General features: G+C 44.2%; 4 protein-coding genes, 2 long non-coding RNA genes and 3 pseudogenes across 23 annotated transcripts; 5 read left to right on the plus strand and 4 right to left on the minus strand.

Annotated features, from left to right (window-relative positions):
• Positions 1 to 263: 263 nt before the first annotated feature.
• On the plus strand, positions 264 to 16805 carry LOC115836380. Its single transcript, XR_004031421.1, has 2 exons — positions 264 to 2533; positions 13938 to 16805. It is a non-coding gene; the product is annotated as an uncharacterized LOC115836380 (long non-coding RNA).
• LOC115836379 lies at positions 3835 to 5312 on the minus strand (annotated as a pseudogene). The gene has a single exon (XR_004031420.1). The product of XR_004031420.1 is annotated as an uncharacterized LOC115836379 (transcript).
• On the minus strand, positions 3839 to 163981 carry STRBP (spermatid perinuclear RNA binding protein). Of its 7 annotated transcripts, none has more exons than XR_004031419.1 (19): positions 163829 to 163981; positions 78450 to 78617; positions 73508 to 73728; positions 68177 to 68342; positions 64385 to 64529; positions 55241 to 55332; positions 54628 to 54723; positions 53370 to 53481; positions 52609 to 52706; positions 52289 to 52400; positions 42062 to 42154; positions 41149 to 41348; positions 33820 to 33978; positions 30700 to 30834; positions 30360 to 30500; positions 27200 to 27323; positions 22568 to 22612; positions 16539 to 16672; positions 3839 to 15906 (listed from the first exon to the last, which is right to left on the minus strand). XR_004031419.1 is itself a non-coding variant. In XM_030817787.1 (18 exons), exons 2-18 carry the CDS (start codon positions 78450 to 78452, stop codon positions 16668 to 16670), a joined length of 1947 nt encoding a protein of 648 aa, XP_030673647.1. In that variant the 5' UTR covers positions 78453 to 78617; positions 163829 to 163981; the 3' UTR covers positions 3839 to 16667. The 7 variants fall into 7 exon arrangements, 5 of the variants coding, with proteins under 5 accessions (XP_030673647.1, XP_030673643.1, XP_030673645.1 ...); XR_004031418.1 differs by having other exon boundaries at positions 16539 to 17560; XM_030817787.1 differs by having other exon boundaries at positions 3839 to 16672.
• Positions 163982 to 253132: 89151 nt separating this feature from the next.
• On the plus strand, positions 253133 to 277458 carry CRB2 (crumbs cell polarity complex component 2). Of its 4 annotated transcripts, XM_030817791.1 has the most exons (14): positions 253133 to 253195; positions 253895 to 254012; positions 261605 to 261928; positions 264663 to 264858; positions 264973 to 265112; positions 265880 to 266065; positions 266262 to 266375; positions 268800 to 269672; positions 269762 to 270270; positions 270860 to 271025; positions 271819 to 272605; positions 273264 to 273380; positions 273905 to 274031; positions 275553 to 277458. In XM_030817791.1, the coding sequence occupies exons 3-14, from the start codon at positions 261706 to 261708 to the stop codon at positions 275775 to 275777; spliced, it is 3663 nt and encodes a 1220-aa protein (XP_030673651.1). In that variant the 5' UTR covers positions 253133 to 253195; positions 253895 to 254012; positions 261605 to 261705; the 3' UTR covers positions 275778 to 277458. The 4 variants fall into 4 exon arrangements, with proteins under 4 accessions (XP_030673651.1, XP_030673649.1, XP_030673650.1 ...); XM_030817789.1 differs by lacking the exons at positions 253133 to 253195; positions 253895 to 254012 and adding an exon at positions 254876 to 255053; XM_030817790.1 differs by lacking the exons at positions 253133 to 253195; positions 253895 to 254012; positions 275553 to 277458 and adding exons at positions 254876 to 255053; positions 274383 to 275175.
• Positions 277459 to 278337: 879 nt separating this feature from the next.
• DENND1A (DENN domain containing 1A) lies at positions 278338 to 823075 on the minus strand. 6 transcript variants are annotated; one of them, XM_030817797.1, is made up of 24 exons: positions 822826 to 823075; positions 779143 to 779213; positions 690606 to 690649; positions 667465 to 667514; positions 656298 to 656417; positions 574739 to 574808; positions 569010 to 569090; positions 564749 to 564802; positions 550106 to 550216; positions 528474 to 528574; positions 507540 to 507585; positions 481304 to 481405; positions 455406 to 455531; positions 354846 to 354950; positions 354406 to 354493; positions 351849 to 351889; positions 349372 to 349443; positions 347777 to 347833; positions 337460 to 337591; positions 308903 to 308956; positions 302019 to 302107; positions 286358 to 286486; positions 282291 to 282549; positions 278338 to 281262 (listed from the first exon to the last, which is right to left on the minus strand). In XM_030817797.1, exons 1-24 carry the CDS (start codon positions 822840 to 822842, stop codon positions 280075 to 280077), a joined length of 3207 nt encoding a protein of 1068 aa, XP_030673657.1. In that variant the 5' UTR covers positions 822843 to 823075; the 3' UTR covers positions 278338 to 280074. The 6 variants fall into 6 exon arrangements, with proteins under 6 accessions (XP_030673657.1, XP_012364635.1, XP_030673654.1 ...); XM_012509181.2 differs by lacking the exon at positions 308903 to 308956 and having other exon boundaries at positions 822826 to 822917; XM_030817794.1 differs by lacking the exons at positions 308903 to 308956; positions 779143 to 779213; positions 822826 to 823075 and adding an exon at positions 696253 to 696294.
• LOC115836488 lies at positions 741506 to 741562 on the plus strand (annotated as a pseudogene).
• On the plus strand, positions 742121 to 742915 carry LOC100593090 (annotated as a pseudogene).
• A 66587-nt stretch (positions 823076 to 889662) lies between the features above and the next one.
• LHX2 (LIM homeobox 2) lies at positions 889663 to 923672 on the plus strand. Of its 3 annotated transcripts, XM_030817799.1 has the most exons (6): positions 902288 to 902485; positions 903980 to 904182; positions 905142 to 905545; positions 911112 to 911317; positions 911829 to 911877; positions 922794 to 922907. In XM_030817799.1, exons 1-5 carry the CDS (start codon positions 902366 to 902368, stop codon positions 911838 to 911840), a joined length of 945 nt encoding a protein of 314 aa, XP_030673659.1. In that variant the 5' UTR covers positions 902288 to 902365; the 3' UTR covers positions 911841 to 911877; positions 922794 to 922907. The 3 variants fall into 3 exon arrangements, with proteins under 3 accessions (XP_030673658.1, XP_003264161.2, XP_030673659.1); XM_030817798.1 differs by lacking the exons at positions 902288 to 902485; positions 911829 to 911877 and adding an exon at positions 889663 to 890218 and having other exon boundaries at positions 922794 to 923672; XM_003264113.4 differs by lacking the exon at positions 911829 to 911877 and having other exon boundaries at positions 901613 to 902485; positions 922794 to 923672.
• Positions 897698 to 899418, minus strand: LOC115836381. Its single transcript, XR_004031422.1, has 2 exons — positions 899089 to 899418; positions 897698 to 898114 (listed from the first exon to the last, which is right to left on the minus strand). It is a non-coding gene; the product is annotated as an uncharacterized LOC115836381 (long non-coding RNA).
• Positions 923673 to 1136867: the final 213195 nt, after the last annotated feature.

The raw sequence follows: 1136867 nt of genomic DNA on the forward strand, positions 1-1136867 counted from the left end.
ATAGCAGGAAGAAGAACGATGCTTCCCTTATCTTATGGTTCCCCCTTCCTGCTTGACCTGCCCTCTAGGACCCCACCTATGCCTAGCCTTTAAACGGATGCAGGCTGAACTGACCATAGCTTCATGCCTGCAAGGATGGCTGGCTGGATGGCTGGATAGACAGACAGACAGATAAATGTAGATTAGATAGATTAGATAGATAAGATGGATAGATGATAGATAGATATAGATAGATAGGGATAGAGATACAGATTAGACAGAGAGCAGGTGGGCCCCTGCCCTGTCTTTCTCCACTGCAAGGAAACTAGGAAAGTTCCTAGCATAGGGCTCAGCCCCTGGCAGGTACTCTTGCAGAAGCCAGGACTGTGGCTCCAGAGCACAGCTAGGTCCCTTTGATGCTCGTAGGCTGCAGGCAGGAGGACATGTTTCTGGGATCCACATTGTGGATCAGCCTGCTCCATGCTTTTCCTGTCCCATGGCTTCCCTGTTCAGTAGTGCAGGGACTCAGCAGAATCCTCATCCCTGCAGCTGCGTACTGGCCCAAGAAAAGGAGTCCATATACTATTCAGTCTTGGCACACAGGCCTCAAACGACTCAGATGAGGGTCCTGCTTTTGGGGAGGTCCCCTGGTTATGTTGAGGCTGAGATTTAGAATAATAATAGTGACACCATATGGTAAGTCATGTACAGGTGCATGGGATCCTGTGGGAAGGTTATGTATAAATGCAGGAGGGACAAAGTGGTAGTGACAGTTGTGACTGACGACTAAGGGACTTGCTAGCTAGGCAGAGGAGCAGCAAGAGGACAGCAGCATTTAGGTGGGAAGAATAGTAGTAAAGTCGACTTGAGGTGGGGTGCTGAGAGATGAAACTGGGTAATTAGGTTGCGGCCATGCCAGGGAGTTTGGAGCTGATGAGGAGTCACTGGAGAGTTTTAACCCATTCATGCCAGAGGTTACAAAGTTTTTTGTGTGAAAAATCAGACCTTGGCAATGACCTTGAGCAGTAGGCTATAAGTAACTCCCAAAAGCTTAGCGTTCCAATAATGGAATACTAGGCATAAATGGGTTAAGCTAACTTGCACTTTGAGCAGTTCCCTGCTGATCCTTTAGGAAGAAAAATCGGGAGGAGAAGAAATTAAGGGCGTGAGCAGAGGTGACAGATGACAGAATAAGGAATGGAGAACGGAGTCAGTGAAATTTAGTGGGAGTGACGACACACCAGGAAGATAAATTTAGCTGTCAGGGTATAGATTTGAAGTAGTCTGGGACTTGCAGGTTGGAGATCCTGGCAATCTTCAGCTGCTCAGTTGTTGGTTTGGCATCTCTAGTGCAGCGTTTCTGGGCCTCGTTGTTGATGATTTGGCTGATTGGTACTTTTGTGCTGTAGGGGGTCTGTCCTGTGTAATCCCAGCAGCATCCCTGGCCTCTATCCACTGGATGCTAGTGCATTACCCCACGCCAACTGGCACAACCGAAAATATCTTCGAGTATTGCCGAATATTCAGGCCAAATCACCCTTGATTGAGAACCACTGCTCGAGCAAGCTGAAGGTAGGAGCCGCCATTCAAGAAGCAGGAGAGAAGACATGGAGAATGCAGCATGGATGGCCAGAGAAGAGCAAGAGCTACCTTGGGGTGGGGATGAGGGCAGGACTGGAAAAGCTTCATTGGATTTGGGAGCTGGAAGGTTGTTAGGGCAGTGGCCACTACAGTTGAGGTGGGAGGGCAGGAGGCAGAGACAAGCAAGTATAGATTTTAAGAAGCCTGGCTGTGAGGGAAGTGGGAAAACAAGGCCAGTGGTCAGAGGGGACTGTGGCAGGAAGAGCAGTTGTGCTGGGCCACTCAGATTGTGGTTCCAACCTTGGGCACCTGTTGTCTCCTGCTCACGAGGTCAGCGAGCAGGCAGTCCAGGCTGAGTGGACCTTCTTTGGCAGGTCCTACCGCAAACCAAGCTGATTTCCAGGGCCTTGATAATTCTCAGTGGGGAGGCAGCGGCTCAGACCAAATGGCAGGAGCTATCAGCCCCAAAGTGTCTGCACCTCTTCTGAATTCCAAGTCCCAGGGGCAGGGGCTGAGTAGTGAGGTGGGTGAAGAAAAGAGCCACCGGCTACCCGAATAAGCCCAGAATATAACTCCCATGTCTGAGCTGACCCATCAGTTGTGAAAACCAGAGCCTGTGCAGAGGGGAGAGCAACGGGTGACATGGGCCCCTTGTGGCCTTGGAGAGTCACTTCACTGCTCAGAGACGTGCCTGATTCTGACATTGGGATTTAAATCCTCTTCTAAGATTCATTTGGGGGGTGATGAAAGAACAGGAGCACTGGAGCAGGCAGATATGAGGACTGTAGCCGCCCAGAATGGGCACTGAGGCACTCCCAGAACAACAACGGACATGAGTGCTGAGTTCTCTGCCCTCCCCATTTGATTGATTGATAGGTGAAGAGAGATGGGCTCAGAGACGGCTGGGATGTTGACTCGTACTTCTGTCAGTAACCAGCAGGGTGGCTGCTTAAAGATGACCATGTGGAAGCAGGTAGGTATAAACTGTCACAGCACTGTACTGCAAGCAACACACACACAAACTCAGGGTTCAAGACCAGGCCATACCCTTGGATGCACATCTCACTTAACCTTCCTGAGTGAGTTCTGATCTGTGCAGTGGGTCCAGTGCCTGGCTCGTCAGGGCTGCTGGGTTCTCCTGTGACGCCCTTGGCTCTTTTCCTGTATTCTTCTCCCTCCAGTCGTCAGAACACCCCTGAGTTCAGTGATGTTATTCCCAAATTTGAAAGTGAAGGTGAATAGTCTGCCTGTGACCACACCATTGGGGAGTTGAGTCTTTCCTACCACATACCACCACCTTCACCTTCTTTTCCGGGGCCCAAGAGCAAGAAAGACAATGTTCCCTCCCTTCCTCTCTCCCAGTGCCACCTCAACCTGTCTCCTGTGCAGCTGAGGCCTGTGGCAATTGTGAACAAGAAAGCCTAGCTGTCTCTTAATCTCAGAAAGGCCAACCTGGGAATGAGGATGGGAACAGCAGAGAGCTGGCCCAGCCGGCAATTCTTTCAGTCAATTCTTGCGTCGTCGTAGATCCAGCCTGATGACGTATAGGGAGAAGGCGGGGCCCTGAGTTATAAAGTGAGGCAAAAACAGCCTGCACCGTTGCCCACACAACTTTCCACTTACTTACCTGGAGGCAGCAGCAGCAGCCCCTGGCCCGATTCCCCACCAGGACACTTCCCTGGGCTGCTGGACCTTCTTCATCCTCGTCCCTCCAAGTGGGCTGGGACTACATCGTGGTCTTGAGCTCTCAGTTACTAGGGCAGCTCAACTGCAGAAGCCTTGCAGAGGACCAGGCAGCAGGAAGAAGGGCCTGAGCGAAGCTCGACACCATTGGGCAGGGTCCTTTAACCCTGAGCCTCGGTTTCCGATCTGTATTGTCTGTCCGGGTATTACTGACCCCGGGAACAGGTGTGACGATTAAGAGGTCAGCACTCACTCACTCAACATGACATCACTTACCACTCACTCTGCCAGGCTGCCAGGTTCATGTTTCATGTTGAGGAAACTTCACACCACACAGAGGCAGGGTTTTAAGGACCATACAGGATCATGAATTAGGCCCTGGCCTCACCCAAATCACTGTCCATTATCAGGAGCCATCTACCCCCCTTCAAATGTCCTCGGCCCCTCCATCCCTTTGCATGAAGGGAAGAACCTGTAACATGTACTGAACTAGAGCCTTAAGGGCCAGGAAAAGGGAGCCTGCACTTGAACCTTTCACCAAAGCTGTATCCTTCATTTTATCAGTGGGTCCTAAACAGAACAGTCCATTACTGTGTGTGACAGAAGCATTTGTTTTTATTTATCCAAATGGGGAAAATGCAACATGTCAGGGCATTACAGACAAACTGCAGCAGCCAGACAAGAGGGTCAGTCTACGGCAGAGTCCAACATACTGAGCGCGAAGGAGCCACAGTGTGGGTGCTGCCTGGAGGACTTGTGGCAGCAGGGTCCCTTTGGATGAAGGCCAGGCATCTCTGGGCGAGGCACTGATGACCGTCCACATGTGCAGGCTGCTGCTTCAGTCACGCTGAAGGTTTAAAGTTCAGAGTCCTACATGTAATAATTGCCTCAGAGGGGAAGGGCAGTCCATGGTGGTCGCGGTTTCCAGTGTTTTTAAACATAATACACAAAGTTATTGCCAAGGACTTTGCACTGCAAATTATACTATTTACACTTGCGTATTCAGAAAAACACAGTAAATAGATACATGATAGATACTTTAAATAGATTTCTAAAAACTAACTTGGTCTTCAGCAGACCCAAGTGAGCTATAGCCAGGAGTCCAATGCCATGTGTGTAACCGTGCGGTAGGGAAAGGTTTCTATCCACGACTACGCTCAGCCTCCTCCTGCCTCCCCCACCCTTGGGGCTGACGAAGGGCTAAGGCTGAGCAGGCCTACCTTAGTCCTTAGTGTGAGGGCTTCAGGTCTAGACTGGCTGCACCTCCCACCTTCCCAGACAGAGTTCTGCTTGGAGCTGGTGAGAAGCAAGTCCTACAGGCTCCACTCTTGCAGGACCACTACACGGCAGGTAAACCAGGACACAAAGGCATGGGGCTGTAGGGCTAATGGTATGATGAACCTGGCCCTAGGCCAGCCCCTTCCCCAGCACCCCCTGCCAAAGCACCCTTGGGAACAGGCCCATCAGCCTCACTGTTCCTGGAAGTACGACTGCCCTAATTTATGGTTACCTCAGGAAACCTTTTGAAGAAGTGGCTGGGACCAACCAACCACTTAGACCAAAGGCTCAGCACAACAGGCCAGACAGCTGGGTCCAGGATGAAAGGCCTGAGTCCAAGGATGCCTTGGGGAAAACAGGATAAACACTGCTAGGGGCTAAAAAGTATATGGTTTCTGCCCAAGGAAGGACAACAGCAGGGAGTTCCCACGTGGACCAGCTTTCATTTTGCCTCCATAAGCCCTGGTATGCTGGAAAGGACATCCACCTGGAGGCTGGAGACAGCTCCTCAGAGAGCCAGAGCTGCCCTTGATTCCTGGGAGAGGAAGAGAGCGAGGCCCTCTGGTCGGATGCCTACAATTTGGCTCCCCGGTAACGTTTCTAAAAATGAGCCCTCCTCCCTCGGAAAGGTAGTAAGTAGTAGCGAAGCGTCTCCCACAGCCATGGTAGGTCCCATCCCTGAGAAGCTGCCACATGAAGTGAGCTAAGGGAAAAGCAGTGCTCAGTACACCCATCTAAGAAAGGGGGTGCGGAGTGAACGGAACCTGATTGTGCAAGGCCGGCCTGACCATGGACAGTGATCGGGGGTAGGTAGAGGGATGCGTCTAATGGCAGCGCCTCTGGCCTGCTGTCAGGATAGAAGAGGTATTTTTTTTGCAACCAGGGCTTGCCTGGCTACTTCTAAATCATACCTCATGCACCAGCTGCCATCACTACCTTGGGGGTCAGGGCTGCAGCCTGAGGGAGCCAGTGAAGTGATACTTGCACACAAGGAGGCTTGGTAAGTGACATGAAAGTGCCTCGGAAATGCGTGTGTCTGAATCGAGTGTCTTGCCACTGACCCACCACACCAAAATCCCTAAAGGTGGAGAGCACAAGATACCCAGAACAGAGGAAAGAGGCTGGAAACCTGAAACACGACTTGTAAATTACAGGTGGCGAAGGAACTTCTCACCACCTCCCTAGCTATCTAAAACTCCTACTCCCATTCTTGATCCATTTCCACAAACCATGAAAAGAAACAGAGTCTGACTCGCAAAAGCGGCAGAAATATTTAGGTTAGAGTCAAGAAACTTTCTGACCATCTTGGTTCCCTAAGCAGGAAAACGGGACAGATGGCAAAGCACCTGTGCCTGTAGGCAGGGGCAGAGTTGGCCTGAGCAAGGCTCTTGTCTGTAAGGAACTCCACTGCTTGACAGACAAGAGCCTTCCTAAGAAGCTGGAGCCACAGCACGTGACTTGCTGCCACATGAAAGGCCACACCTGGCACTGCAGCCAGGGACAGGCTGCATTCTCTTTACCCAATGTCCATCTGTGCCGGCTCCAGTTTGTCAGTTTCCCTTCCATAAACCCAGAAACTTCTCTAGAAAATGCAACAAGTGTCCCTTCTTAGAGCTGAGAAGTTCCACACCTACCGAGAAGTTCCACACTTATGGTAAGAGCCTGAGAGCCACTCCATGTCCATAAGAGAGAAGACCAGGCAGCAAAATCCGAGAGGCACTTCTCTACCAGAGGGAGCCTGACAAGTCTAAAGACAGCAGCCACCCAGGGGCAACTCTTCCTTCTGTATCCCTCACCGGTTATCAGAGATTAGCAAAACACAACTTCACTGAGAGGAAGCAGCACCCAGTTCCTGAAGTTTGCAGTGGCTTCCTGCCTCTCCAGGGCCTGCCAGGCTGCTCAGAGCACAGCACACCTCCCTCCTGCCTTTCCCCACACCTGGCCCGACTGCGCTGGGGCAGCAACATAGCCCTCACCTCCTGACTCAGTCCAGGAAGGCCAGAAACAAGGCTGGGCCCTGTGAAAGGGGGTCACAGTGCAGCGCTGCCAGCCTGTGGCTGGTCCCGCCTCATCAGCATCCTGGGACAGCCCTGTGTGGAGCTGGCCACCACCTTCCAGCTCAGGCAGAGGGGCAAGTGCCTTCTCTTCTCCGAGCTGCATGTGATCCTCACCTACCCCACGGGGCTGTGGGGGCTTCCATGCATCAGCACCTGTGGAGGCGCTTGTATTAGGCCATCTTTCTCCAGCCCTACCCGCCCCTTCACAGCGGACACTGTGATCCTATCAACGCACAGCAACCATAGCTACTCCCAGCTTCTGTTCATGTCAAACGCAGCAGCTCACGTCCCTGGCACCTCTCCGATGCTCTGAATGGCAGCTCCCTTCAACGTGCCTAGAAACCCCTCTGAGAGGAAAGACCGTGCTCAGCAGAAAGCACTACCAACAGCCGTGGGTTTTTCATCACCCCAGCTACATTGAGCATTCCTCAATGCAGCCACCATGTCTGATTCACCTCAGTCCCCTACGCCTGACGTCAGGCCTGGCCCAGAGCAGTCTACCCCCAGGGGTAGTCGCTTCCACCTCCCTTAGTAGCTGGCAGCCTCTGGGGACGAGAGGCCAGCATCTTTGCTTCTCTGAGGCCTGCTGAACACGGGCCTAGGGCACGTACAAAGGAAGCAATCTGCTCCATAGAGCGGTCCCGCCGTGTGACTTGATTCTGAAGCAAGGGGCAGTCCGTCCCCGCCGCTTTACCTTCATATTCTGAGGCCCCAAGCCGAACTTAGATTGGAGACAGAACGTTTCATTTATCCTGCCCTTGTACGTGAATCTTTAGGATAGCAGGAAAGAAAAAGCCTGAAGAAGGAAGATTCTGTCGAGCTCTGTCGTGTCAAAATAAAGGTGGGGCGCTCACTGACTATAAGCCAGCGGTCAGAAAACCTGTCCAACTCTCTGGGCCTCTCTTCCCCACTCTAATACCAAAAGTACCTGGACCAAAAAGTCCAGACTAAACTGAAAGGCGTAACTTATAACCACATACATAGCCAGTGACATTTCTAATAAGCATTTGTGATCACATTACCCTCCTGAGCACAACTGTCCAATGGCTCCCTACTGCCCACAGAATCCAGTCCACACTCCTGAGCCTGGCCCTCCTGGTCCTTTACGAGCAGACCCCATGCGCCTGTGTGACTATGCAGGCCTCCTCATTGTTCCACACAATCTCATCCGTCATCTGGTCCTGTTTCCCTTCCTGGAGAACTGCAGCCTCCTCCTCGTCTAAACCCGACTCCAGAGCTGCCTGCCTTCAGGGCTTTCCTGATTCACCCTCAGCCCTTCTCTCTGAGACTCTGCCACCTGGGACTTCCCTGAGGCCTGTTCTGTATGATGCTCTTTAGCCACCTGCTCTCCTCTTTCACTGTCCCACGTGTCACTGAAAACCTACATTCCATATGGGCAGAAACTACATCGTCCTGTGCATTGAGCCAGCGCTCACACGGAGGAGATGCTCAGGAAGCCTTTGTGGGGAGGTGGATGGTCCAGGCAGCAGATGGGAAGGAAGTTTCCAGTCACGATTAAGCCAAAGGGTAAGTCATCTCTATAGTCTAAGGGGTTGGTGAAATACAGCCAACTTTGGCAGAATACTCCCTACTTTGCAGGGGTTGGCAAACTACAGCCCTGTGTATTTGTAAGTGAAGCTTTATTGGAACACAGCCATGCTGTCTATTTACGCACTGTCTCTGGCGGCTTTTGTGCTACAGTGGAAGAGCTGAGCAGTTGTGGCAAAGACCACATGGTCCATAAAGCCTGAAATGCTCACTATCTGGCCCTTTACAGAAAGGATTTGTGGACACAGGGCTAAGGCGGTGCTTCCCATTTATTTTCACATTTCACCTCTTTAGAGGTGAGATTTGCGTAGCCTGTTGATTAACAGTGAAGGCTGCTTGCAGCTAAGAGACACCTGGCCCTGGAGCTCTGGCCACCCAAAGGCTGACTGGATCCGTGTCCACAGCTGCCACCTGAGCCCCAGTCCCCAGCAGAGCTGTAGGAAACAGGTGCAGAAACCCATGCTGGCCTTCAGCTCTCCCTGTCCATTTCGAAGCAAAAGTGGCAGCACTGGGACAGACACAAAACTGACACCCAAAACTAACCCTCCGGTCACCTCACAAGTTCACGGTCCTTTCCGTCCTTCAAGAACTTGGGAAAGAATGTCCACACCTTCCCACGGGCTACAGACTGTGTTCCACAGATGCTGAATCCAACAAGCTCCAACCCTTGCTTAGGTTAAAAATGAACAAAAATGGATTAACTTTTTGCCAAGCTAAAGGCCTCAGCATGAACAACCACCCGGTACCTGTGACTCCTGGCTGGAGAGCCCAGCCCGGCGGAAACTCGGAAAGGGTGAAGACGCTGATAGGTCACAAGCCCCTCCCCACCCACTGCCAATGGAGATGCCGGAGTGCTCCAGCACAATGGAGTGTGGCCACCAAGGCCCCATTTCCTAGCCCAGTGGAGATGGCCCTCGCTCCATTCTACCTCCTCCGTACCCTGTCAGTATCTTCCTCCATTCCTCGGCCTTCCCCCATCCTGGTCAGAGACGCCATTTTTCCCTCTATTTCCCACTGAGCAGTGGTCCAGGAGAAGTATTCCAGCAGGTCCCCCGCCCCCGGGGGGGGTGCTGTTGTTCCTTGGCCCAAGGTTGGGGGCCATCATCTTCCCATCCCTACCCAGTCCAGCAGAGGAGCCTGGCCTGTGAGGAGATGCCATTCCTGCCTCTCCATCCCTCTGCTGCTGCGCTCCATCAGCCTCCCTCACGCCTCACCCGGCCGACGGCAAGAGCCTCTTGCTCATCAGCCCTCCCTCCTGACTCTGGTCCTTGGCTATCCAACTGTCCCAATAGACCCTCTGGAACTCACTATCGTGGACAATGGTCATCACTGAAGGACACGCCACCCAGGGCCTTTCAAGAAGTGATTGCAGCCTGTGTGTCCCACCTGCCACTTCACTCTGCTAATCATCTCAGGTCCCACGGGAAGGCCCTTCACGATCCCCAAGTAGGCACACACACTCTGTGCATGCCAGGCCGGCCTCTGACTCCCCTCCTGGGGATCCCGTCTGGCTCAGTGGGAAGCCTATAGCTCTTGGTAAATTACTCAGTAAGCACTTCTCTCCTGAGGCCTGGCTCCTCTCCTGCCCTCGGCGGGAGACCTGGGAATGGGCCTGCCAGCCCCCAGCCCAGGGCTGGCAAGGAGAATCCCTAGCAGGGAGGGAGAGACCCACTGAAGCCTTTCTCCCTGCACAGAGGAGGACTCTCATTCTGTTCAAATCCTCTGTGCCTCTTTCATCCCCTCCCTGTACTCTCCATCTGGGTCCATGGTTTCACTTTCTACTCAGTTGTCTAAGCTGCAAATTCTGACATTTTCTCCAACTGCTCCTTCTCCCCCAACACAGAGCCTGGTAAGAAGCAGTAGGTGACACTGAATGTTTTTTCTCAATAAATCTACGTGCCCAAGAAGGGAGACATGGTCTTGGCAGCATCACCAGTCACATCAGAGTTCGTCCAAACTGACATTCCACAGCATTTCCTCTTTGCCATCCACACAACCGGCTTCTTGCTCGAACATGCCGGTTACAGGGAGCTCATGTCGCACCTCAGCTGCTCTCTCAAGGCTGAGTCTGTCGTCGCGGGAGGTGTATTTTAGCTCAAATTGCCCCACTGGCTTCCCATAATTGTCTTTTACCCTTTGGAACCACATACAACAAATAAATATAATCCCTTAAAAATACCTGGCAGGAGTGCCCACGTTCTCTCCAGGTCTCCTCTTCACCAGCCTTAAACTTCTGGTCCTTCCATCTCATTTCAAGGTGCTTTCAGCTTTCCTGAGTTCCCCCAGGTGCCAATTTCCACAGGGTTTTTACCTCCCAGATGATGGCTACCATATTCCTTTAACGTAGCCGCTGCAGGAGTGAGGGATTTTTAGAAAGCTGAGACTTCCGAGAAGTCTCATGACGGAAGAAGCCAAGGGGATCCCAACACCAGCCTGGCTCTGGAAAGTGTGTCACTGTGACGGTGATCCCACGGCTACAGCGCATGTTTGAAGGCCGAGCCAGGAACGGAGGATGTGGCCAAAAACCACAGTGTGGATGAGGCTGAACATAAAACACTTACTTCCAACAGCACATCCCCTGTCCTCCTTCCCACCCCTGAGGAGCTCTCCAAGTAGCAATTACTGAATTTGCACTTTATTATAGGGTTCAGTTACAGTATAAAATGATGATCTGCAGAAATTAACCCCAACTGTGTAGCTGGCAAAAAAAAAAAAAAAAAAAAAACACAACAGGATGCCTGGCCCAGGGCTGACCAGTTGGTCACCTTGCCCAGTGGCACACTAACAAAGGAACCAGAAAAAGAATGAGCCCAGAAAGTCTGGATTTTAGGAGGCTGAGGAAGGATCAGGGAGATGTGGGCTGGTTTTTGCTTGGTTTCAAGGTGCATAGGGGATAGCCCAGAAGCCTACAGGAAAGGTGAGCAGAACACATCACAGAGAGAGAAGCCACTGCTGCCAAGTGGGCTTGGAAGACAGAACAGACATTGGTCCACACTAGCGACGCAAACCACCTGCACACAGCATAGCCTCAGACTGGGTGAGCACCGCCACTCACCGCACTATAATTTGGGGCAAGTCACCTTATCTAAGCATCTATTTCCTCATCTGTAAAAGGAGAAAATTTCTAATTCCAGTTGTGGTGAAATTCAAAACTAATTCCTCAGAAAGGGCTGCTGTTACCTCTAAAAACAGTCTTAAGAAATGTTATTTCTTCTGGTGGTTAAAAACTCATTAGGGGCCACAGTGCTTTGCCACAAATAAGCAGCGTGGTTTGGAGAAATCTCTGGGCTCTGCTCTCCCTGTCTGCAGGGTGGGAACAACGATCTATGCACTGCTGCTTCTCCAAGGGCCACCAGTACAGCAAGCCATGAAATGACAAACAGGAAAGGGCTTCAGAGAAGACTGTGTTCTACGAATGCCAGGCGCTCATTCTCCCTGACACCGTCATGCTCTAGAACACGACAGCCTGGGATTCAAAGGTTCCTTTTTCCTGCCCTCCTCCAGGATTACAGCAGGGTGCACTGAAACACTGCCAAGTGCCAAGAAAGAGGATGACTTGGGGTGGATGAGGAATACCTTGCCCTGAAAAGGATCCCGCAGCCATCCCCGCACCCACCCATGCCTGAGCAGAGACCCAGCTGTCATTCATTAGCCCAGGAGCTGGTAAAGTGGTTACAGCAGCAGAAGAATCCGACACGCTCAGCAGGGTGGTTCATAGGCAGCAATTTAGAGACCACAAAGCCATCCAAGCAGGGCTTACCATACACGGGTCCACTTGGAGGGAAGACAGCAAACTCCAGGCTGGCAGTCTGCCCTGAGGCCTACTCTGAGGGAAACTCCTGGCAATGACCACTGACCTCTGCAGTCTGCCACCACCCATCTCTACTGAGTACTTGTCCAGGGACACCCCCTTGCACTTATACCTCAGACATGGGCTGCTGCCCCTCTGTGCTCCTCTTCCTTATACCCAATGAGCCAAAGCCTCACCAGCCTGCCTTCAGAGTCTGGCTTAAATTGTTGAAGACATCCTCATGACCTATCTCAGGCCAGGCAGAGCACATGCACTCGGAAGATATAAGCTAAGTGAAAACACATACCTCAGATTTCACTGAAATTCAGAGAAAAACAAGCTTTAGATAAAAATGCTTCCTCTGTTGATACAGTTGCAATGCAGCCGTTCAGCCTGTCCTTCCAGCATGTTAAATCGTTCTTCACAACCAATTTAAATGAAAAGAGCCCTATTTTAGGCCAGGTTATCTGATCTGGAGTCACCTCAAGTCAGAGGGCCTAGCTACCAGCAGAGCCCATCCTGTCAGCCCCAGCCTTTTAATCCATAGCAGGATGGAATAGAAAAAGGCTTTAGAACAGAGCTCGGTTCCATTAATGGTTCTAGCACTTAACTTGGAGCATCAGTTTCTTTTGTAAACTAAGGATACTACTACTTCCAGGAAGGTAGCTGGAGAATTCAGAAGAATGTCCAAGTGCCTGGCACACAAGATACAAATGGTGGCATCTCTCCTTCCCCTTCCCTTCCTACTCCTTCAATCTACTGCTGCCCCAAATGACCTGAACTGAGGACTACTGTTCACCTCATTACTTGGGGCATTTAGCAGACACCTGAATGCAGAGACCTTCTGTCCAGTGCTGAAACTGCCTGGGCAAACGGTGGCTATCTTCACCCTGCCCACCAGCAGGATGGCACCGTTCATTTGCAGAAATGGCACAGTTCTACCAAGAGAGACCAAGACCCTCCTCAGAAGGAGTAAGTAATTAGAATGTTAGCAACTGATCGGTCAAGGCGAAAAAAGAAGTCCTCCCTCAATGCTGGCTGAACGAGGCAAAGACTCCACCAAACAGCCTCCCCTGGGGGGAATGTACTAACTTTTGCCAGGACATTAGCTAAACACGTATTTCTTAGATTTAAGAAAAACCTCCTGACTACAAGGCAAATCTTATTTGCCTCCTTAAAGGTAACACTCAGTCCTTGTCTACACACAGTTTTTATAAACTTGGAGCATCTGAGGGCTCCAATCTATGTTCCCCGCTTAGCTCACCTCTTACCAACAGCCAAGGATGCATGTGACCACCTTTCTGCAGAGGCTCCTGAAGTCTTTGTAGACACACAGAGGAATGGAAGATAAGACGTGCACCCTCCATTTAATCCAAAAGCATCAATTTCATCATGTACCCATTTTCCTCTTATTAAAAAGCAACTTCCCAACTGTGTCCAGACAGTAAATGGATAGACAAAAAGAAAGATGAATAGATGGGCAGATATGCTTTCTCTAAGACTAATAGGCAGAAGGGAGGCCTCATATGGTGACGAGTGCAGATTTTTCCCCCCGAAAGTATCAAAGCAAACTAGAAGAGACAAGCTATAGGAGTGCTTTTCAGAGAAGCATCCTTGTGGACAGCCTTTTAAGCACACCAATCAGTTTCCTCCTTTCCTTTCTGTGATTTAAAGGAACTTGCTTTCTACCTACTAAACACTAGTAAACCCTGAAGGTTAGATTCCAGAGGCAGTTGTAACCAAACACCTTTTTAAAAAATTATTAATTCACTGGTTGGACACTTGGACTCAGCAGGTAGATATTCTAAGATCAGCCCTTATGAAGTTCTAAGCACCCTTAAATCCCCCCCGCCACCAAAAAAAAAAAAACAAGTATTTACAAACCCTTGGCAGCAGACTGGCTGGTAATTTAACTACTGTTAACAGACACACGAGCAACTTCCTTAAGCTTGGATCTGCAGCAACGCCACCACTCTAGCTCTCACCAGGTCTTTGGGGTGTGTTTCTTGTCTAACCCCTAGATACCAGGAGTCCTCTCCCAAAGCCTGGCAGCAGCCAAAGCCTATCAGCACCAAGGAACCGACACAGCTCCACCCTGAGCAGGCCATGCACCTGCCTCTCCAACACCTGTTGGCAGAGCCTTGCCCTCCTCACGTTCATCCTCACCTCGGCCAACCTTGGTAAGAACACTCAACATTCACTGAGTACGTACTCTGCACCAGGTACTGTTCAAAACATATTATGTGTATTAACTCATCTAATTCCTGAGCCCCATGGGAATGTGCTGGAAGGAGAGAAATTCTTTGGCCCAGATTCCCGCATGGTTTCTAGTCTCTATTTCTAGCTGTGCTGTAAAGCTTACATAACCTAATTTGCATTATGGTACTATTTTTAAAAACCTCCAAAGATCGCTGCTTCAAAGCATCAATGGAATCTGTTAGTTCCTACCTAAAATGATAATGTGGGAAAGGATATCTATTCTTACAACCAACTCAACTGGAATTCTTGACTTAAAACAGTCTTTTGGGAAGAGGCTATTAAGAAAGGAAGGGACTGATTCTTATATAAGTACTAGCTCTGTGCTCTGTAAATAAGGGCTAGAGAGAAACACATCAATATTGAAACCCACCTCAGCAGTAGTTTCTTGGCTCTGCTGTTGTTATCCATTTACCACCTGTCTCCTTTCCAAGACTCCTAATAACACTGAGGAACCTGTGGTCACTGCACAGCATGGCGTCAGACTGTATAGGGTATGAGTTTGAATACACAGAACCTTTCTCATTCTGGATGATTCAGAGATAGCCCCACCCTCTCTCAGGAGGCACTGGCATAAGATGAATGGGAATTAGGGGAAGACCATTCACAGAGCAGGTTGTTTTCAGCTTTAACTGCTCTTAATGACCCTGGTGTATAGGGCTCTGGATTGCTTGAAATCTAATTGCTGGGGTGGGGCAGGGAAGGCGGGGGGATCTCCTTAGTTCTTTCCTCTAACTCACTACTGAAGATTTCCCTCCAGTTATTAATGAAATCTAGGAAACAGGGAAATTATGGTGAATGACTGATTATAAGGGTGAAACTTTCTCATTTGTCATTAAAAAAAATGTGCTCAGTGTTTAAATTAACCACTTTGTCCTTTGTTCTACTATAAAAACTACTTGGAAAGGACTGTAGTATTTGTTATGAATTCATTTCATTACATTCACTTATTGGACAGAGGTCCATGAACATAAACCAGAGTAGGTTTCAGGCTCTCAAAACTGCCAGGGAAATATTTTAAATGAGTGAATTTCCAAGTGACGCCTATTTTGGTGATGTCAGAGGGCCTACATTATTAAACAGTTTATAATTAAACTAATAACTGAGCTGATATTCTTTTTGCCACAGTTAACAAAGTATCTGGTTCCCAAAGTAGGATATTTGTAATAGGCCCAATTCCAACAACAAGGAGACTGTCAGAATTAAAATGCTTCCACTGGGCACAGCCTCTGTTCACTTGTACCCAGAAGAGGACCTGGCACCTAATAGGCACTAGGCTGTTTCAGCAGGACTGGATCGCACTCAGTACTAGTCAGCTATACCTCGTACAACCTTTTATAGAGGCCAAAGCCACATTAAATGTACATACAGATTCTGCATGGAAAAAAACAAGAGTTGTTCCAGCAACTTTAAAGTGAGTAATCAAAAGAAACTGCTACTTAGAAACAAATATGAAACATGAAATTCATTTTAATCTACATATATCAAATACAGCCTTAGCACAGAACATCTTACACAATTAAATGCATTTATGGGACACACCTAAATGAAGCAAATCTTTATTAAAATATCTGCCTAACCCTCACATCTTTACATGAACTCCATGATGGTTGAATAAGGTGGGAAATCAATAATCTAGCTACCTAACCTGGAAAAGACAGATGGATTGCTTTAAGTCTATTTGGTCTCTGCAGACTCTGATATTCACCACCCCGAGTCTTGCTAAAGTTGGTTCTGCAAATAATTAACTTAGCTCAGTCAATTATATATTTTTCCATAGTTACCATAATATTTTGTTTTGTTTTTTTTTTTTCATTTTCTATTGCTTTTTTTTTTTATGGCTTCTTGCTGTTGTTGTATTATGGCATACAACACAGATCAGAGACTTTCATTTCTCGGAGAAGTTTCTCTCCTTGAGAAATTGGCACTTTGATCCCCAGCTTGTGTAACAGCTTACACATACGGATCCTACCAGCACTGTTCCCAACCTTGCTGCCTAGGAAATTCCACTGCTTTGGCCAAAAGAGTGCCCTGTCATTAAAATCTTCTTAGATGAACTGTTCCTATCACTGAATTCTTACATTTAAACAGGTATGTGTGTGTAATTTACATACATGTTATATCCTAAGTTTCTACACACACACACACTTAGTGTAAGTGAAATGTCTGTCTTGAATAAAAAGCAGTTACAAGGGTATTAAAACAAATGTTGAAAAATAACTATTTTACATTTAGACCATACAATTTTTAAAGGTAATGCGATGACATATGACCTAAGAGATCAAATACATCATATATGATTGTCATATATGCATGTTGTCTTAATTGACTATTTTTCTCTTTAATCAGAAAATAAAAGAGCTTACCTTTGTATACTGAGATCACAGCTTACAGTCACTATATCTCAGCCTATTTTATACAAGTGATATGGCTACGAAGGTCCGAGGAGAACGAGAATAAAGTGAGATAAACGTGCTGAAAACTGCTTAAAAGTATTAACCTGAAATACACAGAGGGTCCAACACCAGTTTTAAAAATACATTAACGAGGTATTCTCAGCTCTTCAATTAATAATGGTGGCTGATTCATGATTTTCAAACATTCACCCAAAATTTAAAAAAAAAAAAAAAAAAGCAAAGGCCAATACCAGCAAAATCTCTCAGTGGTTGGTTCCCCAGGCTAACAATTTGAGAGAGACTACAAACCACTTCAGAACTATGTAAACTCAACTCCTTACTTCACCACCCATGCACTTCATCTAGTCGGCATGAGGTATGTTGGAAATCTACTGGACCAATTACCTTGCACAAGAGATGGGGTACTCCTGCAGCCTGAAGAAACACGAGCTGCAAGCCACATCCCTGGCTAGGGGCCAGTCCCCATGCAGAGGATATGGCTTCAAGGAGGACCCCTATCTCTGAGAAATTATAGTAACGCTAACTGACGCAGTCAGGAATGTAACTATTTATGTGCTAAAAAGTGTAAAAACTGTCAGAACATAGCACAGCTCACACGCTAATGGTAAGCTCTACACTGATCTGTAAACTCCCTGACGAGAAACTATGCTAAAAAGGGGTTAAGTACAGATATTGCTAGGTTTCCAAAGGAAAAGTTTTAAAACAGACACCGTGGCTTTGAACAAAGTATTGCTCTTCTTTAAAATGATCAGTCATTGCTTTCAAAAAGAGGGTGTCAGAGTGGTGTGTCTGAAAGCTGGATAGCCTCAGGGTGTCACATTGCTCTTAAGACCAAGACATAGAAATTGCCATTTCAAGCCAGACAACCTGATGGTTCTAGAAGTCAGAGAAGAAATCTTGAGGGCCCAAGTGAATAATAAATGGTGCGACGCTCAGAGGCTGGCAATAGGGGCTGTCAATGAAAAAACCACCTACAGTGGAGAAAAGAGCAGAGAAGCAAAACTTTATGTTAATTTCAGGCAATTTGGTGAAGCCAAGAGCTTCATTTATATTTCTCTGCTCTTTCGGCTGTAAGTGGAATTTTCATTACAAAATGGAAGGGTGGGAAGGGCAACAGGTGGGGGGACACTTAATTCATTACAGAATTTAAACAGTTGAACTTGCATGGTTACCACTTCTAACAAAGGACTGACAGCTCGATTATTTTAAGTAAAGCAGAGAAATGTAAAAGTTTGCAGCAACTGGGCAGGTTTACAACATGGTTAGTAACTTCCAACAAACAACAAAATTAAAAAAAAAAAAAAAAGACTTGGTAGAAACCATTTGAAATGACTGCCATCATGTTGGAAAACAGCACAGCTCCCTTTTCACCATTACAGAGGGCGTGAGTTATGAAGCAGAGCAGCTACTTCAAAAGAATTTTCTAATGAGAAATCTCTAGAGAGATTCCAACGTGGAATCCAAATTTGATGACCAATTTCAAATAACAATACAGCCGCAGCTGCCAATTAATAGTATTCCAAAGACAATGAGGACTACTGTAAAGATTTAATTAATAAAAACTGGACACTATCAGCCATGCTTTTTCTTCTCAGTGATGGCTCTGTTTCATCCATAGGTCAGCAAAACGCATCAATGAAACATGAAAACTCCCAGCTGAAATGGGCCCTCTTGTTTATGTCTAGCCACTAATGCACAGGATGAGAATGATAAGTTACAGCTATTTCCAGCAAGTGACGAGGTTTTATTAAAGTATCACCCACCACTAATAAAGACAAAAGACCGAGGAGAAGAAACAAACTAATTATTGTGTAATACATATCTGAGAAGTGACACTAACATTTGTTGTACATTGCCCATTTCACCTTTATTTAGTGGTCCCAAAGAAATTTGGTACAGAAATTTGCCATATTTTGTGAAGCCCATTCTCATGGATGGGCCTTGTCAAGTTCCCAAAAGCAGAATTGACTAGGGAAAATGAAAGCTAATTCATACTAAAAACAGACATTTTTAAGACATGGTGCCTTTTATTGACAGGGGACCACACTGCTGCTCCTTCATGGGGGTGAGTACCTTAATGAAACCATTGACCTTCTAGTAACATCATTGGCTTTCCAAACAAGGTGAGAATGCAAGTGGAGGACTTAGGTCTGCACCCTTTACAGAACAGCACAATGTTACCCACTGATCCATTTCCACCAGCATCATCAGGTGTCTTAAAAAGAAATGCTGACCCATGGCTGAAACCTGTCACTTTTCACAGCAGCACTCAACAAGAACTGGGACAATCGAAGAGCAAGTTTTTATGGGGACCCTGTTGCTGCTTTAGATTCTGATGTAATTGAAGAGGAAAGGAGACCCTTCAATGAATCCCAGCAAAATCGCTAATCTTCTATCTGCACGAAAAAAGCCAGGGAGTGAACACAATATCTTACAGAGTGAAGAAGGCCACAAGAACAAGAGAGGGTGATTGATTGATTAATTTATTATTTTTAAAAACTTGGAAATTCATAAACTAGGATAATCACATTCTCCTTCCCCATCTCTGGGTAGTGCCATCATTTTAATAAGCAATGCTCGAATAACAGAATGGAACCTTTATCATGGGGATGCCCTTGTACAGCAGGAGTACAAAGGGCTTACAAAGTGACTAGACTGGCTCAAACTAACAATCACCTTTGCTTTGTTTTAGCAGTTTGCTTACAAGTGAATGGGCTTCTAGGGCTAAGTTATTAGTTTTCGATTCCTTGTAATTTGATACCAAAACATATCAAAAATAATAAGCTAAAACAATATTCAAACCCATATTTTATTGGTTTTATTACACACTTCAATATGTACAAAGTTAAAGTTAAATGAAAAGTCTCTATTGTATTAAAAAAAATAACTACAGCCCAAATTAAAGTGCCCTGGGGCGAATACATATCAATCAATTAAGAATCAGTGACTGCATCAGGAACCAGGCAGTACTCTGTGTTACAACAAAGCAGTTTATTTGTGATCAGTGTTTGAGACTCTATACATCCTTCACAAATTTAATTTTACATAATCTGATACGTCTCTTAAAACTTAAACTTTGAACTGCTAGACTTTCATTTCCCTAGAACAGAAGGGCTGGTATAAGTTATTTTCCAGAAATGAGGTACCGTTTTCACAGAACTGGTTTCTTTTTTTTTTTTTTTTTTTTTCAAGTTTTAGAGAACTAAATTTGCATTTGTTAAAATCAAAAAGTAGGAAAGATGTTCTTTACAAATAATTTTGATCAAGTATGTGTTCAAAGAAAGCAGGATAAAAAGGCTTTTTCTCTAACATTCTGTATTGTACTGTATTGTTGTTCAATAGGAATTAGCTTCTGTCATTTGCTAAAAGAATGAGTAGTGGGGAACAGGATATGTTGGAAATTTCATAACGGGTAACAGAACCATTCTCTTGGGTAAACCTACAGAGAAAAGAAACGGAGAGGACTCCAAATAAGTTTTAATATTCCAATAAAAATTTCAGGTAAAAAAATATCTGACAGTAATTATCATTAACCTTTTCCAGATCAGTCAGTCAACATGTATACCATTTCGCAAGAGGCCCATAAATCGCTCACAGATCTATTTTGAAATTGCTCTTAATATTTTGATAAATAATATTTTCCACTCTCAAAATCAGGATGGCTACATCTAGGAAGCAATTTCATTGAGTGGGCTACCATGAATTCTGAAAATCAAAAGCAATGCTATTGAATCATGTTCTAAATTGACTGTAGAAATCCATATGGGTTCTCAATGTGGCATATCACATATTCCAGGAGAAACGGCTTGTCAAGGTTCAAAGCATAGCTTTCCATGCAGACCTCAGCTCCAGCTGGAGCCATGGCCAGGCGTTTACTTAACTTCTTAATGGCTATGGCCAATATTGGCATGGCAAATCTGGAAAGATTAATTACTTTCTGAATTTGTAATTAATACGTTCTTGTGGCCTCACAAACTTCTGCATACTCAAGCATGATTTGAAATCTGCTCCTATTCCTATTCTAATATTTAACCTATGGAGAAATCACAAAGCAGCAACAGCAGGTATTCAAGAGCACCAGATGATCAGAGGGAAATTACCCCACATGCAACAGCTTTACAAAGGCCAAAAGACATATTTACCTTACAGCCAAAATAAAGCATTGTTTTAGTAGGTTTGCATCACAGTAACATTTAAAAACCAAATCTTTTATGTGAAAAATGGGGGCATCAAATTTCACCAGCTTTGGAAGTCAGTTATATGGCACATGGAAGAGAGGAGCTTTCTGATGTAGGGGCTCAGAGGGCACAAGGTGAAAGTATAATGTTAAAGGAGGAAAGGGAGGAACAAGAGAGAAAAAAAGACCGAGGAAAAACATGAATGTAACTTAGAATCTAGATATAAAAGTATTTTCAAAGGAAAAATCAAGCTCTAGCAAACCTTTACTGAAGAATCTGAAACTTACTGTATGTCTAAAAGAAAGACACAGATTTAAATATCTGCCCCAAGCGGCAGATGCTTTGGCACTTATACAAGACATAGTACAGTGAGTCTAGTGAGCCAAAATGTATTTGGATAAACGGACCAGACCTAAGTCACAGAGAGGATGAGGTGGTCAGGAGACCCAGAAGCCAGCTGAATAGTTAAAAGCAAATGGCCAAACCCAAACCCAAAGGAACTAGAGAGTTTGAATTTAGAAGGAAATCTGGGTAAGCTTATTATTGCATTAGTTTCCAATTCCTAGTTACCCATATGGCTCAGTTCAAAATATGGGGAAGCCTTAACCACACCTGAGTGTGCCAGAGGATATAAAGGATATAGCTCCAGGCTCTGCACTTTGCCTAAAAGAAAATTTGCTCCGAAAGTTTGACCCTTGTAGCTTCACATCTTTCTAGGATATAAACTATTTTAATGGGCAAAGTGGTCAAATTATTTTCTACTTATGTCCACAGTTACGAAATCAGATGAAGGTTCAGTTTAGCAGTGTTTCAGGAACACAATTTTCATCCAGACAAAAATGGCAAAGCAGATGCGTGAAGAGAAAAAGCACAATGCGAAGGTCTGAGGCTCATGTAGAGGACTAATGCCAAAACTGGCAATACAGGAAGGGCCTTTCCCTGCTGTGTGGATGCACAGCCAGCCTGGGGCATGCTGACACACACACTCTTGCACACACACTCTCTCATGCTCTCGTCTCTCAATGACAACACCCTGCAGATGGCTGATTCTGTAACATGTAGCTCCTGAGTAGAAAAAAATGTCTAAGAGCATATCACTGACTCCAAACCTATTGCCTCCATTGCCACATAAACCTCATTCAAAAGTTATCCAAAGGGCCACTGGGGTTCATTTATGCATTTGCTTTTATTTTTTATTTTAGAGGGGAGAAGAGAAACACCTATGATATTCTAGCATGTACTACAGACTTCCTGCAGTGAGCACTTAAGTAAGACTGCTGGTGAAACCGACTATCACTTCCTCTCTAGGGCCAATGATACCCATTTACTTCAACCCCAAAGCAAAGTTATGGAAAAGAATGAAGACTACAAATTTGAAGTGAGCAGTTCCTATTCTTGACAAGTTACCCACAACTCACACGGTTCCAAACCAGAAACTTAAGTGTGGCTTTATAACTGGTAGGCAGCCAAGCTAGCAACTGGGTATGGCCCTTCAGTAGCCTTTGAATGGAGTATCAGTTGGCTGTAAGAAGAACTACTTAAAATATTTAATTTCAATATGGTCAGAAACAGGCAATTAGAACAAGCAGTCCTTCAATCAGGCAAAGCGGAGAGAAGAGCAACTCCAACCAAACCAAGAACCACAAGGTTGTGGCATTTTCAAAGGGAATTTAAGTTGGGTCACTAGAATGAATAAATCTGAGATCCTCCAATTAATTTACAAAAACCCTAGATAGAAACTGTGCTTTGGATTGCTGTGACAGTCGCTAAGAGGAGATATCAGTAAGATGGTGTACATACCATAGGCAGGGGCAGCTGTGCTGTAACCATATGGTGTTCCATAGCCTAGTGCAAAGAAGAAGAAGGCAGATCAGTCCAAGACCCAGGGCAATCATCACTGGCCCAATTCACAAGCACCACCTGCTCAGCACCCTGGGCCCCGGAGGACTTCTTCCAGGTGTTGGATGAATGAGAACCACTGCCAGAATGGTCCCAGTCTAGCCACTCTCTGTGTGCCTGCTTAAGATGTGGGAGCTCCTCACCATGGCCTACAAGGCTCTCCAAGATGTGCCAGCCTATCCTACATCTCTTTCTCACTGCACTCACTGACCCCACACTCTATTTTAACTATCAGTTCCTTGTCTGGGTTCCCCACTAGAGTAGCAGAGACCTGGTCAAACTTATCCGTCATTGCATCATCTGAACCTAGCAGAATGTATGATATAGATAGTAGCCACTCACTAATTTGTTGAACAAAAGAATACTTAAAACCACTCAAACTACCAATTTCTCAAAGTTGGCAAAGAGAACTTTCCAAGTATCTTCAGAAAGTAGTGAGAGAGCAGGCAGAGGTCTCAATGGCCATTAAAATGGGCATATGAGTCAGGTCGTGAGCCCAAGGGCAAGGTCTATGACTTGCTGATATTTCAATTTCTGGCCCAATACAGGGTCTCTCTGTAAATGCTGGTGAATTTGACATCAGCCTCTGGTACCTATGAAAAAGGCTCACATTATTAAGTAAAAGCAAGTAAAAAGAAGTTTTTATACCATATTAGTAGGGATTACAAATATTATCTATATTAACAGAAGCTGCAATCTTTACTCTTTTAGTAAAACAGCTTAGATATAGGTAATATGTAAATAAAAATTACTTGGGGCCGGGTGTGGTGGCTCATGCCTGTAATCCCAGCAATTCTGGAGGCTATGGCAGGAGGACTGCTTGAGCCCAGGAGTTAGAGACCAGCCTGGGCAATACAGTGAGACTCCATCTCTACAGAAAAACAAAAAATTAGCTGGGCATGGTGGTGCATGCCTGTAGTACCAGCTCCTCAGGAGGCTGAGGTGGGAGGATCACTTGAGCCCAGGAGATCGAGGCTGCAGTGAGCCATGACCACACCACTGCACTCCAGGCTGGGTAACAGAGAGAGATCATGTCTCAATAATAATAATAACAACAACAACTTATTATTCATTTATAAATGAAAAAAATTTCTAAAGTAGAACAAGGGCACAAAATCACCATGGCACTTTTACACAGTACCCAAAACAAATGGAGCTTTTTCACATTACCACTCCTTTTTTTGTAACCATTTCTGCTATTCAGAATGATTTCATTCCCTCCTTCTCTGGATGACCAAGTGCAACTCACCCTTGAGACCAGGATCAATTATCACCTCCCCTGCAAAGTCTCCCAGGCTTGCTGTTCTCTCTTTTGCCCAACCCATGTTACACTTGCATCATATTGCATTGTGTTTACTCAATTATCTGGTCCTACCCCAGGCAGTCACTGGGGCAGAGGCTAGGTCTTCTTTGAATGCCCAGTTCTAAATCTCCTGTTTGAGACAACGCATTCAAATGTATGCTGAAGAAGTAAACTGCTTTTAGGGACCAACTGAAACAGTTCTGAGGGATGAAAAATTTTTACTTTTTAGTCTATAGTTAAGTCATATAACTCAGTCTGAGTGCTCACTAAATCATATTCAAGAGGACACATGTAGCTGAAATAAGCAGTAGGAAGAGGAGACAGATCAGAGGCCAAAAAGAAATTAATGTTTAAAAAAGGTTGGCTATCAAATTTATTCCAGAAAACAGAAGCTGTTTGGCTAAGGCTGCAGTTCTAAGGATTATACCAAAACCTCCTTAAGAAGAAATGAGACCATAAGTACTAACTAGGTCATTAATCAGGCCACTGGAGTCCTGATTCTAACTTCACCTTTTACTAGCAAGGTATCTGTGAATGGCACCTGTTATTTAACCTCTCTGAGCTTCAGTGTTCTATGTACAGTAACTGAGTTGCCAGGGGAATTTAATTAAATAATACATGTAAATATACTGACAACAGTCCCTGCTGCACAGAATATACTCTGCAAATGGTATATAACCTATTCAATATCTAAAGGGACCTAATCTGAATCTTCTCTCAGCCATAAAATAACTTCATTTTTAAAAGCTTCGGGAGACAGGCCTTTCAGGGAGGTCAATGCAATGACACGACAGGAGTCACCATAGAGTAAAGCCTGGCAACGAGCGGCCATAAACGGTTCCTTTCATGATTACTGCCACTGGACCATAGCCATTTACCACTCCAGCAGGTGGTAAAGGGTCCGCGGCAACAAGAGACGTGACCAGATTAAGCCCCAATAGAACACATCATCAAAGACAAGAAAGATGGTTCATCTCTATAACCCACCTATTATTATGAATGAAAGCTTCGCCCTTTCAATAATACACTGAATAAGGCTAAAATTATTAAATATCAGTAGAAATAGTGAGACACACAGAAGACTGTCTTAATTTTATACACATAAACTATATCACACCATAAGAAATTCATAACTTTTTCCTTTTCCCTCAATGCTCCAGCTAAAAACCTTAGGAGCTGAGATATCCCTGAAACATCACTCTTCTTTCTATATATTCAATACATCAATTTTGCTTCCTTTATATTCCTCCCATCTGTTCTCTTCTTGTCTCTCCCTATCTTCTTCCCTGCCTCCAGTAGCAATACTATCAATGTCTCTTGCCTGGGTTAGTAGTCTTCAGTAGCCTTTTTTTAACTGAGGCATAATAGATGTACATAGTTCCGGGGTTCATGTGATAATTTAATATATCCATGTAATTTATAAAGATCAAATCAGTGAACTTAGGAAACCCATCATCTTAAATATTTGTCTTTATGCTAGAACCATTTGAATTCTTCTCTTCTAGCCAGTTTGAAATGTACATTACTGTAAACTATATGCCTTCTAACTGATCTTGTCACTGCTCACACCTATCCCTACATCCAGTTCTTCACACTATAGAAAGACTAACCTTCACAAATAAAGTCTGATCTTGTCACTGTTCTCCTTAGAACCCATCAAGACTTAACACTGCACTTAGGGTTCTAAGACCAAAATCCAAACAACGGCCTCCAGGCCTGGAACTGAGTCGTCCAGCTTTAATTCACATCATTCCCCAGTCTCTCCACTTCTGCCACTCAGTGCTCACCACATTCCACACATTCTGGACTTCTGCTTCTTCAATTGAGCCAAATTCCCCAACAACAGCAACACAGGGTCTCTACACATGCTGTTCCTTCTGTGTGCGACACTCTCCCATCCCAGTCTTCTTTGAGTTAACTCCTATTCATTCTTCAAAGCTCAATTCAAATGTCCCTTCTTCTGGGAAGCCTCCAGGGACCCACCAAACTAGACCAGGTTCCTCTGTTACATGCTCTCACAGCAGCATGTCCTTCTTTTTCATCGTACTCATCTCAGTTTCTCGTTGTTATTACTTAATTAATCTACGTCTCACCCTTCAGACTATAAGCTGCATGAGAACAAAATCCATGTCTGCTGTGTGCCAAAGCAGGCACATTCCTTGAGCAATTTACCTACTAGGATTAGCTTCTAGAAGAATCATTCCAAAGCCACATCATAAAATTTCCCAAATGGCCTGGTCTTATTCTTTGAGGAAGGCACAAAGTGAACCCTTAGGGATGTTACCTAAAAAACAATGACTGGATAAGACCCAATCTTCATCACAATTTCATCTTGATCAATATCTACAAGTGGTTTACTTGTCCAGTTAAAAGTACTATACTTTCAATATTGTGAAGAACTTGATTTTTAACAAGACAGCTGGATAATCTACTGTTAAAATGACATAAGAATTAGAAGGGAAGGCAGAGAGAGGGCATTCTCCCAAATCTTCTTTAAGCTGTGTGGTGGAATGGAAAGAGTATGAACTTTGGAAATGCAAACACCTACATTCAAATCCTCACTCTGTGGTTTAGTGGTTGCTTCACCCTGAGCTAGTTGCCTTATCTCCCTAAATCCCAGTTTCCTTCCTTGGAAAATAATTTCTACCTGATGAAACACTGTGAAGATTAAAAACAATTAAATTTAATTAATTAAATTAAAAACAATTTAATAAGTAAAATTATTTACATGAAACGATCTAGTACATATAGTAAGCTCTAGATAAATTTTTTTTTCCTTTGTGTATTTCTTTAGCCTTTGATGGTTCCCAAACGTTAAGTTTAACAAACACTAATAATGCCAGGCTTCACCCTAATTAAGTAACCTCTTAGCAGTTTTTCTCTCCTGTTATACCCAACCTGTCATCTATGTCCTCAATGAAAACACCCTGCTCAGGCATCAAAATTCTCAATCTATGGAACATCCTTTAATTCCTTGTCAAAATACAGTCCCACAACCAAATGCAATATTGCTCATCTGTCATCTCCCTCCAGGTAGCCATTCCTCACTCAGCAGATTCCAGGAGAACATCTATGACATTCTGCCAATTCTCTACTTTTAAATTTCTGTGTACATTTATGCCTGTGTTATATTTCCACAAACCCTGTACAACCTTAGAAAATGAAGGAGATACTATTCTTTGAATTTTGGCCCAGTAAAGGGGGCCAATCTCTTGCAGTTTGTACTATACCTGGAGCTATGTAGCCAGGAGCAGCTGTCGCCCCAACAAAAGCTCCCCTTGTTAGAGTTCCTCTTCCTCTGCCCCGAACAGCTTGGACTGCTGCAGACACAGCTGTATTCACAACACCCTTTGCCTGTTAAAATAACACATTTTCATTACTGAAAGAAGAAACATCTTATTTCTTCTATGGTCTCTTCAATGCACAACCACTATGAGAAACTGCGAGCACGTGGGTGAGACCGTGAGCTGTCTGTGATCTTGAACCTTCAATTTATCATCTGAAAAAGAAAAATGATACCTACCTTACAGAGATGTTAAGAGAATAAGCAAATAACTTCTTTTCGCTTGAGTGTTATCCAGAAAGAGTTCATTTTCTACACCAAATTTCAGTAATCAATTTATATCCAAAGTCATTTTAGGCCTTACTAAAGTAATCATACACACTTAGTACCTAGGTTCTAAATCCACTAAATTATCTGCCGACAGGCAGAAAATATCTCAGCAACTAACTACATAGAATTAACTATGAATCTGAGGGGGCTAGTGGGGGAAAAATATAAAGGGCTAAGACAGGAGGACCAAAGATGAGGATGCCAGTTGCTGCTCTAAGTAACTGTGACCTCAGGAAGGTAATATGATTTCTTTGAGCCCGATTCCTCTGCTGTTTGTGTATGTATGTATCCACTACTAATTATCTTTTTTTTTTTTTTTTTTTTTTTTTTGAGATGGCGTCTTGCTCTGTCACCCAGGCTGGAGTGCAATGGTGCGATCTCAACTCACTGCAACCTCCACCTTCCCAGGTTCAAGTGATTCTCCTGCCTCAGCTCCCAAGCAGCTGGAATTACACGCACCCGCCACCATGCCTGGCTAATTTTTGTATTTTTAGTAGAGACAGGGTTTCACCGTGTTGAACTCCTGGTCTTGAACTCCTGACCTCAAGTGATCTGCCCACCTCAGCTTCCTTTCAAAGTGCTGGGATTACAGGTGTGAGCCACCATGCCTGGCTCCATTATTAAATAAATAAATACCGCTTTGAAAGCCCCTTCTTGCTCTAAAATGCCATAATCTATGGAAATCTCCCCACTAATTAAAAATGTGGATAATGATACCCACTTTGTTTTCCTTAGAGTAGAAACAGTAACCGAGAATTATAAAACGAGAATAACAATACTTTGTTTTCCTTACTTTAGAGTAGAAAGAACAACGAGAGAACAGATATAAAAACATTCTAAAAGTACAACAGATAATACCGGGAGTAACAGTAAACAGGACTGTTGAAAAATCTCTTTTCCAAACTAAATTTTAAGAAAATCAAAAGGCATGTAGTTTCAAATTGAATATTATAGAAATGCAACAAAAACTCAAGCTAGAAACAATTAAGATTCCCCACTATAACCAAGGTGCAAGAAAGTGGTGCAAAGCCTCAAAGCGTACTCTATGATAAAGTCAACAGCGTCTAAGAAGCTGAAAGAGTCAGAATACACATTGGTTTATCTCACTTTGAAAATGCTCCATCCTTTATTCTTTCCAGGATAACCTCTACCTCTAGTATGAATGGGCAGGAGACAGTTTCAAGGTTAACTGTGTCATGCACAGGGACTGCCGTTTTTGTTTTTCTCTGAAATAAACCAACCCACATATCCAAAATAGACTGTTTCTTGGCCGTCAAGCACATTGAGCACATGAGTTTTATAGCTTCTAGTATGGAAAATTTCTAAAAATGAGTGAACTTCACGTAGACATCTTTCTTTTTTTAACATGACTTAGTCAAAAGTAGTTAGGAAGCAACAATCTGGCAGTAGCAGAATGATTCCACACAAATCTAGCTCATGTCTAGTAGAAACAAACTTAACTACCTAATAAATATTTGCACATGGGCTTTTTAAACTAAAATTAGCTGACCAAATATAAGATGTAATATGGGAAAAAACACCACAAAACAAGGTCATAAAACAAGAACCATCTTTCAACTAATTTAGAACATACTTTGTTCCATGTTTACCAGAAGATTTTAGAAAATATAATCTACTTGTTTTTGACATGTATAATCTAAAGGCTTTAAAAATTTTTTCATCTCAGTAAAAGTAAGTTTTCTCTACCTTTTAGATCCTAGAATTTAAGCAGTGTTTATTATAGCAAATACACGAAATTTAAACGAATACAAAACAAATTTTGAGACGGATACAATATGCAATAGTAAAATGTCCATGGCCATTGGAAGAACTACCTGGTTCTAGAAGGAACCCCTACCATCAATTAGCTGTGTTACCACAGGCAAGTATTTCCATTTCTTTGGGCCTTGTTTCCTTACCAGTAAAATAAGATCAATTCTACCCTCCTACAATGGACATAGCATATATAACGGAATCTAAATATAATGTTTAACATAGAATTAAACAATCTAAGCTTCCTTTTATTACTTTAAGCATTTTTAATTTCTATCATATAATATATTCAGATGTTATGTTACTATACCAGTACTCTCCATGAGGCACAATGTGTCTTATATTTACTTACTCTTTCCCTCACTATCAGGCATATGGTGTATGACTAGAAAATGTTTTCTGAATGCATAAATGAATGGATGGAAGAATCTCATATCCACAAGCATGTAATTAGAGGGCCATCTTTTCTAAATACCTTGCTAAGATCCTGGACATTCAGTAGCACTGACATTCCCAGTGTCAGTAAGGAACAGACGGAATACAGTGCCAAATTTTATGCGGTCTGCAAAGGAAACCCAAAATAAACAATGCAAAAGGACGAAACTGCAAAGGAATTGGAAAAGCACCTGCAGGCTGATGAAAGCAGAGCCCCAGGTGCTCCTGGCAGCTTCCCCAAACTAAACTGCTTAGACCTCACCAAGGTCCAAATTACCTCAAAACTTGACTTCATCAAGAATGACCTCAACCCTCCAAATAATGCTAATAGCCTCATATACACATATAAATATATACACGTACATATATATTTTGTTTAGAAAGTCCATAGAACATGAAACCACTAATCAGATTTGTATTATTCATGATCTAACCCAACGCAAAGGTTGCCAAGTCCAAGAAAAAGAAACAAGTTCAGAAAAAGCTCAAGTGGCACATGGACAGGAAAGAAAATTTAATTCCTGTAACATTTTTCACAGGTTCTGCAAAGGTTTCATGTTTACTCATACCTGAGGGATAATCTTCTTTTTCTTATTATTTGCCGCATTGGGTCCAGAAAACAGTTTCTCCAAGGCAGCTAAAGCTGCACTCGCCTTTGCCACTTTCTTATTTGGACCTGCGCCTCTGAATTTCTGTCCATCTACTTCTACCTACAATCAAGAATAACACCTTGCAATTATCCCATGCAATTCCTCTATGTCCTTTTAATTTAAATAGATTATGACACAGAAAACACCAAAAATCAAATAGTGCCACAAGAACTGACTCAGTCTAAAACTTTACATTAAGTTTAGGATATCCTATGTCTTTGAGAAGAAAGATAAGGCTGGCTTGCGTCTGGGTACACACCTCCATTACGAAGCGCTTGTCATGGCTTCCACCAGTCTCTGAGATGAGTTCATACTTGAGACCTCTTCTTTTTTCATTGAGCTCCATTACAGGGTTTTTGCCACTTGCTGTGAGGATAGGGCCCTGAGTTCTTACCTGTAAGAAAAGGGAATCTGAAGTTTCAATCAAGTAAGATTTTAGAATATTACATTTCTTATTAATACAATTATGCTAGAAGGAGGCTCAAAAATTCTACTTCAAAGCACTCAGGGGCTAGAATGAGTCACCTCTGTACACAAATGGCAAAATATCATTAAAGCTGTAAAAGCTCTACAAGCAGTAAACATTGCAGTCATCTGGCCAGCCTTCCTTCGAAGCAGCATTCAAGACCAATGCAGCCTCACCACTATGGGCCACTCCAGGCTCTGCTCTGTAGTGTTCGTGATCTAAGAACAATACTCTAAATTACTAACAACGAGAATAGAACAGTTTGGATTCACATGATGCCTGAGGGTTCATCATTTTTCTTCTTTAGGGTTAGGAAGAAATAACTCTCAATTTGGGATGTGAGAGGGTAAATGTTCCTATACACCTCTCAGTCACTCTAAACAGATTTAAGGGACCTAAGGTAAAAACAGTTGGCTATAGACTATGGATTCTGAAATTTTAAAATAACAATAAAGGCAGTCACTCTCTGCCCTCAAGGAGCTAGAGTGTAGTGGGAGGGACAGATATCATCACTGCAAAATAACATATGTTAGAGCGCAGATATATGCTATGGAAATAACTGATTTGAGGGATAAGAATAGAAGTAGTGAAATAATTCATGTAAGAGCATGAAGGTGCAAATGAAAACAGAGGCTAGCATCAAAAGCAAACTAACAAATAAATCCACAAAATACAACTATAATTTTGAGAAAGAAGAAACCAAAAGATAGGGCACTTTTTGAGGTCAGAGATCATGTCTGTAATTCCACCACAGAAGAAATGCTGAACACACAAAATAAATGCCCAAAAGTGCTAATTTCTTTTTTTTTGTTTTTTGTTTTTTTGTTTTGAGACAGAATCTCGCTCTGTGGCCCAGGCTGGAGTGCAGTGGTGCAATCTCGGCTCACTGCAACCTCCACCTCCTGGGTTCAGGTAATTCTCCTGCCTCAGCCTCCTAAGTAGCTGGAATTACAGGCACCTGCCACCATACCTGGCTAATTTTTGTATTTTTAGTAGAGACAGGGTTTTGCCATGTTGGCCAGGGTGCACTCAAACTCCTGACCTCAGGTGATCCGCCTGCCTCAGCCTCCCAAAGTGCTGGGATTACAGGTGTGCGCCACCACGCCCGGCCCAAAGTATTAAGTATTACGTATATAAACCTAATGAAAATCAAGATTCTCTTAGTATTCTGTGCAGGTTGGATAAGTGGTTGATGCTTCAGATGTGAAACATCAAAGGACAAGTTTAAAAACATCAGTAACATCAATAAACATCTCTTCCTGATGAGTTCTTATAATCTGCATTTTTTGAATTTCAAGGCAAAGTTCTAGTCACTGTCTTTAAAAGATAATGAGTGATTTTTGAAACTAGGTCTATAGTAATCACTCTATGCTTTCCAAACCTGAAATCATGTCTACAAAAATGAGTCGAGACATAAAAGTATCTGAATTTTAATAAATTACTATTATTTTAAACGAAGAAATAAATAAGGGCTTTTTTTTCTCCTTGCTTCCCACCATTACTACAATATACAGAAACAAACTATAAATGTAGTCACTACCAAAACTTATGTCAGTGTAGCTGCTACTAGTGCAGCCCACACTGCTCTTTCCCTTTCTAATTACCTTTGTACTTAATGGTCTGGACCTCATAATTAATGAGCCCTTTTTTCTTTATTATATGTAACATTGTCAGCAAAACAATATCTTGACCTGTGACTGCCACCTGTGAATGACCGGTCCCTCTGAGCAGCCGGCCATGACATCATCTGTCCTCCACAGCATCACAAGAAGTGCCAAGTGTGGCTTTCTCAGGCTTCAGCCCCATCAATCCTGTCCACACTGGCCCACTTGGCACTTCTTAAACATTTACTTTCACAACTCAAAAGTCATAACACCTCCTCATCCTTCAGTCCAGAATGCCTTCTCTTCCCCACACGGCAAAGCTCATCATCTGAAGCCTTGCTCACAGTGGACTCCCTTTGATTTTACATGATTGTGTAAGTGTATGTCTAAGAGTCTCACAACCCCTTCCTCCTTCAAGATTTGACATTATTATGTTCATTTTGCCATCACAGTGCTTATCGCATTATATTACCATTTGTTATAAACATGTCTTTTTGCCCTTTTAGCCTGGGAGCAGCTCCAGGCTCTGCACACAATTTCTGCAACACCTGGCACTAAGCAGGTATTAAAAGGGATTTATGGACTGAAAAAATTAGTTTATTAATTAAGTCCTTAATAAATACTTATTCATACAAATGACAAAGTAAGCCTTTTTTTTTTAATGTAAGCTTTTGCTGTTACTTTAAAGCTAATGTTCTTTACATAGAATGCAGTAAACATGGGTTCCATGAACTCCCCAATGTACTGTGTATACTCAGTACTTGGATTTCATCCCATTCTATTATCTGCGACAGTAAGTTCCCAGTCAGGACTTAATTAGGGTCTGAGATACATACTGTGTCAGGCTATGCCTTCCTTCAGGGCTGGACCAACTAAACGATGACCCAATGCACCCCATAGCTTAGCACAAACTTCAAATAATCCCAATTTCCTCCACTACATCTTGTAGTTTTCTGCCCATCAGTTATTGCTGATACTCTTGGTATATTCTGAAATATTGGAAGCAGCTTCCATGGCCAGCAATCAGGAAATACTAGTTAAATTAGGGTATATTCAAGTGTTGTGCAGTTTACAGATATTTTTAAAGTGAAAAAAATCAAGATGTAAAACTGCATGAAAAGATGACTGCCTTCATAGAGATTCATGAAAAAAACTGGATGGAAATAAACCAAAATAATAATTATGTCTGTCTCTGTAATTTATGTACAGGTTTGTATATGCTTTTGATTTTATTTATACTTTTCCACATCTCTCAAATTCCCTACAATGCACATCTATGTACTTTTTTTCTGAGAAAAAATAAGTATACCTCTAAGGTACTGGAGGTTTCAGTTGTAGAATTTCCAGTATTATTGCTTGAGTTTGAAGACACTGTTTCATTTTTACTTTCATTATCTGATTTTTCATCGGAACTCATACACTCAATATCTGCATCAAAGCCTGTTGGATATCCCATTGCCTGCAATACCTGTACAAATTACATTAAAATGCAGTTTTATTCATACACGAGAAACCAGAGAATAGACAAAATACTGAGAACAAAAGTTTTAAATTCATAGCGTTTGAACCATAAAACACCTTGCAGGAAGAGCAAGATGGTACTAAATCTGTAAGTCCTTGGTTAAATAGGGTATACCTACCAGGGTAGCACCACGGAAAAATGGGGAAAACCTCCTCAGGGTAATTGAGTTTAAATACAGGATGACAAATATAAACCTGATGCTACTCCTAGTTCATTTAATTTGGAGGTGAGAGGTAGAGAAAATAAATAGATAGCTAGGTTCAAACCAATAGGATAAGGACAGAAGTAGCATACTATAAAAAGTACCCTGGTCTAGAAAGGAAAAAATCTGAGAGTCGAATCCTGTATTTCTCCTCTGGCCCTCAATTTTCCAATCTACAAAACAGGAAGACTGTATTGGTTGACCTCTAAGTTATATGACTCAATCCATTAGGAGAAATTGGCCCAGAAAGGCAATCAAGAAATTTTTTATCTTTGAACCAACTTGCCTGTCAATTACAAAATAACATCTAAAACTTTCTACACGTTGCTTCCAACATAAACCACAATCAAAACTTAAAAGATTCAGTCTCGGCCAGAGGCGGTGGCTCACGCCTGTAATCCCAGCACTTTGGGAAGCCAAGGCGGGTGGATCATTTGAGGTCAGGAGTTCGAGACCAGCCTGGCCAACGTAGTAAAACCCAGTCTCTACTAAAGATACAAAAATTAGCTGGGTGTGGCGGTGCATGCCTGTAATTCCAGCTACTCCGGATGCTAAGGCAGGAGAATTGCTTGAACCTGGGAGGAGGAGGTTGCAGTGAGCCGAGATTGTGCCACTGCACTCCAGCCTGGGCAACAGAGCAAGACTCCGTCTCAGGGAAAAACAAAAAACAAAAAAAAAAAAACAAAAAACCAAGATTCAGTCTCTAGGTTTATTCTCTATACTAAGTAAGTCAGGAATAATTTTAGTCTTGTATTTCCATCCCCCTCTCTCAAGGGCTGATTATGGCTACCTCCAGTGTTCAAACTTTTTATACTTTCATTCGATCCCTAGGATTTTTCTTACTTTTTTGAAATAAAGCTTTCACAACAATGTGTACATGTGTGTGCATGATTGTGCACAGGCATGCTCACACACCTCCACACACATGAGTGCCTTTTAATACCTTCCTGATTATACTGCTTTTTAGATGTTTACAAGAGAATATGTTCACTTTTTGTAAGCCTCTTTCAAAGGAGGTTGATACAGCTTTGTCACTAATTAGAGGTTTACATCAGAGGATATAGGGACAGATTCCTAAAGACCCTTGCATTCGTTTCCATTTTTAACTGTTTTAAGTTGCTGAGATTTAAAAGCAACATCATATTTCTTTATAATAACAACTGTACATAATAGGTGTTCCAAAAAATGGTTATGGTGGCCACACAAATGAGAAGCCAGCCTTTATAAACAACTGCATCTTGTATAAAGGATTTTGCCAATATAAACAGGGTTACCCTAAACCAAAACATGGACCTACATAGAAGTCTGTACCAAGAGAACTTGAAATTAATTCACACAATTCATATGGAGAACTTGGCATTCTTATCATAAATAAATGTCTTGTATTTGCTCGGGAGTACAGCCAAGAACGCTTTTTTAACATCTTAAGTTCTAAAAGTGCTCAGGTAATACTTTACACTAAGTACATTAACATCATTTGTTTATATCCTTATTAATATTTTATTTTAAAAACACCTTCTCCACTGTCTGAGTCCTGTAAATATGCTCTCCCTGAGAAATCTCATCTCCGAGAATAGCTATCATTCCAAATTAACACTAGCCAACACAGGCTGCAAGTCAAAAGCCAAACATCACAAATAAGTCTGATTTGTTTATTCCAATAAAAACTAAGGACATTCATCTTTTCTCGATTCAACATAGACAATAAAAATAGGCTAATATAAATTATTTAATACTTCTCCCCACCCTTTTCTCGCATATCAGATTTGCTTATTATTATTACAGCAACATATTTCAATACATTTACAAATATTTTATATAACTGGTGGATTATATCTCAGGAAAGTGTCCAACACAGTGTAACCAAAAAATTCAAATCAAATCATTTTTTATGAAGTTATTCTAACAGTATTTACTAGCATATGCTAAGAAATCAAAAAAGCAGGGAGTTCTCAGACCTCTGCAACTGATAAAGATTCTCTTCTTAACCGAACTCTAGACAGGATCCTCTGAGCCATGTTTTCATCAAGGCCCCATCCTTGGGCCTTGTCCTTAAGAACCATGTTGTAGCAAGAATCCTGCTAAATTGGTTTAGCCAGAATCCCTCACCCTCAATATTTAATCACCCTCAATCTGATCAAATTTGGTATCTGATCAAATTTCCTCATCCCCCATTGATATGGTTGGTGTCCCCACCCAAATCTCATGTCAAATTGAAATCCCCAGTGTTGGAGGTGGGGCCTGGTGGGAGGTGATTGGATCATAGGGGCAGTTTCTAATGGTTTAGCACCATCCCCTTAATGCTGTCTCATGACAGAGTTCTCAAGAGATCTGGCTGTTTAAAAGCATGTGGCACTTCCTCGTCCTTCTCTCTTCCTCCTGCTCGGACCACATAAGATGTGCCTGCTTCCCCTTCCACCATGATTACAAATTTGAGGCCTCCCTAGAAGTCACTATGGCCTCCCTAGAAGTCACTATGCTTTCTGTACAGCCTGCAGAATCGTGAGCCAATTAAACCTATTTCCTTTATAAACTACCCAGTCTCAGGTACTTCTTTATAGCAGTGCAAGAATGGACTAATACGTCCATCACTGCCCAGGTGGTATCTGATCACCCTGGCCTGCTCTGAGCAAGAATCCTAATAGGTCCCATTTAGCCAGAAATCCCCCTTCATCCTGATGTTTCCTCATAGTAATTTTCCATCCACTGATCCATCCCTGTTCCTTGGCTACAAATCCTCACTTGTCCATGTTGAACTCAGAATTGAGCCCAGTTCTACACTGAGGTCTCTTTTCCCTATTGCAATAACAGTTCCTGATAACACACTTTTTTTTTTTTTTACTGTTTTAACAACTGTCCAGCTCTGGTTTTCTTCGGCAGAACCAAGTTTGTTTGGAGTCCATGTTAATGCTAAAAAACCAGTATACCAAAGAAAAGTGAATTTCAAGTATCTGGCAAACAAATTCAAACCTAATACATCAATTGAGCTTAAAAATGACAAGATCACTCATGGAAACAAGGTGACTGGGAAATCATCTGTGTGTACCCAAATCCCTTTCTTCCTGGAAGAGGGTTGAGGTTAGCAAAGGCTGAGACTGAGAAAGATGTTATTCTCAGTACTAGGGGCCAGGAATGAAAAGAAAACATGGCTCTCTACATCATGGCTCTCTACTCAAAAGAAAGTAACATCCATGGCTTCTATATAATAGAGATCTGATTTCATCAGACTCTCAGGAAATCTGATGTCTCTAAGAACCTCTCCAAAGAACCTTCCCTTCACCTTCATCCCCTTCTAGCGGATCTTTTCCTCACAATGACTAAGATTCTTTTCATGTAATATGGATGATTATGACCCTAAAGGTATCCTTTGTGGGGGGCTGCCAGGATAGAGAAGTGGAATAGTGAAGGGAAGCCTGGCCACTAATTCTCCATCACATTAGGGTGCTTGCTGCTCTGCAGCCAGGCCAGACTCATGTGAAACTACTGATTTCTTCTTTTCTTTTGATTTGATTCTCTGATGTGATTTGTCTTAATAGGTACAAAACCCTCACCAAGCGATTAAGAACTAAAAGGATTTTTATTCAGTTGGACCTACTTTCATAAACACGTTAGATGCAAAATTCTTTCTCGCTCATTTATAAACAACACATAACATGTGATATAACTTTTATGGATGACAATTTGGCAATATATGCCTGGCACAGAATAAGAATTCCAATGCATTTTTTTTAACAAATTAATGAATCACTAAAATGTATTGACCTTTTGACCCAATAATTCTCTCTAGAATATATCTTAAGGGATCATCAGACAAGTTCGGAAAGACATAAAGCAATAAAATGGAAGTATCTAAATCTAAAATGATTAGTTACATTATGATAATGTAACAGACAATCTGCTAATAATGAAATGTTAGACCATCACTAACAATAAGAAGCAATCTTTGAGTTAGCTATTTAAACATTCATAACATATTTTTAGATGAAGAGAGTATTGGCTGGGCACAGTGGCTCACACCTGTAATCCCAGCACTTTGAGGGGCCAAGGCAGCAGGATCACCTGAGGTCAGGAGTTCAAGACCAGCCTGGCCAACATGGTGAAACCCCGTCTCTACTAAAAATATAAAAATTAGCTGGGCGTGGTGACAGGCGCCTGTAATCCCAGCTACCCAGGAGGCTGAGGCAGGAGAATCACTGGAACCCAGGAGGCAGAGGCTGCAGTGAGCTGAGATTGTGCCACTGCCCTCCAGCCTGGGCAACAGATCAAGACTCCGTCTCAAAAAAAAAAAAGAAAAAGAAAGAAAGATCCTATTTTAAAAAAATATATTTTTACAGACATTATATAGGTTCATCATTCCTTATCTGAAACGCTTGGTGCCAGGTTGTTTTGAGAATTCATAATTTTTCAATTCTGACATCTAATACAATACATATACCACATATTTTCCAAATCCCCAGTGGATTCTCAGGTGCTGCCCCATGTTTATGCAAAGGAACATATAAAATAATCACACTAAATAGAATACTAAAGACTAAAAATAGCCCCGTATCAATTCAGGTCATGTTTTGCCACCCAGTGAATCTGCATCAAACTTAGGGAAATTTTTTTCATTTTAATGCTTTCTGAAGTTAGAATTGCAAGTTAAAATAAGAAGGCTTGGAAGAAAAAATACCAAAATGTTAATGGTTATTATTTCTACGTATTAGAACTATGAATTTTTTCCCCTCATTTTCTAAACCATTTATAACAAACACACATTATACATTTATAATAAGCTTTAAAAAGTCAAAAGTAACTTTTAGAAAATAAGACATAACATAAAAAATCTATGAAGACCTTAGGGAGAACAATCTACCTCAAGATAGCAAATTATGGAATAAAGCTATCGAGTCATAAACCTGAGATGTTAGAGGCCTAGAAAAGACTGCAGGCCACTTGAGACTGACAGCTAGTAATAAATTTTCATATCATATAGCTGATAAACCAAATAAAGTAAGCAGAGTTTTTCAAACCTTCAAAGCCAGTTTACTCTGATTCTTAATTCATTCTACCTGGATGGATCAAAGTTTAGTTTATCCCATTTTCAAAAAGGGCAAATCTTAACTCTTCATAAATTTCAGATTTACTAGTTACTGCACATTCTACCCAAAATGCTACTCAAGGTAAATAAAAGTATGAAGGCCATCTACCTGCCACACAAGTCACAAGAAACCATTAACAATTTCCTCAGATCTGGTGTCATTCAGATCGTAACTGATATCTACATTTCCGAAATTTGTCAGGGAGCTTAACTTAATCCCAAGCTTACAGCCCCTCCCTGTTTACCAAAAGCTCAGGTGAATAAAACATAATATTGGGAACTAAAGACAAAAGCAAACCCAGGCCAACCAAATTCCATTATATCATAAAAATATATCACTGCATCAAATGAAAACAGCATCCAAATCTTGTCACATTGCAAAATGTGCCACTCTACTAGCTCTCCCAAATTTTACTGAATTGGAATTTGCTATGAGGCCACTAGCTTATGTTAAAGGTTACTGTACGAAACAACCCACAAAATTTATCACTGCATCACAGATTGAAAAGAGATCACTGATATCCTTGGTTTGTGAAGATCTACCCAAGGAGAAATGCCCACCCGATCAAATGCCACAACTGTGACCCGCATAACCAAACTCTCTGTTCTTAAAGAGAGTGAACTGTATATTTCACAAGCTTTTTGTGTCAGCTGCTACAGAACTTAGTTCTAAACTTCTGACACATTCTCAGTGTATGTTGTTATTAAACTATATGTTTAGTCTTATTCCCAGATTTACTTTTCCCCTCGTTGGTTTTCTTTTTCTGCCTCATTTTAAATTCATACTCTTTCATCATATTTTAGACATCCCTTTTCCAATGAAGACAGAGCATAAGTAATATATAGTGTTTGACACTTTTACAGCTTAGTTATTGTTTTTCTGCATGCTTTGTTCTGATCACCATCTGATGTTTACACGCTTTGTTGTCTATCTTCCCATCCTATACACACTAGAATGTAAGCTCCATGACAGCAGGACCTTTGTTTCATTAACTGCTATATCCCCAGTATCTAGGATGGTGTTCGCATCTACATTAATAATACATACAAAATGAAATGACCATGAAAATAGACCAATTATATGGTATGCCATACTGTTATATGAAAGAACTTTTAAGTGAATCTGATCTTCAGTCTACTGATCTTTAACATTTTTGCACTAGTCTGCAAGAGGTCAAATATACTTATAGAGAGATCCCATTACTTGGAAATTTTCTACAAACCTACATGCATAATTGGTCCAATCCTGGACATTATTCCTGATGGAAATATTCTAAAGATACAGACAAAGCACCATATACAAAGATACTGATCAAATTTATAATAGAAACAATCTGGAATAAGCAAAATATCTAATGATAGGAGAATGTTTAAACAAATAGTTTACCCATAGCATGTTAATCGTACAGCCATTAAAATTTATGAAGATTTTCATAATGAGGAAAAACACTAATGAAACATTACATGAAAAAAAATCAGAAGCTAAAATTACATATATACTGTGAGGTCACTTAAAAAATAAACAGCAAAATAGAAAATGATGGGAAATAACCCAACATACTAGATACAAATACTAATGGTCTTTGCTTCAAAAATGTTCAATTGACATATTTTAATTTCTTTACTTCTTTCTGTATTTTCCAAATTTTGTATGACTACCACATATTATTTTACAACAACAAAAAAAACTTTGTTATCCAGAAGTAACAAAAGTCTATATATAATATTATTGCTATTAAAATGTTTAAAAAAATGATAATTTATTATAGGAAAATAAGCATATTATTTGGAACATAAAATAAGAAAGCATTGCAAAGTAAAACAAATACTGTACCTTCACCGCTACATGAAGTTTTGCTGTTTTCTTAGATGGTCCTGAGGCTTCATATGTTGTGCCATCCACATCTACAGACATTGTGAAGACTGGGGCATGAACGGGGCCAGACTGAGATAAGAGCTTATACTGAAGCCCAGGCCTGATCTGATTTAGCCTCATTAGTGCATTCATAAGGTCTATTGCTTTACTATCCAGAACTGTTAAAGAAAGAGGAATGAGGTCAGAAATTAACTAGAAAGTAATTTTGCTTTATGCATTTTTGGGGTTCCTAGTAACTACTGTAAATTCACCAGATTTTTTTTAAATGAGGCTTTCAAAACACACAGATTAACCTCATAAGTAATTCTAAAATTATTATGCTAACATCACTATAAAAATAGTATGCATTATTTAACTACACATTAATTTTCGCTTGTCAATATTAATGTATCCTAAGCAAAAAAGCTTGGAAACAAAAAAGTTATTCAATTATCAATTCCTCAGTTAAGATCTAGTCTCAAAACTCTAATCCAAATCAATCAAATTCTTCACTTTTTGGCCAGGCACAGTGGCTCATATCTGTAATCCCAGCACTTGGAGAGGCCAAGGTGGGTGAATTGCTTGAACTCAGGAGTTCAAGACTAGCCTGGGCAACTTGGCGAAATCCTGTCTCTACCAAAAGTACAAAAACTTAGCAGGGCATGGTGGCGCGCACCTGTGATCCCTGCTATTTGAGAAGGCTAAGGTTGAAGGATCACTTGAGCCCAGGAGGTGGAGATTGCAGTGAGCCGAGATCGCGCCACTGCACTCCAGTTTCGGTGACAGAGTGAGAACCGATCTCAAAAAAAAAAAAAACCTTCACTTTTAATTTTTCTATCTGAGGCTACAAGTCCTCTCTAGTTTGCATCTATAAGAATAAAGGTTTACACACTTTTCCTTAAGTTTCGTTTCATCTTCTTGTTGGGGTCTTTATCATCCCCTAATCCATCTTCAAATGGCCTCTTTAGAGCTGAAGACCCAGCACCTAAAAAAAATTATGAGGGATTCATTATGTTGTCAAAACAACAATCCCCTTACCGTACTGCATGTATCTAACATGTTCAGGTAGGAAAATCTTAGGAATCACACCAAGGACCATACAACTTTTTCACTGATCAGTTAAATTACCATTATTTATAATCTAGAAAAGCAAAATTTTTTTAAAGCAAATCTTGAAACAATATTAGCACTTTTTATATTTTTTCCCATTTATTCATATATACACACCAATATCTACGCCTATGATATGGTCTGAATGTGTTCCCCCAAAATTCATATGTTGAAACTTAATCCCCAGTGCAGTGGGATTAGGAGGTGGGGAACCTGGAAGGTGATTAGGTTATGAGGGTAGAGCCCTTATAGATTATAAAAGATGCCTGAGAGAGATTGTTTGTCCCTTCTGCCATGTGGGGATACATAGCAGGCACCATCTATGAGGAATGAGCCCTCACAAGACAGCAAATCTGCTGAAGCCTTGATTTTGGACTTTCAAGCCCCTGAGGGCAATAAATTTCTGTTGCTTATAAGTTACCCAGTCTAAGGTATTTTGTTCTAGCAGCGCAGCCACACAGACAGCATATATTCATGTTATATGCATGAACAAAAAAAGTCTAGAAGGCTACATATCAAAACGTTAAAAAGTAGTTACCTCTGGTAGGATTTATTTTTATTTAATATCATTTCAAACATCTCTATAATTTAACATTTATGACTTGTATAAACTTTAGAAGTCCACATGTTCAATCTTATACTTTTGGAAATCTGATTATCAAACTATAAAATATTCTTCTGCCTCTTCAAATCCTATTCAAAATTTTATTTACAGTTCACCTCCTCTATAAAAATGTTCTCTCATATCAGAGTTTTTATATCAGAAATGTAAAGTCTTGTATCATTGCCTATTTCATATATTCTTGTGTGTCTTCAGTGCTCTTTGAAGGTCAAAGATATTTTTTCCTTGTCTTGTATCTTACAAACTACCTTAACACAAGACTTAGAAGCAACATAATGGGCACTGAGCAAAAACTAACCGAACTGATTAATAATCAGTTTCTTGGATAAAGAAGCCACCAATTTATAATGTTGTCAAGCAAAAGGCAGGAGCTTTGCTGTCCAAGTTAAAAATTATTAGAGAAAAGTTCATCAACCTATTCAAATACTTTAAAGATCTCTTTATGTCTTCACTTTAAAAGTTAGTTGTTTTTCCTAAGGAAAATTATGCTCAAGATACTCATGCCACAAGATTTCCAGATTCTTCTAGTGAAAGCCTATAATAATAATGAGATTAACTATGTATTTTCTGATCAAGATTTATTGTCCCTTGAGGTAAACACTGACTTCAGCATTTGCTTGGGTCAATATTTACCTCTCAGGTCAATCAATCTTGATGTTCTCAACAGAAGGCAACGTTGGCTGAGTATTATATTTCATTTGCATTACATACAACTATGAGTATGCCAGTCTCCCAGAATGCAGTCTTTAAGAGATAAAAGTTAAAAAGGAACTATGTCTATTCAATCACTCTTCTGCTCATTAAGTTACATTAAAAGCAGCTCCTTGATTGCCTGGAAATCACAAGCTAGCTTAAATGCACAGATCTCTTCTCTAAATCCTCCAGCTACATAGAGTTCTATGGATTAAGCTTTATTCTATCATTCCAGCCACTGGAAAGGGGCTGTAAAATGTGGGGCTAACCATAACAGCAACCTAAGGAGAAAAATGGTCTTGCTTTACAAAAAGCAGGTAGTTTTCAACCTTCACAGTATTTAGTAATGAGAAGTGATCATTTCTGAGGCAACAATTTTTAAAAATAATATTTTCATATTTACCATATGCCTGACACTGTTAACGTCTTACAGGTATTAACTTATTTAATCCTCATGAGCACCCTCATGAAGCCATCACCTTTATTGTCCCCATTATAAATTCATTCATATATTCATTCAACAATAAACAATAAATATTAATTGACATTTACTATGTGCAAGACAATTTTAGGCGCTAGACACATAGCAAGTAACAAAATAATCTCCCTTTTCTCAAAGAGCTTACATATACTGGCCAAAACTAATTACAACATATACTATGGTAATGAGTATAATGAAGAACAATTTATATGTTGTGCTCATCAGAAAGGTATCACTAATGAGGAGACCTTCTGATGAAGACCTGAGAAAGTAAAAGAGTGAACTATTCAGCCATTTGGAGAAAGAGTCGCAGGCAGAGAAAAATCAACAGCAATTACAAAAGTCTTAAGGCAGAAACATGCTAAGAAATGATGCAAAGGCCTGAGTGGTTGGAGTGAAACAAACAAGGAGAGGGTGCTAGCAGTAGGTGAGAAGAGCCAGGCAGTAGCTCTCAAACCCCAGTGCCATTAATTGACAAAATATCAAGGGCCCACTTCGAGTATGAGAGAGTAAATAAGTCAAAAAAGGCTTCCCGACTACAGCAATTAGAAAAATTGGACAAAACAAACAATATCTGTTCCTGGACAATGAAGAATTTTAAAATCAAGATCTGGGAGGTGAGCCTGGCACGGTGCCACATGCCTGTAGTCCCAGCTACTCAGGAGGCTGAGGCAGGAGGATTCATTGAGTCCAGGAGTTTGAGGTTAAAGTGGGCTATGACTGCACCTGCAAATAGCCACTGGACTCCAGACTGGGCAACGTAGCCAAGCCGTTTTTAAAAATAAATAAATAAATAAATAAATAAAAATAAACCAAAAAAAGATATGGGAGGTGAAAGAAATTCTCCGCATTGGGGGTTACGTTAACCCTACGGACATCTTCCGAATCCAGAAGAGGTCACTAACAACTGAAGAGAGTAATGTCAACAGGCTCCCAGGTCTCAAGGAGTCCAAAACTAAGTTCAAGGTCCAAGCAGAGAAGGGCTGGCGAACCCCCCACACTCTGGGTTGGGCCTCTGAAATGTTATACACTAGAAGTAAGATGAACTGGAAATAGTGTGGTTCTCACAAGGACGAAAGCCCAGCTTCAAATTATCTTAATCTCTGACTACACTGAAATGATCTAAGACTGCCAATTCCATTAGCCACCTCCCAGAAACAAATATAAATCCTCCCTGGAGGAAGATGTCATTACCCTACACTTTAAATTATCTATAATTTCTTATTTTAAAAATCCAGCACTCATAATAACCAGGCACATGAGAAGATAAGATATCATGATCAAAAATCAAGAGAAATCACACACAATAGAAACAGACCCAAAAGGGACCCAGATGATGGCCTTTCAAAAACAAACTTTCTTAAAAATAATTTCAGGCAGAAAATCTGAAACTATGAAAGAGCCAAAAATCGATAAATGAAAAATATAAACTAAAACCTGGCAGGCCTGCAAGGGGAAATGACAAATCCACAGTAAATGGGAGCTGTCAGAGCTCTCTCAGCAATTAATAACAACATCTGAAAAGCACAATGACCAAGTGACCTGACATGACCTAACATGAAAAAAATATTATGACCCTCAACTGCAGAATATACTCTTTCAGAGCAAAAAAGGACCATGTGCTGAGACATAAAATAGGTCTCAAGAAGTATCAAAGGACAGAAATCATACAACACATGTTCTTCGATGACAGCAGAATAAGTAAAAACTCAAAAACAAAAGAGTTAACTACAAAATCTTCATTTGTCTGCAAATTAAGCAATGACATCTAAATACCCCATGGGTCAAAAAATTAGGAATGAAAGAAAGTAAAAAATAGCTTTAACTAAATGATTATAAACATACAAATGTCCAAAGACTGTGATGTACATAAATCTGTGCTTAAAGGGAAATTTACCATCTTAATAGTATATACAATAAGAGGCTGAAAAATCAATGATATATTCATCCACCTCATAAAGTTTAAAAAGAAGAGCAGGAAATTGAACCCAAAGAAAGTCATAAGGAAGGAAAACTACAGATAAGAGCAGAAATCAATAAAACAGAATACAAACATACAATAGAAGACAATGAATAAAGCCAAAAGTTAATTTTCCTATAAAGATTAATAAAAATAATAATCCCCTAGGTGAGAGTTATTAGCATAAAAGCAGGTACAAAATGTATAAAAGAAGACATTACTACAAATACTACAGACAATAAAATGAGGATCTTATAAATTACTTTATTCCAAAATATTTTTAAATTTAGGTGAAATGGATAAATTCTTAGAAAAACACAGCTTACCAAAACTGTCATAAGAAGATGGAAGTCCTATGCTTATTAAGGGAATCAGATCCGTAATTTAAAATATTTCCACAAAGAAAACAAACGCCAATGGCTTCACTGATTAATTCTTCCAACAGTTAAAGAAAAACTAACATCAAATTTATGCAAACTTTTCCAAACAATAGAAAAAGAAGGAATAGGTCCTAACTTACTTTATGAAGCCAGCATAACGTTGAAGCCGAAACACAGGAGAATTAGTGACAAATCTAACACACAAATACCTACGTTTTTGTGACTTGCCCACAAAAACCTAAATTTTATATATAAATATACACATGTGTGTATATATATATATATATATATATATGATTGTTCATAGAAGCTTCAACTGTAAAAAGCCCAGACTGGAAACTAACTAAATGTCCTACAATAGGTAAATAGTTAAATAAACTCTAGCTCATTCATACTATGGAATACTACTGAACAAGAAGGTACAAACTATTGACACATACAACTTGGATGGACCCTAAGGGCATTATGCTGAGTGTAAAAAAAAAAAAAAAAAATCGCAAAAGGTCACTTATTGTAGAATTTCATTTATATAAAATCATTGAAATGATAAAATTATGGAGATAGAGAAATATTAGTGGTTTCCAGGGATTAGGGATGGCTGAGCAGAGAGAGGCAGATATGACTATAAAGGGGGCAGCATGAAGGAGATCTTAATGGTGTTGGAACAGTTCTGTATATTGATTGTGGTGGTAGCTACAGAAATCTACACACGCAATAAAATGGCATAAAACTGATACACACGCATTGTATCACTGTCAATTTCCTGGTTTTGATATTGTACTATAAATTTACATAGATGTAGCCATCAAGAGAAACTGGGTGAAGGGTAAATGGGACCTCTCCTTATCATCTTTGCAACTACGAATCTGCAAGTATTTTAAGATAAAAAGTTGAAAGGGGGTGGTGTTCTCCACAAAGAGAATTGCTTCTTTGTGGAGAACAGATAGAGGGGCAAGAACAGAAGCAAAAAGACCAGACCAGGAGGTGACTGCAATAATCCAGATGAGAGATGGTGGCAGCTTAGATAATAAGGATGTTAGCAGTGAAGAAGCTAAATTCTAGACTCATTTTTTTTTTTTCTGAGACAAGAGTCTCACTCTGTCACAAAGGCTGGAGTACAGTGGCGTGATCTGGGCTCACTGCAACCTCTGCCTCCCGGATTCAAGTGATTCTCTTGCCTCAGCCTCCCGAGTAGCTGGGATTACAGGAGCATGCCACCACGCCCAGCTAATTTTTGTTTTCAGTAGAGACGGGGTTTCGCCATGTTGGCCAGGCTGGTCTTGAACTCCTGATCTCAAGTGATCTGCCCACCTCAGCCTCCCAAAGTGCTGGGATTACAGGTGTGAGCTACCACCCGGCCTGGACACACTTTAAAAGCAAAAAGGATTTGCTGACGTTTGGGATATGGGTGAATGAAAGAGGGGATTCAAGGGCAACTCGAAGAATCCTGGCCTGAGCAAACGGAGAGTTTCCAATGACTGGGACAGGGATAACTATATAGAAAGAGAAGAGCAAAGGGACAGCGAGGGCAGGAACTTAGATCTTAGACATCTTAAGTTTGAGATGTCTGCTGGACATCCATGTAGCGATATTGAGGAGGCATTTTGATATTTTGGTCTGAGTTCAAGAGCTGGTAGTCTGGGATGGAAGTATTAATTTGGGACAATCTTCAGTATAAAAAGGTATTTGAAGACAAGAGACTAAATGAAGTCCCCTAAAGCATCAGTGTAAAGAGAAATGGTCTGAGGACTGAACTCTAGGATACTTTAACATTCAGAAGTCAGGAAGACGAGAAAGAACAAAGACAGCTGAGGAGATGGCAACAGAGCTAGAAGAACCAAGGAAGCTGATGACCTGGAAGTCAAATGAAAAGTGGTATTTCATTTCAGAAAACATGGCAATACCAAATGTTTTTGAGGATACACGGCAACAGGAATTTTCATATACTGCTGGTGGGAGTGTAAATTGCTATGTGCAACCATTTACTAGGTTGTTTATGTGTATACCTCAGGAGGTATACAGAAGAATGCTCATGGCAACGCGGTAGGTGGTTGTCAAAACAAAAGAACTTAAATGTCCTTCAAAAGTAGAATGAGTAAACTGTAGTATATTCATAGTGGATACTATATACCTATTAAAATGAACTATATCTACGTGCAGCGACAAAAATTAATCCCAAAGAATGCTGAACAGAAAGAAGCCAATCACAAAAGATTAAACTTAGGACCCATTTCTGGAAAGCTCTAGGCAAACTCAAATTATTTAGGAAAGCATACACAAGTGGGAAAGTGGGAAAGAAAATCTAGGAAATGATTTTCAGAAAGTCAGAAACGGTATTTCTTGGTACAGGAAGGTAATGAGAAGGATAAAACATATGGCTTCTGGGGCACTGATAGAATTCTGTTTCTTACCCATGGCACTGGTTTTACGGGTTTGAAAGAAATAATTATTTTTTAAACTGTATTTTTTGTACTTTTCTATATATGTGCTATATCTCATTATAAAATAAATATGGGAGAGAAAAGTGTTCCACTGCGGCAAATGTTGCTGAAAATGGCTAAGATGAGGACTGAAAACTAACCAGTGAATGTAGTAATGTGAAGGTCGCAAAGGATACTTCAGGCAAGTGGTGAGGAAGATAACCTGATTAGAACAGGTTCAACGAGAATTCAAAGTGAGGAAATGGAGAAAAGAGAAAAGGGCTGCTCTTTCCCAAAGTGCTGCTTATAAAGAGGAGAGAAATGCAACTCTGTTGCGGGACCTATGGAATCAAGGGAGAGTTTGTTTTGGCTTTGTCTTTCAGATGGGAGATACTGCAGCAGGTTTTTACGCTGATGAGAAGCATTCAGTAGACAGGGAGGAACCGATGCTGGTGAGAGAACAGATAATTGCTGGAATAATGTCCATTGGTAGGCAAGAGGGGATGTGATATAGTGGGTAAGTAGAAAGGTCAGTCTTAAGAGGCAAGGCATTTTCTGCAGAGGCAAGGGAGGGAAAAGCAAAGATATGAGTTGATGCAGTGGGGCTTGGAGACAGTGATGAGAACATATACAAGTTATCTCTTAATATTTATCTGAGAAAATGGAAGCAAATAAGCTCATCAGATGAATAAGAAGGTAGAGAAGGAGGTGTGAAATGTGAGAAAATGTGAAACAGTTATCTAGGAAAATGGAGAAGTCTCAAACTTACAGGATTACCCGGCAACACAAATAGCCCTATTAGATTAGTGTCACCGACTTAAAGGGAAAACAGTCAAGACGGCTGTTCTCCAACCATGTTGAGCAACCCAGTACAGACACAGAGAAGGCAGAGAGATGGATTTCAACCAGTTAGAATTTTGCCAGAAACAGAGAATCAAGGAAGTAAAGGTACGTGCTAGAGAGTGATAATCAAGGATCACGTAGTACAAGCACGGTAAGGACAGAAGGGAGAACACGAGGAGGATGAAGGACTATGCAAAGGTATTGGAATCAATGACAAGATTCAAGAACTGAAATAAGGGTAGGAGACACAGTAATGACATGAGATTGGAAAGTGGGATTCTTGAAAACATGATTATGGAAATAATACCGGTACAGTTATTGATGAAGGCAAGAACTAGGCTATGTCCACAGAATAGGTAACCAAGGAAAGGCAGAGGATAAAATATTTGTGAGAGAAGTCACAGAACTGAGCGTTAGAGTGTTGAAAAAAATCACCTGAGATGCATACGGAAATCACCAAGAATAACAGGAATAAAGTTTAAACATGAATGTCAGGAAGCCAGGTGCTAAAAGCATGAAAGTATTGGAGAGATCATTGTATAGCCAAAGCACAAAATGGTAAAGTGACTTGCCCAGGCCATGTAACTCTGACAGAACTAGAACAGGAGCACTGGCAGCCTGGTTCTATTTTATGCTATCAACTGACAAACCAGCAGTTCCCAAACTTTTGAGAAAGATCTTTAAAGTTAAAAAAAAAACTAAGTCACATAATAGTAAACATACTTTTACTATCTAGTGAAGGGGAAAATATAAAACCGAAAGAGTGGTTGTGAATTTGGTGATTGAAATAAAATTTTCTGATACTAATCATAAGAATCTAGATATATATATATAACATTTTTATTCAATCGTTCAATTCACAGACAATGCTTGACGTAATATGAGTATGTAAATCCCTTTCAATGATTTCTTCACCACTAAACAAGCACCTGCAGGAAGAAAATGGCCTTCATTCCTCAAGTTATTTTGAGCATTGGTTTATAATAATCATAGGGTAGAATCTGGAGGATTCTTTCTCCTGAGGAGTTTACAGTGTGGGGCACTGATTCTCAAACTTTTTAGCTCAGGAGTACTTTACACTCTTAAAAAATTATTGAGCACCCAAAGTGCTATGCTTTGTGGGTAATATCTGTCAATATTGAGCATATTAAAAATAAAACAAAACAATTTTAAACACAAGAATATAGAAAAGAAAACATTCCATTGGCCATCAAAGCAATGATCTCATCACATGTCACATGTAGCCTCTGAAAAACTATACACTTAGGAAAGAAAGAGAGAAAAAGGCCAAAAAAAAAAAACTCTTAATATTATTATTACTATTAAACAGCTTTATCTTGTAGACTCTCTGAAAGTCTTCAGACCCACTGGAATTCTGTCATCTAAATAAACAGACTGGGCAACTGCACTATTTTTGTGATATCTAGAAGTAGAATAATTTCCATTGTTAGAGGTAGGCTGCATTCCAGGTGAAGAATATCCAGTATTAAATATGCCACTTTCTAGTTTAAAAGGAGAGAAAGGGAGGGAAAAAAAAATATTTTTGAGGCCTAAGGAAGGCAGTAAGTGGATTCACATTTGAGTATCCACTGTATTCTAGGCAACAAGTCAGGCATTTTAACCGGACAAGAGTCAAAAAAATAAGAAAGAGGGTAATATCCCTAGTGAGAGTGATGAGCTAACTGCTCAAGGCCTAAAACTAGGAAGTGGTGGAGCTATGATTGGAATCCAGGTCATACTGACCCCAAAACCTACATTTTTTCTGCTGAAATTCTGAATTCAACAGTCTAATACAAACGGAAGATGGTCCTGAATTTTCCAATATGCTTTTCTTCTCCTCTGCATTTTTGTTCTTTCTTTTTCAGTTAGATAACATTTCCAAGCATGAGAAAGACAATCAAACTGATTGGTGATAGTGATAATGTCTCCTCCTAGCTTATCGTTGATTTCTCCTCCTTAGACCAGGGGTTCTGAAAGTATAGTCTATGCAGTAATGGCACCTGGCCAACATAGCCAAATGAGTTAGTCACTAATAAGAAAACATGATTATGTTACATCAGCTGATGGGAACAGAAGAGAAGAAAGTCAGTGTATTGGTCCATTCTATTTATTGTATTAGTTCATTCTCATGCTACTAATAAAGACATACCAGTGACTGGGTAATTTATAAAGGAAAGAGGTTTAATGGACTCACAGTTCCATATAACTGGAGGGGCCTCAGGAAACTTACAATCATGGCAGAAGGGGAAGCAAACACATCCTTCTTCACATGGTTGCAGAGGTGCAGAGTGAAGTTGGGGAAAAGCCTCTTATAAAACCATCAGATCCTGTAAGAACTCACTATCACAAGAGCAGCATGGAGGTAACTGCCTCCATGATTCAATTACCTTCCACCGGTCCGTCCCACAACACCCAGGGATTACGGGAACTACAATCCAACATGAGATTTGGATGGGGACACAGCCAACCCATATCAGTCAGGAAGAAAGCTTCTTATACATGATTTGGATGCACAATTATTAAGTTCCCTAAGTTGTAACAAGAGATGAATCCCATGATCATCTCTACCAGTGCCAACCCCCAACCCTAATAAAAAACTTCCACGCTCACCTTCTTTATCAGTAACTGACCAGGAATACTTCTGAAAAGGCTTACTAGATGGAAGGGGGTCCATCTCCAGCACTTTGTAAATCTGGCCAAAGGCTGATAGTCTGAGTGCATGCTAAAGAACAAAGCATTATATTTAATCACATTTCAGTAGCCATTCATAAAGCCCTTAGAACATCTAGCTAAAAAGACCCTCATAAATTCTGACATGATAACAGCAGAAGTCCCTAACAACACACAAGAAAAAAGTGTTCAAATACAATTGAGAAAATCAAGTTATGTTATCTCGCTAATAAGTCAGAGTGGCATGCTCAATCTTCTACCTGTGCACTGTGGGTAATATCTTCTTTTTGCTGGATGGTCATATAGCTCAGAGCATCTGTTGGGTCTCGCTCACAAGGATCATGAAGACCAGGACCCCCTTTGGTAAAGGAAAAACACAAGTATCATTTAGAACTGAGTTTAGAATTTGGTAAACTAAAACAAAAGAGAGACGGTTGGGGAGAATGAAGAGAAAATGAAAAATAAATTGAGGAACTAAGTTAAAAGTCTGCTCAGTTAAGTGGAGTAAAAAGGACACACCCTCATTTTCAACATGTTAGCACTTGTATGTCCTTATTTTATACTGGAAGTCACTTGTATATCTAAGGCCCAAACTGAGTCTTACTCTGAGAATTTAGAAACAGCACAATGAATCAGCCCAAATCTTAAAAGGGATTACATATGGAAAATAAGACCAAATTTAATTTTTCCAAATTTAAAACCAGACTACAAACAGAATGAATTTCATACATTTTAACTAAACATCTGCAATTTCAAATTCAGAGTTCGACGTAAAGCAAATTCAAAGCAGACACAATATATTATTAGTACCCTTTATGTTAGTACATATAAAACACAAATTATAATTATTGAAAGAGTTTTATAGCACTTTTCCAACAGGCATTCTAGTTGTCAAAATTCCAAGCAAAAGAACTCTTATGCATCATTTTCCTGTGTAGAGAACAAACTTAGCATATATTTAGAAAAATAAACTAAACTGAGATTTGCTGATTTTTCTGCTTCCAGAGTTTGAAACCCTTACCAGGAAGTAGTATTCCAGATGCCAAACACTCCATTACTCGTCTCAAGGCCTCCCCAGCGCCCAAAGGTCTATTACAAGTACCTATAGACTTTTCACATATAAGTTCTAGTGGCTAGAAGATATTAAATTACACATTAGTACATGCACCAAGTGTTAAAAGGATTCCAGTTAAATGTGAGCTAACATTTCTATCTAAGAGGGAGGCCAAAGAGTGAAATTCAATTTAACATCTAGGGCCCACTTAACATTTTCCCCATGATTATCAACCTTTACCCTGGGAAGAGTTTTTAAATCAAGCAATTTTAAGATTGTATCTTCAGAAGACATTTTTGTAACAAAAACTTTATATTTATTTACCTAGAAAGAATCACTAAAGAAACTATGGTCTCTAATTCATTTAACAAAGACTTGACAAGCCCTCATATAAGTTAGTAATAGCTAATAACTAGCCAGTGTTCAAAACCCAGCCCACTTATCTCCCACTTAGGAAGCACACAAACCACAAATATTTCAATATAAGACTTCATTTCAGACAGCCTGTCTCAAGTATTACAATTAGAATAAACAAACAACCAAATGTCCATGTTCAATAAACTAAGAACTCATGATATTTTGTCAATCATTGCTACATTCATTTATAAAATGATCTTTCACGGATTTAAATTGTATTATAATGTTCTTAAGTTGTCTTGATTGGAGCAGGCATAATTTCCAAGTTAAGTCAATTTTACAATATATATAAATGATATCCATATGGGGTTAAGTGTACTGTTTGCCTGACTTTAATTACTAACATGAACGTATTTGTAAATGTCTCCACTCAAAGAGAAAGCTACAGAGGTATAGGATCCTTATACCGGCCTATTGGGTAATTTTCATGGTAATGCAAGGGGGCACCAAAAGAGAAGTGGGTCGGCCAAGGAGACTTTTGTGGGCAGCAGGTGGACACTAAGTGATTAACCACCAGTGCAAAGTCAAGTGTAAGAAAACATTCACTTCTAAAAGGTATAAAACCTTTTTGTCAGAAAAAAATATTTCAAGCTCTGTAACATGGATACAATGAGGTAGAAGAGGCAAGTTATATGCACAAAAGAAGGATTCATTTAAAAAGATGCTTTATTTTTTTTTCATGGCAAACATACACAATGCATGCCTTAGCTAACTTAGGAGATAGCCATTTTAAAGTAACATCTCATTTCTATAGGATTTTCTCTGCTGCAGCTTCCAAATTTGCTTTTAGCCATATTTAAGTACTTACCCATCCTTTCAATGGTGCCCATGTGGGGACTCTGTTGCACAAATCACGCAGAATGCGGAGGACAATTACACATGATTTTAATCCATTTGCCCTTGCCTAAAACAAACAAAATGATTCCAGATATCCCTATTGAGATCTATTCTTCATTTTGGGCAGGTTCTTTCAAGTGAATACTAAGTAGCAAATTATTCATCAGTTATCAGGCAAACCAAAAAAATCAATCAATCAAAAGTAGTAAAATTAAGGTTTAAAAAGGTACATTTTTAAAATAAAACGACCATAATATTAAAATTAATTTTGTAGTCTCATGGCAACCCCACTCCAGGCAACTACCTAATTTAACCTTTAGCTTTTCTCACTCATGTTTGATTTTATAAGCAACCATCTGAAATTCAGAATACTAAGCCAAAAAGAATTATATAATAAAACATCATAAACTATAGAAGCTATACTAGGCACATATCTAAATTAACTCAATTACTCCAACAACCACACTATGAGCTAGAAAGGACCCCTCATTTTACGTAGTACACAGAAACCAATTAAGTGGCAGGTGTTCCAAATGAAACTTGGACAAAGTTTAATAACAATAAGATAGTAACAAAAAGCCAACCTGAAACCATTTGGCATGTCGAAGAGACGCCAAGGCGTTCAGGCATTTCTGCCTGTCCAATAAGTCCGGAGGATCTTTCATCGAAACATTTTCTAACGGTAAAATGGGATAAAGAGAGACAGATACAATTTGACCAAGGGATTCCTATCAAATTATCAAACAATAAAAAATAAAAAGAATAACAGCATTTGAGTGAACTAATAAGACTCCCAGAAAATTTCCTGATTTGGCTGTGTTGCTTTTTAAAAAAATTATGTGCACTATGATTATTATTTAAGTAAACAGTCATCAGAGTAGTTCTGTGCACAAATACAATGAAGCATGAAAAATTCATTCAGTAAACAAATCAATGACAGCTGCTACTTACAATCTGGGATCTTATTAAGTATGTACAACATCACAGGGCACAAAATAAGTACATAGCACTTTTTCCTTTGGCAGGGTACAAAGAAGGGAAATTTGGGGCCAATAGCATTAACAACTTTTTTAACAGAAGAAATTTTGATCTCTAACCATTTTTAAGGAAAACTGGAAATCAATTATGTCTCATATCAATGAGATATACTGAGAATATACTGAGGATGACAATTTTTTTACACTAGATAAACTCATTCAACAAGATAACCATTAACAGAAACTTCACCCCATAATTGAGAACTCAAGTAACAGTTTGGAATTCCCTATTCTAAACCAAAATTATTAAAATTACAAATATAAAATACAGTGAACTATATTTCAAGTTTTATATGCCTTTTAAAAATAAAAAGCAACAAGTAACACTATTTAATGATGCCTATTCAGCTTGCCTTAATAATTTAAAGTTGGATTAAATGGCCCACAGCAGCAAATACCCATATTTGAGAAGATGTCACATGATACTAAAGTCAAGTTTAGACAGCCAAATTTATCTCCTCTAAGCTACTGAAAAGTGGGCTTTTAAACTTTTGGGATTGGTACATTACATAAATGCACACAATATGCAAATGCTTCTTGAGTAATAATTCTTTGTTTAATACAATTAAGTCAGATTTACCATTCTCTTTAAGAATTCTCTTAAATATAAGACAGCCCACTAACACTTCTTCCCAGCATTTATCATGATAGTAACAGATCGGATCGAGGTAGTGCATTTGTGTGGGCCAACTAATACAATGTATATATTTCTAAATGGGAGACAAGAACAATGATACTTTTTGATTTCTTCAGTTATCAGAGGATCCTATTACAACAATGTTTAGTCTGTGGTTTCTTTCTTTTTTTTTTTTGAGACAGTTTCTTCCTCTGTCACCAAGGGTGGAGTGTACTGGCACGATCTCAGCTCACTGCAACCTCCTCCTCCCAGGCTCAAGCGATCCTCCCACCTCACCCTCCTGAGTAGCTGGGACTAGAGGCATGTGCCACCATGCCCAGCTAATTTTTTTGTAGATATGGGATCTCACTATGTTACCCAGACTGGTCTTGAACTCCTGGACTCAAGCAATGTGCCTGCCTTGGCCTCCCAAAATGCTGCAACTACAGATGTGAGCCACCACACCCAGCCAATGTTTATTCTAACTGATGAAATGTCATTAAAAAAGGCATAATGCCAATAAAAGACAAATTTATTAAAGGAAGAACTGTGGTTCTCTTTACTGGCCATGACACTGTAAAGGCTGAAGTGCTACACACTTATTTTCTGACCAGGTGAGCTCTACACCAGTTATTTGCATTGTTTCCCGTTAACCACTGCTAACAGAATCAGAATACAGTGTTTCATTACTCCCTTTTACTCATAAAATGGGAAGCCTCAAAAAGGATTATTACTCTGATTTATAAATATAAACAAATGTACCACGGGTATTCATTTCATAGGTGATATAGCTCAATTTTGTCTTTATAGTGATGCAAAATATACAAGTAGCTCATTTTAATATTTCTATGTCAAAATGCTTAACTGTGGTCAATACAAGCATCTGTGTAAAGCTCACATATCAGATAAAACAAACTACTGTAAATGAATGTTTAGAATCTCTTAAAAGTTAGACATAACAAAGGTTGACTGACTGCTAAGTAATGTAATCCCAATAAATAGTATGGACCTTATTTTTTAAGACATCAGTTTTTAAATGAATACTATGACAAGCTAAATTTTATTCCATCATCTTACCAAGTGGGAATGTCAGGAAGAGGGAGACAATGGAAGAGGGAAGTAAGGCAGAGGATAGGAAAAGGCAAGGCAAGCCAAAATTCTCCCTGTACTTTCTAATACTTTCATCCAGGGATCAGAGCTTGTAATTAGCATCTTACTCTGATTGTAACACAGATATTTTTAATGGGAGACAATGGCAAAAATATTTTGATAAATTATTTCATCCCAAAGTCAGATTGTAATCACAAACTCTTATTTTAGAAAACTGAGACATTGGCTTGCTACAGACAGTCAACATTTGAAGACAACAGATTCTACGAAAAAGAGATGAAAGGGACAGGCACTGAACAGAAGACTTGCACCAGGTTCCCTTTTCCATCACCATCAGAATGACCATGTTTCTTCATGCTCTGATAGTCAGAAAATCAAAAGATCCAAAATGGCTTCAATATTCAGGAGGTAGAAAACAGTAGAGGAGATATAATAATTCATCTCATTTTATCTTTTTCAAAGTTCTTAATATTAAAACAATATAAATTCATATGGTAGTACAGTGCTATTTATAAGCATAGATTGCCTGTTTCCTTTATATAATTAATAATACACAGTTTTATGTATGTTTTCATTCCTTTGAAAAAACTTCATTTAATGTGGCAATCGCAAAGCTGCTGCTGGGAAAACACTGCTACCCCTGGTAGCAGAACCTCAAGTTTAATATTTCTGAACTTTAATGTAGGCGTTTAAATTTTGAGGAGGGTCAAAACTTTCCTGATAACACATCTTGGAGTTCTTAATTAGAAACAATAGAACTGTGAGCCATTTCATTATCTCCTAGAATGACCAGTGAAACAGATGAGAAACAGCATGGGAGGCAGGAGTTGGAAGGTGACAAAAATGCCAAAAGCAAAGAAATATAGCGTTTTTTTGTTTTTTGTTTTGTTTTGTTTTGTTTTTTGAGACCGAATCTCACTCTGTCGCCCAGGCTGGAGTGCAGTGGCATGATCTCGGCTCACTGCAACCTCCGCCTCCCAGGCTCAAGCAATTCCCATGCCTTGGCCTCCCGAATAGCTGGGACTACAGGTGCATGCCACCATGCCCTGCTAATTTTTGTTATTTTTAGTAGAGATGGGGTTTCACCATGTTGGCCAGACTGGTCTCGAACTCCTGACCTCAGGTGATCTGCTCGCCTCAGCCTCCCAGAAGTGCTGCAATTACAGGTGTGAGCCACCGCACCCGGCCAGAAATACAGCTTTTAAGAAAATCTATTACTCAGTAACATAGCATCAGGGCATGAAGGTACATACAACATTCTGGCAATGGAAGCACTAGAAAGTCTATTATGCCTAACCACGTTCATTTGGTTAGAGGTTAAATCAGTGACCAGAATCACACCATACTACAGGAAATGTTGGTCAGTTTCTCTCAATGCCTTACATGCAAGCTAGCTATCTGTCCCTGTTAACAAAACACTAGCCTGGAGATGGGGCCGCCAAAAAAAACAAAACATGATTGCATTAAACAGGAGTTATATGTCTGGAACCTAGGCTCTTCAAAGTTAAAATAATTGAGCTCAGTATCATGACGGGCTCCTTGACAATCAGGATGAAACTGAGCTACTAAGTCTATGCTGACAGAACTTTCTAATTAGCCTAAGAATATCCTGGCAGCCCCTTCTCTCTCAATTCCTTGAAGCTTTCTGGGGAGAAGACATGCCCCAAACCACTGTCCATGCAAAACACAGGCACATAATAATATAAACAGGTAAATGTAGCAATAAGGTAGAACAGAGAGAGCACTGTTCTCCTAATTTATGTGACTAATGTCAGTCGGTATGACTTTTCTTCAGTGGCAGTCTGCCACGGGAAAGACAGTGCCTAAAAGTTTGCCCTGGATTGATCGGGCGTGGCGGCTCACACCTGTAATCCTAGCACTTTGGGAGGCCGAGGCAGGCAGATCATAAGGTCAAAAGATCGAGATCATCCTGGCCAACATGGTGAAACCCCCGTCTCTACTGAAAACATAAAAATTAGCTGGGTGTGGTGGCCGGTGCCTGTAGTCCCAGCTATTCAGGAGGCTGAGGCAGAAGAATCGCTTGAACCCGGGAGGCGGACATTGCAGTGAGCTGAGATCACACCACTGCACTCCAGCCTGGAGACAAAGCGAGACTCCACCTCAAAAAAAAAAAAAAAAAAAAGTTTGCCCTGGATAACGTAGATCCAGAAACTAGGGAAGACAGGAAAATAAAGCCTGTTGCATCATTATCATCACAGCTGTGATGGCTGTACTGTAAAACCTACTGCCTTGACCCTGGCAAGACACATGCTAGTGAATTTCTGCCAAGACGGGCGAGTTCACACTGGCACCAATATGAAGGGACTCTGAGGCAACTTCTCTGACAGTCCCTGAAAATCCACCCCAGTACTGAGGAGAGAGGTGTGTCTTAGTCTAAGCCACAAGTGTCTCTGTAGTTTCCTTATTCACCTGGTTTCAAATTGCATTATAAATAAGCAGATAATTTATCACCCCCTTCAATAGCAAATATATTTCTAATTTAAAATCACAAGCACCAAAAGAAATTGAGACTGTGTGTGAAGCTCAGAATCACCAGATCAGCCTAACCACTCATGCAGTAATCCTAGACAATAATGGGAAGTGGCCTGCATACTAGACGTAGAGCCAGGAGAGCTGGGTAAAATGTAAGATTTTCCTCATTTATAAAATGGCAATCAGCTACCCCATAGGGCCATGTGAGGGCTTTTAAAATAAATCGCATATGAGGAAGTGCTTATCACATGGTAGGTTATAAAAATATCTTAACAGAGATTAATCTCCAATATGTATTACTTGAGCTATGAGATGCCCATTAATACTTCTTACACACTGGAGAGTCCTATTTAATCAGACAATATGCTATGTTAATTCACTTAACAGATTAATAGGGCTTTTTAAAAAATCATCTACTATGTATTAGGTACCCTTAGAGGTGCTAAGGATAAAGGACAGGCAAAAAGACACCTGAATTATAAGCTATACAATATACTAGGTTTTTATTATTAGCACTGCATAAATCAATATACTGATTCTAATACTACACATCACTGGGTGTTTAAGAGTTTAACTGTGCTTGGGTTGACTTCTTTTGACCTACCATGTGCACATTATTTTCACTGTTAAGGCAGTTTGAGTAGGTGCATTCAATAAGTTGACTACTACTATTTACTGAGCAACTACTTTGTGCCAGTTATTGTACAAGTCACATTACATAAATTCTCTCACTTTAAACAACTTTCTAAGGTATTTATAATCCATAATTTAAAATGAGGAAACCTACCCAAGGTCACACAGCAATAGCAACTAATGGAGTTAAGAGTCAAATAAGACCAGGGGCACTGGCTCACACCTAGCAGTTTGGGAGGCTGAGGCGCGCAAATTGCCTGAGCTCAGGAGTTCGAGGCCAGCCTGGGCAACATGGCAAAACCTCGTCTCTACTAAAATACAAAAAATTTGCCGGGCATGGTGGCATGCACCTATAGTCTCAGCTACTCAGGGGGCTGAGGCACAGGAGGCAGAGGTTGCAATGAGCTGAGATCATGCCACTGCACTCCAGCCTGGGCAACAAAGCAAGACTGTCTCCAACAACAACAACAACAACAACAAACAACAAACAAGCCAAACGAAAGACTGCACACCAAGATCTGTGCTTCTATGCCTTCATTAGCAGGAAACGTAGTAATGGGGATATGGTTATTCTACAGGGCCTTCAAGTAAAGGGTTAGAATCCAGAAAGAAGACGGAAAACATAGGAGGAAACTTACCTATGAAACAGTAAACAATACCAAAGAGATTCACTCTGTATTATTATAGCAATTTAAAATGTAAATCGTGATTTGAAAGGAGTAGGTAGTTAGATCCACTGCACAATCCTGAGGAAATAAGTTTCACGCCCCAGTCCTCTGGTTCTGTCTGCTCTCAACCATTCTTTTTTTTTCTTTTTTAGATTTTACCCAAATATGTGGCAAGTTAAGAGAGAGAAAAGAAAGATGTGAGGTGTGTATGTATTGTGAACAGTTTGTTTGGGTGGGGGTAGGTGAAGGGAAGTTGAGATACTACAGGAAAATGTCTCCAAGAAAAAAGTTACAATGGATGTTTTTTTAACGCTGAGAAAAAAAAAAACGTATAAATTAGGAGAAAAAAGGATAACTTTCAGCCCCACAAATTCCTGGGACCTGAATGAATCTTGTGCTTTTATCCCATGCAGATGAAAAGAATTGCATCAAGGGGATGAGGAGCTGTCTAGTGTGAGAAAACAGAATGGTACAGCCCAGGTCTGAAGTGCGTAATTATAGATCAGATCCTCCAAGTTGCCCAGGAATATGCAAACCAGTAGCAAAGATAAAAAATTGTCTTTGACAAAGCCCAGGTTAGAAAAACCGGGCAACTTATAAAAGATATCAAGTGAGTCAACAGGGCTGGGATGTTAAGGACGACAGCAAAGCAAATGTTTCTGCCATTCAAAAAAAAAAGGAAGTAAGATGTGCAAAACATTAGATCAAAGCTGATTCCTTGATCCCGTATAAGCTGATGAGATTCAGCTCATAGAGGTCTTTGGATCCTTCAGTAACTCAAACACCTTGAACAGAGACTATGACTCTCTTACTTTATTACAAAATCTATTCTATAATAGTTTCTAGCAAGAATACAATATACTAAGAATGTTTTCAGCTTCTCTAAACAGAAGTTAAAGTTATAAAGGCAACAGACTAAGTTTAAAGGTATCACTGAAAGCTATGACAAAATCTCATATAAGTACACAAAACCAAGGAATAAAGATGACTGATGTTCCCTTAATACTTTCAAAAAAGAAATGAAAGGGATGCTGACAGATACAAGCAAACATGTAATTAACCTAGCCTTTGGCAACTTCAGTCTTTTTCTCATCTCCCTATACTCAAATAATTTTAAATAATACCTACAATTACAACACTACTTAGAAATGGTTGGTTTTATACTAGAGGGTCAAGTAGAACACATCTTACCAGAATTAACATTTATCTTGACACTTCAGAAATCATTTTATAGTTCTACAGTTAATGGTGAACTGTAAAGCTGTTAAAAAAATTAAGCCATTTAAGATTGGTTCTTCAGAGGTGCTATAGATACTACACACAGCAAAAAAATTTTAATGCATAGGCATAAGCTCAATTATAGATTGGATGCCCTTTGATTTTAAAATATGACTCATAAATGTGTCTGGTTTATATTTGTTGAGTTATGATATAGAGGATTTTAGTTATCCTAAAAAGCATTTCTTTAAAAAGAGTCTATCACTTTTACTTTAAGTGATTCTGAGTCATGTCTCTCAAAAATTAAAACTCCAACTTACTGGTATCTTTTTCTCTACCCTTATCACCAAGTTGAAATAAACTAAGAAACTGACCAATATTTACTGCAGCACTGGTATCTCAGGTAAAGGAGTTAAGCAATGGGACTTGGTTGAAAGTCTGGTGATGAAAAATAGCAACAGGGAGTCCCCACTGGCCCAGATAGGCTGCAATGCCTCTAAATTGTCATGACAGAGTGGCCAGTTGGTCAAAAGTTTGACACAGGAGAAATACCACCAGGCAAGTTTCTAGGGAATGAGAGGCAGAAACAAGCTAACTTGACAGGATAAAAACATCAGAAAAAGAAGCCCACCACAATTCCATCATGAACTTCTCAAAACTACCAATAACTGAATAGATTTCTCTACTTTTATGAGGATGACACTGCCAGACAGCAATTCTTCTTCACTTCAGAAGAAAGTTAGTTTAAAGCATGATTCTTACATAAATCATATTCAAAGTGTTAACAGGGTCACAAACCTCCTAAAAAAAAACTTACGCCGGGCGCGGTGGCTCACGCTTGTAATCCCAGCACTTTGGGAGGCCGAGGCGGGCGGATCACGAGGTCAGGAGATCGAGACCACAGTGAAACCCCGTCTCTATTAAAAATACAAAAAATTAGCCAGGCGTGGTGGCGGGCGCCTGTAGTCCCAGCTACTCGGAGAGGCTGAGGCAGGAGAATGGCGTGAACCTGGGAGGCGGAGCTTGCAGTGAGCCAAGACTGCGCCACTGCACTCCAGCCTGGGCAATAGAGCGAGACTCCGTCTCAAAAAAAAAAAAAAAAAAAAATTTACTAAACATTATCCATTAAAAAAATTCAATCCCCCAATTTCCATCCCTTATACTATAAAACAAATTTAGACACAGACAAGCACAAATCTTATGAGATTATATAGCTATTAGAAGTCAAGAGCAATATGATGCAAGTTTTTTTTTTTTTTTTTGGCAGAGTCTTGCTCTGTCACCCAGGCTGGAGTGCAGTGTCGTGATCTCAGCTCACTGTAACCTCCACCTCCTGCGTTCAAGCAATTCTCATGTCTCAGCCTCCCGAGTAGCTGGGATTACAGGCACCCACCACCACGCCTGGCTAATTTTTTTGTATTTTCATTAGAGACAGTGTTTCACCAAGTTGCCCAGGTTGGTCTCGAACTCCTGGCCTCAAGCAATCCACCCACCTTGGCCTCCCAAAGTGCTGGGATTACAGGCATGAGCCACCATGCCCAACCAGGATGCACGTAATTGTGGAACAATGAGTAAATTTGAAAACAATTCTGTTCTGGGCCACATTTAATCCTGAAATCTGACCATTAAGCCAAAATACATAGAATAAGTTGGCTGATACCAATAACTTAACGCAATACTAGACAAAGTAAAACAGAACAGCAAATGGTATAAAAATTAAAGCAGAGTTAAAACCAATAAGACAAGCACAGGTTTTTGAAATAACATTTTATATTTTGAATTCATACATTTTTGCAAAATATACTGATTATGTAGAAACAAAGCCATTTAAAATACTATTAAATAGAGTGGCATAAAACAAATGAAGGCTGTTATTTCCTAAATCCATAAAACATTGTTAACATAGCTTTTATATGAAGAAAACAAACAACAACAACAAATATACATGTGTACCTCCATCCTTCTTCTCCAATTCGTCCCTAATTAGAGGTGAGGTAAGTATCACCTTCAAAGTTAGCGTGGGCTCTTTTGTATTCCGAATTATAATAGATGCCTCATTTATACATTGTTCCACTTGATATTTCTCTTCTGTGAGTTTCTGAAAGTCACCAAGATTTCAAAATCACCCAGTTAATTAGACTGAAATCTCAAAAGAAAAAAAAGAATGCTTGTACCAAGTTCTCAAATGTTATTGACTATTAATATTACTGTGCTCAAAGGGCAAAGAAAGCCTGTAACTAATTCTTTACTGGGGATAACACTTTTCTCTCCTCCCAACTTACAAGAAAACCCTCTTTCTCCATTCTTTAAAAGGCAACCACAATGTCAACCATCCATACAATTATGAAATAATATTTAAAACCATTCTAATATTTGAAAGTAAAATGCCAATAGCATCAGTATGTGATAAATGGTAAATTATTGTTCTTAAAATTATTACAGAGAACTATTATAAAATAAGAAATAGCTGGGACTGCTCTCCAAAACAATAGCTCTTTTTGTAGAACAGCCTAAACAGGAACTCCTACTTGGCAAAAACTTATGAATATAAGATTATGGAGCTTTTTAAAGAGCACCAAATAAGCATGAATGAAAAAGTATCTCTGCACAGTCACTGACCAGGAGGAAACAATGAGTATAAACAAGTAACTTCTTCCCTTCTTTGACAACAGGTCTCAGAGATCTTCCAATGGGACCTACCACTATGGGACAAGTCATCTGACATCTACAGAAAACCTACATTGCTTCTTTTAACATACAAATATAAACAAACATACAATTTAGGTAGGGGCCTCCCACAAAATAATCACCTGATCAGAATTATATATTAAGTTATGCTTAATATATTATTATACATTAAATATATGATTTAATAAGTTACACAGGGCTTTTTTTTCTTAATGGTGAAATTTAGTGTCTATTATCTGACATACAGTAGCCAGGCTGAATGGGGACACTATCAAGTTCCTGCTCATCAGTGTGTATTAAAAGAATTCAAAGTCACTTACGTAAAAATAGCATTTTACCATTAAACGATCCCAAAAAAGTAGGAAAGGGAAAACTCATTATCCTGCTTTTGAATAGAGGAAGCCAAGGAAGGGAAAGGCCATACAGTAAATAAAAGAACCAGAATATAAAGAAACTGCAAAAAAACAGCTCACATTCATTTTGTCACTAAAAGAGCATTAAAGATGTCTATCAAAGAATAAATTGAACTTCATTTTTCAATTATGCATGTCGATCACCATAAGACACACCCAAAATAATAAACATAATATGCATTTTGTGCTAGACTAATTTTAAGTGATTTCTGGTTTTGGTCATCCTCTTCCTCCTTTGCTCAAAGAAGTTCTAAAAGCATCCTAGGAAAGAATATGAAGAGAAAAGGTAAGGTATAACCTCAGCTAACTAAGGTACTTAGATAACTTAAAGTTTAGCTATGTTAAGTGCTTGGGAAAAAGATTTTTGGTCCATAAGAAAATAATATCATATCAGAGACTGGTTTTCCACACAAACACCATGAAAACTGGGAAGGGCAGGAGGGGCGGAGGGTGCTCAGGGAGAAAGGTTTAATTGTAAAAGTCACACTTAAAATAATTTCATGAATATTATTAGTAACAATACACGTGCACATATGTGTATATATGTGGGCATGTGTGTACATGTATATATTTTAATCTGAGATTAGTGTACAATCATCATCCCCATTTTACAAGAAAATGTATCTTTACCCAAACATAGATTTATTGTTGGAGAAATCTATTGGCTATGTTAAATTGAAAGATACTTCTCCTAATTTCCACCAGTAGTCTTAAGAATTCACACCTCTTTTACCTTCTGCCAGATAGCATTTCGAAGACCTAAAGATATTTATATCTTTTTTAGTCTTCTTTAGCCTAAAAAGCTTCAGTCTCCTAAAATTTGAGATGGTTTGTATACCCTGTATACCCTCCAGGGTAACCCCTTTGAATACTTGCTAACTAGACAAGAACATTTTTAAACTGCAATGCTCATAAATAAAGACCCTCACTCAAGACAGAAACAATGTGGAGTTCACAAAGCTGTGATCTGCACAGAGAAAGCTCTAACAATGCCAACTAAAGCTTGGACCAATCTTCTGTATCTTCAAAACAGGAGAGATGTGATGGATTTTCTGAATAAAAACTCCGATTTACTATTGCACTGGTTCTCAACCCGTTTTCAATGCTGCAACATCTGAGGATGAGGAATATGATCATTCTCATAAGAAACAAGATTCATGAAAGGAACAGAAAGGGGGTGAGGTGGGTGAAAAAGCCACTAGTATGTCTGATTCTGATAATTCTAGATGTAAGAGTAACGATGTTTACTATACTAACAGCAGAAATACAGATTAAATTCTAAAACAACATAAAAAATTGAAATGGGAACTTTATTAATATTCTAATAAACTACAAGTATAGTTAGCCAGAAAGCCCATTAATGAGCTTTCCACTTCGTAAAGCTTTATTCCATGCTTAATACATAAAGCTATATTCCACTGTCCTTCCTCCAAATGATCACAAAAGGATTTTTTTAAAAGGGAGGGAAAGGTAAATAGATTCAACCCTATGAAAGACCAGAAAATGTTTCTCCATCAGAATTGAAAGTGGAAAAGCCAAGTACATTCTGTCACTTTAAAAACCATATATTAAGACAAAATGATAAAATAGTGTCCCCAAAATTAATACAGGAGAATGTGCCAATCAGTAAAATAAATTTGAGTGTCAAGAATAGTACTAAAAAATCAGAGATGGTTTTGAGGGTCAGTTGGTGAATATGAAAGAAAATGATCTAGTAACAAAGCTAATAAAAACAAACTTAGAATTCATACATCTTGAAAAAAAGACCCCTTTTAAAAGATATACAAATAAAAGAAACTAAATTTTAAAAAGTGAGTGGTGGAGGGGACCATTCAACAATTACCAAGTTTGGACTTATGGGCCAACATCTATTTCTGTGACATTGATATGAAGACAAACTAATATAAAATTATCAAAAGCTGTAATTTAATTGGACCACAGACAATATGCATCTGAAACTGAAGATGATCACAGACTCCCAATCAGTGATGCAATGAGTCCTTGGGGTAGGCTGGCAGGGCAGGTCCTAGAATGACCAGAACCCCAGAATGGTTACCTTCATCCCTGAGGAGCCTTCAGCCTTCAGCAGCATCCTCCAGGGAACATGCCAACATCATATTTTTCTAAATGCATCCCAGTATAAAGAAGGTTTGGAGACAAGAAATGAACAGTGATTTCCCATTAACAGAACAAAGAGTTGGCAAATTAACTGAGTCTTCAGTTTTAAAAATTAGTATCTATGAAAGTCTCTCGTTGATAAGAAAGTCTCTTAGTCTCTAGAAAGTATCTAGTCTAAGCTGTTTTCAACCTTCCAATTATTTTCTGCATTATACCAACCCTTCAAAGAACTTTATAATGGTGAGACATAGTCTGGAAAAAATGAAGATTCTCAGCAAGATACAATGGAAAAGTTTAAGATGGTACCTTAATGGCCATCTTAATTTGATAAATATATCCTGAGTACAAATCACCAGAAGTTTGCTTTAACTGTGATGAATTAGTCTTTGACCCAGAGTAGCAGTACTCATTTTGTCTGTGTCTATCCTATTAGCTATTAGCAATTCTGGTTAATAACTTTTTCAGAGTCACTACCTATTTCACCTTTTCACAAATTCACCTAGAGGTGCAGTTAAACTGTACTCACCTGAATCTGAATAGGAAGATTATCTTTGACTGTATTTAACAGGGTCTCTGTGGGTTTGTCTTTGCACATTAAAACCAGCTCCAAGTCCATATCATCTTTAATCAGCAAGCCTTTTGCAACCAGGCCAATCCTCATTACACCACACAATGTCCGACCACCTTGATCCCTAAAAATAAAAGTCTGCATGATTACTTTCACAACCTATTTCCCAAATTATAACTTAATCATCACTTGGCTTCCTGAATACCCTTATGAACTGATAAGGGAGTATGTAAATCCAGACATCCAAGTATCTACAAAATTAAGTCTCAGATTTGAGGCTTATAAAGTATCTATCTTCCCTCAAGGAGTCAATGGGGAATGTATTTTATACTATAGATCTTGTAATTCTTTACTACATTTATATTGCTTAAGAAAACTCAAAAATACTGTATTCTCTTAAGTATTTTTTCAAATTGTTCTTTTTAAATTTCCTTCTGGCCAGGTGCAGTGGCTCATGCCTGTAATCCCAACACTTTGGGAGGTAAAGGCAGGAGGATCATTTGAGCCCAGTAGTTCAAGACCAATCTGGGCAACACAGTAACACCCTGTCACCACAAAAAATGTAAAACAATTAGCCAGGTGCAGTGGCATGCACCTGTAGTGCCAGCTATTCAGGAAGCAATGGAGAGAGGACTGTTTGAGCCCAGGAGGTTGAGGCTGCACTGAACCATGTTTGCACCACTGCACTCCAGCCTGGGCGACAGAATGAGACCCTGTCTCAAAAAATAAAAATAAACTTCCTCCCGTTTTAGTAGTAATTAGGCAATTTGGGAGGAACATGAATACCACTGTATATTGAGAAAGAACATCAGCACAGAAATCTAAAAGACATGGATTCTACTCGTAGTGCCTGCTGACTCAGTATCCACAACAGTAAAATGACTATTGGCTAGATGAGCTAAAGTTCCTCCCAATTATATCATTCTAAAGTGCCGCCCTTTGTATATCAGCTTATGGGGAAAGCAGAAAAATGTGATAAAAGTATAGAGCTAAGGAAGGAAAGATAAACTGCCAGCATATGCATTCCAAATCCAGGAGTAGCTAAAAGAGCAAACACTCAAAGAACATCAAGTCATGAATGGTGCATAAGAAAAGTGCTCATCTATCCTTGATTTTAATTCTAAAAGTTTCTTATTGGTTCATTTCCCTTAATCACAAATGAAAATATTAACTAAGCTTAACCATCTTTCAACAAATAAGCAAGTGTTTGAGTATGGCAAACATATTGCAGGAGTTACAGTCTCTCCTGCTCCTGAGGCTTACTCTGTAGTTAAGCAACAAAAGCAGTAAGTTTAAGTGCCCTATTTAAAAGGGGAAGAGAAAGTAACAGCTGAGCACGAACAGGTGTCACATATTCTCATTTAAATCTCACCACAAGCCTCCACTTGGAAGACAAGAAATGTGAGCCTCAGAAAAGTTAATTGTTCAAATTCACCAAGAAAGTAAAATGGCAAAGCCTAAATTCAAACATAAGTTGTTTTGCCCACAACATTCAGGTCCCTTACATTATATGATTGCTTCCCAAGTTCAGAAAAGGGAGAGGTCAAAATTAGAGATGTCAAGCAAGGCAAACTGAAAGTCTGACTTCAGCAGAATCTTGATCTACCTAGATGGGAAACAGTCATTCTAGCTATAAGCAAAGAATCAGCAGAGTTGGGCAAGAATCAGCAGAGTTGAGAATAAAATGGAAAGGGAGACGGGAGAGAAACAAACTGTGGCAGTGGAAACTAGAAAGGAAGTTATAAATAATCCAGCCATGGGTTCAGTGCCTGGCACACTTATAGAGATTTAATAAACATTAAGTCAATGAAAAATGATAAAGGTGGTATAAATATAGAAATAAAAAGCATTTTAAAGCAGGTGACCAAGTGTAGGCAATTGTCTGATATTAACAATAGACAATCAGTCATCTTTGATTTCTTATTCCTCTGTATCCTTGTCCTGTCATTCTTCCAAATCTAATATTGTAATGGTTTATAAATTATCCCTCTATAATCACCATCAAACTTGCAAACCAGTTTCTTCAGGCTTTTATTACCTCTCACGTAGACCATCTCAATAACCTCCTCCTTACTGGCCTTTCTGACCTCTGTCATCTCCAAAGCACTGTATACAGCAACCAGAATAATCTTCCAAAGGCGCTGATTGGATAACCCTCTACCTACTATTTCATTGGTGTCCCACTGAACACTTGAACACTTACCATATTGGAAAGCAATTTAGAAAATGACATCGCTTCCTGGTTCAAATACTGGCTCTGCTACTTACTGTGTGACATTGGACAAATTTCATTGGACTTCTTTTGAGCCTGCTTCCTCATTTGTAAAACAGGAATAATACCTTTCTCACAGAGTGGTAGTGAGAATATATGTAACAAACTTTGGCCAGAGCCCAGCAGATATTAACAGCTCAATAAACAACAGTTATTATTCCTTTAACAGTTCTATACTTTCTCATACCTAGATCGGTGCTGAGATTTATTTTTTTCTTTCACTTTCACCACCTGCCAAAACCCTACCCCCATCCATCCTCTGAGCCTATTCCAAGTGCTACCTCCTTCATGGAGCTTTTGCAGATTTCCAGAACCAGCACATCATCGTCTCTCCCTGCTCTGTACTTTCACATGTTATTCACAGGAAAATGAAGCATAGATGCTAAGAAAACTGGATCTGGAGTCAGAGAAACTTGAACATGAATCCTGGCTCAAGCACACATATTTACTAAGTAGACTTAAACAAGTTAAAGTTTGTTAATGATTCTGAGTCACTCTTTTTTTTTTTATAAGCGAGTTTAGAGCACAGGAAATTTCACAAGTAAAACAGGAGTGGAGAAAGGAAGATAATAATATTAGAGACTGGTAGATTTGTTGCAAGATAGGAAAAGTACTGTGGTACAATAGTTGGCACTCAATAAATAGTAGCTATTATTAGCTCAGTTATTAAATTCTAAACCATAATTATGATATACTTGGTCTTATCAGCCCACAGGTAGAAGACAGCATGATTGAGCGGAAAATCAATTCCTAATTCAAACAGTTCTGAATTTGAATTTAAAAATTGGAACATAGCAGTTATTGTAAAGCAAGCAACCCAATGTATCTGAATTTACTATATGTGAATTTCTTAAAATTAAAAACAGAATTCTAATATTCCTAATAATACATATTGTAGGACCTTGTATAAGTTATTTGACTTTTGAATCCGTTTTTAAAAAGGTAAAGCATTAAGTTAAATTAAGACAGCATAGGCAAAAGCTGCCTAACAGTGCCTGGCAATGGAAAATGCTTAATTGCTTAATAAATACAAGCTACCCCCCACCCATCTCTGTGTCCTTCAGAGTGGTTAACACTCACCAGGTGCACAATATATGTTTATTACCAGAACACAACTCTGTTCTTGGAAGACATGCTAGCCTCTGATATAAGAATAGAATCATTCTGCACTCCTTGAGTTCCACCACATGGGAAGGATCATAGGCAAGGGCTCACCCAGGGACTGTTCCACAAAACGGAGACTATATATAGACAACCAAGAGCATTCACACACAGAAGTATAAAATCCAGGGGGACATGGTGGCTCGTGTCTGTAATCCCAGCACTTTGGGAGGCCAAGGCAGGAGGATAGCTTGAGGTCAGGAATTCGAGACCAGATTGGGCAATGTAGCAACTCTGTCTCTCCAAACAAAATTTTTTTTTTTTTAATTAGCCAGGCACGATGGCACACACTCATAGTCCTACCTATTCAAGAGGCTGATGTAGGAGGATCACTTGAGCCCAGGAGTTCAAGGCTACAATAAGCTATGATCACACCACTATGCTCCAACCTGGGCAACAGAGCACCCTATCTCTAAAAAAATAAAAATAAAAATAAAACTTCAAATAAAAGTGTGCAGCATATTATCCTGTACAAGTCTTTAAATCACAGACCTCATCCAGTTAAGCAAGTCTATAGGAGTGCTTTCCAAAATAATGCCAGGCTTGAGAAGAAACAAAATTAGAAAATGTATTAAAAAGACATAAACTTCACTGCAATGTATACTTAAAATTAGTAAAAATAGCAAATCTTATGTTATATATTTTACCACAATAAAAAAAGTTTTTAACACGACATAAACATGTAGCAAAGTGCAATTTAAATCTGGAATACATGACTATTTAACTTGCACAAGAGCTGAGATACATATAGAACTAAATAATTAGATAACATTACTAATGAATGTGAACTCCAAATCTAACAGTAACATTTGTACAGACATCATATATGAGAAAAATTACACTACATTTCCAAGAGCCTTCAAACTGACAAGGCTATGACCAGACACAATGTATAAACTGCCTGTAAATCGTTTAAAAAATTATGCTCTTCAGCAATAAAACTGACATACTGATTATCTTTCATCTGAAGATAAAAAAGGTTATACTATCTTTCAGTGAAGAAAATCCATTTATCAATACTTTCCTACTATTATTTATTTATCACATTGATTTAAAGTTAAAAGCTGCAAAAATTCTGTAACCTCTTTCACTTACAAATTACAGCCAAAGCAATGTTTCTATTCATACAGTATAGTCAAATGAGCTCCATCTTTCAAAGTTAGACACTTATTCCAACCATAGTGACAACTGCTCAAAACAGTAACTTTAAGCTTAGCCTGGCATAAAAAGATTAATGATCTAACTCCAGGTACCATTTCAGTTTCACTAATCTATTATTGTCACACTTAGAATATGCTACTATAATTGTTGAAGGGTGTGGGTCCCATTAGATCTTTATCCAATCCACAAATATATAAAGAGCAGTTATGATATGCAAGACACTGCTAAATTCCTGGGAATCAGTGAGGTAGATACAGTCAAAAATACCTTTAAAATATATTTTCCTACACTCTTTCTTCTACACAAGGATTTTTAAATGCCTTACAAAAATGAGATTTTATGATCTCCCCAGAGATCAAAAACACTACTATTTATTTCAAAGTTTAGGAGGCTGAATCAACACAGGAAAAAGATCATAACTTTCAAACATAATGATTTTAAAGGACTTGGTGTTCTCTCAAAAGGGATCCTAAACAGGTCCATTTTCCTTCTCTGGCTCTAATCTTTATTCTTTTCTTGCTTTCCTTTCAAATTTAACTCAGAAAATCTCTATGTAACATTTACTTCCTTGGTTATAGTCTCATATATGCTTAAGACAAAATCCAAAAAACAGCATAACACACACTCAATCCAGCAGACCTTAGAGCTTTGCTGTGCACTCTAGCACAGCGTCCCAGAGGTCAGTCCACACTCACTTGGAATAGTTTTCTCCGGCCTCATCTTTCTTCACTTCTGTCTCACCCTCTGTTTTTGTGCCTTTATTTGTTTCATCCAACCAATCTGAGACATGTTTAAGAGCACATTCAACAGTAGATACCATATTCTGAACAGCTTCAAGTTCCTCCGGAGATGGATAGATTGTTGAATGTTTCACCATAACATGGCGATCATCATTAGCAAAAGATCGAATAGATCTCTGTTAGAAGGAGAATGAAAACAATTACTTCAACAAAAGAAACATCACCTGAAAAAGATGATATACAACTATATCTTTAGCCAACCCATAGCACTGATTGTCTACTGTGAAACAGTTAATACTGAAACAAGAAAAAACTGCTCAAGAGTGGGAAGTAAAATCCCATTCTATTGAACTCCTCACCAGAAAACAAGAGATCTTCGTTTATGTTTTGGTAAGGTTCACCTCAGTCACTCTTGGCATTATTTATAAATAATGTTATCTTGGCCAGGCACGGGGGCACATGCCTGTAATCCCAGCACTTTGGGAGACCAAGGTGGGCAGATCACTTGAGGTCAGGAGTTTGAGGCCAGCCTGGCTGACATAGTAAAACCCCGTCTCTACTAAAAATAAAAAAATTAGCCGGGTGTCGTGGCATGCACCTATAGTCCCAGCTACTGAGGAGTCAGAGGTTGCAGTGAGCCGAGATCACACCACTGCATTCCGGCCTGGGTGACAGTGAACTCTGTCTCTAAATAAATAAATAAATGAATAAAGTCATTTTTAGCTGAACCTACACATTCTGAATACTACTTCAACAAATGTCATCCACATCACACATCATCTGCAAGAATTAGATACTTCTTAGCTTCAAGAGAGTCCCAGAAATGCAGGATGGCGAGTGACTCATAAACTGCCAAAGACTTCTAACCTTTCCAAACTGCCAAAGACTTCTAACCTTAGAAAATTGAGATTTCAGGGCTGGGCATGGTGGCTTATGCCTATAATCCCAGCACTTTGGGAGGCTAAGGTGGGAGGATCGCTTGAAGGCCAGAAACTGGAGACCAGCCTGGGTAATGTAGCAAGATCCAATCTCCCCAAAACATAAAAAAAATTAGCTGGACATGGTAGCGGGCACCTATAGTCCTAGCCACTCAGGAGGCTGAGGCAGGAGGATCCTTAGACCCCAGGAGTTCGAGGTTAAGTGAGCTACCACTGTGTCACTGCACTCCAACCTGGGCAACAGAGTAAGACCCAGGTCTCTATTTAAATTTTAGAATTTAGGATTTCATAATATAGAATAATACAAAATAAAAAGTTATCTGTGAACACTATAAGAAAACTATAAAAAACATTAAAATAGTGTTCACTATTTGACATTCAAACCTTTGGTGCAAGGCCTTTAATTTTTTAAATAGACTAGTGGGAGACATTCCAAATGCAGAGTGGGAAAAATACATACTGCAAAATGACAAGCTAATTTACAAATGTATTATATTCTCAATCAAAATCTCCTCAGGATTGATTTACTTAAATCTCAACAAAAATCATTTTAAAGCTCATTTGGGGACAAACATAAGTAAGAGTATCAAGAAATACTCTACAAAGATCGATGGGTAGTACCATTAACTAAAATGAAATATCAAATCAGTGGAACAGACCAGCACCCAGAAAATGAACGAGTTTCATGAAAATCTAACAGAGTAGATTCTATACACTCATGAGTCACACATCCAAAAACCTTTAAATTTTTCCAAATTTACAAATATCACGAAGACACTTATACCGATACACAGCAAAATGAACAAGGATAACTTAGTGAGTTTTCCATAAAGCCTAAAATATTCCATTTAAAAGCTGGTTATACTGTCTTTACTTACATGAAATTATGTGTTAGTATATGGTAAATATTTTGTTTTGAAGTCCATCGTAAACTAAAACATTCTCAATTTTTTATGAACAGTCTTGCCTCTTTTGTTCTTGTTTGAATATCTATGTTTAAAAATCACATTATTTTTGGATAATAGTAAGTTAACACTATAGTGTCACTGTCCTCTATAAAGCAAAGAAAACTTTGGTTGAAAAGGTAATCATTTGAAAACCTCTATCATTATATAAAAACAGAGCTAAAATAGATTATAAAGGTTTTCTTTTTCTCAATAAAAATCACCTGTCTAGATGTCGTTCTTGCTCAACATCCACAACCAGTTTTCCAACTGGTGCAGTTTGCCACAAAGAAACAATTTTTTTAAACACTTAGTGAGACATATTCATCTATCCCGAAGTAAGTACTACAGAACAAAAGAGCCATAGAGTTGGAAACGCTAAAAAAAAAAAAAAAAAAAAAAAAAAAATAACAAAAAAAAGACCAATAAAAAAGTATTAAAACGATATAGACAAACAACAGTGACAGGCCGGGCACGGTGGCTCACGCCTGTAATCCCAGCACTGTGGGAGGCCAAGGCAGGCGGATCACCTGAGGTCGGGAGTTCGAGACCAGTCTGACCAACATGAAGAAACCTCATCTCTACTAAAAATATAAATTTAGCCAGGCATGGTGGTACATGCCTGTAATCCCAGCTACTTGGGAGGCTGAGGCAGGAGAATTGCTTGAACCCAGGAGGCGGAGGTTGCAGTGAGCTGAGATCACGCCATTGCACTCTAGCCTGGGCAACAAGAGCAAAACTTCGTCTCAAAAAAAACAGTAACAGGAAAAATTGAAGAAATGCAGAGAAATCTTATTTACTCAAATAAGCTCTAAACAGATTTTAAGTATTAAAAAAAAATCAGACTGGGCACAGTGGCTCACGTCTGTAATCCCAACACTTTGGGAGGCCGAGGAAGGTGGATCATCAGAGGTCAAGGAGTTCAAGACCAGCCTGGCCAACATGGTGAAACCCTATCTCTACTAAAAATACAAAAACTAGCCAGGTACGGTGGTACACCCCTGCAGTCCCAGCTACTCAGGAGGCTGAGGCAGGAGAATCACTTGAACCCGGGAGGCAGAGGTTGCAGTGAGCTGAGATCATGCCATTGCACTCCAGCCTGGGCAACAGAGTGAGACTCTGTTTAAAAAAAAAAAAAAAAAAGACAAAAAACTGAATCAGAAGAACCATGCAGAAAGAGAAAATTCTCATTGCAATCTGAGATCTAAAAAGCAAGTAATAACAGAAACCAGAAAATACTCATTAATTAAATTATATAAAAACACAAAATTTATACACCAGAAAATCTAAGCTGAATTTAAAAAGAATAAACTAAGGAAGACATCACCCACTCTGACAAATAATAAAGCATTTCTTTTAGTTGTAAGAATATCAAGACTATAAGAAATGAGCGGAATGAGAGGTAAATAATTCACATGGTAAGATATAAAAGAATCAGTGTGGTTTTTTCACATTTCACCACATAACTAAAATGACAGGGAAAATCCCAAGTTAACATTTGTTCCCACAATCTAGATCTAAAATATCAGAATTTCTTCTCTAAGGAGTCAGCTGATTAAGTTATAAGCCTTGGCGCAAATATTTTTAAAAGCAAGTAACATTTAAAGAAACACCACCAGGCTGGGCACGGTGCCTCATGCCTATAATCCCAGCACTTTGGAAGGCTAAGGAAGCAGCAGGATTCCTTGAGCTAAGGCGTTCCAGACCAGCCTGGGCAACAAAGCAAAACCCTTCTCTACAAAAAAATTTTAAAATTTGCCAGATGTGGTGGCATGCGCCTATAAGGCCAAGCTACTTGGGAGGCTTGAGGCAGGAAGATCCTTTGAGCCCAAGGAGTTGGAGTTTGCAGTGAGCTATGATCATGTCACTGCACTCCAGCCTGCACGACAGAGCAAGATCCTGTCTCAAAAAAAAAAAAAAAAAAAAAATCAAAAAAATCACCACCAACAGACCAGCTAAACAACATATTCCAAATAATCATACTGGTGATTAATATTTTCTGCTTTTTCTCTCATTGGTAATGTGTTTTTAAAATCTTGGCCAGGCACGGTGGCTGATGCTTGTAATCCCAGCACTTTGGGAGGCTGAGGTGGATGGATCACCTGAGGTCAGTTCGAGACCAACCTGACCAATATGGCGAAACCCCGTCTCTACCAAAAATACAAAAAATTAGCTGGGCATGGTGGCGGGCACCTATAATCCTAGCTACTCAGGAGGCTAAGGCAGGGAGAATTGCTTGAACCTGGGAGACGGAGGTTGCAGTGAGCCGAGATTGCGCCATTGCATTCCAGCTCGGATGACAGGGTGAGACTCCGTCTTTAAAAAAAAAAGAAAGAAACCTTTTCTCGCTTATACTTAGGAGAAAAAAATTCACATAATACCTTCCAGAACTCATAATACTAAGGGAAAAAAAAATCAGCACATTTTACCAATTAAAAGCCTAGGCACCAGAGACTATGAGCTCGTCTAACATCACAAATTCAATTTAAGTCTGAACTCTTCCCAAAAAGCAAGGTTTCTTTGATTCTCAATTCAGTGTCCCTACTATACTCAGCACTTGACCCTATTATTTTAAAAGTATGTAAAAGAGGTGGCTTTTTCAGTTAAACATTCACACATATAATAAACTTCTACATCATTCATATCACTAATTAAAGGACTGGTTCAGAATTTTTAATTTCCACAAGAAAAAAACTGAACTTAAAGTTAAAAACCTAGCTATTTGTATCAGTTTGCTAACGACGGTTTTATTAGAAAATATTATTTATGAGCATTTCCTCCTTTGTTTTAATAATTCATGGCCTACAGGCTCATGGGGCCCTACCTTGTGGTTTACAGGGCTTGTAATAAATCTGAATTCATTCGCTTTGAATAGTAGAGTGCCATCTTTATATGATACACTAAAGCCAGAAATTAACACCATTGTTTTTCATTTGCCCTCACTGTTAACATTTCCAATTTTAAATTACTAGAGTCTTTTGTAACTAAATTATGAAAATATCCACAATAACCTACCATGGTTTTCTACAGTATTTTAGCTTCTTTTTCCGATCCTTTCCCCTCTTTCTTGTCGTCTTCACTAGACACTGTTTTGTGTAACAATACCTCCTCATAAGCCTGAGTCCCCTGACAGCTCAGTGTCAATATAGCAAATATTTCTGAAGGCTTTTCTCTGGAACACACCTGCAAGAGAAGAGGAAAACAACTTCAAAAATGCTTATTTACTATTGGCTTCCAATCTGAGTGTGCAGCCCATAAACATGTTCCTGATTAAAAAGAAATAAACTCAATAGAGGAAAATTCCCTCAGTTCAAACAAAAAGCTAACAAATCGTTTGAAGGCCTGGGTCCAGAAGCCTAGGTGATACGGCCAGAAAAGTAAGCCTCCTGTAGCTACAATGTGGCAGCTGGCTGACTAGCACTCAATGAGATAAATACATTTGCAAAGAGATTCAGTCAAGAAGCATCACCTGAAAGAGTAATACCACCACTGATGGCAACAAGTTGTAGTTAACCATCAGATTTTCAATTAGAAATTGGCATTACTCAGACCCATCTGAAAATTCAGTAAAGACACCTGAAAATACAACAATACCAATGATTATTCCATGATGCTTTTACATTGGATACTGCCATTAAAGAGTACATGTTGGCACAATGTTTGTTCTTTAATTTTTTTCAGCCTAAAATTCAGAATGCTTTTTTGGCTCTACTTCCTAACTCCCAAAAGACCCTATTTATCCCTGGGCCTGTATGCACTGCTATGCCAGACTCCTGAATATTCACTAGATCCTGACTTCATTACCCCTGGATGTCCCTCACCAGATTTCCACAGTATTATTTCTATCCAGAGGCCTAATCATTGTTACCTATTTTGTTCCACCTTTATGAGATTTTATTCCAGACAGAGTAAAAGTAAACTTTTCTGAGCACTGATGAAATACTTATAAACCCAGCTACAAGAAAAGGAGAAAAAAATTAAAAAAAAAAAAAAAAAACAGAACATCAAAATACAGCACATGCTTTAACTATGTGGCTATAAGAGGACATAATTTACATACCATATATCATATAAACTCACAAAGAAAATAACTTTCTCTTCATTTAAATATCTTTCCTTTAAATTAAATTTCCTTTTAATAAGGAAACACCCTATTGTCAGTAACAGTTTCTTAATATTACCAGTTAGGCCAAGTGAGGTGACTCATGCCTGTAATCCCAGTGCTTTGAGAGGCCAAGACAGGAGGATTGCTTGAAGCCAGAAGTTCGAGACCAGACTGGGCAACAGAGCGATACCGTATCTCTTTAAAAAAATGATACTATTTAACAGAAGAGATTCTAATAAATGGGACTTACTTTATTATTACTCATATCGCATTAAGGAAGAAATGCACAAGTGCTGCAATTCATGGGATCCTTTTGGACAACCAAAAAACAGGGATAAAATATGATCCCACAGTAAGAGATATCTCAAAAATGCTCCATCTAAGTAACATAATACTAAATATAATACTAAAATTATACCTTTCATATAAAGACCTTACTATGTAACTAAAGTCTTCAGCATCTCCCATTCCCAACACTACTCCATTCTAAGGGATTCGGCTAGTCACTATTTAGCTGTGAATCCAGCAGCCAAAAAGGATTGCTATGTGTTCCGTCAACAACTGAAACAAAGTACACAAGCTTTCTTTATATTAGTGAAGCCAGTTCTAGACCATCCTGGCTAACATGGTGAAAATAACAATACAAATTAACAATACAAAAACTAAAAATGCAAAAAAATTAGCCGGGCATGGTGGCAGGCGCCTGTAGTCCCAGCTACTCGGGAGGCTGAGGCAGGAGAATGGTGTGAACCCAGGAGGCGGAGCTTGCGGTCAGCCAAGATCACGCCACTACACTCCAGCCTGGGCGAAAAAGCAAGACACCATCTCAAAAAAAAAAAAAAAAAAAAAAAAAAAAAAAACTGTGGAGCCAGCCAGGCGTGGTGGCTCACACCTGTAATCCCAGCACTTTGGGAGGCTGAGGCCAGGAGGATCACTTGAGCCTAGGAGTTCAAGACCAGCCTGGGCAACATGGTGAGACCCCATCTCTACCAAAAAAAATAACAACAAATTAGGTGGGCATAGTGGCACATGCCTGTAGTCCCAGCTGCTCAGGAGGCTGAGGTGGAAGGATCACTTGAGCCCAGCAGGGTGAGGCTGCAGTGAGCCATGAACACGCCACTGCCCTCCAGCCTGAGCAACACAGCAAGACCCTGGTCTCAAAATAATTGAATAGATTGAAGGCAGAAAAGGAAGAACAATGCTACGAAACAGGCTTCAGATGTAGTGGAAAAATCATGGATCACCAATTCCACAGTCATTTAGCATGGAGGGTAACTACCCTACCATCAAGAACCTCTGGGAACTTCAGAGTATGATAGCATAGTGCATTAACTCATGAAAAAAAAAAAACTCTATCTCTATTCACTGTATGTTCTATTGGTGCTATAAAACAAACTTAAAAATCATCTGACCAACTCTACCCTCATTTTAAAAATGAAACAGAATCAGTGAACAAGGGACAAGACATGATCTGAAACCTAAATTACAGACCAATGCTTTTTCCCCACTATTTATCAATCTGATTGAGAAAAAAGCCAAATTTATAACATATCTGGTTTACTCTAAACTGAAATGGAGAAACTACAGTCGCTTTTAAGAGTTTTTCTTTTTTTTAAAAAAAAAAGAAAGGTCAACTTAGTGGATAAAATTCTGGTCTTAAAATTTTTTTAAAAACTAACTTTGCTAGTTAATAGCTATATGACCTTAGAAGTTATGTGACTCAAAGAGTCACTTAATTTCCTTGGGTCTCTGTTTCCTTTCTTAATAAAATGAGAAATAATTCCACGACTAATTAGTAGATAACATGTATGTAGCTCACACTTTGTACTTACTGTTCTAACACTTTGTACTCACTGTTCTAAGACTTTTCATATATTAACTCAAGCCTCCCAACAATCTCAATTACTGTCTCCAATTAACACATAAGGAAACTAAAGCATAAACAGATAACATAACCTAAATAAGACCATAAAGTAAACAGTAGAGCCAAGATTCATATCTAGACAATCTTCTTTAATACTGTTTTGGCTCTAAAGGACTTACATTTCCTATAGAGGACAAACTTCAGCTATTTCAAAAAAAAAAAAAAAAAAAGTCTATGTGACCACAGAGCACACAGGCTTTGGAGTCAAGTACCAGCTTTGTCACTTCCCTTATCTGAGCCAGAGTTTTCTCCCCCGTGAAATGGGCTGACTAGCATCTACTCCAAACTAAATGGACAGGTTATATAAAAATACCTAATAATATCTTACAAATAGTATACACTCAATAAATGGTTTCAGGGAAAAAAATACACCTCAAATTTCCTAATGTCAAACAGAAACATTTTGTTTCTACATCAGATATATGTAAATTTCTCTCAAAAACTGAGCCTAGAAAAATATTAACTAGGCACTCCTTAGAACGGCTTACACAGAAGGTGGCATTATATATAAAGGAATGTGTATCACTTTTTAATTGAGCACTTTTTTCAATTACCGGACATTATTTTCTAGAGCAGCTTTAGGTTTATAGAAAAGTTGAGTGGAAAGTGGAAAGAACTTCCATATACGTCTTCTCCCCACCAACCACCACCCACCACCACCCACCACACATAGTTTCTCCTATTCTTGACATATTACCTTAGTGTGGTACATTTGTTACCACTGATAAACCAATGTTGATACATTATTATTAACTAAAGTTCACAGTTTACATTAGGGTTCACTCTTTGCATTGTACATTCTATGGATTTTTACAAATGACATGCATTCACCATTACAGTATCATACAAAATAGTTTTAGTTTAACACCCCTGAAAATCCCCTATGCTCCACCTATTTGACCTTCCCACCTTCCCCACCCCCAAGCCCTTGGTAACCACTAATTTTTTTCACAGTCTATAATTTTGCCTTTTCAAGAATGTCATATAGTTGGAATAATATATCATATGTAGCCTTTTGAGACTAGCTTCTTTCACTTAGCAATATGCATTTAAGGTTTCTCCATCTTTTCATGGACTGATAGCTCATTTCTTTTTATTGCTGAATAATATTCTGTTGTATGGATATACCAAAATTTATCCATTCAACTACTGAAGGACATCTTGACTGATTCCAAATTTTGGCAATTATGAATAAATTCCCAAAAACTTATTTTCAAAGTTTTTGGGTAAATCTCAAAACTAGGCCAGGTGCGGTGGCTCACGTCTGTTAATCCCAGCAGTCTGGGAGGCCGAGGCGGGCGGATCACAAGGTCAGAAGATCAAGACCATCCTGGCTAACATGGTGAAACCTCATCTCCACTAAAAAATACAAAAAATTAGCCAGGCATGGTGGTGGGCACCTGTAGTCCCAGCTACTCAGGAGGCTGAGGCAGGAGAATGGCCTGAACCCAGGAGGCGAAGCTTGCAGTGAGCTGAGATCGCCCAACTGCACTCCAGCCTGGGCGACAGAGTGAGACTCCATCTCGAAAATAAAAATAAAAATCTCCAAACTAACAAACAACTATGCTATCTATATTCAAACTATGAAACTTAAATATTTAGGGATTTTTTTTCCTGAAATACAATGAATATAGAAATACTTTCTTTAAAAATCCCAAGTAATGTTTTGCAAACAGTTTGTTATGGAATCCAGTAAATTTACTCTCAAAACAGTAACTGACTAGGAAACCTTCAATTTTGTTAATACTAATATAAGCCACCTCTCTAAAACAAGCTATGTAAAAATAAACAGGCTTTATTTCATTATGAAAGAACCACCACACATCTACAATATTAAATATGGGCAAGAAAAAATTAGAAAAAGACACCTCACTGGCTCTCCAAGAAGATCATTTTAAGATAAACTATGTGAGATTCAATAGCAAAGACTTGGAACCAACCCAAAGGTCCAACAATGATAGACTGGATTAAGAAAATGTGGCACATATACACCATGGAATACTATGCAGCCATAAAAAATGATGAGTTCATGTCCTTTGTAGGGACATGGATGAAGCTGGAAACCATCATTCTCAGCAAACTATTGCAAGGACAAAAAAACCAAACACCGCATGTTCTCACTCATAGGTGAGAATTGAACAATGAGAACACATGGACACAGGAAGGGGAACATCACACACCAGGGCCTGTTATGGGGTCGGGGGACAGGGGAGGGATAGCATTAGGAGATATACCTAATGTTAAATGACGAGTTAATGGGTGCAGCACACCAACATGGCACATATATACATATGTAACTAACCTGCACATTGTGCACATGTACCCTAAAACTTAAAGTATAATAATAATAATAATAAAAAGAAAATGTGGTACATATACACCATGGAATACTATGCAGCCATAAAAAAGGATGAGTTCATGTCCTTTGTAGGAACATGGATGAAGCCGGAAACCATCATTCTCAGCAAACTATCACAAGGACAGAAAACCAAACACCACATGTTCTCACTCATAGGTGGGAATTGAACAATGAGAACTCTTGGACACAGGGCGGGGAACATCACACACCCAAGGCCTGTCGTGGGGTGGGGGGCTGGGGGAGGGATAGCATTAGGAGAAATACCTAATGTAAATGATGAGTTGATGGGTGCAGCAAACCAACATGACACATGTATACCTATGTATCAAACCTGCATGTTGTGCACATGTACCCTAGAACTTAAAGTATAATAAAAATAAATAAAAATTTAAAAAAGAAAAAAGATAAATTATGTGAGATTTACAAGTATATATTTATTAATTGCCTATTAATTTGTATGTATATGCTTGGTAGTATGGAGAATACAAAGATGAATCAACTCAGAACACACTAAGGGGCCAGGTGTGGTGGCTCACACCTGTAATTCCAGCACTTTGGGAGGCAGAGGTGGGTGGATCACTTGAGGTCAGGAGTTCAAGGCCAGCCTGGCCAACATGGTGAAATCTTGTCTCTACTAAAAATACAAACATCAACCAAACGTGGTGGTACATGCCTGTAATCTCAGCCGCTCGGGAGACTGAGGCAGGAGAATCACTTGAACCCAGGAGGCAGAAGTTGCAGTGAGCCAAGATCGTGCCACTGCACTCCACCCTGGGCAACAGAGTGAGACTCCATCTCAAAAAGAAAAAAAAAAAAAGAACACACTAAGGAAAGTAGGAGCAAATACATATAAATCCAATACTCTCCCCAAATCCCTTCAAATAAATTCAACTTTCTCTACATGGTGGCATTATTTCTATGCAATAGTAATGTGAAAAGAACACTGAATTTCAATATTTTCTTCTGGAAGCTTCCTTTTTATGTAATAAAAAAAAAAGGCACATGCAAGAAGGTTAAACCTATCAATTACTTATCAATAGCTAATATAAAATCCTCACCTAGTTCCAAATTCCGGCTATTCCTCCTTACCCAAAAACACCTATAATGATGGAAAAGCTCTATTCTACCATATCACTTGAAGGCTTGCAATAATGGGCAGAGGCCAAAAGGTCTTTTCTCAACTAACGGTATGTACAAAGAAGATGCAATGGCTATAATCCGAACCTAAAATATACTGAATGAGCCAGCTAAGTCGAACCAGAATGAGATTCCTGAATATTTACTGTCAGTGAGCAAAATGGAAAAGCTCTTATTGAATAACCAATCAAAAGAGTGGATAACAGAAAAACACATCCCTTCACTAAAATAAACAGTTATTAGCCCTTCCCAATCACTGGCACCTTATGTGACAAAACAACATTCAGCCAGACAGATGACTCACTTGGTGAAAGAACCAAAAATTCAATGCATTTCAACAAGTATTTACTGAACACCTGTAATAACCCAGGCACTGTCCTAGGCACTTTGGCCACCAACAGTGAACAAAACAGACAAAAATCCTTGCCTTTGTGATTTAAGTTCAGAAGAGGCAAATAATCAAAAGACAGTAAATATAAAAATAAGAAAATTAAGCAGTACGTTAGAAGGTGTGAAATGCTTGGAAAAGAGAGGAAGCAAGTTGAGGAGGCAACAGAGTAAGCACACACAGATAATACATGGAGAGGGAGTGCCATTTTAACAGAGAGTCAAGGGTTCACTGCAAAGGTGGCACCTAAGCAAAGCCTCGATGGGGTGAACAGCCATGCAGATGTCTATGAATTGAGCACTTCTGGCAGGGGAGTTAAAGCAGCGGTCCTAAGGAAGGGTGTGCCTGCGTTAAGTGGAATAATAATAATGAGTCCAAAGTGGCCGCAGTGGGGTGGGGGAGAGAGGAGGGCAGAGAGGACAGAAAGGTGGGGGTGAGGGGACCAGACCATATATGGCAGAAGCTGGCAAACTTTTTCTTTAAAGTGCCAGATAGTAAATACATCAGGCTTTTCATGCCATAAGGTCTCTACTACTCAACTCTGCTTTTGTGGTGCAAATGTAGCCATACATAATAGGCGAACAAATGGGTGTGGCTCTGTTCCAATAAAACTTAATTACGGACACTGAAATTTGAGTTACATGTAATTTTCACATCAAACAATATCAACTTTTGATATTTTTTAACCACTTAAAAGTATAAAAACCATTCTTAGCTCACTGGTCATACAAAAACAGGCAATGGGCCAAATTTGGTCATGGGTCAGTTTGTCAAGTCCTAATTTAGGGCCCTTCTGGTCACTCTGAAGACTGTAATTTTTACTCTGAGATGGGGAGCCCTTAGAGGATTTTCAGTACAGAATGACAACATTTAAGTCATATCTTTAAAAGATCACTATGGTTACTATGTTGAAAACACTGTATAAGAGTGGAAGGAAGGAAGCCACTAAAGGAAGTTTAGTGATCATATTCTGGATATATTTTGAAGGTAAAAGCCACAGAATTTCGAATAGATTGGATGTGGGGTGTGAAGGAACTGGAGGCATCAGGATTGACTTCAAGGTTATTGGCCTGAGCAACTGAGTTAAGGAAGGTGCCAGGGAGAGGAGGTTTTGGGAATAAGATCAGAAATTCAGCTTTGGACATGCTGACATTGAATTTGAGGTATTTATTAGACATGTAAGAAGGCAGCTGGATATGGACCTAGTGTTCAGCAGAGAGGTCTGGATTAGGATATAAATTTGGGAGTTTTCAGTAGTTTAGTATGTGAAGCCACAAAATGGCCAAGGGAGTGGGTGTACCAAAGAATACAAAAAAAGCAAAAGGAGAAGCACAACTATACTCAGAGAAGGAGTAACCTAAGAGATGGCAGGAAAATGAGACTGTGCTGTTTGGAAAGTCAACAAAGGAAAAATTACAAAGGAGGCAAGATGTCTAAATTAAACACAAAGGGCTGGGTGCAGTGACACAGGCCTATAGTCCCAGCTACGCGGGAGGCTGAGGTGGGAGGATCATTTGAGCTCAGGGGAGGGTCATTTGAGCTCAGAAGTTCACGCCCAGCCTAGCCAACATACAGAGACCCCCGTCTCAATTTTTAAAAAGGGAAAGGGGGTAATGCATAGGAACAGTAATCTTGTTTTAATCCTTGTTTTACTACTACAGATATCTAATAATTCAAGGATACTTACATATTTGGAAGTATTGTATACTACTGTGTAAAGTTGTTTTACTATGTTTTACCATTTACGGGGAATTATCCTCTCCTACACTATACTATTCTCACTTCAGCCCATCATTGAGGAAAATTTTACCTTGAGAACATCAGACTCCTCTTCAAAACCTTCGATAACCACTAATTACCTAAGCAACTGGCACTAAACTCAAATATTCAGTGGCATCCAAGGTCCTATCGTAATTCTGGTCATTTCTCTCACCACCATAGCTCCAGTCAACACGGGAATAATGACTCTATGCCAGAACACCTTGCAATGTGCTACCGCTAAGCTTGAAGTTAAACGATTCCCTTACCTGGACTGCAGCCACTATGCCATCATGATTTGTCATTGTTCTATTCATCAAATGCCCATCTCAAATCTACCCCTCCATGAAGCCTTACCTAATACCTCAGTTTATATAATTTCTTCCTCCTTTGAGCCATCCAGCACTGTTTCAGCTTCCTTTATATTTCTATTACTCAGTTTTAATGATATGATTTACTATTATCTCCACAGCACCTAGTACATCACCCTGTACTCAGCAGAGGCTCAATAGAATTTGAATTCAACTCTAAATTTATCCTTCCTTGGAGTGCCATAACCACAGAATCTAAGGAGGTTCCATCCAAAAGGTCACCATCTCTTCCCCATTATGTCCATGGCAGTCATCACCACAGTGACTAACAGGGAATTTCTGACTCGTCCTCCATAAGCACAAATTCCATTACTTATTTGACTTATCCATCTTGGATTAATCCCCCAAACCCTATCCCATTCCTTCAGGACTTTAGTATTGTACTTAGCTCAGTGACACACTCAACTTTACTTCTGGCATAAATATTAGAATTTTAATAATCGCAGAGATGACCCTTCTAAAATTCAGGCTTCTCCAGTCCTTGTATTCCTTTCCTCCAATGTTCTCATCTTCTTTCCTATTTTAGACAAACATGCCCCACTGGGACCTATAATCGCTAATGCTACCGCCTTTCACAGTCCCTCATCCTTTTCATGCCCTCATTTCTGTCCTTATCCAACCGAAATTATGTGATCCATCATTTATCATTCACACCAGCAATTGCTTCTCTTTTCTTCTCCCAGCAAAACTCTAACCCTGTTAAATCCAACCCTCTTGGCCACACCACATCATTAACCATGTACCATTAAATATAACTAAGAAAAAAAAAGTATCACATAATCATGCTAATTAGTCTTTTTCATGACCATTAGCCTCAAAAGGCCCAATAATCAATAGTTCTAAAGGGATTTGAAAATGTGAAGTCAAGTTTTTTTAGTTGTAAGAATGACTAGATAGGTAATCCTGGCATTTGGGACCCTGGAATGTGAAATATCCTGCAATGTCCAAGATCTATCCCACCTAAAAATGCAAGTAGGAGCCTCAGTGAAAAAGTTAAATGTTCATTCACTTCCTCACTCTCCTAATGATTTTCTCACACTTCTCTTGTCTCTTCAAACATCTATACTCTTACCTCCTCACATTCAACAGGTCACCCTGCTTCCTACTTCATGCAAATTGCCAACCTTGCTGCATCATTAACCATATATTCTTCCTTCCTGTTATTATAAATGAACTGTCCCCATTCCTATCTAATGCAAATTCCTGAACTCAAACTCTACTGGATCCCACCTCCTTTTGCCAACTTGGGATGTTACTCAGTAATCATCCCCTCCTGTATCATCAGTTTTACCTATTCTACTGGATCATTTCTATCAGCATTCCCACACGTTGTAATAGCACCCATCAATAAAAATAAAAAGGGAAAAAAACATTAAAAACCATCCCTGACCTCTCGCTTTGCTACAGCTACTAGCCCAATTCTCTGCTCTCATTTTACAGCATAACTGAGTTTACACTTTGGGTTTTTATTTCCTCTCCTTCCATTCTCTCTTAAATCCACCCCAATCAGCCTCTCATCCCAATGCTCCATCAAAACAGCTCTTGTCAAGGTCCCCTATTAAGGATTTTCATGGTATTCAATGCTGTGAACAATTCTCAGTCCTCCTCTTAGTTGACTTCTCAGCAACAGGTGACACAGCTGACTGTTCCTTACACTTTACTTCCCTTGGCTTCCATCCAAGACACCACTCTCTTAGTTCTCCTCCTACTTTATAAATTACTCCCTTGTATCCTTTTCTTCTTTATCTCCACAACCTCTAAATGCTGAAATGCCTCAAGACTCAGCCCTCAGACTTCATCTCTTCTCTATCTTACCTTCAACATTCCCTTGGCAATGTCACCTAGGTTTGAGACTTTAAATACCATCTGTATACTGAGGACCTCCCAAATTCATATGAACCTGAGTTCCAAATTCACATTCAAATAAATAATCAACACATCCACTTGGATGTTTAATAAGCATCTTAAACCTAATGTGTCAAAAACAAAACAAAACAAAAAAAACCATACAACTTTGCTCCTCCTGGTCTTCCCTCCCTCAAGAGAAGGCAACTACTTCATCCCTTCAATTGTTCATGCCAAAAACTTGAAAGTCATCCCTGACTCCTTTCTTCCTCCCACATCTCACATCAGATCCATCATTAAATCCTGTTACCTATACCTTATAACACTATCTAAAATCTGACTACTGGGAAGTCCTAGCTAGAATAATCAGACAAGAGAAAGAAATAAGGAGCATTCAAATTGGAAAGGAAGAAGCCAAATTATCCTTATTTGCAGATAATATGATCTCATATTTGCAAAAACATGAAAACTGCACCAAAAAACTATTAGAACTGATAAACAAAATCAGTAAAGTTGCAGGATACAAAATCAACATAAAAAATCAGTAGCATTTCTATATGCCAACAGCAAACACTCTGAAAGAAATCAAGAAAATAATCCCATTTATAATGGCTTTGAATAAAAACTAAATACCTAGGACTAAACTTAACCAAAGAAGTGAAAGATCTCTACAATGAAAACTATAAAGTGCTGATGGAAGAAATTGAAGACAACACAAAAAAATTGAAAAGATATTCTATATTCATGGATTGAAAGCATCAATATTGTTAAAATGTCCATACCACCCAAAGCAATCTACAGGTTCAGTGCAATCTCTATTAAAATACTAATGACAGTCTTCACAGAAATAGAAAAAAATAAAATCCTAAAATTTACACAGTACCACAAAAGACCCAGACTAGCCAAAGCTATCGTGAGTAAAAAGAACAAAACTGGAAGAATCACATTATCTGACTTCAAATTATATGACATAGCTGTTGTAACAAAAACAGCATGGTGCTGGCATAAAAACAGACACAAAGACCAATGGAACATAATAGAGAACCCAGAAGTAAATCCATACATCTACAGTGGATTCATTTGTGACAAAGGTCCAAAGAACATACACTATGCAAAGGACAGGGTCTTCAATGAATGGTACTGGGAAAACTGGATATCCATATGCAAAAGAATGAAATTAGATCCCTATCTTTCATCATATACAAAAATCAAATCAAAGTGGATTAAAGAATTAATGTAAGGCCTGAAACTACTAAAAGAAAACATTGAGAAACTATCCAGGACATTGGACTGGGCAATGCTGTATTGAGTAACGCCCCACAGCGAAGGCAACCAAGGCAAAAATGGACAAATGGGATCACATCAAGTTGAAAAGCTTCTGCAAAGCAAAGGAAACAATCAACAAAGTAAAGAGACAACCCAAAGAATGGAAGAAAATAGTTCCATTAGATGCAAACTATCCATCTGACAACAGATTAATAACCAAAATATATAGGGAGCTCAAACAACTCAATAGGAAAAAAAGATCTAATAACCCAATTAAAAAATGGACAAAAAATTTGAATAGGTACTTCTCAAAAGAAGGCATACTAATGGCAAACAGGTGTATGAAATGGTACTCAACATCACTGATCATCAGAGAAGTGCAAATCAAAACTATAATGAGATATAATATTATCCCAGTTAAAATGGCTTTTATCCAAAAAGCAGGCAATAACAAATGCTGGCAAGGATATATAGAAAAGGAAACCCTTGTATACTGTTGGTAGGAATGTAAATTAGTTCAACCAGTTTGGAGAACAGTTTGAAGGTTCCTCAAAAAACTAAACATGGAACTACTATATGATTCAGCAATCTCACGGCTAGGTATATACCCAAAAGAAAAGAAATCAGTACATTGAAAAGGTAACTGCACTCCCATGCTTATTGCCGCACTATTAACAATAGCCAAGATTTGGAAGCAACCTGAATGTCCAAGAAGAGACGAATGAATAAAGTAAATGTGGTACATATACATAATGGAGTACTATTCTGCCATAAAAAAAGAATGAGATCTTGTTACTTGCAACAACATGGATGGAACTGGAAGTCATTAGGTTAAAATGAAGTAAGTCAGACACAGAAAAACAAACTTCGAATGTTCTTACTCATTTGTGGAAGCTAAAAATTAAACAATTAAACTCAAAGAAATAGAGCAGAATGATGGTTATCAGAGGCCGAGAGGGTGGGGAAGAAGTGGAGATGGTTAATGGGTACAAAAAACATAGTTAAATAGAATGAAAACAATCTAGTATTTGGTAACACAACAGGGTGATTACAGTCAGTAATTTTTTTATTTCAATTCCTTTTGGGGTACAAGTGGGTTTTGTTACATGGCTGAAATATAAAATGGCAAATTCTGAAATTTTAGTGCACTCATCACCCAAGCAGTGTACACTGTACCTAATGTGTAGTTTTTTTTAAATCCCAGCCTCCCCTCCCACCGTCCCTCTTCTGAGTCTCTAAAATTCATTATATCATTCCGTATGCCTTTGGGTACTCATAACTTAGCTTTCACTTATTCATAGCTTGGCTTACCATTCCTGTGATACTTCACTCAGAATAATGGCCTCTAGCTCCATACAAGTTGCTGTGAAACATATTTTTTTTTTTTTTTTCTGACACGGAGTCTCACTCTGTCACCTAGGCTGCAATGCAGTGACACGATCTCAGCTCACTGCAACCTCCACCTCCCGGCTTCAAGCGATTCTCCTGCCTCAGCTTCCCGAGTAGCTGGGATTACAGGTACCCGCCACCATGTCCCGCTAATGTTTGTATTTTTAGTAGAGACAGGGTTTCACCCTGTTGGCCAGGGTTGTCTCAAACTCCTGACCTCAAGTTATCTGTTTGCCTAGACCTCTCAAAGTGCTGGGATTACAGGCGTGAGCCACTGAGACTGGCTCTTTGTCTTTTTAATAATGACCATTCTTTCAGGAGTAGGGTGGTATCTCACTGTGGTTTTAATCTGCATTTCCCTGAAGATTAGTGATGTTGAGCATTTTTTTCATATGTATCCTGGCCATTTATATATTTTCTTTTCATAAATGTCTACTCATGTCTTTTGCCTACTTTTTATTTTTTATTTTTTTAAGACAGAGTCTCACTCCATCACCCAGGCTGAAGTGCAATGGCACGATCTCAGCTCACTGCAATCTCCACCTCCTGGGTTCAAGCAAATCTCCCACCTCAGCCACCCAAGTAGCTAACGGGCACCCGCCATCATGCCAGGCTAATTTTTTTGTATTTTTGTAGAGACATATTTTCACTATATTGGCCAGGCTGGTCTTGAACTCCTGACATCAGGTGATACACCCGCCTCAGCCTTCCAAAGTTCTGGGATTACAGGTGTGAGCCACGGCGCCCAGTCTTTTGCCTGCTTTTTGATGGGATTTTTTTTTTTCTTGATTTGAGTTCCCTATAGATTCTGGATACTAGTCCTTGGTTGGATGCACAGTTTGAAAATATTTTCTCCTATTGTGTGGGTTGTCTGTTTACTCTGTTATTTCTTTTGCAGAAGCTTTTTAGTTTAATTAGGTCCCATTTATTTATTTTCGTCTTTGTTGCATGTGCTTTCGGGGTCTTAGCCATAAATGCTTTGCCTAGGCCAATGTCTAGAAGAATTTTTCCAACATTATCTTCCAGAATTTTTATGGTCTCAGGTCTCACATTTAAGTCCTTGTTCCATCTTGATTTTTGTATATAGTGAGAGATGGACAGTTTCACTCATCTACTACATGTAGTTTGCCAATTTTCCCCGGACCATTTATTAAATAGTGTCCATTCCCCAATTTATGTTTATGTATGCTTCATCAAAGATCAGTTGGCTGTACATATTTGGCTTATTTCTGGGCTCTCTATTCTGTTTCATTTGTCTACGTCCCTACTTTTATTTTTGAGATGGAGTCTTGCTCTGTCGCCAGGCTGGAGTGCAGTGGCATGATCTGGGCTCACTGCAACCTCTGCCTCCTGGGTTCAAGTGATTCTCTTGCCTCAGCCTCCCGAGTAGCTGAGACTACAGGCACGTGCCACCACATCCAGCTCTAATTTTTAGTAGAGATAGGGTATCATCATGCTGGCCAGGATGGTCTCAATCTTTTGACCTGTGATCTGCCCACCTCGGCCTCCCAAAGTGCTGGGATTACAGGCGTGAGCCACCGCGCCCAGCCTATGTGCCTACTTTTATACCAGCACCATATACTGTTTGGTAACTGTATCCTTGTAGTACAGTTTGAAGTCCAGTAATGTGATGCCTCCAGATTTGTTATTTTTGCTTAGAATGGCTTTGACTATGCAGGCTCTTTTTTGGTTCCATACAAATTTTAGGATTGTTTTTTCTAATTCTGTGAAAAATGATGTTGGTATTTTGATGGGAAGTGCATTGAATCTGTAGATTGCTTTGGGCAGTATAGTCATTTTCACAATATTGATTCTTCCAATCCATGGGCATGGGATGTGTTTCCATTTGTTTGTATCATCTACAGTTTCTTTCAGTAGTGCTTTGTAGTTCTCCTTGTAGAGATCTTTCACCTCCTTGGTTAGGTATATTCCTAGGTATTTTATTTTATTTGCAGATGTTATAAAAGGGACTGAGTTCTTGATTTGATTGTAAGCTTGATTATTGTTGGTGTATAGCAGTGCTATCGATTTGTGTACACTGATTTTGCAACCTGAGACTTTACTGAATTTGTTTATCAAATCTAAGAGTCTTTAAGACTTTCTAGCCATACAATCATATCATCTGCAAACAGCAATAATTTGACTCTCTCCTTTCCAATTTGGATACCCTTTATTTCTTTCTGTTGCCTAATTTATCTGGCTAGTACTTCCAGAACTATGTTTAATAGGAGTGGTGAAAGTGGGCATCCTTGTCTTGTTCCTGCTCTCGGGGGAATGCTTTCAACTTTTCCCCATTCCGTATGATGTTGGCTGTGCGTCTGTCATAGACGGCTTTTATTATTTTAAGGTAGGTCCCTTCTATGCCTACTCTCAACAGTTTGTTGACAGTTTTTATCATAAAGTGTGCTGGATTTTGTCAAATGCTTTTTCTACATCTATTGAGATGATCATATGGCTTTTTTTTTAATTCTGTTTATGTGCTGTATCACATTTACTGACTTGCATATTTTAAACTACTCCTACTAGACAAGTTTCTTGAAGACAGCAGATATTTCGATTCTGTACCCATTCTGCCATGAAACCCACTTGATCATGATGAATTATCTTTTTGATGTATTGTTGAATTCAGTTAGCTAATATTTTGTTGAGGATTTTTGCATCTATGTTCACCACAAAAATTGCTCTGCAGTTTTCTTCTTTTGTTGTGTCCTTTCCTAGTTTTCTAATTAGGGTGATACTGGTTTCATAGAATGATCTAGGGAGGATTCCTTCTCTCAATCTTTTGGAATAGTTTCAGTAGGATTGGTACCAAGTCTCTGAATGTCTGGTAGAATTCAGCTGTGAATTCATCTGATCCTGGGCTTTTTCTGTTGACAATTTTTTTTCTTTTTTTTTGAGACGGAGTCTCACTCTGTCACCCAGGCTAGAGTGCAGTGGCGTGAACTTGGCTCACTGCAAGCTCTGCCTCCTGGGTTCACGCTATTCTCCTGTCTCGGCTTCCCAAGTAGCTGGGACTACAGGCGCCAGCCACACATCCCGCTAATTTTTTTTTTTTTTTTTTAGTAGAGACCGGGTTTCACCGTGTTAGCCAGGATGGTCTCGATCTCCTGACCTCATAAGCCGCCCGCCTCAGCCTCCCAAAGTGCTGGGATTACAGGCATGAGCCACCACGCCCGGCCGGCAATTTTTTAATTACTGATTTAATCTCACTGCTTGTTACTGGTCTGTTCAAGGTTTTATTTCTTCCTGATTTAATCTAGGAAGGTTGTATGTTTCCAAGAATTTGTTCATTTCCTTTGGCTTTTCTAGTTTGTGCACATAAAGGTGTTAATAGTAGTCTGGAATGATCTTTTGTGTTTCTGTGGTGTCAAGTGCAATGTCACCAGTTTCATTTCTAATTGAGCTTATTTGGGCCTTCTCTCTTCTTGATTAATCTAGCTCATGGTCTACCAATTTTGTTTATTTTTTCAAAGCGACAGCACATTTCACTGATCTTTTGTATTTGTGTGTGTGTTTGAATTTCATTTAGTTCTGCTCTGATCTTTACTTCTTCTTCTAGCTTTTAGTTTGTTCTTGTTTCTCCAGTTCCTTGAGGTGTGACATTAGGTTGTCAATTTGTGCTCTGAAATTTTGATGTAGGCATTTAGTGCTATAAGCTTTCCCTCAGCACTCCTTTTGCTGTATCCCAAAGGTTTTGATAACGTGTCTCATTATTATCATCCAATTCAAAGAATTTTAAAATTTCCATCTTGGTTTCATTGTTAACCCAGATATCATTCAGGAGCAGAATATTTAATTTCCATGTATTTGTATAGTTTTGAGAGTTCCTTTTTGACTAGTACTTCCAGAACAGTACTTCTTTGACTAGTACAAACTAGAGTTGATTTCTAGTTTTATGCCGCTGTGGTCTGCAGGGATACTGGATATAATTTCGATTTTTTTTTTTTTTTTTTTTTTGAGACAGAGTCTCGCTCTGTCACCCAGGCTGGAGTGCAGTGGCGCAATCTCGGCTCACTGCAAGCTCCGCCTCCCAGGTTCACGCCATTCTCCTGCCTCAGCCTCTCCGAGTAGCTGGGACTACAGGCGCCCACCACCACGCCCACCTTTTTTTTTTTTTTTTTTTTAGTAGAGACGGGGTTTCACCATGGTCTCGATCTCCTGACCTCATGATCCGCCCGCCTCGGCCTCCCAAAGTGCTGGGATGACAAGCGTGAGCCACCGCGCCCAGCCATAATTTCGATTTTTTTAAATTTATTGAGACTTGCTTTGTGGCCTATCATATGATCTATCTTGGACAATGTTCCATGTGCTGATAAAAATGTATACTCTGCAGATCTTAGGTAGAATGTTCTCTAAATATCAGTCCATTTGTTCTAGCATGTTATTTAAGTCCATTGTTTCTCAGTTGACTTTTAGTCTCAAAGATCTGTCTAGTGTTGTCAGTGGTGTACTGAAATCTACCACTACTACTGTTTTGCTGTCTATCTCATTTCTTAGGTCTAGTAGTAATTGTTTTACAAATCTGGGAGCTCCAGTGTTACATGCGTATAACTTTAGAATTGTAATATCTTGTTGAATTGATTGTTTTATCATTATATAGTGACTATATTTGCCTTTACTGTTGTTGCTTTGAAGTTTGTTTTGTCTAAGAACAGCTACTCCTGTTTGCTTTTGGTTTCCATTTCTGTGGAATACCTTTTTCCACTTTTCTGAGTTTACAACACTCCTTCTCTGTTAGGTGAGTTTCTTGAAGACAGCAGATATTTGGATTCTGTATCCATTCTGCCATTTTGTATCCGTTAGGTGGAGCTAGTTTAGGCCACTGACATTCAATGCTAATATTGAGATGTGAAGTATCATTCTCTTTATCATGTTGATACCTAGTTTGTTTGTTTCACTGTATAATTGTTTTACAGATCCTGTGGGTTTTAAGCTTTCTACTTTGGTGCATATCAGGCTTTTGTTTCAAGGTTTAGAACTCCTTTTAGCATTTCTTGTAGTGCTGGTTTGGTAGGGACAAATTCCTCTGGCATTTGTTTAAAATGACTTTATTTCTCCTTCATTTACAAAACTTAGTTTTGTGGGATAAAAAATTCTTGGCTGACAGTTGTTCTGTTTAAGGAGGTTGAAGACAGGACCCTAATCTCTTTTGGCTTGTAAGGTTTCTGCTGAGAAGTCTGCTGTTACTTTGATAGGTTTTCCTTTGTAGGTTATCTGATGCTTTTGTCTTACTGGCTTTAGAATTCTTTCCTTCATCAGTTAACAAAAATTTACTGTACATTTAAAAATAGATAAAAGAGTACAATTGGAATGTCTGTTACACAAAGAAATGAAAAATGCTTAAAGTGATAGATGCCTTATTTACCCTAATGTGATTATTATCCATTGTATGCCTATCAGAACATCACATCTACTCCATAAATATATACACCTACTATCTACCCTTAAAAAACTGAAAATTAAAATTTAAAAATCTAAAAAATAAAAATAAAAATAAAATTGACTACTTTTAACCATGTCCACCATAACCAACCTGGTCAGAGCAACCACCATCTCTTGCTAGGATTATACATTGCCTTTCAACTAGTCATCTTACTTCCCCACCTGAAAATAAACCCTTCCCCAGAGTTTATTCTCAGCAACAGCATCCAGAGTATTCCTGCTAATCTATATTAGCATCCAGGCACGGTGACTCACACCTGTAATCCTAATACTTTGGGAGGCTAAGATGGGAGGACTGCTTGAGGCCAGGAGTTCAAGACAGCCTGAGCAATATAACAAGACCCTCTCTCTACAAAAAATTTAGGCAGGCATGGTGGCATGTGCCTTTAGTCCTAACTACTTGGGAGGCTGAGGCAGGAGGATCACCTGAGCCCGGGAGTTTGAGGCTGCCGTGAGCTATGATCACTCCATTGCATGCCAGCCTGGGCAACACAGCAAGATCCCATCCCTAAAAAAGAAAAAAAAAAAGAATCTAAATTAGGTAACGACATTCCTCTGCTCAAAACCGTCTAATAGTTTCCGGTCTCTGAGTAAATGCTTCATAATAATTAAGGCTATAAGGCCCTAATAATCTGATTCCCATTAACTTCTTGGCCTCAACCTCTATCACTATTCCTCACTCACTGTGCTCTATTCATACTAGTATCCTTGCTGAGGCTCCCACCTCAGAGCCTTTCCACTTGCTAGTTTGCCCCCAATATCCACATCACCCCTTTTCTCACTTCTTGGGTGTCTGCTCAAATGTCATCTTATAAGCCTATCTCTGACCATCCTATGTAAAATAGCAACCTCAGCCAGGCGTGGTGGCTCACATCTGTAATCCCAGCACTTTGGGAGGCTGAGGCAGGTGCATCACCTGATGTCAGGAGTTCATGACCAGCCTGACCAATGGTGAAACCCCGTCTCTACTAAAATTACAAAAATTAGCTGGGCATGGTGGTAGGCGCTTGTAGTCCCACCTACTCGGGAGTCTGAAGCAGGAGAACTGCTTGAACCTGGGAGGCAGAGGTTGCAGTGAACCAAGATCGTGCCACTGCACTCTAGCCTGGGCAACAGAGCAAGACTCTATCTCAAAAAAAAAAAAAAAAAAAAAAAAGGCAACCTCTCTCACAGCAGTCCCTCCGAAAGCACATCTCTTTTATTTTTCTGCATAGGATTTACCACTGGCAGATGGTGTCTTTGTTTACTCTGCATTGCACACCTAAAACAGTATCTGGCACAAAAGAGAAACACAAACGAATTTCTCAAAATATTTTCTCATACAGGAACACATTCAATGCTCACATGATCCTGAAAAGTAGTAAAGAACAGATAAATTTTTTTATAATCTTTTAAAATGTGAAAGCACAAATACACAAAGATGTTAAATGATTTGTCTATGATCACACAGTGAAGTACTTGCAGAACTAACCCTAGAATTGGGGTCCCCAACATCTTTTCCAATTCACATCACTGTCTCCACAAACAAATCAAAGAGCAGGTAGATATTTGATTTTACACAGTGATCTTTAAAAAGCTCAAGTTGGCATCTATTCCTTTAAACCACGATCAAACATGAAATAGCACCAGAATAGTACATGACTCCGTAGCTATTTATTTTCTTCTAACTAAAAGGGAGTAATAGAGGTCATCAGACTATTTTTAGAATTTACAGATTTTGTGACAATTCTGACCAAAACGAAAAAGGGGTAATGTGCCAAGAAACAGTTAAGAATTCAAATATGCCAGGCGCGGTGGCTCACACCTGTAATTCCAGCACTTTGGGAGGCCGAAGCGGGTGGATCACAAGGTCAGGAGATCGAGACCATCCTGGCTAACACAGTAAAACCCCGTCTGTACTAAAAATACAAAAAAAAAAATTAGCCAGGCATGGTGACGGGTATCTGTAGTCCCAGCTACTCGGGAGGCTGAGGCAGGAAAATGGCCTGAACCCAGGAGGCAGAGGTTGCAGTGAGCCAAGATTGCACCACTGCACTCTAGCCTGGGCAACAGAATGAGACTCCGTCTCAAAAAAAAAAAAAAAAAAAAAAGAGTTCAAATATTCGGCCAGGCATGGTAGCTCACACGCCTGTAATCCCAGCACTTTGGGAGGCCGAGGTGGGCGGATCACCTGAGGTTAGGAGTTCAAGACCAGCCTGGCCAACATGGCGAAACCCCGTCTCTACTAAACATACAAAAATTAGCCGGATGTGGTGGCAGGCACCTGTAATCCCAGCTACTTGAGAAGCTACAGGAGAATTGTTTGAACCTGGGAGGCAGAGGTTGCAGTGAGCCGAGTTTGCGCCACTGCACTCCAGCTGGGTGACAAGAGCAAAACTCTCTCAAAAACAAAAAGAATTCAAATATTATCTGTGCTTCTCTGTCCGCTGAAGCACACTTAACACTGAAGAGTAAACCAATACCTTGGTAAACAAGCTTAAAACAGTGACTTTGATTCTCAAAAGACCTTCTGTTGCCATTCTGTACCACAGAGCATGGCAAAACAAAACGAAACAAAACAAAACTCATATCTGGAGACAGAATGGACACGATTATTTCTCTTAATGAGGCAAGTTTGCAAAACGAACTTAGAACTTGCAATCCAGTCATAAGCAAGCAGTAATGTTAACAAATTACCAATTTTGAAACAAGCAAAAATAATAATATTCAGCTTGGCAAAATAAATAGGTTTTAACCTACAAAAAAGAAAAAAAAAAACATAGATTCACCAATATTGTGTCCATACAGGAAAATTCTCTTATACTACTTAAAAGTGCTAAAAATTAATAAGTACATTAGATCCTTCAGTAATATAGTAATTTAATTTCCAGGCTCTTGCTACTATTCATTCTTCTCTTTCTGGCATCCTCTGCCACAGTTGGAAACTGTGTATCTAGGTCAGAAAAGACAAGTAGCTTTTCAGAACAATTCAATATCTTTGGCTCAAGTGTTGATATTATAATTCAACCCTTTCACAAACTCCTTTTAAAACCTGACGTAAATCACAAGATTAGTACTACTGATATTTATGAAAAGCCACTGGAAAAAATAATGTGGAGGTAACGGACAAAAGAAGAATCTAAGATAGGCCATCCAATGTAATTGGTGTAAAAGCAATAGACTGGGGTCAAAAGATCTGTATTACAGTTCCGGCTCAACTCCTAACGTGTTCGCCAACTGTGAACAAACCTCAATTCTGAGCCTCAATTCCATCATTTATAAAAGAAAAGGGGTGAACTATACCTAGATTACTTTTTACTTTTCTAAGTCTACTTAAATATGATTCTATGATACATGAGAAATCTGCAAGTACCTTCCTATGAGATCAGTTAAGACTATTCCTTAAAAGTATATGTTTTTGCAATGTAATCATATTTTAAATACCGTAGATAAAGCTAAAAAACAGACAACTGGGGAAATTTGGAAACTGAATATTTGACATTTGGGGGTTACTACTGGAGTGTGATAATGGCATTACGTGAGTTTCATTTTGGAATGGGGGAGTCATACCTTTTAGAGATATATACCAAACTACTTACAGATGAACGTATGAATGTGGAAATCTGGGATTTTAAAACAATAATCCAGTTGCAGGGGCAAGGAAGTAAAATACAATTGGCCATATGTTGATAGGTATTGAAAATGAATGACAGGGGGTTCTTTATGGTTCACTGGGGTTCCTGCCACTTGTGTATGTCTGAACGTTTCCATAATAAGATTTTTTTTCTTTTTTTCTTTTTTTTTTTTCTTTTTGACATGGGTTTCACTCTGTTTGCCCAAGCTGGAGTGCAATAGCACAATCTCGGCTCACCACAACCTCCACCTCCCGAGTCCAAGCAATTCTCCTGCCTCAGCCTCCTGAGTAGCTGGAATTACAGGTGCCCGCCACCACGCTCAGCTAATTTTGTATTTTTAGTAGAGACGGGGTTTTGCCATGTTGGTCAGGCTCGTCTTGAACTCCTGACCTCAGGTGATCCGCCTCGGCCTCCCAAAGTGCTGGAATTACAGGCGTGAGCCACCGCACCCGGCCAAGAAGATTTTTAAAATATGAACAAATTTATCAAGAATCTAATCAACCTTCCATTTTTCTGTGGTAAAATGAGGTTTCCATGTCATATTTTCTGCTTTGGAAAGTCCATTATGTCTAATTGCATAAAACCAAAGCAGGTGAAACTGTAAAAGAAAAAAAAAAACAGCTTGAGGAGCAATTTAATAATAACTGATAACGTCAAGGATGCGGATACCCTATAAGCAATGATACTGCTTCTATTTACAGCACCTAGAGTAACTTCAACACAGAAACCCAATAAGACAGACAACACCAACATTTACTGTAGCACTGATTTTGTGCATAATCACAAAATACTGGCAATCTAAATGTCCATCAACAAGAGAATAAAGATATACACTGCACAGTTTATGAATGACAGTGATCCATTTCATCATGTCTAAAGTCAAAAACAATGTTGGAGGAAAAAGCTAGTTGCAGAATAGCATGAACAAAGTGATGCCCTGAATATAAGCTTGGAAAAACATAAGATAATGTTACATATCATTTATGGAGAGAGATACAGACATACTTTTTTAGTATAAAAAACATTCAAAGTAATGACAAAAAATTCAGGAGAGTGGTTACCTTTGGGAAAAGAAGGATTAGAACACATCAGGAAAGGGGGGTGGGGGGCTAGGGGAGGGATAGCATTAGGAGAAATACCTAATGTACATGATGGGTTGATGGGTGCAGCAAACTACCATGGCATGTGTATACCTATTAACAAATCTGCAGGTTCTGCACATGTATCCCAGAACTTAAAGTATAATAAAAAGTTCAAAAAAAGAACACATCAGGGAGGGATATACACATAATACATATCTGAGCTACTATTTCTTAGGGGAAAAAATCTGAAACAAGTTTGGTAAAACATTAGAATATAAGAGAGATATTTGTGGTGAACACACAGTTGTTTATCATATTCTATTTTTATCTATAAGCTTTAAACAATTTCTAATTTCAAAATATTTTTAAAATTATGTGAACAGGTAAGATACATAGAAACAAAAGGAACTTTGCTCCTCTTTAGCAAGAAGTTACTTTAGCTTTGGTTTTAGCCTTCCAGTACTAGCAAAATAAGTATTCAATGCAAACTAAATATTGATATTGAGTAGAAGATATAAGAAAGTTCTCCATCAAAGAAGACTGTAAGTTTTTTTTTTTTTTTAAGTGGAATGAGACATATTCCAACACATAATTATCTAGGGGAGTAAAACAAGACATTCAAAGTATTAGAGGGTGCTGGCTAAAGTCACTGTCACTATTATGAAGGTTGCAAAAAGCACCGAAGAAGGTAATACTGCCCCAAAACATTCTAATTTTAACTCCAGTAATACTTTTCTTAGGACAGATCTATGGAAAGCCCAGGATGTTTCCTAAGTCCTGTAACCTGGCAGAACTCAGCTTCTAAGTTCTGCCTTCCCCGCAGATTTCATCAGGATTTGCTTACAGACCTTAGCTACCACACAGTTTGTTGTTAGGACGGTCCTAGAGTAGGACTTACTCTAGTGCAGGAGTCAGCAAACTTTTTCTTAAGGGGCAAAATAGTAAATATTGCAGACTGGTGGGCCACACAGTCTCTGTGGCAACTACTGACCTTTGCCATTGTAGTATAAAAGCATCCATAAACAATATATACATGAATAAGTATGGCTATGATTTAACAGTATTGCTTATCCCAGCTTTACCACATGGTCTTTCTAGCATTTCATCCAGATGCCTGGGAGGTCTCTCAATTGTGGCTGGGACAAAGTTCTAACATCCCCTAGCCACATACTTCTAGTATTTGTTCCACTGCCAACCCTGTGGCAGCCACCTGATAAACCCTCCAGTCTTTCCCCATCATGGACACAGCCCAACACTCTGCCAAGAATTCACAAGAGACACACACAAACATTTGGGAACCTCTCTTGTACAGCTTCTTCTTGTCTGGTTCCCTTCCCCGAACACTTTAGCTGTCTCAAGTGTACCAAACTCCAACCTCTGCCTCCTCGACATGGTTAGGTGACATGCTCTGCTTGCACTCCAGCTCAGCAAATTGTCCTCAGGCAGAGAACAGGAGTAATCACTGAGCTCTCATCATAAATGTCAAGATTACAATCCTGTGCAGCCTGTTGCCCAAAGCCTGAAAATGTTCCCACATATATTCTGTTAAGTTTCGTAATTGTTTATGGCAAGAAGGCTAGTCTAGAACTACTTACCCATAATACTTAGAAGTCTTAGTCAATAAACATTCTAGTTTCTACTATATATCAAGACCTCAGCTGGGGCACAGTTAAATATTATGCTATGGTATAATCAAAAGAACATCAGGGTGAGCATAACTAGCCATTTATTCATCCATCTAACCAACAAATACTTACTAAGCATCTACAAATACCAGGAAAGCACTTGACTTTATGTCTTCAAGTTTCAGTATTAACAACACACCCTAAAGTGGGATGATAACCTGCCCAGCTAATCACATAGATTTGTGGCAAGAATTAAATGAAAAAATGTAAAAGCATTTGATAAAGTACTACACAATATGTTATTTTTGTGATGCCTACAATCATACTCTTATTAGTAAACCACAAGAAGTTCACCATGTACACTTTCCCAACAGCAGAAACAACATGTAAAGAGGATGGCTCTAAAAGAATGTGGGGTGTATGTGTGCATGTATGTGTGCACATGTGTGCTGGTGAGGGAGGTTTCCAGATTTCAAATCTGCTACAGAACAGAGTGCATACATGGAAGTGACAGGAGATATAGGTATTTACCACACAATGTTGATAAGCAGAATGAAATATTTTCAAGCTCAGCAATAAAAATAATTTTCAAAATAAATAGTAAGTTTGTCTAGATAAATTACACTGGTCATACTCATTTTCTCATCAACGGTCGCCATACACACACACAAATTTATATATATATATATATATATCCCATTATATATATATATACACACATATATATACACATATATATATACACACATATACACACACACACATATATATACACACACACACACACATATATATATATATATATAAACAAGGTTCAGAGAAAGAGTAAATCATTCAAGAAACATATAGGCTGCTGAGAGTTTAGGGAAAAGTCATGGTAGCAGACCAGTGAACCTTATTCAGATACTTGTATTCAAAACACAAATGTGAATCTAGCTTTTAACAGAGGCTTATTTTCTACTCAGGGGTTTGGAATGAGCAATTTGTAGTTATACATATTGGTATATTGGTATATTTGAAAATGCTTCCTGTTCTTTCATTTTCTTAAACTATCTTTTTCATCTATTCTACCACTGCAATCTCAAGCCTTTAAATAAGTGTCAACTATAGAGTTAACAGGTATGGGCATAGAAAATGAGAAAAACAAAAGTCAATTATTTCTTAAAGACACAAAAGTATAACTATACAATAAATCTGAGTATTAAAATCAAGAACTTTTGGTCATCAAAAAACACCCTAAAGATGGTGAAAAGACAAGTTGCAAACAAGATTTTTGGAATAGATACATCCAACAAAAGATAAACATCAATAATATAAAAAGAAGTCTTAAAATCCAAAAGCAAAGCAAAAAAAAAAAAAAATACAGGAGTAGGGTAAGAAAAAAGGCAAGAACAAGCATTTCACAGAAGGTAAAACACAAAACCAATAAAAATAGAAGAAACATTATTATAAAAAATGATCAAGCAGGCCGGGCGCGGTGGCTCACGCCTGTAATCCCAGCACTTTGGGAGGGTGAGGTGGGTGGATCACAAGGTCAGGAGATCGAGACAAGCCTGGCCAAGATGGTGAAACCCCGTCTCTACTAAAAATACACAAAAATTAGCTGGGTGCGGTGGCAGACGCCTGTAATCCCAGCTACTCAGGAGGCTGAGGTATGAGAATCGCTTGAACCTGGGAGGCGGAGGCTGCAGTGAGCCGAGATCGTGCCACTGCACTCTAGCCTGGGCGACAGAGCAAGAATCCATTTCAAAAAAAAAAAAAAAAGATCAACCAAATGCAATAAAAATGAAATACCATTTTAGGTCTATTCAAGCTCCAAAAACATTAGAAGTCTAAAAATACGAAGAACTGGAAAAAATGTGGAGCCACAGCAGCTTTTTATGTATTGATGGTAGGAAAAAATGTTCAGTCTTACTTCCACAAATTGAACAGTCCCATAACCTATTAGGCAGGGATTTTACTCCTAGGTATACGCCAAGAGAAACTCACACATGTACAAACAAGAGACACATACTAGAATGTTCATAGCAAAACTGTTCACAATAGCAAAAACCTGGAAAACATGCGAAACGTCCATTCACAGGTAAATGAATTAAACTATGTACATTAAGATAATAGATTATTCAACAAAGTGAATGAACTACAATGACATGCAACATTATGAATAAATTTTAGCATTACATTAAGTAAAAACTGTAAGTCCCAAGCGATTACATCATAGAATAAACTTTTTATAAAAAATAAACCAAAATTAAAAAGTATTCCTTCTAAGAATCCATAAAGATGTAATAAAGACAAATAAAAACAGAAAAAGGATGAATACAAAATTCACGTTTGAATTCTGTTGAGGAAGGCATGGGGATAGGATGGTTGAGGAAACCTGGAAGTCACATATAGGTTATTATAATAAGTACCTACCATTTTTTCCCCAATGGTGGATACACAAGTGCTTATTGCAGGCCAATGAAACTATGTCATAAATAAGGATTATGACTAATTCATTATCTAATTCTGTGCACATTATATCCAATTCTTTAAAAAGCTTCTCGGCCTATATTAAATTTTTACTAAATTAAGTTTTGATCTTCCTGACTGAAGTATAATTTTTTAAATTTAGGCCAAATCGGTTCAACTATAAAGAGTTGTTATACTATTTTCCTAATATGGATAACTTTAAAATATTGAATTGCTAATATAGTGTCCTCCTAACTTATCACATCTGAGTATAATTCACAGACTATAATTTGATTCATGGTATATCCAATATAACAGTATTAATAAAACTGCAACTGAGTAAGTACTCAGTTTGCTACGTACTAGAAAAAGAACAAAAACTTCCATAATCTATAGAAAATAATCTTGCTTTTTACAAGATGACTTCTCAACTAACCCCTAAAATATAGACACTAACTCAAAAAGAACCTTCTTACTCCTGAATGACACTTTCAAGTCAACCTTAGTATCTTTCCCAATCTTTTGCTCTGAATAAGAAAATGCAAAACTTCTTCCTTAATACAGATTTTTCTCAGTTATTAGAAAACTCAACATTAGGATTTTCCTAACAACTCAGCCACTTAATAAATAAATGCATCTGTATACATTTAACACTTCAGAGGAAGGTAAGACTATAAAAAGAATTTGTTCTAGTGAGTTTCAATTACCGTATTTTGTCATTTCCAATATGGTACTTATAGAACTTTATATTCACCTACCTCTGACAGGGGTTCATGAGGAAAACAGTACATATTAATAATTGATAAGCATTTGTCGAATGATTTTCATATGTAAAATGGATATCTTGCCTGAATTTCCAGTGGAAAACAAACTTCAAACTACTAAAATGTGTGTTATTTATTAGCTGCAAGGTTTTAAACTATCCAACTATTTGGATAATAATGACACCCCCAACCCCCCTCCCTAGCCAAAAAAGAGAGAGAAAAGGGGGAAAGAACAAGCAACGCCAGCAATGATGTGAGAAGTGGATTCAGTTATTTAGTGGTTATTCACCTGTCAAACATTCCCAGATGTCCTTGGCTTTCCCAAGACAGTTCCTTCACATCACTATCAAGAATATTATCCACAGATAAGCAGGATAAGAACATTGAAGACAATCTAGAAATAGAGACATTTCCTACCAGGCAAGACACCAATAAGTGAATAAATTTGAGTCTTAAATACACAAATACACATTCCCATACAGCGTTACACAAAGCAATTCTTATTAAAAATTAAGCAAAGTAAATTCTGCATCACAGACATTCCTGTGTGGTTCAAAATCTCAATATTTCACAGATAAAAGGGCCAGACTCATAAATTTTAAAACTCTCACAAGATCATGCAACTAGCAAATGGCAGAGATTAAGTGCAAATTCAGGTCTGACGACTAGACTTCACAGAAAATTAAAGAAAAAAATAGAACTATGTCAGGAGACCAGGGCTATAGTGTTGAAATGGCCATTCGGCCATAAAGGCTTTTCCCCGGCTCTGTAAATTCTGTTTCCTGAAAAATAATCATTGCCCACCTATGTGCTCCCAAGGCCGCAATGAAGGTTCATTTACTAACAGTTATGGAAGTAGTTTGAAAAGTACAGTCTTACATAAGCAGGGAAGATTACCCTTCCAACCTAATCAGTGTACTGAAATTCAAGGGACAGCAATACAATGCCATGAACTTGTGACTGGTGTTTTCTCAGTATGCAACAAATTCTCTAATTCAAGAAGAATCCTGACAAAATCTCAGTTATTCAGAATGTGTAACTGATAAATGGAAAAGTACAGCCACCAGGTTCGTTTTTCGAACTTGATAACTTTATTAAGGCAGAACAGAATCGACTAAATTCAGCTTCGAAAGGCCTACCCACAAAACCCTAACAGTAATAATGACCAGATACTACTCAGCTACATCTTTTACACGAATTACTTCAATTAATCCTCAAAAACCATCTGTGGAGAATATGATTATACCAATTGGACAGAGGAAATAATAGTTTAGAGGAATGAAGTGACTTACCTGAGATCAAGCAGCTAGTCTGCGACAGAGCCAGGACTAGAATCAGACCACCTGCTGCCAGTCACAGTGGCTCATACCTGTAATACCAGCACTTTAGGAGCCAAGGCGGGTGGATCACCTGAGGTCGGGAGTTCGAGACCAGCCTAGCCAACATGGTGAAACCCCGACTCTACTAAAAATACAAAAATTAGCCAGGCGTGGTGGTGCACACCTGCAGTCCCAGCTACTCAGGAGGCCGAAGCAGGAGAATTGCTTGAACCTGGGAGGCGGAGATTGCAGTGAGCCGAGATTGCGCCACTGCACTCCAGCCTGGGTGACAAAGCGAGACTCCATCTCAAAAAAAAAAAAAAGAATCACTAAAAGTAGAACTACCATTTGATCCAACAATCGCACTACTGGGTATCAACCCAGAGGAAAAGAAGTCATTATATGAAAAGGTACTTGCACGTGCATGTTTACAGCAGCACAATTCACAAAATTGCAAAAATGTGGACCAGCCCAAATGCCCATCAATGAGTGCATAAAGTGTGGTATATATATATATATACGTATACACACACACACACACACACACACACACACACACACAAAATGGAACACTACTCAGCCCCAAAAAGGAACGAATGACATTCTCAACAACCTGGATGGTACTGGAGGCCATTATTCTAAGTGAAGTAACGCAGGAATGGAAAACCAAACATCGTCTGTTCTCACTAATAAGTGGGAGCTAAGCTATGAGGATGCAAAGGCTTAAGAACGATGGGTGGTGAGGGATAAAAGACTATAAATCAGATTCAGTGTACACTGCTTGGGTGATGGGTGCACCAAAATCTCACAAATCACAGCTAAAGAATTTACTCATATATCCAAATACCACCTGTTCCCCAAAAACCTACAGAAATAAAAAATTTTTTATTAAAAATTAAGAAAATAAAAGAAAGAATCAGGCCACCTGTCTACAGAGCTGGGACTCTTCATGACTCATTATGCTAATAAAGGTTCTGCAAAACAGACCATCCCTCTCTTGAAAGAGTCAGGTCAAATGCTACCTCTCCAGAAAGGCTTCCCTCATCCCATCCCAAGTATAACGTTAATTCTCCCTCCTCTTTGTTCTCAAAAAATGTTTTACTTCCTCTCAGACAACTGTACCTACCTATACTATACTCACACAGATATGAATGAACAAATATGAAAATCTTATTAGTATTATGAATCTTGACATTTATGCACATGTGTTTATATGTGTGTGGGTGTATATATATGTACAAAATCCTGGCTCATTTTTTAAAACAAAATTTTACTTTAGTCTCTGGGCATATAGAGTGCTTCGCATTATAGTTTCTGGTGTCCACATTTTTGCTCCTCTTGTTAATAATCACTTGGTATGGACAGTGATTCCACTGTTCCTGGGTTAGTGGTCTTAGGCAAGCATGTAACTAAGTCAGTGGAGTTGCCTGATGCCAAAGCCCAATTTCTTTCTTTCTTTTTTTGTCTTAAAGAGATGGGCTCTCACTCTGTCACCCAGGTTGGAGTGCAGTGGCACAATTACAGCTCACTGCAACCTTGAACTCCTGGGCTCAAGCGATCCTCCCACCTCAGCCTCCCAAGTAGCTAAGACTACAGGCATGCACCACCATGACTGGCTAATTGTTTTATTGTAGAGACAGGTTCTTGCTATGTTGCCCAGGCTGGTTTCCAACTCCTGGGCTCAAGCGATTCTCCAGCCTCAGCCTCCCAAAGCTCTGGGATTACAGGCATCAGCCACTGTGCCCAGCCTGAAGCCTATTACTTACATAACTCACCCAATCATTACATCATTACAGCCACTCTGATTAATTCTTAAAGCTAGGGTTAGGGTAAGAACCAGAACCATGCCAATCTCATTTACTATTCAGTTAACAAATATTTATTGTATACAAATTATAAAAATTCAATAAGGCCAGGCGTGGTGGCTCATGCCTGTAATCCCAACAATTTGGGAGGCCAAATTACCTGAGGTCAGGAGTTTGAGACCAGCCTGGCCAACATGGTGAAACCCCGTCTCTACTAAAAATATAAAAATTAGCCGGGTGTGGTGATGCGTGCCTATAATCCTAGATACCGGGGAGGCGCAGGCAGGAGAATCATTTGAACCCAGGAGGCGGAGTTGCAGTGAGCCGAGATCGTGCCATTGCACTCCAGCCTGGGAGACAAGAACGAAACTCCACCTCAAAAAAATAAAATAAATAAATTCAATAAATACAGTGTTGGTAACATTCTAAAATTCTATGAACAAGAAGGCCCTCAGCTTCTAAGTTCGATTCTGGATTCTTATATTTCCAAAGCACAAAGTTAGGTCTACTCCTAATGTCTGATAACAGTGAAAGAAAGATTTCGGACATCTCATTCCCCACTCCTCTGCTGAAAATTAGACTCAGCCATGCTTACTCCATAACCTACTCACAGAAATAAGATGTTTAACCCTTGGAATGAAATTTTTCAAAATACCATCCTTAACATCTTAAACCCTCCACCCTTATCCTGCATTCAACTTAAGACAGTGCCTTCTCCCGTAGGAAGCGTCTTCTCATCTTGACCTGTACCGCTACCCCCTTCCCAATCCTTTGCCTGGCATGGATTGAATTAAGAAGACCTCCCATATCTGCCACTGCACTAGTTTTGCCTTATGTTTTACCACTTACCAGCTCTGTAACTACATGTTCCTAGAAGGCAGATACTGTGTTTTGCTCTTGGCTGTATACTCCTAGTATATATCACAATGCCTAGATAGTAAGCTTTCAAATAGTTGTCAAGCGAATAATCAAATGAATAAATGATTGATGACTCAATTATAATTCCTGGTACTTCAGGGTGGGAATACGTGCAACTCCTCATCATTCTTTATAGTTGGAGCACAGCTAGGCTCATAATTTACAACAGACAGTCTTGCCATAGAGATGTCTATCATGCTCCACGCAAATATATGTCGTGACCACAGCTGCTGTGCTTACTACCCTTTAGTCACTGAGAAGCAAATCCAAGCTTATCAGAGTGTACTTGAACTGAGGTCCTGACCACGATTCATTCTAAAGATGGTTTATTCTCACAAAAAGGGAACTACCCATATAAATAGCAAACACTGCTACGATATCATGTACAATTACATGTCCCATCTTGTAAAACTGATTACCTTGGCAAGTGAGCCTTCATTTTTTTATCTCCCATGTTCCATAGAGTGTACAGGACACTTCACATTAATTACCTCAGTTAATATTTACATCAACTCTACAAGGTAAATGTGATACGACCAGTCTCCATTTTAAGGTTTACAAACTGAAACTCAGTTAAGTCACTTGTCCAAAGGTACACAAGGGAAAATCTACAATTTAAATCCAAGTCTGTTAGGCGCCAAAACCTATGGTTCTCTACAATTTTAAGTGCCCTCAAGTAAAAGATACCTGCCTTATCTACTTCTCAGGATGCTATGAATCAACTAAAAATTGAGCTCCGGTGTCAGGAAGAAATAATCACCCAATAACTTAAAGTCAGGCTTCCCATTTAGTATTACATATAAATACAAACTCAACCCAAAAGATAAAAGGAACCTCAAGAATCAAAGCTGCCATAATGAATGAGTTACTGATACTATCTTGTAAAAATTTAAGTCACTGTTAGAAGTTGGGCTTTTTCAAAACAGTTACTCAAAATGATAGCGTAGAAGGATAATTTGACCATCTGTTAACAGGGTGGTTAAAGGTTAGGAAAACAAGACCAGAAAGAAAAAGAAAGCATCTTATTCCAAGAATAACAAGCCATATGCAAAGATACTCCCTTGCCAATTTATAAGAAACACAAAGAATGTGAAAAAGAAATGGGAAAAATAATGAGACAGTATTTAAAGAATGTCTTTCCTAAGTTGTCAATTAAAACAAGGCACAAATCATTGGCAATTAGACCACAGACGATCTGAAATACAACCTAAGAACAGCACCATGTGTTTACTTCCTCCGAAATTAAAAGCATGCCCACTTAAAGGCATATTCTCTCATGAAATCATTCTAATCAATGCAAACAGTCACCAGATAAAGTTAAACCTCCCTTAAAACTATAATTAGCTACTAGTTAGGTTATTTTCAATAAAGGCATTTGATATAAAGCTGAACTATTTTAAACTTAAACATATAAGTGGTGTCCATTCTTATTTCTCACTGTCCTTTTCTGACAATATTTGAAGATGCTGGCATTCAGTATTGCAAATCCACACTGGCTTCTCTGCCACATACGTTCGCTTTTCAACTTCTTAAAGATTAATGAGCCTTCACTTAAATGCATTTCTAGCTTGTCAGTCCAGATGCTTCAGTGTCTTTATACAATTTCTCTTCAAATAAAATTTTAACAGACAAGGCAGTTTTTTATTCTTTATATTTGCGGTGGAAGCTTAGTTAGCATCCTCACACTACAAACAATTCCTAAAGAAATCAAATTAAACAATGCCCATAGATGTTTCTAAATTCAGCACCCAGCACAATTCCTACATCTTTCCTATGGCATCTTCACAGCTTCTGTCTATGATATACTGTCTTATCACAGATTTAACTAATATTACCTCCTTCTCTCTCTTCTTACTACACATTATTAGCATAGAATGTTTCCTTCACTGTTCTTCACCATTATTTTTATAACTATAATGAGTTAGCTGAGGAGTGGACTGGGAATGATATGTAACATATAATCAAAAACAATGCAATGAGGAAATAACCTAAATGAATTATATAGCTTATTTACATATTAAATATGACTTTTAAAGGACATAAATTTCCCACATAAGGTGCAGGGGTGGGAAAATATAATTTGGTTAATTATCCTATATATATTCCATTAGTGACTGGAATTACGATTAACCATGTGCCAGGCATCAGAGTGAATACTAACATACATAATCTAATTTAATAACACTAACAATAATAATAAAATGACACCTCACATTTACATAGTGCTTACTGTTCTAAGTGCATTGCATATATCATTTCATTTATCCTTGCAACAACCCTATAAAATAAGTACTATTATTTCCAATTCACAGATGAGGAAATAGAGGCCTGAAAAATTTAACTAACCCACAATATAAATGAGGAAGTGACAAAGTCATAATTGAGATTTAGGTTGGAAGATAAAATCAAGCCAAGCTCTTGCACTGTAAATAATCACTGTATCACCCCTGCCCCTAAACCATTCTACAAGGGCTCCCTATGCCCTAAAAGACAGAGAACAGGAGTTTACAATCTCCATAATGATACACCACCCCACATACAACCTTATCTTCAACAATATTTATAAACTTCAGCTAGAGCCAAATCAACCTTGCTGCCATTCCCCAAATCCATCATTCAGTCCCCATGCCTTTATTCACGTAACCTCCCCCGACCCAAAGAGTCTCTACGATTTCAACCCCCCCACAAACTCTGCCTGGGGTTCAGACCAAGTACCACCTCCTTCACAGGATATTCTCTGACATATCCAGCCAATTGTAAAATTCTCTTTGCATTAAACTCTTTTAGTAATTACCACATGCTATCACCATTTTAGCTATTAATCACATACTGCCTCATATTACAAATTAAATGTTTTCAACATGCTTTTCTCCAAACTATAAATTGAAGGCCAGAATTATGTCCCAAAATCCAGTATCCACCTCAGTTCATAGCAAAGTTATACATATAAGAGAAGCTCAATAAATACTGTTAAATTGATGAACGTATACTTTTATTTAGTGAGACACAGTAAGGCAAAGTGGGAAAAGTATAGGCTTTGATGTCTCACAGACTTGGATTTAAATCCACCATTTTCTAGCTGTGTGAAATGGACAAGTTATCCAGAGTTTTTATTCTCATCTGTACTAACAAAAATAAAACCTGTATTTCACAGAGTTGCCACAAAATTTAAATGAGAGAAAAAAGACAATTACCTTCAAAGGAAGGACACACTGCCAGCTCTCAATATTAACAATGGACCCAGAAAACAGAGGAATGGGAGCTTCCCTGTGCTTAAAGAAAATAACTGCCAATACGCAATTCTGTATCTAGTAAATAGATGGCCTTCAGGAATGAATGCAAACAAATGAACTTTCTGATAAACAAAAAGAGTACGCCACAGGTAAACCTGTATTAAAAGAAATTCTAAAGGGTACTCTTCAGGCAGAAAGAAAATTATCACAGATAAAAAATTAGAGATTCAGATGGAAAAAGAGCAAATAAAGTGGTAAGCATATGGGTAAATCTAAGTGAATATGAACAGTTATAACATTATTTTTAAAATGACAAATATTATTTAATACAGTGATGCATCTCTTAACAAAAGTGATACAACCTGAGAAATGTGTCACTAGGCAATTTCATTGTGTGACATCATAAAGTGTACTTACACAAACCTAGATGTTATAGTCTTCTATACACCTAAGTTATTACAGCCTATTGCTTCTAGGCTACAAACCTGTAGCAAGTTATTCTATCGAACACTGTTGTAGGCAACTAACACAATCTAAGTGTATCCACACACAGAAAAAGTACAGTAAAAATATGATATTATAATCTCATGGGACCACTGTACATTGTACAAGCAGTCTGTCATTGAAACTTCATTGTGCAGTGAATGACTAAACTTGCGGGCTTAAATGTATACAATCATGTACACAACTAAAATGGCATGTAAGTTGAGAAAAGGGTAAAGGAAGTTAAAGTATTCTAAGATGCAGACATTGTCAGTACTACCAGTTACCAATTAACAATAGACTCCAACAAGTCAACAATGTATCATTGTATTTTCTAAGAAAACCACTAACAGGACTGTATAACTAACTTCCAAATAACTGAGGAGAAAACATGATTTATTTTTTAAAATACCCCAGCACAATGCCACTTCCTTTCAAAGTAGGAAGAAGTAACTTTTCAAAAATGAAGAAAAGACTTAGCAGGGTTAAGTGACTTCCAAGTTGTAGAGCTAGTACGCAGGATTGGAATTTGAAATCAGGTCTGTCTAGCTCCAAAATTTATATTATTTCCATGACATCATGTTAATTCTTGGTGGAAAAAGCAAAATGAGCAACTGACAATAAAATAGAGATGTTTGTTTTTTGTTTATAGAGTTTTTTTTTAAGGTAGTGGAAAGAATAATTAGAGAAAGAAAACAACAAAGAATTTTTAAAAAGAGAAAAAGAGGAGCTAAGCTGGGTGACGCGTTGGGTCTCTCGGGCCTGCCTGTGTTTCAGGTCATAATCTCCTTCATCTTGGCTGTGGCTGTGACCCACAACATGCTCCTACTAAGGGGTGCCCCTTTCCTACCATGACTCCGGAGAGCCCTTCCTCCCGAAGACCCTCTCTGTCCTTTTGCCATCCCTCCCACATCCTGCCACTCACATCCTCCACGGGTGGTGGCAAAAGACAGAATAGGCATGCTCTTCACGCTGTCTCAGTAACCAGCTGATGTGTCCTCAGACAAGTCTTCCCGGGTCGCACTTTCCCCATTTGTAAAAACGAGGGGTTGGATTAGAAGATCTCTTAAGACCCTTCAGAGTCATATTTTATTATCAATTAACTTTTAAAAATCCACATTTTGAAAACAGGAAAATTAAAAGACTATTACAATTAACACTTGTGTACTCTTCATTTAGGTTCATCAATAGTTAATGTTTTGCTACATTTGCTGTATCTCTGTGTTTTGTGAAACCATTTGAAAGTAAGTTGCAGACATCTTGACTTCACCCCTAAACTTCAGTGTCTTTTTTAAGAATCCGGGCCAAATGTTTTATACAATGCTCCACATTCTGATTTCTCTGATTGTTTCTTCATTTCTGGCAATGATTTAAACAAAGGTGATGTTGCATAGTCCTTACTGCATCAAGTCAGGGGGTACTTGATGCCAGCTCCTTGAACTTAAGTTTTAGTCACTTCATTAAGGTGGTGAATGACAGATCTCTATATTGTAAAATTATTTTCCCTTTATTAAGTAGAAAGTAATCTGTACAGTGATACTTTGAGACTGTGTAAATATTTTCTTCTCCCAACAGTCTTTCACCTAATAGTTATGGCATCCAGTGATCGTCCTTACCTGAACCAGATTATTATGTGGGGTATACAAAAAGGTGATTTGCTAATTATAAAATTCCTTTTACATTTATCACCTGGCAATCTTCTGCAAAGAGGATTTTGCCTTTCTCTCTTTCTCTTCACCTCCTTTTCTACCCCTCTCCTCCCTTTCCTTCTCTTTCTCACTATGAAATCATGGCAGTGTTTTTTTTTTTTTTTTCTCCACTCAATGTCTATTACCATTTTGTAATGTTCAAGTTGTCTCAAATTTGGCCTGTGGTAGCCTTTACAAGTGAGCTCCTGTGTTCTTCAGACATGTGCCCCGAGTCTTTCACAGCTCCCTTGCTTTTTGACACAAGATATTCCAGACTTAGATAGCACTCTTCTGGTCCCACACGTGGAATTGGCCACTTCTCCAAGGTTCCTCTTAGTGGCAAATGGCATTAAAAAAACAATATATGGGCACTAGATAGGCTCATCTCTGCTGGCTGTCATTGCTTCTAGGCCCTTTCAGTCAATACAGCAAATAAATATTTTTAAAACCATGAGTTCAACAAATTACTAAAATCAGAAATAAAAGAGGAGCCATCTATACTAAATTGTTGGGAATTAAAAAGATAATCAAGGAGTACTATGAACAATTCTATGGCCACTGTTTGATAACCTCAGTAAAATGTATCAATTCCTTGGAAAGGCATAATCTTCTGAAGGTCACACTAGAAACATAGATCGTCGGAATAAGCCTATGCCTGTTAAAGAAGTTGAATTAACATTAAGAATATTCCAAAAGGAGAAGGCACCAAACCCAGATGGTCTCTCTTATGAAATCTACCAAATTTTAGGAATCACAACCTACTTTTACAATATGATCCAAAAATTGTGCTTAAGTATTTACCCAATTGAGATAAAAAGTTATGTCCACACAAAACCTGCACAGGAACGTTTATGGCAGCTTTATTTATAATCACCAGAACTGGGAGCAAAAAAGATGTCTTTCGAGGTGAATACCAAAAAAAAAAAAAAAAATGCAAATGATAGCAATATTATTCAGTGATTTCATGGAGTTCACCATCAAAGCATAAAAAAGACATGAAGGAAGCTTAGATAGATAGATAGATAGATAGAGATAGATGAAATAAGCTCACCTAAAAAAAGCTATGTAATATATTATTCCAACTATATGACATTCCGGAAACGGCAAAACTAAAGACAATAAATATATCAATAGTTGCCAAGATTTCTGAAGAAAGAAGACAGAGGTTAATAAGTGGAAATAGGGGATTTTTAGAGCATGAAAGTATTCTTTATGAGACCATAATGGTAACCATAACCCTATAAATATTTCAAAATTCACAGAACTGTATAGCAGAATGAACATTATGCAAATTATACTTTAATAACGTATCAATATTTGCTCATTAATTTTAGCAAATGTGCCAACAGTAATGTAAGATGTTAATAATAGGTGGAATTATGAGGTGGGAGTGAGGGGATAGAATGATATGAAAACTTTTTGTATTACATGCTCAATTTTTATGTCAATCTAAAACTCTCTAGTTAAAGAAATACATTAGTTTTTAAAATAATAATATAGTACCACTGTTTCAGGGAGATCTCTTTATGCTAATGTTCAACAATCAGGTAATATCTAGACATTAGCTCAAAACATTATTATTAAATGTGAAGCAAAATTGGAAAAAAGAAACACAAAAGCATGAGTTCATATGGATAATTCCAATTCAATATTACAATTTTTTTTAATTTACCTCTTGGATTTTCTTCCTCTTCCACTAAAAATCTTGATTCTTAGTATTTATTTATATTCATATATGTGCTTTATAATTAACAGAAATTACAGGGAACAGTTCAACATTTCTTTGTGGGATAAGCTCTCAGAGGCAAGAAGCCACTTTATTAATGGTTTATTTTTTACTTCTGACACAGGCAGAACCAAAGGTGCTAGAGCAGAGCAGAACCAAAGGTGCTAGAGTAGAACAACAACAAAGTAGAAGCAAAGAAGAGTACGCAAGGTGCTCCAGAGATGCTATAGTTAGAAAAATTCCACACGGATTTACACTGGCAGAATTACACTTCACAACATGTTTCAAAATTCTGAGTTCCACAAAATTCAAATGCCACAAAACAAAATACACAGTGAATAAAAAAATCTACTCATATTTATATATTAGTTCTAATCTTTACAAGGTGGAGCCCCATTTTATGAAGAAACTAAAAACTAAGAGATTAAGCTAACCAAATGCACACCCACTCATGCCTTGTCTAATCTGGTCTCCAATCATGGGCCCAAATCTTTTTTGTAACTATTTCCTAACAGCTGGACACACCTGTAACAAAAACACAATTCTTCACTCACAAAACAAAACAGCTTTCATTAACCGTCTCGCAGTTCAGGAACTAAACAGGGCTACCTATTACCTACTGAATCAGATTCCACCTGACTTAATTCAACCCTATCACCCATTGTTCCCATCACTTCTAATTCCAGTCAGACCAGTGAGTTCTCTGTTCTAAAAAATGCCAAGATAATTCCCATCCACAGACATACTCTTGATTCATCTTTTCACACAACTTTCACTAAGCATTTACTATGTGTTCTAGGCCTGTACTCGGTACTAAGAGGAAAAAGATAAAACAAGAAATCCCACCTCAAAGAGTTAATAACATTATAGGAAAGAGATACTTGTAACTGATTAGGTAGACTCAAACAAGTACTATACTGGGGTACAAAGTACTATTGAAAACAGAGTAAGATGTCAAAAAGAAGTGACCAACTGGAACTTACATGTACTCCTGGTAGTAGTGGAAAGTGAAAAAAGATACTTAAGAAAACTTTTCAGCAGTCTCTCCTAAAGCTGAACATACACAGAACCCATGACCCATTAGTTTCACTCCATGTTACATACTTACAGAAACATATATATTTAAACCAGAGGACGTGCAAATATGTTCACAGCAGTACTTACTTGTATTAGTCAAAAACTGGAAATAGCCTATGTGTCCATCGATAGTACAATGGACAGTGTTATACTCACATAATGAAACAATATGAAATCAACAAAAAATGAAATCCACAAATATTGAAAGAAATGCTGAAAGAAACAAACCATACACACACAATTTTGATTACATAAAGTTTGAAAACAGGCAAAACTAGTCAAAACCAGTGATTCAGTGGTGGAGTGAGGAGTGCGCAGTGATGAAGATGAGGACACGGGAGAAGTTTCTGGGTGCTAGCAATGTTCTATTTCTTCTGGGTACTGGTTATAAGGATGAATTCACTTCATGAAAATTCATCAAGCTATACACACTTATGATTTATGTAGTTTGTTTTACACTTTAACGAAAATTTTACTTACAAAAGACAGATGGGAAAAAGGAAAACAGAAAAGTAAACTAGCATTTATATTCTAGTAAGTTCCTAGACACCATGGAAATTACTCTATCTAATCACAGCCACCTCTGGAGGTTGTGGTATACACATGTTATTTCCTTTTTCAGCCCCACATCTGAATCCTCTTTCCTATGTTTGGGGAATCCCCCACCTTATGAGGCAGAGCCTACCTCCAGATGGTGATTCAAAAGCAAATGACTCAAAGAAGCTCGGTCCTCAGAAAATCTATTCTGGCAAGTGAAAGCAGCAAGCACAGGAGCTTCATCCAGTTTCCAGAGACAGTAATTCTACCTACAGTGTCTAGCACCACCTGATGGTACTGGCGATTCAACCTCGTCTGTGACTAGAATCTTGTTCCTGGATGCTAACTTCTCAGCCTATTTCTCCAGCCCTCCAAGAGATTCTGTGAGCCACCTAACACCCTATTCATAAGTTCCTTTCCCAGACTCAATTTCTGTTGCTCGCCACTAAAAGTCTTGACTATTACCCCATTTGATGAATGTGAAAAAAAAACTAACTTTGAAAAACAGTTTGGTGGTTTTTTATAAAGTTAAATTCACTTATACAATTCAGCATTCCCACACCCAAGGCATTTGCCCAGGAGAAATGAAAATGTTTATAGCAAATTTGCTCATAATGGCCAAAAACTAGAAATAACCCCAAAATCCATCAACTGGTAAATGAATAAACTGTGGTAAATCCATACACTGGAATACTTCTGGGCAATAAAAAGAAATGAACTCCTGATACATGCAATTACACAGATGCATCTCAAAAGCACAGAGGCTAAATGAAAGAGGTTTGACTAAAAATGAGTCACACTTAAGAAATCAGATCAATGGTTTCCAGGAGCAGGAGGTGAAGGGAGGGAACTGATTACATGGCACTGAAAGGAACGTTTTGTAGTGATGGAAATATATCTTGATGGTGGTTACATGACTAAGTCTGTCAAAATTCATAGAACTGTATACTCAAAAAGAATGTATTTTACTATATTCAAAGTATACGTCAATAAAAATGACTTTTTTATTATTAAAAGGGACTCAAGAATGGCCAGAAACCTTCCTCAAGGTCACATATGTACTAAGCAGATTCAAACTCAGGTTCTAATTCAGATGCCATGTTTTGAAGGTTAAAGAGATCTTGCTAAAGGCACAGAAAAGAGAAGACTGGGAAAGATAAGGGAAACTAAGTTGTCCTTTTCTCGCCAAAACCTAAGCAAAATTTTTCAAGGCCTGCCTCAGACCCCCACCTCTGCCATACAGCCATCCATTTACTTATTCCACAAATATATCTTGAAAGGTTACTATGTGCCATGCACTGTGACACTTTAGGTTACATCTGTAAACAAAACAGAAATCCCTACCCTCATGGAGCTTCAGCTTAGTGGGGTTGGGGGGTGAGAGGGTGGCAGGGTGTGGAGGAAGAGCAATGTATCACTGTCTTAGTCCGTTTTATGCTATTATAACAGAATATCACAGATTGGGTAATTTATAATGAATAAAAATATATTTGGCTCATGGTTCTAGAGTCTTGGAAATCCAAGACTAAGGGGCCACATTTGGTGAGAGCTTTCTTGCTGTGTCATAACATGGCAGAAGGCATCGCATGGGCGAGAGAGAGTAAGAGATCTAATTCACAGCCTCAAGTTCTTTTATAATCAGCATTAATCCATTCGTGAGAGTAAATTCCTCACAATCTAAACACCTCCTACTAGTTCTCACCTTCCCAAGTTGCTGCGGGGATTAAGTTTCCAACACATGCTTTTTGGGAGACGCATTCAAACCATGGCAATCATAAACATAAGTCAATAATGTACTCAATCAATGTTAAGTGTTATGCAACAATTTAAAAGAGCAGAATAAGAGGAATCCAGAATGTGGGAGGAGCAAGTTACATAATGAAAGGTAACTAGGGTAAGCTTACTGAATATGGTAAACTTTGAGGAGATCTGAAAACGGTAAAGAACATTTCCAACAGAAAGAACATCAAGTGCAAAGGCCCTGAGTCTAACACACACCTGTTTGAAGAACAGCAAGGAGGTGAATGCAGTAAGCCAAAGGATAACAACAGCAGATGTGGTCAGAGAGGTCAGATGAAGCAGGGCCTAGTTTGGCTGTTACTGAGTGAAACAGGGAGGCAATGCAGGGTTTTGAGCAGAAAATGCATATGATCTGACATATTTATTTTTTTCCCTTTTTTTTTTTTTTTTTTGAGACAGTCTCACTCTGTCACTCAGGCTGGAGTGCAGTGGCGCAATCTTGGCTCACTGCAACCTCTGCCTCCCAGGTTCAAGCTGTTCTTGAGCCTCACCCTCCCAGGTAGCTGGGATTACAGGTATGCACCCCACATCTGGCTAATTTTTGTATTTTTAGTAGAGACAGCGTTTCACCATGTTGGCCAGGCTGGTCTCAAACTCCCAACCTCAGGTCATTCACCCACCTCAGCCTCCCAAAGTGCTGGGATTACAGGCCACTGCACCCGGCCTGATCTGATGTATTTCTAAAGGATTATTCTGGCTACTGTGTTGAGCTAGACTGTTGGAAATACAGATACAGCAGAGGACCTAATTAGGAATCCATCACAACGATCCAGGTGAGACATGATAATCAGATGAGGATAATGGCAACAGCAGAGGTGGTAAGAAGTGTTATGACACTGCAGATATTTTAAGGTGAGGTCAACGAGACTTCCTAGCAGATTAGATGTGGGATGTGAGAAAATGAGTGCAGGTTAACTCCATCGATTTTGGCCTAAACAACTGGAGGATGGCATTGCCTTGATCAGAGATGGGGAGACCTATGGGTGGCACATATTTTTAAAAAAAGAAAAGGAGTTCGGTTTTAGACATGTTCCATTTAAAATGTCAAACATCCTGGTGGGCAGGCAGCTGGACACATGGCTCGGAAGCGCAAAAAGAAGAGATCTAGGTTAGAGATATCAACTTGGGAGCCAGTTCAAGAACAGTACTTAAAGATGTGTAAGTCTAGATAAAGATCCCCAATGGACACTCCAATTTTTAAAGGTAGGAGAGAAAGGAGTAAATAACAAAGGAAACTGACAAGGATTGCCCAATAAAATGTGTGTGTGGGGCAGGGGGACAGGGGGAGCTGCACACAACATGCAGTATCCTGGAAGCCAAAAGTGAAAAAAGTGTATTACGGAGGAATGAATAATTAATTGTGTCAAATGCTGGGCATAGGTCAAACGAAATGAGGACTGTGAACTGACTGTTGAATTTAGGCATTTTGATGTTACTAATGACCTTGTCAAGGGCACGTTCAGCTAAGAAGTTTGAGAAATAGAGGAAAAACCTGATTAAAGTTGGCTTAAGAGAGAACAAGATGAAGAAACTCGAACTCTGGTGAAAATGTAAAATGGTACAGTCATTTTTGAAAAACAATTTGGCAGTTCCTCAAAATGTTAAACACAGGGTTATAATATGACCCAGAAAGTCTACCCTACTAAGTCCGTACCCAAGATAATTGAAAAGATACATCCACACAAAAATCTGAACACAAATGTTCACGGTGGCATTTTTGTAACAGCCAAAAATGTAGAACCACCTAAATGTCCATCGGCTGATGAATGCACAAACAAAATGTGGCATATTCATAAATGGAATATTAGCCATAAAAAGGAATGAAACACTCATACATATTATAATATGCATGAACCTTGAAAACATTATGCTAAGGAAAAGAAGCTAGTCACAAAAGACCACATACTGTATGATTCCATTTACGTGAAACATCCAGAATAGGCAAATCCATATAGACAGAAAGTAGATTGGTAGCTGCCAGGAACTGGAGGAAGGGTGAAACAGGGAGTGGCCACTAAGGGGTACAGAGTTTCTTTTTCAATGATGAAAATGTTCTGGAATTAGACAGTGGTGATGGATGCACGACTCTGTAAATATACTAAAAACCACTGAATTGTACATTTAAAATAGCGAATTTTAGGGCATGTGAATTATATCTCAATAAAGAAATAGAAGAGGGATCATGTGAGGAAAGAAATTAAAAACAGTTGAATAGAGACTACTTCTAGATGTTTCACTACAAAGAAGGGCAAAGAAATGAGACAGTAGCTGGCAATCAAAGTGGGATCAAGTATTTTTAACACTGGAAAAATAACATGTTTAAATGCTGATGAAATGATCCAACAGAAAACAAAATATTGACGATGCAGGAAAATCTGGAGGGGGATTCTCAGGGCAATAACCTTGAGTAGTTGATAGAGGATAATATCTGGTACACAAGGAAGAGCTTGTCTTTCATAGAAGCACATGTAGTTTATCTATGGTGAGAGGAATGACAGCAGAAGGCACAAGTACATGCTTCAATTTCCTTAGTGAAGTAAGAAGCAAGGTCATCAGTTGAATGGGAGAGAGGGTATTATGGATTTTAAAAGGAAGAAGTTGGAGTAATCAAACAACTGTCTAACAGAGTGACAGAGTGAATGGGCTAGGTACATATGATTGCCTAGGAGCATTAAGGACCCATTTGAGGCTCAAGGTTATGAATTTTAAAAAATAAATAAGATCATTCAGCATAGGGTGTATGAAGGCATGTGTTTTCCAGCTATGTTCAGATGCACAGGTACAGGTGCAGGTTAGGAGGAGAGTCAGATTTAACCAGGGTTGTAAGTTTTGCCAAGTACGTATGATTAAAGTGTGGGACTATACAGACTATACAGAGGAGTTAGCATAATGACTATGGAATTTAAGCTGAGTGAGGAAGGGAATGTGAACATCAAGGATATAAAGGACGATGAAAAAGCAGTAGGATCAACGGATCTGAGGTCCACGGTCTGACAGATGTTCACAGAAAACAAGACCACTAGATGAATGGAGCTCAAGAAAACAGGAGGCCAATGTGTTGCAAGAATCACTCTCTACGCTCAAGCACAAGAAATAATTCCAGTCTCCGAACAGCAACTGTATTCTTATAATTATCACATAACTTAACACTGAATTGTCATTTACACAGCCTTCCCCAACCCAAACACTGGCAAACCTAGTGCAAGTCCCATGCATTTTTGTCTATTTTATCTAGTTACTTATTCAGTAACTTACATACATTTCCTAATACATTTCTGGGAAGACAGTAAGTGCTAATAAATACTTATTGATGGATACAGATACAGGACCCTGAGGACAGACAAGTAAGCAACTGTCCTTTCCCTATCAGATACATCACAGACAGCTGCTCACCATTTACAGCTACCTGCCTTCCAGACTACATCACCCAATTCATTTACCAATCACTGTCTTTCATATTTATTTTTCAAAGACACTGTAGGTGATGAGGTAATCTATGTTTGGCTGCAAAAGCTATACACTATTAATAATTAAAACTAGGTTAAGACATGGCCATTTCAGTTAATCACAGGAAAGTTTCTGTTTTAAAACTGCTTTAACTAAACAGCTTGTGTCTTCCACATACTTTTTTTAAGAACACATGTGCATCATTATTTTAATGAAAAGCGTACATACTTTTTAAAATTTCTGGTATTAGTAGGGGGAAAGCACAGGGTACAATAATTGTACCCAAAACAAAAAGGTTAAACCTATATTGAGTTCTAAAGCAATTACAAAATCCTCTTTGCAGAACTCTGTCAGTAACAGAACGTAGGGACTAAGTGATCTTTCTGTAACCCAGTGGTTCTTCAACTCTGTGTATTAGAAGAAAATGCACAGGGAGGTTTTTAAGCTAGATATGGTACCCTCACACCCCTAGAGGTCAATTTAATTAATCTGGGGTGGGATCCAGGTTATCAGTATTTTTTTTTTTTAACTCTACAGAGATTTTAATGTACAATGAGGCTTGAGAACTACAGACCTAACCCAATCCTTTCACCTGTATCAGCAGCCTATACTCCTCTATTGCACTTCCAATTTTACTGCACTTCCAACTGCCTTCCACACATCTCCATCTGGAGGGGTGCATGGATACTCCAAATGTAAAAGTCCAATCCTAAAGTCAGCATCTTCTTTCCCAAACTTATTTTCTCTTGCTCCTTTCTGGTATTTTAGATTGTGAAATATAACCTACAGATGAAAAAATGCATAAAACATATAAGCACAATTTAATAATCCTTAAACAGTACCCTTGTAGTCATCAGCCAAATCAAGAAATATAACACTGCCAGCACCACAGTCTCCCATATTTCTTATCTTGGCTAGTATACCAATTAATCCAGTTACTCAGGTCAGGAGACCAGAGACATCATCTTAAGATTCCTCCCCTTCTCCTGACATCAAATAAATCACAAGTACTAAAGATTTTACTACCTAATTATCTCCCCTCTTCTTTTTTACTGCCATTTTCTTAGTCTAAGCCTCAAAAGATTTTCTGTCTCTGCCCCACTTGCCTCCAGTTCATTCCATGAAATGATCTCTTAAGGAAATAAATCTGTCACCCACCTTCCCTGACTCCCCATATCTTAACAAGATAGGGTTCTTCAAAAACTGGCCTGGATCTCCCTCTCTCTGGTCTCTAATGAACCTACCCCACTTCAAAACTTATACTGCGAATGTACCAATCTCCTTACAGTTACCCTTAACACACTATGCCATTTCCTATCCTTCTCCTACTGTTATTCTGTAAGGAATATCCTTCCTTCCCACTGTTGTACTTGAATTCATCTTTCAAACCCCAACTTAGCCAGCTGGATGCAGTGGCTCACACCTGTAACCACAGCACTTTGGGAGGCTGAGGCAGGTGGATTACTTGAGGTAGGGAATTCGAGACCAGCCTGGCCAACATGGTGAAACCTCGTCTCTACTAAAAATGCAAAAATCAGCCAGGCTTGGTGGTACACGCTTGAAATTCCAGCTACTTGGGAGGCTGAGGCAGGAGAATCGCTTGAACCAGGAGGCGGAGGTTGCAGGGAGCCGAAATCACACCACTGCACTCCAGCCTGAGTGACAGAGTAAGACTCCATCTCAAAAAAAAAAGAAACAAAAAAACCTTAGCCGACAATTTCTCCAGGAAGCTGACCCTGCCCCTATTCCATCTATTTCTATAGCCTGTTCTTGTCTGTACCAGTATTTATCACATTGTAGTTATAAACCATTTTCAGTGTCAGCCCAGGCTACAACAGCCCCATACTTGTTCTGGGAATTGTCTCTTCTATCCCTCCTACTTCATTCCATCCACAAAAGTGGGCTTCCAACAGCTCAGCCCTCAAGCAAGCTGAACCAGGGTGGGGCCAGATTCTACCTCCCAGGAATTTGGAAATGAAATTAACAGAGAAAACTGGTATGTCTGTGTGGCTGAGAATTGTTAGATGTAAAATGAAAGCTCTAGGGACAGCCATGTTCTACCATTTGTACTAAAAAAGAGAAAAAAGTAGATCTTCGAAGAAAAAGAATGAAATGGGCAGAGTTAGGAAAAAATAGTCCTGTGAGCCTTCTGGTTCTTGGTTCCAGCCCTTCCCAAAGCCCCACTGAATTCCTGCCCTCAGGTTCTGTAAGGAAGTCCTATTATCTGTAGAAGACAGCTGATTCTTATTTGCAACTAAACGCTCCAAATAAAACACTACTTTTTTTTTTTTTTTTTTTTTTTTTTGAGACGGAGTCTCGCTCTGTCGCCCAGGCTGGAGTGCAGTGGCGCGATTTCGGCTCACTAAAAGCTCCGCCTCCCGGGTTCACGCCATTCTCCTGCCTCAGCCTCCCGAGGAGCTGGGACTACAGGCTCCCGCCACCACGCCCGGCTAATTTTTTTTTTTGTATTTTTAGTAGAGACGGGGTTTCACTGTACCGGCCAGGATGGTCTCCATCTCCTGACCTCGTGATCCGCCCGCCTCGGCCTCTCAAAGTGCTGGGATTACAGGAGTGAGCCACCGCGCCCGGCCTAAAACACTACTTTTTTAGACATCTCTTCTATTTATCCCACTAGCACCATGAAAGCAGAAACTGTGTCTTATTCATCTCTCTATCTGCAAGACTAGCAAAGACCCTGAAAAATGCCAGGTGCTCAATTAATGACTGTTATCCATAGCACACTAACAGTTATGCATTTTTATGTATGTAAATTTTTTCCTCCTTTTTAAAGACGGGGTCTTGCTTTGTCATCCATGCTGGGACTGCAGAGGCGTGAACATAGCTTGCAGCAGCCTAGTACTCCTGGGCTCAAGTGATCCTCTCACATCAGCTTCCCAAGTAGCTGGACTACAGGTGCCTACCACCACATCTGGCTAATTTCTTTATTTTTTTAGAGATGGGGGGGTCTCACTATGTTGCCCAGGCTAGTCTCAAAACCCTGGCTTCAAGCAATCCTCCCGCATCAGCTTCCCAAGAGTCATTAGGGTTACAGGCCTGAGCCCCTATGCCAGGCTTATGTATATAAATTTATGTATATAAATTTGAACTTTAAGAAGCGTTAACAAGTATTGAACTTCAGCTAATTATATGCATGTCAAAATGTTCAGGGGTAAACTGTAAGGATGTCTGCAGCTTATTTTGAAATGAAGCAAAAAGTAAGATGTAATGAAGGTTTAATAGTGGAGTGAATAGATGGATAGATGTAAGATATAGTTAATGAAAGATAATGTTAATTGCAGAATATAGGCTGCGCTAATTGCAGAATATATGGAGGTTCACTATACAATTCTTTCAACTTTTTGCATGTTTAAACTTTTTCATAATAAAATGTTTGGAGAAAAATGTAACAGCAATACATCTGCATTGACTTACATGGGAAAGTCTACATAAATAAACATGCTCATGTTAGCTCATTTCACTGCCCTCTGCCATGAAATGGGAATTCAAAGAACTTTAATAATAGGTGACTCTCCTTTCATTGCACAGTACATTTTCAAAGTGTTTTGTCTTTCCGGTTCACATGCTTCTTTTAAAGTGACAACAGTGAAGCACAATTAAAATGTAAAACTAGGCCGGGCGTGGTGGCTCATGCCTGTAATACCAGCACTTTGGGAGGCCGAGGCGGGCAGATCACAAGGTCAGGAGATTGAGACCATCCTGGCTAATACAGTGAAACCCTGTCTCTACTAAAAATACAAAAAAATTAGCCAGGCGTGGTGGCGGGCGCCTATAGTCCCAGCTACTCAGGAGGCTGAGGCAGGAGAATGGCATGAACCCGGGAGGCAGAGCTTGTAGTAAGCAGAGATCACACCACTGCACTCCAGCCTGGGCGACAGAGCGAGACTCCGTGTCAAAAAAAAAGTAAAACTAAATACTTCTAATTTCATGCCTCCTTTAAAACTAGTTTTGGAAAACATTAAAATTAGATAGGCTAATTCAAACCAGTTTTCTGTTACCAAGACTATTCATAAGACAAAAAAAAAAAAAAAAAAGCTAGCAGCTTTAATACTGTTAAGTTTCTCTTCACAAGACAGAAAAAACTGAGAATCACAGACTGTTAAAACTGGTCAAAAAGACTAATACTGTACAGGATCCTTACTTCCCAAAAAGAAAACTAAGACCCAAAGAGGTGAAATATCCTGCCCAAGATCACCAAGTAACTTTGCAGCAAGGCTCAGACTCAAATCCTGGACTTATCACTAAAAATCTAGTGTTCCTCCCATCCTAGTTTGTAGTCTTAAATCCTTTTTTGTTTTTTGGTTTTTTTCAAAAGTAATAGTATATAAAGTGCCTAGTCTCAGCATAAACATTTTGTATTTGTGCAGGCTGGGCGAGGTGGCTGATGCTTGTAATCCCAGCACATTGGGAGGTTGAGGGAAGATCACTTGAGGTCAAGAGTTCAAGACCAGCCCGACCAAGATGGTGAAACCCCACCTCTACTAAAAATACAAAAATTAGCCAGGCATGGGGGCGCACCCCTGTTATCCCAGCTACTTGGAAGGCCAAGGCAGGAGACTCACTTGAACCTGGGAAGCAGAGGTCGCAGTCAGCTGAGATCGTGCCACTGCACTCCAGCCTGGGCAACACAGACTCTATCTCAAAAAAAAAAAAAAAAAAAAATTTTTTTTTGTATCTGTTCAACTGGCTTTTTTTTTTTTTTTTTTTTGGTACTGGGCATTCAGGTTATAAATACAAGTGAACACCGTAAACACATTACAACCAGTATTCAAATGACATACCTTATAACTCACTGTAACTGAACTTCACTAAAATGACCTGAAAGTGTTTTTGCATCAATTTAGGCAAATAAAGAGGCAATGACAGAATTTTAACAACATACTTGCCAGCATTCCTTGTCTGTGGTAGAAATTTTACATGTAACTTTTCTAAAAAGTAGGTAACACAAAGCTACAGAAGTTGAAGGATAAGCCTTTTTCAATTTAGGTTTTTTTTTTTTTCATTTTGTAAATAAATCAATATGTATATGTTAAAATAATGGATTACAGAGATACAGATAACTGCATTCTTGCAAAACCATTGAAAGAATGCCAGTCCCAATTACACTTCACTGAATTTATGATACAACCACTTTTATTTCTATTGTGATTGTCAGACAACTGAAAATCTAATTAAAATCTGTATGAACTAACAGCAACTTCAGCCAAAAAAAAAAAAAAGTTATCCCAAAGACAAGTGAAAATCTAAGTAGAATCTGGATGAAGAGACAACTGCAGCAAAAAAAAAAAAAAAAAAAAAAAAAAAAAGTTATCCCAGAGAGCTATTGGTTGGTCATTAACCACGTGCAAAAAGAATGGCACTTCTTTGTCTGATCTCTTCCCTTTCATAGCAAAACTGAAGCTGTAAAGAATGTCTAAAGGGTAGTCCATGGAAAATTAAATTGCAATGATGTTATTTCTATCTATTAAAATTCAGCTATACTAAAGTCACTTCTGAAATGATTTAGGAATACAGCGCTCAGCAAAATACACTTCCAAGAAAAATAATCAAAAATAAGAATACCAGAATGAGTTTGCTACCTGTTATATTAAAATAGGAATGTGTAAAAGGCTCCACCTTACTTTCTGATTAATAATCCATCTGCACAAATACTTAATATGTGCCATAGTCCACAGCTTCCAATCTCTAAATCAGATTACCACAAACTCTACAATTTAACATGCACTAGCAAGAACATTTCAACACACTTTGAATACAAAAACACTCAAAATACTGAGGAATGGTACCTTACCTTCTAGTGTCAGCAAGGAGAAAGGACTCCTCCAGCTGCTCTAATGTAGAAAATGTTCTCAATTTCTTGAGTAGCATATAGTATAAAGTGGTTTTACCACATAGTACAGCAAAATTATTGGTGAAATTATATAAACACTGTATCTCACAATACATGCTACTTACTAAGAAAAAAACATTAAATGCCCCAATATTTAATTTCTATTTTTATTTCCTATTTTATTTCTATTTCATTTGCTCATTTTACATGTCACTTTACTGTAAGCAAGGCTATAAAAGTATAATTTTTAAAGAGAGTAAAATCTCTGCTACCCGGTATTACATAAACTGACATATCTAAAACATGGTGTCATTTATGAACATCATGATGACAGTGAGGCAATACAAGTTCTTAATGTACTTTCTGAATCTTCAAAATGAGATCAAGTTATCAATAATTATCATCATATGATAATAATTTGCCAGCATAGTATATTGGACATTGGTGATAGTAGACACCCTAAGAAAGGAGACAAGAGTAGTGACCACAGCAAATATAAAAATTGTTGAATAGAATTTTTTTTTTTTTTTTTGAGACAGAGTCTTGCTCTGTCGCCCAGGCTAGAGTGCAGTGGCGGGATCTCGGCTCACTGCAAGCTCCGCTTCCCAGGTTCACGCCATTCTCCTGCCTCAGCCTCCCTGGTAGCTGACACTACAGGCGCCTGCCACCACGCCCGGCTAATTTTTTCTATTTTTAGTAGAGCAGGGTTTCCCCATGTTAGCTAGGATGGTCTCGATCTCCTGACCTCGTGATGCGCCCGCCTCGGCCTCCCAAAGTGCTGGGATTACAGGCGTGAGCCACCGCACCCAGCCAGAATTTTCTAAAAAAAAAAAAAAGCGTGTCATACAAACTTCACTGACTCTGGAGCCATGATGCCTGGATTTAAGTCCCAGCTCTTCAACTTTCTAGCTGGTTTCATTCAATGTTTAACCACCTATGTCTCAATTTTCTCCTTTACAAAGGAAATACCATCACTTACTTTATCTACTTACCTTTATAAGAAGCAACAGTTGAGGCCAGGCACAGTGGCTCGTGCCTGTAATCCCAGCACCTTGGGAGGCTGAGGCAGGCAGATCACTTGAGTTCAGGAGTTCGAGACCAGCCAGGTCAACATGGCAAAACCCCGTCTCTACTAAAAATACAAAAATTAGGTGGGCGTGGTGGCACACACCTGTAATCCTAGCTACTCGGGAGGCTGAGGCAGGAGAATCACTTGAACCCAGGAGGCAGAGGTTGTAGCACGGAGCCAAGATTAAGCCTCTGCACTCCAGCCTGGGCAACAGAGCCAGACTCCATCTCAACAACAACAACAAAAAAGCAAGAGTTGAACGTGTCTAATAACACTTTGCAAACTGCAGCAGTGAGCTATTCTAACATTCCTCCTGAAATCTACAGTGTTACAGCTGTGGCAGAGAATTGCTAACTACCAAAATCCACCCTGTTTCTTCCAAATAACAGAGTTGTAGCTAGGACAAGGCTCTCACCTTTACATTCTGTAACTGAAAATGCACTCCCAAGAACATTTCAGCACTGATGAAATACTCAAAATAGTACAGAATGACACCTTACCTCTTAGTGTCAGCAAAGAGAAAGAACACTCCAATTCCCAATCCCCTGCAGCTAGATGAGGCAATGAGACTAAGCCTTCAGCAATGGGAGAAGAAATTATATTTGTACAACTTTCACCTCACTTGCTTAAGACAAAATTTCTTACCCTGTGTTTCCAACAAGAACAACCTTGAAAGCTGTGCATTCGAGATGATACAGTCCCCATTCACCTATGTCCCCAAATGCCTGCATAAAGGACAGCCGCATGCTGATGTGGAACACCTGCCCTCAACTATTGTGCACTAAATTCTGGGGTTTCAGCCATTGTATTTCAGGGCTCTATTTCAGCAACTGGGTTACTTAACTAATACAATGGCAAACCCCTTACAGCGGGAGAAGGGTGCAACTATAAAATCCCAAACAGGAACAAGCTTTTAATGCCTTCACACAAGGTAACACATAAAAAGTAAAGTTCTCAATAGGACAGAGTTTCCCAGAAACGTGTTACCTCAGGGGATTGTAAAGCATGGTAGATAAGAGAATAGGCCCTAAAGTCAGACTGCCTGGGTTCAAATCCCTTCTCCACCACTTGCTACCTGTGTAACCTTGGGATCAGAACTTAAGCTTTCTGTCTCTGTAAAATGAGAATAAAAGCAGGACTCACCTCACTTAATTGTTGTGATGTTTAAATGAAAAGAAAACTCCACATTTTAAAGCTGCTTAGCAAAGTGCATAGCACACAGCAGTAACAGTAAATGTTAGCTTTTCTTATTTAAAATCTGGCCAAATGAGGTAGCTCACGCCAGTAATCCCAGCACTTTGCGAGGCCAAGACCGGAGGATTGCTTGACTCCAGGAATTCAGGACCAGCCTAGGCAACATAGCAAGACTCCCATTTCTAAAACATACAATAAAAGAATATATGATACTGCACAATTTCAGTGAGGTGATCACATATCAATAAGGCTACCAGAATGCTAACAAAGATTCTCTACGACCTACTTGGCGGTGCAAAGTGTTCTAGGAGATATACAATTAAACCTAGATTCCCTTAAAGGCAAACTAAGCGCCATCCAACTTTCAGTAACCAAGGAAGACAGCTGCATAAAAGCAGAATGACCTAGGGTTTAGCTACTTACAAAACCATTATAGTGACTAAGCGAGAACAGTACATTGTACTAGGGCACCCTAATTTCAGCACGGACTGTACAGGAACTCTGATAGCACTGTATTTCAAAACAAAGAGTCATCCTAACATCCCACATATGCAAATGAATTGATAAATAGTTAAGATTCAAATAAGCTAAAGATGAGAAGGGAGACTACCCAAGGAAATTTCAGAAATTTGCCCTGTCTTTCTAACAATAAATCTCACAGCATGAAACAGAGCTTTATTATTTTTACACACAAAAGAGAAAAGCTATAACAGAATTACACTTAAGTATATAATAAAATAATTTCCATCTTTTTAAAAAAGAGACACCCCCCACAATAAATTCTACATTAGAATGCCATCTGGGAGCAGGCAAAAGTTCAATGAATTGTAAAGGCAGGAAGGTAAATTCGATTATAACATTACAAAAGTTTCAGAATGAGAATCTTTAAGCATTACTAAAGATTTCCTTAGCAGTGGCAGTAACATTTATGCTTTCCTGCCCCTAAAAATAAAAATACATATAATAAACATCTTCTTAATACGGAATGCCTAGGACGGGCACGGTGGCTCACGCCTGTAATCCCAGCATTTTGGGAGGCCAAGGTGGGCGGATCACGAGGTCAGGAGATTGAGACCATCCTGGCTAACACGGTGAAACCCCGTCTCTACTAAAAATACAAAACATTAGCCAGGCATGGTGGTGGGCGCCTGTAGTCCCAGCTACTCAGGAGGCTGAGGTGGGAGAATGGCGTGAACCCGGGAGGCGGAGCTTACAGTGAGCTGAGGTTGTGCCACTGCACTCCAGCCTGGGTGACAGAGCGAGACTCTGTCTCAAAACAAACAAAAAAATACATATATATATATGGAATGCCTACCGAACTTTCCTCTTGTCTATCCAAATCTTACCTTTTTTCCTGGGCCACATTTAGACTCACTGCCAAAACAAAGGCCTGTCCCAATGACAAGCCTACTCTGACCTCATTTGTACCTGATATCACAAACTTAGGACCAGGGCACAGAATGTCTCACATTTTCCCCCAGCTTATGAATATGACTTATTACTGAAAGCAAGAACTCCTGAAAGACAAGGACTGTCATCTCTTTTTCCTATGCTATTCTTATAACAGGAGCAGAGTAACAATATCACCTACAATTTACTAAATGTCTGGCACTGAGCTAGGAACTATACACATAAGTTTTAAAGGATAGTTATAAAATATTTGATAAATACAAATTATTCAGTGTAGCATCTGAATTTATGAAATGTTCCTAAAATGAGTATCTGCAAACTAGCCACCTGACATGAGAACTACAACATTACTATTATTGTTGAAGCTAAAGAGTCTTATCTTCACAGCAGACCTATGAGGCAAGTACAGGTATGCCCCTAAGGGAATACAGGCTCAAAGAAGTCAAGTGATTCATCCAATGTCACAAACTATTAAGTGAGTCCTCACTCAAACCAGGTCTTCTGACCAAAAAAATAAGCCCATTTTCGTTTCAACATATCTTACTATATTATGGGATTTGCTCTTCTCCTCTACCCACCTAAGTCCTACTTATTCTTCAAGTTCCAACTCCTCCAAGAAATCCTTTTCAACTACCATAGCTTATTCTTTTTTACATCTCTTTTCATCAAAATTCAATGAAAGCAAGGTCTATATTTAACATTCCTTTTTTCTCCTTCAATTTAGCATTATGCTAGACCCAGAGTAGTTACTCAACCACTTAATACACTGTATATGATGCTTTCTTCATGAAACCATTTATTACATTGTTTTGTATAAAAATGTTATTGTCTGCCCACCACACCGAAATCTAGAGATCCTGCATTTTCTTTAATGTTATCAAGTCTTTGAATTCAAGGAGGCAAGCCAAAAAGAGAGAGAAACACAGAGACGTATTTTACTAGCATTTCACTAAAAGCAAATATCACTAGCTAATTTTCTCACAAAAAGTAGTTTCTATTATTTGTCTCCTCTTATCTTTCAACAGGATTGATAGAATCAATGGATATCACAAAATTCAGGTTTCAGAGAAGGCATTGATAGAATTCATTTTTCTATATCTTTATCTTTCTATAACTTTAGTCACAAACATGTAAGAGCATCAATGGCTAAACCTTCCTAGGCTTTGTTGGCTCTGCCTTCCCCTCCTCCAGACCTCGTAATGTGCCAGTGCTCCAAGGCTCTGTCCCAGGCCCCCTCCTCTGGTATCACATTGTCTTCTAAGTGGCCTCTCCCAGTTTTATAACTCTGTATAATGTCTATGTACAAATCACCACACTATATCAACAATCCTGACCTCCACCTGGACTCCAAACTTGTATATCCAATTGATGGCAGACATCAGTTAAAACATAAAGTGACTGGCCGGGCATGGTGGCTCACACCTGTAATCCCAGCACTTTGAGAGGCTGAGGCAGGCGGATCACCTGAGGTTGGGAGTTTATGTCCAGCCTGACCAACATGGAGAAACTCGATCTCTACTAAAAATACAAAATTAGCTGTGCATGATGGCACATGCCTGTAATCCCAGCTACTCGAGAGGCTGAGGCAAGAGAATCACTTGAACCCAGGAGGCGGAGGTTGTGGTGAGCCGAGATCACGCCATTGCACTCCAGCCTGGGCAACAAGAGCAAAACTCCATCTCAAAAAAAAAAAAAAAAAACAAAACAAAGTGATTTTAAAACGACTATCAACTGGGCACAGTGGTGCACACCTATAATCTCAGCACTTTGGGAGGATGAGGCAGGAGAATCCCTAGAGTCTAGGAGTTCAAGACTAGCCTGGGCAGCAAATGGAGAACTTGTCTCTACAAAAAAGAATTTTTTTCAATTAGCTGGTTTTGGTGGTGTGCACGCCTATGACCCCAGCTACTCAAGAGGCTGAGGTGGGAGGGTCACTTGAGCCCAGGAGCTCAAGGTTGCAGAGAGCCGTGATCGTGCCACTGCACTCCAGCCTGGGTAACAGAGCAACACCTTGACTCCCCGCACAAAAAAAAAAAAAAACAACAATTTTTTTTTCTCCAAAACATATCTTGTTCCTCTCCCAAGTCTTACCAATCTCACTGGATAACAATAATCATCCAACCAAGTTTTAAAAGAAAAAAAAAATCTAGGCATTATCTTTGATTCCCTTTTCCTGTGGCCATGAAATACAGAATGCATCCTGTTGACTCTATCTTGAAAATATATCCTGAATCCTTTCCTAGAATAATCACCTTTCACCTGGTCTGAAATAGCTCCCTAATTCATCCTCCTGCTTTTGTTCTGGTCTCTCTCCATACAGCAACCTTTTCACTCCCTTAATCAAAACATTCCAGTGGCTTCTCATCACCCTCAGAATAAAAATCATACTCCTTACCTTGGCTTACAAAGGCCCAGGTGATCTGGCCCCCGCCTACCTCACCAACCTCATTTGTACTACTCTCCTTCTTGCTCATTACACTCCAAACAGCCTGTCCTCCTTTTTAGTTCCTTCCACACACCCACTGTGTTCCTAGCTGTTCCACTAGCTGCTCCCTCTGCCTGGAATAGTTTTCTCCCTTTTCTTCAAAAGGTTGGCTCTTTCTTGACATTCAGATCTCACCACCACAAACAAATGAGATTTCTTCAGAGGCCTTCCCTGATCTAATCAATCAATTAGCCACCCCACTATTTCAAGGTCAACCTGTTTCGATTATCTGCATAGCACTGAATTGAGGTATATCATTATTACTCATATACTGTCTCTTCATTAGAACGTAAGGTCAATGATTAGCGACCTTTACCACTGTATTCTGGTGCCTAAAACAGTGCCTGGCCCATAACAGAAGTTCATAAAGATGTTGAGTGAAAATTTTATGAATAAATGAATAGCCAGGCACTGTGGCTCATGCCTGTAATCCTAGCACTTTGAGAGGCCAAGGTGGGCAGATCACTTGAGGCCAGGAGTTTGAGACCAGCCTGGCCAACATGGCAAAACCCTGTCTCTACTAAAAATACAAAAAATTAGCTGGGCATGGTGGCATGCACCTGTAGTCACAGCTACTCATGAGGCTGAGGCAGGAGAATCACTTGAACCCAGGAGGAAAAGGTTGCACTAAGTAGAGATCACACCACTGCACTCCTGCCTGGGTGACAGAGTGAGACTCTGTCTCAAATAAATAAATAAATAGAATTGAAATGAAATGAAATGGATCAACAATTGCTTCCACTTCCACAGCTCTATTAATTATGGTTTTTAACATAAAAAAGGGAGGAGAGCTAAAAAGTTGACCATTTTGCTAATTACAAAGAATTCTCTCCATACAATTTAAGTAATTTGAGTATTTTCTCTACAGAACTACTTCTTTCTAGTCTCATTCCAATCTATTAAAATCCAATGGTAGAGACACTCCACAGTAAAAATGTCAATTCTTCCCAAATTTATCTATAGATGTAATAAAATTTTTACCAAGGTTTTTTATAGACATAACCAAACTTATTCTAAAACTTATATGGAAAGACACAAGACCAAGAATAGCTAAAACAAATTTTAAAAGAATAAAATTGGAGAAATTCTACCAAATTTAAAGACTTATTATATAGCCACAGTAATCAAGATTGTGTGGTATTGGTAGACGGACAGACACAGAGATCAATGGAGTAGAATAGAGAAGCCAAAAATAGATCCACACAAACATGTCCAACTAATTTCTTAGAAAAATGCAAAGCAATTAAATGGAAGAAGGATAGCCCTTTCAACAAATGCAGCTAGAGGAATTAGACAACAACAAGACAAAAAAAAAAAAGAGCTTTCATCTAAACTTCATACCTTACACAAAACCTAATTTGACCCACAACAGTTGGGGGGAGGGGGGAGGGACAGCATTAGGAGATATACCTAATGCTAAATGACGAGTTAATGGGTGCAGCAAACCAACACGGCACATGGATACATATGTAACAAACCTGCACATTGTGCACATGTACCCTAAAACCTAAAGTATAATAATAAAATAAAAACCTAATTTGAAATGAATCACAGACTTAAAACTATAAAACTTTCAGGAAAAAACACACTTTTAGGAAAAAATCTTTGGGGCACAGGGCTAGTTGAAGAGCTCTTGCAAAAGCAAGATTCATAAAAGGAAAACCTGATAAACTAGACTTGGTCAAAATTAATTTTTGTTCTATGAAAGACACAAGAGGATATAAAGACAAGCTACAGCCTAGGAGAAAATAATTGCAAACCACATACCCGATACAGGACTTCTAACTAGAATATATAAAGAACCCTCAAAACTCAACAGTTAAAACAAATAAAAATTAAAAAATAAGAATCCAATTAGAAAATGAGCAAAAAACATGAACAAACATTTCACTGAAAAGCACAGATGGCAAATAAGCATATGAAAACATATTCAAAATCATTATCCAGAGACATGCAAATCCAATCATAATGAAGTATTACTACATATGTATCGGAATGGTTAAAATAAAAAATTATTCATTGCTGAGGGAAATGTAAAACAGTACTTTGGAAAAGTTTAGAAGTTTCTTACAAGGCTAAATGTAGTCTTACAACACAATACAATAGGAATTGTGCTCCTAGATATTTATCTAAATGATCTGAAAACTTACATCCACACAAAAGTCCACACACAAATGTTTACAGCAGTTCTGTTCATAATTTCCAAAAACTGGGAACAACCAAAATGTTTTTCAATAGGTGAATGGATAAACAAATTGTGATATAATCACAATTGAATACTGTGGTTCATCCACTATAGGATATTATTCAGCAATAAAGAGAGATGGGGGGAGAGCAAGAGTTACCAAGCCATGTAAAGACATGGAGAAACCTTAAATGCATATAGCCTAGCAAAAGAAGCCAGTATGAAAAGGTCAGATACTATATGCTTTCAACTATATGACATCCTGGAAAAGGCAAAACAATGTTAACAGTAAAAGGATCAGTGGTTGCCACGAACTGGGGGTACAGGAGGGCTGAACAGGTAGAGAACAGATTTTTAGGGCAGTAAAACTATTCTGTATGATACTCTAACGGTGGACACATGTCATTTTACATTTGTTGTCAAAACCCACAGACCTGTACAAGTCACAGAGTCCTAACATAAGCTATAGACTAGTTAATAATAATTCATTAATACTGCATTATTGTTCAACAATTTTCACAAATTTACCATGGTAACAGATGTTAACGAAAGGGGAAAGTCATGAGGGAAGAAGGTATATGGGAACTCTCTGAATTATCTGCCCAGTTTTCTGTAAACCTAAAACTGCTCTAATGAAGTCTACTAATCTTTCTCAAAAAATAGTATTGATGTCAAATGCTGGCAAAGATGTAGAGAAACTGGATCACACATACAGTGCTGGTGGGAATGTAAAATGATACAGCCACTCAGAAAAAGTACAGCACTATCTGAGAAAACTAAAAATGCATTTATCACATAACCCAGCAATTGTACTCTTGGGCATTTATCCCAAAGAAATGGAAAATTATGACCATTCAAAAGCCCGTCCACAAATGTTCACAGCAGCTTTATTAGTAATAGCCAATATGGAAACAATCCAAATGTCCTTCAACAGGTGAGTGACTAAACTGTGATACTTCCTTACCTACCATGGAATACTACTTAACTATAAAAAGGAACAAACTACTGACACATGCAACAACTTGGATGGATCTCAAAGGAATTAGCCAGAGTGAAAAAGCCAAGCTGAAAAGTTTACATACTGTATTATTTCATTTACATAAAATTCTTGAAATGATAAAATTATAGAGATGGATTACTCAGTACATTATTTCCTACAACAGCATGTGAATCTACAACTACCTCAAAAAAAAAAAAAAAGTTTTATAAACTCCAAAGGTAAAGACCCATTCTCTAAAACCAAATTTTTCCCATTGAGTAGGCTAACAAATTTCCCAGAGCACGAGTTCTAAGCCTCATATGCACACTGGAATTACCTCTAAAAATCCAGATGCTTAGGTAGCATCCCAAACCAATTAAATTAGAATCCTCAAGGTGAAATCCAACCATCTGTATTTCTTTTTTTGTTGTTTTTTGTTTGTTTGTTTTTTTGAGACGTTGTCTCGCTCTGTCGCCCAGGCTGGAGTGCAGTGGCATGATCTTGGCTCACTGCAAGGTCCACCTACCCGGTTCACGCCATTCTCCTGTCTCAGCCTCCCGAGTAGCTGGGGCTACAGGCACCTGCCACCACGCCCGGCTAACTTTTTTGTATTTTTAGCAGAGACGGGGTTTCACCATGTTAGCCAGGATGGTCTCAATCTCCTGAACTCGTGATCCGCCCTCCTCGGCCTCCCAAAGTGCTGGGATTACAGGCGTGAGCCACCGCATCCGGCCTCAAACATCTGTATTTCTTTTAACTCTCAGGCAATTCTAATGTTCAATCAAGAATGAGAATCAGTATCCTCCAGAGCTAGAGTCCTTTTAAAAGCAACCTTTACTAACATGTTAATAAGATTATTAACAGTTGTTAAGGATCTGGCTGTTAACAATTCACTAAAATCTTAGCCACAAAAATTATTCCACTGATAAATGGAAGCTTTAACCCAAACCTCACTCAGCTTCCAGAAACAAAAGGATTTAGCCCAAGAAAGACAACAGTTCATTATGGTTTATTTTTAAATAATGTTCCTACTTGGCAATGGAGTTTGAGTCTGAAATTGAATGGTAGGTTCACTTTTTTTTTTTTTTTTTTTTTTTTTTTTGAGACGGAGTCTTGCTCTGTGCCCCAGGCTGGAGTGCAGTGGCGCGATCTCGGCTCACTGCAAGCTCCGCCTCCCGGGTTCACGCCATTCTCCTGCCTCAGCCTCCCGAGTAGCTGGGACTACAGGCGCCCGCCAACACACCCGGCTAATTTTTTGTATTTTTAGTAGAGACGGGGTTTCACTGTGTTAGCCAGGATGGTCTCGATCTCCTGACCTCGTGATCCGCCCGCCTCGGCCTCCCAAAGTGCTGGGATTACAGGCTTGAGCAGGTTCACTTTTATCTGTGAAACTTCTGTAAGTACAAAAATGGATATATTAATCTGGCTTTCTAAATCTCTCAAGCAAAAAGGTTACCATATTCCATTTTAGACCTAAAATCAAAAGGAAAGATTTAAAATAACCTAGTGACTTTCACAAATTTAACTACCCATAGACAAACCATGAGAACAAGGTACAGAACGTGAAACATTTCGAATGAAGTATTCTTTTCCAACTGCATGTGAAAAGGCAACATTGACAGCATCACAAAAACCTTAATTTAAAACTAAATGTCATACAAGAACACCATATACACCCAAACAAACCCACATACCACATAATTCAACACATCCGGGCAGCAGTGGCTAAATAATGGAACAGCATGAATACTGCAAGGATTTTGGCAGACCGATGTAGAGTCGCTCACATTTCCTTTGCCTTTAACAGTGCCTGTTACATTACTAATGTAGTTTTTTGTTTTTAGGTTTGTTTGGAGTTTCATCGGGGTTTAGGGGGATGAGATTCCAATTATACTGTATAAATTATTAAGTTTGATTCTCGGCCCAGGAAAATTAAGTAAAACAACAATACTATAACAGAATTTGACAGTTGTGTATTGCTTAAAACATTAAAGTGATAAGGCCATTTTTAAATATGTGTAATCTTTTTACAAGTTCAGAAGAACCACAAATTATGGAGCTACAAACCACCAACTATTCAAAGGAAAATTGTAGCTTATAAAATACTGGCTGACTGCCAATACAAATAAATTTTTTCCCCTCAAAAAAGCTTTGTAAGCCAAAATACTGTTTCAAAAGTGACTATAACCATCTTACGCAATCAAGTAGTAATGTTATTAAACAGTAAAGGTAAGTCAATTCTCGGGCTAAAACAACCTGTAAAAACCTACTAACAAACTATTTCTCACCAATATAGTAAAATATCACCTTGAACTTAGAAATCAAGATCTGGGAAATGTTAATCCATTACTATTTTACCAAAATGTCATTAGGCAATTAATTAAATAACATCAATAATCAAAAAAAATTTTTTGATAAAACCAGATTGAAAAAATACCAATGAATTTATTATAAAAGGGGAGAATAGCCACTACCCAACGCCCCCCTCAAAAAGCTGTCCTTTGAAAAACAGCAAAAACTACTCTACAATCCAAAAATATTTTTTTCAACTTACTGCCCAAACGGAAAGGTAACAGAAGACAGAGAGGTGGATTCAAATCCCAGCCGTACTTTTTTTTTGGGGGGGACGGAGTTTTGCTCTTGTCACCCAGGCTGGAGTGCAGTGCCACAATCTCGGCTGACTGTAACCTCCACCTCCCGTGATCAAAAGATTCTCCTGCCTCAGCCTCCTGAGTAGCTGGGATTACAGGCTCCCGCCACCACATCTGGCTAATTTGTTGCATTTTTAGTAGAGACTGGGTTTTATCATGTTGGCCAGGCTGGTCGCGAACTCCAGACCTCAGGTGATCCACCCATCTCAGCCTCCCAAAGTGCTGGGATTACGGGTATGAGCCACTGCACCCAGCCTCCCAGCTGTACTTTTAACTAGTAAGCACCCTGGGCAACTGATCAGTCCAGGCCTCAGTTTTCTCATTTATAAAATGGAAACACCATCACTCACCTCACAGTGAAACTGCTGTAAGGATCTAAAGATGCAATGTGTGTAAAATGCATATCACAGTATCTGAACAAAGTAATACGCGCCCCATAAATACAGGCCAGAATTACTGCATGCAATAAATGGAGAAATCAGAATCTCTACACGGATGGAGAGTTTAGATGTCGTATGTAACTAAAATATATCTTAACATACATGGATTGAGAATTTGGATGTCTTAAGTAACATCAGAGCTGAGTTGAAAAAGTTGAAAAAAAACAACAATAATAGTTGCCATGAGTGCCTTCTATTGCTAGGCACTTTGTAATTTTTTTAAAAACGTTATAATAATTCAGTAAAGGAACAACTAAGCACAAGGTATATACAAGGTGCTTTAGGAAGCATTAAAACATTTCTATGAAGTCTTGAGTGGAGATCTTTACTCTGTGTATGTATATATTTTTCCCCCAAAACAAGGTATCTGAGTATTTCTATTCTATTCTAATAAGATACATAAATGCAAATAACGTAATACTCAAACCTACATGATCTTGGCATATTTAACTTAGTATTTTCTCATCTATCAAATAGCAATAACATACTTCTCCCACACCCCTATCGTGTTTTTTTGTTTGTTTGTTTGTTTTTTTTGAGGTGGAGTCTCACCCTGTTGCCCAGGCTAGAGTGCAATGGCGCAATCTCGGCTCACTGCAACCTCTGCCTCCCAGGTTCAAACAATTCTCCTGCCTCAGGCTCCCGAGTAGCTGGGATTACAGGCACACACCACCAAGCCCAGATTTTTTTTATTATTATTTTTAGTAGGGACGGTGTTTTACCATGTTGGCCAGGCTGGTCTTGAACTCCTGACCTCGTGTTCTGCCCGTCTCGGCCTCCCAAAGTGCTGGGATTACAGGCATGAGCCACCGCACCCAGCCGAATTATTTTTTTAAGGCAAATAAAAACCTGCAAAAATATTGGAAACTATTCAAACCTATAAAAATAGGGTAACAATGTGAGAATAAAAATATAAATTGCAACATAATTTTGTAAGCCTAACATAATTATTCGATATTAATTCTACAGTATAACCTGATGTAATGATTACCTGAATGAGCACTGTCTGTACTTTCCCATAATAAAGAATGGCTTCCTCTCTCCTTGTATGTCACCTTGTTATAGAGAACTTGCATTAGTCATCTTTTTACAAGGTTATATGTCTTACCCCTTCAGCTAGACTATAAACTACTAAGGAAAAGGAACCTTTTTTCATAATTCATATCTTTAGCAGTACCTAATACACTGCTCTGTCTATAAAAAGCACTCAAATATTTAATGACCAATTCACTCCATTTCAAAACTAGGCCGCTCTTTACTTCAAGGAATAAGATGGTTTCTAAGACTAAGGCTTATGTAGCAATCCATTTCATAGTAATTTCCAGATTATCTCTTAATAAGGCTGTAGGCCGAGCCACGTGGCTCTCTCCTGTAATCCCAACACCCTGGGAGGCTGAGACAGGAGGATCACTTAAGCTCAGGAGTTGGAGACCGCAGGTCACAGTGAGACCCCATCTCCAAACACACAAAAATTTTTTTAATTAGCCAGGCATGGTGGTGTGCATCTGTAGTCCCAGCTACTTGGGAGGCTGAGGTGGGAGGATCACTTGAGCCCAGGAGGTCAAGGCTGCAGTGAGCTGTGATCATGCCACTGCACCCCAGCCTGGGCAACAGAGTGAGACCCTGTCTCAAAAAAATAAAAATACGCTTTGGAAGGCTGAGGCAAGAGGATCACTTGAAGCCAGGAGCTTGAGACCAGCCAGGGCAACATAGCAAGACTCCATCTGTACAAAAAAATTAAAAAATTAGCTGGGCATGATGGTGCATGCCTGTAGTCCCACACACCCACCTGGAGTGGGAGGATCACTTGAGCCCAGGAGTTCAAGGCTATAGTGAGGTATGATTGCACCACTGCACTTCAGCCTGGGTGGCACAGTAAGACCCTGTCTCAAAATAAAAACTATTTTTTAAATCTGTTTTTAAATTATTTTTAATTAAAAAAATATAAAGCAACCGAGTCACTCCTTTTAGTTTACCAATTTTTCTAACTTTGCAGTTCTCCAAGTGTGGTTTAGGAACCCCTGGAGGTCCTCAAGACCTTTTCAGGGGTCTGCATGGCCAAAACTATTTTCCAAGTAGTATGAAGGCATTATGTTTCTTTTCCACTCTCATTCTTTCCAGAGTACGGAGTTTCTCAGAGGCTACATAACGTTGAAGACGGAACATGAAATAGGTCACATCTGGAAGATCAAGATAATTCAATGAATCAATATTTTCCAGTGGCTAATGCATAATGTTATAAAACCATGTATAGATAGAAGATCCAATCAAAATGCAAAGACCAATGGATTTTAATGTAACAGGACACAAAATGTTCACTGATCTGGTTTCAGATTCTATCAAGATACTACCATTTGTCAAGTTTTGGTGTAGTATCAAAGAAGAATATCCAAAATTATCTGAAAAAGCTATTAAAATATTTCTCCCTTTTCCAGCTAGATATCTGTGTGAAGGCAGATTTTCTTCCATATACTTCATCAAGAATATTAAAACAGACCATGCAGAAGCAGCTATCCAAACCCAGTTGTCTTCTAGTAAGCTAGGCATTAGTGAGAACTACAAAAATGGAAAACAATGCTAGTCTTCTCACTAATTTTCTTTTGTCTTGTGTTAACATATTAGTTTATTAGCATTTTTAAATAAATATTTAAATGTTTATCAGATATAATTTCTGATAAATATCAACAGATACAACTCACATAAACAAGAGATCATTGGGGTCCTCAATAATGTTTAAGATTGTAAAAGGGTCTATAGTTAAAAAAAAAATTTTTTTTTGAAAACTGCTGGCCTAACTATATGTAGGTTGATTTGGTGTTTCGAATGCTAGGTTTTCTATCCATTTCACTAGGGAAATGTAGCCATTTCTCAGGAATGAACCATGTCAACACTGTACAACTTGGAGCAGTGGTCACTGAGCTCTTGACAAATGTTTTGCACTCATTTTGCAGTCAGCAATCCTCCTCCAATGAACAACAGATTTTCAGCGAAAGGCTTTGGCAAAAACATCAACCATTCTCTTTGATTCCCATTTCATAACGAGTAATCACTTAGCTATATGATCTGTTTTAAAGGAAAGCAGGGCTGGCTACAGTGGCTCACACCTATAATCTCAACACTTAGGGAGGCTGAAGCAGGAGGATGGCTTGTGGCCAGGAGTTCAAGACCAGGGTGACAAAACGAGACCCCATTTCTACCAAAAAAAAAAAAAAAAAAAAAATTTTTTTTTCAATTAGCCAGGTCTGGTAATCCTGTAATCCTAACTACTCGTGAGGCTGAGGCAGGCAGACCACTTGAACTCTAGGAGTTCAAGGCTGCAGTGAGCCATGATCGTACCACTGCGCTCCAGCCTGGGTAGTGGAGAGAAAGAATCTCTCTGTCCGTCTCTGTTTCTTTCTTTTCTTTTTTCTTTCTTTCTTTTTCCTTTCTTTTTTTTCTTTTCCTCTCTCCTTCTCTCAAAGAAGAAGAAGAAGGAGAAGAAAAATAGTACGAGAGATCAGATGACACTTACTGAGCCCATCGCAAATGTCAGGCTCTGTGCTATACTTACATTATCCCATAATCCTCAAGACCCCACAAAGTAACACAAAGCAGGAAACTAATTCAGATTTACTTGCCAAAGGTCACACAGTTAATAAATGGTGGAATCAGGACTCAAAATCAGGCCTGTGTGACTCCAAAATCCAGTGCTCTCTCCACTTTACCAGGTAACCTTCACAATACTGGATTGGAAATCAAACCCGTCACTTACTTTCTATGTCCTTGAGTGAGTCACAACTTCTCTCAGCCAGCTTTTTCATGTACAAGAGGGTTAGTATAGCTGATCTCCATAGCTAATATTCTTAGATTGCAATTCATCACAACCTCAACCTTACAGTGTAAAAGGCCTTTTGTATGTCTTTCTAAACAGAACAAGAGAAACAATGCAAATAATGGGGAAGTAATGAGTAAAATTATTAGGCTAAGATATAGCTTTTCATGCTTTAACATTAACAATCATCATGAAATACACTATAAGCATTTAGTAAGCATTGTATACTTTTCATTCCAGACAACAAAAGCTCCCTTCTTTGGCATAAGCTTGGGCATTCGGCCAGCTAACATCTCTAAGGGTGGTAAGCACCTGTTAACATGCTACACAGGAACACCTAACTGAAAAGGATTGCTATAAGGAAGCAAATGCCTCATCATTAGCTTGCATAGCACCATCTATTTTTTTTTTTTTTTAGCTCAATTATACAATACCCAATGAAGGTATTTGCCAGGCATTTCTGAGAAAAAGGAAAAGTTGCAGGAAATGGTGAAAACTGACACATGGCACTTCAACATACAAACAAAACACAAATCCAAGAAGAAATGTGCTGATTGCAGGACGGTATACAGATGAGGTTTTCCTGTATTTGCACTGTGATGTTGGCTAGGCTATCAAAATTTAGACTTCTTCCTATAACACCGACCATTTCAACACAATTCACTATGTGCCAGACACTGTGCTGAGCCCTTTAGAGACACCACCTCTAACTCTACAGAGCTGTGACATAAGATATTCATTTTAAAAGAGGAAAGGTCTTACAGCTAGTAAGTGACAAAGACTTGAAAACAAATCTGACCAACTCCAGAGCCTGTACTCTTCACAGTACATTTCTGCTGGTTTCAGAGAGAATGAATGTCATCACTAGGTCAAAACAGAAAAGCAATGTGTAATATTTGAGCCAAGTTACAAGGGCATTTTAAAACTTTTAAATAAAAGTTTTTAAAAGCTTAAAATCCATTTACGGAAGTACCTAGTATTTAGATATTATCGAAAGTCAGAAGGTCACTGTCAAAAATCTATACTTCTTTGGATAACTATCAATACACACACTCAAGACATTTGTAGATGGCTGCTATTGCTATACCTTATATTCTTGTTATGCTCACATAACCTTAAAAAAACTCTTTGTCCAAAGTAGCCAGAGAGCTGTATTTTACGTGATACCATCCTTTTTACCCAAAGCCAGCATATTTGAACATATTACCCCAGGGCCTATTACTGAAGGGAAGTAACATGATTTGGGCCAAAACACAGTAGAAAAGTGACAAGGTTTATGAGGTGACTTACTAGGGGCTTTCAAAGGAATGACTGACAACTGGCCTACCAAAAGTTCTTCCAAACTTTAAAAAAGCTAAAATAAAGTTTTTTAATGGGGCAAAAATGTAATTACAAAAGTCTTCAATACACACAATTTGAGTTATGCTTCACTGGAATTGAATCACCACTTTTTAAAAGGATCTTAAAATGGGAAATCAATCAAGTTCCAATACTGCTCAGACTAATCATTAACCACTCAAGCAAATCAATTTATGAATTTAAAATAAAATCATATAAAGACTCATTAAAAGAGAAGAAAAAAAGAAATAGATAATTTCTAAGAACAAATCTCAGAAGCTACATTGCAATTTCTTCTTTTTATGTCCATAAAGAGTTCATATGTCCATAAAGAGTTCCAAAGATTATTTCCTATTTTGTTTTTCCTCCTTTGCATACAAGTCACAGCAGGACAGGATAAAGTGGCAACTAACAAACACCAACAGGACTAACAAACTCAAATCCCCTTCCCTTACACACTGTACTGCTAAGAGAGTACTGAATCCCTCAAACAAGATTCCTTCCATGTGTTTCTTTTTGCCTGCTCATTCCCAAATTTAGTGACAGGAACACCCAACTTTTCAAGCCAAATAGAAATGGATTTGAATCCCAGATTGACCACTTATCAGCTAAGTGATTCTAGAGTTACTGAACAAGCCTTCATTTTCTCATCAGAAATACAGTAACCACTTTGAAAGGCTAGTGTGAAGATTAACAATAATATGCATAACGCATGCCTGCTATCAGCATTATTATTCATTATGTGCCTGACACATTCTTTTTTGATGTTGCTGCTGTTTGTAATATATCACTATTAAATAGCATAAGGAGGATACTCTGTTTCTCACTGGCAAATCGGAAGTAGGCAACAAAGCACTAGGAGTGACCTGTAATACAAACTTGCCCTAGTCGACCTTACTTGTCACAGCAAAGATTTTTATTCTAATTGCTTAAAAACTTTTCAAACTGCATAATGGGTAAGGGGTTTTATTTTGAAGTGATGAAAATGTTTTGGAACTACATAAAGTGGTGGTTGCTCAACATTGTGAATGAAATGCCACTGAATCGTTCAGTTTAAAATGGTTAGCCTTTTAAAAAACGTTTTCAGAAGGAACAAGGGGGAAAAAATCTTAATTATTCCAATTGAACATTATTAGGTGTTAGTAATAACACCCAATAATGACCAACCAACTAAGCTGGTTAGTGACCAACTCAGCTATGTTTATTTAAGATTTGCTGGTACACATTTCTAAACAGCAGCCTGACATGGTGAAAGGAGCCCAAGACCGCAGGTCAAGAAATCTACCTCTTGCCAGTCAGGAGATCGAGACCATCCTGGCTAACACAGTGAAACCTCATCTCTACTAAAAATACAAAAACTTAGCTGGGCGTAGTGGCGGGCGTCTGTAGTCCTAGCTACTCAGGAGGCTGAGGCAGGAGAATGGCATGAACCCAGGAGGCGGAGCTTGCAGTGAACCCAGATCGCGCCACTGCACTCCAGCCTGGGTGACAGAGTGAGACTCCATCTCAAAAAAAAAAAAAAAAAAAAGAAATCTACCTCTTGCCCCAACTCTGCCACTAGTTGGGTGTGTGATTTTCGACTAGCGCCTTAACCTCTCTGGAACAAAGCAGGACTAAAAGGATCTCGCGGGTTTCTCACAAGGGTAACACTATATTCTTAGCAAACCAATCATGTGAAATAAAATTGCCCAGATTTTAAAAAAATTTACAATATACTCCAAATCTGAAAAACTAAAAGCCATCACACCTCCAGTGAGGTGAAAAATATAAATTATCCTAAATAGGAAAATTTTCTCATTTCAGGACAGTTGGGTCCTACTGACTCCTATTTAATGGAAAACAAAAGGCTCTATAATGACAGTGCCAAAATAACGTTCACTGACAATATTATCTAAGGGCAAAGAAAAAAGACTTAATAATTAAGAGATGACTAATGTGGTAAGCTCAAGGTCACCCTTCTAAACGTAGCTGGTGAATTGCAAGTTAACAAACTCATCATGTCTTTTTTCAACTATTAAAAATGCATTAAATATAAAAATATAAATATCATACATCATTAGCCTATAAAAAGTGTACACAATTATCAATATCATTTTGCAAATAATTTTTTTGCCTATTAATCTTTGGGTTAAAAACACCTCCTGCTACAAGGCTCTGAAAATGCTATAAATCTAAAAGAACCTTACACTGTTCTTGAATCTGCCTGGCATAGAAAGCTACATCCTCTGATATCTTCTGGTATTTTGTTAAATATAGGCTGTTAAAGAAATGTTTTGGCAACTAACATCTTAACTACCATTAATTAGGTTAAAAGGCTTGTCCTCTTCCAACGTGGCTCTATGTCCTAAGGGGAAAAACAGGAGTATGGTATGGCAAGATCATGCAAACCTTTGAATTCAAATAAACACTGCCTTCATCTCAAGGTGATCAAGGTTACTAGTTGGGAACACTCATCTGCTCATCTGTTTTCTTCAAAGACGTAAGAAAGGCACTGCTTAGATATCCATAGCCAATGAAGCAGCAGTAAAGGACAGTTCAAAGGATAACCTGTTAAATTGTATCAAGCTACTGAGAATACACAGTGTTTTTACAACCAGAACAACTTATCTAACACGCTTAGTGAAAAGGGTTGAGCTACTTACAGATGAAAAGAAAAATTCAGGTACTGTGTCAAAGTTTTCCAAATCAATTATCTACATTCTGATGCCAGCAATAGATCCAGCAACTGAGTCTTACTTCTCTTTCTGGAAGTTAGCTGTATCAAAAGGAAGGCAGGAAAGCAACAGATGCACATCCTTTCTAAAGAGAATACTAATTTTCTTTTTATCAGAATCATCATCACCTGTATATAACCATCACACCTGCAAACGTTATACTAAAACTAAACGAATTTTCCTCCTGATCTCACTTCTCTTGGGTTCCCTGCTTATACTGAGGGAACCCCAGGCTGCCAATCAAGTAGGCTTGAAACTCTGTAGTTGTCAGGCTTGTTGCTCAGCCCTCACATCCAGTAGTTACTAAGTTGCAACAGTTCCAAGACATCATTTCTTTCTTTCTTCCTTTTTTTTTTTTTTTTTTCCAGTCTTGCTCTGTTGCCTAGAGTGGAGTGCAGTGGCATGATCATAGCTCACTACGGCTTTAACCTCTTCGGTTCAAGCAATCCTCCAACCTCAGGCTCCCAAGTAACTGAGACTACAGGCAAGCACCACCACACCCAGCTACTTTTTTTCTATAAAGATGTGGTCTCATTATGTTGTCCAGGTTGGTCTCCAACTCCTGAGCTCAACTGATCCTCCTGCCTTGGTGTCCCAAAATGCTGAGATTATATATATACCTATTTCCACTACCTTTATTGCTTTTCCCCCCAAATTATTACAATAGCATTTTAATCAGTGTACAGTAAGTTGTCATTTAATGTACTTGATAGGTTCTTCTAAACTGCAACATCAGGGGAAATAACATATAATAGAACCAATTTATCATAGACTAACTGATATATACAACGGTTAAGTTTTTCTTGTCACAAAAACATCACCAAACTTCTAAATAAAAACCAAAACGCTTCTAATATTAAACACTGAAATAAATGTGAGCTATATATATATATATATGTAAGAAAGGTTAATAAAAAACAAGACGACTACTTAATTATTCCAGTTCAAGACTGCAGGTGGCCAGAGCCTACCCCATCAGCTCAGGGCACAAGGTGGGCACCAATCCTAGACAGAACACCATTCCGTCACAGCACACACTCACACACACACCCTCACTCACTCATCCTGGGACCATTTAGACAGACCAATTAACCTAAACTGCACATCCTTCAGATATGGAGGAAACCAGAGTACCCAGAGAAAACCCACACAGACATGGGGAGAACGTGAAAACTCCACGTAGACAGTGGCTCCGGCCAGGAATCTTTTTTTTTTTTTTTTTTGTCAACATTATAATGAAACAACATTGAATGATACATTTTTCGAGGACCAGTCTTATTTATTTCAGTCTGTCTTTCCACATAACATTGTCAAACTCATATAGTCCTGATAATGTCCTTCATCACTGGGGCTTTCAAACAGAGTAAGGCTTGAATTCCCTATTCCTGCATTCAAATCCTTCTATCAGTATCTCCAACATTCCTCTCCAAACTCACGCTCTACTAATTCCTTTCCCATATCCTATCTTCAACAAAATGAACCACTTATTTTCCAAACAAATCTTGAGCATTCTTATTTTGCTAATGCTATTCCCTCCATATGGAATTCTCTTTTCCATTTTTCTCATAATCCAGTTCTACTTGTTTTCCATGGCTCATACTACACACTACACACACCCTCGCTGAAATCGCTCCATTATTCCCCTCCACTAGAAATAATTTCTTGTTCTTCTGAATTCTGGATCACTCTCTCTTAGGTACTTACCTTTTTAAAACACACAAACACACACACACACACCCCATACTATGAACTCCCCTAATAGACTGTAAGCTCATAAAAGTCAGAGTCTATGAATACTTTATCTCTGGCTGGGCACAGTGGCTCATGCCTGTAATCCCAGGGCTTTGGGATACCCAGGCAGGAGGATGGCTTCAGCCCAGCAGTTCAAGACCAACCTGGGCGACATAGCAAGACTTGTCTCTACAAAATAATTTTTTTTTTTAATTAGCCAGGCATGGTGGCACATGTCTGTAGTCCTAGCTACTCAGCAGACTGAGGTGGGAGGATTGGTTGAGCCTAGGAGGTTGAGGCTGCAGTGAGCCGTGATCACACCACTGCACTCCAGCCTGGGCAACAGAACAAGACCCTGTTTCAAAAAATAATAATTATTATATATATATAATTTATATAAAAGATAATACATTTATGCATAATTTTATGTATATATATTTATTTATAAAATTGTATAGAATTATTATATCTTTGTATATCCCCATGCAACCAGCACAGTGCTTACTTAATAGGGACTCAAGATGAATAAATTAATAAGGATACTCATGAAGAAAAACAGAAATACAGCAAAAAGACGACTTCAAGGTGCATAATATTCCAAAGAAAAACTGAAATTAAAACTTTAAAAAATTTAAACTTTTCCAAGTATAGACTACAATTAATAAAATAATTCATTCAAATACTCAGGTTCCTACTAAATGCCAGGCACTGTTCTACTAGGTGCTTGAAATCTACAGAAAACAAAACCAACAAAAATCCTTGCTTTCATGGAGCTTATATCAGGTGGAGAAAAAAAGGCAATAAACAATATAAGCAAAATATATCATAAGTGAAATGGTTTAAAGTGGTATGGAGAAAAAGAGGATGGGAAAGGTTGGGTAGGGAGAACCAGAAATGGAGGAGCTGCCATTTTAATAGGGTGGTAAGAGAAGGCCTCACTGAAAATGAGAGACAAGATGGAGCCAAGCACATGTCTGAAAAACTGCATTCTGGACAAGGTAAACAACAAGTGCAAAGGACCTGAGACAGAAATATGCCTGGTATGTTAAAGAATCTGCAAGAAGGCTGGGCGCGGTGGCTCACGCCTGTAATCCCAGCACTTTGGGAGGCCAAGGCGGGCGGATCACGAGGTCAGGAGATCAAGACCATCCTGGCTAACACGGTGAAACCCCGTCTCTACTAAAAATACAAAAAAATTAGCCAGGCATGGTGGTGGGCACCTGTAGACCCAGCTACTCAAGAGGCTGAGGCAGGAGAATGGCGTGAACCTGGGAGGCAGAGCTTGCAGTGAGCCGAGATCGGGCCACTGCACTCCAGCCTGGTGACAGAGCAAGACTCTGTCTCAAAAAAAAAAAAAAAAAAAAAAAAAAAAAAAATCCGCAAGAAGACCATTGTGGCCAGAATGGAGTAAGCAAAAGGAAGAGTAAGAGATGATGAGGTCGGACAGCAAAGAAGGCATTCGATCACAGAAGGACTTGATAGGACTTTGTGTTTTACTCTGAGCAAGATGGGCAATCACTAGAGGGTTTTGACCAGAGAAGACAAAATCTGACTTATCTTTTTTAAAGGATCATTCTTGTCACTGTATTAAGAATAGACGATAAGGAGGAAAGGGCAAAAAAAAAAAAAAAAAAGGGGGGGGGGATTACTGCAATGATTTGGAGAAGGTAATGTAGGCTTATGCCAGTGCAAGTGATGTGAAGTGTGGTCAGATTCTGGATATATTTTAAACAGAGCTGGTAAGATTTCCTAAGGGATCAGATGTGATGTGTGAGAAGAGTCAAGAATGTCTCCAGGTTTTGACCTGAGAAAATGGAAAGATGAAACTGCTATTTACTGAGATATGGAAGATTATAAAAGGGACATGGGGAACAGAAGACAGGGTAAGTTCAATTTGAAATAAGGATAAAAGATATAAGAGGAGACGTCAGGTAGGCAGTAGCATACACAAGCCTGGAGTTCCAGGCTAGAGATAAAAATTTGAGAGTCGTCCAGGCGCAATGGCTCACGCCTGCAATCCCAGCACTTTGGGAGGCCGAGGCGGGTGGATCACCTGAGGTCTGGAGTTCAAGACCAGCCTGACCAACATGGAGAAACCCCGTCCTTACTAAAAAAATACAAAAATTAGCTGGGCGTGGTGGCGCATGCCTGTAATCCCAGATACTCAGGAGGCTGAGGCAGGAGAATTGCTTGAACCCAGGCGGCGGAGGTTGCGGTAAGCCAAGATCGTGCCATTGCACTCCAGTCTGGGCAATAAGAGTGAAACTCTGTCTCAAGAAAAAAAAAAAAAAAAAAAAAAGCAACAACAGAGATCCCATGGGGCAGTCCAATATTAAGAGGTAGGTGTAATAAGGAAGAACCAAAAAAGAGACTATGAAGCCAAGTAGGTAGAAAAACCAGCAGTCTGGTAGTCTAGAAACCAAAGCAGAAAGTATTTCACAAAAGGAAGCACCTATTTGTGCCAAACACGGCTAATAGGTCAAATAAGAATTAAACTTTGTAGTCTTGACAGGTACAGTTCCAGTAGAGTGGTGGGGTTAAAAATCTCACTAGGGTGGTTTCTGGAGAGAACATGAGAACTAAAGATGAACAGAAGAAACAACTTTTTCAAGAAGTTTTGCTGTAAAGGGGAGCAGTGAAATTGGGTAGCAGCTAAAAAAGGCAATGTGGTCAAGAAATGGTTGTTTAAAAAAAACAGATGAAATATATAGTATGTGTGTGCCAACTGGAATGAGCCAGTAGACAGGGGAATAACGATGTTGCAGGAGAGACAGACATCATTTCAGCTGTTAATAGATTTCACTAGAAGAGTCAAATAGCCCAATGAAGAGAAATTTCACTAGGCTAGTGGGCAATAATTCCAGAGTACTGTTACTCTTTGTGATACTAAAGAAGGGAGGAGAGCAGCCCATAATTCTAATTCACATGTCACATGTCACAGGAGGCTCAGAAGAGAGGCTGGACCACTTGCCAAGAACCTTTGTGTTAGACATTTTATATGTTATTTCATTTAAGCACAAAATAACTTCATGAGGCATTATCTTTATGTTACAGATAAGGAACCAGAAGCTCAGAGAGAGTAAATAATATGCTTAACTCACAAAGCTGGTAAGTGGTTTCTAAGAGGTATGTTTTAAATCCACATCCGTCTGTGCAGAAGATAAGGAATTATTGTTAATTTAGGGGGTTAAAATAATGTTATGGTTACATGGTTTTTTTGGTTATCAGTCAGAAATACATACTGAAGTATTTATGGATCAAAGTATATGATGTCTAACATTGGCTGTAAATTCCCTATCAAAAAAAAAAAAGTAAAATGCAATTGTGAGTGAGGGCTGAGCAGCAAAATGCTGATAATTGGTGAAGCTGATTTATGGCTATATGGAAATTTACTGTACTGTTTCCACTCATATACATCTGAAACGTCCATGATGAAAAATGAGAAATAAAAATCCAGGTCCTTTTGAGTCCATCACTTCAAAGCCAGCCCTTAATTTCTGCTCAACACTTCCAAAAAAAAAAAATGCTTTATAGCTTCCAAACAATTTTCTTATCTTCTTTAATCTTCAATATAACTCTGTAAATTAGGAGTATTATTTCTATTTCAGACTTAAGGAGAGAGATCTACAACTAGTAAATAGGATCAGATCTCCTAGCTAAGTCTTATAGTACCAAAAACATTCTTCTAATACAGCAATTAAGGTTGCACACCACGCACTGTGTGCATACCCATACTCCACCCAGTGTCAGTACTTTTTCTCAGATTCATTACTATCCCATAATCCTGGGACTCTGAGCTTCCTGGAAGGACTAAGCATTATCCCATTCAGTCCATGAAAAGACTTGTACTTAACAGCTTGATTAAAAGAGGCAGATTTCAAATTTGCTCAGCCATCAATCTTTCTTGCCAAATTCAGAAACTAACATGAATTCAATATACAGCTTCTCAGTGATCTGATAGTCTGCCAATCTCTGCTCTAAAGTGAACTCCCTGTGCCTCCATTTCCCTAAACATAATATTCTACTGTTCACCTACGCTATACAGCCATCACAGGGACCAAAGTTCAGGTATATGAACTCTGAGCTCTAGAAATAAAGGAACAATAATACTGACCCACTTCAAAAGTCAATTTTGTATAGTTCTAAAACATTTACCACAAAACTGGCAGATCAAAAAAATCAGTTAGTACTATTTTTAAGATACTGTATTTTTAAAAGCCTCATCACGATGTTTGATATCTGTTCTTCTATGCTAACCCTCGCATTATAAGCTCATTCACAGCTTACTTCAAAAACAACCGAAAATATTCACACCAAAGTCTTGAGATTTTATTCTCTCCAGCTTTTAATCATCAAAACTGCAACACTTTTCCCCTCTAGTTCACTAGCTTTGTGAGTTATCCAGAATTATTTAACTCAAGAGTTACCCAGTATCCAAAACTTCATTAGGTTAAAATTTAGGTTGCCTAAGCTGTATAGAAGCCTATGATTAGATGCAATGTTTAACAAGTTTCAGATTTACTTGAACTATAAACATCTTAAAAATGAACTGCCTCCAATCTTAACTTTTACAAACCAACCACTTATTTATTAGATCACTACCTAGCTGTCTTAAATTGTACTGATTTCCATTTAGGCTGACTAAACATAAGTAACCAGTTACTAACTCCATTTTCATATTAAGGGCCAATATATCTAGAGAAGGATCTATTCTTTACTCAAACCAGTATTATTGAAGCATACTAAGAAATCTTAGGTCTGGTACAAAACACACCTTTGAGCCTAAATGTCAATTTATGCTTGCTGAATTAACTGGCAAAACGGGCTTAATAATGGCATGCTAAAACAAGCATGGTAAGAAAAAAATCTAGACAGAGCCCTTTAGGACAATTACTAGTCACTATATGTCAACAGTACCATATTGGTTAAATTAAAATCATAAACAAAATGCTGATCTGCCCAATGGGATACTGTGAAAAATCCTGGCACCTGGAAAACTGCAAAGAACAGGAAATTCTGCAGGTGCAGTAAGAAACATCTTATCCATGACCCAGAAATGCCTCAGAATTTATTACACAACCTGCTGCAGAATTCTCACTTTTCAAGTGGAAATGAACCATGAAGTCACACAATGCAAGGCTGTGATTTTATTATTGATGTAATCAACTGTACCCTTTCAAGTTATGCTAAAGTTAACTAAAGAAAGCAGATGTTTTACACAGCGCTAGTTATGTCAGAAGTTAAGAGAATCTGAATACCAAATAAAATTTAGGACTGCTTCATTCAGCCACACACACATGTGGAGAGTCTGTTGTGAGGCAGGCACTATACTTCTCAAATAGGATGCACTTAATGGACCCTTAGGACAAGAAATAATTCAAATTAGACATGAAAGTTACAAATCAGGTCATTTGGTCACCTCACTATTCAATGCAAGAACTAAAAGCTATATTGAAGATTAACATAACTTTCAGGCTCAAATCACCTCTAATCTGGCCTTATTTACTTTATTTCTATTTTAACTCACACACATACATTAAACTTACATCTCTCAATAAAGTTTTCTAAAATTAGACTCGATTCACTAGCCTCTTAGAATTACTAGTCAGAAACAGTTTCTGTAGCTAAACGAATTTTGAAAAACAACCAACCTTCCAATAAAAGGACCTATGCAAAACAAATGAAAACAGAAAAGCAGTAAAATGGGTAACAGTGTCCAAACATGTTACCTAAGAGTAAACTATTAGAGTAGATCACATAGCAAAGAAAGATCACTATCGGAGCTGGGTATTACCAAGCTCAGGGCAAATTAATGTGTAATAAAGCAACCTATGCTGAGACAGGAGGATTGCTTGAGCCCAAGATCAGCCTGGGCAACACAGCAAGACCTTGAGACCTGGTCTCTACTAAAAGTAAAAAAATAGCCAGATGTGGTGGCACATGCCTGTAGTCCCAGCTACTCGAGATGCTAGGGCAGGAAGATCACTTGAGCTCTGGAGTTCAAGGTTACAATGAGCTATGATCACACCACCGCACTCCAGCCTGGGCCACAGAGCAAGACCCTGTCTCCAAAAAAAAAAAGCAATTTGCTATTTACATTTTTGCTGTGTCAATCATGACCAGCACCTGGAAGGCTCTTTACAACTTGTAAACCAAACACAACATTAAGAAAGCATTTAAAAATTATTCCCCCTCAAATAGAGCATAACCTGTCAATGCATATGGAAATACCAAATGATGGGTAATGGTAACTAAAACTTGAAAAAGGAAGGAGTATTCAGTAAATCAGAACAAGGAAGCTTGATGTCACTAGCAGAAAGGATAGCTCTATTTTTCTGTTCCAGTCACTCAGTCGGCAATCAATTTTCTGCAAAATACATAGGAAAATGTATTATGTTTATTATTTCTGACATAAGAATTGAATTTGGCCTGGCGCAATGGCTCACGCCTATAATCCCAGCACTTCGGGAGGCCGAGGCAGGTGGATCACGAGGTCAAGAGATCGAGACTATCCTGGCCAACATGGTGAAACCCCGCCTCTACTAAAAATACAAAAAATTAGCCGGGCGTGGTGGCAGGTGCCTGTAGTCCCAGCTACTCGGGAGGCTGGGGCAGGAGAATCACTTGAACCCGGGAGGCGGGGCTTGCAGTGAGCCGAGATTGTGCCACTGCACTCCAGCCTGGTGACAGAGCGAGACTCTGTCCCCCACCCCCCAAAAAAAGAATTGAATTCACTGAGCCAAAGAAGGACTCTGTCTCTGGAAATTCCTGCTTAGAAACAATCTTGGGTTATAGCTAGAACGCAATGTCTCTCACAAGCTTCTGCTCAGGCTGAAGAATTCAAACCAGCACTAACACTTAGCTGAGAAATTGGAAAGGTAAGCAGACAGCAAAGAATGAACAAACTTCAATTTGCAGACATCTCTGATATTCACCTAAGTTTCATCTCTATCCAACTTTAACACAACAAATTAATCCACCTAACGGCAAATTATGAAGTACTAATATTTGACCAGTCTAAAAACCACGAGGGAGAAAAAAGAAACTAAATAACATCTATCCCCGTATTTACACAGTTCTAGTCTTCCCGAAAGACTTAAACTTGTTTTATATAAACCACCTTGATTCTCATGGGAGATGGATAGAGTCAGGTTTCTAGAGAAGAAACCAGCACAAAGGGATTAAATATCTTGTCCAGCAAGTCACCAGCGAAAATAAAACCAGAACCCAATTATTCAGCCTACAAAGCCTAAATAACCTGCTTTCCTTGGTTCGTAAACTTAGGATATCTAAAGTGCCTACAAATTGTCCCAATTCATAGAACTTCACTGAACAATACATATAATCCGAACTCTATACCAGAACTGAGTGTCTGAGCAAGAAAGTAGTGCGCACCCCAAGTCAATAAAATGAACACAATGGCCTTAAAAAATGTAAAGAGGAAACAATGGCTATGTTGGAGAGAATTTTCAAAGCTCACTCTATTCATCTTATATCCTACTGCTCGAATTCTCTGCCAAAAAGCAAATGAGGTCAGACATGCTCCCTATAATTATATTGTATACATACATCAAATCTCAAAATACTCAGAGTTTCAATCGAAGGGACATTATACTCTAAAAACCTTTCCCTCCAAAAATAAAATCTTACACCAATGCCTTCAGAGCATTCTTTTGCTGCCATGACACACTTCAAATCTGGATTTTACAAATCATTCGCTTCCAGTTTATTTTTTTAATATTTATATTAACAGATTCTGATTACTTAAAATTTGGTGTTCTGCTCCGCCCTCATTGTGTTTAGGCAAGATTCCCACTTCCACTCAAACTTATTATTCAAACATACAATGGCTGCATTAAGATACTTCCTAAATCGACAAAAGAAGAAAACTAATCAACCCAGAAAGCTCCCAAGCTACCAAAGCAAACCTTTTATTTGAAATCATACTAGGTACCACACTACACATTATGTGAAGCCCACAGAGTGATAATTGAAGTTATTTCTGCAACATGATGAAATTTATTTTTTAGCAAAATCTGACAAGACTTAATTTTCAACTGTCAAAAGGGAAATCGTTTTCCAAGATTCTAGGAAACCTTGCTTACTGAAGCAGTCTCAAAGTAGTTTGCTTAATCCTTTCAAACCCCTAAGAATCTAACACAAGCCACAGAACAGTGAATGAGACTTGCACTGAAATAAATGTCTGTGTTCAAACCCCTAAAGGTTACTTCCCATGTGTTTGGCAAGCTGAAGGCCATATGTCCGCCCAACCCCGTAAGTGTCTTTCCTCAATAAAGCTAACATTACACTTCCCAACTCAAATCAAAATCCCAGAGAATCCAAAAGCCTCCAACTAAATTTTACCTGAACTATTTGGGAGAAAAAGTCAACAATCCAGATCAGTTATTCACGCCTTGAAAGAGTGTTAACAGTCAGAAAGCTCCAATTCCGCCACTTTTAGGAGCTAGGTGTACATTACTTCTGTCTGCCTATAGCATGGGACTCAGATATTACATCACCCCATGCTGCCTGAATACTGACCCATTGCCCAGAAAGCACCAGGGTATCTGAGACACTGCACCAACGTATCCCTTTCTTCCTCTCTTATACATAGCCCTTGAATGCTACTGGCCACTGGGCCTGGTCTCTTGCAGTTTCACAAAGACATCTGCCCTGCACCTGCTGCAATCCCATTTCCATTCACTCTTGGTGCGCTCCTCATGACCTTGTGTGGCCCTTCTGTCCACTCGTCAAACCAATATGCTAGGATGATACCCACTACACACCTCTTCCAAATTTGGGGATGTGCACTCAGCTCTCCCTTACCCCTTCCCCCCTCCTCATTTACTGGGTTCTGGAATTAAAAGCCTGCTTTTAATGATCTCAATGATCTCAGAGAGATCTCAATGATCTCTCTGACCCTAGGAGTATGAACTTTCAGATATGACACTGAGTTTAATGTCCTCCATTTTCCATTAACATCATTCCAGGATCCAGGTCCCCCCACCCCTCAATCTCCAGTTTCTCTCAGTATGGAATTTAATCCTCTCCGTTTAGTTATTTTTCCAACTTCTGCGCTCTGCCTGACCTTCCTTATACTCTCAGTGACCTAAAAATCTTGGCCCCTTTCATCTCTCAAAACTCAAAGTGTTCCAATCTCTCCCCATACTTCCACTTCTTGGATCTTCCATACTCTCTTAAGCAATCTGTGTTCCTAGCTCTCCCCAACTTAAGCAGTCATTTCCTGCCCTAAACCTGGGCATCCTATTTCCCCCAACACCACCACCACCACCACCACTCCAATCCATCACCTATGCCTTTCTAGTTACAGACACGTCCACAAACACCTCTGCCTTGCCCTTCTCTTACTCCACTATAGGTATTAAGCATTCTTCTACATCCTCTACCCCAAAATAGCCTGTCTACCTTCTTTCTTTCTCCCTACCTCCCTTCTCCCTACAGCACAAAATTCAGTGCCCCAAACCTGTGGCTTCCCTCCCTCCACCTACTGTACTCCAGACCTGTCCACCTTCCCCTCCAGTCTATCTCGCTGTCCCCCTCTACTGATTTCCTTCTCACCCTCCCCTCCACCTCCCTCCTCCCCAACCTCTCCACACTTCCTCCCTCAGAAATCTTTGCTTCCATTTGTCCCCACTCCAAGAACACTTCCCTTTCCCCACCCCCTTTTGCCCTCCACCTCACACACTCCATGTGTGTCCCTCTCCCCCAGCTCCTGCCCCTAATGTCCTCCAACACTTGCCAAGAACCCCTCACCCTCCGTCCTACCTCAAAGTTCCCTATCTTGCTGCTCCCACCTTCTTCCATACTTCCTGCATAAACACCCTCCATTTCGCGCACTTCTCCCGCTATCCTTTAAATGCCCCACACATCTCCTGCTCTCCATCCCCATCACCCTTCTCCTACTGTCCCCACCTCTCTCTGCAAGCCCTCAAACTAAGTCTCTGCCCCAATCAACTTCCCCCTTCCACCCCATACTCCTCTTCCCTGAGCACCAGATACCTGCCTTTTTATCCCCACGTGTCAACCCCCTCCCGCCTCCCTGCAGTCTCCCCTATACACCTGGCCACACACTCCCTCACACCCCTCGCAGGCTCCTGGAGCCCCTGGGCCTACCCCTCATTTCCCTATCACCCCAGATGCCTAGGCACCCTGCTCCCCTCCCTCCCTTTCAGGCGCTCCCTGCCTGCCCTCACTTCCCCCTGCCCCGACCCCCTCCTCCATCGTTCCCCTTCACGGGCGTCCCGGTGGCCTTCCTAACACCCGCCCCACTCCCTGCCCCTGGCACGCAGCGCTCCTCCCAGTCCTGCTCGAGTCCCCAGTCTTCTCCCTCCATTCCCATCCCACTCGTCCCTGCCCTCCCCAAAGGCCCCCTCACTCCCTCTTGAACCCCACAATATAGTGGCCCCCCCACGGGCCGGAATGTCCTCCATCTCGCACTCGCCTGGCCCAGGGGGCTCCCCAAACCTGCCTGAAGGCTCTCCTCCTCCATTGGGCCGGATCCCTCTGCACCCCTATTTACCCCCAAATCTGCCCACACCCTCCGCCTGCCCCCCGAAGCCTCTCCCCAGCTCCTGCCCCCAATGTCCTCCAACACCTGCCCCGAGCCCCGAGCCCTCCGTCCCGGAAGACCTCCCGGCACCGCGTCCCCCCACCCTGCCCACGCCCTCCCCTGATCGGCCGAGACCCCGTCCCCGCGAAGGTGAGGAAGGCTGCCCGCTGCCCTTGCCCGAAGCGGCCGGGGCACCGCAGCGGCTGCGGCGGCGGCCACAATGCCGGAGCCGCGGGGCCGGGATTGCTCCCTGCTCTCCGCCTCGGCCGCCACCGCCGCCGCCGCTGCTAAGGACGCACAACAAACAATGCGGGGCCCGGGCCGGCTTCGCCAACCGCCTCAACCGCCGCCTTAACCGCCGCCCGCTCGGGACGGCCCGCCGCGCAGGCGCCCGCCCCGCCGCCGGAGCCTACCCGCGCCGCCGCGCTCTGCCCGCGCCCGGTACCCGCTCCCGCTCCGCCGCCGCCGCCACCTCGCCCGCTCGCGTCTCCGGCTCCTCTGCCCAGCGGCGGCGGCTGCGGCGGCTGCTACCCTGGTGGCGCTCGCGGCTCCGGTCTCCGCTTCGGCGGCGGCAGCGGCGGCGGCGAGCACGTGACACCGCCGAGCGCGCCCATTGGCCAGGCCAGGGGGCGGGCCCCGCGGCTGCTGGGGAACGGAAAGCCCGCCCCCTCGTTCGCCGCGCGCCCCCTCCACGCGCGCCCTGCCGCACCTGAGAGCGCCGGCCAGCGCCCGCCGCCGCCGTGCTGCGCCGCCGCCTGCGCCAAGTGCGCACCTGGGAGCGCGCAGGGAACACTCGCGGCCGGCGGCCTCATGCACCTGCGAGCGGACGCTTACGTAAACTGCGTCCCCGCCTTCCTCCCGGCCCCAGGCCCCCGCCCGCTGCAGCACCTGAGCCCCGCTGCGCTAGCGGCGTAACTGCGGCGGAGCGGAGACGAGCTGCGCTGGGAGGCTAGCGAAATGCACGGAAACTTCGTAACTTCCGAACCTGGGAGCTGCGCCGAGCCGCGGCGGCTAGCCGCCTTCCCCGGGCCCCGCACCCCAATGCGGGATGCCCCCCAACCCCAGCAGCCACACAAATGGAGTAGGCGTCGCACTGCCTCCCGAGGTGGAGGGGCAGGCCAGTGGGCTTTGACTTGTGCCTCCGCCCACCTACTTGCTAGCTGTGTGACCTTGGCCAAGTTACAGAACCGTTCTGAGCCTCAGTTTCCTCATCAGGAAAACTGGGACAATAATTCCAATTTAGGAGCTGTTGGGGAGATGGCATAAGACAATAGGTGTGAATTCTGGCACACAGCAGTCGCTGAACAGAAGCTGCTACAATCACCTCTCCTTCACCTGCCTATAATGAACCTCCTTGGGATTGAGTTTGGGCCCAGGACCTCTCTGACCTCCTTATGGTTGGGTCAGACTTTGGCTGAACACCTACCAGCTCTGTGCCAGGGGCGGCGCTGGGGAAGAAATAAAGGTTCGCTTTCTATTCTATAGTCCCTGGCCTCAAGTTCTTGGTGCCCAGCATTCTGCTCGCCAGTATACAGTCCCTGCTGTATACCGGGGGGTTTGCAGGCTGCAGGGATGCACTGGCAAATGAGACAATGTCTGTGCCCTAAGACAATTCCCAGCCTGGAGCAGAAGCGACCTGACCACTCAGTGCCAAGGCAGAGGGCTTTGAACAGCCCAGGGGTTGAGGAGAGACCTCCCACAACAGCCCCCTTGGGGCCCCTTTTCATCTTTCTAACACACCAGGCTCAAATATTTTAATACCTCTGTTTCATTCACAGAATGAAGTGTAAAAACCCAATTTCAACTGAAAAGGCCTTGGTGATCTGGCCTTAAGCTTCAAGGTGCACGCCCTTCCCTTTGCCCCTCCTTCAGGCCAATTTGACCCTCCAGCCACACAGAACTACAGTACTGTTGTTTCCAGAGTATGCCCAGGTGTGTAGGAGCCCTGAGTCTCCTGAGACAGATGCCAGGCCGCAAATCCCTTTCTAAACCCTCTCCCCACCTCTGACCACTCACACCTCCCTTGACCCTCCTGAAAAAATCCTGGGTATCCTTATCAATCAGCTCAGAGTATATTCTCTGGAGATCCTTGGCTGCCTCAGACACATGGTCTAAGCTCCCTCGGCTTGAACATAGTCCTGTTAAGCTATATGTATTCTCATGGCACCAGATTGTAATTGTTTAGCTGTCTGTCTCCTCCCTGGTCTCTCAGTCCCTTGAGGACAGGGTCACCTTCCTGCCTAAGTGTGTTAGGGAAGACTACACGTGCATATGGCATGAGATCATTAAAGCTGGGTTTTGTAGGATGCCCATAAGTATCAGAGGGAGAAGAGGTGCCACACTGTAAATATCCGGGTTCACTGCACACTAGCTGTGTGATCTTGGAAAACCAATCTCTCTAGGTCTAAGTTTACTCATCTGCCAAGTGAGACTAATAGTATTGCGTATTGTAGGGTTGTTAGAAGGATTCAGTGCAACCGTATATCTAAGGCACTCAGCATGGTGTCCAGCACTTGGTTAAATTTTTAATTTTTTTTAAATAGAAGAACACCATGGCATTAAGGATTCAATAGTATTTCTTGTTTCAATATCTTTATTGGGTTTGTAACTCCAAACACTGATGACAAAAGCATGCAAATTATATAAAAGGAAAGAAAGTAAAAAGTTAGGCCAGACGCAGTGGCTCATGCTGGTAATCCTGGCACTTTGGGAGGCCGAGGCGTGTGGATCACCTGAGGTCAGGAGTTCAAGACCAGCCTGGCCAATGGGGCAAAACCCCCTCTCTACTAAAAATACGAAAATTAGCTGGACGTGTTGGTGTGTGCCTGTAATCCTAGCTACTTGGGAGGCTGAGGCAGGAGAATCTCTTGAACCTGGGGGGCGGAGGTTGCAATGAGCCGAGATCCCGCGATTCCACTCTAGCCTGGACAACAAGAGCGAAACTCCGTCTCAAAAAAAAAAAGTTAATGTCTCTCTCCCTTCCTGCCCTTGACTCCACTCCCACTACCCCAATCCCAACTCCAGAGTAGCTACTGTTAATTTTTCATGTCCCACATTACATGTCCAAAGAAAAAAGAAAGTTGCAGAAAATTATTTATCTGTAATGTGTATGTTGGATTCTCCATAGAAAAACGTCAGAAAGGATTACACACCAACCACTATTGGTTATGCCTGGAAGATAGAACTGGGTGTGGGAATGGAGGACTTAAAAATTTCTACATTGTTTTAATTTTTTAAGGATACATATGCAGATTTTTGTTTTGCTTTGTTTTTGAGAGGGAGTCTTGCTCTGTCGCCCAGGCTGTAGTGCAGTGGCGCAATCTTGGCTCACTGTAACCTCCGCCTCCTGGGTTCAAGTGATTCTCTTGCCTCAGCTTCCTGAGTAGCTGAGATTACAGGCGCCTGCCACCATGCCTGGCTAATTTTTATATTTTAGTAGAGACGAGGTTTCACCATGTTGGTCAGGCTAGTCTTGAACTCCTGACTTCAAATGATCTGCCCGCCTCGGCCTCCCAAAGCGTTGGGATTACAGCCATGAGCCACCATGCCCAGCCTGTTTTGTTTTGAGACAGTCTCACTCTGTCACCCAGTCTGGAGTGCAGTGGCACAATCTCGCCTCGCTGCAACCTCAGTCTCCCGGGTTCAAGCCATTCTCCTGCCTCAGCCTCCCAAGGAGCTGGGATTACAGGCGTGTGCCTCCACACCCGTCTAATTTTTTTGTATTTTTAGAAGAGACAGGCCAGGCTGGTCTTGAACTCCTGGCCTCAAGTGATTCTCCCGCCTTGGCCTCCCAAAGTGCTGTGATTACAGGCATGTAATCACACATAGATTTTTAACAATTTACTTGAGGTATAGTTTACACATAAAATTCTGCATTTCAAAAATGTACAATCCAGTGATTTTCAGTAACTTTACTGAGTGGTGCAACATTAACATAAGTCAGTTTTAGAACATTTAGCATACCTTGCCGGGCACAGTGGCTCAGCACTTTGGGAGGCCGAGGTGGGCAGATCACGAGGTCAGGAGATGGAGACCATCCTGACCAACATGGTGAAACCCCGTCTCTACTAAAAATACAAAAAGTAGCTGGGCATGGTGGTGGGCGCCTGTAATCCCAGCCCCTCGGGAGGCTGAGCCAGGAGAATGGTTTGAACCCAGGAGGCAAAGGTTACAGTGAGCCAAGATCATGCCACTGCACTCCAGCCTGGTGACAGAGGAAAACGCTGTCTAAAAAAAAAAAAAAGGACATTTAGCATACCTTATGGATTCCCCGTAAGACTCTCATGCTCACTAAGTGTTAATCCCATTTCCAACCTCAGCCACAAGCAAACACCAGTCTACTTTCTGTCTCTATTTTTTGCTTTTTCTGGTATATTTGATACTTCTTTTTTTTTTAGACAGTTTTGTTCTGTCACCCAGGCTGGAGTGCAGTGGCGCAATCTCGGCTCACTGAAACCTCTGTCTCCCAGGTTCAAGCGATCCTCCCACCTCAGCCTCCTGAGCAGCTGGGACTACAGGCATGCCATTGTGCCAGGTTAACTTTTTGTATTTTTTTTAGTAGAGACTGGGTTTCATCATGTTGCCTAGGCTGGTCTCAAACTCTGGGCTCAAGGGATACTCCCTCCTCAGCCTCCCAAAGTGCTGCAACTACAGGTGTGAGCCTCTGCACAGGGCCTGATACATTTTTGTAAAAAAATCAAATAGACTGGCCGGGTGCCAGGGGCTCATGCCTGTAATACCAGCACTTTGGGAGGCCAAGGTGAGTGGATCGCCTGAGGTCAGGAGTTAGGGACCAGACTGGATAACATGGTGAAACCCCGTCTCTACTAAAAATGCAAAAATTAGCCGGGTGCAATGGCACATGCCTGTAGTCCCAGCTACTCAGGAAGCTGAGGCAGGAAAATCACCTGAACCCAGGAGGCGGAGGTTGCAGTCAGCCGAGTTGGTGCCACTGCACTCCAGTCTGGGCGACGCAGCAAGACTCTGTCTCAAACAAACAAATAAATAAATAAATAAATAAAGTAGACCTTTCCGGCCTGGCACAGTGGCTCACACCTGTAATCCCAGCACTTTTGGATGCCGAGACGGATGGCTCTCTTGAGGCCAGAAATTTGAAACCAGCCTGGCCAACATGGTGAAACCTTGTCTCTACCAAAAAATAGACAAATTAGCCAGGTGTGGTGGCACATGCCTGTAGTTCCAACTACTTGGAGGCTGAGGTGGGAGAATCACTTGAACCTGGGAGACAGAGTTTGCAGGGAGCCAAGATCACACCACTGCACTCCAGCCTGGGTGACAGAACCTCTTGAAAAAAAAAAAAAGGAAAAGAAAGAAAGAACAAAAATCAAATAGACCTTTTAGGAAAAAAATAAAGGCCAGGTGCTGTGGCTCATGCCTGTAATCCCAGCACTTTGGGAGGCTGAGGCGAGTGGATCACCTGAGGTCAGGAGTTCGAGACCAGCCTGGCCAACATGGTGAAACCCTGTCTCTACTAAAAATACAAAAAATTAGCCAGGCGTGTTGGCAGGCACCTGTAATCCCAGATACTCAGGAGGCTGAGGCAAGAGAATTGCTTGAACCCAGGAGGCGGAGGTTGCAGTGAGCCAAGATCACGCCATTGCACCCCAGCCTGGGTGACAAGAGGAAAACTCTGTCTCAAAAAAAAAAAAAAGAAAAGAAAAAAAAGAATAAAAGCGTCACCTAATCTCACCCAGTAATAATAACCCAACCTTTTCCTATGTATATATATTGTTCCAACCTTTTTTATGAATATAAATATATCTCTTTTACAAAGTGAGATTATTGTATGCCTTCTATTTTGATTGTTTTCACTTAATATAAAATGAATACACTTCCTTTTGTGTAACTAAATATTCTTCTGCATAATGTTGTATTTTAAGAAACATTTAATTAAACCAAGTACCTATGTTGGGTATTTGGGTCCTTTCCAGTATTTTCACTATTATAAATAGGGGAAGGTAATAGACGTTGTAAAGCTCTTGAGCTCAGTGCATTTTGAAATCACACCTAAGATCAAGTACCAGCACCTCCTGTTTTATCCATTTATTGCTCAAATATTTACTGAAAACCTATTACATGCTAGTTACTAGGAATACAAAAGCAAGCAAACAGCTACACTGCCCCAGCTGAAGGTGGGCTCTGGTCTAACTCCCAGTCCCAGGCTGTTGGTCCTAAGCTACACTGCCATCTATGGAAGGTGCTCACCTTTTTTTTTTCATATATATATATATTTTTTATTACACTTTAAGTTCTAGGGTACATGTGCACAACGTGCAGGTTTGTTACATATGTATACATGTGCCATGTTGGTGTGCTGCACCCATTAACTCGTCATTTACATTAGGTATATTTCCTAATGCTATCCCTCCCCCCACCCCACAACAGGCCCCGGTGTGTGATGTTCCCCTTCCTGTGTCCAAGTGTTCTCATTGTTCAATTCCCACCTATGAGTGAGAACACGTGGTATTTGGTTTTTTGTCCTTACAATAGTTTGCTGAGAATGATGGTTTCCAGCTTCATCCATGTCCCTACAAAGGACATGAACTCATCATTTTTTATGGCTGCATAGTATTCCATGGTGTATGTGTGCCACATTTTCTTAATCCAGTCTATCATTGTTGAACATTTGGGTTGGTTACAAGTCTTTGCTATTGTGAATAGTGCTGCAATAAACATACATGTGTCTTTATAGCAGCATGATTTATATTCCCATTACTGGGTATATACCCAAAGAAGGTACTCACCTTTAAAGAACCACACTGAAGGCCGGGTGCGGTGGCTCATGCCTGTAATCCTATCACTTTGGGAGGCCGAGGCAGGTGGATCACCTGAGGTCAGGAGTTTGAGACCAGCCTGGCCAACATGGTGAAACCCCGTCTCTATTAAAAATACAAAAAATTAGCCAGGCGTGGTGGCAGGCACCTGTAATCCCAGCTACTTGGGAGGCTGAGGCAGGAGAATCGCTTAAACCCGGGAGGCAGAGGTTGCAGTGAGCCGAGATCGCACCATTGCACTCCAGTCTGGGCAACAAGAGTGAAACTCAATCTCAAAAAAAAAACAAACAAACAAAAAAAACACACACACACACAAAAAACCACACTGAAACAGAGGCGATAAACATCTAGAACTGTGCTATCCACCCAACAGACACTAACCAAATGTGGCTATTTAAATTTAAATTAGTCAAAATCTCAATAAAATTTGAAATTCAGCTGCACGAGGCACATTTTATGTGCTCCATAGCCACATGTGGCTAGTGGCTACCATACTGGACAGCACTGATATAAAACATTTTCATCATTGCAGGAAGGCCTATTGGTCAGCACTGACCTAGAGGAACAATAATTATATAGCAGTAGTCACAAGAAGAATATCTTACCTGTGTATTTTTTTCCAAAGCACCTGCCCTGGGAGGTAGAGAAGTTGGTCTGGCCTCCTCTACTCTTTATTTCCCACCCCTCCCCCAACTGTACGCCAGTTCTATAGAAAGAAGCTGAAGACAAAAAGCTGGCTGGTTGTGTTGTGGGTGAAGGGTAAGGTCATGGGGGATGTGACATTCCTCAACTTCCTGCCATCATTTCTAAATCAACTTTCATCTCCAGTCATTCTGTCATCCTACCCTCCTTTTACCAAAACCAGCTCCTCTCAACAAATGCCAGATCCCTTCCCCAGTGCCTGGATGCCCTCCTTTCCTGCCTTCTAAGGAACTACACTTCCTAGTTTGTTCCTCTCTGGTATGGCCAGCCTCTTCCTCTCTACTGGATTATTTCCATTATTATCCAAGCAGTCTCTTCCATTGTTTAAAAAGAAAAAAGAAAGAAACAAGATCTCCAGGTGATTCACCTGCACCTTACCATTCGAGAAGCACCGACCCAATTTCAGCAGGTACAGATGCCAATCAGAGCCTCAAATGCCATAGCAGAATTGCTGTTGCTGATATGATGTTCTGAAATGGTGAATAACTCTTGGTAGGGTCTAAGCAAAACAAGATATAATCTTCATTCACTTTGCATAGTATTTGCCTCCCTGGAGTATTAAAATCATGCTAGAATGTACTTTATGTTTATATTAAAAATGGAAGTTAGTCGTTAAGCTCACTCACCCATGTAAGTGCCCAGTGGGACATTCAAAAGTCATGTGATATGCCTGAAAAGTGGGTGAGGTTCAAGTACCCAAAGCTCATCTCCTATTCCTACATGGTTCGTGGGGGCCACTTTGCGGCCTTGGAGGAGCCGAAGCTGCTCGCCCAGGACATCCGCAAGTTCCTGTCCGTGCTGGAGCGGCAGTGACCCACCCCTCTCCCCCCGCCCGCCACCTGCCCCCACAAGTGCCCTCCAGGCTTTTCTTAGGGAAGATACCCCTTTTCTGAGGAATGAGTTTGCCTCCATCCCCTGCCCATGCTGGGAGCCCACGCTCACCCTCTCACCCCTCCAAGCTCACTCCCCAACCCCCAACTCCACGTGGTAAGCAATATGGCCTTAATGATAAATGACTTTACTTCTAAAAAAAAAAAAAAGTCATGTGATACGAGGCCGGGCATGGTGGCTCACGCCTGTAATCCCAGTACTTTGGGAAGCAAAGGCGGGTGGATCACTTGAGGTCAGGAGTTTGAGACCAACCTGGCCAAGATGGTGAAACCTTGTCTCTACTAAAAATACAAAAGTTAGCCAGGCGTGGTGGTGGGCGCCTGTAATCCCAGCTACTTGGGAGGCTGAGGCAGGAGAATCACTTGAACCCGGTAGGCGGAGGTTGCAGTGAGCCCAGATCGTGCCGCTACGCTCCAGCCTGGGTGACAGAGCGAGACTCCATCTCAAAAAAAAATCATGCAATGCTATCCATGCATTATATGACATCTAGCATCTCAGGCTTCTCCCCCTCAATCAATACCATTATGATTACCCAACTCCACCACAAATGTCTAAAAGCTCCCAATGAAAACCATGGCTCTAGAATCTCATTCAACAGCCAACTCAGGATCTACTTGGATGTCACATGCTACTCAACTGTCCGTAATTACCTAATCTTCATCCTAAACTACAAAACCATCTCTCCTACTGTTCCCCATTTTCAATTCTCTTATTGAGACTATTATAGCTACTGATATTATAGGATCTATGTGTGTAGAATTTTTTTTTGATTTGTTCTTTTTGTATCCCTTAGAATAGTGCTGGGCATATAGTAGTCAACTATTAAATATTTGTTGAATGAATACCCAGCAAAATTTCCCATTCCCCTACCTTGAGTAACAAACCCCAAAACAATTTGGAAGGGGAGAAATCTGCAAGAAGAGAGCACACACCCAAGAAGAGAGCACAGACTCTTGGTCAGAAGCCCCTGCTTCCTACAGAATCTCTTCTGATATCCTTGATAATTCTATTGGCCCAAGATGCAAAAAAGCCCAGAACTACTGCTTAAACTTTCCCACCAAAGTACTTGTGCCTGGCTGGGAAGACTGAGTCAGCCCCACTGGAGGTCTGGAAAAGAGGCCCAGATTCACCAACCTCAAGCATAAAATTTCCTTGAAGTCTGGCCGGTCAGGGTGGCTCATGCCTGTAATCCCAGCACTTTGGGAGGCTGAGGCAAGCAGATCACTTGAGTCCAGGAGTTCGAGACCAGCCTGGCCAACATAGCGAAATGCCATCTCTACTAAAAAAACAAAAATTAGCTGGGCATGGTGGTGGACACCTGTAATCCCAGCTACGTGGGAGGCTGAAGCAGGGAGAATTGCTTGAACCTGGGAGGCAGAGGTTGCAGTGAGCCCAGCTTGCACCACTACACTCCAGCCTGGGTGACAGAGCAAGTCTTTGTCTCAAAAAAAAAAAAAAAAAAAATTCTTTGAAGTCTCACATTTTATCTTTAAAATTCATGCAAATTTTATGTTTTATTCCCATGTTTGTTTTAACATTAAAATAATGTTTTTAATTACCACCCTTTAGGAGAAAAATTCAAAGCCTGTTTTCCCAACTCTTCAAGTAGAAACTCACACTCCAGGAAGATATTTCTTGTTTCTGCTGTGGCTCTGAGTAATTCCTGGCATACCACCACCTACCTCTGGTGGTAATTATACTAACAGCCAACATTTATTAAGCACTTATTATGTGCCAAGCAATATATTAAGCACTTAACATGCATTATGCCTTTAAACCTTGCAACAGTCCTATGAAGTAGGTACAATTTTTATCTTAATTTATAGATGAGGAGACTAAGTCTCCAAGAAGGTAAGTAATTTGCACTGTATCACTGAGCCAATAAGTGGAAGATGTGGGATTCAGCTCAGTGTTCTCAATTACTGTGCTGCCCATTCCAGTTTGAACAGCAAGGTCCTAGACTTCTAGAACAAGACGGGCTTAAGGCAGCAGGAAAGCCCTAAGAAATCATCCAGCCCCAGTATTTCACAGACAGGCAAAGTGCTGAGGTGTCTGTGGATTTCTTGGTGGACATATTTTCAGGGGTCTACAAGTGCTAAGATAAGTTTCTAAATGGGTGTCTTGGTTTCAATTATAATCTACAAATAATAATAATATGAGTAGGAACCACTAAGACAACCATCTTGTAAACAATCCCTGGCGCCCCAAAATTTAGTGATGATGTTTGTGCAAAGTGATTGCCTAAAGTGACAGAGTTTAACAGATGCAGATATCTTAGATTGGAGACCAGATTTTCAAGGGTCAGCAAGAAGTTGATTCCTTTAAAACAGTGATTCTCCACAAGGTGTGATTTTGACCTCCTCTCCCCAGCACATTTGGCAATCTCTAGACATTTTTAGTTGTAACAACTGGCAACTGGGGATAGGGGCCAGAGATGCTTCTAATCATCCTACAATACACAGGACAGCTCCCCACAACAAAGAATCATCTGGCCTGAAATGTCAATACTGTGGGTGAAGTTGAAAAACCCAAACTTTAAAAGCATGTCTGTAGGAGAAAAAGAACAGAGTGGAGGGGAAAGGACTGAAAATAAGGCTTCTCTAAATGAACCTTGTTAGATAGCTTTCACTTTGAAATCGTGTAAATGATTCATGAAAATGTTTAAATCATTAAGTCATATAAATTTTTAAATAATCCCTAAAATGAAAAACAAGCCAAAACACAGACATATATTTATATCAGGTTGATAACATGACCATACAGAAACAAAGAATTACTTTAGGTGACTTTTAAACAAAGTATTTTGGTCATAGATCTTCAGTGGGATATGTTCTAAAGATAAAAAGAAAAAAACAACAAAGAAATCTTAAACTACTTTCGATAGTCTTATTGCTAGCGCTGTGGTTTAAATGTGCCCTGCCAAAAGTTCATATGTTAGAAACTTGTCCTCAATGCAACAGTGTTGAGTGGTGGAACATTTGGGAGGTGATCGGGTCATGGTGGCTCTGCCTTCGTGAATGGTGATATGGTTTGGCTGTGTCCCCACCTAAATCTCATCTTGAATTCCCATGTGTTGTGGGAGGGACCCGGTGGAAGGTAATTGAATTATGGGGGCAGGTCTTTCCCATGCTGTTCTCATGATAGTGAATAAATCTCACAAGATCTGATGGTTCTATAAGGGGGAGTTTCTCTGCACAAGTTCTCTCTCTTCGCTGCCATCCATGTAAGACATGACTTGCTCGTCCTTGCTTTCTGCCATGATTGTGAGTCTTCCTCAGCTATATGGAACTGAAGTCCATTAAACCCTTTTTTCCTGTATAAATTACTCAGTCTTGGGTATGTCTTTATCAGCAGCATGAAAATGGACTAATACAAATGGATTAACCCATTCATAGATTAATGAATTAATAATATGAGTAGGAATCGCTAAGACAACCATCTTGTAAACAATCCCTAGCACCCCAAAATTTAGTGATGATGTTTGTGCAAAGTGATCGCCTAAAGTGACAGAGTTTAACAGATGCAGATATCTTAGATTGGAGGCCAAATTTTCAAGGGTCAGCAAGAAATTGATTCTTGCTGAGGAATCTTATTGGGCAAGTGAGTTAATTATCACAAAAGTGGCTCTGTTATAAAAGCCAGTTTTGCTGTCCCTCATGAATCCCCTGGCCACATGATGCCCTTCACTACCTTGGGAATCCGCAGAGTCCCCACTAGCAAGAAGGACTTCACCAGATGCAGCTCTCTGACCTCAGACTTCCCAGCCTCCAGAACTGTAAGAAATAAATTTATTTTCTTTATAAGTTACTCAGTCTCAGGTATTCAGTGATAGGAATAGAAAATGGACCAAGACAGCTAGTAATAATATTGATACCACTATTCTGAAGTATGTCTATTGTGGGAAAAAATAAATTAGTAATTATATTAATGTTGCTAGGATCCAAGAGTGTCAGGACAAAATAGATACAAATGTGACATCAAAGCAGTTAAGAAAAAAATGTATCATCTTAAATTTGAGTTGGAAATATCAGCACCACTTAGTAGTTTTCCCCTTAGTTAAAAAAATACATATCTCTAGCTCTTTATATTTTAAAGGCCTGGAAGCAATAGCAACCCAGTAGCAACATGTACCCCCAGCAGGCACAGAGTGAAATCTCTAAATGCCACTCCACACAAAAATGGGCCGGGGCTTTCCACATTCTCTTATACAGAAAATGTATAAGATGAGCCTGGGATGTCTTGTCATGTAAGACAGCATGGAAGTTCTCAAAGGCCAAGGAGGTCACACCAAAAGGCTATCAGAGCCAGCTTAAGGGGGCCCTAAGCCAGCAAAGACTAGACAATGAGGCCTTCAGGAAGAATAATTATAACAAACAATGAAAAGACTTTGAATATAGACAAAGCCATGAGGTCATGCCGATTCTCCATATTTTTTTTTAATGGCAAGAAACAAAATAATTTACCACGGGATGTTTCTTTTCTGTCGTTGTTTTTTGAGACAGAGTCTCACTCTGTCACCAGGCTGGAGTGCAGTGGCGAGATCTCGGCTCACTGCGACATCCGCCTCCTGGGTTCAAGCGATCCTCCTGCCTCAGCCTCCCAAGTGGCTGGGACTACAGCCGCACGCCACCACGCGCAACTAATTTTTTGTATTTTTAGTAGAGACGGGGTTTCACCATGTTGGCCAGGATGGTCTCAATCTCTTGACCTCGTGATCCACCCACCTTGGCCTCCCAAAGTGCTGGGATTACAGGCGTGAGCCACCGCGCCTGGTCACCACTGGGTGTTTCTAAGGCAACAACTTGTTGTCTAAAAATTGATCATTAAAGAGTTAAGCATTTATCAGGAAGAAGAATCCTAATACTAATAGTGGACATTTAATCAGTGCTCTGAAGTTGACAGAGTGTTTTCCTATACCTTTTTTCATTTAAGTCCACCACAGCTTGTATCTGGATGTTCTCAGCATCTCTGAGTCATACAGAAGCCTCTTCAGACCAGCAAGTGCAAGGAAACTGCTTCTACTTTGAGGTTCACTAAAGAAATGGGGAAGTGGCCAGGTGTGGTGGCTCAAGCCTGTAATCCCAGCACTTTGGGAGGCCGAGGCAGGTGGATCACCTGAGGTTAGGAGTTCGAGAACCAGCCTGGCCAACATGGTAAAACTCCATCTCTACTAAAAATACAAAAAACTAGCCGGGTGTGGTGGTGGATGCCTGTAATCCCAGCTTCTTGGGAGGCTGAGGCAGGAGAATCACTTGAACCTGGGAGGCGGAGGTGACAGTGAGCTGAGATCAGGCCATTGCACCCCAGCCTGGGCAAAAAGAGCAAAACTCTGTGTCAGAAAAAAAAAAAAAAAAAAAAGGAAGCAAGGAATTACCCTAGGAAAGGGCATTTAATTCTTTCTTGGAAATTTAATAAAACCTGGAGGGTTTTCTAAAAGAAAAAAAAGTTAAGGATTTCTCCTGCCTTCCATCATAAACTGTATTTCAAGGTAATATAGTTAAAACATCCCCACTGGACCACCTACATGCAGCTTCTTCATATGTCTTGAGCTTCTTACAGCAATAGCTGACAAGCTGCTTAGACTAATACTTAGGACTAGCCCAGTGTCACTTTTCCTAAGTTCAGTTGGTCAAAGTAGTCACAGAATGAGCCGAGATTCAAGGAGGTAGAGAAACAGACTCAGTGGGGGAGTTCTATGCATGTACTGAAAAGGAAGGAATCGATGGTCCTTCCAGAGAGGAGACAAGCTCCACAGACATGCAGTGACAATTCTGAAGCATGGGGAGATGCTTTTCCCCCCTTGTTCATTCCACCTTTTAAACCTCTCTCAAATCTATTCTCTTGTCGTCATCCCTCCCATCATTATCTTAGTCCAACTCTGGGAGAGTGATGTCCTCATCTCCCCTCATTCTGTTATTGGCTAATTTTTGCAAACTCCCTGAGAGTTTTCCAGAAGGCCAGATAGCCCAGATAAAACAAGCAACCTAGTAAGGTGAAACTGCTCACAGGCTCACTGAACATTGAAAGGACAGAATTGCCAGGTCCTCTGATTCTGCCGCCGCTGGTCACTATGTTCCTTTGCAAAGCTCACTTCTTAAAATCAGGTCACAGAAATCATCCTTGCTAGGTCCCAGTGAGTTTGAATTTCTTTAAAAATAGCTTGTTCTTCAAGTGCAAAAAATAACATCTGAGATGTTTATTTAAGTGTGAAACACACCTTTGTCATGACTCAGTACAGGCTGAACGGAAGTTTATTAAACTTCCTAAAAAGAAAATTCTTCTCTTGAACTATGGGAGCCTGAGAGATGACAGCTTGGGAAACGGGAGGCGGGGGAGCAGAAAGAAGAAAAGAGGCAGGTGGAGCAGAGAGAAAGCATGGAGGCTCTTTCTCATCTCTGTGGCTTTCACACGCTATTCTTTCCACCTTGAACGACCTACCTCCTCTGGCGACCTTCCTCCTCTAGCGAGCTTGATAATGTGCTTGCCTTCCTTGAAGCCTAATTTAAATGTCACCTCTGTGGAGACTTCTCTGACCCCTCCAGGCAGAGTTTCTCACTCCCTCTTTGTTCTCAAAACACTTTGTACATGTCTTTATTATTAGCACATTATATTGAAGTTGTCAGTTTACAGGTCTGTCTCTCTTCCTAGGCTGTGAGCTTCTCAGCAGCAGGGACACTGGGTGAGTCATCTGTGAACCCCTCCGCCTGGCATTGGGCCTGGCACAGGGAGAGTGTTGGCAAAGGTTGTTGATAAGAGATGGTCTCCAGGCTCAGTGGGAGATGCCTTAAATCCTGAGATGACTGCTTTCATCCCTCGTTCTACTTTGCAAAAGGTTCCTGACTCTCTCCACGCCCTTCTACTGCCAAATCTTTCAGTCTACCTGCCTCTGAACTCATATGCTCTGCCTTCACTCCTTTACGATGGAAGAACTGTCCTCACGCTACCTAAGGCCAGCTGCTCCCTGTGTCCACCGGATCCCATGCCCTTTATTACTGCAATTATCTTCCTTTCTCCTGCGTCATTGATAATTTACCCTTTCTATTTCCACCAATGTACAAATACTCTGTGCTTCTCCCAATTAAGGACAAACACACACACATGCATACACACACACAATCCCATTTCTCTGCATTTATTCTATTCTCTGCTCAACTCACTCTACTCTGCACACTCATTTAATCTTGTCAAGGTCACCAGTAATTTCCATGTTGCCACATCAAGATGGTCAATTCGGTTTTGGCCTCAGCTTACCTGACTCAGTAGCATTTAGCACCATTAATCCCACTCTTTGCTAGAAACACTTTCTTCCTGGGTAACCAGGACTCCACAGCCCCTCCTCATCTCTCCACCTCACTGGCCACTGCTTCTCAGTCTCTGTGGCTGTGAAAGAGTTGGATGATCCTCCCTGTCATCCCTACCTCTAATGTTAGAGTACCCCAAGGCTCAGTCTCCCGACATCCCCACTATCAAACTCTCTGTGATCCATCCAGTCCCATGATTTGATATAACCATGACAATACTCAAATTTCTATCTGCTGCCCCACTCTGAACTCCAGGCTCAGTGGCTAAGTGCCTACTCAGCATCTGGACTTGCAGATCTAAAAGGCATCTCAAACTTAACATATTCAAAATCAAACTTGTGATTCACTACTTCTTCACGAGGTCCCCAATATCTCCATAAAGGGCACCACAGTTCACCCAGTTGCTCAAGCCAAAAGCTTTGAAATTCTCTTTAATCTTTTTTTTTTTTTTTTTTTTTTTTTGTGAGATAGAGTCTCACTCCGTCACCCAGGCTGGAGGGCAGTGGCGCGATCTCAGCTCACTGCAACCTCTGCTTCCCGGGTTCAAGCTATTCTCCTGCCTCAGCCTCCCCGGTAGCCAGAATTACAGGTGTAGGCCATCACGCCCGGCTAATTTTTGTACTTTTAGTAGAGACGGGGTTTCACTGTGTTGGCCAGGCTGGTCTCGAACTGCTGACCTCAAGCGATCTGCCCGCCTCGGCCTCCCAAAGTGCTGGGATTATAGGCATGAGCCACCACACCTGGCCTCTTTAATCTTTTCTTCTCCACACTCTACATTCAGTATTTCAGGAAATTGTACTGGCTCTGCCTTCAAAATATACCCAGAATCTAATCTTCATCCACCACATTCCCCTGCTACAGCTGTTGCCAAACAATAACCTCTTTTCATTTTCTTCTTTTTTTATTTTTTAGACAGGCTGTCACTCTGTTGTTGCTTAGGCTGGAGTACAGCAGTGCGACCACAGCTCGCAGCAGTCTCTACCTCCTGGGCTCAAGCAATCTCCCCACCTCAGCCTCCTTAGTAGCTAGGACTACAGGCACATTTCACCACACCCAGCTGATTTTTGTATTTTTTTGTAGAGACAGGGTTTTACCATGTTGCCTAGGCTGGTCTCAAACTCCTAACCTACATGATCCACCTGCCTCAGCCTCCTGAAGTGCTGGGATTACAGGCGTGAGCCACTGTACTCAGCCTGAAACAATAACCACTTAATTGGTCTCCCTGCTTTCAATCTTTTTCAACCCAGTCACTAGGATGAACCTTTTGAAAGAAAGGATCAGGAGCAATCCCACAAACGATGCACCAGTGGCTTCTCCCTTTAAAAGGAAATAAAGTACAAAATCCTTGTCATGGTCAAGGTCCCACACTGTTTCCTGCCTCTCCCACCTCATCATTTTTTACCTTCTGCCTTTCTGAGTGTGCCCCAACCACACTGGACTCCTTGCTGTTTCTCAAACAAATGTAGCATACTCCTGCCTCAGGGCCTTTGCACTTGCTGTTCTCGTTGCCCTGGACATTCTTTCCTATGCAGGTCTTTGGAGGTTAGGAAAGAATGTTCAGGTCTTCACTCCTTCACTTCATTCAGGTTTCCGCTCAGATTCTACTTCCTCAATTTCCAGTAGAAACACCCCATCTAAAATAGCACTCTCTAATCCCTTATCCTGCTTCATGTTTCTCTCTCTCTTTTTTTTTTTTTTTTTTTTTTTGAGACAGAGTTTCACTCTTGTTGCCCAGGCTGGAGTGCAATGGCGTGATCTCGGCTCACCACAACCTCCGCCTCCCGGGTTCAAGCGATTCTCCTGCCTCAGCCTCCCGAGTAGCTGGGATTACGGCATGTGCCACCACGCCCAGCTAATTTTGTATTTTTAGTAGAGACAGGGTTTCTCTATGTTGGTCACGTTGGTTTCGAACTCCCGACCTCAGGTGATTCGCCTACCTTGGCCTCCCAAAGTGCTGGGATCACAAGCATGAGCCACTGCACCCGGCCTCTGATTCCTGTTTCTTCATAAGCACTTATGAATTTCACATTGTATGGTATATTAATTTGCTTTTTATCTTATTTTATTTTTTATTTATTTATTTTTTGAGACAGAGTCTTGCTCTATTGCCCAGGCTGCAGCACAGTGGTGCGATGTCAGCTCACTGCAACCTCTGCCTCCTGGGTTCAAGCGATTCTCCTGCCTCAGCCTCCTGAGTAGCTGGGATGCCATGCACATGCTACCACGCCCGGCTAATTTTTGTTTTTTTAGTAGAGATGGGGTTTTGCCATGTTGACCAGGCTGGCCTCGAACTCCTGGCCTCAGGTGATCTGCCCGCCTCGGCCTCCCAAAGTGCTGGGATTATAGGCATGAGCCACAGTACCTGGCCTTGATTTGCTTTTTATGGCTGTCTCATACACCTCCTAGATTGTTAGCACCACAAGAGCATTGTCACTTACAGCTTTCTCCCCAATGCCTAGAAAAATGCCTATTATATAAGAGTCAATAAATATTTATTGAATGAATGACTACCTGAATATCTGACTGAATGAGTCCATGTCTTTCTTCTGCCCCTGCTCTAAGCCAGGCTTCAGCATCTTCCATCTGTGTAGTAGATCTCAGAATATGGCCACAAATTTCTCCTACCAAATGCACACCCCTCTGCAATGTCACGTTGCCTTACCTCCTATCCTGTAGTCCCAGTACTTTGGAAGGCCGAGGTAAGTGGATCACTTGAGGCCAGGAGTCCGACACCAGCCTGGCCAACATGGCGAAACCCTGTCTCTATTTTAAAAATACAAAAATTAGCCAGGCATCGAGGCACATGCCCGTAATCCCAGCTACACAGGAGGCTGAGGCAGGAGAATTGCTTGAACCCAGGAGGCAGAGGTTGCAGTGAGCCACTGCACTCCAGCCTGGGGCCACAGAGCAAGACTCTATCTCAAAAAAAAAAAAAAAAAAGAAGCAGAGCTTATTTCCCTACCTACTTGGTCTGGGCTGATCTTGTGACCTGCTCTGGCCAACAGAATGAGGCAGAAGTGATCATTCTATGACTCACAAGGAAAGCCTTAAGAATCCTTGGGCCAGGCCTAATGGCTCATGCCTGTAATCCCAGTACTTTGGGAGGCCGAGAAGGAAGGATTGCTTGAGCGCAGGAGTTTGAGACCAGCCTGGGCAACATAGGGAAACCTCAACCCTATAAAAAATATTTAAAAATTAGCCAGGTGCCACGTCATGCATCTGTGGTCCCAGGTGCTTGAGATCGCTTGAGCCCAGGGGTTCAAGGCTGCAGTGAGCTGTGATAACACCACTGCACTCCAGCCTTGGCAACAGAGCAAGACCCTGTCTCAAAAATAAGTAAGAGGCCGGGTACGGTGGCTCATGCCTGTAATCCCAGCACTTTGGGAGGCCAAGGCAGGTGCATCACTTGAGGTCAGGAGTTTGAGACCAGCCTGGCCAACATGGTAAAACCCTGTCTCCAATAAAAATACAAAAATTAGCCAGGCATGGTGGCTCATGCCTGTAATCCCAGCTACTGGGGGGAGGCTGAGGCAGGAGAATCGCTTGAACCCAGGAGGCTTGAACCTGGGAGGTTGCAGTGAGCTGAGATTGTGCCACTGCACTCCAGCTTGGGCAACAGAGTGAGACTCCATCTCAATTAAAAAAATAAAAAATAGGGCCAGGGGCAGTCAGTGGTTCACGCCTGTAATCCCAGCACTTTGGGAGGCCAAGGCAGGCAGATCATGAGGTCAGGAGTTCGAGACCAGCCTGACCAACATGGTGAAACTCCATCTCTACTAAAAATACAAAAATTAGCTAGGCATGGTGGTGTGCACCTGTAATCCCAGCTACTCAGGAGGCTGAGGCAGGAGAATCGCTTGAACTCAACAGACAGAGGTTGCAGTGAACCGAGATCGTGCCACTGCACTCCAGCCCGGGTGACAGAGCGAGACTCCATCTCAAAATAAATAAATAAATAAAATAAAAATAATAAATAAATAAATAAATAAGTAAATAAGAATCCTTGCAATTTCTGCCTCCTCTCTCTTAGAACACTGCTCTGAGTCCTCCATGCTGAGAAGTCAAAGATGAAAGACTGCACTGGAGAGAGAGACGCAGCTGTTGCCAGTGAGCCCAGTCCCCAGCCACCCCGCCAGCTGAAAGCAGCTGTATGAGGTGCACAGGAGAGATCTGCAGAAGAGCTGCCCAGGCATTCCACAGAATCATGAGAAATGACGAATCTTTTTTTAAAGCAATTAAGCTTTGGGGCTGTTTTGTTTCACAGTAAAAATAACTGATACAATCTAGATAGATCCAGTGGCCTCCATTCTAGGTTTTTTTTTCTCCAGTCTTGCAACTCCAGTGCACCACCGCAGGTCACCAGAATGGTCATTCTAACTTGAACTCTCGCTGGATTAAAAATGTTGTTAAAAGTCTTCAGTGGCTCGGCTGGGCGCGGTGGCTCACGCCTGTAATCCCAGCACTCTGGAAGGCCAAGGCGGGCGGATCACAAGGTCAGGAGATGGAGACCATCCTGGCTAACACGGTGAAACCCCGTCTCTACTAAAAATACAAAAAAGTAGCTGGGCGTGGCAGCGGGCGCCTGTAGTCCCAGCTACTCGGGAGGCTGAGGCAGGAGAATGGCATGAACCTGGGAGGCAGAGCTTGCAGTGAGCCAAGAGTGTGCCACTGCACTCCAGCCTGGGTGACAGAGCGAGACTGCATCTCAAAAAAAAAAAAAAAAAAAAAGAAAAAAAATCTTCAGTGGCTCTCCTTTTTTTTTTTCCTTTTGTTTAGAGACAGGGTTTCACTCTGTCCCCCAGGCTAGAGTGCAGTGGCTGGATCAACTGGACTCAAGAAATCTTTTTTTGTTGAAATGGATGTCTCACTATGTTGCCCAAGCTGATCTCGAACTCTTGGCCTCAAGTGATTCTCCCACCTCAGCCTCCTGAGTCACTGGGATTACAGGAAGTGGCTCCACATTTTATGTGATAACACTGAGCCTTCGAATTGTAGTGTATGAAACCTTCTGTGGCCCAGCCTCTGCAGACCTTTTCGGTCTCATCTCCAAGTACCATGGCACCCTCTGTGAGTTAGGCCACTACTAGGAGGAACAGTTTACCTGTAGAGCTTCGAAAAATTCCAGTGCTCGGGCTCCACCGCCAGACACTCAGATTTAATTGGTCTGAAATGGGACCCGGGCAACAGTATTTTTTAAAAGCTCCCCAGTGGATGCTAATATATAGCCAGGGTTGAGAACCATTCAGCTAGAGGATCCAAAAGTGTATTTTAAAATTGCTGATCTTGCCTTCAAGGAAATTCAAAAGCTTCAAGGAAAGACTAAATTATGCTGTGTGCCCTTTTAGCATTAAGTAAGCAATACTGTGTTCTAAGTTTTGGGAAATTGGTAATAGATGCTATGAGAACATTCTTTAATTATTTGAAACATCAATTTGTCAACATTTTATTTCCTCAGTGTTAGACTTACTCTTTTTATAGTCTAATGTTTCTGATCAAATTCCACCTTATTATTGAATGTATGCATTTAATGCTTCTTTATTTTATGGAAAACTAGTAATTTCACTAAAGGTGTTTCTTATTGTCAGCAGTGATCACAATCAAAAAAACATCTTTCTGGGACATGGCATTTTTCCATGTGCAAAGTGCTGTAACTTCTTTGATCCCAATTGATCTTTCCATCAACCTGGTGAGGTGGAGCTTTTTAACTTCATTTTATGCGCCATAACTGCTACAACTTATTGAGCACTTAGCACTGTTCTAAGTACTTTGCAAATACTATCTCATTTAAGCCCCACAGCAACCGGAAATGTGACCATATTTTATGCACTGGGAAGCTGAGGCAGAGCTGTTAAGTCAGTTGCCTAGGGTCATGATCACACAGCTGAGAGAGGACAGGGCTGTGTGACCATGAGGAAAGGATACTACAGTCCTCAGGGACTCTGAGCATGCCATGGGGTTTTCAGGAGATGGTCCTTCTGCTTGTTTCTCAGAATAAAGTGCAGATGTCTTAATATGGCATTTGAAGCCTTTTGCAATTCTTCCCATATGTTTATTGCAATGGTAATAAAAAAAAATCCGGCCGGGCACGGTGGCTCACACCTGTAATCCCAGCACTTTGAGAGGCCAAGGCAGTCGGATCACGAGGTCAGGATATTGAGACCATCCTGGTTAACATGGTGAAACCTTGTCTCTACTAAAAATACAAAAAATTAGCCAGGCGTGGTGGCACGTGCCTGTAGTCCCAGCTATTAGGGAGGCTGAGGCACGAGAATCGCTTGAACCCGGGAGGCAGAGGTTGCAGTGAGCCGAGATTGCATCACTAAACTCCAGCCTGGGCGACAGAGTGAGACTCCATCTCAAAAAAAAAAAAAAAAAAAAAAAATCCACAACCCCCTAATAAAGAAAGCTGAGAATAAGGATCCCAGTAATTAAGGGCGACTGCATGCCAGGCACTTTGCACATATTATCTCTAATCCTCCTAAGAACATTGTGTGAGGGAATTTGCAGGGGGCCTGGGTCAGTTTTGCTGTTAGGCACCCCTCCCCTTTCTTCTGGATTCTCTTCTGGGTATCATCCTACAGGCCCCCGTATTTTCGGTCTTGGCGGGCTGTCAATCAAGATACCTCACCCTTCTCTGGGCAAGAGGTGTTCATCACACTCTTTAGGGATTTGAACCTTGAACAGAGCTATACATCATCAGAAAAAAAGGGGTAGAGTTGAATTATCCCAGGGACAAAGTGCTGTTGATGGTAGTAATAGTATTTACTGGGAATTTACAAGTGTGAGCACAGTAAGAGTTGTATATACATTAATTAATTTCGTCCTGCAAACAGTTCTTTCAAGGGGTCCCTGATATACTCCCTGTCTTCCCTATCTAACAGATGGACAAACCAAGGCAACAAAACAAGGTCGTGCAGGTTTATGGGCAGACCTAGATTTGAACATAGACAGCCTGATGCAGAACCTCTTGCTTCTGCAGTCGCTCCATGGCTTCTCAGCTGGTCTTTTCTGTAGATTCTGTCCCTTGGGCCTTTTCTTTCTGAGTCTAGTTCTTAGTCGTCCCTTTAATTCAGTCATTTACACCTCAGACTTGCTATTAATCCCCCTTTTGACTCATGAGGCTGAGTAGGTTTCTGTTGCTGGTGACTACGAAACCCTAAATAATTAAAGTCTTGTTATGCCTGCTTGCAGGTGAGAGGTCTGATGCTCTGGAGAGGTGAACAGATGAAAATCACCAGCTACTAACAGTAATAATAATAACAGCAACGGTAATGATAGTAACAGATAACATTTTTTTTGAGTTACTTAGCATTTAATGAGTCCTTACTACAAGGCAGGCTCTGTGCTAGGGAATTTATATAAATTATCTCACTTAAACTTCCCAATAACCCTAAAAGGTAAAACTTTTTAAAATTGAGATATAATTCACTTACCACAAAATTCACTCCATGAAAGTCTACACTTCAGCAGATTTTAGAATATTCACAGGATTGAGCAACTATCACCACTATTTGATTCCGGAATATTTTCATCACCCCATATAGAAATCCTGTGCCCGTTAATTAGCCTTCAATCAGCCGGGCGTGGTGGCTCACACCTGTAATCCCAGCACTTTGGGAGGCCAAGGTGGGCGGATCACGAGGTCAGGAGATCGAGACCATCCTGGCTAACATGGAGACACCCCGTCTCTACTAAAAAAAATTTTAAAAATAACAAAAATTAGCTGGGCATGGTGGCGGGCACCTGTAGTCCCAGCTACTCGGGAGGCTGAGGCAGGAGAATGGCGTGAACCCGGAAGGTGGAGCTTGCAGTGAGCCAATATTGTGCCACTGCACTCCAGCCTGGGCGACAGAACGAGACTCCTCCATCTCAAAAAAAGAAAAAAAAATTAGCCTTCATTCTCCATTCTCCCCTACCCCCAACCCCTTGGCAACCATGAATCTACTTTCTGTTTCTATGGATTTGCCTATTCCGGATGTTTTATATAAATGGAATTATAAAATATGTGGTCTTTCATGACTGTCCTTTTTTCATTCAGAATAATGTTTTCAAGGTTCACCCATGTTGTAACATGTAGTTGTTTTTTGTTTGTTTGTTTGTTTTTTGAGACAGAGTCTCACTCTGTCGCCCAGGCTGGAGTGCGGTGGCATGATCTCAGCTTACTGCAACCCCCACCTACCTGGTTCAAGCAATTCCCCTGACTCAGACTCAGCCTCCTGAGTAGCTGGGATTACAGGCGCACACCACCACACCTGGCTAATTTTTTTTCTTGTATTTTTAGTAGAGACAGGGTTTCACCATGTTGGCCAGACTGGTCTTGAACTCCTGACCTCAGGCAACCCACCCGCCTTGGCCTCTCAAAATGTTGTGATTACCGGCATGAGCCACCGCACCCAGCCTGTTTTTTTTTAATTGTGGTAAATTATACACAGTATTCATCATTTTAATCATTTGTAAATATACAATTCAGCATTTACAATGTTATGTAACCATCACCACTATTCATACCCAAAACTTTTTCAGAATCTCTAACATAAACTCAGTAACAATTAAACAAATAACTCCCCATCCGTCTCTCCCCACTGCCCCTGGTAACATCTGTACTATTTTCTGTCTCTAGGAAGTTGCCTATTCTTTTTTTTTTTTTTTTCCCCGAGATGGAGTTTTGCTCTTGTTGCCCAGGCTGGAGTGCAATGGCACAATCTTGGCTCACTGCAACCTCCACCTCCCAGGTTCAAATGATTCCCCGCCTCAGCCTCCCAAGTAGCTGGGATTACAGGCACGCACCACCATACCTGGCTAATTTTGTATTTTTAGTAGAGATGGGGTTTCACCATGTTGGTCAGGCTGGTCTCAAACTCCTGATCTCAAGTGATCCGCCTGCCTTGGCCTCCCGAAATGCTGGGATTACAGGCATGAGCCACCGTGCCTGGCTGGAAGTTGCCTATTCTAAGTACTTCATACAAGTGAAACCATACCATACTTGTATGTTCTTTGGGTTTGGTTTATTTCACTTCATGTAATGTTTTCAAGGCCTATCCACATTGTAGCAAGTGTCAAAATGTCATTTGTTTTTGTGGCTGAATAATATTCCATTGCATGCCTGTGACACATTTTGTTTTATCTGCTCACCTGCTGATGGATGCTTTGGTTATTTCCGCATTTGGGCTCCTGTGAGTAATGCTGCTGTGAACATTGGTGACACTTATCTGTTCAAGTCCCTGATTTTAATTCTTCCGGATGTACACCTAGGAGTGGAATTGCTGGGTCATATGGTAGTTCTATACTTAACTTCCGGAGGAGCTGCCACACTGTTTTCCACAGTGGCTGCACCAGTTTACATTCCCACCAGCAATGCATGGGGGTTCTGTTTTCTGTTTTTTCAAGACTGAGTCTTGCTCTGTCACCCAGGCTGGAGTGCAGTGGTGTGATCTTGGCTCACTTCAACCTCCGCCTCCTGGGTTCAAGCAATTATCCTGCCTCAGCCTCCTGAGTAGCTGGGATAACAGATACCTGCCACCACGCCCAGGTAATTTTTTATATTTTTAGCAGAGACAGGGTTTCACCATGTTGGCCAGGCTGGTCTCGAACTGCTGACCTCAGGTGACCCACACGCCTCAGCCTCCCAAAGAGCTAGGATTGCAGGTGTGAGCCACTGCCCCCAACCAGCGATTCTTGTGCCTCAGCCCTCTGAGTAACTAAGATGACAGGCACGTGCCACCACTCCTGGCTAATTTTTGCATTTTTTGGTAGAGATGGGGTTTTACCATGTTGGCCAGGCTGATCTCAAACTCCTGACCTCAAGTGATCTGCTCACCTCAGACTCCCAAAGTGCTGGGATTTCAGGTATTAGCCAATGTGCCCAGCCTGCATGAGGGTTCTGATTTCTCTACATGCTCACCATTATTTTTCCATTTTTTAAAAAAAATTATAGCCATATCAATAGGTATAAGGTGGTATCTCATTGTGGGTTTGACAGACTTCATTCCTTTGAATGGCTGGATAATATTTCATTGTATGGACATGCCACATTTTCTTATTCATTCATCAGTTGGTAGAGATTTGGGCTGTTCTCACTTTTTGGCTACTATGAATGATGCTGCTATTATGAATGATGCATTTGAGGGCAAGTTTTTGTTTTCAATTTTCTTGAGACTGTAGAAGTAGGATTGCCAGGTCATGTGGTAACTCCATGTTTAACCTTTTGAGGAACTGGGTAGAACCATTTTTATCCTCATGTTATATATAAAGAAATGAGGCCCTGAGAAGTTAGGTTGCCCAGAGCCATACAACTAAAAAGTGGTTGTTGGCCGGGCGCAGTGGCTCACGCCTGTAATCCCAGCACTTTGGGAGGCCAAGGCGGGTAGATCACGAGGTCGGGAGATCAAGACCATCCTGGCTAACATGGTGAAACCCCATCTCTACTGAAAATACAAAAAATTAGCTGGGCATGGTGGTGGGCACCTGTAGTCCCAGCTACTCGGGAGGCTGAGGCCGGAGAATGGCGTGAACCCGGGAGGCGGAGCTTGCAGTGAGCCGAGATCGTGCCACTGCACTCCAGCCTGGGTGACAGAGCGAGACGCCATCTCAAAAAAAAAAAAAAAGAAAAGAAAGAAAAAAAGTTGTTTCTGGGCTTTGAGTCTGGTTGGCTGTATCGGGAGATCAAAAACAGACAACACCATCCTCCCTGAGGAAAGCAACACTTGTTCTAAAAACAGTCACTAACAGTGTGGGATTTATCAGCAATTTTGACACCTGAAGAATTCATGCTACCATAACCCTCAGTAAAACAATTTAATTAAAATTAAAACGTTTTAATTTTTATTACCTTATGATTAGCTATTATTTGTTGGATGTCTGCTATGTGCCTAGTATTTTACACACTCTTAACCTTAAAACAGGGAAGGCTCGGGGGGCTTTGGAGTTAGACAGCCTCCAGGTTTGTGTCCCGCTCTGCCACTTGGGCAAGGAATGTAACCTCTCTGAGTCTCACTGTCCTCATGTGGGGACAACAATATTAACTATCTTATAGAGTTATCATAAGGCTACATGAGTCAGCATCATAAGAAATCCACGAATACTACTTTTAACAATAAGCTTGTGAAAAAAAACACTACCTCGCTGCACATTTTACAGATGAGAAAACTGAGGCTTGGCAGTTGATATGATCTGTCCATGGTCCTCAAGACAGAGGTGACAATGATGATGCTTTTTCATCTCTGCTGTTTCTGCTACTGGTTCATCCCTTGTTCTGCCCATTCCATTTGTGGACAACACAAAACACCTGGGATTTCTCTACCTTCTTCTTCTTAAGAAAGTCGAGCAAGTACAACCCTCTGAGGTCTCTACTGATTCCCTGCTCACATCCCCTTTCCCTCCACATCAGACTGTCTGCATCTCCCAGGACAGAACTCCCGCATCTCCCAGGAGCTCTGGCTACAGCTTCAACTTTCAGTACCTAGCAGCTGGGCGTACTCCAGGAAGACACTGATGGAATGGAGAGAGCAGAGGCTTTCAGTTCAAATTCTGACTCCATCACTCAGGCAAATAGCTAATCCCCCTGATCACTAGCTTCCTCAAATGTCAAGTGAGGACAATTGTTATACTTCCCAGGATTGCTGCAAAGATGTGAGAGTGTATGGAAAGTATCTGGTTCAGGTACCTGATGCAACGTGGGTGCTCAATAAATGCTCATTACCCTTTTATAGCCCTGTTCCCCTTGTGGAGTGGCAAGGAGAGGCTGAGGCTTCTGGAAGACAAAGCTCAAAGATGGAGTCCACCAGGCTAGGAAACAGCTTGGCAGCTGGAGTGAGAGCAAGGGAGGATTCGGGGTGGCAGAGATCAAAGGCTAAATTATGCAGATTATTCCTTTGTTCCTTGTAATTTGCACTTGCTTTGGTGCCTCCTGGGGTGTGAGGAAAGACAAGCTCACATCATATACACACAGATACACAAAAGTACACAGGGACAAACATACACATGAACCTAAATGCACATGAAAATAAGCCCTACCACAACACACACAAACACACATATGCATGCTCACAAGTGTGTGTATGCACTCTGAACACAAATTTATCTACGTGTTCAAGCAGTTGTTCAGAAGCTCATGTGCTCATGAACATGTGTAAATGCACAATCTTTGTTCATGCAGGCACATATACAAACACACGTGTTCACAACCACTAGTCCACACAGGCATGCAGAAATGCTTGTCCACATGTGTGCACACTCCCTTTTCAAATCCCCAACTCTAAATAGAAGCATAAGGTGCAACATTTGTGCCTCTCTGTGGTTAAGAAAGAGGAGGCTTTAGAAAGACAGTTTTGCAAAAGAATGTAGAGAAATTGACAAGGATTCCATGCTTTTCAGGAAAGGTTAAGAGATGGAGGGTGCCCAATAGCAATAGCTGGATGAAAGAGTACAGAGGATAAGGTGGGTCTATTAGGGGAAGGGGATAACCCAAGCCATTCACTAACAATCCGAATCCAAATTAACCAAAGGTTTATACCAGAGGCCCCCAACCAATTGATCACCATACTAGTCACAGCCAAATAAGGCTCAATTATGAACACGTAGCACCTCCGATACATCAAGCACTGTTTGAAGCCCTTTACACATATTAACTTATTTAATCCTCAACAATAATAAGGTAGTTTTTTTCTTTCAGTTTTCAGACTGGGGAAACTGTGTCAGGGTACCTGGCCTCTCCAAAAGATGAGACATCCAGATTCAAGCATGACTTCCAACTTTTGACTCCTTCCCTAAACTTGTTCAGATGCCATCTCCAGATTCCCTACAGACTGGTCCCCTTCTCACTCCTGGAGTTTCTATGGCTCTTTACTTGGTCTGTAACCAGGGGTCATTGTTCTCTGTCCATAGACCGAACATCCTCTGCCCTCACCTATTCGTTCATCACCATGCCGGACATCAATCATTTACTCGTTCTCATGGTTTATATTAGAGAAGGCTAACAAGGTTTTGAGGGTTTCAGAATAGGGATAGGGGAGCTCAAGACCTGTCTCACTGGGCAAGTGATTTCTTTTTACAGCTTCGTTGAAGTAAAATTAATATGCAATAAACTGCACATATATTGAATGTGTACAGTGTGATGTATTTTGACATATGTATACACCCATAAAACCATCACCACAATGAAGTAAATAAGTGTAACTATCATCTCCAAAAGTAGGAAGTGACCTTTAAGATGAAACATGAAGCAGAAGTGGGCAGGTGAAGAGGGAGCAGAAAGGGAAGAATAATTTAGAGAGAAGGGACCCTTTACCTTAGGCTCTGGGGCAAGAAAATGCAAATTTCAACCGAGAAACTGAAAGAAGCTCTGAATGCTAGAATGCAGTGTTGGGGCGGGGGTGGAGACAGGGAGAAGGGAGCTGAGTGATTTCAAGGGGTCCTATTATGGCAGTCTGCACTGGGCCCAGCCCCTAGCCTCAGGCCAGCCCTTGTGGCCTAGGCCTCTTCCAGCCTCCCCTTCCTGCTACAGAACAGCTGGTCTGGTTGGGCTGGTACCCAGGAGGCAGGCAAATGAAATGTTTTTCGCATGGACCGAGAGAAGGGCTCTCAGTCATCCAGGGAAGCTCTTGTAGCCCATTCCTGGAGGCCAATCCTGCAAAACCTGTAATAGTACTCACTCTTGGGTCTGAGCACTCAGTCAGCCTGTTAACTGGTGGGTGGCTTTTAAAAAAAAATCTCAGCTGGGCACGGTGGCTCACGCCTGTAATCCCAGCACTTTGGGAGGCCGAGGTGGACAGATCACGAGGTCAGGAGATGGAGACCATCCTGGCCAACATGGTGAAACCCCTTCATGCCTGCCTGTAGTCCCAGCTACTCAGGAGGCTGAGGCAGGATAATCGCTTGAACCCAGGAGGCAGAGGCTGCAGTGAGTTGAGATTGCACCACTGCACTCCAGCTTGGGTGACAGAGTGAGACTCTGTCTCAAAAAAAAAGAACAAAAAACCATCTATTGAAATTTTTTTGTTGCCTTTTTTTTTTTTTTTTTGAGACAGGGTCTAACTCTGTCATGTAGGCTGAAGTGCAGTGGCATAATCACAGCTCACTGCAGCCTCAACTTCCAGGGCTCAAGAGATCCTCCCTACCTTAGCCTCCTGAGTAGCTGGGACCACAGATGGGCACCACTACTCCCGGCTAATTTTAAAATTTCTTTGTAGCAATAGGGGCTCCGTATGTTGCCCAGGCTGGTCTCAAACTCCTGGGCTCAAGCAATCTTCCCACCTCAGCCTCCCAAAGTGCTGCGATTACAGGTGTGAACCACCTTGTCTGGCCTTAAATTGGTTTTGAGGTGATTATTTTGGAGGTATTTTAAAGTAGCAATAATCCCATCTAATCAGATATGACCAATATTAGCAATTAGATGTATCTTGGAAATCTGTTTTGTATAGCTAATTACTCTCTCTCTCTCTGACTCTATTCACATATATTTATATATGTACCTGCATTTGGTATATATAAAAAATGAATAAATTTTAAAATGATTACCAAATGCAAGTTGTTATCTATATTTTAAAATTTAGTAATACATTAAACACATGTTTACACATCCATAAATGTAATTCCATAATATCAAACAACTTTTCTCCAGTGTGTTAAGAAAATGCAGTGATAGGCTTTCTTACTCATATACCTGTACACAATTCTTTAGTATTTTCCTTAAAATATTAAAATATAATTCCTTAGAATGATATATCTTTAAAATAAACTTCACTGAGAAATTACACATTTTAAAGCATTTTGATATATATTGCCAAAATGCTCTTCAGAAAGTCTTAACAGAATTGTACTCACATTTTCAGTATACAAATGTTTCCCTTACCATATTGTTGCTAGTACATATTGCGTACTAGCAGGTTTTACTATTCTAAAGTTCACGGACTAAAACATATCATCACAATCTGATTTAATTTACATTGTAATAATTAACAAGGTTGTACTTTTTTATGTTTAATACCCATTTATATCATTTCTACATTCATGGATTTCCTTTGCTTTTTTAAACTTAAAATATAATCTCATTGCTTTGTTTAGCTTTTTAAGCACTGCATGTTCATCGCAGAAAATTCAGAAAATAATGATGTAAGAAATAAAACAAAATTTAGTCAGATACTCAGCCATATTGTAGATTTTTTTAGAAAGATTTAGAAACAGAACTCACATACTTATCACATATACCAAATAATATTATGCCCTTTGTGGCTTTATAGACTGCTTTTAAATTATAGAACAGTTATTTTCCTATGTTATTAGTTATTGTTTTTAAAACGTGATTTTAATATATGCACAAATGTATTTATATCTTAATTTACTTGATAATCGTCCTAACTTGGACACGTAGGTTTCTTCCAAGTTTTGCTTTCACAAATAACAGAGTAATAAACATCTTTATCCTCAAGTTTTTTCATCTTTTACTATTATCCTCAGGATAAATTCCTGGAGGCAACATTTCTATATAAAAAGTCATGAAGAGGTTTTTTTTTTTTGAGGCTTTTGATATATATCATCAAACCCTACTCCAGTGTACACAGTCACCACCGAGAGGAAAATGTCTGTTTTGTGGCACTCTTGCCAAACTGCATATTAAAATGTTAGGTGAAATTTGGCACCTCATTGTTATTTTCATGTTTGTTTCTTTGCTTACAATGAGCCTGACCATGCGTCTTCTGTTTCCCACCTAATAGGTAGCAGAGGAGAGTGGAGAAAGTGGGTTTTCTATGCTTGGCTTTTTCCTCCACCACTTGTTATAGAGTTGGGCAAAATGTTTTTAAACCATGTTTGTTAGTTAATTAGAATTTTAAAATAATTTTACTAATGTTAATGGCTTTCACTAAAAACCTACCCTTCTTTTCTGCCTTCAGCCTCATCCTCTTATAAGTCACTCTCCACATATCATCAGAGTGGTCTTTCCAAAACACAGACCTGATTGTTTTACCCCCTCTGCCTACAACCATCAGTGGCTCACTATTACCTACAGGATAGAGTTCAAGCTCCTTGTCCTGACATTTGAAGCCTTCACGGCTTTACCTCAACCTTCCTTTCCAGCCTCATCTCCTATAGATGCCCCAGACCTCCCTTTCCTGATGCCATGACTAATGTGTTAATCACATCACTCCTACTTGCTGTTTTTATTTCAGATGTAAGGCCTTTGTTCACACTGTTCCCCTTGCCTGAAATACCTTCTGTTTTCCACCTGGCAAAGGCTTTCTGAGCCTTTGAGATTTAGCTCAATGTCTGCTTTCCTGCTTCCCCGAAGAGAGAGCACTTTGGTCCCGTCCCTGTGTCTCATAACACAATGTTCACATCTCGTCATTATTTGTGCGTGTTCCCAGCTCCTCCGCTACACTTTGAGTCCTTAAGGGCAGGAACTTAGCACCCACATTTACCTCCCTGGTGCATAGACTAGCACCTGGCAGAGAGTAAGGGCCTTGGAAATGTTTGTGGTTGGAGAACTGTGTCTCTCAGATAATTTAATATTTGATTATAGAGCTCACACTCTGACACAAAAGCTGTCATTGAAGACATATAAATTAAAACACAAAATTCCTCATCAAAATGTCTCCCAGGAATGGCTGGGTCAGAGCAGTTGGCTAGCTGCTAAGGTGTTTAATAAAACCCCAGTTAATTAACAAGAAAAAGATTCCTTTGTGGTTTGCTTCACGGCGGAGGACAGCAAGAAGCTTATGCTGGAGACAGGTCTGGGTTTCACTTCAGGTTTTTTTCAGAAATTTTAGGGATAGAAGAGTAAAGGGGAGATAGGGGCTGTTTTTGACCCAGGCCAAGCTACTGAAGGGTTGCCCTAATTCCCCTGAGTCTGCAGTTCCCAGTCTGCCACACACTCTTACCCTGATGCTGGGAGAATAAATCAGTGCAATCTCTTTGAAGAGCAATGTGATAGTATGACAATGTGTACCCACTTTGACCTAGCATTCTACTGCTAGGAATCCAAGCTACAGAAATAACAGCTCAAACATGAAAGGAAATGGGTATGATGATGTGTTGTTATTTCATTGCTTGGGGTAAAAATAAGCAATCTAAGGCCGGGCACGGTGGCTCACACCTGTAATCCCAGCACTTTGGGAGGCCAAGGCAGGCGGATCACGAGGTCAGGAGATCAAGACCATCCTGGCTAACACAGGGAAACCCCGTCTCTACTAAAAATACAAAAAAATTAGCGGGGCATGGTGGCAGGCGCCTGTAGTCCCAGCTACTTGGGAGGCTGAGGCAGGAGAATGGCGTGGACCTGGGAGGTGGAGCTTGCAGTGAGCCGAGATTGCGCCCCTGCACTCCAGCCTGGGCGACAGGGTGAGACTCTCTCTCAAAAAAAAAAAAAAAAAAAAAAAAGAAAAGAAAAAAAGAATAAGCAATCTAAGCTTTATCCAACTACAGAATCCACAGAAATGTTAAAAAGAATAAGGTAAATTCGTATGTCCTGAGATGAAAGTGACAGCCGATACAGGATTCCATTTTGCAAAACAACAACAAAACTTTGTACATGAACACACACACACACATACACATACACACAGAGTTTGCCAAGCTATAAAGAAAGATCTAGTAGGATACACGTCTAACTTCTAGGGAGCATATTATGGAAGAATCAAAGGAATACTTTCATTGTTTATTCTCACAAATATGTATTGTTTCAATTTTTACAAGCATTTATTAATTTTGAAGTTAAAGAGAAAATAAAGCACTTTATAAAGCTGGTTCCCAACTATCTTTTCAATTCTGACTCAGATGGCTTCCGAATCGTGTTTTCTTTTTAAGCATATCCTATCCATTATGTGGTTTGATTGTCACAACAGACCCATAGTACATATCATTATTATCATTTCCATTTTACACATCAGGAAACTTGAATTCATGAATTCTGGTCTTTAATGCATCAAATTCACGATGAGAAAAGACCATAGCCAATGGTAGTACAAATGCTGAGAAAATAGCATCCTATATTCTGCTAGTGAGAGAATAAATCCATATAAGCCTTCTAGGGAACAATTTGACAATAACATATCAACATTCTTTAAAATCTGCATATCCTTTATCCTAGCAATTCTTTTTCTAGAAATTTATCCCAAGGACATAATTAAGGATGTGCACAGAGTTTCAGCTACAAGGATATTCATTTAAGAAGATGCTTACGACACTGAAAAATTGGAAACCACTTAAGTGTCCAAGAATAGAAAATTACTTAAATAAATTATGTTCCATTCATACAAGAGAATACTATAAAGTCATTAAGTAGCAGTGAAAAGGCATATTTAATGGCAGGGAACACAGTTCATGATACATTTTAAGAAGTAGGTCACAAACAGGCCTGTGCAGTGGCACATGCCTATAATCCCAGTACTTTGGGAGGCCGAGGCAGGAGGATCACGTGAGCCTATGCATTCGAGGCTGCAGTGAGCAATTATTATGGCACTGCACTCTGGCCTGGGTGACAGAGTAAAACTCTGTCTCTGGGAAAAAAAAAAGTAGGTCACAAACAGTCCATATTACATAAGTCCATTTTTGTTTTTGTTTTTGTTTTTTGACATATTTAGGCCGAGTGCAGTGGCTCACGCCTGCAATCCCAGCACTTTGGGAGGCCAAGGTGGGCAGATCACTTGAGGTTGGGAGTTCAAGACCAGCCTGGCCAACATGGTGTAACCCCGTCTCTACTAAAAACACAAAAATTAGCTGGGCTTGGTGGCACCTGCCTGTAGTCCCACTTGCTCGGGAGACTGAGGCAGGAGAATCGCTTGAACCCAGGAGGCAGGGGTTGCAGTGAGCCGAGATCACGCCACTGCACTCTAGCCTGAGTGACAGAGAGATCCTGTCTCAAAAACAAAAAACAAAAACAAAAAGAAAAAAATATGTAACATGCTTTTTTTAAAAATAGAAGAAAAGCACACCAAAATGTTCATACTAATTACCCCTAGCGACTGAGAATATAGGAGATTTTTTTTTTCACTTTCTCCTTTTCTTAGCTGTGTTTTCACAACTCCCTCCGGCTAAATTTCTTACAATGAAAATGCATCCCTTTGAATAAGACAAAAATTATATTGATTTGTTTTCAAGAAGATGCATCTTCTTATTCCTCCCCCGAAGCAAGTTTTGTAGTCTTGCCTATGTGCCTCCTTCCCTCCTAGATCAATGACCTATCCATAGCTACCCCGGCATTCTATAAAGCCAGCTCCTCCAGGAAGTCTGCCATGGTCTCTGCCGGCTTCTGGGCTTCCTAGCTCACATTCAGCTTTCTGTCTGCTTGCATGGTCGTGTGACACTTACTGCCAAAGCCTGCTGGGATATGGCTTATCAGCCCAGGAAGCTTAAGGCATCCCCAAAGCGGCTGCTCAGTCCCTGTTTCTTTAAATAGATCTGGCTGCTTACAAAGCAGGTATTTGAGTGCCTAAAAGCCCAGTGGCCTTCAGAAGCCCCTGCCTCTGGCATTCACTGGAGACTTTCCCACTCAACTGCTTTCACTCTGTTCTTCATGCTCAGCTTACAGAAGCCTTGGCTCTGTCTCAATGCTTCCCGCGCCCTGTGGCTCCCCTTGCCCCAACCACTGGTCTACATGTGCTTTGGAGTTCACCTTCTGGTTGCATTGATGCCCCAGATAATAATCAAAGCCATCTCCCCCAGGCCCTCAAACCCTGCGCCACTCACCCACACAAAGACAGGGGATGATAAAAACCACAGTTCTCGTGTGCTAAGCACCTGCTATAAGCTAAGCACTTTACATGCCCATCTCCTTTACTCTGTAAAAATGATAACCGTAGCTATCATGGAGGCCTTTTTCTGTGCCAGCTACTGTACTCTTTATATGCATCTGCATTTCCCAGAGTATGAAAGAGAGGCTCAGAGGAGTAAAGTGAGTTGTCCAAGGTCACAGAGCTAGTAAGGAAGTGGTGGTGCCTCGTTTCAAACCAACCCTTTTCTGACTGCCAGCCTCATGCGCCTAATCCCTACCCCGTGCTGCTCTTATAACCACCCTGTGGGATAGGCAGGAAAGATGAGAAAACTGGGTTTCAGCAAGGTTAAGTCTCAGTTCAGGTCATTTTAACACAGCGTCAGAGGGGCCTGAGAGCTTGCAGTGAGAAGATGCTGCTCTGGGTAAGGAACTGGGTGAATAGGAAGGTCACAGAAGGTGAGAGTCTGGTGTGGGTGAGGAATGGGGCTAGGTCCTCCACCAGGGAGGCAGGGATCCAAGGCTGGGCTCTAATCCTGGCAGGAGAAGTGCAGGCTGGGAAGGCCGCTTCCCAGGGCTCCCCTCCACCCTGGAAATACTACCTACCCATCTGGGACAGTATAGCCATTTCTCGATCCTATCTACCATCGTACTTTGTCCTGGGGCTCAGGGACCATGTGGGGTTGTGTGTGCCGACAGGGGTGGAGGAGGGGGACTCAGGGCCTCTGGTGTCCGGGAGGCTCAGATAGGTCAGGGTGTTCTCTGTTCACCTGCTGGACACTGGGCTGCTATGCTCAGGGGCAATGGCTCATACCACATCTCATCTATCCAGAGTGTAATAAAAAGATCCAGGTGCCTAAGGCAGCAAGGTGAATCTGGGCCCCAAAGTTCTCAGCTCAGATCCTGGTCTACCACTGACTTGCCTGGGACTTCAGGTACATCACTTTCTGTCTTGGCATTGTAACAGCCTCCACCGGGGCTGTGGAGCAGTGGTGTGTGGGAAAGTGTTGTGAGAAGTAGAATCCAGAGTAGCTGGAGTCAGCTGCCATGGTAGCTGTGATCCCAGCACTTTGGGAGGCCAAGGCAGGTGAATCTCTTGAACCCAGAAGTTGAAGACCAGCTGGAACAACATAGCAAAACCCTGTCTCTACAGAAAATACCAAAAATTAGCCAGGCGTGTTGGCGTGCGCCTATAGTCCCAGCTACTCTGGAGACTGAGGCTGGAGTATTGCTTGAACCCAAGAAGCTGAGGCTGCAGTGGGCTGGGATTGTGCCACTGCACACTCCAGCCTGGGTAACAGAGTGAGACCCTGTCAAAAAAAAAAAAAAAAAAAAAAGAAAAAAAAAGCAGGTGTTTGACTTTGGAAAACAGTCTGGCAGTTCATCTAAAAGTTAAACATAGCATCCCCGTATGGCCCAGCGGTTGCACTCCTAGGTATATACCCAACAGAAATGAAAACATATGTTCACACAAAAACTTTTATGTGACTGTTCATAGCAGCGTTATTCACAGTAGTCAAAAAGTGGAAATAACCCAAAGCCACCAACTGATGAACGGATACAAAAAATGCAGTTATTTCCATATGACAGAATATTATTCAGCCATAAAAAAGAATGAAGTACTGATGAGTGTTATGACATGGAAGAATCTTGAAAACAGAAGCTAGGCACGGAAGGTCACATACTGTATGATTCCATTTTTATGATTGGCCAGAATAGGCCAATCCATAGAGACAGAAAGTAGGAGCAGGGGAAATTGGGGGGAGGGACAGCTAATGGGTGCAAGGTTTCTTTTGGGGTATTGAAAATGTTCTGGAAATAGTGATGATGGGTGCACAACCTTATGAATAGAATAAAAACCACTGAATTGTACACTTTAAGGAAGAATTTAAAGATAGGAGAATGGTTTTTGTTTTAGAGACGAAGTCTTGCTCTGTCACCCAGGCTGGCATGCAGTGGCACGATCTCAGCTCACTGAAACTTCTGCCTCCTGGGTTCAAGTGATTCTCCTGCCTTAGTCTCCTGCGTAGCTGGGACTACAGGCACCCACCACCATGCCCGGCTAATTTTTGTATTTTAGTAGAGACAGGGTTTCACCATGTTGGCCAGGCTGATCTTGAACTCCTGACCTCAAGTGATCTGCCCGCCTCGGCCTCCAAAGTGCTGGGAGAATGTTTTTAAAAGAAAGAATAGCGAGCATTTCCTTCTCCAGATTCCGTGCTAAGCACTTCCCAAGTGCCTTGTGTAATCCCCACATCAAGCCTAGAAGAGAAGAACTCTCACTATGCCTATTTCGTAGGTGAGGAAACTGAGGCAGGGGGAGGTTCAATAGCTTCCCCAAGGTGGCACAGCTCTGGTGCTACATGCAAATGCAAGGTCAGTGTGGACGGCACGGCACCTCCACTGAGACCACATGGTACTTTGTACAAGCTTTTCATGTGGACAGTCTCCTTGTTCGTCTTCCCTGTCAGCCCATGCGGACCTGGAGAGCAGACGCCTTATTCAGCGACTCCCCACAACACGGCTCAAGGCCTGGCTCATAGACGTCTGTTGAATGGAAGGAGCACTGCACTATCTTTGCCCTCTCGGCTGGTTTGCAGAGAAATCGACTTTTCACAAAAGCACAGCATCCGCTGTGAAATCTTCAGGCTGCCAGAGGCTGCTTCACACTCACCCTGAGGTTGCTGAGATGAGAGGCAAGAACACCTCAAATCGAGACAAAATGCATTTGTGGTTTTGAAGGAAAGTCGTTAGAAGACAAAGTCTGTCTTCCAAGGCCAAGTTTGCTCCAATTCCGTTTACTTCAAGTAGAAAGAAGACAATCCCTGCCCCGATGGGTCTGCGCTGGCTTGTAGGAAGGAGAGATTTTGCTGAGTATCCAACACTAACCGCAGGGGAGAGCAGAGGGGAGACAGTGGGAGCCAAAGCAAACATTCTGAAGTCAGAGATAATGGGAGAAGGTAAGAGGAAGAATAGGCTTGGAGGCCAAGCAGGAAGCAGGTCTGAAAGGAAGGGTGGGAAGGCAGGAAGCGTCCCGAGCACTTATGAGAAGACGGCCCTCCAGAGTCTGAGGGGAAGGTCTTGGAGGAACCTGGGCTGGCTGAGCTGGAGTCACAGCTGGCCTGGCTGAGACTCCTCCAACAGCCTGCTCCTGGGCCTCCCTGACTTGGGCCTCGTCCTGCCCTGTCATCCACCATTTGAACCCAAAGTGTCCTTTCAACACACAGATTGTTCCTGTCCCCAAACCCTTCCACAGCTCCCCACTGAGAAGCATTCAGACGAGGCACTCCAGGCTTCAGAGTCCAAATGAAGTCGCAGGCCAGGCGCGGTGGCTCATGCCTGTAATCCCAGCACTTTGGGAGGCCAAGGCAGGAGAATTACTTGAGTCCAGGAGTTTGAGACCAGCCTGGCCAACATGGTGAAACCCCATCTCTACTAAAAATACAAAAATTAGCCTGGCGTGGTGGCACACACCTATAATCCCAGCTACTCAGGAGGCTGAGGCACGAGAATCACTTGAACCCGGGAGGCAGAGGTTGCAGTGGGCCGAGATCATGCCATTGCACTCCAGCCGGGGTGACAGAGCGAGACCCTCCCTTTGTCCTTTCAGCTTCCCTTCCCCACTTCTCTCTGTGGCAATCCCCTAGGATCTCACGCACCAACCTTCTTATTCTTCCCCAAGTGAACTCCGCCTTTCCTGCTTTTTCTGTATTTTCTCTTTTTCCCAGATATGTCTCATCTCCTCCAATAGCTCCTTGTGGGACTATTTTGTCCACTTCTTTGAATCTCCCTCAATGTCTAATCCAGGGCTGGCCATGGATGCATGCTCAGTAACTAACAGAAAAATGAATCCAGTAGCCAGAAGGATGGAACACAGAAGGATCCTGGGCAACCGACCTGCCTAGTCCACGCTTATAGAGCTTTATGTGTTAGGCTGGGTTCACGGGTTTGCCAGGAAGCAGACCCTGGGGAAAGGGTGGGGTCTACACGGCATATCTGGGAGGTGGACGCTAACACAGAGTACGTTCGAGGTTAGCCACCTTTCTGAGCACCTCGGGCTCCATCCTGCTGGGGTCCTCTGGGAAATGGGAAAAAGCACAACTTCTAGTTGTCCCACCTGGAGAGTAAAGGATGCTGAAGTATTTACCTCCCATCTCCCACTCACCTGGCTCAGGGCAGTTCCTGGGGTGTTTACACCTGTGGCCTGCTCCTGGCTCAGGCTGAAGGACACCTGTGGCGTGAGAGTCACAGATGCTTGCAGCAGGACCCCATGGGCAGGCTCCAGATGAGTGGGAGGGGATCAGACAGGCCCCCACTCTCCCAGCCTCTGTGCCTTTGCTGTGCTATTCCATCCCTGAACTGCCCTCTTCCAGGTCTCTTCTCCACTAGCAGTGAGCTCCTCCACCTCTTCGAGGCCCAGCTAAACGTTCTCCCTCTGGGAGGCTTCGCCTGACCACCCCAGGAGAGTTAGCGCCTCTCTCCGGTGGACTCCCACCAGCACCCTTCCTCTCTCTTTTTAAATTTTATTTTATCATCATTATTATTATTTTTGAGACAGGGTCTCATTCTGTCGTCAGGCTGGAGTGCAGTGGCACGATCTTGGCTCACTGCAGCCTTGACTTCCTGGGCTCAAGCGATCCTCCCACTTCACCCTTCTTCTCTTATCACTTTGGGCAGTGTCTCCCACAACAGCCACCCGCTGTTATCAACTTGCAACTGTGGTCTTGTCTGCCTGCCTCCCGGACTGCGAACTCCGCAAGGGTGAGGTCTCCATCTGATTCATTGTGCCCCTAGCAGCAGCAGAGAGGTGTCCTGTGAGTGACTGCATGAGAACAGCTGAATGAATAAGCAACAATAATAACCAACTATGTGCCAGATTCCGAGCTAACTTCCTTACACGTGACGCTTGTTTAATCTACCCAGACACTTACTGGTAGGTGCTACTGTCACTGTTCACTTACAGATGAGGCGGCAGAAGCACAGAGGGCAAAAGCAACTTGCCCCAGGACCCCCGCCACGCCAAAAAAACAAGCAGCTGAGTGAGGAATGATGGAGAGGCCCCTCCCAGTCCCTTGGGAGCGCTGTACTCACCTCCTGCAAGTCGAGGATAGGAGACTATTAGCTCTGCCCATTGGCTCACGATGGCTCTTCAAAGCTGCTTTGGGCTAGGAAAGGATCTGCTGAATCTGCTGGGAGGATGTAGAGAAAGGAAGATATATGGGGCAGCAGAGAGGGAGGGTCCTGGAGCCTGCCCACCTGTGAGCAGTGAGTTTGAGGAGCTGGGTGGGGGGTCCTGTAGGAGCAGCCAGGGAGTGAAGTGCGGGATGAGGGTTGTTGGGCCACACGGTCACTGGGAGGGCAGGTGTGACAGTAGACCCTCCCAGCCACACGGCCCCTTCCAGATTTCTTTCTTTCTTCTTTTCCTTCCTTTCCCTTTCCCTTTCCCTTCCCCTTCCCTTCCCCTTCCCCTTCCCCTTCCCCTTCCCCTTCCCCTTCCCTTCCCTTCCCTTCCCTTCCTTTCCTTTCCTTTCCTTTCCTTTCCTTTCCTTTCCTTTTTTTTTGAGACGGAGCTCCACCCTGTTGCCCAGGCTGGAGTGCAATGGCATGATCTCGGCTCACTGCAACCGAGAAAAAGAGGTAATTATCATTTCTTATAAGGTGTGATAAGGATAAAATGAATTTGTTTTTTTTTTTTTTGAGGCAGAGTCTCACTCACTCTGTTGTTGTAATAAACTCTGCCTCCCAGATTCAAGTGATGCTCCTGCCTCAGCCTCCTGAGTAGCTGGGATTACAGGCACCCACCACCACCCCTGGCTAATTTTTGTATTTTTAGTAGAGACAGGGTTTCACCATGTTGGCCAGGCTGCTCTCGAACTCCTGACCTCAGCTGATCCACCCACCTCGGCCTCCCAAAGTGCTGGGATTACAGGTGTGAGCCACTGCACCTGGCCGTCTTCCAGATTTCTAAGCAGTTTCTTACCCATAATCCCACGTGCTCCTCACTTCACCCCAGCCCGGGTGGCATGGGAAGGTGTGGGTTAGACGAGTCTGCACAAGATCACGAGCCAGAGCTGGGACTTCGAATTAGGTCACTTGGTCTGACCCCGAGTGCAGTATTCTTTCCACTGCCTCATAGCTCTCAGTCCAGCCAGGATGGACCTTGTGGGTCAGATCTTGCTTTCCTGGAGGGACATTTGGGATCATGGGGAGAGAGAGCCAACATTAGTGCATACCAGACAAATTTCATCCATCCTTGCCGGAAGCGGTGGCTCATGCCTAATCCCAGCACTTTGGGAGGCCAACGTGGGTGGATCATTTGAGGCCAGGAGTTGAAGACCAACCTGGCCAAAACAGCGAAACCCTGTCTCTACTAAAAATACAAAAACTAGTTGGGGATGGTGGTGCACACCTGCAATCCCAGCTACTTGGGAGGCTGAGGCAGGAGAATCTCTTGAACCTGGGAGCTGGAGGTTGCAGTGAGCTAAGATAATGCCACTGCACCCCAGCCTGGGCAACAGAGTGAGTGAGACTCTGTCTCAAAAAAAAAATTAATTCCATCCTTATCACACCTTATGAGAAAAGGATCGTTACCTCCTTTTCACAGTTGGAGAACCTGAGGCCCAGAGAGGTTCAGCAACTCAGCCAAAGACACAGCAAGTGATTAGAGGGCTAGGATGGGGACCCAGTTTGAACAGGCCCCAGAGAGGTTCAGCAACTCAGCCAAACACACAGAAAGCGATTAGAGGGCTAGGATGGGGACCCAGTTTGAACAGGCCCCAGAGCATAGGGTCTAACAGACAGATGGGAGAAGAGGGCATTGGAAGGATTCATAAATTAGGATTTTTCCAGCTGGATTTGGCAACTGCACAGTTTACCTACAATCTACTCACCTTGATGGAGTTTATACCTAGAGATCCCTCACCCTGCAGAACAGGAGACAGACTCCCTGAGAGACTTGCAACTCACAGTTCACCCAGGAGCAGTCATGAGACACCCAGCCAAGGTCACAAGTAAGAGGTGGGTACCTACTGCTTCTGTGGCCATAGGCAACTGAGTGGACTAGCCACAAACACAGTGGTCACTAAGGGTTACACCTCAGGAGATAGGGGGCCTCTGTCTACTTCCTCTGAGACCCAGGGATGGACAGAGGTGCACAGCGGTGCCTCAGAGGGCGAGCAAGGATTTTGTTAGCCTCTATCTAGATCCCGACTGTTTTATGAAATTTGATTTGTCCTCTGGGGAAAAACTAGCTGTGATCCAACAAGGGCAAAAGCACAGATGCAGGGGAAAAAAAAACTTGTCTCTTAAAATGCAAAAGCTTGAAGGTGCTTTCTGAAGATTGCAGTGAGATAATTCAATGGTAAAAGAGACATCTGTTCAGAACGGATAAAAATTTTGCAGGAATCACAGGGCAGGTTTAGGAAAGATGTTTTTGTAAGTAACATGAAACTAAGCTTGCAGGGACTGTTGAAGTTAGCTTTTAAGGAGAGGTGGAATTTTCCTTATTACATTAGGAAGATTTGGAATGAATAGAGAATCCTCCATGCAGTTAGGGTGGAAGGCACATAGGAAATACCAAAAGTATTTAAAAATTAAAAACCAAAGGCTACAATTGTTTTTGTCTTTGCGGAGTTTTCCAAACACATTCATTTCCCTGATATCATGTGATCTGCATGACCTTATTATGGCAAAAGAATAGTAAACATTGCACCCTTAAAAAAAAAAAGCAGCTTCAATGAGATGAAATCCACAGACCATACAGTTCAACCATTTAAAGTGTGTAATTTGCCGGGCGCAGTGGCTCACACCTGTAATCCCAGTTCTTTGGGAGGCCAAGGCAGGAGGATCACTTGAGGTTAGGAGTTTGAGACCAGCCTGGCCAACATGGTGAAACCCCGTCTCTACTAAAAATACAAAAATTAGTCGAGCGTGGCAGTGGGTGCCTGTAATCCCAGCTACTCTGGAGGCTGAGGCAGGAGAATGGCTTGAGTCCAAGAGGCGGAAGTTGCAGTGAGTCGAGATTGGGCCACTGCACACCAGTTTGGGCAACAGAGCAAGACTCTATCTCAAAACAAAAACAAAAACAGGGTGTAATTCATTGAAATTTTAGTATCGTAGTCCCCCTTATCTGTAGAGAATATGTTCCAAGACCCTCAGTGGATGACTTTTCTGTTTTTTCCTCTTTGTACATACCTAGAAAAAGTTTAATTTATAAATTAGGGATGGCAAGAGATTAACGACAGTAACTAATAATAAAATAGAACAATTTTAACAATAAGCCAGCATCACTACTCTTGCATTCTGCGGGCATTATTAAGTAAAATAAGGGGTTACTTAAACACAAGCACTGCAGTATCAATACTGGCACTGAGAACCAAGGCGGCTATTAAGTGACTTACAGGTGGGTGTTCATACAGCACGGAGATGCTGGACAAAGGAATGATTTGCATGCCAAGTGGGATGGACCGAGACGACACAGGATTTCATCACGCCACTCAGAATGGAATACAATGTAAAACTTATGAATTGTTTCTTTCTGGATTTTTTTTTTTTCAGATGGAGTTTCTCTCTGTCACCCAGGCTGGAGTGCAGTGGCGCGGTCTCAGCTCACTGCAACCTCCACCTCCCGGGTTCAAGGGATTCTCCTGCCTCAGTCTCCCGAATAGTTGGGACTACAAGCACCCGCCACCATGCCTGGCTAATTTTTGTATTATTAGTAGAGATGGGCTTTCACCATGTTGGCCAGGCTGGTCTCGAACTCCTTACCTCAGGTGATCTGCCCACCTCAGCCTCCCAAAGTGCTGGGATTACAGGTGTGAGCCACCATGCCTGGCCTGGAATTTTCTGTTTAATATTTTTGGACCACAGTTGACTATGGGTAACTGAAACCACAGAAAATAAAGCCACTTGCCCTGTTTTGTGTTTGCTTACACTCTTATTGCTCCCTGAGGTTTTTTGTTTGTTTGTTTGTTTGTTTGTTTGTTTTGAGACAGGATCTCCCTCTTTCACCCAGGCTGGAGTGCAGTGGTGCAATCACGACTTACTGCAGCGTCAACCTCCCAGGGTCAAGTGTTCCTCCCACCTCAGCCTCCTGAGTAGCTGGGACTACAGGTGTGCACCACCACACTCGGCTAATATTTAAATGCTTTAAATAGAGACGGTATCATTTTGTCACCCAGGCTGGTCTCAAACTCCTGGGCTCAAGTGATCCTCCCACCTCAGCCTCCCAAAGTGCTGAGATTACAGACGTGAGCCCCACGCCCAGCCTCCCTGAACATATTTTATGAGTGTATTGTTTACTTGCCAGACTGTATTCACATAGTTGTTCTAATTTCGGAACATTTTAAAAAAATGAACTCTGTATCCATTAGCGGTCATTCCCAATTTCCCCTTTTTCCCAGCCACGGGCAAGCACTAATCTTCTTTCTATCTCTCTGGATTTACCTATTCTGGACATTTTATACAAATGGAATCTTACAACATGTGGTATTGTGGGTTGAATCGTGTCTCCCCCGCCCCTACCAAATTCATAAATTGAAGTCTTAACACCAGTACCTCGGAATGTGGCCTTATTTGAAAACAGGGTCATTGTGGATGCATTTAGTTTAAGAGAGGGTCATTAGAATGGGCCTTAATCCAGTACGTCTGGTAAAAAAAAAAAAGGGGGGGAAATTTAGATATGAAGATACACACAGGGAGAACATCACGTGAAGATGAAAGCAGAGATTGAGGTGATGCTTCTCTACGCCAAGGAACACCAAAGATTGCCAGCAAACACCAGAAACTAGGCATGAGTCATAGAACAGATTCTCCTTCACAGGCCTCAAGGGGAAGCAACTTTGGATACCTTGATCTCAGACTTCCAGCCTCCAGGACTGTGAGACAATAAATTTCTGTTGCTTAAGCCAGCCAGTTTGTGCTACTTTGTTATGGCAGCCCTGGGAAACTAATACATAATGGTCTTTTGTGTCTGGCTTTTTTCACTTAGCATAATGTTTTTTTTTCTTTACTTTTCTTTTTTTTTTTTTTTGAGACAGAGTCTTGCTTTGTGGCCCAGGCGGAAGTGCAGTGGCGCGATCTCTGCTTACTGCAACCTCCACCTCCTGGGTTCAAGCGATTCTCCTGCCTCAGCCTCCTGAGTAGCTGGGACTACAAATCTTTGTATTTTTAGTAGAGATGGGGTTTTGCCACATTGGCCAGGCTGGTCTCGAACTCCTCACCTCAGGTGATCTGCCCACCTCAGCCTCCCAGAGTGCTGGGATTACAGGCGCGAGCACCGTGCCCAGCTAGCATAATGTTTACAAGGCTTTTTTCACTTAGCGTAATATTGTAGCCTATATTAGTATTTCATCCCTTTTTCTGAATGAATAATATTCCACAGTATGGATGTAACACCTTTTATTTATCCATTCATCAGGCAATGAACATTTAATTGGTTTCCAGCTTTGGTTTATAATTTTAAAAGCCAGTTGCGCATGGTGGCTCATGCCTGTAATCCCAACTCTTTGGGAGACCGAGGCAGGAGGATCACTTAAGCCCAGGAGTTCAAGGCTGCAGTGAGCTATGATTACATCACTGCACTCCAGCCTGGGTGACAGAGAGAGACCCCACTCCAAAAAAAAAAAAAAAAAACTGCCATGAATATTCATGTACAAGTGTTATTAAATTATTATTAGAGACAGGGTCTTGCGATGTTGCTCAGGCTGGTCTCAAACTCCCGCGCTCAAGTGATCCCCCTGCCTCAGCCTCAGTCCCCTGAAGTGCTGGGATTACAGGTGAGAGCCACTGCACTTGGCCCATGTACAAGTTTTTGCTGTATGTACATATGTTTACATGTCTCTTGGATATATGCCTATATTTTTGCTTTATGGGTGTGGAAACTGAGGCCCCAAGAGGTCACTTGCTCAAAGTTACCAGCTGGAACTCAAAAGAACTGTCCCTCTCACCTAAATGTGTTTGATTTCGAACTCAGAGCTCTTTCAACTATATCACACACAAACACACACACACACACTCACGTGCATGTTCATTCACACATACACACACCAGCACCAGCCAACAAACGCTCCTTTGAGCCCTTTGCTTTGTTCAGAGTGCAAAAGTTCAAGAGAGGCAAACAGAAGTGGCACGATGCTGAGAGAGATAAATGAGGCTTCCAAAGAATAAATAAGTCAGAACATTGATTTGAATATTACCAAGGGATAGACCAGAAACATTTAACGGATTATAAAGAGGTTAGTGAAGAGCGAATGGCCTGAATTTGGCCTTAGGAGCATGCACACCACTCCTATTGATCGCGATGAGATTTCTGGAAGTGAACGCACTTTACCAGAAAAACAGTATGCAAGTCAAAGATGTTGCTGTGGAGAGAGCCACACTGGAAATCAGGACATGGCCCTGCTCATGGAAGGCTGTGACCACCCAGTTATTTACTCACGGAGGGCGGAGGCAGCTTACATCAGGAAAGTTGCTTACTCTCAGGGTTAGTACAGGAAGATTTGATTTCACCGTTTCTGTGAGTGAGCCGGATCAGAAGCTATTCTGAGCGTCCTCAAAGGAAATGTGCCAGAAATCATAAATAAAGAAGTCAAGCGTATCCAGTGGCCATATCAAATGTGACATTCCTGAATAATATAGAAACATGCTATCTTTCAAGCTGCTGATTCTTAAAAAAGGAAAAAGTAGAAAATACCTTAGTCCCAGGGAACAAGAGAAGCCTATAGAGTTAAAACCTAAACCGAGACAACATAATGCAGGATGTAAAGAGAAAAAAAGTGTTTATCAAAGTGCGAGACTCAGCCATTCGTTGAACGTATCTTTATTTTTGACAGTCTCTGCACCAGTCACTCTGTCCCCACTGTTCTCTAGCCCCCGGCTCTGCTTTATTTTTTCTTACAGTAGTATTTCGTACAGGCTTATTGTTCCCTGGACACATTGTATAAGTGTATTGTTGACTTGCTTATTGTTTATCTCCCAGGCAGGAACTAAAAGTTCTAGGACAGAAACCTGTTTCTTCTTGCTCACCTCACTTCCAGATGTTGGTTCCAATTTCCTAATTCACCTCCCTGGCTCCTTTGACCTCTTTCCAATCCATTTTCCTGAAACCAGGCATGTCATTTCCCTGCTAAAAGTCTTCAGATTGTCCCCTGGCCTGTGGGACCTAAAGGGTTGCATGCTGAAAGGGGCCTGGGCTCCCCATTCTTTGCTACCTGACATCAGGAGGTTCCAGATGAAAACACTTTTTGACCCCCATCTCTGGCTTAGGGCATTTGACATTTTTCCAGGAGCTCTCACCTCTCAGGGCTGCTCTCCCCTGATTTCAGCATACTCCCTTGGGTGAGAAGGAAGGAAAGAAAGAAGGAAGGAAGGAAGGAAGGAAGGAAGGGAGGGAGGGAGGAAGGGAGGTAGGGGAGGGAGAGGGAGGGAGGATTTTTTCACCATGCTGCTCAGCTACTAATCAAGGTGTTGCTCATCTCTCCTGGGACATATCCCTGCACTGTCCAGGCTGAAGGCAGGTGACGCCTCAACTGATGCCATTGCATTGCAGAAGGGTCATTCCTGCAGTCAGCCCCTGACAGTGCCCCCTCTGGGGAAGAGAGGGTGCAGGGACAGACGAGAGGAAGGACCTTGCTGAGTTGTGCTGACACTGGCCAGGAGTGGCCTCGCTCTGCTGAGTCAGACATTGTTTGGGGTACGTGTGGCTGCATTAAGGAATACAGACCACTCCGGTGGCTGCTGTTGAGGATGGCCAAGGTCATCAGAGGACAGGAAGCTAAGCCACCTGGCTACTCTCTCTGGAGCTCAGAATGGTGTTCAGGACCAGGAACATCCTTCAGGGGCCAGTGCTGTTCTAGTGTCCTCCAGGCTTTGGGGTGCCACCTGCCAGAGGCATTCTCTGCTCTAGGGCCCCTCCATCAGCTCCTCCACCTCCACAGCCCAGATGGGGCCATGGGTCCTTCCCCTGTCCACTAATGTCTCCATCCTACCTTCATCCTCCTGACTTCTGCCTCTACTTCTCATTTATTCTTAGCTTCCTCTTGCTACCTTCTGTCTATGTCATTTGGCTTCTGCATTGGGGAAACCAGAGTCCTGCCTCTCTCCAGAGGCTCACTCTCAAACTCTGCCACAGAGGCTGTGTGGGCTCAGCTGGTCACCCATACACCTGCAGTGCTGCCTCAGAAGTCACTACCCTGTTCGTGGGGTGGCTGCCTTTGCAACAAGCCCCTACCTTAATCCAGTGTGCAAGGGGTGGGTACATGGGTAGCTTTTTTCTAGAAGGGGCTGTGGGCATGGCAATTCCTTTTTTTTTTGAGACGGAGTTTCGCTCTTGTTGCCCAGGCTGGAGTGTAGTGGTGCGATCTCAGCCCACTGCAACCTCCGCCTCCTGGGTTCAAGCAATTCTCCTGCCTCAGCCTCCCGAGTAGCTGGAATTACAGGCATGCGCCACCATGCCTGGCTAATTTTGTATTTTTAGTAAAGACAGGGTTTCTCCACATTCGTCAGGCTGGTCTCAAACTCCCAATCTCAGGTGATCCACCCACCTCAGCCTCCCAAAGTGCTGGGATTACAGACCTGAGCCACCGCACCTGGCTGCCATGGCAACTCTTAGAACATAATACGTCTTTCTCACAGCCAGCTGCTGTGGCTCATGCCTGCAATCCCAGCACTTCAGGAGGCCAAGGTGGGAGGATAGCTTGAGCCCAGAAGTTCGAGCCCAGCCTGGGCAACATAGGGGGACCCCATCTCCACAAAAAATACAAAATTAGCTAGGTGTGGTGGTGTGTGTCTGTGGTCCCAGCTACTTGGGAGGCTTAGGCAGGACGATCACTTGAGCCTGAGAGGTCGAGGCTGCAGTGAGCTGTGATCGCACCACTGCATTCCAGCCTGGGTGATAGAGCGAGACTCTGTCTCTAAACAAAATTTAAAAATTAAAAAAAATACATCTTTTCCCAATATAGATGGCAAAGGAGCAAATGAGATTGTGGAGGTGGATACGCTTTGGAAGGTATAACAGGCTGTATTGGTACAAAATAATATTAATTATTGATAATTATTGATAATTAACGTAGCCATTATTGTGGCTACTAATGAAAGTTTTGCTTCCCTGGAACTTGTGGGCCAAGGGCAATGGTTACCAATGGCCAAGGTCTTTGATTCCCAAACTCTCACCAGGAAAGTTGCTGGGACACCCAGCCTCCCTCTGCCGCCCTGCATTAAAGCTGCTTCGTCTAGAATCCTCTGAATCTGCCTCCCTGTCTCACTGTTGCTCCTCTGGTGGCTCAGGGCTCCCCCCATCCCAAAGTACACAGATCTTCAGGCCCCAAAGATTCCCAGGTGCTTTCATTTCAGAGCTACTTCCACCAAGGACCCACAACCTTCCAAAGGGCTGGGACCAGCTTGCTCTTCTTCTCAGCCCTGCCCAGGGGATGGGCAAGGGGGTCTTGGCTGCCCACAACCCCTAGTCCACATACTCCAGCCCCGTGGAGAGAAGGACGCTTCCTCTGTCGAAGTCTTAAATTCCAGAGAAGTGACAATGGCTGATTGAGCTTGAGTCAGAAGTCCACACTGGATAATCAGCTACAACCAAGGGCCATGTTGCACAAACATAGCTTTCAGGAGCCCACCTCTGAGAAAGGGAGTGGTCAATGGTAGAGGGAGTCACTCAGGGCCAAGCAGATACCCCGATGAGGTCCTTTACACCAAGGAAGCTGGCATACATCAGAGGGCTTGGAGCCTGTCGCAGTAACACGCTGTCACTAGATCTCTCCTAGCGCCTTGGGTTTTCTCTACTGTGGAGCTCACAGCTCACAGCAGGACCTAGGAGACAATATTCCGTGTAATGGAATTCCCCACAAAAAAATTCATGTAATGTGGCATTTACAACTCAAATGATGCCACAGAAGGGTTGCATGTTATGGTCAAAGTCAGAACCAGTTTCCCTCTGGCAATGTGGTATGATTGGTGAAGATTATTTTTTATTTTTATTTTATTTTATTTTATTTTTTTTTTGAGACAGAGTCTCGCTCTGTCACCAGGCTGGAGTGCAGTGGCACAATCTCAGCTCACTGCAACCTCCGCCTCCTGGAGTGCAGTGGCACAATCTCGGCTCACTGCAACCTCCGCCTCCTGGTTCAAGTGATTCTCCTGCCTCAGCCTCCCGAGTAGCTGGGACTACAGGCGTGCACCACCACCCCTGGCTATTTTTTGTATTCTTAGTAGAGATGGGGTTTCACCATATTGGTCTCAATCTGTTGACCTCGTGATCCACCTGCCTCGGCCTCCCAAAGTTCCGGGGTTATAGGCGTGAACCACTGCGCCTGGCCGATTGACGATGATATTAAAGAAAGCCTAAGCAAAACCAGCTCCCAGGACCTGTTGCCACAGGTGCAAGTTTCCTTTAGAGCCACTCCCCTGGTTCCAGGTGCTGGGCCTGTGCTTAGTCAGGGCTTGGTTGGTCATAAAACAGAAATTCACTGAGCTCCTGGGAGTGATCACCTGTTGCTTTTGCCTATTTGGATTCTTTCCCCATCATTCTGAAAACGGCCCTGTGATTTCTTTTTTTAAAGGGTTCTTCACCCTATCTTAGTCTGTTTGACTTAGGTGGGCCTGACCCGAATCCTCAGATACAGAGGTAAGTACGTGGATTGCAATAGGTCAAGGGGGTCATGTGACCCTGTCTGGGCCAATGACAGTCAGCCCCGGAACCTTTTCTAGATGAGCCAATGGATCAGCAGAAACCCTGGTCTGCAGAGGCGAGAAAAAGGACCAGATATGCAGAGAAAAGCAGAAATGGGAGATTGTGTGGAGGAAGAATGGAGAGAGGGAGAGAGAGAGAGAGAAATGGAGGCAGAAGCAACCTTCTCATTCCTGTGACTTCTGGTTATTCTTCCTATAGTAGGAGTCCATGTGACTTTCCCCTTTGCTTTATAATAACCTCCATTTTTAGTTGAAATTCTCTATTAGTCAAGATTCATTCAATTTTTACATGACAGGAACTTAGATTAAATTAGTTTAAACAAGAAAAGGGGAATGTATTGGTTCATATAATTGGAAAACTCAGGGGATGAATTCAGGTATGGCTGGATCTAGGGCTTCAAATGATATCACCAAGATATTGTCTTTTAGCTGAATGCAGTGGTGGCTCATGGCTGTAGTTCCAGGTACTTGGGAGGCTGAGGCACGAGGGTCACTTGAGCCCAGGAGTTTGAGCCTGCAAAGAGCTATGATCTTGCCACTGCACTCCAGTGTGAGTGACAGAATGAGACCCTATCTCAGAAAAAAAAAAAAAAAGACACTTCTTTTTTTTTTTTTCTTTGTGTTGGCTTCATTATTTGTTAGGTTTTTCCCATAAGGTAGAAAAGATGGCCGCCAGTAACTCCAGGCTTACATAAAAACCCCTGAAAGACAGCACCTCTTTCCTAATAGTTTGGCAAAGTCCAGGCCGATTACCCTGCTGTTGGTCAAGGCTGTTTGCTTTCAACGCTGTGGGGATGGGGGTTGGAAGGTGCAGAGAAAGAGGAAGGAAGGGCATGACATGTTTTTAGTGTCCACGAATGTGAAGTCCCTGTCAAGCCCATTTACATGTGACAGTGACAGAGCCCCTTTACAACCTCAACAAGGAGGGCCAGTCCTGTGCAATGAAACCTCCTGTTTCTGAGCTCTTCATGGGCTTGTATTTTAAAATCATATATATATTTATATATTATAAAATTATATTAAATATGTTTTATATAGATAACATATTTAATATGATATAATATATAATATATAACATATTTAATATAATTTTATTATAGTAATAATTATTTATAATATATATTATAAATAATTATACAAATATATAAAATATAAATATTACATAAAATATAATTATAAATATACATAATATAATTATAATAATATAAATATTATTATAATTATATATTACATATATAATTTGAGAGAGAGAGAGGCAGGTCTTGCAATGTTGCCTAGGCTGGTCTTAAACTTCTGGCCTTAAATGATCCTCTTGCCTTGGCCTCGCAAAGTGCTGGGATTACAAGTGTGAGCCACCACACGCTGCCTCTTCATGGGTTCGAATAGGCAAAGACGGGCAGGATTTGGGAAAGGGTATGGGAAGAATTTGAAGGGGTGAACAACAACAACAGCTAACATGATAGAGCTGGCGCTCTGCTAAGTGTTTCCCATAGCTGTTTTACGAAATCCTCACCACCAACCTACTATCTTCAACTTTTATTATCCTCACTTGCAGATGCGATTAAGGTTCAGAGAGGTTAGGTAACTCTCCTGTGATCACACAACTGACAAAATGCAGAGCCAGGCCGGGCGCGATGGCTCACGCCTGTAATCCCAACACTTTGGGAGGCTGAGACGGGCGGATCACGAGGTCAGGAGTTCAAGACCGGCCTGGCCAACACAGTGAAATCTCATCTCTACCAAAAATATAAAAAATTAGCTGAGCGTGGTGGCAGGTGCCTGTAATGCCAGCTACTCAGGAGGCTGAGGCAGGACAATCACCTGAACCCAGGAGGAGGGGGGTTGCAGTGAGAGGAGATTGAGTCACTGCACTCCAGCCTGGGCAACAGAGTGAGACTCTGTCTCAAAAAAAAAAAAAAAAAAAGCAGAGCCAGGTTCACAGTCAGGCCATGTGGGAGCAGAACGCTTGCATTTAACCACGACACTGTCTTGCCTCTCAAGGGAGAGAGATGCACAAAGGATGAAGGAAAAAGCCTGAGGAGGCTGGGAGTTGCGGCGCCATGGGAGGTAAAGGTGCCAGGGAAAACTTCCTGAAGAGGGGGTTAACAAAAGAACTTTTATTTATTTTTTATCTTTTTTTTTTTTTGAGATGGAGTCTCGCTCTGTTGCCCAGGCTGGAGTGCAGTGGTGCGATCTCAGATCACTACAACCTCTGCCTCCCGGGTTCAAGCGATTCTCCTGCCTCCGCCTCCTGAGTAGCTGGGATTACAGGCACCTGCCACCACACCAAGCTAATTTTTGTATTTTTAGTGGAGATGGGGTTTTGCCATGTTGGCCTGGCTGGTCTCGAGCTCCTGACCTCAGGTGATCTGCCCACCTTGGCCTCCCAAAGTGTTGGGATTACAGGCGTGAGCCACCGCGCCCGGCCACAAAACAACTTTTAAGAACAGGATTGTCCACTGTTTGTTGGAAGGTATATGAATTGCAGCACTTCTTAAAACCATCCTTCTGACCTCCCTAAATGTCCCTCTGCCTGCTTTATACACAAATACCTTCTGAGATGGGTTTCTGGTGAAATAGAGGAAGGTGCTGGCTGAGTTCCACGTCTCAGTTAGAGCTGTGTCAAAATGAAACAGCAGGCCTGGGTCAGCGGCCCAAGCCAGACACTAAACGAATTTAGCAGAAGCCGCAGCTCTGATGCAGAGGGGAGTGTGAAAAGACAAGCCATTCCAGAAGTCTCCGAAATATTGGGGACAGCATTGCACTTCCATAGGGTGTGAAATATGCATTTGAACTGATATTTTTGAGATAGTCAAGAGGAAGGGAGGCCCCAGCTGACAAATGGGTTACACAAAGATGGTAAACTGATGCCCCAGACCCTGGGAACATCAGCTACCCCTCTACGCCCCCATGCCTCCCCTTGGGCTGGAGTTGGAGGATGAAGACTCTAGGGTATGTTTGGCATGGGGTGGGCTGATGATATATATAAGGAAAAGGCCAGAGAGAGGCTTGGAGTCCTTGGGTCTCAGTTTCTGAAGGCAAAAACCTTCTTATCGGTACTGGGGCATAAGGACAGTCAAATGAACTTCTAAGGGGAGGGTCCTTGATGCTGGCTCCCAGATCCTGGGCTGGCTTTGCTGCCATTAATGGAAGGGTCCCAGGGCTTGGCGTGGAGCTGACTCTGAAGACAGGCCTCAGTTGGCTCCTGTTCTAAGGAGAAGGGAAGACAGGGGCAGGGAGCCAGGCAGAACTTGGCAAGGGACAGGGAGGAGGGAATGAGACCAGGCTGGTAAACTCTGATGAGGAGAAAATATGGAACACTGGACCTGGAATGGGAGGGCAGCAGGGGCCTGGAGGGGCTGCCTCAGAGGCGGCCGGAGCAGCAGCCAGAGCCGGGAAGAGGGAGATGGCAGGAAGCAGGGAGGTAAACTTGTCCCTCTGCCCACCTGGGCAGACTCAAAAGCCATTAGGTTTCCCAGAGCAGCAGGCTTGGGGAGAGATGCATCTTGTCTGCTGCCAGAGGGGAGGTCTGGCCAGGAAGACAGCCAGGAGTCGGATCTGGCAGCTGCGGGGCTCTTAGGTGAGTTCCTAGCTTTCCTCCCTCCCCTCGGTGTCGGCTTCTCCCAGGCTCCGTTTGTTCTTCTTGCTGCCACTTCTCTCCCTCTATGCTCTCCCTTCGAGGCTTGCAGTGTCACCTGCATCCTGGTGACTCCCAGAGTTCCAGCTTCTTCCCTGAGTTCTCTCCTGGGAGCCCCTGATCTGGCATCCTTCACCCCATGCTGTGCCACAGACCCTCAAATTCAGGGGGTCCCAAATTGAATTCTTCTGCCGCCCTGGGGATAGGGAGCAAAAGGTGACAAGCGCTCCTTTCTTCCTCCCCCAGTCCCCACCCGCAAAGGGGAGAGCCATGTGCCAGGCCTCAAGCCCCCTGTCTGAGCCAGCTTCCCAGGAATCCGACCCCACCCTTGGCCTCGCGCCTCCCTGCCTCATGCTGCTGCTCTCCTTCCTTTCCATCCAATCTGGGCTCTCCCTCTCGGCTGCCTTCGCACCATGCTGCGGAAGCCATGGCCCTCGCTTCCCGGGAAAACGCAAGGTGAGGGGATCCTGAGATTTGGTTTGGCCTTGGAGGGAGAGGTCACCCTGAGCTTTAAGTCAACCTAGGGAGGGCATGGGGCAGAGGACAGAAACCCAGCCAACAGCACAGGGACCTGTTTCCTTCAATACTCTGTTCCCTGCAGAGCTGGCTCCTTGGGGACTGCGTAGAGAAGAGTGAAGGGAAAGACGGTGTCAGACCTTCCTGGGTCCCTCTGTCTAAAACCTCTCAATAAAACCTCATTCCACCCTTATCTCCAACAATCTTTCCCCCTTCAAATCCACTCTTGCTTTTGTATTTACTTTATAAACAGCTGAGGACCTTTAGCTCTTAGTTTTCCAATTATGACACAATTTTATTTTTCCAGTAACTGCCACCAACAGGACTCCATGAAGCCCTCTGCCTGGCTGGGGGTTATATGTCTTTGACTATACCTGGGTTCCATTTCTTTCAGATGGTTTTGGCTATAGGAACACTCTTATTCTAGTTAAGACCCGGTAATTTTAAAACTTCAGGCTCAGGCTTGGCGTGGTGGCTCATACCTGCAATCCCAGCACTTTGGGAGGGCGAGGGGGGCAAATCACCTGAGGTCAGGAGTTTGAGACCAGCCTGGTCAACATGGTGAAACCCTGTCTCTACTAAAAATACAAAAATTAGCTGGGCGTGTGGCAGGCCCCTGTAATCCCAGCTACTCGGGAGGCTGAGGGGAGAGAATAGCTGAGGCGAGAAAATCGCAGACCCAGGAGGCAGAGGTTGCAGTGAGCCGAGATCACGCCATTGCACGCCAGCCTGGGCAACAAGAGCGAAACTCTGCCTCAAAAACAAATAAACAAAACAAAACAAACAACAACAACAACAAAAGCCTTCAGGCTCAGATTTGTCTCAAAATTTTCTTCTTCCTCTGCAAGGCAAGCTGGGCTGGGAGCTCTAAGGGCTTGAAGTGTGAATGTGTGTGTGTTTTGGGGAGTTCAGAGGTCACACACACACACCCCTTCTCTGGGCTCACCCCTAGGGTTGGGGCTTGAGGAGAAGAAAGAAGGACACAGCTGTCTCTGGACTGACCCTTGGCTAGAAGACTGTGTGGTTCCCCTTCTGTGAGCCATGGCTATGGTGGGCTGAGCTCAAAGCCTGGCACCTGGCGATTATAGGTGAAGGCCCCTATGGGACCCACTGATCAGGGACTCAATTCCAGGCCCCTTCCTCAGGCACTGGTGGTTTCTCCCCAGACAAGCGACACCTTCCAGTTAATCCTTGGCCAGCCCCTGTGCCACACCCCTCCCTTATGTTGAGATTCTTGGACCCATGCTGAGAGAGTTCAAGCATGGGTTCAAGAATCTGCAGCCCCCGAGTCTTACCTTCCATAGCCTCTGCTCCCAGACCCCCATGTCTCCCAGGAACCAGAACCCCAGGGGCCTTTCACTGGTGCTGCTCTCCACAACCCCATCTGGTGGCCCTGGGGCTGAGCAGATGTCCGGCCAGGGAATGACACGTGAGTCCCCCCGCTTCTTACAGTCACCCCCAGACTTGATCAGCAGATCAAGTCTCCCCTCCTCTGCAGAGTTCTGAGGGGTAGAGAAGACATTTTTATGTCTGAAAAGGTGTATGTGTGCAAATTCTGGTGTCTCTCAGGGTAAAGCTCAACCAGATCGATTTGGCCTTTCTCCCCCTGGGGGACAGAGTCTGAGGGTGGCTCTCACTGGTGACCTCTGCAACAGAAGATTCCTATCAGGACCTCCCATGGTGCCTTTACACCAGCCTCGCCCACAGCATCTTCCCAGACACAGGGCTAGGCATCCGGAAGTCAGGGAGTCATCCTAACTGCCCTCTCCTTTTTCCTGCCCCACAACATCTCCTCAGTCACCAGACCTACTTCTCTGCTCCTGGTTCAGGTTCAGGTTCATGGCCTGGACGTCGGCACGGGTCTCACTAGTTTCCCTGCCCAAGTTCCTCCCCTCCACTGGCCTTCCTAAGCCTTAGTCTTAGTTTCATCACTCCCCTTCACATCTGATGGCTCCCTATTACCCAGAGAATCATATTTCAACTTCTTACTCTCAAATTCTAGGCTTCTCTTGATGTGATCCCCACCCTCATCTCCAGCTAGGTACACACAGTGTGACAGCTGGTAGTGACTGGCCCCAGAGCACTGTGTTGAGGACTGTGAGGTTGAATCAGGGTTCAGCGGGAAGGAGAATGCGGTGATCAATTAGTGATGCCTGCCATGGACTCAGGGGTGGCAGAACTGCAAGGTTTTTGCCACCCTGTGCGAGTCATATTAAACTGTCCACATTTCCCCACCTGGAATCCAGCTGGACTCTCCTTCCTTCCTTTCTCCATGGCTCAGGATTGGGGTATGAAGACCCATGTCTCAGGTTATTGCCACCATGAACTCACCATTCTCCCCCAAACTTGCCAAATATTTACACATGCTGCTCCCCCCTGCCAAGACTCCCTTCCGCTTGTCCTCCATTGGACAAATCTCTCCTCATTTTTCTGTCCTGATGAACTCAGGTGATCACGTTTCTCAGTTGCCTGGGCTTGCACTGTGGTGCTGGCATTATTAATAACCAATCATTATTAATATCACCCCTTTCACTTTCACACCTGTCTCAGTTTGCACCATGAATCATCCATGCTTACCTGGATTCTAGCACACGTGATGCCGAAGGCCCTTGTGTCATTTAGGTCTGTCTTGTCAGCACTCAGCCCAGTGTCTGGCACAGATAGGATCGTTGGAGTGGAGTGGAATTGAGCTGATGGGAAGAAGGAGAGAAAGCAGGCAGAAGGGTGAGGTGGGGAGACCCAGTGGCCCCAGTCAGAGGAGTGGAATAGTCAATAACAACATCAGAGAAGAAACCAGGGCTTCCAATCAGGCCTGCAGATCACGCCTGGGAGGGGAGGGGCCGTGATAGAGACACCGATGGGGTAGAACATAAACAATCTGATGAGGAAGGCCCAGACCTTGCTGGCTCACTCATGGCATCGGAAAGTAAGAGATCTAAAAATAAAGCTGGCAGACAGAGAGGAAGTGGGCCCAGCCAAGGCGCAGCCCTGTGCCACTAGCTGCCGGCTCCCTGTGGCCAGGCTCCGAGGGGGTCCTGGTGACAGGGCTGAAGCCTCAGGGTCTCTACACATGCAGTTCTCACTGCTTGGAATGTGCCTTTCCTGAGCCCTTCCCCCAGCAAACTCCTCTTCATGAAGACTTCAGCTTAAAGGACCCTTCTAATCACTCTCTGACTCCCACCCCCTCCTGCAACCCACATCCTGGATAGATCAGTCAGTCCTCCCTGTTATACTCCCTTCGATCTTTCCTCCATGGTTCTGTCATCAGATCTTACTTACGTGATCATCTACCTAACGTCTACCCACCTCCTTCACAAGACTTTGAGCAGAGGCTGAGAGCAGGGGCTTGAAATCCGATGCCTGGGCTCAAATTCTGCTCCGTTTACACAGGCTGTGTGAACTTGGGCATCTCTTTGTACCTCTCTGTGCCTCATCTGTAAAATCTTTCCTCGTCTAAAATGGAGATAACACTCTGGGCACGGTGGCTCACACCCGTAATCCTAGCACTTTGGGAGGCTGAGGCAGACAGATCACTTGAGCCCAGGAGTTCAAGACCAGCCTGGGCAACCTGGTGAAACCCCATGTCTACTAAAAATACAAAAATTAGCCAGACATGATGGCACATACCTGTGGTCCCAGCTACTCAGGAGGCTGAGGCTGGAGGATCACTTGGGCCTGGGAGGTCAGTGCTGCAGTGAGCCATGATTGCATCACTGCACTCTCTAGCCCAGACAGAGTGAGACCTAGTCTCAAAAAAAAAACAAAAAAAGAAAATGGAGGCAATGCCAGCAGCTGCTTGTCAGCATTGTTGTAAGGATAATGTGTGTTGAGGCACATGGGGTATTTAGTACCTGCCATCCCTGACACGTGGCAGGCCCCTTTACTAGTGGCATTCAGTACTGTGATCACCCGAGGCCAGGGTCAAATCTGTATTCTTACCTTACTTTGCAGCACCTAGCAAAGTGCCTGGCAAGCTCAGTAATGACTGTCTTTGAATGTGTCTTTATTTATGCACCACCTTGTTCCAAAAAAGACGTGAGGCTGCAAGATGACGTATGTCATTGAGAGCATTGTGTGTGTGTGTGTTTTTTTTTTTTTTTAGACAGGGTCTCGCTCTGTCACCCAGGCTGGAGTACAGTGGCAGGATCATAGCTCACTTCAGCCTCAACCTCCTGGGTTCAAGCGATCCTCCCACCTCAGCCTCCTAGGTAGCCGGGACCACAGCCATGCACCACCACATCCAGCTAATTTTAAAATATCTTTATAGAGATGGGGTCCCACTATGTTGCTCAGGCTGGTTTTGAACTCTTGGGCTCAAGCCATCCACCCACCTCAGCCTCCCGAATTGTTGGGATTACAGGCATGAGCCACAAGGCCCCACTAGCACTGTGAATTGTAAAGCACATTCAAAAATCTAGTTGTTACCATCAACAGCCCTTGACTATCCCCACGGATAGTCTTCCTAATGACAGTCCGCCCAGAGTGTCACACACCTGTGTGGATGACTAGCTCCCTGCCTCCCAGAGTGTCTGTTTTTGTCTGGTGATAAGAAAAGTCTGGGTCTCAACTGCTCATGAGGCTGACGCAGGAGAATCGCTTGAACCTGGGAGGTCGTAACACTGCATCACAGCCTGGGCAACAGAGACTCTATCTCAAAAAAAAAAAAAAAAGTCTGGGTCTTGCAGAACAGCAGAATGGAACCGAAACCTGCCTCAGATAACTTCTGGTGGCTGGTCCCAGTTCTGCCCTCAGGGCTTCAGCCCTTTCAGCCCAGGACCTCCTCCAAGGGATTTGAGGACCAGGAAGCTCCAGTCTGATCTGTGAGCTGGGAAGGGGAGCTAGGGGCTGGGGCAGATGTGTGCTTGGCTGCCTGGGGAGGTGCCCTGGCTGTCCACCCGCACCCAGGCCTCTGAGGGCAAGTTGGGGGTGTGAGGACAATGGAGCTGTGTTTTAGTTAAACCATGGCTCTTGGTGAAATCCCAGGGAGCCTGAATAATTGACAGTGTGGTCAGCAGCTGACCGCTGATTTCCAGGCGTGGCGGAAATCGATCTGGTCAACATTTACTGCCCTGGCCCCGGGAGGCCTGGGGGGGTCAGAGGCGAAAAGTATTGCCCCATCCTGAGTCCTAATCAAACGGTGTGGAGTTGGAGTTAGGTGGATTCACCTGTGTGACTCCGAGCTGCCCTTCTCCGAGCCTGTTTCCTTCTGCCTTCAATGTGGCTAGGAATCCGGTCCTCACGGGGAGACTGAATGGGAAAGAGCTGTGTGCATCATAATGAGGGGAAGAGAATAAATCTGGTTTGGGATGTGTCTGAGTCCAAGGGCCCATGGGGAAGCTTGGAGGTGAAGGTCCAGCCACTGGATCACTGGGTCTGGAGCTGGCGGGAAGCAGAAGGTTAGAAGTCCCATCTCTAAGTGGTCTCTGCAGCCACAAGAATGGAAGAAGTTGTACAGCGTGGACATAGAGCCAGGAGAGGACCCAGCACAGACACTGGGAGGCCACCCACTTCTAAGGTACAGTTGTGGCCCCAGGAAGGGGAGACACACAGAGGGACAGAGGAGCCACTGGGAAGGAACAGTGTGGGTCAAGGTCAGAATGTGGAAGGCAGCAGAAAGGTCAGGAAGAATCAGGACTGAAAAGGATTGGCTGGACCCAGCTACAGGGAGGCTCTGCAGTGCACCCTGTGAGGGCAATTTCAGGAGAGTTGTTGGGAGTGTGGGAGGAGAACCGCGTTTTCTCACTAGCAGTATTTCTAGGGGTGAGGAGACATGGGGAGCGTACAGGCACCCACGTCTTCACTTCCATGGATGACACTCTGCATGGAGCTCTGGCCTTTTTTTTTTGAAATAGTCTTGCTCTGTTGCCCAGGCTGGAGTGCAGTGGCATGATCTCAGCTCACTGCAACGCCCGCATCCCGGATTCAAGCAATTCTCCTACTTCAGCTTCCTGAGTAGCTCAGATTACAGGCACCTACCACCACACCCAGCTTTTTTCTAAGTAGCCACGGAGTTTCACTATGTTGGTCAGGCTGGTCTCAAACTCCTGACCTCAGGTGATCTGCCCGCCTCCCAAAGTGCTGGGATTACAGGCATGAGCCACCGTGCCCAACCCGAGCTCTGGCCATTCTTAGGAACACCTGGGCTTTAGACCGTGGTCAGCCACAAGTTGTAAAGTCCTTATTTCCAGTCTGATAGTTAAGCCTTTATTCAACCTAGTCCCAGCTGTTTTCTTTAGCCTCAACTACTGTCCCTCCCCATCTTCCCCCACGTAGCCATCCAGAAACCTCCTCTCACCTTTGAATGTCACCTCCTACCCCAGCAGTTCCTGACATCCCCCCATGGAGACTTAATTCCTCTCTCCTCTGGACCTTGTACACTTTTTCCAATGCCTGTGTTTTACGGTCACTTGTTCACAAATGTTAGCTGTACACCTACTATGTGTCTGGCTCTGTGCAGACTCTGGGATTCAGCAGAACAAGACAGGCAGTGGCAAACTCCATCTCTAACTGGGGCAAGAAGGGGGGAACTTAAGAAGGCAATAAATAACCATACTGCCAGGAGGGCAGGGCCACAGCCAGACCCCGGACGGATGGATGTCCCGCGAATGCAGCCAGCTCCCTCCCCTGCCCACTCTCCTCTCTTCTCCCCACCTCTGGTCTCCCGTCAGCGTCAGCGTCCTTCTGCTACTCAATTGGCTTCCCCTACTTTGTGGAAAACAAGAGAGCTCAGCTCCAAAGGCCTCACCGGGGAGAGTATAACTGTTTCCCCCCAAGTTCCAGTTTAAAACGAAACCAAAAACAACTGCGGGGAAAGGAGCTGGTTGGCCTGGCTTGCGCCAGCAGCCCACCCCTCCTGAGACAGTAGCTATGGCTGGAGGGTGAGGTCATGTGGCAACATGAGGTCATGTGACAACTGCAGGGCCCACCTGCCTAGACAGGGTGGGGAGAGGAGCTGGTCTCAACAAGGAGGAAGTGCTTTTGAGAAGAAATGGTGTGGGGAGGGTGGGTTGGCTCTCAAGCCGGTAGGGGTCTCACAAGGCCAGCGGGGCGCTTGTTGTGGAGCCTTTGGGAGGCTGCAGTCCCAAGCGATCCTTACCTTTTTGGTGCCCTGGACCCCTTTGGCATTGAGTGAAGCCTGTGGACCCTTTCTCAGGATTTTTATTTTTTATTTTTTGGAGACAGAGTCTCACTCTTGCTGCCCAGGCTGGAGTGCAGTGGCGCGATCTTGGCTCACTGCAATCTCTGCCTCCCAGGTTCAAGCAATTCTCCTGCCTCAGCCTCCTGAGTAGCTGGGATTACAGGTGCGCACCACCACACCCGGCTAATTTTTGTATTTTTAGTAGAGACAGAGTTTCGCCATGTTGGCCAAGCTGGTCTTGAGTTCCTGACCTCAGGTGATCCACCCGCTTTGGCCTCCCAAAGTGCCGGGATGACAGGCATGAGCCACTGCGCCAAGCCTCTCAGGATCATATTTTTAAATGCATCAAATAAAATATCTAGCATCACAGAGTAAACCAATTACGTTGGTTCTGTCCACAGCCCTCTTGAGGACTCTGAATATTGAAGGAGTGTGAATAGACAGGTTAGAGATTTGCTCAGACATCTCCTGGAGGAAGGTGGTGGGAGCTGTGGCCTTTCCCTTGAGGGTGGAAGTTGGTGGACCCGTCGGGGTCTGGGGTGGCCCTGGGGAAGCTGGTAGTGAATGGAAATGGGAGTGGATTGACTGCTAAGACAAAGGTGACACCAGTCAGGGAGCTTGGCTGCTGGTTGCAAGCATGGACTCCAGCTAACCTGAAGGAGTGGTTTGTAAAAGTATCGGGTAGCTCATGCAATTAACAGAGAAACTAGAGAAACAGGCTTGACGAGAACCCAGAGAGTTAAGATCCGCCAAGGTGCCACCTGGGAGCTGACTGCCGGCCAGCTGGTCACTGTGGCCCCATCTGACACCTCCAGCCATGGAGATGACGCCCACACAGCACGAGATGTCCTTCTATGGCGGCAGCCTTTAAATGGCAGACTGACCCTGTGCCTTGATGTCACTCTACAGATGTCCAGCTGGCCGCACTCTAGGCTGCATGTCCATCTTCTAGTCACTGGAAGCACAGAAGATCTGTCCCAGACAGCTTCTGTGGGGGGAGAGGTGGGGGGTCCTTTCACTATCTTGGGATTCTCCTAATAGGTGCTGGTCAACCAAAGGGGTGCTGGTGAACCAAAGGGGTGAATGTCTGATGGCTGGTTCTGAGGTGTGTGTGTACGTATACACGGAGAATGTGTGTGTACGTGTACATAGGGCCAGGTGCCGTGGCTCACGCCTATAATCCAAGCCAGGAGTTCAAGACCAGCCTGGGCAATATGGTGAAATCCCATTTCTACTAAAAATACAAAAATTAGGTGTGGTGGTACATGCTTGTAATCCCAGCTACTCAGGTGGCTGAGGCATGAGAATTGCTTGAACCTGGGAGGTGGAGGTTGCAGTGAGCCGAGATTGTGCCACTGCACTCCAGCCAGCCTGGGGGACAGAGTGAGACTGCCTTAAAAAAAAAAGTGTACGTGAACTAAGCTGTGTCCTCTCTTAAGTGCTGTTTTGATGGGATCTCAGGCCTGTGGCATTATCTAATGACATGAAACTCAGGAAAGAGGCTCCCACCTTTCCCCTCAAAAAGGAAATACTGCGGGGCTTGAGACAGAGCATAGGATGAATGGGACCTTTCAGGAAATAAACCAGACCTTCCAGCTTCTTCTCTGCAATCTTTTAGAAACCAGGACTGCTGGCTGGGCGTGGTGGCTCATGCCTGTAATCCCAACACTTTGGGAGGCCGAGGTGGACAGATCACGAGGTCAGGAGTTCAAGACCAGCCTGGCCAACATGGTGAAAACACCATCTCTACTAAAAATACAAAATTAGCTGGGCATGGTGGTGGGCGCCTGTAATCCCAGTTACTCGGGAGGCTGAGGCAAGAGAATAGCTTGAACCCAGGAGGCAGAGGTTGCAGTGAGCAGAGATTGCGCCACTGTACCCTAGCCTGGGTGATGGTGCGAGACTCTGTCTGAAAGGAAAAACAAACAAAAAAACAAGGACTGCTGACCTCTTTTGGACTGACTTAGGAAGGACACTGGGAGTCTTGAACTTACCCTGGCATGGGAGTTCTCTCTTGTGAGAAGTAAATGGACTTCTGGTGATCAATGGGATGAGGGTGCAAAAAGATGGTCCTTATTCTGAACCTCAAGCTGGGGACATAAGTGACCTGTGTTTGCTGTTGCTCCCCCATCCCCATCTCAGAACACTGGACTGTGAGCTCTGGGAGAGCAGGTCTGCTGTCTCATTCATCTCTGCTCATGCATCTTCCAGCCCAGGCACCAAGACCTGGCCAGCTGTTCACCAGCCTTTCTCTTCCTCCTGGGCACAGAGCCAGGTGACACCTCCCAGCTTCCCTATGGTTAGGCATGACACGTGACTGAGGCTTGACTAGTGGGACATGGACGGAAGTGACATGGGCCACTTCTAGCCTGGCCCATAAAAACCTTCAATGTGCAATCCTCCAAATTCTTCCCTCACCCAGACGAAAGCAGATGATTCTGAGTTCTAGGAAAAGGTGTCACCACAATAAGGAGGGAGGCTGGGTCCCTGAATCACCTAGTGGAAGGCTCATTGACCAACCAGGAACTCTGTCCTGTGAGCAAGAAAAGTCTATTGTGTTACTGGGGTGGGGGTGTTTATTAGAGCAGCTAGGGTGATACTAATACGCTCAGAAAATAGTTGCCGAACCGAATTTTCCGTGATCCTGGATAAAGCACTGCCCTGTCTGGGCCTCTGTTTCCTCAACTGTATGAGGAGGCTGGACCAGGTAATCCCTAGGCACCCTTGCTCCTGGGAAAAAGGAGGACTTTCGCTACATACATACACACACACACACACACACACACACACACACACACACTCTCACTCGCACTCACACTGTCACGCACACTCCTGCAGTGGGGCTGTTTCCATAGGGACAGGTCCTGAAATGCCTTTCTGGATACAATTTCTCACGAGCACCCAAACAAGGACAACGTTCCAGAACCTTTGTTTCTAGCAAATGTCGGTAAAACAAAAACTCCCGCTACAGACCCATAAAATGTGAAGACCAACTCCAGTGATAAAATATGTTCGTTTCTATGTATTTTTATAGCTTTCCGGATAATAAAAGGAACCACGTTCTAATAGGATGCTTTTGTTAAATCAGTGTGCAGCGCCTCTACCCTCCTCTCCACACACACAGAGCACTGCAGGGAGACAGGAAGTGGCAGCTTTTGTTATTACCTTGGGAACCTTTGGGACCAAAGGCCATCCTTGTTGCTGGTTTCCCAACTCCTCCAGGAATGGTGGGAAGCAGCGTGCATCAGGGAAGGTAGGAACAGCAGAAGTTGTCAAAGATGCTTCTTCCCTGGCTTCTAGGACAGTTTCTCTTTTTACTCTCCTGGGGAGAGAGGTACCAGAGTGGCTGCAGAGATGGGCTGGGGCTTGGTCAGGTAGGCTCTGGGATCACGACCGGGGTTCACACATACGCACCAGGCACTGTTCTAAATGCTTTGGATATATAATACTAACGTTAAAAAAATAACTTCAGCTTTTATCTTAGATACAGGAGGTACATGTGCAGGTTTGTTATATGGGTATATTGACTAACTTGTCTAAACTTCATGATAACCTTTGTGTAGGCCCTCATTTAACAGAGAGGGAAACTGAGGCATAGGGTGGTTGAGAACTTGGCCAAGGTCACACAGCCAGTGAATAGACAAGTTGGTGTTCTCATGCAGCCAGCTTTGTCTCCAGATCTGCCTCTCTAGGCTAAGAGAAGGGTTTTTTGTTTGTTTGTTTGTTTTTTGAGATGGAGTCTTACACTGTCACCCAGGCTGGAGTGCAGTGGTGCAATCTCTGTTGCAGAGACTGCAACCTCTGTCTCCTGGGTTCAAGTGATTCTCATGTCTCAGTCTCCTAAGTAGCTAGGATTACAGGCACATGCCACCACGCCTAGCTAATTTTTAAAATATTTTTAGTAGAGATGGGGTTTCTCCATGTTGGGCAGACTGGTCTCAAACTCCGGACCTCAGGTGATCCGCACACCTCAGCCTCCCAAAGTGTTGGGATTACAGGTGTGAGCCACCATGCCTGGCCTAAGAGAAGGGTTTTAATCCATATCCTAAAAGCAGAGGAAGAGAACAGCAAAGTGAACACAGACTGTATACTGTGGTCTGTGATTCTGACCCACAGGTGACATTGGGCGACATCTTGAGACATGTTTGGCTGTCACAAGTGGGGATGAGGTGCTACTGGCATCTAGTATATAGAGGCCAGGGATGCTACTCAACACCCTACACTGCACAGAACAGGCCCCAACACAAAGAATGTTCCAGCCCCAAACGTCAATAACACAAGGTTGAGAAACCCTGCTCAGAGGTCAGACGGGCTGCAGCCTCTGCCACGCTCCAGCTGTGTGGCCCTGGGCAACTGACTTCCCCTCTCTGAGCCTCAATGACTTTAGGACAACATTGGGTAAGGCAATCATGAGACAAAGCCTGACACATAGGAAGCACCCAATAAATAACAACAATGACTGTTTTCCTGTGATTCTCCCCTGACCGTCCCCATCTCTCACCCTGCCCCAGGCCCTGCCACAATTCTTGACCAAAAAACAGAGCCAAGCTCTTAACAGTGAACTTGGGAGAGTTATGAGTTTATATTCCCCTGCTCCCTTCTAGCTGTGCCGATGTCTTCAGCTCCTCTAATTACTTATTTAAAGACTATCGATTCCTTGGGCTGCTGCTGGGAGGCCTCGCAGAATTGCATGTCTCACAAATAGCAAGAGAGCCGTGGCCTAGCGACTGGGGCTGCAGCCTGACATAACCAGGCAGGGGGTTATTTTCGCCCGGGATGCTTGTGAAATATTCATGTGCTGATTTAAATACTGAGGATGTCAGAGCTGGAAAGGGCCAGAGAGATCATATCAGCAGAGCTTGCCCTCACTGGAGAGGAGGCAGCTAGATGGGGTGGGGAGGGTGCCTGGCAGAGATGGGCACTGGCAGAAGCAGGTTCAAGATGGATATCAAGGCCTCAGACTCAGTGTGTTGTGACCTTGAGCAGGTCACTTGCCCTTTCTGGGCTGTTGATCCCTCATCTGTAATGAAAGGGAGTTGTGAGGCTGAAACAGGATGGATATGTAAGAATAACTCAGTATAGAGTGGGCCTGCAAAGTGTAATTGCATTTGAAGTCAGCAAGCCTGTCTGAGCCTGGATTTCCTCCTCTGGAAACTTCCTGGGGCTGATCAAGTTATATAAGATGACAGATGTGTGAACACTTTATACCAAGCAAAGTGATGGCTGACAAATGTTAAGTGTGTTTAATTAGCATGTGTGAGTGCCCACTATGTCCCAGGTGTTGTGCTAAGTGCTTAAAAAAACAGGCAATAGCTTTCTGAAACTCCCAACATGCATGGTGGAAGGTATCATTATCTGAGTTCCCGTGGTGTGCTGGTAAACTGCTGGGGGAAGGTGAGGGGGGATTCCTGATTTGTAATGTTTGCCAATTTCCTTGGTGTAAATACTCCCACTGTGGTTGATTTCAAGCTACCAATATGATATCACTGAACACAGAATTGGGAAGAATCTGCACCAATGGATCTCTATCTTACAGAGGAGGAAACTGAGGTCCAAAGACGTAGGTTGAGTGCCTTGCCCCATATAATTGGCTGAACCAGGTGGATCTGCCCCTAAAGCTCACCTCTTAACTACCTCCTAGGGTTGAGTCAAATGGGGTCGCTGAGGCTCAGAGATGGGAGTGACTTGACCAAGGTCATACCTCATGATGGTCTAGAACTAGGACAGGGCCACACCTCCTTTCTCCCAGTCCAGTGTTCTTCCCATCAAGGGCTCAGGCCAATGTGGGGGCCACACTTGCCCTCCCCTCCTACCCCAAGCTTGCTCAGGAAGGCAACAGAACATCACTTGACAAAGCGCCACTTTACAAACCCTAGGCTGGGCCCTGTGCCAGATAATTACATATGACATTCTCTCATTGATTATTCCCAGCCAACCTGTGGGAATTCTGATTGCTAATTGATGGAGGAGGAAGCCCAGGCTCAGATTGGTGAAGTGACTTTCCCAAGGCCACAGAGCTAGGACATTGTAAAATTCAAACCCACGTGCTTTCCTCTCCAGCATTCAGCTGGGCCCTCATCCAGCCCACAGACTGCCTGACTCATGGAGGGCTTCAGATGGAAAGCCCGCAGGCATTCATAGACCCATTTGTTAAAAAACAAAACAAAACAAAACAAAAAAAACAGTACCTTTCTCTGCCTCAGTGATTTTTTTTTTTTTTTTTTTTTTTTGAGATGGAATCTTGCCTTGTCATCCAGGCTGGAGTGCAATGGCACAATCTCGGCTCACTGTAACCTCCGCCTCCTGGGTTCAAGCAATTCTCCTGCCTCAGCCTCCTGTGTAGCTGAGATTACAGGCATGTGCCACCACGCCCAGCTAATTTTTGTGTTTTTAGTAGAGACAGGGTTTCACCATGTTGGCCATGCTGGTCTCAAACTCCCGACCTCAGGTGATCCACCTGCCTCAGCCTCCCAAAGTGCTGGGATTATAGGCATGAGCCACCACACCTGGCCCTCAGTGGCATAATTTTGAATCAGCTATGATTTTTAAACAAATCAGTTGTCAGGCCCCACACCAGACCATTTGAATCAGGATCTTGGGGGAACCTGACCTCCAAGTGGCTCTGGTGTTCCAAAGCTTCCCAGGGGCTTCTGATGTGCAGCTGGTTTGGGGAACCACTGTCCTGTGTCTTAGTCACCCTTGATGACAATTGCTGATGGGAAAGCAGGGTGAAGAAGGATCGCCAAGTACTAATAGGTACATGACCCTTGAAAAGGCCAAAACTGTATTGGGCAGGTGGTTATTTCTGAGGTCTGAAATGGACACACATCAGTATCAGCCTCTTCCTGACTGCAGCGGGGACCAAAATCAGTCCCCTTGCCACAGAACTGACTGAGAGCTGAGGGCACTGGACAACCACATGATTCTCCCCCAGCTCAAGAGTGGCTTTCCCTGTCATGTATTAATTTACCGCGTGTTTTAGATCTGCCTCTTGGGGGCCAGATATTGCACTGGGTGTTGGGGGAAGCAACAGCGAACAAGGCATGTAGCCGCGTCCCTCAAGGGGTACACAGACCCATGGTTGTAACTGGATGAAGATGACTATGTTCACCACAATTCCTGGGAAGAGAGGCTGCAGTGTAGACCGTCCCCCGTTAATGAAATCTACAGCAGAAGGTGTATTGTTCATGCCTGGCTTGTGACAGGCTCAAGAAGGAGTTGAGTTTCACACTGAGGTCGACATCTTGCAGATAGAGATATGAGTAGAGGAGAGGGGGCTGTGGAAAAGGGGTCTTGGGGGTGGGTTGCAGAAACAGCAGGGGTGGCAGGCTCTGGCTGGGTCCAGAAGCTTTTAATCTATTACTTGCAAGCGTGAGGAAACGCCCGAAGGAGTTGTGTGTGATAGATGAAATACAATGAGACTGTCAAACTAGCCTGGGGAGGTGGGGGGGAATCATCGTGACCATTCATCGAGCTGTGATTGTGTGCCAGGTTTTGTACCACACATGCCATATGCATCATGTCTCAAGTCCTTGTAAAGATTTTACAAGATAGAGACTATTATGCTCATCCTATGGCTCGGGGAAATAGAGGCTAAGAGAGGTAATATGACCTGCCTAAAGACACACAGCTGGTATGTTGCACAGCCAGAAGTTTTGTTTCTTTGTTTGTTTTGTTTTTTGTTTTGAGACAGGGTCTCACTCTGTCACTCAGGCTAGAGTGCAGTGGTGTGATCTTGGCTCATGGCAACCTTCATCTCCTGGGCTCAAGCGATCCTCCCTGCTACTCTGGGATTGTAGGCATTAATCCTTAACCTCCAGAGTCGCTGGGACTATAGGAGTGAGCCACCATGCCCAACTAATTTTTAAATTTTTTATAGAGAATGGGTTTTGCCATGTTGTCCAGGCTAGTCTGGAACTCCTGGGCTTAAGTGATCTGATTTGCCCGCCTCAGCCTCCCCAAATGCTGAGATTACAGGCATGAGCCACCATGCCTGGCCAGAGCCAGGATTTGAACCCAAGTTTTTATGATTTGAAAACTCATGCTCAAAGCCCCTACACTGTAGAAGCTGCCTTGGTGTCTATTTCTCCCTTATTAGAAGGCCCTCTTGCCTGCAGTTAGAGGAAGGGACAGAACTTGCATGCACACCAGGCCACCTAACAATGACATACAAGATGAGCATTGTCAATCTCATGTTATGGCTGAGGAACTCAGGCTCAGAGAAGTAAATGAACTTGCCCAAGGTCATAGATGAGAAATAGCAGAACTGGGATTGCAGCCCAGGGTCTTTGCCTGGCCCCACCTGTCCTCTGCCCTCACAGCCCTATTACTCCTTCCATGATGGGGCGGCAGACATCCCAGGCTGGGTCTCCAGAGCAGACCCAAGTCTGGGCCTCAGGGCAAGGTCATCGGGAGGCTAAAGAGGGAAATATTTAAATGGTGTCAGGTTCATTGCCTTTGTGGCAGAAGGAAGAAAAAAAAAGAAGAGGTACAGAAGCAAGGAAGATGGAGCTGATTCCTAACTCACACCCTCTCGTTTGGCTGAGTCAGCGATGCAGGGAGGCCTCCCTGGCCTCAGCACAGAATCGCAGGAATCTGCAGATCTGCTGGAATTTCTCTGCACTGGCTGGCACAGGAGGTGACGAGAGCAGAGGAAAACGACTGCTGTTTTTATTCTCTGGGGCTGGTTTCTTTCTCTCCCCACTCCCACCCGGCTTCTTGCTCATGTCTTTGAAAGGCCACTTGTCTCTGACTTGCACAGCACTCAACAGTCTAGAAAGCCCCTACAAAGAGTTCTTCGGTCCCCAAAGTGATTTATGATTTTGAAGTGCTTTTTGGATTATGAAAGGCTAACCTACAATAGCCTCCTCACTGCGGCAACATTTATAAAGTGCTTTGCAAGTCACAGGGCATTTTATAGTTTGCAACATTCTTTGCAGCCAAAAGGTGCTTACCTCTCCAGAGGGGACTTCAGAGTTTGCAAACCCTGGTCACACCTCTTCCTTTATTTAAACTGCAGTACAGCTCTGTGATAAAGGCTGATAATAATATCTATCACTCATATGGCGCTCACAGTGTCCTAAATATTCTTATGAGCGCTTTACATACGTTCACACATTAATGGTTCGACAACCCTGCAAGGTTGCCACAATTATGATACCCATTTACAAATAAGGATGTTGAGGCACAGCCAGGTAAACCTTGCCCAAGATCACAGGGCTGTTAAGTAGTGGAGCTTGGATTTGAGGCATTGATGTTTGATAGGATGACAGCACATTTTGTATCCATTTCTCAGATGAGAAAAACAGAGGCCTAGGGCAGTAGCCAGCTCTGTCCTGCTCCCCCGTGTGACCTCAGACTGGTCTTGGCATGTCTCTCAGTCTCTTTTTTTCCTTCTCTGCAGAACTGAAAGGATAAGCCCTGCCCTGCTCTCTTCTCAACTCTGAACAAATGTGAGGTGTGGGGATGATGATGGTGGCAGGAGGAGGCCAAGCCTCAGCACCCCCACCCTAGCCTTGCTGCCTGTGCCAAGGTACCAAGCCTTGCCTCAGCTTTCCCCTCTGGGGTGTGGCTCCACTCTGTACAGAAGACCACCTGGAGGCCTTCCCTGAGACCTCCTGTCTTACACACAGGTGGAGGGAGAATAGGGTGATGGGGTGGCATGGAGCAGGGAACTTCACCGAGGGCCCAACTCCCACCTTCTGGGTAAAGTCCTCTAGTGAGAGCCCAGAAAAATCACGAGAGTCCAGCCTCCCAGCCATTGAGCAGATGGAGAAACTGAGGCCCCAAAAGTGGAGGTACTCAGAGTCACTCAGAGAAGTGGATGCAGAGGTGGGGGGTGGAATTCATCTCCATGCCCTTCCCATGGCCTGTGCTGGGAGTGTGGCTTCAGATCTGAGAAAGCCTTAGACCATTTGTTCATTCCTTCATTCATTTGTTCATTCACTCTTTCATTCAGCTAGTCAGTCAACATTTCTTGAGTGTCCACTCTATGTCAGATGCTAGATTTAATAATTGTGGGTATGACTTGGACCCTGCCCTCATGGAGTTTATAGTCTAGTACTGTGCTGCCCAATGCAGTAGCCTCTGGCCACATGTGGCTGTTGAGTAGTTGAAATGCAGCTGTTCCAAACTGAGATGTGTTATGTGTGTGAAATACACACTGGATTTTGAAGACTTAGTATGGAAGGAAAAAGTAAGATATCTCAATGATTTTTTTTTTTTTTCTTTAAGAGTCTTGCTCTGTTGCCCAGGCTAGAGTGCAACAGCGCAATCTTGGCTCACTGCAGAATCTGCCTCCCAAGATCAAGCAATTCTCCTGTCTCAGCCTCCTGAGTAGCTGGGACTACAGGCACGCACCACCAAGCCTGGCTAATTTTTGTATTTTTAGTAGAGACAGGGTTTCACCACATTGATCAGGCTGGTCTTGAACTCCTGATCCTAGGTGATCCGCCTGCCTCGGCCTCTCAAAATGCTGGGATTACAGGCGTGAGCCACAGCACCCAGCCATTAATAATTTTTTATCTTGATTACATGTAGGAATGATATTTGGAGTATATTGGGTTAAACAAAACATTAGATTAAATTCTGCATCTTTTTATTTTCTTAAACAGTGGTTACAGGGGACGGTGGTTCAAGTCTGTAATCCCAGCACTTTGGAAGGCTGAGGCAGGAGGATTGCTTGAGTCTAGGAATTTGAGACCAGCCTGAGCTATACAGGAAGACTCCATCTCTACAAGAAATAGAAAAAATTAGGTAGGCGTAGTGGCACACAACTGTAGTCCGAGCTACTTGGGAGGCTGAGGTGGGAGGATCGCTTGAGCCAGGGAGTTCGAGACTGCAGTGAGCAATGATTGTGCCACTGTTCTCTAGCCCTGCTCATTCCTCTGAGAGGAGGTGGCCTCTTCCTCTTGCCAGTGAGGAGGCCTCTTGGGGCCCGCGTGAGCAGCCGAGTACTTGGGGGCACCAGCTCTGTGGCTGCACCACCTGGACCTGGTCTTGATTCTGCCACTCACCAGCTGTGTGACCCACCACCCCACAATGACCCACATGATTACAATTGTGCTATGGGTCTTTTTTTTTTTTTTTTTTTTTTTCTTCTGAGACAGGGTCTTGTTCTGTCACCCAGGCAGGAGTGCAGTGGTATGATCACAGCTCACTGCAGCCTCAAACTCCTGGGCTCAAGCTATCCCCTCGCCTTAAGCTCCTGAGTAGCTGGGACTACAGGTGTGTTCCACTACACCCGGCTAATTTTTTAAAAAATAGAGACAGGAGCTCACTTTGTTGCCCAGGCTGGTCTTGAACTCCTGGGCTCGAACAGTGGTCCTGCCTTGGCCTCCCAAAGTGCTGGGATTACAGGCATGAGCCACTGTGCCTGGCCTGTGCTGAGTTTTGCAGGGAGAGCACTCGAGCAGGTTAATGGCGGCGTCCGGCCAGTGGAAGAGGTGGCATTTGAGTGGAGGCCCCCAGGGTAAGGAGAAGCAACTAGAGGGGAACAGCATGCTGGACCAAGGGAACAGCAGGGGTGGAGATTGGCCCTGTTGAGGCCCTGAGAGAAGCAGGTCAGCGTGGCCGAGGCTCAGAGATCTGGCAGGAGGGGGGCGCTAGTGGTGGACAGAGGCCAGATCACAGGACCTCACGGGCCACACTGAGGAGTTTGTTCTTTATCTGGAGGGCAGCTGGGAGCCATGGAAGGTGTGTAAGCACAGGAGTGCCTGGAAGCCTCGAGCGCTCTCTGGCCTTGCATAAGGATTGAGAGAGGCAGAGTCTGAAGCTGGCTTTCTCTTCCTCCAGAGAGGTGGCCCATGGCAGGGCTTGAATTCTCGCCAGGTGGAACTTGCTGGAACTCCAGCTTCACTGCCCTCTTGCCGTGTGGCTGTGCGACCTCAGCCAGATGACCTGCCTCTCTCTGCTTCGGTTTCCTTATCTGTAAAACAGGAATAATGGTGGTGATTCACTCGAGGGTTCTGCGAAGACTTGGTGACGTAACGCTTGCGAAGTGCTTGGCACAGAGTAGGTCCACGAATAGTTGTCCCTTTTCCTTTTCCCTTCCTGAGTCCCCCCACCCCACCTGTCAAACACCATGCCCCCGCTCCTCAGGCGGCAGGAAGCAGGATCGGAGGAGCGGTTCTGCACCCGTCAGAGTATTTATAGCTGTGTGCTGTCAGCCCGATGTTGTTTTTCGGTTGCATATATATTTTTACATTTTCCACCGTCACACATGGTTTCTCAGTGTGGTTGAGAAGCAGCGGGGGTGGAGGGTGGGGTGGATGGATGCAGAGAGTGGAGAGTGTAGGAGGTGGAGCCAGATGGCCCAGGACAGCACCGAGGGACGGCCTGGGTCACTTCTGTCTCAGCTCAGAAGCCATCAATGGTTCCCTATTACCCTCTGCCCACAGCCTGGGCTCTTTCGCCGTGGGTCCAGGCCCTCCCGAGAAGGATTACATGTAGGAATGATACCGCGCACTGTAGCTGCGTTTCTCACCACTGGCGCTCTTCGCTCCCCGCATCTGAGCCACTTTCTTCTCCGAGTGCTTAACCAGGGGAAAGCAAACTGGACGTAGCTCTGCTACTCACCAGCTGCGTGACCTCAAGCAAGTTTCTTTACCTTTCTGAGCCAACGTTTCCTTTCCTGTGAGACGGGAGCACTAACTCCAGTGTCCTGGAGCTGCCGTGAGGCTTCAGTGTACAGGTGCCTGCCCATGAATGCATGGTAGCTATTATTAGGCGTGCTTCAGTTGCGTGTCTCCAGGCCTTTGCACAGGCCATTCCCTCTGCCAGGAATCCCCAGGCCACCTCTTCAGGGAGTCCTCCAGGCCTACTGCTCCCCCGCACCTCAGCCCATCCACTCTGGGAGGGGACTAGGAGAGTTCTTTGTACTGAAATTCTTTCTCCTCTAAAAATAGATTTCACACTCCTTGCTTATAAAAATAATCCGTACCCTCCCAGTACCAAGTCTTCGCGTGTTCCTGCTCTATCCTCACACACTTCCCCGGGAAGTGGGTACCATGTCTCCATTCTACAGGTGTGGAAGTGGATTCGGGAAGGGAAGTGACTCATCCCAGCTCTACTCAAACTCAGACTTCAGACTCAAGGCCCCGTGGCTATTGCTACGCGCAGCCTGACATGGCCTCCCTCCCCTACACAAGGCAGAGTTGCCTTCAGAATCTGTCATGTGGGTGATCATGCAACCCCACGGGGTGTTCTGAGGAAGCAGAGGGGCCCTGAGCTAGATGCCATGGCTTGGTGCCCAGCACACACTCCCTTTCTTTGCGGGTCACTGCCTCCAGTCTCAGAGCCCACCCAGGCTCCTCTCTGCTCTCTGACCTCTTTCTCCCAACTTGGGAGCCCAGGGTCCCCACTCCCTGCCTGCCAAGGGCCGGGCCCTCAGAGCTGGCTGTGTACCCCTAGCCTTGGCGTCTGAAGTGGGTGGAGCTGGCCGTAGAGGGCACTGTTGCTAGGCAACGGTTTGGCAAAGAGTATCGGGTGCCCTGAGAGGAAATGAAAAGGGGCCTTTCCTTGGGGCCTGGAGGGGAACAAGGTGGTGATGGAAAGAAGGGCCTCTACCTCTTCTCCACCCTGCCAAGACCTATACCTCATCTTCACCCTTTCCATCCCCACTTCACCCTCTCACTTTTATTATTACTTTTTAAGATGGAGTTTCACTCTTGTTGCCCAGGCTGGAGTGCAGTGGTGCAATCTCGGCTCACTGCAACCTCCGCCTCCCAGGTTCAGGCGATTCTCCTGCCTCAGCCTCCCAAGGAGCTGAGATTACAGGCACCACGCCTGGCTAATTTTTTCATATTTGGTACAGACAGGGTTTCACCATGTTGGTCAGGCTGGTCTCGAACTCCTGACCTCAGGTGATCCACCCGCCTTCGCCTCCCAAAGTGCTGGGATTACAGGCCTGAGCCACTTTGCCTGGCCTCAACCTCTCACTTATTTACTCATCTCTACTCTCATTCATTAATTCATCATTATACTCGTTAGTTAGCTTGTTAATTTACTTGCTATCTGGTGAATCATGGCTTCACTACTTGCTGCGACTCCGTTACCCCATCTGTGAAATGGGAATAATGACTGTATAGATTTTGTAGGGTTGTGGTTACACTGCCCATGGTGAGCACATTATGTATTTGTTCTTACGATGATGAGTTATTCACAATACTTCCTAAGCACCAGTTCTGTGCCTAGTGTCATGCGGGGCTCTGCAGTGACGGAGGTAAATGAGCTCTCAGCTCAGCAGGACAGACAGACAAGACCACAGGTGGAGCTGGCATGGGCCTTGCCCATCACCTCCAGATTTCCTCCGATTGTTTTGTGGGCACATAGGGGAGTGTTAAGGGCAGGGGCTGTGGAGCCTGACACCATGGAATTGTAGGCTGACCCTTTACTTACTAATGCTGCACTCTTGGGTGACAGATTTAACCCCTCTGATCTTGGTTTTCCATCTGCAAAGTGGGACCTGGCAGTAAACATCTTCCTGGATCTAGAGAGGATGCAATGAGCTCATGCGTGGCCCTTTCTGGGCACTGGGTCAGCTTGCAACAGGGCAGCAATTATTGCTACTGGTGCATGGTGGGAACCGAGCCTCCCCAGGGTGCCGTGAAATCCCTGAGGGCCGGGACCCAGTTTCTCCTCCTTTTTCTCTCTTTGCTCCACCTTCCTGGGTCTGCCTACTGTTTTCCACCTCCAGCCGTATGCTCATGCCGTTCCCTCTTCCTGAAATAATCTTTCTCGTTATTTCTCCTAAAGCTCTAATATAGTTCTTGGAGGCTTCAGGCCCCAGCTGGGATGTCTCACAAAGTGAATCTGGGGTAGATTTTCAATAAACTCACTTATCTCCTGCTGCAGCCAAGCCCCCAGGACCCCATCTCCTTGGAGGAGCCAAGCGGGGTGGCTGCAGCCTCTGCAAGCGAGCTGACTCCTTTGGGGGCATAATTCACCCTTTCTTGTAGCCTCTGTCCCCCGAGGCCAAGCCTACAGGGTCCATCTCTGCAGATTTTCTGCCCACGAGTTCCCTGGAGCCCAGAGAACGCTCCCAAGAGACAGTCCTTGTCATACCACTCATGATCTCCCAGGCTGCTTCTCCCCAGTGCTTAGCACATGGAGATGCATTCATTTTTTGTGAGCACGTTTATTGACTCTGTGGCTCCCCTGCCAGCCTGAACACTCCGCAAGGCCAGGCTCTGCCTCTGGTTCCCCACTCAGTCCCCAGCACCCAGCCCAGACCTGGTGCATAGAAGATGCTTGTCACACAGCTGCTGTGTGGGTGGATGGACGGATGCATGAAGACTCCGTGGTGTGGAACACATGGGGAAGTGGCCTTTGTTCTTCCATATAGAACGGCAGAGGCTGGAGGACCAAGGATCAGAAATTCCAGAGGTGAGTTTCAGCTCTGTGAGCCTAGACAAGTGGGATCCTCTTCTGGGGGCTCAGTTTCCTCACCTGTGCCTACCTCGTGGACATGGCTGTGAGCATCCAATGATATGAACTGGGAGACCCAGAAGGGAATGATGGCCTGCCAGAGGTTGGGCCTGGATCAGTTGCACAGATTCATGTGCCACTCACTACCATTCCCCTGACACCCCTGCTGCCCTGGGCAAGGCTTAGGAACTTGGTGACTAGCTAGTTCAGGTGACAGAGGGGCCTGGATGCTCCTTATGGGTCTCCCTTTGGGAGATGAGCCTCTGATTAAGCCTAGATCCTATAGAAATACAGTGTGGGCCAGAGGCCAAGTCATGCATGCCTCTGAGCCTTGGCCTCCTCGTCTATAAAATGCGCCATAATATAGGATGAGTGTGGTGACTCAGGCCTGTAATCCTAGCACTTTGGGAGGCCAAGGTGGGAAGATCGATTGAGCCCAGGAGTTTGAGAACAGCCTGAGCCACATAGAGTGTGTCTCTACAAAAAATAATAAAACTGATGATGTGTGGTGGCACGTGCCTGTGGTCCCAGATACTTGGGAGGCTGAGGCGGGAGGGTTGCTTGAGCCTGGGAGTTAGAAGTTGCAGTGAGCTGTGATTGCACCACTGCACTCCAGCCTGGGTGACAGACCGAGACCCTGTCTCAAAATAAATACAATATAATACAACACAATAATAAAGCACTGAAATAAAATGAAATGGGTGATAATAGAACTCTACGGGGTTGTCCCGAGGAAGCAGAGGGACCTGGAAGTAGGTCCCATGGCTTGGTGCCCACAGCTATTAGGATTTTTCTTCTCAGTCGTGGTGATTTTGGTTCTTCCATAAAGAGGAACCCATTTAGGTGTTTTTTAGAAATACCTCTCTGTGAATTGAGATTCCGCGACTCTGACTTCCTGGCTGACCGGGTGAATCTGGCTCAGTTCTCAGTGTAAGCCACACCCCAGTCTTCTACCTCCCACGCAGCCTCTCTTCATTCTGTCTCAGATGGCCCCCTGCTTTCCACAGGAGGCCTGGGCTCAGTCTGGGACTAGGATCTGAGCTTAGACTGGGGTGGAAACTAGGCTCCGTCTGTAAGCAGTATTGAGGTTCAGTCTGCCTGGGAACAACCTGGGTTGGGTCTCATTCTATGCCAGGATTGTCTGTGACAAGTATTTCAGCCTGGGTTCCTGGAAGCAGATTCTGGACTGCACGTGTGTTTCTTGGGGCATGTCCTTGGGAGATCCACCTGGAAGGAAGGAGCAAGGCTGGGCAGAAGGAGACTGACCCACCGTGAGGTTGCAGCTGAGGTCCCCACGAGGACCCCTGGAGCTGATGATCCCCTAGAGTTTCCTGGTTGAGAAGGAGCCAAGCCTCTGCAGCCACACACGGGTCAGGCACTGGCCGTGGGCTGTCCCTGGCATGAGGTCTAACCCAGTGAGGTAACAGCAGTCCCAGCAGCTTGGCCCTGAAGAGGGGCTCTGGAGCACAGAGTAGTCCCCACAACCCACCCCAAGGCTCAGGCTCACACCAGTGTTTCAGTCAGACGCTGGATGTCCCCACAGGACAGGATCTTTGTCCCCAGCATCTAGCACAGGGCCTGGAGGGGCAGCACAAGCCTCAGCCTGCAAATGGAGGAAGGAGTGGAAGTGTGAAGTGGTGCCCTGTGCTGTATTGTGTGGGCCAGCCGCTCAGATTCCCCCAGCGGTTCAGAGAGGGCTGGCCACCTGCCTAAGGTCACACAGCTGCTCGGGGCAGAGCCAGGATTGGAACCCAGGACTGGCTGAGTCCAGAGCTTATGGGCTCTCAGCAACATCAGACTGTGAGCTTATTAGAAAGCAAGGGCCAGGGGAAAGGAAAAGAGAGCCCCTCCTCCCAGTTCCCGGAGCAGGGCCCTGGAGCGGGGCCCACCAACTCTGGCCGCCTCTGGCCAGCCCGCCAGGACCCATGCCCAGGGGAGGGAGCGGCATCTTGCGGGCGGGCGGCCTTTCTCTGGTAATGAGGCCCAGCCGGCGGTTTGCAGGCCTTACCATGTGAATAATTCATTTGCAACCAAGTCTGGGAATTAGAAACCGTTACTGGATGATTTATTTAACAGGGGCTGCTGCTGGGGAGAGGGGAGGAGGATTTTGAACTATAAAAGGGAAGTGCATACCTTGTAGATAGATTCAGAGAGTCCCACAGACCTGGGTTTCAGTCCAGTTCTGCCTTCTACCAGCTGTGTGACCTTGAATAAGTGACTGGACCTCTCTGTGCCTCAGTTTTCTTTGCTGCAAAAAGGGGATAATAATAGAGTTGTTAAAAGGATTGAATGAATTAGAATTTGGAGAGCATTTAGAATCATGCCTGGTTCATAGTAAGTGCTCAGTAAGTGTTTGCTGTGTGAATACATACATGAGAGCTTATATCGAATAGGAGCTTAATTGAGCATGTACTTTGTGACAGGCCCAGTTCTTTTTTCTTTTTCTTTTTTTTTTTTTTTTTTTTTTTTTTGAGACGGAGTCTTGCTCTGTCGCCCAGGCTGGAGTGCAGTGGTGCAATCTCGGCTCACTGCAAACTCTGCCTCCAGGGTTCCTGCTATTGCCTCAGCCTCCCGAGTAGCTGGGACTGCAGGCACCCGCCACCACGCCTGGCTAATTTTTTGTATTTTTAGTAGAGACCGTGTTAGCCAGGATGATCTCCATCTGCTGACCTTGTGATCTGCCTGCCTCGGGCTCCTAAAGTGCTGGGATTACAGGCGTGAGCCACCCCGCCTGGCCGGCAGGCCCTGTTCTAAGAGCTTAACATGTGTTATCTCGTAGCACTCATGTAAATTGGATATTATTATTATTACGTCTATATTAGAGACGAGAAAATAGAAGCTGGAGCTCAGACAGCTAGTCCTGGCAAAGCAGGGATCTGAACCCAGTCAAGCCTCCCTGACTCCCGGGCCCACGCAGTTACCCACATTCCCGTATCACAGATCTGATGCACAGCCTAACACACACCTGGCTCTTATTTTAAGAAAAATGTCCCTTTCCCCGCAAAGCGTTGCCACTTTCATCATGACATTTGATTCTATTAACAAGCTCGACAGGGGGTCAGGGAGCGCGTGGTCTCTCTCAGCTGAGGAAGCTGAGGCTCAGAGAAGGACGTGAATCGTTCAATGTCCCACAGCCCCAGATGAAAGCCAGGCCTCCCTGAGGCCTCCTAGCAATGATCACAATGTGTCTTATAACAGCTCAACCCCAGGCGTGTCTGCTCATGCCAAGACTGCACTCCTGGAAGGCAGAGGCTGTGTCTTAGTTTTGTCCGATTCACTAAAGGTCCTTATTAAATAGCAGAGGAAGGAAGGAAGGAAGGAAGGAAGAGAGAGAGGCAGGAAGGGAGGGAGGGAGCAAGGGAGGAAGGCAGGCAGGCTGATATAGCAGGTAAACTGTCTCTTTTCATCTTTATGCCGCTCCTGCCATGGCTCCCCACACCCCCCCAGTAAAACACACACTGGAACACATGCTCACACACTCCTGTCCAGGGTGGGGTCAGAGTGGCCCCTGAGCCAGGCTGCCTGGCACTTGGCTGTGAATCGACCCAGGCGCTTCTGAGGGGCCAGGTGTCCTTGGCCTCCCACAGGAGGTGGCACTTTGCCAGACCCTTGCAGAGGGTGGCGGGGTCTCCAGGCCTGACCCTGGATGTGAGCACAGGGACACGGCAGCTCTGCCCTGTCCACCGGCTGCTGGTGGGCCTCCCGGGCCGCGCAGTGTGCTGGGTACACAGGTGTTTGGGCTTTTGTGATTGCACAGGGGTCTGTGTGTCTGTGGATGTGGGACTGGTGTGTTTGTAGATGTGTACCGAGGATATTTTAAAATCTTGTAGGTGTGTTGTGTATCTGCACATATTTGCATTTGTGGGGGGTATGTTCTGTGAGGGTTCTGTATATGGGTATTTCGATTTCGAGTGTGGGGATAGGTGTGTGTGTGTGTGTGTGTGTGTGTGTGTGTGTGTGTGAATGTGAATATGTTTGTGTGTATTTGGGTGCTCTGGGGGGCATTGTGTGGATGTACACACACGTCTATCCAGACCAGTGCATGTCTGTGTGAGCCAGTCTGTGTGTTTGTAGAATCTTGTATGTATACAGATATTTGCATATCTGAATTTGGAGAGCATTTCCGGCATGTGGGGAGTGTGTGTGTGTGTGTGCTACGTCACGTGTGTGTGATGTAGGATGTCTGGGGGGTGTATGTGTGATATGTGTGGTTTGTATGGTGTGGAGTGCTGTGTGTATGGTGTGTATGTGGTGTGTGATGTGTAGGGGTTATGATATGTGTGTTTGTGCGTGCTGTGATGTGTGTTGCATGTGATGAATGTGTGTGGCATGTGATGTGTGCTTATGCGATATATGGTGTGTGTCGTGTGGGGGTTGTGTGGTGTGTATGTGTTGTGATGTATGTGTACACTGGTGATGTGTGGGGTTGTGATGTGTGCAGGTGTGTAGTGTATGTTGTGTGTTAGGCGTGTGTGTATGGTGTGTGGTGTGATGTGTGTGGGTTGTATGTTTGCAATGTGTTGGTGTGTGTGTTGGTGTGTGTATGAGGGTGTGTGGTGTGTGTGTTATGTGTGCAGGTGTGTGGTGTGTGATGCACCTGTGTGGGTGTGTGTTATGTGTGCAGGTGTATATTGTATGTGATGTGTGTGGGTTGCATGTGTGTAGCATGTGTGTTATGTGTAGGTGTATGTGGTGTGGTGTGTGGGGGTGTGGTGTGTGGAGGGTGTGGTATATGTGTGGGTTGTATGTTTGTGTTGTGATGTATATAATGTGTGTTGTGTATGATGTGTGTGTTGTGTGATATGTGTGGGGGGGTGTGTTGCATATTATGTATGTGTTGGTGTATGAGTGTGTGGTGTGTGTGGGTATGTGTATATGATGTGTGTGTTGTGTGATGTACGTGCATGTTGTGTACAGGTGTATGGTGTGTAATGTCTGCAGGTGTGTGTTGTGTGTTATGTGTATGTTGGTGTGTATGTTGCTGTGTGTGAAGTGTGGGGGTTGTATGTGTTGTGATGTATGTGGGTGTGAAATGTGTGTGTTGTGTGTGTGTTGTGTGATGTGTGGGAGTTGTATGTGTGTAGTGTGTGTGTTGTGTGATGTGTGTGGGTATGTGTGTAGTGTATGTTGTATGTGTTGTGTGTATGATATGCGTGGGTGTGATGTGTGGGGGTTGTGTGTGCGTTGTGATGTATGCGGGTGTGTGGTGTGTGATGTATGCGGGTGTGTGATGTGTGATGTGTGCGTGGGTGTCTGTGATATGTGCAGGTGTGTGTTATGTGTGTTGTGTGTGTGGTGTGTGATGTATGGGGTTGTATGTGTGTAGTGTGTGTGCGTTGTGATGTATGCGTGTGACGTGTGGGGGTGTGGACAGGCATGACGTGTACAGAGAGAGGTCCGAGCATGAAGATCAGGAGTCTTTGTTCCAACTTCGGCATGTGACGTGGGTCAGCCCCTGCCGCTATCAAGCCTCGGTTTCCCTGTCTGGGCAATGAGAGCCATGTTGTTCAAGGGGGCCTCCATTTCGGGGTGCTCAGCGGCACAGAGAAGGCAGCTTCCAGGGAGCTCTGCCATGTCGTGGGCATGTCTCCTTGCAGGTTGTAAAATCCTTGTGGCAGGATTTGGGCTTGGGCTCGCTCTTTCCATCAGATTTAATAGGAAAAGCGTTTCCTGTTTCAGTGTCTCCATTTGTTATTCATTTCTTGTTTTTGTAGAAGGTTAAAAGATGGTGCCATTTAGACAAGTAGAGATGCCAGTCACTTTCCCTAAAATTGTCATCCTGCCACTCCCTGCTCTGCAGCTGGGGTGATCCTTCCCAAATGCCAAGCTGCCATGACACCGCCCTGCGGGGGTTCTTCCCAGGATCCCCTCCTCTCTGGTGGCCGTGGACTCCCAGTGGCCCCCTCCTCTCCAGCTGCCTCCCTGCTCTCTGCACTGCAGCCATGCCACCCTCCGTCCCCTTCCATCCGTGTCTCTGCCAGCTTCCCCTGCCTCCAGGCCTCTGCCCAGGGATGTTCCCTTGGCCTGGAATGCTGCTTTCTCAACTCCCATCTCTCCCCTCATTTCCTCTGGCTAACTCCTCTCCATCCTTCCCCCTCTGGATGCTCCGAGGAGGATCAGGTCTGACAGTGAGCTCCCCAAGGACGGGGAATCTGGTTCTCCCTAGTTGCCCAGCACACAGGCGGTGTTTAATAAACACTTGGTGAGCGAATGAATGAATGAATGAATGAATGATGTCCTGTCCAGCTTTAGCTTCAGTGGCCGGAAGACCCGAACCCAGGGTGAGGACTCAGATGGCATCTCCATCAGAAGCAACTGCCTCCAGCTTCAAACTGTCCTGAGCCCTGACCCTGGGCTGACTGAGCCCTGATCCTGGACTCAGACTAAGCCCTGACTTCAGCCCCAGACTGAATCCTGACCTGAGACATTTAGCTTTGACTCCAGACACAGACTGAGTTTAACCCCTTCCATGAAATCGTTGCTGGGGAGAGTTCTGGGCCGGGAGTGAGAGATCTTAGTTTGAGCCTTAGCTCTGCCACAATTCTCTGGGTGATCCCAGAAGGTCCTATTCCCCCGGACCTCAGCCTCACAGCAAAATAGGTGCATCTCCAGGAAGTACAGAACACCAGTCCTGGACTGGCAGCCAGTCTGAGCATGGTGGCTCGTTCCTGTAATCCCAACACTTTGGGAGGCCAAGGTAGGAGGATCACTTGAATCCAGGGGTTTGAGACTGACCTAGACAACATAGCAAGACCCCATCTCTACAAAAATAAAAATGAAAAAATTAGCTGGGCATGGTGGCACACACCTGTAGTCCCAACTACCTGGGAGGCTGAGGCAGGAGGATCCCTTGAGCCTGGGAGGTTGAACGTGCAGTGAGCCAAGATCGTGCCACTGCACTCCAGCTTGGGTGGCAGCAGAGACCCTGTTTCTAAAGAAAAGAAAAATAAAATTTAAAAAATGTGGCAGCCATTCATGCTCTGGCCCCACCCACGAAGCTGCTGTTAATCCCAACCCCAGAACATTCCTGGGGGTAAAGGTGTCCCAGGATTCTGTGGGCGGTGGCTCACGGGAATCCCCCCTTACCTCGGTTTTTGTAGGAAGGCTCAGGAAGGGCTGTGGAAGGGCTGCTTGAGCTCTTTCAGCCCAAGAGTCCATTCCGTCCCACCTGGGGTGCTCTGTCCATGCGACCTTGGGTGAGTCACTCCCCTTCTCCCGTAGGGGCAGGGGGCGGGAACAGGGTTAGAAGGGCACAGGCTGGCTGTACTTCTTGTCTGCAGTTCCTAAAGTCTGCCCCCTGCCTGCTGCCGCCTCAAAAAGACCCCTCTCCAATGCCAATTCGGTGGCTGAAGGAGGAGGAGGCCCAGAGACAGTGAGGCCACTTGACTTGGGCGAGGCTCCGATAGGACCCCCAGGACCTACATCTGAACGGTGAGCTGGGTTCTATCCCCCTCCCAGAGCGGGTGGAAGCTAAGCTGGTTGGAAAGGGGAGCCTGGGCCTATCCTGGAGCTCCCTCTAGTGTCTGAAAAGGGGCCTGCAGCCTAACCTTCATCCGGGGGATGACTGGGTTTGTCCTGGCCACCCTCCCCGAGCCGTCTTGCCAGCCCCGAGTCTCTACCCTCACTCCTGGGGGTTCACCAAGCTGAGATCTTGGGGGTAAACTAGGGCTGTTTCCCTTGTTTCAACCCCAGCGGACACCAAATTCTATTCCTGATGCCCAAATGCCCACTACTGCTCTCTGCCACTCCACCCAACCCCGTCCTGATTCAGGCTTTGTGGCCTTTCCCCGGGTGATTTCAATGCATGCACTCCTTTAGTGCAGCTTTCACACCCTTCCCAGAGGGAACTCTGCCACATGCAGACCTGGCCACGTCATTCCCCTTCTTTCACCTCTTCTGTGGTTTCCCAGTGCCCCCAGGGCACAGTCCAAATCCTTAGCACCTTACAAGGACTGTGCCATCTGTCCTCTGCCGACCCACCAGCCTCACTTCTAATCATTGCCATTTTGCATCCTGACCCCGGGTAATAATGACCTGTCTGCAGTTCCTGAAGGTACAATGCTCTCTCTCACACCTGACCTTGGACCGTCCTTGGTTTTCAGCCAGGTATGCCTTCTGCCTCTTCTCCACTTGGAAACCCCTATTCTTACTCCATGGTGGTACCTCCCCTGGGGAATTGCCCTTTTGCAGCTGGCCTTCTCTGGGGCGTCCCACTGGGCTCTGAGCCAGCCCCTCTCTGCCTTGTCCTTGAGTCTGTTGCTCTCGACATGAGCTCCCCAGTGGTGAGGGCTGAGTGATTCTCATCTGTGTATTCATCACCTACCACATGCCTGCCTTAGGATGGGTACAGATGTCTACACTGCTGACTAGAACAGGGCAGGATCAGTGCTGGGGGCCTTAAGGGAAGCCCAGGGGTCTGTGGGAGCCTAGAAGAGGCCCTGACCAAGCCTGGGGGTGGGGTGAGGAGCAGAGAAGTCTCTAAGGAGATGGTGCCAGAGCTGGAGTCTTAAAGGATCAGTGTGGTGTCAAGAGGCACTCAGTCAGGTGGGGGCAGGGCGGGCATTCCAGGGGGCAGACCCTGGCATCAAAGACTTGTCGGCAAAACCTGGCCACTGGCCCAGGGGTGTGTGTTCGTGTGTGTGTGTGTGTGTGTGTGTGTGTGTGTGTGAGATTTTAGTAGGGGCAGAGGGAGAGACGCTGAACGGTAGAGAGGTGGGCAGAGGAGCTGGGGGCTGAGGATATTGATCTGTGTTCGTGCCAGGGACTGAGTTATGAAGGGCTCTGGGCATGAGCCTCAGGAATTTAGACTTGGCCTTCGTGCAACTGGGGGTCATCAGGCAAGAGACACCATTTGAGGTTTGAAAAAAATCCCTCTGGCAATTGGTGTAGAACCCAGGGGCCTCCTGGGCATTGTTTTGGGCATTTGTGGGGGTGCTTTCAGTTATCACGATGACTGGGGGGCACTACTGTGAGTTAGTGGATGGGGCCTGGGATGCCAAACGCCCTGTGATGTTGAGAACAGTCCACATCATGAAGGGTTGGCCCATGTGCCATTTGACTTTTGCATTTCCCGCCAGGCACGTGTGCAGAGGGAAAACATCTGTCTCTAATTGTCCAAGATTACAGCACATGTCTGGCTTGCATAGAAATGGAGAGCATCTTTGTGCGGTTTTCAGCAAACACTGGATTTGCTAGGACCACACCTTTCGTGCACATTGTAGGAAGATTGCGCCTTAGCTTGTTTGGAGCCTTACCCAGATTTGCCACCATTTTGAAAAACTACATACTTCGTGGCAGATCTTCTCATGGGATTTGAGCGGCCAACAGGACCTTCCCCACATTGGTCTGCATCTGTGGCTGTCACATTCGGTGGAGTTCTGTGTAGGCGCACACTTCTCATTGTTTTATTGTGTCTGCTAGCATAGTGTATTCAACAGGAGTATTTACAATTTGAAATAATGAATCATCTTAAATTAACGAAGGTAATTTAAGGTGTTATGTATTTTTTTTTTTTTTTTTTTTTTTTTTTTTTTTTTTTTTTTTTGAGATGGAGTCTCCCTCTGTCTCCCAGGCTGGAGTGCAGTGGCGTGATCTCAGCTCACTGCAACATCTGCCTCCCGGGTTCAAGCGATTCTCCTGCCTCAGGCTCCTGAGTAGCCAGGATTACAGGTGCCCACCACCATGCCTGGATAGCTTTTGTAGTTTTAGTAGAGATGGGGTTTTGCCATGTTGGCCAGGCTGGTCTCGAACTCCTGACCTCAGGTGTTCTGCCCACCTTGGCTCCCAAAGTGCTGGGATTACAGGCATGAGACACAGCGCCCGGCCCTTTATGTATTAATTTAACCAACACTCATTTAACTCTTGATATTGCCAGACACTTTTCTAAATGCTTGATGAGTAATTATTTAATCCTCAAGATGGGTCTATGCAGTAAGGTGCAGTTGCTATCTCTTTTTTTACCAGGGAGCTAACTGAGGCACAGAGAGGTGACTTACCCAAGGCTGGAGTTGGACAGACCCAACTCGAATCCTGCCAGGCACTGGTACTGGGCCAACCTCACCTCTCTGTGCCTTGGTTTCCTCCTCCATAGAATGGGGCCAATGCTGACCTCGCAGTGCTGCTGGGAAGTGGAGACGCCGGGAGTTGAATCAGCATCTGTGCACCTCACCGCTGGCCTATAGTGCCTGCCTCTGATGTTTCAGTTAGGGCATTGGGTTGGTTTTCTTTTGGAAGTTACAAGCATACATATGTTGAGACGAGGTTAAGCGCCACTGGTGGAGAGCCCGTGAGAGCTGGGCTGGGAGGGAGCAGAGGTCTAGTCACTGAAGCTGGGCATGGACACGCTTGCCCAGGGAGGAATGTGGAGTGAGGAGGGCAGGAGGCTGGGTACAGACCCGGACGGGTCCCAACATTCTGGGAGGAGGAGGGAGGAACAGTTAACAAGGTAGAGAGACCAGGGTAGCGGGGGTTGGAGAGGCCACAGGGACAGAGTTCCAAGAAGGAGGGCATGGGTGACAATGGAGAAGGCCTTAGAGAGACCCAGTGAGGTCAGGGCTGATGGTGGCCCCAGACTCAGCCACAGAGGGAGCAGGGGGACCTGGGCCATGAGAGCTGAAGGGGCCTCCGCTGGAGCTGCAGTCACTCTTACCCCAATACCCAATGCAGGGAGAAGGAGGGGAAGAAACGCCCCAACCTCCGTCTCCTCTCTCCCTGGCATCTCCGGCCTGTGCCTCCCGCTGGCCCACCTTTCCAGGAAGCAGATGGAAGGGAGCCAGCTTGACACAGCCCACAGGTGCCAGCAGGGCAAGGGTGGCTCTGGGTGGAGAGTAGCGACAAACAGAACAACTAGTGAGACCCTGAGAAGGGAGATGCGGGACCCTGGGGGATGATCCAGAGCAGGAGTCACCTGGAAGGGTCTGGAGGGGTCCCTTCTGGAGGGGCACTATCCTCCCATGAAGAGGTCCTAGCAGCAGCCACCCAGTCCTTGCAACGTTCTCAGGCAGATGCTGTGATGATCCCACTTACAGATGCGAGAACTAAGACGCAGAAAAGGAACAGACCGACAAAAGCTCACCTAAGGGCAGAGAGCAGGAACCGGATTCAAACCCAGGTCTGCCTGATGCCAAAGCTGGGACTCCCAACCACTGAGCTTTGCTGTTGCATCTGCCCATCCGCTTGAGAGCTGGCGGGTATCCCGGCCCAGGACAGTGTCCCCTCAGCCAGGGAGGCAGCAGCAAGTCATACTCAGGCTAGTGGAGGGGCAGTTAGTAACCTGCAGTCGGAGGTTCACCAGTGGAAAGGCTGGAGTCCGGCAGAGCCAGCTCGAATCCTGCCAGGCACTGGTGCTGGGCCGCTCACCTCTCCGTGCCTCGGTTTCCTCATCCATAGAATGGGGCCAATGCTGACTTTGCGGTGCTGCTGGTGGGGGGGGGGCGGTAAACTGAGGTTATGTTGATTCCCTTCCCAGGTGGGGAGGACGGGGGAAGCGGATGCACCTGGGGGACCGTCTCAGAGGAGTTGGCCCACTCTTACTGCCTTCTCCAGATCTGGACCAGGAAGCAGTCAAGATGGTGTGCCCTTGTCTGACTTCCGTCCTGCCTGCTGTCCAGCGACTCCCTGGCTTCCTCCCCGTCACGTGGGACTCCTGTACCCGGTGCTGTCGGGGGAGCCCCGCTCCATACCCTCCAGACCTCGCAAGACACTTCCAGGTCTGGCCACAAGGTGGAGCATGGCGGCTGCAGGACAGTGCTGGGGGCCGGGCTCCAGAGGAGCCTGGACCTGCGCCCGGTGACCTCCCCGCTCTGTGAAAGTGTGGGAGTTTGTGTCTGTGCATCCAGAGAACCAGAGGGCTGTGGTTGACTTACCGTGCTCCCTCCAGCCCCCCATCGGGATTGCCTGGGTCTCTGGGGGATCACTGAGAAGCTGGATAAAGAGAGCTGGCACTGTCGTCTCGGCTCACTAACGCCTCACCGTTTTACAGGTGAGGAGACTGAGGCCCAGAGAAGGAAGTCACGTGCTGAGGTCACCGACTAATCAGTGGCTGAGCTGGGCTCGAACCCAGATCTCTTGAGCTGTGAGGCCTCTTCTTTTCCTGTGGCATGGAAAGGGGCTTCTCCCACCTGGGGAGGGGGATCCCGTTGTATTGGAGAGGCAGGGGATTAAAGATGGACCGAGAGAGGTTAGGGTCCCAGAAACCAAGGGGCAATCCCTGCCCTGGAGAGAACAGGCCTCAAGGGCGGGGATGGGGCAGGGGCAGTGGATAAGGGGTCTACCCAGGGCTTCTTGGGTTCCCTCCTTTGGTCCCTGGGGACCCAGGGCTGTGGCACTTGCCCTGGGCTAGAGGGTCGGCCAGGCCCTGTGTGGTGCCCACTGCTCCCTCCCCTGCTCCCTCCCCTGCTCCCTCCCCTGCACTGCGGGGGACCCTTGCCCATCCCTCTAGCTCATCTGGACCTCTCTTAATGGCTCCTGCTGTCTTTCCAGGCTGTGTCCTCCCGTGTCAGGGACACATCCCAGAGCCCAGGGCCTGCGTGGGCTGTATCCACGGTTACTGAATAGGGCCAAACAGGCATGTATTGGCAGGGGCTGGTGGCTCATTTCAGGAAAGTCCCTTCAGCAAGAGGATTCTCTCCCTACCGGGGCTGAGGGCAGTTGAAGAAAGGAATGTTGTTTTATGTTGTAGTGTCTCTGAGATGACCTGGCTTCCTGAACCAGTTCCCTCTGAAGAGCTCCTCCTGTCCACCCCAACAAGAGGCCAGCTGGAGAGCAAGCAAACATCGAGTGCAGCAGGAGACTATAAGGTTAGACAACAAGAAGGACTTCCTGGCAGGGGAGAGCAATGCTTGCTTGGTTAGAGCTGCCGTTCAGTAGAATGGGCTGCTTTGGATTGCAGTGCGGTCACTGGAGTTGCAAACAGCACAGCCAGAGATCAAGGTCAAGTGGAAGAAAGCTGGGAAAGGTTCAGTCTGGCTGGTGAGGGGTGGAGGGAGGCAGGGGCCACCGTGGTGCAGGGCTGAGGTGCCCTGCAGGGAGCTGATCCTGAGGCCGATGGTGGGAGGAGCTGTGTGTGGCAGGGTGGGACACGGTGGGGACAGCAGGAGACACTGAGAAGGTGGCATGGCCAGGAGCTGTAGGCTGACTGTGAGGAGTGGGGAGGGGGCGTTGGGCTGCAGGATGGGAGGTGCCTTGGCTCCAGTGGGAGCACTGGGGAGCAGCAGGTGGGGGAACGAGCTGGGTGGGAGGGGCTGCAGCTTCCCAGCAGAGACAGGGTCTGGGAGGTGACTGGACTCGAAGTGCTGGGCTTGGGGGAGAGGCCGGGCTGGAGAGGTGGGGAGGGGGGATCCAAGAGAGGGGATAACTAAGGACTTGGGGGTAGCTGGCGTCACCTGGTGAGAAGAGAATCCTGAACAGCCCCTCAGAACAGAAATTTCTCCAAGGAGGCTGACCCAAGAGGTGGGAGGAGAGTGGGGCAGGCGGTCAGGAGGGAGAAACCGGTGGGTGCCAAGACCAGGTCGGCCCCACAGGCTGGGGGGCTTGAAGACTTGGGGCTGATGTCTAGGGACGTCCACGAGGTGGAGCAGCCCAGGAGGCCTGGGTGGGAGGAGGCAGCGGTGGCGGGGAGGGGAGTGGAGGGAGGGGTTGGGCCTCTGTCCACAGCATTAGTGCTGGTTGGAGGGATGAGGGGGGTGCGGAGCCAGCCAGGCCGCCCTCCCGTTCCCACAGCAGCCGAGCAGAGCTGGCTGCCATGGCGCTGGCCAGGCCTGGGACCCCGGACCCCCAGACCGTGGCCTCCGTCCTGCTGCCGTTGCTGCTCTGGGCCCCTGCCCTTTCCCTCCTGACTGGTGAGTTGGGGCCCATGTCTGGGGGGGGCCTGGGAGAGGGCCTGTCCCCCAAGGCAGACACCCCAAGCCTTGGCTGCTGGGTTGGCGGGTGGGCTGGTCCGCGTGGGTGCAGGCCTGAGCTGTGGGGTGCACAGGAGTGTGTGGCTGTGGGCCCCCAGACTCTGTGGGGGCTCCGCGGAGGTAAGTGTGCTCTGAGACTTGGGGGGCTGTTTCATGTTGAGGGGGGTTGTAAGTTTCAGGGTTGGGGGATTGGGGGCTAGGTGTGATTTGAGGGAGCTGATGCGGGTGAGGGATGGGGTGCGTGTTTTGGGAGGTGCTGTGTTGCGTCCTGTAAAGGGCTGGGGGTTGGGGCTGGGGGACTTCTGGGTTTCTAGGGGCTGAGTTTGGGGAGTTGCAGGTGGCGTGGGCCTCACCCCAGGGCCTGTTCTGAGTCGCATGCTGGGTTATGGGGCACAGGTTGTGGGTGTGTTAGAGTTGGGAGGTGGATGAGCTGTCTGGGGTGAGCCGTGAGTTGTGTCTGAGGAGTTGGGTGTGGCGAGCTGTGTCCCAGCACGTGCTGTGGGGTGTAAGTTGTGCAGGGTTGAACTGGGTCTTTGCTCTCAACCTGAGGGGTGTGGGATGGGCACAGCAGACCCCAACTCAGGGGACTGAGTGGAGAAGCGGGAGGGAGACACAGGGAGCTGGGTGCCTGCCCGCACCCCTCCATTTGTGTGGTAGCCCTGCCTGTGCTGGGGGCTGCTGGGGATGCTCCGGGTCCCTGTGGGGTGGCTGGGGATTTGAGAACATGTGTGTGTCCCCTGCTGCCCCCTCCCCAGCATTCTAAGGCCAATCTGAAAGGGCTCCCTGAAGCCAGACCCCGTTCGCCAAGCCCTTTTTGCTTTTGTCCAAGCTCTCGGAGCCTGGAATTCCTCCTGGGGGGTCCAAGGGAACGCTTGGTGTTAGTCACTATAGTTACAGGGGCTGGGCCTGGGAAGTCCCCTGCCCCCACCACCGCAGGCTGGGGAGGGAGCCAAGGAGGGCCTGGGCTCTCGGTGGCGGTGGGGGGGCGGGGGGGAGCCCTCCCTGCCCTCCCTGCCCTCCCTGCCCTCCCTGCCCTCCCTGCCCTCCCTGCCCCGGAGCTCCACAGGCTGCAGGGTGTGGGGGCCAAGCGTCTCCCAGTCCCACCTGGGGACCTTCATGTTTCCCGCACTCACAAAGCTTTCATTTCCTATCCTGTCTATGGGGCCCTAGGGAGGATGAGGACCCCGTTTTGCAGTGAAGGAAACCAAGGCTCAGAGAGGGACGGGGACTTATGAGCTGGGTTCTGCTGGCAGGCGACTTGGGCTCTGTAGAGGGGTGGGGCATGGTGGCGAGGGGCGGGGTGGCTGCTCCTCTCTGTTTTCTGCATACAAAGCACGTGAGATCCCGGGTCTGCGGATCGGGGCTCTGTCCCCTGCCCTGTAATGCTCACATACCCGCACTCCACACACCTGTGTGGCACACCCAAGGGCACACAACGCCACAGGGACAGGTGCCACAGACACATGTGGATCTACCAGCACATGCACCTACACACATGTGCACATGGCATGTGCTTGCACACCAATGTGCACACCCCAACACGCATGTGTGGACATGTGTGCATTCACACTCAGTGCGCACTCGCAGCGGACCTGGAGGCACAGAGTGGATGGACGCTGTAGGGGGTCTGGACACTGGTGTGTACACTCGCCCCATCAGGCCTGCTGGGGTGCCCAGGGGCAGCCTTTTCTCTGCCATTTCTATGCTGGGAGCCCCATCCCTGGGGATCCCTAAAAGTTGGTGGGAGACACTGCAGGCGTGACCATTTCTGCACGCTGGTACTCTAGCCTGCCTGCCGGGAGGGAAGGGAGGGGGGATTTTTGTCACTTGAAAACCAATTTCCATCCTGGAGGGGATGGGGGCTTCTGGAGGCCATGGGCCCCTGGCTTTGCTCCCCACCCCTTCCAGGCCCTGAGCTGGGCCCCTCCATCCTGGGCCCAATTTGCCACAAAGGCCCGGCTGGTTGCCATGGAGAGGACCAAGCATCTTGGAGTACAATGGGACACGTTGGGCTCTCATATCCACCCTCCCTTCCCCGAACACCCAGGGAGCCCGGCAGACAAAGGGGCAGTGAGTCCAGGCCCCAAGTCCGGCCCCTCCTCCAGCCAGAAGGGGGTGGGGGCCTGCGGGACAGAAGCAGAGATGGAGCAGAAAGCCACACATATTCAACCCAATGTCAGGATCCTTTGGACAGTGGGTGTCTGCCTCAAGTAAAGAATTGTTGATGAATAAGATCAGCCACTCCATGGCAGGCACTGTGCTATTATTAACAAGGTCTAATTTAATTCTCCCAACAGCCCATGAAGTCAGCTCTGATACCCTCAGTTTACAGAGGAGATAAACGAGGCCCAGAGATGGCCAGTCCCAGAGCGAGGCAGCCCCAGAGCCAGTGCTGGGATTTCACAGTACACTGTGCTACTAGACTAGGCAAAGTCACGTCTCTTCTCTGTCTCTACAAAACAGGGACAGACTGGCTCACTCCGAGCGCTGGTACAAGGATTCGAAGAGAATGCAGTGAGTGGTTCCCCACCCCAGGTTTTGGCATGGAACCCCCAATTTCAAGGGAAATTTTAGATGGAAGCCCATGAATAGTTAAAATTGTTAAAAGTGGCCTGTTTGGGTGGCAGGTGGGGACCCCACCTGCTCTGTCTCGCCCTCACTTCAGGAGGTAACTCCCTGGAACTGTGCTCTGAGCCCAGACTCAAGGGTTCGTCAGTGCCAGGCACAAGGTGGGCGCTCCGTCCCTGACGGCTATTGTTGCAATTACTGTTATCAAGATTATGTCTTTTAACCTCAGAAGGTAAACATTTTTGAAAAAGAGTATTCCAGATTATTCTGCCCAAAAGAGAATTTCACCCTTTCCCGATGGCTGAGTGTCTGCAAGCCTCCATGGTTATTCAGCCCCAGCCTTGTGGGGTACAGCCTTGGGGCCCAGGGATATTAGATGAACAATTTCTTCCCCTGTGCTAGAAGTTCCCACACCTTACGAGATCTTAGGTCGCTTCTTAGAAATATTCTGTCTCTTGATTTGTTGGGACAGGAAGCTTCCCCAGTAAATGCTTCTGTGTGTGTGTGTGTGTGTGTGTGTGTGTGTGTGTGTGTGTGTGTGTTTAAGAAAGGGTCTCATCCTGTTGCCCTGGCTGCAGTGCAGTGGCGAAATCATAGCTCACTGTAGCCTCAACATCCTGGGCTCCAGCCATCCTCCCACCTCAGCCTCCCAAGCAGCTGGGACTACAGGGACCCACCCCATGCTTGGCTCATTTTGTTTTGTTTTCGTAGCGCCAGCATCTCACTATGTTTGCACAGGCTGGTCTTGAGCTCCTGGCCTGAAGTGATCCTCCCACCTCGGCTTCGCAAAGTGCTGGGATTACAGGTGTGAGCCACTGCACCTGGCTTCAGTAAAACACTCCTCATCAGTTGTTGGCTGTTATAAACAGGCCCATTCTAAGTGCATGAAAAGTAGGAGTTACTAATGAGTGAGGCCGGAGACACAGTGGGATTGCTGACAGCTGGGTTCTGGATAGACGGGGAAGGTTGCCCGCTCTGCCCAGGCTGATACTGGAAGCTGTATTCCTGTGAGAATCTTTAGAGATTTTTTTCCCGGGTCAGGCAGCTGTAATGTACTAAAGTGACAATACGTGGGTGGCAATTTAGGGTTTGTAAAGTGGAAACATGCACTGGGAGATGTGGACCTCTGGGAGATCAGACGCTGATCTGATTCTTCGTCTTGACCTGGGCAAAATTATCAACCTCTTTGAGTTACAAAAACAAATTTTCTTAATAGCACCCACCTTTTCTGGTCTGAATCAAGTATAACAATGTAATAATAGATGCACAGGCCGAAGCACATAGTACACACTCAGTAAACAGCTGGGTCCTCCTGCCCATCCCCAGGACAGGGCAGCAGGTCGAAGGGGAGGGGCGGGCATCGGTTAATCCCTCTCTGCCAGGTCGGCCCAGGCAGCCTGAGGTCAGGAGGGATTTGTAAAGATAAGCACAGGCCCCTCGTTGCCCTGGCAACAGGCCCCGCCCATCCAGCCTGGCCCGGGGACAGCCCCTCCTCCGCCCTGCTGCCCTCCACACCCCGCCCCTCCTTGCCTCTCCTGTCTGGCCTGGGCTATCATCGTGGCCTCCTAGGCTCACTCCTGGAAGACAGAGACAACCTGAGGTCAGCGGTTCCCACATCTAAAAAGTGAAAGGAATCCCCCAGGAGCAGGTTGCAATGCAGATTCTCAGGCTCAGGGCCCAGTGGTTCTAAATTTGGGGTCTGGAGTGGGTTCTAGGAATCTGTATTCTTAATGTGGGCCCCAGTGATTCCGGGAAGCTTGGAGTGAGGCCCTGGGTTTGGATTCCAGCCTCCCTCGGGCTGTGGACTGTGAGGCTGCTTCGAGTCTCCCTTTCCTGAGCTGTAAAACGGGGATCATAGTCCTATCCACCTCAGAGGGTAAATGCCAAGATCAACCAAGATGACACAAGAAAGACGGCTGTCCCTCCCAGGCAGGACTGTGGCACTATTGCATGCCTCCCAGGTCGGGCAGCTCCTTCCCTTCCTGCCTGGCTCTGAGTGGAGAAATTCCTTCCTCCCATGGGGTTGGACTCTGTCTCCCGGGCTCTGTCATTTAGAGCCCATCTGCTCCCACAGTCCTGGGAAGATCCCTTGTGACAAGGCACCTCCCCCGCCCCCCAGGATCCTTTCCCCGGTGCTGCCTCGCCAGCGTGGTTCCGGCTGCTCTGAGATAGGGGGCACAGCTTCAGATTGGATTGGGTGGGGGTTCCTTGCACTGCACAGGTGAGGGACAGTGCTCTGTGGGGATTGAGGGGCCTGTTGGCACAGGCGCTGGCAGCCGGGGCCCTTTACCAGGGGTTATGTGTGCTGCGCCCTCCTGAGCAGTGCTGGCCACACCCAGTCCCAGGGCTGTGCCCCTCATCACCTTGGTGAATCCTTTCAACACCTCCACGAGATGGGCACTTTTTGCACCCCAGATACAAACTAGGACTGCCCGATGCCCCAAACCTGTGCCCTTTCCCGAGGGAGCTGGAAGGATGCGCGTCAGGCCACAGGACAGCCCTGCCTGGAATGCGGATGACGCCTGAGAGGCTGCCAGCCTTATCTGGGGGGCTTCACCAGAGTGGGGGAGGGAAGGGTGCAGGGTCTGAGCTGTTCTGGGGTCTGGTGAGTGTCTAGATGACAACCTGGGTGGGGGAGGGGCACCTCTGGGAGCTCCAGGTGGGGGTGGGGGGAGGAATGGAGGCTGTGTCTTCTGGAGGCCCCCTCCCCCATCCCTTACCGAGTTCTCACCAAAAGCAGCCCTTGACTGCGGTGCTGAGGGGTGGAATAGTTCAGCATTTGATGAGGGGATTACTATTATCATCCAATTTTCCGACTGGGAAATGGAGGCTCTGCAGGAGAAATGACTTGCCCAGGGTCTCATAGCTAGGAACTTTCTGAGCTGAAATGGAACCCAGGTCTGTTTCACTTCAAAGCCCAAGTTCTCACCGGGGCATTGTGGTGACAAGGCTCTCAGGAAGGCAGGAGGAGAGGAAGGGGGATGAGGATCTCTGGGCGTGGCTTCCAAGCCAGCTGGTGACCCTCTGTTAGAGCACCGGTGCTGGAAGCATCACGATGGCCAGGGGCAGGTGTCCGTGAGCCATCTCAATACCTGCTCTGTACCATGTGACCTTGGCCAGGCTGGCCACTCAGGTGTTTGCTGATGGGGGATGAAATGAGGGCCAGGGACCCTCTAGAAGTTCCTAGGCCAGTGGCTGGCAGGGGGTGGGTAGTGAGGTAGAGAAGGGGTAGGAATGAGACCAGCGGAGCACACGATCCTGATCCCTGCCTTTGAAGTTGTCCACCCGTCCTCCCGAGGTTGAGGTCGGGCCCATCTCCAGTTTCACCCGGGGATGGAGTTACCAGACCCCTGGCAGAAGAGGTGGAGGGGGCAGTGGGAGGAGCCTCACCCTCTTGGGCCTCCTTGGATGGATGGGGCCTGCAGGAGGGAGACCCCTCCCCACGTGGAGCTGAAATAATCCGGATAGACCTTGAAGCCTGTCCCAGCGAACACTAACTTGCTGTGTGAAGTGGACAGGGCCGGGCAGGCTCAGCAAGCCTTCACTTTCTTTCCTGGGCTTCCTTTTGCTGTCTGGTGCAATGGGCATGACAGACACTGCCTCAAAGGGGGACTGCAGGGACAAGACAGTGGAGGGAAGCTCACGGGGGTCAGGGAGCCTCTGCTCGCTAATCCTGCCCAGAAGCCAGGCATCCTTGGTGCTATTCCTCTGCTATATAGGCTCTCCTGAAACCGTTCCCAGTTCTGGGTGTGGATGTGTGCAGCTTATTGGGACCTGACTTGAAGACCCCTGGCTCTCTGTCCATACTGTGCATGGAGAGACCCATGTTGCTTTTGGGGTCTGGGGTGGGCCTGAGAGGGTAGGGAGGAGATTGTCTTTATAACCTCTGCCCACCCTGCCCAGCCAGTTTCTTCTTTCTACAGGGACGGTGCCTTCAGAGCCCCCCAGTGCCTGTGCCTCAGACCCGTGCGCTCCAGGGACCGAGTGCCAGGCTACCGAGAGTGGTGGCTATACCTGTGGGCCCATGGAGCCCCGGGGCTGTGCCACCCAGCCATGCCACCACGGCGCTCTGTGTGTGCCCCAGGGTTCAGATCCCATCGGCTTCCGCTGCTACTGCGTGCCGGGTTTCCAGGGCCCACGCTGCGAGCTGGACATCGATGAGTGTGCATCCCGGCCGTGCCACCATGGGGCCACCTGTCGCAACCTGGCCGATCGCTACGAGTGCCATTGCCCCCTTGGCTATGCAGGTAACAGCCTGGGCCGCCCTGGGAGGAGGTCTGTAATGCAGATCGCATCAGCTGCTCAGAGTGTAAACATCACGGCTTCAGCTTTGACTTTCGTGTAGGGACGCCCCCAGGCATCCGGGCAGCTGTAGGGTATATCCACTTGGTCTGACTACAGAACTGATGCTTTGCAGGCTTACCTGGCAGCTCTGGGTGAGAGTATGTGCGGGTGCTGGCATGGTGTGTGGCACATCTCAGGCGCTCGATAAATGTGATTTCAGTCCAGCCTAGAGTTCAGTTTGGCTGTGGGGGTGGAGATACCCCTCGGACATCTCCAGCAGTGTGAACTAGCCTGGCGTGGCTTTAATGAGGGTGCCCACATAGTCTTTCTAGCACTTCAGGCCTGTGCCAAGCTGTGCCAAGCTGTGCCAAGCTGTCATGTAGACACTGTCTACATGACAGTCACCATCAGCTCATTTGAACACTCCTGATGTGGTCTGGAGTGCTATGTGGACCCCTGGCCTCTGGGTCTCCCCCAGAGTTCTAACATAGAGACATACAAGGTCTCCTTCAAACTGTAGTGTTGACGTACCCCGGGGATCGCTGCCGTCTGGAGTGGGATAATATATACATAAGTGCTCGGAAAAGTGACTGGCACTGAGGGTGCCTCCTCCAGAGTGTGGCCCGTCCCAGGCCCACCCACGATCTGAGCCGAGAGCATCCTGGAGCAGCGGCTTCCTAGAGAGGCCTGAAGGTGGGAAGGAGGGCACAGCTGGGGACAGGTCTGGGAGCGAGGCTGAGTCCAGGGCAGAGTCTGAGTCTGCAGTGTAGATGCTCTGGATCCTACTTCAATCCTGAATTCAGACAACTGTACTCTGAGGGCAGAGGGCAGTTTGAAGTCACTTCAGAGCAAGGGGTACAGATTGGGGGGCTGGGTTGCAGGGCAGGGGGCCTACAGCAAAGAGATGGCAGCTGATGAAGAGAGATTGGGGAAGCCGGTTCCATACATCTTTCTCATCGTTCCGGTGTCTCAGCGTCTGGGTGTATTAGTTTACATGCCAGTGCAGGTCACATCCATCCATGTGTCTCCTAGTTCCAGGTTCTGTTTTGCATCCGTAAAGATTTGCCAGTACCTGGGGGTGTCTGCAGTCTGAGTGCATGTGTGTGGCCAGTGGGTTGTGTGGCCAGTGGGTTGTGCGGGCAGTGGGTTGTGCACCCGGATGTGTAGCACTCGCACACTTAGGGTGACTCTTCCTGGGTAAGCTGTGGATGTGAGTGGGGGCAGCATCTGCTGTGACTCATTCTCTCCTCTTTCCATTCCAAGCAGGGTGGGGGAGTTGGGATTTCCAGACAAGGCCTGGCTCCCCCTGGCACAGAGGGTGGGAGTGGGGAGGGAGGAGGGAAGGGTCATGGGAAGGTGGGGCCGTGTTTTGTGCTCAATGAACTGAGAAGGGGGAGGGTTCCAGCTGGAGTCAGCTGGGCCTCTGGCCCCCCCTTGACCAAACCCGCTTAGGGGGCAGGGCCTACTGGAGTCTACAGTGACACGTGAGTCCAGGATGATCTCAGGCAGTGTATCTGAAACCCTGGGACTCCCCGTCTCCCTTCCTCTTCACTCTCACCCTGGGAGAGCCACTCAACTGTCTTGATTCGCCCAGGATTGTGAGGGTTCCCGGGACTTGGTACTTTCAGTTCTAAAACCAGGACAGTGCAGGGACACTGGGAGGAGTGATTACTGTACTCAAGCATCTCCTGCCTCTCTGGGGTCTGAAAGCCACCAGAGTGGGCCTTCTAAAAAGTAGGTAGGGCCAGGTGCGGTGGCTCACGCCTGTAATCCCAACACTTTGGGAGGCCGAGGTGGGTGGATCACTTGAGGCCAGGAGTTGGAGACCAGCCTGGCCAACATTGCGAAACCCCTTCTTTACAAAAAAAATACAAAAATTAGCCAGGTGAGGGTGGCATGCACCTGTAATCCCAGCTACTCTGCAGGCTGAGGCGTGAGAATCGCTTGAACCCAGTGGGCAGAGATTGCAGTGGGCTAAGATTGCGCCACTGCACTCCAGTCTGGGCGACGGAGTGAGACTCTGTCTCAAAAAAAACTAAAATGTAGGTGGGACCAAGTCACTTACCTGTCTGAAACTTTCAGGATGGACCCAGAGGTTACCTGGTCCCCAAGGCGCTGACACCTCCCACCCGACTCACCTCCTCCACCCTCTCCCTTGCTTCCAACCCTCCAAGCACCCCGCCTAGGGCATCATGGCGCTGCCCCGAGCGGAACTTGCCTCCTGCTGCAGTCCCTGGAATCCAGCTGCTGCCCACAGTCCCGTATCTGAATCCTTCAAAAGCCTCTTCTAGGAAGCCTTCCCTGAACAGAGCAGACCCCGGCTATTGCTTTCCCAAGACCCAACCCCTTTCCTTGTTGAACTTAGCAACATCAAAACCCAGCTCATTTACGTAATTACTGGCTGAATCACCCCCCCCCCCACCCCCCGCCATGTCCTGGCCTAGACTGCTGTGAGCCCCATGAGGGCAGGGCTGTCCGTCTCGTCTCGTTTCTCTCCCTGTGGTTGCTGGCGTGACCCGCCCCCCACCCCCCACCCCCCAACCACCACCACCACCACCACCACCACCACCACCACCACCACCCGGCTCTGAATGAATGAATCCACTAGTCTCTAACTCTGGAGCAGGCCTGGCGCGACCTCTTCTGCCCTGCTCTGGGTGTCCATCCTGCACCCTGTGTGTCCCGTGCCCTGTCCAGGCGTGACCTGCGAGACGGAGGTGGACGAGTGCGCCTCAGCGCCCTGCCTGCACGGGGGCTCGTGCCTGGACGGCGTGGGCTCCTTCCGCTGTGTGTGCGCGCCGGGCTACGGGGGCACCCGTTGCCAGCTGGATCTCGACGAGTGCCAGAGCCAGCCGTGTGCGCACGGGGGCACGTGCCACGACCTGGTCAACGGGTGAGCGAGCAGCGGGGCAGGCGGCCGGGGTGCCGGGTGCCCGAGGGCGGGGAGGCCAGGCGCGGGGCAGAAGGGGCAGGCGCGCGCTCAGCTCCGCCGGCGCGCCCTCCCCAGGTTCCGGTGCGACTGCGCGGACACTGGCTACGAGGGCATGCACTGCGAGCAGGAGGTGCTGGAGTGCGCATCGGCGCCCTGCGCGCACAACGCGTCCTGCCTCGAGGGCCTCGGGAGCTTCCGCTGCCTCTGTTGGCCAGGTGTGTGCGTGCAGGTGTGCGGCCTGGGGCGGTGGGGCAGGTGTGTGGCTGTGCGTGAGTGCCCGCTGGGTCCTCGGGACCAGAGTGTGTGTGTGATTGCAACCTGTCGGAGCCTCAGTTTCCTGATCTACAAAATAGGGCTGATGGTAGCGCCTGCTCCTGGGGTTGCTGCTGGGAGCTCGAAGGTGCGACCCCTGGGAAGCCCTTGGGAAGGGCCTGACAGCTGCAAAGCGCTCGGTAATTAACGTTAGTAATAGTAGTAAGACTAGGTCGGGCGCAGTGGCTCACGCCTGTAATCCCAGCACTTTGGGAGGCTGAGGCGGGTGGATCACGAGGTCCGGAGTTCGAGACCAGCTTGGCTAACATTGTGAAACCCTGTCTCTACTAAAAATACGATAATTAGTCGAGCATGGTGGCATGTGCCTGTAGTCCCAGCTACTCGGGAAGCTGAGGCAGGAGAAACGCTTGAACCCAGGAGGTGGAGGTGAGCGGAGATCATGCCACTGCACTCCAGCCTGGGCAACAGAGTGAGATTCTGTCTCAAAAAAAAAAAAAAAATTAGTAGCAAGACTAGTAATAGTAGCAATAGTCTACTGCTGCTGAAGGCTGCCATGGTCATCTGTGCTGCCCTCAGTGCGTCCCTCCCTCGCCATTCGTGGCTTATTCCGAGCTGCGGTCCCTTGCTGGCCCTGGCTAGCCTGGTCATAGTGAAGAGGTGCTGCCCGGCAACCCCGTGAGACCTGATGCCCGCGTGTGTGTGCCCCCAGGCTACAGCGGCGAGCTGTGCGAGGTGGACGAGGATGAGTGTGCATCGAGCCCCTGCCAGCATGGGGGCCGATGCCTGCAGCGCTCTGACCTGGCCCTCTACGGGGGTGTCCAGGCTGCCTTCCCTGGTGTCTTCAGCTTCCGCCATGCTGCGGGCTTCCTGTGCCACTGCCCTCCTGGCTTTGAGGGTGAGCCCCTGCTGGGGAAGCAGTCAGCCCACGTCCAGATGCCCAGGGAGGGATCTTGTGCCCACCCCCCCACCCCACACCCGAGTCTGCCCTCTCTCTTGCTAGAGTCTCAGTCTCTCTAGCTATAGAATGGACCCTATCAGCCCCTGCCTGGTTCTGAGGGTGCAGGTGGGACCCACAGCTGGGCCTCTTACAGGAGCCGACTGCGGTGTGGAGATGGACGAGTGTGCCTCACGGCCATGCCTCAACGGAGGCCGCTGCCAGGACCTGCCCAATGGCTTCCAGTGTCACTGCCCAGATGGCTACACAGGTGTCTGGGGTGGGGTGGGCCCTGGGACCATCAGAATTGGTGGTCCTTGGGTGAGAAGGTCCCTTCTGTCTGGATGTGTGGATTGATGGGGTCAAGGAGATCAGGGAGGCGGTGGGTATGGGGGCCCAGGTGGCCGCTGAGGGTGGCTGAACTAGGACTCGCTTTGGAGGTGAGACGGGCTCGGGAGTGTAGTCCCGGCAGCTGGGGCCACAGTGGGCTGAGGTTGTCTGGGAGAACGTGTGGAGGGATGGTCTTCAGGAAAGACGGAGGTGGTTCAGCCAGGACAGAGAAGGAAAGGGGGGCTATTGCAGAGAGTTAGGGGGCAGCATCTGTAGAAGGATGACTCTGACCTTTGGGGAGCTGGGGCCTGTCAGGCAGGAGTTGGGGGTTCAGAAAGTCTGCCCCTGCCTTGGGTATATGCAGATGCATAGACGTAGGACACCGGTGAGCCCAGGGAACTCCACCTCCAACACTGAATGTCCCTGCCCGCTCTGGAATGCCTGCGACACCTCCCTCACACCCGCCCACATTCCTGCTGGGGCACACTGCCTCCTCTCCCTGGCAGTCTCCTGGGCACCGGCTCCTCCACCAGGGGAAAGAGATGGTGGTCACATCTCCCCATCTCTCACTCATCTGAAGATGGTGGCACTCAGTGTCCCCCAGCCCTGGATGGCCAACACTCCTGGGGCTCCTGAAGGCCCATCCACTGTCTCCATGGGCCAAGGTTCCCCAAGTCCTGCTCCAAGAGCCATGGTCTCCTGGGTGCCTGGCACACAGTGGGCCCACACAGCATGGCTGGCCTCTGGGAAGCATTTGCTCTGCATTTTGTTTTTTCCTTGCCACAGCCCCATGAGGCAGGGGTTTAAAACCCCATCTTACAGCTGAGAGGATGAGGGGGTGTCATCCCCCAGGTTCACCAGTATCAGCAGGAACCCGGCTCCTCTCCCAGTTGAGCTCAGCTGTTGGGTGACAGGGAGGGCAGACCCCTGAGGTCAGAGCCAGGGAGGGGGGACCCCAGCTGCAGGGCCGGGCTCTTTGCCCATCCTCCCTCCCTTTAGGCCGTGCTGGGCATGGGGGAGGCCAGTGCCTGGCATTCCTGAGCAGGCTCTGAAGGAGGTAGCTGGGCCAGGCACGGAGCTCTGCCCCCTCCCCACTTCCCCAACCTCAGTGCCCGCCCACCACTCTCAACCTGTCTGGAGGGCATGGCAATGGAGCCGGGGGCTCTGTGGACCTTCCTGGGCCACCTGTGGCTCCTGGCAGGTATGGAGGAATGTGGGCCCTGGGCAGGGGGAGGTTGGTGGGTGGTGGTTCCTAGGAGGAGGCTGTGGTGTTTGTGAGCTGATCGGGGCTGGGCTTCAAACCCTGGTGACTTCTCTGGGCCTGGGTTCCTCCAGCTGGGATGTGGCTCTGGCTGAGCTACAGCGGGCTGTGGCTTCTGGACCCAAGCTGGGGCCTGAGCACCTGAAGGGATCCCTGGAGGCAGGATGAGGCAGCCCCTTCACAGCCAGTGTTGGGGCCCTGGGGCAGAGGGACTGAGGGGTTAGAGCCTGAGGGTGCCACTCAGAGTGCCTTGGGTGCGTGCACTACCCCACCAGCTCCTCCATTTCATCACTCTGTGCATAAAAGCCATGCCAGGCCCTTTGCTGGGCACTAAGGACATATATTCAGGTCCCTGAAGATCTCAGCTGAGTAAACAGATACTTTTAATATAGGGTTCTGGGGAGCTGTGCCTGGGACTGCAGAGTGACACAGTAGTTTGAGGTTGAGAGTTAAGGAAAGCCTCTGGGCCCTTTGAGTTTGGGCTTTGCAGGATGAGTAGGAGTTTGAAAGGAAGGGTAAGGGAGAATGAGGCATTCCAAGCAGACAGAACAGTATGAGCAAAGCCCCAGAGTCAGGACTTTCCAGGAAATGCTTGGAGGAATGGGAAGTTCAAGATTTGTGGGAAGCAGGATTGAGGCTTGAGAGCCTGGTAGGACCCAGCCCATGACGGTGTCTTAAATGTCAGGGTGAGTGATTGGACCTTAAGCGGCAGAGGAACCCGGCCTGGTGATGCTTTAGAAATGGACCTCTGGCTACTGGTGGAGATGGATGGGAGAGGGCTTCTGAAGGCTGGCGAACTGGGGGATGCGGGACGGTAGCCCAGACAGCTGGTAAGGCAGGAGATGGGGGGTGGGAGAAAGGCGGCATTGGAGAATGTTTAGGAGATTAAATCTACAGGGCCTGGACACTCACCAGACATGGGAAGGGAAGGGGCATCTTGGCTTCTGGCCTACAGGGGACTTGCAGGGACCATGAGAAATGCTTTGGGAATTGGTTTAGCTGATAGGTACTGAGGTCCTCATCACGACAGGCATGTAAGCTCGGGGTCAATACTGTGGTTCTGGCCCCAGACATTACTGAGCCTTGGCTTGGTGTTTCCCAAAGGGCCGACATGTGAGGAAGACGTGGATGAATGCCTGTCGGATCCCTGCCTGCACGGCGGAACCTGCAGTGACACTGTGGCAGGCTATATCTGCAGGTGCCCAGAGACCTGGGGTGGGAGCGACTGTTCTGTGCAGCTCACTGGCTGCCAGGGCCACACCTGCCCGCTGGCTGCCACCTGCATCCCTATCTTCGAGTCTGGGGTCCACAGTTATGTCTGCCACTGCCCACCTGGTACCCATGGACCTTTCTGTGGCCAGAATACCACCTTCTCTGTGATGGCTGGGAGCCCCATTCAGGCATCAGTGCCAGCTGGTGGCCCCCTGGGTCTGGCACTGAGGTTTCGCACCACGCTGCCCGCTGGGACCTTGGCCATTCGCAATGACACCAAGGAAAGCTTGGAGCTGGCATTGGTGGCAGCCACACTTCAGGCCACACTCTGGAGCCACGGCACCACTGTGCTTGTCCTGAGACTGCCGGACCTGGCCCTAAACGATGGCCATTGGCACCAGGTAGAGGTTGTGCTCCACCTAGCGACCCTGGAGCTACGGCTCTGGCATGAGGGCTGCTCTGCCCAGCTCTGTGTGGCCTCTGGTCCTGTGGCCCTGGCTTCCACGGCTTCAGCAACTCTGCTGCCTGCCGGGATCTCCTCTGCCCAGCTGGGGGACGTGACCTTTGCAGGCTGCCTCCAGGACGTGCATGTGGATGGCCACCTCCTGCTGCCTGAGGATCTCGGTGAGAATGTCCTCCTGGGCTGTGAGCGTCGAGAGCAGTGCCAGCCTCTGCCTTGTGTCCATGGAGGGTCCTGTGTGGATCTGTGGACTCATTTCCGTTGCGACTGTCCCCGGCCCCATAGGGGTCCCACGTGCGCTGATGGTGAGGAATAAGCCAGGTGGGAAGGCAGCACCTGAGATCTGGCTCCCTCAGCCTGCAGGCCTCACACCTGGCACCTTCTCTCCCTGCAGAGATTCCTGCTGTCACCTTTGGCTTGGGAGGTGCCCCAAGCTCTGCCTCCTTTCTGCTCCAAGAGCTGCCAGGTCCCAACCTCACAGTGTCTTTCCTTCTCCGCACTCGGGAGCCCGCTGGCCTGTTGCTCCAGTTTGCCAATGACTCTGCAGCTGGCCTGACAGTATTCCTGAGCGAGGGTCGGATCCGGGCTGAGGCGCCGGGCAGTCCTGCTGTAGTGCTCCCTGGGCGCTGGGATGATGGGCTCCGTCACCTGGTGACGCTCAGCTTCGGGCCTGACCAGCTGCAGGACCTGGGGCAGCACGTGCACGTGGGTGGGAGGCTCCTTGCTGCTGACAGCCAGCCCTGGGGTGGGCCCTTCCGAGGCTGCCTCCAAGACCTGCGACTCGATGGCCGCCACCTCCCTTTCTTTTCTCTGCCACTGGATAATTCAAGCCAGCCCAGCGAGCTCAGCGGCAGGCAGTCCTGGAACCTCACTGCGGGCTGCATCTCCGAGGACATGTGCAGTGTAAGTATCCGGTGGGGGGGGCGGGGGGGTCCTTTTCCCAGGATCTGTTTTGTGTCACTGGGGCTTAGTGTGTCCTTTTGCTGATGAGGAAACTGAGGCCCAGGAGGTGAAGTGACCTGCCCAGGGTCCCACTACAGGAGGGTGGCAGGGCAGACTTACATCCATTTCTTCAGCCCAGCTGCTCCTACCCTCTGGCGGTCCCCGTGCCTCCCCCCAGCTAGTCCTGGTCTGAGAGAGACACCCTGACCGAGATAGAGGGCTGCCTGAGCCTTTCTGCAGGAGGTACTTGAGGAATGGGACACCCTTTTGATCATGAACAGAATGCCACCAGCCCTGGAGTTGGAACAGCTTGGGCATGAACTCTGGTTCCTCTCTTTACTGGCTGGGTGACTCAGGCAAGTGGCTTTGCGTCACTGAGCCTCAGTTTTCTCATCTGTAAAATGGGGATGCTAGCGACTTCCTCTCCAGTCGTTTGTGAGGAGATAGTGTGTCTGTAGTAGGTGCTCAGTGAAGAAGCACTGCGACGCCAGTTATGGTGGGTGATGCTCACTGCAGTCCTGAGCCAACCCCTGCCCTGCCTCTCCCACAGCCTTCCCCCTGTTTCAATGGTGGGACTTGCCTCGTCACCTGGAATGACTTCCACTGTACCTGCCCTGCCAATTTCACAGGGCCTACGTGTGCCCAGCAGCTGTGGTGTCCTGGCCAGCCCTGTCTCCCACCTGCCACGTGTGAGGAGGTCCCTGATGGCTTTGTGTGTGAGTGTGTGTCCTGGGCAGCTCCCGTGCTGGGTGCTGGACACCCGAACTGGTTAGATCCCATCTGCACTCTCAGGGCTTGTAGGATACTGGTGGACCAGGCATGCCAAGCCCCAGGGCAGTGTGGCGGGGCCACCACATGTAGAGGGACAGAGTTTCTGGAGAAGGTGAGCCTGTACTGGGCTTCAAGGCCAGACTCTGAGAGCCACAGGGGGAAGGATATTTTATGGAGGGGCATAGCATGTGCCAAGTCCCTGAAGTCTGCAAGGACAGCGGAAGTGCAAGGGGGCGAGCAGGAACAGGGTGGGAAAGTTGGTAGGGGCTTTGAGGACAGCCAGCTCCGTGGCTCTGACTTTATCCCAAGGACAGCGGGGAGCCTCTGGAGGGTTTTAAGCAGGAAAGGGGCATGACCAGATCTGCATTTTACAAAGATGACTGGCTGCAGTGAAGGGCGAGCCTCGGCCATGAGGTGGGGCAGCTTCACGGAGAAGGGAAGGGGCCAGATTCTGCCAGGAGTTGCTGTTGCCTGGCCTGTGACCTGGAGGGTCGCCTAGGCATCGCGCCCCCACCCCCCAGCCCTGGCGGGGAACTGCTCCTCCATGGGTAGGAAATACATTGGGGGTAGAAGTGAGGGTGGTGGGGGGCGGCTGCAATTTCCAGGATTAGATGATAGGTGGGTGCATGTGCCCCACCCCAAGTTAGTGGCTGTCTGCCACTCGCTGGGGGAAGTGGGGAGGTGGCATTTCTGGAGAAGGCTCCGTGGGCCATTCCCTGAGGCTCCTTCTCTCTGCAGGTGTGGCGGAGGCCACGTTCCGCGAGGGTCCCCCGGCCGCGTTCATTGGCCACAACGCGTCGTCAGGGCGCTCGCTCGGGGGCCTGTCGCTGGCCTTTCGCACGCGCGACTCTGAGGCCTGGCTGCTGCGTGCCGCGGCTGGCGCCCTGGAAGGCGTGTGGCTGGCGGTGCGCAATGGCTCACTGGCGGGAGGCGTGCGCGGAGGCCACGGCCTGCCCGGCGCTGTGCTGCCCATACCTGGGCCGCGCGTGGCCGATGGTGCCTGGCACCGCGTGCGCCTGGCCATGGAGCGCCCGGCGGCCGCCACCTCGCGCTGGTTGCTGTGGCTGGATGGTGTGGCCACCCCAGTGGCGCTGCGCGGCCTGGCCAGTGACCTGGGCTTCCTGCAGGGCCCAGGTGCTGCGCGCATCCTGTTGGCTGAGAACTTCACCGGCTGCTTGGGCCGCGTGGCGCTGGGCGGCCTGCCCCTGCCCTTGGCGCAGCCCCGGCCCGGCGCGGCCCCCGGCGCCCGAGAGCACTTCGTGGCTTGGCCTGGGACGCCGGCCCCGATCCTCGGCTGCCGCGGCGCGCCCGTGTGTGCGCCCTCGCCCTGTCTGCACGGCGGTGCCTGCCGTGACCTCTTCGACGCCTTCGCCTGCGCCTGCGGCCCGGGCTGGGAGGGCCCGCGCTGCGAAGCCCACGTCGACCCCTGTCACTCCGCGCCCTGCGCCCGTGGCCGCTGTCACACGCACCCCGACGGCCGCTTCGAGTGCCGCTGCCCTCCCGGCTTTGGGGGCCCGCGCTGCAGGTGGGACGGCTGGGCAGGGGCGAGGGCTGCGAATGCCCCCTGGGGCTGTGGTGCGGCAGAGAAGTCTGCCAGGTCTGTGGATGAGTCGCTTCCCTTCCCTGGTCCTCATGTCCTTATCTGTGACATGAGGAGGACAGTTTAATTTGATAAATTTCCTGATACAACACAGATCAAAACACACCCAGTTAGCCTGGAATTTCAGATAAACAGCGCTGTGGTCTGGGGCTGGGAGCCGCCTGCCATTTTACACGGAGGTTCATCCCTATTGGTCGCTGGTTGGGGTGGAGGGAGGGGTCAGGCTTTGGCGCTTCCCTTATTCATCTCGCAGTGGCTCTCCCTGGAGCCCAGCATGTGGAAGGGGATCTGGCTGTGGCCTGACCCCTTCCTCTCCCCTCAAGGAATGTCCAGGCGTTGTGTTTAGGAGCTGCTTTTGTTCAGAGTCCTTACACTTTGTTGTCCTCAGGGTCCTCTGAGACTCTGGAATGCGAGTGACAGCCCCATGTCCCTTCCCTCCCACCAGGGACCTCAATCCCATGACCGATAGAGGGCCCTGAATTCCATACATGAGAACACAGGCTCAGGTGGCCCATGGTCACAGCGCTGGGGAGGGCAGGTCCCAGGCGTCCTGCACCCACTCCAGCCTCTGCTCTCTCCCCAGGTTGCCTGTCCCATCCAAGGAGTGCAGCCTGAATGTCACCTGCCTCAATGGCAGCCCGTGTGAGGGTGGCTCTCCCCCTGCTAACTGCAGTTGCCTGGAGGGTCTTGCTGGCCAGAGGTGGGTCTGGGCGCCTGGGAACTGTGAGGGGGTCCAATGAGTGTGGAGGGCTGTTCCTCCAGCCAGGGTGGGGCGGGGGTCCTCGCCCACCTTCTCACCCCTCCCTGGTATCACAGTCACCATTGTCACTTGAGTTTCCTTCCGTGATCCCCAAAACCATCCTTTGTGATACAGACTGCTGCTGGGCAGTGGTTGCCTGGTGGCGGTTCTGGAAACCCAGTCTCAGCCCGCCTGTGGGAGACTGTAAAAGTGCAGATTCTGGGCCCTGCAGACAGTGGCGTCAGCCCCTGGGGCACCTGCCTTCACACAGCCCCCCCTGTCACCCTAATGGGATGAGAATCCTTCTCAGTGACGGCTGCTCAGGTGGTCACCTGGCAGGGCCCAGCTGGGCAGGAGCCAGCACATGGGGACAGTGGATGGATAAGCTCTGATGCTTGCTGAAGAGGGGGTGGGCAGCGGAGCAGCTGGGAGCACAAGAGGCAGCCATGGTGGACACCGCTTTCTTAGTCCCCCTCCCTCTCCAGGTGTCAGGTCCCCACTCTCCCATGTGAAGCCAACCCCTGCTTGAATGGGGGCACCTGCCGGGCAGCTGGAGGGGTGTCTGAATGTATCTGCAATGCCAGATTCTCCGGCCAGTTCTGTGAAGTGGCGGTGAGTGTTGTCAGGGGTGAGGGGCCATGGACGTGGCCTGCTGGGCCCTTGGCGAGATGCTGCTGGGGAGAGAGTGCGGCACCACGGGGCTGTTCCTGGGCCACTCTGTCATGGGGTGGGGCCGTGAGAGGAGCCTCAGGTCCCTTCCACAGCCCCCACGCAGGAGGTATTTCCACTGCGGGGAGAGCTTTGGGGGCTGTCACCGTCTATTGACTAGAGTACAAAGCTCCTGGCTGGGTCAGGGGCTTCCCCAGAGTGCCCAGGGCAGTGGCAGTGGCAGTGAGGACAGATGGTCTCTGCCAATCCAACCAGGACTCAGCGCCAAGAGGACGTTGGTGTTTTGGGATTTAGGTTGGTGAATCCAGGAGACTCATCTCCAGGGGTTTCTGAGTCAGTGTCCTGAGTAGGAAGACTTGGAGTCTGCACGGGGCCTGGGAGTCTGCACCGGAGCAGGCTTGGCCCACTGTGCATGCTGGCCCCAACCTTAGGGGGCTCAGCCCAGGACAAGCCTGGACAGACGAAGGCGGCAGGCGCTGGAGCTGTGAACCTCTCCGCCACACCCCTTCCTGGGGCGGGGTAGGGGGAGTGGGTGCTGGTGAGGTGAGAGGCTTGGAAGGGAGCAGCCTTGATCTCCACAGGCTTCTGGCAGACTGGGTCATAAACCACAAATCCCCTCCGCTTACCGGGAATGTTTCCTTTCAAGTTGAACTTTTACAGCCTCTGGTTTCCCCACCCAGCCACCTCCCAGGGCAGGGGGAGGAAATGGCTTTACAGCTCCTCCCTCAAAATGTCCAGGGGTGGAGGCTGGCAGGACCCTGTCAGGACCAGAGCAACTTTCCTCTCTAGTTTTAGGACCCAGGTCACAGTGGGCTGAGAAGCCTGGAGGTACAGAGGGAGGCTGGTGAGTCCCAGAGCCCGTGCCTCTGGAATCCTCGCATCCTGGGACTTCAGAGTCCCAGGCGTGTAGAGGCTTTGATGGGGAATCCTGGGAGCCTGTGACTGGAGACAGCAAGGGGGTTTGCGGGGCTCCCCGAAGCCTGGGCGGAGGCTCGCAGGGACAAGCTGTCACAACAGCCCCCCTGCCACCCCGCCCCCGCAGGCGGGCCCCCAGTGGATTCTGACCTTGCTATTGTGGCAGGGGGCCGCTCAGCCAGCCCCTGCCCCTGCTCCTGCTCCTGCTCCTGCTCCTGCTCCTGCTCTGCCTCATCAGACCCTCGTAGGCTTCTGTGAAACCCACGCACCCTGCTTAGCTCCTGCCGGGTGTTCAGTAAACGCCCATCTCTGTCCTTCTAGCCAGAACTCTTTTGTTGTATAGGACTCCCCGAGCAGTGGCTCTGACAGGTGGTTTCCTGGCACTTGCCTGCACACCCCTGGGGCTGGGTCTTCACCGCTCCCAGGGCAGCCTGCTCCCAGCTCTGATTTTCTCTGAGCAGGTCCTTGTGCTGCGCTCTCTGTTCTCTGAGGGCCCCGGGGTCCTCCCCTTCTCTGCGGTCTTAGGCCTCAGTGTTGTGTCTCTTGCAGAAGGGCCTGGCCCTGCCGCTGCCATTCCCACTGCTGGAGGTGGCCGTGCCTGCAGCCTGTGCCTGCCTCCTCCTCCTCCTCCTGGGCCTCCTTTCAGGGATCCTGGCAGCCCGAAAGCGCCGCCAGTCTGAGGGCACCTACAGCCCAAGCCAGCAGGAGGTGGCTGGGGCCCGGCTGGAGATGGACAGTGTCCTCAAGGTGCCACCGGAGGAGAGACTCATCTAGGCCAGCCTGGCTGCCGGCACCAGCACCTGGAGGTCCTGAATGGTTTCTACCCGGAGACCCAAGGAAGCTGCTTCCAGGGCTTGGGACATTGCTATGGAAGTGTCCCCTTGGCTGGCAGCCTCTGCCTCTGCCCCATCGTGGATGGAGGACGATGGGAGCAACTCAGGGAAACAGAGGCCTAGAGAGGCTGCGGACTTCTCCATCCCACCCTCGGGGTTCTGCCTTGGCAGGTGTATGGCTGTGCGTGGGAGGGCACACGTGGGTTCACATAGTGTGTTCAGGAGTGTGTGTATCTGGAGGAGTGTGTGTGTGTGTACCTGGGCCCGTGTTAGTCTGCAGATGCTAGTGTGAGTGTGTCCTGACATGGCTCCAGGGCCTGTCTGCTGCGTTTGCTGTGTGTCTATGACTGTGATGGGCGTGTGATCCCAGGAGGTGGCGGCTGCACCATGGGGTCAACCATTACAGTCCTAGGGCAGGGGCGGCCCAAGGCAGTATGTTCTCCAGGAGGCCAGGCCGGGGTTGCCCAGGCACCTCCTTCCCCACTTCTGGGGGCCGCTCCTTCTGTGGAGGCGGCTGGGAAGTCAGGGAAGACCACTAGCAGAGGCTGAGTGGGCTTCTGGCTCCTAGAACAAATGTCCCTTCAGGCAGGTCTGTCTGCCACGAGCCAGAGCCAGTTATGCGAGGGAACCACAGACCCACCCGCCCCCTCAGCCGGAGCAGCCTGAGGGAGCAGAGGAGGGGCTGCCTTGAGCTTCCCACCCTGCTGTGGTCATTTGTCAAAGGGGGAAGGCACCCACTGCCTACCTCACAGGGCTGTTGTGAGGATCAGCGAGGACGGCAGTGGGGAAAGAATCTGGAAGTCGTCAACTGCCATCTGATGGGAAGGACCGTCTGGGTGTCCTTCTGGGATGAGGATGACAGAGCAACCCTTCTCCTGCCTCGAACCCCCCCAGCTTACCTGACCACCTCTGGTTCTCCAGCTCCGGTCCTCCCTAGCAGCCTGGTGAGCTCACTCCTTCCCCTGATGACTGGTTGCCTCTACACAGACTCGCGAGAGGACTCGAAGGAAGCCCTCTGGGTTGTCTGCTGAGTACAGGGGCTCAGTGAACACTGGCGCTGCCTCTGAGTCGGGGCTGGGCCTGCAGAGGCCGACTCAGAGGAGACTCTGCTGCTTGCTCCCAGCCCCTTCCCCGGTGATGCCCATCACACTGTGACCTCCCATCCCTGAAGGGCACCTGCCTGAGGGCCTGGCCTCCTTCCAGCTTTATGGACCTGGAGATGTGCCCTTTCGTCCTTCCTGCTTCCTAGGCCAGGAGATCCGTTTACACTTTTGGGTTGACAGTCAGCTTTTCCTTTCGGTTTTGGCGGGTCCCAGAGGCATGGGTGTCCAGTCCAAGGTGGGGAGCCACGTGACAACTTGGGGGACTGGGACGTGGGACTGGGAAGTCAGCAGAGGCTGGGATAGAGAGGGTCCTGAACACCAGGCTCAGGGGCTTGCTTGGTCCTTATCCTGTGGGAGGTGGGACCACCTTTCCCTGAACTTTCTCTACAACCCTTGGGAACGTGGGGAGGAGGCAGCTGGTTCCAGGGTCAGTTTATTGAGTTAAGAGATTTGGAAAACCTGTGTCAGCTGTAACTCCTAGGACATTTTATGTGGAACCCAACATGCAGATGAAAGCTGGCTGTCCCCTGTCCTCTTCCGGGCTCCTGTGGGTTCAGGTGCATGGGTTTTTTTTTTTTTTGGAGATGGAGTCTTGCTCTGTCACCCAGGCTGGAGTGCAGTGGCGCGATCTCGGCTCACTGCAACTTCCGCTTCCCAGGTTCAAGCAATTCCCTGCCTCAGCCTCCGGAGTAGCTGGGATTACAGGTCCCCGCTTTTAGTAGAGACGGCGTTTCACCATCTTGGCCAGGCTGGTCTTGAACTCCTGACCTTGTGACCCACCTGCCCCGGCCTCCCAAAGTGTTGGGATTACAGGTGTGAGCCACCGTGCCCGGCCCGGGTGCCTGTCGTTTTCAGGCCTGTCAGTCCTGCAAGGGGGGGGCATGGTCAGATGGGCGAGTCGGAGGGGGTGGGTGGTGTGACTGGGCCTGTTCCACGCTCACTATGGGTGGTCGATTGGTCTGCATTCCCCCCTCTCCAAACAAACACCAGCGTCCAACAGAGGCAGATTCCCAGGCTCTGTTCTTGCTAATGAGAGACCTGTGGGGGCGATTTGCCAGGTGTCCCCTTGAACTCTTTCCTGGCTCCTGGGTGCCCTCAACATCATTGGTGGCCTGCAGTCTGCCGCATGGCCCCAGCAGGGCTGAGCGGGCCTGTTGCCAGCCCAACCCCGTGCCTGGTCTGTGAGGGGCAGAGCATGAGCTGGCTTAGAGCCCTGAGTGAGCACCAGCTTGGGAGGGTGTGGGGAGTTGACTTCTTCCCTAACTCACTGCTCTGCGCCTGGCCCCTGCCTCTACAGGAGCAGGTGGTGAGGATGGCTCCGGGCCCGTGCGGGGCCTCCTCTCCCCATGCGGGGCCTCCCTGCCCCAAAAGCTTCAAGGACACGGGGATGCCAGCCTCTTCCCCAAGATGATTTTATTGAATGCACACAAAGTTCATCCTTGGGTTTGCAAAGTCCCACAAGTGAAGAGGCAGCAGTGCTCATGTGAACATGGAGCACTCACCCCAGCCCCCCAGCACAGCCAGGGGGCCTTGGGGTCCACACCCTCCTTCCCTGGGGCCACCAGCACCTCCTCTGCCCTATCCTGGATGGGGCCTGGGGGTCTGCCCAGGGAGTGAGACTGGAATCTATGCTGGAACACCTAAGTGCCCGGGAGGTGCCCCCATGGCCCAGGAGTGACATGGCTCCCCCAGCAGCCAGAGCCCATTCCTGAGCCAGACAGGTCACGGTTGACCCAGGAAGAGCCATGTGCTGGGACGGCCGCCAAGCCTCACTGACCATGTGCAGCAGTGGCGGCCTCTCAGACACAGAGGGGGCTCCCTGGGTGACATATCCAGAGACCCCCTTGTCCCCCTCAGACACCCCTGGGTAGACTGTGTCTGACCCTTCACAAATAGGAAATGAGAGCTTGGGTCGAAATGCTCACAATTTCCTGCGTGTCTCAGATGGTTGTTTTCTTAAATGGTCGGGCCATACTTTAACATGGTTTATGGAAATGAATCCATTTCAAGATTCATCAAATCAATAAGGGAAAAAGATAATAAAACATTCAATCTAACTTTGGTGACGTTGGCCTCAGGAGGTTCTGTGCTGGCCTGGAGCTCTGGGCAGGTGGGGAGGGACTGGCTTCTAGCCCTGCTCCTGCTTCCCCGAGGCAGAGACCAAGTTTGTCCTTTCTACCTGGGCCTGGAGAAAGTAGCTCAGGGCCACTGCCTCGTTCAAACCCAGGAAGGCCAGCTGCCTTCTACATCAGTCTGAGGCATTCAGCTTGACCTTCGAGTGGCAACCTGGGTCGCAGCTTTGCCCACAAAGCCCCAGATGACAAGAGGAGCTCCAGATAAGAGGCCGAGCCCCAGCTTTGACAGCGAGAGAACCTGGAGCTATCAGCGTGCCAGAGCTGGACGAGGGCTGGGGGCTCCTCCCAAAATACTCAGATGGAGGTTCCCTTTTCCTTCTATAAATCAAGGTGGCTGGAGCTGCGTATCACAAGGCAGCCCAAGACCCCCTGGTCCCCAGATCCTCCCAGGTCAGAATCAACTGAAGTTTTGGGGTGAAGACACAGGAAAGAACGTGTGTGTATATTGCTAGAAACAGTCCGGAAGTGCCCCACCAGGTAAATCCTCCAGCCCAGGAGGAGTCCTAACTTCCACCCCAAGCCGCCTGTGTCTCGTGCAGATGAGCTCAAACTGGAGGGTAACCCTGTCACCTGTGTCCAAGGAGGTGGGCGTGCAGGGCCTGGCTGTGGAGGAGACAGGAGAGCTGGGCTCAGAGGAGAGGCCTGCGGAGCCTCTCGGGACACTTCCAGGGGGAAGGTGGGTAGGACTCAGTCTGGAGCAATCATTGGCCCAGCTGACCTCTTTAGTGCAAAACCCAATCAAGGGTGCCGAGGAGGGGCAACCGCGGGGTGGGAGGGGCACTCAGGAACTGGGGTGATTCCCAGGCTGGAACTGGTGCCATTCCCCAGGGCCAGACCTCAGAGATGGGCAGTGTGGAGGGGAGGAGGGGGCAGCAGAGAGGGGTCCCATCCCTTCCCACCAGCAGAACCTGGGCAGAGAGAGAGTGGCGGGGGAGCCTTGGAACCGCAGCAGTGGACGGACCCTCGGGCCTCAGTGCATCCCCCACCCTCAGGGCCCGGCTCACTCGAAGGTCTCCCACTGCTTCCTGAGCTGCTCCACCGAGTCTGGGGCCGGGGCCGGACTCGGGCTCACGTCTTGCTTGGTTTTCTGTAACAAATCCTCAAAGGGGTCTCTGGCCTGTTGAGGAGCAGAGGGCTGCAGTGTTGGCTCCAGGCCTTGGGGGGGCCTGGGAGGCAGAAGCGGGGGGTCTCCAGGCCTCAGGGCCAGCCCCTGCTTGGCCTCAGCAGCCCTGGCACTTGAGCGGGCCAGGGGCAACGTTCGGATCCTCGACGGGGCAACTGCTGGGGGACCCAGCGGCTGTAAGGGGCTCGTGTGGGTGCCCATGGGCATCTGGCCAAAGAGATTGGGCATGGAGAGGGCGGAGAGGTTGGGCTGAGACCTGTGAGGGGCACAGAAGCCAGCGCTGGACAGCAGGAGGCCGGACACAAAAGCCGGTCCCAGGGAAGCTGGAGGGGCCCCGAAAGGCCCGGCTGGTGTGGAGACCAGGGGCAGGGTGGGTGGGGCTGCTGGCATGGATGGGACAAACGGGTTGAGTGGTGGCTGTGGGAATGGGGTGGGTGTCCCCGCAGGGGGGAAGCTGAATTGGGGGGTGAATGGGGTGGCTACATTTGGAGTGGCGGGGCGTGGCGGGAGGGTGCTGCCTGACCAGGCTGTGCTGAGCGGGTCCAGGAGGGCGAGCAGGGCGTCACTGCTCGTGCCTGCAGCCCCGGGGCCGGGGCTGAGCGGCTGGAGCAGTTCAGTGGGGCCTTGGGGGACAACACCAGGGAGGAGCCCTGGACTCAGGGCAGCTTGCCTGTCCTGATCCGTCTGCAGCCGCTCTGAGAAGTCACCAAGTGCGGCGCCGGCAGCCTGGAGCTTGGCCGGGCGGGGAATGGGTGGTGGAGGCACGATGCCCAGCTCTGGGGTCTTCCTGCCTTGGGGCCGGGGAATGGTGATGCTGCCCAGAGTAGGGGTGGGCACCTCCTCCTTGTCACTGGGGTTCAGGATGCTGTCCCGGTTCTGGGGCCTTCGAGGCAGTGCCAGGGAGTTCCCGAGCAGGGCCGAGGGCTTTTCAGGGGAGGCAGCTGGGGGCTTGCTGGGGATGGCCATGTCATCCTGGCCCAGGCTCCAGAGCTTGTTGTATGGGTGGGTAAGCTTCAAGGCCACTGTCACCCCGCGGCTCCTCTCACTCCCGCCCAGGTCCAGCCTCTGTTGGGAGGGAAGGAGGGAGGCAGTGACCACAGGCTGAGTTGGGACATATGTGTGCCCATTCCCACACCACTCCTGTGTGCTCAACGTGTGCTGGGCCTAGGTGTGTGGCTGATCAGCTCCTCGGACTTGGAACAGCTGGGGGCTCCCCCAGGTTACCAGCAGAGGACCCAGGTATGCTGGACTCCAAGCCTGTGCTCCGGGAACTCAAAAGAAAGCTCTCATCCCTTTACGCCACTGGTGGTTGCCAAGGAGTTTTAGGAAAGTGACTCCAGCTACCGGCTGGCCCTTTTTACTTTTTAGATCGCAGGCACCCGCAATCACCTGTAAGCCCAGGAGGGCGAGTGAGACTCAAGGCCTGATAGAAGGCACCTTGGCTGGGGAGAAAGGAGGAGGCCAAGCTGGAGTCCTGGCTCTGCCACTTGCAAGCCACACGGCCTGGGCGCCAGTCCCTTTCTCCTGGCCCAGGTCCTCGTTCCCAGCAGGGAACACTCATGAATGACTGGAGCTCTGTGAACCCCACAGTGTGACCCAGTGATGCAAAGTCAGAAGTCCCCACTTGCAAGTGAGGAAACTCAGGCACCAAGAGGGGATGTGATGGATTGGACGTCACAATGGGAATTACACACTGATTTGCATTCATAATGCAGAACCAAGAACTTTCATCCACAGGCTCTGCCAAGGAGCCCTGGCAGGGATGGACGCAATCCCAGTTCCAGCAGGGGCTGCAGCCCTGCCTGGGGGTGCGAGGAGAGTGGCTGGCAGCACCCTCCCCCGCGTCTGATGCACACACAGAGTGGGGCAAGTTTCCATTGGGCTCTAGCATCTTCTCCTACCATCACTGTTAGGGTGGTGTGGGCCCCGGCACCCTAGGAGGTGTTTACAGTCACACTGACCCTGAGCACTGGCTGAGGGCCTTGGAAAGTCACTGTTTCTCCCTTAGTCTCTTCCACTGTCACATGGGGGTCCCACCTCGTGTGCGGACAGTGCTGGCCCCCGGCAGATATCCTCCCTTACCCATGCCATACCTGATAGTCAAAGGTCCCTGGCTGCTCCCTCAGGTCTTTGGGGGCACGAAGGTCCTCCAAGCTCTTGGCCTGGCCCAGGGGCTGCAGTGCAGCCTCCATGTCCAGGTTGTTGAAGACATCTTCCAGAAGGTCGATGCTGGCAGCCCGGTCAGGGGGAGCTGGGACAGGGCCTGTGGGCTTCCGCACTTGCTGCTCTGGACTCTCTGCCTCGTCGCCTTCTGCACTGTCTGACTCCTTGAGTGTCCGATATGGCTGCGGCCTGTGGGGGACAGAGCAGGCTGGACTCTCCCACCCAGGCCTTCAGGGGAGGAGCAAGCGGCCTCCAGCCCAAGCACATTGAGGGCTTGAGGGGTGCACGCAGGAGCCTGCAGGACAGGAGAGTGTCCTGGGGTCTCCGTGAGGGCAGGAGTCTGGGAGGCTGCGAGGGTGCAAGCTGGGCATGCCGACGGGCCTGGGGCTGTGAACTGGGGCAACTCGCTTTGGCTCTCACTTGCACTGAGGGGACCCATTTAGTGCCCCCCAAACTACAGGTCCTTTCATAAAACTGGCTAGTGGGCTTGTGAGCCATTCAGACAAGGTGTGAGGAACAGACAGGACTGGAAGTGGGCTCACAGGCCGGCAGTCATGCTCCTCTTGCTCCCGCCCTGCTCTGCTGTTTGTTTGGTGGCCTAGGCACAGCCACAGTCAGGTTCTGTGAACAGCTCACGGGGAACTGAGCTGGGGAAGCTCTCCAGGGGAACTGTCTGGGCCTGAGCTTGCCCTGCTAACCTTGGTTCCACCTCTGGTCATGCTATTTCTTGCTGTGGGACCTTTGGCAGGTCACTTAACTCTGAGCCTCCGGCGCTCAGATGGTGGTGGTGGTTACATGAGCAAATGCGGTGCCCGGCACACAGCAGAGACACGCAGAGGTTGGTTACAGCATCCATCGCCCACCAGTGAGCATGGCTGTCACACAGGCTCTTCTGCTAACAGCTTTCTATGCTTTTACACATCAAAACCTTGCAGTCATTGGCTGGGCACAGTGGCTCACGCCTGTAATCCTAGCACTTCGGGAGACCGAGGCGGGCAGATCACTTGAGGTCAGGAGTTCGAGACCAGCCTGGCCAACATGGTGAAACCCTGTCTCTACTAAAAACACAAAAATTTGCGGGGTGTGGTGGTGCGTGCCTGTAGTCTCAGCTACTCTGGTGGCATAGGCATGGGAATTGCTTGAACCTGGGAGGTTGAGGTTGCAGTGACCCAAGATCACAACACTGCGCTCCAGCCTAGGCGACCGAGCGAGACCCTGTCTCAAAACAAAAAAGCAAAAAACAAAACAAAACAAAAAAACCCCACACCACTACTTTGCAGCTGATCCAAGTATAGGTAAAAAAAAGGGTTCCACTTGCCTTCCCTTCCCATGGACCTGAGTCCCAGGGCACCACTGTATAGATGGAGAGGCAACGCCTGGGTCAACCCTGACCTCTAGTGGAGCCCCAGTGGGAACTGCATCCCGCCTTTTTTATTTTTTTATTTTTTATTTTATTTTTGAGACGGAGTTTCACTCTTGTCTCCCAGGCTGGAGTGCAATGGCACAATCTCGGCTCACTGCAACCTCCGCCTCCCAGGTTCAAGCAATTCTCTTGCCTTAGCCTCCTGAGTAGCTGGAATTACAGGCACCCGCCTTTTGCCCGGCTAATTTTTTGTATTTTTAGTAGAGACAGGGTTTCACTATGTTGGCCAGGCTGGTCTTGATCTCCTGACCTCGTGATCCGCTCGCCTCAGCCTCCCAAAGTGCTGAGATTACAGGTGTGAGCCATTGCGCCTGGCCACATCTCGCCTCTTCTAACCCCAACTATGGGGCTGGTGGTGGCCCTATGTCAGGCGGAGATGGTGCCCATGGCACTGGTAAAGTGGGGGAAGGGCACCACCTGGCGGTCAAGGGTAGGATCACAGTGAAGGCACCAGGGTGGGGACATGGGAGGGCTCATCAAACAGTCCCAGTGACGGGCAGGGACTCCATCATGCACTCTCTCGCTGAAGCAATGCAAGCAGGCCAGGAAGTCGGACTTACACACCCACTTTATGGATGAGGAATGAAGCTCAGAGATGTTAAATAACTCACCTATGTCACACAGCACCCGCAAGAGGTGGAAATGGAAGCCAAGCTTGAGAGGCTTCAAATGTCCCTCACTCACCCTGACCAAGGAATTAGAGACCCTTTAATCAAGATGAGCACAATGAAAGGCTTAAAGTCAGTCAGTGTGCTTCTGGAACTTAAGGAAATAGTGTTCTTTTGAGCCCATTTTGAGTTAGGATGGGCCAGTTTCTTTTCAAACACACACACAAAGGCCTGTACTGACCTCTGAGGTCATGGGCTAAGGAAGCGAGCCCTCGTCATTATTTAAATAATTAAGGCATCAGTTAGTTCAGAGAGGATACGATGGAGCTGGGCCTTGGACTTGACCTGGTGGACTCCTGGCTGGGAGCAGGGTTCCTTTTCCCAAAAGACGTTTTAAGTTGACACATAGAGGAACATTTCTTATGCTAAAGGTTCTATTTTTGTTCTAATTGGCAACAGAAATAATAACTAATACATTAAGCCTATATCATAGATAGTATTGCTTAGGAGAAGGCTAATTTTAAAATCTTTTGAAAAATAGAAACAAAGATTTGATATACAGCAAAAGTGACGTGTGATGCTTGGATGACACCAGCTTAGGCCACTACTTTCTTTCTTTTTTTTTTTTTTTTAAGGCAGAGTCTCATTCTGTCACCCAGGTTGGAGTACAGCAGTGTGATCTCGGCTCACTGCAACCTCCGCCTCCCGGGTTCAAGTGATTCTCGTGCCTCAGCCTCCTGAGTAGCTGGGATTACAGGTGTGAGCCACCATGCTCAGCTAATTTTTGTATCTTTAAAGTAGTGACATGGTTTCACCACGTTGGCCAGGCTGGTCTCGAACTCCTGGCCTCAAGTGATCCGCCCGCCTCAGCCTCCCAAAGTGCTGGGATTACAGGTGTGAGCCACTGCGCTTGGCAAGGCTACTACTTTCTAAGTGAGGACACTGGGAGGGGAGTGACTTGTCTGGGTCCCCAGTGACCTGGTGGCAGGAAAGGGTCAGGACCCTCTGACCCTGTGGGGTCGATGACAGGGGGCTGAGCAGCCTGGGGTTTATAAGGTCCCCAGAGGAACCCACAGGCCATCCCAGGTGGAGGTACCTGATGCTGGGGTTTGGGAACAGGAAGAGGGTGCAGGGGACATGAGGGAGAGGGAGGGAAAGGCATCTCCTCTTCTGTGCAGTGACCAAAACGATTAACGTGCCCCCTGGAAGGTTGCTGTGGTCACTGCAGGCATCCCGCAAAGGGCAGTTTCCATTCCCTTAAAGGCTCCCATTAAAAACACACAACCGTGTTAACAAGGGCAAACAGACAAAAGCTGCCTCTCTGCTCAATCCCAGCTCTGAAACACTTGTGGGTGGAGGGGCAAGAACCGGTAAAGAAAGGAGGGCGACAGCAGCTTAATTTTAGGGGTGGCTGGATGGTGGGTGAAACTTTTAAAAATCACTACTTGTAATTGGTATGAGGTTTAGGCTATAAATAATAAGGATTAAATTATCTTTAAAAAGTCAGGCAGATGAGAACACTTGGATGGGCTGGCATTTAACATACACATTTCATAGGAGGAACGTTTTCTTTTTTAACTTAAACTCTGACTCCCATCTCCACGGCTTTCCAAGACGTGCTGAGATAAAGAAGGACTTGGAGATCAACAACCAGGCTAATTGTAGTCACCAGTTCCACTAGCAGTCAAGCACATTTCATCTCTAAGGGGACCAATGCTCGCGTATCGCCCTGTCACCTCACTCTATTGTCACAGCCTCTGTGGAGCTGGCAGAACAGATGCCCTGAGAGGTGGCACACAGAGGTGGCGTCCACCCTGCATGTTGGCACTGGGGCACTGGCAGGCAGCAGCTACAGACACCCTCCCCCCGACACAAAGGCAAGCAGCACCAGCCCCCCTGCTTTCCCCATGCAGCCCCGCAGAGTCACCAAGCCGAGCTCAGGGAAGTGGAAGAAGGAAGGAGAGACCATTCAAAGGGAGCGGAGAAGAAAAAGCTCTCGGTGAAGCCAGAGCTCGGGCCCTCTTCCCGCTGGCATTCATCGTCAGAGGAGTCTTCGGAGAGGAAGACCGCATAGTGTCGCAAGGGCTTTACCAGGCTGGGGCAGAGGAAGACAAAAGAGAAGAGAACAGGCAGTTAGGGGCGCCCTCAGAACTTCACATGCAGGCAGGAAGCAGGCCTCTGGGCTCCATGCCTGGCCCTGCCTCCCCGTGCCAGTCTGGGATGGGGGCTCCCAGGAGAGGAAGCTCGTTCCAGATAGAAAAGAAACTAAATTTGCCATGTGTCCAGAGCCTTAAACTCATGATCCATCACACAGGACCCAGTAATTCCACTTCCATTTGGTTAACCCTCAAAGTTGGCAAAGAATCATACCGGAAGATGGTCATCACTGCTGTTTATAATATTAAAACATGGAACAACCTACATTGTCAGCAACAACTAGCTGGCGCAGTGGCTGAATCTTGTCCTCCCATGAAACGAAATGTTTATGAAGACAAATTTATAGATCAGGATGCACAACTGCAATCACACCGCATTCGCTGTCATCTGCTTATGGAAAAATTCATAGAAAAAAGACTGGAAGGGTTCATGGCTAAACGTCAATAACAGCCAGTGGAATCATGGGTGATTTCTTTCCCCTCTGCTTCTTATTTTTCTGTGTCTTATACATTTTCTACAATGAGCATATCTACTCCAATAATCAGGAAGTAATAAAAAATAAAAAAGTTAAAGAAAAAAGTGAGCCATGCGGAAGAGCTCTCACGAGAAGGCCCTTTTCTGATTAGCGGCTGCTCTCTGGAGTTTCCCTCAGATGCCTCTTCAGAGAGTCTTTTTCATCTGTGATGTGGAAATTAAATATTCATTGTTATAAAAAATGCATCTCCCTTGTCAGCCACCTGTGAGCTCTACCTCTATAAACACCAACACATACACAGCCTGGAGAAACTCCACGTCCGGCTCCCATGAATTATATACTGACCAGGGCCCACCAGAGGCCATGTGCTCAGCAGGGGTGAGCTGGACCAGGCAGACCTGGGTTCAAATCCCGGCCCTTGTGCTGGGGAGTAGGTGTCTCTGTGCACCCCACCCCACCAAGAGGCACTTTGAGCCTGCTTGGTGTGAGCAGACCCAGGGGTGTTCCGCACCCCTGCCCCATTCTGTGGGCTGGCTTGCTCTGAGGCGAGTGAAGTTTGGGGAGAATGTGGGGTACGGGGGCCTGGCATGGGCTACCTCCTCTCCCTTCACCCCCCCTTCTCTGCTCTGTATGCTAGAATTCTTTGGAGGTTTTATTTCAGGAAAGGGCCATGTGTCCAAAAAAAGGACATGAGAACCACAGCTAGAGGATGAGTGAGAGACAGTGGCTGTGCATGGGGACGGGGCAAGTGGCCTGTGCCTGCACTTTGCTGCAATCCGCCAGGGCTGGTGCCCATCCCAGCACTTTCACATCAGAACCCTCACTTCCTCCCAGAGGCTGGCCGGGCAAAGAGTTTTGTCCTCGAACTGCAGTGGAGGTTGAGGCTCAGGAGGGGAAGCCAGTAGCCCAGGGTTACACAACAGGAGGCGGCGAGTCGCAGCGCTGGGCTCTTCTCTGCTCCCAGGCTGCCTTGCTGGCTGTCAGGGGCAAGACACAACTCAGCCCTTCCTGGACTCAAGAGGGCTCTGGTCCAGGGGGCATTTTCCCGCCTCAGTGGAGAGGCCAGGAAGCCCTGACTTGCAGGAATGTCGGGGCCAGGGCACCGCCTGGCTCCTGCCACTTCCACAGCAAAGAAGACAGAGCAGAAAGGCTACCCTCCATACAGCCACCAGAGTCTCTTTCAATTACAAACCCACACTTGTCACTCTCCTGCTAAAACCTATATATCTGCCATTCTGAATTGTGCTCTTGCTGCAGTTGGTGGTATAGTGAGTAAATAAATCTGTGGAGCAAAGGGTTAGGAATAATAATGTTCAGACATTTGCAGGGACTTATTTCAAAGTGAGGGGGAGAGCCCACTCTCATTCTGCAGCACTGACTGCTCTCCTGAGCAGGTGGGCAGGCTGTGGGCTTCTGCTGAACTCTGGGGAGCTCGTGGGATGCACTGCTGAGCGGCCGTGCCGAGCTCCGAGCAGGGCAGTCTCCATGCTGTGTGTTGGCTCTGCCTACCTCTGTGGCCCTCTCCTGGCCTCCCCTGCACTGCGGCCATGCTTACCATCTCTGACCACACTGGGCCCTGGATATTCCTCCTCCCTGTCACCTTTGCTTGGAGCACTGACTGCTCTTCGGTCTTGAAGACTCAGCTCAGTGGGACTTCTATGAAGCCCACTGCAGGCTAGGAGAGCTCTCTGGCTGTGTGTCTTAGCACTTCATAGATACCATTTAACCTCTTGCCACTCCGTTTCTGAGTCAAGTTCCTCAAGGGCAGGGCCTGCCTTGTTCTTCTCTTTCTCCCCAGCTGGGGTAGAGCATGAATGCTGTGGAAGTTTGTGAATGAATGAAAGCCAGACTGCTTGGGGAACCCCCACTTCACCATCTTCCTGGAGCTGCACCACACTGTCCCCTTTCCCCAGACTGTGGCTGTGGCACAAAAGTGCTCCCCCTCTGGGCTCCCATCTGTTCTGAGATGCTAAGATGTGAAGAATGGGACGACGTTTGAAGGTGAGGGTGTCAGGTAGGTAGGGGCAGGCAGAAAGTGTTTAAAATGGTATCAACAAGCAGGTACTGTGCTTTATACAGGCCATTTCTACCCCTCACAAGAACCTAACAAGAAAGTGTCGCCATACTGATTTTCTTGAGGATGAAGGCTTCATGAGTCCACCCATCCATCTGTCCATCTGTGCACCCAACGAAGAGGCACTTTGAGTCTGCTTGGTGTGAGCAGACCCAGGCTAGCTGTGCACTGGGGCATCACTGGTGAAGAGGTGGCCATGTGGCCAAGAAGTGGACAACGGGGACTGCAGCCCGCATGGTCCACCCCCAGGGCCCTCACTCTCCTGTGAGCGGGGCTCAGAGTAGACGCACATGAGGGGACACTAGCCCCTGCTCAGGCCAAATGGAGGGAGGCTCTCTAGTCGCCCTCATGTCCACCTTGGTTGCCTTTCCGACACCTATTCAAACACGGGCCCCCACCTCTGGCTCTGACAAGAGAGCACAGATCACAGCTTGACACGTTGGTACAATGCCACTCAACCTGCCAGGAATTTCCAGCTTCACCCAGGAGCGAGGAGCCTCTGTGCTGGGCTGTGCCCTGGCTTTGTTAAATCCAGCGGCCGCAGTTCAGGCCACTGTCACAATCCAGTGCCGCCCACACTGCTGTGATGGTGGAGGGGGCTGGGGGCTCGCACACTGGCATGACTGTGGCGGGCGGAGGAAGAGAGGGAACGGCAGTTTCCAGCTCACGAGCCACTTTCCTTCTCCAGTTGGATGTACTGGCCGGGCCAGGCTGGTTGGGCAGTGGTTTCCACAGGAGGCCCAGCTGTCTTCAGAATATACCACCCGTCTCTTGAAAGTGGCAGGGTACATCCAAGTGAGAAGTTTGTAGTCTGATGTAGTCAGATCAGAGCTTTGTCGAGTCCAGGCCACATGGATGGCGATAACACTAGCAGTACTTACAAGCCTTGGGCAAAATGCTGTCCATACAATTTCTCATGAATTCTTTATTGCAACCCCATTTTGCAGACAAAGTAGCCAAGGCTCAGTGAGGGGAAGTCACTTGCCCGGGGTCACACAGCAGCTAAAGGTAGAGCTGGGAACCGAATGTGGATTTGCCAACTTTCAACCACTACGGGATCTTGCCTCTTCAGTTTCCTGGGTCGGAAACAACGAAATAAGAGATAGGGTGTTTCCTCTTTTACTTTTAATGAAAGGTGAGGTTTCAAAATAAACTTACTTAAATTCAGCTTCCCATGTTCTCCCATGAAACATACAGTCAGATATTTGTCAGAGATAAAGGATGAACCATCGAAAACGTCCAGGCTTAAATTTTTTATTAGCTTAAGGCAGAATATAAAAAAATAAAAATAAAAAAAGCACCTTTTCCCTCATTAACCCAATTCAGCTACTCCCCTGCAGTCTGCCACCCACCACTTGCCTGGATTTTATTACACACAAAGAGCTGTCTGTGAAAAGGCAGGTTGCGGCAAACTTGGCTGCCCAGCGAGGGCTGCCAGAGTCTTGGCGCGGAAGAAAGGCTGGCCGTCCGTCATGGATCAGACCCCATCATCCCCCACGGCTGCTCCCGCCTCTGCCCACCTCGTCTCCGTGTGGAGTTCCCATGCAGATGACTTCCCGAACCCCTTCTAATGTTTGGTTTAACGTGTCGCCGGTTAGCGCGCGCGTGTGACAGTGGTGACAGGCGAGGCTGTTCCTTTTTAAATACCATGTCAGAGACACGGCGTCAGGAAGCAGGGACGTGCTCCGTGCTCTCTGCCGCACCGGGATCGCACTGGCTTATTTTTTAATGAGGAAGATCTGCATCGCGGGAGTTTTTTTCATGTGTCACATCGCGTGGACAAATCAGCAGCACGTCACGCTGGCCCAAAATGAGATGCTGACAAATGTAGATATTTCAAATTTAATTGACATTTAAATGTACTTGAGATAAAGACGGGAAAAATCAGCCAGGGCTTGGTCTCCGGAGGTGGTGAAGGGGAGCTGGCGATCATTTTTGAAAGGATCACTTCACTCAGGCACAAAGGATCTTCACTTTGTAAATGTCTTGGCTACGCTGTGTCCCTCTGTCACGTGGCTCCAGTGGGCACGTGCTGACGAGCAGGGACAGGCCCCAGGGTGAGGCCGGGTCCTGCCTGTCTGGTAGGTGCCAGTCTGTCTAACCGTCCACTACCCTCCCTTTCCCAGCCAGGCTACCTTGGAAAAGTCACTTCACCTCCCTGAACCTAACTTTCTTGTTGTTTCATTTTCTGTTTCCATAGGTTTTTGAGGAACAGGTGGTATTTGGATACATGAGTAATTTCTTTAGCTGTGATTTGTGAGATTTTGGTGCACCCATCACCCAAGCAGTATACACTGAACCCAATTTGTAATCTTTTATCCCTCACCCCCTTCCTACCCTTTCCCCACCGAGGCCCCAGAGTCCATTGTATCATTCTTATGCCTTTGCATCCTCATAGCTTAGCTCCCACTTATGAGTGAGAACATATGATGTTTGGTTTTCCATTCCTGAGTTACTTCACTGAGAATGAGTCTCCAATCCCATCCAGGTTGCTATGAATGCCATTAATTCATTCCTTTTTGTGACTGAGTAGTATTCCATCATAGATATACCACAGTTTCTTTATCCACTTGCTGATTGGTGGGCCTTTGGGCTGGTTCCACATCTTTGCAACCTTATTTTCTTATCTGTAAAATGGAGATTCTGTAGCCCTCCTGAGAGTCTTATGGGAAAACTTAAGTGCAAGTATTTGTAAAGGGCTTTGCATGGTGCTGAGCACATAGTGAATAATCCACTACTGTCCACATGCCACGTTCACCTGCCAACAAGTAGATTCTGGGCATCTGTATCCTGTGCAGGGTCTTTCCTATATGTTCAAGGATGAGTAAGGCAGTCCCTGCCTTCCCAGAACTTTCCAGGCATGGTTAGTGGTCCTCAGCTGGGCATATCTCAGCACATCAGAAACATCCGGGAACCCCCATCTCCTGCCAGAGATTCCACAGCACAGGTATCTCTGAAGTTCCAGCCACTCAAGAGGCTGAGGTGGGAGGATCGCTTCAGCCCAGGAGTTCCAGGCCAGCCTGGGCAACACAGCTAGACCTCACCTTAAAAAAAAGAAGGTGGCCCTGAACCAAGACTGTGGGGTCTCTGGGGGTAGAGAGTGGCACATGCCCCATAGAGGAAACTCTGGAATTAGACTGGAGCTGTTCTCTGAGAAACCCAGGATAAGGGCTAGGACTGTTCTCAGGGAAGAAGAACTGGAGACAGAGGAAGCTATTGTACATAGGAATACTCAGTTGCAGGTGAATATCTACTTAAAAGCAACAACGATAAGAATTATTGTTGCCACAAGTCACGATCACCAGTGTGCTCTTCCTGTTCCAGGGAACTGGTTTAGGGGAGGTGGGGGAGATGAGTGAGTGTGTGACACCAGGTCCTTCCTGCCCCATTGGGGACTTGCTTTGCCGGAGGACAGTGGTGGGGGCGTGCCTGGCTCAAGGGCTCTTGGATAAGGCTCCATTTGGGAGGTGATGTGGGAGCCGGACTTTTTTTCTTTGAGATGGAGTCTCACTCTGTTGCCCAGGCTGGAGTGCAGTGGCACAATCTTGGCTCACTGCAACCTCCGCCTCATGTGTTCAAGCGATTCTCCTGCCTCAGCCTCCAGAGTAGCTGGGACTATAGGTATGTGCTACCATGCCTGGCTATTTTTTTTTTTTTCTTTTAGCAGAGATGGGGTTTCGCCATGTTGCCTAGGCTGGTCTTGAACTCCTAAACTTAGGCAATCCATCCACCTCGGCCTCCCAAAGTGCCTGGCAGGAGCTGGACTTTTAATCCTGAGTATGGGAGAGGTATCATGATGACCTGGAGGCATCTCCGAGAGGGGCAGGCACAGGCAACTCGATGTCGGGGTGGGGAGTTCAAGAGAAGAGGCTGGAGGTTGGCAGGGACCAGGTCATGGAGGGCCTGGAGCCAGCGCAAGAATGAGAGGTGACGTGCAAGTCTGGGGGTGGTGCAAGGCCTTGGGGTGGCAGCAGTCAAGCAGGAAGCATGCCTGGCTGCCCATCCCCCTCTCTTGGGTTATGCCCTTGGCTTCTTCAGCCTTTATTCAGGCATTTATTTAATTACTTCTCAGTCTGTAGGTTCACTCCTTCCTTCTTTCAACAAAAATCATGAATGCCAATTTCACACGTCATACCCATGCCCCAGCATGCCCTGAGAAGCCCTTCCACGGCCACTGGCTGGACACTCACATAGGCAGCGGCCCCAGCACAGGATGTGGGCTTCAGGCTCTGTGGTGGAGGGAAGATGGGGCTGGGAATGCCTTGGGGGCACCTTCCTCTGCAGGGAAGAGGCACTGTGCAGAACACCTGCCCCTTACCCTGAGGACAGCCTCTGCATCCTGGAGCCCAGATCTGGAGAATGAGTTCTGGGAACTGTGGGAGCAGTGGTGGGGGCAAGAAAGTAGTGGCCGTGGGAGCTGGCTGCCCGGGTGCACATCCTGGACTGAGGGCACGTCATTCCACTGGCTACAGCCGTGGCTCCCTCATGGCTGAATGCGCAGGCTGCAAAGATTTTTTGGGGAGCAGGGAGTTTAGCCAAGACGACACGTGTGAAGTTGCTGGGCACAAAACAGGCACTTGAGAAATGGCGATGTGGCATCTGGAAGAGGCAGAGGGCTCGGGTGGGACGGCAAAGCCTTTCAGGGGTGACTGAAATCAGTCATGTCTTGAAGATGAGGCTCCTGTTCCTAAAGCATCCCCAAGGCTTGGTTTCCAGCTGGAATTAACTCCCCGTGGTGACAGCTCCTAGGAAAAGTCCCACCCTCCGAGTTGCCAGGCAGAAGCGGCGACAGACAAATGGGTCCCATGTCTTCCTGGGCTGCTGCAGATCCTTGGGGGGATCCTGGGCGGGCAAAGGTGAGGTATCCTTGGCACTTCCTGCTCTTCCAGTTTAGGCTCAGGCTCCACGGCTGGCTTTAGGCTTGGTTTTGTCTCCAGGGCCCAGAATCTACTGTGTGTGTGTGTGTGTGTGTGTGTGTGTGACAGAGAGAGAGAGAGACAGAGTAAGAGTGAGAGGCCTCTAGCCCTGCTAATTGGGTCTGTGACCTTCTGCTCGTGTGTTTGGACGGCTGGCTGCTCAGGGAGTGGGCCCTGGCAGCCTGCCAGGGGGTACAGCCCAGACAGCTGCCCCTACCCCCTGGGGCCGAGGGCCCAGCTGGCATCTTGGAGACTTGCTCCTGGGGCTGAGCGCAGTTCCTGGCTCTTAGAGGGCCGGGGATGCACTAGCAGCTTCATACACATGTCCTAATCACAACTGGCACACAGTAGGTGCTCTTTACCTGTTTGTGGTTGTTACCAGACGCCCCTCCCCCGCCTCCCAGGTGCTTGACTGCAAGCTGCACTCTGCCTTCAGATTCCTTTGTTCATTCACCCAGGAAACATCTCAGAGCAGAGGTCTGGGCTCGGATGTGGTCCAGGAGTTGGAGAGTCAAAGCTGAGGAGGAGCTCACAAACTACTGGTGTGGCTGGCGTGTGTGTGTGTGTGTGTGTGTGTGTGTGTGCGCGCGCGCGCGTGAGATAAAGAGAAAACTACAACATGGCCGGTCACCGCCAGATCAGGAGACACGCAGAGGATTGTGGGCGTGGGAGGGAGGAGAGTGGGTGGTTCGTGGGGGAGGTGTTGGGGTGTCGGAGTTCTGAGGCTGTGGCGGCCACCTCAGGAGATAAGGCCAGGAGGGAGGCCACACGCTCTGCTCACTCAGGATGCCAGTTCCTCCTGTGGGCCTTTCCCCAGCCACACTCCTGGAGATGTTAATAGGCATCATGTTAAGAAAGGAGGGCCAGGAGACATGCCCAGAGCTTCCGGGCTGGTGCCTGGTGGGCCAGGAGGCTGACTCAGGCCTGTTGGATGCCAGAGCTCTGCCCATGCACCAGGCCACCATACAAATGATGGGCCCATGCCCCCAGGGCAGCTGTGGGGCTGTGCAGGAGGGAAAGTGCTTTACCCCTGTGTGATCCACAGCTGGGAGCAACTGAACTGCTGAGGCTGTGCTGAGCCCAGGCCCGAGGAGGGCGAGGCCATTGAACGTGCACAAGCGGCACGCCAGCTTTTGCCAGAGCATGTGTGCGAGCACCCAGAGTCCCTTGCAAAGCGTTCTGAGACCTGGGCTTCAGGCGGAGTTTTCTCACTAAATGCGTCTGGCAGCTTCTTCTGATCTTATTTTAATCTTCTGGGGCTTTGGTGCTGGGGTCACGCAGTGCAATTCAGAGGATCAGACACTCCAATTCCTAGGCAGCAAGGGCTGGGCATTTGGGGTACAGACTGTCTACCTAGCTAGCATGGCCTGCAGAAGTTTTCCTTGTCCAGAAGGATTCGGACACATGTTTGAATGCCAGTCACATGTTCCTCTGGGTCCCTCAGAATCAGATGTCCGGGAGTCCAGTTCTGGTGAGGGTATAAGGTGGTACAACTCTTCAGAAAGTTATCTAGCAATATGGAGCAGAAATCTTCTTACAACTGGTTAAGGGTAAAGGCTTTTGGTATTAACGAGGCATGTGTGAGGCTCAGGTCTGCTACTAACTAGCTGTGTGACCAAGGACAGTGATAATCTCTTGAAGTCTCAGCTATTTCTATAAAATAGATCTCATAAGAGCTCCCCTACATATTTCTTGTGAGGATTTAATGAAATCGTGTATGGAAAGTGCTTAGCACATTCCCAGTTAATGGGAGTTGTCAATAATTCCGTTTCTTTTTTCTCTTTTTTTAGAGTCTCACTCTGTTGCCCAGGTTGGAAGGCAGTGGCATGATCTCTGCTCACTGCAACCTCTGCCTCCCGGGTTCAAGTGATTCTCCTGCCTCAGGCTTCCGAGTAGCTGAGATCATAAGCGTGTGCAACCACGCCCGCCTAATTTTTGTATGTTTAGTAGAGATGGAGCTTCGCCATGTTGGCCAGGCTGGTGTCGAACTCCTGACCTCAAGTGATCCACCCACCTCGGCCTCCCAAAGTACTGGGATACAAGCATAAGCCACCGTGCCCGGCCCAGAATAAGGATATTTACTCTGGCATTTTTTATATTAATGAAAACCTGGAAAGGATCTAAAGATCCAGTATGAGGGCAATAGTTAGGCAGACCATGAGCATATGCACAATGAGATCCTCTGCAGTCATAGACAATAGGGGTTACAGAGACACACGGAACAAGTCCACATGCTGGCATATTGCAAGGAAGTTGCAGCTCTGTAAAAGACATGCAGGATAAAGACTGGGCAGGGATCTCCAGGAATGCTAATATGTAGTGGAATGAAAGTAATGGGATTCAGAATGAATTTGTCTCTTTTCCCTAACATTCCAGATTGTCTATCAGGCTACTGGGTAATTTTTACAAACCAAAAATTACCTGAAAAGAGCAGATTTTGCATGGATCTGGCCAGAGAGGTGAGCTGGGCAGCAGCCCTGGGCCCTGCTGGCTGAGTTTGGACCCTTCTTACTTAGTACAGTGGAACTTCAAATAACCAGGATGCAGCCAGTCAAGCCCCTCATGTGACTGGAGGGTGTTCAGTGTCTCATCCATGAGGAGACAAGGTGTGCAGTAGAAAGCACTTGGCTCTGCATGCAGGTGGTCAGGAGGGCACCTCAGATCCACAACCAGCTGCAAGCCCCTGAACCCTTAAGACTCAGAAGACAGCCCTACCTCTGGGCTGTGAAGATTAAACAGGTGGCAGGTGCCTATAATTATCTCCCTCCATACTCTCAGCAACTCTGTGAGGGCCAGTGCCCCAGCCCCTACTGCCACCTCCCAGCAGGGAACAAATGACTAGCTGCCTGGCAGAGAGATGCACCCCAGGATCAGCGTGTCACTCCCTGCCTTGGCCTTAGTCTGCACACAGTGTGCCATCATGAGGGGCCCGGTGGCTCAGACCACAGCGCTGCCTTTCAGAGCCTGTCACTGGTTTTTTTTTTTTTTTTGAGACAGAGTCTTGCTCTGTCGCCCAGGCTGGAGTGCAGTGGCGCGATCTTGGCTCACTGCCAGCTCTGCCTCCCAGGTTCACGCCATTCTCCTGCCTCAGCCTCCCGAGTAGCTGGGACTACAGGCGCCCGCCACCACGCCCGGCTAATTTTTTGTATTTTTTTTTTAGTAGAGATGGGGTTTCACTGTTAGCCAGGATGATCTTGATCTCCTGACCTCGTGATCCGCCCGCCTCGGCCTCCCAAAGTGCTGGGATTACAGGCATGAGCCACCGCGCCCGGCCGCCACTGGCTCTTTCTCAGCACCCAGTTGGATGGGCAATTCCCCTATACCTGGCAGACCAAAAGGAAGATAACTTGGGGCCTGGCAGCCGTGCCGCACCCCATGGAAATCACCACACAGCCTTTTTTTTTTTTTTTTTTTTTTTTTTTTTTTGGAGACAGAGTCTCATTCTGTTACTCAGGCTGGAGTGCAATGGCATGATCTCGGCTCACTGCAAGCTCCACCTCCTATGTTCAAGTGATTCTCCTGCCTCAGCCTCCCTAGTAACTGGGATTACAAGCATGTGTCACCACACCCAGCTAATTTTTTGTGTTTTTAGTAGAGATGGGGTTTCACTGTGTTAGCCAGGCTGGTCTTGAACTCCTGACCTCAAGTGATCTGCCCGCCTTGGCCTCCCAAGGTGCTGGGATTACAGGTGTGAGCCACCGTGCCTGGCCATGGCCCGCTTTTAATAGGAGGGGAGCTGTGAACCTCACTGTGCTCACTGCCATAGCCATCGTCCCCACTAGTCAGAGAAGCACATAAGGATAATTAGGTCTTAACAAAAAGCCTGGATAGTAGAGAAGAATGGACCAGGCTTCTGTCATCAGACAGCTGATCCTACCATTTTCTGGCCCTGAGAAACCTTGGGCAAGTTATGAAAGTCTCCTTGAGCCTCAGTTTTTCTGTCTGTTCAATGGGAAAGCTACCACCTACCTTTGACAATCTTTTTTATTTTATTTTTTGAGATAGGGTCTTGCTCTGAGGCCCAGGATGGTGTGCAGTGTCATGATCTCAGCTCACTGCAACCTTCAACTCCCCAGGGCTCATGCAATTCTCATGGCACACACTACCATGCCCAGCTAATATCTCTGACAATCTTAAGGGATGTTGGTGAATGTCATTCCTCTTTCCTAACCCAAGAAGAAACACTCAGGCACCAGTGCACATGGTTTCTTTGGCGGTGAGAAGACTGAACAGATCCGATTCCCAACTCCAGCCTTCAGGGAGCCAGAGAGGAAGGGTGGCCTGCTGGGCAGGCCATCTCATTTTAGGATGTGGAGCTGTCTCTCTGGGCAAAGCCAGACTAAAGATGGACCCTGAAGGGCCCCATTCCAAGGACAGCATCAGAATGTCATGGAGAGAATGAAATCAAGAATTCTGAATGCTGGCCTGGCCACTTTTCAACTGGGTGACCTTGGGAAGACTGGTCAAATCCACATTCTGGGCTTGAGCTCCCACTCTGGAAGAAACGATGCTAGCCCAAGAAGGCCTAGAAATCAATGGGTGCTCCACCGCGCCCCCTGCTGACTGGTGTCTGACCCACAGCCTCTCCTGCAGGATCCCTCCTACCCTGATCCCTGCCCCAGGGAAGCCCCGGGCGTCAGTCACATCAGCTGTGCTCTGAATAATAATAGATGTAGCCAGTACTTCTTGAAGAGATTTAGTAACTGAATATTAACCAAGTAATATTATCTGAAAAGTAGAGGGAATGTTTCCCCCAGAAATCTTCAAAAAAGTCTTCTTCCAATTGCCAATGGCCAGTTTTAAGGGACTAGGAAACCTACCATTGATTCAGAAAGAAAATTTGACACCGGAAAATTTCATTTTGGGAAAATGCAAGTCAACCAAGAGTCAGCATGGGAACTCCCTTTTAAGGCCTCCTTTAAAAAAATCGTCCGTGCTTGCGCCTAGTAGGTTTTCAAAGATACTTGCTGAATAAATGAATGCATGAATGGACAGATGGAACGACGGAGGGATGGACATCAGCTGGGAAGGAAGAAATGAACTTCACAGGTGGACTGGCCAGAGAGCGGCTGGCTGGTGTTTCTGGGCCCTGATGAGTCCCAGGATGCTCAGCTACTCCAGGAGACAGTCTTGCTCTTAATCAGCCCCATCTTGCTGTCCACAAAGCTGGTTATTTTATTTTATTTTTGAGACACAGTCTCACTCTGTTGTACAGGCTGGAGTGCAGTGGTGTGATCTCAGCTCACGGCAGCCTCCACCTCCTGGGTTCAAGTGATTCTCATGCCTCAGCCTCCCGAGTAGCTGGAATTACAGAGGTGCGCCACCACACTTGGCTAATTTTTGTATTTTTAGTAAAGATGGGGTTTCACCATGTTGCCCAGGCTGGTCTCGAACCCCTGTCCTCAGGTGATCCGCCCGCCTTGGCCTCCCAAAGTGTTGGGATTATTTAATGTGCAATTTGGAAGTGAGAGTTGGGGCAAGAAGTCAGAAGGAATGAATCTTTCCTCTCCACTTCAAAGATCCTGCATCCCCTTCTGCCGCCCCAGTCCTCTTAAGTTTCCCAAGCACTTTGATATTCCCAGTGGAGATGAAGATCTGTGATTCAAGAAAACCCAGGCCAGATTAAAGGGCCAGGCACCGAGTCCGTGTGCCCAACACGGAACCACCACCTGACAAAGGCCCATTAGGATCAGGCCCCTGCTGCTGGCCTGGCTTCTCACATCTCCCAATACAACGCCGACAGATTGGTGGAGCCGGTTTCTTCCCCCTCCCCCGAACAATATTTTATGAGGAGTCTGTTTTATTAAAATATTTTCCGCTGGATGCTTCCTGTGTTTCAAGAAGTTGGTCCTGCCAGCTGGAGCTGATGACAGTTGAGAAAAACACATCCAAGTGCTGTTGTGACATGGCATTTGGAAGGGGCGGAGCACAGTGGGGGGGTGGGGAGGCAGCATGGGAAGAGGCGTAGAAAAACACCCGGGTTGCACCAGAAATACCACTGGTATTATGGGAGAACAACTTCCCCTTCCTCGTTAAACAAACGTGAACAGAAACCCTTGGAATGATGTCCTGAAACGTACCCCTCAGTCTCCTTGTGGGCCCGAGCCGCTGTGACGTACGCTCACAGAAAACCTGTCATTTGTTTTCTATCACTGTTAGTTTGCCAACCACCAAACAGGCTCCCATGCTCCCACTGGTTTATTTCAACCCCAAATATTTCCCAACAGAAGTAGAAAACAGGGCATATTAAACAAACAACAAACCAACCAACCAACCAACAAAACTAAAAGTGATACTGACACAGTTCAGGTGATAAGCAGGAAAATGGGATTATCAGACACCGGCTCTTTGGCACACACTGCGGAGTCAGCCCCTCTGCCCAGTCTGGAAAAGCAACGGCGTAAGTCAATGTGATGAAGAGGTCCAGCCTCTCGTCAGGAACTTGGCCGCAAAATGGGTAATGCTTTTCTGTAGGATGTGGAGTGTAGCTGGTGTTGCAATGGTGTTTCTGTGTAATGCAAGAATATTCTGGGTTTACAACTCAATATCAACAGGCCTGTGACCCTGTATCCTGGTACAGTGTCTAAAAGGTTTAGTCCAGTTTTAAAGAGGTGACTTCAAAGAAATGTGACAAATTTCATCCCCTTAAGGAGGAATCTTTAGTCCGAGGCAGTCAGGTGTCATGCAGTATTCTCTCCATAAGGGGGCAATCATAATCCATCCCTCAATGTTCCCACCAGGCTATTGTGCAGAGCAAAAGTTAAACTTAACCCAGCTTCAGGAGTCCTCTCTTCCAAATGTCTCATAACTGAGCATCCTTGTGTGCGAGCACGCACACGCGCGCGCGCGCACACACACACACACACACACACACACACATATAATTCCAGAACTTTCTGGGCAAAGTCTGAGGGCTGTCTGGGTGGGCTGGTTCCTTAAAGACCGTACCCTCACTATCAACCAGAAAATCCTGGAGAGCTGAAGTGAACTGCAACTTGGGTTAGGCCCCAGTCTGACAGTTCAAAATCATTTTTTTTCCTTCTTGCTCCAATTCTGACTGGGACCTGCCATGTCCCTTACCTTCTTTCCCTGAGACATTTTCTGAGAGCCAGACAGACATGGGAGCCTTCCCCTTTCCACCCAAAGGACTTCAGGATCCCTAGAGTAATTTTTCTGACTCCTCCAACAATCCTAGACCAAGATGAACTCATGCACTTTTTCAAGACATCACAGGAAGTCAGCGGGTAGCCGCTGAGTTGTCTGGATAGAGACCGAGGGCTCTTTTGCGGACAAAGGGAAACAGCGCTACCTTCTGCAGATGGCTCTGGTCTGGACTCGGGGCTGTCTGCAGCCTTCTGCCTCACCCCCCAACCGGCAGCTCCACTTCAGGCCACTGCTTGTCTTTCTGCCCCCTCATTCACCTCATCTACCCCACACCTCCTGAGCAGGTGACTCTAGGCCAGTCCTACGGGAGGTGCTGGGCAGAACACCCAGGGAGCTCCGCGTCTCAGGGAGATGGGTAAGAAAAACCACAGTAACATAAACGCTCCGGCACAGGTGGGCAAAGGGTCCTGGTGGGACTGGGGCAGTGGATAAGGGCAGTCCTGTGTACAGATCTCGGCCATGGAGGCCTAGGAAGGTGGGTGGATCCAGTTGGACACTTGGCCTCCTTCACCAGGTTCTAACCCTCACCTACTGACTCGGCATCTTCGGCACAAGAGGCCTAGGACCTTCTTCTGAACCCAGCAAAGTACCCTTGGGACCCCACCCCTCAAAATCCAGCCCAAGTGCCTGGCTCCCTGGCCTCTGGGGCCTCCCACTGGTGTGACAACCAGACCGAGTAAAAGATCAAGCCCTGTTCCCTGAATGACCCCTTTGTGAAACACCCGCTGGGAGCCCCGGGGAAGCCTCACAAAGGCCCGGGGCTACACGCTTGGGCTCCACAAAGTGCTGGCCCCACAGACACAGGGTTCTTGCAGACAGAGGGGAGAGGCATGACACTCACTGCTCAGGGCTCGGCACAGACGTCCTCCGGCCTTCCACTGCGATGTTGCTCTTTGGTCTCTTAACAACATGTGGACGAGGTGGGCGCACCTAGAGGGGGTACGGGGGAGACCCCCAAGAAGGAGTGAGTTGGAAAAGCCATACAGGAACATTCTGAACATTTGGATAAATGGCATCCCCAAAAAATGTTTAGGGATTTTCAAAGCTACAGGCTACAAAAGCCCAGCCCATCACAGAAACATCGCCATCTAACAGGCAGCAGATAGACATATTAACTGGAATTCTGTGGCCTATTCAAATCAGAAAGGTGCTCCTGGAAAGCTCGGTTTCTTCATCTGCAAGATGAGGATAGTTCCACTGGCCTCCTTGCAGGGCTGCAGTGAGGGTCCAATGAGATGATGCCTACATAGGACCCGGAACAAAGAGGCCCTTATCAATGACAATTCCCTCTCATCTTCCTCTGACGCCCAGAAGCTGGTTTTGTAGAAAGAAACGGTTGCGCTCACACTTGTTTTTAGGGTACACATGCTTAGTTTGCTCTTTTTACAACAGAATCACAGGGTGCTTATTTTCCTCTCTAAATAAGAAAGGCATGAGAGAGTGCCACTACAAATCGTCTTTCTGCTTCCCAGGGCATCCCTGTGCCAGTCCTCCCAGCAGGGTTCAGCCTGGATGCTGCCCATCTTGTGTAGCTACATGCACTGAGCAGACCTAGTGGGAGGGTCTGCAGTGGGCACATCAGGAAGGACCCAGCTTCCTAACCCCACAGCTGCTGCAGCAGCGGGATGGGTTTTTCTGACCCTCTGCCTCTGAAAGCCAAGATGAGGGCCCACAGAGAAAGATACCCTCATCCCCTGCCAGAGTTCATGATGGATGTTAGGCTGAGAATTTCTAGGTGCCCTTAGAAGGATACTTATTTGGTCCAGTCGACATTACATGGCTTTAAATTTGGCATGGTCATCTCTGTACACTCCCAGTGCCTGAGAGGGATGGGTTGAGAGCTAAGCTGAGAAAGTCTATCTCTGAATTTCATTGCTGATAAAAACAACCGAGCCTGCCGGGGCAGGGGGCTTGCTTTCTCCATGGATGGGATGCCACAACTGCTGAGTTTCCAGGACAAGACAGGGAAGGAAAGCAGGCACACACTCCATTTCCTGCCCGCCCTTTTTCCTGAACATTGCAACCCCCACCCCCCAGAAGCTTGTCGGTGACATGGCACAGTGGCTTAGGAACACAGATGACAGAAGCTGGCTGCATAAAAGACAAGTCTTTATGGAGTCTTGTCAAGGCCTTAGGTCTGTGCACGTCTGATCTAACCAAAGTTTTTCCTGTGGAGTGGCCAGTCTGATCTCAGACAGGTTTGGCATATCAGGGATGTGGTAAACACCAAAGGCATCCCACCAAACTCGCTGTCTCCATCTGTGGGGTGATTGTGAAGAGCAGATACAGGGAAAGTTCCCCCAAGGGGTCTGGTACACAATGGGGGCTCAATAAATGCTCATCCTGCTCCTCTGTGACCTGGATGTCGCTTCTCGTCAACAGCAAAAGGAAGACGACGAGTGGGTGTCTCTGAATTACAAGATGAGTTTTAGGATTCTCTTATCCCTGCCTCGCATTCTGTGGACTGCCTGGTATGTCATGGTCGCTCAGCAAGATTTTTAGGAACAAATGAATGTTGCTGCTTGGAATCTGAGAAGTGCATAATGACGTCGCTAGTATCATCGTGATTAGAACCGTGCCTGCCACACAGCTCACATTCAGTCAACATGTGCTGCATAAACAAGTGGATATCCCTGCACTCCTTCTAACTCTGCACTGGTTTCCCCAGCTCTGGCAGCTGGTCAACAGGGTCACCTGGCTGGAATGATCGCCACCCCCAACTTCTCCCCATAAAAGCAGGAGTGTGGGTAGGGTGAAGGAGCAGTTCTGCCCCTGCCCCGGGGGGCCCTGGGGCAGAGCTTTCAGGAAAGGTCAGACTTTAAGGCCTGTCAGCTCATCCTTGCACAGGGCTGCTCCTTGCTACAATAAAGGCGGGTTAAGAATGTGAACTTGTGGCTGAAATGGGGGGATTAAGTTTGTGGCAACTTCAACTGAACTTGCAACGTGGTGAAACATGGGGAAAAAGAACAACAGAGCTAATTAGACGAGCTGAGCTGTCAGAGTGCCGCTGAATGGCTCAGCGCCAACAAACAAAAGGAATGGGTTGGCAATCAGCGGGATCGGTGGAGGAGACTGCTTCATTAGGGATGATAAAACAGACAGAGCGGGGGGGAGGGGTGGGGGGGTGGGGAGCACGGAGCTGGAGCCTCGGAGGCTGGGGAGGGAGAGAAAGACACGCCAGCCCCAGAGGCGGTTGGTCACCAGCATGGCTGCCAATCCACCCAGAGTCACACACACCTGACTAATGTGGACAAAGCCAGACACAAAATTACACTCACAGACATGACCATCCCGAGATACCATCGAGGCCTCCAGACTTCCATGTACACACTATCTCACAAATACACACTCACAGAGGCACGCGCAAGAGGTGAAGGCACACGTACGAATCACACACACGCACCCTCACACGCGCATGGTGGCAGATCACAACCAGGCACAGACACACACAGACAAAATGGTTTAATGAAGCCCGAATCACAGACGATGCAGACAAGTCTCGTCATATTTCAGCGATCACACCCCTCTTTCCGGGGTGCTTAGGAAGGGTGGGTATTGGGGATGAAGGAAGAAACCCACAGGCACACACAACAGTGACCGGCCCCACCGGTGTGAGGATCCCAGCCGCGTCAGGGGAGAAAATGCTAAACAGAGATTTCCAGCTCTGTTCAAGGGGGACTGGAGGGGAAACTTGGGAAGCCAGCCAATTCCCCACTGGATTTAAAACCTGAGAAATCTAAGTCGGCAGGGTTAAATGTGTATTGAATACAAAAGCACTGAGTACATCTGATTTTAATGGTGAGCAAGAAATAATAAATACAGAGCTTATAAAGCACTTCACACGCAGGCTGAGGGCAGCCTGCCTCTCCCTGGCAGGCCCCAACCCATGCCCCTTCGTCCAGGAGACACTGGCATGGTTTTCTTCTGCTCTTTCCTTTTTCTTCTTTTTAAAAGGAAAACCCAAATCCTCGGGTAACATCTGAACTCCAGCCACAGGTGCCAGGCTACAAAGCTCCTTCCAGAAAGGCTGAATGGCTAGACCCTCCCCCGCCCCTGCTACCCTGGGCCAACGGCTGCACTTCTGTCTGGAACGTTTGTGGCTACGTGACCCAGCAAAGCCACTCTGGAGGCTGATGGCTACTGACATGGGAGCTTGGTAGGCTGTCCTCTTCGAGGCCCTTGTGGGTTCCATATGCCGAGTCTCCCCGGTTCTCACCTAGTCTGTAGCCGTGTCCACTGGAAATGCTTGCATAAATGCATGTAGACTAAATGGTCCTTGGGGGCCCAGAAAGCACAAACCTTCTATGACTCCCAAATTGGCCTCTTAGTGGTGTTGCTTGGCAGAATAAGTTCGGGGGACATGCCAGGGACTATGCTAGGCGCTATACGTACACAACCTCATTACCCTTACCAGGTGGTATTGTTAAACCCATTTTATAGATGATGAAACTAAGGCTTAGAGAAGGGGAGGATCCTGCCTAAGGTCGCACAGCCAGGAAGTGGCCAAGCTGTAATTCAAACCAGGGCAGGCCTCTCTGACTTCCCAGCCTAGGAGAGCTGGTTCTCCTAGGCATCCTGCCTCTTCAGCATGCCATCAACTCAGGAGGTCCAGCCAAAGCTAGCGCCAGGCTAGTCACCTCCTGCATTAGCTCAGAGCCTGAGGCAGCTGCTACTCCGTGTCTCTCACAGCGTCTGTCTCCCGAGTCCTCAGTTGCCAATGGATGTGGCAGCCCACCCCGCAATCTGCACAGATCCCTACACCGGTGAGACAACAGAGTCCACTGTAGCTGTCTCCAATACTTGAATTGTTCCAAGGGGATTGATCCTTCTCTGAATCATGGCTTCCAAGATTCCCTGCCCGCCTTGGATCCCGAGCCTCAAAGGGGAATTCTGAGAGCTACCTGCTGCTGACTTTGGCTTAAGGGGAGGCTGTTTGGTAGAAAACAAAGAGAGACAGTGGAGAGAGGCAAGCTGGGCTCAAAGGCAGGACTTATCATCAGGCCTGTCATCATCCCTGTGGTGTTGGCTACAAATTAGGGAGATGGCATCTGCCTGCTCTGGGCTGGACAAATGAGACAATAATTACACAAGTGCCTAGCACAGTCCTAGGCACCATAAAAGGTGCTCAATGAATATTAATTCTCTTCTCCTCTGTGTCTCTGCCAGACCTAACATGGCACTGGAGATTCCACAGACAGTTCAGCCGCTACTGATTCACTTTTTTCTTGACTGAATTTTTTTTCTTCCCCCAGCATTTTATATAGGTTGAGCATCCCTAATCTGAAAGTCCGAGATCTGAAACACTCCAAAATCCAAGACTTTTTGAGCCCCAACATGACGCTAAAGGAAATGCTCACTGGAGTATTCTGGATTTTGGATTACGGGCACACAACCAGGAAGTATCATGCAAATATTCTAAAATCGGAAACAAACTGAAAGCTGAAACTATTCTGGTTCCCAAGCAGAAGACGGAGGGTCCAGAGAGCTTGGAATACTGGCAAGACCACAGGTTCTACAGTCCAGATGACCTTATTTGCAGTTGAGGAACCAAGCAACAGTTTTCTCATTGCTAAACTGAGTGGTGACAATGCCTACTTCACTGAGCGACTGTGAGGCACAGCTGGGATGAGGTACCTAAGAATGATTTGCTGACTATAAAATCCTAGGCAAATGATGGTTATTAATAAACGGGGCCATTCCTTAGAAGCTGTAATATGCAAAAACCTGTTAAGAATAAGAACTGTTGGCCGGGTGCGGTGGCTCACGCCTGTAATCCCAGCACTTTCGGAGGCTGAGGTGGGCGGATCACAAGGTCAGGAGATTGAGACCATCCTGGCTAACACAGTGAAACCCCATCTCTACTAAAAATACAAAAAAATTAGCCAGGCATGGTGGCGGGCACCTGTAGTCCCAGCTACTCAGGAGGCTGAGGCAGGAAAATGGCGTGAATCTGGGAGGTGGAGCCTGCAGTAAGCTGAGATCGCACCACTGCACTCCAGCCTGAATGACAGAGAGAGACTCCGTCTCAAAAACAAACAACAACAAAAACTGTTACTGTGTGCCAGGCACTGTGTGTGTTCTGCAAATGACAAATGTCATCCACTTTCCTTCTCACAAAACCCCTCTAGGAATGAGGGCACAGCCCTGGAGGTGAAATCAGACTCAGAGAGCTTCAGTGCTTGCCAGAGTCACATGACTTCAGCATTCAAGCCTAGCTCTGTCAGCCTCCCAAATCTGTACTGAAACTCTCACTAGTCACACAAGATTCAGCCTAGAAGGGGCCTCCTGTCCCCCAAAGCAGTTTCTTTTTGCTGCTTGTGTCTTCTTTCCAGTGACAGTGAGCAGACATATTCTAGCTCCTTGCCAGCTGCGCCGATGGGGGGTTTGCGCCAACCACAGTTTGATGGGGATACGGGATGGATCCATTGTCACGTGTGGCTGGGAGTGTGGACTCATGATGCTCACAGGGGAAGGCATCTAAGTCCTCCCAGCCTCCCATCTAGCCCTCTAATTCCCATCCACAGCGGGTAAGGGAAGGGAAGGAAAACTGTGCCACAGAATGGCCAACATCCACCCAGAGAGCAGCTGCCCAGTGGATGCTGGGTGCATCTCCCCAGGTGAACAGACACAGTTCACCTGGTCACCTGCAGGCCCCGGCCTCTTTGCCTTCACAAGATGGATTTGGACACGTGTGTTGCAGAGGGCGAGAGGACTAGGACACTAGGTTGTGGGGTACTCTTTGGTTGGCCACAGAGTGGTGGCCACACTGAATGGTAGATGGAGAAACTTTTCCCTTGGTAAACAGCCCCCACCAAAAGGTCCTGGACGGTTTCCCACTTTCAAAGCACCTGCTAAAGTTCGCATGCCTCAGCATGGCTGAAGTCTGACCTACCAAGGAAAACGACTCCACTGATGCTTAACACGGGACCCAGACCCAATATTTTTCCATGGACGGATCTCTCTCACCCTCCCACCCCATTCCCAGGTGGTGGTGGGTTTATCACATTTTGTCCTGCTTCTCTAGCCTTACTTGGCTTTTTTTTTTTTTTTTTTTTTTTTTAGAGTCAGGGTCTTGCTCTGTCACCCAGGCTGGAGTGCAGTGGTGCAATCATAGGTCACTGTAGCCTCAACCTCCTGGGCTCAAGTGATCCTCCCATCTTAGCCTCCTGAGTAGCTAGGACTACAGGCATGCACCACCACGCCCCTTACTTGGCACTTTACATGGGAAAGTGGATCTCCAAGGAAGGCCTGGCAGGGCAGTGGTACCTGTATCCATATGAGCTGGATCCATACTCCCTGGACATAGCCTCCACCGATGGGAAGGTACAAATGCATTTCCAGACCAAGATCTGGCAGGAATGAGACCTTTGCCCCTGGACTTCTGCTTCCTTTGTGAGGAACAGGCGTATGGAGGCAGGCTTTCAACCCATTGCTCACCCTGTGAGACTTGCTCAAATGACGCACACACAGCACACACACCACACAGTGGCCCCCTTGCTACCTATGGCTCTGATCTGCAAGTCACCAAACTTACTCACAAAAAAGCGAGAGAAGCCCAGAAAATGCAAGCTCAAGTTCATGCCACACAGACAGGGAAGCTGAAAAACCCAATTCCCAGTTTTCTTTTGCCAGGCAGGAGGGTCCAAACTCTGGAAGTTTAGTCAGGCTGAGGGAGAATGGCTCAGGCAGTGTTAGGTAGGGAGGGCAGAACCACTGGCTACTCACGGGCCTCGAGCGCTGTATCTTGGGAGGCGGTCGGGTGGGACGCAGTCTCTGCAGCTGCATTAAAGTGGAAACTTAAAACATCAGGACACACTGAGAAGGCTCAATGCATTTCCACACACGGCCTGGGGGAAGGCACCCAGTCACCCAAGCCAGAGCCAGAGGGCCATCCTCGATGTCTCCCGCCTCGCCCCCACTGTCCACCTTTTGAGGCCGTCTCCTCTGCTCATTCTTTCCTTCTAGGCTTGTCTCCAGCCTGGGTTACTGCAATCATCTCTCAACAGGGTCCCCAGCTCCGCCCTCCACCATGCTCCACACAGGCTGGGGGCCCTTCCCAGGTTTAATACGGCAAGCCCACCCCCTCTCCAGACCTCTCATGCCCCCTCCTGTCCTTGGGCGCCTGCTCAAGGCTAGAGGCTGGCACTGCATGTCCCCCAAGACTGGGACTCCACTGTGCCCCACACAGACCTTTCTCAACCTTCATCCATGCCCGCCCTGGGCAGACCCTTTAAGTAGCACTGGGCTCTCATGCTTTGTTTGCCGCCCGCCCTCGGGGTGGAATGAGCTGCTCCAGCCGGACTGGTCTGGCAAACGTGTGCCTGTCCTTCAAGAGCTCGTCGGGTCGGATGCTGCCTTGTGCCTCCTGCTATGTGGGACTCAGCGTGGGGTCCCTCACCCCTGCTCCCATGGGACCTTTTACAGGTCCGTCTCCAAGGGGGTTCATCCCTGTGCCTGCAGGCTCTGTGAGACTTGGGGAAAAAAATCTGCTCAACAAGCATCTGATGAACAAATAAAATTTGTACAAAATGATTGGCTTTTGAAATCAGGATTTGAATCAAAACCAGTAGAGCAGACTTCTCAGCTCTCCCCTCAAACCCTTTATCTTGAAAGCCCAGCAGTGTCCTTTCAACAGCCTGCCTGTCTTGATGCTCTCGCAGGCGTGGGAGACGGGGAGGCCGAGTAAGGAAAGTAAAAATTCACGCGAGACCCAGGCCTCGGACCCACAGCAATCCCCGGGAGGCTTCCGGTTGTTTCCTGCCCATTCCGTCACTCAGGTCACAAAGATACATCTAACTGGACAAAATCCAGACTTGCCCCAGCCAAAAGGTGAGCCAATGTCCCATGCGGCTGGTCCACGTTAAGATGTGCTCTAAATCCCAGCACTTTGGGAGGCCGAGGTGGGTGGACCACCTGAGGTCAGGAGTTCGAGACCAGCCTGGCCAACATGGTGAAACCCCATCTCTACAAAAATACAAAAATTAGCCGGGCATGATGGCACATGCCTGTAATCCCAGCTACTCAGGAGGCTGGGGCAGAAGAATCACTTGAACCCAGAAGGCAGAGGTTGCAGTGAGCTGAGATCGTGCCATTGCACTCCAGCCTGGGCAACAGAGCGAGACTCTTGTCTCAAAACAAAACAAAAAAAGATGTGCTGTAAGTGCAAAACACTGGACTTCAGAGACTCGGCACGAGGAAAGAATGTCAGACGCCTCAGTATAACTTTTAGATTGATTACATGTTGAAATGATAATATTTTGGATATATTGGGGTCATTATATTAAAATCAATTTCACCTGTTTATGTTTCACATTCAGAATTCCACATGTAACTCCCGTATGAAGCTCCTGTTATGTTTTCCTTGGACAGTGCTGATATAGGTAGGGCTCTACTGAGTGAGAGTGACGCTTCCAATCTCAAATCTGCCTTAGAACTTGTTTTCTGAACCTGCCCCACTACTCCTGGAGGGCAAGGCCTGTGTCCCAGTTGTCCCTGGGTCCCTGATGTCCTGCACAGAACCTGTCAGGGCAGCGTGAGGGGAAAGCAGGCCCAGGGACTTGGTGGAGGGTTCCCTGGCGGCACATGGAGAACACGATGGGATAGAATGACACCACGGCTTCCCAGATCCTATACCATCAGCTGGGCGTGAGGGCTGACCCATGCTTGGTGACCCTTCTTCAGCTGGCAGCTACCCGGGAGGTGGGGGTGCTGCCTAGGGATGGGCAAGGCCACCATGTTTTTTCCCCATCATGGCTTACAGGGAAGTGTGTGGGGTAAAGGGGAACAGCCCTCCCACCCCTCAATTCACACCATTCATCAAGAGGAAGAGGTGTTCAGGGAGAGGGGAGCCTACACCCTCCACCGGTGCACAGGCTGCTACCCTCTGTCTAGACACTCCGCTCTCCTACACCACTCCACCCAGTACTGCTTCTCTTATGCTTGGCCTTTCTACTTCGGGGGAACCATCTTTTCCAGCCCCACTGTCCTCACTGCTTGTCACCTCTGGCTTGGGCTATTTCCATTCCTGCTGGGTGGCAGTGCGGCACAGCGCTCAGGCTAGGGGTCAGACAGTTTTGGAGAGAACCCCAGTTCTCCCATTTACTCCCTGGGTTACTCCAGGCCCACAATTTGACCATTCCAAGCCTTACTGTCCTCATCTGTGAAGTGTAGGTAACAGCACTGCCTGCCCGAGTGTGCTGTTAGGAAGATTCAACGAGATGATGGAAGTCAGGTTCTTTGCACAGTGCCGCCAACAGACATTAGCAACCATTACCATCAGCAGGTTTCCCTGCCTCCAGTCTCTCCCCCTCCCAGTCCATCGCCTACATTTGTTTCCAGAGAGGACTTAAAAAAAATGCCCGCCCAATCTTGGCACTTGGCAGCTGAAATCCTCTCAGTGGAAGGCCGGCATCTCACAGGGTGTCTGCTGAGAAACAGCATCCTGGGAGATGCATTGTATGAAGGGAAAAAGGAGGTTCCCCAGCCAGGCAAATCTGAGAAATGCTGTCTTCTGTCTTGCTCCTTTTGGGGATTCACAGGCTTGTTAGCATAGCAAAGACTGGTGAGTCTTACAAGAAAAAAACCCACCCAAACCAGGCAAAAACCTATTAACTCTTTTTTAAAAAGTGCTACTTCCCAAGTTTATTTGAACATAGACTTGCTTTCCCTATAACACCCATGAATATCCCCTGGAAAATGCTGTCTGAAGTGTTCAAAGCCCTCCAGATTCAGGGCCCCGCCATCCACCTCTGCAATCTCATCTCTGGTGAAACCCCGCCTCACATCCACAGCACACCAGCTGTCGTTATCAGCTCACTCACTTCTCTATTTACCATAGGGTCTAGTAGAGTACTTGATACCTAATAGGTGTTCAGCAAATCATTTTTGGCTTAAACTTCCTGGCACATGTAAAAACACGCCAAATATCAATTCTCCAGATTCTTCAATTAACTCATTTTCTTTTGCTTGTCATCAGGAAGTGCTGGCTGTTTTGCAACTGAATTGATAAATGGTGGGAAGAAAGCAGCTCCTTGACCACACCCATTCTAAAAGTCAGCAGAGTGAGCCAGGGGGGTGTAAGGATGCCAAGAAAGAGTAATGTGGTACAGATGTCCTGGCGCACCCAGTCAGATAAAACCCAACAATGGCAACCAAGAACAGGAAGCCATGCTGCCCCTTCTGACACTCGGGGAGTTTTCCCTGCGGGTTGTCGGCACAAAGGGATCCTGTCACCAGAGGAAATGCATAGGGATGGGGGCTGCACTCATGGATCCTGGGCTTGTTGTGATGCTGGAGCATATGATGGGGACACCTCCTGTGGGGTGGGTGCCAGGAAGAGAAAGGTGAACTCCCAGGGGGTGTGCATTGAAGACCCCCAACCCTGGGGCTGGGGGGAGAGAGAAGGGGAGGGCTGCACTAATTATCAGGATGCACTGCCAGGAGTGTGTAGGCCCTGGGGACCAGAGCTGAGGCTGGGGACAGGTGAGCAGCTGGATTGTCACCAGTGGATTAGACAGTAATCCCGTGGGAAGCAGTCTCAGATTTCGGACACTAGAACATCTGATTGTGTGCAGGGCCCTCCTGCTCCCACTGCAGGGGCTCCAGGCCTAGCTGGTTTGCTGAGTGACTTTGGCAAGCAAGTGACTTCCCTGGGCCTCTGTGTCCTCATCTGTGAGGCCAGTCACAAGGGCCCTGCTGCAGGGATGGGGGCATCTGATGGAACTTCACGCAGGGCCAGGGGCACAGTGGACACGCTGCTGGGGAGGCCTCTGCTTCCTAGACAGGGCGTGGCGGGGCCATCGGCCATGGTGGCTGCAGTTTCCCAAATAAGCTGGGGTGTCCCCAGCTGGGGACACAGATGGGGGAAGAGTACTCTGGAGACCAATAAACGCTGTAGGAGGTGAGTAGTAGTGATTTGGGTGGGAAGAGGGGGTAAGGAGATGAGCTAGGAAAGGATCAACTCAGCAAGGCATGCTCTCTTCCAGAGAGTGGCCCCGGTGCTCTGGAAGCTGAAGCCAGCACTAGCTGAATGTAGGGACTACAACAGTGTGGCGTGAGGCCCGAGAAGACGGCAGAGCTGGCCAGGACTCAGTGAAAGTTATTCTGTACCTGGAGTGGTTCCTCTCCCATCTGACTCAGCTCTGGTTCTCTGCATCCCCAGCCCATAGCCCAGGGCTGGGCCCCTGAGCCTGCTCCTCTTTCACCCTGGTGCTCCTGGCCTTGCTAAGTGTCCTAGTGGCCATGGAAAAGGGAACAGATTGGAGGGAGGTAAAGCGACCTGCTCAACACCCCCAGCTGGTAATGGGCAGAGCTGGGAGCGTTGGTTGTCATCGGGAAGGCCTCTTGACCGCCGACTGCTTGAGCGCTCTTTCCACCGCTGAAGGAAAGGAAGGTAAAACTGGAAGAGCTTTAAAGTAGACGCAGCAGAGAATGGAAGTGGTCTGGGCATCTTTGCATTGAGGTCACGTTATATGTGATCCTCTGTCCCCTGGCCGGGTTGAAATGTGGCTACACAGACTGCTGTTTCTTAAGTCAGTTCAAAAAGACTGGGCTTTTGGCGATCTTTTGCTAAGGAGAGTTCAATTCGACAGTTCCTCAGGCACTTCCCGAGATGGGCCAGGGCAGGAGGGGTGAGAGGGCTGGCGAAGCGGGGAGAAGGCTGGAGGTTTCTTCCATGGTCAATGCAAAGTGCCTGCTTTCCTGAAAAACACGTCTGGCGGGGAAGCAGATGGACTGTCACAGAGTAGAAGGATTCCTCGTGTGTGTGTTTATGGAACAACTAACTATTTGGGGGCCAGGACCAGGAGGATTCAGAGAATAAGACACAGTCCTTGTCCTTAACGACTGCAGAGTCTGGTGGGATTTGACCTACATCATGGGAAAATAACTTCCTTAAAGTGAAAGAAATATTGGTGGGCTAAAAACCCCAAGAAATAAACTACGGGTTAGAAACACATGGGTTCACGAGTTGGTTCTGTCATTTTCTAGTTGACTTCGATATTGGCTCTGCCACTTAGGCGAGTTATTTAATCTCTCTTAAGTCTCAGTGAACTCTTCTGTAAAATGGCAAAACTCCCAGGTTATAAGCACCGGTGTGAGGATGAGAGTACAGTTACAGCCACATGAGGTTCTGGTTTGATATCCCAAAGATGAAATGGGACCATTTCATCTTCCGTCTCCCCATGGTACCCACAGGTCTTTCCAGAAAAGTCCTATGGACGTGAGGACCCTGGTTTTCCAAAGCTGTGTGCTGTCAGCAAGGTTCTGTTGAAGGAGACTGGATTTTAATAATAATCTCTTCTATTTATATGATGTGTTTTCCTTTCAAAGCATTTTAACTTCTCTTCTTTCTTTTGAACCTCACAGTCCCTGGTGAGGCAAGTTAGAGAAGGATTATTTCCCTGTTACAGAGACAGGAAACAGGAGGCCCAGAGAGGTTAAGGGACTAGTATGAGGTCACACAGCTAGTAGTGAAAACTAAAACAAGCAGGTATTCTTGGCCCATTGTGCTATCCTTGTCAACTAAAATTTCCAAAGTCACCTGGAATCCTTTCTGACATGGTTCTTCTAATCCTTGTCCCTTCTGAAGTTAGAATCTGTTGTTAGAGATCTGTGCCTCAGAGAAAAGGCTGATGAGAGAGTAACTGACACCTTCTCCTTCTTTCCTTATTTGAGCATCTTTTTGTGGTGCTTTCCAAAGGAAGCACGTGATTCATTTATCCATTCATTCAACAAACAGTGCGTGGCATCCCAGGCACAGGGGCATGTGTCTCAACAAGACTCTGGTAGAGGGCACTGTCATGCAGGGGGTACAGAGGAAGGTCTCTGCCATGGATTGGGGAGGGGAGGTGGTAGGGAGTGCAGGGACAGGGGACAGGGGAACCACAGTGGTCCAATCAGACAAGAGTGAGGCTGAATATGAGGACAGGGCAGGCCAGGACCTGGGAGGGACTGGGGGAGGTCAGATAAAAAGAGGGCCTTGAATGTCAGGCTGAGAATTGCGGATTTTCTTCTGAGCTCAGTGGGAGGGATATAATCAGAGACACAATAAGAGAAACCTTGACGTCCTTGGTATAGAAAATGCATTGGAGGAGGATGGGTGTGCTTCTAAGAACGGACACTCCCCTCCAATCACAGGAGCCTGCCCAGGCCTCCATATTGTCAACCCACCGGCCCTGGCCACACCACTGCTGGGAGATGTCAACACAAGAGAGGGTAAGACCGAAGGTGTGATTGACAAAGAAGTCCCTGAGAAGAGGGGACCTCTTTGGCCTTTGTTGGTCTCTGCCTGGCCCTCGGCATCTCTATCTGTCAGCTGTGTGGGCCAGGCGCGTATGCTCATTGGATATGAAACCGGCATTTATGAGGACAGCATCTGATTTGCAGTTAATTTGTTGATGCAGCAAAACACACTGTTTCCAAAAGGTCAGGAGGGGAGGGTGTGTTGGAATAGCAACTTAATTACCTGGGTGGCATGGATGAGTGGGCGCCCCACACAGGGCTGCAGGGTGGAAAATGCTTGACTGCCAGGTGGTGACTTGGGGGGCAGAGAGCGCAGCGTGTAGGGGAGGAGAGGTGGTGTCCCTGCTGCCTGGGGGCCAGCCTGCCTGTGCTGTGGGCAGAGCCAAGGCACTTTCTGCTGCCGGTGCTTCCAGGGCCTGAGCAGCCGCTGCACAATCACCAGTGCAAGGCTCCTCTGCAGGGAATGAGGGCTGCTACCCATTTCACAGATGAGGGCAAGCAAGGACTTGCCCAGGGTTGCCCAGAGCAGGTGGATGACAGGCCCTGAGAAAAGGGCCAGTGAGCTCATCCTGAGTTAATTATGGGCTGGGGCATGGGTGCTATGATATTTGTGCATGGGGCAGAGGGCAGGCAGCTGTTTAGAGATGGACCCATGGATTCACTCAGTCCCCAATGAAGGGGACATCTGGGACCATCCCTTCAACATCCTTGTGCCATCAGAATGAGCATCTCCACTTCACTGCTGGGACAGCAGGGCCACATAGAAGGTGAAATGTCAAAGTTGGCAGGAGACAGGCCAGACCCCAACCGGGGAGTGGTATAGGTGAGAAGATGGAAGAGCACAGATGCTGGAGGCCACAGGGACCAACCAGGTTCACTAAAGGCTGAAGACTTTTGTGCATGCAAAGATTGGGGTGGCTGGGGAGGGGAGGCCAAGAAGGTGGGGTGTGCCTGATGGCAGCTGGTGCATGACAGAGCTAGCCTCTGAAGCTGGCCCCAAAGGGGGTCTCAGATCCTCTGTGTGCAATGTATACTCTGAATTGTCCCTTCCCTGCCAGGCGCCTACCTGCCTCAAATGGAGGAGGCCTGGCCCCAGAGGGGGAAGCTGGATAGGCCCTGCCATTTCTCAGTTTGTCCCAGGCACATGCCCCAGTCAAATACACGGCCAGGAATGGAGAGGGGGAAGAGAGCAAATTCACAATTAAACTCTGTCGCTGTTTAATGAGGAAAGTGTTCACCTGGTTAATTTTTCCTGGCTAGTAGCCACATCAATGCTCTGGCCTGTGCATGAAACAGACCCAGTTGGGAGGGGAAGACAAAGCTCTCTGTAGCTTTACAAAGGGCCTCTGCGCCGAGAGCAAGGCTCCTCTACACTTTGGGACTGGAAATCTGCTATTATGCAAGGCATGGAAATAAAAAGAGGGCTGCTTTTGATATGCCTCCAAAAAGGAGCGTATTGAAGCGATATTTTTGTGGAGTGTCTCCTTTGAGATGCCCAAGAAGCTCTCTTGCAGGCACAGCTCTCACCTAGCCCCCAGTACCCATCGCTGTTTCCGATCCTCTCTGTCCGCCCTGGACAAGGGCTGTGCTGCTTGTGGGGGAGGATCAAATACTTGCCTCCACTTCAGAGCTTCAGCCAGGGCAGCTGGAGAAGACCAGCCAGGCCCTGGTGTCATGTAGCGTACAGCATGCTCCTTGCCTGAGCCACTCAGCGGGGCACCCAGAGGAAATGTGGGGATCCTGAGGCCTGAAGCATTTGCAGAGGTAACAAGCTGTCACACTAGAGGTATGTTTCTTGCAAGATGCTGTACAGGAAGGACTTCCACGTCACGCTGAGGAAGAGGTTTCCACGTGGTGAGAGTCCACTCACACAGGGCAACAAGGACATGTTTCTTCAGGGAAAGGAAGGGAGGCTGGGAGGGGCCGGGTATTACTCAGGATATCCCAGTGGTCCTGGCGACTCTGAGACAGAGGCTCTATTATGATTGGCGCTCTGCAGACAGGGAAAGGGAAGCCTCTTGCCCGAAGGCACAGCACATAGGTAGGACGCAGAGAGGTGGGGCTGGGCTTCACTCTGAATGGCAGACTCCACAGTGAGGTTTCTGGGTGCCCCACAACTTGCCCTCCAGAGGCGCCACCTGCGAGGGGGATGAGGGGGTGCTCAGGATCGAAGGGGGTCCTGGAAGAAAAGCCGCAGCACCTGCCACGGGGCCTCGCGGAGATGATCTCTGGACAGTGCATGCTCAGGATTCAGGGGCTCGCCAGTCCTGTCAACGACTCTCTCCGGCTGGGTCCGGGCACTCTCTTTGCCGGGAGTGAGTGCTGAGCTGAAAGACGTCTCAGACTGGTCCTGAAGAGCAGTGCATTCTTCCCCGATGTTGACAGGAGTAGTATTTTGTAGTGGTGCTGGTTAATTTGTAGTGGCATTTGTGGTTTGAAGCCTTGTCAAGATCCCTGATTACTTCCCGTGCAAGGAGCTCGGCTGACGGGGAAGTTCACATGCTGAACAAAAGCAGTGAGGCAGCTGTGAGGGAAGGCTGCGTGGGGGCCGGGTGACCCTAGCCGCTTGGGGGACAGAGGCGGGGGAGGGAGGAGAGCCAGCAGTGGGGCAGGGGGAGGGGAGCCCTTTGTTTTTAGTCGGGTGCAGGTGCACAGTCTGAATAGGTGGCATCCCATTGGCGGCCGGAGGTCGGGCACCAGATGCGGCTGGTGCCTGGGCAGGGGCAGGGACCTCGCTGACGTATGCCATTCTTTGCCCAGACAGAAGCAGGAGGCAGGCGCCTTGCTGCTGGGATGCATCTAGGATGCCGTTGAGGGTGCCTGGGTGACATTCCCAGGAGGAGGGGGACACGAGGTGAGGTTAGAGGGGCTTCCAGGTGTTGGGGGAAATGATCTCCTCTCTGGGGCTACTATTTTCCGACACTTGCTACGTACCAGGCCCCGTGCTAGGAGATCTACATGAGAGGTCTCTATTCATCTCAGCAACCCTCCAAGAATGCGAAAGATGAAGAAACTGAGGCCATGTCACTCAGTGACTTGCCTAGGCCCGGCCTGACAGCTAACTGGTGGCAGAGCCAGGATCCAAGCCCAAGTATGCCTGACTCCAAAGAAGCCCACGCTGCTCCCAGTGGGCTGCTCCCAGGAAACCCGACATACCACAACAGCAGATGTTAAAACGTATCTCCTCGGGTCCGCTCCTCTCTCTCCCCAGAAAGTCCTCCCTCTGACATCCTTTGAGACTTTGGTCCTGCTAAGTCTATTATGACCACACAGAAAGGTTTGTCTTTGCAGCTGCCTGCATTTCACCAGGCCCGTGTCCCTACTTGGTGAGAATTTGCTCAGTACATTTAAGGGCCAGGGCCAGCTCAGCAAAACCCGGCTCATTTATCATCTCTGGAATGATGTCCACCCTAACAGGATGCAACTAGGAAATGAGAAGCTTTCTCCTCATTTTGCAGAGGTCCAGAGAGGAGTGCATAGCACCCTCTAGAAAGGGAGTCCAGGACTCCTCGGCCAGGTCACCACGAGCCTCCAACTGCTCTCCCTGCCACTGGCAGCCCAGGGCAGCTGCTCACATCCCTGTCCCCAGCAGGCCATTCAAGACCTGGCCCATCCCCCCCATAAACCCCATCACAAGCAGCCCCTTCTTTCCAGCCGGCCCCCTCACAGGCCATGGCCCTTCACAACACACATGCTGGTCCTATAAGCCCTCCCCTCACTCACCCACCTGATGGATCCCTGCATCCCTCATGACTCTGTTCCTTTCCCCCAGAAGTTCTCTCTCTCTTCCTGGCTCACAAAAGTCGGGCACTCCTACCTCTGTCCCTCCCCTAAGAAGGTGAGTCCTTGAGGGTTCACATCTGGCTCCTGGCACAAGGCATGGCACGCGGTCAAGTTAAAGTAAATGGCTGCCCAAGAGTGGGGAACTAGCATCAAATTATCAGTGAAGCCATCATCCAGCATCTGAATAATGCCAGACCCGCCAGTCATTGTCCCCATCATTTGAGTTACTCTGTCTGCAAGACTGGCATCATTCCTGGCATGCTTCTGATCAGGAAAAACCCTCTACCTACAGGTTTCCTAGCCTAACGGGTTGAGCCCCAGGGCCATTCCCCCAAAGCAATAGACTTTTCGAGTGGAATGCAAACGTGGAAGCAATGGGAAGCTTAGATATGAAATATCCCAAAATTTCCCTAGTGTGTCTGTTAAAGAAAGATAGTCAGGTTCACCAGACAGAAGGTTTTGTTTTTTTTTTTCCTTCCCTCAGAACAAATGGACGGAGAACCTGGTTTTAAAATTCCTGGACCTTGGAATACATTTCTATCTGTGTCAAAGTCTACCCATCCACCGCCTCAGCAGAGTTTAAAATCCTAGCTAATAGGTTAACAACTGTTTTTCTTCAGCTTCAAATGAAGAATATCAGAAGGCTGGGGGAATATGCAGCTCTCCAATTTGTACGGACTGCACACAGCTCCCTGCAATGTGTGTTTGACAGGACTGACATTTTGTACCGCTGTGAGATGGGAAAACGTGTGACATTTTTATTCATGGTGGCGTACGCCCTTGTAATGATCAGCTCTGGTCGATGTGCTTACCGCAGCAGCCCCTGAGCCCTCGGAGAACAAACAGGAACCCAAGGTGCCAGCAGTTCGACTGCCTTATTAAACACCGCCAGGATCCTAACGAAGACCAACTGCTGGAAAATCTCACTGTCAAATCCTCAAGGACATTGTCAGCGCACAGCTAACTGCATATATTTTTCATTTAAAATACTGAAATCCAGCATTGTGCCATTACAACCAAGGGGAGGGGTGCCCACTCCAGCGGCCATTCTGTCAGCTGCTTCTTCCGAGCTCCAAATGCTAGAGCCAGATGCCCGGTGGGGTTCAGAGCTCAAAAAGGGGCGGCAGAGACGGGGCACCGACTTCCCGAAAGCTCGGCCCTGCCTTCAGGGTGAATGGCTGAAAGTTACATGGCTCCGGTAAGAGTCCCCTGGAAAGGCAACTCACCGGCTCCTTTTGCAACCCAAAGTGAATCTGCATAATTAGGAAATCTCTTCCTCCCCCAGCCAGCCCTCTTCCTGTAGGTGCAACCCATTACGTCCTGCAACTCGGCGCTAATCAGCCTTCTGCTTTGCGGTAGACCTTCAGACATCTGCAGGAACACATGGCTGTGGTAGGTTTCACACCTTGGCAGAAAAGCTGTGTGTCAGGGTGCCCACCTGCAATCTCACCACTTGCCTCAATGCAAAGGCCTCAAGGTCAGCGTGCAGGAGGACCCCCTCCCTTCGGCGGTCATTTCTAATGCTGGTGCACACTGATGGATGGAAGCTGATCACTTGGCAGACCCTCAAAGCTTTCCGTGGTTGTTAAGCTAGGTGCTTTGGTTATGGCTGCACACACTCATGTATGGGATATATTTATTTTGTAAATATGCATTATTTATACAGTACCTCTATTTCCATACTCCAGCCCTAATGCACCAAGATACATGCTACTATTTATTTATGGGGTCCTTGGCGTAACAGGCCTAACAAGAGGCCTGTGTGTGGTTCTTGCAAGTTTGCAACAAACTGTAAGCGGTTGGCTAAACAACTGGATGTTCTCCATCCATCGTAGGTACAGGCCTGCATTTTAAGGGGCTGCCAATAAAGTTGGTTTAGCATAATACTGTACATCATCCTAGGTGGAAATGACCTGGGGGCTGAAGAGTTGGCAACCTGGAGAGAAGGAGCCATAACATTCCACACCCTGGGCTGGGGAGAGGGGGTGGAGTAAGTTACGGGTATCCTGGTGCTTACAGCACTCTGGGAGAGTATAAAAAGGAAGGTGGTTGGTAGACAGCCCCGGGGAAAATGCAAGGACAGTGAGGGTTGGGGGAGCTGTACCGTCTTTCCTCCAAGCAGGCTATTCTGCCCCTGAGCAGAAACTTCTACTCTGGGTTGCTGAGGGAGGTGTCCATCAATCCTGCACACCCCAAGGGACACCCCTTCCTCACGGACTGCACTTCAAGCCTCACTGGGGCATGTCGGCTGGATGAAGAGGAACATAGCCTGTGTCCAGCCCTGTGCTATTGTATGATCAACTCCAACAGTTCCCACGCAGGGCATCTGGCGGCCCGCCAAGTTCTGTCCTTTGGGTCTCCTAAATGTCTCTGGGATGATTTTCTCATCTTTACCCCCATAAGCAGCGTCCTGGATTAGGCTCCCACCAGCCCTGGCCTGAGCAATGTCCGTGGGATCATCAGTGGTCTCTCTGCCTCGACTACTTCCATCCCTTTCCACAGTGGCCCAGCGTATATATTCTCAGCTGCTATTTCTCTGAATACAACCCTCGTTGGCTCCTAGGCACCTATGGGATAAAATTCAAGCTCCCCCACCCCTGAGAAGGGTACAGAGAGCCCAGGTTCCAGCATCAGATAGGCCTGGATTTTAATTCTTGCTCTGCCACTTACTATGTGACCTTGGGCAAGGTGCTTAACCTCTCTGAGCATTAGCTGTCTGGGGATCATCATAACCGCATCAGTCTTAGAGGGCTGTTGAGAAGATTAAGTGAGACGAAGCTTGTGAAGGGGCTTGGCTGAGACACAGGAGGTCTACGTTGTAATGAAAACCCCTCAGTCCACCCAACCCCTTTTTACTCTCCATCTCTTGGTTAGTCCTTGCCATCCCTTCCTCTGGGCACGGCCAGGTTAATAATTTCCTTAGCCCGCAGGCACTACCTGGCTCCGCCAGGGCTAGCGACTGATGGTGGATGTGCGACAAGCAGCCTCTGGCACAGCACTCCTGTGACCATGGGGCGGGGACTCCCCGCACAGCCACAGACACAGAGCTGACTCTCTCGGAGGATCTTGCTTGTGGGATATAATTTATTTTCAATATTTTATGTTTTATTTCCCCTTCCCTGCTGTGATAAACTCCCCACCTTTGGCACAGAGAATCCTAATCTGAGAAAATGTCTCCTCTGGTCTCGCTGAATCAGATTTCCTGCTTTTGTCCTGTTGGGCTCCATATCTCCCCGGCAGGGAGCTGGATTCTGAGCAGCTCCGACACAGACCTTTAAAGAAATGCCGTTTGTAGGCTCTGGCCAGTCCTTTGGCAGAGAAGCCCCACTGTCACACCGCTGAAGGTGGAGCCTTGGGGGACTCAGGATCCTGTCTCTCACAACCCAGCGCCGCACGCGGGGATTCTAAAGCCCGTGCAGGCGCCGCAGAACAAGAGTCACTGCCTTTTGCTGGATTTCTCCTGCTCTGCTGAACCGACTGACTACACAAGGGCACAAGGAGTGAGTGGACCTGGCCTCGCCTCTTCCCCACGTCACTGCCTTTCCTGCCCGCACTCATTCACCACTTGGTCATTCCCCAAACTCTCATGGGGCAGCTCATCTGTGCCAGGCCCTGTGAGGGTGCCAAACATACAGAGAAGGCCAGTTCTGTCCTTTTCTGCGGGACAGGGTATAAATGCACCCCTAGCAAGCCGGCATAGGGACAGTGCCAGCTCAGAGCAGCAAGGGAATGATGGGGCTTGGAGAAGTCGGTGGAGGCAGGGGCTTGTCAAGGGAAGGCGATGCCTGAGCAGGGCCTTGAAGGGTTGGGAGGATTTTCTGTTCAGGTGGAACAGAAGAGGAAAATCATTCCTGACAGCAGAGATGGTAGGGGCTGATTCATCCTTGGGTCCCCCAGTGCAGATGCCCATGAAGAGCTGGTGAACAAATAAATACGAGGCGCTAGGGACTAGAGAAGAAGAGACTCTGCCCAGGGCAGGGGCACTTCGCAGAGTCTTGAAGGGTGGGCAGGAACTGCCAGGAAAGGAGGATGGCAGGGAGCTCCAGTCTAGAAGGCCTAGCTGTGGTCAGGGTTTGGCAGGGGTGGTGGTGATTTCTGGCAGGGAGGGTCCTGGAGGCTGGGTATGTCCTCTTGACCATACAGGCAAACCAGTGGTCAGGGAGAGAATCCTGGAGAGGTGCCCACATTCGGGAGGCTGCAGGCCCTGCCTATCTCAACGTGTGCTGATGCTTTCTGATGCCCATTGTGCCTCACGGACCAGTTGAAGAGAGAGACACAGGACCCCAGGGATACGAGGAATGTATGGGTGCAGAGGGGCTGACAGCTTGGTGGAACTGGGGTACAGCTGGTTTCCGAAGTCTGACTAAGACATTCTAGTGGCTGAAGCTTGTGAAACAGGAATGAGCTAGAAACAGAAACCTGGAGCTCCCAGAACAAAGGTGGTGCTAGAAACCACAGGTAGAGTGCCTCGTGGCTCCTAAGGGAGTAGAGTTAGAGGCAGAACGGAGCCAGGGAGGAGCTCCATCTAAGGGAAGGGAGGACGAAACACAGGTCCTAGATGCAAAGCCCAGCTCAGACCTCCCTCTCTGGCTGGACTCTACACTGCAATCAGTCAGCCATTCTGCAGCCAGCCTAGTTCTGTTCCTCTTTGTGTATTTTAGTTGAGCTTTTCTGGAGACCATAACTTGCACCAAAGAAATTATTTAAAAGGTGAGAAACGTCCATTGCAACTGGCTGGGGAAAGCAAGTGGGGAAGCCTGGACCAGGGGCAGACACTTAACATGAAATCAGCTGCCACCTCATCGCAGAACAGCCTGGAACAGCCACCGTGTTTAGTTTCTTTGGTTTGGAACCCTCCCCATGCATCTCAGACACAGCCTGAAGAAGATGCACACCCCCATCTTAGAAAGACAAGCTCTCTACCTAGTCCTTGAAGCAGATAAAAAACAAGGGTGTTAACAAAACATTCCATCTATTTCACAGTGATCTCTAGCAAGCTGGCCGTGAGGAGCTGATGGGCACCTCATGAGAATGCTGGTGGGGAGACCGCCCTGAGAACCAAACTTGTTGGAGTTTAGAACAAACAAAAAGGGCACTTAGAGATGCCCTATGGCATGATCACACAAGCACAAATCTGGGCCTTTCAAAACTACCAGATGGATTCTGTCCATCATGATTAAGTTGAACCACTCACCACGAGAATGTTAGACCTCTGAAGTCAGGAACCGTGTCACTGCCATCTCTGTTTTCACAGATGTGGCACAGAGTAGGCATCAGTGATGATTTGCTGAACGAATGACCTAGGTTCTTAGCTTCTACCCTTCTCCTTTCCTAGCCCCGGGATTGCAGTGGACTTTGTCACACTTGAGTCTCCAGAAGCTATCACAGGCAACGGCAGACAGCTGTGCCCATCCCTACACCTTGCCTCCTACTTCCCTGGTCTGCCATGCGCTAACCTGCCATTTCTCTTCTGTCCCTCCTCTATCTGGTGCCCTGGTTAATGTCTGACCTTGACTCTCAGCCCTGCATGCTCTCTCGGTTTTAGGATCCCCACAGCTCTGGTATGAACCATTCTCTGCTGTGAGACAAGTAGACAAAGAGCTGAGACAGTGTCTCCTGTTTGGCTTCTGTGCACATTGTCAACTTGATCTTCTCTCCCTTCTTTTGATAATGGCCCCAATTTCCTTTTCAGGAATGACCCCTTAGGTATGTGCTTCAGGTGGGGCCCTACCTGCGGCACACAAAAAACCCTTGGCCTCAATAATTGGTTCCGATGGACATATAATCAGTCAGTCCAGCGAGTCAATGCTATGCCTTGCGTGGGAGTTACTAGGAAGTGACAGTCACTTTCCTGTTGCTCTTGCACCTGGAAGGATTGCAGGCATCTTGCCACCAGGAGGGGAAAGCCTGCCTGAGAATGGCCGTAGCAGAAGGGGCAAGGCCAATAAATGAAGCAAAAAAAAAAAAAAAAAAAAAATGGGGTCGAGGCTGGGCGCAGTGGCTCACGCCTGTAATCCCAACACTTTGGGAGGCTGAGGCGGGAGGATTGCTTGAGCTCAGTTCGAGACCAGCCTGGGCAACATGGTGAAACCCTGTCTCTACAAAAAATACAAAACTTAACCAGGCCAAACCGAATCCAGCAGCACATCAAAAACTTATCCACCACGATCAAGTTGGCTTCATCCCCATGATTATCTCAATAGATGCAGAAAAGGGCTTTGATGAAGTTCAACATTCCTTCATGTTAAAAACTCCCAATAAACTAGGTATTGAAAAAATATACCTCAAAATATACCTCAAATACCATATATGACAAACCCACAGCCAATATCTTACTGAATGGGCAAACACTGGTAACATTCCCCTTGAAAACCAGCACAAGACAGGGATGCCCTCTCTCACCACTCCTATTCAACACAGTATTGGAAGTTCTGGCCAGGGCAATCAGGCAAGAGAAAGAAAGAAAAGGCATTCATATAGAAAGATAGGAAGTCAAATTATCTTTGTTTGCAGATGACATGATCCTATATATAGAAAACGTCATCGTCTCAGCCCAAAAGCTTCTTAAGCTGATAAGCAACTTCAGCAAAGTCTCAGGATACAAAATCAATGTGCAAAAATAGCTAGCATTCCTATACACAAAGCAGAGAGCCAAATCATGAATGAACTCCCATTCACAATTGCTACAAAAGAATAAAATACATAGGAAGACAGCTATCAAGGGAAGTGAAGGACCTCTTCAAGGAGAACCACAAACCACTGCTCAAGGAAATAAGAGAGGACACAAGCAGATGGAAAAACATTCATGCTCATGGATGGAAAGAATCAATATCATGAAAATGGCCATACTACCCAAAGTAATTTATAGATTCAATGCTAATCCCATTAAACTACCATTGACATTCTTCACAGAATTAGAAAAAACTATTTTAAAATTCATATAGAACCAAAAAAGAGCCCGAACAGCCAAGACAATCCTAAGCAAAAGAAACAAAGCTGGAGGCATCATGCTACTTGACTTCAAACTATACTACAAGGCTACAGTAACCAAAACAGCATGGTACTTGTACAAAAACAGATATAGACCAATGGAACAGAATATAACCTCAGAAATAAAACTGCACTCCTACAATCATCTGATCTTCAACAAACAAGCAATAGGGGCCAGGCGCAGTGGCTTGCGCCTGTAATCCCAGCACTTTTGGAGGCCGGGAAGGGTGGACCATTTGAGGCTGGCAGTTCAAGACCAGCCTGGCTAACATGGTGAAACCCCATCTCTACTAAAAAATACAAAAATTAGCTAAGTATGGTGGCACACACCTATAATCCGATACTTGGGGGGCTGAGGCATGAGAATCGCTTGAACCTGGGAGGTGGAGGTTGCACTGAGCCGAGATTGCACCACTGCCCCCCAGCCTGGGTGACACAGCAAGGCTGTGCCTCAAAAAAACAAACAAACAAAAACCCAAAAAGCAATGGGGAAAGGATTCCCTATTTAACAAATGGTGCTGGGAGAAGTGGCTAGCGATATGCAGAAAATTGAAAGTAGACCCCTTCCTTACACTACATATACAAAAATTAACTCAAGATGGATTAAAGACTTAATTGTATAATGCAAAACTACAAAAATTCTAGAAGAAAATCTGGGCAATACCATTCAGGACATAGGTATGGGCAAAAATTTCATGACGAAAATGCCAAAAGCAATTGCAACAAAAGCAAAAATTGACAAATGGGATCTAATTAAAGAGCTTCTGCACAGCAAAATAAATTATCATTAGAGTGAATGGACAACCTACAAAATGGGAGAAAATTTTTGCAATCGATCCATTGACAAAGGCCTAATATCCAGAGTCTACAAGGGACTTGAACAAATTTACAAGAAAAAAAAATTCCATTAAAAAGTGAGCAAAGGACATGAACAGACACTTCTCAAAAGAAGGCATTCATGTGGCCAATGAACATATGAAAAAAAGCTCAACATCAGTAGTCATTAGAGAAATGCAAATCAAAACCACAATGAGATACCATCTCACACCAGTCAGAATGGCGATTATTAAAAAGTCAAGAAACAACAGATGCTGGAGAGGTTGTAGAGAAAAAGGAACGCTTTTATATGGTTGGTGGGAGTGTAAATTAGTTCAACCATTGCGGAAGACAGTGTGGTGATTCCATAAAGATCTAAAGCATAAATACCATTTGACCCAGCAATCCATTACTAGTTATATACCCAAAGGAATATCAATTATTCTACTATAAAGATACATGCACATGTCACTGTAGCACTATTCACAATAGCAAAGACATGGAGTCAACCCAAATGCTCATCAATGATAGACTGAAAAGAGAAAATGTACACCATGGAATACTATGCAGCCATAAAAAGAAATGAGGTCATGTCCTTTGCAGGGACATGGATGGAGTTGGAAACCATTATCCTCAGCAAACTAGTGTAGGAATAGAAAACCAAACACCGCACGTTCTCACTTACAAGTGGGGGCTGAATGATGAGAACACATGGACACACTGGGGGAATAACACATACTGGAGCCTGTCAGTGGGGGGTGGGGAGGGGAGCCAGAGCATCAGGAAGAATAGCTAAGGGATGCTGGGCTTAATACCTAGGTGATGTGTTGATCTGTGCAGCAAACCACCATGGCACACGTTTACCTATGTAACAAGCCTGCACATCCTGCATGTGTACCCTGGAACTTAAAGTAAATGTTGAAGAAAAAAAAATTAGCCAGGTGTGGTGGTGTGCACCTGTATAGTCCCAGCAACTTAGGGGGCTGAGCCAGGAGGATGGCTTCAGCCTGGAAGGTTGAGGCTGCAGTGAGCCAAGATCATGCCACTGCACTCTAGCCTGGGTGACAGAGTGAGGCCCTGCCTCAAGCAAAACAAAACAAAACAAAACAAAAGCAAAAAACAAAAACCAAAAAACTGGGGTCTGATGAACATGACTGGATACCAAGCCATACCTGAAGCTAGTATAAGCCAACAATTTCTCGTTTGGGTTTTATGTCTCATGTACCCTAACTAAATGTAGACACTGCTAAATGTATTAGGTTGATGCCAAAGTAATTGTGGGTATGGGGTTGGACTGCCCTCTGGTACCTCCAGTGCTAGCTCCCACACATGCCCAGTTTTTACCCTGCATCTACTCTCTCATGCACACCAGGAAATCATCCAACATGCCTTTGGGGTCTAGGGGTGAGTTTGAGCCTACACCAGGTACAGGATACCAGCTTACTTGTCTTGGTTCCAACTGAGGCCCAGAAACATTAAGGAGGGCCTGAGATCTGTAAGGATACCAGGAAAGTCTCACTTGTGGTCCACCCTCCTGGGATCCTGAGCCACCTGCCCAGGTGGTTGCACTGGCCCTCTCACTACAACCCAGGAAACTGCCATGTTCTCAGCACAGAGTTGGGCAAGAACCCGAGCTTTAGAATAAACAATGTAGCTTTGAATCCTGTTGCTTCTGATCTGTGTAACCTTGACTAAGGCCCCATTCTTTGTGAGACTGTCTCCTCCTCTGCAAGAGAGGATACCACCTGAGACCGTTACAGGTTGGCTGGAGGGATTCAGTAGGCTAACCTACTGGAATGGCCTAGCATGGTCCCTGGAGCTGGAACAGAGACCCATTCCCTCTAGGTCTCAGTGTGGAGCTCAGTGGGCAGTGAGCAGTTCATCTCCATGCCCCTCCCACACTGCTCTTAGGCCATCCCAACACCTAGCACATATGAGATGATTAAATTGACCTTACAGTGCTCAAGTCCTAGAAGGAGGGATGGTCTGGAAGGTCTGGAGGGGTGGACTGAGCTTGGTCCCTAGCCCTTCTGCAGCCAACCTGAACTTGGGCTGAACAGAGGTGGTGTAGCTTAGAGAGCAAATTACTATTTTGCATCTGGATTTTCACTCGGCTGCTGACATTTCTCAGTTCTTCCATGGTACATCAGGAGCCCTGGCCTCACTGCGGAGCTCTCTGGCCTTCTCCAGCTCTCTATAACGAGAGGAATACCACCTGAGGAGGCCACGCTGAATGCCTAATCACACAGCTCCCGAATGTTCAACTCAATCATTATGAATGTCCAGAATCTGATTTCTCTTTTTTGATTGCCAAGTTTTTCCTCCCAAAATCAAATATGTCTGCTCAAAGGTGCAAACCCCAGCCTTGTTAACCTTTCATCAGAAAGCTGTCTCTGGGCTAGCCTGGACTCTGAAAAAGTGAGTGCGTGTGGAAAGACAGGCCTAGCCAGCTACCCTCGTCAGGGAGACCTGACAAATGCACCACCAATTAGGGGCCACGCTGCTCTTGGTCATGGCAGTGAATGAGTCTAAACAACTCTGGACAGCCACCCCATGAGGACCGAAGGGAGGGTAGCATCACGGTCACCCTATAGTGGGCACAGAGGCTGGATCAGAGCAGGAGGAGCTGGAGGGAGCGGAGTGGGGAGATCACCACCATACCTCTGCTCTCTCACACAAAGACATGGATGAGAGGGGAAGAAACAGGGGCAATGGAAAAGGAGAAATATGCTTTGGAAACCACAGGGGTTGAAAGAGAGGTGTGCAGGGTGTACTGCCTCATGGACTGTGGGCCCGTGACTGGGATGGGCAGAAAAAACGACTGGATTGTAGACCGCAATGCTCACCACTAGGTACCTTCTGCCCCAACCTGCCCCATAGCCCCTTCTTTCCACATGTTTGACTCAGGCTTGGGCAGCATTATCTGCCCTTGCTGGTACCACCTCCTGGCCTACTCCCTCTGCCTGGTGGCACTGGGCCTCTTCTGGGCTTGGGTTTTGCCTTTCCCACCCAGAGGTGTAGGGACACAGGTCAGCTGCCATGTGTGCATGCATAGGGCCACCCCTGAGGGAGTGCGTGCTCTGAGAGCCTCGGTGAAGGCCAAGCACCGGGCAGACAGGGTGGGGTAGGAGGCAGTGTCAGCAAATGATTGACAGCCAGCTCCGCTCTTGCACATTGGGGAAAGAGACTGATATTTACCAGGGGCCTGTGTGCCAGTGCTGAGGTAGGTACTAAAGGCAATATCTCATTTAATCCTTATAGCAACCTATGACGTGGACCCCTCTAGAGATGCGGAAACGGAATTTCACTGAGGCTAAGTAACTTACTGAAGGTCACCAGCTAGTGAGTGGCACAGCTGAAACTTAAGTCCAGAACTGCCCAATTCTAAAACCTGTGCTTCAGCCACTCTACCTCATTGTCTCCAGGAACTGATCCACATTTGCCTTTCAGCAGGTACATCCTGGGGAAGCAGGAGATTATATTTGCTTTCTCTCTCTCTGCTCTACAAATGGATCTTATGTATGTGTGAGCCTGTGTGTGTACATGATGTGTAATGTTTTTTCAAATACCATTTGAAAGTAAGTTGGAAGCATCGTGTTACTTCACCCCTCAGACTTCAGCCTGCCTCTCCTAGGAATAAAGATAAACCCCTAAAAAACTATCATATTAACATTAATCCCACATCATCATCTAACATTCCAGTCCATCTTCAAATTTTCCAACTTTCCCAAGAATGTCTTTAAAGCTTTGTTTTCCTTTTTTTTTTTTTTTTTTTAAAACAGCAACAACAACAACACATAATCCAAGTTAGGTTCACACTTTGCACTTGGTCACGTATCCTAGTCTCTTTCACAGATAAAATCTTTACGCCTAATTTATCCTGTTGCTTGCTTCGCTTGATGTGACTCAAGGGATAACGGGCCCCTCCCTTCCCCTGACTGCTTTCCCCACTGTGCTGCTCCTGCACAGCTCTGCCCATCCTTGGGCACAGGAGAAGGGGGGTCCCAGTCCCTTGCCTCATTCCTCTCCATTCCCTTCCGGGGACACCTATGACTGACCTTAGGAACTCGGAAAAACACACAAAATAAAATGAGACAGGATCTAAATTGCTATAATACAAAGCTGTTTCTATTTGGAAACAAAATCTTTTTTTTGAGATGGAGTCTCGCTCTGTCACCCAGGCTGGAGTGCGGTGGCACAATCTCAGCTCACTGCAACCTCTGCCTCCTGGGTTCAAGCGATTCTCCTGCCTCAGCCTCCTGAGAAGCTGGGACTACAGGCACATGCCATCATGCCTGGGTAATTTTTGTATTTTTAGTAGAGACAGGGTTTCACCATGTTGTCCAGGCTGGTCTTGAACTCCTGACCTCAGGTGATCCACCTGCCTTGGCCTCCTACAGTGCTGGGATTACAGGCGGGAGCCACCGCGCCTGGCCTCACTTCAAAATCCTTCTTTATGGAAAGTGAATTTGGAAATAGTTTGTGACCACTAAGGGAATGTTCATTTTTCTTCTTCAAATGAATTAGAATTAGAAGCATAGCAACAGAAATGAAACCAAATAACTTGCTGAATGCACAGCAAGTGCTTCAACAATAATCAATTATTCCTTAATTTAAACATCCACACCAATAATAAAACCCCAGGATGTGCACTGACTGCCAGCTCAGTGCCAGGCCCTGCAGTGGACTTTCTGGTGGGAAGACAAGCATTAAAGAAAAATCGCAGGGCTGCGTGACAAGCGGCGTGTGCAAAGTTCTGTGGTAGCACGAAGACGGAAGTAACTCACTCTTCCTGGGGGAGTGGGGAGAATTTACCAGGAGGCCTGCTCTGGGATTGGACAGGCAGGTCATGAAGGGGCCAAGGAGGAAGATGGAGTCTTTAGGAGAGGCTGGGAACGGGGGTGAGGCGACCACTAGTGCATGCTTACAGTGGACCCGGCAAGGCCACATGGGGACTACAGGGAGTACCAGTTAGGAGGCTGTGAAACAGTCCAGGTGAATGATTATGCTGCCTGCACCACAGCTGTGGCAAAGGTGATGGAGAGGAGAGGATGAAGTAGTGTTCAGGCGTGGAAGGAGAGGATCTGGGGAGAGGGAGGGTGGAGCCTGGCTCTGGATGGCCAGCCTGTGTCATTCACTGGGGTGGAAGATGGAGGAGTGAGTTTGGTGGGGAGCGTATGTTCAGACCAGAGGCCTGGGGTGTGCAGTATCCTGAGAACATAGGAGCACCTGCTGGAGGTGGTGAGGAGGCAATGGCTGAAGTGAAGGGAATTGCGTGTGGCTTCCAAGCTCAATGGGGCAGGAGGAATCTCTCAGGGCTCTCAGGGCACTCAGAGCCAAGGGCGCTGAGAAGGCATTTGCTAGCTCGGCATCTTCTCCAGCCTAGCATGGGATTGGCACTAAATGACCTGGCTTATGACCCTGATGCCAGAATTCTCCACACGCACAGACAAGCCGGCAACCACATCCCAAGAGCTGTTCCTGGGGCTGCTATCCAGACCTCCCTGCCCCAGTTCTCTGGAAGCCACGGTGGTGCTTGGTTTTGGTTTTGGTTTAACCAGCTTTTCAAACTTTACATTAAAGAGGTTTAGAAACCTTCGTTCAGATGGGAGAAGAATAGAGGCAGCACCTTTTAATACATGCTTTTTGCAATCTATCAGATTGGAAGGCAGACAACTACTTTGTTTGCAGATCAGCCATTTGGAGGCAATACAAAGAAGGGGGCCCTGGAAAGGGTTTGCTGTGATATTCTCAGGGAAGCCTCAGTCTCGGCCAAGGCCTAGAGCCTTGGCCATCTGCACTTAGGACTAGGGTCCAGTGTCACTGAACTCACACAATCAGGCCATTCTCTTAGCAAGGAGGGAGAGCTGCACATAGCCAAGAGAAGCAGAGGTACTGCTGCTGCTGGCTTTGGAGTAGGAATTAGCTACTCATTCCAGCAACGCCGTCCCAGTGTGCCTCCTCATGTGTACGATGGGTAAAATGTTTTCTTCCTCACCCGCTGACGGCAAAGTCTCAAGTCAGTGCTCACGGATGTGAAAGCATCTATGGCTCACCCATCTTATTAAATGTAGGGAGCAGAGCAGTTTCCACAGGGGTCCTCGGGAGGGAAGCGGGTCAAGGCCAGCCATTCTAACCAAGGGGTGCCCAGGGTTGCCGGGGAGGACAACGGTCCCTCACTCCTTCTATAGCTGTGGTAAGAAGGAGCTTCCATTTCCTACCCTAGGAGAGAAAACCAGGGGGGAATCCTTGGCTTAGCCAAGCACCCTCTTGTTCAACCCTGCCCAGAGGAAGAGGAGGAATGCCTTCCCGGGGAGTCTGGGAGAAGGAACTGAGCTCCATCACCCCTTCCAGCTCCCTCCTGGGGAGCAGCCAGGGCAAGGCCCTCCCACAGCTCCTCCTTGCTAGGAGTTTATGGGCAGCTCTAACCTGGAGAGACCTGCCATTGTCCACTTATCCCGAGTGGAGAAACGCAGTCTTCACATTCTCAGGTGAAGTGTTTGCAACATTTGCCTTCAGATCTAATGCAATATTCTCCTTTCAGGCTTATCAATAAACACAGCTGGCACTTTTATCTCATTTGACTGTTCCCTGGGCTTTGTTTCCCAAATGATACTAAACTTGAGAAGGGGAAAAGAGTAATTTAAAGCCTCTCTAAACTGCGACATCTTCCAAGGCAGGAATAGGCATTCTCAAGTTGATACTTTTGAATTCTTAAAGAAACTACATGATCAGGAGGCAGAGGCCAACTAGAAACCTATTTACTTTGCTCTTACAAGCTGAGTGGCCTAACAAATGTCTGCTTTAGAAAACAAATTATTAGCGACTTTGGTTTGTTGACAAAATATCTTTTTTGAGACAGGGTCTCACTCTGTCACCCAGTCTGGAGTGCAGTGGCGCAATCTCAGCTCACTGCAGCCTCTGCATCCTGGGTTCAAGCAATTCTCATGCCTCACCCTTCCGAGCAGCTGGGATTACAGGTGCCTGCCATGACACTCGGCCAATTTTTGTATTTTTAGTAGAGATAGGGTTTCACCATGTTGGTCAGGCTACTGACAAAAGCATCTTTTAATTATAGTGTCCAACTTGGGACTATGAGGTGGCCTATGACTGACTATGAAGTGACTATGACTATGAAGTGGGCCTGGAGATGAAGAGGGAGCCTCTGTGGGGCCCTGGGAGTGCTTGGAGCCTACTTCCCTCATTGTCTTTATCTCTCTGATTGGGCCTGTCCATCTGCTGGTCTGCCTCATCATTATGCCCCACAATGGTAGGGACTGAGAACTTATTTATCTTACACATGGTAGGTCTCAATAGACGGATGAATAGATGCATACTTAAATGAAGGAATGATCACAGCCTGGAAAGAGGAACTCCTCTGAGGCAGAGGGCAAGGCAGCGCCTTCTCTCCCCTGGTAGTAGCAGCTCTTGCCTCGACACTAAGTTCCCCTCTTGCCAGCCCCCGCTGCAGAGCTGCCGTCAGAGGTCTCTGTGGAGCTGCCCTGGCTAGCTGCACAGGCACCGGCTTTGCCAGGTGCAGAGATGAAGGCAACAGTCTCAACGGTCTCCATCCCCACTGGCAAGCTAAGTGTTCTTAAAGAACAAAATCCACAGAAACACAGACCCAAGGCGAGGATTTTTTTCAGGTTAAAATAGGTGCCCCCTCTGGCTGGTTAAGATGATTTTGCCAGGGCAGGGTACAGCAGCTTTAACAGACATATCACATGGCTGCAGTCCCTGCTTGTTTTGAGAGCTGGTGTGGGCTCGAGGGGTGGTGTCTGGGCTTGGGTTTCCAAGCTGGTGAAGTGGTCCTGGGCAGGTTCTTTCACGTCTCTGAGCTCCAGCTCTGGGTCAATAAAATGGGGCTAATGGTCCCTTTCTCAAAGGGATATGGTGGAGACAACAAAAAAAGATACCAGGGAGTCTGTTGGTTTCTAAAAAAAGAGAATATATACCATTAGGGCTACGTGAGTGCGTTAATGATTCAAAGATGAACACTTAAAATTGTTTTATATGTTAGAAAAAGCTTGGACTAGTATATCAAGCCTATAATTTTACCAATGGCATCTCTGAAGATGAGGCTAAGATGCTATAGATGTCAGCTCTGAGTCTTGTTTACAGAAAACTATCAAGTAAAAAAAATAGTATAGATGGTAAGAGAGTGTGGTAAAAACTTTTGAAAGGAAACTCGAGACTGTTCTTTGGGAAGAATATCAAGTCCTTAAAACTCATGCCTGCCGGTAGTAGGTGCTCTAGAAACGGTACTTCTTACGGTCAACAGCCCATCAAACCAGGGACCCGGGAAAAGACTCAAGGACAACCTACCATGAGGGCAAAGCTGGAAAGAGTTAAAAGAAAGGGGTCTGTGGTTTCCCTGGCTCAACCCCCCCTCCCCCTGCAGCTAATCTGTCACCTAATGAAGAAGGGGCCGGCATAAGTGAGCTAGCTGGCAGTTCACTTACAGCAAACTGATTAAGAATGTTCAACCAACAGCAGACTGTAGACCTTTCCAGATAAAATAAATAGAGTGTAGACTGTATGCAAATGTGTTTGTCACTTTGACAGCACGTCTCAATTAAGGCATCTCGCGGCTGTGGGTAGGCTCTGCGGCTGCAGCTGGAAGGGAGAGCCCGCTGCATGGCTGATACTAGGGGCTTGACCTTAATCCGCATGCACGCATTAAAAAAAAAAAATCCTGCCTTCCTGTACACTTGCATAATGCTGGCAGCCACGTGAGGGAAGTGACAAACGGGGAAAAAAAGCCACTTTCATCCTCTCCAGTTTGCAGACCTGTGAAGGCACAGACAGCTCTTATTTCAACAGAGTTTGGGGTGGCTTTTTTAATTGTTTATCCCCCACCCGTGCACACACACATACTCTTATTCTGCATTTAGCTGGGAATGACATTAAAGAATCTCTACTTCTGGCTGAAATGGAAAGAAGGTCTTTCTCCATTTCAAATAGGGCCTCCTTTTTTTGTGTTTCGAAAATGGAATGTTTAACACCATGAAATCCCTCTCCCCCGCCCCCTCTTTCTCTGTAATGGGCTCCAAACTCCAGTGAGGGGCTCCTTTCATGGGAAGGTTAGTGTGTGCAGGAATGAGGACAAAGGAAAGCAGGAAGCTGACTCTGGAATGCCACACTGGCGACAACCAGGGGCTGTGCTTTCAGCAGACACAGACAGGGAACTGGGGTGCAGATTGCTCCAACAGGGCCTGAGCCTGGGGCTGGGGGGAGGCAGCTCTTCAGGGGAGCAGACACCAGTGCAATTTGAAAATACTTATTAACTAAATGAGTATCACCCTGTGGATTCTTCTTTCTTGTGTTTCATTTCAATTTTTATAACATCCTTTTAAGTATAAAATCAGAAAAGGGGATGAACCTCCCCAAGTTAAAGATGTATAAACGTATATTATCTGAAAATATTGATTAGAGAAGAGTGACTTTTATGTTCCAACCAACTCACTCCTTACAGTAATAACCTAGAGAAAGCATTTTGTTAGTTTCGTTCATTTCTGAATAGCTCAATGCCTGGTGCATAGTAGGCACTTGATAAAGGTCTGTTAAAAACAGGAATGTAGGCTTCTAGGTCCTTTACACGTGGTGAAATATCAATCACATTTAAGATAAAAATCATAAAGACTTAATCATGCGTCATCTAATAAATGGCTACAGAATCAGGTGATTTAAAAATAAATAACCTTGCAAATTCTTGTTACAGCCATATCTTGCTAAAAGAGCCATTTCTCATAAATCTCTCCAAATGATGACTTTCACTAACCAAAAGTCAATTCAAGACATGTAGGAAAGAGTACATAATCTTTTTTAACCAAAAATATAATTACAAGTAGGAAGGGGATACAAAATTTTAGCTTCTATACAGAGTGCAATGTTTTACTTAAGGGAAAAAAAATTAATAGACAATTTTTCAAATGCTCAGGTAGTTGAAAACAGTTGCTTAAAAGATTGAATCTCTAGAATTGTAGCACGGGTGTTTACTCTCAGAAGCACGACTCCTGATATTGATTTTCAGGAGGTACATTAATAAAGAACTCCTAATTGATTTTTTTTTTAAGACTTTGCTTGTTGCCTTTTATTTGAAGGTGCAAAGAAGGGCCCGGGATGCTAAAGTGTTCTAATGAGATGCTTAGCTAACAGAGGCACCTGAAGCAGAGTGCCTTGGAGTAGGGGAGGCAGCAGTGCATTTAATGACTTCATTCAACAGTCCCGCTCATTTATGACCTCAGCCGTGCTGTCTCCTCAAAATTTTTGAAAATTTGCCTGCAAAACATGTTTGCACCAAATAAACATTTAAAAATGTGAAAACCTCCATGGAGCTGCACTGCCAAAGAGAACTGAAATGAAAAACTGTCTGCTGCATGTGCTACTGCTGCTGCTGAAAACAAAAATAAAAAAACCAAAACGGACAGGTAGGAGGGCCAGGGTACACACCTGTCCAAAGTGGACTGTGATTGGCCGCCGGTCTTCTCGGAGCTTGGGGTCCTTGGCCTCCACCAGTGGGGATGGTGCAGTCTTTGGCAGCTGCTCTTCTGGGGTGGGGGCGCAGCCATTCTCGGCAATGTCCTAAAAGGAGAAGGATAGTCGGGGGTTGGCATTGGGGTTCTGGCACCCATGTTCCCTCTCACCCCACAACGAAGAGGCCTGCCAGGCGACTCTCTCCGTTACATTCCGAGCCTGACCTCTTGATGAAGATGGAGGGAATGGAGGGCTAACTTGGCTCTTTGACTTTTAAGAACTAGAGAAACCCAAACCATCCATGTGAAGTTATAAAGATAACATCATAATTCACAACAGGGGGGAAAACAATTATTATTGTTCATCCTACTCTCTTAAACGGCCATTTTCATTTTTATATATTTACTTTGTCCACATGCAGACATTTAAAAATTACTTGTAATCAAACTCATGCATAATTTTATATCCTGCTTTTCCCCAATATATTATAAGCATTTTCATGTTGCTACAAAGTCATTACAAAAATAATTTTACTGAATGCATATTTCATTGAGCAGATATACAATAATTTAATATACCACAATTCAACATTCCACTACTATTGGGCATTTAGGATTCTAATTTTTTTTAAACATTCAAAATGCCAGTGATAAATACTGCAGTTTTTCTTTCTTTCATATTACTTCTTTTTATGGAAATCCCCAGGAATGAAATTACTAGGTCAACAGATATAAACATTTTCAAGGATTTTTATTCATCCTATCAAATTGCTTTCCAATTTACACTAACTATCAACAATGGATGCATTACCAGTTTCACGGTACTTGTGAGCTGTATCATTTAAAAAATGTATCGCTAATTTAATAGGTGAAAAATTCGACTTGTTGCTTTAATTTGCATTACTTTAATTATGAGTATGGATACTTTTTCCACATTTGTTTACTGATGATGTTGTTGTTTGTGAATAAGATGTGTTTGTTCCTACCCCTTCTTACCCCTCATCTTTCTGGCAGGAAATAAAAAGATTGAAGTCTGAATCAGGACTCTACGACTTGGGAAACATTTAGGGACCAAAGAAATCTTTTTAAATCCAGAAATTTACATTTAATTTGTGCTTCTGACGACTGAAGTCAAATTATCAGGAAAAGAAAAATCCCAATGTGCAAAAGGCAGGCCATGGCTCCGGTGGCTGAAGCTGGCAGCTGACTATACACATGGGTCATTTGGAACATAGATGTGGCCACTCATGCAATAAGGGTCCCGTGTTTTATTCAAGCCAAGGAAGTTGCTTAAATCTTCATTGGAACAAGGCAGAGAATACATGTACAAATAAATATTTAAATAATCATGTTTCTTACCAAATAAAAATAACTCAGCCAGAATTATATAATGAACACAAGTTCCAATTATTTCCATTGCAAAACAAATACACACTTTGGTCAACAAAACATATCCCCTTAGTACTCATTAAATTCTGCACATGAGAAACTTGATACTTGGTTGCTCCTAACTTCTCAGCTAAGAGAGAATGGTGGGACATGGAGGAAAGTAGTCCCTTATTGAAAAATAATGTATTAAGGAAGAAACATATATACATTTCTAAGACTCAGTTTCCTCATCCGTGAAATGGGCATATGGTAGCATGAAGATTAAAGGAGACAGATAATACAACTGAGTGTGAAGAACATTATTATAGCTATTCAGTAAATTATAGGAATTACCATATTACTACCAATTACTACCATTACTACCAGTATTTGACCTCACACATTCAGCTGCCTACCAGCTGGCCTCCTTTCCTAAGGAATCAAGGCTGCCTATAGAGGCCAGACCTGAGGAGTCTGTACTGCTTGGTAAACAACAAAGGGAGATGATGACTTCTTGGCTTTACAGGGAGGGCTTGGATCAGGTGGCCCACGTTTGATCAACCAGTCTCAGCCAGGCTGAGGCTCAGTGATGAAAGAGGTTGTCAATGGACAAACAGAAACAGCTCTTTTGGAAAGGGGCTGTCCAAAGGTGCTCAGGTCAAGTGGAAAAAGATGGGGAGGGGTTCCATCTGTGCTAGAAAACAACAATGGGCAAAACAGGCATTTTGGATCCAGGTGAAGATCCTACAGGATAGATATGAGAGAATGAATAAGGTCAAACATGAACAAATTCACTTTTGGTTCAGGTAAAATTTTGTGCGTGGGTGTGTGTGCCTGTTTGTGTTTGGCTGAAAAAAAAATGAAGCTGCAAGGTAGTATGGTAAGAAAATATGGGTATTAACAGAAAACTCTAAGGTAACAGCTCTTTAGAAAAAAAGAACAATTCATGTAGTAGTTTTGGAAAAAGTGTCTTAGTTCACGCTTATAAGTAAAAATACTATCTTCCAGTTTTGTTTTTCCCATTAACTAGTTGTCTAATCTTTCCAATTCACTCAACCTCTCTGCACCTATTGCCTTTTTTTTGCAATGGGAGACTACCACCTGCTTGGCAAACGTCAAAGCTACTGGGAGAATGGGTGAAATGAGTTATGAGGAAGCTTTGAAAAATGTCACAGCACTGTGCAAATTGAACCTCAATTTGCAAAACGGAGAGAGCACCTGCTAAAAAGAAGAGCTTCCCTGTGTGGACGGCCTACCCCTGCGCTTTTCCAGACCCTTGACCTTCATTCTCACACTTAGTTCCCACAATGATCACAAGGTAAATGGGATTATCCTGCTTTTATAGGTGAGGAAATAGGGCTCAGAAGGGGTAACTTATCCAAAGTCACATAGTTAGAAGGTGGAGTAACCCAGAGCTATGGGAGTCCTGGCGCTTTTATGCCACATCAACCCATAATGACAGCACAAGTGAAGGTATTCTGAATTAAGGAGCTGCTCAACAAGTGCTCAGATGTAATCTTCTCCTCGGAAGCTCCTGGTTACACTGATCATAGGCTGCCATGCTTAGCACTATCTTATTTTTGTATCTCTATCAACTGTAAGTTCGTTGGGGTCTGGGTTCTCCAACCTAGAGCCTTGAATCTAGCACACGCTGTCAAATCTTTGTAAAGTGGAGTTAAACATTTGGAAGGGAAATGTGTCCAATACACAGATATACCTGTGTGTCAAAAAGCAGTGCTGCACCTTCAATGATTAGAAGATCCAAAGATGCAAAAGGTTTCTTATAAAGTCCTGTGGTTCAGGCCACCAATTTATTAGCCTCTTTACTATTTCCTCCACCTGAAGAAGGACAACAGCTTCCTCTCAGGATGCCACAGGCAGCAGAATGGGAGGAGCCCAAGTCAAGAAAGAAATAGAGGCTGGGTGTGGACGCTCACACCAGTAATCCCAGCACTTTAGGAGGTCGAGGTGGAAGGATCACTTGAGCCCAGGAATTTGAGACCAGCTTGGGCAACATGGGGAAACCCCGTATCTACAAAAAAATATAAAAATTAGCTGGATGCAGTAGTGTATGCCTGAATTCCCAGCTGCTTGGGAGGCTGAAATGGGAGGATCACCAGAGCCTGGGGAGGTTGAGGCTGCAGTGAGCCGTGATCAGGCCACTACACTCCAGCCTGGGCAACAGAGTGAGACCCTGTCTCAAGAAAAAAAAAAAGGTGGGGGGCATTCAAATTCTCTGTTCTATCTCCTGGTAGAGATCTTATACATAGCAGGGAGCTAATAACAGCAACTTTTGATACCCATAATTAAAGAAACTGTGGCCTAAGCACTAATGTAGCTGTCAGCAAAGGGCTTGGGAAACAGGTACTCTCATACCCTTCTCGTGGGAATACAAATTGGCAATTTATATGAAAAACCTAAAAGATGTACATGCCCTTTGGCCCACTGCTCCCATTTTTAGAAATTTATCCTAATGAAATAATATGAATTTCTTGTAAGTCTTACCTATGCAGGTATTTGCCTAGAAAAAATTGGAACTCATGTAAGGGTCCAACAATGGGAATATTAAACAATGTATATATGTCCATCAGATAAAATCTGATGTAGTCATTTAAAATAATGACATATGGACCTGGTGCGGTAATCCTAGCACTTTGGGAGGCCAAGGTGGGCAGATCACTTGAGGTCAGGAGTTTGAGACCAGCCTGGCCAACATGGTGAAACCCTGTCTCTACCAAAAATACAAAAATTAGCCAGGCATGGTGGCAGATGCCTGTAATCCTAGCTATTTGGGAGGCTGAGGCAAGAGAATCGCATGAACCAGGGAGGCAGAGGTTGCAGTGAGCCGAGATTGTGCCACTGTACTCCAGCCTAGGCAACAGAGTAAGACTCCATCTCAAAAAATAAAACAAAACAAAATAAAACATGTGGAAGAAATATTTAGTGGTCTGGGAAATGCCCAGGATACAGTACATGAAAATGCAGGTTATAAAATGAGATTATTTTTTGTTCCTCTGATTTGCTGAGTTTTCCTCAATAAACATGAATTTTGTTTGAAAGAGGAAAAAAACCGACCTTCTAAATGTCACTTTTAAAAAGCAGAAACAAGAAGCTAGCAGGAGGGTTAAACCTGCTTCTTCCCGAAGGGTCACACAGGAGGAAGACGCCAGACAGAGCTACAGATCAGGGGCCACCACAGGGTGGCAAATCTCTTCCTGGAGCCCCAGGGCTCAGCTCAGAGAGTTACAGGGGTCCTGCCAGTTCCCGTCCCTCGGTAAAGCAAGGCAGTCAGAAAGTCATTGTATTCCTATCATTTTCCTTGAGTGTTTACTGGAATCAGAAGCCATGACTATGCTCTAACCTCCAGCCCTCTGAGAAGGCAGGCGCGGCATATGGTTAAGTCTCTGGACATGAGCCTCCATGAAAAATCGGGGAGGCAAGGACCCAGGGTCTCAGGAGACTAGAGGACAAAGAGGGTTCTGGGTGGTCTTGGGTAGAGACTGGGGTGGGAGCTGAGGAAAGGACTTGTGAGCTAGCGATGAGATAGTAGAGCCCCAGGCCCAGGGAGGCAGACAGCAGGGCCTGCTGTGGCCCAGCAGCCAGGGCATTCCACCCATGGGCTGCCCCCAGGCAAGGAGGTGGAAGGTTTGAAAGGTCTGAAATGTTTTAACCAAGACAGTGACTTGGTCAATGCTGGGTCCTACAAAGATTCCTCTGGTGGTTGTATGGACAACCTCAAGGGAGGTGATCCATTCACGCTGGACATGGTCTCCAGGTGTGCGTGTGTGGTTATTTGGGCAGAATGGCTGTTCCAGATGTGGGACATAAGAAGACAGAGAGGGCCAGATGCAGTGGCTCATGCCTGTAATCCCAGCATGTTGGGAGGCCGAGGTGGGTGGATCACCTAAGGTCAGGAGTTCGAGACCAGCCTGGCCAACATGGCAAAACCCCGTCTCTACAAAAATACAAAAATGAGCCAGGTGTGGTGGATGCCTGTAATCCCAGCTACAGGGGTGGCTGAGGCAGGAGAATCACTTGAAGCTGGGAGGTGGAGGTTACGGTGAGCTGAGATCACACCACTGCACTCCAGCCTGGGCAACAGAGTCAGACTCCATCTCAAAAACAAACAAACAAAAGACAGACAAAAGGGAAACTCTCAATTATTCAGTGCCTACTAAGTGTTGCTGTCTAAACACATCATCTCTTCTACTCCTTCCAATGATCCAGTAAAAACCTGTATTTCCTCTAGTTTACAGACGAGAAAAACTAGGTTCAGAGAGGTCTCATAACTTACCCACGGTCACACAGTTAATATCCTACGCAACCAGCACTGAGCCCCGCTTGCCTGCCTCAGAAGCGCAAACACCACACCACCATGTGGGGGAGTTGAAAGGCCCCTATGGGCAGAGGCCTTCCCGTCTGACTCACACTGCGGGTGTGAGAACTCCCATCTCCATTTACAGACTCGTGCCGTACCCTTCTTTTACCAGCCCACCTCACAGCACAGCAAATGCAAATTAAAATATGAATATTGATATCAAAATAGTAACCAAAGTTGGAATTTCTGTGATTGAGGCTGCAGTGTATTTTAATGTGTCGGGAGACAGGGAGCTGACAGTTGTGTGATAAGGTGTGAAAACGACTGTTCTACAAGTCTACCTAGCTCTCCCGGCCCCACGCATGCTTACTCACTCCCTTCGATGGGAACAGTTTGGCCAGAAATTCAAGCCTCTGTGAAACCAACTGTGAATTTGCTCCTTTCAATCACAGAGACTGTAAATCAACAAGCTTGATTTGTCTTTTAAAGATCAAAGATTTGGAATCCCAGTACTTTGAGAGGCCTAGGAGGGAGGATCGCTTGAGCCCAGGAGTTTGAGACTAGTATGGGCAACACAGCAAAACTCTGTCCCTAAAAAAAATTAGCCAGGCATGGTGGTGGTGCATTCCTGTTGTCCTAGCTACTCTGGAGGCTGAGGCGGGAGGATCCCTTGAGCCTGGGAGGTCAAGGCTGCAGTGATTGTGCCACTGCACTGGGAGACAGAGTGAGACCCTGTTTCAAAACAAACAAAAACAAAACAAAACAGAAAAGAAAAGAAGATCAAAGATTCAGAAACTTTACAAAGGACTGTGAAATGGGCCCATTTTGCTAAATCATTTCAATACCGAAGAAAAAAGGGAAAAATTTCAGGGGTTCCTCAACAGGCAAGAGAGGACATCCCTATGTGCCTATCTTAACGTTGCCTGCAGGTGAGGAGAAATGTATTTGTGGCCACTGCTTTTAAAGCAAGGCATTCTCATGCCAGCCCTGCATGGTGCTGCAGTGGAATGCAATTTGTTGACAGTCATGAGCCCATCCAGGAGGCATTCTTCTGGCAGGGAGACACTCCAGATGAAAGCACTACACTCTTCCTTAGAAAGCAATGGCTGGGTAGCATCTTTGCCATTTCTTCTTTTTCCTAATTTTGAGCAAGTCAGACTTCAAAGGAGGCCAAGCTATAGAAGAACCTGACCACCTTGCTCCATTTATCTAGAGAAATATGTTATCCATCCTTCTTTTTTTGTTGTTGGGTTGAAGCAGAGCAGGTATGGAATAAAGCCACACCATCGGATCTATTAACAATTATTTGCCAATGGTCACACAGATATCCTGAAAGCTCTGATTTCAAATGCTTTGAAAATCTGCAGCACAAATGAACAGGGATGGAGAAGGGGCCCAGCTCAGTCATATTAGAGATGGACCCTCCACACACCATAGTGACCTCTCCACAGGTCGGCCCCACATTTTCTATTTGCAATTCAAACCCAAGGCGAGGGTGAAGAGGGCAAGCTTGGGTTCTTGATTATATCTGCAAGGTCACCATTGCTATGCAGAGTTAGAGGAGGCCAGGTGGCAACCCAGTGCATTTGAAAATTGGATCTTTGTTGGAAACTGCCTCGATTTCATGGCAGAAACCAAACTTGAGACGTCTATATTAGAGGCATCTGGGGAGCCACGAGGTACATTCGTTGCCAGATAAAGGGGAGGAGGGAAAGGGGAGAAGGACAAAAAAACCAAGGAAATATTTTCTACCGCTATGTGAGAGGTCAGGTGCAGCCAAATACTAAATTAGCTCAAGAAAGGGCGCTGGAGAGTGCTGGAGCCCCAAGTCCCGTAGATGCGAACAATGCTAGAGTTTCAATTACAAAATAGCTCTCTTCCAAGAACAACTGCAAAATATCAAGTCTGTGGAAATCTGTACAACCGAAGGGGGGAAAAGTGAAAATTGAAAAGGGTGCACTAATAGATCTGTCAACAGTCCGATGGTGACAAGCCACATTTCTATAAAATGCCTTCACCATTTGTGTCACCTGAAATGTACTGACACTCTCTATAGAACATTATCTCCTGAAGCTATTCTTGAAAAGACTGGCAGGGGGAAGGGAAGGGGAGGGAGACATCTGCTTTAGATACTATCAAGGAATGGAAAGGGAGAGAGTGTGGAAGGAAAGTGATCTAGATTGTTTAAACAAACCTTTGTACAACCACATTAAAAAATTTGAGCTTAATTGGTTATTTGCAGAAATGTTACTTATCATAAGAAGGGGATTTTCCTAAGGCCAGAGGCTTGCACATACAAGTAGGGAGGTAAGGTGATGTCTGTAGCTTAATGGTCTGCAGAGAGTGGATCTGACCAATGACAGTGCATGGGGCCTTTGGCTGAGGAGGGACCCCTTTCTTTGCTTACTTCAGGGGATATTCTAATAACAACCAGAGCCTAAGATCCAGGCATCAAGGAGGGAAAACTCTCCGCTCCCTGCCACTCTGTTTTATATCTGCAATCCATTTCAGCTACATGCAACTGGGATGGGAGATAAAAAGGTATATTTAGGGACTTAAATAACATCCAAGTAAAGAATGCCACCTGCCAGTCTCTGGCAGGGTGCAAACAGACTACAGTTTAAGGTCTATCTGGATTTACATTACAGAGCTTTTATTTCAGGATGTGAATCTCAGCTGTTAAAAATCCACTCTCAGCTGAAACTAAGAATTTAAATGCTTAGTCAGAGCAAATTATTTTCCAATTAAAAGAAAGGAATCAATTCCTTCGACCCTTTCAAGTTAATTAGAGGTCCTTTCTGACTTCAGAAAATTAAAACTGCTTTCAATTTTTTAAAAACTGCAGAGCTAGACAAAGGGCCTTATTAGAGTGGTACGTTTGGGGGCATAGGGATAATGAAGTAGGTGATCCCAAACATCTTTTGGAAAACAAAACTTGTTTGAGGAAGGCAGTGTGCAATGCAGTAGCGGTAAGAACACACAGCCACCAGAAGTCAATGGAGCTGGAATCCAATTCTGGCTCTGCTAGGCTCAAGGTGGCCCTGGGCAAATGACTTCACCTCTGAACTGTGGTCTGTTTACTCACGAAATGGGAACAATACTCCACAGGGCCGTTCTGAGGACTAAATGTGAAAACTCCTAGTCTGGACCACCCTTAAGAGGAGCTTAAGGAAGGGTGGCAACAGGCCAGGCGCGGTGGCTCACACCTGTAATCCCAGCACTTTGGGAGGCCGAGGCAGGCGGATCATGAGGTCAGGAGATCGAGACCATCCTGGCCAACATGGTGAAACCCCGTCTCTACTAAAAATACAAAAATTAGCCAGATGTGGTGGCACACGCCTATAGTCCCAGCTACTTGGGAGGCTGAGGCAGGAAAATTGCTTAACCCGGGAGGCGGAGGTTGCAGTGAGCTGAGATCGTGCCACTGCACTCCAGCATGGCAACACAGTGAGACTCCATCTCAACAACAACAACAAAAAAAGGTGGCAACAATCATGATGATGATGGCATTTATAATAATATAAAAAAGCCCTCCCTGTTACAGTAACCTCACTGTCTAAGTCGAGAAATTCAATCTGGGGGCATGAAAAAGAATGAATTAATGGCACTTGCAGCAACCGGATGGGATTGGAGACTCTTATTCTAAGTGAAGTAACTCAGGAATGGAAAACCAAACATTGTATGTTATCACTCACAAGTGGGAACTAAGCTATGAGGATGCAAAGGCATAAGAATGACACAATAGACTTTGGGGACTTGGGGAAAGGCTGGGAAGGGGGTGAGGGATAAAAGATTACAAATTGGGTTCAGTGCATACTGCTCAGGTGATGGGTGCACCAAAATCTCACAAATCACAGCTAAAGAAATTATTCATGTATCCAAATACCACCTGTTCCCCCCAAAGCCTATGGAAATAAAAACATTAAAATAAAATAAAATACAAAAAAAGTCAGATAAAAAAAGAAAAGAAAAAAAAAGAGATTCAGGCTGGGGGAATCTTAGCCAGGACATAGCCGGGATGATATCCCACTTTTACTGACGGTGGGTGAAGACAATCAGAGCCCTCCCCTCCCCACTCAGAGTCTCAACAGCACCCACTGGGTTCCGCTCACTTGGTCCCCCAGGGCGAGGTAAGCCCACGGCATTCTGCTCAACCCCACCCCCTGTGCTGTGTCTGGGCAGTGGCCACATGCATGCCGGACCATGGCAATCATTCCCTAGAGATGCTCCTTGGTTTTGGTTACAACCGGCCCTGGGGCAGAGGTCGGCCATAGTGGGTGGGCAGTTGCCAGATGGGAACACCAAGCCAATTTCTACAGACGCCTGTGAACTCAGGCCTGGTGGGGTGGGCAAGGGACAGCCCGACAGTGGCAACTCTGAACTTGCTTGCCTTTGTGGGTTTAAGCCAGAGTCTTAATGTTATTTGAAGACAGTTTTTTGTCTGTGAATATTTATAACAGTGTGAAAACTCCCGGACAGCTGGTAATGCATTTTGAAGTGTGTTAACAACACTGTATCAAACAGCCCTCTATTGATCCCCTCATACTTTTTTGTGGCCATGCATTTCATACATGGTGCTTATACATTTTGAATAAGAACTTCAAGTACCTTTTGCTTCAAGCGGTTTTTCACCTCTTTTATTCCCATTTTTGCATGATCTTTTGCCTGCATGAAAAATTAATTTAAGTTAAGATTCCCTTTCTGTTTCCAGCAGGGACTATGCTTGATTTCAGTCCGTCGAGAATCACCTTCTCTGATTACTAGAAAAAGGAAGGAAAAATGGGATCATCAAGTCGAAAACATAATGGCTATGAAAACAAATACAACGGTAAAAGGTTAAAAAAAAAAACCCTTAAAGAGGCTGCAGAGATTTTATTTTCTGCATTTTGATGGCACAGATTTTTTTTTTCTTTCCCTTCCAAAGCCCTTCTTCTGCTCTCTATAGTTATTTATCTCAGCAGCCTGGTGACAGTTACCAGTAAGAGTACGGCAGCCGTGTTTCTGCCTGGAAGATTCAGAATATCCATTCTATTTCACCAGGGCAGGGCCCCAGGACCAATTTTCTGCCCAGACTGAATGGCTGGAACAGACACATTGCTGGGTTTCTACAGTGCCATTTCCTAAATCTCATTTTGGCAGACACCCTGGCTTTGATTTCAGGTCATTTTAGACCTGTGTGGTTCTGCTGGCAGCCACCCACCCTGCTAAAATAACTACAGCTTAAGCACAGAGAGGACTAACAAAATTAAAAATGGAAATAAAATAAAACCACCACGCTTCAGTGGCTCACGGTCAAATTAGCAAGCTAGAGAAGTCACAAGAAAAAATACTTGATGCTTGTGAAAGATGGAGCGCCGGGAACACATGTGCTCTCCTATTTTCACTCCTCTGTGGACACAAGTCTTACAAATAACGCATTTCCTATAGGGCAGTGATCAGAGAGATGATGAATTTGGGACAAAAATTAAGTGGTGTATGCCACCATGAACACTCTTCAGGAACCTGCAAAGGAGCTGCTTTATTTTGACCCAATAATGGGGATGCCTGCAGGAAGGCTTTGCCAGACACCAGATAGACCATGCTTCCGGGTCTCAGAAACAGAGGCAGGGTGCAGCCACCTAGTCTACATTTTAAAAGCTAAAACCAGTAGCCTCCAATTTCTCTACTGTGGCAAATGTGAGCACCAACACTATAAATTAAAAATGTCACTGAACTGGCTATAATAATCTGCTAAATAATTTGAAGAACATTGAGACCTTTAGGAAAGAGCTCAGCAGTCTGAGTCATCTCTGCAATAGAGGACAAGGTATACTTAAGAGTCTCATTGCTTGGCTGGGTGCAACAGCTCATGCTGGTAATCCCAGCACTTTGGGAGGCCAAGGCAGGAGGACTGCTTGAGCCTAGGAGTTCAAGACCAGCCTGGATAACATACTGAGACCTGTCTCTCCAAAAAAAAAAAAAAAAAAAAAAAAAAGGCCAGGCGTTGTGGTGCACACCTGTAGTCCCAGCTACTGGGGAGGCTGAGGTGGGAGGATTGCTTGAGCCCTGGAGGTCAAAGCCACAGTGAGCTGTGATCGCACCACTGCACTCCAGCCTGGGCAACAGAGCAAGACCCTGTCTCAAAAATAAGTAAATAAATAAAGAGTCTCATCACGCTAAGGGACTGATGTGCTTTGGCTCCTGAGAGCAAGACCAGTACTTACGAACTTGTAGACAGTCTTCATGGCCGGATTTGCTTTGGTCTTTACAGTATTCAGAATTGCTCCACTTCCTTTCTATAATAAAAATGTCAATCAGCAATCTGGGCTGAAGACAGAGTCATACAACACCAGCAAAGACTGCTTCTCTTCAATTGAGTTAAGCAACATTTCAAAGGTATGTAAATGCACATCAAGAAATAGGCCTGGATGATAACTTGTCCCTGCCAGTCAGTTATGGTCATGGCGGAAGGACTCTGGGTGGGAGCTGTGGGTGGGTGTGTGTGGACTGGGGATGAGGAGTGTGAATTGGTGGAGGGAGACTCTAGACTCAGTGCTCTGCTTGGCACCTGTTCCCTGGCTGGAGGGAACTGCATCACAGGCTGCCTAAGGCAAGGGCTTCCCTATGGGCATCTGTGGCTTTTCAAGATATTCTAGTTACCACGGATGACACTCAGGTAAGTTTAATAACCGTGGACTCCACAGCTGACACCAAGCTGGGGCAGAAAGTGGGGCCCTGATCAGCCAGGATCATTGGGAAATACGTTGCCCTCACCGTGCAACTTCCTTTTCTTTCCTTGGTTTTCTGTGTTGTTTTTTTAAATCTCTCTGGTAGGCTGCCTTCCTTAACATCTAAATCTTGAAAAAAGGAAAGAATGAATAGCCACAAATGTTCACCATGGCTTTAGTTAAATCCAACACAGCAATTTCTTGCTCACTTTCTTTAGGAGCAAAAGTGGGAGGAAGGAGGAGGGAAGGCCTTCCCGCTCCTAAAGGAGGCAGTGGAGGGACCTGAAGTGCACAGGGCATGTTTTCATAGCTGTCCATGAATCCATTTCTCAGTCTCATCCCTGCAGACACGTCGTGAGGGTCCTGAAGGCGCCAGGCCAAGGGAGGCCTGGTCTCTGCCTTCCAAAACCTCCAGTTGGAGAGGCGGGACAGCACAGTAAATAATTACAAAAGCAGGTGATGATGGCTGTAATGGCTGTGTGCACAGGGAGCGTGGAGACTTGTAAGATCAGGGAAGGCCTTGGAGGATGAAACACTGGACCTGGTCCATGAAGGATAAATAGGAGTTGATGTAGGAGATGGGAGGAGAACATTCTAGGGACAGGAAATAGCACATAAAAGAAAGTGCAGAAGCTGAAAAGCCATGGCGTATGCTGTAATAAGTGGCTCCTGTACTGCGCCATGACACACTCCCACGATTGTATCATCAGAGAAACAGTAAGTGAGGCAGGGAGGCCAGATGGGGCCAGCTCGTGAAGGGCCCAGAATGCCAGGCTAAGGGGTCTACACTACGGAGCGTTTTTAATCAAATTCATCACAGAATCAGGTCTGTGGTGGTTTAAAAAAACTGATTCGGATGGAGAGAGGCTGGAAGCAGTGGGTACCTAAGAGAATAAGATATAGTAATATAATTATTGGTCTTAACTTTTAGCACAATTTTTGGTAACTGCCCACATTAGAAATTTTGAGCTTTAATTAAAAACATTACAATTTGACCCAGAAAGCATGCTATGTTGTAGGACAATGGGAAATTTTCACCCACTCATTTATTCCATACTGCTTTCCAAAATTACTCAGTATCCCATTTAAATGGTCCTTTGGAGTATTGAAACTCCCTTTATCAATCAATCAACAAGTCCTTATTACTCCTCTCTGATTTGCCAAGTGCTGTGTTTGGCCATACAAGAGGAACAAAGGAAGTCTTTCATGAAGGAATTGCTTACTCTCTGCCAACTGCAGCCACTTCCAAGGGACTCGCCTGGCAGCAGTGCACTGACGCATTAGCAGGAGGGAACACTTATCACTTGATGCTGGAGTTGCCTGCTTCATGCCCGCCTCCCCAGCAAGACAGGGAGCTCCCCCAGGGCAGGGCCTGTACCCTGCTCCCTGCTGCATCCCCAGTACCCAGCAGGGTACCTGGCACACAGTAGGCCTTCAGGACACCTCAATTATAAACTGATGGAAGGGAAAGGCAAGAATTCGAATTCTTTAGAGACACTAGAAGCCCTATGCCCCTGACTCCTGACACATCAACCGAGACACTTCACAACAACAGTCAACCTCCCAGTGATGTGTTCTCCATCTTCCCAGGAGCCTTTGCTGTGAAAGAGGTTACACAGCAGCAAGAGGGACACATTTTTGGTTTGCCTGTGATCATGACAATTGCTCTGGCCCTAGGAGGAGACCCCCCGAATGCTCTAAGACAGCAACATTCCATTCAGCTCTCGTTGGCTGGTTTCCTGCAGAGGAGGAAGCCTCTCATGCCTTTTTCTGCCCCCACCAAGTGATGGCTTTGGACAATCCCACCCTTCTAGTCTCCATCTGGCATGAGAAGAGCCTGGCTTTACAAACAAAGGCATCTCCAGCAGAGAGAATGGAGTGCTCCGGGATGGAAGGGGAAGCACAGGGAAGCAGAAGGCTGCCAGGAAGCTAAGGAGGGAGTCTAGGGGGCTCAGAATTGGGTGCATGCTTACCCGGACGGTGGAGAGCCACTGATGGTACAGTTTGTCACTGCCTGGGGAAAGAGAAGTCAGAGAAGCTGTTACTTAAAGAGGTGATTTGTCCTTGGGAGTCCTTAAAATTGCTTTCTTTTTTTTTTTTTGAGATGGAGTCTCACGCTGTCGCCCAGACTGGAGTGCAGTGGTACGATCTCAGCTCCTCGGTTCAAGCAATTCTCCTGCCTCAGTCTCCCGGATTATAGGTGCCCGCCACCACACCTGGCTAATTTTTGTATTTTTAGTAGAGATGGGGCTTCACCACGTTGGCCAGGCTGGTCTTGAACTCCTGACCTCAAGTGATCCACCCACCTTGGCCTCCCAAAGTGCTGGGATTACAGGCATGAGCCACCATGCTCGGCTGAAATTGCTTTCAGCATTCAGGACTTGGAGAACCCTGTGGAGGGTCCCACGTCCTGTTCTTAAAGAGGTGGCAGCGAGTCACTGCCACAGGGTTTCCTTCTCAAACAGAGCTGATCATGCAGTGCCCTGACTGCAAACTCAGCAGCCACCCCACTGCCTGCTGGCTGGAGGTCAGGCTCCGAGGCAGCCCTGCTATTCTCCTCCAGTCGCACCTCGTGGCCTCTCCATCCTGTGCTGCTGTGATGCTGCACCACCTTATGTCCCACCATGGGGAACTACTTAAGGGACCATGGGGTCCGTAAGCCAGCATCCTCGCAGGCCTGCAGGCCCTTGCAAATGCCGCTCCCTTGCCTAGTCACCACGCCCTACTCTCTCTGCTTAGTAAACTTGACAGCTCAGATGTGATGTCCTCTGGAGGCTTCTTCCTTTGAACAGCCCTCGGGAATAGGTAACAGCCATTGAGACATCCATATTCTGGGAAGTACTGTGAGGGGCACCAGAGCAGGAACCCCTAGGGCTGTGTGTCCCATTGAAAGGAGCCTGCTGGACACACATTGAACCCTCAGAGAGTGAGAAGGAAAGAAAATGGAGGTGTTGTTGGTAAACTCTGTTCATTTTAAATGGTGGGTCTTAACCTACTGAATAAGTGAACTCAGTTTAGCAACACCTAAAGCCTTTCTTCCTGGAACTCACATGCAACCGTTAGAACACAACTCTAGCCCGGCCTCCTTTGTCAAGCCCTCACATTACACAGTGAGAATTAACAGGGCCCTATTCTAACTGCACCGAAATCTGGTTCTACTCCATTTCCTGCATTGGTTTAATTTCTGTTTGTCTTTAGTCATGCATTTCTCTCTCCTACCTAACACTCCTTGAGGGCAGAACTGGGTCCTCTGCTTTTTACTCTATGGGGCTCTGGACATAGCAGGTGTTCAGGAAATGCTTATCAGTGACTGGCTGTTGCTGTTCATAGACTTCATGGTGATTTTCTTAACTGTGCTCCCATGCAGCACGGGCTGGGAGGGCCTGCAACGTTTATAGGTGGATACTGTGCCTTGCTCTGTGAGCTTACAAACTGCCAATTGGATTATCACAGTAGTCCAGAATAGACACACACCCAGCAATAAAAGGGGGCCAGCAGCATGGGTGTTATTTTGCATCTGGTTTTGCCTTCACTGCCAAAGATTGAGGCGATGGGATTTGGAAAGAAGGTCAGATTGGGATTCAGGAGGCAGACTCAGCCACCAACACCTCTCTGGGCCTCAGATGCCTCCTCTGAAAAATGAGAAGACAAGACCTTCAGTTCTTCAGATCTGCAGAGACCAGGCACTCAGCAATAATTTGTCATATTTTAAAGAAACAGGGCTGGGTATGGTGGCTCCCACCTGTAATCCCAGCACTTTGAGAGGCTGAGGCAGGTGGATCACCTGAGGTCAGGAGTTTGAGACCAGCCTGACCAACATGGCGAAACCCTGTCTCTACTAAAATACAAAAATTAGCTGGGTGTGGTGACATGTGCCTGTAATCCCAGCTACTCGGGAGTCTGAGGTGGGAGAATCACTTGAACCTGTCAGGCGGAGGTTGTAGCAGTGAGCCGAGATCGTGCCACTGCACCCCAGCCTGGACAACAGAGCAAGACTCTCTCCAAAAAAAAAAAAAAAAAAAAAAAGGCTTACTGCACACGGCCCCCATGCCAAGGACTGTCCTGGATGACTGCACAAAACTTTCCTCATGTGCTCTGATTTAATCTCAACAGGAATCCTGTGAGGTGGGACACGGTACTCTCAGGGCATGGACAGGAACTTTAGCTAAAGAAGGGGAAATGACTCACCCAGGGTCTTGCAGCTTGTGAGGAGGCAGAGTCCTGACTTGAATCCAGGTCTCCTAACTGAATACTGCATGTGCTTCCCAGTGGACCACGCTGGCTACTACTTTAACTAGACTTTGTCTACACAGGGGAAGCAACTGACCCTAGGCTGAGGGACTTCATATGGGCCAGTGTGCATTTTGACAGAAAACGAAGAGGAATTCTTCAAACACTTCAAGGCCAAGCTTGAAATCAGTCTCTTTCTAAGCCCCAATAAAGGAAAAGCAAGTCCCTGCCACTCCTTGTCAAATATGCCCTAAACGATAGCAGCCTGCAGCCCTGGAAGGAAAATGAGATGCTTCTCACCAGCATACTCGCCCATGTTGATTTCCTCTTCAAAAACATCACTGAAACCTTCGCCGGAATTGAGAAGATCTAATCGACCATCAATAAACTATAGAAAGAAAGAACAAAAGCACAACAGCTCATACAAAGGGGGAAAAACCATTCAGCTGGGCACCTTACTGTATCCAAGGTAGGAGTTTTCAAAAAGTAAGGTTCAACAGGCAAGTTTCTTTCTAAAATACCGGCTGTATGTTTATGATAACTTGGAAAACCACAGGGCAGATTTGCAAAGGGTCTGTCTGGTCAGTGACTGCCCTCTTCATCCAATCCCCCTCCCCTGAGCCTCTTTTGCCTGGAGCCTGAGTCCCATCCATGCCTGTGGCCTCAGTGCTTAGAGTGCAGACAGCTGCAGAAATCCCCGCCAGGGAGCCAGACCCAGGCCAGACCAGGGAGGGCAGCACCTGCTTGAAGAGCTGCAGCTGCGTGGCATTCTGCAGGAACTGCCTCATGGCTCCAGAGCGGTAGTGGGACACGAAGGCTTCCTCACAGAAAGTGATCGGCTCCTCCTGGGAAGTGCAGAGGGGAGAGGTGGATCAGTGGCACAGTGTAAGAGCCATCAGTTTTGAAATTCCTATTTGCAGAGCTTCTCCCTCTGCTATTTTTTTTTTCTTTTCCTTTTTTTTTTTTTTTTGAGATGGAGTCTCACTCTGTCACCCAGGCTGGAGTACAGTGGTGCCATCTCGGCTCAGTCCAACCTCTGCCTCCCGAGTTCAAGCGATTTTCCTGCCTCAGCCTCCTGGGTAGCTGGGATTACAGGTGCCCCCCAACACAAGTGGCTAATTTTTGTAGTTTTAGTAGAGATGGGGTTTCACCATGTTGGTCAGACTGGTCTCAAACTCCTGAACTCAAGTGATCCACCCACCTTGGCCTTCCAATGTGCTGGGATTACAGGTGTGAGCCACCATGCCTGGCCCCCATCTGCTAACTTTTCTAACCCTCTGATAGTAAAATAGTTACTATTTCTAACTAATATTATTATCTAATAATAGAAATATCTAACTATTTCTAACTAGCTAATAGTGAAGTAGCTATTGTCAAGGAATTCATTTTCTTTTATGGACGAAGAAGCTGTTTCAGAGAGGAAGAGTCATCCCGCAAACTCACAGAGAGGGTGGAAGGCAGAGCAGGAACCAACTGTCAGATTCTACACCCCACCTCCCCTTCCATACCCTAAGGGCTATTTAGGGAGACATGCCCTCCAATGTGAAGATTTCCAAACTTTTCACTTTTTTCACTTTTAGCAGTGGAACTCTTTATTCAGATAGGATTTTATGCAGAAGCAGCCCTGCTAGGCCGGGTGCGGTGGCTCACGCCTGTAATCCCAGCACTTTGGGAGGCCGAGGCAGGTGGATCACCTGAGGTCGGGAGTTTAAGACCAGCTTGACCAACATGGAGAAACCCCGCCTCTACTGAAAATACAAAATTAGCCGGGCGTGGTGGCGCGTGCCTGTAATCCCAGTTACTTAGGAAAGCTGAGGCAGGAGAATCGCTTGAACCTGGAGGCAGAGGTTGCGGTGAGCCAAGATCATGCCACTGTGCTCCAGCCTAGGCAATAAGAGCAAAATTCTGTCTCAAAACAAAAAAACAAACAAAACAAACAAAAAGACAAAAACCCAAAAATGAGCTGAGCCAAGTGTGTTGGCAGGTGCCTGTAAGCCCAGCTACTCAGGAGGCTGAGGAAAGAGAACTGCTTGAACCTGGGAGGCAGAAGTTGCAGTGAACTGAGATGGTGCCATTGCACTCCAGCCTGGGCAACAGAGTGAGACTCCATTTCAAAAAAAAAAAAGAAAGAAAAAAGATTTTATACAGAAGGAACCCTGTTACCTGAGCTCCACAATGCAGAGATCAGCTGCTCTGGAGGACCTGGGGGTAGAGCAGGGGTGCAGGCTGGGTTCTCCAGGCTTGGCCACCTTCTCATCCCCCAACATCCCAGGCATCTTTGCAGTCCCTAGGCCACTGGCTGTGGGACATACTTTGAAAACCATTTACACGGTGATCTTAACCAATAGCAAACTGAAATTTTAAAATAATTATTTTAAAGAACGGGGATGGTCAAAAATAAAATACACTATCCAGCCGATTTTGTGCTTATGCTGTTTGATAAGCAAGTTTGCTTTTACCAAACCATATTTTATGAGTCAAGAAGACGATACCCTGAGTTAAAAAAAAAAAAATCCTATCCGCATAGAGCTAACACCTCACTTTTTCTTTGAACATGTTTGGAGTGCTTATCTACACAGACAAGTCTTTAATTTCAGCAGTGTATTCTCAATTCTGAGAGATCAGACTTTCAGATCTTGAGCTGAATTAAGGGTAACACCCCACCCCCCAGCCTTGGTAGCAAACACAGAGATGTTTGAAGCTCTACTTTTATCCTATTTTAATGAGTTGCATGAGTGTTAAATTTACTGTCGAGCTTCCGTAAATTCTAAGAGTTCTTCCTGCTTAAATCTAGCCAATATTAACTCAGAAACTGGGCAGACTTATTGCACAAGGGCTGTGAGGATGACCCAAAAATATTAGGGTAAGGAGAATATTTATTTTTATAGTTACACCCTACCTAATTTTACAAAGGATCTGAGGCAGCTTATATGAGCATCTAAAACAACAAAGAGAAACATCAGGGCTGCAAAATACATAGCTATATAAAAAGTATTTATTTGGGAAAAAAGTAGCTGGGTATGTAGGTCCTATGTGGCTTCTAAGTTAAGTTACAAAATTAGCTCTGAGCTTCCTGACTGCTGGAGCAAGAAGGAAAACAATGCAAACTTTATTTTGTGTACGAGAAAAAAACCCCACGCTAGTTCCTTGGGAAAAATAGCTTTATGTGCCATTTATTACTTTGGCACGGGATTACATCTTCCTTGCTCAACAGCTGAGAAACAGCTAGGGATAACTAACAGAAGCTCAGCTAGAATTCCATTCCTGTGGCTTGGAAGTTTTGTTCTCACTCTTGGGACCAGAGCAGGGCAATTAATTCTCTCTCCAGGTGATCTCATCCATGCACACAGCATCACTCATCCACTGATGATTCCTGACAAATCCTGGCAGCTCAGACACCTTTCCGAAGCTCTATACCCATCCATCTCAACCTCCACCTGATGGCCTGCTGGCGTCTCAAACTCAAAATAGCCTGAAACTTCCAATTACTATCCCATCAAGACTGTGCCCCAAATCTATTTTTTTCTTAACTGTCATTATCCATGGTTACCCACAGTGGACCTATCAGACTTTCTAACTCCTTCCTATTTTACCTGTGAATTGTCTCACGCTCACCCCTGGCTTCTCCATCTCACTACCTTGGTGTAGGCCTGGACAGGCTTAAACCACGGTGGAGGTTTAACTCCACGCTCCTCTCCTGTTTCATCCCTCTTCTACTCCAGCTCCTCCGGCTAGAGTGCTTTCTAAAATGCAAATCAGACCACGCCACTATCCTACTCAGGAATCTGCACAGATGTTACCTTTATGTGATTATTTGACTAATGTCTCTTTTTCCCACTAGACTATATGCATCACGCAGGCCAGAATGGTGTCTGTTTTGTTCAACATTGTGCGCCTGGCAACATGTGTGGCACACACAAGGGCCGAATATGGGTGAGGAAAGGGAGAGCTCCTTAACCAGCAAACACACCCTCCCGAAGCTGACCCTGGCTTCCTTTCCTAGAGTCCTTCTGTGTCACTTTGTCTCTGGCCTTCCACATACCTAATGCTCCAAACACATCCCATGATCACATGCCACATCCTTCCTTCCTCACCTTCTTCTTTGCTTTTGCCAGTTCTATTCCTTCTGCCTGGACTGTCCTCCTGACACAAGCAGGCCTCTGAGTGGCAGTCACTCATCCCTGCTTGCTGCTCCCAGTGCCGCGTGCACTCCTGGGTGCTGGGATAGTCTTCACTAGTATCCCCTCTCACCAGGAGCTTGAGGGGCCAGAGGCTGAACCCATCTCCACACGCCCCAGGAAGAGCCCAGCTCCTAATTAGAAGCTCAGGGATGTTGGTTAAAGAACCACGAAATGAGTTGAACCCTGCTTCCAGCCACAGGAGCCTTGTGGTCTCAGTGTGTCTCTGACACTGCTTGGCCTGATGGTAAAGAGGTCTCAGAGCTCAATGCCAGGCAAGTGCCACCCATGCACAGGGAGTTGAGATGCTCCAAGGAAATGCTCACTGAAGTTGCTGGCATTCACTCCCGGGGCTTTGGCTCAGGGTTGCCAGGAAGAAGTCTGCTGAGGGCCCGATACATTCAAGAGAGTTTGCAACCAGATTCGTAGATGAGAGTAGTCTGAGGCAGAATTTAGCTGGCAGGAGAGCAGAAAGAACCTCACCTTTGGGGAGACATAAACATTTTGGGCCTGTTGTGTGCTCATGGGAGGTGATATCCCCCGGACCAGATGTCTGTGCCCTAAAAATGCAACAGGACATGGGCATGGAATGGAAAGAGTGAGGGGAAATGTGACAAGGGGCTTTTTCTGAAAAGAGCTTAAAGAACAGCATCAGATGTGTGAATTAGACATGGGAAGAAAGTCTACCACATGGTGTAGTGTTACCAGGGTGGGGTGGGGTGGGGGGTAAAGTGTCCACAGGAGTCCAAAGAGGAAAAGGCGAATCCTCCAGGGCGGCAGGTCAGAAAACTTAAGTGGACACTTCGGCTGGGCCTGGAAGGGTGAATAGGAGTTAGGTGAACAAATCCTGTCTGTTCAGGGCCCAACTCTTCTATCTTAATCCTGCTGCAAGGCAGTGACGTTGTCACCCAGAACCATGCATAAAGGTTTGAATGGCACCAGGCACAGAGGGGTCTTTTCCCTGGAGCAACTCGCCTTGTAAGACAAAGGCAATAATCATAGTTTAACTCTGTGTGAGGCACAGTGCTATGCACTTCACAACTCTTTTTAACATTCTGGAAACTTTCATGAAGTCGAAATTACATTCAAATTTTACAGAGGAATAACTGAGGTAAAGACATCTGCCCAGGTGACAGGATTCAGACATTGCAGAGTCAGGGTTAACAGCTGGTGACCTCCCAAACCCAGGTGTGCAGCATGCATGTGGTCTACTGCAGGCCTGGCTTCTCCCTGCGGCCTCAGTCCTAACTGCTTGCCCTCAGACCTCCCTGGACAGGAGAGTTCTCTTTAAAATTGGAACCCTGGCCAGGCACGGTGGCTCACGTCTGTAATCTCAGCACTTCGGGAGGCTAAGGCGGGTGGATCACCTGAGGTTAGGAGTTCGAGACCAGCTTGATCAACATGGTGAAACCCTGTCTCTACTAAAAATACAAAAATTAGCTGGACATGTTGGCACACGCCTATAACCCCAGCTACTTGGGAGGCTGAGGCAGGAGAATCACTTGAACCCGGGAGGTGGAGGCTGCAGTGAGCCAAGATCAAACCATTGCACTCCAGCCTGGGCAACGAGTGAAACTCCATCTCAAAAAATAAAAACAAAAAAAATAAAATTGGAACACTTTAGGTTTTCCTACATACAAAGCACCAGCCCTTCAGAGACAAACAGCTCCTGGGAGTAAACAAGCTGCTGTGAAGGCTCTTTCTGCCACAGGCCCAAGGCGAGGTGCCAAGCCACTCCCACCAGCTCGTCCACCTTCGTCCTGCAAGTAGAAATGACAGCCCCCACTCCACTGTGCGTGGAGAAGAGTAAGGCAAGGTGTCTTGTTATCCTCCCCTTTGTAAGAAGTGCTGATTTAGTTCTCCTAGGAGGCTGATTAAGCCCTTTGTCTTCTTAGGTGGCACTCTAGGCGCTGGGGCTACTGGCTGATAGCAATGTTAATTCAGGGAATTCAGGCCGTGAGTGTTTAAGCTTAGATCACATTAGCAGAGTTTTCCAAGTATGGCCTGAAGGACAGTAAACCACAGCTGCTTAACCCTGTCGAGAACTTTGTTACAAAAAGACAAGTTTTACTCCTGGATTATCTTCTTGATATATGGAATCCATTGGAAACACTATCATTAATAAGTTGAATCCTTATTAACAGGTAAAATTGGTGATTTCAAAGGTTTCTGATACTTCCAGAAATAAATGACTCTATCCACAGCACTGCTGATTTTTTACTGGCATAAAAATAAAATCTCTCATCAGATTTTTCAGCAAGTTTCCTTGTTCTGAAGACCCATAGAGTATTATATTTTTCCTTTACTGATTTAATTTTTATCAAAATTCTATGTGCACATTTATGAGATTCTTACAAGAAATAGAATCTCAGACCTCTTTATGGACCTTGCTTAACATTTAAAAGAGTTAATGTCAGCCAGGAGTGGTGGTTCACATCTGTAATCCTGGCACTTTGGGAGGCTGAGGCGGGCGGATCAACTGATGTCAGGAGTTCAAGACCAGCCAGGCCAACATGGCGAAACCCCGTCTCTACAAAAATACAAAAATTAGCCAGGCATAATGGCAGGTGCCTGTAATCCCAACTACTTGGGAGGCTGAGGCAGAAGAATCACTTGAACTCAGGAGGCAGAGGTTGCAGCGAGCCCAGATCACACCATTGCACTCCAGCCTGGGAGACAGAGCGAAACTCCGTCTCAAAAATAAAATAAAATAAAATAAAATAAAATAAAATAAAAATAAATAATAATAAAAAGAGCTGATGCCTGCTGGGCTTCATACCTAGGTGATGGGTTGATAGGTATAGCAAACCACCATGGCACATGTTTACCTGTGTAACAAACCTGGACATCCTGCACATGTACCCCAGAACTTAAAAACAATAAAATACAAATTAAAGTTAAGAAAACACATCCTTTTGGAAGATCCATCCACACACCCAAACATTTTTAAGGCACTTACTATGGTCTAGGCTCTGTGTTAGGGGAATGTAAACATGAATAAAATAGAGTTGGTACAAACAGTAATAACTGTATGAGGGATGAGAAGTGGATGAAAATATAGATAATGTAAGAATGGCAGAACATTATGTTCATAGCAGCTCTACTAACATCAGCCAAAAGATGGAAGCAACCCAAGGGTTCATCTGTGGAAGAACAGATAAACAAAATGTGGCATATACACACAAGGGAATATTATTCAGCCCTAAAAAGTAAGAGATGTGATACATGCTATAACATAAAGGAACCTTGAAGACATTACGTGAAGTGCAATAAGCCAGTCGCAAATAGATCAACGCTGCGTGGTTCCACTTGTATGAGGTACCTAGGGTAGTCAAACTCACAGAGACAGAAAGAATGGTGCTTGCCAGTAGCTGGGGCAGGGGGAAGGGTGAGATTTTAATGGGTACTGAGTTTTGGTTTCACCAGACAAAAGAACTTCTGGAGATGGAACAATGTGAATGTACTTAATGCCACTAAACTGTGCACTTAAAAATAGTTAAGATGGTAAATTTTATGTATATTTAAGGACAATCAAAATTTTTAATTAAAACTTTTTTTAACTTAAAAAATAGAATAATGGAATATTTATAGCAGTGGAAGCTGGGAGATGGGTTCACCGACTTTGTATAAGTTTGAAATTTTCCATAATAAAAAGTTAAAAAGGCCAGGCACAGTGGCTCACGCCTGTAATCCCAGCACTTTGGGAGCCCGAGGCAGGCGAATCGTCTGAGGTCAGGAGTTTGAGATCAGCCTGGCCAAAAAAAAAAAAAAAAAAAAAAAAAAATTAGCCAGGCATGGTGGCGCACACCTGTAGTCCCAGCTACTTAGCCAGCTATTCGAGAGGCTGAGGCAGGAGAATCGCTTGAACCTGGGAGGCGGAGGTTGCAGTGAGCCAACATTGTGCCACTGCACTCCAGCCTGGGCAACAGAGCAAGACTCTGCCTCAAAAAAAAAAAAAAAAGAAAAAAAAAGTTAAAAAGGAAAGCTCCTGTTATCAAGGAATCCTGTCTAGTTCAGGGAGCAAATAACAACAGTACAGTGCGACAGCTAGCACACCAGAGGGCTGGTTTTTGTCTTTGATTTTTTTTTTTGGTAGAGGCATCTTTATGGAAACTTAAAACTCTGTTTCTATTTGATCAATTTAGATGACACAACATGGTGGAGTGAGAATGTGTCTTGGGGGGAAAGACCTGCATTTGAACCTTGACCGTACTAGCTATGTGCTCTTAGGTGACTAACTTGTCCCTCCTCTTCTGTGACAATTATACAATGCCAACCTACCTCACAGGGTTGCTTTGAAGATTAAAACAGATTATAAACAAACAGATTCTTCCACAATAGACTTTCAACAAATAACTGTTTCCCCTGAGGGTGGAGATTGGGTCTTATAAGGGCTGGCAACATAATATGCAAGACCATATATAAAACAAATATGTAGGAAAAAAGTGCTGTTAAAATATAGAAGTGCCAAACTAAAATATAAACCTTTTTTCTTTTATGGTGTCTTTTTAGACCGATCATGATGCTTTTAAATTTACTATTTAATGTCATTCTAAGAAAAAGTAAAAAAGTAAATTATATTGGCATGAACTTTGTCATTTAGCTTGGCCTTGTGCAATGCCAGTTTTAAATACTAACTCATACATACAATTGTATTTTATAGCTTGTACATGCATTTGTACATTTGTATTTTGTTCTCATCAGACAGTGGAAACGCTGCACAAAACTAACTCCATTGTTTTTATTTCACTTTTTTTTAAAATTTTTTTTCAGAGATGGAGTCTCGCTCTGTTGCCCAGGCTGAAATGCAGTGGCGCCATCTCGGCTCACTGCAAGCTCCACCTCAGGTTCACGCCATTCTCCTGCCTCAGCCTCTTGAGTAGCTGGGACTACAGGCACCCACCACCAAGCCCGGCTAATTTTTGTATTTTTAGTAGAGACGGGGTTTCACCATGTTAGCCAGGATGGTCTCTATCTCCTGACCTCATGATCCTCTTGCCTCGGCCTCCCAAAGTGCTGGGATTACAAGCGTGAGCCACTGTGCCTGCCTTTTTATTTATTTATATTTTTTGAGATGGAGTCTGCCTCTTTCTCCCAGGTAAGAGAGCAGCGATGTGATCTCGGCTCACTGCAACTTCTGCCTCCTGGGTTCAAGTGATTATCCTGCCTCAGCCTCCTGAGTAGCTGGGATTACAGGCACCTGCCACCACACCTGGCTAATTTTTGCATTTTTCATAGAGATGGGTTTTCACCATGTTGGTCAGGCTGGTCTCAAACTGACCTCAAGTGATCCGCCTGCCTCGGCCTCCCAAAGTGCTGGGATGACAGGTGTGAGCCACTGCGCCCGGCCTATTTCACTTCTTGCTATCTGAACATTCTCTATCTATCTCCAGCTTACTGATGAGAAAGGAAAGGAACCATGGTTGTTTTATCTTTGCCTTTCCTTCTATGTCATCATTTTCAGGATAAATGGTTGGCTAAGTACAAAGTAACACAAATAAGAAATATGATAGGTTTCCTTGGTCATTCATATTTCTTAGAACATCACAGGCTGAGTGGGGAGGATCTCTTGAGCCCAGGAGTTTGAGACCAGCCTGGGCAACACAGAGAGACCCCGTCTAGATGCCATCTCTTAAAAAAAAAAAAATTAGCCGGGCGTGGATGGTGGCTCAAGCCTGTCATGCCAGCTACTCAGGACGCTGAGGCAGGAAGAAGTCTTAAGCCCAGGGCGTCAAGGCTGCAGTGAGCCATGATCACACCACTGCACTCCAGCCTGGGTGATGGAGCAAGATGTTGTCTCAGGAAAAAAAAACCAAAAAAAACCAAAACAAAACAAAATAACGTTATTGCCTTCTTTCTGTATTTGAAGCAAGTTCTGGTTCTAATGGAAAGTGTGGCCTCTTGGGGCTGTCAGACATGGACATGTTGACTTTGTGAGTACGTAGAGTCCTGCTGAATGTCCCCACATCCCGGGTCCACTGGAATTTGGTGCTGCAGGCACTAGAAAGCTGTATGGGGTTGGGATGGCGAGGCCCCATGGAGACACATATTCTGTGCACGTCTCCTTTGCTAATGTCCTTACGCTACTGTCCCATTTATAAAACACCAGTTCAGGCCAGGTGCAGTGGCTCACACCTGTAATCCCAGCACTTTGGGAGGCTGAGGTGGGCGGATCACGAGGTCAAGAGATGGAGACCATCCTGGCCAACATGGTGAAGCCCCGTCTCTACTAAAAATACAAAAAATTAGCCAGGCATGGTGGCGGGCACCTGTAATCCCAGCTACTCAGGAGGCTGAGGCAGGAGAATCGCTTGAAATCATAAGGCAGAGGTTGTAGTAAGCCAAGATCGTGCCACTGCACTCCATCCTGGGCAACAAGAGAGAAACTGTGTCCTAAAACAAAACAAACAAAACAACCCCACACCAGTTCAAAGGTAAAAATGTTAGGAATTTCAGGATGGTGACAGCAGAGCATTAAGCCAAGCCTGGGGCCCTGTGTGACTGCACAGGTCCATGCGGGTGGGGCCGGCCTGGTTCCTGAGCATGACTCTCAAGGCTCTAAGTGACCTTCTCCAGCTGCCTTTCTTGCTTATGACACCCTGTCCACCTCATTCACACACACATCTCCTCCTACAGAGATTCTGGACTGTCCACCACACCCTAAGCATTTCGTGCACTCTCACTCCTGGCTGCCTTATTCATGGTACTTCCTTGGGGAAACCTTACTTGAATCCTTCAGATGAAGAGGACCCCATTTCCCCCTCAATGTCTCTACCAACCACCACCTGTGCCCAGGTGGACTGTCCCCAGCACACTGCAAGTTCCTAGAAGGCAGGCTCTGATTCATTCACTCCGAGAAGTGGCAGATTGGGGGGTTCCAGTCTCAGCTCTGCTCCTTGCTGCCCTTGGTGCCACCCTGGGGAAGTGACTACACCTCTTAGATCCTCATTCTTATCACATGTAATGTGAGGAGAGCTACCTGCCTCCAGGGACTGCTGGGGGATTAAGCATGGATGAATGAGATGGTGGAGGTTCACAGTTCTCACCGTTGGCTATGCACCAGAATTACCTGGGTTATTTTAATCCCCAATGCCAGAGTCACAGATTTTGAAATTCCCCAACTGACTCCAGTGCAGCTAAGGCAGACAACCCCTGGTGCAGGTGAAAGTGACCAGCACAGAGCCTGGACCCACTTGACAGTCCTTTTTAAAAACTTAAGAATAAAGCAAGCTGGGGAATTTGGCCCCATTTCTCACCAGCAGTCCCATCTCAGTTGCATTTTGTTTAAATGCCTCCAAATTCCCTGCTGGGGCCTCAGCATCCCTCCCAGAGCTGGGAGCAGAACACTGTGCTGGTCTGACGGCTTCTTCTTACAAAGTCAGCTGTGGCAGCTGCCAAGGAGCCAGGGTGAGGTCTCGGCCAACACGGAAAAGGCTAGTGTGGTGTCTGGCCAAAAAAATGCCAAGACCTTGTTTACCAGAAGGCTGAGAGAGTGGGGCCAGCAGGCTTAGATGACAATGACTTCAGGTTAGCCAGATACTGGCATGAGTGTGCGGAGAAGGCAGCCAATGTCTGCTGAGCTCCTGTTTGGGACCAGATGACTTGCATCCTTCACTCACCAAATCCTCGCCAGAAGGGAGATCTTCTGAAATGATTTCCACTTCATGGATAAGGAAGGGATGCCCATACAGGTGAAGCACATGAGCCCTAAGGTCCCAGGGCTCATGGTCTAATGACCCCCCAGCCCACACACACTCCTTCCCCGCCCTCAGAGGGCCTGGGTTACCAGGGATCCCAGGACCATCAGGTGGACTTGGGAAGGTGGGTCACTGCATGGCCACAGTCAGATGACTCTGGCTGGGGTGGGCGGGGCCATGCCACATTTTGGGGTGACAGGACCAAGGCAGCTTTCTGAACCATTTGCACGGCAGCCGAGGCACGTCAGAAACAGACTCCCAGTCTGGGCCCCTGTCACTATAACAAGCCCTAAACAAAGAATCAATGTCGCATCGTGAAGCCAGCTCACTGTTCAGATGATTTAAGTTAGGGGAAATGTGGGTGTCAGCCCAGAGCTACTCTGATGACTTGCAGGGGCAGGCATGGCCGGGCTGCCGGTATTTGCCCATTCTGGCTGGCCGCTCTGGTATTGACAGAAGCCCCCACACGCGCTTGCTAGATTACAGTAAAGACATTCAAATCACAGGCGTGTCGGCCCACGCCTTGGCTCCTCTGTGCCAGCAGCCCCTTCCTTCTGCATTAACCGAGACAAACAGGGAGAAGTCAGGAAATTCTGATTAGCGCAGGAATGGCAGATGAGCTGGGAGGCCTGTGGAAGCTGAGGAGACACAATGAAGGTGGTCTTCATGCATACTAGCGTAAGATTTTCTTCCCATAAGAAATGCAGATGGGAATCAGCTCTAAGAGGAAAGCAGGTGCAGTGATTAAAAACAGCTACCGCTTGCTGAGCCCTAAACCTGCACTGGGTGGTTTTACATGCATTAGCTCACTTACTCCTCACAGCATTGTGTGTTAGGTAGGATGATGATCTCCATTTTACAGATAAGGAAATCAAGGCTCTGAAAGGGGACGTCACTTGCCTGAGGGTGCAGAGCTGGGCAATGACAGGGCCAGAGTTTGAAGCGAAGTGTCTGTCTGGCCCTGGGGCTCATGCAGCACAATATTATTTATGTTTGATTAAGAGAGGTAATCACAAATTGTATTTGACATATCAGTGGCCACTCAGGGCTGCCCTAGTAGCAATTCAGACAGGGATTCTAAGGTGATGTTGAACAGAAAGGGCTTTGGAGAAATGAAGTGGGTTTGGGCTGCACTCTATGCCTGCTGTAGCCATCTCAGCTCTTGAAGCCTCTGTTTCTTACAGATACAATGGAAGTAATAGCTATGTCATGCTCTACACATTCAACCCCATTATGTAGGGTGAGTCCACAGCGCAGCGGTGGCGCAAGGTGAGAGCTGACATGAGCGAGACGGTGACAACCCCTGTGCTGCCGCAGAGCTACAGCTCTCTCCCTGGTACGGAAACCAAATGGGGGCCCACTAAAATCTCAACCTCAAACACCTGCTGGTTCAACCACGTGGCCAGTGCCAGGGCTTGCTTCACTCTCACCGGGGGCCAGATTCCCGGTTGCAACACAATGACACTTGCAGCCAAAGACCCAAGAAAGGAAGCGCCAAGCTGACTAGAGATTTCCATTTCCCAAGTGAGGAGAACATGGTTTGAGGGAGTGCACTGGAGAGAGGACAGGTGTCAGGGACCTGATAGGCCCCTAGAGCAACAGAAATCTACCCGAAACGCAATAAAAGCAGCAGAACCAATATAGCTGCAGCAATGAGAATATGAGACTAAAGGATCTCAAGGTAAAAAAGGACATGGTGATAAAACAGAAGAGGCATAAATTCATCTCTATAAATGAAAAGCCCTAACCCCCTGAGGAGACAGGCCCCCCTGAAGGTGTGCTGCCCACACATCGCTTGGTGACACAGTCCTCTGGGGGGTGCTCTGTGGCACTGTCCACACGATTAATTGTCAGACTTATCAGCCCCATGACTCCCTTATTTATTATCACTCCTCCTCTGAACGTCACTCATCCAGGGCTGAGTCTCTGGTGTTGAAACGGGCCTGGTACACAGGAGACTTCGGTAGGAAGTTTCTAGTCGTGAGCAAGTGGCAGCATCAGGAAGTGGAAAGAGCACCAGGGGAGTCAAACGCCTGACTTGGTCTGGATTCCTTTTCCTTGCCTAGACCTCGGTTTCTTCCTCTGTAAAATGGGAAGCTTGGAAAGTCTCCAAGGTGCTTTCTAACGTGAATGTGTTGTTCCTAGATATAGAAAAGGCTTTTCTTTATGAGGTCTGCCACAACCTCTCACAGAGAAATGTGTCACCATGCACAGTGCTTGATGTAGAGTCGGGAACAGTGAAAGACACTGCGTGGGAATGCAGGCTCTGCCACTTAACATGTCTGGAACGTGGGGCAAGTCCCTAACCCCTCAGAGACCACCTTCTCATCTGCCGAATGGGGGAGCTGCTTCCTACTTCACAGGTCTGTGTGGGGATTGACAATCGAGGCATGGAAAGTGCCTAGTGGGGGGCTTGACTCTTACTGGAGGGGCTAAGAAAGGATCTGTTTTCCACCCCAAATTAGGACGGTTTCCTGCCCAAAGCACATGGCAAGTGATTCTACTCAAGCAGCCCTGTTTCGGTGCATGTGACACACGCTACCTGTGCAGGACATGCGACAGGGCAGTGGAGGCGAGACCGCAACGTACAGCAAGAAGAAAAGGAGCCTCCACGAAGCTGCCTGCTATGGCTGGGACGCCGCAGGACACGGCAACTCTCTGTGGCTGCACGTTGACTTCTCGGAAGAACCCTACAAAGACAGGCTCTTGAGCCTCATCTTACAGAGGAAGGAGCTGTGACTTGCCCAAGGCCACAGAGCTGAAGAACCATAGTTGCACTTGAAGTCAGTTCTCTGACCCAGGCTCCTCCCACGACACCCCCGAGCTCTGAGCACGCTCAGTTACCCAAACACAGTTTCCCCTGGGCTTCTGGGAAATCCAAGACATGTCAGACGATTTTCTACACAAAAATGTCCTTTTCCATGTTCTGCAGCTGCAGTCCCAGACCGAGGAATCCAGAGTCTCTGGATGGGGATTCTGTACCGCCCAGGGGCTCTGAAGAAATGGGGAAGCAAGTGAATTTCCCTGAGCTCAGTTTCCTCAGCTATAAATTGGGGAAACTACCTACTTCCTATTGTGAGGTTTAAGGTGATACGATGCGTGTCAAGCTGCCCGTACTGTGGAGCACACAGCAGGTGCTCAGGGGAGATCAACGTCCTTTGTGGCTCTTTTGACATGCCCTTTGCGAGCTGGGCATCATGTCTTGGATTATCTGTACCTGTCATTCCACAAATATGTGTGACTGAGGTGACGCTGTCCAGGTGGGGTGGGGTCCAAGAAAGGCCACTGGGGGAGGGGGAGGCTTAAAAACCAAGGACCAGGAAGAAGCAGGTGCTCCCTAACTGGGAAGCAGGTGGAGGGCCTGGTGGGGCAGCCAGCCGGGGGTTCGCAGTGAGGAGCTGTGTCACTGGGGCTGGCAGGCATGTCATGGACAGGGTGAGCGAGGGAGTTGCTGGTTCCCCTCTTCCTCATTTGGGGGTATCTTCCCTGAGAGCCAGAGATCTGAGATGTGGTGGGTGCCAGACCCTCAAAATACACACAAAAAAATAGCTCCTCAGCATGTCCGGTACACCCCGCCCAGCCCTGAACAATGCCTCAAATGTCCAGGGCAGGACTGCATTGAGGGAAACATGCCCAGGAGGCTTCACATTCACTCAGGGCCCCTTGCCCCCCTCAGGCAGCCACTGAGTTGCTCCCGTTTCCCTGGCTTCCAGTGCCTGCAGAAGCAAGCAGAGTATGGAGTTGGGGAGAAGCCCCCCAAGCCGTGACCCTGACCACCCCGCCCACCGCAGCTCCTCATTCCCCAAACTTCCTGCATTCCGGTAACACGGGGCCAGCCACGGGTCTCCAGGTAGGTCTGTAAGTCTCCTGCCTTTGTGTGATGGGCCCTCTGTGGGGAGGCCACTCAGGCTGGGGAGTCCCCCTTGCCCTTCACCCTTGGAGGATTAACCCAGGGTGAGCTGCCCTGGGATGCTTCCTCCCCGCCCGGGGCTGGGTCAGTGTCCCTCCTCTGGGCTCTGCAGCCCTATGCTCACCTCTGCTGTAGCATTTATTGCCATGCATTACATTGTCTGGCTGCCCGTCAGTTCCTTACTAGATGGTGACCTCCTCAGGGGCAGGCCGTGTCTGACTCGCCTCTGCACCTCCAGCTTCTAGCCCCATGCCTGGGTCAGAGCAAACGCTCTGACGCTTGTTGCATGAATTATTCTACTGCAAATCAGGCAACAGGAACATTTCTGAAGAAAAGGCACACAGGGTGGAGAGCCAGACAGGCTGACTGAGGATGCGAGGAGGAGGGGTGCAGGGAGGGATGGAAAAGAGAGTATGTATGTGTGTGCTGGGAGGGGCAGAGGAGGGCGGAGGGAGACAGGGAACACCATTTAATTAGACCACATGTGCAGAGCAGCATCTGGCTCTAAGCGCAGCGGTTTACACCGCTCCTGGAGTTGTCGTGGAGACAACCACATGACCAGCCTGGAGCCGAGACTCAGGGGCAGAAATCCAGATGCACCCCTAACATATTCTGACAGAGAGCAGATGGGCAGCTATTTGCAGGGCCAAAAAATGCCAACTCCGCTCCTCTCCAGACCTGCGTGCCCTCACTGATCATTTTCATCTTGTAAAGTCATTCTTATCTGCCCTGGAACTGCCCGTTCCTCTTGTGTAGGAAGCAGTATGAGGGCTGCTATTTTTGTAGTTCTCTGACCACCACAACTTCCGGCCTGTTCCTCTGGTGAGATGTCACCATCTATAATGAGGGGGTCCTCCAGGGCCAGGCTCCCCTGCTGGCTTCCCATCCCAGTCTCTTTCTCCACTAAAAGTGCCTAAATCTCCGTTTAGGCCCCATCTAACAGATCCAGGCCTCGGAGCAACACTGCGCCCAGTATGGGGAGGACGCGGGCTTCGGTGGCTGAGCTTCTGCTCTGCTGATACTGGCCATGGGTTTGCACTCAGCCTCTCCAAGCTCAGTTTTCCGCTCTGTAAAATGGGGTAACATTTACTTTTTTTTTTTTTTTTTTGAGATGGAGTCTCGCTCTGTGGCCCAGGCTGGAGTGCAGTGGTGTAATCTTGGCTGACTGCAACCTCTGCCTCCTGGGTTCAAGTAATTCTCCTGCCTCAGCCTCCTGAGTAGCTGGGATTACAGGCATGCACCACCATGCCCAGCTAATTTTTGTATTTTTAGTAGAGACGGGGTTTCACAATGTTAGTCAGGCTGGTCTCGAATTCCTGACATCAGGTGATCCACCCTCCTCAGCCTCCCAAAGTGTTGGGATTACAGGCGTGAGCCACCTTGCCCGGCCTGTAACATTTACTTTCACAGCATTATTTTAAGGATCAAATAATTACGGAAGAACCCTGACAATTATAAAACTCTCTATAAACATCAGCTGTTATTACCGTGGCAGTTTTTGACGGGGATAAAAATTTTTAAGAAAAAGTTTAAAATTTTAAGCAAAAAATTTTAAGCAAAAAGCTCAAATATTTTAAGCAAAAAGCTCATGCAGAGCAGTAGGAAAATGAGAAAATCCTAGGGTCTATATAAAGTGATGTTTTATTACCCACATGTATGGCAAATGTCTCTCATTAATGCCTTTGATAAGGTGGGAAACTGTCTGGTGTTGGAGGATCTGGCTGGGTTTGAATTCTGGCTGTTAAGCTTAATAGCAGTGTGATGGTGAGCAAGTGACTTCAAACTCTCTAGAGCCTTGGTTTCTTCCTCTGTAAAATGGGAATCATTGTTCTTAGCTCCCATGAGCTTATTCCAGTTGTGAGAAGTAACTGGGGCAATGTATGTAAACTGCCTAGCATATACCTTCACCCCGTTCCTTTAACGGAATCAAAAAAGGCTGAGGCTGAGGAAGAGCACAGTGAAAAGCATGGGTTCAGCCAGCCTAGGTTAGAATCTCACTTGCTCACTGCATGACCTTGGGGAGGCACTCATCTTTTCCGAGCCTCAGTTTCCTTTTCTGGGATAGCAGGATAAAAATAGGACCTACTTTGTCAACACTGCTGTGTGGGTTTTTTTTTTTTTTTTTTTTTTTGAGACAGAGTCTTGCTCTGTTGCCCAGGTGGAGCCCAGTGGCACGATCTCAGCTCACTGCAGCCTCCGCCTCCTGGGTTCAAGTGATTCTCCTACCTCAGCCTCCTGAGTAACTGGAATTACAGGCACCCGCCAACACGCCCGGCTAATTTTTGTATTTTTAGCAGAGACAGGGTTTTGCCATGTTGGCCAAGCCGGCCTCGAACTCCTGGCCTCAACTGATCCACCCACCTCGGCCTCCCAAAGTGCAGGGATTACAGGCATGAGCCACCGCACCTGGCCTGTTGTGCGGTTTAAAAGAAACGAAGAACACAAATAAGTTATCAACAGCATCCGATAAATGGTTATTATGATCCCCCTCTCCCTTACTGAAGAAATCCTCAACCACTTCAGGAAAAATCATACCTTTTCTGCAGGTCTAGCCTGGGGTAGATGCCACACTGTGTCAAGGGAGAGAGTTGCATTTTTAGTGTTTGGAAAGAAAAGCAAAGTATGGACACCCACTGAAGTGCGGGCTACTCCGAGTGCACGTTGGGACCCCATCCGAGGCCCCCCTGGCCCGCTGCCTGAGTGGTCCAGGTGCAGGCAGAGGCTTATTTATAAAGCACTGTGGGGGTTCCCGCTGCCGTACATTCACCTGCCATCGCAGGTGTGGGGAAGGCCTGGCTAAAAATATTGCTAACGTGGGCTTCATGTCGCCCAGCAGAGACTAATGATTGTTTTAAGTAAATATTAATTATAAGAGTTGCCCAGACAGAATGCCAGAGTGGCATGCATACTCCTCCATATACGTATGTAGGTGAAGTGATCATCTGGGGAGACAGCTTCTTATACGCCTCCTTCAGGGAGTTTAAATGTTTGGGTGGGCTGGGCATGGTGGCTCATGCCTGGAATCCTAGCACTTTGGGAGGCCAAGGCGGGCAGATCACTTGAGGTCAGGAGTTCAAGAGCAGCCTGGCCAATATGGTGAAACCCTGTCCCCTACTAGAAGTACAAAAATTAGCTGGGCGTGGTGGTATACTCCTGTAATCCCAGCTACTTGGGAGGCTGAGGCAGAAGAATTGCTTGAACTTGGGAGGTGGAGGCTACAGTGAACTGAGATCGCACGATTGCACTACAGCCTGGGTGACAGGGAGGGACCACATCTCAAAAAAAAAAAAATGTTCGGGAGATTCCTGGTTACAATATTTGGTAGGTGTCTTAATATTGAGATACAGGGATTTCCTTATATGAGAGATGATCTTCTCCAGCTGATAAAGGGGTCACGATGGTGTGGAGAACCCAGATTTGGTTTAAGGCCCAGCAGGCTGGGCTGACTGATCTTGGGCAAGTGTCTACCCAAGAGCCTGGATGTGGGAGTCTCCAGCCTTCCATGGTGTTCTAGTTCTAGCACTTCCTAGCTGTGTCTTCCTGAGCATGCTCCTTCCCTTTGAGTTGCAGCTTCTGTACCTGTGTTTTGGAACCCAACATTTGTTGGTCACCTGATCAGTGGTTCCTATAGCCGGCAGCACATGGAGATTCCCCTAGGAGGTTCTTTTCAATGCTCATTCCTGGGCCATGGGTTAGACCTTTAAAAAGTTGCTCAGATGATTCTAATGCATTTGGGAACCACGTGTGGCAGGTGATAGTGGTGGTGGTCTAGTAGTACAAGGGTAACAGACACTTGTATGCTCTTACTATGTGCCAGGTACCTTTCTAGGTGTTTTACATGTATTCACTCATTTAACTCTCGTAACCATGCACGAGTTAGATATTATTGCTGTGTCCACTTTACAACTGGGAAACTGAGCCACAGAAATGTGACATAACTTCTCTAGATTCACATGGGCAGGATTTAAACCAAGGTGGTCATGCTTGGTTCTGTGCCTGACCCAGATGGTAGCACAAGAGGGCGGTGACTCTACTTCTCTTCCTCATGGCTGCATCCCCAATGCCCCACCTTCCAGGGTAGGTGGTCAATATGCCAATGAAACCATTAGGCCCCTCGGCACAGGCTCCATCTCACTACATCCCAAGGAAGCTGGTCTCACTACTCTCCATTTTCAGATGAAGAAACTGAGGGCAGGGTATTCCATGAGCAGCTGAAGGTCATTTCAACAGCGAATGAAGAGACTGGAATTTGAGGCCAAGCCTGGCTTGCTCCTTTATCTCCTGCTGCAATCTAACGGGACCTGAGAGCAAATTCCTGCTCCAGAAGTTGGGTGTAGATTAAATGTGCCAGGTACAGTGGCTCACGCTTGTGATCCCAGTGCGCTGGGAGGCCAAGGCAGGATTGCTTGGGGCCAAGGCGGGAGAATCACTTTAGGCCAGGAGTTTGAGACCAGCCTAGGCAACAGAGTGAGATCCCATCTCTACAAAATTTTTTTTTTTTTTTTTTTAATTAGCTGGGTGTGATGGCATGCCCCTGTAGTTCCAGCTACTTGGGAGGCTGAGGCAGGGGATCACTTGAGCCTGGGAGGTTGAGGCTGCAGTGAGCTGTGATCATGCCACTGCACTCCACCAGCCTGGATGACAGAACATGGACACAGGGAGGGGAACAACACACTCTGGGGCCTGTCAGGGGAGGGTGGGGGCTGGGGGATAGCATTAGGGAAAACAGCAAATGCATGCTGGGCTTAATACCTAGGTGATGGGTTGAAAGATGCAGCAAACCACCATGGCACACATTTACCTATGTAACAAACACATCCTGTATGTGTACCGTGGAACTTAAAAATAATAATAATAAAAAAAAAAGATTAAATGAACAAGAGTGCCTCCCCCTCCTCCCAGCCCCTTTTAAATGAAATTGCTTTCCAAATCCTGCTTGGGGACTGCCTCAGTTTCTCTCAAGGTCGTTAACTTCAAAGGCAAGGGTGCTCAATGGTACTTGTTGATAGAATGTGAACACATGAATTGAGATGATGGCTCCACCTGGTTCTTGGAAAAGTGCAAGTTCTCAGAGGGGTCTGTTCACCCCTGGGCTCTTCACTGGGACATGTGGAAAATACCAGTCCTAGGCAAGGCCAAGGCATTTGCTGGTCCGGGCCTCAGATTCTGAGTTTCTAGAACCTGGATTTATGATCTCCTAATCCCTTGTCCCTTCTGAGATAGGCAATGCCGAGAAAAGAGGGTTGGGACTGCATCTGGCCAAGTAGGACCTGACACGGACTGAATCCAGATAACCAAACTCAACTGTGCTCTGCAGAAATCCACTGTGAGAATCCCAACCTCCCTTGTTCCAGTCACATTATTAAGTCTTCAAAAGGCTTTTGAGGTTGTTAGGGGAATAAGCGTCCAGGGGATGGGGCCGAAGTCTGTGCCTGGGGGTACCACGGTAGCTGTCACTCCCAGCCATTTCCCTGCCTGAGGCTAGCCTGTGAAATAAGAGCAGTCTGGTTCCTGGGAAATGGTGGCCCTTCCCAACACTGGCTAGCAGGTGTCTCATTTTGGGAAGACTGAGTTGCCATGAGTTTCCCTCCCTCCTTTCCAATAACCAAAATAGCAGTGAACATTTACTGAGTGCCTGCTACTCACGTTCAAACAGTATTTACTCTAGTTACTGATAGACATGCTGAATGGTTTACGGGAAACTGTACTGATGTCTGTGACTTACTCAGAAATGCATGAAAAATGAGATGCATTGATAGATGCATAGATGGACAGATACGGGATAAAGGAAGTCTAGTAAAATGTTAATGGTACAACCTAGATGGTAGGTATGCAGGTATTCACCGTAAAATTCTTTCCACTTTTCTGTATGTTTGTAAATTTTTATAATAAAATGTTGGGAAAAGACCCACAAGGGGACATGAAGAGCCAGAACCTCAAGGGGTGCGAGTGGCAGCTGGCTGTGTTATTCCACAACTGACACCAAATGAAACATCATGTTAATCCAGTTTACTGCTAATGTAGTGACAGGGAGGTATTAAAAGTGAGTGATAAATGAAAACCAAACTATTTATTGTACACCTACTATAGACTAGGCACTGCTTAAGCACCAGAATGGTAATGAATAAACCAGCCAAGGTCTCTCCTCTCAGAGAGGGTGGGGAGGTCACATAAACAAGCAAATAAATATGTGATAGGCATGGTAAGGCATCTACCATCTTTTCACAGATCTGGAAATAATGCTCTGAAAAGCCAGGCAACTTGCCCAAGTCCACATGACAAGCACTTGGGGCCAGGTTCACGTGAGACATGTCTGAGTCTAAAGTCTGGGTTCTTTCCTCTGTCACCTGCCACCTTTCAAAAGGTCACCAACATGATCGCCTCTCATTTGCTCTTGATGAGAGGAGCTACAAGGAAACTGACATCCCAGGATCACTCCTGAACTCCATTATAGCCATGCTTTTCAGCCCTGCTTCTCATCAGACTGAGTCTTAGAACGCTGGGAAATGGATGGCTGCTGTTGAAATTCTTTTCACTTGGGAAACCTTCCGGCTTTTCAGGTGGCTTCCCAATCACTACCTCATTTAACCTGCACACAGCCCTGAAAGATAGCCTGGAATTCCTGTAGTTTTCAGCCCATTTGACCTGTGAGGCTTGAAGTGACAGGTTGTTTGCCCAGCCCTCTGCTCCCCTCTGTCCTGGGGCTACTGAAACACGCAGGGACTGGTTAGTTGGGTGGAAAGAGAAGTGGCCCCAAGAGAGCATCTGGATGCCAGAGTTTTGACTAGATAGTGCCATGCCTTTCCCTGTCTACCCACTTGGCCTGTCTGCCCCTGCAGGACCCTAACGCCTTCGCCAAAACCCCTCTACAAGGATCGGACGAATCTTCCACTTGCTCTGGTGGTATTACACATTGGGAGCCTCTTGCTTCTTGCTTCCTTTAGACGCTAACTGCAGGGTGATTTGTGGTTCTGGCCAGGGGACTGTCAAAGACCATTCCAAGAAACTCAGGAAAGAGCTTTCATTTAGTCATGATGAATGGGGAAGGCAAATGTCAGCTGAATTCATTTAACTAGCAACATATTCCCCAGTGTCAGGGCAGACTCCCCCACCCAAATAGGAGCTGATAATCTCAGGTACTCATGAACAAGGTTGTTTTGGGAGAAATACAAAATAAGAGACCTTCTGCCGATGGGCTATTTTACTTTCTAAATGTTCTCATCCCCTGAGCCCTCCATCTGACTCTAAGGGTTCCCAGGCCTCCCTGTCTTCTGCCTGGACAGCGGCAATTGCCTCCTCCCAGGGCCCCTGCTTCCAGACTCTCTCCACCCAACCCTGTGTCTCGACACTCACGAGAGACCTCCTCAAGGCACCACTCTGGACATGTGATCACGCCACACCTGCAGAAGCCCTGCACTGCCCTTGTGAGAGGCTTCAAGGCTCTTCTTAGCTTAGCATGCCAGCCCCCCAAGGCCCCTCCAGCCACACCTCTTGACATTAGCCCTGCAAACCAGAAGTCTCAATCATTGCTAAAGACCTGGAGCCTCCCATACGCTGTGCTTTCAAACCTCCGTGCTTTTGCTCACAGTATTCCCTCTGCTTAGAATAGAATGCCTTTTCCTCCATTCTTGGTAGGCTAACATCTCCTCATCTTACAAGCCATGCTCAGGTGCCATAGTTCCAGGAAGCTGTCCCTGCCCCCGTAGCCATCCCTCTTGGGGTCTTCCTCTGGGGTCTCATAGCACTCTAAGCTTACCTCTATCCTATTACATAAAAGTCACCTGGTTATCCGCCAGCCTCCCCCTTGAGGATGTGAACTCTCTACAGATAGGGAGGGAACTGTCTTCATGACCTTACCAAGCATACAGCCTGGCACACAATGGCGCACTGAACACACATGTATTGAATGAATGAATACGCTACACTCTTGTATGGGAGTGAGTCCCGTGAAATGAAGCTGCTTTCCGAAAAGTAAAAGAATACCAAGATAGTTTCAAACAGACATACACTGTCCCAGAATTCTTCCCGAAGCAGACGGCGTCACAGCAAGGCTGCAATTATAGACATGCGCACACATTGTTTAAAAAAATTCATAGAATGCACTTCACACTGACTTTTTTTTTTCTTATTGGAAACCTGTTTACAATCTTGTCCACTGTCAGTCTTAAATGTCACTTTTCAGAAAGCTGGCTGCTGCCAGCAGAAATTTATTTTCAACTTGAATCACAGCATGTTCATGCAGAGAAGCGCCTCTTTTGAATCTCCAAATTGGAGGGAATTCAGGGAAGAGAAAGTGAGGTGATTAGAATCTGCAGAGGCTGACTCAGGAAGAAAAATTATGAGGCTAAAATACGCATGTGTGAGCTAAACAGCAGCTATTAGTTGGTGGAGGTGGCAATGGTGGGGATGGCAACTACCTAGAAGCCTACCAGGACGGTGAGGCTGCATAGCAACACGTGGAAACAAGGAAGGGGGAGCGGGAGTAAGAAACGGTGAGGGAAGCCCAGGCACCAGGAAGGACGTGTGCATTTACAGACGGCCCTCCTGTGCCAGGTGCTGCCAAAGAGGCCATCCCTCATTCAGCCTTTGCCCAGCAGCTATCATTATTCCTATTTTAAAGGTGAAGAAACTGAGGTTCTGAGAGATTAAGAAACCCAAATAAGGAGTGGTGGGGTCAGGTCCTACCAGCCACCTGCCATCAGCTAGTCACTAAGTAGAGGTCTGCAGTAGGCATCATTGCCCCTGCTATTTACAGGTGGGATGATCAGGGAAGACTTCCTGGAGGGGGAACACTTGAGCTGAATCTGATTATGCTTCTTTTTGCCTATTCAGAAAAGGGGTGTCAGCTTTTAGGAAAGTTGTAATTCAATATGCATATATATATATATATATATATATATATTTTTTTTTTTTTTTTTTTTTTTTTTTTTTTTGAGACAGAGACTTGCTCTGTTGCCCAGGCTGGAGTGCAGTGGCGTGATCTCTGCTCACTGCAACCTCTGCCTTCCAGGTTCAGGCAATTCTCATGCCTCAGCTACCTGAGTAGCTGGGATTACAGATGTGTGCCATCATGTCTGGCTATTTTTTTTTCTTTTGTATTTTTAGTAGAGATGGGGTTTGGCCATGTTGGTCAGGCTGATCTTGAACTCCTGGCACCAAGTGATCCACCCGCCTCAACCTCTCAAAGGGCTGGGATTACAGGCGTGAGTGGCAGTGCTCAGCCTTTTTTCTTTTTCAGAGAGAGTCTCGCTCTGCTGCCCAGGCTGGAGCGCAGTGGCATGATCTTGGTTCACTGCAACCTCTGCCTCCCAGGTTCAAGTGATTCTTGTGCCTCAGCCTCCCAGGTAGCTGGGATTACAGGTGTGCACCACCAAGAATGGCTAACTTTTGTATTTTTAGTAGAGACAGAGTTTTGTGATGTTGGCCAGGCTGGTCTTGAACTCCTAGTCTCAAGTGATCTGCCTACCTCAGCCTCCCAAAGTGTTGAGATTACAGGTGCGAACCACCGCACCCGGCCCATTATCTTTATTTTTTAACACAAACACACACATGGTCAAATCAAACACCTCTTGCCTGTCATTCCCGTGGCCTGGCAAACATGGACTCAGGACCCAACTCAAAGGTCTCTGCCTATGGGAAGCCTTTCCCAAATTTGTGAGGAAGGGTGGTTGTTTCTGCCTTTCATTTACTGATTCAGTGAGTAGTTGTTGAGAGCCTACTGGGTATCAGCCCCTGGAGCTATCACAGTCAGCTACCTGAGGATGATCAAGCAGCCCCATAAAGGAACAATTACCCCCTGGGACAATGGCCTTGAAGCAGAGGTTCCTGCTGTGCAGGGAACAAAGAACAAGGTGCCAAGAAGAGACCTGGAGGCTGCAGAAAGCATTCCTGGGAAAGTAACCTGTGTGCTCAGAGGGGAAGGTGGGCAGAAGCCCCAGGCCTCTGTCGGATGGAGGAGTGCCAGGGGAACTGAAAGAGCCTGGTACAGGACAGCGGAGGGGGGGGCACCAACCAAGCCTGGGCATGGATCATGCAGGTCTTTTTAGGTCGTGTTGTCCTAAAGCAACAGGGAACCCTAAAACTTGGGTGGCTGGGGAAAGGGAGTGTAGATATTTGTACTTCAAAAGGATCATTCTGATCTCAGTGAGGCCAGTGGTCTGCCAAGGAAGCACTGTGTCCACTGAGGCAGCTGCCACACAGGAATGGAAAGGGAGGAATTCAAGAGCGGCTTTAGGAGACAAGAGTTGACTTGGATGCAAGAGTTGATGGATCTGGCCGACTGACCACCTCCCCCTACTACACTGAGTGCTTTGGAGAGGCAGGTAGGACCAGGTAGTACTCGCCAGGGTCTCCTCCTTCCTAAGAGTCCAGCAGAGGCCCCAGGCAGGGACTATGTTTTCAGTACCTTGGAATCCCTACCCCAAGAGCAGGGGCTGGCATGCAGATGGTGCTCCAGAGATGCTGGGGGTCCATGCTGCGGCTGCTGCTCCAGTCCTCCTCTGGCTGCCAGATGACCCCCACCATGGCAGCCTCCAAGAACTCAGGAAGCAAATCCCAAGCAGAGCAAAGCCTGGGTCTTGCAGGCCAGCCTCTGTGTGCAGACAGTCTCTATCCAGAACACACAGGCTTCCCAGGCCCAGCACTTGCTGGGTTCCCCAGCTCTGGGCTGACCAGACGCATGCACACACCGAGTCTGCCAAGGTCTGTTCCGGGCTCCATCTGTGGTGACTGATGTCTTGTGATGGAAGGCTTCTGAGGGGCAGTGTGTCCTGGGGCGGCTCCGGCTCTGCAGTGGGACAGGCTGGGCTGAGACTCCTGGCTCTGTCACTCATTATCCATGTGACTGTGGGGAAGTCTTTAGCTCCCCAAGTCTCAGTTCAGTTCGTTTGTAAAATGGGGATAATTCAATTTACCTCCCAGAGTTGCTGCGAGGCACAGACAGATTTTACATAAAGTACCTGCCCCAGGGCCAGGTGTGTAAGAGAGACTCAGTTGTGGGTTGTTGTTCTTTGTTTGAGACACAGCTATGGTTTTTTTTTTTTTTTTTTTTTTTAAAATGATTTTTAGTCTCCTAGGACTTGCAGCAAACGGGTTAGTGTCTCCTGGTCATCGGAGCCATGCCATATGTGCTATTAAATATTACATTGATTCATTTAACTATCTGTCTAAATCTTGTCAGAGGGACTTGGTTCTGTCTGAGCAGCTCTGGTGTTTTGGAAACCTGTGCTCCTATCCTGAAAGTTTCTCATTCAGAATCCTAGCAGCCCATGGTGGGAAACTCTTGTCTTTCTGTTCTAAGCCATTTAGTACATTATCTTCTATCTAGCAGGACACAAGGTGAAGGGGACAGAGCCGGGTTTTTGCAGACACAAAGATCTGGGTTTAATCGCACCTCTAACACCGAGTAACTAGACAGCCTAGTGCAGACCTCTCAACTGGGGCAAAGGGCTGCGGTGAGGACATTCCCCTTGAATCTCAGTGTTCAGACAGTGAGCCGCCCAGAGATTCTTCCAGACAGCCCTCTGGTACTGTGCCTCCCCTGCCTTAAATCCTTCAATGGTTATCGTGCCTTTAGCGTGACTGTCCCTCCATTCATCAACACCTACTGACCTAATATGTACTGGGTGCTTTGCGAGGTACTGGGGTGGGTGCAGCGGACAGGAAAGTCCAAGGTCTTTCCCCGACATTTAGGGCCCTGCTCTGGCCCCTGCCTGCCCTTCCTGCCTTGTTGCCCCTTGCTCCGCACCCTGCAGTGCACCTTCTAGCCACACTGAGCGCTTGTGGGTCTATGAATGCACAGGGCATGTTCTCCCCTGAGCCCCCGCTCCTGTTCCTTCTGTTGTTACTCACATAGTCCTGTTTCCTCCTAACCTCACTGTGTCCTGCAGTGACTTCACTGTGGCCCTCAGTACAGTTTGGCATGCAAGGGAGGTTCTGGGCAACAGTGGGGTGCACACTGGCTGTGGAGCCCAGCAGACCTGATCCCACTCTCCTCACATCCTCCCTAGTTGTGGCACCCGGGGCAAGTGACATCTTCCCCCTGCGCCCCCTCCACTCTTCTGTAACATGGAGGTAGTAACATCTGCCTCAAAGTTTTATTTCGAGGGCTACAGGCGACCTGATGTAGGGAAGTGGTGAGTGGTAGCCACTATAATTATCTGTGTAGTTTCTAGCTTGTCACTCTTCCTAGACTGTGCACTCCCTCAGGGCAGGAGCTGCACTTCTGCTGCCTCAGGATCCCCAGTGTTGGGGGAGCAGAGCCTGGCATGCATGCATGAAATGAACATGTGTGAAGTCTTCGGGAAATATGTCTCTTGAAATCACAAGGCTTTTTGGCATTGAAAGAGTTAAAATCTGCTCATAATTATAAACAAGCTCCATTTCAGCTCAGCACTATCACTAGGTGTGAGTCACAAGGCTTAGCAGGTGTGGGCAATAATTAAAGGCTTCAGCAATCTACCTGGGCAAGGTATTTTTGCCTCTTATTCCAAAGAGGAAACTCTCTCTATGGAGAGCAGAGGAGCTCATTAATGAGAGTAATTAGGTGTAAAGGGGGTAGGGGCTGGCATCAGCTGCAGCTTGGAGGAGCTAATCATTAAGCTCTGTAATCTCCTCCGCTGAACACGAGCAGATCAGGCTGCGAGCGGGGCTGCGAGCAGGTCTCCCCCACCTGAGTACCTGACCATGGGCTTTGGAGAGGCTGAAAGACCCTACCTCTCCCCCTGCCAGGTTCCGCCAGGGGACACCGCGTGTGTGTGTGTGTGTACACACACACACGTGCGCATGCACACACACACACACGCACGCGCGCACACACACGCCGTGTGGGGTCAGCTGCCGGGGAAAGAAGCCTGAGCATCCGAGAAGACGCTTTGCTCTCAGTGTGCATTCACCTTTGAGGAGCATGTGCTGGTTTTACAAGGTTTCCTGGATATAAGGAATGGATCAAAGACTCTGTTTTTGGCCTCCACAAGCGGAGGCTAAAACTCTCATGCCTAGGCTTCTGGATTTTCTAGCCATTGCTAACATTTAGCTAGCACTGCAGCAGATTTCATTTTCTGAATCCATCTCCTCCCTGGCCTGTGGGCTCTGTGACCTGGGAACAAGGGGCTGATTCCCCTGGATCTTCAGCAGCCGGCATACCCCCGGTGCCATGGATCACTGGCTGCATGGTGGGGTGCATGGGAGCAGTGGGGAAGAGAAGAGATCGATGGATTTTGGCATTGTCACTTTTCTCAGTTCTGTGGCTTTGGCCAAGTCGCAACCTCTCTGAGCCCTAATTTCCTCCTCTGTAAAAGAAGCTCAATTATAAATGCGTTTAAAATTTCAGTAAAAGTGGGGAGAGGCTGAATATCAGGCAAGTGGGCAGGTAAATCCAATGAAGGCCCCACCCTGAACTTGAGCTAGTCAGAGGGCAACATGTCCCAGGTCAAGGCTACAGGAACAGAGACTCGCCCCTGGAACACTGTGCTCTCAGATGCCAGCGCCATGGGGCATCTCTGCACTGTTCACAGACAGTGTCACCTTGGCTCTGGGCTCTGCCGCCAGCCCCAGAGCTGCTAGCCCAGCCCTGGAATCTTTTCTGCCTCAGCTTGATACACCCCAAGACTTCTGGGAGGCCAGGAAGGAAGCAGTTGGCTCCTGCCTCCCGCATGAGTCCCACTCCCTAAAGCACCCCTTTGATCTTCTAACCTGCAGCCATGGCCAACAGGAGCCTCTTGGAAAGTTGGCACCAACTAAACTGCACGTGTCCAGCCAGCAAGCCTTGAGCATGAGTGTGCTGGCATCATCCTCCTTGTCCTTAGAGCCCAGTGCTGGTGCAAACACCTTGGTGAAACCATCCCTGATATCCAACTCCTCACCCCCACCTCATATGTTAGTTCCCATACCTTCCATGGTCCCCCAACCTTCTGGGCACCCTCCACCCTACTATTGACCACACATCTGTCTCTTACACTCCTCTGGGAATAGGTAATAAAACTCTCTTCTCCCATTGGGACTGATCCTGCCAACCCCCTGCCCAGCCACAGGGGTGGGCATGTGACCCTGGGAGCTGACTGGAGGACTCCATCCTCTGGTCACACCAATGAGTTTAGGGTAGCCCAGAAGTGATCGGCACTAACTTGAGCAGTCTCCACGGAGAGTTGCTGCACAGACACTGGAGTTGAGAGGGACTCACTTCAAGCTAGAAGGACCATAGAGGCCCCCATATTTCTATAGCAAAGCAAGAAAATGTTTGAAAATAACACAGATAATGAAAAGCAAAGCCAAACAGAGGTCACTGAGAGTCTAGACATCATTTGAGCTCCTGGATCCAGCCATGCTGGTAGCAAGACAAGTCTGGGATGTCTCAGTTATATAAGCCAAGAAATTCTCCCTCCTGTCCTTTTTGCTCAAGTTCGTTTCAGTTGGGCTTCTACCATCTACAATCAAGGGAAGCCAAACCAGGGTTTAACCAAGTCTAGGACCCAAGTCAGCCGGCAGGTTTGTTTACTTGCCTCCTCCCCACCAATATTATTGCTGGTAACTAGAGCAGGGTCTTCAGAATGTGTTTTCTCTTGCGTCTTTTAGTTACGAGCCAAGGTCACAGTTCTTGGTTTTCTCCTTGAACCACGAGCAAAGATACGGCAGGACCTGAGGCTACTCTCAGACCAACATGCACGGCCCCCAAATGGCTTTCCTGGATGCGGTTGTCCTGTGGACACTTTCTTGTCCCACATGCTCCTTATAAAGATCCCTGTTTCTCAAAGGTCTTTCCTGAGATCCCTTTGAATCTTTTCTACCATTTTCCTAGTCTGGACAACAGAGACCGTAGAAATATAAACATACACAACGTCCCGCAGAATCAACAGCTTTAAAAGAATTGAAAAAAAGAGGGGGGGCTGGGGGAACAAAAGACTTGCTCCCATTAAATATAAGTACCACGCACTCTGAAAGGGGACTGATGATATTTCTGGAGTCCTTATGTTTGAGGTACTATCCCTATTTTACAGGTGAAGAACAGATGAAGAAACTGAGGCTCAGAGGTTAATTTGCTTTCCAACACAGAGCTGGGAAAATGCCTCCTCCTCTTCCTTCAAGGCCCAGCCAGTGTTGCCTCCCATGTGACCTGAAGCCTCCTTCCCGGAACCAGCAGCAGAGCACCCACAGACATCCAGCCAGCAGCTCCCACAGGGTGTCCTCCTGCTGGCTACAGGGCAGCCTCTGCCAGTAGATGGGATCTCAAGGCAGACACCGTTACTCATTCACCTCTAGATCCTATCCGCCAGCACAAGGCTTAACCTGGATGGGGCTGCAATGAACGCTTGCTGGAGTAAACACACGGACAATGGAGTCATGATGTGAACCCTGCTTGTTCAATTGTCAGACCGTGCTTCCCCCTCCCCCAGCTGCCTCCGAGCCTCCCTCTTGTTCTCCCGGGAGGGAGTCAGGCTGGGTAGCAGAAGTGGTTACAAGACCAGAGGGAGCATGGACAATGGTAATAAATATGTAAAATCCAGAATTCATTACATCCAGCTAATTCCAAATGCAAAAGACACCACAGCCTCTGAGACAGATCCCAATGAAGGAGTCTGATTTGCAAATGACAATTTGAAAAGTGGACCAGAATTGTTTGGTCTAAATCATGAAATCATTCTCTTCTTGATGGGCAAGATTAGTAAATACACAACCTCTACTAATTTGGGGCTCAAGGGCTTATCCCCCAGCCTGTCTCTGTTTTAGTTCTGTAAGAGACCCTCTGTGAGATCCTTAGGGGGCCTCCCCACTCCACATCCCTGGACTAGAGACCCTCTAGACATGAACCTCAAATCTCCAAAGCAGAGGATGTAGTTCTCTTAAGGAGACAGCATTAAAGCAAGACGTTAACATTATATAAAGTAAACTCTGTCCTCTGGGGGAGAGATGCTCCACAAACCGAGATAAAGTGAGTATCCCTCATGCGGTGCGCTTGAAAACAGGCACCTTTGCGTGGTGCCTGCCTTCATCTATCATCCCCAAAGAAAGGGAGAGAGGGCCTGCCGAGCCACCCGGGAAAGACAGCTAATGCTTACAATTCGGCCAGGCAGGAGGTCTGCAAATGCTCCCCTCTAGCCTCCCACACTCAAAACATTTCCTATAGCGAAGGCTTCAAAGGTAGAGAAGCGAATAAAGATTTCCCCTCTGCCCTATGCCAGCTGAGAGAATATCTTCCTCTTCCCTCTGTTACACACACACACCCCACACACACACCTCAGACACGCACACGTACAGCTGCAGGCGAGAACCAAAACCACAGACCTAGCTAGAATGGAGGGGACTGTGTTTGAGACCACAGGATAAAGGTCATGCCAAAAGCAAGTGATCTGAAGTTAGAAGTTCTATTCCTATTCCCAAAACTTACTACAATGAAAGGAGAGTAAGGGAGAGAGAGTTTAGGTGGAGGCGCTCCGTGTGAGCCGCTAGCACAGCAGTGGCACACACAGGAAATGCTTCCATCCACGAATTCTGGCACTGAGTAGACGATCCTGACCAGGTCTCCACCACTAGCTGCAGGAAGCCTCATCCTTCAGCAACAGCAATGAGAAATGGCCTGAAGGGCTCTGAACTTTTTCCTCGCCTAAGTCCCCCAACTTTTTCTCTATTAACTCTGCCTCAGTGGCATAAGCTCCAAATAAATTTCTTCCTCTGCCTGTGGTACCGAAGGCCCCAGTTACAGCTTGTTGTTGGTTCACATAAAAGTCAAGTTTGGCTCTTATCAGTCGCTAACACTAGTGAAAATCAGTTCATCCATTTGGTGTCTAAAAGCAGTGCAGAGCAAGTTTCTTAATTCATTAATAGGTGGTCAGGTGGCTTGGGAGCGGGGCTTGGGTTCAGTGGGAGGAGGAGGCTACTTTAGACACAGTACAGGCTGATGTCAGTGAGACATCTGGAGAAACTCAGTCTCCTTATGGGCAAAATGGAAAAACATGGGCTGAACAGCCACAGCTGGATGGTGGGTTAGTAGTTGTTGTCAACACTGCTGGTGAAGGTGCTTTGTACGCTCCCTGCATGTTCTGATCCCAACCAACATCATCAGTAGTCACCTAGGTTAAAACACAGAAAACGCTGATAAAATCTGTAAAGGAGCTGGTGACAAAAAGGACCAGAAAAATTCTTAGGAGACTGGAACAATAGGCCGAAACTAACAAGTTGAGGTGTATTGGGGACAATTGTAAATTCCTACACTTTGCTTAAAAAAAAAATCACCTTTAGAAGTACTAGTTAAGGCTGGCCTGTTTTGAAAATAATTTCCATGGTAGGTGTACAAGGTGCAAAGTTTTATGTTTAATACATGTTCAGCAACGGCCAACGTAGGCTATAGTTCAAACAAAAGAATAAAGCAACCCACTACATTCACAGAAGCAGAAAATCCTGAGCTCTACTCAAGTGTGGTGAAGTCCATTAGAAACAGGAATATAATTGGCCAGGCAAGGTGGCCCACGCCTGTAATCCCAGCACTGTCGGAGGCTGAGGTGGGCAGATCACCTGAGGTCAAGAGTTCGAGATCAGCCTGGCCAACATGGCAAAACCCCATCTCTACCAAAAATACAAAAAGATTAGCCAGGCGTGGTGGTGGGCACCTGTAATCCCAGCTACTGGGGAGGCTGAGGCAGGAGAATTGCTTGAACCCAGGGGACAGAGGTTGTAGTGAGCCAAGATCATGCCACTGTACTCCAGCCTGGGTGACACAGCAAGACTCCATCTAAAACAAAAAAACAAAAACAAAAAAAACAAAAAAACCCAGGAGTATAATGTGAGTCAAATACATAATTTTCAGTTGTCTAGCAGCACATTTAAAAAAAAGCAAGGGAAATTAATCTTCATAATGTATTTTATTTTATACAACATATGCTATCATTTCAATACTTAATCGATATAGAAAATTATTAATGAGAGTTACATTGTTTTTTTCATCCTAGGCCATAGGAAACTGCTGTGTATTCCGCCTTTACGGCACATCTCCATTTGGGTGAGGCACATTGCAAGTGCTCTACAGCCACATGTAGCCAGAGGCCCCTGTACTGAATGTGACAAGGCTGGAGTAGGGGTGGAGATAAGTCCATGGCACTCTGTTCTCAACAGAACCACATCCAGAATATCTGGTATTTCAGGCCTTTTAGGAGGGACAATGATAAACCAGAGCCTGGCTAAGACTATCTGAAGGACTGGGAGTGAGAACGCTTAGTGGAAAAATACTGGATCCTTCTAGCACTAGCGGGAAAATCACCAGCAATGATCCGGTGTTATGTGGCTGCAGAGTGCAGAACTAGGACTAGGGCATGAAAACCGTGATGATGACATTTGGGCCCTTTTTAGAACGAGGTTCCCTGACACCAGAGGGAGCTGTGTAGGCCAAAGCCAGACAGCCTGCGAAAGAGGCTGTGTGGATAGGAAGCTGATGTCCTCTCTGATCTGAGGCTCTGAGATGCTAAGTACGACATGAAGGAAAATGACTGGCTGCCTCGCCATCAAACCAGAATGTACACAACCAGAGACATTTCCTCCTTCAGGTAGTCTTCCTGGGAGGTCAAGGCTTGTTCTAGCCAGCCTCACAGGTAATTCCAGTGGCTGGATACCAGCATTGTGAGGCCTTACTTTGCACAGCTGCTGCCTTCAAGGAGCTTATAAGTGAGGGTCTGCCATGAACGCTCTAGTATAATGTTACCTCGCTGGGTCTCAGCTGACTAGTGAACAGAAAGAACAAGACGGGTCTCTGAGCTCCTCCCCACTTACAGACCCTGTGTGACTGCTCTTCCTGCATCTCACAGAAAAAGAACATTTCTAGCTGTTCTCACGGACTTCAAGGCTAGAGGCCCTCCAGCCCATCCAGGACCCTGGGAGCCCTAGATCTCTCCAGCACTCTCCTTTGAATGTCTATCTACTAATCATCTCTACCTGAATGTGCTGTGTCAACATCAACGTGTCCCAAACCAAACTCCTTATCTCCTGTCCTCCCCCTCCAACATGCTCCTCTGTAACTCTAGACTTGGGTGGAGTGGGAGGGGAGTTTGCTATTGGGCCAGCTGTCTTTGTCTTTGACCACTGGGTGCTGGATCTTACTACCTTATGGGAGAGGGACACGTAACTCTAAAGAAACGGCTGGAAGAGAAGATTTCCAAGGGACTCCTTTGGAGCAAGAGAGGAAGACAGAGGTGAATTCTACATAGCCTGAGAAGGCCTCTCAGAGATGGCTTCCTCGCTCTCCCCAGATGTTCACAGGGTTAACTGTGAGTTAGGCTCTGTGCTGGGCACTAGGGGCCACCAAGGACTCCAGCGTGGCTTCTGTTACTGAGGTGCTTTCAGCCTCATGGGAGAGACAGACAGGCACATGAGGGCACTGCCTGGCCCAGGTGTCAGAGGCTTGCTGGGTATAAAGGAGGCACAAAGGAAGACAGGGGGTCACTCCAAGGCACACAGTCAGGAAGAGCTTCACAGAGGACCAGAGGGGGAGGGAAGCGTGTGCTGAGCCTTGACAGCCTGGCTGGGCAGACCACAGAGGGTGTTCTAGGCAAAGAGAACGCAGGTGGGAACAGCCCAAGGCACTCAGGAACACAGCTGCACCAGGGGACCTGGAGTGATGGGAGGAGAATGCGAAGGGAATTGAAAAGTGGAGATCATGGGCCAGGTTGTGAAGGTCTTGGATGCCAGGCCAAGGAGTGAGACACCATCATGTAGGGACTAGGGGACAGAGGAGAGTTTTAGGATGAGACCTGTCAGGAGTAATTGTACACTTTTTTAAATACAAGAATTTTTCTTGCTCTGCCTTCATTTTAGTAAAAACGAAGCATCATGGAGCTGGCAAATCATCTCTGCATCCCAAAGACAGTGCGACATGTGATAATGACTGTGAAGCGCAGCTAAGCCCGTTAGCAGGAATGACCAGGGAGTGAGAGGCAGCGCTGGAGCGTCACCCTCCAACATCGTCTCTTTGTTTGAGGATCATTAGGAAAGGAGCCATTAGAAAAACGCTAGCCTGGTAATAGGAGGGAAATGGATCTTGGCAGGGCTGTGTTACCCATTGAGAAATTAGCAAATAACATTCAGGGAAGAAAGCAGGGGCTTCTGTGCTTACCCAATGAGGCTCTTGGGGAATAACGGCACATGGTTACCACCTGAGGAACCCCTGCTGAGGCAGCTGACTTGCCCAGTGGTCTACTACAGGCTCAGGTGAGTAGGAGGGTCTTTCCTAGGAGGGGCAGTGATGCTCAGGCAGGGCTGGGATGCTCAGGTGAGTAGGAGTGATGCTCAGGCAGGGCTGGGATGCTCAGGTGAGTAGGAGTGATGCTCAGGCAGGGCTGGGATGCTCAGGCAGGGCTGGGATGCTCAGGCTCTTGCAAGAGCTGATCCTCAAGTCTGAAGCACTCCCCAGGCACTGTGTCATGCACTAGGGATTGGGGCCATGACTAAGACATGGCTTCATCCCCAGGAAGCTCACACTCCCTGACATGGTGGCATTGGAGCCTTGAGGGAGGCAGGACAGACCTCATCATCCCCATTCCACATCTGTGGGCAACCAGGGAGGTTGGGGGGAGACTTGGTTTCTTTGTGAATCGATTCTTTGCTACTTTGCTTAGCATCAAGTTCCTCTTGTCATGGCAATCACTCAGAATACCGAGAGGGTGAAAGAGGATGGGCAGTGCAGCGGGTCCGGATGAAAACTCGGAGGGGTGGGAACTGCCATGATGCCAACTGACAGTGCCCAGAGAGCAGGGCCATCACACCAGAAATGCCTGCTCCATTGCCAGTTCTCTCAGATGTCAGACACTCCTTCATCCAGAAGACATCCACGGAGTGTCCGTTACAGTGAGTCCCTGCCCTATGCTGTTCCATCCAGTGTGGTGAAGAATCTCTAGTCCCCAGAGGAATTTGGCTTGGATCAGGGATCTGATTTCTGGGGGTCAAATGTGGCCATTTTGCCCCTACTGGTACCGAAGAATAGCATGAGAAGCCCAGCTGTGGGTGATGAACTGTCACTCAGGGACTACAGGTGGAGGCTGCCAGGGCAGAGGGGAAGGCATGCATACTGCAGCACCAGGGGGTCTGGACCCCCCTCCTCCTATTGCTTCACCAATAGCTTCTGGCTCTCTTTCCTGAGAGCAATTTGAAAGAAAAGCAGACATCTCGGGAGAAGCTGGGATGATCTGTCTCTAGGACTCTAAAAACACTCCGAGGTTTCTGGGGGAAATTCTCTGCACCAGGGATGCTACATCCCAGGAAAACAGGGGTCCGAGCAGGCAGCCAGAGGCCCCCCACATTTCCTAGGGGAATGGCAGAGTACATTGCTTTGAGTGGGCGGGGCTCAGGGTCTCTCAAATGACAGCTGCTTCAGTGTCAGGCATTTTCATGTCACCTTGTACTGCTGGAAGAGGCTCCAAAGATGAGGCTGGATGGCCTAGAGCTTCCTACTTGCTAATAAAACTGACTTTTTACGCTGGCTGTCCAAAGGAACCTGGAGCAGTGCAAAGCATATGGGCCTGGAGTTGGCCTAATCTGAGTTTAACTCCTAGTTTTGCCATTCCCTGCAAGTCTGGAGGTCCTGGGAATATACCTGCACCCTCTTGGATCAAACCTGGGCCATCTATGAAGCTGGCATGGTGGGGGTACATCAGTTTCATAGATGAGACAACTGAGGCCAAATGACTTTTAAGGGATAGACCTAGGACTAGAAACCAGGACTCCTGATACTGAGTTCAAGATTTTCCAGAGCCTCTTAGGAGCCTTGGTCAGAGCTGGCTCAAGGTTACAGAACACACCCTTAAAAGCGCAGCTAAGAATATGATTTCCATCTGGTCCTCAGATGGATCTTTAAGCCAGATCATCCCTATTAAAGGAAACACAGTCTGATGATCCCATTTCCTGGCCTATGCACAACTGCCTACTGTGCCTAGAAGCCTTACCCCACCTTCTAACTATTCAGTAAGCTCCTAATCATCTTTTAGGACCTGCCTCACTTATTACCTCTTCCAATGAGAAGCCTTCAGGCCCTTTTTTTGTACTTTTTTTTTTTTTTTTTTTTGAGACAGAGTCTCACTCTGTTGCCCAGGTTGGAGTGCAATGGTGCAATCTCAGCTCACTGCAACCTCTGCCTCCTGCGTTGAAGCGATTCTCATGCCTCAGCCTCCTGAGTAGCTGGAATTACAGGTGTGTGCCACCACACCAGGCTAATTTTTGTATTTTTAGTAGAGACGGGGTTTCGCCATGTTGCCCAGGCTGGTCTTGAACTCCTGACCTCAGGTGATCTGCCCATCTCGGCCTCTCAAAGTGCTGGGATTACAGGCGCGAGCCACTGCACCTGGCCTTTTGTACTTCTCTTGTATGTCTATCTATTACGACCCATCATTGTCTCTCTCTCTCTCTTTTTTAATGTCTGTTTCCCTCACAGGGCTTGGGGAGTTTGGGGACAAGAGGCCATGCCTTATTCACCTCTTTATCACCAGTAGCCAGCAGTGCTGGACACTGGGAGCCAAATGAATGTGTTGAGTGCACGGTCTCAGTAAATCCAGGTATTCTGAGAGCTGGGAATAGCTCCGAGAGGATGAGCTTTCATTAACACATGCAGCTCTTCCCACCTTGGGTGGACATTCAAATGGCCCATGTGGCTAAGTCACAATACCACAAGTCAAAGGCCCACTTTCCTTCTCAAAGGAAACATTTAAAAAACCACAGGTGTTACAAATGGCCACTTTCTCCAGGATGAAAGACATCTGGGGGAGGAGGCAAAGAGGAGTGAGCAAAATATCAGGTCTGTGTGGTCACAGCCCATGATACTTCTCCATCTTGAGAGAACCCATCGATCAATATGAAGCAAGTGATTTCTCAATTCCTTTAGAAGGACCGTAGGTCAGACTGTTAGATTCTTTTAAAGACAAGCAAGAATCCTGCTGTTACAGACTCCTCCAGTTCTTGTCCATCCCTTTTCTTCTAACTTCCCACACTAAGCTATCTTCATGGCCCATGACATGTATGGAAAGTAACTATCCAAGTATTTTAAAGCACTATTTTTCTATTGTTATAATGGCCCCAATAAGGGCACTATTGTTCCTTAGCGGTATACACGCTTCATTCTAGTAATTAGCTGTCAGAGAGGACCCGACAGCAGCCTAATGTTGTCCGCTCAAATCATATTAATGAAATGCAATCCACTCAAATGTCCTGAATGCATATCTGTAATTGCATTAAGCAGAGAGGCTGGGGACATCAGGATCAAACTCCAGTCTCTGAACAGAGCATTACGATCAAGCACATTAATCCATTATTTCTTCAGAATCTGACAGCCAATTAATATACCCGGCCTTCATACACCAGGCAAAGGATTGATGTCCCTGTCATGATTTTGTTTTTAAAAAAACCATTAAAATGACTGTTTGTACTCAGGGATGTCAAAGTAAATGCTCGGTGTAATGTTTCTAATCAAAATCAATTGTTCAAAGGTGCAAAGGTAAGAAACAAACTTTGGAGGAGCATTGTCATCGCTTCCAAAAAAGGAGATTTAAAGATCTGAAAGTCTCACTGCTTTTCCTGGTGCTTTTAACAAAAAAGTAGCTAAAATTAAGTACTAGTCAGAGTTCAAATAACTCAGTTCTGGCAAGTGATTTTGAAGAGGACATGCATGGTAGGGGTTTTTATTTTTATTTTTAACACAGATAGGTCTCCATTTCTAAGATTTCACTGGTATTTACAACTAAGCATATAAATACCCGAAGCGAGACTCCCCAGTCCTGAGTTTTCCTGCTTCACTTCACAGAACACACTTTGTTAATTACCAAAGCTGCTGTCCACAAATTAGAACTTCTGCTGGGCTGGGAAGGCAGAAATGAGAATAAATACCTCTTCAAATCTGCAAATCCGCGGAACTGCGTAAACGTCTTGTGAATCGGACCCACTTGGAAGAGTGTGTGGGTCAGTGGTGCATTCAGGACTGTGATAAAATTTAATTAGAAGCCGCTATTAGGACACCGTTATTGATGCACTGGTGCACGTACGGGGAAAACGGCAGCCTATGTGCTGCCGGTGCCCTTGGTGGGAGCTGTCTTCATGGGGCTGCTCACATAGTGCTGAAATCAAACTCACTGGTCATACTGCCCACTGTCATTTTGGGCTGAGCACCAGAATGCGCATTTCTGGGCTTCCCCAAATCTGGACCCTGTCTGCTCCCACCACTCCCTATCTCCCCTGGTATGTTCCAGCCACACAACACCACTGCTGCTTACCTCCGTGACTGGGTCCCTACACAAATTTTCTTTGAGTGACAACTTTCAACATGAACCCAGGCATCCCTGTTCCAGGCTGAGTTTGATGTCTTCCGTGGGGCTCCACAGTCCCCATTAGGGCAGCACGGACCACGTGGTGTTGGAAGTGTCTGCATCTACAGCCGACTTCCTTTACTCAAATGTGCACATTTAGAACTTAGGGATGACTGCCCAACACAGGGCCAGGCATAGTGCAGTGACTCAGGAAACGCTTCCTGAAGCTGACAGAGCACGGACAATTGTAAGGCTCTTTTATTTACTTATTTTTTAAGAGATGAGGTCCCACTTTGTCACCCAGGCTGCTGGAGTGTAGTGGGCATGATCATGACTTGCTGTAGGCTCAAACTCCTGGGCTCAAGGGATCCTCCCAGCTCAGCTCCCCAAGTAGCTGGGACTACAGATGCACACCACCATGTCCAGCTAATTCTTTCTTTTTAATTTTTATACAGATGGGGTCTCATTATGTTGACCACGCTGGTATCGAACTCCTAGTCTCAAGTGATCCTCCTGCCTCAGCTTCCCAAAGTGCTGGGATAGAAGGGCATGAGTCAATGAGTCACTGTGCCTGGCCATTTCTAAGACTGTTGATATAAACTGCTAAGTGACTTCAACACTCCTATCAGTAGCACAGAAGAGCCTTATGAGCATTATTTCAACCCAAAAAACTATGTTAGCACTATCCTCATCTATCTTCTGTTTCACCATATAGAAATACAGGCTATTTCTAGTTTTATTTCCACAGTCCAATCTCTCTTCCATCTAAAAAATAAATAGATAAAGAAAGAAAGAAAGAAAATATCTATCATTCTACTCCTCAAGTAAGGCTCAAACCTTAGGAAATGGGACACTGATTTTATAAGCAAAGCCACAAAAGTAGCAGTTGCTTCATCAACCCAGACGCCATGCTAGCTGTGCAAGGAGCCTTAAGAGTGTGTGTGAAGATGCACAGGGATGAAGAAAGATATGCGCAATTTTAGGGCTCATGTCAGAAAGACACTTGTAATAGAAGAATTTCCATGCTGACAACTAAGAGATAGCTTAAATATGTAAAGCCTTGGGTGAAATAGCCACTGGGGAATTCTAATTATAAAGAAGAGTTCTGTACAACATAGGAGGGTGGGAAAAATGGAGGAACACTTCACATTTATAGGGTCCCTATTATGTGCACTTGGCGCAGACTAGCTTTATACACATTCTCTCATTTAGTCTTCATGACCATCCCTGTGGGGAAGGAATTCTTATTTCTGTCTTACTGAGGAGGCTCAGGGAAGTAAAGTAACTTGTATAAAGAGCAGAACTTGTCCAAGATCACCAGCGTGCTGGTCAACAGCAGAGCTTGTCCAAGATCACCAGCGTGTTAGTCAGCAGCTGAGCTTGTCCAACATCACCAGAGTGCTGGTCAAGATCAGAGCTGGGATTTCAATCCAGGTCTCTCTTATCTCTAAGCCCATTCTTTTACTCTGTACCATGTCTTACCAAAGGTAAACAATTTTTTTCTTATGAAAAGAGTTTCAACTACCATTAAAGCCAAACACTCTTCAAAATATCTGGGAGCTTGGAAGAAGGGGCACAGTAAAGATGTGAGCCAGGAGGGGCCAGGGCTTTGGGGTCCAATGGGCAAGTGTAGTCACTTATTAGATGCAATTTGGGGCAAATCACTTAACCAGTCTCTCTCTCTCTCTTTTTTTCTTGAGACAAAGTCTCGCTCTGTCTCCCAGGCTGGAGTACAGTGGTGTGATCTCGGCTCATTGCAATCTCCGCCTCCTGGGTTAAAGTGATTCTCCCACCTCAGCCTCTCCAGTAGCTGGGATTACAGGCACATGCCACCATGCCTGGCTAGTTTTTGTATTTTTAATAGAGACAGGGTTTCATCATGTTGGCCAGGCTGGTCTCGAACTCCTGACCTCAAGTGATCTGCCCACCTTGGCCTCCTAAAGTGCTGGGATTATAGGCATGAGCCACTGCGCCCAGGCTTTTTAAAAAAATCTTTTCTTTTTTTTTTGAGACTGAGTTTCACTCTGTCGCCCAAGCTGGAGTGCAGTGTCGCGATCTTGGCTCACTGCAAACTCTGCCTCCCGGGTTCAAGCTATTCTCACGCCTCAGCCTCCCGAGTAGCTGGGATTACAGGCACACGCCACCACGCCTGGCTAATTTTTGTATTTTTAGTAGAGACAGGGTTTCACCATGTTGGCTAGGCTGGTCTTGAATTCCTGACCTCAGGTGATCCACCCACCTCGGCCTCCCAAAGTGCTGGGATTACAGGCGTGAACCAGCAGGCTCGGCCTCACTTAGCCATTCCCTCAATACTTGATTTCCTCATCTGAATTATAGGAAAAAGACCAGAATATCATAAAGGGTTGTGGGGAGGAGCTAATGTACTTAGAAAATGGCATATGGTACACGGCAGTATTGCTTACTTTTCCCCAGCCCTTGCTGAGCACCAGGCGGTGCTCTCATCACTTTATGTATATTAACTCAACCCTCACAACAACCCCAAGAGGTAGAGATGATTACAATTCCCATTTTGTATGACGAGACAAAGCACAAAGATATTAAAAACTTACCAAGGACACTAAGGGCTGGCAGTTGGAGCCTACAACTTGCCGCCAAACCCATACACTTCACCACCATCTTTTCCTGCTTATGGCGGATGGTTATGACAGTGGTGTTGATGTTGGAAATTCATCCTTCAAGGCTCAGCTCAGGCATCTTTCAGGGAAGTGCTGCCGAGCAACCTCTCTGCTGGCTGAGCTGGCTGCTCCCACAGCTCTTCCAGCTCACAGCAAACGCTCCTGACTCCTCTACCTGTCTATGCGCACCTGGCAAGCAGGATCTGGTCCTCTCCTCTCTGTACGCTTGGCACCCAGCACAGAGCGAGCATCCTGCCACTGCCGAATGAATCAATGAGCAAGGAAGCACGGTCTCCCTTCACACTGGGCAAAGGAAAGCCCCATACCCCTTTGGACCAGTCTACATAGGGGTTCAATTACTATCTAAAAGATAACTAGTGAGTACTGGGCTTAATACCTGGGTGATGAAATAATCTGTGCAACAAACTTTCACATGTACCCCTGAACCTAAAATAAAAGTTAAAAAAAGTCTAAAAATTCACTTATTTTTTCCCAGGTTCCATCGTTTGAACTATTTTAAATGAAGCAGGCCACCTGGATATACCATGATCTTTGTCTCAAAATGAACAAAGACTTGTAAATGTCATTCGCAGAAGACAGATACAAAAGCCCTTCATAGGCCACCACGTCTCAGGATTCCAATCACATCAGCTTGGTAGATAGGCTGGAAGTAGATTTTTCTTAAAAGGAAACTGAGGCAACAAGGGTACCAATTTCAAGCTCTCAATGTGTTCTGCTATTGTTCTGAAGTGAATCATCAATATTCAGTCCAAGAAAGAAAAATGAACTTGTCAGGCATTTTCCCCCTTCATTGTTTGGTCTATAAACTCCTACTCATCCCTTAAAACCCACTGTTGACATATCACCTGAGAAGCCTATCCTGCTCTCTCAAATGGAGTTAATCTCTCCTGCTTCTGGGTCACTTGAACAGGCTTCTATTTGCACTTAACACCTGCATTGAGAGTTCTCCACGTGCCTCTCCCTCCTAGCATGAAGGGCAAAGGCGGTGTTCTGTTTATCTCGTGTTTCTAGCTCAGTGCCAGGATGAGGGTAGGGGCTCAGTAACACACAATGAATTGAATGCAAAAACACTGTCACACAAAGACAGAACCAAACTCAAATCTGGGTGTTTCATCTCCAGTATCAAGGGCAAGATCTAACCAGTGGGCTCAACTTAGCTCAGAGTGCTAGAGGGTTGTTGCATCAAAAATAATGTCTACTTTCTTTTTTGTCCAATTTTTAAACTGCGTTAAGATACATATAGCATAAAATTTACTGCCGACTATTTTTAAGTGTATGGTTAGGTCAGTGGTATTACATGCATTCATACTATTGTGTAACCATTATCACCATCTATCTCCAGAACTCTTTCCATCTTGTAAAACTGAAATTCTGTATGCATGAAATAATAACTCCCCATTTCCCTCTCCTCTCAGCATCTGGCAACCACCTGTCCACCGTCTGTCTCTATGATTTTGACTAAGTTCCTCGTACAAGTAGAATCATGTACTATTTGTTCTTTTGTGACTGGCTAAATGTATTTAGCGTAATGTCCTCCAGGTTCATCCATGGTGTAGCATGTGTCAGAATTTCCTCTCTTTTTAAGGCTGTGTAATATTCCATTATTTGTATATACCACATTTTGTTATCCACTCATCTGTGGATGGACACCTGGGTTGCTTCCACATTTTAGCTATTGTGAATAGTGCTGCTCTGAACATGGGTACCAAATATAACATGGGTATACAGATATCTCTTTGAGACCCTCCCTGCTTTCAATTCCTTTGGGTATATATTCAGTAGTGAAACTGCAGGATCATATGGCGACTAAAAAACTAAAAATATAGTTTTAGTTTTTTGAGGAACCATCATACTGTGTTCCACAGCAGCTGTACAATTTTACATTCCCATCAACAGTACCCAAAGGTTCTGTGATGGTTAATACTGAGTGTCAACTTGATTGAATTGAAGGATGCAAAGTATTGATCCTAGGTGTGTCTGTGAGGGTGTTGTCAAAAACGATTAATATTTGAGTCAGTGGGCTGGGGAAGGCAGATCCACCCTTAATCTGGTGGGCACCATCTAATCAGCTGCCAGTGAATATAAAGCAGGCAGGAAAACGTGAAAAGGAGAGATGGGCCTAGACTCCCAGCCTACATCTTTCTCTCGTGCTAGATTCTTTCCTAGCCTTGAACATCAGACTCCAAGTTCTTCAGTTTTGGGACTCAGACTGGCTCTCCTTGCTCCTCAGCTTGCAAACAGCCTATTGTGGGACCTTGTGATAGTGTAAGTTAATACTTAATAAACTCCCCTTTTTATATATATCTCCTATTGGTTCTGTCCCTCTAGATAACCCTAATACAGGCTCCATATCTCTATCTCTATCTCCTGTTAGTTCTGTCCCTCTAGGGAACCCTGACTATAATACAGGCTCCATATCTATATACCTATATCTACATACATATCTCCTGTTAGTTCTGTCCTCTAGAGAACCCTGACTAATACAGGTTCTAATTTCTGAGTCCTTTTTAACACTTGTTATTTTCTGCTTTTTTAACAGTAGCCATCTTAATGGGTGTGAGATGGTATCTCATTGTCATTTTGATTTCCTGAATGATTAGTGATGAACATCTTTTCATGTGCTTATTGGCCATTTGTACATTTTCTTTGGAGAAATATTGAGTCAGGTCTTTTGCCTATTTTTGAATCAGGTTGTTTGTTCTTCTGTTGTTGAGTTTTAGGAATTCTCTACATAGTCTGGATATTAATCCCTTACCAGATATATGATTTAAAAACATTTTCTCCCATTCTGTGGGTTACCTTTTTAAGCTGTTGACATTGTCTTTTTGATAGACAAATTTTTTAAGTTTTCATGAAGTCCAATTTGTCTAGTTTTTCTTTCGTTGCCTGTGCCTTCGGTGTCATAGCCAAGAAGTCACTGCTAAAACCAGTGTCGTGAAGCTTTTGCCCAATGTTTTCTTCCACAGGTTTTCATAGTTTTAGGCCTTAAATTTAGGTCTTGATCTATTTTGAGCCCACTAACTTTCTAACATGGCTACAGAGAAACATTTCTGAGCAACAGGAACAACTATCTAAAAATCATTTAGGGGGAGTAGTGAGCAGACAGACTGAAGCTCAGTTCCCAGCTTTGCAAGATCTAGCTGTGACCATGGCTGCTATGATGAAGCCTTAGTTTGCTCATTGATTAAGCAGGGATAATACCACTCACCTCATAGGCTTTTTGAGGAGAGTACATTAAATATCATTATGTCAGGTGCTTCACATAATACCTGGCAAGTGGTCAGTGCTTTGAGATGGAGGTTATCTACGGCACGCTATCTACAGAAGCGCCGTGTTAAGATGATGGACTTAGGAGTTGGTCAGATGGATTTGAGACCTGAATATCAGCTATGTGACCTTGGGATAGTCAACTACTCTTTTTATGTCTCTGTCTCTTTATTCATCAAAGTGGAACAATAGCAATATCTTTTTAGATGGTTTCAAGGAATAGCTGGGAGTGTATACAAGAGTACTTCACACAGCCCCTGGCACTGGTATGCCCTCAACAAATGGCTTCAAAGAGCCAGGGAAATCTTTAACATCAGTCTTCATCTTCTGCCTGCAACCTTTTAACACTCAGCCCATTCCTGTAACAGTCACCAATGTTATCTATGAGCGCTTGAAAGGCTGCCAGGCAGATAACTTTAAATAGCAGCCTCTGGCCAGTCTTGAGCTCATCGGATTCACGTAAAACTCACGTGTAGATTATATTCAGAGGAGATTCTCCTTGAAATGTACCCTGAAAAACTTCAAGTGCAACCAGATGTCTAATGTCTGATACTTTCTGATACTATGACTTCCTCCCTTTCCATTTCCCCACCCCTGTAGGCCAGCATAATCTTTCTAAAATGCTGATTGGATCCTGTGTTTCTAATGACTACAGCTCCAGTGCATCTCCCCATCACCAACAGGTCTTCTGTCTCAGGAGGGCTTGATGGTCAATGAGTCTGAGACACACTGGGTTAAGCCAAGTTCAGTCTGGGCAATGGCTGAGGGTCCTGTCGGGTCTTTATCATTCCCTGTGTGCTTCTGAGAGGGGAACTGAGTCATCTGTACTCCCAGGGTATTGGCTCTTTCTATTCAAAGAATACCCATTTCTACCAGTTTGAAAAACATTGGCCATACTCCTTTGAAAGGAACTTCTCTGATTCTGAGGTTTTTCACAAGTCTTCCTTTCTGGTTTTATCGTTCTCTTTGCTTCTTTCTCAGCCCACTTCCATATTGCAAGAGCAAAGAAATGATCACTTTGCCACAGTAGGCTGTGCCGTTTATTCTTGAGCATTTTAGCCTGGAATGAGTTGCCCTTTGCCATCTGCTGAAACTGCACTTGCCCTTCAAGGTCCGGCCAAAATATCCCCTCCTCTGGAACACCTGCCCCTCACCTCATCTCACCTACCCTACCCTGTTGTACCTCATCTCACCTACCCTACCCCTGTTGTACTTTAACAACAAGGGATGACTTCTTGACTCTCTTTTCACCCCCACTGGGAGGTAAGCTCCTGGAAGGCAGGGCTATGAATGGTTTGTCTTTGTATACCTGACACTAGGCCTGCATAGGATGCATGCTTATAACATTGACCAAATGCTCACAGAACATCAGAAGGAGCCACTGGAAAATGACAGAGTGTTTTTAAGTCTGATTTAAATGTCTTAGGTTTTATACAGTTAAAAATTGTTCATTTCTCAGAGTATAAATCCTTAGCATCTGACTACAAATTCTTAGTGGATTTCAGAACATCATGTACTTTCTGCTCTACTGAATACAGAATCTGAGGGAGGCAGAGCCATGGGTCTTTGGAGACCTGCTGACCCCGTGCTGTCATTTTAAAGACGAAGAAACTGAAGCCCAGAGAAGAGAGGGGCTCAGGCAGGGTTGGCACTCCTGATGCCCAGGCCAGCAGTTCCCTGCAGCTCCGTGGACTACTGAGGTGATTCTTCAGGGGCATGGAGGTGACCAATCAGGGCCTCGCAATCCAAACGCCTCCCCATGCCTAGCTAAGCTGAAGAGAACTTCTCCATACTGACACCAACATGTTCTGCTTGGTAATTATGGACCCAACAGTCACGATGAACCACAGCACATACAGAAAAGACTACAAGAAAGCGGCGACAGCATGACACAAGAACCCACCCCCCTTGCAAAAGAAGAGTTTCGCTGGTGTTCACTCTTAATGTTAAATGATGAAGTCTTTAGACAGTCGCATATTTCTGCAAGATAACTCTGAAGGAAATCCCTGATAATTTGGCATCAATATCCAACTTATGTTACCTAACATATTTTAGCAGCTACAACTCCCTGTGTGAGATATTCTATATGGACAGATCTATGGTGATTGGTAAATTACAATATGCACGAGTACAAATGCTTCTAGGAAATGGGGCTTTATGTAAATATGTGATATTTTGTACAGAATCCATGCTACTTACTTACATACACAGGTTGCTATAGTAGAGATGTAAACAGATATACCTTGGAGAAGATAATGTTTGTCTTTAAAGTGACTTGGGCTTATTTTTTCTTTAAACAATGGATTGCGAAGTGGGATTCACAAGCACCCTCTACATTTTGAGGCATGTAGGCAACATAGCTTTAAAAGAGTTAACATATCCCTACCAGAAGTCCTAACAAATTGAATCTTATTTAATTAGATATTGTATTTGGGGGGAAAAATGAAATAAAATTCTTTCATTAACTAAACCAAACTCCCTTAAAGGCAACAATATGTTCCTCTCTGTCAGGACAGAATGGAATGAAATCTTTATTTTAATTGGGGTCAGATGAAGAGCCATTTGGCTTCAGATGCTTTGTTTATCAGCCCTGAGCTTTATGGCTGAACCGGAACGTGAAATATTCCATTACACAACCGTTCCACTTAAAAGCCCACTTTCCCAATGATTTTTCATATGTTAAGTGCTGTAAATATAGCCCAAACTAGCTTTGAAATTTAGAAATAGAATATTCAAAGGTCCCCCAGTGACACGAGGCTCTCGGATGGCCTTGGGTCAGAGATGCTATTTCTTCTCTTCAACAACGTGGCCTCCCTTAGACAAGTGCCCTGTGATTAAGAGGAGCAGGCTAGGAATGCCATCCTCTGTGCTGCTGCTCCTCAACATGAGTGAGTGTGCCCCCTTCATGTGCCTGAGCCGAAAGTTTCCAGAAATGACAAGCATTCACCAAGCACCTCTGAGAGCCCACACAGTATGGTAATTAAGAGCAAGGACTTTGGAGCTAGACATTTTGCATTAGAATTCTGACCTTAACACTTCCTAGCTGTGTTACCTTGGGCAAATCAGTTAACTTTTCTGTGCTTTAGTTTTTTCATCTGCACAACAGAAGAAATAATATTATTTACCTCACAGGTGGTTGTGAGGATTAAATGAGTAATATGTATAAAGTGCTTTAATTAGTGCTCCACACAGAGTAAGCACTATTTAAGAATTATTGGCCAGGCGCAGTGGCTCACGCCTGTAATCCCAGAACTTTGGGTGGCCGAAGTGGGTGGATCACTAGGTCAAGAGATTGAGACCATCCTGGGCAACATGGTGAAACCTTGTTTCTAGTAAAAATACAAAAATTAGCTGGGCATGGTGGTGTGCACCTGTAGTCCCAGCTACTTGGGAGGCTGAGGCAGGAAAATCAATTGAACCTGGGAGGCGGAGGTTGCAGTGAGCCGAGATCGTGCCATTGCACTCCAGCCTGGCGACATAGTGAGACTCCGTCTCAAAAAAAAAAAAAAAAAAAAAAAGAATTATTACTATGATTATTATTAAGTGTATCCACATTTATCCTCATAACAACTTACAGAGATTAGGGTAATTATGACTGTTTCACAAATGAGGAAATAGGCTCAGAGAGGTCAAATTACCTGTACAGGGTCACATAGCCAGAAAGTCACAGGAGTGGGGTTGAACCCAGGTTTGTCTTCAGTCCAGGGTTCTTCCCACTAAAAGATGTTGCTTTGAGGGCAAACAGAATAAACACATATTCAAGCTTCAGAACCCAGAGATGGCTCAAAATTTCCATATGCTCTTTCAAAAAAAGGCTGGGCACAGTGGCTTAACGCCTATAATCCCAGCACTTTGGGATGCTGAGGCAGGCAGATAACTTGAGGTCAGGAGTTTGAGACCAGCCTGGCCAACATGGTGAAACTCCGTCTCTACTAAAAACAATACAAAAATTAGGTAGGCATGGCGGCACGTGCCTGTAATCCCAGCTACTTGAGAGGCTGAGGCACGAGAATAGCTTGGACCTGGGAGATGGGGGTTGCAGTGAGCTAAGATCGCACCACTGCACTCCAGCCTGGGCGACAGAGTGAGACTCCGTCTCAAAAAGAGAAAGAAGAAAGAGAGAGAGAAAGAGAGAGAGGGCCGGGTGCGGTGGCTCACGCTTGTAATCCCAGCACTTTGGGAGGCCGAGGCGGGCGGATCACGAGGTCAGGAGATCGAGACCACGGTGAAACCCCGTCTCTACTAAAAATACAAAAAATTAGCCGGGCGTGGTGGCGGGCGCCTGTAGTCCCAGCTACACGGAGAGGCTGAGGCAGGAGAATGGCGTGAACCCGGGAGGCGGAGCTTGCAGTGAGCCGAGATTGTGCCACTGCACTCCAGCCTGGGCGACAGAGCAAGACTCCATCTCAAAAAAAAAAAAAAAAAAAAAAAAAAAAGAGAGAGAGAGGAAGAAAAGAAAGAAAGAAAGAAAGAAAGAAAAGAAAAGAAAAACGAAACATAATATTTTTACATGGGTAACTGTGCTAAGAGGAACAAGTTTGTAACCACTACTGTTTTTCTTATGAGATCTAGAACTTCTGGCCAAAAGGGAATTCTAAATAGATCTTATTATCTACAAAGGGATGACCTAAGTCATCTGATGTAGTAAATGATCTGAATTTTAAAGTTTGCATCTTTATAATCACTGAGGCGAACAATAGTCATAATTAGCAGACCAACTCATTCATTAGGCGGTTATGTGCGAGGTTCTAGGCTGAGAGCCATTCCAGATATCTGAGATTACAAGTTCTCCCTCCCAAGTAGACTAAAGCAGAAAATTTTAACATAAGAATTACTTTTTGCTGGGCGCAGTGGCTCATGCCTGTAATCCCAGCACTTTGGGAGGCTGAGGTGGGCAGCTCGCTTGAGCCCAGGAATTTGAGACCAGTCTGGGCAACATAGTGGGACCCCCATCTCTTAAAAAAAAAAAAAAAAAAAAAAAAATTAGCCAGGCATGGTTGCAGACTCCTGCAGCCCTCAGCTACCTAGGGAGCTGAAGCTGTAGTGAGCCATGATCAGGCCACTGCACTGCAGCCTGGGCAATGGGAGTGAGAACCTATCTCTAAGTAAATAAATAAATAAATATTTTTGGTCTTAAAATTACTAGTGTTCAGAGAGTTAAAAGACAGTTTCCATTGCTACTGTGAAGCTTTGACTTTATTCAGTTCCTCTTAAAATGCATTGACTCAGAAAACAACTTGCTTTTTATCTTTCAAGTTCTAGCATCAAAATCCATCTAGAGTTTCAATATTCTTTTTCAAGCACATCGGCGATGGGTTAATGATGACATTATCTGACAGCTCCCAGATAACACAGGCAAAGAGAGATGGGACTAATCAAGAAAATACCGCCTCAGCTAGACTTAGTAAGTCCAGAGCCAGTGTTATACAAGACAAGGCTCCTAAAATGAAACTGGAAAAGTAGCAAAAGTTTTGGCAAAAAGCACATTTTTAACTTTTGTTTTTGGTGATGACAATGGGATCATATTGTCTGGACCTGATAGGACAGAGACAAATTCCACTGTGTCTTTGCAATTTGCATTCATACATGCTTACAGAAAATATAGCCATTTTAAATTAAATGCATTATTCATGGTTCGTAAATTCTAAGACGACACCCATGAAGATATCTCTAAGCATTTTCCCATCTTCTGTGAAATGTGCTGTTCTAGAAACTGTAATAAAATGAGCTGTTTCTGCAACTTCACAGCAGGTATTTTGATTTGATGATAATCACTTTTCTTTACAATTTTCTTGTAATTGTGCCATGATCTTTTGACAAATAAAAAAAATACAAGTGGACATCCACATGTACGTAATTCGCTAATTGCACATCTTCAGTGAGGAAAAATGCTTGTTTTAAAAGTTATTGATTCTCTTAACCACAGAGTTCAAAGTGAACGTGGCATGAACATCTAAATAAATATCAAGGAAGTGTCAAAGGTAACTGAGGAGAGATCAGGTGAAGTGTGAAGTGTCGATTGTATCTAAAAAAAGTATAAAAGAATAGAAGAAAAAGACAGATATACTGAACTTCCAATTATCATAATGTTGTCTTTTTCCTAACACATTTTCAAACTTGAAAAGAACACTGAAGCCAGAGGAATTCAGAGCAGAGTACCCCCGGCTGTGTCCTCCAAATATCTCACACTCTGTGCGTACACAGTTTATTTAAATACAAAATAAAATTATGACTTACAAAATGCACATGTACGTCAATACAAAATCAGCCTCTAGAAGGCACCGTGAAGGAATGGAACATGAAATGAAGAAGGAAAGAAAGAGAGCGGAAGAGGCCCTGTGCATCTGCTTGATCTGATACTAGGGGTACTGTCTTAAAGGTGAGCAGGGGATGGCTCACATGATCATCCTCACACTCAAACACAAGCCAGTACACACAGAGCAACTGCAAAATTAAGATGGCTCATGGACAGTGAATGTATTGTGGACAAATTTTGGCTCTGAGGAAGAGAAGCAAGGCAAACAAGACTTCGCAGAAGATGTTCTCACCAACAGAAAGCACGAGATGCGACACCTGGCTTTCCTGGACAGTACATGGAGTTGGAGAGTCAGACAGGTCTGTCTTCTAAATTGCCACTTGCTAGCTGACTAAGCCTGTCTGAACCTCAGGTTCTGTAAAGAGCGAGGAGAAATACTGGGAAGGGCTGCTGGGAGCATTAGGGGTCATGTAGCATAGTGTCTTATACAGGAGAGGTGCTCTTGCACCATCTTCCTTTATGGACTTATTTTTGAGCCTTCTCTCCGGGTCGCAGATGGATGGCACATCCCCAGTGAACATGCAAGAAAGGTCACTTGCATTTTCAGTCCTTTACTACTCTTGGGTGGCACCAAGCAAGCTCCTCAAATTATAGAAGAGCCTGAACATGAGATGAGAGCTTTCCAATTCTCCAGCTCCAGGCCCGACTTTCCTCCTGAACTGCAAGACCTGTTCTATCCGTTGTATGCTGGATGCTTACACTTGGAGGACCCACACGTTTCTCAAACTCCACACTCCAATCCTGAACCCTTCTTTCTCCCACCCTTCGGCCTGCTGCATTCCTGACCTCAGGCAAGGAAATCTCCACTGATTGACTCACTGGATTCTATGACCAGGGTCATCTCCAATGCCTCTATCTCCTTCTCCTTATTTCTGAGAAGTCGCCTACCTCAGATGAACCTACCTGTAAGGTGTCGACAAGACATCTCTGCCTCCTCATGCCTTGTCATTCCTCTCCTGGATCAGAAAGCTGTCCCCTTCAAAGACTTGGCTCAAAAATACAGAGTAATGTCCTATGACTGCACTGCCCGCCATGGCCCCAGCAGTGCGGCCTGCCCTGTGAGTCGCACCTTCCCACCTCTCTGTTGTAGCCCAGGAAAACACAGTCGCTACATAACCTCCTCCTCATCTGTCACCACCCTGGAGTTTCTCAAAGGCAGAGACAACCTCTTATTGATCCTTGTGCTCCTTGTATTACCCCAGAGCCAGACCCAGAGTGGGTGTCTAGGCAAGTGGGTTGAACCTGTTGATTACATCTTTATACATGTTATGCGGTCACATGAACTCATCTGATAAAGGGAAATACAGAATAGAATGATCAGTGTGAGCACACATGGACACATCCCCAACTGTGTCCCATCACAACAGGATACAGAGGGGAAACATTTGTATGGCACTTTCCATTTTAAGCAGCATGTATGCATCTGCCATTTTTTGTGAATAGCAGCCACATGAGATGGGCAGAGAAGGGACTGGTGTTCCCATTCTACAGGTGAGGAAGCTTGGAGGAGGAAAGTGACCTGTATGGGGGCGCACAGCACAGGTGGTAGAGTGAGATGTGACCCAGGCCTTTTAGACTCCATACCACAGGCCATCCCCTGCCATGCCACTCTCTGCAACTAGAAATGCAGAAGCCTCAGTTCCTGCTCACAGTTCAGCCAAAGGTACCCACTGCTTCCAAGGATAGGAGATGTGGCCTTGAGACTTTCTTAACACGGAAGGTGGAGGAGCAGAAATGGAATACTTTACACTAAAATAAGAAAACATTCCTAAAAACAGGAGCATTTCAAAGATGGAAAGGTTGCTTCAGAAGGAAGTAAGTTCCCTGGCACCAGAGGTATACAAGAGAAGCTGGAAAGCCTCATGGGAGGATGTTGTAGGGCAGACTTGAGCATGGAATAGGCAATAAAGCCACACAATCCTTCCAGTCTTGAGATTCTCAGATGCAAAATGCTGCTTAGGAAAACACTGTGACCTCAGAACAGGCCCAGAAGCAGGCTGCGCAGAGGCCAGCTACATTCCCCTCCTTCTGATTCCCAAACCTCTAGGCATCCTTCAAGGCCCCAAATACCCCCACTCCTAGGAAGCCTTCCCAGAGTCCCTCTCTGGGTAGGGACTTCTGCCATGCTTCCACAGTCCTATGCAGGTAACTCTTCAGTTAAGAGCTCAGATGTCTGAGGCCATTGAACCTGGGCTCCAGTCCTGGCTCTGGCATCAGAAGGGTGGCTTTGGGGAAGCTACTTCACTGTCCTGAGCCTAGGTTATGGTGAGGATCTAAGGGCTAACACAGGGGAGGTGCTAGGCCATGCCAGGCACAGTCAGTGCTCAGCAAGCACCTGCTGCCACAGTGCACAGTGCAGTTGCCCGTTGCATGGGACTAGACTGTGCTGGGAACAAGAAGCATGTCCGATTTAACTCAGAATCCCTGTCTCATCCCCAGCACAGGGCTGAGGACAGAGCAGCTGCTCGGTCACTGTTGGCTGAGGATGGGTGAAGTTAGCAATTAACTACCACCGCAGCAGCAGCGCAAGGCCTGGCTTCAGGGCGGGACACTTATGAGGTCTGAATGCCGGAAAAATCATCTCATATTTCCACTCCTCAGTTTCTCCCACTGAAAAATGTGACTGATGCTAGTATTTGCACCCCCACCCCCTTCCAGTTTGCTGTGAGCATTATAGAAGGCTTTGTGAACCACAGAGTGCCAAGCCAACAACAGCTACTGAATGTTGCAGGGCCAGGCGGGAATGGGGACAGGAGAGACAGAAGAGCTGCAGCCCAGCTTGGCTGGGGGTTGCGGGGACTGTCTGTGGTCCAGTGTCCCTTGGCTCCCGAACAAAACCCAGCAGTTATCAGGGTCTCGTGACTTGAGGGTCTCCACTCTGCTTACATGTGGAAGCCGTGTGCGGTCAATCACAAGGGGAACCAAAATCAGAGAGGAAAATGACAAAGGGAGAGAGGAGAAGAATACAGAGGATCGAGTAGGTCACCGTGTTCCTGGAAACTAAAAGCTCCAAACAAGAACCAGCAGAATGGCAAAAAGGCAAACAGGCGATCAAAGGCAAAAGAACAAAATGCAGGCCAGGAAGTCAGTGCCAAAGAATTGATTAGTCAAACATATGAATCTCTCATGCTGCAGCAGAAATATCACAGCCCCGGCTCCTCACTGTGGAGCCCTCTCCTCATAATGGGAGATATGAAGAGGCTGGGGAATAAAGCAACTTTCATTTTTCCTCCGTGAACGCAGAGGGCCAGGCCCCATGAGGACCTCGCCTTGTGCTGGCTTCGAGGGGGAGCGTGGCCCCTGGCCATGGGAGTGGGGTGCGACTGAATGGGCTGGCACTCGGCTCACTTCACTTGAAAGCTCCGAGGCCTCTATAGATGCAGGTCTCGGGCAAGAACAGCATCCTGGGACTTGGACTTGGAGATTCAAATGAGGAGAGGTGAGTGTCCTCCTCGGCATCGTGGGGACTAGAGTTCCTTCGCGGCACTTTTCAGTGCTCCTTCCTGCTGCACGGTCCCACTGGCTATTCTGCAGCCAGCACTGACAGAGCGTCGCAGACCTCCCCAAAGCAGGAGCCAGAAGCCTAGTGGCATGGATGCAACTGGAAGCTTCTCAAATATGTGGGGTGGGCGTGTGCATAAGTTTGGCTGGCCGCCTTAAAGAACTGAAGGTGACTTGGGACAGTGGAAAGAGGAGCAGATTTGGAGTCAGCAGACACTGGTTCAAATACCAGCTTTGCTGGTAATGGTTGTGTGATCTTGGCCAAATTCCTCTACCTCTCTGAGTCTCAGTTTCCTAAGCTGGAAAATGGGGATAATAATACGTGCCCTTGAAGGCTGCTGTGAGGATTAAATTAAATGAGATGTGAGGGTGTCTGAAAGTGTATCTGCCTCACAGATGTACAACTCAGGTAAAAGACATGCTACCATATCTTAAAACAGTCTCAGAATTCTGGAAGCCAGAAAAAGAGATACATAACCTGTAGCTCTTCTCTGAATGTGCTATAGGAATGTGGATCGTTCAAGTTGATTACTACTGAAATGTCATTCAAGGCCTGTTTACCTGTTGGCCCTTCTTCTCTGGAGTCCGGTGAGGTGGCCGTGGCCTGACTCTGGGCGGAAGGGCTCCTCTGTTGACTGTGATTCTCAGGGCAGCCCGGTCCTCCTTGTTCACCCCACACCCACACGTGAATCAGCCAGGCACACTGAATGGAGCTCAGGCTTCAGAGCCAGAGACTGAGATTGGAAGCCCCAACCTCCCACTGACTCACTGTGATAAAAGGTCTGTTTCTAAGTCCTCTCTATACGTCGGATGCATGTTACTCAAACTTTCAAGAAAGAAACACTTTTTAGGGTGGGTCCCAGAGGACAGGTGAGATCCTACAGAACCAAGGCACTGGAATTTTCACTACAGACTTGAGTGCTATCCTTTAATTTTCTCAGTTGAGATCGGCACATCTTTCCCTGGTTGCTAAAAGGACACACCAAGGCCCAGGGTCTGAGGACGCCAGAGCGGGAAGAGCCGCTGGGTGTCATCCAATCCATCTCTTCCTTTCACTGCTGGAAGCCCTGAGGACCAAAAGAGGGATTGGAAGCACTGCTTTGGGTTGATGCTGCCTTGTTCTGGGCCCAAAGACAGCATCATACCAAGCCTTGCTCTTGATGACTGACAGGAAGCAGCTAGCTGGGCAATTGATGGACAGGCTGGGCTGGTCAATCCAGATGCATTTACTGCAACTAACAGAAAAATGACTGTGCAGAACAGTGTCACATACCCTTTTGATCATGTCCTGCACTGCCCACTATGATGTGTGCTTCAGGTGGATCTTAAATGAGAACTTAAAAGCTTTCTCCCCTCCTCACTGGAGCCTGCCCAACATGGATCCCCAAAGGCTTAACTGTTTGCAAAGTGCTGGTCACCAGATTAGAACATGAGGGAAGAGTTTTTATTAAAAACAGAATTCCCTCCCCAAGTCCAAAAGTCACTGGAAAGGTTGGGCAAGGTAGGGTTCTATTTTGAGGTAGGTGTGTGTGTGTGTGTGTGTCCATGACACCCAGCATGGGGTGTCTCAGCCTAAGGTGGGTGACTAAGGTATCTGTTTGGGTCATGGACCCATCATGCTTATCAGACCTTGAATGGTGCAATACGGAATGCACCACATGGAATGGTCCACGTGGAACAGATGGCAGGGCAAGAAGGGCATCTGAGCCGGGGGCAGACTGGCTCAGGGTGTCAGAGCCTGAGGGAGATGAGGAGGATGTTTATGTGAGAGAGTGGAGGTGGTGGGTTGGCACGGGATGTTGGAACTTAAGTAGGATCTAGAAGAATCCATGTGAGAAGGGAGGCAGTGGCAGTGGTCCAGCACTGGGGTGTTAGAGCCTGAGGTGAGGAAGTAGACAGAGGAGGCCCAACCTTGGATGTCAGAGTCAGGGAGGGCAGGGAGAGCATCTGGGTGGGGATGGAGGCAGGGGCAGTGACAGAAGAGTGGTTGCACACAAATAACCAAATATATTGGGAGAATACGGGCCAGGCTTTTCACTTTTGTATAAAGTAGTCACAGATATGTAAAGGGAGAAAACTAGAATAATTCCTATGTTGGATTGGAATAGGAACCATTGGTGTGAACCTACGGCCTTCAATATGGGAAGATGGATACAGAAACAGAGACGTAAAGTGCCTATCGTGGGTCTGGGTGTGTTACACATTCCTTGGCTGTATCTACTAGAAGGGCCTAGCATCAGTAATACCAAGTAGGAATGAGTATATCTGGTGCCCAGATCTTGGTTTCTAAATATCACTCCCTACTAAAAGGAACCAGGACTCATGGAGGAAAGGGCTGACTCCAGATCTGAGACAGGAAAAGTACAAGATGAACCTCAGACAGTTTGGCAGGGTGGAATACAGTCATGTGTTAACAGTCACATAATCACATTGTGGGGAAGGCTACAAGACAACTGGTCTGGACTCTTCAAAAATGTAAATGCCTTGGAAGACCAAAACATAACAAAAAGCAAGAGAGACTATCTTACATGAAAGGGTACTAAAGAGACATAACAACCAAAGGCAACGTGTGATCCTCGATTTGAGCCCAAGCATATTAAGCAAGAAAGATGATTAGAAAAGATACTTTGGAGTCAACTGGGAAAACCGTATTTAGATTACAGATTGTCTATCAGGTTGGTGCAAAAGTAACTGCGGTTTTTGCCATTAAAATTAATATTTCCATCATATAATATTATTATAACAATTTCAAATATCTTGAGAATGATAATGGCTTTATAATTAGGATAGAGAATGTCCTATCTTCTTAGAAAATACAGGCTGAAATACTTAGGAGTGAAGCGTCATAATAACTTACTTTAAAATGGTTCCGCAAAAATAAAACAAACAAAATGAAAACAAAAACAAAACAAAAGGCACAGCGTGCATATATTTAGAAATACAAAGCACATTTGTAAAATATTATCAGTGAACGTAGGTGAAGGGTAAATGGGTATTCATTGTACTATTCTTTCAACTTTTCCATAGGTTTGAATTTTTTTAAATGAAAAGTTGAAGGAAAAAGAAAATGTCAAATTTTTATTTTTTAGAGATGCTTACTAATTACTATAACTTAAGGATGAAATGAAGTACTTAAATTGTTCTTAAAATATTCCAGCAAAAAAAGTGAGGAGTGGCAGGTGTGGTGGCTCAACACCTATAGTAACAGCACTTTGGGAGGCTGAGGTGGGTGGATCCCTTGAGCCCAGGAAGGAGGTGGGTAGATCCCTTGAGCCCAGGAGTTTGAGACCAGTCTCGGCAACATGGGGAAACCCTGTCTTTACAAAAAATAAAAAATAAAAACCCCAAAATCAGCCAGGCGTGGTGGTGCACACCTGTTGTCCCAGCTACTTGGGAAGTGGGAGGATCACCTGAGCCTGGGAGGTTGAGGTTGCAGTGAGCCATGATTGCGCCACTGCACTCCAGCCTGGGAGACAGAGTGAGACCCTGTCTCAATTTTACACACACACACACACACACACACACACACACACACACACACACACACACACACACAGGTTGGGGGAGAGTAGGGTAGAAAACAAATGAAACAAATATGACAAAATGTCAATGGTGGTTGAAGCTGTGTGATGGGTACATGGGGGGTGTGTACTCTGTACTTTTGTGTGTATTTGGGCTGGGGTGGGGAATCCCAGTCCAGAAAGATGTATTTGTTACAATTTTATAAGAAGGTTAATACTAAAAAAATATAAAAAGAGCTTATGTAAATAAAAATAAGAAAACACTGAGAGCCCAGTAGAGAAGTGTCAGTTCATAATGAAAAAACAAACACCTGGCAAATAAACATGAATAACAGTTCAATGTCACTAGTAATCAAGGAAATAAAAATTAAAACAGAATTCATTTCTCTTTGCCTATTAAATTGGCAGATATAAAAAATAAAAACTCCTAGTTGTAGTCCAGAGTGGCCATCCACGGAATGTTGCTAAGAATGGACAATAGTAGGCCAGGTGCGGTGGCTCATGCCTGGAATCCCAGCACTTTGAGAGGCCAAGGTGAGCAGATCACGAGGTCAGGAGATCGAGACTATCCTGGCCAACATGGTGAAATCCCATCTCTACTAAAACTACAAAAATTAGCTGGGCGGTGGTGTGTGCCTGTAATCCCAGCTACTCGGGAGGCTGAGGCAGAAGAATCACTCGAACCCGGGAGGCAGAAGTTGCAGTGAGCTCAGATCACACCACTGTACTCCAGCCTGGTGACAGAGTGAGACTCTGTCTCAAAAAAAAAAAAAGAATGGACAATAGTAAAACATTTATGAAATGAAACTTGTCCAGTGTCTCAAGGACCTTAAAAATAATCATATCCTTTAATCCAGAACTGGAATTGCTGGGAATTTAGTTTAAGGAAAAACTCTAAAATTCAATGAATCTTTCTGTATAAGGTGAAACCCTGTCTCTACTAAAAATACAAAAAAGTTAGCCAGGCGTGGTGGTGGGCGCCTGTAGTGCCAGCTACTCGGGAGGCTGAGGCAGGAGAATGGTGTGAACCGGGGAGGTGGAGCTTGCAGTGAGCCGAGATCGCACCACTGCACTCCAGCCTGGGCGACACAGCAAGACTCCATCTCAGAAAAACAAAACAAAACAAAACAAAAAAAACATTCATATCACAACAACAAAAATTTAAACGGGAAGGGCGGGCCAGGCATGGTGGCTCCTGCCTGTAATCCCAACACTCGGGAGGCCAAGGTGGGTGGATCACTTGAGGTCAGGAGTTTGAGACCAGCCTGGCTAACATGGTGAAACCCTGTCTCTGCTAAAAATACAAAAAATTAGCCGAGCATGGTGGTGAGCCTGAATTCTCAATTATTTGGGAGGCTGAGACAGGAGAATTGCTTGAACCCAGGAGGGGGAGGTTGCAGTCAGCTGAGACTGTGCCACTGCACTCCAGTATGGGCAACAGAGCAAGACCCTGTCTCAAAAAACAAAACAAAACAAAACAAAACAAAACAAAACAAACAAACAAACAAAAAAACAATGGGGCACAGTTAAATAAACTGTGGCACAGTGAGGCAAATTCAAGCAGAGGAATTGCGTAACCATTTACAACTGATTATTTACACACAATATCTCATAGTGTGAGGAAAATCCATATAATTGCATGAAAAAGGAAGAAAAATGATACTGACTGAACTCAATTATTTAAAAAGGCATAAAAAACACTCGTAAAGAAAAGTAGCAAAATTGAATGCAGAATGCCTCTGAGTGGTGGAAATGTGAGTGACCTTTCTTTCTCTATGCTTTTCTGTCTTTTCCAAATTTTCTGCATTAAAAATATTACTTTTATAATCAGAAAAAAATATATATATTATTATTTTTTAGGTGTTGTCTCAAGCTGACCCTTTTTTCCTGGTATAAATTTTCATGATTGCTCTTGTTATTACAAGAAGAGAAACTTCCCAAGTGACTGAGTAGCCCTGAGTGGCATTAGGGATTCACCTACACGGGGTAGATTTAAACTGGCACAAAAGACCCTATAAGTAGGAATATTCAAAGACAATTAGCTGGTAACAATATCATAAATAGAAAGGGAGCCAAATAAATGTTTCCTCAACATCATTAATTTAGTTGTAAAATAGATTCAGAGTTACTCTGATAACCCCATTTAAAGAAGGTACTCATTATAAAGACAGCCATGTGTTAAACAAGAAAATGTCGATGCAGAGATGGCTTTGCTGTACACAACTAAGATATTCCCACAGAGACAGCAGTTCTCAAAATATCACCCTCAAAAACAAAAGCTTCATCTAGGAAAACAGTCCCAGTAAAATGCTAATTGAGTTGGTCCTGCCCACCTACCCCAGAATCCAGCTGTCCTACTCCTCCCTACTCTGGCTCAGCTAAATGCTATGACCAAGGGCAGGCCACTCCTCAGAACTTTCTTATTTGCAAAGGGGATATAATAATTTATTTTAAAAAATGACTGTCTAGGCATACGGAGAAGACTGGACAAGAGAGCCCATGGGAATGGAGCTAGCACAGTACCTGGCAAGTCCTACTGATCCCATCTCCAAACAAGCTCTTTCCTCTCCATTTCCACTGACACCACTGAGTCCATGTCAGCCCCACCTGTCTGGGTGGTCTGGGTGATCATCACAGGGACCTTCCAATTGTTCTCTGTGCTTTCATAAAGCCATCCTCTGAGCAGCCAGCAGGACTTTAGAAAAATATAAAATTAACTGTGTCACACTCATTTTAAAAAGCCCTACACTGGCCTTCCACTGATTTTGAATAAAACCCAAACTTCTTTCTACGGCCTCTAAAACCTTGCATGACCTGAACCTGTCTAAATCTCTAACTTCAACTAAAGCCACTCACCTTGCTTGCTACATCCTGGACTCCCCCATTCCCTTCGGTCCCTCCTAGGGGCCATGATGCCTCCCTTCTCTGCCTGGAACATTTTCTCCCCTCCACCCAACACGGTTGGCTGATGTCAGCTCCACGAGGACTTCCCTGAGGCACCAGAGTTTGGTGAGAGAAGCACCAAACTCTGCTCACCTCCTGTAAAGCTCAGATGGAACTGTAAATGGTACATCAGTCTGTCTCCTTGCTTACTATTATATTTCCCTAGAGTGTAAGCTCCTTGAAGGAGGGGATCATGTGTCTCCAGTCACTATCGTTGGCTGCCCACCCAGCCCTCATTCCCTCCCCTCTCTGTCCTAACAGAACCCCCAATTTGTTCATGCCTCCCTCCTCCTCCATGAGGCTGACTCTTTCAGATCCCATCCCCAGAGCTGGGCTGGGTCCTCACATCTTTTTTAATTTTTCTTTTTTTTTTTGAGGCAGAGTCTCATCCTGCTGCCCAGGCTGGAATGTGGTGGCATGATCTTGGTTCACTGCAACCTCCATCTCCCAGGTTCAAGAGATCCTTGCGTCTCAGCCTCCCGAATAACTAGGATTACAGGCTAATTTTTATATTTTTAGTAGAGAAAAGTTTTTGTCATGTTGGCCAGGCCGGTCTTGAACTCTTAATCTTAAGTGATCTGCCTGCCAGACCTCCCAAAGTGCTTTGATTACAGATGTGAGCCACCACAGCTGGCCTGGGTCCTCATATCTAAGTTAACCTGGTGGCCTCACTTCCTTGACAGTGATGGGCTGGAGCAGAGGCATGGCATATGACTCAATTCTGGTCAATGGCACTGGAGGAGAAGTCACCAGGACAGCATCTGGGAAAGCCCTTCTGAATCTTAAGAAATACCCAGGCTGGGCGCGGTGGCTCACGCCTGTCATCTCAGCACTTTGGGAGGCTGAGGTGTGTGGATTACTTGAGCCCTGGAGTTTGAAACCAGCCTGGGTGACAAAGTGAGACCTTGTCTCTACAAAAAATTAAAAAATTAGCTGGGTGCGGTGGTGCACACCTGTGGTCCCAATTACATGGGAGGCAGAGGCAGGAGGATTGCTTGAGCTCATGAGGCTGCAGTTTTGACTACCACCGTACTCTAGCCTGGGCAACAGAGCAAGATCCTGTCTCAAAAAAAAAAAAAAAAAAGCCAAGTGTGGTGGCTTATGCCTGTAATCCCAGCACTTTGGGAGGCTGAGGCGGGTGGATCAGGAGTTCAAGACCAGCCTGGCCAACATGGTGAAACCCTGTCTCTACTAAAAATACAAAAAAATTAGCCGGGCATGGTGACAGGTGCCTGTAATCTCAGCTCCTCGGGAGGCTGAGACAGGAGAATTGCTGGAACCTGGGAGGTGGAGGTTGCAGTGAGCCAAGATCGTGTCATTGCACTCCAGCCTGGCCAACAGCGAGACTCCATCTCAACAACAACAAAAATAAACAGGAAGAAAGGTCTTTTTGCTGCCTTTGGAAATTGTGGTGAGGATGTAAGGCCCACAGGTGAAATAGCAGCCACCCTGAGATCATGAGCAAAGCCTGCCTAATGGCATGTAGGCTGATGCCTGCAGACTCAAGAATGAAAGGATGGGAAAGTCAGATTTCTTGAGAGTCAGATTTGGATGTGAATCCTGGCTCTGATATTGCGATATCATCAGTGAGTTGCTCAATCAGCCAATCACTGAACTGCCTGCCTCTGACCTTCCAATGGTTGATAATCAAGTTCATAATCATTTCAGCCAGATTTCTGTTACCCACAACTGAATGCTTCCTGGTACCTGACTCTGTTCCCACTATCTAAAGTGGTGTCTGGCACACAGTAGGCATTTAGAAACCCTTGTCCAAACGAATTCATCAGGGTTTAATGTAGATTATTAAGAGAAAAACCTTGCTGTTAGAGTAGGTTCACTTCTATGAGAACAGTGTCTGGTTTTTGTTTCTTTTTCCTCTCACCTTTTTACTGTACAAACTACATTAAAATAAAAAGGAAGAAAAGAGGCAGAAAGAAGAAATTTCAAACACAGTTCTACCACGTATGACAGGACTGAGCTGCTGGAGTACAGGTTCTTATTGTAAACACAGATCCTCACGCCGAGACACATTACCAAGATGCAGTTCCCCAGGTGAAATTTCATCCAGCTCCCCTGTGTGCCCATGCTACGCTTCTGCCTTTAGGGGCCAGTGCACTGGGTAAGTTTAATTTTTACAAATATCTCAGGAATAGGAAGACAATTTTTCTGCTGGTTATTAGGATTCTTAGAGTATTATCATGAAAGGTTTCAAATACATATGTAACACCCATGCTGAAATAAGCCCGTGGGAGGCAGCCTCATGGTTAAGGGGCTCGAGAGTCTAATTTGGATTTTTATCTTGGCTCTGCCACCCCTATTGTTACAACTCTGGGCAAGTCACTTACCTTCTTTGGGCCTCGACTTCCCCATTTGTAAAAAATAAGATTAACTGAGATACCCATATGACATTTATCTGGGAGCTTGGTATAGTGTCAGTGTTCCAAACAAGCTATAATTATGATGAAATTGTTCATAAGATAACCCTTAAGTTTCATGATTTCTTAAAGAAGGGCCTTCTGTGCGGAAGGACATGGGAGCTGGCTAAATGCCAGTCCACTGAAATCTGGCTTCTCTGTGTCACCAAAGGCTGGCCTCCTTCCTGGAAGAAAGTGTGGCCCAATGAAAAGAACACAGGTCTCAGAATCCATCAGAGTGACTGTAAGACTGGGATCAGACTGGGATCTAATCCCAGCCATACACTCACTGGCTGTTTCCATGGGTTCCATACTAAATATCTGCCCTTCAGCTTCCTCATCTGTAACAGGGATCCTACCATCCCCCAACCTACCCCGACCCACTACCCAGTGAATCTGTGTAAGAAGTGACAACACATGGGAAGTGTCTAGTACACTGCCTGGCACACAGGAGGGACACCACGCATGCCGGCTCCCTTCCATTTCTTCTAGTATCAGTTCTCCCCAGTTACATTCAGGTTAAAACCAGAAGCTCTCAGTACACAATGAATAGGGCCCTCATGGAAGGAGGGCACAGGAATGGTATGGTTGGCTTTAAAAAGATGACTGAATTGCCCAACAATGGCAAATACATATAATAAACCTGCCCCACAAATGTTTTATTTGGTTTCAAGGCCCTGCTGAGCCTGCATCCTGTTACCCCGTTGAACATGGGGTCTGGGTTGCTCACTCACACAGGGAAAATTGGCGGAACCCTCTCTCCCACCCAGAGCTGCTTCTTGTGCCCTCTGCCAGAGGATGGCAATGTCACAGGAGCAAGGGAGCTGCACAATGCCCAGAGATTTATGAAAATACGTATCTGAAAAAGGGAACGCTGTGCAGAGAGTGGTCGTGTGGGCAGGCCTGGTGCATGGGAGCAATTAGAGCTGGTTTGCAACAACTAGTGCTGTTCTATTCAATTGCTTAAAGAATTGCCATAGCAACAGCAGCCACACATAGTAAAGTGGCAGCAAGATGGAGCAAACACTTGAAAAAGACCCTCTTTTGCTAACCCTCCTCCCTTCCCCAAAATGAATAAAGGGCCATTTTGTTTCTCTGAAATAGTCTTCCAATCAATGTCCATACTTAACACCAAAGTGGGTGACCAGATGCCCATCTTTATTTTCGTCTTCTTCTTGGTGTTAATGATTATAACTGCAGCTCAGCTACCTTTTAATGAGCTCCTACTATGTCCTGGGCTCTGGGCTGATGAAAATATCACTTAATAATTCCTTCAGCTGACACTGACTGGGAGCATACTATATCTGCATTGGAGACATGAGACATCCCGGATGCTGTCACAGCCTGCAAGAAGCTTGAAGTCTAGAGAGATGGAGCCACATGCAGATTTGCTTTTGATAAGTGGCCGCATCTGAGCCAAATCTTGAACAAACACTTAAGAGGCCCCACTATGTGCTAGGAATACAGACGTGAATAAGAACTGAGCTCTCTTTTCCTTCCAAAAGCTCATAGTCTAGTGGGGGAGAGAAACATGGAGGTAAAGCATTAATGTGAGGCCACATCTAATTGCTAACATATGGGAGTTAGGAGACCACATTTGGTAACATACTTAACAAACCAAAACAGATTTCAGGAGGGGTAAAGGAGGGAGGGTTAAATGTTTAGAGCGTGTTGCCTCCGATCAGTCCATGGGCTAGGTCTGTTAGCTGTGTTGTGGATGAACAATACTCTAACCCCCTTACGTGTGACAGCAACAGGATGGAGGCCACTTAGGCTAATCCCCAACAGTATGCCATGTGCTCTGCTCAGCGCTCCACATTCCTCATCTTGTGGAGGCCTGCCCCACAAGAACCGTGGGAGGCGGTAACTGTTATTCCATGTGCATAAGAAGATACAGAACCAAAGCTCAAATCATTGTGACTTGCTTTTACGGCTACACAGATAATAAGTTACAGAGTTAGAGATCTGAACTCAAGTCATCCCAATTAAGGAACCTGTAGTGTTTGTGTGTTAGGCTACAGATTCAGATCGATGGGTCACCAGGTGAAAAAGCTCACAGGTTGTTCTTGGAATATTAGAGTTGAAATTGAAAAACTGTACTTTCATACTGTAAAATTAACCTATTTCCCATGAAAAGGAAAACTAGCCAAAAACTTACAGTGGCAGCTTGTGGAAGAGCGAAGGCCAGAAATGTTGGTGGCTCAGTGCAAAGGGCTCTGCTCCTCCATCTACTTTGACTTGGAAATGAGCATATGATTCCAAGGTCAGGCTTTAGAATAAACTAGCCTGAAAGTATTCAATGTATGGGCTATACGCAGAAAGCACCTGGGTCTGCTCTTTGAATCAATATTATAGTTGATAACCATGAAAACCCTTCTAGTCCAGAAGCTTGAGTTTCTATGAGGTGATCACGGGTAGAGGACCTGAAACTCCCTCAACAACTAGAATCTCTCTAACAATTAAGGAAACAAGAGAACAGGCCCTTTTGTGCCTGCTGAAACAGCATGATGACAGAAGGGATGACTGGAGCATGTGGTATTAGAGAAAAAGAGTGAAGAACCTGCTGGCATGTCAGGGATGAAAAATACATGTAACCCAGGGTGCTGCCTTGATACTGAATGCCAGGTCTTTATTATAATTACCCAAGGGGAAACCTTACTCCTTCCTGATGTCTATGGAGAAGAGGCCACTTGATGGGGCTTCCTCCGGATGCTCAGAGATACTGAGAATAGGGCATCCTACACTGCACAGAGTAGGCACTCGGTAAATAGTCTTTGGATAATAAATGAATCATGCTGTCAACAATATGCTTCAGCAAACACAATAAAAGGATTCAAAACCTCTTTCAATGATATCTGCGGGTTGGATGGTCGGGCTTACTATAGGAATAAGTCCAGGGTAGATCTAGAAAGAAAGGCTGCAAACACAAAAGCCTTCATGGGTCCACAAGGAATAGAAATGAGCGAAGGGGGCAGGGTGTAAGACAACAGTGACTGGTGGCCAACACAGATGAGCCATGCCCTGTCTCCAAATATTTAGAAGCATCCAATTAAAAAAAGGATACAAACACAGCACTTGACAAACCAAACACATTTAAGGGCTGAATTTGCTGAATCTAGCCTGCAGGCTGCCAGTTTGACCTCTGGTAAAGTGGCAGATGAACAAGGGCGGTCTTCCTGACTGGAATCTCTTCAATGACAATATCTCAGGCTGCCCTCTGATGGAGGCTGGGCAGTAACAGTTGAGCCTGTCTTTCAAGAGGGGGTCACTCTGTCCCACGGACTCAACATTTGTACCTTTGTGCTCTTTACTGATTGGTGAGCAGACAGTGGTATGTGCTCTTGTTACAGCAACTGGGAATATAACCAAATGCCTACCTCCAACTTAGCTACTTTGCAGAAGGAGATGGGAAGAATTTCAGCCCAGACTGTTTCACACCTGGAAAGCCAGAAAATTGCATTTTAATAACTGAAAAATGAGGAAAGCACAGGGAGGAGACAGGCACTGCATACCTCTTATCGCTAAGGCGTTCCATAGCCATTGGCTCACTAGCTTCTCTGACTACCTTGGGAAACAGTCATACTCACTGTACTTGATAGATAAGAATGCTGAGGCTCAGAAAAAGGAGGAGACGTGTTCGAGGTCACATTGCAAGTGAGCAGCAGAGCCGAGATCTGAAACCAGGCAAGCTGTCCTTCTAAGCACACCTTCTATTTCTATGGAAAGGCTGCATGGGAACCAGGACCCAGGGAGCAGCCCTCTTCAGAGAGAAAGTTCTATGCTAACTTTTAGGGCTTGCTATTAGGTAGATTCTGGCCTGCTGGGTTAAATTTACTCTTGTTGGGGGTAAGTGGGAAGATGACTACAAGGAAGGAACACAGCAAGAATCCCAGCCTCCTTTTTCGAAGGCATCTCTGAAAAACATGCTAACCATCAAAACTCCAAGAGAGAAGACACTGTTTGAGTTAGCCTCAATCACCTGTATACTCATGTAGGTAGCAGATAAATGCCACAAGCCAGAAGGACAGGGAGAAGACAGCTTTAACCGGATCCGTTTCTCACTGATCAATAACTCACTGAACAATACCGGCTGGCACTATGACCCTGCTCTACAGGAGCTAAAGGGGAAAATAAGAACACACTCCAAACACAGGACAAAACAAGGCAGCTGGTGAAAAGTCCACTTCCTCCTCACAAATGGGTAAATCCCCCAGCATTAGGGCCAAAGAAAACAATAAACTTAGGTTCACCCAGCTAGTGCAGTCTACCATTTTTTTTTTTTTTTTTTTTTGAGACAGGGTCTTGCTCTGTGATGTAGGCTGGAGTGCAGTGGTGTGATTATGATTCACTGCAGCCTCAATCTCCCAGGCTCCAGTGATTCTCCCACCTCAGCCCGAGTCACTGGGACTACAGGTTCACACCACCATACCAGCTAATTAAAAAAAAATTTTTTTGTAGAGACAGGGTCTATGTCACCCAGGCTGGTCTCAAACTCCTAGGCTCAAGTGATTCTCCCACATTGGCCTCCCAAAGTGCTGGGATTACAGGTGTGAGCTGCTGCACTCAGCCACTCCACCATTCTTTATTCAAACCTTCTCCAGTCTCCCCATACTACTGACCCTTGTCCCTCTATGCCAGAATCACTGCCCAACACATGCACACACATGCACACACCTGCACATGTGCACACACACACACGTATGCATATGCACACCCCCATGCCTGCTGTTAGATGGAAATTCCCTCTGACTCCTCATCCTTTCCCTGGATCTGGTCTCTTCTGGCTTCCTTTCCCATTGATACTCAGACAGCCTGCATTCTCAGTCCCACGGCCAATGCACTCACCTGGCCTCGCCATACCCCTTCCATCCCAGGGCCCTGGTCCTAGCGAATACTCTTATCTCCCCTGGTGCTCTCTCATCAGCATTTCCATGTGCTCAAGTCTTTTCCAATGTTAACACAACCAACAAACACTGGAACTCCCACATCTTCCCTCAGCCATACATGACCATCTGGTTGTCATCATTTTCCCTCTCCCCCAGCCACAATGCCCCGAGGGCTTGTCTGGACTCTACCTCTGCCACCTTGACATTGAAACTGGTCTCACCCAAGATCCCCAAGACCTTCTAATGGCTAAAACACACAGGGGACTTTCTGTCTTTATCTGATTAACCTCTCTTTGGTGGCCCTAGACATTCACATCCCTTGGCTTTGGCATGTTATCCTGGATTTATCCTCACCTTTCTGAAGATTCCTCTTCTGACTTCTTTGCCAGCTCCTCTTTCTTTGGTAGTCTCTTAAATATACATTAGCTGTTCTCTGGTCTACGCTCTTTTCTTCTTACTTTGTACCTTTTCTCTAGCTAATTACCATCTATATGTTGATACAACTCAAATCCATATCTTTATCTCACTCTTCCCCTCTGATCTCCTAGATTCTCATTCAAAGCTGCCCAAGTGGACATCTCTTGGCTGTCCACTGACATATCAAACTCAACATGAATAAGCTTGAAGTCATCTTTCCTCCCAAACTGGTTCTTCTCCCTTCATCCCAGTGGATGGGAATAGCCTCACCCAGTTACCTGGGTTGGTCTTGCTTTACTTTTCTCTCTTTTCTCTATTCACTCAAATCCTAAGCCCTGTGGATCCTATCCCTTCTCATTTCCCAAGCCCATCCATTCTCTCCATCCCTACAGTCACTTCCCCAGTCCAGGCTACCATCTTCTTTCTGCTGGATTATGGTGACAGCCTCCTTGGCGGCTTCTTTCTCTGAGCTTGCCAACTGTTAATCATTTCTCTTTTCACATTACTACCATAGCCACCTTAAAAAATTCCTGTGTATTCATATAACTTCCCTCCCTTACAAACTCTTCCTCCATAGCTGTCCAATGACCTAAGGATTCATTTTAAGCTTCTTGATGTAGCTTGTAAGGTCCTCGCTGATCTGGCCCAAGACTACCTTTCAGGTTCATCTCTTGCCACACCCTCCCTTGTGTCTGCTTCTCCTTCTGCCTGGAGGATGTTCCCTCTCACCTATCCCTGGCTACCCTGCTCATTTATTCTTCATCTCTCAGCTTGGGTATCACTTCCTCCAGGGCACTTTGCTGAGCCCCAATTCCCAGTTGGGTACCCCCCTTGGATCTCCCGCATAATCTACCACACCCACCTGGAGGACTCATTAAGCTGTATTATAACTGCCTCTATGCTTGTCATTTTCTGCACTGGTCTGACCCATTCCCTGCCATCAACCCAGTGCCCAATGTGATTACTATACTAACACATAAAAGGAGCTATGTATGATTAAAACAATGAATGGATGAATGAACAAAAATCTCAAAGAAAGATAAATGCTAGAAAAGAGTTTGAATCAGCTTCTAACCTTGATTCTGCAACTAACTTGTGTTGTGCTCTGCGACTGATTGTTTAATGTCTCAGAATCTCAGTTCCTCATCTGTAAAACTGATGTTGCTAGCTATCTCTCACGTTGCTGTATTAAATGAGATGACATGTGAACGCACCTGCCATCACACATGGCTCATAATAGGCATCAGACATGTTTTAAAAATTAAGTGAAAAAGTCTAATTATTCAAAGAGAACATGTTGGGGAACATGAGAATAGAGCTGGCTAGTAAGACACATGACCAGCACTCCATCTGCAATGATGAAAGAAAGCTAAAGGCAGGAGTCATGAACTCAATATCAAAGCTATTCTCTGCAAAGGAGCCGATTCCTCCAAAGACATTAAATTAGAGGAACTAAGTTTCGAAACCTTATTCTCATTACTTTCCTAGCAAGCCACTGAGAAAGTGAAGCCATTTTCTTCTTGGGCAGCTTCTCCAGTATACTGTTCTTGGGGGAAACCAATATTCTTTATTTCCTCCAGGACTGGGAGTTGCTTGGCAGAAACTGAGATAAAAACAGAAATATTTGCCATATATTTATTGCTGGAGGCTTATGGTGTGAAAAAAATCTCCACATGGATCCCCAGCTAGAATTTTAGAAGTTATCCTAGACCACTCCCTTTCCCTCCAGCTGCACATTTTTTGACTGACTGATTCTCTTCAATCTCCCTCAGATGTGTTCTTCTCACTCATTTCCACTGTTTAGAGTTTTGAGCTGGTTTTGCTTCCCAGAGCTAATATAATGCCCTTCTCACTGGCCTCTGCCATGCTGTCATCTTCCAACCAGCTTCCTCCCTGCCTCCAGAAAGGGAAATGCTCCCTGTTTTAAACCCTTAAGTGGCTTTACTAACCACAAGGACACCCAAGCTTTTGGGTGGCAGCTGGTAAGGCATTCAAAGAATTCCAAACTAGCCCCTCTTAGTGTCGTCTTTCAAAGACACACTTTATAGTCCAGCCATGGAGAACAACTTGGGTTTTTCCTAAATGTTTACCCATGCCATTCTCTCTATTTGAAGTAACTGTTTGCTTTCTGGAAAACTTCTCCTTCAAGACCCATTTTGAGTGAGTATCTCCTCTTCTGCCCTTGACTTACTCTGGCAGAGTTAATCACATCCTCGTTGTGTCACTCTCTTATTTAGCAGCTTCTTTCATTATAGTCTTCATCATATTGCATTGCAACTGTGTTTCCTGTTTGTTTTCCTTATGGGCCTGTGAGTTCCCCTGTCAAATAACATATGACCAATGCAATATTTTTTTAAACGAATGAATGACAAAGTAATGTATGTGTCACCCTCACCTTTGGCTATAATGTCCAAGCTGGGTGGTATGAGGACCTAAAAAATGTTACTGAATTATTTGAGACAAGTAATAGATACATTAAAAACAAATTATAAGAAATGTGATTTACAAAGAAACAATCTGTGTGAGCTTAGACCCTTTCTCCCCTGACTGTAGTGATACTCAGCACTCAGCACTCTATGGGCGCTTAACAAATGTTGAATAACAACAATAGACTTTTTTTATATTTATAGACTAGCGTTGTAAACATTTCATCACTTCCCTGTTGCTGAAAAATTCTAAGTTTAACAACATCTGCCCAATAAAATAAAACCAAAATTCTGCTACCGAGAAGAGACAAGTGGTATACAAACAAACCTCGGTAAACAGTCTATTTAGACAGCCAAAAGAACGTGAAAGATGGAAATTCTGTGCATCATAAAAGATAAAAAGGAACTAAAGTTTTCTTTCTCAGAAACAAGTTAGAATGAAAATGGAAAAGAGGCCAGATATAACTCTTGACACTTCTCAGGTCTTCTGGCACATGACATCCCACAGTCTGGGTCTGAAGTCACATTCATCTTCCCAGTTCACCCACCCACATTATAGAATAATGGAGTGATGTGAAGCTACTTCACTATGCTAGGGTTTTAACTTTAAGGATGAACTCATGAATTCACAAAGGACAGAATACAGGTCAGGGGTTAAGCAGACATGGATTCAGATCCAGGCTCTACCTCTTACTAGCTATTTTACCTCGGGAAAAATCCAATCTGAAATTTTTCTTGTTTGCTTGTTTTTAATCCAGAAAATTAGGACACTATCACCTATTCTGAAAGATAATACTAAAGAGTTCGCCAGAACAAATAACAGAGAGATCAAGGGTAAAGGAAGATGAAAGAGCAGGTAAGAGTAAATTGGGAAATGCCAACATGTTTATATAGGAGTTTTCAGAATAAAAAAAAACAAAAAACTAGCCTTGGCAGAGAAGTAGTATTTGAAGAGATAATGCCTGAGAATATTCTAGAATTGAAGAAAGACATGAGCCCTAGGTATCAAGTAGGATAAATAAATCCACCTTAGATACAGTAGTGTAAAATCACAGAATATAAGGTGAAAGAGAATATCTTAAGAGTTCCTGGAGAGAAAATATGGATTTTTCACAAAAGAATGATGACTGGATTGATAACAGAATGTTTGCCAATAAAAACAGATGTGAGAAGACAAATCTTCAAGGGGCAAAAGGAAAATAATTGCCAATGTACCGTTTCATACCCAGATAAACTATCCTTCAGGCATCATAGCAAAATAAAGACATTTTAGTTTGTAGACTCTCACTGAAAGAAATATTAAAAGATACAATTCAGCAAGAAGAAAAGTAAACTCATAGGAAAATAATAGTGAACACAGATGTTGATTGATTGTACAACTAACCAGTCAATATTTTGTTAGTTTTTTAAAAAGTGAAGATAAAATTGTAATAACACTAAGATTTGTACATGTGAGTGTCCGATTAGTAAAGCACAGTAGTTCCCTCTTTATCTGCAGGGGATGTGTTCCATGACCCTCAGTGTATACCTGAAATTGCAGATAGTATCGAACCCTAAACATACTATGTTTTTCTTAAACATACATACCTATGATAAAGTTTAATTTACAAATTAGCCACATTAAGAGATTAACAATAATTAATAAAATAAATAGAACCATTATAACAATATACAGTAATAAAATTATGTAAATGTGGTCTTTTTCTCTCTTTCCAAATTTCTTATTGTACGTAATATTTTTATGGTTGACCTTGGTAACTGAAGTCGTGGAAAGTGAAACTGCAGATAAGTGGAGACTACTGTATATCAAAGTCTTTGTGTTGTTAGGAAGAGATAAAGATATTAAATACATTTAGAATTGTTAATTTATATGATTTCCATATATGTGGGTCTATTCTGTTTTTTACTATTCTGGGTTAGACTTCCAAAAAAATCTTTCTGGGAAAGCAAAATGTTTCTTTCCCATTTTGTAACTGTAGTATTCCTATGATATTTTACACACAGCTTGCATCAAACTAAACTCATGTTCTAATCCACTTCGTAGAAGGTTTGTTTAAGATCCTCTCTCCCACTCTGCTTTGGTTATTTTCCCAGCTGAATCATTTTCCCTTTCCTTTTGCCTTCCTTAGTTTTTTACATTTGGACTTCATTTTTAAAAAATATTTTCTGTTCCCTGACTCTTTTTCTTCTTTTCACCTTTTTATTATGAAATAGTTTCAGATTTACGAAAAAGTTGCAAGAATAATAGAAAGAATTACCACCGACCTTTCACCCAGATTACCCAAAATGTTAACAGTTTACCACATTGGCTTTATCCTTCTCTCTCCCCCGCCCCCGCCCCACACACACAGAATGCAATTATATGTGTTTTACATATAAAATGTTTTCCTAAAACATTTGAGAAAAAATTGCAGACATGATATCCTTTTACCCTCAAATACTTAAGCATTCCTAAAAATCATCACATTTTCACCACACTCAAAAACTTCAGTGACATGCTAGAAATAAGAAACTTAAAAATGGTAGCACACTTTTACACACAGCAAATGGTTAAGAAATATATAAACTGCATAATAAATATGTCATTTTACATTGAAAAAGATCTACAGTTTGTTTGTGGAAGGGGCAGAGGGTTGCAGCTTGTGCGTATATGGTGAAGTGGCGAGAAGAGGACAGAAAATCATAGCACCAGACATGGGCAGGACAGATGTGGCTCATAACACGTGATGAATGGAGGTAATTGGCAAATATCTGAAGGGTGTGCATGCGTGTTCTGTGCATATGCATCTTGGCTAAGCTGGGTGCAATTTTCTTCATTCACTTAGAATTTTTCATAGGTGAAACCCTGTACAATCAAATGAATCAAATGAAATGAAATTCACATTATGCTCAAATTGCTCCCTGACATACTGATGGCATTGGAACAACACTGTGTTGTCAAAACAGGCATTATAACAAACTGACTATATTTCCTAAAATCAAGAATGTCCTCTTACATAACCATAGTACAATGATCAAAATTAGAAAATTAACATTGATACAATACAAATCTAAAATTTGGACTTTATTCAGAATTCACCAACTGTCCCAATAATGACTTTTTACACCAAAAGAAAATCCTGGATCACACACTACGTTCCGTTGTCCTGTCCTTTAGCCTCCTTTAATCTAGAATAGTTCTTGGGTCGTCCTTTGTTGCAAGACATTAACATTTTGAAGAGTACAGGCCAGCTATTTTGTAGAATGTCCCTCAATTCAGGTCAAACCCTCTAGTCTTACCTCAATCTGTCACTGTTAGTGAAAGCACTGCTAATGACTGAAATCTTCCTGAAAGTGATTCAAGTGTGAAGGTAGGCTCTATGTCTTTTATCATAGCACCCTTTGAAAAATCAAGCGAAATCTACATTGGGAAACCTAGAAAATTGCTGTTACCCAACTGCCCTTAAAATAAAAGTCCCTTATTTTAAGAGAATTAAAAACTAAAAGATGAACAGAAAACCCATCCACCACAGAAAGTAAACCATTTTCCTATAGCCCAAAGTATAGGAAGTACCTATCACTCACCAGACAGATGTTTTTAGAGGTCTCACATCTTCTAAGAGCTGCAATGTGTATTAATCAACAAAAAGAAACTAATAAGGCTGCAGGCCAGAGCTCAGCATGAATCAAAGAAGCTGCATCTTAAACCTGGATAAATAATGCAGATGGTAGCTTCACCCGGAGTTGGCACTCACAAACAACAATCATGCACACAAGTACACATAGGACGTTTTATGTAGGAAATGCAGGGTTACAGCTTAATGTATATCAAAATGAGAAAGAAAGATCTCATTCTGGCTTTCTCTATCTCTGCTGTTGAATTCTCCTGCAAAAAGAAACTCATGTTTTCTACAGAATCAAGTCCTATCTCTGAATCCTAATTCTACCACTTATTAGCCATGTGGTCGGAGAGTGCCTAGCTCTGTACCAAGCACATAGAAGGTGCTCAAGATATGTTTCGGAACACATTTTGAGAATGCTTTTACTCTATTTATATGGTGGGCGTTTTTCCCACCTGGATTTTTATCTTGATTAAAAATAAAAAGGCACAAATTAATTCACCCACTCTTTAGCACAAGAAAAACATGGCTATGGAATCCATGGCACTATTCTGCCATCTTCGGGCATTCTGAGTTTTAGAACAGGAGAGGAAGAAATGGTACTGCACTCAAGCCTGGCTTTCTCAGAGCCCAGAGCTGACGCATTTGCTGCGCATCCATGGACTGCAGAAAGAGAGACCTCTTGGATTTTGGAGGTTGGTGTCTGGTGTCTGTGTACTTGTACAATGTCTGAAGCACTGGCAACTGCAGGGACAGAGTCTTCCAACCAGTCAGGTAGGTGGAGAGTGCTGGATGCTGCCACTACAGAGGGGGACCCATTGGAGATGCTCTGTTCAAAGCTGCAGGAAGGAATTTACTTGTCCAACAGAGTTTCTGAATTCTTTCTAGAAAGGTCAGTAAAGGGTAAGGGCTGTGAGTTGGATTTCCTATGTTTAGTTACTAAAAATGTGGGAAAGAATGTTTACGTACATTCAAGCTGAGCCACTCCCTCTCCTCCACGGCCATTGTGGAAACCCAGAACCTCAATATATGGGGTCAAGTCATATTTCAAGATCCTTGGAAAGTTTGAAATGTGTTACACTAGAGGGGTCTAGACCTCAGAATTTTTTTTTTTTTTTTTTTTTTTGAGACGGAGTCTCGCTCTGTCGCCCAGGCTGGAGTGCAGTGGCGCAATCTCGGCTCACTGCAAGCTCCGCCTCCCGGGTTCACGCCATTCTCCTGCCTCAGCCTCTCCGAGTAGCTGGGACTACAGGCGCCCGCCACCATGCCCGGCTAATTTTTTTATATTTTTAGTAGAGACGAGGTTTCACCGTGGTCTCGATCTCCTGACCTCGTGATCCGCCCGCCTCGGCCTCCCAAAGTGCTGGGATTACAAGCATGAGCCACCGCGCCCGGCCGACCTCAGAATTTTTGAGCTGGATTTTAAACATGATATTATGAAAGACAAGATGTGGAAATTATACTTCATCTGTTTTGTAATTCCATTGAATTTCATTTATCACACAATTTATATGTGAAAGACTATATGGAACTTATATTAAGCAACATAGCATAACACAATGAGCATCTGCGAACCTACCCTCCTAAAGAAACACATCTTCATCTTCCTCACATTGTCTTAAGAGTTTTTCCACTGTCTCCTCTTGCCTCTTCCTGCTGACCCCACTAAGACTTATTCTCAATTCTGTTTCTGAGAATTTCAAAGTTTTACCACACATGTATGTATCTCAAATAATGTTTAGTTTTGCTTACTGTTGGGCCTTAAAAATCAGTATCATGCTGTATACTTCTAAGATTCATTCACGTTGTTGTTCATAGCTTAAAGTAACTAGTTTTCATGGCTGTATAATATTTCATTGCATAAATATTATTCATCTACTATCTTTCAACATATATTTGAATTGCTTCCAGTTTTTTGCTGATAAGAACATTTTTTGTATATGTTTCCTAGCCTAAATGTGCAAGAGTTTCAACTTTGTAAGATAATGGCAAATCGTTTTCCAAAATTCTGGTACCAATTTACACTGCTGTCAGCAAAATGAGAGTTCTTGTTGCTCCACATACCTCAGCAATATAAGTATCTGCCTTCCTGATTTTTGCTAATTGAATGTGTGCAAAACAAAACACTGTCTTGGTCTTGTTTCCCTGATTATTAGTTGAGTGTATTTTCCTAAGTTTATAAACCATTCATGTTAACTCTCCTGTGAAATGTCTGACCATATCTTTCCCCTGTTTTAGTCTTCATTGATTTATAGAAATACTTTATATGATCTTGGACGCCAACCCTTTTTTGTCAGCTAGAGTTGCAAGTATTATCCTCCTGTCTGTGGCTCCCCCCTCCACACTTGCTTTATAGTGACTATTTATTTAGGACCAAGGTGCTACCTGGCCTTCTCTTAAGATTCGAAAGGACAAAAAGTTGGAGGCAGACCAAGAACCCAGAAGACATCCTTAATTCTTCTCTTTCCCTCATCGAACACATCAGCAAATCCTGTCACCTATACCCAAATAACACCCCAAATCTGACCACTTCTCACCATTTCCACTGACCACAGTGGTCTCTCCCTAGAACCTTGACTATTACCTGACGTTCACTCTGTTGTCCCTACAGCCCTTTGCCCACACAGCAGCCAAAATAAATGTCTTAAAACTTAAGCTGGATCATGCTACCCTTCTGCTTAAAGTCACTGCAATGGTTTCCACAGTACCTAGATTAAAATCCAGACTCTCAGAGCTGGGCATGGTGGTGTGCATCTGTAGTCCCAGGTACTCAGGAGGCCAGGGTGGGAGGATCGCTTGAGTCCAGGAGTTTGAGGCTGTGGTGAGCTATGATCATGCCACTGCACTCCAGCCTGGGTGACACAAGAAACCCTGTCTCTAAAAAAAACCCCAACAATTGAAACTCTCTTCCCCAGCCTACAAGACCCTTCACAATCTGGCCCCTGCCTCTCTCGGCCTCTGTCTCCTACGTTTCTCTCTGTGTTCACTCTGCTTTAGCCATGCTGCCTTGTTTTCCATCTCTGAAACAGGCCAAACTTGTGTCTACCTCGGGTTTCTGTACTTGCTGTCTGTTCTGCCTAGAATGCTCAGATCCCAGTTATTTGAATGTTGGTGACTTCTCATCATTCAGTTTTCAGCTCAGATACCACCTCTTTGGAGAAGAGTACCAGATAAACACCTCCCCTGGCTTTGCTACCCCTTTACAGTGGTTTTTCTTCATGGCACGCATCACTACCTGAACTCATCTTTTTCTATTTTTTGTTCATGTTTATTCTCTGTCTTCCTCCACTAGAATATAAGTTCCAAGAGGGCACTTACTACACTCGTGAAAGATATTTTACCTTTCCTAGGATTTCTAAGGAAAAATTGGGAAAACAGAAAAGGGGGATTCTGGGAATCTGGCAGTGGTAGCAGCAGTGGCAGTATACTTGTTCAACCTCTTCAAACCTCCACATAAAAAAGGCAAACTGACTATATAGCAAAACCTCAAATATGTGCAACAGTTACAACAAAACCAGGTGAACAATGAACCCCCAAACGCAAGCAGGCAAGTACAAACCACCACCAAACTGGCTTCATGTTGGTATTTGCACTGATAGACCTCAGCAGAAGTAGACCTCAAAACATTGGACAGGCGTAGTAGCTCACACCTGTAATCCCAGCACTTTGGGAGGCCGAAGCAGGTGGCTCACTTGAGGTCAGGAGTTCAAGACCAGCCTGGCCAACACTGCGAAACCTCGTCTCTACTAAACATACAAAAATTAGCCGGGCGTGGTGGCACATGCCTGTAGTCCCAGCTATTCGGGAGGCTGAGGCAGGAGAATTGCTTGAACTCAGGAGGCAGAGGTTGCAGTGAGCTAAGATTATACCACTCCAACCTGGGCAACAAGAATAAAACTCTGTCTCCAAAAAAAAAAAAAAAGAAAAGAAAAGAAAAAGAAAAAAGCTATCAGCGACTTGCAGAAAGCTCAGCGAGTCAATCTGAGAACAGCTTCTACAAGTGGAAGTGTTTTGGCCTCTGCAACAGCAGGTGAGTGCGAGGGGCCCACAGTAAGAAGGACTGAAGGAGACCGAGCCGTCCAGCCCCTGCCAACACTAGGAGTTTCTAGGAACTCCCGAGAAAACGCATGAGGACCTCCTTCCAGGACAGGCGTCCACAATGGGGAGAAATTGCTGGGGATGGAACCAAGATTGAGCAGGACAGATACGAGAGAGAGGACAGGAAATGGAGGTCTAGATCAAAGTAGGGGAAGGGAACCCACAAAACACCAGAAAGCAGCTGTGACATTATTGACCACCACCAAAAACAACAGAAGAGCTGTTAACTCAGTGAAGTTAGAAAAGCTTTCTGGAACTTCATCTCATTCTAAAGTCAGGAAACCTAATTTCACATAAAAATGAACAACAACAACAAAACACTGAGATCAAATCCCACATAAGGTTATTATAAGAAAAATAAAAAGAGACAGAATAACAGCCCTGTACACAATGACAGCATGCCTGAGAGGTATGCCCACAAAACATACATTAAAACTACAACCTACTGTGTCAAATGAGCTAAAGACACTAAGAAAATGGCATAAAGCATGAAAAACCAACATAAATCTGAATTACAAAAACCTAAAAATGAGAGGATAGAACTCAGGAAAATATTAGAAATAAAAACTCTTTTCAGAAATAAGAACTATATAAGAAAAAAAGAACTAGATTATTATATTCAGAATAAAGGAATATAAGAACAAATCAACTCAACAGACAATGCCTTAAGAAAAACAAAAGAAAACCAGAAAACTCAAAATTCAAAAATACAGCAAAAGGAATAGCATCTCAATAATATATTTAAAAAGAAATAAAGAAGAGGTTTTAAAGAAGGTGAAAAATATTGAAAATAGGCAAAGAAGATTGAATATATGGCTACTTGGAGTGCCTGAAGAAAAACAAAGTAATAATCAGAACCAATGTTAATTCAAGAAAAGTTTCCTGAAATTAAAAAAAAAAAGATGTATGAAATTGTGTGTTTCAAATATGTTGAAAGACCACAGAGTATTCCTGGCCTACAGAACTAGAACGACTACCAAAGTCAATCTAGTAAAATTGCTGAACTTAGAAAAAAAAAAAAAAAAAAAAAAAAACTCTTGGGCATGTAGTAAAAAAAAAAAAAAGTGACTTATTAACAAAAGAAAATTGAGATTATCATTAGACCTTGACAGCAACACTTTGTCAGAAGAAAATGAAGTAACACATTCAAGATACTCAGAATGTATGAGCCAAGGATCTTACATCCAGCAAAACTGACTTACATGTTTAAAGGATGTAGAAAAGTGATGATCCACTTTTAACAACGGAGAGAATATTGTTCCCAGGAACTTTCCTAGGGAATTTACCAGGGAGCAAGTTTCAGGCAATAAAAAATGACTGCAGAGGCATCACCATTAGGACTGGCAGTAACAGACAGAGTCCCCCAAAGACTGAGAGGGAGACAGTGTCTTGCGTAATGGCTGCATGCTCTAGCAATGTAAATACAGCGGAACTAGTCAAAAATGGGAGGAAAGAACATAGCAAAAAATAGTTAAAAGGTTTTCTGTAATTATGCTCATCGTAGTATTTGTATTATTGTTGGAGATTATGAAACTAAATTAGTAATTCTGGAGTATTTTATTATTCCTTCTGCCCCTGAGAACCAGAATTTTCATATGGGAGAGAGGAAATACAAATGTAATAGAGAAGAGGTTAAGTAAAAGCTCTGTTGTCTTGAATTTTAATTGGAAGTATCAATATGAACGACAAGAGATTTACGTACATAAGCATATGTTTCCTAGCTCTTTTCAATGAAAAGGCCTAGAAACAATGGCCAACTCAGTAGCAATGAGTATCCTAAGCCAGGTTTTGGTCTTGAGATATAATTTCTTACTACAGCGCTTCCTGAAGAAATGTCTGATTCCAGGTTTGGGGGTAGGATGTACAAGCTGAGCTTGGAACCTCTTGTAATATCAGATAGCAAGAGAGCTATCAAAGACGACTAGGTTCATGTGGAAAAAAAGTACTCAGGTGTCAACCTGAAGTATTTCTCACTGACCAAAGATGGGAGAGTTTGAGTTTAATAAAATAATTGCTTTAATAATTAAAAATTAAAAATAATTAAATAAAAAATGATAATCACAATGAACCAAAATCCATCAAATATGTTGAAATCTACCAGGCAATTATGTGTGTGTGTGTGTGTGTGTGTGTGTATGAATCCAAAGGTGACAACTCATATATATATATATATATATATATATATATATATATATGAATTCATACATATTTATGTATGTATCAATTGTCACCTCTGGAGGATGATAGGGAACCAACAGTTCATTATATTAAAAAGTGGTAAATAAAGAGAAAGAGTCAAACATTTATTTTGCTTTGGCTTGTATGAACGCTAACACTGAGTAAATATTAAATGAGGGAAACTGTCTCTTTATAAAAATATTCCAACCAATAAATGAAAAACAAATTATAAACTTAGAATATCACCATTTTTCAACTCCCAGTGAATAAACAGATATAGATATTAAACACATTGGCTACTAAGATCACTAAAACAGACACAACAAGACCTGGTATGCCTCCTACGGTCTTGCAAAAGGGACTGAACCTCAGTCTATCCAATCTCTGGATCAACTGTCAATTAGCAGGAAATACAGGGGACAGAGGAACATCGTGAACTGCACCAAGATTATGCCATCAGCAAAACTCACACAGTGGGAAATCTCCACAGGCTTGAGTTCATACACAAATAGATTGTAAGTAAATGAAAGGGGGGGAGGAGGAACCTATAAGTTGAAAGAGAATTAAAAGTCATATACTTTTAAAACAGAAAAAGTCACCTATAGTTTCTAGGCATAAACATTTGGCTAATAAAACTTTTTTTTTTTTTTTTAAATGCAAGGAAGTGATTACCATGAAGTCAAGACAGTGGTTACTTATGGAGAAAAGGAAAGAGTTGGGATGAAAGAGGATTCTAGGGTGGGCAGGAAAGTTCTGTTTTTTGTTTTGGAAAGTGTTGGTCTTATAAAAATTTATGCACTTTGGGAGGCCGAGGCGGGTGGATCACGAGGTCAGGAGATCGAGACCATCCTGGCTAACACGGTGAAAGCCCGTCTCTACTAAAAATACAAAAAATTAGCCAGGTGCGGTGGTGGGCGCCTATAGTCCCAGCTACTCAGGAGGCTGAGGCAGGAGAATGGCGTGAACCCAGGAGGCGGAGCTTGCAGTGAGTCGAGATCGCGCCACTGCACTCCACCCTGGGTGAAAGAGTGAGACTCTGTCTCGGCCGGGCGCGGTGGCTCACGCTTGTAATCCCAGCACTTTGGGAGGCCAAGGCGGGCGGATCACGAGGTCAGGAGATCGAGACCACGGTGAAACCCCGTCTCTACTAAAGATACAAAAAATTAGCCGGGCGTGGTGGCGGGCGCCTGTAGTCCCAGCTACTCGGAGAGGCTGAGGCAGGAGAATGGCGTGAACCCGGGAGGTGGGGCTTGCAGTGAGCCAAGACTGCGCCACTGCACTCCACCCTGGGCGACAGAGCAAGACTCTGTCTCAAAAAAAAAAAAAAAAAGAGTGAGACTCTGTCTCAAAAAAAAAAAAAAAAAAATTACATCATCCACTTGATTAAGGCAGTTTTATGTTTTATTTTATAGCAAATAGATTTTTAAAGGTATAACGGTACCTACCTAGTGGGAAATACTATAAACATTGAATGCCAACACTTCTTTGTAAACAGTGTCAGCATGATGAGGATTATTACTGTATTTTCCACTAAAATACATACACTTTGAGAAAGAAAATCTTGTATCTACCCAACTGTTTCCTCATAGGACAAAATGTAAACTCAGCTATAAATTAAATGGTTACTGTGGTATATTTAAAAAACTAATATTAAGCTCTTATCAAGAGCCAGGTACCATGCTGTATTATCTAACTTAATCTTCACACCAATCCTGTGAGGCAGATTACATTTATTCTTCCCATTTTACAGATGACAAAACTGAAGCTAAGGAGTTAAGTAGCATGCCCAAAATTACATAAATAGAAAAGTGGTACTTGGAACCCAGGTCTGGCTGACTCCTGTAAGTAGGTTCCATCTCTTTTCTTCAGTGCCTGCCACTGGGCCTGGTACAGAGTAGGTGTCAGCATTTTTTTTAAAATAGAATTAGACTGTCTTGCTGAGTCCTAAAGATCAGGAAACAGGTATTAAGATGACATAAGCTACTCCCTGGAGCATCACTTTTTGGAAGAAGAGAAAAAAGAAGTGATGAGTTCCTTTGAGCCCAGCAGTCACAGAGACTCTCCTTTAGGACAGACTGGTCTCCTCAGCACTAGGGCTCAAGTCCAAGCTGGCAAGATGCTTTCTGCATCAAGATTAAATGTGTCTGTGAAACCAGAGAGACGAAAGAAACAGCTACATGCTGCTGACAGCAGGGAGTACGGCAAAAATGTTTTCTGTACCCCAGGAATGCAAAGTCACCACCCTGACACATTGAATTATCAGCTTTAGACTAAGAAGCAAGATGCTAGAGGAGTTCATGTTTCCTCCCTAGATGCTGGAAACCATCACCAAAGAGGATCAGAAGCAGCACGGGACCAGTGGAAAAACCGTGAGTTCTAGAGGCAGACAGACCTGGCTCTAGTCCGACTCTTTCTTCTTGGCACCTACCTCACCCAGGAGCTTTCTCTATCTTCTTCCTTAGCTTTCTTTTTCTGCATAACACTTATTACCATCAGACATATTATATGTTGATTTTCATCTTTGTTTACTATCTGTGTCTTCCTAAAGTAGAAGAGATTTAAGGACTAGGACTTTATTTTGTTCACTGCTGCAGCTCCAAGCATCTAGAATAGTCCCCTGGTTTAGTAGGGTCTTGGTAAATGTTTGAGCAAAGTTGTTGCATTAAATAATTTCAATTCTCTCTGCTTTAAGTTTCTTATTTAGCAAGTTGGGGATAATACTGTGTACATTTAACCAAGAAAATATACATAAAGGGCAAGAAGTAGGAGTTCAGGGAGTACCAGGTTTTTCCCACCCCTACTTCTTTTGCATAAACACTTATCAACCCAGGATAAAACTAATCAACCTGGGATAAAAGTTTCCCTTCAGAGAACAGATAATGACCTTTTAAGCTGGCAGCTGACTTGCTCAAGACAACCTCAAAACCTCCAGACCATTTTATTGTGAAGACAAGAGTGAACATTCCTCACAGTAGGAATATGAGTAAAGAAAAGTCTCAAGCAACTGGCTTATGAATAATGCCAGTGAGCTGTGACTGATGGAAACAGCGTTGAGTGGAGACCTGCCAGGTCACATCACTAACAGGGACCAGCAAGCCAAACATAAATAATCTCCAGTTAAAGGGTTTCCAAAAATCCTGCCACGCCTCCATGGAATGTGACTGCTGGTGAATTGGGCATTCACTGGATAAAAAGTTTGCTGTGGAGGGCAGGAAAGATGCACAGAGGACGAGTACTTCTCATCTGCCATCGCATTTAATTCTGAAAACAATTTTACAAGGGTGGCATTTTTATCCCCACTTAACAAATGAAAAACCTGCGGTTCAGGGAGGAGTGAGGGCTTCCCAAAGTTTCATAGCTCTGAAGAAGTAGCTCTCCCGGAATCTCAACCTTCTTTAGCCAGTACCAAACTACAGTGCACACACAGTGCCTCTCCAACACTCAAATATCCCATCGAACACTCTGCAAGTTTTCCTCTACCCGTGTGCCTCCAGAAAGAGAATATATTAAGAAATTAGACATCTATTAGATAATAATTGGTAGCTAATAAAACTTTAGCAAATTCTCTGAAGTTTGGGGGGTAGGCAATCAACATATGTGAATTTCTGACATTCCTGTTACCTCCAGGCTAAGCCCACAAAGTTTTAAATACCTTGTTCTTATTTCATTATAAAATAGAAACCAGCCAGACACATGTCAAGGAAGCTCTATGAAGGTATCGTTTAAGTCGAGATTCCCTTACCTATTGTAAAGTTGAGGTAACAGGGTTCAGAAAGGTATAGTAACTTGCATAGAGTCACACAGCTTAGAAAAGACAGAGTCCAGGTTAGCATCAAGTCTAACTCCAAGTCAAGGGGTCTTTCACTTCATTATGCTATTCATTTGCCGGGGGAAGGGATGCGGGGGAGCGATCACCAAATAGCCTTACTCTCTGGGATCTGGCAGTGCTGGTTCTCAGCCTGCTTGACCTCAGACTCACCCCACTTTTCTGCTCTGCTCTCTATAGACAGGAGGGTGACCTTTGCACACTGAGTTCCCCGGGCTCCCAGATCAGCTGGTTTCCGCTTGGTTTGGCCCATGCAAGGCACCAGCGAGAGATTAGGAGGAGGAGAATGGAAGGGAAAAGCTTGAGTATCTCTTCATGCTCTCTCTGCTTGGGTGGGCTGTCTAGCAATGGTTCACCTCCTCCCTGACTCAAGCACCCAATGCACAGACCCACAGGGACCAGCTGTGGTCAAGTGACCCTGGCCTCTGGCTTCACGAACACCACCTCTGCTGTTACTAATCTCTGGATTGCCTCTCTGTCTTCTTTTGAATTTCAGCTCCTCCATCACTTGTGTAACCACTTCCTTGCATTATTTCCCCTCTGTTGTAAACAATGAAAGTAGTCTCTGTTGTCCTTAGATCCTGACTGACACACTGATTAAGCTGCTGGACCTAGAGGACCAAGTAGAGCAGCCTGCCATCCTGAGCTGGGAAAGCCAAGCGGCGGCTCGGCTCTGTGTCTCAAGACCACCTGTTGGCCCCAAACCTCTGTCTGGCCAGACAAGAAGCTTTAGAAAAAGAATGTGCTTTCCTGTTTTTGAGATTCACAGCCATGGAACAGGCAAAATGAACCTAGCTGGTATCCTAATTCCATGGTCTTAGAGCAAGAAAAATTAACCATCAACCATTAGCTCTAGCAGTGCTTCCTAAACTGCTGTGAGGAGTACTAGATGCATGGAATGCTAATATGCATTTTGTGGAAAAGGCCTGAAAAATGCTGGGTTAAACAAAGCGATCCAGATTTCTTTACAGCTGGGCTTCAGTAGTGTACATTGTTAATATATTTAAAAAGTTACAGTAGATGTAAAATGTAACAATTCCAAATTCTATGGGATCAGAAAATGTATCAATATCTTTGGGTCTAATAGTTCAAGAAACAGGGTTCTGGAAATGCTGGCTTATGATATTAGTGCTGAATCCTGTAGTGGCCAACACAGTCTCTTACTGCCTGGAAACTGACCACTCCTCTGCTTCGTCCTCAGCCACGCCCCTTCTGTCCGTGCTCCAGCCACAGGGGCACTCACAGTACCCGACCGTGCCACATGCTGTCAAGGCCGATTGCCTCTGCATGTGCTACTTCCTGCCCCCTGCTCCCGGGGAGCTCCTATTCCTCCTGTAAGGCCTCATTCCAGACACATCCGTCCCTGGGAAGCTTCCCCGCAGCACCCAATCTGCAGTGATTAGCCCTGTGCTGAAATGTCTCCCAGCTTGCACTTTCTACTACAGCAGTTCCTACCCCTTACTGCAACTCTCTGCTTCCTTTCCTTCTCTGCCTCTCACTGTCTTTAACAGTGACCAGGTCTTATTTGTCAGTGTGTGCAAGTCAGTGCCCTGGTCAGGTCTGCAGTGGGGACCACTATCGTAAGATTTCGAATGCTTGTTCCATGTTGTGCTAACAAGGCTTGACTATAACAGACTTAAAATTCACTATAAATCAAAATTCCGTTGTTAATACAATCCCTAATAAATAAACCTTATATGAATGTGGCTACTTTTATTATGATGTCAAATCCTAACATCAACTGAAAAACAACCAACAAGAAATATGGATTAACACTGCTGTGAGAAAGCTAGCCACTAGGTGTCAGCCCAGGAAAAGAGGAGGAAGGGCTACACTTCCCAGAGTTTTAAGTTTTCATCCAATTATCACTACAAATATCAAATATTTAAACAACAAAATATTAGCCAATTAAAATTATCTATTAAAGGAATGTTTTAAAAAAGATATATAAAATTTTGACATTTCCCCCTTGCAAAATAGTTTATAAATGTTAGTTTAACCTGTAATTGTCAAGAAACACTTGTATAGATTAGAGAAATTGACTCCTAAGAGGGAACCAGCTCAGTTTTCTTCTGAAATGCCCTCAAATCACATGTAATATGAACCATATGGTAATCACCATTGTGGAGTGCAGTCAGAGAAAAGAGCATGGTCACCAGAACCAAGCAGATGGAGGGGCCAATCCTGGCTCTGCCACTTCTTAAAAAGTGACACAATCTTTCCTAGCCTCAGTTTCTCATCAGTAAAATGGGGCTGTGCATGCTCTCCACAGGGGGGCTGTAAAAAGGGGAATATATATAAAGAGCCTAGCATATAACAAATGCTGTTCTTTTCTTTTCCTTAAGACTTCAGGTCTTAATGATTTATTTAACGAAGCTGTTTTATAGCTCCCAAACAACTAAGGACATTATAAATAAGAACTATGAGCTGGACATGGTGTCTCACATCTGTAATCCCAGCACTTTGGGAGGCCAAGGCAGGCAGATCACAAGGTCAGGAGATCGAGAGCATCCTGGCTAACACGGTGAAACCCCGTATCTACTAAAAGCACAAAAAATTAGCCGGGTGTGGTGACGGGCGCCTGTAGTCCTAGCTACTTGGGAGGCTGAGGCAGGAGAATGGCGTGAACCTGGGAGGTGGAGCTTGCAGTGAGCTGAGATCGCACCACTGTACTCCAGCCTGGGCGACACAGCAAGACTCCGTCTCAAAAAAAAAAAAAAAAAAAAGAACTATGAGAACTTCATTCATTCACATCCTACTGAGCACCTTCTGTGTATCAGGCTCTGTGCCAAGGATACACGAGTAAACATGACATTCCACTGTCTTCTGGAGAAGGCTTCAATTTTCTTGTGGAAGGGTAGCCTAAGCCTGAATGTGATGTAGTCATATATTTCAGAGAATGCAACCACACCCCACAGAAAATCAGTGAAGATATATATCCAAGAACTGAGGGTGGGGATGAAATCAACACAACTGTATCCTCTAATCATCACAGATATCATAATGTCCTATACAGAACAAATCCACCATCCTTCCATCGACTGTGTGCTGGGGGGATAGGAATAAGATCTCCTGTCTCCTGTTCTTTTTTTTTTTGAAATGGAATCTCACTCTGTCACCCAGGCTGGAGGGCTGGAGTGCAGTGGCGCGATCTCAGCTCACTGCAAGCTCCACCTCCCAGGTTCACACCATTCTCCTGCCTCAGCCTCCCGAGTAACTGGGACTACAGGCGCCCGCCACCACATCCGGTTAGTATTTTGTATTTTTAGTAGAGATGGGGTTTCACTGTGTTAGCCAGGATGGTCTTGATCTCCTGACCTCATGATCCACCCGCCTCAGCCTCCCAAAGTGCTGGGATTACAGGTGTGAGACACCACGCCTGTTCCCAAGATCTCCTGTTCTTAAGAAGTTCATAGTCTAGCTATGCATATGAAGTCACTTAGCACCATTTCACCCTGCAAATTGTCAAATGTTATCATTGCTTGAAAATGGATCAGAAAGATTTCCTTTTCAGAGTCTCATTGAAAAAGTGAAAGACCCTAAAGTGAGAACATCTGATTTTAAAACACCAGTAGCAGCAACCATTTCTCTTTGCCACTGCTTCCACAAAGATAGAGTATTTAAAACTGCCGCGGTGGCTTCAGCTTAATCCATTACTATAGTCCTCTCTTGTGTATTTCTAACTAGAAGAGAATATTTACTGGTCATGACAATTCCACAGGAGATGATCCTCCCTAACTCTAAATGCCTGTGGTTAGCCACCATGCAGCTGCTGGGCTGTGCCTTCGTTTTACATTTACACATTCGTGATGTGGTGTTTGTGTAGCTTATTCCTCTCAGGGTCTAAGGTGAAGCTGCAGCTGATACGTTTTAAAACTAAGTATTGGACGGGCATGGTGGCTCACGCCTGTAATCCCAGCACTTTGGGAGGCCAAGGTGGGCAGATCACCAGGTCAGGAGATCAAGACCATCCTGGCTAACACTGTGAAACCCCGTCTCTACTAAAAATACAAAAAAAAAATTAGCCGAGTGTGGTGGTGGGCACCTGTAGTCCCAGCTACTTGGGAGGCTGAGGCAGGAGAATGGTGTGAACCTGGGAGGTGGAGCTTGCAGTGAGCCTAGATCACACCACTGCACTCCAGCCTCGGTGACACAGCAAGACTCCGTCTCAAAAAAAAAACAAAAAAACAAAAAAAAACAACTAAATATCTCTATTGTGCAACACTGAAATATGACCACCAGCCTTTCTGATGTATAGCGTGGGGAAACAGGTATCAGTCATTCATTTGTTCATCCAGTCAGTCAACATTTAATGAGCACCTACTAATATCAGACTATGTGAGGGACATCAATGTGTATAAAACACGGCCCCATGCTTTAAAGGAGCAAAGTAAGAAAGGAGCCAGGATTATTAAATGAGATCAAGTTAAAGCCTAGAATTCCTCCAGGATGGTGCAAGATATACTAGCTGTGTTTTATTTTTCAAGTATTTCAGAACATATGGGAATTTCATTTTGATCATATTCATCTATGCTCTTTGAAATCATTCAGTTGAGATTGATCATAGTGTTTAAGTGGATTTCCTGTTAGTTCTCATCTTCTCTCACTTAGAGAGCTACCTTTTACTTGGGCAGTCTACTTCTAGAACAAGGGTTCCCAGTTCATTGATCATTTATTGTGTGACTCCAAGGTAACAAGACTCTCAAACTGGGTTCTGAACAACATCAGTGTCCCTGTGACGTGGACAGTGGAGATTTGGTGCCAATATTGAACAATGGTCATCTTTTCTCAATAGGCAACAAATGTTTTGATGAAATAAGCCTCAATTATATTTTCTCTTATGTATTTCAAAAACTGACCATAGGGCCGGGTGTGGTGGCTCACGCCTGTAATCCCAGCACTTTGGGAGGCCAAGGCAGGCAGATCACCTGAGGTTGGGAGTTCGGGACCAGCCTGACCAACACGGAGAAACCCCGTTTCTACTAAAAATACAAAATTAGCTGGGCGTGGTGGTGCATGCCTGTAATCTCAGCAACTCGGGAGGCTGAGGCAGGAGAATCGCTTGAACTTGGGAGGCGGAGGTTGTGGTGAGCTGAGATGTCGCCACTGCACTCCAGCCTGGGCAACAAGAGTGAAACTCAAAACAAAAACAAAAACAAAAACAAAAACTAAACCTGACTGTAATTTTTTAAATGACTCTAATTTTCAACCCTTGGTACCTACCCACCCCTATTTGTCTATAATTGCTGGTGGGCAATAAAATGAATAAATAAATAAATATTAAAGGAAATAATCAAATATGTGATTTATTTCAAATCCTTTATGTATCATTTGAGATAAAAGCCATACTTTCACAATTAGTTCAAAAGAAAGAATTAAATGGGCCAGAATAATTTCAGTGTGTTTTGCATGGCTCCAGGTTCTTGGGCACTTGCTGAACAAGTATGGACACCACTATTCTAGAATGTCACGGTCTCATCTTTCCCTTCCTCCTTTACTTTGTCACCCAGGGATGGTCACTATCATTTAGTTAACATCTACTATCAGCAAGGCACTATGCTGGTGTTTGGTGCATATTATTGCTGTTTTTCTCAACAGTCCTGCTAGATAGGCATTATTTACATTTCACACATGAGAAAAGTGAGTCTCAGGATGGTGAAGTGACTTCCAGAGTCATCTTCTAGTACATGACAGAGCCAGAATTAAAACCCAGGTGATTCCAAAGGCCATACTCCTTCCATCACATTCGGTGGCCTCCTTAGCCACTTAGAGCCACAGAGCTATAGTGATGGTCCCTGAAGTCCTGGGGCAGAAGCACCTCCCCCTATCCTTGCTTCATTCCCAGTACATGATCTTGACTTCAGATGACCACTAAAATGGGAAAAAATGTTAACTAGTAAGTTACCAGCCCCTTCTGCAGTCCCTTTACACTCCCCATCAATGAATCTGCTTAGCTCCGGCCTGTAGGTTTTGGCTATAATTCCTTATCCACTTGCCTAAAATATACCGGAAAATAAAACAAATGTTTCACAAACTTTTCCTACAGATATTCTTGGGTCCATATTCATGCTTCCCACAGACACTGCTACCCACTTAACAAAAGCACGGACTCTGTGAAAAACATTTTGGAGGTTCCTCAAAGAGTTAAACGTAGAATTACCAGATGACCCACAACTGCGCTTTTAGGTGTATAGCCAAATGACTTGCAAGCAGGTGTTCAAACTATTAATTATACACATTCACAGCAGCACTACTCATAACAACCAAAACATAGAAACAACCCAGGTGTCCATTAGCAAGTGAGTGGATAAACAAAATATGGTATATACAGATAGTGGAATATTATTCAGTCTTAAAGAGGGCTGAAGTTCTGATGCATGCTATAACATGGATGAACCTGGTAAACATGATGCTACCAAAATAAGCCAGGCAAAGGGACAACTATTGAATGATTCCGCTTCTATGAACTATCTAGAATAGGTAAATTCATAGAGACAGAAAGTAGACTAGAGGTTACTAAGGGCTGGGGGAAAGGGAAATGAGAAGTTCTTGCTTAGTGGATACAGAGGTTCTATTGGGAGTGATGAAAAATGTTGCAAACAGATAGTGGTGATGGTTGCACATTGCGAATGCCATTCATGCCAATGAACTGTATACTTAACAATGGTTAAAATAGCACATCTTATGTTATATGTATTTTTTACCACATTTTTTTTTCCTTAAAGCATGGGCTCTTTAGACAGACCTGGGTGTGATGGGGTGAGTCTCAGCTCCACCACTCCCAACCTGCGTGGAGGGTCACAGAGCCTCACGCAGACACACAGCTGCACACACACACCAGTCCCTTCCAGGCGTCATGCAGTTTCCTCTTTCTCCCGGTTTCCTTGCTTCCTTATCTCTCATCTTGCTGTACTGTACATAGTGTCTTAAGGTTCCTCAAACCTATTTTTAGCACAAGATGGAGGCACAGACAAATTAGTCACATCCCTTATGTGTGTTCTGGGAATCCTCTGCTTGTCTGTGTGGAGGGCAGGGAGTGCGCACCCTCCCACCCATCAAGGGTTCTTGATTCTTTTTCCATCTTGAGCCACCGTGAGGCTGAGTCAACCGAAATCTGCTTTCTTGTGATGCTGTGACAAGTTGGCCCCCACAGTCAGGCTCCTGCTCACAGACTCAGTTCTTCCACTCAGAAGGCTTTGAAATACAGCATTTCAAAGCTTTATTCACAAAGATGTTTAGTGGAGTATTACTTATAATGTTAAAAGACTGGAAATAACCTAAATGTCCAACAAGGGAGGGTGGTTATGGAAATTATGGTAGTTATACTTGATGGAATATTCTGCAGCTATGTAAAAACACATATGAAATCTTGTTAAATGGGGGTGGGGAACTAACTTTTAACTGAGATTTGGTTGTACCTATGTAAACCCTTTGCATAATGAAACAATAAAGAGTAAATACCAAAGGCATTTGGTAGTAAAAATCAGTGGGACTATGGTGCTGTTTTGATTTTACTACTTTAAAAATATTTTTCTATTTTCCATTATACCAAAAAGAAATCAGAAAACAGTTTTTATTTTTTTTCAAAAACAACATGAGATCAGCAGGGTTACTCAACCAGGACACAGATATATGTGGTGTTTTTCCAACCTGCTCCAACACAACCTCGTGCATTCATCCTTGAAAGCCAGGCTATCAATCTGCTTTTATCTCAACTTCTGTGTCCTCAAGCGGTTTTAGGTGGATAAATATGACTCAGCAGAATCACGTGCAAAATCATGGGCTGTAAGGTGGATGATACGAGTGTACCCACAGCTGAATCTGGAAGCTGGCCTCTTGGGATGAACTAAGCAAGTGGGACCAGAGTGAGTTGGCTGCTGCCTGTTTAAACAGCTTGCTTATTGCCCCCTGTGGGCATTCGCTCCCTGTGGGCAGTAGCTCTGTTCCCTTTATCTTGGGAAAGCCCAGCTAGCAGGTTGGCCCAGAGAGGGCCACACAAGCTAGCTGAATAAACAGCTCTCATAGTGCTCCATCTACACTGGCCTTTCCACGGACACTGGCACAGAAGAGGACACATCTTCAAACGCCAATACCCATGGGTTTTGCTCTTAACCTAACATATACCAACGACCTGCAGTGGGCCAGACATGGGGAGAGGAACCCTCACATGCACCATCATGCAGCATGGGCTATGAAATAAGAAACTCTAAGCAGAAAAGGGTATGAACTGAAAGCACACAAATCTATCTGCAAAAGTTCTTTAAAACTGAGACCAGTGTGTGTGAAATCTGTTTAGAAGGGGGTGTATTAGCCTTATTCAGATTTCATGATGATATAATTTTAAACAAAGGAGGTAAAAGATTCTTTAAAAAATTCTTTCATTCTCTCTAGAAAGGAGGAACATTCAAGGCAAATTTTAGAACCATACTGCTACACATATCCTCCAAAAGTTGCAATCTTCTACCATGCAGAGAAAGGACCCTTGGCCTAGCAATTAAACTCATTTGTCTTTTATCCCCTTCTTGCCAAAAAGGACCCCAGCCCTAACTAGTTAATCCCTAACACACACTGCTACTCCCAGAGTTGCCTGGCAACTGCTAGGAGGCGTGTCAGAGAGCAAGAAAGGCCTAAATAAATGAGCTGGAGCCTGGGCTGCCGCTTGACATGGATAAAGGGGGTTTCTCCGGATGGGGCTGCCTGGTTGCTGGTGGCTCTGTCATTTAAGTCGAGAAGGACAAGTTGGTTTGACTCATATTGGTAAATACCTTGGGCTTTGCATCTGATTTTCTCCAGGTGACTGAAAAATGGGTCACATGCCCTTGTGATTTGCAGACACCCTCCCCTCCATCAGGAAGCAGCAACCTCTGAAGCCCAAAGATAGGACAGGATGCAATGTGTATGCACCAGAGGCCAAGGGCAGCCCGTCTGCCTCAAATGCTTCCCTATTCCCTAATTTCCTTCACCTATTCTCCCGTCTATTATTCCAAAATAATATTCACTGATATCTACACACGGTGCCACGACCTGTGCCTGGTACTGGAAATGCAGAGAGTTACTAACACAGAACATGTGGAAACTAGAACAAAGACAGGCGGGAGGATGTGTTGGAGGGAACCTGGGTTTGGAGGCTGTCTGCTGGCTCTGCTGCTTCCTAGGAATCACTGCAGCCTTCGCTCCATCCCCCATGTGTGAAGGGCTAGTGAGGGGCTGGGATGGGGAATTACTGAGAGCACGGATGGGAAGCAACTTGGAGTTCAACTGAGTGCTGACCCTGTGGGAGGCCACTGAGGTGAACTTGGCAGTAACTGGACACCCCTGTCATCTCAGTTTCTGACCCTGAGAGAGTCCTTTGGAATAATTCACCCAGCCCTGAAGACACACATCACCAGGGAGCCAACAGAGGCCCTCCCCGCCCTGGGCTGGGCACTCAGCCTCCTCAACAGACCCGCAGAAAGCACAGATGGGGAGGAGCAGCCTAGCTCCTGGCACAGGGCTGGGCCTCAGCAAGTGGCCCCCTTCCTCCTTCCTTCTGGATCTGGTAAAGAAAACAAAGCTCAGGAGTCCCCCAGCCAGCTGCTTTCTGAATTTTTTTATCAGGAGAGAGAGAGAGAGAGAAAAAAAAAGGCCAAGGTGGTAAAAATCTCAAGGGAGCTCTGAGCCAGGGAAAGGGTCTTCAGACGTGACTGCAGAGGAGGAGATGCCCACCTCTGCTTCTCAGGCCGGAGCTCGACCCCTCCTCACAGAGACAGCCAGGCCACGGACTGGAGCTGTCCCCCAATGGGCTCTAGGCTGGCAGGGTCCTCCTCAGAGGGAGGAGGTGGGCGAGGGCCAGGGTCATGCCCATCTTCCCAAGGCCGTCAGGACAGGCACCGTGCTGGGCTTATTTAAGCCTCACTACACTCCTGCAAGGAGGGGATTACACATCCACTTTATGGAAGGGGAACTGAGGATTGGAGAGGTGAATAACTGCTCAGGGTCCAGGGAGGCAGAAGCAGAGCAGAGAGGAGCCTGCTTAGGTCCCTCATGTTTCTGTTTCCAACAAAACACAACATTGTGACTGCAGTAACCTGACAGCCATGAGCCCACCTCCACCTCCGCCACCTGTATGGGCAGTAGCCCGGGACCCTGCATGGTGACCGCTGCTGTGGAAGCACTGTGAAGCAGTGAGCACAGGTGAGCCAGAGGGACTGGTAGCATTGCAGCTGGGCTGCCCTGCATGGCCTCCACATACCTGGCCTTCTACCCTGCAGGCTCATTCTGCTCCCAGCGACCTACTGTTCTCAGGCCCTGCCCTGGCACCCGCCTCAGGGGCCATTCCCTGCAGACATCCCCCTGTGTCTGCTCACCAGCTTTCTCCCACACCTTATGTGCCAAAGGCCTTAAATGGACTCACATCTGTTGACCCAGTAAATCCATGTCAAGGAATCTGCCTAAGAAAATAATTCAAACCATGCATGAAGATTTATATAAAGATATTTAGCACAGTGTGGTTTAAAATCGTGAAACATTACTGACAATCAAAAAGACCAGCATGCCAGGCACGGTGGCTCATGCCTGTAATCTCAGCACTTTGGGGGTCTGAGGCTGGAGGATCACTCGAGCCCAGGAGTTGGAGACCAGCTGGGCAACATAGCAAGACCTTATCTCTACAAAAATTAAAAATAGATTAGCTGAGTTCAGTGGCATGCACCTGTAGTCCCAGCTAGCTGGGAGGCTGATGTGGGAGGATCACTTCAGCCTAGGAGGTTGAGGCTGCCATGAGCCATGATCATGCCACTCCAGCCTAGGCAACAGAGTGAGACCCTGTCTCAAAATAATAATAATAATACAATAGTAAAATATATTTTTCTAAAAGACCAGCACTAGGAAAAGATGGTGGGCCTTGGCTCTGATTTCAGATCACAGGAACTTGACAGAAATCTCTGAGGGGGGCCTGGACATTTGCCTTTTTAAAAGCCTCCCCCGCCCGGCTCCTCACTCCCCCATGATTCTGATCCACGGCCAGGGTTGGGAACCACAAGGGTCACCTGATAGGCTCTGCTCAGCCACTGTCAATAATGTCTAAGAAGAGTTTTATGTGATGTGAAAAATGCTTACACAAACTAAAAGGCAAAAAAAAATATTAATAACTAGGATACTGGATTGCTTTCTCAGGCATATCTTATCTGCCTAGAAGAAAGTTAAAAAACCAAAACCTAAAAATGGAAAAACAAAAGAAACGAAAAATCCTAGAACCTGGATGGAAACCTGCCACCACTATATCTCACCTCGCTGTATCTCACCTCGAGATGATAGGATTATGGGTGGTGCTTTCTCATTTCTAGTCCTGTTACTTCAAACCTTTTTTTTTTTTTTTTCCCCACAAAGAGCAGGTGCATTTATTTATTTATTTATTTATTTTTTAGAGTTAGTCTCACTCTGCCACCAGGCTGGAGTACAGTGGCACAATCTTGGCTCACTGCAACCTCTGCCTCCTGGGTTCAAGTGATTCTCCTGCCTCAGCCTCCTGAGTAGCTGGGACTACAGGTGTGCGCCACCACACCCAACTAATTTTTGTATTTTTAGTAGAGACAGGATGTCACCATGTTGGCTAGGATAGTCTCGATCTCTTGACCTTGTGATCCACCTGTCTCGGCCTCCCAAAGTGCTGGGATTACAGGCGTGAGCCTATGAAGAGCAGGTGCTATTTTTATAACCAGAGAAACAACTAAAAGACAAGTGGCCATGGGGAGGGCCTCAGCACTGTGTTGTCTGCACCCTGGCAGGCTCATTCAAGGCACCATCCTCCCCCCGATGCAGCCAACGCCTCCTCCCTATTTCTTGGGCTCCTATGTACCTTGCAGTCATTATTTTAAACTAATCCCCTAAACATTTTTAAAAGACAGGGTCTCACCCTGTTGCCCAGGCTGGAATGCAGTGGCACCATCTTGGCTTACTGCAGCCTCAAACTCCTGGGCTGAAGTGGTCTTCCTGTCAGCCTCCCAAGTAGCTGGGACCACAGGCATGTGATACTACATCCAGCTAATTTATTTTTGGTAGAGATGGGGTCTCTCTATGTTGCCCAGGCTGGTCTTGAATGTGCCAACATGCCTGGCTGCCCCAAGCAATCTTACATGGGGAATGTTGTTACATCATATTTTAGAAAAGGAGAATTTGCCAAAATTAAATCTATAGTTTAAAAACCATCTAGGTGACATGGTGATGACAGTGGCTTGAAGCTTGCTTGGAAAATTCCAGGCCTTCTGGTTTCCTTCTCCACCTTATGGAAGAAAGCCGTTGTGGTACAGATGAACGGGATTGACAGGCTGACAGGTCTGCCACATTTCATTGATTCTAAGATGAAAATTACTTCCCATTGTAATATTTCTGAAATCTGGATGTGTCTTATAATTGGTGGCATCCTTCGATTATAACTGGCACCACTCTTTTCCCTTTCTTAATGGTACATAAACTAATAGTACATCTTATGACTGAACAGCATCTTACATTCAAGGACAAGTGCCATGTCTCCATCTAAACCCATCATGTTATCTCTAAGCTGATAGTTTTAATGGCTATGTAATATTCTATCATAAGACAGACTTCAATTTATTTCACCAGTTACCTAATATGGATACTCAGTATACTCCAGTGTTTTACCATTAGAAATGCTGCTACTGTGAACACCTTGGCATTAAGCATTCCCTTTTGCTACTAGGGGCGTCTTCATCCTCTCCTAGGCTCCAAATCTTGGGAGACATTTTGACACTTCTTGCTGTTCATCTCCCATGTTTGATCATTGCTGAGTCTTGCTACTTCTTCCTTCATGGTCCCTGTTCCCGGTGGAGCCACCCAGGGCTCTCTTCTGAGTTCCCATAACACTCCTCTAACTGGTTTCTCTGCCTCCAGCTCTCCTTTTAGTCCATCACTGTACTACTGCTCAGAGGTAACTTCAGTCATGTCACATTTCTGCTCGAAAACTTACACTCCTCACAGGGTAAGGTTCACTCTCTTAGCATAGCATCCAAGGCTCTGCCAAATTTGGCTCTATCCTCTCCTGCAGCCCCATCTCCCCACCCAATTGCTCCAAAGAAAATGGCGCACTCTGGCTATGAAGGGCCCTGCCTCCAAGCCTTTGCTTCTTCAGTTACCTCCACCCCCACTCTAGGAAGGGATGCTCCTTTTTTCTTTTCCCAAACCTTACTCATCAGACCCAGTTCAAGTTTCACCTTCCTGATGAAATGTGTTATGGCTCAATTGATCCTCAGGAAGGATAGGCAGGCTTATCCTCATTTCACAGGTGAAGAAACTGAAGTTTAAACGGATTAAATGGCTTGCTCAACTTTCAGACAGCTAAGAAGTGCAGAGCCAGGCTTGAAACTCCAGGGCTTCTGTCCTTAAATCCAGTGCCTTCCAGCGCCTTGTGCAAGTACAACGATAAACTCCTCCCGTGGAGGAGCCTGTGCCCAGATTCTGCAGCAGCAATATGCCCCGAACTTCAGCTGCCTTTGGATTCCAGATGCACACAAGCCAACAATGAGATCACTGCAAGAGTGAAAATACTTCAAGTCTGTCCATTCCCAGCAACCCAAGCAAAGGATTGGCCAGTTGTCCTATTCATTCCCATTTTAAAGAGGGGGAAGACAACTGTATTTTCCTTGAATTGTGCCAGCTGTCACTGCTTTGAACCTGACTGGTTTGGCTGGACCCAAGATCATGACAAGTAATCAGAGCCATGTCACTTTGAGACTAGCAGGACACTATCAAGAACTGGCTTTAAGCTGAAGGGCTTTCAAGAAACCTAAGGGAAATATGTCTCAGGAAGCAAAAAGAGAGTGTACCCCTTTTGCTATGTGAGCACACAGTGATGATGACACTGCCCAAAGCTCAGGCAGCCTAGAGAGTGAGGCCTAAGTGCTAGATGGATAAAAAGGAGGAGGAGGGTGGGGTTAGGATGCTGCTCCCTGAGTACCCACTGCCCCGGCCACTTCACAGAGAGCAGGTCCTGGGTGATGGGGAAACAAGGTGTTTGCTGTTACTCTTTGTGTTTTACCTGAATACACGACGGAGTCAGAGCAGTAAAGACACTTACCAACGTATAATTGTGGCTTACGAGGAAGCGTGACCCCTGCTCACAATCAGAATTTCTATAAAGAATGCATTGCCTCACATCCCCTCATCTTTTGTCATTTGATCTAATTAAATGCTACAGGTTAAAGTAAAAATAGAAACAAACAGCCCTGGCCTATGGGCAGTGCAGCCAGTGCTGGTCCCTGACACCTGACTCTGATTCTGACTCCGACTAGGCTGGGTGTGACAGTGTCACTCACCCGTTCAAGAAGAAGGCAGCCCTGTGCTCCTGGGAGAACAGGCCTGTCAGCAAGGTTTCCCTACAACATTCTCCCCTCTACAGGGTGACCCAGGTCCCTAGACCAGTTCCTGCATTCTCCTCAGCCAGAAGGCCAAGAGTAGGCCAAGGAGAGAAACAGCAAAGAAGAACTTCTCTCTGAAGCTAAGAGGACTGCTACTGTCCTTGGTTTCAGAGAAGACCTGCTGTCTTCACATCCTTGCAATCACGAGTCACCTCATGAGGCAGGCAGGGGACATAGATGAGTCAACGAGGCCCAGAAAGGGGGAAGGGCCAGAGGTGGGCAAGGTCGCTTCCTGGTCCTCATTGTGGTCACTTACACCAAGACCACTTGCAGGAGCCATGAGGCGTGAGACCCAGGAGGCTCTGCTTTCTGAAGCGTGGAGGAGCAGTTCCTTGAAAGAACAGGGGCGGCGAGGCCCAGTGGGAAAGCAGGGGCTCTGGGGCCATCTGGCTCTTTCGGGCTAAGTTGTTTCTCTTCCCTGAGTCTTGGTTTCCTCATTTGTAAAGTGGAGCTGATCACCGCTACTGCACAGGTGCACTGTGAAACTCCAGGGAGAGCAGGTGAGTGTGAGGGGCCTGGCACAGGATCTGACACGTGGTTGGGGCTTACTGTCTAGGGTGGCGCACAGGGTGTAACAGCTCCCAGAGCAGTGAGGGTCTCACACATGATAGCACAGCCTCCTTGTGTTGAGAGGTATAGCAAGGGGAGTACACTGTCTCCCACCACAAACACACACACGCTCTTCTAGATGAATCTGGAAACGAGAAGAATCATGGCATTTCTTGTGGCCCCTGAGGTATGTTTCTCAGCTCTGACCAAACACGGGCTCTGTGACATGCCAAGGCTACTCACCGGCTCGATTTTCAGAGCATTTCGGTAGCTACCGAAGAAAGCGGCCTGGGCCTTGAGGAACGCTCTGGCCACACCATCCCCAGTGGTTGTGGAGACCTTTTTCAGCCTGTTCTTCAGGGAAGAGATCTGGTGATGGAGAGAAGGAAAACACAGGTTGAGGACAGGGTCAAAGTAGGGTGGCTGACTAAGCCCACTACATATGGAGCCCTGGAAGATCCTATGGATCGCAGGATCCATTTGACATCTCAGTTACTAGGAGGACAAAAACGTGTTCAGGCTGGGTGCCATGGCACACGCCTGTAATCCCAGCTACTTGGGAAGCTGAGGCACGAGAAACACTTGAACTCGGAAGGCAGAGGCTACAGTGAGCCAAGATTGCGCCATTGCACTCCAGCCTGGGCGACAGAGCAAGACTCAGTCTCAAAAAAAAAAAAAAGTGTTCGGAATTAGGGCATGTTTTTGAAATTTAAATGAATGTTGTTCCTATTAGAACATGTCTAATAAAAACAAAAACAATTTTTAATGACTTACTCCATGCCAGGTAAGCACTTTTGCATACATTTTACAATTTAGTTATTTTAACAATCTGGTAAGGAAGGGATTAATGTTCCCATCTTACAAGGGTAAAACAGCCTCAGGGAGGTTAGGATACATACCTAGGAACAAACTCAAGACACAGCCACATTCCAATCAAAGTCTTGTAATCTGAGCCCAAACTCAAGACTTCAGTTCCCATTCTATCCCCTCTTAAAGCTATTTACAAATGTCAGAATAGAGGCTTATTTATATTTCTCACACATCATACTCTAAAGGCAGTGTGGCAGCTTATGCTAACAGACACATACTCAAGAGGTTAAAACAAAAAACTCAGAAGTGATGATAATGAGCAACGAAGCAGGTAATACATTTGGTATATAAATGTAAGCCATCAGGTCTTATACAGTGGCTAGAAATGAGCTTAAATTTGACTTAAAAGCCTCCTAGTAGCCAAAGCAAGGAGGGAAATATGAAGGCTGTGCGATTCCACAGGTCCACATACTACAAACAAACCTGTTGGCCAAATGAATAAAGATTTTCCTGAAAAGTGAGAAATAAAAAAGAATGTAGGAAAGAATGTGTGACATGGTGGCTGTTGCCCTCAACATCAAGCTTCCTGGACTATTTCTAACATGCCCTTCATTCATCTCAAGATGCCACGCTTCAGAGCACACCTTTCACGCTGCGTTCCCCATAAGAGGAATTGTGCAACGTGGTGATCTCGAGTTATCCATTCACTCAACAAGTATTTATTATTTCCTATGTACCTAGGACTATGTTAGGCGTTGAGAATACAAGGGATACAATGAAACCACACATGGGTCTTGCCCTCATTCAGCTGACATTCTAGTGAGAAAAACAGGAATGCATGTGGCATTGCTACTGTGACCAGCCTGTAACAGAGCTTGTCAAGGAGGTCAAGCAAGGCTTCCTGGAGGGCAACAAGCTTGCACTAAGATCTGAAGGATGGGTGAGGGTGGTTGACTCAGTAAAGAGGGGAGAGCACCGCGTGCTAAGTATGGGGAGTGGCATGCAAAGGCCCTGCAGGGAAGAAGAGTTCAGGGAACAGAAAGAATCCCGGCTTCGGTGGAGAAAATGAGGGGAATATGGCTTGAAATGAGGCTGGAGAGAAAGGCAGGGGCCTGAAAGGATTTTTGTCCTTCATCTTGAGAGAGAAACAGAAAACTAATGATTGGTTTTAAGCATGCAGGTAACATAACAAGAGCACGTTTCACGGAAACTAATTCTGTAAGAGACCAGCTACTGGTATGACATTATTTAAAGACAAAACTTAGGATAAAATAGGAAATTAGATTTAGATGGTCCATGAATCTTTTACAGATTTTTAGTATGAATGAGTGAAGATTATTTTTCTGGGCGCAGGATCCACAGCTTTCCTCAGATTCCTAAAGTGCCTGTGACCCTAGAAATGTTAAGAATCACTTGCTGAGAAGTCTGGGGGAAAAAAATCTGATCTGGGAAGGACTAGATATACTTTAGAAATGATCCACGCACATTATGTCTTGTTCCCAAGCTTCTGATAAGAAAAACTTTTAATAGCTTATTGAGACATATTTCACATATAAAATTCATTCATTTAAAGTACACGGTTCGGTGGTTTTTAGTATAGTCACAAGACTGTACAACCATCACTACTAACTCCAGAACATTTTTATCACCCTGGAAAGAAACCTCATACTCATTAGCCGTCATTCCCCATTCCCTACCAATTTTACCCCCACACCAGACCCAAGCAACCACTCACCTTCCTTCTGTCTCTACAGGTTTGCCTACTCTGGACATTTCATATAAATGGAATTAACAATAGGTAGTCTTTTGCCATCAGATTACTTCCCTTAGCACGGTGCTTTATGAGCAAGGTTCATCCATGTTGTAGGATGTGTCAAGACTTCACACTTTTTATGGCTAAATAATATTCCACTGTATGGATAGACCACATTTTATCAATCTGTTCACCTGCAGATGGACATTTGGGCTGTTTCTGCTTCTTGGCTGTTATGAATAATGCTGCTATGAAGATTCATGTGCAAGCTTTTGTGTGGAGACAATGGAAATTTTGAGTTGACAATTTGAAAAGCAAAAATCCTCTGCCAGACCTTAGGCAACGAAGACAAGCTGGAAGAATACACGAAGTCACCAAGCACAGTGCTCAGTGCAGAGGAAGTCATTCATAAATGTGAACTGTTTACAGGAAAAAAATCCTTTGCTGTTGATAAAGGGCATGCCTCATGTTTGGACACTAAACTGAGTGAAGATGGGACTGATATCCTCCTGTGATAAGTTAGAAGCCATGGGGACATGCCCAGCGCTTTGGGAAGCCGAGGCAGGAGGATCGCTTGAGACCAGGAGTTCAAAACCAGCCTGGGCAACACAGTGAGATCCCATCTCTATAAAAAATATAAAAAGATTTAGCCAGCCATGGAGGCACATGCCTGTAGTCTCAGCTACTTAGAAGGCTGAGGTGGGAGGATTGCTTGAGCCCAGGAGTTGGAGGTCGCAATGAGCTATGATTGCACCGTGGCACTCCAGCCTGGGTGACAGAGTGAGATCCTGTCTCAAAAAAAAAAATAAAAAAATAAAGAAAAGTAAAAAGCCCTGGGAACATACACTGAGGGGGAAGTTACCCCACCTCTACTCCAAGAGGGGACCATGGAAAACAATCTTCCTTTGGAAGCAGTTTGAAGTCTATCTCAACATCCGGGTATCTATAACTGGTTTATTATGACCTCCCCTTATCAGGGACACATGAGCCCCAGCCCCACAGTGATGAGAGCCCCTGAGGAGCAACACAGGCCACTCAGCACCCAGGCTGACTCTGCCATGGACTTCCACCTACAAAGAGAAGTATGAAAAAGCAGCATGCTCTATTAACATGCTAAAAATTCTACCCACTCCCTGCCCCTGCCCCCAAAATAAAAATAAAAATCCTGCCCCTCCCAGGGACTACAGTGACATTTCCATCCTTTGAAATGGTGCAAGCAACTGTCGCTCTCCTTCTGGCTCCTCAAAGGCCTTGGGCCACCTGTGCCGCAGATTATTCCTCACTTAACCTTCCCTGGCCTTTCTCTTTCATTCGGGAGGTGTTTAATTACCTTGGATTCACAACGCTGCACTTCAGGTGAGCCTCTCCTAATGGCCTCATTACCATTTTACACAAAGAAGGAGTCGTTGATTGTAACTGAGCAAATATGAGTGTGTTCCTTCCTGCCTGCCCCAGCTGGTCTGAAACTAGCCAAGTGGTCCTGGGCTCCTGATGCCCCTGTGACCACTTAGGCCAGGACTTCTGAAGACCTCCTGTCACCCTGCAACACGGAGAAGCTTTTGTCTTGACCTGCCAGCACCTCAAACTTTGAAACTGCAAGTATCTGTGCATCTGATTGCTGGGCAGTAGCATTTGTCCTTTAAATAAAAGTGAGGGAAGAAAATTTCAGATTTAAATAACTTAGAGTCATATATCTAAAGCTGAACTTGCCCTCAGTACCCTGAGGGGTGCTGGTCAAATCATTAACATTGGGATTCATCAGGGGTAATTTGGGTGTGTTGTAAGTGCTGGTGAGGATGGCTTCCTCCTTTAATCAGGTGTTACAGGAAGAAGACAAGGCAAAGGAAAGAGGGGGCAAAAGTGAACTTGCCAGCTTCTGTCTAAGGCACCCTTTCCCCTCTGTGTGACATCTTGTTTACCGCAGCATCATCCGGCCAGTCTCCTGGGCCAGGCCTCAGATGTCAGATTCCCTACTTCTCCCTCCTTCCCACAAACATTCTCCACATGTCATCAACACCAACCCAGATATGCCCTGAATCCACCCACTCCTCTCAGTGCCCATGACGTTGGTCCTGCAAATTCAGCTCCATCACCCTCTCTGGCCCAGACTAGTGGAGCAGTTTCCTTGGTGGGCCTTCCTCTGCCTTCAGTTTCTCCTCAATGCCATCCACCCATATCTGTCCTGGTAATCTTGGAAAAACCCAAATCCAATCACTTTGATCCTCCATCAAAACCCTTCAGTGCCCCCACCCTTCACCGTCATCACCTTCAGAAAAACATCCAAACTTCCAAGAGCAGTCTGTGCAGGCTGTCCTCGACCAGCCTCACTTCCACCTGCCCCACTTAATGTTAAACTTGGATATCCAGAAGCACAGGCTACTCTCCAGCCCATTTCCATCTCAGTAGCTCAGTCCTGGCTGTCTCTTGTCCCTTCCTGTCCTGCTTGTGAACATCTATTCAACCTCTGAAAGACCATCCAAGTCTCCATCAACGGGGGCCTCTGAAATACATTATTCCACATCCTCACCAGGAAATATCACATAGCTGCTAAAAAGGACATGGCAGTACTCTACAAAGTGACACAAAAAGATGTCCGTGAAATACTGTCGAGTCGGGAAAAACATGCAGGTTGCAGAGTAACACATACAGCATGAACCATTTAAAAATTATATATAAATATATATGCAGTAAAAATCTAAAATGCTACATTACCAAACTTTAACCATGCAAGGATGCTTTCACTTTCTATTTTACACACTTGATTGTTTTGATTATCCTTTATAAAAAGCATATGTTACTTTTATAATAAAGAATTAAAATGAGGTATTTTTCTTTAATAATCAAATTACCCATTGCCTTGGGTTAAGGGAAAGAGGGAATCCAGATGTCCCCCCATCTGTGAAGCCTGCCCTGACCACTAAGTCTGGGCCTCCTTGGACCGAGCAGGTGGTTCCATGGTGAGCTGCAGTTTCTACCTCCTTTCCTGATGGACTGAGGGCCAGTAGCCAGCACAGTTCTTGACTCAGTGTACTCATGCAGCACTTTCTGCCGAATGAAAGAATGAACGAGCAAGTGCTTGACATTGTGAAAGCCATTTTCAGTGGCTGAGCCTCTCTGCTTGGAGGAAAGTCTAGGATCACATTCTTTAGTGATGGATCATTAGAAGAAACTGGTCTCTGTTGGAAAGGATGGGAAGAGAAAGTGATATTCATTCCCCTTCTGTAGAATGCCATTGAGAAGACACAACCACAACGGCAGGAGAAATGAACATCTGCATGCTGAATGAGTCAGAGGGAACAAGGAGACCGGTCTTATACAACCACAAACTTACCACATCCAGTAACACACACAGTATTGCCCCTGCCCCGCCTTCACCCGACCCTGTATCCCTGTTCCTCCTTTCACTGGTCACTGTTCTCAACCTCTCAGGTCCCCTGGCTTCATCTACTCCTCTGTCCCCACTGCACTCTTCAGGCAGTAAAGCATAGAGTTTGAATCACAGAAGCCTAGGTCTAAGATTGGCTTCCCTGGACCTGGCTTCCCTACTTTAACCTTTCTGAGCTTTAGTTCTTTGGCTGTAAAATGAAGTATGTACAACATGTATACATTGTGAGGAGTAAAATATAATGGATATAAAATGAAGAATGGATGTAGCAGAGTGCCTGGCTTTTTTTTTTTTTTAGTTTAGATTCATCTTTTACCAGTACTATTGCAACAGCCTTTGAGCTGGTATCTCTTCCTCTATTCTCTTCCTAGTCTAATTCATCCTTTGCATTGAATTACCTTCCTAAAACAAGAGGTTATATCATGTCATTACCTCTAAAATTTTTAGTGGCTCCCTACTGTGAATATAATAAAGTCTAAATTCCTTAGCACAATATTTAAGGCCTGTTATGGGCTTGGCTCAAGCTCCATTTGCACTTTTGTCTTCTATTTGATTTCAAAGGCCTCAAAACCCATTCCTAAACCTGGGATATTCTTTATCATATTCTCTAACAAACTTTTTATTAAAAAATACAAGCCTTCAACTTTCTGTCAGAACAAATAGCTCTTTCTCAGGGCACGATGGCCTATTCCTTTGTTGATTCCTAATCTTTGCAGGTCCCACGCTGGAGATGTGCTGGAAACGGAACTGCAGAGGAGGGAGGGCCCGTCTCCCAAGGACTTCTAGTTTAGCCCCTACAAATCGGCTACAAGTTAGCTTACTACTACTTCAGAAGGGGTTCTCACGTTGTATAAACCATCATCCTATTCTTTAGCCCTTTATATACCAGCAGTTTACATGTCTTTCTCCCCAGGAGAATGAAAATACCCTTTTAATACACATTAGTGCTCAACAAGTAGAGTGTTTTTCCTTTATCACTTGGTTGAAACTTTTGGGGCCTGGGAGTGAATGGCAGACTACTGAGTGTTCACCTCTAAGACAATCCTATCTATCTCTTTCCATCAATGCTGGCACCTTAAGATTTCTCAGCTCTTCTCCACTGCTCTGGAGAAAAAGACTAAAGCCCTCGCCTGGCCTGCAAGGCCCCGTTTGATTTGGCCAGTCTCTTTGAGATGAGAGGCTCTTGCGTCCTCCTTTGTGGCTTTAGTCACCTGCACCGGGCTCCAGTCCCACTGGCCTCCCCCTTACCCCAGGACCTTTGCATAGGTTATTTCCAGTGTAGGGTGCTCTCACCCACCATTGCCCCCCTGCCTAGAATTCTGCATTTTCCAACAGAACTTTCTGCAGTGATGGAAATAATATATCTTCTATCCAATGCCATCCAATATGCTAGCTACTACTGAGCACTTGAAATGTGGCTGGTGTGACTGAGAAGCTGAAACTTTTATTCTATTTCATTTCAATCCATTTGAATTTAAATAGCCATGTGTGAATAGTGGCTACCATATTGGACAACACAGGGCCCTAGGTTGACTACTACTCATCCTTCAGGTCTCAGTTCAAATATCACTTCCTCAGTTGAACTGCTGAGGCTAGACTAAGGTTCCCCTATTATACACTCTCACTGTGTCTTTCATTTAGGGACACACAACAATGTATAATGATGCATTTCTGCAAGGATCCAATTAATGTCTGTCTTTTTTTTTTTTTTTTTTTCCAGATGGAGTCTCACTCTGTTGCCCAGGCTGGAGTGCAGTGGCACCATCTTGGCTCACTGCAACCTCCGCTTCCTGGGTTCAAGCAATTCTCCTGCCTCAGCCCCCTGAGTAGCTGGGATTACAGGCATGTGCCACCATGCCCAGCTAATTTTTGTATTTTTAGTAGAGATAGAGTTTCACCATGTTGGCCAGGCTGGTCTCAAACTCCTGACCTCAAGTGATCCATCCCCACTGGCCTCCCAAAGTGCTGGGATTACAGGCGTGAGCCACCGTGCCCGGCCTAATGTCTGTCTCTTCTATTAGACTGACCAGTCTAGGAAGGCAGGAACCATGTCCATCCTCAGTGCTGGCGCACCTCATTGAGAGGTGCAGTTCTAAAAGCCTGGCTCAAGTTGGTCTGTGCAGGTACTGCTTCTCTTTCCTGGGAGTTGCATTAACTGCTGGGTGTCACAGTTGGAGTTGAAAGATTTTTATTGTTATTACAAATTAGACACACAGCAGCAGGTGTGGAGGGGCAACAGAGTCACATTTTCCTTCCCCCTTTAAGGACTAAGGCAAGTTGATTAATTCTTCCTTACCTGGATAAAGTAGGCATCAAGGCTTTTTTCTAAAATCCCATAGGGAATGTGTGCATCTGGAGAGGGGAGAAGGGATTAGTGACTTGTTTTCCAATCCTCAGGGGCACAAAAACATTGGCTCTTTCTGCCACTTTCACATTGGCAATGAGAAATGGCAAATTGTCATTTCCATTACATAAGCGTATCTACCTATGCCTTCCTTAGTTCTTGCCTCAAATTCAAAACAAAAAGTCTTAATATGTCAAAGCAATAACACCTTAGTCTCTTTCCCAGGAATAGTTTCTGTAAGAACAAGAAATTTATCAGGAGAAAGGAATAGAAACTAGTATTTATCAAGCACCCTACTAGTTCCCAAATGACATGACAAGTATTTTCATATCCAGTATTGTATTAAAATTTCAGAACAAATGGCCTAGGTAGGCACAGCTATCCCCACTACACAGATGAGGAAAGCGAGACCCAGTTCCACATCACACTGACAGTAAGGCAAGGGCGGAAGCCAAAGTCAAGTCCAAGTCTGTCTTACTCCGGAGTCTGTGCTAGTCCATTGATTCTCACTGCTGCCAGGGTTTCTTAGACCACCAAATTAGATATGTCCATGGTACTGGTTTATTTTTTCCCTGATTTAATATATCTCCATTATTGTTTCCTCTCATTCCTTGCTTTTCTGTTTCTTTCTTGAGAATATGGTTATACCTTGACCTCAGTTGGCTTTAATTGCTTCTTCTGCATCCCATTTTCCCCTCAAAGATCCTGGTTCTCCATGGGGGAGTGAGGGCTGTGCTATTTATGTGGAGCTCCATGCTGGAGCTGGCTATGACCCTACGAGCCTGGGTCTCTGCTCCCTCCCTCTCCCCTGACAACTTGTGGGCTGTGTATACGTCAGAAAGTTAGTGGCAAGAGTTAGAATTCTAGGCAGCTTTTTGTCAGACAAAAGCATCAATTATCATTATGTGAATGGCTACTTCGTTATGTGCTATAGTAGCTCTGCTGAGCACCCCATGAATAAGCTATCAAATCCTTAGAATGACATCCTTGGAGTAAAAAAGTGCAATTTTAAAACAAAACCAAAAAAGGCCTGTTTCCACTATCTGCCAAATAAAGCTCAGGAGGAGTCTTGCCCACACATATACACTCCAGCCCTCTCCCCATGAGATGAATCTGAGTATCTCACCATTTGAAACTGAAACACACAGTAGTGAAGACTTTTGTGTTTTTCTATTTGTAAATCTTACCTTCCTCCAAATACTTTGTTGGCCCAGAGTACGTGAAATTATCTTTGTTTTCCTTTTACAACAATTTAGCTTTAACACACTACACATGCGTGTACACACACACACACACACACACACACACAATTAATGTAGCTAGAAAATCCTACCCAAGCTACAGGAGACTACAAGATCTGAGCTCAAAGTAAATATGTATTTATATTATTAGGTGGTCATTCCACAAAAAGATTGCTTCTAACTAAATATGTGCATGCATGTATGCATACACATACACACACATGTATCTATCCAGCGAGTGTTTTCAAAGAAGGGTTTTCTCCCCATACTTCTGGCAGTTCAGGTTTAAAGGTCAGATTTAAACTATCACCATGTTTCACGATGCAATCTGTGCAGTGCCGCGTAATGAAATGGTTCAGTAAAGGTGCTCATGGAAATTCTTTTAATTAGGTCTAAGGCTTTTCAGTTGTCAACATGAATAAACCAAGAAGCATTCTCTTGCAAACACAACACACAAAATTAAAGTGTAAGTTACCTTTGAAAAAGCTGATGTGCACTTGCAAAAGGAAACTTATATGTTTTTTACAACACAACATCCACCAATTTTTTTAAAAAAAATGACCAATATCTTTCAAGAACAAAATGGACTGCAAACCACAAATAAGAGGATTGCTCTATTTCTAATGAGCCAGAACATTAATGCCTTTTCTAATGGAAAGTATTTGGAGGAAGACTAAAGTTAATCATAATTAAAAATGTTTATCAAGAGACTAACGACTTTCTTCATGAGCAAAAGCCACCTTTCCATTTAACTATAATTAATTCTACAGATCAGCAGTATCTCAGTCAGACATGTGAATGTCCCACAATGATTCTGGCAAATTGAATGACATATATTAAAAATGAACCAAAATGCACCTCTGCCCTCAGAGCCACTATCTGAGGCCCAAAAGATGAGCATATCACAGCAGGAATGCCACCAAGATGCCTGCTTCCCTAAAGCCGTGTTAACAAACTAAACCATAGAGGTTTAGAAATTTTAACCATCAGTTCACAGCTAGAAATTGAAATTCACAAAACTCTAAGAAAACAGTAGGTTGCTTGGGGCAGTTGGGTTGTATTTGCACTGAGTTTTGAGAGAAAAGCAAAACTAAAACTATTCCAGTCACTACCAGGAGTTCAGATGTAGATGAATACAAAGGTGTTCGCAAATGCCAACCGAACTTCAGACCTGACATGGAATGAGACAACTCGGAGCAATGGCAGCATGTCATAAACATGTATAATAAATCAATGTCTTGATTGATCAACCGATGAATATATTCCAGTGAACTCTAGGCATGAGGGGACCACACTTTACAGTATATGGATTTACTCTGGGCTCAGACAGACCTGAGTTCAAATTCTGGCTCTGTCCCTGGCTATTATCTGGATGCCTCTAGGCAAGTTACTTAGCCCTTTTTCTTCATCTATAAAAAGGGGATAAAGTACCCTCCCTTCCTTTTTTTTTTTTTTTTTGCAGTATTCTTGTGTAGATTAAATGTCAAGATTTTCAAATCCCCTAGCACAGTGCCTGGCACACAGTGGGGCCTAATTGATGGTGACTATTCTTCTGCGCTAGCTCAACTCCAAAGCCAAAACTACCCAAGCCTTTATTTTAGCATCGAAAAGAATCATGGGTCCACAATTAACATTTTCTAGGGCATCAATTACTGAAATGTCACTCATTATGCTGAGCCTAGTGGATTTATTTAGTGACCCAAACTTGGTGTGTATTTGGGAGTTAATGAAGAGCTTGGTGTTTACAAAGATAAAAGTAGGGTTTGTCTCAGCCACAATCCTGGGCTGAATGGATATAGATTTCCCTGCTTAGGGATGTGGCCAGGCCGGATTCATGGTGGATCACATGGATACATCCACACAGAGTGAGATATCTCCCAAGGGGATCCGGGCATCTCCACCTCCTCAGGGGAGGAAAAAAAAAAAACAGGAAGGGGGGTGGGAAGTGTGTATAATAGATGTGTTTCACAGTGTCCCCGCTGTGATGAACAACTTGATCCACTTACAGTTCCAAACACATGATGCATAAAAGAGCTGACAGAAATTCAATTCTTGCAAAGAAAAGCATCTGCTCTCTAGTGGGAACGGCCAAATATTAAGCAGTTTTAAGGCAGGGCAAAGACCTAGAGGAGCACACTTCATTATCTAGATAGCTAGAGTAAAGAAATGCAGAGGATTACAAACGAACGAAAAAGTAGCCAAGATTCCAAGCATTAATTACCCGGGGTAAAATGATTCAAGTTAAATCTTTGTTACGACAAATATTAAACCCAGCTGTGTTTATGTAGCAGTTGTGAAAAAGAAGAAAAAAAGAAATCCGTGTACAATATCTGTGAGCTCTGCCAGTTAATTGAATTCGCTGGCAGCATTTCCTCCACCACGAGCCAAACATCCTCAAAGATAAAATGTAGCTTTTAAACAGACCTGGGAAAAACAGAATCAAGAAATTTCAACCAATAAAACACAACTCTTTACTGGTATAAAAGTAAAGTAAAATTCAGTAATGAAAGGAAGGAAGTCTCTTAAACATTTACTGCATTCCAAAGCTTGGAATTGTGGTTTATTGCTGAGGTCTCTTCTGATGTCCCACAGTGCTCCTGCTCCAGCATCTTTAATGAAGTCCCATAAACTCCCATAAAATCCTCGATTGTTGACAAATCATACACACACGCTTAGGGCAAGGCTCACTGGATCACGATGCTCCCTTCCTGAATGAATGAAATTTACAAGTCACAGCATAGACAGTGTCGCCGAGTGGCCCAAGACAGAACAGGGATGGACAAACAACTCCTTAAAAGCACAAGGGATGAATGACTGGATGCTGGTCACAGGTGATACTAAGAATTCTCTCTAGCACACTGTCCCCTGACCCCAAGTCCAGTATCAGTAGATGTGGGGTGGGGGAAAGCTTTGGTCAGATTCTAGCAACCAGCAAAGCAGCAAGAGGTGGGATCCAACACTCGACCCTTAGTCTGGGACTCCTGGTAGCATGAATTTTATCACATCATTCGCTGGCTTAATCATCTTAGTAGATGCCCCACTGCCCCAAACTTGAAGTCCAAACTTGTTTTTGTGACCATTCCCAATCTGGTCCCTCCTGTCTATTTGGGTCTCATCTTTTGTCCCTCCCAATCACACACCCTGTGTTCTAGCTGTAATAAACTGTTAATTCCTGGTTCACACCTCCAACCTCCATGCATTCAATTCTCATCCCCCAGTGTGCTCAACGCTCCTTTCCAGGAAGGATGACTGTTTCTCACATGTTTCCATGTCCCCATGGCTCAATACACTGAGCATACACCCAAAAAACTTTGGCTAAATGAATAATGAACAAATAATCTCCATACCTGAAGTGGCTATAGATCTGCCCATTTGGAAGACTCTGAACTAGAAACATCCAGAGTCTCCTGTGTATGGAAGCAAAGCTGTCAGTAAAAAGTATAAATGAGTAGAAAAGCAATGGCAAGAGATGAGGTAGGAGAGATGGGCAGAAAGTGGATTACAAAGGCCCATATTATGGAGCCTGAATTTCACCAAGAGAAAAATGAGGCGCCACTAAAGGTTTTCAGTTGGGGAGTGGTCTCCATGCTCTGTAATACACCTTTGTTTATAGCCTGGAGGATGGACTGGGACTGGAGAAGTGGGGGCAAGACTGGCAGTCCAGCCTGCATTAGCTCTTCTACTAACCAGCCTGGGATCTCACTGAGAATAAAGATTATGTCTTAATCACCTCCATACTCATTATACCCAATATAAAGCCTAGCACATAGTAGGTACTCAGGAAATGCCTGCTGAATGAATAAACACTCTATCAGAAAATACTAACAAAAATGCATTAACAGGGCAGAAGTATCAAGTCCACAAAAAGGCCTAGTCCCTCGCTTCTGGAATCAAATGCATTGTTGAGTCACAGGGAAAGATCACACACCAGTTCCTACAAGCCTTGTAGAATATCTCGAGAGTCTGAGGGTTCTGGGCCTTTGAAGAAATATGGAGTGGAGAAGGCCAGGGCTTGAGATAAACATGAAGTCTGTAAACAGGCCTTTAGATCTAAAAGAAGGAGTATTCTTGCCATATTTTTCCTCCAAAATCCACAGCTAGGGAACAATGCAATATTGTCAGTGAAAACACTACATTAGCAACTTTCATGGAACATAGCAAGGTATAAGGCATTAACCTTGCCAACCTCATTTTTTTTTCTAGGGTGAAAAAAAGCTAACTCAGACAAGATTATACATTTGAGACTAAATTGTCTAGGCATCTAGCACAAAGCCGAGCCATCCTGCCTCCAAAGTTACCCTTTGCTCATGTACATAAATCATCTAAAAATCAGCAGTTGTTCTGAAAGCTACTTAATATTGGAACTCCACCTTTAAAATTAATTTCCAAGGCTGCTACTTTAAAAAATTAACTAAGTCATAACTGATATATAATAGAATGCATACACTTAAAAAGCACAGTCCAGTGAGTTTTGACCAATATGAACACGTGTGTATCCACCCCCACAATCAAGAAACAGAACAGTTTCTTCACCACAAAAGGTTGGTTGGTGCCCCCTGGCAGTCAGGCCCTGCCTCCTCCACCCCAGCCCAAGGCAACCACTGATCTGCTTTCACCCACTATAGACTAGCTTTCTCTCTTCTATTTTACATAAATGAAATCCTACAGTGCCGTGTGTCTGGCTTCTTTTGCTCAGTGTGAATTACGATTCATTCACGTTGCTTGGTGTATCAAACGTTTGTTACTACAGAATACTGAGTAAATATATAAACATGAGGGATATAATACATTGTTTATTTATCCATCTACCACTTCATAGACATTTCGGTTACTTTCAGTTATTGTTCTCTATGAATAGAGCTGCCATAAACATTCATGTACAAGCCTGTTTGGATATAGTTTCATTTCTCTTGGGTGAACAGCCAGGTGTGCGATTGTTGGGTTGTATGGTAGGCGTAAGTTTAACTTCATGAGATATTGACAAACTGTTTTCCAAAGTGGTTGTACCGTATTGTACTCCCAACAGCAGTGATGAAAGCTCCACATAAATGCTTCCACATCTTTGACAATACTTGGTGTTGCCAGTGTTTACATAATTTTAAAGTCAGGTTTATTGAGGTATAATTGACATACCTTAAGATTCACCATCTTTAGTGAATAGTTCTAAGAATTTTGAAAGATGCATGTAGTCATATATCTATCACCACAATCAAGATACAGACGGTCCATCATCCCCCAAATTTCCCTTGTTCCACTTTTAGTCCTGGCAACCACTCAGGTATTTCTAGCTTTATAGTTTTGCCTGTTCCAGAATGTCAAATAAATGGATTCTGTCACTTCTAATGTAGTTGAGATTCATCCATTTTGTGGAATAGATCAGTAGTTAGCTTCTTCTTCTTGATTGTGGAGTAGCCTTCTATTTTATGGGTGTACCACTGATTGTTTATATATTAACCAGTTGGGGGACGTCTGTATTGTTTCCGGTTTGGGTTGCTAAAAACATACACATACATAAGTTTTCATTTTCTTGGGCAAATACCTAGGTGTGGGATTGCTTGGTCATACGGTAAACATATGTTTAAAATATACATCTATAAGAAATTCAGCCTTTTTATTTTAGCCGTACCAGTGGGTATACGGTGGAACCTTGTTGTGACATTAATTCGTACCCTCATGACTAATGATGCAGAGTATCTTTTCATGTGCGTATTGGCTATTTTAATATCTTTTTGTGATGTGTTTCTTCAAATATTTTACCCATTTTAATTGAGCTATCTTCTTGCTATTGAGTTTTGGAATTTTTAAATATATTTTGGATAAAAGTCCTTTTTTTTTTTTTTGGAGACGGAGTCTCACTCTGTCGCCCAGGCTGGAGTGCAGTGGCGCGATCTCGGCTCACTGCAAGCTCCGCCTCCCGGGTTCACGCCATTCTCCTGCCTCAGCCTCTCCCAGTAGCTGGGACTACAGGCGTCCGCCACCACGCCCGGCTAATTGTTTGTATTTTTAGTAGAGACGGGGTTTCACCGTGGTCTCCATCTCCTGACCTCGTGATCCGCCCCCCTCGGCCTCCCAAAGTGCTGGGATTACAAGCGTGAGCCACCGCGCCCAGCGGATAAAAGTCCTTTTTTAGGTATAAGTGTTAAGAATATTTTATCTCATTTTGTCTGTGGCTTGCTTCTTCATTTTTTTAAATGATGCTTTTGGGGAGCATAAGTTTTTACCTTTCATGACGTCCAATTTATCACTTTTTAATTTATGATGTGTGCTTTTTATGTCCTAAGAAATTTTTGCCTACCCCCAATTCATGAGGATTCCCTCTCATATTTTTTTTCTAGTCATTTGATTGTTTTTGCTTCTATTTTTAGGTCTACAATCTATTTTGAGCTAATATTTGCATGAGGTAAAAGTCAAGGCTTCTTTTTTTTCCATATAGATATCCAGTTGTTCCAGCACATTTGTTGGAAAAAAAGATCCCTCTTCTTTCCCTTTTGAATTACTTTAGCATATTTGTTGAAAAATCAATTGACCACTTATGTGTAGGTCTAATTCTGGACTCTTAATTTTGTTCTACTGATTTATATGTCTTTCTACACTGTCTTGATTACTGTAACTTTATAGTGAGTCTTGCAAACAGGTAATATAAGTCTTACAACTTTATTCTTCTCTTTCAACATTGTTTTGGCTATTCTAGATCTTTTGCATATTCACATACATTTTAGAATCAGCTTGTCAAGTTTACCAAAAAAAAAGCCATCTGGAATTTGGGTTGGGATTATATTGAATCTATAGATCAATTTAGGGAAAATTAACATCTTAAAAATATTGAGTAAAAAAATATTGAGTCTTCCAATCCAAAACATGGAATAGCTCTCCATTTATTTAGGTCTTTTAAATTTTTTCTCAGAAATGTTTCATAGCTTTCAGGATACAAATCTTCAACATATTTTCTTAAATTTATTCCTAAGTATTTTGTGTTTTGTATGCTATTTTAAATGGTACTTAAAAAAATCTCATTTTCAATTGCTTGTTACTAGTATATAGAAATACATTTGATTTTTGTATACTGACTTTATCCTGCACCCTTGCTAAATTCATTTATGAGACTCCTTAGAATTTTCCATATACACCATCAAGTTGTCTGAATAAAGAGAATTTCACTTCTTTCTAATCATTAAGGCTTTACCTCTTTTCCCCGTCTTGAACTGGTGGGAACCTCCAGTACAATGTTGAATGGAAATAAGAAGAGCAGATACCTTTTTTTCATTCTCAGGGGGAAAGAAATCAGTCTTTCACCATTAAGTATGATGTGAGCTGTAGGTCTTTTCTAGATGCTCTCTATCACAGTGAGAATACTTCATTTTCTAGGAGTTCTTATCATGAATACTGCCGAATTTTTCCTAAAATTTTTTTTTGCATATATCTTGTTATTATTTTCCTTTTCAGTTTATTGATATAATAGATTACATGGTTTTTCAAATATTTAGCCAACCTGTATTCGCATCTTTAAAATATATATTGCTGGATTCAATTTGATAATATTTTGTTAAAGATTTTTGCATCTATATTGGTCTGTAGTTTCCTTTTTTTTTTTTTTTTGTAAATTATTTATCTGGTTTTCAAGTTGCAGTAAAGCTGACCTCATAAAATAAGGTGAGACATCTTCCTTTTACCTCTGTTTTTTGAAAAAGTTGGTGATAAGATTGTATTAGTTCTTCTTAAATATATGATAGAATTAACCAGGGAGGCTCTCTGGGCCTAGAGTTTTCTTTGCGGGAAAGTTTAACAGATTCAAAATTCTTTAATAGAAATAGTGCCATTTTTCTATTTCTTCTTGAGTCACTTTCCGTAATTCAAGGAATTTGTTCATTTTACCCAATTTGTCAAAATTGTAGACATAAAGTTATTCATAATACTCCCTTCTTTTTCTAAAACGAACTTTCATTTTGAAATATTTTTAGATTTACAGAAAAGTTACAAAGACAGTACAAAGAGGACCCATATTCTCCTTACCCAGTTTCAGTTTCCCCTAAACAGGGGTGTTGAAGGGAGAGAATGCAGTCATGGGTTCTTAGTTTGTTTCTGGTTGGGCCGGCAAAGCCTCTTCATCCCTCCTTTCCACTTATCACTAGAGAGAGAAACTAAAAGCTATGGCTTCAGGCTGCTAGAAGCCTAAAACAAAACAGAACAGCCACAACAACAAAGTGGGGTGGGTTGGACAAGCTTGCATATCTTAGATTACCACCATACATTTGTCAAAACTAAGAAACTAACTGGCACATTAGTATTAACTAAACTCCCGACTTTATTGTGATTTCACCAGTTTTCCATTCATGTCATTTTTCTATCCCAAGATCCAATCCAGGATCCTACCTTGCATTTAGTTGTCATGTCTCCTTAGTCTCCTCTGGTTTAGAACAGTTTGTCTTTCCTTTGTTATGACCTTGACAGTTGTGAGAAATGCTGGTAAGATATTTTGTAGAACAGCAGTCCCACAACCTTTTTGGCACCAGGGACCAGTTTCATGGAAGACAATCTTTTCATGAACTGGTGGGGGTGGTGGAGAGGTGCAAGGGTGGATGGTTTTGGGATGAAACTGTTCCACCTCAGATCATCAGGCATTAGATTCTCATAAGGAGCACACAACCTACATCCCTTGCATACAACGTTCACAACAGGGTTCACGGTCCTTTGAGAATCTAATGCCGCTGCTGATCTGACAGGAGCTAGAGTGCTCAGATGGTCATACTCACTCGCTGCTCACCTCCTACTGTACAGCTGGGTTCCGAACAGGCCATGAACTGGCACCAATCCACAGCCCAGGGGTTGGAGACCCCTGTTGCAGAATGTTCCCAAATTTGAGTTTCTCAGAAGTTTCTGCATGATTAGAGTGGATTTTTGGAAAGAATACCATAGAGGTGAAATATCCTCATTACATCACATCAGTGGTTATATGATATCCACATGACACCACTGGTGATGTTAAAATTGATCATTTGGTTAAGGTAGTGTCTGCCAGTTTCTCCACTAAAGTTGCTCTTTTTCTCTTCACACACACTGTTTTTTAGGAATAAATACATTCTAGCCCACACCCAAGTAGGGTCAAGGGGCGATTAAGCCCCTTCTCCTGGACAGGACAGTATTTACAAATATTATTTGGTATACTTCTATAAGGATGATATGTTTTTCTGCCCCTCAACTCTCTTTTGATCAGCATTTGGCTGGTATATCTTTTCTATCCTTTTACTTTTCATCTATTTGACTCTTCACATTTAAAGTAGAATTCTTATAGAAATTATACAATTGGGTCTTGCTTTTTTATATAATAATCTCTGTAAATTGGACTGTCTAGACAATGTATGTTTAATGTAAAAACCAACATAGTTGAATAAATCTATTATCTTGCTAACTTTTCTATTTGTTCCATCTGTTGTCATGTTTACTCTTTCCCCACAAAATGTTTTGGACCTTCAATACTGGCTTATTAGTTATATATCTCTGTCTTATTTTTTCCTCCCTTAGTGGCCCTTGTAAGGTTTACAACATAAGTCTCTAACTTAATACAGTCTACCTTCAAATAATATTATGCCAGTTTTTGTATACAGGCAACATAAAGACCTTTAAACAGAATACTTCTATTCTCCACCCCCTACAGGTATTATTACCAGCAGAATACCTCCACTGGTATTATTTTTACTTGAAATACTCAATTAACTTTTTTAGAAATTACAAATGAGAAAATAAGTTTCTTACATGTACCCATATATTTACTATCTGTGGTTCTCTTCACTTCATTACAGTTCAGATTTCCCTATAACATCATTTTTCCCCCCTGAAGAACTTCTTTTAACATTTCTTGTAGTGCAGGTCTGCTGACAATGATTTCTCCCATTTTGTATCTGTTTGAAAAAGTCCTAGTTTTGCCTTTTTTTTTGTTTTTTTTTGAGATGGATTCTAGCTCTGTTTCCCAGGCTGGAGTGCAGCGGTGAAATCTCGGCTCACTGAAACCTCTGCCTCCTGGGTTCAAGTGATTCTGCCACCTCAGCCTCCTGAGTAGCTGGGATTACAGGCACCCGCCATCATGACTGGCTAATATTTGTATTTTTGTAGAGATGGGGTTTCACTACATTGGCCAGGCTGGTCTTGAACTCCTGACCTCAGGTGATCCACCTGCCTCAGTGCTTTCATTCTTGAAGGATATTTTCACTGGATATAGAATTCTGGGTTGATAAAAATTATCTTTCATTACTTTAAAAATGTCATTCCATTGTCTTCTGCCCTAAATGGTCTCTGGCAATAAGTCTGCTATAATTACTTCTCATACCTTTTTCTCTCTGGCTAATTTAAGCTTTTCTTGGTTTTTAGCAATTAATCAAAATGTATCTTTGTGTGGTTTTATTTGGGTCCATTGTGTTTCAGGTTTATTGAGCTTCTTGGAGCTCTGAGTATAATTTCATCAAAATTGAAAAAAAATCAGCTATAATCTTTTAAAATATTTTTTCTGTCTTTCCTCACCTTCCTTACCTTCTGGGACTCCAGTTGCAAGTATGTTAGCCCTCTTGATATTATGCTATAGGATCACTGAGTTTTGTTAACTTTTTCCAGTCTTTTTTCTTTCTTGGCTTCATATTGAGAAGTTTTTATTGCTATATCTTCAAATTCACTGATGTTTTATTCAGTGGTATCTCATATCCTCTTAATCCCATAAGTGATTTTTTTTTTCATTCTAGGTGTATTTGTTGCTTACAGATGTTCCCTTTCATTTTTAAATATCTTCCATTTCTCCCTTCATTTAATCAGGTCTTCCTTTAAATTCATGAACATACTTACAGTCTTCACAAAATCTACTTTAGTCTTTATCTGCTAGTTCTATCGTATCTGTCACTTCTGAGTCTGTTTCTATTGACTAATTTTCCTCTTGTTAGGGGTGACGTTTTCCTCATTCTTAACATGTCTTGCACTTTTTAAATAAGATGTTAGATACTGTGAATGTTATGCTATCAAATATTGGATTGTATTGCCTTCTTTTAAAGAGGGTTGAAGTTTATTTTGACACGAGATTAGATTTCTTGCACATCAGATTGATCTTTTAAAGACTTCTTTAAAAAGAAATAGGTTTGTTTAAAACTTTTTATTGAAGTTTAACATACACACATAAAAATGCACACACCACTGGTGCTCAGCTTGATGAATTCACCCCCATGTAATTGGCACTCAGATTAAAATCCGGCACATTTTAAGACCCCTAAAGCCCTCTCTTGTGCCTCTCAAAGCTTAATTTTAAGCTCTTTAAGGGCAGGGCTAAAATGATCTTTATAGCTAATTTAGATGTACTATTAAGTCATGCCCTACTGGTGTCTCTTATCATTGTCCTGAATGACCAACAAGATCTCTGGCTCTGGTTGGTCAGAACCTGCAGGATTCCTAGACTTGTGTGCGCTCTGAGAACTGTTCATCTTATAGTTTCCTGTCAGGAGTTTTACCCTATATATGGGCAGATTAGTCTTCAGTAGGTTTGTCAATTCAGGTTTCTGGAGCTCTTCGGCTGAGTAGCTCCCTCCTATCTGATACTCTCACCTGCAAATTTAAACCATCTCCCCTTCAAACTGTTCTTTAACCTTTCAGCTCCCCAAAACTGTTGTGCTTTGCTGGGGATTCCCCTTCTAGTACCAGTATCCAGAAAATGCCTCAAGGCAGAAAGCCAGTGGGATAGTAGGTCTCGCCTCACTGGCCTCCTTTCACTCAGGGGTAACAATCTTGTCTGTTGTCCAACATGTGAAAACAGCTGTTTTCATATTTGTCCAGAGTTTTAATTGTTAATTGTGGGAGGATTAATCCAGTTCCAATTATTCTATCATGGCTGGAGAGCAGTGGTGCAATCACAGCTCACTGCAAACTTGAATTCTTGGCCTCAAGCAATTCTTCTGCCTGAGACTCCCAAAATGCTGGGATTACAGGCATGAGCCACCATGTCTGGCCCCAAGCCTCTTTTAATAAAGTTTCCAGCATAGATGCCATGTTTTACAAGATTTCATCTACCATAATAACCCAATCCATATGTGCCTTCCATCCTTCCATCTATCTATTCAGTGGCTGCTAGATTCTTGGAAAACAAAGATGAATAAAACTCAATTACTGCTCCCCCAAAAAACTGACAAGTAAAAGGGAAATGGGCAATAAATCAGTACAATTACACAAGGTACACAAGGGGCTGTGGGGACATAGAGAAAGATATGGTCAAATCTACGTGAAGGTCAAAAGATTCTGTGTGTGTGTGTGTGTGTGCATGTGTTTGTGTGTGTGTGTGATTAAATACTTGAGAACAGGTCTTGGAGAATGAGTAAGAGATTAATAGATGAGGTAAGACAGTGGGACAAAAGAAACGCTGTATACAAAGTATGAAGTTACGAAACAACATGTAAATTTGGGACAACCATTAACAGTTCTAAAAACCTACAGTACAGAGTTTAAAGCAGGGAGGAGAGAGAGAACTACAGCTATGGAGAAACAAAAACAGGGGGGTATCATGAAGGAGGGCTGAATGCCCTGAGGATCATAATTCACATCCGTAATTCATCATCATCAGCTACTATCGATTGTGCTGATAGGATATATGTTTTAAATATATTATATATATTACATTTAATTCTCAAACAACCTTATATGGAAATTAAGTCTTAGAGAGCTTAAGTAATTTTGCCCAAGATTACATGGACATGAAGTGAGGAAGCCAGGATGTGAAAACAGGTCTGTTTGATTTCAAAGCCAACAAAGGGAAGTTGCCTTGAATCTCTAGGTAATGGGAAGTTACAGGAGAATTTTTTTGTCCTTAAATGTTTTTTTTGAAAAATTACATTCACTGACGGAATAGTTTTAGTTAGGTGGGAAATGGAGTTTATGTTTTTAGAAAGGTCACTCTGAGGCATGAGGAGGAAAGATTGGAGGGATGAGGCTCGAGTCAGATGAGTAAGTCTTGAGTCTGCTGGTAATAATGCAGGAGGAAAATAAAAGCTTAGATTAGGTGGGGTTTAGGAGGGATAAGGAAGAGGATGTGGATTTACCAAATGTTTAAGAAGCAGAATCTGTCAGAGTAAACACACAACTTTGGCCAAAGGGGAGATTTTAAGGTCAACGATGGATAGGCTGATACACTAAAATTACCAGGTCCTATGCTAAATGCAGGGGACACAAACACAGGCAGGGCATGATTTCTCCTCTTGATAGCTCATGTAGCATCACAGAATCAAAGCTGTGAATTCCACTGAAATACAATAAATACCTTACAGACCACATCTCCCCCCATTACAATCTTCAGAATCCTTAATGAGTATAGAGGCCCAAGCTGGAAACCACTGCTGTAGAACATTCTCAACCCTGTTACAAACCAGCTTGCATATAGGAGGTCCCATTTGTGCAGGCTGAGACTGTCAGGACATGGAGGTTATTAACTGTCCTCCAACCTTGCCTATAATTATCAGCAACAATTTTATTAAAAACAAATGCAGGTACCATTTCTTGAATGCTGACAACACGCAAGCACTGTGCCAAGCATTTGATAATCATTACCATAGCTGTTTGCCATAATAATCCTCAGAGCAGGCCTGGTACTCCTCTTTTAATGTGGAAAACTGAGGCTCAGAGAGGGAAAATAACTCACCCAAGTTACTTTGGTCCCCTGAGGCTACCTCATTTTGTCATTTAAAAGGCATCTTGGAATTTGCCATCTTCAGAAAGACTCCATTATCCTCCCCAAAATTTTGTTACTCTCTCTCCTGGGCCCTTCTGTGCCCGATTCCTATTTCCCCGTGGTCTCTATTATGCTATACTGTAATAGATATGTAATTGACATATCTGTTTCCTTTACTGACATATAATCTTTGAAGATCTGCTTTCTCTTTGCTGCTCAGTGCCAGCACAGGGTCAAAGCAGTGCAGATGGGACCAGTTAGTCCACTCCATGGTTTCCGAGCTGCCAGTCACTCATCTCATGCTGCCCCAGGGCCCTTGGCCATTTCCTGCACCTGACAGACCTCAGGTTCACTTCCCACATTCACTAGGCATTTGCCTGGTCCACACCTGAGATATCCATGGCTTCAAGAGGTGCTTGTCCACTGAAAGGTAACAGGGATGGGAGCCTCAGATTCCTTGCACCAAAAGAACTCAAATTATAGCTAGTAGGCCCTAAGGTACCAACCATGTACTACCCTGTCCTGACATGATTCTCACACCTCACAGGTCCTCATGCCTGTCTGACACTTTAATTTTTCCGAAGTTCTGTCATCTCTTGCTGCCTCAGAGGGAGGCGGGGTACACAGAGTAGAGGCAGCACAGACTGGGGGTCCAATCTCAGCTGTGCCCCTAATCACCTACAGGATTTCAGGCAAGGCATGTGCTCTCTGAGGTTCTCTCCTCTCTGTAGAAAGGAGAGATCACCTGTTCCAAAGGGCTACAACACTGTCATTCAGGATGGATGACATGCTAAATGCAGAAGACACCTAGTAGGGCAGAGGGGCCACAAGGGCTCTGTAGACCCATGGGGTTGAGTTCACGCCTTGGCTCCTCCTCTCTCTAGCTCTGTGGGTCAAGCGGGAGTAAGGAAAAGACCATCCTCAGAGTGGCATGAAGAGTAAATGAGAGGTCAATGATGGGAGCTCAGTGCAGTGAGCCAGTGAATGGCAGCCATTGTTGAATTATAAGTGGAGCACTGCTGTAGGGCACTAATGACTCCCCCAAAATCTCACAGTGAGTTAGGTGGAGAGAAGTTTGAAATCCTTTTACGGCTGGGCACAGTGTCTCGTGCTTGTAATCCCAGCACTTTGGGAGGCTGAGATGGGTAGATTGCTTGAGCCCAGGAGTATGAGACCAGCCTGGGCAACACAGCAAGACTCCGTCTCTACAAAACGTAGCTGGGCGTGGCGGCATGTGCCTACAGTCCCAGCTACTCCGGAGGCTGAGGTAGGAGGATCAGTTGAGCCCAGGAGGCAGAGGCTGCAGTGAGCTAAGATAGTGCCACTGCACTCAGGCCTGGGTGACAGAACCAGACACTGTTTCAAAAAAAAAAAGGAAAGAAATTCTCCTGCAAGACATTCATCAACAAATAGCAATCCTTTCAGAACAGCTACCCACAGGGTACCACTGGGGCTTCTGGCAGTGATGGTGCACCAATGCCCACCAGGTAAAACACTTCCCCGACCAGGACACATATGAGCACCACATGGCCAGGAACAACAACCCCTTTCACTCTGAAAGTCAGGATAACTCGATAGATCTTCTTGCAGGCAGGGCGACGGAGGCCAAAGCAGAAACATCAAAACCACACTTGCCGGTGAGGCCCAATCCTCACTGGCACGGACAAGGGGAGAATGGGTCTACCTCACACAGCTGCCTACAGGGAAGCTCCAAGTAGCAACAGAAGACAGGTGTATAGGCAGATGTTAGCATGGCAAATGTGGCAGCCAGCTACTTTTTGCTCAATAGAACCCACATTCTGTGTAGACCTGAGGCAACAAAGTGCAATGCGGAGGGTGCACAGCCACACTGACAGCACTGCCACCCGATACTCTACCATGTTCTAGATGGTCTAGGAAAAAAATGTAGGTTTGAAGTACCCCAAATTGTTCACACTGAAAACCCCACCAGCTGCCTTCTGTGGTGTTACTTGGAGGGAGCTGCCCTGATCTCTAGAGGTGGCAATGTGCTGGGGAGAGGTGGTGAGACACTCAGACTCCCACAGGAAGAGGAGAGGTCTAGACACTAAGGTCACTTCACAGTCTTTCTGATGAAAGTTCAAGTCAAAATAGACTCAAGAAATAAACCACCTTCTGACTTTCTTTTTTTCTTTTTGTTTGTTTTTGGTTTTTTTTGAGATGGAGTCTTGCTCTGTCGCCCAGACTGGAGTGCAGTGGCGCAATCTCAGCTCACTACAACCTCTGCCTCCTGGGTTCAAGCAATTCTCCTGCCTCAGCCTCCTGAGTAGCTAGGACTACAGGCACATGCCACCACACTCAGTTAATTTTTGTATTTTTAGTAGAGACTGTGTTTCACCATGTTAGCCAGGATGGTCTCACTTTCCTGATCTTATGATCTGCCCGCCTTGGCCTTCCAAAGTGCTGGGATTACAGGCGTGAGCCACTGTGCCCAGCCTTTCTTTTTTATTTTTTTGAGATGGAGTCTCGCTCTGTCACCCAGGCTGGAGTGCAGTGGCACAATCTCAGCTCAATGCAACCTTCACCTCCTGGGTTCAAGTGATTCTCCTGCCTCAGCTCCCGAGTAGCTGGGATTACAGGCATGCACCACTATGCCTGGCTAATTTTTGTATTTTTAGTAGAAACAGAGTTTCACCATGTTGCCCAGGCTGGTCTCGAACTCCTGACCTCAGGTGATCCACCCGCCTCGGCCTCCCAAAGTGCTGGGATTACAGGTGTGAGCCACCATGCCTGGCCACCTTCTAACTTTCTACACTGAGACAAAAGTTTCAATGGAGAAACAAACTGCAGTTCTCAGGTCACAGGAAAACCCTAGCTATTTCCCCTCCTTCCCCATTCCCCAAAGTCACATTCATTTCCTTTGCAGGAGCTCACAGAAGTTAGACCCTCGCGAGCTCATGACCTACCACGTCGTTTGGGAGGCTCTGGAGGTCATCGAAGGGGGTTTCCAGGGTGTTGGTGTCCACATTCAGGATCACGACATCATCCAGGGCCATGTTTCTGACTTTCTGCAAGAAGAAAAAAATCCAGAAGAGAAGGTCATTGAGGTGCCATCAAGACACACTTCCCCTGCCTTCTCTGGGGAAGAGGCATAGAAAAGAAAAGCGACATTTGACAAAGTCTTACTCTGCAGCAGGCCCAATGGTAGGAGGTTCACATTTGTTAGCTCACTGAACTCTCATAAAATCTTTGTGAGCTTGCATGATTATCCCCAAGTCCCAGGAGTGAAAAGGGTTCACAGAGGCTCAGTAACATGCCCCAGGTCACATAGCCAGAAAGTAAGAGGAATCATTACACCCCATCATCATTTTTCCCCTATATATTTAACAGATGCTGAGGTCAAAAGCTCTGGCCCCAGGAATGCTGATATACGGCTATGTTCTTATGATATTCCTGTTCAATCCAGCCCCCTAATTTAACAAAGCCTACTTGCCCATCTCTCTTTTGGATCCTGTCATTCTTGGGTATGGAATATTGTGTGTGGCCTACTGTTAACACTTCCCTTAAATACCAAGTAGGAAGGTCACACTTTCGATTTGGTTCCATTTTCCACAGATATCCAGCTAGTAATGGCTCAGAAGCTCTGGCCATAAGCCATTATTCTATTGGCACCGTGATAGAAAAGATGAGGGAAACTCATGCCTACAAGGTTTTCATGCTTGGTGATAGGAGACGGGATGAACGGACAATATGGAGAAAAAAAGAATCCTGCCCCCAATCTGGCAGCAATTCCCCATAGCCTATGTGAGTCCAAGACAGGGTGTAGTCTGAGTTTTAAATTTTTAATCACACTACTTATCCACTACTAAGATCCATCTTTGTGTTTCTCCTGCCTACCCTCCACTCCCGGTCCCATTCAATCCTCCTTCCCCATCACGTATCAAGCATATTCGTTTTGAGTCAGAGGCATCAGAACTATTGTCTTTATTTTATTTTGCGTAGAAAGATCCTATCATTTGCTGTCTAAACTGGGATATGTTTGGATGTGAAAGACCTCATCTTACACCAGGGCAACAGGCACACGATGGGATCTGTGGTCACTGCATATAAAGGATCAATTCCATTACTGGTCAACCTCTGAGCACGCTGCATGTGGCTGTGCAGGTATGCATTCCTCAGATGCCAACCACCTAAGCTAGGACTGAAATCTGCCAACTCACGTGCCTGCCGAGTGGCACTAGTCGGGGAACGGGGGCAGATGCCTTTTCCTAATTCACCTCAGAGCATGGTGTAGGCTGGCAACAGAGGCAGACATCTAATGGCTGCTCAAGCTCCAGTTTCCAATGCCCTGGAAATGGACAAGCAGCATATACTAGAAGCTTCCTAGCTCTTGCTCTGTGCTTTACTAACCTTATTTCATTTCATTCTTATCAACCCCTGTGAAGTGGATGTTATTGCCCTCAATGTTCGAAACTTGAGGAAGATGAGGCTCAGAGCACTGAGGTAAGAGGCAGAGGCAACCACGTCCCTGGCTGCCTCCCCAGGCCATGCTCTCTGCACTGCACCATCCACCTCCTCATCGTCAGACACCTGCAGGGAGACTGACCTCTGCACAGCCCTTGTCACTCTGAGCCCCAGCACCTCTCTGCCTGCCTGCCTCCCCTGCTGGGGTGTGGGCTCCTTCAGGGGCTCATCTGTGGCTCACCACTGCAAAATAACCAGCCCCTGACAACATGACTGGCACCTGGTAAGTGCACACTAATACTGGTTGACATTCACTCTCTTAAACTCCAGCCTCTAGGGCAGAACATGGTACCTAAGTAAATATTTCAAGATTCTTCCCAGCAGGAGGGTGGAGCCACACTGGTCACGAGCCTCGTAGGGTTGAAAAAACACTCCCAGGCAGCAGAATCCTGGAACCTTTCCACTTAACACCATCAGAGCCTCCAACTCCTTCTGCTATCCACTAACTTCTACAGGCCTCTGGGGCTCGTCCACAAACCTATCCATCAATTCCTAAACGTAGTTTACTAAGTGCTTACTATGGGCTGAGAACCACAGAGGAAGGACACAATTGCCGATGCAGGAGTTTATTCTTTCCTCCAAACCCCAATACCCATTATTACCTGCTGCCTTATTTATAGGGTAAAAAGATATCAGCGAATGGAGAACTTTGATCGAATTAGGTTGGTGCAAAAGTAATTGCAGTTTTTACCAAAGTAATGGCAAAGAGTGTACTTTTGCACCAACCTAATGATACAAAAAACGAGTTCGTATTTTACAGCGCTTTTGTTATATGAAGCACAATGTCTATTTTACACATGAGAACGCTGAGATTCACAGGGGATTGTCCAGGACTCCCTAGCTGCCTCACTCTGCAACCCAACAGGTTAAATGCCCAGCAGTGTGCTAGCAGGAAGGTACAAAAATAGCATAAACGGCCCTCTTTTTCAATGATGTCACACTTCAGGCTCACACAGCACTGCCACACAGATGCTTTCATTCCATCAATGGGGCTGGAGGTGATATCATTATCCCCATTTCAGAGATGAGTAACTGAGGCTCCAAGAAGTAGCTCGCCCAAGGTTATGTGTCTACTAATTGGCTTCCTCTGTAAAATTAAAATGTTAACTGTGGCCACCCTACTTCTCTCACTTCCCCCAGGGCTGCTGTGATGACAGCAAACACACCCATAATGCTGTCCACACAGTAGGATGTAATAAATAGTGGCTATTATTACTACTTTATAATACACGCAATAGCCACAGCCAGTCTGGAAGGCTGTAGTGGCAATGGCCCGAGGGCAAAAATCCTTGGGGCCCCTTCTTGCATGGTCTCTCACTTCAAAGGCTGCGCACAGTCACAGGAAACAGAATCAGAGAAGGACTCACAACATCCTGGAGGACGTGATGCCTCCAGGACAGGACAGAGCAGAGGGCTGTGCACCCCAGAATCAACTACTTTGCCTCATCTGACCTTCCAAATAGCCCCAAAGAGAAGGGAGCAGGAGATGATGGCCATTGGAGAGAAGCCTCCAGGGCTGAATGGCCCCATGAATGGGATGTTGATTCTGGACCAGAATCAGGCCTTGTTTCTGTGTTCCCATTGGGCCCCAGTAGCACAGACCAGCCCTTGTAGGCTCTCCACGGCTGGGCTGGAATAGGCTTTTGATTTCTTTCCACTCCTGGCTGGAGGACTTGCCGGTTAAGCTGTGTGGAGTGTTTACTTTTTCAACAATGGCAGCAGGCTGAAGAATAGGAAAAAACCTGGCCCCTTTTTCTAACTTAGCAGGCCAGGGTCCCCTTAGTAACCAAAATGCCCCAAGCACCAGGCTCCAGGCAGGAGCTGGGGCGGCACAGTTTCCTCTTGAAGGACAATGCTGCCCTCCTGGTGGCAAGGCCTCTTCCAAAAGGGCTGGCGTGGACTCAAGGGCCTTCCTGAAGCTCACTGTTCCCAAGGAAAGAATTGGAGCCCAGCTCGCTGGACAGTGCCCGGTCCCCCAAGGGATCAAGGCAACCAGGGATATGAAGAAATGCAAGAAAAACTCAAACCGGGGGTGGGGACGGGAAGCGCGGATGAGAAGAAAGCCAGACCATCGCCAGGTGCCAGCGCCTCTCATCTTAACCATGCCGTCAGTCAGGGACACTAGCATCTCCGCGTGGGAACCAAATGGGGGCGCAGAGAGGTCAAACAAGCTGCCCAAAGTCAGAGCTAGGGAGCGGCAGTCAACTTTTGAACACAGTCTTATTGCGGGATCTGGCCAGCAGCCCGCAACGCAACGGGGCTCTCTCTTTGTTCCCAGGTGGATCGGCAGGTTGAGAAATAATAGACACACACGAGATAGTGAAAGCTGGGTCCAGGGCGGTCACTGCCTTCTGGTCCCATGGTGCCAACAATGCACTGGATATACCAGCATTTATTATTAAGTTTAGTGAGGGTGGGGGTAGGTTAGTGAGGGATTTAGGGTCATTTGATTATGAGGTGGGATGGTCACATGGGGATGAAGTAATTCTTTAACATAACATTTGTATGTAGAAGTATAGAGCATAACTGAGTGGCTCAGTATACAAAGTATACAGAGATAAGAATTTACGATATAGTGTGTGCGTCAGTAATTTCTAACAGAGCCTTAAAACAGAAACACAATCCTTCCATAACCTATAATTAGCAAGATATTAATCAGCAGTAACAATTGCAACAAAAGCTGGTTACAAACAATCCGTGGAAACAGGACGTGAAGCTAGACAACCGGTTAGACCAGAAATTCTCAGAAGGGAGTATGCCTTAACCCTAAAGAGGCCTAGAAGAGCCATGGCAAGATAAGGGTGTTTATAGACCTATCTTATCCATATGGACAGGTGCCCCCCATGCGTCCGTTTATAGGCCCTCCACAAGGGTTGCATTCCATTCCCAGAGCTATGAACATCTTGGTGATGTGAAACCTCCCTGACTGCACGTCCATTCATAGGCTGTCTGCAGGGGGAAGCACATCACGCGCTGTTGGCTCGTTCTGGCAGTCCAATCTGGCATTGTCTTTACACAATCCTGTGTGCAATTTTGTATTTACAATAATCAGGAGCATTTCATCTTTTGTTCTGTGGCAATAGTTTCAGGGGGTCTCCCTACACAGTCTGACCCCAAAGCTGACTTTCTTCTGAAGACAGCCCTAATCCGATCACTCAGACATCAGAATGAGTACCTAACTGTTCAGGACACACAGTTATATCAACATGCTCAGAGTCTGCTTTCTCTTACATAAAATACTACTTTCCTTTTTATCATAAAAAATAGGATGGGCATGGTGGCTCACGCCTGTAATCCCAGCACTTTGGGAGGCCGGGGTGAGTGGATCACCCGAGGTCGGGAGTTTGAGACCAGCCTGACCAACATGGAGAAACCCCATCTCTACTAAAAATACAAAATTAGCTGGGCATGGTGGTGCATGCCTGTAATCCCAGCTACTCGGGAGGCTGAGGCAGAAGAATCACTTGAACCTGGGAGGCAGAGGTTGCAGAGAGCTGAGATTGCACCATTGCACTCCAGCACTCCAGCTTGGACAACAAGAGTGAAACTCCGTCTCAAAAAAAAAAAAAAAAAAAAATTATAGATGCCTACTATTAAAAAATGGGAAAGGCTGGGCACGATGGCTCACGCTTGTAATCTTGGCACTTTGGGAGGCTGAGGCGGGTGGATCACCTGAGGTCAGGAGTTGGAGACCAGCCTGGCCAACATGGCAAAACCCTGTCTCTACTAAAAATACAAAAAATTAGCCGGGTGTGGTGGCGGGTGCCTGTAATCCTAGCTATTTGGGAGGCTGAGGCAGGAGAATCACTTGGACCTGAGAGGCGGAGGTTGCAGAGAGCTGAGATTGCACCACTGCACTCCAGCCTGGGTGACAAGAGTGAAACTCCATCTCAAAAAAAAAAAAAGGGGGGGGAAGACAGAAAAGTTTAAAGAAGAAAATTAGTTACCCCAGTCCCTCCATTTGGAGACAACGTTTTGGTCTATTTCCTTCCATATTCTCCCTTTCCTACGTGTTAAAGCAAAGTTGAAATAATTCTTTTTTTTTTTTTTTTTTTTTTTTAAGATGGAGTCTCGCTCTGTTGCCAGGCTGGAGTGCAGTGGCATGATCTTGGCTCACTGCAACCTCTGCCTCCTGGGTTCAAGCTATTCTTATGTCTCCGCCTCCCGAGTAGCTGGGATTACAGGCACGCGCTACCACACCCAGCTCATCTTTTTATTTTTACTAGAGACGGGGTTTCACCATGTTGGCCAAAGTGGTCTCGATCTCCTGATCTTGTGATCCACCCATCTCGGCCTCCCAAAGTGCTGGGATGACAGGTGTGAGCCACTGCGTTCGGCCAGTTGAAATAATTCTTAACACTTCTGATTTTCTCACTGATTCTGATATAAGCAGTGATCCACTTCATTAAAAACTTTGCGTGGATCATTACTAACTGCGACAGAGTGTCCTACTACATGGAAACAAACTCAACCAAGCCCCTTTTGTGGGATGTTATTTCCAGTTTTGAAGAAATTACTGTATATAATATCGTCATGAAATCTGTAGGCATAAAGCTTTGTGCTTTAGGATGCATTCCTAGAAGTGGAATTTAGTTTCCACTTCTTAAAAAGTGTCCCTCTCAAATTCGACTTTGAGAGAGATATCTTTACTTCCAATTATTTTAAAGTCATTTTATCCACAGCTTGTGTTTCCTACTATAAGTGAAGAAAAATCAGCAAAGACACGAGCAGATGTCAAAATAGTCCTCCAAAAACCCTACCCAATTAAAACACTTACTAGTACTGCGGCACACCGAGACAGCTCTCCGGTAGCTTGTCCCACCAACACATTCCCTCTCTTTTTAGTTACAGCATATGCCAAAGCTCCTGCCAGCTGCAAACCCTTCCCCCTACCAGACTCTATAGGCTTTTTCTCAGAATGAAAAAAAAAAAAAAAAAAAAAAAAACTGACATGCACACTGGCTTTCCAAATGGCATTTCTTACATAGAGAAACACACACACACAAAATGGCACTTTCCCATATATATTGTTAATGAAGAATGTCTTCCTCTTTCTGCTTTGTCACAGACAGTCTGAACTTGACCCCTGCCTTTCAGGCCAGAGAGGGGAAAACCCGTAGTATGGGGAGTGGTCAGGGGCAGCTGAGAGGACACCAGCTCTAGTATTTCACCTCTGGCTTGTTGTCCCCCACCAGGGGGCTTACTGTAGGCAACTGACTTGACTGCATAAATCCTCCAGGTTTTCATCTGTAGAATGGAGATCATAACACCACCTATCTCACAGAGTTGTGTGAGGCTTTGATAAACTAATGTATGTAAAAGATTCAGCATAATTCCCAGAATAGCCCTAACAGGCGCTCATCAGTTCTCTTGCTTGCCTGTCCCCTATCCTTGGATGGTTCCTAGACCTCAGCCATGCCTGGCTGGAGAGACTGAGGCAGCGGCAAGCCTCCCATGACCTGTGCTCCTCTACGGTTTATTGCACAATTAGAATAACGTGTTGACTGCGAGTTACTTAGGTAGGTATCTGATTCCTTCCCTAGTCTACAGGCTTTTGGGGGATGGGAATCACATTTCTCTACTCTCAGCTCCTACTCCAATATTTGCCCAAGAGCAGACAATTCGTGAATGAATGAATGAGAGGCAGCAGAGCCCAGAGGTGAAGAACATAAGATCCAAAGCCAGTCTGGGTTCTAATTAATCTCTACCATCCACCAGCTGTGCCAACTTGGGCATGTCACTTAATCTTTCTGTGCCTCAGTTTCCTCCTTGATAAATGGGGGATGATAACCATACCTACCTCACAGATTTGTGAGGATTCAATGGGTTAATATTTTAAAGTACTTGGAGTAGTGCCTGGCACATGGGAAGTGCAAGGTAAGTGTTTGTTAAATAAAAACAAATGATCTTTTGCGGGTGATGAAAATATTCTATATCTTTATTGTGTTGGTTTCATGATTGTATAAAACTGTCAAAATGCATTGAACCATATACTTTAAATGGATGGGTTGTGATAAATATACCCCAATGAAGGCATTCATTGAACCATATACTTTAAGTGGATGGGCTGCGATCAGTTATACCTCAATGAAGTTGATAAACACATTAGCACTCTCTACAGAACACAGAATAAAATCATAGCTAACCATACAAGGTAAGAGTGTGCGAACAATGGTGAATGAATGCCACGCTACAAGGCGACTCTCCCCAGGGCCACCGCCCAGTGTACATTCTGATCTGTGGCTGTGTTTGGCTCCCTGTCCCCTTCCTTTTTCATCTAGTCCAGGATTTTTAACTTTTTCAATTCATGCCCTCTTAGGATAAACATAAAAAGCCAATGTCCCTAGAGATTCTGATAGACTTCCCTATACAAAGGAGGGGGTCTGTTTGATAAACACTCTATCTTTGGTGTCTTTCCTGTAGCCAAGATGGTATTGAGCCTTACTTTCTAGAGTTGGTTGTATGAAAACAATGGGATTTCCCCCTTAAAATATAAAATAATATCAGCTACACTAATTAAAACCACACCAGCTGCCCACACAGATTGGTGCGGGGAGTGTCCTACCTGTGCAGGGAGGGAATTGGGCAGCTAGTGACAAAAGGTAGTACTTAGAAGCAAGCCACAAGATGAAGGGCAAGGGTGTGCACTGGCAATGTTACCCAGGGGATCTGAAGAGTGGCCAGGAGCATGCAGCACTCAGCTGGGTTGGGAGCGTGGGGCTAGACATTGAGGAGCAGGGGCTCAGTTCTGCCTCTGCTCGTCCAACAGCTGTGCAGCAAGACAGGACACCCTCTCTAGGATGGAGGTTGTGTGGTTCACGGAGGTGACATGCATAGAGTAAACAGGCCAGCACTGAGTGAATCTTTTCTGCTGTCCTTAGACCACGACCATCTCCAGGGCAGAGCTGTGTCTTATTTGTCTCCAGTGTCCAGCACAGTGCCTGACACAAGGCAAGTGCTCATTAACTGGGGACTGAGAAACGACTGTGGCTAGATCCACTCTACTGGGAGGTCTGCCTCGCAGCAGATGTCAATGTAAGCCCGAATGGACAATGTCAGCTCAACAAAAGCAAATCAAAGTCTGCTCAAGGAAGTGCAATGGGAATAATAATAATGATGGTAATGATAACAATCATGTAAAATTAGCATGATTAATTAGTGTAGAATTAATTCACAGTGGACACAGAAAGCCAGATAGGAGTTAACGCAGCGATTAAGACTGTGGGTCTGGAACAAGACAGCCAGATTCAAGCCCTGCTTCTGTACTGTGTAAACATCAGCAAGTTCTTCACTTCTGAGCCTCAGTTTTCTTATCAATAAAATGGGGATAATACTGCACAGCTGTGTTGTGAGTATTTAGTGAGATACTAGGTATGAAGATTTTAACACAATGTCTGATTGCAATTAGTGATCAATAAATGTGGGGCTATTAAAGGCAAGTTTCCATCCTTGCAATTTGCAAGTTATGTCAATAAAATGGATTAGAGTTCTAAGACTAAGGATTTAAACAGCTGATTTTCAGAACAAAGGAAAATGCGAATAAGTCTCTACTATTATACTCTCATGCTATTAAAATTAAACTACCACCAAGCGATTGTTCTTTTCTTGGCTATGTCTCATATGAAAGTGCACTCTCTGGAGCCAGACTGCCTGAGTCTGAATCCTAACTCTGCCAATTAAAACTGTACTACCTTGGGCAAATTATTTAGACGTCCTGTACCTCAGTTTCCCTATCTGTATAATGAGATGAAAACAGCACTGACATCCAGGACAGTGGTCATCCTTGGGCTGGGGGGAAACTGACTAGAATAGGGTACAAGAGGAGTTTCTGGGGGGCTGGTAATATTTTGTTTCAATTTCTGGGTGGTGGTTACATGTATATGTCCACCTTGTAAAAACTCAACTAGCTGTACATTTAGTGAGTTTCTGTGGTGGTTTGGGTTTATTTTATTTTGAGAGATGAGGTGTTGCTGTGTTGCCCAGGCTGGACTTGAACTCCTGGGCTCAAGTGATCCTCCCGCCTCAGCCTCCTGAGCAGCTGGCACTACAGGTGCATGCCACTATGCCCCACTGTGCCTGCCTTTAACTGTACATTTAGGATGGGTGCATCTTTCCCCCACACTTCAAGAAAATGTTTACCAAAAAAAAAAATACGGACTTCACCAGATTATTTTGGCAATTAAATGAGTTAATATATGTGTAATACCTAGGATAGTGTCTGGTATATCAGAAGCACTAGGTATTAGTTATTATAAAAAATCAAGATAGCAATAATTCTATAATAAAAGTGACTCAATTGAGATTCTATTTCACTATTAGAAAATGTGTTTGTGAAGGCAGACAGCTCCAGGAAACACACTGCTTCTCAGTCTGCACTGCCTCCCTCCAGGGAAGGGCAAAGCTGCAACATTGTTGGGGTCCTTCTGAGACGTCTTTGCAGTCCTGAGGAGGGAGCAGGAGTCAGGTAGATTGGGCTTGGGATTTTATCTTCCTCAATTCCTAGTTACAGGACCCAGGGTAAATTACTTAATCCTAGCTGAACCTCAATTTCTTTATCCATAAAATGGGTCTATAACAACTTGTTACATAGGGTTGTGAGAGGATTAAGTAAAAAATTCTCTTCTGGGGTGACGCCCAAAGCCAGTAAGCATCATCTACTCTCATGGCCAAGACAGCGCCCAAGGCAGCACCTCTGAGAGCAGTAATGGGACCTCCAAGCAAAGGGGAAGGGTCTAGGCTGGCTTCCTGCAAAGACACTTTGCTCTGAGAGGGCACAGTGTCCTCATGTGTTTACTATCATGCCCACAACATGCTTTGCATTTGTTCAAACTAAGTCTAAGTTGATCCGTCTGTGAGAGGGGCACATTTGATGCGGCTCCTGACATTATACTATATGTCCCCTGTAAGTATGACTTCTTGGGAGCTTTTCTTTTTTTTAAAGGGAGAGAATATGGCTAAAAGTAAACGAAAAATTACATCTTAGTAGCTTGTTAATCAAAACTTTATTCTAAATGACTGTTGCTGGGTTCCAAGCAGGTGCCTTGATATGGTGTGGCTCTGTGTTCCCACCCACATCTCACGCCCTATAGTAATTCCCAGTGTTGGAGGAGGGGCCTGGTGGGAGGTGACTGGATCGTGGGGGCTGATTTCCCCCTTGCTGTTCTTGTGATGGTGAGTGAGTTCTCCCAAGATCTGGCTGTTTGAAAGTGTGTAGCATTCCTCTCTCTCTCTCTTCCTCCTGCTGGCCATGTGGGATGTGCCAGCTTCCCCCATTGCCTTCTACCATGATTGTAAGTTTCCTGGGGCCTCCCTGGCCATGCTTCCTGTACAGCCTGCAGAACCCTGAGCCAATTAAACCTCTTTATAAATTGCCCAGTCTCAAGTAGTTCTTTATAGTCGTGTGAGAATGGACTAGCACATGCCTCTCTTCTCCAACTGCACTCCTATGGCTACATATCAGTCCAAGCCACAGCCAATATTACAGAGGCCTGTGTGTATCAGGAACTGTGTGACATGCTCTGCATCCATCATCTTACTGACACACACACAACAAAATTACAGCCACTAGCTGTTGTGTTTCTCCCACAGCCCAACTCTTTACAAGTATCATTTAATGTAATCCCCATGAAGTCCATGTGGAGAGGGATGGAAACTGAGGGTCAGAGAGGTAAAATAACTCATCAGAGGTCACGTGGCTAAGAAACACTGGCTCTAGGCATTGAGATGAACAGCAATACCTTTGTTCTACCCAAGGCATGGCATTATTTGCTCTGACACATTGTTTTAATCAACAAACATACTGAGCAACTAATATAACAGACCTTTGTTAGGCATACCAGATGAATCAAGCCCTTAAGTATTTTGATGCCTGGCGGAGACTCCACTAAAATTCCCAGGGAGGGGAGACTTTCCTACAGAATCATACCCATTTGGTGGATGAGGAAACAATGCTAGAGATTAAATAATTTGCCCGTGTTCGTACAACTGGATGCATCAGAGAAAGGATCTGAATCTGGGTTCCATGAGCCAGTGTTCTTTCCACTACACAGCATGCACAACATGTGCCCAAATGCATGCGCATATATATGAGTACATAACAAAGAACAGCATGGGAAGCTGGTGGCCTCCTAGGAGGAAACGAAAGAGAAATAAGAGGGAAAGTGGATAGGACAGGAAAGGAAAGGCAAACATTCAGGTATTCTAAACTCTTTATTCCCTCCTGAAATCTCGGATACACACAGAGGGAAGAGTGACATTTTCCTTCCCTTCCTCAGGCCCCAGAGGTCACCGAGCTGCCAAGCAGTTGATGAACGTAGTGGCTTTTCTTTGGAGCCAGGAGTCACTGATTTGCTCCTTCCTGCTCCACAAAATTAAAAATCTAAGCCTGACAGTTCAGAGGAGCCCTGAAAACACCGCTGGAATTTCCCAGTGTGCTTTAAACAGAAACAGAAGCTTGGCAGAGGAGGGAAGTGGTGTAAGCACCTCCCAGGTCAGGCCAAATCCACCCCTCACAAGGTAACAGGCACTGACTCTCATTAACAAGTCCAGGGATTCTCAAGCCAGGTCAGCAAAGGGGCTCTTGCTCTAATGGCCCCTTTCCTGGCCATCGATCCACTGGGTGTTCATTCACTCACTCATTTGGTACATCACGTATAGAGCCGTCATTCATGTCAACTTTACGTTAGGTCTTAGGGACATAGAGACGATTAAACCATGATCTCTGAACTCAAGGGGCTCCCCGCCTCTCCTTGTGGACGGGCTGTGGGTAGATCTGAGAAAGGGCACAGTAGTATCCAGCAGACCAGTGGACCATTCCCACTCACTCACCAGCCCCATTCTCTCCCCGACATGGTCCTGGGCCCAGGGCCAGAAAGTCTCCAGGCTGGGGTCCTGGCCTTTTCACTTACCAGCTAGACAGCTTCAGGCAAGGCACTCAGCCTTCTCTAGCACCAGTTTCCCTTGCTGTGAGCCGAGGTCATGCTCCTTACCTTCAGGGTTGTTGAAAAGATTGGGGGAGACACTGGGAACACATGTTTCATACAGAGTCCAACATCAAGCAGATGCTTGGTCAGTGCCAGCCGGCCCCCCTCTGGGAGCTGGGTTCTGCCAGTCCTCCTAGCAATCCATTCTAGAAGTCCACCCCAACACAGAACATCCATCCAGCCTGGCCTCTACTCCACCATCCAGAACGGAGCGGGGAGCCCACTCACACTCTGACTCTGCTGGTGTTTTGTCTCAAACTGAAACAGGTTTCCCACTGCTGCAGACTCAGTTTCCTCATGTGTAAAAAGAGGACAAGAAAGGTGTCAACACCTTTCCCCACAGCTGCAAAGCACAAACATGCGATGATATGGCAGGGCACTCCATAAGATGAGAAGCATGGCCCAGAGATACCTCGCCATGTTACTGCCACCCACCAGATCCTGCTCTTCTAGAAAACCCTCCTGACTACTCCTATCCCTGCCTCAAGTTGTCATCTCTAAACCCCATGCCAAGCACAGTGAACAACAGATTCTTTGGCCTGCAGTTAAAACTTGTTTAGTGATGTTTCCTATGCGCTATCACTTTCCCCTTAAAATAACTGCTTTAACCTTACGCTATTCACATACACTGCGGTAATGCTTGCCACTGGTACCTGTAAAGCAGTGTTGAATTTTTGAACATACTATATTTTATATTTACCTATACTTTAGAATATATTATTTTAAAATATCCTCAAAGCAACCTCTTGAAATGAGCTTTATTATTCACATTTTACAGAAGAACAACCTGAAGCTCTAAGAGGTACAGTAATTTGCCCCAGATCCTAGAGTATCAGAGTTAAGATTTAAGCTTGGGACTGCCTGACCCCAAAGCCTGGTGCCTTTCTCCTCGCTGTGCAGCCTCCTCCACTTTCCAGGCACAGCGTTGGTGCTGAGCAAATACTGAGGACAGTGGCCACTTCCACATGTCTCTGTGACCTCCATGTATAGACTTACCAGAGTGCTGAAATACAGAGGCAAGCAAGCCCTAAAAGTAGGGCCAGCATAATAGTTTTCTTTTGTACACACTAAACTGCTTCACGCAATGAAATAACTGTGTTTGAATCCTGCTCCTCCTAATTATTAGCTGTGTGACTTTGGACAAGTTACTTAACCTCTCTGTGCCTATATTTCATCATCTGTAAAATAGGGGCCCCACTACCAGAGCACAGATGCATTATGAAAATTAAATAATGAGCATAAGGTGTCTGGCAGTAGTTCAAAATAGCATCCATCCAAATTGAAACAATAAAACTTGAATTTAAGAGTTTCACTGGGAGTGTGAGGGGATGCTGATTCCCTAGTCCCCAAATGGTTTGGGGTCACTCTATCATAAAATAGGACCTCATTCCTCCCACACAACTGCCACTTGCCATCATTCATTCATCACTAAGCACCGCAAAGCCCGACTCCCATCTCCACCTGCCTTTTATTTGAAATGCCAATTTTTAAAGAGTGGAGAGGTTGGAAACCCAATTTAACAAGCACGCTGAAACATTGTTTATTGCCCCCATAAACATGGCTTAGTGAGAATTACGGACTTAATCAGAGTGAACTTATCTTGCGGTGAAAAGGAACACTTCAAATTTCAGAAATGGCACCTTCACTGTGAAAATCTCTTAACTTTTCAAACAAACTACAGGGGGTCTTAAACATATGGGCAGTAAAGGGGCAGCCATTACTTTGATTTGTCCTACCCAAGAGCCAAGGAGCCCTCACAGTCCTTAACAACTTTAAGATCTAGGAAAAATATTTAGAAAATCATATTCAGGAGACATGTCTCTAAAAGCACCCAAAAGGTCTGCAGAGCGAGAAGTGAGACCTGTATAGCTGCTCTTGGGGTTATTCAAAAGGATGGGCCCTAGGGTCATTAGACAGGGGCTATTTAATAAGCAGCAGCAGTGAGAAAGTGCACCCCTCCTCCTGAGTAAGATTAAACATTTAGCAATAGGTAATATTTTACTGATCTGCTTTTCAGAAGAGAGGTGCTACACAAATCTAAAAGGCTGCTAAATGGTTTGTGTGGTCTTTATTTATAAACCTCCTCCCTCCTGCCGAGGATGAGGTCCTGTGAACCCCAACTTCCCAATCCGAGGCTTCATTAATGCTGCTCTGATCATTCCAGGGAAGGTTTTCATAAAGACGCCCCCATCTTGCAGAGAATGTACCAGCCTGGCTGCCAGAGGCAGGAAAGGCAATAGATATAAAATTTTATTATTTCAATGCCCCAGTAGCAGCCAGGAGGACTTAATGAAATCGCCAAGATTTACAATCTGAAATAGCTATTGCACAGACAGATACAGTTAAGGGAGCTGAGCCCTCTGACCTTTCAACCCTTTGATCTTCACTCGGCAGGTGGCCTGGAGCCCCCTCCTGGGCATCTTCCCTCTCTTCCGACACTGCCAAACCTTGATGTGCAATAAGCCTGACCCTACACAGGTGACTCTCCCGGTGCTTATCACCAGCAGCTGCTGCTAATGGCACGGCCAAAATCACTCTGAGGCAGAGAAGGGGAATATGCTGTGCAGTGTCCAAATGGTGCTGAAACAAGGCTCAATAAGTCAGTCCCAAGTCCAGTTGTGCAGCAGTGCATAATGATGTCATTACCCAAAAGTATCCTTAGAAAATGGAACTCTGATCTCCCCTGATTTATACTTTGAGTTGGGGGAGGGGGGAAAATCACCTTTTGAAACTCAATCACAAATCTCAAAAAAAAAAAAAAAATCAACCCCAAAGTCCCAAATGCATCTCTCAGAACTTCCCCAAAACCATGTGCAGCAAATTTATACCAGCGAAAATCTAAACAATTTTTGGAAACCTAAAATTGACTGTTTTCAGTTCCATGAAATTTCATTTAAAAAACCCCATATGCCAAAATGTCCAAATTCTCTTATTTTTAAAAATTGGGATGACATCCAAAAATCATAGCTATCTTTTTCTTTCTTTCTTTTTTTTTTCCCCTTCTTCTAAAGCTAGGGATGGGTAGTGTGCATATGTACTTATCAAGCTTCATAATTTAACCCATTCGGTCAGTACAAAATATTTGCAGTTAAACGCTGAAGAGGGAGGATATAAATTTATTACCCTGGATCTTTGGAAACAATGGACTCCTAGGCACCAAGGTTTAGCAGACATTATATTTGGCTAAGGAAGTGTCAGGAGTCTAGGCACAGCTCCAGTCTGCACCTTTTAGCTTTTGTCAATATTTGGGTTTATGGAGGGAAGGATTTTAGGCAAGACACATAAACCACTCTCAGGGATGTTGTTAACTTCCAACCACAAAACAAAACTTCAGTGCCACTGTTCATCATACTTCAGAAAAGACCCCAGCCAATGCCTTTGTTTCTAAACAAACATAGAATGGTGGTCCCAAGCTTTACCTGCAAAGGCCTGAACTTAGATCATACATGTTTGAATCCAATAGCCAAAGAAAAAACCTACTTCTTCTGTAGCCTAAATGGCATATATCTTAAGTATCCAACTTTAAGTTCATCTTGAAATCAGCTGAGAATCAAACAATATGTAAAGAGAGATCTATGGACTCCATTTTTAATCACACTTTTCTCTCTGGATGTTTAACTTTACTACAGAGAGTAGTGTGTGGAGAAATTAGTTTAGCAGGGGGGAAAAACGCATGGTTACTACATCATAGTTTGACCACTTTGTACAAAACGACTGCTGAGCTATCTTCTTGAGATGCCTATTGGAAATATTTTATTTATAATAATAGCTACCAGAGGGTGATGGCCTAGCAATGTTCATGGCACTTCGGTCATATTATTTCTAATTCTCATCACTTTATGGCAGGTGTCCTCATTTTGCTGATGGGGATATTAAGGCACACACCCACAGAAACTCAGCGACTTGTCCAAATTACAGAGAGATAAATGGCAGAGGTGGGATTCAAACTCAGGTTCACTGACTGCTCAAAAAGCCCATGGTCCAGCCACATTCTCCCCAACAAAAGCAAAACACGAACAAACAGAACAAGAACATGCATTAATTTGTGCAGAAAATGCCGGTTTTCAGCTTGCTTACACATTGCCCTGGCCCATTTAACGGCCTTCCAAATCAATTATTTTAGGTCATTAAGAGGAAGTTTAATTTGGTTGACAAACACCCCTACTGTGGTGACCTCACATATCAACAACAAATGTCTGATGGTCACAAACCCATACCATGAGTCGGCTGAGCATGGTGTTAAACAAAACCACATGTGCCCAGATTTCAAGTGGGATTTGTCTAGGCCAAGGGTACGGCTCTTCAATCATCACACTGCTGGTCTCTGAGCTCCCACAACGGCCCCGCCCCAATCACTTGCAAGGAGTTTATGAAGTCAACAGTCCCACGTGGCCGGGCTCAGTTAAAAAGTAAGTTTAAGCTAATGTCAGTTTTGAAAAAGCCACTTATTAGAAAAATAAAAACAGAGGCTGAAAATGGAAGGCAGAGTCAATCTTAGGTAGATAAATCTTTTAGTTTCTTTGTAAGGGAAAGAGATCAATTTTACACCTATATAATATTGATAATCACTTCCATTTATTTGGCACCCACCATGTGTCAGACACCAGTCTGAGTGTTTTCATGTACCTTCTTATTTATTCCTCATTGAAAACTCCTATAAAATGGGGCAGCTACCTATTTTACCAGTGAGGAGTCTGGGGCTCAAAGAGGCACCTTAACATACCCATCTGCAAAACAGGGGCACCTCTCTCAAAGTGGTGGCAATTAGAAATTACATGGCCAAAGTGGCATGCACATTAGTAGACCCTCATTCAATGGTCAAGATTATTATGTACAGGTGTTTCCAACAGGAATCTTTTAAGAGGATAGCAAAAGTGCAGTTTTGTGTAAAGTGGTCAAACTGTGTGATGTAGTAACCATACCCTTTTCCTCTGAGAAACTGATTTCTGATTTAAACAAAGGAGTTTGTTTAGGCCAGGTGTGGTGGTGCACACCTGTAGTCCCAGCTACTTGGGATGCTGAGGCAGGAGAATCGCTTGAATCCAGGAGGCGGAGGATGCAGTGAGCTGAGATGGCACCACTGCACTCTAGCCTGGGCAACAAAGCAAGACTCCATCATAAAAAAAAAAAAAAAAAAAAAAAAGGTGCTTGTTTAAAGTGACCTAGTAGTGGTGAAACTAGAATATGAACCCAGGTCCATATGACTCCAGTGCCCATGAGCTCTCTGTTACACAGCCCCCCTGCTCACTGCCCACTGCTCCTTACCTCAATCTGGCAGGAATTTGACTTATTCAAGCTTCTCTTGGTAACAATTTATAAACTTTTAAGTTTTCTCTGAAGTCAGTTTTAACATTGCTAAATGCAACCTATATATAATGACATAAATGATGATAGGAAAATACAAAAACAAAAGCATCAATGATGGTTTCACATTTTTTACTGGGATTCTCCTCATCATTACTGAGTTTTTCTCATCTGTAACAGAGGGCTATTCCCTCTCACGTGAGAATGTTTCCATCATGACAAGTTAGACTGAAAACGTACTGGCTGCAAGAGATACTTAACTCAGCCAGAAGTACTTGTTCTCTTTGATTACATAAATTACTACTGGAGCTTTAAATTGTTTTATATTAACTAATTCCAACATTAGGATAAGTGGCATTTGAGATTCATACTCATTTTAAAAGCAAATGCTTACTGTGAAGAGGAGACAACTTCTAAGGGAAATCTATCCGCTCAATCCAGGGCCTTCCTCAAGGCCTAAGGTGAGCAGAGCCTGCTGTGTTTGCAGTAGGAACCTTCTGGATGGTATGAGACTCATAAGTGATGACTGTGCATGAGAACACATAGCATGCTAAGGAAATTTCAGGGCCGAGCCACTGTTGAATTATCTTTTTCTTTACAAAATAAAGCAATCTCCATCCAGGGTTTCACTGACTTAAACTTTGCCTCTTATTTTTATACTACTAACTAGGAAGATGAATGTTTGGCATAGTATTTTTAAAAAGCTCTTCATATTTGATTTAATTGAATAAGCTATATCAGTTAATTCTCACAAGTCTTTTATATGGATAATATCAATTTAATTTTACAAGTAAGAGTGGAGACTTGACGAGGCCAAGTAACCAGGTTCCAGTCAAAGTATACTCAGAGCTTGTCTCTGGAGGAATATGGGGCCGCCAGCTGTAAGCCCTCCTTTCCCCTCCTCACCACAATCCCCAGCACACAGCACTGAGAAGGAAAAGCACAGGACAGGTGGGGACTCTGCCCAGGACTAGGGTGGCACAGGCATAATCCACATGGCCTGATGGGAGGGTACGCAGATCAGAGGTGCTGATAAACCCCTTGCAGCTGAAGGCCTGGGTACAAATTACAGTCATCCCTCAGTATCTGAGGGGTTCCAGGGCCCCTGTGGATACCAACATCTGCAGATGCTCAAGTCTCTGATACCAAAGGGTATAATGTTTGCATATAACCAATGCACATACTCCTGTATGCTTTAAATTGTCTCTAGATTACTTACAATACCTAATACAATGTAAATGTTAAATAGTTGTGATACTGTATATAACAACTATTATACAACAATTATACAAATATTATACAAAAATAGCCAATACCATATTGGCTTTTTAATTTATATTCTTTCATATATTTTTTTCCAAATATTTTTGATCTGTGGTTGGATGAATCTGTGGACATGGAACCTGTGGATGCAGAGGGCCAATTGTATTTTACCTCTCAGAGCCTCAGCTTCCCCATCTGCAAGTGTGAATATCTCCTACTTCGCAGAGAGTGTCTGAGGAATGCTCAAACATGAAAACAGGTCAAGTCCTCAGCACAGTGGTTGGCAAGTACTCAAAAGATGTTAAAGTCTCCTCCAACCCCTTCCCTTTCTTGCCATGAGCCTATGAATGAAACTATCAGGTGAGATTTTTCATGCAAATATCACTTTTTATTTCATTTTATTTTGAGACAGGGTCTTTGTCACCCAGGCTGGAGTACAGTGGCACAATTATGGCTCACTGCAGCCTTGAACTCCTGGGCTTGGCTTGAGTGATCCTCTTGCCTCAGCCATCTGAGTAGCTGGAACTATAGCTGTGTGTCACCACACCTGGCTAGTTTTTGTTGTTGTTGTTTTTTTAATTTTACGTAGAGATGAGGTCTCACTGTGTTGCCCAGGCTGTTTTTTAATAAAGCAAGAATATGATCACTTGACACTAACAAATGTCACATGGAACATCTCTATTCTTGTGAGGACACATATACAAGTCACCATTTATACCTGGATGTAACTATGGCTCAGAATTTTGCATCAATTGCAGCATTAACAAATGTGAACTACATCTTACTTCTGTCTACATGTGGAGTCATACAAAGAAGCAAAATGATACAATGGTAAACAAGAAACACTCTTCTTTACTCTGTTTAAAAATAAATATCAAACAAAGAGAAAGGAACAAAGCATGAAAGACTTTCTATGCCAGGGGAAAAATGAAAAGAAAAAACTAGTTAAAATAGTGCCAACTCAATTGACAGAAATTCCAGTTCTTTGAAATGTAAAGGAAAAAAATCCCCATTACTTTCCCCTTGCCTGTAAATAAATGAATCCTATTATTTTGTGTAAAAGCTTCATAGTTAAATTGGGAACCTCGTTGTAGACACAGACAAATGTGGCCTCTGGATCCCAGAGACCAAGATGAGCTTTGATTTGGCACCTGGATGCTGTCCGCTGAATGGCGGCTCAGTGCTGTTTTAAGCACTTGTATATTTGCAAAACCAGGCTTCTAGGGACCCATGGCTAAGCATTCCTAGGTAAAAGATGGTGAAACCAGCAGAATGCCAGAAGCTCCCCATGCACCCATCACACACCTCTTGAAATTGCATTAGAGGGGAGAAGCAGTTGGGGGCCCACCAACTGGTCCCTGGGTCACACTCCCCCTGCTCCTACTGCCTTGCACTACCACATAGTACATAAAATACATTCTTACCCTTAAACTGAGGTGTAGAAAGAATAACTAATTCATAAAAATTACTTGAAAACAGAGAAGAAAAGACACAATCTAGTAAAAATGGTGCTAATACTTTGAAGAAAGCCATCACCACAAACACCTCTGTCACAGCTTGGTAGCAAAGAAACCATGTAGAAGGTCAGGTTTGGGACACTGACCCATCTGAATTTTATGTACATGTTTTTGATGTGTAATTTCCTTAAGAATTACCTTGATCTTTGCAAATATCAATTTACTTTATTAACATGGTTAAGTGGTTTCCAAGCATTTTATACGGAAGGACTGTGTTTCTAATGGCCCAGAAGGAGAAGACCTGACCATGTCCCTCCTCTATTTACACCCTTCAACGGCTCTCCATTGCCCTATAAAGTTCAAACTCTTTACTGCAGCCTCCAAGGCCCTGGATGGGCTGGGCCTGGCCTGCCTACTTCAGCTCATGCTCCTATCAGAGGCTGAACTACTCATATCTCCTGGAAAGCCCCCTTTGCCTACACCTATGTCTTTGCAGATGCTGCTCTCTGTTCCCTGGTTTACCTAATTCTTACATTTATCTGCTAGGTTTCAGTGTGGGCATTCTCTTCCTCTGAGAAGCATTATTCTCAAGGCTAGGGTCAGCATCTCTCCTTCCAGAGCCTACAGCATCCCAAATTCACTACAATTACTTTACATTTTTCTGCATCTGGTCTACACACAACCCTGTGAAGGTGGAGATTATATCACATTTGCCATTTTTATACAGAGCTCCTAGTATAAACATGGTGCCACGTACACAGAAAGCTTTCAGAACTCTGTTGCAGAAAGGAATGTATATTGTGTCCCCACCACATGCCAGACACTGGGACATGCTGTCCGTATACAGGACTCAGCTCTTAGGAAGAAAGTAAGACACAGAAAGATGAAGTATCATGGCTGTAGTTAGCACAGCAGGGAAGTGGTCAAGCAGGGGTTTGGAAGTACAATTGTCAAATTCTACAGAAGTGTCACTCCCAAGCCTGGTACTGTGCCTCTGCATTGCAGACCAGGAGAAAACGAGGCAGGCACAAACCAATTGTGTTGAAACTGTCTTTCCCTAGGACATGAGGATGATGATCCTGGGAACCCAAGAGCTCCTAAAACACAGTTTCAAAGCCATCAGCTTAACAATGGAAACAGCTTGAAGGCCACTAAAGAAGTAAAACCAGCAAGGATTGCTGACCTTTGTTGAGCTCTTTATGTGCAGGAACTGTGCTGGGCATCTGATAGGCATTATCTCACTGGATCCTCCCAGTGATCCCATAAGGGAGACACAGCCATTATCCTCAGTTTACAGGTGAGAAAATAGAGACTCAGAGGTCAATTACCTTGCCCACAATCAAGTAAGCAGGAAGTAGGGGTGTCACATTCTAACTGCTCTACTTCACTGCCTCTGTGTATGGGTGTAACTTCATTTACAAGCCACCTGAGCCTCTGTCTGGAACTGTCATTGCTGTCACCTTTCCCTTCTCCTTCCTGACCATCCCACCACCAAGAAGGATAGAAAATACCTTCTGGATGCATCCCTCATGTCACTCTGAGGTCTGCACACAAAGCACTGTTTGTGAGGCTTGATGAGGAAGGTCTTCATTTATCAAACAGGAGAAGCACCATCGACCAGACATGACCTGGCACCTGCTACCAGACACGGCACAGAAGAGGGGCTGCATAAATGTCTCTTGAGCTAAATTGAGATCGCTTGAATGAAAGGACAGTCACTGTGGAATCTGGCCGTGTTTTGGGATTTCCTAGCTGCCAGCTAACATGATCATTCTCTCCAAGAAGAAACTAGGTCTATGCCAATACCCTTGGCTATTCTGCTAACATGCCACTAGCCTCAGATTGCTTAAATGAGAGAGAGACTATAAACAGGCAGAAGGAGAGAGAAGAATGGCGATCAGGTATACACTTGTCACTTTGGGAGGAAGGCAGACTCTGTAAGGTGACTAGGTTACCATTTAATGGCATCCTGTAAGAGCATGAACCAGAATTAGGTCTTTCCCCAAAATAACCTTTTTAAAAATAACAATGCAAGTTTGTAATTTATATTTCTTTTTGTGCAACAAATTTGAGTGTCATAAAAATGGTTAAAAAGTCTTCCTATGGTAGCTTTTTCTAAACTTTTATGAACATCTGCCACATTCATTTGAAGTTTAAAAAATTCTGGCACATATGCAAAGGCATAATAAGGTGCCTATAGCTTTCAAGAAAAAATAACAAGACAGTCAAAAATAAGCCTTTTGCTGAATTGCCAGTAAGAAAACTAGTGTAGCGAGAGGAGATGGGCCTTCCTGAGCACCTTCCGTAAACAGCTTTCCTTTGGCCCCAGGTCTGAGCTACAGGTTCCTGCAGGAAACTGCCGGAGAAGCATCCCTTTCACCTGAAGGGTACAATCGAACTAGATAAACCCAATCAGAAAGCACAACTAGGGCATTCGGAATCTGAGCTGAAATTCCAGGGAGGAGGTCAGGAGACTGAATTCTAAGATTCAGTAGTTCACGGCTGCCCTACACACTCAGGAAACACTTCTTTGTTCAGAAAGTGTCTTGGCTGGTTTCAAGAGTGGGGCAACTCCCATTTTTGTTTTTATTTTTGTGCTGACTACACAGGAGTTCAGCACAGCAAACTCCTCCCCAGCCTCCGTCAATCAGCAGGGCTAAGATCTATCTGGGCCAGTGCTTCCTAAGCCTTCTCCCTTAACGCCCTTCAAAGACTGAGCAGAAGAGACCCGCACCCATTCATGTAAGTGCAAAACTCTGTCCCAAGTTTCAGCTGCAAAAGGTATGCATATTTTACACTGCATGTTTTACTACAAAAGGCCTTATTTTAAATTACTTACAATTATATAAAAAGTAAAAAATTCACTTCCTGCACCTGTAAGTAAAATTATGGCATTGGGTTGCCTGAAAACAGTGATGCCTATTAGAGGGCTTCTAAATGTGCTCCAAATTACAGCTTTCCAAGCATTCACTCAACGCTTCTTTTCACAAAGCATTTGCTCAGAGAATATCACCTGTGTGGTATCCTGTTAGGTGCTGAGGACACCACAGTGAATGGGAACAGTCCTTGTTCCCAAAGAAGTCATGCTCCAGGGGATGATGGAGAGGGACAAGGAAGCAAACAGCTATTATTCAGAGCAAGAGGCACCATAAGTGAAAGAAGAAAACAGAGCAGGAGGACTTCTTGGAAGAGGTGGAGAAGGGCAGGGCTGATGCATACAGAGGGGTGGGAATGTGGATATGTTTAGGGATCAGCAGGAGCATAAGCTAACATGGGTCAGTGACCAGGCAGAAGGCTTGACAGCAGCGGAGAGACTGTGCAGAACCCAGGGACTGTGTAGGGGAGGCTGGAAGGCTCCTCCTCAAGCATTATGTAGTCCATGGTTATCAAGTGACCGGCTGGAGGGCAACCCATGCAATGTTGTGACTATGCACTGAACTTTATATTCATCTCCATACCTCCAGGACCTAGCAAAATGCTTGAAACATAAGAGGCCCTCATGTTGTTTATCAAATGAATAAGGCTTTTGCAAGAATCCAAGAAAGCAAAGAAAGTGTCAATGAAGGCAGTGAGGAAAGAACAAGGCGAGAGACGTTTTAGAGCTTTGAGTATTTAGAGAGGATGAGGAAGAAGAGCATTCAGGCATGATCAGTGTGTCCCATTTAGGTGCCATTGAAGGCAGTAGTGCCATTCACAGGGACTAGGAACAGTGGAAGGGGAGTGGAGTGGCTTAGAGAGAGAGAGAGAGAGAGACAGAGACAGAGACAGACACGGAGACACACACACACACACACACACACACAGAGTGTGGGTGTGCACGCGCAGATAATAAATTGGGGAAGACTGGGGGAGACATCTGTAGTACATCCAGGTGAAATCCAATTGGCACTTTAAACTTTGGACCTGAAGTTCAGAGAGAGGCAGACCAGCGTTAGAATCCCAGCTGAGTCATTGACATTGACCTAGTAGCTGAAGCAAAAGGCCTTAAACAAGGTGACTAGAGGGCAATAGAAAAGAAGAGAAAGACAAAACTAGAAACTTGGAGAATGCTGAGGCGCTGGGACATAAAAAGGAATCTGAAAAAGCCTGTGCTGGAGCAGTCTGGAAGGCAGGAGGAGAGGCAGGCGGGAGGGAACTGTGGACTCCGATAGACCAAATAGTCATTATATTAGTGTTTCAAACTCTACAGCAATTGGCACTAACGGTCCATTGGAAAGTATTTACTTTGAATTTCAATTTTTCATACGGGAGCTTTGAATAGACCCCCAAACTTGACAAACAAAGGTAAAACACAGAAGAAATCTCTTCAATCTGATCTAAATACATCATCCCAGATAGTCCATAAACTGTGTACTGTATGTGCTTAGGGCTGGGTGATGACAAGGAGGAACTGTTAACAGAATGTAGGAGCCACATGGCCGGCCTGTCAAATTAGAAATTTGAGCAGATTTCTGTGGTCTATTTTGATCAAGATTCTCAATGTCAAACAAACAGGTTTTTCAATAACCAACTTCTTTCATTTTCGTAAGCACAATAGCACAGTGTGCAACAGTTAGTGAAGCAGGTGGTCCTCGTCGACGTGAAATGAAGGGAACAGAAGAAGAGAAGTAGCACTTCCTTCAAGACATGCAAAGCACCACCGCAGACGGACATGGCTGTAGATTTTCCCTCTGAGAGCTTATCTCCTGTGCAACACAGGCAAGCACCCTCCCCATGCCTCATTTTGCTCTAGTACAAATTAAAACTCTCTCCTGAGGAGGAAAGGGCTTAGAGTACATGTCTACAAACTAATGACACTTACAAAAGCACAGAAAAGTCCTTTAAAAGAATTGCTATCTAATTGGTACAGCCATACAGAAAGCAATCTGGCATCCGATGCATAGCTTTGACCAAGCATTTCTACTTTAGGGGTTCTATGCTAAGGAAATGAGGCAAAATGCAGATAAAGCCTTATGCATAAAGATCTTTGCTGAAATGCTATTTATAATAGTGAAAAATTATAAACAACCTCAGTGTCCAAGAGTAGGAAAACAGTTACGTTGTGGTATATCCAAATAGTGGGAATGATAGGTGGCAAATTAAAAATTATTACTGAGAGTAGATAAAAACATATAGTGATTCCCAAGCCATGTTAATTAAAATAAAGACACAAAATTATAAAGTATATCAATTATGCATATTTATACAAAACATATATTTAGAGAATAAAGACCAAGAGGGAGATTAGTAAAATGCTAACAATGGTTCAATCTGGAATAATGGTATCGTGCATAATTTTAATTTCCTTCTTCATGATTCTATACACATTTTATATCACATTTACTACAATGAAGAATGCAATATTGCTATAGCGATTAGAACAAACATTTTGAAAAGCAAATCATCTCCCTTCCCTCGTTCAAACCCTTAAAGAACCCTTTCCTCCTGCCTCCTTGACTCTCACTCCCTCAACCCGTGAAAATCCACAGTCTCTCGGCAAAGTGGGAAAACCCTGAAAACAGAGCCCAGTGCAGAGCGTCCAAACTGAACGCTCAGCTTTGTACACTGGGAGGTGCTGCTTCGGCACGCTCCCACGTGCAGAGCTGTGACTGCTGAGACTGGGTCTCTCCACCGCCACACAATGAAACAAAGACCCAGGTAGAGCCATCTGGGGAGGAAAGAAGCCAACTTACCTCCATTAAACTTAAATGGATTCCTATGAGGTAGGGCATGGGAGCACTGTGAAGAGAAACAGAGACACACAGCTGCTTTAATGTCTGTTGCTTCTGACAGAAAATTACAGATGGTTCACTATTTGAAGAAAAACTGTTTTAATAAACGTATGCATACATTTCCTTTCACAACAAAAATCCTAATATGACATTTTGTTCCCAAACCTAGAAACTTCAGGAGAATTTCAAAACGTGGGCGGCATTGGAAACAGCATGGGTAGCAGGAAGAGCATCAACCTTGGTATTAGCCCCTAAAGAGCAGCTCTGCAACTGCACAGCCTCAGTTGCCTTATCTTTAAAATGGAATCCTGGATTCCAGCCAGCACGTTGTTATTAGAATCAAAGAAAATATACGTTAAATGATCAGCAGAGTTCTAATACAGATGGGAATGATTATTGCCATGATTACAACACAAAAAGGAGTTAAGGTTGGATGAAGGGCATAATGTGTTTCAAAGAAGAATATGTTGTATTTGCTGCTTCCTCTGTCATCAAGAGATGTGATCTAACTGTCCATTCTGATTGGACAAAGTACTTGGAGAGCTGCCAGCAAGCATCTCCTCCCCAGTTGCACACATGCCATCCCATGACACTATAATTCAGAAAGCCTCTGCCAACTGCTTCATTCACGGAGCCACGGGTTCCCTAAGTCAGTGACTGAGCAAAGGCATGAGAACTCAACTCCAGTGGGTTTAAAACCTGGGCATTTTGGATACACCGGTTCTGCCGTTGATTTCAGGGGTCGGTGTGTATGTGTGTGTGTATATACATTATCATTTATGTTACCTATCAATAACAAATGTGCTAGACATTATATGAGGAACTTTAAATTCATCTATTCTAATCCACAAAACAACTTTGCAATACCCATAGATACAATACCCATTTTACAGAGAAGGGACTAGGCCTAAAGAGGTTAAATCACTTACCTAATACCACAAAACAAAGTCAGTGGTAGACCTGGGATTTGACTCCCAAGTATGCATTTCTTCCTTTGTGCCACACTGACTTGGTAATATAGAACTTGAAATCCCCAAGCTCACTCCCCATGCAATGCTTTCCTTTGGGTTAGGGGAAGGAGGTCAAGGGATAGCGAGGAAGGGTGTGATTGGCAACTTTTCCATCTGGCTCTGTAGTATGGGATATATTCTATGAAATGTGCAGATGGTATTTTGTGAACCTAGAGAAAAGATACCTGACTCAGACTGGGGTGACCAGGTACTTTTCTTCTGGGGCAGCTGGTAGAGTAGAGGTGGATGGACAAGGATGGCTCTTTGGGGACACAGTTGGAGAAACAAGGAGTGGTAAGTAATGAGACAGGAGAGGTTTGCTTCCAACTGAATACTAAGGAGTTTAGGCTTTATCCTGAAAGCAATGGATAGGCAAGGGAGGTTTCTAAACATCACATATATATTTTTAAATTGCTCAAACATTTAAAAATAAGAAAGGACACAATTCCTTCATTACCATTCAACAAATAAAATTCAAGCAAAAATCCTTTCTTTCCCCTTTTCCCCAGAATATAAAATGTCTTCCTTACTACAGATCTCAGCAGTAATATAATATGTCTTGGGAACATGTAAAACAGACTTGAATATTTGCAGCTGAGTTTGCTAACTATTCTAGAAGACTTTTGTATTTGATAATAGCTAAAGAAAGAACTATACACACAATCGCAGTGAAAGTGGAGTTGTCTTTTCTTCTTCTTCTTTTTTTTTTTTTTTTTTTTTTTTTTTAGGTATCTGCTGTGTGCATTCAGCTTCTCTTTGCTTCTAGGGGCAAGGAAATGCCCTGTGATATTTTTTTTTCCCCCTTAAACTGTAAACCATTAGTTTAGCTGCCAGCTACACAAACGCTCAAACTTCCCAGTGTGCCTGGCTCTGCTGTCCAAGCTTTTTCCAGTGTACACTGAAATGAATGTGTTTCTAATTAAGTAGCTTCAGGAACACGACAGCTTCAATGTCAAAAATACAAAGTCTGAACCCTGGCAGGAAGTCTTAAGACTGCAAATGTCTCATCTAGTGGAACCTTGCCTAATGTAATGAAAGGAAGCAGGAAGAGTACACATCCAGAAAAATGGCCACTTATTAATGTGACCAGAAGCACAGCCTAACACACAGAAGGGAGAAAGCGCAAATCCATAATATTTAACTAAATCTTATCACCCTTCCCATCTCCTACATTTAATCATGCAGTTGACCAGTGACCATGGGTTTTAACCAGAATTGTAGAACTGAAATTCCAACAAATGAGTTAATATACAGAAAAAGACATTCAAATGGCTGAAAATAAATATGTATAGCAAAACCCCTCTGTATAACTTAACCATAGGATCTTATGTATGCAGACTTTATGCTATGCCCTTTTGTCCTACAATAAAAATCAATGATACCCTGAAAGGAAAAAGGGACCTCATGGAAGAGACTGAAGATGCAAGAAAGGGCAAAATGGAACTCATTCTTCAAGCATCTTTAGATAGGCATTTTTTAAAGCCCAATAATTTTCCAAAGAGTAATTATGGCCTATCATAGAAATGTAGTTTTCTTAGCCAAGTATTGTTAGAACTGCAACAGCTCTGTATTTAGAAAATATTTAAAACACATTTATTCTGAAATCATAGCAGCTCCATGTTTTGTATGAATGCAAATTTGGACAAATACCTTTTACATTGTCATCATTTACGTACGAAGCCTCAGATACTTCCCTGAATCTACTGCATGTTTGCTCTGCAAATATATAATTACAAATTCCAAGTGGTGAGAGGGAGAGGGAAGAAAAAGAAACCCAGAATTTCCTGAACATCTCAATGTGGTACTTATCCAATTGGGTAATTCTAGGTACAGTCTGAAAACAATTTCTATTCTCACTATATCTCAATAATTATTGTAGCTACTGACTCAGTTTCTTGGAAACCTCTTCTTTGTCTTTTTATTTTTAAAAGAAATGTTTGGGGAGAAAAACACCTACCCATGATTATATTATCCTAACACAATTACTTTTTCTTTTGCATTCCTTTCTAATACTGGCTCACATTAACAGCTTTATATCTTTGAAATTATAAAGTGCATACCTTGTTTTATTTTCTCATTGGCTACATGAACATTTCCCAGATTGTTCTATAATTTTCGTGATTATTAAAGACTGCATAATATTCCACCAAATATGGATGTATCATAATTTATCGAATGCTATCCCTAGAGTAGACATTAAGTTGCTTCCAACTTTTCACTATTATAAGTATCACTGTGATAAAAATGAACACCTTCATGTTGCATGAATTCCTAGACACCGAATTACTAAAAATTAAAGGACAGGGCTGTTTTTTATCTTGTTATATCCTAGCAAAGCGTTTTCCAATAAGGCAGTACCTGGCCTAGCAGAAATCTTTCAGGATTGTTGTAGAGATTAGAGACAACCTCTGAGGTACCTGGCACAGCAGCAGCACATGGTAGGGTTCTCTCTGAGCCCCTGGCATGGCTGGCACCATTGAACCCACTCTCCTATTACCCACAGAATGGTTTCTTGTTCCAGCCCTGGTTCTGTAGGATACCCGCTCTAGGATACCTGGTAAACTGCTGGTAAGAATGGTCAAGATGCCATGAGGAATGGGAGGTGCTTGACAGGCACACATCATCTCTACACATGGATTTCTGACTCCCAAGCACACTCTTGTCTCCTGGATACTCACTGAGTTCAGGAGGGTTGCTTATCACTCTCTTCAGGAGGGTGCCTTTCCTTTCTAATGTACCACCAATAATGGAAAAACTATCAACGAAACAATGGTTCATGACTTTCTGATCACTTGGACACATTTTTAAAAACCTCTTATCACTCTTGAGCATACATTAAAAATAAAACATAGCAAAATAAATTGGGTAAGCTATTTAAAAAAAAAACTTCTTCATATTCAGAATCCAACACATTTGAATCCTTTTCTAATTCAGAGGCATAAACGTCCATGTTTTTCCAAGGGTATCTCAGTTACAAAACCAAACCAAAATCCATCTACTAGAAGTGATCTTCCTGTTTAGGTTCAAGAAAGAACTTATTTGCTGCTGTTCTAGAAAACATGAATGGAAATATCTGCTTCAGTAATAGCAAATGTATATACTCTGCTTCTCTTCTCCAGAGCCTTTCAGCATTCACAGTGACTTTACCTTTCAATATTGAATCATAGTGCAATTTTGAAGACATTTTAAACGGCAATTAAACAACATGTGCAGAATCAACAATGCACAAAATTAAATTAAAGCGGTGATAATATTAACAGTTATAACTAAACTTATGCACAGGCAGGTCATGACAACCATGTCACAACTGCCGTATGACTGACAGTGATTGTAGGACGCTATTGTACATCTTGGGATAGCAGAATGGGGTATATCTGTACGAAGCTTTTGCTCTCTGGGAATTACTGCACTATCTGATTTCATCAGTTACAAACGGGAGAGTAAAAGTGACTCTTTTTTCCTTCTCCCCTGAAAAAGAAAAGGGCTCTGTTGCTGGTGTTGAGACAGACACAACAGAATAATCTTTACCTGGAAGATATCTTTAGTTTGAATCCTCTTAAGAGGAAAAGGAACTTTTATTGAGCTACTATAATTCAGTCACTTTTATGCATTACACACATAATGCTCAAGGGAACTCTGCAAGGTGGTGCTATCATCCATATTTTCAGGTTAGGAAATAGGCTCAGAAAGATAAAATTTGCCGAGATCGCACAGCTGGTCAGTGGTGAAGCCGTACTTCAGATGCAAGGCTGCTGAACAGAGAGCCCAAGCTCTGTGCGTGAGGTCACACAGCACATACTCAGTACTTAAGCTGAAAGGAAAAGAGTGCTGGGGTACCAAAAGGGCTATTCGCCAGTCCTCTTGGTTCCAGGCCTGTGATGCCGAGCGCTTCTCTGACAGGTAAGTCCTCTGGCATGAGCTTATTCCCAGCAAGGAGGAAGCAAGAATATGGAAAGTGCACGCTTATTAACGATCCTGTAGTCCTCGTTCATTACTACCGCACTTTCACAATTTGTTTAATTCCTTTCCCCCAGATAACCAGGGCTCTCTTAATCATGTTCCCCTGAGGTGAGCAGCTACTAATTGGAAATGAGTCCAGTGAAATAAAAGAACATTGGCTGCTGAAAAATAAAAAATAAAAAAAATACAGCTTCCCAAGACAAAGTGGGAAGGGAGAGGAAACAAGGGAGAGGCGGTCCCTCCATCTCCAGGTGGGCAACACCTCTGCCATCATGAAGGAACATAGCTTAGGGCAGCCCAGGGATTTGGAAAGATCACTGTTTTTCTGTTTTTCATATAAACACATAGGTATCTACATTACAATATACACATCACAGGGTCACCTTACCTCTCAGAGGCCCACCACCTTCTTCATCAAATACCCTGATCAGGCAAAGGGGATCCCACAGTCAGAAAGGAAAACTCTGAAGAGGTCTTATGTGAGCTTTTCTTTCTTTTTTTTGTAAAAGACACAAATGTGTAAACACAGATTGTCTTGTGGTTTTAAACTCTGCTCAAAATAATGAGCCTGGCTTTATTAGAGAGGTTAAAGGACAAGAGAATGGGAAAAAGAAAAAGAACAGACACCAGAGAACATATCTTGCTGGAGAATGCGAATGATCACGGTTTTGGGCTTACTGAGAGCGATGAGACAGCTGCTCTTCAGGCTAATGTAACAGCCAGTGCAGGACAGGAAGCCAGTAAGAGCAGCCACCACTGACTGCAAATTTGCCAAGAGCCAGCATAGGCTAAGGCATTTTCCTCATTAGATTCTCACCATAGCAGCATAAGGAGGGTACTATCAGAACTACCATTTCACAGATAGAAAAACTAAGATTGGAAAAGCTAAATCATTCCTCTGACATCACACAGCTAGTAAGTGGCAGAACTGGGACTAGAACCCAAGCCCATGATACAGGGATAAAGCAAGCTTCTTATTTCCTGGAGACCAGCATTCCCACAGCCTACAGAGGAAGGAGGTTAGGTAGTTTTCTCTAACCTGCTCCCTAAGGGCTGGGCTGCAGCTGTGACAAGACCTAGGAGCTTCCACATTCTGTCTGAGTTCCTCCTCCCCTGCTACCTTTTCCATCACAGGAAGCTTCTGGTCCCTGAAGTGCCTCTGAGCTCATCTCAGTCACATGGTGGCCCCACAGGCCTCAGCTTCACTATTCCTTCAAGTCCTACTGAAGCCATGCTGCCTGCCTCTCAGATTGCCCAGTGGTGGCTAACGCCTCTCTTGGTAGGGGCTTTTGTCTGGGTTACCCATTTCGCATAAAGCATGTGCTGATTTGAAGGATGACTCTCGATTATCAGTCACAGAAGCACAGAATCCTGTTTCCCAGAGCCTCCCATGGTGCCATGTGCAGAGCAGGAAGGATAAAACAGTTGAGCTATTTACTGAGCACACACCACATTTCAAGGGCTGCATGAGAGGCTCTAGCCACCTTATCTCATTTAATCCTCAAATAATCCAATTTGCACCATCCATTTTATAGCTTTTTTTTGAGACACAGTCTTGCTCTGTTACCCAGGCTGGAGTGCAGGGGTGCATTCTTGGCCCACTGCAACCTCTGTCTCCTGGGTTCAAGTGATTCTCTTGCCTTAGTCTCTCGAGTTACTGGGATTATAGGCGTGTACTACCACGCCTGGCTGATTTTTGTATTTTTAGTGGAGACAGGGTTTCACCATGTTGCCCAGGTTGGTCTCGAACTCCTGACCTCAGGTGATCCACCTGCCTCGGCCTTCCAAAGTACTGGGATTATGGGGGTGAGCCACTGTGCCTGGCCATTTTATAGACTTAAAAAGGTATTCTCAAAAATGTGCCTATGGGATCACCCAGTTAATGGTGATCCCAGCCCAAATCCTTCTACTTCCAAGTCTCTTATGCTACTCTTACTTGCTGGTGACTTCTCTTAACCATTATGCTACAGTTGACAAAAAACGGTTACTGGATAATTATAGCTAAAAAAGTAAAATAGCTAGTGGGTTCATAGCCAGAATAAAACTATATTTGCCTTACTAGCTGGAATTGACTGATACTCTTTTCCGTTCTAAGCGGGATTTAAGGCAATTTATATGAATATTTTCAACACAGCAACAAAAGTATGAAAAGAAATAGGAGCTAAGGGGGAAAAAAAAGGAAGCTGTGGCAAGGTTAGTGTTTCCATTTCATGCTCGGACACCTGCTGGGATGGTCACAGGTTTGGCTCTGAACACTCTGGCCACCAACCCAAAAGGGAAACAAGATTGTGAGGTGTTTTGTGGTGTCCACAGGAGAAAAATAAACCAGCCACCCAGGAGCTTGAATTTTCAAAAGGCTCCTGGGGAGGGAAAAGTGTTTTCCACAGGCCGGTTAGTCAGTCAGTCAACAGGTATCACTAATATCAGGCACCACGCTGGCCTGGGGCAAGAGGAGAGAAAAACAGATCTGGTCCCCATGTGAAGCTCACAGTTAACGGCAGATCAAATAAGCGCATTATTGTACATGCACAAACCGCTACAAGGAGACGCACAGGGTGTTGTTGAGTACACAACGGAAGGGCCTGAGATGACCTCATTTCATCTCTGCAGCAATCCTGAAAGGTGGATCTCCATAATTCACAGAGGAACCCATGGCTCAAAGAGGTTAAGCGACTCGACAAAGGTCACAGCTGGTGAGAAGCAGAAAGTATGGGGTAACTGCCATGAGGTAGGCAAGCTTTTTTCTTTTTAGGGGAAAAAGTATTTATTAATGTCTTTCCTGGTTTCCAACCTAGCCCTCTCCGATTTATGAGCAACAACAGAGGATGAGGATCCATGAGGAGACCAGGAACAATTCTGGATTAGGAGAGAAGGCAGAGATGGCCTAGTTTCCATTTGTGGTATCGGCAGCAAGAGCATGGGGCCCTGCCACAGCAGAGGTGAGCTCAGTGTGCACCGATGTCCAGTGGGTGCTGGAGATGGCTTGCTAATGCAAGACACGTGTATCACTGGAGCTGATCAGTGACTGGGAGAGGGAGGACAATGCCCTTCTGAGTGTGGCTTTGTGGCTCCCTGGGGTAACCTATGCAGGTGGGGGTGGCGGAGATGCCTTCTAGAGCCCCAAGCCACTGGACCCAACAGAAACGAACACATGAGTTACAAAGATAACGCCTGGACAAAATTCTGGAGAGGTCAACATCAAAGCCTGGGGTAGCCCGCCCTTTTGTGCCTCCTTGGCCTACCGGAAGGCGACAGACTCGGAAAACATCAGGAAGGGCTCCGTGGCTAAGACCACTGTGGCAGGAGAAGTTAATCACACAGGAAAGGTCAGGAGACAGGGCTCTCTGTTGCCACAGAGAATTCGATGAGAACCATAACAGCTAAAGCCAGACACAGAAAGGAAGTCTCAAGTTGTGAGCCACAAGCAGCCCATGAGAGCCTGTGGAAACACACGAATGAATAAGCCACAAAACAAGAGAAAAAGAGAAAGAGGCTTATGGAGAAATAAATGAAAAGAAAGTAACAGAAAAAAAAGTATAAAAAATAGCGCAACTGGTAATAACAGGAGATTTTCTCTTGCTGTTTTTCCAGGACTCATCCCATGTGCCAAGACGCATAGCATCCAATTACCTTTTCAGCCTTGCCTTTCCATTCATCACGTTTTAAAGGGAAGACGAACCCGCACTTGCTGAGAGGTCACTCAGAGCCTATCACTATGCTGGTGCTGCACATACTGTCCCTGGTGCCAGCACTTGAAAAAGGCAGGCACACTATCTCCAGAAGACCTGCCACGAGGTCACTTGCTGCACTGCTGAAACTTCCTGTGACCCTGATGTTACTTGGTCTGTGGCCCCTGCCTTACAGGTGAACTATGCCTCCCAAGAACCTATCTAGAGTGTCGTTGCTATAGAGCCCCCTATACTGTGCCCCAGAATGTCCAGAGTTTTCTAAGCGTTAGGTTCAAGCCAGGCTCCAAATCAGGGAGGAGTGAGGAATGTGTCACTCACATACAGAATGTGTCATGAGAAATGGAAAACCAGGCCAATGCTCAGGCAGGCAGGCAGGAGTCAAGGCCAGCAACGTTGCATGGAGGCCAGCAGAAACTAGGGCAGGGGAGGTGGGTTGTTGCCCCTCCCAACATCAGGCAGCAGGAGGGGGCTGGGGAAGGTGGGAGCGGCAGGGCAGGTCCAGAGGCTCAGAGGCAGATACAGTAGCCAGGAGGTGGTTAGGCTGTGGTCCAGACAGCTCCCCAAAGGGTGGGTGGCTGAGCCAACAAGCATCATTCCCCTAATCTGGGAAGGGTCACTCCTGTGTTAAAGGGACACCTTGTCTTTCTTAACCCTGCAAGTCTCAGTAACGCTGAGAGTGACACTGCTGAGGCCAGTGAGAGCTGTCCCTCTATACTCCTGGCATTGGTGCCTTCCGGGGTGCCTCTAGAGGGTCAGGGCTAAAGGCTGAATGGCAACCATCTACACAGACTAACCCATTTTTACAGACCTTTTGCTTTTCGCTATATGTACTTTAAGAGGCTAAAAAAGTTTTTTATTTATTATTATTTTTGAGACGGAGTCTCGTTCTATCACCCAGGCTAGAGTGCAATGACGCGATCTCAGCTCACTGCAACCTCCACCTCTCAGGTTCAAGTGATTCTCCTGCCTCAGCCTCAGAGTAGCTGGGATTACAGGCACACGCCACCACACCCAGCTAATTTTTTCATTTTTAGTAGAGATGGGCTCTCACCATGTTAGCCAGGCTGGTCTTGAACTCCTGATCTCAGGTGATCCACCCGCCTGGGCCTCCCAAAGCACTGGGATTACAGGCATGAGCCACTGCACCCAGCCTAAAAAAGTTTTTTATAATAAGAATGTATTACTTTACTAACAATATAGACCGTATTAAAAATCTAATGTATCTGGAATTAGTGGTGGTGATATATCTATTAGATGGATAGTGGATTAGATAGTTGGAATATACTACAAACCACTGATCTGTATACATACATTGATTGATTGAGACAGAGTCTCACTCTCCTCGACCAGGTTGGAGTACAATGGCGTGATCACAGCTCGTTGCAGCCTCAACTTTCCAGGTTCAGGTGATTCTCCTACTTCAGCCTCACAGGGAGCTGGGACTACAGGCACACACCATCACACCTGGCCAATTTTCGTATCTGTTTTACAGGGACATGATTTTGCCATGTTGCCCAGGATTGGTCTCGAACTCCTGGGCTCAAGCAATCTGCCCACCTCCCAAAGTGCTGGCATTACAGGTGTGAGCCGCTGCAGTTCGGGCCAGAACTATATACTTTTAAAAGGGTGAATTTTGTGGTGTGTGGATTATATTTCAACTTAAAAAACGTAGCAGAGGACTTGAAAAGACAGTTTTCCTATAGAGTCTACAGTATAGACAGACAGAGATCAGCACAGAATCTGTAACATAGATAATACAAAGGGCCCAGTCTCTTCTTTACCTCATTTTTCCACGTGGAAAATAGTTCACATTGAAATTGCCCAGTCTGGGCATGGTGGCTTACACCTGCAATCACAGCACTTTGGGAGGCCAAGGTGGGTGGATCATTTGAGATCAGGAGTTTGAGACCAGCCTGACCAACATAGTGAAACCCCTTCTCTACTAAAAATACAAAAAATTAGCTGGGTGTGGTGGCACACACCTGTAATCTCAGCTACTTGGGAGGCTGAGGTAGGAGAATTGCTTGAACCCAGGAGGCGAAGGTTGCAGTGAGCTGAGATCGCACCACTGCACTCCAGCCTGGGTGACAGAGTAAGACTCCATCTCAAAAAAAAAAAAAGAAAGAAAGAAAAAGAAAAAAAGGAAAAAAGAAATCGTCCAAAGCTTCCCCACAAGGCTCTTGGCACATTCAGTCTTGGGTGCTCCTCAAGGAAATGAAGGTGCATCTCAGTGTAGGGCTCAGTGACTGTTATCACCTCAAAACATTTTTCCAGCTGCCTACTTGGTGCCAAGCTCCTCATGTAGAGCAATGCTTTTAGCTATCTCCCTGGCAATGACTTAGCAAAAGACACTGAGGCTCAGGCAGGAGACGTGACTCACTCAAAGTCACATCTTTAGTAGGACCAGAGTCTAGGATTTGGACCCAAGACTTTGACTTCCAAATCTGAACTGTTTTCTCTCACTTGGCCTCTCTGTTCAAGCGTCAGGGTCAAGTTTAGCCAAATCTCAGTTGAGGAATTACCTAACTAGCAATCTATGATTTCTGATAATTAAACCAACACACATTTGTGTATGTGTGTGTGCATTTCCTAACCATCAGTCCCACCACAGCCCAACTTCCCTTCCTCTTCTGTCTGAAACTGAATTCCTGGTCCTTATCCCCTCCCGCCCCTCCCAGATGAGCTCTGTCACAGTGGCACCATTCCACTCTTGGCGCCTTGCTGCTTCTTAGCTTAAAAAAAAAATCTCTATTCTCCCAATCTTGAATGGATGCTTGAGTTCTTTGGTGAAGTAGTGTTTCCTCAGATCCAGAACCATCTATGTGCACCTATCTTCCTATGCCCACTGCCAGGAATATAGTAAGTACTCCTAAGTACTTGCTGCAAAATGGCAATGACATATAACTTTTGCTTACTTATTGGAACCCAATCTTTAACAAAAGCTAGAAAGCCCAGAGTTTGGCATATATAAGAGAATTTTGGCCACAATTGTCCATCTAATCCACTTCCATTCTGTGTGTTAAGTCTATATATTTAGTTAATGCAAAAAAAAATTCAGTTGAAATTCTTTTTTTTTTTTCCAAGACAGGGTCTTGCTCCACTACCCAGGCTGGAGTGCAGTGGCATGATCTTGGCTCACTGTAACCATCACCCCCCAGGTTCAAGCAATTCTCATGCCTCAGCCTCCTGAGTAGCTGGGATTACAGGCATGTACCACCATGCCTAGCTAATTTTTTCTATTTTTAGTAGAGATGGGATTTCACTATGTTGCCCAGGCTGGTCTTGAACTCTTGGCCCCAAGTGATCCACCCCCTTGGCCTCCCAAAGTGCTGGGATTACAGGTGTGAGCCACCATACCTGGCCTCAGTTGAAATTCTTAGCACCAGAGATACATTAATATATATTGACTATATATAGAGCTACATAGCTATGAATAACACAAAGATAGTATCTACTATTTACAGAGCACCTGCTTTGTGTCAGTAGTAACCACTAATCACCTCCATCTGAAAACGTTGGCTCAGTGACCTCCAATCTAGTAAATGAGGAAGCCAGGTGAGGGCCAGACTTTTCTGTTTCCGCCACACCACACTTTCATTTGAGTTCTGTCCCTGCCATCAAGAATATCAACAATTCCACTTAATCTAGCATTGATCTATTTCCTATGAAAAATTTCATGGCATCGATGAAGATAGTAATTGGAATGGGCGCAGATCTGATTAACTGGATGTTACTTCAGAATTGTGTCCAGACTGATGCCCCATCACCTATGTGGGCTGTGCATCTTTTGTTGAAAATCCTACATGGAATATGTGATGCACCATGTGGGGGCTGATTCAGAACCCTACATACAGCACACAAAGGGCCTGAAACCTGCATCTCTCAGAGAGATCTGAGCATCCCCACTCTGAGAGGAAGAATGGCTTCCAGAATCATCTGGAAATGCCAAGAAATATGAGGCATTTTACAAAGTCAAATGCAAAATTGAAACCTTCACTGTACATATCCTATTTGACTTCTCAGTTCAACAATGCCCTCAAAAAGCATCAGGAGCTAGCTACTAACTTGGCTTTTGACCTGACTGTCCTTTGGGGGAAAAGCATGAGCTTGCTTGATCTGATTTGAAAATATTTTATCACAAATGTGTGTTAATAAGTGCCTAGAATAAATCAAACATACAATTCAAGTTGGGAATTTATTTGTGGTCCCTATTTAGGACTACTTCTGAAGGAGGAAGGGGGAAAAAGAAATTTACATGGGAAATACCATATGGTTTCTACTGGGACCTTTTATTAGCAAAATTTAATTAGCATAGTGCCTGGTACATAATAAGTGCTCTATAAATATTTGCTGAATAAATGAATAACTAATGAATGACAACATACGTCTACAATTAGCAAGTCATCAAGAAGCTGACATGAAGAATTTTTTCACAAAATCTTGGTGATGGGTACAATTTATTCTCTAACACTTAGGAGGATATTAGTAAGGAAAGCTTTAATATCAGATGGCCCTGGATTTCAAGTGCAGGCTCCACTATTTCTTGGCTGTGTGACAGTAGGTAAGTCATTAAACCTCTCTGAGCTTCAATTTCCTAATATATACAATGGAGCTATATTTACCTTGCAGCTTGATTTTGAAGATTTGCGATAATGTTTATAAAGAGCTTGTCACATACACAGTACTCAATGAATGGTGATTATTATGAAATGGAATGCTGATTCTCATTAGCAAGTTAATCCTTTTCTCCCAGAAACAGGAAGGCTTGCCCAACACTGGCCAAGGTCGAGGCCACCATCAGCTAAGGTAGGGAACATTCTCGTTTTCACTTTCAAAGTCAAAGGAATGGCACAGATCTAAAGTAGAAAGGAACCAGCAGCACATGTTTTTAAATATTCATAAGGGCTGGAAATGTCTTACTCCTTTCGTTTTCTCTGCCATCTGCTTTTGTTTCTTTTCTTTTCATTCTTATGCCACAGCTGCAAATGAAAACAACCATACAATAACTCAAGTTAAATAAAAAAAAAATCAAAATAAAAACAATCTGAGGGATAAAAAGAGAAGACGAATTATAAAGTTTTCCTCTGAGCTCTCAAGGCAACAGAAGTAAGAATAATGTTTAATGTGAGTTAAACCTTCTGGAAACTGAAATCCATGTCCCATGTTTATAATAATGGTGAAAAAAGCAATCATCATTTACTAATGGCCCCTAGGTGCCACTTGACTAATAACTCTAATTGCTATAGCCACTTTTCAAAGTAGGTAAGTTATACCCATTTTACAGAAAAAGACATTGCAGATCAGAGAGGTAAAACAGATTTTTAATGGTTACATAGTTAATAAGAGATAAGACTAAGATTTGAATCCAGGTCTACCTGAATCCAAAACCTAGGCACTTTCCACACTATCGTCCACTCCAAAAATAGGAAGGGATACAAAAAAAATAATTCGAGAAATATTTAGGGCAGCCCATTTGTACTAAACTGATTTTTTCCAGATAATTAAAATCTGTGATTATAGCTCTAATTAAAGTTAACTCAGATGATTGTATGTTGTATTTGTGAATGTGCAATTAGTCCTCCACATAATTGTAGGGTTTTCAGTATCCTACTTTTCATTTATTAACTGCATGCAAACTAGAGCTTTGCTGTCATGGCCTCTGGTCTACAAAAGGCTGCAATACAACTTTTGGGGTTTCTGGACTCAATGACTGTGACCTGTGATATCAACAGCAGGGTGTGGGCTCAGCCCCATTTAACATGTCTTTGTCCAGAAGTCAATGAAGACTTCATCTTCAGGCACCATGTAAAAGGCTCTTATAGCCTACACTGTTGTCCTGAAAATTCCTAGCAGCATGTACCTGAAGAAAAACTGGCAGCAGTGGTCCTCATGTGTTAATTACACTTGTGAAGTCTATTATGCATAGAAAGGGCACCTGCTGGCAGTGAAAATGACTAGAATCCGTCCTTCCTGTGCAGTGAGTAAATTGAGAGTTCATTTCTACAGGAGATAATAGTTTTCAGATTCCATTTTGTGTATCCCCTGCATAGGGACATACTTAACATTTAAATCATCTGCAGAGGAGCAAACCTCCTTCAAATTTACATGTTTCAGGCTCCTAGCACTTTACTTAAAATGCTAGTTATCCCTACTGGCTCTTACCACCAAGGATTAAACTCAATGGTGGTGAAAGTTACTGGGCATAATAGAATGAAGTTATTAGCATTGACTCAAATTTCATGACATTTGTAGTCTCTGACCAAAGCAGTGGTAGTGGCTGAAGGTGGTCAAATCAACCCTTCATTATGGAAGATGTGTTTTTTCTCTTGGAGTCTTTCATTTCATCATTCTTACACCTTACAGTTAACAAACAGACACCAATCCCCACCGGCCTGTAATCATCCTTTGGTCATATGTGAAAAAGTTCTTTCACGGAAACAAGAGACCAGGAGAAAGACTGCTATTACAGGAACAGAAACTTCCAAGATGGTGCCTCCTCTCAAAACTCACTCAGGCACCAGTAAATACAAATCTCAACTTTAATTTTCTGGAGTGGAAATTTAGGATGACAAGGACTTAGCAGGCTTCCTTGCCAAGTCTTCTCTTCTAAGTTAGACCTGCCAACATCATTGCCCTTGGTCAGGCTGGTAACAGTTTTTCAGAGTGCTAGAGTTAGAGAAGGTTGAAACAATGATCCTGGATCAGCTTTCACAGGAAAATAAAACATCTAATGTATCTCCAAGAAAACATGAAAGGAGAAATGAATGGCAGCTGGAAAGAACAACTGGCTAGAATAAACACTCATTTGTGAAAATAAAGCTTTTAATTATAAAAACCATACTTTTTCATTATAGAAATATTGGAAAATATGGAAAATAAAAAGCATGCAGAAATCCTCTCCCGCCTCCCCATCACGGGTCTCTGTTAAACATTTTGGTGTATTTCTTTCCAGATTTCTGCCTCTTTATATGTATACATATATACATCTGATTTTTTGTGTATTATGTGTCCATATAATTCTCTTAATAAAAATTTGATCGTAGAGTATAATACACAATGTCTATTATCAGGGAAAGTTACTAAAGCTCTTGGGGCCTTGGTTTACTAATCATCTGTGAAATGGGGTTAATAGTATCTGCCTTGCAGGGTTGTTGGAAGAATTCAACGCCATCACAGATGTAAAGGAGATGGACCAGTGTTCAACAATGGCAGCTATCTTCATCACTGATGTTACTGAAAGAGCATTTTCCCCTCCACAGTTCCAGGAATGTAAGCTGCCTGTTTTAAACTAGCTAACAATTAAGCAACCAAAACTTTTCAAATAATAGAAAGCTGAAGTTGGGCCACACACGGTAGTTCATGCCTTTAATCACAGTACTTTGGGAGGCTGAGGCAGGTGGATCACCCGAAGTCAGGAGTTAGAGACCAGCCTGGCCAACATGGCGAAACCCTGTCTCTACTAAAAGTACAAAAATTAGCCAGGCGTGGTGGTACGCACCTGTGATTCTAGCTACTAGGGAGGCGGAGGCAGGAGAATCGCTTGAACCCGGGAGGCTGAGGTTGCAGTGAGCCAAGATGGTGCCACTGCATTCCAGCCTGGGTGACAAAGCAAGACCTTGTCTCATAAAATAAAATAAGATAAACGTTAAAAAAATAAAATTATACTATCACTTGGCAGAGGAACTACATTGATTCTCCCAGCTCTACCAATCCCTGCAGAAGCCCCGGATATTCCTCCCTGAAGCACAGCATGAAAACCCACTGGTGAATCTCTTCCAGGGGGAACTGTGAGACAGGGTCTCACTCTGTCACCCAGACTGTAGGGCAGTGGGTCAACTGCGGCTCACCATAGCCTCGACCTCCTGGGCTCAAGCAATCCTCCCACCTCAACCTCCTGTGTAGCTGGGACTACAGTTGTGTGCCACTATGGCTGGCTTTTTTTTTTTTTTAATTTCCTGTGGAGATGGGGATCTCACAATTTGCCCAGGCTGGTCTCAAACTCCTAGGCTCAAGTGATCCTCCTGCCTTGGCCTCCCAAAGTGCTGGGATTACAGCCATAAGCTACCGCATTTGACCTGAGGCTACCTTTTAGAGCACACATCTGGCGTGTGGTATGTATGGGCGGGGGGTGTCTCTCCCTGTGGAAGACCCTGAGACACGTCTATGGGGAAGGGACCTATGTCTATGAAGGTGGGCGCGTCTGTGTGGGGTCTATTCCTGTGAGCATACTGTGTGTCTGGGGGGAGAGGGGATGGCAGCAGGTTCTATGTGCTAAGGGGGCTGGATGTCACTCCAGGACTCTGACTCGGGTGATGTGTGTCTCCTTTCTACCTTCTCCTGCCTTTTCTCGCTCTCTCTCTCCCTTCCAGCTTCATTGGGTGTGTGTTTTGTTCCTTCTCCTCCCCTCTAGTTCCCCTCATCTCCTTCCTCCTCTCTGAGCGTCAGTGTCTGCCTCTGCCCAGCCCCTCAAGCTTTCATTTGAACAATAACAAACACTACTGGATAGTAAACAGGGTCCTTTTGGTCCTTTCCTTGGAGATAAATGGCAGTGAGAAGAAACCAAGAGAGTTGGCTCAGAAGCTCAAGCACAGGGAGTTTAAGCAAAGGTTGAATCTGAGGATGGCACCTAAGCACATGTGCAGGAAAGGAGGGAGGCAGCAGAAAGGGGTGTTTAATGATACCTGAGAGAACAGAGGTCTAGGTGGGTCCCAGAGAATCCTCAGGAGACAGCACCCAGGCCCAGGTGAAGTCAATGGCTTTGGACAGACTGCTCTTCCTCCCTCAGGAATGGTAGGAGAGGAAGAGGCAGGCAGGCAGCAAGTAACCAGCCTTGGGTGAGAAGGAGGGCAGTTGTGGGAACACAGACCCTATGTCCCCCTCTTCTCTCCAGACGTGACAATGCATCCCCATCCCTGAGCTTGCACGTGGTGGGGAGAGTGAGGGCTCAGGGGTGACTGCAGAGAAGGAGGGCAAGCCAAGGTTAGGCAGCACCACTCTCTAGCAGGTCCTCTCTGCAAAGGCTCTCAGACTTTCACCAGCAGTATCTTCCAGACAAGGAGCAGATAAGAAAATGGTAGGGGTGCCCAGGGTCAGTGGCAAGGCCAGGGAAGCAACAGCCTGCAGGGAACTGGTGAAAAACCCAGGAGCAGTCCTGGCCTGTCTATGGGCCTGTGTCTTTGACACCCAATTGTTTGAGTTCCTTCTGCTGGAAACTGACTCTCATCCCTGTCTTCCCAGTACTTAGTGCAGTGCCTGAGACATGGCCAGCATCGGGAAACATCTGCTCTACTGAAAAAGCTCACGACACCAGGCACGGTGGCTCACGCCTGTAATCACAGCACTTCGGGAGGCCAAGGTGGGCAGATCACGAGGTCAGGAGATTGAGACCATCCTGGCTAACACGGGAAACTCCGTCTCTACTAAAATTACAAAAAATTAGTCGGGCGTGATGGTGCGTGCCTGTAATCCCAGCTACTCAGGAGGGATCGCTTGAACCTGGGAGGCAGAGGTTGCAGTGAGCCGAGATTGTGCCACTGCACTCCAGGCTGGGCGACAGAGCGACATTCTGTCTCAAAAAAAAAAAAAAAAAAAAAGAGAAAGAAAGAGAATGAGAGAGAGAGCTCACAAAGACTTGGAGCAAGGAGGCCAGCAGGAAACCAGAGGGGGCTGAGTGAGCTTCAGACGGTTAATGACACAGGTGTCACCCTGCTGGGTGGCTGATAGTGCTTTTCAGTCTATAAAGTGCATTAGCACATACGTTATTTTATTTCATCCTAGAAACAGTTTAAAGAACAGGTTGCAGTGTTTTCAGCCCTCAACAGAGAAGAGTTTCAGAGAGGCAAAGGCACTTGCTCTAAGCTACACAGCCAGGCAGTAATGGAGCAGAGACAGGGACTCAGGCATCCTCCTCTTAGCCCCGTCCTATCCTTGTGTGTGCTACTTCATGGCCTCTCTGAGGCGGAGTAAAGTAATCTCACTATAGATGACAAAACAGTGCAAATGTGAGCTCAGTGGGGATAAGGGGAGGCCAGTAGTGTGGATTCTGAAGCCACTGAAGACAGCAGGGAATAAGATGCGAAGGAGATGTGGACATCTCAACAAATAGGTGATGAAGATCCCAGAGACAAGCAGACGACAGTGACATGGGAGGGAGGAAGCTTCCTAGGGGCTGTGCTAGAAGCCAGATGACAGGGCAGAGCTCACACCAGACCATGGCAGCGGGGACAGGAGTCTAACAATCTTCCCTTTGAAGTCTGGGAGCACAAGGAGTAGCCTCACTAGGGCAGAGTCCAGCATTCCCTAGAGTCTCCAATGGAAGGACAGAGGCTGGAGACCTGGGTACAGGGGAGGGGTCTGGGATGGGCCCAGGGGTTTGAAAACACTCCCTGAGGAACAGAGCAAACGCAAACATTTAATGTCACATGGTGAATTTGTTATAAGGGGTTTACATCCTTATCCTTTCCTGTCTGCAAACGTTACTTTATCTCCTACCCACTCAAGAAGGGATGAACACAAAAATCTAGACCGGCAGTACCTAGACGTCACCATTAACTGAAAATAGTTTCCAAAATAAACCAAAGTATGAAGAGACATAGTGAAAAAATGTGGGATTCAGCCATTGATGAATCAAGAAGAAATTCAAAATTAGCCAGGATTCTATACTCCACATGGTAGAAAACATATTTCCCATTAATCTCATAAGAGGTGGGAGAAAGGCACGAATAAGATGACTCACCTTGATAAGAAAGACATATAATAAAGAGAGAATCAGGCCTATTCACTTACTGCTATACATGAGAGAGAGCCACTGATTTTCACATGATGGCCCTTAGTTACGTTCTTGTTATCTCCATGGCTTCTTGGGAAGAGGGTGAGCCCAGCACGTTCCAATTAGGAGTGACTGTGGAATGCCTTCAAGTTCCTTGGACAATCTGGCTACTTGGGTGGACCTTTCCAGTGAGATGATTGCACAATGGGATGGAGATCCCAGCAAAAGTATGACTGACCTGGACTCAATCTCTCCAAACCAGTGGTCAGTGTCCCATGTCATCTGTCCTTAAGCAACAGGGCTATGACCCTCAAATGGTTTCCCTTCTCCTGAAGCTCTCAATATCCGGCATGCAGTTAGTGCCTTTCCCTCTCTGTGTACCATGCTCCCTTATGGACTTCTGTTGACTTGAACTGTTTGGAGACAATGTCTTTAACTGCATTACACTAGAGAAAGAAATTATTCATGAGGAAAAGGGATCCAAATCGGTCACAAAGACAGTCTGTTTTGGTAATCTATCGAAGACAGATAGTGAGGACGATGATGTGTCTGCGGAAACATTTTCTGAGCTACCATGAGCCAGCTTTTCTACATGGGGTCCTTTCATATGTTATCTTGTTTCATCTTTGTATGATTATGTATTGAACAACTTCCTTTTACAGATGAGTAAACAAAGTCTTAAAGCCAAGTGACTTGCCCAAGATGGTAGGGCTGTCGCCAAAACCTTTGTTTCTTCCTTCTACTAAAGTCTGTTTCACTGAACAGTGAAATTCTCCTCAAAGAACTTCAGATGGTTTAGTGCTGCCTGGCTTGTGCTCCCAAACCACAGTGAGCACAAGTCTTAAGGAATGTGCCAGGGCATGGCTGAAACTTGAAGACCTTGGAGATCTCAATTGTTTTTGTCCCCGGTTTACAATTTGTCTTAAGAAAAAACAAACAAACAAACACGCAACCTCTTGGTGCATTGCTTCCCCCAAACTGAGAAATGTGAAAAGTTACTGGCTCTCTTGTACTCTTCAGAGTGTCATGACATATAAGAAAACTGGAAACAAAAGGGCCATGCAATCAGGTGGTCTTAAATCCATGCCACTTTGAAGTTAGTATTTTTATTATTATTATTATTATTATTATTATTATTATTATTATTATTATTTTTTGAGACAGAGTCTCACTCTGTTGCCCCAGATGGAGTGCAGTGGCACAATTATAGCTCACTATAGCCTCAACCTCTCTGGCTCAAATGATCCTACCAACTCAGCCTCCTGAGTAGCTGGGACTACAGGTATCTGCCACCATGCCTGGCTTTTTTGTGTGTGTGTGTGCAGATGAAGTCTCACTATTTTGTCCAGGCTGGATGAAGTTAGTATTTTTAATGTAGAGTCACCAACTGCATTAACAAGTGACACACCTAACATGCCCGGTCAGATCAGGGCAAAGGAGAAGCAGAGGACAGGGCCAGCCACCTTACCAGCAGTAGTCCAGCAGATGCGGCGGCAGCACGGGGATGTACACGTGCTGCCAGTACATGGGGTAGAGCATCGCCGCAGACCCGTGGATGCACGCAGTCAGCTGGAACAGAGCAAAGCAGAGATCGATGAACAAATCCAAGGAAGGAGACACCGCCATTTGATTTCAGCAATACAATTCTATAATTCTTTAACATGTTTACATGATAAGCTGAAAAAACTGGAGAAATCATTCTAAGTTAACTCAATCACCCTAATTCAAATTTAGTAAGAGCTTTCTTTTCAAAAAATCTTTTTTTTCTGATGATAAACCTAATATACGAAATAGAAAATTTTAAAAATGGTGAAAGGGATTAAAATAAATGCCACCACCATCGGAAGATTTAACACTGTAGGTTATTACACACACAAGCACATATATTCCCTTTTTAAATACAATTAGGATGACTATAAATACAGTATTCTTTTGTGTTTCTAAAAAGTGAACATTATTTGATGCCATTTTCCTTTAAATATTCTTAGAAAAAGATATCTCTTAATGATGCTTTAAAGGCACAAATCTAGAATATTCTTTAAATATTCTTAGAAAAAATATGATACTTGATGAATTTCCCATGCTATTAATATATTTAACTACTCTACTACCATTAAGTAATATCATCATACAGGTCAATAATTTGTATCTATAGTTCCTAAATGTAGAATTCAGAGACAAAGGTTATAAACATTTGAAGGCACTTAATAAATACATATCTCATAAATATGTTAGTATAATGAATAGATGAAGGATGGAGGCTCTTTACACCCCCCACCCCCAGCCATACACCACGATTCTGGCCTCCCTGCCCCTCACCAGCACTACTCCTTGTGGTCAGGTTAGTAGCTTTAAAATTGTACCTATTTTACTTTTATTTTTATTCTGATCAGGACTAAGGTTGAACATTTTGTTATATGTTTCTTCACTGTATTTATATAATAGACAAATGGTCTATTCATATTCTTAGCCCACTTTAAAAATGAGTATTAGTAATTTTTATTGGTTTATAAGCAATCACTGATGAAATGCAAAGAATATCCGGCCTTTGTAATGTTTTGAAAATAATTTATCCTTAATTTTCTTTCAATTTCTGGGCAAAGAGAAGGTCTAAATAATTACATAGACAAATATTTTCTTCCATGATGGTTTCTACCGCTTTTATCCCAAGAAAGTCCTCCAAATTTTCCCCTAGCATTCAACTCTTCAGTCCATCTGGAATTACTTTAGGTTTAAGGACTGAGGTGAGAATTTATTTTTTCCACATAGGTAATCAATTGCTCTGGCATTGTTTACTGACTAATCCTTCCTCTCCACAGTCTTTTCACTTGCCCCTATTTTGTATTCCTTTTTTTTCTTAAGAGCTAGAGACATCATACAATCAGTATTTAATGCAATTAATTTAGGAAACAAAGATAATACAAAGGGATACAATTGCTACAAAATTCAATATAGTGAAAAGAAAGGAAAAAAAAAAACAACCTTTGGAGATATAGCTATGAAGTGACAAAAGCCAACAACACATGTTTCTTTCTGTCTTTTTTTTCTTTAATGTTTCTTTGGTTTCAGGGAAGCCTGTTCCCATGAGGACTTTGCTTCTTTCGGAAGCTGTTAACTGGCCTTTGCTGACAGAAGGACATTTACGTGGCGAAAGAGTGAAGTGCCAAGGCCCAGTTAAAAGAATCCCAGAGGTTAGTGTAACATGAACAGCTTTAAATTGGATATTCTGCTGATGTTTCACAGTTGTGAGAGCTGTGTGTTAAAGCCAGGGCTGCTACTCCCCACCCCCACCTGCCCTGACTCTTTCCTCCAGACCCTGTTCTTGAAGCCAAGTCCATGCCATGAACTGGATCTGATTCAGCAGGCACCCAAGAACAGTTCCCAGTAACCCCGTCAAGACTTGCAGGTTTAACCCATCCCTTCACCTTCTATTTCCGTAGGTACCCATATAAAGGAGGCTGATATATATCTTACATATCAAAACATTAGTTATATATATATATATATAAAACTAATGTGTGTGTGTGTATATATATATATATATAACTAATCCCTTCAGGGCTTCTTAGAGATGAAAACTCCTTGCTGGTGTAGAGTGAGTGGAGAATGAACCAACTCTGACCTGATTCCACCCTGAAGTCAGGCTGGAGGGTTCCACTGGCCCTGGGTCTCAGCTCTTTCTGCTCATCTTTAACTAGCTGCCAGAGCGCTCCTCCTCAAGTGCAGGTTCCGGCCCATTACTTCCTACTCAGAAGTCTTTGGGGACAAGCCTGGCCCCGGATGGCTCCACCAGCCCACAGTCTAGCTTTACAGTAGCCATCTGTAGCCACACTCTGTACTGTCTTCTCCAAGTCTGTCCTTGGAATACATCACTTAGATAGAGTCATGTACTCCTTCTCCTCCCATCCCTTTCCACCCATCCCCCAAACTGGCCTGGATTTGTGCCTCTTGCAAACTCCTCCCTCAGGTCTCTGTGTAAGTACTTCCTCTTCAAAGTCTTCCCTGGTTCCCTGTGCATAGGCACCTATTATTATTGTAATATTATTATTATTATTGAGACAGGGTCTCACTCTGTCATCCAGGCTGGAGTGCAGAGGTGCGATCTCGGCTCACTACAACCTCCGCCTCCCAGGTTCAAGCAATTCTCCTGCCTCAACCTTCTGAGTAGCTGGGACTACAGGTGTGTGCCTGGCTAATTTTTGTATATTTTGTAGAGACGGGGTTCCACCATGTTGGCCAGGCTGGTCTCGAACTTCTGACCTCAAGTGACCCACCCACCTCGGCCTCCCAAAGTCTTGGAATTACAGGCATGAGCCACCGCGCCCAGCCCATAGGCACCCATTGTTAACTGGACTGTAACTGGCTGCAAGTTTGTCTCCTGACTGTAAAGTACAGGAAGATCCTGTCCTCACCTCCACGTTCTCAGTGGCCCAGAACACACAACACACACATGTGCACTAGTTAATGGGATATGTCCTGAATAAATAAAATATGATTTTTACTTAGAATATACTCACAGTACAAAGACAGTTTAGTAACTTGACTTTTAACAGTAGTGTATCAACATTCCCATGAGTCTCACAGAATAAGGTACATGACTCAAAGTCTAAAACAGATTGGGCGTGGTAGCTCACGCCTGTGATCCCAGCTCTTTGGGAGGCTGAGGTGGGCGGATCACTTGAGATCAGGAGTTCAAGACCAGCCTGGCCAACATGGCAAAACCCCATCTCTACTAAAAATACAGAAAAACAGCCAGGCATGGTGGCACATGCCTATAGTCCCAGCTACTCGGGAGGCTGAGGCAGGAGAATTGCTTGAACCTAGGAGGCAGAGGTTGCAGTGGGCTGAGATCACACCACTACACTCCAGCCTGGACAAGAGCGAGACTCTGTCCCCCCAAAAAAGAAAGAAAGAAAAAAATATCTAAAACAAAAACAGCAAACTTAGACACACAAGCATGGCACTTCTGGAAAACCAAGTCATTCATTCATCCATTCGCCCATTCATTCAATCATATGCCCACTCTCTAACTCCACAACATATAAATAAATAAATAAAAGCACTTCAAAATCTACAAGGTCCCATACAAATGAAGGTAACATCATCACATGAATTAATTTGTGATTCCCTTTGAAAAAGTCATTTAATAGAATGAACCTGGTTAAGACAGAACTTGATTATGTGACTCTTTTTAGGTTAAACTGGTTTGGGTCAAAAGCCTATTTAAAATGATAAAGTAGCAGAGATCTCATCTTCAGATAATGTTCTTTTCGTGTCTTTTTAACCTCAAAAGCAAACCTACCAACCTCAATGCCAAGATTTTAAAATTACTTATCCTCATAAAAAAAAAAATCAAGCTTTTAAGGTGTTTGTTCATTTCATTAGTGGGTTTTCTAAGGGCCAAATCTCTGCAATCGGGGTAAAATGCATTACTCATTTGATTAAGAAAACAAACAAACAAAACGGGGAATTATTTGGCTCTTTTCCAAAATACTAAATGACATAAACTATGTGCATCATTCCTTAAGAACAGTCAGTTGATTACAAGAAAAGTTTTACTATATATCTATACTCAATCAGAAATAATGCACTCTGTTCTGTAAAGTATCACTTGCCACTTATTTTTAAAATAACTCTAAACCCTGTTTCTAAAAATAAAAGTCCTAAAGGCCTATGTTCATTCCTTACAGAATACAAACGTTAAAAGTAATGAAAGTATGTAATTTGGAGTGTAGTCAACAAAGGGATATTTTGAATATATAATTGAAGTGCAAGTTGAAGAAAATGATTCTATCAAAATCTCACTCAGTGGGAGAATGGAAAGATAGTATGTGTAAAATTTGCCCAAAGTCATTAGTCACAATGAATATTCATCAGAAGCCAATTATCAATCTCATTTAATGACACCCCAAAAGATTTTGCCCTGAAGCAGCTGAATAGTCTAAGACTCCAGACAAAACTAGACAAATTATACAGCCAACAGCCAGTCTGGCCAGGACACAGACTGTACAGTAAACCACTGGTGGATTTTTGGATGCACTTTAGCAAATTCTGTCCTCAATTAAAGGTGCACAAGGTCATTTATATCTCAGAGCTTTCTCTATGGCTCCATTAGTTTTCTTTGAGGCAAAGGGAGATGAGGAGAAGGCAGTGGGGGTAGGACATGAATGGAGAGTTATCAATGACGGAGTTGGAAAAATCACAAGGACACTTTTTTTTTCAGTCATTTCTCAGAGATAAAGCCCAGATTGTCACAATCTTAGATTCCAATGACTCCACTGAATCCTAATAGCAGCTCTGCAACTTGACATGAAATAAAAATAAGAATGCCCCCTCAAAAGACAAAACCACAATATGTATAGGTACCATGTTGGGGTTTAGACCCTTGCAAAGTATTGTTTTAAAGAAAAGTGTGTGTGTGTGTGTGTGTGTGTGTGTGTGTGTGTGTGTGTGTGTTGATACACATATACACTCATCACCACATTTCACAGATAAGGAAACAGTTTCAGAGGTGAAATAACTTGCCCAAGGCCACATCGACAGTAAGTGACAGAACTGGGACTCACATCCAGGTCTGTCAGAATATAACGGCTACTGTGTTTCCACAATGCATAATAAACTCAAAAAGCATTTGAGTGTATACCCTGTGCCATCCACAGTGTGGAGGACTCTGAAATAGATGAGGTATCGTCCCTGCTGACATTGTTAAATGACACAGATATGCATTTGCCTTGCTGCTAGATGTCCAAATGTCTCGGACAAAATACCAATGACAGAAAATAATCATTTTTAAAACAAACACAGATCCGATCATTTCCTGGGGATTAGTTACATTTAACTAAGGTGTTGTAGTGTCTTTAACTCACAGGAAATTCTAGACAATGAAGTAATTATTATTAGTCAAAGAGAAAGGTTTACATTCCATTTTCAGTACATATATCTGACAGGCTGGCTTGAAAGTGTTGGAAAGTCTTGCTTTTTGTCATGTTCCCTTTCACATACTTGCTCCCAGTCTTCTGCTAACTTTTTGACCTGGGCAAGCCACTTCCTTTCCTAGGTCTCAATTTGTCCTGTATGTAAAACAAGAGACTAGGCTACAAGATTTCTGTGTTCCTTTCCAGCTTTGACAACTCACAATTCTAGAGGAATTGCTATCCTTTGAAGTAAGGCTCCTCCTCTGCCCCAGTTTACCTTCTTCAGCTGTACTAAGCCGAAGCAAATCAGGGTCTGTCTTTAAGCTGGTCTTGCTTTCTTATCTCTGCAGCTCCAGGGCCCAGCTGGAATTCATGAGCTATGTAGGAACCACCACCTTTAGGTCACCCCATCTCCATCAGCTGACCAGGGTACAGCCGTCTTCCTTACTTGGCCCCTGATACTCTGCAGAACTCAGATGTAGATGACCGCAGGCGACCAGGAACACGATGGCTATGGATTTGAGCTGTTCAAGGACCAAGACCACATCGGATTCCTCTTTTTTTTTTTTTTTTTTTTTTTGAGATGGAGTTTCGCTCTGTCACCCAGACTGGAGTGCAGTGGTGTGACCTCGGCTCACTGCAACCTCTGCCTCCCACGTTCAAGTGATTCTCCTGCCTCAGCCTCCTGAGTAGCTGGGATTACAGGCACCTGCTACCACGCCCAATTAATGTTTGTATTTTTAGCAAAGACGGGGTTTTGCCAAATTGGCCAGGCTGGTCTCCAAATCCTGACCTCAGGTGATCTGCCCTCCTCGGCCTCCAAATATTCCTCTTCTTACCTCCTACTATGTTCGACACAGAGTTGATGCTAAGTAAATGTTTGGGGAATGGAGAATGCCTCCAGATTCACACCATGAGGAAGAATAGGCAAGATTACCAGACTTTTTTTTTTTTGAGACAGAGTTTCACTCTTGTTGTCCAGGCTGGAGTGCAATGGCACAATCTCAGCTCACTACAACCTCCGACTGCCAGGTTCAACTGATTCTCCTGCCTCAGCCTCCCGAGTAGCTGGGATTACAGGCATGCGCCACCATGTCCAGCTAATTTTGTATTTTTAATAGAGATGGGTTTTCTCCACGTTGGTCAAGCTGGTCTCAAACTCCTGACCTCACGTGATCCGCCCACCTCCCAAAGTGCCTGGATTATAGGCGTGAGCCACCGCGCCTGGCCCCAGACATTTAATAAATTGCAATTGCCTAATAGATCACAACTAGAGGCTGTACAGTTTTGAAAAAGTATTAAGATTCCAAGCTCTAAAAGCTGGCAGAGGAAGACAATCGGATGGTCACAGTCATTCTTTCCATCCTAGAATTCAGAATGTTAAATAATCAAACCAACACCTGCTTCACAGAGTTAGAGGCATTTGGATTTCCCCTCTGAACCTAAACACAAAGAAATGAATAAAATGATAAATACAGAAAGGATACCAGATTACTGACTTTAAAGGGAGGTCATCCTTAAGTTTGTTCATTTTGACCAGGGATCATCTTATTTAGAGCAGTTGTAGAAAATGCTATGTGTCTTGGGAAGTTTTTCCCTTTCTCAGTTTGAGAACTGGATTCTTTCATTATAAACCATCTTCGTAGTATCATGGTGCCATGATTCAAACACTGCTGGGGTTTTTGTTGTTTTGATTATGATTTATTCTTAAATGACAAATCCTCTCTAAAATCATCAAAACGTTTTAAGCAAAATCTGCAGGGACTCTGTGAAGTTAACCTATTTCAACCCTTCCATGGGTATGAGAAAAACTTTTAATTATAAAGGGTTCAGGTATGTTCAAATTGTAGTTACTGTATTTAGTGGGGGAGGAATAGGCTTTCAAGAAACTATCAAAGATACTCTAGCAGAAAGGCAACTTAGAACATCTCAGAAATCAAAGAACCTTCAGCTAGTCTAGACAGATGCCGGACATGTGTCTTGCTTTTCTTAGCAGCTGAAATGCAGGGCTGCTTTTCAGGGGGTAATGGCAACAATTGTTCTTCCAGTAGTTTCATTTTCAGTTTGGTGGAACTCATCTTACTTTTTCCTTCTCCATTATCTTTTGGGAAAGGGAAGGAATAAACACACACACACACACACACACACACACACACACACAAACCACACACACACACACACACACCAAAAAAAAACCCACCTAACAAGGAGTGAAGGAAAGCGTCTTCCCCCAACAGCAATATCACCAAGTCAGGAGGAAGCTTACACAGGCAATCAACCGCCTGCTTAATCACTTCTCTCCATTTTTTTTTAAAGCTATCTACTAGAGTAATTAGAGTAAGTTATTAACCGGGGCAACAAGCTTTCGTGCCAAGATTTGACACTTTAAAACATCAAAGCAACTAAAACTGCCAGAGAAAAGCTTTAGCTACCAAAGCAGAAGCAGAAAACGATGGTGTGGTAAACTACACCGTAAACAAGCCCACAGCACCATGAGTGAGGAAAGAGCTTTCTTTCGTCTTTAAGATGAAAAAGAAAAAGGCAGGGTTACATGGGGGACTGATAACAATTTATTCAATACAGGGACAGCCAATGTGCCGCCACTCCTCCACTCCTCCACACCATATCTGTGACAGACATTATTAACCGATCACAGAGTCGGAATGTGGCCCAGAATCCTTCCTCACATGTACTTTTTTGTTGTTGTTATACAGAATCTCGTTCTGCCGCCCAGGCTGGCGTTGCAGTGGTGCAATCTCGGCTCACTGCAACCTCTGCCTCCTGGGTTCAAGTGATTCTCCTGCCTCAGCCTCCCAAGTAGCTGGGTGAATGCCACCATGCCCAGCTAATTTTTGTGTTTTTAGTAGAGACAGAGTTTCACCACGTTGGCCAGGCTGGTCTCAATCTCCTGACCTAAAGTGATCCGCCCACCTCAGCCTCCCACAGTGCTGAGACTACAGGTGTGAGCTACCATGCCCAGCCTCACATGCACCTTTGATCAATGGATCAAAGTGGGCACTCAAGAAGAAATCGATTTGCCACCTCAAATCTAGTCTAAGTGGATTTCTATTTCTTTGACAATATAAATCATAATTTATGTTTAGCTAATGGATCTATACTATTGCTTTAATAAAGAATCATACTTTTAAAAAGAAAGCATAACTGAACATGGAATCGTGAGTACCTATCTGTCAGGTATCCACACATGAAGAAACTAAGGAACTTTCAGGTGGTGAGTTACTAAATTTGCATAAGTAGTCAAAAAAAAAAGAAAAAGAAAAAGGACTGTTCCATGTAGTTTTCTTCGGCAAATTTAACCTTAGAAAGTGTAGGCCGCAGGCGGTGGCTCATGCCTGTAATCCCAGCACTTTGGGAGGCCAAGGCAGGTGGATCACTTGAGGTCAGGAGTTTGAGACCAGCCTGGCCAACAGAGTGAAACCTTTTCTCTACCAAAAAATACAAAAATTAGCTGGGTGTGGTGACGGGTGCCTGTAGTCCCAGCTACTTGGGAGGCTAAGGCACGAGTATCACTTGAACCCGAGAGGCAGATGTTGCAGTGAGCAAAGATCACCCCACTATACTCCAGCCTGGGCAACAAGAACGAGACTCCGTCCCCCCACACCCCCAAAAAAAAACCTCAAAAGAAAGATTCAAGCTATAAAACAGCCACGCTCATGCCTAAAATCCCCAGCACTTTGGGAGGACGAGGCGGGCGGATCACCTGAGGTTGGGAGTTCGAGACTAGCCTGACCAACATGGAAAAACCCCGTCTCTACTAAAAATACAAAATTAGCCAGGCGTGGTGGCACATGCCTGTAATCCCGGCTACTTGGGAGGCAGAGGCAGAACAATCACTTGAACCTGGGAGGTAGAGGTTGCGGTGAGCCAAGATCGCGCCACTGCACTCCAGCCTGGGCAACAAGAACGAAACTCCATCTCAAAACAAAAACAAAAAACAGCCACCACCATGACCACTGAATTCACATCACTATCTGCCAATCACTGGGAACAGTGCTTCACATATATTTAACTCATTTAATTTTCACAACAGCCCTATAAGGTAGGTAGCATTATTGTCCCCATTTTATAGATGAGGAAACTAAGGCTCCTGGGTGTTGAGGAACTTGTATTAAGGTCACAGCTATTGGCAGAACTAGGATATGAACCTAGGGAAGTTGAGCTCTGGATTCTGTGCTCTTAGCTCCCATGAAACTGCTTCTGTGCTGTGATCTATATTAATCCAACAATTACTGAGTATCCACTATGTGCACACGCCATGCCCTCAAGCAATTTAAAATAGAGAGAGAAAGATCAAAATGCAAACAATCAACTTCCACACAAAAGCATTATGAAAGAGGTGCTATAATAGAGGTTCAAGTGTGTTGGCATATAAAGAAAGAATCATTAATTCTGCCTGGGGCAAGAATCAGGCCTGCTTCACATCCTGCAAGGATGAGATTCAGCCTCAGGTAACATTTACAGAGTGAATAGTGCGCCCAGTGCTGGGCTCTGTGCTTTCATATCTGGATGGTCACTGGATCTTTTTAACCATCTTGAGGTAGGTGTGAATACTATCCCCATTTTCACAGAAGAGGACAGAGGGACTCAGAGAGGTCAAGTAACTTGCCCAAGGCCATATGGCTAGAAGGTGGCACATGGTGGATTAAGTACAAGGCGGAGGCAGAAGTGGAACAAAGCCATCCTGACTTGCAGTCTGATACTCTCTCCTCCACTCCTGCTGTCTTTTTTCTTGGGAAAAGATACCTCCAGCAGGGCTGTCTGACACATCTAGCTGGTAGACTCTGAAGCTATCAAGGTAGCAGAAAAGAACAAATGTGAATATTCTTCGTGTCTGAACTCACCCATGATTTCATGGTCTAAGCTCATATCACACTACCTTGGTTCACCAAAGTGACCACACTTTCAGTCTGCAGAAACAACACAGGAAACTATGAGTCCTTGCTCCCAGTGTCACAATCACCTAGTAGGCGCTCAAAATTTCTTTTATGACAGCCATGTCTGCCAAAGTGGGTGCCATTTAGGGCTTTTTAAGTAGATTAAGATGCCAATGACTTAAATATTATCCTTTAAAATGCTCATTCATAAGAGTCATATAAGAAGCTATCAGTCCTGCAATCTAAGGAAGACACAATCTATTTCACGACTTGATTGCATTACTAATAAAATTTTCTGCCATGGCAGAAATCGGATGAATTCAATGAAATGGCAAAAAAAAAAAAGAAACATCGCCTGTTTACACACATGCACCCCAAATTACACCAGTGGACTGCACTGGTATTCCGTAAAATTACTGAGAGCCTGAACAGATTATACTCAGCTATAGCCCTTTTCTAGACTAGTCAAGGCCCCAATCAAAGCTCTCCCAAAGAGAATATGGAAACAAAGAGCTTTTTAAGTGCCAGTCGGTATGCATAAACATCTTCTAAATGAACTTGATCAGTCTCTATTATGTCGTCTCAACATGAAAATGAGTCTAACGATGCAAAATAACAGCCACCAAAGAATATTGTTTTTGTCTTAGAGAACTGTCTATTCACTGGTTCCAAATCAGGCTGTGTATCAATCATCCGGGGAATCTCAAAAAATACACATTCCCTGGTTCCATACTAGACTTCGTGAACCAGAATGTCTGGAGATGGTGCCCAAGAACCTGCATTTTAACAAATTTTCTGGGTGGTTCTAACATAATGCTAATCCATGGATCAGAACTGGGGAATCACTGACAATCTGAATCCTGTGCCTCATCCAAAGTGCTTGATGTTTGTTGAAGCAATGGGAGAAGAGGCAGGAGAGGAAGGTAAGAGCTAGCAGAGAGACCATGGCTGGTTGAAGTCACATCAAAGTGTCACAAATTAACCTGTTGATACTCTATATTACAGAATCTCTATGGTATCTCAAGGTTCTTCATTCCAATTAGAGTTTAACATGAATAAGAGAAAACCAATTCACACATAATTAAATGAAGAATATAGTTCAACAAGCAATTAATTATCTATATATTTTAAAGCCAGAGAATGCCCGTATAAGTAAAACCCACCAATCTTCTCTCCTACTTTCTGTCCATGGAAGTTCCTTTATTTTTTAGTGGTTTTAAATGTTCTCTGGACCACAATAAAATTGTATATAACGGAGATTAGAGAGGCTGTGTTGCTTGGAAGTTTGGCTGCAAAGCCTCTATTCCATGCCACTTCATTATAATTTCTTAAGGATTTCCCTCTTCACCAAAAGGATTAGTTTTCTTCTCACTTCTTTGAATACTCTTCTCAGGTTGTTAGTGTGAACTAGGTTACTCTCTCTCCTTTTTAACATATAAAAGATAAACAAACACAATGTTTGATTTATTTTATTTTTTAAATAGAACACTAAATTCAGTCTTAGAATTCTCTGTTTGGTAAGTTTCCAGTTACAAGGTCTTGGCTTCCCTTGAGCACAGTTTGAAACAAAATAATGCAGTTTGTTCCTACGGCTGGAACATGCAGAGTGGAGTGTGCAGGCAAAGAGGCCTTGGCTCTGCTCCAGGATTTCAAACCTCCTTCAACTGCCACTCTCATCTCTGCTTCAAGGGCGGCAGATAAGCAAACAGGATTAGTGTTTTCTAGTCCAGAAGAGCTAGGAAAGCTTTGCACACATCATTCAGGTGCTCAGCTCATCACACAGGCTGGCGTCAACATGACAAGGTGGCGTTCATCAGGAAAGTAGCAAAAATGAAGCCAAATCTGAAAAGCTGCCCAGTCCACAAACTGGCCCTTTCTTAGGGCTCAAGACCAGATGGTACTCAGGCAATGGAGGCTGTCGGTGGGAGTGGTGGAACAGAACTCGGGCAAGGCTGGAAAAGTCTCCATGTTCCACTCGAATACTGAAACATCTCCTAAGGGCCAGACTGTGTGCTGGTGGGGAGATGGAAGTATCACCCACCACTCCTCAGGCCACAGGGTACCCAGTCCTGCCTAGCTCCCACATGCCCCGGGGACTAATTTTTGTTGATGCAGTTAGGAAGAAACTGACAGGGAAAGGGTGCCAGTTTGTTTTTTTTTTTTCTTCCTTAAATGAGGTACCATCAGAAAAGTAATAATGGTTTTTGGTTATGGGTGTAGAGGCTAATTAGGTTGTGGTCTTGCCACCATACAATATTTCCTTCTGAAAAGCATCCACTGGATAAAACAAATAGATGTTTCTCAGTAAAGTAAATATGCCTTTGTCATTATTTAACTGGATATTCTTAGTTATCCAAATTTCTTTCAGTATCCCTAAATTATAAAGGGGGTGATTAGGACCAAGATACACTGCTGGAAGGAACTGCAACATATGAACCCTGGAAGGGTCTTTATTCTTTATTGTATAGGACAAAGATACATAGCTGCAATATATGAACACTGAAACCACAGTGAGAAGATATGCCCCAGGGCTCCACCATAGAGAAGATATGCCCCAGGGCTCCACCAAGGCCGCGCTCATGGTAGGAGTAGGGTGCAGGAGCTGCTGGGAGACAGCCAAGTCTAAGAAGGCATGGGCAGATGGAATGGAATCTGAAGTGTTTAAGGAAATGGAGCTGTGGCTAACAGACTGGGAGTGTCAATGGGAATTCACAGATCTGCCTCCTGGCTGGTGCCTAGAATAGTGTCAGGTGCACAGACAGGGCTTGCCAAATCTGAAGTGAAAAGCTTAGGTGTGCGTTCAAAGGTGATGACCAGGCAGAGGTTCTTTATATTAATTTAGATCCATGGCCAACAGAGTCATGCTAAGAATATTTCTCTGAGTACAAGTGTCACAGGGAATTCATGACAATGGAGAGTTACCAAGAAGGTAGTATGAGGTAGCAAGGATGCTGGCCTGGTTTTAATTCCATCTCTGCTGCTCATCTTAGACAAGGCACATCAACTTTTGGGGGTGCTAACATTCCCATCTGCAAAGGGAGAAGAAAACCCACAAGCTCCTAGGGTTGCTGCAAGAACCAATGAAAAAAATGATCACATACGTGATTAGCATAGTGCCTGTCACATAGGAAGGGGGTGGCTCAAAAGGTTAACTTAAAAGAACTTTAAAAGGGTGGGGGAGAACTGGGTGGCTCCCATATAAAGTACTGAGGATGAATCTACTTAAGGATATTCTTACACATTTATTCTGTGAATGCTCTTTGGTGGTCCTGGAGCTTTACAAGCTACAAAAAAAAAAACAAAACACTCTAAGTACTATACAATCAGGTCTTATTTTTCACCCAAACCAATAGCACCCAGCTCCACTAGTTACCTTATCCACCAGATTTGGCTCAGGGTATCTTTTTGGCTCTTTATAAGAATTTTCAAATTCCTTTAGCGGGGTGGCTATTCCTAACAACGTGCCCCTGGCTCTTGCGACAGTTCCCGCACAAGGGACTGGAAAATGGTGTAAGCAATGGCACCCAATAGACATAACCTGGTTCCCAGGCATGCACTTCGAAGGGGCTGAGATTAGTTTGTGTGTAATCCTTGGATGCTTCTCCCTTTCCAGAAGCCAAAGCCTCCTTCCCCTGACACTGCATCGTAATGACCTATATTCATGGCCACCTCTCCTACTGACTAGGACATGACCTTGGGCAAGTTATTCCGCCTTTCCAAATGGACTGGCTGTTCTGTAAAATGGGAATAATATCTATCTTCTAGGAATGCTGATGGAAGTGTATTATCTCTATTAAGATCTTTGACCTAGTTGCTCTCCATAGAGTTCCAAAAAGCAGTATGAATTAAACTCAGATATGAAAATATGGAAGAAAAATGGGGACTTTGTGCTACAGGGAATCACACTGAAGTATTTACATTAGAGAACAAGATTTAGTTAAGCCTTCCCTATTTATCATTTATAAAGGAAAACAATCAATATACATTAACTGAGCAAAGAGAACAAAAACTTACATTTTTCTTATACAGAATATCACAATGTTATTGACCGAGAAACCCTGAAATGCATATTACCTGCCTCTGAACTAAATATTGTTGAGTTTGTCTCTATTGACACAGTCATTTTTATAGAAGACAGCACTCAAGTGCTTGACAGCTTTTATCTTTCACGTGCTTGGTGACTCTGAGGAGCATTAAGCCTCCATTTTATCAAACACAATTGAGAAAAATGTGGTTTGTCAAGTATTGCAGGCCACATCAGGATCTGTCAAGAGAGGTTCCTCAAAAAATATCAGGCTGAGATGGCCTTTGCATATCCTCCTCCGCACCAGCCCCCATCTAAAAGATAATAAAAAGCCACTCTTAAGGAAATAAAAGACAACAATTGGGAAACTTTCAAATTCTGAATTTGAAGAGGCCCAAAGGCATGAATACAACAGAAGTCGGCTCAGCTACGTCATCCCTAAACTCCGCAGAACCTCTCAGGATGCTGCCAACTGCACGTGAGATACAAGGAGAACCCCACCTCCTCCAGAGAGGCTTCCACCAGCAATCCATAAAACTTCGAACCCAGTTAAGAATCGGCCGGGCGCGGTGGCTCACGCCTGTAATCCCAGCACTTTGGGAGGCCGAGGCGGGCGGATCACGAGGTCAGGAGATCGAGACCATCCTGACTAACACGGTGAAACCCCGTCTCTACTAAAAAATAAAAAAAAAAATTAGCCGGGTGAGGTGGCGGGCGCCTGTAGTCCCAGCTACGCGGGAGGCTGAGGCAGGAGAATGGCGTGAACCCCGGGGGACGGAGCCTGCAGTGAGCCGAGATCGCGCCACTGCACTCCAGCCTGGGTGAAAGAGCGAGACTCCTTCTCAAAAACAAACAAACAAACAAAAAAAACAAAAACAAACAAACAAACAAAAAGAATCAACTCTTTGCTAAGAAAAGCCTTTTAAAAGTCAAAGTAATATATATTGATAGATTTCAAAACAAAACAAAAAGTAGTCAAGGCTTATCACGAAAAGGAACAGTCCACTTCACCATTCTCCTTACACCCTTCACTCAAAGTAATCACATTCAACACAGGATTTATCTCCTTATTTCTAGATCACAAATTCTTGGTTTCACATTTTCAACATTAAGACTTGGATTCTGCCTTCCCTTTGTGAATGAACTGTTATCCTCTCAGCGGCCAGTCACCCCGCTTATCCGGTGGTCTTCATTCCACAAATATTTATCATGGTGTTACCACAGGCACTGGGGGCACAGCAGTGAATGAAACGGGCAACAATCCCTGTCTTCATGATGTTTACATTCCAGTAGGGTAGGCCCTTAATAAACTGGACAATAAAATTTGATTTCCCATTATAGAATTAATTTATAAACGTTTGCACAGGCTATGTACCAGGCTGTGTTCTAAGAGCTATGCAAGTAGTAACTCATTTTAATTTTACTTCAAAGGAGGTCACTGGTGACTGGAAAGACACTAAAACAAGTCCACCTGTTTTAGTGGACAGGTGGGGACTGAATCCTAATGGAAGACTGAGGAGAGAATGAGACAAGAGGAATTAGTAAATAGGTAACTCTCTTAAGGAATTCTGTTCTGAAAGGGAGACTAGAAATGGGATAAAGGGGATATGGGTCAAGAAAGTTTTGTTTTGAAGTCTGGGAGCTTCTATAGCACGTTGGCATGCTCATAAGAATGTGCCAGGAGAGAAGAGAAAATAATAATAGACGCAGGAGAGAAGAGCTTGCTTACTGCTGGAGTAATTTCCTTGAAGGAAACCACAGTGTCGCCTTTCCTGTTGGCATTCTGAGGCCATCTGTGTAAAACTGCAATCCCTGCCACTCTCCACTCCCCATCCGCTCTCTTCGGCTTTATTTTACTCCTTAGTACTTTCCATTTCCTACTGTACGAGATATTTAACTCCTCTGACTTATCGAGGGCCTATGATACTAGAATGCAAGCTTCATGAGAACAGGGATTGTTGCCTGTTTTGTTCACTGCTGTATCCCCAGTGCCTATGGCAATGTCACAATAAATATTTGCAGAATGAAGTAAGCTGGACAAGCAGAGTGACTGGCCTCAGAGAGGACAGATGGTTCATCTGCAAAGGGAAGGCAGAGTCCAGGAGTACAGGCCCCAGGAAGCTGAGCAATGTGGTGTGGGTTCCTGGCACTCTCTCCTGAGGGTTTCCATTAGATGGGTATAGAATTCTAGGTTAGAAATCATTTTCCCTTAGAAGGTCAAGACACTGCTTCACTGTCTTCTAGTTTCCAGAACTGCCACTGCCAAATCTCAGGCAATGTTGATTCTTAATCTTTGTACGAGAACTGCTTTGTCTCTATCCCTGATATTCTAAAATTTCATGATAAAGGAGCTTTGTACCTTCTTTTTAGGCTTCTGAAAATTTTTGAAATATATTAAGTATGTATGTCATATAAACAACTGTTAAAGAAAAAAAAAATGTAAGAACCCCAAACCTACCACCTGGCTCAGGGGTCAGCAAACTACAGTGAAAAGGCTAAGCCTGGCCTGCTGCCTGTATTTGGCCATAAAGCTTTGTTGGCACACAATCATACACATTAGTTTACCTCTGTTCGATTACAAGGTTGGAGCCCAGCAGTGGCAACAAGGACCATATGACCTGCAAAGGCGTATTTATTATTTGACCCTTTATAACAAAATGTGTTGGTTCCTCACTTGGCTTAAGACAGAAAGCAAAACTTTTGATGTCCCTTGTACGACTCTTCCCAAACCAGTCTTTTCTCTCCCTGTGAGGAAACGATTACTTAAATTCTGTGTTAATTATTTCTTTTTACCTTTGTAGTTTGTGTGAATCCCTAAACAAGATACCATTTAGTTTTTCTAGCTTGAACTTCATATTAATGAAATCATACTGAACAGTATATCCTGGTGCAACCCAGTTCCTCACTCAGCTTCTACATTAGAGACATAATCATACTGATAGTGCAGTTCATTTTCATTGATCCGATCGATATTCCACTGTGTGACTACACCACAGTCTATCAGTTCTCTGTTGGTAGTCATGAGAACTATTTCCAGGATTTAAATAAAAGCCACTGTGAACATTTTTATACATGTATCCCACCATACATGACCAAGGGGTGTGTGTATACACACAAAATTCCACCTAGGTGTAGAATTGCTGAGTGATGGGCATACGTAAATAGTTTTGTAGCACATACCCTTCAAATAGTAGTAAATGACATTCTCTAATACACTTCCAATATCACCTGGCTTTGTCAGCCACCAAATTTTTTGCAAACCTAGTGTTTCACTGTTGGTTTTGTTTGTTTTTTTAGAGACAAGGTCTCACTCTGTTGTCCAGGCTGGAGTGAAGTGGTATGATCATAGCTTACTGCAAAGCCATGATCCTGGGCTCAAGTGATCTTCCCGCCTCAGCATCCCAAGTAGCTAGGAGTACAGGCGCGTTCTACCACGCTGATTTTTAATTTTCTTTGTAGAGACAGGGCTCTCACTATGTTGCCCAGGCTGTTCTTGAACTCCTGGCCTTAAGCAATCCTCCCACCTTGGCCTCCCAAAATGTTGGGATTATAGGTGTAAGTCACTGTGCCCAGCCATAATCACTGTAGTTTTAATGTGCTTTTTGATGATTACTAATGTGGTTGAGTATCTTTCCATACGGATGTTGGCCATTTGTATTTCTTCTGTGAAATGCTAATTCATGCCTTTTGCCAATTTTTCCATTGACAGGCTTGTCTTCTTTTTAATTGTCATAGTTCTGTACTTATTTCCGATACTAATTTTCTGTCAGTTTTTTTATATGGCAAATCTCAACTTGTGATTTTTCAGTCACAGAAAAGTATCTTTTAATGAATAAAAGTTCACAATTTTAATATTTTCTTTTATACAATGTATATTTTGGACCACCTTTAAATAAGCCTTTCTCTACTCCAAAGATCGTCAAATTATTCTATTTTGTCTTCTAAATGTTTTTAAATTTTGCCTTTCACATTTAAGTTCTTGATCCATTTGGAACTTATTTTTGTGTGTGTACAATAGAAATGGTCTTTCTTTTTTTTTCCCATGTGGACAGCCAATTATTGAAAAGTCTATTGATTCCCCAGAGATGCTACAATGCCACCTTTTATGAAATAAAGAGCCCATATACATGTGATCTGTTTTTGGGCTCTCTATTCTGTTCCATCAGCCCATATGTGTATCCTCATCCCACTACCAGCATCGTAATTACTACAGCTTTATAGAAAGTTTTGATAACTGGTAAAGCAAGCTTCCGCAACCCACTCTTTTTTGTCAAGTATGTTGTGGCTCTTTCTCTGGCTTTTCCATATTAATTTTAGAATTGGCTTGTCAGGTACTATGTAAAACCCATGGGGATTTTGAATATAATTGTATACAATCTATACATCGTTTTGAAATGAAATAACTTCTTCAAGATATTAAGTCTTCTTATTCACGACCATGGTAGTGCTTTCCATCCCTCTATTGAGGACCATAAAAGTTTTCCCATTTAGTATGCTAATATGTAAGTTATATCAATAGATTTTCTAGTATCATCAATCATTTGCTTCCTATTTGAGTATTTTTACCCCTACATTAATGAGTGACACTGGCTGCTAATTTTTCTTTCTTGTGCAGTCTTTGTGTTGAATGTCAAGGTTATATAAGTGTCACAGGAAAAGCTGGGTTTCATTCCCTCTTGTTCTAGACTCTTAAGGAGTTTGTCTAAGATTGAAATAATCTTTTCCTTGAGATGTTTGATAAAACACACTTGTAAAACCACCTGGGATGAGTGTTTTATCTGGAAAAATATGTAAGGATATTGATTCGATTTCTGTAAGTTAAATAACCTATTTAATTTTTCTATTTCTTCTGGAGTCAACTTTGCTAAGTTATTTTTTTCTATTTTGCCTTAGTTTTCAAATGCTGGCATAAAGTTGCTAACAGTATTTTCTTACTATTTTTAAAAATTTCTGCTGCATCTGTTCTTTGTGTTTGTAGATTTATTCCTTTATTTCATTTTAGTTTTGGGAGGAAGAAGAAATAACTTTGTGTGTTTAATCCACCACATTTATGAGAGCAAAATCACACAGAAGTTTCATTCTTCCTTATCTGTAAGATGGAAGTAATTACAGAACCCACTAAGGCTGTTGTAGTAAGGATTAAATGAGTTAATACATGAAAAGTGCTTAGGACAGTGCATGGCACACAGTAAGGGATCAAAAACATCATGATTAAATGATAGAGAATTCATTTCCATTGAGATGATGTCATGTTTTTGTTGACTGAAATTTAATAATCTAAAGCAACAGTATAGGGAATTCATTTCCACTGAGATGATGTCATGTTTTTGTTGACTGAAATTTAATAATCTAAAGCAACAGTAACTGGTTATGGACTAGACTCTTTCAAAGAGGTGATGATAGATGTGGTTGACAATATTCTCATTCTGAAACTCAGTCTGGGTGTTTGTGCCCTGAAATTATGAACTGCATGTATGGTGTAAAATAAAATGTAAAACAAAGCAAGAGGTCTACTATAGGCTATTCTTAACACATAGCAGACAATTAAAAAAAAAAACTGAGTTCTTGATGAGCAATCAACAACCAAAGAAATAATATAATAAGGAAGGTATAATAAAAACCGTAAGGAAAACTCTAGTAGTCTCAGAGTTTTCATTGTTAGGTGCCTTTTATTCATAAGTAAACACATAACTTGATTTTATCCATAGGCCCTTCATTAGGGAACTCTCCACTTATAAAAGTATTTTTCTACTCTCTCTAACAGAGGGATGCCTATTAGGCATTCTACTCCCAGTCAATTTCTGTATATAAGTTTTGTCTACAAACAAAAACAACAATAAACCCAGCAAACAGATATTGAATTATTTAGGGGAAAGTAAAGTGATGCCTGTGATTTACTTTGAAATGCATAAAAAATAAGATGGATCGCCTGTAATCCCAGCACTTTGGGAGGCCGAGGTGGGTGGATCACTTGAGGTCAAGAGTTCGAGACCAGCCTAGTCAACATGGCAAAACTCCATCTCTACTAAAAATACAAAAATTAGCTGGGTGTGGTGGTGTGTGCCTGTAACCCCAACTATTTGGGTGACTGAGGCAAGAGAATTACTTGTACCTGGGAGGTGGAGGTTGCAGTGAGCTGAGAAAGCGCCACTGAACTCCAGCCTGGGTGACAGAGTAAGACTCTGTCTCAAAAAAAAAAAAAAAAAAGATGGACTAATGGATGCTATGGATGATAAATAGTTGAATAAATACACGATAAAGCAACTGGTACAATGTCACTAGTAGAATTTAGATGGAAGTATATCAGCATTCACTGTAAAATTATTTCAACTTTCTATAATGGCTTAAGAATTTTCATAAAAAATATTGGAGAAAATGTGAACTCTTATACTTAGCAAGTGAAAAACTAAAATAAAAGGAATATAAAAATATTTGTATTATACACACAGCAAAAGTTATATAGAAAGTTCATTATAATTTATAAAAAAATCAAGACACCTATAAATGTGAAAGGATGTTAACAAAATACAAATAAAAAAATAAACCCATGGAAAATATTCAGTTACCTCTAACCAAAGAGGTAATTTTAAAATTAAAGCAAGCCTGAAATACCATAGCACATCTACTTTCTTAGCAGAATTAAAACACGTGAGCACATGCATGCGCGCACACACTCTCTCTCTTTCCTGGCAAAGCTGCCATGAAAACGATGCACTCATCTACAGCTGGCAGCCTTCACTGTAAACAAGCACCACCTGTTTGCGAAGCAATTTGGAAGTCCCCAAGTCATAGTGCTTATCAAGTCCTTTGACCTGGTGTCTCACTACAGTTAGAATATAACTGTAACAGTCAAAAGAAGCCAAAAGATGTTCATTGCAGTATTATCTACTAAAAGGATTAAATCATAATGAACAACCTAAATGGCCATCAAGAGAAGAAGGATTTAGTAAATAATGACACATCCATATCATGAAATATGGTGTAGACATTAAAAAATGACAATTGAAGCTCATGTAGAAATCTGCAAAATGTTCATAACACACAATCAAATGGAAAGCTATTTATAATTGACTGTGAGACTACAGGAATAAATGAAATGTGCATTGGCACTGTAAAAAAAAACCATGAACAATTAACGAAAATGACATGCTGCCATATAAGAGGACTGTAGCTGACTCCTTTTTCTAAAATGTTCTTTCATCTTGCTGATGTATCTTTCAATTAAAATTAGATCATTAAAAAGCCAGTCTTAAGACTGTCTACTCACAGTGCTGAGTTTGCTGCAAATGATGAGTATCCGGCGTTCGTACAGCATACTGGCGTACAGATGCAACATGTTGTTAACATCTACAGCCACAAAATATTCTGTCAGATTTCTCTAGGAGAAAGAAGAAGGCACGGTTTGTGGCTGATTTTCTTTGTTCTTATTATAACTGTATCTAATAAAAGCATAAGAAACATAAAATAATCAGAAAGTATACTCTCTTCTTTCCCTGTCCTTTTCTTTTTACCTGGGAGGCCAAATCCCCCACGTGTAAAATCATGAAGCGTAAAGTTGGAAGAGACCTTACAGAGGAAGGAGCCTGAGCAATTACATCTTTGTGTGGTGATTACTTGACAACATGAGGTCGCATCCAGCACTTAGGTCAGTTTCTAAAGGTGAGCAGAACAGGAATTCTACATATCTTACAAATGAGGAAACCAAGACTCAGAGAGATTCTCCAAGATGGAACAGTCTAATAAGCAATGGAAACAGGACTACTGCTCAAATCTTTGGGCCCCAGATCCTAGAACCTTCCCGATGTGCTGTGCCATACGCCTAAGCAAAAGAAAGTACCCAGGGGCCAAAACGCTTCTGGCACTGAGCCCGTTTCTGTGCAGGAGACGCCACCCATGAAGGCCAGGCGAGCTCCTCTCCCGTCATCACTGCTGGTATCCCCTCCTTCACAGTTTACATTCGCTAAAATGGCTCAGCTGGAATTAAGGCAATTTCGGACATTTACAATTTCCAGGTATTTCACTCAAAAGGGGAAAAAAAGTTGAAGACAAACAGCAGCAAGTTGTGACAAAGCAGTGTTTCAACTAGCTTTTTTCCCCCCTTGTAGCCTGGGCTTCATTCTTTTAATTGGTACTATAGATTGGTACTCTTCAGATTTCAGAAAAAAAATGGAATGTGTTTCATTTATACAATGCTTTCTATACCCACCTGACTTTAATAATACACATGAATATGCTAATTTCTTCAATGTTACAGGTTTTCAATGCCATACAATATATAATCCTCTGAAAATGAAAGGGTTGGGGAGGGAAGGAATGCTATTGCCAGGGGTTGCAGTTTATAATGATTAAAGATCTATAACCCATAAATTGAAGTAAACCAGGTGGATTTTACATGCAAAATAGCATAAAGTGCTTTTCAACAATACTATGGGCTGGGAGCAAAAATGGGCACTTATCTTATAATTTATTATTGTTTGACTGAAGTACCAGGTTAACCATCAACCTTTATAAATACAGAGCAAGTGAATTAATAGCTCTATATAATAACTACCTATCAAGTGCCAGCCACTGTACCAGACACTGTGGATGTGTAATTGTGCAATCTTCACAAAAATTCAGTGAGGCATTATTCTTTCCAATATAAAGAAGTCTGGGAGAGGTCAGTAACTGGCAAAGTAAGATCTGACTCCACGGCCTATACGCTTTCCCGTACACCACATTGTCCCTCTTATGCACAACTATTGTTTGAAAGGTTCACATCTATTATCAAACACGTCACTTAATCTTCAAGCTGTTCCTTGAACTAAGTATTATTATCCTTCTATGAAGATGAGAAAACAGTGGCACAGAGAAGTTGTGTAATTTGACAAAGGTCGCACAGTAAGTGGATGTGACATGATTCAGTCCTGAGTGGGTCTGTCTCTAAATCCGTGCTGTTTTTATTCCACACAAAATTGTAGGTAAAACTCGTATTTGGAAAAAGAAATGAAACAAGATCAAGTATGCCTAAAGAAAGGGAAATGTTTCTGTTAAAAATTACCGTTACCCCATTCACAGAGTGATCTGTATGTGGCAGGCAACAGGTGCTTTTCCTGTGTTCTTTCCAATCTTCCCAACAAGCTTGAAACAGGCATTACCATCTCCATTTTATAGATGAGAAAAAAAAAAAAAACTGAGGCTCAGCAAGTCTCAGTAGACTTCTAAAAGTCACCCAGCTAGAAAGGGGAGAACCATGTTTCAAAACCAGATCTCCTCAATTCAAAACTCATACCCTAACCACCACACCAACTTGTCTCTTAACAAACTCAGTGAAAAACAAAACAGCAAACACCAAAGGCAGTCGGAAGGAGTCAACCAGTGTATCTTGGTTCCTCCACTGGATGGAGGAACACAGAGCTAATGATGTAAGGGTGGGGTTTGCTCTGAAGACGGTGACATGGCACAGCTCTCCTCACAAACAAAAATACGAGGCCCTTCACTGAGCATTTCAGTAAAAAGCTTAACTGCTGATGAATTACATGAATTTTTCTTTTAGGAGAGGATGGAAGTAAAAAGAAAATAGAAATGAGGAGCTTAAAGAAGGCCAGAAAGCCCATTAGCACTTTTGACAGATCCAAAGATAACTCTGAAGCCACCAAAACGTGGCCTCAAGAGTCTGCCAAGAAGCTTCACGCTGGGGAGAAATATGTTACACAGCTTGCCGTCCAAATAGGGAGACACAGCGTCAGAGACAAATCCTGCGCCTTATTTTGGTGGGAGAAAAAAAAATCACAAGGATACTTTTGTGGATGGGAAGGGAACATTTCTGAAATAAAAACACCATTTGATTGAGGCATGTCCCCCATCTCCAATCAGATTCTGAGGGACTCAGGTGCTTGTTCCAAAAACTCTACACAGGTATGTTAAAAATATGTAACATTTAGCCAAATTCTCTCTAAACTGTCATGTACTTTTTTTGGTATTTCTCATCCCATCTGTGCTGATTACCAAGATATTTGTGTCTAAACAGAAGCTGTCTTTCTTATCTGCTTCCTCCCCTGCCTCTTTCCTTCTGGGATGCCACCCGCCTGAGCGGGTGGGAGTGGGTGGGAGTGCCAACAGCCCTGGGAACCTCGCTCAGCCGTGGGAGCACCTGTGGGGCAGAATGGGGCCCCGGGAGCAGCTGCAGGGAGCACTCGCAGTTCCCATCAAGCCTCAGTTCAGAAGCACGCCCCATGGAGTCAGGAATCTCCCTCCCCCAGCCACATCAATCCTTACTCTCTCAGGCCTGCCATGCCTTTTCATATCCACAGGCCTTTACTTCTGCTGTGTCCTCTGCCTCAAACGCCCCGCTCTTCCTTGAGGACACCCGCTTACTTTTCAAGGCCCAGCTCCAATGTCACCTCCTCCCGGGAGACTTCCTCAATTCATTTGTCAAGCTCTCCTGTATGCTTCCATTGTCCCCATCTTACAGTAACTCAGTTTTAAGTACGTTTTTGCCACGAGACAGAGGTCCTGTTAAGTGAAGCTGCTTCTCCCATCATCCAGCAGTTTGATGACAGCAAGCTCGGCGCATGGAGGAAGCAATGGCTGAGGGTGCTGGTCCCTCACTCAGGCGAGAGCAGTGCAGTGCGGAACGCCCCAGCCCAGAAGATGGACTAGGTGGGTCATTAGGAAGAATGTAGCATGTGACTCCAGAAAACCTGGCTCTGAGTCGGATGAAGCAATTGATTACTCAGTAATGGTGAAGAACCTGCAGAAAAAGAACTGCCACTGGAAGCTACACAAAGACCGGTAAGTAACTGGGGATGGCGGAGGGATGGAGGGGTGACTTTTCATGGTATCTGTGGCTACATGTATTAAAAATGTAAATAAATTAGTGGTTTATCAGGTAACTGGGGTGAGGGCTGTACATAGAAGCAGGTGTTCATTTCACAGCCAGGCCAACCATATTTCTCCGATGGGTAAGATCAGAGGATAGAAGGGAGGGCTTTTGTGGCAGGCTGTCGTCAGTCAAGACTACAGCCAGAACACATTATGAGCTTCTGCTGATAAAAGACACGAGATAAGCCACTCTCCCAGCACTTTGCTTCTTCTGTGGACTAAATCCTCATCCTCTCATTTCTATCTCTTATAATCAGGCAATCAACACACACTTATTTAACTCCTACTATGTGCCTAGCACCCTCCTGGGAGCTAGGCCTGCAGAGATAAACTGTGATCTCCATTTTCCTGCTTACTCTGGGGTGGGAGGGACATTAGACTCAGAAATCCAGTATGCATCATACTGTGGTTGAGGCTACACTCCAGGCATGGCTGAGAAGCCTCTCTCCCCTTGATGGATATGCAAGGGAAGGCTGGAGAAAGTGTGACAGAGAAGACATTTGGTCTGGGCCTCCAAACAGGGGTTCACTCAGTGGATGAGGGAAGAAGCATATTCCAGGCAGAGGCAAAGACAGGGTGGGGAGAGGAGCCACAGGCAGGGAAGAGAGTAAGGGGCAGGGTGGGGTGGGAGAGCAGGGGGCAGGGGAGCTAGGGACAGGGCCGTGCTGAAGGATCCTGACATGATCCTATTCGTGTTTCAGAAAAATCTTCCTAGAGACTCTGTGGAGGACAGATAAGAGGGCAAACAGGAGGCAGGACAGTCAATTAACAGGCTGCTGCCATATTCTGGGAAAGAAATGATTAAAATACACATTAAAAAACCAATTCAGACAAAAGTTTTGGGTGTAGATGTCATGGATATCCATAAAGTGGAATCACAGGACTTGACGATGAATTAGACTTGGGGAGGGAAGGAGAAAAAAAATCTCAAGTGACCCCTGGACTTCTAGATTACTATGCACCATACTTGTCTACTTGCCCAAATAGGATTTTAAAGGGAGAGTCCATTCTTTTAATAAAGGATAAATCCTCCTTCTAAAGCACTGTAATTCCTGTCAAACATGGTGTCCCTGGCCACCTTGTCCTAGGCTTAGTGTCCTGGGCTGTAATGCCATCATGGCTGAGCCTAAATAACCACTTTCTTCATTCTCCGCCAATTACTTCTCTGTGTGACTCACCTACTTGGAAAGGAAAACCTTGCTTCGAGGACTAGTTCCCAGTTTCTGTGCTCAAAAGGTCTCGGTTTTCTTAGTGCCAGTAAGTTTTTAGGCTTGAGGATATTCCTTTCCTACTCACGGAGTTTGAACATTATTTCAGTTACACATACATTTATGTCCCCATGAGCATGTGCCTCTCCACCTAGCATCTCTTCTGGCCACACTCTCTAGGGCTGGGTAGCACAGCTACAAAGCTATCCACCACCCAGGCTAGAAAGGGCTCAAATCTGAGGAAGGTCTCTGGACAGGGCAGCCTGCAAGGTGTACTTCAGAAGAAGCCTGCAATGCACAAGCTCCTTAGACTCTTGGCTCCCACTTCTCATCTCTGCAAAGAAATGTTGGTAAGCGTCAGGTCCAGAGCAAACCCCCTGTGGCTCTAAATCCAGACAAAGACAAAGGGAATGGCACCTGGCAAAACCCCCATCCTCCCAGGAGAAGCCTTATAATGGCTGCTCCCTTCTAGCTGTCCCTGCTGGCTCCTGCACCAATCCAGGTGGCTGGGGACTTGAGGCTCACTGTGATCCATGCCTGAGGTTACGAAGCAGGTGGGGGTGGTGGCGATGGGGGGAGTTGGAGTGGGGTGGGAATGGGAGGGGATATAGTGGGGCTTAGAGAGAAAGCGTCTTAGGTTCAATACCTTAGGGAAATGAGATAATCCTCAAACCAAAGAACTGACTCTAAGCTGGGTACTCCTTGGAGCCTTCGAAACAGATGCTAGTCCGCCCCACTGTCTGTCATTTTATTAGTCTTTGTGACTTTCCACTTCATACATGGTACACATGATAAAGACCTACTGTCTTGTGTCTGAAGGCAGCTTCCAAGGCAAGAGGCTTGGTTTTGTCAGTGGTTCTTGTTTACTGAAATAACTTCTATTCAAATTATTTTACCATAATATAAATTTTTAAAACCCTCAACCGATTTTTTTTTTTTTTAAGAATTTAGGTAACCTTAGTTGGGAGGGATTCTTTAAAGGGAATTATAAATTTGGATTCTACAAGAATCTGCTTAAGAAAGAATCCCAGAAATTCACATAAGCAATCAAATCAGAGAAGAGTATTCTAGAAAGGAAAGCAGAGTTTACTGAGAGGTCAACTTTCATCCCTCCATGTGAATAGAAAAACCATTAGAATAAACAATTACCTGACAACTCTTAAGAGAAACAATGGAATTCTCTATAATCGCAGTTCTTGATAATAGGTCTTCTACTACCACTTCAACTTTGTTTATGTTTGAAAGTCATGATGAGTTCATAAATCTTTTCTATATCATGGTGCATCTTTTGACAAAGTGGAGTCTGGGCAATGTTATATGTAACTGTCCATTCTAACTGCTTTCCTCGCATCATTAACCACTTGGTATGACACCAACTAGATAATTAAGACAGGTTTGTTTAATATTCCAAATGAAGGTCTATATGATTATCCATTAATCAAAAGTAGACTTCAAAACCTGGACACTTAAAAAAAATCCTTTATACAGCTGGTTTACAATGTAATTATTACTACATAACTGTTTGTGATCTGCGACTTTTTTTTAAATGCAGGTCAACTGTTTAAAATTTATAAAGATTTATGCTCATTTAATTATTGCCTGCATAAAATTCACTCTTACATGTGTTATCTTGATAGACAGAGAAAACCCTGATGGGCAATTACAGAGTGATAGTTTTTCAGTGAAAAGAAAGAAAATATTTTTACAAAGAAATTGTAGAAATAATGAGAATTAACTTCAATGGGGATCTGAAAGGGAAAAGAATTAATTTTTTACATTTGCTTTTCATTCATGTCTTGCAGACAAATTGGCCCAAAAGCCAACTGAAAGGAATTGTTCTTTTCTCTTCTCCTGGGGGTGGCTACATGTTCATTCATTCAGTCATTCGTTCAGTCAATAAATACACACTGGGCTTCTATTCTGTTCTGGGTAGAGTGCTACCGTGAAAAAAAATACTGATCCCTGTCCTTAGAGAAGGAGACAGGACATTTTGCCAAACATTCATACAATTAATTATATAACTTACATGTATGATGAGCAACTTCTTAGATGGGCAGAGGGAGCCATGGAGCCAGGGCCCAGACCCAGCAGCATCTCAATGCTCAGATCATACCGACAGAGGTATGAATCCTGGTTTCAGCACTTCCTGGTTTGGCAAGTTACCTCACATCTCTGGGCTTCATTTCCTCTCCAGAACAGAGATAACAACCATACTATAAGACTGTTGTGAAGATTTCATAACATAACAAACAGTGCCTGATCTGATCCACAGTGGATGCTCAATAAATACCAGCTCCTTCCTCTCTTTTTTTACACTAACACTTCTCTGGAGCTGTCCAGGAGAACAGGATTATCTGGTGATAGAACATTATTAAGTTCCACATCCCAAAGCCTATTTATCCTTTTTGTTGCTTATGTTCCTAAGAGGAGATAGTCAATAAATATTTACAAATCATCTATATTACAGGCAGCAGAGCCCTGGGCTCCATCTGCCACACCAGTTCCAAGCTTCAGACATTCTGGTGTGAAAAGGGCCTGCTAAGCCACTTTCAAGGCTTCATGAAATATATGCCCCATGAAAGGAAAAGAATTAATCTCCATAACCATGAATATGAGAAAAACCTAAAAAAGATATGCTCCAAGAATAATGTTCTTCAGCCCTCAGCCACAACTCAGATCTCAAGGGAGGTTAAGACTAGAATTCTGGGAGAGCCAAGAAAAGGAGAAAAAGAAACAGACCATTGAAAGCAGCATCTCCAACAAACCAGACATTGTCCTTGGAACTCTACATTTAACACTTCATGAGTTTCTCACATTTTCCTTTTGTAGATAAGGACCTAGAGGCTCCAAGAGTATAAGTACGTTGCCCCAAGGTCCCAGGGTAGCGAAGCCCAGAGTCTGGTTGTCTCTAAAATTCATGTTCTTTCCACTACACCAGATCATAAAGGATTAACAACCCCACAGTTATTGCTTATTTCAATTTGCAATGCAGCAATTTAGTAATTTTAAATTAATCCTTGAAAAATCATCAAGAGATTAATATGCAAATTTCAACACTGCTAGAGCTCAATAGTGATTCTGTGTCAAAAACCACACAAATCGGTCCTACAAAAGTTCAGATTCTCCTTAGAGGAAAGGCTTTCCTGCTTCATTTTTTAATTTGCTATATATTTAAAAAAATCATTTCTTTTCCTTTTTTTTCCTCATGAATAGAACACATCAATTCCAGGGAGGCAGTGGGGTACAAAAGGAACAAAAGCTTACAAACCTGGGTTGCTACACCGTGCTTACAAGCAGACCTTGCCGCCTCAGCTCTGTGAGCTCTGGGCTCCCTGTCTAAAATGGGGCTCATGTCTACCCCTCTCGGAGTAGCTCTAAGGATTAAAGTGGAATCATGTACGGTAGGAGTCTGGCAGATTGGTATTATCATTCCGCTTAGAAACAAACAAGGCTAGCCTTTTACTGGTTTGCAAAGGAGGATTTAGGGACAATGGGTCATGCACAGGGAATTGGTTCATTAGTAGCAAAACCAGCAGAAGGAATGTAAATTTTTAAAATAGTGGGGGCAGGAGAGGTAGCATACAGTGCAGACAGGCTTTGGAGGTAAGGCTATGAGAAGACTTAAAAAAAACCTTCCTAATCTCAATTGTGGTTTTGAAAAATTAGAAATGATCAGAATTTCCAGGTACCTTAAAATGAAGTTCTTAAGAAATTATTTGTTCTTAAAAGAAAAAAGATTTTTTTTAATGAACCTAACCTAGGCAATCATTTTTATCATAACATTATTTATAGTAGAAAATGTAAATGTCTATTAGTAGGAAAAGCATAGCTACAACAGTTAAATACGGTGAATTAAACATACATTTATCTTTTCTCTCTCCTGATAGCAGCCTCCCAGAAAAAGTCACAGTAAAAGAATTTTAAAAGGCACGAATACTGAAAAACAGGAGAAGAATTAGTAATGGAAGAAAGAGATCAAATTTTTGAACACCAAAAAGCAGATGTGACTAAAGAACTGGTTTTCAAGCTGGGGCCATTAGTCCCCCAGGGGATATTTGGCAATGCCTGGGGACATTTTTGGTTGTCACAGCTGGAGGGGAATGTGCTACCATCATATAATGAGTAGAGCCCAGAGATGCTTGCTAAATATCCTACGATGTATAAAACAGCCCCACTCAACAAAGAATGATCTGGCCCAAGCTGACAAGCATGCAACTGAGGTTGAGAAGAAAAGCTGAAAGCTATGGATAAGGTGAGCAGGCACAGCACCAAGCATTCAGCCCAACTCATAGCACAAAAAGAATTCCAAAAAGGAACTGGAGACACCCAGAATCTCTGAAGGCTAGGAGAGGGGGTGCAAATAAAAATAGGAGTAATTCAATCCCAAGGATCTCCTCTCCCAGCTCACTGAGCTAGTCAACAGACTTTCCTGCACCTCTCCAGAGGAATATGTGTTTACTTTCTGGAAGAACTGAACCAGAAAGGCCTGGGGACACCAGGTATAGTTGAGGACAGGCAATAAAGCCTTACACTGAAAATGAGTATTAAACGAAGGTATACATATTAGATGTTGACATGTCATAACCTACCATTCCTACTCAGCTTCCAGAACACTGGTAATAAAGCATACACTACCTAGGCAAAGAAAACAGACCAAATCCAAAGGAAAAGATTCTGATACTGATATTTCAGAGGCCACTGCCCCCAAAATAGCCACACTAGTTCCAAGCTCCAGAAATGACTGACAGAGCATTCAGTCAGCTTTTTAGTGCCTCACTCTTAAATGTGACGGGGCAGCCATTTGAGGAAAGGCTCTATAGTGAAAGTTATGGAACAAAACAAACGGAAGATAGGAATGTTGAGCAAGAAAATAATACAAGAACAATTTTTAAAATCTATAAATAGTCTCACAGATGAGTGAAAATATTAATATAATGGCAGAAGTAAATTTCCAAAGATGGAAAGATTCGCTGAAGAAAGCAGAGAGAAAACGAAAAGAAAGAGATGGAAAATAGCAGAGAAAAAACAAGAAAATTAGAGGATCAGTACAGGATATTTAACATTCTATCATAGAGGCCCCAGAGAAAGAAAGAAAAATGAAGAATATTTTTTCAAAGAAATAATGTGAGAAAAGTTCTCAGCTCTAAAGGACATGAGTTTCCGTATTAAATGGAACCACCAAGTGTCCAGCACAATAGATGAAAACAGGCCCCTAGCAAGGCACACCACTGCAATTTCAGGATACCAGGAGAGACCACCAAAGGATGGTTACAATAAATAAATCACAGGAATCAGAATGGCTGAGACTTCTTAGCTGCAACAGCAAAGCTAGAAGTCAGTGGAGAAACATCTTCAAAGTTTGGAAGATAATTTCCAACCTAGAGTTCTATACCCAGTCAAACTGTCAAAAGAAGAATAAAGAGGCTGGGCTCATGCTTGTAATTCCAGCACCTTGGGAGGCCAAGGCAGGTGGATCACTTGAGGTCAGGAGTTCAAGACCAGCCTGGCCAACATGGTGAAACCCCATCTCTACTAAAATATACAAAAATTAGCCAGGCATGGTGGTGTGTACCTGTAGCCACGACTATATGGGAGGCTGAGGCAGGAGAATCGCTTGAGCCCAGGAGGTGGAGTTTGCAGTGAGCCGAGATTGTGCCACTGCACTCCAGCCTGGACGACAGAGCGAGACTCTGTCTCAAAAAAAGAAGAAAAGAGTTATTTTTAGTCATGCTAGGTCTAAAAATGTTGCCTCTAACAAGTACTTTCTCAAGAAAACTACTGCCGCATGTTTCACCAAAATGAGGGAATGAAATCAAGAATGAGAAAGATGTGAAACCCAAGAACGCTTATGTGACAAAAAGTTGTATAAGAAAGGAAAGGTAATCTACTAACTGCTTCAGCATGCTCATTAAAATGTAAACATTAACTTCTGATTTAATGTAAAAATTTTCTAAAGGTATAGAAAGAATGGGAGGGGGAAACATGTGACTGAGAGAACGTTATTCTGTGTGTTTCGGGGTGGGGAGTGTTACAGGTGGGAAAAGACCAAAACTCTCATCTTCTATAGGAAAATCAATAAGTGATATCTGTAACAAAAAAAAAATAAGATTTAGCAATATGAATAAGTTATTCAAAAATACAGAGGGAAACACAGCGGCTAAAAACTTGAAAGTAGCTGGGCAACTTGAAAATTGCTGGTTTTCATCAACTATGTAGTCCTACATGTTTTTAATCCATTAATATGCATTACTTTCATAAGAATAAAAATACCACTAAATAAGTAAGTCATTAAAAAGGATGAAGTAGGTAGATATGAACACTTTTTAGAATACATTAAACCAAAAAATGAGTTGCTAAACAAGTATGAATAGCATCATATTTATGTTTAAAAACCATCTACAACACACACAGGTTCTCACACACATAACACTAAATTCCTAGAGAAAGATTTCATCAAACACTGGAGGGAGAGTGGGATTGGGGTTGGAGGGGATGGTGGTAATGGGGGCCTTTCATTTTTTTCTCTATGTATCAGTATTAATCTTTTACAACAAAATATTTGTAAAGAATTTTTAATGACACAGGTAAATGTTCATGGTACATTGTTACAAGAAAAACATATAAAGTGTGTACATTTTGTGTGCTTTTAAAAATGTAAGTTTTGAAACTTAACAACAACAACAAAAAACAAAAGAATACTTTTGTCTCAAACAAAGTATTACTCAACCCCCAGTGTAAGCAGTGGAAATTAACCTGCTCTGAATAAAATAGGAGCAGGGATCCAGTGCTCTGATCAGTTAGCCATCTACCTCTGTGAGGCCTTCCAGGGCTCCCAAAGCAACACTGGGGTTCCCGGTGGCACAGTTTGAAAACTACATGTCATAAAAAGGAAGGATGAAAAAACTCAGAAACAGATCTCTGAGATGGGAGATTATGCCTGATTTTTCTTTCGCTGTTGTATGATACACATACACACATACCTTTCCTATGATTTGGTACTGTTTAAGTAATAATTATCTGTTCCTGAAACACCTATATAACCACCTAAATCTGATAGATTTTTTGAAGGATGGAGATTGAAATAGAGCTTTATTAATCTTTTCAAGTTATAATTCTATATTCATATTGCCTATTTCTCAGACCAACTATCATTTGTCTTTTTCTAGAAAATTTTCTCTTTTCACAATCTTTAAATTTATCGAATAAGTTTAAAATTTTATTCTTTTCACAAATTCAGTTTTTAAAAACTACTATTTTTCAATTTTACTTTAACAATATTCCCTAACAAATTTAATTATAATTTCTTTTTCTAGTTTTGGTTATTTTTTATTACTATTCTTTTTTTAGCTTCCTGAAAGTCAAGTTCATTGTTTTCTAAAATTTTTATTTATGTAAAAGCATTCAAAGCTATGAATTTTCCCAGAGTGTGATTTTGGCCATATCCCTAAGGTACTTGTTTAGTGTCCTTATTGTCATTAATTTCCAAATAATAACTCATTTCAATTTTTATCATCTTTGATCCAACTGCTATTTCAAATAGATGAATATTTTTAAACCTTTAATTAATTTATTATCGTTTTCATTCACTGCCATAAAAGACAGTGACCTGTGAGAGTTTAATATGCTCTATTTTGAAATTTCTGGTGTGATTCAGTACATGATCAATTCTTATAAATGTCCCATGGCATTTTAAAATAATCCTTCAGTAGCCTCCTTCGTAGCCAGAGTATGCCTCTGCTTCTGCTCTTCCTGCACTACTTTCCCACTTCTTTTTGGATTTCTCCACTGTCTATACTGAATTGACTGCAACTATCAGTAATCATCTCCTTTATATTATGTAAATTCCCAAACTTTCTGGCTCATGGCAGCTTCCTCTGTCATTAGGGAAATATTTTTCTCCTTTCGTTCATCATTTCAATGGAATTTTCTGAGAGATGAAGGGTAAAAATCACAGGCTCAAAGTATAGCATGTTATGTAAGAGCTTAGTCTCAAGAATCTAGAAAGATAAATATTTGAATTCTGATTTTACCATTTATTTCCTGTAGGATATTGAATATGTGACTTAAATTTTCAGGGCTTCTGTTTCCTTATATTAAATAATTATGGTAGTTACCATGTAAGCTTGTTGAGAGAGCTAAATGAGAAAATGGAGAAAAGCACCAAATATATAGTATTTCGAGTAGTAGTACTCAATCAACATTAGCTATTGTTGAAATGGGAACTCTGGTCTGAATTTTTTATTAGTTAATGTCAAACAAAAAGGATGCAACATTTTCTACCATAGTCTGATCATACAGATAATATACTACATGGATATGCTTGATAATCCCAAGTTATCAAGACTGTTATCTAATCACGATACTACAGCCTAACTTCATTACATTTGATCACCTGACATTTATAACCTGTTCTATAGACAACACTTAGAAAAATTTCCTTTCTGTGAATCTACAGTAGTTATGAAAAGGTATAGCACATATTCCAGTACTTTTCTTATCAAGTATTCAAGTATATGCCCAAAAGAATTGAAAGCAGAGACTCAAACAGGCATTTGTACACCAATGTTCAAAGCAGTATTATTGATAATAGCCAAAGGGTAAAAACAATATCTATTGATCTCAGCATCTATCGCTGGATGAACAGATACGCAAAATGTGGTCTACACATGCAATGGAATATCATTCAGCCTCAAAAAGGCAGGCAATTCTGACACATGCTTCAACGCAGATGAACTTTGAAGGTATTATGCTAAGTGAAATAACTCAGAACAAAAGGACAAATATTGTATGATTTCACTTACGTGAAATACTATATAGAGAGTAGTCAAATTCATGGAGACAGAAAGCAGATTGATGGTTGCCAGGGGTTGCGGAGACAGGGTAATGGGAAATTGCTTAATGAGTACAGCGTTTCAGTTTTGTAAGATACAAAAAGTTCTGGACATTGACTGTACAAAATATGAATGCATTCGAAACCACTGAGCTGTACACTTAAAAATGATTAACATGGTAAATTTTATGTTATGTATTTGTTACCACAATTTTAAAAAAGTAATCAAGTGTCTAAGTGGTAGACATTCTTTATCTGATTCTACATAGTACTATTTATAATCATAGTAAAACATTTTGAAAACATGTCATGCAGCTAGACTAGATATGTCATTCAGCTTGTTCAGAAGGCAAACATCAACCTTCTGCTCTCTCTCACTCTAGTTCACTGCTCCTACGTCCTTTGGAGGTAGGGATGGAGGCCCTCATGCTTCACCCACAAATACTTTATTTTATTCTCTGAAAGGTAAATATACAAAGGTAAGAAGTAGAAGTGTAATTCTGCTTGAGTAGATCTACCCTAATAAACCTCTATTTGGAAAATTCTTTATATGGAAACATTTCACTTACAATAGCAGAAATGAGAAACAATCTAAATGTTCTACAGTGAGAGAATGGCTAAACTACAGAGTAAATGGAATATTACATAGTTGACAAAAATAAGTCATATGAATGAAAATGGAAAAGATGTTTTTATAATAGGTGATTTAACTATGTAAAAATACATTCTAAAAAGAGGGAATCAAATATCATATTAATACATAATTACCTTTGAGAAATAGGAATAACAATCCCTCCTTGTCTTTATACTTTCTATACTTTGCAAATATTCTCTATTTGTTTTTGTTTTTATAATACACTTCAGTTCTTATACTTTCGTTTTTATAATGTGTTTTTTAAAAATCATAATTTTTATAATGATACTTTAAATCACATCCTTTATTTATTAAAACAAATAGGCAGAAAACAGAGAAGAATAAAAATTTAATTTTTTATTCCCAAGTACTTACATTCTCAGGTATGCTGGGAAGTTCTCTGGTATCAGGCACAGTAAAATAAGAATGCTAGAAAAGAAAAGCAAAAGTGATTTATTTCTGCTAAAATGTATAACAATTGCATTACTCAGAATTCAGGTAAATGATTGGAAAATATTTCCTTACTCAGAAAAGGAAACGGTTTCACTCAGAAGAAACACCCATGGAATATTTTCTTTGGATAATGTCAGATTGAACCAGATGCATTAAATCATCACTTTGGTAGATGGAGTTCTTTTCTATGAGAGGAGAACTTCTTTGGGAGATATAAATGAAGAGTTCAGGCCAGGAGTGTTGGCTCACGCCTGTAATCTCAGCACTTTGGGAGGCCAAGGCAGGCGGATCACATGAGGTCAGGAGTTCGAGACCAGCCTGGCCAACATGGTGAAACCCCGTCTATACTGAAAATACAAAAAAATTAGCCAGGTGTGGTGGCGGGCACCTGTAATCCCAGATACTCGGGAAGCTAAAGCAGGAGAATCGCTTGAACCCAGGAGGTGGAGGTTGCAGTGAGCTGAGATTGTGCCACTGCACTCCAGCCTGGGCGACAAGAATGAAACTCTGCCTCTAAATAAATAAATAAATAGTTCAAAGAAGTTAAATGGCTAAACACATGAAAAAGGCGTTGGTTTCATAATTTATTGTTCAGTGAGGCAAGTGTATTCTAGGAACAAAATATCACCAGATTCACTCAGTGATGATTTTTACCAACCAAACCTGTCATCTGATTTCAGCATCTGAGATTATATTCATCTACAAAATGTGGCCAAAATCTGCCCCAAAGGCCTAAGTGATGTTAGTAAGAGCTCCAGTTGCTGGAGCACTGGAGCTGAGACCATTGCAGATGACTAAGAGTAGAGAAATTCTGCCCCCGAAGCCCACTCCATCATAAGCCTCCTGACTGGAGACTCAGTGGAGTTGAAAAATTGACCTCTTCAAAGAACGTCCAATAAGGCATCTCCATATGCTACAAGCATGCATCCCTGAGTTAAATGACAACAGGCTGAACTGATGGCACCTCCTTTGCTGCTATTAAAGACTCAGAAGACAATGGCAAGCAGGAATGGAAAGAGCTTGGTGCCGGCCAATTAAAGATGGGATTGTGCAAAGGCCAGGAAAGGTCACATGCAGAGAAGGTCAGCTTAGCCATGGCCTAAGTTCAAACCTGGACCCCCAAGTGACATTTCAGGAAGTTGTCCACCCCAACCCCCACTCTTGGGTGATTGCAAAATAGGTAGGTGTCTAGAAGAATGAGTTGTATAGGCTTTCTGAAATGAAAGGCCTTGGGGACAATCGTAATGATGATGATGACAACAATAATAGTATAAGGTACTTGTCTAATATTCAACAGATATTTGTTGAATACCTGCTACATGAAAGGCATTATGTCTAGTACTCTGTAAATGTTATCTCTAATTCCCATAACAAATTTTGAGATGGATATTATCTCCATATTACAAATGGGTAAATTAATGCTCACAGAGGTCAAGTAGTCAGTTAAAGGTCACACAGCTAGTACGTGGCAGAATATGGACCAAAACTAAATCTGTGTAACTAGAGCTGTGCTCTTTCCACCATGACAGACTGTTATACCTGTGCTTTTTATGGCAAATGACAGCTAAAGGGACTTGAACAAATAAAAAAGTAAAAAATATAAAGTATAAAAAAGATAACTTAAAAAAGCCTTCTTCGATGCATTATTCCAAAATCTGTGTGTATATCAAAATACTACCTATGAAGTATTACAGAAGAGACGGTGTAGCATGGGAACTAGTAAGTGATTAATTCAATAATGAGGATTAAAACAGGAAAAGTAATATGCAAGGTTCCAATATGACTCCATGAGATACCAACTTCTATACCAAAGGGCTAGAAGTTTAGCTGAGTAACAAATGGCCATGTGGTGATTACGTAGCTTAGCAAATTCACTTAATAGCACAGAACCTGTTTTTGAATCTATAAATGGGAATCATATTATCTTCTTCAAAACTGTTATGAAGAATAAATGTTATATATATGAAATGCCTACCATTCAATAAATGGTATTTTAATATAAAATTATTACTGCTGTGAACTGCTATTCATATTACTATTTGTATCATCACTCATATCAGACACACGGAAATATACTCTTGCAGAGAGTGACTAGAGACAAAAAGTCCAGGATTACCATTTTATCAACATGTCAGGATGTATAACCTAGATGAGAGTAGCTCTTCAAAATCAGAAATGCAATATGGAGAAAGGAATTCCCAGTGAAAAGGAAAGAAAAAAAAATCTGCCTTTACAGATGCAATTGATAGTAAATAGTGAGCCAACACAATTCCAAAACCAAGTAGTCCCCAGGCTGTCCTTTGAGATTCTGTTTTGCTCCATTGCCCATGAAATGCTGGGGACCAGGGGAGGTCAGAAACATTCCTAGAAACCACTGGCACGAAACAGCTGCGCCACCCCAGCAGTTCCTGCTGCCCCTGAGATGGCTTGTCCTTGAGGCCTGGCATGCACGCTCCTGAGCAGCCATTTGAAGGAAGGAGTGGACCTTCTTCCCCAGCAGCTGGTGACCCAGCCAGGATACTCCACAGCTACCTGTCGGATGTCATTACGGACTGAAGTGGTGAGATCAAGCTGCTTAGGAAAAAGGACAGAGACAAAGGCAGGGTTGCTTAGCTATACAGCAAGGACTGGGGCAGGTTTAAAGCTCATTTGTTCATCTTTTCCAGATGGTCTCCCCTGCCATATGAGAATTTTTGTAACAAGGTTTCTTTCTTTCCTATGCTCTATTAAAATGGGCAAAATGCTCTGTAAATTCATTTTTTTCTTCCTTCCTTCCTTCTCTCCCTCTCCTTCCACACGAATGGCACAGTGGAAAGATCATAGGCTTGAAGTTAGCCCTGGCTTTGAAAACTCAAGTCTTATCTCTTATTAAGCACATGACCTTGGAAGGGCAGGTATCTTTTCCTCTTGAAACCTCATGCATGAAATGGGAATGTTAATATCCATTTTGTAGACTTGTTTTGAATATTAGAGATACATATTTAGTATAAATTAGGAACTTATTAAAATAGTAGATCTATTATTAATTACTGGTAGTAACACTGCTTTCAATTTTATCATCATTCTGAAAAAACCTACAAGGAATATTAATTTTCTTTAGGAGGGGAGATACCTTTCTACTACTGAATACCAACACGGTACCTGGTTCTAATGAAGATGAAAGACAAAACTTTTAAAATTTTCAGGCCCCATGACATAAGGGAAATAGCCCCTGGATAATAATCAATACTTGGTCAAAGTATGTCCATCTGAGGATTCTGATGAAGGTAGTGACAAGGGCTTGAGGGTTTGACCTAGGGAATTAGAGAATTCCTGGAACCAAAATATGAAAAAGATCTCCTACACCTCTTCTGATGCCTTATCTGACAGATGAGGAAATTGAAGCTCACAAGGTTAAAGGTCCTGATTAAGATCACTCAGGTCATTGGCAAGACAATGACTAGGATGGAAATCTCCCAATTGGTATTTCAGAGCACAGTGCAGAACATGTAATAGCAGTATATATTTATAGGTATTCAAAGAACTATCACTACAGGCCAGCAACAACATTAAGCACTCTCCCGCTCTGTCCTCAAGGGACACACAGTCCAGTGAGGGGGACAGGAAAAGGAATCATTCCAATAGGGTGTAACTAAGTACCACAAAGTGTGCAAGATGCTTGGAGCAAAGGAGGTAATCTTAGCAAAACCTACGAGGTATCAAGGGAGGATTTCTCTGGAAATAAAATCAGAGTTGAGTTCTGAAGGATGAATATGTGTTACCCTGGCAAATAGAGGAGAGGAAATGTTGAAAGCTGAGGGTGCAGGATGGGCTTCAGCAAAGGGACATGCACAGCAGTGCTGTGGGGCGAGGGTGACACAGGGAGGCCGGGACAGGGACTGACGAAGCAGGCAGAGCCAGCTGTCCTATTTCAGGCCAGTATCTGTGATCCAAGAGATACTGGTGATGGGATGATGGACACAGAGGAGGGTGGGGACATTTAGGACATGTCTGTTTCTTACAGAATCTCAGAGAAAGGAAGAAATTCTACTCCCTGGCCTATCTTGAGCTCAGAGGTCTGAGTATTTGGGGGTAGGGTTAGGGGAGGTACAGGTGACAAAATACAATCCTGTTCAGCTAGCTCCCTCTTACTGTCAATAATGAAATGGGTTCTCAGTGATGGCTAATACTCTGCCCCACTTACCACGCTGAGATGGACAGACACTCCTGGGTCAGGGATGGGAAGTTTGTGCAGAGTTTCAAGAAGCTCATTCCACTGATTTTCCTGAAAGAAATAAAAGGCCTAAGTAACAAAAGCAAGGCTGAGCCCTTAGTAAGATACCTGCAAGGAGGTCTGGGCACACATGACTGAGGGGGCTGGGGAGATGCTGGCCCCAGTACAGAAATAGGTTTGATATTCATGTAGGGTTTGACAAAAGACACTGCGTATGCCTCAAACATAAGAGCCAAATAGATCCTCCTACACCAAGTTTGACATTTTCTACTCAGTGAGACACCTACCATGACCGCCTTTTATGGATCATATACCATAAGCTCTCAGCAAATCTATCCCCTAAACTCCATAGCAACAACTTTTAAATGCAAACAATCCTAGCTTACAGGGCGTGGGTGGTTAGGAGAAATAATGATGACACTATAGATCTTGTCTTCATCATCATTACCCTCAATTAATTTTATTGAGTGTTCACCGGGTACACATGGCAGCCTCCAATTATGGAAAATCAGAAATGAACTAAGTATAACAGCATGCAATATAGGATGGTGGCTACGCATTCTAATTTGTGAAATTGAGCAACATGATGACATACAAAGCAATACAAATTATTTGACTGAAAATGGATTCACCTCTAAAATGCTCAAAAGAAACTGCTCACAGAATTATCCAAATGCTATTTCTCCCACCCTGTGGAATTATTTGTGCTAATACTGATAAGTGTATATTTGTATCTATTCATCCTCTATTTGATCCTCCCAACTACCCACTTCAACAATGTGAAAACTGAGGCTCCAAAAGGTGAAGCAACTTGTCTCAAATCAGCCCGTTAGTAAGTTGCACAGCTAAGGGGTGAAATGCAGGCTCCAGAGCCCTCCTGGCTTCACTACAGCTGTCTTTAAGTAGTGAATTTAAGGACAGGAAAAAGAAGATGCACCCAGACTATAAGCTTGTTTCAATCTGAGCTCTGACAAATCAAACAAGCTTCTCAGAGAGGAGAGAGATGAACTTGTGGGTGTGTGTGCATGTGTTTAGTTTTGCTCTGAAGCAATCTCAAACTTACTGAACAGCTGTAGAAATTGTTTAAAAAAAAATTTTTATTATTTCCTGACCTATTTGAGAATGAGCTGCCAAGATTATGCCCCATCATCCATAGATACAAACAAGGACATTCTCCTAAATCACCACAATTAATCATTGCTGTGGTTTAAATGTTTCCCCCAAAAGTTGATGTGTTGACAATTTAAATATCATTGTAACAGTATTAAGAGGTAGGACCTTTAAGACATGAGTACATCATGAATTAATGCCATTATTGTGAGAGTGGGCTTCTGATAAAGGATAAATTTGGCCCCCATCTTGTGTCTCTTGTCTCGGGTGCCACACGTTATGACCCAGCAAGAAGGTCCTCAACAGATGCCAGCACCAGGCTCTTGGACTTCCCAGCCTCCAGAACTGTGAGCCACATACATCTCTTTTCTTTATAAATTACCCAGTCTGTGGTATTCTGTTATAGCAGCAGAAAACAAACTAAGAGAATCATAATAATCTGGAAATTAACACTGATGCAGAATTACCACCTTATCCTCAAGTTTTGCCAACTGTGCCAATTAATATCTTTGGCAGCAAACAATCCACTTCAGAATCACATGTTGCAGTTAGTAGTTATAACCCTCTACTCGTCCTCAGTCTGGAACAGCTCCTCAGTCTTTTCTAGATTTGTATGGCCTTGACAATGAGACCACCCATTTTGTAGAATAACTTTCAATTGTCTAATGTTTTGTCTAATGTCTGATTTCAATGTCCCTTCACTCATGATGTTTGCTTTCATCAATTGATTAATTCACTTGGTATCTCTACAGTAACATTATTCTTTCTCTTTGCAGTAAATAACCATTTTGTGGATTCACACTTTGTGTAAATATCCCGTTCCTCAAACTTTCAATGTATCCATTTACTTATTTATTTTACCATGGGTCCATAGTTTCCTGTTTTATTCAGTGTGATATAATCCTTTACTATCCTAATTTGTTTTGATGCTCAAATTGTTCCAGATATGACTAGAGGGAGCACTCTTATTGCTTTTGTGTCCTTCTGACATGTTCCCATCATGTTTTTAGCAATTCCTTACTTTTTGGCACAAAAGATTTTTCAGGTTCATCTTATACTTTCCCTGCCTCAGCCCCAGAATCAGGTTATTTCTTCAATGAGTCTGGGTTCCTTTTAGTGGGCAATGGTATTTAGAAACCAAGATCTGGGCACCATGTGTGCTCACTGCTCCTTAGTATTGCTCATGCCAAGCCCTTTCAGTCAATGGAGCCAGGGAATATGTAACACACACACGGAACCACAATAGGCACTTCACATCTCTATTTATTTCTATATCCATCTTCCCATATTGAAAACCACAGGTTCACACCAATGGCTCCTATTCCAATCCAATATAGAAATTATTCTAGTTTTCTCCCTCTACATATCTGTGACTTCATCCTACAGAAGTGAAAAACCTTGCCTATATTTTCTTTTTATATTTGGTTATTTGTATAGAACCACTCTTCTACTGCCATCCCTGCCTCCTTCCCTACCCAGATGCCCTCCCTCCCCTCCCCAACACTGACATCCAGGGCTGGGCCTCTACTGCCCAACCCCTCAGACAAATGCCTTCCTTACCTCAGGATCCAACACACCAGCACTGGGCCACAGCTGCTGCCTCCCTTCTCACATGGATTCTTCTAGATCCTATTTGAGTTCTGACATCCCATGCTGAGCCTCTACCACTATGCTCCCACATAAACATCCTTCTCTCCCTCAGGCTCCGACACCCTGAGGCAGGCTGCTCCCTGGCTCAGATGCCTGCCTTGCCCTGCCATCCCTTCCACAAGGGTGCCCATTCAAGGTCCGATGAGCATGATGGGTCCATGGCCCAAACAGATACCCCAGTTACTCACACCTTGGTCTCCCATACCCATGCTTAGCCATCACAATCTCTCTGTCTCTGTCTGTCTGTCTGTCTGTCTCTCTCTCTCTCTCTCTCTCTCTCTCACACACACACACACACACACAATAGAAGCCTATCTTGCTTCCCAACCTTCCCAATGGCTTTTAGATGAGAGAAGGTTTCAGCCCTGGGGCAGGAGGTAGATTCTATTTATTTATTTATTTATTTTTTTTTTGAGAAGGAGTCTCGCTCTTTCACCCAGGCTGGAGTGCAGTGGCACGATCTTGGCTCACTGCAGGCTCCGCCCCCCGGGGTTCACACCATTCTCCTGCCTCAGCCTCCCATGTAGCTGGGACTACAGACGCCACCTCACCCGGCTAATTTTTTGTATTTTTAGTAGAGACGGGGTTTCACCGTGTTAGCCAGGATGGTCTCGATCTCCTGACCTCGTGATCCGCCCGCCTCGGCCTCCCAAAGTGCTGGGATTACAGGCGTGAGCCACTGCGCCTGGCCTGATTCTGTTTCTTTAAATAAAAAATGTCTTCCTGTTCTAATCTGGTGACTAAAACCTTGCAAACAATTAAGCCAGTTGTAGACAGATTTCCTATCATCTGTGTCATAATTCTTTTAACCAAAGGGGGAAGAAAAGAGTCCTGGGTTCAAGAGAAACAGACTCCAACTAAAACATGTTACTGATCTCAGTCTCTGACATCCCAAGAGGCAGAGTCCTGCTGGAGCAATCACCCAGAGGAAAGGTTCACCAATTTTACAGGGTAATAATCCAATCTCCCATATGTGTAGGTTGTACCTACCCTTTTATAATCTTTCCTGAATCACATGTTTTAAAAAGTGTACTAAGTTCTTTGTTTTGCTGAGTTTTTTCTTTTTTTTTTTTTGGACTGGAACATATGGAGGGAAAAAAATGTGAGTCAATCTCCAATTCAAACCTGTTAAGAGCCTACATATTATACAATTCTATTTATTAAAGACACCTTTCAAATTTGAGTGAAAACCTGAATGTTTGACTAAAGATAACTGTGAATCAGAAATCGATGAACAGATCCGAGGTGACCTCCTAACTCACTCATCAAAGAGTAATCCACTTCTTTTATGACAGAATCCCCTGACATCTAAGCTTCTTTTCACAGTGAGTGTAGTGATCAAGGAAGCCGTTTCTCTTAGTTATTCCTTCCATTTACTGTGACCTCTGGAATACATTTGCCAGTGAGTAAATCTATCTCTAAAAAAATGATTTAGTCATTATACACACAATTTCCCCCTTTCCTCCAAAACAGCATTTCCCAAAGTGTGTTCCAGGAAACACTGCTATCTCAGAATGCGAAGATTTATCACAGAATTAAAGGGGTTTGGGGCAAAACCAGATGGGAAGCACAGGTGACCTAGGTTTCTCCAATGCAAGACTTCGTAGAGCTTACATTAAAGGAATCTTAAGGAGATGAAAATGAAACACAGCTTTCCCTTCCCTGGACCCCAGTGTGACTGAACTGGTACCCTTTTCATGGACGATTTCTCAGAACTAACACTCAAATTGCTCAGAACATTCAACAGAAAAAAATTAAGGGAAATTTTTCCTTAACATTTAATAATAATGGATCACTTTAATGAAAAATCTTAGGCCATTTACAAAAAGGAAAATATAAGACATTAGATACATAGACAAATATTCAACTCACTAATAATCAAAGAAATGCAATTAAAACAATGAGACTTTTTTACTTGTCAAACAACGAATTCAACAAATGATACTGATGAGAGTATCATGACCCAGGCACTCTCTTACATTGCTGGTAAAGGGTATCCTTTAAGAAAACAGCAGAATTATTTTGGAAAGCAGTTTGACAAATGTTTTAAAAATGTTTATGTCCACTGATCTTACAATGGCCCATCTGGGATTCTCCTTTTAAGGAAACAATCCAAAATGAAGAAAATGCTTTAACCTCATAGATGCGAATGGTTACACTTCTCATAACGGTAGAAAAATCCCAAACAATTAACAATTTCCAATAATAGGAAAATGCTTTGGAAAATCAAGGTACATGATAAAATGCTATGCAGCCATGAAAAATATTTACAACATTTTTAATAGTGTGGGAGGCATGCTCGTTATAATGGTATCTGAAAATGTGGGCTACAAAAATCTACATAAAGGTCCAACTGCCCTTTGACATCCATGGAAGATACCTTATCTTACCACTTCTTCCAAAAGTACAGCAAGGTACAGATGAATTTTTAACGTAATTTTCAGACCCCTACAAAAGTTACTGTAAAAGCACCACAAAGCTTTATTGAAATGGGAACTCAGGACAGCTGGGTAGGTCACTTGCCGGTTAAGTGTTTTACTTGCAAACCCCAGATTTGCAGCATGACATGAGCAATTCAAATATGTGCCTCAGCAAAATTATAATTTAATACATGTCACAAACTTTCCGGGCTCCTTGGGAATATTACAAATTGTGAACATTAACTCTGTGAACGTTAAGGGTCCATTTATCATTTCTTTAATGCAAAGAAAAACAAAAAAACAAAACAACCCAAAATGCTAGGAATATTTATTTTAGGGAAGGGAGTAGGGGCAAATTAAAAGTGATTTTCTTTTCCTTCCTATTATTTTCTGAATTTCCCAAACTTTCTATTATGGGCATGCATCACTTTTTTGGTAAAATATAAGGCATGTTTTACTTTTTCATCATAAAAATTAAAGCTTATTTGTTTAAAAGAATTATTTTAAAAAGGCAAATACCTGTCTTTTTGTCGTATAATCTGCCAGGATGTTAAGCAGCTTATAAAATACCTCGAACCAGGGGAGATAGCTGGAGGAAGAAGAGGAAACACATGAAATATTAGTATACAGGTCAAAAACTTTAACCAGGGTCTAATTCAGGACTGATACATTTCAGTTTTGCTCTATATCCTGAAGAGTCTTACTGTTACAGACTGGTGGAAACACAAACTGGTGAAATGCTAATTATTTCTGAGAGTTTAAAAAAATGCCTGTGCAAGGCAGAGGATTGAATGTCCATTATAAATTATTCCCATGTCTCAGAGCTAGAACAGTTCACAGAGAAGAAATTCAAAGCCGACTCCACAATCAGGCATCATCTCTGAGAAGTCCCCTGGCCTCTCCCAGCACACCCACCCTTCCCAGGAAAGCTTCTATTCAGTTTCTCATGATGGGACAGACACAGACACAGACACCCACACTGACACACACACACACACACACACACACACACACACACACACACACACACACACACACAGCATTCCCACTGCAGGCATCTGCAAAGGGTCCCAATGCCCCCATGAGCCCAAAGCCATCCATGTTGCTGCAACAGACATTCTACCCATCACACACCATCTCTCTATCTACTTCAAGATGAGTTCTACTTCCCCACCCCCACTGCCCTCCACCAGGTCCTGGCCATTGCTCCCCTTCACTCAGAGCAGCCTGGCTGCTGACCTCAGTCCTGTGGTCCACTCTGTGTGGCTTGTTTTTTTTGTTTGTTTGTTTTGTTTTGTTTTTGAGATGGAGTCTCACTCTGTCGCCCAGGCCAGAGTGCAGTGGCATGATCTCAGCTCAGTGCAACCCCTGCCTCCCTGGTTCAAGTGATTCTCCTGCCTCAGCTTCCCGAGTAGCTGTGACTACAGGTGTGCACCACCATGCCCGGCTAATTTTTGTATTTTTAATAGAGACGGGGTTTCACCATATTGGCCAGGCTGGTCTCAAACTCCTGACCTCAGGTGATCTGCCTGCCTTGGCCTCCCAAACTGCTGGGATTATAGGCATGAGCCACCTGGCCACGGCTCTTAGAATGGTTTTTCTAAAATGCAAATCTCCATCGCACATTGTACTTAATTCCTGCAATGATGCCCATCACTCCAGGATCCAGTCCACATTTGTTAGGATGGACTTCTGGGGCTCTTCACTGCCAGGCCCTTGCCCACTTTTCTGGTTGTCCTCTCTCTACTTCCCCATAGATATGCTCCCTTCACTCCTCTCACTCTGGAATGTCCTGGCATCTTTGAGCCTGCCTGAGCTTACATACACTGGGCCCTTTTCTCCCCGACCTCTGTGGGTCTAGTCTAGCTGATTTCTACTCATCCTCCTAACAGTCCCTCATCCCCTCCCCATCCCCACTTCATGTGCCCTAATTCTCTCTTTTCTGTGCTGCCCTGGTCATGAGAATGCTTCTGTCAGAACATTCCCCACATGATGCAGTCCTCAATGGCATGTCTGTTTTCTCAACAGACCACATGCAAACAGAGAGGAAGGGGCCTTCTTTCTTCACTTTGTCTTTCCGGTGCCAAGAATGGCACCTGGCACACCATCAGTGCTCAGCGTTTACTGAGCAAATAAAACCAGACAAAGACTGACGGCAAGGGCACACGCATCCTATGGAATTGTTGAAAAGTATCCACACCCCCAAGCAGTTTTGCCACTTACTTTCAATAGCTTTGTTCTCTAGAAGGAAATTTTCCAAAGCTACATCTAACAGCAAGCGAGAAGAAGGTTGTACCAAGTGCTTGCCGGCCTGGTCATGTCTGCCCTGCTGCACTAACAGAGTCCATTACTGACAGAGGTGGACACGAGGTAGTGCACAGATGTGATATCCTGCCAGGGAGAGGGGAATCAGTACCCTGTACAGATTACCGGCTGCGCCACTGAGGGTAATAAATGAAGTGAGAGGCAACAAAGGGAACAGATAAAGTGCACAGTCCTCTGTCATTAACGTCTGTCTAAAGCCAGCACATGCTACTGTAAAATTTAAGTAGCTTATCAAAATACACTGATAAGCAACTTAACTTTTCACTTCTATGACAGTATTATCACTTGCATTAATATGTTTCAATCAGCCCTGGCAGCTGCATATTGACTATTACATAGCAAACGACTGCTGCCACTTTGCACAGCATTTACTTTGGCAGAGTAATGTAAACATTCAAGAGGGATTAGGGAGCAGATAAGTTTCTCCTTTCCTATTCTGTTAAATAAACCTCAGCCAAGTTAAAAGCCATTATAGTACGAACAAGAAATCCCCTCAGAAGAAAACTCTTGCACAGATTAGACGACTCAGTAAACAAATTCGACCAAGGATTACAAATTTTTTTCTTCCTGAAAGCAAAATACCACTAGTTAAATCCAGCCACTGAAAGTCAGGAGGCAGGGGGGAAAAGGCAAGAAGGGGAAATAGAATCTTGCAAGAAAACTGTGACTTCAAGTAAACAAGAGAAAAAGTGAATCATTTTAGAAATATTTGGTGAAGTGATATGGGGCAGGCTGGGTGCTCTGACAGTTTTGGACTACAGTATCCATCCAAGTAGTTTTGGATGACTAGGTTCAACTGACCAATGAGGCTTGGGCACAGAAGCTCCAGCCTCCGCAATGTCACCTGCTGTGAGGATGGAGGTGACGTGGGAAGGAGCTCCTAGCCTACTATAGACGGCAGGCACCCTGGTTCTCACACCCAGCCTCAGCCTCACCAAGTCAATTCTTTCTGGCTATGCTAAGCAGAACCACTGGCCACAAGAAGTTTTGCAGTTACCCTGGAAATCAGCCATTTCTTACTCCCTTTGGCCTGACTGGACACAACTGTTCCCCACATGTTGTCCCCTGTACACTGACAGATGAATATCTAGTGATGGCAGTGTTAAGGTTTTGAAACCGAAACCCAGCTGTCTTCTTCTTCAAAGGGCCCCTGTTTTCCCCTGTTGGGAGGCCAGGGTTCACAGCGGAGCTCTATCCAGCGGCGTTTCCTGTCCAGCTTCATTAGAGCCGCCACAACAGCTTGCGCGGCCTGCCAGGCTGCAGGTGAGGCTGCAAGGACCCTGCACTCCAGTCTGCGTGTGTCTGTCATCGTTGAATAAACAATCCTTCCCAGTCTAAAGACAGAAACAAACACTCTAGTACACTGCACCACCTTGGACATCTAACGAGGTGCGACCATCCGTGGTCCGCCTCTGCCTGCTGCCTTTGTGTGACGGCTTGAGTCCCCACTGCAGAGTACCACAGCGGGGACTGTGGTGGGCTCTGTCCAAGGCTGTGGCACAAAGGGTCCTCCTGCACTCAAGAAAGCTATGGTCCTCATCAGAAAGAGACACACCCACAACAGAGTAACAGTTTGGGTGGAAGGAGCTGGAAGTCTTTCCCAAGTGCTTTATTTAGTTTAGGCTTTTGGACTGATGTAGAAGATGATCATGGAGCATCATCATGACCCAACCAGAAGACGGAGAAAAGCGAAAGGGAACAGCCTGCTCCCCAGGCACCTGCCTGGATCCAGGCTTCTCTCCCTTCTCACCCACTATGGCTCAGGTAACTCTCTCCCAGGCTCTGCCCTCACTCCCAGGCCTGAGAGTCAAACGGAGAGGCTTGTGTTACCTGTGAGGTAATAAAAAGTTTTAAACTTGAGAAGTTTCCTCCACCCACTGCCTTCCCGATCTGGTGTCCCACCGGCCCTTGTAAGGAGGGCAAGGGCAGGTTCTAAAGACAGCACTTATGGCAGCAACAGCCCATAGTCAAAATCACCCTGAAAAAGCCCTTAAATTACCTCCAAATATGGCGGACATGGTCTGTGTAAACACAAAGTAGTTAGCCTGAGCTCTGGGGTCAGGCTGAATGACAACATCCTGCATCTAAATCTGTCGACTGGGTGAGCTGCTGGCTCGTGAGCTGAACTGAGAGCAGAGGACTCCCTTTTCTAATCTCTCCACTTGGGATGATAATCACTCCAGCTGATGAGTTTGTGTACATGTGGATGACTGGCCTTGTGTAAGCTCAGCGTGAATATAAAGGGATTCCACTTCTTTAAGTATTAAAACAGAAAACCATTAAAAAATTTTAAGAGCTCTCTGACTCCTCTTTCTACTAGTTCAGTTCAAAGCTATGAGATGGGACCAGGCAAGGTAGGTATGGAAGAGAGCAGGGGGCAGGGATGGTGGAGAGGCTGACCAAGTCGAGGAAGGCAGCAACTACCTGGGAGAATGCTGGTCCACAGCAGGACATCAGACTCAGGTGAGGAGAGGAGGCTGTCCTCTCGAAGGGGCAACCTGGTGTTAGAGTCCAAGTGGGAGGAGAAGGGTGTCCCACTGAGGGGTCATCGGGCATGGTGTGCTGGGGCCCTAGCAGAGTGAGGGGCCTGGTAAGGGAAAGTCAGTGTCTGAGCAGGATGAGGAGGGAGTGAGTCTCCATGGGGGAGGCCTGACTTGGAGTTTCATGGCTCAAGGGGGCAAGGAGGGGTTAGGCCTGGCATAGGATCAAGACAGCATCTATGTGGAGTGGAAGGCCTAACCAGCAATGGTATTAGAAACCAGAAGAGTACAAAGAGCATCTGGAAGGCAGTTCGATGTGGGATGTCAGGGCTTCCACGAAGCAGGGGGCGGGGAGTGGGGGAGGGAGGCGACACAGAGTCCATGTGGTTGAGAATGCTGTCCATGATAGGAAGGGGCAGCAGCAGCACAGTCCAAATAGTAGCACACGCTACTGTAAAAACAGGGTGAGGAGGGTGGTGCTATGTAGGAAGGGGGCTGCAGCAGAGGGCCACTGGTTACGAACAGGGAACAGATCGAGACTGACCAAGCTGGTAAATATATAACGGGAACCAGATGTCTTACTATCAGAAGAGAGTTAAAAATCCAGTTAGGGAAAGAACGAGAATGAACCCCATGGTGTCAAACTGGAACTGAATGTAACTGTAGGGCATCATGATGCTCAGTAGATAGGTAGGAAAGTAGAGACAGATAAAATAAATAGAAATACCAATCTATGTACATATACATATTTTCTAGTTTTAGTCACTGAGAAGGCCTGGAAGCAGAGATATCCCAATTATAATCAGCACACTTAGTGCTGAGATATTGGTTTCTAAATACTATTCTCCAGTAATAGGAACCTGGGCTCCTTGAAAAAAAATGACTGATTCCAGGGCTGGGGCTGGGCAATGCTATGTTGGGTTAGGAAAAAAAAAAAATAGCAGTGCTCAACACATGATCAGGACATATCAACAGGACACGAAAGCCAGTGAGAAGGGGCTTCCACTGACAAAATCTGCATGACAGGCAGAAGAAAGCGCATGAGCGATGGCTTTAGAACCAGGTGGGAAGTAATTCTTTCCCCTCATCTTGACCTCAGCAGAGCCCAGTGGATTTCAGCCTTATCAGAACCAGCGTCTACTTTGCTATCCTAACAACAAAATCTTAATGTAATCTAGTCATTCACAAAACCAAAATAATGCTCTGGCTCTCCTATAAAAGAGAAATAAAAATAAAGGTAATTTGCAATAAAATTTTAGGATGTAACACTCAGGCACCATTAGAATAGACGATACAATGAAGCAGTGCCTCCCGGGGGAAGACTTGCAGCAGAGCTGCTTCTGTTCATGTTGGGACTGATGATTTTAAAAGTAACATGACACAGGGTCTTTCAGTTGCTTTTGGTGACTTTCTACTGTCTGAGGAGCTCCTGACATTCCATGTTGAACACTTGAGGAGAGGTATCCCTTTCTTTCTGTCAGCAGATTTTGCCAGCGTGTTTCCAATGGCAAAGCATCCCTTGGTTAAGACTGTTCGACACTCAGTATCTAAAGCCTTCCTAAAAAAAAAAAAAAAAAAACAAACCTCCTCCCCCAGTGTTAAAAAGCAGAGCAGCATGGCATATGCTGGGGAGAACACTGGCTTGAGTCTGGTAACCCCGAGTTTGAATCTTAGTTCTGCTCCTTTCCAGATGTGACACCTCAGGAAAGCAGTCTTCCCAACACTCAGTTTCCTCCTCTATGGAAAGATATACACCACCTGCTAACGTACCTGATGGACATGACAGCCACCAATCCAGAACACTCTTCCTGTCCCTCCCTGCCTGACCCCCTTGGCAATCTCAGCTTTGGGAAGCTCTCTTTGATTGTTGGTGTCTGGGTCAGAGGCTCCTCCAGAACTCTGCAGAAATTCCTCATACCGTGTGGTCAACCAGAAAGGGCAGGAAAACAGAAGCTCTTTTTTTTTTTTTTTTCTTGGTGAAGAATGATATCAAGGTATATTGTTAAATTTGAAAAATCAAGATGATCAACTTCTACACATAAGATTTGTACATTTTATTGAATGCATATAATAATTAACAAAACAAGATACAGAATAGGGTGTATTGTATGCCATCATTTGTGTAGAAAAAATGAGAATATGTAAACAAATGCATGCAGTATATATGCTTGTCTGACAGACCTGTCCTTTAAGTAGAGCAGTTCTTCCTACTCCTGTTACCCTGTGCTTGACTGGGGACTATGAGGTATTTATCTCTTTTCTGAACAACATTAAAATCCTTTTTTTTTTTTTTTTTTTTTTGAGACGAAGTCTTACTCCGCTGCCCAGGCTGGAGTGCAGTGGCATGATCGCCGCTCACTGTAGCCTTCACCTTCTGGCTTCAAATGATCCTCCCGCCTCAGCCTCCCAAGTAGCTGGGACCACAGGCGTGCACCACCATGCCTGGCTAATTTTTGTATTTTTAGTAGAGATGGGGTTTTGCCATGTTGGCTAGGCTGGTCTCAAACACAGCTCTTATAAGAGGAAAATACTCACCAACAATGTGACTGCTTCAAACAACATGACCCTTCTTCACCCTTCCAGTTTCCAGACAATACGTCCCCTATCCACCCTTCCCGTTTCACCTAGCATCTATCCCTGCTCCTCTGTCTGTATCTCAGCCAAACATCTATAATAAAATGCAAATTTGCCATAAAGTAAAACTACAACTCTTGCAAAGGAGACTGGATTTTATGAAGCCCATGTTGGACATGCTGGATACCCGCTCAGAGTTGAGGCAAAGTCACCAACAAATGAAGACCTGGCTGTATTAGACCACTTAACAAGACATGAAGAGAAAAATCAAGAAAAACAAGGATAGTAACACAACAGTCACATCAAAAGAAAACGATTTCAATATCAAAGGATAAAAGAGACCTTTGGGAAACTGAAGTCCTCAAATACTTTTGGAAAAAAATGACTCCTTTTATGATTATGCTGTGAAAGTCAACTATGAACTGTTATTAAGTTAGAAAAATTATAACCTCCTCTCTCTACAATACTTAATGCATTATTCTTTCTAAGAATTACTGCATTGTTGGAATTAAGAGACAGAGTTTATTGAGGTAAATTTATACTTTTTTATACTTTTTCTAGATAAAATCCTAACCTTTTCCTCATTTTTACTATGAGCTTTTGGTCCCCATTTAAATAGATGCATTTTATTCCCAGAATATGAAGACCTCCTGGGCTTACTAGACATTAAAACTCCCCATCGTTTATAATACATGTTTGTTTGCCTGTCTTCTCCATTGGTGTCAACTCCATGAGATCAAGGATGGTGACCATGTATTGACTGTTTAACCCCTAATTATTCCTGGCACATGTGAGACATTCAATAAATCATAGCTTCCCTTGACAGACATAACTCATCTCTATAGGTTCTATTAAGGCCATTAATTGCCACTAGAGCTACAGAGTAACAGTCAACCAACTCTAGTCGGGAGGTGGGGATCCAAATTTAGCAGGTAGCATTTGGGTTTGGAAAATGACCCAGTTTTTAAAAAACAATTCCTGCCAATGTCCTGCTGCAGTCTGGGATAAATAATGAGTATAGAGCAACTGATTATTCAAAGTAGATCAAGGAACACTTACAAACAAGATTTCTTGCCCTTTGCCCATCTCCTCAACACAAGTAAACCCCACCATCTACTCTTTTTGTTCCCATTTCAATTGCTATGGAAAAACTTCACAAAACCAGGCTGATTACAATCATCTGAAAACCTAATTTTTCAAGCACACGTGAACCCTTAAAATTGTTCAAGAATCCTCTAATCTGTAGTGCAACAGGCCTACTGTTGCCCACCCCCTCCAGTCTGCTCCAAACATTTTTCCTCTTCTGTCCCTCTCTTCAGAAGATACTCTTCTCTCCAAACCCACCAAAGAGAAAAGCTTTCACATGAGCCCTTCCACTCCTATACTTCTCATTCCTTCCCCTCTCCCTCCTAACTCGAGGTGAGAAGGAGGAAAGACCCTAGAGCCCAACTGCACTGCCTTCTATAAGACATATCTTCTCCCCTAGTATACTCAGCCAGCAAGCATTCCCACCTTTAAGCACAACAGAAATCACTCATGTGTGCTGGTCTATGATTCTCAAACCACAACCTTAGCACCAAGGTTATATGTGGTTCCTCCCTAAGGGAAAAGCACACCTCATCTTCCTGAGATAACCACGTTTAGCTTCAATGAACATTTTTACAGAATTTAAAACTGAGATGTTTCCAGTCCAAACATCACACATTTCTAGATGATTCATTTTTCAAAGTTCCATCAATGGCATCTACCCACATATTTTCCCATGCTTATTAAGACCCACCAGTATATGCCTGGCCCTCTGCTAGGTACATGGGGGAATAAGGCCCATGTCTCAGTATCTGGGGAGCTCACAGTCTAAAGAGGGAAGCAGACACACTGGCAGATAATGTCAGCAGCACTGGGTCAGTGCTTTGATAGAGGTTCACAAAGGGAACAGAGAAGCAGTTCTGGAAAATCTTCCAAGAGGAAGTGACACCTCACTGATCAGCTTGACACTGATTGCAAAGTCAGGAGACCCACCTGGGTTTGAGTACCAGCTCTGTTACTTACTGGCTGTGGCCTGAACCATGCTCTTCCTTCCCTATATGTGAAATGGGGATATAATATCTACCCTCACATGGTTCTTTTGATGCTGAAACATATGTAAATACACCTATCACAGTGCCTGAAACTGAGTACAATTTGTTTCACCCTAATAATACTATACTCTTTGATAACATCAAAAGTCAAAGGAACCTCAGTAAGAGAAAAACATAATCCTCTTTGGGAGCTCTAAGTCAGTCTCACCCAGTCTGGGCATTCTGCTTTGCTCACAGCTGCTAATCTCAAACTGTAAATTGATTATGATATTTAGTTAAGCTCAAGAATCTCTGATTTATGTCCATAATTAATGTCCCATTGTGATACCTATTATATCTATGCAGGAAAATATATTATACGTACTGAATGAGTAGAAATATTAATTTGCATTATGAAAAAACACCAAAAACTCCCATAAAATATCTGTGCTTATATAAATCTACCCAAACATACACTTGGATTTGATTTTGGAAACAAGGCTCTTTTCTTTCTTGATGGGTATTCAATAATTGTTGCTTTTACAGAGTGGATTTGTCATCTTCTTTTCTATGAGAGTATTACTTTGATTGAAGGAGATTGCTCAGGAGGAAAGCACAGAGGCACTTTTCTGTTATCACCGGTGAAGTGTTGGTAACATGAGATCTTTGGAATAATGGCACCTGCACTGACAATTCAGTGTAATTCTCAATATTTTCCATTGAGCCCAGGCAGGGTGAGCACATAGGCCTTTCATCATTTTCCTAAGAGAGTTTATGATGCTGCCTACTCCTGTATTCACACACCTGCAAGACTTTCCCCAGTCAGAGTATCTTATTTTATGGTTTAAATTACTACTGTAATATAATGTAATGGGTTAGTGAGGTTCTAAGGCCCATCCTACTGGAGCTTTCATAGCCTAGGAAATACACTGTCTCTACTAGAAAAAAAGAAAACACAACAAAAGGAAGAAATGGCTACATGAGGAGCCCTGTCCTACTTGCAGTAATAAACAAAAAAATCAATGATCCCAGTCAGATGCCATTTGATATTAACCTTATTTTAGGGCTGGAGAGTAGAAGCTAATGCAGTAAGGGGGGAAACTATGTATCAAGTGTTAGGTGCTTTGAAATATTGCTCTTCATAACTCTGTGAGATGAATTATCCCATTTTACAGATGAGAAAATTGAGTCGTAGAGAAGTGAAGTAATTTCCCTAAGATGACACAGCTACTAAAACCACGGATCAGACACAAAACCAGTCCAGCATGATTTCTAAGTCTGACCTGCTCTAAACAATACAATAGTTGTATGATCACGTACAATGATAAATCCTGAGATTAGGATATAAAATCCTTACCTTGTGGTTCTCACTGTAGTGCTTGATAAGATAAAGGAAAGCTCGCCTCCAAAAGCCCCTCGGCTCCAAGTGTTCTGAGCAATCTAACTCTGGCTGCCTCCCAACAATTCAGCGTGTTTTCTTACTTTGCCAGCTCCAGGGACACTAGTCATGTGTCAGCTCTTTATTGCTTCAGGAATTAGTGTACATGTTATATTCAGAAACACAAATATAAATAGCTCAATTTAAAATGTTTTAATCAAACACAGCAGAAGAGTATTTTAAGTTTCCAGTGTTTCATGTCAAGACCCAGTGCCTCTGCTATACCCTAAATGCATATTTTTAAGAACTTTTTCTAGAAAAACTATGGCCTATGTCTTAGATTCTTAAACAGACTGTGTTGCCTTTTTTAATTTAAAGTATAAAGCTTTAAATGTATGCCTATGGTGACAATTAAGGAAATGCAGGATTAGACAGGGCATCAGCTTTCCACAAATAGTACTCATTTAAGTTCATTTCCACCCCAGATCTCTGCTTGAATGTTATATCATTCAATCGCAAATCTCTCTATAAAAGTGTCTGGCTGTCTCTTAAACCCATTTACGCTCTATGCTTCAATGCCTTTCCTTGGCAACTTTTTCCATATGCTTAACTTCTTTCAGGGAAGCAGTTCTGTCTCAATTCACAGAACAGCACACCAATCAACACAAGCAGGCAGGCAGGTAAAGAAAGGAAGAAGGAGAGACGGGCACACAGAGAAAGTAGGATATGAATGAAGCTAGTCCAATAAAAGTAATGTTTTAGGAGGCAGAGTTTTAGCCCAAAATAAAATAAACCTCGCACCTACCCCCAAGCAATCAGAGAGCTCTGAACTTGAATTTATAACCCAAACACCCTGTACCATATGCAACTTGAGACACACAACTGGTGGCACTACTGGGGATTTATGACTTAGGACTTGTTCATATTTAATTTGTAACCAAACACTTCCCCTTCCTCTTAGCTACCTCAGAACTCTTGATTAACTCTTGTTTTCACAGGTCAGAGGTTAAATAAAGGAAGGGAAGCATTCTTGGGTGAGATTGCCCAGAGCACCACATCCAAGAATGACCCTGTGCAAGGAACATTAAAATAAGCGATAAGGCCAGAGATTGTTCCAGACAGCTGATGTTCAAAGCCTCCTTTGGGTACAAAGCAGAACCTTTCAACTAGAGAGCTGGCAACAAAGACAGACGGGAAACTGGTCTGCTCTCAAGTTACCTTTAGTGACGAAGCAACTCTTTCACCGAGTTTTTCCCAAAATGTTTCTGAAAATGAAACCAAGGGGTGTGAGAGAGAGTAAAGCAAGAATTTGTGCAAGGCAAGCAGCCCTTCTTCTTGCTTCACTCTGCCACGGGATTCTGTCTGGCCCATCAGATTCTCCTATTCTGAGGAAAAGCTTCACGGCTATCTAATTTTGCAGCAGACCTGGGTCAGGCTGAGGGAAGCAAAATTATTTGTACACAATTAATTACATGAAAGCCCAGCAACCCTGAAGAGGATTGAATCTATTCAACTACAACTACAAGATCCACCTAGGTCCAAGCACACTGACTGCTGTGCACCAAACCGATCAAAGTATTAGAAGTAGAGTGGTAAATATTTTAATAGTAGTGGAGACCACTATTTATTCAGGAATTTACCAAACGCCAGGAGCTTTACATGCCTTTGCTTATTTACTCATTGTAATTCTAGGTAGGGTACCATTATATCCCCAGATACCAAATAGCAAAACTGACGCACAGAAAAGCTAACTTGCTCACAGTCACACAGCCACAAAGTAGATGAGGGTCGAATCCAGTTCTGTGTGACTTCCTATACTAGTAAGTACTTTTCTGAAAAAAAAAAAAAATCCCTGGGAATGGTTTCAGTAAAGTGTATGTTACACAGTGATTATACTTTGCATTTGATTAGGTGTTGTCAAAATGAGATAATAATTAAGCTCATTTGTTTTATAGACAGCATTCATTCACTCATTCATTGCCTAATATATATATAAGTCAGACACTGAGTAGAGAGTGGAACATGGCATAACTTCCACTAAAGTTGGTCCCTGGTTTAGATTTGTGCAAGAAGTCATCATGGCATTAGGAATGATCTGATAGAGGCAACAGGTGCAGAGCTTGGAAAATGTGGTAAGTAATGGTTGGGCCGCCCTAAAAAGAGGTATGATGCGCATTCCTTCTGTACCCAAACCACACAGCAGCCACAGCATGAAATAGGCAGGTTTCTCAAATGAGCCTTTCAACAGAACAGAGGGCCGCAAACACGAGCAGGTTGAAGAGCTGGGAATCCATGACAAGGCACCCAAAGCTACAACATAAAATGCTACTGGTCACTCTCTGTTGAGACCCTGATGGAACTCTTACCCTCAGCCACTCCTGATTTTTAAAATAACCTTTGTACAGATGGCACTGCTTTATTATAAGCCATGAGAAACAGTCCATATTGTTACAAAAGTCTAAATTTGTTGTTAAAAAACTCCCTCAAAATAAGGCTGTATTTATAATTTTCAAAACAGAAACCCTAAAAACTAAATTTTAGAGAAAAGATGCTCAGTCAGCAAACCTCCTGGCAGAAATATGTTTCTCTGATGTAAATTCTTTTTTGTTTTTTCCGAGACAGAGTCTTGCTCTGTTGCCTAGGCTGGAGTGCAGTGGCATGATCTCGGCTCACTGCAACCTCCACCTTCCAGCTTCAAGCGATCCTCCCACCTTAGCCTCCCAAGTAGCTGGATTACAGGTGCATGCCACCATGCCTGGCTAAATTGTGTATTTTTAGTAAAGATGGGGTTTCATCATGTTGGCCAGGCTGGTCTCGAACTTTTGACCTCAAGTGATCCACCTGCTTCGGCCTCCCAAAGTGCTGAGATTAAAGGTGTAAGCCACTGCACCTGGCCTCTGATGTAAATTCATAAACTCATATAGGATTGAATGAATGCAGGAAAGTTGCCTTTTAATGAGTTACTACAAAAAGTAGAAAGTTAAAACGAAGGGCAGAAAAATGTACGCATGAATCATTTTTACTATGTTTTTACCGGCATTAAATATTGCGGCAATTTTTTTGGTAATATATTTTAAATGATAGTTCTTTTATTACTTATAACAGCACAACACACACATGCACACACACACTTCTCTAAACATGTGCTAAGAGAATGGCTAGAGAGATTATAGCAAATCCAGGCAACAGAAAATTATATTTTAGATTTTTAATCATATGGGAAAATGTCCATAAAATAATAGTGATTGAAAAGAATGGCCAGGTGTGGTGGCTCACACCTATAAACCCAGCACTTTCAGAGGCCAAGGCGGGCGGGTCACTTGAGCCCAGGAGTTCAAGACCAGCCTGGGCAACACGGGGAAACCCTGTCTCTACAAAAAAATACAAAAGTTAGCTGGGTGTGGTGGCGCCTGCCTGTAGTCACTGTAATCCTGTATGCCTCAGCTACTCAGGAGGCTGAGGTGGGAGGATGGCTTGAGTCCAAGAGTTGGAGGTTCCAGTGAGCCAAGATCGCACCACTGTACTCCAGCCTGAGTGACACAGCAAGAGTCTGTACCAAAAAAGAAAAGGAAAAGGGAAAGGGAAAGGAGGGAAGGAGGGAGGGAAGAAAAGGAGGGAAGAAGGAAAGGAGGGAGGGAGGAAAGGAGGGAGGGAGGGAGGAAAGGAGGGAGGGAGGGAGGGAGGAAAGGAGGGAGGGAGGGAGGGAGGAAAGGAGGGAGGGAGGGAGGGAGGGAAGAAAGGAGGGAGGGAGGAAAGGAGGGAGGGAAGAAGAAAAAGGAGGGGGGGAAGAAGAAAAGGAAGGAGGGAAGGGGGGGGAAACAAGGGGTATACACCACTATGTGTCATATGCAATCATATATGCTCCTAGAAAGACCAGAAGAAAAGACAAACTAATAGTGGTTTTCCTAGATTATGGGATTGTAGATAATCTTTTTCTTCTGCATTCTTTTCTGTGCAGTGCCTTAAAATTTAAGAAAAAAAAGTTGCCTGTTAAGTACTGTTATTCATAATTGAAAATACTTGAAAACAACCTAAATGTACAATAATAGAATGATTACAATATATTATGAACTATCAAAATGATGGAATATTATATATTCATTAAAATCAGATTATAGAAGAATACTTAACATGGAAAAACATTTACAATATATTTAGATATAAAAGCAGGCTCTATAATATATATGAATGATTTTTTCATTTTAATTTTTGTGTTTTCCTATATTCTCCAAACTTTCTACAGTCTACATGTATTATTTTATTAACTCTTAATAAAACTATCCCCCCTCCTTTTCTTTCTTTAAAAAACAAACAAACAGCCACAGGTATGATTCCCCGCTGCCTACCAACTTCCAAGTGGTCTTGCCGAAGGGCTGGGGAGGTGGATTGGTCAGGGAGAATAGAATGAAGAGGCAACAGCCTTCCTGCTTCTGTGAGTGAGCTTAATAACTGTAATGACCCAGTTCCAAAATGGGCTTTCTGGATGAAGCAGAAGTTTGTACTCTCTAACAAACTGGTCACACCAGAACCTCATGCTCTTCCTCCTACGCCATGCTTATCATGGATCTCAGTTCAGGGCAAGGGTGGTGAGCTAATAAGGTTTTCAGTGACCTTTCCTTAATGTGGGTACAGTCAGCCTCAATAAACCCCGGCAGGCTCAGGAAGAAAGCAACCCTCCCTTATCTAAGGTCACTCTTAGTTGAGAGGGAATAAACGGGGGGTCAGAAGCTATTTTTTCCCTGTTAGATTTTCAGGCCAAATCTGCAAGGCTGGATCATTCATACAAACATTTAGTAAGCACAGATGTATGCCAGCCCTGTCCTAGACAGCTAGGATAAATAAATGAACAAGACACGGTGCTGTCTGTCCTCAAGGAACTCTAAGTCTCTTGGGGAAGAGACCTGCAAAGGATGGATCACAATGCTACGTGATGACGCTGCAACACAGGTGGGCAAAGGGCTGTGGCGGCACCGAGGAAGGGCATCTCCACTAGAATGTAGTATCAGCTAAGTGAGGAAGAGGAACTGGATGAAACAGAAGCACTTTCCATCTGGAGGAAACCAAAAATTACAGAGGCAAAGAAACAAAGAATTACAAATGGCTCGGGGTGACTGGATCCCAGAGTAAGGGTAGAGCAGGGTGTTTCTTTGTGTGATTTTTTTTTTTTTTTTGGAGGCTGGGGATGGGTGGAGAGAGGATCTTTGGCAACAGTAGAGATGAAACTAGAGCAGTCCAAAGAGCCTGGCTTGTAAGAAATTTACATGCTGGACCATGGAGTTTAACTCTTTTCCTGAAATCAAAGAAGGGTTTCAAGCAGTGGACAGATCTGATGGGTTTTGTCTTTGTAAAAAGACCACTTTAGAAGGAGGATAGTCTGGAACCAGACAGACTCAACAATTTTAAGACCAATGTGGCTGGTGAAAGTCCTCAAGGAAGAAGGAGGTTCCAAAAATGAGGGCCTCTGTCAGTGCTCTTTTACTTACTGAATAAAATTTTAAAAACAGATTTGACTCTGGGAGAAGAGAGCTAACAAAGGAGCTCCTGTCATGTAGAAGATTGACCTGAATTTGTTAGGCAGAGGGTTGCCTGCTTCCTTCAGAAGCAGTGTCCACTGTGAGACATGGCAGGAAAGGAGGGGAGCTGGACCATCCAGAGCAGCAGGTGCAGTCCTCCCATTAACAAGCAGGCTCCCCCGAGAGCTGTTCCTTCATCTCTCCAACTCTACTTTCCTCTGCAAAAGGGCAACACTTCCTGTTTACCTAACAAGGTGGTGGTATGGAATAAATTAAGCAAAATAACACAAAGTGCCTATAACACTTCACAAACCAGAGACTCAAAAATAGGTAGCTTCTGTTATGACTGTTAGGTAGATATCTACTCTCTTAGGAGAAAGAATGGTTCTCAACCACATTTTGAATGATTTTAAAATGTTGAGTGCCACAAGCACACAGATATTCTTTCCAATTACTTTTAAGATTGCGTCAATCACAAAAGAGTGGGCTGGGCCAATAGGGATTTCTAAAATTATTATTTATTCCCTTAACCCAAGATGAAGATTTCATTTCAAAGACAGAATGAAAGCAAATTAAAAAAAGATGGGGATTATAAATGTGTCACTAGTACTTTTTCAATCATTCCTCAATGAATGACTCTTTCCGAGCTAACACTACAAGTAATTCCTTGTGCTTTCCTGACTGAAGGAACAGCGTATATTATTCTTAGTTAACTAATTAAATACGACTTAACCCTAGAAGATTTAGCATGCTATAGTGATATAAAAGATAGCAAAGCTAATAAGATTCTAAGAGCTACTATTAAACAAACATATGGATGTTAACATTTTTACCTTTCACAAATGTTTGAACTTAACTTTTATTATGACTCTAAAATAGGGCAGCTTCAGTTAATTTAAAGACCAGTTCTGTGCTCTGGGCCATTTTGGGGATGAAAATGAAAATATCTGGTACCTTAGCTCCATCAGGCATTGTTTCTATTCCTTACCTCAACTATGTGAGATGGGTATTTTCAGCTATAATGTACAGATGAGGAAACTGAGGCTCAGAGACATGAAGTGACTTGCTCAAGATCACCAAGCAAGTAAAGGAATGGTCAAGATTTGAAGTATGGTCTCTGGTTCCAAAGCTTATGATCCTTTTTCTTTTTTAAAAATCAACTTTGAATTTTAATTTATATCAAATAAACTCCACCCATTCTATGTGTATATATAGATGAATTTTGGCAACTGCATACAGCTGTGTAACCACCACCCGCAATGAATCCATACAACATTTCCAGGACCCCTAAATGTTTGCTTGTGCCCCATCCAACAGAATCTCCCTCACTGAGTGTCTATTAATATGTCATAGCTCTTAGCACACGGCACTGAGATCATCTGTTTTCCACCTGTCCTTCCCACCATCTCCCTTTTAAAATTCACTTCTTCTAAACATGCAGTAAAAGTCACTCTTTTGACAAATGCCCACATTGGTGTAACAACCACAGACAGTCAAGGTATAGAACACTTCCATCACACCCCATCCAGCCTGCTTATGTTGTTCCTTTGTGGTCAACCTTGCCTCCCCAAATCTCAGCCCTGGCAACCACTGATCTCCTTCCTATTCCTATAATTTCGCTTTTTTTCCAGAACATCATAGAAATGAAATAATACAGTATGTAGCCTTTTGAGTATGGCTTCTATCATGATCTTTTAAGCTACACTGTATATTTTAGCTTTTTTCCCTGACTGCTGACCAATGAAGGACAAGTTTTCATGGCAATAGAGTTCCATGGGCATGCCCATGTATCACAACCCTGTGGTGCTAGGTGCCACTCCACCTCAAGTGAAGGGTAGTATAGGAATGTCTTCAGTCCACCTAATGTATTAAAACAGTATATCATCCACAAGTTTCATTAGCAATATTATTATTATTATTATTATTATTATTATTATTTTGAGACAGAATCTCTGTCTTTCACCAGGCTGGAGTGCAGTGGTGCAATCTCGGCTCACTGCAACATCTGCCTCCCAGGTTCCAGCAATTCTCCTGCCTCAGCCTCCCAAGTAGTTGGGACTTCAGGCGCACACCACCGCATCTGGCTAATTTCTGTATTTTTTTTTTTTTTTTAGTAGAGACAGGGTTCCACCATGTTGGCCAGGATGGTCTCGATCTCTTGACCTTGTGATACGCCTGCCTTGGCCTCCCAAAGTGCTGCGATTACAGGCGTGAGCCACCGCACCTGGCCTAGCTATATTATTTAATACTAACAAATTATTTGTGAAACATCTCACAAGTGAGTGAAATAAACCAAGTCTGTCTATGTATGCTGGGGTTGAGAACCTCCTTATTATACCAAGCTCTCTCTGAGCTAAGAAATCATGCCCACCTCAGAGGTCTGGCCATAATACCATGAGTGGTGCCAAGGGTTTGCTCCTTGAAAAGAAAAGGTAAAACCCAAGCTCTTTGTCATCAAGTCCAACCAGGTGAGGCAAAGGAAGTGGGAGATCAGCCAGTTGCTCTAAAGTGTTTCACTCTCTCATTTTGTAGCACAAGAAAGATGAGCTGAGAGAATATAAGGGACTTACCTAGAGCCACACATCTGCATAGCCTAAAGGACATCCCGGCAAGCCCAAAAGTAGATCTTTCTGTGCCCACTGAATGGCAATCTCCCAATATTACTCTGTCCTTTCCTCTTCTGCCCTATCTCCCACCAAAAGTACATGGTTTCTCTTGTCTGAATGTATAGTAGCACAGTTGCTGTTTTCAGTATCTAGAATTGTCCTAAAACATCAAAATCTCAGTTGGATACCATAAGCAATTCCCAATCTCTTACTTAAACAGGATTCGAAATGATGTCTCTTTAGCTCCAAAGCTGATGATCTTTTTGTCTGCTGCACATTTTGGTATCTACTCGGACACCCATTTGGCTTAGCAGTTGTGATGGTTAATACCGAGTGTCAACTTGATTGAATTGAAGGATACAAAGTATTGATCCTGGGTGTGTCTGTGAGGGTGTTGCCGAAAGAGATTAACATTTGAGTCAGTGGGCTGGGGAAGGCAGATCCACCCTTAATCTGGTGGGCACCATCTAATCAGCTGCCAGCAAATATAAAGCAGGCAGAAAAACGTGAAAAGGAGAGAGAGACTGGCCTAGCCTCCCAGCCTACATCTTTCTCTCATGCTGGATTGTTTCCTGACCTCGAACATCAGACTCCAAGTTCTTCAGTTTTGGGACTCGGACTGGCTCTCCTTGCTCCTCAGCTTGCAGACAGACTATTGTGGGACCTTGTGATTGTGTAAGTTAATACTTAATAACTCTCCATATATATATAGATATAGATTATATCTGTATCTATATCTATATCTATATATCCTATTAGTATGTCCCTCTAGAGAACTCTAATACAGCATTCTATAGCTCATTGGTCATAAACCATTGACTGACTGTGAGGTCCTTTGCTGGGTCCTGGGGCTAACAGGCGATTCTGATACAATCTCTAGTTTCAAGGAGCTCAGTGTCTAGTGGGGGATTCAGACTTGTAAATCAACAAGTGTAATTACTAAGATTAATGCTATGAGAGAAGTATGCACAGGCAACAACTCTCTCTCATACTAGTGTGGGCACACACCCGTGGCAGACTACCAACTCCGGCCAACATGACAGAATTTCTTTCAGCTCTAACAGAGGCAGTTCATAATTCTAAAATTAAGTAGAAATGGTCACATTAGAAGATGATTTAATAGAAGGACAGTTGAATAAAGGTTACTGGAACACGGAATCCAATAGTGATGCCCAAAAAAGGCAAACTGATTTTTACGAACAATTTTCTCCTTCCTTTTTCTGTTAATACAAAAAAAAAAAAAAAACCCAAAAAACTGGCACCTTTGTCTGGGTCCAGAATATAAAATCAGGAAATAAAATGGCAAGTCTTACAACTGTGAACTTCAATCAGCTCATTACAAACCCAAGAGATATATTTGAATGCATGTTGCTACATTCATTTACCTATTCTGCCAAGCCATTCAATTACACGATTTCAGATTTTGTATAAAAAAAATACAGCCATGTTTCTTTCAAAAGCTGGTATTTGGAGAAAAGTGATTAGAACAGCATGCTATGATACGTTAATACAGTGGTTTCATTTAATGGACAATGGCAGTTTCTGAAATGTTGCCTGTCCTTTAAATTATTGCACTTAGAATTCATGACTACAAGGTGTCTCAACTTTTTTCTTTACTGCTTTACAATACACTCCACTGCCACTGTGAATGCAAACAAAACACATTATCGAAAGAGTTTTGTTAGCATTTGTAATCTTACGGAAAGTCATTTTTAAAGGTGGAGAGCGGGTACAGTAGGTTGTTCAAATCCTATGAACACTGAGAAGAATAAAGCATTACAACTGGGGAAAGAGGAAGAGTGGGAGAGAAAAAGCTAAAGCAAGAGAAAGTCTTAAACCAAAATTTAACATCCCTTTGGAGAGACAGGGCACAAAGGAGGAGAGGGAGTTTAGTCTAACCAGAAGCAGCTGTTGCTGTGCGAATTAGGAAGCATTCCTAATGAATCAGCAGTTCTTATAATAAATATACTCCCCTTTGAAATGTGAGGATTCTGTGATGAGAATTTCTTTTGATATATTTTTTACATGAACTCATTAGACAGGGAAGGGGCAGGGATAGAGCGTGTTCCTTTCTAAATTACTATGGTGATCTGATCATGTCCTTTCAAGCTTAGTTGGGCCGGGCATAGGAAAATAAAGAAATAAGAACCACACAACTAAAAAGGTCTCTATTCACCAGTATTCTTTGTTGATCACTCAAAATAAACTTTGTAAGGTGCTATGTATCAGCCACATCTTACAAAATACCTGCCACTGTGCCGGTTAATTTTAAAATGGAAATCAGAGCTATACAAAACATAAAAGGGGCATTTCTTTTGCATTAAGAGTAATCCCAAAATTCCAACATGGTGAAGATCCGCTTGCAGAATATATCTGTTCCCCAGATATTTTGCTTGCCTTTTAAGAGGAGAAAAGGGAAAAAATTATGCACACATGCACATTTATTTCATCCCCCACCCCGGCCAGGTTCCATATTCCACTTTTTTCTTGGATTAAAAAACAACCATTTTAAACAAAGGTTTCTCTAGGCAAAAATCAGTGTGTCTTTAGTCATACAACACAAAATTAATTTAAAAGTACCACTTCCCATATTATTCTACCCAACAGCTATCTTTCTCCAACTTTTTTGTTGTTGTTATAGACTTTTATTTTAATTTTTCCATAAGTTATTGGGGTACAGGTGGTACTTGGTTACATGAGTAAGTTCTTTAGTGGTTATTTGTGAGATTTTGGTGCACCCATCACTCGAGCAGTATACACTGCACCCTATTTGTAGTCTTTTATCTATTGCCCCATCCCATTCTTCCCCTCAAGTCCCCAAAGTCCATTGTATCATTCTTATGCCTTTGCATCCTCATAGCTTAGCTCCCACATATCAGTGAGAACATATGATGTTTGGTTTTCCATTCCTGAGTTACTTCACAGTCTCGCTCCTCCTTCCTTCCTTCCCCTTCCCCTGCTTCTGCAGTGAGTTTCCCGGGTTCCTGGAGCCTCAGTGCAAAAAACCAGGAACCCCAGAAGGAGTCATGAAGTGACACAAGGTGTACTGGAGAGACTATTAGAGCTTCTGTGCTTTTTTGTTTTTACCCTAACACTAATGGTACATAAGCCTTTAAGATGGAAATGAAAGTGAAAAGACATTCTAAATATAAACACAACCTTTAGGCTGTTTAGAACAACTCTTCACAAATTTAGACATGACCTCCTATCCCACTTAGGCCACTTTTGCGGTCAACAACAGGTTAAGAGAATGCAAAAGATAGGCAGACCTGCAGATAACAGAAGTTAAGGACCGAGAAGATTTAACTCTATCATTATCATATCATACAGAATAAGCAGAAATAAGTTGCTCATTAGAGAAAAGAAGCCTTAGATCATATATGGGGGTTGTGGAGGGGTAGAGGACCCTGATTCTTCTACAAAATCACAGTCCAAATAAGGTGAGGAAAAGTCCAAAGAGCAAACCAAGGAGTCATGAGAAGAGATCCCTTGCTTAAAGATCAGTGTGTGCTTGTTTTATATTCCAAGTAATTAGAAAACCGGAGCTCAAAATGACTCAGGAAATTTGTCTGAAATCATTTGGTAAACTATAAATGGTTTAGAGCTATATTTGAACCTAAATCTCTCTAGCTTCAAGGCTACACCACTAGTGTAGTAGTACTGCCCCCTTAGTGACGTCCAAATCATCAACAGATATGATTTTGCTCATTAGGCAACACTACCTCTTTAGGGCATCTTACTTGGAGACAAAGCTCTAACTTAGTGCTCTTCTCTCAGATGGAAAAACCAAGGCAGACGGTTAAGTCACTGGACCAACATTATATAATTTCATTTAAAAATGTCCTAGGGTACAGACTACTAAAGTTGTTTCTCCTTTGTTTTACATGAGTCTAACCACCAAATAGTTAGCTCTACAGATCCCTTAGATTCATTTCCCAGCAGATACGCGTTCCTATAGAAATGCCCATCATGGTCTGGTGCTGTTTGGCTCAGGCCGCCAGCAACCAAAAGAACAGCTTGGCAGTTTGTGCACTGCTTTGCCCTGCGTGCTATGTTGCACACTTACACAGGCTTTGAAAATATTTCATTCAGTGAAGATGGATCAAACATATAAAGGACTAGCAGAAGAGAAGAAGTTCAGATGTCTGAAATGTAGACAATAATTTCTACACAAAGATATCTGCCTCAGAATTTACAGTAGCAAAAAACTATAAAAAGCCTAAAGAATGGCAGTATATTTTTCTCAGGTATTGGAATAAAAGACAATTAATTATAAACGTAAGCACACATTAGAGATAGGCATGGACTTAACCCTTGGTTCCCCCTGTTTTTTTTTTTTTAATGGAGCCAACTAACTGAAAGAGCTGTCATAAGGATTAAATAACACAATTCATATAACCTGCTTAGCATAGTTTCCAGGTAGGAAGTAATCAATAAATGGCAGCTGCTATTACTATCACTATTATTAATTCCAACAGTAGAGAATCATTAGGTAAAATATGGAACACCTTCATGACTTAGTATCATATGGTCATTCAAATGTCCTTCAGATGGAAAGCTGTGATGTTATAAAAATATGTAAAAAGCAAATCCAGTAAAAAAGGTTTTCAAACATGTACATTTAAAAATATATACATTTAAGTTATCTGTACATTACATATATTGTAAGACAACATCTAACAGAAAACACCACAATATCTATCTTTGGATGATGAAATTAAAGGTAATTATTTTCGACCTCTCCCTCAAGCTCACCCTGGCCCCATCTTCCAGGTTCCCCCTCACCCTGGCTCCCTGTGCCCATCTCCAAAATAATAAGATAATTATTTTCTTCTTCTGTATTGGAAAAAGTGATTTCATCCAAAAATCAGTTCGTTTTTTTTCCCTGTGGATACCCAACTGCTCCATCGACATTTTTTAATAGACTACCCTTTCATTCTTTCTTTCTTTTTTTTTTTTTTAATTGGAGACAGAATCTCGCTCTGTCACCCAGGCTGGAGTGCAGTGGCGTGATCTCAGCTTACTGCAACCTTTGCCTCCCAGGTTCAAGCTATTCTCCTGCCTCAGCCCCCCAAGTAGCTGGGATTACAGGCATGTGCCAAGACACCCAGCTAATTTTTGCATTTTTAGAAGAGACGGAGTTTCACCATGTTGGCCAGGCTGGTCTCAAACTCCCAACCTCAGGTGATCCACCCACCTCGGCCTCCCAAAGTGCTGGGATTACAGGTGTGAGCCACTACGCCTGCCCTATCCTTTCATTTTTTAACAGACTACCCTTTGAATTACCTTGGCACCTTTCTAAAAAATATATCTAGATATCAGTTGATTCTCTATTCTGTTCTACTAATCCATATGGTCTACCCTTGTGCCAATACCACAATGTCTCAATTATTGTAGCTTTACAATAAAACTTGAGATCAGGTAATATGTGTCCTCCAACTTTATTCTTCTTTTGAAAAGTTATTTTGCCTAAGTTCTTTGCCACAAAACTCTTCATATAGATTTTAGAATCAGCTTGCCCAATTCTGAAGGAAAAAAAGGCCTGGTGGTATTGCATTGACTGTATAGATCAATCTGGGGAGAACTGACATCTGTATCAGTAACAGTCCTCCAGAGAAACAGAATAGACTGTTGTATGCATGTGTGTGTGTGTGTATAAAGAGATTTATGTTAAGGAACTGGTTGAGGCAAGTTTGAAATCTATAGGACAGGCCAGTGGGCTGGAAACTCAGGTAACAACTGATGTTGCAGTCTTGAGTCCAAAATTTGTAGGGCAGGCCAGCAAGCTGGGAACTCAGGAAGGATTTTTAAATTACAGTCTTGAAGCAGAATTCTTTCTTCTCTGGAAAACCTCAGTTTCTGCTCTGAAGGCTTTAAACTGATTGGATGAGGACCACCAACATTATGGAGGGTGATCTCCTTTACCAAAAGTCAACGATTATAAACGTTAGTTACATTTAAAATACCTTCACAGTACCATCTATACTAGTATTTGAGCAAATAATTGGGTACCATAGCCTAGACAAGTTGACACACAAAATTAACCATCATAACATCCTGACAACATAGAATCCTTGAATCTATCAGCCTGGTATATCCATTTAGATCTTTTTAAAAAAATGTATCTCAGCAATGTTTTTTATTTTTTCAGTGCACAGGTCAGGCAAATATTTTGTTCAATGTATCCCTTGGTATTTCATATTTTGATGCTATTATAAAAGCCTCTGTTTTATTAATTTGAACTTACAATCTTAATACCCATTTCCTTACCTCACACTACATACAAAAATTTATAGAAATGGACTGAAGACCTAAATATAAGAGATAAACCTACAAAATGTCTATAAGACAATATAGCGGAAAATCTCTGTGCTCTTAAGTTATGCAGAGATTTCATAGAACACAAAAAGCATGAAGTCAGGAAGTAAAAATTGATAGAAGGTAGAGCAAAATGGCAGAAATGAACTCTCCAGGGATTATCCCCACACAGAAACATCAATTTAAACAGTTCAAAATACCCTCACAAGAGCTAAAGAAACCAGGTAACAGATCATAGTGCCTGGTTATAGTACAATAATAAGAAAGACACATCAAAGAGGGTAGAAAGGACAATTTTGCATTACCCATGTCAACCCTCCCCTTACCTCAGGCAGTGGAAAGAGATACCATCTGCCTGGGGGAAAGAGAGAGAAATAAGTGTAAGACTTTGCCTAGGTCCCCAATACTGAGCCTGCCACCATAAAACTCAGCATCAGGCAGACCTCTAGGACCTCTGACTCCAGGCTGATAGCTGTGAACTGAGCTTCTAGACTCACCCCAGCACCAGAGACCTGCAGCCCCTATAACACAGATTTGAGTTCTGGCCTGCATCACTGCCAGCTGACTACAGTGGCCTTGGGCTATGAATAACCCACAGCAACAACCAGGCTCTCAGCAGCCAAGAGCTTCAGGTACATCCCAGTGCTGTACCAGCCTTGGTAGCCATGGGCTTAGCATGCTAAGCTACCACAGCTACAGCAATCCGAGGATTAGGGACGAGACCAGACAACCTGCCTAGAAACTCTGAACAGGCTTACTTTTGAAGGAGGTTCCAAAACAAAGCCACAAAAGCTTACAAAGACTGGAATAAGTACCTACTTCTTCAATGCACAGAAGGTTGATGCGTGACTACAAGGATCAGGGAAACACGTTGTCACTAAACAGACAAAATGAGGTATTAGTGACTGACCATAAAGAGACAGAGATGTATGTACTGCCTGATAGAGAATCCAAAATAGCTATTTTAAAGATGCCAATAAACAATTCAATGAAATGAGAAACATAGTAAGTGACCAGAATTAGAAATTTAACAGAGCCTAAAATAATTTTTAAAAATATTTTTCAGGAGTTGAAAAATACAAAATAAAAACACAATAAAGAAAATCAATAGCAGACCTGATTAAGCAGAAGGAAAAAAATCTGTGAAGTCAAAGACAGGTTATTTGAAAATATACAATCAGAGGAGAAAAAAGGAAAAAAAAGGAATGAAGAAAGCTTATGAGATTTATGGAATGGCATCAAAAGAGCAAATGTATGAGTTGCTGGTATTCAAGAAGGGGTAGAGAAAGTAGGAAAGCTTATTTAAATAAATAATAGCAAAAAATATTCCAAACCTACAGAAAGATACAAATATCCAGGTACAGAAAGGTCAAAAGCCTCCAATCAGATTCAATTCAAGTAAGACCAGTCCAAGATAGAATCTAATCAAACTGTCAAAGATCAAAGACAAAGAGAAAATCCTGAAAGCAGCAAGACAAAAGAAGCAAATAATATATAAGGGAGTTCCAAGACACCCAGCAGCAAACTTCTAGAATAAACATTATAAGCCAGGAAAGACTGGGATGACATATTTATAGTGCTGAAGGAAAAATACTGTCAACCAAGAATACTGGACCCAGCAAATCTATCCTACAGAAATGAAAGAGAGAGAAAGATTTTTCCAGACAAACAAAAGCTAAGGGAGTTCACTATCACCAGACCTGTCTTACAAGCAGTGCCAAAGGGAGTTCCTTAAGCTGAAAGAAAAGGATGCTAATAAATAACATAAAACATCTGAAAGTAAAAGTAAGTATACAGTCAAATTTATAATACTCTAATGCCATAATGGTGGTATGTAAGTCCCTTATATCATAAGTATATAAGTTAAAAGACAAAACTATTTTAAAAATAACTACAATAATTTTCTTTTCTTTTGAGACAGAGTCTTTCCCTGTAGCCCAGGCTGGAGTGTAGTGGCCGCAATCTCAGCTCACTGTAACCTCTGCCTCCTGGGTTCAAGCGATTCTCTTGGCTCAGCCCACCAAGTAGCTGGGACCACAGGCATGCACCACCACACACGGCTAATTTCTTTGTTTTGTATTTGTAGTAGAGATGGGGTTTCACTATGTTACCCAGGTTGGTCTCGAACTCCTGGACTCAAGTGATTCATGCACCTAAGATTACAGGTGTGAGCCACTGCACCCAGCCTAAAAACTAACTACGATAATTTGTTAAGGGATATACATTATAAAAAGATGTAAATTATGACATCAAATTTCAAAATGTCGGGGGAAGAGGTAGAGTTAAAGTACAGAGTTTTTTGGTCTCCATGTGATCAAAGTTAAGTTGTTATCAGCTTAAAATAACCTGTTATAGTTATGTTTTTTATATGCTTCATGGTAACTACAAAGCAAAAAACTATGATACACTAAAAATAAAAAGTAAAGAATCAAAACATACTACTATAGAAAAATCACTCAACCACAAAGGAAACAGTAAGAGAGGAAGAAAGAAAGGACCTAGAAAACAATTAAAATGGCAGTAATAAGTCCTTACCAAAAAGAACAAGCTACTCATATATAAATAACATGAATGAATCTCAAAAATGTTATGCTGAGCAAAAGAAGCTAGACACAAAGGAGTACATATTGTACTCCTTTCCATTTAAATAAAATTCTAGGAAAGATAAAGTTAACTGACAATGAAAGAAAACAGATCTGTGCTTGCCTAGGGCCAGGGGAGGCTGGGGTGACTAAAAAGGGGCACAGAGAACTTTTGGGAGTGACAGAAACGTTCTGTATCTTGACCATGGTAGTGGTTATATATCTGTATACATTTGTCAAACTCATGAAATTGTACACTTAAAATTGGTGCATTTTAGTGTATGTAAATATATATTTTATATTTATACATGTTTTCATTTCTTTAGTTCATCCATTTTGGCCTATGGAAGATTAGATACTTTGAAAACCCTCCCAACTGATACAATTAAATGCCAGATTATACATTTTCATGTACCATCTTTAAAAATATTGCTAATCTGGTAAAAAGTAAACACTCTAGAGGCCCGAAAAATAAAATGAAAAAGAAATGGAACTCAGAAAGGTAAACAAGCAATAAAGCTAGTTTTTACCCCCGAAGCTCTTTGCCAAACTGTGAACACTTTGAGCTCCCAAAATGATGGAGACACAGGGCAGAGGTGAAAGGAGATAAAGCCTAGAAATCTCTTAAGTACACTACAGCCTAATACTTAGGTGGTCAAGGGCTACATCTTTAGTGTAAGGATAAAATATTCTGATTAAACTCTATCAGCAGAAAATTCTTCATTCTTGATGCTGTTGCAGGGTACAAGCAAATATCTCCAGTGACACGTCTAACTAAAAGTATGCTCTCACATGGAGTTGCAATCCAAATTCACCTATCATGGTCTCATAAAATGGCAAACATATTTATAGAGAACCCAAATTATTAGTATTCCTAGGTAATAGCCAAAAGCATAGTTGAAATATAAACATACTCTAGAGGGATTCAAATTTAGCCAAGCCCCACCACTCCCCAATTCCTACAAATAAAGGTTTGTGGACAACTAAAATAATCAGATACAGAATAAAAAAAGTGTTTAATGCATGTAAAAAACTTAGTTTTTCATTTTTTAAAGGAATGGTTGACAATAGTGGGGAAAAAAATACTACAAACAGCCAAGCAGATCTATAAAAGAACAAAATGGAACATCACAAAATGAAAAGATTAGACACCAGTAAAGGTGGCATTAGTGAGATGGAAGATAAACCCAGATACATTATTCATAATGGATCTAAATAGACAAGAAGAAGAAATAATTGAAAAAGGAAAATAAGCAACATGAAAGAGAGTGAAAAAGCCTAATGTATTCTAATCAAATTTCCAGAAGGATATAATAAGAAAACGAAGCATCAAAAGTCAAAGAAATAATGGTTGAGAATGTTCCAGAATTGCTGAAATCCCACGCAAGATGAATTTTTTTAATAAAAAAAAAACATGAGAGACAAAGCATTGTGAAGACAGCAAGAACAAATAAGTGAATTAGTTTAAGAGTAACAATTAGAGATACTCATTTGTAGCAAGTAAGTAAAACAAGTGCAAAAAAGAATCTCCTTAATCTAAGAAAGAATATCTATTTACGACTTACTGGAGAAATGCTAATATACTTTCTTTAAAATGAAGAACAATAAGAGCATATTCATTATCTTTACTTTTGCTCAACATTGTACCAAAGATACTAAGCAGCACAGCTGGACAAGAAAAGGAAATAAAGGGTACAAAGAATAGGAAAGGGGAAAAAAGGTAAAGTGGTTATTTACAAATTATATAATTTTATATCTGAAATCCAAAAGGATATATAATAAACACTAGAATTAGGTAGCTGGGCAAAAGATCAATATTCAGAAATCAATTGAGTCTCTAAAGACAAGAACAGAAAAATGTAATTAAAAATATATGCCATTTATAGAACCCATAAAAACACAGGTCCTTAGGGGAAAAAAACGAAGTAAAGATATGTAGGAACATTATGGAAGAAATTTTGAAGTGTTTTTAAAAGATATTAAAATCTAAATAAACTGACACCATGTTCAGGAATTGGGTAGGAAAACTCACTAACATAAAGGTGTCAATTCACTCCAGACTTACCTGTATTTAGTGAAAATTTCAACCTGGTTTTTATGAAATTTGATAATATTACTGAATCTAAAATTTACATGGAAAGGCACAGTACCAAGAAAAGCAGAACATCCAAGAAGAAAAGAAGACGTAGAGAACTAGATAGATATTAAGACCACAGTAATCGACACAGCAAGAATAATATGTACCATCCTTGGAAGAACTGAGAAAATAGTGTTATTCAAATCCTGTTTTGTGTTCTGGGATCAGATGAGAAATGCAGTATGAGAAAAGCTGCATCTAGGAGGTTAAGATTAGAAACAGGGAAACCAGTTCTAACAATGCAGCAAGAAATGTTGTTGGCTTGGACCAGGGTGGTAGTGGTGGAAGTGGAGCTACATCAACAGATACTAGATATTTTTTTTCTTTTTTTTTTTTTTTTTTTGAGACAGAGTCTTGCACTGTCACCCAGGCTGGAGTGCAGTGGCACGATCTCGGCTCACTGCAACCTCCACCTCCCTGGTTCAAGCTATTCTCCTGCCTCAGCCTCCCAAATAGCTGGGATTACAGGTGCCCGCCACCATGCCCAGCTAATTTTTTGTATTTTTAGTAGAGACGGAGTTTCACTATGTTGGCCAGGCTGGTCTCAAATTCCTGACCTCATGATCTGCCCACTTTGGCCTCCCAAGATATTTTTCAATATAAGATATGGCTGAATTTGTGGATGGCTTGGATATAGAGTATGTGGACAATAAAGAGAAGGGTCAGCCGGGCGCGGTGGCTGACGCCTGTAATCCCAGCACTTTGGGAGGCCGAGACAGGTGGATCACGAGGTCAGGAAATCGAGACCATCCTGGCTAACACGGTGAAACCCGGTCTCTACTAAAAATACAAAAAATTAGCTGGGCATGGTGGTGGGTGCCTGTCATCCCAGCTACTCGGGAGGCTGAGGCAGGAGAATGGAGTGAACCCAGGAGGTGGAGCTTGCAGTGAACCAAGATCACGCCACTGCACTCCAGCCTGGGTGACAGAGCAAGACTCCGTCTCAAAAAAAAAAAAAAAGAGAGAAGGGTCAAAAACAACTCCAAGGTTTTTGGCATTATCAAATGGAAAAAATTGGTATTGTCCTGCCCTTAACTGAGATGGGGAAGACTAAGAATAGAGTTGAGGAGAAAAATCAGAAGCTGAATTTTGGATGTGTTATATAAAAATGCCTATCACATAGCCAAGAGAAGGTGTAAGCAGCTGGAGTTCAAGGGAAAAGTCCAGGTCTGAGATTGCTATTTAATTCTGGGAGTTGTCAGAAGGTGTTAATAGACATGACATGACACTGGGTGCAATGAACGGAGTAAATATATTTAAAGAAAAGAAGCTCAGGGCCGGGAGCGGTGGCTCATGCCTGTAATCCCAGCACTTTGGGAGGCCGAGGCAGGCGGATCACCTGCTATCAGGAGTTTGAGACCAGCCTGATCAACATGGAGAAACCCTGTCTCTACTAAAAATACAAAATTAGCCGGGCATGGTGGCGCATGCCTGTAATCCCAGCTACTCGGGAGGCTGAGGCAGGAGAATCACTTGAACCTGGGAGGCGGAGGTTGCAGTGAGCCAAGATCGCACCATTGCACTCCAGCCTGGGGAACAAGAGCGAAACTCTGTCTCAAAAAGGAAAAAAAAAAAAAAAGAAGCCCAAGGACTGAGCCCTGGAAGGAAGCACCATTTAACACTTTGGGGAGGTATGGAATAACTGGCAAAGGAGACAGAAAGAAAAGCCAAGGAAGTAGCAGGAAATCAGGAAAATAGGGTTCCCTTCCCTGGAGGTCATATGAGGAAAATATATCAAAGAGAAGGCAGTGATCGTGTCAAACAGATCAAGAAAGAGGAGAACTGAGAATTAATCACATTTTTGGTCACCGATAACCATGACAAGAGCAGATTCAGAGGGGTGGTGGGAGTGGAAGCCTGACTGGAATAACTTCAGTGGAGAACTGAAGACAACAAATTCAGCAACTTTTTAAAGGAATTTTAAAGGAATTTTGCTGTAAAGGGAAGAGGAAATAGAGACCTAATGGGAGAGCAATATTAGTTCAAGAGGATGTTTTCCTACTCCCATCCACTAAGATAGGAGAAATAGCTACATGCTTCCACAATGAGGGGAAGATCCAGTAGAGAGGGGGAAATAATTCAGAATGGGAAGAGGAGAACTGATGGAATCATGTCTTGAGTAGACAAAAGGGGATGGAATCTAGTGCATGGATGCGTGGTTTTGTTCTTGCTAGGAATCTGGAAAATGCATCCATGATAACAGGGGAGATGGTAGCATATACGGGTAAACTTGCAGGTGGGTGAGATGTGGTGATAGCAGATTGCAGAATTTCTTTTCTGAGGCTCCATAATAGCAGTGTTTGTTATAGCAAAAAAAAAAAAGAAAAGAAAAAATTGAGAACAACCCATGTGGTCCACCAACAGGAGTGGTTTTAATGCTAATGGTCGTATTCTTTAGTTGGGCAATAGACTCTCCAGTGTTTATCATTACCTTACATATATTCTATATAATTAGATGCATATGAAAGAATATATGTAATAATTATTTATGTATAAGAGTTCTATTCTGGATAGAGGACTGGAATTGAGAGGTGATCAAAGGAAACCTGCATTATACCTATATTAATTACATATTTATATGTCAATTATTTACAAGAAAAATATTGATGCATTGCTTGCACAATATTTTTGGAAGCTTAAATTCTCTGAGTAGATGGAATTTTGGGACATTTTCTTCAGTTTTTTAGCATGTTGCACATTTACTTCAGAGTCTAAGTATATTCATGACCAGAAAAATAAATTTTAAGTAACCACATATAAAATATTACAAGTATATAAAAAATAAAAGAATATGTCATCATTGTTGCATGCAGATGGTAGGGTTATGTGGGGTTTTTTCTTCTTCTAGTTTCTTATAGCACCTTCAGTTTGGCAGGGGGAGTAGGATGAGCAATGAGCATGTATTGATTACATAATTGGGAATTTTTAAAAACAAAAAAAGAAAAGACTACCGGAGCCTTCTGTTTTAGCATTCTCAGTACCTAAGACTTGAATTTTGCTTTTAACTGAATTCTAATCTCTTAAGAAAACACCATTTGATTTCTTCAGGTCATTGGCTTTGACTTTACTGTTATGTATGATACACTAAATAGATGACCATGGGTTAAACATACTTGAATTTCATTTACAGTATTGGGATAACTCCCCCTGCCTCAGCCCCTTTTGGCTATCAGTAGGCTGCCTATCATTCATTCCCCTAGAATCGACTTTGAGCCAGCTGGTCAGCATATCAAGAGCTGTCACTCTACAACCCAGCAGGACTGAAAGTGGTCAAGTCTGTTCTATGTCTAAAAAGTGGAGATGCTAGCATTTCTGCAACCCTATCAGGAAGAAGGCCTAAATGGAGCAGACAGATCCCCTGCCAGTTTAGCAGACTCTGTAACTAAGGCCTCCTCTGTTCCTAGGACTTCTCTTTCCCAGTCCTACTCCAGACCCAGGCCCCTCTCTGAGCACCAGTGCCCCAGTTTCTAGGTGAGAAGGTATGTTCTTTGTTCTCATGCCTTTTGGATAGAATTCTCGTAATGATCAAGCACTGATTCTTATACTGGGATCAGCTCTGCTCTAACACATTCTCTTGCCTCATTTTCCCCATTCTGAATTCCCCTTGAGTCTCTATGCTTGGCTTGGCACTGATTCTGCTTTGCCACAGTCTGAACTTGACCTCAGAGAACAAATGTCAGACACCACTTACCCTCCACCCCTGATCTCTTACTTCCCCATGTCCCTTTAAGTTTTCTGTAGATCTTGCCTTCCTCCTGCATCCTAGCTTGCTACTACCTTGCTATATGGCCTGCTGCTCAGTGATGGCCCACCCATACACCCTAACCTCTGCAGGGGCCAATTTCGGCAGATATCATGCGCCTGCATTGTAAACTGCACTGCTGACAGTCCCTACTGAAATTTCTCCTAAAAACTAGCCACACTCATGAAAGCTGGAAAATATATGACAGTTTCCATTTGGAATTTCTAAGGAACTTGGAAAACCAAGATTTCCTCAAGACAAAGGATCCAAAATTCACTTGAATAATGGGAAGAGGGGTATTGGAAAGGAAAAGTTAGTATCTGTTCAGCAACCACTTTGTGCCATATATTTACCTACCCTAGTCACAACTCAGTGAATTAAGAATTATCACTAGAGATAAAGAATCCAACACTCAGGAAAGTTTAATAACTTTCTCACAATAGCCAAGTGGTAGCAAGTGGTGGAACTAGTATTTGAACCAGGTCTTTCTGCTTTCAAAGTTAATACTCTTTTCATCACATCATGATGATGTCCAAATTTCCAACATACCTAAGAACTATGAAAGCACTTCCAAATTCTTTACCTAGCTCTAAATAATCCTTGGATACATACAAATGTTTTTCACTAATTTAAAAAGTGTGTGCGTCTAAAGATATAAAATCTAAGAAAAGGTAATAATAGGGTATTGTGATATAAGGGCTTTTGTTTGTGTGTCCTGTTTTGTCTTTTTATGCCACCAATGAAATTTCGCAAAAAGGCACCATGTAATAAGAGTTTTGAAGGCCTTTTATTTAGTTATAGGCAACAATCAACTGGGAAATCCCTACTGGAGTTTGAATGCTGAATTCTGAAGGCTGAGTTCAACAAGGCTACCACTACCACTCTAGGGAATCCTTTCTAGTCACTCGCCAACCAAGAAAAGATAACTTGAGTGCAGCTATGCTGCTAAGTCATCTATAAAGCCTCATTAAAAACCAAAAAAAAAAAAAAAACACACACACACACACACATTGGCATTATACAAATTTGCTTTGAGCTTTTTAAGAAATTCTGATAATTTTTAAATGTTGTTAGGCACAAGTTGTACTCCCTAAAGATTATAATTTAATAAAAATCTTGGAGGTTTTTTTTTTTTTTTTTTTTTTTTTTTTTGAGACAGTTTCACTCTCGTTGCCCAGGCTGGAGTGCAGTAGCACGATCTTGACTCACTGCAACCTCCATCTCCCGGCTTCAAGCAATTCTCCTGCCTCAGCCTCCCAAGTAGCTGGGATTACAGGTGTGTGCCACCATGCCAGGCTAATTTTTGTACTTTTAGTAGAGACAGGGTTTCACCATGTTGGCCAGGCTGGTCTCAAACCCCTGACCTCACATGATCCACCTGCCTCGGACTCTCAATGTGCTGGGATTACAGGCATGAGCCACCATGCCCAGCCGGAAGAGATCTTTTTAATGTATTTCCCCCATCTATCTTGGATGAGTAATGTGTATTTGAGAATATTTACACAAAAAGGAGTAAATAAATATGCATTATATTCATACATTAAATAGCTTGATTTAGCTATTCTACAATATATACACGTATCAAAACATCATGCTATACAGTATATATAGTTTTCGTCAATTAAAAAATATATACAGGCCGGGTGTGGTGGCTCACACCTGTAATCCCAGCACTTTGGGAGGCTAGGCGAGTGGATCACCTGAGGTCAGGAGTTCAAAACCAGCCTGGCCAACATGGTGAACCCTTGTTTCTACTAAAAACACAAAAATTAGCCAGGTGTGGTGGCAGGCGCCTGTAATCACAGCTACTCAGAGAGGCTGAGGCAGGAGAATCGCTTGAACCCAGGAGGCAGATGTTGCAGTGAGCCAAGATCATGCCACTGCACTCCAGCCTGGACGACAGAAGGAGACTCCGTCTCAAAATAATAATACATTTAAAAAAATAAAAAATAAAAAAAATGCGCACACACACACACACACACACACACATACACATATATATAAATTCAACAAAGCAATGTCTTTCAAGTCCACTGCTACTGTGACCTCCTACCTACTGCAAACCTAAAGCATAACTACCATGTGCACAGTTGATGGGAGCAGTCATTCAACACCCTGGCTCTCAGGGGCTTCAATGACCTCATCATTCTGACCTCCTTCTTTACTGCATCCCAGCCACACTCTTTAGTCTCCCCTTAACCTTTCCATTACCAAACCCGCCCTGCCTCTAAAATCACTAATTAAGACTTCCCAATTCTGAAACTAGTTTCTTATCTTTGGTGTTCGTTCATCTTACAACTCCTTTTCTACCTGTTCTTAACCCTTATCACTAATGGTCTCTTCATTCTTCTCAAGTATGAGACGCTCCTTTCTTCACCACTGGCTGATCCAGCTCAGTTCTATGGTCCATGATATCCAGACCATACAGGCATGTGCCTCTTTTCCTTTCATCCCTGATGTATGGAAATGCCTTATCCTTGAATGAATGCAACTATTTACCTTCTCTGTGCCTACATTAGGCTAATATGCATAGCTAGGGAAAAATTCCACACAAACATAATATACCTCTAAGAATTCTACATTTATAAAATCTACAACATCAACTAAGCCTTCAACACTGTCCAGCCTTTTCCACTAGTTGGCCTACATGACTATTCCGTATCTACTCAAATCTTTAATCTTCATACTCTCTCTTCCTCATCCTCAGTATCTGATCTTACCACCTACTTCATCAAGAAAACAGAGGTTCAGACAGGAGTTAGCTCAACTTTCCAACAACACATTCATTCATTCAATGCATATTTACATATTTATTAAACACTTTTGGAAGTCTGGGCTCTGGAACCAGATCGCCAGTGTTTTTACTCTAGCTCTGTCCGTTGGATAAATTACTTAACCTCTTTGTGCTCCTGTTCATTCATTTCTAAATTGGAGATAACAGTAGTACCAACTTCATAGGGTTGTGATGGAGATTTAAAAAGACAAGTATATGGAGCATTTAGAATAGTGCCTGACACACAGTAAACATGCCATAAGCATTAGCTGTTACCACCACCATGACGACAATGACATAGACCAGGCACCAGATGTACAAATGGAAATCTGTAGCCATTGGTTCCTCCTCCCTGCCTCTGTTATAACAGTGGAAATGTTGGCTTCTTTTAACTGGGTTTAGGAGAGAAATTAATTAATTAACAAAACAGGCTAATGTGAAAAGACTAAGTAACTAGCCCAAGGTCAAAAGGATATTAAAACGTAGAGCTGGCATTAGAAATCAAGTTCAACTCTGTAACTACAACATTCTGCCTTCGATATTTCCAACAGATTTAATCTGGCAGAAAGTTCTACCTAAATACCTCAGCTCCTGCTACAGAAGCAAAGCTCAGGTTGGACAAAGGAGAATGTCCCCCAAAGTACAAATGGGCCTTTAAAGGTCTGAAACTACAAGTATGCATAAAACACTCTAAATGATGGAAAAGGGAGTATTGAACTCCTAAGGTAGTCAGGGAAAACTTCACCGCCTATACGATGCCAACGAGAATATTTTGAAGAGAAGTATGCAGAAAATCCCTGACCGAGAGTTAACAAGGGGCAGGGAATGCCTTGATGGTGAGAAAAAGTTATAGCTGCTACCAGCAGGAAATCTCTTGGACATGACAAAACCTGTTTAATAAAAAAGGAGAACATATTAAAACTATTTGGCATGTGGGCCCGAATCAAACGGTACAGCATGAAAGTCTGGAGATCACCTGAGGACTAAAAGCAGAGTCCCTTCAAGTAGGGAGTTAGAGTTCCAACAGCTGTCAAGGAATCTCGATCCTTCAAATACTATTAAAGAGGTAATATAAAAGAACTTTAAGGAGTAACTGTGGATGTGGCAGATAAGAGATTTCGCTATGTTCAGAACACCTGGAATCACTTAAGAGACATCTGTTATCATCTGGGAATCAGAGATTAGAGCACAGGACCACTGGTTAGGTCAATTCAGAATAGCATTTCCATGTCTCCACAGCAACTGCTCATAGGAGTGGGACCACGGGACTTTGGGCTTTTCATCATACCTTTCCACATACTCCTTATGATGGCACTGAAACCTACACGGTTTTCCACAAGTTGGGGTAAATAACAATGAATACATTTTAAAATAAAGACAATTAGAAAAAAAAACTATACTCTCTTGAAATTCACACTATGTTGATAATTCTTAGATACATTATCATATTTAATTTTGACAATAAGAATATTATTACTAATAACATTATTGTCACTATTCCATCAACAGAAACATTGAAATTCAGAGGTGAAATATCTTGCCCGAGGTCATATAGTTCATGAAAGATGGGGCTGAGATTTGACTCTAGATCTGTCTGACTTTGCCACTATACCTTTACATATGTAGAGAAGAGTAAAAAAAAAAAAAATCACAAATTATGCCATGATGCCTCTTATAAAAAGCCATCTAAAAATTGGAATTTACTTTTAACAGTACTTAAAATTTAGTGTGTACAGTTAGAAGCATGCTTGCCTAGCAAGTATATTAGAATTGATTGAGTAAAGGAAAGACAAAGTAGTGGCATTTTATGCTTAGGAAAGGATGGTCAGTGGGGTCAGCTTGGGTGGTGACCAGCACCCACCCTCGGCAGTTTTATCAGAACACTCCAAAGAAATCACTCTGGTGGGCTGGGACTAGTGTCCTCTCACATTGCAGCTGACCCTGTTTCAGTCACAGATACCAGCCCCAGCAGTGGGGAAAGCTGACAAAGTGTGCAGGTAGCTCCTGCCAAGCGACCTTGTCTACCACCACGTTGCGAGGACAAAAACTCTCAGCGTTGGCCAGGCGCAATGGCTCACACCTGTAATCCCAGCACTTTGAGAGGCTGAGTTGGGTGGATCACTTAAGGTCAGGAGTTCGAGACCAGCGTGGCCAACATGGTGAAACCCCATCTCCACTAAAAGTACAAAAATTAGCCGGGTGTGGTGGTATATGCCTGTAATCCCAGCTACCAGGGAGGCTGAAGCAGGAGAATTGCTTGAACCCAGGAGGCAGAGGTTGCAGTGAGCCAAGATCATGCCACTGCACTCCAGCCTAGGGGACAGGGTGAGACTTCATCTCAAAATACAAAAACAGAAACAAAAACCAACTCTCAGAGTCAGCCCTACTGTAAGAGAACTAGAAGTGCTCTAGCATGAGAAAAGCAGCACAGTTTCACATACATTCACATGCCTTTAAATGATCATAACTATAAAACAATGGAGGAAGTGGGGGAACAGACAAATTGAAAATTGATTTCATCCTAGGTTCTTTCTCTGAGTCCACAGGTTGGTTGCCAGGAATATATTTCTCCACAGTCAGGTTTCATTGGCTTCTTAAAAATTATTTTTCAGTAACTTCTAAAATATGTTTTGTTCACGGCCAGGAACAGTGGCTCATGCCTGTAATCCCAGCACTTTGGGAGGCTGAGGCGGGTAAATCACCTGAGGGCAGGAGTTCGAGACCAGCCTGGCCAATATGGCAAAACCCTATCTCTACTAAAAAATACAAAAATTAGCCAGGCGTGGTGGCGGGCACCTGTAATCCCAGCTACTTAGGAGGCTGAGAGAGGAAGAATTGCTTGAACCTGGGAGGTGGAGGTTGCAGTGAGCCAAGATCGCACCACTGCACTTCAGCCTGGGCAACAGAGACTCTGTCTCCAAAAAATAATAATAATAATAATAAATAAATAAATAAATGTTTTGTTTACAACTTAACTTTTCTGGATTAGCAAGACAAATGAGAATACTCAATTCTTGCAAAAAATAACTGACTTATAGACTCTGGGTTGGCAGTATATCCCACTGGCACGAGGTTCTAAAATTCACTCACATAAAAAGAGCCTTGGTCAGACCATCTTATCAGAGACTGTGAGCTGCCTGAAGACAGAAGGTACAACTCTCATTCATTCACTGACTCATATAAAACTTGCTTTCTTCATTCATTCACCCACATCAATGCCTGAACAAAGGAGACACTTGATACAGGCTTCATTAATGAGTGAGTGAGTAAAGTTATTTAGCAAACTACCTAGAGCTAGTTTGCAGATGTTAAGCAGCAACTAAACTAAATCTCACCTAAAGTACTCAGACTCCAGGATCATCAACTATATGTCTAGAGCTCAGAGAAATTAATGCTATAGGCATTCGATCTGTTTTTTATTGTCGTTTTTTGTTTTTGAGACAGGATATCACTCCCATGGCCCAGTGTGGAGTGCAGTGGTGCAACCTCAGCTCACTGCAGCCTTGACTCCAGTGATCCTCTCAACTCAGCCTACTCAGTAGCTGGGACGAGATGCAGCGCCACCATGCCCAACTAATTTTTGTATTTTTAGTAGAGATGGGGTTTTGCCATGTTGCCCAGGGTGGTCTCAAACTCCTGGCCTCAAGCGATCCCCCCACCTCAGCCTCCCAAAGTGCTGGGATTACAGGTATGAGCCACCACACCCGGGTAGGCACTGGATCTTAAAGCCACAACAAATGCCCTTTAACAGCATGACTTCTGCTGCTCTGGAGCACTCCAGGGAGCAGCCTCTTTTAGGATACATGTGATCTTGGCTACTACCAAAAGATGGCAAGAAAAGTAAATTTTCACCTGTTCCTTTCACAAAGATACTGTAAGCAATTCTAGGGAGTGGCAGAAAGGCACAGCATAAGAACAAGGGAAATTACTTTCCCTGCAATCATTGTTTTTCAGTTAGCATCTTCACAGATCTCTACTCCTGGGTCAAATTAGATCTGATCAAGTAGAGAGTAGACCCATGCACAACACTTACCTTCAAAGAGGAAAGAACACTTAGGATGCCCATTTGCTGTTAAAAGTTCCCATACAGTAACAGTATTAAGCTCTCATTTTCAGCATTAGCTAAAAGAGTGTTCAAAGCTTTAAAAGGACGAAGGAGGGGGGAACCGAGGCAGCCTGCAGAGCCATCACAGCTGCCTTGAAAGCTGGAAGACCACTGTAGTCACAGTCCATCAGTTTCATGCCTGTGGTTTCCTTTCATTCTCAGAGTCAATTTAAATTACTAATAATCAGGAAACCTACATGACAAGACATCCATTAAAGACAACTACTAATAAAATCAAAACTAAATATCAAATCGGATCATGGTACGGCTGGCTCCTGGGTTATAATTTAAGCTTGCATAAAGTACAAACGAATGCAGTGGAGGTACTGCTCTGAAGAACAAAATTAATTGCCTTTGTGACTTCTCCTAACTCACAAAACTCCTTCAGGGAAGTTACTGCTTTTTTAACAAACAGTAGCCACTTTAAATCCCAGATGCTTTGAGTATCACGTATATGCTTGACAGGGCAGAGGCAAGGGGAGTAAATTTTTATTTAAACTCCTCAATAAACAATGCCAACATTTTTAGCAGGGCCCACCTTACTATAACCACATGAACCGTAAGTGCAAATGACTAATCTACTTTTTAAGTTTGATACTAATAACTTGGACTAGTTAATTGTGGTTACTTTTTACTTTTCCTTTTGCCTTCTAAAGTTACCACCCAAAATATATTGAGAAATAGTAAATAGTCACACCGCAGCCTAGGAAACGTCGCCGTATTACATATAAACTTTATTTGAGAGACCCGGTGGCCAGGTGACCCGGATACTACTATCAGATCTGGTCAGATATGTTGGCAAGTGACAGCTTCTCTGGGCGTTGTTGGTAAACTGAGGGACAAAGGGGATCTGACACTAAGCTTGACTGTAAAATCATGAGTGGAGATTCTTGATCACGACTGTAGTCCTGTTTGTTGAAAGAATGAATGGGGTCTATACCACGGGCCATGCCTTAACTAGGAGATACATATAATGTATGTGACTCATTTAATCCTTACAACAATACTCTGAAGGGGAATTATTATCACCACTTTACAGATAAGGAAAGAGAGATAAAAAAGAAAGGCAACTGTACAAGATTACACAGCTACTGGGTAGAGTAAGGATTCCAACCTAGGTTTGTCTGATGCCAAAACCTAACGTACTTCCTGTTTTCTTCCACTAAGAGAAAAATTAATATTTCTGAGAAATGGAATTATTCTACTTATACTACACAAGTCTCAAATCATTTTAGCTCATTATAGAAAATAGGATATACCTCTAGTTTAAATTCCTAAGCCCTATTTTAATGTAAGTCTTTTACATCTTGTTCACATTTATGTAACCTAGTGGGCAGAGCATCGTAGGAGCCCTTGACAGTCTCCCAGAGGTTGCCCTGTGTCCACTGGATTTCCTCACAGACTTTGCCAGAGTACACAGTTTGTTCCCTACCACTCTAATCAGTTGCTGAAATGCTAAACAGTGTGTAGTTGGAATAGCCCCTATCCCCCAAGCATGCATAGTCCAAATTTTTGCAAAGCAGCTACAAAGGCAATTTTGGAAACATACAACTCTTAACAACTCTCCCATCTGGTTTTCACGCCAGCTCCTTCCTCCATAAGCCCACAGAAGTCACAGTCAGCTCCTGTTTTCTGGGAAACTAGCTGTCTTTTCATCTTGCTGGGTGTATGTTATGTCTGTCTGTCAGCAAATTGGGAAATGGCCTCCATCCTGACAGATACATTTTGTAAAGCCTTAAAAGCACATACACTAATGTGAAGAAAAAAAGAACTTTTTCTGTTTTGGACTCTGGCTATTTGCTCTTTATAGCTGAAGTGTCAAGGGAATGGGATTTCCCAGGTAGATGTACTAATGTAAAATGCATTAGTGTTAAGGTTGGGGCTCCCAATCCACCCAGGGCCAAAGGGTTAATACAAAATGACAGAATTTAATGACTGCTATTATGGTTGCCAAGCAACCAAGAGAAGGTGTGCCATAAAGGCCTAATTAATGAATGAGGTAGCAAGAGTTTCTGTTAAGTTGGTAAGCAGTTCACAGTTCACCATTGCCTAGCTTTGCCCAGATGGTAATACTCTTAAGCTTTCTTAGCTCCACTGAGCAGCAGCAAAATAATGTGATTATAGTCGCAGCTCTGGCTAAAGTTCTGACATCCTTTCCATACTCAGTGAAATTTCTTAAGTCAGTTGAAACAACAGCCTCCTGTAGATTCACAATGAGGATTATATGCTTGCATTTTGTTACTCATATGAGATCCAGGTCCAGAAGAACACTGGAATGATTCTCTTCTGGGCGCTCTTGGCTGCAGGAACGTTAAGACTCATCAAAATTTGGGACTCAAACCGAACTGCCATTGGAACTAGAGGCTCTGTTGGGACAATGTTCTTTTCAAAGGAAAGCCCAGACAACAGTAACAAAGGACTACACCCAGAGTGTCCACAACTTGCTAAGCTCTGTACAAGTGGTAATATGGTTTGGCTGTGTCCTCAACCAAATCTCATTTTGAAATGTAGCTCCCATAATTCCCACATGTTGTGGGACGGATCCGGTGGGAGATAACTGAATCACGGGGGCAGTTTCCCCCATACTGCTCTCGTGGTAGTGAATAAGTCTCACCAGATCTGACAGTTTTATAAGGGGAAACCCCTTTTGCTTGGTTCTCATTCTCTCTCTTGCCTGCCACCACGTAAGAAGTGCCTTTCACCTTCCACCATGATTGTGAGGCCTCCCCAGCCGTGAGGAACTGTGAGTCCATTAAACCTCTTTTTCTTTAAAAATTACCCAGTCTCAGGTATGTCCTTATAAGCAGTGTGAAAAGAGACTACCACAGTGGTTACATTTTCGTAGCCCTGTAAGGTAGGAATTACCACTCCCATTTGATAAGCTAAGGCTCAGAGGTACCTTGCTCAGTATCACAAACACTGCTAAAGTGCAGCTGAGCCAGGATTCAAACCCTGTTCTGACACCTGAGACTATCCTCTCCCCATTGCATTATGGCTGCCACTGCTGTGGATGGCAATCATGAAGAGAACTGAACTGTCCACCTGGGAGTGCTCTCCAGGTATCACACACAGAGCTGGCACTTAGACATCTATTATCTTGTTTAATCATCATCCTTGCAACAACTGAGACTCTGCTGCTATTATTCATCCTCATTTTAAAGAGAGTGAATACCAGGCTCAGCTAAATCGCAGACTGAGTTGTCTTATCTGAAATGCCTGGGACCAGAAGTGTTAAGGGTTTTCAGATTTTTTTTTTTTGAATTTTGAAGTATTTGCATATATAGAGCAAGATAATCCTGAGGATGGGACCCAAGTCTAAACATCAAATTCATTTATGTTTCATATACACCTCATAACACATAGCCTGAAGGTACTTCGATAGAATATTTTTTAATCATTTTGTTCAAGAAACAAAATTTTGACTAAATTTTGATGGCAACCCATCACATAATGTCAGGTGTGGAGTTTCCCACTTGTGGTGTTATGTCCCTCAAAAAGCTTCCAACTCTCTTTCGGATTTTGAATTTTCAGATAAGGGATGCTCAACCTGTAGCAAATGAAGATAGCAATATTGAACTCAAGTCTGTGGCTTCAAAGCCTGCTCTCCTTTCACCATGCCACGCTGCCTCAGTAACGACCACAAATCATAAAGGCTTGCTCTGACTTAATTTCCATACTGAAAATGGATAATATACTCAATTACACAGTTCCCTCCATGCCACAATAATCAATTAAATACATGAGATTTTCTTTCAAGAGTGAACCTTCTACATCTGAATGTAGCTCAAAATCGCCACGTATTCAAACAGGGAGGGCCCCTGAGAGCAGGTGTAATGGATTGGCAACCACCAACTAAGTCTTGAAGATAACAGGGCAGCGGGAGTGAGTGATGACAGAAGAGGCAGCTGCCTCAGCCTGGGCTCCGAGGGAAAATGCTCTTATTCTTTAATGGAGGAGGGTCTGTGCATGCTGGGGGGCAAAAGGGGGGCCCCAAATGAACAAAGGTAAAGAGAAGAGGAAGAAAGATTGGTCCGAGACCAGTTAAAGTGTTCTCATTAATAGGCCTGACTTCAAATGTAATCAAAGTGGAGGACCCAGCTCAGCCTGGCAAAGTATCAGGAGATTTGCCCCTCTGATCCTTTCATTCACCAAAATACAATCTCTTTACTAGGCCCAGCAACTGGTACAGACACACGTTCACCCTTCTATCAGGGCTATTCAAAATACATGCAAACTCTTTTCAGACTAATCTTAGCAGAGTTAACTTTATCATTGCCAACACTGTCTCTTATGGGTTGGGCCATGATTATTTGCAGCTGATTCTTATCTATGGCAATTTCTGAAATCCAAGATTGACTTCCTGCTGCCATCCAGCATGCGTGGGCTGCCTCCATCTTGCTGGGAGTAAACACTTGGGAAACACAAACAACTCAAGGCTAGTTTAGGCAAAATGGAATTAGAAGAGTAAACCAGTCTTTACCTAAAAGAAATGGCATTCATGCATTCATTTATCAAACATCCTGTGATCATTTAAAAAGCAGAATGCTAGGGAGTTAGGTATGAAAAGCAGAACTTTCAGATTATAAATGATACTCCTTCTAAGTGTCTGACCCAGAACTGTCTTCAGCCTTAGAGTGCAAGCTCACCTGCTTGCTCACTTACTCTCCACACCAACTCTTCCCCTCCCTCTCTGCCCCAAAGCAGATTCCCACAGCTGCTCACCTCACCTGTAAGTGGTTCCTCCATGCTAGAGCCAAAATGATTTTCTAACACACAAATCTGATTATGTCATCCCTTTACTTAAGATTCTCCAAGTCATTCTTCACTGACTTTAGGATCAAGTCCAAAAGCCACCACATAGCCTGTGAGGTCCTTGCTCTCTGGTCCTTCCAGCCTCATTTCCTGCCATTCCCCTCTGCTCCAGGCATACTGAATGCTCCACCATTCTGCAGAAGCACTGTGCTCCCCTGGTCCTGGGCCTCTGCCTGTGCTGTCCAACCTGCCTATCATGCTCTGCCTTCTCTCCCATTCCTGTCCCAGCTCCCCGTCCACCTGGGTAACATTCTTAGTTGCTCTTCAGGTTTCATCCCATTTCCCATCTCCACCAACAAGAGTGAGCTACCTCGTGATATGGTTTGGCTGTGTCCCCACCCAAATCTCATCTTTAATTGTAACTCCCAGAATTCCCATGTGTCGTGGGAGCAACCCTGTGGGAGGTGATCAAAACATGGGGGCAGGTCTTTCCCATGCTGTTCTGATGATAATGAATCAGTCTCATGAGATCTAATGGCTATAAAAATGAGAGTTTCCCTGTACCAGCTGTCTTTACCTGCTTCCATCCATGTAAGACATGACTTACTCCTCCTTGCCTTCCGCCATGATTGTGAGGCCTTCCCAGCCATATGGAACTGTAAGTCCATTAAACCTCTTTTTCTTCCCAGTCTCGGGTATGTCTTTATGAGCAGTGTGAAAACAGACTAATATAGTAAATTGGTACCAGTAGAGTGGGGCATTGCTGAAAAGATACCCGAAAATGTGGAAGTTACTTTGGAACTGGGTAACAGGCAGAGATTGGAACAGTTTGGAGGGCTCAGAAGAAGACAGGAAAATGTGGAAAAGTTTGGAACTTCCTAGAGACTTGTTGAATGGCTTTGACAAAAATGCTGATAGTGATATGAACAATAAGGTCCAGGATGAGGTGGTCTCAAAAGGAGATGAGGAACCTGCTGGTAACTAGAGCAAAAGTGACTCTTGTTATGTTTTAGCAAAGAGACTGGCAGCATTTTGCTCCTGCTTTAGAGATTTGTAGAACTTTGAACTTGAGAAAGATGATTTAGGGTATCCGGCAGAAGAAATTTCTAAGCAACAAAGCATTCAAGAGGTGACTTAGCTGCTGTTAAAGGCATTCAGTTTTAAAAGGGAAATAAAGTATAAAAGTTTGAAAAATTTGCAGCCTGACAATACAATAGAAAAGAAAATCCCATTTTTCTGAGGAGAAATTCAAGCTGGCTGCAGAAATTTGCCTAAATGAGGAGCTGAATGTTAATCACCAAGACAATGGGGAAAATGTCTCCAAGGCATGTTAGAGACCTTTGCGGCAGCTCCTCCCATCACAGGCCCGGAGGTTTAGGAGGAAAAAATGGTTTCATGGGCCGAGCCCTGGGTCCCTCTACTGGGTGCAGTCTAGGGACTTGGTGACCTGTGTCCCAGTCACTCCAGCTGTGACTAAAAGGGTCCAAAGCACAGCTCAGGCTGTTGCTTCAGAGGGTGGAAACCCCAAGCCTTTGCAGCTTCCACATGGTGTTAAGCCTGCAGGAACAGAGAAGTCAAGAATTGAGGTTTGGGAACCTCCAACTAGATTTCAGAGTAGTATGGAAATACCTGGATGCTCAGGCAGAAATTTGCTGCAGGGGTGGGGCCCTCATGGAGAACGTCTGCTAGGGCAGTGCAGAAGGGAAATGTGGGTTGGAGCTCCCACACAGAGTCCCTACTGAGGGGAGCTCCCACACAGAGTCCCTACTGAGGCACTGCCTAGTGGAGCTGTGAAAAGGGCCACCATCCTCTAGACCCCAGAATGGTAGATCCACTGACAGCTTGCACTGTGTGCCTAGAAAAAGCTGAAGATACTCAACACCAGCCCATGAAAGCAGCCAGGAGGGTGGCTGTACCCTGCAAAGCCACAGAGGCAGAGCTGCCCAAGACCATGGGAACCCACCTCCCGCATCAGCGTGACCCGGATGTGAGACATGGAGTCAATGGAGATAATTTTGGAACTTTAGGATTTGACTGCCCTGCTGGATTGTAGACTTGCATGGGGCCTACAGCCCCTCTGTTTTGGCCAATTTCTCCCATTCATAATGGCTGTATTTACCCAATTCCTGTACCCCCAATGTATCCAGGAAGTAACTAACTTGCTTTTGATTTTACAGGTTCATAGGCAGAAGGGACTTGCCTTGTCTCACAGGAGACTTTGGACTGTGGACTTTTGAGTTAATGATGAAATCAGTTAAGACTTTGGGGGACTGTTGGGAAGGCATGATGAGTTTTGAAATGTGAATACATGAGATTTGGGAGGGGCTGGTGTGGAATGATATGGTTTGGCTGCGTTCCCACCCAAATCTCATCTTTAACTGTAACTCCCACAGTCCCCATGTGTCATGGGAGCAACCCTGTGGGAGGTAACTGAATCATGGAGGTGGTCTTTCCCATGCTGTTCTCATGATAATGAATAAGTCTCATGAAATCTGATGGCCTTAAAAATGGGAGTTTCCCTGCACCAGCTCTATTTGCTTGCTGCCATCCATGTAAGATGTGACTGGCTCCCCCTTGCCTTCCGCCATGATTGTGAGGCCTCCCCAGCCAGGTGGAACTGTAAGTCCATTAAACCTCTTTTACTTCCCAGTCTCAGGTATATCTTTATCAGCAGCATGAAAACAGACTAATACACCTCCCTCAGGGCTTCATGCTTTTATACCCTTGTCACATCAAGGTTTTTAGTCTGACCATCCCTCCCGCAAGGACATATCATCTCTCTGACTCCAGTGTCAACTACATTGCTTGGTTCATAGTAGAATGCAGTAGATGTTGACTAAACCAATATTTATTGAATGAATGAATAGGTGATACCTAACACCCACCATATTCTAGTGTGATCTTTATTTGCTGCTCAGCTTGTTAAAGAAGAACATCCAGATTTCCCTCCCTTCTTCCCTTCCCTCCTCAAAGACACTGAAATAGTCTAACCTTTGTAGTCATAATGCTTGGTGCTCACTCCCATTCTTAGAGTCAACTGGGTTGCTCCAATTAACCTGCATTTCTCGTCCTAACCCCAGACTTGGAAATTGAGAGCCACAATAGAAAAGAAGCACAACTCACTGAGGGAGGCTGAAGGGAGGGAGCATCCAGGAGATCAAATCTGTGGAGCATCTAATCAGCTTCTAAAACCACATATACCTATATTTCCTAATGAGACTTCAGCATGAATCTCAACCTTTAGAGGTACTGAAAAATAAACACACTGAATTCTCAATGTTGGCTCCAGGCCAAATCTGACTTCAACTTTGGCACAAAGAGTTAACCACCTGGAGTGAGGGGAAGGAGAGGGGAGGAGAAGAGAGAAATAAAAAGAGGAGAAAGAAAAATAAAATTCAAAAAAAAAAAAAAGTCATTGAGCAGACTTCCGAAGAAAAGCCTGGCTGATTTAAAATGAAAGCTAGGATGCAGACAGGAGGTGGCAGCATGGACTTGAGGTCTGAGCATCAAAATGTCTGCCCAAACCTCCCCAGCTTTCTCTTCAAGGCTGTGCCACAGAACCCAAACCATAACCTCTCTGAGCACAGGTCATCTTCCAAAAAGGGAGAAGCAACTCGCCTTTCTTAGACGAAGGGATATTCTGAAAATAAAGACTAAGAAGAATAGCAATTCTCAAACGAATCAAGCTGTAAAAAACACAAATCATCCCCAAGTGCTTTGATAGCTGATAAAAAAATTTTCCAAATCTGAACTTCCATTCTAATTTTGACAAATATTCTAAATTGGCTTCTAATGATACAAAAATATGAGATGGCTTTATTGCATTTCAATCTGGCTCAAAACCATTAACAAATGCATGCATCTTCAGGAAAATTCTTAGCAAAGAAAAATTCAAAAGCAACTCTTACTCATTTTTGAAATCTGTTTCAATGAGTTCTAAATTTATAGTAAAACATCTCTGCAATTGTAACGCCATTCAGAGCACAATGACACCAATTATGCCCAAGCTTCACTAATTGTTAAAGCTTTAGATAAAGCTAAAAATTTAGAAGTTGGATATGAAACACTCTTGTGACCCTCACTATATTTTTCTCAAAAATGTTCAATACCAGTAGCAGAACTGTGAGTTAAATGCTAAAATTCAGTGACAGTCAGAGAAGGAATTTATGAAGCCTTTTAAAACACTTAAAAGCTGAATGGCTCAGGTCTTTGATGTGACTCAGTGCTTTGCAAACCAACTTGAGAAAAGTTTCCTTCTGTCCCATATGCAAAGGCAGCTGCCCGGGACTACAGGTTCTAGAGTATGATTTGGAAACATTTCAGCATCACACTCCCTATAATTCAAACCCTGGTTTGTGTCTGTCTTTATAGGTCATTGTTGGCCAGATGGAAAATATTAAGGAAAAGAGACTGCAACTAAACCAGTAGGCTGTGGTACACAGTTGCAAGGCCGCAGTTAACCATGAGCAGAACTGCAGGCAGGCTTTGCTTAGCTGCAAGCAAAGCTCTGGCGCATCCTCTGCCCAGCAGCAGGAGGGCCCCCTGGCCAGCCGAGAGCAGTCACTGTGCCAAAAAGACTGTACGGGCCTCACTGCTCGGATGCTTCCAGAGAAAGGAGAATCGATGGGTTCCTTTGTAAACAACTTCTTGTGCTTTCAGGCTGTGACCGACTTCAAAGGTGGCATAACTTAATTCTCTCACAAATTATGCCATGGAAATCTTGAGGAAGTTATCTTCCTGAGGAAATACCTATGTGGCCCCTTATAAACTAAATTCTAACAGGTAAACAACAAACAACAAAAGAAAAACACGTTCAGCTTTCAGTAAGTAAGAAAAACTGCACAACCTAATATAATTTCTACTCACGACTTAAACCAGTTTTTAGTAAAATCTTACTGGACATTAGTGAATGCAGACCTTAAATATCAAAGTTTGTGTTGCATTATGACACGACTTTATACATCCATCTCTATTAATCGGACCTGACTCACAGCATTGATTTCCCTCTCAAATATTTGCTGAATAAAATGTGTCAATTGTTAATAATGGGCAACCTTTATTAATGGCTTAGTCTGCAACAAGTATTCTTCTCAAGACTTTACATGTATTTCACTTTCAGAAGAAGTCATTTTTACCAAGAAAAGCTCTCATTTGTAAAGGATGTAAGGTAGGTGTTAGCATCATTATTCCCTTGACACAAAGGCCCCTCAGATAATTCAATAATAACGTGTCTCACATTGAATCCAAACCTGACTATAAATCCAGATTCTTCCACCACACTCCATGCTGCCTCTATCACACGAACATACTTTAGCCATTCCAAACATGACCATTTCTGAAATGCACCAGACCATGAAGTCCTTGAGGACAGGGATAGTGCTTTATTCACAGCTGAATCTCCAGTACACAGCACAGAGCATTAAAGAATGAATGAAGAGAATAGAGGGAGGAGCCTCTGGCTTTTACCAGTTGCTCACACACAAGTACCCACAATAGGTAGTGTGAAATTTGCTCCCTGGTATCACAGAAGAGGTATACAGTACTTGGGTAATTCTTAACAATGGGGAAAAAAATAACAAGTAAAGAAGAGATCTTAAATAAGGATATTTAGCCTATGATCCAGAGACCATAGAAGGGGTTCTGTGAAAACCTATAATGTCTATAGAACTTTTTAAGGAAACCCACATAAACATTTTTTTGGAGACAGTTCCTGGAGCTTTCAGCAGATTTGCAAAGGTATCCTATCCTCCCAAAAAGTTTGCCTTCTAAGAGTCTTCTCCAATTTTATTGTCATGGGGCTGAGTAGGAAAGGCCAGGGACTCTGTGGTAGAGGGCTTATGTTCAAGTCATGTCCTCCAAGCAGCCACAGAACCTTCGTCAGGTGACTCTGAAGCTCAGTGTTGTCACGTGTAATTTACCCAGTTGTCACAAGATCTAAACGGATGACCAGCATTAAAGTATTCAGCACAATACCTTCTCTCTACTTGGCTAATGTGTAAGGTATACAACAATAAAACATGAACAGGAGATGGTATAGAACCACTGAAGGAAATATAATGAGAGTACCAGCTGCTCTTCTTTTCCCAGAAAATGTTTTCTTGTTTAGTCATCTAAGAGAAAAGAGCCAGAAAACATCCACTTTTCCTGGAATGCCTACTACAGAGCCTTTTTTATATCAAGCTACAAGTTAATATCCATACTTCAAACTAGATTTTCTGAAGTAAAAGAAATTAAATGATATTCTCATAGGCAAAACAAAAGAAATTCTAAAACACCTATGACACTCAAGGAAAGAAACATGGATTCTGTCTCAAATCTAACCCACCTATCCAGAGAAGAGCACTTTTCAGATCCTCCAGATGTATGCTTTGAAGCTACTTGCTTTGACATCATAATTACAAAATGGTGCAAGGGCTGTGAAATCATAAACAGATGATGACTCAAAGGACAAATATCAAGAAACAATCTTTTACTTGCTAAAGACCTTAAATGATAAGAAAACACCTTCAGAAAGCCAAGAATGAAAGTAATAAAAACTCAGTATTTAATTATTAGCTGCACCATTCATATTAGCACCAATAAGGGAAAGAAAAAAAGGGAATAAATATTTAGGTATAAATCTAACAATATAGCTGTAGGAACTGTATGCTAAAAACCACAAAACACCAAAGAAAGAAATCAAAGAATCACTAAATAGGCCAGGCGCGGTGGCTCACGCCTGTAATCCCAGCACTTTGGGAGGCCGAGGCAGGCAGATCATGAGGTCAGGAGATCGAGACCACCCTGGCTAACACAGTGAAACCCTGTCTCTACTAAAAATACAAAATAGTAGCCAGGCGTTGTGGCAGGCTCCTGTAGTCCCAGTTACTCGGGAGACTGAGGCAGGAGAATGGCGTGAACCCAGGAGGCGGAGCTTGCAGTGAGCCAAGATCACACCACTGCACTCCAGCCTGGGCAACAGAGCGAGACTCTGTCCCAAAAAAAAAAAAAAAAAAAAAAAAAAAAAAAAAAGGCATCCCTAAGTAGATGGAGAGATGTACTATGTTCATGGACTGAAAGACCCAAATATTGTAAAAAGGTTATCTTTGCAGCTGGGCGCAGTGGCTCACACCTGTAATCCCAGCACTTTGGGAGGCCGAGGCGGGCAGACCACCTGAGGTCAGGAGTGAGAGACTAGTCTGACCAACATGGAGAAACCCTGTCTCTACTAAAAATACAAAATTAGCCAGGCATGGTGGCACATGCCTGTAATCCCAGCTACTCAGGAGGCTGAGGCAGGAGAACTGCTTGAACTCAGGAGGCGGAGGTTGCAGTGAGCCGAGATTGTGCCATTGCACTCCTGCCTGGGCAACAACTGCAAAACTCTGCCTCAAAAAAAAAAAAAGAAGTCATCTTTCCCCAAGTCATTTTATATATTCAATCCAATGTCAAACCACATCACAGTGGGATTTTCTATAGCTACTAAAGATCAAGAAACTAGAAGAGCAAAATTTATGTGGAAAAGCAAAGAAACTAGAATAGCTAAGACAATTTTAAAAATGAAAAACACAGCTGGAAGATTAATGCTATCTGATTTGAAGAATTACTGTGATGCCATGATTAAGACAGTATAGTATTGATAGATACATAGATGCTACATCAGCATCATCCTGATACCAAAACCTGGCAGAGACACAACAAAAAAAGGAAATTTCAGGCCAATATCCCTGATGAACATCAATGCGAAAATCCTCAATAAAATACTGGCAAACCAAATCCAGCAGCACATCAAAAAGCTTATCCACCACGATCAAGCCAGCTTCATCCCTGGGATGCAAGGCTGGTTCAACATACACAAATCAATAAATGTAATCCATCACATAAACAGAACCAGTGACAAAATCCACATGATTATCTTAACAGATGCAGAAAAGGCCTTCAACAAAATTCAACCCCCCTACATGCTAAAAACACTCAATAAACTAGGTATTGATGGAATGTTTCTCAAAATAATAAGAGCTATTTATTACAAACCCACAGCCACTATCATGCTGAATGGGCAAAAACTGGAAGCATTCCCTTTGAAAACCAGCACAAGGACAAGGATGCCCCCTCTCACCACTCCTATTCAACACAGTATTGGAAGTTCTGGCCAGGGCAATCAGGCAAAAGAAAGAAATAAAGGGCATCCAAATAGGACGACAGGAAATCAAATTATCTCCGTTTGCAGATGACATGATTGTATATTTAGAAAACCCCATCGTCTCAGCTCAAAATCTCCTTAAGCTGATAAGCAACTTCAGCAAAGTCTCAGGATACAAAATCCACATGCAAAAACAAGCATTCCTATATATACCAATAATGGAGAGAGAGCCAAATCATGAGTGAACTCCTATTCACAATTGCTACAAAGAGAATAAAATACCTAGGAATACAACTTACAAGGGATGTGAAGGACCTCTTCAAGAAGAACTACAAACCACTGCTCAAGGAAATAAGAGAGGACACAAACAAATGGAAAAACATTCCATCCTCATGGATAGGAAGAATCAATATCATGAAAATAGCCATACTGCCCAAAGTAATGTATAGATTTAATGCTATCCCTATCAAGCTACCATTGACTTTCTTCACAGAATTAGAAAAAACTACTTTAAATTTCACATGGAACCAAAAAAGAGCCCACATAGCCAAGACAATCCTAAGCAAAAAGAACAAAGCTGGAGGCATCACACTACCTGACTTCAAACTATACTATAAGGCTACAGTAACCAAAACAGCATGGTACTGATACCAAAACAGATATATAGACCAATGGAACAGAACAGAGGCCTTAGAAATCATGCCACACATCTACAACCATCTGATCTTTGAAAACCCTGAGAAAAACAAGCAATGGGGAAAGGATTCCCTATTTAATAAACGGTGTTGTGAAAACTGGCTAGCCATATGCAGGAAACTAAAACTGGACCCCTTCCTTATACCTTATACAAAAATTAACTCGAGATGGATTAAAGACTTAAATTGTAAGACCTAAAACCACAAAAACCCTAGAATAAAGTCTAGACAATACCATTTAGGACATGGGCATGGGCAAAGACTTCATGACTAAAACAACAAAAGCAATGGCAACAAAAGCCAAAACTGGCAAATGGGATCTAATTAAACTAAAGAGCTTCTGCACAGCAAAAGAGACTATCATCAGAGTGAACAGGCAACCTACAGAATGGGAGAAAATTTTTGCATCTATCCATCTGACCAAGGGCTAATATCCAGAATATACAGATAACTTAAATTTACAAGAAAAAAACAAACAACCCCATCAAAAAGAGGGCAAAGGATATGAACAGACACTTCTCAAAAGAGGACATTTATACAGCCAACAAATATATGAAAAAAAGCTCATCATCACTGGTCATTAGAGAAATGCAAATCAAAACCACAATGAGATACCATCTCACACCAGTTAGAATGGTGATCATTAAAAAGTCAGGAAACAACAGATGCTGGAGAGGATGTGTAGAAGTAGGAACGCTTTTACTCTGTTGATGGGAGTGTAAATGAGTTCAACCATTGTGGAAGACAGTGTGGCAATTCCTCAAGGATCTAGAACCAGAAATACCATTTGACCCAGCAATCCCATTACTGGTTATATGCCCAAAGGATTATAAATCATTCTACTATAAAGACACATGCACACATATGTTTATTGCGGCACTGCTCACAACAGCAAAGACTTGGAACTAACCCAAATGCCCATCAATGATAGACTGGATAAAGAAAATGTGGCACATATACACCATGGAATACTATGCAGCCATAAAAAAGATGAGTTCATGTTCTTTGCAGGGACATGGATGAAGCTGGAAACCATCATTCTCAGCAAACTAACACATGTACAGAAAACCAAACACCGCGTGTTTTCACTCATAAGTGGGAGTTGAACAATGAGAACACATGGACACAGGGAGGGGAACATCACACACCGGGGTCTGTTGTGGGGGTGGGGGGCTAGGGGAGGAATAGCATTAGGAGAAATACCTCATGTAGATGACAGGTTGATGGGTGCAGCAAACCACCATGGCATGTGTATACCTATGTAATGAACCTGCACGTTCTGCACATGTATCCCAGAACTTAAAGTATAATTTAAAAAAATTTTTTTAATGAAAAACACAGCTGGAAGATTAATGCTATCTGATTTCAAGACTTACTGTGAAGCCACAATCAAGACAGTATAATATTGACAGATACATAGAATAATGGAACAGAATAGAGTCCAGAAACAGACCCACACAAATACTGCATAGTCCATTAATTTTTGCAAAGGCACAAGGATGACTCAATCAAGAAAAGATGGTCTTTTCAACAAATGGTGCTGGAACAACTAGATGCTCATATGCAAAACAAAAACAATCTACCAAAAAATTCAACCTATACCTTATCCCTTAAAAATAATTAACTCTAAATGGATCACAGACCTACAGGTAAAACATAAAACTATAAAACTTTGAGGAAAAGATAGGAGAAAATCTTTGTGACCTTGGGATAGGCAAAGAGTTCCTAGATATGACACCAAAAACATGATCCATAAAAGGTAAGATTGATGTGTTATGATTTTATCAAAATTAAAACCATTTGTTCTGTGGAAAATCACTGTTAAGAGAATGAAAAGAGAAATCACAGGCTGGGACAAAATGTGATTTGCAAATCATATATCTGAAAAAAGATTTATGTCAAGAAACTTAAAGAACACTTGAAACTCAACAATAAGGAAACAAATCAATTTTTTTTAACTGGGCAAAAGATTTGAATACTTTACCAAAGAAGATATACAAATGACAAATAAGCATGATATGCCCCAATCACTGATTATTAGGAAAACGCAAATTAAAATATCACAATAGCTCCTACTACACACATAGAATAGCTAAAATGCTTGTGAGTATGTGGGACAACTGGAACTCTCATACCTTGCTTGTGGGAATGCAAAATGATACAACAACCACTTTGGAAAGCAGGCAGTTTCTTACAAAGTTAAACGTACACTTGGCAACATACATCCAGCAATTCCACTCTTAGGTATTCGTCCAAAAGAAACAAAAACTTGTGTTCACACCAAAATCTGTGTGCTAATGTTTATAACAGTTTTATTCATAATCATAAAACCCCCAAACAACCTAAATGTCCTTCAATAGTGAATAAACAAACTATGAACACATTCTACAGTGGAATACCTACTCAATAATAAAAGGGAATAAATCACAGATACACACACCAACATGGATGGATCTCAAATGCATTTTACTATGTGAAAGAAGACAGTCTCCAAAAGGTAATACCATACGATTACATTTTTGTGACATTGTGGAAAAGGTAAAACTATAGAGATAGAGAAGAGGGGTTAAGAGTAGGAGAAGGGTTTGACTACAAAGGGGCAACACAAGAGAACTGGAGTGGGAGATGATAGAAGTGCTCGTATGGTGGTTATGGTGGTAGATATATGACTACATATTTGTCAAAACTCAGTAAATTATACAAAATGAGGACATTTTACTGTACACAAATTAAAAATAGAAAAATCTCACCAAATCTATTAATTTTGAAAAATGAATACATTGCAACTCTTCTAATACACTTATCTGATTGAATTTAGTTAGGAATGGAGGCTCTAGAATGAGAATCCTGCCAAGGTGTCTCTGTATCACTTTTGGCAAGTTACTTAATTTGTCCAAACCTAGGTTTCTTCATCTGCATAACGGGTGCCATAGTGCCTTCTCAAAGAGTTTTTAATGAAGATTAAATGAGAAAGCGCAGGGAGAGCACTAAGCAAATAGTAAGCGTTCAATAAATGAGTTGTTACTAAGTTTGTTGTTGTTTTGAGATGGAGTTTTGCTCTTGTTGCCCAGGTTGGAGTGCAATGGTGCGATCTCGGCTCACTGCAACCTCTGCCTCCCGGGTTCAAGCAATTCTCCTGACTCAGCCTCCCAAGTAGCTGGGATTATAGGCACACGCCACCACACTCGGCTAATTTTGTATTTTTAGTAGAGACGGGGTTTCTCCATGTAGGTCAGGCGGGTTTCAAACTCCCGACCTCAGGTGAGCTGCCCACCTCAGCCTCCCAAAGTGCTGGGATTACAGGTGTGAGCCACTGCGCCCGGCCAGTTTGTTTGTTTTTTAAAGACAGGATCTGGCTCTGTTGCTCAAGCTGGAGTGCAGTGGTGTGATCATAGGTTTCTGTAGCCTCAAACTCCTAGGCTCAAGTGATCCTCCCATCTCAGCCTCCTAAGTAATTGGGACTACAGGTATGTGCCACCACAACCAGCTAATTTTTATATTTTTTATTTTTAGTAGAAACAGGGTCTCACTATGTTGGCCAGGCTGGTCTCAAACTCCTGGCCTCAAGCGATCCTCCCACCTAGGCCTCCCAAAGCACTGAGATTACAGGCAAGAGCCATCACATCCACCCTTGCTTTCACTTTCTTAATTTTTAAGAACTTCCTTTTTTTATTCCTGAATATTACTTTTTATAGAATCATATTCTTGTTGGCTATTTTTTTTTTTTTTTTTTGAGACAGAGTCTTGCTCTGTTGCCTAGGCTGGAGTGCAATGGCACGATCTTGGCTCACTGCAACCTCCATCTCCTGGGTTCAAGCAATTCTCCTGCCTCAGCCTCCCAAGTAGCTGAGAATACAGGCGCATGCCACCATGATTGGCTAATTTTTTGTACTTTTTAGTAGAGACAGGGTTTCACCATGCTGGCCAGGCTGGTCTTGAAGTCCTGACCTCGTGATCCACCCGCCTCGGCTTCCCAAAGTGCTGGTATTATAGGCATGAGCCACCATGCCAGGCCTCTTGTTTGCTTCTTTTCAAGACAGTCTCACTCTGTTGCCCAGGCTGGAGTACAGAGAGGCATAATCATAGTTCACCATAGCCTCGAACTCCTGGAGTCAAGTGATCCTCCCACCTCAGTCTCCCAATTAGCTGAGACTACAGGTGTCTGCCACCAAGCCCAGGTAACATTTTTATTTTTTTATGTAGAGGCAGAGTCATTATTAAGTTTTTATTCATATTTCAGCAAGGTAAGTTATGGAAATACAGGATGTTACATTCACCCCAAAAGGAGAACTACTTTAAGATTATGTGATACCCTGAAACCAACAGAAGTCACCTATTCAGAGGAAACTGCCTGTTTAAAATACACAGATGACTACTCATTTACATAATAATTTACCTTCCTTTATCAGGGTTCAATATTGCAACTAATTGTTTATGTCTGCCTTCAGATCCTGGGCCATGTGAAAGTGGGGAAAGTGCACGTCTCGGGTATCACTGCATCCTCAGTGTCTACAGTGGAGTACAGGGCACCTACAGACACCCAATACCAATACATGTTTCCTTAGCCTAAGTCAAATAAAGCACCAAGTTTGGGATGGGGGCAAGAAAAAAGAATGGGAGGAACATGGACTTCAGAGTCAAATAGAGCTAGGTTCAAATACTGACAATATCAGCTAATAATGATTCTCCAAGGTTCCTTTTCCTCTTCTGTAAGACAAGGATAATTCTTCCTCTGCAGAACTGCTGTGAAGACTGGAGGAGAGAATGCACGTGAATGTTCAGGGCACTTGGTTCTAGACGTATGATGGGTGTGTATTACAGGAAGTTTCTGCCCCATCCTTTCACATGAGCACATCCCGAGAGAGGGCTTGGGAAAATAATTTTCATTTTTTAAAAAAAGCCATACTAGCTTTCAAGTTGTCACTAGGTAAAACTTGTGTAGGAACAAGTTACTACTACCAGGCAGCATCATACGTTATGATTTGATCCTCGCTACAATCCTCTGAGGACTTATGATTGCCCTCATTACGTAGATGGAGAAAGAGAAGCCAGAAAAGTTGGAGATGCTCGTGGAGGTGTTGCTGGGAAAACAGGAGCTGGGATTTGAACCTTCTGAGTTTATATTCTAAGCTTTTTTGCCCCCAAGAAAATCAAGGAAGATATCAAAGGGCACATCCATCTAAAGGCTCAGTGAACTTCCCAATATTAACCAGGTGATAAAAATTAAAATACTCCTATTTCCACTATGACCATTTATAGATGTTCTAAACCAGCTCATCCAGGGAGGAAAGAGTTCATGGAGTCCCCACTATATATCAGACACTCTGCTGAATAATTTGTACACACTCTCTCTCTAGCAACCCTTTGAGATGAGTTCTTATCTCTGAACGTCAAAGATGACAAAAATAAGTTGCAAGACGTTAGGTAAGAAGATCATAAGTGGGCAAGAGCTGGTAAGCAAACGCAAACCTCTCTGGCTCCACAGCTCACACTCTCTGCACTGCCCCATGGCACTCACTTGCAGAGACTTCATGATGCTCCCATGATCTCTGAAGTCCTAGTCAAAAAAGCCAGCATCGTGATTTCCTCGGGTTGTCCGTGACACATACACCACACTCAGTGTTTGCCTGAAATTCTAGAAATTATCCTCTCATGAGTAACAAAACAGTAAGTGGTGAGATGTTTCCTTTTTTAAAGTTGTTATTATTAACCAAGAATTCTGAATTCCCAAAACAACAGTCACCTTCTAGAAAAAAATACTGAAGCTTGGCTGGGCGTAGTGGCTCACACCTATAATCCCAGCACTTTGGGAGGCCAAGATGGGTGGATCACCTGAGGTCAGGAGTTCAAGACCAGCCTGGCCAACATGGTGAAACCCTGTCTCTACCAAAAATACAAAAATTAGCCGGGCATGATGGTGTACACCTGTAGTCCCAGCTACTTGGGAGGCTGTGGTGGGAGAATTGCTTGAACCTGGGAGGCAGAAGTTGCAGTGAGCCGAGATTGTGCCACTGCCACTGCACTCCACCCTGGGTGACAGAGTAAGGCCCTGTCTCCAAAAAAAGAAAAAAAGAAAAATCACTGAAGCTAGCTAGTTAAACTGCACCTTCTCTACAAATGTACTCATAGCTGCATAAGTAGTTCTGATGAGAACTAAAAATTCTTATGGTAACTATACACACCAATAGCAGTTCTGTCTTTATCAAGGCTAAAGGCACAAATAAACAAAAAGAAGGTCTTCAAGTCAGTGTATGAGAACACATGACCTGTAAGAGCTATGTTGTAAGCTCAGAAGGGCTAATTGTTATCATTTCCATTTTCTGGAAGGAGGGAAGCCCAGAATCATACCCAAAGTCAGAGTCCAACAGGCTCCGGGCGGAGTCTAGATTGAAGGTCTCTCTGCCAACCTAGTGGTTCTTTCCTTACTACATCAGAATTCCAGGCCAGGTCATGCTATGATGTCACAAGGAAAAAGTCCCTTGCCCTGTGTCTTAGCTTCCTCAGGAGAGCTGTCAGGGAAAGGAAGAGAACAGCATAGAGTCACTGTTCCTATATTTTAAGGAATAAATAAGGTCTCATATTTAATGTCCTATCTAAAAGTGATGACAATGCTGATAATAATATGCAATTACTTTTTTTTTTTTTTAGAAATACTGCCATGCATTAGCAAGACTGCACTAAAACTTCTGTAATTCCTCTGATCATGCATCTCAAACACCTTCATGGGAATAAGAAAACAATTGTCAAAAAAATGAATTATGGCAATAAAGCCCTAATGAGCTCATTGGAATTTAATAACACTATTTTGATTTGAATTTTTTTGAATCACAGAATATTTCAGTCTTAAGGGACACTGACAACTCTCATTTTTCAGATGAGGTAGATACAGGTCAGGCATCTTGCTCAATGTCACTGGGCCTATTGGCAGTACATACAGGACTTGAATCCAGGTCCTAAAACTCCTCATCTTTCTGCTATCCTACACTGATGCCAATAAAGATTACCTTAATGGACTAACTACCAATGCTGTGAGGTTACTGATCTAGAAGTTATAAAATGTCAATATAATTTATTCCGTATTTTTTAAGACAAAAATTCCATCGAAGTCAATGAGGCGAGCTAATGGAGAATAGGAGTTAATCCTGCCTGGGTTAAAATTCTTATTTTGCTAGGTTAGAATTAATATTGGCATCTCATATGGAATATATTTAAAATGTTTAATTTAACCTTTAATTCAACTCAGTTTTGGTTGTTGTTGTTGTACTTGTTTATTTTTAAGAGACAGGGTCTCACTCTGTTGCCCACACTGGAGGGCAGTGGTGCAATCATAGCTCACTGCATCCTTGAACTCCCGGGGCTCAAGCAATCTTCCGGCCTCAGCCTCCCAAGTAGCTGGAACCACAGGTGTGCACTACCATGCCTGGCTAATTTTTTGTAAACATGGGGTCTCATTATGTTGCTCAGGCTATTCTCAAACTCCTGGGCTCAGGTAATCCTCCTGCCTTGGCCTCCCAAAGCACTAGGATTACAGATGTGAGCCACCACACCCAGCCTGAACTCAAGTTTTTAAAGGGCAACCCACTATTCAACTGAGTAGTCCAAATTAAATTTGCTGAGAAAGCTTAGTTGTGTTTGGGAAAAACGTAACAGAAGCAAAGATTTTTGTACACATTCCTTGATCTTTAAAATAGTATTATATGGCAAAAGTACTCCCCGCTCCTCCCATCCCCAAAATGAAATTTCAAAATCCACTCTTTCCAGGGGTCTTAGCAGCCATCAGCAGCACTTCAAAGGGGGTAGACAAGAGACAGGTATAAATCATAAGCAATGCTCATCTTTCAAAATATTTTGAAAACAATACTGTTAAAACAAAGACACCTGAATTCCAAGATAATTAATCCCCTCAAATGTGAGTAAATGGACTGCCATTTGGGAGCTGTTACTGAAGTTTTGCCACTTACATTCTAAGCCATTTTCTGACCCTAAAATACTGACATCCTTCTGGGAAATTTATATGAGAAAATTCTTTCAAACACCATTTAAAAGAGCCCACTAGTTTAACAGTCTTAGCTGAGAAAACTTCCTAGAAGAGTAAGAAATTGAAATAAGAGGAATGCTATCCTGAATGTAAAGCACTGAACATATTAACATCTATCAAGGGACTCATAACCAGTATTTGTTAAAGAGGATTTTAAGATTAATAGCTAAAATGAAATTAAATGTAAAACATATTTAAACTAATATATATGTTTGTTTGTTGCATACACAAAATGTCAAAAACAGTCATTAAATACAGCTTATGACTCTAAACAATTGTTTGTGGATTCTCTTTTTACAAAATAAAAACCTGAAGATAAATAATCATCACAAGGCTGCACACTGCTGACATCTGGGCCAGATTACATCAAACGTTGCCTTCCTGTTCAACACAGCACAAGAGAATAAAAAAATTTTTCCCAATTTAAACTTGTCCCTAGAGCCATAAAGAATGAAAAACTGCCGCATCAACAGCTTCTGTGTGTGTGTGTGTGTGTGTGTGTGTGTGTGTGTAGTGATGTTTTTGTTTGCTTGCTTTTCATTTTTTATTTCATGCATTTTCAATACATCTACGTACTTTTCTCTTCCCTCTTTCACCATTCATTGGCTATGTAAAGCTCCAAAAGCTGGCACTCTGATGGAACAAGCCTCATATCCTAAAGTGCTGAAAGAATTGGCTACTGGTATGAAACCATTTCAAGGATACCAGCAACTTTTGTTAAGGCTATTGTTTTATAGTTAAATGCCATTCAGAGCAACTTGAACTGGACCTGTCTACTATCAAAGAGAGTAATTCACTGGGTTGCCTAGGATTTGGCTGGCAGGCCATCCTAATATTTATCTGGGGACAACTTTCACCTTTGGCTAGAAAATACTAACACAGAGCTTGAAATTGAGCAAAGTAAGAAAAGTAAATACTATGGAAAAGAATTGGGATTTGATGTGGCTGTTACTCAGACGATGGAACCTGCAACATTTTGGAATAACTTGTTCACAAGCATGCATACCTACATATACACACAAAAGGACCTAAAAACCTTTCGTGTGGCTTTTAGATAGAATGTCACATTCCAGCCTTCACTGGGATCTAGAATTTTTCAAAAATAAAATCTGAAGGACATAATCATTGTTCTCCATACTCTCAAGAAATCTGTTCAACCACTCTGATTTCAGGGTTGCTTTTCATTAGCAAAAGTTAGGAAGAAGAGGATTTGTGGAGTTTTCAGAGCTGACTTATGAAGTTTCAAATAACTACCTTATAGACACTGGAGCAGGCAGTGCAGTGAGAGGGTACTAATAAGGCTTCGCACAAAAAGTGTGCAGAAGGACAGAGAGGGAAAATAACAAGCAGACCCTGGGCTTTCTTCCTAAGTTTCCAGAGTCCTGATTTTCTTATTAAAAATAATGTTAAAATATTTATCTTTCCTAACCTCTACAACTTTGTATTCTGAATAAAGATAACTTTCAGTTATAAAGAAAACTAAGATAGAAAGTCAGATTTTAGAGCACCTGGGAGTGACGAATTGAGAAAAGAAATGCGGTAACCAACAGAAAAATCTCAGTCCAGCTTAGATATGACTTGCAGCTGAAAGTTATCTCAGGTTTTCAGGTCCTACTCTTCTAAGATGATGAACTCATACTATCTTTTAATGAGAGCCTCATATCTGCCTTTGATGTGTGAAAGACACTCCCAGCTGGAGGAGAGTACAAGAAAGATCTAAAATATTTGCTTCAGCTGCAAAGAGCTATTAATGAAAGTTTAGAAAATGAGGTAGCATTAGGGGGAAAATCTTTAGAAAAAAGATGACATACTCTCATCTTATGAAATCTTAAGGGAATATATTCCAGTAAAATAAAATCTGACAAAAAAGTTCTTCCCTCTTCTACACACCAGAGTTCTTCATCCTTTTCCAGAGTGTGTTCTTAATTCCCTGGTACATAGAAGAAAAAAAAAAAAGGCTTCATATAATTTGCTATTCACACAAAACACCAAGAGTTAGACTCACGTAACACACACAGAGGTCATAAGACCACATGGATGTATCAGCTTACATTGAGGAGAGTTTTAGAATTAATTCTTACAAAACCACCTTGAAGTGTGTTTAAGAAGGGAAGCACTTACAGTGCAATCTTGCGCAACACATTTACCTATGTAACAACCCTGCATGTCCCGTACATATGCCCCTCTACGTAAAAGTTGGAAATCAAAAAAAAAAAATCCTGTGCAAAAGGGAACTTAAGTTCAGATAATTCTCCACAATTCTCTATGCTGCTTAATGTTCTGAGATTATCTTTTTGTCAAAAAAGCAAGCAAAAATAGAAATCTGGTTTTCTTAATAACCTGTCTAAATATATTTTCTAACGATCCAATCTACTCTCAGTATAGAGCACAGGTACAGAAGATAAGCATTAAGCAATTTCCATAGGCTATTATAAATCTCCCATTTGGAGTCTGGGACACTTTCAACTACTCTTAGCTGGTCTACCCAGTAACTACTTTCCCTGAATGAGCAGGGAGATCTGTAGAGGTAGCAAAGTCTTTGAGACCTTTTCTTATTATTTCCTTTGACAGGGAGCAGGAGAAAAGCATATGTGGAAAAACATATGAAATTCCTTCACAGAAAAAAAAAATTCTCGGTTTCTAACTCCTAAATTAGGTATCTTACATAACATATTTACACATATGTCAACAACTTTACAAAGTAGGCCTCATTATCTTTCTTTTACAGATGTGGGAAACAAGGATCAGACGAGTCAAGTTATATGATTTGTCACATGGCTCGTAAGTCAGAATTTGAATCTAGGTCTCAATCTACAAGCTGTGCTTTAGAATGTTAGGTAATTAAACATGATGGCATCACCTACTTTCTGCGGAAGAAATAAATGTTCCAAGGTAAAGAAAGATGTTGAGGAAGGGAAAGTAAGAGAGAGACAGAGAGAGAGAGAGAGAGAGAGCATGGGCAGGCAAGTACCAGGACTAGGAAATAGTTATTTCAGCAACTTTTATTCATTCAGTAAGTACTTATGTAGAATCTACTAGGGGTCAGCTACTCTGAAGGGTTCTCTCAATGGCATCTAAATTCTTGCACCCTCTCTAGGAAATTATATAATTTCTTCTTTCAAAGTTTCCATATTCCTAGGCCAACGTGACATTCCTTTTTTCTCCTCACACATGCATGGCTGAAACCACGCCAAACCTCAGCAGCTTTTAGAAGTGATAAGTCTGCTAGAGTATTTATGTTAAAAACAATTTCAACGGCATAACTGGAAATATTCTACTCCAACAACCAAAATTTTACAAGTGATTAAGTGGAAAGAGATATGAACGGATATGATCGGATATCTCAGAATGACAATCCATAACTAAGCTAGCTTCCCTACCCACCATCAATGTCAACCATGCCAAAGGAAACTCTGTAAGCAGAATAACTACTTCCTCTTTTTAGCCTGATCCATTTATCCATTTTTCAAAATTTCAGGTATTTCAGACAATGTAGTCTTTTGGATTAAAGACAAGAACTAAGGAAAATATTAATTTCTATCTCAGTTACTATGCTGGTTTACAGAGGCAGCATCATAATTGTTTAAGGCCTTTCCTTAGGGTTCTTTTGATAGGAAGGGAGAAGAAATTGCTTAACTTCCTCATTGCTCAGTCTCCTCAACGAGTAAAATAGAGAGATATCCTGGTTATCCCTTCACCTTGATATGAAACTAAACTTTGTTAAATAAAGCTCCAGACTGAGTGGGTGCTGAGTGTCATTCAACAAATAATAATTCCCCAATCGGAGTTTCAAGTTCTCATATTATATTTGAGCAACATAGCACAACGCTGACAAAAAGAGGATTAAATCAAGGATTCTGAGCAGAGAGGGGAAAGGCCATGATCATTCCTATCAAAAAAGAAAGGGCAGTTATTTTCTCTTTTCTTTCCTTTAAAAAGAAAGTACTGAGGGATAATTCTGATGTGTCTATTCCAGCAGAACATTTGAAAGACATATCCAATTCAGGCCAGAGCATTGCTCTCAGAGCGAAGGGTATCACCACGCTCTAGAGTTCAGTCTCCTCTGCACATACATAAACACAAGTGCATAGCGCCCCAACGCTGTTTGTCCCCTCGGCCTCACAGCTCTGCCAGTTGGCAAACCCAAGCCAGGAAGTTGTCAATTCCAATTGCGTTTAGGCCATGTAGTCCTATTAAAGAAGGCCTGCTGGTTAAGGGGCGTCCTCTGTTTCCAAAGCATGGGAAAAAAAAAAAAAAAGGCTATGCTTAGATTGGAGCTGGCAACTTTCACTGACTAGAGTTTTCAAGGAGCTATGAATGAGTTTAACAAAGGAGGTCTGTGGCTAGTTTCTGGCTGAAGTCCATGTCAACAGTTTTTAAGGTCACAGGCCACACTAACTAACATTTATTCCCAGCAGACCTTGTTCTAAACACAAGCTGTAAGTAGTACAAATTTGGAATTTTTCTGTAATCCCTTGAGATATTCCTGATCCTTCCACATGTTTCTGCTCAATTAAAAACAATTCTCACTTTGCACCACAAGAGAGGCCATGCTCAGCAATCTCAGTTCATCCTTAGGGTAGATGAACAAAAACCTGGCAAATCAAAGGGCTTGAGTGGGGAAGGGAAGGAATTCAGCTGGATCACACTGAAAAGTGCAGACAGCTCCCCAGGGGCTCAGTTTGTGAAAGCATAAAACAGGTTATGACAGAGATCCTGAGGCCATAAAAAGCAGGTTTGAGGCACGCATTGGGAATAGGTTCCTAGTCATTTTACAGAAATAAGATAAAAATTTCTGAGAAAATTAAAAGGTCAACTAGGTGAGTAGAGAATGGTGAAAATGCATAGGACAGATGCTAAATATCCCACTTTGAAATTAATACTAACATTTCTCAATTAAGAGGAATCCCTTTAACACTTCTGAAATCAAAATGCATTTTGGGAACATACTAAAAATTTAACACAGTAATTTCTCCCGCTGAAAAAATATTTTTACATCAATGGTGCAGTGTATAACTAATGGTATTTTTAAGTATTGGCAGACAACATGGGAATAACTGCCTTAGACTGAGTACCAAAGATGTGCTATGCACTGTGCGTGGTATGTCCATTAAAAAAAAAATCTCTCTTGAGAGAGGCATGGTGGTTCACACCTGTAATTCCAGCACTTTGGGAGGTTGAGACAGGCAGATCACTTGAGGTCAGGAGTTCAAGGCCAGCCTGGCCAACATGACGAAACCCCATCTCTACTAAAAATAAATTAGCTGGGTATGGTGTCGTGCACCTGTAATCCCAGCTACTTGGGAGGCTGAGGTGGGAGAATCACTTGAACTCAGGAGGCAGAGGCTGCAGTGAGCCGAGATCGTGCCACTGCACTCCAGCCTGAGTGATGGAATGGGACTCAGTCCCAAAACATAAATAAATAATAAAAATAAAAACATAGGCTGGGCGCGGTGGCTCACTCCTGTAATCCCAGCACTTTGGGAAGCCGGGGCAGGTGCATCACCTGAGGTCAGGAGTTTGAGACCAGCCGGACCAATATGGTGAAACCCTGTCTCTACTGAAAATACAAAACTTAGCTGAGCATGGTTGTGGGTGCCTGTAAGCCCAGCTACTTGGGAGGCTGAGGCAGGAGAATCACTTGAACCTGGGAGGCAGAGGTTGCAGTGAGCTGAGACCACGCCATTGCACTCCAGCCTGGGCAACAAAAGTGAAACTCCATCTCAAAAAAATTAATAAATAAATAATTTTAAATTTAAATTAAAAAAATATATATATATCGTAATCTTCAAGGCTACCATGAGATGTACTTTCTGTTTTACAGTTAAGGAAACAGGCTCAGAAAGGTAACATGACTTGCTTTTGTCCTTAGATCTAGTAAGGGGTAGAATCAAAATTTGAACACAGTTCTGATTTCAGAGCATAAGTCTGTTTCACAAACTTAGTGGGGAAACACACACTAGAGTATCGGTTACTATTTTGGAAGCTAAAGTACTGCCGTTCATGGCATTCTATATTTGAAATCATGAGATAGATATATGAAGGTGGTTATAATTTTTCCAAATTAAAAAATATGTAAATTGTTGTGCAGTGAATATTTGGATTGAGCTTGATAGAACAGCCAGCATAACTACTTCATTAAAGAGAAGAAAATTAAAAACACCTATGATAACATTACTTAACTATTCTCATTAATACTTTGGGATCCGATCCCCCACGTCATTTTTTTCCTAGGTATTTTTTACAAAACGGAGATCATATCATATATAAAAATTTGTCTCTTGCTTTTCTTCTATAACATTAAGTACTGGGTATTTTCCATGTCATCAAATAATCACCAAAACCAATTTTAATAGCTACATGGTATCTAATTAAATTTATTTAAGGCCTATTTCTAGGCCTTAAAATTGTTTCTCACTTTTCACTCTATATGCTAAATGTCCTTGTACATATATCTGTACTTATATTTCTGAGTTTTTCATAAAACAGATTCCCCAAAGTGGAAAAAATGTTAAAGGTTTTGAATATATATTGCCAATTGTTTTCCAAGAATGTTGGACCATTTTACAACCTGATCAACAGTGTGTAAGTGCCTACCTCATTACCAAGTGTCATCTGCAAGCTGGCATAACCTAGACTCATGTACACTTTGTCACATGTATGCCCACATACATCTCACCTATGACAATTGGTCTACCTTTCAATATCTACTACACTATGTGATGTGGTGAGATGTCCACGACCACCTTACCAATATTCTTTACTTATATTAGTTTTTTTTTTTTTTTTTTTTTTTTTTTGGCATAGAGTCTTGCTCCTATTGCCCAGGCTGGAGTGCAATGGTGCAATCTCAGCTCACTGCAACCTCCGCCTCCCAGGTTCAAGCAATTCTCCTGCCTCAGTCTCCCGAGTAGCTGGGATTACAGGCACACACCACCATGCCCGGCTAATTTTTGTATTTTTAGGAGAGACGGGGTTTCACCACGTTGGCCAGGCTGGTCTCGAATTCCCGACCTCAGGTGATCGACCCGCCTCGGCCTCCCAAAGTGCAGGGATTACAGGCGTGAGCCACCATGCCTGGCCTACTTATATTATCTCTAATCCTCACCAAAAAAGTAGATATGAGGAAATTGAGGCTCAGACAGAGTAAATGGAGTAATCAGAAGCTCATTTCCAAATCAGGAGGACTGGAATGCAGACCCTGCTCTGACACTAGACCATACTCTTATGCCATGCCACCGTGTAACTCATTTTACCTTTCAGATAATGATCAACTTTCTCTCACAACTCCAGGGACCACCTCTTTCTCTAGCAACACCTCTGCAAATGATGAGACCAGATTAATGTTTGGAGAAGTAAATAAGGGCAATAATACCTAGATCTCATGGGCTTTCAGAAAAGTGAAGTGTATGCTGGCGTGTCTTCTTTAAAAGGCAAGGAGCAAGTGGCAGCAGTGTGGTGCATGGAATGCTCATGCACAGCTTGCAGAAGCAGAAAGTGGTGAAACCACTTAAGGAAACAATTTGGCATTATCCCAATAAAGTTGATTGGGCTTAACAGAATAAAATTGCCCAATTTGGCATTTATCCCAATAAAGTCAATGATATACATGTCCTATGACACAACTATTCAACTCCTTAGGTACATACAGTACACAGAAGTTAAGTCTATGTGCACCAGTATAGCTCTTCAAGAATGTTCATAAAAGTCACACGCTAGAAACAGTTCAAATGGCCACCTACAGTTACATGCATAAACAACTCAACCCCTTTATCTCTACAATGGAGATAATTTCATAAGATTGCTATAAAAATCAATGAAAATTACATAAGCCAGCTGTGGTATATTACCATACAACACAGAACACTAGATAGCAAAGAAGACAGACTATAACCATAAGCAACAGCATGGGTGAATCTCAAAGGTCAAGCAAAAGAAGTAAGATTGAAAATAACAATTCTAAATTGCATAATGCAACTCACAGAGTTCAAAACCAAACAAAGCTATACTACACTATTTAGGGATGTATACATAGGTGAAAAAATTAATATCAGGGTGCTAGTAATTTCTTAACTTCAATGGTGATTACATAGGTATTTGCTGTATATTTATGTTTACTTATGTGTGTATAATGTGTATATGTACATTTGACGCCCTTTTCTGTTTGCAGGTTATATTTCACAATTTACAAAAGGGAAAAACACAGGGTTGTGATCAAACATTTACACAATAGATATAACATACAGGGACTTTATCAAGTTTTTACTGTTTTATTTAATCTTTAGAACAATATTCTGCATTAGTATTGTCCACAATTTGCCACTGAAATAACTGAGACAAAAAGCAAATGACAGACAAGTAAAAATATTTTTATTATAAATCCATGTTTTAAAAAGATTGAAAACAAAATCAAAGTATAGCACCAATGTTTGTTTCATTACAACACTAAAACAGTTCGAATATCCCTTATCCAAAACATTTGGGACCAGAAATGTTTCAGATTTTAGATTTGTTTGGATTTTGGAATATCTGCAGAATATATACCAGTTGAGCACCGCTAATTTGGAAATCCAAAATGCTCCGATGGACATTTCACTTGAGTATCATGTTGGTGCTCAAAAAGCTTTTAGAGCATTTTGAATTTTGGACGTTCAGATTAGGGATACTTGAGTACACTAAATCTGAGGAACGCACAAGTTCATGGGAGTCCTTGAAAGTTAAACTATCCCTTCAAATAAAAAGACCTAGAATTGCAGTCTCTGGAGAATGTTAACAAAGAGTAAGAGTACAACGAAAAGATATTTATAAAAGTTTTGTTTTCAGTGGTCAGGGGACAACAGTTATCTTTACTCAATAAGGATGATCGATATTGGCTATATTTTTCATATACTAATAAAAAAGAAAAAGCACAAATTAAAGTTTCTCCAAAGTTGGTATCCAAAATTACGAAATTTACAAAAGTGACAGTAAAAATCCTAGCTCAGCAGAAAACAGTATACTAGCAAACATACATTCTTTAGAGTCTGTTTTGGCTTGGGGTTGTTTTTGTTTGCAGTGATTTTTTGTTTTTTAACCACTTAAAAACTTGTTTTCTAATGGGACCAGAATTTTAAAATTAAAAACTTAAAATAAAAAAGAAATCAGTCAGTCATCCCAAGGAGCTTAGACAACAAACTGCAGGACACTGAATTTCACCCAACTTCTTCTTCCACCGCACTCTTAAATCGGTTTTTAAAAAATGTAAAATTTTTCAAGTCAAGCATTTTTGCTGTATTTTGGGTCCATTAATTCACATAAAGAGCTAGTTAAAATACCAGACTATATAAATGAACAATGGGACAATTAACCCCACATGCAAAACTCCACCACTTTACTTCAAAGGCATCTGAAATAGAAAGAATGGATTAGAAACCATAAATGATGCCTCTCAGAATTAATTCTGTAATAAATATTGCTTTGTATTATAGGTAAGGGATTTAAAATCTCTATGTGGTAGTTTAACACTTGTGGATTGACCTAAAGCACAACAATTGCCCTTGGTTTTGCATAATATCACTGGTAGTTTCAAGTCCATGAGTAGAAAATAAAAACCTATTTAATTTCCACTGCATACTACAATATATAGAATTTAATTTTCTCCACAATGTTTAAAAATTCCATAAGTTTACATAAAGTTTTAAGATACATGTAATTTGCTTTCACTTAGAATGCAATATATTCTAATTTCAAAATTATATTGTTATGTAACTTCAAAAGTGTTCCCTTAATGTTACAATTTGCATTTTACAACCCATGCTAATAAAAAGTACTTACTCTGAAGATGTAAATATACAAAATAAAATATGGAAACGTAAACTCAACACATTATTTGCCATTTGATTTTAACCAAGACTTTTGATACTATTTCCATACTCTTCTGTTCATTGTTTCAGAAGCTAATAACTATTCTTCATTGTCAAGAATCAGGTAATAGCTCACATGGTAAGATAAAACAAATAGTTGAGTGTTTCTTTTAAAAAAATATCAAGTAGTTAGCTGAATGACAACATTATAGCAAATGCATTTTGTTGTTTTGTTTTTTTTTTTTTTGAGAAGGAGTCTTGCTCTGTCGCCCAGGCTGGAGTGCAGTGGCACAGTCTCGGCTCACTGCAAGCTCCGCCTCCCAGGTTCACGCCATTCTCCTGCCTCAGCCTCTCCAAGTAGCTGGGACTACAGGCGCCCGCCGCCACGCCCGGCTAATTTTTTGTATTTTTTTAGTAGAGACGGGGTTTCACTATGGTCTCGATCTCCTGACCTCGTGATCCGCCCACCTCGGCCTCCCAAAGTGCTGGGATTACAAGCGTGAGCCATCGCGCCCGGCCGCAAATGCATTTTTAAAAAGAAGATAAGCCTTAGCAAGAAATATTCTTTCACATTACTCAGAGCTTCTTTCCTTGTATTATAAATCAATCTCACACAAATAAATTATGTAGTTAAAAACACTCTCAGGAAAGAATACTTAATGATATGTAAAGATGGTTACAATTTAATAAGTGAAAAAGCCAGTTACAAAGTTATACCTACAGCATCATCCCAGTTCAGGGAAGGAAACACCCTTAGTCATTATCAGCATGGTGGGATGAGAGATTTCCTTTCTGCAGTTTTCTAAATTTCTCTAATGAGAAAGTATATCTTTATAATCTTAAAAAATAACATCCAAAAATAAGTGGCTCATAATTGATTGCTAGAATTGTGAGGTCTTCAAACTTCAAACTTCCTCAAACTTCAATCATGGTACCATGATTTTTCTGTAAAGAAGTACCTATTATTGCAGTCTTACGGGGCCTCTTCATGATGGAGAGAATGTTAGGCTTCGTACTGCTTCTAAAACTGATCCCTGAAAGGGCCAGACAACTTAAATTCAGACTCCTGTATTCACAAACCTATCTTGCTCTTAAGAGTGTAGCTTAGAAGCAAAGGGCAATTTTAGGTGTGAGGTGTATTTTGAGCCATTTTCTTTTCTACCTCCCACCCAGTGAAAAGCAAAGATCAGGCTCAGATAAATGCTTTCTGCTTATTGCTATTGAAGGAAAGTGGCTGGCTTGCAGGGAGGTCCAAGAAAAACTGTTGACACTCAAACTCAGTCAAAAAGCACCAAGGAGCCTCTCCTGTAGAATGCTTTTTCATCTCCCAAAAAGGGTCCCTCATGTGGAATTCTAAGATTCTTTCAAAAGACAGGCTCTATTTCACTGGTTTTCCATTCAAACATACCTTGCATCGGATTTAAACAGAACTGATCATCTTGTTCACTCTACAATCACATAGTTGGATTATTCACATTGCTCATAATGATGCTCAAAAGGGAATGTGACTCCTTGACACTAACCAGGGGCTACTGAGTCTTGAAAAAACATTAGTTCCAGCTGGCCTTGGGCTCATTCTCCTGAGTTGGAAGAATCATTGCCATATCACAGGCAAAACCCTGGGTTGGAGGTCAGAAGACTGTCATTCACCAGCCAAAGAGCTTGGAACAAAAATCTTCCTGTCTCATTCATGTTTCATTTTCATCATTTATAAGATGAGGGTGAACTGTAGTACATTATTTCTGAAAGCTCTTTAAGCTCACCTCTGAGCTCATTCTGCATAGGGCAAACTACCCGTTATGTCTTTTTAAACTAAGTATATACATACAGAAAGAGAGGATGAATAACCTTTTGAAAGCAGTAAAAGTTGCTTTGGTGGCAGGAAGACAGAACTTGCAGTTGAGAGTATAAATTTTGGGTTGGATTTTAGCTTTCAAACCAGATTCCTTAACTTTCTCCTCGAGATCTTGGGCAAGTCACTGTATCTCTCTCAGTCTCAATCCCTTTATCTCTACAATGGAGATAATTTCATAAGATTGCTATAAAAATAAATGAAAATTACATAAACCAGCTGGCATATTAAATAAATGCTGATGTTAATTCCTTCCTTCCACTCCAAATCCTCTGTAGTGAGTTATCCAGAGTTAGTCTATCCATGTTCAAAATGATGAAGTAACATTAGCCATCAGCAGCAGTCACTAGAGGTAGCAAGATGATTGAAGAATGGGGGGTGGGTGGGGAGCAAAAAACAAGGCAGAACTACACTCCTGGAGTTCTTGAGGTGGTTTCACTTCCTGTCCTGTACTAAGCTTCATGAGGATTAATGACAAGGAAGTGTTCTGTTTCCAAAACAGAGTGAGAATATATCACATCTCTTGTAAGGTTTAGAACTCATTCGGTCTCAAAAATAAAAAATCCCTTTTAGCCAAAGTCTTAGAGTTGCAAATACCCTATAACCCTAGGGTCAGTTTGCTTGAGGGAAGGCTGTGCCAGGGTGGTGTCCTCTGAAAAGGATCAGGAGGAGAAAGGGAGCTTCTTCCTGCCGTGGACAGCCTGAGGCTGGCTGCTCGTTCCAGCCCCCATGGCCACGGCAGAAGACACACCTGTCCTTCCAACTGCGTAGCTTCCCAGCCCTCAAATCAACCTCCAACAGCAGGCCACTGGGAGTGTAAGGGCAGTTTCGGCTATTTCTCTTTCTTCTCTTCAAAGGTGATTTTCTTTAAACTGTACAGCTTGTTACTATTGTTGAGTTGTGGCTCCCCAGAGGATTATATATGTTTCTAAGTATGAAGGCATCTGTATGGCAATAAAACATGCAAAATTCCCCAACCACTTCATTTTTTTAATTCAGAAAAACTAGTTATAACCTCCCACAAACTGATGTTCTGAAGAGCACCCCATGCCCTGCACCCACACAAGCCTTTCAAAATACTAAGGAACTCAGAAGGGCCCTGGGCCTAGGAAAGAGCAGCCTCCCTGGCCCATCCTCTATGTTCAGCTTCTGACAGAAGCCATGTTCTGAGACCCACAGTCGGTGAAATTATCAATCTGCCTTAGCAGTGGGGCCTTCTGCCAACTGACCATCCACAGAATAACAAGAACAACACAGTATCCAGCTTACTTTTAAGGAGAAGAATTAAAAAGAAATCAAACAGTTCCAGAGAGACAGAAACACTCAAAAGGCAAAGGAAAGTCCTCTGTTAAACGGTATGAAAGACCCAGGTTTCCAGAAGGGCATTTAAGGCACTGGGAAGAAAGGCTGATTTCTCCCAGAGGGGCCCCAGCTTTGATGCCCAACTGCCCTGACACATCAGGCTGTGCATTTTTGTATAGCAGGGTACCCTCGGGCGAGACAACCATAAATAGCTTAAAACAAGAATAGGAGATTCCATCTGTTTCTGGAATATTTCAGCAGCACCTGCTTTCAAGGTAAAAATCTGGGAGCTGTCCCCACAGCCTTCCTCCCTGACTCCCTCCTCCCCCACCTCCCAAACACTTATTTTAAACTAAAGCAAATAACACACAACCCAAAAGGGCTTCTGCCACCACACCTGCCTGAGGAAACAGAGTCCTTTGATTTTATTCCTGAACTGTATGTGTTGTTTAAAAACACTGGAACAGTCAGCAAGGGAAGCCAAAGTTCTTAAAGCCAGACTCCTTTATTACTTCTAGCTTCTTTTTTGCTCTGTGGAAATGGAGCTTTTCTGTGTTTCAAGTGAAAATGAATGTAACACAGCTGCGAATGGATGCAATGGTCATTTCAGTTATGAGATCAGAAAGCGCTCCAGAAGGAAGAAGGTTGTCACTGAACACCACTCAGGTTTAGACTCAAGTCCATATGCCAACTAGCATGGAAGGAGGGACGATCACTATCCTTGTTTTTAAAAGAAAACAAAACAAAACCCCTGCAGTTGAGGTTTGAAAAATCCAGTCTAAATCTGGGTGCTACCTCCAAAGTGACACGCAACATCCCTTCAAACAATAACCAGAAAAACCCAAGCACATTTCACGTTCAAAAAATCACTTTTACCTTGGTCTAAAAACATCAGCATCTCTAATGTCTACCCGAAACCAGCTGACAGTATTCCATTTGCTACCGGATAAATCTAAAATCTTGAGCACACCCCACAAGCACTCACAATTGGGCCCCAGACTTCCATGGCATCATCTCTTGCTATTGCTCTCTCATTGCATTCTCAGCATCCTTTCATCCTGCTATACCTTTCATTTCTTGGGGCCTTTGTGTATCAGTTCTCACTGCCTAGAGAGGTGTTCTCCCATTTTCCTCCAGGCAAGCCCCCACTCATTCTGCAAGACTCAGTTTAACTGGAACCCATCAGCAACACTTTCCTTTATTCTCAAGTTAGAGATGGGCACTGTCTAATCTGTGACTTTGAAGAAACTTACACATAAATATATTTTCTTAAAACAACACTGATCGCATTACGTTTTCATTACTTGTTTGCGTTTTCCCACCCCAAATACTGAGCAGTTCCTAAAAGAGTGAGGGTAGCAGAAGTGCAGTGGGAGGTGGATATCAAAATCAGAGGTGGTCCGTGAACAGTGCACCTAGAAGCATATTAGATTTTATATTTGGTAAATGACAAGAAGTACTTACTTTTTTTTTTTCATTTTGTACTACCAAGTTCAGAAAGTTCAGCTCATCAAAATCTTGGATGAGTGTGATATCTGAAGAGTTTGCAAATGGAGATCTGGGGCTAGATCTCTGTGTTTATGTTAAGGGACCTTGAGATAAGTGAAGGCCAGAGACCAAGTATTATGTATTGCCCATTCTGGGTATATACTAGGTACTCAGATACTTTTTAATTGAATAAAAATTTAAAAAGTTAAACTAAAAAAATTTAGACAGCATCTTGAGGAAAAAATGTATAATAAAAATAGAGTTTTATTTGGGTGTAAGGACAGTTACTCAAGCTTTCTTGAGAGCTTCAATAAGATCCCAATGGAAGGAGGGGAAAACTGTAGGGCAAATATTTGTGTAGTTCCTTTACAAAAGACAAAAGGTATTTAATTATTGTATGACATATCTCCCCATAACCCTCAAACACAAATTTAAGGCTTTGAACTCTTGTGTTCCTTCTGTTGATCCAGAACTAGAAGTTGGCAAGAAATGCATCTTTCATTACAGTTTTGGCCTTGATGGAGTATGTGCCATTGGGGCAAATCAAATATCAAATGCCATAACAAATTTCAATTCCAGATCACTTTGTTTTATAATATTGAAAGATTTCAGAGGTAAATGCATATATTGCATCAGACTCAGATGGTGCAATCTGAAAATTCTAAAATGCTCTCACATCCCTGGTGTTTATGATGGAGACTAACTAATCCGTAACCACTGTTCTCCTAGCTGGTGTTTTTAATTTAGTATCAACTCCCATCCAGGAACTCATTAAATAATGTGGCAAATCTCAAGAAGGAGTAAAATTCTTCAGTGGCAGGAACTAGTCAACCATGGGAGGAAATAATGCATTTGATTTATAGTGGCATTTGTGTTAATGGGACTTGTTTGGTACGACTAGGTTTCTGCCAAGGTTAGCTGGTAATAAGAGTTCAAACCAATGTTTTTAATGTTTTTTAATAAACATGGGCTTATTTCCCCATTCATTCCTTCATAAAACAAGTACTAGCTATGTCCTTGTCCTTGAAGAGTTCCCAGACTAGCTGGGAATGTCGGCTATGTGCCAGAATATTCTTCAGTAAACTTTGGATGTATTTGTGGGAGGAGAAAAAAACATAAAAATTCCAAGCCTTCATGGAGCTCATGCCCTAGTGGGGAGGAACAGAAAATAAAAAGGAACCTAATAAGTAGGTTATGTTGCATAAAGGGTATCTAAAAACCTTTCATTGTGAAATTAAGTTTAAATTTTAAAATACAGATGGCTTAACCCTTCATGAACAAAATGTCTATCACTCAATATTGAACCTCCATTGTGAGATTAAAAGGTGCATCTCTTACACAACTAGCATGAAATGAGTTTGGTAATGTGAACTACACTTCTTCCAACAACTATTTCATATTTCCTCTCTGAATTTATGTACCATGACACCTGTCTTCTCATTCAAAGTCTTTGGTGCCCTGCCCTCCCATTCTTGATGCATTTCCCTTTCTCTGATCCCAATGCACACAGCATCTTGGCTAAGCACTACACTAAGTGCTGGAGATACATAGTTAATTAAGAGCCAGCCTTTATCCCTAAAGAGTTGACCTTCCAATAGGAGGAAAACATAGGAGGACCAAGGTTATGAGTGTGTAACTGAAGAATGCAAAGCACTCTGGGTGTGCCAGAGAGGGAATTATTACCTCTACATGGGGAAGGCTACTCTGCAGAGGTGCCTAGGCTGAGTCTGGGAGGATGGGTAAACATGTGAAAGCAGACACTGTCTAGTGGTTTATATGGCCAGAAAGCATAGAAGTTTGGGAGATCAGACAGGGAGGAAGTGAAGCTAAATCCTGGAACCACAAGGGGCCACGTCTGCACAGATGCCATAACTGAGAGCTACATCCCTTAAGAGAAGAAATGGAAAGCAAAAGTAGAGGTGGCTTATGAGCAGACTTGAGCCATAGCCCTGGGCACACTGTGAAGGGTGAATGGACCTCAAGGCACAGGTTAACTAAAGAGAAAGTATCTAAAGAAAGCAAGGAGACTGAGCAGTAGAAGAGGACAATGCAACAATGTAACCTAGACCCAAACTGAGCCCTCATTCTCTTGGCAGACCTCTCCACTCCCCAGTGGATACACCGCCAACCAGTCATCCAGCTTTAACAGTAAACCCTTCCATTTACATGCTAGTCTCAGCCTAGCAATGTTCCACAACCCAACACAGGGAAAGTGTCAGTGGGTGTGCCCTTTATTTCCACACAAGCTGGAAAAGATAGCTTCTCTACCCTCATATTAAATACTCATAAAATTCATGTTCCAGAATTCATCTAGGACTCTTTTATTTTTAGCCACAGTCACTATCCTCTGGCACTAGAAAAGCAACAGCAAGAAGACACTATGCCTTGGGATCATTCTGTGTATTAGATACAGCATACTATATTGTGATCATCCATCTCCCCAGCTAGTCTGGGAACTCCTCAAGGACAGGAACTAGCTAATAGTAGGAATTCAATTAAGAACTGACATACAAATGAATGAATTAGCCCACCGAATTTTTCTCCATAGTTCTAACCTATTATAACAGATTTAAAAAACACATCAATTGCTGCCGTTTTTCATTCTAAAGGATGAAAGCACGAAGACTATTCAACTGGCTTCTCACAAATATGAAATCCATGACCCTACTTGTATAGGCACACAAAGTCACACATCAGAATCAGAGACAAGCAAATTTAAATGTAAATTTTTAAATAAATACTTTTCTCTTATCAAAATTTGCTGAGTGATAGTGCCAGTTTAGAGTATACATATACATACATACACACAGCTTAGAAAGAAACACTGTAACCCAAACATATTATGGGGAAAAACCTTTTTGCAAAACTCTAAGAACTCAGTTTAAGCCTCACCACCTCCAAATGAATACATAGTTGACCTTGGACAACACGGGCTTGAGCTGCTGAGGTCCAGTTATACACACATTTTTTTGTTGTTTTTTTTGTTTGTTTTGAGACAGAGTCTCGCTCTGTTGCCCAGACTGGAATGAAGTGGTATGATTTCGGCTCACTGCAACCTCCACCTCCTGGGTTCAAGCGATTTTCATGCCTCAGCCTCCCGAGTAGTTGGGATTACAGGCACTTTTGTGGGTTTTTTTTTTTTTTTAGTAAAGATGGGGTTTTGCCATGTTGCCCAGGCTGTTCTTGAACTCCTGACCTCAGGTGATCTGCCCACCTCAGCCTCCCGAACTGCTAGGATTACAGGAGTGAGCCCACGTGCCTGGCCAATATGTGGATTTTTTTAAAGTAAAAGTTATACCTTCCTCTCCTGCCTCCCTTCTGCCTCTTCCACCTCTGCTACCCCTGAGACAGCAAGACTAACCCCTCCTCTTCTTCCTCGGCATGAAGATGATGAGGATGAAGGCCTTTATGATGATCCACTTCCACTTAATGAACAGTACATATATTTTCTCTTCCTTATGATTTTCTTAATAACTTTTCCCTTAATTATTGTAAGAATACAGTATATAACACATGCAACATACAAGTATGTGTTAGTCAGCTGTTTATGTTACAGGTAAGGCTACCAGTAAACAGTAGGCTATGGAATAGTAGTCAAGTTTTTGTGGGTTTTGTTGTTTTTGAGATGGAGTTTCGCTCTTGTCACTCAAGCTGGAGTACAGTGGCGCGATCTTGGCTCACTGCAACCTCCACCTCCCGGGTTCAGGCAACTCTCCTGCCTTAGCCTCCCAAGTAGCTGGGATTACAGGCATGTGCCACCACACCCGGCTAATTTTTGTATTTTTAGTTAGAGACGGGTTTCTCCATGTTGCTCAGGCTGGTCTCGAACTCCTGACCACAGGTGATCCACCCACCTCAGCCTCCCAAAGTGCTGGGATTACAGGCATGAGCCACCACGCCCAGCCATAGTTGAGTTTTTGAGGAGTCAAAGTTATATGTGGATTTTCAACTGTGTGAGGGTACCAGTACCCTTAAACCCGTATTGTTCAAGAGTCAACTGTATAAATATGCAGCGGCCTGGCCAGGGCTGAAATATAACAGACAAAACTGAAAGAGAAATTTTTCTTTAAAAAGAAAAAGACTGCACTGTTAAATCCAAATGTAAATAATCATTTACATCAAAGTCTAATGCTCTGGGCAGGTAATTCTTGAGCCTGGGCTACTGAGGCGTGCTTGAGAACAACAGAACACACAGAATCTCCCAAAGCAGCCCCCTTCCTAAAGCCTCTCCAGCAGTCATCCTCCCATGCCCAGGCCACAAATGCTATGCTTGGTGCAGAAGAGAGTCGACTTCACTGATTAAAAGCACTAATGATACTAAGATTTGTGTAGAGAAATGCAAATGTATAGCAGTCCAGATTGACAGTTAGTGAACATGGGAACTTCCAAAGTCAGCCCCTCCTCCCCTACGGTGTGAGGGTGTGTGGGTTTGGGGGACAGGGGTCGGTGGGGGAGTCTTTTCTTGATGAGAAGAAGAAAGTGCAGAGACTAGTGCCGCAGAGAGCTACCCTTTCTGGAATCCATAGAGGGTCTGGCCTTTTATCCCCAGGCCCAGGCCCAACCCAAGCCTGGGGGCCCGGGTTTTGTCATGGGCACCTCCTGTTGCCGTGCCCTGGCTGTTCCACACGAGCAGAGAGAGACAGGAGGCAGGCCCCTCTGACACCTACTTAACCAAGGCAGATGGAGAGGGGAGCATGGGGGATGCCTTTACTTCCCCCTCAGGAGGCGCCCAGCAGGAGTCCACAGAGCCAGCAGCTCCAAAATCGGATTTCCACACAGCCTCCCATCCCAGAATATGCCTTACTCCTCTGGCAGGAGGAAACAGAGCCTTAAGCAAGTGTGGCTCTGGTGTATGAGGGGCTTTTAGAAGACCTGAAGAAGCCTTCTTACACGATTCTATACTTTTTTCAAACCTCTGCAGAGGTAGCCAAAATGGGACACAGTTCTTCATTCACTGACCCAAAGGGGGCAAGGGTGTTACTTCAAGGCGGACACAGTCTGTGTCTGCAAGATGTCCTGAGCTACAGACACATACTTTATTAATAATCTTACATACACAAAATGTCCAAGAGAAAGTCTAACAGGCTAATTTCTGACAGCTCCAGATAACAGCAGAAGGCACTGAAGCCACACTGACTCTCTGGCTTCCACAAACTACTCAGAAGAGATGGTCCCCTTTCCCACCCAAGGGATGTGATACAAATAAATAAATACAATTATCTGCAGAACTTACAGAGCAAGAACAACACTGTGAAGTCCTTCTCCCCAAATGCAGTGACTTGTGGGAAACAGATAGGAAAATGAAATGAACAGCTGGAAGATTTAATTACGGAAGAGCAATGCAGAAGCTGACACTGCTTCAGAGAACCAGCCAACAGCCCAAGCCTTCTCCCTTACCTTAAGATACAGAAGCAGCTCTTCGCTCCTGAAGATAAGCGGCAGAATCCGAATCTCTGTTTGCTGTCAATGTCAGTGAGCACGAACGTGAAGTTCTGGCCAACTTGGCTAACTGTGAGGCTGCAGCAAAGGCAGAACAAAGGGGAAAATGAATGTGCAGTAAGTTTCTTGATAAAGTATCTAATCACAATGAGTCGTTGAACTTATAACACTTCCTCTCTCAGTGGAACTCTTAAAATTTACACACTTCAAGGGAACAGACTGTAAGCTAGTTAAAAAAAAAAAAAAAAAAAAAAAAAGACAGCCGGCAGCCCATTCTAGTGACCACCTCAGAAATCAAATAATCACAGCTATCATACCTTCTCCTTATTGAGTTCAGTCTCTGAGGCAGCTCTGTTAGTCAGCCCATCAATCCCGAAAGGTGCCCTCTATTAACCTCATTTTGCTGATGAAGAAATAGTCTAGAGAGGCATTGCCTAAGGTCAGCTGATCAGTGGCAAAAAGCTGGATTTTAACCCTCGCTCTGATTCCACAGGCCACTCTACCAGCTTGCTGCTAACAATCCTCACCTGAGAACTTCCCTAGTTCAGAAAATAAGAGTGCTTGCCAGAGCAAAAGGTAAATGTTACTATGTGCCAGCCACAAAGTTAGACATCATATATGCGTAGACCATCTCCCTGACTCTCAGGACAAGCACGGAATTTAGAGGATGTTCCCATTTTACAGAAAAGGAAACTAAGGACCAGAATATGTAGGTAACTGAATCACGTTCACACAGCTACAAAGAGGAGGAGCTGAAATTGAAACTGGAAAGAAAAGAGGGCAAGCTTAGGTGTTACTTTCCTAAATTATTATATCTTTCATAATTTCTGAATTTATGAGAAACATATTTCCTATTTTAGAGGACAGAAATAACCAAAATGTCTAGTATTGCATGGTGTTTTCTAAGAAATGGAAACAATATTTTAAAGAAAGACATTAAAGGAAAAAAGCTAAAAATGTATCAATACAAAAATTTAAAAACCACACATAAATGCAACATTAAAATATCTATTTTTAAAAAGTTTAAAAACAATACTAATCAGATTACAGAAACTCTTTGTTTTGCTTTTCTGTTTTGAGACATAGTCTTGCTCTGTTACCAGGCTGGAGTGCAGTGGTGTGATCTCGGCTCACTGCAACCTCCACCTCCCAGGTTCACACAATTCTCCTGCCTCAGCCTCCCAAGTACCTGGGACTACAGGTGCCCGCCACCATGCCTGGCTAATTTTTCTATATTTTTAGTAGAGACGGGGTTTCACCATGTTAGCCAGGATGGTCTCAATCTCCTGACCTCGTGATCCGCCTGCCTCGGCCTCCCAAAGTGCTGGGATTACAGGCATGAGCCACCGAGCCTGGCCAGGAAGAAGTATAATTAAATTAGAGCAGATTTTGCTAAGTGGAAATAATATAACAATGCTGGTTCCTGTCAGAGAAGAACCTGAAGAGTGAATGGGTTTCCCTACCTTATGCTAGATTCAGTTTTGTCTTATAATGGCAACAAAATAGAATTTGCTTTTTACCTTTAAATGTTTAGATCCCATAAAGCTAAATTTCGCTTTGAAGATGTATATCCATTTTTGTAAGTTACAATAATTATCTCAGAAAAAGAAGAGTTTTTTCTCTGAAGATTAAAATAAAGGTATTTTTGGTTAAAAAATCCAAATTCTAATACACGAATTTATATTAACGTAATATGCTAGAATTCAACACTGAGTTATTCAAAGGAACTCATCAACTCATACTGTATTTTACAAAGTATATTCAAATTGGTAAAATAGTCAAATCTATGCTATCAGCTATTGCTTTATAAATTATCAGAACTTTAAAAATCATGGTTTACCAAGCTTTTTCCAAAGGTAGAATTCTTATTGAGTCTTTGGATATGATATGAATAAAGTTTTCAAAGATAGGGTAGACTTTCTAAAACTCCCTTTTACAGCCACATAAATAATTAAAATTAAAGGAATTTTCAAGATATTCCAATACAAAGGTCAATGGACTCTGCCTGGTCATATTTAAGGAGACAACTCCATCCCTTAGAGAGTGGTTAGAGAGTACAAGAAAATAATTCAGAAAGAAAAAGTGTTCCACTCTCCTTATTTAACTAGGAAGGTGAACAAAAACAAGGTGGCAATTTAAAAGCAACGTGGTCATAAAGCAGGTGTAAGTAATGCTATCCCTCCACCTTACACAGCCAGGAGAAGAAACACATTTCTATAAAAGTTATAGGGCCGTCAAGGGGACACCAAACGCTACCTTCTTATGGCTGTTATGTTTTATCTATAAAGCTTGGATACTGAGTTACTATGGTGATTTAATACTATGTTTTAAAGGGGGATTATATGATTAATTTTAACAAGGTTGGGAACTGAAGATGTGTGAGAAACAGCATTCTAGCTCACATAATTAAAGTGATTGGGGAGAAAAGTGGGCCTCAGTGGGGGAGGGGAAATCCTGTTTTATTAAAATATTTAAAGCAACAGGTCTGGATGATTCTAAGTTACAAAGGTTGTGCTTTTAAGAAACACTACTACGTGATCATACAAAATACGATTGTTCAGTGTTTTAACTCAGGTTTTGATTTCACTTCTAGAATGTTTAAAATAAATACTCTCTAAGTATCATCCTAGAAAGGAAGGGTATTGATAGGACTCGATGAAAAGAAAACACCCAGGATTCTCCAGGAAAAAGACAGAGAATGAATGCACCTGACTTGTGAATTGTGTGTCATTAATTTCCTACTCTCTTTTTACTCCTATTAAAAATGCTGGAAATGTGTTTAGCTACCCCACAGGCTCAGATAAAGAATCATTACTCATTTACCTGGTTCAAATCCCAACTCAATCACTGACTAAATTTAGCAAGTTACTCAAAACCTTTAAGCACCTGAGTTTCTTCATCTGGAATAACAATGAGACACTACCATCCAACCCAAAGGATGTTTTGAGAATAAATGGAAAAGAATTTAGTATAAAGGCCAGTCCAAAGTAGGAACAATTAAAAAGAGGGATGCAAGCTGTTGCCAACTGTGAAAACTAAAACTCACATTAAAAACCAGGCATTTGCTTAGAATCTTCCTGATTCAGCTTTATAATATCTGTGAGTAGAGGAAGAAGTCTGCTTTCTCTTTCTCTCTCGCCTGTTGCATATTCTTCAGGAAAGACTAGTCCTCTGGGTGACCAAGTGATTGATGCTTGCCTTACAGTGAAAAAGATTATTTTTGGGGTGCCACAGCTTACAAGGAGGTACTTATTCTCAATTGATTCCCTTTTTTAATTCCTGGTAGGGTGAATTAGAAGTCAACAAAAGCCCAAAACCAGTAGGCTCTAAAAGATTGTTTCCTTGGACAATTTCCAATAAACTAAAGGTCTGGCAAGGGAAGTCAAACAGGTTAACTTAAAGGGTTGTGAATCTCCAAGGAATTTATCATTCTCTCTCTCCCACTTGCTGGGGTAGTCTATGGGAGTGTTCACTATTTCTCCATAAAAATGACTTTGGGGAAAGGGTCTGCTTCCTTAAAGTCTGCAGTTTGAGTTTACCTCAGCATCCATAATTTCCATAGGAATCAGAGATTTCAGGATGATGGAAGCTAGGAGAAACCATCTCATCCAATTCTCATGCTTCACAGATGAGAAAACTGATATTTAGGGTTTACTTTCATTTTGTTTTCCAAGGTTATCAGGACTAGGACAAAAATCCAAGCCAACTTCTGGTTCAAAGTCCTTTCCATTCTGCCACGCTGCACTAAACACAATGAAAATCCTCCCTGGGAAGCTTTCAACTCGGTTTAAGGAACTAAGGTATGCGAGGAATTCAGATAATTGTCTTAATAAAAAACCATATTTTTCACTAAGCTAGGGAGACCACATTTGAAGATCTCCAGAAATAAACCCAGGAGACCAGGGCCAAGACCAGCCCTAGCTGTGCTTCTCGTAGCTTCCCGTGCCTAGGTGAATATGAAAAACAAGAGAGAAAAGCAATGACTATTCAAGCCACAGACCTAAACCTTCATGCTGCCTTTTAAATGCCTATCAGCCATTCGGGGCCTCTCCAGTAGCATTTTGCTTAATCTTGAAGTTGTTTACAGGGCCAGTGCATGAATGGTATGAAGAATGAGGATGGACAGTTTGATTCTAGTCTCCCAGTGAGAAAAAAACTTTTACACGTGAGCTTCACTTTAAGTTTCATTATCCATTTTGCATACTGAGCTACAACTACACTGGGCACTGTAACAATTGCTGGATATATAAGACTGGACAATATAGACAGGGCCCCTGCCTTTGTAGGCTTTCTGTCTAAATAGAGACAAGTAATAAACAAGTATACCACAAAACATACAGCTTGTAATAGTGATATTACAAAACCAAAGAAGGAACGAAGATAGAGGAAAATGGAAAGGAAGGAAAGGCCCTACTGAGATAATGTGGTCAGAGGTAGCTTCTCAGGGATGGCAACAATATTGACCAAAGGATGAAATGGAGCAGCCACTCAAGAAACAGGGCACTGGGTTGTTTCAGGCAGGGAAAAGAGCTAGGCAGAGATCCTGGGGACTGGAAAGAGCTAGTTACGATCAAGGAACCAAAAGGACAGGAGTCCTGCTAATGCACAGGAGATAAAGGAGAAAGTGGCATCACACTAAGCTGCTAGATAAAGCAAGCTCCAGATCACACAGAGAGTCCCACAGGTCATGGTAAAGAATTCGAATTTTTTTTTTTTTGGTGGTGGGGGGAGGCAATAGAATGCCATTGAATGATTTTGATCAAGAGAAAAACAGTCTGGTTTACAGCTTCAAATATTTCAACTGACTTACACAGAGAGCAGTTTGGAAGAAGGTATAAGTAGGAGTGGAGAAAATAATCTGGAAGTGATTGCAGTAGTCCAGGTGAGACTGGATGGTGGCTTAACTCATGCAGGGAGAGTAGAGATGGAGAGGGATGGATAGTTCAAGTTATAGTTAGCAGATATGAATGACAGGCTTGCAGATGGACTGGGAATTGGGGAGCAAAAAGGCAGAATATTACCATTTGAAGATAGGAAAGACTAACAAGTTTGGGGGAAGATCCAAGAGTTCCATTTGGGATATGTTAAGTCTGAGAAGCCTGTAAAACATCTAAATAGAAATGTCAAGTACAGAGTTGAATACACTAGTTAGGAAATCAGAGGAAACGTTTGGATTGAAACTATAAATTTGGAAGTCATCTACACACAGATGGTATTTAACACCATGGTGAAGACTGGGATCACTTAGGGAGGGAGTTCAGAGAAACAAAAGAGGATTCAGGACTAATTTATAGAAACACCAATTTAGAAGATGGGTGGAGAAGAGACCAAAGAAAGGAGAATAGCCAGCAGAACAAACAAGAGGGAGTGGTCAACCGTATTGACGCGTCAAAGATAAGAAGAAGAAAAAACAATGTCTACTGAATTAAGCAATATGGAGGTTTTAGATGACCTCGATAAAAACAGCTCTAGTTGAATGACAGAAGCAGAAGACAAGCTGAAGAAGGCTGAAGGATAAGTTGAAGTGTGTAGATAACTCGTTCAAAAAATAGAGAATCAGAAAGCAACTGAGTGGTGGCTATTATTTTTAGGATGAATACCAGAACTTGTTTTTAAGCTGTTGGAAATGATTCAGCAAAGGCAGAGATTTATGATGCAGGACAGAAGAGAAAACATTAAGGCCTGCACCTTACATCAGAATCCCAGACATGTTACTCAGCAGTTATGTGGGCATAGACAAGTTACTATACTTCTCTGATCTCATCTGTAAATCATCAGAATAATCAAATCACTTTGCAGAGTGGTTTTAGATTAGAGATAATGTATACAAGATAACTAGCATATAGTAGGTACACGACAAAACTGATCATCACTACTGTTATGCAATTATAAAATTCAAGAGATGGAACTGAAGCATTTTGTCCCCCTCTGTTTATTATAGCTTACTGACAATTATCTGCTGTCCATGGCAGGGCACCTAACAGATGCTTTTCCTTTCCTTCAGTGCGTATGAGGCATGAGGCAGGAATGAAGCGTCATCAAACTATCACATCTCCCAGCCTTTAGTTCCGTAAGCCTCAAAGCTTCCTTCCACAAACACACCTTACATCTGCCTAGGCCTCAAGTTTCTCACCTTCCCTGCTCAAAGATCCAAGTGGTGAGAATGACATGGACCCAAAATATGAGGGGACCAACAGTAAGTGACACACTTCGAGACAGAAGGCAATGCCTACCTGCTGGAGAAACACCAGACAATTCTAAGAGCAGAGCTCTGTCCATTCCCTCTACATGAGCCTGAAAAAGTCAACATGAAGCATAACTGCAGAATTTAAAAGTATCAAAAGCAGAAGGAACAGCAGAGATTGATGGAATCCAATTCCCTCATTTTATCCATGAAGAAATGAAGAACCTCAGGGGAGAAGTCACTTGCCTCACAGCACAGAGCAGGGCAGTGGTAAAACCAAAACTAAAACCCAGATCTCCTGCTTGCTGCCCACAACACTCTGTCCACTAAGGCCCAACTGCTTTGTCGTCATCAATGCTGTAGAAAATAATCATGGGGCACAGCTGAACCTATAGTGTATGCTAAACCAAGGGACTTCTTGGGCCCAGTGGGTTCAGGTTTGGAAAGGAGAGCAGGTTGAATCTGCAGAGGAGAGGTCTGGGAAGATAAGATGTTAATGCACTGGTCCTATGTCTGTGTGGGTTTCATTTTCTTCTTTCTCTCAATTTCCTACTTCTCTACAATAAATATATATTGCTTTATTGCTTTTGAAATAAAATCGTTTGTTAGGTTACTTATGCTGTGATGGATCTTATGGAGGCAGTATGGTAAAACAGGGAAAGTATGGTGGAGTTGGAGGTCAGACAAATGAGGGTTCTGCAAGCAGCTATACCACTAACTGGTAGTGAGACCTTGGGTAGTTATCAAGCCTATCTGAGCCTCTGTTTCCTCCTGTGTGGTATGAGGATAATGGTAACCTTACAAATTCGTAATCTTTTATTACAGGAAAAGAATATAGGGCAATGCCTGGCACAAAACAGATACCCAATAAAATGGTAAGTAGCATTTGAGCCACATTTGCATCTGGGGTTACATCCTGACCATTAAATGATGCCTCTGGCCCTGAAAAGATTATTTCATTGTATTTGACTATCCTGTCAATTGTGTGTGCCAGTATAATTTACAGGAAAATGGAATAGTAGCTGACTTTCAGGATTCTGAAAGAGGATAAACACAAAAATGGAAGAGAATAGCTTTTCCATCATCCAATGCATCTCTCAAGTGCTTTGAGTAACTGAAGCTGGTTGTCAGCTATCAAGGGCAAGCAAGTAGCAAACATTATATGGAATGGTACAAGTCTTTTTTTAAGAGACTATTTTTATTAGTAATAATGAGTTTTTGAGATTGATACAGGAATCTCAACACTGACACTTCACTACTCCCTCTCACCAATAGCTTCACGTACACTGTAGGGTAAAAATAACTCTGGATTAGGAATAGAGTACCGGTGCCTTTCCTGACCCTGTAAATTTCATAGTTGTGACCATAAGCAAGTCATTTCACCTCTGTGGATCATGGTTTTCCTTCTATAAAATGGGGAGTTTGAACCAGATGAATTTCAGTTTTAAAATCCTGTGGTCTTGTTTCCACACATTTTCAAGGCCTCCTGTGGCCAGAGCCCAGGTTCTCACAGTCACCCTTTCCCCAGCGAGCTCCATCTGCTCTGGCTGAACAAGCTCTAGGCTCACTCGGGGCTTCTCCTCTGCTTTGCTTTTCAGTGCTGATGGGGTGTTAGGCTCTCCCTCCCACTTGCCCACTTCTTGCTGTCCTGGCAGACTCAACACAAGTCTCCCTCACCATAAGAAGTTTTCTCTGACCACTTTGGTCTTCTCTAACCTCACTATCCTTTGGGTCGATACTGTTTAAAATGTCTTTATAATTCCTGGACTAGACTAGGAGGGTAGGGCTCCAAGTCTGAGACCATTTTCATTATCCCCCATATTACCCAACACAATGCTCTACATCCTGAACCTTCCTTTGCTCTTTTGTAAAAAAGATACCACCATCTATCTCCTATAGCTTCTGGGAAGAATAAATGAGACAGTGATGTGGCAGCATCCAGCACTTTGACTAGAATCGATAAGGAAATCAAATCCTCGTTTCCTTCCTTTCCTTCTTCTCTATATATTTGGTGACTGGTCTTCCCTGCAAGGTGGTCTACTGAAATGTATTTGTCTGGGAGATGGAAATCTAGGTTGTGCTAAGAGAACCTTGGGCAAGTCCCAATTTCTCTGCAGCTTAGAATTTTGTTCAAATGAAGATAATGGCACCTGCTCTTATCTCTTATGATAGGAGGATAAAATGAGATAATATATGAGGAAGCACATTCTTTTTAAAAGCTACTGGCTTTATTATTTTTCCTAAGTCCTAGTTTCAAAAAGAAAAATCTTAAAACAACACAAGAGACAGCAAGATGTCAATGTTAACGGGTGATTTGATGATGACTGTGAAAATCCCACTCTTGATATAGACTAGAAATGTCAGAAAGTTTTATGACTGTTCCTTGGGGTAGAAAAGCACAGATACTGAAAAGATCAGGAAGCTTTCTTTTTTGAATGCAATCATCTGGGGCATTACTTGTCTCCCAGGCTGGCATATTTTCTAAGTCAAACAATATCATAAACACATCTAGGGGACTTTATGGGCCTCAGAATCTGGGGATATCCATTTGACAGTGCTAACTGCAAACTAATAAAAAAATTAAGACATTGAAACCTTTATATTTCTTATAAATGAACTGTATTCATTATTATTATCTCTTCTGTATTAAAGTATACCAAGGTTAGAGGTGGGGGAACAGAAAGAAAATATATAGTCCCCACATAAAATGATTTTTTGGTATCAATAAAAGTTATCAACACCCATAGGATATGTAATACAATACAATGTAAGAAAGAGCTATTGTACATGGTAACGAATGAAATATTCAAAAAGGAACATTTCTGTCCTCAAATGCTTTTGTAAAAAAGAAAAAAAACAGGAACATGATTAGGGGAACATAATTTGGAGAGAAGGATTCTGGAAGAAAAATATATTTCTAACAACAACAAAAAGGCATCAGATATTTTTGGTAACAAAAAAGATTTTAGAATTATCACTTAAGGACTCTGCTTTTCTTCCATTTCAGAATGTAATCACCCAGACAGGTAGGTAAGTAGAAGCGTGTGTGTGGTATAAATCTAAGAAAAAGAAATATGAGTGAGTGTGTGTATGTGTGTATGCACACACACACCTGCACATGTGTGTTGGTGGGGAAGACAGAGGTTTAATCTCTATCATTTCTTCTAACATTAAGAAATATTAATATGATTACTCTAAAATATTTTCTCTTGCTCATTTCCTTAAGCATTTAACAAAGTCAATTAAGAAACACCTATCCAAAACAAATCACCACTCTAACAAGAAGTCACGTAAAAATGTATTCTCTTATTTTTCTTTGTTAAACACCTAACTGCATTTATAAAACATTTCAGCTTTATTACTTTTTATAAATGTCTTTGCCGTAATTTGTCATACATTTTATAAGTGGCTGGAGATTTCATGCATTGCTAATTCATACATATGAATGTGAAGTTTGCATTAAATATCTCTAAACAAAACCCTACTTTCTTGCTATTTTTAGGAGGAATAGGCTAAAGAAGAGACAAGAGGACTCTCATTACAAAGACTGACCCTCTTAGAATTAAGGCTATTCTTTTTTGAGCATCAACCTGCTACTAAAATATTCCTGGTACCAGGATTTACAGGGTCTGAGTCTGGAAATACTATAATGGTTGATTGGCTTAAGAAAAAATAAAATGTTAGAACCAGGGAGAGCAGTGATTAGAAGTGGCTGGCAACATTCCAGAGTTGCTTTTTAGTACCTTTTAAACTCCTTTGGCTACCAATTCTCATCTCATACCATTTTTAGGTTTATGCCAAATAAACCAGGACAGTGGTATTACAATGTGTAGAAAAGATGCAAACAGCATACTACCCACATATACTCTAAATCACTGAAATCTTACAGGCTTTGCCTCGTTTGGGTACACTAAAATACATGATAGAATCTTCCTGAAGATAAGCACAAATTTTATAGCTTTCTTGGACCATATTATGGCATTTCTTACTTACAATGTTATTTTCTACAACCTGTCAATAAAAGTGGGTTTGTTAAGATGTAATGTATGTACAGCTTCATAGTTCAAGTTTCCATTAAGAGGAAACTGAAGAGACAACAATCAAATGGGCAAACAAATGAATGCAAAAAAATAATGCTTCAACTGTAATGAAAAAGAGTAGACATTTTTTGAAAATAAAATAATTATTTTATTAATATAGTTAATACATTAGTTATAAAGTAAAAAAAAAAAAGGTCCTCTAAAATTCTTATCATTAACCAGTGGTTTGTTAAAAAGAAAAAAAAAACAACCCTTAGACTATTTTAAATTGTCTTAGAGTTCTCATATTTGTACCTATCTAAGAAACAGTTTATCACAATGTAAATACTAACGAAACGTTTAGGTGGTTTTGTACTTTTAATCCCAAAATCTATAGAAAATTCTCTTTTCCCCAGAGATACCATTCTTAGCCACCCAAACAAAATATAAAACACTATTTAGCAATATTCCCTGCTAAATACTTTTAAACAAGATAGGGCTAGGCTGATTTAAATTATAAGTTGAAGTCTAGGAAAAACAAAGTCTATATAATACAAAACGTTGGAATCAAGTAATATTACTTGTTTAAGCCAAATATATTCATACTTAAATAACAATTAAATAGAAGGAGATTAAATACCAACCATTCTTAATCACAGTTTAAGTCTGATAACCAAAATCAAAAATTTAATGCCATACAAAATACATCTCACAAACTAACCAATGCAAAGCTCTAAGCTTTAAACTTTTTGATAGTGTCAATAAAAACCCCAGGAAGGGAGAATACTGCAACTCTCCTTGGAACACAGGTATCTTAAATCATGGTTAAACAGACAGAATGTTAAGAATGGTATGGTTTTTATTTTCTATAGCAGGTTTATTGACACTTTTTTTCTAGTAAAGTTTGAAAATCTGACACTACCTGTCCACATAGAAGGGGAAACAAAACTTGGTCAAAGTCTGTAGAACTTCCTGTGGAGAGAAAGAGAGATAATTTATACATCTAATGGGACCAATAAATCTAACATTAACCACAGCACACAATCTAGCAACTTTACCCTAAAGAAAGAGGAGACAGATGAAGAAATATGGGCTTTATCAATTACATGGGAGGAGTACCAGGCAGTCAATCATGAGAAATAATAAACATGATCAAACTTCATTAAAAATGAAAAATTAATCAAGAATCACACATGGGCAAGCAGCAGGAGCCATGCAGGAAAGCTCTGAAGGGAGGGAGGCGGTTGGGTTGCTGAGTGTTAACACCCCTCCAGGGAACATCTCCAGCCTGACCATATGGATCAGAGTGAATAACACCAAGCCACATGGGTTTGGCCTGGCAGGGCCGCTGTTGCTGGCACCGTTTTTGCCTGTTACCTAGGAACAGAGGGGGCCGGGATTAGACAACGCTTCCCAACATCAATAGGCCAAATCACAGCAGAATCGAAAGCCAACTTAAAGATAATTGTCCCTGAACATTGTCAGCTACATTTTTTAGAGTTTAAAACTTCATTTACTTACTTTACAAAGAAGTTGCCATTTTGGGCATACATTTATTTTGGAACCAAACTGTAACAATTTTAAGTATATACTATTCTTATTGAAATATCACCATAATTGAACATACTCACCTGATTTTAATGTATTAAAATCTAAAGCAAACTACCAGTTTAAATGTCTTTAAAAAAAAAAATACATATATAGGTACATAAAGCCAAGCACATTATTCAGGATTAGGGTACACAAAGTAAGGTGACATTTTAACAACTTATTCATAAAAGACAATCTTCTTACATTACCACAGAAAAAAACAGTACATGACACACAATAAACAGTGGTGTGCGACTTTCCCTAAAAGACACATTTCATATATATAGCACATATACACACAGCTAACCACATACACAGGTAGTTAGTTATTATTTCCTTCACAGAATTTTCCTTAGCTTAACTTAATTTAACTGCAGACTTGGACAGCCCACGGTTGGTGCTTATCATAAGTTCATAGACCAATGTTATAAATTTTAAAAAAGTATTCCTTTCATGCATTTGATTTGCTTTTTAACTATTTAAAATCCCAACTTCAAGACAAAATGAAGAACACATTTTTCAGTCATTGAGAAGCTGGTTCAAATTAAAACAAACCTGCCCATTGCAAACCCTAATCCAAGTGATAAATTAAAGATCAGTTTACAAATGTAGCACTTTTCTAACCAATAATAATGAATTATCAATGCTAACTGAATTGATGCTTCTCGCTTCATTTATTTTTAAAACCAGTTCTATCATTCAAGAAATAAACCACATCAATCTAATAACCCACTCAATGAAGCAGAAAGCACACTGACTTGCTCTGCCAGAGCATGTTCCGCCTACATAATTCAATTGAGCATATCCTATTTTTTAGTATCATCTTGGACTGGTACTATGTATATCACAGCACTGCTAAGGCATGTCATGAAATAATGTAATAAATGAATAGGAAACTAAGAAGTGAAAAAGAGCGGATGAGAACACCTCAGCATATCCTAAGAAACATTACTTATACATTAGTTAACTTTATAATGTGGCATTCACACATATAGATTGTTTATAAACTAATCATGCTTAGATAAACTGCGATAGGTGATACACAATCAGAACAAAGGCAATTTTTCAGTGCATAATGTTATTATCAGGCAAAGAGAGGAAAATAGATGACATAAAATATTTAATGCCTGCAGTGCTAATTATAAAGTATACTATAATTCACATACACAAAACCCTTATGATTTACACACACACAAATTCCTTACAAATTTCCTTCCACTTCAAGTTTTGAATAGTAACAGAAAGCATCTCTTAACTTCAGTATACGAAACAGCCATTCTTTAAAACTCAGTATTCAGTGCTCATTCATTGCCAATATCAGCTACAAAGACAGCTATCTTTTACCCCTCAAAAGTTACAGGTGCAGAAAGCATTTCTCTGCTCTATGCTGGAGTTGTACTGGCAAAAGGCCTCAAAGATTTTTGAAAGAAAGGACCCCCATGGCTATGAGAAGGCATTGTGCTCTACAGCAGAGTCAAAGGAATCTAATATGCCCAACTTATTACTCACTACAATATAGAAACTTCTTACCACTCTCTAATGTCAAGAGTAATAACCAACCTTGAACTTGTCTGTCAGATAATATTAGAACAAGTTTCAAAATACCCAATGTAGGCTGAGTGTAACCACCCACCAGCTTTCCTTTTTATCTAAGCAAACAGCAGTAAATCTAATTAAGCAATAGGGCAGGGGGAGGGGAAGGGGAAAGGGAATATAGGCAATGTAGGCACATGTTGGTACATTACAATATGTTCCTTCATGTTTGTGATATTACAAGAGCTTGATATTCCAATTTAAGTCAAACAAGATGGTGGTGTGCTGTCAGAAGAAAAAACAAAAATGAGCATCTACTCTGTGTTCTGCATATTCACATATTATCGCAATTGGAACTGAGGTATCTACTTCTTAATTTGAGAAGGGGAGGACAGGAAGAGGGAGGGAAAAACAAGCAATGTTCTCTGTAAATAAAAACTGCAATAAACCAATTTAATAAACCAATTAAATAAACCCATTTTCTTAATACTGATGTTTTCCTTACACATAAACATTCATGCCTTATCATCTTTTCCCAAAGAAAAATAAAATTATTCAAATATGAAAAGTACCACTCTCCGAGAGTGGGGGCTTTAAAATGCTGATTTAAATATATTTTGAGTACAACATTCATGGCAGTGTCCCACAGTCTTTCAATATCAACTTTATTGGGACAACAGTCATTAACCAGTTACCAACCCCTTTTTCTCTCTAGAACTTGTGTCTTTGGCTAGAGCACTTTCTTTGTAGAAGGTAATTTTCTTGTTCTCTTTCTCGTTTCTCTTGCCTACACAAGCTCTTTTAGACAACCAGCCTCGGTGCAACTTCAACTACTGCCACATAAATCGGATCTTGGGGATGCAGCATAGCTGATGAAATGTAAATGACCTCATTGCTAAGGCAGGGGGTGGGGAGGACTGTGTGCCAGCTCTCCAGATCAATTCCCAAGTTTATATTTTCACAAATCTTTTTATGTACAGTTTGATTTTTTAACATTTTAATGAGCAAAAAAGTGAATCTATAGTAGCCAGTCACCACAGTTAAAGTTCAGGGCATGAACTAGATCCCAGGAGGAAACCAGTCCACCATGTCACCATTGGCTTTAGGACATTCGCCACCTGGTTCCATGTCCCCAGGTTCCAACTCTTTTCATAATCAAAACACTGCTGACATTATAAACCCCAGACGGGTTTTCTAAAATCCCTCCCAATCAATATATCCAACACATAACTTATTGGAGACAACACTGAGCTCATTGATTAAGGTGAGTTCAGTAGCAAAGTTTTCAAAATAAATGAGACAAGAATACAGCATTCAACCCCTTTGTGTCACCAGACAATTTATGAAATAGGCAATTTCCAAAAGGGCTTTTCTTCCTAACAAAATATATGATACTTCATGTGGGAAGAAATAAGAGCAGAGGGGGCAGGGAGGAAGTGTGTTAGAGAGGCAGTTGCAAAAATCTTTCAGTTATGCATACACGAAGCAGCAGATTGCATAGTGTAGTAGAAAAGTAACATCTACAAAGCTCTGCCCACAAGAGACACCAAGCCTCAGAGTATGAACCAAAATATGAAATTAACACACCTAACGCTGGATACACTTGCAAATGAAATTCAGAAATGAACTCAAGATTCATTTCAGTCTACTTTGGATTCACTTCATCCAATTCTAATTCTCATCCAGTCAGAAGGCCTGAACTTACTCCAATCTAGAGAAATTAGATTACATTCTGTTGATACTGAGCCTAAGAACCCAGTGAAGTTTTAAATGTATAATATTATCCATTGTAGAATCCTATCTGGAAGAAATATCTCGAAGACCAAATTCAATGAAGTTAACTGGGATTATTAATGAGAAGGCTAGACTAATTCACCCTGACCTTGGGGTGCTAGGTAGGGGGCTATAGGAAATCCTGCAATGACCAGCATTCCAGATGTCAAATACTTTGTTTTCATTGCTTCATTGAAACCTATAAACAAAAATTAGTTTTATTTGGCAGATGAAAACAACTGACAGACACAAACATACACACCCCACAAATAAATGCCATCTGAAAGATAAAAGTGCAGGGTGATTATAGCGTCCACTGGAGTTACAGAATGTAGGGAGATGAGGCATATTCGCAATAGTTCAAAGGGAAAAACATGGTGCAGGAAAACATTTAAATAAAGAGAAGAGATAGCTTGAATAAATGAATGTATTTTAAAATATGTAAAGCCATAATTAGCCTCTTTGTGGCTTGCTGAAAGCCGATATAGCAGTTGATAATTTACCATTGTCCAAAAACGAGAGTGAAAGAGGAAGGGGAAGGAAAACCGTGAGAGAACATTTCCTGGGTTTCTTATATCTAATTTATTTGCTCATTTCAAAATGTAGGTGTGTGATGAAAAGATCAGCAGAGCTCAAATTCCTAAAATACTCCCTATGTTTAATTTTTTTTTAATACCACAAGGGAAATGCTGACCCTCGAAGTCCTGCAATTGCAAGCAGTGCCACTGACTTGAAAGAAAAGCCTCTGATTGATTATCTTAAAACTCAAGTTGAAAGTTAAAAACAGAACACACACAAAATCCAAACATACAAAAAAGCTAACAAAATTTCTACCTTAAGCCATTTCAAGTTAAAACCAGGGGCTCCCAGTGAAAGCTCACAAAGGTTTTAAATGCTTATGATTAAGAAGGGTAAAGCAGTTGTTCCTGGAAGCTTAATTAGCACCAAGTTCAAGAATGTTGATCAGAAGTTTCCTAAATGTGAACACAGGAAATAAAATTTTTCTCCTTCACTATAAGTGTCAAATTAAATCTAAGACCCATAGTATAATTACAACCAAATTTTTATTTTTTTTTTCAGTGGGAAAAAGAAGCCTGTAATAAGGGGTTTTACAGAAAGGCCTTTCAACACCCAAACATAAAAGCCGGGTCAAATTTCTAACATGCTGCTCAAATGCTACAGAGTCTGCTTCCTTTCTTTGGTACATTTCAATATTTACCCCTAGTTTACTTTTTATAAACTTCAGTTAATTGAGTCATATACATGTTATAATTATGCAATTTTATATGTAATACCTAATATGCAGTATCAATGTTGTAACACAGATAAAATTATAATAAATTCATCATACTCTATAAACATGTTTCATATAAACTGTGTATCTAAATTATTAAGGATACTAAGTGCAGAAGAAGGCTTTCAACAGTGAAAGAGACCCCTCTGAAACCACTTTATACACCTTCATGACCTTTGAAGTCTGAAGCAAAAACGCTCCATCTTATTTTTAAAACTTTTTAACAAAATTACTTTATCCTTTTGCATCCTCCTCTTTCTCAAACTTAGCTAAAACAAAGTTGTTCCATAATCATGATATTATATAACATCCTCTATTCCAAGATTCCCTTTTATTAATTTTAAATCTTACACAAAGTGGTTGAAAATGAGAGCTATATTTATAAGGTCAGCATGAAATGCCAATAAAATTCTTCACACATGCTTCAAATACTGTACTTCCAAGATGAACAAATGATTTGGTTATGATCTCTTACAATTAGCATTCAGTGGCTAATCAGAATTCAGTGGTAATTCCTTGGACTTAATATGATTACTCTAAAATATTTTCTCTTACTCATTTCCTTAAGCATTTAAATTCCTGTTATCTGAACATTTATGTTATCAATATTTCTGAAAGGAAGAGGGGAGGAGGGGACACAAGTCAGAACATACCAAAGCAATAGGGGTCCCAACAGTAAAACTGCAAACATGATTTCATTGAAGAGGCAACTTGCCCTTAGGAAGATACTATTTTAAAAGAAAAGGAAAAAAAAAAAAGAGCACTGATAGAAATACTATTTTGTAAGCATATTAAAAGCTGTCAGCTTTTAAATATTTTAAATGCACACAAAAATGTGCACAGATGGACAACTTTTCTGCTCACATTAGTCTAGAGAAAAATCTTTCATTATCAAGCTCAAAGTCCTTGAATTTTTTAAACTTAATTGTGCCTCTATTTCTTAGAATTCACACCCCAAGGCCAAAGCTTTCCTGCCACCAGTCCTTCAAATCTGACTTGGACATTACACGGGAGGAGGCTCCAAGCCTCCCTGAGGTCTCACTCCTTTTACAACACACGAAAAAGCAGTCGATAATGGGCCCATGCTGAATTCACTGCTCTCCACGTCTCCTCTTGGGACACAAGCCTAGCAGATGTGATAAAAACTGTGTCAGAGAAGTGGCTCTAGTTTGTGCCTTAATGACAACTTAAACCTCTAAACCAATACAACCAAAGGACTAACAGAACTGGCTGTTACCTCTCTCTCCTGCCAATCTTCAAATATCTCTGAACTAAATTAGCACCTCTACCCACAACTTCCCCTGCCACCCCACAAAATCCATTCTAATTTTAAAAGATAAATGAATTCAGCAAACACCCATCGGTGGCATTAAGTGTCTGGGCACTGTGTATGTATGTCCTATAATTAAGCCCTAACACATATTTCATGTAGTTTATATTTTCTCAAGGTATGATTGAGCATTCAGATATCTTACAGGACTGCCTGGTAAATTCCCTCTGATCACCACCCCAGTAACCATATTAACGCATACAACTGGTAGAGTTACAGTTTTCAAAAAGTACCTAAAGGTCTAAAAATTATTTTTAAATATGTTCAAACATAGGGAAGAAAAGTGATATACTGAGTTATAGAAACATTCTAATTATTAAAATTTATACAGGATAATTTTTTTAAACCATGGGTGGCTATACTTTTAACTTGTAAGAATGCTTTGTCTTACCTAATGATATGGTACCAAAAAATAGATTTAAATGTGTACTTCTGATAACATTTTCTAAATTCTATAATTCAGCCTTCAGATGATAGGTCTTTTTACTCAGAATCTTGAAAGCCTATTCAGTCACAATTGCATACCCACTTAATCAGCAATCATTGTTCTGGGATGCAGGACTTTGTTGTCAAGACAAGCACCAAAACCTTAAAAAAATTTTTTTTCAGAACTGGCATAAGAAAAAAGTGATCTTTGTCAGACAAGGACAAATTTATGCAAATCTTTTATAAACATTCACAAACATTTATTTAGCTTTTGAAATGTTGGCCTCATTTGAGAGCATGAAAACGAGGGGGAAGTAGGAAAACGCAAAGGACAGCTTAGAAGCTGGCACGCTACATAAATATTCAGAAGGAAGATTATAGGATTCATGTTAGGCTGTCTTAGGCTTCTCCAAAGTCCACACAGAATAGCAAAGAACAAAACTAACGAGAAGTACAGCAGATGTTAGACAATGCATCAGCCTCTTTTCCTCTCTCACTTGGCTATACTTGGACGCTTTTATATTTTCTTTCAATATGGTTAGGTCATTCAAGGATTCTCCTATAGACTCTGTATTGTGGCTACAGATCTATAAGCTGAAGGTCTGTCAGCTTTCCAAAAGTTTCCAATGAAAAGGCATTATGCAAATTCTACCTCTCTTACCCTCTTTCAGGGGGGAAAAAGGCCTCCAGTATGCAGTCATCGGAGTATTGGAAGCCCCAGCCTTCATTTCTGTATAGCTGTGTTTGCCTCAGGGCCACGCTGCTTGTTTTGACAGTGGATCCCCCTAGATAGTTGGGATTAGTCGAGCTTGTTTAGATAAACTTGAAATCAAGGCCTTCTCTAGGTAGACAGCTAGATGTAGCTACCGAGTTTCCAGCTGCCTCTTCCTTTCATCCCCAAACAACTGCAGATTCACAGTAGCTATCACAGCCACAGGCTATGTCACATACATAAGTACAAAATTAAAGGCTGCTAAAAGAAGCCTTTGTAAGTCTTAGTGCTAAAATAAGGAATCTGTACTGCTTGGTTTATACAAATTATTCTAGCACTATCAGTATGGAACTCAAATCATCAGTTAACAAGGCATATTAATCAAGGTTCCTGGTTTCTTCTGATAGACAGGATCATAGTTTGGTAATATACCTAACCTTCTGCTTATTAGCTCTTGTATGAGAATAATAGCCTAAAATGTTGAAAAGGAAATAATAGGCTTTATTTATCCAGTGGCAGGGAATGTTAGCCACCGTCAACAAACACTGAGCAGAATATGAAAATCAAAATGCAAATATCAAATCTGCTTTTGAGAGAGAATTATTTAGCAATTGATTAGACAGTCTCACTAAACAGTCATCTGTTTAGTGTTACAGAACTGTTTCAAATCAACTTTTATTTCCTACAATTTGCAGATTCTGATAGAAAGAATAGGAAGATATAAGGAGGATAAGGAGGATTCAGAACTGAAAAAAATTATGCTCAGAACACATTGATGACATTTCATTACAAAGACAGAAGGAGGTGATATGAAACACTACTGAAATAAAGAAATTACATAATTCAGAAAGTTTTCTAACATCTAACACTCAAGGGTTTTAATTTTTTGCAAGTAGAAAAAAAGTCCCTTCAGAAGTCCAGCAAAATACAATAAAATAATACAATCTCACATATATATTTGATTTTACTTTGCATATTTTGCTGCAACAAACAGATTCTAGTGTTTACCTGAGGCTGCCTCGGACAAATTAAACACAACAATGGTACCAGAATACATTCAGACACTTCACAGAACTATACTGAAACATCATACAGTACAGAAGTTCTTTTACCATCTGACTGTACTGTCAAATCATACAAGGCAGTCTTTCAATCAAGTCTTCATTTCACCATCAAAAATGTGTTCTCCTGATTCAACAGGTAAGTCACTCTTTAAAAGTGTTAAGACATTCTGGAATTGAAGTCACCAGTTTGAGCTTATCCTATGAAATTCTGGATTCCTTTCATGTGTAACTTATAACCTAAAGAAGGAGCCAGCAAACTTTCCTCAAAAGGGCCAGATTGTAAGTATCTTAGGCTTTGCGGGCCACTTACGGTCTCTGTCACATGTTCTTGTTTGTTTTTTTTTTTTTTTACAATCCTTAACAAGGGTAAAAAACCATCTTACCAGCCCCAGGCAGGATGTGACCAGCTGGCTTCAGGCTATAGTCTGCCAAACCCGATCTAGAGTGTTAAGGAGCCTGGCCACACCACATAACCCAAACTCACCAACACCCAAAAACTCACCAACACCCAAAAACCCAAATTCAGAAATCCTAAAAGGTAAAATGCCAATGCCAGTCATGTTGGTTCTCTGGTAATTCAACGATTCACACGTGATTGTTGCCAAATGACCAAATGCCTACCGCATACAAATATGCTATTTTTAAAAAAATGTTTAAAGTATAAATAATTAAAAATAAAACGTTTCCACCACCCAGAACTCACAACTGTTTTGTGGCATGGACTCTTCATAGAGACAATTCTTAGATCAATACAGTTCATTTCTACAGGTAAGGTCCATGGGTTTTCTTGACAGATAAATGAATTCATGCTCTATGGATAATGGAGAGCTCTTCAATTTGAGGTTTGTTTGGCTTAGAATATTTTTAAAGCAATATTGAAAGAGCAGAAAGCCTTTTCTGGTGCTCTACTCCCCACTTACTCAAAACACATTGCTTGTCCAATGACTTTCTGTTAGATGAAGACTACAGAAGGGCCTCCTCCTGCCTCTCTCACTGCTCTATTTCTGGGCCCCTTCTCAACTCCTTTCCAGGACTTTATCTTTCTCCTTCTCTCTCTGCATCCTCCTGTATTAGCAGTTTACCTACACCTTAGTTTCAATTATCAGCACAAGGTAAACGACTCTCAAATTCAAGTGTTCACTTCTGAACTACCTCTCCAGCTCTGGGTTCCTATTCTTTTTTGTTTTGTTTTGTAAAATACAAAACAAAACAGGGTCTCACTGTGTTGCCCAGGCTGGAGGGAAGTGGTATGATCTTGGCTCACTGCAATCTCTGCCTCCTGGGCTCAAGCAATCCTCTCGCCTCAGCCTCCTGAGTAGCTGAGACCACAGGGGCGCACTACCACGCTTGGCTAATTTTTGTATTTTTGGTAGAGATGGGGTTTTGCCATGTCGCTCAGGCTGGCCTAGAACTCCTGAACTCAAGCGATTCACCCACTTGTGTTCCTTGGCACATTCAAGGAACTGAAAAGCAGCCTGGCATTCTGGAACAGAGGAGACTGGACAGGTTGGCAGGGGCCAGATCATGGATTTCACATTCCACTTGCATGAGACGTTTTTTTTTTTTTTTGAGACGGAGTCTCGCTCTGTCGCCCAGGCTGGAGTGCAGTGGCGAGATCTCGGCTCACTGCAACCCAGGGTTCAACCGATTCTCCTGCCTCAGCCTCCCGAGTAGCTGGGATTACAGGTGCCCCCCACCATGCCAGCTAATTTTTGTATTTTTGGTAGAGACAGGGTTTCGCCATGTTGGCCAGGCTGGTCTCGAACTCCTGACGTCAAGTGATCTGCCTGCCTCAGCGTCCCAAAGTGCTGGGATTACAGGCATAAGCCATCACGCCCAGCCTTGCATGAGACTTTCTAACCCTCCATCTACCCCACATCTTCCGGACCCCAGGAGGACTTAGAGGCTATTCTCAGTGAGCTTCTCGCCTCTCCCAGGTTGACACCCCAGAATCCTGTCCTGTGTCTATCATTCCTACCATCAAATTGACCATTATCTCTAGAATGAGTTAAGAATGATGGGGGTTACACTCATTACCGGTGTCCCCCAGAGTATCTGGCACAGAGGAAACATCCAGTGAATGATGGTGCTGAAAAAACTGATTGGATGATAGTTTGGATTAAGAAGGGAAGAAACAGCATTGACTGAGCACTTACTATTGCCATGCACTGTGCTAAAGTCTCTACATGCCTCCTTGTTTAATCCTCATAGGAAGCAGTGAGACCACATGGGCCAAAGCACAGACTTGAATTGATCAGAGAATCAAACTTTAATATTTATTCTTGACATTGAAAATGAAAGGAATAGGGAAGACTATTAAAGTTTGTATAAATGTAATATCACATTTTTGTCAAAGGTTTACCATTTTTGCCTAATAACATGAATTATAAAGTATCTAAATTGACCTATAGGAGTTTCTTCTGATTGTGGAACTAACCTATTTAGACTTTATTTTGTTCCTCATCTACCAATGGTTATCTTTTCTTTGGGTGGCTGTGGGTAGGGGGGTTAAGTAACAAGTGGAAAGGGACTGATAAAGCAACTACTATGTGTCAGGTCTTGCTAGAAGTGTTACATACTCAGTGATCCTACCACTAATTTTATGCAGATATTATCCTCCTATCGATGGAATGCACCTTGAAAACTAAGTAAAATTAGTTTCAGGTAGACTGGTGAAGTAACTTGCCTACCTCTCTACTAAAGGATGGAGACTGAGAATCTTGATTAGCATTCTGTCTCCAGGGTCACAGGCATTCACACAGCTAAGATTTTGTGCAGTACTAGTCCTCCATGTTGAATGCAGATAAAGCCTTTCTCCAACCTCACTTCCAACTTGCAGGAGTAGAGTGAGATGTTTGTGCTGTTCTGTTGAAGGGCCATAGGGTAGGGTAACCTCACCTGCCAATTTGCCCAGGACTTCCCAGTTAGGCCCATGATTTCTGTGTAGTAACAGTGCTCCCTTTCAGTCTCAAAAGTATCCTGGATTGGATGCTATGGCCACCAGAATCTTAGAGGGGAAACCATGGCTTGTCTGGAGGGCAACAAAATAATAAACAGTTGTTTCATCTGCCTTGTGATGAGAAATTGGGGAGTGGTGCTAAAATAGTGAGGTTTTATCACTGGACTTCAGGTTCTTTATCTACAGGAAGGACTTATCTACATTCTGGGATGTAGATACAAAATCAGACATCATCAATTACACAGAAGCATCAAACTTCTTTTTCCTCATACTACATCAGAAAACATTTATTAAACTAGATGAATTCAGGTATTATGTATATATTATGGCTACTTTTCCTGCCAATTCTACACAGTTAGTATTATTAATACTTTTTCATTTTACAGATGAAAAAGATGAAGCCAAAAAATGTAGTCTTTGCCCAAAGTGTCATATCAAAAGTCAAATCTCATATAACATGTGGATATTTTTGCCTCCTAACTTTTCTTTGAGTTAAACATTTTATTAAAAAAAAGGCCGAGCACAGTGGCTCATGCCTATAATCCCAGCACTTTGGGAGGCCAAGGTGGGTGGATCACCTGAGGTCAGGAGTTCAAGACCAGTCTGGGCAACATGGCAAAACCCTGTCTCTACTAAAAATACAAAAATTAGCCAGGCGTGGTGACACATACCTGTAATCCCAGCTACTCAGGAGGATGAGGAAGAAGAATCGCTTGAACCTGGGAGACAGAGGTTGCAGTGAGCCAAGACTGTATCACTGTACATTAGCCTGGGTGCCTGGGTAAGACTCTGTCTAAAAAATAATAGTAATAAAAATAAAAATTTAATATTTTAAGGGGTAGGGGATATTTCTTAAGACATAAATAATACATGAATAATAAAAAGTATTTCTACCTGCCATTAAATCTGTTTATTATAACAGATACATTCTAAAAATCCAGAGCTATTTCTTAATTTGCCAGGGGTTTAGATCTCCAGAAATGATAAGTATCTGGCAGGTTGGAAGAGTGCTCTGATAAAAAATGTTCTCAACACTTTACAAGTTATACCTCTAAAACTAGATACTACACAAAGAGGCATCATGTCCGATATACGCTCAAATGTGAGAATCATAAACACATCTGGTTAAGCCTCTCTAGGTAAGATGGGATTTAATAAAGGTATGTCTTGGTTTGTCCTACCTAGCTTAAATTCTGAGCCCAAAGATTACAGTGTGAGAACTATTCAGTCACTTAATGTATATTAAATACTTGGCCTCCTAACAGCCATGCACAGTTACCAGGTCCTAGAGATCTGGACATGAAGCCGGCAAGAATCTCTGACTTCCTGCTTGGGAAAGGAAGCGGACAGGTAAACAAGTATAAAGTGTTTTAGGTTTTCTGATAGAAATCTATCTGGGGGATGTAAAAGATTCCTCAATGGAGGTGGCATTTGAACTGACTTTTGAAAAACCAATTAGTATGTTCTAGACAAACAACCTAGATAAGAATATTCCAGGGATAAAAGCACTGTGAAACAACATTGTATCACACAATTTATGTAAATAATCTTTGATAAATTCAATTTTAAGAGATTCTCATTTTACAAACGCCTTTTCATTTCTACCTACCAACCCCCATCTGCCACACACACACACACACGCGCACACACACATACATACATATATTCAGGCCCACAGTCTCGGCTTCATGTTATACCACTTCTGAAATCTGAAACCGACCGAAGTTACACAGTTGAAAATTATAATAGTCAGAGGAATCTTTACTGTACTGTATATAAGTATTTAAAAAATGAAAGCTACTGCAGTAATACAAAATACTACATACAACCAAAAGGGCTCATTTACAAGGACAGTGGTCCCATTACTAAATTTCTGAAGTTTTGAACATGGGAATCTCAACATATAGATTTCACAACTGGAATAAAATAAATAAAAAGTAATTATCTGAAACCCCTTCATCACCATTTAAAGAGTTTTTATCTTTTCAGTACATTTTAGAACACAAATATTCAGGAATTGTTTCTGATTATGTCTTTTCATCCTTACTTGACAAAATATTCGCTGTTACCTTTGTGACTTCTCTAAATTTTGTTCTGAAACAGTGTGGGTTTAGAAAGGGAGGCATTTCCAGAATCCTTCCTAGATCAGTCTGAAATTCTAGAGGCAAAGGTTATCACACACAACCCTAACACCTGACAAAGACACCAAAACCAGGTTACTTTGCTGCCTTACTTAAATCTATGCCCAGCAATAGGAGACACGACATAATTATTGGTTATGATTTGGTGTCAGGTGTTATTCTAAGCACTTCACACATTTTAAATCATGACACCCTCATAGCTATCCTACAAGGTAGTTACTATGACTATCTCTACTTTCTAGATGAGGAAATCAAATCCCCAAGTGGTAAACCCCTGTAAATGGCAGAACCAGGATTCAGACCCTAGCAGTCTTGCTCCAAAGTCCAAGCTCTTAATCACCACAGTCATTCCCCTGCACTCTCCTTTCTGGAATCTTAACTCTTTAGCAATTACATCTGTGTATCACATACCTCATGTTGTTCACTGAGCCCCCAATCTGTCCTAGCTGCTCAAAGGGGTCTCTAACATTGGCCATAGCCATTTCTACATTTGAAGCATTCACAGATTGATGAAGACACAGATATACAAGCAAGACGACACAGGCGTGGATCCTCCCATTGCTGCCTAAAAGCTAAGGCTGACGTGACTAATTTCATCAGGACAAGTTTCACAGAGAAGGTGAAACAAGGTATATAAACAGAAGTATACTGAGGTAGGAGTTGCAGGACAACAAGGAGAAAAATATTTCAACCAAAAGCCAGTTTGGACAAAAAATATACAGGAGCGGAAAAGCCAAGCAAGCTGGGAAATGATGAGGCATCCCATGTCTGGGCTGTAAGGGGAGGTGGCAGGAGACAAGACTAGAGGCTGGGTCAAAGTCAGACTATGACCAGCCTTAAATCCAAGTTAAGAGATTTGGAGTTGATCTTTAAGGTACCTGGGAACCATCAAGAGTTTTGACTAAAGAGAAATTATGTGATTTGATTTAGGTTTTAGAAAGTCATCTCCGGCCATCTTAGAGAGGGTGGTGATTGTAGCGTCACTGGGTTGTAGACCATTAGGAAGAGTCCATGTGAGAGAAGCTTGGAGTGTGAACGCAGAGGGAAACAGATGAATAGGACAGACTAGAGAGCAGTTTAGGAAAAATAATCAACAGGACTTCTAGGTGCATCCAAGGAGCAACCGGGACTGATTCTATGAGGCTAAGAGAAAACAGAGACTACCCCTCTCAAAAGCAGACATGGTCCATTTAGTTTTAATCATAGCATAACTTACTAGAAACAAGACCAACCAATAGTACTCACAGACAAAAATTTAGTGGGGCTTTTTGGGATCCAGAATAAACCCAAGAGAACATTCTCATAAGAATGTGTAAGTAAGGATTGCATAATTACCATTTCCTGGAGTCAGATTCAAATAAGTAGTAGTACAACATAGCTGTATAGCTTGGCGTGCTTTCAGAAAGAATGGCTCAAAAAGAATTTGTCTTTTTAATGAGTTCCTTCTACATAACTGTAACAGCTGGGGAGTGACCAAATTGGGAAGAAATCTTCAACTTAAAAGAAGAGCCTTAAGTCAGAAAATGTCTCAATTTTTCAATTGAGTTTCGCTAAATGTTTAAGGTTGAAATATATTTTCATTAAGATGTCAGTTCAACCCCATCCCATTCTTAAATTCACCCTTCTCTGGAAATGGAGAAAAACTCAGCATATGGATATTACTGAATAGTACCTCTTATATACAAGTAGTTTTTCTGAGGCTGAGCATGGAAGCTCACACCCATAATCCCAGCACTTTGGGAGGCCGAGGGAAGAGGATTGCTTGAGGCCAGGAGTTGAAGGTCAGCCTGGGCAACATAGTAAGACTCCCATCTCTGAAAAAAAATTTTTTTTTCAACTAGGCAGCATGGTGGTACACACCCTGAAGTCCCAGCTACTTGGGAGGCTGAGGTAGGAGAATTGCCTGAGACCAGTCTAGATGTTTGAGGATATAGTGAGCTATGATCACACCACTGCACTCCAGCCTGGGCGACAGATTGAGATGAGACCCCAACTCTAAAACACAAAATCAAACAAAAAAGTGTTTTTTCTTCAGCAAACACTTTAAAAAGCACCTTGACATTTGTCCAAGGTGATATATTTTACTTGTAACAACATGGGGAAAAATAAGAGGCAACCTGTGATAGACTATTTTTTTTAACCTATCTATGAACCTATACTTAGAAAACATTTAAATTGGCTAATTGTCAACAATGGGACACGTTTAAACACATACAAAGAAGCAGATATTTAAGCTGGGATGTATTTCTACATCTGTAATCTATCAATGAACCTTAGAAATCTATAATGCCGTCCTTCAGAACACCTACATTTGGTGGCATTCACGAATACCGATACCCACTTCAAGAAACCCACTTCAGCAGAGCACCCTGTGGCTATCATGCTAACAATCAGCTCTTAGGCAGAACAGTCTAAAGAGATTGAGAGTTTATACCTGCAGATGAGAAAATTACATTTCCACCTACGTTTCCAGACTGCCAAGTTACTAAGAAATATGGAAAGTGAGCTTTTTGGGCAAGAGGTTGAAAAGCCCATGAATCAACAGTGACTCTTAGAAAAGCACACATCTGGCCAGGCATTGTGGCTTACACCTGAAATCTTAGCACTTCAGGAGGCCAAGGTGTGAGGATCACCTGAGGTCAGGAGATGGAGACCAGCCTGGCCAACATGATGAAACCCCATCTCTACTAAAAATACAAAAATTAGCTGAGTATGTTGGCACACACTTGTAATTCCAGCTACTTGGGAGGCTGAGACATAAGAATTGCTTGAACCTAGGAGGTGGAGGTTGCAGTGATCTGAGATTGTGCCATTGCACTCCAGCCTAGGCAAGACTGTCTCAAGAAAAAAAGAAAAGAAAGAAATGCACATATCTAAAACAACCTAAAAGGTGACCTTTAAGGGCAGCTCCAAGACTTTCCACTTGCTTCTCTATACCACTTAACTCTACTAACTTCTATGGCTTCATGTAACAGAGAACAAGAAATTGAAGGAATGTGATCATGGCAGCACCACCACCCAAGGGTTCTAGTTTTCAGAGACATTCCCACTTTCAAGTGTTGTGGCCATGCCATTATTCCACAAAACATCCTAGACATGCATTACTCTATAGCCTACTAGGCAGTAAGTTCCTTCAAGGGAGAGACGGAATCTACTTCTCTCCTCCTCTTTACCTGCTACATTGTCTGGCTCAAAGTCTGCAGATAGTACACTCATCAATCTCTCAATTAATATACAAAATCAGACCTAGTCTCCTAGACTGTTTCTGCTGCCAAAAACAGATATGACGGAAAAAGAATCAGAAAATATAGTCACTTGTAACCATAAGTTGCTCTTTTTAAGACCAGATTATAGAACCATTTTAAAATGTGACCCATTTGACCCTTACATAAGTCCTTTGGATGAGAGTCAAATGAATTTACAAATTCTGTTCCATGGTATATAGTGTCATTAAAAAGTTTCCAAGAGCAAAGGTGACCTCACCATTTAAAGTGGATCTAGTTTGAAGAGAACCTGTGAGTAAGCTGGAAGCATGACAACACCCACTTTGGAAAAGAATTAAAAAAAAAACAAGAAAGCTCAAAAGTTTCCAAGAGAAATGGGATACACCCAAGTTCAATTCCATTCTTTGTGAGCTTGGTGAATACCGGGCCCCAAGGACCACAAACCCAAAATCTCAATTCCAATGTGAAGACCCATGGTTTAAACAAGCCACCGTCGAAAGACTGCCAGAACCTTTGTGGAATCAACGTCACATTTTATACACCACACTCTGCTGCTTATGTTTCTCTGCCTAATAATGATGCAAAAAAAAGAATCAAAATTTATCATTTGTTTTATACTTCCTGTAAATATTATACATGTGTGTCATATTATACAATGTTGGTATAATGTGGCTTCTTTTCATAGTAACAAAAAATTTAGGAACTAGATTATATCTATAATTTTCTTATGAAATAGTATTCTTTCAATGAATCAGGGCATGAGTAAGTTTTACAGTAGAAATGTTTTATCTCTGGCTTATCAAAATTTTGAAGAAAGTAACATGAAAGTTTTCATACACAGGAGTTCTCACCAAAAGAACAAGGCAATCTTCAACATACAAGTTGAAAGTCTTGTTTAAATATTATCTCTACTGTCTCTCTAATCAGAATCTTCCAGTTGATTTACACTGGTTATACTGTGAATAACTGTAAGCTTAAGAAATGTTTTGCATGGAGCATACCTCAAGCATGAACAGATGAAAACTCCATATTTAAGCAATTACATGCAACTCAGAAATGCCAATTTCCATCACAATTAGCCTGAGTTATGCAACATATTTTTGTTCCTTTTTAGTATATAGTTGGTATATGGTTTTATAATTTGTTTAACTGCCTATAGTGAAATTTTGAAATCACATAGGCAATATAAAACCTTAAGAGAAAGGGCACCTTTTAATTTTTCCCAATGTGCCATGTTTCTACATTGCTTATAGAGCTTGTACAAGAAACACTGTTAGTTTCTATATAAAGATTTCCATAAAATTGTTATAGTTTCTATAAATGCATAAAGATTGTTGGTTTCATTGTAACACTCTGTTTCAGTGCCAGTGGAAAGAAAAACTACCTGCAACTCTAAACAGCAATCTATATATACAGGGGTAGGTAACTGTGCCTGGACCACTCTTTAAAGGGCTCTAAGAGGCTCACTGTATTCCATCAAAGGGTGGATGAGCACACTGGAGAAGCAACTTTTAGCACACTCAACTCTAATTGCCACTCTTAGAAAAAACAGGCTATGAAAGTACAATTGTGAGGACAAATTATTAATTCTACATGTTTTCGTATAAGAAGCAATCATAACTAATACATTTCAAAACGGTATGTGTAATACCTATTATACTTGACACATTACAAGACTATTTAGGGAAATCTCTTTGATAGGTTATTATCTCTTAATTTCAAACCATCCCATACTAAATATTATAATTACTAAAGGCTCATGTTTTTTAATCTGAAAAAATCATATAATGTTTTGAGACCAAAGATGGGATTTTGATGAGAGTGGTGACCATAATTTGCTAACATGTTAATTTAACCATTCTTTTCTCCCTTAATTCAATTAGTATTCATTAAAACTGAACTAATCACAATAAATAAAGTTTTACCAATTATTTCCATAACTATGAATGAACACAGTAAACATAATAGAATAATTATAAACTCACTTAATTAACTACAAGACTATTTTCAGCAGGGAAAGCTATTCATTTTTTTCTTACTTTTAATGTCTGATTGACATGTTGATATATTTGAGAAACCAATTTCTAGAAATGAAAGAAATACATTGTTATTGTGCTTCAGTCCTTTAACAAAATATTCCAATTGGCTTTTATTAAGAGCCACATTACCTAAAGTTACAGTAAGAGACTGAACAGTATCTAGTCCAAGCTACGCAAATCCAAAGTAACTCAAAACTTACATCTGTAATTTAGTAATCTTAACCCTAAAAAAAATTTTAGACTACTTCATATTACAGTTAAGGGAGACAGAATTTAAGAAAATTTCATAAGTAAGCTGTTATTAAAATTTTTCAAAAATACAGGATTCTTTTCAAGTCAGGATCCTACCAATGTTGATGTTTTAGTATTTAAACTAGGTAAGGATTAAACAAAAGCAGATGAATAAATAATATGAACTCTGAAAAGCCCCTGCTTTTGCCTTGTTTTTTTTTTTCTTTTAAAAAAAAATAGGCAATGCATGTCTTTCAGGAATTAACAAAGCCTGTATTTCCAGGTTTAAAGATCGCAGGCTTACCAGATTTTAAATGAAATATTGAGTGCTACAGTGATTTAATGGTTTTAAACCATAGATGTCATTGTGGTCTGAGGGTGTCACAGACAACTTAAGGAGGAAAAAAAATGGGGCACAGAGAAATCACTTTGTCAGTAATTACAATCAGGCTGCTCATTACTTCTTCCTTCTGTATCAAGACCCTTATTTACATTTCAGATTACATTTTTTATGAAACAGTAAGATCTATCAGAGCTGAGAGGACTGAAATAATGAGGGGAAAACATTTTAATAAAACGTGTTGGGTCTGCATTACTTCCGTGACAGAAAGAAAGGCTTCTTCTGTAGTGATGGATCATTTATTCTGCTTCTAAACGAGAAGCAGAAAGATGAAACTGATGAACTTTTACTGCCCATTTGTCTTTAGCAGACAATTAAGACAGAGAAGATCAAAATGGATTATCATACCATGCAGACAACTGGCCCAACAGTAATACATCTCCGGGACCACAGATTTGTAACTCTCTTTTATCCCTCCCCTTTCTTCTTACTTCTTTTTCCACTCTAAAGGCAGTGCTAGCTTTGTGGCTCAAGGAGAGCCAAAAGGCTGGTCATCATTATTCAGTCACAGATGTCAATCTAACCTCCCTTTTTTCTCAGTTTCTAAAGCAGTGAGCCACAATAATTTGTGACAGATTCTTTTACTGTAAGGTACAAAGAACACACAGAATAAAACATCTAGCAGCAGCAAGCGTCTCTGATCAATGTGCTGGTACATGGGAAATACACTATATGTAAAAACAAGCACTGGTAGTTTAGGCGAATGAGGAGAAAAACTGGGGGAGGGGGAATTGTGTGTGTGTGTGTGTGTGTGTGTGTGTGTGTGTGTGTGTGTGTCTGTGTGGTAATAAGTGCTATACTTTGTGGTGAATTATCTCAAATATTCCTTAAGGATTACATCATAAATGTTTTAATACTAGAAATGTTGTCGAGATTAAATGCATATTCAGCATTTAAGGTTTGTATGTAATAGAAATATTTCTAAGAATTCCTTTATAATAGTTTTACTGTAGGAAAAGATAATTTAACAAATGGGAAGAAGAAAAAACTAAGCTTAGAACCTAAATGATAAAAAGATAAATTAAAAAGCACACAGTTCTCACTTTCTTTCCCAGCAGATACAACTCTCAAATATATTTCTGGGAATTTGGAGGTAATGTCTCCAAAACAAAGTAGATCCTTCATTAATCATTTCTTGGGTTATAGGAGGCGAAAAAAAAAAGGAAATCATGTGTCAAGTTGGAGGAAATAAATAAATCTCTGCTAAGTGAGGCTGAGTTGTGTGCACTCTTATAAGTCTACCTCTGGTCCATGAGGACCATTCTCCAAATTTCAAAACGATGTCAATGATTTAAACAAAGAAAACAAATACTACTATACTATGTGCACCTTTAAAATAACTAAAGCTATCATTATTACTTAGGTTCCTACTATAATTCTAATAATTCCAACTTCAAAATATGAAATACTTGTAAGACCATCCATTAACTAAAGCAAAGAGAATTACATTCATAACATAATATCCAATCAGTCAACTGAGCTCTGTATACAATGATGGAATTGATATTAGTGTATATTTCTCTCAGTACACACATATGCATGAATAGTACATGTATGCATATACGTACACATATACTCTCCTTAAACGCACAAACTTCTATGTGTACTCAGGGAAATAAACATGGAAAGATAAACACCAAATTGTTACAGTGGTTATCTCTGTACAGTATAATAACCGATGATTTGTATTTTCTTTCTTTTCATTCTTTTGTAAATTTATTTTTGCTTTATCTATAGTTTCTACATGTTTTGTCATGAACATATTACCCATGCAGTTTTTTAAAGTTATACTAAAAAAGAAATCATGTTGTTCAAAAACTTTCAGATATAGTAAGAAACTATGTTGAACGGAATAGACCCAGATGGTAACTATGCTATTTTAAGTTTCTCCTATAAAATTCCATCTCACTCAGTAATTCAGATCATGGAACTACAAAGGTTATTTACCTAGACACAAGACTTTAGAACAATAATTTTGTTAAAATTTATGGACTCAAGTGTATTCTAAATAATACGTTAAGATTTTCCAGCCTTTATATATTGTTTAAAGAAAGGAAATTCATTAATGAAAAGGTCCTATAATCCTTGGATTGTGTAGTTTGAATCTAAAGAGCCCAATCTCATAGAAATCTAAGATAAAATAAAAATTTAACTCTCCTGGTAGAAGATGAAGCAAGAGACAGAGTCGGAAGATTTTAATATTTTTTAAAATCTTATTTAAAATCTTGAGATCAAACACAAAGCAAACCATGCCAGTTCTCTTGGGTTCTTGTACTATAAGATCTCATTACAAAGCAGCTCATTATACTGATTATCCAGTTCTATTCCTGGTCATATTATGTCCCCTTTATTCATAAAGATGTATCAGATACCTTGCTTTCTATACAACAAGACACACTGCGAAGGTGTTACTATCACTGTACTGGGTATTTCTATTCTATTGTACTTACCCTCATTCAAATACTTTTAATAAAAAAATTAAATAGATGTGCTTAAGAAACATGCTTTTACTGTATGTGGTATTTCACATGTGAAAGGTTTTATAAAGTTGTCTTATTCAGTGTAATCAAGAATGCTTTTATTTCAAAGCTGCTTTAAAAAGTATACCAAATTGCATATTTGAACTAAAAATGTAAGGTGCCTCAAAAAAGCTACAAAACGTCTTCAATATCTCTCAAGATAGAAACTAGAATTCTGAATGTATAACCTAGAACTAATTATAAAAAACACAGCAACATCAGAACTTCAGCACTATCTTGTGAGTAAAATCGTTCCTTCTACCCCATTCTATGCTTGCAGAATGCTGTCAATTCAAGATGGTAGAGCCAACTGGCCAACCTTAACTCACTACCCTCATCAGCACCACCCTCACCCTTAAGTCCATTTCTGCACGTGCATCTTCTCCTTCCAATACTACCATAACACATAATTTCATCATCTATTTCAAATTCCAGGAAATGTTATAAACTTCCCTCTTCTCTCTTTTTTGTTACACTGCTTCTTGACTTCTGAAATAGCATTTTTTTAAAAAGTTCACAGGCAATCCAGAAAGGATTTCCTAATGAAGTGCAGACTGTAGCATACCTCAAAGTGAAGAGTAAAATTTGTGATAGGTTTTCTTCCTTATTTTGTGTTCATTTTCTCCCTAAAAGAAACACCCCAAATCTAGCACCAATATTTTCAGTCTTACTTCAATACATTTTACTTTTTGTCTTTGGTTCCTAATTACTGCTTTTCTTCCCTTCTAAAAATTCATTTATCTCTTTCAGTAAAAAGAACAGTAATAATATGTTGAACAACTCTGAAATAAATTTTGTCATGTAAAAAATTAATTACGCATTCCGAACCTGGTCACTGTAGTCCTCCGGGAATTGCCTCTGCACCTCAGGATCTGTAAATAATTGACAGATAATATTAATTGGCTTTGGATTAGTGAGCAAGCAGAGGATCACACATTAATATTTGATCAGAAGATGATAGCAGCCCTGGCAGGGGATCCAAGGGGGGCAGCTGAGGCTGCTATGTTGATGAGCACAAGGAAGGACTCGGCAAGGCACTCCCATTACCTCCTCCAGAAATATAAAAAAGAAAAATTGTAAAGACCTGATGCTACTGTTAACTTTAGACTATTACCTAATGCAAAAATCTTGCCAGCTGCAAATTGCCCTCAATATATTTTTCCAGAGAAAATGAGTCTTAAACCTGCTTGACTTTTCTTCTCTAATCAGAAGCCTCCTTTGCATAGTTACAGATGTGGGCTTGATAAACCACCTTAAGCACTGGTTTCAGACTGGGGAGGAAGGGGGAGTGAGAGAATTCTTTCAAGGAATAAATGCAAAACTCATCACTTTAATAAATGAAATATATCCTTCTCAAAATGCTTATACACGCTTATGAAAGCGCAGATAAAACTGGATGGAAGTTTTCTTCAAAAGAGGACCAACGCTTTTGGCTTGTCAGTGTAAACAAAATATCACGAAAAAATTATGTTCCAGCTGACATAATTAAACTTGCTCAGAAACTATACAAATACATGGCGAAAAATACCTTTTATGACCACCTATTTAAAATGGAGTTACTAAAGGGATCACTTTATTCTTAAATCATAAGCAAGATGATCCAATGCCATCTTCTGTAAGTCAATACAGAAGTGAACAAACTAAAAGCTATTAGCATTCCATTTACTATCGATTAGGAAAACATTCAATCATTTCTAATAAGGAAAAGATTTGATTCCTTTGAGACATGTTAAGGGAAGTGATCAGAGGTCAGAATAATATCTATTTGAGAAATCATGTATCAATTCAAAGGCTTATGGAAAATCATAGATTTGAGGGTCTCCCATCTAACAGTGATCACAATATATGCTACCCATGGCTACCTTTAAACACCACACTAAAAGACTAATTTACATCCTTGTGAAAATGAATCCATGTAAAAGTTCACTGCAGTCCATTTCTTCAGTGAATAATCAAGAAGGGAAAAAACTAAGGGTCTATTCACAAACTACTAGGATCCTAGAAATATCAGTTTCCAAGTCATTAAAACCAATGTGTATTATTTTTTAAAACCCAAGACTAACAACAAAAGCAGGAATATTCAAAAGGTTACGGCAAAAGTAGAGCTTCTCAAAATGAGTGGTGCAAAAAAGTTGAAACTATCTGCAAGCGATTTCAACTCTTGACGTGTATTTTGGTTGACTTAAAAGCTGGGAATCAATTTCTTTCTTCACCCTTATCTTCAACTACTGGGAAGGAATCAATGATGTGTCTCACCAACTAGAGAACTCTGGCTTCCCTGATAGGCAGCAGTTTCTTCACTTGACCTGTCTTTGGCCCGAAGGACTGAAACTGCTCAAGGACTCAGCCCTCGTGAGAGGGGAGGCCAGCGGGCACCAAGAGTGTGGCAGGTAAAGGACTAGGCCAGCGGAAGAGAATTCGCCAGCAGGACACAAAGGGGCAGCCTGTTGCCCAAGAATCCTCTACCAGCGTACAGTGAGGGGAAACGGGGGTGAACAAAGAGGAACAAGGGGCCTAAAAAAGAGGGCAGTGGCTATAATTCCTAAAACATACATAAGTAACTTAAAATTTGGTCGAGAGACCCAAAAAACGTAGCTCTAAGCCACTGAGGGACATAATAAAACAGAGGTTGGGAAAGCCACTAAATCATCTAAGGCTTATTCTTTTTCTTCCAATTGACATGTGGTTTAACACTTATTCTTCAACTACCAAACTTCATACAAAAATTACTCTCATGCCAATCGTTACTATCACGCCCTCTTTCTTGCAGTAATTTGTGCTTCTTGGGAACTACAAAATACCCATGAAAACAAAACCAAAGACTACTTTTCTATCACCATTTTGTGAAAGACTATATGTCCGAAACCAAAATTTGTAGTATATTCTTCAATTTTTAAAAATACCATTCTTATTCATAGGTGGCAGATGGTTCTTAAATCTTTTCAGTCAACTATATTAACAAGAAACCATAATAAACTCGTTTAAAAAATATTTTTGATTAATATATACAACATAGCATTGAAAAAAGCATGGGAAAATCAATGAAAAGAAAAAAAATCAACCTATCTTAACACACTGAAGATAAAGATGACCATGGAATGCCAAGAAGGAGGCCATTCAAACTGTATTATTCCAAATACTGCCTCAATGGAAAGCAACATAAATGCCATCAATTAGATTCCTTCAATTGTCCTAAGACTTTCTAAAATGAAATTACCAGGTTTTAACAGAATAACGTTCCAAGATAATACATGCATTATTAGTTACTATGATTCCAGCATCCAACTTTTGGTTTCTTTTCATTAAGGCCAGTAACATTTACAAAAAACAAACTTCATAGGTCTTTAACATTCACCAAAGCAATATAATACATTTTTAAAAAGAAAGAAAGAAAAGCAATGCTTTTTAAAACCAAGTCAACCTATAAAGTTCCATTCAATTAGCTCAAAGATTCAGTCTGATAGTTCATAAAACTACGAAAGCCATTTTGGAAAGATTAACACAAAAACTGCAAATAATTTATTTGAATTTTCTTAAAATGTCTAACACGGAAGGCTGAAATCTTTTTTCACATTGAGTCAATCGCAATGCCATAATGTCACCAAAATATCGACGTTGGAAACATCTGAGTTAAAAAGGTCCAAATACGATCTGCTTTTCTCAAGCAACACAACGCCCGCCTTACTAACAGTTTCAGCATGGCACATGTACAAAACCTAGCACCCTGCAGTTAAGCAAACCGCCTTTAAATTTTCTGTCTGGCAGCAATCCACTTGCGTGTCTGTATGTTTTTACAAGTACTCTATGTATTTCATTGCGTCAGCTGCATTTCTTTGAGTTTTAAATGGTCTGGGAACATTTTATGAAATGTTCTATATCTTTATATGGAAAATAGCATACACTGGAAAACTGTGCATCGGTCTAATATTTATATATCTATTTCTTTATCCACCATTCAATGCTATAATTGCTAATGTTCCAAAACACCTTCTCACATTCGTAAGTTCACCATCAAATGCAGTGTCACCAAACAGCTAACTTTCAACACACAAATCTGCAGGGAAGAGCACTACCATGGAAGAAAGAAAGTACTACCATGGAAGAAAGAAATTTGCTTAGGCGATTGGTAGTAAGAATAATCAGCGTATGTCAAGCTTTTACCCAAGAATTGTCCTGCTGACAGAAAATTAAGAATCTAGTGGTACACAGCACAGCCTTCTTTCCTTATCCTTTTCTCTCAATAACTTTCTCCTACTTTAGGCAGTAGATAACTCACAAACTTAAAAATCAATGTCATCAACTCCCAGGAAAATACTTTTCAACAGAAAAAAATACTGTATTTAAAATATCTTGCTAATAATATGTACACTCTAATAGAATCCATGCATCTCTTAACCAAAGAGGCAGGTGGCTCTCAGACAAGGTTTCTTATCATGTCATTGTGATGTCACAGCACCATGGCCATCAAAGAGGCTGTCCCCACAGAAACGTGTGCATCACTTTCACTGAGGGCCACAAGAAGCATTTCCATATTTAAACACACACATTTCACAGTATAGGACTCCCAAAAGCACAATCTCACTCAGGCACAGAACATGACCATGCTTAAAAAGCTATGTCTTCACAGCAGGAAAAAACTGATCTCCCAAACAAACATGGCTAACATTTTTTTCTTTTAAGAAAGGCTAATCTTCTTCCATCTCAACAGTCTATGTTTTCCAGTCTCCTACTATACATACTTTTAAATCTTTAAGATATACCAGATTGCCACATCATGTTTAATTAATAGAATAAGAGTGTGGGCAAGACTTACTGGAAAGGTGCTATAAATTATTTTACACAGCCTCCAAAAACCCTGAGTTCTGCCTTAGGCTTAAAGTTCCTAGAAAACGTGGTAGACAGATCTTTTACAACAGAAATGCAAAATAATTCATAAAAGTGCTGTGGTTATGTATGAGGGCTCATTTGTACATTGGTAACTCGTATGTGTACACACACACACACACACACCTTACCAAATTATTTTCCTTTTTCCCTCTGTCATACCAATGACTTCATTTAAAGAGTCAAGGCATGACATATTTTTAAACTGATTAAAAAATACACCGACTTCACTTTGTACAAAACACGTAACAACTACATACTAACCAAACGCCACTATCTCCTATAATAGGACCTCTTTTAGGAAATTTAAGAGAAACTGCAAATGTAGCAGTTAACACGGGACTCTACACTGCTTTCACTTTTAACATGTTAGGTATTCAAGGCAGAAAACATTACATTTAATGCCCGCTGAATTTACCCAATCATTATCTCTAGGATATTTCAGTCAATAAGAAACAAAATATTGAACATATTTAAAGCTTACAATTACAAAATCTGCCCTTTAAGAAGCAGGACTTCAACATTAGCTATAAACCATATAATCTCATTGTTCAATTTCATGGAGTTTGAGATACTATCTTCCTCTCCCCACAACCATAAATGTTAATCCAAGCTGTAATCAGATTTAATTTTCCAGATGAGAAGATGGGAATATGCTGCAAACAGGATAACAGTCCACTACACTGCTCTTTCACTAATGACATTTCCAAATTTTATACACTAAAAATGTAGACTTTCAGAAAATAGTCTAAGAAGTTGTATAGTTTGAGGACAAGCTCAAATTTTCCCCAAAATACACCCAGAAATAAGCTTTCTTTTAATCCTCAAGAAGAAAATTTTTTTGTATTATGCAAAATTAAAGTTTCTTGATAAGATGACTGCAAACTGGACTGCATTAAATATAGCATTTCAAGGACACTAGTAAACTTACTGAAGCTACAAAAACTCAGCTTCATTTATTTTACATTGTAAAATACCTGACTCATTAGGTTAGCATTTTGTAATAACTAAACACAATTATTCTAGTAAATTATATTGTTTGATTATTAAAATTTACTTGTTACAAATAATATATTTTTGAAAAGAATGTTTGAAATGTCTTACAGAGTTTAAAAATCACCAGCATGTTTTCCTTTTTTTGACAATGAAACAAAAAGGTTTAGGTTGTTTTTCCTTTTAAATTTTTTTAATTAAAAATTACTCTTTTCAAAAAATACTGATTCTAAAATGCAGATTTGACTCTAAAATTTGAAAGACGTCTAATTCATAAATTAGAGAAAAAATCATTTGGAAGGACTATAAATGAACATTTATTTGGATTCCATGTACAAATGAAATTTGTTACTTAAAAAAAATCTATTCTAGGTGTAACTTTTTGCTTTAGCACATGAAGGCTGTAAGACATAAAAACTTTAAATCATCCCAACTTTTAACCATGAGTCTAGTCTAGCATTTTCCCCCAACACTGGCATTTAAAATACAATCAAATGCAATTTCACAGCAGCCAGCCTGATAACATAGGAAGTTAACCATCAACACCCATAATAAAAACACAAATAACATTATTCAAGGAAAGACAGCAAAAACCCACCTCAGTATGGCAAGCAATGGAGCCATTCACATGCCAGATTCCTCCTCAGACTAACATATTCTGCCTTTCAGACATATCCTGCTCCAATGTGACTATTTACGCATAAACAGCAGACACTGACCTATTGTTTTCAGTTGTTGAAGTTATGAATGGAGTACAGTTACCAATTAAGTGAATCAACAAGTCCTAAATGCATCAGCTGTTGTACAAATAATAAGTCCATTGACATTATACAGTAAAATCTAGGGAGTTTCATCTTTCTTTCTGGAGAATATGGAAGGATTTTAACCAGCAAATGCCACTGCTTACTGATAGTTTGAAAAATTTTTTATAACTTCATCTACAAAAGGAATAAAAGTCTGATCCTTAACCAAATTTATGTTATGTGAATTCAAAAATCAAACATAAGTGAAATTCCAAAGGGAGCTTTAAAATGCAAAAGGAAGGGTAGGGTGTGCTGGAGGCAAAAAAAAAAAAAAAAAAAAATCAAAAGGATATGTTCACTTACATTTACCTTTTTCTCTACTGAATATCTTAGTTTTCAACTTTCATTATTACTTAAATTTAAATATTTGGAATTTTTAAAAATTACTTCAAAATTATTGGAAACAATTCCTTAAATCTATCAAATTGATAGATAATTATAGATGAGTTTTTTTATGATTATAATCTCAGGCTTCCATGTAATTTCTCTACGAGTTAGGATTCATTTTATCCCACTTTTTTGAATGAGTAACCTGAAGTGTCACATTTTTATGCCAATATGAATAATTACTTTATACTTTGCCTAAACGACAGCTGTGCCCTTTATGTATTACAAATATGACATCACTCCATATGGTCTTCATAAATAGATGTATCGTATCTGTCAAATTTAGTGAAAAGAGATAACTTATTTATTCAAATATAAAAAACTATTGATGGAACACCCACTATTTGCCAGGCACTGTGACAGGCATTTTAGAGAAGTTTACTGATTTTACCTTTCTGACAAAGCTACACTATAGAGACTATCAAATCAATTTTATCATAGTTAAAGAAAGCAATAGGTTATCACTTGTCCAAAGTCAGAAAATTAGTAGTCACTCGTGGAACAAATGCTCTGCTGTGGCTGGCCCTGTTGATAAATAAGCCACAGTCCTCACCCTCCAGGAGTTTACAGTCTAGCCCTAATGGAGAACACAGAGAATTAAACAAGCAGGTACCATGGGGTTTGGTAAGTGTGATACTAGGAATCAATCAGCACAGGGGCATCTGGCCTTGTCCTAAGGGGGCAGAAAAAGGTTCCATGAAGAAGTAGTAGAGCCAGGGGTAGAGTCCAGGACTAGATAAGGGCTCATCCCATGACACCGCACGCCCACTTCTGAAGCGTATACAATATAGTGAATAGGTCCGTTGTGAGGCCAAGTTCCATGTCTTACTTAACTTTGTCTCCTACAAAATGTCTTAACTGTTATAAATACCAAACAAATATTTGGAGTGTAATAGAATTAATAGAACAAAATAAACTCATTAAACACCCTGTGTCTCCAAGTGGATAAAAGGCCAATTTCCAAACATCCAAATGAAAACAAGCCTTTGAATGCTACAAACTTCCTAAAGATCACACTGGCATGTCGTAAGCACACAATAAATATTAGTTGTTGTTATATTATTAACCCCAATGGAGAAATAAGCAAGCACTATAAATTCGATGACTACAGATGTATAGGTGTGCCTCAAATTGGAAATACATGTGTTCCTGAAATAAACTTTTATAAACCCAATTAAAATTTTCCCATTGCCTTCTACTGCTTACTTAGAAACACTATAACTTTATCAGAAACTGATTTTCTCTACATTGTCAGTAGTTCCAAAATCTTTAAGCTACAGTTTATTTGCCTCCTGGCATCTGTTTTGCTAATGATCTGTAAACATCAAATACACGAGGGACTCTCCCAGATTTACAGAAACCCTGAGGTGAATCTGTATAAATTGAAGGACCCTTCTGCTAATTCTTTTGCTTTCTAAGTTTGCATACTGGGTTTCAGAAGAGTCCCAGTAAACATTTTTGCAGTAACAATTATAATACTACCAGCCACCTCTTATTGAATGCTTAGGTATACCAACCATTGCCATAGGTGACTTAATTTTTATCCTATTTAATCAAAATGACTCTTCCAGGTAAGTAGAAGCTCTCTATTTAATAAATAAGAAGAGTGAGGCTCACAATGAACAAATTCAGAGTTAAGTAACAGAGCTGGGATTCAGCCTGAATCCATCAGGCTCCAAAGAATCCAACACTGGCTTTTCTTTTTGGCTTTATTTATTTACGTCCTCCTGTTGATCTGTCTTCTAGTCATTACTGTGACTCAACAATAAGAATACATCTGGACAAATAACTACAACATGTTTTCATGAAACAGGCCTTAGCAGATTATGAATGAGAGCTTTCCAATTTCTTTATTTATAGTCCTCTGCCAAGTTCAGGATATAAATAAAATGACTCCAAAGTAACTAGCACTCTATTCAACTAGTAAATACAATATTTAAAAGATGAATTCATATTAAAAACTTAGAATAATTTTGAAGGCTAGAGTTATCCTTATCTCATCTATGAAAAAAAATTGCTAAACAAATAGAGTAAATAAGAACACAGAGAAAATGTCTTCCTATTTAAGAAAACATGTTCTCGTTGTGTGTTCTAAACAACAATGAGAACCCCAATGCTGGAGTTCCCATTCATACGGGAGAGACAATGCGGACATCTCTGGAGGGGAAGCACATGCCCATCAAACAGAGCCTTCCTTATACCAAAATCCTGTCTTCCCCACTCCACCCTGCTTCCAGGGAACAAGCCACCGCTGCCTAGCCTTTATCTGTACCATTAGAGAAGCAGTGCCTATGTCTTTTGAGACTTTTGTTGTTGTAGTAAAATATACATACAATTTACTATTTTGACCGTCTTTAAGTACCATGTTGTGACATTAAGTACATTCACATTGTTGTGCCACAACCACCACTATCCATCTCCAGAAATTTCTCATCTTCCCCAACTGAAACCTTGAACCCATTAAACACCAACTCTTCATTATCCCCTTCTCCCAGCCCCTGGCAACCACCAATCTACTTTCTGTCTCTATGAATTTGAATACTCTAGTTATGTGATGTAAGTGGAATCACTTAGCATAATGTCTTCAGGGTTCATTAATGATGTTGCATGTGTCACAATTTCCTTCCTTTTCACAGATGAGTAACATTCCATTGTATGTAGATACCACATTGCTTATTATTCCATCAATGGACATATGGGTTATTTCCACCTTTTGGCTATTGCGAATAATGCTGCTATGAACATGCACGTGCAAATGTCTACTCAGGTCTATTCACTTCTTTTGCATATATATCCAAATTACTGGATCATATAATAATTCTACATTAATTTTTGAGGACCTTTACCATTTTTAATGTTTTAAGACCTTTATGTAGTAAAGCTATCATAACAGCCTACAATCCTTAGTGCAGACATTAAGACCAACCCAGACAATTTCATCTCTATGTCTTAAATATAAATCCCTAAACCTGGCCAGCTTAATCATTTAACTTTGCCACAAAACTTGACATGTTCTATTCACCTTTCTCATCTTCCCACTATCCAAATCTTTTAAAAGATGCACTTAGGCATCACTCATCAATGTGGCCAATTGTATATTCTTATATGAATTAAGTCAATCATACTAACACTTTTTAAAAATTCAAAAGACAAAGAACTATGTCCTCCATCAAAAGTACACTGAATTTTTAATGAGGTTGCCACAGTTACAGCAAAACTGGCACAGTCACGTTCATGGCTCCCCAACTCACAAAACTAACTTGCTTTTGGCACTCCTGGTCAGCCAGAAGCAAAACTTGCAACCTCTTCTAAGCTCCCTTTACATCCTTACCTTCTTACTGCAACCGAATGCTCACTTCCTCTGGGGTCCTTTCAAGAGTTGGATGTTTCTTCCCTACCTCTCCTCAGTCTGCCCTGGAAGTGGGATAGACGGCCTCTGTTCATTAGAGCCACTTACAGGCCATTCACCTTCCTTACTCTCCAAAACCCTAGATTTTAACCTCTGGTCACCAGACCATGCCCTCCTCCCTACCACCACCAACACCACCACCACCATTCTGCTTTATTGTCACCTACTAATTCCAGGGTTATTCCTAATCCTTGACTCTTGGGGATCATACTGCATTGCCACTCACTCTAACACCACTCCCACCACAATCTTCCCGATTTTACTATTCACACAGATGATCCTTCCAAATCCCTATAACTCTTGATTCCTAGGCCACTCCCCTCAACAATCTCACCCTCTACTCCTACGGTCACACTCTAAACTCTACCACTACCAATAATTGAAATTCCCTTAGTAATCGCAAATTTCAAGCATCTCAGTCTCCAACCATGATCCACCTTCTCTCTTTCCATTCAACCCCTGTAGCACTCTTCCTTCCTCTATTCCACAGGGGCATATACTCTATCCATCTTTTCACTGCCTTTTTTTCTTTTTTTTGAAACGAGTTTCACGCTTGTTGCCCAGGCTGGAGTTCAATGGAGCGATCTAGGCTCACCGCAACCTCCGCCTCCCAGGTTCAAGCGATTCTCCTGCCTCAGCCTCCCAAGTAGCTGGGATTACAGGCATGTGCCACCACGCCCGGCTAATTTTGTATTTTTAGTAGAGTCAGGGTTTCTCTACGTTGGTCAGGCTGGCCTCTAACTCCCAACCTCAGGTGATCCGCCCACCTCAGCCTCCCAAAGTGCTGGGGTTACAGGCGTGAGCCACCACACTCAGCCCTTTTCACGGCCTTTTATCCACCTCAGGTCTACACGATTCTCCTTACATACCTTAAATCCTATTGTTATAACTGTTCCTTTATACATATTCTCATCTGCCTTGTGCCTCTTTGTCATCCTCTCTCGGCAAACTCCAGTCCCTGTTAAATCCAACTATCCACCTGCACCCATATAGCTAACAGGAGGTCCATTTTCATAGCTGTTCCATGTATACTTGGAAACTCCTGACACCTTATAGTTTAAGGTATGTGGCTGGACAAAAACACACAGCTATGCTGATTAATCTCACCTTAAATCTGTGGTTAGTAACTGTAAGTGAGCTTTAATGCAACTCAGTAATTATACCACATTTTCCTTCATTCATTCACTTTCTCTTTCTCTCTCTCCTTGGTGACTATTTTATACTTTCTCCTCTTCCCTCAAACCTCAAACCTTCTCCAACCTCAATTGCCACTGATTCCCTTACTTGCCACTTCCCTGAGAAAATAGAGGAATCAGAAGAGAACTCCCACAAGCTCCACCACCACCTCTATTCTCCCACCACCTCTGCCCCACAGACTCTGCCTTCGTCTTATTACATGTGCCCCTTGCAAAGGTCCTTTGTCCACTTGTGAAAGAGGACCCCATCCCCTCTTGCCAACCCAGACAGGGCTCCACCAATCCTCCTGTTTTATTCATTTTACCTCTCTATAGGATCTTTCCCATCAGCATAGAAACATGCTGTTATTTCTACAGATTTTTTTTAAAGGTCAAGCCCACTTTCCAACAGCTACCACCCCATTTCTCTCCTTTTCTTTGTAGCTATATTCTTTGAAACAGTGTCTATAACCCACAGTCACCACTTTGTCGCCTCCTACTCTCTTGGACCCATGACAACCAAGCTTTCACCTCACTGCTTCTCCGAAACTACTCACATACCAACAGCCACACCAATGACCTTCTTTTACTGCTAACATCAATTATCAATCTTTAGTCTTGATCTACAAGCACCATTTCACACCCATGATTGCTTCTTCCTTGATATGGTTTGGCTGTGCCCCCACCCAAATCTCATCTTGAATTGTAACTCCCACAATTCCCACATGTTATGGGAGGAAGGCCGTGGAAGGTGACTGAATTATAAGGGTGGGTCTTTCCTGCGCTGTTCTCGTGATAGTGAATGAGTCTCATGAGATCTGATGGTTTTAAAAATGGGAATTTCCATGCACAAGCTCTGTCTTTTCCTGCTGCCATCCATGTAATAGTTCCTCCTTGCCTTGTACCATGATTGTGAGGCCTCCCTAGGCATGTGGAACTGTAAGTCTCATTAACCTCATAAACCTCTTTCTTTTGTAAATTGCCCAGTCTCAGGTATGTCTTTATAGCAGCATGAAAATGGACTAATACACTCCTAGAGTCACTTTCTTTCTTCAGGTGGCTTCCAGAGCATCCCACTCTCCTGCCTCACTGGCTTCTGCAGGCTCCTTGCTGATCTTTCCCTATTGAAAAGCCCCAGAACTCAGTCCTCGGACTTGACTTTCTTTCCTTTGCTGGTCGTCTTTCAGTTCCATCACTTCAAATATGCACTATCAATTTTAAATTTATTTCTCCAGCTCCTATCTCTTCCAATTCCAGACTCATTTATCTAACTGCCTACTCAACATCTCCACTTGACATCTCAAATTTAACATATCCAAAACGGAACTCCTGATCTTTCTCTCACATCCCAGAGCCAATGTATCAGCCACTCCTGCCAACTAAATCTTCAAAATATATTCAAATTCTGACCATTTCACTCCATCTCCACCACTACCACCCTGATTTAAGCCACCATCATTTTCCACCTGGATTAACTACCAATAGCCTCCTAACAGGTTTTCCTGCTTCTGGTTCCAATTTCCTGTAGTCTGCTCTCAAATAGCATCTAGAGGAATCCTATAAAACTCAATACAAGGCCTCCTCTACAACGTCCTCCCTTCACCAGCAAACCTCTGTACTCACTTCCTAACTCTCCTCTCCTAACTTTGTTCCCACCTTGCTGGTCTGCTTGCTGCTTCTCAAACATGCATGCCATGCTTCCACTTCATGGCCTATACCCTCACAATTCACTCTGTCTGATAAAATATCAAGGAATAAGGCATGTGCTATCAGATTTTATTCACAAGCTAGTTTCCCAATGTAGCCTTCCCTAATCACCTTATTTAAATTTATAATTTTCCTATCCCCAACATTCCTCATTCCATTTTCCTGGGTTATGTTTCTCTTTAGTGCATTTTACCATGCAACATACTATATACAGGTAGAGTATCTTCTCTTTTTCAAAATGCTTGGGACTAGAAGTGTTTTTTCAGATTTTGTAATATTTCATATACATAATGAGATATCTTGAGGATGGGCCCCAAGTCTAAATGCAAAATTTATATTTCATATATACCGTATACACATAGCCTGAAGGTAATTTATACAATTTTTTTTTTTTTTGAGACAGAGTCTCACTCTGTCACCCAAGTTGGACTGTAATGGCGTGATCTCAGCTCACTGCAACCTCTGCCTCCTGGGTTCAAGTGATTATCCTGCCTTAGCTTCCCGAGTAGTTGGGATTACAGGTGCCCGCCACCATGCCCAGCTAATTTTTGAATTATTATTAGAGTCGGGGTTTCACCGTGTTGGCCAGGCTGGTCTCGAACTCCTGACCTCAAGTGATCTGCCCACCTGGGCCTCCGAAAGCACTGGGATTACATGTGGGAGCCACTGCACCATCCTATATATTGTTTTAATAATTTTGTGCATGACACAAAGTTTGTACAATTAACCATCAGAAAGCAAAGATGTCACTGTCTTAGCCATCCATGTGGACAATCTGTGGTTTGGCATCACCATCATTCCCAACTGTGAATTTATATGATACCAATAAGCAATTATTTTCTTGTACCTATTTACATATAAGTACCTAACAGTAAAAAATATGACATACTGGTTTTGGGGGGTTGTTTTTTGTTTTCACATGGAGTCTCGCTCTCTCACCCAGGCTGGAGTGCAGTGGCACTATCTCTCCTCACTGCAACCTCCACCTTCCAGGTTCAAGTGACTCTCCTGCCTCAGCCTCCCAAGTAGCTGGGATTACAAGCAACCGCCACCATGCCTCGCTAATTATTGTATTTTTAGTAGAGACGGGGTTTCGCCATGTTGGGCAGGCTGGTCTCGAACTCCTGACCTCAAGGGATCCGCCCGCCTCAGCCTCCTAAAGTGCTGGGATTATGGCCACCATGCCCGGCCAACATACTGTTTGTTTGTTGTTTTATTGAGACGGAGTCTCGCTCTGTCACCGAGGCTGGAGTGCAGTGGCGTGATCTTGGCTCACTGCAACCTCTGCCTCCTGGGTTCAAGCGATTCTCCCGCCTCAGCCTCCCGAGTAGCTGGGATTACAGGTGCCCGCCACTACACCCAGTTAATATTTGTATTTTTAGTAGAGATGGGGTTTCACCATGTTGGCCAGGTTGGTCTCGAACTCCTGATCTCAGGTGATCTGCCCGCCTCGGTCTCCCAGAGGGCTGGGATTATAGGCGTGCACCACCGTGCCCAGCCCTGACATACTGTTAATAGAGTGAAAAAATAACATGTTCAGAGTAACTTGTGACATCACATCAGCACTCAGAAAGTTTCCGATTTTGGAGCATTTTGGATTTTCAGATTAGGAATGCTTAACCTGTACTTATTATCTGTTTTCCCCTCCTAAATTATACACTTTATAAAAGCAAGGATCTTTGCTTATTTTGTTCACTACTATATCCCCAGCACCTGGAAAAAGGCCTAGCATATAAATACTGAATGAAAAAAGAAGGAATGAAGGAATAAAGGGAGTAATACCCTTTCTTCTCAAATACCTCTTTTGGCAACATGTACCAAAAGCATTATCAATGTCCTTACTCTGCACCCTAGTAATTCCACACCTCAAAATCTATCTGAAGGAAATTGTCTGAAATGTAGGTACTTTTTAAAAATTTTTTCAAGCATCATTGCAAAAATTGAAAGTGTTAATAAGTTCAAGTGATGCAATATTTACATCACAACATGTGGAAATACATCATTGCATTATGAAGAATTAACTCAAAATACAAAGATTTATCATACTGTAATAGCAATTATCATTTTTTAATGTTTTAAATCCAGACTAAAAGTTAACTCATCAAAATATCTAGCCATGAGTGAGTTGTAGGATCATTGGTGATTTTTTTGGCCTTATATTCTGAATTTTCTATATTTTTAATAAGATTCATAATTTTTTAAATGAACTTTGCAAATAAATATGTTCCTGGGAAATCAGATTTACATTACAACAGTTTATAATGTCCCCATCTGCCTCTTCCAGGAATCCATCCCTGACCACGTCAGCCCACAATTGACTGGTCTCCTCCCTAAGCTTCTGTAATATTCGCTACTTTGGCAGCATTAAATAAATGACTAAGCACCTGATTATGCACCTAATCATTTCCTATCTTCGACTGTTAATTCTTTCATTTAAGTACTTATCTCCCCAGTAAGTAAAATAAGCCACTCCAATGACTAGAACCCATGTCTCCTTACCATCTGTGCTCTTCCCACAAATAAAGGCACCACAGACTTCAAGAACAGTGCACAGCACAGAGTAGGCTGCCTTCCACACATGCTTGCTGAATTGAATTCTATCTGAATTGCCCTTATTAAATTTCCTGGGGTAGATTAATTCAGGGGCACTCCAGCCAACTCTCCTTCAAAAGACTTCATGGAATGCCTACTCTGTGTCACACACTGGGATAAGCATAGTCCATGTCATGCCACTTAAGCTTCACAACTCTACAACTCTACAAGTTAAGTATTGTTATCCCCAGAAGATCAGGAGAGATGAAATTCCTGGCTCATCATCACACCAATGGTAAATGCAAAAGCTAAGATTCAAACTCAGATTTAACTTTAAAACCGGGCACAGTAGCTCACACCTGTAATCCCAGCACTTTGGGAGGCCGAGGCAGGAGGATCCCTTGAGGTCAGGAGTTCGAGACCAGCCTGCCCAACATGGTGAAACCACATCTCTACTAAAAATACAAAAATTAGCCCGGTGTGCTGGTGGGCACCTGTAATCCCAACTACTCAGGAGGCTGAGGCAGGAGAATTGCTTGAACTCGGGGGGTAGAGGTTGTAGCGAGCTGAGATCATGCCATTGCACCCCAGCCTAGGTGACAAGAGCAAAACTTCATCTCCAACAAAAAACAAACAAACAAAAAACACCAAAAAACCTATAATCTTAATCATTACGCTTACATGGCAGAGGTTATCAGCCTTTAGCATGCATCAAAGTTAACCTGATGGGCTTGATCAGTTTGTTTCAGTAAGTCTAAAATAGTATCCAATAATTTGCTTTTTTTTTTTTAAGACAGTCTCACTCTGTCACCCAAGCTGGAATGCAGTGGCAGGATCATGGTTCACTGCAGCCTCAAATTCCTGGGCTCAAGCGATCCTCCCGCCTCAGCCTCCCAAGTAGCTGGACCTACAGGCAAACGCCACCATGCCTGACTAATATTTGTATTTTTTTGTAGAGGCAGGGTTTTGCCGTGTTGCCCAGGCTGGTCTCAAACACCTGAGATCAAGCAATCCCCCTGCCTAATTTGCATTTCTAAGAAGTTCCCGGGTGATGTTAACGCTACTGGTCTGGGGGACTACACTTTGAGAATTATTGTTATACAGACTTGATAAAAAACTAGCAATAGGAATCCACTCATCAAAGTTCCTTAGAAAAGGTGAGACATCTTCAACTCCATCCTTCTAGTCTCAGCTCAGGTTCTACAATACTTCCCAGTGAAAGCTCTCAAGCCAACAACCCCACATTGGCAGGTTCAGTGCCCCTCCTATGTGTTAACCCTAAGCATTCTGCAGACTGGCTCACTCTATCCCTCTCACAGCATTCTATGGGCCCTCCAGTATCACAGAAGCTGGAAAGCTACAAACTATTTTCCAAAAAGCCCCTGCAACTAAGATCCTGGGTATGATTTAGGTTCTGCCAGTCAGATCCACCTAGTGAGACTTGAAAGCTCAGGGACGTGGGGAGACAGGAGGCAACAGGAGGAACCCATTTTTCTGATACAAACCTAGAAGAAATGGCATGACTGTTTCTATTATCTTCAGCTGGACCATGACTGATGCACGCCCCCTCCCCCCGGCATGTTCCTCCAAGTACTTAATTTATCTTCCTATCTGCTATGCCTAGAACAATATTAGACTCATAGCACACAATCATTTTTAGTAAGCTTTCAGAAAATCACAATAGCCATTATAATATTTAAAAGATTTGGCATGAATCTTAAAATGTTGGACTGGAATCAGCAGACCTAGATTCTGCCACTATCTGATTTTAAATACATCTCTGAACCTGAATTCTCTCACATATAAACTAAAAATGTTTACTGAGTTTTCTTGATTCTAAAATTCTATCATTCTATGATCTAAAAGCCTGAGACAACTCATTGCTTTGGTAAAACATCAATGCCTGTAAGTATCCTATAAAGGAAAATGGCCCTGAGGAAAAGTACTTCTTTCTGGTTTTTTGTGTGGCCAACCACTCTGTAGAGTTAACAAGCCTCTCACAAAAGAAAGAAAACAATTATTAAAGTTCTTTCAATGGAGAAAAATTCTAAATTTAAGCAGCAGTGGCTACTTAAATGTCATTCTATTTATGCCTTCTTAAATTAAGAATTTAGGAAGTCTGAACACTGAAATAAGCATTTCCCAGTAAGAAGTAATTAGCCTGATAATTGTCCTCAACTAGACCTACAGACCTGACATGACAATGAGAATTTTTTCTTTTTTTCTGGTCTTGAGACGAGTCTTGCTCTGTCACCCAGGCTGTAGTGCAGTGGCATGATCTCGGATCACTGCAACCTCCACCTCCTGAGTTCCAGCAATTCTCATGTCTCAGCCTCCAGAGTAGCTGGGATTACAGGCATACACCGCCCCGCCCAGCTGATTTCTGTATTTTTACTAGAGACAGGGTTTCACCATGTTGGCCAGGCTGGTCTCGAACTCCTGAACTTGACCAAGTGATCCGCCTACCTCGGCCTCCCAAAGTGCTGGGATTATAGGCATGAGCCACCGGTCTGGCCAACAATGAGAATTTTAAAGGCTCCTTTTGCCCTCTCTGCCTGACTTTGCTTCATGATTTTCACTTCATTATCTGGAGGGGTTTCCTCCCTCTTGCTATTAATGTAAAATCTGCATTTCTGTAAAGACTTCCTTTTCGAGGACCAATAAAACCTATATGGAATAACAAAGATTACTGGCCTGGGGTAATTCTACCTTAAAAGATCTCTCCTCCTCAATTTGCATTTCCTCCATCATCTCATGTTTTGGCCTCATGGTGTTGGCCATCATGTCTCTCTTTCATGTCACAAGGCAACTCTTTTCTGGGTGGAACTCCTCAAGCTGTCTCTTGCCTCTGAACTCTGCATCCATGCTGACTGACAGGTGAGATGCCAGGGTTTGGGAAGCAGAGCACACAGGAAATGTGGGGTGTTGGGGAAGGCACGTACACAAACATAGTTTTTAAAGAGAAAGAAAAGGCCAGGAATGGTGGCTCACACCTGTAATCCCAGCACTTTGGGAGGCCGAGGAGGGAGGATCACTTGAGCTCAAGAGATCGAGACCAACCTGAGCAACATGGTGAAAACCATGTCTCTACCAAAAAAACAAAAAACATACTAACGAAAGCTGATAAGCTAAAGAAAAAAAAAACTCTTAATATTTTAAGAAAGTTTACAAATTTGTGTTAAGCCACACTGAAAGTCATCCTGGGCCACATACAGCCCCAGGCCATGGGTTGGACAAACTTGATCTAGAATTACCTAGGAAGCCAACATTTCAATTTGAACTTAAATCCCTGAATCTTTTTTTTTTTTTTTTTGAGATGAAGTCTCACTCTTGTCCCCCAGGCTGGAGTGCAATGGTGCAATCTTGGCTCACTGCAACCTCCACCTCCCAGGTTCAAGCGATTCTCCTGCCTCAGCCTCCCGAGTAGCTAGGATTATAGGCACCTACCACCACGCCCGGCTAATTTTTGTACTTTTAGTAGAGACAGGCTTTCACCATGTTGGCCAGGCTGGTCTTGATCTCCTGACCTCAGGTGATCCGCCCACCTCGGCCTCCCAAAGTGCTGGGATTATAGGCGTAAACCACCACGCCCGGCCAAATCCCTGAACCTTTTCATCCATCTTGCTTGAAGCCTGGACTAGACCCTGTTATGCATTCAATCTGCTCTCTCCTACTCACAGCCTCCAAAGTTGAGCACATTTCTCAAAATGATGGAACGCCAGATCCAACACTTTACCATCTTGAAAGATGCCAAAAAAGGGATGCAAATAGGTGCTCAAGTTGTATAATCTTATAACTCATGTCATTTTTCCCCATAAGACTGGCAAAGGTTAGAAGTGTGGGAAACATCTGGAGACTGAAGGATCTGGAGAAATAAGCAGTCTCCTATAATTGATAACTAAGAGTATGGTTGGATGTAAAGCAATTTGGTACAATTTTCTGCAGCACAAATATAATGAATTTTAAATTTCCATGCCTTATAATCCACCAATTTCACTTACAAGAAAGCATCCACGGCCGGGCATGGTCGCTCACACCTGTAATCCCAGCACTTTGGGAGGCCGAGGCGGGCAGATCATGAGGTCAGAATATCAAGACCATCCTGGCTAACATGGTGAAACCCTGTCTCTACTAAACATACAAAAAATTGGCCAGGCGTGGTGACGGGCACCTGTAGTCCTAGCTACACGGGAGGCTAAGGCAGGAGAATGGCGTGAACCTGTAAGGCGAAGCTTGCAGTGAGCAGAGATCGCACCATTGCATTCCAGCCTGGGCGACAGTGTGAGACTCCATCTCAAAAATAAAAATAAAAAAGATTTGTGGGTTTGCCTCTTTGCCAAACATCCATCAATATATTTTTAAAATAAAGTGATTTAGAACTATAAATGACATGGAAAGTTGCCCTTTTTAATAATTTGTAATTGGACCTCTGAAATACAGTGATGTGTCACTTAACAATGAGAATGCACCCTGAGAAATGCATCATTAGGCAATGTTGTCATTATGTGAATATCATACAGTGTACTTAACAAGCTTAGAATAATATAGTCTACTACACATCAACGCTATATGGTATAGCTAAAGCACCACCTTCCACCCCTTATCCCATTATCCTCCTCCTTCCCTTTCCAGAAGTAACCATTTTTTAAGGTTGGCATGCAGTCTTTCCATCCATACTGTTGTACTTTTAATATATATAAATGCACCCATGATAAAATAGAGTTGTTTTGTGTTTTTAACATTTATATATCTGATATTTTGCAGATAGTACTTTTAGCCTGTTTTTCTAATTCAAAATTATGTTTTTGAGAATTACTCATGTTGCTTCAAGCAGATTGGATCCATTCCTTTTAATTGCTATAAAATTCTTCTATTCGGCTATATAATTCTTTATTCTATATTAATAAGTCATAATTTATCCATTTTTTCCCTGTTGATCATTTAGGTTTTAAGGATTTTTCAGTTACAAAAAAAAAAAAGGTGCTATGAACATTCTTTTTTTTTTTTGAGACAGAGTCTCGCTCTGTCGCCCAGGCTGGAGTGCAGTGGCGCGATCTCAGCTCACTGCAAGCTCCGCCTCCTGGGTTCAGGCCATTCTCCTGCCTCAGCCTCTCCGAGTAGCTGGGACTACAGGCGCCCGCCACCACGCCCGGCTAATTTTTTTTGTATTTTTAGTAGAGACGGGGTTTCACCGTGATCTCGATCTCCTGATCTCGTGATCTGCCCGCCTCAGCCTCCCAAAGTGCTGGGATTACAAGCGTGAGCCACCGCGCCCAGCGAACATTCTTGATATGACATTTTGTACACAAATGAGAATTTCACTGCAATATACAGTGAGCGGAATCAGTGGTTGCTAGAACGTGAGCACCTTCCACTTCACTATATATTATCAAAGCACATAAGAGTTTTTGCCCTTCCACATTCTTATTAATACTGGTACTAGTTGATTTTTGACATTTTCTGCCACTCTCAGGTATAAAATACTCTCTCAGGATTTTAATTTATATTTCCTTCATTTTAGTGATAGAACCATAATCTTTTTATATGACTCTTAACTACTTGGATTTATTATTTTACTACTTCATCTAATATTTTTTGCCTATCTAAAAAGTTTCTTTCTTTCAAGTACCTTATGTATTCTGGATCCTAAGCCTTGCAAAAATTTTCAGTCTAATAATTGTCTTTTTATTTTGTTAATAGTTTTTTTTTTGCCATACCAAAGTTTCAAATTTTGGTGTATTCAAATCAAGAGTCAAGTCTTTTTCATCATGGTTTGTGATGTTTCCTTGTGGTTTTTGGAAAGGGTCTCATTCTATCTTCCAGGCTGGAGGGCAGTGGCATGATCATGGCTCACTGTAGCCTCGACCTCCAGACTCAAGGGATCCTCCCACCTTAGCCTCTCCAGTAGCTGGGACGACAGGCGCACGCCACCACATACACCTGTGGTCTCAGCTAATTTTTTGGTTTTCTGTAGAGACAGGGATCTCACTATGTTGCCCGGGCTGGTCTCGAACTCCTGAACTCAAGCAATCTTCCTGTCTCAGCCTCCCAATATGTGGGATTACAGGTGTGAGCCACTGCATCCGGCTTTGTTTGTGCTTTTTTACATCTTAGTCAAGAAATCCTTTCCTACCTAAGACTTCTAAAAATATTTTCACATTTTCTATGAACTTCTGTTTTTTAATGTACATCTTTAATCTAGTTGTGATTTATTTTTATCAAGGCTGTGAGTAGGACTTTTTTTTCCAAATGACCAGTAAATTCTCTCTCAAATAGAGGAACTGCCTGGTGATAACCTTTTTATTCCTAATTCCTAAGGGCAGCTGGCAAAGCCCTTCTCATTTAAAAAAAAAAAAAAAATTAGGGAAAAGGTGTACTATTTAATACTTAAATATGACAAGTCATAACTAATGACATTTGGTAGGACAGAACATACCAGAATATACTGAGTCAGCTTTACTTAGACCCAAAAAAAAATATCTGCATTCACAATTATCCAACAGAAAAGCACAAATAATCCAAACAGATACTGGATTGTCTAATAAGTAAAAAAAATTAGGCAAAAGTAAAACAGACATTTCTAACAGCTTTTTTAATACTCATAAGATACCAAGTTTTAAGAGAGTTTCGTGCAGACACACAGACAAACTTTTTACCTAGCCCTCAAAATTCACAATCTCACATCAGTTTTCCACTCCTTTCCAAAGCTTAGATTTAGAAAAGGGCCACTTAGGAAGATGCTTATCTCAATAGTTAACAGCATTAAGAAGAGAAATGCCTAACTGATACCACTGCAATCATCACTAAATTTGATTGTGATATTCTTGCATAAGCTAACCAAAATTATTTCACTGATATAAATCCTGTATAACTACTTACAGACTTTTACATAATGTTACATTTACCATAATAATTTACATAATGTAACTAGTATCAAGCAGCTAAATTTGAATTCTTTGTTCTCTTGAAAAAGAACACCATTTTAAGTTAATAATATGTTTCTGAATATGACACTATAAGGTATTCTTAAGAGGGTATGTAACACGGACATTAATAATTTACCAAATAAATTCACTGTGATCAATTCTATTATAAAAATTCACAGGAACTCTTAATAAAAGCAAATGTTAATTTAATATTTTTACCCCTTCTTCATCCAGCCACCTATTAGAACCTAACTTATTGAGAATATCATTTTTAACAGCATTTCTTTGCAAATGTTATACTGCAGCTGCTGTATAATTATCTTTCAGGCTGCAAATTTTCAGCATTCTACATATTTTATAGCATATTTTATATATACTTAAAAACAAACTCAATGGTCAAGTAAACAAAAAAGGTACTCTTTGGTTCAAAAAATTCATTAAGCATAATAAATTCAATTAGACACAGTATGAGGTTTTCCTCAAAGCCATACAATAATAATACAAGAATGGTATTGTTCAAATATTCTCATTGTTATATAGGTTGTCACATTTCACTTTTAATAGGAACTGACTCAAAGAGACCTTGGAACAAAAGTATCCTAACCAAGTAGCAGTTCTCAAAGTGTCATGCTAAAAAAACATTACTCTCCAATTCACACAATCCAAACAATCAGATCAGAGAACAACCACTTCTTTATTAACGGAAAAATGCACTCTAGTTTCCTGTGTCCAAGTGACGCTACCTAAAAAATACTTAAACAAGGAAAGCTAAAGATGCAATCATTGGAATAGAATCAATATTAATAAAATGTTTTTAGAACTGATCAATTAGATATTATTCATTGAATGATAGTTTTGAGAGTTTAACAATAATTCCAATGTTTGCTGAAAGCAAATGAAATTAAAGGAATTCCTAATGCTGACAATCTTCTTCATTAAAATATAAAACTAAAAACAATTCAGCCTACAAAGACAAAATCTCACTAGAAAAGAAAAGCGATGTGGTTAGGCGGGAAATTAAATCTTACTCAAACCGTGGGTGGAAATAAAACAGCATCTTCATAATAAAGATATCACAAACACCTGTATTCTTTACAATTATTTGTTCAAGATATAATATGCTCTCCTGCAGTGTCAGATGCTAATGCAACTGAACTTATACAATCTAAGCACTGTCTACAGATGCACCTTTTGTTTTTAAATCAGCAGGAACCACTGACCAGCAGACGCAATATTCCTAACTAATCAGCAAATGTGTAAAGTCTGACATCCCCCTGCAAAATACACATTTGACCATATAACTGTCTCAGTAAATTCACATGACTACAAACAACTTTAACACAGTAAACAAATTCTACGCAAAAAGGATCAGAAAGTCAGTCACTGCAAACAGCCACTGTGCTACAGACCAGAAATAACTTCTAATAAGCCCCCTTCAAAAAATTTGCAGCCTGAAAGATAATTATATAACACTTGCAGTATAACATTTGCAAAGAAATACTGTTTAAAATGATATTCTCAATAAGTTAAGTTCTAATAGCTGGGAAAGGAAGGGGTAAAAATATTAATTTAATATTTACTTTATTACTTAAAACTAGTTTTAGTGTATTAAAATCACGTTTTCTAAGAAAATTCCTAAAGATATACATTATGATCTATGTAATTTTCCAAACTGACCGTATTCTCCTTTATTGTATAACATTCTGCAATGTGAGGAGGCTAAAACATATCTGTAATTTAGTATTTCAGGACAATCTAGAAGTCTGTGCAAAACATAACCCAACGGCTATAATAACTCAAAAAGAACAGAAAACTTACAGCTACATGTTCAAAGAGAGTAAGCAGAAAAAGAAATAATTATCAAGAACCTATTTGGCACTGGGCCCCCAAAGTGACTGTACTTTTTTTTTTTTTTTTTTTTGTGAGACAGTGTCTCACTGTGTCACCCAGGCTGGAGTGCAGTGGCACAATCCTGGCTCACTGTAACCTCGACCTCCTGGGCTCAAGCGGTCCTCCCACTTCAGCCTCCTGGGTAGCTGGGGCCAAAGGCTTGTGCCACCACACCCAACTAATTTTTGTATTTTTTTGTAGAGATGGGGTTTCGCCACGTTTGTCAGGCTGGTCTCGAACTCCTGGGTTCAAGTGATCTGCCAGCCTTAGTGTCCCAAAGTCCTGGGGTTATAGGTATGAGCCACCGCACCCAGCTGAAACCAAATCTTACAAGTTCACTGATTTCCTCAAGGTCACGCATCTATTCAGTGTCAGAGTGAGGATTTAATCTCAGGTTTCTATGATTCCAAATTTCAAACTTTCATCTGCACCAAGCTCTCCCCACAATAAAATGGGTGATACAGGCTTCCTGGTCTGGCCAGAAAGGTTAAATCCTGCGGATGAAGTTTTAAGGGAGGTTTATAAATCAACTTCCAAATAGTGTTTTACAAACTTATTATAATATAATATGATCCTTTCTTAAATTGGGAATGTTTGAAAGAACACAAATCTGTGAGGTCACTAACAAATATTAGAAATCAATTTGGAAAAATAATTACCTGGTCCTCTCACACTACCCTTGAGGGCCAATGAGTAAGTCATTTCAATAGTGCCTTGAATAAGACCAAATGCAATGTTATTTTGAATTCACAAAACTCTGTACAACTTTCCAAGCTCTTTCACATTCTTTAGAATTCATAAAGTCCTCCAAAAACTACATTGAAAGGGTTAAAGGAACATAGTAGATACATAAAAGAGGAAAATAGAGAGGCACTGTAAATGCAGACAGTAGTACCTGTCAGTCCCAGGGCGAACTCCATCCCTATACCTTCTCGGGGGCAAAAATACAGCCACTAGAAGGTAAGGACCTGTAGACAGCTAACTAGTCTCTTATCTGCAGTCCCTCCTCAAGGCCAGAGGAAGCAGGTCACTTCCTGGCAGAATTCCATGGGCTCCAAAAAGGAAATAACACTCTGTTCTAGTAATACCCGACCTCTCTATAATAACCCCAATGGTAACCCCGATGGTAATGTTACCCAATGGTAACATTGAGGTTTAAAGCCTAGATGATCTCCATGGTCAAAATGTAAGTGAAAAGGGACAAGATTTGTAACCAATCTTTGTCCCTCAAGATCAGAGATTATTATCTTCCCTAGAACTGCTTTGAGCCCTGTGAAAGATGACTCATCTTTATACCAAATTACAATAGGCAATGTAAAATTTCAGTGGGATTTCACTGTAGGAGGTTAAAAAAGATAAACGTGTTGGTCCACATGCTGGGGGGTTTAAGGAAACAACAGACACTTTTATCTGAACACTTAAAAATGTTAATCATCCACGTGGAAGGTATAACTGTAAGATAAGGCAACCAACATTTTAATATATTAGAATTTTCACATGCAAATGAGCATTGCCCTCATAAGATAATAACCTTAATGAGCCAATGCACATATTTCCACGTTAAATTATTTTGGGATTCCCCTTTTGAAAACTTCCCACAGAGACCTCAGAACGTTAACTTAAATTTCTCGTTTTCCTAGTTGGAATATAAAGGATACAGCTCTCTGGAATATGATTAGGTATTACATAATAAACGTCTCAAAAATGTGTACTAACCCTTTGACCAGGTAACTCAACTTTTAGAAATATACTATAGAAAATGCTGGCTGGGCGTGGTGGCTCATGCCTGTAATCCCAGCACTCTGGGAGCCCAAGGTGTGTGGATCACTTGAGGTCAGGAGTTCGAGACCAGCCTGGCCAACAAGGTGAAACCTCATCTATACTAAAAATACAAAAATTAGCCAGGCTTGGTGGCAGACGCCTGTAATCCCAGCTACTTGGGAGGCTGAAGCAGGAGAATCACTTAAACCTGGGAGGCGGAGGCTGAGGTGAGCCGACATCACACCACTGCACTCCAGCCTGGCCAACAGAGTGAGACTCCATTAAAAAAAAAAAAGAAAGAAATATACTATAAGAAAATGCAAATAAATGTGTATAATTTATTGGTCATGACAGTGTTTTTTTTTTTTTTTTTTTGAGACGGAGTCTCGCTCTGTCGCCTAGGCTGGAGTGCAATGGTGCGATCTCGGCTCACCGCAAGCTCCGCCTCCCGGTCTGCCTCAGCCTCCTGAGTAGCTGGGACTACAGGCGCCCACCACCACACCCGGCTAATTTTTTGCATTTTTAGTAGAGACAGGGTTTCACCGTGTTAGCCGGGATGGTCTTGATCTCTTGACCTTGTGATCCACCCGCCTCGACCTCTCAAAGTGCTGGGATTACAGGCGTGAGCCACCGCACCTGGCCTATAGTATTGTTAATACAGGTTGAGTATCCCTTATCCAAAACACTTGAGATCAGAAGTGATTCAGATTTCAGATGTTTTTGGATTTTGGAACATTTGCATACATATATATATACATATATATATATATACACACACATTTATATATATAAAATGAGATCTTGGAATGGCACCCAAGTCTAAACACAAAATTCATTTACGTTTCATACATACCTTACACACATAGCCTGAAGGTAATTTCATATATTTTTAATAATTTTGTACATGAAACGAAGTTTGTGTTAAGTACTCATGTGTGGAATCGTCCATTTGTGGCATCATGTCAGCACCATAAGGCTTCAGATTCTGCAGCATTTTGGAGCATTTTGGATTTCAAATTTTTAGATTAGGGATGTTCAACCTGTAATAACAAAACTATTTAGACTACTAAGTGTCTTATAAGGGACTGATTAAACGAATTATGATGTATTTATGTGATAAACCACAATATATCCATTAAAAGTCATATCGTAGAACAGAAGTTCTCAAAGTGTCATCCGTAGGCCAGCAAGTCAGCATCACCTATAAACTTGTTAAAAATACAAATTCTTAGGCCCACACAAGACTTACTTAATCCATCTCTGGGCATGGGGTCCAGGAAGCTGGGCTTCAACAAGCTCTTCTGGTGATTATCATGCACAGTAAAGTTTTGGAACACTGAAGAGTATTTAACAACAATCCACTGAGACTGTTTTCCCTTCTAAATTTTTAAAAGGAATGTTACTGTATAATACTCTACCTCCTTTTCTTAACATTACACACCATACAAACACATGCACACACACAAAAGTATCCTTCACTATCCAAACTCTCACCATCCTAACAGAGTCAAATGTTTGGCTGAATCCCTCACAAATTGGAATTCTTGCTATATATAATCCAAAATTCAGAAACTGAATACTGTAGATCCAGATAATGTGATAGCCCTTGCCACTGAAAGAGATTCAGAGAACAACAAATACATGATATGAATTTGGGGTGGGCACACAGGTATTAACATATCCCAGAATATTACCAATGATTATATCTTAAAGATTGGGATTAAAAAATATTTTTTTATTTTTGAGACAGGGTCTCACTCTGTTGCCCAGGTGGGGGTTCAGCAGCTAGAGTTCAGTGGCATGATCTCGGCTCACTGCAACCTCTGCCTCCTGGGTTCAAGCAATTCTCCTGCCTCGGCCTCGCAAGTAGCTAGGACTACAGGTGCATGCCACCATGACTGGCTAAGTTTTGTAGTTTTAGTAGACACAGGGTTTCACCATGTTGTCCACGCTGGTCTCAAACTCCTGGCCTCAGGTGATCAGCCCGCCTCGGATCCTAGAGTGCTAGGCTTACAGGTGTGAGCCACTGCGCCCAGCTGGGATTAGAAGATATTTTAATTTTTCTCTTTTACCTTTCTGAATTTTATAAATAATCTTCAAATATGTAATTATTCTACATTGAAACTTAAAATTTTAAGAAATAAATGCATATCAATCATGTAAAACTAAATGACATTATTTGGAGATACCTATATATATGGTAAAAAAGAAATAATGGAAAGCAAGAAAATGATGAAACAATATTGGGAGGGAAAAACATATTGAGAGGGGACAGTGATGATCTGGGGGTAAAAGTGAGGGACAAAAAGAGGGCACAAAGAGGCACATAGAGGGCTTTAGGCTTAGTAATGTTCTATGTAAGCCAGTATGATAGGTTGCCTTCAAAAATGTCACCAACATTAGTCCCATCCCTATGGCACATGCCAATTCTCCCATCAAGCCATGGAGTCTGTTTCCAGTCTCCTTCAAGGGGGCTGACTTCTGACTTGCTTTGAACCATAGAATACAGCAGGAATTATGCCGAGTCATTATTGGGCATAGGCCTTTAGAGACTTGGCAATTTGTGCTTTCATCCTTTTAGGGTCTGGCTGCTGTGTGTCTCAGGCTGGACTTCTGAATGCAGAGAGGCCACATGGACAATGAAAGGCCCAGACCAGAGTCCTACTGTTCCAGGCACCCAGGTGAAGTATGAGACATGTGAGCTGAATCCATCTTGGACACGCAAGCTCCCTGCTGAATGACTGACCCCAGCTTACATCTCATGGAGCAGAACCACCCAAGGTAGCCCAGCCAATCCACAGAAGCATGAGAGATAATAAATCATTGTTGTGTTAAGTCACTGAGTTTTGGGGTACTTTTTTTTTTTTAGGTACTGATAAGTAAAAATTAAATTTTTTTATTGTTATTTCCCATATCTTACATGTGATCATCTTTTGTAGGATTACAGTTTTTTTTTGTTTGTTTGTTTGTTTTTTGAGACAGAGTCTCGCTCTGTCGCCCAGGCTGGAGTGCAGTGGTGCAATCTCGGCTCACTGCAAGCTCCGCCTCCCGGGTTCACGCCATTCTCCTGCCTCAGCCTCTCCAAGTAGCTGGGACTACAGGTGCCCGGCTAATTTTTTTGTATTTTTGGTAGAGACGGGGTTTCACCGTGGTCTCGATCTCCTGACCTTGTGATCCGCCCGCCTCGGCCTCCCAAAGTGCTGGGATTACAAGCGTGAGCCACCGCGCCCAGCCTAAAGTTTTAATTTATGTCATTTTTATCCAAAACAAATAATGTAATAGCAATTGTTCATATATTCAAAATACACAAAATTGATTTTCTTGTAGAGCTTCAAAAAATCATTGGAGCAATAGCGCGATCACTACTTATCCATGCCAGTTCCCTTGTCATAATTAAGACTAGCCTGCACTTTCTTTTCTGTCTTACCTTTTGCCTTAACATTTTCATATTTGGGTTACAACTTAGTAAAATGAAGAAGCATACCATTGAAAAAAATATTTTAGAACAGTCTGAATAGCACAGGCATTATCTGCAAAGATGTGAATACTGACAAGCTAAACCATCTGGAACTGGCAACTTTTTAGGAATACTGTTTTGACAACTTTATCAAATTCTTCCATGAATATTGTTCCAGGTAAGTTTTTTTAAATCTCTTTTTGCGTTAACTTGACTAATGTGTATTTTCCCTAAAAATATTCATTTCATCTCAAATTCATCAGAAAAAATATGCAGTATTCTCTTACGTATAAATAGACAATAGACTGAAGTATGCATAATAAAGTAACAGGAAATATCTGAGTGTTAGAAAATTATGTATATATATATCTTACATTTTTTATTTTCTAAATTTTCCAAAATAAATGTCATTTTCAAAATGAAAAAAAATTATGTGAAGAATAAACAAGAAACCATTGTGTAGCTTCTGTTCTAAGAATACGACAGCATCTAGCTTACTAGTCTGTCATGGCTAACAGAAACCAGTTGTAAGAAAATGTGAAAACTGAATTATGTGACTTGACCACAATCTTTCCTTATGGTGGATTAGAGGTAACAATCTGTATTATTTGAACATTTGCCATTAATGTCTACAAAACAGATTAACTATAAGGAAAGAGACAACCTAAGCTTTCATGAGATTTCATAAGAGCCCCAGAATAACGTTACTCCATCAACTCTAACAGTTTCAAACAGACCACTTAACAGGACTGCTTTCTGATGCTGTTTATAATTCATTGTTGTCTCCAGCTTTGTGGAGGACAGGATCTAGTTCCTCAGTCCAACAATAAGCAGAGGACAAGCACACAAATACCATCCCTGTGGACACAATAATGCAGCAGCAACTACCGGGCTCCAGCCCTCTCCTTGCTGCCATTATCATAATTTATGCATCCTTGGAGACTGGAGTATAAAACAATGATTAATGCTGAGAAAGTCAACAGCATCAAAGGTTTTGAACTGACCACTGGCCTTAAAGAAGAAAATTATAGTTCAGCAACACAAATGTTTACCAACCTGATGTAAAGAATTAACTGAAAAATGAAATCACTTACCAAGCTACCACAATCATAACTATTATTGTCTTAATCCTTACACGCTTTGGCTTCCTTTTGTCTGGGTCTGGCTTTCTATGTCCCCATGTATAATCTGAGTTTTTATATATCTGTATAGCACTGGCTTTCTACCAAACTGATAATACTAAAGCCTATAAAGTCATTAAAGCAATAAAATTTAATAAGAGCAATAATTTGAGCTATCAGAGAATTTCATTATGATAAACACAATATAATGTTACTACCATCACTATATACTTTATATGAGACAGGTGTCCCAATACTAAATATTAACAATATTGAAGACATATTTTCAACATAGTGGAAAAGGCCATGGTATACAACATATAGAAGTAAAAATTACTTTGAAAATATACAGGTTAGAAATGGATACAGCCTCTATAGAAGGGGGGAAATTAGTAATCGCAGGAGCTTTTGTAGATGCATTTATGACTAAGGAGGATTGTAGGACCCTGAACCTTGTACTAAGTCAGCAAAGGCGGAATTACGTTTCTTTAAAAATAGGATATATCCTCATTTAGCTGCACTAACTCAAACACAGGATTGCCTAAAGGCTACATGACACTGAGCTATTTGTTAAAATGGTGGCTTTCAAACTTTTTTATCCATTGCCCACATTAAGATACATATGACACCTACTACATAAACACATTCACACACAGAAAGTTTCAACTATACTTGTCCTTACTATATGTTATTTTCTCTGATAATTGCTATTTTATTCCATTTCATTTTTAAAAATTCACTTCAAGACCCACTAAACTGGTTTTATTACCCACCAGCAGGTCACAACCTATTGTTTGGCAACTACTTGTGGGCCTTTCTTAACGCTTAGGACACAGGGGGCAGGGAGAAAAGAAAAGAAAAGAATATTACAAACCCACTAAGTGCTATCTAATATACAGTAAGACACCTTTTGTGTCCCAATTTAAGTCTCACATCAACTCTATAAGGCAAGTAATGCTCATTTATTTACTCATCCTTTCAACAAATACTTATTGTGTACTTACTATGTCTCAGGTACTGTGCTAAACTCGGGAACAACTGAGCAGTGAATAAAACACAGTCTATACCCTCAAAAAACTAGAGTGTATGGAAGGAAAACATTAAATGGGAGATAAACGCAAAAAAGAAAAAGCACGGCGTGCTTTATAAAAATACGTAACAAAGAGATTCAACTTTGAGAAGAATTAAAAGCCTTCCCTAGGAATTATCCCACGAGTAGACTTGATGGATGCAAAGGAATTGGATAGGCAAAAGTAGGGAAAACGAAAGTGGTCTGGGCAGATGGAACAGCACTGACTATAGGCAGACTTGAGGCAGGAAGGAATGTGGGTCAAAAGAAGAAAGAACAGAAGCCCAATATGCTGATCACTGAGCACAAGGGAGCCAGTGGTAAGAAATGAGGCCAGAGAAGGAAGCTTGTGCCAAGTCACACAGGGTCTCACGGGGCAAGCTAAGGACTGAGGACTTCATTTGGGTATAAAAGGAAGCCCCTGAGAAGTTTTAAGCAAAAAGGAGTAAAAGGGAGGGAAAAGATCCCATGTGTCTTCCGAACATAACTCTAGCTCTTCTGTGGACAATGGACTGGAATTAGGCAAAATGAAATATAAGATTAGTTAGATAGCCACAGTAGCCTGAGTGAGAAGTGGTGCAGGACTTGATGCAGGTGATGGCGTGGGAGTAGAAGGAAGTCAGCCGACTTAAAATGGTAGAACTGAATGGGAAAGGTGAGTGAGTATGTAAGACAGAAGAGACACCAAGAGAGATGGGGGGAAAAGAGAACAATTCCCAGGTTTCTGGCACAAGAAACTCGAAGAGGGGAACCCTGTAGAATAGGCAAAATTAGGAGAATGATCCTAAGTTCAATTTGAGATGTCTATGAGAAGTCAAGAAGAGCCATTGAGTAGACACTGTGGGATCGCGCACCTAATAAACGTCAGAACTGAAATCTGGCCAGGTCTATTTGACATGAAAATCAAAGTTCTTTCATAACACTGAAATGAAGATGAGAATTATCATGGTGATAAAGATGAATACAGTACAGCACCAGCTAACATTTACTGAACATCTACAATGTGCTAGGTATTCACAGTAACCCTACAGAAGAAACCGAGGCTCAGAGAGGCAAAGTAGGGAGAATTTGACAAAGGAGCAGAACCAGGACTTAATCTCAGATCTAGAAACACTCCAAAACTTACGCTCTTACACTGTAAACCACAGTACCACTCAAATCCAGAGTGGGGATAACAAGACCTTTAACTCGCAATCACTTGCCAACAATAGATTGAAAGTTCTCTGAAGGCGGGACAGTGGTGCTCTATTCATCTTTATAAATTCTAACATAATATCTCAGTAGTTGTTAGCTGAATGCGATGTGAAGAAATTTTGTATAGTACTTGCTGGTAAATCAATTTTTGGATTTGGAAAATCACCAATGGACTACATACTGTTAACTTTTTTTTACCAATATATCTAATTTAAATTCAAAATACATTGGTAGCTTCAAAACTGAGAAAGCCAAAAAGTAAAGAAAAGAAAGATGTCAAAATGGCTATTTTTCCAAATGGGTGTTTATAGAGTTCATCTGATTTTTTAATAACACCAGCATACCTCCCAATCTATATCTAAGGTACTACTGTAAACTGTTAATTTATTGGGAAAAAAAGCTTTAGCTATCTATTCTAGTGTAAGATTAAATGATTAGAAAATAAAACGTATCTCCTTACTAAAAGTTTACTGTTTTGGAGAAAAAGGTTAACTTCATTATGTGGTACCAAACAATACAACAAAATTTCATTTCAAGAACATAGGTTTTACCTATCTCTTATAAATTTTATTTAAAGCTAGAATGAGTAAAATTAGTTCAAAGTTCATTTTAAAATATGTCCTATAAGAAGGCCTTCTAAGAAAGCAAGCTTGGCTCCATTTACCCAATAAATAATGAATATTTTTAAGTGGGCAAGAAGCAAGTTACCATATTTCAGAGTCTAAGTGCCACTGAGATAAAATGCACCATTAGTCATGAAACACCAAAACAAAAAAGAAGAGAGCAATTAAAGTTTGGTACCATGGTTTCTTATCACGTAACTTACACTTACTGATACAGTTCTCTAGATTTTTTATATACTACTACTATACATACATAAAAAGTGAAACATAAGCACAATCAATTAGTGAAAGTATTCATGTTCCCAGTGCTACTGGGAACACTGATGACACAGCTTTTCTTTAAAAAAAAAAAAAAAAGAAAAGAAAAGAAAAAAGAAGAAAAGCGCAACTACTGCCTCTGAGATTTTTTTCTCAAGCTGGTGACACCCATTCTGTAATGGATGCTGATCTTACTAGGGGGTGTCAACAGAAAATTTTCAAATGAAAATCAGGATTCAAATTCCTTTCTCAAATGATCCTGAAATGTCAATGGTTGCAGGTGTCCAATCCTACCACCAGGACTAGCAGCCAAGTTCTCTCATGCCTAGGCAATGACATCACAACAGCTGCCTGGCTTGCAGTGATTATAAGACCCCATCTACTGTAAGATGCATCACGATTTCAGGCCTTAACTCCGGGAGAAAATGCATATCTTAAAAGCCAATATAAAATGGTAAATTGTATCTAATTCTGTAAGAGTGTATATTTATCACATGTAAAGTTTCATCTAGAAAGGAAGATGTGGTTGACTGTAATTTTGTGTCCAATTTTTCACCCCTCTTTCCTGGAGAAAATTATACATCCTTGCCTGTTGGCATGTGACTTACAGTGCCCTTCTCTGTGAAAGCAGTGGCCAAAGAAATGTGAATGCAAGTGGCCTGCGCCAATTTGCAGCTAAAGCGTTACGAGCTATCACGTGGTTCCATCAGTTTCCTTTTTCTTCTGCCATGAGAAAAGGATGCCCCAGATGAGGGCTGCTCTTTCAGCTTGGATACCTGAGTGAGGGTCAAAGCTGACCCTACAGCAGAGCTATAACCAAAAGGTACTGTAGGAAAGTAATGAACTTTTGTTTTTCTCAGTCGCCTGAGATTTCTGGGGTCCTTTTTGTTAATTTCTTCAGGCAGCATAAGCTAGGGGAAGTTAACTAATACAAAAGATCCTTGATATGAACTATGGACTCTAAAAATTATTTCCACAGCCTGGGCAACAAAGTGAGACCCCCATCTCTACAAAAAATACAAATATTAGCCAAGTGCAGTGGTTTGCGCCTGTAGTCCCAACTTCTCAGGAGGCTGGGGTCAGAGGATTGCTTGAGCCTGGGAGGTGGAGGATGCAATAACTGTGATCACTCCACTGCACTACAGCACAATGACAGAGCGAGACCCTGTCTCTATAAAAATAAAAATAAAATAGATAAAAAGTATTTCCTAATGTCCTGGGCCAGAAAGACTCCTATAAGCCACTATGTTCTCCCCCATGCCTCTCCAGCCACTGCTGCAATACACATTTCCTTTCCTCCACCTTACTTCCAGAATACTTGTATCAAACCATTCCTCACACCACATTCCATGCTACCCTTGATTCTCTTGGCTGAGGTTCTCAATATCAGCTCTCCCCTTTTCACCTTGCCTCTCAGACTTGGTTCAAGATACCATCTTCCCTTGGCTTCCCCTCTAATTAAACCTGTTCTCCACTCTGTCCCATCTGCCATGTTCCCAAAACCTGCAACTTCTGCACAGCCCTGTGGACAAGCATCTCACCCATTTATCAGGTGTGAGGATTAAGCACCAACTAGATTCTCTTAGTGGGAGGCCTATCAAAAAGCATTCTTTAAACTCCTCTTTTAAACTGATGATGCTACAAAGCACTACAGAAACAGACAAGGAAATACAAAGTATGTCTCTAGAAATAATAATGTAAACCTAACTTAAAGCTAGAAAATAACTTTTGTAATTCCAACAAACCCATGATTAATTATACAGTGTGGATTTAAAAGTATACATCTACATGTAGAGAGCTTAAAAAAAAAATCAAAGCTTGTAATGTATGACAAATTCCTGAAAAAACATTTTTCCATTGAAAAAGAGCTCAACACAACTCAACTAATTATGTGGGAGGATTCATATGCAGTTATTCATGCATATAAAATTAATTATAGGTTTTCTGTAGTCTATATTACACATATACACCCAGATCACATGCATCCTATTTGGCCTCTTTTCTCTTTCATTTATAGTTCCTGTATACCTGCCTTATAATGTCAGGGTACTTGTTAGCCTAAAGTCCTAAGTCTGAAAGAAAAGAAGAACTAGAATAAGATTATTTAGTGCCTCAGGAAAAAGATTTTATTGTGACCTTGAATAATTTCATTAATGGACTGAGGCATTAGTTACCTCATAAGGAAAATGGGGATAATACTATCTTCCTCACAGAATGAATATTATGTTTAGGAGCTATTATAACAAACACAGACCACTGCCTAAATAGAGGGCTCTTTCCTAAAAAGGCTAGCTGGATATCCATTTCCCGTAAAGATGAACTAAGATTTATAACACTGTTCACATTTTAAAAAATAGAACACATAAATAAAATTAAAAACAACTGTTCAAAGGCAACAAAGCATTATGCCCCCCCGAAAAAATAATATATATTATATATATATCTAATATATATTATACACACACACACACACACACACACAGAGACAGAGACAGAGAGAGAGAATTACACAGAATAAATCTCCAAAAAAAAAAAGAGGCTGAGGTGGGAGGAACACCTGACCCTGGGAGGTAGAGGCTGGTGATGCAGTGAGCCATGATCATGCCACTGCACTCTAGCCTGGGCAACCAGAGACCTTGTCACACACACACGTACACGTACACACAGACACAAAATTCTAGCATTTACGAACATGTTTCTCCCAAGGATATGGGTTGATTACTGAAGAGGCAACTAAGAGGCTCAAAGGTGATCGGAGGTTTCAAATCCCCAACAGGATGAAGAGGACAAAACTGTAATTTTTTGCAGGGCCCACAGAAGAGAAGAGGTCCCAGTAAGTGCTTTAGGCTTTGGGTTGGACCTCAAATAATTATACCTCATGAGACGGGTAAAAAGGAAATAGATGAATCCTCAGAGACTAAGCTCATCTTCAAATCACCTAAACCCCTAATTGGGAAGGAAGGAAGGATGGAGCAAGGGGATGAGAAAGTTGCTAGCATGACTAGCCTTAAAAAACAAAATTAATATAAATCCTCTCTGGAGGAGGATAATATTACCCTAGACCTTAAAATATACTGGTTTTGAATATACAACAATTAGCACTCAATAAAAAATAACCAAGCAAACAGGGACAAAAGAAAGGTGACAACAGAGATTGAAAGCAATAGAAACAGACCCAGAAGGGATTCAAATAATACTGGCCTCAGACACAGAGACTGAAATAACTTTGCTCAGCATGAGAAAGAAAGAAAGAGGTGGAAGGGAGAGAGAGAGGGAGATTAGATGGAAGACAGGCAGGGGAAGAAAGTTTAAAAAGATTGAGAATTTTGCATAAAATTAAAACTGATAAATTAGATTTTAGAACAAAAAAATGAATTAATAACTCAGTGGACAGTAGATCAGTTGAAGAAAAAACCTAGTGAACAGATAGATCAGAAAAAAATATCTAGATTAAGCCCAAAGAGATAACACTGAAAAACAGAAAGGAGAGTAAGTTATATATGAACTACTGTGACTAGGTCTAACTTGTATGTCATTGGAGTCCTAGAAAAAAAGAGAATCGGCTTACAAGAAATAAAAAGTAATGTTAAGAAATACCCAAAATTAATACCAAAAAATCAGATCCCAGATTCAAGAAACACTCTAAACCTCAAGCAGGACAAATGCAAAGACATTACCACCTATACTAATCATAGTGTAACTACTAAAAATAAAAAATGAAAAGGAAAAACTTAAAAGTAGCCAAAAAAAAAAAGAAAAAAAATTGCCATTAAAGGAACACCCATAAGACTTACAGACGACTTTCCAGCAGAAACAATGTAAGCCAGAAGACAATGAGATGATATTTTAAAGATCCTGAAAGAAAATAAATGCCAAGCTAGATTTCTATACCCAATGAAAATATCAAAAACCAAAGTGAGATTCTGACAAGAAGGCTGCAGAACTGTCATACAGTTTCTAAAACTCTGAGTTCCTAAAGATAGGGATCTCTTCTAGGACAAGGACCTACAGCGAAGTGAAGCTACTGGAAGTAAAATCAAAATTGAACAGTATAGAGACCATAGAACTGAAGTAAAGAAAAAGTTCAGGAAAAGGCAAGAGAAGGGAGCAGAGCCGGGCAAGATTAGGCCGCAAATTATATGCTTTTAAGCATCACAGGAAAACTTCACAAGAGATAGCACAGTGAAGTATAACAGCTAGCTACTTCTCCTCCTAAAAGTTCAGAAAAACTAATTTCACATATAAATGAGCAATAAATGAGTGTTAATGTAAGATCCTATAGGAAGTTATGATTAGAAAAATCAGAATAAGATTCAGACTAATGTCCCTAGAGACAATGAAAGCATGATAGACAAACATCAACACAAAATAAAAACTGTAACCTTCCTTTCAAATTAGTTAAAATACTTTAAGAAAATTACACATGACATGAAATAATACACAAATCAGAATTATAAAAATGTAAAAATGAGGTGATGAACTCAGGAAAAAAATTCAGACTTAAAAAAATCATTTCCCATATGAAAACCAATTAGAGAAAACACAGTAACAACAACAACAACAAACCACAACAGATAATGCCTTAAGAGAAACAGAAGATAAAAGGAGATAAATTCAAAAAATCCTGAGGAAATAGCTAAAAAGGATTCAAAGTAAAGTGACAAATATTGAAGATAGGAAAAGAAAATCAAACAGGTGGATAATAAAAGGCAAAAGAAGAAATCAAAAGCAAGGAAACAAATACAAAAAAAAAACTGATACAAGAAGAAATAGAAAACCTGAATAGGTATAATAACTATTAAATAAAAGGAACACATAATTAAGACATGTTTAATGGAGAAAACTACAAGCTCTTATGGCTTCATTAGTAAGTTCTTCCAACGTTTTAAGGAACAACACATATCAATATCACACCAAATTTTCCAGAGAAGAGAGAAAGAGGAAACACTCGTTTTGAGGCCAGTAAAACCTTGATACTAAAATCTAAAGACAATGCAAGAAAGGAAATTTATCCCTCATTTAAACACTGATGTGAAAATTCTAAACAAAATTTTAGCAAAAAGAATGCAGCAATATATTAAAGAATAATACACGACAACCTACTTGAGTTTATTCCAATAACACAAAGGAGATGTCTTAATCTGATAAAGGTTATCTATTTTTAAAAACTGTGTCTCACCTTAATGTTCATCAAAATGGATAAGCAAATTGTAGTATTTATACAATGGAATACTACTTACCAATAAAAAGAATAAACTGCTGACAGGTGAAGCAATATGGATGATTCTCAAAAAATCTTTATGTTGAGTGAAAGAAGCCAGAACCAAGAGAATTCCATTTCTATAAGGAAATGCTATAAAATACCATTTCTGTACGGTTTAAGAAAAGCAAAACTAATCTATGGTAACATAAATCAGAACAGTTGTCTCTGGTGGGGTAAAGGAATTGGAAATAACTAGAAGAGTATATGGGAAACTGAGCTATATCTTGACTGAGGTGTTAATTACGTAGGTGTATACATGTTTCAAAATTCAAACTGTATGCTTCAGATTTGTTCATTTTACTATATGTGAGTTATAAATCAATCAAAAAACTCAATTAAAAAAACCTGTAGCCACCGTGGTACTGACAGGTGAAATGTTGAAAGTTTTCCCTTCAAAACAGGGAAAAGAGGGCCGGGCACAGTGGCTCACAACTGTAATCCCAGCACTTTGGGAGGCCAAGGGGGGGCAGATCACCTGAGGTCAGGGTTCGAGACCAGCCTGGCCAATATGGTGAAACCCCATCTCTATTAAAAATACAAAACAATTAATTGGGCATGGTGGCAGACGCCTGTAATCCCAGCTACTTGGGAGGCTAAGACAGGAGAATCACTTGAACCCGGGAGGCAGAGGTTGCAGCGAGCCGAGATCACCCCACTGCACTCCAGCCTGGATGACAAGAGTGAAATTCCATCTCAAAAATGAAAAAAAAAAAAAAAAAAAACAGAAAAGAATAGGAAATCCTGCCATCATCAATCTCATTAAACATTATACTGCTGGTCCTAAGCCCATGTAATAAGAACAAGAAAGGAAGGCATAAGGATTAAAAGAGGAAATAAAACTATTATTTGCAGACAACATGATTGTGTTTAAAAAAATACAATATCTACAGAAAAATTATTGGAATCAATAAGACAAAATACTACATCAGGTTTAAAAATGTAACTGTATTTCAACACATCCACAAATATTTAGAGTATGAAATTCAAAGATACCATTTACAATAGCAGAGAACACCAAATACCCAGAAATAAATATAATGAAAATAAGCAAGACTTATACACGAATATCTATAATAACTGAAAGAAATGACAAAAGGACCTAAATTACATAAAGGAATCTGTCATGTTCATTATATAGTCTTCATGTGAAGACTAAATATGTAAATAATCAAATCTCCTTACATTTATATCAATTCAATGAAATCCCAATACAAATCTTAGCAAGGCACTTTAAGGGAAATTAACAAACCAATTCAAAAATTATATGAAACTACAAACACCAATAATAACCAAGAAAAAACTTTTAACAATAACAAAATGGGAAGACTTAGTCTACTAGGTATTAGAACTTATTATAAAGCTTCAATAATTCATTCAGCTGGTAGTGGTACAATAGATAAAGAGACCAGGAAGAGACCCCTGCATACATGGACATTTGATTAATGAAAGTGGCAATGCAGAAAAGTAGAGAAAGGATGATCTTTGCAATAAATAGTGCTATGTCTACTGAAGATTCATATGGCAAAATAATAATAATCTCAGCACTCTGGGAGGCTGAGGTGGGCAGATCACTTGAGGTCAGGTGTTCAAGACCAGCCTGGCCAACATGGTGAAACCATGTCTGTACTAAAAGTACAAAAATTAGACAGGCATGGTGGTGAGCGCCTGTAATCCCAGCTACTCAGCAGGCTGAGGCAGGAGAATCTCTTGAACCCTGGAGGTGGAGGTTGCAGTGCGCTGAGATCATGCCACTGCACTCCAGCCTGGGCAACAGAATGAGACTCCATCTCCAAAAAAAAAAAACAAAAACAACAATAATAATAAGTGAGGTGATGGACATGTTGATTCACTTGATTTAATCATTCCATATTGTATACATATATCAAAACATCACATTGTACTCTATAAATATATAAAATTATGATGTCAATTAAAAATAATACTAATTTTTAAAAGAGTGGAAAGATAAGCCATAGAGTACAAGGTAAATTATAACACATAACCAAAGAAACTGTATCTAGAGTATACAAAGAATTCCTTAAAAATAACAACAAAACAACATAGCCAAATAACCAGCAGGTACATTAAAAGATGTTCAACTTCACAGGTAATCAGGAAAAGGCAAATTAAAACCAAAGCAAAATACACTACACATTCATTCAGAATGGCTAAAATTAAAAAGACCTTTAATAGTAAGTGCTGGTGATGATATAGAGCAAGAGGAGCTCGCACAGCAGATGAGGATGCAAATCAGTTCCACCACATTGGAAAACTTGGCATTTTAGGCTAAACATACACAAACAATATGACCCAGAAATTTCACTCCTATGTATATACCAAACAAAAGTGGGAGTATATATAAACACCAGATATATTCACTATAATGTCATAGCTCCATTATTTGAAATAACCAAAACCAAAGCGGAAACATAAATGTCTACAGGCAGTACTAGAATGGATCAATTGTGGCATATTCATATTATGGAATAGTGTATAGCAATGAAAAGGAGCAAACTATAGGTGCACACAACAAGGATAATCTCACAAATATAACTGTTGAGCAAAAGAAACCAAGTAAAATATTAAATATACTCATGACTCCATCTATATAACTCCATGTATATATGTTGAACAACAGGTGAAAATGATCAATGCTATTAGAAGTTAAGATAATGGTTTTAGCTGGGCACATTTGCTCACATTGTAATCATAGCTACTCAGAAGGTTGAGGTGGGAAGACCATTTGAGCCCAGGAGTTCAAGACCAGCCTGGGCAGCACGGCAGGAAATTAGCCAGGTTGGGGGTCCAGGGGAGCGGTCCATGCCTGTAGTCACGACTATTCAGGAAGCTGAAGTAGGAGGGTCCTCTGAGCCCAGGAGTTTGAGGCTACAGTGTGCTATGATTGCGCCACTGCACTCCGGTCTGAACAACAGTGAAACCTCATCTCAAAAAAGAAAAAAAAAGGAAAGGAAAAAAACAAAAACGTAATGATTCTCTAATTGAGGGAGTGGTGTTTGGAAAGACACATAAGGATGGCTGGCAAGATGCTTACTAATGATCTATGTCTTGACCTGGATGTTTTAACTTTGTGATAATCCATCAAGCTGTTAACTTTTATTTCTGCATTTTCCTGTTTGTTCCTGTTTTTTATGTTATAAAAAAGTTTTTCTAAACATAAAAACAAAAACAATTAGCTGGGAAAAAAATTAGAATTTTACACTTTTTGGCAGAAAATTTTTTTCTCCACAAATTCCTTGGGGGGGTGGGGGGGGATGTGAAATTTCCTATGATGATCAAATGAGAACCCTGCCAATTCCTAATTCCCAGGACATACTCTGAGCTTTTTCAGGCATAATATATGAATTTCAGAAATGGTTAGTAAAAAAAAGTCATCATGAGCTTCATTAACAGTAAATATTCCTGAATTTGCCTCCATGTTTGATATAATTATTTAACTGGGAAAAAGAAATAGCCTATATATTTTTCGGTACCTAAGCTTTCTAGTAAGCAAATGAGAGATAGATATACACCTTTCAGACTTTAGAAAGATCTTTTGTATTGATAACTCACATCAATGGGTCTTAAAACCAGCTTCAGGCTGGGCACGGTGGCTCATGACTGTAATCCCAGCACTTTGGGAGGCCAAGATGGGCAGATCACGAGGTCAAGAGATCAAGACCATCCTGGCCAACACGGTGAAACCCCGTCTCTAAAAATACAAAAATTAGCTGGGCATGGTGGCACATGCTTGTAGTCCCAGCTACTCGGGAGGCTGAGGCAGGAGAATTGCTTGAACCTGGGAGGCAAGCATTACAGGAAGCTGAGATCACGCCGCTGCACTCCAGCCTGGCGAAAGAGCGAGACTCTGTCTCAAAAAAAACAGGCTCAAATAGAATACAGCTGTCTATTTTTTATTATCACTACTGTTAAATGAACAAATGCTTGATTTTTAAATCCTTGATACAAATTGAGACATTTGATATATCTTTGCCAAAAGAAAATAGATAAAAGGAATCTACCTCCTCCACAATTCAGCAAGCACCTAAAGAAGTTAATTTATTCAACACATAAGGGTCACAACAGAATAATAAAAGCAGTCATCATTTACTGAGCTTTACCATGTTCTGGACACTTGCTAAGTAGATAAGAAACTCACTTCATCCTCACAACAATACTATGAGGAGGAATAAATTATTTTCCCCCATTTTACAGATGAGGAAATTGAGGCTTAGAGACATCAAATAATTTGCACCATTAATAAAGCAAGTAGCAGAGGGAGCTTTCAGTCAGTTCATTGGTTTGGTGTGAAATACCTGATTTCTATTTTCTACTTTGTGTCTTTTTTTGTTTTAAAATTTTAAGCCTAAGGACTATGAAATGCAGAGAGCACGTCTGTATGTGCTTACATAGATACACACGCATAGGGGTTTTAAAGCCCCAAACTACTCACACGTCATAAGCCCTGTATATAGCTCTGCACCAGAACAGAGCTTAGGTTTCCTCCAAGAAACAAAACGGACTTCTCAATGATAGACGAGCAAGCCAAAGCACTGCATATAGTAAGTCTACAAAGCATTAACTGGATTAATTAGCAAGGGATTTGAGAAGCAGCTTGGAGCTAGGAAACCAAAACACTAAATTGTTTAAATACTTTGGCAAAAGATCAAGGTTTCTAGGCAGCACTGGGTCTCCTTCCATCCTTTCCGTTCCATGTTTTAACACATTTAACCTGTCTGAGGTAGTTTTTCATGAGATATGAATGACATTGTCAAAATACCAAAAAGAAAAGAGAATTTAAAAAATACTGCAAGCTGTTACCAATTCTGCCAACAGGCAAGAGCCCAGGCAACATTAATTACAAATCAATCGCTTAGGACATAAACAGCTCTTATCACTGGTAAACTCTCCCTCTAAAATAACTTGCTTTAGAGGGAAAAAAAAAACAAAGCAAATGTCTCTTCTATTATACTTGGTGAACTAATCAGGACAAAGAAACCAAATAAAACAGGAGAAAATGCACCAAATAGTAAACGTGAAAAAGGAATCCTAGCTAGATGAACGCCTGGAATGCTACCGGAATAGCACTGTCATTTAGAAATAACGAAGAGGAAGTGGTCAGGGTAGGGACACTAGCTGAATGGGTTTCTGGTTTCCAGGAAGTAAGAATTTTTACAACGCAGCTGATTTTCACAAACACATATGGCAGCAAAATGATAAAAGGCGGCTTTCAACAATACAATCATGGGAGAGGTGAGGGGAATCTGTGTCCCTCTAGTAATGAAGGCAGTTTTATAATGGTCAGGCACACTCATCACAGCCCTCACCACGGCCACACACACAACTATCCAATCATAATAATACATTTCAAAAATCAAAGGATCCTTCCAGAAGTCTAGTTCATCTAGACCCTATCCACAAACTACTATTAGTTTACCTAACTCTTTATCTTGGATATCTGCATTTTCCTCTTGATTTCCAGGAAAAAAAAAATAGAAAAAACCTGAATACCTTTCTACTGCAAAAACTCTCAAAACACACTCCTCCACTACACACTTCGTTCACTCCGATAGAAAAATATTAGTAGAAAAGAATCACTAACTTTCCATCAAAATACATTCTGCCTTCTGTTAGGTCCTTTGGGTTTCCTGACGATATGGTAAAAAGTGGTTTATGGTATATATGCTATATAAAAGTGGGGAGAGCTTCAGCTATGAAGCCTGGCAAAAGTGAGACGGTTAGGGGTCGTTTTCTTAACCTCCCTCAATAAAATGAGGAAGAAGGGCTATCTCGGAATTTGAGAATGAGAGATCTGTGTGTAAAGTATCCAGCAAGGTGTCTGACACACAGTAGGTGTCTGGCAGTTACTATTATTATTTCTCCTTGGTTCCGGGGACATGGTATGTTAAGTTTCAGGATAACATAAATTCTTTCCTGAACCAGAAATTTTATTGACAATTAGATAAACAAGCTGCTAGCAGATTACGGTAGGGTGCTATCTGTTGATCTTGAACAAAATTTATGTCCAGGGCACTGTATGTATGTACACAAAATGTATGTCCAGGGCACTCAGTATGTCCAGGGCACTGTCTCCAAAGGTTTCACAACACTCTCACATCAATTGTGCACTTTCATAAAATAACTATGAGGAAAGGCTAATGGACAATAATACCCCTGGGCTCACATATGAATTAAGACTGAAGGAAATCAGGGAGTTCACAGTGCAGCCAAGCTCACACAAATTTCTTGACTATGGGTATTTTATTCACCAGAGTTGGCTTACTATGAGAGAAAAAGTAATACAAGTTCATTTCTTCAATCAAATTATAGAGGGGAAAAATATGGTTAAGAAGAAAAAAAGCTAATATAGTTTTTTACAAAAATAAAAAGAAAAGGATATATAATAAAATACCAAAAGAAAGGTAGCCAAAAAGGTGGTTAGGTAAAATATATTATAGTTTGAGTCTAAGTTTTTAATATTTCATATTAGAGAATTTTTAAGTGACTTAATATCACATGCTATTCATTTCAAATTTGAGGAAATACTAAAATGTTATTGCATATAACAAATTTCTATACAGAAAAATGTATACAAGTATACATTTTTATAAATAATTTTTAATGTTATCTTACAAATAAAAGTTGTTTATTCACATTACAAAATTTCCCAGACTTTTTCAAAAGAAGTTCATTCCCTTTCTGTTTCATTTAACAGATAATTTACAAAAATAATAATATAAAACATTTTGGAATATTTATTGCATAAAATAGGCTACAATACAACTACATTTGTTATCTTCTATAGTTCCCTTACTAAACATATATTGAATATCTACTATGAGGAAAGTACTCTGAATACCTCATATTATTACATTTCTTATGCCATTAAATTCTCAAGATAATAAAATAGGCAGGGGATAGTAATTCCATATTACTGATGAGAAAACAGATCCAAAAAGGTCAAGTGCCTTGTCCAAGTCAGTTTACTGGCCAAGAAAGGGTCAGGATTTAAACTCCTCCCAACCGAGGATAAAGCCTGTGCATCTTATGTTTTGCATGCTGCTTTCCTATGTTCCTAGATTCTCTGCAATTAGAATAATCAAAGGGATCCCACCATTCCACTACATTCACAGACACCAGTGTCTCATCACTCAACAGAGATACTTCACAATTAGCACCCCCTTGCCTGCTCCCAAGAGGATCGACCATCTTTCAACAAACCAGGTCAAGTTAAAGGAGAAAACATAACTTCAAAATAGTCTTGTTGCATTAGCATAACCCAAAAACAATCAGATACCTATCCAGGGGTAAAGTATGGATACAAACATTATATATATGTAGTTTTTCTGAAAAATGAAAAACCAAACTGTTTTAAAATTACTGTTCAACCAGATACTACTATCCAGGGATAAGGTATGAATAAAAACGTTATGCATATGTAGTTTTTCTGAAAACTGAGACACCAAACTATTTTAAAATTATTGTTCAACACTCTATAAAGAAACGCTAAAAGCACAATTTGGGAGCCCTGACTCTATCGATGGCAATCTCAACCTAAACTGCAAGGTCAGCACTCTTTTCATAAAGAAAAGAAAAAAATTAAGAAAGTTGAGAACCTGCCCAAATATAAAGACCAAGAAAAACAGTGCTAGTCTACTTTGACTTCAGCTAATCCAACCTGATGGCATAAAACATATAAACCAATGCAATTTCTACATTATTCTGACACTGCTCCTGCACATGTTGTGGCAAAAAGACTGTACTATTTCTTTCATTCCTCCTATGAAACCTCTATGATGGGACCTATTAATAATCCCATTTTATAAATTAAAAATATGAAACAACTTGTACATCCTATCATCACACAGCTTATAAACTGGCTGTACCAGAACCAGAACTTACGCTTTTAACCAAGCCATACTGATGCAAAACCTTGTTCCAACAGAGAAGTTGAGCATTCCAGAAACACAACCTAACCATTAACCTTAAGCAGAGCTATTATAGACATAGGCAGCACAGTACAGACCTAGAATCGAATCAACAATCCACTGCTTACTAGCTGTATTACCTTAAGGCAAGTTACTTCATCTTTCTGTGCCTTGGTTTGTAACACTTATAAAATAAGGACAATAATTAATATCTTATGGGCTCCAGGAAGAATAAGAAAAAATATACACATACTTGTTCATCTGTGTATATATGTATATGTCTGTGTATGTGTATATGTGTATATATATATAATATGTATATACATATATATAAAGCAAATAGAAGCTTAACAAATGTTAAGTTACAGCCACGAGCTTTGCTCCATTTCAATACTCAGTTATAAGAAAAATGATGATACTTGAGGAGCAATTGCAGAATCTGCTAGTGCTTTAACTGAATCCTTAGAAAACTGAAATATGGACAAGTTAAAAAAAATAGCCATATCAAGAATCATTAGTCACAATAGATCAGACCTAAAGATTTCCCAAATGACCTTAAATTGCATTAGATATGTTGGCCAATCATTCAAGGCAGTACCTGGAAAGAAAACCTAACAAAGAAAATTTCTTTTTCCTTCTACATTCAGTTTCCTTGTACAGTGGCAAGTAGGATCCAATTACGGATTTAGACCCTCAGGAAGCCCTACCTAGGAAAACCTCATTCTGAAAGAAAATCACTTCACCCTCCCTCAGTGGCAGTGCCCAAACTCTCCCACTGTTTCCTCAGTTTGCAAATACCACAGATAACGGAAATATTTTATTTATAGGGAAGTCCATAGCACATTTAAGTAGAAATAATCTTTTTAGGTGTATTATCATCTCCACAAAAAGCCACACATGGGCAAGAGCCGTATCTTTTCCATGCAGACATGTTTCACTCTGCTCATGCGGAAGGGGCAGTGCAGCAGAGCACCTGGAGGCCACAGGGACCATCCAGGTCTGGGCTGAGCCACATGCTCGAATCGACCTTGGGTACAGACAAAAAGTGTCTGTTAACAGTGGGAAGCCAAGCTTGAAAGATCATATAGACCACTTTGAACCATTACCAAGATAAGTGGTAAACGAAGGAAGCCAGCAGAGGCAAAGCCATGATGAAAGAGATGAAGCCACCCTGGTGCATGACTTTCCGGTTCCAGTTGGTCCTCATGAAGCCCAGCTGGTTTTGCTTCCTGTTCTTCACTGTACAACAGACCTCTCCACCTCTATCCCTATCCTTCCTGAGCTAGTTTTAGTGAAATTCCACCCCTTGTATTCAAAAACGCCTTAACAAGGACATTAGCCCACTGCCTGGCACACAGAAGGGATTCAATTAAACACATTTAAAAAACAGGAGCACAAACCTTATAAAATACATGATGTTAGATGGGGCATTCTCATAATTACAGTTTCCTCGACAGACAGGCCAATTTCCCTTAATCCACTTATCCAATAATTGTTAAGGAAATAAACAGTATTTGACACAACACGACACTATTCCAATTTATCATCTAATAATAATTAAGCATTCAAAGCTTACAGTGAAAGCACAGCTCCACAGTTCATATTGTTCTTTTAAATTGAATAATTTGGAATCCTGTGAAGAGTTCCACCTTACAGCAGATTCCCTCATTCTTGTGCAAATACAATCTGTCTATCAACATATTAGCATTTCAATCACCCTTGTTTTTTTCATAACTGGGAGAAGCTGTCTTCATTTATTCCTATTGAGCATCTACCACCTATGAATTATTTCTGAAGCTAAGCAGTAAAATTGAATCTAAATCTCAGTAAATGAGAAACTGAAACTATTTTCAAAAATAAATGTAGGACACTGGTTCCAGTTGCATACTCCCAAATATTATAAATGTTCTTTAATGATTAATTTACTTTAAGATGAAAATAATTTCTTTTGAATTAAATTGTTGTAATAGTTAGAAATGGAACATCAACCCCATGTTTCAAGGGTTTTTGTCTATTTTTTTTAAGAATTCTGGATCAATTTATATTCTTGGAATAAATACATCCACCACTCAACAAAAAAATTTTTTAAGTCCCCTTTAAGCATCCCTTTAAGGTACTGACCATAAATGGTGTAATTTGCCCTGGACATCATTAAAATGTAAAGTTAATGAGGATTCAGCTGAAAACAGAAGGAATGTAACCTATTTTCAGGCAAAAGTTCTAACACAGCAATCAGAGGAAAAAGCTCTTTGATGTTTCTTTGTCTCTTCTCATTAATTTTTTTTGTCTCAAAAAAAAAAAAAGGACTATTTAAACTTAAAAAAAAGCACCAAAGTTTAAACATGATAATTATAACAGAACTCCAATGAGGTCGTTAGAATTTTTTATGAGATATAAACAAGAATCAGTCATATATACATGGAGATAACACCACCTACCTGGCAGAGTTATTATAAGTTTTATAAATATTGTAAGTAAAATGTATAGCAGAATAGCTGACACATGAAAGGTACTCACTTATATTATCTCCCTCTTTGTCACACTCTGTCCCCAAGGGCCTAGCACAGTGCCGGTACAAAAATAGTAATCAAAGAGTCGCCATTATTATTATCACATATGCTGTATTTTTTTTCCCACTGAAGAACTCACTATATTAACCCTAACCTTCTTTCCAAGATTTATGCAAGACTCAGCACCTCCTGTCACTAGGCAGGTGGGGCATTATCCAAATAACCAGCATGGAGTAAACAGTCCCGTGTGACATTTCATCATGTGAAGTGCCTACACAGGTATAAATATTATATCTTTTCTGGTTTTATTGCCTCATTTTACAATTATGCTACTAAAGAGCAAAATAGCATGCAGAATGTTAAGTGGCATTCTGCTGCTTGGAGTTTCATCCCAAGGCTCCATTCAGAATAACAAATGTGGGAGCTATTTCATCTCTGCTCTATTGTGAAGAAAGTCATCACCTTTACTTAAATATATACGAGAGTTTGACTTTCTGCAACGCATTTTGTCGTAAGTGAAATCTTAAACCAAATGTGATAATTACCAAGGTGATGTCATTTAGGAAGCAGTATAGTGCTTTCCAGAGAGGCCCTACCCTACACTTTGTTATTGTTATACCAATTCCATAATTCCAGTAAACAAAGCCTCATCAGCAATAAGTGGATCTATCCAAGATGATCCACCCTTAAATACCATGAGAATTTAGAATTTCTCTTCACCCAAACAAAAAATTATAAATTCAATAAACTAATCACAGTTATTTTAAATGTTAAGAGATCATCAAAATAATGTTTCTCCAGTAATTTTCATTTTAAAGGCATTCCCACATAAATTACCTAATTTTTAGTGTTTGTTCATTCCATAAATATTCACTAAATCTTCTTAATATTGAGATCTGGTCATACAGTGGTGAAGAAAATACTGGGTGATCGATACCCTCACAGAGTTTAAGGTCCAGTACAGAAGCTCAGACAAACTAATAACTGCACAAGTAACGTAACTATAAGCTATGATAACTGCCACAAGAATATACATTGTAAGAACAAGCTTACTTTGGGGATCTGAAAAGGTTCCCCCCTAAGGATGACTTAATGTCTGAAGTGAGACCTGAAGGACTTGGTTTGGGGGGTGGGGGAAGGTGAGAAAGAGGTTTAGGATAATGATAGTTGAGAACAAATACCTAGTTTTTAAAGATATTTAGGTAAATCAATCAAATTTTTCTGATATATTGAACACAGAGGGTGAGCAGGAAGGCAGGTGACCAAGATGAAGGCAGTAGGTTTTTAGTTTGCATACTGGATTTTTTAAATGTGCTGCTCAGTGGAAGGGGACTAGAGCTTCATTCAGTTTAATGAGCAGATCATGAGTTAGAATTCAGACATTTTGAATTTCAGATACTTTTCCAGCATCCAAACAGGTTGAGAGCTCAGAAGAAATGTTTCATACCTCATTCATTTATTCAACATGCAATTCCCAAGAAACAATTTGTATTAAGTCCCCTGTTTCTCATTAGGGAAAAGAAGGTGAACAGGATGCTCAGCTGCCCTTTGAAAGAAACAAGTATGTTGACAGATGTGTAGAAGTACACTGGAATTCAAAGAAAGGAAAGACTGAGTTTGTCTGGACAATCAGGGAAGGCAGCATGAAGAAAATTATCTTGAAGATAAATGCCAATTCCTCTAATGGGGAAAGAGAAAAGACATTTCAGACAAAGAAACAGCATCTGAAAATGACAATTACTTTGCAGTGGTTGCAAGTACAATGTACGAGAAGTGAGAAGTAAAAGAAAAAAAAACCGTGAGGACCATATTTGCAGAAATACAGAGGAGTAAGAGAATATTAATGTTACAGCTCTTTCAGAATTTGTCTAGGTTTTCTGGTTTAGCAGAAAAAAAAAGAGAGAGAGAGAGAATGCTATGAACAAATGTGTGCCAACAAATTAGATATATGAAATGGACAAATCTCTAGAAAAATACAAACTACCAAAACTGATTCAAGAAGAAATAGAAAATCTGAATAGACCTATAGCAAGAGATTGAATTACTAGTTTGAAAACTTCCCACCAAAACAGATTAACTCAGATGACTTTACTGGAGAATTCTACCAAACATTTAAAGAATAATGAATACCAATTCTTCACAAACTCTTTCAAAAACTAAAATATGAAGAAAAACTTTCCAATTCATTCTATAAGGCCAGTATTATGCTGATACCAAAAGCAAACAAATATAAGAAAACTAAAAATGCAAAAATACTCAATATATTAATACTAGCAAACCAAATCCAGCAACACAAAAAAAGGATTACACACCATGACCAAGTGAGATTTATCCTAAGAATGCAAGGTTGGGTGCCTGCATTAGGGCCAGGACAGCCCTTCCCACATGACAGTAGCATGCAGTAGTTCCCCAAGTCCCTTCCCCAAGCAAGAGAGATAGCCACTCAAGAAAATACCATGAAAGATACTGACATCAAAAAACTACTTTATACCCATATTTTATGCATATTTTCAATTATCCTAAGTGTCTTCATTCCATCATTCTTCTTGGAGAACTTCTCAATATTGCAAACACACTTGACATGGTTGTGCATATGTTCTGGTTTTGTAGCTGCTGTCAATCTAGTATTATATTTAGTAGTGAAACCAAATACATCCTCTAAAAAGTTCATTATCACACAAGGTAACTTGATTTTTGAAATGCTGTATCTACCTTCTTTTGTCCTGTTTCTCCTTCCATGTAATTTTTGTTCTATATGGAGCTAAAAGAGTTGGTGTTGGAAACATTTTTATTTGCAGTCATTTTGTCTACTTTTACCACTGTACCTTATGTTTGTTAGAACCAAATCTCAAAAGCATGGCTTAGAGTTTTCAGTAGAAATGGAGTTACAGCCATTTGGGAGAATAGTCTCCAGATCATTACAATTTCTAGTTTTGTAGGAGCATAACTTGAAGCACTGCCAATACCACTGAGTGGAGAAAGACCATGGCAGGTATGGCCCATCTCCTATATGCTTGGAGCGACCTTTAGCAACATGGATGGACTTGTTATTTTACCATTCTGGATATACTGGAATATAAAGCAATTTCTATACAAGAACAATTAATTGGAGCAAAGGGAGAAAATATTCCTTTGCATAGATTCCACAGGGCTGTGCAAAAATGTATATAATCAAAGTCAAGTAGTTCCATTACAGCATTGTGTTTTACGTAGTTACAACATGATGTAATTGTAGCTTTTTAAACCATGAAACTCCTTGGAGATTGTATCTTCTAGTTAAAATAAAGTCGTTACGATAGAATTTTCAAAAACAAGAATGCAAGGTTGGTTCAACATCCAAAAATAGATTAATGTAATAAACCATATCTAGAGAATCATGAACAAAAATCACACAATCATCTCAAAAGACACAGAAAAAGCACCTGACAAAATCCAACATCCTTTCATAATAAAAAAAATTAAACTAGAAACAAAACAGAACTTCATCAAGCTGATAAAGGGCATCTAAAAAACCTATAATTAATATCATAATTATGCCAAAAGACTAAATGTTTCTCTTTAAGATGCGGATGAAGAAAAGAATATTCATTTCTGCCACTTCTATTCAACACTGTATTGGAGGTTCTAGCCAGGGTAATTAGGTATGAAAAAGAAATAAAAGTCATCAAGAATGGAAAGAAAGAAGTAGTACTATCTCGATTTGTACATTACATAATCTTACACAAAGAAAATCCTAAGAAATTCACTAAAAACCTATTAGAACTAATAAACTAGTTCATCAAATCTGCAGGATAATAGATCAATATTTTAAAAAATCAATTCCATTTCTATACACTAACAAAGAACAATACAAAAAAATTCAAAATTTCCATTTACAGTAACATCAAAAAGATTAAGAAAAATAAGAGTAAATTTAACAAGAGAATTGCAAAACTTATACTCTGAAAACTACAAAACATTATGGGGAAAAAAACCCTAAACATTACCTTAACAAATGGAAAGATATCCTAAGTTCATGGATTGGAACACAATATTGTTAAGCTGACAATCCTCCCCAAATGAATCTACAGATCCAATTAAATCCCTACCAAAATCCCAGCTAGGCTTTTTGCAGAAATTGATAAGCTAATACTAAAATTCATATGGAGATGCAAGGGACCCAGAATAGTCACACAATCTTTAAAAAGAACACAATTGGAGGATTCATACTTCTCAATTTTAAAATTTACTACAAATCTACAGTAATCAAGACAGTATAGTACAGCATTAGGATATGGATAGGATTCAGAGTCCAGAAATAAGTATTTGCAATTGTCAATTACTTTTCAACAAGGGGCCAGGCATGGTGGCTTATGCCTGTAATCCCAGCACTTTGGGAGGCTGAGGTGGGCAGATCACTTGAAGCCAGTAGTTCAAGACCAGGCTGGCCAACATGGTGAAACACCATCTCTACCAAAAATACAAAAAATTAGCCGGGCATGCTGGCACGCACCTGTAGTCCCAGCTACTCAGGAGGCTGAGACACAAGAATCTGTTGAACCCGGGAGGCAGAGGTTGCAGTGAGGCAAAGTTGTGCCACTACACTCCCGCCTGGGCAAGAGAGCAAGGCTCTGTCTCCAAAAAAAAAAAAAAAAAAAAAATCAACAAGGAAACCAAAACAACTCAATGGAGAATTAATACTTTTCAACAGAAGGTGCAGGGGCAATTGACTATCTACATAGTCATAAAGGACATAAAGTTAGACTCCTTCCTTATAAGCATATATAAAAATCAACTTGATTTGGATTGTAGGCTGGGGATATGGGTTCATGCCTTTAATCCCAACACTTTGGGAAGCTGAGGCAGAAGAATCACTTGAGGCCAGGAGTTCAAGACCAGCCTGGCCAACAGAGCAAAACCTCATCTCTCCCTACCCACCCCCCAAAAAATTAAGTGGGTGTGGTGGCGTACACCTGTAGTCCCAGCTACTTGCAAAGCAGAGGTGGGAAGATTGTTTGAGCCTGGGAAGTTGAGGCTGCAGTGAGCTAAGATCATGCCACTGTATTCCAGCCTGGGTGACCAAGTGAGAACCTGTCTCAAAAAAAAAAAAAAAAAAAAGGAATGGATTATAGATCCAAATGTAAGAGCTAAAACCTAATAAATAAATAAACAAACAAGCAAACTTAGAAGAAAACACAGAAATAAATCATTGTAACTTTAGGATGGGCAATGGTTTCTTAGGCACCATACTAAAGCACAAACAACAAAAGAAATATTAGATAAATAGGACTTCACTGAAATGAAAACTTCTGTTTCAGATGACACAAGAAAGAGAAAAGTTAACCTACAAAGTGGGAGAAAGTACTTGCAAGTCACATATCTGATAACAGGCTTGTATCTAGAATATATAAAGAACCCTTATAACCTGGTAATTTTTTAAAAGACTTAGTCACTGGATAGATATTTCTCCACAGAAAATACACAAGAAGCACACTAAAAGATGCTCAATATAATTAGGCATTAGAGAAAGGCAAATCAAAATAACAATGATATGTCACTTCACCCCCACTAGAATGGCTATAATAAAAGAGATAGACAACAGTATCCACTGACAAGAATGTAGAGAAACTGGAACCTTACACATTGCTGGTGGCTATATAAAATGGTGCAGCTGTTATGGAAAACAGCTTGGCAGTTACTCAAAAAGCTAAAAAATAGAATTACTGTATGATCCAGCAATACCATTCCTAGGTATATACTCAAAGGAATTGAAAGCAGAAATGCAAACATATACCAACAATGAATGACATTGTTGATTGCAGCATTATTCACAATTGCCAAAAAGTGGAGATAACCAAAGTGTCCATCAACAGATGAATGGATAAACAACATGCAGTATACACATCTAATGGATAAATATTCAGCCATAAAGAGGAAAGAAGTTCTGTACATACTACAACATGAATAAACCTTGAAAACATTAGGGTAAGTGAAATAAACCAGACAGAAAAGGACAAATAATATATGATTCCACTTATATGAGGAAATTAGAATAGGCAAATTCATAGAGACAGAAAGTAGGATAGAGGTTACCAGAGGTTAGGAAGGAGGGGAAAATGGAAAATTATTGGTAATGATTACAAAGTTTATATTTGAGGTGATGAAAAGATTTTAATAACAGATAGTGGTGATGGCTGCACAACAGTATAAATATAATTAATACCACTAAATTTACACTTAAAAATATTTAAAATGGCAAATTTTGTTTTATATATACACATATTCTTCCACAATTTAAATAATATACCAAAACCATTAATTATATCTTTTATTAATGGGCAAATTGTGTGGTTTGTGAATATCTCAAGAAACTTATTAAAAATAATTAAAATTAAACACTAAATCAATGGGTTTTTTGTTTTCATTTTTGTAGAGACAGGGTCTCACTATTTGCCCAGACTGATCTCGAATTCCTGGCCTCAAGCAATCCTTTCACGTTGGTCTCCCAAAGTGCCAGGATTACTGGTGTATGCCACTGTGCCTGGCCATAAATGGTTTTAACAGCAATTAGACACAGCTGAAGACAGAACTAGTAAACTGGAAGAAAGACTTGAAGAAGTTGTTGAATATATCAGAGAGAAACAGATTGAAAACAGACAAAAAAAATGGTTTAAAACTGTAAAGGACAAAAAGAGAATGTCAGACATATGTGTGATCAAAGCTCCAAAATAAAAAGAAGTTCTAAGTCCTCAGATTCAAATAACTGGTCCTAACCAAGATATATAAGAAGAAAACTCTACTGCTAGACATATATCATTGCTAAACTAGAAAACAAGACACAAAAATATTAACTATAATGGAAAGGGACTTCAACAGCAATATCAGAAGCCAGAAGATAATGAAATGACATCTCCAATATGAGGTTAGAATAAGGACATCTTCAGATAAACAAAACTAAGATATTTGCCACTAACAAAGAATATTATTCAAGCAAGAAGATTAGCCCAGATGAAAAAACTCTGAGATGCAAGAAGACATAAAGAACAAAGAAAATGGCCAGGCACAGTGGCTCACACCTGCGATCCCAGCACTTTGGGAGGCCGAGGTGTTCAGATCACTTGAGGGCAGGAGTTTGAGACCTGCCTGGCCAATATGGCAAAACCCTGTCTCTACCAAAAATACAGAAATTAGCTGGGCGTGGTGGCATGCACCTGTAATCCCAGCTACTCAGGAGGCTGAGGCAGGAGAATTGTTTGAACCAGGAGGCAGAGGTTGCAGTGAGCCAAGATCGCCCCACTGTACTCCAGCTTGGGCGATAGAGCAAGACTTCATCTCAAAAAAATAAAAAATAAAGAACAAAGAAAATAGAAAATACACAGATAAATCTAAACAAGCATTGGCTATATAAAAAAATCAATAATATCTTACAGGTTTAAAGTAAAATACACAACAATAAAAACCATATAAACAAGCAGGGAAATGATTAAAGTCAAAACAATATACAATCTTGTATTGTCCAGGAGGAGGGTAAAGATGCCAATTAAAGTTACATAAACATGCAAAAATTTCTCAGAAACTGTTGATTTGTATGGGCATACGTTGTTTTATTGCACTTCAAAGATATTGCTTTTTAAAAAAAAAAACAAAAAACAAATTCAAAGTGTATGACAACCCTGGATAGAGCAAGTCATTTCATGTCTCTGTGTCACATTTTGGTAATTTTTTGCAACATTTCAAACTTTTAAAATTATTATTATATCTGTTATGATGATCGGTGATCAATGATCTTTGATGTTACTGTTGTAATTGTTTTGGGGTGCCATAAACCATGCCCATATGAGGTGGCAAACTTTGTCAATAAATGTGTGTGTATTCTGACTGTTTCACCAACCAGCCATTCTCCCACCTTTCTCTTCCTTGGGCCTCCTTATTCCTTGAGACACAATAATATTGACATTAGGCCAATAATTCACCCTACGATGGCCTCTGAGTGTTCAACTGAAAGGAGGAGTTGCGTGTCTTTAAATCAAAAGCTAGACATAATTAAGCTTAGCAGTGAGGAAGGCATACTGAAAGTCAAGATAGGCTCAAAGTTAGTCTTCTTGTAGCAAACAGCCGAATTGCGAATACAAAGGAAATGTTCTTGAAGAAAATTAAAAGTACTACTTCAGTAACACATGAATGATAAGAAAGTGAAACAGCCTGATTGCTGATACATGAAAGTTTTAGTGGTCTGGACAGATCAAAACAGCCACAACATTCCCTTACACAAAAGCCTGATCCACATCAAGGCCCTGACTCTCTTCAATTCTATGAAGGCTGAGAGAGGTGAGGAAGCTGCAGAAGAGTTTGAAACTAGCAGAGGTTGGTTCATGAGGTTTAAGGAAAAAAGCCATCTCCATAACATAAAAAAGTGAAAGGTGAAGCTGCAAATCCTGGTGTAGAAGCTGCAACAAATTATCCAGAAGTTCAAGCTAAGATCATTGATAAAGGTGGCTATGCTAACAACAGATTTTCAATGTAGATGAAACCACCTTATATTAGAAGAAAATGCAATCTAGGACTTTCATAGCTAGAGAGGAGATGTCAAAACCAGCTTCAAAGGACAGGATGAATCTTTTGTTAGGGGCTAATGCAGCTGGTGACTTTAAATTGAAACCAATGCTCATCGACCATTCTGAAAATCCTAGGGTTCTTAAGTATAATATTATGCTAAATCTACTCTGCCTGTGCTCTATAAATGGAACAAAGCCTGGATGCCAGCACATCATTTTACAGCATGTATTACTATTTAGGTTGGTGCAAAAATTATTCTGGTTTTTGCCATTGAGTAATGACATAAACCACAATTACTTTTCCACCAACATAATAAATAGTTTAAACCTACTGTTGAAACCTACTACTCAGAAAAAAAGACAATGCACCTGGTCATCCAAGAGCTCTGATGGAGATATACAAGGAGATGAAGGTTGTTGTCAGGCCTGCTAACACAACATCCATTCTGCAGCCCCTGGATCAAGGAATAATTTTGACTTTAAGTCTAAGAAATACATAAGGCTATAGCTGCAATAGATCGTTATTCCTCTGATGGGTTTGGGCAAAATAAACTGAAAACCTTCTGTAAAGAATTCATCATTCTAGATGCCATTAAGAACATTTGTGATTTGTGGGAGGTCAAAATACCAACATTAACAAGAGTTTGGAAAAAGCTGATTCCAGCCCTCATGGATGACAATGAGGTATTTAAGACTTCAGTGGAGGAAGTAATGCAGATGTGATAGAAGCTGCAAGAGAACCAGAACTAAAAGCAGAACCTGAAAATGGGACTGAATTGCTGCGATCTCATGATAAAATTTGAATGGAGAAGAAGTTGCTTCTTACAAATGAGCAAAGAATGTCCTTTCTTGAGATGGAAACTACTTTTGGTGAAAATGCTGTAAACATTGTTGAAATGACAAGAAAGCATTTACAAAATTACACAAACCTGGCTGATAAACCAGTAGCAGCGTTTGAGAGGTTTCCAATTCTAAAAGGAGTTTGACTGGGGGTAAAATGCTATCAAAGAGCATCACATCCTACAGAGTAATCTTTCGTGAAAGGAAGAGTCAATCAATGCAGCAAACTTCATTGCTGTCTTACTTTAAAAAATTGCCACAGCCATCCCAGCCTTCAGCAGCCACCATCCTGACAAGCTGGTAGCGATCAACATTTAGACAAGATCGTTTGCCATCAAAAAGATTACAAGTTGATTGTTAGCAATTTTTAGCAATAAAATATTTTTAAATCATGATATGTACCTTTTTAAACATAATGCCATTATACAATTAATAGACAACAGTAGAGTATAAACATAACTTTACATGCATTGGGAAACTAAATTTGTGACTCACTTTATTGCTCTATTCACTTTATTGTGGTCTGCAACTAAACTGAACCTGCAATATCTCTGAGGTATGCCTGTATTAGTTAACATTACGGACACTGAAAGCACATGACTTGGGTTCAAGTCCCAGCTCTACTAGTTGATAGCTCTGTGGCCTTGGACAGATTACATAAGCTCGCCATGTCATGGTTTCCCCATCTGTAAAATTGAGACAGTAACAGTATCTATCCCATAGGGTTTTTGTGAGGATTAAATGAGTTAATATAGGTAAAGCATATAAAACAATGACTGGTATAAAATAAGCACTACTAAGTCATAGCCACCATTATTTTCAGTGTATCAGTTAAAGGCACAGAAATAGTATTTGAGTCCCAAATGATAAAAGGGAAAAAACTGAATGATTAAAATGCTTAATCCAAAAGAAAGGAATAAAAAAAATGAAGCATAAAAAGCATTTCCAGGGCCGGGCGCGGTGGCTCACGCCTGTAATCCCAGCACTTTGTGAGGCCGAGGCGGGCGGATCACGAGGTCAGGAGATCGAGACCATCCTGGCTAACACGGTGAAACCTCGTCTCTACTAAAAATACAATTAGCCGGGCGAGGTGGCAGGCGCCTGTAGTCCCAGCTACGCGGGAGGCTGAGGCAGGAGAATGGCGTGAACCCCGGGGGGGCGGAGCCTGCAGTGAGCCGAGATTGCGCCACTGCACTCCAGCCTGGGTGAAAGAGCGAGACTCCGGCTCGGGGGGGAAAAAAAAAAAAAAAAAAGCATTTCCAGTAAAAAATGCAGGTAAGACGACTGGATTTTAAAAGATCCAACTATATATTGCTTTCAAGAGACACATCTTCAACACAAGAATGAAAAAAAATAAGAAAACGCAAGCATGGAAGTGTATAATTTGATGAGTTTTGACATATGTGTACATCCATTAAACCATCACCACAATCAATCAACCCCAAAAGTTTCTTTGTGCTCCTTCGTAATCTATCCCTCCTGCTGCACTCCCCACCACCCATCCCTAGGGAACCACTGGTGTGCTTTCTGTGACTATAGATTAGTTTGTACTTTCTAGGCTTTTATATAAATGGAATCAGAAAGTATGTACTCTTTTTGTCCAGCTTCTTTCACTCAAGATGATTATGTTGAGATCCATCCATGTTGTTGAGTATAGCAATACCTTGTTCCTTTTTATTACTATTATTCTATGTATAGAACTCAATTTTACTCATTTATAGCCTCTCCAGACAATAAATGATGTTAAAATTAAGAAATGGCCTCTGGGTAAAGATCAAATCCAGGGTACTCTTAGGATAAGAAAAAGCTAAGGGGGTGATATTAAAATTCTTTGCAAGACCTCCAAAAGATCTAAGGTGGTACCATCATAGAGAACCATTCAGTTAAACAACAGGGCTTCTAAGAAGCTTACAACTGTTGTTCCTCAGTGGTCTCACTAGAAAACCAAAGTAGAAAAGGAGGGCTTATCTCAAAGACATTTGTGGGTAAGAACATGTCAAGGAGTAACTCCAACAGATTCACAGGACAACAAAGGAGTTTTTAAGAGGCTCGTATGGGAGAAACACAGCCAGCATGGACTGAAAGGAACGAAGAAAATACAAATGAAAAAACAATAGGCTGTTGAATCACTAAACTTTACAGATCAGAAGTAGGCTGAGGAAACTACTCAGTTGCAAACACAGGTTCTTTTATTTAAAGAAGGATGATTCAGAATCCAAGAACCCAGAAGGTAGAACTAAGAGCCATGGTGAGCCACTCTCAGGCTAGAGCAGCACTGAGTCTCCATCAGGAAACTTCCAACATTTGCCCAGCGTATTTGGGAACTGTTAAGGAGCGCTACGTGCTCCAACATGCCTCCTGCTGGCCCCCTTTTAAACAATCAGTGTCTTCGGCAGTTATCTTCTGCCTGTTTGCCATTACACGCTGGGGAAGAGTGGTGGTGGTAGGGGCTGGGGAGCAGATAACTTCTCTCTTTAGTTTACAAATTGAGAGGGCCTGTACTTGAGAAGCTATACTTAAGAAGTCCGATCTAAATTTCTCATCTTCATCTAAGCCTGATTTAGTTCCGGAGGTTGAGGGGTCTGAGCTGCTCATGTAAGGATGGCACTTTTGGGGGCCTTGGGAGAGGCTGAGGATACACAGATTTCCATAGCAACTGGGTATAAAACTATTTACTCCCTGCTCCCTCTGCTGAGCTGCCACAGCACTTTGTGCCTGTCTCTATTTATCCCAAATAATGTATGGCTACTGGTTGACTATTTATTTCCCTTATCAGATGTAAACTCCTTAAAAAGAAAGTGTTTTATTTATATCCATAGCATTAAGTAGTCCCTCAAAGACGTGTTTGAATTTATGAATAAGTATACGAAGAAAGCCAGTCTGTCATGGACTCAGGCCATCCAAAGCCACACTAATGAATATAACAGCACATTCCCAGTGCACTTATGTGACGGGTCTCAGTTAAACATTTAGGAAAGCTAAGCAATTAAAAATAAGAATGTTCACCTTATCCACCACAGCAGCAGAGGGAATACTGAAACTCAGGACTGATTCTCAGGAACATCCTGAAAACACCACCCTATAAACCTGCATTTTAATAGCCTGACACAGCTGAAAAACATTGGCTGATAAGAGTGCAACTAATTTTTAAAAAGAAAGAAAAAACCTTCCAAAGATGTTTCATTTTAAATTGTTTTTCTTTCTTTTTTTTCTTTTCTTTTTTTTTTGGGGGGGGGGGGTCGGGGGGGATAGAATCCTGCTGTCACCCAGGCTAGAATGCAGTGGCATAATCTTGGCTCACTGCAACCTCCACCGCCTGGGTTAAACCCATTCTCCTGCCTCAGCCTCCCCAGTAACTGGGATTACAGGTACACACCACCACATCCAGCTAATTTTATTATTTTTAGTAGAGACAAGGTTTCACCATGTTGGCCAGGCTGGTCTTGAACTCCTGACCTCATGATCTGCCGGTCTCAGCCTCCCAAAGTGCTGGGATTACAGGCATGAGACACCACGCCCAGCCTTTAAATTTTATTATAAATAACCAGCGATTGGTTATCAACGAGGCAGTATATAGGTTGACCCCTCAGCTGTTGTACAAAAGAATAGAAGCGGGGGAGAAAAGATTTCATTTGGAACACTTTTGTAAAAACCTCTTAAATTGAGGAGACTGAAATTATGAGCTCTAGGCCGGGCGCAGTGGCTCACACCTGTAATCCTAGCACTTTGGGAGGCTGAGGTAGGCAGATCACTTGAGGTCAGGAGTTCGAGACCAGCCTGGCCAACATGGTAAAACCCCATCTCTACTAAAAATACAGAAATTAGCCAGGCATGGTGGCAGGCGCCTGTAATCCCAGCTACATGGGAGGCTGAGGCATGAGAATCACTTGAACCTGGGAGACGGAGGTTGCAGTGAGCCGAGATCACACCACTGCATTCCAGCCTGGGTGACAAAGTGAGACTCTGTCTCAAAAAAACACAAAAATTATGAGCTCTAGCTAGCACTCAGGTTTTAAGAAACAAATCTTTCTGTGAGGGTCTCCAAGAGATTTGTTTTTTGACACAATAAGGGCTCAATGACAGAGTAAAGAAAGCATTCAGTAGCACTCCAGGGCAATACTTAGAAACATCTTTCTATCTTGAGATGCCAGCCTCTCAAAAAAGCTACTGTTCCTCTCAATGGGCCAGAAAATGTCTCAGATTAAGAAGCATTTCCTTTAGGTAACTATTACAATACACCTACTTCTAAGATATTTTCATGGGAGAAAAAATAATATGTATCATCACCTTTAGAATATTAGGATATATTAGTATATATCATCACCTTTAGAAAGTCACTCATACTGTACACATAATTTGCAGGAAAAGAGAAACCGTGGGTGAAACAAATATTAGGTAGCAATAACTGAGGCAGATGAAAGTATTTACAAATTCATTTTTAATCCACTGCATTATCTCATTTTGAGCAAGATCATTCTTAGTACATTTCTGCTGGCAAAAATCAACCTTGCTGGTCTCTCAACACAAATGGCAACATTTATCCTAGCCCTCAGCTGATTCTCCCGCCCAGGAACTTCAGACTGTTCCTTGATCCCAGTCACAACATTTGTAAAGAACTTCTACATGTAATAGGACCCAGACATTTAATATTTTGTCTCAGATTTAAAAATAAAATTCAAAATGACCCAGAAAGCAAAGTAAAACAAAAAAATAAAAAATGAAGCTGCACACGGTGGTTCACACCTGTAATCCCAGCACTTTGGGAGGCCAAGGTGAGTGGATCACCTGAGATCAGGAGTTTGAGACCAGCCTGGCCAACATGGTAAAACCTAGCTCTACTAAAAATACAAAAATTAGCCGAGTATGGTGGCATGCACCTGTAGTCCCAGCTACTCGGGAGGCTGAGACAGGAGAATCACTTGAACCCAGGACGCGGAGGGTGCAGCGAGCCGAGATCATGCCATTGCACTCCAGCCTGGGTGACAGAGTGATACTCTGTTTCAAAAAATAAAAATAAAAATAAGTAAAATGAAATAAAAAATGAAGCAATTGATTTAATCAATTTAAGCAAATGGTTACCAGTTCAAATGAAGTTTCTCTCTCCTCTTCTGTCTCTTGGTCGAATATGTCTTTATCTTATCAGCTACCGAGACAGTACCAGACATTGCCACAACCTACTGCATGCAAAGTGGTAATAAATGCAGTGGATGGGAAATAGAAGATAATGAACCGATCCTTGATATATTCTAATTTCTCTTGTCTACCTTGCTAAGAAAAACAAGATAAGTTCCTGGAGATACTCTAGAAGTAAATGTAACCATAGGTAAAACCCCACTCTAAAAAACACAATTATAATGTCCAGTTCTATGTAAATGGAGCTATTTCAAAAGCCTCACAAACAACTGATACTAACATTGCCTTGCTTATTTGGAAATAACAAATTCCACTGAATGAGATATTTTTAAATATCTCTTCATTTAGCTAGTTACCTACTGGATAGGATTATTCTTCAAGGGAGAATTCAAGCAAGAAGGTTCCTGCCCTCAAGAATAATGGAAAAGACAATTATAATACGATATGCAGGGTGCCAAGAGGGAGGGTATCTAACCAAGTCTGTGAAGGGTGGCAGAGAGGGGGAAGTAAGGTTAGACAGAAAAAAATGGAGGATTAGAGAAGGCCTCCTAAAAGAGGTAGCACCCTGTCTAAGTTATAAAGGACAATGGAAATAAACCAGGAAAATAGGGAGAAAGAGTATTGTACAGAAAAGAGAAAGACCAGATACTAAGGTATGGAAGCAAATAGACTAAAGTGGCTCAGCTAGGGCAGAAGGCCAATGACAGGCAGTGGTGAGGGACAAAGGAGGAGAGGTCAGCCAAGTGATGAGGAGCCTTCTGTGCCACACTAACATTTGAGTATTACCCTATAGGTAATGAAGAGGCATTATAAGGTTTAAGAAGACTGGCATGATTATATTTGTTTAACACACACATTATGACAGCAGGACAGAAGAAGAGGGGTTGGAAGGGATGACTCCAGCTAAGAAAACCAATTAAGTGGCCAGGTGCGGTGGCTCACACCTGTAATCCCAGCACTTTGGGAGGCTGAGGCGGGCAGATCACCTGAGGTCAAGAGTTCAAGACCAGCCTGACCAACATGGAGAAACCCCATCTCTACTAAAAATAGAAAATTAGTCCAGTGTGGTGGCACATGCCTATAATCCCAGCTACTCAGGAGGCTGAGGCAGGAGAATCGCTTGAACCCAGGAGGCAGAGGTTGCATTGAGCCGAGATCGCACCATTGCACTCCAGCCTGGGCAACAAGAGCGAAACTCCATCTCAAAAATAAAGAAAACCAATTAAGTGGCAGTAATCCAAGAAAGAATAAGAAAGGCCAGAACTAAGTCAATGGCAATGAATTGGGTAACAAGGGAGAAAAAAACATAGGAAAAGATCAAGAAATTAGACTTTACTTTCTCTTCATAATTGACAATTTAATCCTTAAGTCGAGGTACACATCCATACTTGGTGAGAAGTAGCCACAGTAGTCCAGAGTAGGTAAGGATGTGGCATCCACATAGGAGGGCCTGCACAATATGGGGACTCAGAGTGCAAGCAGTGCGAGAAGAGCGCCCACACTGTCTAGAGTAATCTAACACAGGGTGTCAGAACCCGACTGTGACAAGGGTGCCCACAGAGTAGAGTGAGCTAGTGTTGGGAGAAAAAGCCCAAGCAGGGATACACAGTCATCCACAGGGAACAGCTGCATGGCAGGGGGTGTCAGTGTCAACACAGTTTGAGAAGTGTGTCCATGTTAAAAGATGATCTGGTGTGAGGTATCAGAGCACCTGAGCAGGGTAAGGAACTTTCCATGCAGGGCCCACCTGATAGGGTGTCAGATCCTGAGGAGGATTATGCAGGGAACAACATGGAAGGACATGGCAGCCATGCACGGGGTGTCAAAATTCACAGTGAAGAGGGAACCCACACAGAAGGACCAGCCTGGCAGGGCTTGTCAAAGACCAAGGTGGATGAGGCAGGCATCCAGGCAGAAGAGGCAGAGCAACACAGGGTATCGGAGCCCCAGTTGAGTTAAGGAGGACATCCACACTGGGTAGGCATTGGTGGCAGCCATGATGAAAGAGTAGTCATGTACAAGGGATTAATCAAATAAGTAAATATATTAAGGATAATGGGAACCAGGCTTCTCACAGTTGAAGAGAGAAGTTACAAATAGGGAAAGGGAGAAAACTTGAATGAATCCGTGGTATTGGTTGAAATTGGAAGTACTGGTGTGGACTCACACTTTTCAATATACACAGATAGATGCAGAAATACATACAGATGTACTCTCTGACCCTGACCACCAAGAAGGCCTAGAAGTGGCAACACCACCATAGCAATGAACACACATAGAATCCAAATTTTGGCTTTTAAATAGCATTCTCCACCAAAATGAACCTTGGGAAAATGGCAGATTTCATGGCTAAGGAAAAGAAAGTAAAAGATGAGCACAGAACATCTCGCGCCAGAAAGCAAAGAAGAACCCAGAGAATGATGAGGATCTGTCAAAAGAACACAAGAGTCCCTCAGGTTGGCTCCTAATAATCAAAGCTGGAACAAATTGAATAATTCAATTCACTCAAATAATTTGAACAATTCAATAACAACCTTGAATAAGAAAGGAGTAAGTCCAAAGTCAAATAAACAAACTGAAAGTTTAATGAGAAATGGAATATCTACATAATTTCAAAGTACTTTCCCCCAAAACAATTGTTAATTACAAAAGAGTAAGTAAGGAGGAACTTTTCAGTAGACAAGCCTGGCAAAGACTACTTCAATCAAGTGATCGAAAGATCATCACCAGTAAAGGGCCAAATCAAAATTGTGTATTACGTGATATAACAAGAAGAGCACAGCATCACTTCTATGATATTTCCACTCAAGATGCTCAACCTAAACCTAATCATAAGGAAACACCAGACAAACCCAAATTGAGGCTTGTAACCTTCAAATGTCAAGGTCATGAAAGTCAAGGAAAGACTGAGAACCTTTCCTAAGGGAGACTAAAGAAACATTAAACTGGCCGGGCGCGGTGGCTCACGCCTGTAATCCCAGCACTTTGGGAGGCCGAGGTGGGCAGATCACGAGGTCAGGAGATTGAGACCATCCTGGCTAACATGGTGAAACGCTGTCTCTACTAAAAATACAAAAAATTAGCCAGGCGTGGTGGCGGGCGCCTGTAGTCCCAGCTAATAAGGAGGCTGAGGGGGGAGAATGGTGTGAACCCAGGAGGCGGAGCTTGCAGTGAGCAGAGATCGCGCCACTGCACTCCAGCCTGGGCGACAGAGTGAGACTCCATTTCAAAAAAGAAAGAAAGAAAGAAAGAAACATTAAATAAACTAAACGCAATTTGTGATTCTGAACAGAATCCTTTTGCTTTAAAGAACATTACTGGGACAAGTGCCAAAACTGAGAATTAGATGGTAGTACAGTATCAACGTTAATTTCCTCACTTTGATCCCACATTGTGGTTGTGCAAGAGAATCACCTTGTTTGCAGTAAAAACTCACTGATGTAGTCGAGGTTGAGATCAGCAACTTATTCCTAAATTGTGCAGAAGAAAAAATTATTTGCAGTGGAATTACAACTTTTCTGTAACTTTGATATTGTTTAAAATCTTTCTAAAGCTTTTTTTAAATCTTTAAAAAATACGCAGGTTTAATTGGTTATAGGGTGAGAGTCTAGGATGACTTTCAGGCTTCTGGCATTAGTAAGTGAGTGGGTACAAATGCCCTTCAACAAGACCCTGGATAGAACGAACAGTTTAGGATTAGGATCGGCGTTTCCATTTTGTTTTGCTGGGTGACTGGCAGTAGGGGTAAAAGGTTGGTCAAGGGGAGGAGGTTAAATTCAATTTGAGATACCCATGTAGGATGGAGAAACAGCTATGGACAGAGAGCTGAGGACCCAGGTCTGGCACTCCGGAGTCAGGGCCAAAGACACAAGCTGAGCAATGATCAGTCTGTAGGCAATAGGAGAAACCAAGTATGACTGAGATCTTACTGGGAGAATTTATCATCCACCACATTCCATAAACAATTTGAAATGACTTACAAAAATACTTATAGTTAAAAGATTAAAAATATACATGAAAACCGAGGGTGTAAGGACAAAGGGAAAATAAAAGGAGGAAAGATTATGCCAGGGATTATAATAGCATACAAAAATGCATACCAAAAAAATCCATACAAAAATGATAACATACTAAAATAGTCATGGGTAGTTCACAGAGCTAGAAGGCAAATATAGCCCTAAGGTTCTTGAGAACCAACCCAGGAAGAATGCATAGCAAAAAGGAACCTCTAGATACTGTATCTGAACATCCATCTACCATATAGTATGTGCAACTTTGTTAGCATTTACTAACAGTATAAACCTGACGTTTTCTTTATAAAAGGAAACAAGAGTATACAGTTTTCTGTATGCTAAAAAAATAGGCTTACACTTTTTTACCTAAATAAAAACAGTTCTGATGTCCTTTTAGTCATTAAAACACAAATCTATCTATATCCATGAACACTTTCTCTTCATTTACAGGACCTGGAATAAATTAAGAATATTAATAACAGGAACGAACATTTGCATGGGGTTTACATTTTGAATGGTATTTCTATTTACTACACATTATTTCATTATTTTGCCATCTAGTGTGACAGACAAGGCAGGTATAGACCTAATTTTACAGATTAGCGAATAGGTTCAGAGAGGTTAAATTACCTATTTAAAATCACGTGGTTAATAAGAATTTGGACTGTAACTCCAGTTTTTTGACTCCACGGACCACTCATTCATTTATTCATCCATCCATTCAAATATTTATCAAGCATCTCCCAGAAAACATTGCCCATTCTGCATCATTGCTATGAAGATTAAATAAAAAAACATGGGAATGCTTACAAAGTGTGAAGCCTATACAAATGCTAGCCATTTTCAAAGCCATCATCATTAGATTCCCCATTTTAAAGATATTAGACCTTCTTACATTTGGGGGAAGCCAAATACAATATGGAAATTTTTAAAAAGTATGAAATTTGGTTGAGACATATTGGGAAATGCATATTTAAAAGGAGAGGAGAGGAGTGGGCTAAGATGAAGCTGGATAGGGAAAGGATGGAGCATGGAAGATTTCATTTGCCCTGCTAATGAGCTTGACTTTAGCTTGGGGTGACAGAGGACCACAGAAAGGTGTTACAAGGGGAATGCTGTGGTCTCAGCTGTGTTTTTAAAAGATCGCTCAGATGACAGCATTAAATATGGATGTGAAGGAAAGCATAAAGGCCAGTTAGGAGGCCATGGTAATCAGCTAGGAAAGAGAAGGTGCACGCCTGAGCTAAGTGAGGGTGGCCACTTAACTTTATGCTCATTTTAATCTGCAACGTTACATTGTCTCTGATCTCTAAATACTTTAGGGAAACTGAGGCAGGTCAATAAGCCCTTAGAACAAATTTTAGACAACCTAGACAAATATACCATGAACAACTGAAAAACTAAAACAGAATCACCATTGACATTTTGTTTTGTGACATAGTATAATGACTATTCTTATATTATTCTATTATTCTACAGGGAGCCTACTCTAGTCATTCGTTCATTGTTTCTTTTTAATCTGAATGGTTCTCAGTAATTAAAGTTTCTATCAGTTACAGAATTCTCCATAGTGAGATAGAACAGCTGACATCAGATCTCTTATGCTTTAAGCAAAAACTAACACTCATTAACAAGATTACCTATTGTGAATAAATACATACAAACTGTTTGCAAAGTTTGTAAATGAGTACAACAGCACAAAAGTAAAGACTTACCACTCTACGCAAACCTTATTTTCTTAACTCTTCAAGCCCATGGAACAGACAAGGCAGTGCCTCATTTTTCACAGCTTCCCATTTCCCCAGTGCATTGCCTAATAAACACCTATACTTCATCTCTGCTGCTTTAGCTTACTCAGTTGTATCTGCTAATAATGCCTAAGCATGTGGAACAAAACAGCAGTACATGAAAGAAAGCCTATGTCCTCCGCTTTACAGTGCTCGGCACCACACAATAGAGTTTCTCATAATGCATTGGGCCATAAAAGTTGTACATATTGTGAAATCTCAAGATGGCTATCTTTTCGTAATTAATGTTTTGTGGAAAACATCAATAACATTTACAAAAAGCTCTTAAATCTTTAGTAAAGGCTGCAATTAATTTATGAAGCCATGAAAAGTCTACAAAGGGTAATCAGTGATAACACTATTGAAGGGGAAAGAGTTTCATCTGGCCTTAAACTGCAAAGTTCATGTCTAATTTGACTAGTAAGAGTCAGACCACATTCTCTTTATCAAACTTGGAAGGGATCTTAAGGTAGTCCAGTCAAAGGCCTATTCCTCCTCCAACCCCCTCCCAGGATAAAAATCCCACGTAAGACCCTGACCAGTGCTTATAAGGCCTATTCTGCCATCTCAATTTATTTAAGAAAAATTCTCCTTCAAATATTCAAGTTTCAATTTGGCAGTTAATTTCAGTCTGCAGTTAAAAGGCACTAGCTGTCAGTCAGATCTCTCACCCAGTTCCCTCCTGAAAAGAAAAACTGACAGATCACAGGAGCTTTCTTTTGTAAACCAATTCTGGAACTTTCATGCTTCTTATTTGTTAGGTTAAAGGTTAAATTGCTGACCTGTGCCCTCCTGCTTAGCGGCCTTCCCCTTTTTCTGTAAAGCTTTATTTTGGGGCTGTATTTACATGGATTAGTCCCTTTTCACGCTAAGAAGGAATCTGTTCACAGCCAAAGCCTTAGTTCTGGTTGTACAAAAAGCAGCCACAATTATTCACCACTAGACAATGACCATATTGTGGATTTACAAAAAACCCACCCCAGCCATGGAAAGATCTGTTCTTGCTGCACAAAACAATAGAAGAAAAATCTTATCAAGCATTCAAGAGAAAGCAAACAAAGCAAGCCCACTGTGAACTTGATGAAGATGTCAAGCTCCTTTAAAATATATATATATAAATCAACAAAGAGGGGTTTTCTTATAAAGTCTTGGGAGTGAGACTTTTTCTACTCTGAGTTTCCCTTTCTGGTTAAACACAGTTAGGAGCAGCAAGACATTGACAGCCAAGACCAGCAAATGCTGCCATTTTCTAAGCACACTTACAGACACTTTTTTTAAATGCACAACACAAAGAGGCTTTCCTTTCCAAATATGCCCAGTGCAAATGCCAGGCAAATCATTTTAAGCTAGTACTATACTACACAGGCTCTTTCAGCAAAAGCAAAATTCTTGTCCCAACCTCTAAGGAATGAACATAAGCTACTTCCAAGCTCTAACTTACTAATTCCTAATAAAAAAAAAAAATTTTTTTTTTAATGCTTAAAGGCCATTGGGTTTAATTAAACCATCGCTCCAACAAGAGTTCTTCATCTGACACCCATGAAGTATATTATACCCACCCCGTTTCTTTGGGATGGGTTTCAATGATGGTCCCTAGTCACATAAATAAACTTTTAGCAGGAACATTTTATGTTTGTAAGGTGAGGATCTCACAGCTGCTACAAAAGCAAAATCCAGTCCTGAGTCCGGAACACAGCTGTCTAACAAGACATGAGAGCAAATACAAAGAATTTCTCCCACCAAGTCTTTAGGTAGATGGTTTCTATTTTCTTTGAGCTAACATGACCTAAATCCTCCATCAGAAGAATGTTCTTCAAGTAAAATTAAAAAGTAAAACATAGAAGCAAGTATTAAAAGAGCCTAAAAATCCATAAATACGGCTTTTTAAAAAGTAGTGGTGCTTTCATTCATCATAGAGCAAAACACTAATACAAGTTTACACATTTTTGATCTCAGAAAATGGCTCACTTTCTTAGTTTCTTACAGATTTTGGACTTAGAAAAAAACACTTCCATCTGTAACATAGTTTATCTTTGGCACAGTCAGCCTCTCTCTGTTCCTCTACCTTCCTTCCCATCCGCCACCCCTCACCCCCCAAAAAAGGCAGTACCAAAGATTTGGCCACAGAAGTCCACAAATAAGACAGTAGTATTAACTGGTCTTATTTTAAAGGAGCTGATTTATATGTATAATAATCAGGATCTAGTTGATCAAACTATAAAACTCTGATGCAGCCATCAAAAACTGATGAAAATGTTTGTGGTCAACATTAAGATCTTGCTTTCTCTCATTTAAACTGTACCTCAACTGCAACTACATCAAATGGGGATCTTCGAAACTTGAAAATAGGACTGTGATGGAGGTGCTTATATTTTATCTCTTTTTCAAACTTTCTGTAGTATTTGGTCTTTTTTATAGCATTTTTAGTGTGGTAATAAGTGCGATGACAATGAGACAATTCTGGACAATGGCCCTACTTAGAGAACTGTGACAACTACAGAAAATATTTCCACGCATAGCCAAGGCACCGTGTCCAGTTTGCTTACTTTGAATTACGAAATGTATGATCCCCAGGAAAATTAGGATGGCACTACAAGGACCAGAACACAAAGTAGGAAGTACTTAAACTCCTCACCAACTTCTAGAAGGAATGAGATTAGGGCACAAGCTACACTCAGAGTTGATTCAAATGTAAATGCTCTGCTTCCTCTCAAACAATGATAAACTCCCTCAGAGTTAATAGTTTCTCCCTAAGAGATTCATCTCTCTTTTCAACTTAGAGGTATGTTTTGGAGAAAAGGAAGAAACACATGGTGGGGCTTAAAGCAAAACCTTTTAAATTCTTTGTCATAAAAGCTGCAGAGTAAACTACATTTCCTTTACTAATCCTTCGAACACTTGTTAAACTCGAGTGTGCTGACAAATTTGCCACTGCAATCACATTTTGGTTTCTAACAAGTTAAAAAAAAAAAAATTGGTTGTACTAAATTGTATTACCATCTTCCTTGAACACCAAGTGAGAATTTATGCTGCCTTCGCAAACTGTTGAAAGAGGCACTCCCTAGGGAGAAATAACTTTTGGCACATTGCATAGCAAAGCTAAAGTTACAAAAGCAGGCTAAAATATCTCTTTCACCACACATATATTTTTCTCTCTCTCCCCAAAGCTTAAACATGCTATGTCCTCTATAGGAAGCTGAGTATGGGCACAAGAACTATATCCTGAAGATCCTGACTTTAGGTTCATAGTCTGGAAAAGTTTTAAATTAAATATATGAGATTTTTTTTAAAGGACTATTTCCATGTCATTGAAAATATATTAACAAAACTCCATATTGCTTCACTCAAAAAAAAAACACAGAAAATCATTATCAAGAGTTTCAAAGACTCTATAGTCCTCCACACTATGAAAAATAATATAGCTGTCCTTTTGTGCCAAGAGGCTAAAAGAGTAGAAAACAATGATTTGATGTGACAGGAGAAGAAAGAAAACTAACCAGGCACTGTTAATTATTTTATGGTTAGTATTTTATTTAATCCTCATGGCAACTCTAAAAGATAAGCATTATCCAAGTTTTATTTGCAAATGAGAAAATTCAACCAAAAAAAGATGAATAATTTCCCCAAGGTCAGATCACTATTAGTTGCAGAGCCATAATTAAAACCCAAGTCCAGAGCTCTTCCTGCTGTATACACACACTGCTTCTGCTAGAGGAGAGGGTGGGGAAACAGCTTTTAGTGACACAAATTCCCATGATTCCAGACCACAGGGCAGTTTCCCAGGGGTGGCAGAAAAAGCCTAAAATGTAAAAAGTACAGGCTGACGCCGAGGCCCGGGGTAAATGCCTCATTGTACTGTGAGAAGTCTGATGGACACTTGGTAAATGGGGAGGAAAAGGCATTCCTCGCCTAGGGAGACGAATGTGAGAGCGCCTTCCTTTAAACTTTTCGTCCTAAGCACGTCTGCTCATAGAAAAGGCAGAATAACATCTTCCAGAAAAATCGCAGGAGAGAAAACTGCAGCAGAACTCCTGCTGCTAATATAAATGCCCTCCCCCCAGATCTACCCATTAATTTCCATTAAAAAAAAATACAGCAAATGGAGTAGCCATTCAACCCACTGAAAATGAGATATTTATCAACAATAAAACTGCGGAGATGAATCAAAATATCTAGGTTCTCTGCAATCAGTTGGAATTGTGTCAACTCATCTATTGGTCCAACAAATACACAGAGTGCCTACTACGTTCCAGTCACTGTTCTAGGTGCCAGGGACACATCAGTGAACCAAGTAAATGAAGATCCTTGCCCTCTTGGAGCTGATATTTTTAGACTGAGCATGACTGTACAGGGTCCCTTCATACTAATCAGAACCTGAGTCATATTTTTGATTAATAAAAAGAAAATTAAATATCCCTCCATAGCTTTGCAGATGCTCTTCCTTCTGCTGGAATGTCCTCACCCATCCCTAGCACCTTTCGCGTTTGTAATAAATATTGCTGAATAAACTGTGTAATTAAAAAAAAGCTTTCAAAACAAGAAGTGAAAAATGTAGCAGTGGTCAGCTCTAAATCTAAATCTCAACTTCAATTGGTCTAGACCTGAGCTTTGATCCTGCAGCAGGCCCCAAGAAGCCTAAATAAAACCCAAGTCAACTCAATCTCCATTCAGCAAAAAACAAGAGAAATTAGGTCAGCTTGTTCCAGGGTCCACCCCAGGGATTAAGAACTTTTTTAAAGCCTAAACTGGACTTGCTGGGGCTGTTAGAGGTAAGAAAGAAACCTAAAGCAGCATTCCCAAGGCCCTGGGCCTGGAACTGCCTTAGGACTGGTCCCAGGGCCCCTCCACCATGTGTGCAGGATGAGAAGGCTCAGAATGAGGAGGACAGCATCAGGGGATGTCCCCCCAGGGCAGACTCCTGATGATCCTCATTTTCCAGTTTGAAGGATCAAAACAAATCCAATGTTTTTCTTCATGATAGTTCAAACTGAGAGAAACTCTGTGCCATGTCCTGTGCTTAATTCTTTAAATACTGTGTTTCTGAATCCTCAAATATGATGATAATATGAGATATTATCATCATCCCCATTTATCCCCATTTTACAGCGTAGGGAACTAAAACAAGGAAGGAAATTAAGTAATTTGCCCAAAATCACACAGGGATATATGTCCTAAGTAGGGGAGCCAGAATTTTGACCCACATGACCTGACTCTAGAAACCATCCTCTAAACCAGATTTCTCTAACTATATTTTGGGGGCATTTTGTGGGGGATGTATTTCTGTTAACCAAAATACTAGAAAGAGGAAATGAATGTTCCACTTAGTACTTAGCTGATTTTCTACTTCCTGGAGGGCCATGATGAAAATATTTTTCATTTTGGTCTGTGTATAAAACCTTTCCCAAATACTTTTGTCACTTTTCCTTTCATGGTAAGCACAACCTAACAAACCAATGGAAAATGTGCTTTATGTTCAAGAAGTCAATTCTATCATTCTGAGTATCAGGATCATTACTACTGAGGACAGAAAACTGGGCTAAATACACATAAACTTTAGACCACATTCCAGAAATGGGTTGTTTTAATACATTTCTAATCCTAGCTTATTTTCTCAGCATCTGGCTCTTTCTCACAAGTAGACACTTTAAATAAAAACTCTGGTAGCTGAGGATTGATCACTGGGTTCTTGTTAAACTGTGACACATAAGTGGAAGAAAAAAATATATAGGTTGAATTATTCATGTGCCCAAAGTGTGTTTTTCTGGGAACAACTCAGAATTAATTCTACATTTTCTGAAAAAGAAAATTAGTCAGTTCAGGCAGTGTTCTTTTTATCAAGTTGTCATATCTTTCATATAGTAATAATGACTATCATTCTAATATTTGAATCCCTTCAAAAAGGAATGTACATAAATTCTATCACAAAAATTTCATTTCTTAATGATAGCACAATTTCCGGAAGTTGTGTTGTTTGATTTTGGTTTGGAGTTTGGGGTTTTTATGTTTTTAACTTAAGGGTGACGTTAAATTACATCACCACAAGAATGTCTAGTTTGTACCACTTCCTGTGCTGAACATTTTAGTACATATTATCTCTAATTTACAAAACAACCTGCCAAGTAGATAGAAGTCCCATTTAACAATGGGCAAACCAGAATTTAGTTTAAGTAGCTTTCCCGAGGTCAAACAATTAATGAGTGGCAAAAGAAATCTGAACCTAAGTCTGTTTGATTTCAAAGCCTACAGACTGGCCATTATGCTGTTTTTATTACAAATTATTCAAAGATAATTAAGGACATTGTTATAATCTGGACAGCAATTTATCTGCATCTATTTTCTCCTCAAATAAGGCTTCGTGATAGCAGAAAATTCTAATGTCTAAGAACACATTAAAGGTAAGAAAACTGTCTTTAAATTGAGCAACTTATTAAAGTCTCCTGCTGGGCAAAGCAAGTTCATAGTGATATCTTCAGTAAAGCTTTCTTTTTCTAATGAAAGCCTTTGAGCGGACTGCATGTTTTCAATGTAACACAAAGAAGGAAATGCAAAATGTGTTGTGAAATAATACCAAAAGAAGTTCAAAAGCTAGAATATAACTTCCTAAAGGTTTTTTTTAAAAAAAGTCTTCTAAGCATTTAAAACATGAGGTCTAGTTCCTGTTTTATAGGGCAAACGTTCCACTCTCTACAGAGTCTAGCACAGTCTAAAGTGAACACTCAAAGAATAGGTGATTAGTGAATTAGAAGTGTGATAATAAGACCTCGGGCATGTAGACTCCTGGGAAATCAGTCTTACATGGCAGTTTTCAAGAAACCTGAAGATTGATATTTTTAAGCATTAAAACTTGATTTAAATAATTTTAGTTATAAATGTTTCCAAGCTTCATTATTATCTCACTGCTTTTTTGGAAAGAATATTTTGAATCAAACATTTTCTTGATGGCTGCAGTGGACATCTGTTTTGGCGGCCCAGCATCCGTTCTCCCTTCCTCCAGTAATAACACCAGATTTTCCTCTGAGGAACCACCCTGCCCCATTCTCAGGCTATAGGATCCAGGTGGTCCTGAACAGCTCCCCCAACATACTCCCTTATCCTCCAATCAGCAACTCAAAAGTCATGGTTATTGGTTCATGAATGGGTACGTGATCCAAACAGGGCCTATTAGAGTCAGCCTTGGGACTATGGCTCAAAATACTGTAAGACACTCTTTTTCTATTTGGGTGGTTAAACCGATGGAACACAAGCTTGGATTTGTTCATAACCATCTTTGCCACTGTATAGGGAGCACCTGTCCAGAAATGAACCCAACACAGAAGACAGAGAATCAAGAGATACGGAAAATTTCTGAAAATATGAGTAGAAGACCTAGATTCAGCAAAACCTAAAGCCAGTTTTACCATTGGACTTCTCAGTGTTAAGAGCCAGTAAATTCCCTTTGTTGTTCAAGTCGGATTTCAGTGGGTTTCTGTCACTTCCAGTGAAAAGGATCCTGACTAATACAATGATTGATGTCATTGACACGATCAGTAACTGCTGAGCAATATTGCACAGAGAAATCTTCCCAGCATACTAAAGCACTCAGGGCATAAGCTGAGGGCTTTTCTATGAATAAAGAACTTAAGTTTTAATGGACGGACTCTGAGAAATCTACTTTGTCTAGTTACTTTTACTTTCTGTTTTTCAGTTATGTCAATTTGATAACAGTTGCTGAGTAGCAGAGTTCCACACAGATATAAGCTCTTGCCTTAAACAAAAATAAGTTAAAATAACAGCTCCCATTTATAAAGAACTTTCCATGTCCCATGCATAGTGCACTCCCATTTAATCTTTCAACTAAAACAGGTACTATTACTGCCCCATTTTAGAGTTGAGAAAATGAGGCTCTGAGATTGGCATGTGGAGGGAATTTTAAAAATTCAACAAACTCACTGCTCAAAAGGATTTCAAAGTTTAGTAAATCAATGAATTCCTGGTCCACCATAGAAGGCCTGAGGCCTAATACTGTGAACCACCAACATAGCAAGAAGAACCACACTGTCATGAATAAATCAAAAATTGTAAGGCTCCCCTATATCATAATTTATACCCAGATGGCCCCTAAATTGCACACTTTAGGAAAAAGAAGAAATCTGGGATCTGCTTCAAATAACTGAGCATTAAGAAAAGAAAATATATGGCTCACTTTCTGTTACTTCCTAAGAACAGCAATTCAAACTCATTCTATATAACCAATTTAGAGCATCAGCATAGTATATAAAAAGCGCAAGCTTCAAGCAGGGATATACAATTAACGTAAAATTCAAAATGTGATCTCAGTAGAGAAAGGCAAATTGAGAGAGGCATAAATGGAGTACTCAAAGATACAAAATGTTTTGTTTTCTAAGTTGAGTGATGGATATGTGCATTTTCATTTATTCTTTAAACTGTATACATACATATGTATTATATATAGTTTTCATAAATTTCTTTAAAGAATACCGTCACACTAGAATTCAAATCCCAACTCTGTCACTCTGTCCTTTGGACAAGTTGCTTCCTAGCTCTAAGATTTAATCATTCAATACTTGAGGGCCTAATGTATGCCACGCACTCTTCTAGCTACCAAAGTATACAAGTGCAAGCAAGACATAATCTCTGCGCTCATGGAGCCCTCTTTTCTTACCTATATAATTAGAATAATACTTCTTACTTCATTAGGTGGTGGGCAAAAGTTGTATTATAATGAGCTCTCATTAGGCTCACCTCTAGTTTAAAGAAATAATCATTATTACAGCAAGCTTGAGAAAAAGAGACAAGGCATATTACAAGCTCATAGTGATATCTTGAGTAAAGCTTTTTTTTTCTAAACAAGTCAGCTATCCCTGACTTTAAAATCAGTTGAAAAAAGTACCGTTAGATGAATTTCCACATCTCTATCCCAAACAAGACTTTTTCTAACTAGCACGTCAAGTACTTAGAGCCAGGAAAATTTACAAAAATGTTTTTAATAATCCATGTCTTTTGAGTGAGTGGCAATTTGTCCCAAATATAGTATCAAGAATCAGAGTCCAGGCCAGGTGCAGTGGCGCATGCCTGTAATCCCAACACTTTGGAAGGCTGAGGTGGGAGGATCTCTTGAGCCCAGGAGGTCATGACCAGCCTGGGCAACATGGCAAGACCCTATCTTTACAAAAAATTAGCTGAGTGTGGTGGCATGCACCTGTAGTCCCAGCTACTGGGGAGGCTGAGGTGGGAGGATCACCTGAGCCTGGAAGGTCAAAGCTGCAGTGAACCATGATCATGCCATTGAAAGAGTTATTTAAGAGTGCCTGGGTGATGAGAGCGAGATCCTGTCTCAAAAAAAAAAAAAAAGAATCAGGGCCCAGACCTAACACTCCATAAGATGGATTCACTTTCACTGGAAAATGCAAGGTAAAAAAAATATAGAATAGCTGAAGTAATCGTGTGACTTAAAAAACAAATATAAGAATCCCTTGTATAGTTCATGAATAAAACCACATATCCCCTCATTTTCTGTACAATCCTGATTTATCTGCCCCCACATTAACCTTATCTGACTGTTCTAACCACTGCACATGCGGGTAATATTAATCAGCTTTTTTTTTTTTTTTTTTTTTTTTGAGACGGAGTCTCACTCTGTCGCCCTGGCTGGAATACAGTGGCATGATCTCGGCTCACTGCAACCTCCACCTCCCAGGTTCAAGCCATTTTCCCGCCTCAGCCTCCTGAGTAGCTGAGATTACAAGTGCCCACCACCATGCCCGGCTAATTTTTTTTCTTTTTGAGACGGAGTCTTGCTTTGTTGCCAGGCTGGAGTGCAGTGGCGTGATCTGGGTTCACCGCAATCTCTGCCTCCTGGGTTCAAGGGATTCTCCTGCCTTAGCCTCCTGAGTAGCTTGAATTACATGTGCATGCCACCACACCCAGCTGATTTTTGTATTTTTAGTAGAGATGGGGTTTCACCATGTTGACCAGGATGGTCTCGATCTCCTGACCTCGTGATCCGCCCGCCTCAGCCTCCCAAAGTGCTGGGATTACAGGTGTGAGCCACTGTGGCTGGCCTAACCAGCTATTTTTTCATGGTTCTATGACTTTGTGGTTGTCCAACCTGGGCAAGTAAACCTCTCTGAGTCTCAGTTTCCTCAAACATAAGAGCCATCTTTAGAGAATTGTTCGAGCTTTAAAAAAGTAATATTAAGAAAAGTGCCTGGGGCATAATAAGGACTCAAGGAAAGTTAGCTATTCTATTACCATTCTTTAAGCTTGCTGTCATTCACTGTCATTATTATTGAAAAAAGTAAGATGAATTAATCTCTCTAGAACATTTTAATCTGGAATAAAATTTGACTCTCAAAAGAGCTCCCCCAACCATACCACTTCTCAACAGACAGCGAGTTGTTTTTAATTTTATTATTATTATTATTTTCGAGACAGGGTCTAGCTCTGTTGCCTGGGCTGGAGTGCAGTGGCACAATCTTGGTTCACTGCAACATCTACCTCCTGGACTCAAGTGATCTCACACCTCAGCCTTCCGAGTAGCTAGGACCACAGGCGTGCACCACCATACCCAGATATGTTTTTGTATGTTTAGTAAAGATGGGGTTTCATCATGTTGCCCAGGCTGGTCTTGAACTCCTGAGCTCGAGCAATCCACCTGCCTCAGCCTCCCAAAATGCTAGGATTACAGGCGTGAGACACTAACCCCCAGCATCATGTTTTTTAAATCAGCTTTTTAAAAATGTCTAATAATTTTGAGTATCCATTGTGATCACAGATATTCAGGTGAAGCTCCTAGACCACAATTTACAGTCCTGTAAAATGAAAGTTAAACTTTAGAATAACAAATCTGGCTCTCAATATTTTAAGTCAGCAAAAACTCAGTTTTCTCCATGATACTGCTAATATAGAAATGTGTATAGTTAGTTAAGAAATTCTAAGTAAAGATTTTTTTTTTATGTTGCTGCTTAACACCCACGTATCTGAGAAACTCAGCAACCAAAGCACCATGTCTTAGGCATGCCTTTCAGAGTTCCCCAACAGTTTCTCAACCTAACCACCCCATTCTTTTTAAAAAGTGGCCATTGGGCTAATGCACTGAAAATGCTGGGGGTTGGGGTAGGGGGATGTGGGGTAGACACAGGAGGAAGCTGGTCTGCCAAGCAGCTCTGAAGAACCTGATGCTGCCAGTCTCCCAGTGCTAAACATCTGCCCAAGAAGAGTGCCTGCTGCAGGCTAAGATGCCAGCTGTAATGAGACACTTGTGTTTGAAATGCATTCCAGAGTTTTTGCGTGGCCAGTGCCATCTGATCATGGGACCTTGCAGGCTGATCTCTCTTACAAGAGCACCCTCTTCCGAGACCTTTGGTCGCACAGGCTGAATTCAGAGTTTTTGCAATTTGAGCTGTCTTGATTTTCTGGGATCCCTATGTAAAGGTAGGTTCTTGAACAAATACACCAATTGGAGTCGCAAAATGAAGTTTGGCAAAAAAAAAAAATAAGCATACAAAAATTAAGAACTAAGTAGATCAAAGATCTCCTCAAAATGATATGACTTTTTTTAAGCATTTAAATTACATACATAAACTGACAAGCGTTATACACAAAGATGTTCACTACATCATTTATAACAGGAGAACTTTGGAAACAACCTAAAGATTCCGTTATAAGTAAATGTAGCACATAAACACAATGTAATAATTCATAGCAACTAAAATGATTTCTACAAATCTACATTAATAATTTTAGGGAAAGCTTAATGAATAATTGGAGACAGTGAGGAAAACACATACAGCTGAGAGTTCAGAAAAAAAGTTTTTATATTTTATTTACACACACATTCACACACACAAAAGACTATAAGAAAATAAATATACTGAAACATTAACAGTAGTTATTGAGTGATAATTTTTCTCTTGTTCATCATTTTCCAAGAAGTTTAAAATTTTACATACTCAAGAACTAATCAGAAAACAAGCTACTAAAAATTTAAAGATAAATGGAAAAAAACACACACACCAGGATAATCTCAGTATACACTAAATAACAAGAAAAATTTGAGTATATGTACTTTAATTTACAATGAAAACATAATATACCACAGTATAAGAAAAATTGTAAGAATGAAACTCCCACAGAAGTTTATAGAACAAAATGTATACTAAATCCTCCAATTAAAGACCCATAAAGTAGTTTCAGTGCTTTCTAACCCACCTTCTCACAGCAGGGAATTAATCCCTCTAGGGGGATGCAAACAAACTTCAAAGGGAAGATTATGCCCAGACACTGGTACTGTACGGCGTAAGGTTTATATCTAAGTTTTTCAGATACTTTGGCACAGATCAGAGATGCGGATCCCAGGAACAAAGACTAATCTTAAAGCAGATTCTTTGTGATTATGTAAAATGGCAAAAATAATGCATTAAATATTAGAAAAAGGCAAACATAAGTTGTATTAAAAACAAATAAAGCTGTAGAAGCAGACAAAGGTACCTGAAATCAAATATTAGGTGACAGTTTATTCACTGGTAACTAGTAACTAGAAAATCTTATGAATTCCTAAAATATGGCGTTCAGCTTGTGTACTTAAATTTTATTTGTACAATCTTTGGAAAGTGTTCCAATTCAGTGTTGGGGTCTTAATGCAATTTCTAAGTAGAACTGACAGATCACATGTCCCTTCCACAGATGTCATGAGATGCTCTTCAGAGCACAGAACACATGAGGGACAGTTTACAATACATGACTTCACTAGTGTAGACATTAAAAGCAATCAATGGAAAAAAGAACTGTCCTTAAAGTTTACCCTTTCTCACCTCACATCTTTTTATCATTAGGTAATGTTTTAGGTATGGTCTGAAGTACCTGAACACTTTATAAAATGTTTTAAGTACAGACATAGCATATTGTAGTAAATAAGTTTTACTTAGCTTCCCAATTTTTAAAAATCACCGATGAGGAATCAAATTTAGAGGTTAACTTTTCTGAATATTAATCATCCAATAGAAAACTAATATCCTTAGTAAAGACTTAGATGTAAAAGGCAAAATTATCTCTCTTTTTTTTTTTTTTTGGGGGGGGGATGGAGTCTCACTCTGTCACCCAGGCTGGAGTGGCACAATCTCAGCTTACTGCAACCTCCGCCTCCCAGGTTCAAACGATCATCCTGCCTCAGCCTCCCAAATAGCTGGGACTACAGGCATGCACCACCATGCCTGGCTAGTTTTTGTATTTTTAATAGAGACGGGGTTTTACCATGTTGGCTAGGCTGGTCTCGAACTCTTGACCTTGTGATCTGCCCACCTCGACCTCTCAAAGTGCTGGGATTACAGGCGTAAGCCACTGCACCCAGCCCGCCCTATCTATCTCTTAAAAGAAAATATTGGGCCTGGAGAGGTAGCTCACATCCATAATCCCAACACTTTGGAGTCTGAAGTGGGAGGATCGCTTGATCCAGGAGTTTGATATCAGCCGGGGCAACATAGTAAGGGCCCATCTCTACACAAAATTTAAAAAGTAAAAAAAAAAAAAAAAAAAAAAAAGGAAATATTGGAAAACATCTTTGTATCTGTAGAGTAGGAAAATATTGATAAATTACAGTATATCAAAACCAAGAATTTTTGGTCAGATACCATTGAATGAAAGACAAACCACAGAAGATATCTATAACACATATAACCAGATAATTAATATCTACAGTATATAAACAATTTCTTATAAACCAATGAGGAAAGGTAGAAAACTCAATTTTAAAAATGAGCAAGTAGCCTGAATGAGCACTTTATAAAAGATATTCACAAGGCCAATAAGCCTATACCAGCTACTAAGGAGGCTAAGGTGGGAGGAACACTTGAGCCCAGGAGTTCGAGGCTGCAATGAACTATGAACACACCACTGCACTTCAGCTGGGCAAAGGAGCAAGACTTTGTCTCTAACTAATAAACAAACGAATAAGTAAGAAGCCAATAAGCATATAAGAAGGGGTTCAATCTCATTAGTCTTCAACAAAATGCAAATAAAAAACAACAAGGAGATACATTTGACTGCAAAAGTCAAATCTAACTATACCAAGGGCTGATGGAAGTTGTAGAGCAGTAAGTGTAGACTACCAAACACTGCAGGTGGGAGTACCATTTTGTAAAAGTATGGCATGATTCAGTAATCAAGTATGTTCTATATGGAAATGTATGTTTACATGTGCCAGGATTCATACGTAGGAAAGATCACAGTAGCATGGCTTATAGTAGCCAAAAACTGCAAACAACTTCAAAGGTCAACATCCATTAGTAGAATGGATAACTAAATTCTAAAATAATTCTATAGTACACTGCACAGCAATGAAAATCAATGACTGAAAGCATATATAAAAAGAAAAAAAAAAGAAAATCAATGACTGCAGTTACACACAACATGAAAGACCCTTTCAAACATAACTGAGCAAAAAAGCAGCAGAGCTACATACAGAATAATTCCATTTCTATAAAATTCAGAAGGCGGCACAATTCAATTATATTTTTTCAAGGAGGTATATTTATGTAGGAAAACTACGAAGAAAAACAAAGAGATGATTATCATAAAAGTCAGGATAGTAGTTACCTCTGAAGGGAGGGAGGGAGGGGCCTCTGTGGTGCTGAGCAAACCCACCTGTAACATTTACAGGGCTTAGGCAAGGGTTCAAATAGAGACCTACAGACCATACATCTGAATATTTAAATATTTAAAAGTTTTAAAACAAGCATACAAACTAGTAAATATTTTCTATCCTCCTGCCATAATAAATATACCTTTACAACTGACTAGAAGGCCAGGTTCACATTGAGTTTTTGTATTTTGCATTCCATGGAGAAAAGCAGTGGTGCAGGGCAAATTGGCCATTGGCTCACTGCCCACTGCCCCTCTCCATCCTGTACTGCAAGCTCTATCCCATATCCTATTCCCCACTGACAGCTATCCTTAGGCCACCCTTAGACCTAGGCATGTATACACCAGGAGCATAGTCCACTCCCAGGAGGACAGACCCCAGGGGAGAGACTCACACAGGCTCCAGAAACAAGCTCAAGGCCATTTGAGCAAGAAGTTCTGAGATGCTGGGTGCTCAAAGCATGGTCTAGGATGGAAGCGTTTAGTCTCCAAGTGACCACGTTCCGTAGGCCCCAGAGACTCCTTGCCCTGTGGAAAGGGCATTGGTAGAGGAGGGACAAAGCAGATCCCTCTAAAGCATCAGGCCAAGGCAGGGGTCCCTCTTGCCAGGACCAGTATTTCTGAAGAACTGGGTAACATTATATTTCTTAACCTGGATTGTAATAACATGGTTATTCACTTTATACTTATTTGTTAAACTATATATATGTTTTATGTACTTTTTCACAAAGAACAGGACAGATATCATGTGTCTGCTTACTGGATGCAATGAAGGATACATAACACTTTTGAGATACTTCTACCAAAAACCCATAACCTGCATCTAATCACGAAGATCCAATCAGACAGATACAAATCCAGGAACTTTCTACAAAACAACAGACCCAAATTCTTCAAAAACATGTCAAAAAAGGCAAAGAAAGGCTGTAAAAATCATTCTGGGCTGAAAGGAAGTAAACTGACGTGAAAACTAAATGGATTGCATGATTCTGGATTGGATTCTGGGTCATAGGGAAAATGCTATAAAGGACATGACATAACAATTGATTAAATTTAAATATAGACAACTGACATTGTATCAACATTAAATTTTCTGATTTCAATCATTATACTAGGGGTGTATAAAAATATGTCTTTATTCTTAGGAGATATATCCAGAATATCTCCTGGATATGCAGGGATGAAGGGTCATAATATCTGCAACTCACTCTTAAATGATTCAGCAATAATTCTGTGTGTATATACTCACATGCACACATATGTGCTGTGTACGTATTGGGGGAGTGATAAAGCAAATGCAGCAAAATAATAACAATTGGCAAATCTAAGGAAAGAGCATACGCACTGGACTGTTCTTGTCACTCTTAAAATAGTCTCAAAACAATTCATTTGATCCAGCCATCCCATTACCGAATATATACCCAAAGGAAAATAAATCATATTAAAAAGATAACTGCACTCATATTTTTATAGAAGCACTATTTACAATAGCAAAGATATAGAATCAATATAAGTGTCCACCAATGGGCAATTGGATAAGAAAATGTGGAATACTACTCAGCCATAAAAAAGAATGAAATCATGTCTTTTGCAGTTCCATGGATGGAACTGGAGGCCATTCTTTTAAGTGAAATAGAAAGTCAAATACAGCATGTTCTCACCTATAAGTGGGAACTAAATGATGTGTACACATGGTCATAGAGTGTGGAATAATAGGCACTGGAGACTCAAAAGGGTGGGAGGGGCTGAGGGATGAGAAATTACTTAATGGGTACAATGTACACTATTCAGGTGATGGGTACACTAAAAGCCCAGACTTCACCACTAACCAATATATGCACATAACACAACTGTTCTTGTAACCCCTAAATTTATACTAATTAAAAAATAAGGGCCAGGCGCAGTGGCTTATGTCTGTAAGTAATCCCAACACTTTGGGAGGCTGAGGCGGGCAGATAACGAGATCAAGAGTTTGAGACAGCCTGACCAACATAGTGAAACCCCGTCTCTACTAAAAACACAAAAAATTAGCCGGATGTGGTGGCAGGCACCTGTAATCCCAGCTACTTGGAAGGCTGAGGCAGAAGAATCACTTGAATCCGGGAGGCGGAGGTTGCAGTGAGCCGAGAGCACGCCATTGCACTCTAGCCTGGGTGACAGTGCGAGACTCCGTCTCAAAAAAATTATAATAAAATAAAATACTTGCAAAACAAAAAGTTAAAAAAACAGGCCGGGCATGGTGGCTCATACCTGTAATCCCAGCACTTTGGGAGGCCGAGGTGGGTAGATCACTTGAGGTCAGGAGCTCAAGACCAGCCTGGCCAACATGGTGAAACCTGTCTCTACTAAAAATATAAAAATTAACTGAGAGTGGTGGCGGCCGCCTGTAATCCCAGCTACTTGGGAGATTGAGGCAGGAGAACTACTTGACCCAGGAGGCGGAAGCTGCAGTGAGCCGAGGTTGTGCCACTGCACTCCAGCCTGGGTGACAAGAGAGCAACTCCATCTCATGAAAATAAATACATAAAATAAAAGTTTAAAAAATAAACTGTAGAGTTAAACAAAGGTGTTGTCTATGGGGAGAGGAATTAGATGGCTGAAATAGGAAGTAGTATAAATGCTATTCACTTTGTTCATTCTTCCATTTCATCTGTACCTTTCAGATTTTGTTCATATTAAAAAATTAATTTTAACTTTGGAGAAAAAATCCTAGAGCACTGAAAGGAAAAAACATTAGCAACTGTAGAAATAAGAAAATGTTTTGTCCTTAAGTTTATTGTCAAATCACAGCCACTGTCGAATGGTAACTCTGTCAAGTCAGCCTATGAAGTGCTCCTGCATATACACACCTGGAAACAGAGAATTCCCTTTGAAACCCAATGGTCTCCATGTACAATAAGAGACATAACTTAACACAGATGCTAACGTTCTACTTCCAGGACAAGCATAAATTTGTAATGTGTTTCACAGCCTTCATTAGATAATCCAAAAAGTAGAGCACGGTTAGTCACACATTTACTTTAAAGGAAAACTCATTCATTTTCATCAACAACTATTGGTGACATTGTGCAAAGCCCTGCAGGTGACATGAAGAGATGTGTACAGCATGGTCACTACCCTCAAGATGGCAACTTAGCAGACCAAAGAGGACTTAAGACAAAAATCCTGGCTATCACACTGTAGCTACATGATTTTGGTAAGTTACTTCACCTCCCTGGGATTCTATTTTCTCATGGGTATAATGAGGATGCCACCCAACTACCTTTAAAGGTTGCAATGTAACGAATGACACCATATTATGTCCAGCATATAGAATAACAACAGGTACTCAATGAAAGGTAGCAAATAATGTTTACAATTATTACAATCTAATTAAAATAACAGAACACATGCCCAAGGCTGTGAAGCCAGTTAAGAGCCTTACTACCATTGGAATCCTGATTACTCCAAGTTTCTAATCCAAGTAGATTCACTGTCTCTATACACCAAATAATATTAATATAGACTGGGTGCGGTTGCCCACGCCTGTAATCCCAGCAGTTTGGGAGGCCAAGGCGGGTGGATCACCTGAGGTCGGGAGTTCGAGATCAGCCTGACCAACATGGAGAAGCCCTGTCTCTATTAAAAATACAAAATTAGCTGGGCATGGTGGCACATGCCTGTAATCCCAGCTACTCGGGAGGCTAAGACAGGAGAATCACTTGAACCCGGGAGGCAGAGGTTGCGGTGAGCCGAGATCACGCCATTGCACTCCGGCCTGGGCAACAAGAGCAAAACTCCATCTCAAAAAAAAAAACAATAATATTAATATATGCAGGTGTTTTTGTGGGTGGACCAAGAGTCCTAAACATACCTTTGGCAAAATGTATCACTCTCTTAGGCACCAAGAAAAAGAACACTAGATCATATGGTTATTTTTCTCATTAACCAAGAAAGATTTTAGGTTAAGAAGCGATATATGCTGCCTGCACAAGATACCCTGGTCTTTCCTAGGACCCCCTTTTCCAGGAACACATATCCAAATTAGCCCAAAAGCTAAAGCCAGAGGAGGTGTTTCCTTCAACTAATTTTCAACCTTCTTTTGCCAGCAGACATAAAATTTACTAAATTAAGTCCAAGCATCTCCTTCTAGATTAGTGGCAGAGAATTTCCTTTATATTATTTTGTATCCTATAATCTAATTCTACCATTAGATTGGTAGACTAGAGGTGAAGCCCTGCTCATTAGCAAGGTGACAATATTTCACACTAAATAGTTGACTTCCAGGCATCTGTGAAAGATGCAAACCAAGACCCAATGATTACAATGAATAAAGCCATACTTCAAGCCTATTATGCTTGAACTCTTAATTCAGACTATTCACTGTGTTTTCATTCTCCATTCTTCCTAGGATAATGTGGGCATGAATAAAAGGAAAAAGGCACTTAAACATAAAGACAAATAACAATTTACTCATATTCACATCTTATCTCATGTGCATGGCTATCTCAAACAATAAGTAACACACCATATCATAATCAAACATGTAAAGTACCTGAAAGAGTGCCACCTGTCCTGGGATAGGCCACTTCAACATATACTTCAAATGTGGTCTCTGGATTCTGCCTACAAAAGAAATAGATCATGATTACTGACAAAGATTGAGGCAGCATATTCATTTTTGAGACAGTGTCTCACTCTGTTATCCAGGCTGGAGTGCAGTGGCATGATCTTAGCTCACTGCAACCTCTGCCTCCTGGGCTCAAGTGATTCTCCTGCCTCAGCCTCCCAAGTAGCCTGGATTACAGGAACACACCACCACACCCGACTAATCTTTTGTATTTTAGTAGAGACGGGGTTTCACCTCGTTGGGCCAGGCTGGTCTCACTCTGTCATCCAGGCTGAAGTGCAGTGGCACAATCTCAGCTCACTGCAACCTCTGCCTCCCAGGTTCAAGCGATTCTCCTGCCTCAGCCTCCCAAGTAGCCTGGATTACAGGAACACACCACCACACCCGACTAATCTTTTGTATTTTAGTAGAGACGGGGTTTCACCTCGTTGGCCAGGCTGGTTTCAAACTCCTGACCTCAAGTAATCCACCCGTCTTGGCCTCCCAAAGTGCAGGGAGCCACTGCACCCGGCCAATAGTTCATAAATTTTTAAAAGATCACAGAACAGAATGTTAACGGTTAAGTCTGGATAATAAGAATATTGTAGTTATATTTTTACATTTTCTCTTTAATTTCAAAACTACCATAAAAAGATGTTTCCAGATGAAATAAAAATCATTTAGCAGAAGAAAATGTACTTTCAAATATCTGTAACTTAATTCTATTTTAAATCTGACAACAAACATGAGGTAAGAAACTTTCTGAGTTGCCTAATCATGCCTAAGGATTTATTTACATCAAATAAATACTATTAATATGCCCAGTGGCATCTACTTTTCAAAATAACAATCTCAGTTATCTCATTTCATCGTTGTCATAATCCTGAGAGATAGGTATGTCAGGATTACTCCAACCATACAAATGAGCAACCTCAGGCAAAGGGAGTCTAAAGTGACTTGTCTAGAAACATGGCCAGGGCCAGAACTCATGCCTCCTGTTCCTCAAATCCTATTTCACTTGATTCTAGGATGAACTGTTTCCCCCCACATTTTCACATCTCTTACAACTGATAGCATTTTACAATTCTAAGAGCCAGCATTTTTTTCTTTCTTAGTAATACCTTAAAGGCTTATATTATAAATAATGGCATTTTACACTCAGTAAAAAATGGTAATACTCTCTCTACTTCTTTAGGAGGGGAAAGAAAAATATGTGTGTTGTGAATCAGGAATCTACTTATTTCGGGGGTGTAAAATCGTCATTTCTGCCCCAAAGAGAAACATGGGCTTTTGCTTTCAAGTGTCTGTAGCAAAGACCTGGCTGCTCTAAAACTCAAGGTATTTAAATATACCTTGTCAAATTGAGTTATTTTTAAAATCAGACATTAAGTCACAGTATCTTACTTAAAAAAAATTAAGTAAACTGAAGTCTCAAGAGGACCTTAAAAAATTGTCGTGCTCTTTTTTCCCTGCAAGAGGGTACAAAATGATCTTGGCATCTTTGGCATATGGGACCAAATATTTGTGGAAAATACCATATGCAAACACCCCTTTCATTCAAAAGATCTTAAGGTAGAACATCTGATGAAAGAAAGGGAAGTTCAAAGGTCATCTTTCATGAGTAATAGGTAGTATAATCTGAAGAGCATCAGGAAGATTCTCTCTGAAACCTCAAAATGTCTTTCTTAAGCCTAGTTTGCAACTGGCTGAATTTCATCTCAGAATTTCATTCCTTTCCTTTGGATTCATATAACAGCCTTCAAAGTGTGTTCTTCAGGACCCTAGGACTTCATGGAGGTTCTTTAGAGCTTCCCACATTTTTACTCAAGTTTCTATTTTTAATTTATTTTTATGCATTTTAAAAATTGAAATAAAATGAGCATGCAAAAGTGTTATATCCAAACTTTAAAATACGGGGACACCAACACATTATCCTGTACCACAGGGTGTTTTATACAGCCCTGCTATCTAAGTGAAAAATCGCCTAATGTATATACTCATTGTTTCTGCTGCTGCTTCCTTTCTCTAACATACTCCAATCAGGCTTCTGAACCCACCACGCCACTGAAACAAGTTGGTCAAGGTAACCACAGACCTCTGCATTGCTAAAATGTATTTAAATGCTCAATTCTCAGTGCTCATCTCACTCGGCCTGTCAATAGCATTTGATAGTTGATCCACTTGCCCTCCTCCTTGAATGTCTTTCTTCTCTTGCCTTCCAGGACGTTGCTCTCTGTTGATCCTCTTCCTACCTCACTGGCTACTCCTTTGCGAATTCCTTCTCAGGTTAGCTCTCCTACTGTCCCTGTCTACACTCATTGCTTAGATGATCTCATTCAGTCCCTGGGCTTTCATTACCATGCATACAAGCCCCAGTCACATCTCCAACTTGACTACTTCTTCCCTGACTCCAGACTCCCTTATCCAGCTGCCTACTCAACATCCCCACTGGGCCAGGCATGGTGGGGGATGCCCAGCTACTGGAGAGGCCAACGCAGGAGGATTGTTTGAGGCCAGGAGTTTGAGGCCAGCCTGAGCAACATAGCAAAACCTTGTTTCAAAAAAAAAAGAAATCCCATTTGGGCATCTAAGAAGCATTTCTAATTTAACGTATCATATTTTTCTCCCTCAAACCTGCATTTCCTGAACTCTACTAGTTGCTGAGACTAACAAAACTTAATGTCATCCTCGACTCCCCTGTTTCATATGCCATAGTCAACCAATCAGAAATTTCTACTGATTCTACCATCAAAGTATATCCAGAATCTCAACATTTCTCAACACCCCCAAATACAACCATCCTTGATAGATCACTATCACATCACCTCGATTACTGCAGCACCCTCCTAACGGGTCTCCCTTTCTTCCTTGCCCCTCTATAGAGTCAGATCACAACACTGACAGACAGTAATCCTTTTATTCTGAAGTTCAGGTTATGTCACTTCTTTGCTCAAATCTCCTAAAAGTTCCCCACACCACTCAAAGTCAAGTCAAAGTTGTAGTCCTGGAGCTGGACATTGATAATGGTTGCCCCACAATATGAATATACATAATACCTTTGAACTGTACACTTGAACGTGGTTAAGATGGGAAGTCTTATGTGAAATTTACCACAATTTAAACAAAAAAACAGCAACAACAGAAAAAGAAGGTGGCAGTCCTTAGCAATGCCTACAAAGTCCTACATGATCTGGCCTCTGCCTACCTGTCCAACTTCATATCATACCTCTCTCCCCTTGCCCACTGAACTCCAGCCACAATGACCTTCTTTCTGCTCCTCAAACACACCAAAGAGAAGTCCCATCTTACAGTCCTTTATATTGATCTTCACACAGGTGGCCCTTCTTGGCACTGAAAACAGCTTATATTTGGCCTCCTCAGAAAGACCTTCCCCAACACACACTCTATCACCTAACTGTAATTCTCCACATTATACCTGTCATAATCTTGGTTTACAGTCAGTCTCCTTTCTCTAAATGTAAGCTGCTGGAGAGCAGGGATCTTGTCTATCATGTCAAGGAGTGTTTCCCTGGTGCCTGGGCAGTGACTGGCACATAGCCAGTGCCACCTAAATACTGGGTAGAAGGCATAAAGAATAGAGTTGCCTTCCTGAGGTCTAAAAGATTTCAATAAATGATGGGTGTGATCATCCGGTTCCATGATTCTCAAACTTTAGCAAGTACTATTGTCACCTGGAGGGCTTAACTAAAAGATTTCAGTTCCCATCCCCAGAGTGTCTCAAGTGGGACCCGAGAATTAGTATTTCTAACAAGTCTCCAAGTCATCCTGATGCTGCTGGACCCATGACCATACTTTAAGAACTACCAGTTAAGTATAATTCTTCCAAATAATTTAGAATATACATCATAAACATAGGGGATACCACAATAATCCATTATTTCAATAGTGCTTTTGCAATAAAAGATAAATTTCAAAGAAAAAAGGCATTTGTGGAAACAAGGAAGGTTATTCCTCTTCTTCTACCACTATCCGTAGTTACTGCCTCACTCTAATGAGTCATAATAAAGCCACCTAATATTCTTACTTAGTTCAAACAGCTGGCAGAGTTCTATTCCATTACATGGAGCCAAGGATTATGACAGTCTCAAAAACAAAAAAAGAGCTAAAATGCTAAGAACAAATTGGTCTATAATTATAAGTTATGGTCATGCTTATCCATGATCATTTCCATGTTGCCTTATGGAAGAGGTGGTGAGTAATGTTGTGACAAGTTATGTAACATATCAACAAATATACATCAGTTATTTTAAGGGCCAGGGAAGCCAACGCAGATAGAAGCATTCTCTACTTCTCTGCAAATCAAAAAAAAAAAAAAAAAAGTGCCTCCTCTAAATGCAAATAGCCAAGCAACCCCCTTAGTTGGTATTTTCATTAAGCCTGTAAACAATTAAGATTATAACAATTTCCAGAGGCTCTCTGCGACCACCTTGAGATTGCTTATCCCTCCATTACTCTTCAGGATGTTTAATATTTTTAACTTCCTGGCTAAAGGAACTGAAAATCCTATTTCTGTCCTATTAACACTCACTGCTAATTTGGTACATGTAATGATGCTGAGAATGCCACATTCAGAGCCAATTTTCCAATATGGACCCAAGTTTTCCCAGAACACTTCATGATACATCTTAAGATATTACTATGGAAATGTCCTGGTTCTGCCATGATATCCCATTATTAATTGCCTCATTCTCCTACAACCCTGCCCACCTGCCAAGCATTTTTTTTTTGCCTCCCACCCCCCCATCTTCTTCAGTCTTGCATCCTACAATCCAGCCATATAGATCTACTTGTAGCTCTCTAAGCAAACCATGCATGCATGCCCTAATTCTAGGACAATTATACCATTTCCATACAGCTAACACCACTTACTGCTTCCTATGTGCCAGCCATGATCCTAAGCACTTCACATGCATTACCTCAGTTAGTCTTCAACAACCCCACGGGTAATACTACTCCCGGTTTAGAGATGAGGACACTGAAGCTCACAGAGAATAAATCGGCCAAAGACAAAATGACCAAGCAGCAGAATCGGCATGGAACTAACTCCAAAGACAATAACCACTTTACTATTCTACATTATTCAATTGTTTTTTTGCCAAGAACAGTCTTTCCAGGCTTTTTCACTTGACAAACTCAGGCACTTTCTCTTCTCTAGGAAGTATCATTGTTCAACAACCCTCCCATCTCCTGCCTGACCTGCGAGTGCGCGCACATGCGCGCACACACACACACACTCTCTCTCTCTCTCTCTCTCACACACACACACAGCCTAGACTGGGTTAAGTGCCCCACCTCTACGCTCCCAAGGCACTCTGTGCTTCCCACTCTCCAGGCTCTCACCATATTCAACCCTGGTACAATTACAATTACCTGGGGGGCTTTTAAAAATCCTGATGCCCAGTCTATATTGCAGACCAATTAAATCACAATCTCCAGGCACTGATACTTTTTAACTCCTAAACTTATTCCAAAGTACAGCCAAGGTTGAGAACCACTGGTGTGTCTCAGATAAAATATAATACATTCTTCCCCACTAGACTGGCAACTCCTTGAGGGTACCAACTGTGTCTTCTCATAACCCTAGTCTGACACCTGGCTCAATAAATGTTTCATGAATGAGTTTTCCTCCAACATCTGACACGTTTCCAGCTCCCACTAATCACTTCTCTTTCTCTGACGAGAGGTAATTTACAGAATACACACTGGTTACACCTATTACTCTGTAAAGATGTTTTCCTTTGGAGTAAAAGTTCTCAATAAGTCACACCTGCTGACAACAGCCTCGGCTCTTAAATACTGAAAAAATGACAAATACAAACAGCTAAAACGTTTTTGAAAGAAGGGAGGTCTGCTCAGTTTTTGCTTCTGGGAGAATGAAGGCTGAGAGTAAGCCAATAAAGCATTTCTATTCAAGATCTCTCTGCTGAACACAGTTCTCAGTGATTCACCGGAAGGGTCATGCTCAGTGCTCAGGATCATGTTCTTTTTTTTTTTCTTTTCTTTTCTTTTTTTTTTTTTGAGATAGTCTCACTCTGTTGCCCAGGTTGGAGTGCAGTGGCATGATCTCAGCTCACTGCAACCTCCGCCTCCCGGGTTCAAGTGATTATCCTGCCTCAGCCTCCCAAGTAGCTGGGATTACAGGCACCCGCCATCATGTCCAGGATTTTTGTAATTTTAGGAGAGATGGGGTTTCACCATGTTGCCCAAGCTGGTCCTGAACTCTTGACCTCAAGTTATCTGCCCGTCTCAGCCTCCCAAAGTTCTGGGATTACAGGCATGAGCCACCACACCCAGCCAGGATCATGTTCTCAAAATGATTAAGTACACTCAGCTTGAAGCCATGAAATAAACGAAGGCTTTGACAATATTTAGGCAGCAGCAAAGCTTAATGACTTTTTTTTTTTTTTCAAGGCATCATGCTATTGATCACTCTGCTGGATCATCAGCTTTTAATTAGGATCTACTTTTCCTCAATTACGATATATGAGATTAGGAGAAAAATGTAACATTAACTCCTCATAAAATCAATCTGTGCTGCATATGGTAACCATGCCACAATGGTAGGCCCTAGTCCTTTTAAGGGTAATTTAGAGCTATAGACCTGAAACAAAACAGTTATTAGGACCCCTTACTCATTTCACGGCCTTCAAAACTTCAAACCAGCTTCAGCGCAGTGTTTCCTTAGTTACAAACTTATATAATGAAGGGGCTGAGGTGTACTGTTTAAAAATTCATACCAATTGAACTGTCTTAAACTTGACAACATGGCCAAAAGAAACTGTATACACTTCAGAACAAACTAGCAAACATCACCTAATAAACATTGATTCCTTTAAGCTAGACAAACAAGCAAAAAGGTAGTGTTAAAATTTCCAACAAGTCTCCATTTGTTTCACTGGACTCTGAAATTAAAGCCTTTTTTTCCAGGCTGAAAACATTGTATCAAAGACTGCTTTCTAGCCCACAACAAGTTAACACCTCCATAGGAGAATGCAGTCATTGTTGAGACTTGTTAGAAAATTAACTTAGTTGTGTAATTACACAAACAAGTCATTTCAAGACTACACTTAACTCTTCATTTCTAATAATGTTCTCAGGATCAGATTAATGAAGATACACAGATATTGCTACGAAAAGAGTTAAAAAGGTTTACCTTCCATATATCCCTACGGGAAGATTCTTAAGCCTCTAAGTGCAAGCAAGGTAACTGGAGGAGGGTTAGCTGCATTCCAAGCAGAGAGACAAAGCCTGAACACCCCTCAGCAACGTGCAGTACAACACACAGTGTTAATAAGTTGTCTCATATGCTGAGCTGCAGTTTAAAATCTAGGCTTTACCCATTAAGGGCATTTGCAAAGGTGATATTTATCTCATTATCAATAAACATTTTTGACCTTAAAAAAATGTAAAAACCTCCCCTTCCCTTTCTGAACAGTTTAGTCCTAAACCTGTTAGGTAGGCAGAGTGAGGTAGATGTTCACGCTGGTGACAGCCCAGTGTGAGATGTCAGAGCCTGTGCAGGGCAAGGAAGGTGTCCCTATGAAGGGGTAATGTCCATGCTGAGGGATGGCCTGGCATAAGATGCACAATCCAACTGGATGAGGAAGACATCTACTCAGGGAACAACCTGGTGTGGGAAGTCAGAACCTGAGTGGGGTGGAAGGGTATTCACGCACAGCACAGCTGGGCCTGGGGTGTTGAAGCACAGGCAGAATGAGGGGGTACCCATGTGAGGGTATCCCAAAACAGGGTGTCAGAGCTGCAGAGGGTGAGGAGCGTGTCTAAGCATTAGGGCCCCCGAGAATGGAGGCCAGTGCCCAAGCAGGCATGAGGAGATCGTCCATGTCGGGTAGGAGGCAGCTGCCCAGAGTGAGGGGGAGTCAGAGCCCAAGCAGGGCAGTGGGGCAGGAGGTATGGAGAACCACCAGCAAGGCCTTGTGATGCCAAGAAAGCAAGGTGAAGGAGGAGGCGAGCATGCACACAGGGTGGGGGTGAAGGGGCCGTGTGCCTAATCTGAACCCAAGGCTACTTGGAAGACATGGGGAGGGCTGGTTTCTTACAGTTGAAGTTAACAGAAAACCAACACGACTTCTACAAAGTTGGATTTGAACTGAAGATATTAGTATGTGCTCAAGGTATATATATATATATATAAAACTTGATAGAAAAATAAAGCGTAAATGTAACCTGACTTTTCACATGCACACGTATTTCCCAGCTCTGGCTACTGGGAGGGCCTGGGAGCAGCAACACCCCAACAGCAATGAGCACAACTAACTCCCAGGCCTTGGTTTCTAAATACAATTCTCCTCTAAAAGGAACCAGGGCTCCTTGGAGAAATAGCTGATTCTAGCACTAAGACAGGGAACATGCTAGATGAACTTGGAACATTTTTTGTGCCAGGAAGCAAAGAAGTGCTCAAAGAATGATGGGGATACGTTGAAAGGACATGGGAGCAAACCTGAAAGGGCTTCCACTGGCCAAATCTGGGGCAATCTGAGCATCCAAATCAGTAAGGATATTAACAGATTTGGACCCATCAAATAAAACAAGAAGCCATGAGTTCATATGTGTCTAAATAAGAGAATAAACTGAAAAGTTTAATGAGAAATGGTATATTTACATAGTTTCAAAGTACCTCCCCCACAAAATACTGAATACAAGGGAGAAGAGAGTAACTTTCAATGTAGAAGTTTGGCAAAAACCTAGTCAAGTCAAAGTGATCACCATCAGTAATGGAAGAAACTGCTGGACCGCAAAGAGCAGGACACAGCATCACTGCTGCAATATTCCTGTCGGAGACGCTACACCTGAAGAAACATCAGACAAAACCAAATGGAAGGACCTTTTAGAAAATATCTGGCCTTAATCTTCAAAAGTGTCAACGTCACGAAAATCAAGGAAAGGTTGAATATCTCTTCCAGACTAAAGGAAACTAAAGAGAAATGACAACTAAATGCAATGTGTGATTCTTTTGCTGTAAAGGATGTTATTGGGACCACTAGTGAAACCTGAATGCAGTCTTAGGATTAGACGTAGTAACAAATTGCCATTAACTTGCTGATTTTGATGTCTGCATTGTGTTAGAGGGGAGAATAACCTTGTTTGTAGGAGAAGCACACTGGAATAGTCAAGGGTGATGAGGCATCAGGTCAATACTGTGCTTTAAACTGTGTGTGTGTGTGTCTGTGTCTGTGTGTGTGTGTGTATTTTAAGTTCTTTATACTGTACTGCCAACTTTTCTATAAGATTCTAGTTCCTGGAAAAATATTTTTTAAAATCATTCATTAAATACCAATTTCTCTGACCTTCCTTTTATCAAGACTTTCTCACAGGAATGACATGTGGTTCTATGGAAAGAACCCCAAACTAAACATCAGGAGGCTTGGGTTCAAATCCCAGGTAGATCCCTTACTTGTTAAATGGACAAGCCATTTAACCTTTCAGCTTCCTCCTGTCAAGATATATACCTGCCCTGCTCATCTCAAAAGTTGTTTCAGGGATCAAATAAGAGAAAAATGAGAAAGTGCTTTGTAAACTAAAAGATGTTAAACTAATGTACAGGGTATTATCACGTATCATATAAAAATAAAATGGCTTCACCTTACCAATAATAGGCTTTATAAGTAATCAACATATTACTGTGTATTTCAAAGACTCAAAACCATTAAGCTTTCAAATACCGTTACTAAAAGCAATCCAGAAAATAGTGAACTATCCAAATAGAAACATTAGTCTAGGCAATAAATAAAGGGATTTTAAGAACAAGGGATTGATTGTGCAGTCAGAAAGAAATTCTCATTTTACCAAAACTGAAGAAGAAAAAGTCTCTCCTCTACAGAGGAAAAAAAATACTGAATAAATGCAATGTATAAAAATCAAAAGAGGCTGGGAGTGGTGGCTCATACCTGTAATTCCAGCACTTTGGGAGGCCGAGGCAGGCAGATCACCTGAGGTCAGGAGCTCAAGACCAGCCTGGCCAACATGGTGAAACCCCGTCTCTACTAAAAATACAAAAATTAGCCAAGCATGGTGGCACACGGCTGTAATCCCAGCTACTTGGGAGGCTGAATCAGGAGAATCGCTTGAACCTGGAAGGCAGAGGTTGCAGTGAACCAAGACTGCGCCATTGCACTCCAGCCTGGGCAACAAGAGTGAAACTCCATTTTGGGAAAAAAAAAAAAAAATTCAAGAGTCCATGGATGTGCAACTTATGCCCCTCAGTCAGTAATAAAGTGGACGTCTGTAAAATATTTTATGGTTACCTTAGAACTCATATGTTTCTGAAGCTGATTGTCAAAACCTTGTCAGGTAATAAGATGGTGGTATTTTCCTTGTTTTACAGTAAGGGAAACTGAGGCCAGGAAGTGGTAGAACTCCAACTGAACCCTGGTTTTAAGATTCCAAAACCCGTGCCTTTTCCACCACAACATGTTGCCTGTCCAAAAATTACTCACACCTGTTTAGAGTGGCTGGGGAAATGGTGGGCCACAGACTTCTCTGAGGAGGTCATGAAAAGCTTCACCATCTCCCCAGAAAAATGTGCTTAAATGGAATTTTTTTACATAAAAATGTCAAGGGGTTCATGAAGCTATTTATGGAGAAATATGCAACAAGAACCCCTTGCTTCATTGATGACTTGCTTTTATGTTCTTTCTTATTTAACCCTGCCGCCAAGCCTGTGAGAGGAAGGTTATTACCATTACCCCATCTAAGAAGAGTAGATATTCTGCAGAAGACCAAGTCACTTCTAAACCTTGTTAACATGTACTAAACACTTAAATATGTGTCGGATATTTTTCTAAGCACTTTTCATCTATTATTTCACTTAACCTTCCCAACAACTCTATGAAAGAACTACTATTACCATCATTCTCATTTTACAGATGAGGAAACTGAAATACAAGTTCAGAAGCTTGTCCAAGTTCACACAGCTTGTAAGAGATAGAGCTGGAATTTGAACTCAGAGAATGTGGCTCTAGAGTCTATATTCTTGAATTTTTAAAATCAATTTTATACCTCCAACATATAATTGTATCCTCACAATTATATGTATGCTAATATACATACACTAAAATGCACTCATTGTAAGTGTCTAGTTCAAGGAACTTGGGCAACTGCATACACCCATGTAACCCCTATTCCACTAATTTTTTTTAAATGAACCTTATTATAGGCCCAATTGTTTTTCTCCTCCACACACCCTTCAAAAACCATAGTGTCTGGCTGTTGTGTTAGCACCTAAGGGCAACTGAAAAGGCCTTCAGAACAGTGAGCTCAGGTTCTCAACACTCCTTGAGTAGTCCTTTGAGCCATCCAGAGAGCTCACACCCTGACTTCAGGAAGATCCAGAATTACAGAGTGGTGCCTTCCCCATGTCTCCCAAAAGCACTGAGCTCCTCTCTCCTTCATGGTCCCGAGTTCCCTTTTCTGACAAGAACTTGCCTCTCCCTCTGCCACTGCTCCATTTGGACCTTAGTGAGTTGTCATCATAGATCACAGTCACCATGGAACTCGTGCTCTTAACAACATAACGCACACTATACTGACTCAGAGTCTCAAATCACCTAGAAGTTTTTTAAATCAGGTTCGCAAGTTCTACCACTGGAGACTGATTCACTACATAGGAAATAAAGCCCAGGTATCTATTTTCTGAAAAGTGATTTTGATAATCTATTGATCTATGAACCTATTTTCCTAAGTGATTCTGATCAGTTGGATTTTGGAACTATTATAAAAGAACAGTAGTTCTTCTCAATGTGCCAAGATGGCAGACAACCTAGAAATCGTGAGACTCTTTAGAAGACCTTGAAATATACACTTTAATAATAATAAATAAAATTGTACTAAATCAGATACCATCTTATACAGGCAGTAGCAGGCTATGAAAAATTTAAATAAGTGTATAACAAATTTACTGGAATCTCACGTCCAGCAGAGATGGAGTAACATGGACCACATTTACCCTTCCATCTGAAACAACCAAAATTCCATTGATCCATCCATCCTTCTCTCGAACAATGTTTTTCAAGAGACTGGAGAACAGACAACAAAGCACAGTGATCCCTGAGAGAAGTAAACAAGTAAGCTGAGCCCTCTGATGCCCCAGCTCACCACTTTGAGAGTTTCCAGACTATGGTGCAAGGAGGGGGGACCTAAGCAAAGCCCAGCAAACACCTGGAGCCGAGAGACAGAGCTAAGCGTCCAGGGAAACCAAGGCAGTTGAGTTTGCAGCACAGAGTGCTGGAGTGAAGAGAGCTGCACAGAGAAAGAACTCCAGATGTCTGCAAGAGCCCCCTCAAGTATATAGCTAAGTACTGATTAGCATGTGTATGTGAGGAAATAACTTAAGCCTGCACAAAGAACCAGCAAAAAAGATTACAGGTAGCAGCGGCTGGTACTCACACAGGGTTAGAAATAATGCCTATTCCCCCCAGCTGAAGTGGAAAACTCATGTTCATGGTGCATTGGATAGAGTACACAATAGAGTATTATCTTAGAAATGAGGAATACAATTCTAGGTTGCCTAGTCTAGCCTTAGACTGAGCACAACTCCAATCCCACTTAACAAACCTTAAAAAGCAAGACTCGGAAGGAACATGTTATTTCAAGGTAACATAGACAAAACATAAGAAACAATGGTTTTCAGGACATTAGGCAACAAAGTGCAGCAATGCCTTGAAAGATGGAAAAAAATGAAGTGAGCCTATGACTGCCTCAGATTACTCCCCTGAGGAAACCCAAGAATATTTATAAGAATACAAAAACAGAGGGAGAGCATCAGGGTAAATAGCTAATGCATGTGGGGCTTAATACCTAGGTGATGGATTGACAGGTGCAGCAAACCACCATGGCACACATTTACCTATATAACAAACCTGCACATCCTGCACATGTATCCCAGAAGGTAAAATAAAATAATATCCCAGCACTTTGAGAGGCCAAGGCAGATGGATCACTTGAGGTCAGGAGTTCAAGACCAGCATAGTGAAACCCTGTCTCTACTAAAAATACAAAAATTAGCCGGGTGTGGTGGTGGGCACCTGTAATCCCAGCTACTCAAGAGGCTGAGGCAGGAGAACTGCTTGAACCTGAGAGGCAGGGGTTGCAGTGAGCCGAGATCGCGCCACTGCACTCCAGTCTGGGTGACAGAGTGAGATGCCGTCTTAAAAATAATAAGAATAATAAATATAAAGAACAAGAATAAAGAATAAGAATAAAGAATGGTCTGGGCATGGTGGCTCCTGGCTCACTGGCCCACTATATGTACAGAATTATATGTTTTAAAAAAAAAAAGGGATTCAAAGAGCATTGTACAAACAAAACAAGATAAACATTTAAGATAGGTATGATTATCATCCAGTTTACCAATGAAGAAACTAAGGAACAGATCAGTTAAAGTCAAACATTTAGGAAGTAAGACAGCTGGGACTAGAACCCAGGCAGATTTGGCTCCAGAGTCCATGTCCCTAACTACTATGCTACAGCTCAGCATGCCACTGCATAGTTTAAAAAAGAAAGACAAAAACACAATGCAAACCTCAAAGGCTTCCAAATGCATTCAGGAGTTAAAAAATAGTCACTAGCAGGACATGCAATGCAAGACTATTTGCAATTTAGCCTCAGTGAGACCAGACCCATCAGCTGCATCTGCCCACCACCCCCTACCAACCCACATGCCCCCCACATTTTAGTCATGTTAATCTTATCATCAGGTCTCAATCACTTACATGCCTTGTATATTAATTTGTCACTTATTGCACTATTTCAGAGGGGCTGGGCACTGTGCTAAGCTTAATTTTATATGCAGTACCTCGCTTTACCCACATGACATACTGTGAGGGAGGGAGGATCTACAGCACTTTACAAAAGTAAGAATCTTCTAGAAATTGAATTGCTTGCCCAAAGACAAATATCTAGTAAGTGGCAGTGTATGAACTCAAGCCCAGGTCTGTTCTTACTTCAAAGGGCATGCTCTTTATCATAATTTCCCCACCTAAAATGTGTTCCATCTCCTAACAATGTCCTATCTATTCAAGATGCATCTAGAACAGTGCTTGGCAAGTAGTAGGCACTTAAGAGAGATTTGCTGAATGAATGGAAAGTGAATGAACAAACGCCTCCTCCTCTCTGGAGGCTTCTCTCACCCCCTTACAAAGCTCAGTTGCTTTCTCCACACCGTCACAAAACTGGTTTCAAAGCCCTATTATAAGGCTTCCCAGGTGGTATTCTATGCTTTCTACTTATATGTACATATTACCTACTACACTGGGAACTTTGTTTCACTTCACCTCTGTATTCCCAGACCCCTAACAAAAGGCCTGGTAAACAAGCGCTTGGTGAATTTGTTAACTGATTGAAATTCCCTGAGGAGGAGAGAGATGAGTGACTCATGATTCACATTAAAACTTCTTTTTCCTCCAGAAGTAAACAACGTTAAGAAATGTGATATACTCAAATGTGTGCTCTATAAATATTGCTAGGTTTCAACCATCATCCGAGGTATCTAAATTTAACTCATTCAACACATATTTATGAGTAATCTAAATACACACAGATAATGGCTCCTAAGGAGCTTACAACCAAGTCAAGGAGACAAAACATAAAATGTAAACAGTCAAACATTGGCTGTTTGAAATCAATAGAAATAAATGACTGGCTGCCATGAATTGATGAAACAAAATGCTGTGGGTTTGCAAATTGAAGACATCATTCTGAGCTAAGGTTGTGGTCCTGATTATCAGCGGATAGGATGCAATGAGGCTTTTTCTAATCAGCAGCAAAATGAGAAAAACGGAGACAATACAGTGTGCTTTCCATATAAAGATATTTAATTCAATTATAAAAACTATCCTTAATTGGACATCATATTCCTCCTGCATTTTAGATATGAAAATGTAATTTCTTTTCAAAAATAATGGTGACAGGAGATGATCATTTTGACGTAACTCCACAAAATTTGTTTTTACGTCTGTACTTTAAAATGTTCCAAACATTTGGGAACCAGTGAGCTACAGCATTCAAGAGAAGCACCATGAAGAGGTGAAACTTGATTGTTCACATTGCAGAATGAACTGAGTTTGGCTAGGTGGAGAGGAGTGGGGGGATTTTAAACAGGGGACACATGCTGAGCAAAGTACAGAGGTATGAATGTTCACGCAGAGGCTGGAGAATGCTAGCAGAATCACCCTGATTGAAACTTGGAAACACTGCAGCTGCAAGTTCCTTTTTTTTTTTTTTTTTTTTTTTTTAAGAGACAGGGTGTTGCCATATTGCCTGGGCTGGAGTGCAGTGACTATTCACAGCCATGATCATAGCACACTGCACCCTTGAACTGCCAGCCTCAAGCAATCCTCCTACTTGAGCCTCCCTAGGTGCTGGGACCATAGCTGCATGCCACTTGCAAATTCCTAAGTACCCTTCAGATCCTCCACTGAAAACTATAAATAATGGTTTTTTTCCATCTTCTCAAATAAATACACTGATGAGCTTGCAAGAAAATAACAAAGATTCGGTCAGGTGTGGTGGCTCACACCTGTAATCCCAGCACTTTGGAAGGCCAAGGCGGGTGGATCACTTGAGATCAGGAGTTCAAGACCAGCCTGGCCAACACAGTGAAGCCCCATCTCCACTAAAAATACAAAAAATTAGCCGGGCATAGTAGCATGTGCCTGTAATCCCAGCTACTTGGGAGGCTGAGGCCAGAGAATCACTTGAACCCAGGAGGTGGAGGTGGCAGTGAGCCGAAATTATGCCACTGCACACCAGCCTGGGTGATAGAGTGAGACTCTGACTCAAAAAAAAAAAAAGAAAAAGAAAAACAGAAAAGAACAAAGATTCAGACACAGAACTAAGTGAAGACAAGAACCTAACAGGGTTACCAAAACACAAAAACTCACTTTCTCCTTGAAGATACTTATATAGTCCAATGCATGCTCCATTCTCCCAATCTAAGGGGCTCAAGGAATTCAAGACAAAACGAACATTCAGCCTAAGAAGAAAAGTGTAACAGACATCCCTCTCCCACCATTTAAAGTGGGATGACCAAGGTGATGAAGAAAGAAACCCATCCACACACATACACATCTCAGGAACTGTCATAAAAACCACTAGCCTCAAAACTCAGCACTGAGAAAGAAAGGGAAATTTTTCCACCAGTTCGAACACAAGCAGGCCCTCAGAAAGGACTGCTACTGAGTGGTCAAAAAAATCTCAACAGGCCGGGCATGGTGGCTCACATCTGTAATTCCAGCACTTGGGTAGGCTGAGCCCAGGAATATGAGACTACCCTGGTTAACAGAGCAAGACCCCAGCTCCAACAGGAAAAAATAAAAATAAAAAAATCAGCAGGGCATGGTGGTACACGCCTGTAGTCTTGGCTACTCGGGAGGCTGAGGCAGGATGTTAGCTTGAGCCCAGGAGTTCAAGGCTGCAGTGAGCCAGGATACTGCCACTGCACTCCACCCTGGGCAACAGAGTGAGACTCTCTGAAGACAAACAAACAAACAAAAAAACCCTCAACCCCAGAATTTAAACTGAAGTGGTCCCAAACTAAGAGTGGCTTCAGGACACTAACAAAAGAATACGTAAACCTTCTCTGGAAAAATCCACTTCAAACTCGGCTTCAAAATTTTTCTCACAGAAAGCTCCAAGAAATATGAGCTCACTGGCAAAAATCAGAAAACCCTGGGGAAACAAGGCCCATAAATAAGAACCTCAGAAATAAAAGATGGCAGAGTCAGACCTTCAGACTTCAGGTATTAGAATTATGGGAGACAGAATATGGAATATTTAATAAGCTTAAATAAATTTTAAAAAGATTTAAAATGAGTAAAGAGTAAGAAACTATGACATGACCAAGCAAAACTGAAAAAGAACAAAATATTTCTCAAAATAAGAATGAATAACTGAACGGATGACTTAAGAGTAGGAAAGATACAACCAGGGAGAGAATTCATGAACTTAAAGAAATGATACAAAGTAGACTTCAAAAAGAAAAATAGAAAATAGAAAACAAAAGCTACACAAGATAAACGCAGAAAGTAAAACATTAAGACACATCAATACTCTGGAAGAGAAGAGGATGAGACACAGCCAACAGCTGTTTTTAATACTCTAGCTATCTCTTAAGATTTCTACCTTAACTTCATTCTTGGTCTGAAAATACCAGAGAACTTTCCAGAACTAACAACAGATACACATTCACACATTTAAAAGGACCAGTGAATGCACAGCAAAATAAATAAAAAGAAATCTAGAAGTTCTGGGTCCCAGTAACAGGCACACTCCACCCTGTCTCTCCACAATGAGAAAATACCTCTATAAAACCAGGGCAGAATTCATGGAGCAGCTATTTGAGGAACCTAGAAAGTAGAGTAGCAGATGAAATGGGATAGAAGATTCTAATTAAAAGTACCACCAAACCAGTGGTGTGTTTGAGTTTGTTCCTCCATTATCACTCAGCATAGACTCAAGGCAGCCCAAATACTGGATGTGGACATCAGCATGAATAACTTCCAAGAGAAGCTGTCTAGTTCAGGCTCAAGGAGTGGAAAAGAGGCAGCAGCCTACAGGTACCTGAAGCATTGAGTGAGGGAAGGAACCTTTCCCTACAACCAGAGGAAGTGTGGCCTTAAGAGGATAGGGCAAACCCCTATTACTTTCTTTTCTACTCTGTCCTCTCACTGCGAAGCCCAGACTACATATACAATCATGGGAAGTACACAGCAGAGCAGGGTTAAATAAAGGGAGCCCCAGGGCACTGAGGAGATGGCAAGAGAGGGCAGTTCAAGAAAATGACCTCAGAAGCTGGTTTTGAACTCCAGGGCTCACCTCGGAGCCTACCAGCAATGCATAAAGGTCTGGCCCAGTGCAGTGGCTCACACCTGTAAACTCAACACTTTGAGAGGCCAAGAGAGAGGATCGCTTGAGGCCAGGAGTTCAATACCAGCCTGGGGAGCATAGCAAGACCCAGTCTCCACCAAAAATTTAAAAATTAGCCAGGTGTGGCAGTGTGCACAGCTACTTAAGAGGATTGCTTGAGCCCAGGAATTCAAGGCTGCAGCGAGCCACGGTTGTGCCACTCCACTCCACTCTGGGCAACAGAATAGGACCCAGTCTCAAGGGGAAAAAAAAATGGTCCACAGGTCCTCTTCTTCTACATACATACATCCTAGTCAACATCTGAAAAAAATTTTTTTTTTAATTTAAAGGTGGGGTCTCAAAGTCCTGTATCCTTGAGCAATCCTCCCACCTAAGTGTAAGCCCTGTGCCCAGCCCAGACTTTGTAATTTTAGCCATTCTATTGGGGGTGTAGGAGCTTTCTCACTGTAGTTTTAATTTGCATTTTCCTAATGACTAAAATGACGCTGAGCATTTTTTCTTGCACTTATTTTCCATTTGCATATCTTCTTTAATATTCTTTTCAAATCTTTTGTCCATTTTTATTGGATTGTCTTATTGAGTTATGAGGGTCTCATATGTACATATAATATGTTTTATTTTTTATCTTTTGAGACAGGGTCTCACTCTGTAGCCCAGAAGGGAGTGCAATGGCATGATCACAGCTTACTGCAGCCTCAACCTCCTGGCTCAAGCAATCCTTCCCCTTTAGCCTCCCAAGTAGCTGGGACTACAGCCATGCACCACCACCCCCAGCTATTTTTTTTTTCCTTTGTAAAGACAGGGTCTCCCTATTTGCCCAGGCTAGTCTCAAACTCTTAGGCTCATGCAATCTTCCCGCCTCAGCCTCCCAAAATTACAGGCATGAGCCAACATGCCCAGCTGATATATGTTTTACATGAAGATGGAAATGGAAATGGAAAGAACTGGTCAAATGTATGTGTTTTTTAGAAGTCTGTGGTTTGTCTTTTCATTTTCTTAATGACAAATTTTGAAGAGCAAAAGACTTTAATTTTGATAAAGTTCAGTTTATTCTTTTACACTGTGCTCTTTGTGTCCTAATTAAGAAGGTAAACTTGACAGCACCTTATCAATAGATTAGTGAGATAAAATAACATGGAAGGTATCAAAGATAATTCCTAGATTTCTGCTTTAGATGAATGAATAAATGCAACACATTACTGAGACTGTATCTCCTCACAGGATATCCACAACCCACCATTAAACCAAATCACCCTTTCTGGATTTCCACTTCCACTGACTTCCCAACAGCATTCTACAATGCTTAACTTTGTCTCTTCTATTCCCCGAGGCTCAAACCTTGAAACTCACTTCGCTATATTCAGCCTGAAAACAATTCTTATTCATCCATGCCAATAATTTCCAAATCTCTACACTATCTTCCTGGTGACAAATGGCAGCCAATAATTATTGAGAACCATGCTAGGTGACAGGCACTGTACTTCTCTTCTGTCTACTGCATCTCTCTCCTCAGCCTATCATTAGTTTACACTCAACCAAATTCATCCTTCTCGACCTCAATGCCAGTTCTCCCTCCTGACTCGCCAGTGTCTCCGAAGGGTATTATGAGGCCCAAATTGGAAACCTTGATATCATCACCTTTCATTTCAGCTTCTCCTCTCTCCCCCATATTCAATTAATTTAATGGTTCTCCAACTACACTACCTTAAATGCTGGAGGTTTGGAAGCTAGACAAAGGTGCCAAAAATGGCCTTTTCCCAATTTGCATGAAAAAATAAGGTAATATAAGTTTTCTTACCACAAATTTTTCTTAAACCTTTATCACCTGCTACTCCCTGTCTATTCTGGAATGTAATATAAAATAATATCTGATTTAGGGGAAAAAATGTAGTTTAAACTTTAATATATAAATATTTCATAGTATTCCACAGAATACCATGACTTTTAGGTACTTCATCACCTGAATATGCTTGAGCACCACTGAACTAATAATTTGCAACTTATATTCCTGCTAAATTGTTCTTTCCTGTGCAATGCGAAACTTTTCCTATGAGGAAGTCAGACCAAGGTAGGAAAGGTCAGACCAATTTGCCTGAGAAAATATTAAAAAGTAGGCCACCGGGACACTATAAATTTCTTTCTCCTCAATTCCAGGCTATAACTACTTATCCTGTGGTAGCAAAGAGAATAACCAGCTTATAGGTGGAATAGGAATAACTTTCAATGATCACTGTAAGAATAACAGACTTTGTATTTTAGTCACAAGTGAGACAGCCTAGGCTACATTCACCAGTTAAACCAGCACGTTCTGGATTGCCATTCTCTTCTGATTATCAGTATTTACACCATAGATAAAGCATAACATTAGCCTAAGAAAAATAACAGAAATATAAATATTTATACTCTTAAAGCGGATTGCTAATGCCACATGATTTGGGGATTATCAGTTATCTGGAACCATCACAAACATAAATCCTGGGAGTTAAAAATATAAACAGACTACTGATTATACTCTTTTAAGAACGAAACCCAGTCAACACCAAACTGCATCACTGAGTTAAACATTTATGTAATTATGCAATATACAGCAACTGAGTACCGTTATGTGCCACAAACAATGCAAGTCACTCAAGGTTTAACTGTGAGCAAGAGGCTCACAGTACCTAACTTCATGAAGCCCACACACTATGAGAAAAACAATCAAAGAACACTAACAGCCAGTGCTGATAACAAAGTGCCTTCAAGTGGGGCAGGAGGGTAAAGGGGATGCTCGCTAAAGGGTTCTCAGCCAGATTCTAATTGAGCCAAAACCTAAAGAATGAGCAGAAGTTAACCAAGGGTATCTACACGAGTGATTAAGGTGAGAGGTGAGGGGTGCTATGAATGAGGCTGTGGTCAGACTAGCATGGAAGACAAAATACACTCACAATCACATCGATCTTGGCTCTAGTCGCAGCTCCACCACACAAACGGCCTAACATCTCTGACTTCAGTCACTTCATTTGTAAGGGGCTGTGATAACAATACTTACCTCACAGGATTATGGAGAGGATTAAATAACATAATGATGTAAATTTATTCATTCCACACTTGATAGCTCTGTGATCTTGCACAACTGGAAACCTCTCTGTGACTTTCTCATCTGTAAAATGGGGATCTAACAGTACCTTCTCCATACGGTTGTTAATAAGGATAAACTCAAAGAATAAATGTGAAAATTTAACAAGACAACAAATATAAACTATTTGGAGTAAGTTCTAATGTTCAAAAGAGTTCAATAAATTTTGGTTATTGAATTTGTGTTATTTTTATACTAACAGACAGAGTTGAGGTCTCAAAGGGCCTTAAAGCCATATTAAGTGTATGGATTTTAATCAGGAAGCATGGAGAGCAGCTGAAGGATTTTAAGCAGTCAACTGACATGTTCAGATTGGTCTTCTGGAAGGCTCACCCTGGATACTGTACAGAGACTGGACTGGAAAAGTCAAAGTGGTAGAAAGAGCCCAGTCAGGAGGAATTATAGCCATTAAGGTAGGAGAAGATGGTGCCCTGGACCAAGGGAACATCAGCAGAGAGATGAGTGCATGAAGCAACAAGGCTAGATATTTGCATTTAGGATGTGAGGTGTCCCCAAAATCTTACAGACTCTTCCCTCTCTCCTGCCCTCTACCCTCCTATTAAAAATTCATGAAGTTTCTTTCATTCCCACTATCACCACACTCTGCGATTCCCAAACTATAACTAGTTTCCACTGTCATGAGCTTCATTCAGGTCTAAATGTCACCTGCCCCTGGAAAGTTCCTCATACTTAATATAACCCAAATCAAAGCAATCATTTATTTCCCCAGAAAAATCTCAATTTCCCTATTTTTAATCCTAGTTCTGCCACGTCTTTCAATCACCCAGAATACAAACTCTAGAGTCCTCATCATGTGGTTGTGAAGACCTTCTCATCTTCTGATGCTACATCTTGACCATTCTCACTGACACCTGGACTCTTAAAATAAAGGTGATGTCCACTTGTAATCCCAGCACTTTCGGAGGCTGAGGCGGGCAGATCACAAGGTCAGGAGATAGAGACCATCCTGGCTAACACAGTGAAACCTCATCTCTGCTAAAAATACAAAAAAATTTAGCCGGGCATGGTGGTGAGCACCTGTAGTCCCAGCTACTCGAGAGGCTGAGGCAGGAGAATGGTGTGAACCTGGGAGATGGAGCTTGCAGTAAGCCCAGATGGCACCACTGCACTCCAGCCTGGCAGACAGAGCGAGACTCCGTCTCAAAAAAAAATAAATAAAAATAAAGGCGATGTCATGTAAAGCAAAAGAAAATATCCAAATATCGGCCCTCATGACCTCTCTTCTATAATAACAGGTTCATTTGTCTTCTACCTTCAGTCATTTTACCCTTCAGTCCTGGTTATACTCATGGGTCACACACACACACACACACACACACACACACACACACACATAGAGACAGAGAGAGACTAATACACAGGCAAAGCTACCTAATCTCTTGAATTAAAATTAGTTACATTGGTTATAATAATTACACACAAAAAGTTCAGTGAAAGCAGAGACAGGAATAATTCTAACAGAATGCACTCTAGAAATTTCAGCTTATTCTGTAAGGCAATAAAGTTCTACCTTAGTGGTGCAAATGCCTGCTAGTTACTAGGAATTCAACTGGGAACAATGAACATAAACCAGTTCTTCAGCCACAGATCTGAGAAGGGGATCTGACCATCACTAGGAAGCACAAAGAACAGTGCCCATGGTAACCCATTCGACCCCCTGTGGCAAAACAGCAAATCTAGGTAGAGCTCTCCTTACTCAAGAAAGCAAATGAAAAATAAAAGATCTGTCAAAAAAACATTGAAAATGAGAGAAAAGCATCATCATCTCTTGGAAGAAGAATATATTTCTGAAAAAGATTAAGAAATATGCTTCAGGAAACTGACATCCTTAAATAGAACAGAAAAAAAAAAAAAACCACCTCTATAAAACAGGAACAAAAAGCTGCAAGGAAGAGGGGAACAAGACAAGTAACAACAGCATTTTTTTTTTTTTTAAAAGGCCAATGTAACATTGATATCAAAATCTGACAAGTTTACAAAAAAAATTGTAACCAAACTCTCTTATGAATATAGATGTAAACATAAAACAAAATATTAGTAAATGGAATATAATAATATCCAAAAAAGAATAGTATAACATGACCAAGTGGGTTTATCCCAGGAATGCAAGGCTGGTTTAACATTTGAAAATAAATGTAATTCACTACATAAAACTGGAAAAAAGAAAAATTATAATCGTCTCAAGAGATGCAGAAAAGGCATTTGGTAAAATTCAACATCCATTCATGACAAAAACTCTCAGCAACCTAAAAACGGACAGAAACTTCTCAAACTGATCAAGGGCATCTAAGGAAAACAGCTATCAACATACTGGTTGACACTGATGAGATGGTAAGATATTAAGCACTTTCCTCTGAATTCAGGTATAAGACCACTATATCTGTACTCAGATGAACCTATTCATCATATCAGAGGTCTTACCCAGTGAAATAAGGCAAGAAATAAAAAGTATAAAGACCAAAAACTAGGAAGTAAAATTGTCATTCACAGAAAACCTGACTGTATACATATAAAATAAAAATAACCTAAAAACATCATTAGAATTAAGTACATTTAGCAAGGCTGCTGGATACAATGACAACATACAAGAGAAATCTACTGTATTTCTATATGCTAGTAACAACTAGAAAATGACATTTAAAAAGCAATGCCATTTACAATAGTATGGGAAAACAAATCAAAGACCTACAAATAAATCTAACAAAAGATGTTCAGGACCCTGCAGTAAAAACTACAAAATGCTGCTGAAAAAAAATTGAAGATATATAAGGAGAGATATGTCATCTTCATTAATATGAGAAGACTCAATATTGTTAATATCAACTCTCTACAAATTAGGGATGCAATGCAATTCCGTCAAAATTGTGGAATTTCACAAGCTGATTATAAAATGTATATGGTCATGCAAAGGACCTAGAATAGTCCAAACAATCTGAATAACAAAATTGAAAGAATTCCACTATTAAATAACAAGACTTACTTTAAAGGTACAGTAATTAAGATAGCATGGTATTAATGCAATGGAAAGAACAGAGTCCAGAAACACAAACGTATACCTGATTTACAAGAAAGACGCCATTGAAAGTGAGTGGGAAAAGAACGGTCTTGATAAATGTTAAGTCAATTGGACAACCACATGGGGGAAGAAAAGGAATTAACCTTGATGTATAACTTACATCATACATAAAAATTCATATGAAATGGATCACATCACAGAACTAAAATTAAAATGTAAAACAAAGCTTCTAGGATAAAACAAACAAAAGTATATTCATGGCCTTTGGTTAAGCAAAGATTTCTTAAACAGAACACATCAAAAAGTAAAGAAAGGAAAGGATCAATAAAATAGACTTAAGATCTCTTGTTAATCAAAAAGCACTATTAAGTGGCTGGGCCCAGTGGATCACATCTGTAATCCCAGCACTTTGGGAGGCTGAGGCAGGCAGATCATTTGAGGTCAGGAGTTCAAGACCAGGCTGGACAACATGGTGAAACCCTGTCTCTACTAAAAGTACAAGAATTATCCAGGCGTGGTGGCACACACCTGTAATCCCAGCTACTCAGGAGGTTGAAGCATAAGAATCACTTGAACCTGGGAGGCAGAGGTTGCAGTGAGCCTAGATGAAGCCATTGCATTCGGTCTGGGCAACAAAGCAAGACTCCATCTCAAAAACAAAAACAAACAAACAAAAAAAAACAAAAACAAGCACTATTAAGTGTAAAAAGGCAAGCTGCAGACTGAAGAAAGATTTTTGTAATACTTTTGTCTGACAAAGTACTCACATTCAGTAATATAAAGAATGCCTACCAATCAAGAAAAGAACAGAGAACATAGTGAAAAACAGGAAAAGACCTGAATAGGTACCTCACAAAAGAAGATATCCAAATGGCCAAGAAGCATATGAAAAGGTGCTTAACATGAGTAGTCAGTCATCAGGGAAATGCAGATTAAAACCACAATGAGCTACGAAAACATGACATTAATGGCCAATAATATGGCTAAAAAAAGACTAACAATATAAAGTGTTGGATATGAAACAAGTGGAACTGTCATATATAGCTGATGAGGTATGAATTGGCACACAATTTGGAAAACTGTCAGCATCTACTAAAGCTAAACATATTTATAAATTTTGAACAAGCAATTCCAATCCTGGGTATAAACCTAACAGAAAGGAACACTTTTGTTAACTGTAAGACATCTATAATATTCATAACAACTTTATTCATAATAGCCAAAAATGGGAATTGTACTACGCAGCAATGAAAAACAATGAACTACAATTACATACATCAACACAGATGAATTCTACCAACACAATGTAGAGCAGAAGAAGCCAGACCCACAAGTATATACTGCAAGATTCCACTTATATGAAGTTCAAGAATGGGCAAAATTGCTACAGTGACAGAAATCAGAATAGCGATTATTTTTTAATAGGTATTGACTGGAAGGGGCATGAAGAGCCTTATACTATGCTGGAGATATCCTGTGTCTTGATCTGGATGGTGATTACACGAGTATATAACCATTAAAAATTAATCAAGTGGTATCTTTAAAATCTGTGTACTTTACTGTAGGTAAATGATATAACAGTAAAAAATTTAAGTTTAAAAATATGTGTAATGGCAGAAGAAAATCTACATTAGAAATAACAAAAAACTCCACACATTACATATAAGACAAACGTAAGATGGTTCTGAAAGGCAAAGTGAGAAGCAGAACAGCTAGTGACCTCAGGACCCAAGGAGTGAGCAGAGATGAGTTCCCTGGGTTTTTCCTTGCCTCATGTATCACATTGTTGGAGCCAGAGAAGTCAGCAACCTGGAAATGCCAATTGATGCCGGCCCAAAAATGCTCAAACAAAAGCCAGCTTTCTTCTAGCCAAAGGACCAAAAAGGGCAGCTAATAAGTCAAAAAATTTTTTAAGAAAATACTCACCAAACACCACGAAAACCCTGTCATCCCACCCTCACCCAAATCCATAAAAGACAAGGAGAAAGCCTAGGTTTCTGGGCTGTGATGAGGAACCCCATCCAGCCCACCCCCGCCAGAGCAGTGCTACAGAAAACTAAGGAGGAAGCTGGGGATTGCTTCATCCCCCACCAGGCAGTAACAATGACCCCATTAATGTGGTTTCATTGAAGACCCTGGACTTCCACCGCCGCTGGCAGTAACAAGGCTCCCCTTTCCCATGTCCACTTGGATCGTGTGGAGGAGACCTACCAGAGAGTAAGGATTTTCATCACCTCCCAGTGATGAAATGGGACAAGACCACTCCCCTCCACCCCGTGGTGTCTGTTGAGTCCCCAGTGAGAGCAAGAATAAGGCATTACCCCACCCAGCCAGGGAGGTTTCCGTGGAGGCCTACTAGGGAGCCAGAACTCCCACCCTACAGTGTAGTAACGGAATCCTTCACCTTGGATGTCAACAGAAGCAGAGTAGGGAACCTGAATGTATACCCCAACTTTGCAAAAGCAAAGAAGAGCAGCCTCCTTCCCTTCCAGAGCAGTGTCAGAGGAAGCCAGACTGAAGACAGTTAAAAAAAACCTTCAAAGTTCAGCAGGAAATTTTGTCAACCTAGAACTCCATGCCCATACAAACTACTAATCCCCTGTAAGAAAGCAGACATTTTTCAGACATGCAAGAACCCACAGCTTACTTTTTATGTACTCTTTCTGCAAGGGTGCTACTGTGGCTATCTCCTATAAGAACCTGAATATGTACTCCAGAGAACAAATTAAAGCAAAATGATCACACAGGGCCAGGAAATAGTCAAATCAACCTTGAAAAGTGATGAGAGGACATTCCAGGGTTATAACAATAGAGCCAATTTTATAAGGATTTAACAGGAAGGTGGGAGGGAACCATCAGGGATACAGGGAAGCCTGGATAAAACTGCAAGTATAATTTCAAGTGTGGAAAAAATTAAGGATACAATAAAAGCAAATAATGCAAGAGGGAAAAAAAGATCTAAGAAACTCTGGAAGAGGGAGAAGAAGAGAAAGAATACTGCTTTAAAAAATCAAAATCTGACCGGACGTGGTGGCTCACACCTGTAATCCCAGCACTTTGGGAGGCCGAGGCGGGTGGATCACCTGAGGTCAGGAATTTGAGACCAGCCTGACCAACGTAGAGAAACCCCGTCTCTACTAAAAATACAAAATTAGCCGACCATGGTGGTGCATGCCTGTAATCCCAGCTACTCCGGAGGCTGAGGCAGGAGAATCGCTTGAACTTGGGAGGCAGAGGTTGTGGTGAGCTGAGATCACGCCACTGCATTCCAGCCTCGGCTCAAAACTCCCATCTCAAAAAATAAAAAAAAATAAAAATCCAGATATAGACCTTTATTTTCCAGTCTCAGGCACTTTCTGCACTGCAGGCAGCAGGGCAGACATGGTCAAGTCCAAGAACTATACCACACATAACCAGTTCCAAAATGGCACAGAAATGGCATCGATAGGCCCTGATCATAAAGATATCCTTTAAGCAGGTAGAACCTTAGTTCTTAAGGATCATGCACTTTGCCAGGAAACACAAGAAGGGTCAAAAGACACAGCCCAATAAAATGAAGACCATCAAGGCCTTTGTCAAGCTCAAGGTCTTGAAGGGCACCTGTGTTGGTCTGTTCCTGCCATTGCTATAAGTAAGTACCTGCGACTTCTTTATAGCAATGCCGGGCGCGGTGTCTCACCCCTGTAATCCCAGCACTTTGGGAGGCTGAGGCGGGTGGATCACGAGGTCAGGAGATCTAGACTATCCTGGCTAACTCGGTGAAACCCCATCACTACTAAAAATACAAAAAAAAATTAGCCAGGCGTGGTGGCGGGCGCCTGTAGTTCCAGCTACTCTGGAGGCTGAGGCAGGAGAATGACATGAACCTTGGAGGCGGAGCTTGCAATGAGCCAAGATCACGCCACTGCACTCCAGCCTGGGCGACAGAGAGAGACTCCATCTCAAAAAAAAAAAAAAAAAAAAAAAAAAACCCGAGACTGGGTAACTGATAAAGAAAAGAGGTTTAATTGGCTCATAGTTCTGTAGGCTCACAGTGCTGGCATCTGCTTCTGGAGAGGCCTCAGGAAGTTTACAATCCTGGCTGAAGGTGACAGGGATCCAGCGTGTCACATAGTGAGAGTGAAACAAGGGAGGGAGGGGGAGGAGCCACACTCTTTTAAACAACCAGATCATGAACTACTAGAGCAAGAACTCAGTCATCACCAAGGGGATGATGCCAAGCCATTCATGAGGGCCCACCCCCACAATCCAATCACCTCCCACCAGGCCCCACCTCCAACACTGGGAATCACATTTCCACATGGGATTTGGAGGTGACAAACATCCAAACCATCTCAACCTGAGTCCCAAGCTCAGGAGCCATGCTGATTATGACATCATCAGGTGCCAGGTTCTGCTGGCCAAATGCTAGCACCCAGGCCAAGGCCCCCACAAAGGCTGCAAAGTAGAGGTTTCCATCCTGCCAACATGAGGATGAAAGCACTTGTATGAGCTCCTGGGCTGCTCTCTCTACAGGGCTAGTGTACAAATAATTTGCTGTTTTGTACAAATAAATGCAAACTTATCCATATATGATGCCAAAGACATTTAGCATAATTTTCAATTCTGGATGGATTGTAAGAAAAAAATTACTGTGACCCTGATGTTAACATTCTCCTTCAAATGGGATGAAAATGTTATTTTAGCACCCTACCCGATCTAGTGGAGTTAAATTATACTTATATTTAAATATTCATAATAACATTCCACTTTTAGAATTAACCAAGATAAATCACGGAAGACTTGATTCTGGCCGTGGATCAAAATCTAAATGACCACATAAATGTAAAAGCATAGCTTTGAAAAGGTAGAAGGAAGAGCTAGGATAATACCCTTCCCCTTACAAAGTGTGAAATCAAAAGACAGTGTTGAGGGTTAATGGAACAATAAAGAGGTTTAAGTTAATAGCCATTACAAAAATTAAAGTAATACAAAATAGATAAAATATCAGATGAGTGGAAGAGAGAAGTACTATAAAGTTACTTATCTTTCATTTCAAGGAGTCAACAGACACTGTTTAAAGTTAATTAACAGAGAGAGATTTATCTATGGTTATGAGTTAACAACCAGAAAAACTAAAAATAGGGTCAGTTAATAAGAGTTTGTCTCCAAAGAGTGGGACTAGGGAAGAAAAGGGTAGAGGATTGTTGCTTATCACAGGCTCTTATTAAGTATTTGATTCGTGACCATATATGTTTGTAACTTTGCATGCACTTGTAACTGATAAAAATAACTTTTAAAGTTTGACAAACACACTCTGTTGATGAAGCTGTATGACAACAAGCATTCTTGTGTGGGAATATGAATTGGCACAATCTCTATGGAGGAGAATTTGACAATATCTAGCAAAATTACATACAAAATTACCCTTTAACCCAAATTCCACTTGGAAAAATCTATCGCAATGGTATAATGGTAAAAATACAAAAAGGTGCATACACAAGACTATTCATTACTGCACCATTTGTAATAAATAAAAGACTAGAAGCAACCTAAATGCCCATCAGTATGAGATGGGTTGAATAAACCATAGTCCATCCATCCAATAGAGTACTAATGCTGTCCTACAGAGAAATGAGGAAGATCCCCATATTCCCTATATTTTTCCAGGAGAGATTTCTTTACAGGATATATTATAAAATGAGAAAAGTTAAGGGGAGAAAAGTACACATGGAATGCTATCACTTATCTGAGGGCCTGGCAAGAGGAGATGTGAATATATCTATGTATTTGCCCTTTTTTTTGTTTTGTTTTGTTTTTGTTGTTGTTGAGACAGAGTTTTGCTCTTGTTGCCCAGGCTGGAGTGCAATGGCACAATCTCGGCTCACCACAACCTCTGCCTCTCAGGTTCAAGCAATTCTCCTGCCTCAGCCTCCCAAGTAGCTGGGATTACAGGCATGTGCCACTACACCCAGCTTATTTTTGTATTTTTAGTAGAGACGGGGTTTCTCCATGTTGGTCAGGCTGGTCTCGAACTCCCGACCACAGGTGATCCGCCTGCCTCGGCCACCCAGAGTGCTGGGATTAAAGGCGTGAGCCACTGTGCCCGGCTGCCTTTTTTGTTTTAATGGAAGGACAAATGAAAATCTAAAATCAAACTCAGTACCTATGACAGGGAAGGAACACGGTGGTAGGCAGGGATAGAAGTTAGACTTATGAATATGCCTGTTTTGTAGCTTTGGCTTTGAAACAATATAAGTACTTTAAGTAATTGTTTTAAAAATCAAATTATTTTTAAACAGTAATTCCAACAGATTAAAAGAAAAAATTATAAAAACCTAACTATGGGCCAGATGCTGTGGCTCCTGCCTGCAATCCCAGCACTTTGGGAGGCCAAAGTGGGCAGATCACTTGAGGTCAGCAGATCAGCCTGGCCAAAAAAGTGAAACCCTGTCTCTACTAAAAATACAAACATCAGCTGGGCATGGTGGCAATTACCTGTAGTCCCAGGTACTCAAGAGGCTGAAGCAGGAGACTCACTCGAACACAGGAGGCAGAAATTGCAGTGAGCCGAAATCATGCCACTGCACTCCAGCTCAGGCAACAGAGCAAGAACCTGTCTCAAAAAACAAAACAACAACAACAACAAAAAGAACCTAACTTTGTACTGAGTTGGTGACACAACCACGGAGAAAAAAACCAATTCTACTGACTTTAAAACAGTAATTTGACTACAGTCCTAGTGAAATATATCCTAGGGACCAAAAGAACTGCCAAGTTTTAAAAAGCCAAAAACATAACTATTTTCAGTAATTGCATTGTTGATGGTAATGTTGGTGCTGCTGTTGAGCTGTCTAGGTATTGTGGGATAAAGCAAAAGAGTAATGGTGTTGGTGTTGTTGGAAATCAAGACTTTGATATAGGTATGGAAAATTCCAATGTAAAGGTGATGAGGTTAAATAAAACTGCTATAGTCTAGAACTGGAAAAAGCAATATGAACACATAATGCAATTTACCTTTAAAACTACACACACATATTTCCAAATTCTGACCCCTGGAGAATCCTAGAAATTATGACTGACCTGGTAGCAAACCCACCCCATCCCCAAAAGTCCTAAATCCCAGGTTGTGATTTCTAATACTATTTCCCACCAAAAGGAACCAGGACTCCTTAGAGAAACACTGGGTCTGGAGGAGGAAACACAGAAGATGAGCCTGGAACACTCTGTCATACCAAAAGACAAGGGAGCTATTAGAAACTACAGGGATCCTGGCCGGGCGCGGTGGCTCAAGCCTGTAATCCCAGCACTTTGGGAGGCCAAGGCGAGCAGATTACGAGGTCAGGAGATCGAGACCATCCTGGCTAACAGGGTGAAACCCCGTCTCTACTAAAAATACAAAAAATTAGCCGGACGTGTTGGTGGGCGCCTGTAGTCCCAGCTACTCCGGAGGCTGAGGCAGGAGAATGGCGTGAACCCGGGAGTCGGAGCTTGCAGTGGGCTGAGATTGTGCCACTGCTGTCCAGCCTGGGTGGCAGAGCAAGACTCCGTCTCAAAAAAACAAAACAAAAAAACAACAACAACAAAAAATTCCCACTGGACAAAGATAGGACAAATTAAACATCAGTGAGAACAGCAGATAGAAATATAGCAAATAAGTTTAAATACGTCGATTTAAAGTGACACTCCCCTCTCTCAAAAATTAGTTACCTTTGGAAAATGTTTAAAAATTTAATAAAATCAAGCATTTACCCTGCCTTTCCTAAATGAACTGTATCTCAGAGCAACCAAATGGTTGATATGGACAAGGTTTCTTTTTACAAGTATCCCAGCTAGTATGAAGAAGAAGTGATAGAAACAAAGTATCACCATTTTATAACCTCTAATTAATGAACAGATCAAAGAGAGATACCCAGACATAATGTACCTCCTGATGGAAGTACCTATCACCACTTTTAAAATATTCTTGCCAAGAAAGTGAACTTGAATCTCATCAAGTCACTTAATCCAACTACCAATTTGTAGGAAATAAAGGGGACAGAGGAATACATTAAACAAACCTTAAGGATGCAATGGAAATCATACAGGACAAATAACCCACTTCTTCAAAAAATAAACTGCATGAGGGAAAAAGCAAGTATCAACCAATTGCAATGTATGAACTTCGCTGATTCAAACAAATCCACTGCTTTTTTTAAAATTTGATATAACTGAAAAACTTTGAACACTGACTGGATATTTAATAACATTAAAATTTTTCGACCGGGTGCAGTGGCTCATGCCTGTAATCCCAGCATTTTGGGAGGCCTAGGTGGGTGGACTGCTTGGGGTCAGGAGTTTGAAACCAGCCTGACCAACATGGTGAAACCCTGTCTCTACTAAAAATACAAAAATTAGCTAGGCATGGTGGCGCACACCTGTAATCCCAGCTACTGGGGAGGTTGAGGCAGGAGAATCGCTTGAACCCAGGAGGCAGAGGTTGCAGTGAGCCGAGATCACACCACTGCACTCCAGCCTGGGTGACAAAGTACAACTTCAACTAAAAAAAAAAAAAAAAAATTAAATTTTTTGGTTAACTTTTTAGGTGTGAAAATGTTGTTTTTTTTGAAAAAAAAATCTACCTTTTAGAGACACATATGGAAGTATTTAAGAATGAGATATGACATCTGGGGCCTGGAATGGTGGCTCACACCTGTAATCCCAGCACTTTGGGAGGTGGAGGCAGGCAGCTCACTTGAGGTCAGGTGTTTCAGATCAGCCTGGCCAAAATGGTGAAATCTCATCTCTACTAACAAGACAAAAATTAGCCAGGCATGGTGGTGCGCACCTGTAATCCCAGCTACTGGGGAGGCTGAGGCATGAGAATCACTTGAACCTGGGAGGTGGAGGTTGCAGCGTGCCGAGATTGCATCACTGCACTCCAGCCTGGGCGACAGAGTGAGACTCTGTCTCAGAAAAAAAAAAAAAAAAAGGATGATATGACAACATCTGGGATTTGCTTCAAAATAATCCAGGACTAGAGAGCAGGGGAGGGAGTTACGGTCAGTTATTGATAAATAAAACTAGGTAAAACTTAAGTGTTGAAACTGGTTGATGGGAATTTGGGGGCTCATTATACTATTCTACTTTTATAGATGTTTAAAATTTTTCAAAATAAAGTTTAAAAATAGGTTCAGCACCAAGAAAAAAAAGGAATAAAAAATCACTTTAAGGCCGGGCACGGTGGCTCAAGCCTGTAATCCCAGCACTTTGGGAGGCCGAGGCGGGTGGATCACCTGAGGTCAGGAGTTGGAGACCAGTCTGGCCAACCTGGAGAAACCCATCTCTACTAAAAGTACGAAAAATTAGCCGGGCATGGTGGCAGGTGCCTGTAATCCCAGCTACTCGGGAGGCTGAAGCAGAGGAAGCTTGAACCCAGGAGGTAGAAATTGCAGTGAACCAAGATCGTGCCACTGCACTCCAGCCTGGGCAACAAGAGCAGGGCTTTGTCACAAAAAAAAAAAAAAACTTTAAAAAGACTGAAAAGTAGTACCAGTTAAACAGAGATAAATATAAATTATTTGTATAAATCTTTTATAAAACTGAATAGATTTCCAATATTTATGATAAAGGGAACATTAAGTGGTTTCGTTTGTTTTTTACTTCAAGACAGGGTCTTGCTCTGTTGCCCAAGCTAGAGTACAGTGGAGCAATCTCAGCTCACTGCAACCTCCCCTTCCCGGGTTCAAGCAGTTCTCATACCTCAGCCTCCCAAGTAGCTGGGACTACAGGCGTGCACCACCATGCCCAGCTAATTTTTGTAATTTTTTTTTTTTTTTAGTAGAGATGGGGTTTCACCATGTTGGCCTGACTGATCTCGAACTCCTGACCTCAAATGATCTGCCTGCTTCAGCCTCCCAAAGTGCTGAGATTACAGGTGTGAGCCACCGGGCCTGGGTGGGGGCATAAGTGTTCTTAAATGTTATAATTCTAATTGTTTGCATGCTCATCTTATCTGTCTTAGTAGACTATAGGCTTCCTTTCTTCCCAGCCAGCAAGAGCAATAGCGCTTTGTACATACCAGCATCTCAATCTTTCAAATAAATTCAGTGAAATACGCTACACATCATCCTAACATCCTTACTGAAAGGAAGCAAATACCTTAGTTTTTAAAAACAAAACAAAACAAAAAACTGTAATACTATAAAAAGGAACATACTTGCTGTCTTTTAACTTGTTTTTTAACTCCAGGTTGTTCAGACAACCGTGTTTTCTCTGCCATTTACTAAGCAGTCATATCTCCACTGAGAACTAGGCACAAGATCTCTTTTAATTATCACAACAACCCTGTAGGTTAATTTATTAGCTTCCTTTCATAAATTTTTTTTTTTAACCTGAAGCTCAGAAATTTAGAACTCAGAGAGAGAATGTATAGTTCTGGGAACTCAGAACTCCAGTGCTCACGTACCCCTGGATCCTCTCACACCCTGGAGTTCAAGAACTGCCAGCGTGGAGTCAAACAGCATCTTCCCTAGATTGGTTTCCTTCCTTCCATTTATTCATACAGCCTAGGCGATATCAATGCAACACCCTCAAACCTTTCCTGTGGCTAAAGTGAATTCAAAAGGTGGTTTTTCTTTTCCCCCTCTCTAAATCTACCATGAACAGATTAGCCTTCAGCAATTTATTCCAGCCCACTTTAAGTCTTACTTATTTAATAAAGCACACACATTCACTATAGATCCCTCAAAGATTCCTTCCATTCTCAATGCAGACTAAAATGCCTTATCCCAATTATAACTTTTCACTTTTCCTCAGAAAAGCAAACATTATATAACCAGTCCTCACCTTACAAATACTCCATTTGTAACATAACTCTGCTAACCCTGGCAAGTCATCTTTGATTCTTCTTTTGCCTCTTACATGTAATTTGTCACCAAGTCTTGTCTTGTCATTTCTACTTAAAATCTCTCGAAGCCACCCTTTCCTTTTTTTTTTTCTTTTTGAGACAGGGTCTTACTCTGCCACCCAGGCTGGAATGCAGTGGCACCATCTTGAATCACTGCAACCTCTGTCTCCTGAGCTCTGTGGGAGCTCAAGTGATCCTCCCACCTCAGCCTCCCAAGTAGCTGGGACCACAGATACACGCCACCACACCTGGCTAATTGTTGTATTTTTTTGTAGAGACAGAGTTTCATCATGTTGCCCATGCTGGTCTCAAATTCCTGGACTCAAGCCATCCACCCTCCTTGGCCTCCCAAAGTGCTGGTATTACAGGCATGAGCCACCATGCCCGGCCCGTCATTCCTTTTCTTTACACTGCCAAAACCTTGCTCTGGACCTTGATCTTCAGCAGTAAAAACTATTACACAGTTCCACAATCCAGTGGCCTCCCATTTTTTTCCATGCATTCTTCCTATCAGTAAAAAAGTTCGCATACATCTGATAAATATCCATAAATTATAATAATGCCTTACTATACTAACACATACATTAAAAAATACAAAAACAAACTTTTAAGGTTGATATAAAAATAAATACAATTTCTAACATATTCTCACGTTCCAATGCGTCATCTTGTAAAAGCCAGAGATATCACTGCTCTAAACTGCTGCTGCCAGGGTAATCTACCTAAAAACCCAAATCTGATCATATTACATCCCCAGTTCAACCCTTCAATGGCATCATATCCTACTGGCACATGCCTACTTCATCAACTTCCTCTCCTGTAATCTTTATCCTTATATCCTGTATTTCAGCTTTACCTTTTATCTCCCCATGACTTTTGCATACACAGTTCCCTATATCTGGAATGCCCTTGCCCTCAACAGTTACTGATTTGTACATAACAGTATCTCGAAGAGGGAAACACATTCTAAATGTCATAACCAACTTACAAATGAACTTTTGGAATGTCACCTCTCTTTTCTATAGGAACATATATGTATTTTAACATATCTTTTCTTACTTTATTTGGCTCCTTTTCAAGTCCTGAATACTCGGAAAGAATGGGTACGGATTCCAATAAAAGTAAAGAACAAAACAACTTCATTTTGTTTATTTTTCTTCCTTGTTTATCTTTCCATGTCCCCACAAAGCCCTTTTAAGCAAAAAGGATGTTACAAACCCAGAGATTAGTTCTCCCTAGGGCCAGGAAAAAGGCTGGACCTTTGCAACTGCAACCGGAACTCCAGCCAGGAACTTACACAGATTTAATAACTGAATGCAAACATACTTTCCTAGAGCAATACTCCAGGTCTTACCTTCTGTTTCAACCTTTCTATCTGCTGTACAATCCCCTCTAAGTTGACTACAATGGCTAAGAGAAGAGTGATGGAGTAGCACCAACATGTTTTCCAGAAAAGTCATGAAAATTCAAGTGGCTGACTCTGAGCATTAATGATGGAGAGCTTGGTCTTCAAAGAGACTTTTATTCCACCACTCCAAGTCTTTCTACATTCTCCTTTGGGGACTGGGAGGACAGCACTGTGGCAGAGAAAGGCAAGAGGGGAATAGGCATTAGAGGAAGAAGGCCTGGAAAGGACGTCACATTCCAATTCTTGGTCTCATCACAAAGCAGAGAGATACATTAGTTGTGCTATACAACAGGCCTCAAGAAAAAGCAACCTTCTTGTGTATTTTGGCAAGGGGATTCTTTAAAGAACAGTCAAAACAAACTGGAGCAGAACTATCATAAGCCAAGACTGCTCCTCTATTCTTGAAACGAGATCGGTTTATCCTCATTTTCAAGTCATATAACTTCCACTTGTCTTCCTTTGGTAATCCCCCTCCATTCTCCAAATCTCCCCTTTCTTTCAGTTCAAGCTCCAACCTCTTCCTAGAAACCTATCTCCGTCTACTCTGATCTTTTCTATGTAACTCATTTGGGCCAAATCAAAACCACAATAAAATAGCACTTTACACAAAGTGGTACAGCTGCTTTAGAAAACAATTTTAACAGTTTCTCAAAATGTTACAGAGTTATCATACGATCCAGCAATCCCACTCCTAAGTATATACCCGAGAGAAATAAAAACGTATGTCCACACAAAATGTTCATAGCAACATCACTCATAATGATGAAAAGGGGAAACAACCCAAATACCTTACAACTGACAAACGGATGAGTAAAATGTGGTATGTCCATACAATGGAATAGTATTCAGCAGTAAAAAGAAACACTCATACATGCTCCAACATGGATAAATCTTGAAATCATTAAGTGAAAGAAGCCACGCAGGAAGGGTTATATATGATTCTATTTATTAATATATGAAATGCCCATAATAGGCAAATCTATAGCAAGTAGATTAGTGATTGCCTAGGACTGAAGGGTTTGGGGGAATGAGGAGTGTCTAACATGCATGGGGTTTCTTTCTGGGGTGATGAAAAAGTTTTGGAATTAGTGGTAATCAATCACCCTGTGAATATACTTAAAACCACTTAAGAAAGTAAATTTTAGGGCTGGGCACAGTGGCTCATGTCTGTAACTCCAGCACTTTGGGAGGCCAAGGCAGACGGATCATCAGGAGTTTGAGACTGGCCTGGTCAACGTGGTGAAACTAAAAATACAAAAACTAGTCAGGCATGGTGGCAGGCACCTGCAGTCCCAGCTACTTGGGAGGCTGAGGCATGAAAATCACCTGAACCCAGGAGGCAGAGGTTGCAGTGAGCCAAGATGGTACTACTGCACTCCAGCCTGGGCGACAGAGTGAAACTGTCTCAAAAAAAAAAAAAAAAAAAGTAAATATTATAGTATGTGAATCTTATGTTATAATCTTATAAGATTCACATACTATAAAATTTCATATCTTATAAAACAGTTTTCAGATTACCACAACCTACAAGGCCCTGCCCAGGATCTCTCCCTCTGACCTCACCACAAGCCTCTCTGCCATCAGTCACTACTCAAACCCACTGGCCTTCTGTCCATTCCTGAAATATGCCTAGGGTTTTCCTGCCTCAAAGCCTTTGTGTATGCTCTATCCTTTGCCTGGAATAAAAAGTCTTGCCTAGTCTCTTTAGATGACTAATACCTCCTCATCCTTTAAGTCTTAGCTCAAATGTCATCTCCACAGTGAGGCCTTCCCTCGCCACTCTATCTAAAATAGGACAGTCGCTCCCATCATTTTCTCTGAGGCATCTCATGTGCTTCTTTTATAGAACATCTATATAGCTTTATGTGAATTTACCTTTTTTTTATTTTATTTATTTATTTATTTTTGAGACGGAGTCTCGCTCTGTCACCCAGGCTGGAGTGCAGTGGCGCAATCTCGGCTCACTGCAAGCTCCGCCTCCCAGGTTCATGCCATTCTCCTGCCTCAGCCTCTCCGCGTAGCTGGGACTACAGGCGCCCGCCACCACGCCTGGCTAATTTTTTTTTTGTATTTTTTAGTAGAGACGGGGTTTCACCGTGGTCTCGATCTCCTGACCTCGTGATCCGCCCGCCTCGGCCTCCCAAAGTGCTGGGATTACAGGCATGAGCCACTGTGCCCGGCCCTGGTTTTTTAGTCAGGTCCACAAGACTGTATGCACCATGAGGAGTGAATCTGTATTATTCGCCATCGTAATTCCCAATGTCTAACACAATTCCTGGCATTTAAGTGTCTAATAAATGGTAATATTTTTATTTCAATATGCCACGTCCTCATACGTACTGCTCCCTCTGCTGATACCACCACCACCATTACTGCCTCTACTCCCTCTGCTAACCACCCCTACCCATCTCTCAGCTGAAACATGATCCCCTTGGTGAAGCCTTCCTTTCCTGACCCTCCCTCCTCCCCAGAAGACAGTCTCTCCTTCACTTACTCACCTATTCGTCACCAGCGGCATCTCCACCATTGCAATTAACTTATACTGTATTATACTGGTGTTTTGTTTCTTTGTTTTGTTTTTTTTGGTGGGGAGGGAGTCTGGAAGGGATTGTTTTTGTTTCACATTTGTGTCCACTACTTTAGAAAGCCTTAAAGAAAAATCTTTGTTCATTTTTGTGTCCCCAGTACTTAGCACACTGCCAGGCACAGTACTGCCACTAATTATGATAATAATGGCTAACATTTATTGTTTAATACGTGCTTAATATTCTTAGTTCTATGGTAGGTAAATGGATGAATAAATGGATAAATTTCTTGGTCACTAACCTCACAGAGGTCACAGTTTGACAGGGACAGAAGACAGGTATACAGGCTAATGTAGAATAATCACCACCACAAGGCCAAATTAGTTGCCCTGCCCTGTTCCTATGCCTCCAAATCTTAGAGTATGCTTTTCTCTGAGTCCATAAATGTCACATTTCTTCAAACTCACTTAGAAAACTTCCTTCGATTACTTACAGCCCACTTCCTGCACTTGGTGCCTGGAAGCAATTTCTAGGATGTCACCACAAGCAATATTAAACTGCCACATAGTTTCCTGCTGTGTGTCTGCATTATCAGTTAAATTGCTTCATATTAACCACATTCCAGTCCACTGGGATCATTCAAACACTAAATAAGATTTAAACATACCTGTCGAAGATTGTCAGTTACCACTGCTCCTTTTATTCTTCTAGATAAATGTACATACAGGTTTAACATTTAGGTTTCCAGGGTGCTACCTGCATACTGGTGACCTTCTCTTTTTTTGTCCATTAAATGTTGATTTGAGGCAAGACAATGTTCCTTTATTAAAATAAACATGAGGCTGGGCACGGTGGCTCACATCTGTAATCCCAGCACTTTGGGAGGCCGAGGCGGGCAGGTCACCTGAGGTTGGGAGTTCAAGACCAGCCTGACCAACACGGGAGCAACCCCGTCTCTACCAAATATAGAAAATTAGCCAGGCATGGTGTCTCCTGCATGTAATCCCAACTACTGGGGAAGCTGAGGCAGGAGAATCGCTTGAACCCGGGGGGTTGGAGGTTGCGATGAGCCAAGATCATGCCATTGCACTCTAGCCTGGGCAACAAGAGCAAAACTCCATCTCAAAAAAAAAAAAAACAAAAACAAAAACAAAAAACTAAATACTCTAGTAAAAGGCCTGCCTAAACCATATAATTTGCCTTAAAAATTTGGCCGGGCGCAGTGGCTCACACCTGTAATCCCAGCATTTTGGGAGGCCGAGGCGGGCGGATCACGAGGTCAGGAGATCAAGACCATCTTGGCTAACATGGTGAAACCCCGTTTCTACTAAAAATACAAAAAATTAGCTGGGCGCGGAGGCGGGCACCTGTAGTCCCAGCTACTCGGAAGGCTGAGGCAGGAGAATGGCGTAAACCCAGGAGGCGGAGGTTGCGGTGAGCCGAGATTGCGCCACTGCACTCCAGCCTGAGCAACAGAGCGAGACTCCATCTCAAAAAAAAAAAAAAAAAAAAAAAAATTTATAAAATATAAAACTTTTCTTCCTCAAGGGTTTAATTTTTTTTAACTCGATGAACACTCAACTCAGAGTCTTAATTAGAATCTTAATGTAGATCCTAATGTATTTCTTAAATGCATTCCATGAACTCTTCTCAAACAACCATGTGCCAGGCATTGAGTCTGACACAGGGAACTCAAAGATAAATAAGACCGTCCTTCCTCTCAAGAAGTTTACGTCCAGCATGGTACAGGAGACAGACAAGAAACGAGATTCAGTATTGTGACTGCGATAAACACAAGGGGCCACAGAAACAGGGAGGAAGGGCACCTGGCCTAGACTGGAACAGGAGGGGGTGGGGGTGGGGGTGGCAACAGGAAACTGGCATCAAGGCAGGCATCTGGGGGATGGCATCTGATCTTAGGCCTATAAACTCCCATTCTCTCATTTGAAAACTGTGGTTAATAAATAGCATCGCCACCACTGGACAGTAGTGAGGGTTTCATGAAATGGTTCACATTAAGGATTTCCACGGTACCTGACAGAGATTGTGTTCAACCAGGCTTAAACTTAAAAGAGAAGTCTGATCAAACACAAAATCTCAACACCTGTGCCTAGTAACTCACGTGCTTTACCACTGATCACACAACAGACACCAGCTTCACAATTACACACAATATTGTTTTTAATCAACTTTTATTTTTTAATAATGAGACAATGTTAAGCCCTACTCTGCATGTCAACAGCCTAATTCCTTGGTCATTAAAATTTTCTTCTCCATTACCTTAAACATACCTTTCTCTGACATTTCTAATGTACAGTAATGTTCTTAGTCGTTTGATACAGAAGGTGAAAAAAAAAGAAAAAAACCTAACAATTACTGAGTTTTTAACATGGACCTGGCATTTACATCGATACTGTGTTCATTGCTCATAATAACCTTACAACCTGGACAGAGTCCTCCCCATTTTACCTTCAGGGAAACTGAGGTTGAAAAGGCAGTCTGTGTAAAGTTTCATAATTAGCATTACAAAGAGCTGGAATTTGAACCTAGACCTGATTCCACCTAGTCAACTGACTTACTGCATCAGAGATAAGCAAGAGAAAACAAAAGGAACCCCCCCTCTTGCCCCTACCTCCAAGACTGTCCTATTCAATGGAACCTGCACACTTCGATTTCACCACAGCCATAAGAACACCTTGAAGGCCCTGTCAGGAGGGAAAGCCAGCCAGTAGTAACCAAAGCTCTGTCTTCTCCAACAACTAAAGGAGCACTTAAGTGGGTAATTTCCTGTCCATCCCCATTCCGAGCTACAGGCAGAAGTTGCATAATCAACAGTCACTATAAATCACAACTACTTTTCATAACTTCTCTCTTCATATTCTCTTTCGGTTTCACCACAAGCTAACATATTTCCCAAGCCTAAGTTTTTATCACAGAGTAGTCTAGTTTCAAGATCAATAAGGCTATTCTTCATACTCATTTCACGCTTAATACAATTCCATGCCTTAGTAAATTCCCTAACCCAAGTGCTCAGAATTAGCGACGGGTTCCACAAAACACATTTGAAAAATGTATTTGTCAACCCGCTACCTTGGAGAGCAACAGAGAGATTTGATGGCTAGCCATCTGAACTTTTACTTGCTGGATTTTAATACGGGTTCTGACACTCACTGCCTCATGTCAGGCAAGTTTCTGAACTTTTCTGTAACAAGAAGGGTAAGTGTCCTCACGCATACTCTGCAACTCTAAGTTGGCTTCTGGAAAGTGTTTCTAAGTGCTATTGAAATCCAAGTTTACAACTCTTACTTGGAAGCAGGAGCTAAACTTGAGTGCCTCTTTAATCCCAATGTTTCACAAACGACATCTTTTTACCCCCCAAGCCTCTCAAGCTCTTGTTTGGAGCATGCTTCTAACTTTTTTCTCATTTCCACAAAAATAAAGATTTAACAGAGTGTTCATGCGACTCTTCCATTTTCATTACCATAAGCAAACTTTTCTAGTTTCATTCAGCAGATGTCTCAAGGCTGCTGCAGCGCATCTCATACATATTTTGTAAATGAGAAGCCTAACCACACGGGGGACCGCAAGGCTGGGCAAGGGTCACACTGCACGGGCATCACCTGGACATGAGATGCAATGTTTGAATAATTATTAGATTTCACCCTTAAGGCCTTCTCCTTTCAAACTTCCCTAGTACAATTCTCAAAATGCTGAAATAAACACATTCCACAGACTTTCCTGTAAGAGGGTTTAAAGTGTCCTAGGAAAGTTGTTTTACCGAAAAGCCTATGCTGTCAACTTTGCTTTTTAATGCCCTTAAACAATTCTATTAGTCACAGAGGAAAAAGTGAACATTTGTTAGTAATTAGAGATAAAACATCTCCAGTTCTGGGGCAGAGGAAGGGAGAGGCCACAAGAGGACCCGGCTGTGAGGGGAGATAGAGTCCAAAGCCACACACCCAAATTGGACCGCTTAGGAGTTGCACTTTCCAAAGTCAACTTCTAAGTCTACAAAGACAGCAGCAATGTTTCAGTGGATTCTGCAGTTACATGTATCAACAATTTCCCCGGAAAGCTAACCCTCCACCGGGAACTCCAGGTGAATGAATGAGTGAGGGAATTCGCCAGATTGAGTTACAAAGCCTTTCCACGATTATCAAGAGCAGGTGCGCGGTTACAACACAGAGGTATCCTCCTTCACAGCCTTTGGACCTTGCTGCGTGGAGATTTTCACAGATAAGAGGGGGGAAATAGGAGAGAGGCAGGCCTTCCTCCCCGGCCATCCACACCTTAGGTCCATGAGTGGCCCCTCCCTCTAAGAACCTCACGCGACTTCTGTGGGGGCCGCAGGCCTCAAGCGGCCAGGCTGCAACCTCTCCGGACCTGCCAACTCTCAGGGGCGCCCCAAACATGCCCAAACACGGGGAGGTGCTTCCGGGGCTTTCCCACTCCCCCTCCCCACAGTTGAAGGACCATTTTCAGGGGCTCTCCGTAAACCCGGGGAGGGGGCCGCCCTGTAATCTCAGCTGTTCCGGCCCCCAGGTGACGAGGGGACACCTGGCCCCCAGCGCCCTGCCACCCCGCGCGCACCCCGCCCCCGCGCCTCCCTAAATCGCCATAGCAACCGTCCCCCTCCCCGCGTGACGCCGGCACGCGGGGCGCCCCTCTGGTCTCGGCAACAAGTCCCCCGCGCGGCCCGCGGCCTGCAGCCCTGGCCCGGCCTCGCCGCCCCGCGCCCGGCCCGGCTCCGCCCGGCCCGGCCGCACTCACTTGATCCTGGAGCCCATGGTCCCCGGGCCTCCTCATGGGCCCGCGGGCCCCGCTCGGCGCTGCGCTGCCCGCCCGCCCGCGGCCGACCGGCCTCCCTCTGGCGCTCTCCCCGCCCCTTCCTCCCTTCCCTCAGGCTGGGGCCCGCCCGCTCGAGGCTCGCTCCCTCGCCGCCGCCGCCGCCTCCAGGGGTTAATGTACTCGCTCCAGCCCGGCGAACGCCATGGTCGCCGGCGCGCGTGCCCGGCGCGCGCCGCCCCCTCCGCCTCTCACCGCCGCCCCTCCCGCCCGCGCTGCCGCCGCCGCTGCCCGCGGGGGCTGCTGGGAAGTGTAGTCCGCTCGCGGGGGCGGGGCCATGGCCGGTGGGGGCGGGGCGGGAGCGCGGTCATCCGCATGTCTCCCCGGGCGCGGGCCCCGGAGGACTTTGGCGTTCCCGTGCAGGCCCTTGCACATCTGCACCCCACTGCGCCCCGCTGGAAACCTCCACTCACAGCCGCCCTGAAGAGACCCTAATCCTCTCATGGAGACCCCCAGCCCTCCTGATGAAACCGCCACCCATCCTCCCCTTGGAGGCCTCCCACCCAGCCCTTCTAACAGAGAGCTAATCTCCCGCCCAGGCCTCCATGAAAACACGTTTTCCCTTTAACATCCCGCACCTTCCAGTAAGTTCCGTGCAGAACCTCTTCTGCATCACACCGTCCACTTCCCCATCTGAAGGCCTTTCCTCTTCCTTTCCCCTTAGAGCTTGAAGGAGACCCCACATACCTACAGAAAAGCCACCTGGGGGCTTCGTGTACCCACGTGGTGGCTCAGCTCTGCCCTCCCCTTGAGGACCTCTGCCTCCCTTTATCAGCCATTTTGGGAACTCCAACATCGAAGCCTCGTGTTAACACAGCAGTCCCTGATAGAGATTAACTCAATGCAAATGAAAGGATTTGAAAGCCGAGATCACCAACCTGCTACCTACTCCTGCTCCGCCTTGGGATTCACTTCCATGAACACCTCAATTTCATCCCCCTCGGGGCTCACTTCCATGAACACCTCAATTTCATCCCCTCTAGGCCCAGAGGGATCATAAAGGAAGCAATAATGACAGCTACCGTTAGCCACCCTTTAATGAGCGGGTGAGTGCCCTTTCTGCATCAGACACAGTATTTCCGTACATCATTAGTGCCAATCCTCACAATAATCCTGTGTTCATCTCCCTAATTTACAAAGAGGAAACTGAGCCACATTCCCAAGGTCACATAACTAGCAACGAGTGAAGAAGCCAAGATTAGTGTCCAGACCGAATCATTCCAGACACATGTGACATAGTCATGCTTTAAGGTGGTATCTTTGGCCACAAGTCCAAAGACACTTTTAATATTAGGGTTTTTTTCCTTTTTTTTTTTTTTTTCCAATTTTCTGTCCTGAAATGCCATTCATCGCTTCTGCCTTTTCAGTTCTTATAAATGCATGGAGTGCCTCCCCACCCTACCCCCACCCCATAGCCTCTATGTAACCGGTCCTATATCCTAGCTCCTGGCCAGGCTGGGAGCAAAGAAAGCAAGAAGATAAGTCGTAGAAGACTTCTGTTGGAGTCACCTTCTGAATAAAGATAGTTTCTCCCTTTTGCCTCTGCCTTGAGGTTGTTGAAGTCAAAGGGTAAACTTTTTTAAATTAAAACCAAAAAAAAAAAAGTGAAAATGTCCAAACTGTCATTTTGAATTTAAAGTCTTATGCACCCAGACACCAATACCGACTTGTAAACACCCCCAGGAGCAAAGCTCTGCTAGACAGGCAGGAGCTCTGTGGTGTTTATTCACCTATGAAACTTCTCCAAGGAAGAGTTGTTATCAAGATCTTCCCTGGAATGGGCAGCCAGTTCAAAAGCTCTGAGCAGGAGACTATAAATAAAACAAAGTTATTGGTGGAGCGCAAAGCTGGCTGCTTTTCAAAGGAGGTTGTAGCCATCCTGGCCACAAAAATGTCTGGGTGCCTGCTGGGTGGTGTGTGTGTGTGTGTGTGTGTGTGTGTGTGTGTGTGTGTGTGTGTGTTGGAGAGGGAGGTAGAAGGTGGGGATTATGTGTTTGCTCAGGTGGCCTCAGAGATAGCAGGGTGGTCTGAGGAGAGAGCACTGGACTGGGAGTTAGGAATGTGGCTTCTAATTCTGGCTTCAGCATTGACTGGCAGATTTTATGCAAATGATTAGACAAGTGTATGTTTCAGTTTCCTCCCCCGTAAAATGGGCATAGAGGGTGATGAGAAGCTTCCATCATAAGAACGAGTGTAACATACGAGCAAAGAGCACAGGCTCTAGAACCAGACTGCCAGGGTTTAAATCTCAGCTCTACCTCTAACTAAATATATGACCTTGGGTGAATTATTCCTTCTCTGTGTGTCTCAGGTTCTCTGTCTGTAAAATGGAAATGGTGATAATAATAGACCTATTTTAGTGAGTTGACATGAGGATTAAATGAGTTAGTGACATTTATAAAGTATTTTAACAGTGACTATCACATAAGGACTCAAAAATTATAAGCAACTATTATATACAAAACACTTAGCACAGTTTGGCTTTTATTATTAAAATTAATAAGGTAACCAGTGGACGGGCAAGGCGAGTGGATCACTTGAGGCCAGGAGTTCAAGACCAGCCTGACCATGAACATGATGAAAACCCATCTCTACTAAAAAGAGAAAAAATTTAGCTGGGTGTGGTGGCAGGCGCCTGTGGTCCCAGCTACACAAGAGGCTGAGGCAAGAGAATCTCTTGAACCCAGGAGGCAGAAGTTGCAGTGAGCCGAGATCACGCCACTGCACTCCAGCCTGGGCAACAGAGCAAGACTGTCTCAAAAGAAAAACAAAGGCCGGGCGCGGTGGCTCATGCCTGTAATCCTAGGACTTTGGGAGGCCGAGGCGGGCGGATCACGAGGTCAGGAGATGGAGACCATCCTGGCTAACATGGTGAAAACCCATCTGTACTAAAAAAAATACCAAAAATTAGCTGGGCCTGGTAGTGGGCACCTGTAGTCCCAGCTACACGGGAGGCTGAGGCAGGAGAATGGCGTGAACCCAGGAGGCGGATTTTGCAGTCAGCCAAGATCATGCCACTGCACTCCAGCCTGGGCGACAGAGCAAGACTCCGTCTCAAAAAAAAAAAAAAAAAAGTAATAAGGTACCCCGGCTCCGTGGCTTGTTCCTGTAGTCCCAGCTACTCAGGAGGCTGAGCCTAGGAGTTCGAGGCTGCGGCGCACTATGATCATGCCCATGAATAGACACTGAACTCCAGCCTGAGCAACATAGTCAGGCCCCATCTCTGAAATAAATAAATACATTTTGTAAAAGTGATAAACATAATAATAAAGAGTACCAAGCTTGGATTCGGGAGACCTGAGTTCTCAGCCCAACTTGTTTGTTCACATTCTGTATCAGTTAGAATTCAATTCAACTGTAAATGATAGAGAAATGAAATAACAATTGTTGAAAAAATAGAATTTTATTTCTCTTTCACATAAAGCCTGGCGATTAACATTCCAGAGCTGGTATGACAATTCTATAATTAATGGAGACCCAGAATTCTATCTTATTGCTCTCTGATTCTCCAAAAAGAACTTCCACCTCATAGTCCAGGATGGCTGCTTAAATTCTAGCTATCTAATCTGCAGCCCAGCCTGCAGGAAGGAAGAAGGATCTGCCCATGTCAAACTCTGACCTTTAAGTATACTTCCCAGGAATTACTCACACCACTTCTATTTACATCCCACTGGCCAGAATTTAGTCATGCAACCACATCTTACTAGAAAATATAGCCTTTATTCCAGACAACCAGACAATAATGTCCACAGCTGAAAGGTATGGGGAAGGGAATGGCATTTCCAGGAAAGAAGGGGAGGATAGATATTGCAAGACACCCAGCAGGCTCAGCCATGCTTGGCTATGTGATTTTGAGCAAGCCACAGATTTAACCAAAATAAGAGAATCAGGCCAGGTGACCTCCTTCCAAAGTCCTTTTGGGTTCTAAAGTTCTATACTTCAGTGGCTTATTGATTTTATAATTCCTTTAAACCTGAGCGAATCTGATGTCATTCAAATGAAATGAGACCTCTGTGCCAAATACATGCCATAATCAATTGTTGGAATGTAAACGTTCCAGTGAAGAGAAAGGATTTAGGAACTTTGCCTTCTCAACTGTTGTCAAAATAGGCTAAGCAGATCTAGCAGATAAAAGTCCAACGGTAGGGGTGATACCACCTGCATTGACACTGATGCTCCTCAGTTTCCAAGCTTGCTCTTGCTCTTTTGTACCTGTTTGGTTTTTCTGCTTGGAATTTAGGGAGCTGTGTTTATTGAGGGGAAGACAGCAACCCCAGGGAGCTCTATTGGCCCCCAATTATACAGTATGAAATAGCAGAACAAATGGTCTGTGTGCCAGGATTCAGTGGTCTGTCGTTCCTAATACGTTAAATTGTGACTATATTATTTTTTATTGAAATGTAGTTCACCAACCATAAAATTTACCACTTTAAATGTGTACATTTCAGTGGTTTTAGCTGATGGACATTTGGATTGTTTTCTTTTTTTTGAGTCTCACTCTGTCACCAGGCTGGAGTGCAGTGGTGCAATCTCGGCTCGCTGCAACCTCTGCCTACCTGGTTCAAGCGATTCTCTTGCCTCAGCCACACGAGTAGCTGGAACTAGAGGTGTGTGCCACCATGCCCAGCTAATTTTTGTATTTTTAGTAGAAACAGGGTTTCACCATGTTGGCCAGGATGGTCTCAATCTCTTGACCTCGTGATCCGCCCACCTCGGCCTCCCAAAGTGCTGGGATTACAGGCGTGAACCACCGCACCCAGTGTGGATTGTTTTCTCCTTTTGGTTATTATGTCTCTGGAGCCAGATGGACCCAGGTTGCTAGTTGGGTGAACTTGGAGAATGTTGTTTAAATTTTCTGAGCCTTGATTTCTTCTTCTTTAATAAGAGGATGATAATACCCACTTTACAAAGATAAAACAAAATGAAGAATTTAAGCTTCTTGCTCTATATTTGGTTTTCAATGAATGGGAATATTATTCTGCCAAATTGTCACATTGATAAAGACAGGAACCACATCAGGTTTGTCCATGCCTACTTCTCAACATCTAGTACAGAGCCTAGCATGCAGGCAGTGACCAGTAAATATTTTTTGAAAAAATAACTAAACAACCACAAAACCCTTATCTTGAGGCACATTCCTCAAGAATAATAAGCCACAGAACAAGATTTGGGAAGTGCTTTCTAAAATTTGAACTTAATATATTCAGTTGGTGCATTTGCTCACTTTCTATTTTTTATACATTTTTTAAAATTGTGGTAAAATGTGCATAACAGAAAGTTGACCACTGTAACCATTTTTAAAGTGTACATTTCAATGGCATTTAGTACATTCACATTGTTATACATCCATCACCACCGTCCTCCTCCAGAACTTTTTTCATCTTCCCAAACTGAAACTTTATACCCATTAAACAGCACAATAACTCCCTCTCCCATCCTCTGTTCCCTCCACTTTATCCCTGGCAACCACTATTCTAGTTTCTGCCTATGAATTTGACCACTCTCATATAACCTCATATAAGTGGAATCGTACATTATTTGCTTGTGACTGGCTTATTTCACTTAGCATAATGTCTTCAATGTCCATTCAAGTTGAAGTATGTGTCAGAATTTCCTTCCTTTTTAAGGAATAGTAGTTCACGGTATGTATAGATCACATTGTGTTTCTCCATTCATCTGCCAATGGACACTTCGGTTGTTTCTACCTTTCGGCTCTTGTGAATAATGCTGCTATGAATGTGAGTGTACAAATATCTCTTCAAGACCCTGCTTTCAGTTCTTTTGGATAATACCCATAAGTGGAATTGCTGGATCATGTGGTAATTCTTTGAAAATTTTCTGAGGAACTATTCTACTGTTTTCCATAGCAGTTGCCCCATTTTACATTTCCATCAGCAGTGCACCAGGGTTTTGATTTCCCCACTTCCTCACCAACACTTGTTATTTTGGGGTTTGGGGTTCCTTTTTTCTTTTTTCCTATTAGCTATCCTAATGGGTGTGAGGCGGTATCTCACTGTGGTGTGGTTTTAATTTGCATTTCTCTAATGATTAGTGATTTGAGCACCTTTTCAAGTGCTTGTTGTCCACTTGTATAACTTCTTTGGGGAAATGTCTATTCAAGTCTTTTGCCCATTTTGCAATCAGATTGGGTTTTTTGTTGTTGTTAAGTTGTAGGAGTTATGGATATATTTTGCATGTTAATTCCTTATCAGGTATATGATTTGTAATATTTTCTCCCATTCAGTGTATTGGTTTTTCACTCTGTTGATAGTGTCCTTTGATGCAAAAAGTCTTTTAATTTTAATGTAGTTCAGCTTATTTTTTCTTTTGTTGCTGGTGCCTTTGGTGTCATATCCAATAAATCACTGCCAAATCCAATGTTGTGAAGTCTCTTCCTTTTCTCCTAAGAGTTTTATCATTTTAACTCTTACATTTAGGTATTTGATCCATTTTGAGTAAATTTTTGTTGTGTATGGGATAAGGTAAGAATCCTTATCTCCTTTTGAGAACTAAGTATGAATGCCTGAGCCTTTCCTCATCTGTCATTAGTAATCCCAGACTGAACACTCACCTGTTCTCTGGGTAGATGTTCATTATTTTATTATTGTTAATAATACCATTGTCTTAGGCTGTTCTCATACTGCTGATAAAGACATGTCCGAGACTGGGCAATTTACAACAGAAAGAGGTTTAATGGACTTACAGTTCCACGTGGCTGGGGAAACCTCACAACCATGGTGGAAGGCAAGGAGGAGCAAGTCACGTCTTACATGGATGGCAGCAGGCAAAAAGAGAGAGCTCATGCAGGGAAATTCCCCTTTATAAAACCATCAGATCTCATGAGACTTATTCACTATCATGAGAACAGCATGGGAAAGACCTGCCCCCATGGTTCAATTACCTCCCACCAGGTCCCTACCAGAACACATGGGAATTCAAGATGAGATTTGGGTGGGGACACAGCCAAACCATATCAACTACCTTGCAAATACTTAATAGTTTATATTTTCCCAACTGCTCAATAATCAGGGAGAGCTATTGTCCTTGGTTTAAAAGTGAAAATGCTGGCCAGAAATGCTGGCTCATGCCTATAATCCCAGTGCTTTGGGAGGCCAAGGTGGAAGGATCGCTCTAGGCCAGGAGTTTGAGACCAGCCTGGGCAACATAGCAAGACCTCATTTTTACAAAACATAATTAAAAAGAAAATTAGCCGGGCATGGTGGTGCACACCTGTCATCCCAGCTACTCTGAAGGCTAAGGTGGAAGTATCGCTTGAGCCCAGGAGTTCAAGGTTGCAGTGAGCTATGATCCTACCACTGCTCCCCAGCTTGGGCAACAGGCTAAATAAAATAAAATAAAATAAAATAAAAAGATTCTGATACAGAGCAGGCTTGAATGACTTATCTGAGATCTAATGGCCAGCAAGCCGTGAAAACTTAGCTCAGATGGCCTAACTCCTGATTCTGGGATCATTGGTTAGTTCCCTAACATACAGTGTTTTATCTTGCTGTGGTTTTCCTTCACTGATTTATTCACTAATTCATCAAACATTATTTTTCTTAGTAATAACTATATTGTTAGTATAACTATATTGTTAGTATAACTAATATAGTATAACTATATTATATATTGTATATAGTGTACTATATTGTTTAAAAATACAAAACAAGAACAAATAGCACATGTGATTTCTTTGCAGTTGCCTCTTCTCCTGACTATACATGGACTTATTTTTTATTTTTTATTTTTTTAGACAAAGTCTCACTCTGTCGCCCAGGCTGGAGTGCAGTGGCATGATCTCAGCTCACTGCAACCTCTGCCTCCCAGGCTTAAGCGATTCTTGTGCCTCAGCCTCCCAGATAGCTGGGATTACAGGTGCATACCACCATGCCCAGCTAATTTTTGTATCTTTAGTAGAGATGGGGTTTCCCTATGTTGGCCCGGCTAGTCTTGAACTCCTGACCTCAGGTGATCTGCCCTCCTCAGCCTCCCAAAGTGCTGGGATTACAGGCATGAGCCACCACACTTGGCCTATACATGGATTTAAAGTGATATAAGTCTCTTCTCACGGAAGCTAAGAGAATGGGCTCTGGAGCCAGACTGCCTGGCTGTGTGTGTGAGACCTTGGGAAAATCATTAACCTCTCTCAGATTGAGTTTTCTTATTTGTAAAATGGAAAGAATAGTCCCTTCCTCATAGAATCATTGTGAAAGTTAAATGTGTTAATGCATGGGAAGTACATGATTAATCTTATGGCAATGGCTCAATGTTAACTATTATATATTTGTCTTCTTAACAACCAACCAACCAACCAATAAAAGGCGAATTCTAAGAACGGCCAGAGAGAATTCATGGTTTAAAGCCTTGGTTCCCCTATTTAGCTGTGTGTACCAGTATCACCTGTGATGCTTCTCTGTAACATGGAGTCTAGAGTCTGGTCTTGGAAATTCTACTTCAGAAGGGAGATAAGAAGCGCTGTGTTTTAACAAGTTCCACAAGTGATACAGATCCACGAACAGGTGTGGAACCACTGACTTAAGCCTGACCCAGATGCCAGTATGAATGGCATTCCCATGAGTACCCACATGGCCTCAGCAGCCTGCTTGCTTCTCCCCCGCGTGTCACCAGCCTTCAGCTCTGAATCCTGCATCCCACTGGCTTAGGCTGACTTCGTAAGGGGCAGTCAGTGGACCTTAGGTGGCATTTGGTTGGCTGAACTAGGAGACCCAAGCAAGGTGTCATGAACGATCCATTCATCCTTCTTCCAAGTCCCTCCTGCGTGCCAGGTCCTGTGATTAGGACTCTTTCTTGCTCCACATTTCTCTCCCCAGTCTGGCAGCGCAGCATTCAGCAGACATTTCCAGTGGGCTCACTCTGTGCTTGGTGCCTCATGCTTGGTGTTGGGGACACAGTTCAAACACAGTTCAGAACCTGGCCTGGTGTAGCCTCTTCGGCCACCTCGCTTACCTATTATGGCTCAGGCTGGACACCCTGTAAAAGGACCTCTGTGTGCTTGAACTTGCTTCCGCGCCTCCTACCTTGCCATTCCTTCTCCCTCATCTCTAGGATTCGATACATGCTTTGTTTTCCCAGGCCTGACCTTGACTCTTCCCAACTCACTTTGGATATTAATTCTACTTGTCAGGACTTCTAGGACCCCCTCCCCTGGGGCTGTTCCCATTTCCACCTGATTGGCTCAGTCTTTTAGGCAAGACCCAAGCCTAAACTCCAGAGGCCCTGTTCTCTTCCATTTTGAAAATAGTCACCATATGGCTCTAACATTTTGGAAGTGTGTTGGACTCTTGGACTCTCTGCTAAAGTTTTTCTTTATACTTTTTTCATGCATGCACGCATGCACACACACGCATATATCTTATTTATTTTAATTACCCCTTCTAGACAGATACCTCACATAACCACTTTTGTGTTTTAATTGTTAGTAGAAATTTTAGTTGTCTGAATTCTAAAGCTTTTTTTTTTTTTTTGAGATGGAGTCTTGCTTTGTTGCCCAGGCTGGGGTGCAGTGGTGTGGTCTTGGCTCACTGCAACCTTCGTATCCCAGGTTCAAGCGATACTCCTGCCTCAGCCTACTGAGTAGCTGGGATTATAGGCACCTGCCACCAAGCCCAGCTAATTTTTGTATTTTTAGTAGAGACAGGGTTTTGCCATGTTGGCCAGGCTGGTCTCGAATTCCTGACCTCAGCTGATCCCCCCACCTCAGCCTCCCCAAGCGCTGGGATTACAGGCATGAGCCACCGCACCCAGTGAATTCTAAAGCTTTTGTCCCAGTATTTCTCCTATGTTGCAAATCAAGGCACACAAAATGAGTGACAGTGATTGACTTACCTTAGCGTCTGAGTGGAGATTAAGAGCCCATTACTTTTAATGGCAAAACCTGCAATTACCTTTGCACTAACCTAGTACTTCATGGGATGGTGGTGAGGATAAAATGGTTATATCTGTAAACACTGAGGGCTCAGCAATAATAAATATTTGATAAATGAATAATTATCATAGGTACAGCTGGTGACTACTGACTATGTGTGTTACTCACATTATCTTCAATCTTGACAATGTTCCTGGAAGATTGGTACTATGATACACACTTTCAGAGAAGAGAGATGATCCCTGCTTCCAACCCCAATTCATGTCACCCAACCAAAAGTGGTAAGAGCTGAGGCTTGTGCTAAGGCCTGATTCCCAAGCTGTCTCTCCTCTTCTTCCAAAACAAGTTCTACCAAGCTCCTGTCTCTCTCTCTCTCCGCTCAGCTAAAAATATCCTGAACAGCATCCTCATTAGCTAATATGCATAAATTATTTTTTGCTTTTTGAAAATAATTGGCTCATTCTAGGCCAGGCGCGGTGGCTCATGCCTGTAATCCCAGCACTTTGGGAAGTTGAGGCGGGTGGATCACCTGAGATCAGGAGTTCGAGACCAGCCTGGCCAACATGGTGAAACCCTGTCTCTACTGAAAAAAAAAAAAAATTAGCTGGGCATGGTGGCAGGTGCATGTAATCCCAGCTACTTGGGAGGCTAAGGCAGGAGAATCACTTGACTCCAGGAGGCAGAGGTTGCAGTGAGCCAAGATCACGCCATTATACTCCAGCCTGGGTAACAAGAGCAAGACACTGTAAAAAAAAAAAAAAAACCTTGCTGAAAATAATTGGCTCATTCAAAGGAAAGGCTTCCATCTCAGTGAAGGAAGGAGCTGGGTTGCTCTGTGAAGACTGTTCTGATTTCAGCAAGGGCAGCTGCCTGTGGAAGCTCCCCCTGCTTCTGGGCCTGTGCTGCTAGCCGGATGGCAGCTTAGCAGAGTGGAAAACCAACTCCCTTCATTCACATACCTGCTGCATTTGAGCTGGGGGACTTTGGGCAAGTCCCTTCCAGTTTCCCAAGCATCAGTCTCCTCAGCTCTTACATCGAGATCATAGAAGTTCTTGCCTTATAGGGTTGTGGTGAGGATTAAATGAGATCATCCTTGGGGCCTGACATGTAATATGTGGCCCCTCAAAAGCTGGGAGCTCCCATGATGTTGAGTATGAAGTAAACCACTGACATTTGCAGCTGAGGCAGGATACCCTAGTGGTTAAGAGCATAAGGTTTGGAGCTGGAAAGTTCGTGGCTCAAACCCCAGCGGGTACCATGTTCTGGTTCTGTGACAGCCTCCTTCTCTCTCTAAGACTCTGGTAGTAAAAAAGATACAATACATATAAGGAACTCCGGAATGAACAGTGGCTGCGTTCACAGCAAGCCTGCCCAACCAGATCATACCTCTAATAGCCGTTGGAGTAATTGATTTCTGCTTCTAGGGCAAATGCACACAGACACCATCGAGTGTTCTTCTTGAGGCAGAGCACGTGTGCTCCAGGGCAGCTAAAGCCAATCTGTCTGCCCTGACTTCTCCTGCTGGTTATGTGGCCAATGACAGCTTAATGGACTCTTTACCCTTGAATGCTAAGGGGAAAATAACTCACAGCATTATAACATATGAATGTGATGTAGGTTTTTTTTCTTGAGCAATGCAGAGAGAGAGCCAGAAACATATGTAGACTTGAACCTCCCTTTTCCTGGCCCTGTCTGTATGGGAGACAGATTTAGCCATTGCAATTACCCATATCATTCATGGTTGTAAAATATAGCCACATCCGTGTGTGTGTATGTGTGTGTGTGTGTGCGTGTGTTTTCCTGAATGATCTGAGGCTAACAAAACAGAATATGTAGTCATCTTATTATGTGAGGACTGTGAATGCCTCTAAATTATTGATTTTCCAGGGACAAGCCATTCCTCTTGGAATCAACGGATGGCTGTGCACACACACACACATACACACACACGTGTGCACACACATACAGACTTTGTTGTTATGAGGAAGCTAGTCTAAGATCTACCTGTGCAACTTTTAGAAGGCCATACAGGTGCGGTGGCTCACACCTGTAATCCCAGCATTTTGGGAGGCCAAGGCAGGTAGATCACTTGAGGTCAGAAGTTTGAGACCAGCCTGGCCAACATGGGGAAACCTTGTCTCTACCAAAAATACAAAAAAAGTTGGCCAGACGTGGTGGCATGTGCTTATGGTCCCAGATACACAGGAGGCTAAGGCATGAGAATCTCTTGAGCCCGGGAGGCAGAGGTTGCAGTGAGCCAAGATTGCACCACTGCACTCCAGCCTGGGCAATAAAGGGAGACTCTGTGTTCAAAAAAAAAAAAAAAAAAAAAAAAAAGAAGGAAAGAAAGGAAGGAAGGAAGGAAAAAAAGAAAGAAAGAAAGCTGAAAGCTGTGCTGTCCTGACCAGACAGGCAGGGAATCTCCTCTGTGGGAAGCTAAAAATGCCCTCAGCAGCACAGTCTGAGGGAGGAGACAGTGAGTGGCAGCCACGGAGGCCTCCTTGAGGCTGAGAGGGGAGGGCGAGGCAGGGGAGGAGGGCAAAGGGGGCGGGTGGGACATTGGTGAGACCACGGACTTGAGAAGTCAGGCTGGACTGACCTGGGCTCAAATCCACCATCCTGACTTGGGGCAAGCATCTTCCTCATCTTGGAGCCTCAGTTTCCCCAGCTGTGACATGTACCTTGTATGGTGCTATGAGGACTGATGATAAACCAGGCTCAGGCCAGGCAAGACGTGAGGCACAGTGCCAGGCCCAGGGTGGTGCCAGGTACAAAGTGGCTCTTCTCCTTTGGGAGGAGATTCAGGCCAGGCAGAAGGCATGCAGCGTCCTAGGTCCCAGGCAGTGCCAGGAACGTCCGCTGCAGCCACCCAGAGCCTCCCGGAATAGGAAGTGTGTGGAAGCGCGCGGCTCTCCATCTGGTTAATGTTCGCTTGTGTTTCCTACTGGAGAGCATCACTTTTTTCACCTCACCTGGTTTGTTTACCCAAACAAGCTGCTCATTAACAACACGAATTGCATTTTCTGCAATTCTGTTGACAGCGCAAATGTCTGCAGTCAGCTTGGGAGTTTGGTGGGAACTGTTGCTGGATCTTGCGCAGCACAGCCAGCACAGCTTTTGAAGAAAGAAATCAAGGCCACGCTGGGGTCTGGGGGAGGAGCATGGTGGCCTGAATGGGGTCTGCTGGCAAGTCCAGCCCCAGGTCTCCAGCCTCTGAATGGGGACAGGGCCCTGGGCCCTCCCAGGAGAGGTAAGGCACTTGGCAAAAAACAAAAACAGATTTTCAAGTGTGGGGCATAGGGGTGGGGATGGATACAGATGTGACAGAGATGAAACCCTAGACAGAGGTGCAGACCTGGGGGGGCCCAGCCGCCAGCAGAGAGACCCTAAGGGGCTTCCCTCATGGGCCTGGTAAACCCTATGTTCAGCTGCCTTCAGCATCCCCAAGCAACAAGAAGTGGATGAGAAAAATAATTATGCCAGTTGGGTGCAGTGGCTCATGCCTGTAATTCCAACATTTTGGGAGGCCAAGGCAGGCAGATGGCTTGAGCTCAGGAGTTTGAGACCAGGCTGGGCGAAGTGGTGAAAGCACATCTCTACAAAAAAAAAAAAAACACAAAAAATTAGCCAAGCATACGGGTGCACACCTGTGGTCCCAGCTACTCAGGATGCTGAGATGGGAGGATTGCTTGAGCCCAGGAGGTCAAGGCTCCGATGAACTGAGATCACACTACTGCACTCCAGCCTGAGCGACTGGATTATACATTATTATTATTAATAATATTATTATTCCTTTCCTTGGTTTTGCCTCAAAAGATTGAGCTCAATCTGGTTTGCCAGAGCCCTGCCATCTCATCTCAGCTGCTCAAAAAGAAGGACAAGGCCTGGTGCAATGGCTCATACTTGTAGTTCCAATGCTTTGGGAGACCAAGGCGGAAGGATTGCTTGAGGCCAGAAATTCGAGACCAGTCTGGGCAACATAGCAAGACCCTGTCTCTAACAACAACAACAACAACACATTGGTTTAATTAGCTGGGTGTGGTGTTGCATACCTGTAGTCCTAGCTACTGGGGAGGCTAAGGTAGGGGGAAGGCTTGAGCCCAGGAGTTTGAGGCTGCAGCGAGCTATGATTGTGCTACTGCACTGCAGCCTGGGCAACAGAGCAAGACTCTGTCAGAAAGAAAGAAAGAGAGAAAGAGAGAGAGAGAGGAAGGAAGGAAGGAAGAGACAAGGTTTTTAATGCATGTGTTTGTTTATTTTTTATTATTGCCCTCAGAATGCTGTCTCTTCTGCCTGTTTCCTCATTCAGTACATTTCTATTGAAGGCTAATTGCACAGCAATGGGAGCTGAGGGATATTAAAGTGAAAAAACACACACCTTCCCCTCATGGCATTTACAGTTTAGCGGAAGGCATGATATTAAATAGCGTAACATTCACAGTAGCAAAGACTTGGAACCAACCCAAATGTCCATCAATGATAGACTGGATTAAGAAAATGTGGCACATATACACCATGGAATACTATGCAGCCATAAAAAAGGATGAGTTCATGCCCTTTGTAGGGACATGGATGAAGCTGGAAACCATCGTTCTGAGCAAACTATCGCAAGGACAAAAAACCAAACACCGAATGTTCTCACTTATAGGAGGGAACTGAACAATGAGAATGCTTGGACACAGGATGGGGAACAGCACACACCCGGGCCTGTCGTGGGGTGGGGGGAGGGGGGAGGGATAGCATTAGGAGGAATACCTAATGTAAATGACGAGTTCATGGGTGCAGCACACCAACATGGCACATGTATACATAAGTAACAAACCTGCAAGTTGTGCAAATGTACCCTAGAAATTTAAGTATAATAAAAAAATTTAAAAAGTAAATAAATAAAATAAATAGTGTAACAAATATCACAGTTGCAAGTCCTGATGAATCAGAGGAGACAGAAGTCCAGCATATGAAGGAAACTGGTAACCAGGGACCTGACTTCTGGCAGTGATTGTCAATGGTGTTGGAGAGAAAAGAAATATCTTTCCTTCCCATCGCCGAGTTCATGGCTGAGGTATCTATAACAAAAGACAGATTAACTACAGAAAAGCACACAAATGTATTTAATATGTTTTATGTGGGCCGGGCGAGGTGGCTCACGCCTGTAATCTCAGCACTTTAGGAGGCCGAGGCGGGTGGATCACGAGGTCAGGAGATCCTGACCATCCTGGCTAACATGGTGAAACCCCGTCTCTACTAAAAATACAAAAAATCAGCCGGGCGTGGTGGCAGGCACCTGTAGTCCTAGCTACTTGGGAGGCTGAGGCAGGAGAATGGTGTGAACCCAGGAGGCAGAGCTTGCAGTGAGCCGAGATCACACCACTGCACTCCAGCCTGGGTTAAAAAGTGAGACTCCATCTCAAAAATAAATAAAATAAATAAATAAATAAAAAATAAAAAATTAGCCGGGCGTGGTGGTGGGTGCCTGTAATATCAGGTACTTGGGAGGCTGAGGAAGGAGAATTGCTTGAACCCGAGAGGTGGAGGTTGCAGTGAGCCGAGATTGTGCCACTGCACTCCAGCCTGGCGACAGAGTATCTATACACTTAGTTTTGAGAAGAAGCACAGTTGGAGAACAAGCATATGATCTCATGGTAGTCACTGGAGGAATCTGAGCAAGGCCTGTTTGTTCAGATTCTTCTTGGCATCTCTGTGTCTTTAGAGATAAACACTCTTGGATGAGGTTTTTATGGCCTGCTTCAGGGAAAAGGGCGAGGGGAAGGACAGAGTGATCTTCCTGCTTTTGCTGTTTTCTCAAATGCCAAGGTTTGGGGTAGTGTGTCCTGAAACCCCATCGGTGTCTTCTAGAAAAGGTGAGGTTTATGCTGACACTTTAATGAAGAGAAGTTCTCTAGCTTAAGAGCAGCAAAGGAAAATGGATCCACGTGTTTGGTTTCAGATTTCATAAAGACGTCAGAGAAAGTCTGTCGCTCTTCTGTCTGGGGGGCAGCTTGTATGGAACCTGGAAAATACATAGTACCTATCTTGTTGTTTGCTCCGGGAGGCAGGGACCCAGCCACCACCACGTGCCCGGTGTATAGTAAATGCTCAATATATAAACATACTTGTTCATTGAAAACGAAAAGAGCAGGAGTGGGGGTGGGGATTCAATGGAGAGAACAGCATATGCAAAAATGAAATACGCACCCACCCCTTCCCTCCTCTGTGCCTGAATATTAACAATCAACCAACAAATAATCTATTTAACATGTACCTACAATGGTTCTCTCTCTCTCTGCACACACACACATATATATATAAAATACACACACACACACACACACACACACACACACACACACACACACATACTTTTCTTCAGAGTTCAGACTCACAGCTAGGAAGAAATAAATTCTGAATTCTTCAGCTCTTCCATGATGTTAATTCACAATGTGCTCATGTCCCACCCCCTACCCTGGCAGGCCAGGTTCTTAACACAGCTCTTATCTCAAGAATGAGCCGGGCAAGGTCCCTCATGCCTGTAATCCCAGCGCTTTGGGAGGCCAGGGCAGGCAGACTGCTTGAGGCCAGGAGTTCCAGACCAGTCTGAGCAACATGGAAAAACCCTGTCTCTACAAAAAATACAAAAAAATTAGCCTGGTATGATGGCACACACATGTAGTCCCCGTAGCTCTGGAGGCTGAGGTGGGAGGATCACCTGAGCCCAGGGAGGTTGAGGCTGCAGTGAGCTGTGATCATGCCACTGCACTCCAGCCCGAGGGACAGAGAGACTATATAGGAAAAAAAAAAAAAGAAAAAGAATAAGTGATGCCAGTCGTGAGATATTTTTTTTTTTTTTTTTTTTGAGATGGAGTCTCACTCTGTCACCCAGGCTGGAGTGCAGTGGTGTGATTTTTGCTCACTGCAACCTCTGTCTCCTAGGTTCAAGCGATTCTCTTGCCTCAGCCTCCAGACTAGCTGGGATTACAGGCACACACCACCATGCCCATGTAATTTGTTTGTATTTTTAGTAGAGATGGGGTTTCACCATGTTGGCCAGGCTGGTCTCGAACTCCTGACCTCAGGCGATCCACCTGCCTTGGCCTCTCAAAGTGCTGGGATTACAGGTGTGAGCCATCTCGCCCAGCCCAGTTGTCAGATTTTATTAACTCATTTAATCTTCACACCCAGCCCATGTGGAAGACACTCGATCATCTCCCTTTTACAGATGAGGAAACTGAGTCACCAAGATATTAGGTGACTAGTGGACAATAGTACCCATCAAACCTCCTTAACTCTTGACCCTCCTCAATTCTTTCTGGTTGATACCTTCTATGCACCGGCACTGTATACACATTGTTTCACTTAATCCTCACACAAACCACCAGGTGGGAAGTGATTCTTATACCCATTTTACAGAGGAGAAAATTGAGGCTCAGAGAGAGAAGTAACTCATCCCAGGCTTCTGGGTTAGAGAAGATTTTGAACCCAGGTCTACTTGATTCCAAAGCTCATGTGCTCACACCGGCTGCCAAGTCAGACAAGATTCTAGTGCAAAGAACACAGAATTCAGGGGGAAAAAAAATTGCCAGCTCCTTCTTTCTTGCTCCCATTTGCCCATTCCGCTATCTCTTGCAATCCTTACCCAGGTATATATGCATATATATTATATTGTATTATCACCCTCCATACAGCTTGGAAATGCTAAGAAAATTGGACAAAAGAGCATTCAGCCTAGCCTCAATCCCCTCACTAGAAAATGGAAACAAAAATCTCCAAATCCCAGGATTAGGCCGGGCACAGTGGCTCATGCCTATATCCCAGCACTTTGGGAGGCTGAGGCAGGCAGATCGCTTGAGGTCAGGAGTTTGAGATCAGCCTGGCCAACATGGCGAAACCCTGTCTGTACTAAAAATACAAAACAATTAGCTGGGGATGGTGCATGCCTATAATCCTAGCTGCTCGGGAGGCTGAGTTGAGAGGATCGCTTGAACCTGGGAGGTGGAGGTTACAATGAGCCGAGATTGTGCCACTGCACTCCAGCCTGGGTGACAGAGCAAGACTCCGCTACAAAAAAAATCCTAGGATTATTTTGCAGATTAAATGAGATCATGTCTGTGTAATACTGGGCACATGGAGGCACTTTGAAAATCCTCCTCCTCTTCCGTTTCCCAACTCATTCTTTCCAGCCAGTCAGACCTTCTTGGTTTGTGTGAGTGAGTCTTTGTGGTTTTGATGGGCACTGATTCCCACCAGCAGTCAATGCAGGATGTCCCTGGAAGGCAGAAACGTTGCCCACTGTTCCAGCCGTCTCCTGACATTGTAAGGTGCTGTGTACACCTATGGCCTTGTACAAATAATCACTAATAGCAGTAATAAACTATACAGCCGTCATTTGCTGCCAAGCATGACATATTCCGACATGTCTCCCTAGAAAGGCAAGCCTCTGGCTGCACAGACATGGGAAGCCATTTTCCAAATGGGTATTTTCTTCAGAAGAAACTAATTTAACCTCATTTCCAGTAGGCTGCATTCCTGAGGCCTATAAGCACAGAGGGGCAGACTGGCTGGGGTTTATCTTGGACTCAAGTAGGGGTCAATGTCCAAGAGAAAGGAGACCCCCAAGAAGCATGCATTGGCTGGAACATATCATAACAGGTGGGGAAACTGAGACCCAGAGATGAGGAAAACGAAGCAACAATATCATCATCCTAACTACCTAGCTAGAGACACCTTACCTAGCTAGAGATGATGGCACAGGTATTTTCAGAAGAAAGTCTCCTCAAACAGGAAGCAGTCAGCCACCAGTTAGAACAAGCTAAGTAAGCCCAAACATTCTCAAGTCTGATAATGAACATTTTGCAGCCTTTTCAGAAAGCAATATATTATTATATGTGTCAAAAGCCTTTAAAAAGTGCACGCTTTTTGATATAGCCATTTCCCCTCCAGAATCTATCTGACGTTAACAACCAACAGTGTGAACAAAATAAATGCACAGAGATGGCCACTGCAGCATTACTTATATATGACAATTTTTTCTTGAACCCCTACTGTGTGCCAGCCAGTGGTCCATGGTACTGTCCTGAGATAGTTTAGACCTTAGCATGCCCAGGGCTGTTCAATTCCTTTTCTTACTTGGGGAAGTGACATGGCAGGATAAAAGAAGCCTAATGGAAAACACCTGGATGTTTAAATTCATTTATGTTTTCTTTTACTTACTGTTCATTCATTTTGCAAATAATTGTTTTTTTAATTAATTATTATTATTATTTTGAGATGGAGTTTCGCTCTTGTCGCCCTGGCTGGAGTGCAGTGGTGCAATCTTGGCTCACTGTAACCTTCGCCTCCCGGGTTCAAGTGATTCTCCTGCCTCAGCCTCCCAAATAGCTGGAATTACCGGCATGCACCACCACGCCCGGTTAATTTTTGTATTTTTAGTAGAGACGGGGTTTTGCCATTTTGGGCAGGCTGGTCTTGAACTGTTGACCTCAGGTGATCCACCGGCCTCGGCCTCCCAAAATGCTGGAATTACAGGCATGAGCCACCGTGCCTGACCTCCACAAATATTTATTAAAAGCCCCTATATTGGTCAGGCACCAGGGCTCATGCCTGTAATCCCAACACTTTGGGAAGCCAAGGCAGAAGGACCCTTGAGGTCAGGAATTTGAGACCAGCCTGGGTGACATAGTGAGACCTTACAAAAATAAAAAATTAGCTGGACATGGTGGTGTGCACGTGTAGTTCCAGCTACTCATGAGGCTGAGGCAGGAGAATAGATTGAGCCCAGGGTTCAAGATTGCAGTGAGTCATGATTGTGCCACTGCATTCCAGCCTGGGTGACACAGCAAGAACCTGTCTGTCAAAAAATAATAATAAAACAAGTGTTCTCAAAAAAAAAAAACAAATGTATTATTATTATATTATTTGTTCTATTCTATGTTCTATATGTAGACATAGAATTACCATATGACCTCACAAGTCTACTCTTAGATATATACCCAAAGTAATTCAAAACAGGTATTCAAACAAATATGTACACACTTTTTTTTGAGTTTAGGGGCAGAGGTTTAATAGGCAGAAGAAGAGAGAAGGAAAAAGAAAGGAAAACAGTTCTCTCTCTAGTGAGAGAGAGGGGACTTTCAAGAGGAAAAGGCCCAAATACTTATACACGTATGTTCATATCAGCATTATTTATAATGGCCAAAAAGTGGAAATATCATATCCATCAACAGATGAATGGGCTAGGCTCAATGGCTCACACCTGTAATTCCAGTACTTTGGAGGGCTGAGGCAGCTGGATTGCTTGAGCTCAGGAGTTCGAGATCAGCCTGGGCAACATGGCACAAACCCCATCTCTACACAAAATACAAAAATTCACCAGGTGTGGTAGTGTGCAACTGCAGTCCCAGCTACTTGGGAGGATCACTTGAGCTTGGGAGGTCGAGGCTGCAGTGAGCCGAGATGGCACCACTGCCGTCCGGCCTGGGCGACAGAGTGAGACCCTGCCTCAAAACAAAAACAACAACAAAACAGATGAATGGATAAACAAAATGTGGTACGTGTGTAAAAAAATTATCCAGCCATAAAAAGGAATGAGGTACTGATCTATGCTCCAAAGCGGATGAGCCCGAAAACATGGTAAGTGAAAGAAGCCAGACACAAAAGTTCACATAGCGTATGCTTCCATTCATAGGGAACGCCCAGAAAAGGTAAATCTATAGAAGGAGAAAGCACATTGGTGATGACCAGGGCTTGAGGGAGGAGGGAATGGGGAGTGACTACTTAATGGGAACAGGGTTTCCTTTTGGGTGATGAAAATGTTTTGGAACCAGATAGAGGTGATAATTGAACAACACTGTGAATGTATTAAATGTCACTGCATCGTACACTTTAAGATGGTTAATTTTATGTTAGGTGAATCTCGTCTCAGTTTGTAAAAAATTTCCATGTGCTAGGAATATGTTCTAAGAGCGAGACAAAATCTCTGCCTCCATGGAGCCTGGACAGGCAGTCAATAAGTAAGTAAACAAACAATAAAAAAAAAAAAAAAAGATAATTTCAGCCTGTGATGAGGATAACACAGGGTAAGGAACTAGAAAAGGCTGGGCGCTCCGGGGAGGGCTCTCTGAAGAGGTGGCATTTAACTAAATGAGGAGAGAAATGGAATGATGCAGATATCTAGTGGGGAGAACGTTCCAGGCAGGGGGAAGAGCAGGCACAAAGGTGCTGGCACAAGCATGAGTTTGGCAAGTTCTAGCTAAGCAAAGAAGCTGGAGCCGCTGTGGTGGGAGCAGAGGGAATGAGGGAGGTCCTGGAAGAGGGAAGTGCTTCTAGCCCGCCTGGGATGCCTTCTCCGAACAGAATCCCCATTCGTAAAAACGGTACCAGACTCTCCACCTTGAAGGTCAGCTGCAAGGATAAGAAAAGTTCCCAGACTTCACCTCCTGTGAGAACAAGTGCATTGCTACCCAAAATCCGGTGGGTTTGAGTCTTCTCTTTCTTGATTCCAAAAGCCCAGACTTCCACAGTCCTGAGCAATTCTGGGGTTCTCAGGGGGTGCTTGCACGTGTCCCCGTCACAGACCTGGACAGTGCTGACTCCTCTGGACAGGCTAGGTAGGGCCCCACACCTGCATAGGGAGGCACTTCAGGTGGGCCCCTGGGCCTGCAGCTTGGGCCACCATCTAGGGGCCAGGGGTCTAGGCGTCAGGGGACCTGGAAAGCTGGAAGCCCCCCTCGTCACCCTTGTGAGGTGGCAATACATCTCCTGTGCTATGCTGGGTTGGTGGGGATGGGTCCCCACAACAAGGCAGTCTGTGCCCTGAATTTCACATAATTCAGTGATGTACTTATGCTCTTTCTTTTTGTCATTGTTGTTTAATTTTTTTTGAGACAGTCTCTTTCTGTTGCCCAGGCTGGAGTGCAGTGGCACGATCTCAGCTCACTGCAACCTCTGCCTCCCAGGTTCCAGCAATTCTCCTGCCTCAGCCTTCTGAGTAGCTGGGACTACAGGTGCGCACCACCACACCTGGCTAAGTTCTTTGGATTTTTAGTAAAGATGGGGTTTCACCATATTGTCCAGGCTGGTCTGGAACTCCTGACCTCAAGTGATCCACCCGTCTCGGCCTCCCAAAGTGCTGGGATTACAGGCATGATCCACCGTGCCTGGCCTACTTAGGTTCTTTCAGAGCACTTTGCTCCCTGGGGCGCACAACCCACCCCACCCATCGGTGGTGGGGTCCCAGGATGAATTTCGCTAGTGCTTCATTGCGGGATCTAAAACCATGGATCCCCCCACAGCTCACCCTCCTTGTCAAGTCTCCCTCATGATGCCAGTAACTTGATGGTAAATTCTTTCAGGGCCTTTCTCCTTAAACCTGCAGTGCAACTCTTGCAGGGTCTCCACCCCCCGTGCCTATCTTGCCAGGGTGTGTCCAGACCTTTGGTGGCCAGGCTTCAGTGTGAGATGGATGTTCCCCATTTACTCCCAGGGGGCAAGGATGCCTGACTGCTGGCTGAGTGCAGTCAATGCGTGGGACCACCAGAAGATGAGAGGGCTGTTGGTGGGGGAGAGGGGACATAAATCCCTGCCCACTGTGGCTTGGCAGAGGCTGCCTTCTCCCTGTGGCCACAGCCCCCATTGGTGGCACCTGTTCTTAGCTACGACTCTCATCAAATTCCAGTATCCTCCCCCTCTCCTTGCCTTTTCACATCTAAGAATAGTAACGGTTGCCTGCTGTTACTCATTCTGGGGTGCTTCGCCATCTCTTAACCCTGCCCACTCTTGGAAATTGTGCTTCATGAAACTCTTTAAGTGTCTTCTTTGGAACTTATTCCCTCTCTCTTCCCTGGACCCTGATTGATACAAAGGTTTGTTCCCAGGAGCCCCTCAGCTCCTGTGCAATCAGTGACTGTAAGCAAACAACTCACCAACTCAAGCCCCATTTTCAGTCAGACAAGCTGCCTTGCTACTAGCAGAAGTGAAGAGTGAGTGCTTTTGGAAGCAGGTTAGAGATGAAGAAAGGCTAAGAATAAGCACTTGGAAAGACATCTGAGGATGAGCTCCTTTCAAAGCAAGCAAGGCTTTGGAATGATGGTGAATTTTGTTATGACTGGGGAAAGCAGGGCTGGAGTACAGCTCACAGACATCTCAGCCTGGTTTCTCGGTCCTCTAGTTCCAACTTGCACAGACGTTCTGTGCAAGAGGAAAGGCTAGAATGACTGCAGCTAAAATCCCACATCTGACTGGGAGAAAAGATGACAGAATACTAGCAAGTTGGAAATGCCCAAGTTAAATAGTTTGATTTATCTCAGCTTTTCTAAGAGAAAAAAGAAGCAAAGGTGAGATTTTTATTTTCAAAGCAAGCAACATATTTCTTATGACAATATTTCCATTTAATGGCCCTGTCTTGTCTAATAACTTAAGAGATAAAATCCGTTTCTTTGATCTTAGCTAGTCAAGAAGAGTGACAGCTGGCACTCTGTACAAAAATTTAGTGCCTTGTCTAATTGTGTTGACTTCTCATTATTGGAAAGTCTCACAACCAGTAAAGGATTTGTTTAACTTTATCAAACTGTTAACCATTTCCTAGCTCCTCCCCCTCACACTCATGTGGAACTGAAAAACTTTCCGGACTAGAATCAAAGTTGAGCATGACTTGGCTGTAGTCTGCAACTTACATCAGGGGCTCTAGGGAGTTTTACTGAGCAAGAAGTGAGTCCTCTGCCTCACTGCATGCATCTCCTCTTCCAGCTCGGGGTGGTAATGCCCATTTGATGACAGCATTCACTGGGCTGATTTTTAATTGATGTTTGTGGTTTATATTTAGCCAGCAGAGGTCACAGAGCATTTGTTGCATGTCAAGCTCAATACTAAAGTCTGAACAATAGAAATGCATCAGTCTTGGTCCCTGCTGAGAAGGACTCACTATCTAGTAGGAGGGACAGGCACAAAAACGATTGCAGTGCTATGTGATTAGAATCCTAACTCAGTCGGCTGGGTGTGGTGGCTCACGCCTGTAATCCCAGCACTTTGGGAGGCCGAGGTGGGTGGATCACCTGAAGTCAGGAGTTTGAGACCAGCCTGGCCAACATAGTGAAACCCTGTCTCTAGTAAAAATACAAAAATTAGCTGGGCGTGGTGGCAGGCGCTGTAATCCCAGCCACTCGGGAGGCTGAGGCAGGAGAATCATGTGAACCCAGGCGGTGGAGGCTGCAGTGAGCCAAGATCGTGCCATTGCACTACAGTCTAGGCAACAGAGCGAGACTCCGTCTCAAAAAAAAAAAAAAAAAAAAGAATTCTAACTCAGTCATTTCCTCCCTGGGTGACCTTGGGGGTGTCACTTTCTTTCCTGGTGCCTCAGTTTCCCCAAAGCAAACTCAGTCTCCTCACACAGCAATAGTTTGTAAACTTCAGATTACATTAGAATCACTTGGAGGCCTTTGTGAAAACACAGGTTGCTGAGCGACAGAGTCTGGGATTCAGTAGGTCTGAGTTGAAGCCTGAGAATTTGCATTTCAGACAAGCTCCCAGAAGATGCTGATGCTGGTGGGAGGATCACACTTTGAGAACCACTCTCATAGGCTGATGGGGAGGACTCTGTGTGCTAAGGTGAGTAAAAGGCCCAGAGGCAGCACCTGCCTGGGTTCTGCTCAGTACGTTTTCTCTAGAAACCACAGACCTACAGGGCACAGTAGGAGCCCACCAGGCTCAGGGAGAAGAGGTCTTCTTAGAGGAGGTGATTTGGCAACAGAAGCCTGAGGGAAGAAGTGGACACCACAGTTCATCTGGGGGCCAGCCAGCCTTCTGCTGAGGAAGACTGTTTAGCATTTGTCTCTTGAGGCAGTGGCTCTCAACGTCTTTACTGTGAACCCCCGGAAGAAACATGTTTTACATCATGACCCTGAACACACACATGCCTGTGTGTTATAAAGGAAACATAAAACAGGACCTTTCCTGTCTCTGAGATACACTCTAAGACTGTGTTATTTGGCTTTAATAATATTGATTGTGCAACTGAGTGAGATTAGGTAATTTAAATTCTCTGATAGATGACACACAGGGTGCATCTCAGTCAGATTTAGAGAGGCATTTAAATCAGAATTGGGGCTAGGGGAGCGAGGAGGCAGGGAAGATTTCTTGTAATAACTAACCCTGTGAGAGGCTCACTGTGAGTTGGGCTCAGTTATAAAGTCAAGCTAAGTTCCAGATCAATAGATACACACGCACACACACACACACACACGCACGTGCATTTGTGCATTTGATTCATTTATTCCTCACATGAACTCTCTGAGATAGAAATTGTCATCATAGGCTGGGCGCGGCGGCTCACGCCTATAATCCCAGCACTTTGAGAGGCCAAGGCAGGTGGATCACGAGGTCAGGAGATCGAGACCATCCTGGCTAACATGGTGAAACCCCGTCTTTACTAAAAATACAAAAAAATTAGTCGGGCGTGGTGGCAGGTGCCTGTAGTCCCAGCTACTCGGGAGGCTGAGGCAGGAGAATGGTGTGAACCCGGGAGGCAGAGCTTGCAGTGAGCTGAGATCGTGCCACTGCACTCCAGCCTGGGCGACTGAGCAAGACTCCATCTCAAAAAAAAAAAAAAAAAAGAAAAGAAATTATTGTCATCTCCAGCCCCATTTTACAGAGGAAGTTAAGTGACCTGCTCAAGGTCATACAGTCAGTAGGTAACAGAGCTTTGACTATATAATTTAAGAACCCCAGCCCAGGTTCTGTGCTGTCAGCCGCTATGGTGCACTGACTCTCTGCTGATAGATTGCAACCCACGGACTAGAAATCTTTCTGCAGAGAATCTACTCATGCCCCTTCTGTTGGGTCAACAAACATTTAGAGAGCTTCCAAGTGCCAGAGTTCTCCATGTTGGCCCAGATCTAAATAAATTGATTAATTTATGGCCAGGCATGGTGTCTCAAGTGTGTAATCCCAACACTCTGGGAGGCTAAAGCAGGAGGATTGCTTGAGGCCTCAGGAGTTTGAGACCAGCCTGGGCAACATAGGGAGACCCCGTTTCTACAAAAAAAAAAATAAAAAAATTAGACAGGCATGTTGGCACATACCTGTAGTCCCAGCTACTCGGGAAGCTGATGTGGGAGGATCACTTGAGCCCACGAGATGAAGGCTGCAGCGAGCTATAATCATGCCACTGCACTCCAGCCTTGGTGACAGAGTGAGACCCTGTCTCTAAATAAATGAATAAATAATTTCTTTTTAAACATTTTATTTATTTTTGAGACAAGGTCTTGCTCTGTCACCCAGGCTAGAGTGCAGTGGCACAACCTTGGCTCACTGCAACCTCCACCTCCTGGGTTCAAGTGATTCTCCTGCCTCAGCCTCCCGAGTAGCTGGGATTACAGGCATGTACCACCACGCCTGGCTAATTTTTGTTATTCTCAGTAGAGATGGTGTTTCACCATGTTGGCCAGGCTGGTCTCAAACTCTTGACCTCACGTGATCCACCCACCTCGGCCTCCCAAAGTGCTGAGATTCCAGGCATGAGCTACCACACCCAACTCTCCTTGTCAATCTCTCTCTCTCTCTTTTTTTTTTTTTTAGACTAAGTCTCACTTTGTCGCCCAGGCTAGAGTACAATGGCACCGATCTCAGCTCAGTGCAACCTCTGCCTCCTGGGCTCAAGCTATTCTCCTGCCTCAGCCTCCTGCGAAGCTGGGACTACAGGCGTGTGCCACCACACCTGGCTAATTTTTGTATTTTTAGTAGAGATGGGGTTTCATCATGTTGTCCAGGCTGGTCTCGAACTCCTGACCTCAAGTGATCCAGCTGCCTCGGCCTTCCAAAGTGCTGGGATTACAGGCGTGAGCCACCATGCCAAGCCAAATTAATTAATTTCTTACTGGAGTACATGAAAATTAGTTAAATTCATTAATTCACTTGGTCCCACACTCAACATACAGTCACCAGCACCTGCTCTGTGGCTGACCCTGGGCTGCATCAGCCATACCTGAACTTGACACCCAGAGTTTGAGGGTCTAGGCAGGATCAGCGGCCCTCTTTAAGTTTTCCATGTACTGAACTGGCTGATCCATCTAGATCCTTTCTTTTTCCCCAGAGAAACAGAACACCAGGATCCCCCTACTTGTTTCTCCCTCCCTGGAGCTTGGACACATAAAATGCTAGGCAAGCAGAGATGGTGTGTGTGGTGGGTCATTTGAGTGATTGCTTTGGTTGCAGCTGCCTCACTGTGTTCTCTGGCCAGAGGAAGCCACCAAGAAACACCTATTAGGTGAGTTCTGTGGTCCTGTCTTTGGCCGCCATCCTGCTGACTCCCCACCTCTCTAAGGATGCGCTGCCACGGGCTTTGCTGCCAGGGAGCAGGCACTCTAGTCTGACCATGTGGAGAATCCCCTCTGCCGGTGTCTAAGCCAGAGCTTAGCTTGATCCCTTCACGAGACTCCCAAGGTGCACACTCAGCAGCCTGAGTCTCTTCCTCATGGAACTGATTGCCTGGACTTTGACTATGGTTCGAGTGGATCATTCTGAGTTAGTATTCTGCAGCTGTAAAGCCACTTCTCCATGCTTTAGTCGTTTCCCCCCCTGAGCTCCTTATTCTCTGCGTGCTGATCTGATTCAGAACAGTGGATTTCTTTCCGATGATTTCTTTATGAATGGTAAAGACTTGGGCTTTGGGTCAGATAGACCTGGAGTTGAATTCTAACTCTACCACCTACTGGCTGTGTGACCTTAATCACGTGAGCCTAGTTTCCTCAGCAGAAAATGAAGATGAAAGAGTGGGTGTAAAGATCAACAGATGCTAAGGAGACATGATGACTAAATGCAATGCTGCATCTTGGATTGAATCATGGAAAAGAAAAAGGACATTGGTGAGAAAAGGGACGAAACATGAATGAAGTCTGTAGTTTAGTTACTAGTATCATACCAATATTAATTTCTTAGTTTTGACCAATGTACTTTGCTTATGCCAGATGTTAACCTTAGGGGAAGCTGGCTGGAAGCCATACAAGAGCTCTCTGTGCTATTTTTCCAATTTTTTGGTAGATCTAAAATTATTTCAAAATGAAAAGTAAAAATGAAATTAGGCCAGGTATGGTGGCTCACGCCTGAAGTCCCAGCATTTTGGGAGGCACAGGTGGGCAAATTGCTTGAGCTCAGGAGTTTGAGACCAACTTGGGCAACATAGCAAGACCCTTTCTCTACAAAAAGAACCCAACCAACCAAACAAACAAAAATTAGCTGGGTGTGGTGGTGTGCACCTGTAGCCACAGCTACTCAGGAGGCTGAGGTGGGAGGATTGCTTGAATCTGGGAGGCAGAGATGGCAGTGAGCTGTGATGGTGCCACTGCATTCCAGCCTGGGTGACAAAGTGAGACCCTGTCTCAAAAAGAAAGCAAGAGGCTGGGGGACAAGAATGCATATAAAGTTCTGAGCTTAGCTCAATATCTGGACCAAGTATATTCTTTAAAAATGTGAGTTATTATCATGGTGATGATGATCTCATTTATTCCTCAAAACAACTCTATGAAGTAGGCTCTATGTTGCAGATTTGGAAATGGAGGCACAAAGAAGTGAGATACTTACCCAAGCTCACACAGCTAGGAAGTGGCAGCTCCCAGATTCAAACCTAGCTACAATCTAGTTCTGCCAGCCATGCTGTTATCCCTCTGCCTTCCACTCCGCAGTGCTATCTTTATAATAAACAAGGATAAGTCGTGAGGGGGAGAGGGGCAGCAGGGTTTGAAACAAATAGAGTTTAGACCCAGAAAGACCTGGGTTCAAGAGCTACCTCTGCCGTGAACCGTGGGCAAGTTCTCTAACCTCTCTGAGCCCCAGATCCTTCATCATCATCAACATAGAAATCAACTCTTAGGTATAACTGAGATGGCAGAAAAGGGGCCGATACACAGAAGGAGCTCAGTTAATACTAGTTCCTGTTCCAGCAGCGTATTTGATCACCTCATTTGCACAGCTCAGGGAAATGAAGAGGGGTTCTCACCTGGCTGTCAGACCCTGCCACTTACTCACAGCCTTGGGCAAGTGGCTTCACATCTCTGAGTGCCAGGTTGCTCAAATATAAACTGAAGATAAAAGTCCCTGCTTCAGAGGATTGTTGAGGGCATTAAGCGATCTATCCGAAAAGCCCTCCGTACAATCCCTGACACTGTACTGCTAAAGTGCTCAGTGAATGGCAGACACCACTCAACACGACACGTATTTCTGAATCTCCCTCCTCCTAGGCTCACAGTAGGGTTGTCCTTCTTGGCCCCCAGGTGGTTGGGAGGAGTCATGTGACATGTTCTGGCCCATGAATTGTAAGCAAAAAGTGACATGTATCACTTCCAAGCCAGAGCACATAATTATCACTGGGAAGCCATCCAAATTCCTCTTTCCCACTGGACACAGTGATCAGAAACAAGATGGTGGCTGTTCCCTCAGTCCGGGCACCTGCATGACCACAGTGAAAAGCATCTCTTCATTAACCCATGAGGGACCTGGAACAGGAGTGAGAAGTCAACATTTTTATGTGTTAAGCCACTGAAGTTATAGGTTGCTTATTGTTAGAGCAAAACCTTGCTTATTCTGACCCATATAACAGTTATATTTAAAAACTATTATCATTTTTACTTCCTAGAATTCTAAAAAGGAGGTAAGAAAGTAACATGTTTTATCATCTCATCAAGCCTGTGGTTCATCTCCATTTTACAAATGTAGACATGACGTCAAAGACACTTGTCCAAGGTCACGCACCTGAAAAGAAACTGGGTCTGGACTTCAACCTGGCTTCAGATCTTCAAATCTGCCTATTTATAGCAGAGTTTCTTGCCACAGACTGTACCATTCAAGATGAAGTTAGGTTGGAAACTTGGACTCTTGAGAGATTTCTGGGAAGGGAACTGTGGTAAAGAGAGGTGATGACAAGGTTGAACTTTACTTTGTTCTCTTTCCATCTCTGCCTCTCACATCTTGCATTGCTCTTTCATAATTTTAATATCTGAAACCTCACACCGACCATGGAAGTGATGTGAATGTTTTCAGAAAACATGTGCTGGACATATGATTTCAGTTTAAACTCGGATGCTTTGTAATATCCTTATTTTTTCAACCAGGCAGACACTTCTCCGCCCTGCAGCTCCACTGGGTGTTGTGTCTTCACTGTGAGTTATCCAAAGCCTCTTACTCTTTCCATGGCCCCAGATAAGTTAATCACCTCTGCAAACTTTGTCTGTGAAGTGGGTTCATAAAACCTACCTCCCCTGTCTAATGAGAAAGATGGGCATTGGTGAAAAGCATTTTGCAATTTTTGTGGAGCACTGTACATGGGTTGGTGATTATCTAGCACATTACTTATTTATTCAACAGCAAACATTTATTGAGCACCTACTGTATATTGTACTGGGGGGCTAAAGATAAAAAATGAATGAGATTCTGTGCATGTCCTCAAGGAGGCAGTGTGTTGTCATCGTTAAGAGTACAGGTGGTGGAGTTGGAAAATCCTGGGTTCCATTTCTTACTCTGGCACCGCTTGTGCCCTGAGTCTTTTTTCTTCACCTGCAAAATGGTGATGATGTTAATACTTACTCAAAGCCCTGCTGTAAAGTTCAAATGAGATGATGCATGGAAGTGTAGTTTCTGATGGGCGGTGAACATCGAATAGGGCCATTGTAATTAATCTATGTTCGAGGACATAGTAGGAGCTCTGTGAATGTTTGTGAAGGAAAAAATGGAAGGTTGCAGATGAATGAGCAAAAGTCTTGGCTTCCATTGAGGGATCTGGCCAAGCTGACCTTGAAATGAGCCAAGGTGAGGCCCCTGGGCCTAGACCCAAAGGAAGGCTCTGCAGCCTTGAGCCTCTCCAACTGTTGAAGTACCCCTCAGGTGTCAGGGGTACCTGAAGCTTCCAGGATGTTTTTGGCCCCACCTAATGTGTAAGAAAACACACTGTAGACAGCATTCTCCATTTGGGGAAGCAAGTGTTAACATCACCAGGAAATGAGAAGCAAACATAGAGGATGCCAATGTCATGCAGAAATGTAGGGTTAAACAACTCCATGGCGTGAGAGCTCCACCTTCCAGCTCCTGTTAGAAGGAGCTCCCTCTTTCTCTGCTTAGGTTGAGTATGACTGCAGCTTCTGGTTTTAGAAAACAAGCTTCTGGTCGGGCGTGATGGCTCATGCCTGTAATCCCAGAACTTTGGGAGGCTGAGGCAGGCGGATCATTTGAGGTCAGGAGTTCGAGACCAGCCTGCTCAACACAGTGAAACCCCGTCTCTACTAAAAATACAAAAATTAGCTGGGCATGGTGTCGGTGTCACATACCTGTAATCCTAGATACTCAGAAGCCTGAGGCAGGAGAATTTCTTGAACCTGGGAGGCAGAGCTTGCAGTGAGCCAAGATAGCCCCACTCTGCACTCCAGCCTGGGTGATAGAGCGAGACTCAGTCTCAAAAAAAAAAAAGAAAGAAAGAAAGAAAAAGAAAACAAGCTTCTATCCAGGGGGGATGCCACATGTGGGTGACCAGGGGGATTTGGGGGCAGGCAGATCCAGGTTTGAATCCTGGCACACTACTTTCCTTCTGAAAGATCATGGCAGGACATGCCACCCCTCTGAGGCTTGGACTCCTTTGTCAAGTGACAATGATACCACCTCTTTCACTGGGTTTGGTCGTGTTGTTATTGATAGCTAACATTTATTGAGTACTTTTAATGTGAATTTCCTGCATGCACTCAACTAATCCTGACAGTAACCCTGACAGGGGTTATGATTATCCTTGGTTGACAGATTGGGAAACTGAGGCTCACAGAAGTTACATAACTTGCCCATAGCCAGAGAGAGGCTCAGCTGGCATCTGAACCAGGTCCATCTGACACTAACACTAATACTTTCTCCATTGAACACACTTAGCTCATACTTCTTCCACTTTGAATATCTCTAAATCCCAGAAGATATGGGGGGAAGAAACCCAATTTTTTAAACCAATTTGAATAATTAAATTTGGCAGCAAAAAGCTCAGTACCAGAAGTACATTCACCATGCCATTGCTGAATCTGTTTAATGTATTTTAAACCAGCTTAGCTCCGTGAGTTAGGAAGTGGAGCTAGTGTTTAAATTTTAAAACTAGCAACGAGGAGTCCATCTCTGTGGTGTTAGAGGAAGTCTGCGCTAAATCTTTGCTTCCCACAAGAGTTGTGGTGAGGTCACCCTCACCTCTGAACTCATCTGGGGCCCTTGGAAGACAAGAACATCCAAAGAGAAGACACGAAGGCAGAAACGACTTCGCGTCTCAAGCCATTTATTTCCATAACAAGCATGTTTCATCTTCAAAGCCCTTTACAAGCCGTCATTAATCTTCACAACACCTTAGTGAGCTGGGTGCATATCATTACCTGGGTTTTATAGGCTCAGGTGGCCCAGGGGAGGCCTTTGGACAGTGAGTGACTCGTGGATACCAGCCTCAAGAGGAACGATTAGGCCACCCCACCTCGGCCTGGCAGGCCCATTCCTGCATTGCCCAATTCCACTCAGTCTCTATAGATGTTTCCTGATGTGAAGGAAGATAGGTAGGAAGGGGAAGAGGCAGAAGAACTGGGAACGCACGCAAAATGTAAAGCCTGGTGTTAGTGCCACTTAATGCATTTGATTTTACTGGAATTATGAATTAAGTTTATTTAAATAACTATTAATAATAACTCATATTTACATATGCATATTTAGATTTTCAAGGCCCTTTTACATGCGGTAATTCTTTGCAACAGTCATTTTGTTTTCTCTCTCTGTACATATATATTTTGTTTGTTTGTTTGTTTGTTTGTTTATTTTTTGAGACACAGTTTCACTCTGTCATCCAGGCTGGAGTGCAGTGGCACAATCTCGGCTCACTGCAACCTCTTCCTCTCGGGTTCAAGCAATTCTCATGCCTCAGCCTCCTGAATAGCTGGGATTACAGGCGTACATCACCATGCCGGGCTAATTTTTGTATTTTTAGTAGAGACAAGAGTTTCACCATGTTGGCCAGGCTGGTCTCGAACTCCTGACCTCAAGTGATCTGCCTGCCTTGGCCTCCCAAAATGGTGGGGTTTACAGGTGTGAGCCATGCAGTCTAGTGTGAGAAGCCTCCACCTGTAAGATAGGGTCCTTATTCCCTGCCCATCCCCCCTTTTTTTCTTTCTTTCTTTTTTTTTTTTCTGAGACAGAATCTCGCTGTGTCACCCAGGCTGGAGCGCAGTGGCGTGATCTCTGCTCACTGCAAGCTCCGCCTCCTGGGTTCACGCCATTCTCCTGCCTCAGCCTCCCGAGTAGCTGGGACTACAGGCACCCACCACCACAGCCAGCTAATTTTTTTTGTATTTTTTTAGTAGAGACGGCGTTTCACCGTGTTAGCCAGGATGGTCTCGATCTCCTGACCTCGTGATCCGCCCGCCTCAGCCTCCCAAAGTTCTGGGATTACAGGCGTGAGCCACCGTGCCTGGTCTCCCCTTTCTTTTAACAGATGACAGAACAGAGGTTTAAGGTCACACAATGAGCAGGTGATGGAAGCTGAACTCAATTCCAGGTTCAGTTGATTATGAAGTTTGTGTTCTAGCCAAGTAAAAATATGTTCATTGCAATATTATTTAAAATGACCAAGTGTATCCATTGGTAGGGACATGGATAAATGAAACGTGGGAAAGGCATGAGATGAAATATTGTACCAGTCAAAGGGAATGACTTACATCCACTTACAGATAATGCCAAAGGCCAAAAGTGGAATTAGATGAATAACATGATCTCACGTCCACAGATTTTAAAATGCACACTCAAAGTGATCCCATATACTTACATATATAATGATATTTGGCCGGGCGTGGTGGCTCATGCCTGTAATCCCAGCACTTTGGGAGGCTGAAGCAGGTGGATCACTTGAGATCAGGAGTTCAAGACCAGCCTGACCATCATGGTGAAGCCCCATATCTTTTAAAAATGCAAAAAATTAGTCAGGCATGGTGGCACACGCCTGTAATCCCAGTTGTTCAGGAGGCTGAGGCAAGAGAATAGCTTGAACCTGGGAGGCAGAGGTTGTAGTGAGCCAAGATCACACCACTGCACTCCAGCCTGTGTGAAAGAGCGAGACTCCATCTCAAAAAAAAAAAAAAAAAAAAATTACATATATAAGGATATAGAAGATGGATTGAGTTGGATGCGGTGGCTCTCACCTGTAATCCCAGAACTTTGGGAGGCCAAGGCGGGCAGATCACCTGAGGTCGGGAGTTCGAGACCAGCCTGGCCAACATAGAGACATCCTGTCTCTACTAAAAATACAAAATTAGCTAGGCATGGTGGCACATGCCTGTAATCCCAGCTACTTGGGAGGCTGAGGCCAGAGAATTGCTTGAACCTGGGAGGCAGAGGTTGAAGTGAGCTGAGATTACGCCACTGCACTCCAGCCTGGGCAACAAGAGCGAAACTCTGTCTCAAAAAAAAAAAAAAAAGAAGAAGAAGAAGAAGGTGGATTGCAAGGCCACACATTAGGTACATAAAAGTAGATGGCTTGTGAGTAGAGACAGGGTTATGAATTAAGAGCAGGAGACCATTAATTTGGTGTGGGGGTAGGGGGCTCATGCTTGATGAAGACAGTGAGGCGCCACAAACCTGGCTGGCAGACTCAATTCGTGTATGCGCCTTCCCAGGGCCCCCTGAAACTAATAACAACACAAAGCACACACATCCTTTGCTCTTTTACAGGCTACATTCTCTCCCTTCAATCTCAGTGTCGAAATTGCCTGTCGAACTTGAACCAGCCAAAAAATCTAAACGAAAAACAGGAACAAAAAGAGCAAAATTTGAAACCAACTTGAGAAGTGAACAGTGTCTGTTTGGGCTGCACGTGGGTGCTGTCGAGTGTGCATGACAGACATCGTGGAGCAGAGACCAGGAGCAGCTGAGCTGTGAGCCCTTCCGTGGCCTGGCCAGCCTCGTGGACCAGGTCAGCCACGATGCCTTAGAGGCTGCAAGGCAGTGGTGGAAATCGTGGTTGGAGGTCGCCCACAGAACCTTGCTTCCCGACTTCTCAAAGCCACACTTGCCTGCTTCTCTGTTGGTTTCCTGCCATGCCATGATCGATTACAGATACATTTTTCTAGAAGTTGAGTTGTGCCAGGCAAACTATGCCAAAGCAGCCTCATTTCCATGTGTGGTCTGGGTGGATTGGGGGAGGCTGTAGGCAGAGCAATGCTGGATTTCAGCAAGGCACTTAGAGGAGCATCTCTTGTTTAAGGTCTCCCTAAAACACGAATCTGACCTGGTCCTTCCCTTGCTAAAACCGACAGCTTCATCTTGCCTGCCAGGATAGACTGGGAACTCCTTAGCTGTGCACACAAGGCCCTCAGTGTAATTGGTCTCCTCTCACCTCCCAGCTCCCCACCCTGGTGCTCTCCCAGCAGCCTCTCTCCGCCACCTAGGCAGAACCACTGCAGACCCACAATACAGTCACCATTTTTTTTCATTTATTTATTTATTTATTTATTTATTTATTTATTTATTTATTTATTTTTTGAGGCAGAGTCTCGATCTGTTGCCAGGCTGGAGTGCAGCGGCGCAATCTCGGTTCACTGCAACCTCCGACTCCCTGGTTCAAGTGATTCTCCTGACTCAGCCTCCCGAGCAGCTGGGACTACAGGCATGCGCCACCACGCCCAGCTAATTTTTGTATGTTTAGTAGAGACGGGGTTTCACCACGTTGGCCAGGATGGTCTCAATCTCCTGACCTCGTGATCTGCCCACTTCAGCCTCCCAAAGTGCTGGGATTACCACGACACCCAGCCCTACAGTCCCCATTTTTACTCCTCTGAGTTCTGCGTAGGCTGCCACTGCTAGCCAGAATGCCCTTCTTTGCCTTAGTCCCACAGTTAATCTTTACTCAGCTTCCAGACTCAGCTGAACTGTCACCTCCCCGTGAAACTTCCCAGACCTTTCCCCTTCTTCTGCCCCACCCAACCAGGAAGAACGGACACATGGACTGAATAAGTTACGTCATGCAAAGTGCTTAGGACAGTCGCTTGGGGTTAGATGTGGCTTGAAAGTCAGAATTTTTCAGATTGTATAAAAGATAGAAAGTTCATGTACCATATATTGTGAAAGAGCTTGAGCAGACTATGGAGCACGTCTCCATAACAAAGCTCATTAACACTCCTGCAGGAAATGCATGAATAGTAGCACACTAGATGAAGACTATAAATAGTTTCAGTCAGGTCAGGGAGGGTTTTGCCACTGAATTTGTGAAAGAAAATGTTGGTGTTGTTTTCCAGGGCATTTAGAATTTTGGAATTGTGGGCCCATAGTATTAATATTATTAAGTCCATCTTTTGTTCTACTAATGTAAAAATAATTCTTAGGACTAATGCAAGCACTTAACATTCACAAAGCATTATGCAAAGCAATTGACATGAATGATCTCATCCTTTTTTTTTTTTTTTTTTAAGACAGGATCTTGCTTTGTCACCCAGGCTGGAGTGCAGTGGAACGGATGATCATGGCTCACTGTAGCCTCGACCTCCTGGGCTCAAACAATGCTCCTGCCTCAGCCCTCTGGAGTAGCTGGGACTACAGGTGCACCCCACCACATCTGACTAACTTTTGTATTTTCTATAGAGACAGGTTTCACCATGTTGCCCAGGCTGGTCTGGAACTCCTGGGCTCAAGAGATATGCCCAGCTTGGCCTCCCAAAGTGCTGGGATTACAGGCGTGAGCCACCGCGCCCGGCCTCTGATGTCATTCTTATGCCATCGTGAGGTGCAAAGCGATAACCTGCCGAAGTAAGTGGGAGACGTGGGACTTAAACTCACAGCTTTTCTGGTGCCAAAGTCCACACTTGTAGCCACAACCCTATACTCCGGTCCCTCACTGCACTTTATACATCTGGGCACTTATCTCCTTTGGCTGTGATTCATTCTTTATGAGTTTGTCTCCCCAACTTGGTGGTGAGCTCCTTAACTGTGGGGACCCGAGCTGATCCATCTCTACCTGTGAATGAATCAATGAAGTTCACTTGCACAGGATGGTGAATCGTCGTGTGCTTAAGAGGACTGTCACGGCCGTGCATCACGTGTTAACGAGTAGACTGATACCAACACATGTTCCTGCACCAACATTAATTGCACAACTGCCTGCTAAGCACCCTAGAGGCAGGCAGAGAAATCAAGCTAGATTCCCTGTCCTCAGGGGGTCCACAGTCTAGGAGGAGAGATAGTGGACATCTCCATACCACAGTAATATGAGGCTAAGGTAAGCAAAAGAACTGGCTACACAATGCTTGGAAACTGAAGAGAAGTGAGCCAATCCTTCAGGGGATCACATAAGGTTTCCTAGATACAGCCATTCGTTCTTGCTGTAGAATACCATCCCAACATGTTGTGACTTAAAATAACAAGTTCTTTAACTCCTGAATCTCCAGGTTAGCTAGGCAGTTCTGCTGACTCAGGCCAGGCTTAGCTGATCTTTCCTGGGTTCACTCAGGCATCCATGGTCAGTTCATGGATGGGCTGGGGCTGGCTGGTCTAGGATGGCCTTGGCTGGACAACTCAGCAGTCCTCCATAGGTTTCTCCTCCAGCTGGCTAGTCCCAACTATGCACATGGCAGAAGCAGGGGACGAGGAAACAATAGAGACTGAAGAACTATGCAGAGCTCCTTGAGGCCCAAATTCCTACCTTGGGCCAATTGGGAGGACTAACTGAGCTGATGTAGGAAGGGTGTCAGGCACAGACAGAGTCAACTCTCAGTGGGCATAAGGGTCACTGTGAGCCCCCGGCAATGAGGTTAGGTTTTTTTCTTTTTTGGAGAAATATAACAAGTGTATGGATTAGAAGATTCAATATTACATCAATTTTCCCCAAATTAATCATCTATCGACTCAATAGAATCATGATACAAATATAATAGTTTAAGTTGTTGTTGAACTTGGCAAAGTGATTCTGAAGTTTATAAGGAACTGGAAAGGTCCAAGAAAGTTGAGACCCTCTTTTTAAAAAAATTGTGATAAGGACAGGCGCGGTGACTCATGTCTGTAATCCCAGCACTTTGGGAGGTTGAGGTGGGCAGATCACTTGAGGTCAGGAGTGAGATCAGCTTGCTAACATGGTGAAAACCCCGTCTCTACCAAAAATACAACAATTAGTCAGGCATGGTGGCACATGCCTGTAGTCCCAGCTACTCAGGAGGCTGAAGCAGGAGAATCGCTTGAACCCAGGAGGTAGCGGTTGCAGTGAGCCAAGATCACGCCACTGCACTCCAGCCTGGGTGACAGAGCAAGACTCCGTCTACAAAAAATTGTGATAAAATACACATAACATAAAATTTGCTAGTTTAACAATTTTTAAGTGTACGGTTCAATGGCATTAAGTACATTCACATTGTTGTGTAACCAGAACTCTCTAGAATTCTTTTCATCTTGCAAAACTAAAACTCTGTCCCCATTAAACAATAACTCCCCATTCCCCCCTCCCTCCAGCTCCTGGCAACCACTATTCTGCTTTCTCTCTATGGATTTGACTACTCCAGGTACCTCATGCATTTGAATACATTATTTGTCTTTTTGTGCCTGGCTTATTTCATTTAGCATAATGCCCTCAAGGGTTGTTGCTGTTGAGGCATGTGTCAGAATTGCCTTCCTTTTTAGGGCTGAATAATATTCCATTGTGGGTATAGACCACATTTTGTTTATCCATTCGTCACTCTGTGGACACTTGGTTTATTTCTACCTTTTGGCTATTGTGAATAATGCTGTTGTAAACATGGGTGTACAAATAGCTCTTTCTTTATTTTATTTTATTTATTTATTTTTTGAGATGGAGTCTTGCTCCATCACCCAGGCTGGGATGCAGTGAGCAGTGGAGTTACAGTGAGTGATCTCAGCTCACTGCAGCCTCTGCCTCCCGGGTTCAACCCGTTCTCCTGCCTTAGCCTCCCGAGTAGCTGGGATTACAGGTGTGTGCCACCATGCCGGCTAAGTTTTGTATTTTCAGTAGAGATGGGGTTTTACCGTGTTAACCAGGCTGGTCTCGAACTCCTGACCTCAGGTGATCCACCAGCCTTGGCCTTCCAAAGTGCTGAGATTAAACTTGAGTCACTGCGCCTGGCCTCTTCCCTCCCTTCCTCCTTTCTTTCTTTCTCTTTCTTTTCTTTCTTTCTTTCTTTCTTTCTTTCTTTCTTTCTTTCTTTCTTTCTTTCCTTCTTCCTTCCTTCCTTCCTCCCTCCCTCCCTCCCTCCCTTCCTTCCTCTTTCTCTCTCTTTCTTTTTGTGACAGTCTCACTCTGTTGCCCAGGCTGGAGTGCAGTGGTGTGATCTCGGCTCATTGTAACCTCCGCCTCCCAGGTTCAAGCAATTCTTGTGCCTCAGCCTCCTGAGTAGCTGGGACTACAGATGCACTCCACCATGCCTCACTAGTTTTTGTATTTTTAGTAGAGATGGGGTTTTGTCATGTTGGTCAGGTTGGTCTTGAACTCCTGGCCTCAAGTGATCTACCCAACTTGGCCTCCCAAAGTGCTGGTATTACAGGCATGAGCCATCGCTCCTGGCCCAAATGTCTTTTCAAGACCCTGCTTTCAACTCTTTTGGATATATGGTGTACTCAAAAGTGTAATTGCTGGAGCATATGGTAATTCTATAATTAATTTTTTGAGGAACTGCCATACTATTTTCCATAGCAGCCGCACCATTTTACATTCTTAAGAGCAGGGCACAAGGGTTCCAATTTCTCCACATCCTCACCAACACTTGTTATTTTCTGTTTTTCTGAAAGTACTGATCCTAATGGGTGTGAGGTGGTATTTCATTGTGGTTTTGATTTGTATTTCCCTAATGACTAGTGACATTGAGCATCTTCTCATGTGCTTCTTGGCCATTTGTATATCTTGTTGGAGAATTGTCTATTCAAGTCCTTTGAAATTTTTCAATTTGGTTGTTTTTTTCTTTTCTAACTAAACTTTTCATTGAAGTGTCACTTACCTACAGAAAAATGCACTAATGTATTTTTAGTAGAGACGGGGTTTCCCCATATTGGCCAGGCTGGTCTCGAACTCCTGACCTCAGGTGATCCCAAAGCGCTGGGATTACAAGTGTGAGCCACTGTGCCTGGCCCAATGTTTCACAGTTTTATCTTCTAGATCTGAGTAAATTATCTTCCCCTGTGAATTTGCTGACACCCCCTGAGCCCAGCCCCACTCTTTCTCATATATAAAGCACTGCGATGCCCATCACCTTTCTTCCTTATGTTGTGCAGCTGGTGAGGAAGAAAGTCCATCTTCCTCTCAGAACTCAGGACTGTAGGCAAAGTGAGCAGGGAGGTACTGGCTGCACGTGCAGCCCATTCAGGGCTGGGATCCTCTCAAGGGAGAGCCCAAGGCTGGTGTTCCTCAAAGGCACACCCCATCCCCACTCCAACATGGCTTATCCAAGGGAGTGGTCAGGGCTCCTCCTAGGGTGTGCAGGGCCCGCGTAGATGCAAGTCTTGAAGTTCCTCAGGGCATTTGGTTAAGGCGATAAATGGATGCTAAAGTCCATGCAAATCAAGCCTGAGTTCAGGGTGCCCCACCTAGATGGCACAGGCAGCCTGGCCAGTCCCAGCTATGGGAGGGGGCTTCGGAAATTTCCAGGCACTCCAAAGCATGGGGCTCCACTGAGGAGCAGGGTCTAAGGGTGGTTCTGGCTATGGTCATGCCAGGGTGTGATCAGGGTATCAGGGTGCTCTGCAAGGCCTTCCCTGATCAAGCCTCACACTCCAGTTTCCTGTCTCGTCTCCTTCTCCTGCTCTCCTTCCTATAGGTTCTGTGTTACCTGCAAGTTCCACTGTCTGGCTGAATTCTCAGTCTATCAGCTTTCTAGCTTATAGCTGTGCTGCATAAAGTCACAGCCTCATTTCCATTCCTCCTCTGGATGAATGGTACCTCCTCTCCTCCCCTCCCCTTCCCTCCCTTCCCCTCTACTCCTCTCCCCTCCCTCTCTGTCTCCATCTCAGGTTGTTCTCATGACTCTTTTCTCTTTCATTCTCCCTCCCCCTCTTTTGCCTTTCTTCTTTCCTCCCTCATTCATCTCTCTTCTTTTCCCTCTATTCTCCTCCCTCTCTGCCCCACCAGATGCATGCACACACATGCACGTGAACCTGCACTAACACACTTATATACACTCTTTGAGCCCTGAAGCCCCCAGAGCCCTCTCGGCTCAGTCCCTCTCCCAGGCAGGCAGGGGACGTGCAGACCATATGTGGTGCCAGGAATGAGCAGGAGCCAGGCGGATGTGGCGTGGCAGCCTGGTAACCATTTGTTTCCACCTGGTCCTCACGCTGCTAACATGGAGCATCTCAACACTTAAACTCTCTTGCTGCCACCTGCACAGTCCTGAAGGAAGAGATGAGAGGAGAAGAGTATGGGAGAGGCTTTGGGGTCCCATTGTTTGTTCGTCCAGTCACTCAGTCACTATTGGCTGTGCCCTTACCTGTCCTCTGCAGGGCTGGGATGGGTGCAGGGGAGGTAGAGGTGAGGAAGGCTTGGTCAGCCTGAGAGGAGAAGCTCACAGTCCAGTGAGGGAGACGCACAGCAACACAGTTCCAATCCAGCCTGACAGAGCAGCGACAGAAGGAGGAGGTGGAGCTGGAACGCCAAGGAGGGCACCTAAGTCCAACATCGGGGAAGGCAGGCAGGGCTTGGCTAGGAAGTGTTGCCAGAGCTGAGCTGTGAAGTAAACATGAAGGTCAGGTAGGAGCTAGGTGGGCAAGGCAGGGGGCCAGAACATTCTAGGCAAAGGGAGCAGCAGGTGGAAAGACATAGATGCTTAAGAGAGCTTGCTGTAGCCAGGAAATCGTGTTCAAGTGGCTGTGGCAGTGTGTATGAATGTGAGTGTGTGTGAGTGTGACTGCACGTGTGCAAGAGACTGTGTGAGTGTGTGTGAGAATGTGTGAGTGCATGTGAGCGAAAGAATGTGAGTGTGTGAGTACGTGTGAGAAAAATGTGAGTGTGTGACTGCATGTGAGAGAATGTGAATGTGAGTGTGAGTGCATTTGAGTGAGAGAATGTGTGAGTGTGAGTGCATGTGAGTGAGTGTGAGTGTGTGTGAGAGAATGTGTGTGACTGCATGTGTGAGAATGTGTGAGTGCGTGGGAGTGAATGTGAGTGTGTGAGAGAATGTGAGTGTGTGAGTGCGTGTGAGAGAATGTGAGTGTGAGTGCATGTGAGTGTGAGAATGAGTGTGAGTGAGAGTGTGTGAGTGTGAGTGAGAGAATGTGAGTGTGATAATGTGAGTGTGTGAGTGCGTGTGAGAGAATGTGAGTATGAGTGTGTGAGTGCATGTGAGAGAATGTGTGTGCGTGCATGTGAGAGAATGTGTGTGCATGCGTGTGAGAGAATATGAGTGTGAGTGCGTGTGACTGAATGTGAGTGTGTGAGTGCGTGTGAGAGAATCTGTGTGAATGCGTTTGAGAAAATGTGAGTGCGTGTGAGAGAATGTGAGTGTGTGAGTGTGTGGAGAGAATGTGTGTGTCAGTGTTTGAGAGAATGTGTGCGAGTGCATGTGAGAGAATGTGAGTGTGTGAGTGCATGTGAGAGAATGTGAGTGCGTTTGAGAGAATGTGTGTGAGTGCATGTGAGTGAGAGAATGTGAGTGTGAGCACGTGTGAGAGAATGAGTGTGAGTGCGTGTGAGAATGTGTGAGTGCGTTTGAAAGAATGAGTGTGTGAGTGCGTGTGAGAGAATGTGAGTGTGAGCACATGTGAGAGAATGTGAGTGTCTGTGAGTGAATGTGTGTGTGTTTGAATGTGTGTGAGTGCATGTGAGTGAATGTGTGTGTGAGAGAATGAGTGCATGAGTGCGTGTGAGTGAGAATGAGTGTGTGAGTGCATGTGAGAATATGAGTGCATGTGAGTGAATGTGAGTGCGTGTGAGAATGTAAGCATGTGAGTGCCAGAATGTGTGTGAGTGCATGTGAGAGAATGTGAGTGTGTGAGTGCATGTGAGAATGTGTGTCAGTGCAAGAATGTGTGTGAGAGCATGTGAATGTGAGTGCATGTGAGTGTGAGTGCGTGTGAGTGAATGTGAGTGTGTGTGAGAATGAGTGTGTGAGTGCGTGAGTGTGAGAATGTGAGTGTGAGTGCGTGTGAGTGAATGTGAGTGTGTGTGAGTGAATGTGAGTGTGAGTGCGTGTGAAAGAATGAGTGTGTGAGTGCGTGTGTGTGAGTGTGCGTGCGTGTGTGAGAATGTGAGTGTGTGTGAGAATGTGTGTGAGCGCATGTGTGAGAATGTGTGTGCGTGTGAGAGAATGTGTGTGAGAATGTGAGTGTGAGTGCGTGTGAGAATGTGTGCAACTGCATGTGGTGATAATGTGAATGTGTGTAAGTGCATGTGAGTGAATGTGTGTGAGTGCATGTTAGAGAATGTGTGTGAATGTATGTGAGTGCGTGTGAGAGAATGTGAGTGTGTGTGAATGTGTGTGAGTGCATGTGAGAGAATGAGTGTGTGTAAGAGAATGTGTGTGAGTGAATGAGCATATGAGTGTGAGAGAATGAGTGTGAGTGCATGTGAGAGAATGTGTGAGTGCATGTGAGTGTGAGAACGTGTGTGATACATGTGAGTGTGAGAATGTGTGTGGGTGCATCTGAGAATGTGTGTGAGTGAATGTGTGTGAGTGAGAGAATGTGAGTGTGCATGTGAGAATGTGAGTGAGAATGTGAGTGTGTGAGAATGTGAGTGTGAAAGAATGTGTGAGTGCATGTGAGTGAGTGCAAGTGCATGTCTGTGTGTGAATGAGTGTGTGACTGTGAATGTGTGTCAGTGTGTGTTAGTGTGTAAGAATGTGTGTCTGAGTGTGAGTGAATGTGAGTGCATGTGAGTGTGTGACCCCCGTGTGTGTGTGAGTGCAAGTGAGTGTGTGAGTGCATGTGTGTGTGTGTGAATGCACGAGTGCGTTAAGCGTGTGTGGTTGTGTGGGTGTAAGTGTGTGTTTGGAGTAGGGGTGGAGGATATGATAGGAAATGAGGCTAGAGAGGAAGCCAAGGGCCAGGTGACACTCAGGACCTTAAATGCAGGCTAAATAGCCAGGACTTTATCCCTGAAGGTGATGAGGAGCTATTAAAGGCCATTAACCAGAGAGTGATAGAGTCAGATTTGTGTTCAGAAAAAGCCCATGACTCCAGGGTAAAAGAGGAATGGGAAGGGGAGGGGAGGGGTGAGTGGCAGGGGACCAGAAAGGAGTCCCTGTCTCTCTCTAACCTCCCTGTCCTCTCCAGTGGGGACCATGGGAACCCCTCCCGTCAGCCTCTACCTGCGCTCAGGCTTGATGTGCCCGGGGCCAGCTAATTACTGGGTATCTTCTCCTTGAAGACCATCAGAGCAAGCCCAGAGGGGCAGCCCCAAGCTGGACTTTCCTGGCCCCTAACTGCAGCCTCCACCTGCTAGGTTTCTGGGCCCGTCCTGACCAAGGTGGGCGGCGCAGGAAATGAGCAGAGGCCCCACCCCTCCGGCAGGTGGGGCCCAGGAAGTCTTGCAGTCACCCATCTGGTACCCACCTGTCTGCGGGAAGCTTTAGCGCCCCAGGTCCCTGCCGTGCTCAGCTTGTGAGCTGCTGGCTGAGACTGAGCTTGGGAAGATTCACACGGACAGCGGGATCTGACTCCTGTCTTACACCGTCAACTTCTCCTGCGTGGGCTTAGGCAGACCACTGCACCTCTGGGCCGCTTTTCTTCTCTGTAAAATGAGATTCTGGTGTTTACCTTGAAGACTTGGAAGGTTCACAGAAGAGGACTTATGCATTTTGCACAAAGCCAGTCACCTGTGGGCACTAAGTGAATGGGGCTGTGACTGTCATCCTCATATTCTCTGGTGGCCCTGGTTGGAGTCCTTACAAGTTGTGTGATCTTGGGTAAGTTACCCTCAGTGGGACTGAGTTTCTTCACTTGTAAAATGACCATAACACCAGCATGTATTGTGGGGAATTGTGAGTTAATTCAGGTAAAAGGCTTACAACAGTGCCTGTTGTATAGTAAACACGCAATCATAGATTCTTGAGTTTCTCACAAGAATTGTTTTTTCTCTGATTTGGAGTTCACCACGGAAGCCAAAATCCCTTAAATAGTGCCCTGAGAACTAGCTTAGGCCCACGAAACCCCCAACCTCCATATAACACAATTTTAGTGATACAAAGTGCTAGTAAATGCCAGGTGTGGTGGTTCATGTAATCCCAGCCCTTTGGGAGGCCGAGGTGGGAGGATCGCTTGAGCTCAGGAGCTCGAGATGAGCCCACGCAACCTGGCAAAACCCCATCTCTACAAAAAAGTACAAAAAATTAGCCAGGCATGGCAGCACACGCATGTAGTCCCAGCTACTCAGGAGGCTGAGGTGGGAGGATCACTTGAGCCTGGGAGGTCAAGGCTGCAGTGAGCTGTGGTGGTGCTCCTGCACTCCAGCCTGGGCAACAGAGGGAGACCCTGTCTTGCAAAAAAAAAAAAAAAAAAAAAAAAAAAGCTAGCAACTATTGGTTGAAGACTTACTGTGTGCTGATCCTGAGCTTTACAGATTAGCTGGGGCTCTGCTATGGGTAAACTGGCTGCGTCGTTTCCTGCTTCCATAGCTGGCCAACTTCAATGAATGCTGCTGCCCCTTCCTCTCCCAAAAATTGATGACAGCTTGAACCAGGCTGAAATTCAGCACACAGCTCTGGGCACTGGGCACTGGTACTCAGGATGCCTCCTCGGAGGGCTGGGGAGCCCTCTTGCCTTCCCACTATCCTGGTCCTGAGGTCCCAGCATGGCTTGACCCAAACCCTCAGTGTGTCTTGGAAAGTCTTGGAAAGTGTCTGAGGACTGAGGTCAGCTGTGCCCACTGAATTTTCCCCTTTCTGCACCTCAAGGCCAGGGCTTTCTCCAGCTTTCACTTCCCACCCTTTTCTTCCAGCCAGAGACCTGGACATTATCTCAAGTGGTTTTAACTGGTCCGTAGCTTAAGCCAGCCTCACTGCCTTTTCCCTTACCACAAGGCATTAGATGGGGAAGTGTGCCTGGTGGATTTCACAGTCAATTATACCGAGATGATTTGGGAAGTGAGACGTGGATTTTGTTCAGTGAATTGTTCAGCTGAGCTTCACACCTGGTGACAGCCATAAGCCACTTCTTGGTAGGAGTAGGCCGTTCATTTATTCAGTTGCCAAACTCCGATACCTTCTCTGTGCCAGAGGGGGATGCCGAGGGAAGCACACTGAAATTACTGCTGCTTATCGACGAGCAGACATGTTACTTAATTTTCTTAGGTAGATGATGTAAGCAAACTTCATTTCTCTGCAGGAAGAGCCAAGAGCAAAATTATTTCTCCTCTTCCAACAATTCCATATGATGCTTCCAGGTCTGGCAAAAGCATTCCCTCTGTTTAGAACCCACCGAGTAGTTGCTTTCCAAGAGAATTCTAACGTCGCATTTCATTTAATCAGCAAACACTCCTATCAGAAAGAGATCATTATGTCTCTCCTACAGGTGAGAAAACTGAGGCCCACGGACCTACCCAGATCACCAGCTAGAGAAAGGCAGAGCTGGGATTAGGCCCACCCCTTCCCGGCATTGAAGTTCACACTCCATTCACTGCTGGCCTCCAAGAACCCCTCCGTTCCCTAATTACTGTGATTCTTTCCCGTTTGAGAGTCTAGCCCCTGGTGGAAGAAACTTTGTCTTCAAGAAGGAAGATCTGGCTCTTTGAACAGCCTTGATTCCAGATGGCTGAAGAGTCTCAAAAATAATCAGCATCAGTTTTTTTCCCCCAAGTCTGTACTTTTTTTCTTTTTACTAAGGTAATGCATGTCTATTTTTAACAATTCAAACGTTATTTGAATGTTTTTAAAATGAGAGTCACAGGTATTCCCCTCCCGCAAAATAGCAGCTGTTGACAATATGAGACATATTCTTCCAGTCTTCTCCCATGCGAATATTAATAACACACATAAAAATCATAATAATTGTTAGAATTACTAAATCAAATATGCTATACACCTTTCTAAAAATTTAACACTGGCCAGGCGCAGCAGCTCACACCTGTAATCCCAACGCTTTGGGAGGCCAAGGAGGGTGGATCACTTGAACCCAGGAGTTTGAGATCAGCCTGGCCAATATGGTGAAACCCTGCCTCTACAAAAAATGAGGAGGACTTGTTGGTGCATGCCTGTAGTCCTAGCTACTCTGGAGGCCCAAGTAAGGGGATTGCTTGAGCCTGGAAAGTCAAGGCTGCCATGAGCTGTGATTACACCACTGCACTCCAGCCTGGGTGACAGAGCAAGACCCTGTCTCAAAAACAAATACAGATGCAAATAAAAATTTAACACCGTACTTAGGATATCTTTCACTGTTGATTCATATAATCTTCCTTCGTTTTTTCTTCTTCTTCTTCTTTTGAGACAGGATCTCCCTCTGTCACCTAGGCTGGAGTGCAGTTGTGTGACCTTGGCTCACTGCAACCTCCGCCTCCCAGGCTCAAGCCATCCTCTGACCTCAGCCTCTCAAGTAGCTGGGACTACACATGCCACCACACCTGGCTAATTTTTGTATTTTTTTGGTAGAGATGGGGTTTTGCCATGTTGCCCAGGCTGGTCTCGAACCCCTGAGCTCCAATGATCTGCCTGCCTCGGCCTTGCAAAGTGCTCAGGTTACAGGTGTGAGCCACTGTGCCTGACCTGCTTTCTTTTAAATAAGTACATGGTAAATCAAAGTATGAATGCACCACAGTTTTCCTTGCTACTCTCCCGGGGATGGATATTTGGGCTGCTGCCTTTTTTTCACTTGCAAAAAACATTGCTAGAAGAATTTGTGACCCCTGTCCCACCATACCATGTGCTCCTCACTTGAAGTATTTTGAGTAATTTCAACTAAGGATTTCCATTAATGCCCGTTCAATGTCTCTCTCCTCTATGACGTTCTGTCATTTCTAAGGGAACCCAAGGGATCTTGTCGGTGTGTTCAGGGAAATATCTCAGGACCCGGTTCAGTCCCTGGTACTCGGCAGATCTCAAGAAATCATTTTGCGTGAACAACTGAAAGAACCAGTTACTGAATGGATGTGTGTGTGCTCATGTTCGTGTCTGCAGGGCATTTGCCTATAAGGAGAAACACCGGGCAGAAAGGTATGCATAGTTAGAAGTGTTTTTTCCAGCCTGCAAAGTTGCCTCCTGAAAAGAGCGAAGCAACGTGAGGGAATGAGAGGGCAAGGAAGACACTTTTAGGGGACATGAGAGCGCAGAGTCATATTCCATTTGGTGTCATCAAGGTTCTGGGGTCCCAGTGGGAGATCTTCCCACCCTGCCCTTGAGAAGCTCTCACCTGCTACAGGAGAAAAGAGAAAAAGGAGAGACGAACTTGCTTTGCCCCAGCAGGGGAGACAGCTCCACCCCAATCCCAGCAGGTGCTGCCTGTTCCCCACTGGGCCCCACCCTACCTCCAGCTGCCAGTCTTCTCCCATGCGAATATTAATAACACACATGAAAATCATAATTGTTAGAATTACTAAATCAAATATGCTATACACCTTTCTAAAAATTTAACACTGGCCAGGCGCAGTGGCTTGCACCTGTAATCCCAACACTTTGGGAGGCCAAGGCGAGTGGATCGCTTGAACCCACGAGTTTGAGACCAGCCTGGCCAATACGGTGAAACCCTGCCTCTATAAAACATTTTGTAACAGCAAAACAGCAGTCAAAGACAAAGCCTTTGAAGTCTGTGGCTGCCCTGCCAGCCTTCGGATGGCCGCTGCATGCCCTCTCCTCAAAGGCAGAACAGAAGCAACACCCAGGCCAGCTTTTAAAACTTGTGATTACGCCACAGCTGCCCAGGGCTGAAAGCTCGGGCATTGAACAGGGGTTAGGTGCCTGGGGCCAGCAGTCAGCTGAGCAAAGCGATGGCCCTGTAGGCCCCCTCTGCTCTCATAACGAGTGCTATCTTCTGACCTAAAGGATGGCTCCTTGGGGTTCCACGTGCATGTGTGCATTGAGAACAGGAGTGTCCTAGAGGTACAGCTGTCTCACACCCTGCTCTACAGACATCCATCCCCAACCTTTAGAGAAGCCATGAGAAGGGCAAGAAGCTTGAGGCCTATGGCTTGGTCGGTGGACAGGAAACAGCTGAATCTCCCCTCATTTAGGCTGCACTCCTCTTAGGTGATAGTCACATGTTACCTTTCCCTCATTCATTCAACAGCTATGCACTGAGCATCTGCTATGTGCCAGGGTCCCAGCAGGCCAGGTGGGGTCTGTGTATGAAGCTCTCGTGAACTTTACATTTTAGAAGAGGCAGACTATCGGCACATAAGCAAATACATGAGTTAAGTAACGTCAGATGGAAAGTGCTTTGAACAGAATCAAATAGACAGTGCAATAAAGAGGGCAGTACAGAGTTCCTTTTGACTGGAAGGCCTCCCCAAGGAGGTAGCATTTGAGCTGGGGCTAGAATGAGGAGAGGGAGCCAGGCCAGGGTTGAACTGGAAACAGAATGTTCCAGGAGGAGGGCATGACAGGTGCAAAGGCCCTGACGCAAGAATGAACTTGGTGCCTTTGATGAACTGAACGATGGTCAGAACTGGAACATGGTGGGTAGGGGCCAGATCAGGCAGGGCCACGTAGACTGTGGGAAAGAGTTTTTTTTGTTTTTTTTTGTTTTTTTGAGACAGAGTCTTGCTCTGTTGCATAGGCTGGAGTGCAGTGGCGCAATCTCGGCTCACTGCAAACTCCGCCTGCTGGGTTCAAGAGATTCTCATGCCTCAGCCTCCCAAGTAGCTGGGATTGCAGGCACGCACCACCATGCCCGGCTAATTTTTTGTATTTTTAGTAGACGGGGTTTTGCCATGTTGCCCAGGCTGGTCTCAAACTCCTGACCTCAGGCAATCTGCTTGCTTCGGCCTCCCAAAGTGCTGGGATTACAGGCATGACCCACCAGGCCCTACCAAGAGTTTGGATTTTGAAGTACAGCAGGACACCACTGGCTACACTGTGTGCCAGTTATTGTGAGACATCCATTCATTTATTTGCTCACTCAGTCAATCAGTCAGCCCATCAGTTAATGATCCTTTTCTGAGCACAAGTGCAGGGACTGGGGACATAGAGATGAATGAGACACAGTCCCTAGCCCTCAAAAGGCTCATAGTCTAGTGGCCAAAGTTAGTGTGGACACATACACTTAAAACCCAAAGTGGCAAGCAGAGGGACATTCAAGCTGCTGGGAATCAAAGCAAGGAGCATTTGTTTCTAAGTGGGAGGACCAGAGAAGGTCTTCAAGAATACATGATATTTGTGCTGGATCTTGAAACCCCAAGCACTGTGCTGGCACGTCAAGGTGCTTTGTAAATATTTGTTAAATGGAAGAAGTAAGAGAGGGAGGAAGAGAAGGAAGAAGGAAAGATGGGAATTTGCCAAGTGCTGAAGAGTTTTGGTGACATGAGATAGTATGGAGAAGGAGTAACTGATCCTGTCCAGAGGCACAGGAGGCTTCTCAGAGGTGGCGTGTGAGCAGAACATATCCCACCTCCTGCTCTGGAACTCTGACTCTGCAAGGCACATAGTAGCTGCACAGTAAATGTCGACAGGTGTGGTGGTATTTAATGCTATTTGTTCAACGTTTTCACCTCTCTGCTTTCCAGGCACTTGCTAGGATTGCACTTCTCTGCCACCTGTAAAGTTAGGTGTAGTCACATGACTTGCCTTGGCCAGTGACATATGAGCAAAAGTGACATGGGTCACCTCTGAACATGTTTTGAGAGCTAGTGAGCAATTTATTCTGTCCCCTTTGGAGGCTAATACAGAGAAGAGGTCCCCTGCCAGTCTTCAGTGGGCATACAATAGGAGCCACTGACATTCTGGGGTGGTTGTTACTGCAGCAGAATCTGTCCTATCCTGACTTATGGAACGAGTGAGTCAGTGGAGCCCAGGGAGGATTTTTGAATTAAGGCAGGGGCATGAGGCCCCTTTGGAAGTCACAGGTGTGGTGAGGCTGCAAAGGAATGAATCATCCTAAAGCCCATTAAAAATATTTCTTGAGAAAAGAATCTTGGGGCCCCAGTCTTTGTTCAGCCAAAGGGAGCTGGAGTGTACCTCCAGCATGCTGACCTTTCCCACAGCCCCTCGCCCTCTTCTTTCCTAGGGGCAGCATTTTGAGCCTCCTGTTACCACATCTGTAACCCTTGTTCATTCCACTGGGTCATTCATTCATTCCCAAACATTTCTCGTAACCTGCTCTGTGCTGGACCTTGTGCTTGGGGCTGGGGAGACCAAGGTGGATGAAACCGGGCACCGGGTTTCAGGAAGCCCAGAGCCTAGACAACAACACAGACATAGAAACAAATGCACTGCGGCCGGGCGCGGTGGCTCACGCTTGTAATCCCAGCACTTTGGGAGGCCGAGGTGGGCGGATCACGAGGTCAGGAGATCGAGACCATGGTAAAACCCCGTCTCTACTAAAAATACAAAAAATTAGCCAGGTGTGGTGGCGGGCACCTGTAGTCCCAGCTACTCGGAGAGGCTGAGGCAGGAGAATGGCGTGAACCCGGGAGGCGGAGCTTGCAGTGAGCCGAGATTGCACCACTGCACTCCAGCCTGGGTGACAGAGCGAGACTCCGTCTCAAAAAAAAAAAAAAAAAAGAAACAAATGCACTGCAATACAAGTGGGTGGACACATGCACACACACACACAGAGGTGCCCCAAGTAGGAGAGATTGAGTTGGCTTGTCTGATACTTGAGCTAGCTGCTGAAGAATGGCTGGAGTTCATCAAATGGGAAAGGCAGGAAGGATGTTCCAGGCAGCTGCGTAGGGTTATGAAAGAGAAGTGGGGCCGGGTGCGGTGGCTCAGGCCTGCAATCCCAGCACTTTGGGAGGCCTAGGTGGGTGGATCACTTGAGGGCAGAAGTTTGAGACCAGCCTGGGCAACATGGTGAAACCCCATCTCTACCAAAATCCTACAAAAATTAGCCAGGCGTGGTGGCATGCATCTGTAATTCCAGCTACTTGGGAGGCAGAGATTTCAGTGAGCCAAGATTGTACCACTGCACTCCAGCCTGGGTGACAGAGTGAGACCTTGTCTCAAAAAAAATGGAGAAGTGATTCTCTCAGGTAGACTGAGCGGCAAGGGTAGAGCTAGGGGATTAGGCGCGGAGATCTCGTGAAGGTCCTAGGGTGCCAGGCTGAGGGATCTGGACTTTGTCCTAATGTCAGCAGGGAGCCAGCAAATGTCTTTGGGTAGAGGACGGCCTGGGTGAGAGCTGAGTTTTGGCTGTGGGAAATACCAGGCTGCCAGTCTCCAGCTGGATGACTTGGCAAGTGATGTAACTTCTGTGTGCCTCAGTTTCTTCATCTGTAAAATGGGACTGACAATTGTATATATCTCATAATGTAGGAAAGGGGAATATTCCAAGGAAAGCATTTGGCAAGGTGCCTAGCACAGTGTGAGGGTCAGCAAATGGTAGCTATGATTATTATCGGCAAAATGTAACATCATGGGGAACAAGAGTGGTGTTGAAGGGCACTGGGAAGGAGGGGATGTCACATTTATCCAGCCACCTTGCAAACTCTTTGGGCCCTTACAGCTTGCATCCTATATGCCTTGCATCTTCGCAAAAGCCAGCATCTCCCTGTGTCCTGGAGGATGGACTAGCCAGGCAGATGGAAGGTTTGCAGCAGGCACATCTCCACGAGCACAAGGTCGTGGGTCTATGTCACTGTGATGATAAACCCTGGGACCAGGGATGGGCAGCTTTGATGTGTAGCTACAAAGGCCCAGCTGCCCCTGTGGAGATGCCAGGTCTTCACAGGTGATGACACCCCACCCATTTTGAAGCATGTCTTTAATAAGGGCTGTTGGAGAGGCCAGGCTGTGCTCTGGAAAGTCCCAAAGGCCACTTCTGGAATAGGTCTGGTTAATACGGGCACAGAACAGACAGAGCACTACTCAAACCCAAATCCTTCAGATAATTGGGATAAATTTTCCTTTAGGCCCAAAGAGGAAGGACGCTAGCTTTGGTTGTGTGCCTACTATGTGCTGGGACTTGCACATCTAGAATCTCACCAAATCCTCCCAGCTCCCTTGCAAATTGGTCTTACTGTCCCTGACCTGCAGATGGGCACTCAAGGCTCTGAAGGGCCAGCCACTTTTCACACGGTCTAAGGAGAGGACCCAGGTGGGAAGCAAGTTCTACCTGATCCTGAAACCCAATGACTCTTGTTTCTATGGACTTAGGGGGAAAATGTGTTGTGGTTTTTTTTTCCTTTATGTTTTTATTAAGAGGCAGCATCTCACTCTGTCCTGGAGGATTCTCCCCTCCACCCACATCTCTGCCTGGGAAACGCTTACTTTTCCTGCTTGACAAAGCTCAAGCATCACCTGTCTGAGAAGCCACCCTTGGATCTCCCCGCCATCGCCCTGGCCAGTCTCTGCTATGGCCCATTTGGTGCCTTTCTCTCCCGTTGGACCGTAAAGTCCTTGAAGACAAAAGTGCTTCTGAGCCTCAAACTTCTAGTTCAGGAGACTCACAGATTTCCTAAGCAGATACTAATCTCTGCACACTTGAAGACAAAAGTGCGTCTGCGCCTCAAACCTCTAGTTCAGGAGACTCACAGGTTTCCTAAGCAGATACTCATCTCTGCACATGGTATTTTCGTCAGTAGGAGGGGCTTGAGGGGTAAGGTCAGGGCACATGCTTCCAGGCAGTAATAGGACCTGACTAAGGCTCACTAAAGCCCCATCATGACCCAGGTGCAGTGCCAGGCATGTGACATAGACTCTCTCATGCACTCCAAATACCTTGTGAGGAAGGTTCTTTTTTGATACCCACTTTGCCCAGGAGAAATCTCAGTCCTGGGGAGCCCAAGGCCTTTCCAGTTGCTTAATGGCAAATCCCTGATTGCTAACTGAATCTGAATGTATTTTTACAGATTTATTCCATCAATCAACATGTCCTTAGGGTCTGCCCTGTGCCAGGTTCTGTTTTAGGCACTGGGGACACAGCCATGAATAGCAGGTGAGGCCTGTGTGAGCGTGTGGGTGCGAGTGTGTGTGAGTGTGTGTGTGTGTGTGTGTGTGAGAGTGTGGTAGAGGGGGCCGGAGGTGAACAGGCTGAGGATCAGGAAAGGCTTCCAGGAGAAGAAATGAGTTGGGGTCAGGTCAGCAAAGTTGGGCGGGGTTAGAAAGGCCAGAGGAGGGGAGCAGCAGAGACCAAGGCCTGAGCGGGAGTGAGCACAGGGGCTGGGAAGAGTTGGAGGAGGGGATTGGGCAGAGGATGGCAAGAGATGGGGCTGGAGAGGGAGGCGCGCTCAGATCAGATCCTGAGGGCCTTCCTGAGAAGAGTCACTTACACAGGTTGTTAATGACCCAGCAATCCAGTGCCCTTCAGGGCAGGAAAAAAAAAGTTTTCTGCATATTTGATATCATGGAGATTTCTTGTGCCCACAGCCCTGCCAAGTATATCTCCATGAGAAGACAGAGAATGGGTCCCCCAAGGCAGGGAGGGAGGCAATCCCGGCTCTCAGAGAGCTCTGCAGTGGAGTATCTGCTGGGTCTTCAGCCAGAAGCCAGACACCCTGGGTTTTTTTAGACCTTGGGTGCCAACCTGCTGTGTGGGCTTGGGCAAGTTGCTTTGCCTCTCTGAGCCAAAGATTATTCCGTGTGAAATGAAGAGACAAATCCCTATGTAAATGTCCTAGAAAAACCTGCCCCTTCATTTCCTCCTGGAAAAAGGAGCTTATTTTGCCCAAGAGGGCCAGCTCAGGGTAGAATAAAACATTTATTGGATATGCTTGGATTCCTTGCAACTCCCAGCAGACAGTTAAATGCAGGGCGGAGAAGCTGTCCCAGGAACTTTCTAAGATGAAAGGGTGTCCTCTGTAAGGACGGCTCCCCACTGGCCCTCTTTGCCAGCCTCCAGGATGCCTCTCCACTCTGCATAGAGGTCAGGCATGCCAAGGGCTTTGGTTTTTTCCCACTTCTTCACTCTGCCTCTGTGCCAAGGAGAGTCTAACAAGCCCAGTGCTGCCTGCCCATCTCTAGATGTATGTTTCTGAGCCAGTCTCATCCCCGGCTGAGCACAGCGGTTAAGGGCATGGATTCAAGCTACTTCCTAGCTGTAAGGCTTGCGGGGAGTATCTGTGAGACTCAGTTTCCTCATCTGGAAAAGGGAGAAATAATGACCACTGTGACTGTTGCAAAAGACTAAACAGATGGCAAATGGAACGTGTTCAGTAAGTTGCCTGACACATGGGAAGCACACAAATAAAGATTAAAAAATGTAGCATGGTTTTTTGTTTTTGTTTTTTTAGTCTAGGAAGAACTTTTATTAGAAGTAGGAAAAAATTTCAGGTTCTTTTATTGTGGGAAAAACACACACAACATGGAACTAACTGGCTTAACCATTTTTAAATGTACATTTCAGGGACGTTAAGTACATTCACATGTGCAGCGATCACCACCATCCATCTCTAAAACTTTTTCATCTTCCCAACTGAACCTCTAAACCCAATAAACAATAACTTCTTGCTCCTCCCTTTCCTCTAGTCTATGTCAACCACCATTCTTTCTTCTGTTTCTATGAATTTGGCTATTCCAGGTATCTCACATAAGTGAAATCATACAGTATTTGCCTTCTTGTGACTAGCTTATTTTACTTAGTGTGATGTCCTCAGGGTTCGCCCATGATGTAGCTAGCATCTGTCAGAATTTCCTTCCTTTGTAAGGCCGAATAATATTCCCTTGTATGTATAGACCACATCATGTTTCTCCATTCATCCATCAATGGACACTTGTGTTGCTTCCACTTTTGGGCTACTGTGAATAATGCTGCTATGAACATAAGTGTGCAAATATCTGTTTGAGCCTCTGCTTTCTGTCCTTTTGGATAAATGTCTAAGAGTGAAATTGCTGGTTCATATTGTGAATCTGGGTTTAATTTTTATATTACTCATATAGTAAGTTTTAAAGCCTCCATTTCTTCAGCATAAATAGGGTCCCATGGCAAATGGGGACTTCTCCTCCATCCCTCCTCCCTTGCCCAGCACGCAGTTAATACAGGCTCTGCCCACCTCTAGACTCTGATGCCTAACCCAAGGCTCCTCTGAGCTTTGCTGGCCTCCATGGTGGTGAGTGTAGTTGGTGTGTTCCTGGCCCGGTGCAGACACACAGCATCCAGCCATCCCTAGTGGAGCAGCTCCTGCCTCTGTTTCCCCTTTGAAAAAGAATCCAGGTACCACCTCCTGCTTCATGGAGCTGTCTGGATGAAGCACCACTTCCAGGGAGCACTGCTACCTTGGAGTGACACCACATGGAAGAATTACCTCTGCCTGCTGCCAGCCGGGGACCCCAGCCCTAGGGCACCATTGTCTTCATGGCCTCACTGACCCTTCACAGTCCGTACCCAGGCAGGTTGGTGTTCTGGCTACAAGGACTTTGGGATCAGATAGATCTGGGCTTGAGACCAGGCTCTGGCAGTTGCCAGCTGTGTGAGTTTGAGAAAGACACATCTCTCCTCTTTGCCTGTTTCCTAATCCACAGAAGGGGATAATAGCTGACTCTGTTAACAGGAAAATTAAGCGAATGCATGGAAATCCCTGAGCCCTCTGGCACAGAGCAAACAGTCAGTGATTAGAGTTTTCAAGACCATGTCATTACCTGGTTAGGCACAAGAGTGAAGGAGGCAGAGCTTCCAGGACTGAGGGTGGAGAGGAGTTGAGATGGTGAGGTACTTCTGAGCAGCGTTTTCAGGGTTCTAGCTGAGGACACTTGGGAGAAGATTCTGAGTCAGCCAAGCCAAACCCTTCCCCTCCCCATGGCTCTACCTTCATTGAAATTTCCTTTCCTTACTATGAGTTGAAGGTAGGGAAGGAAGCACACATTTGTCAAATATCATTGTGTGCCTTATGGTGTCTTATGGAAAAAAAATGTCAGCCATTACAGCTTAGTTAATCCTTTCATAACTGAATAGAAGAATGTTTATGAGAAAATTCTTTTCTCATAATATTTTTTGCCACTAAACTATTACTAAAGGGCATTTCCAGGAAGCAGTAATATGGAGGTTGCTTCTTATATCTTCCTTTAAATCCTTGTATTTGAACAGGGCTTTAATGCTCACACAATTTTTTCACATGGTGCATTGATCATCTTGACCTATTTACAGATGGGGGAACTGAGGCTCTGAGAAGTCAGAAGGGTGCCATAGAGAACTGGAGTTGGAAAAAGCTCTTTCTCTTTTAGGCAGTCCTCACTGAGCACTGGTCATGTGCCAGGCACTGAGCTAGGGACAGGGTCTGGGAGATGGTGATGATGTGGGCTCACCGTCTTCCTCCTTCCTATGTGATATGGTTTGGCTCTGTGTCCCCACCCAAGTCTCATCTTGAATTGTAATAATCTCCATGTGTCGAGGGCAGGACCAGGTGGAGATACCTGAATCATGGGGGCAGTTTCCTCCATGATGTTCTCGTGATAGTGACTGAGTTCTCACGAGATCTGATGGTTTTATAAGGGGCTTTCCCCCTTTACTTGGCACTTCTCCTTCCTGCCGCCATGTAAAGAAAGACATGTTTGCTTCCCCTTCTGCCATGACTGTAAGTTTCCTGAGGCCTCCCCAGCCATGAGGAACTGTGAGTCAATTAAAACTCTTTCCTTTATAAATTACCCAGTCTCGGGCAGCTCTTTGTAGCAGCATGAGGACGGACTAATACTCTATCTTGTAGGATTTCTTCTGTCCTTGGCCTAGGAGTAGATACATTTCCCAGCAAGGTCAGCTGCACTGCATCCCATACACTCTCTACCCCACGTGCTGCTCTAGAGTGATCCCTAGGGCTCCTAAGTCACAGTCAGCTGCAGCTTGGCCTGGGGCGAGGTTGGTGGGCACTTTACTGCCTCCCTCAGAGCCATCCCCTCTGCAACCCTTGGCTTTCTGGTTGTCACCTTGTAAAACAGGATGATTCCAAAACTCTATTTCTGCCTCTAATTGTCCCCAGCATTGTCATCACCTGCTACCCCACTATCGAATCCTCCTCTTTGCTGCTCTGTATGGCTGAAAGGCTACATATGAAATTCGAGGGTAGATCAGCCCTCCAAACTTGGCAGGGCCCATGTCCCCTCACACATCGCTGCCCTCTCCACTTCACTCCAACCACTACTGACCCAGGGCTCCTTTCTCCTGAGGTGACACTGTTGGTTTTTTAGAGCCAGGGACAGGTGTTTCTATTTTTCCATGTCTCCTCTCATCTTGGAAACCCATCCTGCCACAGTCATTTGGGATGCTTATTACACTAAATGTGCTTGCCTGAGTCCCCTACAGAACAGTAAGTTCCATGAGAGTAGCTATACCTCTCTCTCTCTCTGTCTTATTCACCATTATTCTGCCTGAGCCAAACTCAGTGCCTGGCAAAGTAAGCGCTCAAAGAAAAAGGAGCTCTATTTCCCAACATAATGTGTGGTTCTTCCTCCCTCAAACCATCTGCCAATTGGACAAGTGGGCCTCCCACTGTTTACCATTGTCTTATGTAACTTGGATGGGTAGAATAGGACCTAGCAGAGGACCTCAGGCACCTTGCTACAGGAGACAGAGACCTATCAGCTAATTCCCTTCCCCTATGGGCAGTCAATTTCCTAATCATCTTTTTCATGTGTGAATCCATCACACATTTTCTCTGTCCTGTTCACAAGAAGACCACCACAAGCTGGCCTCATTCTGATCACTCATCACACCATCCCTAAGTCTACCCATCCAGTGAACCTAACAAAGAAAGAAATGAGGCTGATCTGGCATGACTTGTTCTTAAGGAATCAGTGTGGGGTCCTGGGAATTACTTTCCTTCCTAGGTGCTCTCCAAGCCCCGAGTTTTCTGGAACCTTGCCCAGAGTGATGTTAAGCTCACCACCCCATGTATTTGCAGAATCTCTTGACTTCCAGATTTTGAAAATACAAAGCACCCTTGTCCATTCCTTAGGCTCTTGGCTCTCTCTGGTTCTCCTAAATTCCCTAGGAAATCCTGTGCACAAGTTCTCTTGATGTCCTAAAATGGACTCCTCCCAGCCCAGAGGTTTCCATTTCTGTGCCTCCCAGTGCCCTCTGAGCATTGCCTCACCTCCCCTGGCCTTCTGTTCCCTTTCATAATATTCACTCTAGTCTTTTGGTCTGGTGGTCATTTTCCTTGCTAGTTGCGGTAGGTTGAATGGTGACCCCCAAAAAGATATGTCTGTGTCCTGGAATCTGTGAATGTAACTTCATTTGGAAAAAAGAGTCTTTGCAGAAGTAATTAAGGATCTTGAGATGAGATCCTCCTAGATTACACAGGCAGGCCCAAAATCCAGTAACAAGTGGTCTTATAAGAGACAGGCAAGGAGAAGACACAGACACAGAGAAGAAAGCCACATGAAGATGGAAGCAGAAACTGGACGGCTGCAGCTACAAGCCAGTGAACACATGGAGCCACCAGAAGCTGGAGGAGGAATTCTTTGTTGAGAATTCTCTCTTAAAAGGCCAGGTGTGGTGGCTCATGCCTGTAATCCCAGCATTTTGGGAGGGCAAGGAGGGAGGATCATTTGAGCTCAGGAGTTCGAGACCAGCCTTGGCAACATGGTAAAACTCCATCTCTACTCAAAGTACAAAAATAAAAATAAAAATAAAAATAAAAATTATCTGGGTGTGGTGGTGGGTGCCTATAATCCCAGCTACTGAGGAGGCTGAGGCAGGAGAATCACGTGAACCCGGGAGGTGGAGGTTACAGTGAGCCGAGATCACACCACTGCACTTCAGCACTTCAGCCTGGGCAATAAGAGTAAGGCTCTGTCTCAGAAAGAAAAAAAGAAAGAATTCTCCTTCACAGCCTTCAGAAGGAAGGCTCTACTGACACCGTGATTTTGGACTCCTGGCCTCCAGAACCATGAGAAAATAAATTTCTCTTGTTTTCAGCCACCCAATTTATGGCGATTTGTTACGGCATCCTCAGGAAGCGAATCCAGCGGCGGAGACCGGAGCTGCTAGTTCTGCCTCCTCTTGGTCACGAGCCTTCTTTGGGATGACCATGTCGGCCTCCCCACTGGCTTGGCTACCTCCAACCTCACTCCCTCCAGTCCCTCTGCTGCACCACGGCTGCCGGAGTGACATTACTAAAACACATGACGGCGTCGCATTCCTGTTTGAAACTTGTATCAGCTAGAACGCTTTCTGTTCCAAGTGACAGAAAACCCAACCAAAACTGGCTTAAACAAAAAGGAATGTATTGGATCATAAACTCAAAAAGGCCAGGGACTAGGGCTGGCTTCATCTCGGCTGGATTTGGGGCTCAAACGATGTCACTGGAACTCATTTCGCTCCACCGTGCTGCTGCCTTCTGCTGTGCTGGCTTCGGTCTCAGAAGCCCCATGGTTGTGAGGTGGTGACAGCGGCCCCAGCCCCTACATCCTGTCAGATTAGAGACCAGCAGAAGGGATCAAAGACCTCTCCCAGGTCCTCAAGCCGAAGCCCAGGATGGGCTCCCATTGGGCCGGATTGCTGGTCCCTCAGCCAATCACTGTGGCCACAGCAGTGGAATGCACGGATTGGCTTAGGTTTGGGTCACATGCTGCTTCCCCTGGAGTCCTGATGGAACTGCCTCTACCAGAACCACTGGACTGGGAGGAAAGAAGGGGAGGAAAGGAGTAGGACGCAATCCCCAAAGTCCCACCCTAAATATAGTAAATACATGCAGAGCAGCCAGGAAAAAAACCCCAGCTTGTCCCTCCAAATGCTCTTCCATCGTCCCTGCCAAGGCTCATCAAGATCTAAGTCCCTGGTCTTCAGCCTCAACTCCAACTTGCTTGACAGCCCCAGGCATATCCTGTCTTTTCCTGCCTATGTGCCTTTGCATGGTCCCCTTTGCCTGAACCACTCGTTTCCCCTCCCCGAGCCCTGATCTGTCTAGTTTCTACTCCTCCTGCTTCGCTGGAGGCGTTCACTCCACTCTGGGCCCCAGAGCATCCTTCACCCCTTCGACAGAACTTGACTGCTAACGAGTCTGTCTCCTCGACTGAACTCTGCACTTCAGAAGGGCAGAGACTTACTTTATTTTTATTTTTAACAAACCCATAAAGCCCTTTCCAAGGGTCAACCACCATTTAAGCACTTCACAAGTATTAACTCATTTAATCCTCATCATAAATATGTGAAGTAGGTTCTATTATTAACCCTACTTTTAAAGATGGGGAAACTGAGGTACAGAGAGATCATATCTGATTTATCTGTGTATTTCTTTTTTATTTTATCTTTTTGACAGAGTCTCTTGCTCTGTCACCCAGGCTCGAGTGAAGTGCAGTGGTGTGATCACAGCTCACTGTAACCTCAAACTCCTGGGCTTGAGTGATCCTCTCGCCTCAGCCTCCCTAGTAGCTGGGACTACAAGGTCATCTTTGTATTTCCTAGGCCCAGCCCAGGGCTAAGCACCTGGTAGGTATTCAAAAAATACATATCTTTCAGATTGTCTCTCCTGGTCTCTGCCCCCAGTCCTACAGGATGGCTGTATCTTCCGATTTTCCCATTTCCCGAAGTTGCCCACATTCTGGATCTTCCCAGACTGGAAAGAGGGTGTTGCTAAGGCAGCCTCAGCCAGAGCAACTCTGCACAGCATCTGGTGTCCAGGCCAGCAACCCAAAGGCTGGCACAGAGGCCTGTGACATGAGGAAGGAGCCCCATCTGGACCCTTTAGGACTATGAAAGCCCCATGGTGGGAGGATGAGCCCAAGAGTCCTCCAGGTGGCCCTCTGCCTCAGTACTCACGATCACTCCTGCTGTGTTCCTGAGCCCAGTCCAGGGATCCCATCCTGACAGTCATTTACCTGCACAGACTGCTGAGGACCACTGTGTCCCCAGAATCCTAACCTGAAAGCTCCCGAGCTTTAACTGGCTCCAAATGAAAATGTGCGTGTGTAGTCCTCACAGGAGCAATGACTGAATGATGACCCACAGCCTCCACCTCTGCAGATCGGCCTGATTCTCTCTTCTGCCTCCCTCTCCTCACTCAGCTTGTTCCCCGTCCCTCCTCCATCACTGTCAGAGCTGCCTCACTTTCCCTCCCTCTGCAGCTCCTTTCTCTGTCTGTCCCTGTCTGACTGTCCATCTCTGACCTTGGCCAAACTCCTCTCCCTCACTTCTCTTCTGCCTGTCTCTTTCTCCTTTCTTTTCTTTTCTCTTTCTCTTTCTTTCTTTCTTTTCTTTCTTTCTTTCTCCTTCTTTCCTTCCTTCCTTCCTTCCTTTCTCTCTTTCTTTCTTTCCTTTCTTTCTTCTTTCTTTCTGTTTTGAGACAGAGTCTCACTCTGTCGCCCAGGCTGGAGTGCAATGGCACAATCTTGGCTCACTGCAACCTCTGCCTCCCAGGTTCAAGCAATTCTCTTGCCGCAGCCTCCCGAGTAGCTTGGATTACAGGCGTGCACCACCATGCCCAGCTAATTTTGTATTTTTAGTAGACACGGGGTTTCGCCATGTTGGCCAGGCTGTTCTTGAACTCCTAACCTCAAGTGATCCACCTGCCTTGGCCTCCCAAAGTGCTGGGATTATAGGTGTGAGCCACTGCGCCCAACTCTCCTTCTCTCTCTCTCTTTTTTTTTTTTTTTTTTTGAGATGGAGTCTCACTTTGTTGCCCAGGCTAGAGTGCAGTGTGGTACTGATCTTGGCTCACTGCAACCTCTGCCTCCTAGGTTCAAGCGATTCTCTTGCCTCAGGCTCCTGAGTAGCTGGGACTACAGGCGTGCGCCACCATGCCCAGCTAATTCTTTTGTATTTTTAATAAAGACAGGGTTTCACCATGTTAGCCAGGCTGGTCTCAAACTCCTGACCTCAGGTTATCCACCTGCCTCAGCCTCCTTAAGTGCTGGAATTACAGGCATGAGCCACCGCACCCAGCTCTCCTTGTCTCTTAATGCTTGACTCTTCTCTACTGTGCCCCCTGCAGTGCATCTGCCTGTTTATGTTCCCTGGATATCGGGCTGTCTGTCTGTCTTCCAGCTGCCTTCACCCCATCCTTGGTTACCTGGGCTGTCCAGTAACGAGCTTGGGACCTCTTTCCCACCAGAGTGAGAGGACCCCTCTGTAGCAGGGCAGCCTCAGAGACCCCCATCCATGACTTGCTTCCATTCTCTGAGCCTCCTCCTGGATCACTTTACTCCTTGGGGTCCCTCTGCCCAGCCCAGGAGGCAGGAACCCTCACCACATGGGCAGGGTGGCTGTTTGCTGCCCTGAAGACCAGGTCCCGGCAGCCTCCCTTAATGAGCGTGCCTTCGGTGACACATTCATTATTCCTGTTCGGTCGCTTCGAGTCAAAACTGATTAGTTACACTTACCACCGCAAAGATGTAATGATTTTATTGTTTATCTTCAATTTATTTTGATTAACATCTCCGTTCTTTTCATTGCAAGTGCAATTAGGTGCAATCTAACAGCGACTACTTTAATTTTGTTGAAATTAAGATGAATAAGTGATGGCTTATGGTGCTTTGTTTAACAAATAAATCATAGTTAAGACGAGTGTATTAGTAATAAATGAAAAAAGACAGCTTAATTAAAATGCATGGAGTCAGCCTCTTGATGTACATCCAAAATCCAAATCTGAATTCCAAAAATCAGAGAGAGCTGAGGGTTAGGAAGACCCTTGCTGCCTCTCGAAATGGTGATCAGAGGAAACAGACGGTATGGCTTAGTTTTGAGACTGCTGTGCAGAGAAGAGCAAGGAGTACATCATGGTCCTTATGAGGTGGTCGTATCTTGTCCACAAAAGCCACCTGGAACCCAGGTAGAAACAGACTTGGGAGGATACAGGAAGAGAGGCCTTATCCCCCCTGGCGACGGTGGGGGAGGTAGGGGGGGACTGGCTGCCAAGCCCACACCCTGAATTCTTCCTGGGAACCCATTTCGGGGAGGGGACAGGGCCCCACACCCCTACATCTGGGGATCAGCCCATTTGGCCTATTGAGGAGCTCAGTGCCAAGCCGAAAACCCTAGGGCAAGTCTCGCAGTGTGATCTCCTCCCCGCTGGGCTGAGAGGGACTTCCCCATCTCTTGATTTGGAAACAAAGTGCAAAAAGTCAGCCCTGGAAAGTTTCCCGTGTGAAGTTTAAAAGCGCCTGTGCTGAAGAGGCCGACTTTGAAGCAGCTTGCCGGGGCCCCTCGGCAGGCTGCTGCGAGTCAGAGGGCCGGCCTCGCCTCAGATCCGCTGCGCCTGCCTCCGCAGGGCTGGGAAATGGGAATTGTTTTTAAGTTGAAAAATTACTCGTGGAGCTCACTCCTTTGCCATTGCTCTTCTTTTGTTCTCAGTCGTCGCCTTCCTCTGCCTTCTCCTCTTTTGCTTCCTTCTTTTAGTAAAGAGGAGCAGGCGGACCGGGGTTCAAATCCGGACGCAGGTTCTTACTGGCTGTGTGATCTCAAGCCTGTGACGCAACCCCTCTGGACCCTAGCGCTTTAACAGAAAATCGGGGCCAGTGGTGCCCTCGAGGCGGGGCGCTGTGGAGACTGGTCCAGGGAACTGCACAAAAGTGCCCAGCACCTGCCTGGCCCTGGGAGGAGGAGCACCAGAAGCATCAGCTCCCTCCCACTACAGAGCCCTTTGCCTCCTCCTCACAGAGCTTCAGAGGCAGGTCTCCTCCCCCTTTCTTGTGGCTCTCTGAGCTCCTACCGAGCCTTCATCCTTCTGTGTTTAAACTCCACTTTTCTTTTTCATCCTCCAAATACGTGTTTCTGAGTGTCCGCCTTGGTGCCAGGCACAGTCCCACACCCTGATGATGGTGCCAGGTGAGAAAATGCATGATGGACCTGCCCTCAAAGAGCTTCCAGCCACATGCCTCAGGTCCCCCGTGAGACTCCTTCATCGTGGTCATTGCATCCTTGTGTGCTCATAAGTGTCTTTCCAGAAAAAGGAGTGCTTTGTGAGGACAGGGGCCATGCCCAGCACAGGGCCTGGCACACAACAGGGGCTCAGTGGCCAAGGACAATGCCTCCTGTGGGCCTGACTTTAAGGGCACAGAGAGAAACCAAGCCTGAGTGTGTGCTGCCAGGGAGGCCACCCTCGGATGGGGGCATGGCTGCCATAGTAGGCAATGACATCTTTGGGTACACAGTGCTGGGACATAGCAGAGGAGGGGACAAGAGATGGCAGCCCCCAGGAACAACCAAAGGCAAAGAATGAGTCTGCATGCTGGCCTGGCTTCTTCCTTCCAGCTCAGAAAAGGGGAAATCGGGACTCGTGGTTGAGGGTTCATGAGAGCAGTTTCTATGCGCTGAGGCCGGGACTTCCCAGCACAGCCTACAAGACACTGCCTGCCCACGCCTGGCCCCGCCCACCTCTGCAGCCTCATCCAGCTCCCCACCCCACACCGGCCACTCCGGCTTTCCCGCTGGCCTTGCTCCCTCGTGCCAGGAACGCTCTCCCTCCACCACCTCTTTTAGCACCCCCTGCCCACTTCCTACCAACCGCAATCCTGGTGCCCCAACTGACATCAGGTCTCAGCTTCGATGTCATCACACTTTGGGAAAGGCCTTCCTGAGCCCCAGACCAGGTCAATTTCCCGGGATATCTGGTCTCCTCGTACTCTCTATGTTCCATGGCACTTGTATATCTGTCATGAAATTGTGTAATTGCTGTCCACAGTCTGTCTGCCACCTAGAATGCAAGTTGCATGAAGGTAGAGACCATGCCTGCCTTGTGAATTGCTGTCTCCTCAGTGCCAAGCAAAAAGCTTGAATAAAAGCTGGACAGAATAAATAACCTGTGGGCTGGGCACTTTATGGATTCCATGAATGATCCCAATAGCAATCCTGAAAAAGAGGTAGTTATTGTTCCCATTTCACAGATGAACAAACTGAAACTTGGACCAGTGTGACTTACCTAAGCAAGTGGTCTTGAACTCACATCTCTCTGACTCTGAAGCCACACTCGGTCCGGGAAACATCCCTGAAGCTTAAAAGCCAATCATGGTGTGATGGGGAATGGGGAGGGAAGGAGGGAGGGTAGGTTTTTCTCCTGCTTGGGTCTAAGGACAGGGAGAGAGCATTGCCCCTCTGCTTGGTGTCAACCAGGGAGGAACCAGCAGGTGACAGGGCCTATCAGATCCAGCTCAGGTTGTGCCCACTCAAAACCTGAGGACAGGAGGAGGGGAACCACAGTCACTTTTCAGGAGGAGCTTTAGGGACCCTGGAGGAAACTACCATTAACTTTTCCCGCGGAACTGCCCTCTGGTACTTGTTCTCGAGGCTGAGGAAAGGTGTTTTGTGGGGCACACATGGCACCCAGCGAGCCCTGGGTGGCCGCTGCATTTGAGGAGGCGTGAACTTCAACAGGGGACCACAGGCAGGGGACACCTCCTGAGTCCCCCATCGCCACCCCACCTAGAGCTGCTCATCAACTCCTTTTAGAGATAGGAAACTGCAGCCCTGGCGTGGAGTGACTTGTCCGAGGTCTCAGAGCGGGGAAATGGCTTCAGTTGCATTCTGGGGGCCGCTGTTCCAAGGAGAGACAGAGAAAGAGATAGCGAGTCCCCCTGAGCAAGGCGAGAAAGGGGGGAGAGTGAGGGGAGGTAGAAGGAAGCCGGAGAGGGAGGGAGGAAGTGGTGAGAGCAGCCGAGGAGAGAGGGGTAAGAGAAAAAGAGAGAGGCAGTGAGGAAGAGAGCCGGGGACAGCCAGAGAGGCCGGGAGAGGCGAGGAAGGAGGCAGAGAAACGCCGCGGAGACCGGGAGATGGAAAGACACAGGGGGAGGCGGGCGGGGACGGCCGGGGGGACCGGCCGGTGACAGCCACGGAGCGGGGGGGCGGGGGACGCCGAGCGCTAGCGGGCGCGGGACGGCGGCGGGCGGGGCGGGGAGGCCGGGGACGCGGGGGACGCGGGGGACGCCGCGCCGCCCCCTCCGGGAGCTCGCCGCCGCCCCCGCCCCCGCCCCCGGCCGCACGCGCCGGCAGCCTAATGACCGCAGCCACCCCGCGCCGCGGCCCGCGCCCACTCCAGGCGGCCGGCAGCTGGCAGCGCGGGGCGAGCGGGGAGCCGCGCGCCGCAGCCCGGGTGGCAGCTCCCGGCGCCCGGCCGGCCCTGATTGATTTGTCAGCCGAGGCAAGAAAAACGGCCCCTCTGATCCGCGCGCCCAGTCCTCGGCTCCCCGGGCGCCGGGCCTACCTCCCGAGCGCCTAGTCCGGCTCCGGGCCGGCCCCGCAGGCTGGAGCACCCCGCCCGCCCCAGGAGGGAGCCCTCCGCCCCCCGGCCCGGGCCCCGGCGCCCCTCCCCGGTCCCGCACGCAGCACGCCGCGCACCTCCTCCGGCTCGGCCCGGCCCGCCCGAGGGCCCTGGGGCTGCCGACGGCCCCCTCACCCCCGCTGGGCACCGTGCCCGCGCCCCCAGCCCTCACCCTGCCGCTCCCCCCCAGCCCGGCACCCCCGCCCCCCGCCCCCCGGCCCTGGCCCGGGGCCGCCCGCAGAGCCGGCCACACCCGCTGCGGAGGACTCGCCAAGGTAAGGAAGCGCCTCGGCGCGCCCCAGGGGCCTGGAGGGCTGCGCGGGGTGCGGGCAGGGCCACGGCAGGCACCCGCGGACCCGGACCGGGAACCGCCGCTGCCACCGAGCCGGGAGCACGGGAGGGCCCCGTCGCGGCCGGGAGGGCTTTGGGCGAGTTGGGCTTGTCAAAGGGAGGACCTGGTGGCAAGTGGCTGGCAGTTGCCGCTCTGTCTGGAGCGTGGGGGAGTCTCAGTCTCAGAAGAAGATCTCAGGTACAGAGATCTTCTGTCCAGATCTTTTTCTCTTTTAAGAAATTCTCTTCCTCTGTCACTATCCTCTCCGAGTCCCTAAAATTTTATAGACATTATTTTCCTGTGTCTCTTTTGAGGAATCACCTCTTTGCCACCCTTCTCAAGCAGAAGGAGTCTTTTCCCATTCCTCTTCCCCAATTAAGCACATCCTCTCCCTCCTCCAATTTGGAAGGTTTTTCTTCCTCTTTCTCACTCCCCAGTTTAAAAGGAAATTCTCTCTCCCCACAATTTGCAACCACCTTCTGTGGCTCACTTTCCCATTTCCAAGGCTAGACCCATTCCTATGCTGCCCTTCACCCCCGTAATCCTGGCTGTGCAGACCAATTTGTCTTCAGCTGGAGGGATCTACCTTGTGTTTTTCTAGTGCAGGGGCCAGCTGTGGGGACTCCTCACCCAAAGTACGGCACCAGCAATCCGTGGCAGCCCGCAGGAAAGCGGCAGCTCCCCAGCCGCAGCCCAGGTGCATGGGGCATTTGTTTCCACGGGGCAAGGAAGGAAGACTTTACCCTGAAACAAAGAATTGAGACCAACCGAGACTGTCCCAGCCTCTTCGATGGCAGAGGAATCCCAGCTTCTGGACTGAGGGGCTACATCTATCCCCCTCCCCCACCTCTTTAACTTTAAAATAGTTTAATGAACACAGAGAGAGAAATCATTTTTTTTTTTTTCTGCGTGGTGAGCAGTCTACAAAGAGAAATGGGAAAGGAGGGAGAGAGCTTTAACTCTGATCCCCGCAATTAGTTCCCTGGGATTGTTGGTGTGTGTGGGGGGGGCAACCCGGGAGCCTCAGTTCTTCAGATACAAAAGCATTTAGATCGCTTTAGACCGGTTAATCCTGAGTCTGGCTCGGGTCTCTTTTGTTTCCCAACTCCATTGTGGGTTTTGTGCAGTTTCTCTCTGTTCGCGTGATTGACTAGCCAATAGATGGTAATTATCCAAATGTCCCCTCTGTCCTTTGACTGACTTCTCTGTATTATGGGCAACTGTCATGCATTCTGTCATTCCATATCATATTACACATATTATCATATGAAGTCTCCCCCCACCCTTTAAAGGAGGGAGCCTCAGCGCAGATGCTGCTGCTTTTAAAAGGAAGGGCCCCGAATAATTTGTGCGGGGCACGGTCGGGAATACAGAGCAGGGGAGTCCCGAGATGGGAGGTTCTGCAGGTAATTTGTTTTGCTGGCTGGGGGGGTAGGGGTGGTCTCTGAGGTTGGAGTTATAAGAACTGTGCTGGGGGCTTGGAGCAGGCTTGTGCCAGCTTGTATTCCTCTGCCCAGGATCTTGGAGTAGTTTGGATGGATCTGGTATACCTTCTGGAGAAACTTGGAATCCATTTTTTGACCCCAGAATATCAGAAAAATCTGCAGGATCGGGTCCTTTGGGAGTAATTGGTTCTTAGCGACACATGCTCAAGACAACAACCCTTGGGATCCCAAAATATATCTCTTCTACCTGTGGCCCTTCACAGGATCAGTCCTTTGGACTCTTTCCCCGGTTTGCTGCCAAGCAGGCTGGGGATGGAGGAGCCAGCTGTGTCTGTTTCAAACCCCCACAAGCTGATGCTGAAGCTCTGAGAAGGGACAAGCTTTTCCAGTGATGCTTTTGCACAGATAAACTTAGTGCCCCTTGGTGCAATTGTGCTTGCCATCACTTAAGAGGGAGGCAGGATTTATAACAAGGAGACTTTGCAGACAGAGACTCTGGGGTCCTCTGAATCTGTGGGCAGGACTAGCCTTTCTTTTGCTAAAATGTGAAAAAAAGTGTTTTATTATTGCAATGGATATGAAGTGCCGCCCAGATGTACAGCCTCGCAGGCAGTTAATTACCTTGTTCTTCATCAAATATATGAGCAATAAATTCTCCAGGAAGGGAAATGTGTGTGTGTGTGTGTGTGTGTGTGTGTGTGTGTGTAGATAAATAGGTGGATAGATAGATAAATGCAGGAGAGAGAAAAACACACTCTTTTAAGACCACAGAAAGAGGCAGACTATTTTATGGGAAGCTTGATACACTGCTGCAAGATGCTTTGAATTTTTCAATGATCAAATATACATGATCAAGCTGTGCATGTTAGGGTGCGAGGTGCACTGACGGTCAATGGCTATTGATCAGGCTGTTAAGTTTTTCTGTTCAGTTTTATAAATATAGATGGATCCCAGATTATTTAAACAACTAGATAGTTAAGAAACTAGCCTTCTACATTTCTTTGGAGAAGGGGAAATGGCTGGTCAGTTGCATAAACCCAAACCATTGTTCACCCCCATACTTCCTCCCTGCCCCCAAAATACCTTGGAAAATGTGAGGCTCGTTTGCAAGAGTGTTAAAAAATAGAGTAAAAATATTCCAAATGTTTTGTTTGGGGTCTGCCAATAATAGTCACCTTACCTGAGCCTAGCTTTATTCACAGGCTGGGAGTTTATTTCTCTCTCTCTTTCTCTCTCTTACACACACAGACACGCGCACACACACACACACACACACAATTTTGCAACCAGAATTTTGACCCAGACTGCCAGAGAAATGGGGAGGGTGCCACTTCTAGGAGTGGGGTCTAAGGTCCCTAAAACCCTTCTGGTTAGGAACCTGATAAGCCAACCACATGACCCTTCCCAATGAACTAATTTCTCACTAGTCTAAAGATCTATTTAGAAAGGTGTGGGGGGGGTGAAGGATGGAGATTTAAAGGTAACCTCTAATTGGTCTGGAAAAATTAAGCTGATGACACCTTGAAAATCTCTGTTTCTTTTTCATTCTCTCTCTCCACCACCAAGAGATGACACCTTGAAAATCTCTCTGTTTCTTTTTCATTCTCTCTCTCTTTTCTATTTTTCTCTGATATTACCTTCTAGAAATTAAAAGTGGACTTGAAAGAAAAGGGCAATGAAAACAGTGGGGGGAGGAGAGAAAGCGAAGTTTTTATTTTTATTTTTTTTGTGGTGCATAGCAATCTTAATTATAACCACCCAATTAGCTATTTTGTATTTTGTAAAAGGATTCAAGAAATCAGCCTTCTCCCAGATCGGTAAAACTTAAGCATACAGACAATTGATAGTTATGTTTTGTTTCCATATCTTAAAAAAAAAAGTGTAGATTTTTGATTTTTCTATCTGCAGACCAGTCTTTACCAGCTAAATGCTCCTCACCAGAGGAGCTGAGGCATCCCTATTGATAAAACCCCTTGGAAATTGAACCAAAATTGGCATCCCTCAAAAAAGTTGATCCACCTAGAAACGGATGAATCAGTCCTGATTGGGTGGACATGCCCTTTCACCTCATTGTGTCTGACCTATCACTTAATTAATCTCTCCCAGAGCAGAGCTGTTGACAATACCAAAGATAAGCAGTATTTTGAACAAAGCAGGAAGCTTTTAAAAGAACAAGCCACAGTGAGGTTTGAGGCTCTTAAAAATGTGTAAATCATCAGCATTAGGATGTAAAGTTCCTTTATAACGTACCTGAAGCTCAGAGATGATCCCATCTTTGCTAGAAACTTTCTGTGCCTTTCTTTAGCCATGGATGTCTTTAGACATTCATATTCTGCCTCTCTCCTCTGCTGCTGGTTCCTTTTCTCCTGTCTCTCCCTTTCTCTGGATTCATACTGTCCATGGCTACTTTCCTGAAAATTGTCCTCTGCTTTCCAGCCTTGCCTTTGGCTCTTCACATCCTTTTTATAGTGTTAGGGCTATCGAGGTAGTCAGCTTCTAAGGCTTTGGGGGACAAACTATCGACTGCATCCGCTGGTACCTATAAAGGAGGACATTTGTGCTGCAGGCACCTTGGTGACATACAGGGAATAGTTCATTAATTAAAAGACTTGCTAATTGCTGCTTGAATTACTGTACAGAAGGAATGAAATGAGTTTGTAAAAGATAATAATTTGTAGAATGCATTTTTTTGTTTAAAATATTTTTATAAACAGGTCTTGGAAAATGTGTTGCTTTTGCTGTTGACTCTATCGTCAACAATTCAACTGAGCTTCAATTAATGATAATATATGGTCTGGGATCCTTCGCTGGGCCCGACTGATGGAAGAGCTTTGTTGAATTTGGTGCAGGTGGCACTGTTTAATAAGCACAGGAAAGAGTGAATAATGTAGTGCTTGCAAAGAGAAGTAAATGCAAAATAGATCGCTCTAATTATGGCAGCCCCCAGAAATGGAGATGCAAGCTGAAATGGCCAAGTAGCTGGGAAATTCTAAATAGTGTCGATTGTCCCCTGCCTTTTTACTTTCGAGGGCTGACAGGGTAGCTTAAAAGTAAATTTGGGTGAGCTCATCTCATTCAACACAAACACAAATTCAAAACCTGAGTCTGATGACCTATCAATGTTTGCCTTCACTGTCTAGAATCCATCACCAGATAGTGAAACTCAGCACTAAAACAGGGCCATCTGAACATCTCTTCCTGCAAGAGATCGGCACAAGCTCATTACAACTAGCGTTCATATTTTATTGCAAAGTGCCAGGAGATTTTGTTTTTGTTTTTGTTTTGTTTTGTTTGAATTTCTTTATGCTTGAGAAAATTAGCCTATAGGAAATCAAAGTGTGAATACTTAAGCAAACAGAATTTCTCATATACCTGCAAGGGCTTGTAATGATTTTCATTCATGCAAAGATAATCAATGGGACATTAGTTGTTTTAATTAATGGAAGAATAAAAATGTTGGAGAGGGGTGCCAAGGGACTGGGCTTCAGCTGAAGCATATGTGGGAAATGACTCATTCCTCACCTAAAGAGACAATGCCAACTTCCCAAAAGCAGTAGAGATTTGCTAATCAAACCAGTGGAAAGTTGGACTCGGGTATGGGAGGGGTCCTGTTGAAAGTGTAGGGGGAGAGATGGTGGTCACACTGGGCATTTTTCCTCCCCTGCAACCTCAGTGTTCCCCTCGGAAAACTACCACATCCTACATCATCTTCTAGGAGAGGAATTGTCTTACTTCCTAGGAAGTTGCACTTTGTGCTGGGAGCCTAGTATGCTTTGTGATGGTAAAATAGTGCCAGTGGCTGGAAAGCTCAAATCAACATTCTTCAGCCTGGACTAAAGAGAGGCTGGGGCTGAATGGGTGTGCTAGACATGGGGTGATCTGTAAAGCAGTGGCTCCAGCAAGTGGGTAGAGACCCTCGTCCTCTGACTGAGAACCCAAGGAGGAGCCAAGTCCAGCATCTTTAGCTAAAAACTCCTTTTTTGTTATGTAGAAATGTTTACCAAACCCACCTCCAGTCAGTGCTGCCTGGGCACTCCAGTCGATTGGTGTTAGTGTATGGGAAGCTCATAAAAGGTTTATGGGGAAACCTGTGCTTAGAAATGGAGTTTAGAGGTGTCCTGCTGTCAGAGAAGGATGGCAGAGATGCCTTTGAATGAAGAAGGCTGTGATAGGAAAAATTTTTAGTCTCAAGTGCATGGAAATATGAGTTGTCAGCCAGTTAAGGGTTCATCTGCTTCCTCCTCTACCCCCGTCCCCACTTTTTCCATACAAAATCTTTCGGATTCTCCTTTAAGCAAAATGTGGTTTCCTATGTGAGGAAATTTGTAGCTGTTGCTTTTGTGCTTCAACCTGAAAGGCTTGCAGAGCAACCAGGTTAGCAAAATGGCCCTACTAGTACTGGATATTATTCTGGGCTAGATTAAAAAGAAACGATTGTCAATAAATGACTGTAGTTATACCAGTTGGGGAAAAAAATGGCATCTTTTTGCAACATTTACTTTTTTTGGTTTTGCTTCCAGGGAAATTTACATCATTGCATGGAAATTAGCCATGAGGGGATGCAATTAGCTATAGTGTATTTTGTTACAATTGTTCTTTAAGAAAAATCTGATCTGACAGATTTATATTGTTGACAATGTGATTTAAGCAGGGCCTAGATACAAACTTTCCCCACCCTAATCAATAATGGTAAATCCTTTTGCTGAGGTGAACAATCTCTGACCTAGTATTCATATTTCTTTTACCAATTCCCTGTAATAAAATTGAACATTTTGTCACCACTTTGAGAAACACTGCCAAACACCTTAAAACACATGTCACATGCCAGCAGCCCCTCATTTCCCTCCTCCGGGAGTTTCTACATCTGGAATCATAATCACAGATAAAAACCTTGACAAAATTGCATCTGAGCACATTCCTCTCCGCAGCCTTTACTTTCTCGTAACATTTAATACAATATTAATACCTGCTACCAAAAAGCAGGAGGGAGGAAAAGGGCTGCCAACCTCCACGTTTCCTGATGCATCGTGTTCAAACCTGAAATTCACACTTCGTGTTTCATTTTAAGTTCAGTGCATTTAACAGGGCCCTAGAGAGAGAGCCCTGGTTAGTTCCCCAACCTGCTCAGCTGATGCCCAGGGAGGCGGTTTCAGAATTGTTCAGATCGCTGCAGGGAGAAGAGGAGGAGGAATTGGGCTTCTCTCTGCCTGCAACAGGCCAAGCCACTTATCTATTCTAGTGTCACAGACACGGGGTTCCTCTTCGGGAACAACTAAGGCTCCACTAATTTTCATTGTCGATAGCGGTGATAAGCAGATTTTCTGTGTAGTGTGACCAAGGCAATGAGCTGATTTCATAAAGAAAGAGATAGCTATGCCTGAACTGATTTACTGCTGACTGACAGCCTCTCACATCAACATAAAACACTCCCTGCTTTGCTGAATGAGGCCCACAAGCCTGGGAAAGGTGTGTGTGTGTGGGTCCTCATTGAAGATACAGAGCTTTTCTGCTCTCCCTGTGACTCAGCCTCACCCCCACCCTTTCTTGGAGATAACCCTAACCCTGCATTCTTGTGCAGTGGCAAGGAATCACCCTTCCTCTGCCTTACAAACAGGAGACAGAGGTTAGAGAGAAGGGGAAAGTGTAGGAAGCATATCCCACTGGGGGTTTCCTGGGGGCATGCATGATACTCTGGAGATGGACTTTTGCATGTTGGTGGCTTTGTTCAGTCCCTGCCACTCTAACCAGAATTGGGGTTGAGAGAGACCAGGAGTGTCCCCTCCTTTTACAAAATGTAAACCTCCAGGTTTCTGGAAGGTTTAAATCGGTAACATCTCTAACAGCAGCCTCAGTGCAGAGGGGACACACACACACACACACACACACACACACACACACACACACACACTCTTCCCTGAGCATTCCCACTTTGGTGAGGAAGGAGTATAATCTGCTGAATGGTGCAAGCAAGCCAGGAGGACAGAAGATGTTACACTTTACTCAGGGAATAGAGGCGGGCAACTGGCCCTGTGACTGCAGCCAACAGCTTTAAGAACACAGTCCTTTCTGCTTCGAGGTTAGGGAGACGTTCTCGCCTCTTTCTTCTTTGCAGTTATTATTCAAGAGGCTTCCCTCGACCCCAGTCCCCAACACCATCCTCAGAGCTTCAGACCATACATTGGCAGTGAGCAAAGGGGGCCCCAGGCAGGCGGGTCTGGGGCCAAGGAGGGCGGCTCCCCTGCGCGGATCCTTCCCTGGTGGCTCCCAAATTCGGCGTTTTCTCTGCCGCATCTCCCTCGGGGGAGACTCGGAAAGGCTGCAAAAATCTGGGCGCCCGTTCGCTCGCTTGTCAAGAAGCAAACTGTCTTCACATTCTCCAAGAGCAACATCCCTGCCTAGGAAGAGGAAGGAAGAGGCAAAATAAATAAAACCAGTTAATGTTGTAGTTAACTTGCAAATCAAGTAAATCTGTTGGTGCCGTATTTGAGAAATAAACCATCACAGCGTCACAGCAAACACACACTTCTGAACGTCTTCATTTTGATTTAATGGTATATCAGCGTCAACTATCGCTTCCTCTGCTGGTACACACGGCCTGATGCCGCGGGAGGAGGGTGCCCATGTTTATCACCGAGTGAGATGACTAATTACACCTTGTCAATCACCGGCTATGAAGACATAAAACCAGCGCGCACAATGAAGTAGTTGCCTGCAGCGTCAATTAGTTGGCGATTCTGAGGTTATTGCGTGGCCCTGCTTTGGCCGCCTCTAATAACGGGACAGAGCGCCGGGAACCGCGCGCTGATCAATCACCCTCCTTCCGCGGCCGCCCGGCTCCCTCCCCTCTCCCCCGCCGGGTCTGGCCTCACTTTCTCCCGGCGGCTTGCGCTTCCTCCTTTCGCGGCCCCGGCTCCGTGGCGCCGGCAGCCCCGGGAGCCCCGGGAAGTTTGCGCGCTGCAGCTCCGCAGCCGGCAGCCGGGAGCCCCGCAGCCTTCGGGGAGCGCCGGGGCTGGTGGCCCCTTTGTTGGAGGAGGCGTGGAGGGAGCGCTTTTGTTCTGAGTTAGTCACGGTGGCCGGCTGGAGGCTGCTACCTCATTATGCGCCGGGTCTGCTTGTCTGCGAGGAAGCAGATGGTGGGGAGGTAGGCAGCGGCGAGAGTGGCCAGACCTGAATTCCGTTCACCTGTCACCTCCCACAAAAGGCAGGTTCTGGGGACTTAGGGATTCGTTGCCACTTTCGGGGGGAGGGGGAGGTCGAGGGGCCGCCGTTTCCGGCGCCTGCGAAGGTTCCGTACCTGTGGGTGCCCGCTCCCCCCACCCCTTGCCTTTCCCTTGGCTGCGGCTTCTCGCACCGCGTAAATGTCACTCACGTGTCAGGATGTGTGTTTACAGCCTGTTCCTCTCCTTGTTTAGTCTCGGCGGACAGGGCTCAGCGGTTGCGCGACGTTCCCCGCCGCTGGGGGAGATTAGCAAAGTTACCGGCCTCTGGACCCCGGGGCCTGGGCGCCCAGATCCCGCCCCGCGGCGGGAGATGCGTTTGAGCCTTTTACAGAAGGAGCGCGTCCCAGCCTGACGCAGAGGGATGAATAGACAAGCGCACCGGGCGGGAATCCCGACTGCCTGGGTATCTGGGGTCGGCCCAGCGTTGGACGTGGGCTGCTGGTCCGAGAGGTGGCGACGGAATCGCGTGCCTATATGTACGGGGGAGTGGAAAGTTGCAGGGTGTGTTTCCACGTTTCTTGAGCAGCCCGCGGCAAGAGTTGCTGAGTACCCCACCCCCCGCCCCCAGATCCTAAGGCAACCCCTCGAGCTTTCAAAACGTATTGTATCCAGCCCTCCCGGGAGTGGAGTTGCACCAAGGACAAACACTCTAGCGTCATTACAAATTTTTTCTACCCCTTGGGCGACCTCCAGATGAACCCTGGTGACTCTCAGATTGGATTTTCATTCCTTACTTTCTTTGAAAGAAAGTGCCCCAGATGCGTCAATAAAACATGCCTATGTATTCGTGTAGGCGTCCGCGTGCCTGCGCGCCGGCCGTGTGCAGGCGCTGAAGCACACGTCTGTGTGAACACACGGGCACGCGCGTCTTTGGGTTTAGTGGTCCTTCCCTCGCGTTGGGGCATCTGTACACATGCAGAATATACACATATAATTGTAACTTCAAGTTTTTTCAAATATGCAAAACGACCTCGTAGGAGCACTTGCAGTGATTTAAGTAGACTCGCCTGAGCACGCAAGTGCAGGTATAACGTGCAATTTACCATTTTGCAGTTGCATCCTTCTTCCCAGCTCTAGACACTTACACCTGATGCGCATGTGTAAGACCCTAGCTCTATAGTGGCTGTGATTTTGCCAACAGAGATAAAATTCGTGCTGGCTGTGTTATTGCCAACAGAGATGAACATGTGTATTTGCACACATGAACACAAGTTCATGTGCTTGGGCATTACAGGCATACATATATTTGTGCACACATATATTTGTGTGTGAAAGTTACGCACGTGAAAAACATGATTTCATGCCTCAACTCTGTACCCTGCGAGGTAAACTGCAGGTCCTGACTATCCCCTTACCTGTCTTGGCAAACAAGTCATTTCAGACTGACACCCGCCTTGTCCCTATTAGACGGAGCCAAACCTGCCTCCGAAGCAGACCCAGATGGGACTCTGGAACCGACGTGCTTATTCAGTTTTTGTCTACAATCATTTTATTTCCTAAATCCCTCCCCCACCAGACACCTGGGCATTTCCCTCCAGTCCTGAGACTCTAGGGTGAGCCTGAAGCCTGGAGGCTGGGGGTGGCAGTTGGGATTTACCCAGCATGCTAGTTTGTTGGCCCCTGGCGAGGTGGTGCAGCCAGGCGGATAAGGAGGACTCGCGCCATCAGCGGGGTCTGAGACATGGTGTGCCTAGTGGGCAGAGAATAGGCCTGTGGTTTTTAAGAACCTCACTGATATCGAATGTGTCTTGGAGTGAGAAAGTTTTTAATGGAAAAGGAGCAAGAGGGAGTGATGAAATAATTTGCTAAGTGCCTACTATGTTCCAGGCATTTTACATCCACAGTCTCAATCACCACATCCATGCGGAGGAGAGCTTCTTGTCTCCCATTATAAAGGTCAGAAACAGGCTAAGGGAGGATAAGTCACTGTCTAAGGTTACAGTGCATGTAAATGTCAGAGCTAGGATTCGAACCCTGGCCTTTCTGAGTTCCTAAAGCCATGCTCGCCCCCACTCTTCCAGGCTGGGGAGAGACCAGGAAGAGCGAGAAGCTACACGCTGGGCTGCCGATTGGGCCCTAGCGGGCTTGAAGCGTGGATATGCTGGCTGGCCCCCCTCCCCGGGAGTCACAGCTCTCGCCGGTCTCGCCACTCAGGCTCAGCCGGGTACCCAGGAGGCTTGCGCGGCCGCCTGCAGCCCGCTGTGCAGAGCCCGGGCCGAAGGCGGAGCTCGATGGGAAACGGCCGAAGGCTCTTGCAACTCTGCCCCAGGCCCGCCTTCCCGGGCCTCCCAGGCGGGTGCCTGAGGCCGCGGCTCCAGGCCGAGGGGAGACCGCAGTGAGATGAGCATCCCCTTGCTGCGCCTTCTTAGGATAGAGGGTTTAATTTTCCTTTCTGAAGATATCGCAGGAAGCTGTTCGTATCTTAAAAACTCCAAACCCCGCGCTCTCCCTCCTCCCTGCCTCCCCCCCCACCCCCGCCCTCCAGCCTCGCCCACCAGCTCCCACCATCTCGACTCTCCTCTGCTCCTCTTGCCTCTCCCCTCCCTCTTGGGTCTCCCGCCTTCCCGGAGCACGCGCTGCCAGGGCCTGGGGCGCCGAGCGGCCAATGGCACGGCGGCAGGACGTGATGTCAGGCGCGGCTGTAGAAAAGGCGCGGAGGCTTGCGCTGGCGCGGACTGCAGAGCCGGGGCTGGGCTAGGCGCGCGCTTGGAGAGCATTGCGCGCGGCTGGGCCCGCTGCCGGCGGCTCCTCCTCCCACTCTGCTCCTCCTCTTTTTTCTCCTCCTCCACCTCCTCCTCCGCCTCCTCCTCCTCCTCTTCCTCCTCCTCTTCAATTCTCCCGGTGGCTCGACTCGGCTCGCAGGCTTCGGAGAAACCCCTACTCCAGTCGCCGACTCAGCGCCCAAGAGGGTCGCCTTGGTCTGGGGGCGCAGCGCACCCCAGGGAGGGGAGGGGTCCAGGCAGCTGGGCCGCCGCGGGCACCTAGCAGCTTCTGGGTGAACCCCGACCGCAGCCGTCGCCGCCTCGGGCAGAGTTTGCGCCCCTGCTTTGCGCCCCGGGCGCTGAAGCCGGGTGGGAGATGCCCGCGGCGTGAAAGCGCCCGCGGCGGGCGCCGACCTCTGCCCCAGTCTCCTGCTCCCCCCGCCCCGCTTGTCCCGTGCCCTTGTGACCCTGGCTTTGGCGCCGTCGCCCAGGCGCCCCGCAATGTAGCTGCCCCCGCGCCTCGGCGGGAGGCGTCCTGCCCCGCGAGCGCCCGGGGCCCGGAGCCCGGCCTGGGGGCGCAGCCGAGCTCGGGCGGGGCCGGGGCCGCGGTGGCGATGCACCGGGCCCGTTAGCGCCAGGAGCGCCAGGCAGCTGAGGCGGGGGGCAAGCCCTCCCTCGGAGAAGCCGCGCCCCCGGCCCCGCCGGTCCCGCCGGTCCCGCCGCGATGCTGTTCCACAGTCTGTCGGGCCCCGAGGTGCACGGGGTCATCGACGAGATGGACCGCAGGGCCAAGAGCGAGGCTCCCGCCATCAGTTCCGCCATCGACCGCGGCGACACCGAGACGGTAGGCGCGCGGCTGTGGGGTCGGGGCTGAGAGCTGGGATGGGGCCGGGCCAGTCAGCGCCTTTGCTCCCCGAAGTTTGGGGAGCGTCCTTCGTGCCGCACGGGACTGGGTGCTGGGGATCCTCGGTCAGAATGCAAAGCCGGTGGCTCCCGGTTCGGGGGAAACCCGGCTGCTGGGACGCAGAAGGGAAACAAGGTTGAAACCGAAATCTCGGCCCTGGCGGGTAGAGGAGAGCGTTTCTTCCGAAGTGGAAGCGAAGTCCCATCCGCGGCCCGGGGCGGCTCCCTTCTCACCTTGCCCGGTGCCGGGGTCGACAGCCCCGTGCTCTCCTCCACCTCTCGGCTCCGGTTGCTGGCGGCGCCGCGGGCGGCGCCAGGGAAGGGCGAACCAGCCGGGAGCACTGGGGCTCCAGCCGGCTTGGGCCGCTCCCAGCTTTCCGGCAATCGGGGATCCCCCTCAACCCCCAGCGCGGTTTCAGAGGCCGAAATCTTCGGGGCCAACATTTGTCGTTGATCGCGTCCCCAGACCCTTGACTGGTCAGACTTAGCCAGGCCAGGGCTGGGAGTTCAGGCTCCGGCCTGGCCCTCGCCGAAGGAGACTCCATTTAGATCTCTACACCTGGCTCCGCGGGCCCAGCCCCAAATAGCCATTTCCTCGCCTCAGACCTCCCTGGGGGCCAGACGAGAAGACACTGCCCGACCAGCGGGCCCAGAAGTGACCTTTAGGAGGCCGCGGAGGTGGGGAGCACGGGAGAAGCTTCTGTGCTCCGGGAGCAGGAGCAGCGGCCCCAGTGGCCTCCCGGCCTCCGAGCCCTTCTTCGGTTAGATCTTTTCTCCTGGTCAGTTTGGATAGGGAAGGATTTGGGTGGAACCCGTCCTTCACCCAGGGACTTTGAGGGTGTCCCTGCACCCCACTCACCTCATCCCCGGACCCAAGAGGGCCCCAGCCCGTGTGGCAGAGGAGCCAGAAGTTGGCTGACTTGTTCTGGCCTTAACCTCTGGCCTAAGGATCCAGGGATCACTGGAGCTGGGGCCCAGGAACTCTGCTGTCTCTCCAAAGAGGATTCTGTGTGGAGGGTGACTTAATGGTCACCTTATCCCCCGGGTGGCTCATTTAAGAAGCAGTTTAGGGAAAGCTCTTGGAGGGCTTGACTGGAGTAGCTGTCCTGGTCCCTAAACACAGCCCGAGCATTTTGGGGGAAAGGACAGGGAGGACTGGAAGGAAGAGAGGTAAGCACGAGAGCCATTTAGGCCAGGAGCCCGGCCTGGGCCCGTGGCTGACTAGGGCTGCGCAGGCGGGCCTGGGTTCTGAACTGCCCAGAAATGGAAATGGGCCTTTTGGGGTAGGGGGAAGCGCGCCGCATGCCCTGGCAGCCCCCTCCGCGTTCAGGGCTAGCCGAGGCCACAGAGGGAGCTGTGGGTGCCGGTTTCGCGGCGGCGGAGGGGCCGCTGGCTGACGCAGGCGCTGCTGTCTTCCACCTCCCTCCCTCCGCAGACCATGCCGTCCATCAGCAGTGACCGCGCCGCGCTGTGCGCCGGCTGCGGGGGCAAGATCTCGGACCGCTACTACCTGCTGGCGGTAGACAAGCAGTGGCACATGCGCTGCCTCAAGTGCTGCGAGTGCAAGCTCAACCTGGAGTCGGAGCTCACCTGTTTCAGCAAGGACGGTAGCATCTACTGCAAGGAAGACTACTACAGGTAGCCCCCCCCCAACTGCCCCTCAGGACCCCTCCCCCCAATCTCAGGCACAGTCTTACAGTTTGGCCCTCTCCTTTCCCTTTAGTCCCAGGAGAGGGTTCACTACTCAGGACTCCCCCTGCTCCCCCCCCCCAACTTCTCCAAGCCAGCACAAATTGGGTGATAACCTTTTAAAGCAGCAATCTGGGGAGCTCTTGGAAAGATCTATGAAGTAGGAGAACCAGAAAAAAAGCAGAAGTTGCCCTCCCGCTCGGAGCTTAGACCACAAAAAAGCTTGAGTTGGGATCCTTGCTCCCCTCTCTCTTTGAAGTTTCTTGAGTTAATCTGAGGTTATAGAAACAGGCACCCCCAAACCTAGGCAGCCCAAGCTGGAGTGAAACACAGTTGGAAAGAGAGCTGTGGGAGTGGGTACATTTCCAGGTCTTTGGAGAAAATGGGAGTGAAAGCTGGCCAAGATCAAAGAACCAGAATCACTAGCAGACTCCAAATTCCCGGTTTGTTCTTCTCCCCAGTTTTAGGGTTAGGGTCTATGTATATTATCTCTGTCTCTGTCTCTGCGTCCGTGTCTCTCTCTCTTTCCCTGTCTCTGTGTTTCTTCCAAATTACAAAAGTCAGTAGGATTCCCAGGCTCTGGTTTGGAGGGAGGAGTAAAGGTTGAGGAGGGGGTAAGTGGTAAGTGTCTCCCTCCACTCCCAGGTAAAGGCTTTCCTAGGGCTTGCGGAGACTCTGGGTGAAGTAGAAGTCTTTGTAGGCATGAGTGTGTTAAGGGAAACTATTTTAGGACAGGACCAGGCCTGGGTCAAAATCTAGTTATCTCTCCCTCCCATCCTCCAAATAAAGGCCGGGTTGTTCATCTTGAGGAGGGGATTGCCCCCCGCAGCAGCAGCGGCACCTGGAGGAGGAAAAGGGGGGTACCCGACCGTGTGTTCCCACAGCCCCTCCCTCCATGGTCCCTACAGGCGGTTCTCTGTGCAGCGCTGCGCCCGCTGCCACCTGGGCATCTCGGCCTCGGAGATGGTGATGCGCGCTCGGGACTTGGTTTATCACCTCAACTGCTTCACGTGCACCACGTGTAACAAGATGCTGACCACAGGTGACCACTTCGGCATGAAGGACAGCCTGGTCTACTGCCGCTTGCACTTCGAGGCGCTGCTGCAGGGCGAGTACCCCGCACACTTCAACCATGCCGACGTGGCAGCGGCGGCCGCTGCAGCCGCGGCGGCCAAGAGCGCGGGGCTGGGCGCAGCAGGGGCCAACCCTCTGGGTCTTCCCTACTACAATGGCGTGGGCACTGTGCAGAAGGGGCGGCCGAGGAAGCGTAAGAGCCCGGGCCCCGGTGCGGATCTGGCGGCCTACAACGCTGGTGAGTGCGCGGCGCATGAAGCGCCCCCGTAGGGTTGGGGGAAAGTGCGCGGCCTGGACGGCTGGGAGCTGGATTGAATCTCTGTGTGCTGGGCAAATAGCGAGCCTTAAGCACCAGACGACCTCGCAGAAGGGACACTAGCCCCCTGGGCTTCCAGCCTGTGCGTCCCCGGCTGGAGCGGGAAGAGAGGGTGCAGTGGTCCCTTGCTGCTCCGGGTGCAGGGCCTTGTCTCTGATAAATTGTTTTTTTGGAGATGGCTTTTTGGTTTGGGCCTTTGCCCCACTTTGCTGGGCAGGAAGTGCAGGGATGGAGAAAGCAAGGCGGCGCTGACACCAAACAGGTTTTGGGTTGGCGCGGCTGAGGGCGGGGAGCTGGGGCGGCGGAGGAACGAGGCAGGGCGGCGAGGGTCCCAAGAGAAAGGGCTGGCTGTGGCCAGGGGCGCCGAGCTCTGCCTGGAGTGCGGCCTGACCTCGTGAAATGTCCCAAGGGCGGCAGGCTTGGGGAACTCGGGCTTGGGGAACTCAGGAAAGCAAAGGCTGCAGGTCCTTTTGCTCGGCCCGATCCTCCTTTAAAGACAGGTCTCAGTTTTCCCGGACTTCTTCCTCCGAGTTTCCTGGCGCCTGCTGGGGTAACGGCCGCGACCCTCGGAAGCGGGCGCCTGGGCGGGGACGGGACCGGAGCAGGCCTGGCCTCGCGCCTGGGTGGGGTGGGGTGGGGTGAGGTGGGGGGCTCGGTTCGGATTTCCGGCATCTTTGAACCCCAGGCCATTCCCGGAGAAGCTCTGCCCCCTCCCGCACCCCTCCCTGCTCAGGACAGCTGCAGAGGTTCTGAGTCCCGGCAAATGAGCCGTCAACATCTGCCTGAAGTCTGCAAGGCCCGGAAAGGTTTATGACTCTCCGGGCTTCCGAACTAGAGTTTATGTGCAATTATTTTCTTTCTTTCGTTTGCAACAGAATTAGATTTGGAGATTTTGTGTTCTTCCTCCTTTTCCCTTTAGTCTAATGCACAAGCGGAAAAAAACAAAAACAAAAACAAACCCAAGACTGTGCAGAGGGGGCTACGGCGGGAAGGAGTCAGATATTTTCATCGTAAAGAATCTGAGTGGAATAGAGAGGGAAATGAGGGGCGGGTGGGGGTGTCCCCTGTTCGCTCCAACGAAATCGCTTGGAGGATCATGGGGCGTGTGTCTCTGTGTGTGGAACTGGGAGGAAAACGCAGCCCCCAGTTTGGTAAATGGTGAAGCAGCAGTAGGCCGGTCGGTGGCGCGGATTTAAGATTTGCTGAAGGCACTACCACAGATGTAGCTCTCTGGAACTTCCATCCCTCCTCTCCTACCACCCCGAAAAAAAAAGACAAAACCGAGTTCAGACCGGCTCCCCCCAAACCAAGCCGCTTCTATTTATCAAGTGGGGTCAACTTCCACTCGGAAGCACCTCGCGGGGCTCGGCTCCAGGGCACCTGGTGGCTGGGGAGCTATATTGTTTTCCTGGGCACGCAGGTTCGGCGCCGGGTTTAGGATTGTGCAAAAAGAGAGTAGAAGGTACAGAGATTTATTTCTGCTTTTTGCTGTTCAGCCGTCGTTTCCCCCAGCGAGATGGGCTGGAGGCTGAATTTCAAGCCTTGTTTAACGTCTACAAGAGACACCCTCCATTCAGCCATCTCACTTTCTCTCTGGCCTCCCTCTCTCTTTTTTTCCTTTCCGCTCTCTCCGTCCTTTCTCTCTATCTCTGTCTCTGTGTGTGTGGTGTTTATTCCCGTGCCCTCCTCTCCGACCTTGGCCGGGGCTCCTAGTCCTGAGAGAAACGGCGTTCGGTGCGCCGGCGGTGGCTATGCGGCTGGCTCTTTCGGGCCTCCGGGGACTAGGTTGGGGAAAGGGGGCATCTCCCCGGCCTCTCGGGGCCCAGCCCAGTCTTCCTAGGTCTGGCGTCCGCCCTTCCCTCCCCTCCCGCACTGGCAGGAGAGAAATGGCCGCAGTGTGGGCCGCGGGGCAGCTAGGACTGGAAAGCGGGGACCCTAGAGGGTGCGATCGCGGACGGGATGTGCGGGCGCGGGTCGTGTGCGTGCAGGGTTCCGACCACGGGGACACGAGCTTGTTTGTGGCAGTGTCCCACATCCTGTGGCCCAGCCACGCCGACCCCTTGCAAAGCCTCTTGCTCTGGGGACAGTCCCTGCGAGGCGCGGCGGCACCTTACTGAAGAGCGGCGAGCTGGGGGCCGAGTGGGGAGGGGGCGCCGTCGGGGCGCCGAGCGCTGGGCTTACAGCAGAGCCGCGGGCCGCGGGGTCGGAAAGTCCTTCCGGGGCGGGGCCGCAGCGGCCTCTTCCCGCAGCCCCTCGGGCCCAGGCCCCGGTGGAACGGAAACCTCCCCCTACCCCGGGCGGGGCTGCCAGCGGGCTGGGGGCGCGAAAACGGCGGCGGGAGCGGGCGAGGGGCCCGGGCCGCGCACTTTGCGCCTGGGTTTGCGCGCCGCGGCCGCGGGAGTCCCGCGCGGACCGGCCGGACGCCCGGCCTCCCCCAGCCCCAGCTTTTTGTGTGTGTGTGCCTGGCGGCGTAATTACTGATTTGATTCCAATCCATTATTTAGACAATTGAACCTACAATCTCGTCTTTAGTAAAATGAGGCGAAGTCAGATTTGATTACAGGTTCAGTCCCAGCGACAAGAGCTCGAAACCCGATGGGTTAATAACAGATCACGAGTAAATTATTCATGATTTTACGAGCTCTTTAGCTCCATTGAATCGGCCTAATTGAGAGGAAAAAAAAAAAAAAGGAGACAGAAAGCCCGGGTCCTCCCCCTCCCCTCGGCCCCTCGCTCCTCCCCGGATCCGATCCTGGGGAATCTCGACCCGCCCCCGGGCACTGGGGGCGGGAGTGAGGGGGTTCGGGGCGCCGGCCAAACCTGGGCCCCACGGCTACCTCCCCCGCCGCCGCCCCCTGCCCTCGCCTCTGGCCGGCCTCGGCCTCGCTACTTAGGGCCGGCTCCTTTCCTTTTTTCTCCACTCCCCTTCTTTCCCCTTTCCACCACTTCCCCGCCAATAACGGCTTCGGAAAAGACCTCCCCCGCAGGGACCGGGTCTCCTGGAGCCCCGGGATTCAGCTCGGCCACCGGACCCTCACCAGAAGCTGCGCCTGTTTCCGGGACTCACTTTCCCCTCCGCTCTCCCTGTCTCTTTCTTGCTGTCTTTGTAGCTGTCTCTCTCCGGTTCTCTTGGCTCCTTCGCTTTCTTTTCCTCTGTCTCTCCTCTCTTTTTCCTGGCTCTGTCCATCTTCCGTCCCTACCCCCTCTCTCTTTCTCTCCCTCCATTCTGCCTTTCTGTGTTTGTCTTTTTCTCTCCTTTCTCTGCCCTTTCTGTCCCCCTCCCCCGCACTACTACCCCACCTAGGCGGCACTCAGGGCAGGTCTCTTGGGCCCATGGGGGCGCCGGGGTCCCCACGGAGCTCATTAACAGCAGCCAGGCCCAGGCGGGGGCTCGGTGGAGGGACGGGCCCAAAGATACCCCGTAGGGAGGCCTGCCCCACCCCCAGTGGTGCTGGGGACTGGGGGAAAGAAAAGGGTTGCTCACCTCAGCGGGTTCCAAGCAGTTCTGGTGGATCAGGTTCAGAGGCATCCTCTGATGCCCTTTAAATTGCCGGACCCGTGCTCTTCACTCTGGGCGTGCTCTCTGTGGGAATGCAGCCCCGGGGGTGAGGGGACCTGAGTGCCGGTGGAAAGATGCCCCTAGGAGGTGTAGCCCCTAGCTAACAGCTCCAAAGGCAGGGGCAAGACTTGTATCTCGAAAATTCTCTCTGCAAGGGGCTCTTCCCCATCTGGGCAGGGGAAGGGGGAGATCACCAGCAGAGTAAAAGTTCTTTGGAGGTAGTGTGGCCAGACAAAATTCAGCATCCCCAGTTAAATTGGAATTTTGGGTAAATAACAAATACATTTTTAGTGTAAGTATCCCCGGCAATATTTGCATTTTGGAAAAATAACGAATAAATTTGAAATTTGTAGTATAAGTATCCCGTGTAATATTTGAATTTTAGATAAATGACAATTTTTTAGCATAGCTATGTCACCTGTAGTATTTGAATTTCAGGTAAACAACAAATACATTTTTAGTATAGGTATGTCCCGTGCAATATTTAGGACATGCTTATACTAAAAAATTATTATTTTTCTGAAATTTATATTTAACTGGGCAACCTGTATTTTCATTTACTAAATCTAGAGCTCTGTTATGGGTATGTGATAAGGGCACAAGATACCTGCTCAGTTCCCCACTTTAGGTGGACTGAATGTACACCCCTTATGAGGCTTACCGCAAGGCAAGACCTTAAGTGTAGCATGGCTCGGGAGGTGAGGAGGCGACCTTGGGAGGGGTCCTGCCGGTCCTCATCAGCTGCCAGGTGGCTGAGCAATTTTCTGAGGCCCAGGTTTTCACCCATATTCCCCACCCCCAATGCCAGCCAGGCATTGGCAGCCTGGCCCCCATGAGGCCTCCTGTGGATAGGGACAGGCTCCCTCCTCCCTTCATGGTGTAGTGGAAGAAAACAAGGAGGACTCCAGTGCTGAATCTAGGCTCAACAGGTCAAGATCAATCTAGCCGGTTACCGGTGGTGTGGCTGTGTGTAAGTGGCTTCATTTCCCCTAGCTTTAGTTTCCGCATCTCTAAAATGGGAATAGTCATAGCCACCTCTCTGAGCGGTAATGATGTACAGTGACATTTGTAAAGCCAAACACACACCATAGGTGTCTACTACATGCTTATTTCTGCCTCGGACTTCCTTCCCCTTCCACTCTGCCGCTCTCTGTGGACTGCCTCCCCGAGCCTAATTTGCTCCATTTGTTCAACGGGGAAACAACCATCTTACAGGGTAGTGATGAGGATTAAACTGCAAAATGCAGTTTCCAACCTTTGGCCCAGTGCCGGAGGCCCAGGGGTCCCTCAGTACTTTTGGGTGTGGCAAAATGAACGTGAGTCTCTGTCTCAGCAGTTTCTAGGTGCCGGTCCCAGACACGGTAGGGGGAGATGGCGGAAAGCACTCATCCTTAGAGTGCCTTGGGAAACAGGAGGAGTGCAGGCCCAGAGACCCTGTCCTGCTGTGTCCAAAGTCAAGTGACTTCCCTTGCTGAGCCTCAGTTTCAACATCTGTAAAAACGAGAAAAATAATACCTGGTGCTCCTAGGATTGTTTTAAGTACCTAAAGACAATGTGCCTGGAAAGCCCTTTAGCACATCACCTGGAGTTCAATCAGCCATCAACAAATCGTAGCTGTTGTTGTTGCTGCTGCTGCTGCTGCTACTGTTGTTTTTACTATCATAACATAATGGCTCAGAATGATTTTTGGATTCTCCCAGAGCCGGGATTTGGTGCTGCAGTTCCTAGCAGAGTGATCCTGGGCAGATTGCTCTCTCTGAGCCTCAGTGTCTCCATCTATAAAACGGGGATAATGTCCCCGGTTCGTTGTGGCACAGATATGCAGCAGGGTTAAGGATAGAAATGTTTGGCAGTGGGTGGGGCGAGTGTGGATTTGGCATGGGGGGCGGGTCAGGAAGTTCACCCACCGGCTCTGTGTCTCCTCCCTAGCGCTAAGCTGCAACGAAAACGACGCAGAGCACCTGGACCGTGACCAGCCATACCCGAGCAGCCAGAAGACCAAGCGCATGCGCACGTCCTTCAAGCACCACCAGCTTCGGACCATGAAGTCTTACTTTGCCATTAACCACAACCCCGACGCCAAGGACTTGAAGCAGCTCGCACAAAAGACGGGCCTCACCAAGCGGGTCCTCCAGGTCAGCCAGGGCCAGGGGTGGGGGCATCTGCGACCACCGGGGACTGGGGTGGAACCCTGCACACCCCGCCGCGGGCCTTGGAAGGACCTTCCACCCTGTGTCTGCTTCTCTGTGTGTTTATCTTTCTCATTCTCTTTCTTCACCTCTCCAGCCTGTCTCCATCTGTATTTCAGTCTTTTTTTCTTACTTTGTCTTTTCTCTTTTTCAGTTTTTGCCTCTCTGTTTTTCTGTTTGTGTATCGCTCCATCCTCGTTGTCTCCATACTCGGTCTCTTTACTTTCTTGTAAACAATTCTTAGTTTCTGTTTATTATTCAAGTGACACTCATTTTACACACTTCACGTCATAAAAGGTTCAAACATTTCAGATAAATCTAGAGGCCGCCCCACCCCATCCCAGGACATCCACCCAAGGTGACTATCGTTAGCTCCTGCTTCTTGCTTCTCACCCACTCTAGTTTCTCTTCTCTTGCTGTCTGCCTCTGTCTCACTCCCCCCTCTCTCTTCCTTCAGGCATCTCTCTAGATTTATCTTCTGCCTCCCAGACTCTCCTGGAAGCAAGGTTTGGTGGTGGGGATGTGTGTGGGCAGATTCCCTGGGTGGGCAGGTGGGGACGGGACTGTCCAGAGGGCATGGTGGGGTGGGGGAGTGGCTGGGTGCGTGTGAAACTGAGCAGAACTGCACTTACATGTGAGAGTAACTTCTTAATAGAGAAGATCCAGAACTTTCACCAGATTTCCACACCCCTAGAGATGTTAAGATCCCTAGTCTGGAGGCACAGGAGCAGGTCCCAGGCTCCTGCATGACCCAAAGTTGGGCAGATTCGTGGGCCACAACTCAAACTGTCAGCTCCTCCTTTTACTCATTTCAGAGTCTTAGGCAAGTCACTTGACTTTTTGTAGCCTGTTTCCTCATACAAGAAATGGATACAATAAATTATGCTGCTGGGTTTTCCAAGGAGCCACTGAAATGATGTGCCTGTGGTGCGACCTGACACTTACTTGCTCAGTGGATGGTAGCCAATAATAGCATTAACTAGATTCATCAGCTGGCATGAATTCACTAGTATGAGCAATTATTCTGGTAGCTGGACCTCAGTTTCCCCATTCGTACAAAGAGAAGGCAAGACAATGCCTCCCTTTATAGCAAGTTTAACCAATTTATTCTTCAGAACGTGTGGTTATAGTGCCAGCGACACACATTTTGAGGGAAGAGAACCGAGGGATGAAGTAACCGGACAGCCTCACAACAGGAGGGGAGGTGGTGGGATCCAGGCCGGTCTGACCCACCCTCCAGCCCCAGGTCTCCGGGACTGAGGTCTGGGAGGTGACATAGAGGGGATGACAGAGACGGAGGGCCGCGCAGCTGCCCTAAGAAAGTTCTTGTGAGTTTGTCAGAAACAAAAAACAAACAAAAAAAAATGCCCTTTGTGGGGCGGGTTGAGGCTGTGACGCCGCGCAGCTGCAGCTGCAGCTGCGGGGGCAGCCGGGAGTTGGGGCCCCTAGGCTCCTGAGGCGCCCCCTTGCGCAGCGCTGCCCACGGGGAGCGGGCGAGGGGCTGCCTGCGAGGGGCTGCGGGCGAGGGAGGACAGGGTGAAGTAGCCGAGGGAGGGAACGCTGGCCAATGGGACGCCGATGCGCCCCTCTGGGCCCGCCCCTCCCTCAGGGTCCGTTTTGCTTTCGAGTCCCACTGGCCTGAGCTCCCGGTGGATGGAGGACATGGCTACACTGGCTGGGGTAGCAGGTCCCTCTCGTCTGTTTCCTTCGTTCTTTGCCTTCTTGGGGTTAGGTCAAGGGCCCTCTTTGGCGTCCCCTCCCTTCAGCCGCGGGTGAGTTCGGACTGAGGACTTGGGCTTGGGCTGCCTTTTCTCTGGTTAGTAGGACCCTTCATTCTTCCCCAACCCAGTTGCTCTGTGGCAGGGGTGTCCAATCTTTTGGCTTCCCTGGGCCACATTGGAAGAAGAAGAATTGTTTTTGGCTACACATAAAATACATTAACATGAACGACAGTTGTTGAGCTAAAATAATAATAATAATAATAACAGTAATGTTTTCAGAAAGTTTATGAACTTGTGTTGGGCCACATTCAAAGCCCTCCTGGGTATAGGCAAACTTGCTCTATGGAGTGGGGCCAGGAGAGGGAGGGCAGTTCTATGAATTAATGCTTGAGATGGGGATGGAACCGGGTTCAGGAAGACCTGGGCTGGGTTCATTGGCTGTGTGTCTTGGACAAATTAGTTACCCTCTCTGAGCCATAGATTTCTCATCTGTAGAAAGGGCACCATTAGGGCATAAACCTCTGTCAGTTATCCAGATTAAATGAAACGAAGAGTAAGTACCCATAGTTGAATCAGAATCTCCAGAGAGGAGCCAGTCTCTGTTGGCCTTGGGGAGGCAGAAGGCTTGGTCACCTGACTTAGGAACAAGTCAGATTTCCAGGAAAGTTACCTCTTATTCTTTCATCCGATGAAACATATATTGGCACCAGGCCCTGGGGACACAGAGATGAACAAACCATGGTCCTGACCCTGAGGAAATTCACTTGTTAGGTATAGAGACAGACCTAGGTACAGTTTCCTCATGGTGTGATCTGTTGGGGTACCTACTGAGGGAGCCCAGAGGAAGGACCAACCGTGCTGTGTGCCAGGCATCATGATCTGTCTTCCCGCACCATCCAGATGAGAAGGTGGAGGCCCAGATGATCTCCACTTGCCCCAAATCACACTTTGCTAGTTACCTGCAGAGCTGGATCCAAATCCAGGCCTGCCTGATCAATGGGCGTAGTTCTTTCTTCTTTGAGCCAATCCAGCAATGACTGTCAGTGTGAGTTTCATTTAGGGTCTGTATATTGGGGGTGGGGCATACGTGTAGCACTGTTCTCCCTTTTTCCCAGACCACATTTGCACAAATCCCAAATATTCCTTATTGCACATGGTGATGCAGCATTTTACAAAGCATTATCTTTCTAGCCACGTATCTACCTTACCTTAAGATTTTTCTGCCCATTTTACAGATGAGAAGCTTAAGACCTAGTAAGATGAGGTGATTTGCTGCTGGATACAGGAGCCAGGCATTGGCAGGGTGGGGCTTACCCCCAGGTGCCCTGACTGCTGATGGGGAATCTGGTGGACATGGGATGGGAACAGTTTGAGGCAGGTGGTAGTATGGCTTTGAAAGGTAACAGACTGGTTTTAATCCTGTCTGACTTACCAGCAGTGAGATTTGAATGCTTTAATTTCTCCTCTCTGAGACTGATTCCTTATCTATGAAATGGGGATGAGAAGGATACCCTACTGGTGGTTGCACGGAGTAAATAAGATGACATACAGTATAATTTACAGAGTATAGAGTCAGGACCCAGGCATGCTGATCTCCTGCAGTCATTTACACAGTACAGTTCATTCTGCAACCCTCTTTGCACACATTTTAAAAACGTGATTATCTTCATTTTGCAGATGATGAAACTGAGGTTCTGAGAGTCTAGAACCCTGGCCCCGAGTCTCACAGCTAGTAAGTGATGAAGCCAGGAGTCAAGTTCAGATTGGTCTGATTCCAAAGCTCTTTCCAATATTGCACATGAAGGGATTTTGACTTTTCTCCCCTTGGATCTGGCTGCAGAGTGCAGCAGTACAGTGGGAGAGGAGGGAAGGCGTAGGTCACAGATGCCATGTTTTGGTAGGGAAGCAGAAACCTCTAGTAAAGTGCTCATCATGTAAAAGGTGCTCACATTTGCTATCAGCAGCAGCATGGCAACTACAATACTCACTGTCACTGGGCAAGGTGACTAGGAGACAGAATGGCCCCTTAGATGGAGGTCCTTTAAGACTTTAAGCCTTGGCCAGGCGCAGTGGTTCACGCCTGTAATCCCAGCATTTTGGGAGGCCGAGGCGGGTGGATCACAAGGTCAGGAGATCGAAACTATCCTGGCTAACACAGGGAAACCCCATCTCTCCTAAAAATACAAAAATTAGCTGGGTGTGATGGCGTGTGCCTGTAGTCCCAGCTGCTGGGGAGGCTGAGGCAGGAGAATGGCGTGAACCCGGGAGGTGGAGGTTGCAGTGAGCTGAGACTGCACCACTGCACTCCAGCCAGGGTGACAGAGCAAGACTCCGTCTCAAAAAAAAAAAAAAAAAGACATTGAACAAGACCCCACTGGAAGGCCAGGCGCGTTGGCTCACACCTGTAATCCCAGCACTTTGGGAGGCAGAGGCAGGTGGATCACGAGGTCAGGAGATAGAGACCATCCTGGCTAACAGTGAAACCCCGTCTCTACTAAAAATACAAAAAATTAGCCGGGCGTGGTGGCCGGCGCCTGTAGTCCCAGCTACTCCGGAGGCTGAGGGAGGAGAATGGCGTGAACCTGGGAGGTGGAGCTTGCAGTAAGCCGAGATTGTGCCACTGCACTCCAGCCTGGGCGACAGAGTGAGACTCCGTCTCAAAAAAAAAAAAAAAAAAAAAAAAAAAAAAAAAAAAAAAAAAAGACCCCATTGGAACATCCACCCAGAGGGCATGTGGAGCAAGGTGTGGGATAAACAATTGACAAGGCGCTAAGGTTAATCTCTGTGTTTTTCTTTTAAGTGATTCTAAGATCAAATAGGTTTAGGAAAGGCTCAAGGTTGACTATGTCTTTCTCTTGGATATCAGAGCATGTTAGCATTAATATAGGCATTGAGATATCTGGAAGAGACTCAACCTTGTCTAATCTAACATTTCCCAAATTTTATTTGGCCATAGAATTCTTATTTAACTCTTGTAAAGAAATAAAATGGTAGACGTGCTAGGTAGGAAAAATGCAAGGGTACAGTGAGATCCAGAGACCTGACCTGCTAAAGGAGGTAGTCAGGGAAGGCTTCCCTGAGGAGGAGGTGTGGTTTATATCAGGGCAAGTCACTTCATTACTTTGAACCTCCGTTTCCCCACCTGTAAAGTGGTCTTTTTCCTGCCTGTCTACCACCCAGGTTGGTGATGAGTGTCCAATCTAGTCCTGGATGGCCTAAGCTGTATGGAGTTTCACAGACGATTTGGCCTGAACCTCTCATTTCAAAGGAAAGGAAATCAAGACTCAGAGAGGTGGAGTGACTCTCCCAAGAACCACAGCAAAGTGGTTCTAGGCCTGGGGCTGGAACCAGGGGTTTCTGATTTCCAGTTCAGTGCTTATTACTTTTGGTTCTTTAAAGAAAACTTCTTTAAAAGTTTACAAAATACTAGAACTGCCATACCAACAGTTTAGAAAAATAGGAAAAACAGAAGAAAAAAACAACAACAACAAAACAAACAAACAAAAAAAACCTTACCCTTCTAAGAGCACAGGAATCCAATAATTAAAGTGTGTGATTTAGAGGTTAATTAGTGGTTAAGGGCATAGAACCAGTCTGTTGGAAGTCACATCTCAATTCTGGCTGTGCAGTAAGAGGCACACAGTCTCTACTCCTGCAAATTGACAATAATATTCACATCTGCCTCATAGGGTTATTATAAGGACCAAATGAGTTAATGTGTAAAGTGCTTAGGACTTTGCTTATAAAATGCCTGGCACTGGCTGGGTGTGGTGTCTCCCGCCTGTAATCCCAGCACTTTGGGAGACAGAGGTGGGCAGATTGCTTGAGCCCAGGAGTTTGAGACCAGCATGGGCAACATAGTGATATTCTGTCTCTACCAAAAAATACAAGAATTAGTCAAGAGTGATAGCATGTTCCCATAGTCCCAGCTACTCAGGAGGCTGAGGCAGGAGGTGGAGGCTGCAGTGAGCTTTAATTGCACCACACTGCACTCCAGCCTGGGCAACAGAGTGAGACCCTGTCTCAAAAAAAGAAAAGAGGCCAGCCGCGGTGGCTCGCGCCTGTAATCCCAGCACTTTGGGAGGCTAAGGCAGGTGGATCACCTGAGGTCAGGAGTTCGAGACCAGCCTGGCCAACATGATGAAACCCCATCTCTACTGAAAATACAAAAATTAGTTGGGCATGGTGCTGGGCGCCTATAGTCTGGGCTACTCAGGAGGCTGAGGCAGGAGAATCGCTTGAACCCAGGAGGCGGAGGTTGCAGTGAGCCAGATCGCACCAGATTGCCCTGGCCTGGGCAACAGAACTAGACTCTGTCTGAAAAAAAAAAAAAAAAAAAGGCTGGGCGCAGTGGCTCATGCCTATAATCCCAGCACTTTGGGAGGCCGAGGTGGGCGGATCACAAGGTCAGCAGATGGAGACCATCCTGGCTAATACAGTGAAACCCATCTCTACTAAAAAATATAAAAAATTAGCCGGGCATGGTGGCGCACGCCTGTATTCCCAGCTACTTGGGAGGCTGAGGCAGGAGAATTGCTTGAACCCGGGAGGCAGACGTTGCAGTGAGCTGAGATCGCACCACTGTACTCCAGCCTGGGCAACAGAGCGAGACTTCGTCTCAAAAAAAAAAAAAAAAAAAAAAGATGCCTGGCACTTCGTGGGGAATAGTATTCATCATTATTATTTGCTTTATGAAGGTACAATACCAGAGGACACAGTTTTTTTTATTCCTTTTTTTTCACCTAACAGCCATCACAAGACATTTCCCCTGTGGCATTGTGGAGTGGCTGTGTCATGACTCCCACTTGCTACATCTGAGTGGACACTTTGGATGCAGCCATTAGTTTGATGTTATTAAAAATGCCATGATGGGCATGAAGCTTTCATCTTTTGGCTGATTTCCTTAGCATCCCAGGTGGGGATTTGCTGGGGGCAAAATGGGTTTCCCACTGGTCCTCCTGGCTTTCTTGATGAAATAATTCTGGGGAAGGAGGTTTGTGAGGCAAAACACAACTTGCATGGCCAGGTAGTGCCTGGGAAGGGGGCAAGAAGCAACGTGTGCTTCTTCATCTACCCAGGACTTATTGGAGATCTACTGTGCACCAGGCTGGGGCACCCCTGGCCTGGTGTTAGTTGTGTCCTGATGATTCTCTGTCTGAACTTGGCCTTGTTGTCCCAGACACACTGTCCAGAGAACTTGAGGCATGTGAAAAGAGAGGCCTGTCAGTTTCAGAAGATGAGTGGGTGGGGCAGATTGCACCTTGTTGCTTGCAGCTGCCTAAGAATCCCAGCCTGTCAGAACCTTGAGAGCCATAGAGATCATATGATGTGGTCTAACCCTCCTGTTGTACAAGTGAGGAAACTGAGGCCAGTCCAGAGGTGAGGGACAAACCCGAGGTCACATGGCAGTCCCAGGACTGGAAGCTGCTCTTTCCACTGCACCATAATTGCTTCTCTGTTTCTTCATCCATTTATTCACGCATTCATGGACTTGCTACCTCCCTCAGGACCATGTGGCGGGGAGAGGATGGACTCTTTTAGGGCAAAGGGTCCTGGATTCCAGTCTCAGGTTGCCCTCTGTGTGACCTTTGGCAAGTGGTTTTACCACTCTGACCCACTCTGGTTTTTAGATCTATACAGTGAGGGCAGGCGTGGTGGCTCACACCTATAATCCCAGAACTTTGGGAGGCTGAGGCGGACGGATCACCTGAGGTCAGGAGTTCAAGATCAGCCTGGCCAACATGGTAAAACTCCGTCTGTACTAAAAATACAAAAAAAAAATTAGCTGGGCATGGTGGCGGGTGCCTGTAATCCCAGCTACTTGGGAGGCTGAGGCAGGAGAATCGCTTGAACTCGGGAGGTGGAGATTGCAGTGAGCCGAGATCACACCACTGCACTCCAGCTTGGGGGCAACAGAGCAAGACTCCGTCTCAAAAAAAAAAAAAAAAAATTGGTCAGGTGTGGTGGCATGTGCCTGTAATCCCAGCCACTCAGGAGACTGAGGCAGGAGCGAATCATTTGAACCTGGGAGGCAGAGGTTGAAATGAGCCGAGACCGTGCCACTGCACTCCAGTCTGAGTGACAGAGCAAGACTGTCTCAAAAAAAAAAAAAGTAAATAAACAAATCTATAAAATGGGAATAATAATAATCAAACCCACCTACTTGGCTTTTCATGGGAATAACCTGTGGCAGTGCATGCTGGAGGGTGGCATGGGGCCTGGCACATAGTAAAAGGTCCATACATGTCGGCCATTCCTATGAATACATATTAGTGTTTCTTAATCTCTGCCAGTCTCTGCCATGTGCCGGGGGCCATGAAGATAGCATAGACAGGGTCCATTCCCCCATCAACCCCTCAGGAGTGGACTTGTTGAAATACCTAGGAGAGAATTCTAGTGAAACCCTGACTTAACATGAAGCACAAACCCCACACAACCCCAGAGCAGCCTGGCTTTTAATGAAGTTGTTGAATTTTCATCTACCAGATTCCCAGCGCCTCAGCTCTGGAAAGCAGAGAAGGCAGTTGTGGGCGATGGTGTCATTGTTTACAAGCCCACTGTTAGGGGCAACAGCCTGAGAAATAGCAAACAGCCAGCAACTAACTGGGTCCAGCCCTGCCCGAGGTCTTGGAGCCCCAGTTGGATGAGCAAATGAGCACCCGGCAAAGCGCCCTCCACCCTCGACCCAGGCTCCCTGCTCCAGCTACTGCTCCGAGAGTCAGATAGATGCATAGAGCACGGGCTGCTCAGGGGTCACACACACACACAGGCCAGGACAGTGGCAAGGCAGCAGCACCAAGGCTCCGGCCTTCTCCACCCCAATCTGCATGACTTTGGAGAAGTCACTTCCTCTCTCTGAGGGCCTCTGGGGGCTTTCCCCATCCATTTCCTTCATCAGCTATTCCTTAGGCCACCAGGACACAGTCTCTCCCCTACAGATTTCTGCTGGCTGGGAAAGGGAAGGACCCCCCCAACCCCAGGGAAAGCATGTCGAGGGTGGTCTGAGAAGCACTGTACTTATTTGCCAGCCCCCAGAAGGGGTGATGGGCTTTCTTTGGGCAGAGAGCCAGGGAAAATGTGCCTTCTTCCTGGGAAGGTCCAGCACTGAGGAGGGAGCTTGGTTTCTCCACTTCACAGGGTCTGGATCTCTCGCTTTACTCCGAGATTCTTGTGGATGTGCTTTTAATTGAGCCCAAATTGTGTTACGCCACCAGAAACGGGGGTTTGAGGCCACAGGCCCCTGCAGCCGGGGTGGTCCCAAGGGGTGTGTGGGGCCAGGAGTCAGCCCTCCCTCTCCTGCTGGAGACACTGGGAAGACAGGCAGATGCAGGACATCTGGAAATGCGCAACTGGACACCCCAGAATCTGCAGAGTGCCCTGAGGCCCTTTGTTTTATGGGGAGGCTTCTGGCGGGTGTTTTCCTCACGCAAAGGGAAGTGAAGGGGCCCTGCCTTTCGGGCCTTTTTCCTTGGAAGGTTCAACCCCCCAACAGTGGCCTGGATTTCCTAAGCCCCTCCCAAAGCACCGCATGGACCTCTGGGTACAGCCGGTCCCTGTATTTGTGCTGTTAGGTGGGTGGTTGTACTTGGGTGCTGGCTATGTAGATGAATTTCATTTTTCTTTTTTTTTTTTTTTTTTTTGAGATGGAGTCTTGCTCTGTGGCCCAGGCTAGAGTGCAGTGGTGGGATCTTGGCTCACTGCATCCTCCGCCTCCCGGGTTCAAGCAGTTCTTCTGTCTCAGCCTCCCGAGTAGTTGAGATTACAGGAGCGCACCATCACACCCAGCTAATTTTTTATATTTTTAGTAGAGATGGGGTTTCAACATGTTGGACAGGCTGGTCTCAAACTGCTGACCTCAAGTGATCCACCTGCCTCGGCCTCCCAAAGTGCTGGGATTACAGGCTTGAGCCACCGTGCCTGGCTTTAGATGAATTTCTTTGTCTTCCTGAATGCATACAGGCGTGTACGCAAAGATATGGGAGTGGACGCGTGTGTGTCTGTGTCCAAGGAAAAATGAAAGTAAACCCATGTTCTCTCACTGACATTCTTTTTTTTTTTTTTTTTTTTTTGAGACGGAGTCTTGCTCTGTCGCCCAGGCTGGAGTGTGGCGCAATCTCGGCTCACTGCAAGCTCTGCCTCCCGGGTTCACGCCATTCTCCTGCCTCAGCCTCTCCGAGTAGCTGGGACTACAGGCGCCCACCACCACGCCCGGCTAATTTTTTTTGTATTTTTAGTAGAGACGGAGTTTCACCGTGGTCTCGATCTCCTGACCTCGTGATCCGCCCGCCTTGGCCTCCCAGAGTGCTGGGATTACAAGCGTGAGCCACCGCGCCCAGCCACTCTCACTGACATTCTTTTCACACAGAGCTCAGCCCCAGCTCTGCGCCCTGCCGCACGTCCCTCATAAGTCGATACGGGATGCAGCAGGTCGGGAGAGAGACTCTGCAGGTTTCAACTTCCCTGGCCTCACTTTAATTTGGCTGCTGTTCCCACGCTGCCTACCTCCACTCACCTCCACCCTGAGACCTGAGGCCCAGTGGCCCAGGGTACCTGGTGGCTTCTCCAACCGATGATGGGGATAGGATCCGTGTCTTTCACTTCCTCTTAGTAACTCATTATTATTGCCTGATTCTCATGTGTTCTTTATCCCATTCCCAGACTTACTGACCACAAAACATTTGAAACATTTTACCAACAAGAACTTGTGGGGTTTATTGTCTGCTGAAAGGCAACTGCCAAAAAAGGAAAAAGAAAAAAAAAAAAAGGAATGTCTCAAAGAACCATTAGGAAAAGGATCAAGATTTGTCTGTTGTGTGTGTTTGGTGTGTCTGATAGAAATGCAACATGAGGCACATATTTAATTTTAAGTTTTAAATGTCCTAGTAGCCTCCTTGAAGAAATGAAGAGAGACAAGTAAAAGTAAAATTAATTTTAATAATGTATTTTGTTTAACTCAGTATATTATCATTTCGACATGTAATCAATATAAAAATTATTGAGATATTCTACCTGCTTTTTTTTTTCATATTCAGCCTTCAGATAGGTTGTGTGTTTTCACCTGCAGACTGGTTGAATTTGGGCTAATGCCGTTTTAAGTGCTCAGCAGCCATATGTGGCTTGTGGCTTGTGGCTGTGATATTCAGGAGTACAGCTCAGCTCTGGAACCTCCTATCAGAAAGAGAAGCCCAGCCGTAGCCCATTAGATAGAGTGAAATTTTTGTTTTATTTTATTAAGAGCAAAATATTGGCCGGGTGCAGTGGCTCACACCTGTAATCCCAACCCTTTAGGAGGCTGAGGCAGGAGGATCACTTGAAGCCTGGAGTTTGAGACCAGCCTGGGCAACGTTGCAAGACCCCGTCTCTACAAAAAATAACTTAAAAAGTTAGCGGGGCCGGTGGTGCTCACCTATCTACCCAGGAGGCTGAGGCGGGAGGATTGCTTGAGCCCAGGAGTTAGAAGCTGCAGTGAGTCGAGATTGTGTCACTGCACTTCAGCCTGGGGGAGCAAGCCAGACCCTGTCTCCAAACAAAAACAAAACCAAAAAAACCGAAAAAGCAAAATATTGCCAACCTGACTTTTTGGATCCTCTTGGCAAAACGCAGATCAGTGTCCCCAGAGGCAGCAGAGCTCTGAGTGAAGCAGTCGGGGGGATGCTCTGCCTGCCTTCCGCTCACCAGCCCTTCCCTGTCATCCCCCACAGGTCTGGTTCCAGAACGCCCGAGCCAAGTTCAGGCGCAACCTCTTACGGCAGGAAAACACGGGTGTGGACAAGTCGACAGACGCGGCGCTGCAGACAGGGACGCCATCGGGCCCGGCCTCGGAGCTCTCCAACGCTTCGCTCAGCCCCTCCAGCACGCCCACCACCCTGACAGACTTGACTAGCCCCACCCTGCCAACTGTGACGTCCGTCTTAACTTCTGTGCCTGGCAACCTGGAGGGTCATGAGCCTCACAGCCCCTCACAAACGACTCTTACCAACCTTTTCTAATGACTTGCACCCCCCCACCCCACAATTTCTTTAAAAAAGAAATTATCTTTAGTTGAATTCCAAGTGTATTTTAAAATAGAGGCTTTGAGCAATTAACTAACCACATTTTAGGATCTCGCCTGGAAACAGAGGAAAAAAAAAAGAAGTGTGCGCCCGGCTAATGCATTGGTGTGGACTGAGGAACAACTTGGAAGATCTACCTGCAACACAACATTTGTGTCACTGTACAGTTTTGTGGACTGAGCGAGGAAAAACAACAAATAATTTAAGTTGGCTAGAGCTTCTGTATTTTCAAAGACTGCCACGTGCCTTAGGAATACTGTTTTATCTCCATACTTTGGATGACTTGTTCATTTTTCTCTCCCTCTTTTTCTCTGTATATTTATGACCAGAGCAAAAATGTAAAAAACAAAAAACAACAAAAAAAGTTTGTTACTTTGAATAGTCCTAAAAAGAAAAAAAGAAAAAAAAAAGGAAAAATCAAACCCCCTCCAACGGTCGCTTTGTTGTTTTAGAATTTTAAGGTGGAAGTCTGTTCGAATATCAGAATTTGTAAAATCTAACCAGTAATAAAACCACTTATCGAAACTACTTGGGGCTGCTGCCGTTTGGTTGGGTGTGAAATTCACAGGACCTAAGAGTTTTACTGAGGCCCACAGATAAATTCTAGGTCTTCACATATTCATCAGATATTCCTGGGGCTCCTGTCTTGTGCCAGGCTTTGGACGGATTACAGAGATGCAGAGACAAAGATCCAGTTCCTGCTCTCAAGGAATCAGAATGGTGACACAGGACAGACAAAAGATATCTTAACAGGGTGTGATATGTGCTCAAGTGGAGGATATGCAAAGTCGCATTCATTCATTCATTCTTTCACTCATTCATTCATTCATTCAAATATTTAGTGAGCACACCCTGCCAGATGCTTGTGATGCAGAGGTCAGAGGCCCTTTTCTGCTCCTGGCTGGGCTGGAAGGAAGGCATGTCAGGCGATGAGGGAGGCCTCCTGAAAAACCTGCAGCTTTTCCCTTTGAGGAGTGAATGCAGTTAACAAAGGGCAGCTTAAGCTCCAGTTTTCCTAATGACACAAAATTTCAAGATCGCTAGAGAGGGCAAAAGCAAATGAATTCCATTCCTTTCCTAAAGTTTCAGCGAACCTCAGAAACCCAGAGAAAAGACACACCCAGAGAGGAGGGAGGGTTGGAGCCAGGTCGAATGAGGTTGGCATTCCCACTATTGAGCAAGGTGAGCTGAAGGAAGTCATTTCACTTCATTGGGCATCAGTTTCCTCAGCTATGAGCTGAAGGTCATGAATAGCCCTTGCATGGCAGTTGTAGTGGGGGCAAAAGGTAAGATGTGTTGAAGGGCCCAGCAGAAGGTCTGACATAGAGAAGGGCTTGATGCATTGTAGTGAATGACAGACAGGTGATGTGAGGACTCCACAGGTGGAGAGCAGGAATGTGTGTATCCAGGCATCCTCTGGCATTGCTGAATGTGCCAAGCAGGTGTGGTGTCTGTCCCCCGGACATCTGACACCCCTCATTTCTCACTGTGAGCCCTGCTTCAGAGTACTCTGCTACCAGTTTCATTGGATGTCAGCAGTTACCCACCCAAATGCCCCTGCAATGGCCCACCAACTTGATCATCCAGATGGAAAATCATGGCCACCTTGAGGCAGAAACAGCCAGGCAAGAGTGGGCAGAGGAACCATCCAGCCAGGACTGAGGTCTCTCTCTCCTCCTCCCTCTGCCATCATTGTTGGGACAGGGTGGAGGGAGGGAGTGGGGCAGGAATGGGCTGAATGTGCTTCAAGCCCAGACTGACTCACTTTCTGAAATGTTTTTTAAAAACCCCAAACACATTGCGTACACACACACACACACACACACACAAACAAAAACTATTGTTATTGCTATAATGTCTGGCAAACAGTAGGAGCCCATTAAAATTTTTGTAAACTTTTATATTGCATATACAGTGTACACACATCTGTAATAAACAGCCTGATTAATGTCTTTCAAATGAACACACCCATTTAACTACCACTCAAATCAAGGTATAGGACACTTTCAGCACCCAGAAGTCTCCCTTAAGGCCCTTCCTTCAATCCCTCCCAAGATAGCTCCTATTTTAAAAAATCTGTTTTTGATCGACACATTTTTTTGCTGAATGAATTCAGGAGACTTAGCAAGATTAGCCTACTTACAGCTAGTGGTGGAAGAGCCAAGCTTTCAGCCAGATCTGTGCCCTCAGATCCAAGGCTCTTACCCTCAAGCAGACACGTGTCCATACTCACCCATTCAAGCAAGGGGGTTAAGAACCTCAACTTTTCTACCTGCCAGATGGGGTCATGGAATCTGTCTCCCATTGATGACTCTGTGAGGGAATGCAAGCAGAGGGCCTGGACTGCAGACAGACAGACACCATGACGCCAGTTACCCCCAGCAACTCATACGGGTGCCCACAGACACATACGCACGCATGCACATTCTTGAGGCATTCACGGATGGATAGACCCACAGGCTAAGGTCCTCACACCCAGACAGCACTACACAATGCCACACACACACAGATGCTCGCAGACAGACGTAAACAGGCCCAGACGCTCACCGATCTACCTAAACAGACACCCAGACCACCCCACACAGGGAGACCCGCTCATAAACCCGGGTGTACACACATGCAGATGCTCACAGGCACCCAGACTCCCCAGCGTAGCCCGCTGTGCCCCTTGCTCAGGCCCCAACAAAGCTGAGTCTGATTCCTATCTTGTCTGTCAGCACTGGCACCCAGTTGGAGAGGGCCCTGGAATGATGCCCGGGGGTCCCCCACCCCTGCATAAGAGCACATTGAGAAGCCAGGGTTGCTGTTGGGCCAGGGGTTGGGGCACCTTTGATGGGGCAATACTCTCCCCAGGCTCAGAGACTAAGACACACACAGATTTGGGAAGATAGGACCAGAGACAGGAACAGAGACTGGGAGACAGAAAGGGACAGTGACAGAGACACAGAGGCAGAGAGAGAGAGAGACATAGGCAGAAAGAGAGGCAGAAAGGCAATAGACCAGGAGAGAGAGGAAGGGAATAAAACAGCAACACAGACAGTGATGAGGCAGAGACCCACAGGGATGGAGACAGAGATGAAGAGAGTGGCAGAGACACGGGAGAGATGGTGAGACACAGAAAGATTGAGATTGAGAAGGAAGACTTGGTAAAGGGAGACCCTGGGACAGTCTCAGAGGCTGAGAGAGACCAAGACTGAGAGACAGCAGGAGAAACAGAGATGACTCCTGTGCGGCTGGGAAGGAGAGACACTGAAGGAGAGGGAGAGGTGAGCTCAAAAGCCAGGCAGAGGTGGAGTGCGGTGGCTCACGCCTGTAATCCCAGCGCTTTGGGAGGCCGAGGTGGGTGGATCACGAGGTCAGGAGATAGAGACCATCGAGGCCAACATGGTGAAACCCCATCTCTACTAAAAATAACAAAAATTAGCTGGGCGTGGTGACATGTGCCTGTAGTCTCAGCTACTCGGGAGGCTGAGGCAGGAGAATCGCTTGAACCCAGGAGGCAGAGGTTGCAATGAGCCGAGATCGCGCCACTGCACTCCAGCCTGGTGACAGAGCAAGACTAGGTCTCAAAAAAAAAAAAAAAAAAAGCCAGACAGATAAATCAGCAGCAACCCAGACTGAGTGACAGCAGGTGAGGGGAGGCAGGTGCTGGGGCTGGTAGGCCAGCTCTGTCCACCTTGATGGGAGGGAGGGAGACAGTACTGTTACCACAGCCACCTGCAGCTCTGGGGACCTATCCAAACCTCCCCGCATGCTGACTGCAGTGGGGATTGGGGGCCACCCAACCCTCTATGGATACGGAGAGACACCTTGTTCTTGAGAGCCACACCCAGGCCTGGCATTAGGCGGTCTTCAGGGGCTGGGGTCTCCATCCTAGCCCTACCCCACCCTGCCAAGTCTCCCTTCCTCCAGGGTGTGCAGGTCTGGAGCAGAGGGAAGAGACCTTCGCACTCTTCTCTGCTCTGAAAGTTTTGGCAAGATACTCAGCCACTCTGAATCTCAGTCTCATAATCTGTAAAATGGGACCAATGGTGTTCACTTGCAGGGTGCTGTGGGGATTCAGCGAAAGCCTATGTACCTGCTTTATTCATGGTGTGACTAACTCCCAGGGGGGCCACAGTGATGGTGTGAGGAATTGTCTCAAAGTTGAAAGAGAGTCAAAGGAGGAGATGGGTTAGGTTGGGCTCTTGAATGAACAGAAGGTGATCAGATGGAGAAGGGAGCCAGGGAGGATTCCTGGCTGAGGAGCAGCCCAGGTCACAGGCAAGAGGATGTGCCGCAGGCTCAGGAGTGGAGGGCAGCTTCCCGGCCAGGGATGCCCTGGAGAGGCTGGTGAAACTCAGCTCACAGGGGGCCTTATCTAAGGCTGGGGAACGTGATGAGACCAGGGGCCTGGAGGTCCAGCAGGACTCCCCTGCTCTTCCTTGGGTGACAGGACCCCTCTCCTCCCTGTACTTATGCTGGCGTCCCATGTGGCAGCACTGGCTTCCTGGAGAGCAGTGTTTGTTGCTGTGGGCTGCATGACCTGCTGGCAAGGATGGACAACTCCAGGCTACACCTGCCAGCCGCTGCCCCAGGGAGGGCCACTGTGGGCTCTTTGGCTCCTGGGGACTCTGTGTGGTGTGACCTCGGCTCACTGCAACCTCCGCCTCCCAGGTTCAAGCAATTCTCCTGCCTCAGCCTCCCCAGTAGCTGGGATTACAGGCATGCACCACCACACCTGGCTAATTTCTGTATTTTTAGTAGAGATGGAATTTCACCATTTTGGCTGGGCTGGTCTCAAACCCCTGACCTCAAGTGATCTGCCTGCCTCAGCCTCCCAAAATGTTGGGATCACAGGCGTGAGCCACTGCTCCCGGCCTGCCAGCAGGCCCTTTATACCTTCCTTTTTACTCTTGGTCCCTCCCTCTCTCCTCAACCCAGTGCTGGGCACCCAAGACTGGTGATGTGGAGATGATTTGGCCAACAGCCCTTCCCTCTGGCTCCCAGGCTCTCTGGGAGACAGGTACAATAGCCAGCTACTGTCCAGCAGGAAGGAAGCCTGGGAATTATGGGAGCCCAAGGTTGGAGAGTCTCGTTCTGCAAGTGGTGAAAGTCCTATGTAACACTCTGCAACTGGCGATGCATTCTTACAGTCATTATCTCATTGAATCCTTGCCTCTGGGAGGCAGGGATGAGCACTTCGTTTCACACAGAAGGAAGCCAAGGAGAAGCCACTTGCACAGGATCACACAGTTCAGGGGCCACAGAGACATTTCCATGGCAATTCAATTGAATTCAGCCAGCATGAGTCAATTCGTCCCTGGTGCCAGGCATGGTGGCTAGGGGTACCTAGGCAATTGCGATCCCTGCTAGGGGCTGGCAGATGCAGACCAGGTGCGAGGGCAGCTGGGACTGGGCGTTCAAGAAGTCAAGGAGTCTAGAAGAGGCTGCCAACACAGACTGGGGTTTGGGGGTACTTTTTGAGTTGGAAGAGGAGGCAATTGACCCAGAAGTATTTGAGTCGGGGGGAGGGACTTGGGGAGAGGGCAGAAGCACATGCTCAGGGTGTGGTATTTTTCCGCTAGTGAACAGCACCCATGTGGACAGGAGAAAGAGAATCACTGCCAATTCTTTGGAGCTGGAAGCAGCCTAGAAGAGCCTCTGGCCGGAGCAGCTCGTCAGAACCACTCCGGCGGCATTTCCACATTCCCTTGCTGGCTCGCCACCACTTCCTGGGGAGGATCCCAGGCTGGTGTGTCTTATAAAAAACTTGTTATCGTGGAAAATTTCAAACATATACAAAGTAAACAGAAGGGTACAACGAACCTCCATGTACTCCCTGCTCAGCTTCCAGTTATCAACATTCACTCAGTCTTTTTTTTTTTTTTTTTGAGACTTAGTCTAGCTCTGTCACCCAGGCTGGAGTGCAGTGGTGCGATCTTGGCTCACTGCAACCTCCGCCTCCCGGGTTCAAGTGATTCTCCTGCCTCAGCCTCCCGAGTAGCTGGGGATTACAGGTGCCTGCCACCACACCCGGCTAGTTTTTTGTATTTTTAGTAGAGACGGGGTTTCACTGTGTTGGCCAGGCTGGTCTTGAACTCCTGACCTTGTGATCCGCCCACCTCAGCCTCCCAAAGTCCTGTGGTTACAGGCGTGAGCCACCGTGCCTGGCCAACATCCACTCACTCTTGTAACCTCTATACTCCACCCACTCCCTGGTTCCAACTTGATGATGATGATTGATGGCGATGACCTGTGCATTTTTTATAAGTCCCTCAGGGATTCTGACAGGCACATCCTTCATCTTAGGGATGAGCAGGGTAAGCTCAAAGAAGGGAAGGGGCTTACTTATGGGCACCTAGCCGGGATGCAGCAGAGAGGGGGTTGTCTGGCTGAAGGACACTTAGTGAGTGCCAGGCCCTCTGCTGGGCAGTGGGGTCATGAGCGAATACGGTGGTCCCTGTCTTCATGGAGCTCAGAATCTACCAAGGGAGACAAATGCCAAACAACCTCAAAAGTACTTACTGATGTTTGTGATGTGGCCTATGTGAGACCATGAGAGCGTATACACGGGCAAGGAAAAGGAGAGCTTCTTGGAGAAAATCATCAGTAAGAGACCAGCTAAGTGTATGGAAATTAACTCGCAAGTGGGAGGAGGGGAGAAAGGAGTAATAGTATGTGCAAAGGCCCTGAGGCCCAGAGGTCCACAGCACTAAAAGGTGGCCAGTGTGGCTGGAGCTCTCAGAGCAAGGGCCAAGGTGGTGGGAGGTGGGGCTGAGGACACAGCTAGGGGCTTTCCAGGCAGCATGTCTGGGTCTCAATTCCAAGAGCACCAGGAAGCTAGAAATGAAGGCAGGGGAGGAGGAGGCAGGGGGTGGATGTGAGGGGCCTCTTAAAGCTGCCAGGTAATGGGACATCTGGCTAGGTGGAGGCAGAGGGAATGGACCAGCTATGGGGGGAGGGAGAGCCAGCAGGGATCAGGATCATAACCAGGTGGATGCTGTGGCCCTTCACTGCAATGAGGAAAGTCATCAGGAAGAGGAAGGGGGAAGATGATCGGGGATTTGTGCTTTAGATTTGCTGAGTTTTTGATGGCTTTGAGACATCCAAGTGCTGGCCTGGTCTTTCCCCTCAAGGGGCTCCCAGTCAGATGGAGGAGGCATGAAAGGGACCTGGGACACTTACCCAGTGCTTCTCTTCTTTGAATTTCCCAGCTATCCTGAGCAAGCGTATCCTCAAGCTGGCATTTGAGGCTTGGTCACAAGTTAGTCCCTGCTCACTTCTCTGGTGCAGGACTTGGGACCTACCTACCCATCTTTGAGCTCAAAGCCAGCCAGGTGCACCAAACTCACCAGTCCTTTGCGTGCTGGGTGGGCTCTCTGCCTGAGGGTCTTCTCAAAAACTCCTGCTCAAATGTCCCCTCCTCTCTGGAACCTTCTCTGCTGTCACTTCCACCATTCTCACCATGCAGGGCTGGAGGGGGCAGGGGTGGATGTGAGGGGGCTCCTAAAGCCACCAGGTAATGGGACATCTGGCTAGATGGAGGAAGAGGGAATAAACCAACTGTAGTTGTCTATTCTCCCCACATCCCTACCCCAACACCAACAGGGCCACATGGGGCTGGCCTGTGACTGCCCGGTTCAGTATGAATCTGTGGGTGCTTGTTTTGAAAGTATTTTACACCCTCTCTTTCCTGCTACTGTAAGCTCCATGACTCAGCCTCTCCATCTTCATATTACTCCTGGCCCGGGTGAGTCCCTCATAAATAGTTCCTAAGTCCTGGAGAGGGTAAATGTTAGCATGAGCGTTCACTATGGTTGAGAGTCTAGTCCTTAGGGGTTGGGTGCTGGATTCTGTCCTGCCACTTATGGCTGTGGGATCCTGGGCAAAGTACTGAACCTCTCTGAGCTTCCAGGATTTGCCGTCTGTGTAACAGGGGTAGTGACGACACCTACTTCTTAGGGTTTCGTGAACGTTGAATGGTGTAACTCACGCAGCCATAGCGTTTAGCAGAGTGTCTGGCTCATCGCAGTGCTCCGTTACTGGGAGCTGTTGCTATTTATTCAGCTCTTGTCTTTCCGTTCAGGCACCTCTAGCGTGCTTGCCCCTTGAAAAGAGGCGAGGGAGGGCTCCCACTCTGGGACTGCAGCAGTGGTTCTCAGAGCTTGGGGTAGGGGTGGGCTTGGGACGGTTCCGGGCAGGGGGGTGGCCGCGGGCCTGGAGCTGTCAGAGGAGGTCCCTGGGGACTGGGGAGAGGGGGGGCGGAAGCCGGAGCCAAGGTCGGATCCGGCGAGGTGGGCAGAGCAGACATCCTGCGGGGGCGCCCCCCGCCCGGACCGAGGCACGGTCCCGGGGGAGCCGGCCCGGGCACCGCGGCCGTCGGAGCTGGGACGCCGGGTCTGGGGCTGCAGAGCCGCCGCAGGGGCCGGACGAGGGCGCCCCCTGGCGGGGCACCGCGGCATCGCCCCTGGTCTCTCAACTCTAGTCCTCACCAGGCTGGGTGGGGTCTTCGCGGAGGAAATACCCCGCAGGGAGGGGTGTCGGGGACTCCGGAGAGCTGTTTCGGGCTCTGGACGCTTTCCTGGGCTCTAAAACTGGGAGTGACGCTTTTGAACCCTCACGTGTGCCGCGTACTGCATTAGGCAGATGGCAGCTCACGGCACAGGCATTGGCACGCCGTGGGTCCCCCAGGGTCCTCCTCTCCCTTAGCCTCATTCCTCGGGCTTCTGGGCAGGGGTGTTGGGCTCAAGCCTGAGAGGGTCCTCCAGTATGGAAGAGGTGAGGGTTGTGCAGCTCCAGACCGCCATCCTGGGTGCCCCCAGGGCTCACTCTGCCCGCGGGGCCACCTGAGGACTGGACCCTGTGTATGGCGTGTGATGAGTGGGGGTGGGGCTGCGGTGGGGCTGGGTGGAGGTCTGTGATGTGTGCTGCTGTCAGTGAATCTGAGTGTGGCTGTGCTGTGGTGTTAGTGTGGGAGCGTCTGTATGTGTTGAGACATGTGTGTTTGTGTATATTTTTACGGGGATGTGTACACGTATGTCCGACTGAGAGTGCGTCTGTGATCAGCGGTGTGTGTGTGTAATCAGATGTGTGTGTACTCAGATGTGTGTGTCTGTGTTCAAAGGTTTGTGTGAGTCCGTGTGATGACTGTTCAGGTGTACACAGCTGTTCAGGGTGGCTTCTGCTTGTGTGATGCAGGTTGGGGTGTGTGTTGGAGCTGAGGGGTGAGCTGAGCCTGCCTGAGGAGGGAGTGAAAGCCCTAATCAATTTCCACCTAACAGAAGGGTGGCGGCCCCCCTGTCCTGTCTGCTTCCCTCAGCCCCATCAGGACCAATATTTTCCTTTCCTGTCTCCCCTGACCCCCACCTGCACCAAAGGCCAGCTCTTTATGCCTCATTTTAGAGACAAGAAAGCCAGGCCGAAGTGCAGGGGCACTGGCCCAGGAACACTCGGCCAGAAAGCAGTGGAGCCAGGGTCTTGGCTGGAATCCTGACTTCAGCCTGAATTCTTGCCTCTCCCAGGAGGGCCCTGTGCACCCTTCCCCCAGCCTGAGGCTGGGGTGAGGACGGCTTTCTGGGCTGGGCTGCGTGGGGAGCAGGACACAAAAGGCCCAGTGTCTGCCCCTGCCTCCCCCTCCTGGCCCTGCCCCCCTCCAGGAGCTGGGTGGGTGTCCAACGCCAGACTGGGCAAAGAGGGGCACATGATACTCCTGCTCACGCGGGCACCCAGCCCCAGCACTGGACCCACCTGCCCCCCGCACCGTCCCATGGGCTGGCTCTGGTTGGGTGTGAAGAGGAAACAAAGCTCTGGCCGCATTTTAGGATCCTGGCGCCAGCCCTCAAAGTGCTCCAGCTTGCCCTGCTCTGGGAAGGGATTGATGAGTAATTAAGATCATGATGATATCAACACAACATATTAAAAGAAACAGAATGATTGCTACTGTTTGCTGAGGCCTGACTATGTGCTGTTGCTAAGTTCTGGGGAGGCAGTGACGCAGGCTGGTTAGGACCTTGGACCCCAGTGTCAGCCAGAGCCAGGATTATTTCCCAGCAATGTTGTCCAGCTGTGTTACCTCGGGCAAGTTGCTTAAAGTCTCTGCTTCAATTTCCCCACTGTAAAATGACAGGAGGTGAATCTATATATATATATACACACACATACACACACACATATACTTTAAAACCCATCCTGCCATTGAATACGTGCAGCAAGTATTTGTCCTTATTTTTGCAATCTTTTTGGCTCCCTGTGGTGACCTTGGAGGTAGGTATTGTTATTCCCACTCTACAGACAAGAAAACTGAGGCTGCACCATTTGCTATAGGTCACAAAACAAGGGGTGTCCAGGCTGGATTCTGATGCCAGGTCCTGTATCCCAGGCTGTATTCTCCCACTGACATTGATAGGTTAGGTCATTGCTGATAGTATTAACCCTCTAAGAGTCCAGAAAATGCTTCCATGTGCATTGACTTCAACTGTCATCGGAGTCTTTTTTTTTTTTTTTTTTTGAGATGGAATTTCTCTCTTGTTGCCCAGGCTGGAGTGCAGTGGCTCAATCTCAGCTCACCCCAACCTCTGCCTCCCGGGTTCAAGTGATTCTCCTGCCTCAGCCTCCCGAGTAGCTGGGATTACAGGCATGTGCCCCCATGCCCGGCTAATTTTTGTATTTTTAGCAAAGACGGAGTTTCTCCGTGTTGGTCAGGCTGGTCTTGAGCTCCCAACCTCAGGTGATCCACCCACCTCAGCCTCCCAAAGTGCTGGGATTACAGGCTTGAGCCACTGCGCCCGGCGACTCTCATCAGAGTCTTAAGATGAGTATTTAATATTAGCATCTCCCTTGGATGAATGGGGAAAATTGAGGCCCAGAAAGAGACAGTGTCTTGTCCATGATTACACAGCAAGTAAATGGCAGAGTCAGCATTCTAGGTCTTTCCATTAATAAACGGCATGATTTTAGGCAATTATGGTTTGGGGGTATGCCTACTGTGCTACTGTGTGTCAGGCTGATTGCTAACGCTGTGCACATGTGATCCTTTGTGATCCCTATTTTTTTTTTTTTTTTTAAGATAGAGTCTCACTCTGGTGCCCAGGCTGGAGTGCAGTGGTGTGATCTTGGCTCACTGCAACCTCCATCTCCCCACTTCAGGCGATTCTCCTGCCTCAGACTCCTGAGTAGCTGGGACTACAGGCGCCCCCCAACATGCCCAGCTATTTTTTTTTTTTTTTTTTTGTATTTTTAGTAGAGAGGGGTTTTACTGTGTTAGCCAGGATGGTCTCGATCTCCTGACCTCATGATCCACCCGCCTCAGCCTCCCAAAGTGCTGGGATTACAGGCATGAGCCACCGCGCCCGGCCGATCCTTTGTGATTCTTATAACATCCTCTAGTCATTCCAAATTCTACTGGGGTTTTTCACCGGTCCTGGCTCTCCATATACAGGTATCTCCACCCCTCTGAACTTGGACCCCCAGAGGACCGGACCAAAATGTGATTTACCACAGAGTGCCCAGGGCCAGCACTGGGCCTGGCACAAAGTAGGTGTCCAGGCTGGTGGGGAACACATGGTTCCACAGGCAAGAGAGGTTATCAAGAGAAGTGGGTTGACGGGAGGCTGAGTGTGGTGGCTCACACCTGTAATCCCAGAGTTTTAGGAGGTCAAGGCAGGAGGATCACTTGTAGGACTTCGAGGCTACAGGGAGCTGTGATTACACCACTGTGCTCTAGCCTGGTGGCAGATTGAGGCCCTGTCTCTAAAAAGGAAGAAGAAGAAAAGAGGGGGTTGATGGGAACTGGTGAAGGAATATAACTGGACCACTGGACCAGTGGACTCAGGATGGGAGGTCGCGAGGCCACCCTGAAAGGCACATGTCTGTGCTGAGACAGAAAGGGCAGGTGGCCATGACATATTTACATTCCACGGCGACGTGGTCCTGTGGGATATTTTGTGCCAGACATTAGTTATGATTTTAAGGGTGTAGTGTTTATCTCTTTGAATCTTCGAAATGTCTCACTTAATTCTCAAAACTTGAGGTTGGTACTTAATTCTCAAAACTTGAGGTTGGTACAAGTATTAGTCTCCTTTTACAGATAAAGAGATTTAGATATAAGGTGGAGGTTATGCAGCTGGCGGAGTTGGGATTTGAACCCCGGCCATCCACCTCCCTCCACTTTCATTCGTCCCACAATTCTGTGAAAGTCTGCCTTAGCTCTCCTTTTCTTTTTTCTTTTGTTTGAAACAGAGTCTCACTTTGTCCCCCAGGCTGGAGGGCAGAGGCTCGATCTCGGCTCACTGCAGCCTCTGCCTCGCGGATTCAAGAGATCCTCCCACCTCAGCCTCCTGAGTAGCTAGCTTTCCTCAATTTTAAATGAGGAAAGCAGGCTCCGTATATAGAGGAGTTCTCCCCTAATTTTCTCTCAGCACAGGCCCAGTCCGCAATTCCTTCCTGGTTCCCATCCCTCCCTCACCGCCGCCCCTGAGCAGGGCCGGGCACGCAGCAGGCATTCATGGAGTGCTGCTGATGGATGCCTGGACCGGGTCCCCTGGGCTCTGAGCCCGGGGCGGGGGTGGGGCCAGAGCCTGGCCCCAGGGGGTTGGGAGGGCGCGGAGGGGAGGGGCGCTGGGGGTGCGGGTTGGGGGTGCTCAGGCGGTGCGGCTGGGGCTGGCAGGAGAAGGGTTAAGAACAAGCACTCATTAACTGCCTCCCGCTTGCTGGGCCCACGTGCAGGGTGGCCTGGGCTTAGGGTGCGGGGAGCCTTTGGGTGGCCCCCTGAGAGCTGGTCTTCCAACACATGGGACCCCCGGAGTTCAGCCCGAGCCTCCAGGGAGCTGTCAGGACGGGTCCTCTTTGCGGTGAGCCAGCGTTTGGGGCCCGCGGCTCCCCGCGAGCAGGCCGGGAAACGCCTGTTGCTGCTTTTGTTTTTCCATCAACAACCGAGCTTACGTAAACTCCTCGCCGGCTCGGGGCTGCCAGCGCGGGGGAGGCGGCCTTATCTGATAGGGGCTGTGCCAGGGCCGGGGTTCCCTGCGTGTCCGGGCACAGGCCCCGCGGAGAGAGCCCGCGCGGTGGGCGGGGGGCGGGGATTGGCACCCCCGGGGGGTCTGTCCTCCCAGTCCCAGAGGGGACAGCTGGGTCCTCTCCCTGCAAGACATAACCAGGGGCAGTGGTCCTCAACCTCCGACCTGCGGGTGTCCAGCAGAAACAGGACCCTCTTCACCCGCGCCCACAGAGAGGGGTAAGGGGCCTGCAGTGACGCTGGGGTGGCCTCCTCACCAAGGTCACCTGGCTTCCAACCCCAGCTTTATGCTAGGCTGGTGGTGCCCGGAGTACAATGTGCTTGGAAAAAAGGGCTCAGGAATCAGGGGAGGAGGGGGAGACGGCGGAAACTTTTTGTTTTGAATTTTTTTCAAAATTCCAGAAATGCGCGATAGTACAATGATCTCATACATGCCCTTCCTAGATTCACCAAGTGTCAGCCTTCTGACACTTTTGCACGCTTGCTGTCTCTCCCCATCCCCTCCCCATGTATATCCTTGAGGTGGACAATATTTTTGTCCCCATTTTACAGGTGGGGAAACTAAGGTTTAGATAGCGGATATAACTTGTCCAAGAAAATATCGAAGCTGGCATTTAATCTCAGATCTCAGATGAAAACTTTTACTCTTTTGCTTTCTTGGTGATTTTTCTGAGTTATATACATTTCCTTCTCTCTCTCTCTCTCTCTTTTTTCTGAGCGGTTACCACATACACACAGTATGTGTAAAATATGCAGTTTCCCCAGCCCAACATCCTAGTTCCTTACCTAAAAGCAGGCTCTGTTACCTGTTTCTTGCCCATCTTTCCAGAGACATTGTATGCCTGTGAAGACATGTTCATAAAATATATTTTACAAAATGGTATTTGTGTGTGTGTGTGTGTGTGTGTGTTTTGTTGTTGTTGTTTTGAGACAGTCTCTCACTGTACTCCCAGGCTGGACTACAGTGACACGATCATGGCTCCCTGCAGCCTCCACCTCCCAGGCTCCAAGCGATCCTCCCACCTCAGCCTCCCTAGTAGCTGGGACCAGAAAGTGCACCACCATGCCTGGCTAATTTTTCTATTTTTTGTAGAAACGGGGTTTTGACATACTTGTCAGGCTGGTGTTGAACTGGGCTCAAGCAATCCTCCTGCCTCAGCCTCACAAAGTGCTGGGATTACAGGTGTGAGCCACTATGGCCAACCTTACAAAATGGTATTGCACTGGACACATTTTTCTGCACCTTGCTTCCCCACTCCCTGCCCCCTAACTATCATATCACAGAGACTTCTCCATACTGGAAATATAAAATGCTCCCTTCTTTTAAACCGGTGCATAGTGTTCCACTGAACGGATGTTCCATAATTGATTTCACCATCCCCTATGGACAGGAAATTAGGCTGTTTCCAATCTATTGTTATTATAAGCAAAACTGCAACACATATCCACATTCATACATCAATTTGCACGTGTGCAAGTGTATTTGTATGGTAAATTCCTAGAAGTGGAAATGCTGGGTTAAAGGGTATGTGGATTTTGAATTTACTTAGATATTGCCAAATCGCTCTTCAGGGAGGTTGCACCAATTTGCTCTCCCACTCACAATGAATGGGAATGTGCGTTTCCCACACTCTTGCCAACACAGCATGTTATCGAACCTTTTTATCTTTGTCAATCTGTTAGATATAAAATAATATCTCGTAGCTGTAATCTCATTTCTCCTACTACAGGAGAGGTTGACCATGTTTTCATATGACTAAGAATCATTTACATTTCCTTTCCCGGGAACTGTTTGTTTATATCCTTTGCCTATCTTTTAATTAGGTTGGTTTTTTTTTCTTCCTGATATGTAGGAGCTCTTAATATCAGCCCTTTGTTGATAACATATGATATGTCTATACTATATGTGTCTTTTGACTTTATTTATATTATTTGTATGCAGAATTAAAAATAATTTTATGTGGCTAAATTTATCGATCTTTTTATTGCTGGATTCAGTTTTTTTAAATCCATACTTTAAAAGGCCTTCTTTACCGTACGAATGTAAAGTACCCCCAGGTTTTCTTCATTCTAGAATTTGTTTTTGTGGAAGATGTGAGGTAGGGATTCTGCTCTTTCTCTCTGGGTGACTCTGGTTGTCCCAACACTATTGATTGAATAATCTATCTTTTTGTATTGATTAGCAATGCCACTTTTATCATATACTAAATTCCTGTAATATACGTAGTATTTGAGCGCTTCAGCAGTTTCCCTGGGCTATCCTAACACATTCCCACAAACTGGGTAGCTGAAAACAACAGAAATTCATTCTCTCAAGGTTCAGGAGGCTGTAAATCTAAATTAAAGTGTCCTCAGGGCCACGTTTCTTCTGATGATGCTGGTGAACAGACCATGCCACGCATTTCTCCTAGCAGCTGGTGGTTGCTGGCATTCCTGAGGTTGTGGCAGCTTCACTCTAATCTCTGCCTCTGTCTTTGCATGGCCTTCTCTCTGTGTTTATGTCTGTGTCCAAATTTCACTCATTTTGTGAGGACACCAACCGTTGGATTAGGGTCTAATCCAACATGTCCTTCCTCCAGTATTAGCCTCATTGTGATTTAATTACATCTACAATGATACTCTTTCTAGTTAAGGGCATGTTTGCAGTACCAGGGGTTAGGGCTTCAATGTATCTTTTATTGGAGGCCCACAATTCTACCCATTACAACTATGCATTCTTTTTTTTTTTCCTTTTGAGATGGAGTCTTGCTCTGTCACCCAGGCTGGAGTGCAGTGTCTCCACTCACTGCAAGCTCCGCCTCCTGGGTTCAAGCAATTCTCCTGCCTCAGCCTCCTGAGTAGCTGGGATTACAGGCATGCTCTACCACGTCTGGCTAATTTTTGTATTTTTAGCTGAGATGGGGTTTCACCATGTTGGCCAGGCTGGTCTCCAACGTCCAGCCTCAGGTGATCTGCCCACCTCGTCCTCCCAAAGTGCTGGGATTACAGAAGTGAGCCACTGCACCCAGCCACTTTCAATTTTTCTATTCTGTTCTATTGATCCATCTGTCTAAAATGCGCCAATACCAGTGTTTAAAATATCATAGATTGATCTTATGTTCTAATATGTGTTAGACTAGTACCCACTCATTACTCTTTTCTTTCAAAATTTTCTTGTTTATATTTCCTTGTTTATATAATATTCATTGTTTATATGGAGTTTAGAATCAACTTATCAGCTTGCTTATTTTTAAAAATCCTATTGGCATTTTTATCAGAACACACACACACCATTTTACATGCTCAAGTTTTCATTTGTACCTCACAGCAATTTATTAATGTTCACTTCCGATAAATCTCATACATTTTATTTTTATTACATTGATTTCTAAATATTTTGTCTTTTTGGCTGCTATCATAACCAGGAACTTCTCTTTCACTATCTCTTCTAACTGGTTCTTTACCTTGATGAGGACTATTAATTACAATATACTAATTTTGCAATCAACCACCATACGAGTTCTTGTATTATTATTATGTATTTTGAGACAGGGTCTCACCCTGTTGCCCAGGCTGCAGTGCAATGGCACGGTCATAGCTCCCCGCCGCCATGAACTCATGGGCTCAAGCAATCCTCCTGCCTCAGCCTCCTGAGTAGCTGGGACTACGGGCATGCACCACCATGCCTGGCTAATTTTTTAATTGTTTGTGGAGATAGGGTCTTGCTATATTGCCCAGGCTGGTCTTTTTTTTTTTTTGAGATGGAGTCTCGCTCTGTTGCCCAGGCTGGAGTGCAGTGGCGTGATCTCAGCTCACTGCAAGCTCCACCTCCTGGGTTCATGCCATTCTCCTGCCTCAGACTCCCCAGCAGTTGGGACTACAGGCGCCCGCCACCACACCCGGCTAATTTTTTTGTATTTTTAGTAGAGACGGGGTTTCACTGTGTTAGCCAGAATGGTCTCGATCTCCTGACCTTGTGATCTGCCCACCTTGGCCTCCCAAAGTGTTGGGATTACAGGTGTGAGCCACTGCGCCCGGCCGCCCAGGCTGGTCTTGAACTCCAGGCCTTAAGCAATCCTTCCATCTTGGCCTCCCAAAGCGCTGGGATTACAGGCAAGAGCTACCATACCAGGCCTCTTAATATTATGTATAATGGCTTTTCAGTTGATTCTGTAAATAATAACCCATTTTTCTCCTCCTTTCTAATTCTTATACTTCTCTTTTCCTTGTCTAATTGTGTAGGCTGGTACTTTGTCAGAACAATGTTAAGTAATAGTGTTAAAAACAGATGGCCAGGCAAGGTGGCTCATGCCTGTAATCCCAGCACTTTAGGAGGCCGAGGCGGGTGGATCACCTGAGGTCTTGAGTTCAAGGCCAGCCTGGCCAACATGGTGAAACCCCATCTCTACTAAAAAAATACAAAATTAGCCGGTCGTGATGGTGGGCGCCTGCAATCCCAGCTACTTGGGAAGCTGAGGCAGGAGAATTGCTGGAACCCGGGAGGCGGAGTTTGCAGTGAGCCGAGATCGCGCCATTGCACTCCAGCTCGGGCCGATGACAGCAAGACTCCATCTCAAACAAACAAACGAACAAACCACAAAACAAAACAAAAAGTACAGACACACTTTCTTACTCTTGATCATAATGGGAATGCTTTCAGTGTTTCCTCTTTAAGCATGATGCTGGCTTTTAGGTTGAAATCAGTATTTTATCGTGTTTAAAGATTTTCCTATTTTATTAAGAAAGAAAAGCTCTTTCTAAACTTTCTAGGCTGTCTCCTTCTCTGGCCTCCTCTACGTGCAATCCAGACCCTGCAGTACTGAGTTAGTCACTCACCTCCTGAGTGTGCCATGTTGTATAAGGCATTCTAGCCATTGCCCCTTGCTAGTCCCTCTTCCTGGAATACCCTTCCCCCATGCTTCTCTCAGGCAAGGCCCAGACAAATATCATCTCCTCTGGGAAGCTTCCCAGGCAGTTCTTCCCTTGACCTTGTCTCCTCTGAGCCCTTCTTATGATGACCTATATATAATTGCCTGCGTTCACCTCCGCTTTCCACACCAGCCTGTGAGCATCCTGGTGTGTGTGTTTGGGCACGGGGGTGACATGTCTGGGTTACTTCTGTGTGCTTGGACTAGGGCCCCGATAGAGTAAATACATGATCAATGTGGTTTTGGATGAATGAATACTAAATAAAAGCTAACAGTTACCAAGCACTCAGTAAGTGCCAGGCCCCAGGGTAAGCACTTCCCACTCACTGTCTTTTTTTTTTTTTTTTTTTTTGAGACGGAGTCTCGCTCTGTCGGCCAGGCTGGAGTGCAGTGGCGCAATCTCGGCTCACTGCAAGCTCCGCCTCCCGGGTTCACGCCATTCTCTTGCCTCAGCCTCTCCGAGTAGCTGGGACTACAGGCGCCCGCCACCACGCCCGGCTAATTTTTTTTGTATTTTTAGTAGAAACGGGGTTTCACCTTGGTCTCAATCTCCTGACCTCGTGATCCGCCCGCCTCGGCCTCCCAAAGTGCTGGGATTACAAGTGTGAGCCACCGCGCCCGGCCTCACTGTCTCATTTAATACAACACAGCTGTGAGGTAGAGATGTATTGTCTCCACCTTGAGATGAGCAAGTGAAACGTCAGAGAGGTTAAGTAACATATGCAAGATCACTCAGCCAGGAAGTGAATCTAGGTTGGTTTGACTCCAGGGCTGAGGCTTTAAGTCTCTAGGCCATTCTGAATGGCTACAAATGTTAGCTTTTATAGCCATTAATATGGTACATGTATGAATGAACAAATAAATACAGTAAGTGTATGAATGAACAAATGGTACACAGTAAGGCCTGGGAGAGCGGAGTGGTGCTAGGATTGGACATGGCACCCGTCCAAGTGCCATGGAGAGGAGCCGTGAGATGGTGATTCTTTTATTTTTTTTCTTTTTTTGGTAAATACAAACCCTTGTGTCGAGGGCTGACTTTCAATAGATTGCAGCGAGGGAGCTTCTCTGCTACGTATGAAACCCTGACGAGATGATTTTTTTTTTTTTTTAGACAGAGTCTTGCTTTGTTGCCAGGATGGAGTGTGATGGCGCAATCTCGGCTCACTGCAGCCTCCGCCTCCCTGGTTCAAGCAATTCTTCTGCCTTAGCTTCCTAAGTAGCTGGGACCACAGGCATGCACCACCATGCCCAGGTTATTTTTGTATTTTAGTAGAGATGGGGTTTCGCCATGTTTGCCAGGCTGATCTCGAACTCTTGACCTCAGGTGATCCACCTGCCTCGGCGTCCCAAAGTGCTGGGATTACAGGCGTGAGCCACCACTCCCAGCCGAGATGATGCTTCTTAAGTGACTCAGAGGGTGGAGGTAGGTGTGGGGGCAGGGGTGGGATCATGGGACTAACTGATCTGGTTGCTCAGGACTTAGGGTTTTCCTGGAATACTGGACTTTCTAGTGCTAAAGTCAGAAAAGCCCTGGCCAAACCTGGATGAGGTGGTCACACGAGAGGTGCAGCCATAAGCTCCAGATTTCCTCTCTGTGTGAGCAAAGGATTCTCATGGTCAGGACTAACTAGGGAGCGGGGAGGCAGCCCTAGCAGAGAGTTTGCTCCCTGTCATGCGAGGTATAAAAACAGGACTGGGGACACTTTCACTTTCATATTTCCCCCTCATCTCTTTGGGATTCCTGGGTGATCTTAACTTGGGGTGTGGGCTCCCAGAATGGTTCTGCTTTGTCCCAAGCTGGAGTGTTCCTGGAAAGGACTGAGACGGGCTGAAGGCCCAGTTGCTCACCGTTTGATGGCTGAATGCTCCTCTGGATAGCCTAGAAGGTGTGTAAGTGGGCAGAACTGACAACGTGTGTCACGTGAACCTCCTGCCAAGCCCAGGAGCTCCTCCTCCTAACAGCCCTCCTGAGGAAAGGACCCAGGAAAGGGGGACAGAAAACTGGGACTCAGAGGGAAGAATGAGGAGATGGAGTGGGCTGGGGAGCGGGAGCTTGAGTCACCCACCTCCATCAATTGAGTGGTGGATACCTGGGGGCAGGAGCCATTTCTGAGGCAGGAAAACCCACCTGGTCCATCCCCCAGGACCCGGAGTGGACTTTAAGCTCAGCAGAGCCCCCGGCACAGGCCCTGGAACTCTCCTGGCAGGGTCACAGCAGCAGGATAGGCAAGTCTTGCAGGGGAGGGCTGGTGGGCGGCAGGTCCCCAGCAGGGTGTCTCGTCAGGGCCTGAAGTTTCTCCAGGTTGCAGCTGGGGATGGACACACAGGAATAAGACAGAGAAATGGCTGGTGTTTAGGGTGGGGGGAGCTGGAATTTATTTAAAGTCCTCTGTACTTATTGACTAAGAGTGAGCTTGTATTTTGTTTTGTTTTGGCTGATATATACTTTACAAAATTATTTTTGAAAGTGGCATATAATATGCATACAGTAAAGTGTACTTATAAGTGTATGGTTTGATGATTTTTTACATATGTATATACACCCATGTAACCACACCCACATCAAGGTATAGACATTTCCAGTGTCCTAGGAAGTTCCTCTTTACCTTTTCCTGGTCTATATCTGCCCTCAGAGGTAACTATGGTCCTGTCCTTTATCATCTTGAATAGTTTTGCCTGTTCTTGAACTTCGTGGACATGGAATAATACAGTAAATGCTCTTTTGTGCCTGGAGTCTTTGAATCCGTGTTATTGATAGTGACAGGAGGTAGCCAAATGCCTAGGCAGATAGGGGTGGGTCTCCAGTGACACCTAACCTTCCAGCCACAGACAGTCCTGGGTAAATCCTCAGACCAGATTGAAAACCCGCCTTCCATTTGGCATGCTTTCCTCTGATTGATCCTAATCCTTCACCTATTTTACCTACCCTTTCCTAATTGGTTTTCTACACTATCATGCCCACCTTTGAGTGGTGTCTTTGCTTTAATCTTTTTTGCATACTCAAAAACCAGTCAGCATGCATTCCCTGTTATGATCCCATAAAAAGCCCTGAGCTCAGCCATATTGGAGACTTTCCCGCCTTCGGGTAGGAGAACCACCCCTCATGTCACCTCTTTTTGCTGAGAGCTTTCCTTTCACTTAATAAATTCCACTCCACTCACTCTCTGGTGTCTGCATGCTTAATTCTTCCTGGTCATGAGACAAGACCCTGGACCTAGCTGAGCCAAGGAGCAGAAAGATAGCATCATTATAATGGTGTGATTCACCCATGGTGTTGCACGTATCAGTGGTTTGTTCCTTTTTTACTGCTGTGTAGTTCTCCATTGTAGAAATGTGTCACGAATCATTGATCTAGTCTCCTGTTGATGGGCATTTGGGTTGTTTCCAGTTTGCCGGTTTGGGGCCATTATGAACAAGGCTGCTATGAACATGTGTGTCAGGCCTTTTGGTGGCACTCACATCTTGGGTGTATACCCAGGAGTGGAATTGCTGGGTCATAGCTGAGGTGTATATTTAACAAAGCCTGTACTTAGTACTTCTGTTATAAGAGAAACTTGGAAAAATCAACAAGTGATTTGTTATAACTTTGAAAAGAGTACATACAAAAAGTTGTTTGGGAGGTAAGCCCAGAGTTCTCTGGGGCCGCAGTGGCAGCTTCTGGAGTGTGTGGCTTGGACTCCTGAGGGGAAGGTCAAGTTGGGCATGGAGCAGGGAGGGAATGGGCTATACCTGGGCCCTTTCAGGCCCCTCCCAGGGAAGGGAGGGTAAGGTCTGCCAGGATGCTATCACCAGGGGCAGATCTGATAGATGCTCCTATAAAGAGTCTCACTGGGGACCTCACTCTCCCCACCTGTGCAATGGGCTAGTGCATGGTGGACTCAATGTCTTCTGAGCCTCTGATGTCTTCGGGCATCTGCCTGGGAGCCTCCTCTTTCAGCCCCTACATTACGGTCTGTGGCAATACCAACTCTGGCAGGTTTTAAGGATCAGGGGAAGGTCCCTGAGCCCCAAAGCTTCTGCCAGGGTGAACCCTGTGGATCAGGGCCCCAGAGGCCTCCTCCCACCCGCTGCCTGGCTCCAGCTGTGCCTCAGGCTCTCTGGGAGCTGGGGGGAGACAAGGGGAGCCAGCCTCAGTTTTTTTCATGAAACCGGAGCAGGTGCTGCCCAGAGTTTGGGAAGTTGTTGTTCTGCCAGTGGGGTTCCCCCAGGGAAATACCAGTGCCATTGCCCTGAGCACAGCCAGGTGATCCAATCACCCCCAATGAGCTCAGAGCTTGCCCCCATGCCTAGCAGCTGAGCAGAAGCTCTTAGCAGCCCAGTCGAATACTTCTCAGTTTGGTGAAAATGCTCAGCAGTGTATTTAAATGACTCAGCCGCCCAGCAGCAGTGCTCAGAGGGCCAGTGAAGTTACTCACTGAAACTAGAGTAATGCTTATCAGTCTACAGTAGCACTCATTCATTTGGGGGGAAAAAAAAAACCCCAAAACTAAACCAATAACCACAGAATGGTTCTGAGTCCTTATCTTGGCCCTGGCCCTTCTTTGCTGTGGTTTCCTTGTAGGGATGTCCACTCTCTTTGTGGTTTGTTGGGATAAGTCAATGCGCTAATGTCTAGAAAGGGCTTCTTGCAGCGTTTGGCACGCAGTGGGCTTTCAGCGATATTTACCGAGGGCCTGCTGTAAGCCAGATCCTATTGTTGCAATTACTCCGGCCCTTGGGGAGGCAGTACTGGGAGGCGGAGCTTTGGGCAGGGACAGTTTCTATGAACAAAATGCTTGAGCTTTAGTCATGGCTTGAAACATTATGTGAGCCTTCAGAATTATTTTATTTAATTAATTAATTAATTTTTTTTTGAGACAGTCTTGCTTTATCACTCAGGCTGGAGTGCAATGGTATGATCTTGGCTCACTGTAACCTCTTCTTCCCAGGTTCAAGCAATTCTCCCTGCCTCAGCCTCCTGAGTAGCTGGGATTACAGGCACCTGCCATCACGCCTAGCTAATTTTTGTATTTTTAGTAGAGATGGGGTTTTGCCATGTTGGCCAGGCTAGTCTCGAACTCCCAACCTCAGGTGATCTGCCTGCCTTGGCCTCCCAAAGTGCAGGGATTACAGGCGTGAGCCACTGTGCCCAGCTCAGAATCCTTTTAGAGTGTTCTCTCTGGTCCTCCATTGGCTGTGTTTTAGAAAGCCCTGATTCACAGCCAGATTCATTCCTCCTGCCTTCTCATTCTCCCTTCTCAACCTCACCCACTGTCAAGTTCTCTTCTGGATACTGGGCTTCAGAGATATTGGACTTCGGCCCTGTGAAAACAGGTGATTAGAACACATTAGAAGGTATAGTGAATCTACTGATAATATAAATACAGTTAAGTTTCTGTCTGTCCATTTGTCTGGTTCCACATCATGAGCAAATAGCTGGAGGAATTACTTGAAGGGTATGTTTGGTTCGATCTGACTTGGTGGCTCAGGATATAAGGGGAGCGGGCCAAATAGATGGTCAGAGGTCTTCCAGGGTTTCTCAAATCGATGGCTGATGGCAGGCTATTTATTTGTTGATTGTGAGGCCGTGTATATTAAAATGGCATAGACAAAGAAAACAAATGGGTTTTAAATGTGAGCTCCAAATCGGCAGACAATATGGGTGTTAATTCGTGATCAAGCTGCTGATTACTGGCAACTCCAGATAGCCTCTTAATGATTAGTAGAAGTAGGCATTGATTTCTTTTACTATGGATAATGATCTCCCCAGCAATGCAGGAGAAGCCAGTTAGTAGCAATTACAAGAACGAGCATCAATTAAACACTTTCTTTGTGTGATGTACCATGCTAGCACTTGAATGCATTTTGTCTCCCTGACTCCTTACAATAGCGTGGGGGTGGGAATGCTTATTAATTCAGAGAGGTTAAGTAACTTATCCACCTAGTAAGTGGCAGATCCAGGATTCAAACCCAGGTTTACCTGTCAGATGGCAATGTCCATGCTCTAAATCCCTTGTCTACACTGCATTCTGCCTTGGGACACTGCAAACTCATCAAATTCAAAACTCCCTCTCCTTCTGTCTGAAACTATAAAGTGAAGAAATTAGGGTTGCTGGATATGAAATCAACCTAGAAAATCCACAGTGTGCTACCAGCAATGACCAATTAGAAAATGTAGCCAGGCACAGTGGCTCACACCTGTAATCCCAGCACTTTGGGAGCCTGAGGTGGGTGGATCATGAGGTCAGGAGATCGAGACCATCCTGGCTAACATGGTGAAATCCCATCTCTACTAAAATACAAAAAAAAAAAAATTAGCCAGGCATGGTGGCTGATGCCTGTAGTTCCAGCTACTTGGGAGGCTGAGACAGGAGAATGGTGTGAGTCTGGGAGGCAGAGGTTGCAGTGAGCCAAGATCGCACCACTGCACTGCAGCCTGGGTGACTGAGCAAGTCTCCGTCTCAAAAAAAAAAAAAAAAAGAAAAAGAAAATGTAAATATAATAGAAAGAAAGATGATATGAAAACTGTAAGGGCCTAGTAATCAACTAACAAAAGGTGTGTAACAACTCTATGGATAAAATACAAAGTATTATTGAAGAACACACACACACTCAAGAATAAATGAAGGTATATACCATATTCATGGAAAAGAAGACTCAATATCATCAAATATACTTTAATTTTTCCTGATTGAGTCATAAAATCAGTGCAATCAACTAAAATTCCAATAAGATTTGTCATCAAACTTGTTGAGCTGATTCTAAAATTAACACAGAAGGATAAAAGGGCAAGAATAGTGAAGGCCAATCTGATTTAGAATAAGGTAGGGTCTTGCCCCAACCAATATCCTTATTTATTTATTTGTTTGTTTGTTTATTTATTTATTTATTTATTGAGATAGATTTTCGCTCTTGTTGCCCAGGCTGGAGTGCAATGGTGTGATCTCAGCTCACTACAACCTCCGCCTCCTGGATTCAAGTGATTCTCCTGCCTCAGCCTCCCAAGTAACTGGGATTACAGGCACCTGCCACCACGACCGGCTAATTTTTTGTATTTTTAGTAGCGAGGGGGGTTTCACCATGTTGGCCAGGCTCGTTGCAAACTCCTGGCCTCAGGTGATCCACCCGCCTCAGCCTCCCAAAGTGCTGGGGATTACAGGCATGAGCCACCATGCCCAGCCAATGTCCTAATTTATGATAAAACTTTGATAATAAACACATCCTGGTTGTTAACACAGCGATGGACAAATAATGAAACGGATAAGGGAACCCAGAAATTGATCCAAGTTATATGGGACCTTGGTGTATGATCAAAAGGCATTACAAATCTGTGGAGGGGAAGCATGGACTATTCAAAAATGGGGTTTAGAAAAGTAGCTATCCCTATGGAAAAATTAACCTTAGATCCTGTCTCACATCACACACAAAAATCAACTTGAGATGAATTAATGACCTAAATGTGAAAAACAGCTTACAGAAGAAAAGTTGGAAAATTTCCTTATGTCTTGGGATAGGGAAGGAGCCCTTAAGTCACGAAAGCTAGGCATCATAAAGGAAAATATGAAGTTTAAGCTCAGCCACATCAAATATTTCTGTACAATAGATAAACTACTTGCAAAGTTAAAATTCCAACAACAGTCTATGGGAAGGCATTTGCAGCATATATAACAGATACAGGGTTAACATCCAAAAGATACAAAGGACTCCTATAAATCAATAAGAGAAAGACAGACAAACCAATAGAAAAATGGGCAGAAGACCTGAACACAAAAAAGGAAACAAGGAGAGTGAATAAGCATAAGAATCAAAGATGCTTAACCTCTCTTTGTTGATGATTAAACAACAAAGAGAGGCCAGGCGAGGTGGCCCAACACTTTGGGAGGCCGAAGTGGGAGGACCACTTGAGCCCAGGAGTTTGAGACCAGCCTGGGCAACATAGTGAGACTCTGTCTCCAAAAAAATTTTAAAAAGTAACCAGACATGGTGGTGGATGCCTGTAGTTTCAGCTGCTTGGGAGTCTGAGGTGGGAGGATCACTTGAGCCCAGGAGGTTGAGGCTGTACTAAGCCGAGACCGTGCCACTGCACTCTAGCCCAGATGATAGAGTGACACCCTGTCTCAAAAAAACAAAAACCCCCCCACAAAACAACAAAGAGATTCCATTTTATACCCCTCAGATTCACACAAGTCGGAAGGTTTGACACTATTAAGTTGGTGAAGATGCTGGGAAAGCTGAACTACTACATTCGAAGATACTACAATCTGACGATACCTATAAAAGTCAGAAATATGCACACCATGTGACTAGTAGTTCTGCTGCTAAGAATGAACTCTAAAACCCTAGCACATTGGTCAAGGAAGCATTGTGGATGTTAAACTTGGAATAACTCACATGTCTATCAGCAGAGAAATTAAATAAATCTATGTTACCTATTGATTTATTTATTTTTGTTTTTATTTATTTATTTATTTATTTATTTATTTTTGGATGGAGTTTTACTCTGTAGCCCAGGCTAGGGTGCAGTGGCGTCATCTCGGCTCACTGCAACCTCTGCCTCCCAGGTTCAAGCAATTCTCCTGCCTCAGCATTGCAAGTAGCTGGGATTACAGGCACGCACCACCACACCCAACTAATTTTTGTATTTTTTTAGTAGACAGGTGGTTTCACCATTTTGGCCAGGCTGACCTCAGGTGAACTGCTTGCCTTGGCCTCCCAAAGTGCTGCGATTGCAGGCGTAAGCCACCACACATGGCTTGTGTTATCTATTTATAAAGTAGAACACCATACAGTAAACTAAATTGGGCTACATATTGAGTTTTGTAATTGAGTTACATATTTGAACACTGGTTAATTATTAAAAAGTATAATTTTGAATTTTAAAAGTGTTATTGGTTGAGTCGTGTCCTCTATAAAGGCATGTTAAAGTCCTAATTCCAGGTACCTAGGAATGTGGCCTTATGTGGAAAGAGGGTCTTGTCAGATGTATTCAAGTGAAGAGGAGGTCATTGGATTAGACCCTAATCCAATACGACTGATATCCTCATAAGAAGAGAGATGTTTAGACGGACACACACAGAGAGGAGAATGCTATGTGATGACAAAGGCAAGAATTGGAAATTGGAGTGATACAACTCCAAGCTGAGGGATGACGAGGATTGCCGGCCACCACTAGAAGTCAAAAGAGGCAAGGATCTTACCCAGAGTCTCAGAGAGCACATGGCCCTGGTGACACCTTGCCTTCAGACTTCTAGCTCCTAGAACTGGGACAGGATAAATTTCTGTTATTTGAAGCCACATGGTTTGTGATACTGTGTTACAGCATCCCTAAGAAATGAATAAAAAAGTAAGTTGAAAGATTATAATATGACACTGTATTAGACTGTTCTCATATTGCTGTAAGGAAATACTCAAGACTGGGCAACTTATAAAGGGAAGAGGTTTAAGTGACTCACAGTTCCACATGTCTGGGGAGGCCTCAGGGAACTTAGTCACAGTCATGGCGGAAGGCACAGGAGAAGCAAGGCACCTTCTTCACAAGGCAGCAGGAAGGAGAACTGTCGAGTGATGCAGGAAGAGCCCCTTATAAAGCCACTGGATCTCATGATAACTCATTCACTATCATGAGAACAACATGGGGGAACCACTCCCACGATTCAGTTATCTCCACCTGGTCTTTCCCTTCACATGTGGGGATTATAGGGATTACAATTCAAACCGAGATTTGGGTGAGGAAACAAAACCTAACCATATCAGACACTATTTATTTAAAATTTTAAACCATACAAATAGCAGTACTATATATTGTTTATGGTTTTAGTGAACTTAGAGGCTGGGTGCAGTGGCTCACGCCTGTAATCCCAGCACTTTGGATGGCGAAGGTGGGAGGATTGCTTGAGCCCAGGAGTTCAAGGTTAGCCTGGGCAACATAGCGAGACTACTGTCTCTACAAAAAATTAAAAAATTAGCATGCATTGTGGTATGTGCCTGTGGTCCCAGCATTTGGGAGGCTGAGGCAGGAGGATCTCTTGAGCCCAGGAGATTGAGGCTGCAGTGAGCCATGATTGCACTATGGCACTCCAGCCTCTGGCTCTGCCTCTTTATAGAGAAGGGAAATGAAACGGGAGGGGGATAAAAAGGACTTCAATTAAAATATCTTCAGCTGGGCACAGTGGCTCATGCTGGTAATCCCAGCACTTTGGGAGGCTGAAGTGAGCGGATCACCTGAGGTCAGGAGTTCGAGACCAGCCTGGCCAACATGGTGAAACCCCATCTCTACTAAAAATACAAAAATTAGCCAGGTGTGGTGGTGTGCGCCTGTAGTCCCAGCTACTCAGGAGGCTGAGGCAGGAGAATCACTTGAACCCGGGAGGCAGAGGTTACAGTGAGCTGAGACTGCACCACTGCACTCCAGCCTGGGTAGCAGCGTGAGGTTCTGTCTCAAGGAAAAAAAATCTTCAACATCTGTTTCTTTTATTTAAAAATGTCTAAAACAAAACTAACAAATTGTTAACATATTGACTCGGGTGGTGGGTGCATGGACATTTGTTACACTCTATTCTCTGGATTCTCTGTTACTATATGTATCTGTGACCATATAGGTATCTGTGCACAAAAGTGAATTTCCAATATTTGCTCAATGTGTGTGTGCATCTGTGTGTATTTCCTGTGTTCCTGCTGGCTCTGGTGGTCTTGCTGGTATCTGCTGTATAAACTCGCGTGGTGCCCCGGGCGAGGTGGGAGCAGCCTTGTTGGGTCTGCACCCAGAGACCGTGGGTGAGGAGTACAGCCCGATGGTGTACCAAAGGCCTGCTTTCTTCCTACCTCTCCCTGGCGCAGCTCTTGAGTTTCCTGGATAACACAAATTCCACAGTGAGAGGCCATGGGGGCAGAGGCAAGGCCGGGGCTGCCTCTTGACCAACTCCTCAGTCCCCTCTGAATGACTGGCTTCCTAGCAGCCAGGACCATCGATGGCAGAGGCACTGAGTTAAGAAAGCAGAAACGATCCAGGGGCAGGCGGGGAGACAGCTGGGCTGGGCAGAGTCTTCCCTTGCTGAACACTGTCTCCTTTGGGACCATAAACAAGTGGCTCCCATCTCTAAGCCACGCACTAGATCAGGCAGATGACTGGGAACAGGTTGACCAAAGTCACACATCACCACATCACACTCCTGCATCCGTGGAAGGCATCGCTCAGCAATCACAGCACATTTTCTGTCTGAGGCTCCACGCGGTCTCCAAGCCCTTCTCCAGCAGGTCTCAGATACTGGCCCCACAGCCTCAGGGAAGAGGGAAACCTTCCCGGGCTGCAGAGCGAGGAGAGCTCAGGGTCTTTCTGACTTGAATGCTTTTCCACTTCAACCTCCCAGGGGCAGAAAAAGACTCTGGAAGCCCTCAGTTTCCTCATCTGAAAGATGGGGATGAGGCTCCTCTGTGCCTTCCCACGCTGCTGTTAGACTAAAGGAGACACGAGATGCAAAACACACACTCAGCCGACGGCACTAAGCCCGTGGGAGGGACGCATGTGTAGAGGCTGGCACAGTGACTGGGAGGTTCCCGGGTCTATCCTCATTGTGTCTTCCCTGCCTTCCCCCCTAGGCTGGAAGGGGCAGCCAAGATGTCCTGGGCTCCAGCAGACACTGCTGCATCCATTCCGTGTCATGCTCACTCGAACCCTGCAAGGTAAAAAATAATAATAATAATAAGGACAAGAGTAATAACACACAGAGCCCTTCCACCTCCTGTGGGCATGCATCCTCTAAGGATTTCACATATATGAACTCATTTAACCCTCGTAGGCACCTTAAGAAGTAGATACTATTAGTTCCCCATTTTGTGGATGAGAAAACTAAAGCACAGAGAGAGTGAGTCACTTGCACAAGCTCACACAGTTAGCAAATGTCAGAATGAAGGTTTGAACCCAGGTAGCCCTGAGTGTGAGCCTTTGCTGACTTTCATAAGGCCAGTGTTGCCACTCCCATTTCACAGATAGGGAGGCTGAGCCTTGGAGAGGACAAGCGCCCATGCCTCCCAGGCCACAAGTGGGCGGTGGTGAGTTCAAGCCTGCCTGCCTTTCCCCAGGCACCATCCCAATTTGCCCTGGGTCCTTCATGTTCTAGGGAAGAATTGCAGGACTCGGGGGCCCCAAATTGCAGGAATCTTAGACACAATGCAGATCCACTGCCCTCTGGGAAAGGATGAGGCTGCCACCTGGAAGGGTGGAGGTGTCTGGGGGGCCCATGTGGACAGCCTTTTGTGGGCTGAGGAGGGAACAGGGTCTGAGATTGCCAATGTGGCTGGGCCCCTCTTAGGCAGGCTGACCACCTCTTACCCTCTTGGGCCAGGAGGGCAGGTGAGGTGGGGTCATTTCTGGGCTGTGCCCTATTTGTCTATGCACACTTAAGAGAGACCAGGTGTCATATCCAAGGTCACATAGCTGAGAAGTCCTGGTGTTGAACCCCGGCCTGGGTGGCTCCCGAGCCAGGGTCTTCCTGCCCCTGCTTGTCTATGCACAAGCCTCCTCCTTGGACCCCAGATCTCTGCAGCTCCTCCCACGGGGTTATTTAGACCTGTCTCTACACAGAGCAGATGCCACAGGGCCATGGGGATGGCGGCCATGCTGGAGGGACCAGGACTGGCTTCTGAGCCTCATATGCAACCCCCAACCCCCAAACTCACACACGCTCTCATGCAATCGCCCGCAGACACTCTCAGTCACCACACAACTGGCACACCCTCACACTCAGTCTTGGGCTTACACTCATAAACCCACTATTAGAGGCCACTACTGGGGTAGGAAGACTTGGCCCAGGAGCCACCCAGGCCGGGGTTCACCACCAGGACTTCTCAGCTGTGTGACCTTGGACAAGATACTTGTTCTCTATCAGCCTTATTCTCATCTGTAAAATGAGAATAATGAGGCCCAGCGCAGTGGCTCACGCCTCTAATCCCAGCACTTTGGAAGGCCGAGGTGAGTGTCATCTGAGGTCAGGAGTTTGAGACCATCCTGGCCAACATGGGCCCCTTCTTAGGATCTGGCAGGGCCGACCACCTCTTGCCCTCTTGGGCCAGGAGGGCAGGTGAGGTGGGATCATTTCTGGGCTGAAATGACCCCATCTGTACTAAAAATTACAAAAAAAAGTTAGCTGGAGGTGGTGGCCCATGCCTGTAATCTCAGCTACTCAGGAGGCTGAGGCAGGGGAATCGCTTGAACCTGGAAGGCAGAGGTTGCAATGAGCCAAGATTGTGCCACTGCACTCCAGCCTTGGAGACAGAATGAGACTCCATATCAAAATAAGTAAATAAATGAATAAATAAATAAATAAATAAATAGGGCATAATGACCCACTAGAAACCTCTCAGCAAACCTGATTGGTTCCAAGTCCTTGGTCAGGTAGTTAAAAGGTTGGCAGAAAAGGTAGCAGGGTGCATGGCTCACGCCTGTAATCCCATCACTTTGGGAGGCCGAGGTGAGAGGATCACTTAAGGTCAGGAGTTCAAGACCAGCCTGGCCAACAATGATGAAACCCCATCTCTACTAAAAATACAAAAATTAGCCTGGCGTGGTGGCAGATGCCTGTAATCCTGGCTACTTGGGAGGCTGAGGTGGGAGAATCACTTGAACCCAGGAGGCGGAGGTTGCAGTGAGCCGAGATCGCACCACTGCACTCCAGCCTGGGGCAACAGAGCAAGAGTCCATCTCAAAAAAAAAAAAAAAAAAAAAAAAAGAGAGAGAGAGAATCTTAAAAATAGATTCACAAACACCTTAACCGTTTGGTATAACATGAAACAATCTGTGCAGGCCAAAGCTGCTGCCTTGAGTTCAGGTCTCCTGGCTGGAGTTCTGCCTGGTTTGTTTTGACTGTACCCATTGGCCTTGCTGACGATTTTCAGTTCTTTTTAAAATGATTTGTAAGTGGAACGCAAGGACACTGACAAAGCAGTTTGAATCTGGAATTCTACATTGCTATTATCCCCCTCCCACCCCAAATCTCTCCCAAAACTAAATCAACAGATTTATTTTTAGCAATGCATCTTTATTGCATATTTCCAAAGCATTAGATTTAGTATTTCTCAAAACATTACTTTCTTTTGCAGTCAGATTTCATTACTTTTTGTTTGTTTAGCTAACTATAATTACAACAATAGATACAAATTAGCCAAAGCTTTTTGAGTACACACTTTCCTGATTCTGGGAGCTGACAGCTGAGTCAGTGGGAAGAGAGCTTGGGCAGGGTGGAGAATGCTCTAGAAGCTTAAGCCATCAGCATTTCTGGGCAGCATCCGTGTGCCGTGGCAGGGGGATGGAAGGCAGCCATTGGTCCAGCGATTTGGTTAAGTGCAGGCTGGTTAAGATAACACCCACCGGACCCGCCTCCCAAGGCTACTGGGAGGATGAGAAACAACTTAGGTCTCTCACCCAGCATGTGAGGGCCTGCAATGATCTGCCACTCAGGCTACTGCCAGGCATCCCAGGCCCCTTGCACATCTTGTCATAGCACTTGTCTTCCCGGCCTGTGAGGACTTTTTTTTTTTTGAGACAAAGTCTTGCTCTGTCGCCTAGACTGGAGTGCAGTGGTGCAATCTTGGCTCACTGCAAGCTCTGCCTCCTGGGTTCATGCCATTCTCCTGCCTCAGCCTCCCGAGTAGCTGGGACTATAGGTGCCCACCACCACACCCGGCTAATTTTTTGTATTTTTAGTAGAGACGGGGTTTCACCATGTTAGCCAGGATGATCTCAATCTCCCGACCTCGTGATGCACCCGCCTTGGCCTCTCAAAGTGCTGGGATTACAGGTGTGAGCCACCGTGCCTGGCTGAGGGCTTCTTGAGGGCAGAGACGAGGTGTCCTTCCTCTCTGTGTCTTCACGGTCGAATGCTGGGGTCTGCTATGGGGTCCGGTACTTTACCACACACCATGGGCTGCACACACCTGCCCAGGTAGGGGAGGGGTGAGGCACTGGCCAATGCCAGGCACCCTTTCGGAGACCAGGGAAAGACCCTGTCTTCATCATTCCATATTCAGTTCTCCTGTGAGTGCCTGCATGCTGGGGTCTGCAGCCCAGGTGGGGCTCAGGCAGCTGTGGACTGAGCCAACCTCATGTGCCAGCCCTGAATGGAGGGAGGGAGGCAGGTGGGCCAGACCCTCCATCTGGCACCCCACAGTGGTCCCTGGGGTTCATGCCTTTCTGTGACCTTCCAAGTTGACATGCCCCAGGTCCCCACTGGGTGGCCCTGGGCAGATGCCCAGCAGGAAGAGATGGTCTGGGGCAGGGCAGAGGGTCCCCTTATATTCAGCAGCCCCAGCCTCCAGGGTCCCTTTGCTGTGGAACAGGTGCTGGTATTGTTCCCTCCTCCTGCCCCAGACAGCTGGGGGTGTTTGCCCATCTGCAGTGAGGTAGGGAGGGGGAGGCAGGGAAAGGGCAGGGAGAACTGTCACTCATTAGGAGGGATGGTTACTCATTTGACCTCTTATTTTATGTATGTATATTTTCTTCATTATAAAAGTAAAATGAAGTTGCTAAGTATATGAGAAGATGCTCAACATCATTTGTCATTAGAGAAATGCAAATTAAAACCACCATGAGAGGCTTGGCGTGGTGGCTCACGCCTGTAATCCCAACACTTTGGGATATTGAGGCAGGCAGATCACTTGAGGCCAGGAATTCGGGACCAGCCTAGTCAACATGGTGAAACTCCCTCTCTATTAAAAATACAAAAACTAGTCGGGCATGGTGCTGAGCACTTGTAATCCCATCTACTCAGTAGGTTGAGGCGGGAGAATTGCTTGAACCCAGGGGGCAGAGGCTGCAGTGAGCCGAGATCGCGCCACTGCACTCCGGCCTGGGCAACAGAGCGAGATCCTGTCTCAAAAAACAAAACAACGACAACAAAAAAAAAAACCACCATGAGATATTGCTCACCCACTAGAATGGTATAATAAAATGGGCATGGTGGCTCAAGCCTGTAATCCCAGCACTTTGGAAGGTCGAGGCAGGCGGATCACTTGAGGTCAGGAGTTCGAGACCAGCCTGGCCAACATGGTGAAACCTTGTCTCTACTAAAAATACAAAAATTAGGTGGGTCTGGTGGCGAGCGCCTGTAATCCCAGCTACTGGGAGGCTGAGGCAATAGAATCGCTTGAACCTGGGAGGCAGAGCTTGCAGTGAGCCGAGATCGTGCCATTGAATTCCAGTCTGTGCAACAAGATTGAAACTCCATCTCAAAAACAAAAACAAAAACAAATAAGACAGGCAATATTAGGGAGGATGTGGAGAGCCAGGAACCCTTGTGTATTACTCGGGGGAATGTATAAACTGAAGCAGCCACTTTGGAAAGCAAGTTGGCAGTTTCTCAAAAAACATAAAACTACCATACAACCCACCAAGTCCTCTCTGAGGCGCGGCTTCTACCCAAGAGGCGTGAAGACATGTTCACAAAAAGACTAACGCCTGAACATTCTTAGCAGCATTGCTCATAATAGCCCCAAACTAGAAACAATCTAAATCGCCCTTCAACTGGAGAATGGGGATAGACAAAGCTTGGTATATCCATACAATGGAATATTACTCAGCAATTAACGGGAACAAACCACTGACTCATGCTATGGCAGGGACATGCCTTTAGAAAGATGCCAGATATTGGCCGGGCGCGGTGGCTTACGCCTGTAATCCCAGCACTCTGGGAGGCCGAGGCGGGCGGATCACGAGGTCAGGAGATAGAGACCATCCTGGCTAACACAGTGAAACCCCGTCTCTACTGAAAATACAAAAAATTAGCCGGGCATGATGGTGGACGCCTGTAGTCCCAGCTACTTGGGAGGCTGAGGCAGGAGAATGCTGTGAACCCAGAAGGCAGAGCTTGCAGTGAGCCGAGATCTCACCACTGCACTCCAGCCTGGGCGACAGAGCGAGACTTTGTCTCAAAAAAAAAAAAAAAAAAAAGAAAGATGCCAGATACAAGAGGCCACATATTGTGTGATTCCATTTCTAGGAAATGTCCAGAATTGGCAAATCCATAGAGACCGGAAGCAGATTAGTGGTCATGCGTGGCTGGAGGTGGTAGGAATTGAGATTAACAGCCAACAGGCCAGAGGGACCTTAAAGAGGGATAAAAATGTTCTAAAACTGATTTATGATGATGGTTATACTGCTAGGTAAAGTTACTAAAGCCATTGGATTGCATATTAGAAGTGTGCAAATTTTATGATATGTAAAATGTATCTCCAAAAAGTTATTTTGAAAGATAAAGTGCATATTTATAATAAAAATGCTGACATGACATGGACCATATACTCGTCAACACGTGTTGGGTACTTACCCTATGTCAGGTGCTACAGCTTAGAAGGTAGTTGTATTAATAAATAGTTATAGTAAGGGAGTTAAATTAATCCTTATTTTATGGACGATGAATCTGAGATACAGAGAGCTTAAGAGACTTGCCTAACCCTGCTGAGGGGTGAAACACGGGATTGATTCAAATAATTGAGTTTGCCTGGTGCCCTCGTAGTGTCACTAACTAGCACAGTGACTTTGGCAAGCCATTTGATAATTGCCTGCCTCCATTTCCTCTTCTGCAAAGTGGAAGTAATGATATTTATCTCAGGGAATAATGACTGTTAAACGAGATGGTGAAACAAGAGGTTGCAGAATATAGAGGTCCTCTTCATGCCCACTCAGCTGCCAGGCACAGCAAGATTGTCCTTGGCTGTCCCCTGAAGGTGTCCAAACTGCCCTCTAATCTGTAGGGGAGAAATGGGAGCCAGAGGTAGGGGGGTAAGATTCCCCCTTCCCCATCTCTCTCTCTCTTTTTTTTTTTTTTGAGACAGAGTCTCACACTGTCACCCAGGCTGGAGTACAGTGATGCGGTCTCGATTCACTGCAACCTCTGCCTCCCGCATTCAAGTGATTCTCCTGCCTCAGCCTCCTGAGTAGCTGAGAATACAGGTACCCATCACCATGCCCGGCTAATTTTTTGTATTTTTAGTAGAGACCGGGTTTCACTATGTTGGTCAGGCTGGTCTTGAACTCCTGACCTTGTGATCCTCCTGCCTTGGCCTCCCAAAGTGCTGGGATTACAGGTGTGAGCCACCACGCCCGGCCCTGGGTTACTCTTTGTCTGATAGGCCCAGAAGCAGCACTACCTGGGCCTAGGGCCTCATTGGATCTATCCGAATCCCACTTCTTTCAGCCTCTAGGGCCTGGATCTATCCAATTCCAGTTCCTTCAGCCTCTGGGCCTATCTCTCTCCCCTAGACATCTGTAGAAGACAGGATGGTTGCTCCTAACTTTCACTCGCTCTGTGTGTAATTGGATTACACAATCACACCCTTTGCCACATGACTTTGCAGTGCCTCCCTCCCAGTAGAGCAGGCAGTGTCCATCGCCATGTGATTTGGGATTTGGCCCTGTGACCTGCTTCAGCCAAGGAAAGGTTAGCAGTCATGATGCACCCAGAGCTTTAAAAGTACTTGTGTTGTTGGCTTGGCCTCTTGGGCATCTTACAGTGGTCCTGAGAAGAGCATGCTCAGGGTAGCTGCTGCCTTCAAAATGAGAGCCATGTGGAGCTGACTTGAACCTGACCTGAAGCCTGAAGCCAAACCTAGCCAACCCCAGAAAATCCCATAGCACAGCCACACAGGCTCATGAGTAAAAAGCAAGTACTTCTTATTTGCCATTGAGTTTGGGAACTGTTGTCTATGCAGTTCATAGCTGACTAATGCATGACAAAACCATCCCTTTCACCATGAGGTCTTTGTACTGCCACACTCCCTTCTCTAGGCTCTTCTACATCTGAAATAACTTCATCTGGCCAGGCGTGGTGGCTGACACCTGTAATGCCAGCACTTTGGGAGGCTGAGGCCGGTGGATCACCTGAAGTCAGGAGTTTGCGACCAGCCTAGTCAATATGGTGAAACCCTGTCTCTACTAAAAATACAAAAAATTAGCCAGGCATGGTGGTGGATACCTGTAATCCCAGCTACCTGGGAGATTGAGGCAGAATTGCTTGAACCTGGGAGGTGGAGGTTCTAGTGAACCAAGATCACGCCACTGCACTCCAGCCTGGGTGACAGAGTGAGACTGTCTCAAAAAACAAAAAACCAAAAACAAACAAAAAACAAAATAACTTCTTTTCGACAATCATGAACCCAATACTAAAACTTCCACAATTTCTAACTCATGCTGAAGATGACCAGTTTAGGCCGGGCGTGGTGGCTCACGCCTGTAATCCCAGCACTTTAGGAGGCCGAGGCAGGCAGATCACGAGGTCAGGAGATCCTGACCATCCTGGCTAACATGGTGAAACCCCATCTCTACTAAAAAAATACAAAAAAATTAGCCAGGCGTAGTGGCGGGCACCTGTAGTCCCAGCTACTCGGGAGGCTGAGGCAGGAGAATGGCGTGAACCCAGGAGGCAGAGCTTGCAGTGAGCTGAGATGGAGATCGCGCCACTGCACTCCAGCCTGGGCGACAGAGCGAGACTCTGTCTCAAAAAAAAAAAAAAAAAAAAAAAAAAATGACCAGTTTAGCAGTTCCACAACCAGCTAGACTCTAATTTCTGCTTTGGGCCTAGCTGTTCTACACAGTAATAGCAATGGCTATTCTTCTTCAGGACTTTGTGGCATAAAAAGCCCTTTCCTGGCCGGGCGCAGTGGCTCAGGCCTGTAATCCCAGCACTTTGGAAGGCCGAGGCGGGAGGATCACGAGGTCACGAGATCGAGACCATCCTGGCTAACACGGTGAAACCCCGTCTCTACTAAAAATACAAAAAATTAGCCGGGTGTGGTGGCGGGGGGCTGTAGTCCCAGCTACTCAGGAGGCTGAGGCAGGAGAATGGCGTGAACCCGGGAGGCGGAGCTTGCAATGAGCCAAGATCGCTCCACTGCATGCCACTGCACTCCAGCCTGGGCAACAGAGCAAGACTCTGTCAAAAAAAAAAGCCCATTCCCAGCCATAATCACCATTGATGTTCACAAATAGCCTCAAGAGGTAGGTCTTATCATCTCCATCTTGCAGATTAGAAAATTGAGACGACTTGATCAGGGCTCCAGGTGGTGCCTTGCAGGGTCTCTGAGAAGTGGTGGATGCCATGTCTTCTTCATTGAGTCATCCATCCTATACATACATTCTCCTCAATTGCATCTAAATTCTCTTTCTGTCGCCCACCCAGGTCGTTAAGGAAGCTGTGTCTTATCCAAGCCACTTCCTTCTTTTCTATGTTGCAGGCAAATGGAGCCTTTCTCTCCCCGCCTCTTGGTTTTATCTTGCTCACCTCCATAACTTTCTCAACATGTTCTCTCTGCCTGGAATTTACTTCTTCCCCATCTCCATATGTCTAAATCCTGCCCATTCTTTTTTTTATTTTGGTGAAATATACATAACATAAAATTTACCATCTAGCCATTTTTTAAGTGTATAGTTCAGTAGCGTTAAGTACATTCACATTGTGGTGCAACCGATGTCTTGCAAAACTGAACCTCTTTTCATTTTGCAAAAGTGATCCCTCTGTCGACACTAAACAATTCCCCATTCTCCTCTCCCCTAGCCCCTGGCAGCCGCCATTTTACTTTCTGTCACTATAAATTTGAGTACTCTAGGAACCTCATGTAAGTAGGATCATACAGTATTTGTTTTTTTGCGACTGGCTGTTTCCCGTAGCAGAATATCTTCCAAGTTCACCCATGTTGTAGCATGGGTTAGGGGTTCCTTCATTTTTATTTTTATTTTTTGAGACAAGGTCTCACTCTCACCGAAGCTGGAGTGCAGTGGCGTGATGATAGCTCACTGCAGCCTTGACCTCCCAGGCTCCAGTGATCCTCCCACCTCAGCCTCCCGAGTAGCTGGGACTACAGGTGTGCACCTTCATGCTTGGCTAGTTTTTGCATTATTCCTAGAGACAGGGTTTCACCATGTTGGCCAGGCTGGTCTCAAACTCCTGGGCTTAAACAATCCAACCACTTTGGCCTCCCAAAGTGCTGGGACTACAGGCATGAGGCACCGTGCCCGGCTCCCTTCATTTTTAAGGCTGAAGAATATTCCATTGTATGTATATGCTACATTTTGTTTAGCCATTCAACTATTGATGGATGCTTGGGTTGTTTTCACATTTTGGTTTTGTGAATAATACTGCTGTGAACATGAGTATACAGATATCTTTTTGAGACCTTGCTTTCAATTCTTTTGGGTACATAGCAAGAAGTGGAGTTACTGGATCCTATGATATTCTATTATTAGTCTTCTGAAGAACTGCTGTACTCTTTTCCATGATGGCTACACCATTTCACATTCCCACCAACAGTGCACCAGTGTGCCACATCCTTGCCAACACTTTTTATTTTCTGTTTTGTTTCATTTTGAGGGTTTTTTTTTTTAATAGTAGCCATTCTAATGGGTGTGAGCCATCCTAGTGGGTCATTGTGGGTTTTTTTTTTTTTTGACAGAGTTGCACTCTTGTCACCCAGGCTGGTGTGCAATGGCGCAGTCTTGGCTCACTGCAACCTCTGCCTCCTAGGTTCAAGTGATCCTCCTGTCTCAGCCTCCTGAGTAGCGGGGATTACAGGTGCCCACCACCATGCCCAGCTAACTTTTGTATTTTTAGTAGAGACGGGGTTTCACCATGTTTAACAGGCTAGTCTTGAACTCCTGACCTCAAGTGATCCACCCACCTCGACCTCCCAAAGTGTTGGGATTACAGGCGTGAGCCACTGTGCCCAGGCCCCGTTGTGGTTTTAATTTGCATTTCCCTAATAAATCTTACTCATTCTTCAAAGCCCAGTCCAGATGTTACCTCCTTCATATAGTTCTCCCATATCTTCCTGCCCTCCTATGATTCCTCTAAGGGTGTGATATATATGTATGATCATTCTCTTTCTACCTCTCTTTCTCCTTCTTCCTCCCCTCTTCCTCCTTTTCCTCCCATTCCTCCCCCCTTCTCCTTCTTCCTCCCTTCTCCTTGTTCTTTTTCTTCCTCCCTTTCTCCTCCTCCTCTTCTTTCTCCTCCTCCTTACTCCTCTCCTTTGCTTCTAGTGTCTATGGTTTGCATCTCTTTGAAGATCCTGATGATTTGCATTTTCTCTTGGAGTCATTCTTGATTGTGTCTGTCTCCTCCACCAGACCGTCAGCTCTGAGAGGACAGGGATCTTAACTGAGTCACCTCTGGGTCTCCAGAATCCAACAGTGTCTTGCACAGACTGGGTTCCAAGAGTATTTTGAGTAATTGAATAAATGAATGGACTGGATACATGCCTGGATGGGCGGTAGGAGAGGGAAGCATGAATGAGTGGGTGGATGGAAGGGTAGATGAATAAGAAGGATGGAAGATAGAAGTGTGAATGATAAGAGGCTGTCTGGTTCCTCTCTGCCAAATTCTTGGGCCAAAAATCCTCTCCTGTCACTTCCAGACACTGAGAGACTTCATGATTCTACTTGTGGGAGCTCCAAAAACAGACCCTATGAGGAACTCTCCTGCTTCCTGTTGAACCTTCAAACCGTGCTTTTTTTTTCCTCTTCTGATTCACGTCCCTTCTCAATGTTGCCAAGTGAGGAGGGAAAGAACACCTGAAAGCCAGCTGTCACTCTGCTTGCCAATCTGCTCACCCTGCTAAGAGCTTCAGCCATCACCAGGGAGGAGTGCCCTTTCCTTTACACCAACTATGCAACTGCAGCCAAGCTTAGGGGGCTTCCAGGGCCCAGAGAGGTGCTTTTTCCTAGATGGGGTGAAGACACTCATTAGGTAATATGTGGCTCCCTCCCTACAGCTTCTCCCTTTCTGCCCTTATTCCTTTCATTCCCTTCATCTTCCTCTTCTTCCTGCTCCTACCCATCTCCTCTTCCTTTTTTCACTCTTCTCCTTCACTGTTTGACTTGGTGAAAAGATTCAAGACTTTGGATTTAGAAAGACTTGAATTTTAAGCCAGCCATGTCTTTGATCAAGTCACCACGCCTCTCTGAGTCCCAGTTTCCCTGTCTGTAAAATGGAGCTAACAGTTCTCAACCATCAGGGTTGTCATGTGAATCAAATGACATCATGTGTTCAAAGCACCTGGTAGCTACTGCTTTTATCAACACTGTTGTCACCATTGGCTTTCCTTACAATTTGCAAAATCTTGCAATGTCTGCAAAGAAAAAAAAAAGCTGCAGTTCCTATCATGATGCATGCCTCCTATGCATCTACTGTGTTCCTTCTGCCCTTTTCCAGGAGCCCCTCTTCTCCATCTTTTTTTTTAAATTGAACCTTTAACCTTATACACATATCTGTTAAATAAAATGCCAGGCATAGGTCCATGTTAGTCTCATCTAAAAAAAAAAAAAATAGGTCTTTCAGCTTCCAAATGCTTCATGTCACTTCACCCAACCAACAAGGGTTGCTATTGTGAGAACATCATGATCCATTCTTCTTTCTCAGTGGGGTGCAGAAAGAGGGGTCAGCCCAAGTGTAATGTCATGAGGGCAAGCCTTGCGTTGGTCGCTTGTCTCTGCGGCTTCAGGGCCCAAGGCAGGGCCTGGCACAGAGGGACTCCTACAAGGATTTGTTACATGTGAAAGGTGTGGCCATGGGGCTTCAGCACATGCGGTGGGCACCCTGCTTCTCTCTTTAGGCTAACCCTGAGATCACCTGTAGACATCTCCCTACAAGCAGGGCTTCCTCTATCTCCCCACCTGTGGGAGCTCTCTGGGGATGCTCGGCCCACCTTTGAACAGTTGGGAGTGCTGGAGGGTTATTTCCCCAGAACAGTCCTCAAAAATGAAGGACGAGGCCGGAGGCGGTGGCTCATGCTTGTAATTCCAGCACTTTGGGAGGCCAAGGCAGGAGGATCACTTGAGGCCAGAAGTTCGAGACCAGCCTGGGCAACATAGAGAGACCCTCATCTCTACATTAAGTAAGTAAGTAGGTAAATAAATAAATAAATAATCTGGGCATGGTGACCTGTGCCTGTAGTCACAGCTACTCGGGAGGCTGAGGTGGGAGGATTGCTTGAGCCCGGGAGGTTGAGGCTGCAGTGAGCAGTGATCGTGCAACTGCACTTGCTGAGCAACAAAGTGAGACCCTGTCTCAAAAAGAACAGGAATTAGTGAACAAATACCCCAGCTTCCTTGCTCATCAGCTGGACACTTTCGAGGCATGTTCTATGCAGTCTCTTGCAGATCCTCAGTGGTCTTAAGCCCCATTTATCCACAGTGGTCACCCAGAGTCACCAGATCCTTTGTCAACTTTGTTCCTTTCCCAGTCTCACTTCTCTTTCTCACCATGCTTCCTGGCACCATCTCCCAAATAAATCATTTGAACCCAAATCACTGTCTTGAGGAGTCCAAACTAAGACAAATGACATGAACGTTATGTTTTTTAGCACATGAATCACTCAACATAGGAAAGTTAATTTGTTTGAGTGGTTAAGAATCAACCCATGGTTCTAGGAGACAAAAGTAGTTATGATGGTTTTTTTTTTTTTTTTTGAGATGGAGTTTCGCTCTTGTCGCCCAGGCTGGAGTGCAATGGCACGATCTCGGCTCACTGCAACCTCCGCCTCCCAGGTTCAAGCAATTCTCCTGCCTCAGCCTCCTGAGTAGCTGGGATTACAAGCATGCACCACCATGCCCGGCTAATTTTTTGTATTTTTAGTAGAGACAGGGTTTCTCCAAGTTGAGGCTGGTCTCGAACTCCTGACCTCAGGTGATCCGCCCGCCTCAGACTCCCAAAGTGCTGGGATTACAGGCGTGAGCCACCGCGCCTGGCAGTCATGATGTTTTAACCTGACATTTGTAATCTCTCCACACTCTCTAAATGCACTAGAATTTCCCTGTATATAATAAGATTTCTAAACCGACCTGACTCCAATTATTAAGGACAACTTGCCTCCAATTACTAAACATGTTTCAAATAAATAACACAGGGTGACTTGAAACAAAGTGTTTTCAACAAGTGATTGCATGAAGACCCGTGCAGATGGTACATCCATTGGGTCACCACAGAACGTCCTGGAGAAGGCAAATTCTATAGTCAGATCAGCCTGGCTGGAATCCCAGTTTTGCTCCTCCCAGTGAGGCCTTGGGCAAAGACATTACACCTCTCTGAGCCTCAGTATCCCTGTGTATTCAGAAAGAATGTAAATAATTTCAACTTCTCCAGGCTGTTGTGATAATCAGAGCAGATATGGAAGTGAAAGTCTTTTGAAAGCTGCAAAGCAGCATTCCTGTAATTGTTGCAATGATTCTTGAAAGTCAAACCAAAAAGCAGAGAACAGTGGGGAAGAACATGGGCTTTGGAATCAGGGTTTGCCATCCACTGGTTGGGTGACTGTTGAGAAGTCACTTTGCCTCCCTGAACCTCAGCTTCTCAGTTTACAAAATGGAGATAATTACCCTATTCAGTGGATCTCAAACATTTGGTCTCTGAACCCCTTTATACTTATAAAATTTATTATAGGTCAAAGAGTTTTTATTCATGTTGTATCTATTTATTGATATTTACCATATTAACAATTAAAACTAAAACTTTAAAATATGTATTTATTGACTGGGTGTGGTGACTCACCCCTGTAATCTCAACAATTTAGGGGGCCGAGGTGGGTGGATCACTAGAGGTCAGCAGTTCGAGACCAGCCTGGCCAACATGGCGAAACCCTATCTCTACTAAAAATACAAAAATTAGCCAGGTGTGGTGATGCCTGTAGTCCCAGCTACCCAGGAGGCTGAGGCAGTAGAATTGCTTGAACCGGGGAAGCGAAGTTGCAGTGAGCCAAGATTTCACCACCGCGCTCCAGCCTGGGTGACAGAACAAGACTCTGTCTCAAAAAAAAGAAAAAAAAGTATTTATTTATTGAAAAAGAACAATCCATTACCTGCTAACATAAAAAGCCCAATTCTTATGTAAAACAACATTTTCCAAAACAATAGTTTAGTGAGAAGCATGGCATTGATTTACATTTTTGCAAATCTCTCTAATATTTTGCTTAATAGAAGAAAACTCGATTCTTGTATTTGCTGTGGCATTCAGTCTGTCGGGATATGTTGTTTGGATTGAAGTATATGGAAAAAAATCTGGTCTCATGCAAACATGTAGTTGGAAAAGGGAGGAGTATTTTCCTAGCTTTTTAAGACAATTATGGATATTATGCTTTGATAGTACAGCAAAACTTGACAAGTAGTAGCCTTTTCAACGTTAGTTGCAATGTAGACTCTGAATCCTATCAATAAACTTTTCATACTGTTCCATGAAATCCATCTTGCACTCTGAATGGATCTTTTACTTATGCGTGATTTTGTAACACCATGAATTGTCATTTGGAAAATACTGGTTTACTGAATTATGCAGTTTCCCTTGACACATCCCGATAGACAATATTTAAAAAATCACACTTGACAATATCTCATCAGTCTTTAAGTATAAAGAATCTCAGTTTTCTCTTGAAACTTCAAATTTTATTGTTGGCAATGAATACTAATAGTTGATTTCCTTAAAGTGACAGGCTCACTTCCTTGACTTTTGAGAAAATGTCTGCCAAATACCCAAGTCTGATTAACCCAAATTTATCTCTTAGTCATGCTTTCAAGTACAAATGTTGTTCTAGGAAAGAAGTGGGTGGTTCAGCTGTAATTCACATAATCATAAAGTGCTTTTTATTGAGACAACCATTGTATTGAAATCTGCAACACAAGGGCTTTATATGCTACTTCCCATTTTTTCACACAGTGTAGTAAAAAGAAGTGTCTAGGGTTTAATAATAGTCATAATATTTATCGATTCATCAGGGCATTTTTTAAAAACCACAGTGTTACAAGTGTGTGGTGGTGAAGGATGCAATGATTGTTAGTGCAGTTTGGTGCCACTGCCTGGATCTGTGTAACTTCCATTGTTTGTGCACCATCAGTGTACATGTCAGACTTCGAAAAAAGCAAATAACTTTTTTTCTTTTTTCTTTTTTTTTGAGATGGAGTCCTGCTCTGTTACCAGGCTGGAGTGCAATGGCATGATCTTGGCTCACTGCAAGCTCCACCTCCCCGGTTCAAGTGATTCTCCTGTTTCAGCTTCCCGAGCAGCTGGAATTATAGGCATGCACCATCAGGCCTGGCTAATTTTTGTATTTTTAGTAAAGACAAGGTTTCACCACGTTGGCCAGGCTGGTCTCGAACTCCTGACCTCAAGTGATCCACCCATCTCAGCCTCCCAAAGTGCTAGGATTACAGGTGTGAGCCAACGTGCCCAGCCTTGCCTATGCTATGCTTTCAATACATCAAAAGTAAAATAAATACAATGTATGTTTTTAATAAGTTAAACATAAGCATCTGAATTTTACATATCCACAAAGCTGGTTTCTATTAGAGTGATATCAAATAGCAGGAATATGCTAAAGAAGTCAGACAGAATGACAGAGAGTAACGGAACCACAGGGAATCCATTATGCATATTTTGGGCCATTCAAAGCTTTTTTTTTTTTTTTTTTTTTTGAGACAGAGTCTCCCTCTGTTGTCCCGGCTGGAGTGCAATGGGGCGATCGCAGCTCACTGCAACCTCTGCTTGCTGGGTTCAAGTGATTCTCCTCTCTCAGGCTCCCGGGTAGCTGGGATTACAGTACTCACCACCACACCCGATGAATTTTTGTATTTTTAGTAGAGACAGGGTTTCACCATGTTGGCCAGGCTGGTCTCGAACCCATGACCTCAAGTGATCCACCCACCTCGGCCTCCCAAAGTGCTGGGATGATAGGCGTGAGCCACCACACCCAGCCTCAAAGATTTCGTAAACATTAGGAAAGTGCTTCTTGTCTGAGTTTACTTCCAATTCTGCTTTATTGTTAAATCTCATTATTAACAATATTTCTCAACTCCTTCCTTCCCTCCTTCTTCCTTTTTTGCCAACATCTCTAAGAAAGTTGGATGGCATACAAGTCCTTCATGTGTCATTATGAACATGTTTAATCAGGTTGCTTTTCCAACATCCAAGACAATCGGTCTCAATTAGAGTAAAAGAATTTCTCTGGAGGTTAAGGGAGAAATAAGTTATTTTGGAGCCTTGGGTCCCCGAGAGAGAGAGCATGGTGGGTGATTTATGCATCAGAGAGGCAGCAGGACTGGGTGTGATAGTGGGAAGGTGAGGTGGCCCAGAAAGGATGGAGGTAAGATCTTAAAGACAAACTTGGCAGAATTTTATTAATTACTAGAGGTTGGCTTCTTATTAGGCCTGGAACTCAATGCCATGCTGGTGTCACTCTTTCCTTTTGCTTCTCTGGGGACAGCCTGGCCTTCTGGGCCAGGGCCCATTAGTGAGTCACTGTGCAGGGCATTCATTCACTAAACATTCCTTCAGAACCTGTTCTGTTTCAGGTTCTGAGTTAGATGCTGGGAAAACAGACATTGCCCAGCCTCTGTTCCTGCCACTAGTGAGCTCTTGACCTTGTAAGAGAATCATATCAGCAATTTTAACTTACTAGACCAAGGGATGTCCAAGAGAGTCTGTGAGCCCCAAATTAGTGACTCTGTTTCCGAGAGGGACTGATATCAGAGTGGGGTCTTGAAGGATGAATAGGAGTTTGACAGGCAAAAGCACATGCAAAAGTATATGGAGGTATGAAAGAATATAGCTTACTCAGGGAGAATGAGACATTATAAGATCACCAGTTAATGGAACAAGATGGGGGATGAGCAAGAAAAGGTAAAAAGAGGCAGAATGATAAACAGCCTTAAATGACACTGTTAGGAGTTTGGACAGGGTAGAGAGATCAGCGAGAGAGCAGGGGTCAAACTTAGGCCTAGGTTTGTTGAACTCTCAAGGCGCCAACTTAAAAGAGTGAGAAGTCCCCTTCTCTGACCAGAAGCAACTTACATACTTCCTGGTGGAGTAGAAACCAATTCCAGCATGGGGGAAGCCCCCAGAGCAGCTGTATGGGGCAGGCACATGGTGCTCCCGGATCTGAAAGGAAGGGAAAAGGATGGAACAATTCAGTGCACTTCTAAGTTATCCAAAACAATCTGAGTCATTTAACAAATATTTGTTTCGCTCCTACTGTATACAAGACAGAGATTGTCAGTGTGTTCAAGCCAAAGATCAAATACCCATGCCTCAAACCTGGGCTCAGATCCCAGCTCTGCCACTGATTTTCTGCATAGACGTGGGCAAATTGCTTCTCCTTTCTGGGCCGAAGTTTCTCCATTGGTACAATACGGGCGTTAGATTTGAAGATTTTGATCATGATGTCCCGCTCTCATATTCTGCAATTCTGACTTGCTCTCTGATCTTGGGCCAGCCCCTGCCCCTGTCTTGGCCTCAGTTTCCTCATCTGTAAAATGGAAGGTAGGAATAGATTTAGCTTGAGATACATGGAGCCTGTATCTTGGTCACCCAAGCCTTCCCTACCCCCAGCCCGGGGTCCTGAGCTACTCTCCCCGCCCCCAGCACACTCTATCTTCCTCTACATTTCTCATCAAGATGCAACATACTTTAAATAGCATCTGCATGACTGGCTGGTTTTTTCCTTCCCGGAGAAGCTCTCTACAAAGTGTGCCAAGTGGCAGCTGTCAGGGCCGAGGTGGCATTTCCCTCAGTGATGCTGACAGCAGCTGTCCCGGCGCAGGCTGAATGGAATGGAAATGACATCATGTTTATTCAGGAAAGATGTTCCCAGACCCAGATCAGTGTCAGCAAGATGCTGGGATGCTTGAGGAGGGAAAACACGACCGAGACCAGGCACTGGGTCTTCTCTTCTGGAACGCACACTGCGCCATACGCCACCCATCTCACACACATCCCGCACACACACGCTCACACACCCACACCACTCACACAGACGGGCCTCCATATATACCACACCCTCTCACACACGCACAAAAACACAGACGAACACGTGCCACATGCTATACAGGCTCTCCCCTCCCCCGCACACAATCGCACCACAGGTACATATCAGTACACGCCACCATGACAGCACACACATACACTGCATGCTCACAGATACACAGACACCTAGAGAGACATAGACAGACGGCTGCATGTCACATATGCATTCAGGTAGGGGTGCAGCTATTGGGGTGGAGGACAAGCTTCGGGACCCCGTGCATAGAATCAGATCTTTCTTCTCTGAAATGGGTGTTGTGTCATCCAGCCCTAGGCTGTTCCAAAGACTAAACAGTAGAGGCAATATCTTGCTCTCAGAAGACAGTACATTTTTAAAATTTTATTTTATTTTTTAATTTTCATTGAGACAGGATCTTGCTCTGTCTCCCAGGATGGAGTGCAGTGACACAATGTTGGCTCATGCAACCTCTGCCTCCGGGCTCAAGCGAACCTCCCACCTCAGCCTCCCAAGTAACTGGGACTACACACGTGCACCACCAAGCTTGGGTAATTTTCAGATTTTTTTTTTTTTTGAGGGGGTAGAGACAGGGGTCTCACTGTACTGCCCAGGCTGGTCTCAAACTCCTAGGCTCAAGCAATCCTCCCGCCTTGGCCTCTCAAAGTGCTGGGATTACAGGCATGAGCTGCGTTGTCCAGCTAACCCCAGGTTTTGAAGTTAGATAGGCCTTACCTGGTTGATCCTGCCCGTAGCAAAAATAAAGGAAAAAGGAAAGAAGTTAGACAGACTTTGAACTGAATCCAGATTCCATGAATCCTAGCTATGACCCTGGGTATGTTATTTATCTACCCTGAGCCTGTTTCCACATGATTAAAATGGGATGTTTTGGATACCTATTGCTGCATAACAATCAGCCCCCAAATTTATGCTTTAAAAAAACAACTATTTTCTATTTATCATTATACTATGGGTTGGCCAGGTAATAATCCTGCTCCACGTAGTGTAAGCTGGGGTCCTGGGAGGTGTGGGCTATCCAAAATTGCCTCCCTTACAGAGCTGACAGTGGATGCACCTGGAATCTTTGCCTGAGCTATAGGCCAGGGACCTCTGTTTTCTTCCACACGGACCTCTCCACATGGCTGCCTGAGCTTCCTCACAGCATCGTGGCGGGATTCCAAGGAGGGGCATTTCAAGAAGTGAAGGTGGAAGCTGCAGATCTCTTAAGACTTAGCATGGGAATCACAAAATGTCACTTCTAGTGCATTCTATTAGTCGGAGTAAGACCCAGGGTCAGGCACATAGTGAAGGCCTAGATTATGGGACCCATTATTTGTAGTCATTATTATTGCAGAGCCAGCGCTGTAATGGAGTCTGGACTAGGGACATCCTGAATTCCCAGTGCTGGGGGTTTACAATCACTGAGACACTAAAGAATGGATAAGATATGAGGCTGGGCGTGGTGGCTCACGCCTGTAATGCCAGCACTTTGGGAGGCCAAGGTCAAGAGTTTGAGACCAGCCTGGGCAACATGGTGAAACCCCGTCTCTACTAAAAGTGCAAAAATTAGCCTGGTGTGGTGGCATAGGCCTGTAATACCAGCTACTTGGGAGGCTGAGGCAGGAGAATCACTTGAACCCAGGAGGCAGAGGTTGCAGTGAGCTGAGATCGTACCACTGCACTCCAGCCTGGGTGACAGAGAGATACGCTGTCTTAAAAAAAAAAAAAAAAAAGGACAAGGTCTCTGGACTTCCAAAGAGCTCCACCCCAACCAAACAGGGCTTCTCCCAGATGGATTTGGCTCTCCCTACTCTGCCTACCCCCTACCCCACCCTAGCTGCTGCACTTAGATTTGCCTGCAGATTCATACAAAAAATCAATATGACTTTCCTGTTGTTAAAAAAAGAAGTAAATGGCTACCATTTGCAGAGCATACCATGTGCCAGGCATTTTTCATTTTTTGTATTCTTGAAACCCAACAATGATTCAATGAGTTAGTCTTATTCCCATTTGACAGAGGAGAAATCTGAAGTTAAGAGAGAGACAGCAACCTGCCCAAGGTCACAGTCAGCTGTAGCAGAACACCTGCTTCAGGCTCTCCATCCTGGCACAGGCAGCTCTTAGCCTCCCTGGTTCAACACTCATTCCAAGATGAGTCAACCAGCCCCATTTCTGGCGAAGGAGGATGGCAAGAGGCATAGTGTTGGGGTTGGGGTTTGCTGGTGGGAACATGGGAGCATCCTTCTTTATCCTTCTTTGGCAAGCAGATGAGGATAGTATAAAAACACAGAATCTGGGCCAGGCATGGTGGCTCACACCTGTAATCCCAGCACTTTGGGAGGTTGAGGCAGGCAGATCACTTGAGGTCAGGAATTCGAGACCAGCCTGGCCAATATGGTGAAACCTTGTCTCTACTAAAAAAAATATATATATATACAAAAATTAACCAGGCGTGGTGGTGTGCGTATGTAATCCCAGCTACTCGGGAGGCTGAGGCACGAGAATCGCTTGAACCTGGGAGGTGGAGGTTGCGGTGAGCTGAGACTGCACCACTGCACTCCTGTCTGGGGGACAGAGCAAGGCTATCTCAAACAACAACAACACTCAGGATCTGGAATCAAAGGGTCCTGGGTTTGAATTCCAGCACTGCTGCCTCTTTAGGAAAGTGACCTTATCTCTTTGAGCCTCAGTGTCCTCATTTGAAAAATGGGGTTAAGTGGAGCACTTACCTCATGGGCTTGTTCTAAGGATTCCACAAGATCACGTATGTAAGCACAGAGTTGAGCACGTGGTGGTATGGATTGCATACATGAAACAAGACTAGGAAAACACTGATAGCTGTTGAAGCTGGCATAGGTAAATAGTGGGGTCATTAGACCATCCTGTCTACTTTTGTGTGTGTTTAAAATGTTCTATAATAAAAAATATATATTGGCCTAGTGCAGTGGCTCACACCTGTAATTCCAGCACTTTGGGAGGCTGAGGTGGGAGGAGCCCTTGAGGCCGGGAGTCTGAGACCAGTCTGGGCAACATAAAAAGACCCCGTCTCTACAAAACACAAAAATAAAAAATTAGCCAGGCATGGTGGTGCATGCCTCTGGTCCCAGCTACTTGGGAGGCTGAGGTGAGAGGATCGCTTGAGCCTGGAGGTCAAGGCTGCAGTGAGCTGTGATTGCACCACTGCACTCCAGGCCGGATGACAGACGAGATCCTGTCTCAAAAGCAAACACAATTTGGTAAGGGTTTATCCCAGTGCCTGCCATGAATGTTAACTGTTATTCCAAGAGGAGCCTGGCTGGGTGCAGTGGCTCACGCCTGTAATTCCAGCACTTTGAGAGGCTGAAGCAAGCAGATCACTTGAGGTCAGGAGTTCGAGACCAGCCTGGCCAACATGGTGAAACCCCGTCTCTACTAAAAATAGAAAAATTAGCCAGGCATGGTGGCTCATATCTGTAATGTAATCCCAGCTATTCGGGAGGCTGAGGCAGGAGAATCACTTGAACCTGGGAGATAGAGGCTGCAGTGAGCTGAGACCATGCCACTCCAGCCTGGGCGACAGTGCGAGACTCCATCTCAACAACAAGAACAAAAAAGTGGAGCCTGTTCTTGGGAGGTAGGAGTGGGTGAGGGTGGGAGGAGCTTTCCCAGAAGAGGACCATACCCTGCCCCAGCCACCATAAAGCAAGGATTACTGCCACTCTAAGTCAGGTATGGCCACCCAAAGGATAGGGGTAACTGTTAAAATGACTCACTGACTTGTCCTCTTGGTCCTATCTCCTCCTGTGCACCCACCTCCCTACTCCTGATAAGGACTCTCTTGTCCCCACCCCTACCTCAGCTGGCCCCGGTTCTCCCCTCTCCATCCATCCCATCACTGAACCACGACCATGATATTCTGGTTTCATGACCTCTTTTTATTCCCAACTAGCTTTCCTCTTTCTTTTCTTTGAAAAACCAGTTATATTGAGATAGAATTCACATACTGGCCGTTGTATACCTTCTTTGAAGAAATGTCTATTTGGATCCTTTGTCCAGTTTTTTTCTTTTTTCTTTTTTGAGACAGGGTCTCACTCTGTTGTCCAGGCTGGAGTGCAGTGGCTCCATCTCAGCTCACGCAGCCTCGACCTCCCAGGCTCAAGTGATCTTCTCACCTCAGCCTCCTGAGTAGCTGGGACTATATGTTTGAGCCACCCTGCCAGGCTAATTTTTATGTTTTTTGTAGAGGTGGAGTTTTGCTGTGTTTCCCAGGCTGGTCTTTGACTCCTGGGCTCAAGCAGTCTGCCAGCTTTGGTCTCCCAAAGTGCTGGGATTACAGGCGAGAGCCACTGCACCTGGCCCTTTGCCCAGTTTTTCATTGAGTTATTTGTCTTTTTACTATTGAGTTGTAGAGATTTTTATATATTTTGGATACAAGTTTATTATGAAATATATGATTTACAAATATTTTCTCTCGTTTATAGGTTCAGGCTCTTTGAAATTGAAGTTTGTCTTCCAGATTCCACCCTGACCTCAGCCCTGCTTAATCCTGGAAACTTACCTGGGAGATGCTACTTCCTGACTGTGTCCTTGAACAAGTCATTCAATCTCTCTCATCTTCCGTTTTTTCATCTGCAAAGAGTCGGCAATGACTCATTGGGTCATTGTGAGAGGTGGCCGTGGTAAGGAATTCAAAGCCATCTTTTAAATATAGTTCCCAGCAGCCATTAGAATTTAGAACCTACTTTAAATCTATTTAAATTCTGTAAAAGCAAGTACCATTTAGTGGAAAGACATTTGCTTCGTGTAAATTGCATGATTTTAAGTTACCTTATACAAAACTACTTTATTTTCATGTAAACTCATTACTATTTAAAATCTGTGAAATGAGGTGCCCACCAGTCACTGCTATTGGAATCCAGGCATTCAGCTCTCCCAGTTCAAGATAGACCAGCAGGCCCAGCCTTTGCCTCCCATTGCTCCTGATGCACCACCAAAATAAAAGTGGAGAAGTTAAAAAGAATAATTCCCCAGGAACAAATGTGGGGGATGGTGGTTTCACCATCTTTCTCTTGAAACAAGAGATTTCAGCAAATGTGTGAAAGGTAGAAAACAGATGGGAGTGGGCTGCTGATGGAATGGGCCCAGCCTAGAATTCACTCCAGGAGGGTCACAGGGGAGGTGGGAGTAGAGGCCCACAGGGAGATTCTGCCCTAGAACTGCCAGCTTTGGTGGAATGCAGAAGAGAAGGAGGGGCTGAGGACAGGGCATTACCTGCAGGTCTGTACATGGGGTTAGGACCGTCTCTCTAGCCCCATCCATTACCTTTTGTTGAAAGCAGGATGCAGCTTTTACCCCAGGGCTAAAAAGCAGAAAGCTCTTCTCTAAAGAGAGTGAGCAAGTTGCCTGGGAAAGCTAAGATTCCTGTATGCATTTTCATGACTCAAAATGAAGGTCTCCTCTTCCTGGCATTTAGGAGACCTGATATACAGCTGGATTTTGGCATACTTACCTTAAACGAAGTCTGTCAGTTGCACTGCTCATCCCACCTGACACAGACCACATGGTCAAAATCTTCAGTTGGTGAGAGGCCCAGCAGAAAACTAACCCTCCTTACAAAACAGAAGAAACCCACACCAGATGTCCAGTTCTTTTGTAAATATGAACAGACAACCAAGGAGCTGCAGGTATATGAAGGGAATCCATGTCATGAAAGAGAAAGATCAAGCTCAGCAGAAAAATTGACCTGGGTGGAAATAGAACTAATTCAGAGAGCAGAAGATTATATTAGAAAATGTTATAGCCATAAAACAAAGGCAGATTTTTATGAGAAGTGATCAGGAGACAAGAGATAATTCTGAAGGATTAAAACTATGGTTGTGGGAAAAAAAGCTGGAAAGCCTGAAACAAATTTGAAGATGTCTTCCAGAATGTAGGTCACAATGTCAAAGATGAGCTCTACATGGACCATCTTGATCCCTAGAAAGAGTGAGCAGAAAATGGAGAGGAGGAAATAGTCAAAGAACCAGCAAGAGAATTCCCCAGAGCTGAAAGACAGTCTTTACGTTGAAAGGACCCACCAGGTACCCAGCACAATGGATGAGAATACATCTTCACCTGGAAACATCTTCATGAAATACCAGGGTAAAGAGGAAATTCTAAAAATGTTCAAAGAGAGAAGAAATCAACCAATGAAGGAAATGAGTCAGACTAGCTCTAGCTATCCCAGCAACACTGTGTTCGAAAAGATGGAGAATGAATACTTGTAACATTCTTAGGGAAAATGATTTTCAACTTAGATTCTTTACCTGTCACCATCAGTCAAAGGTGAGGGAGAGAATATTTTCAAACATGCAATGATATAGAAAATTTACTTTTCATGACCCCCGTTTAATGGCTTATCTGAAGTTGTATTCTAGCAAAATAAAGCGATAAACCAAGAAAGAGGAAGACACAGGATTCAGAAATACTGGGTCCAACCCAAGACCACAATGATGGAAAGTCCCAGGATGACAGTGAGATTGCAGGGTTAGAAAACAGCCTGTCCAGGAGGGAGTAAGAGAATGGATGGGTCAGAAAGGGAAGTGTCCAAGGAAATGGGAGACATGATTAAGTAGTAGAGTCACAGAAAATTTGAAAAATTTGAAGATACAATAAAGTGTAAGAAAGAAAAGATGGCCAGGCACAGTGGCTCACACCTGTAATCCCAGCACTTTGGAAGGCTGAAGCGGGCAGATCACTTGAGGTCAGGTGTTCGAGACCAGCCTGGTCAACATGGTGAAACCCCATCTCTACTAAAAAAAATATCAAAATTAGCCAGGCGTGGTGATGCACACCTGTAATCCCAGCTACTTGGGAGGCTGAGGCAGAATTGCTTGAACCTAGGAGGCAGAGGTTGTGGTGAGCCGAGATCACACCACTACACTCCAGCCTGGGTGACAGAGCGAGCGAAACTCAGTCTCCAAAATAAAACAATGTAAGAAGGAAAAGAAAGGCAATTGGAAACTCCAGGAAAAACGAAAGTGTATAAGAAAGTCCAAATACATGGTCCAAATACAAAGCAAACTAAAGTGTGGCAATGTTTTGAGGGTTTGATATAGCATAAGAAAAGAGGATCAATTTGACTACAATGCTAGGAAGAGTTTCTTATCAGTCACTTAGGGGTCCTGACATTTGATTTTAAGAGAAGAAATAGAATCCTAAGGTATTACTTGACTCAGCAATGGTAATATTTAAACAGTCATAATAACATAAACTTTTGGAGTCAAAATATGGACAAAGCATAGAAGTGTTGGTTGTGGCTGATGATCAGAACATAAATACTAGTGACCTGCACAATGCAAAAATAAATGCAGTTGACAGGAAGACCAAAGGGTAGGGGTGCAAAAATCCTCACTTTCAAAATGGGGCATCAAGTTTTTTTCTTTTTTTTTTTGAGATGGAGTTTTGCTCTTTTTGCCCAGGCTGGAATGCAATGGTGTGATCTCAGCTCACTGTAACTTCTGCCTCCCAGGTTTGAGGAGCTGTGAACAAGAAACAATGGTTTAAGTAAATCATTTACATATCACTTAAAATTTCAAAAGTAACAAATAGAAGGTTTAAAAATAATTTTTTATTCAGGAGGCTGAGGTGGGAGGACTGCTTGACCCCAGGAGGTCAAGGCTGTGGTGAACCGAGATCATGCCACCTGCACTCCACCCTGGGCGACAGAGTGAGATCTTGTCTCAAAAAACGAATAAATAAATAAATAAAAATAACTTTTAAATTTCAAACATTGGGAGGAAAACAAGAAAGGTAGACTGGCTATATTCCCATCTTTCAGATCATGGGGTGGATATTATACAAGAACAGCAAATTAACTAGAAATAGTTACCCACCAGAACAGCAAATTAACTAGTGCCATAGTTACCCACCAGAGAGATAGGCAAATAGCAGTGTTTTTTTTTTTTTTTTCTTGTTTTTGAGACAAGGCCTCACTCTGTCACCCAGGCTGGAGTGCAGTGGCGTGATCATGGGTCACTGCAGCCTCAATCTCCCCAGGCTCAGGTGATCCTCCCTGCACAGCCTCCTAAGAAGCTGGGACCACAAGTGCACACCACCATGCCTGGCTAATTTTTCTATATATATATATTTTGTAGATACGGGGTTTCACCATGTTGCCCAGGCTGGTCTTCAACCCCTGACTCAAGTGATCCTCCTGCCTCAGCCTCCCAACGTGCTGGGATTACAGTCGTGAGCCCCTGTGCCCGGCTTTTTTCTTTTTTAAGTTGCTTTTTCCAGGTTGGATGAGCATAGGGTGGGGCAGGATGGGAACGATGTGTTTTGATCACAACCTTTTGTGTACTATTTGAATTGTTACTATGTACATATAGTGCTATGATTCCAAAGATATTATTTAACAGGAAAAAGAAGGATTCTAGGTGTCCCAAAAGAAACAACTCAGGTGAGTATCAAGATGCCCTGTCTGCCATATGGCTGCCATTTAAACAATTTCCCTTTCTGTTGAAATCTCATCTGTGCACCCCACCCCTGTTTTTTGGAGACAGAGTCTCTCTGTTGCCCAGGCTGGAGTGCAGTGGCCTGATCCTGGCTCACTGCAGCCTCCACCTCCCAGGTTCAAGTCATTCTCGTGCCTCAGCCTCCTAAGTCACTGGGATTACAGGTGTGCAGCACCATGTCCAGCTCATTTTTGTGTTTTTAGTAGAGATGGGGTCTCATCATGTTGACCAGGCTGGTCTTGAACTCCTGGCCTCAAGTAATCTGCCCGCCTTGGCCTCCCAAAGTGCTAGGACTACAAGTGTGAGCCACTGTGCCTGGCCTCATCTGTGCCTTCTGACAGGTCTTTGATTTGGACATATCACTTTTTTCAGCCTCAATTTTATCCCCTGTGAAAAGGGGACACTATCCTACCCATGTAGGTTTCGGTACAGTTGACATGATAATATATATAAGCATCCCAGTGCCTCCCTTCTTCCCTCCCTGCCTTTCTACCCCACTCCCTCCATTCTCAGGGGTGTTTGGAACCTGAGGTGTAAGACTGGCTTAAAAAATTTGATAGGAAAAAAAAGGCCTCAGTCCCCGAGAAATGTTCTTTGCAGCACAGCGGTGAACGGATGTTTTGCCTCGGTGCTGCTCCTGCCTTCCAAGGAACGATCTGGACCAGCTGGTGTGTGCCTGCCTGTGTGTGTGTGTGTGTGTGCGTGTGTGTATCACAGCCTAGTGGTCCCTATTTAATACTTGGGAAGGGGGTGTCAGCTGGAGGCTGCCGTGCTGCAAGCTTCTCGCTGAAAACGGAGGGCAAGGGGGTGACTGCTTAATGACTAGATGTTAAACGTTCCAAACAATTTATACATTTAGAATCCTAAGTTTTCAAAACTCAGCCCGCAGCGCGGTTCTGCAGATCTTGTTTATAACACATTCGGCTAAAATTATCCCAGTGCACGCTGCACCTCCTATGGCACAGATGCTCCGGAACCTGCAGCTCTGTTTTGATTCCAGATATTCGTGCTAAAGCTATTTGTGTTCGCCGTAAATGAAACATGAAACCGAGGAATGGTAGCTCTGGTGATTTTTATAAATATATGCCTAATCTTCACAGCGGGCACTGGGGTTCAAGTTTTATTTATGTGTGTTTTGCCTCCCGGTGCCCCAAGGGGCTTGTTTTCCCAGGCGCCTACAGGAGCTTCTGCCTGTTCAGGGAGGAGGAGCCAGGATAGAGCTGTGTCTCATTCCTGGGGACTCTATCCTTGCCCAGGGAGGCAGCTCAGAGCAGGACAAAGTACACGGGCTTTGCACTCTGCTGCTTACTTTCTGCAATTCTTCCTCCACCCGAGCCTTACCTTCCCAAGTCTGTGAAATGGGGACGATACTAATTCACACTCAGAGGGTGGTGGTTGGGGTTATATGAAATGCTCAAGACATGTAGGCTCATTTATTCGATGGGTATTTACCAAGCACTAGACTAGGTGCTGGTTTTCTTTTTTAATTAATTTTTTTAAGCCCTCCTGTGCATTAGGATCACATGGAGAGCTTTAAAATAATCCAGACATGCGAGCCCTTCGCCAGGTCACATACATCAGAATCTCTGGGGGTGGGACCCAGGCATCAGTAGTTTTAAAAATTCCCCAGGTGATTTCAATGTGCAAACAAGTTTGAGAACCACTGACCTAGATAAGTGCTTCTCAGATTTACGTGTACACAAGTCCCCTGGGATTTGTTAAATAACAGCTTATAGCGGAGTAGGTGGGAGGGAGTGCTGGGTTGCTAGGAGCTGCATTTCTTTTTTTTTGTTTTGTTTTGTTTTGAGACAGAGTTTCACTTTGTCACCCAGGCTGGAGTACAGTGGTACGATCTTGGCTCACTGCAACCTCCACCTTCCCGGTTCAAGTGATTCTCCGACCCCAGCCTCCTGAGTAGTTGAGATTACGGGCACGCACCACCACACCCAGCTAATTTTGGTAATTATACTAGAGTCGGGGTTTCGCCATGTTGGCCAGGCTGGTCTTGAACTCCTGACCTCAGGTGATCCGCCCGCCTTGGCCTCCCAAAGTGCTGGGATTACAGGCGTGAGCCATCGTCCCTGGCCCAGGAGCTGCATTTCTAACAGGACCGCCTGTGATGCTGCTAGGGCTGGTGGTCCACATGCCACTTCTAGGCACTCTAGTAGGACCTGCTGGTACCCAGTTAGGCTGACCAGAGGCAGTTGCTGCCTACATAGACTTTATGAGGACTACAGACAGTTAAACAGATGATGACAGTGATCAATGTTTGACAAGAGAAGTGCATGGCCTTATGGACCAGCCTTTGGGAGTGCAAGTGGGAGGGAATCAGGACAAACTTCCTGTAGGAACCTGAGTGCTAGCCAGAAGAAAGGGGAGGGTGCTGGGGAAATGATGCCGGCAGAAGGAATAGCATGTGCAGAGGCTCAGAGGCAAGGGATGAGAGCCAGGGCTGGTAATTCGGGGTAGTTGGAGTTTCCAGGTGAAGCTGGAACTGTAGGAAGGGCACAGGTCAGGAAGCAGCTGATTGACCCTTAAGGTTATGGGGCTTGACCTTGATCTTTATCCCAGGGTAAATGGATGGGAAAAGTAGTGAAAAGTTTAAAGGGGGAGAGATGCAATCAGCTTTGCCTTGTAGGATTACCACTCATTCTATTTGTCCCTTCTGCTCACCAAGCTGTCATCAGCAAAGCACACCTGCAGAATACAACTGAATCACTAGCAACCCATAAGAAGGGCCGTTAAAGCCTCTACTGTGTGCAGTGCTCAAGTGGGAAGGCAGACACACAGATCTGTTGGGGGTAGAGTTCTGTGGGTGCATGGTGGATCCTGGGAGAGCAAGATCTGGGTGCGGCAGTAGGAATAAAAGTGGCAGAGGGAGGGTCCACGTGAACTGGGGGGGCGGGTCTGAGGTTTCTGATGGGAGGAGGAGTTTTGGGGCCTGGTGTCTTTTTGTTGTTGCTGTGTTGTTTTGTTATGTTTTTTGAGACACAGGCTCGCTCTGTTGCCCAGGCTGGAGTGCAATGGTGCGATCTCAGTTCACTGCAACTTCTGCCTCCTGGGTTGAAGTGATTCTCCTGCCTCAGCCTCCCGAATAGCTGGGATTACAGGTGCCCGCCATCACGCCTGGCTAATTTTTGGCATTTTTAGTAAAGACAAGATTTTGCCATGTTGGCCAGGCTGGTTTGGAACTCCTGTCCTCAAGTGATCCACCCACCTCAGCCTCCCGAAGTGCTGAGATTACAGGCGTGAGTCATTGTGCCTGGCCTGGGGCCTGGTGACTTTAACTGGTCAGAGAAGAAAGGAAAGGGCATCCCAGAGGGAATGGCCTCACTTGGGGGCATACTGAGAAAATGGTGACCAGACCAGCACAGCTGCATGAAGGAGGCAGAAGGCAGAGGCCAGTGCTGTCATCAACACCGTTGATGCCCCAGCACCTGGCACAGAATTGGTACTTATAGATGTTTGTTGAGTGAATGTTGAAGGTAAGATGATGCTATGGACTGAATGTTCGTGTTCCCCCAAATTCATATGTAGAAGTTCTAATCCCGAATATGATGATATTTGGAGATCGAGTAGTGACATAGAGGAAGAATGGAGATGACAGGAAGAACCAGTGTCGGCCACTGCAGTTGTCCAGGAAAGGAGTGATGAGGACCTGCATTAGGATCATGAAGCTGCAGAAGAAGCGAGGGATGCAGGAAACATGAAGATCGGAAGGAGTCCGTGCGAATTCCATCTGTGGTCTTGGTGGTGTGGGGCCCATTCATTATTCTGGAGTCATCACTCTGTATGGTCATGGGAATGACCCCTGGAGAAGGCCAACCTTTCACATTTGGAGTCCACCTGAATCCCTTCGTTGCCAGGGTGGCTGAACAGGGAAGGGAGTCTGAGATGAATTCTCATTGCCAGGAGGAAGCAGGTGGTATGATTTTGTTAATCTCACAAAAGGATTCCAGGCCTGCTGTTTTCATAGCACCAAGAGGCCCAAGGAGCTTCTCAAAGCCTGGGCTATCTTCCACGTCAGAGGCCGGCAAACCAAGCCTGTCTTGTCAATAATGGCACCGTAGTTTTATTAGAACACAACCTCATGTAAAGATTGCCCAAAATATTTACCATCTGCTCTTTTACACAGAAAATTTGCCAACCCCTGTTCCACGTCAACTCATCCCAGCTTTGCTCCTGTTGTCACTGTCACCTGGCTCCAGAGCTGAGGGACTGCAAGTCTCTCCTTCCACCAGGCAGAACTCCCACAGCTTTCATCTCCTTTTTTTTTTTTTTTTGGAGACAGAGTCTCACTCTGTGACCCAGGCTGGAGTGTAGTGGTGCAGTCTCGGCTCACTGCAAACTCTACCTCGTGATTTTCCTGCCTCAGCCTCCCAAGTAGCTGGGATTACAGGTGCTCACCACCACGCCCAGCTAATTTTTGTATTTTTAGTAGAGACAGGGTTTCACCATGTTGGCCAGGCTGGTCTTGAACTCCTCACCTCAGGTGATCCACCCGCCTTGGCCTCCCAAAATGCTGGGACTACAGGCATGAGCCACCGCACCTGGCCTCATCTCCATTTTTAATTCAAATGTGTGAATCCTGATTTATCAGGCCCACTGGTCAGCTCCAAAGTCATTACTGGGTTTTATTCCCCGAGGCCTGGTGAGCCCACTGACACACAGGTTCCTGGGTGTCCCCTCATCTCTGGCAGTGCCTGGGTCTGTCTGCTCTCACAGTTTTTGGAAGAGTGGATGTCAGAGAATCCACAGGAAAGCGGAGGCTGATGATGAAGTTGTAGGATGCATGAGATAGCAGAATCTCAGAGAGGAAATTCTGACAATCCAACTGTGACGGACGGACGAGGACAGGAGGGACAGCCGGAGACTGTGAATGCCCAGAGCTTTCGGCGGACAGAGGAGCATAATTAGGAAGGATTCTCAAGGGGCAGGGGAGGGTTGGAATGTGAGTTTGAAGGTTTAAAGGCCAGAGAAAAGGCAAAGCTTGTGGAAAATGTTTAGAACCAAACCAAAGATGCTTCACGGTGTGTCTGGGGAGAGAGACAACCTGGGGACCACTGCTTGGTGCAAGGCCAGTGCTAACACTAGACGGAACATTATGGTTTCCTTTCAACCCCCTCGTGAAGTAGAACATTCTTCAGAAAGGAGAAGAAAAAAGCTAGGCTTAACAGAGTGGCTAGGATATACCAGGTGCAAATCAGGCATGAGGCATTCTTTTGTTATTTTGGAGTTTTTGTGGTTTTTTTTTTTTTTTTTTTTAAGACAGAGTCTCGCTCTGTCACCCAGGCTGGAGTGCAGTGGTGTGATCTCGGCTCACTGCAAGCTCTGCCTCCTGGGTTCACGCCATTCTCCTGCCTCAGCTTCCCGAGTAGCTGGGACTACAGGCACCCGCCACCACGCCTGGCTAATTTTTTGTATTTTTTTAGTAGAGACGGGGTTTCACCATGTTAGCCAGGATGATCTCGATCTCTTGACCTCGTGATCCACCTGCCTCGGCCTCCCAAAGTGCTGGGATTACAGGCGTGAGCCACCATGCCCGGCAGGTTTTTTTTTTTTTTTTAATTGAGATAAAACACAGGTACAGAAAAGTGCACAAATCCTGGGTGCATAGCTCAGTGGCTTTTCTCGAATTGAACACTGTAACCCGAATCCCTGTGTCCCCTTCCCGGTCACCATCTCCCCAAGGGTGGCTGCTACCCTTTTTTTTTTTTTTAAGACAGGGTCTCATTCTGTCATCCAGGCTGGAGTGCAGTGGTGTGATCATAGCTCACTGCAGCCTCAACATCCCAGGCTCAAGAGATCCTCCCACCTTGGCCTCCCAAGCAGCTGGGACCACAGGTGTGCTACTAGGCCTGGCTAATTTTTTTTTTTTTTTGTAGAGATGGAGTTTCGCCATGTTGCCCAGGCTGGTCTCGAATCCCTGGGCTCTAGCAATCTGCCTGCCTCAGCCTCCCAATGTCCTGGGATTACAGGCGTGAGTCACTGTGCCTGGCTCCTCAACCTGACTTCTAACACCATAGCCTGGCATTGCCTATTTTTGAACACCCTCTGAATGGAATCACAGTGTGTGTTCCCTTTCGTATGAGGCCTCTTACCCTCAGCATGATGAGATCAACCATGTTGACGCACAGGGAAGTCCATGTTTTTGTTGTTGCTGGATGGAGTGAATGTTCCACGATGTGTGTCTCTATTCTTTTCGGATGGACATGCATTTTGTTTTCCGTTTGGTACTGTTATGAATAGTCGTGCCATGAACATTCTAGAACTGTGCTTTGATGGACACATGTGTGCATTTCTGTGGTGATGATACTTGGAAGTGAAGCTGTCAGGTCACAGGATAGATGTATGTTTATGTTTAGCTTTATTGATACTGATTAAGCATAATTCTTATTCACATCTTATAAACCAGGGGACTGAGCCTCAGAGAAGGGAAGGGACTTGCCCTACGACACTCTGCTTCCCGGGGCTCCAAAACCTCTGCCATTTCCTCCCATGACATCAGCCTTTGGAGCGGTCTCTAGGGATGTGCCACAGGATTCTGCACTGTTTTTTTGTTTTTGTTTTTGTTTTGAGACAAGGTCTTGCTCTGTCGTTCAGGCTGGAGTGCAGTGGTGTGATATCAGCTCACTGCAGCCTCAACCTCCAGGCTCAAGCAATGCTCCCCTCTCAACATCCTCCATCCCCAGTAGCTGGGACTATAAACACACACCACCACACCCGGCTCGTTTTTGTATTTTTTTTTTTTTTGCAGAGACAGGGTTTCAGTATGTTTCCCAGCCTGGTCTTGAACTCCTGGGCTCAAGGGATCCTCCTGCCTTGGCCTCCCAAAGCGTGTGCTGAGATTGCAAGGGTGAGCCACCGTGCCCGGCTGATCCTGCATTGTTAATCAACATTTTCGAACAATCGAATAAACTTGTCAAAGACACAAAAACACTGATCTGTGCTGAAGCTATGGGGGATGGTGCAAGCGGTGGAAATTTACAAAGTGTTGTGAATTTTGCTTTAACAGGAACAGCCAGTCCCACTAGGTCACATTCAGGCTGTGATGAGACCCAGCAGGGACTCTGTGGGGTCAGGGCTGGGAGTGGGAGTGGACATCAGATTCAGTCTAGGACCAGGGGTGGAGTCGAGGGACAAAGCCCAAGTGGATGCCGGGACTGTGAGCAGAAGGTGGAGGAGGGGTGGAGACGAGGACGAACCTGGAGATGGAAGCCAGAAAATGCTGCAAGCGGTGGTAACAGGGGCAGAGAACTCGAGGCAGTGGCTTTGCTTTGTTTTGGGGGGTGTCTGGTCCATGAGGTATTTTTACTGTCAGGGACTCCCCTGTCTGTGGAGGCTCTGTGGAACCTTCAAGGGTGGCCTGAAGGCTGCCGAGTGCATGGACCAGAGTTAGTGAAAGGGTTGGCAAATGAGCTTCTGTGGCACATGATCTTCAAGCGCGTGCATCCGAGGTGTGATCCAAGCACAGGAGCTGGTGTTGCAGACAGACCAGCAGTGGCACCGGCATTCACACCTGCATCAACTCCTGCCTTTGAGTGTGCGGAGGACCTCTGACTTCTAACCAAGAGAAGGTGGCAAAGGTGACTAGGATACCACACACACACACACACACACACAGGCACACATACCCATGTACAGACACACATACATGTATATACATGACACTGTCTTGCTGGCAAGAACTAGAGAAATTCTCCTCGCTGAAGAAGCTACTGGGCACATTAAAAAAGTCCACAGGGTCAGGAAATTCAGGTAGCTTTCAGCCACCAGCCAGCAAAAAAAAAAAGGTGGCCCTGAGCCATGCAGCCAGCCACAAAGAGATGAATTCTGCCAACAGCCTGAGTGAGTTTGGAAGGGGAGTTTTCCCCAGTAGAGCCTCCAGATGAAATGCAGCCCACCCATCTCCATGAATGCAGCCAACAAGACCCCCAGGAGAGGACTCAGCTTAGTCACACCCAGACTCCTGACCGGCAAAAACTGTGAGATAAGAAATATGTGTTATGGGAAGCCACCAAGTTTGTGGTAATTTGAGATGTAGCAATAGGAAGCCAATACTGTCGGGGCATATGTGGGCTTGTGACAGGTGTGTGGTCACCCTGGGGGTTATATGTCAGTGGGTGTGGATTTAGATAGCATGTGCCTGAATGTGTTTGTGTGTTTGAGCCTGTGTCTGGGCGTGTGGATGTTTGAGAATGTGTGTGTGTGTGACAGTGTGTGTTGGAGTGGCCAAGGGGTGCGAATGGGTGTGCCGATTATTGACACGTGTACAGTGTACCTGTCTATGCATGAGCAAGTGTGTGCACACACATGTGTGTGCAGTGCCCCTACTCCTCCATCCTCTTTTATGACTTCCTCCCTGGGTTTGATGTTGTGGGTAAATAAAATTTAAAGAGCTCTAAATTTTTTTTTAAAGAGCCCTAAAGGGAGTGGAGCTTTTTGTGCATGAGTCATTACCAGGAACACCTGTGAACTGTTGGTTTTAATTGGGCCACAGCTGTCAGGTTGCAGAGAGGGAGGGATGGGTCTCTCGGCTTGTCTGTCTCCAGCCCCCACCTCCTGTTGGATCTTTGGGTAGGTGGCAGGGGCAGGAGGCAGGATGGCCCCTGGAACCAGGATGGCCTTTGGTGTCCCTGGGAGGCAGTGGAGAGGAGCTGGGCCTGGGTCTAGCCTCAGCTGCTCCGGCTTTGGCTTCATGCTCACCACAGGGCTCAGGTCTGCCATCCTTCAGCGTCTGACTTCCCTGTCCCGGGAATCACCCCCCTGAGACTGGGCACTCGCACTCCTGCAAGGGGGTTCGACACACACATGCTCATCTATGCAGGCTCACACATCAGTAACGACAATGGCAAATGTTCATGGAGCGCTTACCACGTGTCAGGCCCTGTTCCAAGTGCTCTACACACACCATTGCATTGAATCCTCGCAACACCCTGTGCGGTGGGTACTCACGATCCCCCTTTTACCAATGAGGAAACCGAGGCACAGAGGGGTTAAGTAACTTGCCCAAGGTCTCACGGTTAGTAACCACACACACTCACAGGTGAACTCACAGGTGCACTAACCACACACACACACACACACAGACTTGTATACTCCCGCACCCTCCAGTTATAACCTACACACACACAAAATGACACCTGCAAATGAGTGACCTCAAGCTCATAGGTGTATCCACCACCCACGTGTAAGCACACCTGGCCCACTCACCCTCCCATAAACACATCACATCCCTCCTTGAACAACCTCACAATACACAGCCAGCACTCTCACTAACCACAAACATGGTGTCACGTGGGTACCCACACACAATAGCAATCACAGAACCCCTCTCAGGCTGGCAGTCTTACCTTTCTCACAGCACAGATCTGTCTATACCCCCCACAGAAATGCACACCCACACACAGACCTGCACTCCCTGCAGGTCTTCATATCCCCCATCTTTACACCTCTCAGACCTGCACACCACGCCAGCCACCCCCTGAGGGCAGGGAGTTTACTTCTTTGTGGTCTCGGGGTGTGCAGCACCAATACCCACAGTAAGTAAGATTTTGTCACTCTCACACCTGCTGGTCTGCAAGGCCTGGATGAGTAGGTGCCTCTCAGGGCCCCAGGAGACGGCAGAACCCTGTCCATTGTCCACACCAGGCCAGTCTATTGTCTACGTCCACACCTGTGAGATAGGACATTTTTTTCCACTGTCAAATACGTGACCCATGGCATGACACAGGAACCTGGCACATGCAGGTCCTGGCTGAAATGTCACCCCTTTTCCTCTTCTACTCAAGAAACCAAACAGATAGCAAGTAAGTAATGATGTCATCACAGAGGTGACCCTAAATCATCTGGCATGTGACATTATTAGTACTGCCCATAGGCCCTCAAGGCCTTCATGATTTGGGGGTCACCATTATCCTCCATATCTAAAGACACTGCACCCCTGGCCCATGAACAGCAGGACCTAGCCTCCCTTCTGCTTCTGCCCCGACATTGGCCCTGCCCCTCGAGGTCACCTTCTCACTTTACTTCGCTCTATTTAGAGAAGGGGGTCGCCTCGAGCCCAAATTGCACCCATTTCTCCCATGGCTTCAAGTCTTACTACCCAGCTCCCTCCCAGGCCACCACTCCCCAGGCTGCTGGGCACAGCCTGGCACCCTGCATGGCCATCTCTCTTCCTTCATGCCCCATTAAACAACTCGCTCAAGGCTGCCGAGCGTAAAAGGCGAAGAAGGGAACAGTGAGGAACCCCTGAGTCGAGCAGGGAGCAACTCTGCATGGAAGTCAGCCCCAGTTCCTCCGGAACACACATCGGACCCTCTCACCATGGAATGCTCACCGACTGCCTCTACATGGCCTCCTTGGCTGCAGTGGGTCTCCCTCTGGGTCTTTCTCCTCTTCCACAGTGCCCATGAGCAGCTCGCAATTCCCTTTCTGGGTAGGGCCATTTGACTCTTAGCTGTCTGAACTCTTCCCGGTCCTGCCCAGAGGCACTGCCTGACCAAACAGGCCCATGGGGGAGTTTTCCTTGATAAAGATGCAGTGTTTCCCCAGGAAGGGTGTCTGCACCCTCCCAGGTCAGCCAGCTCCCAGCTGCGGCCTTCCCTCCTAGAGGTACTTTCCCCTCTCTCATTACATCATTACAAATGGCCTGCCACATGCCACACACTGATCACAATGTAGTTAAGGAATGCTGACCAAGGTCACTTGCCTGAGGCCATCCCTGTGAGGTGGGGGAGAAACTGGGACGTGAACCCACACCCCTACCCACAGGAAGGGCAAACAAGTCTGCGCCCAGTGAGAGACCCATCTGATTACAGAAGGAAAATTAATGCTGACAATTACATCATGGCTGCTGTCATAAAGAGAAGGGCTCATCTCTCCCTCTCCTCTGATGATCAACTCCATTCATTCGTTCAACAAACTCTCAGAGACTCCTCCTCTGTGCCAGGAAAAGGGGACAGAGAAGAACCAGAGTGGGGAGCCAGTGGGCAAGTGACACACGGCCGTTATAACATAGTGAGAGTCATGCAGTGATGGAGAGAGAAGGGGGTGTAGGCACCAGATGTATACAGAGGAAAAAGCCAGGAAGGCTCCCCGGGGGAGGCATGTAGGCTGTGCAAGGAGTAACAGTGCATCCAGAAGATTTATGCAAAGTGCCTGGTACTGCCTTAAAGCCCTTCTTCCTCCTCCGCTCAAGAAATCACATAGAAGCCAGGCGTGGTGTGGTCCCAGCTACTCAGGGGGCCAAGGAGGGAGAATGGCTTGAGCCCAGTTCAAGGCTGCAGTGAGCTGTGATCGTGCTACTGCACTCCAGCCCAGGCAACAGGGCCAGACACTTGCCTAAGAAGGAAGGGAAGGGAAGGGGGGAGAGAGAGAGGGAAAGACAGAGAGAGGGAGGAAGGAAGGAAGGAAGGAAGGAAGGAAGGAAGGAAGGGAGGGAGGGAGAAAGAGAGAGAAAGGAAGGAAGGGAGGGAGAGAGGGAGGGAGGGAAAGGAATAAAGAAAGAGAGAAAGAAAGAAGGGAAGAAAGAAAAGAAAGGAAGAAAGAAAAGAAAAGAGGAAGAAAGAAAGAGAGAAGAAAGAAAGAGGAAGGAAGGAATGAAGGAAGGAGAAGAAGAAGAAAGAAGGAAAGGAAAGGAAGAAAGAAAGAAAGAAGGAAGAAAGAAAGAAAGAAGAAAGAAAGAAAGAAGAAGAAGGAGGAAGGAAGGAAGGAAGGAAGGAAGGAAGGAAGGAAGGAAGAAAGAAAGAAAGAAAGAGAAAGAAAGAAAGAAAGAAAGAAAGAGAAAGAAAGAAAGAAAGAAAGAGAAATAAATCACAGAAAGGGCAAGAAAGGGCAAGTGGGAGGGAAACTCAAGCTTTGGCACAAATGTCTCCGGGTATCTTGCAAGTTCCAGGCTGATGTGTCTAAGGGCAAAGTGGACCTTTCCTGCCTTGGTGCCACAGCACCGCAGCCTCCCACAGCCAACGTTGAATTAATCACCGTCCTCAAATCTGCTTGTCCTGCAGGTCTCCTGTTTCCACAAAACGTGTTGTGGAGGTCATGCCTGAGTGACTCTCTGGTTGGTGAATTTGGGAAGAATACACTGAGCTCGGCACTGCCCACGGGGAGCGGGAATTCCCCTTTGCTCCTTTACGCCATGGGAGTTTCCTGGGCAGGATCCCAGGGGGATACGTTTGTCCCCTGCTGGGGTTCAGCAATGGGTCCATTTGCCTCTCATCCAAACTGTGTCCTACCCCTGGCCTGGATCAAGAACTAAGGTGACATTGGCTTTCATAAGTCTTGGTTTTGTTTCTTAAATTGATCAGGACTCGGTGGGGGAAGAGAGTGATTTTTCTTGGAGTTTATCAACGACACCAACAAAAGGCCCCACCACCCACCCTTCCCTTCAACAAGAAGACCTCTTGCCTCCTCCCTCCCCTCCACGCCCACGTTTACCAATGCCTGGCAGTGCCACCTCACCTCTTTCCTCAGCTTTAACCACTTCCCTCATTGCCACACTCCTTCTCTTGTCTGGGCGCTGCCAGCTTCCAGGCAGACACAGCCTCCCCACTGTTCCCCCTGCTTCCTGCATCCCTGCCCCTTGTCTCCTGCTCTCCTGGCAGGTGACAGGGGCTCAGGGAGGTCTGCCTCACTCACCACTTGAAGAAGCAGCCACATTCTATTCCAAGGGGAACATGCCTCATTTCTCTCCCTCCTTTTTTTCTCACTTTCTCTCTGGACAAGGAGTCTATTTTTATTTTATTTCATGGAATTTGTCTTTTGAAATAATTAACCACCTTCTTGAAGCAATTTTTCTTCACCCAGGAATGCAAAATCACATAACACATTGGAATATTTTTTAACACTGCTTTAAATTATGCAGTTGCTGTATTGTGATAAATATGTAGATGGGGGAAGTTGGGGGGATGTGTCCTGGACTTGGAGCTGGGCTTCCACCATTCCAGTTCACAGAGGAGGATGGCTGGGGGAAGGGTGGGGCCCAGCCAAGCTCCTCAGTGGCCAAAAGCAAGAGCCATCCTGGGGTTTTCCTTTCTCCACAAATCCCAGTGTCCTGACTCATCCTGCTGGAGGATGTGCTGAAAATCATGGCAGCTCTGACCACCTCCCTGCCTGGAGTAATGGGTAGGAGCTGAGAGAGGTGGGAACCCTGCTGCTTATCCCATCCCTTCCTGCTACAGATTACCAGAAATGACGAGGAAGAAGAGGAAGCAAGAATGTTTCAAGTGCTGTTGACAATACTTAGATTTCTGGACAATGGCTTATGAGACTGGAGTGATGGAAGGGCTTGGTTAACAATCAGTGGTCAATAAATATCATTGTGTCTTGTCCTTGTTTTTAATATAACTATACTTATTAAGCTCAGGCTCTTGGACCCAACACAAAGGGCATTCAATGAAATATACAGGAGGAAAATGAACAAATCTACCACCACAGGAACAATAGCCTTCATTCTACAACTGTATTTTGAGCCTATTGACAAATGTCTAAGAGAAAATTGTGAAAGTAGCATGCACACCACCCCCCTTGATCTCTGAGACCTCTGAGAATGTCACAGAGGCCAATGAACTTGCAGACACAGGGAAGAATGGTAGAGATTGTAATCTTTTATCAGCACCGCGGACAGCAGCCAGGCAGAGACCGGGGAGCTGTCCTGGGTGCTAGTGCTAACCGCCAGTAGAGGCAGACATTGATCAAGCGTGTCTGCTGTATGCCAGGCACCATTCCAATGCTGTGCATATATCATCTCATTTAGTGTGCCCAATGAATTTGCAACATAAGCCTACTTGACCCCATTGATATGTTTGGCTGTGTCCCCACTCAAATCTCATCTTGAATTCTAGCTCCCATAATTCCCATGTGTCATGGGAGGGACCAAATGGGAGGTAACTGAATCATGGGGGCAGGTCTTTCTCATGCTGTTCTCATGATAGTGAATGAGTCTCACGAGATCTGATGGTTTTATAAAGGGGAGTTCCCCTACACAAGCTCTCTTTGCCTGCCACCACGTAAGACGTCGCTTTGCTCTCTCTCGCCTTCTGCCATAATTGTGAGGCCTCCCCACCCATGTGGAGCTGTGAGTCAGTTAAACCGCTTTCTTTTATAAATTACCCAGTATCTGGTATGTCTTTATTAGCAGCATGAAAATGGACTCATCCACCCATTTTGCAGATTCAGAGACTGAAGATTGGTGATAGAGAGCATCTTGTCCAAGTGCACATGGCAGTAGAGCTGGAACTTGAATCTGGAATTATCTGGCTAGTGATCTAGCTCTTCTTCCATGCTGTCTCCACACATCTTCAAAGTCTTCCCACCTCACATTCTCAGCAGGGTGAGGAATCCACCCAGGATCTCTCTAGGACAATAATCAAACACAAGTGATATTGAGCCAAGTCCAGTGATGGGCTGATTTGTAGGCCTCTGTCAGTACTGGGAGTGGGAAACTGGAAAATTGAGTGTCTTGTTCACTTCCAGCCACATGCCTGCTTTCAAAGCATGGCCAAGACTTTGGTTGGGGGAGATGGTGGCAGCCCTAGCTGAGAAAGAGGAGGAGGTGTCACACAGGCCACCATGATGGAGCCAGAGAGGTCTCTACCCATAGGCTCTAGTCACCCATACTGGAGCCTTTTCAGAGCGGTACAGGTTGTGGGGCATCAGTGGCCTCCGTCCGCCTCCTCCAGGGGAGCAGCCCAGTTGATGTCTAACAGCACCTCCTCCCTGGGCTCACTGCTGAGCCCACCCCCCTGCCGTGGGCAAGATGTGTCTGAAGAGTGGGGCTGAGGCCCCATTTAGAAGATCCTTGAATTGTAAACTAAAGAATTTATATTTTTTTCCCACAGAAAATATGGAACTACCTAAAAAATCACTATCCGTTTTTAGAACCTTTACTAAGAGCCAAGCGTGGTGCTTGGCCATTTCCACCCATTTTCTCATTTAGTCTTTATTACAACCTTGTAACTTTATTACAACCTTATTACTGCCTTGAGGTGGTTACATCATCCCATTCTGACATGTGAAGATCCAGATAGGGGAAAGGATTTACCCAAGGCCACAGAGCTGGTAATGGGGCAGAGCAAGGATGAAAACGTGGTCTGTATAATCCCTGATCCTGCACTCATTCTCTCCTGACCAGAGGTCTGTGGCCCCTTGGAGGGCCAAGGATCTAGGGCTCAGGTGAAGGCCTGAGCTGGAGGCTGGGCAGAAGCCTGGCAGTGAGTTCCTTCTGTTTGATTAAGGGTAGAGTCACCATGCTCACAGCCATAAACCTGCCTCACAGAGAAATTATCTGGGACTTATAAAACTCAGTGGCATTTTCTGGGATTCTGAGATTTATCTGGGGCTGTCTACACAGATGTGAGAGACTCTGGACTCTCAGGAAGGGGGCTGGAGCTGAGAGTGGCATGAAGCAAAGTGAAGAGTGCCGTGGAGATCAGAGGAGCAGAGATTCACTCCCACCCAAGGGAATCTGGCCTCAAAGTTTTTGAGTATCCCTTTCCCAGGCCCCTCATTCTCTCTAGTTCACCCTGCCTCTCCCAGGTCCTGGGACCATCCTGCCAAGCTACTTTTCCAGTTACTTCCAGAGGAACTTTTTTGTGGCCAGCTCTGGACAAGTCATATCCTTGCTTTAAAAAGTCACCTCTGCAAGGCCGGGCGCGGTGGCTCACACCTGTAATCCCAGCACTTTGGGAGGCTGAGGTGGGTGGATTACGAGGTCAGGAAATCGAGACCATCCTGGCTAACACAGTGAAACCCCGTCCCTACTAAAAATACAAAAAATGAGCCAGGTGTGGTGGCAGGCGCCTGTAGTCCCAGCTACTCGGGAAGCTGAGGCAGGAGAATGGCGTGAACCCAGGAGGCAGAGCTTGCAGTGAGCTGAGATAGCGGCACTGCACTCCAGCCTGGGTGACAGAGCGAGACTCTGTCTCAAAAAAAAAAAAAAGAAAAAAAAAGTCACCTCTGCAAATCTTGATTTCCTCATTTGAAGAATGGGATTAGGAATATCCACCCAGCAGTGCCATTGACCTGGCTCATGAGGGCAAGCATGGCCAGTGAGTTGGCCAAACAAGCCCTGGGCTGCCCAGGGGCCCCAGAGTAGTGAGCCAGTGTCTTGAGGTCTGAGACAGCATCGGTGGCTGTGCTTCGTGGTCTGGTGGCTGCTGTGGCAGCTGCCCTGGGCCTTCGTAGTTCTGAGCTCACCCCTACCCCCCCTAGAAAGGCTCAGTCTTGCAGGGCACAAAGCAGCCGCTAACCAAGAGTTTTGATCACTACAATCCTTTTTGTTCCCCTTCCATCAAAATGAATCAACTGCAAGTCCCAGAAGATGTTATTGTCTCTCACTTCTGGGACTTTGTACATGCTGCCCTCTGGCTACAGCTCTCTTCCTGTCTGAATTGCCTGAATAATTCCTGTTCAACCTTTAGGTTAAGAGCCCAGTGGAGACACCCCTTCCCTCAGGAAGCCTTCCTTGACCCCTAGGCTGGAGAAGTAGGGATTGCTGCTCTGTGCTCCACGTGCATTGCCATGCGGGATGTCTTGGGGGAGGAATAAATGGAACATGAGGCAGGAGAGGTGGGGGTGGGGGGGGCACCACCTCCATAATCCACACCTCTGGCTGGAGAGGGAGCTAGGAGCAGCAGGAGGCATGAACCAGGGCTGGGGAGCACCACTGTGCCGGCCACCTGGAGGTTTCCTGAGCTCAGCCTCTGCTGGGAGGGGCCCAGGTGTGGCGCTTTGTGATGCCAGCCCCGAGGGTGGCTCTGCAAACCTGCTGCATGGGAGCAGGAGGCAGCAGCCTGTCCCTGGGGGATCTGAGCCATCAGCTGGCAGGGATCAACACAGCACTGCCCACCCCCAAGCTCTTACCTGCTAAGAGGGGACAGGGCAGGCAGAGAGAGGAGGGAAGTCTGTGCCAAGACTCAGATCTAAGTCTAGGACCCAGCTCTGCACATTCGTATCAGTAAACCCAGTGTATGCAACTGCGTGTGGTCTACATTACTACATGTGTCTCTGAGTCTGGTAATATCAAACTATGTGTTTATGTGTACATGTGTGTCTTTATGTCTCTGTGCCATCGGGGTGTCCTTGTGCATCCATGTGCTTACACGTGTATATCAATGTGTCGGTACATGTGATTGCTGTGTAAATTCACAGGCATGTGATGTATGCAATTGTGTGTTAACAAATAGTGTATGCCCTCTGGCCTTCTACTTACACCCACTGGGGCTCAAATCCCAGCTCAGCCACTTCCCAGCTCTTTGGCCTTGGGCAAGTCACTTCACTTCGCTGACCCTTATTTTCCTCATCTGTAAAATGAGGATGAAAATTATAATGCCCATCTTGATTGATTTTTGTAAAAGGATTAAATAGAGCAATGTACTGTATTTAGAGTACTTAACACAGTGGCTTCTCTATCAGAAACAATAAATATCGGCATTTATGATTTGTTTTGTGTGTGTTTGTGGGTATGTGGATATGTGGTTGTCTATGGGTTTATATGCCTATCTAAGATGTGTTTATGAGCCAGTCTGGGGTTAAGTGCATAGTCTGGTGTGTTTATGCATAAGCACATGTGTGTTAGCATGGGCATATGTCTTTATTTCAGCTTTTTTTTTTTTTAACTTTTCATGATCCTCTGGAAGCTCAGGGTCCTGGGCAGCCATGACAAATGAGATTGAAGCTCCCGACACTATTTAAAACCTCCTCTGCTGATTCTTGGTCTTTGAAAAGAGACAATTATTCTCTTAAAAAAAAAATCAGGCCGGGCGCGGTGGCTCAAACCTGTAATCCCAGCACTTTGGGAGGCCGAGGCGGGCGGATCATGAGGTCAAGAGATCGAGACCATCCTGGCTAACACAGTGCAACCCCGTCTCTACTAAAAATACAAAAAATTAGCCAGGCGTGTTGGTGGGCACCTGTGCAGGAGAATGGCGTCAACCCGGGAGGCGGAGCTTGCAGTGAGCCGAGATCATGCCACTGCACTCCAGCCTGGGGGAGAGAGCGAGACTCTGTCTCAAAAAAAAAAAACAAAAAACAAATTTGGACACAGACACACACTACACACACAGACACACACATACCAACTGCCCCCCTCCCCCACCCAGGTAACATATATGTGGTGCACATGCATGCACATATATGTGAACACACATATTGGCACCCATGATCATCCATGGCTCACTTGTGTATCCCCAGCCTTCAGCCCAGGAGCCAACGCAAGTTGAGCAACACTTAGTTCTTCTTGACTGGGTGACTGTATCTTGACCTTGGAAAAGGGTGGAAGTTTCTGCAAGAATCCTGAGCATGACGGCTAGAGAGGGGCAGGCCCTGCATCCTGCCTCTAACTCAGAAGCCAGTGACAAGGGGGCTATGGCTACTGCATGTACTTTCCAGCGAGAAGCAGGGATTTGGAGTCATGCAGATGTGGGTTCCAGCCCTCCTCCCCGACTGTCCCGTTGGATGCAAGAGGATTGCACTTGGTTGCAGGGATTTGGAGTCACGCAGATGTGGGCTCAAGCCCTCCTCCCTGACTGTCCCTTTGGACACAGGAGGATTGCACTTGGTTGCATGTTCTCTAAGCCCCTTACCTGGCCTGATCCCAACCCCAAGGCTGCAAACAGAGGAGACTCTGAGCTAGGCCAACCCTTGGGAGCTCCAGATTCCAAGCAGGCCACACAGCAGGGTGTGGCGCAGCCCAGGGAAGCGTAGGGTGAGATGGGAGAGGGGAGTAAATCCAGTCTGTGGGCTCTGGAAAGATAGATTCTGGCCAGCCCAGAGACTGGGCCAGCTGTTACTCAAAAGTCAGACCAGGGAGATGGACAGCAAAATTAAGAGTAACTGCTTAGCAAATTGACAAGGTGATCTTATGTTTGTTGAATCTAATAATTTTTAAAATATGGGGCCTGTATTCATACACCAGTATTCATAGCAGTATTATTCACAATAGCCAACTGGTAGAAACAACTCAAATGTCCCTTGACAGATGAATGCATAAACCAAACGTGGCATATGTGCACAATGGAATATTATTCAGCCCTAGAAAAGAACAAAGTATTGTCACATGCTACAACAGGGATGGACCTTGAAAACATGATGCTAAGTGAAAGAAGCCAGTCACAAAAGGGCATACTATATGGTTACATGCACGTGAAGTACCTAGAACAGTCAAATCCATGGAGACAGAAAGTAGAGGGTGGTTACCAGGGGCTGGAGGGAGAGGGCAATTGGGAATTAGTGTTTAATGCGGTCAGAGTTTCAGTTTAGGATGATGGAAAAGGATGGGTGATGGTTGCACAGCAACGTGAATGTACTTAAGGTCACTGAATTGTACACTTAAAAGGGGTTGGGCCGGACGCGATGGCTCACGCCTGTAATCCCAACACTTTGGGAGGCTGAGGCAGGTGGATCATGAGGTCAGGAGTTTGAGACCAGCCTGACCAACATGGTGAAACCCCTTCTCTACTAAAAATACAAAAAATTAGCTGGGCGTGGGGGCGCGTGCCTGTAGTCGCAACTGCTTGGGAGGCTGAGGCAGGAGAATCACTTGAACTCAGGAGGCCATGGTGGAAAGCAGTGTGGTGATTCCTCAAAGAGCTAAAAGTAGAACTACCACTCGACCCAGCAATCTCATTACTGGGTATATAACCAGAGGAATATAAATTGTTCTACCATAAAGACACATGCATGCGTATGTTCATTGCAGCACTGTTCACAATAGCAAAGACATGGAGTCAACCTAAATGCCCATCAGTGACAGATGGGAGAAAGAAAATGTGGTACATATACACCAAGGAACACTCTGCGGCCATAAAAAAGGATGAGATCATGTATTTTGCCAGAACATGGATGGAGCTAGAGGCCATTATCTTTAGCAAACTAACGCAGGAACAGAAAACCGAATATCACATGTTCTCACTTGTAAATGGGAGCTAAATGATGAGAACACATGAATACACAGAAGGGAACAACAGACACTAGGGTCTACTCTAGGCGGGAGGGTGGGAGGAGGGAGAGGAACAGGAAAGATAACTATTGGATACTGAGCTTAATACCTGGGTGATGAAATAATCTGTAAAACAAACCCTCATGACAAGAGTTTACCTATGTAATAAATCTTTACATGTACCCCTGAGCCTAAAAGTTAAAAAAAATGGAAAATTTATGTTTGCATATATTACCACAATTAAAAAGGGGATTTCATCTGTATTTTTTAAAGTCAGGTTTATTGGCATATAATTTACATGCAGTAAAATTCACCCTTTGGAGTGTGTGGTTCTATTAATGTTGACAATCTTGTACAGTCATGTGACCCCCAGCACAACCAAGACACACGGATAGAATTTGGGGGTGCACTAGATGGGAGTGGGGGGCAAGGCTATGAATGGAGTGAGTGGGACTCAGCTGCTCTGGCTTAAGCTGGATGCCCCTTAGGGGAGTCAGTGGGATCAGGAGGGGCCTGTGTAGGGTGGGAGTCAGTCAGAGATGGAGACCTCCCAGCTCTGCCTCCAGGAGTGCCTGCCCCGCCCAATTCAGCTGTCACTCAGAACAGCCCCATGCTTCTCAAAGTTCCTCATGCTCCTTTGCCATCATTTCTCCCCTTCCCTCAAACTAGCTCCTGGCAACCACTGATCTGTTTTCTGTCCCTATCATTTTTTGTTTTTCTTTTTCCCAAAATGTCATCATGCAGAATATAATCTCTTGATCCTCACTGCCTTCACCTAGCATAATGTGTCTGACAGCCATCCATGTTGCATGTATCAATAACTCTTTCCTTTTCATTGCTGAATAGTATTCCCTTGTATGGATGTACCACAGTTTGCTTAGCCATTTGCCATTGAAGGACAGTTGAGTTGTTTCCAGGTTTTGGCAATTATAAATAAAACCACTGAAAATATTCACATACAGGCTTTTGCATGGACATGTGTTCTCATTTCTCTTGCTGGGTCATAGGGTAAGTGAATGTTTAACTTTATAAGAAACTGCTCAGCTATTATCCAAGATTATACCTCACTTCTTTTTTTAATTTCTTTTGCTAGTACTTCGTTTTTATTGCTGTTCTACAAAAACATAGATCCACAATGGACTGGAATTAAAAAGCAACCTGGTCCCACCCTACAGTAAGTTTGAGGAGCTCTAGTTTGCAAAGACTCAGTAGATGAAGCATTGGGGAAAAGACTTCTCAGCAAAGATGGCAACACTTGCAAAGGTCTAGGGGCACCTAGAGGACTGAGAGCTTGGAATGGAGAGGGTGGCTGGTGAACAGGGAGGCTGAGGATGGGGTCAGGGACCAGATGGTGCGAGATTCTGGGGGCTAAGCTGGGACTTCATCTGGAGGAGTGTTTGGAAAGCCATTGAAAGCTCTTAAGCAGAAGAAAATGATTTGATTCACATTTCAGAAAGATCCCTCTAGCTGAGAGTGGCAGCTCCCTGGGACTCCCGCAGGCCTCCAGGCCAAAGAAGAGGAGACCTAGACTGGGATATTGGCAGCGGTGGGCTTAGAAAGTACAATGGATAGAATTTGGGGGTGCACTAGATGGGGGTGGGGGGCAAGGTTTTGAATGGAGTAAAGGGGACTCAGCTGCTCTGGCTTAAGCCGGATGCCCCTTTAGGGGAGTCGGTGGGATCAGGAGGTGCCTGTGTGGGGTGGGAGTCAGTCAGAGATGGAGACCTCCCAGCTCTGCCTCCAGGAGTGCCTGCCCCGCCCAATCTGGATTCAATTCAGCTGTCACTCAGGCAGGCCTCTGAAACGTCCCCAAACAGCCAGTGATTTGTGCAGGCCTGGCCAGCCCGTTGTTTCGCTGGGATGTGGTCTTTGCCAAGATTAACAAAGGGCTCTGGGGGTGTTGGGGGGCATGGAAGGAGGTGGCCAGGGGGAGGGGGCTCATCTCAGGCCCAGTCGCCACCAGTGGAGGGTGTTAATTTCAGCCTTCCTCTTAAGTATACGTGGGTCTCTGGGCTTTTGAGGTTGTGGGCACACAGCTTTCAATTGCATGTAGGCGATTCAGTGCACACGTGGGTATGTGTGCAACGGGCATCTCTCTTGGGGTGCCTGCGTCACTGTGCACTGACGGGGATCTCCATATGTGCAGGGGTATCTTCTCTGTCTGCCCTTCCAGATCTACCCTCTGCCCTGCTCTGTGCCCCAAGGAGGCTGACGCTGTGCAGCACATCAGCCAGGCTCTTTGTTGTCTGGGTTCAACCAATGGGAGGCTTGGCCAGGAGATCAGAGGGCAGAGAGGGATGGGACAGGTTGGCTCCTTCCCCATGGGGCTGTGGCTCGGGTGGCATCTCTCTCCCACAGCCACAATTTCCACGGGACAATCCTCTCCAAAGCTACAGCTCTTACCAGCTCCAGCAATTGCTCACTCGCCTGGACCCTTCGGGCCTAGCACTCTCTGCTATGGCCAGCCCCCAGGTGCTTTGCTGTGGCTTTGGGGTCTCCTTTAGCCCTGCCCTCACCCTTGTAAATGGCCCCTCGATAAAATTTTCCTCACCTTGTTTGTGTTGATTGTTCCCTGCTGGGGTCCTGGCTGAGACAGCCCGTGCGTACATGTGGGTACATGTGCAAGTGTTCATAGTGCATCGCTTGAATGGGCCTACACACATATCTGAGTATCTTTGTGCACACATGTGCACGTGCTTCGTCCATGTGGGCATCCTTAAATGTGCATATGTAACCATTTGAGAATATGGGCATATGTGCATGCATGTATGCCCATGTGGGTGTGTGAATTGTCTCGTGTGTTTCACTCCATTCAAAGCCTTGCCCCCACCCCCATCTAGTGCACCCCCAAATTCTATCCATTGTACTTTCTAAGCCCACTGCTGCCAATATCCCAGTCTGGGTCTCCTCTTCTTTGGCCTGGAGGCCTGCGGGAGTCCCGGGGAGCTGCCACTCTCAGCTAGAGGCATCTTTCTGAAATGTAAATCAAATCATTTTCTTCTTTTGGGTGGGAATGGCATGCTTTTGGGTGGGAATGGCTGCATGTGGCTATGAATATATGCTGCCAAAGCCAGAATGAGGGCAGAGACTGATCGTTGCAGGTACAGGCGGCTTCTCCTACAGGCTCCCAGACAGCCAAGTATCACGGGCAGCTCCTCTCAGGTTCCCCTATGGGGCCTCTTAAGAAGCTTTGCCCCTCCAAAGGGAACTGTTCCCAGGAGTTCAGCTTGTTTTGTTCAAAAAATATCACTGGGGCCCCTGCTGCCTCCATCATTACCCTCTGAGATGCTCCCCTCCCCCATGCCAGGTGGCTTCCTTCGGCTGCAGTCTCAGGACCTCAAACCACTTGCAGCTTCAGATGATGCTCAGAGAGCAAGACCCCCTTTACTGAGAGGGTTATTATCTTTGCTCCACAACAGGCTTTTGCAAGAACTCAGAAGTTATCAAGAAAATCCAACTTGGCCAGGCATGGTGGTTCATGTCTGTAATCCCAGCACTTTGGGAGGCTGAGGGGGGTGGATTATTTGAGGACAGGAGTTCAAGACCAGCCTGGACAACATGGCAAAACCCCGTTTCTACTAAGAATACAAAAAAAAACAGTAGTTGGGCACAGTGGTGCACACCTGTAATCCCAGTTACTCAGGAGGCTAAGGTGGGAGAATCACTTGAACCCAAGAGGCAGAGGTTGCAGTGAGCCGAGATCATGCCACTGTACTCCAGCCTAGGCGACAGAGCGAGACTCCATCTCAAAAAAAAAGAAAGAAAAAGAAAGAAAGAAAATCCAACTCAAACTCTATAAACCAACTCTATAAAAATGAAAGATTTCTGTGCAGCAAAAGGAATCAAATAAATTTAAGAGACACACAAATTTACTAGAAATAATTATCTATAGTTTATATTATAGACTAAGAGTAATATCTATGACATGCAAAGAGTTCCTGCAAACAAATAAGAAAATAATAACGACCTGATAGTAAATGGGATGACATATTGTCAAGTATTTCAAAAAGAAATATCACTAAAAGCCAGTAGATAGATGAAGAGAGCTTAAACTGTCAAGTAACAATGAAAATTAAAATGTGTGATACAATCACTTTTTGCCCAACAGGTTTACTAAACTAAAAAATGTAATATTCAATGACAAAGAGGGTGTGGGGAACTGAGCACACTCACATGCTGTGGGAGGGAATATAAATTGATATTGGAGGGGAGGGGACATTTTAATAGTATCTATCAAAATTGATAGATTTTGGGATTACAGTGCACATCCTATACTCAAGCAATTTCACTTGCAAAAATCTATTTTGCATGATCGCTAGCACACGCATGCAAAGATATGTCTGTAAGGTTATTCCTTAAAGAATCAGTAATGTAAAAAAAAATTACATTGGTGCAAAAGTAATGGCAAAAACTGCAATTACTTTTGCACGAACATAATATTTATAAACAACTTAAATGTTGTTTAGAGGAAATATGGATGACTAAATTTTGGTATATCTATACTCTGGAATGCTATAGCACTATTTAAAAAAATGAAGTAGGCCAGGCGTGGTGCTCACACCTGTAATTCCAGCACTTTGGGAGGCTGAGGCAGGTAGATCACCTGAGGTCAGGAGTTCAAGACTAGCCTGGCCAACATGGCGAAACCCCATCTCTACTAAAAATACAAAAATTAGCTGGGCATGGTGGCAGATACCTGCAATCCCAGCTACTTGGGAGGCTGAGGCAAGAGAATTGCTTGAATCCGGGAGGCAAAGGTTGTAGTGAGCCAAGATTGTGCCAATGCTCTCCAGCTTGGGTGACAGAGTGAGACTCTGTCTCAAAAAAAAAAAAAAAAAAAGGAAAAAGAATGAAGTAGATCCGTAGTATGGACCCAGAATCTATAAAATTCATAATACATTTTCTAATATAAAAAGAAAAATTGAAAACAATATATTATTAACCCTTAATAGTGTAAGGTAGCAGGTTAAAAAAAAAAGCAAAAGAGGCTGGGCGTGGTGGCTCATGCCTGTAATCCCAGCACTTTGGAAGGCCAAGGCGGGTGGATCACCTGAGGTCAGGAGTTCAAGACCAGCCTGGGCAACATGGTGAAACCTCGTCTGTACTAAGAATACAAAAATTAGCTGGGAGTGGTGGTGGGTGCCTATAATCCCAGCTACTTGGGAGGCTGAGGCAGGAGAATCGCTTGAACCTGGGAGGCAGAGGTTGTGGTGAGCTGAGATTGCGCCAAGACACTCCAGCTTGGGCAACAGAATGAGACTCCATCTCAAAAAAAAAAAAAGAAAAGAAAAGAAAAGAAAAGAAAAGGAAACAGAAAGCAATGTATTAGACAACCCCATTTTTGTTTCTGGAAAAAAAAAACTGTGTAAATGGGCTTAATATTTTGAAAAGTATTAATGTGGTTATAAAAATATTTTCTGAGTATGCAATAATGGGTCAGGGAACCATCCATCTGCCTTGAAAAGATAGTCCAGAGCAAAGGGCAGTCATGCCTTGCTCACAAGTCATGCCAGAATGTGAGAGCTCTTAGTCTGTTCAAGCTGCCATAGCAAAGTGCCATAGACTGGGTGGCATAAACAACAGAACTTTATTTCTCACAATGCTGGAGGCTGTCAGTTCAAGGTCAAGATGCCAGACAATTTGGTTGCTGGTGAGGGCTCTCTTCCTGGCTTGCAGATGGCCACCTTCTCACTGTGTCCTCACATGGTGGGAAGAGAGAATGAGAGGGAGATTGCTTCTTCTTCTTATAAGGCCACCAATCTGGTTGGATTAGGGCCCCACCGTTCTGATCTCATTTAACCTTAGTTACCTCCAGAAAGCCCTGCCTTCAAATACAGTCACATTGGGGGTTCGGACTCCAACATATGAATTTGGGGGGACACAATTAAATCTATAGCAAGCTTCATGGGGAATTGTGTTGCAACAGGGACTACCCAAGAAGGTGACCAATAATGGCCATCTTGGAGTCTGGCTACCACAGCCCATGTTTTGTGGTATCTTTGGATAATTTCTTTCTGATGCAAACAGCCTTGGAAGATAGGCAGAATCTCTCCCTCTAGAGCCAAAAGCAGGCATGCTCACTGCCCATTAGAGAAGGCTTGGGCTTCCTAAATTCAGGGTTCCTCTCCTGTAACACAGTCCACTGTGTGTACCCAGGATTTCTAGGGCTGTTCATGTTGATCTGTGGGAATTTAGACTTGGAAACCAATGAGAAAACGCTGATACTCTGGCTGCTGCTATTGCTGTGAGTCATGAACTGTGCTTTGTGCCAGACCCGGGAGCCTCATGTCTTCTACCAGCATCCGTGAAGCTATGGCAGGCTAACTTGTGAGCTTGCAATTAGGGTAAAATCTCACACCGTAGACAGTTCTTGACAGTCCTCTGTTACACTGAGTCAGGGTTCACCCTTATGGCCAGAATATGGCAGAAGTGATGTTATGTGACCTCAAGACTATGTCATACGGATAACGTAGCTTCTACCTGGTTCTCTTAGGATGCCCACTCTTGGATCCCAGACACCATGCTGTGAGGAAGCTCTAGTAGCACTGTGGAGAGGCCCCCATAGAGAGGAGCTGATAGCCCATGCTAGCTTGCCAGAAATATGAGGGAGCCAACTTAAAATGGATCCTCCAGCCCAGTCCAACCTGCAGATCATCTGCAGCCCTGCTGACATCTTACTAAAATCTCAGGAGCAACTCCACCAGAACTGCCCAGCCAACTCCTCCTCACCAAATTCCCAACTGAGAGGAATCAGGAGAGATATTACATGATGACTGCTGTTTGAAGCCGTTACATTTTGGGTTGATTTATTATGAGAACTGATTATTAACACATGGGACACTTGGCTCAGCCGCCTAGTAGCTGTGACAGCCAGCAGAGGGAGACTCGAAGCTTTCCTGTGTTGTTCAGAGGAAATATGGATGACCAAATTTTGGTATATCTATATTCTGGTATACTGTAGCACTATTAAAAAAAATGAAGTAGGCCAGGCACAGTGGCTCATGCCCATAATCCCAGCACTTTGGGAGACTTGAAGCTTTCCTGTGTGGTGTAGAGGCTGTGGTAAGAGTCAGGGCCACTGTGAGGCAAGAGAGGGGGACTTCAGGGCAGAGGGAAGCTGGGTGGGGCTTTTGGGCTATGGCCTGGATGGAGGATGAGAAATTACAGTCACCTCAGCCTTCAGTCTGAACACTTGTAGGGCACACAGCAACCAGGGAGAGGGACACAGTCCCAGAGGCCAGAGAAGGCAGATGGCGACTCTGAGCCTATGGCCCCAACTCTCCCTCCCCCACACAAGGCCACTGATATGTTTTGGCTGTGTCCCTGCTCAAATCTCATCTTGAATTGTAGTTCCCATAGTCCCCAAGTGTCATGGGAGGGAGTCGGTGGAAGGTAATTGAGTCATGGGAGTGATGGTTTATAAGTGGCTTTTACCCTCTTCACTCAGCTCTCATTCTGTCTCCTGCCACCCTGTGAAGAGGTGTCTTCCACCATGACTGTAAGTTTCCTGAGGCCTCCCAGCCATGTAGAACTGTGAGTAAATTAAATCTCTTTTCTTATAAATCACCCAGTCTTGGGTATTTCTTCATAGCAGCATAAGAATGGACTAATACAGCCACCTAAGCCGCACTTCCCCTTGAGCATCCAGGCACAACCACTGGAGAGAAGCGAGAAAAGGGAGCTATCTGGGGAGATCAGGAACTACAAGAAGGACCAGTTTAGATGACTGGACTGGACAAATGGGATCCACACATAGGGGAAAGTGTCATATTGTTCCCACTGGCCAATGGTTGTGGGGCTCAAGAAGACAAAATAAAGAAATAACATTTATCCACATTTCCAAGTTGTATTGTGAATAACATTTGTGATCTTGCGAGCTACACACACACACAAACACATGCACATGTAAATAGATAACATCTGAAAGGATCTATGACCAATTGATAACAGTGATTACTCCTAGAGAGAGATTTTTTACTCTATTGGTTTTGTGTTTATTTTTAAAAATGTATTTATCTCTCTTTTTTTGCTAAAAGCATTGAAGGGAGAGAGAGAAGGAGACAGTAGCAGGTGGTGGAGGAATATGTCTGAAAATCTCGTTGAGTAGGCAGATCTGGGCTAGGAATCCTGGATCCACCACTTACCGGCTGTGTGCTGGAGGGCAAGTTAATAAATCCCTCTGAGCGTCAGTTTCCCCATCTATGCAATGGAGGATGGCAATAGGACCTCCTTCCTGGGACAATGGTAAATATTCAGTGAAATAACCCATGTAAAGCATTCAGCACAGCACCTGACATGACGTCAATGTTAATTTTTGTGTATAACAAATCCTATCATCAGCATGTTTTGCTTTTGTTCATTATTTTGAAAGGTTAGAAATTCAGAAAAATCAAGAGAATAGTATAATAATCACATATAATCATTCCACCTAGATTCACAGCAAATATACAGGCATGTGTTCTCCCTTTTAAAAATGAACCAAACATTACAGATCAAGCTGCAGCCCTCCCAGCCACCCCCGGGCTCCCCTCTGGCCTCCTTTCTCCTGGGCAGGTCCCAGCAGGAGTGTCATGCGTTTGCTTTTGCTCCAGTTATTCTCCCAAGTGCAGCTCCCCTGCTGGGTGGTGGGAGGCCTTATCCCCTGAACCCGATGATGCAGAGAGGGATGCCTAGAGACACAGGTGGCAGGTGAGCAGCGGGCGAGGCAGGAGGAGCCATCCAAGGGAGGGCCCCATGAGCTGCCCCAGAGAAGGGGAGGTGAGAAGAGGGCCGGAAGCTGTTCCAGGCGCCTGATGGGCTCTGAGATCTGCCAGTTTCCTGACATTGGTTTAGTCATGATCACCTGCACACAGTCCCAGGGCCACTTGCAATGTCACCTGCACAGTTAGCCCCACCTCCCAGGGTTACCAATACAGTCACAGAGTCACAGAGAATGTTCCCTGTACCATCAGCCCCATCACCCCATGTCAATCCAACATGTACAACGTCACCTGCCCGTTAGCGAGTCTCACTATGAACAGCCAACACTCACTCATGCTGTCACCTGCACAGCCACGCAGTCACGACCTCACCTGCTCAGGCCCAGTCCCATCGCACAGTGTCACAGGCACAGTCATGCAATTTCCACAGCAGAGTCCAGACAGTCCCTCATGGTGTCACCTGCACACAGCCACACAGTGTCCCAGGCACAGTCACACACAATCCCACAGAGTCACCTGCCTGCAACCAGCCATGCACGGTCATTTGCCGTCCCATGCTCCATCAGCCTTGCCAGGGGGTCTGACATCACAAACAGTGTCACAGGCCAACCCCTCCGCTGCAGAGCCCTGCCCACAGACCCCACTGCCCACAATGTGCCCGCCAGTCAGCCTGGGCTGGGGCTGTCCTGGTCAGAGGCCTGGGCCTGCCTTTGCCCTCAAGCTGGCTCTTCAGGAGCGGCTTGGGTTCTACTCGAGCCCCGAGGGTGAGACTGGAGCCGGGGCCTGCTGCTGCTGGAAGCAGAGCCAACGCAGAGAAAAGCCTTTGTTCTTGGTGGGTCCGTCATTAAGAGGAGCCCGAATCCCTCTGCCAGCCCCTCCCCTCCAACAAAGGAACAAAACAGCAGCTATTTTTAGACTCGTGTCAAACTCCCCCTCAGACCCTGGGTGGGGAGTCCCAGGAGACGGGCGTCTGTGAGGGCGCTAATGAGCGTGCGGCCGGCAGGTCCTGCTCTCCAGGCAGCTGGCCCCTGGCTCTGCTGGGGGAGAAGTGAGCCCAGGATACTCCCGAGACAAAGAGGAGGGCCAGACAATGAGAACAACGCCCGGAGCCCCAGGATGTCCACTTCCGGGGAGCAACCCCCTCTCTTTGGAAGGAGGTCTCCCTGGACACAGGGCAAGGTCATCAGGACACCCCCTACCTTGTGTAATCCTCCAGGCACCTCATTGGCTCCATGTCCCAGAGGAGGCAAGTGACTTGCTTGGAGGGGCAGGTGTTTTCTGCTACATGAACCTTGTGTGATGAGATACTCTGGATGGCCCAGATCCAAGTCTAATGGTCCAGATCCCAGCTCTGCCCCTTACACTTGTGTGGCCTCAGGCCTCAGTTTCCCCACCTGTAAAATGGAGATGAGGCCAGTCGAGGTGGCTCACACCTGTAATCCCAGCACTTTGGGAGGCCAAGGTGGGCAGATCAACTGAGGTCAGGAGTTTGAGACCAGCCTGGGCAACATGGTGAAACCCCATCTCTACTAAAATTATGAAAATTATCTGGGCATGGTGGCACGCACCTGTAATCCCAGCTACTCAGGAGGCTAAGGCAGGAGAATTGCTTGAACGTGGGAGACAGAGATTGCAGTGAGCTGAGATTGCACCACTGCTCTCCAGCCTGGGCAATAGAGTGAGACTCAGTCTCAAAAAATAAAATAATATAAATAAATAAAATGGAGATGATAATTCTCGCCTCCTCGGTTGCTTTGAAGAGTCTGGGAGATAAGACCTGGGCACACAGTAGGTCCTCAGCCAGTCTGAGAGCCCTGGATTGTGTGGGCTCCTTGCCAAGCAAGGGCTTTGTCTTGTTCAAAGCTGGATCCAAGGGCCCAACGCACTGCCGGGCACACAGTAGGTGCTCAATAAATATTTGCTCAAGAGGTTATGAAGGGTCCTTACCAGCCTTCAGCCCTACAGGCTTGACCCAACTTAAGCCACTTTCTTCCCAAGCGCTGCTCCCCAGCCTCCTCTTGGAAAGGGGTAGAGCCCTGGTCTGCAGGTGAGAAGCTGCCTCCCCAGGCTGGAAGCCCCGTGCTGCAATGACAGCATTCTGACACCAGGGGGCGCGGTCTCTTAAGGTTTCCACAGCAGCCTGGGTCCTTCCCGCGGGGGGCCTGCAGGGCTGGAGAGGATGCGGCCCACCCGGTGGGGCACCTGCCTACCCTCATTAGCGGAGATCTACGGGGTCGTTCTAAAACTCTGTGGAGCAGCAGCATTACAACCAAGTCATCATCCCTCAGTGCTTAGAAAGAAGCACTTCTTCAGGTCTCGCCTCCTCCACTGACTTTAAGCCACTTTCTAGTGCCCTGTCCTCAAAGACTATCTATGGTGACCCCTTGCTCCCCAATTCTTGCCCGACCAAACTTCAAGATTCCTTGTTCTGTCATCCTTCTGTTCCCCCAGCTGGGGAAGCCCAGACCATCGGAGCCGGAAGGGCCTTCCTAGTTGATCACATGGTCTTCCAGCCCATTCTACAGATGGGAACGCTGAGGCCCACAGAACAGAACTGCATCCTCCAGGATGAACGGAGAGGAGGAAGCAGCCAAGACCCACGCCCAGGCTTTCTTTTTCAGCTGGCGCCATTTTGCTCATGGATTGTTTCACTGTTGTTCTAGGGAAAGGGAGAATGCGGAAAAAGGAGGGAAGAGAAGGGGAAAAAGGGAAGGGAAAAGGGAAAAAGGAGGAAGAAAGACCCTGAGCCTTCTTATTCTGTTCCAGACTCTAGGCGTTCCTCTTCACCCTCGGCATTTCCCTGAGTCCTCTACAAACCCTTGAGAAACAACCGATGATTATCTCCATTGATGGATGAGGAAAGTGAGGCCGGGTGAGGTTGCCCCAATGTGTGATGGCACATGCCTGTAATCCCAGCTACTTGGGAGGCTGAGGCAGGAGAATCGCTTGAACCTGGGGAGGCGGGGGCTGCAGTGAGCTGAGATCACCCCACTGCACTCCAGCCTGGGTGACAGAGTGAGACTCTGTCTCAAAAAAAAAGTAAAAAATAAAATAAAATAAAATTGCTGCTCCCGTAGGTCGAAATTTTTCAAATATCTGGTATGCTTAAACTCAACACTATGCCAAGGGAAACCCTTATCCTGAAGGTAAGAGCCATTTACTGGAATACTCTGGTGGCAGTGGGGGAGGGGAAAACCGATTTCTTTAGGTGCAAAACACCCTGGGGAGACCGCTATTCCCTCTACCCCACCCCCAAAGCCCAGATCAAGATCCTGGAGTGGCCACCTGGCTCTGGAGGCCCAAGTTCAAGAACTTCTGACCACAGAGGGGTCACACAGTATGGGCAAGAGGAGCTTTAGGGTGAAGAGTCCTGGGGCGGGGATATGGCTTCTCCAATAATGCCAGGGAGGCCCCTTGGAAGAGAGACAAATCTACATGGTATAAATTTAGAATGTCACAGAATGCCACAGAATATCGTGACTAGAATGCCACAGAGTGCTATAGAATGTCCAGGAATGTCGTAAAATTCTCCGGAATGTCAAAGAATGTCACAGGGTATTGTGAATTCTTGTAAATGTCAACGGATGTCATAGAATGCTGTAGATCATTGTAAATGTCATGGAATGTCAAGGAGCACCTTCCGAAGATGACGTCATCAGACAGTGCTGCAGATAGCTGTAAATGTCATGGAATGACTTAGAACATCATGCTAGACCGTTGTCAGGTGTTACAGAATGTCAGCACCACAGAATGTCAAGGAAACTTTAAGCCAGCCGGAAAGGACTTTGGTGATCCTCCAGGTTCACTTGCTCATTTTGCAGATGGGAAAACTGAGGTCTGGCGAGAGAAAGGGCCTTGTCTAGCAAAGCTCACGCAGATGGTCGTTGGCAAATGCAGATTCAAAATCTGGGTCTCTGGACTCACCACCCAGAGCAGCCTCCCTCGGCTCAAGGCTCTTGGGGACTAATCAACCCTGTGATGGAAACAATGGTGCCTAGTGGGTATTAAGCAAAACTCCCAGTTCTGACTGGCACTAGCCTTAAGTCAGAATGGGGAATTAACTCCACATGTGGGGCTTTCTGGTCTGGAAAGCAAAATAATGAGTTATTTGCACTGAAATCAACGTTCCTGCTCTGCAGCAGAAAGAGGGTGGGTGTGTTGGGGGAGCCCTCGGAGGCCGCTCCCCAAGCCCTGTGCCAGAAAAGGTGCCCCCTGGCTTTCCCAGGAGACACTCCTGGCACAGACAAGGACTCCAAGGTGCCCAATCTTGTCAAGAACTCTTGGCAGAGGCCCAGGGGCCCAGGAGGCTGCGAGGTGAGGGAGCAAGAAAGGGACCCTGGAGGGGGAACATCTGATGTCATATTGGGTCTTTCCAGCCAGATGTCAGACAGCCAGGAAGAACATTGAGTGGGTGGAAGTTAGTAGGAAACGTTGGAGGAACCCTTTGGCTATCCTTGCAAGTTTATAGGTGAGAGATGATGGAGGAAGGAACAAGAGGGCAAGATGGGCCGGGCGCAGTGGCTCAAGCCTGTAATCCCAGCACTTTAGGAGGCCGAGGCAGGCAGATCACTTGAGGTCAGGAGTTCGAGACCAGCCTGGCCAACATGGTGAAACCTCATCTCTATTACAAATAGAAAAAATTAGCCGGGCATGGTGGCACACGCCTGTAATCCCAGCTACTGGGGAGGCCAATGGAGGAGAATCGCTTGAACCCGGGAGGCAGAGGTTGCAGTGAGTTGAGATCCTGCCACTGCACTCCAGCCTGGGAGACAGTAAGACCCTGCCTCAAAAAAAAGAGGGCAAGATGAATGTGGGTCTAGGAGGTGATCTTCCCTGGCCTCTGCACCTGACAGGCAACTCCACCTTTGTAAGACATGCTCTGCTTCTCTCCTTTTTTTCCCAAGCCCCATGTCTTCCCTCTCCCTCCCTCTGTCTGGTGCCAAGAGCTCCAGGACTAGTCCCTCTCCCTCCAGCCTCCTGGGTAGGCCCCTTGGTCCCATGGCCCACCCTGCAAGTCCTCTGATCCTTACAGATGAGCAAAGCCCTGAAGCTGCCTGCCCTAAAGGGAGACGTCAAACAGGGAGAATTTCGGGATCTGCCCCCATTGCTGATGCAGAATCCCTCCCCCTTGGTGCTGGTCTGTGGACCTTTCTGGGTTCAGAGCCCAGAGCCCGCCCAGGGTGTTCCCGTCCATGAGGGGTGACTGGGCAGTGGCACTGAGCCAGCTTGCCAGGAAGGTCCCTTTGGCAGTCCCCGGGCTGGTCCTGGCTGACTAGAGCCACCATCGCAGCTGAGCCGGGGAAACCTTGACCCTTGGCAGCTGGGCTCAGAACATTACGCACCTACCCTCTTAGCAAAGCCATTGCTTCTCTCTGAGAGTTTGCTCCCTGAAGCTGTAAAAATAACAAGGTCCCTGCAGAGCCTGGTGGCAGAGCTGAGTTCAGGAAAGGGCACAAAGAAAGAATAGACAGGAGGGAGAGGGTGGAGGGCCTCCAGCAGGGGCAGGCTGTGGTGCAGGAGGGTAGGGGAGGCCAGGGGTCATGGAGGACTACATTGGGGAGCTGCGGGGTGGTGCTCCTTTCCCTCATCTGCACTAGTGAAGCTTTTCTCATGGGGCTCACACCTGTGTGCTGCTGGACACTGTCCATGTGGACATGTGTGCCCGGGTGCGTGTGCTTCTGTGTACACGCACCTCTGGGGTCATTCCGCATGCTGGAGTCTATGTAGGTGACACAGGATTGCTGCAAGAGCTGAGGATAAATATGATAATTATATGCAAATTGTGTGTGAGGCTTAGGAATAAGAGTAATAGAAGGCAGTGCTGGGTGCTCCTGGACCAGTCCCCTATGTGCAGGTTGGGCGCCATATTTTTCTTGTGCCAATGTCATGTACATTCCCTACCCCGCACCCCACTCCATCCACCCTTTGCCACCCAGGATCCCACCTCCTGAGTTGTGACGAACTGGAAGAAAGGCATAGAGAGGCAGGAGCCCAGAGACGGAGGGAAGAGGAGGTCAAGAGGAGAGAGGCTAAGATCAACGTGATGAAGAACTAAGATAAAGGAAGAAGAAGGAAGAGAAAAACAATAAGGGAAGGGGGAACGTGGGGATTCCGTGTGTGAATGGCAGTGGGCAGGTGTGGGATGAGAGATGAGGGAGAAGAGGGGAGTGGGGGAAGGCACTGTGGTGAGTTCTAACCTGGACCCTTGTTAACGATCTTGAAATTCAAGTAAAGGCTGAATTTAGTTTAGTTTAGTTTAGTTTAGTTTAGTTTAGTTTAGTTTAGTTTAGTTCAGTTCAGTTCAGTTTTGTTTTGTTTTGTTTTGTTTGTTTTGTTTGAGACAGAGTTTCACTCTGTCGCCCAGGCTGGAGTGCAGTGGTGTGATCTCGGCTCACTGCAACCTCCGCCCCTGGGTTCAAGCGATTCCCCTACCTCAGCCTCCCGAGTAGCTGGGATTCCAGGCACGCTCTGTCATGCCCGGCTAATTTTTTTGTTTTTTGTTTTTTGGGTTTTTTTTAGTGGAGACGGGGTTTCACCATGTTGGCCAGTCTGGTCTCAAATCCCTGACCTCAAGTGATCCACCCACCTCGGCCTCCCAAAGTGCTGAGATTACAGGCATAAGCCACCACACCTGCCCTGAGATTCTTTTAACATTACTGTATAATGGCTGGGTTTTGTGTTTTTGTGATTCTGTGCTGAGACCAGGTCATTTGGGGCCACCACCTGTAGTCTCATCAGCTGTGTCCAGGGGAGATTATTTGCATCTGGGTGGGAAAGCAGTTTTGAAAGAAAGGGGCCTTGTGAGCTAGATAGATGCTGCTCAGAGGTGTCTTCCAGTGAAGGGCATTCCCAACCTCGGTATCACAGCTTCCACCCTGAGCACGTGCTTTTCTGTCCCCAGGCCTTCCAGGCAGACAGAAATGCTAGAGAGCATCTAGGGACTCTGGGATTAGGGCTGCTTGGGACTTCCAACCTCATTTCCATATGGTCTCATCCTTAAAGAGCTTATATTCTTTTTTTTTTTTTTTTGAGACAGAGTCTTGCTCTGTTGCCCAGGCTGGAGTGCAGTGGCGTGATCTCAGCTCATTGCAACCTCTACCTCCCGGGGTTCAAGCAATTCTCCTGCCTCAGCCCCCCAAGTAGCTGGGATTACAAGCATGCACCATCGTGCCTGGCTTAATTTTTGTATTTTTAGTAGAGATGGGTTTCACCATGTTGGCCAGGCTGGTCTCGAACTCCTGGCCTCAAGTGATCCACCTGCCTTGGCCCCCCAAAGTGCTGGGATTACAGGCGTGAGCCACCGCGCCTGGTCAAGAAGCTTATATTCTAATAGGGGACATAGAAACCCCAACTCCAGCCGACATGGCAAGAAGAATAGTAAAGGCATTACAAGGCAGGAGTGGAGGGGAGCGCGTTGGCTAATCTGCCTGCAGGGAGAGAAGAGAAGCCACAAATGTGGTGACCTTGAACTTGAGGAGGTATGAGCTGGAGAGAGCCTACTGGGCATGGTGGAGGATTGCTTCCCGGGGCATGGGAACAGCATGTGCAGAGACAATGGCGTTGAGGGGCCTGGCTCATCAGAGAAAGGCAAGTGAGGACCAGGAGCAGGAGGGGAGGGGGTGAGGCATGAGAGGAGAGGGTGGGGAATGAGCTGGTCATGTCAGGAAGGCTCAGAATCCCGGGGTCAAGAGAGAGCATTTTATCTTGAAAGCAATGAGGTGCCTTGGAGAGATGTGGAAGGTTTTTATCAGGGAATAATTAAGGGACCAAGACGGAATTTTAGGAATATGACTCAGCCTGCTGGGTGGTACATGGGAGTGGAGATGGAGGTGGGAGGGTCAGTCAGCGATGAGATAGTAGCTCACATTCACTGAGCACCGTCCTGTGCCAAGCACGGTGGAAGCCCTTTATGTGCGTAGTTTCCTCTTCCCTTCACAGCCTGAGGCAAGATCGGCACCCACACCACGCAGATGAAGAAACTGAGACTCAACGGATGCAGTGAGGCCAGGCACGGTGGTGCGCGCCTGTAATCCCAGCACTTTGGGAGGCCAAGGCAGGTGGATCACTTGAGGTTAGGAGTTTGAGCCCAGCCTGGCCAACATGGTAAAACCCCATCTCCACTAAAAATACAAAAATTAGCCAGGCATAGAGGCGCAGACGTTTGATTCCAGCTACTGGAAAGGCTGAGGCACAAGAATCGCTGGGACCAGAGCACTTTGGGAGGCTGAGGCTGGAGGATTGCCTGAGGCCAGGAGTTCGAGACCAGCCTGGGCAACACAGTGGGACCCCATCTCTACAAAAAAAAAAAAAAAATCAAAGGCTGGGTGCGGTGGCTCACGCCTATAATTCTAGCACTTTGGGAGGCTGAGGTGGGTGGATCACCAGGCCAGGAGATCGAGCCCATCCTGGCCAACATGGTGAAACCCCGTGTCTACTAAAAATACAAAAAATTAGCCAGGCATGGTGGCGGGTACCTGTAGTCCCAGCTACTTGGGAGGCTGAGGCAGGAGAATGGTGTGAACCCGGGAGGCGGAGCTTGCAGTGAGCTGAGATCACGCCACTGCACTCTAGCCTGGGGGACAAAGTGAGACTCCATCAAAAAAAAAAAAAAAAATTTAGCCAAATGTGGTGGCTCATGCTGTAGTCCCAGCTACTCAGCAGGCGAAGACAGGAGGATCACTTGAGCCCAGGAGGCAGAGGATTCAGTGAGCCGAGATCACTGCACTGCACTCCAGCCTGGGTGACAGAGCGAGACCCTGTCTCAAAAACAAACAAACAACAACAACAACAAGCAGCTTGGGATGGAGACAAATGGGAGACCCTGAGAGATAGGATGGGATGCTGAGAAACAGAGGGGAGAGACAAGTCAAGGATGTGTCCCAACTCTGGCCTGGTGTCCTGGGCTGGCAATGCTGTTCACTCAGCCCAGGGGCCTCAGAGGATGAGCAGGTAGGTGCAGGGCAGGCAGGTGGGCTGCCCTGGGGGTGATAAGGCTGTGGCTCCTGAGGCAACCCCCCATCTCTATCTCCTCTCAGCCAGGGAAGAAGCCCACCCACTTCCTCCCCTACTCTGACCAGCAAAGGCCTCCTCTGACCAGACTCCCCAAGGAGTCCTGTGTCCCTGGCAGAGTCAAAGCGTGGACCCAGTCTCACCACACCCAGCCAGGTTCTTGATCCAGCCTTGGGGATACTCCCAAGCGCCTGCTGGATTCTGGCATCAACCTGTGCCAAATTCACCTCGGACCCTGCCAGGGCCGGGAACGCTTAGAGTACCAAGGTGTTTTCCATGCGTGATTTATTTCAGTATTCTCTCCTGAATCAATATTAATACCACTACCAAAAAAGCCAGACCTTTTAAAAATGAGGGGTCTACTCTTAGTTCATAATTCTGGGATTATTAGGGGGTGTGAAAGCCTTTTCAGTGTGTTAGGGAAGAATGGCTATAGGAGTGAAGAAGGCTGTGCACCTGCTGCTTTCTTCTGAGTGCTCCAAGTATCTTTTTCTTTTTCTTTTCTTTCTCTTTTTCTTTTCTTTGACACTGAGTCTCACTCTGTCACCCAGGCTGGAGCACAGTGGGGTGATCTTGGCTCACTGCAACCTCTTGATGGAGCTTGCAATCCTCCTGCCTCAGCCTCCCGAGTAGCTGGGACTACAGGCATGTGCCACAATGCCTGGCTAATTTTGTATTTTTAGTAGAGATGGATTTCACCATGTTGGCCAGGCTGGTCTCAAACTCCTAGCCTCAGGTGATCCACCCCCCTTGGCCTCCCAAAGTGCTGGGATTACAGGTGTGAGCCACCATGCCCAGCCCCAAATGCCATTTTTTAAAGATTAAAATAAATAAAAGTAACATTTATTTAAGTGATTCATGAGAAGCAAAAATATTCACTGTACAAGATTCACATGGCACAGAATAGTAAAAGAAAACAAAAGTCAGAAAAAGCCTACTTCCAAGCATTACTAGTAACACCTTGGTGTATTTTCCTCCTTAATTATTTTTTACATCTATCTATCTATCTATCATCTATCTATCTATCTATCTATCTATCTATCTATCTATGTATCTATCTATCTATCTATCTATCTCTATCATCTATTATCTCTATTTCTGTCTGTCTGTATCTATCTATCTCTATATCTATCTATCATCTATCCATCCATCCTTTTGATCATCCATTCATTCATCCATCTACCTACCTACCTATCTGTCCATCCATCTACCCATCCATCCATCTATCCATCCATTCATCCATCCATCCATTCATCTATCCATTTATCTACCTACCTACCTGACTATCCATCCATCCATCCATCCATCCAACCATCCATCCATCCATCCATCTACCTACCTACCTGTCTGTCTGTTCATCCATCCGTCCATCCATCCATCCACCCATCCATCCATCCATCCATCCATCCATCCATCCATCCACCCACGAAGTGGCATCATAGTATACTTAATGATTTTCAATCTGCCTTTTCCCATAATGATATGGGCAAGCATTTTTCATGTTATTTAACATTTTTCTATAACATCTTTCCCTATTTTTATTTCATCTCCTAAAATAAATGCATAGCTTTATGAACTGCAATAAACAAACACCCTTGTAACCACTACCTGGTTCAAGATTGAGAACTTCCACAGCCTCCTGAAGACTTCCCTGTTTCCTGCCAAGTCACCACAGCTCCCCACTCACTCCCCAAAAAATAACCCACTATCCTGACATTTGTGCCAATTGCTTCTTTGCATTTCTTTGTGGCTTTATCAATCAAGTGGACATACTTAGACACTATAGTTTAGTTCTGGCCATTTTAAAAAATTGGGGTGTCTTTTACATAGTTTTAGTCTACAGGTTCTCCTCCATCTTATTCTTTTCCTTAAAAGCAGCCCGTAGCCAGGCATGGTGGCTCACACCTATAATCCCAACACTTTGGGAGGCCAAGGTGGGTGGATCACCTGAGGTCAGGAGCTCAAGACCAGCCTGGCCAAAATGGTAAAACCCCATCTGTACTAAAAATACAAAAATTAGCCGGGCATGATGGTGGGAGCCTGTAATTCCAGCTACTCAAGAGACTGAGGCAGGAGAATTGCTTGAACCCAGGAGGCACAGGCTGCAGTGAGCTGAGACCACGCCATTGTACTCCAACCTGGGCAACAGAGCGAGACTCAGTCTCAAAAAAAAAAAAAAGCAGCCTGTAGGGGATCACTGATCAATGCCACTTGATGGTAGAATTTCCCACAGCCTGGATTTCACCCAGTGCAGTTCCATATGCCCTCTGTAATTCCTGCAAATGACTCTTTTTAATGGTCACACCATGATTTGTAACCAATGCCTTACAATTGCCCAGCTTACAGTTCTGAATCGCTGGAATAGTTAACACTAAGATGAACATCCTTGTGTATATTTTTTGTATGTTTGTGGACGCCTTGTTCTCATGGGGCACGTCGCCCTCCCCTTCCCTGATCCCCCTGGGTTGGGAACACTGCTGTCTCCCTTTCAGGTCAGCCTGCCCAGCCCTTTAAAGCTAGGTCAGCATCCTCAGCTGCCTCGCAGCCAGGGCCACTGCCGGCCAAGTCACTCCATTTCCTCACACTTTGTGTCCCACCCCCATTTGAGTCTGACACACTCTTGCTCCCTGGAGACTTCTTCCCGTGTGGGCCAGCTTCTAGTTCTTCCTTCCCCACACATCATATTTCTGAGGTCCCAGACTGCTTTGGGCATGAATCTACCCAAAATACAACATGTATGTTTTTGTTAGTATGTGGTTGAGGTATTTACATATTTAAAAAAACACAGTGTAACCAGTGCTATTTCTGGCACACACCAGATCTGCTTAACCCACCTCTAATTTCGACTGCAGCTGGGGTGGACACTTAGGGTTTTTCCAAGGCAGCTGGAAAGTCCGGAGAGTTGACTGTCTTGTGGTCAACTTTCAGCCAACAAAGGTGTTGGGAGGTTATTGGGGAACCGGTGGACAAATGTCTCTCTCTGTCAGCTGTCCTTTAGAGACTGTGGAGACCAAGGAAGATTTCCCCTTCCCACGTTGAAGGTTCACTGCAAAATCGACTCAGAAAAGTCAGATTAATTGGAGAAAAGGCACACAAATATTATATACAGGTACATGGAGGCTTCAGAATGAAAACCCAAGTCTACAGGGGAAATTGTCCATTTTTATGTTTAAATTCAACCAAGTGTGGACAGCCGTGTGGAAATACGATTGGACCAAAAGGGAATGATCTAATGCTAACAGACGGAGCGCGGAAAGCCAGCAGGGCCTGTCTGTCTAGATTCTTCTTACCCTCTCTGAACAGCGCTCCTTCCTTCTGAGTATGGGACAGGACCCCCTCTGGAATGGGGATCTTATGACCTACAAGCCAAACAAAGTAAGTCAGATAATTTCTTTATGGCCAGTTTTTACCTAGAAAGCAGAGGGAAAGTTGGATTAATATTTTTAAGGTTTTATGGTTGGCTTCGGGGAAAAGGGGTTCTGGTTTCTATGAACCGCCTTAGGGAAGAAGGATTCTAGTTTCTATGGCTAGCCTTGGGGGAGAATGGGACTTAGAGACATAAGGGCAGGAGAAAGCCAGAGAAAAAATTTTGCCGCAGTGGCTCAGGCTTGTAATCCCAGCACTTTGGGAGGCCAAGGCAGGCGGATCACATCAGGTCAGGAGCTCAAGACCAGCCTGGCCAACATGGTGAAACCCCGCCTCTACTAAAAATACAAAAAATAACCAGGCTTAGTGGTGACATCTGCAATCCCAGCAACTCAGGAAGGAGGCTGAGGCACGAGAATTGCTTGAACCCGGGAGGTGGAGGTTGCAGTGAGCCGCCAAGATGGCACCACTGCACACCAGCCTGGGAGATAAAGTGAGACTCTGTCTCAAAAGAAAAAAAAAAGAAAAACAAAAAAAAGGAAAGAAAAAGAAAAAAAGAAAAACTTTTGCTTTTGAGGCCTTCATTTTGCCCTCTTGTTTTCTGATCCTAGCGAGACACAGTTCTCAGTGCATTCTATAAAGTTCCTTGGGCCGGGTGCGGTGGCTCATGCCTGTAATCCTAGCTCTTAGGGAGGCAGAGGTAGGAGGATGGCTTGAGCCCAGGAGTTCGAGACCTGCCTGGGCAATATAGTGAGACCCAGTTCTCCACAAAAGGGGGGGAAAAAAAAAGACAAAAAATGAAATAAATTTCCTTAGGGAGTCCCCAGCTAAGGTCGACCCTCATTTGCCCAGTGCAATAACACACCCTTTCCTGGCACTGCTCCTCCGCTGGCTCATTCCTCCTTCTCGCTTGCTCCAGTTTCCTGGTGTTACTAAACTCCCAGTCCCCAAGTCCTTGTCTCAGGCTCTGTTTTGGAGAAAGCTCAAACTAAGACATGAAGGGTGGTATCTGGTGAAGTCACAGCCTGCTGACTGAGCTAACCAGAATCCTCCAGAAGGGCGCAGCTGACAGATTGCAACAGAAAGGGCCGAAACTCACCAGACATCTAGGGTCACGAGAATCTTTTCTTGGAAAATAGGCTGCCAGTGAGGTGCCCATCCCCTGCCCCCTAAACACAGGATTTGAACCTGAGAAAGGGGACTTGTCATTTGTCAGAGACCATAGAAGTATACTTACTTTAACTGCTCCCAGATGATGGCACATAAAGTTGCCTGGGGGAGACCTAGAACTAGAGGAAAGAGACCAAGGAACATCACCTGTGAGTCCACCTGGAGTAAGTGGGCAGAGGAGAGTGGCCTGAAAATATGAGGCTCAGGGAAGTTGGTCTTTTTAGGTGCTTTTTTTTTTTTTTTTTTTAGTTTTTGTGTTTCATTTTTGAACTAGTTTTTTTGTTTGTTTGTTTTTGTTGTTTGTGTTTTTCTGTTTTTGAGATGGAGTCTCACTCTTGTCGCCCAGGCTGGAGTGCAGTGGTACAATCTTGGCTCACTGCAACCTCCGCCTCCCGGGTTAGGCTGGGTGCGGTGGCTCACACCTGTAATCCTAGCACTTTGGGAAGCCAAGGCTGGCGGATCACGAGGTCAGGAGTTTGAGACCAACCTGACCAACATGGTGAAGCCCTGTCTCTACTAAAAATACCAGAATTAGCCTGGTGTGGTGACACGTGCCTGCAATCCCAGCTACTCAGGAGGCTGAGGCGGTATAATCGCTTGAACCCAGGAGGTGGAGGTTGCAGTGAGCCGAGATCCCACCATTGCACTCCAGCCTGGGCGACAGAAGGAGACACTGTCTCAAAAAACAAAACAAAACAACAAAAAAAAACCTCCGCCTCCTGGGTTCAAGCAATTCTCCTGCCTCAGTCTCCTGAATAGCTGGGATTACAGGTGCCTGCCACCAAACCCAACTGCTTTTTGTATTTTTAGTAGAGACCAGGTTTCAGCATGTTTGCCAGGCTGGTCTCGAACTCCTGACCTCAAGTGATCTGTCTGCCTCGGCCTCCCAAAGTGCTGGGATTACAGGTGTGAGCCACTGCACTCAGCCATGTGTTTTGTTTATTTGAGACAAAGTCTCACTCTGTTGCCCAGGCTGGAGTGCAGTGGCGCAATCTTGGCTCACTGCAACCTCCACCTCCCGGGCTCAAGCAGTCCTCCCACCTTAGCCTCCCAAGTAGCTGGGACTTACAGGCGTGTGCCACCATGCCCAGCTAATTTTTGTGTTTTTTGTAGAGATGTGTTTTCACTCTGTTGCCCAGACTGGTGTCAAACTCCTGGGCTCAAGTGATCCACCCAACTCAGCCTCCCAAAGTGCTGGGATTACAGGCATGAGCCTTTTATTTTTTCCTATTTATTTTATTTTGAGATGGAGTTTTGCTCTTGCTGCCCAGGATGGAGTGCAATGGCGCAATCTCGGCTCACTGCAGCCTCTGCCTCCCGGGTTCAAGCAATTCTCCTGCCTCAGCCTTCCGAGTAGCTGAGATTACAGGTGCCCACCACCACACCCAGCTGATTTTTTGTATTTTTAGTAGAGACGAGGTTTCGCCATGTTGGCCAAGCTGGTCTTGAACTCCTGGCCTCAGGTGATCCACCCGCCTTGGCCTCCCAAAGTGCTGGGATTACAGGCGTGAGCCACCGCGCCTGGCCTTTTTTTTTTTCTTTTTTTTATGTTGCTTTGACAGAAAACAGTTGTTATCTTTAAACCTAGAAGAGATCATTGGATCAATAAAACATTTTAGAAAGCCAATGGAAAAGTCAACCAAAAGCCTGAAAAAAAAAATAAATCACAGTAAAGTAAAGACAAATGACCAAGAGAAAAAAATGAATATGTCAAAGGCATTTGAACCAGAGTGACTCCATCTTGAATAGGGGCTAGGTAAAATAAGGCTGAGACCTCCTGGACTGCATTCCCAGGAGGTTAGTTAGTTGACACAAGGTCATAAAGCCCTTGCTGATAAAACAGTTTGTGGTAAAGAAGCTGGCCAAAACCCACCAAAACCAAGATGGCAACGAAAATGACCTCTGGTTGTCCTCACTGCTCATTATACACTAATTATAATACATTAGCAAACCAAGAGAGATTCCCACCAATGCCATGACAGTTTACACATGCCAAGGCAACATCAGGAAGTTACCCTATATGGTCTAAAAGGGGGAGGAACACTCAGTTCTGTGAATTGCCTGCCCCTTTCCTGGAAAACTCATGAATAATGCACCCCTTATTTAGCATATAATCAAGAAATAACTATAAGTATACACAGTGGAGCAGCCCATGCTGCTGCTCTGCCAATGGAATAGCCATCCTTTTATTCCTTTACTTTCTTTTCTTTCTTTTTTTTTTGTTTTTTGAGATGGAATCTCGCTCTCGTCGCCCAGGTAGGAGTGCAATGGCGCGATCTCAGCTCACTACAACGTCTGCCTCCCAGGTTCAAGCGATTCTCGTTACTCAGCCTCCCAAGTAGCTGGGATTACAGGTGTGAGCCACCACGCCCGGCCCTTTTTTTTTTTTTTTTTTTTTGAGACGGAGTTTTGCTCTTGTTGCCCAGGCTGGAGTGCAATGGCACCATCTTGGCTCACTGCAACCTCTGCCTCCTGGATTCAAACAATTTTCCAGCCTCAGCCTCCAGAGTAGCTGGGATTACAGGCACTTGCCACCATGCCCAGCTAATTTTTGTATTTTTAGTAGAGACGGGGTTTCGCCATGTTGGCCAGGCTGATCTCGAACTTCTGACCCCAGGTGATCCGCCCATCCCTGCCTCCCAAAGTGCTGAGATTATGGGTGTGAGTCACCACGCCCGGCCTTTCGTTTACTTTCTTAATAAACTTGCTTTCGCTTTACTCTATGGACTCACCCCAAATTCTTTCTTGTGCAAGTTTCAAAAACCCTCCCTTGGGGTCTAGATTAGAACCCCTTTCCAGTAACAAAACTCTTGGGGTCTAGATTAGAACCCCTTTCCAGTAACAAAAGGATGTTTAATTATTTCTAGTAGGCAAAAAAGGCAAAGTAGGCCGGGTACGGTGGCTCATGCCTGTAATCCCACCACTTTGGGAGGCTGAGGAAGGCGGATCATTTGAGGTCAGGAGTTCGAGACCAACCTGGCCAACATGGTGAAACCCTGACTCTATTAAAAATACAGGAATTAGCTGGGCATGGTGGCGGCTGCCTGTAATCCTAGCTACTCGGGAGGCTGAGGCTGGAGAATTGCTTGAACCCAGGAGGTGGAGGTTGCAGTGAGCCAAGATGGTGCCACTGCACTCCAGCCTGGGCGAGAAAGTGAGACTCCATCTCAAAAAAATAAAGGCAAATTGATATGTCAAAATACTATCTTTTGCCTATCAAACTGGCAATGATTTTAAAATGTTAGCGCCTAGCACAGTGTGACAGATTGCTGTTACTATTATCATCATTATTGTTTTAAGAGATGGGATCTAGCTATATTGCCCAGACTAAACTCTGGGCTCAAGTAGTCCTCCCACCTCAGTCTCCTGAGTAGCTGGGACTACAGGCGTGTGCCATAGCACCCAACTCCCACTGCCGTTTATTCCCTTAAAATACATTCTGTCTTCCATAGTAACAGAAATTCTGGTGGCATAAGAATGCTCAGATACAGACTGTATTTCCTAAACTACTCTGTGGCAGATATGGTCATATGACTAAGCTCTCATCAATGGAATGTGCCGGGAGTGATTGTCAGGCCTCTGAGCCCAAGCTAAGCCATCATATCCCGTGTGACCTGCACGTAGACATCCAGATGGCCTAAAGCAACTGAAGATCCACAAAACAAGTGAAAACAGCCTTAACTGATGACATTCCACCATTGTGATTTGTTTCTGCCCCACCCTAACTGATCAATGTACTTTGTAATCTCCCCCACCCTTAAGAAGGTTCTTTGTAATTCTCCCCACCCTTGAGAATGTACTTTGTGAGATCCACCCCCTGCCCACGAAACATTACTCCTAATTCCACCGCCTATCCCCAAACCTATGAGAACTAATGATAATCCCACCACCCTTTGCTGACTCCTTTTTTGGACTCAGCCCGCCTGCACCCAGGTGAAATAAACAGCCTTGTTGCTCACACAAAGCCTGTTTGGTGGTCTCTTCACACGGAGGCATGAAACAGTGTGGACAGTATATAATAAATAATTCGTTGGCCCAGGAGGTCAAGGCTGCAGTGAGTCATGATTGCACCACTGTACTCCAGCCTGAGTGACAAAGCAAGAACCTTTCTCCCTCTCTCTCTCTCTCTTTTTTTTTTTTTTTTTTTTGAGACTGAGTCTCACTCTGTCACCCAGGCTGGAGTGCAGTGGTGCGATCTCGGCTCACTGCAGCCTCTGCCTCCTGGTTTGAAGCGATTCTCCTGCCTCCTGAGTAGCTGGGATTACAGGCATATGCCACCATGCCGGGCAAATTTTTGTATTTTTAGTAGAGACGGGCTTCACCATGTTGGCCAGGCTGGTCTTGAACTCCTGGCTTCAAGTGAGCTGCCTATCTCAGCCTCCCAAAGTGCTGGGATTACAGGCATGAATCACCTCGCTCAGTCACAAGTCCTTTCTCAAAACAAACAAAAAGAATTTGCTGGCCTCAGTTCCTGGTTCCCGGGAGGTAATCTTCAAATCCCTGGAACTTCCTGAATAACAAAAGTATCTTTGATATTAATGATGGCTCCCATGGGCCACACCCGCTGGTTTAGGTGACTAATGGTTCCTAGGAGGTTTATGCTAATCAGAAGACAAGGTAGGGTCAGGGTGGAGACTGACTAGGCCAGAAAGTCCAACCATTTGATAAGACAGCTGGGGCTTTGAGTCACCTGATATCAGCCCTATCTCTGGGGACAGCTAGGGGACTAAAGGTTGAGTTCAACCTCATGGCCATGATTTAATCAGCCTATGAAATAAAGCCCCAATAGAAAGTCTGGACACTGTCATTTAAGCGAGCTTCCCTGGTTGTCCATACTATGCATATTGATGTGCTGGGAGGGTAACGGCTCCCCGAGGATGATGGAAGCTTGATGTTTGGGACCCTTCCAGACCTTGCCCTACGCATCTTTTTCTTTGGCTGATTCTGGTTTGTATCTTCTTGCTAATCATATGTATCATGCCATCCTGAATTCTATGAGTTATTGAAACTGCCTTTGCAAAATTATGACTGAGACAGTGAAAGAGACCTAACTTCACCAACTCCATCTTGTTTCTTTCTTTTTCTTTTTGAGACAGAATCTCTCTGTCACCAGGCTGGAGTGCAGTGGCTCGATCTCGGCTCACTGCAACCTCCACCCACCGGGTTCAAGAGATTCTCCTGCCTCAGCATCCCGAGTAGCTGGGACTACAGGCACGCACCACCATGCCTGGCTAATTTTTTGTATTTTTAGTAGAGACGGGGTTTCACCATGTTGTCCAGGCTGGTCTTGAACTCCTGACCTCAGGCGATCCACCTGCCTTGGCTTCCCAAAGTGTTGGGATTACAGGCGTGAGCCATTGCACCTGGCTCCCCATCTTGCTTCTAACCTCCAAACTGTCCTTGCTCATTCCTGGGCATGGGCTGAACTCTCTTTGAGAGAAACCCAGTTTATAGTTTATAGTTTAAAACAAAGACATTAACAGCCCTTTCCCAAAGCAGACCTTCTTGCTTGGGAACTAGATTGCATTTGTAGGACTAACATTAGCCACAACATTAAAAATTATGGTTTAGGAGTCATGCAGCTGGAGGCTACAAGATTATAACCCTCCCTAAACTGCTCCTAAGATCAGTGCTTGAGATATTTTGCAGACCCTGCACTTGATGGATCAGCTGGCATCACCCAGAACAATAAACTGGCTCATCTGATCTTATGGTCCCTACCCAGGAACTGACTCGGCACAATAAGGCAGCTTCTACTTCCTGTGATTTCATCCCTGACCAATCAGTAATCCTGGCTCACTGGCTTCCCCCCACCCACCAAGTTGTCCTTAAAAATTCTGCTCCCCGAATGCTCAAGGAGACTGATTTGAGTAATAAGAAAACTCCAGTTTCCCACACAGCCGGCTCTGTGTGAATTATTCTTTCTCTATTACAGTTCCCATGTCTTAAGAAATCAGCTCTGTCTAGGCAGCAGGGAAGGTGAAACCCTTGCACAGTTACATTATTCTGGAATGTTTGAACCTGAGGGAGTAGTGAGGATCCCTGGATTTGTAGTCAGCTGGTTAGAAGTGGGGGGAGTCTAGGAAACCCCAAACTTGCAGCTGATGTCTGAGTCTTCTAGAGCACTGTGCTCTTTAACTTGTGAAATTTGGCCAGACTATGAGCAGCTGGTGTGAAAAGTCACTGCAGGCAGAGGGTTTAGGAAAAGTAACAGGAGGTGATGCAGTACCCCTGGGCGAGCAACAACGGGGAGCTCTTATCTTCTCCAGGCCTTAGAGACTAGAGAAAGGAGCAAATAGAAGCTCAGAGAGAATGACATGGAGCAGACCATCCAACAGGAGCTGTGACTTTTCTTTTCTTTTCTTTTCTTTTCTTTCTTTCTTTTTTTTTTTTTTTTTGAGACAGAGTTTTGCTTTTTTCACCCAGGCTGGAGTGAAGTGGTGCGATCTTGGCTCACTGCAACCTCCACCCACCGGGTTCAAGAGATTCTCCTACCTCAGCCTCCCGAGTAGCTGAGATTACAGGTGCCCGCCACTACACCTGGCTAATTTTTGTGTTTTTAGTAAAGACAGGGTTTTGCCATGTCGGCCAGGCTGGTCTCGAACTCCTGTCCTCAGGCGATCCACCCACCTCGGTCTCCCAAAGTGTTAAGATTACAGATGTGAGCCACTGTGTCTGGCCAGGAGCTGTGGCTTTCAATAAAGGGACACAGGCAACTCCCAGCAAGGAGTGAGCCAGAGCACTTGGTGCCCTGATCTCTTGACTCCATCCTCTGATCTCTTACTGGTGTCTTCCATTGGCTGAACTAAACTGGAAGCCGAAGGACAAGGAAATCTATAGAGGTCAGCTCCAAGGCACAGAGCAGAACAGAGCATGGATCTGGAGAGGCTAATATCCAGTTCACTTGCCCCAAACAAAATCGTCTACTCTCTACCGCCTTTCCCTCTCCTTTCTTGCAGAATAAAATCAAATGAGGACCTGGAGGGCCTTTGATCACAGAGTTGGTCCCCCAGGGGATGGCAGATGAAGATGAAGGAACTACAGTCCCAGAATGTTTTCAGTGAGAACTGCCTCCTCAGCTTGGGGCTTCTTACCTAAAGAAAGAAATGTCCAGCTTGCTTGAGTAAGTGTGTTTTCTGATCTTTTTGCTATGGCAGTTTAGCCTATATCCTAACTGATGTCGTTGGTATGGACATGATAATCCAGGCTCTCTGGTACATTGGAGAGAGGGTAAATGGGTACAATATCTCTCAAAGACAATCGAACATGATATGTCAGGAGCTTTAAAAATTTAGATCCTGTAGTTCATGATTCTATTTCTTGGAGTTTAATAGAAATATTGGCACAAGTATATTCAGTTACATACCATTGATGTGATTTTCATAAAAAATCAAGAATAAAAGCAACCTTAAAATATATACAATAATAAAAGAACAATTAATAGATTATGGTCCAGCCTGGCCAACATGGCAAAACCTGTCTGCCAAAAAAAAAAAAAAAATCCAAAAAAAATTAGCCAGACGTGGTGGCACACATCTGTAATCCCAGCTACTCAAGAGGCTAAGACACGAGAATCACTTGAGCCTGGGAAGCAGAGGTTGCAGTGAGCGGAGATTGTGCCACTGCACTCCAGCCTGGGTGACAGGGTGAGACTCTGTCTCAAAAAAAAAAAAAAAATAGGCTATGGTTCATCCATACATGATGCTATATGATACAACCAGTACAAATGATTCTTATTTATTATTTTATTTTATTTTATTTTATTTTATTTTATTTTATTTTATTTTGAGACAGAGTCTCGCTCTGCAACCCAGGCTGGAGTGAAGTGGTGTGATCTCAGCTCACTGCAACCTCTGCCTCCTGGGTTCAAGCAATTGCTCCTGAGTAGCTGGGATTACAGGCACATGCCACCACGCCTGACTAACTTGTATTTTTAGTAGAGATGGGGTTTCATCATATTGGCCAGGCTGGTATGGAACTCCTGACCTCCGGTGATCCGTCTGCCTCAACCTCCCAAAGTGCTGGCATTACAGGCATGAGCCACCATGCCTGGCCATTTATTCATTTATTTTAGGGACAAGATTTCACTCTTGCTTAGGCTGGAGTGCAATGGCACCATCATAGCTCACCATAACCATGAATCTCTGGTCTCAAGCCATTCTCCTGCCTCAGCCTTCCAAGTAGCTAGAACTACAAGCATGCATGACCAACCACTCCCCAATAATTTTTAAATATATATTTGTTTAAAGATGGGGTCTTTTTATGTTGTCCAGGCTGGTCTCAAACTCCTGGGCTCAAACATTCCTCCCACCTTTACCTCCCTATGTGCTGGGATTACAGGGGCAAATCACTGCACCTGGCCACAAATGATTTTTATATTGATCTTTAAATATGAGAAGATGCAATAACATAATGTTAAGTGAAAAACTGAGATGTAAAAGTATCATCTCATTATGTCAATATTCAAGGAAAAAAGACGAATGAAATATGCCAACATAACAACAGTGACTGTCTCTGGATTATGGGCAATATCTTTCCCCTTATTTCTACTTTTGTTTTCTTCCCAGTGTTCCTACAATAACTATATATTATTTTTAAAAATAAGACAAAATGTCCTGTTAAAAATTATCTATGAAGAAATAAGTATCCATGAACCAGGAAAAATCTGTCCAGTAGAATTTCATCAATGTCCATGTGTCTTAGTCCCTTTGGGCTGCTATAAAAGAATACCATAGACTTGGTGGCTTATGAATGACAGAAATTTGTTTCTCACAGTTCTGGGGTCTAGGAAGTCCAAGATCAAGGCGCCAGCAGAGTTGGTGTCTAGTGAGGACATGCCTACTGTTCCGTAGATGGTATCTTCTAGCTGTTTCCTCACATGGTGGAAGGGGCGAGGGGGCTCTCTAGAGTCTTCTTTTTTATAGAGGCATTAATCCCATTCATGAGGCTCCATCCTTATGACTTAATCATCTATGAAGGGCCCCACCTCTTTTTTTTTTCTTTGAGACGGAGTCTCGCTCTGTCGCCCAGGCTGGAGTGCAGTGGCGCGATCTCGGCTCACTGCAAGCTCCGCCTCCCAGGTTCTGGCCATTCTCCTGTCTCAGCCTCCCGAGTAGCTGGGACTACAGGCGCCCGCCACCACGCCCGGCTAATTTTTTGTATTTTTAGTAGAGACGGGGTTTCACCGTGTTAACCAGGATGGTCTCCATCTCCTGACCTCATGATCCGCCTGCTTCGGCCTCCTGAAGTGCTGGGATTACAGGCATGAGCCACCGTGCCTGGCTGGGCTCCACCTCTTAATGCCATCACATTGGGGATTACAATTTCAAGGTATGAATTTTGGGGGATACAAACATTAAGTCTTTGGCACCATGTGATTCTGTCTCACTTGCCTTTCCCAGTGCCTGAATTTGGCTCTGATTTCCTATCTCTGAGACCTGCCCCATCTTCACTGTCTTCTAGTAGTACTATAGGTTGTTAACCTTGAATTTTCTTCTCAGCTTCACTCATGATTTGAAGGATGTTCTAGTGCTTATCCATAGCTTCTCTGATATGGACTCCCACAGTTACCTGGGTGCTGACCTTGTTAGAGCCTACCTCTTAACAACTCCCAACATATCCCTTTCAGAATTATTTACTGCCAAATCCTTTTCATCCCTCAGAAGTCTGGGTTCTGTTTATTTACAAGGTGTATCTCTGGCTACTATGGAAAGTTTGATCCATGTCAACAATGGTGGCAAGGTGGGAAGTGGCAGGCTCTGTAGGGAAATGCAGACCAATTTTCAGCACCAAGGAGAGTTCTGAGGAAGCTGTCTCTGGGATGATCTCCTCATGACAGAATCCTTTTACCCTGGGGAGCTCATGAATACCCTGTAGGTCACATCCACAGGGAAGAATTGTGTACTATATCCCTAGGGTATCACATGATTTCATCTTCCTATGTTAACTACAAGTGACTGGTAGTGGATTCCCAAAGAGCTCTCTTGGGGAGAACAATGAAATCTTGTATACGTTTTACAGGAAATTATTCCAAGATTGATTAACGACTAATTAATTAATTTCCATAGGTGGAAAATGAGTGAGCCATGAAATGGTTGCTAGGCATTTGCCAATGCTAGTCTAACCCTTAGAATATCATGATTCTTAGCTGAATAAATCAATCCTATCCTTCAAAAATCCTAATTCTTCATATTTGTTGTTTGGCAAATATCTTGCTGCAGGCCTGAGCTTGTGCTTCATTTATTGACAGTTTTCTCTATTATCTTCCACTAGATGACTGAGTGTCTGCCCCGCTTTTTCTGTTCAATACTTCTGTTCAATACTGAACCCTAATCCACCAAGCTGAGACCTTGGACTTCTATTTTGGCTTTGATATCCTCCCAGGTGTCTGCCATTATCTATGACAGTCTGTGTCCTAAGAGTGGTCTTATTTCAATCTAGATGGACTTTTCTCCCAGTCACCAGAACTGCGACACCTCTTTGCATGCCTCTGTTTATGTTAATCAAGGGATCAACCCTAGGAATATCAATTCCATCCCAGGCCAGGAGCAAGCACCTAGGCACCTTTGGGCTCTTTGATTTGATCTCTTTTCCTCCTGCTTTACTTTTCCATTTGTCTTTCCAGTCCTGACCATGCTGAATGCCAGCATCCTCCTGCCTACTCTTCTCCATTTTCCTTGAATACTAAGGAGCTCCAATTTAGAAAAGGCTACGTTCAGAGCATGCTTCAACCCCTGACCACCATCTCACCTATCTCCTATCTGGACTCCTGGCAGGATGCTCAGACTGCAAACACAAATATAGACCTCTGTGCCTGGCACAACAAGACATTGATCTCATGGGTCTCAGCAGCATTTCTTTTTCCTTCTGGGTATCTATGCTCAGGACTCCCCCACAGCCTTCTCAGTTCCATTCACTAAGAGACTCTCAAGGGTCAAAGACCAGGGATGCTTCCCTACCGAAAGGAGGAACAGAGCATGCTGAAATGGGTCTCTGGGATCTCCTGCCAATCTTGGAATCATCTTCCCTTCGTATATAATCAGACACTCTGACATTATCTTGGCTTATGACTATTATAACAGGCAGGCTGGCATGTTGGTCAGAATGGAGAGACTTGGGCCCTGTGGGAATCTGGGTACAATGATCAGCAGGATCTTGAGGGAGCATCTGAGCACAGAGCTGGGCTGTCACCCGTAGGTTCAACTTCCACAGTCTTTTGCTCTTTATCTTTTTTCTGTCTCTCTCAGAACTCCAGGCTTCGTGTCTTCCCTTTCTCCTTTTCTTACTCCTCCCTCTGTTCCCTCTGCTTTTCTTCCTTAAAAATAACTTTTAATTAATCTTGTTCTTATTTTAAAGTGATCTTTTTATTTGGAAAATACAGTAAAACATCAATAACTGATAATTCCATCATTCAGAGGCATCCATTATTACCACCTGCCATATTCTTCCAGTCTCTTTCCTTTTTTTTCTTTTTTTAACAGAATAATTTCAAATTTATTTATTATATACAACAATAAACAATCCCATCTTGGTTGTCAAATATTTCAAAGATAGAAATACAGACAGTAAAATTGAAGTGTTCCCTTTATACTCCTCTGACTTCAACTCCTTTTTAGAGGTAACCACTGCAATCTTTTGGGTTGTATATATTCTGGGTACTTAAGTTTTACATGCTTATGTATTAGTTGGAAATTATGTTTAGCCTCTTGAAAGAGACCGATGGAAGTAGAAATAGAAGCAGAGAAGCGTATTGTTTTCTCGTGGAAAAGCAGTCTGAAGGTAGGTACCACAGCAGCTTCATGGTTGTCAGGGACCTGGACTCCTCTGGACTTTCTGCTCTTCCGTTCTTGGCGTTGGCTTTTATGACCTCATGGTCCAGAAGGTCTGTGGGAGTTCCAGCCATCATGTCCTTATTCAAGACAGAAGGAAGGGCCAGGTGTGGTGCCTCCTGCCTGTAATCCCAGCACTTTGGAAGGCTGAGACAAGAGGATTGCTCGAGCCTGGGAGTTCAAGACCAGTTCAAGACTAACATAGAGAGAACCCATCTCTACCCCTACCAAAAAATATTAGCTGGGCATGGTGGTGCACACCTGTAGTCCTAGCTACTTGGGAGGCTGAAGCAGGAGGATTGCTTGAGCCCAGGAATTCAAGGCTGCAATGAGCCATGATTATACCACTGCCCTCCAGGTTGGGCAACAGAGTGAGACCCTATCTCAAGAAAAAAAAAGAAAGGAGGGAGAAGGAAAAATGGAATGACAAAGACAGAGTTCCTTGGCTGTCAGTTTTCCTTTTAAAGAGCCTTCCCAGAAGACTGTCCTAATAACTTCTGTTTATATATTATTGGACAGAACTTAGTCATACAGCTATCCCTAGCTACAAGGGAGGCTGGGATCTGTGGTCTTTTAGCTAGTTATATTGTACTTCTATTACTAAGGAAGAAAGGAAAATGACACTAGCTAAATAATTACATCTTTCTGTCACAATGTATATTTTTTGTTTTTTACATAAATGTGATTATATCATATTTATAGATTTTCAACTTCATTTTTTCACATTCAGTTTAACTTGAGAATTTTTTCAATATCACAATATATAGTTCTCTCCTAGTCTTTCAAACTGACATCTAGCATTTCATCAGTTTATATTATGATTTATTTAACTACTCCTCCACTGATAAAAATTTAAGTGCAGACTCCTTGTGCAATGATTCTGCAGAATAGATTCTTGAAAAAAGTTTGCTCAAAGAGTATGTACATTTAAATTTTGGATAGATACTGCCAAATTGTCATCCAAAAATGCTTTATAAATTTACAGATCTGCCAACCATATATAAAAGGAGTTGTTTTTTTCACATTATCTCCATCACTGGATATTACTATTTTATGGTTTATTAATTTGGAGGTAAAATGTCATTGAATATTATATTAATTAATAATTTCTATAATTATTTAAAGTTTAGGTGAATTTTACATTTATTCATAATTATTTGTATTTCTTCTTTTTGAATTTACTGTTCAGTTTTTTTGCCTATTTCTTGTTGAGTTGTTTCTGACAGATTTGTAGTAGTTCTTTATATGTACTGAGTATTGATCTTTTTTTTTTTTGAGACGGAGTCTTGCTCTGTTGCCCAGGCTGGAGTGCAGTGGCCCAATCTCACTGCAAGCTCCACCTCCCGGGTTCATGCCATTCTCCTGCCTTAGCCCCCCGAGTAGCTGGGACTACAGGCGCCTGCCACCACGCCCGGCTAATTTTTCGTATTTTTAGTAGAGACGGGGTTTCACAGTGTTAGCCAGGATGGTCTCGATCTCCTGACCTTGTGATCCGCCCACTTCAGCCTCCCAAAGTGCTGCGGTTACAGGCATGAGCCACCATGCCTGGCCGAGCATTGATCTTTTATCTGTTATATACATTACAAATATTTCTCTCATTCTGTTGGTTTTCTCTTAATATTATTTATGTGATATTTCATTATACAGAAATTTTATATGTATTGTCATATCTGTCCATCTTTTTCACATAAGCTTGTCTTTTTAATAGAGATTTTCCTGCCATGAAATTATGAAAATATTTCTCATGGAAGTTTTTCTGCCAAGAGATTTTTAAAATATTCTTCTACTTTTTCTTCTTAAATTTTTATATTTGTTTTTAAAATTCCATATGTTTCATTGGTCCGTTCATATCTTCTCTCATCAATACCATAGAGTGGTAATAACTGTAATGTTGTACTTCGGTATCTTGTAGTAAAAGTCTTCATTATTGTTCTCTTTTTAAAGTTTCTTGGCTATATATATATATACGTATATACATATATATATGTATATATATATACATTTCCTCCTGCAAAAACTTTAGAATCATAAATCAGTAATAAAAACATTTCCCAACCAAAAAAAAGCTCATGACAGCCATTTTCACAGCCAAATTCTACCAGAGGTACAAAGAGCTGGTACTAACCCTATTGAAACTGTTCCAAAAGATCAAGGAGGAAGGAATCTTCCCTAACTATTCTACAAAGCCAGTATCACCCTGATACCAACGCTAGACAAGAACACAACAAAAAAAAGGAAACCACAGGCCAGTATCCCTAATGAACACAGATGCAAAAATCCTCAGCAAAATACTAGCAAACTCAATTCAATAGTACATCAAAAAGATAATAAACTATGATCAAGCAGGCTTTATTCCAGGGATGCAAGGATGGTTCAACATAGGTAAATCAATAAATGTGATTCACCACATAAATAGAATTAAAAACAAAACGCATATGATCATCTCAATAGATGCAGAAAAGGCATTCAATAAAATTCTGCATCACTTCAGGATAAAAATCCTCAACAAAGTAGGTGTAGAGTAAATATACCTCAAAATAGTAAAAGCCACATATGGTAAACCCATAGCCAATGTCATACTGAATGGGAAAAAGTTAAAAGCATTCCCCTTAAGAACTGGAATAAGACAAAGTTGCCCACTTTCACTCCTCCCATTCAACACAGTACTGGAAGTCCTAGCTAGAGCAATAAGGCAAGAGAAAGAATAAAAGGTATTCGCCAGTCACAGTGGCTCAAGCCTGTAATCCCAGCACTTTTGGAAGCCCAGGTGGGCGGATCACATGAAGTCAGGGGTTTGGGACCAGCCTGGTCAACATGGTGAAACCCTGTCTCTACCAAAAATACAAAATTTAGCTAGGCATGGTGGCAGGCCCCTGTAGTCCCAGCTACTTGGGAGGCTGAGGCAGGAGAATGGTGTGAACCCAGGAGGTGGAGCTTGCAGTGAGCCAAGATCGTGCCACTGCACCCCAGCCTGGGCAACAGAGCGAGACTCCATCTCAAAAAAAAAAAAGAATAAAACGCATCCAAATTGGAAAAGAAGAAATCAAATTATCTCTGTTGAATGATTGTATGATCTTCTACCTGGAAAACCCTAAAAAATCCTCCAAAAGATTCCTAGATTTGATCAATATCTTCAGTAAAGTTTCAGGATGCAAAAATAGCATACAAAGATCAGAAAGATCAGTTGCATTCCTATACACCAATAACAAGCTGCAAACCAAATCAAAACCTCAATCCCATTTACAATAGCAAAAACAAACAAACAAACAAACAACCCTGGTAATACATTTAACCAAAGAGGTGAAGATCTCTACAAGGAGAACAACAAAATACTAATGAAAGAAATCATAGATGACACAAACAAATGGAAAAACATCACATAGTTATGGACTGGAAGAATCAATATCATAAATGATGATATTGTCCAAAGCAATCTACAGATTCATTGCACTTCCTATCAAATTGCCAATGTCATTTTTCAGAAGAAAAAACAATTCTAAAATTCATATGAGGCCAGATGTGGTGGCTCATGCCTGTAATCCCAGCACTTTGGTAGACTGAGGCAGGTGGAACACTTGAGGTCAGGAGTTTGAGACCAGCCTGGCCAACACGGTGAAATCCCGTCTTTACTAAAAATACAAAAATTAGCCAGGCATAGTAGTATATGCCTGTAGTCCCAGCTACTTGGGAGGCTGAGGCAGGAGGATTGCTTGAACCCAGGAGGCAGAGGTTGCAGTGAGCTGAGATCGTGCAACTACACTCTAGTCTGGGAGACAGAGCAAAACCCCATTTCAAAAAAATAAAATAAAATAAAATAAATTCATATGGAACCAAAAAAGAGCCCGAATAGCCAAAGCAGTCCTAAGCAAAAAGAACAAAGTTGGAGACATCATGTTACCTGACCTCAAATTATATGACAAGCATATAGTAACTAAAACAGGATGGTACTGGTATAAAAATAGCCACATAGCTCAATGTAACAGAAGAGAGCACCCAGAAATATAGCCACATACATACAACCAGCTGATTTTCAGCAAAGCCAACAAAAATATACATTGGGGAAAGGACAACCTATTCAATAAAGGGTGCTGGGAAAATTGGGTAGCCGCATGCAGAAGATTGAAACTAGACCCATATCTCTCACTATATACAAAAAGTAACTCAAGATTGATTAAAGACTTAAGTGTAAGACCTAAAACTATAAAAATCCTAGAAGAAAACCTAGAAAGTCTTCTGGACATTGGCATAGGCAAATAAATAATGAGACTAAGACCTCAAAAGCACAAACAACAAAAATAAATATAGACAAATGGGACTCAATTAAACTAAAAAGCTCCTGTACAGCAAAACAAATAGTCAACAGAGTAAACAGACAACCTAAAGATGGGAGAAAATATTTGCAAACTGTGCATCCAACAAAGGACTAATAGCCCAAATCTACAAGGAACTCAAACAACTCTACAAGAAAAAACCAAATAACACCATCAAAAAGTAGGCAAAGACCATGAACAGACATTTTTTAAAGAAGACATACAAGTGGCCAACTAATGTATGAAAAAATGGTCCGCATCATGAATCATCAGATAAATGAAAATTAAAACCACAATGAGGGCCAGGTGCGGTGGCTTATGCCTGTAATCCCAGCTCTTTGGGAGGTCGAGGTGGGTGGATCGCTTGAGGCCAGGAGTTTGAGACCAGCCTGGCCAACATGGTGAAAACCCAACTCTACTAAAAATACAAAAATTAGCTGGGTTTGTTGGTGCATGCTTGTAATGCAGCTACTTGGGAGGTTGAGACATGAGAATAGCTTGAACCTGGGAGGTGGAGGTTGCAGTGAGCTGAGATCATGCCACTGCATTCCAGCCTGGGCAACAGAGGAAGACTCTATTTTTTTTAAAAAAGAAGAAGAAGAAAAAGAAAAGAAAAAATAAGACAAAATGAAACACACACAATGAGGTACCGTCTTACACCAGTTGGAATGGCTATTACTAAAAAATCAGAAAACAGATGTTAGCAAGGATGTGGAGAAAAGGGAATGCTTATACACTGTTGGTGGGGATGTAAATTAGCACAATTTCTATGGAAAACAGTATGGATATTTCTGAAAAAGCTAAAAATATAACTACCATTTGATACAGCAATTCCACTACCGGCTATCTACCCAAAGGAAAATAAATCATTATATTAAAAAGACACATGCACTCGTATGTTTATCACAGTGCTATTCACAATAGCAAAGTCATGGAATTAATCTAAGTATCCATCAGCAGATGATTAGATAAAGAAAATGTGAGATACACACACACACACACACACACACACATATATATATATTCCATGGAATACTACTCAGCCATAAAAAAGAATGAAATCGTGTCTTTTGCAGCAACAGGGATGGAACTGGAGGCCATTATTCTAAGTGAAATAACTCAGAAGCAGAAAGTCAAATACCACATGTTCTCACTTATAAGTGGGCCGTAAACAATGTGTACACATAGACATACAAAGTGGAATAATAGACACTGGAGACTCCAAAAGATGGGAGCAGTTTCACCCAGGAGTGAAACTGCTGAGTCATAAGGCAAGTGTATGATAAGTTTTATAAGAAACTGTCAGAACATTTCTCAAAATGATTTTTAAAAACTTTTTCTTTTTTTGAGATAGAGTCTCCCTCTGTCTGGCCCAGGCTGGAGTGCAGTGGTGCGAATCTCGGCTCACTGCAGTTTCCACCTCCCAGATTCAAGTGATTCTTCTGTCTCAGCCTGGGGACTACAGCAGTCTTCCACCACACCCGGCTAATTCTGTATTTTTAGTAGAGACGGATTTCACCATGTTGGCCAGGCTGGTCTCAAACTCCTGACCTCAGGTGACTGATTGATGAAAGGGTTGAAGAGCGAAAAGTTGGCTATTGGGTACAATGTACACTATTCAAGTGATGCATACACTAAAAGCCCAGACTTCATTACTATGCAATATATCCATGTAACAACACCCGTACCCGCTAAATCTATTTAAAATAATTTTTTAAGAACTTTGGAATCAACTTGACATGTTCCACTATAATGTTAATTAGGATTGCATTGAATTAATAAATTAATTTAAAGAAAATCTATTTTTTTTACAAATAAAGTCTCCTTCAAAAATATAGTCTTTCTTAGAGTCATTCTTTTATTTATACCAATAAAGTTGTGTATTTTTCTTTTATAGGCGTTATACATTTCTAGTTGAGTTTATTTCTCAACATTTTTACTTGTTGATACTATTGTGAGTGGGAATTCACTGCAAAAGGTAAAATTGGTTAGTACTAATGGCTGGGAAAGCTATTGGGTTTTCTATGTTAATCTTATATCCAGCCTCTTTACTGAATTCTCTCATTTGTTTCCTTTTGGATTTTCTACTCTTTTTGTCTTCAAAGACTGAAAGTTGGTCTTTCTTTTTCAAAATTAATATTCACCCATCAATCTATTTTATATTTTATGCTTTCATAGTAAATTTCAGGCATCAGTACACACTTCACCCTTAAGCACTTCAGCTTGCGTACCCTTAACTATTGTTCCATACTTGTTTATTCTTTTTTCTTTTGAAAAAAGAAACATATAGTATACCTCGAAATGTACAATTGTTAAGTACAACTTTCCATGAATTTTGATCAATGCACACACCTGTGAAATCTAAACTTCTACCAAGATAGAGAACATTACTAACATCCAGGAAAGTTTTCTTATGGTTCTTCCCAGTCAATCCCCTGCTTTCACCCCTTTTCAGTGGCAGAGTTCTGACTCATTTTCCCAATAGACTACTTTACTTATTCTAGAATTTCACATAAATGGAATCACATAGGATGTACTCTTTTGTATAATGGCTTCTTTCACTCAAAATAATGTATTTTTTTAAATTCACTCATATTATCTTAATTTGTTCCTTTTTATTACTGAATGTACTTCATTGTCTGAATAAATCATGCTTTATTGTCTTATTGATGGACATCTTTCCAGTTTTTGGCTATTAGGAATAAATTTTCTATGAACATTCTTGTATACTTATTTTTGTGGATTTGCATTTTCATTCTTCCGTAAATACCCAGGAGTGAAACTGCTGAGTCATAAGGCAAGTGTGTGATAAGTTTTGTAAGAAACTGTCAGAACATTTCTCAAAATGAATTTTAAAAACTTTTTCTTTTTTTTTTTTTTTTTTTTTGAGATGAGTCTCCCTCTGTCTGGCCCAGGCTGGAGTGCAGTGGTGCGAATCTCGGCTCACTGCAGTTTCCGCCTCCCAGATTCAAGTGATTCTCCTGTCTCAGCCTGGGGACTACAGCGGTCTTCCACCACACCTGGCTAATTCTGTATTTTTAGTAGAGACAGGTTTCACCATGTTGGCCAGGCTGGTCTCAAACTCCTGACCTCAGGTGATCCACCCACTTCGGCCTCCCAAAGTGCTGGGATTACAGGCGTGAGCCAACGTGCCCAGTCAAGATTTAATTTTTTTAGAGCAGTTTTCACAGCAAAATTGAGAGGAAGGTATAGAGATTTCCCATATATCCCCTGCCCCTCACGTGCAGAGCACCCCACACCATCAACATCCCCTACCAGAGTGGTCCATTTGTTACAACCAACGAACCTATACTGAGACATCATTATCACTCAGTCCATAGTGTAGCTCAGGGTTCATTGTTGGTGTTGTACATTCTATGGGTTTGGACAAATGTATAATGGCATGTATCCACCATTATAGTATCATATGGCATATTTTCACTGCCCCCAAAATACTCTGTGCTCTGCCCATTCCTCCCTTCCCCCACCCCGATCTTTTTACTGCCTCCTTAAGTCTAAAGTGATTTGACATTTAACACTACTACCAACAATATATGAGAATTTCAGTTGCTCTGCATGTTTGCCTCTGCAAGTTTTATAGTTTTAACTTTCATGTTTAGGGTTTTTTGTTTTTGTTTTAGAGATGGGATCTTGCTCTGTTGCCCAGGCTGGAGTGCAGTGACACCACTACAGCTCACTGCAGTCTCCAACGCCTAGGTTCAAGCAGTCTTCCCATTTCAGCCTTCTGAGTAGCTGGGATTGCAGGTATGAGCCACTGTACCCATCTATGCTTAGGTTTCAAAACATATATAATTCAGGTCAATTTTTGTGTATGATGTGAAATGGGTAAAGGTTTATTTTTCCATATGGATATCCAGTTGTCCCAGTTCCATTTGTTGACAAGACTTACCTTTCCCCACTGGATTACTTTGGTGCTCTTATTCAAAATTAAGTGTTAGAGCTCTCTATTTCGTTCTATTGATACATTGTTGCCCTTATAGTCCTTATGAATCTTATAGAGTCCTTGTAGCAGTACCATAATCTTAATTACTTGAGGTCAGGTAGGAAAGCCTTCCAAATTTATCTTCTGGACTGCTTTGCCTATTCTAAGTCATTTGCATTTCCAAATAACTTTTGAATTAGTTGACATATTGCTACCAAATAATCTTTGTGGGATTATAACTGAGATTAAGTTAAGTTTATAGATCAGTTTGGGGAGAATTGATATTTTAATATTTTTGTGTCTTTCAATTCATGAACATCTTATATATTTCCATTTATTTAGGTCTTCTTCAATTTCATTCAGAAATGTTTTATACTTTTCAGTATAGATATCTCACATAATTTTTGTTAAATTTATTCTTATGATTATATGTACTTTAATCCTTTTGTAAGTCAACTTGTTTTTTAGACTTTATTTTCCAATTGTTTCATACAGTATATAAATATCTAATTAATTTTTGTATATTACCCTTGCCTATGTGACCTCACTAAATTCAGGTGTTAGTTCTAGTAGTTGTTTTATAGCTTCCCTGAGATTTTCTACCTAAACAATTATGTTATGCCACCTGCAAATAGAGAAGATTGTATTTCTTTTTATTGCCTTATTGCAATGCTTAGGATCTTTGGGACCCTATTGATTACAATTGGGTGAGTGTGCACTTATCTTGGTCAGTTTGGACTAATATAGCAAATATACCATAGACTGGGTGGCTCAAATAACAAGCATTTATTTCTCACAATTCTGAAGGCAAGTGAGCCCAAGCTCAGGTGCCAGCAGACCCAGTGTATGGTGAGGGACCCACTTCCTCCCCCTCCTCCTCCTCTTCTTTCTTCTTCTTCTTCTTTCTTCTTCTTCTTCCTCCTCCTCCTCTTCTTTCTCTTCTTTCTTTTTTATTTATTATTATTATTATTTTGAGATAGAGTTTTGCTCTGTCGCCCAGGGCTGGAGTGCAATGGCGAGATCTTGGCTCACTGCAACCTCTGCCTCCAAGGTTCAGGTGATTCTCCTGCCTCAGCCTCCCAAGTAGCTGGGATTACAGGTGCCTACCACCATGCCCAGCTAATTTTTTTGTATTTTTAGTAGAGACAGGGTTTCACCATGTTGGCAGGCTAGTCACGAACTCCTGACCTCTGGTGATCCACCCACCTGGCCTCCCAAAGTGCTGGGATTACAGGTGTGAGCCATCGCACCCAGCCCTTCTTTTTTCTAAGACAGGGCCTCACTGTGTTTGCCCAGCTGGAGCACAGAGGCAGTATCACGGCTCACTGCAGCCTCAATCTCCCGCCTCAGGTGAACCTCCCACCTCAGCATCCTGAGCAACTGGGACTACAGGAACGTGCCACCATGTCAGGCTAATTTTTTTTTTAAATTTTTTGTAGAGATGAGGTTTTACTATGTAGCCCAGTCTGGTCTCAGACGGCTGGGCTCAAGCAATCCTCCTGCCTCAGCCTCCCAAAGTGCTGGGATTGCAGGCATGAGCCACTGCACCTGGCCTCTGGATATCTTCATATGTCCTAAAATTCTTGTGGAAGAGAAAGAAAGCAAGTTCTCTCATGTTTTTCCTTAAAAACGCACTAATGTCATTCATGAGGGCTCTGCGGTTATGATCTATTTACCTCCTAAAGACACCATCTCTAAATACCATCATACTGGGCATTAGTCTTCAACATAGAATGCTGAGGATTCACATTCAGTTCATAGCAGCATTCTTGCGTTGTTTCTGACGTTAGGGGGAAAGTGTTTAATTTTCCTCACTAAGTATTATGTTAGCTCCGTGATTTTCTCAGATGCCCTTTATAAGATTAAGAAAGTTTACTTCTATTCCTAGTTTGCAGGGTGCTCTTTTATTTTGATTTTTTTTTTTTTTTTAAATTGAGACAGGGTCTTGCCATGTTGCCCAGGCTGGTCTTGAACTCTTGGCCTCAAGCAATCCTTCCGCCTCAGCCACCCAAAGTGCTGGGATTACAGGCATGAGCCACCATGCCCGGCTTGAGTGTTCTTTTTAAAAATCCTGAATGGATGCTGGATTTTGTCAAATGCTTTTTCTGCATCTACTGAAAGTGATCATATGGTTTTTTTTTTTTTTCCTTTCTAGTCTGTTAATCAGTGAATTACACTGACTGATTTTTGAATGCTAAACCAACCTTGTATTCCAGAGATAAATCACAATTGGTCATGATGCATTACTCTTTTTAAATATATCATTGAATTTTATTTGCTAATGTTTTGTTATTTTTTGGTCTGTGTTCATGGGAGATGTTGCTCTGTAATTTTCTCTTTTTTTCCATAATGGGTTTGTCAGGTTTTGGTAATTGGATTGTGATGGGCTCATAAAATAATTTGGAAAGTTTTCTTACCCCCTTTGTTTTCTGCAAGAGTTGCATGAGGTTGGTCTTCTTTCTTTCTTAAAGAAAGCTAGGACTCGCTCATGAAATTATTTGGGCCTGGAGCTCTCCTTGTGGAAAGGTTTTCAATAACAAATTCAATTTCTTTAATATTTATGGATATTTATATTTTCTGTCTCACTTCGGGTCATTTTTGATAATTAGTCTTTCAAGGAATTCATACATTTTATTTAAATTGTTGAATTTATTGACAAAGTTATTCATAATATTATCACTTTTTATTCTTCAATGTTTGTGACATTTGTAGTGCTAACTCCTCTTTCCTTCCCGGTATATGATAATTTGTGGGGTTTTTCTTTTTTTTTCTTGATATATGACTAGGGGTTTATCAATTTTTAAAAATCTTTTAAGGCCAGCGTGATGGCTCATGCCTGTAATTCCAGCACTGTGGGAAGCCAGTCAAGGGGGATAGTTTGAGACCAGCCTGCACAACATAAGGAGATGCCATTGTTATGAAAATTTAAAAATTAGTCAGGTGTGGTGATGTGGACTTATAGTCCTAGCTACTCAGGAGGCTGAGGCAGGAGAGTCACTTGAGCCCAGGAATTTGAGGCTGCAGCGAGTTATGATTGCACCACTGCACTCCAGCCTGAATGACAGCAAGACGCTATCTCTAAAACATAAAATCATTTAAAAGATTTAACTCTTCACTTTGTTAATTTTCTCTGTTGCTCGTCTGTTTTCTGTAGCATTGATTTCTACTTTTAGTTTTATTATTTTCTTCCTCTAATTAATTTGGTTGACTTTTCTTAGATTGTTTGTTTGTTTGTTTGTTTGTTTTTGAGACAGAGTCTCACTCTGTCACCTAGGCTGGAGTCTGGAGTGTGGTGGTGCAATGCCAGCTCACTGCAACCTCCATCTCCTGGGTCCAGGTGATTCTCGTGCCTCAGCCTCCCAAGTAGCTGGAATTACAGGTGCCCACCACCACCATGCCTGGATAATTTTTGTATGTTTAGTAGAGATGGGGTTTCACCATGTTGGCCAGGCTGGTCTTGAACTCCTGACCTCAGGTGATCTGCCCGCCTCCGCCTCTCAAAGTGTTGGGATTACAGGGGTGAGCTACTGCGCCCGGCCTCTTAGATTCTTAATGTGAAACCATAAGTAATTAATTTTAAATCTTTTTTTCTAATACAAACATTTAAACTTTCTCCTTTTCTAATATAAGTATTTAAACTATAATTTTCCCCCAACGACTGCTTTAGCTGCATCTCACAGATCTTTATATGTTACATTTTTATTATCATTCAATACAAAATGTTACATAATTTATTTTGGGTTTTATTATTTGACTCGTGGACTATTTAGAAGTATATTGTTTGGGCCGGGTGCAGTGGCAGTGGCTCACGACTGTAATCCCAGCACTTTGGGAGGCTGAGGTGGGTAGATCACCCACTCCTGAGGTCAGGAGTTCAAGATCAGCCTGGCCAACATGGTGAAACCCCATCTCTACTAAAAATACAAAAATTAGCTGGGCTTGGTGGCAGGTGCCTGTAATCCAAGCTACTCGGGAGGCTGAAGCAGGAGAATCGCTTTAACTTGGGAGACAGAGGTTGCAGTCAGCCAAGATCGCTCCATTGCACTCCAGCCTGGGCAACAAGAGCAAAACTCCTTCTCAAAAAAAAAAAAAGAGAGAGAGAGAGAGAAAGAAGTATATTATTTAATTGCTGGATATCTTGTTGTTATTGATTCTCAATAAAATTTCTATTGTGGTCAGAAAACATATTCTGTGTAACTTCACTTCTTTAAAATGCATTGAGTCTTGCTTCATGGTCTAGCATATGATATGTACTGGTGAATATGCTATGGACATTTGAAAAGTTCTATGTCTATTCTGCAATTGTCAGATGTAGTGCATATATACTACATTTTTATTGGTCTATTTTTGGTCTAATTGTTCTATTAAGTGCTGAAAGGGGGTGTAAAAATCTTCAACTATGATTATGAAATTGTCTCCTTTTTCCTTTAATTTTATGAATTTTTGCTTGATGTACTTCAGACCTCTAAGGAACATACACATTTATGATTTTTACCCCCATATAATAATGAAATGCTTCCTTTATCTCTGGAAATACTCTTTTTCTTGAAGTCTATTCGATAATAATATAACCACTCCAGCTTTCTTATACTTACTTTTCGCAAGGTATAACTTTTTTTTTTTGTATTTACTTTCAACCTATATTTAAAGTGGGTCTTTTGTAGATGGCATTTTTTTTTTTCTGAGAAGTCTATTTTATTAAGTATACTTTCGCTTGTGCCTGAAAAAAATTTATCAAGTTGTCCAAATCAGGTTCTAGCAAAGCAGGTAGAAGAGTTTTTAAAAAGACAATGTTCTTAGAAGAATTATATTTCTATTGTAGAAAGATTTAAAAAAGAAAAAGTTACATAAATAACACCTATAATCCTATTTTTCATTTTGTTGGATATATTTAGTGTCTTCTACCATACACAAGGTTTTTTTTACACAAATATACAAAATTAGGTCCATTTGAACATATTGTACAGTGGTATCTATCTATATATATGCCATTTGATGAAAAAAAATCTAAACTGCCTTTTAAACTTAATGTGTCATTAATATTTTAATGCACCATCATAAATTCTTTTATAACAGTGTTTTAAATGACTGTATAGCATTCTACAGTATGGCTGTGCCATAATTTATTAAACCAAACCCTTACACTTGGACATTTAGGTTATTTCCAGTTTCTTTTTTTTTTTTTTTCTTGAGATGGAGTCTCGCTCTGTCACCCAGGCTGGAGTGCAGTGGCGCAATCTCGGCTCACTGCAAGTAGATGGCATACTATGGGTTTTGTTTTTTATTCATTAGGGCAATATGACTTTTAATTATAGTGTTTAGTGCATTAACACTAATGTTAATATTGATATAGTTAGACTTGGGGATAGCATTTTATGCCTTGATTTTCTTTTTCTTTTTGAGGAGTCTCCTTTAGCATTTCATGCAGTACATAACCTATTTGTGATATTTTCTCCCCTTTGAGAAAAATGTGAACGCACTTTTATTTTGCCTTTATTATCAAAGGATATTTTCACTACATATAATATTCTAGGTTGCCAGAATTTTTTAAACCTTTTTTTGTTTGTTTGTTTGTTTTTTGAGACAGAGTCTCCCTCTCTCACCAAGGCTGGAGTGAAGTGGTGTGATCTCGGCTCACTGAAACTTCTGCCTCCCAGGTTCAAGCGATTCTTCTGCCTCAGCCTCCCAAGTAGCTGGGATTACAGGTGCCCGCTGCCAAGCCCAGCTAATTTTTGTATTTTGAGTAGAGACTGGGTTTCACCATGTTGGCCAGGCTGGTCTCAAACTCCTAGCCTCAAGTGATCCGCCCACCTCAGCTCCCCAAAGTGTTCGGATTACAGGTGTGAGCCACTGCGCCCAGCCTAAAGCATTTTTTCTTTAAGCAAATTTTTAAAGCATTTTTGACCTCCATAGTCTTTAATAAGAATTCAGTGGCCAGGTGCAGTGGCTCACACCTGTAATCCCAGCACTTTGGGAGGTCGAGGCAGGCAGATCACGAGGTCAAGGGTCTGAGACCAGTCTGGCCAACACGGTGAAACCCCATCTCTACTAAAAATACCAAAAACAAGCAAACAAACAAGAAAACTGGCCAGGTGTGGTGGTGGGCGCCTGTAATCCCAGCTACTCGGGAAGCTGAGGCAGGAGAATGGAGTGAACCCGGGAGGCGGAGCTTGCAGTGAGCCGAGATTGCACCACTGCACTCCAGCCTGGGTGACAGAGCAAGACTCTGTCTCCAAAAAAAAAAAAAAAAAATTTAGTGGTCATTAAAATGATTGTTCCCTTATATGTAATATATTAGTTTTCCTTGCCCCTTTTAAGATTTTTCTCTTTACTTTTGGTTCTCAAGAGGTTGATAATGATGTGCTTGAGAGTAGTTTATTGTATTCATTTTGCTTGGTATTTACTGAGGTCCTTGAATCTGTAAATTTGTTTTTCAAAAATTTTGGTACATTTTAAACCATTCTTTCTTTCTTTTTTTGTTTGAGACAGGGTCTTGCTCGGTTGCCCAGGATGGAATGCAGTGGTGCAAACAAGGCTCATTACAACCTCGACCTCCTGAGCTCAAGCAATCCTCCTGCCTCAGCCTCCTGAGTAGCTGGGACCACAGGCATGCACCACCACACCCAGCTAATTTTTATTTATTGATTGATTGATAGCAATGGGGTCTTGCCATGTTGCCCAGGCTGGTCTTGAATTCCTGGGCTCAAGTGATCCTCCTTTCTTGACCTCCCAAAGTGCTGGGTTTATCGGCATGAACCACCACACCCGGCACCATTATTTCTTCACATATGTTTTCTGCCCTCATCCTACCCCTCTCCTTCTGGTATTCCATTTACATGGATGTTAATCTTTCTGATATGATCTCTTGGGTACCTGAGGCCCTGTTCTTCAGCCTGGATAATTCCCATTGATTTATCTTCAAATTAACTGACTTTTCTCCTTTTCTCTAATCTTCAATAAGTTCCCAGTACATTTTTTACTTCAGATATTGTATTTTTCAGTTATACAACTTCTATTTTGTTCTTTTTTTCTTTTCTTTTCTTTTTTTTTTTTTTTTTTTTTTTTTTTTACAGAGTTTTGCTCTATAACCCAGGCTGGAGTGTGGAGTGCAGTGGTGTGATCTCAGCTCACTGAAACCTCTGCCTCCCAGGTTCAAGCGATTCTCATGCCTCAGCCTCCCAAGTAGCTGTGCTACTGGTGTGCCCCATCACACTCAGCTAATTTTTGTATTTTTAGTAGAGATGGGGTTTCGCCACGTTGGCAGGCTGGTCTTGAGCCCCTGGTCTCAAGTGATCCACCTGCCTTGGACTCCCAAAGTGTTGGGATTACAGGCATGAGCCGCTGCACCCAGCCTATTTCCTATATTTTATTCATTATAAGTGTATTTTCCCTTATGATATGGAGCATAGTTAAAATAGCTGTCTTAAAACACTTTTCTGCTGATTCCAACATCTGGGTCATTTTAAGGGCATTCTCCATGAATTATTTTTTCTCCTAGAATGGGTCATGTTTTCTTGTTTCTTATATGCCAAGTAGCTTGGGATTATATCCTGGACTTTGTGAGTGATAAGCTATAGAAACTTTGGATTCTAGTATGCGTCCTTAAAAGTGCTGTTTTTGTTGTTTTGTTTTTTTTTTTTGGTTTTTTTTGTTTTTGTTTTTTTTGAGATGGAGTCTCACTCTGTCACCCAGGCTGGAGTGCAGTGGCACGATCTCGGCTCACTGCAAGCTCCGCCTCCTGGGTTCACGCCATTCTCCTGCCTCAGCCTCTCCTGGTAGCTGGGACTACAGGCGCCCGCCACCACGCCTGGCTAATTTTTTTTGTATTTTTAGTAGAGACGGGGTTTCACCATGATCTCGATCTCCTGACCTCATGATCCGCCCGCCTCGGCCTCCCAAAGTGCTGGGATTACAAGCGTGAGCCACCGCGCCCGGCCTGTTGTTTTGTATTTTTTTAAATAAACAATTGCCTTGGCTGAACCCAAACTGTAAATTCTATCTCCTCCGTGGTGGGCGGCAGCTGAAATGTCAGCTCAGTTCTTTTAGTCTTGGATGCGTTGCTTGGAACCTGCCCAATGGATGCTAGTTCAGGAGGCATCCAGAGACTTGGGCATAGTTTACACATACAATTTGGGGCTCCCCCTACCTAGTTCTCTCCTTTCTGGAATTTACTCCCTCAATTTCCAGCTACAGTGGAAACTCTGTCTTTTGATTCTTACGTGAGTAAGACTGGATTTTTTTTTCTTTCTTTTTTTTTTTTTTTTTTTGAGATGGAGTCTCACTCTGTTGCCCAGGCTGGAGTGCAATGGCATGATCTCGGCTTATGGCAATCTCCACCTCCTGGGCTCAAGCAATTCCCCTGCCTTGGCCTCCTGAGTAGCTGGGATTACAGGCATGCACCACCATGCCTGGCTAATTTTTTGTATTTTTAGTAGAGACAGGGTTTCACCACGTTGGCCAGGCTGGTCTCGAACTCCTAACCTCAAGTGATCTGCCCACCTTGGCCTCCCAAAGTTCTGGGATTACAGGCATGAGCCACTGTACCTGGCCAAGACTGGATTTTCTATCCAAGTTTTAGTAACTCCACAGAGGGCAGATTATGCTTTTCTTTTCTTTTGTGCAAAGAGCTGTTGAAATGTGCAGATCACTCAGTGCCTATCCCTTCTTTCAAATGTCATTTCCCTCCGGTTTCTGCCTGCTTGTTGGTTGCTCTCTATGGCTTTCAGATATTTGTTTACCATATTTTGCAAGAATCTATGGTTGTCATCTGAGGCAGGATTGGTTTGATAGAGATTCAAACTACTCAGCTCTTGGCAAAAGTCGAACCTATTTTTACCTGCTTTTTATTCCCTTGGTTTTCAATCAAAGCTTGTCTTTTGCGGACCTGGTTTTTATTGATTGAGTGCTGGGCATTGTGTATGAAAAAATTATAGAAATAATTTGAAGCTCTGGATGATGTGATCTTTCTCCAGAGAAGATGTTCTTTTGCTTCTGGCAGACAGATAAGCTAGAGGCAGCTCATCTTATTCCAACTGGGGAGGAATTGAGATGATTCAAAGTTGGACTTCATCCTTGTGAGGGCTGATCTATTTCCAGGGTTCATTCAAAGGAAGCTGGGAATGTTTACCTGGTTCCCCATCTTTCACAGATCCTCAACTCCAATTTTTGTCCGCTAGCCTCTGAGACTGCTGAAATTTCTGCTCAGCTTCTTGGCCTCCAAACTGTTACTTCAATTTTTAAATTAGCAAGTCCCTTGAGTGGAAATTTGCTGCCAAATACTGGGCTCACCTATCTTATATTTCCTCCCACTCCAGATCTTGGCCCCAAACTTACACTATCTTGGTAGCTCTCCAATGCCTTCAAACATAGTTTTTAATCCAGATTTTCTGGTTGTTTTTTCTCAGTGGGAGGGCTGATCCAAAACAATCTATTCAGACTTGCTGGATGTGAAATGCTACCACTCATTTCTAAATATTGCTATTTTCTCAACAGTTTCAGCTTAAAAAAATTCTGGACTAAGAGTTAATTTTGATATTGTTTATTTCTACTTCCGTCTCATCAAACTCAGAGGAAGTGACCTATATAATTTATGATATGTGTTAAGATTTATTTTAAGGGATAATACAGTCAGCATTTTGTTTGATGGATGGTTGAAAAGAGTATCTATTTTCTGTTTGATGGGTAGAAAATTATATCTATCATCTATCTAATAAATTAAACTTGTTTAGTGTGCCATTCAACTCCCTGCATCCTTATTTACTTTATATTTACTTATTTTAAGTTTATTTATTTTTGATGTCATTTCTGAGAGAGGTGGATACTAAAACATACCGTCATTTTGGGGATTTATTTATTTCTCATTTCTTTTCAATCAGTATTTGCTTTGTATATTTTTAAGTCATGCTAAAATTACATAGAAGTTCAGTTGTTTTATTTTTCTGGTGGTTTGTCATATTTTCTCCTTTAATAAGTTTTACCTACATTAATTTTTCTACGTTTGTATAAATACTACCTTCTGATTGTTATCATTTGTGTGGTAGTTTCCAAATATGGTTGCCAACAATTCTTCCTGTCCCTATAAGTGCATCTGCCTGCTGAAGTGGAGTCTAATTCCCTTGACCTGAAATCCAGGCTGGCCTTGTGACTTGCTTTGGCTGACAGAATGTGGCAGAAGTGACACGGTGCCAATTCCTTGCCTAGCCCTTAAGCAGTTCCAGGAGCTTTCAACATCGTGCTTTGGCAACACTACTGCCACGAAGTACAGACGTTCACGCAAGACCGAGTGATGGGACACAGTGTGGAGAAAGCCTTCATATTGGAGCAGGTGCCAGATGTAAGTAAAGCTTCTTGGACCTTCCAGCCCAGCCACATACTGAATACAACCACTTGAGGGTCACCAGATGAGTCCACATGGAGCAGAAGGACAGCCCAGCCCAGCCCTGACAGAAATCTTGACCCATACAATACTGAGAAATAAGAAATTGTTACTGTTTTGCACTACTACGTGTTTGGGAGTTATTTGGTACTCAGCAATAAAGAGCTGAAACAATTTGTTTGGTGTATTTTCTCCCATTTATTCAAATCTTGAGACCATATTTTTATTAGGTTGTGTGTTTTCTCATTATTAAATTTTGGGAGTTCCTTCTTATCCTGAATACAAATCCTTTATAAGATATACAAGTTGAAAATATTTTCTCTCAGTAAGTGGTTGTCTTTTCATTCTTTCAATAGTGTCTTTAGGCCAGGCATGGTGGCTCACGCCTGTAATCCCAACACTTTGGGAGGCCAAGGTGGGTGGATCACCTGAGGTCAGGAGTTCAAGACAAGCCTGGCCAACATGTGGAAATCCTGTCTCTACTAAAACTACAAAAATTAGCCAGGCGTGGTGGCGCACACCTGTAGTCCCAGCTACTAGGGAGGCTGAGGCAGGAGGGCTGCTTGAACCTGGGAGGCAGAGGTTGCAGTGAGCCGAGATCTTGCTACTGCACTCCAGCCTGGGCTACAGAGTGAGACCCTGCCTCAAAAAACAACAAACAAACAAACAAACCAAGAGTGTCTTTAAAAAAGGAGGAGTTCTTAATTTTGGTGAAATTCAATTTATCGTTTTTTGTTTCTCTCATGGCTCATGCTTTTGGTGTCATAGCTGAGAGAACTTTGCTCATCCAAGGTAACAAAGATTTCTGTATAGTTTTCTTCTAGAAGTTTTATAGTATTAGATTTTACACTTACACCTATGATTCATTTTGAGTATGGTGAACGGTATGGATGGAGGTTCTTTTTTTTTCCATATGGATATGCAATTGTTTCAGTGCTATTTATTGAAAAGACTATCCTTTCTCAGTTTAACTGCCATGCGTATTTGTTCAAAATCAACTGACCATGTATAGGTAGGTCTATTTCAGAACTCTACTCTGTTCCATTGGTCTTTATATCTATCATTTCTCTAACACCAACTGTTTTGACTACCAGAGTTTTATAATGAATCTTTTTTAAAAAATAATTTCAACTTTTATTTTAGATTCAGGGGTACTTGTGTTAGTTTGTTACCCGAATACATTGCATGATGCTGAGGTTTGGGATATGACTGATCCCGAGTCTTGAAACGAGGTAACATGAGTCTTTCAATTTTACTTTTTTTTCCAAAATTACTTTGGGTATCCAAGTTCTGTTGCCTTTCCACTTAACATTTTCGATCAGCTCATTCTGTTGAGCTTTCAATTAGAATAGTGTTGAGTCTATAGATCAGTTTAAGGAGAATTGACATCTTAAATATATTGAATTTTTCAATATATGAATAATGTATACCTCTCCATTTATACACGTTTTCTTTGATTTCTTTCATCAGTGTTTTGTAGTTTTCAGAATACATATCTTGCACATATTTTGTTAGATTTATACCAAAGCATTTTGTTTGTCGATACCATTGTAATTGGTACATTTTATTTTGATTTACAATTGTTCATTGCTATTATATTGAAACACAATTGATTTTAATGTATTACATTGTATCCTGAAAACTTCATAACTTCTTTCACTTTAGTTCTTTTATCTTTTGTTAGATTCTTTGAGATTTTTCTACTAGACAATCATGTCCTCTCTGAATGGAGTTGTATTTCTTACTTTCCAAACTGTGTGTCTTTTATTTCTCTTTCTTGCCTCATTGCACCGTCTAGGACTTCCAGAACAACTTTGAATAGGAGCAGCAGTAGTTGACATCCTTGCCTTGTAGGGGGGCAGTGGTTGACATCCTTGCCTTGTTCCTCATCTTAGCCTGGAAGTATTCAGTCTTTCGCCGTTAAATACAATGTTACTTGTAAGAGCCTTGTTGATGCCCTTTGCCAGGTTGAGGAACTTCTGTTAGTTTGCTGAGAGATTTTTTAATCCTAAATAGATGCTGAATTTTATTTCAAAAAATTTATTCATATAATGAAATCATCATGTTTTTTTCTTCCTTTGTCTTTTAATTTAGAAAATTAAATTGATTGTTTTATAAATGTTAAACCGACCTTGTGTTTCCATGAGAAATCCCACTAAGCCACACTTCTGTTTATGTATTGTTGAATTTGATTTTCTAGTATTTCATGGAAGATTTTTGCAGCTATGTTCATGAGTGATATTAGTTTGCAGTTTTCCTTGCTGTCTTCACAAAATGAGTTGGAAACTGGTCCCTATTCCTTTTTTTTTTAAACTTTTATTTTAGGTTTAGGGGTACATGTTATATAGGTGTCACAGGGGGTTTGTTGTACAGATTATTTGTCACCCAGATACTAAGCCTAGCACCCAGTAGTTATTTTTTCTGCTCCTCTCCCTCCTCCTACCCTCCACCCTTAAGTAGACCCCAGTGTCTGTTGTTACCTTGTGTTCATGAGTTCTCCTCATTTAGCTCCCACTTATAAGTGAGAACATGCTGTATTTGTTTTCTGTTCCTGTGTTAGCTTGCTAAAGATCATGGCTTCCAGCTCCATCCATATTCCCACAAAAGACAGATCTTGTTATTTTTTAATGGCTGCATAGTATTCCATGTTGTATATGTACCACATTTTCTTTCTCCAGTCTGTCACTGATGGGCATTTAGGTTGATTTCATGTCTTTGCTATTGTGAACAGTGCTGCAATGAACATTCATGTGCGGTCTTTATGGTAGAATGACTTATACCTCTGGGTATATACCCAGTAATGGGATTGCTCAGTTGAATGGTAGTTCTGTTTTTAGGTCTTTGAGGAATTGCCACACTGCTTTCCACAATGGTTGAACTAATTTACACTCCCACCAACAGTGTATAAGCGTTCCCTTTTCTCCACAACCTCACCAGCATGTTATTTTTTGACTTTTTAATAATAGCCACTCTGACTGGTGTGAGATGGTGTCTCACTGTTGTTTTGATTTGCATTTCACTAATGATCAGTGATATTGACCTTTTTTCATATCCTTGTTGGCTGCATGTATATCTTCTTTAGAAAAGTGTCTATTCATGTCCTTTGCCCACTTTTTAATGTTTTTTTCTTGTAAATTTGTTTAAGTTCCTTACAGATGCTGGATATTAGAACTTTGTCAGATGCTTAGTTTGCAAATATTTTCTCCTATTCTGTACATTGTCTGTTTACTCTGTTGATAGTTTATTTTGATGTGCAGAAGCTTTTACATTTAATTAGATCCCATTTGTCAATTTTTGCTTTTGTTGTGATTGCTTTTGGCATCTTTGTCATGAAATCTTTGCCCCTTTCTATGTCCAAGATGGTATCGTCTAGGCCCCTATTCTTATATATTACGGAAAAGTTTGTATATGATTGGTGTTAGTTCTTCCTTAAATATTAGATATAATTCTCCAATAAAGCCAGCTGGGCTTGAAGTTATCTTTAAGTTTTAACATTGTAACTATGAATTCTATTTCCTTAATAGATATAGGACTAATCAGGTTATTTATTTCTTCTTTAGTGAATTTTGATAGTTGATACCTTTCAAGGAATTTGTCTATTTTATGCAAGTGGTTAAATTTATGAAGATAGAATTGTTTGTCAAATTATCTTATTATTTCTTTAATGTCTGTAGCATCTAAAGAGATATCCTAGCTTTCATTTCTAATATTTGTAACTTATATCTTCTCTTCCTTTATTCTTGGCCAGGTTGATTAAAGATCTATGAATGCTAGTAGTGTTTTCAATGACAAGCTAATAGTTTCATTTGACTACTTTTCTACTCTTAATTTCACTGATTTATGCTCATATAAATCTTTATCATTTCTTTTCTTCTACTCGATTTGTGTTTAATTTGATCCTCTTTCTGGTTTATTGACTTAGGAACTTAGATAATTGATTTGAAACTTTCTTCTTTTTTGATATAAGTATTTGATGCTATACATTTTCTCTAAATACTGCTTTAGCTGCATCCAATAAATTTTGATACATTGTATTTTCATTTTCATTTTGTTATGTTGTGTTTTCATTTTTGTTCAATTTAAAATATTTTATTATTTCCCTTGTGACTTATTCTTTGACCCAGGGATCATCTATAAATGTATGGTTTCATTTCCAACCATTTTCCAATTATCTTTCTGTTACTGATCTTTTCTTTGTTGTATTTTATGTTTTTCTAGCCTATTATTGAGCTTCAGTTCAATTCCATTATATATGGTAACATACTTTGTGTAAATTCAATTATTTTATATTTGTTAAGTTATTTTTTGGGCCCAGAATATGGTCTATCTTGATTAATGTTTCATGTGCACCTGAACAGAATTATATATTCTTCTGTTGCTGGGCAGGGTATTCTTTAAAATTGAATTAGGTGAAGTTTCACGATATTTTGTCTATAATTTTTCTGGTTTTTATCTACTTATTATTTTTACTAATAGAGGAAAATGTTGAAATCTCCAAGTATAATTGTGGACTTGTCCATTTCTCCTTTCAATTCTATCAAATTTTGCTTCATGTATTTTTGAACCTCGGTTGTTACATGTTATTATGTCTTCTTGGTGAATTGACTTCTTTATTGTTATGTAATTTCCTTCTTTATCCACAGTAATACTCCTTGTTCTGATGTCTATTTTGTCTGATATTAATATAGCCACTCTAATTTTCTTTTAATTAGTGTTTGGAAGGTCTATCTTTTCTAACTCTTTTATTTTTACCCTGTCTATGCTTTTATATTTAAAGTGGGTTTCTTGTAGACAGAATATAGTTGGGTCTTGCTTTTTTTTAATTCAACCTGACAATATTTTTCTTTATTTGGTGTATTTAGACTCTGTGCCTTAATAAAATCATTGAAATGGCCAAAGTAAAACATAGTATTTTGCTTGCTGTTTTTTATTTGTTCCATCTGTTCTGTTTCTTTTTTCCCCCTTCTTTTGGATTGATTTTTTTTATGATGCTCACTAGTGGCTTATTACTTATACATCTTTAAAAATATGTTGGTAGTTGCGCTATGGTTTATAATACACATACATGATTGATATCAATCAACTTTCAAATAATATTACACTGTTTCATGTGTAGTGTAAGGAACATACAATGGTATACTTCTAGTTTCTCTCTCCTATCCTTTGTGCTATTTTAACATACATTTTACTTTTACATATACTATAAACCCATAATACATTGAATTTTATATTTAATTTAATTTAGGCTATTTCCATCACTTCATTTCTTAGTACAGATCCAAGCTGCTATCTGGTATTGTGTTAGTCCATTTTGCATTGCTGTAAAGGAATATCTGAGACTGGATAATGTATAAAGAAAAGAGATTTAATTGGCTCACAGTGCTGCAGGCTGTACAAGAGGCATAGTGCCAGCATCTGCTTCTGGGGAGGCCCTCGGCAAGCTTACAATCATGGCAGAAGGCAAAGAGGGAGCAGGCAAATCATGTGATGAGAGAGGGAGCAAGAGAGAGAAGAGGGAGGTGCCACTTTTTTTTTTTTTTTTTTTGAGATGGAGTCTCACTCTGTTGCCCAAACTGGAGTGCAGTGGTGCCATCTTGGCCCACTGCAACCTCCACCTCCTGGGTTCAAGCAATTCTCCTGCCTCAGCCTCCCAAGTAGCTGGGATTACAGGTGTGTGCCACCACGCCTGACTAATTTTTTGTATTTTTTTAGTAGAGACGGGGTTTCATCATGTTAGCCAGGATGGTCTTGATCTCCTGAACTCATGATCTGCCCACCTCCGCCTCCCAACGTGCTGGGATTACAGGCATAAGCCACCACACCTGGCCGAGGTGTCACATTTTTAAACAACCAGACCTCATGTGAACTGCCACAGTGAGAACTCAATCATCACCAAGGGGATGGTGCTAAGCCATTCATTAGGGATCCTCCCCCATGAGCCAAACACCTCTCAGCAGGCCCACCTCCAACACTGAGGATTACATCTCAACATGAGATTTGGAGGAAAGAAACATCCAAACCATCTCAGATATCTTACTCCTTCTACCTAAAAAAGTTCTTTTAACATGTGTTCAGTGAGGATCTGCCAGTAATAAATGTTCTCAGTCTTTGTCTGAAAAGTTCTGATTTCCCCCTAAGTTTTTTGAAAGATATTCTTACTAGGTAGAAAATTTTAGGTTGACAGGTATGTTATCTTTCAATACTTTAATGATGTTACTCTAAGAACTTCTAAGCTTGTGTAGTTTCTGCTGAGAGATCTGCTGTAGTTCCCAGCGTTGTACCTTTGAATGTGATGTGCCTTTTATTTCTGGCTGCCTGTAAGATTCAAGATTTTCTCATAAATTTTCAGGGGTTTGAATATGATGTAATTCTCTCTTTAAAAAATTATCCTCCTTGGCATTGTCTGAGTTTCCTGGATCTGTGATTTGTTATTTGTTGTCTTTCATTAATTTTAGGGAAATTCTCAGCCATTATCTCTTTAAATATTTCTTCAGACCTGCTTCCTCTCTCTCTTCTACTTCTGGGATTCCAATTATAGGCATATTAGACCGTTTGACATTGTCCCACATCTGTAGGTATTAACTTAGTCCTTTTACCACGTCCTAAATGATGCAGTTTCCTGAAGTAAATAATTTAACTCCATTTACCTCCTTGTGATCTTTATGATACTGTTATATATTTTACTTCCATCTATGTATAAACCTCACAACACATTTGTATCATTGTTACAAACAGTTTAAAAATATTTGCCCTGGTATCTATTTTTCTTCATTCTTTCCTGAAGTTCCGTACATCTCTTTGGACTCAGTTTACTAATCTGAAGAAGTCTTCTTTACTCTGTGAAGCTTCTAGGAATAAATTTTTCAACCTTTGTTTATTTGAAACATTATTGTTTCACCTTCAGTATTTTTTTCAAATTTTTGGAGAAACATTAAGAGGACATCACCTTCAGTTTTGAAGAGTATTTTGTTGTGTGTAGCATTCTAAGTTTCCAGAATTTTCCCTTTTATACTTTAACAATTTCGTTATGCTGTGTTCTGTCTTCTGTGATTTCCATTGAAAAGTCAGATTTACATCTTACTGTCTTTGAAGATGGGTAATGTGTCTTTTTCCTCCCTGTGTCTCTTTCTATTTTAAAATAATCTCTATCTTTTGTTTTCAACAATTTATCTATAATGCCCTTTGATGTGGTTTTCCTTATTTTTAACCTCCTGGGTTTGCTGAACTTCCAGTATTTTTTGGTTACTCCCATTTTGCAGTTTTGAAAAATTCTCAGTCATTATCTCTTCAAATGTTTTTCTACTCCATTTTCTTTCTTCTCTATTCCTGGAACTACAATTACACAATGATAATAGAGGAAAGAGAGGAAGACTTTTTTTTTTCACTGTGTCACCTATGTCTTCATTCTATATTTTCCATTCATTTGCCTTCTTCCATGTTTCTGACCTATCTAAATATTTTCTTTGGACCTATTTCCCTCTTCACTAATTACCTTTTCAGCTGTATCTAAACTACTGTTAAGCTCATTTAATGAGTTTTTTAGTTTTGATATTCTTATTTTAGAATGTTCACTTGATTATGTTTGTACATTTCAAATATCTGTCAATATTCTCCATCTTTGCATTCATTTTGTCCATCTTTTCCACAATTTTATTTAACACACTAATTGTAGTTATTTTAAAGCCTTTCTCTAATAACTCCATTATCTAGTTTATCTATGGCTTTGCTTCTATTGTTTTTTCTTCTATTGATTATTAGTCACATTTTCCTGTCACTGTACATATCTAACAATTTAAAAAATTATGCCACACATTGTGCATAAAAGAATCATAGAGGCTCCAGATTTTCCCATTCCTCTGTTAAGCAGATAGGATGCAGAAGCTGATCACCTCAGTACAATCAGGAATCGAGGTGGGTCAGGACCGAGTTGCACTTTTAGTAAGACTCAGACTATCTCTGATTCACTCGTGTTCTTTGGGTCTGGTTCCCCTGGGCTTCTGATTGAGAGGCTGGAAGATCTCTATCTTGTCTGCTCTAAATGATGGTGAGAGATTCAGGTCCTCCCTTTGGAGGTTTGAGCTTAGTTCTTTAGTCTCTTGATGGGGGGATCCCCTGTGTTGGTGGCAGTCCCCTCCCTCTGTTGGGATTCAGCACAGTGAAACCACCAGAGATTTCACTCCACTTTCCAGAAGTTTTTGGCCCAGACACTCAGCCTCCACACAGACCCAGAACTCAAATAATGCTCTGCGAGGAACACCACCCACACATTGGGAATTCCTTTAGTTTTCAACCATCACATGGGCATTATAAGAAAGCCACCAAAAGCTTTTTTGGCTTCTCTTTCCTTCAGCAGAGCCTCTCAGCCTGAGTCAAGTGAGATCTTCAGTCCAAGCCTAGAACTGGGAAATGCTACCAGAGAGGAAAATAGTTACTGCAACCCCCCAAGGGGCTCACCTTGCCTGCTGCCTAGACAGAGCAGATTTAGCAAGACAGGGGAATTGCAATAGAGAGTAATTCATGCAGAACTGGCTGTGCAGGAGATTGGATTTTTATTATTACTCAAGTTAGCCTCCCTGAGCATTTGTGGAGCAGAGTTTTTAAGGACAACTTGGTGGGTGGGGGGAAGCCAGTGAGCCGGGAGTGCTGATTGGTCAGGGATGAAATCACAGGAAGTAGAAGCTGCCTTCTTGTGCTGAGTCAGTTAATGGGTGGGGGTCAAAAGATCAGATGAGCCAGTTTATTGATCTGAGTGGTGCCAGCTGATCCATCAAGTGTAGGGTCTGCAAAATATCTCAAACACTGATCTTAGGGGCAGTTTAGGGAGGGTCAGAATCTTGAAGCCTCCGGCCGTGTGACTCCTAAACCATAATTTCTAATCTTGTGGCCAATGTTAGTCCTACAGCAATCTAGTCCCCAGGCAAGAAGGAGGTCTTCTTTGGGAAAGGGCTGTTTTAAACTTTAAACTTTGTTTTAAACTATAAAGTATAAACTAAGTTTCTCCCAAAGTTAGTTCAGCCTACGCCCAGGAATGAACAAGGACAGCTTGGAGGTTAGAAGCAAGATGGAGTCAATTAAGTTAGATCGCTCTCACTTTCTCAGTCATAATTTTGCAAAGGCGATCTCATTATGATCACCAACTTACCTAGGGAGAATTCTTCCCTCTCTGGATTTTAGTTCATCTTGACCTCATTGCCATAGCTCAGTGATGCCTCTAATGACTTTGCTATTTATTTCCTTTTTACCTAATTAATGAAGTGAGAGGCTTGGCCAGCCATAACCTACTATATCCTACCGAGAAACAGAAATCTCCTTCCAATAAATGTTTAAGACATACTTAAATTCGCATTTTTCTATGTATGTCTAGAGTTCCTCCGTGTTTCTATCCTCTCCTTGAAGAAGTTAGTGACACTTTCACTCCCCATCCTTACTCCTGAATACATTCCGCATTGAAATCATGTGGGGTTTTTGTCCCTACATTGTTATTGTCATCATGGCTATTGCTGCGCTAGCTGTTGCTGCTATTATGTTATGCAAATATTAGACTTAGCTACAAAGTTTTACTTTTTTAAAAATCACTGTTTCCTGTACTCCATGTCTGTTTTGGCCTTGTATTCACTTTCTTTTTCTTGAATACATTCTCGAGCAGTTCCTTTACAATCTGTGAGTAATAAATTTGTTTAGAGAGAATCGTCCAAAACATCTTCACTTTCCTCTCACTTTTTTTTTTTTTTAATTGAGACAGTCTGGCTCTGTCACCCAGGCTGGCGTGCAGTGGCACCGTCTCAGCTCAGTGCAACCTCCGCCACCCGGGTTCAAGCGATTTTCATGCCTCAGCCTCACCAGTAGCTGGGACTACAGGTGCACGCCACCATGCCTGGCTAATTTTTTTGTATTTTTAGTAGAGACAGGATTTTGTCATGTTAACCAGGCTGGTCTTGAACTCCTGACCTCAGGTGATCTGCCCACCTCGGCCCCCCAAAATGCTAGGATTACAGGTGTAAGCCACCGTGCGGGGACTCCTCTCACTTTTGAAGTCAGTTAGGATAGGTATATTATCTTAGGATCAAAATAATTTCCTAGAGAAATTCGAATCTCTTTTTCCATTGCCTTCCAATGTTGTTAAAGAGAAGTCACTTGCCAATCTAATTCTTATTTCTCTGAGAATAAGCAATCTCGCTCTCTTTCTCTCTCAAGACTTTACTCACTGAAATTTTACCCGTGTCTAGGAATCCCTGTACCTCTGACCCCTGCCCCCCAAAATTCTCTTACTTAGCACCTGATTGATCCTCTCAATCTAAAGATTCTTGTATTTGTTCACTTTGAGGAAATGTCCTCTACTGATTGATTGATTATCTTTTCTCCATTTTTTCCATATGGGAACTTCTACTAAGTACTAGATAAATATTGAAACTTCTGTGTGTAGTCTCTATGCCATTTAATTGTGTGGGGTTTTGCACTACAGTCTGAGAGAATCCCTCAGATTATTTTAAATTAATTTATTCTTTCCAGAGCAGTTTTGAAATATGTCCACAATTCACAAAAATATAAAGAATAAGTAATATAATAAACAGACTAGTACATATCACCCAACCTTGTCAGATTGTAACATTTCCCCATATTTGATTCCTATCTTTATTTTATTTTATTTTATTTTGTGTGTGGGGTGTGTGTGTGTGTGTGTGTGTGTGTGTGTGTTTTGAGACAGAGTCTTGCTCTGTCGCCAGGCTGGAGTGCAGTGGTACAATCTTGGCTCACTGCAACCTTAACCTCTTAGGTTCAAGTGATTCTCCTGCCTCAGCCTCCCGAGTAGCTGGGACTACAGGCACGTGCCACCATGCCTGGCCAATTTTTGTATTTTTTATTAGAGACAGGGTTTCACCATGTTGGCCAGGCTGGTCTTGAACTCCTGATCTCAAGTGGTCAGCCCACCTCAGCCTCCCCAAGTGCTGGGATTACAGGCATGAGCCACCATGCCCGACCTGGTCTTCGTGATTTCTAATTACCTTTTTTATCATATGGTACACTTAAAATAAGTGAGTCCTATCATTGTATAGGATAGGACGCACTTATTACAAATTAAGTATTATTTGTATACAATAGAACTCACTTATTTTTTAAGTGTACCATATGATGACTTTGGTAATTGTGTGAAATTCTGTAACCATCAGCACAATCAAAATATAAAACAATTCTGCCACCCAAAAAAGTTTCCTACTGCCCCTTTGCAATTGATCCCCTGCCCCTTCCCTGGCCCTAGATAACAACTGCTTTCTGTCACTATAGTTTTGCCTGTTCTGGCATTTTCTGTAAATGAAATCAGGCAGCACAGTCTTTTATGTTTGATTTCTTTCACTTGGCATAATATTTCTGAGATTCAGCCATGTTTTTGCATGTGTTATGAATGGTTCATACTTTTTATTGCTGAGTAGTATTCCCAAGTATGGATAATACGATTAATTTATCCATTTACTAATTGACGAACATTTGAGTTGCTTCCAGTTTGGGGCTATTCTGAATAATACAATTATGAATATCTGTGTGTATTTGTTTTTTTTTTTTTTTTTTGAGATGGAGTCTTACTCTGTCACCCAGGCTGGAGTGCAGTGGTGTGATCTTGGCTCACTACAACCTCTGCCTCCTGGGCTCAAGCAATTCCCCTGCCTCAGCCTCCCAAGCAGCTGGGATTACAGGCTCACACCACCACACCTGGCTAATTTTTTTGTATTTTTAGTAGAGATGGGTTTTCACCATGTTGGCCAGGCCAGTCTTGAACTCCTGACCTCAAGTAATCTGCCCACCTTGGCCTCCCAAAGTGCTGGGATTACAGGCATGAGCCACCGTGCCTGGCCAAATATCTGTGTATTAATCTTTGTGTGGACATATATGTTAATTTCTCTTGGGTAAATACTTGGAAGTAGAATTGCTGTGTTACAGGGTAAGTTTATGTTTAACTTTATAAGATGATAACATACTCTTTTCCAAAGTGGCTGTGCTATTTTGCATTTCCACCAGCAATCTATGAGAGTTCCAGTTGCTCCATATCCTTGCCAACACTTGGTATTGCCAGTATTTTTAAGTTTAGTGTGTAGTGGTACCTCGTTTTTACTTTAATTTCATTTCTCTAAGGACTAGTGGAGTATCTTTTTCATGCAATTATTGTCATTCATGTATCTTCTTTTGTGAAATTTCTGTTCAAATCTTTTGCCTATCTTCATCTTACCACATTGTAAAGATTCTTTATATATTTTGGGTATGCACTCTCCATATATGTTTTTGTTTTTGTTTTTGTTTTTGAGATGGAGTCTTGCTTTATCACCCAGGCTGGAGTGTGCAGTGGTGCAAAACTTCACTGCAAACTCCACCTCCTAGGTTCAAGCAATTCTCCCACATCAGCCTCCCAAGTAGCTGAGATTACAGGAGCACATCATCGCGCCCAGCTAATTTTTGTATTTTAGTAGAGATGAGGTTTCAACACATTGGCCAGGCTGGTCTCAAACTCCTGACCTCAGGTGATCCACCCGCCTTGGCCTACCAAAGGGCTGGGATTACGGGCATGAGCCACCGCGCCCAACCTTTGTTTTTATTTTGAGACAGGTCTTGCTATGTTGCCAGGCTGGTTTTGAATTTCTGGGCTTAAGTGATCCTCCTGCCTCAGCCTCCTGAGTAGCTGGGACTAGAGGTGCATCGCTGCTCCTGGCTCCATATATGTTTTTTAATGTAAATTTAATTGAAGTATAATCATCCAAGTTATACTGACTGCATCAAAAAAGGTATATAGTGGGCTGGGAGTGGTGGCTCATGCCTATGATCCCAGCATTTTGGGAGCCCAAGGCCGACAGATCACCTGAGATCAGGAGTTCGAGACCAGGCTGGCCAACATGGTGAAACCCCATCTCAATTAAAAATACAAAAGTTAGCCAGGTGTGGTGGTGGGCACCTATAGTCCCAGCTACTTGGGAGGCTGAGGCAGGAGAATTGCTTGAACTCAGGAGGCAGAGGTTGCAGTGAGCCAGAAGCGCGCCAAAAAATCTGTCATTCTGCAATTGCCTATTTTCCTCCACTAGGCATCATATTTTAAAAATGCATCCCTGTGGATACATGTTGCTCTAGGTAATTCATTTCACCTGTTGTATAGGATTCTGTAATGGGATCAAAACATGATTTATTTATCATGTTTTGTCTCTGTTGAATGATAGGTTGCTTCCAATTTTTTGCTATTTCAAACAGTTCTGCAGTGAACACTTCTATACATATTTCCGTACACACATAAGAGCTTCTCTAAGCAAACACCTAGAAGAGGCATAGGGGCTGCATATTTTTAAGTTGATTCCAATTTTCTCTTTAGCTGTATTTATGCTACTATTCAGCCAGCCTACTGAGTTTTAAATTTGAACAATTATTTTAAAGTTCCAAGATCTTTTAGTGATTCATTTTAGTAACAGCCTGTCCTCAATTCATGAATATGTTATCTTCTCCCATCTCCCTCGGGATAGTAACTGCACACTTTAAGGTCTTTGCGGGGCGCGATGGCTCACGCCTGTAATCCCAGCACTTTGGGGGGCCGAAGTGGGCGGATCACGAGGTCAGGGGATCGAGACCATCCTGGCTAACACGGTGAAACCCCGTCTCTACTAAAAATACAAAAAAAAATAGCTGGATGTGGTGGCAGGCACCTGTAACCCCAGCTACTCGGGAGGCTGAGGCAGGAGAACGGCGTGAACCCGGGAGGCGGAGCTTGCAGTGAGCCGAGATCGCACCACTGCACTCCAGTCTGGGCGACAGAGTGAGACTCCGTCTCAAAAAAAAAAAAAAAGGTCTTCTTTAGTTGGCGTTTGCTCTTGAAGTCTTTTCCCTCGGGTCTCAGGTCTTCTCTTTGTTAAGTCTGATGCCTCTCTTTCGGGGTCGACTTTGCTCAAATACTTGGGCATTGTTGGTTTTCTGCTCACCTTTGCTTTGGGAATTCTGATCTGCCTGCCTCTGAAGGACGGTGTTGACCACAAGGGTTTGCCTCTGATACTCACCGTGAAGGCGTGCTACTAGTGGTCTGTGATAGAAGTTGATGTTTTTCCCATTTCCTAGGGTGCCACTAGATACTCTTGGGCAGGGGTCCCCAACCCCCAGGCCAAGGGACCCGTACTGGTTTGTGGCCTGTCCTACCTGGCCCGCACAGCGGGAGGTGAGTGGCGGGCGAGCAAGCATTACCACCTGAGCTCCACCTCCTGTTAGGTCAGTGGTGCCATTAGATTCCCATAAGAGCACAAACCCTATTGTGAACTGAGCATGCAAGGATCTAGGTTGCATGCTCCTTATGAGAATCTAATGCCTGATGATCTGAGGTGGAACAGTTTCACCCCAAAACCATTCCTTCTCCCCACCCGCTCCGTGGAAAAGCTGTCTTCCATGAAACTGGTCCCTGGTGCCAAAAAGATTGGGGGTGGCTGCTTTAGGGCACGTTCTGACTCTGAGACCTAAATATTCCCTCACACACCTCCGGCTTGTGGGCAAACTCCACTGCTGCTGGGTGTTCAGCATGAGTGATGGGTGGGGCAGTTGGGCAGTGAGGGGCTGGCCAGCTTGGCTGCTCTAAACCCCTCAACTGCTAACTCTCATGACCGCCCCAGGCTGTCTCGCTGGTCTGAGTATTCCTGGGTTCTGCTGACTGAGCTTGGAGCAGTCCTGGAGCCAGCCCCACCTTGCACAGTGGATCTCTCCTCCTGTGGCAGAGACACTGTGAGCCCCTCTGTCAGTCCAAGCATGTCTACTTTCCATCTTTCAGGAACTCCAAAGTTACTGGTCCACTGAGGATTCTCTTTCTTGTTTTCTACAACTGTTATAGATAGTATACATTTATTTGAATATATATATATTTTTTCTGACAACAGGAGATTTAGAGACAGAACTGTATGCCCATTCTGTCCCTTTTGCTCACTCTTCTGTGCTTCTTATCTTCCTTATATTTATTTATTTATTTATTTGAGACGCTGTCTTGCTCTTGTAACCCAGACTGGAGTGCAGTGGTGCGATCTCGGCTCACTGCAACCTTGGCTTCCCGAGTTCGAGCGATTCTTCTGTCTCAGCCTCCTGAGTATCTGGGATTGCAGGTGTGTGCCACCATGCCCGGCTAAGTTTTGTATTTTTAGTAGAGACGGGGTTTCACCAGGCTGGTCTCGAAGTCCTGACCTTAAGTGATCCACCCACCTCGGCCTCCCAAAGTGCTGGGATTACAGGCGTGAGCCACCGTGCCCCCCCTTATCTTCCTTAAATTCAGTCTTCATTGGATCTCTCTGACCGTGGGTCTCTCGGTTTCTCTCTGGCTGTGTGTGTCTCTCTGGGTCTCTGTCTCTGGCTGTTCTATTTCCATGTCTCTCTGTGGCTCCATCTCAGTTCTGATGATCTCTACTCACGCTTCTCTCCCTCTTCCTTGTCCTCTGAGCCCCTCTGCCTCATCAGGCCCCTCATCTCGGTGGCTGCTCCGCATCAGCATGAGGCTCTGGTCCCCAGGACTGGCTGGCTCTGGAGCAGTTTGCGGGTGGGGGAGCCCCAGATTGCTGCAACATGGAACAAGGATTTCCAACACATGCTCCCCCTGGCAGCCTGCCACCACAGCTTGCTGCCTGCCAACATCACACTTCAACTTAAAGAGGGAAAACTGCCAGACCAATGTTTTAGCTACAGCCCCGTGTCAGGGTTGCACGGGGAATCTCGCAGCAGCCCCTGCCAGGAGCTGGAGCTGAGAGGGGATTAGGGAAGGGGCTCTGGGCTGCTGGGTGGTGATGGGGGGTCCCGGCTGCCTCCCTCCCTGGCCTCCCTGGTTCTAGGTACCAGAAAGTTTGCCTGGAATCCGCTCTGGGCTCTGGGCTGAGCTGAGTTCCTCTGGGCTCTCCCCAGGATCAGGGCTTCCCGTATAGTCCTCTCCTGGGCATGTATAGGTCACCAGTGGTCCTGCTTCTTTCGTCATTGTCTCTCCCCGCCCCCACGCCACCCACAGAGTAGCTGCCTCTTCCATCCACAGGCAGGATGGCTCTGTGCTCTGAGCCAAGCATCCCTGAGCACAGGGAATGGTCTGAAACAGAGGACACGTCAGTGGGATCACTCTGGTTTACTGGTCAAGAGTTAGGAAATGTGCCAGGCACGGTGGTTCACACCTGTAATCCCAGCACTCTGGGAGGCCAAGGCAGGCGGATCACCTGAGGTCAGGAGTTTGAAACCAGCCTGGCCAACGTGGTGAAACCCTGTCTCCACTAAAAATACAAAATTAGCCGGGCATGGTGGCACACGCCTGTCATCCCAGCTGCTTGGGAGGCTGAGGCATGAGAATTGCTTGAACCCAGGAGGCAGAGGTTGCAGTGAGCCAAGATCGTGCCACTGTACTCCAGCCTGGGTGACAGAGTAAGACTCTGTCTCAAAAAAAAAAAAAAAAAAGAGTTAGGAAATGTGAGACTGGTGTGGAAGCACACATCCTCACCGATGAGGGAATGTCCATCCCTTTTGGTGCAAAAGCTCCATATTTTTCTAGGACTTAACCTTGGCAGTATAGATATGCCCATCCTTGCCAACGTGGACATGCCCGTCTACAGAAACACTCATTCTAGCAAATGCCAGGATTTCCATTTACGCGAGTGTAGAAAAGTGCCCATCTCTATCTGCGTAGAACACGCTTCCCTGCCAGTGTAGACTCACCAGTTCCTTCAGAAGAATCATTCCTGTCCCTGTGGACACTCCCAGCTCAACCACTATAGATTCCTTTCTTCCCATCAGTGTAGAAGCAGCCACACGTGTGAGCTCTATTTCTATCACTCTAGAAGTGCCCCCTTGCTAACTCCCACCAGGATTCTCTCCAGATGTCCCTTCTCCCAGGCAGCCTTCCCATCTTCCGGGGAAGATTCCTATTCCTTGCATATGCAGAGACTCATTCAGGGCAAAGGAGAAGCATGCTTATCTTTACAGTATAGAAGCACCTGGCATGGTTGGTGCACTATTTAGTATTCCTCCTGGTGTGAATGCACCCAGTGGTCCAGCGCGAATAGAATAAGCCCAGGCCAGAATGGGGGCAATGCGTCTTTTAGGAGTACGGTGGCTCCTAGAGCAGCAAATGTAAGCACGTGCATGTGTGTAAGCATAGAAGTAGTCATTTTAACTAGTAAGTATAGAAACACCCATCCTTGGCCAGGCACAGTGGCTCACACCTGTAATCCCAGCACTTTGGGAGGCCAAGGCAGGCAGATCACCTGAGGTCAGGAGCTCAAGACCAGCCTGGCCAACATGGTGAAACCTTGTCTCTACAAAAAATACAAAAAAATAGCTGGGTGTAGTGGAGGGTGCCTGTAATGCCAGCTACTTGGGAGGCTGAGGCAGGAGAATCGCTTGAACTTGGGAGGTGCAGGTTGCAGTGAGCCGAGACCATGCCATTGCACTCCAGCCTGGGCAACAAGTGTGAAACACTGTCTCAAAAATAAAAAAAAAAAACACGCATCCTTAAGAACGTAGAGGTTGCCAATCCCACCAGCATTGAAGTGTCCATCAATATGGAGTCATGTACTAGTGGGAGTATAGAAGCTTCCAGCTCTGCCATTATAGATGCACCCATCTGCTATCAGAACCCAGAAGGCCCCTTTAGACACCTGGCAGACCCAGAAGGAGCCTGTATCAATGAGGAAGGAAAGCAGGGAGGGGTGGGGCGGGGAGGAGCCACCTGATCAAACCTCCAGCCTGGGGAAGTGCTGGCTGCCAATATAAACAGATAAGCACTAATAATCACTCTTTCTTAAGAGCCCCACTTGTGCCTCCCATTTTCCTGAGGACGCCACCTGCACAGCTGCTCCTAATCAAGGACCATTTAATTCGTTCCCAGATCATTGTCTGCACTAATTGTCTTAAACAAACCGAAGTTCATTTCACCTTATTCCCCAAGGGCCTGGAGGGCTTCTAATTACCTGTAGGTGGTTCTCCACGCAGCCCAGCTTCATTAAAGATCACAATATGTTCCTCTAATAGGTTTCCCATTAAAATCCAATGGGTTCCCATCAAAATGAGTTATGTCCCAGAAAAAAAATCCACTAAAATATATTTTAATTAAAGTGAATTAAATATTGCATATGTCTGTTTCTGCCAACAGGTTGCACTTGAGACTGATACTAGCAGAAAACGGAGGGGAGAGGTGGGAAAAAGAGGCAAGGAGGGGACAGGAAAACTCAGGTGTGAGATGAAGAGCTTTGGGATCAGACGGTGGCTGTGCAACTCCTGGCAGGGTGACTTTGGGCAAGCTCTCTTTGAGCCTCAGTTTCCTCATCTCCAAAATGGCAATAATAATCCCAAGCTTGCAGTTTATTTTTGCTAAGATTACAGACTTTATACATATATATGTACAAACTGCTTCATACATAAGTACTCAAAAGATGTCACCATTGTTAATAATATTATAACTAAATGTTGTATTAGTCAGCTGTGCTGTGTAACAAACAACATCTCCCCCACCAAATCTCAATGGCTTACAGCAACAAACCTTTATTTCTCACAAGGACTGTAGGTTAGCTCTGACCCATGTGTTTTCTTGTTCTGGGACCCAGGCTGAAGGCACAGCCCCACTCTGGGACACGTCACTCTCAGGAGAGAGAGCAGAAGTGTAGGAGAGCAAGCTGGACCATGCAACTGCAATTAAAGCTTGTGCTAGACATGCACAGCTCATGTCACTCCCTTCCCAATGGTCAGAGGAACTCACTGCAAAGGTGCAGAGAGCTGTACTCCTGCCTACCAGGAGGCAGGGCAAGGTTGGGGCTGGATAATCCTCTTACAAAGAAGGGAATGAATTTTATTGTCAACAATAAAACCATATACCACAACCCTATCATTAGGTATTATAACAGTGTTTCCCAAGCTTGCCTGATGATAAGGATCTCAGGGGGAGGGAGGAAGAAAAATATAGAGACTGAGTCTCACCTCAGAGCTACTAAGTCAGGTTCCCCAGGGGAGGGTCCTAGGAATCTGTATTTTTTTTTTTTTTTTTTTTTGAGACGGAGTCTCGCTCTGTCACCCAGGCTGGAGTGCAGTGGCGCGATCTCGGCTCCCTGCAAGGTCCACCTCCCGGGTTCACGCCATTCTCCTGCCTCAGCCTCTCCGAGTAGCTGGGATTACGGGCGCCCGCCACCATGCCGGGCTAATTTTTTTTGTATTTTTAGTAGAGACGGGGTTTCACCATGGTCTCGATCTCCTGACCTCGTGATCTGCCCGCCTCGGCCTCCCAAAGTGCTGGGATTACAAGCGTGAGCCACCGCGCCTGAATCTGTATTTTTTAACAAGTATCAGATTCTCTTTTTTTTTTTTTTTCTTGAGACAGAGTCTCTCTGTTGCCTCCCAGTTTCAAGCGATTCTCCCACCTCAGCCAAATAGCTAGGATTCCAGGAACCCACCACCTGCCCAGCTAATTTTTGTGTTTTTAGTAGAGACAGAGTTTCACCATGTTGGCCAGGCTGGTCTCAAACTCCTGACCTCAGGTGATCCACCCACCTCAGTCTCCCAAACTGCTAGGATTACAGGTGTGAGCCACTGTGCCCGGCCAGATCATCTTTATCATTAGAAAGGTTTGAAAAATATGGTTTTAGAGAATAGTGGATAGGCACATGGGCTTTGAAATAGATCTGAAATTGCAAACTGTCTCCACCACATATTAGCTATGTAATCATGGGACAGTTTTAAAAATCTCTCTGATTTTTAGTTTCTTCATTTGTGGAATAAGATAAATCACACAAAGCACATACCACAGTGTCTGGTACAAGGCAAGCCTTCCATAAACGTGAGCTCTTTCTATTTTTTAAAAGATCTTATTTTTTAAGAGCTGCTTCAGGTTAACAGAAAAAATGAGCAGGAAGTATAAAGAGTTCCCATATGCCCTCTGCCCCCACATGGGCACAGCCTCTCCCATCAGCCACATCCCCACAAGAGTGGTTCATTTGTTACAATTGACGAACCTGTATTGAGACATCATTATCATTCAGAGTCCATAGTTTAGCTCAGGGTTCAGTCTTGGGGTTGTACATTCTATGGCTTTGGACAAATGTATAATGACATTTATCCACCATTATAGTATCGTACAGAGTGTTTCTACTGTCCTAAAAATCCTCTGTGCTCCACCTATCCATCCCTCCAAGAGCTCTTCTTATTTTTATTTTTTTTTTTTTGAGACGGAGTCTTGCTCTGTCCCCCAGGCTGGAGTGCAGTGGCGCGATCTCAGCTCACTGCAAGCTCCGCCTCCCGGGTTCACGCCATTCTCCTGCCTCAGCCTCCCGAGTAGCTGGGACTACAGGCGCCCGCCAGCACGCCCGGCTAATTTTTTGTATTTTTAGTAGAGATGGGGTTTCACCGTGTTAGCCAGGATGGTCTCGATCTCTTGATCTAGTGATCCGCCCGCCTCGGCCTCCCACAGTGCTGGGATTACAGGCTTGAGCCATCGCGCCCGGCTGCTTATTTTTAAAATAACAACGATAGTAATGATGACAATGAGTATAACGTGCGCAGCTCAATGCATTGCAATAAATGGTAAACTCTAAGAACATCATATTACATTACGATAATGATCAGAATAAAAGGCATAATAGAAATATATCATAATAATAATATCCATGTAAGGATTAAACAGGAAGAGCTATCTGCAGCAACAAACATACACTAATTTAAGCTCTAAACACCTTAGTAATAGTCCTTGACCTTGGCTACCTTGGAATTACCTGTGGAACTTGAGACATTCCCAGTGTCTTGTTCCCAGCCCTCAGGATTCTGAGTTCATTAGTCTGGGATATGGTCCATGCTAGTCATGTTCTCTAGGTGTTTCCTCTGTGCAGCCACATTTGAAACCCATGGCCTTAGAGCTTGCTACTCAAGGTGTGGTCCTCCCACCAGCCACAGCAGCAGCACCTGGGAGCTTATTAGAAATGCACAGTCTCAGGCTCCTCCTTGGACCTGAGGAATTAGAATGTGCAGTTTCACAAGACCCCTAGGTGATTTTGTGCACATCAAAATCTGAGCAATGGCTGAGTGTGGTGGCTCAAGCCTGTAATCCCAGCACTTTGGGATGCCAAAGCGGGTGGATTGCTTGAGCCTGGGGAAACGTGGTGAAACCCTGTCTCTACAAGAAAAAAAAAAATAGCCAGGGGTTGGTGGTGCGCACCTGTAGTCCCAGCTACTCAGGAAGCTGAGGCGGGAGGATTGCTTGAGCCCAGGAGTTTGAGGCCAGCCTGGGCAACATAGGGAGGCCCCATATCTACAAAAATAAAAATAAAATTAGCCAGGCTTGGTGGCACATGCCTGTAGTTGCAGCTACTCGGGAGGCTGAGGTGGGAGGATTGCTTGAACCCAGGAGGTTGAGGCTGCAATGAGCTGTGATCCCGCCACTGCACTCCAGCCTGGGCAACGGAGGGAGACTCTTCCAAATAATAATAATTATTATAATTATAACAACGTCTTAGCAGCACTGCCCCGGGCACCTCATCACCCACCCCCAGCCCACCTCCCCCGCCCCTGCCCAGTGGTTGTGTTCCTCAGCCTCTCAGCAGCTCTCCATGTCGAGCAGTTTTTCTTTTCTTTTCTTTTCTTTTTTCTTTTTTCTCTTTTTTTTTTTGAGACAGAGTCTTGCTCTGTTGCCCAGGCTGGAGTGCAGTGGTGCGATCTCAGCTCACTGCAACCTTGGCCTCCCAGGTTCAAGCAATTCTCCTGCCTCAGCCTCCTGAGTAGCTGGGATTACAGGTGCGTACCACCACGCCCAGCTAATTTCTTTGTATTTTTAGTAGAGACATGGTTTCACCATGTTAGCCAGGATGGTCTCGATCTCCTGACCTCGTGATCCACCTGCCTCGGCCTCCCAAAGTGCTGGGATTACAGGCATCAGCCGCCGCGCCCGGCGTCAAGCAATTTTTCGGTCACTTTCCTCTCTTGGCTTTCAAGACACCACACCCTTCTGGTTTTATACATTTCTGGCTCCTTTGCAATTTTTTCCTTGACTCTTCTCCTCTATTGACCTGTAAATGCTTGAGTGCCCAAGGTCGGTATTGGGTCCTCTCCTTTGCTGTCACGTTCTATTCTTGGGTGTCCTTACCTGATTCCATGGTTTTAGATACCATCTATTTCAATGTCATTTTGTGGCTCCTGAGCCATGAGTAGTGTTGGAAAAATAAGTACCTGTGTCAGGGCCGACTTCAGGGACAGGTGGCCTGTGCAGCCCCTCATTTGGTTCAATGCTCTGTGGTCACCGTCTTGAAATTTGCAAGTATTTTTGAACAAGGGGCTGTGCATTTCCATTTTGCATGGGATTTGCATTTGCAATTTGCATAATTTGCCCTGCAAATGATGTTGCTGGTCCTGACCTCTGCTCTACCAAGACTCCTAGGAGTGGGGAGCTCCCTGAAGGAGCAAAGAAGCTTGGAGTCAAAAAAAGGCACAACATGCCCAACATGAGCTTCCCCCACCCCAACTTATTCCTCTTCCAGGCTTACCCCTTTTTGGCAAATGGCACCCCCAATATTCTGCTTTTCAAGCCAACAATCTTTGATCACTGTTTGCTCAACTCCACATGTATCCGTCAACCTCTGAAATACGTTTTGATCCTGTCCCCTTCCTCTGCAACTCAAGCCCTCCTTGTCTCTTGCTGGGGCATTTGTAACTGGTTCCCCCTGCCTCCTCTTGCCTCCAGAGCAGCCAGAATGGCCCTTGGTGGGAATGGGGGAGGAGGGGGTCGGATCTCAGCATTCCTCAGCAAACACCTCCAATGGCTTCCTCCCTGCAGCCCCTGCTGACTCATTTCCTTCCTCCCTACCACTCCCTCCTCTTGCACCCCACCCTCCAGCTAGACTGAGGGTCCTTCAGTGCTTTCCTCTGGGGTCTTTGCACAGGCTGTTCCCCTGCTTGGAACACTCTCCCTTCCCCCATCCACACCCTCCATCCCCCACAGGGCTGACTTCCAAGCTTCGCACAGCCCTTCCCCTGGACAGCCTTCCCTGACGCCCCTTCCCACTTGGGGCTGGTTGTACCCTGAGCTTCCCTGGGCCCTGGGGATCCCCATCCAGAACTTTTCTATTTTCATTTTTTTTTTTATTTTTGAGACAGGGTTTCACTCTGTCACTGGAGTGCAGGGGCACGATCTTGGCTCACTGCAGCCTCTGCCTCCCAGGTTCAAGTGATTCTCCTGCCTCAGCCTCCCGAGTAGCTGGGATTACAGGCACACACCACCACACCCAGCTAATTTTTTGTATTTTTAGTAGAGACAAGGTTTCACCATGTTGGCCAGGCTGGTATTGAACTCCTCACCTCAGGTGATCCGCCTACCTCAGCCTTTTAAAGTGCTGGGATTACAGGCGTGAGCCACTGCATGGGGCCCAGAACTTTTCACACGCAATGCATTTTGATTACTTGCTTTCATGCCCATAGCCTCTGCTAGACTCTAATTTCCCTGAAAGGAAGGGCCATGTCTTTTCTGTTCACTTGTATCCCTGATCCCTAGCACTGCTTCTAGGACACTGTCAGAGCTTATTCAGTCTTTGTTGAATGAGTGAGTGAACGAGTGAATCCCCCCAGCCTTTGCTGCTCCTCTAGCTGTGCTCACAGGCCAGAGTCCTGAGCAATGGGCCATTCTCTTATTTCCCAGGCTGGGGCCTCACTACAGTAGTCACCTGCCAAGCACCCATGGGGATAGTGCTAGGGACATAAACACAGTCCCATGAGCAGCCAAGAAACCTGTTGTCTCTTCTGGTCCCTTTGGTGAGAGCTGCCTACCTGTGCCAATCCCTGTAGTGATCTTTTGGGGCTGTGGCCTCATTCCTCAGGGTGCTCCAGGCCACCTGCCAGTATAGCCATTGTGATCAGCTGCTCCCCATCCCCATTGCCTCGGCTGGCTGTGCTGGAGCTGGCTGTTTTCCCAACTCTGCATTCAGTGACAACCCATTGGTGGCTTGAAATCAGCCATGGTGTGAAGATTTACACCATGGAAATTGGCAAATGCTACAAATTAGGGCCTTGCTGTTGAAGAGCTGTTCTACCAGCACCCCATTGGGCTCCACTCTGACTGCAGATCCAATGCTCGTTCAGACCCCTTGGGCTTTGACAGCTCTACTCTGGACCCAGCTTGACCAGGCTTCTCTCCTTCAGATAGAATCCAGTTACATTGGCCCCCAATCCCACCCACCAGACAGCAGGTAAAGGACAAGACCATGAGCCTTCCCCAGAGCCTGGCCTGCTGGAAGACTAGCAGAAGGAACAACCATAGACACCCCCAGCCCACCTAGCTCAGAAACAGTCTTTGAGATGGGCACTTCTGGCCTCTGCCCACCTCTTAGGGCACCTCCCCAGCTCTTACTGTCAAGCTGCACCTCTGGGTCCCAGGGGACCCCTTTTTCTCATGGCCTGTCCATGCTCTAGCCACATGTGCATACCACCACACTCTGTCCTACTGGGCCACCCAGCAAGACTGCCTGGAACCCAGAGACCTTGCTTTCTCTTTTTACAGTATGACTATTGGCTTATTGATTATTTTAATACAGTTGGCCCCTGAACAATGCAGGAATTAGGGGCACTAACCCCCTGCGTACTTGAAAATCCATGTATAACTTTTGACTGTCTTCAAACTTAACTACTGATAGCCTACTGTTGACCAGAAGCCTTACTGATAACAGTTGATTAGCACATATCTTTTATGTTATGTATTATAGACCAAGTTCTTGCAATAAAGTAAGCTTGAGAAAAGAAAATGTTATTAGGGAAACCATAAAGCAGAGAATATATACATACTATTCATTAAGTCAAAGTGGATCATCATAAAGGCCTTCATCCTTATCATCTTCACGCTGAGTAGGCTGGGGAGGAGGAGGAGACGTTGGTCTTGCTGTCTTGGGTGAAAGAAATGGAAGAGGTGGAGGAGGCAGAAGGGGAGGCGGGAGAGCAGGTAAACTCGGTGTAACTTTTACTTGAAAAAATTCACGTATTGGCAGGGCACAGTGGCTCATGCCTGTAATCCCAGCACTTTGGGAGGCCAAGGTAAGGGGATTGCTTGAGCCCAGGAGTTTGAGATCAGCCTAGGCAACATGGTGAAACCCCATCTCTACAAAAAAATAAAAAATAAAAAAATTAGCCAGGCATGGAGGCACACACCTGTAGTCCCAGCTACTGGGGAGGCTGAAGTGGGAGGATCACTTGAGCCTGGGAGGCAGAGGTTGCAGTGAGTGACTTGAGCCTGGGTGACAGAGTGAGACTCTGTCTCAGAAAAAAAAAGAAAAAGGGCCGGGCGCGGTGGCTCACGCCTGTAATCCCAACACTTTGGGAGGCTGAGGCGGGCAAATCACGAGGTCAGGAGATCGAGACCATCCTGGCTAATACGGTGAAACTCCGTCTCTACTAAAAATACAAAAAATTAGCCGGGGGTGGTGGTGGGCGCCTGTAGTCCCAGCTACTCGGGAGGCTGAGGCAGGAGAATGGCATGAACCCAGGAGGCAGAGCTGGCAGTTAGCCGAGATCGCGCCACTGCACCCCAGCCTGGGTGACAGAGCGAGACTCCATCTCAAAAGAAAAAAGAGAAAGGAAAAGAAAAAAATCCACGTATATGGGGACCCACACAGCTCAAAACCCATCTTGTTCAAGGGTCAACTATAGTTGTATTCATGATTAACATTTAATTAAAATGAATTAATACTTAATAAGTAATTACTGAGGCCAGGCAAGGTGGCTCATGCCTGTAATCCCAGCACTTTGGGAGGCCGAGGCAGGCAGATCACCTGTGGTCAGGAGTTTGAGACCAGCCTGGCCAACATGGTGAAACCCCATCTCTACTAAAAATATAAAATTAGCTGGGTGTGGTGGCACATGCCTGTAATCCCAGCTACTCAGGAGGCTGAGGCAGGAGAATCACTTGAACCAGGGAGGCAGGGGTTGCAGTGAACTGAGATCACGCCATTATACTCCTGCCTGGGCAAAAAAAAAGAGTGACACTGTCTCAAAAAAGAAAAAAAAAATCAATCAATCGATAAAAATAAGTAATTACTGTTGCTTGGTTATTTTGAATTATCATCCCACCCTCATAACAAAAGCAAAGTGTATCCACATACACAGATACGTAAGTAAAGGGAGCTTTGAGAGCCGGCCCCAGTAATTTTAAAATTCTATTTCCAAGTGGTCAACAGTTCTCAGACTCGTCCTGGGAAAGGGGGCAGTTGCACACACACTGATGGCCTTTTGCTCACACAAAGCTTCTGTGTTCTGGAATGAATAAGCTGCGCAAAGAGACACTAAAGGGACCCACAGAACGCTGACGAAGGCTGTTGCCCTTGTGGGCAGTTTCATCACAAGAGGAGGCTTGTGTGTGTCCGGGGGCAGAGCTAAAGCTGGAGGCTTCAAGGATTGCTCTCGGCCTCATCCCACTCCTGGCTGCGGAGCCTCAGTCATTTGTTCATTCACTCATTCATTCTTTATCGCCACAGACCGTGTCCTAGGTACAGGAGATTCCGTGGTGAACAAAACTGTCAAGGCCCCTGTACTCATGGAGATTACAGTCCGATGTTAGTGGCAGACAAAAATCAGGTCAAGAAACAAAAATGACTACAAAATATGGTAAGTTCTCTAAGGGAAAGAAACAGAGTGCCAAGATGTAGAAGAAAGGAGACTTGCATTAGATTGGAGGAGGAGGCCAGGTGTGGTGGCTCACGCCTGTAATCCCAGCACTTTTGGAGGCTGAGGCAGGCAGTTCACCTGAGGTCAGGAGTTCAAGATCAGCCTGGCCAACATGGTGAAACTCCCGTCTCTACCAAAAATATAAAAAATTAGCTGGGTGTGGTGGTGTGCGCCTGTAATCCCAGCTACTCAGGAAGCTGAGGCAGGAGAATCACTTGAACCCTGGAGGCGGAGGTTTTAGTGAGCCCAGATCATGCCAGTGCACTCCAGCCTGGGTGACAGACCAAGACACCATCTCAAAAAAAAAAAAAAAAAATCTATCTAGATCTAGATCTAGATATTGGAGGAGGAATCAGAGCTGGCTCTCTGAATTGGACCTGAAGCATGAGAAGGAGCCAGTCTCAGGAAGAGCTGTTCAGGCAGAGGGCACAGCATGTGTCAAGGGCCTGAGGCAGCAGGAGGCAGCCAGTGGGGCTGGAGAGCAGGGATTCCTAGGAAAGTGAGTCTGGAGAGACTGGCCAAGCTGGGAAGAGCTTGTGGGCTACAGTGAGAATGTGGGTTTTGCTCTTAATGACCTGACCCATTGGCTTCCCAATGGACTGTGCTGGAACAGCAAGGAGCAGGCCTGGCATTGGGCAGGGTTGCTTTTACATTTGCTGAACACATGAGTGAGCCAGGCCCCTCTGCAGGAGCTGAGGCTAGGGACAGGATGACAGAGAGGAGGCTGAGCAGAGGCCAGGAGAAAGGGGAGAGGCCTGGGCTGGGGCAGTGGCCTCGGGGGCTGCAAAGGAGGCAGATGGAGAGATGGGTGAGGACAAAACCTATGGACTTGCGGAAGGAGGCGTCAGGGAAGTAGGGAAGTGGGAGACAGAGCCAGGGTGACTCAGAGGTTTCTGGTGGGGCAGCCCTGGCAAATCTGATCACAGGGGCCACCCCTGCTATGTCTCAGGTCAAGACTGTTGGTTTTTCTTCCTTTCTTTTTTTTTTTTTGAGATGGAGTCTCACTCTATGGCCCAGGCTGGAGAGCAGTGGCGCGATCTCAGCTCACTGCAACCTCCACCTCCCAGGTTCAAGTGATTCTCTTGCCTCAGCCTCCCAAGTAGCTGGGATTACAGGCACCTGCCACCACACCTGGCTAATTTTTGTATTTTTAGTACAGACAGCATTTCACCATATTGGTCAGGCTCATCTCAAACTCCTGACCTCAGGTGATCTACCCACCTCAGCCTCCCAAAGTGCTGGAATTACAGGTGTGAGCCACCACGGCCGGCCTATTGGTTTTTTAAAACATAATTTTTACTGTGTATGTGTGATGTTGACAACATGATGCTATATATAGAGAGAGTCAAGTGGTTACTGTAGAGAGGCAGATGACCACACCTATCATCTCACAGTTACTTCTTTAAAATGTGTGATGAGAGCAGATAAAATCTGCTTGTTTAACAGAAATCCCCAATACAATACAATTTTATGAACTTTAGTCCTCACAGTGCATGTTAGATCTCTTGGCTCCTTCATCCTTTATAGCTGCTATTTTGTATCCTTTTGACCCACATCTCCCCATTTTCTCCTCCCACCCCACCCCTGTAACCACTGCTTCATTCTCTGTGTATTGAGACAAAGTATCTTTTGAAAAAATGTTCCACATATCAGCGAGATCATGCAACATTTTTCCTCCTGTGTCTGGCTTATTTCACCTGCCTAATGTCCTGCAGGTCCATTCGTGTTTTGGCAAATGACAGAATCTCCTTTTTTAAAGCTGAATTATGTTCCACTGTACATATCTATCACATTTTCTTTATCCATTCGTCTATCAATGGGCATTGAGATTGTCTCCATATCTTGGCTATTGTGAATAATGTGGCAATGAACATGGGAGTGCAGACGTCTTTCCGAGGTGACTTCATCTCTGATATGGTTTGGATCTGGGTCCCCACCCAAATCTCATGTCGAACTGTAATCCCCAGTGTTGAAGGAAGGGCCTGGTGGGAGGTGGGTGAGGGGGCAGAGTTCTCACGAATGGCTTAGCACCCTTGGTACTGTATAGTGAGTGAGTTCTCATGAGATCTGGTTGTTTAAAAGTGTGCGGCACCTCCTCCCTCTCTCTCTTTCTCTCTTCCTCCTGCTCCTGCCGTGTTAGTTGCCAGCTCTGGCTTTGCCCCTCCACCATGAGTAAAAGCTCCCTAGGCCTCCCCAGGAGCAGAAGCCAACATGCTTCCTGTACAGACTGCAGAATTGTGAGCCAATGACACCTCTCTTTTCCTTATAAATTACCCAGTCTCAGGTATTTCTTTATTGCAATGCAAAAATGGACTAATACAATCTCCTTTGTGTATATAGAGAGAAGAGAGATTGCTTGGTCCCATGGTAGTTCTATTTTTTATTTATTTAGGAACCTCCCCACTGTTCTCCATAGTGGCTGTGCTAATCTATATTTCCACCAACATTGTACTGGGGTTCCCTTTTTTCCACACCCTCACTAACATTTTCTGTCACTTGTCTTTGTGATAACAGCCATCCTTACTATGAGGTGCTATCTCATGGTAATTTTAATTTGCATTTCCTTATGATAATGATTTTGAGCACCTTTTCATATACCTATTGGCCATTTTTATATCTTCTTTAGAGAAATTATCTGTTCAGGTCATTAGCCCAATTTTAAAATTGGATTATTTGTTTTTCTGCTATTGAGTTGTAAGAGTTCTTTATAAATTTTGGATGTCAATCCCTTATCACATATGTGGTTGGCAATGATTTTTTCCCAGTCCATTAGTTGTCTTTTCATTTTGTTGATTGCTTCCTTTGTTGTGCAGAAGTTTTTTTTTTAATGTAGTCTCATTTACTTATTTTTGTTCTTATAGCCTGAGTTTTTTGTGTGACGTCCAAAAAATTATTGCCAAGGCCAATGCTGAGGAGCTTTTATCCTGTGTCTAGGAGACTTTATGGTTTCAGGAAGAGTCTAGGAGAGTCTAGGAACTTTATGGTTTCAGGTCTTACATTTAGGTCTTTGATCCATTTTGGATTGATGTTTGCAAATGGTATAAGATAAGGGTCCAATTTCATTCTTTCGCATATGGATATCCAAATTTCCGTTTGGATTTCCATTTACTGAAGAGACTATCTGTTCCCCATTGTGTCCTCTTGGTGCTCTTATCAATAATTGATTGACCATATATGTTTGGATTTATTTCTGGTCTCTCTGTTTTGTTCCACCAGTCTATGTTTCTGTTTTTATGTTAGTAGCATACTGTTTTAATCACTGTAGCTTTGTAATATAATTTAAATCAGGCCAGGTACAGTGGCCCACACCTGTAATCCCAGCACTTTGAGAGGCCGAGGTGGGTGGATCACCTGAGGTCAGGAGTTAGAGACCAGCCTGGCCAACATGGTGAAATCATGTCTACTAAAAATACAAAAAATTAGCTTGTCGTGGTGGTGCACACCTGTAGTCTCAGCTACTCAGGAGGCTGAAGCAGGAGAATCTCTTGAACCTGGGAGGCAGAGGTTGCAGTGAGCCAAGATTATGCTACTGCACTCCAGCCTGGGTGACAAACAACTGCAAAACTCCGTCTCAAAAAAAAAAAAAAAATCAGGAAGTATGATGCCTATTTATTTTTCTTTCTTAGTATTTCTTTGGCTATTCAGGGTTTTTTTTGTGGTTCCACATGAATTTTAGAATTGTTTCTTCTATTTCTGTGAAAATGCCGTTGGAATTTTGATAGAGATTGCATTAAACCTGTACATTGCTTTGGGTATGGACATTTTGGATAACCTAGAGGAAATGGATAAATTCCTAGAAAAATGTAACCTACCAAGATTGAATTGGAGGAAATAGAAAGCTTGAACACACTAATAACAAAAGGACTGAACAAGTGTATTAAGCCATTTTCACATTGCTATGAAGAAATATCTGAGACTCGGTAATTTGTAAGAAAAGAGGTTCTGTTGGCTCATGGTTCTGCAGGCCGTACAGGAAGGATAATATTGGCTTCTGCTCCTGGGGAGGCCTCAGGAAACTTACAATCATGGCAGAAGGTGAAGGGGGAGCCAGGCCTCTCACATGGTGGGAGCAGAAGCAAGAGAGAGAGGGGGAGCTGCCACAGACTTTAAAATGACCAGATCTCAGGAGAGCTCACTCACCATGGTGAGGGCAGCACCAAGGGGATGGTACTAAGCCATTCCTGAGAAATCCACCCTCATGATCCCATCACTTCCCACCAGGCCACACTTCCAACACTGGGGATTACATTTCAGTATGAGACTTGGGTGGGGACAACATCCAAACTGTATCAAAAAGTAATTTAAAATCTTCCAACAAAGAAAAGCCTAGGACCAGATGGCTTCATATCTGAATTCGGCCAGCCATTCAAAGAATTATTACCAGTTCTTCTTAAACTCTACCAAAAAATAGAGTTAGAGGAAATGCTTCCAAACCCATGTTATGAGGCCGGAATCACCTTAACACCTAAGCCAGACAAAGATACCACACAAAAAATGAAGCTACAGGCCGATCTCTATAATGAACATCAATGCAAAAATCCTCAATAAAACATAAGCAAGCCAAAATCAACAACACACAGAAAAGACTACACATCATGACCAAGTGGGGTCTATTCCTGACAGGCAAGACTGGTTTAACATGCACGAATCAATCAATCAATGTGGTACGTTACATTAACAGAATAAAGGATAAAAACCACACGATCATCTCAGTTGAAACAGAAAAAGCACTTGACCAAGTTCAGCATCCTTTCTGGATAAAAACTCTTAACAGTTTTGGCATAGAAAGAAAGTTTCTCAACATAATAGAGGCCATTTATGAAAAAAACCACAGCTGACACCATAAGTAATGGGGAACAATCAAAAACTTTCCTACTGAAATCTAGAACAAGGCAAGGATGCCCACTCTCTCCACTTCTATTCAACATGGTACTGGAAGTACGAGCAAGAGCAATCAGACAAGAAAAAGAAATAAAAGTCATCTAAATCAGAAAGGAAGAAGTAAAATGATCTCTATTTGCAGATGACATGATTCTATATACAGAAAATCCCAAAGATTCCACACAAAAAACCCTGTAAGATCTAGTAAATAAATTCAGCAAAGTCATAGGATGCAAAATCAACACACAAAAGTCAATAGCAGATCTATACAAAAACAACAGCCTAGGTGAAAAACAAATCAAGAAAACAATCTTATTTACAATGGCATTAAAAAATACCGAGGAATAAATTTAACCAAGGAGGTGTAACATTTGTATACCGAAAACTAGAAAACATTGATAAAGAAATTGAAGATCTAAATAAGTGGAAAGCTATTTCATGCTCATGGATGAGAATAATTAATATTATTAATATCTGTACACCCAAAACAATCTGTATTATTAATCTGTACACCCAAAACAATGTACAGATTTAATGCAATGAGGTCAGGGGGCTTTAATTGCAAGTAAAAAAAAAAAAGAAAGAAAGCTTCTTCAAAACAGCCCAAGAAGAGAAGAGGATTTATTAAAACAGGAGGGTCCCAGAGATCCAAGGATGGACATGCAGCAGCTTCAGGAAGGCAGGAGTAGGGACCCAGAAAGTTGTCAGGAGATCTGCAGGTAGCGTCTTAGGCTCCTTGTGACTATCTCTCTTTTTATCTCAGTCTTCCTTCTTATTTTCCTTCCTTTCTCTCTCCCTCTCCCCCTCCCCGCCTTGTCTCAGTATCTCTCCTGCATGACTGCCTCTTTCTATCTTGTCTCTGCCTGTCTCTGTCTCTCTCTCCCATAACTGCATTTCAACCTTTCCATAATTGAGTCTTCTCTCTGCCATTCTATGAGCAAGTGGCCAAACACAGCCAGTCCAAGCCCAGTTTTATGCCTCCTTTCAAATAACCAGCCAGGAAGGCAACCCAGTATCTCTGATTCTCAAGGCCAAAGTCACAGGAGAAAGAAGCTGATTGGCTCAGCTCAGGTCATCTGCACCTCTAGTCTAATCAGCTGTCGCTAGGGGAGCAGAGAGGTACAAATATGGCCCCTGAGGCTCCACCTGGGGGAGAGGAGGATATAAGAAAAGGGAGCTGGAGGGCTGGCAGGAGCACAGATGCCCACTACACCTGCCTGTCCAGTTCGACCCTCTCAGAGATGGGTTTTTGACCTGAACTGAGCTTTGGCCCTCTTGGCCCCTTGGCCACGGTCATGTAGACTGCTAGCTGAGCTCCATTCCCTTCATCTCTGCACGTGGTACTTCCCTTCTCTGAGTCTCTGCTTCCTCATTTGTGAAATGATAGTAACAGCCCCTCCCAGTGGGGTGGTTGCAAGACCTCATGAAGTCGTGTGGGCAGAGGACCCAAGGCCCTGCTGGCCACAGTAACCGTGACACATCTGAATTCCCTAAAGTCCTACAGTTCCCGTGGTCCTCACCTACCTGCCCCACTCCTCCCTTCTTCCCCTACCTCCACCATCTTCCCCCACTGCCAGTACAGCCCCAGGATGCTCGTGGTTACAACCAGTGAGATCTACCTCCCTCTACCACTACCGACATATCACTAATTTGAGAAACACACACCAGGGTGCCTGGGTTTAACTGTTGAAACCACACATTCTGACCATCTTCTCCATCCACTGAGCCTCCGTGGTCAGCCTGGCTAAGCTCTTTGTGGACCAGACATTGTTCTGCAGTCCCCACTCTAAAATCAGGTGGGGGACACCAGGCAGGATTAAGGAAGCATTAGTGCCTATAGGATATCAGACACCCCGGATGCCCCAGGGCTCTCCTGGAATGCTGCCCTACACACTATGGACAGATGCAACTGTTGATATCATTTCATTTCTTTTTTTTTTTTATTTGAGACAGCGTCTCACTCTGTCGCCCAGGCTGGAGTGCAGTGGCGCGATCTCAACTCACTGCAACCTCCACCTCCCAGGTTCAAGTGATTCTCCTGCCTCAGTCTCTCAAGTAGCTGGGACTACAGGCATGCACCACCACACCTGGCTAATTTTTGTGTTTTGGGAAGAGACGGGGTTTCGCCATGTTGGCAAGGCTGGTCTCGAACTCCCGACCTCAAGTCATCCGCCCACCTCGGCCTCCCAAATTGCTGGGATTACAGGCATGAGACATCACACGTGGCCCGTTTCTTCCTATTTTTGTTATTTTCTTATTTATTAAGCCAGTATTCCCCACTGCCTACTCTCTTCTCACTGGGGCTGACCACTGGGGACTTCTGTATCTGTGGAAGATGTGGGTGTTGAACTTGGGAACCTCAGGCCATGACGTAAGGCTCAACAGGCTTCACCATGTCCTGTGGGTGCAAAAAGATCATCTGGAGAGGCACATCCAGCGCCCAGCCCCAAGGCCCACCTCCTTGTCCCAGAACCCTAGTCCACCACAAACCTCCCACCTTCTGCCCCGACAAGAGAGTTCGGGTTGTTCCCAAATGGAGTCTTCCATGGACCTCTGAATCTGACCAGGGCACCTCAGCTGGGCTGGCCTCTGAGCATGTTGGTTTTGTTTTGTTTTGTTTCTTTTTTCTTTTTGAGACGGAGTCTTGCTCTGTCGCCCAGGCTGGAGTGCAGTGGCACGATCTCGGCTCACTGCAACCACTGCCTCCCAGGTTCAAGTGTTTCTCCCAGCTCAGCCTCCAAGTAACTGGGATTACACATGCCCACCACCACACCCAGCTAATTTTTGTATTTTTAGTAGAGCTGGGGTTTCACCACGTTGGCCAGGCTGGTCTTGAACTCCTGGTGACCCGCCTGCCTTGGCCTCCCAAAGTATTGGGATTACAGGCATGAGCCACCACGCCCAGGCCCTGGCTTTGCTGCACCAGCCTCTGTTCCACACAGACCTTGCCTGTGCCTTGACCCAGCACCAGACCCTTCCTTACAGCTCCAGCCCCTAAGACCCGGGCAGCTCCTGGGTCTGTGACGGAATGCTTTATGCTCACTCAGAAGGTTCCTACCTGGAGGTGCTTAAGTCCCAATGCAGAAGTTGATGAAGCTGCTTTCTAAGTTCAAAAACCTACAACTAGCTTTTCCCTTGGGTGCAGCACACACCTCGGCAGGAGGATGGGGTTGGGGGTTCAAGTCCCAGCCACTGCCTCAAGTCTGGAACTCTCCTTTTTGTTCAGGCCCTATTGCTTACTCCAGAATCCATATTTTCTCATGGTACATTCCCCCTAGGAGGCCCTGCAGCCACCCACCCCACCCCACAACCCAGCTTCCATCTCGGCTGCAAGTAGAAAAACTCTAACTCGACTGGTAGACACTCCTGTCTCACAGAGGGGAAAACTGAAGGCCAGCAGGGCTGTTCCTGGGTCAGTTATGTCCATGGCTGCATGATAGGTTGGGGTATTCGTCCATAAATATTCACAGGCCTCCACCTGCCCTGGGTGAGTATACATCCTGAATGGTGTGCTGGGCTTAGTCACGTGACTCTAATCAGCAATTGGAATGTGAGTCAAGTTCTTTTTTTTTTTTTTTTTGCTTTTTTGAGAAAGGGACTTTATCTGTTGCCCTGGCTGGTGTGCAGTGGGACAATCATAGTTCACCGTAGCCTCAAACTCCTGGGCTCAAGTGATCCTCCTGCCTCAGCCTCCCAAGTAGCTGGGAACACAGGTGCCCACCACCATGCCCAGCAAAGTTTTAAATTTTTTGTAGAGATGGGATCTCACTAGGTTGCCCAGGCTGGTCCCAAACTCTTGGGCATAAGCAATACACTTGCCTAGGCCCCCCAAAGTGCTGGGATTAAAGGCGTGAGCAACCATGACTGGTCATCCAACGCCTTACATGTGCTCATGTGAGTTGACTCAGCCCCTCACACTCCTGAGACCTGCCATGAGAAGAATTCATCCCAGCTGTAGCATCACTTCAGCCTGGTTCCCAGAATAAACACATCGGGGGAAGACCAGAGCCCAGCCTGCAGCCTGACACAGGGGGGCCCAGCCCATTCTAGGTTAGCTAAACCACATCAACTTGCTCGCCTATGACCTGGGAGCCTGAGACAAGACTGCATTGGTCACTGAGTTTGGGGAGGGCTGTTTGCAGCATTATTGTAGCAATAGCTGACTAGTTCATGTGTTCATGGCAGGTTCACTTTGTCCTCAAGCCTGTCCCCGAAGGTCATGGATGGCTGCTGCAGGGCCGAGAGTTATGTCTTCAGTCACATAGAGAGGCAAGCGAAGTGCGCAGCTTTTCCTCTTGCCATGTATCTTTTCGTTTGTTTTATTTTTAGACTGCAGTGCTGGAGTGCAGTGGTGCGATCTCAGCTCACTGCAACCTCCGCTTCCCAGGCTCAAGCAATTCTCCTGCCTCAGCCTCCCATGTAGCTGGGATTACAGGTGTGAGCCACTACTGCCCAGCTAATTTTTGTAGTTTTTATTAGAGACGGGGTTTCACCATGTTGGCCAGGCTCGTCTTGAACACCTGACCTCAAGTGATGCACTTGCCTTGGCCTCCCAAAGTGCTGGGATTACAGGCGTGAGCCACCCCGCCCAGCCCTTCTCTTCCTTAAATTCAGTCCTAACTTTTCGTTTTTCATCAAAGGGAATGTTTCCCTCTCCCCAGTAGGCATCACCTCCTGTCTAAGGAGCAGAGTCCTGTCGCCCAGGCCCTGATAGATCACTGGCAAGAGGGATGAAATCATCCCAATAGGTTCACCTTGGTGCCCATTTCCTCCCTCCTTGTGGCCAGAAAGAGAGCCCGTGAATCACAGGGGCACCCAGTGGTCAACCCAAATCAGATTTCCGTGAGTTAGGACAGAAATGGAGCAGAGCAATTGAGTGGGAACCCACAGGGCTGGCCACAGACTCCTGCTGCCCCAGGAAACCAGTGATCAAATGTTAGATGTGGGAAGCATATGTCAAATGCATCAGTGGAAAAACAGCACTGCGGTTCTTATTTCCTGCAATTCCAGTAGGTCCTCCCTGCATTTACATCTCTAAGGCAGTGGGGGACTGCCAGGTTGTCATTCACAGGCCCCCCCCTTTTTTTTTTTGAGATGGAGTCTCGCTCTGTCACCCAGGCTGGAGTGCAGTAGCATGATCTCAGCTCACTGCAACCTCCATCTCCTAGGTTCAAGCCTCCTGCCTCAGTCTCCCAAGTAGCTGGGATTACAGGTGCACACCACCATGCCTGGGTAATTTTTCTATTATTAGTAGAGATGGGGTCTCAACATGTTGGCCATGTTGGTCTTGAACTCCTGACCTCAGGTGATCCACCTGCCTCAGCCTCCCAAAGTACTGGGATTACAGGCATGAGCCACTGTGCCCGGCCTCATGGGACCATTTTGAAAAACGACATATAAAATGGATAAAGTCAGAGATACTCTGGTTCCTAGGGGATATTGGTGGGGGGGTGGGGGAGTAGAAGCCCAATTTTCTCTGCCTTCCTCTTCACTCCCTCCTACTGAGGACCCCAAGAGACATTGTCAAAAAAACCAGGATTCTGTCAGAGTTAGTTAGGAAACTATTGGAAAGCAGAAACAGAGCTCACATTTACTGAGTATCTACTACATTCTAGGCAATTGGGCATAGATTTGCTTGGAAAATATCCTTTATGCTCATTTTAAGAAGAAATGAATCATTTTCTGAGGCCCTACCATAGCAATAGAGCCAGGATTAAAAACCAGATGTCTGGGCCGGGCGTGGTGACTCACACCTGTAATCCCAGCACTTTGGGAGGCCGAGACAGGCAAATCACGAGGTCAGGAGATTGAGACCATCCTGGCTAACATGGCGAAACCCCATCTCGACTAAAAATACAAAAAGTTAGCCAGGCGAGGTGGCGAGCCCCTGTAGTCCCAGCTACTTGGGAGGCTGAGGCAGGAGAATGGTGTGAACCCAGGAGGCGGAGCTTGCAGTGAGCCGAGATGGTGCCACTGCACTCCAGCCTGGGCGACAGAGAGAGACTCTGTCTCAAAAAAAAAAGAAAAAAAGAAACCAGATATCTGCCTCCAAAACCCATTTTTGGTCTCAGTCACAGAGCAGTGACCCTCAACCCAGCTAAGGGCTGGCCTTGGGATGGTCCCCAGCCTGGGCGTTTTGGAAACAGCGCCCATTCTGGAGCCTTGTGGTGGGTAATTTTGGAGAGTCCTGGGTTTGAGCTCCAGCGGTGAATATGCTGTGTGGCCTTGGGCAAGTCTCTTCACCTCTTTCAATCTCGGTTTCCTTATCTGCAAAATGAGATGTTGGGTCCTTACATCTGTGATATCTTAGGACCTATATTTAGCCCACTCCAGTTGGCCTGGATTGATAGCTGCTGGGTGAGCCCTCCCACAGCGAGGAGGCAGGAACAGCATTGAACGGCCTGGGCCTCCCAGAGAGGAAGTGAAACTGAAGGCCTCTGCCTTCTTCCACCCCCTCTCTGCCCTCATACACTGCCACCTTCTGAACTAATTGAAACCCAGCCGGAGTGGGCCCCCGCCAGTGACTCAGGCCCTGGCCCTATCTGATTGTCAAAGTCAATTCCTAGAAGTTGAAGAGAAGTCACTTCTCTTCTGCTGCCATTGCTACCACCTCCCACTGCAAGATGAGTTCTAATTCTGTCCTTCAACCACAGTCAGGAGGAAGGCAGTGAAGACACAAGGGGCTTTCAGGGGAAAGTCTGGGTTTGATGTGCGGAGGCTGGGCAGTGCTGGAAGGGGTGAGGGAGGAAGGGGACCGTCCTTGTCATGGTTGGAAACATGATGTGCAAAGGTGGGGAGGGGGGTGGGGGCGGGCAAGATCTCAGCTTGCCACTTATCAGCTGTGTGACCTTGGACACATTCTGTCGTCTCTCTTTGCCTCAGTTGTAGGTCAAATAAACAGGAAAGCCCTCCTTCCCAATTTCACTTCTCAGAAGTAACCACCGCTAGTGGTTCAGGGTTGCAGATGCCAATCCAGAAGAGACAGAGATGAAGATGGGAATTGAGATGAAAAGTAGGTAGATGGGCACAGAGCTGCTGATTCTACACACAGTGGTGGGGTCATGCTATACTGGACGGTGGGGACAAGGGGAAGAGTGCAGGCTCTGCTCTGAAGAACTTGGCTTGAAGAATTTTCTATCTCCTTCACTGAACTCCAAGAGAATATATACCCAACAAGGCAGGAACTCTGCCTGTCTTACCCAGCAAGATACCCCCAGCACCCGGGCTTGTGCCTGGCACACAGGCACTTGAACAGAGGAACGTCAGGAGGCAGAGAAGCTAGAGAACTGGCTGCTGCCCCTTGACTGCAAGGTAAGCCAGCAGGTACCGGACAATAGCACCTGGTACCCGGTTTCCAAGCACAAAATGCACCTGTCTGCTGCTTCACTTCCGTCTTCCAAATCTCACTCAAAATGTTTTTTTTTTTTTTTTTTTTTTTTTTTTTTTTTTTTGAAACAGAGCCTTGCTGTGTCACCCAGGCTGGAATGCAGTGGCATGATCTCGGCTCACAGCAACCTCTGCCTCCTGGGTTCAAGTGATTCTCCTGCCTTAGCCTCATGAGTAGCTGGGATTACAGGTGCCCGCTACCACACCTGGCTAATTTTTGTATTTTTAGTAGAGATGGGGTTTCGCCATCTTGGCCAGGCTGGTCTCAAACTCCTGACCGCAGGTGATCTGCCCACCTTGGCCTCCCAAAGTGCTGGGATTACAGGTGTGAGCCACCCTGCCTGCCCTCAAAATGTCTTATGACCAACACTACCCCAGAGCTATGCAGGGAAGGGAATCTGGGAAACATAGTTTCAGTTTAGTCAAGTTGTCACAATACAAAGCCACCTCAGTTCAGATAATCAAGACGCCTTCAGATTGTACCGTGACAGACAGCAGGAGCGTTAACATAATCTGGGGTTTAGACAGTGACTGTGGGCTGATGTCTGCCCCGTGTGAATACGCACTGCTCTCACCCACCTTTCTGATGGGGATAGAAAAGAATACACTCTACAGATCAATAGCCACATACTAAGAGCCAGAGGTGATGACAATCTGTTCAATTAAGATGCCACATCTGGCATAGCAGCTGCGATTGGTCCTGCCATTTAGTTATATTTGCAGTGATTTATCATCTTCTGCCATGATCCACCAGGTTCTTTTTTTTTTTTTTTGATAGAGTTTTGCTCTGGTTGCCCACGCTGGAGTGCAGTGGTGCGATCTTGGCTCACCACAACCTCTGCCTCCCGGGTTCAAGTGATTCTCCTGCCTCAGCCTCCCAGGTAGCTGAGATTACAGGCATGCGCCACCATGCCCGGCAAATTTTGTATTTTTAGTAGAAATAGGGTTTCTCCATGTTGGTCAGGCTGGTCTTGAACTCCTGACCTCAGATGATCCACCCGCCTCAGCCTCCCAAAGTGCTGGGATTACAGGCGTGAGCCACCACGCCCAGCTACCACCAGGTTTTTACAAAGGCTTTCTTGGTGACCTAAATGGGGGTATGATAGGAACCACCACTCCTGCATCCTTTAGGTCTTTGAAGGTGGCTCTCATCTCTGCAATTGCCCCTAATATGCAGTATCACTTCTGATTTACTATCTTAGCCAGGCTGGGGCAGTCCATTCTGACATATCCACCTCTATGAGCCTTTTTTTTTTTTTTTTTTTTTTTTGATAGAGTCTCACTCTGTTACCCAGTCTGGAGTATAGAGGCACAGTCACAGTTCACTGCAGCCTTAACCTCCTGGGCTCAAGCAATCTTCCCACCTCAGCCTCCTAAGTAGCTGGGACTACAGGTGTGTACCACCACACCTGGCTAACTTTTCTATTTCTTGAAGAGATGAGGTCTCACTATGTTGCACAGGCTTGTCTTGAACCGGATTCAAGCAACCCTCTCACTTCAGCCTCCCAAGGTGCTGGGATTGCAGGCATGTGCCACTGTGCCTAGCCAGCTTTTTTATTCCTTCCTTGAAACTTTGCCATGGCAGTTTTGTCATCTCCATCTCATTTGCTGTAGGCTCACTTCATGTCCAAGCCTCAAGTAGCCATCCCAGCAGCATTATAGAATGGGACCAGGGCTCTGGAGTCACCGGAGAGTGTCCCATATATCCTCATATCCATATCACCTTATATCCTCTGTCCTCTAATGTAGGATGATCACTCCCAGGGGTGTTCTCCTAGTTCCTACAAGTACACATGAGCCAGCTCCTGCACAATTCATCTCCTGCTAAAGAAACTTTAGACCGTGCCAAGATCTGACCCTAGTTATTGGTCTGAATAGCAGTTGGGAAAAATTGAGGATGTTGCAGAATAATCCACATTATCTTGAGAAGCAAATCATCCACCTCAGGTGAGGCTTTGCATTGTCTCCCACCAAGGGGAGGCTGCTCTTCTCTAGCAAAGAGGATGGGGGACCACTTCTACCAGTCCAGACTTTCAGGGGAATCTGAGGGTCCGGTTTAACAGGAATACCCACACAAATGTTCCCTTCCTAGGCCTCAGGGTCCCAGTCTTTCCCTATTGGCTCTCTGATTTCAGCATAGAAGTCTTTCTGTAGTTGTGAATTTAGCCCCCTGTGTACTGCCACTACTCTTTGAATCAGATCTTAGGTCTGATTTTCAGCACAGTCTGCCTTCTGGCTTCAGGAGTTAATGGTCTATTTCAGCACCACCCTGTAAGCCTTCTGGCTTTCACACTGGGACATAAATTGATAGGTGGCTAATCTAAGCCTGCCATTTTCTTTGTTTAGGGCTTTAATTGCAGTTAACTTCAGCCAAACAACTCTGCAGTCCTTACAGTTACCATTGCCCCCCATCTCTCAAGTGCTAGAGATATACCACTCTGTATCCTTCCACCTACAAATCTTCCCAATCCAATCAGGTGAGAGCCTTAGCAAGGCTCAGGCTACAGCACACCAGGGGTTACCACCACTTCACTTACCACCAGTAATGTGGTTTTTATTGCCATCTTGACTGTGAGTAATTGCATCCGAGAATTCCATCTTGAGAATCTACTTCCCAGGACCATTTGCAATACCAACTGTCTCAGGTTATGTTCCCCTAGAAGCAGATCCTGAGATGAGGATTAAGTGTAAGCAGCTAGTTTATTTTAAGGCTGATCTCAGGAAATAACAATAGGGAAATGGGGAAGCAGCACAAAGAAGGAAAAGCAATAAAGTATATGTGTTAATAAGCAAGCTCCCACTATGGGCAACTAAGGCTCCATGTCACCGGGGAACTGTCACAGTAGAACATGCCCTAGAGCTGTCCTATTCAAGGGGAAAGGAAGCTGGTATATTTATCCTTCCACTCCTATGCACCCTTGGCTGAATGCTATTCCTGAGGGTGTTAACAACCCCACGCTTCTGGCCTCAGCCAACCAACTCTGCAATATGGTGAAGAGGAAGCACTCAGGCAGAAAATCAATCACAGGTGCTTGTGCAGGACACCATCTGCATGTACGAGAAAATCAAGTACCCAGGGGATCTGGGTGGGGCACTGACTGCAGCAACAGGTCTATTGAGACTACAAGATATACATGCATTGCAATTATTAAAGAATAAAAGGAGTGAAGTTACTGAAAGCTTACTATGTTTAAGCATTTTACATGCTGTTAACTCCTCTCATCTTCATAATAACACTGTTAGTTGACTACTATTAGGATCCCCATTCTACAGGTGAGGAAACTGAGACACGGAGATACTAAGACATGGAGATACTTGCCCAACATCCCACAGCAAGTAAATCACTATTCTTCAAGCTCCATGAGGGCTGTTGACTGTTCACCGATATGTATTTGATGATTTTGTTCACCAATGTATATTTAATAGACATTTAATGTATCTTTGCTATGTAAAATGTATATTTACAATGTATATTTAATAGATTAAATGAATGATGAAATAATCTCGTATGTTTGTGCAGCGAGCTCCTCGAGGACCGGAACTGGATCTTTCAGTCTTGGTATTCAGAGCACCTAGCACGCAATGAGAATTTATTGAATAAATGAGTGAATGACTTAGGAAGAGGTTGACAACTGGAAGTCTCTTCCTCTGCCACAAATAACTGTGGGAGCTTGGCTAAGTCACCTCCCTGGCTTGGTTTCAGTTCCCCACTCTAGAAATGCCCCACACCACACTTGCCTCAGACCCTTGCTCAAGTACCACCATTGCCATAATTCTTGGACTCTCATCGGCACTGCCAATCCATTGGCCCTGCCTCTTCTCACTATCCATTGGTCTCCTCCTGGCTTCCTTCCTCTACTTGAGTGATTCAGTTTCACCCCATCATCTTCCCTTGGTGTGTGAGTTTCCTACAGCAGATGTAACAAATTACCAGAAACTGCATGGCTTCAAGCAAAGCAGTCTATTCTCTCACTGCTCTGGAGGCCAGAAGTCTGAAATCAAGGTGGCAGCAGGGCCGAACTCCCTCTGAAGTCTCCAGAGGAGAACCTTCCTCATCCCTTCCAACTTCTGGCTCCAGGTGTACCTCGGCTTGGGGCTGCATAACTACAGTCCCTCCTCCATCTTTACATGACCTTTTCTTCCTCTGTGTCTTGTCTTCTGTTTTTTTTGTTTGTTTGTTTTGTTTTTGTGGTTGTTGTTTTTGTTTTGTTTAGAGGGAGTCTCTCTCTGTTGCCCAGGCTAGAGTGCAGTGGCGCCATCTCAGCTTACTGCAACCTCTGCCTCCTGGGTTCAAGCAATTCTTGTGCCTCAGCCTCCTGAGTCACTGGGATTACAGGCACCCACCACCACCACACCCAGCTAATTTTTTCTATTTTTTAGTAGGGTCGGGATTTCGCCAAGTTGGCCAGGCTGGTCTTAAACTCTGGACCTCAGGTGACCCACCTGTCTTGGCCTCCCAAAGTGCTGGGATTACAGACTTGAGCCACCTTGCCCAGCTGTCTTCTATCTTTATAAGGACATTGTCATTGGATTCAGGGTCTACAGGAATAATCCAGGATGATCTCATCCTGGGATCTTTAATTACATCTCCATAATTCAATTACATCTCCAAAGACCCCCAACCCCTCTTTTTTTTTTTTTTTTTTTTTTTTTGAGACAGAGTCTTGCTCTGTCACCCAGGCTGGAGAGTGGTGGTGCCATCCTGGCTCACTGCAATTCCACCTCCCAGGTTCAAGTGATTCTCGTGCCTCAGCCTCCCGAGTAGTTGGGATTGCAGGTGCACACCACCATGCCTGGGATTACAGGTGCACACCACAGAAAAAATAAATTTTTTTGTATTTTTAGTAGAGATGGGGTTTTGCCATGTTGGCCAGGCTGATCTTGAACTCCTGACCTCAAGTGATCCAACTGCCTCAGCCTCTCAAAGCGCTGGGATTACAGGTATGAGCCACCACGCCCGGCCCAAAGACCCTTTTTCTAAATAAAGCTACATTCACAGGTTCTGGGGCGTTTGGCTACGGACATATCTCTTTGAGGGCACCATTCAATTTACTACACCCGGTGACTTCCTGAATCTATGTGCCTGTGCCACCCCACCCAAGTGAGTATCACTGGAGAAAATCACACAACTAAGCTTCCGGGTTTCACTCTAAACTTATGACCACAGACCTCAAATGGGCACCTCAAGCTGCCCAACAGAGCCTTCTGTGTTTCTCTTTTCTGGAGTAAGCATTTCCTATCTTTTCACTTTTCAAATGTGTCACCCCCTTGCCACCCCATCTCTCTCAATAGGCAACCATGCCCCAAACACCACTGAGGGAACAGATGCTCAAGAGGCGTGACTGCCTTCTTGGTCTTGCCCCATCCCTGTGAACCTATCGCGTCTGCCTTGGTCTTTGCGTCCTCCTTCCTGGCATCCAGAGGCCATGTCCCTTCTCTTCCCAGAGGCCAATGCCATTACTTGTGCTCTGAATCCCATTCCTTCTTGCCTTTTGTTTTGTTCATTTGTTTGTTTGAGACACAGTCACTCTGTCGCCCATACCTGTGTCATGCAGTGGCGCGATCTCGGCTCACTGCAACCTCTGCCTCCTGGGTTCAAGTGATTCTCCTGCCTCAGCCTCCCAAATAGCTGGGACTACAGGCGCATGCCACCACGTCCGGACAATTTTTGTATTTTTGGTAGAGACTGTCTCTACCAGTCTTGAACTCCTGACCTCCTGATCCGCCCACCTCGGCTTCCCAAAATGCCGGGATTACAGGCGTGAGCCACTGCATCCGGCCCCGCTTCTTGCCTTTTTAAGGGCTTGAATCCTATTGTGTGTTCCTCATCAGTACCTCCCTCTCCTGTTAGCCCACAGACCAGCTCCGGGGTGTTGCATCTTGAAAACTCCTCCCACCTTGGGCTATTCCCCTCCTTTCCCCCTCCCATCATCTTGGTAGAGCTGCCTCTGCCTCCTCACCTCCCATCTTCCTTTCCTCAGCCCAACCCTATTGCCTCTATTCCTCTGAACAGAGTCCTAGGGCTCCCGGGAGGCCTTGTAGGAGTCAAGACAGGAGGTAAGGGGCTCCAGGCCCTCCACTTCTCTCCAGCCTCAGCAGCAGAACACTCATCTGTTCAAACTAGGCTATTCCAGCCCGAGCCACCGAGACCCTCTGTTCCATCACTCCGAATGGAATCTCAGCCTCTCTTCCTAATGAGGCTTTGTTTTGGGGACGCACTTCTTGATTCTTGGTTTGGGCCTAATTTCAGCCAGTTCAAAGTGGTTTGAGCTGAATTAGGACAAATGCAACCAGCCACTGCCAGCTTCAAATGGTTTGAATCAGCTAGATCAGTTTACCAGTTCACCAAGCTCAGATGCATTTCAGTGATCCATTGTGGCTAAAATCAGGCCAACCCAGAGAGTTGAGAATGGGCCCAGTTAGAGAGACCCCATGACAGGATGGAGCTGGAGTCACTTCCAAACCTGTTTGCTGGTTTCATCTAGTTTGCTCTGGTCATAGTGAGCTTTTGAAGTGTCTTGGGGGTGGAGGGGGACACCATAAATTTATGCTTGGAAAAAAATTTCGAAGTGTTTGGAAACCACTGGGGGAATAATTACTAAGATATCCAGCCCTGCTGTTTATGGTTTTAAATGCTAAGGGAAGGCCAGTTTTGATGTCCATTTTATTTTTATTTTTATTTTTTGAGATGGAGACCGACTCTGTCGCCCAGGCTGGAGTGCAGTGGCGTGATCCCAGCTCACTGCAACCTCTGCCTCCCAGGTTCAAGCAATTCTCCTGCCTCAGCCTCCCAAATAGCTGGGATTACAGGCGCCCGCCACCATACCCGGCTAATTTTTGTATTTTTAGTGGAGACGAGGTTTCACTGTTTTGGCCAGGCTGGTCTCAAACTCCTGACCTCAGGTGATCCACCCGCCTTGGCCTCCCAAAATGCTGGGATTCCAGACGTGAGCCACTGTGCCTGGCCCATTTTATTTATTTTTTATTAAGTTTTAGAGCTTTCATTTTTCATTTTTTCACTTTAATTTTTATTTTTAAACACCTTACTTTTTTTAGAGCTGTTTTTTGCTTACAGGAAAAGAAGCAGAAAGCACAGAGAATTCCCAAATACCCCACCACCTCCAACCCCACTATTTCACCTATTATGAACATCTTGAATTACTGTGGTACATTTGTTACAATTGGTGAGCAGTATTAACATATTATTATTGACTAAAGTCCATAGTTCACACTGGGATTCACTATAGAATGCACGAGACAAATGTGTAATGCATGATGACTCATGTATACAAATTTAATGTACAATGACTAACATATAATGACAAGCACCCACCGTGACAGCGTCATGCAAAATAGATTCACTGCCCCAAAATCCCCTGTACTCCACCTCATCATCTCCCCTCCCTTCCTCCACCCCCAACTTCTGGCAATCACCAATCTTTTTTTTTTCTTACTGTTTTAATAGTTTTGCCTTTTCCAGAGTGCCATATAGTTGGAATCATACAGTATGTTGCCTTATCAGACTGGCTTCTTTCACCCAGTAATATGCCTTTAAAGCTCCTCCATGCCCTTTCATGACTTAATAGTAGTTCATTTCTTTTTTTTATTGTGGTAAAATATACATAGCATAAAATTTTTCATTTTAAGCTTTTTTAAATTTTTTTTTGAGACGGAGTCTAGCTCTGTGGCCCAGGCTGGAGTGCAATGGCGTGATCTCGACTCACTGCAAAATCTGCCTACCAGGTTCAACTGATTCTCCTGCCAAGTAGCTGGGATTACAGGCGCCCACCACCACGCCCGGCTAATTTTTGTATTTTTAATAGAGACGCGGTTTCACCATGTTAGCCAGGCTGCTCTCAAACTCCTGATCTCAAGTGATCCACTTGCCTCAGCCTCCCAAAGTGCTGGGATTACAGGCATGAGCCACCATACCCAGCCTCATTTTAACTATTTTGAAGTGGCATGAAGTACATTCAAATTGTCGTGCCACCATCCATCACCCAAACCGAAATCCATAACCATTAAACCGTAACTCCTCATTCCTACAGCCCATTTCTTTTCATTACGGGATAATATTCCACTGTCTGGACGGGCCACAGTTTGTTTATCTACTCACCTATTGAAGGACATCTTGGTTCTTCCCACATCTTGCCAATTATAAATGAAGCTGCTATAAATATTTGTGTGCAGGTTTTTGTGTGCACATAAGTTTTCAAGTCATTTGGGTAAACACAAGGCGTGTGATTGCCGGGCCTCTGTCTGACTTTATTTCATCAACCGCATTGAGCACCTGGAGTGCGGCAGGAGCCAGGCCCAACACTCTATGTCTGTTACCTTATTTAATAACAGCCCACAATACAGCCGGGCACAGTGGCTCACGCCTGTAATCTCAGCACTTTGGGAGGCCGAGGCAGGTGGATCACGTGAGGTCAGGAGTTCAAGACCAGCCTGGCCAACATAATGAAACCCTGTCTCTACTAAAAATACAAAAAAATTAGCCAGGCATGGTGGTGCACACTTGTAGTCCCAGCTACGCCGGAGGCTGAGGCAGGAGAATCGCTTGAACCCAGGAGACGGAGGTTGCAGTGAGCCAAGATCATGCCACTGCACTCCAGCCTGGGTGACAGAGCAAGACTCTGACTCAAAAAAACAAACAAAAAAAACCCCACAATAACCTGAAAACAGACGCTGTTATCCCCAGTTACTGAGGAGCAAACTGAGGCTCACGGAAGTGAAAAAAAACTTGCCCGTGGTCACATATCTGTGAACTGGCATGGCCAGGATGCCAATCCAAGCTTTCAGATTTAGAGAAACGTGCATGACTGAGAGTTGGGGCGGAGAGATTATTTCCAGCTTTCTTTTCTAATCGTTTTTTTGTTGCTCCTTTTCTCTTTTGACAAAACAAACCAGTTTGTTTTCCGATCTGATTGTTCTCGAAGGAATGTCCTTTCCTTCTCGGTCACTCTCGGTTTAATTGGAATAGTCCTCTGACTCGGGAATGACCTACTTTTGGCTAATAAAGAAACCTCTCCACCCCCACAAACACTTCTGTGAATCCCCTTCCTCACCCAGCCGCATCCCTGGACTCACTTGGAAACAGCTCCTGGTTGTGGAAAAAACACACATCTTCAAGTGGATAAATCCCTTTATCTTATGAGACCTTCTCCCATGTGTGTGTCCTGTGATTGTGGGGTCCCTGGGGAGACCCAGGATCAGGGCAGCCACGCCGGGAGGTGTTGCAGGCAGCAACCACCGTGGGTGGTTTTCTTTATGGTCCGTAGTGTTCGTGGGCTATAGAGCTGAAGTTCACAGGGTCACGCCACCCTGGATCCAAAGGAAAACACAACCAGAAAAGAGACTGGGCCCACCCATGCCAACAGCTCAGGCAGGCCCAGTCAGTACCCCCCAGTGGCCTCCCCTTCCTTCCCCATCCTGGCCCATTCCCTCCATCCCCAAGCCCCCTTAAGTACCAATAATGGAAGTGCTTACCAGGCCCTGCAACAATTCACCCTTATCTTTTATTTATAGCTGACAAAGCTCCAAGCAGGAAAAATATAATCACACTTTAAATAATGGAAGTTGTAGGTATTAGAGCTACACAGGCAGTTACCGGAGTTGCAGCGATGTCTCCCTGCAGACCTGACGGGGCGCATGCCGACTGCATTTTTAATTTTTCAAACATATTTCTTCCGAAATTATTCTGCGTTACCGAGGAGCCACATTTATGGGGGTGATAAATTACTGTAATAAAGTGCCTCTTCCTCAAATATATAGGAGGAAGCCGCGTTGAGCACAGCCCAGCACAGGCAGCCCCGAGAGAGCGGAGAGAAGTCCCACTGCCTCCCTCCTCGCTTTAATTATTTGGCTGATGTGTCCTACATTTTTAATACAGTCACAAGTTTTCTTTAAGCAAAGAATTCGAACCGGGCACTAATTTGTATTTGTGTGTGCCGGTGCCTGGGAAGACATACGTATGTGAGTATCTGTGTGTGTACCCTTGGGCAGTGAGACATGCGTGATTGCAAACCAATGCAATGTGCATGTGTGAGCATGTCTGCAAATATGCATGCATGTTTACATGTGCAAGTGTAGGGGGTAGTTTGTGGATGCCCGGATATGACCCACACGTGTGGATGTCCAGGAGTATGAAAAGATCCCTGACTGTATGGGGCGTGCACGTATGAGCACATTTACGTGGATATATGTGCATTAGCTAAACACGCATTTTTGTGTAGACCTGTGTGCACGGTACACATAGCGTGCATGGATTTGTGCATGTCAGAGCACACTAGTGTGGACGTATGTGTTCAGGCATGTTTTTCTAGGCTGATCTGCCTTCTTGCAGACCGTTGTGTGCCTTTGAATCTTTTCTTCTGCATTGAACCACCTCCCCTTCTGTCTTCCCTCCTTCCCCAAACAGTGAAGCATTGAGGTTAAGCCAGAGGCTCTGAGGTCAGACTGACTGGGTTCAAATCTCAGCTCTGCCTCTTATTAGCTATATAATCTCAAGAAAACCATCTGGTGCCTCAGTTTCCCCGTCTATAAAATGGGGTTCATATGAAGAGTAGTTACCTCATAGGGCTGCTGGGAAGATGAATGGGTTTAATACACAGAAAGTGCCGCATGTGTAGTGAGCACGAGCGCTTCCTCCTTCGTGTTGGACATAGCACACGCTTCCTTGGGAAGTTACATGCTAGAGAGAGCCAAGGGTGGGGAAGCCACGACCCTGTGAGGCAGTGGCCTAGCTCAGCACCCACCCTCCTTCTGCCCCAGCTCATCTGGTGGGAGGAGAGCCATGGCGGAGGGAGGGTGAGCACTCAGCTACGCGAGTTTGTGGGTGCTCGAGGGCAAGGCTATGCCCACTTCATCTCTGCTCCCCTGGCCCCAGAACAGGGTCCGGCAGAGTGGGCACCATGGGCATTTGCCATCTGGACAAAAATCTGAACATGTGAATGGGAGGGGAGATGGGGTAGAAGATGGGTGTCAGTGGCTTATTTGGGAGACGGTGATCACAGGAAGTAGGAGAGAGAGAGTGGGGACAATGGGACAGGGAAGAGAGAAAAGCCAATAAGGGTCTTTCTGTGCAAATCAGCAGGTCCCTGAGTGGGCACATGGGGCTCAGTTCCACTGGGGCCCCGCCAAGGGTCTTCATTGCCTGCCACCGCTTCCTGGGGGAGGGCCTTCCCTGGGGACTTTTGCAGCCCTGACATTTCTGGGTTACCCTGCGTGAACTTGATCGCTGGGAGCTCCTGTGGTGCCAGAGAAAGCCCAGGCAGGGGACTAGGGGTGAGAACATGTAGTGGGGACAGTCCACTGCAGGGCAGGGAACTCAAAGTTGGACCGATGAGATACGGGCCGTGCATCAACAGAAGCTGCTACAGGGCCATGTTGAACATCCAGACCCACAGACAGACCTGAGGGTGGACGCATCTGCCTGTGGACGGCGGACACGTGTACTACTCCTGGCCACACGCCAGATTCACAAACTCAGGGCTCCTTTCCCTTCCCCACAAACATCCCCCAACCTCCTTGATTCTGCCTGTGCTGCTCCTCCTGCCTGGCAAGGCCTTCGGCTACAACCAGCCTGAAAAATTCCTTTAGGCACCTGTTCAGGCTCCACTCAAATACCATCTTTTGCCTTCCAGTCGAAAGGAATCCCTCCCTCCCCCCACCCCCCAGTCCCTGGGGGCTTCCCTTGAACCCCAAACATGACCCTTACTGGCAGCCATCTGGTGTTGTAACAACATGGATGCTGACACATCTGTCCCCCACCAGCCATGGGCTCCTCAAGAACAAAGAGCATGTCTGTGTCACAGCTGTACCCCCAGTGCCCAACACAGAGCCCAGCGTGGATGCAGTGCCTCAGTTTCCTCGCATGGATCATGGGGGGATAATGGCATCCACTTCATCCTGTCCTGGGGAGGGTCTGATGAGTGAATGTGTTTAGATCGCTGTACTTGGAGCACTGCCTGGCACTAGGGAAGCATCAGACACGTGTTATTCTCATCAATGTGGTTCCGAATGGACTTGGAAGACCCGGGTGAAAGCAGTGCCAGCTTCTGTGGGGCACCTACAACTGCCCTATGTCACCCCGTCTTACAGATGAGGACACTGAGGCCCGGGAAGGGTCACACAGCTAGACAGGGCAGAGCCAGGACCTGCGTCCAGGTCTGTGGCCACGGTGCCTGTGTCCTCTCCTGCACCATGCTGCTGCAGGCCCTCTCTGTCTCTCTGTCTCTCTCTGTCTCTCTTTCCGCCTCCCTAATGTTCTCCCCACCCAGGTGTAGCTCTGCAGAGGCTCTTGCAGGTAGTGGATGAAACATGGGCTTTTTTTTTTTTTTTTTTTTGAGACAGAGTGCGGTGGTGCGGTCTCGGCTCACTGCAAACTTTGCCTCCCAGGTTCAAGCGATTCTCCTGCCTCAGTCTCCTGAGTAGCTGGGATTACAGGGGCCCACCATCACGCCAGTTAGTTTTTGTATTTTTAGTAAAGACGGGGTTTCACCATGTTTGCCAGGCTGGTCTCGAACTCCTGACCTCATGATCCGCCCGCTTCGGCCTCCCAAAGTGCTGGGATTCCAGACGTGAGCCACTGCGCCCAGCCAGACATTGATTTTTAACAAACACGGGTTCAAATCCTGGTCTGCCGTTCACCAGCTGTGTGACTGTGTTGGGCCTGTGGCATCTGCTCCCTGAGCCTCAGTTTCTCCACCATCTCCTGAGGACTTGAGGACACTGTCTAAAGGCAGGTTTGCCATAGCACTACAAAAGCATCGGCTTTGGGGGTCCTCACTTGCACAGGCCCTATTGGAATACAAATTCACTTTCATAGGTAAGTTTGAATTTGATTGTTTTGTCTTCAGGCTCCCCACTCCAGTCTACCCAAAGACTCTCTGTCAGATCCTTCCAGCCGGGATGAAAGACCAGGGGCAGGGTGGCAGAGCACCCACGTTTACCCCACTCCCATACTCTGCCCAGAGGTCGGGGCCTGTCCAGTGTCGAGCCTCATGTCACAGATGGGGACATGGGGGCCTGGCAGGGCGCAGGGCCTTCAGGAGATTCTACAGTAAGTTAGTGTCACAGCCCGACTTGGAGCCACGTCTCCCAGCTTCAAGGCTCCCTGTTGTGCTGTGGGGAAGGGGTGCACAGGGCTGGCCCGGGGACAGGGCCTGTTCCTCACTTATGAGTGCCATGGGCTGGGGCTCAGAGGGTGACTTGGTGCCTTGTAAGGGGGCCAGGGCAGCTATGGGTGGGGGTGTCCGGGGATTGCTGCTAAAATAAGCAGCAGCTTCCTCTGAAACGCCTCTGTGGTCTGTGGAGGGGAAGGAAGTGGAGGACCGGAAACAGGGGAGGCAGAGGGGTGAGAGGCTGAAACTTCTGCCAGCATAGCAGAGACCAAGCTGGGCACCCCCCACCCACCCAGACACAACACTTGGCCTCTGCCAGGCTGCAGCCTTGGGGCTGCAACCAGGAGGGCCTGGGAAGCTCAGGCCCAGCCCTAATATGGCCACCCAGAGGCTAGAGAATCCCTCTAGGTTGCTCCCGGCTGGCTGGGCTTCTTCCCTTGCCCAAGACACCAGTCACTTCATGCGCCATTCTCTTTGCCTGGAATGTCCTTCTCTACATTTTCCTTTAGGGCCCAACACCAATGTCACCTCTTCTGGGAAGCCTTTCCTGACCACCCTCCACACACACACACACACACACACACACACACACACACACACAGGCACACACACACAGAGGCAGGACAAGAGAGCCACAGACCTTCATCATGAATAGTGGCATTCACTGTGACAGTGGCGTTCATCCAGTGCTTCATGTTTATGAACCGCTCTGCATGGATGATCTCATTGAATGTTTACAAAAACACAATGTGTGGTTCTATCAATAGCTTCAGGTTACAGATGAGTGAACCAAGTCTCGGAGATGAGCAACTTCCCCAAGGTGGCATAGTCAGACAATGGCTGAGTGGGGAGTGTGACCCAGGTCTGACTCCACAGCTGGGTCATTGAACCGTGCACCATCCTCTTAGACTGGGATGGGAACAGTGTTGTGCAACATGCCTGCTCCAAGGAGGCTGCACTGTGACCCTAGCAAAGCTTCATTTTCAGCCTTGCCCTTCCCAGCACCCCTGGAGTAGCTGGGAGCTATAGAGTGCTCTAGGGAGAGAGGGAAACCAGCTTGTAATGAGGAAGCATTTCCATGCAAACATTTCTGGTAAACTGTGTGAAGAGATCTCAGAAGCATCTCCAAGCCCTTGATACTGTCTTGGGTTTTCTTTTCTCCTAAATAAATGCTTTAGAATCAATTTTGTATTCTGTTTCTACAGATGGGGCTTCCAAAATTGAAAAGCTTCAGACTCCGCAAATCCTAGGTCCACCCTACGGTGCCCTGTGACTTAACCACTGCACTGCCTGGGCCCGCCCAGACCTCTCCAAGGCCCAATCTCACTGGACCGGGGTTTTCTATTTATGGATCTGACCCGATACCCGCAACTCCCACAACCCCCACCCATAGATGGGCCATGAGCTCCTCACGGGCAGAGGGCGAGCCTTGGTTTCTTGGTACCCTAGGGACTGCTTGGTACATAGAAGCCCAGGACAGACTTGTTACATGAGGGAATAAAGAAATAAATGAAGGAGTGAGTGAATGAATATGGGTCCCTTCAATGCCATCAGGAAGTATGAGAGATACAACTCCAGCTTTAAAACTCCAGGTCAGCTGGGCATGGTGGCTCCCCCTTGTAATCCCAATACTTTTGGAGGCTGAGGCGGGTAGATCACTTGGGCCCAGGAGTTCAAGACCAGCCTGGGCAACGTGGTAAAACCCCATCTCTACAAAAATTAGCTGGGCGTTGTGGCATGCACCTGTCCAGCTACTCGAGAGGCTGAGGTGGGAGAATTGCTTGAGCCCCGTTATTGGAGACTGCAGTGAGCTGTGATCGCACCACTGTACTGCACTCCAGCCTAGGCGACAGAGTGAGACTCTGTCTCAAAAAGAAACTCAAGGTCCATCTCCCTGTGTGCCAACCCTATATGGGTGTTGAGGGTGACTGACAATTTGGACAGGGTTCAGCTGAAGCCAGTCTCTAGCAAGGAGGCCCAAAGCCCCTCTGGTCACTCCGCTCCCTACAGAGGCAGCACCCTAGGCCCCAGGCCTGGACTTCAAGCCTGCAGCAGAGCCCCTGGCCGCCCCCTATAGCCTTGGAAGCCCCTGAGAAGAGGCCCTTCAGTGCAGCTGAAGCAGGTCAGATGCCTCCTCTGGAGAAGAAGGAAGTGAAAGTGCTGTGGTGGGTGAGTCATCGGAGTGTCCTTCTGGAAGGACTGATGCCATGAGTGGCATAAGGGGGACAGGCTGGGAGGGAAGAGACACCAGGGCTAGGAGCCCTTTTAGTATCCTCCAGGAAGGCCCCACCTCACCTCCCGGCCCCTCCCAGACACCGGGGTCTTCAGCTTGGAGAAGAGAACGCCTTGGAGATGCCATCTTTGTCCTAGCCTCTGAAGTGGGTAGAAATTAGACACGGTCCGCAGCAGAGGGGGAAGATGGAGCCAGATGGGGAGGTCACAGAGGCTAACTGGTTGCCACCAGGGCCAGGCTCTGGTGGGCTGGCTGCTGCCTGGCAGTAATGATGGCCAACAGCAAGTAGGGTGGTCTCCTGCCATGGGTCAGGTTGTGGATTCTGGATTTGAACCTCATGTCCTCAAACCCTGGCTTTGCCCCTCATGAGCTGCAGGATCCCAGGCAAGTGGCTTCCCCTCTCCACACCCTCTCCTTCCTCTGCTGTAGAGTGAGATCATAGCACTTAATGCATAGGATGAGCAGGACATGATTAGATACATTAATGTATGTAAAGTGCATAGAACAGCGCCCGTTCCCAGGAAACCCACAATAAACAGTAACTGTTGTATCAGGCAGCATCTCATCAGGAAGCCTGAAATGCCCTAGGTTTTGAACAGAAGGGATTTAATACAGGGGCTTGTCTTCCAATGGAAGGACTGAGAAACAAAACAGGGAATGGTGCAGCTGCCCAGGGATAGGGCTTGGCAGTCATATTCTACTTCCTACTGATGCTCATCCTCAACCTAGTTGCTTTATGTCTCAGAGCTTCAATATTTTCACGTGTAAAAATGGGAATAAAAAGGACCTTTTTAAATTATTTATTTTTTTATTTTTTTAGGTGGAATCTCGCTCTGTCACCCAGGCTGGAGTGCAGTGGCGTGATCTCGACTCACTGCAACCTCCGCCCCCTGGGTTCAAACAATTCTCCTGCCTCAGCCTCACTAGTAGCTGGGATTACAAGCATGTGCTACCACACCTGGCTAATTTTTGTATTTTTAGTAGAGACGAGGTTTCGTCATGTTGGCCAGGCTGGTCTCCAACTTCTGACCTCAGGTGATCCACCCACTTTGGCTTCCCAAAGTGCTGGGATTACAGGTGTGAGCCACCGCGCCGGGCTGATATATTTTTTTTTGAGCCGGAATCTCACTCTGTCTTCCAGGCTGGAGTGCAGTGGCAATCTCGGCTCACTGCAAGCTCCGCTTCCCGGATTCAGGCCATTCTTCTGCCTCAGCCTTCCAAGTAGCTGGGACTACAGGTGCCTGCAACCATGCCCAACTAATTTTCTGTATTTTTAGTAGAGACGGGGTTTCACTGTGTTACCCAGGACGATCTCGATCTCCTGACCTCGTGATCCGCCTGCCTCGGCCTCCCAAAGTGCTGAGATTGCAGGCGTGAGCCACCACGCCCGGCCGATATTTTGTTTTTAAGGATGAAATAGGATAATGTAGGTAGAGTGTTTGGTAGAGTGCTGGCTCAGTGTAAGGACTCAACAATGATCCTAGCAATTGCTTACACAACACACTAGTTCTCATGACAGTTTTGTGAAGCAAGTACTGTGATCACTATGACTCCCATTTAACAGAAGAGAAAACTGAGGCATGGAGAGATAAGTCATGCAACTAGTAGCTGGGATTACAGAGCTGATCTGAACCAAACTGTTGGGCTCGTAAGTCCCACCCTTAACTGTTACACTATGCCCCCTTCCCATTTCACCATCAACAGCTCTCTCCCCAGTCAGCCTCACTCAAGCTCAACGCCTCTCTCCTTCTCAGAATTTTACCCAGGGCCTCCAACTCAGATCAATAACCAGCATCTGCTCCCAAGGGTAACACCTGACACCTGACTTCTCACCTTTTTCCCAGGCCTGGGGCCCTGGAGTCACCAGGGTTTGAGTCCTGACTCTGCCCATTTTCCAGCCGTGGAGCTTGTAGAAGGCACTTCTCTTCCTAAAGCTTCCATTTCCTCCACTGCAGCATGGGGAGGGAGGTTTGTCCTAAATTTGCTGGGCTGTGGTGGAGACAACTTGGAGCCACACTCACAGAGCACGTCGCACTGGAAGCGTATGTGGGTTCAGTGTGTTCCCTGGAAGCGTATGTGTGTTCAGTCCATGAAACTGATCAACAGTTAATCATATCCCCAGAGTCCTGGGGACACTGTCAAGTATTTCTTTGCTTTTCCCAACACCTTCTCAGCCCCTGCCGTGTGCATCGTGGGCAAATGTGCTGGGCAGTCCTGTGTGCTTGCCCCTCTCCTGCAAACTGCTTTTCCCAGTTTCCTTTGCCAACTGGCTTCCTGTTAGGTTGGGCCAAGGGGAAGCCCTGGCAGGAGATTGGAGCATGGGAGGAGGGGACAATCTGGATATTTCTCCCTCCCTCTGCTTGGGGAGGGAGTGGGAGTGGCCTTTCCCCAGCACAGGCTGCTCTCTTCTGTGTCTTTGGCTTCTCTAGAACCACCCAGTCATCTGCAGTTCCAAGTCTCCAGGTGGCTCTGATGATTCAAGTTACTCCTGGGCAGTATCACTGCCTCTTCCTTTTGTCTCTCCACCCCTAAGTGGTAGCACCTTTTGCCACTGTGGAACAAGAAATTGCCTCACCATTTGCTGTTTGACTTTTCAGCTCTTCCCTCTTCCAGGTAACCAATTCCCTATATTAAATTTCCTCTGTTGGAAATACCTAGAGTGGTTTCTGTTTTTCTGACTGGCCTTGAATTTTACAGTTGGCATCTTTGGCCCAAGAATTGTCTCCCTCTTCTCCACTTACAGAGTTTTTATCCTAGAAGGGCGCATCAGACCCCTGAGGTCATGTCACAGGCGGGACTAACGGAAGAGGTTCTAGCTCCTTCTAGCTCTTTGCAGTAAACTTACTACAAGACAGCAAAGCTTTCTCATGCTACCACTGACTGTCTCTTGTGACAAAGGTGGAGTAGCATTGCGCTACTGTGCTATCTCTCTACTTCACCTTCCTGAAGACTTATTGCACAAAGGGTGGGTGGAGCTGTTGAGAACCAGGGCAGAGAAGAAAGTAGTGAAGGGTGCAAAGAAGCCCTTCCTGCCACACTGGCAAAGTGCCTAGTACAGGGTAGGCATTCAGCAGGGTATCCATTCCTTCCCCTTCAGCATCTGTTGAAAATCAGGCTGGAGCCTCAAATATTGGAACCAGCCCTAAGGCGAATGAAGCCTCGTTCTGTGCCAAGACAGCTGCCCCAGGGTTCCACTCCTTAAGGAACAAAGGAGTGGGGACAGACTCCTTTCTGTGAGTAGAGGGGTGGTACTGCCTCCCACCCAGTGTCTCTGGGATTCCTTTTGGAGGTTGCTCACAGAGGTCCTCCCACCTTGGCCTCCCCACTCCCATCTGCCCTTCCACGTTGCTGGGCAGAGGTCACATCAGTCAGTCCCCTCCCTCCAGCCCATGGTGGTGGATCACCAGATGGAAGACAGTGGGTCCCTCAGGCCCTTGCTGGGCCTGCCCTATCCCAGGATCTGGGTCCCTAGCTTCATCTGTCACTTGAAAGCTTCCTGTCCCTCAGCCAGGGACTGATGTAAATTCTAGGCGTTCTGGGCTCTCACTTTCCTCATGTTTGCACGTTCTTTGCAATGTGGTACCCAAGCCGCTGCAGAGGGAGGAGGAGCCTGAGGGCTCATCCAGTCCAACCTCCTCCTATGCGGTTCAGATGGGAAAACTGAGGTTCAGAATAGAGACTTGCTGGAAGCATGAAAGTCATTGACAGGTTGGTAGGGGCACAGGGGGTGAAGCGTGTGACAAGCTGGGCCAAAGCTCCAGGGACACAGGTCCTACATTGGCACTTGCATGGACATCCATGTTACCTGCACTCATGTGTAGTAAAGAGGTCATGCGTGTTTACAAACCATAGTACCACCACAGAGACCACAGGCCCAGCAAATGGGGCTCACACAGGCATGCACACACACACACGTGTATCCTCGATGGTAAACACCAACCATCGTGCACACATACGTGTATTTACACCCACACGCACACTCATCGGCACACAATCAGAGCCACACACCTGCGTGTGCCCCCACAGAATCACACGCGTGTGCAGTCCCACCTGTCTGCACTCTGCCATGGGCCCCATTATATACATGCATGCAAACAGATAACACACACACACATATCAGTTGCCAGGATGACTCACACATGAGGACATATATCATACCCCCCCAGACTCGTGCATGGACCACCCTGCAGGCACAAAGCAGCATCCAGCATCCGACAATCTGCCGGTGCCACTCCCCTGAGAGTAACCATGGCTCCATGCACAGGCAGAGACAACTCATCTCACAGGTGCCGCCTGTCCACGTGCAGATGCAGACACACACACACACACACACACACACACACACACACGCTGACAGCTCCCCATTGGCCAGCCTCCTCCACTGACTCCCCACAGCCAGGTGCTCTGACACCCTCCTTGGTGGGACCCTCTCTCTTCAAGGGGCCCAGAGCCACCTGGCTGTCCTTGGAACTAAGTGAGCACCCTGCCCACCCCCAGCCTTGTCCCCTAAACTGGGTGGTTTAGGTCTGAGGGGTGGGGAGAAGGCTGCCCAGAGTTCAAAGTTCAGGGGCCAACATCTTGTTTGCAGGCGCTGGTGGAAATTGCACAACCTGCCAGCTGGGTGACTTGGGCTTATTGTCTCCGAGTTCCCCTTGGCTGCAGGCCCAAGCCCAGCCAGTGACCTGTTTCTCTGGAAGAGGGTGGGGAAGGTGGTTCCTCCCTCCCCTGCCTGGGGAACTCGTACAGAACTCAGCATCCAACCTGTCCTTTCCCGGATGGGAAACTGAAGCTCAGGGAAGGAAAGGCTTGCCCAGGGTCGCCCAGCAAGGAGGAGGCCCAGGAGGACTGGAACTCCGCCTCAGTTTCCTTTCTTGTCTTTTCTTTCTTTTCTTTTTTTGAGATGGAGTCTCACTCTGTGGCCCAGGCTCGAGTGCAGTGGCGTGATCTTAGCTCACTGCAACCTCTACCTCCTGGGTTCAAGCGATTCTCCTGCCTCAGCTTCCTGAGTAGCTGGGATTATAGGCACGTGCCACCACGCCCAGCTATTTTTTTAATATTTTTAGTAGAGACAGGGTTTCACCATGTTAGCCAGTCTGGTCTCAAACTCCTGACTTCAGGTGATCTGCCCGCCTTGGCCCCTCACAGTGCTGGGATTACAGGTGTGAGCTACTGCACGCAGCTCAGTTTTCTTTCAAACCCTTTATCAAAAGAAATATCATCCAAAGCCAGAGAGTTCTAATGCAAATGAGCAGAGCTACTCTGGGTGCGAAAGGAAGGGACCCCAGAGCCCGTGAGTAGAGACCACCTTCCCTTTCCACACCTACCGTGGCTAAGTCGGTTAGTCAAAGGATCACTGTGCCATATCACCAGATCATTGAGCTTAACAAACCTATCCCGACTTAAAACATTTTATTTATTTATTTATTTTTGAGACAGGGCCTTGCTCTTGTCACCCAGGCTGGAGTGCAGTGGTGCAATCTCAACTCACTGCAGCCTCAACTTCCCAGACTCCACCCATCCTCCTGCCTCAGTCTCCCAGGTGGCTGGGACCACAGGCGTGCACCACCACACCTGGATAGTTTTTGTATGTTTTGTAGAAATGGGGTTTCGCCATGTTGCCCAGGCTGGTCTCAAACTCCTGGTCTCAAGAGATCTGCTCACCTTGGCCTCCCAAAGTGCTAGGACTACAGGCATGAGCCACCCCAGTGAGCTTTTTCTCATTTTGTTTTAATCTGTAAAAGTTCCCACTGTGTGCATGAAATGAATTAGCAAGGCCATCATGGCTACGGGGAGTCAGGATCTCACCTCTGGGACCTGCAGCCTAGACTGGGCTTAGATCTCTATTCTGTTCCCCTCCAGCGGCGGCATCAGGGACATGGGGTAGAGACAAACTGAACATTCCTGAAAATCCAAGAAATCTTCTAAAGCTTTAAAAACCCATCCCATGCCTGCCTGCCTTTTCCCTCTCCCCTTTGCTGCCTTTCTGTATCTCTCCCTTCTTTCCTTTCTTCCTCCTGCCTGCCTTCCTTTCTCAGTGCATCCAGTCAAAATCCTGAGGCTCGAGGACGACAGTCACAGTGGCCCTTGTGAGGCTGGACCTGGGTGGCAGCCTGCTGGAATCAAAGATGGGTATGCACCAGGGCGGAGCAGAGGTATAGCTTAGCATGGACAAGAGGATTCAGGTTTCTCCTTGATGAGGCAGGGAGGCACAGATGCAGAAAGGAGGAAACCGGCTGGGCGCGGTGGCTCACGCGAGTAATCTCAGCACTGTAGGAGGCTGAGGCAGGCGGACTACCTGAGGTCAGGAGTTCAAGACCAGCCTGGCCAACATGGTGAAACCCTGTCTCTACTAAAAAATGCGAAAATTAGCCAGACATGGTGGTGTGCACCTGTAGTCCCAGCTACACAGGAGGCTGAGGCAGGAGAACTGCTTGAACCCAGGAGGCAGAGGTTGCAGTGAGCCGAGATTGTGACACTGCACTCCAGCCTAGGCAACAAGAATGAGACTCTGTCTCAAAAAAAAAAAAAAGAAAAAGCCAGGCGCGGTGGCTCACACCTGTAATCCGTGCACTTTGGGAGGCCGAGGCGGGCGGATCACTCGACGTCAGGAGTTCGAGACCAGCCTGGCCAGCATGGTGAAACCTCGTCTCTACTAAAAAATACAAAAATTAGCCGTGCGTGGTGGTGCGTGCCTGTAATCCCAGATACTCAGGAGGCTGAGGCAGGGGAATCACTTGAACCCAGAGGTTACAGTGAGTCGAGATCACACCACTGCACTCCAGCCTGGGTGACAGAGTGAGACTCCGTCTCAGGAAAAAAAAAAAAAAAAAAGGAGGAAACTGAAGAAGCCCGTGGTGTTGGGCTGGAGTTGGAGCTCTCAGTGAGAACACACGGTGAGAATGTGTGTTTGTGTGGAGAGAGAGAGAATATAGATGGAAAGGTGTGTCTACATATATACATGTATATGTACCTGCATGCATATGTGTATACATATATGCATATTTGGTGTGTGTGTGTGTGTGTGTGTGTATTTTTCAGCTCTGTTCACCAAGAAGGTCTGGGAGCAGCAATGCTCTGGTAGCAATGAACATACCCAGTGCTAAGATCTTGTTTTCAAAATGCCGTTTGGAGGAAGGCTGAGTCCTGGCTGGGAGAGAGGAAGAATAAGATGAACCTGGAACACCTTGGTGTGGCAAAAAGTCACTAAGCATTCAGAGCACAGTGCGGACATGTCAAAGGGACACAGGGGCCAGCCGGATGAGGCCGCACCAAATCTGGTGTAATTGAAAAATCAAAATTAATAATGATAGCAATGAATGATAACCCATTGAATAAAATAGAAACCCCTGACTCCAACTGCTATAAACAAAAAAATGAAAAAGTAACTGGACAGAAGAGAAAGCTTTTCCTGACAGTAGAATGCCAAATCATACAGAAAGAAGGAAAACCACCTTTGGCAAATATGATCATAATTATTATTTCAGGTAAGGAACATCGATGGAACCAGGTTGAAACTAGGGATGTAAATGGAGGGAAGAACAGGATATTAGCTTAGCACTGGAGCCCGGGAGTTCCAGTTCAGCCTGGGCAATATAGCTTGAGCCTATCTCTAAATAAATAAATAGACAGAAAATGAACAATTCTAGGAAAAACAGAAAGCTGCACAAGAGAATAAATGCAATCACAATACTCTACATGGCTGGGCTATCAACACTGTTCACATGGCCACAAAATAAACCCCCAATATTTATCTAACCAAAAATTATGAGATGATCATATAAGGAAGATGGTACCAGGGGAAGTAGGGGCAGGGTGGTATGGGAAGCAAATTCGAATCTTCCAAAGTAAGAAGAGAGTAGATTACACATAAAACTGAAAGTCAAGAAATAACAGTATAGACGTGATAACAGTGGAAGCATGAAGCCAAATAAAAAAGTAACTTGTTTCTTGTTAAAAAGCAGTTACCTCTGATGGTTGGGAACTGGGAGCAAAGATGGATTAGACAGGAGACAGCTGTTTTTCATTGTTAAGTCTTGCAGAACAAAATGCATGTAAAATTTTTCAAAAGTGAAATCAAAATATAAAAATATAATTGAAAGAAATACATGTTGTAGGCCAGGTACGGTGGCTCGCACCTGTAATCCCAGCACTTTGCGGGGCCGAGGTGGGTGGATCACTTGCGGTCAGGAGTTCAAGACCAGCCTGGCCAACATGGTGAAACCCCACATCTACTAAAAATACAAAAATTAGCCGGGCATGGGGGCGCACTCCTATAGTCCCAGCTACTCGGGAGGCTGAGGCAGGAGAATCACTTGAGCCCAGGAGGCAGAGGTTGCAGTGAGCCGAGATCATGCCACTGCACCCCAGCCTGGGTGGCAGAACAAGACTCCATCTCAAAAAAAAAAAGAGAAATACATTTTGAGATAAGCAGTAAATTTGGATAACTGGTTGAGTTGACCATTTAACAAAATCTTCAAAGGATCCTTCAGATGCTAAAGTTCTGATAAGACAGAAAATTGCTTTTTCCCAGAGGTTTTTTAAAACAATCAGTCTAAAAGCTAAAGTTCCCATGTGATACTATGAAAAACATATTCATAGGATATTATTTAAGAATAGACTGGGCACAGTGGCTCATGCCTGTAATCCCAGCACTTTGGGAGGCTGAGGCGGGCGGATCACGAGGTCAAGAGATCGAGACTATCCTGGCTAACATGGTGAAACCCTGTCTCTACTAAAAATACAAAAATTAGCTGGACGTGATGGCGTGTGCCCGTAGTTCCAGCTACTCGGGAGTCTAAGGCAGGAGAATCACTTGAACCCGGGAGGCAGAGGTTGCAGTGAGCTGAGATCATGCCACTGCACTCCAGTCTGGTGACAGAGCGAGACTCCATCTAAAAGGAGGAGGAGGAGGAGGAAGAGGAGGAGGAGGAGGAGGAGGAGGAGGAGAAGAAGAGGAGGAGGAGCACTAGAAGAGCAAATGTATTATGACCCTTAACTTTGGACAAATTAAATAGTCCTTAAAATGGAATATATCCATTGGAAGAATGTACATTAAACATAATTTTTAAAATGTTCTTTTTTTTTTTTTTGAGACAGAGTTTCACTCTTGCCACCCAGGCTGGAGTGCAATGGCACAGTCTTGGCTCACTACAACCTCCACCTCCCGGGTTCAAGTGATTCTCCTGCCTCAGCCTTCTGTGTAGCTGGGATTAGAGGTGTGTGCCACCATGCCCGTAGAGATGAGGTTTTGTTCGCCATGTTGGCCAAGCTGATCTCGAACTCCTGACCTCAGGTGATCCACCCTCCTCGGCCTCCCAAAGTTCTAGGATTACAGGTGTGAGCCACCATGTCAGCCAAAAAGAGTATTTCTTAAACAAGTTTTTGAAAAACCAGTCAATTCGGTAATATGAGGCAGGGTCCTTCAGTGAGCTTTCGGAGAACTGCCTTTTGTCCAATCGGCCTTTGAAGGTGTGGCAGCTTCCCCTACACCTGAAGGAGGTCCCACCCCAGGACACAGGCCCTGGCCTTGGGCATGGCAGGCCAGTCTCCCCCAGACCCACCCCCTGGCAACCTCCCAGCAGGAGGGAACTCACACTCCTCACAACAGCACTTTGTGATGTGAATACAAAACCCCATTTTACAGATGAGAAAATGGAGGCTTGAAGAAGTGAATTGACTTGCCCAATGCCTCATAGTCAAAAAGTAATCAAACTGGACTTGGCGCACAGGTTGACAAACCCCAAGGCCAGGATTCTCTCCTTGCTCCCTCAACCCTTAGATCTCCCACCTGCTGGCGCCAGACCTAATTAAGAGCTCTGCTGGCCCCGGAGGTGGGTTGGGAGGTGGGTGCGTCATTAGAGTGTGAGATTCTGGAAGCTCCCGCCATGTGTCATTATGTCTAATTACATGAGTTCAGGCTTCTGCGTGGGCTGGTGGAGCCAGAGCGTCTCCGTGCCCAGGTGGCCAGGGAATTTCTGCAGCCAAGAAGTGGATGAGAGGCCACTGAAGGACGCTGGTAATGTATTCCCCAAATCTCCTGGAGAAAGCCAAGTTCCAGGCCCCTCCCAGAGGTTGAAGGGTGGCCCCGATGGGGAGTTGGGGTCTGTCCATGCTTCTCGGGGTGCACTTAACCAGACTCCTACCTGGGCAGGGAATAGAGTAGAAGGAAATGACTGCATGAGGGGCACAGCCCCTAGTCCCCTCATCCCAGCCCCAGACAGACAGACAGACAGACAGACTCACACATGCATACGCACACACAAAACACAGAAACATGGTGTTGGAACAAATATCTGGACTTTTTTTTTTTTTTTTTGTAGATGGAATCTTGCTCTGTCAACCAGGCTGGAGTGCAATGGCATGATCTTGGCTCACTGCAACCTCTGGCCCCTGCCGGGTTCAAGCGATTCTCCTGCCTCAGCCTCTCAAGTAGCTGATATTAAAGGGGCCTACCACCACACCCAGCTAATTTTTGTATTTTTAGTAGAGACAAGGTTTCACCACGTTGGCCAGGCTGGTCTAACTTCTGACCTCAGGTGATCCACCCACCTCAGCCTCCCAAAGTGCTGGGATTACAGGCATGAGCCACCATGCCCAGCCCAATATCTGGACCTTTGAGTAAAGAGCTGCTTACGCTTTCATCAGTTCCACTGGGTGTTCACTCTGGGGGAAAGGCAAGTGAGAAGGAACATGGAACAGGGACAGAACGTGGTCATTGAACTCCCTAGGCAGACATGGGTGAGGGAGGTGATCTTTTGCATGTGCTCATTTAATAAGCAGGTATTGGCCGGGCGTGGTGGCTCATGCCTGTAATCCCAGCACTTTGGGAGGTCAAGGCGGGTAGATCACGAGGTCAGGCATTCAAGACAAGCCTGGCCAAGATGGTGAAACCCCATCTCTACTAAAAATATAAAAATTAGCCATGCGTGGTAGCGGGCACCTGTAATCCCAGCTACTCAGAAGGCTGAGGCAGAGAATTGCTTGAACCTGGGAGGAGGAGGTTGCAGTGAGCCTAGATTGGGCCACTACATTCAGCCTGGACAGAGCGAGACTCCGTCTCAAAAAAAAAAAGAAAAAAAAAAGCAGGTATTGAGTGACTTCTGTGTGCCAGGCATTGTTCTAGGCACTGGGGTTATAAAATAAATTCCCTGTTCTCAAGGGGAGAGAGACAGTAACCATACACTAAATATGTAATGTACCAGATGGTGACAAGCAGAGTGAGGGTGAGGGGCCACTGCTCATAGATGATTATCTGGCTGGAGAAACAATCAAAACTTTCCCCACTGACTTCCCAAACCCAGAGGATAAATGGAGAAACAACATGGGGAATAGAAAAAAGGACCCATCACCCCAGGTGCCTCCTCCTCCTTCTCCTCTTCTATTCCTTCTCCTCTAATGTTGTTTTTCCTTTAAAAGTTACTAAAAACAGACCAGGCGCAGTGGCTCACATCTGTAATCCCAGCACTTTGGTAGGCTGAGGTGGAAGGATCACTTAAGGTCAAGAGTTTGAGACCAGCCTGGCCAACATGGCAAAACCCCATTTTTACTAAAAATACAAAAATTAGCCAGGCATAGTGGTGTGCACCTGTAATCCCAGCTACTTGGGAGGCTAAGGCACAAGAATCACTTGATCCTGGGAGGCAGAGGTTGCAGTGAGTGGTGATCAGGTCATGGCACTCTCTCCTGGGTGACAGAGAGAGATTTTGTCTTCAAAAAATGCACAAATAAATTTTTTTAAAAAGTTACTTAAGACATACGGGAGGTGTAGAAAATTATATGACAAATACTCATATACCTGCTACCCATGTTAAAAAACGAAACTTTAGGCTTGTGAAAAAACAAAAACTGGCTGGGCACAGTGGCTCGTGCCTGTAATCCCAGTACTTTGGGAGGCCAAAGCAGGCAAATCAAGAGGTCAGGAGTTCAAGACCAGCCTGACTAACATGGTGAAACCTCGTCTCTACTAAAAAGGCAAAAATTAGCTGGGTGTGGTGGCGTGCACCTGTAATCCTAGCTACTCAACAGGCTGAGGCAGGAGAATTGCTTGAACCGGGAGGCAGAGGTTGCAGTGAGCCGAGATCACACCACTGCTCTCCAGCCTGGGCAACAGAGCGAGACTCTGTCTTGAAAAAAAAAAAAAACAACTTACAAATATAATCAAAGGTCCCCATGTTAGTCAGGAAAGGCTAGGCTATGCTGTAGTAACAAACAAACTGCAAATTTCAGTTGCTTTAAACGACAAAGGTCTGTTTCTATCGCATTCTCGATCCAGTGAGGGTTGATTAGATTGGGCTATATTCATTGTAGTCTCTTAGGAACCCAGTCTGAAGGATGCTCCACTATTTATGATGCTGTGATCTCAGCAAAAGGCTTCAAGGTTCACCAGGTAAGGAAGGGAGCGAGAAGACTCAGGTGCTAGCTCTTAGATGTTTCCATTTGGAAGCGGCATGTGTCAGTTCTCCTCACGTTTCACTGGCTAAAGCAAGTCATGCGTCCATGTCCAACTTTGAAGAGGAAGTGAAGTATAATCCTCTCATGTGCTCAGAAGAGAACTGACATGGTGGTGAGCATCGTTAATATCTACCACTTTTCTTATCCCATTTCCACCTACCCTTCACTCCCAGCAATAAGACCCATCTAGAAGTTGTTGTACATCCTTTTCACCTGTGGATTTTAAAAAACTTTCAGTATGCCTGTATACATCAATAAAGAATATATAGAAAGAAATCAGGTGCGGTGGCTCATGCCTGTAATCCCAGCACTTTGGGAGGCCAAGGCAGGCAGATCACTTGATGTCAGGAGTTTGAGATCAGCCTGGCCCACCTGATGAAACCCTGTCTCTACAAAAAAAACAAAAATTAGCCAGGTGTGATGGCACATGCCTGTAATCGCAGCTACTGGGAAGGCTGAGGCACAATAATTGCGTGAATCCAGGAGGCAGAGGTTGCAGTGAGCCGAGATCATGCCAATGCATTCTAGCCTGATTGACAGAGCAAGACTCAGTCTCAAAAAAAAAAAGAGTATATATATATATATATATATATATATATATATATATATAGAGAGAGAGAGAGAGAGAGAGAGAGAGAAAGAAAGAAATCACAAAGAAAACTAGAAAATATTTTGAGCTGAATAACAATGAAAATGTAACATATCAAAGCCTGTGTGTTACAGATAAAGCAGTACAATAAAGGGAAAGTTATAACATTAAATGGCTTTATTCGAAAGGAAGAAAGTCCCAAAATAAATACGTTTGCTAAGCTTCCACCTTTAGGAACTAGACAAAGAAGAGCAAATTAAACCCAAAGCAGGTAGAAAGAAAAATAATAAGATAAGAGTAGAAATCAATGACTAGAAAACGGAAAAACAAGAGAGAAAATAAATGAAACCACAAGCTGGCTCTTTGGAAACATCAACAACATTGATAAACCTCATCTTCAATCAGTAGAAAAGAGCAAGACACAGGCCAGGTGCAGTGGCTCATGCCTGTAATCTCAGCACTTTGGGAGGCCGAGGTGGGAGGATCACGAGGGGAGGAGATTGAGACCATCGTGTCTAACACAGTGCAACCCCGTCTCTACTAAAAATACAAAAAATTAGCCAGATGTGGTGGTGTGTGCCTGAAGTCCCAGCTACTCGGGAGGCTGAGGCAGGAGAATTGCTTGAACCCAGGAGGTGGAGTTTGCAGTGAGCCGAGACAGTGCCACTGCACTCCAGCCTGGGTGACAGAGCAAGACTCCGTCTCAAAGAAAAAAAAAAAGACACAAATTACCAACAAGAAAAATGAAATGCTGGGTGCAGTGGCTCTGCCTGTAATCCCAACACTTTGGGAGGCTGAGGCAGGAGGATTGCTTAAAGCCAGGAATTCAAAACCAGCCTGGGCAACACAGCAAGACCCTGTCTCTACAAAAAATAAAAAAATTTGCTGGATGTGGTGGCTCATGTTTGTAGTCTTAGCTACTTGGGAGGCTGAGGTGGGAGAATCCCTTGAGTCTAGGAGGTCAAGGCTGCAGTGAGCTATGATAGCACCATTACACTCCAGCCTGGGTGACAGAGCAAGACCTTGTCTCAAAAAAAAAAAAAAAAAAAAAAGAAAGAAAGAGAGGGCATCCCTGCACATCCTATGAACATTAAAAAGATAATAAGGAAGTATTGTGCCCAACGTTATGATCATAAATTTGACAACTTAAATGAAGTGGACACATTCCTTGAAAGACACAAACCAGCAAAGTTCTCAAGAAGAAACAGAGAGAAGCGGAAAAGATAACTATTGGGTACTGGGCTTCATATCTGGGTGATGAAAGAACCTGTACAACAAACCCCTGTGACACATGTTTACCTGTGTAACAAACCTTCACATGTACCCTGAAACCTAAAATACAAGTTTAAAAAAAGAGGGAAAACATTACTTTCTCTCTCTTTCAGTTTGAGAAACTAGCAGTTAAATTTTTTTTTTTGAGACGGAGTCTCGCACTGTTGCCCAGGCTGGAGTAGAGGGGCACGATCTTGGCTCACTGCAAGCTCTGCCTCCTGGGTTCACACCATTCTCCTGCCTCAGCCTCCCCAGCAGCTGGGACTACAGGCACCCACCACGACGCCTGGCTAATTTTTTGTATTTTTAGTAGAGACGGGGCTTCACCATGTTAGCCAGGATGGTCTCAATCTCCTGACCTTGTGATCCTCCTGCCTCAGCCTCCCAAAGTGCTGGGATTACAGGCGCGAGCCACCACGCCCAGCCTAAAATTGTATTATGTGAATATGTATGTTAGCTATTTGATGTTAGCATATATGTAGCAAAACCAGTAAAACTGTCATCAGCATTGAAATAATAAAATGTGTTGGCTTTTTTTTTTTTTTTTTGAGACAGAATCTAGCTCTGTTGCCCAGGCTGGATATGCAGTGGCACGATCTCAGCTCACTGCAACCTTTGCCTCACTGGTTCAAGCTATTCTCATGCCTCAGCCTCCCAAGTAACCGGGATTACAGGCATGTGCCACCACATCCAGCTAATTTTTGTATTTTTAGAAGAGACAGAATTTTGCCATATTGGGCAGCCTGGTCTCGAGCTCCTGACCTTAAGTGATCCACTCACCTCAGTCTCCCAAAGTGCTGGGAGTACAGGAGTGAGCCACCACACCCGGTCTTTTTTTTTTTTTTTTTTGTAAGACAGGATTTCATTTTGTGGCCCAGGCTGGAGTGCAGTGAAGCAATCTTCGCTCACTGCAACCTCCACTTCCTGGGTTCAAGTGATTCTCCTGGCTCAGCATCCCGAGTAGCTGGGATTACAGGCACGTGACACCACACCCGGCTAATTTTTGTATTTTTAGTAGAGATGGGGTTTTACCATGTTGGTCAGGCTGGTCTTAAACTCCTGACCTCAAGCAATCTTTCCTCCTCGGCCTCCCAAAGTGCCGGGATGACAGGTGTGAGCCACTGTGCCCAGCCATAATATGTTTGGCTTTGAGTACACTGCTTAAATAAAGCAACACCTAAGGGTGTCACTTGGAGGTCTATGAAATAGGCTGAAGTACTAAAAAACAGCAAAAATTTTAAGAAAAGCTGAGAAAAAAACATGGAAAGGAAAAAAAAGGAGTGAAAAAAGATTGACAATGTAGTGCCTCACCAAGAAAATGTCTTTCATGCTGTTTAGTGATATTCTCAGTTAAAAATTTCTAAACACTGTGGAAAGCAAGTCAAATTTTGTTCTAGCCTTCTGCTGTGAAAAAATTAGGTAACAAATATGCCTCAAATCTATTGTTTTCCAAAATATGGTGTTCATGCTTGAAATATGCCATTGCCAAATAAAGCCTATTTTTGATATATATAAAAAAAGAAGAAACAGAAAACCCAGATAGTCCTATACATTAATTAAGGAATAGAAACTTGTAGTAAGAACTTTCTCATGAAAAAATTTCCCAGCCCATTCACTGGTGAATTTTATCAGTTAAATTTATTTTAAAAGAAATATTAATTCTACAGAAACTCTTCCAGAACATAGAAGGAGAGAGCAAAACTCCTAACTAATTCTATGAACTCAGAATTACCCAGATACTAAAGCATGACAAAGATACAAGAAAAGAAAGCTATAGGCTTATATCCCTAATGAATACAGATACAAAAATCTTTAACAAAACATTAGCAAATCAAATCTAGTAACATACAGAAAGGCTAATATATGAAGACCAAGTAGGGTTTATCTCTGGAATGCAAGGTTGGTCCAACATTCAAAAATAAATCAATGTAACTCAGCATATCAATAGATATAAAAAGAAAAACCATATGGTCATCTTATTTTTTTTTTTTTGAGACAGAGTCTCGCTCTGTCGCCCAGGCTGGAGTGCAGTGGCACGAGAAAAACTATATGATTATCTTAATAGAGGCAGAAAAAGCATTTGATAAAAACTTACTCATGATTTTTACAAAAGAAATTGTCAGCAAACTAGAAATAGAAGGAAACTTTCACAATCGGATAAATAACATCTACAATAAGACCTACAGCTAACACTATACTTAATAATGAAAGATCGTTTCCCACTAAGATTGGGAACAATGCAAGGATCTCTACTGTTGCCACTTTTATTCAGCATTGTACTAGATGTCCTAGATAGTACAATACAACAAACAAGCAAATAAATACATACGTAAATAAATGGCAAACAGATTGGAAAGGATTAAGCGAAACTGTGTTTGTAGAGAACATGGTATCTACATAGAAAAATATACTACAAAGCTAATAGAAATACGTGAATTTAGCAAGGTTGTAGGATACAGGGCCAATATGCAAAAGTCTATTGTATTTCTACATAACAGTAATTTTAAAATTTAACACTGAAATTAAAAACCGGTTGGGCCGGTGGCTCACGCCTGTAATCCCAGCACTTTGGGAGGCTAAGGCGGGTGGATTACGAGGTCAGGAGATCGAGACCATCCAGTCTAACATGTTGAAACCCCATCTCTATTAAAAATATTTAAAAAAATTAGCCAGGCATGGTGGCAGGTGCCTGTAGTCCCAGCTACTCGCTGGGCAGGAGGCTGAGGCAGGAGAATGGCATGAACCCGGGAGGTGGAGTTTGCAGTGAGCCGAGATTGCGCCACTACACTCCAGCCTGGGGGCCAGAGCAAGACTCCATCTCAAAAAAAAAAAAAAAAAAAAAAAAAGAAGAAGAAATTAAAAACCAATACCACTTACAATAGCCTTAAAAACATGAAAAGTGAAGGGACAAATATCATGAAATAGGATTTGTACACTGAAAACAGAAAATCATTACCAAGAGAAATAAAAAAAGATCTAAATAAAAGGAGAGATATACTATGTTCATGATAAGAAGACTCACTACTTTAACAAAATATTAATAATTCTGAAGAATTATGTTAATACTTTCGTAACTGATATTGCAATTTCAATCAAAATCCTGGCAGGCTTTTTTTTTTTTTGGTAGATATTGACAAGCTGACTCTAAATTATATATGGAAGTGCAAACGACCTAGAATAGCCAAAACAATTCTGAAAAAGAAGGAAGAAGTTGGAGAACTTACATTACTTTATTTCAAGACTTACTATAAAGCTACAATACGCAAGACAGCATGGTGATAGCGTAAGCTTAGACCTATGGATCAGCGGAACAGAAATGAGTCCAGAAATAGACCAATATACATTTGGTCAGTTGATTTTTAACAAAGGAACCAAGGTAATTTCAATGGAGAAAGAAGTCTTCTCAACACATGGTGAAGAAACAATTAGACAGCCATATCCAAAAATAGAACCCCAACCCTTACCTCTCACACCATACAAAACTTCAAATGGATCATAGACTTAAATATAGAATATAAACCTTCGAAGAGATAATAAAGGAAGATATCTTTGTGACCTTGATAAAGATTATTTAAACAGGATGCAAATAACATAAACCATAAAAGTCAAAAATTGAAAAATTAGCCTTCAAAATTAAAAACCTTTCCTTTATGAAAGTCACTGTTAAGAAAATAAAAAGACAAGCCAGACTGGGAGAAAATGTCTGATCCAAATTTTTTAAATTTTAAAATCCAAAACTTTAAAATAACTCATAACTCAATAATTAGAAGACAAACTAACTAACAATAAAATAGTAAGTGCTTTGAAGAGGCACTTCTTCAAAGACATATGGACGTCAAAAAACTGCGTAAAATTCAACATCATTATTCATTAGGTAAATGCAAAATAAAGCCACAATGACCAAGTGCTACACACTTATAGAATGGCTAACATTTTTAATACTAATAATACGAAGAGCTGGTGAGGATGTAGAGCAGCTAGAATATATATGGCTGTCAGGGATGCAAAATTGTACAACCATACTGGGAAATAGTTTGACAGGTTTTTATTTAGTTAATAGATGAACCTTGAAAGCATTACTCTAAGTGGAAGAAGCCAGTCACAAAAGATGTATTATCTGATTCCATTTTCTGAAATTTCCAGAATGGGTAAATCCAGAGAGATAGACAGTTGATTAGTAGTTGCTTGACGCTCGGTGGGGAAGGGGTGATTTCTCTTTTGGTGATGAAAACGTCTTAAAATTGACTATGGCGATGGTTGCACGTATCTGTGACTATACAACAAACGAACCCTGAATTGTACTCTTTAAATGGATGAAGTGGATTGTGCGCTAATTATATCTCAATAAAGCTGGTTTTTTTTTAATAAAAAGATTGAGCCAGGTGATTCTTCACATTTCTCCCACTCTCCATTTCCTATCTCCATAGTTTTTCTTTTTTCCAACAAATATTTCTTGGCTGCTCCCAAGCAATTCTTGTTTCCAGTTCTCTCTCTTCCTTTTCCCCCCTCAAATGTTCCTGCATCAGCCCATAACCTGAATGGCCAAAGAAAGGATTCTCCTGGGGAGTGGTGGGTGCAAGAGAAGCTACCAGGCAAACACAGAATTCTCGTTCTCCATGGGGCAGGCCTTGGGCCCCAGGACCAGGATTAGGTAAGGCGAGTGAGGTATCCAGGACCCAAGATAAAAAGAGGTGCTCACCCAGGCCGTGTAAGTGAAGGTCAGCTCCTGAGAATGGATGCGTCCTTACATCTTTTTTTTTATAGTAAAACACACATAACAGAAAATTTACCAGTTCAATCATTTTGTTTTGTTTTGTTGTTTTGTTTTTTGTTGTTGATGGTGTTGTTGCTTGCGACGGGTCTCACTCTGTTGCCAGGCTGGAGTGCAATGGCACAATCTTGGCTCATTGCAACCTCTGCATCCTGGGTTCAAGCGATCCTCCTGCCTCAGCCTCCAGAGTAACTGGGACTCGAGTGCGCCACCATGCCCAGCTGATTTTTTGTGTTTTTGGTAGAGATGGGGTTTCACCATGTTGACCAGGATGATCTCAATCTCTTGACCTCGTGATCCTCCCACCTTGGCCTCCCAAAGTGCTGGGATTACAGGCGTGAGCCACCGCGCTGGGCCGATTCAATCATTTTAAAGTGGACAATCAGTGGTTTTCAGCACATTCACAATGTGTGGAACCAGCACAACATTGTCTAATTCTAAGACATTTTCTTTTTTTCTTTTCTTTTCTTCTCGGTTTTTGTTTTGTTTTGTTTTGAGACAGTTTCTCACTCTGTCACGCAGGCTGGAGTACAGGGGTGCAACTGCGGCTCACTGCAGCCTCAACCTCCCAGGCACAGGTAATCCTCCCACCTCAGCTTCCTGAATAGCTGAAACCACAGGTGTGTGCCACCACACCCTGCTAATGTTTAAATTATCTGTAGAGACGGAGCCTCACTATGTTGCCCAGGCTGCTCTCAAACTCCTGGGCTCAACTGATGTGTCTGCCTTGACCTCTTAAAGTGCTGGGATTACAGGCATGAGCCACTGCACCCAGCCCCAAGACATTTTCATTACCCTAAAAGAAAACCCTTTAGTCACAGGTATGGTTCTGGGTGTGAGCTGGCTTTGTGATCTGTGGAGCTGAGGGTAGAAGCTTCCATTTGAAACATCTGCTCAGGTGGCTGCTGGAATGTGGCTGGACTTCGGGTAGACTATACCTTATTCGGCTCTACAGAGGCATCTGAGAAGTTGTCCAGAATTTGAAGTTCAATAAAAGGAGACCCATTTACAATACAAACAAGGGAGCTGACTATTAAAAACAAGCCAGCAGTGAATCCTTCGGCGTGCCTTTGTGTTGAATAAATTGGAATTTTCACAGATTGGGTTTGCAGCTCGACCAAGTTCTGAAAAGTGCGAGTCCAAACCACATAGAGGTGAAGGTGGCAGGACTCAAGTTTCTATGGTTTTAAGGGTACAGGGACTTTCTCCTGGGCAATAATCTCATCTAAGAGAAGCCCAGGGCCTCCCACGTGGGCTTGTAGAGAGAAGGCTCCAGACTACAGAGAAAAGGGGAAACTGTGTTTTCCCCGCCCACAGAGACTGAAGGTCAGATCAGATCATGTTAAAGCAAGAAGACTTGGTACTCTTCCCTGGGGAATTTGTAGGTTACCAAGATTGGCAGGGAAGGGGAGGAGGACCAGAGATGTTCTAGAGTGTCACTCAATCCCCATGTATGGAGGGAACATTAACCCTGTGTCATGCACTTGGCACTTGGTACTTATTATTCCATTTAATTTCCCCAGCAATCCCTTCACTTACAGGCAAAGCCTACAATTATCAACAAGGTAAAGTGGCTGACCAAGGCCACAAGCAAGTCAAGCCCTGGGGCTAGGATTGGAACCCAGATCTCATGGCTCAGGTCTTGAGGCTGGCTCCACCAAGCCACTGTGAAGTCCCCCTGAGAGCAACCAAGAGCCAGGCATGTGGGTGGTAACAGGGCCAGAGAGGATGTTCTCAGTGGGCAGTCCTAATGTGACCCTCTGGGAGGGACATTCCTGTCTTCTCTTTTTGGTTTGTCTTGGAAAGCCCCACATCTTTTGCAGAACTGCTTCCTGGTATCCCTATCTGGAATTTACACCAAGGACAGCCAAAGGCCAAGATTGGCTTAGAGGCCTGAGGAGTGGGGATCAGAGAAAAGGGTCAGTCCATCCTGTGCAGCCTTCCCAGCCTGGGCCCCTGTGAGTCGATGGAGGAAATCAGTGGCCATCGCTCCTCTATCCCTATCCTGAGCAGCGGTACTGGAGGCCCTGGGAAAGCCCCCTGAGCTAAGACTGATCTTCCTTGCCCAAAAATAGCTGCCTGGGATTCAAAGAGACTGCATGGGAAGAGGAGGAACTTCAGATTCAGACCTGGGTTCAAATCCTGGTTCCATCCCTTGCTTGCTGTGTGACCTTGGCCAATGTCCCTCACCTCTCTGCACCTTGGTTTCTCCATCTGTAAAGTGGGATCAACCATCATCCTATGGAAGGGGCCAGTCCACAGGAAGCACCTCTCATCAGGGAATGGGAGCTGTTAGGAGGTTTCCCGGCATTCCTCCAGCTTCTAGAAGCCCCCTTCCAAGGAGTAAAACCTGTGCCTAAAGTGCTAGTGCTCTGGCCTACGCACTGGCTTGGCCCTGGGGAGCTACCATGATGGACCAGTTATGGTCCCTGCCCTTCTGGAGCTCAAAGTCTAGGAGGGAGACAGAGCCTAAGCAGTCAGAGCCACACATGGGATAGGGCTGCAGCAGAGGGACACACAGGGGCCCCGAAAGGGAAGGAGGATCCTGCCTGGGGTCAGGGAAGACTCCACAGGGACAGAGACTGGGGGTGAGAGTCTAAATCTTTAATAACCTGTTTGTCACAGTCACTGACCAATCAGAAAGGACACTGGCTGTAAACAATCCACAGCACCCACCAGTGTCTACCAGCTGATGATTAATGCCCTGGGAGGGGGCATTAATGGGGGTGCTGGTGGATGAATAAGAGTTCTTTCAGCAAGTGGGAAGAAAGGGCACCCCAGGCAAAGGGAGCACTACGTGCTCAATCCTGGTGACAGGAAAAACCATGGCTGGAGCATAAGATGTGTTGGGGGAAAGTGGGGCATGAGGGCAGAGAGGGTCTCCAATGCCACTAAGTTTGGGAGACACGGTTAGGACTTCTCTGATGTGGCACTCCACACTGCTGACCCAGTTGAACAGGCACTGCAGTGAGAGTTTTCAGGGTCTGGACACGCCTCCTATCCCAGGCCCACGACATCTACATGGGGCAGAGCTCTTACTGGGGGTCCAGGCTCAGGCTCCATTCTCTTGGAAGAGGGGCTGGCAAGGTGGGTCAGGAAGAGAGGCTCAGTCAAGGGACTCTAGAGAGCCTGTTGAGTGGGGAAACTGAGGCCAATGCTCAGATGTATGAGTGGGATCGAAACAGTGGGAGGTGGAGACACTGGTGACCTGAGCTTCCCTGGCTTTGAGTCCTCCCCCTAGAGTGGCACTGAGCCTCCTGTTAGCTCAGGAAAAACTCAGGGATGTTTTGAGGGTCAGGCTCTAGCACCAGCTCTGCTGCTGATGAGCTGTGACCTTGAGTAAGGCACGGACCCCTCTGGGCATGAGGGACCCTGTTGATTGCTTTCTTGGAAATGGAAGGTGTCCCAGGCTGATCCTGTTCTGCCAGCCTCCCTGACCTGGCATCATGGAGAATGTGAGGGCTTCAGATTCAGGCAGAGCTGAGTTTGAATCTCTGCTTTGGAAATGGACTGGATGTTTGACTTGGACCAAGTGCTAAGCTATGGGCCTTTATTTCCTCATCTACAAAACAAGGAATTGATTGGTGAGGTTAGCGTTGAATGGAATAAATGAAAAACTCTGGTGTGTGTGTGGTGGGGGGGGGCGGTGGGCAGCTGGGCACAGTGGCTCGCGCCTATAATCCCAGCACTTTGGGAGGCCGAGGTGGGTGGATCACCTGAGGTCAGGAGTCTAAGACCAGCGTGGGCAACACGGCAAAACCCCGTCTCTACTAAAAATACAAAAATTAGCTGGGCATGGTGGTGCATGTCTGTAATCTCAGCTACTCAGGAGGCTGAACCAGGAGAATCACTTGAACCTGGGAGGCGGAGGTTGCGGTGAGCCGAGATCGCGCCATTGCACTCCAGCCTGGTCGACAAGAGTGAAACTCCTCTAAAAAAAAAGAAAAGAAAGAAAGAAAGGAAAGAAGAAAGAAAGAAAGAAAGAAAGAAAGAAAGAAAGAAAGAAAGAAAGAAAGAAAAAGAAAAAAAGAAAAAACTCTGGGGACTGCAGACAAAACAGTAAAAGGAGATGGTAGAGAGCCTTGCTTCCCTCCTCACCTCCTATGAGGTGCCCTCTCCTTGCAGAATCTCTCAGCTGCAGGACTTTTGCAGAAGCTGCAGGTCAGTGGTGAGTGAGGAGGGAGGCTGTATCATTGATTGTTCTCCCAGGACACTTTGAGCATGAAAGGGGGCACCGTTAGTAATAAACAGCCATAAACCTGGGCTGTCCCAAGGAAACCAGAGTTTATGACGCCCCTGGTGATGAGTGGAGATTCAGAAATTGAAATGGAGAGGCGGAAGCGCGGACACGATTGAGGAGGGATGTGAGCAGGTGCCAGGAGGCGCAGCCTTTGGAGAGAGGGTGTGGTGCCCAAGCAGGCTTTGGGAGGCTTTTCTGCGGGAGGTACCGATTCGCTCCCCTCTTCTGGGTCCCACCTGAACTTCAGGAAGGAGCGGCTTTGCTTTACAGCAGTTTGGGAGCTGGATTGGGGCTGGAGACATTTTGTAACCTTATGCCTCTGCACGCTGGTTGGCTGGTTCACTTTTTTCTTAGTTATAACTTCCTGCAGAGACTGGTCTTCGGCTGGGAGCAGGAAGGCCCCCTTAGAGTTGGGTTAGGAAGGTAAAGAGGCTTTTACGATGGCTAGAAGGCAGTAGCTGCTCAGTAAATGTTCATCCCCTGCCATCTTAACCAGCAAGCGCCTTTGCTCTGGGACCCTGGTCCATGGTTGCTTCAAGCCCCCAGAGGAACCGCTGGCTTCATACTCCTCCAGATGGTCTAAGCCCTCCTGCCTCCCACCCCTCCCACACACGAATGCTGAACCTAGGAGTGCAGGAAGTCCTCTGAGAGCCTGCTGGATCAGTTTCCTTTCCGCTTCCTTTCTCTTCCTCTCCGGTGAGGGCTGGGACGCAGCTGGCGGAGTTGGGGGGGTTCTCCCCCAGACTGCTTCTCTGCACAGCCCCCTTAACGCATCACTCACAGGGCCTGCATTCCTCCAACCTTAATGCCTCCTCTGGGAACACAGGCTTCCAGAAACCTGAGATGACCAACCAGCCGGTACAGGCCAGAGGGAGAAGGGCCCAGACGGTGAGGGGGAGAGTGAGGGGCTTGACTTCTGCCTTTGCTGAAAAGAGAAACCGCAGGCCTCCTTCTCCCCTTTCAGCTTCTAGGACTTCTAGACCAGGGAGCAAAAACCACTGGCTCTTGCCAAACCCACTTAGGGAGATGGAAAAGGAAAGATGGCACGATAGTTTGTAAAGGTGGAAGATCTTTTGTCACATACACCAGGTACAAAGGTTTTCATACTGGGGACCCTTTACTATCCCTTTAGGCTTCTAGAACAATAGGGCAGACTACTAGCAGAACCAAAAACAGAGAGGTGAACTAGGATTAAGTAATGGCTCCCAACAACTGCTTTGCAACTCCCAAATATTTAATAAGCAGCTCTTATTTAATAATCAGCTCCTGCCAGCCAATGTACACCAGCCCTAGCATACCACTGGTCCTATCTATCCCCCTCTCAGGCCCTGATCACCTGAGGTAGGGAGTTTGAGACCAGCCTGGCCAACATGGTGAAACCCTGTCTCTACTAAAAATACAAAATTAGCTGGGAGTGGTGGCAGGCGTCTGTAATCCCAGCTACTCAAGAGGCTGAGGCAGGAGAATCACTTGAACCTGGGAGGCGGAGGTTGCAATGAGCCAAGATCGCGCCACTGTACTCCAGCCTGGGCGACAGCAAGACTCCATCTCAAAAAAAAAAAAAAAAAAAGAATCCTGGCCACACAGCCAGGAAGTAGAGGTTCAAACCCAGGTTGGTTTCACAGCATCACATTTTCTCCCAAGTGCATATGGCCAGGTACAGTTGGAAGCATCCCCACTCCTGCACACTTCTCCCCGGTTAACTAGTGAAATTCTTCCCTCGGGGATTTTATTCGTTCCATTGATGTAAGCCCGTCCCCACCTAACTACACTCTTGCAATCTTAAAATTATGGCTCACTAGGCCCAAAAGGATCTTTAGAAATTAATTTGTCCAATTCTTTTCCCTATGGATGGGGAAACCGAGGTTCAGAAACAAGACAAGCCTTGCTTGTATCAGCCCTAGATCTCCTGAGGCAGAGCACTTCAGTGCAAAGGGTCTTATCAGACAGACCTGGCCTCGAGTCCTGATTCTGACATTTACTTTCTGGGCCACCTTGGCTAGCAGACATTACTTTGCTGTTGTTCTTTGTGGGTTTTTTTTTTTGAGACAAGGTCTTGTTCTGTCACCCAGGCTGGAGTGCAGTGGCACCATCACAGCTCACTGAAGCCTCTACCTCCTGGGCTCAAGCAATCCTTCCACCTCAGCCTCCCGAGTAGCAGGAACTGTAGGTGTCCACCCCCACGCCTGGCTGATTTTTATGTTTTTCATAGAGATGGGGCGTCATTATGTTGCCCAGGCTGGTCTCGTTCCCCTGGGCTCAAGCAATTCTCCCACCTCAGCCTCCTCCCAAAGTGCTGGGATTACAGGTGTGAGCCACCACGCCCAGTCAAAGTCATTTTTTAATTTTTATTATTTATTTATTTATTTATTTTTGATGGAGTCTCACTCTGTCGCCCAGACTGGAGGGCAGTGGCAAAACCTCGGCTCACGGCAACCTCCGCCTCCCAGGTTCAAGTTGTTCTCCTGCCTCAGCTTCCCAAGTAGCTGGGATTACAGGCACCTGCCACCGTGTCCAGGTAATTGTTATATTTTTAATAGGGAAGGGGTTTTGCCATGTTGGCCAGGCTGGTCTCAAACTCCTTGCCTCAGGCAATCCACCCTCCTCGGCCTCCCAAAGTGCTGAGATTACAGGTGTGAGCCACTGCGCCTGGCCTATGCTACTTTTTTGAGCCTCAGTTTCCTCATCTATTAAGGAATAGATAATGAATGATAGTGAATAATACCTTCACTGACGGGTTGTTGTAAGTATTCAAAGAGGTCCCAGGTTGGGATGCAGCAGCCTTATTCCTGGCACGCAGTGAGTGCTCAGTGCAGGCAGCCTTCCTTCTCCCCAGCAAAGGAAAATGGAATCTTAAGGCTCTGAGACCAGGGTCATTCCTTTATGGAGCCTGAGAGGGGGATAGATAGGACCGGTGAGTGGTATGCTAGAACTGGTGTGTATTGGTGGGCAGGAGCTGATTACTAAATAAGAGCTGCTTATTAAATATTTGGGAGTTGTTTTGGGGAGCTTTATGTCAGCCATGGTAGGAGTATTTTACACCACAGAAATCAGCAAACTCTACAGATGAAGGATTTTATTTTTCATTTTGTATTTATTTTATTTATTTATTTATCTATTTCTAAGATGGAGTCTCTGCTGCCCAGGCTGGAGTGCAGTGGTACAATCTCAGCTTACTGCAACCTCCACCTCCCAGATTCAAGCGATTCTCCTTCCTCGGCCTCCCAAGTAGCTGGGATTACAAGCATGTACCACTACACCCAGCTAATTTTTGTACATATATATATTTTTCAGTAGAGATGGGGTTTCACCATATTGGCCAGGCTGGTCTTGAACTCCTGACCTCAAGTGATAGATTTTTTTTTTTTTTTTAAATAAAGGCCTATATGGCCGAGCACGGTGGCTCATGCCTGTAATCCCAGCAGTTTGGGAGGCCAAGTTGGGTGGATCACTTGAGGCCAGCAGTTTGAGACTAGCCTGGCCAACATGGCGAAACCTCATCTCTACTAAAAATACAAAAATTAGCTGAGTGTGGTGGTGCATGCCTGTAATTCCAGCCACTAGAGAGGCTGAAGCAAGAGAATCACTTGAACCCAGGAGATGGAGGTTTCAGTGAGCTGCGATTGTGCCAGTGCACTCCAGCCTGGGTGATCGAGTGAGACTATCTCAAAATAAATAAAAATAAATAAATACATAAAGGCCTATAGTATGGAATTTTTATTTTATTTATTTATTTTTTGAGACGGAGTCTTGCTCTGTCACCCAGTCGGGTGCAGTGGCACGATCTCTGCTCACTGCAAGCTCCGCCCCCCAGGTTCACGCCATTCTCCTGCCTCTGCCTCCCGAGTAGCTGGGACTACAGGCGCCCGCCACCACACCCGGCTAATTTTTTGTATTTTTAGTAGAGACGGGGTTTCACCGTGTTAGCCAGGATGGTCTCAATCTCCTGACCTCGTGATCTGCCCACCTCGACCTCCCAAAATGCTGGGATTACAGGCGTGAGCCACCACCGTCCCTGGCCTATGGTATGGAATTTTTCAGTGGTAGGAAGTGATAGAGGGGATCATTATGGTAGTCAACCAAAAAAAAAAAAATCACAATGTATAAATTTGGAAAAGGAGAGGAGACTTTGTTTCTTATAAAGAGTTACAGCTTGCAAGGGGGCCATCCCACAAGCAGGGAAATGTGTCTTTGGATAAAACCAGAGACTGTTACTTCGAAGGAGGAGGGGTTGGGGTAGAAGCTTGATGCTGAACAGGTTGCCTAAACAACATATATATTTAACAGGTTACAAAAGAATATTTATGAAGGTGGTCATGACACATGTGAATTGAACAAACAGGTATGTAACATAGGACCCATGTTCATTTCGGGATGGAGACTTAACATTAAATGTATTATAATTAGGCCCTATAAGTCAAAAGGTCTTTTCGGGACGCAAGGCACACAAGTGCACAATCTCCATAAACCCACCAGGGCTCGTCTACAGTCGGTGATCTTTTTATCAGGAGAAAGTTACTGAAGTTAGTCTCTTGTCTAATGAAAGTTGTAGTTATGGTTGGTGGACCAGTAAGTCAGTATTTGTGAGTTGGATGAATTGCAATTGTTTTAATATTAATATTATTTTGAGGCCGGTGTTTGTTTAGTTGTCAGAGAAAAAGACAAAGCTTGTGGCAGTTAAAACACAGTTTATTCTTGAACTGTAAGGTATTTGACTTAACCCTTGCCTGGCATGGCCTTAGGTCTTGTTTATAATTGTTTTTAATAGAGTCTCACTCTGTTGCCCAGGCTGGAGTGCAGTGGCATAATCTTGGCTCACTGCAACCTCCGCCTCCTGGTTCAAGCAATTCTCTTGCCTCAACTTCCCAAGTAGCTGGGACTACAGGCCCGTGCCACCGCACCCAGCTACTTTTTGTATTTTGAGTAGAAAAGTAGGCCTTTATGTATTTATTTATTTTTATTTATTTTGAGATAGTCTCACTCAATCACCCAGGCATGTCTGCTATGAATTGCAGCTTTCCTACGTCCCAACTGTGTGATCTTGGGCGAGTCACTTTACCTCTCTGAACCTTTTCTTTGTGTGTGGTGGGGAAACTGAGGCAAATTCCCAGCTATATATGTATCTATAAATGATAACCCTGACACTCGCCTCATAGGCTTGTTGGGATAATGAAATGAGATGACATATGGAAAATGTGAAGTGCTAGGCTCTGAGCTCGATGAACAATTGGTATTGATATTATTTCAGCCACATGCTGGTTCAGTGTCTTCCCATACAGAACTGTAAACCTGGTGAGAAAGATGTTAACACCTACGGTTTCCTAATGAGGCTCCAAGGCTCTGAGAAGTGAAGTGACTTGTTCAAGGCCATAGTGCTGGAAGGTGGCAGAGCCAAGCTTTGAACCCTGGTCTGATTGGCTCCAAGGCTGGGACTCTGCCAAGACTCCCTGGCCTCAGTCCAGCTCTGGGGGGCTGACTGCAGAGCAGGGGTTGTGGTATTTGGCCACAGGCTGCAGGCAGAATGTGTACAGTCAAATGGCCACCTATCCCAGGGGCCTGCCTGAGCCACTCGTCTGCGCTCCTGCAGCCTGCTGCTTTGAGCCATGTGGCTCACACATGCCTCCTTCTTCGGGGACTCCGGAGCCCCAGATTTGCTGCCTTTCCTCCAGTGTGCCTCTCTAGCCACTCATCCTGTTTCGGGGGAATCACCCCAAAACAGCAAGCACCATACCCAACCAGGTCCCTCAGAATACCATTTGAATGGTGGAAGGGGACTTTCTTTCTTTTTTTTTTTGAAACAGGATCTCACTGTGTCACCCAGGCTGGAGAGCAGAGGCAAAATCATAGCTCACTGCCACCTCAAACTCCTGAGCTCAAGTCATCCCCATACCTCAGCCTCCCGAGTAGCTGGAACCACAGGCACGTGCCACTATGCACAGCTAATTTATTTTTTTCTTTTGTTTTTCTCTTTTTTTTTTTTTTTTTGTAGAGATGGGGTCTTAATATGTTGCCTAGGCTGGTCTCAAACTCCTGGCTGCAAGCCATCCTCCCACCTCGGCTTCCCAGAGCACTGGGATTTCAGCCATGAGTCACCATGCCAGCCCTAATTTTCTTTCTTGATGATGGGTTAGACCCTGGCCACTTACCGTCCTGGTATGGAGGGCAGGTTTGGGGCTGAGGGGAGGGAGTAGCAGTACCCAGACCCTGGCAAGCCCCTTCTTGAAGAATCTTCTCTGATTCCCTGCCCCTGCCCTCTTCCTACCCGCTCCCATCCCTGTGTTGCCGGGTTCCTCCTGTGGTTCCTTCTCCCCACTCCACCCCACAAGACAAGCCTGGCGTGTCTTGATGCCTGGAAAAATTACACCCATTCCCAGCCAACCAGGGCCAGGGCTGAGAAACCCACAACCAAATGACTGCCTCTTCCTTCAGAACAGTTGCTTCACATTTGGGATTTGGGGTTGATGGACAGATGATGTCATCGGCCCCAAATCCAAGGGGCCTCTTGCCTCCATCTGCTCTGAGAGCAGCCAGCCCTACCGGGCATGCAGAGGAGACCTCGAGCTCACAAGAGAGACTCACTCCAGCCACATCAGCCAGGAGTTTCAGGAAGGGTGCCTGGGCCCCTCACTCATCTCCAAAGCCAAGGGGTTACCTGGACACCTGGAGAAGAAATATGGCCAGGGTGGGACCCAGCGGACTCAGTTCATTTATTCCCCTGCACCGTCATGCTTGGTAGCACAGAGAAAATAGGAACACAGATTCTGAGCCTGTCAGACATCCTGCTACAAAGTGTGCTTGAGCCAGATGCAGTGGCTCATGCCTGTAATCCCAACACTTTGGGAGGCTGAGGTAGGTGGATTGCTTGAGCTCAGGAGTTTGAGACCAGCCTGGCAACATGGCAAAGCCTCATCTCTACAAAAAATACCAAAATGTACCGGGCGTGGTGCTCATGTCTGTAATCACAGCACTTTGGGAGGCTGAAGCGGGTGGATCACCTGAGGTTGGGAGTTTGAGACCAGCCTGGTCAACACAGCAAAACCCTGTTTCTACCAAAAATACAAAAATTGGCTGTGTATGGTGGCACACACCTGTAACCCCAGCTACTTGGGAGGCTGAGGCAGGAGGATCGCTTGAACCCGGAGGCAGAGGTTGCAGTGAGCCAAGATTGTGCCACTGCACTCCAGCCTGGACAACACAGCGATACTCTGTCTTAAAAAAAAAAAATTAGCTGGGTATGGCGGTACATGCCTGTAGTCCCAGCTACTTGGGAGGCTGAGGTAGGAGGATTGCTTGAGCCTGAGAGGTTGAGGCTGCAGTGAGCTATGATCACGCCACTGCACTCCAGCCTGGCAACAGAGTGAGACCA

The sequence above is a fragment of the Nomascus leucogenys genome, chromosome 8, assembly GCF_006542625.1.
Source record: "Nomascus leucogenys isolate Asia chromosome 8, Asia_NLE_v1, whole genome shotgun sequence".
Classification (NCBI taxonomy): Eukaryota; Metazoa; Chordata; class Mammalia; order Primates; family Hylobatidae; genus Nomascus; species Nomascus leucogenys.

Bases quoted from the DNA above. Each gene is read 5' to 3' on its own strand.
- CRB2 (XM_030817789.1), top strand. From the start codon at position 254,957: ATGGCGCTGGCCAGGCCTGGGACCCCGGACCCCCAGACCGTGGCCTCC. The intron at 261,929-264,662 runs GTAACAGCCTGG...TGCCCTGTCCAG, and splicing joins TTGCCCCCTTGGCTATGCAG to GCGTGACCTGCGAGACGGAG. The intron at 266,066-266,261 runs GTGAGCCCCTGC...GGCCTCTTACAG, and splicing joins CTGCCCTCCTGGCTTTGAGG to GAGCCGACTGCGGTGTGGAG.
- LHX2 (XM_003264113.4), top strand. From the start codon at position 902,366: ATGCTGTTCCACAGTCTGTCGGGCCCCGAGGTGCACGGGGTCATCGAC. The intron at 902,486-903,979 runs GTAGGCGCGCGG...CTCCCTCCGCAG, and splicing joins ACCGCGGCGACACCGAGACG to ACCATGCCGTCCATCAGCAG. The intron at 911,318-922,793 runs GTCAGCCAGGGC...CATCCCCCACAG, and splicing joins TCACCAAGCGGGTCCTCCAG to GTCTGGTTCCAGAACGCCCG.
- DENND1A (XM_030817797.1), bottom strand. The intron at 507,586-528,473 runs GTAAGGTGGCTG...TTCTCTTCACAG, and splicing joins CATCTGCTGGACTACTGCTG to TGCTCCCATGCCCTACCTCA. The intron at 349,444-351,848 runs GTAAGCATGCAC...TTTTTATTATAG, and splicing joins AGTGGCTCTCCACCGTCCGG to AAAGGAAGTGGAGCAATTCT.
- STRBP (XM_030817783.1), bottom strand. The intron at 53,482-54,627 runs GTAAGTACTTAA...AATATCTTCTAG, and splicing joins GGGCACCATTGAAAGGATGG to CCACTAGAACTTATATGTGA. The intron at 30,835-33,819 runs GTATACTTATTT...CTTTTCTTACAG, and splicing joins AAACCTCCAGTACCTTAGAG to GTAAGAACTCAGGGCCCTAT.